This window comes from Muscardinus avellanarius (genome assembly GCF_963383645.1).
Source record: "Muscardinus avellanarius genome assembly, chromosome: 1".
Lineage (NCBI taxonomy): Eukaryota > Metazoa > Chordata > Mammalia > Rodentia > Gliridae > Muscardinus > Muscardinus avellanarius.
In genome coordinates this window covers 76,561,531-77,714,963 of record NC_137786.1, presented here as the reverse complement: position 1 = coordinate 77,714,963, position 1,153,433 = coordinate 76,561,531, and the positions used below count along the sequence as shown (strand labels likewise).

The following is a 1,153,433-nucleotide window of genomic DNA, read 5'->3' as shown; positions in this document are numbered from 1 at the left end:
TTCAGGAAACTAACTGAGATACTAACCCCTGTGAAATCCCAGTGGTCTGAAACTACATGAGAACCCATCGGGCATGTCAAAGTACATGGAAGTCTGAACTTGTCTTTCAGACCACAGTGTCATCATGGCTTTAAGCAATGATAGGATGTAATCAAATAGTAAGTAGAAAGTGAAAATACCATTTTCATATACAAATGCTGCCACAAATAATTCTGTGTATAAATATATAATTTTGCATTGCATAATTTGAATCACAAGCTGTTAGGTGTATTTCTCGCAGAGAAGTTTGGAAACAGTAACTCACCAACTGAATAGGCAAGGTAGAGACTGGGGAAATAAGCTGAATAGCATTTACAGAAATCTCCCATTACAATGAATTTAATTATTCAAGAATAAAATATGTTATTTAAATTGCAGGGTTCTGAACTGCAGAACCTTCAGTTTTACTGCTGCATACTCCATTAAAAGGTAGTGTTTAAAAAGAAAGAAAAAATATTTCAAATTGTAAAAATGGTAATTATTCAACATTTTGTTTCCCACCCCCATAATAGTTTCTCCTAAAGTGTGCAATTGCATAGGATAATTTATATACAAATATGTAGATGTATACAAACTGAAATGCCAAACATTGAAAAGAAACTCAAATGAGTGGGCATTTACATATGGAATAGAGCTTATAAGAAACTGTGTTTTTGTGATAATGAGATGTTTTCCAGGCTCTCCTTCATTCTGGAAATTTACTCAGAGACAAGTCATATTTCCATAAGACAACAGAGAAATGCAAAAAGCAGGCTAACAAATCTGAAAAGCAAGAGCTGACGTAAGAAATAGCCACAGTGCCTCTTCTAGTTCTAAAATGGGCCAAGGAGTGGGATGAAAATGCCCAGGACACTGAAAGCAGAAAATCCTTCAGCTATTTCTTTGACTGATTCAGGGTTTATCCGATACCAAGCCCAGTGAAACTTTAAATGGATTTAGGCAAGTTTCCTGTGTCTGGGAACAATCCAAGAAGAATGCTTACTATCTATTGCAATCACAGAAATAAAAAAGAGATTAAAAAGTTTTTCTCTCTGGTGTTTAGGAAATAGAAGCTTATGATCTATAGAGGCTTTGGGTTTTTTTTTTAAGACAATTAATTCATCTTCAAATTTGTCTGGGGACTACCGTGTTTAAAAAATTCAAGCTGTTACTGACTGTCATGTTAGCAAGATAATGTTTTCTCAGAAGGACTTCACATTATGCAAGGAAAATAAGAAAAATTGATTTCAAGCCTTGTTATTTCCAACAAGAAAGTAAGCATATCAAGTAATTTAAAAGCTATATTCAACTTACTGAGTTAATTAGCTAAGCTTTTTTTTTCAGTTTAATAGGAACCAGATTAAAACAAACAAGTACTCTATTACCACACATGGCAATACCATGTGCTAAATTCAGTTGTTTCTCTCAATTCTATCTCCCCACATTATATTGTCAAATATGCCTTCCCCACACAGTGGTTAGGGACTGGCACCAATAGTTTCAAGAGGACTTTCTACCGATTTAATAATCCAAATGAAAGACTATGTCTCTTTCCCAGTAATTTCTGCTATATTCTCAAACTTGGCTCATATTTGGCAAGCACAGATAGTATTTCTACTCGGAATTATTTGTTTCATCCAAAGATCTGTAATACTGATCAACCTGACTCAGATCACATGGCTCAAATTACCTGGTGACCAAGATGAGTTCAATCCCTTTGGGTTTTGATGACCAAGAATTAAGGATAGGTAGCACCCTCAAAAAGAAAATAAACAAAAAAAAAATCAAAACAGATTTTTCACTTCTAAAATAAAATGTTACCATGGATTTCTGATTTATTTTGTGTATTCACTTACAAAACAAATTTGACAGTTTAAGTAAATTGAACTTTCTGGAGGGACAGGTGTTATACCTATTTATGTTCTGGCAGATGTACTAATGTCAAAAGAAATATGGAAACAATTACATTATTGTTAATCAGGAGTGTTTCTTGGACTCCTACTCATTTCATATGCTATTTTACTTTTTTATTTTGAAATAATGAGGTTAGAAATCCATTTCAAGATAATCTGTTGCAGAGTGATAGAGAGTAGAATTACAAACAAATTCAAATAGGTATCCTGAAAATTTGTATAATAGCAGAGAAACTCATAAGACACCAGGGATAAAGTCCAAAAATAAGAATAGATAAATAACATAAATCTAAAGTTCTAGGATTTCAATAAGATTTGGGAGGTAGGACTTGAAAGATAGTCCAGTATGTGTAGGGTGGGTCAGGAGGTTTAACAAGAACCACTATAGAAAGCAGAGCACTGTAGCTCCAACGAGGACATTCTTTGCAGTATTTACCACTGCTTCTTAATACTGATTATTAAAATACAAGGTCTCATCAACTAGAAGGATATTTCCATTCAGAAGTAAGAATAGGTTGCCCATGTGCCTTTCCACAAAAGTAATTTTGTCAAAAATCATTTGAAGAAAAGGTGGAGGGCTAGGGCTTTGAAATCTTTAAATAGACAAGACAAGATGGTCTTAAACAAATCAATCCTAATCATCATTGTCTCAAATAAAAAAAAACTCTCCTTTTAACACGTTTCTATTTCTGGCACCTAGAAAGATGTGGCTAGAGGCCATGGTGATTGATTCTTCTCAGATCATAGTGAATGTAGCATGGCCAAGGCTACTAGCAAACCCTCAACTCAATCTAATGACAATCTCAGTAAAGAGTCTTCTAGAGGGTGATGGTATTTTATCATCTAAGAGGCTCATCGTTAAATTCTATTACTAAATATTACTGCTCTGCTTATATCAGGTGGGCAAAGCAATGTACTAAACATGAAATCTTGTTTATGTTTAAAGCCCTCGTTGACACAAAGGCTTGTAATAACTGTATACTACTACTCTGAGAAGTTAATGGCAGTACCAGTTTAAGGTACATGTCAGTTGTTCATTGCTGTGACCAAAATAATTGACAAGAACAACTTAGAGAAGGGAAGATTTATTTGGGCTCACAGTGTCAGAGGCTTCAGTGTGTGGCTATCTGGCTCCACTTTGGAAGGCCTGAGGTCAAACAGAACGTCATAGTGGAAATGGTATGGCTAAAGAAAAATGTTCAGCTCCCAATACTTGGAAAGCAGAGAAAGAGAGAGCAAGGAAGCAGCCAGGAAGATATCCTCATTCAAGGCATGATCTCAGTGACCTACTCTCTTCCTCTAGGTCCCACTTTCCAGTATTGTTAAATTACCAATGGGTTAATTCATTGGATTGGATTTGATCAGGTGAAAGCCCCATGGTCCAATCATCACCTAAGACCCACTTCTAAACCTTGCTACAGCCGGGCGTGGTGGCGCACACTTGTAATCCCTGCGCTTGGGAGGCGGAGACAGGAGGATCGCACAGGTTCAAAGCCAGCCGCGCTGACTTAAGAGACCCTGTTTCCTAATAAAAGTATAAAAATGGGTCTGGTAATGTAGCCCGGAGGTAGAAGGATTTCCAGGAACCCCAGTACCACCAAAAAATAAAAAATTAATTAACTAATTAATTAACCTTGCTACATTGGATACCATCATTAAACACATGAGCTTTGCTGGAAGTGGTGGCTCACACTTGTAATCCCACCACTTGGGAGGCTGAGACAGGAGGATTGCTCAGGTTCAAAGCCAGCCTCAGCTACTTAGTGAGGCTCTCAGCAACTTAGTGAGACCCTGTTTATAAATAAAAAGAAATATAAAATAGGTCTGGGAGTTGTAGCTCAGGGGTAGAAACTCCCTGAGTTCCATCCCCAGTACCACAAAAATAAATAAATAAATAAATAAATAAATAAATAAACACATGAGCTTTTGAGGAACATTCGAGACCCAAACTATAACATTGGTCATTTATTAATTTTATAAATATTAACTGGATATCTATAATGTTCTAGGTACTGCATCAAATATTAACTATAATGTCCAGATTTCCAAAAATATTGTCAGTTTTACTCTCAACACTATGAAAAATATGATAGTGGCTACAAAGGGACATAGGAGAATCCTTGCCAACATTCTAGCTAAGTATAAAGGTGAGTAGACATCTGTCAAGTAGGAAAGACAAGAGAAGGGCATTGCTGGCAAAAGAAACAGTTTTCCTAAAGAGGCACAGAGAATAATGTATTGGAATATAAATAGAGATAAGTGTTCCTGAAGAATAAATGGGAAGTAATGAATGGGAAGTACATGCTGGTACAAACCAGATTGCAAGGGTTAAGGCATGCCAAACTAAGTTTGCTTGGATTTTACAACTAGTGAGCTGTAAGAGCCTTTCTTAAAACAAGTGAAAGTTTTAAGAAAGGGCCTAGTAGCACATCCCTGTATTCCCAGTATTTATGAGGCTGAGAGAGGAGAATTGCAGGTTCCAGGGCAGACTTAGGAACTTAGCAAGACCCTGTTTCAAAATAAAAACTAAAGAGAGCTGGAGGAGATAGCTCAGAAGCAGAGCACCCCTACATTCAATCGCTAGTATAACAAAAGAAAATACCAGTGTAGGTTGTATTTTTGAGTAACAACGATATAGAAGGAAAAACCAAGGCAAACAGCATGTAGGTAGAAGGCAACCAGCTACACAAGAAATAATGAAACAGCAGTGGACTGGTGAGATACTGGATTAAAGAGATAGAATTAGTAGATTTGGCAAGTCATTTAAGATTAACTCTAAAGAGAATAGAAATAATTGATAATTTATCTAAGACTTCTAACTTTGGAAACCATGGGGAAAGTGAAACACATATATCAACTCAAGGTGGATCACTCTGACTGAGGCAGGTCCCTCTCCCCAAAATCTAAGCTCCCTCCTGCCTTAGCATGGTAGCAGATAACCTATCAAATGCCTTTGCAGCTAGCTGAATCCTAAAATAAGCAGAATGTTCAAGGACATCTTGGATCTTAAAACACTTGAATCAGCAGTTGGATTTAAAAATTTGAAGATTGGGAGGAATAGCAGGTTATGGAGATGAGATTGAGGACTCTCAAGATATGATTGGAGACAGAAGAATGAGCAGAGTATCCTGAGGAGCCATCGGTGGCTTGGTACATTGCAAATACTTACTTGATGAGGTTATTTCTACAATATTTAGATGTACGATTAAGGGACATTGAAAATATAAGTATACAAACAATACTAAAAAACAACAGCAAGGAAAATCAAACCCTATCATTTCTCTATCAACTCTCATCCAATGCAGAGAATGTAACAGGCAAGACAGGAAGTAGCAAATATTGGTTTATCCTGCCCTGCTAACACAGAGCTTAAATGGGCAGCTGGTTTTCTCAACCATGATGACCTACTAAGTAAAAACTCACATACTAGTAGTTCTTTATGCCACAATTTTGCAAAGAGAATTTGAGGCATTCCAAATACTATATTCTGAAATTTATGAAAATTTTACCCAACTGTTGAAGAACTATATTTATATCTATACATAAATATGTAAGTAAATAGTGCATACACATACTACTTCTATATTTTAAATGTTTTGGAATATGCATTAATCTACTTCCTTACCCTTCTGAGACTGCTGAACAAAATAAGAAAAATTGAAACAAAATCATATTCTACTAATACTTAGAAATGTCTCCTCTAGTTCCTAGTGAGCTCTTTATGTCAAACATTAAAGATTAAATAGTTTGTACCCAAGCAGCTGAATTTTGCATCATTACTTTGATCTAAGAAATAAAAATTTCCAACTTAAAAAACCCTCAAAATAGAACAATGCTAGCCCTGTACCAGAAATCATCCTATGAAGATTGAAAAAACATAGGAAGAAAGAAAACTATTAATACTTTAGTCATCTCTTGTTTTATTCTTTAATCAACTATTCCCCATGTAAGTACTGACCAAGTTTGCCTTCCCTAAGTTTCAGAGAGCCTACAGGTAAAAAATTATAAGGTGCCTGAATTATTTAGTTTGAAACTTAAAGGTATCTGAGGCATCTCCTATATTTTATAGACTTGAATAGATCAGTATCAACTATTAGAAATGAGGAGTCAATGATCCTAGAATCCCAAAAGGCCTTTCTGTACCCAAATGAAAAATGTCACGTGAGTCCTTTGGCCTTGGAGAATCTGACCCAGAACTGGCTTATTTATAGGGAATTCATGCTTCCATCACTAATAAATCTTACAATCATAATCTATGAAGAAACCAATTTTCTTTATGTTAAGTTATAGAAGTCAATGTTGGCTGTGAGGTGAGCTGCCTGAGTAGTCTGTAAATCCAACTCCATTAGGTAAGCCTTTTAAGAACATGTTTCTCTTAGCAACAGAAGGAATGGCACTTCAGTTTAGATTTTATTTCCTTATGGAACATATCCTAGTGGTAAAAATGACTTTGAATATTTTGTGACTCTGAGATGCAATAATTAAAACATAATCTGTTTCTTAGGAACTCTTAAATTGTTCTAAATTTGAGGTTCACAACTGGGATATCTCAAACTAAATTCAGATTACCTAGAGATTAAATCTAAATCTTTTTGCAAAACTCATACATGAACCTACTATCTCTGTATATCATTAGAGCATAACCTAAATATAATTCCTAAGAGATAGAGTCAATATTCTATATATGTCTTAAATCTTAAGGTGTGCCTGAAACCACACACACACAAAAAAAAATCTTAAAACTGGAAAGGGAGCCAGAGGAAAACTCACCAAGTGCCGTGTGCATGTATGTAATTATCTCTGTGAACTACATTATGATGTAAAACTATAATACAGAAATAAAAATATTTTTGAAAGAAGAAAAATCTTCATTTCTTTCAAAGCACAATCTGAGTTGTTGTTTTCTATCCTTTGGGTTTCTAGTTTAAGATGATAAACTATTCCATATTCACATCTCTTCTTTCCTAAAATCACAATAAAATAAAACACTAGAAACTAGAACAAAGGAGTCTAGATGTTTACTAGCATTAAAATTGGGAATGGGAGAAATGAGAATTTTACCAACTCTGAGACCAAAAATAGTGGTTGAGGTGGTGCAAAAAAGTAGATGAGAGAAGGGAGCTATTTTAATGGCAGAGTCCCATGGAGGTACCGAACTTGGAGTGAACAGTTACAGACAGCAGAATGCTGTGAGGCTGTAATTTGGGAGATAAATTTAAAGGACTTTGCCATCAGTGAGCTCTTTCCCAAAGATATCCTCTTCCTTTTAAAGAGAGTTCCAGGCCGTACCATTTGCCCAGGAAAATACAAGAGAAATTAGATTTTTTTAATTCCTAAAATTGAAATCATCTTTAAACCAAAAAGTATAAGAACCTCAACTTACATAAAGCTGAAGTTATAAAACTAGGTTGCTAACAGTTAACACTTCTGTGGAACATATCTGATTCAAAGTTCAAGAATCCATACCCCAAAAAAGGAAAAAAAGAAAAACTTCAGACATAGATCATTGAGTTAAGCTCCTTTCCCCTACAAAATTGTATTTTTTCTATATTAAGACTATTTTCATTCATATTCATTTTAGTTTTTAAGACACTTTTTCTTCCACAAAGTTTCTTTTGGCGTGTGTGTGTGTGTGTGTGTGTGTGTGTGTGTGTGTGTGTGTGTGTGTGTTTTACTGGGAAGAAATAGGGTTTTCTTTGTGAGTCAAATAGTTGTTATCTGACCTATTTTCCTATAGTTATAGGAATAGTAGACTGGTCTACTGGTATGATTAAAAATAACTGCACTTCTTATTGATGTTTTTCATAACTAAGAGAGGGTATAAAATTAGGAGTTTTGTTTTTTCAGAGGTTAAAAAAAACAACTTTGAAACCTGGGTACAGTAAATGGCGTCACATAGTCCATCAGTTGCCACTGTTTGTTCCTGCACTTAAGTGATTATTATCCGCATGCATGACTGAACACCAGTATTATGGTTTGGATTTAAAATGTCCCCAATACGTCCTGTGTTAAACAAGACAGCCACCTTCAAAGTCTGGGCTGGCTGCAGGAGAAGGGTCCCCCAGAACCGCTACAGCTCCCTTTCTCTCCACACCCACACCCCCTGATGCTGTGAGCTGAACTAGCTCTCACCCTTTCTCTGCCTTCTGCATGATGCCCTGAGGACCTGCAGCCATAGCTCCTGCTTAAGTCTAACATGGGCAGAAATCTCCAGACTGTGAGCAAATAAAATTCTTTTTCCTCTAAGTTTTGTCTGACAACTGCTTGGGTTGCAATACTGAGACTGGTAACTAAAATAACCAGCAAGCGCTCTACCTCTTAGACAGCAAACAAGTTACAGAGACTCTGAGGAAGGATTGTGAGACCTCGTGGTTAACTGAAAGCCTCCAGTGGATATCAGTTCTCCAGAACACAGAAGTGTCCACATGAGAACTTTCTGATGGGGTATCAGAGGCTCGGAAGGAAATCCCAAAGATCGTTAGTGAAGCACACTTCCACCAGGGCCGCGTCACCCATACTCTTGACAGTAAGAAGGGCCAGATTGTATGGATGAGCACAGATACCGATGACTTTGAGTGAAGTGCTTCAGAACACGTAGAAGTTTTACTTATACTTTAATCCATTTATTTGGCCTACAGTTTCTTTTTTCTGTATGAAAAAGGATTAAAGTTATATGAATAACCAAGTCTAAATATTCCAAGTGATCAGAAAAAAAAATTGTGTTAAAATATAATTGGCACTTGTGTTTTCCTCTGGGGTATGAAAAATAATGATACATCTTATACTCAAAAGCATCCCTGATTTGATGAGATAGAGTTGCTATCATTTAAAGAAAATTTAGCTGACTTAATCTTGGAGCACAATTTTAGACTCTTTTTAATTGGCTTATTATTATTAGATATCTGTGGCTAATAAATCGTACTCCTTCTACACACCCAGTTTGTGAATAATAATGGAATAAACCCCCAGGTACCACCACTCAGCTTAAGAGCTAGATTATCATTATTACCCACATTTATCAGCACCCTCCAGAATGACGCTCATAACATCCTTCTTTCTTTCCAGAAATATTCATTATTCTGACTTTATATCGGTGATTTTCTTGCTTTCCCTCTGTAACTTTATCTCATACACATGCATACATACACATCTTTACAATATTTTTCAGTTTTCCTTATTTTCTTACATCATATAGTATATGCTCTCCTAAGGCTAGCTTTAACACATTTTTCAAGATCCATTCATGTTAATAAGTGCAGACTACTGGTGTTTTACTTTTCACTGCTAAATAATATTTCATTGTATGAATACACCCTGAATTTATGGAGGCATTCTACCATAGACAGTGTCTTAGGTTGCAGCCAGATGTTTTCTTGTTGTCACTGATTTTGTTGTTGTTTTCCAAAGTAACTTATACACACTTCACACTGTATGCAGGTTCATCTTGTCCTCTTTGTAACTCAACACTTTCCAACCTTGATTTTTTGCTATTCTAGGGTGATGTGGTGACATATTATTTTTATTTCATTTTGACCTTCCTTTATATGAGATTATAAAAGAGTCTACACTTTCATGGCTCATTTCTCTTTTTGCCCTTGTAAAATACCTATTCACATGTCCTGTCCATTTTTCCATTCAGTTATCTTTTGATTCTCATATATTATGAAAACTAATTTTGTCAGTCACCTATGTTCCCTTTTCACAATTTTTAGCTCACCCTTGACCTCTGTTTATGATTTGATTTTGATGAGGAAATAGTCTCATAGAGATGATTGCTATGGTGATAATTTTCTCATTGATTGTTCTTTTATATCATTTTTAAGATATTGCTTTCTTTAATGTTTTTATTTGTATTCTGTTCTATCTAAGAATTGGTTTTTGTCTATGAAAATAAAAGGGTTTTTTTCCCCTATATGGACCATCAATTGTCAGAACACCATTTATTAAAAGCCTGGCATTTCTCATTAACAAACAATGCTTGGTCTGTTATTAAGTTTCCATTTATGCAATTTTCTTTATGCCACTGCTATTCTGTTCCTGTGGGTGTTGTTACATATCACTCTGCATTTATAGTATTTTAATTATAAGATATTTATAGGAAGTTCTAAAATTTGGCAGAAACAATTCTCCCCTCTACCACTTCACCTGGTTTCTTCTTCTGTTGTAAGTTGGATATTCTTATCCTCTTGCTTTTTCATAAACATATTAAAATGGATTCTTAAATTTCTTTCGAAAATTGGGAGTTTAACTGCAATTAGTTGGAACTAAAAACAATTTTGAAGATATCTTCACAATTTTCTTCTAATTATAACCATGAAATAGTTCTCTGTTATCTGTTCTCAGACCTATTGATAGAGTTTATAATTTTCCCCAAAGCTTGTATATCTTTTAGGATATCTTTATACAGTCTTTGTATTTCTGCTCCTAGTGCGAATGACCTTTTTAAAATTATACTTTATTAGCCGGGCGTGGTGGTGCACACTTGTAATCCCTGCGCTTGGGAGGCTGAGACAGGAGGATCACACGGTTAGAAGCCAGCCTCAGCTACTTAGTGAGGCTGTCAGCAACCTACTGAGACCCTGTTTCCAAATAAAATATAAAAAAGGTCTGGGAGTATAGTCAAGAAGTAGAAAGCCTCTGGGTTCCACCCCCAGTACCACCAAAAAAAAATTATACTTTATTTGATTATTGTCCTAAGTCAATATATCTACTTACTTATTAATTTTTCTCACCTCATATAGTGTATGCTCTCCTACAACTAACTTTCTTTAACACATATTTTGAGATCCACTCATGATGATAATCACCAGTGCAGGCTACTGGTGATTTACTTTCAACTTACTATTAATTTAAATATCAACTTACTAATTTAATTATCAACCTATTAATTTAAATGCAGTAGAGCATCTCATTGTAAATTATATCATACACAAAAATAGTTGTTTTGATTTTTCCCACAATAATTAGGACTTTTCTTCTTCCTTGTCTAATTTCCTACAATAAATTCTTCAGCACTGTTGACAAGCTAGGGAGAAAGAAGGCCATAGGAGGAACTCTAGACGAGCAAGGAGAAACCATAGGTGGGCAAATCAGACAACCTAACTGAGGGGGATGGGAGGGGCGAAGAAGGAGATCCCCTGATGTACATGATGTGCATTCATAAACATATCAAAGCTCATCAGTAAGCCAAATATGAGGAGGGAGGGGGAAAGTAATGGGGCGGAAATTGAGGAAGGGGTAAATAAGTGATACGTGCATTTATGCCTCTGCCATCTTGTACCTCATTAAGATGTATGACTACAATGCACAAATAAAAAATTTAAAAATAAAAAATAATAGCCAGCTCTCTTCATCCATGACTGGTATCAAAGGGAGTGTGTTCAACATCTCACCACTTATATTTATTGTAATATTTTTATATACTATTTGGTGTGTGTGTGTGTGTGTGTGTGTGTGTGTGTGTTGTTGTTGTTGTTGTTGTTGTTGCTGTTGTTGTTACTAGGGACTGAACTCAAGGTCATTGTACCTTTGAACTATACCTCCAGCCCTTTTTTGTTAGTTTTGAAATCAGTTCCCACTAGGCTGCTGTTTGCTACGTTGCTGAGGCTGGCCTCAAATCTGAGATCCTCTTATCTCAACTTCCCAAGAACTGGGATTACAGGCATGTGCCACCATGCTCAATTTATACTCTTGATTAGGTTAAGAATGTTTTTCTACAAACTGCTAAGGATTTTTATTATAAATGGAAGTTGAATTTTATTAAATATTTGTACTTATTTTCCATATTACTTAGATGATCAAAAATTTTTCTTCTTATTAAAATATTGATTTATATTCATGTATTAGCTAACATTAAATTAATCTGGTATATGGAAATGTTATACTATTTTTAATGCAAAAAATAAAATAGGACAATTTGATTTGCCAAATACTGTAAAAAAAATCTTCTACAAGTATGAAAGGAATAATCTCTTTTCATAAGCTAGTGCATAATATGTAAAGCAAGTTAACACAACTACATTTTCCAAGGATCTAGCTATCTGGTTCCAAAGATAAGAAGGATAAGAAGTCAATATAGACTAGTAGGATTTGCTGTACTGAATAATATCTAGAAAAAAATCTTAAACTAAATACTATATGGCTGCTTTAACTTTTAATATACGTTTAGAAGGGGAATGCTTTTAGTGTTTCTGATTTTTCTTGAGAGTTTTGAAGAAAAAAATCATGTACTGAGATACCTGGTTATAGTGTTATAGATGACTTGATCTTATATAAATACAAAAGGAAAAGCTCTAGGTCTTCTGTGGTTTTAATTTACAAAACTATCCTTTATTTCCACTTAAAAGCAGCTTCAGCCAGGTGTTGTGGCACATGCTTGTAATTCCAGGTATTTGAGAGGCTGAGACCTGAGCATCAATCCTGGCTCGCAGCCAGCCACAGCAACCTAGTGAGGCTCTGTTTCAAATAAAAAAATAATATATGGCTGGGGTTGTTGTTCAGAGGGAGAATGCCTGGGTTCCATCTCTAGTGTCACACACACAAAAAGCTTCAGCTACTAATATAATTTATTCTTTTGCTTTCATTTTTCCATAGAAATCAGTATTTTTACTGCACAAATAGTTCTTTTTTTGCTTATTTCAGAGATGACCAAAAGCAAGGTCAGCCTTCCGATCTGTAGAATTAGAACCCAGAAGCATTATGACAATTGAAACCTTCTTCCACCCTCCCTCAGGGTTTACATATTTTGATAGCACAGGGTCTTATTGTTAGAGAATAAAGGATGTCCTTCTTTGGGTTTTTATCAAATTCAGCTTCAAGAAAATAAAATAAATTCTGAACTGTTGAGGTTGAGAAAATAATGAAATACTTTAAAATATTAAGAACAAAATCATGTCATTCACAAGAAAATGGAAAGATGTGGAGAATATTATATTAAGTGAGATCAACCAAGCACATAAACAGAAGAGACATATGTTTTCTCTAATATGCCCAAACTACGGAGTATTGAAGATACCAGAGGGACCCCAGATGGAGGGGAAACCTCAGCAAAGCTAGAATAGAAGGGTAGGAGAGGAAGAAGGCTGAGGTTGATTAATGGAGGAGCTACATTCCAATATGTGTAAGAGCATGAATGTAGCATGGTCAACCTTGGGAGGGGGGAAATGAGAGGGGAGGGGGAGGGCACCAAGCACTGTCTTATTGTATGCCATTCTCAATATGATCCATATAAAAATAAAAAAGTTAATATAAAACAAATTTTTATTAGAGTAGAATTAAAAATGGGATTAGAAACAGGATTACTGCTGGGCATGGTGGCGCAGGTTTGTAATCCCCGTGCTTGGGAGGCTGAGACAGGAGGATCGTGTAGGTTTGAAGCCAGCCTTGCTGGCTTAAGAGACCCTGTTTCAAAATAAAATATAAAATAGGTCTGGGAGTGTATCCCAGAAGTAGAAGAGTTCCATCCCCAATACTACCAAAAAAAAAAAAAGAAAGAAAAAGAAAAAAAAGAAAGAAACAGGATTACTTAATGTTAAATCAATCTTGTGTATAGAAATGTTTTATATATACATATATAAAATATATATGTATATATATGTATATATACACATATATGTGTGTGTGTGTGTATATATATATATATATATATATATATATATATACACATATATTTTTTCTACAGTACTAGAGATGGAACCCAGGAGCATTCTACCTCTGAGAGACACCCTAGCCCTAAGTTTTTATTCTTTATTTTTGAAACAGGGTCTCACTGAGTTGCAAGAGGTCTCACTAAGTAGCTGAGGCTGTTATTGAACCACAATCCTCCAGTCTCCACCTCCCAACTGATGGGATTGGAAGTGTGCACCACCACGCCTGGCCAAGAAATGTTATTTTATTTTTAATAAAATATATTAAATAGGACAAGTTACAGTAATCAGTTTGATTACCAGGCACTGACAAAGCAATCTCCTGCAGAGGGTCAAAGTATTTTAAGTTATATTTACTATCACCCTAGAAATATTGTTTGAAATATTTTATCTATGTGCATAAATAACTTTTAAATTTTAAGAAAATAGAGTATACCATAAAAGTAAAAATTTTTAGCCGGGCGTGGTGGCACACATTTTTAATCGCAGCATTCCAGAGACTGCACCAGATGTTCATGGTTCACGGACAGCCTCAACTACTAAGCCAGGCCTTTTGCAACTGAGTGAGACCCTGTTTCGAAATTAGAAAGAATAAAAAAATAGGGCTGGGGTGTTCCTTGAAGGTAGAATACCCCTGATACCCATCCCTAGTACTACAAAAAAAAAAAAAAAAAAAGGCAGGGGGCTGAAGGCGCAGTTCGGTGGTATAGTGCCCCTGGTTTCCATCCCCCATACCACAAAAAATATTAAAAATTTTTATATCTTCCAAGAAATACATGCTATTTGCTAAACCTTACTCCTTTCCTTCTTATTTCCTTCTTACATATAAGATAGGATCTTCATATCTTTAACAAAGGGGTTCTCTAACTCTTGAAATACCAGAGTTTATTTCTAATTCACTAAATTTCTCCAAGAATTTGGAGATTCCTTATTATATATTCTTCTTTCTTATTGGCAAAGCAAATACTCTATACTTCTATATTTTCATATTTTCCTCTACTTTTAAACAATGCCTTCACAGATTATCTAGTCAGAAAATGCAAAAACTTTATTGTTAATTAGAAAAAAATTAAGCCCATAATATATTCCAAGCACTTTGAATTTGATACCATGAAATAAAAGACCACAATATTTACCATTAATGGTAATTGAACCCAAAAGAAAACAGACTGAGTTAATGATTATAAAAATAATTATCTCCTCATGTGAGAGATGATTTATCCTAATAAATTCCATTCTTAAACATTTTATTACATTTTTGCAAGAAATAAAATATGTATGTATGTTTATATAGATATATGTGCATTCTGGTATATATGTGTTAGTATTCAAATGAATAGAAAAAGAATAGAAAAGATGTTCATAAAATTGCTGTTCCTGCTGCTGCTCAGGAAAGAAAAGGAGGTAGGGGAATAATAAAGGGAGAATTTCACATTGCTGACTCGTTCTACATAGTTGGAATTTTTAATAATGAAATATGTTAATGTCTTTTTTAAGATATCTGTATCATAAGTTCATAAATGAGCAATAAATATTTAAAAGTAATTAAAATTTCTAAAACCATAATTAATAATAATATTAATAAAGGAAATAATCTTCGAATAGCAATAGCTTATTATTTAAACAAATTCTATGTGAAATAAAATTAAGCATTTTTAAATAAAGCATTGTTTAAAATCAATTAATAATTTTAAATTATTTTGACTTACGTCTAGATTTCTAAATTTCTAATACACTATCATTCCATTCAAGTCATGAAAGTAGCAAATTAAATATAATTTGCAAAATCTTATGATGTTACAACTCATGGCCTGTATGCACTAAAGGAACTTTGAAGACTGGGGAATAGAGCTAAGTAAGATAATAACTTTGTGCATTTGGGGCACATTTGTAATGTATTAGTCTTTCAGGAAAAAAGGGAATCTAGTTTTCTAATCATCTTCTTCTATCTTTCTAAGTGGTGTAGAACTTTAAGGGAAATGACAAAAGTGTCCAGTTGGTTCCTACCATCCAAATCCATGATCCATTTCCTGCAACCTTACTGATGGTCTCTCATGCGGAACATTTCCCATCAGTAGCTAGAAATTACCTTTCGGAACCTCCAACGTGTTTCAGAATCTGAGAATGAATAATTAATGCAAGTGCACTCACAGACCTTTGTAATGAGCACATATTTTATAAGTAAATAACTAATGTCTAATACCAAGCGAATATCAATGGAATTGAGATTTCTGGGAAACAGGCTTGGTGTTTTGTGTGAAGCCAGGACCTGACACCGGTAGGCTAATATCCACAGGCTTCCACCTTTATTCGTTGTTTTTTAGGGCCATTTACTAAGTGTGGCAGCTTAATTCTCATATTGGCAAATGAATTTTGTTTGTGGCTCACGAAAGAAAATGGAATTAGCTGTATCATGTAACCACTGGAAGCCACAAATAATGTTAACTGATCAGCTAGCCATAAATTTATTCTTTTTAACTATTGAATTATGCATTCAATACTCTGTACCTGAAAGCAGCTGTCCTCTTCATTCCTGTATTTGTGTCAGTCTTCTCTACTTCGTGAATCATCCTTACATGCATAGAGAATATTGCACAAATTGGAAGCTTGCTTATATAATTATATGTGTGTTAATAATCTTCAGCCTCAAATTTCTTCATAACTTTGAAATATTTTTCCACTTATTATTTTTAATTGGACTGTCTCTATTATATAAAACACACACCTAAAAAGTATTTATGAAATTGATCTTTTTATTTCTTTCTTTATTTTTTTCCTTTTCTTTTTTTCTGGTAAAATCCAAAGACACCATACTCCCTGCATTGGCTCTGGTCTTACTGGGCCACTTTCTTTGCCTGACCATCCACAGAGGCCATTGGACTGGGGCAAAGCAAAGCTACTAGTAATTGTGAAAAATCTACGAGAGGGGCTGAGGGAGCTCGAGTCAGTATGGTAGGGCAGAGGAGTCTGAGCTCCGCACTACACAGTGGTAGAAAGAGCAGGAAGGTGACCAGACTTCTCTGCATCTGTTTCTTCATGTAAAAGTGGCAATTAGCATTTCCCTTAGAACTAGTCCTAAAATTAGACAATGTAATTAAAGTGGATAAGATAAAGGCTCCATAAGTCCTTGTTCCCTTTAGTCTCTTTCTTTCCCTTGTCCAGTAATAAGTATCACACCCAAAGTTCCAAGATATGCTTTCAAATGTCATATCGCATCATATAACACTGTTGGTCACTTTCAAAGAGTATACTGATCCTACTACAATTATTTTACAGCTATTCATGTGTGTAGGTTTTGCTGAAAAGATCAATTGGTAACGATCTTTCTATCGTAGAACATAAACATCATTCTTTGATTTGTTGTTGGAGCTGCTATTTGCAGAGCCTAAGGCTGCTTCAGATTTTACTTTAACTCAAGGTTTACCTGAAACCTTTACTAAGAAAGAAGAAAACATATTTTTTTATGGTATTGGAGGTGGAACCCAGGGACTTTCTACCTCTGGGCTATACTCCCAGACTTTTTGTTGTTGTTGTTATTTGGAAACAGGGTCTCACTAAGTTGCTCAGAGCCTCACTAAGAAGCTGAGGCTGGCTTCAAACCTGTGCAATCCTCCTGTCTCAGCCTCCCAAGTGCAGGGATTATAAGCGTGCGCCACCACACCCAGCGAAAGAAGAAAACATTTAGAATCATTCTGTTTGGTGAGTTGTCTGCCACTGCCATTCTTTATATTAAACCAATTTTAATTCATTAAAAATAAACTTCTTAGCCCGACGTTGGTGGCGCACACTTGTAATTCCCGTGCTTGAGAGGCAGATACGGGAGGATCGCGCTGGTTCAAAGCCAGCCTTGCTGGTTTAAGAGACCCTGTTTCCAAATAAAAAAATATATAAAATAGGTCTGGGAGTGTAGTTAAGAGGTAGAAGGGTTTCCAGGAACCCCAGTACTGCCAATAAATAAATAAACAAACAAACTTCTTTCAAAAGCAATGATTGGGATTTTCTTAAAAAGTAAACAATAAACAAAGAAAATGCTGATTATCACAGAGTCTACAGCATCTTTCAGTTTGTGTTTATTACCTTTTTTTTTTTTTTTTTTGCAGTACTGGGGATGGAACCCAAGGGAATTCTACCTCCGAGGTACACCCTCCGCCCTATTTTTATTCTTTATTTTGAAACAGGGTCTCACTGAGTTGCAAAGGGCCTCAACAAGTAGCTGAGGCTGTTGGCAAACCGTGATCCTCCTGTCTCAGCCTCCTAAATGTTGGGATTATAAGTGTGTGCTACCATACCCCCCATTTATATTTAACACATTTGGAATAAAAAATTTTAACTAGTAATTATACAGATTTTGAAAATACTAAACTGCTTAGTAACGTGGAGAGCTGTTTGTTAGACTAGCGAGGGGGGAAACCACTTAGTAATCGTAAACCACAGTAATAAGACTTGCCAAAACCAAAAAATTAATTTCAGGATATGCAATCTTACTTACAGATTAATCTTAAACATTCTTGTGTTGGGTATTACAATGTGTCAAACTTTCTTCTAAACACATTACACAATTTTTTATTTAATTCCTAATCTTAAAAATGATTTTACAAACAGGTGTGTGGTAGCACATGCTTATAATCCCCGCACTTGGGAGGCTGAGACAGGAGGATCACACAGGTTCGAAGCCAGCCTCAGCTGCTTAGTTAGTGAGGCTCTCAGCAACTTAGTGAGACCCTGTTTCCAAATAAAATATAGAATAGGTCTGGGAGTGTAGCCTGGAGGTAGAAAGCCCCTGGGTTCCACCCCCAGTACCACACACACAAAAAGTTATTCTACAATGGAAGAATAAATATGGTCATTCTACAGAGAAAGAAATTTAGGCCCTGTTTTTAAGTAAAATGATCAGGCTCTTAAATTTACCTCTTTTCAAAATTCTGGAATCACTACAGAATGTTGGCTCTAGAGCTTTCTGGGTTAGACGACCCCAAACTAAAAAGCATTTCATTAGGAGAGCAATTTGAATAGCACAAGCTCAGAAACTTCTGCTTGTAAGCCAAGCAAATTTATAATTCAAAACCTTCACACAGAGCATGTAAGCCACGGCATCACGCTCTGTTGGCATATTCTCCTTCCACAGTCCCTCGGCAGTGATTCAGCCACTGAAGGTGAGTCAGCAAAGACTATCATGTCTCCAAGATTGCAAGATCCTGCCTGGTTCTCCAAGGCGCCCATGACCAGAACTACTCCTCCTAAAGACAAATGAGAGCCTGCAGGAAAAAATCACAAAGACAAACTTCTCCTTCAAGTCTCGAGGCAGAAACCTCCATTTCGTTTTTCCAACTGGGCCCAGCTGGCAAAAGTCAACAAACTCTTCGATCCAAGGAATAACTGGAGAAAGTCTCTCCTGGACACTTGCTGTGTGGAATCCTCCATCCAAGAACCCTATTGCCTGGACCCCAGTTGTTTTGGGAAACAGCTAATCCCATGAGAAAATCAAATTGCTACCAGTCTCTGTGATGAGATTATCTCTGAAACCTAAATTGCTGAGAGCTGAGAGCAGAGAATCTTCTAACCAGTATGTGAGACAGGAGTAAGAGTTGGCAGGCCAATAATTACTAGCCCAAGAGAAGGAAAAGTGGTCCTACAAACTGCTAATAGACTGAGTCCCTGCCAAAGTTGACCAACTTAGCTTCCTAGTGAACAAATACAAGGTGTATGATCTCACAACAGTAGTAGTAGGCATCCGAATCTTAAAAAACACTGGATGCCATTTTCCTTAACTTATCACAAGATGGCAAAGTTAAAATTTTTCACAAGTAGCCTGACGTGGTGGCGCACACTTGTAATCCCAGTGCTTGGGAGGCTGAGACAGGAGGATCGCACAGGTTCGAAGCCAGCCTCAGCTACTTAGTGAGGCTCTCAGCAACTTAGTGAGACCTTTATTTGGAAACAGGTTTCCAAATAAAATATGAAATAGGTCTGGGAGTATAGCCTTGAGGTAGAAAGTCCCTGGGTTCCATCCCAAGTCCCACACAAAAAAATATAAAAACAAATTTTCATAAGTATTGCCAGAAATGTGGAAAAACTGGTGTTTTCAGCGCAATGAAGAGAATATAGAGTGTCGACTTTTTTCGGAATGTAATATGTCAATGTCTATTAAAAGTGAAATCTAAATATTCTTAAAAGCAAAAAATATAACATATATAGTAGACAGTGGTGAAAGCATCAGGACAAATAAGAGTAAAAATATTAACACATCATTTAAATTGTTACTATTTCTATAGTTTTGGTTTATTAAAATTAAATGAGGTAGGAATATCTGTACTCTTACATTAAGAAAGTCTTATACTAAATGGAATATTTAGACCATAAGAGAAGTCCAATTATCCAATAGTAATTTTGAGAAAAATCTAGTGATGATCATGAGAGTCTTTTGAAAAGAAATTGAAAGTCGTCAACATTTAAATATACTACCATTGCTGTGTATAAACATCTAAATATCTGATAAAATTCTTCTCATATACTGAGAACTTTTTATTCCATTATTATACTTGTGTGCACTTATCCAACTAGCATTTACTGTCTAATCTATATTAATCATTATATTAACTATGAATAATGTGTGTATGAAATAAAAAATTAAATCAAATTAAACGTTCAATAATGTAGTTGCCAGAGTGTCTGGCACTCAGAAAGTGCCCAATAAATTTTAGTCATTTGATTATTACTTAATCATCCCTCTCATCATTCATTACTTCTATCCTGAGGATTTTTAATTCCATAAAATGATGAGAAAACAATGGGAAAAGATAAAAAATAAAACTGGACATTAGAAAATTGGTTATTTTGGAATTAAGAAAGAAGGTAGTAATATTTAGTTTAAGAGAATAAAGGCATATTTTATTTAATATTTCCAAATTGCACCCTTCTCCAAGTAGTTTACTACAATAAAATAAAAGTTGTAGCCTTAGAGCTGGGAACAGTGGCACATAACTGTAATCCCAGCACTTAGGAGGCTGAGACAGGAGCATCATAGATTCAGGGCCAGCTTTAGCAATTTAGCAAGACCCTGTTTCAAAAATTAAAATGGCTAGGGATGTAGCTTGGAAGTAGAATACCCCTGAGTTTACTCTTCAGTACCAAAAACTTTAAAATATATAAGTTACATCCTTAGAAGAGAAAAACACTATTGTCTTACTTCCCTGAAATACTAACAAAGAAAGATAAGGGAGTCGTGTCAATTAATGAAGAGAAAGTGCCTCATCAATATGTTCCTGGGCATAGAACAGTTCTTGGCACATAGTTAGTTGATGTCTAAAATTACTAATGTATGGACCAACAGATGAGTGAATACATGTATGAACCTTGAATTTTAAAGGTGTTGATAGATCATGTAGACAGAGTCAGACTTGTATTTAAAGAAAAACTTGGTTGGAAGGATAAAAAGAACACTGAAAAGGAGAAACTGAGATAAAGATTATACTGAAATCGTAATTAACTCAGGTATGAGACATGATGACTTTAACTCAGTCCGTACTAGTAGACACACACAAAAAAGTGAAATGATGCCTAGAACATAATAATCTCTTCCTGTGGAAATGAGAAAGGAAGAAGGACAGAAATGACCCTAAAGTTTCCATCTTAAGAAAAATATGGAGGCTCTAGTAATTAAAATAGCACAGAATGGAAAGCATACTTGGAAGGAATAGAGATGAAAATAAGAAATTTAACTTGGACCTAATGAGATGCTGTGACATAGACACTAACATCTTAAGTGAATAAGTAATGTTGAGAGTTGTGGAAGTGAGATTACCTAGGAAAAACATGAAGAATAATGAAGAAAGGAAAGATCAAAATTTAACCAGGGTGTTGACTACATATTATAGTCTTAGATAAGAAAAGGCCATTCCAAAAAAAAATTCTCATATGTGTTAATATTTCCAAAGAATATCAGACTAAGGAGTTTATTGAGAAAGTTCTGAAATGCAAATCTAAGAAAAAATAGAGTTGAAAAGCCATCAGAGAAGCAACTACTAATAAAAAAAAATTAAAGGGCAAGGGAACAAGAACTAATATTGTTAACTGTAAAGAGATGTGCAAAGATGTCATATAGAGAAATGGTACACCCAGTCAAATGGTAGATGCCTGGTAGTACATATAGGATTACAATGTCTCATTCCTTCCAGCGCTGTATACCACACCCTTTTCCCACAGTCTGAGGAAAAGTCACATTCAAGCTTGGTAATTGTTGCCTATCATCATAACCATGCAGGTGGTACCCACCTGCAATCCTAGTAGTTGGGAGGCTGAGGTAGGAGGATCACAGTTTTGAAATCAGCCTCAGCAACTTTGCAAGACACTGTTTCAAACTAAAAACTAAAATAGGTTGGGGTGTAGCTCAGAGGTAGAATGTCCCTAGGTTTAATCACCAGGATATCTCTCTCTCTCTCTCTCTCTCTCTCTCTCTCTCTCTCTCTCTCTCTCTCTCTCTCTCACACACACACACACACACACACACACACACACACATATGGCATGTGAGAAAATGGAAAATGGCATCTCTGTTTTAACAGAGTTACTCTTAGTATGAAAAAGTTTATTATTTTTATATATTTAAAGCTGAAGTTCTATACCTTTTTATGAATTCCTTGTTAATGTGTTCTAACCACACTTCTATAGAAATTTTAATACTTTTTCTTTCAAATTTCCAAAGTTCTTTATATTATAGATTATAAATGTGTATGCTAGACTTCTGGCTTTGCTTATGATGCAATTTTTGACAATTATTTTAAATTTATGTAGTCAAATTCATCCTTTTTTTCTTAACTCATCTAGATTTAAAATCATACTTTAAAAATCATCTCCTAAATCTAGGTTTTAGCAAGATTCGCTCATTTTCTTCTAATTATTTTATGGATTTTTTTACATTTAGGATTTTAATCCATTTTAAGTTTATTTTTGCTAATTATATAGGGAAACTATATAAATTTGTGTGTGTGTGTGTGTGTGTGTGTGTGTGTTTACTGGGGACTGGAATCGAGGCATTCTACTTCTGAGCTACACCCCCAGCCCTATTTTATTTATTTATTTTGAAACAGGTCTCACTAGGTTAATAAGAGTCTCACTGCTTTCTGAGGCTGTTTTCAAACCTGCAATCCTCCTATCTCAGCCTCTCAAGTACTGGGATTAAAATCGTGTGCCTCAACCCCTGGCTTAAATTTATCTTTTTTTAAAAAGATAAATTTTAAAGATAAAATTACTCAGGTATCTTGATATCATTTAGTAAATAGTCCATCTCTTCTTCAGTGATTAAAACCTTTACATATACTAAGATTCCATTTGCTTGGGACTATTTCTAAACTTCTTATTTTGTTCTTCTGGTCTGTCTTCTTACTACTTTTCTTCAACAACATTATGCCAACTACTCTTACATGTTCCTTTCAATAGAAACTTTACAATCAATTGTCTAACTTCACAAGAGGATGTTGGTTAGTATATTTATTAGAAACATATTAAATCTATAAATCAACTTAGGAAGAACTGACATTTTGATAAGATTGAGATGTCCTATTCAAGAGGGAAGGCTGTCTTTCAATTCATTTGTCAGAATTGTTATATGACTTTCTTCAAGTAGATTTCATACATTTATTGTGATGTTTATTCCTAAATATTTTTCTTTTCTGCTGTCATTGCTATCATAAGTGGAATGTTCTCATTACCTCTCTGACAGGTAATTTTATTTGAACCTTGGCGCTGCACTGATGTTTGGGGCCACACAGTTCACTGTGTAGCTGGCCTGAGCATGTAGGGTGTTTAGCATCCCCTGATCTCTACTCATAGATGCCAACAGCAACACCACCACCAACCATGACAACCCAAAATGTCATCAAACATTTCCAAGGGGTGGTCATGGGGACGGATTTTCCTCATTTAAGAAATGATGGTATATATGAAGACTATTGACTAAGTTGCTCATGAAATATAATTACGTATCTCACAACCTTGCTGGATTATTACATTCTCTCCGTGAGTTTTGAAGCATTTGAGAGTGATACAATATTCAAAAATATCATCTTTATTGCCAGTAAAATCATCATGGGAGAATGTAACTTTTTTATTGAATTTATTGGTATATTGTAATCATTCATCTTTATGAGGTACAGAATGATAGAGGCATAGATGCACATATCACTCCTTTAGCCCTTCCTTAATTCCTATCCCTTTCCTTCTCCCCTCCCTCCTAATCATATTCGGCTTAGTGATTGACTTTAATATGTTTGTGAATGTACATTATGTGCATTGGGGTATTTCCCTCTTCTCCCTTGCCATTTCCCTCAGTTAGGTTGCCTTCTTTACTCATCTAAAGTTTCTCCTCTTTATCTGGAGTCCTTTCTATGTCCCATTTTCTCCCTAGCTTCTGAATATTAAGGAATGCATTCAACTTTCCACTTTTTGTGACTGACTAAACTCACTTAGCATAATTTTCTCCAATTTCATCAATTTCACTAATGATGTCATAATTTTGTCCTTCTTTATGGTTGAGTAAAATTCCATTGTGTACATATCCCATAGTTTTGTCGTCCATATGTTGATGGACATCCTAGCTGGTTCCATAGTTTGGCAGTGGTGAATTGTGCAGCTATAAACATAGATATGCATGCATTAGTCTGGTAGTTTGGTTTTTATTCTTTGGGGTAGATACTCAGTAGTAGTATTGCTGGGTCATATGGTAGGTTTGTTCTCATTCTTCTAAGGATTCTCCACACTGTTTTCCAAAGTGGTTGCACAAATTTGCAATCCCACCAACGATTTATTAGAGCTCCCACTTCCCATCCTCACCAGCATTAGTTGTTGTTTGTGTTATTAATGATTGCCATTCTAACTGGGACTTTCTAATGTTTAATCTTAGGCAAACACACCCATCCATATTAGCAGTAGCAGAGGGTAAAAGAAAACCACAGGTTTGTCAGGTAGGACAGGTCCTTCCCAGTGCCAGGCATAAAGACGAGCAGAATTTGTGCGGCCTATAGCCAGGTTCTATTTCCAGAGAAAAAAGAACATAAAGACTTCGCTCAAAATCTCACCAGCAATTTCTGAGCAAAATTTATACTATGACCCTGATCCACAGACAATTTAAAACATCCAAATATGTGGCTAATAGTGAAATTAAACATAATTTCATACAATAGCAAATATGTGGCTAATAGTAAAAATCAAACATGATTTCATACAATAGAGAAGTTGTTCTGCAACTGAGCACAAAATTAGGCTCTGAGTTTCCTGGCAGTCATAGAAAGGTGATAATTCATTTATCTCTAGTAACCTTGAGAAAATTTTTTGGGGAACATTTATGTGAAAAATGTTCTATAGAGATGCAAAAGAGTTCTTTATAATACCACTTCTTTTTTTTTTTTTTTTTGTATTGGGGTTCCTGGAAACCCTTCTACCTCCGGGCTGCACTCCCAGACCTATTTTATATTTTTATTTGGAAACAGGGTCTCTTAAGCCAGCGAGTCTGGCTTCGAACCTGCGTGATCCTTCTGTCTCCTTCTCCCAAGCACGGGGATTACAAGCATGCGCCACCACGCCCGGCCATAATACCACTTCTTATATGATAACAGTTCAGAGCTTTGTCATGTGTGTTTTATGTTTGCTTCTTAACTTTTAAATATGTAGCAATAAGTTAACCCGAGAAAATAACAATTAAAAAGTCATATTTTTTAAATCAATTTTTGTAACCAGGCTTTTGGCAGGAGCTTGATGGTGGTCATTTAAAGATAGGGCTTTCAAACTAATGCCTAAGGGGCAGATATTCTGTTCTTAATCTAAACAACCTAAAATCTAAACAATCTAATATTATTTCTAGAGAATGAGAGTATATTCCATTTTGGATAAGATACAGAAACAGGGTGGATATGGTTCAGAAGCCAATGAGACTGACTCAGTCTCAGCTGGGAAAAAGGGCACTAAGGTTTTTATTAAAACAGTCTAAAGGATAGCCATAAGAAAAGTCAAATAATCACCAGAGAAAAATTTTTAACTTTTTTTAAATGTGTTTGTCTAATATTTAATATTAGAAAGTCACAATCAACAGCATAGAAGAAACTTTGACCTAGCAAAAATGGTCTCAGGAAGTAACCTTCTAGCTCAGTGTGTTGCATTGACTAGCCGGATTGACTTGTTGGGTGTGTAACCTTCACAAAACATCTAGTGCTATAATACACATTGTCTTGGCTTAGTGAGTAGAGTAGAATCTCTTGAGTAAGACACATCCACTCACATCCTAGCCCCATTGCTGCCCACGAGTGAGACGTTGGACAGATGGCCACCCCTCTTTTGGCCTCAGCAATCATCTGTGAAGCAAGGATATGACCAACCTACTGCATTGAGTTGCACTGGAATGTGTAGTAGGCAGAAAAATGACGCCCACAAAATGTCCACATCCTAATCTCTGGCAAAGGAACTTTGAAAATGTGATTGAGTTAAAGACCTTGCAATGGAGAGATTATTTTGAGCTATTCAGATAGATACAGTGTAATCAGAACCCTTTAAAGAATCGGGGGAAGAGATGTGATAACAGGTTCAGAGAAGAGAATGAGGCATTTCTGGTTGTAAAGATGGAGAGAGACACCATGAGTTGAGAAACACAAGACAGCTGCCAATAGCTAAAGAAGTCAAGGGAAGAGATTCTTCTTCTCCAGGGCTTGCAGAAGGAACGTGATCATGCCAACAAATCAGTTTTATGTTAGTGAAACCTATTTGTAATACATTTGCATTGGTTTAAGTCACAAACTTTTAATAATTTGTGTGTTGGATGTATAGAGAACAAACCTAGAATCCAACAAGAAAATATATGAAAAATGTGTAGAACAAGGCCTGAGGTACTCAATAAATGTTAACACGATGATGAGAGAAATGATGATAGCACATGCACATTTTTGTTCTGAAAATAATTTTCAAAAGTCTTGATTAGAGCCGGGCGTGGTGGCGCACACTTGTAATCCCAGCGCTTGGGAGGCTGAGACAGGAGCATCGCACAGGTTCAAAGCCAGCCTCAGCTACTGAATGAGGCTCTCAAGAGCAACTTAGTGAGATCCTGTTTCTAAATAAAGTATAAAATAAGTCTGGGAGTATAGCCCAGAGGTAGAAAAGCCCCTGTGTTCCACCTTCAGTACCACAAAAAAAAAAAAAAAGTCTCAATTAAAACCAGTTGTGGTGGCATAAGCTTGTAATCCTAGTACTTGGGAGGCTTAGACAGGAGGATTGTAGGTTTGAGGACAGACTCAGCAAGTAGTGAGAATCTCATCAACTAAATGAGATCTTGTTCTGAAACAAATATAAAGTAGGGCTGGAGTAGAATGCTCCTGGACTCAATCTCCAGTAACACACACACACACACACACACACACACACACACACACAAACACACGCGCACGCACACACACACACAATCATTGTTATTGAAATTGAACTGTATGAAAATCCCAAAATTCAATCCTTTTTAACCTATGAAAAGAATCATACTGTTCAACCTACTACCTCTAAGCCTACTACTGGTGCATGGAAACAAAAAGCATTGGAAATGGATGCCTATTTCCTCAAAATTCATCTTAGTATTTGTTCTTCAATCACAAGCACCTCATGAGATTGTTGTAAGGACTAAAAAATGATGCAAGTAAAAGAATAGCAAGATGTTATAGTTCAACATACAATGTCCCCTAAAGAGGTCATTTATTAGTATCCAGTGTTGATATAGCTAAGTCATGAGAGTTGTCATCTCACCAGTAGAAAAACCCATTGTAATGAATTTAACTGGGTGGTGGCCTGGGCTGGTAGGGTGTGGCTACAGAAGGTGGGTCCCTGGGTCTGCAGCCTTAGGGATTATATATGGCGGCGGCTGCTGCTGCTGCTTCTTCTTCTTCTTCTTCTTCTTCTTCTTCTTCTTCTTCTTCTTCTCTTCTTCTCTTCTTCTCCTCTTCTCCTCCTCTCCTCTCCTCTCCTCTCCCCTCTTCTCTTCTCTTCTCTTCTCTTCTCTCTCTCTCTCTCTCTCTCTCGTTTCCAGTCTCCATGATGTGAGAGCAAAGCCTTGCGCTTTCACCCTTTCCACTTCCAGTCACCATGACCTGAGATCAGAGGTCCCCAAAAGAACCCGAAATCCTGAGCAAATTAATCTTCCTTCCTCTAAATTACATGATCAGGTCTCTAGATTATAGCAGTTAACATTCTGCTAAATACACCAGAGTACTGATAGTAAGCCTGAAGACATCTTATACATTATTTGTACTTTTTGTAATGCTTAACTTGGGGAGCTTAAGAGAAAAAAATTGTTTCTACCTGCCTGACTGATACAAGCAACAAGGTCTTTTAGCAGCAATGTCTTATTGTTGCCTCCCTCCTGGTTAAATGAAATCCATGAACCTGCATCTGCCTTGTTCATGGCAAGAAATGTGCCACTGAAATAGAAATGCAGTTAGCCAAACCATGCGGCACATTGCTGCCCACCACATATACATGCACTTTTCCATATTTTCCTGTCCCCTTTTTACTAGGTAAAAACAACAACAAGAAAAAAAAAAAACCATATAGAGCCCAGGGTCTATGACAGGAAGTAGTCTGTGCTCCTTCCTGAACATGGGATCCTTCAAGTTCTACCCTTGTCCATAAACCATGTACTTCAGACAGTGCAGCTATGAGAGCAGAGTCCCCTGGAACCCGTGTTCCCTTGTGCCTGTAAGGAGCAAAGTCTCACACACTCATCTTGGGCTTGGAGCATGAGCAAAAAATAGACTGGGGGTAAAGTAATGGCCACTGAGGTTTGGAAACTGTTAGGGAAACACAGCCTCTCTTACCCTAAGCATGAACAAAAATACATATATTTAAAATGTAATGATCTATCCTGATCATCAAATGGTTAGTGATTAGCTGTCCTTACACTTCTAAAATCAAAATTTTCAAAATAACTTTTTAAAAATGGGCTGAGAAAGGAGATCATGGACATCATAAAATAGCAGGAAACAAAGAAACTAAAGCCTTGGCTATGATAAATGAAAGAACAGCCATCGGAGATAAAGTTAGACAAAAATTGAGATTTATGCTACTAGTTCATAATACACATAGAAGGAAAAGCAATATTCTAGGTTTCATAATGCCAGAGAACAGACACCCTTGTTCAACATTAATGGATATTGTATGTTATTACACACTATTATTGCTTGTATTAGAATTCTAGACAGATGTTCACCAGCTGACAACATAACTCTTTGAGAATTTCAAATAGAGAGAGACCATCTGAGATATTAGACTGTGAAAATAGCATTCTACATCAGTAGTTCTCAAACTTCAGTGTGATTAAGAATCACCTAGGGGTTTGGTTTTTAAAAAATGCAGATTCCTGAGCCCTGCCTCCAGCTATTCTGGTGCGTGGTGTCTAGAGAGATGCCTACAGAACGGCAGCTTTAGAATCACCCCAGTGATTCTGATGCAAGTGGATCATGTACCATACTTTTAGAAAAAATGTCTTTAGGGGCCAGTTAATAACTGACTTTAAGTGTTAAACACTTGCTAAGCATACACCAATGCTTGCTTTCTCCTACAAACTTATTAGTTAATTTTAATATTGCACTGGATGTATTTATCCCTTTTATTTAAAATACGCAAACATATATAATGTATGCTTATAATAAAGAAAATAGGATTATTACATTTTTGAATTTTTATTGGTGCACTAGAGTCTCACATCATGATGTGGATAATGTAGACAGTGGCAGATATTCACACAGTACTTGGTGCCCCCCACCTTTTACTTGCCTTTTTTTCTCCCTCCCAATATTGAGTGTCCAGGTTAACAATGTTATATTCCCATTTATACACATATTTGAATGTAGCTTTTCTATGAATAAACCTCAGCCTTCTTTACCCCTCCTTTCTGGCTTTGCTGAGGTTTCCCCTCCATTATCTGGAGTCCCTCTACTATCCCTAATACTCCCTAGTTTAGTCATACTAGAGAAAACATATGTCCCTTCTCTTTCTGTGCTTGGCTGATCTCACTTAACATAATGTTCTCCAGGTCTTTCCATCTTCTTGCGAATGACTTGATTTTGTTCTTTATTGCTGAGCAGAAATATATTGTGTATATTTTCCATAATTTGCAATCCATTCATCTGTATGGAGACCTAGGTTGGTTCCACATTTTGGCTATTGTGAATTTTGCTGCTATGATCATGGGTATGCATATGTTACTGTAGTTCTCTGATTTCAATCCTTTTGGAAAGATACTCAGGTGTGATACAGGGAAACAATGGTTAGATGGCAAGAAGTAGGTGGCAATGCCTTAACCATATGTGTTGTTAGGCCCAAGGGCTTCCTCCATCCTTGTCAAAGGGAGTGCTGACCTTCTCTCCTTGCATACAACATGGCTTATTACATTTAAAGTGATATCTAAATAATTCTTCCAAATAGCTATAATGTTTATTTCATGGAAAAAATTAAACTTTTATACAAGTATGTATTTCTAAAATGATGTATTCTTTTCTTTCTTTATTTTACTTCATTTATTTATTTATTTGCAGTACTGGGGATGGAACCCAGGGTCATTCTACCTCCAAGTGACACCCCCCACCCTATTTTTTATTCTTTTTATTTTTTTGAAACAGGGTCTCACTGAGTTGCAAATGACCTCACTGAGTAACTGAGGCTGTCCATGAACCATAATCCTCCTGTCTCAGCCTCCCAAATGCTGGAATTACAAGCGTACGCCACTCCACCCAGCTTATTTTTATTTTTTGTATTGGTGATATTTCCCCACAGCATTCTTTATTACCTTTCAATTAGAATAATATATAAGAAGCTATAATGATTAAATGAAATATTGATTGTCAAGTAATTAGAAGAGTGCTTAGAATTCAGAAAGCCTCGATAACAGTAGATATTATGCACTAAAACATAAGTCTAATGAGGGCAGAGACTTACCTGTATTTATTCATTGCTGTAACTTCCACTATGACATACAGAGGACACTTGACAAATGCTTGCTGCAGGATGAATAGACAAGAAGAATTATAAAATTTGTTGTTATTATCACCTTCTTAGGTGTATAGCATTCAGCAGCTCAAGGGTTAAAATCCTCACACCTGGAGATATTTGAGGGTTAAGTTTCACCATCCCACCTGTCTTCCCTTCCTCATGCTCATTCTCACATCCTGACACCCAGCCCAGTCATGGGTGCTCAGCTATAATTCCAAGAGAGCAATGTTTCAGAGTTGCCTCTATCTTGAGTTCCTGAACTTGGAAGGACCCTGTTGTGTGTTGCTTGACCCCTTCAGTGATACAAGATCCCCGCACAAAGGCAGAGACCAGGGTGTGGGGTTCACTGGCCTCGGGCATACTGGGGATGCAGGAGGCCATCCTATCATTACAGCCCAGCCACTGTGTGGCATTCCGCAGTCCACAGGGGTAAATTTACAAATATACCAGATGCTCTTCAAGCTATGATGAACTACAGTCTGGCAGACCGACAGGCTCCACCAAATAAATAAACCTGACATCAGAGTGTGCTTACAAGGAAATAATAAAATTGTGAGGTAGAAAAAAAATATTCACGAAATCTAGCCCAATCTCCTAAGCACACCAGGCAGCTGGAGATATATATCTTTGGGCGAAAAAATATGAAGCCTTCAAAAATCATCTCAAATGCATACTATCCAACATTGTATTTCCCCACATTGGTCTGACAAATTTTTTTTACTTGCAAGTTACAACACATCTGCTAGTAATTATTATGATGATTTTATTCCCTAATTTTGAATAATGGTTGTGTTCCTACCTTTTAAGCCACACAGACATACATTGTACATGACATTAATGTTACATTTGTTTCTCATTATATGTGTTTCTCATTAACAACTAATTAGTCTTGATTTTCCCCCTTAAATTATGTAGCATTAAAAGAAATAGACCTTAAAAATGTCAACAGCATTCTGAATTAACTTAATATTAAAGAAACAAACAGTTCTGCCCTATAGTTAACCTTACAAGCAAGAGTAAAAATTGACCACTCAAATTTCATGCTTAAATTAACCAAAAAAGAGTGTGAAAAAAGTATTTTTACGCTATGTTTTTCTTTGTGGAAAAAAAAATCAGATTTTTCTGAAATAGAAATAAAACTAGATTATAGATTTGTACCACCAGTATGCTTTTATCTGTCTCCTTACAGTTAGCGATCCTAACAATGCATGATTCTTGAACAGAAAGACAAAAATTTGCTTTCCACAAACTATGCTACATTGAAAAGAAAATAAAAAGTAATGTTCAAGATGTTATTTTGAGCATTTGAAACATCAACTCCCAAATCAAAACATCCTAATGAAGTCAGACAACTCCAAACAATATGTTGGTATGAGAAAATTGAAAGAAAACGTTTCATTTTCTTTTTCTCTTCATTCTAGATTCTAAAGTGTTTTATGTCACCTGTTAGAAATGAAGGTTATAATATCTTACCCCGTCTTTAACAGTTCTACTCGACCATGTTGAATTTAGAAGTGTAAAAGAATCCTAACAACGCTGTGTCTACTTCACTTGTAATTTAAAATGTCTTAGAATCTCCCTCATTATTTGACTAGAAGAAGATCCTCCTAATTTCTTACACAGCCAGAATGCCGCTTCACGAAGGAATATGCTCTCAGATGGAAGGCTTCCCACGGCATGGCAAGGTAGAAGTTCGGCGTGTCCCCAGCTTTACCCACCCATCAAGAGTTCAAAGTAAAACGGTCATGACATTGACCTCTCAAAGACCTAACAGCCAAAACAGCCTTAACAAGGTATTAACAGGACAACACGCTTCGTAAACTGTTACCAGCTGGGACAGGCACTGGACAAGCGAGGTGGGCATAAGGGAAGGCTGGAGGAAAGAAGTCATTTCAAGTATAAAAGACAGGATGATGGAAAATAAAAGAACACAAATTGAGTGGTGTGCTTCTCTCTCACTGTTTCACTGGGGACAAAGTCTAATCCAGAAGAAAGGTCAACTCATATATTGCTACTCAATCCACCAGAGCTACTTTATATTTTCTCTTTCTTTACATTTAAATTTGAATTTGAATAAGCTTATAATCTTCTTTTTCGGTTGTCTCAAAAAAGTAAAATTTTTTCTATAATTTTCCCCAAGTGTTTTAGGAGAAGAGGGAAGAGGGAAGAGGAAAGGGAGAAACCACCATTGGAAACCGTAAGCAGACAAAGTAGTCTTAATTCCAATCATAACCTAAGTCAGTGTTGCTCAGACAATAATGGGCACAAAGAATAACCTGGAAGCCAAATGCCACAGAGTCTCACTCCACAACTCAGTGAGACCCTGTTTCAAAATAAAAAAGTAAATAAAATGGGACTGGGGGATGTAGCTCAAAGTAGAATGCTCCTGGGTTCCTAGTACCACACACACACACACACACACACACACACACACACACACACCTTTATTTAATATTTTTAAAAGAGCTGGGGATATTGGTAGAATGCCCCTGAGCTCAACCCCCCAGTACAAAATAAAAAATCTAAAATGGAACTTCCATTCAGTAGGCCTAAGATGGGGTCTGAGAGTCTATACTTCCACAACTACCATGGTGGTGCTGATGCTGCTGAGTATGGACCACGTTTTGAGTTGTAATGACCTAGACTTCAGCAGAAGCTTCTAAGTGAATGGATTCATTCAAAGAGAAATTGAAGTTAATCTGTTTTGCGTTTCAATGTTTACAATAGACTTAACACTTAGCTTAATTTTGTGCTTCTCAACACTTTCTTTTTTGTGTACTTTGGGTCATATTTTGTTCCATAGCCATATCCCACAGAATCACAACACATTTCATAATTAGGATCTGATGAGTCACTCCCTTATGCCCTATTCACCATGAATATTGATTACTTGATTATTGGTGAAACATTAAAACTTGGCTCCTTCTCAGAAGAAGCCAGTTTAGCTTGACTGCTCAGATCATCAGCCGGCAGCCCCTGCTGATGTAGCCAGAGCCGCCCACGCCTGAGCACAGCTGGCTGCAGGATGAGTCGAGGTCCCTGGATTTGCGAACAAGAGCAGTCTATCCTTACATGGCAGAAAGGAGGTTTTCTAGGTACTGAATCTTGTTCCTGCTAAATATCCCTATAGTAACAGTACTGACAGCAGCTAAATGCCAACATGCATGTACTGTGTCCTTAGGAAAGATAAGTTGCATAGGTCAGTGATATCCCCTGTCTCTATAGAGCTTTTCTCTATAGACTGTGTGGAGGAAAGGATTTTAATGTTGCTGTTCTGAACAAAGTGAAATTTTTTAAAGGGAGTGGGGAGCTACCTGTACCAAGGTCTCAGACATAGCAGCTTCTTCCATGCTTTCTTGCACAATGGGAGAAAAAAGACTGTGTAATAATGGATACTAAAAAACATGACCTCCATGAGAAGCCCTTTTCTCAAGATCTGGAACTGTAAGAAAGAAACCCCCTCAAGGCAGTCAGAAATAATTGGATGAAATTGGTGAGTAACGCTGAAAAATTGAGGAACTATAGGAAAGGAGATGAGACAAAGTCTAAGTCCATATAAATTCAAGCATCTAGTCTTTTCACTGGGAAGAAATATTCATCCAAATGCGTATTTGATAGAAAGTAGCAACAACTGGTAACTCCTTAGTAGGTTTCTTAGACAGCTACTCTGGAGTCAGGGAGTCACAAAACTAATAGGAAAGGTAAGTAGGGGGGAATAAACTGTGATTATTTTCATCTTCCCTATTGTTACCAAAAATAAAAAGCTAATTGAGGATGCTCCAAAAGAAAGCTGGTGAGAAAAGTAAAAGAAATTAAATTTAGAACACTGAAAAGGTAAGGAAAAGAAGTGCTCATGTTCACGAGCACGGGAGTGGAGATAGAACAGCAACCGGCATGCTTGATCAGGGAGTCAGGGTGGTGAGGAGCTGGAAAGCTTGCAGGCGAATGAAGGAAAGGATCTGAATGTCAGAGCCGGAAAGAAAAACTATATAAAGCCACCCGAATGAAAGAAATTATTTTAAGACAATATTATCATTCTGAAATATTGAAAACTGAAATCAGAAGTCCAAAATCTAAAATATTTTATCCAAGTTAAAATCTACATAATAATGCATAGGCTATAACAAAGAAGAAGAAAATACTTATTTTTCTTTTGATTTCTTCCCAAATTTAGGCAGTAAAATTCTGTGGATTTTAACATTGCAATTAAATGCAACACTTGTAAAGGTAACAGTGCTACTTCTATTACACTCACTGAGACCACAGAATCAAAAAATATCTCACCAACACCACATCACCATGAAGATAGACTGTTTTCATAAAGGTAGAGAGCAGTAGTCACAGAACACTGTCTTATGTCTACTTCCCTTTTATTAAAACCACAATTTAAACTATCATCAGCAAATGTAAAATTTGAATCCTAGATCTGAAACCATGCCTACTTTTGAGTGAACCAGTATGTTGTCAGACCAAAACTAATTTAAAATATTAACTATAAATGGAAGCTTATTGGGAATAATTTTTTCTACAATTGATATTATGTTCTGGAAAAGGTAACAGCAGAATACAAGATATATTTAGGATAAAAACACTTATTTTTAAAGCCTCTCTCAAAATGTAAAAAAAAAAAATGTATTTTTAATCCACTTTTTTACCAGAGAAAAATATATATAAAAACACTAGCAATTTAACTTTAGTCTTATATTGCCATCTGGTGGTAAAATGTGGTAAAAGCAGCTAATCTATTTCTATTAAGTATAAAAATAGAAGTTGCATCAAAAATAAGTTATTTCAATGAGGAGCTTCCATCTTTGTTTATGTTCACAAAGACATTTTACTCTAATTCTACCAGCCTATATGTTTTTTCGGATATTTAATTTTATATTGTTTATCACTCGACTACTGGCTTGTCTCTTTTGCCTGCAAAAATACAAAGGATCAAGGCTTATATTTGCCTTTGTTCCGGTTCTTTACCAACTGATTATTACAAACGTATAACATGGGCTATTAAAACAATTATCCAATGTTTCATCAAATGTTTAAACATACATGTCCAAAACCTCCCTAATACCTATCTCGTTTGGCTTCTTCCCTCCTACAGAGCAACTTAGTAAAGTTGATGGCAGATTCTTAAGCAAGTCCCTACACAGCCTTTCTGACCCTGGCTTCCCCACATTCTACATTTTAACATCATTAAATCTAGGTTGACTTGGTGGCACATGCTTGTAATCCTAGTACTTGAGAGGCTGAGAGAGAAGTATTGCAGGTTTGTGACCACCTTTGGCTACTTAGTGAGACCCTGTTTCAAAATAAAAACAGGGCTGAGGTGTAGCTCAGAGGTAGAATGTTCCTGAGTTCCATTCCTAGTATCACACAAAAAAAAATTTAAAAAATCATGAAATCTGAAGTCAAAAAGACTTGAATCTTATTCTTACCTCCTGAGTGCTGTGTCCAGAAAATGTTGTTTGAACTCAAACTTTCATCAAGTTTGTTGATGAAAATGGTGCTGGACACTGAGATCTTTTGACCTGATGGCAACAGAAATAGAATTGAATCAGGTAAGTGAACCTGCAGGTGCAGCTTTGATTGGGACTTACAATTGGGAAGAGACACAGCTCTGACAACAAGACATTGGGCTGGCTCCCTTTGCAGGAGCCAGAACATCAATAGGCTTCCAGTGTACTCTACTCGAGCAATTTCACCTGTACCAAGGATTAAGTGACTTCAGCTGCTCAAGAAAACACACACAGGGTACCCTGACCTCAAAAACACAAAGCAACACTGATGGAGGGTGGTGTGTCGGCCACGAGCCAAGGTCGAGAGGTGCATCCATCCTTTTCCCTCTGCTGGCCCTGCCTCAAAATGAAGGTAGGCCCTCCCTTATAGGTTTGTGGACAGATTAATAATATGATAAATGCAAAGGCCAATAGCTTTGGGTCCATAGAAAGTGTTTAATATGTTTCATGGCTTATTTTGTTAGCTTTCTTCCATGAGATTTACAACCAAATATCCTACCAGTTCCCAAATATTTTGTGTGTATCCCAAAATCTTGACTCCTGCTGTGTCTCTTTACTTAGATATCCTTTCTTCAGGGCCTGAGTCAAGAGCGCCCTGTTTATAAAGAGAGACTACCTTAATAATGCCTCTTCTCCAATTACTCCTTTCTCTGGTTCCCAGAGCAGTTATTTGGTTCTTGACACGTCGTGCCCTGTTTCACTAACACCCCCTTCCCTCCAAAGCTCTGAGTTCAACAAAGAAATGTCAACTTTGGTCACCAGTTGTGTATAACCTTGAAAATGGGAAATTGAGGAATAGAGGTGTTTCCTTAGCCAGGAGTATAAATGGCAACCTTCAGACCACCCTCAACCCACAGTCCTATTTTCCTTGAGAAAGACAGGGATTTTAATATTTGAAAGTAAATGAAGAATAGATGCTTCCAAGTCATTGTGAATGGAAACTTCCTTCCCCACCCCTTTTCCTAGTTGAAAACTAGAGAGACTGTCTGAGAGCACCTCAGCCTCTAGCTTCTTTTTCTCTTCATAAATTAGGAGTCATTGATTTGGTTGGCAGGTGGTATCAATTTATTAAAATCCACAGAGAATAGAGACCAAAAGTTGTTCTTTCCTGTCTTCCCTGGTCTAGTGCAAACCAGAGGCCCAGGTAAATGGCACTCCTCTGCACACCAGAGCTTCCCTTCAGGTTCACTCTCCCGGTGCTATACATTCATGGCCAGGGAGAGGAGCAGAGGAGTGGGGTGCCTGCATCATTCCTAAGTCACTTCCTCCTACAGCTTTCCCCCCAAAATACTACTGATTATTTTAAATTTGTACCTGCCTAACCCCTGTGTGTGTCTCTCAGCTGAACTCAAGCAGAGGACAGCTGTTAGTCTTCATAAATGCTAAACCACATCAGTATCACTCCTACACCTTACATTTCCTGCCTGCCCTACAGACTTAAGAACAAAATATCAAATTGTAAATAAAGACAGCTCTCTTTATTTACAATTTCATCAGTCCTCAGTATAGTTGATCAGTTTACATTTTGCAAAAAACTACATTAAAAAAATGTACCATCCGAGCGTGAAGGCACACGTTTGTAATGTCAGCATTTGGGAGGCTGAGACAAGAGAATCGTGGTTCAAGGACAGCCTCAGCTACTACTTAGTGAGGCCCTTTGCAACTCAATAAGACCCTGTTTAGAAATAAAGAATAAAAATAGGGCTGAGGTTGTAGCTCCTAGGTAGAATGCCCCTGGGGTCCATCCCCAGTACCTCAAAAAAAAAAAAAAAATTACTGATGAGCACCTAGGTTGGTTTCATAATTTGGCTATTGTGAGTTGTGTTGTCTAAACATGAGTATGCATGTATTACTATAGTATTCAACTTTAATTCTTCTGGAAAGATACCAAGGAGGGGTATAGCTAGGTAATATTGTGGTTACATTCTCTTTTGAGGAACCTCTGTGCTGATCTTCATAGATGAATGGAAAAACAATGGGGTAGACCTATGGGACTGTATGTCCAAAGGAAAATGACATCTTTTCTATTTTTAAAGTAGAAAGAATAGCAAATAGCCTATAAAAAATGAAATGCTTTTAAGGTGGGCATGGTGGCACACACTTATAATCCTAGGACTTGGGAGGCTAACACAAGAGGATCACTGGTTTGAGGACAGCCTTGGCAAGTAGTGAGACTCTCATCAATTTAAGACCCTGTTTGAAAATAAAAACTAAAAAATAGAACTGGGGGTGGATCCCAGAGTCACAGTGCCCCAGAGTTCAATCCCTTTTAACCAAAAGATAATAATAAAAGTCATTTGTGGTACGTAGAATAATGCCCTTTCACCAAACCCTAATTCCCAGAACATGGATTAGATGGCAAAGGGGAAATCAGGTTGCAGACTACAGTATGATGGACAGCTGACCCTAAAAAGGGGCATTAGTCGGGTTTATCTAGGTGAGTCCAATCTAATCACAAGGGTCCCTAAAAGTGGAGGAGGTGCGCAAAAGAAGAGGTTGGAGAGGCACTGTGAGGACTTCTACTGCTGCGGCTGGCTTTAAGAATGAGGAGGAGGAGGAGGAGACCAGAGCACCCTCTAGACAGTCAGACACACAATTCCCCCTGAAGAGGGAAGGAGGCGCTTAGGTATCCTGTGGAAGCTGGAAAAGGGAAAGCAATGGCCTCTGCAGAGGAGAAGGCAGCCCTCTCAGCCCCTTGCTGTGGGCCTGGTGAGTCCCGTGTCAGATTTATGACCTATAGAACTGTAAGATAATATTCTCTATGCTGTTTTAAGTGACTAAATTAATGATTGTTGCAACAGCAACACAAAACTAACATGTGGCTACTAATATGTCTGTGCTGCTAATTCAACAGTACCTAAGTATAGTTAAATTGCACATACTTTACTTATTGTCCTAGGAGTAATAATCCCAGGCCTGGAAAAGCCACAGGAGAGGGGATTCCTTAAAAAATCTCCATGTATAGGGTTTCGTAGTCTACCTCACAGGAGATGCTGGCCCCACTGAGACAGCTCACAGACTGATGAGTCGAGAAAACTGCTGCATTGTGTACCATCAGGACTGGCTAAAGGCCCTGAAGAAGATACTCTCTTTCTGAAAACACACTATAATACCAGTGAGGTTCACTCACTTTTTTTTTTTTAAATAGGGCTGTAAAAGTGTTTTTCAAATGAATTAAGCAAATAGAAAAGATTTTAAAAAGCTGATGCTGTTAAGGCTGGGGCCTCCCAGCTCCTGCCCTCACATTGACCCTTGAGGACATTAAATGAACCCCACTGCTGCTCCGGACAGTGGTCCCAACCAGCCAGGTGTAATAATTTACAACCTAAATTCAGTACCCAAGTCATATGGCTCATAAAATAAATACTCAGAGTTCCTTTACAAAAACCTTGGTGAAAAGAATCCTTTATTAAAAATTCAAGGAAACACACACACACACACACACACACACACACACACACACACACAAAAGCTTGGGAGGCTGAGACGGGAGGATCACCAGTTCAAGCCCAACCTCAGTAACATAACCAGACCCTCAGTAACTTAGCAAGACCCTCTTTCAAAATGAAATAGGGAGGCTGGGCGTGGTGGCGCATGCTTGTAATCCCAGCATTTGGGAGGCTGAGACTGGAGGATCACGGTTCGCAGACAACCTCAGCTACTTAGTGAGGCCCTCTGCAACTCACTCACCCCTGTTTCAAAAATAAAGAATAAAAATAGGATAGGGGTGTAGCTCGGAGGTCAAATGCCTCTGGGTTCCATCTCCAGACCCGAAAAAAAAAAAAAAATAGGGCTTGGGGTATAGATCAGAGGTAGAACACCTCTGGGTTCAATCCATAGTACCTAAAAAAAAGAGAGAGAGACTAGGTAGACACTAAAACCAACTATGCCACACAAAAACCCAACTGTCGTGATACTGAAATTTCTCATAAAGAGAAAATAGAAAAGGATGAAAAGAAAATAGATAAAATCTGTGAAAACTACATAGGCATGCCACCAGTTTTAAAAAGGGCTTTTTCTTCTTGTGTGGAAAAAAATATTTGCCATGGTTAACATCTTGCCATATTTTAGCTAATTTCTATAAGAAAAAATGCCAAACATATCAGTTTTTCTTGTGCCATTTATAGAGAAAGATAGGTATGCATTCAATTAAAAAAATGCATGCTACACCTAAACTATAAAAATCTAAGATATATGAACTTAAAAAACATTATACGTTTTTTCTTATAGCCGCTAATGTGTTCACTGAGGATTATAGATTAGCCAAAATATGGGCTTCATTAAACTATATTATAGCTTTCTATAACCCACTTTGTCTGTGAGGAGATTTTAGTCTATATATGTTGAAGTCACATTGTTTACCTGTCTTGAAGTCATTTGTACCTCTAACTCAGACCAAATTTCTGATCTATTAAAAAAAAGAATATTCCTATATGTAAACTCTTTTAGAGATATACATTGTGCACATAAATAACTAAAAGATTAAAATTATTAAAGATGGGAGTATTAAATAACCCAACAACTTTGAAAATAAATTTTAAAACTATACATTCCCCAATTTTTATGTATCAAAGAAAAAAACAAAACAGATTTGTGATGACTTTCTCACAATGGTCAAAAACCAGAAACAAGTGTCCATCAACTGAGACCCTGTTTGAAAAATAAAAAAGACTAAATATTAGGGCTGGGGGTGTAACTCAGAGGTACAATACCCCTGGGTTTCATTCCAAGTACCACACACAAAAAAAAAAGATGAATGCAAGCCAGGTATGATGGTGCATACTTTTAATCCCAGTACTTGAGAGGCTGAGGAAGAAAGGAGGATCACAAATTCAAGGCCAGAGACTTATCAAGATCCTATTTCAAAATTTAAAAATTGCTGGGGTTATAGCTTAGAGGTAGAGTACTCCTAAGTTCAGTCTCCAGTGATGCAAAAAAATAAATAAATAAAACCAAAGGAGGTGAATTCCATAAACAAATTTTAATCATTACCTTTGAAGTACTAATACTCAGCAATAAAAAATTAGTTTTTAATATTGATCACAATATGAATGAAACTCAAAAACATGCTGACTGAATATTTTACAAAAAGTATATACATGAATAGTTCTGTTTATTTGAAGTTTTAGGATACCAAATTTAATCTGTCATGAAAAAAAGAAGCAAAGATTGACCAGAGAGAGTGGCACAAGAGAAATTTCTGGGCAATGGGAAGCAGTCTGCATTACAAAGGCACATGCATTTACCACAACCATCAAATTGTATGTCTATAACTTGAGGATTTCACTATATATATATTTTAACTAAAAAAAATACTGACTTCCATTTTTCATTATGTTGAAATGCTTGGCAGTGAAGATACCGATTGGTGTCTGTAACTTATTCTAAAATGCATCAAAAAATACTGGGCGGGTGGACAGATAGAATAGATAAGTGATAACCTAAAGTAGCAAAAAGCTTCAAAGTAATCTCAATTTTAAAAAGAAATGATTAATGTATATCAAACATAGAGAATTAAGGACCCAATTAAAGAACCAACTTCCGGCTAAAATCTGAATATTCACCAGTCCTGTGTGTCCCTGCTGCTTGGTGGACCTCCAGCCAGTCTATAACTGAGCACACACTCATGCATGCCAGTACCCTCTCAACAAGCTCAGTGGCATTTTATTTGTTCTAGACAGGACTGTAAAAGTTCTTCTCCCAAGCCTCCAGAGCAACTGTAGTTCAAGCAGAATGGATATGTACAAACTAACTAGAAAGAGCCTGTGTGTGTATGTGTGTGTGTGTGCCTGCTCGTGTGTGTGTGTGCCTGCTCGTGTGTGTGACTGACTGATGATTGAACTCATGAGCATTCTACCTCTACCCCAGCCCTATTTTATTTTTATTTTATTCTGAGACAAGTTCTCGCTAATTGCTGCACATTGGCCTCAAACCTGCAATTCTCCCATCTCTGATTCCAAGTACTGGGATACAAGAGTGTGCCACCATGCCTGGCTGAAAGAACCATTTTTTTTTTTTTTTTTTTTTGGTGGTGGTGGTGGTACTGGGGTTCCTGGAAGCCCTTCTACCTCTGGGCTATACTCCCAGACCCATTTTTATATTTTTATTTGGAAACAGGGTCTCTTAAGCCAGTGAGGCTGGCTTCGAACCTGCAATCCTCCTGTCTCCGCCTTCTAAGCGTGGGGAATACAAGCGTGCACCACCACGCCAGGCTGAAAGAACCATTTTTAAAATTTGAATTTCTTTGAAGTTAAAGTAGTCGGAGTCCTTTAGAACTAATTTTTACTTTTTTGCAGGTCTGGGGATGGAACCCAGGGGCATTCGACCTCCGAGCTACACCCCCTGCCTATTTTTTATTCTTTATTTTGAAACAGGGTCTCACTCAATTGCGGAGGGCCTCACTAAGTAGCTGAAGCTGTCCATGAACCGCGATCCTCCGGTCTCAGCTCCTGGGATTACAAGCGTGCGCCACCACACCCGGCTAATTTTTACTTTTTAATGTGCTTTTATTGCTGCATTGTAGTCTCATAATGTAAATCCTGTTGATAATGACATACATGCACACATTGCCCCCCTTCCCAATACAGAGTACTGAGATTGCCGTTGGTATATTCACATATGTACACATAGTCAATGGTAGCTTTTCCATTAATGAACCTCATTCTTCCCTCTCTTCCCTGAGATCACCTCCCTGGTCCACTGAGGTTTCTTCTCCATTCTCTGGAGTCCCTCTTGTACCCCAATTACTCCCTAGCATATTAGAGAAAACATATGACTCTTCACTTTCTGTGATTGGCTAATCTTGCATAATGTAGAACTAATTTTTTAAACCAAGGTCTGGCTCAGAAACAACAATGAGGCTGTCAAGATGACCGGATCCCTCTCCTGGAGCGCATAGGGTTTCTCTCACAGATGTGGGCAGTCTGGAGCCACCCAGAAGACATTTTTAAGATCTTCAGAAGACATTGAAAATATTTGTTTTCGTAATCAGTATGTGATATAAAGTTTGCCTATTTGTAGATTCTTCACTGGACCTTTAAATTTTTTCTTTCTTTTATTTCATGTGAATAAGGACTTCAATTTTTTTTTTTTACTTTGCTTTCTTTAGCACTTCGTTTCAATATTTATATATATATATATATATATTTAAAAAAAACCCTGCCCTGCCATACAGAATACAAACAACTCCCCTCTGGCCTGGTGAGTCATTTTATGAATGGCCAGAATTTGCCCTTACAGATGTCCCTGACCTTACTCAGTCTTTCCACTCCTCCCACACTCAGAGACACATGGGAATTATTGGACTTCTCTCTTTCCTAAACCCAATCTTTTAAGGTCTCATAAATCACCACAATCCTCTAACGTCCTTTTATAGAAAATTTAAACTAGGAAACATTCTTAGCAAAAAAAAAAAACTAACCCTTCAATATAATACATAATTCACAATGAGTTCAAAACTAAAGATGTATCTCCTTAACGTCTAAGACAAAACCCAAGTGAACATTGGAACTGATATTCATTCTCTCTGTGCTTTGTGTCATCTTGGAGAATTGTTTATCCTGGATTGGAAGGAAATCTCTCAAGGTAAAATAAGCAAAAAGTTAAAACAAAATTGAGTGGCAAATGGATGGGATTTTGATAGCTCTTTCTTTTTTTTTTTTTTTTCCTTAAACAGAAGTGGCTAAAATTAAAGAAATATTCCTGAATTCAACCAACTTTTTCCTTCTATAAAACAGCCTGCTCAACAGATATGTAATCTTTCCCAGAGGATCCTTTTAAGTTCTAATTCATTCAAAATAATCTTTAGCCTTTGATATTTAAGAAAATTAGACCGATGATGAAACTCCCCATAATTTATTAGAGGGTCAAAAAACTCAGCTTCACACTAACCTTCCTTATCCTTGAATCGGAAAATGTTCCAGAACACAAAACCTTTTGCATTGGAATCTATGAATCTAAGCGAGTGTGGAGACCTAGCTGTGAATTAGTGGGATGCCGTCTGTGCCCCATTGCAAGGAAATGTGTGAACCCAAATGCCAGTCTTGTGCAATGAATTTCCTGGGACCAATTTGGATGGATATAAAACCTCCTTAATCCACTTATATTCTCAATGAAATTATATTAATAACTCCTTTTGTTATCATTTGGATGAAGGTATGCACGTTTGGTGGGCAGAAGAGAAAGTGTTAACAAAATAGGTTGGGTAGAATTAAAAAAGAGTTAGCGTTGTTTTAACCTTATTCTCACTTTTAACTATTTAGAAATAACCAGCTCTCAAGCAAAACTACAAAATGTCATAAGGTTTTACTACAACCCACTGTTTAAAAGCATTTATTAGGCTCCTGCTTTGTCCCAGAGTCAGAAGAAACAGATACGTAAGACCTGTGTGTGTTCTTAAGAAGTTTATGATCACAGTGTCTGCTCGGCCAATAGAGGAAGGAAAGGGGCTTCACTACATTGTTTATTTTCTCCTGCATTAAAATTCTCTATAAGAAAAGTAAGTAGGAAATATTTTGGCAAGATATCTCTAAGTTCTCTGGTAGAGTTGAAATTCTGTGACATTATGAATTCTTTATATTTTATTAAATGTGTTTAACTCTTTGAAGTTTTAAGAAGAGTTAAAATAAATGCCTCACCCAGTCTAGAATAAAGTGTTTTTTCTGTAAAGATACCCAGAGAATTGAGGAGTAAATAATAATATTAGTAATAATAATGACAATAATGACGTCAACAACTTTATTTCACCTATCTATTCAGTGTTTACCGTCAGGTTTCAGTTACCTGTTGGATCAGTTTTTATTTCAATTTCTATTTTTTTCTCTTACATCTACTTCTCTTGTAACTATTTTGTAACTCAACCCTCTTCCTCCAACTTGGGATTTTGCATGTGGTCCTTTGGTGACCTTATGGTGTCTACTAATTGTCTTCCTTCCCTGATTCTCTGTGCTTCTGAGTTGCTTTAAAACATATGTGTCTCCTACCGGAATGCCTTAATGAGAAGCTCTAACCAGGTCTTGTCTCCTATAATAAACATCCCATGGGAGATTGAGATAGGAAGATCTCAGGTCAGAGGCCAGCCTCAGCAACTTAGTGAGAACCTGTTTGAAAATAAAACAAACAAATTAAAAAAAAAAAAAAACTAGCCAGGCGTGGTAACACACAGTTGTAATCCTAGCATTTGGGAGGCTGAGACAGGAGGATCCTGCTTCGCGAACAGCCTCAGCTACTACTTAGTGAGGCCCTTTGCAACTCATTGAGACCCTGTTTCCAAAATAAAGAATAAAAAATAGGGCTGGGGAGTGTAGCTGGGAGGTAGAATACCCCTGGGTTCAATCCCTAGTGCTGCAGAAAAAAAATTTTTCTTTTAAAGAAAACAAACAAACAAAAAAAAACTAAAAAGGGCTGGGGATGTAGATCAAAGGTAGAATGCCCCTGGGTTCAATCCCTAGTACCAAAAAAAAAAAAAAAAAGAATAAAAAATAAGCAAGCAAATATTTCTCTTCCCCAGAGATCTCAGGCCACCCCTTCAGAGTGTTGCTCAGTTATAGCGGCTTTCCTTTGACTCAGGTGCTAATCTTTGGTCCAGTTAGTTATGCTATCCAGCATGGGCTCCCATATCCTCCCACAGGGAAGGAACAACATGTTCCTGTGCCTTTCAGAAACAGGATAGGAAGGTAGAGGACATTAAAACCATCCCCTAACATACTTGAGGATACCATAAACTTAGACTGCACCCAGAAACTATCACAAACTCAAATCTTATCTAGCATAGACAGATGATTGATAGATAGATAGATAGATAGATAGATGATAGATAGATGGCATTCAGGAAATTGGTCTTCTCTAAACCAATAGTGAAATGATGACATCTTCATTTCTATTCTATGAATACTACTCAAAAATCTCACACAGAAAACCACGAGTTAAAAGGAATAAAATTTTAAAAATCACATATTGCATTTTCAAATTATGAGCTCACCATTATTAATATAGTAAAAATGTAGAAGTGGTTTCTGATAAAAAAAAAAACTAAATGTAAAAAAATGCCTAGCCATGAAGATCAGTAACATTTATCAGAGGGGCTTATGTTTCTGATAAATATTTAAGTGTGCAAGGCAGAACCACTGAGAACAATAAATACTTTATAGCTGGCACTTTGTCAAACCTATAAGTGGCTCTGCCTTAGAATTTTACATCATCACTGAATTTACAGTCATTTGATAAGTGGAACAGGACAAGAATTACTTCTTTCTAGATCTAAACCAGGTAATAAATCTCACATCAGGATTCTTCTTATTGTCTGTTATCATCTGATGACAATGCCTTTTACCTTCATTGTCTTGGCAGAAATATGGTATGTAAAATTATAATGTCATATCATTCACAGTGATTTAACACTATCCGGCCCATACCATTTTAATCAATCAAAATTGTCGCTTTTTAGTGTAATGATTTTGTGGTGAATCCCCTGTGTTTAATATGATGTATGGTCTTATCTACCCATTGATTTACTAGTCTCTTCCGAAGTCTAATAGCTCAGGAGGCTGTTCTTGCTTTTGGACATCTTTAGAATTAGCAAGCAAGAATAATTTGTGGTAATAAAAATGATAATTTCTATGGCAAAATGAAAGCTGAAAAATAACAAGTATTAGTAGCTGAAGCTACTTTTAAGTGAAAATAAAAAAAAGTTTTGTTAGTTAAAGCCATGAAAGACCTGAAGCTTTTTTCTGTTTGCCCATGAATAATCAAGGCATCTATAACCAGATACCTTTCTACATATTTTGTTTTCAAAATTATTGAAAAAAATAAGAATCATGCAAAGTTTTTTTTCTTCATGCAGACACACATTGCACAAATTTCTTCCTTAAAGAAAAAATTTGCAATATAATTTAAGGTGATTCCTTAAATATTTTAAAAATCTCTTATACTAGTGATAAGCTAATAAAAATCAATTGCAGTTTACATTTCTCAACTACATTGCACATTTTGGATTGACTTCACAGTAACAACCAACCAGAATATATCAATGGCAAAACAACGTAATTTCCCATTATGCTATGTACCCAGAAGTTAACAAATGGTCATTCAGGGATGCAGCAGCTCAGGAAACTACGCATATTCCATGTAGGCCATGAGAGAGTCGCTTAGGTATCCAGTCCACAGAAGCTCTGCCAAGTATGGCTCTACCATCTATGATATGTGTCCTCCTGAGACACCAAAGAAGGGTAGAGACATGCAGGGTTCCATGCCAGACATTACATACCAAAATTATGTTTCTCTTCTATTCAGAGCTCATTGGCCAGAACTAGCTATATGGCTACTCCCAACAAGAAAATAGGGAGAAAATGATCCTCTGTATGCCTGTAAGGAAAGAGCAGGGTGTGGGTGACCCCCAAAAGTCTTCATGTTTTAATGGATGAAAATCCTACACATTTATTATAGGCAACTATCTTTATAGACTCTTGAAAAGCATGCACTTGTTCTTTAGTCTGGAATCTTACACAGTCATAGAGAAAATTACCTATATGGCATCAGATAAGAATAACAACTAATTCCATGATTTAAGCCTCTACATATATTTAAGTGGGAGGAAAGCAAATATCTTTCTCTAAGTTAATGGGAGGGCTTATCTTTAAAATTTTTAAGCCTTGTTTCAACTGGCAAAGGGAATAATTTAAGATTAAAAATTTTATTTTGATACAGTTATCCCAACTCTGGCTTAATAAAACATAAAGCCAGAAGTACAAAAACTTTAAGTACAAAAACATTAATAAGAAATCTTAAGATTCCAATATTTTTTATTTAATCTTCTGCTGTGAGTTGAGATTCATTCACCCTTGTTAAGAAGGGTTCCTTCCTCATGTTCCTGCAGCCACCAGCCTGGCTCATCCTGGAGCTCTGTCACTATAGTTCCTAGTGTACAGAATTAAGAGTTCCAGGGTGAGCTGGTTCCCCAAAGCCCACCCCATGATGATGGGAGAATACAAAAGTCCAATCATTCATGTGAATACCTACTCTGTTCCTACAGTTTGTTATGCTGCCATGTACATAATGTGACAATAACTGAAACAAACAATTTCATTTAGATTTTTTTCTTGGACATCACAGACCAGTGAAAAAAGAGAAGATTAAAAAGAAACATGGAAAAGACAAACAAATGAGGATAATAATTCCACACAACTGTGAATGTTGTAAAGAAAATAAATTCAGATAATAGGATAGTGACAAGAGTGAAATTTGGAGATACTTTGGATGGCCAGAGAAGTCTTAGAGGTCATATTTGAGCTGAGAACAGAAAGGGATGAAGGTACCCTGGTTTAACATGTGGCTCAGAGAAACCCAAATACAAAGGTCATAAGCCAGGGAAATTTTGGGCATAGTGAAAAAAAAAACTACCAGGGCCACAGTTTTGGGATTGAGGTAAAATTATAAATATAAAATTATAAATAGGCAGCTCAGGACAGGAGAAAAATAGGGTAATAGCAACTCAGGATAAGGCAACAGTCTCCAGTTTTTCAAACCATTGATATGGTACAGAGCAAAAGGTTTCATGTGGTAATGAGTAGTTCATTTAAACAAGTTTGGTAGAGCTTATAAGACAATGAGAAGTGTAAAATCTCTTCTACAATTTCAGAAAGCATTCCAGAAGTGGGATAGGTAGTTTAAATTATTAAGTAATCATTATAAACTTGGGGGTGTGATTGGGGTGGGGGAAAAATAAGAGACTGAGTCTGCCTTGAAAATTTGACAACTGAATGAAAACAGAAGAAACTACCTTGGAGAATGAATCAAGGATTTCTTAAGTAAAAATAAACTAAAAGCAAATGAATATGAAAAAAATACTTCTCACATGAAGAAAGGAGGGTCAGAAATCAGTGAAGTTAACCGGGGCACACAATGTATGTTCTGCAGGATATTTCTATGGCGGACAGCTTTTACTTTTTGTTTTTCTGTTCTTATGTTTGTTTTTCTAACTTTCTATAAATCATTACATCCACATCAAGGTTGTCAGTTTTAGAAATCTGGATACAGTTTTCTGTAGCTTTCTGTGTGTGTGTGTGTGTGTGTGTGTGTGTGTGTGTGTGTGTGTGAAGTAGCATGGCTTACCATCGTGTATCTTCACATTTTGAAAAATTTCTCCAACTCAACCAGCAAAGTTAGTAACTTATTTCAATGGATTCATAATACATGAGCCATTACTCCTGTGGGAATTTATATCTTATATGCAATAAAATCCAATAAAAGGAAGGTCTCCTTTTTACTTTCTTCCAAATGAATGACCACTTGTGCTAATACAATTTATTAAATAAACCATTTTTTCAGATAATTACAGTATATTAAATCTCTTGTATATTGGCTTGAGTACTCTATTTTATTCTTCATATATATATATGAATTCTTCACATTTTTACATATGTATGTATACTATGCTAATACCATATTATTTGTTAATAATTGATATTTATTGCTTTAATATCTATTAAGGCAAATTTATTTCCATTGTTCATCTTTTCCTAACTTTCTGGCTACCCTTTGAGGTTCATTTCTTTCATATTCATATAATTAGTAATTATTTTTAAAATATAATCCCATTGAGATTCTAATTGAAATTATATTAGATATACACATTAATAAGGCATAATTAATTTTTTATTATTGAGTCTTCCCACTCAAGACCAAGATGTGCTTCAGATTGGTTAAGACTCCAATAGATTTTATAGTTTTCTTCTTATTGGTGCCATTTCCTTCTTTGTAAGTTTATATCTAATACATCAGTTTTCTTACTAACTTTTAATGCAGTAGTGAAGATTAAATAAGCCCAAGTCACAAGCCTGAATTTTAGCTCCTGAATGAATAGTATGGGCCATGACCAAGTTTTCAATCAGAATTGTACTGAGAAGCTGCACTAGTTAGATCGCCGCATTGATGAGGGCAAGATCACGAAGCAATCCCAGCTGTGGGTCTGTTATAACGTCAGGACTGCAAACCATAGACATGAGACGCAACAAGGCCGTGGTCATATATGGTTTAACCTATGAATTCTATTGGAACATTTTCAAAGGAGTAGCTGTGCGGGGAAATGTTGTCTTCATAGTTAAATGGCTTAAAATAAAATACTGGTTAGAAACAAGGGCAAGAAAATCTAATGTGCAAATTTAGAGACTACCCTCAGTTCACAATTCACACCGTTTCTTTGGTGGTCTGCCTTTTTTTTTTTTTTTCCAGTACTAGGGATGGAACTCAGAGGCATTTACCTCCAAGCTAAACCACCACCACCACCACCCCAGCCCTATTTTTTTATTCTTTTTTTTTTTTTTTCCGCAGTACCAGGGATGGAATTCAGGGGCCTTCTACCTCCGAGCTGCAGGCCCAGCCCTATTTTTTATTCTTTATCTTGAAACAGGATTTCACTGAGTTGCACAGGGCCTCACTAAGTAGTAGCTGAGGCTGTCTGCGAACTGCAATCCTCCCATCTCAGCCTCCCAAATGCTGGGATTACAAGAGTGTGCCACCACACCTGGCTTCTGCCTCTCTCTCTCTCTCTCTTTTTTATTTTTTTTTTATTGGTGCACTGTATTCATACATCATAGTGGATACAAACTTTTGTAGACATATATGCACACATCACCCAGTCAGCCTCCACCCGATCCCCACCCCATTCTCTCCCCATCCCTCCCTCCCATGCTTGGCTTAGTGGTTGACATCTAGTATTATAGCAATTTATCCAGAATTAAAAATGATAATCTCACATAACAGTTTCATTTGTCTGATACCAAGCTTTTGATGACTTAAACATAACATTTCAATATTTCTTTTTACTTTCTTTCTTACCACAGAATATTTTTTCTATTTTTTTAGGTGAAATTATCATATATTTATGTATTTATTTTTCAGAAAAAAACTCTATCCTAATATGGAATATGGACTCTAGATACCCAAAACGATCTTGAAAAAGAACAAAGCTAGAAGATATATATTTTCTGATTTCAAACCATATAAAGCTACAATAATTGAAACAGTGTAGTATTATTCTAAAGGCAGATATATAGACCATTGGAGTTAAATAAAAGCCTAGAGCTAAATTCTTCCCTATATTGTCAAGTTATTTTTGACAAGGTTTCCACGAACATTTGGTGGTAGAAATAATAATATTTTAACTAAATATTGTTGAAACATAATAATTACATGGAAAAGAATAAAGTTGGACCCTTACCTAATCCCATATACAAATATTAACTCAAAATAGATAAAAGACCTAAATATAAATCTTAAGACTATAAACTTTTAGAAGAAAATCTGGGTCATAAAACTTCACAACACTGAAATTGGCAGTGATTTCTTGGATATGATTTCAATGGCACAGGCAACAGAAGAGTATACAAACTCCCTAAAAAATAAAAAAAATATTGTATATCCAAAGACAATGTAAACAGAGTTAACAGTTACTAATAGAATGGGATAAAATATTTCCAAATGCTATATCTGAAGGTATATTAATATTCCAACTAGAAATCCTAAAAATTAACAACAATAAAGGCAAACAATACCATTTAGAGATAGGTAAAAGACTAACATAAATAATGAATCTCCACAGATAACCAATCTTAGTTGTCTGTTGGATGGAAACTCTTGTTTCTCTGGTTCTGGTGAGTGTTACCTATTTCTTCTTTGTAGTTAATCTCTTTGAGTATTTTCTCTAGTGCTGGTTTTGAAGACAAAAATTCCTTCAGTTTCTGTTTGTCATGGAAGCTTCTTATTTCTCCATCTAATTTGATAGAAAGTTTTGCTGGGTAGGAAATTTTTGGCTGGAAGTTGTTTTCTTTCAGAGTTTGGAATATGTTACTCCAAGCCCTTCTGGCTCTCATGACTTGGTTTGTGAAGTCTGGAGTGATTCTAATTGGTTTGCCTCTGAATGTCAGTTGGCCCTTTGTTTTTGTTGCCTTTAAGATTCTCTGCTTGGCTTCCACATTGGTCATTTTGACAATTATGTGGCGTGGGGATCCTCTTCTCCGATCCTGTCTAAAGGGAGTTCTATAAGTTTCCTGGACCTGTGTATCAACCTCTTGCTCAATGTTTGGAAAATTTTCTGCTATTACTTCCTTGAAGAGATTGTTGATCCCTTTGGTTTCACTTTCTTTTCCCTCCTCTATTCCAATTATTCTTAGGTTAGCTCTCTTAAAATGGGCCCATATTTCTTCAATGTCAGATTCCTGCTGTCGGATATTTTTTCCTAGATTAGAAACTATGCATTCATTTTTGGAATGATCATCTTCTAAGAGCGAGATTCTGTTCTCCATGTGGTCTAATCGGTTGTTCATGCTTTGAATTGAGGCCTTTACTTCATTAATTGCATCCTTTATCTCTTTTTTGCTCTCTCTGAGTTCTTTTCGAAGCACCTCTATTATTTCTACAGTTATTTTCCTGATTTGATCTTCTAGAAATCTCTGATTTTCTGTTTTATCGGGTTCTGATATTGTGGGGTTGTGGGCATTCATTGCCCCAGTATTATTCTTCTTTCCCATGATTTTGGAAGTTTGTGCCTTCTCTGGGTTCTTCCCTTGGGTCACTATCACTTCACTTAAGGAGTTCTGGATCTTGAGTCAGTAGTATCTCAGACCCCACTACTCCTTTACTGGGTTGTATCACAGAGTCTCCGACCCAGAGAGTCGATAGAGGCTGCTTTAGACTGTGGGGGGTGCCAGGTTGCACGTTCTCCTATGGTGTGATATCTCTGCCACCGCCCCTCCCCCACTGGGTCAAGTCCCAGGGAGTACAGTACTGAGATTTCTCCTCTGTGGCCTGCAATTTGACTCACTATTCTTGAGTATGCAGATGTAGCTGTACTGGATTCGGTGAATTCTCTGCTGCTGCCGCCGGTGGCAATATGGCGCCGCTGCCACGCCCTCAGCCATGAGACTGGCGTATTTCTTCTTGGTTTTGATTTCCACTCTGAATCCCTGTGGCGTGTGCTGAGCTCAGCCACTGGGAGCTTTAGATTTTACCTGTGGCGAGAAATCCCGCCTGGCTGTTCCGCAGCGGCTCATCTCGGCTTGCTGTAGCCGTCTGGTGAATTTGCCGCTGCTGCCTGCAGTATGGCGCTGCTGCCGCGTCCTCGGGCTTGAGGCCGGTTATCTCCTCTGTGGCTCTGAGCTCTGTTCTCAGTCCGCTTTCTCTCTGGAGCCTGGTGATTTTTTTGTTTCTCTGGTGATGGTGTTTTCTGGCTATGAAAGGCGCTGATTTTGTGGTAATGGAGATTGGTTGTTAGCGGGGCTCTTAAGCCCCACTTTTCTCGGTCGCCATCTTCCCAGAAGTCTTGCCTCTCTTTTAATTGGAATTATAAGTTACTTTATTCATGAAAGAAACTATTAATTCCTTACTTTGAATTTTTTAGATTCTATTTTACTTCTTATTTTGATGCAGGGTCTCACTGTGGGGTTCAGGCTGGCCTCCAACTCACAATCCTTCTTTCAGCCTTCTGAATAGCTAGGATTACAGGTGTGTACCACCGTACCCATTTTAAAAGGACAAAAATACAGCCATTTTTCTTTGGAAAATTAAGAAGTAGTATTTATCTGAGCTAGAGTTGTAGCTCAGTGGTAGAATGTGTGCTTAGCATGCATGGTCTTGGGTTCAATCCCCAGCACCACGAAAAAAGGAAATAAAAACTTTTAAAGAAAAGAGTTAACACTCATCTTTTAATAAACAATATAAATATGAAGAATAACAGCATATGAATGTTACTGTTTATTTTCCTGATTTTTTTTGTTTATTCTTAAGTACTATTTTGAGGGCGGGGTTGGATACTGGGGATATGAATGTTACTATTTATTTTCCTGATATTTTTTTGTTTATTCTTAAGTACTATTTTGAGGGCGGGGTTGGATACTGGGGACTGATCCCAGGAGCATTCTACCTCCAAGCTTTATCTTTATTTTATCTCCATATCTTTATCTTTTATTTTAAAACAGGGTCTTGTTACAATGCTGAGAGCCTCACTCAGTAAGTTGCAAACTTATTGAAACTGTGATCCTCCTGTCTCAGCCTTCCAAGTATTGGAATTATAGGCATGCAATACCCAGATCTTAATACAAAATTATTTTTTTACTGTCTAGAATACTACTTTAAGGTTGGGACCAACTTAAAAGTTCAGGATCTCAGACATCTAAACTCTACTGAATTTTATCATGTATCTTTCCAATAAACTGACCATTCAACTAAAGTTTAGTTAAAAGGCAGATAAAGAAAACAGCTTCCTAGGTTATTAGCCCATAATACAAACAAATCTCTTAAATCAATTGAAAATATAGCACTAGTCAATTGAGGTTTTATACATTACTCCTTAATGACTCTCAAATTATGAGTCTTTTATTTATAAGAGTAAACCAGTTCCTGGCTTTAAAATGTAAATGTATCCATAATATATAATTATGTATGTGTATATATAGTGCTGGAAATTGAATACAAGGGCATTTTACCTATGAGCTACACCCCCACCCCTATTTTATTTTTGAAACAGGGTCTTACTAAAGTAGCATGCATTGGCCTCGAACCTGCATTCCTTCTATCTCAGCCTCCCAAATACTGGGATTACAAGCATGTGCCATCGCGCCTGACAAAAATATCTTATATAATCATATATGCATAGATTCACAATCTTTACTGCCTTTGATAGAGAATGGATCTTTTAAAATGGAAAAATCTTTTGTTCTGTTTTTTAACTCACTAATTATGATGGTCTTTGACACACTTGAAAATAATAGTTAAAATAATAAATAATAGTTAAATAATAATTAAAATAATATAAAATAATAGTTAAAATAATAGTTAGAAGCGTGGTGGCACATGCTTGTAATCCCAGCATTTGGGAGGATGAGACTGAAGGATCCGGATTCTCAAATAGCCTCAGCTATTTGAGGCTATTTGAGGCTATATGAGAACCTGGATCCTTCTGTCTCAGCCTCCCAAATGCTGGGATTACATGTATTTGTCCCCACACCCAGCTTAACAATTATTTTCAAGTGTGTCAAAGACCATCATAATTAGTTAAAAAAAAAACACAACTCAGTGAAACTCTGTTTCAAAAATAAAAAGACATATATGTGTGTGTATCTTAGTGTATTTATATCTGCACATAGATATGACAATGACATCAACAACCCAATTCTTTAGGAGGACAGGGAAGCCAGATCTTAAAGGAATCCATCTAGGACATTGATCTATGTTTTGTCTCTTTAGACTAAACAACCATGATTTTTAGAACTAACTTCATTGTCTGGTTTATGTCTTCTTGCAAGCTGCTTATCTCCCTCTGACCAGGCTACATCCTTGTGTGATAAAAGACAATACCCTACATAGCCCTCACCAACAGGAAGCATATCTCTTTCTACATACCATATATATAATTTTTTTTTGTACTAGGGAACGAATCCAGGCACATTCTATCTCTAAGCTATACTCCCCTAATTTCATTTTTTTATTTTATTTTAATTTTTTTATTGGTGCATTGTAGTCATACATCTTAAAGAAGTATAAGATGGTAGAACCGGGTGTGGTAGCGCATGCTTATAATCTCAGCATTTGAGAGGCTGAGCCCAGGGGATTGCAGTTAGTGGACAGCCTCAGCTACTTAGTGAGGCCCTTTGCAACTTAGTGAGACCCTGTTTCAAAAATAAAAAGACAATCCAGGTTTGGTGACGCAGGCTTGTAATCCCAGCATTTGGGAGGCTGAGACCAGAGGATAGTGATTCACAGACAGCCTCAGCTACTTAGTGAGGCCCTCCGCAACTCAGTGAGACCCTGTTTCAAAATAAAGAATAAAAAATTGGGCAGGGGGTGTAGCTCAGAGGTCAAATGCCTCTGGGTTCCATCCCCAGACCCGCAATAAATAAATAAATAAATAAATAAATAAATAAATAAATATCTGGGCATGGTGGCGCACGCTTGTAATCCCCATGCTTGGGAAGCAGAGACAGGAGGATCGCACAGGTTCGAAGCCAGCCACGCGCGCTGGCTTAGGAGACCCTGTTTCCAAATAAAAATGTAAAAATAGGTCTGGGAGTGTAGCCCGGAGGCAGAAGGGCTTCCAGGAACCCCAGTACCACCAAAATAATAATAATAATAATAATAATAATAATAATAATAATAAATAGATAAATACATAAATAAAAATAAAAATACTAAAAAATAGGGCTGGTGGTGTAGCTTGGAGGTACAATGCCCCTGAGTTCCATCCCCAGTACCAAAATATTATATATATATATGGTAGAAGCATACATGCACACATCACTCATTTAGCCCCTCCCCCTCCCGCCTTCTCATGTTTGGCTTAGTGACTGACTTTAATATGTTTGTGATTGCACATCATGTACATGAGGGAATTTCCTTCTCCCCCCTCTCATCCCCCCTTAGTTAGGTCACCTTATTTGCTCATATATAGTTTCTCCTTCTTTGTCTAGCTTTCCTGAAACAGGGCCTCACTAAATTGCTGAGCCTGACTTTGAACCTGCATCCTCCTGTCTCAACCTCCCAAGTACTGGGATTACAAGCATGTGCCACCACATCTGGTTTTTCCCATATCTCTAAGGCATTTAAAAATTATACTGCCAGCTGGGCATGGTGGCACATGCTTGTAATCCCAGCATTAGGAGGCTGAGATAGGAGGATCTGGGTTCGCAGACAGCCTCAGCTACTTAGTGAGGCTCTTTGCAACTCAGTGAGATTCTGTTTCAAAATAAAGAATACAAAAAAAGAGAGCTGGGGGCATAGCTTGGAGGTAGAATGCCCTTGGATTCCATCCCCAGTACCACAAAAATAAAATAAAATAAAATAAAGTAAAATAAAAATTATGCTGCCATTTTTGGTAGTGTCATCATCCTATTGACTCAATATATTGAGTTACATTTCTGTAAAAAAAAACTTTTTATATATTACTCATTCCATTCAAAGTTAATTCCAGGATTATCTAAACTTTTCAGCATGAGCACCATTAATTAGAATTCAATATTTACCATACTTTTAAAAAAATTTTACGTAACATTTATATCCTATAAAATGTACAAGATCTCAAGGGGTCCATTCCATCCATTTGACAAAAGCCCACAGGATGGAAGCCAAATCTTATCAACGTGTAAAAAGTTCAGCCAATATGGTGACCCAGGTTTTTTTTTATTATTATTATTATTATTTTTGTGTGTGTGTGGTACTGGGAGTGGAACCCAGGGGCTCTCTACCTCTGGGCTATACTCCTAGACCTATTTTCTATTTTATTTGGAAACAGGGTTGAGACCTAAGTTGCTGAGAACCTCACTAAGTAGCTGAGGCTGGCTTTGAACCTGCACGATCCTCCTGTCTCAGCCTCCCAAGCGCAGGGATTACAAGCTTGCTCCACCATGCCCGGCATTGGTGGCCCAGGTTTATAATCCCACCTACTCTGGAGGCTAAGGAAGAAAGATATCAAATTCCAGGCCATCTTGGGCAATTTAGCAGACCCTGTCTCAAAAAAGAAAATTATAAGAGCTAGGGATGTAGCTCAGTGGTAGAGTGCTCACCTACTATGTGCAAGATCTTAGGTTCAATCTCCAATTCTGGGGGAAGGGGAGACTCTCATCCTGGTTGGATGAAAGCAGATACCTATTTGATGACGCTAAAGGGGAACTTGTCAGAATTATTTTTTCTCTACCACAAAACACCGGAATCAGAACATCCTGGTTTGTTTACTTTTTCTAACCACTTAAATTAAAAATTGTTCAAAAGAAGTGTTTTTATACTTACTATTTAATATTTACATGACTATGAGAAGCATCTTTTATAGCAATGTTTAATTCATACATCAGTAAGCACTAATGATAAGTATATTTCCATATCATCTCCTAGGCATATCAGTGACATGTATCACAAAATTAAATAGATAACTAATATTCAAAGGTACGGCAATAAAAAATTACTACAGTAATTACCAATGTTGGAATTAAAGAGTTTTAATCAAATCACTTTATAGGGTTCTTATATTTTTATTAAAAACTGACTAAGAAATCACAGAGAGAAGGTTGCTGCTTTCAACACTAAATGCAAACCTAATCAGTGTTTTTAGTACAATTAATAACTATTATTACACTCAGCATTTTTAAATCAGCATAAATAAATTCTCCCTTGCTTTTTTTCTCTTTGCCTCACACTGCCTGCTATGTTTCTTTCTAATGTTTGACAACAGAGAAAAGTGTTTGCTATACTTGGATAAAATAATTTCAGTTCCTGGTGTCTAGGAGATATCCTTGTGATAAGACAGAGTAGATAGTTAAGAGACTTCCAATTCCCTCTACCACTTATGTTGTGGCTTTAACAGATTCTAAAAGATGCCATCAGTTTTGTAAGATGGTATCTCATAGTGTAAGCCCATCCAAATTTTACTTTCCTTCAGTTCTCTATTTATTTGATAATAGATTTCCTTTTGGCCTTCCACTGAAATTGAATTTTCAGAAACAAATAATTTGCTTTGAATGGTAGTTCATAATTTTCTGGCTGCATATTTATCTTCTGGTATTTGCTACAGGTGGTAATTTAATTATTTCATAACTGTTAAATCAACATGCACTTCATTAACCAAGATGGTAGAGAAGAAGCCTTATACAAATCCCGATACTTCAAATTTTTGAATAAAAGTATAATAGTAAAATAGTAGATGTCTGGAGATAAAGCAGAATACTTGAGCTTGAATGTTGATATTCCCACTTATTTTACCATGTAGGATCTTATACACATTACCTAATTACTCTAAGCCTCGGTTTCTTTATTTACAAAATGGTAAAGAAATTGTCTTGACCTCCAAGTAATTTGAGGATTTGAAGAAATAATATATTAAAATGCACCTTTAAATGGTTCAAAGATCCTAATGACATTATTTTAATAGCAGAAGGTATGGTTACTATGAAATAAAAAATAATACAGATGATTTTATTTATATTTAGCTTTCAAGGTGTATTTTACTGTGCTTAATACTTTATTTATATACTTAGGTCTTTAAAATATAATTAGGCCGGGCGTGGTGGCACATGCTTCTAATCCCTGCTCTTGGGAGGCTGAGACAGAAGGATCAAAGCCAGCCTCAGCTACTTAGCGAGGCTCTCAGCAATGTAGTGAGACCCTGTTTCCAAATAAAATATAAAAAAGGTCTGGGAGTATAGCCTGAAGGTAGAAAGCCTCTAGCTTCCACCCCCAGTACCACAAAAAAAAAAAAAAAAAAAAAAATATATATATATATATATATATATATATATATATATAATTAGTTTAAAAGGTAAGGAAATTTCTAAGGTTTTTTTCTTTTCATTTAACTCTTAGGAAAGTAGATTTGCTTTTGATAAATCTCCAAAAAAAGTATCTTATACTTACAATCTTTCTTAAACAAATTTTCAGAATAAAAGAAAAGGTAGGAAGAGCATTATGACCTTAGCATTATAAGGAGAGAAAAAAATAAGCTTCTGAACCAGGTGTGATGGCACACAGCTATAATTCCTGCACTTGGGAGGCTGAGACAGGAGGATCGTGGGTTCAAGAAGAGCCTCAGCAAGTAGTGAGACTCTTATCAACCTAGCAAAACCTTGTTTCAAAATAAAAATAAAATAGGGCTGAAGGTATAGTTCGAAAATAGAATGCCTATGGGTTCAATCCCTAGTAGCACGAAAAGAAAAATAGAAAAGAAAAACAAGCTTCCTGTTCCCGGTATCCAAAAACCTGATCCAAAAACCTGATCTGACCTATATACTGATAAAATCTTTTTTTTTTTTTTTTTTTTGGTGGTACTGGGGTTCCTGGAAGCCCTTCTGCCTCCGGTATACACTCCCACGGGCTACACTCCCACGGGCTACACTCCCAGACCTATTTTTTAACATTTTTATGTGGAAACAGAGTCTCTTAAGCCAGCGAGGCTGGCTCCGAACCAGCGCGATCCTCCTGTCCCCGCCTCCACCACGCCCGGCATGATAAAATCTTAACGGTGTTGAATTTTTCGCCATCTTCACTGAAGGTTGTAAAAACTTACAGTATCTAACCCACCAAAAAAAAGTTGGAGGAGAGAAAGCTTTTCACAACATACGGAAGATATCTATTAAGACAACTCAAGAAAAGCAACAGACTGTAGGATTGATATACTATCCCTGATTCGCTGTGTCTGTCAAGTGAGATCCTCAATATAGAAGGAGTTCAAGGATGAAATGGAGTGTTACCAGTGGAAACTTTCTCTCAACGTAGACTATGAACAAAATCTAGGGCTAAGGTATTTAGAGGCCTCACTTGTTAAATAGAAATCCCATTTGTTTATGTACCTCCTGCGTTTTAAAGAGGCTCCATCCTCCCCCATTCCATACCCTCTGATTGGTCACCTTAGTTGCTTCATTATAGGGCCCTTTCTATAGCTCGACCTCTTCCTGTTGCCCCTTTCCTCCTAGTTATTGCTGATTAGGGGAAGTATCTGTTTGTTTGTTTTTTTTCCTGCAATATTTCTCTGTGCATGCCGCGTTGCAAGTACAGATCCCACTCTTGATGGCCCCAGTAGTGAGGGAGGGGGAGGGAATGGGATGGGGGCTGGATGAGGGCTAATTGGATGATGTGTGCTTGTATATCCTCTCAAGTCTTGTATTCCAATGTGATATATGATTACAATGCACCAATAAAAATAAATTTTAAAAAAAGAAATCCCATAAAGACCCTGGCCTGCAACCATCCTGCCAGCATGGCACAATGGTCCCTTTTCTCGAACTTTCTTCAAAATGTGAATAAAGAAATCCCCTCGGTAGTCCTCCCACTTTGGGCTGCAAAGGAAGGAATGGATAAAGCTGCTACAGTTACCTCCCGGATGTTAAGACATCATATCACATATTCAACAAACATATGCTGTGTGCCTGGCACATCCTAGACCTTGTAGCTGAGTCAGTTTCTACAACAAAGTCTGTTGCATAAGAAAGTGACAGCTTTAAAAGTAGGAATAGATAATAATCAAGCAAGAATATCAATGTCGTGTATATTATTCTCAGGTAGAATTGCCATAGTGGACGGTTAAGAAAGGTAACAGGGGAAGGCAAAAGAGAGGAACTTCCTTAAGCTAAGATTTGCATATAAGAAATGAAATGAAAAGATAAAGGAAAATCTGGTGGAAAAGTTTCCAAGGAAAAAGGGAGAAGTGGGGAAACTCTGAGCCCAGATAGATTTTTTGTTTGTTTGTTTTTGCAGTGTCAGGGATGGAGCCCAGAGGCATTCTACATCCGAGTGACGCCCCAGCCCTATTTTTTATTCTCAATTTTGAAAGTGGGTCTTTCCAGGCATGGTGGCGCACAATTGTAATCCCCACACTTGGGAGGCTGAGACAGGAGGATCGCACAGGTTCGAAGCCAGCCTCAGCTACTTAGTGAAGCTCTAAGCAATTTAGTGAGAACCTGTTTTCAAATAAAATATAAAGTAGGTCTGGGAGTATAGCCCAGAGGTAGAAGACCTCTGGGCTCCACCCCCAGTACCACCAAGAAGAAAGAAAGAAAGAAAGAAAGAAAGAAAGAAAGAAAGAAAGAAAGAAAGAAAGAGAAAGAGGAAGGAAGGAAAAGAGAAAGAAAGAAAGAAAGAAAGAAAGAAAGAAAGAAAGAAAGAAAGAAAGAAAGAAAGGAAAGAAAGAGGGTCTCACTAGTTGCAAAGGGCCTCACTGAGTAGCTGAGGCTGTCCTTGAACCGTGATCCTCCAGTCTCAGCCTCCCGAATGCTGGGATTACAAGCATGTACCACCATGCCCGGCTAGGTTTTTTGTTTTGATTTTTTAATTGTTTTATTGTAGTCCTACATGTTAATGAAGTACAAGGTGGTAAAGTTATACATGCATATTCTAAAACTCAATAAAGTCAGGGCATCTGGAGCAGCACAGACACAGGAGAGTTGGAAAAGGCAGGTACTCAGAGGATGGTCCTCCTGGGCCACAAGGAGGGTCCTGGCTTTCACTGTGAGGGAGAGAGGAGTCATTGGCTAGTGCTAAGAAAAGGAGGAAATGACTGATTTCACTGGCCATGCAGAAAAGGGACAATGGAAGTGGCCATTAACTTTTTAATCCCAGGATTACTTTTCTCCTAAAAAATATTGAGGAGCTTTTGTTTAAGAGGAATGTGTGTGTGTGTGTGTGTGTGTGTGTGTGTGTGTGTGTGTCACTAGGGAGTAAACCCAGGGGGATTCTACTTCCAAGCAACATCCCCAGTACTATTTAATTTTGAAACACGGTCGCGCTAGGTTGATGGAAGTCTCACTATTTGTTGAGGCTGTCCTTGAACCTATGATCCTCCTGTCTCAGCCTCCCAAGTACAGGGATTACAAGAGTGATCCACCATGCCCAACTTTAAAATAATTATGTCTATTAATATTTACTATATCTCCATCTATTACACACTAATTTAAACTGTCAATTATTTTAAAAATAATAACCCATTATAAAAATACAAATAGCAAGCCGGGTGTGGTGGCGCACTCTTGTAATCCCAGCACTTGGGAGGCTGAGACAGGAGATGGATCGCAGCCAGCCTCAGCTACTGAGTGAGGCTCTCAGCAACATAGTGAGACCCTGTTTCCAATTTTTAAAAAAATAGGTCTGGGAATATAGCCCAAAGGTAAAAAAGCCCCTGCCCCAGTACCACACATACACAAAAAGATAAAAATAATAGTTTTTGGAAAATAAGTATATTTTCAAGCCAAAATATTTGCTCTTTTTATATTTTTTATAAATTTCATTATGCATGGCCTAATACAAGACAGTTTGACTTCATATCGTCCACATTCATCTTGTTCCTATATGATTTTTTGTTTAGTTTTTGTTTTTTGTTTTTTAATTTGGAGCATTGAATTTTACATCATATTGGGTACAAACTGTCAGGAAAATACATGCACTCAGCTCTTGGGGCCCTCAACAGGTCCTTCCCCTTTCTTACCCTCCCCACTCATGTCTTTGAGATTGGAATTAATAAGGATGAACTTTCTTAATATAATTTAATCAGAATGTATAAGAAATGTAAAAGAAATACTTTTCTTTTGCGGTACTGGGACTGAACTCAGGGGCATTCTATCCCTGAGCTACACCATCATCCCTTTTTTTTATTCTTTATTTTGAAACAGGGTCTCAGTTGCAAAGGGCCTCACTAAGTAGCTGAGGCTGTCCACAAAACACAATCCTCCTGTCTCAACCTCCCAAATGCTGAGATTTTAAGCGTGCACCATCACGCCTGGCTTATTTTTTATTCTTTATTTTGAAATAGGGTCTCACTAAGTTGCAGAGTGCCTTACTAAGTAGCTGAGGCTGGTGCAAACCAGGATCCTCGTTGTCTCAGCCTCCCAAGTACTGGGATTGCAAGCATGCGGCACCACATTCAGATGTATACAATATTTTGCTGTAAGTATATTCAGAAAATCTAGCCTTACACAAGCAAGTGACTAAAAGCCGGGCGAGGTGACGCATGCTTGTAATCCCAGCATTTGAGACCGGAGGATCATGGTTCTCGGACAGCCTCAGCTACTTAATGAGGCCCTCCACACCTTAGTGCAACCCTGTTTCAAAATAAAGAATAAAAAATGGGGCAGGAGGTGTAGCTCAGAGGTTGAATGCCCCTAGATTTCATCCCCAGACCCACAAAAAAAAGAAAAAATAAATAACTAAAAAAGTAGGATTTTTAATAAGGTTTTTGTTTTGTTTTGTTTTGTTTTTCGGGTCTGGGGATAGAAACCAGGGGCATTCGGCCTCCGAGCTACACCCCCTGCCCCATTTTCATTCTTTATTTTGAAACCGGGTCTCACTGAGTTGCAGAGGCCTCACTAAGTAGCTGAGGCTGTCCGTGAACCGTGATCCTCCGGTCTCAGCCTCCCAAATGCTGGGATTACAAGCGTGTGCCACCACACCCGGCTTCACACCCAGCTTTTTAATAAGTTTTTCAATGCCTTATTGCTACATAAATTTTTTCATTAGTGGGTACTGGAAATTACCCACCACTGCTTTTACTTTAACAGTGCAAATATTAATGTTGGGGGAAATGTCTATATCCCAATTAATAAATTAGTTTTGAGCTCATGGACCACGTGAAGGAGTATGGAGGACAACCAGGGATGCATGGGCCCGTTATGAGGGCCTCTGAACCAGAGGGAGCACTGGTGGGCTGTAAGAGACAAGCTAGGGGGCCAGTGGCTTAATCCAGGCAAATAATGGATGGACTTGGCCCAGGTGATAGCAGCAAAGTAGGAAATGATCAGATTCCAGAGCCACAAAAATGTCAGCTACATTGGATATAGACATGTGAGAGAAAACAGGGTCAAGAATGATCAAGAAAATAGATTAAAAATACACATATTTTAAAAATAATGATTAAGTGCTCTAAAATTGGAATAATACAGAGATGATTAGCATGGTCCTTATGCAAGGATGACACACAAATTTGTGAAGCATTTCATAGTTTTCCATTATATGCTTATGTAAGAATATAAATGTCAATGTCAATAGCAGGTGTAGGGAAGGGGTAGTGGGGAGGGAGCCAGGGGAGAGCTCACAAAGTGCTATGTGCCTGTGTGTTACTGTCACTACAAACTGTAATAAGATGTGAGTCTATAAGGCACTAATAAATGTATGAAATAAAAAGAATGGCTAAGGGATTTGAGGCCTAAGCAATTAAAAGATGGTTTTACTATTCACTGATTTAAATTAAATGGCAGAAAAATATTTAGAATCGAATGTTTGACTTTAAGACATGTTAAATTTGAAACGTCTAATATATCCAAGCAGCAACAATGATTAAGCAGTTAGATATACGTGTGTCGGGTTCAAAGAAAATATCTGAACTGAAGATATATAGACATTGGTTGCAAAAGCCAACCATGTAAAATATCCTAACCTAAAGATAGCTGCATACACTGACCACAGAAATTCTTATACTACTGGCTTTTATGAAGATTGTTCTGTAGCTTTAGTAGACACCATAGTCATCAGGCAGACTTTTATGAGCATTTTATCATATGGCAAGGTACAGAATTAAGACAGATGTTTCTATATTCTTGCTTTTTTCCCAGACCAGAGAACAAGAGAGAGAGAGATAGAGAAAGATATAGAGATAGAGATAGAGAAAGAGCTAGAGATAGATAGACATAGAGATAGAGATAGAGATAGAGATAGAGATAGAGAGAGACAGAGACCTCTCTCCTCCATAAGAAAACAACAAACCTTGGGCCTAGGACTCTCTTGCCAAAGTTAACAGGCTCAGTTGGGAAAGCCTTTGCTCACAGAGACAGAGTCTGGAAAGGGTCCTACAGTTGATGGATAGGATGTGGAGAAAGATTACTTTCCCGAGGCTGATTGAAAGGGACAGTTTCGGATTTGACCCTTCATTTTGTTTCGAACGCTCTTCCCCAAAAATATTTATATAGCTGATTCCATACTTTATGCAGGCATCTGTTCTTGTCCAGGGCTTTCAGAGGCCTCCCCTGACCACTGTCTAACCACCTGCCCCCTTTGTTTTTACTACTTTCTAATGCTCATCTCAACCTGAATTTTTTTTTCTTTTTTTTTTTGGTGGTACTAGTGTTCATGGAAACCCTTCTACCTCCAGGCTACACTCCCAGACCTATTTTTATACTTTTTTATTTGGAAACAGGGTATCTTAAATCAGCACTGCTGGCTTCGAACCTGTGTGATCCTCTTGTCTCCACCTCCCAAGCGCAGGGATTACCACACCTGACAATCTGAATTTATTTATAGATAGATAGGTAGATATATAATAACCTATGTGTTTGTGTTCTTATTTATGTCGTCACTGTTACTCTCCTCCTCTAGAATGTATGCTCTTTAAAGGTAGGGATTAGCCAGGTGTGGTGGCGCACGCTTGTAATCCCAGCATTCAGGAGGCTGAGACCGGAGGATTGCAGTTCGCAAACAGCCTCAGCTACTTAGTGAGGCCCTCTGCAACTCAGTGAGACCTAGTTTCAAAATAAAGAATAAAAATTAGGGCAGGGAGTGTAGCGCAGAGACCGAATGCCCCTGGGTTACATTCCCAGACCCGCCAAAAAAAACCAAAAAAGGTAGAGATTTTGTTTGCTTTTTCATCTTTATATAACTCACAGTAGAGAATTAATAGATATTTATTATATGATTAATTTCTCATATCTATTTGAAGGATATGAGAGATGATGAAAGAGGCAAACAATTTTTAGGGCCCCAAAATATATTTAACTTTGAAGGATTTAAATTTTTATTAAATATTAATGCATGTTAAATAATTTATGAAACAAATATTGGGTAAAAAGAATAAAAATAGCCACCATATGTCATCAATTAGTTTAAGGAATGGAATATTACAAAAACTTTAAAGCCTCCTGTAAGCCCCTTTGTTTATGTCACAAATCACTACAAAAATTTTTGTATTTATCCTCTACTGGCTTTTCCTCATAATTTCTGATATTGTGTCAACTTGTTTCTTTTCTTTTCTTTTCTTTTCTTTTCTTTTCTTTTCTTTTCTTTACAAAGCATATATTTATGTTTTAATTTTTATGTGGATTATATTGGAAAAGGCGTACATTCACACAGTGCTTGGTGCCCCCCCACCATCCCCATCCCCCCTTCCAACAATGAGTGTCCAGATCAACCATGCACATATTCGAATGTAGCTCCTCCATTAATCAACCTCAGCCTTCTTCTTCTCCTACCCTTCCTTTCTAGCCTTTCAAACTGGACATATCAAAAGACATTGTTCAAGCCAGGTGTGGCATTACATGCCTGTAATTCCAGCTACTATGGAGGCTGAGACATAAGGATCACAAGTTTGAGTCCAGTCTGTGCAACTGAGCAAGAGCCTACCTCAAAATAAAATGAGCTGAGGACGTAGCCTAGTGGTATAGCACTCCTCAGAACTTCACACACACACACACACACACACACACACACACACACACACACAGTGTTTGGTCTATATCCATCAGTATGACTTGATCAATGTTTTTAAACATTGAAATACGTTCATACTTAATAAATACCCAGTGCCCTGAGCCTCTGAGGACTCCCTGTGGTTGCTATGGCCACAGGGTGACCCTAAGCTATCCTGGCTTTCCCAGGACTAGGGGAATTTCTGGAAAATGGGACATTCAGCTTTAAAACAGAGATGTTTCTGGCAAATCAGGATAATCGGTCACTCTCCCTGGCCAGCCTTCCAACTATCAGAGACTTTCCCACAATTCGGTAACTAAAGAGTTAGTGCCTGACACATCATTTAAGTCCTGTGAATACTGCCTGTGGTTGCACCTGCTGATCTCCCTCTAATCACTTATGAATTTCTTTTCTCTCTCTCATCCCCACCACTTGTCCTAATTTTAATGTTTGCTATGGAGTGAGAATAAACTATCTCATTATGATATTAATTTTTATTTTCCTGATGGGGTTGATCTTGTTTTTATAAGATAATTGACCATTCATGTGGCTTCATGAAATTTTTTTCACCACACCAGAGACAGGTTGATATGACCAGGCTAGGTAAAATGAGTCCAGACTGTTGAAACACTCCATTTTCTAATAATCTTTTAAAGACCACAGCTTTGGTAAGGTTTCCTGTTCTTGCTTCATTTAGAGTGAGTGGAGCCCTGTCCCCCCCAATAGACTATCAAGATTTGTGCCACAAATATCTATCACAATCGCAAAAAAAAAACACTGAATGAGTGACTAAAGCCCTTTTCTAATATTTCAGTCTATGTATGCCAGCTGAGCTTCCTGAATCATAACATAGAAAGATAAACATGACAAATTATGGCTAGTGTTTAATATCTAGGTAAACAAATGTGGGTCATAAACATATCCATTTTTATTTAAATAACAATACATACTGCTTGCACCTTTATTGTGGACTATATGTACAATAGATGTATGGACTACACTAGACTCCTCTCATCACCAAGGTGAAAGAGTATAATCTGCTCTAAATGTATATAATTTATGCAAATTATCACGTGTTCAAAATCTCAATGAAATTTGTCCAGTCTTTAAAGATAAAGAAGCACTAAGGGCAGTTAGAGACTTAAGATAAAGTGCCACACTTGGCCTCTTGTCTTTTGAAGATGTTTTGATAATGTCCTAGAAAAAAAGTTGGACCTGAATGAAGGTAATTGAGAAGGACTCCATGTCATTGAGGCATAGATGTGTGCTCTCTTAAAATAACATGTCCCAGGTGTCAAAAGCTTTTATCCATGTCTCATGGCTGATAAGAACAAGGCAGTATTTTTACCTCAATCAACCATGTTTCTATGGCCTTCACATTGTATTAAGTCACCTATTCATGATTTCTGTGAATTTGGGGATATAATAGCAATGTTTTGATTGCTTTCATGATTCCCTGTGTATAAGAAAAAGAATTTCTCAGAGCCAAGCATGGTAGAACATGCCTATCATCCAAGTACATGGGAGGCTGAGACAGGAGAATTGCAAGTTCAAAACCAGCCCTAGAAATTTAACAAGACCAGACACTAGCAAGAATCTGTTTCAATAGAAAGAAAGAAAGAAAGAAAGAAAGAAAGAAAGAAAGAAAGAAAGAAAGAAACTGGGAGTGCAGCTCAGAATTAGAATACCCCTGGGTTTAATCACCAGTTCCACAAAAAAGAAAAGAAAAAAGGAAGGAAAGAAAGAAGTACAGAAGGAAGGAAAAAGAAAGGGAAAAGGAAGGAAGGAAGGAGGAATTTCTCTAGCAGTGTTCATAGAGCTTATTCATAAATATTTTGGTGTATCCGTGATGAGAGCAAAGGCCATAGAAAAGCTGGAATGAGTAAATAAGAGAAACTTGACAATTAAATTTGTTATTTTTAAATCACGGAATCTGTCTATCTGTCCAATGACAGTGTTAATACTGATGATATGTAAGTTGCCAGAAACAAAAACAGTTTTGTAGCTGTCTTTAGATTTGTTGAACAACCAAATATAGTAACTATAAATATGATAAATGTGCTGAGGCTATTTAACTTTATAATTAAAAACATAGGATCTGAAACTATGAACTGAAATGCAAGCCTATCATAGGCCCATGCTGTGGAGTCGGAGGCTCTGAGGAGATCAAATCAAAGTTGCTTTAAAGAAGCTCATGGCATGGGCTCCCAGAGCAAGGCTTGCACAAAAACATGTAAGATAAGCTTATGTTGTGTGTGTGTGTGTGTGTGTGTGTGTGTGTGTGTGTGTGTATGGGTCTGGGAATTGAACCTGTAACGGTGCCACAATGGAACCCCATGTTGGAGCACGAAAACTGTAACGTTTAAGAGATGTCAATGTGGGTTCTTATTCCTAGCTAAATTAGAAAAAAATAGCCAAAACTATACTGCTATAAGCTTAAGCAATTTTTATTATTATAAAGGTAGAAAGAAGGGATAGAATTGCAAAGCACTACATTAGACAGATAAATGCAGTGAAGTGCCTTGAAGGTAAAACACTGGAGTTTCAAACACAGAGCAATTTTTATATAAGGATTCATTATCTCCTTTCTCCCATCCTGCTTGGCCGATAGTCTTTTTACCTCCCCGACCTAATGCAGGCGCAGGCCCACCAATGATCTCCATGGTGTTGGCCTTTCTTGTTAGATTTATTAACAAGATAAGTTACTTGGTTAATAAGGTCAGAGGTTACATGGCATTGCCCACTTTGGAAAAGGCCTGTACCATTCTCCAGCATTCTTGGGGAATTTTTAGCCATTTTTATCTCTATCTGCTAGAAGTTATTTTATTATGTAAACTTGTCTTTAACATATGGAAACTTTGGGCTATAACTCTTTTGTGTACTTGGTAATTAATATAGGGTTCTCTTAACCTTAAACTATTGTGAGAATTTAGTGTTTGTTTTAACATTCCATGATTAGCTGGGCTAACAGCTAACTTTTAGCAGACCGAGGTCAATATTGGCTGCAGCTCTTGGCTGACAGCTTAGAGGCAGAGAAAAGGATTTTATTGTTTTGCCTAAGTATGAAAGCTTATTCTTATTAGTAATTAATACAGCTCTTATTAACAATCAATACAAGTTCAATCCCCATCAGAACCCTGGGGCCTTTTGCCACTGAGCCACACTCCCCAGCCCTATTATGTTTCTTTTCATTTTGAAATAAGGTCTCACTAAGTTGCTCAGGGTCTCACACAGTTGCTAAGGCTGCCCTCAGACCTGTGATACTTTTTTCTCAGCCTCTCTAGTACTGGGGATTATGGGCATATGCCACCAAAACCCAACTCAATCTTACTTTTTAAAAATAGAATTCAAAAGATTTAGGGAAGAACCATCTAATCCCCAAATATCTCCTAATTTTATGTTTCAATGTTCAGAATTCCATCAGTAGACACAATATATAAAATCTTGGAATTTTTCAAAAAAGATCACCTTATATATTCCCCTTTAAAATGCAACTGTTTGAGGCCATCTGCAACTCAGTGAGACTCAGTTTCAAAATAAAAAAAATAAAAAAGTAGGGCAGGGGGTGTAGCTCGAAGGTAGAATGCCCCTGGGTTCCACCCCCAGACCCGCAAAAGAAAAAATAAATAAAATAAAATAAAATGCAACTGTTTTCAGAATATGTGACTCAAAAATCACATAATAAATGAGAAAGGAGGGAAAAAGGAAGCTGTATTGTGTAACTTAGGAATAAGTTCTTTCATGTGTCCTTACACCCCTATTCAATTAACTAAAAAAGTATGAAGGAATCAAAGGAAAAATGTGTCCTCTTTGGAGCTGCCTGCTCATTACTAATATGTCATCATGGCCAACTGGTGGATGGCTCTCTACTGCTCTATCTTAAGACTACTGGTAAAGCTCAGGCAGTCTCTGACCACTCAATTCCCAAAACTTGGAGATGGAAGGCCTGGACTGTGTCATAGCTTGTGGAAAATCTTAATGCTGCTTCACTTAATATATATAACAAAATTTTTATCAAGTGTCATTGCTGTTTTTAGATGTAAATAATAAATCAAGAGAAAAATGAAAATTCAGGTGTGGTAGCATAGACTTGTAATCCCACTACTTGGGAGACTGAGACTGGAGGATCGCAGGTTCAAAGCCAGCCTCAACAACTTAGTGAGGTCCTAAACAACTGAATGAGACCCTGTTTCAAAATAAAAAATAATAAAATAGGGATAAGAGTGTAGCTCAGTAGTAGAATGCTCCTGGGTTCAATCTCCATTACCTTTTTGCATGCTGGGTGTGGTGACACATGCTTGTAATATCAGCATTCAGGAGGCTGAGACAGGAGGATCATGGTTTGAAGACAGCCTCAGCTACTTAGGGAGGCCCTTTGTAATTCAGTGAGACCCTTATTCAAAAAATAAAGAATAAGCTGGGCGTGGTGGCGCAGACTTGTAATACCAGTATTTGGGAGGCTGAGACAGGAGGATCACGTAAGTTCAAAGCCAGCCTCAGCTACTTAGTGAGGCTCACAGCAACTTAGTGAGACCCTGTTTCCAAATAAAATATAAAATAGGTCTGGAAGTATAGCCAGGAGGTAGAAAGCTCCTGGGCTTTATGCCCAGTACCACCAAAAAAATAAACAAATTAAATAAAGAATAAAAAATCGGGTTGGTGGTGTCCATTGGAGGTAGAATGCCCGAGTTCCATCCCCAGTACGACAAAAAAACAAACACCACTTTTGCATTAATATCTGAATTACTCTTAATGCTGAAAATCTTGATAATTTTAATGAATACTATGCATATTATGTTTAATTCTGTAATAGTCACATGCAGTGTCTTTTAAAGAACCAAGTTTATAAGCTGGGCGTAGTGGCACATCACAAGTAATCCTAATATTTGGGAGGCTAAGACAAGAGGATCACAGGTTCGAGGACAGCTCCAGCAAGTAGTGAGACTCTCATCAACCTAGTGAGACCCTGTTTCCAAATAAAAATAAAATAGGGCTGGGGGTGTAACTCAGAGGTAGAATGCCTCTGGGTTCAATTCCCCGTGCCATAAGTAAATAAGTAAATATTCAAATTCAAAGTCATGTAGAACAGTCATTATAAGGAAAAATAAGAACCAGTGGCAAATCTTTATAAACAAAGAACCATAGAAACCTATGCCTAGTCAGGCCACTCCTGTTCTCTGAAGATGGGCTTCATACACATCAGCCCTCAATGATACTGTGGGTAAAATGTTCATGTTCTACAAGGCAAGGATTATCAAGCCATTGCTATCTGTGCACACAGAGATATATACACATAGATGCAGCCGAAAATAAATGTCCCTCTATAAAGGGAAGATATAAGCTGTGCAATTTCTATTTTTAAAAATTGAATCGACAAAATGGCATACAGAAGGTGAACACAGAGGAACTAAAAAATAGAATTTGGTGTGAGTCTAATTAGCATAACAAGCAGAGAGAGATTCAGGCTGGCTTAGGTAAACACAGGGTGGCTTTCTAGTGGAAAGTAAATAAGCGCACCGAGGTACTGTACTAATCACATTTGTTCTAACATTGACCTTATAATAATTAAAAATTGATGCTTGCAACATAATACAGCTGTGCAATCATATTTAAACCTAATCATTTCATAGAGAGAGGAAAGTTGTACAAAAAGGTCAAAAACACTTTAATTTCATGACAGTAAATTTACTCTTTATTCCCAAAGTGAAAATGTCTAATTTCTAAAAGAGCAAACCAATAATTACTTATTATAAAGCTATTTTAGTCAATACTTAATTTTGCTATATTGATTAGTGTTTAGACATTTAAAATGTACCCTACAGCAAGAATATGTGTTTACAATACTATTCTCCCTACTGATGTTTGTAAGCATTACAGGTATCGATTTGACATGTCTCAAAAATGCCAAACTTAATAGCAATCATATAAAAAAGGAGCTTTACTCTCTTAAAACGGGAGTTTAATTTTAAAATATTTGAATACTGGCATCCTTAAAGATCTCTTTGCATCCTGAGCGCTATTTCTGCCATTATTGCACTTTAACAATGAGCATTCAATTAAACTGCTTTATAAATCCTATCTCCTCCCAAAGTAACAGAAAGAGAACACATAAAATAATCAACTCTAACCACTCAAAACTGGAACAAAATGTTTTCTCTTTATTTCATGTACTTGTGACTGTAAAATAAAGACTGGGACATGATTTCCCCCTTAACTTGCATTCTGTGTAACTTAGAGCTCTTTGCAATAAAACGAAATGATGTTTCATCAGGATGTGACTGGGACTACCAAGGCAATTTACAAACTTTCTATCATTAAGTCTGAGAACATCACTGTGAGGCAGGTATTAATATAACACTTCTCTCTTGAGGAGTCCAATGCGCTTTACATAATGATATGTTATTAACCCCTCCTTGAGCTGGGCACCAAGGCTAAGATGCCTAACCATGCACCTCATCCACACACACCTAAAAAATAAATAGAAGATTCCACCCATCTACATATTTTAAATTTACTTTTACTACTAATCTGAAATAATTACCAAAAATAAGGCCAATTGAGTCACTCACTATATTTGGTTTTTATTAATATTGATTTAACAGATTTCAAATTCATAAACATGAACTCAGAATTAAACATTGAAAAGATAATTAGCTTTACTCATTCTTAAGTAATCAGTGTCTTTGAAGATGAAAGAAACTTGAAAGTAAGAATCAACTCTTCCCTTTATTTTAATGTACTAAAATAACTGCTATGGAGGTTCCTCAGAAGACTAGAGATGGAACCACCAGGTAACTCAGGTACTCCTTCCTTGGCATCTTCCCAAAGTAAGTGAAATTAGAATACCATAGTGATATGTGAATATCCACGTTTATAGTACCACAATTCGCAAGAGCCAATTTATGGAACAAACAAACCTGTGTCTGTCAACAGATAATTGGATAAAGAAAATGGTGCATATACATACAATAGCCATGAAGAAAAACAAAATTACATTATTTATAACGGAATGGATGAAACTAGAAAATAGTATACTAAGTGAGATCAGCCAGTCTCAGAAAGTCAAGGGTCACATGCTTTCTCTCCTCTGTGGAAGCTAGAGAGAAAAACAGAAAACCAAAATAGACTTCAGATAAACGAGGAGTAAGGCTAGTAAAATAGTGAACGGGAATGGGGGGGGTAGAGGTGGGGAAAGAAAAAGGAGGAGTTAGGCAGGAAACAGTTCAAATGATGTTATGCCCATATCTGAAGGCGTCACTACCGATCTCATTGACGTGGCCGAGAAGTGAGAAGGAGAAGCAGGGTGGGATGAGGAGGGAAACACCTCAAATGCTGTGTGTGTGGATGAATGCATCACTTAGAACCTCACTACGATATAGTTACCATGCACCAATAAAAGTATAAAAAATAAATCTCTTCCCATACAAATAAAAATAATGATGATGTGCTTAAAGCTCCAAAACTAGACAAAGACTCTCTGGACAAGCATCACAACATCTCTAGGTAAATCTATGCATTGCTAAAGCAAGCCTACAACTATGCACACACAGAGATGACCTGCAAAGGCATATAGAGTGAAGGACATAGAAATACCTTTTTTTCTTTTTTTAGGCATGGAGATGGAACCCAGAGATAGTCTACCTCCAAGCTATACCCCCAGCTGTATTTTATTTATTATTTAGAAACAGGGTCTCACTAGGTTGCTGAGAGCCTCACTAAGTTGTGAAGGCTGGCTTTGAACCTGTGATCCTTTCTCAGCCTCCCAAGTACTGGGATTATAAACGTGTGCCACCACGCTTGGCTTAGAACATAGAAGGACTAATAATAGCCAGCAGTGCTTACCAAGTGGCAGCCACTGTTTGAAGGAGTCTGCATGGATTACCTCAATCCTCATAACAGCTCTACAAGGTGGGTAATACTATTATCATCATTTTATAGCCAAGGAGACCAAGGCTCAGGAAGTCAAGCTTGCCCTACATCCCAGTGATTCTAAGTGACAGAACTGGGATATGAACACAGGAAATGGGACTTTGGGGTCCGTGATCATCCAGTGTTCTAGGGAAGAGAAGATGCCCCCAGATATCCCTGGTCGATGATGTACCTCATTGTAGAAAACCAAGTCTCTGCCTCAATTTTTTCCACCCCAATTTCAACATTTCCCGCCTTACTGGCAACTTTGCAGTTTTATCATAGAATAACTACTCAAGTTCACGTATTGTATTTCAAAAATATGACACCTGTGTTTAGATTATGGTCACAGGGAGGCAGTATAACAGTTAAGAATACAGACCTTGATGTCAGACAGATTGAACATGCTACTTCTTAGGCAAATTACTTCTCTGCTCAAGCTGTATGAAATGGAGATAGTAAAGCCTATCTCCTAAAAAAATTTTTAAAATAAAAAATTCCCTAAGGCTGCAGTAAGAATTGATTTAATGTGCTTAACATTGTGCCTTATACATAATAATCATTCAACAATCCAAAGGCATTGAGCTATACCCCCAGCCTATTTTTTTTTTTCTTTTTTGGAAACAAGGCCTCACTAGGTTGCTGAAGCAGCTACTATTAGAAGTTAGTGATCCATTGTCAAAACTTTCAAAATTGGAGTTACTATGAAGTTAGCACATCTTAATTACTAGTGGTAAATTGAATTGATTTTTTTCATCAAATATGTGCTCTGGGTACTGTACATAATCTTCAGAACAAATCTATAATTTGAGTGTTGTTAGGCCCACTTTTAGATAAGAAAATAAGCTCTGATATTACAAGTCACTTGTGTACAATCATGCCAAAACAACTAGATGGTTAATCGATTAACTAGATCCCACAAAGTAGAAGATAAAGAAATGGAAAAGTGAGGACATGACTTGAAAAATGCTTTTCTGAGTCATAAAATTTGGGAGCTGAAATGTTTCTAAAGTTCACCGTGTTTAGCTTTTGCTATAATTAGAGCAAACTTTGGCCCAAGACAGTAGTTAGAATGGCAATGATAAAGAGAAAAATACTGCTGAGAAGATATATACTTCATGTCCCTAGCAGCTTTTGCTGTTTCTACCACCAGAGCCACAAAAGGAGACCACAGGGCCTGGGGTCAGAGTAGAAGCTTCCAGGGGAGGATGGTGATAGGGGAGGCAGGCAAGAAGACTGCACACAGGGACAGAGTGAGGTAGGGGACTGAGGTTCTAGTAAAGAGATTTGCCCCGAATCAGTTTCACCTGCACCTAAACAGCCTGTAGAGGTCAGCTCTGGCCTATTCATAGAAACCTATGGAAAAAAGAGAAAATACATTACATTAGTCATTTGCTGACCTCTTCCCTGAGGTCCTACCTACCTGAATTGGAAATGTCTTAGTTATGCAAAACAAAAATGCCTCTTGCTGAACTAGGACACGAGTTCCTCTTTCCTTGTGTTTAATACAAAAGAAACATCTTTGTCATTTGCAGAATAGCCTGCTGTAGTACAAGGTGACTATCATTCTCACTTAAAGGAGATACTTCAAAACTGAATATTATACATCCTTTATTTCCACATTATTAAAAATAAGATTTAAGTGAAAGAATAAAATTTTATCTTGCACTAGGAAACATATAAAGGAGGTGACAGACAAGCAGTCATATATAAAGAGCGGTACAAATTCAGTGATAAGAATTCTGTTTACACAGATGTAGAACATAATGGGAAGTGAAATGATCCTTGACCCCTACATCATAAGAAATACTATTGAAAATATATTTATATTATCTCAACAGTATATAAGAACTCGTGTTCCAGCTGGGTGTGGTGAGACGCACTTGCAATCTTAACACTTGGGATGCTGAGACAGAAAGATCACAGGTTCGAGGACAACCTTAGCAACTTAGTGACTCTCAGCAACCTAGTGAGATCCTGTTTCAAAAATAAATGTAAAATCAGGCTGGCAGTGTAGCTCAGAGGTAGAATATCCCTAGGTTCAATCCCCAGCACCCTCACCTCCTCAAAAAAATAACAAAACTTATCTTCTAATACAAGTTAACAGGCAACGCCTAACCTAATAATATCTCCCATATTTATAATCTATGTCTCTCATAATCCATTCCAACTTTTAAGAATTAGGCCTTCTTTTATGTAATTTATTCAGTCATAGGATATTATTGAAACACCTAGAACGATTCCCTGGACACGCAATGTACTCCATTAAAGCCTATCGAGGTGGGGTGATCTCTGTCTATTTCTCTTTTCTCCAGCCTCAGTGGAGACAGGAAGAATGCTTAGACAGAAACATTATTGGAATGGTTAGAGATAAGAGGAAGTTGATTAGGGACAAATACAGAGGAGAGCTGCGGAAGAAAACAACACGGAATGACTCACCATGCCCTAGCACAGTGTGATCTATTTTAGAAAACACAGCCAGCCACCAGCAAAATGAGAACTGCAAAGCAGAACTCGCTTAAGCATCCACTCAGAAAAGCCACTACTTGTCTGGTTCCCATTATTCATTTTCAGGCACCTAACTCCCAGATCAATCCATCCTTCTCCATCCCTGTCTTCTGTCCAGTGCCTTACTTTTACTTACATGACTATAAAGTTATATGGGGTGCTAAGTTGGGATTTTCTTTCCCTGTGACTCCTCTGACCTCCCTCCACAGCTTCATTGCTGGGATGCAAGCCATCTTTGCTAAGACAGAGGGAAGAAAGCCATAGAGACCCGGGAAGCTTTTAATGTAAGAAATAACTGATATTAATGAGAAAAATATGTTGCCTTGTCTTGCACATTAAAATGCACCAAAAGGCTCAGTGCTGCCAGTTTTAGAAGGAAACAGAACCCTGGAATGAGGGGAAGAGCACTGTGGGTGATCAGTGAACAGCAGAACACTCACACATGGAACATACTTGCCTCTTGTCCCTTACAGTAAAAGACTCAACAAAGGGGCTAAATTTGAATCCTCTGGAAGAACCTCAAACTTAAAGTTTCTAAACTTAAACTTCCCTAAGAGCCAGTTTCTGCTGACTTCTTTGTTTGTTAAGGGTATATTTGCTCTCCACAGCTCCAACCGTGAGTCATCTTGCTTATTCTTCACCCACCCCCACCGTATCTAATTAAACCCCAAGTGGAATCTATTTTTCTCCCAAGCACTTGTTTGCACCTCTCTGCTGCTTGCTTTTTCTCTTGCTTCATCTCTAATTTGGCTTTGACCTCACGCTGGACTCCCTGACTATTGCCCCATATGTCTTCCAAACAATGCATCAGGCAGGTGGTTTCTGTTTTGTTTGCACCTTGATTGAAGCAATCCTTATCAAAAAATATGCTCTGATTTCCCCCTTGTCTGCGGAGCAAAGATAGTCCATGCTGCTTCAAATGGGCCCCAAGCCATCTTTCGGTCTTACTTTCTTTCATCTCCCTGGATACTAGCCAGTCTAGCAATCATCCTACTTTGACCACATTGTGCTGCCTTAATTCCTGCTATTTCCTTTTCCTGTAATACAATCTCCACTTCTCCAGGAAATTCCAACCATCCCTCCTACACACACACACACACACACACACACACACACACACACACACACATTTTAGCATCGGCTTATGTATCCACTACTCTTTTAAGCCGCACTACACCTTCACACAGATTCCCCCACCAGAAATGTTCTCTAACTCTCACAGTCTACATTTTATAATAAGCACATTGCTTTGCATTGTAGTCATTGATTTTATTCACGAATTTTGCCTTCCCTACTAGGCCTGATGCTTTGAAAGGAAGGACCTGTTCTGTTTGGCCTCTGATGACCCTCCATGCCAGGTGCAGTACCTTTCACAGAATAGTTCTCAGGAGCTATTTTATGTGAGTAAATGCAGGAAGCAAAATGACTATTCCAGATGAACCATTTTCTAGACAGCCATTTTCAAACATTCGGATGCTGCAGAGTTGTCTATCATGCTGCAGATAGTCAGATACTAGAGTTTTGGTCTGTATTTTAAATGCTTTTTCAACTTAGCATCCATGAGTTTTCATAGAAAAAGATAGTACCAATGTAATTCACAGTCTAAGATGTTGAGATTGATTCCGCACTAAGCTTTCTTTCTTAAAGAGAAAAATACTTTAGAAAACTATACACTTTAACCTGGCAAAACAATTGCTGTTTAAAGCCGGGCGTGGTGGCGCACGCTTGTAATCTCAGCATTTGGAGGCTGAGACAGGAGGATCGCAGTTCGCAGACAGCCTCAGCTACTTAGTGAGGCCCTCTGCAACTCAGTGAGACCCTATTTCAAAATAAAGAATAAAAAAGAGGGCAGGGGATGTAGCTTGGAGGTCAAATGCCCCTGGGTTCCATCCCCATACCCACAAAAAATATTGCTGTTTAATAATAATAGTAATAGTACTAAATCCATTCAATTATAATACTAAATACATGTTCCATAATATCACTAAACAGAAACCATTCAGTTAGATATTATATTTTAAAGATATTATTAGGCTAAATAAATCAAGCAGGATAATATTTTAGTTAATAGTTTATACTAAAATTTATTTGCAATCTAAGCAAAAAATAATTTTTAAGTATTTACTATAAAGCATATCACAACAAACAAATGTAATGATGCATTTCTTTGAGAAGTGGCTTTGGTTTTCTGTGAAACTTTTACTCTTCTCAAAAGTTCAAATCAAGCCAGGTGTGGTGGCGCACGCTTGTAATCTCAGCATTCAGGAAGCTGAGACCAGAGGATAGTGGTTCGCGGACAGCTTCAGCTACTTAGTGAGGCCCTCCGCAACTCAGTTCAAAATAAAGAGTAAAAACAAAAAAAACAAAAAAAAATAGGGCTGGGGGGTGTAGCTCAAAGGTCGAATGCCCCTGGGTTCCATTCCCAAACCCACAAAAAAAAAAAAAAATTCAAATCAACCTGGGCGTGGTGGCTCAGGCTTGTAATTCCAGTGCTTGTGAGAGAGGCTGAGACAGGAGGATCGCACAGGCTCAAAGCAAGCCTCAGCTACTTACTTAGTGAGGCTCTCAGCAACTTAGTGAGACCCTATTTCCAAATAAAATATAAAACAGGTCTGGGAGCATAGCCCAGAGGTAGAAAAGCCCCTGGGTTCCACCCCCAGTACCACACACACACAGGTGTGTGTGTGGTATAAAACCCATTCTTAATCATTTTAACCATCAATATTTAGCTACTAGAGTAGCTATCTTCGAGTTCAAACTCCACTCACCGGTTTCATTCTCTGCCTTGTGGAGGTTGGTGGAGTGGAAGAACATCACTATGGCTGTAGCCCAACTTGCTCTTTTCTAGCAACCGCATTGCACACTGGTAGTTTCAATAAATGGCTGTGAGTATAGCCCAGGTCTGGGAGTATAGCCCAGAGGTAGAAAAGCCCCTGGGTTCCACCCCCAGTACCATACACACACACAAAAAAAAGTTCAAATCAGTGGCACTTTAAGGTTACACAATAGCAGATAGAAAAATATAAAAAGATTTTTCCCTGACATATTAGATGGCGGGGGGGAAGCCTATTGTATTGTATTGTATTGTATTGTATTGTATTGTATTGTATTGTATTGCATTATAGTACTAGGAATTGAACCCAGAAGCATTCTACCTCTGACCTATACCCCAGCCCTATTTTTTATTCTTTATTTTGAAACAGGGTCTCGCTGAGTTGCAAAGGGCCTCACTAAGTAGCTGAGGCTGGCCGCAAATCTGTGATCCTCCTGTCTCAGCCTCCCAAGTACTGGGATTACAAGTGTGCGCCACCACACTGCTGATGGGAGCTTTTCTTTGTCTACATGTGCTCTGGCCATGGCTTGCCTTCCTGGGCCTGTTTCCTGTCTGTGTAAAGTTCACCCTGCCTTGGAAGCCCTGTGAGTGAGTGAGTGAGTGAGTGAGTGAGTGAGTGAGTGAGTGAGTGAGTGAATCTTCCTTAGCTTCTTATTCGTTTTTTTGTTTTATTTTGTTTGTGTACTAAACATGTAGTGTTTTAGTATTCAGGACAAAGGGAAGAAAAAGTTTAGATTGTAGTGATAGCCAGTCGCCTTGGGCACATTGCTTAAACTCTTTTAAGCGTAAGTACTTCATTTGAAAATGTGGGGTGACAACTATGCCAATCTTATAGGGTTGGGTATTAATTAATCTTAACAACATAATTAACATGAAATTCTTAGTACTGACACCTGAATAAATGGAAACTTGAAAAGACTAGCTAAAGAAACTATACAAGAATTTCAGGTTTTCCTCTCTTATTCTTAATCATTTTTTTGAAGATTTAAAGAAGTTTATTAAAGATAGAAATACAGAGGATAGGTACAGCTTCGTACCAGACTGGCATGGAGGGGTGACTCGAATGAAAACACCCATTCTTAATCATTTTAACCATCAACAGTCTAGCTATTGTATCTTCGAGTTCAAACTCCACTCACTGGTTTCATTCTCTGCCTTGTGGAGGTTGGTAGAGTGGAAGAACATCACTATGGCTGTAGCCCAACTTGCTCTTTTCTAGCAACCGCATTGCACACTGGTAGTTTCAATAAATGGCTGTAATGATCAACAGGGGAAAGAAAAGAATTATCTTTCTAATCTACACTCCTTGGGAATTCTAAGAAGGAGACACATAATTACGAGAATTTGGCTGGCCTGTTGAACACGGTGCATGAAGCTAAGTCATGGGACTTGCTTTTAATGATGGAAAACAGTCCACACCTCAGGCTTGTATGTCATCAAGTAAAAATAAATCTTTTCAGCAAAGTACTCTAATGACGAAATGTTTTGCTTCTGGGTGTACTTCAGTCATTTTATCTGAAAAAGTAAATTGTTTTCTTCTGTATAATTATGGCCTTTTTTCCTAGATGTATGTCGGTGTTAATTGAATTATAATATGGTTGAAGATATTAACAAGTTGAGAGATTCATTTATTTCTTCCTTCTTTCTTCCTTCACCCAAAAAATATTTATGGCTCATCTGGTACCTGCCATTCACTATGTAAGTACTGAGGACACAGAGAAGTCTCTTCTTGTGAAGCATTTGGCACAGAGGAGGGGAAATCATTCAAGTACTTACAAATACAAATACATATATAATTATTATAACACAATTGGTGCTACAAAGGAAAGGTAGCACAGCCCTATATGAAGAATAGGTTTGCTATTAGAAGCACCAACCTTTTTTTTTTTTTTTTTTTGGTACTGGGGATTGAATTTGGAGTCTGTTTACTTCTGAACTACACCAGCCAGATTTATTTACTTATTTATTTATGTGGTCCTGGGGATTGAACCCAAGGACAGTGTGCCTCTGAGCTATACCCCCACCCCTCTTCTATTTTTTGTTTGTTTGTTTGTTTTTGCAGTACTGGGGATGAAACCCAGGGGCATCCTACCTCCACGCTACACCCCCGGTCCTATTTTTTAGTCTTTTTTATTTTTTGAAACAGAGTCTCACTGAGTTGTGAAGGGCCTGGCTAAGTAGCTGAGGCTGTCTGTGAACCCGCGATCCTCCGGCTTCCGCCTCCCAAATGCTGGGATTACAAGCATGTGCCACCACACCCGGCTATCTTATTTTATTTTTATTTGGGGAAAAGGGTCTTTTTGCATTGCTGAAAGCCTCACCAAGTTGCTATGACTGGCTTCGAACCTTCAGTCCCCCTCTCTCAGTGTCTTAAGTGCTGGGAATCATACGCCACCATGCCGGCTTTTATTTTTATTTTTATCTTTGAAACAGGGTCTCATTTAAATTACTGAGGCTGGCCTCAAACCTGTGATCCTCCTGTTTCAGTCTTCCAAGTCCTGGGATTACATGCGTACACCATCAGGCCTGGCAACACCAAACTTTCAAATACTGAGAACTGAGAATTCTCCATAATGAGAAATTTACCTCTTCTCTTCTCTTCTCTTCTCTTCTCTTCTCTTCTCTTCTCTTCTCTTCTCTTCTTTCTCTTCTCTTCTCCTCTCCCTCCCCCTGCCCTTCTTCCCTCTGTATGTGTGTACTGTGAATGTATTTGTGTGTGTGTGTGTGTGCGTGTGTGTGTGTGTGTGTGTGTGTGTGTGTGTGCATATGTTTTCTACCTGGTGAAGTCCCATCACTGTGTATCCACACCCATACTTTAACCTAGTGAATTGAAAATATTAGACCTGTGTATTAGTTTGGACGGACTGCCATAAAAAAAAAACATGAACTAGGTATCTTAAAAAATAGACATTTATTTTCTCACAGTTCTGGAAGCTGAAGTCCAAGACCCAGATGCCAGCAGGTAGGTTTTCTGAGTCCTCTCCTTGGCAGGTGGGTGGTCCCCCTGCTGCCTCTGTACAGGAACTGGTCAACCTCTGGACATGTGCGCCCCTGGTGCCGTCCTCTTCTAAACAACCAAGTCATGTTGGAATAGGGTCTCACTCTAATTAATTCATTTCTGACTTAATAACTCAAGACCTAATTTTAAAATATGACTATATACTAGCCAGGCGTGGTACCACGTGCTTGTAATCCCCACGCTTGGGAGGCTGAGACAGGAGGATCACAACCAGGAGGTTCGAAGCCAGCCTCAGCTACTTAGTTAGTGAGGCTCTCAGCAACTTAGTGAGACCCTATTTCCAAATAAAATATAAAATACATCTGGGAGTATAGCCCAGAGGTAGAAAGCCCCTGGGTTCTACCCCCAATACATATATATATATATATATATATATATATATATATAATATATATATACACATATATATACATATAATATATATACATATATATTATTATATATATACATTATATATATACATATATATATATTATATATATAATATATTATTATATATATATTATATATATACATATATATATTATATATAAGGTCTGGGAGTATATCCCGGAGGTAGAAAGCCTCAGGGTTCCACCCCCAGTACCACCCAAAAAAAAAAAATGCTTGTATTTTATTTAAAGTGGTGTGTGTGTGTGTGTGTGTGTGTGCGCGCGCTACCGTGGATGGAACCCAGGGGCTTTCTACATCTGTAATACAACCCTAGACCTATTTAATTTTTATTGGGAAACAGGGTCTCACTAAGTTGCAGGGAGCTTCACTAAGTTGCTAAGGCTAGCTTTGAACCTGTGATCCTCCATTCTCAGCTTCCCAAATGCTAGGATTACAAACATGAACTACCATTGTCCTGCCAAATGCTTGTATTTTATTTTATTTTATTTATTTATTTATAGTTTTTTGTGGTACTGGGGGTGGAACCCAGAGGCTTTCTACCTCTGGGATATACTCCCAGACCTATTTTATATTTATTTGGAAACAGGGTCTCACTAAGTTGCCGAGAGCCTCACTAAGTAGCTGAGGCTGGCTTCGAACCTGTGCGATCCTCCTGTCTCGGCCTCCCAAGCGCAGGGATTACAAGAGTGCGCCACAACACCTGGCTCAAATGCTTGTATTTTAAACTTAAAAATTTTCTAGGAAAAGCATCTGAAGAAAGGGTTGTGATTTTCACAAGGCCCAGTTGGGCTAGCAGTGTAGGTATAGAGAAGAGAGTGCTTTCCCAGACCTGTATTCCTTTCCACATGGATGGAACTCCCCTGAAGGAGCACTACTGGCCCCTCTCCACCTCTCCCTCTACTCAGTCGTTTTTGGGGAGTGATTTATTTTGAATGAGTACTCCAGAAGGAGTTTTGTGAAGCTCCTATGTCCACGCTTAACACAGGAGGACAAGAGAGGCAGCGTGGGGTAGGGTTAATCAGGGAACTCCTGGAAACAGCTGGCTTAAATTCAGTTTTCCCACCATGTAACCATAGGGATTTTTTGACACCCAGCCTATCTAAGAGTCCTTACCCAAAAAGTGGAAATGATAAATATATCTTTCTTTGGGGGTTGTTATAAGAATTCTGTACGATTCTACCTATTTACAACATGCAATGTATAAACAAACTTCTGGAAAAAAAAATTGTGCTTCCTGCTTCTATGTGGCTCTCAGGATCACCCTTGTAGCTCTCACCCCTAGAGCTGGCGAGGAGAGGACAAAGGCTACTCTGGTAATTGCTTGAGTGCAGCTGCAGGTGGGCTGTGACTGCGCTCTCCTGCATATGTGCCAAATACCTGCACAGCTCTTGGCATGGAGAAGATATTCTGGACTTTTTGAATTAATGAATGTATTAAAGGAATCAAAGTCAGACTGCAGGACTCCATGCTGCACTGGGGAACAGGGATTTCATCTCCCAAGTCCTATGTTTTCTAAACGGCCTTGTATAATATCTTGTTTCTAGTAAGTACCAAAATATGTATTGGGTTGCTATCAAATTAAACATAAATGTACTTGTATGACTTTTGTCATTTTCCTCCCTGGAGGACTTTTGCTTGGAAGATGAAAGGATCTTTCATGGATGAGAAGCATTGCTTGGCTGCACACACCCCTGTGTGGTTCTAGAGATGGGTGGTGGTGAGGGTTACATAACAGTGTGGGAGTATTTAAGGCCACTTAAATATGTATTTCAAAATGGTTAGGTAGGCGTGGCGGTGCGTGCCTGTAATACCAGTACCTGGGCAGCTGAGACAGTAGGATTGCAGGTTAAAGGCCAGCAATCTAGCAAGACTATTTCAAAACAAAAATAAAAAATAAAAAGAGCTGAGGATGTTGTTCAGAGATAGAATATTTCTGGGATCACAGTACAGAAGGAAGAAAAGGAAAGGAAGGAAGGAAGGAAGGAAGGAAGGAAGGAAGGAAGGAAGGACAAAATGGTAAATTTTGTGTTTATATTCTGCCACTATTTAAAAACAAATGTGTGCTGAAAAGAAAGGGAAGTAGTATTACTAAAAAGCACGAGAGATTTTTTGTTGTTTTTTTTTTAAACAAATGAGATATCCAAGTGCCTTTCACAAGGCAGAAACTCCTCAAGAGTTAGTTCCTTTTTCCACTAGTTATGGAACACAGCTCCCTCTGAGTTGTGTCAGAGGTGACAGGCACAAAAAGTGACCCCTGTGATTCACATTGCCAAAGTCAGTTTCTTCTCAGGGGAAAGAAAGCTCTCACCCTGGTAATGTTTTACATCCTGCAGATGGCGGCAATAACCCCACCAAAGACAGCTTAAAGCTTGGTTTCTATTATAAATTCTGATATCATGAATTATATCGCATCAAAGGAGATGCTTGAGACTATTAAAAGAAGACATGCTATCTGCTCTCCGTTTTGGTAAGGATATGTAACATTTGTTTCAAAATAACATAGTTGGTATTTTTTTTCTAATTACAGCTCTAGTGAATTTATGTGCCTCATTATAAAGTCATTCTGTAGGAGTTGAGGGACTAGAAAGTGGAACCATTAACTCTTTCTACAGAGGAAAGCCACAATAACCCACGAAGACAGAATGAGAGATGTAAATCATAATCTCATATTTAACACACGGCCAGTATTTTATCTTAAAAGATATATTCCTGCTCGCCTGCTCATCAGTCTCCTCGAATCTGGCTTCTTTAAAAAAAAAAAATCAACCTATTCTTGACTGAGTTTAAATAAATCATGACATGATCCTTAGAAGTTGGCGAGAACATCGATAGTTTTACATCTGGCATAGCACGCCAGCTGCAACTGAAGGAATGTGAGGTTTCTGTTCCCTTACCTTCATTAGTGAGGATGTGGGTGCATGCATCACTGCGTGTGTGCAGCCTCAGCTCCCCAGATGGAGGAGCACCCAGCGATGTCACAAAGCCCAGCAGCATTTACTGTGAGCCTAAGCTTTCAGGAAATAACATGGTGCTTTTTTGCTGAACATCTTTACCTATACATGGATATGTGGGGGATTCTGTCAATGGCATTATATCCCTAATGTCTATAGGTAGAACCTGTTGCAAAATTCGCTGGTGAAGAAACAACTCTAGCTATCACAGTTGAACATATGTACAGTATGGTACCCATCTTCAAGTCATCATACAGTAAAAAAACAACAATTCCTTTGCCAAATCTATGTCCAACACATTTTCTACTTAGTTCTTGACAACTATGATACTTACTGGGAAAATATCTGTGCTGTGAGCTTCATAGTTATCTAGTTAAAGAAAGCCTTATGGTGTCCTCGCTCTCATCATGGTTATTTACCTGGTATTTGAATATTGGGTATTTAGTAAACATTTCTTTGCATGAGTTATCTATTGCTGTGTAACAAATTACCCTGAAGATGTAAATGCTTAAAACAGCACTAATAATTTATTATCTCATGGTTCCTGGAATCAGGATGTCAGGGGTGACTTGGCTGGGCAGCTGTGGCTCAGGATCCCTTGTGAGGCCACACATTAGATACCAGGGCTGCAGTCATCAAGTTCAGCTTCCAAGGTGGTTCTCTCAAGTGATTGGCAAGTTGTTTCTGGGTATTTTGTAAAGAAGTCTCAGTCCTTTTTATGTGGAACTCTCTAGAAAATTTCTTGAACATTGTTTCAGAAAAATGTGTAGGTCAGATATGGCAGTGCGCACCTATAATCCCAGGACTTGAGAGACTGAGAAGACCACAGTATTGAGCTCAGCCTCAATAATTTAGCAAGGCTTTTTTTTTTCTTTTTTTTTGGTGGTGCTGGGGGCAGAACCCAGGGGCTTTCTACCTCCAGGCTACACTCCCAGGCCTATTTTATATTTTTATTTAGAAACAGGGTCTCACTACATTGCTGAGAGCCTCACTAAGTAGCTGAGGCTGGCTTTTAACAACTTAGGGAGATCCTGTTTCAAAAATAAAAAAAGGATGGGGATATAGCTCAGAGGTGGCATGCTCCTGGGTTTTATCATCCCCATACCACACACACATATACACACACAAAGGAAGATGGAAGAAAGAAGGGAGGGATGAAAGAAAGAAAAACTCAGTGTGCAAGCATAAAACAGAAAACGCAGAGAGGCCAAGAGACAAAAAAAGAAAAAAAGAGGTAGGCAAAGAGAGGATTGCAAGAGTGCCAAGTTTTAGGGACTTACACACGGAACAGCAGAATCTACAGCTGGAGACAGAAGGAAGAGGATTATATGCTGAGCTAGACAAAAGTGGCCTGCAGCCAACTAGAGCAGACCTGGGCCTCCCTCAAAAAAAAAAAAAAAAAATCTGTCAAATGTCAAGAAAAAGTCTGGGCACCAGTGGTTGACATGAAATGCTTGGCTGACTATTGAAATGACTTTGTTGTTTCTATAAATTTAGAAACATTTGCCAAGGTCATCCAGTGGGGGAGGTGGTGGTTACAACCAAGATGGCTGTGGTCATGTCAAGCTGTCAGCCTACAAAAGTCTGTACACATTGTGGCTGGACTTCCCCACCGTGGTTGAAGGCAGCATGGCCCTGCCTTTTTTGACCTTCCCTCAAGAGTCATGTTCCAGCTCTTCAGCACACAGACCAGCCTTGGTCCAGTGTGGAAGACTGTACCCCAGCTTGAACATCAAGTGAGGCATAGTGAGGACTGTCTTAAAAGCAACTGCTCCATTTTTTTAAGACAGAATCTCACTAGTATTTTTAGGCTGGCCCCCAGCCTCCTAGGCTGAAATGATCCTCCTGCTTCAGCAACCCAAGTAGCTGGGACCACAGGCACATACCACTGCGCCCAGCCTGCCACATCCCTAAACAAGTTTTATTTTCAAATGTATAGGCTTCCATTTAACACAGAGAAATCTGATTTGGCATATGTTTACTTTTCATTTGGGGCTGAGCATTAAAATAGCAGCATAAAAGTAAAAAGGAATTTCTCAATTATATTAATGTAATCTAAAAATTACTAGCACATTTATACTCAGTTTTTAAAACATATAGCTGATCTGACAGCAAAAGCTATTTGAAATCTGTCGGAAGCACTTGTGTGGAAATGGAAACAGAATCACTTTAAGTTGGTTAAAAGTACAGATCAGGAAACTAATTATTTGGAGAGATTTTTCTGTTTCATCTCAAAATCTCAAAAGTGTTTTGGTTTTGGTTTGGCTTTAGTTTTGGTTGGTGTTGGTGTGTGTGTGTGTGTGTGTGTGTGTGTGTGTGTGTGTGTTATTGGGGATTAACTTGCCAGGGGCATTCTACCTATAAGCTACACCTCCCAGCCCTTTTTTTTAAAAAACAAAGTCTCAAGTTGCTATGGGGTTCACTAAATTGCTGAGGCTGGCCTCGAACCTTTGATTCTCTTGGCTCAGCCTCCCAAGTATTTGTATTACAAACATGTGTCACTGCACCTAGCAGTGTTTTTTGATAAGAGATAAAATCTTATTGTGGTGGCTCACACCTGTATTCTCAATACTTAGAGAGGCTGATACAGGAAAAGCTCAGCAACATAACAAGACCCTGTTTCAAAATTAAATTATATATAATATATAACATATATTATATAATTCTATTATATATTATATTTTATTATATGTTATTATATATTATATATTACATAGTTTATTATATATTATAATATATTATAACATGTTATGTAACATATTATATATTAATATATTATATATAGGCTGGCAATGTAGCATAGAGGTAGAATGCCCTTGGGTTCAATCCCCAGTCATACAAAACAAAACAAAACAAAAACAGAAAGAAAGATTCAAGTCTGGTCATATGAAATGAAATTTTTTTTTTTTTTTTTTTTGGTGGTACTGGTGATGGAACCCTTCTACCTCCGGGCTATACTCCCAGACCTATTATATATACATATATATATTTTTTTTGGGGGGACAGGGTCTCTTAAGCCAACAAGGCTGGCTTCGAACCTGCGCAATCCTCCTGTCTCTGCCTCCCAAGCATGCACCACCACACCCAGCTGAAATCTTTTTATTAATGACATATAAAGTGAGGAGAATGATCTCTATGATGTTTTTTGATTTGGGGGGTTTTTTTGTTTTTTTGTTTTTTTATTTTTTTTGTAGTACTGGGGATGGAACCCAGAGGCCTTCTACCTCCAGGCTACACTCCCAGACCTACTTTATATTTTATTTGGAAACAGGGTCTCGCTAAGTTGCTAAGAGCCTCACTAAGTAGCTGAGGCTGACTTTGAACCTGCGAGATCCTCCTGTTTCAGCCTCCCAAGTGCTGGGATTACAAGAGTGCACCACCAGGCCCAGCCTGATCTCTATGATGTTTTAAAATAATGGAAAAGAAATATTCATATAGAACGCATCACTAAACCATTTGTAGAATCTTTGCCCCGGTACCCACCCTCACTCATTCAAAAACAAACAAAAATGTTTCTGAGCACCTGTTGCTGTGAAATACTCTAATAAAGCAAACTAAGCTTAGACCCGGTTAATTGGATTAATAAGGCAGGCTAACATATATTCTAATGCTAACCATTGCTCAACAGTTTTATAAGAGAAGGAAAACGTGCGTTACGAGAGGAGAGAGAAACCAATTCCACCTGGAAGGCCAGCCCAGCGTTATGGGATACTGGCATTGGAGCTGATTTTTTAGGGATGAGTAGATTTTAATAGTGGGAGATAATAGAGTGGTTATTGAAATAAATGGAGCAGCAAATCCGAAGTGTAAATGCAGGATGTCATTAGATGACCACACACATCAGGCCCTCCTCATTCTTCTGCCACCCCCATTTCTTAGAGAAAAGCCCAGATAGATTCTGCGTGCTGAGGATTAGCTCCTTCTTTCCTTCCATCCTCCATCCAGTCAAGCATTATCATCACCTGATAATAGCTTTGGCTCTGCATTTTCCAAGGCTGGTGTCCCTGCCATTCTTCAGTTCTATAATTTACACAATATGCTGCCAGTACATTCTCTTTTTTGTTGTTCCTGCTTCAGTGAACCAGGGAGCTTTCTGTATAGGATTTAAAATGAAAGCAATTCTGATACAGCTATTGTGACAGGTTGTACTTTCCAACATGGCCACGCAAATATCTCCCATCCTACACTTTCTTCTGACAATGTGTCTCTTCTCCCATTCAGAGATGGGATTTATATTCCCTTTTCTTGAATCTGGGTGGATCTGTGACTAAGTCAAAAGTGGCATTATGCCACTTCAGAGGCCGCATTACAGAAGGCAAAAGAGCTTCCTTCTAGGACCACTGAGTTGCTGGCCTTTGGAACCCTGCCATGACAAGAGGAAGCCAAAGAACCACACAGAGAAAAAGAGATCATGGCCAACATCTTCCAGCCCGTGGCTAGAGCTAAGGTCCCAGCTCCAGCCACTGTCTAACCGGTGCCACAACACCAATCTCAAGAGAGAACTGCCAGGCCGGGCATTGTAATCCCCACGCTTGGGAGGCTGAGACAGGAGGATTGCATGGGTTCGAAGCCAGCCTCAGCTACTTAGTGAGGCTCTCAGCAACTCAGTGAGACCCTGTTTCCAAATAAAATATAAAAAAGGTCTGGGAGTATAGCCCAGAAGTAGAAAGCCTCTGGTTTCCACCCCCAGTACCACCAAAAAAAAAAAAAAAAAAAAGAGAGAGAGAAAACTGCCCAGCTGAGCCCAGTCAACCTCAGAGTCATAATAGGTAAGAATGAGCTACTGCTATTGTTTGAAGCCATAATGCCTGGAAGTGATTTGTTCCCTATCAGTAGATAATAAGAAAGATTCTGGCACCTGACATGCTACAAAACTCTAAGGCACAAATCATTGTCTCCGGCACCAGGTGGTAACCAGAAGGTGGGAAAATATCCAGGGATTGCTCGCAGAGACCTAAAGAGCCTGCAGCAAAGTATTAGTGGAAGCTGAGAGTGCAGGAAGAAGGCTGTCAGCCGGCTCCAGAAGGGAAGGGAGGGGACTGGGAAGGGAGGCAGGAGGAGAAGGTGCTCATCCAGCTGGGCAACACTGTCGCCAGCAGGAAAGTGGAGGATGGGAAGAGTGCCTTATGGCCCGGGCCGGCCAGCTAGAGAGAAGTTACGAAGATGATTGAAACCCTCACCTAGAGTCTCACTGTCTATGATAAAAGATAAAAGAGATAAGCTAAGGAATGGATCCCTCGCTATGAGGCACCAAGGCTTGCTGGATTTGAAAATAAAATGATTTCTTGAGAATTCCCAGCCTCTTGAAACAAAGGACTCCGAAATCAAAAATATCTTCTGGGAAGAATTGAAAGCTGGCGCTGTCCCAGAAAAACATGGTCCAAATGTGGGACAGAGGGCATGACTGCAAAGCAGCTCTGGAAGGTTCAGAAGGATCTAGAGTGGCTCTTGGATCCCTTCAGTCACCGCTAGTGCTCTTCAGGATCTTAAGTGTGCTTTGCAGAGCCTCTCGGTTAAACAGTGGGCTATTCGAATCTCAAGGATGGGGTGTCCCAGTCGTCTCACACTTAGACCAATGTTAAGTGCTTAAGCAGAAGAAACAGCACGACGTGCGCATCTCTAGGATTAAAAAGTGACACAGTTAAGGAGGAAAGTAGGTGCCAGAGCTGGGTGTGATCACACACACACACACACACACACACACACACACACACACACGCACCTCTAATCCCAGTTCTTGCAAAGCTGGGACAGGAGGATCCCAGGTTCCCAGACAGCCCCGGGAACTTAGCAAGACCTCCAGCAACTTAACGAGTCCCAGTTTCAAAATAAAAATTCCTGGGGGTAGAGCTTAGAGGTAGAATGCCCTAGCTTCAATCCCCAATACCAAAAAATAAAATAAAGTAGCCAAGCGTGGTGGCACATACTTGTACTCCCAGCATTCGGGAGTCTAAGACAGGAGGATCGGGGTTCGCGGACAGCCTCAGCTATTTAGTGAGACGCTCTGCAACTTAGTGAGATCCTGTTTCAAAATAAAGAACAAAAAATAGGGCAGGAGGTATAGTTTGGATGTCGAATGCCCCGGTTCCATCTCCAAACATAATAGTAATAATTAATAATAATAATAATAATAATAATAATGTGACACATTTAAACACACACACAATGTTTTTAACAAAATAGCAGTTGTGTCTCCTCCAAGCACTTCCCACGAGAAGTCATTAGGTGATTTTATCCTAGTGCAAATATCGTAGAGTAGAATACACAAACCTAGATGGGATAGCCTATGACACACAGAGCCTACACAGTACAGAAAGATGGTCTAGCCTATGGCTCCTAGGGTTGTGATGAACAAAACACTGTGAGATTAAAGCAAGACAAAGAGAAAGTAATATGGTCAAGAGATGAGGTAAACATGCAATGTCTGAGGCTGCTGGTCTCATAAGGTAGCACACTGGTATACAGAAAACCTTTTATTATGAATAAAAGGAGTACACTCTACAGTGACGACAAAAGCATAGAATAGCAAATACACGAAGCAATAGTATCAACATATATTATTAACAATTAGTCCACTCTTTCAATAGCTGTGCTATACTTTGATGTAACTGGCAGCACAGGAGGTCTGTCTTCACTAGCATCTCTACAGACGGTGGAGACTGTGATCTTCCAGTAATCTGTAATGTTCCAGTGGCTGCAACTTCACAAACAGTAGGAATTTTTCAACTTCGTCATAATATTATGGGATTGTGCAATAGAACATGCAGTCCATTGTTGAATGAAATATTAGCATTCGGAGCATGCCTATAATCCAGTGGGACCACTGCCAGCTTAAACTCAAAGGAACACATAAATACTAAATGCAAGTATGACTTTAACCTCTTGCCTTACAGGCAGGAAAAAAACTGAGAAGACCACCAAATTGCAAATTCAGGTGTGTGTGTGTGTGTGTGTGTGTGTGCGTGTGTGCATGTGTGTGTGTGTTTGCGTGTAATAGTACTAAGAATTGATCTCCCAGGAAGGCTTTAACACCCCTCCAGCCCTACTTTATATTTTATGGGGTCTCACTAAGTTACTTAGCATTGGCCTCTCTCGTCTCAGAACTACAATCCTCCTGTCTCAGTCTCACAAGTACTGGGATCACGGGCATGTGTCATTGTGGGCAAATCCAGATTTTCTTATTGGAAGAAAAAAAAAAAAAAAACTCCAGGCACGTCAAGAGTGTGGAAAGTAGATCCAGGAACCATGCTCAGCAGCGGGTAAGCAGAGGGACTGAACCCTGAGCAAGAATCTGGAAACACGTTGACCATTAGTGGCTGTTTCTGCCCCTGAGTTTAACCACCACTGTAAGTTGGTAGTGTGGGAGGAAGACAGCATCTTCTTTTAGTTTACAGGTCTTCAAATTGGGGACAGTGAGCCTCAACAACTGTGCCCAAGGGACACATTCATGGAGCCTCACCTGTCCTGACCCCAGGTTTGAGGACAAGATCCTGCACTTTGAGGCAAATGCCGTATGGGCCAAGATCTGGCAGCAGGGGAAGGGATGTATATATTTTGCCCATAGGAAGAATGGACATTGTTATGGACATAGGATGGACTGTGACAGGCCTAGCTTTCCAACATGACCATCCAAGAGCTCCCATCTCAGGTCTGTTTTTGTAATTGATCCTACATGTCTCTCTTAAAAAGACATATGTCCTCTTCTTGAGTCTAGGTAGGCCAATAATTGTGGTCAGAATTAAGAGATATAATTGCAGCTGGGAATGGTGGTGCATACCTACAATTCTAGTACTTGGGAGGCTGAGCCAGGAGGATCACAGGTTCAAGGACAGCCTCAGCAAGTAGTGAGGTTCTCATCAGTCTAGTGAAATTGATGACACAAAACAAAACAGTGAGACCCTGTTTCAAAAGTAAAAATAAAATAGGGCTATGGGTGTAGCTTAGAGGTAGAATGCCCCTGGGTTCAATCCCCAGTGAAGTAAGCACTGCTCACTAAATCACATTCAAATTGTCACTTAGAGGGAGAAAGGAAGTAACCTGAATGGATAGCATATATAAATCCCAGTACTTGTGAGGCTGAGACAGGAGGGTTGTAGTTCTGAGACGAGAGAGGCCAATGCTAAGTAACTTAGTGAGACCCCATAAAATATAAAGGAGGGCTGGAGGGGTGGTAGAGCCTTCCTGGGATCAATTCTTAGTACTATGCGCGCGCGCGCACACACACACACACACACACACACACACACACACACACACTCACACATATATATTTAAAATAAATTCCAAGGAGCCGGGCATGGTGGCTCATACTTGTAATCCCAATACTTGGGAGGCTGAGACAGGAGGATCAGGGTTCGCGGCCAACCTCAGCTACGTAGTGAGGCCCTCCACAACTTAGTGAGACCCTGTTTCAAAATAAAGAATAAAAAGTCAGGCTGGGGGTGTGTGGCTAGAAGGTAGAATGCCCCTGAGTTCAATCCCTAACACCACACCAAAAAAATAAATAAATAAATAAATTCCAAGGCACATGCCTATAATCCCAGTGCTTGGGGGTGGGTGGGGAGCTGAGGATTGCAGGTTGGAGGACAGCAGTATGTAGTGACTTATCAAGACCCTTTTTCAAAAGGAAAAATTAAAAAGGGCTAAGGGTATAGCTCAGAGGTAGGATGCCCTGGATTCAATCCCCAGTTCCATAAAAAAAGAAAAAATTAACAAGATTCCAAAGCTTCCACACAGTATTCTTGCTGTTGTTTCATCACCCAAAATGTAGAACCACTGCCATCTATAAAGTTAGGAAATGTCAACTCTAGTTGAGCAAATGTGTACCCAGTTTTGATACACAGATTCTAAGATGGCCCCAGGTTCTCTGTGCCCTAATGTTCACACCCTTCTATGCCTCAAGTTTTAGTCTGAGTTTAATCGATCACTTTTCTCTCCTCCATTTACTGCCTTCCCAAAAAAAGAAAGGAGTAGACTTTGATCCCATGAACACAAGGAAGAATGTTAAAGCCAGGTGTGGTGGCACAGGCCTATAATCCCAGTACTGGGGAGCCTGAGACAGGAGGATCACAGGTTCGTGGCCAGCCTCAGCTGCTTAGTGAGGCCCTTCACAACTTAGTGAGACCCTGTTTCAAAATTTAGAGTAAAAAATACGGCTGAGAGTGTAGCTTGGAGGTAGAATGCCCCTAGGTTCAAAGCCTAGTTCTACAAAAAAAAAAAAAAAAAAAAAAAAAAAAGGCTGAGGGTATAACTTGAAAGTAGGCTGTCCCTAGGTTCAAGCTATAAGGAAGGAAGGAAGGAAGAAAGGAAGGAAGGAAGGAAGGAAGGAAGGAAGGAAGGAAGGAAGGTTCGTTCCATACAAATCTACCAATACTAGTAGCAACACATTTCCTCCTAACCCATCACCACCTAACACCAAGTGTTTTCATTTTCTGGTCTTTCCATGACAAATCACCACAAATTGGATGGTTTAAAACAACAAATTCAGCTGGGCATGGTGGCGCACACTTGTAATCCCAGCATTCGGGAGGCTGAGACTGGAGGATTGTGGTTCGCGGACAGCCTCAGCTACTTAGTGAGGCCTTCCGCAGCTCAGTGAAACCCAGTTTCAAAATAAAGAATAAAAATAGGGCAGGGGGTGTCGCTTGGAGGTAGAATGGCCTTGGGTACTATACCCAGTACTGCAAAATAAAGAATAAAATGTAGGGAAGGGGGTGTAGCTTGAAGGTCAAATGCCCCTGGGTTCCATCTCCAGACCCACACAAAAAATAATAATAATAATTAAAAATAATAAAACAACAGATTCATCTCACAGTTCTGGAAGCTAATGGTCTGGAATGAAGGTGCCAGAGGGGCCATGCTATCTCTGAAAGCTTTGGGGAGGACCCTTCTTTGCATCTTCGTGGGTTCTGCTTGTTGCCATTCTTGGCTTTTCTTGGTTCGTAGGTGATCGCTGCCTCATGGTGGCATACATGGCTTAGCATCCTCCTTGGGCTGTCTATACCCTAACTTCCTTCTGCACATTAGGACACCAGTAATTGGATTAGATCCTACTCTAATCCAGTAGGACTTCATCTTAACTTGATACATCTGCCAAGACACTACTTCCAAATAAATTCACAGTCATGGGCACCAGGAATAGGATTTAAATGTTTCTTTTTGGTGGGCACACTTCAATCCATAATTAATTTTAAATTAAAGTAGATTAATTTTCTACTGCAGACAATATAATCTAGTTTAATCTAGTTTACCTGATGAGAACATATCCCTGCTGTCAATATGACTTATACCTAACACTAGACAAAATAATAACCCTGATTAATGGTACAAAAACATTATCCTTTTACAAGTGTAGCTCTTTGGAGCATGAGTTTGCAGGCCCTTCCCTCAGAACCACTTAGATTTTAGGATGAGTATGCGAATATCTGCAATATCCTCTGTTGAACTTTTGTTCTGTTTTGGTTTTTTGTTGTTGTACTGTTCTTAAATTTTAACTCTCAAAGAATAAATTTATTTCCAGGTTCTTAGAGGAAGTTACTCATAATAAATGCCACGCATTGACAAATGAGCTTAGTGTTGCTTTCTAGATGAACATACAATGATTCAGTGAGCAGAGGTTAATGTACATTTGTGTATGGGGAGGTGGATAACAAGTTGTTTCTTTTTTTCTTCTTCTTTTTTGGCAGTACTGGGGATGGAACCCAGGGGAATACTACCTCAGAGCTATGCCTCCAGCCCTATTTTTTATTCTTTATTTTGAAACAGGGTCTTACTGAGTTGCAAAGGGCCTCTCTAAGTAGCTTAGGCTGTCCTTGAACCGGTGATCCTCCTGTTTCAGCTTCTCAAATGCTGGGATTACAAGCATGCACCATCACACCCAGCTAACAAGTTGTTTCCTTAGCTCAGGAACGCAGGTTCAGCAGGAACCTCGGCTTCCATGGCAGAAAAGAATTTCAGCACATACCAGTCAGAGACAAAGACAGACTTATTTAGGAAAGTAGGCGATAAACATTCAAAGGAGAATATGGGCCATCTCAAGAGGGAGAGAGCCCCGATGGGGTCTCACAGTTCTTCTTTTAAAGAAGACCCCCATGAAGGGGTGGGTAGGGACACACAGCATGGGTGAAGGTCTGGACTTCCTCAGTTTCTTGACATCTACCAGGGGTGGTGGCTGGGTGGCACCTGAGCTTGACCTTCCTTATGGAGCCTTTGTTTACTAACCACCTCAGAGATCTCAGATGGGGAAGTGGGCCATTATGATTAAGGGTGTGGGCCTACTGAAGATTTTGCCTAAAAAACAACAGATCCTACATGGTGAAGATAAGGATTACGAAGTTTCTAGATTTTAACTATATATTCCTTTTCTTTCCAGTTTGTCTCCATTTTACCTATTTTTATTTGTCCTATTCTGTCACAGATACAGTTTTTTTTAATTATAAAACAAATTTCTAACCTTCAAAGTAATCTGAAAATTTACCACTGCAATGGAGATTTGTTTAAAGTGCTGAGTAGTCGGCTACAATAAGTCTTTATTCGGAGAATCATTTTTATTTTTTTATTTTTTATTTTTTTTGTGTGTGTGTGGTACTGGGGTTCCTGGAAGCCCTTCTACCTCTGGGCTACACTCCCAGACCTATTTTTACATTTTCATTTTGGAAACAGGGTCTCCTAAGCCAGCGCACGCGGCTGGCTTCGAACCTGAGCGATCCTCTTGTCTCTGCCTCCCAAGCGCGGGGATTGCAAGCATGCGCCACCACGCCCGGCTCATTTTTATTTTTTAATCAAAGACCACAGACTAGAGAATAGACAGGAACAAGTGCTCAATACATAAAATCTGAAATAATGCAAGAAGGTGGGAGAAGGGACTCTTCCAAATCTGAGATTCTCTAATTTTTCAAGAGAAATTGTTTATTATCTCCAACATTTCAAATATTTAATATTTTCATTAATAATGTTACCACGGCTAACAATAACTACCACTCATTGAAAACACCTTTTTCTAAGGTTTTAAGCTAAGTACCTTAATGTTATCCCCTAAAGATAGCTATATTAGCTAGATTACATTATCACTCCCACTGTTCAGGTAAGGAAACTAAGGCTCATTCTGTTTAATTGGCATATACAAAGGCACACAGCTAATAATGCATAAAATCTGTATTCGAAACAAATTTCAAGGAACAAAATGTCTGCTTAGCTTTTGGAGATAAAATATCTAATGAATAATAATTTTTATGTAAGGCATAAACCTAAATGTACTCAAAGATATGTACCATTCATTTCAGCCAAGGAGAGTCCATTGTTCTTCTTTGGTATGGTCCTCATGAAGGAATGGCTAGGTCAAAAGGTAAGCTCGAGCTTCATCCTTAAAATGGGGATTGAACCCAGCAACTTTCTACCTTGGAGCTACAACCGCAGCCCTATTTTATTTTGAAACAGGCTCTCACTAAGTTGCAGAGGACCTCACAAATTGTTGAGGCTGCCTGCAAACCTGCAATCCTCCTGTTTTCATCTCCAAGTACTGGGATTAATAAGCGTGTGCCACCATGCCCAGCCTCAGCTACTATTCTAAAAGCAGTTTGGTACCATGAATAGAGATGACTCTGAGAAGAACTGTACATCTTGGAACTTTTTTAAGCATATTTATCTTATCGTTTTCTTTTTTGCAAACTGATTAGTTGAAATCCTGAAAACAGAAAAGGATCTAGACACAGTGAAGAAAACAGGAGTTACTCTTTTTAAACACTCAGGCTTAGTAGGAATAATAAAGAGGAACTTTAATTGCCGTGTGTGTAAAAGAGAAACCTAAGTGGCTAAGCCCTATAGAAGGGGGAGAAAAGAAAAGAAAGAAAGGCGAGCTTGGGCAAGTGAGAGCTGGTTGGGCCTTTCTCAATCCGCAATAGAGTGTTTCTCAGTGCCTCCCTGGGATGCAGAGATAACTGACCCTTCAGGACAGGCAGTCACAGTTGACTATTAAACCTGGTTCTCCAAATGTGGTTCCCAGGCCAGTAACAGGGTCCTCACCAGGGATCTCATTTGTCATGCAAATGACCCACCCTCTTCCTGGACTACTGGAATCAAGACTCTGGGGATGAAGCCCAGACTCTGTTTCAACAAGGTTTTCAGTGAATCTGATGTGCACTAAAGTCTGCACATCATTGCACTAGGGGATAAGATTTGGCTCATTATAATATTTTTGCCTCAGGAATTTCTATTCCCTTGATAAAAGGTGAAAACAAAAACAAGTTGATTCAAAGGTAACTGGTGGGAAAGCTAAAGAAAGAGATTCATTTCTTCAGTCTTCACCAACAGAAAAAATCACAGAAGAAGCAAGGCCGATACTCCACCGGAGGATCATGAGTAATCATCGTCAACTGCAGCTATCTTCTGTATGTATCGCTATACAATCCAGGTCTGTTTGCTGACAGTTATACTTGTTAACTGAAACCACGAACATCTTCTTTAAATAATATAAAAATAGGACTAGAAATTAGTGAAATTCACCCTATCAGTTAGTAATGAATTTGGCTGAAAACAACATATGCCCAAGATAACAAGATAAACACACATTATTCATTCCAGTCAAGTGCTTTAAAGAAAAATACATATACAAAGAAAAAAACTCCAACTCTGATTGTCAGTGAAATACAAATGATGTCCTACAACAGAGTTTATTCCAATATACTCGGAAATTTTAAACAGGCCAAGTTCCACTCTCTTAAACACTGAGAGAGAGAGAGAGAGAGAGAGAGAGAGAGAGAGAGAGAGAGAGAGAGAACTCAGTATGTATTAGTGCAGCCAAATCCCTCAGAACCCATAATGTTTTGTTTACCACACTTCAAAACAAAACATTCTTTTTTTTTTTTTTTTTTTTTTTGCGGTACTGGGGATTGAACCCAGGGGCCTTCTATCTCTGAGCTACAAGCTACACCCCCAGCCCTACTTTTTGTTCTTTTGGAAACAAGGTCTCACTGAGTTGCAAAGGGCCTCACTAAGTAGCTGAGGCTGGCTCTGAATCATGATCCTCCTGTCTCAGCCTCCCAAATGCTGGGATTACAAGTGTGCCCCAACACACCCGGCTCAAAACATTCATTTTTAAATTTAGATTTCTCAGAACAAATAGCCCACATCCTTATCATCTATCCAATAAAATTTATTTAGATTTTTTTTCTTCTCTTCAAAGACTGAGTACATCAAAACAAGAGACATGTTAAAACAAAGCCTTTGTTGAGAAAAGACACTCAAGGCCTTTGGCCATTAGCGGAAGGTAATCCCAGGGGGCCGTGGGAAGCAGGGTGCCTAAGCTTCAGATAAAAGCAGACTCCCTGCTATAGAACATTACCAACGTCACCCAGGCTGGAGCGATGCCAGGGTCCCTCTGTGTGGGAGGCTGGGAGCATGAGTCACCCAGGTTTACACAGAGAAAGGGAAGGAAAAGCAAGCCAGGAATCCTCCCACCACGGCTAAGGCAGGTGACAGCGGATGCTCCTCAGCTTCAAGTGCTAGGATTTTTCTTTATTAAAACAATAATTGTCCAGAGAACATACCGGTGCACGGACACCGGGGCAGCAAATAGCTTCGATTTAGTTCATACAGCTTTCTGTTCACCCTTTGCTGTATTCAGAGACACCTAATTATATCACCATATGCTTTGAAACTAACATTTTTTCACTGCATTTAAACAAGCATATGGTGAAATATTTCTCAGTGTTATCCTTTAAATGAAGTGAAGAAGAATTGATGTAGTATATAATACTTCTAATATAGAAAGAGCTTTGGAGATTTTCAAGAAGGAACATCAGAATAGGTGGATTAATAATTTTCTTGACATCTTTCTGCATGTTTGATTAATTAATCTGTGTCTTGAGACTATGTCATTTTATATCAAGATTTGAGTGTACATGGGTTAATTTAGTACTAGATATCATTTTAATTGGATTTGAAATTGGGGTATATGTCTCTAAGGATCTTTAACTGGTCAGGGTAGTCAAAAGTATTAATTAATGTACTTCAGAATGTTAACTTATTTTCCGAATGCCTGGTGTTCCTCCCGAGTTCACAGATCCATAAAAGCGCCCCTCTCATCATCGACTTGTGCCTGTACAGTTGGGTGTTATAAAAGATTAGTCAAATGTAAAATTATGAAAACAAATCTTAAAATTTTTTATCACAGGCTGTCTGTTACTAACTTTTAAGTTAATTTATTGAAAATACACTTGTATCTAAGAAACATTCAATTTTGTGTTTCTTGAATGCCTGGGTCTACTTTCTATCAAATAGGAATGCATTAGTCATTGTGATCAAGTTAAGTCAATTAAATGAAGCTTTGTGTAGATATGTTTGAGAAATATGTGTGTCAAAATACTGTCATACCTAGTACTTTCTGCTCTCCCAAGATTGTCTCCTATACTTCCAATGGAATCAGCCACCTCCAAAAATCTCTCAAAGCTAAAGACTGGTATGGTGACTTCTACCCTTGCCCCTGGGCATTCCTTCTTATTTTTTAATTTTTTTATTGGTGCTTTGCATTTATACATCATAATGGGGTAAAAAACTTGTGTAGATATACATTCACACATCACCCAATTAACCCCTACCCAACCCCCACCCCATTCCCTCCCGATTCCTCGTTCCCATGCATGGTTGGGCATTCCTTCTAAGAAGTTCCTGTCCCTCTCAGTCCTCTTCACTCAGTTTCTGAGGATAGTACCTCCCCACTCATCCACAGTTTCACTTTCTGTGATTTCAGTTGCTTGCAGTCAACTGTGGTCCAAAAAATATTCTATGGAAGATTCTAGAAATAAAAACAATGTATGAGTTTTAAGCAACTCTTATCATAACTTTTGTTATACTTGTTCTTTTTTTTATTACTTGTCAATCTCTTACTGTGCCCAAATTATAAGTTAAACTTTGTCACAGGTATGTATGTCTAGGAAAAAATATAGCATATACAGGGTTTGGTGCTATCTGTGGTTTTAGGAGTCTCCAGGATATCTTGAAATGTATTCCCTGTGGATAAGGGGGACTACTGTATCCCCATCACAGAGGCCTCACTCTGCATCCATGCCCTGCATCCCCATCCCACGGACTCCCAGGTTTCCCAAGCATCTGTCCTTAGAACTCTCTGAACACTCTCTCTATGTTATACTTGATGAAATTATTATCTGATTCAACCTCATCTTTTAGGCCAAAGTCCTTGAGGGTGAGGCTGTCATATTTTTTTTTCTAGGTCTCCAGCCCCACACAGAATCTAACACAAAGTAGGCATTAAGTTAGTATTGGTTGATTATTAGGTTGGGGCTCAAGGTGGTTCTTATACTGCACTCCAACCCACGTCTCATTAAAAAAACACCAGTTAGGTTTCCACAGATGTTTAAATTTTATGTTTAACAGATTGCTAAATTATTTAGTATATTGTAGTATAGAGAATTCAGATATGTAATTTGTGTTAAGAGTGTAGCAAAAATAGGTCACTTTTGATCCAGGTGTGGTGGCACATGCTTGTAATCCCAGTATTTGGTTGGTTTGTTTGTTTTGTGGTACTGAAGATGGAACCCAGGGGCTTTCTACCTCCAGGCTACATTCCCAGATCTGTTTTATATTTTATTTGGAAACAGGGTCTCACTAAGTTGCTGAGAGCCTCACTAAGTAGCTGAGGCTGGCTTTGAACCTATATGATCCTCCTGTCTCAGTCTCCCAAGTACTGGGATTACAAGCGTGCGCCACCATGCCCGGCTGTAGTCCCAGTATTTGGGAGGCCGAGACAGGAGGCTCGCAGGTTCGCAGCCAGCATCAGCTACTTAGTTAAGCCTCCGTAACTTAGTGAGACTCCATTTTAAAATAAAAAATAAACTGGGCGTGGTGGCGCTCTCTTGTAATCCAAGCATTCAGAGGCTGAGACAGGAAAGACTGTGGTTCGAGGACAGCCTCAGCTACTACTTAGTGAGGCCCTTTACAACTCAGTGAGACTCTGTTTCAAAAAATAAAGAATAAAAAATAGGGCTGAGAGTGCCGCTTGGAGGTAAAATGCCCCTGGGTTTCATCCCTAGTACCACAAAATAAATAAATAAATAAATAAATAAATAAATAAATAAATAGGACTGAGGACATAGCTCAGAGGCAGAATGCCCCTTGATTCAACCCCCTAGTACTGCAAAAAAAAAAGATCACTTTTGTAGAGACTTCTGAATAAATCTTCTCCTATAATTTGCTGTTTACTTAAAGAAAAAAAAATACTCATCAAATAGATTGAAAGTCAAAAAAACATGGCAATTAATTATTTGATTAACTATTTATTCCCTGGCCTGGTTTATGTCCTTTTGTGTTTTGGATTATTTATAAAATTATTCTGCACTATAACATTACCATGATCCACTGAAGCCTGGGTCTGTGAAACCCTGGCTCCATGAAGCCTGCGTATCTATTTGCTGATGTTGCTGTGTTTACTGAGACACCTACCAATCACTCCAGGACACTAAATACAAGGTATTGACCATGCTGCCATTGAAACAATGCAGTTCTGCCGGGCGTGGTGGCGCACGCTTGTAACCCCAGCATTTGGGAGGCTGAGACCGGAGGATCGCGGTTCGCAGACAACCTCAGCTACTTAGTGAGGCCCTTTGCAAGTCAGTGAGACTCAGTTTCAAAATAAAGAATAAAAAATAGGGCAGGGGTTGTAACTCGGAGGTCAAATGCCCCTGGGTTCCACGCCCAGACCCGCAAAAATAAATAAATAAATAAATAAATAAATAAATAAATAAATAATGTAGTTCTGAAAATTTCGTTAGCAATGTCAGGCCTAACACAGAGTAGAACCCGACCCCAGAGTGTTCAGTGCACATCCCGTGGATTCCAGCACATTCCCAGAGACCTCTTTAGGTAACACATGTGATCCAGAAATATCCCCCATGAAACATCTACACAAGGGGCCTTAGGCTCTTGACTTCCCATCATAAGTACTGGACCATTGGCAAACAAAGCCCAGGACTATGCACATTGGCCTTGCTTTAAAGGGGTAAAAAAAGACTCTTAAGTGTATCTAGAAGCAGAGGGGCAAAGCCTCACGAGAGCTTGATGTGACCTCCAAGGGCTTGCATGGTTTGGTCACCGTCCTGCCTCTCTAGCTGCACCTACCTGGTCTCCTTCTACAGTCTGCTTAAAGAGGGCATCTTCCAGGCCTTGGTACCTGAGGTTTCTTTTATTTTGTATTCTATCATTCATTATTTTATTTATGACATTTTTCTTGCTTTCTCATATTTCTCATAGAATTTATTTTTTTTTGTAAAGGGGAGATTTTGCTTAACATAAGGCCACATATTTGCTGAAGTAAAGCTCTTGTGTAAATTGACTGCTCCTTAGATTTCCAACATTCAGCAAGTTATTTTTCTATATACTTAAAACTTGTAAAGTCTGTCTTTATAAGCATTCACACACAATACATGAAAATATGCTCATTTTAAACATTCAAACTATATAGAATTACACCGAGGAAAAAATCAACATGTTCTCTTCACTTTTTCCCTCCCTGACTACCTCTGACTCTTCTCCTGTCGAAAAACAGCAGAGTTAGAGTCCATTTTACATCCTTTCTGACTTTTTAAAACTGCATTTCTTGCAGGGCGTGGTGGCTCATGCTTGTAATCCCTGCGCTTGGGAGGCAGAGACAGGAGGATCACACAGGTTCGAAGCCAGCCGCTCTGGCTTAAGAGACCCTGTTTCCAAAAATAAAAAAGTATAAAATAGGTCTGGGAGTGTAGCCCAGAGGTAGAAGGGCTTCCAGGAACCCCAGTGCCACAAATAAATAAATAAATAAATAAATAAATAAATAAATAAATAAATATGCATTTCCAAAATTACATGTGCATATCCACAGAATTTGGAGACATTTTTACTTTGATAGACGCAGAATTATTTTATAAATTCTAAAGATTGCCTTCCTTCCACTAAAAATTATTTGCTGTTAAGATGTGGATTTTGTTGCTAAATGGTGCCACCAACACACCTTCTCTCCGGAACTCTTGCTTAAGTACAGGCAGTCCATGGGGGGCAAGCCCAAGTAATGACTTCTAAAATAGAGTAGCCGGGCAAGCGCTCCATTTCCTTAAGTGGAAGGTTTCCTGATGAAGGGGCAGTGGTCCATGAGGAAGCTTTTGAACTTCATGAAGGGCTCTATGCTCCTGCTTCCTGTGTAACTCCTGCACCTGGCCCAGTTATGTGTGAGCACGGCAGCCTCTCTCAGAGGCCAGACGTGGCCCTGTGAACTGACTGCATGGGAATAGGGAGCCTTGGGGAAATCAGTGGGACTTATTCATTACGGGTAAAATTTGATCACACACACACACACACACACACGTGCGCACACGAAGCAGAAAAGAAGCCAGGGAATGTATGGAAAGACAACCTGCAGCACAGATGCTGTTTGCTCTGTCCCACGGGCTGATGTGGAAACATAGGCAGAAGAGAGATATCTTCTCTAGAAGACATATCTTTTTGTGGGGGTAGGGAGTTACTGGAGATGTATCCTTTTGTGGGGGGCTACTTGGGATGAAACCCATGAGCACTCTACTTCCAAGCTACACCCCCAGCCCTATTTTTTATTCTTTATTTTGAAACATGGTCTCACTAAGTTGCAGAGGGCCTCACTAAGTAGCTGAGGCTGTCCGCGAACTGCAATCCTCCTCTATTGGCCTCCCGGATGCTGGGATTACAAGCGTGCGCCACCACGCCTGGCATACCAATAAACATATCTTGGAGATGTTACCACTTTATTTTCTAATCCATTTAAAAGTGTCATATAAAGCCCAGCGTGGTGGCACACGCTTGTAATCCCAGCATTCAGGAGGCTGAGACAGGAGGATTGCACAGGTTCGATGCCAGCCTCAGATACTTAGTGAGGCCCTTTACAACTCAGTGAGACCTTTTTTCAAAATAAAGACTTAAAAAAATTAAGACTGGGGGTGTTGCTAGGAGGTAGAATGCCTCCGGGTTCCATTCCTAGTACCAAAAAGAGTACTAAAAGTGTTATATGACTCCATATCTTATTTTGTAGTATTTTAGAGTTTCAAAAATGCCGGGTATGGTAGCACATGCTTGTAATACCAGTGCTTGGGAGACTGAGACAGCAGGATTAAAGGTTCATGGCCACCCTCAGCTACTTAGGCTCTCCACAACGTAGTGAGACCCTGTTTTAAAGTAAAGAATAAAAAGTAGAGATGGAGGTATAGCTTGGAAGTAGAATGCCATTGGGTTCAATCCCCGGTACCAGAAAAAAAATAATGCTTTTATGGTTTTCCCCTCATTTCACTCTTACAACTCTGTAATAAGCCTTGTGCTATAAATAAGAGAGAAAAACCATAAAGAGGGCAAGGGATTTGTCTAGCAGTTCAATATTTATGGATGCCTGGCTTAGTTCTCTCTCTGTGGTAACATACTACTTCTTATTGAAGGAAATTTCTATTTCAATTCAACAGGAATAGTTAGAGTTATTTGTTAATAAGAACTTCCATGGTAGCTATAAACATTGTTATATAGTTCAAAACACTTGTGTTGAGAACTAGATGTCACTGGGTACTCTGATATGAAGATAGCCCGATCATGGAGATCGCTTTGGGAATTTTAGTAATGTGTATTTGTGTGTGATGACCTACTATGTTCTCCACTTAAATGCACTCATATGAAGACACCAAAAGAAGATGGACATCTACAAGGAAAGACAAGAGGCCTGAGAAGGAAACAACTCTCGATCTTGGACTTCCATTTATTTCTTTATTTTTTTTTAGTGGTACTGGGGTACCTGGAAACCCTTCTGCCTCCGGGCTACACTCCTAGACCCATTTTTACATTTTTATTTGGAAACAGGGTCTCTTAAGCCAGCGCAGCTGACTTCGAACCTGTGTGATCCTCCTGTCTCCGCCTCCCAAGCGCGGGGATTAAAAGGGTGCGCCACCACTCCCGGCTAGATTTTGGACTTCTAGCCCCACAATGGTGAGGAGAGAAGGTCTGTAGTGCTTGTTATGACAGCCCTAGTGAACTAAATAAAGTACTTAAATTGTCTTACACTACAGCCAGACTGTTTTGTTTTGGGGTTTCTTAAGTCCTGGTACTGTGCCCCAATGGACCTGTAATGGCGATCTGTTACATTTCTTTCATTATCCCCTTCTACTTTATTCTAACAGCAGTAGTCTGCTTCACCTATGGGCTTCTATTCCATGGAGTGCTGGAAGGTCTGCTGAACACAGGGCAAGCACATCAAATCCATGAAGATTGTTTCCCACTGCCATAGATCCTTGAGAGACTCGTGGCTCAAGTCTGCAATCAACCTCTTCCTCTTTGAATCTGAAGTTTAAAGTCACAGAGGGTAGAAGGGATTTGAGGCTGAGGCATTTCAAAGTCCTGTAGTGATTCTCTGTGAGTTCTCACAGTAAGAGCTCCCTGAAGCTACCCAAAGAAACAGTTGAATTTCTGACAGCTTCGAATTTTCTACTTCTGAACTTGTAGAGTATACTTCTACTCCATTCCTTTGTCTGGCCAAAGCTCACTGGAGACAGACTTAGTTTCTTGGATCCGAGAGCACCTCAGTGATGTACCTATTATTTTGTGTAGCCGAGCTGGGCCTGGTGGTGCTTGCCTATAATCCCAGGACTTGGGAGGCTGAGACACGAGGACCACAGGTTCAAGATTAGCCTCGACAATTTAGCAAGACACAGTAACCTAGCAAAGCCCTGTTTCAAAACAAAAACTAGAACAGGTTAGGGAGGTAGAATGCCCCTGGGTTCAATCTCCAGAACTACCAAAAAATAGTGGGCTTTTTTTTGCGGGGGGTTTTATGTTCAGCCAAGACTTTCCCATGATACCTTTTAACAAAAGGATTAATTGTTTATTTTGAAACCCTGTCAGGAAAAGGAAAGTGATTGCAAAATAAAATTCTCTATCACACTTATCCAGTACGGGTAGGTGACAGTACTATTTCAGAGATGAAAAAGGTCAAAGAACAGATGTCCATGTATAAACCAATTTCAACATGTCAAATAGAACTTACCCAGGAAACTGGGGGCAAGAGAAAACAAGACATGGAAAATCTGAATTGTACACGTATAAAATTTGCTCTCAAGCCAGGATGGAGTTTGTACCTGCCATGTGCTGTGACACACAGCTAACATGGACTTGGAGAGTGACTGAGCGGAGGAGTTCTGCAAGATACCATTGCCCTTCTGAACTGACACACACGCACATGACAGGCTTCTACAGAGATAACCCACCTCATTACCACTGTGACCTATCAGGACTTGTGGTAGACAATCTTTTAGATCACTTTCAATAGCAGTGTTTCTTTACATCCCTGCACAAATAATGGGCAGAGACGTTCAGTTGGCCCAAAACAGTGATTTCTCATGGAAATTTCTTATTCTGCACTTATTATTTATATTGCCAGCATATTATTGACATGGAATTTAGATAACATAGATTCTTCCATTTCTCTGTCACAATTTTATTTTTTTTTTATTTTGGGATGGTACTGGAGGTGGAATACAGGGGATTTTTACCTCCGGGCTATACTCCCAGACCTATTTTTATATTTTATTTGGAAGCAGGGTCTTACTAAGTAGCTGAGGCTAGCTTCGAACCTGTGCGATCCTCCTGTCTCAGCTTCCCAAGCACAGGGATTACAAGCGTGCCCCACCATGCCCGGCTCTGTCACAATTTTAAAATCATCTAGCACCAAATAATATAATTAACTCTCAAAATTAAAACAATCTTTTTCCTGCTTAATTTTTACAACATCAATGCAGCTTTTCTTTATTTTTCCAAAACACACAATCTTCTTTTTTTTTTTTTTTTTTTTTTTTGTGGTACCAAGGATTTAACTCAGGGACATTCTACCTCTGAGCTACACCCCTAGTTCTCTTTTTTTATTTTCTTTTTTGAAACAGGGTCTCGCTAAGTTGTGGAGGACCTCACTCTTCCAAGTGCTGGGATTACATGTGTGCATCCCCATACCTGGCTTCCTCCTAAATATGAGAAATTAAATTTAATCAATTTTTTTCTAGTGTCTTGGAGATTTTTTACATGTGGTTTCTGTGTGTGTGTGTGTGTGTGTGTGTGTGTGTGTGTGTGTGTGTGTATACACACAGTGTGCCTGTTTATTAATTACTAGGGAATTGAACCCAGAGGCATTAAAATTCCAAACTATATCACAGTCCTATTTTATTTTTTATTTTGAAATAGGCTCTCTCTAGGTTGATCAGAGTCTTGCTGAATTGCTGAGGTCAGTCTTGAACCTAAGATCTTCCTGTCTGAGCCTTCCAAGCACTGAAATTACAAGCATGTGCCACCACACCTGGCCTGGTTTCTGCTTTCTTTACACTTCAAGAACTTGATAAAACTGTTTTCAAAAGCTTTGTAAGGGCTGGGCGTGGTGGCACACGCTTGCAATCCAAGAACTTAGGAGGCTGAGACTGGAGGATCCCACAGGTTCGAAGCCAGCCTCAGCTACTTGATGGGCTCTCAGCAACTCAGTGAGACCCTGTTTCCACATAAAATATAAAATAGGTTTGGAGGTGTAGCCCAGAGATAGAAAGCCCTTGGGTTCCATTCCTGGTACCACAAAAAAAAAAAAAAAAAGCTGATTTGATCATTCATGAAACCGGCAACATTCACATGCCTAACTCCCTACTTTAATTGGTATTAGGAATAAACTTTTATGCTCCCTCGCAGTAAATCACGTCCCAACGCAGGTTAACTAATACAGATTCACAGAGAAGCTTTATTATCATATCCTGTAACTAAGGAAGTTTGCAGGTGTTTATTTTACCAGCCACAGAGCTCATACTTATTGTGTACAACTACATATCTACAAGTCAAAACTCTCTGCCACACCTCTCCCCCTTCCCTGTCCCTCCACCTCCTTCTCCATCTCTGTTTCTGAACATTTCAATTTCAGTGCTCTGGATCAATCAAGTTGAGCCCAGCAAATCAATTTCCAAGTAGAAACAAACTTAGGAAAAGAAAATAGTTATTAGAGAAGATTCTAGCAACCTCCGGAGTACTTTTTTTTCCTTCAATATAACAGTTAACACTGCCCCAAAATTACCATCATTGATAACCACAAGAAAAATGTAAGGAAGGCCTGATCTATGCAGAACAACTGTGGAAATACATGGTCGCTTGTGAAGAGCCATGGACAAGTTAGAGGAGCCTATGCTAGGGATGAAACACTCAGGCAGTAAGAAACACAGAGATAGGCCTTGAGATATGGTCCAGTAAAATCATAGGTTTAAAGTCAAAAATGAAGGAATACAATGGTACCAGTCATATTCTGGAAGGAGAAAGGGAAAAGTCCGTGCAGTAAGCTGAATTTTCTTCATGAGAATAGCAAGAACAGCTGGGCGTGGTGGCGCATGCTTGTAATCTCAGTACTTGGGAGGCTGAGACAGGAGGATCACATAGGTTCGAAGCCAGCCTCAGCTACTTAGTGAGACCCTGTCCCTGTTTCCAAATAAAATAGAAAATAGGTCTGGGAGTGTAGCCCGGAGGTAGAAAGCCTCTGGTTTCCATCCCCAGCATCACAAAAAAACAAATAAATAAAAAAAAATCACAGGAACAGATCTATATTTATGTGTGATGCAAATTATAAATTTAAAAATGGGGAAATAAAATTTTATCTAGAATAAGAAAATTTTTAAATTGTTAACATAAAGGTTGACAGATATGACACAGCATTTTATACTCTTTTTCTACATTTTGTCTATATTTTATTTGATCACCTTTTTTTGTGGTACTGGGGATGGATACTCCAAGCTACATCCCCAGCCCTATATTTTATTCTTTATTTTGAAACAGAGTCTCACTGAGTTGCAAAGGGCCTCACTAAGTAGCTGAGGCTGTCCTCGAACTTCAATCCTCCTTTCTCAGCCTCCCAAATGCTGGGATTACAAGCGTGCACCACCATGCCCAGCTCTGATCACCTTTTCAAATAAAAATTTGGTCACATTTTCTATAGACACAATAGAAAAATAATTAAATCTTTCAGCATAGTCGTCAGTTTTAGAAATCTGGATACAGTTTTCTGTATCTCTCTCTCTCTCTCTCTCTCTCTCTCTCTCTCTCTCTCTCTCTCTTTCTCTCCCTGACTTTCTTTCACATGTAAGTAGTTTCGTGTTCTAAATGAAAGGTTTGAGCCGCTGCCCCGCAGGGAACTGGGCCAGAAGCTAGGAGGCAGAGCTTCGTGGTTCCCAGAGGAGACCACGCCCCTCGATTTAAAGGAGCCTGTCTGCTACCTCAGGAAGAGAAGCCCGATAGAGACAGAGAGGCACGCTTTCCCCACTAGCCCCCACAGGCCCGCGGGGGCTGGTGGCCGACTCCCCACAAATGAAGGCATCCATACTACCTATAATGGATTTCCGCGTGTATCTGTGCGCCAATGGGACCCGCCGCATTTTATTTCTTACATCTTGGTACCAACCCGTGTCGAATTGGGCCTTAATCCACTGAGCCCCAAAGACCCACAACCCCACAGAGCCCGGCCAGCGCTTCTTGGACTGTCCATCCACTCTGCCTGCAGCTGATTCTCCATCTGTGCGCCGTCGGTTGCTACGCACAAGCTTGGACTTTGCACAAAAGCGCAGGCCCGCGCGACCCGCCCCGGTGTAAACCGGTTCCTCCATCTGCCAGCTGCTGCCGCCCGCGGCCGCCGCGGCCAGCACCCCATAATCCTGGACACTGCAGCCACCGAAAGCGCGCCCGCCGGCACAGTGCCACCAAGCACAGCCCGCGCTACCTGCCAGGTGGCCTGGGCCCCTGCGCTGGCTGCCTCCTCCATCTGGGCGGCTGCCACACTGCTGAACAGCCACTGCGGCCACGGCCACCACTGCCAGGGCATGCAGGTTCCGCCGGCCGCCAGGCTGCCAGTTCCACCCGCCCCGAGCCAGGCTCCTTGGGTGATGCTGGCACCTGCTCTGCCTGCCGACTGCCTGTGTGGGCCAGGACCTCTGCCTGCCGTTTGGACCTCTAAAACCACCATTCCAGCTCGGCGCTCCAGTCACTGCTGGGACCTCTGGCCGGTTTGCCCCACCTGCCCCGAGCCAGGCTCATTGGGTGGTGCACAGCCGGCTTCAGTATCCGCCACAGTCACCCGTGCCAGGCGTAGCTCTACTCACTGCTGCTGCTCCGTTCCGCCCGCCCAAGGTAGGCTCACTGGCGGTGCTCCTCGGGGCCCAGCCTCAGCGTCTGCCGCGTGCCTGGCAGCCATTTTGTCTCCACGCCGTGGGCCTGGCAAGCCACACCGCCTGCATGCCCCCACTGATCCCGCCTGCACCAGCCACCATTGCCGTCCACACCAGCCACCAGCATCTACGCGCCCCAGCTCCACCGTGCCCCCAGCAGCTTCTCAGCGCTTCTGTCGGGGCCAGCGCTGGCAACACTTCACTCCAGTAAACTGACTCCTTCCTTTGGTTAGCAGGTTCTGGACTTGGGTCTTCCGGTCCACTGGGACCCCAAAATCCAAGCACTTGGTGACCCATTATCCCCTGGTCCACTGGGACCACCCTCTGGATGACCAGGTCATCCTCCGGTTTTGATAAGGGATGAAGACGTTCTTCCCTATCTCTTAACCTCCATCCCGAACGATTGAGCAGGAAAATTGGGGACGCCCATTTCCTGTTCTTCATTTCTGCTCACGAACCAATTATGGGAAGTCGAACCTTTAAACTAGCAGATGCCCTGAGTGCCTGTCTGGCCTTGATACAAGTTGGGAAATGGGTTGCGGTGGCCTAGGAATACTTAGGAACTTTTCAGCTGCTATTTATTTTCCCACCAGCCACAGCCGCCATCTTGGACACCATGTGGAAACTCACAGGCACCACCTGGTGGTCCTTCTGGGTCACAGGCTTATAATTCTGCGGGCTCATGGCCACCATTTTGCGATGAAACATGGGTGCCGGGATCACAGTCCCCATCTCCCTCTCTCCTGGGCCCACTTCGTGAGGTGGCTGGTGCAGAAGGTGTGGTCCGAGTCCATGTTCCTTTTTCCCTTCCTCCTCCTTCCTCCATCTTCCTTGCTGGCCCAGGGTAACTCTACTGGTACAGTGTAAGCCAGTTTCCACTTTGGCCTGCTCAATCTTTCAGGCCTTAGTCTTCCTCCCCAATCTCGGTCCAGGGTGATGACGGCAAGCCCTCCAGCCTCTGCCCACGGCTTAGGCCGTATCTAAAAGGGCTCCATTACAACAGCTCCAGGACAAATTCTCTTGCACAATGTTGGGACCCACTAAACTTTGTTTCTCTCGACATAACTCTCTTTGATGTTTTTATTTCAGCAGGTCCACTTGTTTACATACTATGGTGCTCTCCCTCTTTGGATGCCAAATTGCCATAAGTATTAAACCTCTGAAATTGGTAACTGATGCTCCTGACGCAGTAACAGGTGTTTGTTTGATCAGACAAATCCACTCAATGCTGAAAAGAGTGGTGTGGGGTCCTCTCCGGGAGTTGCTGCTATTAATGACTCTGGTCTAATGAAAAACTGCTAAAGGGGCGGCACACGTCTTCCTCAGGGAAATTCTGCTATTTGTATTAATAGATCTAGTGACAATCTGCCTCATATCTAAAAGGGCTCCTGCCCAGCCTGGGTTCCACTCTCACGATTTTCTTTTTTCTTTAATAGCACCTTGCCTGTTAAAATCTTCTCAAAGCAAACCACATCACCGAGCTCTCCAGGGTAACCTCCAACTCTCGCTGTGACCACACCCACCTTCCCCCTTTCGATGGCTCAGACTCCCGATTTCTCCCGGCCTGGGGCCCCTGATGACGCCCCTTCAGAGCAGGAAGTAACTAGAGGGGGTAATCATCGTCCTGTATCCCCCCTTTAGTCAAAGAGGTTGGGATGAAAGGTTTGAGCCACTGCCCCGAAGGGGGCAGGGCCGGAAGCTAGGAGGCAGAGCTTCGTGGTTCCCAGAGGAGACCCCGCCCCCTCAATTTAAGGGAGTCTGTCTGCTACCTCAGGAAGAGAAGTCTGATAGAGACAGAGAGGCGTGCTCTCCCCCACTAGCCCCCACAGGCCCACGGGGGCTGGCGGCCGACTCCCCACAAATGAAGGCATCCATACTACCTATAATGGATTTCCACGTGTATCTGTGCGCCAGTGGGACCCGCCGCATTTTATTTCTTACATCTTGGTGCTTACCCGTGTCGAATTGGGCCTTAATCCACTGAGCCCCAAGGACCCACAACCCCACAAAGCCCGGCCAGCGCTTCTTGGACTGTCCATCCGCTCTGCCTGCAGCTGATTCTCCATCTGTGCGCCGTTGGTTGCTACGCACAAGCTCGGACTTTGCACAAAAGCGCCGGCCCGCGCGACCCGCCCCGGCATGAGCCGGTTCCTCCATCTGCCAGCTGCCGCCACCCGCGGCCACCACGGCCAGCGCCCCATAATCCTGGACACTGCAGCCACCGAAAGCGCGCCCGCCGGCACAGTGCCACCAAGCGCGGCCCATGCGACCTGCCAGGCGGCCAGGGCCCCTGCGCCAGCTGCCTCCTCCATCAGGGTGGCCGCCACACTGCTGAACAGCCACCGCGGCCACGGCCACCACTGCCAGGGCGTGAAGGCTCCGCCGGCCGCCAGGCTGCCAGTTCCACCCGCCTCCCAAGTACTAGAATTACAAGTTTGGGCTACCATACCCAACTCCCCATTTTCTTTTTCTTTTTTTTCCTTTTCCTTTTTTTTTTTTTTAAACTGAACCCAAGGGCATTCTACCTCTGAGCTACACCTCAGTCCTATGTTTTATTCTTTATTTAAAACAGGGACTCACTAAGTTGCAGAGGCTCTCACTTAAATAGCTGGGGCTAGCCATGAACCTGTGATCCTTCTGACTCAGCCTTCCAACTACTGGAATTACAAAAGTGTGCCACAACGCCCGGTTCCCTTTTTCTTTTTTACAACATTTCTCTGTCAGCATGTTGCAAGATACGGAAGCATTTAGAATAACAAACAAATCTACTTCCACCTTTAGTTGTATGTTAAATGGGGTCAATCACGTGAACTGGCCAACAATTTCCATCTCACCAAAGCAATTGCTTCTTGTGATTAGGCTTTCTTCCAGGCCTGACTAGATAGCAGTACTGACTAAATTATTCAATTACTCAGAAAGCTCAATGAAACATTAGATCATATTCTTAATAATCAAAATCATACTCAGATGCTGAACCGGAAAATCATTTCTTCCTACACAGACCCAAATCAGTTTTTAAAAGAGAGCATTACTCAGAAATAGCGTATGTATCAAACCAGAATATCCTACAATTAAAGCTACACATAGAAATGTAGGCGACTGTGAACACATTTGCAGGAGGTAGGGGGATGTTTTACCATTCATGTTCTTTTATTGTTGCAAAATATCATGTCCTTGAGACTGGCTTGGTGGCACAAGCTTGTAATCCCAGCATTCTGGAGGCTGAGACCAGAGTATCGCGGTTCGCGGACAGCCTCAGCTACTTAGTGAGGCCCTCCGCAACTTAGTGAGACCCTGTTTCAAAAATAAAGATTAAAAAATAGGGCAGGGGGTGTAGCTCCAAGGTCAAATGCCCCTGGGTTCCATCCCCAGACCAGCAAAAAAAAAAAAAAAAAAAAATGTCATGTCCTCCGCAGAGGGCCAGAATGGTTCATTATGAATAGAACATTAACCTGCTGCCAAAAAGAATTTCACATATTCTTCTTCTTCTTTTTTTTTTTTTTTTTTTTTTTTTTTGGTGGTACCTGGGTTACTGGAAGCCCTTCTACCTCCAGGCTACACTTCCAGATGTATTTTTACATTTTTATTTGGAAACAGGGTCTCCTAAGCCAGCGCGCATGGCTGGCTTCGAACCTACGCGATCCTCCTGTCTCTGCCTCCCAAGCGCGGGGATTACAAGCGTGCGCCACCGCACCCGGCTTCACATATTCTTGAAGAGAACACATTACTGCCACTCTTTCCAAGAAAATTTAGGCTGGGCGTGGCAGTGCACACTTGTAATCCCAGGATTCGGGAGGCAGAAACCAAGGATCAAGATTTTGCTGACAGCTTAGTGAGGCCTTTCGCAATTCAGTGAGACCTTGTTTCAGAAATAAAAAGACTAAAACATAGAGCTGGGGGTGTAGCTCGGAGGTACAATGCCCCTGGGTTCTATCCCCGGTACTGCAAAAAATTAAAAAAAAGAAACCTTTTGTGAAGTGAGGAAAATATCACAAGCACAGGTGCCCACACATACATACACACACAAAGGAACGTCCACACATGCAAGGAGGCAGATACATGCACACGATCCTACCAAGTAGATTAAACCCAAATCCCAGCTCTTACTGATCCTATTGGTCAGTAATACCCTCAAAATTCCTCACTGTCCAATACCTTAACATTCCCCTGTCCTGCTGTACAGAGGCTCCATAATGTCACTAGAGACATCCTCAGGCAGATCAGGACATTTATGCAAACAACATTCAAGGCTTTCTTAGCGCCCTGTCCTGCTAAGGTGGAGATGTGGTATCACTGCAGTCCAGAGAAAAATGCCAGGTTTAGCAATAAGTCCTAATGGACTTTCTTGGGAAATCACTATTCCCAAACCCACAGAATAGCATGGCTTTTCTGCTCACACAGGAAATGGGGGTGAGAGATAGCAAAGTTTCTTATTCTCACACAAAAACAGCACAAATATACTCTTTCAACAAGATGTTCTCTGTTGTCTATTCAGCATCATGCAACCTAAACAATGTGGTTAAAGGAGTTGTCCACTCACGAGGACAGAAGTAAATAGCTTGTAGAACCATCCAACATCTAGTTGTAGCTCCTAGGTTCTTAATTTGGGTCCAGTAAGAACAACTGGAAAGGGCTGGGCATGGTGATGCACGTTTGTAATCCCAGTCCTAGGGAGGATGAGACAAGGGGATGCGCTTCACAGACAGCCTGAGCTACTTAGTGAGGCCCTCCGCAACTCAGTGAGACCCTGCTTCAAAATAAAGAATAAAGAGCCAGGTGTGGTGGCTCATGCTTGTGATCCCAGTGCTTGGGAGGCTGAGGCAGGAGGATCTCGCAGGTTCAAAGCCAGCCTCGGCTACTTAGTGAGGCTCTCAGCAACTTAGTGAGACCCTGTTTCCAAATAAAATATAAAATAGGTCTGGGAGTATAGCCTGGAGATAGAAGGTCCCTGGGTTCCATTCCCAGTACCAACAAATTACTTAATTAATTAAAGAATAAAAAAGTCGGGCGTGGTGGTGCAGGCTTGTAATTCCAGTGCTTGGGAGGCTAAAACAGGAGGATCGCACAGGTTCAAAGCCAGCCTCAACTACTTAGTGAGGCTCTCAGCAAGTTAGTGAGATCATGTTTTTAAATAAAGTATAAAATAGATCTGGGAGTATACCCCGGAGGTAGAAAAACCCTTGGAAACCCCCAGTACCACAAAAAAAAGAATAAAAAATAGGGCTGGGGCTATAGCTTGGAGGTAGAATGTCCCTGGATTCCATCCCCAATACTAAAAAACAAAAACAAAAAACAAAAAACAAAAAAACTGGAACTTTTATAGAAAAAAAGAACACATGCTTAGTCTTGGACTTAATTTCAGGGAGTTTGCAGACCCTTTTGCAGCCTATCTATGATCCACAACTCAACCTCCCCTGCCTTAGAGCCTAAGAAAAGGCATCTCATAGATGTGTGTGCTGACAGGGACAGGGATAAGCCTAGATGATCTGCAGTCCTAGAAAGCAGAGGCGTCACATCCTGAAGTTCAGTGTGTAGCCCTGAGCTCCTTCCTTGTTTTTTTCTCTTCTTCTCTGAAGAATGGAAAAACAAAAAGTTGTATAGTTTTATTGATGAGTCTAGAGAAAAATTCTCAAACAAAGAGTTGAACATTGTGCAGGACCTTGGCTGAGTCCTCCGTGGCACTGCTTAGAGTCCTGGCCTCTTTTTCCCCTTACAGAAGAGCACAGCTGAGGAGTCTATGCTGACTACGCCATGTATAAGCTCAAAGAAGGAAAGAAACTGTTCAATGACTGGACAAAACTGGCACATTTCTTCTAAGTAACTGGACACCATTTACAGAATGTGATTTTTCCTTTTTTTTTTTTTTTTTTTTTTGGTGGTACTAGGGATGGAACCCAGGGTCATTCTATCTCCAGGCTATACCCCCAGCCCTATTTTTTATTCTTTATTTTGAAACAGGGTCTCACTGAGTTGCAAAGGGCCTCACTAAGTAGCTGGGGCTGTCCTCGAACTGCGATCCTCCTGTCTCAGCCTCCTGAATGCTGGGATTACAAGAGACAGGTGTGCATTACCATGCCTGGCTTATATTGTGATTTTTAATTGTGCCTAGTCTAACCCCTCAAGGCCAAGAAAAACCACAGAATAAAGCCTTTTGTGTGTATGCTACTCTTTTAATGGCAGTTTGTTCTGATAAAAATCAGCCTCAGTTTTACGTAAAAGTTTTTAATTTTCAAAATGTACTTTAGCATACTCTTTCAATTATAAGAAACACAATGTAAAGAAAGGGAGCAAAGAATGACCTTGACCTGATGTTACTGAATGTGACAGAAAGTCACTACTTACTACCACAATCCTTCTTTTGTGAGGGAAAATTTTTTCTCCTTCTGAAGAGTTAACAGTAGAGTGTGTAGTTCATGGCCTATAGTTTACAGACAATGCTGTTGCTGTGTAAGCGATTATTTACCCAACAAAGGTTTGGGTTTGTAGTTTTTTTCTGGTGGATTATACAGGAGGAAACATTAGTGATGAGGCATGCGGCTGATTTGGTGGGAGTGGGTACACTTAAGAGAAATGGCATGATGGATTTTAGGAAAGAGAATTCATTAGAGAGGAGGTAGAAATATGTTGTGAAGTGAGACTGAAGAGCATATATGTTATGATTTGCTTAAATAATTACAATTTATATATGCCTATAACTATTGTTCCCATTACTAAAGGAGAGCTGCTGGCATTATTGCCAAGGCTATGCCAGCCACACGTATAAGAGGGTGGTTTCATCCCTGCCCTAACTCATTAGGACCCTCGGGGTTTAAGAACACTCGCCTAATGAATAGGAAAGAAGCTGTGGTCAAGGTGATTTGGGCTCTGCTGAGCGCCATGCATAAGTGGATGTGAAACCCTCAGGTACACCAGAGCAACTACGTATCAGACAGTAAGTAACATCTAACCTCATCTCCAGCCCCACATATGTGGCCCTGATGGATCAGATGGTGACTAAGCCGGGCGTGGTGGCTCACTCTTGTAATCCCTACGCTTGGGAGGCTGAGACAGGAGGATCACATGGGTTCGAAGCCAGCCTCAGCTACTTAGTGAGGCTTTCAGAAACTTAGTGAGACCCTGTTTCCAAATAAAATATAAAAATGGTCTGGGAGTATAGCCCAGAGGTAGAAAGCCTCTGGGTTCCACCCCCAGTACCACCAAAAGAAAAAAAAAAAAATTCAAAGTAGTAGCCCAAATGAGTATAGAGGTTTAAAGATAAAAAAAAAGGTCTTTGTCCTCTTAAAGAGAAATACATGCCCTTAGCTTCTCCAGCATCCTTGGTTTTAGAATATTTCTTTTGTTGAACAGGGATTAAAAGGATGAAATAAGGCTGGGTGTGGTGGCGCACACTTGTAATCCCAGCATTCGGAAGGCTAAGACAGGAGGATCAAGGCTCATGGACAGCGTCAGGTACTTAGTAATACCCTCTGCATCTTAGTGAGAACCTGTTTAAAAATAAAAATGCAAAAAGAGGGCAAAGCGTGTAGCTTGGAGGTCAAATGTCCCTGGGTTCCATCCTGAGACACACACACACACACACACACACACACACACACACAAAGAATGAAATCAGATGACACTTGGCTGCAAAAATGTTTACAAGCAAATAGCCTAGCATTCTTATATTTTCCTGTAAGGCTATGAACTTCATAACTTTGTAAAACAAGATATAAAGCAAATATAATAGAAAAATAAAGTACTTTTACTAATTGTTAAAAAAATAAAATGTTATGTCCTACCATAGACTGCCAGTTTACTGAAGAATTGATAAATCCCAAAGTACCTTAATATAAAACCAGATTTTAATACCACACATTAAAAGAATACTTCCATAGAGTTCATTGAAAGCATCTATTCACACTGTTTTTAGCCTGGCTATGATATTTCTGCTACAGAGTTTTCCTTTTTATTCTAAATTTAATAGTTTATAGGGACCTAAAATATATTTCTGTATTATTTATGTGGTCCTTTAGGAAATTTCCATGAAAAATATAAATATTCAGGAGTTCAAGACAAAATAAGTCTGTTTTAAAACTTTTTGAAACCAGGCGTGGTGGCGCACACTTGTAATCCCAGCATTCAGGAGGCTGAGACCCAGAGGATCACGGTTCGTGGACAGCCTCAGCTACCTAGTGAGGCCCTCTGCAACTCAGTGAGACCCAGTTTCAAAATAAAGAATAAAAATAGGTCAGGGGTATAGCTCAGAGGTTGAATGCCCCTGGGTTCCATCCCCAGACCCACAAAAAAAAAAAAAAAAAAAAAAAACTTTCTTTGAGTACAAACAACAGTAAAATGTCACTTAGAGGCAACTATTCTCAGTGTATATTAGAAACACTTGGAACACTCTTAAAACTCTCTTACTGTCTGGACCACACCCCAGACAAATTAATAAAAATTTCTGTGTTTAAGCCGGGCATGGTAATGCATGCTTGTAATCCCAGAATTTAGCAGGCTGGGACAAGAAGATCTGGGTTTGTGGACAGCCTCAGCTACTTAGTGAGGCCCTTTGCAACTCAGTGAGACCCTGCTTCAAAATAAAGAATAAGAAATTGGGCTGGGGGTGTAGCTCGGAGATAGAATGCCCCTGGGTTCCATCCCCAGTACTGAGGGGAAAAAAAATTCTGTGTTTAAAGCCCAGACAAAGCCGGGTGTGGTGACACACACTTGTAATCCCGGCACTTGGGAGGCTGAGACAGGAGGATCGCACAGGTTCAAAGCCAGCCTCAGCTACTTAGTGAGGCTCTCGGCAACGTAGTGAGACCCTGTTTCCAAATAAAGTATAAAATAGGTCTGGGAGTATAGCCCGGAGGTAGAAAGCCCCTGGGTTCCACCCCCAGTACCACCAAACATAAAAAATAAATAAGTAATAATAAAGCCCATACATAAGTACCTTTTTAAAGATCCCAAGAGGTTCCAAGGTGTTCTCAAAGTGGAAGACAATTGCTTTGCAATGTACTTGTTATCAGCTGGCAGCCAAGAGCAGACAAGAATACACAGAAGAAAGGACGGAAGAAAACACTGATTTGCTCGGATTTAATGCAAAGAGAAAAGCTGTAGAGTGCCAAAGCTGGGGTGAGGGGCCATCCCAGAAATAACGAATGGTCTAATCTGACTACAGTAACAACTGCAAAACTGTGTAAAAGCCAATAGCAAGAGCGTGCAAAGCAGAAGAGATCCACGTGCTACAAAAAATGCCCCTGAGGTGGAAACTCACTCCGCGGTGCAGGTTGGGCTACTGAGGAAGAGACGCCTCTCCAACTCCCCTCGCTTTTCCCAGTCAAAACAAGATGACAAGTCCAGTGCCCCTTTAGAGGGTCTCTGCAGCTCCCTCCCCCCCTTCGGTATTAGGGATGGAACCCAGGGACATTCTACCTTCGAGCTACACCCCCAGCCTTATTTATTTATTTATTTATTTATTTATTTATTTATTTATTTATTTATTTATTTTGGTGGTACTGGGGTTTCTGGAAACCCTTCTACCTCCGGGCTACACTCCCAGACCTATTTTATACTTTTCATTTGGAAACAGGGTCTCTTAAACCAGCGCAGCTGGCTTCGAACCAGCGTGATCTTCCTGTCTCCGCCTCCCAAGCGTGGGGATTACAAGCGTGCGCCACCACGCCCGGCCTCCAGCCCTATTTTTTATTCTTTTTTTATTTTGAAACAGGGTCTCCCTGAGTTGCAAAGGGCCTCACTAAGTAGCTGAGGCTGTCTGTGAACCTGTGATCCTCATGTGTGAGCCTCCCAAATGCTGGGATTACAAGCATGCGGCACCATGCTCAGTTTTACAGCATTTGTGGGGGGGCGGGGGTCAGGGGATGAAACCCAGGGGCATTCGACCTCTGAGCTACACCCCCTGTCCTATTTATTCTTTATTTTGAAACCGGGTCCCACTGAGTTGCAGAGGACCTCACTAAAGCCTGCGGCACCACGCCCAGCTTTCTTTACAACTTTTATTTATTTATTTATTTATTTTTTTTTGGTGGTACTGGGGGTGGAACCCATAGGCTTTCTACCTCCAGGTTGTACTCCCAGACCTTTTTTATATTTTATTTGGAAACAGGGTCTCACTAAATTGCTGAAAGCCTCACTAGGTAGCTGAGGCTGGCTTCGAACCTGTGTGATCCTCCTCTCAGCCTCCCAAGCGTGGGGATTACAAGCGTGAGCCACGACGCCCGGCGCTTTATAACTTTTTTAAAAAGTGAAAATTTAATCCCAGCATGATAGCACATGCTTCTAATCCCAGTTCTTGGAGACTATAACAGGAGTTTCACAGGTTTAAAGCCAGCCTTGGCAATTTATCAGAACCCTATTTCTAGCTGGGCGTGGTGGTCCACGCTTGTAATCCCCCCGCTTGGAAGGCTGAGACAGGAGGATCGCACAGGTTCGAAGCCAGCCTCAGCTACTTAGTGAGGCTCTCAGCAACTTAGTGAGACCCTGTTTCCAAATAAAATATAAAATAGTTCTGGGAGTATAGCCCGGAGGTAGAAAGCCTCTGGGTTCCACCCCCAGTACCACCAAATAAAAAAAAAAAAAATCCATTTCTAAAGAAAAACTAAAATCAGGCTGGGAATTTATCTCAGAGGTAGAATGCCTCTGACTTAAATCTATAGTACCACACACAAAAAAAATTAATAATTTTAAAATAATTTTATTGGTTTGAGCAGGTACTTTATATTTAAGGTAAGTGCTGGTTTTCCGTTTGTGAAGGAAAGATACATTTTTTCTCCTAAAATAAAAATTTTAAAAATGAATCTTAAGATATACATCGAGTAAATGCACAAGTTGAATACAGAATTTTTTTTTTTTTTTTTGCATCTGAACCCAGGGGAATTCAACCTCCAAGCTATACTTCCTGCCCAATTTTTTCTTTATTTTGAATCAGGGTCTCACTAAATTGCGGAGGGCCTCACTAAGTAGCTGAGGCTGTCCGCAAACTACAATCCTCCAGACTCAGCTTCCCAAATGCTGGAATTACAAGTGTGTGCCACCATGCTAGGCTTTAGAATACAGAATTTTAAGTCACAAAAAATAAGAAATATTTGTTTAAAATTAAGCTGGTTAGTTGGGGAGACTAAGACAGGAGGATAGTAGGTTTGAAGACAGCCTCAGCAACATAGCTAGACTATCAGTAGCCTAACAAGACCCTGTCCCAAAACAACCAAAAAACTTAAAAAGAACTGAGAATGTCGATTGGATTGAAGGCCCTGGGTTCAATCCCAGTAACACAAGGAAAAAAAAAAAAAATAGAAAGTCTGCAAGCTGTCTAAAAGCTGAGTCAGTAGATCAGTAGATGTCACATTTATTAACCTTCAGACTCAGCCCAACCTTTCCCTATCTACAAACGCCCTTAGGTAAAGATGTGATACAGATCCACAGGGTTAGCCTTGAATTGCACGTTCACATCAGTTTTCAGCAAACTGCTCATTCGGGTTGTTGGCAGAATTCTGCAATTTGAAAATTGCAGGGTGGAGTTCCCCGTTTTCTTGCTGCTGCTACTGCTAACTGAAGGCTGATTCCAGCTTTTTGAGGTCATTGGCTCCTGGCATGCTTTTCCCAACTTCAAAGACCAGAAGCAGTTTCCATCTGACTCACTCTCTTGCCTTCCTCTTCCACTTTTATGGGATCAGTTGATATATGTGGTCCCACCTGGACAATCCAGAACACGCACTCCTTCCTTATAAAATCCTTAACCTTACTCACACATGGAGCCCCTCGCATCATCATCTAAGGGAACATCTAAAGTCACAGGTGCTGAGGATTTGGAAATCCTTGGGGGGATGGTCTGGGATTCGACTTCTGGATGTGTCTATGAGGTTGAGAGACATTTGGCGGGTGGGACAGCAAACGGAGGGAGACCTGCCCTGAATGTGGGTAGCAGTGTCCAATAGGCTGGGGAAAGCCATGATACAAAAGAGGGAGGAAGGGCGGCTGGGCATGGTGGATCATGCCTGTAATCCCAGTACTTAGAAGATTGATATAGGAGGATCACAGGTTTGTGGCCAGCCTTAGAAATTTAGTGAGACCCTCAGCAACGTAGCAAGACCCTGATTCTAAATAAAAATAAGGTAGAGCGGGAATGTAGCGAGGAGGTAGAATGCCCATGGATTCAATTCCCATTACCAAAAAAAAAAAAAAAAAAAAAAAAAAAAAGATGGAGGCAGGAGGAAGCCTCATTCTTGAGCTGGCGTGTTCCTTGCTGCCACCATCACCTGTGTACATCGCACTCTAGCTCATTCACTCTTCCAACAAGGATGCTCACCAGCAATTCTCCAGGAAGTCTCAGGTCTTCAGTCTCAGGCTCATTGGTCTCTTGAGTCCTGAGGGCCCACCCTCTGCGACCAAGCAGCTACTGGCTCCTCTGCATCCCCAGCCTGAAGGCGGCCACTGTGGGACTCTGTGGCCGCTGATGTAGGGAGCAAATCTAATAAACCCCCCTTTATGATCATCCAGGTCCTGCTGGCTCTGATCTTCTACTGAAACCTGACTCACACACCTTCTCTTCCTTTTTATTGGGAATGTCTATTGTAGCTTATTTATTTATTTGTTTATTTTGGCGGCTGGAGATTAAATCAAGAGGTACTCTACCTCTGAGCTCACATCTCAGCCCTATTTTATTTTATTTTTTGGAAAGAGTCCTTCTACTTCTGGTCCTGGCCTTCCAATACCCCTCCTAAAGACAAATACCAGTGCCAGCCTCCTGCATGTCAGTCGCTGTAAACACATCCTGTGCATATACTTGTATGCGTACTTTTCTTTTTTGCACAAAGGGTAGTATTTCAAATAGTGATCCAAGCCGGGCTTGGTGGTACATGCTTGTAATCCCAGTATTTGGAAGGCTGAGACAGGAGGATCCAGGCTCTCAAATAGCCTCAGCTACTTGGTGAGGCCTTCTGCAACTTAGTGAGACCGTGTTTCAAAAATAGAGAATAAAAAATAGGGTTGGGGATATAGCTCAGAGGTAGAATGTCCCTGGGTTCCATCCCTAGTACCACAAAAATAAAAGAAAATATTGATCCAAGCCGGACATGATGTGGCATGTTTGTAATCCCAGAATTTAGAAGGCTGAAACAGGAGATCTTGGTTTGAGGACAGCCCCAGCTACTACTTAGTGAAGCCCTTTGCAACTCAGTGAAACCCTGTTTCAAAATAAAGAATTTTTAAAAAGGGCTGGGAGTGTAGCTCAGAGGTAGAATGCCCCTGGGTTCCAGCCCCAGTACTGCAAAAAAAAAAAGTATGGACAGATACAGAATCTTGAAAATAGGCTAATTGAGGTGAGGCGGGGTGGTGGCGCACGCTTGCAATCCCTGCATTCGGGAGGCAGAGAACAGAGAATCGTGGTTCACAGACAACCTCAGCTACTTGTGATTCCCTTCGCAACTCAGTGAGACCCTGTTTCAAAAATAAAAAGACTATAAAAAAAGCCGGGCGTGGTGGTACATGCTTGTAATCCCCACGCTTGGGAGACTGAGACAGGAGAATCACACAGGTTCAAAGCCAGCCTCAGCTACTTAGTGAGTTGCTCTCAGCAACTTAGTGAGACCCTGTTTCCAAATAAAAATATATAAAATAGGTCTGGGAGTATAGCCCGGAGGTAGAAAGCTTCTGGGTTCCACCTCTAGTACCACACACACACAAAAAAAGACTAAAAAATAGGGCTAGGGGTGTAGCTTGGCGGTACAATGCCCTTGGGTTCCGGGGGGTGGGGGTGGGGGTAAATGACAGGTGTAAGTATGACACAAATGACACAATTTAACTCTGATTTTAGCTCATCATTAGGGAAAAAACATGAAAGATATAAAAAGAAAAAATATGAACATTTCCCAAAGTTTTGAAACACTGCCTTTTAAATATTCTGAATCTATAACCAATGGTCATAAAGAAAAAAAATCATCTTGGCTACATCCTATATAGTTTTAATCCATGTATTATTGATGCAAAATAAAATTTGAACAGAAGCTTTTTTAAATCACTAGTAGAAAAGTTTCATTACTATAAAACAAGAAAGTATATATTTTACAAAAGATGGAAGGATGGTTTTGCAATATGAAAGATTAATTCAATACTTCAAGAATCATTCATCTGAAATAGGCATTTATGTTCAAAATAGGAGAAAATTATCAAACTGCATCTTTTGGGATAAATTTGGCCAATAAATGTCATACAGAATAAAACTATCAATTAATAAAACCTGTTTTTCTTTTAGTAGTAAGAAAATAAAAATAGTCCAAATGTCTGGTTATAAATTTTTCACCACACCTAAATAGCTTATACATCAACGTGACAGAATAAATAATCTATATGTGACTAATTCGCATTTGTCTTAATTTGGGTTTTCCCCAGCAGCAGACTCTACCACCAGGATTCTAGTGCAAGTAGCTATGTGAAGGGAGGTCCCAGCAGAGAGGGGAAGTCAGTGAGGTCTGTTTTGTCAAGCCGTTACCACTGTAAAAACCACACAATACCAGAGAAAAGGGTGCTAACAATTGACATAGAACATGCCCAACCTAGGCACCAGGGAGCTGGGGTAAACAGCAGCTGGTTTACCCACCAGCTCTCATTAGTTGAGGGCTGCTTCCAAAAGTGTTGATTCATGAACCATCTGGCCAGGCGTGGTGGCGCACGCTTGTAATCCCCACACTTGGGAGGCTGAGACATGAGAATCGCACAGGTTCAAAGCCAGCCTCGGCTACTTAGTGAGGCTCTCAGCAACTTAGTGAGACCCTGTTTCCAAATAAAATACAAAATGGGTCTGGGAGTATAGCCTCTGGGTTGCCAGGTGTGGTGGCGCAATCCCCACCCCCCACCCCCCGCCCTTGGGAGGCAGAGACAGGAGGATCGCGCAGGTTCGAAGCCAGCCGCGTGTGCTGGCTTAGGAGACCCTGTTTCCACATAAAAATGTAAAAATAGGTCTGGAGTGTAGCCCAGAGGTAGAAGGGCTTCCAGGAACCCCAGTACCACCAAAAAAAAAAAAGAAAGAAAGAAAGAAAGAAAGAGAAAGAGAAAGAAAAAAAAAAAAAAGAAAGCCTCTGGGTTCCACCCCCAGTACCACCAAAAACAAAACAAAACAAAAAAAAAAACCATCTGACCTGCCGGGAGCCCTGGCAAAGTGCTCAGGCCTCAGGGACAGGGCCTGCGGGGATACCAGCAGTCTCTGCTGTCTCTTAGACACGGTATAGGCAAATGTTTTCTATAAATGGTCTGGAGTACGTATGTTAGGTTTTACCATTCATTATAATCTCCATCACAGCTGCTCCACTACGCAGTTGTGTGATAGAAGCTGCTGTGGAAACCGAGCATTGATGGTACCCACCTGTGATTCCAGTACATGGGAGGCTAAGACAAGAAGACTTAGCATGACCCTGTTTCAAAATAAAATAGGTATGGGGGTATAGATTGGAGGTAGAAAACCCCTAGGTTCAATTCCTAGTAACTACAAAAAACCCAGCCATATGTAATATATAAACAAATGAGCAAAGTCATGTCTCAGTAATACTTTATTGTGGCTCATGCCTGTAATCCCAGTACTTAGGAGGCTGAGTCAAAAGAATCACAGGTCCAAAGCCAGCCTCGGCAACTTAGTGAGGCTGTGAGTGACATAGTGAGACCCTGTATGAAAAGAAAAAAGAAAAAAATAGGGCTGGGGGTGTAGCTCAAAGGTAGATTGCCCCTGGGTTTAATTCTCAGCACCTTTTTTTTTTTTTTTTTTTTTTGGTGGTACTGGGGGTGGAACCCAGGGGCTTTCTACCTCCAGGCTATACTCCCAGACCTATTTTATATTTTATTTGGAAACAGGGTCTCACTAAGTTGCTGAGAGCCTCACTAAGTAGCTGAGGCTGGCTTTGAACCTGTGTGCTCTTCCTGTCTCAGCCTCCCATTACAAGGATTACAATTACGGGGAAGCATGCGCCACCATGCCCGGCTTCGCAGCACCTTTAATAATAATAATAATAATAATAATAATAATAATAGTAACAATAACAATAATAGTAATGGTTTATTTATGGACACCAAAATTTGAATTTTATGTGATTCCATATGCTACAAAATGTTATTCTCCTTTTGCCTGTTGTTCAACCACTTGAAATGCAAATACTATTCCATTTGTCCCAATACAAAAACAAGTGGTAGGCTGAATTCACCTCTTAGGCCACCATTTGCCGACCCTTGTATTAGACAATGAAGTTATTTTACCAAACAAGTAAAGTCCTAAAGGAGATCATGTTCCATTTTTGAGAATATTACATGAGAATATTACATTAGTAACCAATCTAACACCAAAACAGCTGTAGTGTTTTGAAAAGTTAGTTTATGTCCATGTTAGTGCACTGCTGCGTGCTGGACTTGCTAATGGGCTATCAAATGAAGTGAACGTGCATACGAAAATCCAAGTGAAAGCAAATGATCTCATACTTGTTTAAAACCTAACGGGAGCCGGGCATGGTGGCGCATGCTTGTAATCCCAGCATTCGGGAGGCTGAGACCGGAGGATATGGTTCGCGGACAGCCTCATCTACTTAGTGAGGCCCTCTGCAATTCAGTGAGACCCGGTTTCAAAATAAAAGAATACAATATAAGGTAGGGAGTGTAGCTCGGAGGTCGAATGACCCTGGGTTCCATCCCCAGAACAAAAGAAAAAAAAAAGCTAATAGGGTTCATCTCATTCACCTGTTCTTCTAAATCAGCGTAACCTTACATGCAATGACTACTAAAGAGAACCGGTGAATTATCGTCTCATCAAGTTCACTGTGCTGACTTGCCTATTTAAATGAACTGACGGAATTGGACATAATGCAATCACTTTTTTAAAGGAAGTTTATTAAAAAGATAGAAAAACAGAGGATAGGTACAGCTCCATACCAGACTGGCATGGAGGGGTGACTCGAATGAATACACCCATAATGCAATCTAAATAATCAACTACAAAATGCCATTTCATAGAATAGACAAGACTGAATGCATTGAAAGGTGGGGCTGGTCTTAGACTGTGTTTGCATAATTAGCACATTACTTATTTTTTACAAATTAATTTGGAATCAATCTGTAGGACCCAAGGGAAAGAATGTAGTTTATAGGAGGGCATAAACTATCTTCCTCAAAGAACCCACTTATTTGCCAATACAACATCAGGCAGAAGAGACAGAACATGAGACCCCAAGCTCCAACCTTCCACAGAGAAGGGCATCGCCTCGTGAGACCTCATCTGACCTCTGTGATCGTTTATTTTAAGAACAGTCATTGTATATCGACTTTGCCAAAAACAACTTGCAAGATGCTACAGACAATTAGACACACAAATTTTCCTGTTTGCAAAATGGATATAATTGTATGACTTAAGAGCAAGCATTCTGAATACACCATAGGCTTCAAAAGATTTGACTGAAGTTTATTTGTTGATTTAACCAGTATTTATCAAATGCCTTCTATGTACCAAGGCCAGTGTTAGACCATGGATTTGCCTCAAAGAACCCAATAGACAAATTTGATAGACTTATAGGATACAGTCTATGGTAAAAACAGATATCTAACAAGGAAACAAAGTAAAACAATTATTAACTTTCCTATGTACCCAGAAAAGGAGGGAGGAGGACGTGTTAAGTACTGTGATAAAGAGAACAAGAGCCTCCCTTAGAAAATCTTGATTTTTTTGTAATTATAGTTTTTAGGAACAAATTTTTCTGAAGGGGTTTTACTTAAGCTGAGACCCAAGAGAAAAGATCAAGGAACATTCGAAGAAGATGAGAGCAGTACAGATTCTTTTGTGAGAAAGAGCTTGATGTGCTCTCAAAACTGCCAGGAGGCCTGCATGTCTAGCAGATGCAAAAGAAGATGAAAATGAAGAATGACGTGGAAGCAGATCCTTATACAATATGGAGATAGGGTGCGAGATATTTTTTAAAAATGAAGGAATTGAGGCTGACTTCCAATTTTCTGATTTTATTAACCATATTGATGGTCATGTAATCTGCAAAGGAATGTGTACCAGTATTGGGAATGGCCTATGAAAATTTGAGAACGCTATGATTATCAATATATTTCAAAATTGGGTGAAGGGCAAATCTGTGCAAGGACTTGGTTTCTGCCTAAAAGCAGGCAACTATTCCAGTGTAAATTAACCTAGCCAAAAGCAATTAACCAGTCAATAGGAGAGGAGAACTAGGTCTGTCTCTATCTAAAGACAGATCTTAGTTGAGGAGAACTAGGCCTTTCTCTAAAGACAGATCTACATGATTGGATAAGCTAGCTAAGATGGTAGGAGGGGTCGACCTTCATGAAAGGAGACACCTCACCACACCTTGCTAGGGGAGGTACCTTACAGGGTTAAGGGGAGGTACCTTTCAGGGTTAAGGGGAGGTACCTTACAGGGACATTCACTAGTCAGAATTATGTAAACAAGACAGAGGTCATGGGTATAAAATTCCGGTTCACGTGTAAGCCCTTTGGTGTATTCATTTCGAGTCACCCCCCCCCATGCCATTTTGGCATGGGGCTGTATTTCTATTTTCTATATTTATATCTTTCTAATAAACTTCTTTAAATCTTCAGCAACTGCCCAAGCTATGCATATTTATTCTTAGCTTAGGACAAGAACCCGCGGTGATTTTCTGTTTTTGGTCATTTTGGGTTTTTGTTATGGGTTGGGGGAAATTGTGTCCGGATCCCAAACGGGGGTCCCCGGGACCAGTTTCACCACAACCATATTCTCCCAATCCGTAACATATTGGAGGTCAAGGAAAAGACAAAGTTGTGGCTAAAATCCAGATTATATGTGTATGTGTGAATGTATGTGTGCACGTGTTTGTGTGCCCACACGCATGCATGAAAACACACACACACACACACACACACACACACACACACACACACAGGCATTCTACCTCCAAGCTACACCCCAAGGCCAATTTTTTTTTTTTAACAGGTTATCACTAAGTTGTTGAGGCTGGCTTCAAATCTGCAATCCTCTTGTCTCAGCCTCCCAAGTATTGGATTACAGGAATGTACCACCATACCCAGCTTAAAATCTAGAATTTGATTTATACATATAAACTTAAAATGTATACTGGCTCTCAAATAGAGATTAAGTAGACATTTGGGTACATAAATCTGGAGTTGAGAGGAGAGGGTTGTTTTTTTTTTTTTTTTTTTGGTGGTACTGGCGGGGTGGAATCCAGAGGCTTTCTACCTCTGGGCTATACTCCCAGACTTATTTTATATTTTTATTTGGAAACAGGGTCTCACTAAGTTGCTGAGAGCCTCACTAAGTAGCTGAGGCTGGCTTCAAACCTGTGAGATCTTCCTGTCTCAGCCTTCCAAGCGTGGGAATTACAAGCATGCACCACCACACCCGGCGAGAGGAGAGGTTTTTAACTGAAGAAATGCCCCTGGGGGCAGTATTTAGTTATTGTAAGGTAAGAGATAAAGCAGGCTTTTCTGAGAAGGTGCTAAAACATTCACTGAATATTTGCTGAATGAGTGAGTCAACAAGCCATTAAAAGTGTATAAATCAACCGGACATGGTGGTGCATGCTTGTAATCCCAGCATTTGGGAGGCTGAAGCAGGAGGAGGATCACAGTTCAAGGACAGACTCAGCTTCTTAGTGCGGCCCTTTGCAACTCAGTGAGACTGTTTCAAAATAAAGAATAAAAAATAGGGCTAGAGATGTAGCTCAGAGGTAGAAGCACTTGGGTTCCATCCCTAGTACCTCAATAAACAAGTAAACAAACAAAAAACAAACAAATAAATAAATAAATAAATAAAACGTAAACCTGGCATGGTGGTGCATGCTTGTAATCTCAGAATTTGGGAGACAAGAGACCGAAGGATCTCAGTTCATGGACAACCTCAGCTTCTTAGCAAGGTTCTTCGCAACTCAGTGAGACCCTATTTCAAACAATACAAAATGAGCTGGGAGTGATGGCGCACGCTTGTAATTCCAGTATTTGAGAGGCTGAGACAGGAGGATCCAGGTTCGTAACCAACCTCAGCTATGTAGTGAGACCCTTTGCAACTCAGTGAGACCCTGTTTCCAAATAAAGAATAAAAAATAGGGCTGAGGGTGTCGCTCGGAGGTAGAATGCCCCCGGGTTCCATCCCCAGTACTGCAAAAATAAATAAATAAATAAATAAATAAATAAATAAATAAAGTATAATCAGAAAGATACAGATTGAAATCTTAACTGTGTCATTTGAGTTGTGTTGAAGGGTCCAAGAATCGCCCACCAACCCAAATATTGAAGGACTCACAAGAGATGTAAAATGCAAGCGAGGTTTATTGTGCTGCAGCTCTGTCCTGGCTAGCCAGGGGTCAAATTTCGACCCCTCCCCCCTCCACGCTCTGAATTTTATAACCCTACGAGGGAGTGGTTACACAGGGAGTGGTTACACATGTCAGAGCCCGCCAAAAGTTTGAGCCCGCCAACCTTAGAATACAACCAATCAGATACAAGGACAAACAAGTACAACCAATAATTTTAAAACATGCATCCACACATGTCAGAGCCTGCTAAGGACTGCTTATCTCCCTTATGGTATGTGTCCATTCCCTAGGGCTGCCTTTCCCACCCACCTTGGCTGGGCCAGGCTTATCTCTATGCTGAGGACTCTGCCTGGAGAGCAGATTAGCCTGGCCTTGTTTGCTGATCTAGCTCAGAGATATGGGAATGGGGTCCCATTTACAAAGACCTTGGCCAGCAAGCTGGAGATTAGAGGCTTTAACCTTGTGGGTCCCCTACCCTCGTCCTTGAATCCTGCAACCTGGGCAGCTGGGCTTATGGATCTTCATTCTATTTCCAATCCTACCTTACTTCTATATCTTAACTCTATATTTTAATACCTTATTTCTAATCCTAATATGGAAGAAGACTTCTCTAGTTAACTTCTCATACTGGGGGGAAAGCGCTTCTTCCAGCCTTCTTTCCAGCACCCTACAGTGTGACCTTGAAAAAAATCACTTAACCACACTGAGCACAACTTTCTTGTCCATAACAATGGAAACAATAACCAGCTCACTGGATTGGCCTTAAGGCTAATGAGATGATGGTTATAAAGTACTCGAGAGGAAGAGCATATAGCAAACTCCACTGGGGCTACCTTTCCTCCACTTCCACGGCTGAGAGATGCCAAAGGTGGAATGTCTTCCTGCATTTTTACTGAAGCCTGTTAAGCAGCAAGTGCCAGATAATCTTTTTTTCTCTTCCTCTTTCCTCCCTTCCTTTGGAACTAGGAATTGAACCCAGGGGCATTCTACCTCTGAGCCACACCTCCAGCCCCATTTTATCTTTTATTTTATTATTTTTTGGTGATACTAGGTGTACCATTATTGGGAATGGCCTAGGAAGATTTGAGAAAGCTATGATTATTAATATATTTCAAAAATATATTAATATTGGGTGAGGGGCAAATCTGTGCAAGGACTTGGTTCTGCCTAAAAGCAGGCAACTATTCCAATGTAAATTAACCTAGCTAAAAGTAATTAACAATTCAAAAGGAGAGAAGAACTAGGCCTTTCTCTATCTAAAGACGGATCTACAAGATTAGATAAGCTAGCTAAGATGGTAGGAGGGGTCGACCTTCATGAAAGGAGACACCTTGCCCATCTTGCTGGGGGAGGCACCTTACAGGGACATTCACGTAAACAAGATGGAGGTCATGGGTATAAAAAGTCCGGTCCATGTGTGATCCCTTTGGTGTACCCATTCGAGATACCCCTCCATGCCAGTCTGGCATGGGGCTGTACCTATCTTCTGTATTTCTATCTTTTTAATAAACTTCTTTAAATCTTCAGCAACTGTCCAAGCTATGCATATTTATTCGTAGCTTAGGACAAGAACCCATGGTTTTTTTTTCTCTCTTTTTGGTCATTTTGGGTTTGGTTGAGGTTTGAGGGAAAGTGCATCTGGGACCCTAACAGGGGTCCCCAGGAACAGGTTCCCTATAACCATACTCTCCCAAACTGCAACACTAGGGTTCCTGGAAGCCCTTCTACCTCCGGGCTACACTCCCAAACCTATTTTTTTTTTTTTTTTGGAAACAGGGTCTCTTAAGCCAGCGTGACTGGCTTCAAACCTGCACGATCCTCCTGTCTCCACCTCCCAAGCACGGGGATTACAAGCATGTGCCATCACACCCAGCTTATCTTTTATTTTGAAACAGGGTCTCATTAAGTTGTGGAGGGCCTCAGTAAATTGCTGAGATTGGCCTCAAACCTGCAATCCCCCTGTCTCAGCCTCCCAAGTACTGAGATTATGGGCTTTTCTTTTCTTTTCTTTTTTTTCCTCTCTTCTTCTCTCCTCTTTTCTATCTAAATCTATTTAGTGCCGACTACATAGATGATAATTTTTGGTCACTAAGGATATAGCAACAAAAAGTGTGATAGGAAAGTACAAAAACAACTCTGTGGTTTTCATTATCCTAACAATAGAGTAAGAGCCAGGCGTAATGGTGCATGCCTATAATCCCAGGATTTGGGAGGCTGAGACAGTAGGATCACAGGTTCAAGGCCGGCCTCAGACATTTAGTGAGACCCTGTTTCAAAACAAAAAATAAAATAGGGCTGAAGGAGAGCCGGGTGTGGTGACATAAGCTTGTAATCCCAGCATTTGGGAGGCTGAGACAGGAGGATCCGGGTTCATGGACAGCCTCCCCAACTTAGTGAGGCCCTTTACAACTCAGTGAGACCCTGTTTCAAAATAAAAAATAAAAAAATAGGGCTGGGGGTGTCACTAGGACATAGAATGCACCTGGGTTCCATCCCCAGTACCACAAAAAATAAAAACATAAAAATAGGGCTGGAGGTACAGCTTGGAAGTAGATTGTCCTTGGGTTCAATCCTGAGTGCCACACAAAAATCCATAATCCCAGTATGGACTTCACATTCAAGGCCAGCCTCAGAAATTTAGTGATAAACTCAGCATTTTTTTTTCTTTTTTGTGGGTCTGGGGATGGGACCCAGGGGAATTCAACATTCGAGCTACACCCCCTGCCTGTTTTTTATTCTTTATTTTGAAATAGGGTCTAACTAAATTGCAAAGAGCCTCACTAAGTAGCTGAGGCTATCCATGAACCGCGATCATCCAGTCTCAGCCTACTGAATGCTGAGATTACAAGCATGTTCCACCATGCCCGCTGACCCTCAGCAATTTAGTAAGACTCTGTTACAAATGAAAAATAAAATAAGGCTGGGCCGTAGCTCCAAGGTAGAATGACCCTAGGTTCAATACTTAGTAATGAAAAAAATAGATAATTAAATTATAGACCCAAGCCAGGCATAGTGGTTCATGTTTGTAATCCCAGTACATGGGAGGTTGAGACAGAAGGATCACAGGTTCTAAGCCAGCCTTGACAACTTATAAAGGCCCTTCGCAGTTTAGTGAGACCCTGTTTCCAAATAAGAAATAAAATTGGGCTGAAAGTTTAGCTCAGAGTTAAAAGCCTCTGGGTTCGATCTCCAGTCACACACACACACACACACACACACACACACACATACACACACACACACACACACACACACATTAAATCATAGACCCACCCAATCTAAAATAGTAAAAAAAAAAAAAAAAAATTAGTTGTCGGGAATCCAGCCCGACAGCTGACGGGGCTTGCCGAGATGATGAGTACCGACGACTCGAACACAAACCCACGAGCCGGGAGTCAAGTCAAGCGAGATCTCATTTATTTCTCTCCAAGCAGTCCTTTATATAGCACCAAGCCACAAGAGGAATTTCCATGAGAAATAGCCTAGCCTATCCGGGATAAAGATCACTAGCACGTAGTTTACAGCCAATCCCAAGCCAGTACATGAGCCATTCATGTGTGCGGAAAGCTCCTTTAAAGGTAGAAAGGGAAAAACTGCTCAGTCTCCCCGCCCATAATGAATGGGGAAACCACGCCTTCCTAGCTTCCTCCAGGCGCCATCTTTGTCCCTTTTTTTTTTTTTTTTTAAGATTGGTTATCTGTGGAGATTCATTATTTATGTTAGTCTTTTACCTATCTCCAAATTGTATTGTTTGCCTTTATTGTTGTTAATTTTTAGGATTTCTAGTTGGAATATTAATATACCTTCAGATATAGCATTTGGAAATATTGTATCCAATTCTGTTAGTAACTTTTAACTCTGTTTACATTGTCTTTGGATATACAATATTTTTTTTATCTTTGTCCCTTTTTGCTGAATCACTTTACTTAATGTTTTGTCTTAGGCCGTAGGCCGCTCAGGCTGAATCTCCTTAGGCGCTGTATAGACACACCCCATCAATTAGTCACTACAGCTGGGCATCATGGCGTGTACCTGTAATCCCAGTACTTGGGAGGCTGAGACAAGAGGATCTCAAGTTTGAGGATGCCCCAAGCAAGACTCTCAGTGACTACGGAGACCCTCTTTCAATGTTTCAAAACAAAAACACAAAAAAATGGAGTCCCAGGCAGGGGTCACGCGGGGCACGCCAGCCGGGGCCCAGGTCACAGGACTCTGGGCCCCGGGTGGAGTAATGCGGAGCACGCTGGACCCATGGGGAAACCGGGCCGGGTCACAGTGCTACTGAGCGCCTGATCCCACTACCTCCTCAAACCACACATACTGTCTTCTATTATTAAAAAAAAAAAAAAAAGGAAAAGAAAAAGAAAAAAGAAAAATATCGGAGAGGGGTTAAGAAGGCTGTGGCGGATGCCAGGATACTGGAGATGCAGACAAAACTTATCCAAATGCACTGGAACTTATGGAAAAATTCCCTGTGAAGGAGGACTGCTGTTTCTCTATACTGGTAAGAATCTTGGACATCACCTGTAAGGAGAGAGTTTAGCGGAGACCAAGGAGAAAGGTGGTGTTGAAAGCAGTCTCTGTGATGGTGGTGGAGACTTGTATTAAGGAGAAGCAGAAATTGGATCCTACCAACCTTATTTTTTTGGAGAAATTACACCAACTGTCGAATGCTACTGTCACGCATGCTTAGGAACACTGGACAACATTCAGAGTGGAAAAAGAGCTTGGGAAAGATTTGAAATGGTGGAGGCAGAGCCAATGGCAATGGCCAGTACTCAGGGGAGGCAGAGAACTGATGCATTACACCTGGAACCTTTGAAATAATATCCCCAGAGGCAGAATGCTACCACCACGTACCCTCGAGAACGTGGGACAATTGGTTGGGCGAAGAGGGTGCTCGGATTAGAGCCTGCCGAGGGGTGAGGCCGGCAACAGACACAGCAAAGCTGGGATTGGAGCCTGCCTTGAGGCAAGGCTGGTGTTGGAGCCTCCGAGGCCAGTATCAGAGCCTGCCGAGGGGTGAGGCCTGTGCCGGGGCCAGCAAGGCCGGGATCAGAGCCTGCCGTGAGGCAAGGCCACTACTGGGACCTTCGAGGCTGAGATCAAAGCCTGCCGAGGGGTTAGGCCGATGCTGGGGCCAGTGAGGCTGGGATCGGAGCCTACCATGAGGCAAGGCCAGTGCTGGGGCCTCTGAGGCCGGGATCGGAGCCTGCCGAGGGGTTAGGCCAGTGCCAGAGCCACTGGCCAGCATTGGAGCCTTCTGTGAGGCAAGGCTGCTACTGAGGCCTCCAAGGCCGGCATCGGTGCCTGCCGTGAGGCAAGGCCAGTGCTGGGGCCTCCGAGGCCAGGATAAGAGCCTTCTGAGGGGTTAGGCCGGTGCCAGGGCCAATGGATGGCATCAGAGCCTGCCGTGAGGCAAGGCCAGTGCTGGGGCCTCCGAGGCTGGGATCGGAGCCTGCCGAGGGGTTAGGCTGGTGCCGGGGCCAGTGTGGCTGGGATCAGAGCCTGCTGTGAGGCAAGGCCAGTGCTGGGGCTTCTGAGGCTGGGATCAGAGCCTGCCGAGGGTTTAGGCCTGTGCCGGGGCCAGCAGCCGGCATCGGAGCCTTCCGTGAGGCAAGGCCGGTGCTGGGGCCTCTGAGGCTGGGATCGGAGCCTGCCGAGGGGTTAGGCCAGTGCTGGGGCCAGCGAGACCAAAATCAGGGCCTCCCATGAGGCAAGGCCGCTGCTTGAACCAGCGAGGTCTGGATAAGTCCACCAGGTAGCCAGGCCACTACTGGGGTCATCAAGAGTATAATTGGTACTTGCAACGTGGCATGCACAGATAAATATCGCAGAAAATAAAAATCAGATGCTTCCTCTAATCAGCAAAAACTAGGAGGAAAGGGGCAACAGGAAGAGGTCGAGCTATAGAAAGGGCCCTATAGTGAAGCAACTAAGGTGATCAATCTGAAGGTATGGAATAGGGGAGGATGGCACCTTTTTAAAACGCAGGAGGTACATAAACAAATGTGTCAAAGTTAATCACCAAACAAGCATGGGATCGAGGGAGGGGGAGGGAATGGGATGGGGCTGGATGAGGGCTAATTGGATGATGTGTGCTTGTATATCCTCTCAAGTCTTGTACTCCAATGTGATATATGATTACAATGCACCAATAAAAAAAAAAGACTGGTTCACCCAGCAGTCAATGAAAGTAAAAAATAAATAAATAAAACACAAAAAATGCTAATGGTGTAGCTTTGAGGTAGAATGCCTGTATGTACAATCCCCAGTACCAAAAAAAAAAAAAAAATCAGTCACTATGAAATAAAAGAAACAAAAATCTGTTAATGCAGCTTTTAAAAATGTCATTTAATATAATTTATTGCAATTATTTTGTTAAAATAAACTCAGTTTTTTAACCTAGAATATTAGCATCTACATTCTTAATTTCTTTCTTTCTTTCTTTCTTTCTTTCTTTCTTTTTTTTTTTTTTTTTTTTGCGGGTCTGGGGATGGAACCCAGGGGCATTCGACCTCTGAGATACACCCCCTGCCCTATTTTTTATTCTTTATTTTGAAACAGGTCTCACCAAGTTGCAGAGGGCCTCACTAAATAGTAGCTGAGGCTGTCCGCGAACCGCAATCCTCCTGTCTCTGCCTCAAGGATTCTGGGATTACAAGTTTGTGCACCACCACGCCCGGCTCTTAATTTCTTAGACATTGCTTCAACAGAAAACCTGAGACAATAGTACACAATTTGAAGGATGGTTGTGAAAAGTGATTTAGCCCATCTACCAAAATAATCTAGCACAGCTCCTGACAAAAAACAGGCAATTAGAAATGTTATTTCTAACTTCCTTTTCTTTTTCTTCTTGCATTTTAAAAATAATTGTTTTCATACTGGAGATTGAATCCAGGGCATTCTACCTCCGACCTACACCCCCAGCCTTATTTTTTATTCTTTATTTTGAAAAAAGTTCTCACTGAGTTGCAAAGGACCTCACTAATTAGTTGAGTCTGTTCGTGAACTGAAATCCTCCTGTCTCAGCCTCCCGAATGCTGGTATTACAAGCATGTACAAGCACACCCAGCTTGCCTCTGAATTCAATCCCCACTATTTTAAAAGAAAAAAGGTAAATCAAATACTAATGAATTCACTCCCAATTGAAACTCTGATATATAACTATTGGGAGCTTATATTTTACAAAAATATATCCTCATTTTGGTACACATGTTCTCAAAGATAACATTTTAAATAGTTTTATTTATTTACTTAATGGTGTTTATTAGGTAGTATAAAGTAATTAATTTAAAATTTTTTCAAAAGAATTTGAAATTTTGATGGCTTGCCAGCAGATGGCGCCAGAATCCAAAAAATCTGTGCTAGTCACCCAATGCATGCAAAAGTTGAAAGTTAATAGTTTTTTGGAGTTTTTTTTAGATGTTGGGTTTTTGTTCATTTTGTTTTCCTGGGGTCTTTCTTTTCTTTTCTTTTGTTTGTTTTGTTTTACTATTGTGCTTACTACATGCACAACTATCTCAAAATATTTTAGGAAACAATTTTCTATGGGTTAAGACTTCTTTTTTTCTTTTTCCTTTTTTTCTGTGGTACTGGAGATGGAACCCAGGAGTTTTTCTACCTCCAGGCTATACTCCCAGATCGATTTTATACATTATTTGGAAACAGGGACTCACTAAGTTGCTGAGAACATCACTAAGTAGCTGAGGCAGGCTTCAAACCTGTGTGATCCTCCTGTCTCAGTCTCCCAAGCGCGGGAATTACAACCGTGCACCACCACGCCTGGCTAAGGGTCAAGAGTTCTTTATGTGACCCTACCAGATTCTTTCTTTGCTTTTCTAATTTTTTAATTTTTCTTTTGTCTTTTTTTTTTCTTCTTCTTCTGTTGTACTGGGGATGAATTCCAGGGGCATTCTACCTCCAAGCTATAGCTCTAGTCCTATCTTATTCTTTATTTTGAAACAGACTTTCACTGAATTTTGGAGGGCTTTACTAAATTGCCAGAGACTGACCACAAACTTGGAATCCTTCTGTCTCATCCTCCCAAGTAATGGGATTGCAAGCATGTGCCACCACATCTGGCCTTTTGCTTTTTATATTTTAGTTTATACTGCTAGGAAAATACTTTTTAGCACCAGACCCTTACCACTATTTAGCATTAATATTTACTAAACAAACTTTTCTCTGGCATCCTCCTGCCTCAGCCTCCCAAGTACTGGGACCAAATGCATGCCACCAGGCCCGGCTGGTGAATGAAATTATAAATGATCAAAGAGAAAATTAGATATTTTATTATTTTTAATAATAAAGTGCATAATGGTATTATAAGTTATATTGCTATAATCTACAACCTCTGAAATCTTAGTGAATTGTAAAACAAAGGTTTATGTTTTGCCCATGTTCCCAAGTTTTCTGCAGATTATTTGAGGGCTTTCCCCAATATCATACTTCAGGAACCAAGCTAAATGGTCCTGGTCAGCCGGGCATGGTGGAGCACACTTGTAATCCCAGCATTTGGGAGGCTGAAACAGGAGGATCGCGTCTCGCGGCCAGCCTCAGCTACTTAGTGAGGCCCTTTGCAACTCGGTGAGACTCTGTTTCAAAATAAAGAATAAAAAATAGGGCTGGGGGTGTAGCTCGGAGGTAGAAAACCCCTGGGTTACATCCCCAGTATCCTCCCCACCCCGCAAAAGAAGATTGGTTGAAGAGAAAGAAAAAAACATACTTGAAAAACAAAATCTTTATCAAAACCAATATCGGAGTTTTTGATAAACATTCTCATAAGTGTTAAGGAGAATGAGTGAAGAAGCACAGACTGAAATAAAGAAGACTTAGTGGAGGAGAGGAAATCTGGTCTGTATATTACAGGACATGGAGAACTTATATTGAAGTAGAGGGATATCTGTGAGAAAAGACAGAGGTGGGAATAAGCAAGACTGTTGAGTATAAATCATGCAAAATATGTGACTGAGATCATTAAGTATCTCTTACCAGTAAAAATTCTGAGAGAGAGAGCGCACACGTGCGCATGTGTGTGGTGGAGAGAATAAGAGGGGTAGAGAAGTAGAAAGAAAACAACCCTCAGTTGTCAACTTATACTTTTTCCAAAAAAGTTTTTTTTTTTTTTTTAATTCTGCCATGAAAGCTGAATGTGGTGGCACACACTTGTAATCCCAGTACTTGGGAAGCTGAGACAGAGGGATGCAGGTTCAAGGCCAGTCTCAGCTACTTAATGAGGCCCTTTATAAATTAGTCAGACCCTGTTTCAAAATAAAGAATAAAAAATAGGGCTGGGGGTTGTAGCTAGGAGGGAGAATGCCTCTGGGCTCAATCTCCAGTACTGCAAAAAAATAAAAATAAAAATCTGCCTTTGTTCATGAACTGTTATGATTATATATAGAATTTTCCCTGAAAAGCTCATGTTTTAGTGCTAGTCGATATAATTAAGTCATGTGGGTTGCTGGATTTACTGGATGAATACCGAGGCAAGTAGAATGTGGCCGGAGAATGTGGGTCCCGGGTATTTGGCCTTGGGGACCTTGCTTGTGTCTTTGAATTTCCTTGTTTGCTCTCTTGCTTCCAGCCTCCTTGATGTGAGAGCAGAGCCTTGATCTCTTTCCCAACACTATGCCCTCAGCTCCGCAGACCCAGCCTATTATGAACTGATACCTGAAGTAAAAAAAAAAAAAAAAAAAAATTTGTGAGCAAATAAGCCTTCCTTCCTCTGTGTGGCGAATTGTTTTGGGTTATAGCAATGAGAATGTTGACCACGACAAACTATCACCATTATGTTATGAAAAAAAGAACACTGTCACAAAAGGCAGGAAAACAATCTCAGATTTTTAAATTTGGTTAATTTCAGCTATACACAACTTCGACTGTATCTGTATTTATATTGTTTTACTGTGGGCCACTGAACTATCTTTTATTATAAGCCAGCTTTTGTAAATACCTGACCAGAAAATGGGGAGTTCAGATTTTGATTAATGAGAAAGTCAGAAAGTCTTCAAAACAAAGCTGAGTACTTACATCCAGTTGGCAGCTAATAACTACTATACATCGTTCGGGAGAGCTGATGACAACTGGTGGGTAGAGGTGGAAGGAGAAAGCTAGGAAAAAAAAAAAAACTTTCAGCTGGGCGTGGTGGTGCACACTTGTAATCCCGCACTTGGGAGGCTGAGACAGGAGGATTGCGCAGGTTCGAAGCCAGCCTCAGCTACTTAGTGAGGCTCTTAGCAACTGAGTGAGACCCTGTTTCCAAATAAAATATAAAATGGGTCTGGGAGTATAACCCGGAGGTAGAAAGCCTCTGGGTTCCACCCCCAGTACCACAAAAAAAAAAAAAGAAAGAAAGAAAGAAAAAAAAAAAACTTTCTAAGTGACCCTGCAGTAACCCAGAAAGTTATGGATTAAGATACAGAGAAGAAAGGAGAGAAGCATTTTAGAAGGGAAACCAAAAAGAGACCTTAAAAATAAGCCTATCCTTCCACTAGAGAAGGATTTTATTCTCCTTAATGGTTTGGATGACAAACAAGTTCTTAAATGTCTGACACATCAAAATGTTTCGTAGATCTCCAAAATATGCAATATAAACAAAGCTATAATTCTGCAGTGAGAAAGTATTTCGACATTCCTGCCTGGTTGGGGGCTATCACTGAAACCTTCATCTGGGAGATTTTGCCCCTGGGGAATTCAGCCAACCGATTTTATTTATGTAACTCTAATCTCACTTGTGTTTTCACTGTTGTTGAGGCTCATTCAGCCCCAGGTCAGATGAAAAGGATTCTACTTCAGCACTAAATAAATGATTTGTACTTGAGCAACACTGGAGAAGGAAAGCATTAGTTAGATTAGACTGCGAGTATTTATCAAAAGTTATTGAAACTAAAAGCAAATTTGATCTTTAGGTAGTTTTCACTAAACCACAGTGCTTTTCTTTAAAGTAATATAAAACTTTATTTTTCTGGGGGAAAAAATAATAAGTTGCAGGGCATGACGGCACAGGCCTATAATCCCAGTACTTGGGAGACAGAGAGAGGAGGATCACAGGTTCATGGTCAGCCTCAGCAACTTACCAAGACCCTGCTTCAAAATAAAAATAAAATAGAACAGGGGGTAGAGGCAGAATGCCCCTGGGTTCAATCCCTTGGTATCAGAATAAAAATTTTTTTAAATCAAATAAAAGCTTATTTGCATCAATTAACTTCAAAACGTATTTTTTATACAAGGCACTCTTCTCTACTGCAAATAAATCAACAGATGGCATAATTTTTTGAAATCACTAAAAACCCAATACACAGTCAAGTTCATTATAATGTTAGGCTTCATTTTGGAAAATGCCTATTATCTGCCAAATGTTTTTAAAGAACAACAATAATAGCCAGACATGGTGGTACATGCTTGTAAAGCTGAAACAGGAGGATTTCAGGTCCGAGGACAGCCTTAGCAAATAGTGAGACTCTCATCAACCTAGCGAGACTCTATTTATTTATTTTTGTTTTCGAACAAAAAAAAAAAATAGGGCTGGGGGTGTATTTCGGAAGTAGAGTGTCCCTGGATTCAATCCCCAGTCACACACACACACACACACACACACACACACACACGCACACGCACACGCACACGTACACGCACACGGAATGACAATAGTAAATGAATATTCCCATGTATTTTTTGTTATGTTTTTTATTTGTTTTGGTGCAAGAGATTGAACCCAGGGGCATTCTACCTCTGAGCTACACCCCCAACCCCATACCATTTTTTTATTTGGAAAATAGGTTTCACTAAGTTTCTGAGGTTGGCTTCAAACCTGCAATCTTCCTGTCTCAGCCTCCCAAGTACTATGATTTCAGGTACACACAACTATCCCCATGTCTTAAATATTCCAGGCCTACCGAACCATAGAGAGAATAGTATAAATAGCTAATTATATACCATGAGCCTGAACAAATTGTACAATGAAATCTTCTGCATCTACACACATTGATCCCATTCTTCTTTCTTCCATCCCAGAGATAAAACAATATCTCCATTTGGTATCTGTCATTCTCCTGCATATTGTTGTATCTTTGCTACATTCGTAAATATCCATAAACAATATCCAGTACTGTTAGCCACACTTTAAAAATGTATATGCATGGTACTCTATTATCTATATTCTTTCCATTCTTCTAAGGTTGGGAATTTAGCCATAGGTATATAATGATGATCCAGTCCTATTTTCCATCACAGACTTTTTTTTGTGTGTGTAGTACTGAGGATGGAACTCAGGGGCATTCTTTTTTTTTTTTTTTTTTTTTTTTGGTGGTACTGGGGTGGAACCCAGAGGCTTTCTACCTCCAGGCTATACTCCCAGACCTTTTTTATATTTTTTATATTTTATTTGGAAACAGGATCTCACTAAGTTGCTGAGGCTGGCTTCAAACCCGTGCGATCCTCCTGTCTCAGCTTCCCAAGCGCGGGGATTACAAGCGTGTGCCACCATGCCCGGCGGAACTCAGCGGCATTCTACCTCCTAGCTACACCCCAGCCCTATTTTTCATTCTTTATTTTAAAACATTATTTTGAAACAGGGTCTCACTGAGTCGCAAAGGGTCTCACTAAGTAGCTGAGGCTATCTTTGAACCTCGATCCTTCTGTCTTAGCCTCCCAAATGCTGAGATTACAACCGTGCACCACCACGCCCGGCTTCCATCACAGACTTTTACTTGCTGTTTCTCCTAGTGTCAGATAATCAAATTTGTTTCCATATTTGCTTTATGAACAGTGCTGCTGTCACCTTGTCCCCATCTCTTGTCCACACATGCGAAACCCTCTCCAAAGTCCACATCATCACCCCCAGCACAGCCCGTTACCAACAGTGTGATTTTGTTGCTGTTATTGTTGGTAGTTTATATTTTCTTCTCTTTTCCTTTTTTTTACTTCTTTTTTATTTTTCTTCCTCATTGACATTTTTTAAAATCTTCTTTTTGGCTGAGCAGCATGGCACACGTTTCTAATCCCAGTGCTTGTGAGGCTGAGACAGGAGGATCACAAGTTTGTGGCCAGCCTCAACTACTTAGTGAGGCCCTCTGCAACTTACTAAGACCCTGTTTCAAAATAAAGAATAAAAAAAAGGGCTGGGTGTAGATCAGAGGTAGAATGCCCCTGGGTTCAACCCCAAGTACTGCAAAATAATTAATAATAGTAATAGTCTTTTTTTTGTGGTACTGGGGGGTGGAACCCAGGGGCTTTCAGCCTCCGGGCTAAACCCCCAGGCCTATTTTTTTAATAATTTATTTGGAAACAGGGTCTCACTGAGTTGCTGAGATCCTCACTAAATAGCTGAGGCCGGCTTTGAATCTGTGTAATCCTCCTGTCTCAGCCTCCCAAGCACTGGGATTACAAGAGTGTGCCACCATGCCCGGCCTTAATAATAATCTTCTATTTGGCTGGGTATCCAAGGTTTACAGCCAGACTGTTTTAAATAAAGAATAAAAAATAGGGTTGGGGTGTAGCTCAGAGGTAGAATGTCCTTGAGTTCAATCCCTAGTACCACACACACAAAAAAATCTATTTGATCCCAGTGTGATTTGTGTGCAGAGGTGAGGTTGAGCATATTTTCTTGTGGGTTTGGTTGTTTGTTTGTTTGGTTGGTTTCACTGGGGAATGAATGATCCTAGGGGCATTCTATTTCTGAATTACATCCCTAGCCCTATTTTATTTTTTATTTTGAAATAATGTTTCACTTAGGTCACTAGGTTAATAAGAATCTCACTACTTTCTGAGACTCTCTTTGTGCCTGCAATTTTCCTGTCTCAGCCTCCCAAGTACTGGAATTACAGGTGTGCACCATCCCCAGTTAAAGTTTTTAGTGTTACTGGACATTCAATTTTTCTCTTTTGTGAAATGACTCATCAAAATTTTGCCTATTTCTCAGTTGGTTGCTAATTTCTTTGTGACTGATTTTGTAGATATCTATATATTCTTGGAATATCATTTTCTTCCCTTTCTTTCTTTCTTTCTTTCTTTCTTTCTTTCTTTCTTTCTTTCTTTCTTTTGAGATACTGGGATGGAACCGAGGGGCATTCTACCTCTGAGCTACACCCCTAACCCTATTTTTTATTCTGTATTTTGAAACAAGGTCTTAGGAAGTTGCAGAGGGCCTCACTAAGTAACTGAGGCTGGCCGTGAAGCTGCGCTCTTCCTGTGTCCGCTTCCCAAGTACTGGGATTACAAACGTGGGCCACCATACCCTGCTTTGGAATATCATTTATTTCAAAGTTAATAACAATCATTGTAAATACGTAAATACGTCTTCTCAAATCCTGGTTCATATTTTCACTCTTCAATATTTACTTTTCAGCTGGTGAAAAGCACGTGGTGGCGTACACTTGTAACTAGAGGTAGAATGCTTCTGGGCTCAATCCTCAGTAACAAAAACTATATATATTTACTTTTCGTACAAATGAAGTAATATAGCCTGTTTTGCCTTATGGCTTGTGCTTTTTATATCTTACATCTTTTTTAGAAACACAAGATATAATTTAAATGTGTGCCCCAAAATGTATGTGTTAGAAATTTACTCAGTAAATATGCAACCGTAGTAAGACACAGTGCTGCACGCCTGTAATCCCAGCACTCGGGAGGCTGAGACAGGAGGGCTGCAGGTTCAAGGCCAGTCTCAGAAGCTTAGTGAGACCCTCAGAAACTTAGCAAGATCTTATTTCAAATAAAATAAAATTAAAATTAAATGGCTGGGGATTTAACTCAGAGGTAGAATGTCTCTGGGTTCAAATTTTAGTGCCACCAAAAAAAAAAAAAAAAACAGCAGAGATGAGACCCTTAAGAGGTGAATGTGCCCCCCCCCCAAATTCATGTGATAGAAACTTAATCATCAAGGCAGCAGTATTGAGAGATGAGACCTTTAAGAGGTGAGTAGGTTGAGAAAGCTCTGCCCTCATGAACGGATTGAATCCACTTTTGCCAAAATAAATTGATTATGTACTGTGGGAGTGAGTTCCTGATTAAAAAAATAAAATTTCTTTCTCCCTCTCAAGAGGGCAGATATCACCAATCTATCCCTGCACTGTTGCTGAGGCCTGATTCACAATCTTTCTGGAAACAGTGTTCTAGCCAGCCACTCCCAAGCGACTTCAGAGGCCAGTAAAATTACGTTCCCTCTGCTTTATGTAAAGTCACAGGAAGGCGAGGAGCTGCACTCTCCTCATGACAGGCCCATTTCTTACACATAAGCGATTCAAAGATTTGCTTTTATTATCTCTCCTATTTTTAACTTTTTTTTTTTTTTTTTTTTTTTGGTGGTATTGGAGTTGGAACCCAGGGGCTTTCTACCTCTGGGCTATGCTCCCAGACCTAATTTATATTTTATTTGGAAAAAGGGTCTCACTAAATTGCTGAGAGCCTCACTAAGTAGCTGAGGCTGGCTTCAAAACTGTGCAATCCTCCTGTCTCAGCCTCCCAAGCACAGGGATTACAAGGGTGTGCCACCACGCCTGGTGGTTTTTAACTCTTTTTTAATAGGCATAATATATCATTTTATTACCTGATCATAGACAATTTGTTTTTTTAATTATATGATATTTTTGAGCCAGGCATGATGGCACACATTTGTAATCCCAGCATTTGGGAGGCTGAGATAGGGGGGTTCCGGTTACAGGACAGCCTCAGCTACTTAGGTCCTTTGCAACTCAGTGAGACCTTTTTTCAAAATAAAGAATAAAGACTGGCATGGTGGCGCACGCTTGTAATCCCCGAGCTTGAAAGGTGGAGACAGGAGGATCATGCAGGTTTGAAGCCAGCCTCACTGGCTTAAGAGACCCTGTTTCCAAATTAAAAAAAAAAAAAAAAAAATAGGTTCCTGTCTTCTGTGCGTGATGGCGCATGCTTGTAATCCCAGTGCTTGGGAGGTGGAGACAGGAGGATCCTGCAGGTTTGAAGCCAGCCTTGCTGGCTTAAGAGACCCTGTTTACAAATAAAAAATATAAAAACAGGTCTGGGAGTGTAGCCCGGAGGTAGAAGGGTTTCCAGGAACCCCAGTACCACCAAATATAAATAAAATAAAATAAAATAGAATAAAAAATAGAACTGGAAGTGTAGCTGGGAGGTAAAATGTCCCTGCGTGCCATCCCCACTACCGCAAAATAATAGTAATAATAATAACAACAACAACAACAACATGATATTTTTAAGTACAACATTAACCATCACTGAAGTTTAGTCATCTAAATTCTCACATCTAATCTAAATCAATCTATGTAAGTGATTGGTCTGTGATCAAGGCTCTGCTGAGCTGATTGACTAAACCTATCTGGGATGTCACCAGTGAACTGGGTTCAGAAATGCACATTTATAAAAGTATAAAATGAGCCAGGCGTGGTGGCGAATGCTTGTAATCCCAGCATTTGGGAGGCTGAGACAGGAGGGTCACAGGTTAGCAGCCAGCCTCAGCAACTTAATGAGGCTCTCTACAACTTAGTGAGACCCTGTTTCAAAATAAAGAATAAAAAATAGAGCTGGGGGTGTAACTCAGAGGTAGAATACACCTGGGCTCCAGTCTGGTTACCACTGAGTAAATAAATAAAGTATCAAATGGCAGTGGCATTTGCTGAGAAATAATACTGCAAGCTTTTCAATTTACAAGATTATAATTATTTTTACTTATTGCAAGAATAGAACTAGCCAGGCATGGTGGCACACACTTGTAATTCCAGCATTTGGGAGGCTGAGACAGAAGAATAGCAGTTCATGGACAGCCTCAGCGACTTAGTGAGGCCCTCCGCAACTTAGTGAGGCCCTGTTTCAAAATAAAGAATAAAAAATAGGGCAGGGAGTATAGCTTGGAGGTCAAATGCCCCTGAGTTCCATCCCCAGACCCGAAAAAAAAAAAAAAAAAAAAAAGAATAGAACTAACCATCTAATAGATTTTAGATTCTGGCCTCTAGGAGGTAATGTTTTACCTTAAAAGGTGACTAAAACTTAGTCTCTATTTTATTGGGGTCAAACTGACAAGAACATATTTCTTTAAGTTTTAGCAGAAAGCTCATGGCTAGGGAACCCTGTCTCACAGGAGGCTTAGCTTGCCTTAGAGTGGAGCTTCCTTTGCCAGGCACCTTCCCAAATGACAGGCTAAAGACTGAGGATGGGTGAAGGTGGAAAGAGGCAGGCTTTGGAATCAATCTCTGCTCAGTGTCTTATCAGCTACATGACCCTGAGCAAAGTGTTAACCTTTAAGAACCTTCTTCATCTTAGAGATGGAACTAACTATGCCTCAACTTCCAGGAAAAATGTAATGAAGATTAGAAATAAAAAATTATATTTTTTTAAAAGAGAACTTTATTAGTTTCTTATAACATTGTTGTTTCTGCTGGACTAGCATCAAGAAGTGATCCTCAGGGGGAATTAGCAAGAGGTCCATAAGGCTATGTTGAGTGGTTGCCCTCCTACCCAGGCTCTGAGACCCAGACATTAGCTCATTCCTTCCAAGGAGACAAGACTCCCAGGGTGCTGGCCCTTGGGACATGTGTGCAAAACAGCTCTTTCCATTCTGTCACCCAGATGTCCACTGGGGCTCCCCCGATGCTATGGCTTCTATAACTGCTCATATTCTCTGTGCTTCTTTCTGTTTGTAGCTTTTTCATGGCCTGGAATTGTATTAAAACCTTATAGGTTATATCGATCATTATTTGACTCCACCATTAAAAATACATATTATACCAGGGAAGGCAATTAGTCTTTCCTTTTCACCAGTGGATCTGTAGCACCTAGAATGCTGGCTGAAATGTGAAGTGAATTCAATAAATATTTATCAAATAGTTTAAATGATGTAATTGCTCTGTGTAGCTGAACATAAAATTCAACTCTGACTTAAAAAGTTTTAATAATTCATACAAAAATACTACTGGGTAATGTTGATTTTACTGAAGATTTTGAATGGAAAGTAGATAAAAGATTTCAAGCCAGGTGTGGTAACATACACTTTTAATCCCAGTACTCCCAAATACTTGGTGGGTTGACCAGAAGGACCACAGGTTCAAAGCCAGCATTGGCACCTTAGTGAGACCCTTTTTCCAAATAAGAAATAAAATTGGGCTGGGGGTGTAACTTGGAGATAGAATGCCTCTGGGTTCAATTCCCAGTACCACAAAAAAAAAGAAAGAAAAAAGATTCATATTGGCACTTTTCATTAAAAAATTGCTCAATTTCACAGATAACCAAAAAAAATTTCAAATCAAAACTACACTAAGCAACCTGAGGTATTATAATCTGTAAGAAGTTTAAATTATGTCTTCCAGAAAGCCAGGTGGCACATACCTGTAATTTCAGACTCGGGAGGCTGAAACAGGAGGATCACGGGTTGGAGATCAGTGTCAGCAGCTTTCCAAGGCCCTCCACAACTTAGTGAAATCCTATTTCAAAATAAAAAATAAAAAGGGCTGGGGATGTGGCTTGGAGGTCAAGAAAAAAAGAGAGAGAGAGAGAGAGAGAGAGAGAGAGAGAGAGAGAGAGAGAGAGAGAGAGAGAGGAGCTGGGCATGGTGGCACATGCTTGTAATCCCAGTACTTGGAAGGCTGACGCAGGAGGATCTCAGGTTCAATGCCAGCCTCAGCTACTTAGTAAGGTTCTCCGCAACTTAGCAAGCACTTGTTTCAAAATAAAGAATAAAAAAATAGAAGCCAGGCATGGTGGCACACACTTGTAATCCCAGCATTTGGGGTGGCTGAGACAGAAGGATCATGGTTCGTGGACAGCCTCAGCTACTTAGTGAGGTCCTTTGCAACTCGGTGAGACCCTGTTTCAAAACAAAAATAAAAATAAAAAATTGGGCTGGGGGTGTAGTTCGGAGGTAGAATGCCCCTGAGTTCCATCCCCAGTGTGGCGAAAAGAAAGAAAGAAAGAAAGAAAGAAAGGAAGGAAGGAAGGAAGGAAGGAAGGAAGGAAGGAAAGAAAGAAAGAAAGAAAAGGCGAGGTAGCTTGGAATTAGATTGTCCCTGGGTTCTATCCCTGATACCAAAAAAAAGGGGGGTGGAGAGGAAGGAAGGAAGAAAAAATGAAAGGAAGGGACTTATTTCTGCAAAAACCTGTAGGGATAGGAGGGAGTTACCTGACCAAAAAACCCAAGTTCCTGTCATGAAGTAGCAAGGTGAGGAAGGTATTTATGTGAGAGAGGACAGTAACATGAGATTCGTTATAAACAAAGAATGGATGTTGTGGTTTAAATATGGTTGGTTTCCCAAAGGTTTATGTTTTGGAAACTTGATCTTCAGTTTAGTGTTGTTGAGGTTGTGTCCTTTAAAAGGTGGGTCTTAAAGCCGGGCTTGGTGGCGCACGCTTGTAATCCCCGCACTTGGGAGGCTGCGACAGGAGGATTGCACAGGTTTGAAGCCAGCCTCAGATACTTAGTGAGGCTCTGAGCAACTTAGTGAGACCCTGTTTCCAAATAAAGTATGAAGTAGGTGTGGGAGAATAGCCTGGAGGTAGAAAAGCCTCTGGGTTCCACCCTCAGTATCACAAAAAAAAAAAAAAGAAGAAGAAAGCACATAAAAATAATAAGGTGGGATTTTTTTTTTTTGGTGGTACTTCAAGTATTTTGTTATAGTAACACAAAACAGACTAAGAGAGGGTGGTTGATCAAATAAGATATTAAAAACAATGGGGAACCAGGTTTCTCACTTTTAAAGAGTTGCAAATATGAAAAGGAAGAACACTAGATTGGATCCTGTTGTAATAAGAATTGAAAGCACAGGTATTAATTCATAAATTTTTCCTATAGAAATAAGTAACAATGTAAATTTTTTTCTGTTGACTAAGAAGGCCAGAAACATACACACGCGCGTGCACACACACACGCACACACACACACACACACACACACACACACACACAAAGCATAAACACACCTAGCATTCAAATCCTGGTTTCTAAATATTATTTTCCATTCAAAGATTCCTTAAAGAAATAGCTGGCCAGGCGTGATGGCCCACACTTGTTATCCCAGCATTTGGGAGGCTGAGACAGGAGGATCGCGGGTCGCAGACAGCCTCAGCTACTTAGTGATGCCCTTTGCAACTCAGTTATATAAAAATAAAAATAGGGCTGGGGGTGTAGCTCAGAGGTAGAATGCCCCTGGGTTCTATCCCCAGTACTGCAAAAAGAAAAAAAGAAAAGAAAAGAGAAATAGTTGATCTTAGGTCCAAGAGAGGGAAGGTACACAATGTGCGGAACATTTCTTTGAATAAAAATGCAAAAAAGTTCAGCCAGGCATGGTGGCACATGTTGTAATCCCAGCATTCGGGAGGCTGAGAGGGGACGATTGTGGTTCACGGACAGCCTCAGTTACTTAGTGAGGCACTCCACAACTAAGTGAGACCCTGTTTCAAAATAAAGAATAAAAAATAGGGCTGAGGGTGTAGCTTGGAGGTAGAATGCCTCTGCGTTCCATCCCCAGGCACACACACAAAAAAGAAAAGAAAAGAAAAGAAAAGAAAAGAAAAGAAAAGAAAAGAAAAGAAAAGAAAAGATGCAAGGAAATTCTCGCTGAGTGCTAGAGATAAGGCATAAAACACAAGAGAAAGCTTGAAGGAGCTTCCACTGACCACATCTGGGATGATCTGAACATAAAAATTTTAAATGATGGTAACAAGCCAGGCATGTTGGTACACGCCTGTAATTCTAGTACTTGAGGCAGAGATAAAAGGATCGCAGGCCAGCCTCAGCAACTTAGCAAGGCCCTCTGCAACTGAGGAAGATCCTTTTTCAAAATAAAAAGTAAAATAGACTTGGGGTATAGCTCAGAGGTAAAATGCCCCTGGGCTCTGCATGCACACACACACACACACACACACACACACATACACACACACACACACACGATGGTAATAGATTATGGCCTACTGAATCTAAGAGAGTAGCATGAATGTATAGTAATGTTACTAAAAGAAACAAATTGAAAGCCAGACATGGTGGAGCACACTTGTACTTGGGAGGCTGAGACAGGAGGATCACAGGTTCGCAGCCAGCCTCAGCTACTTAGTGAGGCCCTCCACAACTTAGTGAGGCCCTGTTTCAAAATAAAGAATAAAAAATAGGGCTGGGAATGTAGCTCAGAAGTAACATGCCCCTGGGTTCAATCCCCAGTACCACAAAAAAGAAAAGAAAAGAAAAGAAAAGAAAAGAAAGGAAAAGAAAAGAAAAGAAAAGAAGAGAAGAAAGGAATTGATAAACTTCTATACCAAACTTCTATACCAAAAGAGAGATTTACATGATTTTTTAGTAATTTACCACAAAATATTTATTAATACAAAGGGAGAGATTAAATTACCATGCAGCATTCTGATTGGTTAGTACTTTAACTAAATGAGCAGAGTGAAAACAGTCAGAAATGAGATAAATTAAAATCATGAGCCAGCTGATACATTGCAATACAACCTTCTACCATAATCCTGCCAAAGATGTATAATCCGAATTGAGTTCAAGGATATGTCAGCCAAACCCAAGCTATGAGACATTTTACAAAATATTTGGCCTATAATCTTTATAAGAGTCTTGAGTTCATAAACATGAAGGAAAGCAGAAGAAACCACTTCAGACTGGAAGAGGCTAACGAGGCAGCCAGCAACTGAGCACAACACATGATTCTAGCCTAAATACTTTTTCTACAACAAAGGATATATGAGGGATAATGGGCAAAATGTGCATGGAATCTGAGAATTAGATGTCATGGTATATCAGAAATAATGGATTGATATTGATTGTTTTATTTTGGTTATGCAGAAGTGGGACCTTATTTATAAGAAATATAACCTAAAGTATTTAGGAGTATAGGGAGTCTCATGTTAGCAGCTTACGCGTAAATAGTTTGAGCAGAGGGTATTTTTTTTTTTTTTTTTTTTTTAGTACTGGGGATGGAACCCAGGGGCATTCTACCTCCAAGCTACACCCCAGCCCTATTTTTTATTCTTTATTTTGAAACAGGGTCTCACTAAATTTCAGAGGACCTCACTAAGTAGCTGAGGCTGTCCTCGAACCACGATCCTCCTGTCTCAGCCTCCCAAATGCTGGGATTACAGAGGGGCTTTTTACTTGCAACTATTTTATATATATTTGAGATCGTCTTCAAATATTTAGAAACTGAACTTCTAAAAAACAGAAGCCAAGCTGGGAATGGTGGCACACGCTTGTAATCCCAATACTTGGGAGGCTATGACAGGAGAATTACAGGTTCGAGACCAGTCTCAGCTATTTAGTGAGGCCCTCTGCAACTTAATGAGACCCTGTTTCAAAATAAAGAATAAAAAAATAAAACTGGCTGGCTACGTAGCTCAGAAGTAGAACGCCCCTGGGTTTCATTCCCAGTGCCACAAAAATAAATAAATAAATAAATAAATAAATAAATAAACAAACAAAAAATGGATACCTGCCTGGTGTGGTGGCGCACGCTTGTAATCCCCACGCTTGGGAGGCTGAGACAGGAGGATTGCTCAGGTTCGAAGCCAGCCTCAGCTGGTTTAAGAGACCCTGTTTCCAAATAAAATATATAAAAAAAAATAGGCCTGGGAGTGTAGCCTGGAGGTAGAAGGCCTCTGGGTTCCATCCCCAGTACCACCAAAAATAAGTAAATAAATAAAAGGATACCTTTTCATTTATCTAATTTATAGAAATGCAAAAGTTTGACAATACATTCATTGGTATGGCTGTGATAGAACAGGTACTTTTGTTTAATTCCATTGGGAATTTAAATTGGAATAACTCCTTAGGAAGGAACTGTGGCAATGTCTATCAAAATTACAATTGCATACTTTATACTTTTTTGTGTATATGTGTGGTACTAGGGATTGAACCCAGGGGAATTCTACCTCTGAGTTATACTCCCAGCCCTATTTTATTTTTTATTTTGAAAGAAGATCTCAGCCGGGCATGGTGGTACACACTTGTAATCCCAGCATTTGAGAGGCCGAGACAGAAAGATCATGGATTGCAGCCAGCCTCAGCTACTTAGTGAGGCACTCTAAAACTTAGTGAGACCCTGTTTCCAAATAAAGAATAAAAAATGGGGGTAGGGGTGTAGCTTAGAGATAGACTGGCCATGGATTCAAGCCCAGTACCGCAAAAAAAAAAAAAAAAAAAAAAAAAAAAAAAAAAAAAGATGAAACAGGGTTTCTCTAAGTTGTTCCAGCCTCACTGAGTTGCTGAGGCTGTCCTCAAACCTGTGATCCTCCTGTTTCAACCGCTCAAGTACTGGTATTACAGGCATGTGCCACCACACCTGGCTTTGTATACATCTTTGACCAACATTACTACTATGGGAATTTGTCCTATGGGTATGATCATATGAGAATGCAAAATAATGCCTATATAAATTTATTCACAGATGAGCATGGTGGAGCACACTTATAATCCCAGTATTTGGGAGGCTGAGACAGGACCATCACATGTTTACAGCCAGCCTCGGCTACTTCGTTAGGCCTTCTGCAACTTAATGAGACCCTGTTTCAGAAATAAAGAATTAAAAAAAATAGGGTTGAGTATGTAGCTCGAAGGTAGAACGTCCCTGGATTCAATCCGCCTACCGCAAAAAAAAAGAAGAATACTTTTATTAACTTGAATATTGTAAATGCCAACATCAGAAAAAACACAATGTATTTAAGTAGATTAAATTAATTACTGTAACTCAATAAAATATCATAGAGTGGGACAATGAAATATTTTTTTTTTATTTTGCAGGTCTGGGGATGGAACCCAGGGTCATTTGACCTCCGAGCTACACCCCCTGCCCTATTTTTTATTCTTTATTTTGAAACTGGGTCTCACTGATTTGCAGAGGGCCTCACGAAGTAGTTGAGGCTGTCCACGAGTTGCGATCCTCTGGTCTCAGCCTCTCGAATGCTGAGATAACAAGCGTGTGCCAACATACCCAGCAATGAAATAAATTCAAAAGCTCCCAAAGTAGTAAAATATATCTAAAAACATAGCTTGAAGGCTCCAAACATAAAGAAACAATAAGAAATGCTAATCACCTTGACTCCCACTGCATACATGTGCTGAAATATCACAGTGCACACCATAAATATGCCCAATTATTATGTCAATTAAAAACAAAGTTCTAAATGTACATATATTTAGCATAGTGAAAAAGTTACAGCATAGGAGAATATATACAATATACTAAATTCAGTGAAAAAATAAGCAGAGAAGGAAAATGAAAAGCCAATATTCATATTAGCTTATATCTGCATGAAGAAACTCTGAAAGGGACAACAAAAACAGTAAGAGGTTATCAGAGGTTACATGGTAAAGAAAAGAAACAGATGAGCACCAAGGGACCAGAATGTTCAGGAAACTTGCTGGCCTAGAATTTTATACTTTTTTTTTTTTTTTTTTTTTTTTGGTGGTACTGGGGTTCCTGGAAATCCTTCTACCTTCAGGCTACACTCCCAGACCTCCTGTCTCTGCCTCCCAAGCGCGGGGAATACAAGTGTGCGCCACCACGCCCAGCAAATTTTATCCTTTTTTGAAACATGTGTCACTAGTAAGTATCCCAAACTTTTTTTTCTTTTTTTCTTTTTTTTTTTTTTTTTTTTTTTTTGGTGGTACTGGGATTCCTGGAAAATCTTCTACCTCTGGGCTACACTCCCAGACCTAATTTTTTTTTAATATTTTTATTTGGAAACAGGGTCTCTTAAGCCAGCAATGCTGGCTTCGAACCAGCGCGATCCTCCTGTCTCCACCTCCCAAGTGCGGGGATTACAAGCGTGCGCCACCACGCCCTTCTCCAAACTTGTGTGTGTGTGTGTGTGTGTGTGTGTGTGTGTTACTGGGGATGGAACCCAGGGGCCTTCTACCTCCAGGCTACCCTCCCAGACCTATTTCATATTTTATTTGGAAACAGGGCCTCACTAAGTTGTTGAGAGCCTCACTAAGTAGCTGAGTCTGGCTTCAAATTGGTGCGGTCCTCCCAGGTTTTATAAGTGTGCACCACCACGCCCGGCTATCCAAAACATTCGTTTGGAAACTCCCTCATTAGACATTCTCAGTGCTTAAAGTTTTACTTAGCCAAGGAGATACTTCCTTCTCCTCATCAAGTAAAGATGACTCCTTACTCTTCTACCCAGTACATTCCAGAAGCTCTTGTTCCATTCTGATCATAAATACTCAGCAACTTAGCCTGTCCTCAAGTCTACCTTCAGAGCTCCTCACCAACTTTTAAGGAACTGAATGTAACAAAGGCCCCACTTGGAAAGCCGTTTATCATTGGTTCCTGGGGGAGGGTAGAGGAACTGCCCCCGAGCAGTTTACCCAAGTATTTTTTTTTTTCTACATCTATACATTCTTTGCCCAAGTGAAATTCTAATCAGTAGGATTCCATCCACCTTGAGGAAGCATCCATTCACTCTCAGTGGTGCCCAGCTCCACACACAGCCTGGTCCACCCTGGGATCCTCTTCTGCTCTGCATTTTGGTGAGAACTGATATCCAAGTACCACCCTTGCGCTTGTGAATGCTAAACTAAATTGCATCTATCTCTAAGTAGGCCAAAGGCTCTGCCCAAATTTGGAAAAACATTGAAGAACTAGTCAAAACCGAAGATTTCTTGGCTCAAAGTCAAGATGAGATGGATAAACAAAAAACCCTGCCCAAATGGAATCTAGTCCTGATATATTTTCCTGCCTTTCTAATTAAAGCCAAATGTTTGAATATTTCCTAAATTACCTCTGATGAAATCTGCTGAATTATTTGGCCTTACAAAGCAAATGAACTAATCTTTATACTTTTTAATATTTATACTGTTAATAAATCTATTTCAAGGCATGCTAGATTTTTTTCGGCTTACTTGCCATTGGGTGTTGTGAATCTCCACCACGGCTGGCCCAATGCGCTCTGTTCTTTGGTGGTTGGACTGACACATCTATTCCCTGGGCCACATAAAGAACTGTGGAAGCCAGAAACGGTCAGAATATCATCTCGTACAGCTTTTGTCTTTATTTTTCTCCCTGTAAAGAATATAGGGGAGCTAGGGAAAAGGACTTCAGGTATTAGGGATAGGTTAACATCAGGGGTGGAAAAGTGAAAGCTTCCGATCGATCATATTTCATAATGTCAATATTAAAGATCCCAAACATTCCAGCACTGCAGTTCAGAATCCACTTAGGTTTTATCCCATTTTATTTCTACAATTTAAGCTGGATATAATTATCCCCATTCTATCATCAAGAAATGAAGACTCGGAGATAATAATGGAATTTCTCCAGATCATACAGTAAAGAAGAAGCAGGCCTTTGAGGAGCCTGAATTAGCTTCTCTTCAATGATCTGAGTAAATCTCTGTGATTATTACGTTTAATAATTCTATTAATAATGGGAATTTCCCAGTTCAAATGAGTTTTTAAATTTTATGAGGCTATTGAATGCCTCGAGAACAGTGTCTGCAGAGGCTGGGAATTCCAGAAAATAGAAGCTAAAAAGGTTAATTTATTCTGGCAGAAGGATGATTAATACAAGGTAAAATTACTTATCTCTAATTAACCTAGTCCATTATTGAGTTCTTAACAAGAAGAATATGGATATCAAAAATGTCACTCAGAAAGAATTCAGCTGAGAAACCTGGAAGACAGTACTACTCTGGGAATGACAACCCTTATACTTGTTAACCATTGGGAATGCTTAAAGTCATTTTCATATTTAAGCCAGAACCTAAACTTCTTTATTCAAATCTCTGTTAAGGGGATTATGGGGCTTAAGATTAACAAGTTTATCTTAACATCAACTTTAGTAAAAAGTGTCTTTCAAAAGTCTTTTAAAAAATCTGGAGTTTTTTGGGGTTTTTTTTTGTTTTTTGTTTTTTGTGTTTTTTTTTGCGGTACTGGGGATGGAACCCAGGGGCCTTCTACCTCCATGCCACACTCCCAGACCTATTTTATATTTTATTTGGAAACAGGGTCTCTTAAGCCAGCTGAGGGTGGCTTTGAACCTGCACGACCCTCCTGTCTCAGCCTCCCAAGCACGGGGATTACAAGCGTGCGCCACCACGCCTGGCAAAAAAATCAGTTTTTTTTTTTTTTTTTAATCATCCCAATCCTGCCTTCTCACAGAAATAGCTAAACACTGTTACTGAGCTCTTTTTTTTTTTTATTTTTAGTACTGAGAATTGAACCCAGGGGCATTCTACCTCCGAAGTACACCCGCAGCCCTATTTTAATCTTTTTTTTTTTTTTTTGGCAGGTCTGGGGATTGAACCCAGGGGTATTCGACTTCCGAGCTATACCCCGGGCCCTGTTTGTTTTCTTATTCTTTATTTTGAACCAGGTCTCACTAAATTGCAAAGGGCCTCACTAAGTAGCTGAGGCTGTCCGATAACCACATTCCTCAAGTCTCAGCCTCCTGAATTCTGGGATTACAAGCGTGCACTACCACGCCTGGCTTAATCTTTATTTTGAAACAGGATCTCACTAAATTGCAGCGGACCTCACTAAGTAGCTGAGGCTATCCTTGAACCTATGATTCTCCTGTCTCAGCCTCCCAAATACTGGGATTACAAACCTGCACCATCATACCAAGCTTCTGAGCTCATTTCTGACCAGTGATTTCAAAATAAATCTAACTCCTCTCCCTCAGTCTGTCACCTCCTCTTCATTACTCTGAGCTGCCATGTTCCAATGGGAAGTAAAAAAAAAATTACAATATTATTCATTAATAGTACATATTTGTGTGTGTATGGTACTGGGATTGAACCCAAAGGGATTAAACCCAAGAAAATTTTGTTTTAAAACAGGTTCTCACTAGGTTGATAAGAGTCTCAGTTACTTGCTGAGGCTGTCTTCAAACCTTCAAACCTCCTAAATGAGCTGTCCAAGTACTGAGATTACAGATGTGTACCTCCATGCCCAGCCTTAATAGCACTTTTGATGACCATGAAAAATCAATGCTGCTTTACAAAGATTTTGGAGAAAGCTGGGAACACAGGATAAAAGACAATATCATGAGAGCTTAAGAAGAAAGTAGAGATGCCAAGTGGGGTGGTGCATGCTTGTGATCCCAGTACTTGGGAGGCTGAGACAGGAGGATCACGCATGTTCAAAGCCAGCCTCAGCTACTTAGTGAGACTCTCAGCAACTTAGTGAGACCCTGTTTCCAAATAAAATACAAAATATGTCTGGGAGTATAGCCCAGAGGTAGAAAGTCCCTGGGTTTCATCCCCGTACCACGAAGAAAGAAGAAGAAGAAAAGAAGGAGAAGGAGAAGGAGGAGGAGGGGAAGGAAAAGAAGAAGAAGAAGAAGAAGAAGAAGAAGAAGAAGAAGAAGAAGAAGAAGAAGAAGAGGAGGAGGAGGAGGAGGAGGAGGAGGAGGAGGAGGAGGAGGAGGAGGAGGAGGAGGAGAAGAAAGTAGAGGAAACTTCCAACTCTTATTCTTATAAAAAATAGGCTGAAGGTGTAGCTTGTAGGTAGAATGCCCTGGGTTCAATCCCTACATAATAAATAAATTAATACATACATACATACATACATACATACATACATACATACATCATTTTAAAGCCAGGTGTGGTGGCCCACACTTGTAATCTCAGAACCCAGGAGTCTGAGAAAGAAGGATTGCAGATTTGAAGCTAGCCTTCTGCGACTTAATGAGACTTCCAGCAACCTAGGGAGATGTTTCCAAATAAGAAACAAAATTTGTCTGGGGGTATAACTTGGAGATAGAATGCCTCTGGATTCAATTCCTAGTACCAAAAATATAAAAAATGAATAAAATAAAATAAAATTAACTTTGGTTTAATATTTGTGGTTTTTTTTCTTTGCATTGTCTGCCATTATCAAGGCAATTTCTAATTCCCGTCTCCAAAAAAAAAAAAAAAACCGCCCCTACCAGCTCACTTTACAAAGTCAACATTTTAGTGTGACCAGTTTTATTGAGTAGACTCTACTTGGTGGACATTAATACAATAATGTTTATTTTTTTTCCAATTGCAATTCCCAGTAGTCCTTTAGAGAATCTCCCAGGACGATTTCTTGATCACATTCCACAAGTTTCTCATTGCTTTCAGTTATTAGAAAAAACAAAAGCAAACTAAACTAATTCCACTCCAGTGTAAAAATCCATTCTCAAATCTGATTCAAATGTAATCCATTCAGTTCCCTCTACTAGAGTCTAACTCCTTCTTCAGAGCCGAGGAATATTAGAGATGGTGGGTTGCTGATTAGAGGTGAGGTCTTGCCCTTCCCCAGAAAACTCTACATGGCTTTATTGCTGGTAGTGGTCTCCTCATAACTTTATGCAGTTTTGGTTGTTCAACCTCTGTTTGGTCTACTTTATCACTGTGAACGCCTGCAGAGATGGCACTAATTTCTCTGTTAGTTCCTACACCGAGCCCCCGAAGAAGCAGCTTATGGGTAGATCCAGGGCATTGGCTTTTCTCCTCTTCTCTCTGTATTCCTTCACATTGAGTGAAACAGGAAAGTCCTCCTCTGTAACCCATCATAAGTGAGTCTTAGTTCAGGCTGATTAGAGTAAGAAAACTATAGATTGTGGGGTTTAATTAATAAATAATAAATAAATAATACAGGTTTATTTTTCATAGTATAAGAATTCCAAGATCAAGCCGGGTGTGGTGGCACACGTTTGTAATCCCTGCGCTTGGGAGGCTGAGACAGGAGGATCTCATGGGTTCGAAGCCAGCCTCAGCTACTTAGTGAGGCTCTCAGCAACTTAGTGAGACTCTGTTTCCAAATAAAGGTCTGGGAGTATAGCCCGGAGGTAGAAAGCCTCTGGGTTCCACCCCCAGTACCACCAAAAATAAATAAATAAATAAAGTCTTAAAAAAAAAAGAATTCCAAGATCAAGGTGTTGGTGGGTCTGGTGTCTACTGAGAGCACCTTTCTGGTTTGCAGATGGTCTTCTCAGTATCTTCATGCATTGGAAAGCAGAGAGAGAGAGGGAAAGCTCATGTTTCTCCTATTAAGGCCTGTTTATGAAGGCTCTACGTTCATAAACTAATTATCTCTCCAAAACTCCACCTCTTAATATCATCACATTGGAGATTAGAATTTCAAAATGTCAATTTGGGGGTGGGGGAGCACACAATTCAGGTCAATGGCAATGAGAAAATCATTTTGAATCATGACAATATGCCAATAACTATATAAAAATTTTATATAGTTATAAAAATGGTTTTCAATCAACCTATCACCTTCTACCTACTTCTCCTCTTTGAACTCATTTTTTTTTTTTAGGTGGTATTGGGGATGGAACCCAGGGGCAATATACCTCTGAGCTCCACCCCAACCCTATATTTTTATTCTTTACTTTGAAACAGAGTCTCACTGAGTTGCAAAGGGCCTCACTAAGTAGCTGAGGCCTTCTGCGAACCATGATCCTCCTGTCTCGGCCTCCTGAAAACTGGGATACAAGCGTGCACCACCACGCCCAGCTCTTTGCTCTCAGTTATAGCAACATCTTGTTCATTACTCCACATTCACTGAAAATATAGATGAAGGAAATAATTTGATTTTACTACATTATTTCATAATTAAGAAAAATTAAGTTACAAAATATTACCATTTTATTCACTGTTTTCCTTTTCATATCAAATCATGCTTTAATCTGCATAAATCTGATTCTCACACATAAAATCTAGCAATGCTGAACATATGTTGGGTTGGTCCATGTAGATTCCATTCTCTTTCTTCCATAAATAGCATCTCAGTTTTCCTTTAAGGACTAACCCAATCACCACATCACAGAGTCCTGGTGGAACTCTCCGTCTCCTGGCCGGAGGGGCAGGCTGAAGACTCAACACAGCCATTGCTTCTCAGTATTCCGATCCTGACTAGTAACACAAGACAAAAGCAGAGCTGATGAGCTGATTTTTCCCAATGGTATAGCTCAGAGGGAGAATGCCCCTGAGTTCCAGCCCCATTAGCGCGCGCGTGCGCGCGTACACACACACACACACATACACACACACACACACACACTCACAAATTCTAAACAATCTGTTCATTAAATTCTAAACATGCCGGGTGTGGCACCACACACTGGTAATCCCAGCACTTGGGAGACTTGAGACAGGAGGATCATGGTTCACCGACAGCCTCAGCTAATACTTAGGCCTTCTGCAACTCAGTAAGATCCTATTTAAAAAAAACAGAAGAAAAAATAGGGTTGAGCCGGGTGTGGTGGTGCATGCTTGTAATCTCAGTACTTGGGAGGCTGTGACAGGAGGATTGCAGGTTTGAAGCCAGCCTTGGCAATTTAGTGAAACCCTGTTTTCAAATAAGAAATAAAATTAAGATGCTGGGATGTAGCTGAGTGGCAAAGCGCCTGGCTTCGCAGGTGTGACACTCTGGGTTTGATCTCCAGTTCCAAAAAGACAAAAAAAAAAAAAAAAAAGGACCTCTTAAAAAATAAGCTAAAAACAAAGAAACAAACAAACAACAACAACAAGACCTAGCCGGGTGTTGTGGAGCACCTTTGTAATCCCAGCATTTGGGAGGCGGAGACCAGAGGATCGAGGTTCACAGCCTCAGCTACTTAGTGAGGCCCTCCATAACTTAGTGAGACTCTGTTTCAATAAATAAAAAATAAAAATAGGGCAGGGGCTGTAGCTTGAAGGTCGAATGCCCCTGGGTTCCATCCCCACACCCGCAATAAATTAATTAATTAATTAATTAATTAAAATGGGCCTGGGGATGTAATTCCCAGTACCACCAAAAAAAAAAAAAAAAAAAAGGAAAGAAAAGAAAAAGAGAACTGCCTTCTCCATTGATGGTCTTCAAAGCTGCTGGAGAAAACACTCTGTTGGTGCCTCCAATCCTTTCTATTTTTTTTTATTCCCAGTTAGGTTTTCCATACTTATCAGAACAAATTTTCTTTCTTTCTTTTTTTTTTCTTTTTTTTTTTTGGTGGGTCTAGAGATGGAACCCAGGGGCATTCAACCTCCGAGCTATACCCCCTACCCTATTTTGTATTCTTTATTTTAAAACAGGATCTCACTGAGTTGCAAAGGGCCTCACTATGTAGCTGAAGCTGTCCATGAACCGCGATCCTCCAGTCTCAACCTCCTGAATGCTGTGATTACAAGCGTGTGCCATCAAGCTGGCTTTCTTTTCTTTTCTTTCTTTCTTCTTTTGGTGTGTGTGTGTTCTTTTCATTTTCTCATTCTTCAAGTAATTGCAGAACTTTCTGCCCCCCTCTAATTCCCAACTAAATCATTCCTTACCAAGATCTGCACAGAGAAAGTTAAACCCATAAGATCAAAATTCGCTTTACTTCTGGCCAGAAAACTAACCAACTTGTCTTCAACCTATTATTTCTGTTAAGTAAAAATTTTTGGAAGCCATTGTTTGGGCCTAATTACCTGTGAAATTAAAAAAAAAATGTATATATATATATATATATAGAGAGAGAGAGAGAGAGAGAGAGAGAGAGAGAGCGCAATAATGAAAGAGCTTTTAAAAATGGAGTTGGGGTATCACTAGTTTGCTGAGACAGACCTCAAATCCATGATCCTCCTGTCTCAGTCTCCCAAGTTCAATCCTTGGTGGAAAAAAAAAAAAAATTGGAGTCGGAGGTCACTGAGGAAGCAGGACTTCTGCGCTGCCGAAGTTATGGCCTGGAATGTGACCTAAGGCTGCTTTTTCTTTTGACCACAGGCACAAGAGACAACTGGAACAACGAGAAAATTACATTTTTCAGATTCAAATCAAGAGCTTATCGTATCAACATTTTCGACTGAATTTTGTTTTGTCTTCAGCCACGTAGTTCCGTAGTTCCGTTGTGCTCACAGGCCTTTCTCTTTAGCTAGTTTTAACGACCTTGTACTGATTTAGAAACGTTTGCCTGTGTAAGGTCCCAATTCCCCTGCCTCCTTCAGAACCCTGACCCAGAGCTGTCTGAATCTTTGTCTCCTCAGTTGCAGTACGGAGACTGTAAACGGTGTCAGAGTTTAAATTGATCGACACTCCTAGCCAGCAAGCTGAAAGTCAAACGGGAGGCGCTGCTTTAGTTCCACATCATCAAGCTGAAAGCGAGTGTGCATATGACCTTCAGTGAAAATCAGGACTAGAAATAACAGCCAAATTTCCTCAACGGGCCCATTTCAGCTGTCATGATAAACAGCGTTCTTTCTGCTTTAGTCCTTACTCAGAGCCCTGAGCTGTGCAGCACATACTGCCAGCTCCTGCAAGACAGGAAGCTGAAAGGGGAGAATCAGAAGTTTGAAGCAGCCTGGGCAATTTTTTTTTTTTTTTTTTTTTTTTTTTTGGTGGTACTCGGGGTGGAACTCAGGGGCTTTCTACATTCGGGCTATACTCCCAGACTCTTTTTTTTTTTTTGTGTGTGTGTGGGGGGGGTGGTACTGGGGTTCCTGGAAGCCCTTCTACCTCTGGGCTACGCTCCCAGCTGGCTTCGAACCTGCGCGATCCTCCTGTCTCTGCCTCCCAAGTGCGGGGATTACAAATGAGGCACCACGCCCGGCCTACTCCCAGACTCATTTTATATTTTAATTGGAAACAGGGTCTCACTAAGTTGCTGAGAGCCTCACTAAGTGGCTGAGGCTGGCTTTGAACCTGCTGATCCTCCTGTGTCAGCCTCCCAAGAGGGGATTACAAGCATGCGCCACCATGCCCGGCTTTAGCCCGAGCAATTTAGTAAGACTTTGTCTCAAAATGAAATAAAAGGGCCGGAGGTAGTGGTCCACGCCTATAATCCCAATACTTGGGAGGTTAAGACTCCAGTATCAAAGGTTCAAGTTAAGGCTAGGCAATTTAGCAAGACCATTTCAAAAGAAAAAAATAAATAAATAAAGGCGAGGCTGTGGTCTGGGGGCTTAGCTTATAGGTAGAATGCCCCTGGGTTCGATCTTTAGTACCAAAAATAAAAAATAAAAGAACTGACTGTTGGCATACACTTGTAATCCCAATACTTTGGGAAAGGCTGAGACAGGAGGATCACAGATTTGAGGACAGCAAGTAGTTACACTCTCACCAACCTAGTGAGACTCTGTTTCAAAATAAAAATAAATTAGGGCTGAGGTTGTAGCTCAGAGGTAGAATGTCCCTGGGTTCAATCCCCAGTGCCACACACAAAAATATAAAATAAAATAAAAAGACTGAATGTCGCTCAGTGATAGAGCATCCCTAGGTTCATTCCTGAGTACCACAAAAATAAAACAGAATCCAGCCGGCATGGTGCCGCATGCTTGTAATCCCCACGCTTGGGAGGCTGAGACAGGAGGATCGCACAGGTTCAAAGCCAGCCTCAGCTACTTAGCGAAGCTCTCAGCAATTTAGCGAGACCCTGTTTCCAAATAGAATATAAAATAGGTCTGGAAGTATAGCCTGGAGGTAGAGGGCCCCTGGGTTCCACCCCCAGTACCACAAAAATAAATAAATAAAATAGAATAGAACAGAATCCTTACCAAACAGATGGAACCTGAAATCATCTGATGTTATTTATTGTTATTTTCCTTTTGTTCTCGTATGTGTATGTGTGTGTCCCAATTTTTTTCTTGTGTGTGTGTGTGTGTGTGTGTGTGTGTGTGTGTGTGTGTGGTGTACTAGGGATGGAACCCAGGGGCATTCTACCTCTGAGCTACACCCCCAGCCTTTTTTAAAATTATTATTATTCTTTATTTTGAAACTGGGTCTCACTGAGTTGTCGAGGCAGTACTTAAACTGTGATCCTCAAATCTCAGCCTCTCAAATGCTGGGATTACAAGCATGTGCCACCACGCCCAGCTTCTGTCTCTGTTTTTAAAGGAAAGTAACTTTGAAATGACCAACCCTGAGGTGCTAGATCAGAATTGATGGTACTAAACCAGGCATGGTGGCACACATTTGTAATCCCTGTACTTGAGTGGCTGAGACAGGATTGTAGGAATGAGATCAGACTCAGCAAATAGTGAAACTCTCAGCAACCTAGCAAGACCCTATTTCAAAATAAAAATAATAGCCGGATGTGGTGGCCCATATTTGTAATCTCAGTACTTGGGAGGGTGAGACAGGAGGATCTGGATTCATAACCAACTTCGGCTACCCTGTTTTAAAATAAAGAATAAAAATAGGACTAGGGGTGTTGCTTGGAGGTAGAATGACGCTGGGTTCAATCCCTAGTACCACAGAAAGAAAACACACACACACACACACACACACACACACACACACACACACACACACAGCAAAAGTAAGCCACATACATACTAAAAAGACTCAGGGTTAACTCAGAGAAATAACTAATTCTGGGGCAGAGAAAAAGTATATGATGAGCTTCTTAATATCAAGTGTCAGCGCCAGGTGTGGTGACTCACCCTTGTATTCACAATACTTGGAAGGCTGATAAGGAGGAACACAGGTTTGCGGCCAGCCTCAGCTAAGTAGTGAGGCCCTATTTCAAAATAAAGAATAAAGCCGGGTGTGGTGGCACACAGTGGTAATCCCAGCATTTGAGAGGCTGAGACAGGACGATTGCAGTTCTCAGACAGCCTCTGTAACTTAGGCCCTTTACAACTCAGTGAGACCCTGTTTCAAAAAATAAATAATAAGCCAAGCATGGTGGCACATGATTGTAATCTCAGCATTTGGGAGGCTGAGACCTGAGGATCCCAGTTAGCGGACAGCCTCAGCTACTTAGTGAGGCCCTTTGCAACTCAGTGAAACCCTGTTTCAAAATAAAGAATAAAAAATAGGGCTGGGGGTGTAGCTTGGAGGTCAAATGCTCCTGGGTTCCATCCCCAGATCTGGAAAAAAATAATAATAATAGTAATAATAAATAAAACTGGGGGAATCGCTTAGAAGTAGAATGCTTCTGGGCTCAATCCCCAGTGCTGGAAAACAAACAAAAATCGAAAATCAAAACACTGTCGGGCGTGGTGGCACACGCTTGTAATCCCTGCACTTGGGAGGCTGAGACAGGAGGATCACACAGGTTCAAAGCCAGCCTCTGCTGGCTTAAGAGACCCTGTTTCCAAATAAAATATAAAATAAGTCTGGGAGTGTAGCCTGGAGGTAGAAGGCCCCTGGGTTCCATCCCCAGTACCATCCCCCCCAAAAAACAAAAAAAACAAAAATCAAAACGCTGGGGAAGTAACTCAGAAGTAGAACACCAGAGTTCAATTCTCAGCACCAAAACAAAAGAAAACAAAACACTATTTCAAATTTCAATGAAGCCGGGCATGGTGGCGCATGCCCATCCCAGCATTCGGGAGGCTAAGACCAGAGGATTGCAGTTCACAGACAGCCTAAGCTACTTAGTGAGGCCCTCTGCAACTTAGTGAGACCCTGTTTCAAAATAAAGAATAAAAAATAGGGCAGGGGGTATAGCTCGGAGGTCAAATGCCCCTGGGTTCCATCTCCAAACCCGCAAAAAAAAAAAAAAAAAAAAAAATTCAATGAGCCTCTCCTTGGGTATTTTGTTCTCTGCCATGGCACACAGTTGCATTTTTCCTAAAATCTAGTTAAAAGTAGGCTGAAAGACTCCTTGTTCATCGGTTAAGTAATGTACCAGTATAAGCAGGAAAATGCTAAAAGAAAATATAAAAAATGTTAATATCGTTGCCTTTTTTCTTTTTCTTTTTTGCAGTATTATGGATTGAGCCCAGAGGCATTCCACCTCTGAGCTACATACACCTCTATCCATTTTTTTAATTTTTATTTTTTATTTTATTTTATTTTATTTATTTTTTGAGGTACTAGGAATTGAATCTAGGGGCATTCTGCCACCAAGCGACACCTCCAGCCCTATATTTTATTCTTTATTTTGAAACAGGGTCTCACTGAGTTGTAAAGAGCCTTGCTAAGTAGATGAGGCTGGCCACGAACTGCGATCCTTCTGTCTCAGTCTCCTGAATGCTGGGATTACAAGCACACCACCACGCCTGGCTCATTTTTTAAATTTTTTAAATTTGGGACAAGGTTCCTTCCTGCCTAAGTTGTCTGGGCTGGCCTCAAACTTAACGATCCTTCTTTCTTGGCCTTCTGAGTCACTTCCCAGGGGATTACAGGTATGTGCAACCTCACCCGGCATTTAGGATTGCCTGTTAGCCTGTTAACCATAAGGACTTAAGCAAAGACCAGGAATTCTTATTTACTTTAACTGAAATTACTATCACAATAATAAACCTGTGACAATGTGTGTGTGTGTGTGTGTGTGTGTGTGTGTGTGTGGTGTGCTGAGGTTTGAACCCCCAGGGGCATTCTACCTCCAAGCTAACCCCAGCCCTATTTATTTTTTATTTGGAAACAGGGTCTTACAAAGTTGCTGAGACTGTCCTTGAACCTGGGATCCTTTTGTGTCAACCTCCCAAGTACTGAAATTACAGCATGCATTACCATATCCAGCATCACCCATTTTCTTTAAAATGATGATGATTTGATATGCCTGTAATTCCAGTAGTTGGGAGGCTGAAACAGGAGAAGAGCAGGTTCAAAACCAGCCTCAACAATTTAGTGAGGCTCTCAGTAATTTAGTGAGACCCTGTTTCAAAATAAAAAATAAAATAGTTCTGGGGGGTGTAACCCAGAGGTAGAAGGCCCCTGGGTTCCATCCCAAGGAACATGAGCTTGTGCACGTGAGCGCGCGCACACACACACACACACACACACACACACACACACACACACAGATAGTTTGAACTTGGTGTGGTGGCATACATACTCTTGTGATTCCAATAGTTTTGAGATGAGACAGGAGGATCACAGTTTTGAGGCCAGCCTCAGCAACTTAGTGAAGTCCTGTTTCCAAATTTAAAGAAAATAAAAAAGGCCAGAGGGGCAGCTTAGAGATAGAATGTCCCTGGGTTCGATCCCCAGTACCAAAAACCTAAAAATAAATAAAATGATTTGGTTTGGTGGTACTGGGAATTGAACCAGCGGCATTTTACCTCCAAGCTACATCCTCATCCCTATTTCTCATTCATTATTTTGAAACAGAGTCTCACTAAGTTGCAGAGGGCCTCACTAAGTAGCTGAGGCTGGCCGCAAACCTGTGATCCTCCTGTCTCAGCCTCCCAAGTACTGGGATTATGAGCGTGCACTAACACACCTGGATGGATTTCTTTTTAATTCACCAGTCTCCTGTGGTTCCATGTCATTTCATCCAGAAAAACTTCCCATAAGATTCTACAATTTTACAATGGAGAGTCACTTAAAGATAACATCTCATTATCATTCTATCACCTAACCCCTTATTGAGTATGATTGTGTGCCAGGCACTATGAAATACACTACATAAATAAAAATGATGAACATTTGTGCACCAGGTAAAACATAAAAAGTTCCCTTAAGAGGCTTGCAGGATTACTGAAGAGACAATAAACATGCAGGGTACATTTTTTAAAAACTACTAAAACCAACCAGAATCTTTAATGTGCTCTGAACACAGAAGAAACGCATAATCCAAACTAAGGGAGAGGTGGATGGGCCAGAAGTCTTCTTGTAGGAGGTAGCATCTTACTGATAAAGCAGCCTGGTTGACAAGGTAGTTTAGTGATCACGAGCACAGTTCAAATACTAGCATCACCATTTATAAGCTGTTTGAATTCAAGCAAGTCCTGTAACCTCCATAAGCCTGTTTCCTTGCCTATAAGATATATATAATAGTATTTATTACACACAACTGTGAAGAGAACCAAAAAGGCTAATGAGTAAGAAGGGCAATGCCAATCACAAAATATGCTAGTATTCTGATTGTTGTGATGATTATAAACATAGGCACTCACACACGTGCATACACACACATCTCTTAACTTCATGGTTTTAGACTTCTTGGCCAACATATTCATGTCCTATACACTTATAAATAGAAAAAAAAATCACCTGTTTATTCCTTCACCACCACCCCTGCCCCTCCCCTTCCTCCCATCTTCTGTAATCAATCAAGTTTCCCAATGCCCTGAAAAGTGTTTGTGACTTCCCGTCATTAGCAGACATCCTGCCCCGAGTCCACACTTTGATGCGAACCTGACCACTTGAGGTATCTCTGGATGGTCCTTCTACCGCAACTCTATTCTCCCCTTCTCTGTCCTCACATCTACTAGGGGATGGTTTTCTCACCCTTTGCCTTCATTTTACTACCCTGAAAGTACTTTCTTTCTGTTTTGGTGAATTTTATGTAGTTCATTACTAGCTAGTGGCTAACATTTTATCTTATTTCAATAACTCCAATTATGTGAAAACAACCATGGGACAATAAACACACAAATTAAAACCAAGAATTACCAGAGATTTTTTTTTAAAAAGTGATGTACACCGGCATGGGTACACCCTGTAATCTCAGAAACTGAGGCAAGAGGATTGCCAATTGAGACCAGCCTGGGCAATTAAGTGAGACTGTCTCAAAATAAAAATAAATTAAAAGGGCTGGGAATGTAGCTCTGTGGGATAATAATTGCCTAACATGGGCAAAGTCCTGGGTTCAATCCCCATTATAGGGGGGAAGTAATGCAATTAAAACACAAAATCACTGAGGTTTGTGAAAGGCTAGTGCCAGAAACAGCATATGTAGCCTTTTTTTCTTTTCCTTACTATTTTCTGACTCTCTTCCTATTGCTATAACAAAATACCTGGAAGGAGAAGATTTATAAAGAAAATAGGTCTGTTTTGGCTCAGGATTCGGGAGGGTGGACATCCAAGAGCAGGTAGCCTCATCTTGTGATGGCCCCATGTTATCTCAAGTCATGATAAGAAAGGGAAGGTTAAGTGGTTATGTACAAAAGAAACAACACATGAGAGTCGGCCTCGGTTCATAACAACTTGTTCTCATTACAGCTAATTCAGACCTACACTGAGAACTCACTCCCTTGAGAAAAACATTAAATCTACTCACGCAGGTTCCCACCCCAAAACTCAAACACTTTCCATAAGGCCACGTCTCCCAACACTGCTACGCTGCAGAGTTAAGGCTCCAGCCTGTGAACTTTTGGGGGGATACACTCACACCCTCATGTCCTCCCAAGGATCATGGCTGTCTTACAACAATCTCCCACTGGCTATATTTCTATGAAGTGACTCGTTTTTTTTGTTTTGTTTTTTTTTTTGTTTTTTTCCAGTACTGAGAATGGAACCCAGGAGCATTCTACATCCGAGCTACACCCCCAGCCCTATTTTTTATTCTTTATTTTGAAACAGGGTCTCACTGAAATTGCAAAGGACCTCACTAAGTAGCTGAGACTGGTCACGAACCTGGATCCTCCTGTCTCAGCATCCCAAATGTTGGGATTACCAGCATGTGCCACCACGCCCAATTTATGAAGTGAGTCTTAAAGTTTCATCTCTCCTTCCTCACTCATTTGCAGAAAGGCCCAAGGAGGGAGCAGGCTCAGCTCAGTTTTTTCTAAGGCATTCACTTTTGTGAGGGCTTCTGCCAAGTTTCATCAAAACAGATCACCTTAATACTTTTGTATTATTTATTTATGTTGTGGTACTGGGGGTAGAACCCCAGAGAGCCTACCTCCCAGCTAAATTCCCAGCCCAATTTTATTTTTTAATTAATTAATTAATTAATTTTTTTGGTGGTACTGGGGGTGGAACCCAGAGGCTTTCTACCTCCGGGCTATACTCCCGGACCTATTTTGTATTTTATTTGGAAACAGGGTCTCACTAAGTTGCTGAAAGCCTCACTAAGTAGCTGAGGCTGGCTTTGAACCCATGCGATCCTCCTGTCTCAGCCTCAAAATTATTTTTGACTACGATTATTTTACTACTCTCATCTTTCTTTCTTCTTATTTATTTATTTATTTATTATTTTTGTAGTACTGGGGATTGAACTCAGGGGCATTTCTGCCTCTGAGTTATGTCCCCAGTCCTATTGTTTTATTTTCAAGCAGGTTCTCACTAGGTTGATGAGACTCGACTACTTGCTGAGGCTGTCCTCAAACCTGTGATCCTTCTGTCTTAGCCTCCCAAGTACTGAGATTACAGGGGTACTCCATACCATGTATGGTTTACCTTTGCTTTCTAAAGACCAGGACTGAATATGTATTATTTTCATCTATAAACTATTAATGACTTAATTCTGTTCCTCACTTTGTACACTGTACAGTGTTCATCTTTACAATAGCATGTGTACTCTTATGTCCATATGTTTCAAAATCTAAAATAAAAAATATTAAATTCCTTTCTATCATTTTCTACTTTTTTCTTCTTCTTTTTTGGTACTGGGGATTGAAGCAAGTACATTCTACTTCCAAGCTACATCCCCAGACCTTTCTAATTTTGAAACAGGGCCTTACTAAATTATAGAAGCTGGCCTTGAAACTGTGATCCTACTGTCTCAATCCCCCAAGAACTGGGATTATAAGCATATACCACAGCCGGGTGTGGTGGCACACGCTTGTAATGCCAGCATTTGGGAAGCTGAGACTGGAGGATGCCGGTTCAAGGACAGCTTCAGGTACTTAGTGAGGCCCTTTGCAACTCAGTGAGACCTGGTTTCAAAATAAAGGATAAAAAATAGGGCTGGAGTGTACCTTGGAGGTAGAATGCTCCTGGGTTCCATCTCCAGAACCGACAAAAAAAAAAAAAAATTTGGTTGGGTGGCCCATGCCTATATCCCAGTAATTGAGAGGCTGAAACTTAAGGATCAAAGGTTCAAGGCCAGCCTCAGCAATTTAGCAAAACCATGTTTCAAAATTTTAAAAATGTAAGTAAAAAGGCTGTATATGTAGCTCAGAGGTAGAGTATCTCTGAGTTAAATGTCCAGTACAGTAATAATAGTAATTATTATTATTATTATTAGTAGTAGTAGTAGTAGTAAGTAGTTAGTAGTAAAAGAAAAGATTAAATGATGTTTATGTAACACAAATTCAAATCTGTGTGTGTGTCATACCGGGGATTGAACCCAGGGGCATTCTACCTCCAAGTTACACCCCAGCCCTATTTTATTTTAATTTCAAAATGGGATCTCACTAGGTTGTTAAGAGTCTCACTACATACTGAGGCTGTCCTTGAACCTGTGATCCTCGGTCTCAGCCTTCCAAGTACTAGGATTACAAGGGTGCACCACCATGCTTCCACTATTTCTTAATAAGATAAAGCAGAACACAAATATTGTGCTGAATATTATCACAAAATCCATAACATACATGTCTATTAAGTATGAATAATATAACAAAAACATGTATTTAACTCCAAAATATGAGAAACAGATCTTACTCATTTTGCTACTATTAGTGCAAATCTTCCCTGTAGCCTCCATATCAAAATCAAATTTATTATATTCTCAGGAGGCTAAGGAGTTAAGTCAGACTTATAAAATCTTGAAGTCCAGAACTAAGACTTAAAAACAACAAACACCTCTCCGTTAGTTCAACAGCACTCATGCCTATCGGCCCCTAGTTAAAGATTAAGCCTAGATTTCATATTTTCCTTTAAGAAACAAACTCTGACTACTGATATGTTTTTTCTTAAAACCAAACACCAAAACTTTTAGTGAAGTTGGCTCAATGTATATCTATCTATAGACAGATAAGCCATTGAGAATTTTCATATAATATGTGGAGAACTCTAGACTTGGCAGAAACTTTGACATATTGCCTCAATATTATATATCTTGATAGCAATTATCATTTGTCAGTTTTGACAGAGTTCTTAAGATTGACTCCAAATGTTTTACACATCAAGGTAGGATTATGAAGCAAAATCCAAGAAACTACCATAAAAAGAGATTCCTAGCTAAACTCGCAAGAAGCCATGAAAGAGAGCATAGTTATTCTGCCTAGTGGAAATTTTATTCAATTGTGCCAACTGAATCTGCTGGGAGGGTTAGAGGAAGGGAGAGGAGATGGCACAGTAGTGGGATGCTGTTCTGGGCATAGAAAGCAGCGTGTAACTGTACATTGGCAACACAGAGACAAGCTAACAAAGGGGACAGAAGATGTACTTGACAGGAGTATAGAGAGTCAGCGGATGAGTAGGAGGAGATGGCAGATGAGATGTAGGCTGGATGCAGGAGGAAAGAGCCCTGGTGGTAAAGAGAAGAGCTGAAATGTAATGCAAAATACAATAAGGCCCAGTGTAGCCAGCAGAGAAGCCCAACATCGTGGCTACGGTACAGCGTTGCAAGCTGTGTGAAGAGCAGACATTCAGACAGAGTCTGGAAAAGGGGAAGTTATTAAAATCATGAGAGAAAAACAGTCATTATCTGGTCCAAGTGTATTTTTTTCTTTAAGAAATGAGAAGATACATACGCTCTTAAAGGTGCCAGGATTGTGCGTTTCTGGTGTTTTCACTGAATGCATAAGAGGCAGAAAGCAAAGTGAATCAAATAAACTCAGGCTTAGACACTTGAGAAAGTTATGTGACCAAATCTAAAGTGAGGAAATCTGATAATGAGGGTTAATAAATGGAACCGTAAATAGAAATGATGGCAGATAGAAATTTCCCGGCAACTTTTCTATTTACTAAAGTATTTAAGAAGATACAGGCGGCTGGGTGTGGTAGTGCACACCTATAATTCCAGTACTTGAGAAGCTGGGACTGGAAGATTGCAGATTCAAGGTCAGCTTCAGCAACTCAGTAAGGCCCTGCTTCAAAATAAAGGCCTGTGGGTATGGCTCAACGGTATAAGGACACTAAATTCAGTTCTCTCTCTCTCTCTCTCTCTCTTCTCCTCTTCTCTCCTCTCCTCTCCTCTCCTCTCCTCTCCTCTCCTCTCCTCTCCTCTCCTCTCTCTCTCTCTCTCTCTCTCTCTCTCTCTCTCTCTCTTCTCTCCTCTCTCTCTCTCTCTCTCTCTGGAACTGGGGATGGAACCCGGGGGGCATTCTACATCTGAACTATACCCCCAGCCCTATTTTTTATTCTTTATTTTGAAAATGGGTCTCAGTAAGTTGCAAAGGACCTCACTAAGTAGCTGAGGCTGTGCATGAACCCGGATCCTTCTGTCTCAGCCTCCCCAATGCTGGTATTACAAGCATGCACCACCATGCCCGGCATAAAAAAGAAATCTTAATAAGTTTATTTGTAGTTTGGGAAATTGTTTAAAAAATTAATTAGTCCTACCCAGAATAGTTCACTGTTTTTTTCTTGTGTAAAACTTCTAGAATTTTTAAAATCATTTTCATTATCTATTTTGCTGCTTTTTTATTTTCTTGTTTCTGTCTTTTTATGTATGAGAATTGAGCTGGGCATGCTGGCACACGCTTGTAATCCCAGCATTGGGGAGGCTGAGATGGGAGGATGTCGGTTCCTAATAACACACACACACACACACACACACACACACACACACACACTATTCTTTTTTACTAAATGTATTCATAGTGTACTTAAATATTAATCCTTATTTTTTCAAAAATAAGTTATATTCTAGCTGGGTGCGGTGGCACCTGTAATCCTAGTACTTGGAAGGCTGAGAGAGGAGGGTTGCCAGTTCAAGGACTGCCTCAGCAAGTAGTGAGATCCTGTTTTTTAAAAAAAATAGGAGCCAGGTGTGGTGGCGCATTCTTGTAATCCTATTGAGAAGCTGAGACTGGCCTCAACTACTTAGTGAGGCCCTCTGCAACTTCGTGAGACCCTGTTACAAAATAAAGAATAAAAAAGGGGGCAGGGGTTGTAGCTCAGAGGTAGAATGCTTCTGGGTTTCATCCCCAAACCCTCAAAAAAAAAAAAAAAAAAAAAAAACAGGGCTGGAGATGTAGCTCAGAATACCCAAGAGTTCAAACACCAGTACCACACACAAAAAAAGGTTATTTGGAATTTTTTTTTACTAAAAATTCAGCCTTTGTCCACTAGCCCTCAATAATTTTAGGCACAAATTTATGTTTTTACTTTGTATTTCTATTTTAACTCTATTCCTTTCTCAATATTATTTGACTGCCTTAACTATTTGACCTTAATGCTAAAAAAAAAGTGACAATTTAGCAAATTCACTGTTTTACCACTAGGGGGAGAAACAACACAAGTAGTGTCTGTTATCAGAGCCAGCACAAGGTCCCAGGTACTTTACCTAGATTTTCCACCAGGTGTCAACCAAGAGGGAAAAAAGACTATTTCTGCAAACCTAACAAATATACAAATTCCTAATTTTAAGCATACCAATCTGAGTTAAATGGCTTGCTCACTAATTGTTGTTTGCATATTTATATATATTGGTAAGTCCAAGATAATGCCTTGTCAACTAAAATCCAACTAAATAAAATTCAGTTTATTTTGAAATAAAGAAAACAGCAAGACCAATGAAATTAGTTTACGTGACTCATCGGCTCAGTCTTTCCAAATATACTACACAAAAGAAAAACCATCTAAAATGTTTAAATATAGACATCCAAAACTCTTCCAAAGTATGTTTGTATGTTAGTATATAATGTACTCCAAAATATATTCTTTTTTTCTAAATTTTTCTTATAAGCAGTTCTGATGGTTGCCAGTAATCTAATGTCCTTAAGCTCTGAGGCCTAGCGTGATGTGAAGAAGGTACTTGTTATTTGCCACAAAAAGAGAAATGTACACTATCTTTAAGATGTAGCATGGGAATTGCTATGTTGGAAAGTCCAAGGCTCTCAGCTAAAAATGAAAGATAAATCTTTACAGAATAAAGGCTCATTTACATATTAAACCAAGCTTGTTTTAAAATGAGTGCTTCACTAATTTCTAACGAGGACTTTCTCATCCCGTTGTAAACAATATGTCAGCTAAACCACGATGTCATCCTGCCCCTTCTAAGGCGGTACTCTTTGGGGCCCAAGTCTATTTTTTCTCCTCTGGACACAGGAGTTGTAATCATGTCGTACGTTCCAGATCTAGCTGTAGGTGGTGTCTTTAAAAAAGACTTTCTCTTCCTTCGAGGAAGTGGTCGAGCCTTTCTCCCGGTGTCATCATGGAAACAACTTGGTGTGTTGTTGGGTGCTGTCGGAGAGATGGAGAAGACAGTGGAGAGGGGAAGCCAAGCCTACTTGACTACATTAGAGTTGCTTCTCTTCCTCGCTCCTTGGAGGGTTCTGGCTTTTTAAGCTTCCTTTGGCTTCAGCTGACTGAGTTCATTTCCACCCTGCCTACAAAGTACCAGTTTTTAAAAAATCCAAACTAAGAATGCTCTTGTCTATGAATAATATTTCTTGCCTGATTTTTATTACGTTTTTCTTTTTGAAATTCGTTAGCTTAAGCTCAGCAACCAGCCGCTTGTCCAACCGGTTTCTCCCCTTCCCCCATCTCTCTTCGCACATCACTTTTTCCTCCTCCCATCCAGGCGGCTAGGAGAACCCAGCCGCGCCGCGCCGGCAGCGCGCACGCAGCCCGAGCTAGCGCTCAGCAGAGGCTCCTCACTGGGCTTTGCGAAGAGCTCCCCACCCCGCCCGGTCGCCTGGCGCCCCCTCACCCATTATCTTTCTATTAGAGTGTGCTCGGTAAGAGGCTCCCGAGTGCACGTCGAGGGTTTACGGTAGCCTGCCTGCCAATAGGAGCCCAGGATGCAGAGAAGTCAGGCTCGGCCTCCCGGCAGCGCCCGTGCCTACTCCCCTCGTCCTGCACCTACTGTACCCGCGAGCAGCCGGGAGGGGCGCGCAGGAGGCGGCGGCGTGCGCCTGCGCACTGGGGTTGTTTTTCACAAAGCTGCTCTTAAAGTGAGCTGGCAGCCTCCAGCCGCCCGTCTTTGTAAGGAGACCACTGAGACGAGCGGGAGCGCGGAGCTGCAGCCTCTCCGCTGCCCTGACTTTTTAAGAAATCTCAATGAACTATTTGTAAGGAATCACTGATCCTGCCTGCAAGCTTTTTGCACGGCAAAGTCATCGATCAGTGTTCAGTGAAGATCACATTTTAGATGCGATCTTGACTTTTTTTTTGTCTTACATTATATTTTTATAGATTTTGTTATAATCATGGTGCTGGGAAAGGTGAAGAGTTTGACAATAAGCTTTGACTGTCTTAATGACAGCAATGTCCCTGTGTATTCTAGTGGGGATACCGTCTCAGGAAGGGTGAATTTAGAAGTTACTGGGGAAATCAGAGTAAAATCTCTTAAAATTCATGCAAGAGGACATGCGAAAGTACGCTGGACTGAATCTAGAAACGCCGGCTCCAATACTGCCTATACACAGAATTACACTGAAGAAGTAGAATATTTCAACCATAAAGACATCTTAATTGGGCACGAAAGAGGTAAGTTTCATTAATATAAGTCATTATGCTGATTTTCTTTGCAGAAATACCTTTTCCGTTTTTGATGTGGTTCTACTCCTGGCACGATAACAGCGATTTCCTAAAGGTTAGCAAAGTTGGAAGATTCGGATTCTCCTTGACGTTCACCGTGTGCTCAGCCGTGGTGCATGCAGGCATCTGCAAAGTGACGGCAAACTGCACTTAGCCCGCTACCTCTGTACCGGCTTGGTCTGTGCCATACGCACTTGGACTCCATTTGCACCTTACTTAGAAATTCAGCTGGAATTCGTCTCCATAATTTTATTAATACATTTTCAAGTGAATTGCAAAAATCTGCAGCCCAATATCGCCCTCCCCCTTTTACTTTCCAACCTCATATCTAAAAACTGAGCTCCAGTGGAGAAATGGAGTAACATTTTAAAGGTTAATGGATGTATTTCATTTTAATAATTAACATGCAAAGGACTTTTAAACACTTGATCATTATTCTTTGATAAACGGTTACTGTGGCTTATTTTGACATATGGTATCAACACCCCACGTGTTTTTCCTCTATTCTTTCCAATTCCTTTAGAAATTTACACCAAGCATTCTTTATTTTAAAGCATACTGTCTATCATTGTGGTAGGTATTAAGTCGGTTTTAGAAGCCATCCAGGGTCAGTAATTTTCTTTTCTGAGAATCATGTCTAACTTTGGAACGTGTATTCAATGAAACCTATGCCAGTCAGATGGAAATGCAAAGTATAGGGCACACTGAATTTAATTTTTGGTTATAAGAGGGAGATAAAGGGTTGTCAAAGGGAGAAGGGGTCCTGAGATTTCCAATCTATTGTTTAAATGGTTACATTGTGGAAATATAGGAGACTCTAAGCTTGTTTTTCTAAGTTTCCACCCTTTGTTAGAAGCGGTTCAATCCTGTTTCGGACCAGTTCTGGGGGGTGGTGAGGAGGGGCGCTCGTTCTACTCTCAGCAGATTGGTTACACGCGTCAGGTGGTGGCGATGACTTAATTCCTAGCCCAAGAAGAATATAATGTTAAAACTGGTTATGTAATTTTTGTGCTTCTTTTTAATGCAGTATTTAGTTCAAATGATAACGATTTTCCAGAAAGAATTAAGAGGCATGTTTTTACCTTTTTAAATATTAAAAGTGTACAGCCTGGGGAAAGCGCTAATTGAACTAAGGCACTTGAGAAATGAAGGATGCTTTGAGTTAACAGCTTGAAATGTATCATTTTCAAAATATTAAGATGAAAATCAGTTTGGGGGATTTTCATATTTAACAGAGATACTTTGCATCCTTGAAAGGATTTCTCAATTTTCCCAGGCATTATTACAGACAGGAAATGCAAATGCCTAATGACAGTCCTGGTATTTGTTAAAAAGCTGATACATGAGTTTGGATTTGATCCTGTCTGGATATTGCTGCTTTCTCAAAAATGGATGAGAAGAAACAAAGGTTTTTCTTTAAGGAGTTGAGACTTGCAGTGAGGGGGTGGGTAGAACAATGAGTTGTGGGGACAGTTTCATTAGTTGCATAATGACTTCATGGTATAAAGACCACGGGTCCCACCACCCCCCGAGATACCCCTCAACCCCTGCAATGCTTGGACGAGCTCTCAGCCTGGAATAGTTTCAATGACTTAAAACTGGGAGCTCTCAAACTAGCCTGGTAACTAAGGCCCCGCCCCGGCAACCGGCGATAGGCGGAGCCGGGTTTGTTAGCCTGTTGCTAGGGCGATGCCAGGCGCTGATTGGATTGGGCGCGGGCGGGGGGGGGGGGGCGAGTGTGCTCGCGCCGCTGGGCGAGGCTTGGAACCGGCGTGCGCCGGTAAAGGTCCCTCCAGAGCCGCGCCCCCGCCCGCCCGCGCGGGTGTCCTCCCGTCGCCCCCGCCCGGCCCGCACCCCCAAACGAAACGTCCTGCGGTGTCAAAAGCGTGGAGGGCAGCAGCCCCTGCCGGCCTCACGGGTGCCCAAGGGCCCTGGGCGCAACTTTGGTTAAAAACCCTACGAAGAGGGAACTTGGGTGCGGACGGTCAGCGCGACCCCTCCCCAAGGTGCAGGAGTCCGGTGGCGTCTGCGGGATGCGCGGCTCCTCCGGGGCTCAGACAAAGCGTGTCTGCCAGCCTGCCCCGTCGCCAGGCCGGCTGCCTCGACTTGACCTGCGGGGGCCTGGGCGCGACGAGGGTCTCCCCGCGGTCCCCATTGTTCCCCGCGCCCCCGCCCCGGCGCGCCTCGCCCGGGCTGCGAGGTGTCAGGGTGGCCCGAGCCAGATCGAACCGGTCGCCGGCTGGGGCGTGGGGAGCGGAAGCGCGCGCGAGGCCCCGCCCCCGCCAGCAGGATAGGCTGCGCGCGCCGACGTATGCCGGATGTATAGCGGGCGGGCGGGCCGGCTGGGATCTGCTCGCGCCGGTTTAGGCCGGTCCTCTCCTGCTCCGGTCTAGTTCTTGATTGACAGCCAGGCACTTGTTTACCACGGCGGCGGCGGCGGCTCAATGAGCCTGCTGAGCTGGCACAAAAAGGAGCCGCGGGGAGGCGGGGAGCCCGCGGGGCCCCCTGCTCGCCGGATAGTTTTTTGGGTGCTGAAATTCGTGCAGGGACGAGGGAGATGGTGTTTAGACATAGGCTTCAGTAGGATTGGGGATGAAAGTGTCGACGTGTAGATGATTTTCCCCCTCCTTTGATGAGGGGAAAGCATCTTGGTGTGTGTGTCTATTCAGGACTTTGATGGGGAAAGTTAAATCATGAGTTTTTCTCATTCTGGGGGCTAATTATAAGGGCCTCTCCACCCAGAAAGCCAAATCGGACATCTGTGTAATTATATTACCTAGTCAGAAAGCTAAGTGAGTAACCCAGTTCCTCTCCTAGATTTTTGGTAACACATTTCTTTCCAAAAAATAAAGCATTTGACACCCCCTCCACCCTAGAAAAGTTTATAAAATGAAAGGTCTTGCCTTTTTCCTACCAATTCGGGACTACCTAATTATATTTCATTTTCAAGGCTGTTGAACAATACTGTTTCCTTGTAAGCAAGCACCTTCCAAATTCTGTCCTTTGTAATTAAGTAAAATAATACTTTGTATAAATACAGATGTGGGCTATTGCTTAGATTGGATGTTGTGATCATACTAGGGCAGTAAATTATATTTAGCTATGAAACTGACATTAAAGTCACTTCATTTTTATTATTAGATTTTTTTCCCCCAGCCCTGGAGAAGGAACCCAGGGGCATTCTACCTCTAAGCTACACCTTCAGCCCTGTTTTTTATTCTTTATTTTGAAACAGGGTCTCACTGAGTTGCAGAGGGCCTCACTAAGTAGCTGAGGTTGTCCTCGAACCCATATCCTCCTTTCTCAGCCTCTGAATGCTGGGATTACACATGTGTGTGAACACACCCTACTATTCGTCCAACATTTTCGACAAAGTTTTCTAGTAGTTTTGGAATTGCAACATGTTTATTCCACTCAATAATGTCAATTTTATTCCCACCACACTGATTTGTACATGGACAGTTTTCATTTTATATATTACGGGGTTTGAGGGAGGTGCAGGAGAGTAGGTTGCTGAGAGTCTTGGTAAGCTGCCTTGTATCTCAGCCTTTCAAGTACTGCGATTATAGGCGCACACCACCATACCCAGCACATTATGGTCTTGATAATGATTTTTTTAAATAAACAGGAACAAAGATAGAGTATGATTGAGACTTGAATCTTTCGTTGAGTACATATAATATTAGACAAGGATGTTTTAACGTGTAGGTCAATTTTCATTTTTAAAATGCCTTTAAGGTATAATTATTACCTCCTCTTTATAAGGCAGATGAATACTTAGAGTTTTTATTTTATCCAGAGGAAGTGAGGTTAGAATTTGGATCTCATAAGCCTCTGAAGCTGTGGCCTCAAGTATTGTATTAGCGGCTTTAAAGTCATGCCACCCTGAGTTATGTAAACATTTAATGACAATTTTTTTGTTTCTTTTTCTCTTTGTTTTAGATGATGATAATTCCGAAGAGGGCTTCAACACTATTCATTCAGGAAGGCATGAATATGCATTTAGCTTCGAGCTTCCACAGACGTAAGTATTTCTAAGTAATTGGCATTCTTCATAAATATCCATTGTCAAAACCAGTCTTAAAATGAAAGGTTCTTAATTTAAATATTCTAGTTTAAAAAAACCCTTTTCATTATAGAAACTTGCTAGAGGAAAACAATATATTAAACAAGAAGCTATTTTTTAATCTAATGTGGCAAAATTATAGAAAGTAAACTCAATTATTAGGATTCTGTCCCCAATTTTTCTTGCAGTACTAAGGTTCGAACCCAGGGGCGTTCTACCAATCCCCAACCATATTTTTTATTCTTTGTTTTGAAACAGGGTCTCATTAAGTTGCAGAGGCCTTCACTAAGTAGCTGAGGCTGGCCAGGAAACTGCAATCCTCCTGCTTTTGCTTCCTGAATACTGGGATTAAAAGTGTGAGCCGCCATGCCCAGCTGAAGTGATATTGTTTAGATATGAATTCATAGCTTCTATGCAAAGAGCTAGTAGGAAGGTCACATAAGATGCTTTTACCTGGACTTAAAAGGAAGCATCCATTAGGGAACCTTACTGTAAAGCTTGGAATCTACTATTTTTTAACTCATACCATATTGTTGAGAGAGATTATACAAACTCTATTTTCTTAACACCTTTTAACAGATAATAAAACTTGCAAACTGGCACTTATACTGATTGTTCTGGAGAATAAGTTTAGATTATATAAGCATTTACTCTGTGCCAAATATATGTAATTCTTTGTTAATTCTAGTATTTAGGTATACAGAGTTCATAAAGTGTATTTTGTCAGAGTATTGAATTTTAATTATAAGCCAGAGTCATTTAATGTGAACTCTTGAAGGCAAGCATTAAGTGTAAAATATAGAAGTACTGCATTTTACTTTTCTCCTATATAAGTTAATGTGGAAGTCTAACATGTAAAAAATTACTTGTAAAGCAACAGTGCTTCTACCAATCTAAGCTAGTACTCTATCTTATAACTGAACATTGGGTATTTTTCTAATTATCAAAAAGATAGTTACTTAAAGCCTTTTATAAGTAATGAAAATCTGACAGTTCAAAAACAGTTCCAATTCTAATTATATAAGTATTTTCAAAAATTTTTTTAGAAAGTAAAGTTAGAAAACAGAGAATTAGAATATGCAGTGTAAAAGCAGTTTTTCAGAATCTTAGTGGACTAAATGAAATGTGAAATTTTTGAAACTATAAGTACTATTCTAGGCCTTCTCTAGACCTCAATTAATTGCTATAAAAAGAGGTAATAATTCCTAGTTAATGAGAAATGAAGCACAATAGGGAATTTGGTCTGAATATTTAACTGGTGTCTAGAATTTCTCAATAGAAATAGTTAAGCCATTCTTAAATTTGTTTTTAAATTCTTGAACTTTTCAAGAATTGTTCTTTATACTTGATAATTTTGCCACTAGCATTAAAAGTAGCTCCTTCTTAGTTTAAAGGAATTGTATTCTTCTGGCTTTTTAAAGCAAAAAAAAATTATAACATTTATTATTTATTGTTATTTGGAAATTCAAGTTTTTTTCCCCAGCGACTTATCCCTTTGGAAAAATTTTTAAATGATACTATTTTATACCTTGTCGGTACATAAACAGTACAATATTGTTAACACTTCTATCCTGACCTACTATCTAATTCTTTGAAAGAGGTGTATAAGATTAATATATTCACCTTTATATTCTGCACAGACCGCTTGCTACCTCATTCGAAGGCCGACATGGCAGTGTGCGCTATTGGGTGAAAGCCGAATTGCACAGGCCTTGGCTTCTACCAGTAAAATTAAAGAAGGAATTTACAGTCTTTGAGCATATAGATATCAACACTCCTTCATTACTGGTAAGAATGGACTGGATTCTTCATTCTTCATATTTGGCATATAAAAACTAAATAATTACCTCAATGATGCAATCTTCATAATTTTAAAATAATTTATTTTAAAATTTAATAAACATTTTTTACTACAATCAAGAGCTCACAAGTTAATAAAGAATATGCTCCTTTTTACATCATCATAACTTTAAATAAATTTAAAAGTAAGAGCAATATGTGGTATGACAACCCTATTCAGAAGACAATAATAATAATAACCAAAAGAATTAGATCTGTTCCCTGGATGATTTTAGTGGCAGAGGAACAGTAATGTTATTTATTGTAAGACAGTATCACTTACTTGGAAATAATCACAATCTGAAATTTGTACTGCATTACATTATTCCAATTAGGGATAGTTGTTAAAATGATGGGGAAATTATTACTTTCTTGAAAAAAACATAATTACTTTTTTTAATGAGTTATTTTATTGCATTTATAAAATTCAAATTTGATTTCAAAAAACGATTTGGTTTTAACAAATGGTAACATCTTTAAATTACGAATTAACCTAAAAAATGAGCAATTTTACTTTATAACATGATTTTTACATTCTCAAACAAAGATGTTAACATTTGGGATTATAACCAGGTTACTTTCTATGCTGCCTTTCCTTAAGGTAGTTTAAATGGAATTTGGAAAGGGTTTTTTTGTTTGGTTGGTTAGTTTTTAATTACTGTGTATATAAGCAGGTAGGCCAAAACTATGATAATGAGGTAGGGTCTTAAGCCTTGGCCCTTTTTTCTTTGAATTAGATAGAAATTTATTGAAAGACAAAGGAAATGGTATAAATCAGAAACCAGTAGTTAGAGAAAACAGTATATTTGGGTACGTGTGTAAAAGTGACATCATTAACATTTTTCTTTTTCTCAAATTGATTTCTTACAGTCACCCCAAGCAGGCACAAAAGAAAAGACTCTCTGTTGCTGGTTCTGTACCTCAGGCCCAATATCCTTAAGTGCCAAAATTGAAAGGAAGGGCTATACCCCAGGTATGTGTGAGGTTGATTCCACAAAAAGCAAGCGTTCTTTACTTACCGTGTTCTTTACTTAGCTTTGGTTTATAAATTTAAAATAACATACTAAATTCTCATCTAGTATATAGTTTCTTTTCACAAATTTGATTGTTTCCTTTTTCTTATAGCTACTGTAAATGAGTAGTTGATTTTTTTTTTTTTTTTTTTTTTTTTTTTTTTTGCGGGTCTGGGATGGAACCCAGAGGCATTTGACCTCCGAGCAACAACCTCTGCCCAATTTTTTATTCTTTATTTTGAAACCGGGTCACACTGAGTTGCGAAGGGCCTCACTAAGTAGATGAGGTTGTCCGCGAACCGCGATCCTTCGGTGTCAGCCTCCCAAATGCTGGGATTACAAGCGTGCGCCACCACGCCCAGCTTGAGTAGTTCATTTTATGACTCTAAAGAAGTTATTTAATTCCAGGCCAGTTTTTCATTCTTGTTAGTTAAACTTTTTAACTTTAAGAATCTGCATTAATCTGGATGCTATAGTGCATGCCTGTAATCTCAGTGCTTAGAAGGTTGAGACGGGAGAATTTTAAGTTCAAGGCTAGCCTCTACAACTTAGGGAGACCCTGTCTCAATAAAAAAAAATGGAAAGGGCTTGGGTATAGCTTCTCTGGGTTCAGTCTCCAGTAGTGACAAAAAATTTTTTTAACTCTACATTTTTTTTTTTTTTAACAATAAATACAATTTTCTCCTCTTTAGGTGAATCAATTCAGATTTTTGCTGAGATTGAGAACTGCTCTTCCCGAATGGTGGTGCCAAAGGCAGCCATTTACCAAACACAGGCCTTCTATGCCAAAGGGAAAATGAAGGAAGTTAAACAGCTTGTGGCTAACTTGCGTGGGGAATCCTTATCCTCTGGAAAGACAGAGACGTGGAACGGCAAGTTGCTGAAAATTCCACCAGTCTCGCCCTCCATCCTCGACTGTAGTATAATCCGTGTGGAGTATTCACTAATGGTGAGTATAGATTTTAAAAGGGCTTTTTCAGTCTTAAAGTTATAGGGATATAATTTTGTCTTAAATCCAGGATTTGACGTGCATATTCGCTATGTAGCGAAATGTACAAATGCATTTGAATTTTTACATAGTTTGAATTGTAACTGCTAATTTTACCTCATATATAAGTATAGTATACAATTTTATACATGAAAGAGAAACTTTTAATTTATATAAGTTAAAAAAATGAAATAAGCCGGGCTTGTAATCCCCGCGCTTGGGAGGCTGAGACAGGAGGATCACGCAGGTTCAAAGGCAGCCTCAGCTGGCTTAAGAGACCTTGTTTCCAAATGAAAATATATAGGTCTGGGAGTGTAGCCTGGAGGTAGAAGGCCCCTAGGTTCCATCCCCAGTACCACAAAAAAAAAGAAAAAAAGAAATAAATGGGGACCTCAACTATTACTGAAATCAGGTTTGTTTTTGTTTTTTTTTTTTTTAAGAAAATCATATATGGCATTCTAAACCTAGAATCTCATTTCATTGTTTAGGTATATGTGGATATTCCTGGAGCTATGGATTTATTTCTTAATCTGCCACTTGTCATCGGTACCATTCCTTTGCATCCATTTGGTAGCAGAACCTCCAGTGTAAGCAGTCAGTGTAGCATGAATATGAATTGGCTTGGCTTATCCCTTCCTGAAAGACCTGAAGGTAATTTTATAATATGTATTTAAAGTTAAGTCAGTAGTAGTAGTAAAAGTATTAAGAATCTTATTTTGCTTTTGATATTTTATGACCCTAGATAAATATTTATCTTTCTCTAAAGAGAGTAGATGTACCCCCAATGTTAAATTTAGATTGTATGTCTCCCTAGCTTTAATTACCAAATAATTACTATTTTACCTTGACTTCCTTTTTAATACCTACTATTCTGTGTATCTTGACATGCATAAGAACATGTTGTTCGAATTGCGTGTATCTTTTTCCTTCAGCACCACCCAGTTATGCAGAAGTGGTAACAGAGGAACAACGGCGGAACAATCTTGCCCCAGTAAGTGCTTGTGACGACTTTGAGAGGGCACTTCAAGGACCACTATTCGCATATATCCAAGAGTTTCGGTTCCTGCCTCCACCTCTTTATTCAGAGGTAAGCACCAGCTCAAATATGAAGTAGTCTAGATCTCTGGAAAACAGCAGTGCAGACTTTTTTTTTAAAGCAGCTAGGTCTTGATTACTGTAATAAAAGAACAAATAACTTAGAACAGCAGTTAACCAAGTTTGACACAGAAGTAAGACCGTTCACATTTTACTGGAGAAATAGATAACCTAATCTCATGTTGAATCATTTGTGTTTTTTAAGGAATAATTTTTTTATATTCAAGCATTAGTAGACAAAGTAGCATTTTTTAGGAATTGATTAAATAGCTAGAATTTATCTTAACTCATGATCTTTTTATAATTTAATTCTTGCTGGGTTTTTTTTTTTTTGTGTGTGTGTGTGTGTGTGTGTGTGTGGTACTAGAGATTGAACGTAGTGGCATTTTACCTCCGAGCTACACCCCAGCCCTATTTTTTATTCTTTATTTTGGAATAGGGTCTCACTAAGTTGTGGAGGGCCTCACAAGTTGCTAAGCCTGGCTGTGAACCTCCTATCTTAGCCTCCCAAGTACTGGGATTATAAGTGTGTGCCACCGTACCCAGATAATTTTTGCATATTTTAGCATTTTTAATTATAGGAGAAATAGTATATTCCATAATAACTTTTTAAATAGCATTCTATACTGATACACTATTTGTCTCATGATGATGGCCACGATGCACTTGTGTGTTAAATAAGCCTTATACTTGGGAGAAGCTCATAGACTGGTGAGATAAACTTACTAGCAATGTTAAGAGTACACAACTCATTTGAGGACTAACTTATTGTTAAGGATCAGAGAGGCATCTCCGCAAAGGCGACTGTTAAGGTGAATCTTAACAAATAAGTAATCCCCCAAAAGTAGAACAACTCAGGCAGGAAGAACCCTAAGTAAAGGCAAGGAGGTGGAAGAAAACAACCACAATTTAGGATTTTTCAAAGTGACCAGAAACTGCAGTTCACATTTTGAGGACCTTTGAAGTTGACCAAAATAATAATATGAATAGTGAGAATTCACTTCTTTTGGTTATTGTAGTTCACAAGAACGTTTTACAATTAAATATTATAATACTTCATAATCTTAAAGTACACATGATGATAAGATTGCTTTTACTCTTAATCATATTGTCCCCTTTGTCCTTAACACCGTAATTGGGAAAGTCAGTTTTTCTTTAATTGTGATAACATGTGATCCTCTTCAGTGATTATAGGATATTCAGGATTGGTTCTTCCAACTCTGTGACTAGGCCTACTTTGTCCTGTTATTCCAGTTCATAAAAATTTCTTTAGATGCTAAAAACTATTCTGCCACTTGTTCAAATTGTATTCAAAGCCAGATGTGATGGGGCATTACTAGATGTAATCCCAGTACTTGGGAGGCTGAGATAGGAGAATCGCCAGTTTCATGACAGCCTCAGCAAGTAGTGACACTCATCAACCAAAATAAAAATAAGTTAAAATAAAAATAGGGCTGGAGGTATAGCTCAGAGGTAGAATGTCCTTGGGTTCAATCCCCAGTGCTGCAAAAAAAAAAAAAAAAAAAAAAATGTGTTCTACTACATTTTTATTCTGACATTTCTGTCTTGTTTATTAAGTCTGACATTCTGGCTTGATTTGAGGATTCCTGGCTGTCGGGAAGCATTTTTAAAGATTGGAAATCTAGTTAGAATTCATTTTTTACTAATTTGTCATAAAATTCTGCCTCCTTTCAAAATAAACTTAAAACTTTGAAGATTCTAACATTGGCTCAGGGTGTGATTTAACTAAGAGTTATTTGGCATTTTTTTCCTTCAGAAGTGAATTTCACCTAAAGCTTCTGAGGTGCTTTGAGTTGTCTCATTTAAATGCAAGTGCATGGCCAGGCGTGTTGACACACATGTGTAATCCCAGCATTTGGTTGGGAGGCTGAGACAGAAAGATCATGGTTGGCAGACAGCCTTGGCTACTACTTATGTGAGGCCCTTTGCAACTCAGTGAGACCTTGTTTTAAAATAAGGAATAAAAAATAGGGCTGGGGGTGTAGCTCGGGTTCCATCCCCTGGCTTCCATCCCCAGTACCACACACACACACAACAACAACAACAACAACAACAACAACAACAAAAAGCAAGTTGGATGGGTCTTGATCTTTTAGTGAAAGAAATAAATCCAACAATTTGCCTTTTTGTATCCTTTTGCTTTGTACCTGAAAAGCAACAGAAATACCCTTAAGTGTATAGAGAATACCAGCACCCTTCCATCCCAATGTTGTATTTCAGATATGAAAAGGGAATGAGGCAGAATTTGCTAGTGAACTGTATGTGGCCTTTCTTGATTACAGTCCTTGACAGTACTCAAAAATCTGTTATTTGATGCATTCTTCGTAGACCTCATTAAGACTAAAATTTTTCTTATTTTTTTCTAGATTGATCCAAATCCTGATCAGTCGTCAGATGATAGACCATCCTGCCCCTCTCGTTGAAGGAACACTTGGATGAATCAAGTTGATATGGGTTCCGAACTGTGTCTCTTCCGGCTGAGGACAGAGAAGTATCTTGGAGACACGTTTTCAGAGGAAGTGGAATTGCTTTTGCCCAGAAAAATGGCAAATACATGAGACAAGCAGTGATCATGCTTTAGAAGCCTACAACAACATTCTGGGACTGCTCCAATATGCTTGAAGATCTAAGCTTTCTCTTTTAAAACTGGCACATACTAAGAGCAGTCTTCTTAGCCTATGGTCATACGTGTCAAGACACCATGTTGTAAAGAGGGATGATTTCCTTCTTTTGATTTTGAAAATTTGCACATGCTCAATGCTTACATTGTGCGGTTCGATATCACTACAGCTTTTTTTTTTTCCATTTAAGCCAGACTCTTGATACTCTTTTAAAACTTGCTTGTGATCAGCACAACAAGGAACAAAAGAAAGCTTTGAAAAAACTTTAACATGAAAAAAACGCACTGACATTTTTTTTTTATTTAATATAGCCTGGACTTTACCTGCGTATGCACACGCTCAGAATTGTCCTACTAGGCTGACCATTTATCACCTCTTCAGCTTGGATCCTATTGTGGATTTATTTACAAACATCAAATGCCTTCAAGCCAATCCTTTTTGCTGTATGTTTTGCAGCCTACTGTAGTAGATAACGCAACAGATATGTGAGGGGGGGAGAGATGGGAGGAGGAAGCTAATAGAGACCTTGTCAAGATTGTATACCTTCTTGGTTTCTTTTGAGAATTTGTTGCCTTTCTACTATTACAGCAAAGCAACATTTTGTTACTGACTGCCTAAAATCACTTAATCTCAGGTGAACGCATCACTTGCCAAACTGTTGGAATGCTATTTGTGTTTTGTTGCACTGTTATTTTTTGTTGTTGTTTTTGTTTATTTGGTTGGCTTTTTGGAGAGGGAAATTTGGAAACGGGACATACACAAAAGTGATAACCCACCCACATCCCCTTTTTATCATTGAATACGAGAAGAAACGAGCAGAGCTAAGAATGGGATAAAGGCAGTATGGCAGGCACCTGCGAAGAGTTAAGGGCTGTTGCTCTTAAAAATTATTTTTATTATTATTTTAAAAGTAATAGAAGTTTTCCAGTCACTGAGGAAAGGAGGGGAAAGTGCATTTATTTTTATACAGAGTTACTTAATTACCTCCAAAACACATATGTTGGAAATCATTTTTGCTGATAAAGATTAAGCAGGACTGTGTACATTAAGGTTGTGAAACCTGCCCAAGTTTGACAGAGTATGAAAACCCCAGTTTATTCCAAAAGCAAATAACTTCCACAGTGTTAATCACTTGAATGTTTGCTGGGATTATAACTGTTTTATAGGGGTGGGTTGTTTTTTTAATGAAAATTATTTTTCCATTTATCTAAAGAACAATTTACTATGAGAAGTCACTCATTTTAAGTATATAAAGATAAAAGCAATCACATCAGTAAATTTTTTTTAAGATGATTTTCAGATGGGTCACAACAAATATACCAGCATTCATGGTAACATTTAAAACTGTATTTTCCGATGTACTGATAGGTATACTGATTTTTTTTTTTTTAAGAAGGAATCAGCTCTTAATATTTTTAATAAAAATCAGCATCTCTGATGTTGCAACATATGTGTGATATGGGTGTTATATCTATCTTGCCATTTAACCCCACAGTTTAATAAAGTGGCTGAAAATAGTAACTCTGGCTTGGTGCTTGACCTGGTTAAATACTGTCTTAAAGCTTCATATAAAATAAATAGGCTTTTCCATAAGTGGCCTTTAAGAAAACATGGAAGACAATTCATGTTTGAAATAATGCTGACAGGGTGAAGAAAGCCCAGTGTAAAAATGAATCGCGTTTTAAGTGATTCTGTTAAAGGGTTTGGGCTCCCGTAGCAAACTAATACTAGATAATAAGGAAATGGGGGTGAAATATTTTTTTATTGTTGTTAAAAATCATTTTGTGAATGTCCCCCTCAGAAGAAAAGCTGATGGAATATTTGGCATAAAGGGCATTTGGTGGTTTTATTTTCATTTGGGGGGTTGTCAGAAAATCCCTTTTTTTTTTCCTCTCTTCTTACGTCTAACTGACTAGGGAACAATTGTTGGTATGCATAGCATTGGAATACTTACTACCATATACTCTTACAGATAACACATGAAGTGAGAATGACCAATATTCTGATAATTGGCACTGGGTCATAATATGTGATGAAATTTAAGTTTATAAAACTTTATCAAATAAAGTTTTATATTTTCCATTAAAGTATTTCTTTACTCTTATTTAGAGGCATTACTTTTTTCCAAATATTGGTCAATTTCTAACACAAGATGTGAGGTTCGCAGTTGTATTCCAGCATTTGAGATAGATTCCTGATTTTTCAATTAGGAAAAGTAAAATCCAAAATGTTAGCAAAACAAAGTGCAATATTAAATGTTTGCTTTATAGATTATATTCTATGGCTGTTTGTAATTTCTTTTTTTTATTTGGTGCTGAATATGTCCTTGTAGGCTCTGTTTTAAGAAAACTATGTGGGAAACGATTTAATTTTCCTATTGCTCTTCCTTGTGGAAAATAAAAGTGTTTTTTTTTTCTTTTTTTGTATATAATTGTTTGGAGATTTATTTTAATCTTGATCATACTAGTAACAACATACATGCAAACATTATTAACACTACAGTTAAGCTCCAAGACGTTATTTGTAAATCTGTACTAAAGATTACTGAGGACTTAAGGAATTTTTAGTACTAAACATTGTCTAATTAATGACATTAGGGACATTTTATGAAGCTTTTAAATTAGATGTATATAAATTTCAGTCTTAAACACAAGCCAGACTTAACCACGTAATGACACTTTCAAATATTTTCCTCCCAATATGATGTGCCCATCTTCCAATATTTCAAAAGGATACCAGCTTATTTTACGTTGAAAAAGTCATTTTTCCAAATTTTAAGAATAGAGAAGCCAGGCATGGTGGCACATACTTGTAATCCCAATTATTTGGGAGGCTGAGACAGGAGGATCGCTCAGGTTCGAAGCCAACCTCAGCTACTTCGTGAGGCTCTCAGCAAGTTAGTGAGACCCTTCCTGTTTCCAAATAAAACAAAATACATCTGGGAATGTAGCTCAGAGGTAGAATGCCCCTGGGTTCAATTCTGATACCATATCAAAATATAATAAAAATATATACATATATCTTTAAGCGTTATATATGTATACATGAGTTATCATGTGTGCATTACTCTGGGATTTTCCAGTACTTTCTCCCAATGTATATTCACATACAAAATATATTACAAAGACATTTTGCACATTTTATATACATTAATAATCACAATTTATGGAGTTGCTATCAGCCTTGTTCACTTGACTAAGCCAGGGGTATACACAGGTATCAAAATGAACAAAACTGAATGAATTACAGGATGAGAAAAGGGAAAATGTAGGTTCTGAATTTAATAACTAGATGGCATTGAACAAAATGTACTAGTTGATTCTTTTCATCTGAGAAGTGGAAAAGTAGCCATCCAATGTCTTTTTCTCCACTGATGGTGTTAGTTTGTACATCTTGTAAGGAAATAATGCCCTACATTAACTGGGACCTTGGAAATTCACAATTCCTATATTATATATATAATTTTTTTTTTTGTGGTACTGGGGTTCCTGGAAGCCCTTCTACCTCCGGGCTACACTCCCAGACATATTTTTATATTTTTATTTGGAAACAGGGTCTCTTAAGCCAGTGCGCGCTCCTGGCTTTGAACCTGCGCGATCCTCCTGTCTCAGCCTCCCAAATGATAGGATTACGAACGTGGGCCAACACGCCTGGCTTCTGTTGAGATTTTTTTAAATATGGACCTCATTTTATCTCATTGACTTTTCTGTTTTCATGCTAGATGAACCAGAAAAGAAGACTCCAGCTTTTAGAACCCATAGACAATACCATCTGAAGTCCCCACGCAGCTTCTTGTGCAGATTCTGATTAGCTGATATCTGGGTCATGTTTCATACCACATAAAATGAGATTCCCAATAAAAATACTTATGTTTCCAAAAAGTATAGAGTTAAATACACTATTACTGTTACCAGTGATGTTTAAACAAGCAGCAAGAGCATCCTCTGGTAGCTTCTTAGAAAAACTATCAAGGTCTATCCCAGCTGGGCTTGGTGGTGCACACCAGTAATCCCAGTTACTTTGGAGTCTGAGGCTAGAGGATCACAAGTTTGAGGTCAATCTAGGTGCCTATCCAAGACCTTTTCTCAACATAAGTAGCAAGAGTAGAACACCTCTACTCTGGGTTCAATTCCAAGTATTTTATTAAAAAAAAATTATTCCAGAATACTCAATGATTCCCAGATGGCTTTTTTTTCTATTTATTTATTTATTTATTTATTTATTTATTTATTGTGTGTTGGGGGGGGGGGAGTACCGGGGATGGAACCCAGGGACCTTCTACCTCTGGGCTACACTTCCAGACCTATTTTATATTTTATTTGGAAACAGGGTCTCACTATGTTGCTGAGAGCCTCACTAAGTAGCTGAGGCTGGTTTTGAACTTACACAATCCTCCTGTCTCAGACTCCCAAGTACTGGGATTACAAGTGCGCACCACCATGCCCTGTTCCCAGCCCTATTTTTTAATCTTTATTTTGAAACAAGGTCTCACAGAATTGCAAAGGGCCTCATTGAAGTAGCTGAGGCTGTCTGTGAACACGGATCCTCCTGTCTCAGCCTCCCAAACGTTGGAATTATAAGCGTGCTCCAATACACCTGACTTCCTAGATGGTATTTTTGAGATAGAATTTTGTAACCACTGAGATAGTAGGCAATTATAACTTTAGAATTCCTCTGTCGAGCAGGGTATGATGGCACATGCTTGCAACCCCAATATTTGGAAGGCTGAGACAGGAGGATCGCAGGTTCATGGCCAGCGTCAGGTACTTAGTGAGGCCCTCTGCAATTTAGTGAGACCCTGCCTCAAAATAAAAAATAAAAAAATAGGGCTGGTGGTGTAGCTTGGAGGTAGAATGCCTCTGAGTTCAATCCCCAGATCCGAAAAAAAAAAAAAAAGAAATTCTATGTCAAAAGTCAACATTTCTCAAAACTTCCACAACTGAAAGATGAAATATTTTGTCTCTTCATTTTTTGATTGCAAAATCAATGCAGAGAAGAGACAAATATTTCAATTCATGTGAAAAATCTTATTGATATAAGAAAATATATTTTAGCCGGGTGAGGTGGCACATGCTTGTAATCCCAGTACTTGGGAGGCTGAGACAGGAAGGATCGCAGGTTTGCAACCAGCCTCAGCTACTTAGTGAGGCCCTCCACAACTTAGTGAGATCACAGGTTTGCAGCCAGCCTCAGCTACTTAGTGAGGTCCTCTGCAACTGAGTGAGACCCTGTTTAAAAACTAAAGAATAAAGCCAGGCGTGGTGGTGATCGCTTGTAATCCCAGTACTTGGGAGGCTGAGACAGGAGGATCTTGCAGGTTCAAGCCAGCCTCAGCTACTTAGTAAGGCTCTCAGCAAATTAGTGAGACCCTGTTTCAAATAAAATATAAAATAGAAATGGGAGTGTAGCATGAAGGTAGAAAGCCCCTGGGTTCCATCCCCAGCACCACAAAACTAAACAAAACAGAAAATAAAAATAAAAAATAGGGTTTGGAGTGTAGTTCAGAAGTAGAATGTCCTTGTCCTTGGGTTCCTTCCCCAGTATATGTATGTGTGTGTGTGTGTGTGTGTGTGTGTGTGTGTGTGTGCGCGCGTGTGCGCGTGTGTGTGTCACTGGGAATTGAGCCCATGGTCATTCTACCTCTGAGCTACACCCCAGTCCTATTTTATATTTACTTGGAAACAGAGTCTTACTAGGTTGATACAAATTTTACTACTTGCTAGACTGTCCTCCAACCTGCAATCCTCCTGCCTCAGCCTCCCAAGTACTGGGATTAGCCAGGCATGGTGGTGTATGCTTGTAATCACAGTACTTGGGAGGCTGAGACAGGAGGATCATAGATTCAAAGCCAGCCTCAGCAACTTAGTGAGACCCAGTTTCCAAATAAAATATAAAATAGGTCTGGGAGTATAGCCTGGAGGTAGAAAGCCTCTGGGTTCCACCCCCAGTAGTACCAAAATAAAAAAATAAAATGTTAAAACCAGCTTCATAGGTACCAACTTAGACAAATGATGTCAAGATAGGATACAAAGCAAGAAGGTTGTTTGGAATACTAGCACTCATATGTTGAAAGTACACATATATGTGTGTTTTGTGTGTGTGTGTGTGTGTGTGTGTGTGTGTGTGTGGTACTGGGGGTGACACCCAGGCGCTTTTCTACCTCCGAGCTATATTCCCAGACCTATTTTTTATATTTTATTTGGAAACAGGGTCTCACTAAGTTGCTGAGAGCCTAAGTAGCTGAGGCTGGCTTTGAACCTGTGCAATCCCCCTGTCTCAGCCTCCCAAGTGCTGGGATTACAAGCATGTGCCACCTTGCCTGCCCTGTTTTTTTTTTTTTTTTTTTTTTTTGTGTGTGTGTGTGTGTTACTAGGGATCTAACCTCCAAGCTACACTCCAGCCCTTTTTACTTTTGTTGTTTTGTTTTTTTTGAACAGGATTTTTGTAGGTTTCTAAGAGTCTCACTAAGTTGCCAAGGCTGTCTCTGAACCTGCGACCTTCCTGTCTCAGCCTGCTAAGTGTTGAGATCATAGGTGTGTGCCACCACTTCTGCTTTAAAATAGCTTTATATATAAGGATATATATAATATATGTATATATAGCTTATATATATATTTAAATATCTATATATACATATATCTACTAATGTGGTTTAAGAAATCAAGAATGTACACTATTTACATTAAGAATTCTGATATAACTTACTTAATTCTAACTGAAAATGGATTTATTTATTTATTTATTTGTGGTACTGGGGATGGAACCCAGGGGCCTTCTACATCCGGGCTACACTTCCAGACCTATTTATATTTTTATTTGGAAACAGGGTCTCTTAAGCCAGTGATCCTCCTGTCTCCGCCTCCCAAGCGCGGGGATTACAAGCATGCGCCAGCACGCCGGCTGAAAATGGATTTATGCCATTTCTAAATTTAAGATTTTCTAAAGTTCTGTTTTCTACTCAAACAGAATGATTATTACTCTGACACTGGTAGGACTCTGGGAACATTAATAATGCTAAAATAATGAGTCAGACAGCATTTTTTTTTTTTTTTTTTTTTGGTGGTACCGAGGGTAGAACCCAGAAGCGTTCTACTTCCGGGCTATACTCCCAGAACTGTTTTTTTAAATATTTTATTTGGAAACAGGGTCTCACTAAGTTGCTGAGAGCCTCACTAAGTAGCTGAGGCTGGCTTCGAACCTGTGCTATCCTCCTGTCTCAGCCCCCCAAACGCTGGGATTACAAGCATGCACCACTACGCCCGGCTTCAGAAGAGCATTTTTATATTTAGTTGAGAGGCCTATTTACAATTTACACAAAACAGTAGTCATAGCAGTGAGCCAAAGGATGTGAGAGGTTATCAGGTAATTTTTGTCACAGGAAATAGCTTAAATAATGATAGAAATACAAACTGTTAGAAGAAGCAGCCAGTTTCAAGGCTATGTGTTGTTGTTGTTGTTGTTGTTGTTGTTGTTGTTGTTGTTGTTGTTGTTAAGGAAATCCACATTATTTCTACCTTCTAATGCCAGGCACACGTTTGCAATCCAGACAGCTAGACAATTCCCAATCCCCAAAATTAGTATTCAAGATAGTTGGAATAATATGAAAATCACAGGTAACTGAGATTGCGTGCATTGGGCTCTGTCACAGCTTGCTGGGAGCCCACAGCAGCAAACCCAGAACTGAAAAGAACAAATGCACACGCCATACAGCTTCTCCAGTTTGTTAATTCTGAAATGATGCAGTCAGAGGAGGAAGCGCTCCCTCTTGCTGATCTTTCTCCTTGGAAGAGCCAAGAGTAGACAGTCTGTGAAGAACCGGCCCGGGAGCACCTGCTGTGCCGGGAAGTAGTGGTCAGATGCCTCAGGCTGGCGGGCTTCTAAGTCGTGAGCAGACGCTCCTGTTCCAGCAGACTGATCAGAAAAATCCCGATAAATTATTACCTTGCCCCTGCCACGTTGGCTTCCTAGGGCCGCTGAAGCAGTGCCACAAACCAGCTGGCCTACAACAACAGAAGTGTATTCTCTCGTATTTCTGGAGACTAGAAGTCCAAAAACCAAGGGGTTGGCACAATCCCTCTGAAGCCTGTAGGAAAATTCTGCCCTCGCCTCTTCCAGCTCCTGGTAGTGGCTGGCGCTGCTTGACATGCCTTGGCTAGCAGGTGCATCGCCCCATCCCAGCCTCCACTGCCTCAGGGCCATCTCCTCCCTAGGTATCTCTGTCTCTCCATATGGCACACTGCTCTCTGTGCCCCTCGCCCTCCTCCCTTCTCCTTTTCCTCCCTCCTCCCCTCCCCTTCCCCCTCTCTCCTCCTCCTTCTCTCCCTCCTTGTCCTCTTCCTCCTCCTTCGCCCTTCCTCTTCCTCATCTCCCTCTCCTCCTCCCCCTTCCTCCTTCTCCTCTTCTCCCTCTCCTCCTCCTCCCCTCTTCCTCCTCCTCCCCCTTCCTCCTCCTCTTCTCCCTCTCCTCCTCCTCCTCCCCCTTCCTCTTCCTCCCCCCTTCCTCCTCCTCCTCATTTCCCTCTCCTCCTCCCCTTTCCTCCTCCTCCCCTTCCTCCTCCTCCTCTTCTCCCTTTCCTCCTCCTCCTCCCCCCTTCCTCCTCCCCTTCCTCCTCCTCTTCTCCCTCTTCCTCCTCCTCCCCTTCCTTCTCCTCCTCTTCTCCCTCTCCTCCTCCTCCCCTTCCTCCTCCTCCTCTTCTCCTCCTTCCTCCTCCTCCCCTTCCTCCTCCTCCTCTTCTCCCTCTCCTCCTTCTCCTCTTACTCCTCCTCCTTCCCTTCCTCCCCCTTCTCCTCTCGCCCCCTCCTCCCTTTTCTTCTTTGTGGTACTAGCGGGGATTGAACCCAGAGGAATTCTACTTCTAAGCTATATCCCAGCCCTATTTTATTTTTTGTTTTGAAACAGGATCTTGGTAGGTTGCTAAGAGTCTCTTTGTTACAGAGGCTGTCTTTGAAAGTACGATCTTCATGTCTCAGTTGCCCAAATACTGAGATTGCAGTCATGTGTCACCACGCCCGGCTTCTCTCTCTGTGTCTTTCTCTTTCTGTTTTGTGATACTGGGGTACTGGGGATTTACCTTATGGGCATTCTACCTCCGAGCTATACCCCTAGCCCTATTTTTTTATTCTTTATTTTGAAACAGGGTCTCACTAAGTTGCGGAGGGCCTCACTAAGAAGTTGAGGCTGGCCTCGAGCCTGTGATCCTCCTATCTCAGCCTCCCAAGTACTGGGATTACAACCGTGCACCACCACACACAGCTCTCTATATCTCTTCTTATAAGGATACCAAAAGACACCAGTCATGTTGGGTTAGGGGCCCACTCTACTCCAGTAAGACCTCATATGAACTAGTTATATCTGTAATGATCTTATTTCCAAATGAGATCAAATTTCCAAATAAGATCTTATTCTGAGATACTGAAAGTTAGAGCTTCAGCATATCTTTTTGAGGACATAATTTAGCCCAAACAAACCCCTTTCCTCAAAAGAAAACCAAACCAAACAAAAATAACCAGCCTGGTAATAGTGTTGTACTCATAAGGAAAAGCTATCTTATGAATAAACACAGTTAGATATCCCTCACTCTACTAAGCAGTTGTGGTGAACTATAAAAATCAGCATAGATCAAAGGGAACCCAGTCCTAAACCCAGCACTATATATATATTTTTTTCATATTGGCTCAGCGCAGGTACTGTGGTGGGTGCACACTCAAAATGAAAACTAAGGGCCGGGCGTGGTGGCGCACACTTGTAATCCCCGCGCTTGGGAGGTAGAGACAGGAGGATCGCGCAGGTTCGAAGCCAGCCTCGCTGGCTTAAGAGACCCTCTTTCAAAAAGATGGATGGAACTGGAGGACATTATGCTAAGTGAGATCAGTCACAAAAAATAAGAAAACAGATGCTTTCCCTAATATGTGAAAGCTAAGGAGAAATGGGTCATAGGAGGAACTCTAGATGAAAAAGGAAATCCTATAGAGGAGCAAACAAGACAACCTAAAGGAGGAGAAAGGAAGGAGGAATAAGGGAAATCTCTAAAACACACAATTTACTTAAACATATCCAAGTCAACTACTAAGCCAAGCAAGGGAGGGAGGGAGGGACGGGGAGGGAATGGGGTGGGAATTGGGTAGGGGTTAAATCGGTGATGTGTACATGTATGTCCACACAAGCATTTTACCCCAATATGATGTATGAATATAATGCACCAATAAAAAATAAAAAATATATGAAAAACATATATATAAAATACATCTGGGAGTGTAGCCCAGAGGTAGAAGGGTTTCCAGGAACCCCAGTACCACCAAAAAAGAAAAGAAAAGAAAGATAACTAAGAACCCTTAAGTGGATGAATGAACTTGAACAAGTCACTTAAATTCTCTGGGGCAAGCCGGGTATTGTGGTGGACACTTGTATTCCCAGCACTTGGGAGGCTGAGACAGGTAGATTGCAGGTTTGAGGACAGCCTCAGCAAGTAATGAGACTCTCATCAACCTAGTGAGACTAGTGGCTTTGAAGCTGTGCGGTCCTCCTGTCTCAGCCTCCCAAGCGCAGGGATTACAAGGGTGCACCACCACACCCGGCTTTTATTGTTTATTTTGAAACAGGGTTTCACTAAGTTCAGGAGGACCTCACTAAGGTGCTAAGGCTGACCATGAATCTGAAATCTTCCGGACTCAACCTCCCAAGTGCTGGGATTTACAAGAGTGGGCCACCATGCCCAGCAAATTTCCTCTATTTTAACCAATGCTGTAGCTTAAATGGATAGAATTTAATTTCACTCTGGAAAATAGTTTGTGCATCAGGTGTGATGATTGTAATTCCAGTATTTGGGAGGCTGAGACAGGAGAATCATAGGTTTATGGTCAGTATCAGATACTTATTTACTTAGTGAGGTCTTCCACAACTTAGAGAGATCTTGTTTCAAAATAAAGAATAAAAAATAGGGTAGATATATGTATATATAGATATTTAAATATATATAAGCTATATATACATATAGCTATATATACATATATTATATATATCCTTATATATAAAGCTATTTTAAAGCAGAAGTGGTGGCACACACCTATGATCTCAACACTTAGCAGGCTGAGACAGGAAGGTCGCAGGTTCAGAGACAGCCTTGGCAACTTAGTGAGACTCTTAGAAACCTACAAAAATCCTGTTCAAAAAAAACAAAACAACAAAAGTAAAAAGGGCTGGAGTGTAGCTTGGAGGTTAGATCCCTAGTAACACACACACACACACACACACACACACACACAAAACAAACAGGGCAGGCAAGGTGGCACTAGGGATTGAACTCAGGGGCATTCTACCTCCAAGCTACACCTTAGACCTATTTTTTATTCTTTATAAAGAGTAACATTTTTTTTTTGTAACAGGGTCTCACTAAATTGAAGGAGGACCTCACTAAGTAACTGAGGCTGGCGGTGAACTTGGCAATCCTCCTGTGTCAGCCTTCCAAGTACTGAGATTACAAGCATGTGCCACCATGCCTGGCAACATATATATTCTTAAAGTTGTGATGTAGATAAAAAATGTTTCCAGTAACTTCTAAAGTTCTACAGCAAAGTGGAATAACTATGGTTGACAAATATTACTTATACACCTGAAAATAGCTAGTAGAGAAGATTTTGAATGTTCCTAAAAATAATACATTGGAGGTGATGAGTATACCTCTTAACCTGATCTGATTAGTTCAAAATGTATATCTGAATAAAAAATGTCATATTGTACCTCATAAATATGTGCAATTATGACACGTTAGTTAAAATTTAAATATATATTTTTAAATCTTTCAGGAAATTACTAGTAAATAAAGAATGCACTTGGTTGTATGAAACTTATAACAGGGCCGAGCGCGATATTACATGCCTGTAACCCCAGTACTCGGGAGGCAGAGACAGGAGGATCACAGGTTCTAGGACAGCCTCAGCAACACAGCAAAACTTTCAGCAACCTAGGGAGATCCCATTTCAAAACAAACAAACAAAATAAATGAAAAAGACTGGAAGTGTAGCTCAGAAGTAGAATTCCCCTGGGTTTGATCCTGGTAACACACACACACACACACACACACACACACACACACACACACACAGAAAAAAGAGCACATTTAAACCTCGAGGTAAGAGAATAATTTTTTTTTTCCCCTGAGGAGTTGTCTAGTCCTCAGGAGCAGCTGCAAAGTTGCCTGCCTACTCACTGATGGAAAAGTTACTTGTGACTGTACATTAAAATAGGGGAGAAATTCAAAGATATTTTGAAAACCAATTATATTTAACCAACCTCAAATTGTGCAACCATGATACAAAAACTTAAAACAAACAAATAGAATGGAAAATAATAAGATAAATTGAAAAGTTCCTTGGAAGAGAGAGTGAAATTTATCTGTTCGTCTTACTTCCATGAGAATCTCTAACCTAGTGTTAACATTAGAATCTCTCAAGAGGAAATAGGGAGCCTGGAGTAGTTCCAGTTGGGACAATTCTACTAAGGCACAAATACAAAAATGTGGCGTAAAGTCTCTGCTATCAAATCCCCCTTATTTCACAGTGAGATTTTCTTCCAAAACACCCTTGGCTCAGCTCTTATGGAATATAACATAATAGAGTTTTGTTACCTGAGGGTATTATCTGCACCATTCTATGCCTCTTTGTCAGTTAGCTTTCTTGATTCAATAATGGAGAAGAAAATTGCTCCAATTTAAGGAAAATCTATTAACTCGTTTAGTTCTCTGAGGTGCTGCTCTGCAGTAGACTGAAGCACTAGCTTATAAAATAACATCATAGAACTAAAAAATCATCTCTCATCAGTTGGCACCAGGAGTATAGATTCCTAAATTAGGGAAAAGATTGTCTATCATCCTTGTTCTCTTTCTTTTTCCCAGACCCCTGTAGAGGAATTTGGGACATAGAGAAATGGTACACATATAGTTTTCTTTGGCCTGTCTTATAGATACCATTCTATCAAAGTCCCATAATATGTGAGATCTCTTTATGTACATTACTTTCCCCCCCGCAGGTCTGGGGATGGAACCCAGAGGCATCTGACCTCCGAGCTACACCCCTGCCCATTTTTTTTTTTTTTATTATTCTTTATTTTGAAACAAGGTCTCATTGAGTTGCAAAGGGCCTCACTAAGTAGCTGAGGCTATCGGCAAACTGCGATCCTCTGGTCTCAGCCTCCCAAACGCTGAGATTATAAGTGCGCCACCAAGCCCTGCTTCTTTATGTACATTACTTTTTTAACCCTTACAATAATTTTTCTTCTCCCCCACCCCTTTTTTTTTTTTTTTGGTTTAGTACTGGAGATTGGACCCAGGGGCATTTTACCTCTGAACTATACCTCTCGTCCTATTTTATTTTGAAACAGGGTCTTTCTAGGTTGATGAGAATCTCCCTACTCACTGAGGCTTTCCTCGAACCTGTAATCATCTTGTCTCAACCTCCCATGTACTGGGATTATAGGAGTGTGTGCCCACACCAGATTTATAACAACTTTTAAAAATAATGGCACAGGTTTGTAATCCCAGCATTCTGGAGGCAGAGACCAGAGGATTGAGGTTCTCAGACAGCCTCAGCTACTTAGTGAGGCCCGTTGCAACTCAGTGAAGACCCTGTTTCAAAAATAAAAGACTGAGCTGGGCATGGTGGCGCACGCTTGTAATCCATGCTTGGGAGGCAGAGACAGGAGGATCACGCAGGTTCGAAGCCAGCCTTGCTGGCTTAAGAGACCCTGTTTCCAAATAAAAATATAAAACAGGTCTGGGAGTGTAACCCAGAGCTAGAAGGGTTCCATCCCCAGTACCACCAATCAATCAATCAATCAATCAATCAATCAATAAATGACAGACTGAAAAATAGGGCTGGGAGTGTAGCTTGGAGGTAGAATGCCTCGGTTTCCATCTCTGGTGCAGCAAAAAAAAATAAAAAATAAACGGGCATTGTATCTGTTTTTTAGATGGGGGAATTCTGTCAAACTAAAAGTGATTTACACCCAGGCATAGTGGCTTATGCCTGTAATCCCATACTTGGGAAGTTGAAAAAGAGAATCACAGGTTTGAGAACAGCTCAGCAGGTAATAAGACTCTTGTCAACTGATATCTTGTTTCAAAAAAACAACAACATAGAGTTGGGGGTGTAGCTCAGAGGAAGAATGTCCCTGGGTTCAATGTTCAATCTCCAGTAAACACACGTACAAAGTGGTTTACATCAGAACTCAATGAATTTGAAGGCTTTGTATTTTACTATAATTCTACATATGTTATTAGGATGTCTCAACCTGGATCACAGTTTGTGGCCAACCTCAGCTACTTAGTGAGGCCCTTTAAAACTCAATGAGACCCTGTTTCAAAATATAAAGAAAAAAAAATAGGCCGGGCGTGGTGGCACACACTTGTAATCCCAGTACTTGGGAGGCTGGTCTCAACCTGGGGCAGACTGATGGAGGACACCTCTGAAGGTTGCACAAATTAACCCCTTCATCAGAAAACTGGATCAGCCTCTACCTTAATCCAGGACTTCCCAGATTCTAGAATTATAAGAAAATAAATTTCTGTTTTTCAAGTTATCTAGTCTATTACATTTTAATAGGGCAGCCCTAGCTGATTAAAAAAGATATAGGGAGAAATTAATGTTTCCAAGACTGTTTTTCCTATCTTTTTTACTATTAAGGTTTAAGCCTTATGAAAAAGGAGAAGGGCTACCATATAATTTTTTTTTCTTTCTGAATATGTGAAATAGCAACTGAGATGATCATAACTAATGAAGATTATTTCTTCTTTAAAAGTTCTGAGGATGAGCTGAGCTTGATGATGCATGCTTGTAATCCCAGAATTCGAGAGGCTGAGATAGGAAGATTTCAGGTTCGAGGCCAGCCTCAGTTATTTAGTGAGGCCCTCTACAATTTAGCGAGACCTGTTTTCAAAATAAAGAATAAAAAATAGGGCTGGGGTTGTAGCTCGGAGGTGGAATGCCCCTGGGCTCCATCCCCAATACTGAAAAAAAAAAAAAGTTCTGAGATGCTCTTTGTCTGGTTTTGTAGCATCCTTTACGGTAATCATTTTCCCTACAACTCTTAGCCTTGAGGTGTGCATGAGCTAATAAGGAGTGAGACTGGCTCAGCTTAATCTTTTACCTGGGCCAGTGAAATCATTCAAGGTCAGGCAACTGACCCAATACTGGCCAGAGGGACATAAGGAGAATTTCATGAGGGTTGCTAGGAAATTTCCTCTTGCCAATAAATTATCAGGACAGATGTTCTTTTTTTCTCTGAACTACTACTTCAGCTATTGTTTCTTTCTTCTCTCTCTCTCTCTCTCTTCTTTTCTTTTCTTTTTTTGCAATACTAGGGATGGAACACTGGGGAAATTCTACCTCTGAGGTACACTCCCAGCCTTATTGTGTGTGTGTGTGTGTGGTCCTGGGGATGGAACCCAGTGGCCTCTACCTCCAGGCTACATCCCCTACCTATTTTATATTTTATTTGGAAACAAGGTCTCACTAAGTTGCTGAGAGCCTCACTAGGTAGCTGAGGCTGGCTTTGAACCTGTGTGATCCTCCTGTCTCAGCCTCCCAGCCTCCCAAGTACTGGGATTACAAGCGTGCACCACCACGCTCGGCCTATTTTTTTTCTTTATATTTTGAAACAGGGTCTCATTGAGTTGTAGAGGGCCTCACTAAGTAGCTGAGGTTGGCCATAAACTGTGATCCTCCTGTCTCAGCCTTCTGAATGCTGGGATTACAAGAGTGCAATACAGTCTCTGGCTCAGCTATTGTTTCTTAGAAAGAAAAGTCAGACTAAAAATGAAGTAGACTGTTTGGGTTTGAATGTATTACCCAAATTTTATATGTTAGAAATTTAACTCCTAAATTCATATGTTAATAGTATTTGGAGGTGGGACTTTTGGGAGTTGATAGGGTCTTGAGGGCTGTGCCCTTGTGAATGGAGTTCTTCATTCATAGGTGAATGGGTTCCTGAGGGAGTGGCTTTGTTATAAGAGCAAGCTCTCCCTGGCATGAATGCTACATGGAGACTCTCTGCTATGTTAGGATGCACCAAGAAGGCTCTTGCCAGATGCTGGGCACATACTGGTATCATGTTCCTGGATTTTCTCAGCCCTATTGAACCACTAGCTGAATCTCGAACCACTAGTCTATTCTTTATAAATTATCCAGACTCAGGCCTGCAGTTATTAGCAACAGAAAACAGACTAAGACATAAACCAACACAGAGCTGAGAAACTCAAAAGATCAGTGGAGTTGGAGCCCTGACCTGTAACCTGAACTCTCCTTGTACTTTCCAGCCCTGTGATGTGAGCTAGTGGATTTGCTTTATTGCCTAAACTAGTATGAGTCTGGCCTTCCATTACTTGCAGCCAGAAAAACTTTTCCTTCTCTTCTTCTTCCTCCTTTTATTAACTAGAATTTTTTTTTTTTTTTTTTTTTTTTTTTGTGTGTGTGTGTGTGTGGTACTGGGGGTAGAACCCAGAGGCTTTCCACCTCCGGGCTATACTCCCAGACCCATTTTATATTTTATTTGGAAACAGGGTCTCACTAAGTTGCTGAGAGCCTCACTAAGTAGCTGAGGCTGGCTTCGAACCTGCGCGATCCTCCTGTCTCAGCCTCCCAAGTGCGGGGATTACAAGCGTGCGCCACCATGCCTGGCTAATTTAACTAGGATTTTTAATGGTGCATTATAATTTTACATAACAGTGGGATTCATTGTTACACATTTATCCATGCACATACATAATTTGGCCAGTTTCATTCCCAAGTACCTCCACTTTCCCTCTGTACCTCCTTCCTCCTGGTCCCTTTCTTTTACTCTACTGGTCACATTTCTATTTTCATGAGATCTCTTCCTCCTTCTTTTTTTTTTTTTTTTTTTTGTTTTCTTTTTCCTCAAGCTTCCACATGTAAGAGAAAACATGATTCTTGACTTTCTGAGTCTAAGCTTATTTCACATAACATAATGTTCTCCAGTTTCATCCTTTTTTTTTTTTTTTGCTGTACTGAGGATGGAACCCAGGAGCATTCTACCTCCAAGCTACACCCCCAGCCCTGTTTTTGAAACAGGGTCTCACTGAGTTGCGAAGGGCCTAGTTAAGTAGCTGAGGCTGTCCTTGAACCGCAATCCTTCTCCAGTCTCCACCTCCCAAATGCTGGGATTACAAGCGTGTGCCACCATGCCCGGCACTAGCCCGATTTTTAATTCTTTATTTTGAAACAGAGTCTCACTAAGTTGCAGAGTGCCTCACTAAGTAGCTGAGGCTGGCTTTGAACCTGGCTCCTCCTGTGCCAGCCTCCCAAGTAGGGACTATAAACATGAGCCACCACTCCCGGCTTGTTCTATTACATTTTTTCAAACTCTTTTTCTTTTAAAAATGTGAATGCCTTTCCATCATGTTGGAGACAGAACAAGAGGAAATAACCTGTACATTTTGCTGGAGGAATATAGACCAGCGAGATAGTAACAACCAACAGGGGTTGAGTATTTAACTATTTGCCTGGTGTCTTAGTCTGTTTGAGCTGCTATAACAAAATGCTGCAGACTTCCTAGTTTATAAAGAACTGGGATTTATTTCTTCACAAGCAGGTTGGGCTCCAGGTGAGGGCTTCTCTTCACTTTAAGATGATGCTTGGCTGCAGCATCCTTTTGAGGGAAGAACACCGTGTCCTCCAATGGCAGATGGTAGAAGGGCAGGTGAGCCAAATGCTTTTCAAAGCCTCTTTTATTAGGGAGTCCCCATAATCCATTCCCACCCTAAGTGCCATCACACTGGCCATTAAGTTTTAGCAATTGAAGTTTTGAAGCGTGCAAATTATCGTTCCAGGAGTATGATTAAGAACACGTGCTACAAGCTGGGCATGATGGTGCACACCTGTAACCCCAGCAACTCAGAAGGCTGAGGCAGCAGGGTCTATAACATTGATAACAATAATGCACACACCCACGGGGCTTTTGTGAAAACTGTGTGTATGGATTCAGCATGTGGTTAGGATAATGTCTTGTACACAGCCAGCACATTAGCATTATCACTAAGTTCGTCACAAGAGTGCTAGCATTTATTTTTCTATCATCCTATGAGGTCCTACAGCAGAAAGATGGTGTGGCTTGGCTTACAGGCATCTCCACCTGCTTTGTTGTTGACAGAATGCTGTTTTATTCAGGGCATCTGTCCCTTGCAGATGGCAGGGTGAATCCTAGTTGAGAAGGGGATCACGGTAAGCCTCGCCAGTGGCTGCTTGACAAAGCGCATCTGAAATGGTCTGGCCAATGAGCCAGGAGGCCTCTGGGAAATGCTTTCTCCCCCTTAAAGTAAGACAAAGAAGGAAGTAACCTATGTTCTTCCTACACCTGGGGAGATGGGTAGAGAACAATATGCGAGACATGTTCCTGGACACAGGTAGATCGGCTGGTCTCCACCAGAACAGATGACTTTTAAAAGTCGCACTCAGCAACTTGCCTATTTTTAATCCACCATGCTAAGATTGCCTCATCTTTACTTATTTTTAATTTTTTTTTTTTTTGGTGGTACTGGGGATGGAACCCAGGGGAATTCTATCTCCAAGCGACAACCCCAGCCCTATGTTTTATTATTTATTTTGAAACAGGGTCTAACTGAGTTGCAAAGGGCCTCACCAAGTAGCTGAGGCTGTCCTCAATTTGTGATCCTCTTGTTTCAGCCTCCCAACTGCTGGGATTACAAGCGTGTGCCACCACACCTGGCTTTAAACATTTATTTATTTTTGTGGTGCTGATAATGAACCCAAAGCCCGAAGCATGGCAGGCAAGAACTCTAAGTCCCAGGCCCAAATACCACCACTTTTCTTTTCTTTTTGGGGGGATGTACTGGCATTGAACCCAGAGGCATTCTACGTCCAAGTTACACCTCTAGCCCTAATTATTTTTTTTATATGGAAACAGGGTCTTGCTAGGATGCTGTGAGTCTCACTAACTTGTTGAGGCTGGCCATGAACCCGTGATCCTCCTGCCTCAGCCTCCCAAGTGTGTGCTCACATGCCTGGCTAACAGCTCCATTAAAAAAAAAAATAACATGTAATTATTTTTAAAATGATCTCAGGACATGAATCAGTGGATATGGAAACCATTCCAGATTTAGTTATCATGGTCACTAGCTGGAGTTAGATAGGATGTGGCCCTGTTTGTATGTATAGTATAATGCCATTACTGTCAACAACAGATTGCATATACAACTGTGGTCCCACTAGATAGTAATGGAGCTAAAATAGTTTCTATCATCTAGTGATGATACACAGCACATCACTCCTATGTCTGTGTTGGTGCTGGTGTAAACAATTTATTGCACACCATTCTTATAAAGGTATACCAGGTGCAGTTAGGTATAGTACAGTATGCTAGATAATGACAATAAATAGCTCTATGCCACTGGTACACACACACACACACACACACACACACACACACACACATATATATATATATATATATATATATATATATATATATATATATTACTATACCATATATTAATGCTGCCTTAAAATACTTATTTTTATCTAGTTTTTGAACCCAGTAGCATTCATTCTTCTTCCATGCTACACCACAACCCTTTTAATTTTTTATTTTGAAACAGGGTCTCTCTAAGTTTTTGAGAGTAGTCTTGAACCTGCAATCCTTCTGTCTCAGCCTCCCAAGAAGTGGAATTACAGGCGTTTGCCACCACACCTAGCCTAGAATACTTATTTTAAAAATTTGCTGTGAAACTGAGTGCCATGGAACACCCAGAGCAGCCTCATGTATCCCGTGTTTTCTTTGTATCTGGATTGCTTTCTCTTGTGCTTGTTTTAATATCATGTTCCATTCGCCGTGGTCCTTGGACCCCTCGTGGCTATACCATGTTCATAGAGCATACAGGATAGGTGTGGATTGTACCATGCCATCCAGGTTAGCGTAGGTGCACTCTATCATGTTCACACAGCAATAAATTTGCCTACCATCATGTTTTCCGGAATGTAACCTCACTGTTAAATGACACTGGACTATATTTAATTTGTGCCATACTCTGTGACTTGTACATACTTATTACTGTGTAATTATTATCTTCTTATTTCATGTGGGTAGATTAATTTATTTCTGATTAAGCTGTCAATTTCATAGTTATTCTAATAATCTTAACCAAAGGTGTTACTGACTAGTCATAGATAAATACATTCCTACTTCCTGGCTGTGCTTTTGACATCTATCTTACCTAAAGTAATTTAAATTCTATGCAACTTCAAAGACTCTGGTGGAGAGTAAGGGATATATGGGGGCAAGGTGACCTCTTTGACACCTCTAAAAATAATGCTCCTTAAGGAGCTACCTCAGACTCTCAAGCCTGACATTTTTCTTCTAAAACATAGCTGTACAGTGTTCTCTATGGCAACCTCTCATTATTCCAGTGAACACAGACATACCAAATAAAAAAATCAAACAGGAACAATATTTGAAATTGACCAAGTTATTTTAAAAAAAAAACTCATAGCAACTCCATTCGTTTTTTTAAATCAACATTCTAATTCTAAGAAACTTTTTTTTTGGTGTGTGGTACTAGGCATGGAACCTAGGGGCATTTTCCCTCTGAGCTACACCCCTAGCCCTATATTTTATTCTTTATTTTTAAACAAGTTCTCACTAAGTTGCGGAGGGCCTCACTAAGTAGCTGAGGCTGGCAGCAAACCATTGATTCTCCCTGCCTCAATCTCCCAAGCACAGAGATTACAGATATGCGCAACTACACCTGGCATTTTCTTTCATTTTTATTTTATTTTATTTTATTTTATTTTATTTTATTTTATTTTATTTTTGGTGTTACTGGGGATGGAACACAGAGGCTTTCTACCTCGGGGCTATACTCCCAGACCTATTTTATACTTTATTTGGAAACAGGGTCTCACTAAGTTGCTGAGAGCCTCACTAAGTTACTGAGGCTGGCTTCGAACCTGTGTGATCCTCCTGTCTCAGGCTCCCAAGAGCAGGGATTACAAGCGTGCGCCACCACGCCCGGCTCTCTTTCACATTTTAATATCTCTGAAATTGGATATATCTTGAAATTTTTATGGGTAGCAATCATGATGCAGGTACCTGGACTGTAAAGACATACATCTTTAGTTATTTCTAGTGACAAGACAGGAAAACTATATCCTGGTCATTTTAGGATGACCTAAGTTGTATTTATTGTCCAAAAACCTTTCATTGATACTTTTTGATATGATGAAGAAAGCCACAGCATCAGCACTTGTGAACGTGTGATGACAAATATAAAACAGTGTTTTTGAAAATGTTATAGTAGTGTACAAGGCCACTAATAACTCTTATTCAAAAGTGAATCTAAAAAGCCAGACTTCAAAGAAAAACCTTAAAATTATTTTTGCTTCCTCTTTTTTTCCCAAGTATTGGGGATTGAACTCAGAGGCATTCTACCTTCGTGCTATACCCCCCAGCCCAATTTTAAAATTTTTTTCAAAATTTTTTATTTTATTTTATATTTTGTGGTACCGGGGTTCCTGGAAACCCTTCTACCTCTGGGCTACACTCCCAGACCTATTTTATACTTTTTTCTTAATTTGGCTTTGAACCTGCACAATCCTCCTGTCTCTGCCTTCCAAGAGCAGGATTATAAATGTGAGCCACCATGCCTGGCTTAAATTTTTTTTTTTTGAAACAGAATCTCACTAAGTTGTAGAGGGCCTCACTAAGTATCTGAGGCTGGCTGTGTACTTGTGATCCTTCTCTTTCAGTCTCCCAAACACTTACTGGAATTACAAGCAACATGTCACCATGCCCAGCTTTCTTTCTTTCTTTCTTTCTTTCTTTCTTTCTTTCTTTCTTTCTTTCTTTCTTCTTTCTTGGGTCTGGGGATGGAACCTAGGGGTTCGACCTCCAAGCTACACCCCTGCCCTATTTTTATTTTTCATTTAGAAACAGGGTCTCACTAAGTCATGGAGGTCCTCACTAAGTAGCTGAGCCTGTCTGTGAATTGCAATCCTCCAGTCTCAGCCTCCTGAATGCTGGGATTACAAGCGTGCGCTACCACACCTGGACTTGCTTCTTATTTTTCTATATACAAAATTGCAGTATGAAAAAAAAATGTGTAGCTGAAAAAAAACTCTTTGAGAGAGAAGAAGAAAGAGGAGGAGGGGGGAAGAAGAAGAAGAAGGAGGAGGAGGAGGAGGAGGAGGAGGAAGAGGAGGAGGAGAAGGAGGAGGAGGAGAGGAGGAGGAGGAGAGGAGGAGGAGGAGAAGGAGGAGGAGGAGAGGAGGAGGAGGAGGAGGAGAGGAGGAGGAGGAGGAGGAGGAGGAGAAAAAGAAGAAGGAGGAGGAGGAGGAGGAGGAGGAGGAAGAAGAAGAAGAAGAAGAAGAAGAAGAAGAAGAAGAAGAAGAAGAAGAAGAAGAAGAAGAAGAAGAAGAAGAAGAAGAAGACAGGAAAAATCTAAGTGAGTAAAGCATTATGTCACAATATAATTTTTTTTTCTCAGTGGTATGGGGATGGATCCCAGAGGCCTTCTACCTCCAGGCTACACACCAGACCTATTTTATTTTTTTATTTGGAAACAGAGTCTCTCTAAGTTGCTGAGAGCCTCACTAAGTTGCTAAGGCTGGCTTCGAACCTGCAATCCTCCCTTCTCAGCCTCCCAGTTTTCTCCCCTTATACCAGATGTGGTGGTGCATCTCTATAATCTCAGTTACATGGGAGGCTGAGGCAGGATAACAAGCTTGGGGCCAATCTGGGCCATATATATAATTTATTTATTTGCAGTACTGGGGAAGTAACCCAGGGTGAACCCCTGATGTAGAAATAACCTTGTTTCTCTTTATTTTAAATATATAAATGTGCTGGTCATGGAGGCCTAGGCTTAAAATCACAGTACTTAGGAGTCTGAGACAGTAGGATTGCAGGTTCATGGCCAGCCTCAGCTATTTAGTGAGGCCCTCCACAACTTAGTGAGACCTTGTTTCAAAATAAAGGACAAAAAATAAGGCTGGGGTTTAGCTTGGAGGTAGAATGCTCCTGGAGATTCTGTCCCCAGTAACACACACACACACACACACACACACACACACACACACACACACACACAAATATACATACACACATAACTGAGTGGGTAGAGAGAAAGCAATTTAGCACACACCCTTTCGGCACACACCCTTTCGGCAACGTGCACGATTGGCAACTGAGACAAGGCCACCAGGAACTGTGTGTGTGTGTGTGTGTGTGTGTGTGTGTGTGTGTGTGTGTGTGTGTTGCTGGGGATGGAAGCCTCAAGCATGCTCAGCAAGTGCTACACTCCAGCCCAGCCATAAGTTCTTGTTCAGCCTTTCCCAGTAGCCTCTCTCTGTCTCTCTGTTTCCACTTCTGCTTCCTCTACACCATTCTCTTTTGGAACATCCAGAGTGATGGTCTCTCATTGTTCTAGATCATGCTAAGGGTACTATCTTGGTCCAGTTTTTGCTGCTATCACAAAATTCCTAAGATCTAGTATTTTATTTTAAAAAAAATGTTTATTTGGTTAGATAGGCATGGTGGTGCAGGCCTGTAATTCCAGTATTTGGGAGGCTGAGAAAGGAGGATTGCCAGTTCAAGGACAACCTCAGCAACTTAGTGACACTCTCAGCAACTTAGTGACACTCTTTTTCTTTTCTTTTCTTTTCTTTTCTTTTCTTTTCTTTTCTTTTCTTTTTTTTTTTTTTTTTTTTTTTTGCGGTACTAGGGATGGAACCCAGCGGCATTTTACCTCTGAGCTACATCCCCAGCCCTATTTTTTTATTCTTTATTTTGAAACAGGGTCTCACTGAATTGCAAAGGGCCTTAATAACTAGCTGATGCTGGCTGTGAAACATGATCTTCCTGTCTCAGCCTCCCAAATGCTGGTATTACAAGTGTGCACCACCATGCCCGGTTATGACACTCACTCTATTTCAAAATAAAAAAGAAAAAAAGGGCTCATGGTTTACCTCAGAAGTAGAATGCCCCTGGATACAATCACCAGTAGAAAAGAAAATAAAGAAAAGAAAAGAAAGAAATGTTTATTTGGCCTGGTATGGTGATGCAAACCTATAATTCAAGCTACTATTCAAGAGGTTTAGGGAGGATGATCACAAGTTTTAAACCAGCCTGGACAAGTTAGGAAGACTCTTTCTTTCTTTCTTTCTTTCTTTCTTTCTTTCTTTCTTTCTTTCTTTCTTTCTTTTTCTTCCTTCCTTTCTTTCTTTTTTTTTCTTTTTTTTCTTTTCCTTTTTCTTTCTTTTTTTCTTTTTCTTTTTTTGGTAGTAGTGGGGGTGGAACCCACCTCCAGACTATACTCCTAGATCTATTTTATACTTTATTTGGAAACAGGGTCTCACTAAGTTGCTGAGAGCCTCACTAAGTAGCTGAGGCTGGCTTCGAACCTGTGCTATCCTCCTGTCTCAGCCTCCCAAGTGCTGGGATTACAAGCGTGCGCCACCACACTTGGCAGGAAGAGCCTACTTCAAAATTTAAAAAAGGGTTTGGGGGGTTACACAGAGGTAGAACATCCCTGTGCTCAATCCCCACTACCACCAAAATAATAGTGTTGACCTAACTCAGCCCCCAGAGGCTGAGCTGTCTGGGTGCAGCAGCTGCCTGCCCTCTGCCTTCAGGGGGCCTTCTCCTGCATCAGCACGTGGTGGGGGGCTCAGCATGGCAACACAGGGCAAGCTTGCTAGTGCAGGTCTCTTCTGCTTTCTATAAAACCACCAGTGCCCTAATGGGGGCCTCACCCTTATGGCCTCATATAACCCTAGTTACCTTCTCTACCTCTAACATGTGAATCTCAGAATTAAGTTTCCCACACATGAATTTGCGGTGACCACATTCAAGATATCAGCTACTATCCTATGAGACCTGAAGGATTTACCTCCAGCCTCCGGCCGCCTCACTGAAGGATCTCTGCTCTCTCCTCTCAACCACAGAAGCATCCTCTTCTCTCTCCTCTCAACCACACTGGCTTTCTTGTAGTTGCTCCTATTGTCTGATTCTTGCTACTGGAAGGCCTGTCAGCTTCACCCCATCCCTCCTCCTTTCTTATCTTTCACATCTCAGTTCCAGGAGGCTTTCTTCACCTATCCTCCCTAGAAGAGAAGATTCTATAATCCCCGGAGCTACACTTCCCGTCCTGTTTTTCTTTTTCTTTTGGATTGGATGAGGGCTGATTGGATGATGTGTGCTTGTATATCCTCTCAAGTCTTGTATTCCAATGTGATGTATGATTACAATGCACCAATAAAAATAAATAAAAAATTGAAACAGTGTCTCGCTAAGTTGCTGAGGCTGGCTTGAACCTGCAAACCTGCAATCCTTCTATCTGAGCTTCCTAAGTCCCCCCACCCCTTTTTTGGTACTGGTGATGGAACCAGGGACATTCTACCTCCGAGATACACCCCAGCCCTATTTTTTTATTCTTTATTTTGAAACAGGGTCCCACCGAGTTACATAGGGCCTAAGTAGTAGGTAAGGTTGTCCGCAAACCACAATCCTCCTGTCTCAGCCTCCCAAATGCTGGGATTACAAGCATGCTTTCTCTTCTTAATAACATCTCTCTCTCTCTCTGCCAGTTCACCATTCTGCCAGGGAAGGTTCACTACCTTATTGGCTCACTATTGCTTCTCTAAGACCTAGAACAGTACCTGGCAGAGTAGCTCAATTAGTATAATTGAATAAATGAGGCCATAGTTTGCCTTCTAGGACCATTAACACAATCAATGGAAGTTGAACATTCCTTACATTTATTCGACATATCTTAACACACCTGTTTGCCATAGAAGAGAAAGTACTGGAAAGCATAACTTAGATACCAGGAGTTTTAAAGAGCTAAACTGCTTTGTCTAAAAAGGAAAAATTTTAGAAGGCTTGGGATGAGAGGGGATTGGGAGAGGAGAGACCTGGGGCTTCAAAAATGCAATGAAACCAGATGTAGTGATGCTTGCTCTTAATCGAATTACTTGAGAGGTTAAGACAGGAGGATCTCAGGTTCCTGCTCAGCCTCAGCTACTTAGTGAGGTCCTCTGCAGCTTAGTGAGACTCTGTTACAAAATAAAGAATAAAAAATAGGACTGGGGGTATAGAACAGAGGTAGAATGCCCCTGGGCTCATTCCCCAGTTCCGAAAAAAAAAAAAAAAAAAAAGTAACTGGAACCTGGCATAGTGGCGCACACACCTATAATCCCAGTATTTGGGGAGCTGAGACAGGAGGTTGACAGGTTCGAGACCAGCCTCAGAACTTGGCGAGCCTCTTGGCAACCTTCTGAGACCCTGTTTCAAAACAAAACAAAAATAAATAAATAAAAAAGGTTGGGGGTGTAGTTAGTGGTAGAAAAAGTAACTGGAAGTGATGATATACTAACGAGATACAGAAATGCTGTCTGACAGAGACTAACTCCTGGATTTTAGGGGAGCCGTGGAAATGTTTTAAAGCTGTTTTCTGTACTGCATGGTTACGTAACTATTGTTAATCCAAACTCTGGGAAAACTTTTGTCCACTCAACTTCACATTAGCAGTGTTATCAGAGATGGCGATGACTCAGGTCAGGCCCAATCTTGGGACCAAGGTAAAAAAAAAAAAAAGACCCCAGAGGGCTGGACCTGAGTTCTCAGTTGTTAACAACAAAGTTAGAATAGAAGGACTTTGAGAATCACTGGAACAGCAGCTGAGCTTCCAATGTATCTACTATAAGGGCTTTTTTTTTTTTTCTTTTTAATGGTAGCGGGGATTGGACTTTGGTGCATCTACCTCCAAACTATGGCCCTTTTAATTTTTATTTATTTATTTATTTATTTAATATTAGAGACTGAACCCAAGGACATTATAACCCCTTAACCCTTGGTACAAAAAGATCTCCAGCCCTGTTTTATTTTTTATTTTGAAACAGGGTCTCACAAAGTTGCTGAGTGCCTTGATAAATTGCTGAAGCTGGCATCAAATCCATGATATTCCCATCTCAGCCTCCCAAGTACCGGGATTACAGGCTTATGCTACTATAGTTGGCTCCCTTTTTATTTTATTTATTTATTTATTTATTTATTTATTTATTTATTTATTTATTTATTTTGTGGGTCTGAGGATGGAACCCAGGGGCATTCGACCTCCAAGCTATACCCCCTGCCCTGTTTTTTTTATTCTTTATTTTGAAACAGGGTCTCACTGAGTTGCAGAGGGCCTCAGTAAGTAGCTGAGGCTGTCCACAAACCATGATCCTCTGGTCTCAGCCTCCCGAATGCTGGGATTACCAGCGTGTGCCACCACGCCTGACTTTATTTTTGTTTTGAAGCAGGGTCTCACTAAGTTGCTGAGAGTCTCACTTAACTGCTCAGGTTAGTCTCGAACCTGAACTCTTGTCTCAGCCTCCCAAGTACTGTGGTTACAGGTGTATACATCACACTCAGTTTGAGTCAATCTTACTTAAAGATACCGAGTCTCCTTGCTCCTAAGCAAGTGAAAGGCTTTGGCAGCTAGAGTACACAACAATGAAACGAACACAGGAAAGATTAAGATTCATAATATCTTGGGTCTCTTTTGCAAAACTTCCCCTCTCACTGTAGCCTAATTAAAGGCTAAAGGATGAATCTGTGGATAACTGCTTTTAACTTTTAAATATCTGAATGTGTGTTTATTTGCTGTGCTATGTTCAAGTGTTTTTTTTCCCCTTTTCTTCTTTGAATACTCATCTGACAAACAAATGGAAATCATACTTGCCCGTTATTCTGAAGTTCCCAGAAAAGTCTGCAACTTCCTAACTAAAAGTTATGCTGTGACTCATTATGGAAAGAAAAGGGAAAAACCAACTCTGACGGGAAATGAGAAAAAGAGCTGCAACCTCTTCACATCTGCTACTGACATTGCACTGTGAGCTGATGGGGAGAGGCAAAGCTCTGCTTTCAAGCGCGTTCACAGATCAATTCCCTGACTCTTACCGACTCCACGAGGTGGGCACTGTCACTATCCACATTTCACAGAAAAGGAACTCGAGGCACAGAGAGTTTAGTTAACTTCCTCAATGCAGCCAGCAGGTTCCTAGGCAGAATGATAACCCAGACAATCTGCCTTCAGGGATCGCACGCTTACTAGAAGTGTAGCCAGGCATCATTTTGATGAAGTTCTTGCTGATTGGTTGGCTTCCCACTGCCATGCAGTGCTAGAAAAACCACAGAAGACATCTAGTTAAGGCCACTTCTTGTCTTCAGTTGCTCCATCCAGAGACAGCCTTGTCTTTCTCTTACATGCCGCCCCACTGTGTCAAGATGTAGTGCCTTCAGAAATCACCGGGACTCCAGCCGCTTTTCTGCCTCTTCATCACCCTGGTCCAGTGCACGCTGCCTCGTTGAGGGGCATGGCATGCGCGCTCCAAGCATCTCTCCACAGTCTCTTCTCAAGCAAGCATCCACCAAGAGCCTTTAGAATCTGAAGCCACGGCCAGGTTTGGTGGCACACTCCTGTAATCTGGGTACTTAGGAGGCTGAGACAGGCTCAAAGCCAGCCTCAACAACTTAGTGAGACCATTTCCAAATAAAAAAATAAAATAGGGCTGGAGGTGTAGATTGGAGATAGAATGGCCCTAGGTTCAATCCCCAGCACCCCGCCTCAAAAAAAAAAAAAAGGAAAAGAAAAGAACTGGAGCCAAAGCCAGATGTGCTGACACATACCTGTAATCCCAGTACTTTGGAAGTTGAGACAGGAGCAGCACAGATTCAAGGACAGCTTCGGCAAGTAATGAGACTCTCATCAATTTAGTGAGGCCCTGTTTCAAAATAAAAATAAGCCGGGCACGATGGCGCACACTTGTAATTCCAGCGCCTGGGAGGCTGAAACAGGAGGATCGCACAGGTTCGAAGCCAGCCTCAGCTACTTAGTGAGGCTCTCCGCAACTTAGTGAGACCCTGTTTCCAAATAACGTATAAAAAAATAGGTCTGGGAGTATAGCCCGGAGGTAGAAAGCCCCTGGGTTCCACCCCCAGTACCACCAAAAAAATAAAAAATAAAATAAAAATAAAATAGAGCTAGGGATGTAGCTTAAAGGTAGAATGCTCCTGAGTTCAATCCCCAGTAACACCACCACCACCACAATAATAATTAATAATAATAATAATAATAATAATAATAATAATAAAATCTGAAGCCAGATTAAGTCTCTTGTCTTCTGAAAACCACTGGGAAGCTCCCTATTTCAATCACAGTGGGAGCCGAATTTATTCTGATGGCCACAGAGGCCCTCTGCCCTCTGGACCTCTGTCTGTCATTGTGGTTGTGGCAATCTTGTCTCCCCACTCTGCCACACAGAGCATTGTAGCTATACCTTCTTCTGGCTCTTCCAGGAATAATACACACAGCCTTTCTGTCTTAGAGCTTTCACACAGGCAGCGTCCTCTGCCTGGAATTCTACATGTGCAGGCTCCTCAACTCTTGCAAGTCTTCATTCAAATGACTAAATGACAAGCTTGTCCTAAAAATTCTGTTTTATTTTATTATTTTATTTATTTATTTATTGGTGGTACTGGGGTTCCTGGAAGCCCTTCTACCTCCGGGCTATCAGCAGGTGGCCTGGTGTCAAGACCTATTTTATATTTTTTTATTTGGAAACAGGGTCTCTTAAGCCAGCGAGGCTGGCTCCAAACCAGCGTGATCCTCCTGTCTCCACCTCCCAAGTGCGGGTATTACAAGCGTGTGCCACCACACCCAGCAAAATTCTGTTTTAAATTATAAACTGCTGGCTGGGTGCAGTGGTGCATAACTGTAATCCCAGTACTTGGGAGGCTGAGATAAGGAGGACCACAGGTTTGAGGTCAGCCTCAGCAATTTAGTGAGACTGTTACAACTTAGGAAAACCCTGTTTCAAAAAAAAACCAAGTTGGGTGTGGTGGTGCACGCTTGTAATCCCAGCATTTGGGAGGCTGAGATAGAAGGATCTCACAGGTTCGAAGCCAGCCTCAGCTACTTTGTGAGGCTCTCAGCAACTTAATGAGACCCTGTTTCCAAATAAAGTATAAAATAGGTCTGGGAGTATAGCCTGCAGGTAGAAAAGTCCCTGGGTTCCACCCCCCCCCCAGTACCAGAAAAATAAATAAATTAATTAACAAACAAATAAAAAAATAAATAAAATAGGGCTGGGGTTGTAGCTCAGAGGTAGAACACCCCTGGGTTCAATGTCTGGTACCAAACACACAAAAAATTATAAACTGCTACTGCCCGAGTTGTACTGAACCACATTTTCTGTATGTATTTTCCCACAGCACATATTACTCACTAATATAATACGCAGTTGCAGCTCCTCATTATGTTTATTGTCTGTTTTCTCTATTAGAATTAGAGATGGTGAACACTACTGTATCTTGAGTACCATGAATATTTGTTGAATAAGTGAATGAAGGAGTCGGCGGTCACAGTGACCCTAAGGGATGCATACAGCCGGTTTCTATTTGTGTGTTTACTTACTTGTTTGTTTATTTATTGGTGTTGCCAGGGCAGCTGGTTTTCAAAGTTGAGAAGTTTTCCACCGGGAGTGTGTGAAATGTATCGCCAGTGGGCACATCAGTATCTTTGGCGTGCAGATGTGTGTTTGGAATTTCCCCCTGGGAACCAGCAATATGAAAATCTAAGTTTAGGAGCAATGGTTATTATCACTTTAATTGTGGAATGCCTCATTCCTACAATACCTACAAGTTCTTTTTCTATATACTTTCTAAGCCCCCAAAAGGAACAGAAACTGTTGTGGAAAAAATCTACACAGAAACAAAAGCTTTTAGGACCTGTCATCCTCCCAGGCTGTTCAGCTTACCCCTAAAAGTTTTTTTCTCTAGGGAAGCACTCCATGTATGCATTTATATCCTTGGAATAATGCAGAGAAATGCAACAGATCAAATAGGGGGAAGGATGCTATCAGCAGGTGGCCTGGTGCCTGGAAGATGCTTGCCTGCCCCATCAGCCCCTCCAAGTGTGGTCCAGGACACGATACATCCGTGTGCAGATTTCGGGGACTCCTGCTATTCCTAATATATGAGAATCCGAGAGGTGGGCTGGGCATCTGCATTTAGCTGGATTTTGGTGTGCTTTTAAAATCCTGTTGACATTCCAAGACTACTGCTCTAATCTGGATTCTTTCCAACCTGTCTCCCAGGTCCAAGTTTACTCAGATTCTTGCACCCAATTCTCTACCAAAGCTAATATTCCCAGAGATGTTCAGGCAATGATTATTGGTAACATTTTCACGTACTCACTCCCCAAATCCCCCTCCATGATTACATTTTATATCTTTACACAAACTAGAAGCCAACAGCAGGGACTGCCTGCATGCTCAGGTTTGTGTGGAAAGAATTTTTCACAACCTCTCTCCCTGTCGAGGTACCCCTGGGTGTGAGAAAGACAACTCTCCTCTCCTCCTCCTCCTCCTCCTCCTCCTCCTCCTCCTCCTCCTCCTCCTCCTCCTCCTCCTCCTCCTCCTCCTCTTCTTCTTCTTCTTCTTCTTCTTCTTCTTCTTCTTCTCACTCTACCACTGACCTATACCCCCATTCCTTTCTATTCTTAATTTTTTTTTTTTTTGGTGGTACTGGGGTTCCTGGAAGCCCTTCTACCTCCGGGCTACACTCCCAGACCTATTTTATATATTTTTTTAAATTTGGAAACAGGGTCTCTTAAGCCAGCGCGGCTGGCTCCGAACCAGCGCGATCCTCCTGTCTCCGCCTCCCAAGCGCGGAGATTACAAGCGTGCACCATCACGCCTGGCGCTATTCTTAATTTTGAAACAGGATATCACTAAGTTGCTCAGGCTGGACTCAAACTCATGATCCTCCTGCCTTAGCCTCCAAAGTAGTTGGAATTGAAGGCCTATGTCACCTTACCTGGCTAATGCTTCTCTAAGAAATCAAATTTCTTCTTGAGCTGGGCATGGGGTCACACACTTGTAATCCCAGCATTTGGGAGGCTGAGACAGGAGGATCACTGCTTGCAACCAGCCTCAGCTACTTAGGCCCTTTGCAACTCAGTGAGACCCTGTTTCAAAATAAAGGATAAAAATAGGGCTGGGGTGTAGCTTGAAGGTAGAATGCCCCTGGGTTCCATCCCCAACACCACACACAAAATTTTTTTTCTTCTCAGAGCATCTTCTTTTTCAAGCCCTGTTTAGAAAGCAAAACCGTGTTCTTGTACGGCATGCTTTTGTTTCATTTTACCTCCTGCCAAGCGTCTCCCCTTGATCTCGTGCTCACACACGTGCTCCTGGTGTACCTAGCTGGGTCCCTTTCTACTTTTCTGCCTTGTTGTGATGCAGCCCGGGGTCCTTGCCAGGATGCCAGTGCTGTGCTGCTTGGATCAGTGGACACATCATTCCTTTGGCTGCAGGTATGTGTTTGAAATTTTAAGAATCCCTCCAGCCATTGATATCATGAGCCAAATAAAGTTATTTTCCTTATAAAATTCCCAGTTTCTAATATTTTGTTATAGCAATATAGAACAGACACAAAGCTGCTATCGTGGCACACACCTATAATCTCAGTGATTTGGGACACTGAGGCAGGAAGACTTGCAAGTTCAAAGCCAGCCTAGGCAACTTAGTAAGACTGTCTCAAAATAAAAGTGTAAGCAAGGCTAGAGATGTAGCTCAGTGATAGAGCCCCTGGATTCATCCCAAACAAAGAAGCAAGAAAACAAATAACATAAAAAAGCACAGGGCATTGTCCCCCCACAATATGGGCCCTCCAGGGCTGGGAGCCTACTTCACTGCTTTGCCATCACTTTGTATGTGCCTAACTCATAGTATGTTCTCATTAAAAGTTGAATTAATTTGTAAATGAGTGGATGGATTTTGTGGATGGGCCAATGAGTGTCTAACAGAGGCTTGTTGTTATATTTATTTCAGAAGGCTTCAAGAGTGAGACTGGATCAGGGCATGGTGGTGCACGCCTGTAATCCCAGTACTTTAGAGGCTGAGACCTTTAGAGGTTCACAACCAGCCTCATCAACTTAGCAAGGCCCCAGTAACTTAATAAGACTCTATTTCAAAATAAAATATTTAAAAAAGGTCAGGGGGGTAGCTCTGAGGCAGAATGGCCCTGGGTTCAATTCCTAGCACCAAAATAAATAATCAAAAATGAATAAATAAAATAAGAGTAAAACTGTTTCTAATTCCCACTTTATTCCTGTATTTAGCACACAGTTCTAGACACTTGCTATATTCTAGGCACTGTACCAGGTGTAGCAGATATAGCAGAGCCAAAGAACAAAATGGTCCTTGTTTATGAAACTTAATATTTCTAGTGGAGTCTGGCATGGTGGCGCACACTTGTAACACCAGCATTCGGGAGGCAGAGACCGGAGGATCATGGTTCGAGGACAGCCTCAGCTACTTAGCGAGGTCCTTCGCAACTCAGTGAGACCCTGTTTCAAAAATAAAAAGACTAAAAAATAGGGCTGAGGATGTAGCTCAGAGGTACAATACCCCTGGGTTCCATCCCCAGTACCACACACACACACACACACACACACACACACACACAAAACTCTAGTTATGCACAGAACCACACAGAAATAAACACAGAAATAAATCCCAATAGGAAAAAGTGTAATGGAGGGGGAAAAATTGGGGGTCATTTGAGTAGAGTCACTGGGCTGGAGGTGAGGGACTTCCTGAGTGGGTGACTTTTGAACTAAGTCCTGAATGATGATGAGAAATGAGTCTTAGGAAGATCAGAGGGGCCACTATCTCAGCCCGGAAGTGACACATCTTACTGATGCTTGCATTCATTGGCCAGCACTGGTCACGTGGCCTTGACTGATGACAGGTGAGGTAGGAAGTAGACTCCTATGTGCCCAAGGAGGCGAAAACAGATCATGAAAATGGGTAAAAGAAAAGAGAATGATAAAAAAAAAAACAGCATTGCTGTTTAAAACTACTATTTTTTTTTTTTTTTTTTTTTTTTTTTTTGCGGGTCTGGGGGTAGAACCCAGGGGCATTCGGCCTCCGAGCCACACCCCTGCCCTATTTTTTATTCTTTATTTTGAAACTGGGTCTCACTGAGTTGCAGTGGGCCTCACTAAGTAGCTGAGGCTGTCCGCGAACCGCGATCCTCCAGGTCTCAGCCTCCGGAATGCTGGGATTACAAGCGTGCGCCACCATGCCCGGCCTATTTTTGAATAATAGTAAATTTAGTGTGTATCAAACCAGGGGTGATTGGCTCATGCCTGTAATCTTAGTTCTTGGGAGGCTGAGACAGGAGAATTCCAGGTTTGAGACCAGCCTCAGCAAATTAAAAAGACCTTGTTTCAAAAGAAAATAAAGGGTTGGGGGTATATACTTCTGTATTCAATCCCTAGTACTAAAAAAAAAAAAAAAGAAAAAAAGAAGGAAGAAAGGAAGAGAGAGAAAGAAAGAAGGAAGGAAGGAAGGGAAAGAAAGAAAGAAAGAAGAAAAGAAAGAAAGAAAGAAGGAAAGAGGGATAAAAGAAAATTTAATGTGGCTTAAAATAAAAACGAGAGGAGCAATGGTTTGGGGCAGGCGTTTGCTACGTCAAAGAAGCAGGAAAAATATCAATGTGTGAACAGAAGCCAGTATAATAGGACAGGAGGAGACACAGGTACCGTGTCTCGTGCATACACCCAAAGGCACACATTTACTCTCAGTGCAGTGACATGCCTTCTTGGGATTTTAAGAAGGGAAGTCACCTCATTTGGTCTAGATTTTAAACACCTCTTTGGCTGTTGTGTGCAGAATAGATCACAGGGAGAAGGAGTGCAGGCAAGAAGGCAGACAGGAAGCTCTGCACCAAGGCAGGTGAGAGAGACTGGCAAGGACAGGGGACAAGAGGCAGAGCCTTAACATCCAGTTGACATCCAGGACTGAATGTAGACTGGGTGTGAGGGGAGCGAATGGAAAGTCCTTCACCTATAAATCATGAAGCCATGAGTTTTTTCTTTCTTTTTCTTTTTGTGGTACTGAGCATTGAACCTAGAGGTGTTCTACTTCCAAACTAAACTGCCAGACCGATTTTTTTTTTTTTATTTCTTATTTGGAAACAGGGTCTCGCTAGGTTGATGAGAGTCTCACCACTTGCTGAGGCTGTCCTTGAATCTGTGATCCTCTGGTCTCAGCCTCCCAAATACTAGGATTACAAGCGTGCACCACAATGCCTGGCTTATTTTATTTATTTATTTATCTATTTATTTATTTATTTATTTATTTATTTATTGGTACTGGTTTCAATCTGTAGCTCTACCTCCAAGGATACCCCCAGTCCTACCTATTTTTTTATTCTTTATTTTGAAACAGGATCTCACTAAGTTGCAGAGGGCCTCACTAAGTTTCTAAGGTTGGCTGAGAACCTGCGATCCTCCTGTCTCAGCCTCCCAGGTACTGGGATTACAAGTGTGTGCCACCCCACCCAGCCTTTTTTTTTTTTTCCTTGCCAGGACTTACTTTCATCTGTAACCTCAAGATGCAAGAATAAATGCTATACTATGCTCGTGTGTGTGTGTGTGTGTGTGTGTGTGTGTGTGTGTGTGTTACTAGAGATTGAACCCAGGAGCCCGTTCTATCCCTGAACTCCACTCCAAGCCTTTTTTATTTTTAGTGTTTTTGAAGCAGGTTCTTGCCGAGTTAATTCTGTCTCAATCTCCCAAGTACCAGGATTACATGCCCAGGCCACTGCGCCCTGTTAGACTATGTTCTTCTTTTCTTTTCTTTTTTTTTTTTTTTTAATAGCTCTGGGATTGAACCCAGAGGCATTCTATCTCCAAGCTACACCCACAGCTCAATTTTATTTCTTTTTTGAAAACAGGGTCTCTTTAGGTTGATGAGAGCCTCACTCCTTGCTGAGGCTGTCTTCAAACCTGTAATCCTCCTGTCTCAGCCTCCCAAGTACTGGGATTACAGGCCTGCACCACCATGCCTGGCTATACAATGTTCTTAACTTCATCTTTTTTTTTTTTTTTTGGTGCTGGGGATTGATTCCAGCATTCTAATTCTGAGCCATACTTCCAGTCCTGTTTTATTTTTATTTGGAAAAGGGTTTTGCTAAGTTGCTGAGGCTATTTTAGAAACTGCGATCCTCCTGTTTCAGCCTACCAAGTACTGGAATTACAGGTGTGAGCCACCACATTCAGCTTTAACTGCAAAATAGACTTAGTGATCCTGGATAAGTTAACTGCTATCTTTAAAAAGTCAAAACTATTGTTGAAACCAGGTTTAAAATTATCTGGGTAGCTGGGCGTGGTGACGCATGCTTGTAATCCCAACATTTGGGAGGCTGAGACAGGAGGATAGAGGTTCAAAGACAGCCTCAGCTACTACTTAGTAAGAGGCCCTTTGCAACTCAGTGAGACCCTGTTCCAAAATAAAGAATAAAAATGGGGCTGAGGGTATAGCTCAGAGGTAGAATGACCCTGGGTTCCATTCTGGTACGTGCCCCCCCAAAAAATTATCTGAGTATAGTGGTACATACCTGCAACCTTAAGACTTGGCAGCCTGAAATAGGAAGATCACTGGTTTGAGTCCAGCCTCACCAATTTTGCGAGAATCGCAGCAACTTAGTGAGATCATGTTTCAGACAAAAAAATAAAAAGTGAGCCGGGAATGTAGTTAAGAGGTCGAATACTGCTAGGTTCAATCCCTAGTACCAAAATAAATAAATAAATAAATAAATAAATAAACCTTATTATTGTGATTCAGGTGCATTTTTTTTTACAAGTTAGTTTATGAGTGTCCAGTATCATCTAAACATCTATAGTTTATTGCTTATGCCAATTACATGCTACGGATGTCATTTCCTAACTTGCTACAATCATTTCAACCTTCCTTTCCTTCTTTCTTTCTTTCCTTCTTTCTTTGTGGTACAGGGAATTGAACCCAGGGGAGTTCTACCACCAAGCTATACCCTCAGTCCTATTTTATTTTTATTTGGAAGCAGGGTCTCACTAGGTTAATGGAAGTCTAGCTATTTGCTGAGGCTGTCCTCAAATCTTCAGTTCTCTTGTCTCAGTCTTCCAAGTACTAGGATTGCAGGCATGTGCCACCACACCTGAGTCTTTTTTTTTTTTTTTTCCTTTAGTTTGGAAACAGGATCTCGCTAAGTTGCCGAAAGCTCCTGTATGTAGTTGAGGCTGGCTTTGAACCTGTAATCTTGCTGTCTCAGCCTCCCAAGTACTGGGATTACAGGTGTGTGCCACCGTGCCCCACTTAATTTCTGTGTGTGTGTGTGTGTGTGTGTGTGTGTGTGTGTGTGTGTGTTACTGAGGATTTAACCCAAGGGTGCTTTAACTCCTAGGTAGACCCATTTTATTTTTTTTATTCTGAAACAGAATTTCACTAAGTTATCAGGGCCTGTCCTCCAACCTATAATCTTGTGTCAGTATTTTAAGTGATAGGTTTAGAGTTATGTGCCACCACGCCCACCTCTCATTTCTACCTTTTAATTATGTTGCAAGCTAGGTGTTACCAAACTTATCTTCAAATATATTAAATGCAGTATTTTATTCTTAAGCATTCTCTCTAGAAACAGATTGTTTACACACACACACACACACACACGTATAGATAGTGTTTGTGTGTGGGGGGGTACTGGAGATTGAACTACACCCCCGGCACTTTTTCTTTTTTCACAGTACTGGGGATGGAACCCAGGGGCATTCTACCTCAGAGCTACACCCCCGGCTCTATTTTTTATTCTTTCTTTCTTTCTTTCTTTCTTTCTTTCTTTATTTATTTATTTATTGATTGATTTTTGGTGGTACTGGGGTTCCTGGAAGCCCTTCCATCTCCGGGCTACACTCCCAGACCTATTGTATATTTTATTTAGAAACAGGGTCTCCTAAACCAGCGCACGCGGCTGACTTCGAACCTGCCCGATCCTGATCCTCCTGTCTCCGCCTCCCCAGCGCAGGGATTACAAGCGTGCGCCACCACACCCGGCTTTTTATTCTTTATTTTGAAACAGGGTCTCATTGAGTTGTAAAGGGCCTAAGTAGTTGAGACTGTCTGTGAACCGAAATCCGCCTGTTTCAGCCTCCCAAATACTGGGATTACAAATGTGCACCACTTCGCCTGGCTTATTTTTTCCTTAAAACAGGGTCTCCCTAAGTTGCTGACAGTTTCCCTACATTGCTGTAATTCTCTTGTCTCAGCCTTCCAAGTACTAGGATTACAGGTGTGCACTACCACACCTGGCTTATTTTCATATAATTTTAAAACATTCATAGATTTTAATAAGTGGAGAAATAGGCAGAAGTGAAATTCAAGAATTTGATCTCAGATATATTGAGGTTTATATTAGTGCTATGGTCTAGGCTGGCATAATTTGGATCTGGACTCTCCTTCAAGGGTCCATATGTTAAGTGTTTGATCTCTGTTAAGTTGGGTCCTGCACTCATGTGACTTTGTGTCACATGACCTCTGCAGGGCAAGGGAGGGGCTGAAACCCCCGCGAGAATTGGGCGTTCTCGCGAGTAAACCCTCATCTCGCGAGATGCATCAGGCGCGCGGGCCCCACGGTGCCTTGCCCTGATCCCCGGGAGAGCCGTGCCATTAAAACTTTACATGCCATGTGTACCGGACCTCTCTCGTGTTTTTCACACTCCGCCGTACTCACTTATTTTTATTTTACTCGCATTTAATTTTTTATTTTACTTATCATTTGGTGCCGAACCGGGAGAACTCTTGGGTCCCTCCCCATTTTTTTCCCTTTTTTTTTTTTGTTTTCTCTTTTTATTTTCACTCTCTTTTTGAGCCCCGGACTCTCTGACCCGCCAGCAGCTCGACTGTGAGGTCCCACACCAGCGCTCCGCTTGCAGGCGTTGCTCCCACCACTGCCGCCGCTGCCGCCCCGTGCCTGCCCGGACCGTAAGCTTCTTCCCCAGCCCCGCGCTCTTCGGGAGAGCCGGCGGCCTTCTTCCCGCCCCGGGCTCTGCTGAGAGTCCGCGGCCATCTTTCCAGCCCCGAGCTCTGCTGAGAGCTCACGGCCATCTTTTCAGCCCCGCGCTCTGCTGAGAGCCCGCAGCCATCTTTTCAGCCCCGCGCTCCGCTGAGAGCCGGTGGCCATCTTTTCCCGCCCATGTGCTCTCTTCTGGAGCACCGGAGGCCATCTTCCACTGCCACCGCGGCCGCAGCCACCACCGCCGGGGCGTGCAGGCTCCGCCGGCCGCCGGGCTGCCAGTTCCACCCGCCCGGAGCCAGGCTCCTTGGGTAATGCTGGCACCTGTTCTGCTTGCCGACCTCCTGCACGGGCCAGGACCTCTGCCTGCCGCTTGGACCTCCTAAAACCGCCGTTCCAGCTCGGCGCTCCAGTCACCGCCAGGACCTCTGGCCGATTTGCCCCGCCCGCCCCGAACCAGGCTCATTGGGCGGCGCACAGCCGGCTTCGGTGTCCGCCACAGTCACCTGCGCCAGGCGTAGCTCTACTTGCTGCTGCTGCTCCGTTTCACCCGCCCAAGCCAGGCTCACTGGCGGTGCTCCTCGGGGCCCAGCCTCAGCGACTGCCACGTGCCTGGAAGCCATTTTGTCTCCATGCCGCGGGCCCGGCAAGCCATGCCGCCTGCGCACCCCCACTGATCCTGCCTGCGCCAGCCACCAGTGCCGTCCACACCAGCCACCGGCATCCACGCGCCCCAGCTCCACCACGCTCCCAGCAGCTTCTCAGCGCTTCTGTCGCAGCCAGCGCTGGCTGGCAACACTTCACTCCGGTAAATTGCCTCCTTCCCTTGGTTAGCGGGTTCCGGACTTGGGTCTTCCGGTCCACTGGGACCCCAAAATCCAAGCGCTTGGTGACCCATTGTCCCCCGGTCCACTGGGACCACCCTGCGGATGACCAGGTCATCCTCCGGTTTTGAGAAGGAATGAAGACGTTCTTCCCTATCTCTTAACCTCTGTTTCCGAACGATTGAGCAGGGAAATCGGGGACGCCCATTTCCTGTTCTTCGTTTCCGCCCGCGAACCAATTATGGGGAGTCGAACCTTTATACTAGCAGATGTCCTGAGAGCCTGTCTGCCTTGATACGAGTTGGGAAATAGGTTGCAGTGGCCCAGGAATAATTAGGAACTTTTCTAAGTGGTCTGGTATCCCTCCAAATGCTCTCCCCTATCAGCTGCCATTTAATTTGGAACTTTTCTAAGTGGTCTGGTATCCCTCCAAATGCTCTCCCCTATCAGCTGCCATTTAATTTCTCCCAGCCGCCATTTTGTGATGGCGTGCAGTCGCTGCCTGGTGACGTCACAGTCGCTATCTTGGCCCCCACCAGACTACAATTTTGTTGGGCGGCTGCCCGGCCGCTCCGCATGGTCCTAAATGCGCTCGGCTTCTGGCTCCCTTTCCGGCCCGCTTGGGCACGCCCTAGGTGCTGCGGGAAACGCCAGGGCCAGGCCGGGGCTGGGGCGACACCCTCTGCCCATGGGGAGTCTGCGTTGCCATTCTTGCCGGACACCAGCCCCGGGATGCACTCTTTGTGAGTGTAGGTCCGTCGCAGCTGACAGAACCTTAACATGGCATCTAAAGTTTTCATTCCAGAGAGAAACAGGAGGAAATGGAGCGTACACTCCAGCTTTGCCAAAAAGCAGATCCCTGGTAGCTGCCCTTCAGCTGGCGGTGGCGGCTCAGCCCTCTGGAGCGCCACCTAGGTGTGGAGGACTGCAACAACAACTACCTCCAGGAGCCTGCCTCAAGTGGGGCAAAGCCACGCCTACCAATCAGACTGCTCGGCATGTGGCCAGGAGGGCCACTGGAACAGTGCCCTTGGAAAAGGGTGAGCCCCAGGTGCCTCAACACAGGGGGAGCACCTTTCCAGACCAGGCCCCGCCACTGGCCCTACTCAGCCTGGCTGAAGACTGATGGCTCCTGGATCCCTCAACCTCCATCCTCTTTGCCAGCTCAGGGTAGCTCTCCAGGTACTGAGTAAGCCAGTCTCCTTTTTGGTCGCCTGCTCAATCTCATGATTTGTTTTTTTCTTTAATAGCCCTTGCCTGTTCAAGCCTCCTCAAGCGCACATCACTAAGCTGTCCAGGGTAACCTCCAATTCGCACTGCAGCTATGCACCCACCTGCACCCCCTTCTGGGGGACTGGACTCCCGACTCCTCCCGGCCTGGGGCCCCTGACGACGCCCCTTGACAGCAGGAAGAAGCTAGAGGGTCCAACGTCATCCATTATCCCTACCATCAAAAGGCCGGGATGTTAAGTTGGGTCCTGCACTCATGTGACTGTGTCACATGACCTCTGCAGGGCAAGGGAGGGGCTGAAACCCTCGCGAGAATTGGGCGTTCTCGCGAGTAAACCCTCATCTCGCGAGATGCATACCTTGAAAAGGAGAGCCCGCGTCCTCAAGCTTCGGACAGGCGCGCGGGCCCCACAGTGCCTCGCCCTGATCCCCGGGAGAGCCGTGCCATTAAAACTTTACATGCCACGTGTACCGGACCTCTCTCGTGTTTTTCACACTCCGCCGTACGCACATTATTTTTATTTTACTCGCATTTAATTTTTTATTTTACTTATCAATCTCCAGCCTGTGGTACACTGGAGGTGGTGGAGACTGTGGGAGATGGGGCTTAGTGGAGTTAGGAGGCTGGGCATGTGTCCTGGAAGGGGATACTGGGGCCCTAGCCCATACCTGTTTCTCTCTTTACTTCCTGTCTGCCATGAGGTGCACAGATCGCCTCCTCTGCTACACGCTCCCTCCAGGGAGGACTGGGTGCTGCCACATGATTGAGGGACCAGGCACAGAGGCCTCTGAAACCATTAGTTAAATTCCACCTTTTTGCAGTACTTGGTGCTCCTCCTGGTCCCCATTTCCCTTCCTTCCAATACTAGGTTTCCAAGTTAACAATGTTATATTCACATCCTGTAGTTGCATGTGGCTTTTCAATGAATAAACCTCACCCTTCTTCCTCCTCTACTCACATTTTGATGTAAGATTATAGTACACCAATAAAAAAAATAAAGTATTTCCAATCTGTTAATTTCACTGACCCTCAAGTAGATAAATAACTACATTTTAGGCTAAGATAGTGATTTTTCTTAAAAAAACAACAGATCCAGTGATGGGTAACCTTAAAGAAAAATCAACCTTTATTGTATGAAATTGATGATCTCAGGTATTATGTGATAGCAAAGAAAAACTAACATGCAGACCAATTTGAGGCAAACAAAAAAAAGAAGAAAAAAACAGGCTAGTTGGCGTATGAGCCACAAACATAATACTCCACTAAAATATAGACGTGGAAATATCTGTTTACTTTGTGTAATGTGACCAGATGTGTTTAAAATGCAACAGAAGCTGAGTCATGTCTGACATGAGGCTGGGCACCCTGTAGAAACAGCTCTATCTTGTGATGACAATATGAGGTCGTTTGTGATGTTTTATCTTTTTTTTTAAACACTTTTATTGGTGCAATGTAATTACACATCATAGTGAGTTCAAAGTGATACAAACAAGCCGGGCGTGGTGGCTCAAGCTGTAATACTAGTGCCTGAGAAGCTAAGACAGGAAAATCACAAGTTCTTGGCCAATCTCAGCAGTTTAGGCCCTCTGCAACTTGGTGAGACCTTGTTTCCAAATAAAAAGCCTGGAGGTCTAGCTCAGAGGTAGAATGCCCCCGGGTTCAATCCCCATTAACAACACACACACACACACACACACACACACACACACACACGCAGAGCATTTGGTGGCAATTTTATTTTTTAATCTATATGTTAAACAGGAGGTGCTTTAGCTCTGTATATATTTTTTCTTTCTCTCTCTCTCTCTCTCTTTTTTTTTTTTTACTTCAAGAGCCTCACACATGCTAGGCAAGTGCTCTACCACTGAGCTACATTACCAGCTCTACCTATATACATTTTTTTCTGAAGCAAATTTTACTTAACTCTTATCTATTGTAAAACCTGGAGAGACAGAACAGGCCCCAGACTGATGCATAGACCTGATAACCCCTCTTTTACTGCCTGCTTGTGAGCGCCAGGCTGACTCTCGGAGCGAAGAGCAATCATTTTGTTAGAGGACAAATGACTCCGGCGCCTGCCTCGCTCCTAAGGGCAGGTGAGACTGGTTTTCATAACACAGCCCAATAGAGACAATTTTTTAAAATCTAAGATTTATCATCTGGGCGTGGTGGCGCACGCTTGTAATCCCCACGCTTGGGAGGCTGAGACAGGAGGATCGCGTAGGTTTGAAGCCAGCCTCAGCTACTTAGTGAGGCTCTCAGCAATTTAGTGAGACCCTGTTTCCAAATAAAATATAAAATAGGTCTGGGAGTATAGCCTGGAGGTAGAAAGCTTCTGGATTCCATCTCTAGTACCACCAAAAAAAATAAATAAAAGTAAATCTAAGATTTATCAAGAGGAAAGATACGACAGCAAAAGATATAGAATGTCAACCCTGAAGAGGAAAGGGAAACCAGGCAAAAGGGACATTCCAAGTTTGGGGTTTTGTTTTATTTAATTTTTTTTTTTTTGAGAAACAATTTTGTAACTTGCGTGGGGGGGATTTATATCTTCCTCTTTTTGAGATTTGGGATACGTCTCTCCCTGAAGTTAAGAGGGAGTTACTGTAAATGCATACGTCTATTTCTCTTCTTTCTGTTCAAGGAATGGCCGCTGAACATGCCGCTGCGGCTCCTTATTTTGTTCCAAGTGAATGTTTAAACATTTTGAATAAACATGTTCCAGCTGACTGCTGTGTGAGATTCATTGCAGCCAGGAGGAACTCAGCGGAGCTGTTCACGGAGATCTGGTTAATATCCTCAGGAGTTATGCTTGCGGTAGAAATCGCACTGATATTTACACGGAGTGTGGGGCTGGGGGGCAAAGGCTAGGCCTGAAGTGGGCATGTGCAGTCGATGCCCACTAAATAAAATAGCTACTGCTCACTGCCCTTTTCAAAAGTATAATTAGGTCCTTCAAATGGCATGTTATTTTTACATTTTTACTCTTAAGCTACACATCTTTCTTGCCATCTAGTACCTGAGACTGTAACTTTGATTAAGCAGCAAGATAATACTAAGCTCCTGGATAACTTCATTCATATATATATATATATATATATATATATATATATATATATATATTACTGAGGATTAAACCCAGAGGCATTCTACTTCCTCAGCCCTATTTTTTTTTTTTTTTAATTTGGAAACAGGGTCTCGTTAGGTGAATGAGAGAGAGTCTCACTACTTGCTGAGGCTGTTCATAAACCTGCAATTCTCCTGTCTCAATCTCCCAAAGAGTGGGATTACAGGTGTGTGCTACCACATTCGACTAACTTTTGGATAACTAACTCCTGAATATATTCTAAAGGAAAAAATGGCTTTTATCTTCTAGGCTTTTATCAGTTAAAAACAAAGTGATTTCTCAATAGTTTGTTAAAACATAGGAGTTATCTTTCTGGTATAAGCACAGTTCTCGGTATTCTTGACACTTGGATGAGTCCCACTGGGGTGAAGAAGAAACTTCAGACCATGAGTTAAACTGCAAACACAGTTCAGCTAAAGTCTTTGTGGGTTTCCTCATTTAGGTGATGAAGGACTAGCCGGGAAATCTCCAACAGGAAGTTTTTATTTTTTGTTTTTGCCCTCCTAGTTCAACGGTTTTCTAACTTGTTCAGGAAACAGAACATCCTAGAATTCAAGGTACTCTCTCTCGCTCTCTCAATAAAATGTAAATATTATTTACTTCAAACCCCAAATCCCAGATTTAGCCCCTTTTTTCTACCCACAATTTAAAATAAAATAAAGCAAGAACTTTTCCCCCCTCATCTCTAATGTATCCCAAGCAGCAAAACAGTATCTGGGCACATGATAGGCTCTTAGGAGGGATTAGAAAGGGGCATGATGGTACACACCTGTAAGTTTAGTACTTGGGAGGCTGAGACAAGAGGATCACAGGCTCAAAGCCAGCCTCAGCAAGTTAGTAAGACTGTCAAGCCATATCTAGGTCTGTATCTTGAAGCAGATCTCCAGATAGATAAACCAATATTATGCATTTATATTTTCAAGAACATTCAGCGTTGGTGTCGTAAATTCCACCTCCTTGATCTTATATTTATAAATAAAACATGTCTGCTTCCTGGTTTCCAGCTGAGGTTGTTTCCTTCTTTTCCTTGTTCACTCACTTTTGTCCCCCAGAGATAAGATGCAATAATTGATGCTTTCAGAGAAAATCAGGGAAAAAGTCCTCCAAAGACTAAAGAAATACTATCTCCTTCTTTGATATTTTTTTTCCCCCGAGAATAGGAAAAGTTTGTTGTTTGATTTTAGCCCTGAAGACAGTAGTATAACTCAGAATCCAGCATTAATAGACTTGTTAGATTTGAGCATTGCCTGAGAACCAGTGTAAGTTGGAAGCCCATTGCAATATCTACTTGCTGCTTAGAAAAGAGAGAGAGAGAAAGTACTGATACAGTCCAAGGTTAACTGGAAGGCAGGACGTGCAGCTCCTCACTCATTTTTTAAGCTATGTTGACCTTTGACTATGTGCCAGACATTGAGTTAAGTCTTTTATGTTTACTAATATTTTGATCTAAAAAACAACCCTAAGAAGCACATGATATTCTTTCATTTATTAATTCACCCATGCATATTGACTGCCAGAAACCATTCCATTGCCCTGGGAATAAAACACGAACAAAAAACAGTTGTTGCCCTGCTGTGGTTTTTAAATTCTGATCAGGGCTAGGATTCTGTCTGTGTTCAAATCTCTGCTCTGTCATTTGCCAGCTCTGTGACCTTGGACAGATTACATAATCCCTCTGTGCCTTAACGTCTTTATGAGTACAGTTGGTAACAGTTCCTACCTTGGAAGATGGATATGGAATGATAAGATATAATGTTGGCCAGTTAACTGTTGCAGAACACTTAGAACGAGCCTGGAAGACAGGAAGCATGATACAAGCGTGTGTTCATTGCCTGATCACTGTTTGCACAGCAAGCACAGACGCAAAGTGCCTGCTCCTGGGCCTCGTAGACAAAGAGTGATCCTAGCAGAGGGAACTGCAGGTGCAAGGACCCAGGAGGGAGTGTGCTTGGTATGTTCAGAAAACAGCAAGGAGGCCGCCATGATTGAGAGGGTGCATGAGTGGGGTGAGGACAAGAGGAGCGGGATCCCTCAGGAAGATCCTCATGGGCTACAATGAGGACTTTCTGCTTTAATAAGAATGGTACTCCAAATAAAGATGAAGGCCTCGGGAAAGAAACAAACAACAACAAAAAAATTGTGCCCCTTTTTTCTACCCACAATTTAAAATAAAATAAAGCAAGAACTTTTTCCCCCTCATCTCTAATGTATCCCAAGCAGCAAAACAGTATCTAGGCACATGATAGGCTCTTAGGAGGGATTAGAAAGGGGCATGATGGTACACACCTGTAAGTTTAGTACTTGGGAGGCTGAGACAAGAGGATCACAGGCTCAAAGCCAGCCTCAGCAAGTTAGTAAGACTGTCATCAATGTAGCGAGATCCTGTTAAAAAAAAAAAAAAAAAACAAAAAAACAAATAGAGCTGGGGGGCATAATTCAGAGGCGGAAGCCTCTGTGTTCAATCCTCAGCACCACAAAAATAAGTAAGTAAATAAATAAAAATGAAAGGGACTTGGCCGAGTGCCTGAAAGAAGTTCTGTTCAAGAGTAAGATGCTGTAGGTTCATGAGGTAAGCGGGCTTACCATTACTGAACTCCCACTCTGAGGCCAGAAGCTGTGTGTGTCACTCGTAGGCGGCCGGGATAGTACAGAGGGGCCTGGGCCTGCCTTCTCAAGAGCGTGAGACATCCATGCCCAGCAGCAAAGAGTGGCTGGGAGTATGTTTAGGTTACTTCTTAGGAAAACAATGAATGGGGAAAGATAGATCCCTTCAAGCACTGAGGGGGGCACAAGTAGGGTCTAGAGACAGGAGGGACGCCTCTGATTTACACTCCAAGACTTTCTCCGATGTGTCCCTTCAGATACACTCTGCCGTGCTCCTTGCTCTGTGCTCCTGGGTAAGCAGAGGAGGGCTGCTCTGTGAGGAGGGTCTGAGATGGATCTGAGGCCTGGCGTTTCCAATTCCTGCCCTCTGAGACACTCCACTATTCCTTCCTGGTATCCATTGAACCTCTTCTTACCTTTGCAAACTTTGCCTTCCTTGAGCCCTGCTCAGCTCACCCAGCTCATGGGTGCCATCCCATTTCCACCCAGATACTGATTGAGAGGCACATGGAGCTACTCTTGGTGTTTTTTTTTTTTGTTTTTTTTTTTTTTTTTTTTGCAGTACGGGGGTTCCTGGAAACCCTTCTACCTCCAGACTACACTCCCAGACATATTTTTATACTTTTTTTTAATTTGGAAACAGGGTCTCTTAAGCCAGCGGGACGTGATCCTCCTGTCTCCGCCTCCCAAGCACGGGGATTACAAGCGTGCGCCACCACGCCTGGCACTCTTGGTGTTTTGGGAGACAAACTTTGCAGGAAGGAAGGTGGGAAGAGAAAGTGCGATGTGTGGTGGACAAATGTCTCTAAAGGCCCATGTGTCATGGGCCCCACCCCATGCTCTCAGGAGATGGTGGGAGGCCTGGTGGGAGGAAGGTAGGTCCTTGGGGGACTCAGCCCCTTCCTCTTTCTGTTTCCGGGGTAGCTTGTTCCACTGCACTACCCGCCGCAGGCCCAAGGCAACAGGCCGAGGCTGGGCGTGAGGGCGCATGCCAGTGTCCTAGGTGTGTGACATGTCTAACCTTTTCTCTTTTATAAGTTGATTATCTCAGGCATCTTATCACAATAATGGAAAGCAGAAAAACACAGGAGGGAGATGTAAAAGCAGGCCAGTTAGAATCTGCTGGGAGAATCACAGGTCACCAGCCTCAGCAATTTAGTGAGACCCTAGACTTCAGATAATGGAGAAGAAACTCTAGTGGAGCCAGAGAGGTGGTTCTAGGGGAAGGGGAAGGGAAAGGGAGGATCAAAAGGAATCACTTCCATTGCCATTATGTGTATACATGAGACTACCAGTGTCAATCTCAGTACCTGGTATGGAGAAGGGGCAGGGGAAAAGCCCGCCAAGTGCTGCACGCATGTATGTCACTGTATCACTATGCAATACATCACGATGTGAAACCATAATGGATAAGTAAAAATATTTAAAAATAAAATAGATACATTTAAAAATAGGGTTGTGGCGTAGCTCATAGGTAGAATGCCCCTGGGTTCAATCCTTAGTATCACGGGGTAGGAGGTGCGGGGGGAAGGAAGAAAGGAAGGAAGGAAGGAAGGAAGGAAGGAAGGAAGGAAGGAAGGAAAGAGGGCCAAGTCATTGTGGATTGAAACCTCTGAGACCATGAGCCAAAACAATCTCTCTCTCTTTCTCTCTCTCTCTCGCTCTCCCTCCCTCCCTCCCTCTTTTCTCTCTTTCCTCTCTTTCTTTCTCCCTCTCTCTTCCTCTCTCCCTCTCTCCCTCTCTCTCCTCTCTCTTCTCTCTCCTCTCTCCTCTCTCCTCTCTCCTCTCTCCTCTCTCCTCTCTCCTCTCTCTCTCTCTCTCTCTCTCTCTCTCTCTCTCTCTCTCCCTCTCCCTCTCCCTCTCCCTCTCTCCCCCTCCATAATGGGGATGGAACTCAGGGACATTTACTTCTGAGCTCAACTCCAGCCCTTTTAAAATTTGTTTTGTTTTGTTTTGAAGCAGGGTCTCTTGCTAAGTTCCTGAGGTTGGTCTTGAACCTGCAATCCTCCTATCTCAGCTTCCCAAGTCCTGGAATTACAGGTAGGCATGCACCACCACCCTCGTCTAGCCTTTTATAAGTTTATTATCTCAGGCCTTTTATCACAATAATGGAAAGGAGACAAACACAGGAGGCAGATAGAAAATCAGGCCAGGTAGAATCTGCTGCAGTAATCCAGATGAGGGATAATGGTGCTATACATCTGGGTGGTAATCATGAAGGTATTGAGATGATGATTGGATTTAATTTCAGGTAGATCCAACAGGACTTGCTGATGCATTTTGCAAATCTGTTAAACAGAAAGATGCTATTTAGAGGTCTGACAGAGATGGAATTTGCCATGGTTTGGGTTTCTTCCTCTTTTTTTTTTTTTTTTTTCCAGAGGCAGTAGGATATCCTCCAAGAATTTGCAAGATTGCTCTAGCAAGTTTTTTCCTATTGGTCATGTTCACCTCAACACTTTAATTCCTACCGCCTGCCCTGTGGTCTTCTGTGGTTTCTCCAATGATCTCCAACATTTTGCAAATATTTCCACCCAAGGGAATGAATTGTAACCCATTTTAATTAAAAAAGCAAACCTGTGTACATGCCACGCAGCCTTTTCAGGAGGAGGGAAAGGGGATGTTTTTGACCAAATTGCTGAGGGATGTTGTAATTGCACAACTGTTGGTAAGCACTAGCCCACAGAATGAAGCCCCAACTTTGTGAACAGGGAGTCTCCTCACTGGATCCACAGGCCTGGCAAATGGATGGCTACTCCACCTGCAGCTGCTAGACAAGTAAGCATACTGTGTTTGGTAACATCCTGATGATATATAGGTATGTGTGGATGATGAAACAAAAACTGAAAAGATAAAAAGACAAGAGATTAAAAGAAATTGCTAAGCCGGGCATGGTGACACACGCTTGTAATCCCTGCGCTTGGGAGGCAGAGACAGGAGGATCGCGCAGGTTCGAAGCCAGCCGCACGCGCTGGCTTAGGAGACCCTGTTTCCAAATAAAAATGTAAAAATAGGTCTGAGAGTGTAGCCCGGAGGTAGAAGGGCTTCCAGGAACCCCAGTACCACCAAAAAAAAAAAAAAAAAAAAGAAATTGTGTGTGTGTGTGTGGTACTGGCAGTTGAACTGGGGGCATTCTAAGTCTGAGGTATTTTTTATTCTTTTTTATAAAACAGGGTCTCACTAAGTATCTGAGGCTGGCTATGAACCTACCATCCTCCTGTCTTTGCCTCCCAGGCACTGAGATTGCAAAGCATGTGTCACGACACAGGGCTTGCTCCAGAATATTAAACATAGGTATTCTAGGTTATGAGACTATAGCTGTTCCAGTTTCTTCTGTGTGTTTATCTACATATTTTTAAGTGTGTACAGTAAACTAATCAAACAAGATGCTATTTTATCTTGTTTCTTTTTAAATAGTGTTAAAATTATTATAAGTAATGAAAGTGAACTTCCTAAGGACTCACAATTACAGTATATATCAAAGGAGAGAAATTAAAATTTGTAAGTGAATTTGCAGGCTGAAGTATCTCCTGTCCTTATTTCTGTTACTCAAACATTTATCTGAAGTGGAAACATTTTCCTCTGGGCTCCAAAAGGGACTTGTAAAATGACTATTTTCTGCCAAAAGAAATTAATATTGCCAGAAATAATTAGAGTAACAATGAACTCCCTGAGGGGTAAATAAAAAAGCCACAATTCACCATTATCCTTGGGTGAGATCTACAGGAATTGGAGGCAGGCTGAGAACTCATCTTTGAAAGACAAATCAAATAAATGATATATTAAGCAAACTGCACAAGCAGGACCCACTGGATTAAACTCCGAGGGCACACAGACATGTGGACCAAAGTCTTGGCTTGCCAGAGATCATCCTGATGTCCTAGAAGTTCCCAGCAGAAAAACTGTGAGGAGTAGGAAGAATGGTATTAGAGGTAAAGATTGTGGTTGTGGGCTGACAGTATCTGAGCCAGGAGTGGTAAAAATGTAATCTGGAAGTTAGCCCTCCCCCATCCCGCAGACATGTTAAGACATTTATAGTGCTAAAAAATATGATTGAAACTTTATTCATTTCAGACATAGCATTGAGTAGCTAGTCAAACTCACAAACTTGAGTCATTTGTTCCCACAGGTAGAGTTTTTGATCATCTTAGGTCCCTGCTTGAAAGCTGATCAGCAGCCATCGTGGCGGCATGTAACTATAATCCCAGTACTTGGGAGACTGAGACAGAAGGATCGCAGGTCTGAGACCAGCCTCAGCAATTTAGTGACACCCGTTTCAAAATAAAAAGGGCTGGAGTATAGCTCAGAGGTAGAATGCCCCTGAGTTCAATTTAGTATGAGAGACAGAGAACATTACCACTTGTCAAAAATGTCTAGAGAATACCATTTTTTAATATGAAAGTGTTGTGTTACTAAATTTTACTATTAGTTGCTGGGCGTGGTGGCACACGCTTGTAATCCCAGCTTTCGGGAGGCTGAGACCACAGGATCACAGTTTGTGGACGGCCTCAGCTGCTTAGTGAGGTCCTCTGCAACTCAGTGAGATCAGGTTTCAAAATAAAAAAATAAAAATTAGGGCAGGGGGTGTAGCTTGGAGGTTGAATGCCTCTGGGTTCCATCCCCAGACCCGAAAATAAATAAATAAAATAAAATAAAATAAAATAAAATAAAATAAATTTTACTATTAGTAACTTCTACAATTTTCAGAAAATAGTCACTGGATAAGATTTCCTCCCAGGCCTCTTTTATAAAAGGTTTGTCCTGCTACTATATATCCGCCAGGAGCAAAAACAAAGAAATAAACTGTAGAAGCCAGTACTAAAAAGAAAACCAAACAAAAGAACCTAAAGCCTATGGTGTTAGGAAGGCAGGTGTAGATCTCTTTCTGTAAGACCCCGGATTGTAAGGATATCAAATTCTGATTTTAACCTGAAGCTTATGAGGAGTCCTCCATATGAAGAGTCTGCATTTAAAATAAGGCCTTATCACATGATCCAGCAATACCACCTCTGGGTTTCTACCAAAAATACCAAACTAATGCATGAGCAACCATGTTCATAGCTGCACAGTTCACCATTGACACACTATGGAACCAGCCAAGATGTCCATCAACAGATGAGTGGCTTATAAAACTATGGGATGTGTACACAATAGAATTTTGCCCAGCCATAAAGGAGAATGAAATTCTGGCATTTACAGTGAAATGTCACAAAAAATAAGAAATCAGATTCTTTCCCTAATGTGCAGAAACTAGGGAGAAATGGGTATCAGAAGGAACTCTAGATGAAGAAGGGACTCTATAGAGGAGCAATTAAGGTGACCTATCTGGGGGTATAGGAGGGGGAGAGAGGGGAACTCTTTAAAGCACATGATGTACTTAAACAAACATAACAAAGTCAATTAGGAAACCAAGCCTGGGAAGGAGGGAGGAGGAGGGAGGGGTTAGGGATTGGGTAGGGGCTGATTGGGTGATGTGTGCATGTATATCTCCACAATTTTTTTAAAAATCCCATTAAGATGTATTACTACAAGGCATCAATAAAAATTTTATTTAAAAATAAATAAAATAAGGCCCAAGCTAAGCATGGTGACACACGCTTGTAATCCCAGTTTTTGGGAGGTAGAGACAGGAGGATTGTAGGTTCATGGCCAGCCTCAGCTACTTAGTGAGGGTATCTGCAACTTATTGAGACCCTGTTTCAAAATAACGAATAAGAAAATAGGGCTGGAGGGTGTAGCTTGGGGGTAGATGCCCCTGGGTTCAATCCCCGAAACAAACAAACAAAAAATAAATAAATAAATAAATAAATGAAAAATAAGGGCCGAAGTTTCTGAAACAGCGCCTATTGATAAAAGCCCATTTAAAGATGAAGCTCCACTCTGGAACGGGAGGTCATGCCTTTCAAGCAAATTCTGTCAGTCACCAGATTAGTGAGGAGTGACTTGGCCCCTGGCTGATGGGCTGGCAGCAAAGGAGCCTGTGTCATATCAGAGCCAGCCACAGACTCCCAGGGCAATGTGATTTGTCACTTAAAGAGGAGGCAGCCCAGAGCGCCCTGCCTCTAACTGCTGAGTCATCGGCCCTGGTAGCTATTTAAACAGAAGCTTCCAGGAGACACACAATCAACACTCCACTCAGACGGGCCCCAGACTTCCAGAAACCCTGCGTCCAGCTTGCGTTTCCCAAGCCAGGTGTAATTTTAAAACCATTTTCACCCTCTTTTCCCATACTGCCCCACTATAGGCTCTGACTTCTGTCTTCCTCCTCCTCCTCCTTTTATACTAGGGATTGAACCCAGGGATATTCTACCTCCCAGCTACACCCTCTAGCTTTTTATTTATTTGTTTATTTTGAAACAGGGCCTTGCTAAGTTGCTAGGATCTCACTAAGTTGCTAAGGCTGCCCTTGAACCCTCGAACCCGTGATCCTCCTGTCTCAGCCTCCCACAAACTGGAATTATAGGCATGCACCACCATGCCCAAGACTGTCTCCTTTCTCTTAAAAAAAGAGCCTATTCGGCTGGCACTTGTGAGACCTTGGCACCAGCAGTCACCAATTCCTCTTTCAAGTTTTCTCGTGGCAACAGCATTCTTTCTGACCCCTTTCATGTATTTCTTCCACATCAGCAAACCTCATCTGAGCAGCTACCGTGGCCTATACACAGAGCTCCAGGTGAGGGCTGGTTAAAAGATGAGTAACAAGGCCGGGTGTGGTGGCGCACACTTGTAATCTCAGCATTCGGGAGGCTGAGACCAGAGGTTCGCAGTTCGCAGACAGCCTCAGCTACTTAGTGAGACCCTCCGCAACTCAGTGAGACCCTGTTTCAAAAATAAAGAATAAAAACTGGGCAGGGGGTATAGCTCGGAGGTCAAATGCCTCTGGGTTCCATCCCCAGATCCGAAAAAAAAAAAAAAAAAAATGATGAGTAACACACACTGCTGACCTTTAGGAGGCCACAGCCTGGTGGAAGCGACTGTAATCAGGCGGACCATGTGATGGTTCTAAGTACCAGAGGATGGTTAGACCTTAATTTGGGTGATGGTGGGCAGGGAGTGGGGGAGGGTTACTACCCTTTGCTAAAAGCCCTGGCCCCTTGGCGCTCTCCTAGAGGATGTGAAGGGTGGGGAGAACTGTTTCTAGCTCTCGGGTCCTGTCCCACTTGCACCGGTTTGCTGCCCTCGCCCCGTGTGCCCGGTCCCTCAGTGCTGGCTGTGGGCTGCCAGTGTGAAGCGCGGGTCTCTCCCCGCCCCCACCTCCAGATGCTCCCGTCAGTGTGTCAGATGAGGACTCCTCTCACATGTGGCTGCCATTCATCAGCCTCCACTGTCCTGCCCCGAGAGCTGGCTTGGGCTCCGCAGCCCTTCCTGGCTGGCCTTCCCACCGCTCTGTTAAGGAACTTGCTTGCCATTCGCTATCACATGTGCTGCTGGTGCTCTGGATGAAGTTGCAGAGGGAGCTGGATGTGACTGACGTCTTTGGGAAGACGAGACTCAGCATGTCCATGCAGTGTCCAGACGCCGTGCTTATCTGCCTGTGGAAAGGTATTGTAAATAAAGAGAAAGGACACTGGCTTATTTCAAACACACCAAATAGAAGAAAAGCACGTGTGTGTGTGTGTGTGTGTGTGTGTGTGTGTGGTGTTCTAGGGATGGAACCCAGAGGGTTTCTATCTCTGGGCTAACCCCCATCCCTATTTTATTTTTTATTTGGAAACAGGGTCTCACTAAGTTGCTGAGAGCCTCACTAAATTGCTGAGGCTGGCTTCGAACCTGCAATCCTCCTGTCTCAGGCTCCCAAGTACTAGGCTTATAGGTGTGCATCACCATGCCCAGCCAGAAAAGCTTTAGTTCTCATAGTAATATTGTCCTTATGATAGAAATCCACTTTTATAGAATGAAAGAAATTATGATTCAGGAAGGTTAAGAAGCTTACCCAAGGTCACACAGCTCTATAATTTTTGTTTAGCTTGAATCTGAATACAGGTTTATGTGACTCTGCATCCAATGCTCTTTAAATTGTTGAACTATTTCACAGAAAGAGCCATGAAATATTAAGATGGCAATAAGATTTCTGATTGCAGTCTGAGTGTCAGTCTCCTAAGATTCAATATAGGACATATAGCTCAGCTACTGAAGCATTGTTCTGAAACATGTCACCAATCTAAACAGACTGGTATGGGAGGAACTAACCAACATATATTAAAGTATAGCTCATCAGATGAAATACAGTTAGATATATTTGCATTCCCCGAAGTTTTAATGTTAAAGAATGCAACATACACTGGGAAAAAGATGAGGGGGAGGATACGCTTGCTTTTATGACTTGTTGATATCTATGGGATTTTTCCTTAAGCCTCGGAACAGCGTGCGGCAGTGCCAGCAGCATTCAGTACATTCAGAACAGGATCGCTTCACCCACAGCTGAACCAGGGCCATGCTTGGGACAGCTCCGAGGATGGCGGCCAGCAGACATGCCCCGGAGTGAGCCAGGGTCAGGGAGTGAGCAGGGCCGGCCATTTAAAGTAACAGGTTTATGTAAGCGTGATCTAATTGCTTCCACTGGAAATGGGTCAGATTCGCGTCGAGAGAACCAGGGGCCCTTGGTGACCAGTGAAATCAGACAGTGGCTTTTCTTTCGCTCTCTGCGGTACAGTGATGTGATGATGGTGCTTGGGCCCCCTTTCAATCTGTGTTTCCCTCTCCCTTCTTGTTTGCTAATAGTCGATTTGCTCCCTTTTTTATTTCTTTTTGGCTAAACATGCTAAACTAAACAGGATATATCCTATGACAGCCTCTGATGCATGTACTCTTGGGAATGGGGAAAATACGGTCTCGAGAAGTAGGGCTCTTTCGCCTTTCACAGCTGTGATTCAGTTCTGACTCAAAAGGAAGCGTGCCACCTCCTGAATCACAGAAACCACTTCCTGTCGCTGTTTGGTTTATTCTGGGGGCATTGGGCCAAGTCCTGCCCGGCCCTGACCCTGCCTGGCTCCGCAGAGCCCGGGCCTTCACAGCTTGAGGTGGTTTGGCCTCGCATCCTTGAGAACATTACATATTAAATTGCAAGTGTTTCGTTTCCTAGCAAGGAGTCTTTAGCAACATGAAAACTAACATGTGTTATTTGCAAACCAAGTCTATCATTACCCAACCTGAATATCCTTGCCTTTTCCCAAGGTATGGACTTGGGATGGCCACTCTGGAGATCTGAATGTACACTGGTTGTTGTTTTTTCTGAGGGGAACTTAGGCAGTTCGTAGGGTGGTATTGGCCAGATGAGGCTTCAAAAGCAAGCACCCTTTAATCAAAGAAGCAACGCTAGCCTTGCACTCATCTGTCGCGTCCCCATACGGGCCACCACTTGTCCCGTCCCTAAGGCTCCAACCTGCAGAGCCTAAGGAAAGAAGACACAAACGCCGAGTCTGCTGATGATACTTCTTCTTTAATGCTTCCTCTTCAATGCGCACAGCAGGCAAATATATATCAGCATCATAACCCCTCCCTCATCACCACAGCAACCCCAAGCTTCCCACAGCTAGGGCATGCAAATTTCTAATCCTCTCATAGGCGGGCTGGTGGTAGCACGCGAGGCGCCACATCACTGATCATCCGTAGGGCGCCTGATAGGGCTCACTGCGCAGGCTCAGGGCACCGCCAGCCTCGTGAGCCTTGTGACTTGGCAACATGCCTAGGCGCCATCTTGAGCCACTGCCCCATCCCGGTCTAGCCGAGCGGGCCCGACACTCATCCCTTCAGTTCTTTGGAGCGGGCGCTCAGTGCCCTGTGTTGGGCACTGAGCTCTCACGGTGCTCACGCTCTGCACAAGGTGGGAATCAGGAGCCCTCCCTCCCCACTCAGAGCAAGGTCCTGCATCATCCACCCTGCAGACCCAGCACTCAGCCATGCACACAGGACCCCCAAATACTTGCTTGTCAAATACATACATGAAAAAGGAGGACGAGGGAAGGGGCGTGGGGAGGAAGAGCTCACCTCACCATGAGTTGTTTTGTTGTGTTTGCAGTTAAAGATGAAAACTGCAAGTCAATTGCTTTCTTTTGTAATGAGACTTCCAAATAAACTACAGGTTTTTGCTCCCAGGTGGGTCCAGAGATTCTATAATGCCTCAGGACACCTGTGGATTCTCTCTCTTTCACTCTCTTTCTCCCTCTGTACTGGGGATTGAACTCAGAGACATTCTACCTCTGAGCTATACCCCCAAACATTTTCATGTTATTTTTGGTTTGTTTATTATTTTTGTTGGTTTGTGGTATTGGTGATTAAACCCAGAGGTGTTCTACCTCTGAGCTAAGCTCCTAGCCCCATTTATTTAATTTAATTTAATTTTATTTTTGTGTTACTGAGAACGAAACCCAGGGACTTTCTACTTCTGGGATACATTCCCAGACCTATTTTATATTTTATTTGGAAACAGGGTATCACTAAGTTGCTGAGAGCCTCAATAAATAACTGAGCCTGGCTTCGAACCTGCGTGATCCTCCTGTCTCAGCCTCCCAAGCACTGGGATTACAAGCGTGCGCCACCACGCCCAGCTTCTAGCCCCATTTTTAAATTTTTATTTTGAAACAGGATCTCAATATGTTGATGAAAGTCTCACTACTTGCTGAGGCTGTCCTCAAACCTGGGATCTTCCTGTCTCCGCCTCCCAAATTCTGAGATTATAAGTATGTGCCACCACGCCCAGCCACATGTGATCTCTTAACCAACAAAATTCCAGAACCAAGGGGCTTGTAGTAGATGCTTAGTAAATAGTTATTGAACACCTAAAAAGCTTGAGAATTGACATTTCAAGTAACACAAAATACCATTCCTTTTTTTTCCCACTTTAAAAAAAATATTCTATGCCAGACAAATAAGTACATATACATTGGCCAGAGAGAATACAATTTTTTTTTCTCGCTGGTTTTTATTATGTTACTTTAGGTCAAATGTCACAGAAAATTATATTGAACTCTTGACCAATCTGTCTATTTTTTCCACTGGAATATTGGCCCAAATAAGAAATAACATCAAGGAGACATTATTTTTTTGGCAGAAAATATGTCCTCTCTAAATGCTCCTGTGTTTTGTTTTGATTTTTTCCTTAGTGACTGGAGGCCTGTTTCAATCCACTGAAGCACAGATTCCAAATTTTCAATCTGGTTTTTCTGAGCACTGACTGAGTGCCAAGAATGAGGCAATGACACAACATTGCCACCAAGACACACACACACACACACACACACACACACACACACACACACACACCAGAGTCCAGGGCATATAAACTTCTCCCTAATATTTACTCTCAAAATCATGTTGTTTTACATTTCACATGGAGCATCTCCCTATATCCCTAGCCCATTCTCATGAAATATATCTAGTATACCGGTCAGTGTACTCCAGACCCTAAAAGATACTGTGTCGTGGAGCTATCTATCAGATGAAAATAAAATAGCATCTCCTACTTATCCTTTCTTTTTTCCTTTAAATATCAATATGTTTGGGGCAAAGCTATGACTATGAATGCAATTATTGAAAAAAACAATAATTTTGTATTACTCTAGTGAATGGGGAAAAAAAAGGAACTAAATGTTTTTTTGGCAGCCCCAAAGGAATCACATGTCTGGTGTAGGGGAAGAGCAGGAAAGGGTGTCCTGAGGCCCAGCCAAAAGAACAGACGTCTGCTGCAAGTAACATGAGCTCTGGGTCTGGAGGAGCCCCAGCACGGCGGGGAGACTTGGGGCGACTCACTTAATCTGAGCTTCCTTTCTTCGTCAATGGACTCACAGTATCCATACCTGCTACTCATTTTGTGAATCTCCTTTCTGAAAGTTAACTCAATCTGTGGTTCCAGTATTCCATAAGTCCCAGAATGACTTTTGTCTGTAATAGCCAAACTCTTCCCCCATTGACAGAGATAGTCACCTGGCCCTTTTGGCTCCTCTAATCCTGCTGGTGAGAACAGTTTTGTCAGAGCTGCCAATCGGGAGGTAACAATGGCATTTAAGGTCACTTGTGCTCTTGGTGGAGAGGGTAATCTACAAGGAGACCAGGATCTAATCACTAAAAATATTTTTTTACTTGGGTCCAGGAACTTTCCTGATAGTGATATTAGATCACATTTGGAAAGTCCTAATGACATGCCCTGAGTCCTTTAATGTATCACCTCACTTAATTCTTACACTAATCCTTTGTGATAGGGTATCAGTCAGGGTGCTTGACTATAAGCAAAGAGGGAAAGAACTCAACCCCCAAGCTGACTAAAGCAGCGGGGCACCGTTGGCTCAGTAACTAGGAATTCCGAAGGATGGCTGAATGGGGGCCTCCACTGTGCTACAGGCCCCCAGGTGCTGCCTGAATTAACTCCCAGTGTGGCATCCATCCTGTCTCCACCTGGGTAGTTTTAATTAATGCCCCAGTGTAGGATGGCTGTGAGCAGAAAACCTGCTTTATCCTTGATGCCTAGCAAAGAAGAAAGAGGGCCTTTACCGACAATAAAAAAAAAAAAAGTGAAAAGCAAGTCCTTTTATTCTTTAACTTTAATCTGACTGGCTTTGACTAGTAGATTATGCTTGACACAGTAGCTGTGGAGGAGAGGGGGAAGGAATATTATTATATAATTAACTAAGTCTCATCTGTAGTCCAGAGGATTTGAATTATCTTGAACTAATGATTTGGGTGAATTAGAACTTATTTCTGGAATTGAGCAACTAACTCCCTGAACCACACTGCCTGCTATATATTGGAAGAAGAATAGATTGAATTGTGGGGTGCCAACTACAATGTATTCTGCAGGTAAATACGGTTAGCTTCTTGTGTAAGTAACTTTCAGAAGAGAAAACTGAGGAACAGGGTGGACAGAGGGCAATTTACCCAAGGTCACAATTTAGTCTAGCCATATCTCCAGTCTAAAATAAAAATATAGCAGATACATATAGCTCCCGTCTGCATTTCTTGAGAGCTTACATGGTATATAAAGGGAGCTCCAAGATAAGACAAATATGCTAACAGGAGGACTGCATCGTTAGGCATCAAGAGATGGGGATTTCTATTTTGTCTCTTTCATTTACTACCAGTATGACTTGTTGAAAATGGAATAACAAAACTGGATTAAAGGTAAATGTCAAAATAGAAACCAAGCAAAAGAATGTTTCTCAACATGGACTCACCTAGGAACTCGTTAAAAATGCAAATTCTTGCTTTCACTCCAGATCTGCTGAGTCGGATACTTCTGGAGTGGGCCCAGCAATATGTATTTTAACAAGCCTTCTGGATGGGAGCCATGTGAGAACCATGCAACACATCACCTGGTTACACATTTCATTTGTTGTTATTGATCCAAATACTAAGAGCACATGGACTTCTAGCTCCAGGAATTTACAACTAGGAAAAATAGGGAAAGGAAGATAGGAAGTCTTTAATACCAGACCATACTGATTGATAACTGCTTTAATACAGGTTGACTACACTTTGAAAGCTTATTAAGGGTTGAATATATTTCCAACAAGATGACTCTCAGATGGCTTTAAGAATAAGAAATGGAAAAGAATTCTGAACTGTACAGATAAACTTCTAGTGGCTACTGAAATAATAAAGATAGAAAGTTACCTTCAAATAGATCAATAGCCGGGCGTGGTGGCGCACGCTTGTAATCCCCGCGCTTGGGAGGCAGAGACAGGAGGATCGTGCAGGTTCGAAGCCAGCCGTGCTGGCTTAAGAGACCCTGTTTCCAAATTTAAAAAATATATAAAATAAGTCTGGGAGTATAGCCCGGAGGTAGAAGGGCTTCCAAGAACCCCAGTGCCACCAAAAAAAAAAAAAAAAAAAAAAAATACATTCACAGAAATTAATAAATTAGAGATCTTCTATCATATGGGAACATATGATAAAAATCAGAAGATAAAGACTTTAGTAATGATGTTATGCTTATCAGCTGACTCTCAATGTTTTTATTTCTTATTTATTTATTTTCTTATTTATTGGTACTTGGGATAGAACCTAGGGGCATTCTACCTCTGAGCTACATGCCCAAACCATTTTATTTTGAAACAGGGTCTCACTAAGTTACCTCATACTGTCCTTGAACCTTTGATCTTTCTATCTCAGCCTCCCAAGTACTGAGATTACAGGCATGTGCTACCTCACCAGGCTCCAATATCTAGTTCTTAACCAGGGGACTATCAGGTGAGGCCAGGGCTGATGCAGATCTCAAGATTCACAGGAAAGTGTGGCCTGATTAAGAAACATAGGGTTGCCGGGCATGGTGGCACATGCCTATAATCCCAGTACTTGGAAATCTGAGGCAGGAAGATAGCAGGTTTGAGGACAGGAGACAGTCAGAAACCTAGGAAGATGCTGTTTCAAAATAAAAGTAATAGCCGGGCGTGGTGGTGCTTGGGAGGCAGAGACAGGAGGATCGCACCGGTTCGAAGCCAGCTGAGTGTCCTGGCTTAGGAGACCCTGTTTCCAAAATAAAATAAAAAAAAAATGTAAAAATAGGTCTGGGAGTGTAGCCCGAAGGTAGAAGGGCTTCCAGGAACCCCAGTACCACCACCAAAAAAATAAATAAATAAATAAATAAATAAATAAATAAAATAAAAAAAATTAAAAATAAAAAGTAATATATTTCAGAGGCAGAATGTCCCTGGTTTCAGTATTCAGAACCACCACCACCAAAAAAAAAAAGGACTAAATGGTCTCTCATCTGTGACTATATGTTAAAGAATGATTAAATGTAAACAGTTGCAGAGACATGCACATTTTATTAAAATCTATAAGCCTGTCTGCGCTTTTTTTTTTCTTGTTCAACATCTCCGAAAGTACTTCAAGTACCTGAACACTTAGTAGTCAAAGAGAAACATCTGTAAGATGTAACAACTAAAACGTCACCTTCCCCTGTGGATCACCAAGTCCTTGGCAGTCACTTCCAACAGACTACTGAGCACTGTTCTCCTGTCCCGATGAATAAACAGAGGCAAAGGAAGACAAACGTTTCACTCAGCATCACATGTTTCAGGGCCTAAATGAGGCACAGTAGATGCCAGTCTTTTCGTCCCTTCAAAAATAAAGCCCTTTCTAGTTCTTGCTGTCAACAAGAGCTTTTGGAAGGATCGCAGTGGCTGCAAAGGCGTAGTCTTCTCTCTTTGTCTTTGGGCTCTCCATCCACAGATACAACCGAGACTGAAAATATGTGAAAAAAATTGTGTCTGTACTGAATACATGCGGACTTTTTCTCATATCATTATTCCCTAAACAAATAAAATAATAGCTACTTGCTTAGTTAGCATTTACATCGCTTTGGTTTTATAAGTAAACTAGCTTGTAGAGGAAGAGATGTGTAGATTATACAGATACTGTACCATCTTACATAAGGGACTGGAGCATCTGTAGATCAGAGGATACACTGGTTCCGGAATCAGTCTCTCAAGGATCCTGAGGGAAAACTGTACATAATTTATATCCACAAATAGGAGCAAAATCAGCCTGAACCTGGGTATTTTACCTCACTGGCTCTCAGCGGAACAGATAGGAAGAAAAGTAAAAGTTTTAGCAAAGAAGGGTCCCAAAATGATAAATATAGGTATCAGAGGCTTTTATTGTATACAGTGAAACAAAGGCAAAATCTGTCTTCTTAGAGTAGCAATTCTTATCTCTTGGTCATCTGAGTCGTTCACTGATGCATTCGGTAAAGCCTGATTGATTGATTACCTCTGCAGTGCCAGCCCTCAGCTCTGCACTGAAAATATAATGACCAAAGCAGATGATAAGGATAGTAGTAGCCGCTAATGTAACAGGTACTGGTAACTGTGTGTTGAGAAAGACTCAGTGTGAACTACTTTTCTTTTGGGGTCTGTGTCCACTGACCGAAACACACAGCCAATCCACCTTGAAGTGGCCAGCTGTGGGGCTCCCCAACACCAGCTTCTGTTGGGGCGCCACCTCTGGCTGGCAATGTCTTCACCAGTGAGAACAGACATATGCTCACTCTTCCCGCAAAAGCAAGCAGGACTCACACTGTTGGCAGTTTCGTTTTACCGTAGAAATTCTGTTTTTCTTTTTTGCTTATTTATTTATTTATTTATCTATTTATTTATTATTTTTTGGTGGTACTGGGGTTCCTGAAAGCCCTTCTGCCTCCGGGTTACACTCCCAGACCTATTTTTACATTTTTATTTGAAAACAGGGTCGCCTAAGCCCACGCGCGCGGCTGGCTTCGAACCTGCGCGATCCTCCTGTCTCCGCCGGGGATTCCAAGCGTTCGCCACCATGCCCGGCTTTTTATTTATTTATCTATTTATTTTTGTGGCACTGAAGGTTGAACTCAGGAGCACTCTACCTCTGAACTTTACCTGAAGCACGTTTTTTTTTTTTTTTCACATCCAGCCTTTATTTAATTTTTATTTATTTATTTATTTATTTTGAGCTACTGCTGGGGATGGAACTCAGGGGCATTCTACCTTCGAGCTACCTTCGAGTTACATAGTCCCTTATGTAAGATGGTACAGTATCTGTATAATCTACACATCTCTTCCTCTACAAGCTAGTTTACTTATAAAACCAAAGCGATGTAAATGCTAACTAAGCAAGTAGCTATTATTTTATTTGTTTAGGGAATAATGATATGAGAATATCATTTTTTTTTTTTTTAAACAGGGTCTCCCTGAGTTGCGAAGGGCCTTACTAAGTAGCAGAGGCTGTCCGTGAATTGCGATCCCCCGGTCTCCATCTTCCGAATGCTGGGATTACAAGCGTGCGCCACCATGCCCAGCTCCACACCCAGCCTTTAAAAAACATTTTTTTTTTTTTAATTTTAAACAGTATCTCTCTAAATGGCTGAGGCTGGCCTTGAAACTGCAGTCGTCCTGCCTCAGCCTCCCAAGACCTGGGATTACAGGCATGTGCCAGTGCGCCTGGCTCTTTAATATTGTCTTAATGACAGAACAACCATGTTCCTTTCAACTGAGGTTGAGGTAGAATACGAAACAAACATACTTGTGACTTTCAGTGGACTCATTCCATATACAGACTTGAAGGGACCTCTCCTCAGGACCTTTAGAAAGCACGTCAGTCGTGTTCAACGTCGGCCTGCGCGGCTGATGCTCTTCAAGGTTAGGAAATCTTTGGAGACAGAAGCAGGAGGGGAGTGCTGAGGCAGGGAGCACAGTGATGCAATCTTGCTCAGTGCCGCGTGATTTCACAATTTGTTTTTCAATCTGGACTTCCAAAAGGAAGACTCTCATATATCAACCAGCACATGAAGTGAAGCTTAAAATACTAGAAACAAAACTGTAGGGTTTAAAATACACCTACGCTGGGCGTGGTGGCACACGCCTATAACTTGGGAGGCTGAGTCAGGAAGATCACAGGTTTGAGGCTAGCCTCAGCAATTTGGAGACCCTTAGCCCGTTAATGAGACCCTATTTCAAAATAAAAAATGGAGCTAAGGGTATAAGCTTGTAGGTAGAATGCTCCTGAGTTCAATCCCCAGTACCACCAAAAAATAAATAAATAATAAATAAATTATTTTATTTTTAAAAAAGATCTGGGGTTGTTGTTTGGAGGCAGAATGTCCCAGGGTTCAATTCCTAGTACTATATTTAAAAAACAGGAGCTGGGCGTGGTGGCGCACGCTTGTAATCCCAGCCTTCGGGAGGGTGAGACGGGAGGATCGTGGTTCCCGGCCAGCCTCAGCTACTTAGCGAGGCCCTCTGCAACTCAGTGAGACACGGTTTCAAAATAAAGAATAAAAAATAGGGCAGGGGGGTGTAGCTCAGAGGTCGAATGCCCCTGGGTTCCACCCCCAGACCCGCAAAAAAAAAAAAACCATAGATATACATACATATATATGTAAATGTGTAACAGATACATATATGTTAGATACATATATAAAATACATGTTTGTGTGTGCATGTGCACATAGATATTTATCTTTTTTGCTGGGATACTGGCTGGAATTAATGCTCAATCTCATGAGAAATATGAATTTCTCTCTGACAGATTTTCTAGCTTGCTTCATCTGATCACTTACGCATAAACAGTGCCTAGTAGGAAAACGTCTGTCTTCCTGAGAGTCAAAGATAGAACAAGCAGCCGGGCGTGGTGGCGCACGCTTGTAATCCCCGCGCTCCGGAGGCGGAGACAGGAGGATCGCGCAGGTTCAAAGCCAGCCGCACTGGCTTAAGAGACCGTGTCTCCAAATAAAATGTAAAATAGGTCTGGGAGTGTAGCCCAGAGGGTTCCATCCCCAGTACCACCAAAAAAAAAAAAAAAAAAAAAAAAAAAGCCAGCAGCGCTGGCTTAAGAGACCCTGTTTCCAAAAATAAAAAAGTATAAAATAGGTCTGGGAGTGTAGCCCAGAGGTAGAAGGGCTTCCAGGAACCCTAGTACCACGTGGGGGGTGGGTGGGGGGGTGTGAAACAAGCAGAGGAAAATTCAGTTTCCTTTACTAGACGGCGCTCATCATTCTTAGTATGTATATGAAGATTGCTAGGCATCTTGGTACATACTTGTAATCCCAGTACTTGGAAAGCTGACATGGGGATCACAGGTCTGAGGATAGCCTTGGCAAGCAGTGAAACCCCATTTCAATAGTAGAGAGAACCCATTTCTTTTCTCTTTTTTTCCTTTTGTCCTTTCCTTCCTTCCTTCCTTCCTCTTGTGCAGAACTGGAGATCGAACCCAGGGGCATTCTATCTCTGAGCTATATCCCCAGCCCTATTTTTTATTCTTTATTTCGAAACAAGGTCACACTAAGTTGCGGAGGGCCTCACTAAGTAGCTGAGGCTGGCTGCAAACCTGCGATCCTCCTGTCTCAGCCTCCCAAGTGCAGGGATTACAAGTGTGTGCCATCACACCCAGCTCCAGTTTCTTAAAAACAAAAGGAATAATTAACCAGCTGACATTTACCAAATAAATGCCCAAGAAAGACAGATTCTAATCATCTCCTGACCCTGAAAGAACCCACTTCCAAGGTTGTCCTGTCCAGACAATATTTTATTGCTACTCTTTTAATTTCAGAACTTTCCCCCCTTCATTTACCTAGTATCCATGAGATATTGACACTATTCAAAAAATGCTGAAAAGTGAGTGGAAAACAGAGTTTTTGAAGTAGTGAGTGATTAACTGGTGGGTGCCAGAAGAGATTCTCATAGGTGCTTAGATTGGTGGAACATGATTTTTCTTGTTCGTAATTATATTGGCCTTTTCATAACATGAGCGCATAGAGTTTAAATTTTATACCTAAGACTTTTTTTTTTCAGTACTGGGGATTGAACCCAGGAGTATCCTACCTCTGAGCTATGCTTCCACCCCTATTTTATTTTTTATTTGGAAATAGGGGTCTAACTAGGTTGTTGAGAGCCTCGCTAAATTGCAGAGGCAGGAGGCTGGCTTTGAACTTGCAATCTTCCTATCTCAGCCTCTCACATACTGGGATTACAAGTGTGCACCACCATGCCCAAGAATTAATGTATTTTTTTTTCTTGCAGTGCTGGGGATTGGCATTCTACCTCTGAGCTAAACCCCCAGCCCTATTTTTCATTATGTTGAAATAGGGCCTCATTAAGATGAGATTGGCTGGGAATCTGCGATCATTCCGTCTCAGCCTCCCAAGTACTGGAATTATAAGAATGTACCACCATGCCCAGCCATGAATATATTTTTAAAAGTAAAAAATTTCCAATTAAAAATAAAATGATTTGAACAGATTATGTGGAAATAAAATGCAAATTAGGGGTTTCATTGCCAGTAGTAGAAGAAAGACTTTAAGATAATCTCCTTTATTGTGGGATCCTTCACTGTGCATTCTCCCAGTGTTCTTAGATTTACTGCGCTATGTTTTACTGCACTATATTGCATTAATGGGTACCAGCAACATGTTTACTTACTTTAGATCAGAGTCAGCTCTTCACTATGGCTTAACACTAAGAATTATTCACAGCATTTTGAATTCAATGCACTGACACGGTACAGAGAAAGAACATCATCACTAAAACTGCAACAGTGATATGAATCACCCATCACTGGAGACTGTGTGTGTGTGTGCGTGCGTGCGTGCGTGCGTGCGTGTGTGTGTGCGTGTGTGTGTGTGTTTTACCGGAGAAGGCCAGGGGCCTTCTATCTCTGAGCTATACCCCCAGACCTATTTTATTTTTTATTTGGAAACAGGGTCTTGCTATGTTACTGAGAGCCTCACTAAATTACTGAGGCTGCCTCAAATCTGCAATCCTCCTGCCTCAGCTTCCCAAGTACTGGGATGACAGGCATGTGCCCCGAAGCCTGGCTCATAGACATCTTCTTATGTGAAGATTTAAGCTTGTTAGAGTAGATACGGTACTAGAAATAAAATTCCTCTTTCTCTAAAGCTCTTTTAAGCCCTCAAGGTCATTATTTAAAACATAAATACTTCATCTATTTCTTCTGTATCGCATCGGTCTAAAATTATTACTATGTTTTGCAAAGAGCCCAAGTTAATACCAGCTGATCACGTATGCAAAGGAAGAAGCCTGGCCAGAAGAGCACTTTGTCAGCAAGGTCTGCATTGCAGGAGGCTGGTCTCTGCTGTGTCCTCTTGGTTCAGCAGCAGGAGACGGTGGTCCAGCGAGCCAGGAACTGCTTGGCAGCATTGGCATCCTGGCTGTTGCCCTGGATAGGTTGCATTTTTTGGCTTTTGCTCTTGAACCAAAAGTTCAAGTGTAAAAACCAGGACCAAAAAGTCTCTCCTCTGCTGGAGCCAGGATACCCCCCAGTTCAGCCAGAAGTTAGTTTGAGGGTGGAGTGGCCCAGCATTCCAGGAGTGGCACAAGTCAGCAGGAGGTGTGCCAGGGCTGTGTCCCAACCGCAGAACCGGCTGGCTGCACATCCGTCACTCCATTAATATACTGGATTTCTGGGCGGCTGGGCCGAGACGCTGTGGAGACGGAATTAAGATGTGACTTACACGCTGCTGAGTCTGTTAGACCAGCCTTGGGAGGAACATGCTGTTTAAGAGTCAGGCTGAGGCCTGTAGATTTCTGATCTCTTTCACACAGTACCTGCAAGCATCTCTTATTACCCTTTGTTTCACCTTTCGTTTGCTTAAGCAGCAGAACGAAATCGTATTTCCACCTGTGCTTCTTTTGCATGACCAGAGGTGTCTATGATGGCAGTTCCCTCACAAAACTGCATCAGATGGAAGTAAACACGTCCAAACCACCCTCCCGCACCACATACCACCTGTCCCCTTACTCCTTACAATGCTGACATTCAATGTTCCCTTTAATAATTTTTTTTTTTTTTTTTTTTGGTGGTACTGGAGGTGGAACCCAGAGGCTTTCTACCTCCGGGCTATACTCCCAGACCCATTTTATATTTTATTTGGAAACAGGGTCTCACTTAAGTTGCTGAGAGCCTCACTAAGTAGCTGAGGCTGGCTTCGAACCTGCGTGATCCTCCTGTCTCCGCCTCCCAAGCGCAGGGATTACAAGCGTGTGCCACCACGCCCGGCTTTAATGATTTTTTTTTTTGTGTGTGTGTGTGTGTGTGTATATGTGGCATTGGGGATTGAACCCAGAGGCATTCTATCTCTGAGCTAAACCCCCAGCCTAATCTTATTTCTTATTTGGAAACAGGGTCTCACTAGGTTACAGAGGGCTTCGCTAAGTTGTTGAGGCTGGCTTTGAACCTGCAATCCTCCTGGTCCAGCCTCCCAAGTACTGAGATTATAAGCGTGTGCCACCACGTCCCACTCAATAAAAATATATTTTTAAAAAAGGACACGACAAGTCAAGCATGTGGCACATGCTTTAATTCCAGTGCTTGGGAGGCTGAGACAGGAGGATCAAAAGTTTGAGGTCAGCTGTTAGTTACCCTAGCCCTAACCCTAACTTTGAGGTCGAGTTCAAGTTAGCTGCTTAGTGAGACCCTGTTTCAAAATAAAGAAAAAAAAAGAGAGCTGAGTGTGTAGCTCAGAGGTAGAATGCCCCTGAGTTCAATCTCCAGTACAACAACAACAAAACACTACAGTTGGGTGATAAGGCACATGCTTGTAATCCTAGTTCTTGGGAGGCTGAGACAAGACGATTGCAGGTTTGAGGACAGCTTCAACAATATAGTGAGACTCTTGGCAACCTAAGAAGACTCTGGCTTTTTTTTTTTTTTTTTTTTTTGTACTAGGGGTTGAACTCACAGACATTCTACCTGTGAGCTACACTCTCAGCCCTTTATTTTTATTTTGAAAAGGGGTCTCACTAAGTTGTTGAGGCTGCCCTTGAACCTGTGATCCTCCTGTCTCAGCCTCTCAAGTACTGGGATTACAGATAGGGGCTACCATGTCTTGCTAAAACCCTGTTTCAAAACAAAAAATAAAATAAGGCTGGGTGTATAGCTTGGAGGTAGAATGCCTTTGGGTTCAATTCCCAGTACTATGAAGAAGAGGAAGGAGGAGGAGGAGGCGGAGGCGGAGGCGGAGGAGGAGGAGGAGGAGGAGGAGGTGGAGGAGGGGGAGGATGATTACAATGGTAGGTGTGTTAAATAAAATTTACAGGAGACTTTGTTTTGGCTTAAGTTCCTATACTGTGCTCCAAATAATAGTATAAATCAAAATGGCATCACTGATGCTAAAGTTCTTTGTCACTAAGCTGAAAGAAATCCTTTCATTAGGCCTGAGAAATCAGTCGTAGAGAAATAACAGCCAAATTTCCCAAACAGGTCAGTTTCAGTTGACAGGACAATGAAGCTAATCTTTACACAAATGAAGTAATCTGATGTCAACAATCTGTTGCTTCTTATTATTCTATCCCCACCTTACAAAGAAAGTGCGTTTAAAATGAACAATTTGCTTTCTGGTTTTTTTGTTGTTGTTTTGGCCATTCTATTAGATCAATCTTTTCTCAGACCATGTGAATATTTATTCTGTTTAATAGAATGAAGTGTTGTCTGATTCTAAAATGGAAAACAGAGCCAGATGTGGTGGCACATGCCTGTAATCCCACTACGTGGGAGGGTGAGACAAGAGGATCTCAGGTTCGAGTACAGCCTCGGCGAATAGTGAGACGCATCAACCTAGCAAGAGCCTGTTTCAAAATAAAAATAAAATAGAACTGAAAGTGTAGTTCCGGGGTAGAATATCCCTGGCTTCAATCTCCAGCACCATAATGAATAAAAAAATAAATTTATTTATTTATGGGAAAATAAAACCAATTAAGATTACTAAATAGTTGAAAATTTGTCCATTGACAGATGCAAAAGGGAAAAGAAAACCCAAACTGTATTTCTCTCTAGTCCCACACTCAACACAGAGCACGCCGTGACAACATGTGAAATTCCATCCCCCCACACCAAGCATTTCTCCAGTGTCCACTGGCAGCCGCCCTCTAATTCAATTTGATGATGACATCAGCTACTTGGCTATCGAGTCAGATCCCACAGGTGAAGGTCTCAGTCCCACAAGACTGCCTCCCACTTCAAATGCCAGTTGATGTCTCTGCTTGTGACCTGTGTTTCTGACCAACAGGGTATCAGTTGAGGTTCCTGATGCCCCTTCTTTGGGCTCAATGCTTCTCTGGGATTGTTCACAGGACTCAGGGAAACACTTCACTTACATTGGCCGGTTTAGTACAAAGGATACAGATGAGCAGCCCAATGAAGGGGTGAATAGGGTGAGGCATGGGAGGAACAAGGTCTGGGGGAATGTGAAGTTTCCATGCTCTCTCCAGGCACAAGCATCCCGGCATCCATGTGTCCCCAAACCCAAAACTCATCTAATCATGTACAAGAGTTTTTATAGAAGCAGGCCTGGCAGCACATGCCTGTAATCCCATGCCTATTATCCCAGAATTTGGGAGGCTGAGAAAGAAAAATTGTAGGATGGAGGCAAGAGTGCAGTAATTTAACAAAACTCGGTTTCAAAACAAAACAAAAAGCCAGTCATGGTGGTACCTGCCTGCAATCCCATTACTTGGGAAGATAAGATAGGAGGACAGTAGGTTCCAGTATAGTTTCAGCAATGTAGTGAGGCTTTCAGCAACCTAGCAAAACCTATTTCCAAACCAAAACTAACTAATTAACTAGTTAAAAAGGACCAGGGGCCAGGGTATAGCTCAGAAGTAGAATGTCCCTGAGTTCAATTCTCAGTAACACACACACACACACACACACACACACACACACACACATACACACTCACATACACACATACACAGTTTTTTGTTTTTTGGGTTTTTGTTTTTGTTTTTTTCCCTGTTGTTGCTGATTCTTTTTTTTTTTTTTTCAATACTGAGGATTAAATCTCGGGGCGGTCTATCTCTGGGTTACACTTCAGCCTTGTATTTTTTGTTTGTTTGTTTGTTTTTGTTTTGGTGGTACTGAGGTTCCTGGAAGCCCTTCTGCTTCTGGGCTATACTCCCAGACCTATTTTATATTTTTTATTTAGAAACAGGATCTCTTAAGCCAGCACGGCTGGCTTTGAACCAGTGCGATCCTCCTGTCTCTGCCTCCCAAGCATGGGAATTACAAGCGTGCGCCACCACACCCGGCCTAGTATGTTTTGTTTTGAAACAGGGTCTTTCTATGTTGCTGAGACTGTCTTCAAACCTGCAATCCTCCGCTCTCAGCCTCCCAAGTACTGGGATCACAGGTGTGCTCCACCATGCCTGACTACAAGAATTTTTATGGAGTTTTATTCCAGCCTTGGCCCTTCTTTCCAGGAGGTTGGTGGGGAGGGCTGACAGTTCCAAACCTCTAATCCACTAATCACTGGGTCCTGGTAGTAAACGGCCCCATCTAGAAACTACCTAGGACTCCACCTAAATCATCTCATTAGCATAAACTGAGGTTTTGTTAAAAGGCTTGTTTTGGATAAGAAAGGTACTCCAAGCGCTCAGAAAGTTCTAAAGGATTTAGAAGCTTTCTAACTGGAACTGGGGACAAAGACCAAATGTATCTCTCATTATCCCATAGTAGACTATACCTATGGGAAAAAATTAAAACAATATAGAGTTGGATATATTGAAGGCAAAGTCCACCTCACCAACTGTCTTCAGCCTCATTCTCAGAGGTAATTACTATAAACTTTTTTTCCCCCATCCTTGGGATCAAAGCCAGGGCCTCCTAGGTGCTAGGCAAGCACTCTCCACTGAGCCTCACCCTAGCCTCTGCTCTGAACATTCTCATATGTGTTCTTATAGACTTTTCTAAACACATGCGTATATTATGTACGTAGGGATGTCTCTATGTTTTGTGTTTTTAATTTTGTTTTTACAAAAAGGAGATCTCAATGTTCTCTTTATCAAAATGTGCATGTGCATAGTTGGAGGAGATGCCAGATGGGACTTGCCTTCCTCCCCTCCCTGGGAGGCTTGCCCCTTGTTTGGGTCCTGTGCGATCTCCAGACAGAAAAGTGCTTTCTGGTGTGACGTGCAGAACCCAGGCAGAGCCACAGGGGTGCGGCCACGGACACAAAGGACGCCTGTTTTTTTAAAAGCGAGTCATCTAGGCTAGACTCAGGTGTTTTTGTTTCAGGGACTAAGCACAGTCCTTGTGTTGAGGTGTGCACCACCACGCCCGGTTTATTTTTATTTTGAAACAGTCAGACTGATTTTTACCAGCTGCTGGGAGAACATGTGAATGAATTTGTGACACATGATTCAGCTGCAGAATTCAATAATGAAAGTGCAAGAAAATAGGAAACTTACCAGTGGCTGAAGTGTTATAGTCCACATCTGCGCTGCTGTTAGCACACAGGGCAATTAGGAAGTATGTGAAAAATGGTAACGGATGAGGCATTCACACCACACACACACACACACACACACATGCACACACACACACACACACACACACACACACAAGTGCTTTTCACACATCTTAATTGCTTTCTCTGCTAAAGAAAGTGTAACTGGGCCTGGTATGGTGGTGCGTGCTTGTAATCCCAGTACTTGGGAGGATGAGACAAGAGGATCAAGGGTTCCCAGGCAGCCTCAGCAACTTGGTGAGATCCGCTGCCACTTAGTGAAACCCTGTTTCAAAATAAAGAATAAAAAATAGGGCTGAGAGCTGGGCATGGTTGTGCACGCTTGTAATACCAGTACTTGAGATGCTGAGACAGGAGGATCGCAGTTTTGCACCCAGCCTTAGCTACTTAGTGAGGCCCTCTGCAACTGAGTGAGACCCTGTTTCAAAATAAAGAATAAAAAATAGGGCTGGAGGTGTAGCTCAGAGGTAGAATGTCCTTAGGTTCAATCCCCAGAACCACATACACACACACACACACACACACACACACACACACACACACAATTTAGGACTAGAGATGTAGCTCCCCTGGATTCAATCTTCAGTACCAGAAAAAAAACAAAAAACAAAAAAAGATGAGCATAAGTTGGACTTATAAGAGTGTCCATTCCATTCATGTTAATTCCTGAATATTTGTGAAAAATGGCCAGAAGCCAGGCGTGGTGGCGCATGCATTTGGGAGGTTGAGACAGGAGGATCAGAGGTTTGTGGCCAGCCTCAGCTACTTAGTGAGGCCTTTTGCAACTCAGTGAGACCCTGTTTTAAAACAAAAAAATAAAAAATAGGGCTGGGGGTGTAGCTTGGAGGTAGAATGCCCCTGAGTTCTATCCCCAGTACATAAACAAACAAACAAACAAAAAAAAAAAAGACTAGAAGACCCATATTTCTGAGGAAAGTTAAAGTGAGGACACTGCCCTCCTACAGACGATTACAGTAATAAATTAGAATTCACACGATGACATACATCTCTATACAGAAATATGTGTCACTATTTTGAGATAATGTCTGTAATTTTTTTCTTCCCTACATTTCTCTTGTACCAGTAGAGCAGTAGAAAATACTAGCTTAAAAAGAGGGTGGATATACAGACCAAAGAAGCAGACGAAAGTACTGGACAGCTTTTCTGAAGGCTAATTGCAAGAGGATTATCTTGGGAGTTGTTTCTTGTTTATTTTGGTGCTGAACACCAGTGGTGTTCTACCTCTGAGCTATATCTCCAGCACTTTTTATTTTGACATGGGGTCTTGCTCAGTTGCTGAGCTTGGCCTCAACCCTGTGATTTTTCTGTCTCAGCCTCCCATGGACTGGGATTCCAGGCGTGCACCACCACGTCCAGCAGAAGAAAGGTTCTTATGCTACTGAAGACAGTCTAAAGGAGAGATAAGTCACCAGGGCTTCTATCCCCAAACCACAGAGGGCAAAAAGGCTAGTCTCCACCACTGAGAAAGGAGATGGAGGTTCCTCCAGGCTGCAGGTGGAGAGATTCCAAGGGAGACCTCACTTGTGCCTATGTGGCCCTTGGTCCCTTGAGAAGGATGATGGAAGTCCCAACAGTTTCGAGAAGACTAGAGATGGAGGATGTGGAGGGTTCTGCCTCTGCTCTGAGAATATAGGGAGAAGGGGACTCCAGTCTCATCGAACAAGGCCACAGAGTACAACAAATGAGGGCGGATCCAAGTGGGCGGGACAGGGGAGCATCACCCTTCAACCAGGGGAACTCCAGAGTTCTTTTATTTATTTATTTATTTATTTATTTATTTATTTATTTATTTATTTATTGGAGGTACCAGAGATGGAACTCGGGGGCAATCTACCTCTGAGTTTTACCCCCAGCTCTATTTTTTAAGCTTTATTTTGAAACAGCGTCTCACTGAGTTGCAAAGGGCCTCACTAAGTAGCTGAGGGTGGCTGAGAACTGCAATCCTTCTGTCTCAGGCTCCCAAATGCTGGGATTACAAGCGTGCACCACCACACTCAGCTCATCCAAGAGTTCTTAAGAGGGGCAACGAGGGTGACTGAGAGTAGCTAAAGGACCAAAAGAAGGCTGAGGGAGGGGGAGGAGGGTACAAAACCAGGCCCCAGCAGCAGAGCCAGCAGGGCCAAGTGGGTCTGCCTTTGCTTCAGAGACGGGGAGGGATGTAAGAGAGGGGCGGAGCAAGGGCCCCCTGCTGCCCACCCAGGATCATATCAATGGTAAAGAAAAAAACAAAAAAACAAACAACAAAAGAAGAAAACAAACAAAAAAACAAAAATAAAACAAGCAAAATCCCCCCCAAACAAAGCTAACTGTTAACCTACCAGAGAGTCTGTGTCTGGAATTTTCATGCCCACTCTGTTATATACAGAGCACTCATATGACTAAAGAAGTGTTTCTATCTGTATCTTTTTGGATAATATCACAGGCCCTGGAGTCATACAGAGCTGGGCTGGAATCTTGGTTCATCCATTTGTGGCTGGATGACTTTCCACCTAAGTGAGGTGGTATGGACTTTTGTTTCTTCTCTCTCTCTCCTCCTCTCCTTTTTTTTTTCCGGTGGGGGGGAGTACTGGGGATTGAACTCAGCAGCATTCTACTTCTGAGCTACACGCCCAGCCCTATTTTACTTTATTTGAAACAGGGTCTCAGTAGGTTGATGAGTCTCATTACTTGCTAAGGCTGTCCTCGAATCTGTCTCAACCTCCCAAGTACTGAGACTACAGGTGTGCGACACCTGTAATGCCGGCTTCTTTTCTCTTTCTGTACTGGAGATTGAACCAAAGGGCCTTCTACCTTTGAGTTATATCCCAGGCCTATTTTATTTTTATTTTGAAACAGGAGCTTGCTAAGTTATTGGGAACTGGCCTTGAATATGCAATCTTTTTGTTTCAACCTCCCAAGTACTGGGATTACAGGCATGTACCACCATGCCCAGCTATTTGGCAAATTTCTTGATCAGTGTATTTCTGTACACTGGGAATAAGAATAGAGCCTCTCAGATAGTTCTAAAGATTAAGTGATATATGGAGCTTACTCTAAGACCTGTTCCATATTAAGTTCTTAATAAGTGTTGTTTATCATGATCATGAACACTCTCATGACCACCATAATTATTATAATTATGAAATAATAATAGATGTTATTACTATCATTGTATGTTTGCTCATTTTGACTGTGAGTCTGCACTTTAGACTGGCAGGAAATAATTACCTGTCATGTGCATAACATATTAACTTCTGCTCCCAATAGGAGACATATTTGGGGGCTAAGAGGACATTCATGCACAGATTATTAATTTTTATTTTTATTTATATGTTTATTTGTTTAGTTTTGAGAATTTGCTCTTAGAAAGGGTTACATACCTCTAGATTTGGGGATATTTGAAGTAATGTTCCTTTTTGTGCCAGGATAGAAATCTACTTTTTTTTTTTTTTTTCCTAGAGACTTTTATTTTAGAATTTTGTCTAAGGAAGCAATAGGGAGTCTTCTATGGTGAAACAAGGCCAGGCTAGTGCAACCATGACTTGTAATGAACTTGGGGGAGAGATTTAAGAAAAGCCCTACATTTTTAAGTGAGGAAATATGTTCCCCAGCCCCATATTCCTTTTGCTTAGGTGGAAATATGGTGCACAGTCCAAAGGTTTACAGAGGTTTCCTCTTGCAAAAGAACCTTGGAGACACCACACACTTGAACCTTACCCTAGCACTCACCGAGGGGCACGACCTTGAGGATGGCATCCATCCATGGCTCCTGTAGGAGAATCAGTCATGAGAAGCAACCCTTATACAGTGGCCAAATCTTTATTGTATTTCAATATTTCTGATGTGATAGCAATATCTACAGAAATGTTGTGAGATTCTCTTCCGCACTAAAAGATCCATCAGACAAAACACTGAAGATAATCCTATTTTTTTTTTTTTTTTTGCTTTTGATTTGGTTTGGTTTGGTGCTGAGAATTGAACCCACAGGTATTCTATCTCTGACCTACACTCTCAAACCTATTTAATTAATTAAATTAATTTATTTATTTTGCAGTACTAGGAATTGAACCCGGGGGCATTTTTCTTCCGAGCTATACCCCCAACCCTATTTTTAATTTTTATTTTTTTTAAATGGTCTCACTGAGTTGCAAAGGGCCTCACTAAATAGCTGAGGCTGGCCAAGAACTGTGATCCTCCTATCTCCTCCTCCCAAGTACTGGGATTACAAGCATGTACCACCATGCCCAGCTCCTATTTTATTTTTTGTTTGGAAACAATCTCACTAAATTGATGGGAGCCTCACTGCATTTCTAAGGCTGGTTTCAAACCTGAGATCCTCCTGTCTCAGCCTCCCAAGTATTGGGATTACAGGCATGTGCCATCACACCCAACTTCCAAGATATTACTGGCCTAAACATCCCACACCTATTTTTTTTAGGAGTGGCTGGGAAATCCTAACCCCATCCACTATTCCCTGTGGCATTCCTGTCCCCAGGTAATAAGATTAAATCATAGTACTACAGTGTCTGTTGCAGAAAAGGCCTACAGTCCATGCCTGATTTCTGGGTAACTTCAAATAAAGCATTCAACTTTTGATTGATCTAATCTCCTGACTCAGTTCTTTGTCCGTACAAAGAGAATAATGCATGATATTGTGCTGGTTTGCCTCAAAAAGATTTATGTAATGTAAAGGTATCTACTGCACCATAGAAAGACAAAGACTATGTAAATATGGTGACTGATTTTATTCATATGGTGAATCCGTTTATTATTAAACTACAGCCATTTCCAGCTTTTGAGAGGGTAAAACAGTAGGATCAAGGATCCAGGTTTGGGAGGCCCTTTGCAACTCAATGAAACCCTGTTTCAAAATAAAGAATTAAAAATGGGGCTGGGGTGTAGCTTGGAGGTAGAATTCCCCTAGGTTCCATCCCCAGTACTGGGAAAAAAAAAAAAAAACAACCAACCAAACAAACAAAAATCTACAGCCGTTTCATTTTCTATATAACATGAAGTGTGGGGGAAAGCATTTTAATAATAGGCTTCCAGGTTTTCTTCAAGATATATCTTTTTCAATTTTTTTTTTGTGTGTGTGTGTACGTGTGTGTTTGTACTGAGGATGGAACCCAGGAGCATTCTACCTTGGAGCTACACGCCCAGCCCTATTTTTTATTCTTTATTTTGAAACAGGGTCTCACTGAGTTGCAGAGGGCCTCACTAAGTAGCTGAGGCTGTCCACGAACCTTGATCATCCTTGGGTCACTCCTCGATCCTGTAAAGAAGACCCTCTTTTTCCATAAGAAAGAAAGTTCTCTCTGAGGAAGTATATAGATTACAGGCAGGTACAGTAGTAGCCTTGGACAGATGAAAGAGGGCACATGTACCTGCCAGATGTCACCTGAATTAGGCCTGACCTACTTCACACAGGTCTTTTATTGTATCTGATTTTCTTGTTGAGAAGTTGCGTGAAGATTAACATTTGGCAAGTTCTGTAATAAGCAGAACTGCATTTTCTTAAAATTATTAGTAAGGAGAACTATTCTTTGTTGAGACTTAAGTTATTGGAGTACTCAAAAGTTCCTTTATTAAAGTTCCTGTAGTCATCAGCACTCATCTAGAAAGGGTACTGAATCACTCTGAAGCACCACTTACATCTATTAAATATGCTTGTGGAATAAACATGTACAAAGTTATACCATGATCACTTTAAAGGCAACTCTCTGACATTCAAACCCTTGGGAAAAATTTTGTTTCTTTTCTTTTTTGTCATTGCTCAAGTTTCCTCAGAGTGCATGGAAATGTAAGTAAGTCCTCATCTACTGGGATGAATGCCAGCTTTCTACTTTGGTCTGGCTGCGGAAAATCCCAGATTAGATCTAGGAATATCTCAGTCGGACAAGTGATTAGGTCATCCCACCATTGTTTTCTACTGTAGATCCCTCTCTCTGATGTTTCGATCCCACATGGGGGTCTGGGGAAGCCTTCAGTACCTCAGTGGTCAAGGCCTGTCTGGTCTGTTGACCTCAGTGAATCAACAAGGTTCCCAGCAAGGACAGTCCCTGGGGCCTACACACAAATGGAGCAAAGTCACAGATTGCCCAGCTGGGCCCTAGAATGCCTCTCTCGGCTGATTCTTTTCTTCCGTCCTTTTCTTTCTTTCTTTCTTTCTTTCTTTCTTTCTTTCTTTCTTTCTTTCTTTTTTTGTGGTGCTGGAGATGGAACCCAGGGACATTCTACCTCCAAGGTACAGCCCAACCTTATTTTTTTAGTCTTTAATTTGAAACAGGGCCTCACTGAGTTGGAAAGGGCCTCATTAAGTAGCTGAGGCTGTCTGCGAACCGTGAACCTCTTGTCTCAGCCTCCCAAATGCTGGGATTACAAGTGAGCGCCACCACGCCCAACTTCTTGATTGTTTCGTAAATAGAAAACAATGGCTATCCCTTTATGTATTTCATGAGATCGTTCTTCAGACATTCTCTCTCCCTGAGAAAAAGTGGATGCTGAGAAGATTCAAGTCAAAAATGTGAACGCAGCGGGAAGCCATGTTTATTTTTTCGTGGAGACAGTGATGCTGAAAACTGTCATTGTTCCTTGTTGATTGGATTAGGAGGGAATGTATCTTATATTCTTCTCTTTTTCTCAGCAATCTTTTTACAAAGGTTGATTTATGTATTATAGCAATTACTACCCTTCCACCCCAGTGAGTTCTCATGTTTATGTTATTGGAATCTTTATCAAGACTTGCCTTTTCAATGACTTTTGCTTAAAACTGGTGAAACATCAAGAGACTTCAGAAAACTTTTCCAAACTAGAAAATAAACTCGCTTACTATTCTACTGGTGCAAATGACTCTATTCACTGTTGAATTATAGTCAATACTCATAAGCTCATTGAAATGGGCTAAGACAAACCCATTCTAAGTATGTTAATAAAACAGATCGCTCAAGGTATCTGTTATTATAAGGAAAAACAGCTAATCTTAGAATCTAGTTCTACTTTTACCAATGCCTAGATGTGAAATTCTACCTAACGTATTTAACTTTTCTGAGCCATAGTATAAAAATGAGGAGTGTGGAAATGAGGCACCACTGCAATATGATTAAGATGATGGGCTTTGCAGTTGGATAGGGCTGGATTCCAATTAAATTCTATTCCTCTGCTTATTAGCTTACTACTCTTGAGCAAGCTACTCAAACCTCCTATTTCTTAGTTTCCTTATCTGTGAAAATAGGAATAATTCCATCTAACTTCAAAGTTGTTTTTTAAGGATTGAATAAAAGAATATAAAGTCCAGTGTCTGGCTCATAACAATATTTAGCATACTACTGTTTCTTTAACTAAGAGATTCTGAAACTTCAGGATTTTTGAAAATTCAGTGTGTAGCCGGGCGTGGTGGCGCGCGCTTGTAATCCCCACACTTGGGAGGCTGAGACAGGAGAATCGCGCAGGTTCGAAGCCAGCCGCGCGCGCTAGCTTAGGAGACCCTGTTTCCAAAATAAAAATAGGTCTGGGAGTGTAGCCCGGAGGTAGAAGGGCTTCCAGGAACCCCAGTACCACCAAAAAAAAAAAAGAGAAAATTCTGTGTGTGTGTGTGTGTGTGTGTGTGTGTGTGTGTGTGTGTGTGTATAGTGCTGGGGATTGAACCCAAAGGCACTCTACCTCCAAGTTATTCTTTATTTTGAGACCGGGTCTCACTGAATTGCAGAGGGCCTCACTAAGTAGCTGAGACTGTCCATAAACCATGATCCACTGGTCTCAGCCTCCCAAATGCCGGGATTACAAGCATGCGCCACCATGCCCGGCTTATTTATTTATTTATTTGTTTATTTATTTTTGCAGTACTGGCGTTTGAACCCAGGGGCATTCTGCCTCTGAGCTACACTCCCACCCTACTTTTTATTCTTTATTTTGGGAGAGGTACTCACTAAGTTTCAGAGGGCCTTACTAAGTAGCTGAGGCTGGCCACGAACCTATGTTCCCAAGTACTGGGATTACAAGCTTGTGCCACCACGCACATCTTTTTTTTATAGACATTTATAAGACATACAAAACATTGTTATAGCTGGGCTTGGTGGCGCACCCTTATAATCCCTGCGCTTGGGACGCAGAGACAGGAGGATCGCACAGGTTCCAAGCCAGCCTCAGCTACTTAGTGTGGCTCTCAGCAACTTAGTGAGACCCTGTTTCCAAATAAAATATAAAATAGGTTTGGGAGTGTAGCCCGGAGGTAGAAGGGCTTCCAGGAACCCCAGTACCACCAAAAATACAAAAACAAAAACAAAAATAAAAACAAAACAAAACATTGTTATGGTCATATAACATGGCCAAGCTTCAAGCACTGAAAAGATTAGACGGGATTTGGAGTACCTAGCTCAGCAATAGAGCACTTGTCTAGAATGCACAAGTCCCTGGATTCCATCCCCAACACTACCCCTGAGAAAACACACTGATAATGAGTGCGTTTTGTGAGGCCTTGCAGAAAGATGAGATCCATTTGTCTCCAAGTGTTCGTGATCAAGCTTCTTAGAGCAAATAGGACTTGGTGCCTTAAGATTGAGTTTGATTTGAATATACAGAGAAGAAAGGGAAGGGTGTACGTGCCACAGAGATGAGCACCATGAAGTTCCCATGATCTTATACAAAAATATTACAGAGATTGCTGAATGAATTCGGGAAAGAAGATAAATGCAAACCCATTGCAGCAAATCATTTTCCACATACAATGCAGTTCCTTTAGTGAGCATGTTCACCCTCTAAGCAGGACTACAATCATTTTCAAAGCAGTTGCTTTGAGGGTAATTTTGAAAGATATCTTTACGGTTGAATTCTGTCTTCCCTATTTGTGGGAGGGAAGCTACTATTTTGGCCTGAGCTTCCATACAAGGCCTCAACAGACCAAACCGAAATGGAGTCCGATCATGCCTCATAATCAAACTGAAACTTTAAGGAAGCAGGAAAACCCCAAACAGACCTGTTTTTCCTGTAAACAGCAGATTTTACGCCACCAACTAGAAAGGGTGTGAATCAGTGTAATAAGGAAGTTTGCTCTCCAATAACCCTTATGAGAAAAATAACCTGAAGTAAACTAACATTAATCAATATGCTTTTTCTCTCTTATCCTGTTTCATTGTTCTCACCTTACAAAAACCTTGTATTCTGCCGGGCGTGGTGGCGCACCCTTGTAATCTCCCTGCTTGGGAGGCGGAGACAGGAGGATCGCGCAGGTTCGAAGCCAGCCTGGCGTAAGAGACCCTGTCTCAAAAATATAAAATAGGTCTGGGAGTGTAGCCCGGAGGAAGGAGGGCTTCCAGGAACCCCAGTACCACCAAAAACAAACAAACAAACAAACAAACAAACACAACTCTACTATTCTGCCATGCTCAGTGGACCACTCATTGTATTTTATAGAATAAAATGCTGCCTGCTTCTCAAATCCCAAATAAAAAACAAGTAGATCTTTTAACTAAATTGGTCACAATTTTTCCTTTTAACATGCCCAAAATTCATATGCTGAAGTCTTACCCCATCCTTCTCTCATCCTTCTCACTACTCCCAGACACAAATAAGAAGCCACAGGAGCACATGGTGTAGGGGTGCTGGAAAGCGGGCTAGAAGAAGCGCTTTCCCCCCAGTATTAGAAGTTAACTAGAGAAGTCTTCTTCCATATTAGGATTAGAAATAAGGTATTAAAATAGAGTTAAGATATAGAAGTAAGGTAGGATTGGAAATATAATGGAGATCTATAAGCCCAGCTGCCCAGGTTGCAGGATTCAAGGACGAGGGTAGGGGACCCACAAGGTCAAAGCCTCTAATCTCCAGCTTGCCGGCCAAGGTCTTTGTAAATGGGACCCCATCCCCATATCTCTGAGCTAGATCAGCAAACAAGGCCAGGCTAATCTGCTCTCCAGGCAGATTATTCAGTGCAGAGATAAGCCTGGCCCAGCCAAGGTGGGTGGGAAAGGCAGAGCAGGCTCTGACATGTGTGGATGCATGTTTTAAAATTATTGGTTGTACTTGTTTGTCCTTGTATCTGATTGGTTGTATTCTAAGGTTGGCGGGCTCTGATTTGTGTAACCACTCCCTCATGTGTAACCACTCCCTCCTAGGGTTATAAAATTCAGAGCGTGGAGTGTGGAGGGGTCTAACCTCGGCCATAGTGTCTTGGTCTTGAACCCTGGCTAGCCGGGACAATAAACCTCGCTTGCATTTTTACATCTCTTGTGAGTCCTTCGATATTTGGCTTGGTGAGCAATTCTTGGACCCTTCAATGGCAAGAGGGTAGCCACCTCATCAGGCATGGCGGCGCACACTTGTAATCCTAGTACTTTGGAGGCTGAGATTGAGAATCAAGGTTCATGACCAGCCTCAGCTACTTAGTGAGGCCCTCTGCAACTCAGTAAGACCCTATTTCAAAATAAAGAATAAAAAATAGGGCTGGGAGTGTAGCTCAGAGGTAGAATGCCCCTGGGTTCCATTCCCAATACTGCAAGGAAAAAAAAAAAATAGGGCTGTGGGTGTAGATCGAAGGTAGAATGCCCCTGGGTTCCGTGCCTAGTACCACAAAAAATAATAAATAAATAAATAAATAAAATAAAGAATATAAGCCGGGCGTTGTGGCACACGCTTGTAATCCCTGCACTTGGGAGGCAGAGACAGGAGGATTGTGCAGGTTCGAAGCCAGAAGTGGTGGCTTAAAGAGACCCTGTTTCCAAAAATAAAAAAGTATAAAATAGGTCTGGGAGTGTAGCCTGGAGGTAGAAGGGCTTCCAGGAACCCCAGTACCACAAATAAATAAATAAATAAATAAATAAATAAATAAATAAATAAATAATAAATATATGGCTGGGGGTATAGCTCGGAAGTAGAGTGCCCTTGGGTTCAATCTCCATTCTCTCTCTCTCTCTCTCTCTCTCTCTCTCTCTCTCTCCTTTCACACATACACACACACACACAAAAGGGCAGCCACCTAGCCACCTAAGAGTTGAGAGAAGAGGCCCTCAGAGGGAAGCTCTCACGTTATCTGCACCTTGATCTTGGACTGGTAGCCTCCAGCACTGTGAGAACTGTCTGCTGTTTAGGCCACCCAGTCTGGTATTTGTTTTGGTAGCCCAAGCTAAGACAAACACTGACGCCCCAACCCCTGGGCCCAGGAAGGCTGCACGCCTGTCTAGGAGGCTTTCTTAGGACAAGTGGAAATAGCTACTCCTTGGCTGATTTGCATGTCTTTGCACCTTTCTGGCTTAGGTATGATTGTAGACATCCTCTTGATTTGGATTTTCCTTATTTCTTTTAGCTCTCTTCTCAAAATCAAAGAATATTAAATATTTCCTCAGGTGTTTTAGAATGTCTAATGATCTTGCTTAAAGCCATGTGATCACCCAGTTGTGACGTACATTCCCAAAGCTTTTATTAGTTCTAAATACTACCTCTTTGTCATCAAATCAATAGTTTAGTCAAGCTTAATAATAGTAGCAAGAAGCCGGGCGTGGTGGCGCACGCTTGTAATCTCCGCGCTTGGGAGGCTGAGACAGGAGGATCGCAAAGGTTCAAAGCCAGCCTCAGCTACTTAGTGAGGCTCTCAGCAACTTAGTGAGACCCTGTTTCCAAATAAAGTATAAAATAGGTTTGGGAGTATAGCCCGGAGGTAGAAAAGCCCCTGGGTTCCACTCCTAGTATGACCAAAAATAAAAAATAAAAAATAAAAAATAGTAATAAGAAATAGGTTTTGTTTGCTGATTTTTAAAATGTGCCTGACATTGTGCTAAGCATTATTGTTATTGTTGTTGTTATTGCTAATACATATATTGCATATATTAATTATATTTATATAATATTTTGTAGTACTGAGTGTTGAATCCAGGGATGTTCTACCACTAAGCTACATCCCCAGCCCTTTTTATTTTTTATCTTGAGATAGGGTCTCACCAAGTTGCCAAAAGTGGACTCAAATTTACAATCCTCCAGCCTCAGTCACCTGAGTAACTGAAATTATCTAGGTGTGTGCCCCCAGGCCAGGCTTGTGCTAAACATTCTTTAGTACTCATCTTATGCAATACTGCTGACAAATTGGAGGAATGAAGCTAATGATCTCCATTTCACAAAACAGGAAACTGGCTTAGATAAGCTGTAACTAGATCAAGTTCACACTTACAAAATGAACTTGGGTCTCAGACTGAAGTATGACTTTGCTTTCAGTCTGGATAAGCTAAAACTAATTGTACCAGTATTGGGAATGGCCAAGGAAGATTTGAGAAAGCTCTGATTATTAATAGATATATTTCAAAAATAATTGTGTCAAAACGGCAGACCTGGGGAAAGGAAGACTTGGTCTTGGTTTCTGTCAGAAAGCAAACAGCTATTGAAACTTAGATTGACTTAGCTAAAAGTAATTAGCAAGTCCATAGGAGAGGGGAGCTAGGACTTCCTCTTTCTAAAGACAGATCTACATAATAATCTAGCTAGGATGGGAGGAGGGGATTGACCTTTGTGAAAGACACCTTGGGGTGGGGAGATACCTTACAGGGTAAGGGGAGGAACCTTACAGGGTTTTTACTATGTTAGAATTACGTGAACAAGATGGAGGGTGTCGTGTATAAAAAGTCCGGTCCACATGTTGTATCTTGGGTGGTGGGGCATTCACTCGAACCACCACGGGGCTGTAACTGTCTTCTGTATTTCTATCTTTTTTATAAACTTCTTTAAATCTTCAGCAAGTGTCTGGGCTAATGTGTATTTATCCTTAGCTCAGGACAAGAACCTGTGCTTTTTCTGTTTTTCTGTTTTGGGGTATTTTTGTGTTTTGAGGGGAATTGTGTCTGGAACCCTAACAGGTGTCCTCGGGGACAGTTTCCCCAAAACCATATCATCTCAAACCGTAACATCTTCACAGAATCGTAACACTAATGAACCGGAATCAAGCAGTTTTTTTTAAATATACTCCTATTGGTGCATTATAGTCTCACATCATAATGTAAACCATAGTGATAGTAACATACATGCACACAGCACTTGGTGTGCTTTCCCCCTCTGTCTCTTTTTTTTCTTTAACACACCAGGTGATGAACATGCTTAGGTAGACTGTTTCTAAACTCCATCCCCAGTACCACATGCACAAAAAATTTTACACAATAAACTGGGCGTGGTGGTGCACGCTTGTAATCCCAGCATTTGAGAGGCTGAGACAGGAAGGTCTCGGTGCAAGAACAGCCTCAGCTGCTTACTTATTGAGGCCCTTTGCAACTCAGTGCGAATCTGTTTCAAAACAAAGAATAAAAAATAGGGCTGGGGGTGTAGCTCAGAGGTAGAAAGCCCCTGGGTTCCATCCCCAGTACCGCAAAAAAAAAGAAAAATAATTTGAAATTTTTTTTTAAGGCTAGCATATTGCATCTACTGTTTTGAACAGTTCAAGTATAGGAGATTCCATTTTTGCTCTGTACTATTTGTTAGCTTTTCAGGGCTTTCACTGTCTCCCACACAGTTTCATATTTCCTTATTGTACCTCAGTTTGGTGGCTTTTCCCTCCTTTAAAAAATGTGGATAGTCATACTTCTATGTAACCTTGGTGACTCAGTTCAACCTCTAGTTGCTTCAGTCTCCTTCTTTGCAAGCAAAGCATGCAGAATACAAGAAGGCCCTGCAGTTCTGCATCACCTAGCAAAAACAAAAACAAATAAAAAACAACCAGGGTGACTCTGTCTTGAAAATTAGCCAAAAAAATGTCCCTAACTAATAATTATCCCACCTGTATCAGGACTATCTTGCTGACCAGCGATATTTAATAATGTAATGCTTGCTATTGACTTTCAGCTTAGATGTCAACATCGCCATACTTGCTAAGACCAACTATGATGTATGATCAGGCCACCAGGATGTTGAAGGTCAGAGTCCACAAAGCATGACTATCTTGTTCTTTGGTAAACGCACATGGAGTTATTGTCATATATGACCCCAGTCTTTAGGGAAAAAAAAATTTTTTTTTGTTTTTTTTTTTATGGGTCTGGGAATGGAACCCAGGGGCATTCGACCTCCAAGCTACACCCCCCTGCCCTATATTTTTTAATCTTTATTTTGAAACAGAGTCTCACTGAATTGTAGACAGCCTCACTAAGTAGCTGAGGCTGTCCAAGAAAAGTGATTTTCCCGTCTCAGCCTCCTGAATGCTGGGATTACAAGCGTGCTCCACCATCCCTGGCTAGAACAATTAGTTATTTTAAAGGCGATTGGACAAATGACAAGGATTTGCTTTTCACCAATCAACAGCAAATCAGAACAGTTAATACCTCACCTACCCCCACGTCCAAGTTACTCAACCTTCAAAGCCTCAACTTGCTGCCACATTATAGTAATGTTTGACCCAAAGCCCTGTGACGATGTGATGCCTAATTTGCAACCCATGTTTTATGAACTCAGTCTCCCTGTGCTTTATTTACTTATTTATTTGGTGGTACTGGGGTTAGAACCCAGGGGCTTTTCTACCTCCGGGCTATATTCCCATACCTATTTTATACTTTATTTGGAAACAGGGTCTCACTAAGTTGCTGAGAGCCTCACTAAGTAGCTGAGGCTGGCTTCGAATCTGTGTGATCCTCCTGTCTTAGCCTCCAAAGCGCGGGTATTACAAGCGTGTGCCACCACGCCCAGCCCTGTGCTTCATTTAAAAGACTGGAAACCAGCACGGGCTTGTAATCCCAGCATTTGGGAGGCTGAGAAAGGAGGTTCGCTGTTGGAAGACAGCCTCAGCTACTTAGTGAAGTCCTTTGCAACTCAGTGAGGCCCTGTTTCAAAAAAAAAAAAAAAAAATAGGGCTAGGGGTGTAACTGGGCGGTAGAATGCAAAAATAAATAAATGACTGGAAACCATAAAAAAAAAAAAAAATCAGCCTATTACTCTCCTGCCAGGAAAAAGGAAAGGAACAAAAAACATTAAACACCCAAGAGCACGCTAAAAGGCAGGTGCTCAGGAATCTCAGGGCTGTGGGGCGGGGGCTGGTGCTGCGCCCCCTGCCCAGGAGGCTTTCCTGGAAGCCTGGGCCTCTGGAGCGCACGTAGCGCCCGGCCTGACTCAGCGCTGACTCACCCGCGCCCCGTTCGCTCGCCGCCGCTTCCCTTCCTGCAAGCCCGCGGGGCTCCGCGCATGGCCGTGCAGGGCAGATTTTACTGCTTTTGCATCTCCAGCAGTCAGAGCTTTTGCCTCGCTTTGTTTTCCTTGCTCCGGAGAGCACCAGCGTCCCCGAGTGGAAGGCTTTCCATCAGAAGCTTGCTGGGCTCCATCCCCCGCCGTGACTTAGGGATGACCTCCGCGCAGAGTCCCTTGCTGCTGGGCCGGCCGAGCTCTTGTCTTATTTCGGTCCTACGTCTTGTAAGGTTATCTTTGAATAGTTTGATAACCAATCTAGTCACATACCCACAATTGTAGTGACGCAAAGCAGACTGGAATTTGGCAACGGGTGCGGGCATTGAGTGACTTACAGTAAAAACCCGGATCTTCATAACGTTATCTGCCATCTCAGCTGCTGATTAGATGCCTTGCTGGTGTTCAGGCCCTCTCACTCTTTGAAAGGTCGTGCGGTGGATCTAGACAGACTTAAAAAAAAAAAAATCTCTCCAGAGTCCAGCGTAGGGGGTGCACGCTCATAATCCCAGTACTTGGAAGGCAGAGACAGGAGGATTCACAGGTTGGAGGTCTACCTCAGTAATTTAGTGAGGCCCTCAGCAACTTGGTGTGACCCTGTTTCAAATCAAAATATAAAATACGGCTCAGAGGTAGAACGCTTCTGGATTCAAACCCTAGGGGGAAAAAAAGTCCTTGCAAATTGGCAGTGGATGTCTGATTTTGACTACTCAGCCTTCTTCCTCTTTCTCTGGAGAACCTTCTATCGTCCTTGGCAACATTTCTGGACAAGATTGCGGGTCACCCTGCTTCTCTATCCATTTGCCCAGCCCCTCCAGGGTAAAACATATGAAGTATTTTATGTCCTGGGCATCTAAATATGGAGTGCAGTCTCGAAAATGCAGAAGGCAATGGAAGCTGAGTCATTTTAGTGGTAGTTCTCAAAGACCACTTGTCTCCTCCTTTGTTTTAACACCAATAAAATCAAAACAACTCTAGCTGCTGTCTTTCCAAGTCCCAAACTGTTTAACTTTTCCTTTTGTTGTAGAATCTGCTTAATATATTTTCAAATATTATTTGACTTAATTAAAATTCCACTGCTTACTTTTAACTTATTTCTATATTATTATTATTATTAGTAGTAGTAGTAGTAGTAGTAGTAGTAGTAATAGTAGTAGTAGTAATAGTAGTAGTGCTGGGGATTGAACCCACGGGCATTCTACTGCCAGGCTGCATTCCCAGCCCTATTTTATTCTTTCTTTCTTTCTTTCTTTCTTTCTTTCTTTCTTTCTTTCTTTCTTTCTTTCTTTCTTTCTTTCTTTCTTTTTCTTTCTTCTTTTGAGGGTGGAACCCAGGGACTTTCTACCTTCAGGCTATACTCCCAGACCTATTTTTATATTTTATTTGGAAACAGGGTCTCACTAAGTTGCAGAAGGCTTCACTAAGTAACAGAGACTGGCCGAGAACCTACAATCCTTCTGTCTCCACCTCCCAAGTACTGGGATTAAAGTGTGCGCCACCATTTCCTGGTTCAACAACCCTATTTTAATTTTTATTTTGAAACAGGGCCTTACTAGACTCTCACTACTTGCTGAAGCTGTCCTTGAACCTGCAACCCTCCTGTCTCAGCTTCCCCAGTACTGGGATTACAGACATGTGCTACCACTCCCTACTGTATTGTTATTTTTAGTTAATTATAATCTGGATTTGCCCACAATGACACATGTTTGTAATCCCAGTACTTGGGAGGCTGAGACAGGAGAATGACAGGTTTCAGGTTATCCTCAACAATTTAGTGAGACTCTCAGCAATTTAGCAGGACCCTACATCAAAATTAAAAAGTAAAAAGAGGGGCTAGGGGTGTAACTCAGAGGTAGAATGCCCTTGGGTTCGATCTCTAGTACCAATAAAATAAAATAAGAGCTGGGCGAGGTGCATGCTTGTAATCCCAGTTTTTGGGAGGCTGAGACAGGAGGATTTCAGGTTCTCTACCAGCTTCAGCTACTTATGCCCTCACCACAACTTAGTGAGACCATGCTTCAAAAATAAAGAATAAAAAATAGAACTGGGGTTGTAGCTCGGAGGTAAAATGCCCCATGGCTTCAATCCCCAGCACTACAATAAATGAATGAATGAATGAATGAATGAATGAATAAATAAAATAAATAAATAAATAATGTTTGGACTATAACAGTGCTTTTCAGTTGTTTTTCAATTTATTTTTACCATATATCAATATTGTCCTATATTTCCAACTCAGTCATTCCTCCCTTTTAAACTACACTGTTTCTGAGAGGGTACAATAAAGGGAATAGCTCTTATGCTACTCGTAGACAACAACAATCTTTACATTGCCTCCAATGTTTTGTTGTGATTTTAATGATCTATGCAATATTGAGGAAATTGAAGTGTTCAAAAAGTTTCACATTAGAGCTGTTTTACCAAGGGGCTCTAGGAACAATCACGGTTTGGCCAAGCTGAGTGTGATCTTTTTTCTGCAAGCAAAGAAATAATATTAACCTAAAGCTTTCGTCTTGGCCTACATGTAAAGTTCTCCTGATAGCATTTAATTTCACCAAGATATATCATCTTCTAAAGTCTTTAACAAATCTTTCTCCCTTCATATGCACATATTCGCCAATGGCTGCAGACTGAATATGGTTTCATTTGAGTACAGTGCAGGGAGTGTGGAGGGAAAGTCAACCCAATACAGTAACTGTTTTGAAATTAGAGAAAATCATGGATATCATTCCAAGAACTTTGTACTTACACATAATTTCCTTTTTTTTTTTTTTTAATTTGGTTTTACTGAGCCGGGCGTGGTGGCGCACGCTTGTAATCTCAGCACTTGGGAGGCTGAGACAAGAGGATCGCGCAGGTTCGAAGCCAGCCTTGCTGGCTTAAGAGAGCCTGTTTCCAAATAAAAAAAAATATATAAATTAGGTCTGGGAGTGTAGCCCGGAGGTAGAAGGGTTCCATCCCTGGTACCACAAAAATAAATAAATAAATAAATAAAATAAAAAATTGGTTTTACTGAGGATTGAACCAAGGAGCATCCACCTCTGAACTACACTTCTAGTTCTACTTATTGTTTTACTTTGAAACAAGGTCTCACTAAATTGCTGAGGGCCTTGCCAAGCCACTGAACATGCTATCCTCCTATCTCACTTTTCCAAATACTGGAATTCCAGGCGTGCACCGTTATGGCCCATAATTTCTTAAGTAGATTCTGTTCAGGGTAAAGACAATGTCATTTATTGAGTGCATATTATGTGTCTGGAACTATGTTTTTCATTGGTTTTCTGCTTTATGATAGTTGAGAATTTGGCTCTTTTATACCACCCATGACTTAAGCAAAATAATTAAGCATGAGCAGATTTTTTTTTTTTTTTTGGTACCAATAAAGAACATTATGAAGAGCTATTTTGTTAGAAGGGAGGGGTTCGGGATTTAGTTCGGTGGCAGAGCACTTGTCCGACGTGAGCTAAGCCCTGGGATCCATCCTCAGCCCTGGAGAAAAAGTAAAGGTTATATGCAAGCCATTTTTTTCTTTACCTCTATTTTCTCTTTGTATCTGTTTAATTCTATCATCTATACGGCCTCTGACTTTATTGAGGTTGACAGTATTTACATAATTAACTGCTCTGGGGTATATCTACAGGATGACACTAAAAATAAAATAATTTGATCAACATTTACATTATTATACCTATATTAATATTCTTCATAACTGCGGTTTGCACCCCCAGTGGCTTTTCTACCACTAAACCACACCCTCCAGCTCTTTTTATTACTTTATTTTGAGACAGGGTCTTACTAAGTTGCCCAGGCTGGCCTTAAAAATGCAATCCTCCTGTCTGCCTCAGCTCCCAAAATATATATATATATAATTGTTTTTTTTGCAAAATTCTCACCTGGTCTATGACAACTGCATAGAGAGCCCTCTAGCCTCTGGTGTCCTTCCAGCCTCTGTGAACTGACGTTTTCCAGAGGCCTGTTGTGCAACTGTTTCTCTGAGATGTCAGCGGCTTGCGACAGCCCTAGGCTGCAGCCCCTGTTTTCTAGATTCTGTTTCTTTGGCCCTTGACTTGCCTCCATTCTTAACATCTGGAAGGAGGGAATGCCTGGGAAATAAACATACTCATTCTTGCATACCTACAATTTAAGCTGTACAGATTTTGTGGTTGGGAAACCACTTTCCTTCAAAAACTCTGACATTGTCTTTGAGCAGTATTGCCAATTGAGAAATCAGGCGAAAGCCTGAATTTCGAGCTTGTATTTTTTCCTCTCCAAGCTTTGAAATCTCTTCTTTTTCTTCTTTAGTTTAACTATTATGGGGTCATCTCTACTTGTAAACATTTCTCATTTATTTTACTCATCACTTAGCAGAAACTTTCAACTTGAAGTCTCATGGCTTTCTTCGGCTCTTTATTTTATCTTATTTTTATTTTTTGGTGGTACTGGGGATGAAACCCAGGGGACTTCTGCCTCCAGGCTACACCCCCAAACCTATTTTATTTTGTATTTGGAAATAAAGTCTTGCTAAGTTGCTAAGAGCCTCACTAAGTTGCTGAGGCAGCTTTCAAACCTGCGATCCTCTTGCCTCAGCCTCCCAAGTTGTGGGATTATGATCGTGGGCTATCATGTTCAGCCATCTCTCTAAATATTTCCTGTCTTGTCTTTTTGGAAATTCTATTAATTATATCTTGAGTCTCTATTCAGTTCTTTCTTTGTGTGTGTGTGGTACTGAGGATTGAACTTAGGCGTGTTCTACCTCTGTGCTATATGGCCAGTCCTATTTTTTATTTTGTAACAGGGTCCTGCTAAATTTGGCCCCAAGCCTGCAATCCTCCTGTCTCAGCTTCCCAAGTACTGGGATTACAGGCATGTACCAACATGTCTGGCTTCGTTATTTTTCTTATGTCATAGGGTTTTTTTGGATTCTTTGTTGTATATTTGGAGAATTTCCTTGATTTTTACATTCTAATTTTTCTATTGATATTTTCATTTTGACAATTACATACTTTGTTTACTTACTTATTTAGGTACTGGAGATTAAATCCAGAAGCATTCTACCATTATACTATACTCCCAGCCCTATTTTTTAATTTTTATTTTGAAACAGGGTTTAGCTGGGTTGATGAGTCTCACTACTTGCTAAGCCAGTCCTTGAACATGCAAAACTCTGGCTCAGCTTCCCAAGTACTGGGATTACAGGCATGTACTACTGCACCTGGCTATATTTATGACTTACTAGGGGTTTTACCTATTGTCTGATTGTTCTTGTATTATAACATCCTATGTGTTGGTATTTCTCTGATAGGTTATTAGAATTTACTTTCTAAGTTCTCCTCTGAGTTATCTGTTTCCAAGTACCAGGCTTTCTATTGATGCATCTCGTTTATTTGTCAGGTTTTCTTCAAATGTCTAGGGGTAGTTAGTTGTGATTTTACATGTATAAAGAGGAACCAAGCCGAAAGTGGTGTGTACACTTATAATCTCAGTACTCTGGAGGCTGAGACAGAAGGATCACAGGTTCGCGGCCAGCCGCAGCTATTAGTGAGGCCCTCCACAACTTAATGAGATCCTGTTTCAAAGTAAAAAATAAAATAGGATCTGGGTATGGTGGTGCACGCTTGTAATCCCAGTAATTGGGAGGCTAAAACAGGAGGATCCCAGGTTGTGGTCAGCCTCAGCTACTTAGTGAGGCTCTCTGCAACTTAGTGAGATCCTGTTTCAAAATAAAGAATAAAAAATGGGGTTGGGGGTATAGCTCAGAGGTAGAATGCCCCTAGATTCAATCCCTACTACTGAAAAAAAAAAAAACCCACAAAAAATCTCTTTTGTAGAAAATCTACTAATAAGAATGGGATTATAATATAATGATGGATGGATATGTAAATATATTTTCAGGCTAGAAAACTAGAATTTATAGGCCCGAACAGGCGGTGGGGGGTGAGGAAAAAGCTCTATTAAGATAATTTAGTAACATGCATACAAGTATTCCCAAACTAAATGTAGCAATCTACATGTTAGTGAAAAACTACTGTTTATTTTAAATGAAGTATTATTCTAATATCTTAATTATAAAAGAGCAAAGTTTTAGTTGCATGGTACCTCCCATTCTTACCCACTACATCTGAAAGCAGAAGAAAGAAAGGACAGTGGTGTCAAGGACTTCTGGTAAGGCTTATATCCCGACTGAAATAGTGTGCTTCACACGGCTCACTTTCTATTCATAGAGAAGCCTGATGACTCATTTGGTACATTTAGAGTCTAATGAGGATTTTCACATCTGCAATACCTATTCTGGCCACTAATACTTCCTTCACATTAAAACATCGTTTGGGGAAAATACTTCTGTGAAAATACTGCTTTAAAAAAAAAAAATTAAGATATGATTTCTATATGACAATTTCTTACTTTTTAGTGGACAGTTCTATGAATTTTGACAAATGCATGTTGTCATATAGTCACTACTATAATCAAAATACAGAACAATCCCTTTGCTCTGCAAAGCCCCAGGCCCACCCCTACACTCTGTTGAAGTTAAACCCTCCTTTCCCTCTAGTTCCTGGACATCACTCATTTGTTTTTTTCTCTCTCTAGTTTTTGCCTCTTCCAGAGTACCATGTAGAGGTTACCAGGCACTATGGAGCCTTTTGAATTTGGTCTCTTTCATTGAGTATAATACATCTGAGACTCATCTAGGCTCCTGCATATGTCATTGATTTTTTGCTTCTTATTGTGTATAACTTTCTATTTATGATACGCCACAGTTAGTCCAAAAATTGATAATCATTTCACAATGACTTTATTTCATAGATAAGGCTAGTTTCATGACTATAAATTTATGTATTCACTAAAACGGCAAAAAGAAGCTGGGCATGGCAATGCACACGTGTAATCCTGGTACTTGGGAGGCCAAGACAGGACAATCACAGGTTCAAGGACAGCCTCAGTAATGTAACGAGACCCTCAGTGATATAGTGAGACCCTGTCTCAAAATAAAAAATAAAAAAGGCTGGTGGTATAGCCCAGAGGTGGAATGCCCTTGAGTTTAATCCCCAGTAACACACACACACACACACACACACACACACACACACAAGACAAGGTAAATTCTTTTTACATTTTGAATTATATAATTACTTTAGATTTATTTTTAGCAATCTCTTATGTATAACAATTTCAGTAATATATTTGTCACATAGAAAACAATAGATGTTTATTCAATAACATTTGCTTACAATTTGTTCCCACTTGTAGTGTATACTTGAAACAAGTGTTGTGACTCAAAAGATTTTCTTTTTTCCAGAAGGAGAATAAAACACGCGGGACTCCGGGCGTGGGGGCACACGCTTGTAATCCCTGTGCTTGGGAGGCAGAGACAGGAGGATCGCGCAGGTTTGAAGCCAGCCTCGCTGACTCGAGACCCTGTTTCCAAATAAAAAAATATAAAATAGGCCTGGGAGTGTAGCCCGGAGGTAGAAGGGTTCCATCCCCAGTACCACACACACACACACACACACACACACACACACACACACACACACAGAAGTGGGGTGAATATTGCTAATAACAATAGAAAATATTTTGCTTAAACTTTTCAGGTCAAGTGTTCTAGGAAGACCCCATTCAACCTAGACCTTTGAATTGGCTCATTTCCCATATAAACCCTATTAATCTTTTACCCAGTGGAGGCAACAGGTGGCTTAGGGAAGAGCCAATAGAAAGATAATTCTTGTCCTTCAGGATGAGTGCCAATGGAAAAAAGTGACCTGAAATACAGATCTCAGGCCTGACATGATGAAAATCTAATGCCACAGCTGTTGTCTCTCAGAACTGTCACTCATCATGTTTTAATTTCACAGTTTTGATTTAATCTCTTCTAAATACAGCACTGGATAAATACAGAACAAGATAACAAGCGTTCCCAGCAAAGGAGCCAGGTTGCTATTAGCACCACCTCCTCTCCCCTCCTCCCCAGCCTCCTGGATTTTATTTTCTGTGATGATTGCATCTCTGGGACAACACTTTTCATGCTCATGGCATACTACTCTTTTTATATGATGCAGAATTGATTTTCTAATATTTTAAGTTTTTTTTTCTTTTGGTCTATGTTCAGAAGATATTAATCTATAGTTTTCTTTCTCATGATGTCTTTGTTTAGTTTTGGTACTGGCATAATACTGATCTTGTAAAATGAGTTAAATTGTTCACATTTTCTTTTCTTTTCTTATGAGGTTTATGTAGAATTGGGATTATTTACTGAATGCTTGAAGCAATTTACTAGTAAAGCCATCTGGGCCTACATTTAGATGTGTGTTGGTGGGGAGTTTTTAAACTATGAATTTAAATTTTGTAATATATATTTTGTCATATTTTGGCTTTTCTTTTATCCAAATTGGTAGCTTGTATCTTTTAAGGAATTTCTTAATTTAATCTCATCATTGAATGTATTGGCATATAGACATTAAATATTGCCTTATCGTCATTTTAATGTTTATAGGATCTGTAGTGCTCATTTCTTTCCTATGTTGAAAACAAAGTGTTATAATAATTGCTTTAATTGGTTATATATATTTTAAGTAGATTAAGTGAAGAAAATATAGGTGTCTAGTATATCTATTTACCCACACTTTTACCGTTCAAACACTTTTCCTTTTTTTTTTTTTTTGTGGTACTGGGAATGGAACTCAGGGTCATTCTACCTTCTGAGATACATCCCCAGCTGTATTTTATTCTTTTATTTTGAAATGAGGTCTTTTAAGTTGTGGACGGCCTAAGTTGCTAACCATGAGCCTGTGATCCTCCTGCCTCAGCCTCCCTAATATTGGGATTATAGGTATGGGCCAAACTCGGCTTCCTTTCTTTTTCTAAATTATAGTTGTGATCTGCCTAGTTTAGTGGTTATCCAAGAACTTGGGCAAATTTTTAAATCAAATTTGAGGTTTGTACTCTATAATTTCTCTGATTTCAGAGTTATGCCCTCCATACCAACACATACATACACCAGCCTGCCCAACTTCTTCTCTGACATGTCCATCTAAAAGGCTTCAGCTTTCTACCTCCTGAGCCGGGCTCAGCTTGGAAATATACTCAGTCAAAGATGAGCAAAGTCACAACTCTCACCTGATATAGTTCTTTTTTCTTTTTGGGGGGATCTTGGGGATGGTACCCAGGGGTTTCTCTACCCCTGGGCTATACTTCCAGACCTATTTTATGTTTTATTTGGAAACAGGGTCTCACTAAGTTGCTGAGAGCGTCACTAAGTAGCTGGGGCTGGCTTCAAACTTGTACAATCTTCCTGTCTCAGCCTCCCAAGTACTGGGATTACAAGTATACACCACCACACTTGGCCTGATATAGTTATTTCTAGAAAGGTAAGTTATTCGCTCTTTTCTGCCTACTTTTCTGCTGTCCCTGTGTAGGCCTTTCCTGCTTATCTATAGTATAACAGTTGACTATACTAAGGGTTGGGGTGGAATTTATTTTCAGAATTTGAGTCTTATCCCTTTTGTAATTCTCTTGTTTCCAGGATTTCCTCCTAAAATTCCAGCTACTTTGACATCTTTGTTGTCTGTCTTCTGCCTTTGGTAGGAATACAGTTTTCTGTCCTACGATCTTTGAGCATTACAAACTCTTTTCAGGCAAACCAAACGACCAATTACAAATGTCAATTCTTACCTGCTCTCGTTACACTTTCTTAAGAATAAACTAGGCCAGGCATGGTGGTGTATGCTTGTAACCCCAGTACTTGAGAGACTGATACAGAAGGATCACAGATTCAAGACCATCCTCAGCAACTTAGCAAGGCCCTATTTCTAAATAAAAACAAAATAGGGCTGGTGGCTTGGAGTGTAACTCAGAGGGAGAATGTCCCTGAGTTCCACACTCAGCACCATACCCCCCCCCACACACACACACACTATGCCTTCAGAAGGATCAGAGATAGTCTATCCAAGAATCAGTCACCTTGGACTAAGTATTGGAAAATGATTAAATGTTAGCTCACATACATTTATGAGCTTTAAATAAAATTTTATTTATTTATTTTTATTTTTTCTGTGGTAGTTGGGTTTGATCTTAGAGGCATTCTACCTCTGAGCCGCACACCCAGATTGATTTTATTCTATTTTTTTTTAAATAAAAGGTCTTAGTAAGTTGTGGAGGACCTCACAAGTTGCCAAGGTTGGCCACAAACCTGCGATCCCCCTGTCTCAGCCTCCCAAATACTGGCCTTACAAGTGTGCACCACCAAGCCTGACTCTAAATATCTCCGTAAATATAGTCCCTGAATCAAGTGGCTACTCTCCAAATAAGTCATGGGAATTTGAAAGGGAATAATTTGTTGAAAACTACACCTTGCCAGGCATTGTGTAGACTTTACATGTAACTTCACTTCTCTCAATAACTCTGAGTTACAAGTTATTAGCGCCATTGTAGAAATTTCAAAAAGCAAACTTTTGATTTTCCCACTGTCAAGCAGCTAGTGAGTTATTGATGCTGTTTTTTTTTACCAAATATTTATGAGTACTTGTTACACTCCCAGCAGGTGCTAACTGTTTAGATATTAAATATACAGAAGGAAACAAATCAAAGTCCTTGGGCTTTTGGAGTTCAAATTCTAATGAGGGAATTCAGACTCTAAACTACTAAGAAAGTAAGTATAAACTGGGCATGGGAGTGCATACCTGTAATCCCAGGACTTGGGAGGCTGAGACAAAAAGATAACAGATTCGAGGCCAGCCTCAGCAATTTAGTGAGCTCCCTCGGCAATTTAGCTAGACTCTGTTTCAAAAAATAAAAGCTGGGTGTGGTGACACACGCTTGTAATCCCAGCATTCCGGAGGCTGAGACCGGAGGATCGCGGTTTGCGGACAGCCTCAGCTACTAAGTGAGGCCCTCTGCAACTCAGTGAAACCCAGTTTCAAAATAAAGAATGAAAAATAGGGCAGGGGGTGTAGCTCGGGGGTCGAATGCCCCTGTGTTCCATCCCCAGACCTGAAAAAAAATTTTTTTTAAGTAAAATAAAAAATAGACCTGGGAGTATATGTCAGAGGTAGAATGTATCTGGGTTCAACCTCCAGTACCAAAACCAAAAAATCAAAAACCCAAAACAGCCGGGCGTGGTGGCGCACGCTTGTAATCCCCGCGCTTGGGAGGCAGAGACAGGAGGATCACGCAGGTTGGAAGTCAGTCGCCCGCACTGGCTTAGGAGACCCTGTTTCCAAATAAAAACGTAAAAATAGGTCTGGGAGTGTAGCCCGGAGGTAGAAGGGCTTCCAGGAACCCCAGTACCACCAAAAAAAAAAAAAAAAAAAAAAAACCCCAAAACAAATTTAAAAAGTAAGTATGTAATTAACACATTGGGAATAAGTATTACAGACAGAACTAGAAAAGGGTGAGGAGGTGAAACATTGCTATTTGTTGAAGAAGGTCAGAAAAGTCTTCCTAGAAAAAGAGACATTTGAGCCAAGTCCTGGAGTGGGCAAAGGAAATGAAAACACTTGGGGATCATATTCAGAAGGCAACGAGTACAGCATACGCAGAAGTTTTATCACTTGGTTCATTTGAGGAATAGCAGAGGTCAGGGAGCGGCGGTGGAGGGAGCGAGATGGGGTAGCACAGAAAACGAGGTCCCAAAGGCAGATGAGACTGGACCAGGGTGTCATGAAACTAGAGGATTCTGGGCATGATTTGAGGGCAAAGCTAACAATCTTCCTGATAGATTGGGAGTGTCCTGTGAAAGAGCCGTCCACCTCACATCTGTTTGACCCAAACCCAAACCCATATTTCCTGTGTATATATTTGTCTGTGGTACTGGGGATTGGAACCAGGGCCATTCTATCACACTCAGCCCTATATTATTTTTTATTTTGAAACAGGAGCTCATTAAGTTGCGGAGGGCCCTCACCAAATTGCTGAATCAAGGAATAGGATTAGGGTCTAATTCTACCATAGATAAAATCTTTGATTCATTACTGACTGATGCTCAAGAGTGTCCATTTTTTATGGCCTATTTTAATTAAAGATGCCAAATATTGATGTTCTTCTTTTTCAGTGATGGGAATTGAATCCAGGGCTGTACCCGCCCAGCAAGTGCTCTAGCATCGAGCCTATGTCCCAGCCCTAAATATGAACATTTCTTTTTAAGTTTTTTTTTTTTTGGTGGTACCAGGGTTCCTGGAAGCCCCACTACCTCTGGGCTACACTCCCAGATCTATTTTATACTTTTTGATTTTTGGAAACAGGGTCTCTTAAGCCAGGGCGGCTGGCTTCGAACCTGCGCGATCCTCCTGTCTCCGCCTCCCAAATGCAGCCATCCAGAAACAACAGATGACTAGAAGATCCTCCATAACATTAGTAGATTTGGTGACATCCACCAAAGGACAGATAAGTTATGTAGGTACAGGAACCTGGAAGCATCTATTTCTAAGGAGTCAATTATGATCTGTATTAGTTACCTAAGTATTTTGGCCTGTGTGATGCTGCTACACTTGTGTAGATTTACTTCCTACTTATTTATTTTGGTACTGGGAATTAAAGTGGGGACATTCTACTTCTGAGCTATACCACCAGGCCTATTTTATTTTTATTTTGAAGCAGGGTGTTTTTAGGTTGATAAGAGTCTTACTATTTGCTAAGGCTCTCCTCAAACCTGAGATCCTCCCATCTCAGCCTCCCAAATACTAGGGTTACAAGTGTGCACCACCACACTCAGCAAGTGTGCACCATCACGCTCAGCAAGTGTGCACCACCACACTCAGCTACCTTCCTACTTATTTTGCAATAGCAAAATCTGCTCCAGTAGTTGTGTATTTTGCTTGAAGTTAGGGTGTGGTTTAGAAATACACACAGAAAGAACATTTGCAAGCATATTTAAGTAAAGCTGTTTTGGGAACTGTGATTTTTACTTTTATGATGTAGAATGCATAATAATAAAATTTTCCCTAAAACAAAAACATAAAGAAGGGAGTAGGGTGGCCATCAAGTTTATATGAACTAAGGAAATTAGGAGGTGTGGATTCTTTTATTCCACTGTATGTGGTGTGCAAATGTCTAAAGTAAGCATCAGTAATTAGGCCATAATTGTAACTTGTTACTCTTAAATACAACAGCTTTGTAGATTTGTAAAGATCAATGATACCTACATTATTCAGCAATTATGGTAAGACTTTTATTGTTTACTTGAAATTATCTAAAGACATTTTATGGAATACTAAATATTTAAGAATATCTGGATAGCCAGGCATGATGATGCACGCCTATAATTCCAGCTCTTGGGAGACTGAGACAGGAGGATCACAGAGTCAAGATCAGTCTCAGAAACTTAGCAAGACCCTGTTTAAAAGAAAATCAAAGGAGGGGGATATGATATAGCTTGGAAGTAGAATGCCCCTTAGTTCAATCTCTAATACGATAAAAAGGTCATGTGGGTTAAAATTTTGTAAAGAATATTTTATAGCTGAGTATGGTAGCACACACTTGTAATCCTAGTATTTGGGAGACTGAGACTGGAGGATTGCAGGTTCAAGGACCTTAGCAATTTAGTGAGAATTTCAGTGAGACCTTGGTTCCAAATAAGAAATAAAATTGGTCTGGTAGTGGTAGGATGCCTCTGGATTCAATTCCCAGTAACCCCCCCCCCACACACACACACACAAGAAAAAAGAAAATTTGAGGAAAATTAAAGGGTTTTAATTATAATTAAATAATTATTTTTCTAAAGCTATGATTTTAACCTTTATAGTGCCACATACAATTTTATGTTTAATGATTATTTTGTACTCAGTCATGACTTTATAAATCTATGCACACACATGCATGTAATTTAGCACTAAAATATCTTTTATTCTTTTATTGCTTATTTCTAGAAACTACTCAGAAGGTGATACGCAATTGTGCTTTTATTTGATAGATAAAAGTATAAATAATTTAGCCGGACATGGTGGCGCATGCTTGTAATCCCAGCATTTGGGAGTTTGAGACCTGAGGATCGCAGTTTGTGGACAGCCTCAGCTACTTAGTGAGGCCCTCCGCAACTCAGTGAGACCCTGTTTCAAAATAGAGAATAAAAAATTGTGCAGGGGATATAGCTTGGAGGTCAAATGCCTCTGGGATCTATCCCCAGACCCACACAAAAAAGTATAAATATTTAAATATGAGGTAACAGGCTAAGTTACACGAGAAGAATAAGTTCTAGAACATGACTAATTAATTTCTTTTTTGTGTATGGTATTGAACCCAGAGGGATTCTACCTCCAAGTCACAACCCAGGCCCTTTTATTTCTTTCTTTTGAAACAGGGTCTCCCTAGCTTGTTGAGAGTCTTACTAAGTGATGAGGCTGTCCTCTGACCTGTGATCCTCCAGTTTTAGTTTCCCAAGTACAGGGATTACAGACATGTGACACCACACCTGGCTTTTTACTTTTATTTTGAAACAAAGTCTCACTAGGTTGATGACAGGCTCACTACTTGTTGAGGCTGTCCTTGAACCTGTGATTCTTCTGTCTCAGCCTCCCAAGTACTAGGATTACAGGTGCAGGAATGCGCCATCACATCTGGCTTAATTTTGTATTAAAATTAAATTTTGTATTAAAGATCAGTAAGTTTCCTGGACTATTCTTTTGGTGGATGGGTTAAACTACAAATGTATTTATGGTTGGAAAAGACAATGCACATTTTATACTGATATAATAGATCAGAATAAAATGTTAGTTGGAAAGATGACGTCTTTCCAAATGAAATCCAGACTTGTAAAAGCAAGAGAAACCTAGATTCGCTGGCGTGGTGGCACACGCTTGTAATTCCTGCACTTGTGAGGTGGAGACAGGAGGTTCTCTCAGGTTCAAAGCCACCGCGCTGGTTTAAGAGACCCTGTTTCCAAATAAAAAATATACAATAGGTCTCGGAGTATAGCCCGGAAGTAGGAGGGTTTCCAGGAACCCCAGTACCACACACAAAAAAGAAAAACCTAGATTCATATAATTATGAAACATCAGAATAAACATAACATCAGTTTAACATAAATTAGCATTGCATATTTAGCAATTTTAAATAAAACCCATTGAAAATTAAAGAAAAAGCTGGGCATGGTTGTGCATGCTTATAGTTCCAGCACTTGGAAGGCTAAGACAGAAGAATCACAGGTTCAAGGCCAGCCTCAGCAAAATAAAAAATAAACAGGTCTGGGCATATAGGTCAGAAATAGAATGCCCGTGTGTTTAATCCCCAGTACTAAACAAACAAACAAACAAACAAACAAACAAAATAGAAGAATATAGCCGGGCATGGTGGCACACACTTGTAATCCCAGCATTTAGGAGGCTGAGACGGGAGGATCGCAGTTTGCGGACAGCCTCATCTATTTTCTGAGGCCCTCTGCAACTTAGTGAGACCCTATTTCAAAATAAAGAATTAAAAATAGGGCAAAGGGTGTAGCTTGGAGGTCAAACGCCCCTGGGTTCCATCCCCAGACCCGCAAAAAAAAAAAAAAAAAAAAAAAAAAATTGAGGAATATAAGCCATGAACTCTGGTCAATTATTCAACCAACAAGGGCATTAGATATCTGTTTTGTGGCCATCAGTGGCCTAGGTGGATGAACTACGAGAGATCAAATGGTCTTTGCTCTCAAAGAACTTACGGTTTTGCTCTTCCTGTTGTTTAAGGGTGGCCAATGCAGGCTGTGGGTGCTTCCTGATGCCCTCCTCTAGGGGACCAGCTTGCCCCAGACTCACCCAATCATAGAGGACAGTATGGAGCAAATACACAAGACTGAAAATCTCAGTTGTCAACAGTCTATTTTGTCAGCGATGACTTGATGTCCCTGTTTGACAGAGCCCAGTGTGGAAGCAGCCCCACCTGTGGAAGGCTCAGGGAGGATTTCAGCACCACTTAAAATATATTCCAGATAGCAAAAAGCCAAGTACTTAAATGAGGCAGTTAAATTTTAGGAAAAGAGCTTAAACTAAAAATATGACTAATTATCTAACCTTATTGGGCAATCATTTCTCATATTTTCTACACATTCTAAACTACTTCATTGTGGTATTTTTTATTTTTATTTTTTGTGGAACTGAGGACTGAACCCCGGGACATTCTACCTCTGGGCTACACCCCCAGCCTTATTTTATTTTGAAACAGGGTCTAGCTAAGTTGATGAGGCTGGTCTCCCATGATCCTCCAGTGTCAGCCTTCCAAGTACTGGGATTACAAGTATGTGCCACCATGCTCAGATCACGTCATCATATTTTTTAGAAGAAAACAAGCAGCCGGGCGTGGTGGCGCATGCTTGTAATCCCAGCATTCGGGAGGCTGAGACTGGAGGATCGTGGTTCGCGGACAGCCTCAGCTACTTAGTGAGGCCCTCCGTAACTTAGTGAGACCCTGTTTCAAAGTAAAGAATAAACAATAGGGCAAAGGGTGTAGCTTGGAGGTTGAATGCCCCTGGGTTCCATCCTCAGACCCCCCCACAAAAAAAAAGCTAATTATTTTTCTAGTCGCAAACGTTTGATAAAATTTACTTAAAGGCTTTTATCAGTCTGTTTGATTTCTGAGCTGTAGTTATGCCTCGTGGTCGTCATCCTGAAAACTCACCTGCATTTCAGCATCATTTATTTCACAGAGTCGGCGTACACGTGTAGTAGTCATAGAGAGAAACACATCAACCTATTTTTTTATATCCAGATGCTTACAATCTAGCAGAAATTATCTCACAAGTTCTATAACATTGAATGGATCCTAAAATGTATCTAAAAGAAGAACTTTTGAATAAGTAATTGATCATGTAAATAAACTGATATGATTTTTATTTTTATCATTAAAATAGAATGGGGAAGCTGGATGTGGTGGCACATGCCTCTAATTCCAGTATGTATGTATGTATGTATGTATGTATTTGGACTGGGGATGAAAACCAAGGGCATTCTACCTCCGAGATACACCTCCAGCCCCATTTTATTCTCTTATTTTGAAGCAGGGTCTCACTAAGTTGCAGACGGTCTCACTCCCAAGTACTGGGATTACAAGCATGCACCACCATGCCCAACAATAATTCCAGTATTTAGAAGGCTGAGATAGGAGGATTGCAGATTTGAGGCCAGTCCTAGATAACTTTTTTTTTTTTTAATATACTGGAGATGGAACCCAGGAGCATATTACCTCAAGTCACACCCCCAGCCCTATTTTATTTTTATTTGGAAACAGAGTCTCACAAGGTTGATGGGAGTTTCACTACATGCTGAGGCTATCCTCCAACCTGTGAGCCTCCTGTTTCAGCCTCCCAAGTACTGGGATTACAATACATTTTCTTGTTTTGTGGTACTGAAGATTGAACCCAGGGGCATTCACCCTCCAAGCTGCACCCTCAACCCTATTTTATTACTATTCTTTATTTTGAAACTGGGTCCCATTAGGTGGATTAGAGTCTCACCACTTGCTGAGGCTGTCCTTGAACCTGCAATCCTGCTGTCTCAGCTTCCCTGGTACTGGGATTACAAAGTGTCCACCACCATGCCCAGCTAGGGAAGCTTTTTCTGAATCAGTTTAAAGCAGCTCATAGCTACTATAAAAGTCCTTAATAGCTCAGTAAGATATTGAGAATCAAATTTATGGTTTGCCTAAACCTGCTCAATCTGAATTTAAAAAAAAAAAATACCTATCTTTGGCTAATTCACTTAATTGTAATATTTAGAGTGTCTAGAGTACTTGTTGGGATAGCTAAAATTATGGAAAAAGGAGGGCTAGACCCCTAGGGAAAGATTGAGGATTGAATACCTGTATATGTGTTCGCATTCTCTCTATAATCACATCAAAATGCCAGAAAAGAGATTTAAAGAGAATCAACTCACAAAAGCGGAGAGGACAGAGGGGACCCAACGCCACGCAGTTTCGGAAACTGAAAGCAAACAGACGTGGTCGCTGCCCGTAAAGCTTCACAAAGGAACTCGGGGGAAATTCAGAAGCAAATTTACTTTCATTTCAGATTGGCCAAAGGCTCAAAGTTGCATTTGGAGGTGTTGAAGGCAGCGAAGGCGAGGCTGTAAACAGGAGTGTTTAGAAGATGCGGTCGGGCGCCTCCACCTGACGGACGATGACGGTTTTGTGAGACAGAGGATGGCTGGAATGGAAGAGACTGGGCCAAACGGAGGCAAAGGGGCCATGTTAAAAACAGGGGAGTTAATTAATTTTATTAACATGTGGGATTTTTTTTTTTCCTTTGGTGGTTTTGGGAATTGAACCCAGGGGCTTCTACTCAGGAGCTACATCTCTAGCCCCTCTTATTTTTTGTTTTTGAAACAGAGTCTCACTAAGTTTCTGAGAGTCTCCCTGTGTTGCTGAGGCTGCCCCTGAACTTGCTATTCTCCTGTTACAGCCTCCTGAGTACTGGTATTACAGGCATGCACCACCATGCCCGGCGCTAACATGTTGAATTGTAAGCTTCTATTTTGTCTTCCTGCTTTTTCTTTTTTTTTTTCTTTTTTTGGTACTGGAGATTGAACACAGGGACATACATCATTCATGCTACCTCTGAGATGTGCCCTCAGCCCCTTTTTTCGCTTCTGTCCTTCCTTCCTTCCTGTACTGGGGATTGAACCCAGAGGCATTCTAAATTGCAGAAGGCCTCACAAGTAGGACTGGGATTACAAACATGTGCTACCCCTCCTGATTTTATCTCTTATTTTAAAACAGAATCTCATGCCCAGTGTGGTACACACACCTATAATCCTACTAGGGAGGGTGAGACAGGAGGATTGAAACTTTGAGGGGAGCCTCAGCACTTACCAAGACTCTCAGCAAAATGGAAAAAAAAATCAAAAGGGCTGGCGGTTTCACTTAGAGGTAAATGTGCCTAAATTCAATTACCAGTATCAAAATGTAGAAAACATTTGTATATATAATAAATAAAATAAGGCTGGGGGTGTAGCTCAGAAGTAGAACACTCTGGGTTTAATCCTCAGTACCATACCTCCCAAAATAAGAAAGAAGAAAAGAAGGATGGAAGGAAGGAGAAAGAAAGAAAGAAAGAAAGAAAGAAAGAAAGAAAGAAAGAAAGAAAGAAAGAAGGAAAGAAAGAAAGAAAGAACAGACAGACAGAAAGAAAGAACAGGGTCTCAGTTGGGCATGGTGGCACATGGCTGTAATCCTAGTACTTGGAGGTTGAGACAGGAGGAATTGCAGGTTCAAAGCCAGCCTCAGCAATTTAGGTCCTCCACAACTTAGTGAGACTATGCCAAATAAAAAATAAAACAGGAGCCAGGGGTAGTGGCATATGCTTGTATTCCCAGTACTTGGGAGGCTGAACCAGGAGGATCGAAGGTTTGAAGACAGCCTCAGCAAGTAAATGAGGCTCATCAACCCAGCGAGATTCTGTTTCAAAATAAAAATAAAATAGGGCTGTGGTGTAGGGCAGAAGACTCTTGGGTTCAATCACCAGTACCATACACAAAAGATAAAATAAAAATTAAAGCAGGAGGCTGAGACCGGAGGATCACGGTTTGTGGCCAGCCTCAGCTACTTAGGAGGCCCTCCACAACTTAGTGAGACCCTGTTTCAAAATAAAGAATTAAAAAAAAAAATAGGACCGGAGGTGTAGCTCGGAGGTAGAATGCCCCTTGGTTCTATCCCCAGTACCGCAGTAAATAAATAAATAAATAAATAAATAAATAAATAAATAAATAAAACAGCATTGAAGATACAAACAGAGGTGGGGGAAGAAAATGGAGATTGTAATATTGTGGATATAGAACTGTATCCGCAATAGAGGACAGACTGATCATCTATCTACCATCTATGCAAGAGAATAACAAGAAGAATACTTCAAGTTATGGGAGTAAATTTTTTTTTTAAATATAGTATTTATTTATTTATTTATTTATTTATTTATTTATTTATTTATTTTTGTACTGGGGATGGAACCCAGGGACCTTCTACCTCCAGGCTACACTCCCAGACCTATTCCCACTAAGCAGCTTAGGCCGGCTTCGAACCTGTGGAATCCTCCTGTCTCAGCCTCCCAAGCACTGGGATTACAAGCGTGCGCCACCACGCCCGGCAAAAATACTAGGAATATTAAGTAGATAAGTTGAGGGAATCGCTCAGGAAATAGGACAAAAAGACAGTAAGAAGGAGAATCACAGAAAGAAAAAGAGTTAAAAAGCAAAAATTCAAGCTGGGCGTGGTGGTATATGCCTGTAATCCCAGTACTTGCCAGGCCGAGACAGGAGGAACACAGGTTCAAAACCAGCCTCAGCAATTTAGTGAGGTCCTCAGCAACCTAGCCTATTGCTAGAAGCAACCTAACCTCAGCAACTTAAGGAGATCCCATTTTGAAACAAAACGAAACAAGAAGGGCTGAGGGTATAGCTCAGAGGAAGAATGCCTCTGGATTCCGTCCTTAGTAACTTCCTCCTCTAGCCTTCCCCTGCCCCTCCCAAAAAAAAGGAAGGAAGGGGAAAGAAAGAGAAGGGAAGAAAGAAACCAGAAGAAACAACATCTAATGTGTGAACTAAGAGAATTTCAGAGAGCTGAAGAGAAAAAGCCAGGTGTTGGTGGTACATGCCTGTTACCCTAGTACTCGGGAGGCTGAGACAAGAGGATCGTAGGTTTGAGACTAGCCTCAGCAAGTGGTTGAGACTCTTAGCAACCTAGTGAGATCCTGTTTCTAAGTAAAAATAATAGGGCTGGAGATATTGCTCGGAAGTAGAATGCCACTGGGTTCAATTCTCAGTTTGACAAAAAAAAAAAAAAAAAGGAAGAGAAAAATGGATAGAAGGAAATAATGAAATTTGTAAATCAAGAACATTTTTCAGGCCGGGCATGATGGTGCACGCTTGGAATGTTCACAGACAGTCTCAGCTACTTAGCGAGGCCCTTAGCAACTCAGTGTGAGACCCTGTTTCAAAAATAAAGAGACTAGCCGGGTGTGGTGGCCTACGCTTGTAATCCCAGCATTCGGAAGGCTGAGACCAGAGGATCATGGTTTGCGGACACCCTCCGCTAATTAGTGAGGCCCTCTGCAACTCAGTGAGACCCGGTTTCAAAATAAAGAATAAAAAATAGGGCAGGGGGTATAGCTCAGAGGTCAAATGCCCCTGGGTTCCATCCCCAGACCTGCAAAATAAATAAATAAATAAATAAATAAATAAATAGATAGATAGATAGATAGATAGATAGATAGACTAAAAATTAGGGCTGGGGGTATAGCTCGGAGATACAATGCTCTTGGTACTGCAAAAAAAAAAAAAAGAACATTTTTCAGAACTGAAGGATATAGGATATGCATTTCGACTTTAAACAGGACTGCCAGATATCTGATTTTTCAATTCTTTTAATGATTTGGGGGTCATTTTTGACCATATTTCTAAATAATAGGCTTAGTTTTACTTCTTGAATTTTTAGCTTGAGCCATAGTCTGTTGACTTTCTGCTTTGAAGACGACATGGGCTTTGCAGGATTTCACCTGTTGCCGTCTTCCATGTATCCACCCTTCTTATCTTCCCATCCATCTCATAAGCATACTGCAACTTTAGTTAAATCAATATTCAAAATTTACATTAGTAGGACTAAATAAAAGCTGCTGCTTACAGCTAAACCATGTAACATTTGTGATTGTCTCTCTTTTCCTAACACCTTGGGGCTTTCCTTGGAGATAATCTTAGTCTTGTTTCTTCCTTTGTGAATTTTTTAAATTTATTTTTATTGGTACATTGTAATCATATATCACATTGGAATACAAGACTTGAGAGGATATATAAGCACACATCATCCAATTAGCCCTCATCCAGCCCCCATCCCATCCCCTCCCCCTCCCTCATCCCATGCTTGTTTGGTGATTAACTTTGATACATTTGTTTACATACCTCCTTCTTTTTAAAGAGGCTCCATCCTCCCCTATTCCATACCATATTGGTCACCTTGGTTGCTTCACTATAGGGCCCTTTCTGTAGCTCGACCTCTTCCTGTTGCCCCTTTCCTCCTAGTTATTGCTGATTAGGGGAAGCATCTGGTTTTTATTTTCTGCGATATTTCTCTGTGCATGCCAAGGGTTGACCTCTTTCAGGCAGGACCAGATGCAGATTCAAACATTGTCATAGAGAAACGCTCTGAGTCACCTTCAGGCTCCGGGCAGACATTCTCAGCAAGCTGAAGATAAGCAGCCCCAGCTAACAGCTAACGTGCTAGCTTAGAAACCTCAGCTGTAAATACAGGGAACTTTTTTTTTTTCCCCCTCAACAGCAAGAAAAGCTATCCCTAACCAACAGGACACACCATTTTCTTGTTTTTTTAGTTAGCACTTTTACCAAAGGGTGGTGTCAATTTTATCTCAGTCTCTAGGATTAAAAGCGAGGGAGAGTCTGGGCTGACCAAAATAGATAATAGGTTTAGGAAAATTTTAAGGCTTTTTTTTTTTTTTTTCCAGTACTGAAAATGGAACCCAGGGGCATTCTACCTTTGAGCTATACCCCAAGCCCTATTTTTTTTATCTTTATTTTGAAACAGGGTGTCACTGAGTTGCAAAGGGCCTCACTAAGTAACTGAGGCTGTCAGAGAACTATAACAGTGATACTCCTGTCTCAGCCTCCCAAATGTTGGGAATACAAGTGTGCACCACTACGCCCGGCTTCTGAGGCATTTTAAATTTGTATCTGTAACTATAGGATAATTCAGACTCAGGTCTTAGAATTGTACAGGGTAGAAGGGACAAGAGTTTATTCCTCCGATTTAATCAGGGTCATAACCAAATTATTTTAGATTTAGCATCCGAAACTCACTGATGTTGAACTCCATAAATAATTCCTTTTGCCTGGAGAAATACTGTATAATTCAAGTTTAAAATATTCCCGGTGATGACAGTATTATGATGTTACAGTTAATTCAGGAATTTTATATCGATAATGAAAGGGCAGAAATTTATATATAAATCAAAGTTAAATGAGGTTAATTTATGGTATCTTTCAATATTATAAAACATGTTTTTCTACAGTTATTTGATCTATCAAATGTTGAATTTAATATTCCTCGTATTGAGTTTTGTGACTTATGTAATCCAGTCAGTGTGGCTGTCATTAACTATATGAAATTTAGAGCTGGGCGAGGTGGCGCCTGTCTGTAATCCTAGTACATGGGAGGTTGAGACAGGAGGGTCACAGGTTCAAGGCCAGCCAGCACTTAGCAAGACAGTTTTAAAACAAAAAATAAAAGAGGGGGCAGAGGTTTACCTCAGAGGTAGGATGTCCCTGTGTTTAATCCACAGAGTTTAAAAAGGAAAAAAAAAATATTTCAGCTACATTACTGCTTTGTGAGTCTTTAGTCAAACAATATCTGTTTGATATTGATTTGACTATGATTTGTTTTCCAAGAAGGCAAAGAAATCTTCATCCTCCCTCTTTTTCAGCAAAGCTAAAGTCCTTAGTTGTATTTCTGTAAGAAGGATCATAAGGGTTGATTAAAAATAAAAAAATTACTAACAGAATTTTAAACAAAAATGAATAGTTCCATAATTCAGACATCTTAGTACTGTCTGTACCAGTATTGGGAATAGCCTAGGAAGATTTGAGAAAGCTATGATTATTAATATATTCCAAAAATTGGGTGAAGGCCAAATCTGTGAAAGGACTTGGTTTCTGCCTAGAAGCAGGCAATTATTCCAATGTAAATTAACCTAGCTAAAGGTAATTAGCAAGTCCATGGGAGAGGGGAAGTAGGACTTCCTCCTCCTCATTCTTAAGACAGGTTTACATAATAATTGGATATCTAGCTAGGATGGGAGGAGGGGTCAGGAGACACCTTGCCACACCTTGCTGGGGGAGGAAACTTACAGGGACATTTACTACTTCAGAATTATGTAAACAAGATGGAGGTCATGGGTATAAAAGGTCCGGTCCACATGCTGTATCTTTGGTGGGGTATTCATTTGAACCACCCCCACCTCATGCCATTCTGGCATGGGGCTGTAACTATCTTCTGTATTTTTATCTTTTTAATAAACTTCTTTAAATCTTCAGCAAGAGTCCGGGCTAATGTGTATTTACCCTTAGCTCAGGACAAGAACCCACACACACTCACACTCTCTCTCTCTCTCTCTCTCTCTCTCTCTTTCTTTTTCTTTTTTTCTGTTTTTCGGGTTTGTTGTGGTTTGAGGGAAATTGTGTCCGGGACCCTAACAGGAGTTCCCGGGAACAGTTTCCCCTAAACCATAACATTTCCAAACCGTAACACTGTTGTGTAACAATCTTTGGCGTTAATCACATTTATGTTTACTCTGGTATTCTTTATCATCTCTCTTCAATATGACTATGTTTATATTTAAGCTTACAAGTAAAAAATGCTCATTGTGCATTTATTTATTAGTGTTAAAAGACTAGAACGACCACTTTTGTTTCCTTTGGTACTGGGGATTAAACTCAGGGGCATTCTACCTCCAAGCTATACCCCTGATCCTAATTTATTTTTTATTCTGAAACAGGGTCTTGCTAGGTTGATAAGAGTTTCATTACTTGCTGAGGCTGTCCTCGAACCTGCAATCTTCTTCTCAACCTCCCAAGTACTGGAATTACAAGCATGTGTGCCACCACATTCCTGGCTTTTATTTCTATTTAATTTTTTTTTTTTTTTGTACTGGGAATCAAACCCAGGGTTTTGAGCTTGCAAAGCAAGTGCACTGCCACTAAGCTACATCTCAGCCCATTTTCTTTCTTTCAACAAGGCTTTGCTAAGTTACCCAGGCTGGCCTGGAACTTGTTATCTTCTTGCCTGAGTCTTCAGAGTAGCTGGGATTATAAGCAGGTGCCACAGTGCCTGGTTAAAATAAATATGTGGGAGACTGAGACAGAAGGATGGCAGCTCTGCAGCCAGCCTCAGCAACTTAGTGAGATTCTGTATTAAAATAAAAGAATAAAATAGGGCTGGGAGTATAGCTCAGAGGTAGAATACCCCTGAGTTCCATCCCCAGTATTACAATACATACATACATACATACATACATACATACATAATAAATGAATAAATAAATTTTAAAAGGGGAGAGAGATATAACTTGGAGGTAGAATTCCCTAGATTCAATTCCAAATACCAAAAATCTCTTTTTTAATTGTTTCTGTTTCCTCAAAGATACTGTTTTAAAGTTAATTTTGAAATGAAGTCTTGCTAAATTACCAAACCCTGGCCTCAAACCTACAATCCTCCCATTTTAGCCTCCCAAGTACTGATTCCTTGATTCCTTAGTACTTGACTGTCTGCTATCATTTCAGAATGCAGGTATTAAAAAGATGCTTGGAAGCCAGGCATGCACACCTGTAATCCCAGTGCTTGGAAGGCTGAGATCGGAGGATAGCAGGTTTCAGGACAGCCTTATCAATGAAGCAAGACTCAGCAACTCAGTGAAACCCTGTGAAACAAACAAACAAACAAAAAAACTTTTTTTTTAAAGGGCTGTAAAAAAGTTCAGAGGTAGAATGTGCCTGGGTTTAATCCCCAGTATCTAACACACATGCGTGCACGTGCACACGCACGCACGCACGTGTGCACACTTAGATTTCCATGTCCGTATATGGGCTACTGACTAGAATACTTTGCTATGAGGTATTTGGCTAAATCATTTCATTGGGGTAACCCCTGACATTTTTACCTACTCCAGGTATTTTGTGATTCCTGGAAGAGTTCCTAGAAGACAGTCTTCCCTTCTCTTGCCTTGCAGGGAAAGTCTGCCACTAGTATTTCAGTCAGAGGGCTGCTGAGGGGATGGTGGTATCTCAACACTTACAGAAAACTTCACTGGATTCTGTTCAGAGCGGTATCCCGGCTCTCAACTGTGCCCTGAGCCTGGAGTCAAGAAACATTCTAAGCCAGGCGTGGTGGTGCACACTTGTAATCCTAGCATTTGGGGAAGGGTAGTGCTGAGACAGGAGTGTCTCAGTTCGGGGACAGCCTCAGCTACTTAGTGAGGCTCTTTGCAACTCAGTGAGACCCTGTTTCAAAATAAAGAATAAAAATAGGACTGGGGCTGTAGCTCGAGGGTAGAATGCCCCTGGGTTCCATCCCTAGTATGGCAGAGAGAGAGAGAGAGAGGGAGGGAGGGAGGGAGGGAGAGAGGGGGAGGGAGGGAGGGAGGGAGGGAGGGAGGGAGAGAGAGAGAGAGAGAGAGAGAGAGAGAGAGAGAGAGAGAGAGAGAGAGAGAGAGAGAGAGAGAGAGAGAGAAAGAGAAAGAAACATTCTAGGGATAAATGTTGAGCATTCTGTTGATGGGCACTCCCCAGGCTACAGGGAGGCTCAGGGCTGGGTACAAGCTGCCCTTAAACATCCACTCAGTCCTTTTTAGGCCCTCCTTTACTCCCCATTGTAGATCTTTGGCTACTAGCTACTAGCACTGCCAAGCTGCTTGTGGGTTTTGAGGCATATATGGGGTTGCTTTTTTTTATTTTCCCTACTGTCATTATAGAGCAGAAAGCTTCTTGGATTCTGCATTTGGTTTTCAGATTCCTATCCAGAGTTCCCTTTTTTGTCCTTGTGGGTAAATCTTTTTGTTTGTCTTGCTTTTCTGCAGTTTAACTAGGACGAATTTAGGTCTGGATTTCTTTTCCAGTACTTGAGATTCCTTGTATTCCCGAATGAGAAAGTTTATAACTTTTATCAACTCCAGAATAGTCTCAGATATTTCTCACCTGCCCCCACTGGGAATCGAGCCCAGGGGTACTCTACATCCAAGCTAGAGCCCTAGCCCTCTTTTATTTATTTATTTTTGAAACAGGTTCTCACTAGGTTGCTGAGAGTTGTGCTGTGCTGCTAAGCTGTCTTCGAACTGTGATCCTCCTGTCTCAGCCTTCCAAGTATTGGGATTCCAGGCATATGTTACCATGCCTAGCTCAACTACTTTTTCTGTTTTTTTTTTTTTTTTTTTTTTTTTTGCAATGCTAGAGATTGAACCCAGGGGTATTTCACCTGCAAGCTACATCCCCAGCCTGATTTTTTTTTTTTTTTCAGTACTGGGGATGGAACCCAGGGGCATTCTACCTCTAAGCTATACCCACAGCCCTATTTTTTTATTCTTTATTTTGAATCAGGGTCTCACTGAGTTGCAAAGGGCCTCACTTAATTAGCTAGCTGAAGCTGTCCTTGAACGCAATCCTCCTGTCTCAGCCTTCCAAATGCTGAGATTACAAGCATGCACCACCAATCTCGGCTCCGATTTATTATTTTTTATTTTGAAACACAGTCTCACTAAATTGCAGAGGGCCTCACTAGGTAGCTGAGGCTGGCCGCAAATCGGTAATACTCCTATCTTAGCCTCCCAAGTACTGAGATTATAGGCATGGACTACCATGCTTGAATTAGAAGCAGTTTATTAAGATCTGAAGAGTAAATAAGTGAGCAAAAATGATTAAGCAGGAGAAATTATACATAAATTACCCATAATTCTGCACAGTGGTACGAACATTAAATCTAGTAGAAGGAATTACCCTCTAATTAAAAAAAAAATAAAGTCGGCTAGGGTGGTGGTGCACGCTTGTAATCCCAGTACTTGAGAGGCTGAGGCAGAAGGATCACAGGTTTGCAGCCAGCCTCAGCTACTTAGTTAGACCCTGTTGCAAAATAAAAAAATAAAATAGGTCTGGGAGAGGTAGCTTAAAGGTAAAATGTCCCTGGGTTGCATCTGCAGTATCATAAAAAAAAAAAAGCTGCTGTTTCTAGGTTGTATGTAGAATTTCTAATTTAAATGACTGCATATTTAATTTCCAGAATTTCTAGGTAGTAATTTAAAAAGAATGTGTTCTTTGTACATTAAAATATGCTTATTTTTATATCTTCTGTAGTTTGTAATTTCCGTATCTACAGATTTGATTGTGTTGTGGAGATGTGATTATATTTTTGTTGTTGTTTCTCTGGTTCTTTGTGGCTGTTTCCATGTTGGGGGTTTCCATCCTGAACTCTTCCTTGGAAATTAAGCTTGAGAATTCTTGGACTCCTAGAATTCAAACACCTACACTTGTTCCGTCAGTCTGTCAGTCCTTGCTCCTCAGTGGAAAGAACTCCAGCAAAAAAATAAAGCATGAATCGAAGAGGGATAGGAGAGGTTTAGAGAGGCGATGGAATCATGTAGAAAAGGCCAAGATAAAAAAGAAAAGGAGAGAGACCTGCATTCCGGAGAAAAGTTTTCTGGGGGTTGCACATGGCGTCTTCCACATGGTGAATTTTATTTGTCTGGGAACCTTCCCTCCTAAAGTATTTGCATTTGGGAAGGTCATCATCTCTTTTTCCACCACACCTTACTGCTCTGCTGTTTTGCCTTGTTGGGGACTTTTTGAGAGTCTAAGTGAAACCCTTAGGTGGGGGGAAAGGTGGTCTCTGATATAGCAGCTGTAATTGTAACTCCTTATCTCTTCTCCCGAGGTCTGGTGAAATCCTCTGTTCCAGTTATTTTCCTCTCCTCATCTCTAATTAGCTACCCTACCTGTCAGGACCTAGGACACTGTCATGCAGATTTTAGCTTGGGCAGTTCGAACCATAAGGATAGCATAAATTTTGGCTCTAAGCTCAGGATAAGAGCTAAGTCAAAGTTTATTTATTGTGGTACCAGAGGTTGACCCCCTCCCCCATTCTACCTCTAATCTCTACCCCAAGCTCTATTTTTAATCACTTGATTAATTTGTTTGGCACTGGAGGCTGGACCCAGAGGCACTCTAATCCCAAGGCACACACCCAGCCCTTTTTATTTTGAAACAACGTTTTGCTAGGTTGCTCAGAGTCTCACCAAATTGCTGAGTCAGTCAAAGCTGTGATCCTCCTGTCTGAGCCTCCCAATCACAGAAATTAGAGGTGTGAGCCACTTCACCTAACTTCAAGGTTATATATTATCAAGAAAGATTTGCCACTCTTATCCTTGATCAAGTTTCTGTACTTTTTCCCTTTTTCTTGTTTCATTAAAGGACATAAACATGCTTTGTTGTTGTTAAATGAACACAGCGGCATTCTACCTTCGAGCTAAACCCTCAGTTCTTTTTATTTTTTATTTATTTATTAGTTTTTGTGGTACTGGGGATTGAACCTGGGGGCATTTTATCGCTGAGCTACATCCCCAGCCCCCTTTTTTTTTTATATTATTATTCTTTGTTTGGAAACAGGGTTTCACTAAGTTGTGAAGGGCCTCACTGTAGCTGAGGCTGGCTGTGAATCTGTGATCCTCCTGTCTCAGCCTCCCATGTACTGGGATTACACGCATGTACCTCCATGCCTGTCTCTATATTTTATTTTGAAATAGGGGCTTACTAACTTGTTGAGGCTGGCCTAGATCCTGTGATCTCTGTTCTTAGCCTCCTAAGTACTGGGATTACAGGCATGTGTCAATGTGCTTGGCTTAAAGATGCTTTTTGTTGGGGTTGCCCTCAAATTAGAATTGCTATAGCTGTTCAAGGACAGCCTCAGCAAGCAGTAAGATGTTCATCAACCTAGTTAGACAGTTTCAAAATAAAAATAGGGTTGACAGTGTAGTTCGGAGGTAGGATGCCTGAGTTCAATCCCCAGTGTCACAAAAATAAATAAAATAAAATAAGAAGAAATGAAAAGAAATATAAAAAGAATTAAAATTGCTATGCTTAATGGGACATCAAGTTCTAGAAACTGAGTGTGTTGAGCTGGGTGTAGTGGGACCTGCCTATAAACTCAATACTTGGGAGGCTGAGACAGGAGGATTGCAGGTTCAAAGCCAACTTCAGCAACTCTGTGAGGCTGTCGGCAGCTTAGCAAGACCCTGTTTCAAATAAAAAATGAAATAAAATAGGGCTTAGGGTGTAGCCCAGAAGTAGAATCCCTAGCACCACAGAAAAGAACAAACAAGAAAGGAGACTGGATGTGGTGGCACACACCTATAAGCCTAGTACTTGGGAGGTTGAGACAGGATCACAGGTTTGAGGCCAGCCTTTGTGAGGCTCTCAGCAAAACCCTGCTTTGAAACTAAAATTAATTAATTAATTAATTAATTGAGTGTGTAGCTCAAAGGTAAAATGTTCTTGGGTTCAATCCCTAGTAAAACCCAACAAAACAAAACAAAAAAAAAAACCAAGCAAGCAAACAAAGCTTTAGATTCCTTAGAGTTGGCGGATCACTTTCACTCAACTTCTATTCTGTGCAGTGAGGACATGCTGAGCTATCTGGGTGGCTTTCACAACCAAATGGCGGACATCACAACCCTTTACGGAATAGGCAGGTCTCCAGTGACTTTTTCTACCCGGTTGAAATCCTGGCCTTCTGTATCGCACAGCTCCACCACCTGGGACAGTTGGCTTCTGAGGGAATTCCAAAAGTTCTTACCGAGAGGACGGTAGGATCAAGAGGGCTGCTTTCAAGGGCCGTGATTCTAAGCCCACAGTTCAGGTTCAATCTAAATCTAAATAGAATTTTCCTGTGTCCTGAGGAAAAGGGATTGGTGAACACAAAGAATTTTTTTTTTTTTTTTTTGGCACTAGGAATTAAACCCAGCGGCATTTTACCTCTGAGCTATACCCTCAGTGCTTTTTTTTTTGTGTGTGTGGGTGTGGGGATGGAACCCAGGGGCATTTGACCTCCAAGCTATACCCCCTGCCCTATTTTTTATTCTTTATTTTGAGACCGGGTCTCATTAAGTTGCAGAGGGCCTCACTAAGTAGTAGCTGAGGCTGTCCGCGAACCACGATCCTCCGGTCTCAGCCTCCCGAATGCTGGGATTACAAGCGTGGGCCACCATGCCCGGCTACCCTCAGTACTTTTTATTATTTGTCTTTGAAACAAGGTCTCTCTAGGTTGCTGGTGCTACTCACTGAGTCTGTCCTGGAACCTGTGAACCTGCTGGAACCTGACCTGGAACCTGTGACCTGACCTGGAACCTCCCAAGTACTGGGATTACAAGTGTGTGCCACCACATCTGGTGAACACAAAGAATTATGCCAACTCTTGTTGGATCAATAAAACATAAATTTGCATAGTGAAATAAAAAATTAGTAAAATGATTCACAACCCATATCACCTGTATAAGTTTGCAACACATCAAATATGATTCAAGCCAGGAAATTCAGTGTCCAAATTCTCTGAACATCCTTCTCCAAGGCTGTGTCATGTTGATGACATGCTGTGAGTCACTCTGGGAACCAGAATGGTAGTTGTTAGGTTGAAAATAGAGTTAGGGAGTTTAGGAGGGAGGTAAAAACACCAACCTGGTTATCAGATTCGGACCGGCCCCTCCGGAGAGTCAGCTGGCTGTGGGGGAAGAGACCGAAAGGCCAGCGTCTGGAGAGTTGTGCATAGTCCTCATCGGCCGGCTGAGCACCGCTGTTTTATAGGCATGCCGATTCTCTCATGACATCTGTAGCATCATGATGTTTGGAGTCTCGAGGCACCTGGAGTCTCGCGATATCTCTGCTTCTGGCTTCCAGGGTTCCGCTTCCTGTTCCTGCTGACCTCACTTGGGGGAGAGACCCAACTTATCAGTAATGCCTTGAGAATTACCAGGACAGAAATAGGATTAATATTCTGGATCCACATTTCTCAGAAATGTCAGTAAATGTGGTTAATCATTAAAACTCTGACCAGTACTAGTTCTTCTCTGCTTTTATTATTTATTTGTTTATTTGTTTACTGTGTGTTTTAATGGGGGTTGAACTCAGAGACATATTACCTCCAAGCTACACCACCAGCCCTAATTTTTATTTTGAAACAGGGTCTTGCTAAGTTGCTGAGAGTCTATTTGCTGAGGCTGTCCTTGAGCCTATGATCCTCCTGTCTCAGCCTCCCGAGTACTAGTATTATATGTGTGAGCTACAACACCCAACTCTTCTCTGCGTTTTCTTTGTGTGTGTGTGTGTGTGTGTGTGTGTGTGTGTGTGTGTGTGTGTTTGGTACTAGGGATTGAACCCAGGGACATTCTACCTCTGAGCTACACACTCAATCCTATCTTACTTATTTATTTTTTAAATTTGGAAAGTGTCTCACTAGACTGCTGAGAGCCTTTTTATGTTGCCGAGGCTGGATGTGAACCTGCGATCCTCCTGTCTCACTCAGTCTCCCAAGTATTGGAATTACAAACATGTACCACCATGCTCGATCTTCTCTGCTTTTTCATGGAACCTATTAGCCTAACCTCCAAACACAGGGTGCTGTCGTTTGCTTTTAAATCTGTACAGTTGCTGTTCTCTATGTCTGGAATTCCTTATTACTGCTTGCCCTCCTGATAAGCCTGTCATCACCAAAAGTTCATGTTATCTTTTCTCAAAAGTCTTCTTGGAATTCTCTAAAAAGAATTGCTGTGTTTTCTTTGTATGTTCAAATGCCTTTGGTATTGAATTTCAGTTTTAATATTGAATTCTATATTTCAACTGCTTTTGGTATTACTTGTTTATACGATGGTGGTCCTGACCACAATCTCTTATTTACTAAAATGCAAATATATTCATAATTAGGGCATGATTATGTTATAAGTAAAGATTGTATCTTTTGGTCATTTTTCATAATTTAGGGCAATCTGAGACAAATAGGAGGCACTCGATAAGTGTCTTTGGCTCAGTCACAATTCTTGCTTTAAGGAGTTCTGCTTGTGCAAGGTTAAATTAATTCAGTTTAGCCTAGCTGAGGAGATTGCTCATCCCCTTGTTTTACATTCTAGCTCTGTTCCATGGTCCACATTTTATTGTGACTCAGCTCACTTGAGTTATAAGGAAAGAAAAACACATGATCTTAATAAGTTTTCTTTCTAAAAAGAGATACAAAGCACATCTCAGTGCATGCAAAATTTACAAAGAAGTTACAATTGAATTTAAATAGATGAGCTCTTGTAAAGCAGAAGAGGGTAGAGATGAAGCTAACTGGAGCCGAAGAAAATCCATTGCATAGTGGAGTAGACACCGGCGCCCGTGGTGGTGTACCCTGCCTGGCCGTCCTCAGCCACCCCACAGCCGCATGCTGACAAAACCCTCACTCCCTCTGCTTGGCAGCTGGAACATTCTCAGCAGGCCGAGTCCAGACATGCGCAAATTTAGCTCATCGGTGCTGCTCCTGGTTGACAGTCCTTAAAATGGCAATTTCTAGGAATTTGGTCTCATAAAAATCTAACATCTCGCCAGAAAGAATTAAAAGGCAAGCCGGGCGTGATAGCCCAAGCTCGTAAGCCCAGCATTCGGGAGGCTGAGACAGGAGGATCGTAATTCCAGGACAGCCTCAGCTACTTAGTGAGGCCCTTTGCAACCCAGTGAGACCCTGTTTCAAAATAAACAATAAAAATATAGGACTAGGGGTGTAGCTTGGAGGTAGAATGCCCCTGGGTTCCATCCCCAGTACCGCAAAATAAATAATAAATAAATAAATAAATAAAAGACTATTTTGTTCTTTTTCCAGTCAACATCATCCAGGCACATTCCTACCACTTTGAAGTTAGAGAGCGTTAAGTGTGGATTTTTCCATTAAGCAAAGAATCCTAACTCCAATATGGATCTGCTTTTCAATGCCTAAGTGGCACGGAACAGCCTTGCTGTGTTTGGAGGCAGTGGTGGAGTTAATTAGCACAGGAAAATAACTTTGCCTATACGTAAATCGAACTTGGAAAGAAAATATGCAACTGTTTCTTGGCTTCTCTTCTTTTCTCCTGATAGAATTCAGCAAAGTAGCACACGTGTATAGGGGTAGAATTACCACTGTACCTCATCCGTGTACTACAGACTCCCCCAATTTCACTTCTCAGTTTTCTTCCCTGGGCGCCCTTTTCCTTTTCTGTCCGTCTGAACCCACTCTTCTGCTGCTGCTCCCTGGGCTCTGCTGCTGAATGCTTCAACTAGAATCCTGAAGAATGCTGATACCAGTTATTCCTGTAGTGGTGATGGTGATGGAGCCATGTGTTTGGGCAGCGGTAAGCAATGCTACATGACAGCTTATCTCCACTCTGTGCTCTTTTTTTAAACATATATACATACTTTTCGTGCTTTTATTGGTGCATTGTAACCATACATTATATCAATGTTTATATATTTTGTGTGTGTGTGTTGGGGGGGGTTACTGGGGATGGAACCCAGGGGCATTCTACCTCCTAGTTACACCCCCAGACCTATTTTTTATTTTTTATTTTGAAACAGGGTCTCACTGAGTTACTGAGTAGCTGAGGCTGTCTGTGAATGGTGATCCTTCTGTCTCAGCCTCCTAAATGCAGGGATTAGAAGAGTGCGCCACCATGCCCGGCTATATAGAGATTTATTGTGATAAAATATACACCCACATAGTACCTAGTGTGTTTTCTTCCAGATCCTCTCCCCCCGCTCCTTCCTCCTTCCCACTCATGATATTGAAATTGGTATTGAGAGTTTGAACTGTTTCTTCCACCAGGTTGCCCATTACTCCTCCCCTCCTCTATCCCCAAATCCCTTTTCACTATTTTATCTCTCCTCATTTACTTTTTTTTTTTCCTTGTGGTACTGGGGATGGAATTTAGGAGCATTCTACCTTTGAGCTACACTCCCCAGCCCTGTTTTTTTATTCTTTATTTTGAAACAGGGGCTCACTGAGTTGCAAAGAGCCTCACTAAGTAGCTGAGGCTGTCTGTGAACCACGATCCTCCTGTCTCAGCCTCCCTAATGCTGGGGTTACAAGTGTGCGCCACCACGTCTGGCCTCTCCTCATTTATCTGAACCCCCCCCCCCTTTTTCTCTCTAGTTTCTACATATGAGAGAAAACATATGGCCCTTCATTTTCTGGGACAGCCCTGTTCGTATTTTTATTTTGAAATAGGATCTTGCTAGATTGATGAGGTCTCTCTAGTTGCTCATATTACCCTTGAACTTGAGATCCTCTTGTCTCAGCCTCTCAAGTACTAGGATTACAAGCACACACCACAGCATCATCTCTTGTTTTTGAAACAGGGTCTTGCTAGGTTCCTGAGAGTATGTCTAAGTTGCCGAGGCTGGTCTGCAACCAGAGATCCTCCTGTTTCAGCCTCCTAAGTACTAAGACTACAGGTATGCGCATGCCTTAATCCCAGTACTTGGGAGGCTGAGACAGGAGGATCACAGGTTTGAGGACAGCCTTAGCAAGTAGTGAGACTCTCATCAACCTAGCTAGATCCTGTTTCAAAATACAAATTGATAGGTTGACTCCCCCCTTCCCTCCCACCACGTGACCCCTCAGTGGGGACAGAAGATGGAACCTGGGAAGCCAGAAGCGGAGATATCGTGAGACTCCAGAGGTCGTGAGACTATAGATGTCGCGATAGGTGTTCCACCCCCCAAAACACTGGCTTAAAAGCAGGACCACTTCCGCCTGTCACAAGGGTGACTCAGCCAGCTGACCCAGACTACAGGTGTCCATGTGGCTCATCGGTCCCTCCCCCACGACCTGCTGATCCATCCTTGAAGGTGCAAGGTGTAAGGTGCCGCGGTGCCAAGTTCTTTCTGATTCTTTCTGATTAAAAGCAGACTCTGGTACCTCGCTGGTTTCTTGCCTCCTTTGTGGTCTCCCCAAGCCCCAACACCCCCAGTTCAACCTTTCACAAATAAAATAGGGCTGAGGTATAGCTTGGAGGTAGAATGCCTCTGGGTTCAATCTTTAGTAACACACACACACACACACACACACGCACACACACACACACACATACATGCACACATACACATACAGAGAAGTGGTTAGAATAGCTGTGCCATGGTGGTTTCATTCTTTGATGTGTGAATTCACATGTCTGAATGTGTGTACTACCTAGGACAGAACCCAGAGGCCTTCTACATCCAGGCCACATCCCCCGGCTCTATTTTTATTTTTTATTTGGAAGTAGGGTCTCACTAAGTTCCTGAGAGCCTCACTAAATTGCTGAAGCTGGCTTTGAGCTTACAATCTTCCTGTCTCAGCCTCTCAAGTTCTGGGATTCTAGGCATGTACCACCATGCCCAGTTCTATGTTCCTTACTGATGACTAAATATCATCAGATATTTATGTCTGCAAATTAAAAAAACAGACAAAGGAATAAAGGAATAAACTAACATACAACTGAGTAATAGGGATGTCTATTTCCAGTAGGGGTGAACTAAGAGATCAGAATTTCTACTGAGTTTAAGTAGAAAAGCTGGTGGTGGTGGTGGTGGTGGTATGTGTGTGTGTGTGTGTGTGTGTGTGTGTGTGTTTGTGTGATCTACTTGTAGCTATCTGAAAGCTAAAGACATTGGGAAGAATTTCTCCAAAATTTGGAAGAAAATAGAAATTCAGAGCCAGGCTTGGTGGTGCACACTTGTAATCTCCGCGCTTGGGAGGCGGAGACAGGAGGATCATGCAGGTTCGAACCCAGCCTTACTGGTTTAACAGACCCTGTTTCCAAATAAAAATATAAAATAAAATAGGTCAGAGAGTGTAGCCTGGAGAAGTGTTCCATCCCCAGTACCACCCAAAAAAAAAAAAAAAAAAAAAAGAAATTCAGAGACTTGTGCTGTATGTTTGAGGCGGTTTTTCTTCTAGAGTCATTTAAAAAGTCAAGAATAGACATTCAGAAAAATAAGATGCTATGTACTTCTGCTGATCTCTTGAAGCTAGGGGTATAAAAGTGGGGCTTAGTAAAGTCTTTGCACATGAGGTTGTAATTCCAAATATACATGACCAGGAATAAGGGTAAAGTGGAAGCCAACTGGCTCCATGACTTTAGCTGAGTTCCAAATTACTTTTATCACTGAAATTGCATTAAGTGTTTACAGATTGCTAGAAACCCCAAAAGACCTAAATGCATTTTTTTTTTTTTCTGGAGAAAGTTAACATTATCTTCAGCCTCAAATTATGTGCACAAATAAATTTTAAAACCCGAGGCCTAACTGGGTGTGGTGACACAAGCCTGTCTGTAATCCAGTACTTGGGAGACTGAGATGGGAGAATGGCAGGCTTCAGGCCTCAACAGCTTAGTGAGGCTCTTTGCAATTTAGCAAGACCCTGTTTCAAAAGAAAAATAAAATAGGGCGGCGGTGTAGTGTGGAGGCAAAATGCCTCTGGATTCGATTTCAATCCTTAGCAACACCTCCCCCCTCCCCACAGAAAACCTCAAAATACAAAAAAAAAAAAAAAAAAAAAAAACAAGCCATGCATGGTGACACATACTTGTAATACCAGTTCCTAGGAGGCTAACACAGGAGGATCCCAAGGTCATGGGCAGCCTCAGGCACTTAGTGAGACCCTCTGCAACTAATAAGAACCTGTTTCAAAATAAAAGAATAAAATAGGGCTGGGGTGTAGCTTAAAGGTTCTGGTTCAATCCCCAGCAACTAAGAAGAAACAACAACAAAAACAACTATGCCTTCTATATTCAAATAAAAGACAAGATTTAGAATCGTATCTGAGACCTGAAAACTATTAAATAACCATGGCAGATTTAAAGAGGACTGAATCCTGGGTGTGGTGGCGCAGGCTTGTAATCTCAGCATTTGGGAGCTGCCTTTTCTCCAACATATATATTTGTCACTTTGTTGAAAACCAATTGGCTGTAAGTGTGTGGGTTTGTTTCTGTATCTTCTATTCTGTTCCATTGGTCTATGTGTATGTTTTTGTGCTAATATTATGCTGTCTTTATTACTATAGCTCCATAGTATAATTATAAGTCAGGAATTATTATCTCCTGCATGGCTCTTATTTCTGTGAATTGCTGTGGCTATTCTGGGTCTTTTGTTTCTCCATATGCAATTTATGACTGATTTTTCTAGGTCTATAAAGAATCACATTATTTGGTAGCAATTGCATTGACTCTGTAGATCACTTTTGGTAGAATGGCTATTTGTGTGTGTGTGTGTGTGTGTGTGTGTATGTGTGTGTGTGTGTGTGTGTGAGACACTGGGGTTCCTGGAAGCCCTTCTACCTCTGGGCTACACTCCCAGACCTATATTTTTAAAACAGGGTCTCTTATACCAGCACGGCTGGCTTCGAACCTGAGCGATCCTCCTGTCTCCGCCTCCCAAACGTTACAAGGGTACACCACCATGCCCGGCTAGAATGGCTATTTTGATATTTATTCTGCCTAACCCAAAGCAAGGGAGATCTTTCCATCTTCTAAGATCTTCATTTTCTTTCTTTAGTGTTTTAAAATTTTCATTGTAGAGGTCATTTACATTTTTGGTTAGTTTATTCCTAGGTATTTTGGTTTTGAGGTTATTGTTAATGGAATCTTTTTCTGAATTTCTTTCTTAGTGGATGCATGATTCACATATAGAAAAACTACTGAGCTTTTTTTAGATTGATTTTGTATCCCAATATTTTGTTGAATTTTTTAATCAGTTCTAGTAGTCTTTTGGTTGAGTGTTTTTTTTGGGGGGGGAGGTCTTCTAAATATAGGATCATGTCATTTGCAAATAGAGACAATTTTAGTTCTTTTTTATATTTAAATTCCTTTGATATCTTTTTTTTTTGTCTTATTGCTCTGGCAAGAGTATTGAAGACTACATTGAAAAGGAATAGTGATAGTGGGCATCCCTGTCTTGTTTGAAAATATATTTAAAAAGTGAAGATGAAATAACATTTGTTTTTCAAACAAAACAGAAATCTTTTGCAGACATAAAATTTAAAAATATACCTCTTTATGCAGAAGAAAAACCATGCCTTATGAAAAATGAAATATTCAAAAGGAAAAAGAATAACAAGAAAGGTAAATATATAGATATATCTAAATGAATGTCCACATCATTCACTCATAATGATGATCCTTCATCATAATGATCACAGCTTGTGAATTTGTCATATTGTGGAGACACATTTTTTCCCGGGCCTCTCATATTTCTACAGGTTTGTGAGCAGAAGCACTGACCATTTTGCTTCAGATTATCTTTAATGAATATTTGTATAAGAAGGAGACTTGGGCAACAGACACTCCCTCCAAAGCAGAGGCAGGTTTGTTTACTATTCAGTAAAATAAAGATAATGTCTCTCTCGGGGGACAAAGGCCAAGGAGATTTGTTTGCTCAGGATTTTTTCAGTAATGATGCAAACCCACTATGTGCCTACTATCTGTAGTGGCCACTCCATGATACCCCAGAGGATTCTGTGGGCACAAGATGAATTGACATGAAGTTTGTACATTTTCCCATGCTGTGATTAATTACATCCTTTGACTCAGCAATGTTGTGTCTTCTGCCAGCATCCCTGAAATTGGCAGGCTAACTTGTTAGCTTGCAAGTTGAGTAAAATCTCAGATCTTTCACAGTTCTTGACAAATATATGTGTAGAATGAAAATGCACAACAATGGCATGTAAGCATAGCATATTACATTCAAGTGGGAATGTGAGTGTAATTAAAGACAAGTTGACTTAACTCTTAAAAATCAACCAATGTAATTCACTTCATTTGCAGAATAAAAGAGAAATATGATCATATCAAAAGATGCAGAAATATCATTTAGTAATCTCAACACCCATTCACAATCTAAATGCAACTTTTAGCAACTCAGAAATAGATAGGTGCTTCCTGTGTATGTCAGGAAAAAAAAGTCTTGATTTTCCTCTACCACCACAATCAACACAGACATCTGACACCAGATGTGTGGCAGTTTTCCACCATTCTGCAGCAGCAGACACCAGCTGGGTGTCTTCTAATTCAATTCAGTCTTGATGCTGTCTACCTGGAGATAGTGTCACATCACACAGGTAGAGCACTCAGTCCTCAGACCACCCCAATCTCTACTGTACATATCAGTCACAAGCCCTGGATTGTTTAAGCTGCACTTCTGGGTGTAAAGCAGGGTTCTCACAACTCCTCCTTTGGGTTCGTCTCATTTATTAGAGCAGCTAAAAGAACTCAGGGAAGCATTTACTTACATTTACTGTTTTATGATGAAGTCTATTACACAAACCAGAGCTAAGTAGTATATCGGGTTAGGTATGGGAGAAGGGGTGCAGTGACTCCATGACCTTGCTGGGCATGTCATTTTTCTGGAATCTCCACATGTGTAACTCTCCAGAAGCTCTCAGAAATTGGTCCCTCTGGGTTTTTACAGAGACACACAGCATACCCATGACTGAAGCATGGTCGACTGTGTTGAAATGGGATTGGACCTAAAGGGTATGATCTAATGCTAACAGAATGGGTGGGGAAATCTAGCTCTCTCTGCTGTACTTGGGAGGCTGAAACAGGATCATCATAGGTTTGAGGCTACCCGCAGCAACATGGCAGGTCTCTGTTTCAGAGTAAAAATAAGATAGGGCTGTGAGTATAGCTTAGATATAGAATACCCCTAGGTTCAATCTCCCGGTACCACACACACAAAAAAAGGAAAAACTTACTGTTATCATAGCTGATCTTTAATATGTAATTTGATCACTAAATACAAAATTCAAAACCATCTATTTGAACATAATATAAACCCCTAAGGCATCCTATCTATTATAAATATTTACAAGTAATAAACGTGTATAACAGACATGTGAAGTCACTATGGTATCCAGATGATAAATGGGACTATTTTTGTAATTACTATTTTATTAGTAGTAAATATTTCATATGTTTCTTATATTATCTTTTTTTCTGTGCACATATCACCACATGTCACAGTATAGATGTTTTCTGACCTTTCAGTATGTTTCTATCCACTAGAACGTGCAGGCCTATATACTCAGATACCCTTTCTGTTAACTACTTTATCCCATCTTCTATGTCATCACCAAATGTCATGTGATACGTACTCAGTATTTTCTGAATAAATGAATGAATGAATTGATATTGATAGGTAAATTCCAATGATTGAAACATCAGGGTTAGCCAGGCGTGGTGGCGCACGCTTGTAATCCCCGTGCTTGGGAGGTGGAGACAGGAGGATCGGGCTGGTTCGGAGCCAGCCTCGCTGGTTTAAGAGACCCTGTTTCCACATAAAAAAAAGTTAAAAAATAGGTCTGGGAGTGTAGCCCGTGGGAGTGTATCCCAGAGGTAGAAGGGCTTCCAGGAACCCCAGTACCACCAAATTAAAAAAACAAACAAACAAAAAAACGTTAGGGTTTTACTCTGCTTGAAATTTCACTGTAGCTTCAAAATCAGAAAAGAAACATGAACAGGACACACACACACACACACACACACACACACACACACACACATAGAATATTACTAATGGTATTCATTATTCATTAGCATCATGCTTACTAAACATTGTAGTTAGCATATGAAAAGTATGTTTTGATATCATATCTCAACTTTATATAAAGAATTGAAATATCTTGCTAGTTTTTTTTTAACAAATAAAAGTAACTTTATGCCCAGTCAGGTAAAGCTTTAATATGAATTTGATTTCAAAAGCAAACTTCATCATCCCTGAAAACCCCAGAGATAGGCTACTTCTCAACAAGGAAATGCCATACAATAGTTTTCCTTCCCTGTTTTGGAGATCCACATTCTTATTGATTTTTTTGTTTTGTTTTTGTTTTTGCTTATTTGTTCTTTGTTTTTGATACTGGGAATTGAACCCAGGGGCACTCTACTTCTGAGCTACATTAACAGTCACTTTTTTTTTTCTTCATCAAACAGAGTTTTGATGAAATACTGAGGATAGTCTCAAACCTGTGATATTCCTGTCTCAGACTCCCAATTTCTGGGATTACAGGTGTATGACACCATGCCCAGCTCTTACTAAGAGTCTTAAAAAAAAAAAAAAAAACTTAAAGGTTTCTTAATGAAACTTACATTTCCATATAGATATGCTCTTATCTTGAACAACATCTCATATTTAGGTACTGTTACAGTTATTTAAAAACCCTTAGGAATCACTTTAGATTCCTAAGGCTCTAGATGGCCTCCTGACTACGGTGCCTGTGTGTGGAGAAGCCCCAGGCAGTTTGCACACACCTCCGCATCTGAGTCCACACTGGCCTGGCCGATATCAGGGTCCAGGGACTTGGTATTGTTCCTTTTAGTGATCTGCTTTCACTGGAGACACTTTGATGTTAAATAATTCTTGGAACTTCTGCTCCCCTTTCACTGAAGGTACTTGGTTGGATCCAGGGTGAATTTTTCACGTGGCAGCCAAAGGTTCATAAAATACGGGTCACAGTGGGCAAGTGCCCTCCGCACACGTGCTCCACCGACAGGCTGACATAATCAGTGGTGTGGTGTTTACAGTCTGAAACAGCTGGACTACCTTTGGGTGCCCCACATCCATCATTCTATCCATTTCAGATAGAACAAGGGAAAGCTTATACCTGTTCAAGGGAAAGCTTATACCTGTTCGGTGAGGATATGGCAGGCCAGTTTGACCTGGATAAAGGATCTTACAAAATTTAATGTTTAACAAAGTAAACATCAGGCTCCATAACCCATGAAAGCTAAAAGCTTCTGGAGTCATTATTCTTAGTAAAGTGGAAAGGGTCCCTCTGGATCTCATAAGGGCCCTTGAGGGCATCCTCACAGGGAGAGCTGGCTCTGCCACCTCACTACTCTCTCTCCTAGAACAGTCCGAAAACAACAAACAAAAGCACAACAAAATAACAAACCCAAACCAATAACACACACACACACACACACACACACACGCACGCGCACACACACACACACACACATATATAACTTTTAATATTCTTATTTCTGTTCATAGGCAGACTGATGGCATGAAAGTTTCCTGTGTATGGTTACTGTTATATCTGGGATATGCATATTTTCTCTGTGCCAGTAGTTTTAGCAATGTAATATTTTTCCTACGCTGTTGGCCTTCTGTATCCATGGCTCCGCACTTGTAAGTTTAACCAATCGTGGATAAAATATATATAGATACAGATCTATAGATAGGTGTGTGTGTGTGTGTGTGTGTGTGTGTGTGTGTGTGTGTGTGTGTTACTAGAGATGGAATGAAATGCAGGGGCCTTCTACCTCCAAACTACACCCCTAGACATAAATTTTTGTGGTACTAGAGATGGAACCCAGAGGCAGTCTACCTCTGAGCTATACTTCCAGCCTACTTTTTATTCTTTATTTTGAAATAAGGTCTCACTAAGTTTCGGAGGGCCTCACTAACTAGCTGAGGCTGATGGCGAACCTGCGATCTTCCTGTCTCACCTGGCCCTAGCCCCATTTCATTTCTTATTTCGAAACAGGGTCTTGCTAATTTGCTGAGAGCTTCACTAAGTTGCTGACGCTGCCTTCAAATTGCATCCCTCCTGTCTTAGCCTGTCAAGTACTGAGATTATAGGTGTGTACCATCATGCCTGTGATAGATTTTTAAAACGTTTTTTCTATATTAGGGATTGGACCCCAGGGCATTCTACCTTTGAATTATAACCTCAGCCCCATTTTTTTTTTTGAAACAAGATTTCACTAAATTACTATGTTCTGGCCTTGAACCTTCAATCCTCTTGTCTCATCCTCCCAAAACTGAAATTACAGGCATGTACCACTGCTCCCAGCTTCATGAACATATTTTTATTTTTTTATTTTATTTTTATATTTATTTATTTATTTATTTATTTATTTATTTATTTTGTGGTACTGGGGATGAAACCCTTATATCTCAGTGCTGCACTCCCAGACCTATTTTATATTTTTATTTGGAAACAGGGTCTCCTAAGCCAGAGCGGCAGGCTTCGAACCTGTGCGATCCTCTTGTCTCCGCCTCCCAAGCGCGGGGATTACAAGCGTGTGCCACCACGCCTGGCTATTTTTTATTTTTTTATTTTGCGGTACTGGGGATGGACCCCAGGGGAATTTGACCTCTGAGCTACACCCCCAGCCCTATTTTTTTATTCTTTATTTTTAAACAGGGTCTCACTGAATGCAAAGTGCCTCACTAAGTAGCTGAAGCTGTCTACAAACCTTGATCCTCCTGCCTCAGCCTCCCAAATACTGGGATTACAAGGGTGCACCACCACGCCCAGCTCCATAAATATATTTTTAAATTTTGTCTGTATTGAGACTTTTTGTTTTGCCATTATTCCCTGAATAATACAGTATGATGACTACTTACATAGCATTCTATTGTAATAGGTAATCTAGAGAGGACTTAGGGTATTTATTAATTTATTAATTTATTTATACTATTAGAGATTGAGCCAAGAGATGTTCTATCTCTGAGTTATACTCCAGCCCTTTCTTTTTGTTTTTTTTTGAAAGAGGTTCTTGCTAAGTTGCAGAAGGTGGTCTTGAACCTGAGATCCTTCTATCTCAGCCTCCCAAGTACTAGAATTACAGGCATGTGCCACCACACTCGGCTTAGAGAATGTTTTTTAAAGATGTATTCATGTTATATACACATACTACATCATTTTCCATTAGGGAGCACGGAGGAGTAAGGAGAAAACTTCCTGGAACCAATTCTCTGATGGTTTCTTCAGAAAGTTCTTTTCCAGTATAGGCTCCATCTCACTTCTTAATTGATCTCCATGACTCTTTGCTCTATGAGAAAAATGTTGAATCTGGAGCCATCAAATAGATAGACAGATACAAATAGTTTTTCTAATACAAGAGACCATGTGACCTTTAAGAAGAGTTCAAGCTCAAGTAGCTTCAGAGTTTTCTATGGGCAAAGTATTTTCCCAGGGTCAGGAGAGTTCAGAGAACACAGCAAACTTTGTGGAGCATGCCAATGAATTTTGTACAAGTTGTTTGTGTGTGAATGCGTGAAGACACAGGGATTGGCTGGTCATTCTGGTCTCCAGATGGTCACAGGATGCAGCCAGTAATGACTGTGGAACATCCTGAAACGGAGTATTAGTTTAACCAACAAAACAATCTCATTTGTTTGCTTGCAAAAGAGAATTTGTCAAAAACTTTGACTCTGTTCTTTGTCATACCTTCCACTACCCAGGTTAAGTAATCATAATTTTATTACTATGACTTTCTAACTAGTTGCCTCTTTAACAATCTTGCTTCCTTGAAATCTACTCACACTGCAGCTGGAGAGGTCATTTTATTTATTTATTTATTTATTTATTTATTTATTTATTTATTTATTTATTTCGGGTCTGGGGATGGAACCCGGGGGCATTCTACCTCTGAGCTATACCCCTGGCCCTACTTTTTATTCTTTATTTTGAAACGGTCTCACTGAGTTTCAAAGGGCCTCACTGAGTAGTAGCTGAGGCTGTCCTTGAACCACGACCTTCCTGTCTTTGCCTCCCAAATGCTGGGATTACAGTTGTGCGCCACCACGCAGGGCTGGAGAGGCCATTTTAAAACCTAATTTGCAGTTGTCACTCTGGGCTTTACAAATATTCTTGGCTTCCCATTATAGTTAGAATGAAAGGCAAAAGTGTTCCCCGTGGCCTGTATGGCCAAGCTTCACTGGACTCCATATCCCTCCTTCAGATGGTTTTGTTTGTCTCTGTCCCTTTGATCCAGCATTATATGGAGCTACCTGTGGTCCCTTAAAAGTCCTAAGCCCATCCTTATCTATAAAGCTCTTCCATATGCTCTTCTTTCTCAAACTCACTCTTTCATAATTCAGTGATACAATACACTTCTTGATATCTCTTTAAGAGTGCTAGAAGCAGGGGCTAGGAATGTAGCCCAGCTAAGGAGTGATTGTCTAGCATGCTTTTGAGGTCCTGGGTTCAATTCCCATTACTTTGAGAAAAAAGCAAAAGGTACTATGTTGTAGTGTCTATTGACCAAATATGGTAATTTAGCAAGACTTCGTTTCAAAATTAAAAAAAAAAAAAAAGGTTGGAGAACCTGTTTCAAAGTGAAAAAATTTAGCCGGGTTTGGTGGCACACAGTTGTAATCCAAGTTGTTGGGAGGCTGAGACAGGAGGATCACAGGTTTACGACCAGCCTCAGCTACTTAGTGAGGCTCTCTGCAACTTAGTGAGACGCTGTTTCAAAATAAAAAAATAAAAAATGGGCCTGGGGGTATAGCTCAGAGTTAGAATTCCATGGGTTCAATCACCAGTCCAAAAAATAAAAAAAAAAAAAAGAAAAATTTTAAGAAAACTGGAGGTATAGCTTGGAGGTAGAATGTCCCTGAGTTCAATCCCCACTACCAAATAAATAAATAAATAAATAAAAGTGTTAGAGTGCTGTTGGTTGCCAGCAATGGTGACTTTTACTTGGCCAAACTGGTAATGCCTATGAAAGAGATAATTCTCGTGCTTGGAAGTAGGTAAACAGTCATAGGCAGACAGGTAATCTCAGCAGAGGAAAGAGGACAGACAAAAATAATATGGAAGGAAAGAAACCATTTAGTCTAAAAATAGCAGTGACATTTGTTAGAAATAAAGAAAATAGACTGAGGAGGAAGTTTGAGAGAAAGATGAAGGCTGCTTATATCTTGTTGAGTTTGATTTATCTGGAGCGCATGAGCGAGCTAGAGAAACACCAACTGGATACGTGAGGAAGGATACGATCTGGTTATATAAAGGGCAAGGAAGGATTTAGAGTTCTAGGCATTATCACAGCAATTTCCTAGGGAAACATTATAGGGTAATAAAAAGAAACACCAACTTTTACATAGCGTGCACTAGTAAAGCAGGCAAAGGAGTGGTCTGGGAAGTTGTTGTCTCTGGAGACAAGAGATGAGAGTTTCAAGGAGGAAGTGGTCCACGCTGGAAACCTGGCAGGTGATTTAACCAAGCTGGGAATGAAAAGAACTGCGTTTGGCCGTTGGGATTTGGCAATAGGAAAATCACTGATGAATTTTGACAGGGAAAATATGAGAAACTGAGATATAAGTAAACAGCTAGTAACAGAGGAGAATCTGGTAGCCAGAGACTGAAGACCATTGTTCTGTGGCACTTGGCTCTTAAAGAGAAGTGAGGGCCAGGGATAGGGCGGTCAGCTGTGAAGCAGAAATTAAGTTCAGAAATAATGCAACATAGCTCTCTTTCTTTCTTTCTTTCTTTCTTTCTTTCTTTCTTTCTTTCTTTCTTTCTTTCTTTCCTTTCTTTCTTTCTCTGTTGTCTTCCTCCTCTTCCTCCTCCTCTTCCTCCTCCTCCTCCTCCTCCTCCTCCTCCTCCTCCTCCGCCTCCTCCTCCTCCTCTTCCTCCTCCTCCTCCTCCTCCTCCTCCGCCTCCTCCTCCTCCTCTTCCTCCTCCTCCTCCTCCTCCTCCTCCGCCTCCTCCTCCTCCTCCTCCTCCTCCTCCTCCTCCGCCTCCTCCTCCTCCTCCTCCTCCTCCTCCTCCTCCTCCTCCTCCTCCTCCTCCTCCTTCTTCTTTTGAGGCTAGGGATTGAACCCAGTGGTATTCTGTCTCTGAGCTACACCTCCAGCCCTAGCTTATTTTTAACTTCGAAGCAGGGTCTCACTAGTTTGATGAGAGTCTCACTACTTTCTGTTCCTGTTCTGGAACCTGTGATTCTCCTGTCTCAGGCACTCAAGTACTAGGATCACAAGCGTATGCCGTCATGCCTGGCTGTAACATTTCAATTTTAGTTTTTGTTATTTGCCTTTTTTCTTGCCTCTAACTTTTTGCTTTTGCTCGTGTTACACTGTTGAGTTAACAGCATTCTGGGCACAAAGGAAGCACTGGATAAATACCTGCTGATCTACTGACCCAAATCCCCAAACAGGATCCTCTGGTCACAGGATCAAATCAGGAAAATGGCATTGCCGCGTTGAACCTGGCTTCCTGAGTGTTTCAAGCCACCCACTCTTTGCCAAACAGCACGTGTGTTCACAGTGATCACACTACTGCTGTTAGGAGCGTAGCAGAGAAAATTTTCCTAACAATGAAGTCTCGAGCCGAGCATGGTGGCACACACTTTTAATCCCAGCATTTGGGAGGCCCTTTGCAACTCAGTGAGACCCTGTTTCAAAATAAACAATAAATAATAGGGCTGAGGGTGTAGCTCACAGGTAGAATGCCCTTTGGTTCCGTCCCCAGTACCGCAAAAACAAAAAGAAAATAATTTTAAAAAAAGGTGAATCTTCAGTATGGGCCTTTTATTGTCTCCAGTATATCCTTTTATATATATATTTTAACTATAGCTTCAAAATTCTTGGAGTAAGGCCAGTGGGTCAAATCTATAGTAAAAGAAACTGCCCACGGCAACTATATTTGAACATCTATTTTATATAACCTATTAAAAGAACTTTGCAGGTGTTTCTATTATGTGTAGTAAGCTGAGATCTTTTTCTTCCTATGTAGTTTTTGTAAAGACACACTCTTAATCTGCCAGGGTGTTTTTTTTAAGCATACTGCTTGACTTAGTGTTACTGATTTTTTTCCTAGAAAGTTTATTACTTTTTAAATATGCAATTGAAAACCCTTGCCTGTCGTTTCATGTGCAAGGTGTTTTTGCTTTTGTTTTCATAATTTGTGTGTGTGTGTGTGTGTGTGTGTGTGTGTGTGTGTGGTACTGGGGGTGGAACCCAGAGGCTTTCTACCTCCGGGCTATACTCCCAGACCTTTTTTGTATTTTATTTAGAAACAGGGTCTCACTAAGTTGCTGAGAGCCTCACTAAGTAGCTGAGGCTGGCTTCGAACCCATGTGATCCTCCTGTCTTAGCCTCCCAAGCGTGGGGATTACAAGCATGCGCCACCACGCCTGGCTTGCTTTTGTTTTTTAGCCATGTGAGCCTTTTTAAAAAATAGTGTCTGGAGACCAATAGTTTTCCATAAGAGTATGTGAATAATACAGCGGTACACAAGACAGATCAGGAAGTTGTTTTTGTAGAGTTATCTTCTAGTGGGGAGGATCTTAGAAAACAAGAAAAATAATAAATATACAATGTAATTTTTGACCAGGTTTGGTGGAGCACACCTATAATCCCAGTACTTGAGATGCCGAGACAAGAGGATCTCAGGTTGGAGAACAGTCTAAGTAGCATAACAAGACTCTCAGTAACTTAGTGGGACCCTGGTTCAAACCAAAATAAAACAAACAAAAAAATAAAACAATAAAAAAAAATTAAAAATGGGCTGAGAGGTATAATGCTCCTGGGTTCAATCCCCAGTAGTGTGTGTGTGTGTGTGTGTGTGTGTGTGTATGAAAAGGAACAGGAAAAAACATAGTGAGAGAATGGCATGATGGGGCTTGGATCAGCTGGATATTGCTGGTTTACATGAGACTATCAGAGAAGACCTTTAGATTTTGGGTAGAGATCAGTACAAAAGGAGGGACATGGGTACAAGAAGGCCCAGGGAACCAGACCCAGCAGAAAGTGAAAGCCAGGCACGACGCTTGAGATGGGAAGGAGCCGGGCGTCGTGTGTTTAAGGGCATTAGGAGGACCAGGGAGGGAAGCCAGCAAGGGAAGGATACTTACTTACAGGCAAAGCAGAACCATGCTGGACCCTGCAGACCATAGTGGGAGTTCTGGAGTTTATTCTGAATTAAGTGAAAGTGAGGAGTTGTGTTGTCAGCTTGGGCTGCCCTAACCAGATACCACTGACTAAGTGGCTTAACCAACAGGTGTTATGTATGTATGTATGTATGTATGTATGTATGTATTTAATTTTACAGTTCTAGAGACCGCTCAGGAGCATGGCCAGTTTCTGGTGAGGGGTCTCGTCCTATCTTGCAGACAGTTACCTTCTCATCCTCTCATCTGGCCTTTTCTCTGTGGGTGTGTAAGGAGAGAGAGAGCAAGCTCGCTGGTATCTCTGGTAGGATCTTCCTCTAAGGACATTAGTCTTGTTGGATCAGGGTCTAACCCCAATAACCTCATTTAGCTTTAAATATTTCCATAGAGGCCCCAGCCCCAAATATAGCCACACTGAGATTAGAAATTTAACATATGAGTTTTGGGGGAAACAAACTTTCAGTCTGTAACATTAGTACTATTATGATCTAATCTGCTTGGTGAAATACTATTTTTGTTGCTGTGTGCTGAATAGGCTGTGTGGGAGGAGTGAAAACAGGCAGATTAATAAAAAGTCTAGCCTAGCCTGGTGGTGCACACCTACTACACCACCAGGTGTACTTGTACTAGTACTCTTAGTACTAGTAATCCTAGTACTTGAGAGGATGAGACAGGAAGATCATAAGTTTGAGGACAGCCTCAACAAATAGTGAGACTCTCTTCAACTTATTGAAACACTGTTTTTAAAATAAAAACAAACCAAAAAAAAGGGCTAGGGGTGAAACTCAGAAGTAGAATGCTCCTGGATTCAAACCCTGGTACCACAAGAAACAACGGCAAGCAAGCAAATAAACAAACAAAAAATAAATTACAATGGAGGACTGTGGGAGGAACAGGGTCTGATGGGAAAATCAAGCGTTGTAGTTTGGACATGCTAAGACTGAGATGCCTGTTAGATAATCATGTAGCGATTTGGAATAGAAAGTTAGATGAATATTTAATTAGTGGAATGCTGATTAGTGACCAACCAATTTTTGTAAAAATATTTCTGAAAGATTTCTTCAGCACCTGAAATCAAATCTAGTTGAATTTGGCATCAAACAGCATCCTGGGAGAGACCCGAACCAGAATTCAAAATCATCAAGAGATTCTTCCCCAAATGTCCCCAAACAGGATTGACTCTAAAATGGAAACTACTAAATAGATTTTGGGATGGTATCATCCCCAGCTGGGCTTGAACTACTCACATTTCAGTTTCCATACTGTCCTCATTGTCTGTTATTTATATTGGACTCCTTCCATGATGAAGAGTACAATTATTTGGGAATAGATGACTGTTTTAGTCAGGGTTGTTCAGAGAGATAGAACTAACAGGATATCATTGTAGGAGATATATATATATACACACACACACACACATACATATATACATATATATGTGTATATATATGTATGTATATATGTATGTATATATATACACACACATATATATAGAGAGAAAGAGAAATGCATATATAGTACATAAATTTATTGCTACATACATATATGCTGCTATGTACATAAACATACATGTGCATATATACACATATATGAAAAGAGAGAGAGAATAGAGAAAGATTTATTACGTAGAACTGGATCACTTGTTTATGAGGCAGAGGAGCCTACAGTAGGGCCTCTGTAAGCTGGAGAACCATCGAGGCCACTAGCAAGGCTCACTCCAAATCCAAGGGTCTTAAAATCAAAGAAGCTGATGGTGTTTCTCTTAGTCCCAGGCAGAAGGCCTAGAGACTGGGGTGGAGGTGGGGCTTCTAGTGCAAGACCCAGAGTCCAAACAGTCTGGAGTTCTGAAGTCCAAGGACTTGAGAAGGGCAACTGGCTTGAGCAGAAAGAGCCTAATTCATCCCTTGTTCTGTTTGTTCTACCCGAGTCACCAGCTGATTGAGGATTCTTGCTCAACCCGAAAGCAGGCCTTCCCTACTCAGCCCACTTAATCAAATGCCAATCTCCTCTGGATTTACCATCACAAACACCCCTGGGGCAGCCCAATCCAACCAAATGCCAAGCCAGCCAGGTTTCCATTTCAGCAGAGGGATGGGTTCAGTGCCTCCTGACACACTGAGAACAGGCTGTGCTTTAGCAGCTATTTGGGCATTCCTTAACACAGTCAGACTGACAGATCAAACCAGCCATCGCAAGGGTGAGATGATTGTTCTGTATTGGTATTTGCTTTTCCTGCCCACCGCATTATACAATATGGTACTCCATGATAGAGAAGCTTATGGTAGAAGAAGTGATAAAATGGACAAATACTGTTGATGGGATGCCTTGCGTTGCCAGCTGTCCAGTTGCACTGTGCCTTATAGAATTCTGAAATGGCACGCCAAATCTTTCATAATGCTGCCAGCTAGGAGACTATGCTTTGTGAAGCTGGGGTGCTAGTTTATAAGAGGTGGTATGTACTCTACAGCAATGACCAATTCATAGTACTGATCCTTCTGCAGGAAGAATACATGGCTCTGCTTGTTATGAGGCAGAACTAGAAGGAGCCCTCTCACAAATCCACCTAGGGGGTCATGCAAACATTTTGAGTTCTGCTCCAGTTCCTTCAAGCTCCACCTAGGAGCTCTAGTGGCCCAGGGAGTGCCGCTGCCGCAGGGTACTGAGTGAAAACTGGCTTAATTGAATTGTAGGCTGAGGCTGCCACTTCTTTATTTCTGATCTTGAAACCACAGGATGAACTGTTGAAGAAAAAAAGGATTGTGATATATCAGGAACGATTGATCCTAGCTATAATGGAGAAAGATTGTTGTTATACAGTGGGATGGAGAAGGGTGTTGATGGAAACCCAGTAATCCCCTGGAAGGCTCCCTTACTACTGCCGTGTCCAGCTACAAAAGTTAAAGGGAGCAAGCCACAGCAGTCTAATGCTGGAAGAGGGAAGCCTTCTCAGGATAAACATATGGGTAAACTCTTGGCTGACGGCAACAGAAACTTGATAGTAGAAGGTGGCAAATCATTGATGCAAATACACCACCAAGAGGAGCCACAAAAGTAAGACCGTAGCATCTGCTCATATTTTCCTTCATGCATGTGTTTTCATAATTTAACAGTTTTTTTTCTACATTTTCTATTTCTCCTGTTCTTTACACAGCGTACTTTAGCAGTGGCTTATCTTATGTATTAGCCCATAGTTTATAGATTATTGAGACAAGGCCATGGCGTAATTCCAGGAGAATTGGACATTTTCCAGAAATCCTGAATTTCAATCTGAGTAAGACTTTATTTGGGGAAGGACACTTACTTTAGGTTAAGTGGGAACATTTTTTTTTTTTCGGGGACTTTAAGTACGAGGAGAAGCTTGTAAGTTGATGTTAGGCTGCCAAAGGGTTGGTTTATACAGGACATTTGTGATTCATTTTGGCTACATAGCAGCCAAGCCCCTTTCTATATTTGGGGAATTCTCTACTTGTGAATCTCAGTGTGGGGCGAAGAAAGTCTATCACTCTTGAGGCTGGGACTGTTAGACATTTAGCAGCTTCCCTCAAAGATGTGAGACTCTCACGAGACAGGTTTAGAGCTGGAATTTGGCCAATGAGTTAGTGATGCCAGAAACCAGGGATCGGGGTCTTTCTCCTGAGGACTGGAGAAATGACAGCAATTATTTTCTCATGAAAAATAAGACTGGGACTTAATTTGAAACTTTTCCTTTGGATTCTTAGCCTGGAATTGGGTTCTCCAGCTCTCCTATATATATATTTAATATCCCCTTTTTTTTTTTGGCACTGGGGATGAAATCCAGGGGCATTCTACCTCTGAGCTACAACCCTAGTCCTATTTTTTATTCTTTATTTTGAAACAGAATCACTGAGTTTCAAAGGGCCTCACTAAGTAGTAGCTGAGGCTGTCCTCGAGCAATGATCCTCCGGTCTCAGCCTCCTGAGTGCTGGGATTATAAGCATGTGTCACCATGCCTGGCTAATATTCTTTTAATTAACTTATTTTCTGCTTTCCTTTAGTTAGAGTTCCTAGAAACTATAAACACCAACTAAAAGAGCATTTGTTGAGGTGTTCCCAACATTTTGCCATTGCTACAAGGTTGTGGTTTTTGGTTTTGTTTTGATATTAGGATTGAACCTGGGAGCATTTGCCTTTCGAGCTATACCCTTCAGCCTTTTAATTTTTTTTTTTTTGAAACAGGGTTTCACTAAGTTGCTGAAGGTCTCACTAAGTTGATGAAGTTGGCCTCGAACCTGCTATCCTTCTGTCTCAGCCTCCCAAGTCCAGAATTACTGGAATGTTCAGCTAAACTCAGCTAAAATATCATTTCTAAATTTAAAAAAGTTGTAAACATCAACCATAGATCTTATTTTTAAAATATTTTAATATTAATAAAAATGCACATATGCATTTACTAACATCAACTCCAGGTTGGGGAATCACCAGGGTAAAATAAAGTATATACTATGAAATATAATCTCATTAATTCAAGTGAATCAGAAAGGACTGTGGATGCCAATGTAAAATACCAACATTGAAAGTAATGAAGTTTTACTATTTCTAAATATGTATAGCAAGTAACTGCATCTAAATACTATAAAATTATTACTAGAAATGCCAGAAATCTACCCGAAACAACTAGATATTTGCCAACCTATATTTATAGATCACATGACTAGGATTGAGGGGGTGCTGGGGATTAAAGCCAGGGACATTCTACTTTTGAGCAACACCTCCACTCCTTTTTTTTTTTCTTTTTTCTTTTTTTTTCTTGTGGTACTGTGAATTGAACCCAGGGACATTCTTCCTCCAAGCTACATCCCCAGCTTTTTTTCTGTTGTTTTCTTTTGTTTTGTTGCCATCATCATTGTTGTTGTTTGTTTTGTTTTATGTTTTGAAACAGGGTCTCACCAGGCTGGTGAGAGTCTTGCTAAATCACTGAGGCTGTCCTCAAACCTGTGATTCTCTGGTCTCAGCCTTCCAAGTACTAAGATTACAGGCAAGTGCCACCATGCCCCGTTCCCCAGTCCTTTTTATTATTTTTTACTTTTTAATTTTGGAACAAGATCTTGCTAAATTGGTGAGGCTGGTCTCAAATCTGCTATCCTCCTGTCCTGGTCTCCAAAGTTCTGGGATTATAGGCATTTCTCACTGTGCCTGGATCAAGATTTTTGTTGTTTCAAGGCTTTATATAATTTAGGAGTCTTCCTGTTTCAAATAATAGAAACACAATCAAACTCTTTTTTTTTTTTTTTTTTTTTTGGTACTGGGGATGGAACCCAGGGGTCTTCTACCTCCGAGCTACACCCCCAGCACTATGTTTTATTCTTTATTTTGAAACAGGGTCTCACTGAGTTGCAAAGGGCCTCACTAAGTAGCTGAGACTGTCTGCAAACTGTGATCCTCTTGACTCAGCCTCCGGAATGCTGGGATTACAAGCCTGTGCCACCACTCCCAGCCAAACTTTTTAAAACATAAAGCGAGATTGTATTGGCACATAGAATTGAAAACTCCAGGGCTAACCTGGCTTTGGGCATTGCTAGATGGACAGGCTTTAAACAGGGCCAGAGCTCAATCTACCTCTCTGCATTGCTGGCAATGTTATCTTCTGTCGGTTTTGTTCTCAGGCAAGTCTGCCCATGCTTCCAGTAAAAAGTCCGCCCGAAGTTCTGGGCCTCCTTCTCACCTTTCACCAGTCCAGTGAAGAAAAGAATTGTTTTCCCATCAGTTTGTTAAAAAGTCTTAAGATTGATTCCAGTGTTCCCAGCGTGAAGCACATGTTCATTCTTGGCCAAAGAAATAGGAGCAATTGAAGATCCATTATCAGAACCCAACAATGACTTCAGCGATCACAAACCCCATAGAAGTTTGGTGGTTCAACAAAGAACATCAGGATGCTATTATTCCCAGGAAAAGAAAGAGAATGGATGCTGGCCAGGTGGCAACAACAGCCATTTCACAAGAGGACTTTCAATTCCTAGCACCACCTGGTGCATCAGATGTGGAGGGTGACCAAGCTCCTCTCCCCAGGAAACTGATTCTGTTGCCAAGGAGTGTTACAGTTCTTCATTATACTGAATTATGATTTGCTTCCTTGGATTTTAAAAACACCAGCCCGTGCTCTGCTCCTCTGAGTGCAGCCTCTGCCCCTGTCCACGTCATGGTGACACTCCTAGGAACGTTTGGAGTCAGATATGGTGTAAAGGATGTCTCCCATCTGATACTCTTGATTCTCCACCTTGTCTTAATGACACATTTTCCAGGACCTTTACTATCTTGGACCCTTTTCTCCAGGTATTTTCATGTTTATCCATATTGCTTTTACTAGTGTGACATAAAAATAATGTAGTACTCTAAAAGAGTATCTTGGAAAGATAAGTAACAACAAGGAAACACATTTATACCACAAATTGAGACTGTCTATTGAAATGAGCCATCTCTCTATGAACAGTTTAATTTGGTTTGAATGCTAACCCTTGGATTTGGAGGTAAATAAGGTGCAATAGGCTGCTTTTATCACGAATAGAGTGACCAGTCTGGTTTGCCTAGGGCAGTCTCCAATTATGCCTTCTGGGCCAGTGTAATAATTAATAGTGCAGAGCACACCCTTTCACTTTCAACCCTTATTTTGGTCAGGCTCGTCTTAAACTGCTATCTGCATAAAGGTATCTATGATTTAGAATTTATAGGCAAAATATAAATATATCTATCCATAGATAAATTGTAACACAAGTTCTGGCAATGAACTAGATGTAGCAATACCTACAACCTGTCCAGTTTCTGGATCTCAAAATGTGCCGATGGAGCCAAGGAGTCTGTCTGTGGGATTTACTTCAAGTCTTTTTAGTTGACCAATAGTAGTTAATAATGTTTCAATAGTATGGTGTGACATTGGTGACACTGCCAAGCGGAGCAAGTTCAAAGGGAAGGAAAACTATGAGGCCACACTACACACTCACTGCTCTGGCTGATGGGGTTTTGTTTTATAATCATGTTATTCATCTGTTGACCAAACAATTGTTCCTAATTTGTTTACACTTAATATAATTACTGACAGAGGTATATATATAAATGCATGTTTATGTCTATTTGTTTACTATTTGCATTCTATTTATCTGAGCTGTTTTTTTTCTTTTTGGTGGTACTGGGATTCCTGGAAACCCTTCTACCTCTGGGCTACACTCCCAGACACCTATTTTATACTTTTTTATTTGGAAACAGGGTCTCTTAAGCCAGAGCGGCTGGCTTTGAACCTGTGCTATCCTCCTATCTCCACCTCCCAAGCGCGGGGATTACAAGTGTGCGCCACCACACCCCGCTGAGCTGTTTTCTTTTTTTAACCTATCTTCTCCTGCTTTAGATTGATTTTTTTTTTTTTCCTGTACTGGGGATGGAACCCAGGGCATTCTACCTCTGAGCTACATGCCCAGCCTTATTTTTTATTCTTTATTTTGAAACAGGGTCTGGCTGAGTTGCAAAGGGCCTCACTGAGTAGTAGCTGAGGCTGTCTGGGAACCGAGATCCTCCTGTCTCAGCCTCCTGAATGCTGGGATTACAAGTGTGCGCCACCACGCCTAGTTTAGATCAATTCTTTAACAACAACAACAAAAAGCTTTCACTCTTCTATTACACTGATAACAAACATTCCTTTATTTATTTGGTCATTTCCCTAGAGGTTGCATCATATGTATCCTTATCAAACGTTAACATAAATTAGCAGTGCTATCACTTCCCAGCTGATTTCCTGAGATGATACAGGGAACTTAAAACATCATGATTTAATTTACTAGTGTCCAACTATATTTATGTAATATACATAATCTCCAACTCTAAGAGAAGTCATTATTTAATATGTCATCATTCAATGTCAGTGTTAATTTGGATTTATCCTCATATTTACCATTTTCTTTCTGTATCATGTTAACTGTGCTTTCATTCCTGGGAGTAAAAGTCTCTCCACATAATGGCTTAATTTAATTTAATTAAAAAATTTTTTATTGGTGCATTGTGGTTATACATCTTAATGGAGTACAAGGTGGTGGAGGCATACATGCACACATGACCCAATTAGCCCTTACCCAATTCCTGCCTCATTCCCTTCAGTTTCTGCCTTTGACTCAAGAAACTTCTTTCCCTCAAATGTAGAAATGTGCAAAATACACCTTTAACTTCCTTCCTTCTTTTCTTCCTTCCTTCTTTCCTTCTTTCTTTTTCTTTCTTTCTTTCTTCCTCCTTGGGATTGAACCCAGGGACATTCTACTTCTGAGCTACACCCCTAGCCTCCTCTTTTTTTTGTAATAGAGTCTCATTAAGTTATCTCAAACCTGCAATCCTTCCATCTCAGCCTCCCCAATCCTGGGATTATAGACATGTGCCACCTCACTTGACTTCTTTTGTCTTTTCTGAATAGTCTAAGGGAAACAAGGAATATAGTGTAAACTATGAGTCTTGTCAGGCATCTTGACTATGCCTAAGTGATTCCTAAACATACTGGTATGAAATTTATCTTTCTCATAGAAAACTTAGGCTGGTGCCTAGGACTGAGCATAATATATTTTTCTGTGTGTGGAGGTCCTCCCAGAGTTTAGTGAGATATTCAGACTCTTATTCTCATTTTAGAATACTGTTTTTATTGATTATTACATAATATTTTAACAGTTTCAGTTACTATATTCATGCTTGGCTACTCTAAACCTCATAGTTACCTAAAATCCACAAGCCTTTTTACTTAGCAACTAATGTGCCATGTAACTCACAGGTATGGGATGTGCTAGGTTATAACCTACTTGAGAGACTATATTTCATTTCACTTTCTATTCCTAGAGTTTATTACAGTTCCAAGTAGGTACTGGGTATTTAATAGACGTTTATTGAATAAAAAGATGAATAAACACAATCATTTTGTTTTATGCCTAAATGCAAAAGTGGGATTTATTCTTAAGATATATATGTATGTATGTATGTATGTGTGTGTGTGTGTGTGTGTGTGTGTGTGTGTGTGTATTTCTTGGGGGTGTATGCTTTAAAACAAGCGATATGTTCCCATGCTTAAAAATAGTCATACTATTTAATAGACAATGCTATCTACAGTGGGAAATGGTTAAATAAATAAGATTTAACTATAAGTCACCTAGCAGAGTACCCATGTAAATAGTAAATATTGTTAAAAATTAGTAGAATAAGACTCTTCAATGATACTTCAGTACACATATAAAGATCATGACAGAGAAGTAGATACTTAGTAAAATGAACTTAACATATTTCTTCTTAAATATCTATGATCCCAGTTTAATATGAACTGTGCTAAGGAAAGAGTAAGCGAAACACTGCTTAGACAAAATTCTCAGAGAAGTAGCAATCCAGACTCACAGAACTACAGCTCAAAAAGAACTACAGCTCAAAAATAGACCAGGTAGTTCAATCTTCTCTTTTTTGCATAGAAGAAAAGTTGGATCAGAAAGAATAAATCTTAGCCAGGCATGGTAGTGCACACTTGTAATCCCAGTACTTGGGAGGCTGAGACAGGAGGATGAATCACTGTTCACTGACAGCCTCAGCTACTTAGTGAGGCCCTCTGCAATTTAGTGAGACATTTGTTTCAGAATAAATAAAAAATAGGGCTGGGGTATAGCTCGGAGGTAGAATGCCTCTGGGTTCTATCCCCAGTTCTGCAAAATAAATAAATAAATAAATAATCTTTTGTCTAAGGTCACATGATTAGGTAATGCACAAACAGATAAAAAACAGATCTTTACAAGGGAAATATGGGACTTCTTACTTTTGATTAATGGGAGTCTCTGTCCTAAAAGAGATAATCAGAAAAAAGTTTAAAAATCATTGTCATTTTGTTTTTTTTTGAGAGAAAAGCTTGGTCATCTGATTAATATTTCAATGGCTTTATTTTTGGGAATATTTGCAGGAGTGTTCTAAATATAAAGGGACCACATTCCAATCATGAAGTTTCCCTATAGTAGTAACAGAGGAAAGGCAGACTTAGTGAGCTATATGTAGCCTGGACAGATAGTTCATCACCTAGACCAAGACATTTCTGAGAGTAAAAGAGGGAGCTTTTAATAATTTTGCTGGAAGAACAGAGGTACACCAGAGGATGTATAGTCACCCTAAACAAATGCATACTTGTTTTGTAATAAGTTGTTTTCTACTAGGGAGCTACGGACAAGGATTCTGATAACAGGAGTTGAGGGTGGAAGGCTCTAATGTTTTCACTGCATTAAGGATGTACTTTAAATAATAAACAAGTCCTATGATTTGGATATAGTCCAGGAATTATGCATCTACTATTTCATTTGGGTGCATCAGGATTAGTAACTACAACATGAATCAGATCTCAGATAAGCTGGGGAAAGTACACGTTGTCTTGAGACACCTCAGCTCCTCTCCAGTTCTATGGTCACTTACGAAAGCAATGTAAATGTTTTTGTTTTCTTCTTGACTTGGGTCACATTCCATTACAGGGTGATGTAAGAGTTCTAACCAAGCATTGAATAACAATGAGCAATTTGGGAGATCCAGTTCTAAAACCTTGCATTTGGTCACACACAACTGGAACATAGAATCCAAGACCTTGGAACCATTGGATTTGCAAGGTTATGTGTACACCTGTTTACTTTTGGCATATTTTCTAGGAGGTTAGACTGGAAAAGCAAAGGGTAGGTTATGGTCCACTTCTCTGAGAAAAAAAAAAGTAAGCCTACGAGAATTCCAGTATTTTTCCTATCACACTGGAATATACAGGCTTGACCATCATAGCTCTTTTCTGCAAACAGCTCTTGATTTCTGCTTATAATATAGCCAGTAGTTTCTAGGTTGGGTCTATATTAGAATCATCTGGAGAGATGTTCAACAATCCTGATGCATGGGCCACATCTCAGATCAATTAAATGATCATCTCTGGTGGTGGAACTCAGTCTTAAGTTATTATTAAACGCTGTAGATAATTCCAATGTGCAGCAAAGCAGAGAAGCACTAGTATAGCACTAGCTTTGTTCCCAGCTCTGGAATCATTTAAGAGCTGACTGGAGGATTTCTAGCCCAGTGCTCTGAGATGTTGGAAGAATTCAAAATCAATTCACAGTGCTAGTCTGATTCATGAGTTGTTGTAAGTGAGCTTTCAGAGTTGCAGGCTGAAGTAAGAAAAAGTGAAAGAATTGGCTTCGGAGTTAGGTAAGCCTTATGTTTAAACCAGGATCAGAAACAAACATTAGTACAGGGCCCTGGACAAGTTATTTCTTACTGAGTCTCAGCTCCCTGATCTGTAAAATAGATCAATAATACCTGTTGCTAGACTGCTACCATTACTTGCCTTGTTAATGAAACTAAACCATCTCTCTCTCTCTTAATCTAGTTTTAGAAAACACCTCTTCTAGAGGCATGTAGAATTCTATCTTGAACTGTACATTCTGGGACTCAGCCTCAGCCTTGCTCCCGGGGATGCTGTTTCAATGACCATTATCTTTCCCTGACAGCAGTCCACTGGCCTGGATTCTGCTTCCTGCTGACAGATTTCCCTGAACTTATCTTTCCATGCACACTTATATTTTTGTTATCCCTTCTGCACTTCCTGTTTCTGGGCACCTGCCTGCAGACAGATGGCGTTTTCCACGCCTTCTCTGGATGTCACTGACGTTGGTTGTCCGTAAACATATGCTGTACACCAGGTTTCATTGGTCTGACTGGAAGTCTTCCTCACTTCTCTTACTAAGGTGCCACTCACATTATACCTCCATTGTAGGGAACATGTTGGGTTTATTCATCCATCAATGTTTATTGGGCAGTTTATTGGGCATTTACCAAACCCTTGGGGTCTGCACACAGAATACTTACGGTACAGAGGAGGAGGATATGCAAGAACAGTGTAGTAAGTGAAGTGACAGGGACCTTTCTAGGCGCTGGCCATCCCTAAAGCTTCTTTTCTTATCACAGTGCCATCACATATGATCATTGCTAATGAAACATATTCTAAACTTTTTTTCCCCAGGCATCAAACTGGCAAGGGAAATTGCTACTGGCTGTATGAAGTCATGTTGGATATTCCTGTTTGCTCTACATGATTGCTGGTTATTAGTTCTGTTTTGATAATTTTTCAAAGCTCATTTCCTTCTCCTCAGCACACAGCAAGCACACCCTAAAATCTTCTGGAGGATCATTTTTATGCACCTAGAGTGAACTCTGAGCTTTTTTTTCTTCGGGGACATCTTAGTCGGCTGTGCAATGAGGTGTCCTCTGGCTTACCGAGAGCTGACTGGTCTGGTTCCATGTATCCATTTCTATAAAAACTTTACAGGTACATGAGCAAACTGTTCTCAGAGAGGAAAGGAATTTGGTAGAGGTGCCAGCATGTGCGTTATGGAGCAATCGTGGAGGATTCTACCCTTGCTGCCTTTTTACTACCTGTGACTGCGCTGACCAGCTCTGCTCCTATATCCTCTGTGTCTCACTAATGACCTTTCTGTGTGTGCTTTCTGTGGCTGCCAGCTCCTTTATATTACCTTCCTGAGGGATGAAAGTGACTGATTCTACTAGAGCCACTGAGGTCTATATGGCCTGTAGGGGTGATGATGATGATGATGATGACGACGATGATAATTGTTTTGACACTTTGGGGAATTCAGAAGTAATATATTACTTCCTAGGCATCCTACTCATGGCCCATTAAACTTGAAGTTGTCCACTTTGCTTTTGTTGTCCACAAAGGAGAAAGAAAGGCTAGGGTTAGTACATCTATTTCCATTATTACATGTCTAGTGTCCTTGTGCTGGTTTCTTAGGGTGCCCTCTGCTGGGCCCCAACTATGTCTTCTGATTCTGGGCAGTAGCCCATGAGACTCATGCCTTAATGCTGATAAAAAGTATGTAAGGACCATTTGTGTGGCATGCCACGAGAACCCTAGTATTTTTTTTTTTTTTTGGTTTTTTTTTTTTTTAGGCTGAAAATGCAGGTAAATAGCCAGTGTTCATATGCTTTACTGTATAAGTAGGGAAAACCCAACATCCCAGTCAGATCATTTGCATACATTTCCACAGTGACTTTTTGGAGATAGTACTTCTATTTAGTGTCTAGCTCACTTGGTGACTAATGGTGGGAACGGAGGCCAGGAGGATGGGGAAGGCTATGTTCTGAGAAATCAGAGGAAAATATTTTCAAACAGGCAGGACCTTGTGGCTCCCCTCAAATTACACTGTGTAGGCAGCTGTCTTCTCTAGCTATCTCTCTATATGGCCAACCCCCTTGGATGTAATTTTCACCCTGCCAGCCAGAAAAGAATGAGCATCATTGTTTTCTTTCAAGTTTTTATGAAGAATGCCTTGAGCTCTTTGGATGGTATTATCTGAGTCCTAATAACAAGTATGTATGTGGCATTGTTGTGTGGATTAGTTTATTCATAAAGATGTGTATGGAGTACACAATCGTTGGCATGACCTCTGCTGCCTTGTGTACTTTCTTGTCTACTGAAGTCAGTTGGGCAATCCTTGTCTGCAAGCACATTTCCCAAGAACTGGTTAGAGCCAGTCTTCATAAGAGGAACCTGTTATGAAACCAGCTCCAGAGGATATTTACTTTGTTATGAAGATCTTCTGAAAGATACATTTAATTTGAAAATAAAATTGTTTTCTTTTTGCTCCTACCTACCCCTTTGGAAATTAGAGACTTTTGGGATTCAGTTGGAATGAGATACAGGGAGGATGACAAGCTGAGCCCTACATTTCTTGGTATAAACTTTTCTCATTGTTTAAATGGGTATTTGCATAGTTGTTGAATATGTTTTGTTTCACATTCAGGATCAGCTAACTGATAACATGTTATCAAGCTAACAATGTGCCCAAGATTAGGAACTTGGACATACCACATTTGTGTGTGTGTGTGTGTGTGTGTGTGTGTGTGTGTTGCTGTGGATAGAACCAGGGCATTCTACCTCTGAGCTACAACCTCCCCATCCCTATTTTACTTTTATTTGGAAACAAGGTCTCACTAAGTTGATGCAAGCCTCGCAGTTGCCGAGGCTGGCTTTGAACCTGTGATCCTCCTGTCTCAGTCTCCTAAGTACTGAAATTACAGGCAAGTGTGCTCATCATGCCTGGCACCACATTTTTTTTTTTTTTTTTGAAGGCTCACTTTTTGTGTGAGGTGAAGAAAATTGAACTCAGGAGCATTTTACCTCCAAGCTGTATTCCCAGCCCTATTTTATTTTTTATTTTAAAATAGGCTCTGGCTAAATTGCTGACACTGGCTTCAAACCTGTGTTCTTCCAGTCTCATCCTCCTAAATATTAGAATTACAGGTGTGTGCCAACACACCTGGCTCACACTTTTTATCTTAAAATTTATTTTGAATTTTCCATCTTTACCTTTAACATATCTACATTTTATTTAAGACAAAAAAACACTTTTACATTACTGTCCAGTTACTGAATCTTTTATATCTTCCAGATCTTCAGCTAAACAAATACTCCAGTGAGAAACATTATCTTTGTCTCATAGTTCCTGATCTAAAATTTTATATTCCCAAGGATACATGCATCCAAATTTGGGAAGCAGAAGCTCGAAGGAAGAGCAAGGGAGAGGATATTGAGAGGGGAGGGTGTACGAAGGTCCCATAGGTAAGGACTCCAAATGCGTACTGTCACTTAGACATAAACTTTAGTAAATCTGTTTCTACTATAGGATAGCAGTAGCACGATGATAAAATCTAGTGTATATTTTATGGGAGAGAGATGTTAAGAGTATCTAGATAGAGCTGGAAAGGAAGAGGAAATACACTCAAAGTACAGGATCATCGAGAGGGACTTGGAAAAGGCAGAAACATGATAAAATTAATGCAGATTACTTAGGTTCCTTAGAAACGTCTAGTAATCGTCGATGTGCAAAATAAGCCACCCGGCATGTAAAGAGGAGAATTATGTATATTAATGTTTATATAGCACCTTCTAGAATTTAAAAAAAATTAGAGATTAAATTTTAATCTTGAGAGTGTTAAATGGTATATGCTTTTTATCATTAATGTTTATGTACATATCATTTCAAATATACTTACTTTAGAAGTTAAATTTTTGAAAGGTTACATAAAACTCAGAGTGAGTTTTCCAATAGAGTTTTTGTAATGAGTTTTTCCAGCCAATCTCCAAATTGAATTTAATACATATCTGGTATAGGTCTGGGGTAAGGGTCTAGGTAACTGCACTTTTTTTTTTTCATAAACACATTTCAATGCAAGTGATTTGACATTCATGCTGTATTATAAGAAAGTGAAGCTGGGAATTTCTGTAATCTCAGTACTTGGGAGGTTGGGACAGAAGGATCATAGTTACCAGACCAGTGCTTGGTAACTTAGAGAGACTCTGTCTCAAAAAAAAAAAAAAAAAAAAAAAAAGATAGGGCTGAGGGTATAGATCAGAGGTAGAACCCCAGACAGACACACACACACACACACACACACACACACACACACACACACACGGAAGATTCAGACAATAGGAAGAGCTGAGAAGCAGAGACAGGATTGAGGAGGGTATAGGAACACACTAAGCTGCCTAAGAGCTACCTGGGACCTCTCTCCACTCCCCAACCACAGTAGTGACCTTGCAACTAGATGGAAATAATTGACTAGAACCAATGGAACCGCAGGTGGATGGACGCCTGACCTAAGTTAGATCAACCAAATATTTATACCTAAGAATTTGGAACTGGAGACAAGGACACCACTCAAGTGCTGTTGGCTTTTGGAAACAGAGAGATTCCCAGGAGCTGCAGGAAGCCAGGCCTGCCAAGAGAATGGACAAGCAGAGGGCAGCACAGGCAATGACAAAAAGGATAAAAACTGTAAGGAAAGAAGAGGACTCATGGGTGGAGGAGGAGGGGGAGAAAGAGAAGGAGAGAGAGAGAGAGAGAGAGAGAGAGAGAGAGAGAGAGAGAGAGAGAGAGAGAGAGAGAGAGCGCAAGGAAACTAGAGGGAAAATTTCCTTGAAGCCCATCAATTTGCTGCCACAGATGACAAGTCCTCCTGCGGTCGAGTTGTGCTTTCTCTAAGATATTTTTTCTCCTTCCAACACCTTCCTCTTTTTGCCCAACCTGATGGTGTCTCTGGGTGAGAGGACAACCAAGAGTTAAAGAGAAGCAAAGATGTAAGAGCTATGGTGTTCTCTTTCCTCCTCCTCTCCCCAATCATTCTCTGTTCTCTCTTCTCCTCTCTCCATTCTCTTTTCTTCCACCTGGGTTGCCTTGATCCAGGATTATGGAAAAATGAGGCTACTTTCTCTCCACATCCCTTACTCTCTCCATCCTCTCATCTTTCTGTTTTTAACTCCTTCTTCTTCTCCCTATCAAACAAAGAGAACTTCCTTTCCTTTCCCCATCGCTGCACCTCTCTAAATCTTCACCATCTAAATCCTCACCATCTTTTTCTTTAATAAAGATAAGCGTCCAGGATGGAGGAGGGGAGACTTTCCTAGGACTACTTGGGTGTATAAGAAAGTGACTGCATGTGTTAAAATATGAAACACGGAGCATATTTAATTAAAACAGTCCATTTGCTAAGTACTCTGAATTTTAAGGAGGAGCAGCTTCAGGCTAAATTGACAACATTTAGACATAACAAATAAAAGTCTTTATTATTCCCGTAGATACATAACCTAATGTAATGTTTTACTTGAAGAAACATTTTTCTGGTTTGATCACCTCCAGCACCCTAAGAAGACCTTTAAAATGTTGATGCTGAGCCAGTCGTGGAGGTCGATTCCTGTAATCCTAGTACTTGCGAGGCTGAGACATAAGGGTCACAGGTTCAAGGCCAACCTCAACAGCATAGCCAGACTCTCAGCAACTTAGGGGGAACCTGTTTCAAAAAGATTTTTTATGCTTTTCACTGAACTGAGAGAGAGAAAATTGCAAATGAGGAATAAAGTCAGGATTCGTTAATTCACTTAAAATACAACATAGGTTGTGCATAAGAGTCACATCTTTATGTCATCAGAATTTTTGCTTTGTTGAGAGTGTTGCATTAAAGAACACTGCAGCTTAGGTTTGGACTATTGCAAACTCAGATAAAATCTGTCTCAAAAAGGACCTTTGGAAGCCAGGCGTGGTGGCGCACTCTTGTAATCCCAGCATTTGGGAGGCTGAGGCAGGAGGATCAGGGTTTGCGGACAGCCTCAGCCACTTAGTGAGGCCCTCTGCCACTCAGTGAGACTCTGTTTCAAAATAAAGAATAAAAAATAGGGCAGGGGGTATAACTGGGAGGTAGAATGCTCCCCAGGTTCAATCCCCAGTACTGCCAAGAAAAAAAACACATTTGGTGGGATTTCCTTCTTCTGTTTGAATGAGAATAGAAGAAACATAGCTTAATATGAACTGACAGAAAAGACGTGACTCTCACTGGCTGGGCTAGCTGGAGCAATTTCAATAAGGCACAATTTCTCTGGATCTAAAATCTCTCTCTTTTAGAAACGGTGAAATTCCTTCTTTAACCAAACTGCAATATGTACATGAGATGAAAATAGATGCCCAGACTGGACTGAGCTAGGAGGGCAGATGAGCCCAGAATCCCCTTCTTCTTGTTCCCCATTCCCAGGACATCCACACGCTCTCTGGGCTTTGCTGAGCACTCCTAGAAACCCCCGGAGCGAATGGTCTCCACACTTGTTTCAAGCTCATGAATTCTACAGTTCGGTGAGGTTTTAAATAAAAAAAAAAAAAAAAATTACAGAAAGAGAGAAAAAAAAATCTCATTTGCTCCTGTTAGTGTTTACAAAGGCTCTCTGATGACTATGCTATTTATAATTAAAGGGGCAGGTGATATGGGAAATATGATTTTTATTGAAGCTGCCATTTTAATTGCTAGAAATCACTTGGCGTATGTGTGTGTTACAAAAAGAAGCTCCCCTGTGTTCTCCATATCTACATTTGCATTTTGATGGAACTTCAGGGAAAAAACAAATGTGCTCATAAAAACTGTTGAAAGTGACTTTGCTGTCAAAGCAACCTATTCTAATCGAATTTGAGAATATGTCTCTTACTGTAAAAGCTCTGTATCAAGTACTAGTGCTGTGTGTATGTATGTAAGTATGTATGTAAGTATGTATTCTCTCTGAGTACTGAAGATGGAAACTCTCATCCCTTTTTATTTTTTTATTTTTAAACAAGGTCTTTGGTGGTACTGGGGTTCCTTGAAGCCCTTCTACCTCCGGGCTATACTCTCAGACCTATTTTTTAAATATAGGTTTTTATTTGGAAACAGGGTCTCTTAATCCAGCACGGCTGGCTTTGAACCTGTGCGATCCTCCTGTCTCCTCCTCCCAAGAATGGGGATTACAAGCGTGCGCCACCACGCCCGGCCGAAACAAGGTCTTTGTAAATTGCTGAAACCCTCAAACCTGCGATCCTCCTGTTTCAGCTTCCCAAGTACTGGGATTACAGGCACATGCCACCAAACCTGGCTACTGCTGCTGGTTTTTTTTTGTTTGTTTGTTTGTTTGTTTGTTTTCGTGGTACTGGGGATTGAATCCAGAGGCATCTTACCTCCGAGATACACCCACCCCCAGCCCTATTTTATTTTAAAACATGGTCTCACTAGGTTGATGAAAATCTCACTAATTGCTGAGGTTGTCCTCGAACCTGTGACCCTCTTGTTTCAGACTCCCAAGCACAGGGATCGCAGGTGTACACCACCACGCCTGGCTACTGCTGCTGCTTTAAGGGAGCTGGTGCACTTGGCCCATGTTGCCTTCCTCCTTCCCATCATTTCCCTTCAGGTGGAAATGCCCTTGGGAGTCCGAGTGTTGCTGTTTAATAGAAAAGAGTCTAATCTGGACGGGTAGGTTCTTTTTAAATCTCACCTCAAGGTAAAGACAAATGGGTAGACACACATCTGTATTTTCTAAGTCTTGCTGTTGTAGGTAGGCTGTGTTCCTAAAAAATGCATATGTTGAAGTCCTAGTCCTCGGGACCTAGGATCCTGACTTTATTTGGGAACGGGACTGTTGCAGATTTAAGTAGATAAAATGAAGTCATTCTGGCTCTGATCCAATATGGTGACTTTAAAAGGGGGAGATTTGGACACAGACACGCACACAGGTGCTGCATGAAGGCCGGGCGTGGTGGCGCACGCTTGTAATCCCCACGCTTGGGAGGCGGAGACAGGAGGAACGCGCAGGTTCGAAGCCAGCAGTGCTGGCTTAAGAGACCCTGTTTCAAAAAAAAAAAAAAAAAGTATAAAATAGGCCTGGGAGTGTAGCCCGGAAGTAGAAGGGCTTCCAGGAACCCCAGTACCACCAAAAAAAAAAAAAAAAAAAAAAAAAAAAGAAAGAAAGCTGAAGGCAGAGACGAGGGCAATGCACACAACCGAGGAAGGCCAAGGAGCCCCAGCACACCACCAGACGCCCGCAGAGGCAAGGGGCAGTCCTTCTCTGACTACACATGGAGCCAGCCCTGCTGACACATTGGGAATCCAGTTCTGCAACTGTGACTGTGAGACAGTGCATTTCTGTTGTTCACAGAGTCACCCAGTAGGTGGTACTTTTTATGGTATTCCCAGCAGACAAATAGCATTATTGTTATTAATTTTTAGAGGAAGATTCCTAGGTGTAACTATTTTATTTTTTGCAGCACTGGGGATGAAACTCAGGTGTATTCTACCTCCCAGATACACCCCCAGCCCTATTTTTTATTCTTTATTTTGAAACAAGGTCTTACTAAGTTGCAGAGGGTCTCTGCAACTAAGCCCCAAGAGGGTTTAGATGTAACCATTTGAGTAACATTTTCCTGACTTTTGCTTATATTAGAACATGCCACCAGTATCATTGAGTGTGTGTGTGTGTGTGTGTGTGTGTGTGTGTGTGTGTGTGTAATCAGGAACAAAACCCAGAAGTGTCCAAACTCAGAACCACACACTCACCCTATTTTATCTTTTAATTTTGAAACAGAGTATTGCTTAGTTACCGCACACTGGACTAAAATTTGTAATCCTCCTGGCTCAGCCTCACAAGTACTGGAAATACAGGTATGCTCCATCATGCCCGGCTATTAATGTTTTCTTTTATTTTTCTTTATAGACATTTTTTTTAGTTAACTAGAAAAAGAAAAAAAAACTTTTCTTTAAGTAAATCTTCAATCTAAGTGCCCCAAAACAAAACAACAATAAAATCACCTGGCGTTCTGGATTAAAATATAATAATAAATATTCTTTATAGCCTGGCACAGTGGTACATGGCCATAATCCCATTACTTGGGAATCTAAGAAAGAAAGATCAGAGGTTTCGGGCCAGCACACAGTCTCTTTGCAAGATAAAGCTTTATTTAGCTTTATCTTAAAATAAAGAATATAAAGGTCTGCGGGGGGTGAAGCACAGAAATAGAGTGTTTCTGGGTTCAATCTCCAGTAAAACACGCACCCATATATACACACAAAGTTCTTTATAATGTGTAGCTGATTTCATAGGAAAAAGAAAGAAGAAAGAGGGAGAGAGAAGAGAGAGAGAGAGAGAGAGAGAGAGAGAGAGAGAGAGAGAGAGAGAGAGAGAGAGAGAGAGAGAGAGAGCGCGCTCCAGGGTTCCAAAAGCACTAGTGAATCTGTCCACTATTTTCTATCTCTCCTGCCTCTTCCAGTCAAGTCCCCTGGTCTTACACCCTGACCTGACAATTTGGGGCCTTTCCTGTAAGGCACATATAAAGGGATTTAATGCCACTTTCACCTGACAAATTTGTATCATTCTACTGCAATGTAAAAGAAGTAGCCAGAGCCGGCCGTGGTGGCGCACACTTGTAATCTCAGCATTTGGGAAGCTAAGACAGGAAGGTCACATTTCGCAGATAGCCTCAGCTACTTAGCGAGGCCCTTTGCAACTCAGTGAGACCCTGTTTCCAAATAAAAGTAATAGGACTTTGAGTTTTGCTAAGAGGTGGAATGCCCCTGGGTTCCATCCCCAGTACCACAAAAAAAGAAAAAAAATAAATAGAAGTAGCCAGAAGCAAAATTAAAAAAGACATTATTATATAATAAATTTCTTTGATTTTTCTGAGTAGCAATTTCTTGGCAATATACTTTTCTTTCTTTTTTCTTGTGGTACTGAGGATGAAACTCAGGGGCTTTTCTACCTCCAAGCTATACTATTTTTTTATACTTTATTTGGAAACAGGGTCTCACTAAGTTGCTGAGAGCCTCACTAAGTAGCTGAGGCTGGCTTTGAACCTGTGCGATCCTCCTGTCTCAGCCTCCCAAGCTCTGGGATTACAAGCGTGCGCCACCACGCCCAGCTTGGCAAGATGCTTTTCTAATTGTTGCAGGGCATCTGTTATTTTTAAGTTCTTATATAAAATTATTATAAGTGAGTATCCGTAGAAACATGTAAGTAAAAACTACTTAGGTTTTTCTCCGGCTTGTGGTTGATAAAACTAATTTTACATTATAACAAAAGCAAGTGTGTGGCTGACTTGAAATTATCTGATTTTGCATTATACAGAAGTTGTGTGTGTTTATTTATTTTTTATTTTTTGTGGTACTGGGTCTGAAATCCAAGAGCCTTCTACCTCCGGGCTACATTCCCAGACCTATTTTATATTTTATTTGGAAACAGGGTCACACTAAGTTGCTGAGAGCCTCAATAAGTAGCTGAGGCTGGCTTCGAACCTGTGCGATCCTCCTGTCGCAGCCTCCCAAGTATGCGCCACCACGCCTGGCATGTGCGTTTATTTCTTAATCTGTAAAGTAAATTTTCTTTACTACAATTAAAAAAAAAAAAGAAATCTCTTCTTGCCTGGCATTTTCAAAGACACATAGGTCAGGTGTCACTTGAGATGCACTTATCATGACTTTATTTAGCAAATCTCATTTTTAAAAATTTAATTTTACAAAAATGTTAAATGGTTGCAGATCTGTTTCTTGTTAAAAATCCTAGTTAAACAGCAGTAAAACTCTAACAACGAACAAGCAAAACTTGTCAGAGTAAATACGATATTTGAAGTAGTTTTATTAGATTTTTATAACATTTAAGTATACTTTTATTGGTACAGTGTAGTCTCACATCATAACGAGGTTCAGGATGAAAGAGACATATATACACAAAGAGATTCTGATAACTTTTAAGAGTTTAATGTTTCCTCTTTGTTTTGTTCTATGAGGAACAATTTAGAACTTTTAACTATTCCTCCAAGCCCTAACTTCCATTTACTCAATAATCTTTTACGATTCTCCTCTGTTTTCTCTATGTTCTACATAGACTTTTAACTTATGGATTATCCTAGTAGGCTATTAAATACTGAGAATTACAAAATTTAGTGTGTGTGTGTGTGTGTGTGTGTGTGTGTGTGTGTGTGTGTGTGCGTTTTCTAGAGATTGAACCCAGGGGCATTCAACCTCCAAGTTACATCCCCAGTTCATTTAATTTTTTATTTGGAAACAGTGTCTCACTAAGTTGCTGAGAGCCTCACTAAGATACTGGGGCTGGCTTTGAACCTGCAATCTTCCTGTCTCATTCTCCCAAGTACTGGGGTTACAGGTGTGCATGCCACATCTGGCCAATCTGTTGGTTTTCATTCACTCATTCATCCAACAGCTATGGGTCAGCTCTGTAATAGGATTTGGTGATAGAGAACCCAAATGCATAGTCTAGTTGTAGACTTCTTTCTGGGTAACAATTTGAAGACGTCTCCCAGTCCCTCTTATAATGGGTGTGGCCATGTGTCTGTAGCCAGTGGTTTGTGGACAGAGACCATAAGTGGCGCCAGCACTGACAGCGTATAAAGTTTCCTTTCCTTTTTTTTTTTTTTTTTTTTTTGTGGTACTGGGTATTGAACCCAGGGCATTCTGCTTCTGAGCCACACCCCCAGGCTTATATTTTTATTCTTTATTTTGAAACAGGGTCTCACTAAGTTTCAAAGGGTCTCATTAAGTAGCTGAAGCTGGCCGCAAAGGTGAGATCTTCCTGTCTAAGCCTCCCAAATACTGGAATTACAAGCGTGTACCACCACACTTGATTTTCTTTCCTTTTTAGAAAATGAACATTTTGAGCCGGGTGTGCTGGTGCATGCTTGTAATCTCAGTACTTGGGAGGCTAAAAGAGGAGGTTTGCAGGTTTGCAGCAGGGCCTTAGAAACTTAGTGAGACCCTGTTTCAAAATAAAGAATAAAAAATAGGTTTGGGGGGTGTGCCTCAGAAGTAGAATGCCCTGGGTTCAAACCCTAGTGCTGGAAAAAATGAACATATGTTATTGTTGTTGTTGTTATTGTTATTATTATTATTATTATTATTATTATTATTGTTAGCAGTAGTAGTACTAGAGAGTGTACCCAGAGGCATTCTACTTCTGACTTACACTCTCAGATTTATTATTTATTTATTTATTTATTTATTTACTTGTTGATGGATTGAAATAGGGTCTTACCAATTTGCTGAGACTGGCCTAGAACCTGCGATTCTCTTGTCTTAGCCTACCAAGTACTGGGATGAAAGTCAGGGCTACTGGGCTCATCTGAACGTGTTTTAGAACTGGGTGAGCTACAAGATGGAACTTGGGGCCCTGACTCATGCTTGGAGTAAAGCCAGCTGATAATTAGGAACATCTGTTTTGGATTTCTTGTAGGAAAGAAATGAACTTCTATTGTTTTAGGGCACTCATATGTAGGAGTATTTTTTTTTCTATAATAGGTGGCATCACTAATCAATCCTCTGCACATAAAATCAGTTAGGAAGATATATTTAAAAAGCCGGCATCCAGTAGGCCGCTTTGATAGTAGCGAATCATTTTCTGATCAAGTACAGAGAATGGCTGGGCAAGTCAGGGACAGAGCAGGGGCATCCGAGCTGAAGTTTTGTTAGGTAAGTGTCAGGCAGCTGAGAGAGAAGTGTCCAAGACAGAGAAAACAGTGTGCACAAAGGCCCCAAGGTATGAAAAAGCAATTTCAAAGGAATAAAAGAAGTTTGGGAAGGGATAAAGGCTGATTTCCTTGGAGACTGGTGAGACCTGAGTCTTCAGGAGTGCAAAGGAGTGAGGTAACGCAGGAGGACTGGAAAAGCCGGGGGTGAAGCAGAGGTGGGAAGAGGGCTTTCTGGGCAGAGAAAACTGAATGAGCAAGGCCCAGAGGTAGCAAAGAGCGTAATGACCTCTGGAAATCAAATGCAACTTAACAGAGTAAGAGTAGCATGAAAGAGCCAGGTGTGTGTGTGTGTGTGTGTGTGTGTGTGTGTGTGTGTGTGTGTGTCCCACACTCATAATGCCAGCATTTGGGCGGCTGAGACAGGAGAATCATGTTAGTGGCCAGACTCAGCTACTCAGTGAGGCTCTTTGCAACTCAGTGAGACCCTGTTTTAAAATAATAAAAAATTGGGCAGGGGATGTAGCTCAGAGGTCAAATGCCTTTGGGTTCCATCCCCAGACCCGCAAAAAAAAAAAAAAAAAGAAGTAGGAAGAGAAGGCAGACAAGACAGGGGACAAGAGCCCCCTGTCTTCCCCTATCTCAATTCCGAAGGTAACAAAGTGCTGGTGAGGAGCTTTAAGCTAGAAAGCAATGGACATATTTTCACTTTAGAAGTACGCCTAGGCCAGGAAGTGATACAAAAGATAGATTAGGGTTTAGAGTTTATGTAGTCTCTCTCTCTCTCGCTCTCATGAGCTTTCTTGGTTTGTGTTTGAGGTACTAGGGATATTGAACTTGGACATTCTGCCTCCAAAGAACACCCTCAGCTCCTTTAATTTTGAAACAGGGTCTTGTAAGGTTGCTGAGCATCTCACTAAATTGCTGAGGCTGGTTTCAAACCTGTGACCCTCACTTTCAGCCTCCCAAATACTGCGATTGCAGTCCTAGAGTACCACACCCAGTTGCATAGACAAAAAACAATAAAGGTTTTTTTCTACCAAACATGAGTTGAGTTCTTTTTTTTTTTTTTTAACTGAATTCTACAGTATCATTTGATAAGATAACGTTCCAGTGCTTGGGGGCACTGTCAGGATGTTTTAGGCTAGGAAAGACTGGAAATGGGAGGTTATCACTTTTGAGCAAGGACCATTAACACACAGGACAGTAAAGTGTGAGCCATGATGGAGTCAGAGGACAGAGAAGAGGGACAAACTCTAGAAACAAATGAAACAACTAGGGCTTTGGTGGAAGCAAACATCCGGCAAGGTCTTAAGTTCTTTATCTTGGATGACTCGTGAGCATGCAGAACGACTCACCCAAGAAGAGGAAGGAGAACAATTTGCAGGGGAGAGGAGTTTGGAACATCGAACTTTCATTTGTGAACAAATAAATATGGGCTCAGGATCTCAAAGATCAGAAAGGGGAGGATGAATGCTGGGGTGTCAGTGTATACAGGTCCCAGTAAAAGCCTGAAGGGAAGCAAGAGAGATTGTGTGGGCTGAGGAAAAGAAGGGAGGGCTATTTACGGAAGCCAGCGGGCCACCTATGTTCCAAATAAAGCAAGATAGGCTCAGCACCGACAGCGCAGGCACAGCAGGCACTTCGAACAGGAGGACAGAAGTGGCTTCCAAGCTTGTTCACACAGAAACCCTTGGAGACCTCTTTGGGAAAATCTTAGCAGAGCAGGGGAGTGAAGGTCAGATCAGAGATGCAGAAAGCCCCAATGTCACTGTTCTTTCCAGACATTGGACAAAATAGCTGGATATTGAAAATAATGCAGGAAAGATTATCTTAGAAAGAATACTGAAAATAATAAAGAAGAACATTTGAGAATGTCTATCAGGATTGGGATGAGCATAAATAGGAGGAAGGAGTTGAAGAAGAAACTGACTGGATATAACAGGGGAGGGGCAAACTCCTAAGTGAGCCTGGAGGCACAGATGAGGCTGCATTTTCTGTTGCTCATTGGGCAGCCTCCAGCGCTTTGGCTCCAGAATATAACCATTTCCAACCAATTGTCCCACAGGGAAAGTCCTCTGTGCTCAGCCTTCTGTGAGCTTTGGAGCCAGTAGGACCTACGGCATAAAACACGGAGAGAAGGACCGACCACCAGCGCGAGCGCTGTAGACTCCACATTCACATTTAAAATTGATTTATATCAAATGCATCTCCTTCATCTTGTGGATCACAATTCCAAAACATTGAAGTTAAATGAGCTTACTGCGGGAAATTCATGCTGAAAGAAATGTTTTAGAGGTCAAATAGCACAATGATTTTTTTTCATTTTCTTTAATTCTACACAAATCTCAAAAGATATATGTTTGAGGTATAAATCAAGGGGCTTTCATTTGACTTTTTATGAATTAAAAGTGAAGAAAATATGCCACTTTACATTAAATAAACCCCTCTTTTCATACTATTTGTAGATATGTGTTCTTTCATTTCTATCTTTCAATGAGTTTTATAATAACTTTTTGTGTGTAAAATTCAATTTTTTTGTGGTACTGAGGATTGAACCCAGGAGCATTCTACTTCTGAGATACATCCCCAGCCCTATTTTTTATTCTTTATTTTGAAACAAGGTCTCACTGAGTTGCGGAAGGTCTAAGTGGCTGAGGCTGTCCCAGAACCTCAATCGTCCTGTCTCAGCCTCGTGAATGCTGGGATTACGAGTGTGCGCCACCACGCCCAGCTTGTAAAATTCATTTTTAAAAGTGAAATATTTTGTTATTTAATGCCATTAACTTTGTATCATTTCAGTCAAATAAAAAAATCTAACCTTTTCTTATTCTGTCTTGACTTTCTATATATGTCACCACACTCGGCATACTTTTCTGTATTTAAAATAATTTATCTGCAGCCAGGTGTGGTGCATGCTTGTAATCCCAGTACTTTGGAGGCTGAGACAGGAGGATCGCAGGTTCTCAGTCAGCCTCAGCTACTTAGGCCTTCCGCAACTTAGTGAGACCCTGTTTCAAAATAAACAATAAAACAATAGGGCCGGAGGTATAACTCAGAGGTAGAATGTACCTAGGTTCTATTCTCAGTATCACACACACACATACAAAATAAATTATCTGCTACCTCCCCGCTTTCCTTGGGTGCACACACAGTGAGTTTTTTTCTAGTTTCGAATCATAGAACAAGAGACAAGTGATCTAATGTTAGCGAATCTAAGTCGCAGGCTGATCTTTCACTAAATTCTAGGCTCTCTATTTGTGTCATAGGAATAATAACTAATAACTATACATCCTTATTGAACTATTATAATATCTGTGAAAGGGACATATATGAATATTTATTTAGAGTTCTACAATTCTAAAAATAATGACATAATAGCTTTAACTAACCTAAAATAATCTCGATTTTAAAGATAACATATATTTTACTAGGTAAACAACCAAAATAAACTAGCACAGTTAAGAAGTGAGTTTCAAGAAATTTTCTTTGGACGCTCTCTAAGGGGATGGTTGGTACTTGAGCCTCATAAGAAAAGAATAGCCAGTTGTGGTGGCGCAGGCTTGTGATCACAGTACTTGGCAACATATGACAGGAGGATCGTGGGTTTATGGACAGCCTCAGCAATGTAGCTGAGACTCTCACGAACCTAATGAGAACCTGCTTCAAAAAAATAAAAATGAAATAAATAAATACAATAAGGTATAGACTGAAGGTATAGCTTGGTGGTAGATTGCCCCTGGGTTCAATCCCCAGTACCACAAAAAAAGAGAACAATTTGGACAACTTTCTCTCATTCAAGGTGAAATATGGACTCCAGTAAGGATTTAAGACATAAGGATAAAAGATAAACGCACTGACCCAAAGAAATTAAGCATCATTGTGGGTTGGTTAGTACATATACTCTGTGTGTGTGTGTGTGTGTGTGTGTGTGTGTGTGTGTGTGTGTGTGTTTGGGGGTTACTGAGTACTGGGGATTGAACTCAGCAGCTTTTTACCTCTGTGCTACATTCCCCAGCCTTTTTTATTTTTATTTAAAAATTTTTAAAACAACGTCTTGCTAAGTTGCTAAGGGTCTTACTAAATCGCCGGGGCTGGCCTTGAATCTGCTATCCTCCTATCTCAGCCTCCCAAGTCCTGGGATTATAGGCAAGTGCCACCATGCTTGGCTGTATGTGAATATACTTCACATAAACGATAATTTGACATTGACTGCGTTTATTACTTATCGTATCTCCATATAAACTCAGCAATTGACTGTTAGACCTGCTGCCCTAGAATTCACTTAAACTTTGATCTGTAAACAACAAGTATGCCTGCCCAACTGTTTATTACCTACTTACTGTTTATTCTTTTACTACCCCCTCGACTTGTAGTCTGTCTTTATTTTCTCAGAAGGTAACAACTGTGTCTGAAGAAGTTTGACATGCTTTATCTAAAAACCTTTTCATCAATTTTATTTGCTGTGTTAGAAAAGTTTATGATTACCACACAATTAAATAATGATCCTGGTTATAATATAAAATTATGACAGTACATAGGGTATCTCTTCTGGTTTACGTGTTTAGAGACAATCTACTTTTGCATAAAATGAGCTCATACTGACATATACTTCTGGTATAGCAGCTTTACAATACTTTTGATGTACTTGCTTTATTTTTTTTAAGTTGACATTTACATAGTCCAAAAGCTTGCTCAACTTTCCCAGGAAAATGTTACAGGTTTTCTTAAAAATTATTTACTTATTTGTTTAATTTTTGTAGTGCTGAGGATGGAACCCAGAGGCTTTCTAACTACACTCCCAGGCCTATTTTCTACTTTATTTGAAATCAGGGTCTCACTAAGTTGCAGAGAGCCTCACTAAGTAGCTGAGGCTGGCTTCGAACCTGTGCGATCCTCCTGTCTCAGCCTCCCAAGCGCGGGGATTACAAGTGTGCGTCACCATGCCTGGCTTGGTTTTTTTTTTAATGTGTGGGTCTGGGGATAGAACCCAGGGGCATTCGACCTCTGAGCTACACCCCCTGCCCTATTTTTTTATTCTTTATTTTGAAACAGGGTCTCACTGAGTTGCGGAGGACCTCACTAAGTAACTGAGGCTGTCCGCAAACCGCGATTCTCCTGTTTCAACTTCTGAAATGCTGGGATTACAAGTGTTTTTTTGTTTTTGTTTTTGTTTTTTGATACTAGGGTTTGAACCCAGAATAATTCAACATCTGAGCTAAAATTCCAGCCATTTTTTAAAATTTTGAAACAGTGTCTCACTAAATTGCTGAGGCTGGCCTTGAAACTTCAATCCTTCTCCTTCAGTTCTTTCCAAGTACTGGGATTACAGACTTGTGCCACCACACCTGCCAAATGTTGGTCTTTTATTGGAGCAATAGCTAGTAGATTTTACCTTTCCCCATCTCTATTGCACGTTATCATCATAGTCATCTTCCTTAATTGTCTAGTTGTTATCTAGTGGGACTTAGGCAGTGTTTGTGCTTCATGTGACCTGCTGTTAGTGTTTTGCTGTTTTGAATTTAAAGTTATATTATAAAGTAAGGATCTTGGCTGAAGGGTGGGATCTTAATTTTTAAAAGAACTGTACGGCACTCTAACGCACAAGAGTCATATGGGGTGTGAGCTTGTCATCAGCTGTGAAAGTGAGTCCAGCGTGAGTTGGTTCACACTGAAGTACCTTCTGTAGAACCACTTCGCTCTTCACTGTTTTCATATCATTTTGTTTTGTTTTGTTTGGGGCTATGCCTTTGACTATTAACTTGCATCCAAATTTGAAATAGGTCATAATTTTTTTTGAGTCCTCCTTTAGTATTTTTACTGTGGTAAAATATATCTAACGTGAACCTGACTATTTTAACCATATGCGTTTATGATTCTGTGGCATTGAGTACATACATGTAGATTAATATTGCTGCCCAACCATCACTTCCTCTCCTCTCTGAAATATCTTAGTTTCCCTGACTAAAACTCTGTGCCAATTAAACACTGATTCCTCATTTCCCTCTTCCCTCAATCCCTGATGATCATACAATGACTGACTTATTTCACTTAGCATGACTGTGTGTGTGTGTGTGTGTGTGTGTGTGTGTGGTGCTAGGGATTGAACCCAGAGGCATTCTGGGTTCTGAGCTACACCTCCAGGCCCATTTTATTTTTATAATTTTGAAACAGGTTTTGATAAATTGATGCGAGTCTCACTACTTGCTGATGCTATCCTTGAACCTGCAATCCTCCTGTCTCAAGCTTCCAAGTACTGGATTTCAGGTGTGTGCCACCATGCCTGGCTCATATTTTATTTTTCAACAATATTCCTTTATGAGCAAAGATTTCTAATTTTTGATAGATTCCAATCACCATTTTTTTTTTTTTTTGCAGGTCTGGGGATGGAACCCAGGGGCATTCTACCTCTGAGGTATACCCCTTGCCCTATTTTTTTATTCTTTATTTTGAAACATGGTCTCACTAAGTTGTGGAGGGCCTCACTAAGTAGCTGAGGCTGTTTGAGAACCAAGATCCTCCTGTCTCAGCCTCCCGAATGTTGGGATTACAAGAGTGCGCCACCACACCCAGCATCCAATCAACAGTTTTGTTTTCATTTTCCCTTATGCTTTATATCTTTCTCTATTTTCTGAAAGAGTTTTTTAGGGTTGTCATTATTTCTTCCCCAAATATTTGATAGAATTCGCCAGTAAAGCCATGTGGCCATAGTGTTTTGTCTTGAAGATTTTGTTTTAAGTTCAATTCCTTTAACAGAAGTAGTTATTTAGATTTTCTACTTTTCCTTGAGTCACTTTTTATAACTTGTCTTTTTGAAGAGAATTTGTTAATTTCATATGGATTCATTAATTTAGTGGCATAAATATACTCATAATAGCCTCCCTATGTGTGTGTGTGTGTGTGTGTGTGTGTGTGTGTGTGTGTTACCTGGGACTGGACCCAGGAGCATTCTACCTCCTAGCCCTTTTTATTATTTTATTTTGAAACAGTCTTGCTAAATTGCAGAGGATGTCTTTAAACCTGCAATCCTAGTTCTGCCCTCGCAGAACTAGTCACCTTGTCCAAATCCAACCATAGGGGGCCTGAGGATTCTAGAAATCACATGGAAATTTGTTGAGCACTAGTAGTCTCCTGTCATTTAAGTCTCATCTTTTTGTTTTTTAAAACTAGTATTTGGAAAATTCTTAGCAATTTTCTACTGTAGCTTTAAGATTGAACAGAGTTAGGAAATACCATGTTCCATCTCAGTGGGTTCCTTGAGCCAAAGGTACCGGAGACCATCGGCACAGCGTGACACAGGGGTACCATCATGGGGTCAGGACTGGGCTCTGCAGGCTAGGCCTCCTTCAGGTTTTGTGGGAATCATGCTAGGAGACAAAAGCACGAATAGAATCCTTAAAACTGGGGGTCTACTTGTCACCTTCTCAGTAACCCCAGAGCCAGGATCAGCTGGCTGATGAGTCTGGGTGGAAAACTTGGTTGTCTCACTTTTGCAGCCACAGAGGACACTAACTCAGATGATGAGGAAGGTTATTAGAAATCATTCACTTAGCCGGGCGTGGTGGCGCACGCTTGTAATCCCCGCGCTTGGGAGGCAGAGACAGGAGGATCGCGCTAGTTCGGAGCCAGCCTCGCTGGTTTAAGAGACCCTGTTTCCAAATTTTTTAAAAAAATATATAAAATAGATCTGGGAGTGTAGCCCGGAGGTAGAAGGGCTTCCAGGAACCCCAATACCGCCCAAAAAAAAAAAAAAAATCATTCACTTAATATGTCAGAAGAAGGTCACTTTTTTCTCAGGATCTGGATTGAGAAATACAATTAAACACACAACAGAAGAATAAAAATATATATATTTTTTTAATTTTCAGGTCTCTTCTCTCTTCAGAAGGAAAAATAGTTACTGAAGGCCCTGCTGTGAAACAGGTATCCTAAGAATCGTCTAGAATATTAATGTATCCGCACCTCACCGCATCCTCAGAGCAGCCCGTCTCCCCAAGTATGGTCACCAGAATTAAATAGAGTAAGATAGCCTCCGTGCAATGTTGCTTGGTTGGGAGCTCTAAATGATTTAAAGTTAATTGATTTCATTTGCAGTCTGATTGAGCCCCACTCTGTTACATCGTCCGGTGCAGAGACAGGAGCTGGCAAGCCTCTGAAATCGCTCTCCAGGCGGTAATGATCAACACAATATTACCTTTCACTCACAGCAGGTGTCTCTGAGGAGCTCCAGCGCCAGGATTCCGTCTGGTGGGTGGAATCAGCCCTTTAATGCGCTCGGCTCAGCGAGGAACAATTGCAACAGAACTGGGACGAGGGGTAACCATTTTATGACACCAGCGATTGCGTTATCTCTATTGTTGTAGTGGCATATCGCTGGCTCCCGCTCATCAGTAGATTTTTATGGCTCAGAGTGATCAAATAAACAGCAGCAGATGGAGACTGAGTCTCCTTGGAGAACTGACTAATCCCGCAACCCGGGAGCTGCTCCCTTTACATTTTTGCCTTGGCCTTTTTCAGAGACAGTAAATGAATACGGCAGGGGAAGTGACAGGAAGAGAGCGAGGCACCGGAGCGCAGAGACTGTTCTTTTGTTTGTGCTGCTCAGGATAGGAAGCGGATTCGAAACCATAGTGATTTCTTCCCTGTGCCAAGCAAACTCGTTACTTTTCTTCACCTTGGAAATCAGAACTCTGCACGGAGTTCTGACTGGCTGACAGAGGAAGGGTGTATTTCTGCTCTCTACCCGCCTCCATAAATCAGCTTTTTTTTTTTTCTAATTATATTAGTCTGTTCACACTGTTAGAACAAAATGCCATAGGTGGGGGGGTTTAAACAACAGAAACGTGTTTTCTCAGTGTTTTGGAGGCTGGGAGTCCAAGATCAGGATGCGGCGTGGTCAGGATCTGAGGAAGACTTTTTCCTGGCGTGTGCATGGCCCCCTCCTGCCCCGTTCTCACATGGCAGGAAGAAGAGAGAGAGAGCAAGCAGCACCTTACACTCTGCGACATCTGTTCTTTCAAGGGCACTAACCCATCCTGAGGCCCTACACCACACCTCACCTAACCCTAATACTTCTCAAGGGGCCTGTCTCCCAGTACCATGAGATGGGGTTAGGATCTTGATAGGAATTTCGGGGGCCATTATTCAATCCACGGGACTCACATAATCTATAAATAGAGTACCCTCAGAGTTTCTTCATGGCTCTCCCTGCTCCTCCCTGGACCCCTTGTGATTTTTATTTTTAGGTATCAGTTTGAACTAAGGCATACCTAGAGAACTGGTAGAACATTACATCTAGATGTGTCTGTGAGATATTTCCTGAAGAGATTGGAGCATGAGTCAGTAGCCTGAAAGGGGAAGATCCAGTCTCTATGTAAGCAGACACCATCCAATTACCTGGAGTCCCAGATGGAGCAAAATAGGAGAGAAAAGGATTTCTACTCTTATAGCTGAGACACTGCCCATGGACACCAGAACCCCTTATTTCTTTTTCTTTCTTTTTTCTGTCCTTTTCTTTTTTCCTTTCTCTTTCTTTCTTTCTTTCTTTCTTTCTTTCTTTCTTTCTTTCTTTTGTTACTGGGAATAGAAATCAGGGACATTCTTCTGAGTTACAACCCAGACCTTTTTCCCTTTTTTGGGGGGGTATATTTTTGTTTCTTTGTCTTTTTGGCACCTGGGGATTGAACCCAGGGCAGGGCATTGTGCTGGCAAAACAAGCGCTTTGCCACTGAGCTACATTCAAGCCCTTTACTTATTATTTTGAAACAGGGTCTCACTAATTTACTGAGTCTGACTTTGAATCTTCAATTCTTCGTGTCACCCTCCCAAGTACTAGGATTATAGGAGTGTGCCACCATGCCTGGTTTCCTGCTTTGGGACTCTAGGACTCAGTCCAGTGGACCCTGGGGTTTTTGGACCTTTGCCTTTGACTGACAATTACACCATTGCTTCCCTGGTTCTGAGGCTTTCAGACTTGCTCTGAACCAAGTGACTGGTATCCCAGGGTCTCCAGCTTGCAGACTGCCTGTCATGGGATTCTGGGCCTCCATAATCATGTAAGCCAATTCCCTTAATAAACCCCCTCCTATCTATCATCTAGCTAGCTAGCTAGCTAGTCTGTCCATTCTCTCTCTATATCCTATTGGTTCCATCTCTCTAAAGAACCCTAATACACCTCTAAAACTCTACTCTCAGCAGAGATAGATTTTGGAAAATATATAAATCAGATTACATCACCTCCCTGTTCAAAGTCCTTCAGCAACACAACACCTAGAGAAACATTACTGGAGGACACACATCCGCGTGACTCAGACCATCTCTCTTCTGGCTGCTCCTGTGCTCGCTGCTGCCCTTCAAGTCTCACGCTGGACGTCAAGCCACTTCTCCTTCAGGGCCCGTGTCTGGGCTGTCCTCTGTCTTGAGCACGGTCTCCCTCCGGCTCCAGTCTTTATCTTCACCATCATTCCTGTCGACTTCTTGAAAGACTCCCCTTTCTGTAGTATTCTCTGTGTACTCTGGTCAACATAACTCTGTATCTTCAAAAGACTTCATAAACAAAAGTTGGTTGTTATTTTTCTCTATATATCCCAGTAAAAAGACAGGCGCTGATACATAGTACGTCCTCACCCAGCATTTATTGTATGAAGTAATAAAATTATACACATAGATGCATATTTCCATTTATATCCTAATGCGTATTTCCTAGCGTTTTCTTGTCATTTCTAGGCCTATATACCCAACTGCCTGCTTGTTGTTCTTAGTTGACTATTTCATACATATGTCAAACTAAATAGTTTTCAAAATTGAGTCATCTACCCCATGAATCTTGTGTCTTCTCCCATATTTACCTTCACATAACAGTTTGAATGAAATCTGGGAATTGCCTGTAATTTTCCTCTCTTCCTCACCTTCTGAAATCCAGCCGACATCGTGACTCTGTTCTTTGCTCCATTTCTACCACTGCTATCCTTGTTCAAAATGCCGTAGTTCCTAGTCGGAAGCACAGGGACATCTCCCAGTGGCCTTCCCGCGTCCATCCTTTGCCCAACTGCCCTGTCTGCTCTCTAAGCAGTAGCTGCAGTGATGGTGGGTAACTTATTTTAGTAGCAATAATAAATGTTTATTGGTTATGTGCCAACACTGTGTTGCTACTTGAAGATGAAGAAATAAAATATCAGTTTTGGTTTTTTTTGTGTGTGTGTGTGTGTGTGTGTGTGTGTGTGTGTGTGTGTGTGGTACTAGGGCATGGAACCCAAGGGCATTCTACCTCTGAGCTATACAACCAGCCCTATTTTATTCTTTTGTTTTGAAACAGGTGTCAGTAAGTTGCGGATTGCCTCACTGAATTGAGGCAGGCCACCAACCTGCAATCCTCCTATCTCAGCCTCCCAAGCACTGGGATTACAAGCATGTACCACCCCGTCCACCTCAAATATCAGTTTGACAGCCATGAAGATTAGAAATGCAAATCTGTTCATGAAATAGCTCTATGTAAAACCCATAAATATTAGTTCTTGCTGCTCTCTGAACAAAACGCAACACCTTTCACCTTTCACCTGTCCGGTGTTACGTGCCCCGCCCGCTCCTCTAATCTTAGCTGGTGCTGGTCTCCTTCTGCCTCTCTGGACTCTGCTTGTAATGGCACTCTGGAACTTCTCTGTGCCAGAAGGTATTTCTTCCACTCTGGTCTAATCCCCGATTCTTTTAGGTCTCAACTAGCAAGTCCCTTCTTAAAGATGTCACCTATGAAACATCATCTTTAAAAAAACAAGTTTCTCCAGTGTACTCTTCATAGCACTTGAATTTGGTTTTATCACAGTTAGTAATTAGATTTATCTCTAACTACGTAACAGCTGCCTCTGCCATCATCTGCTTAACCATCTGAGAGCTGCATAAACTGCATGAATTCAGAAGTCATGGTTTATATTTTCAACTGCCATTTCTCTAGGGGCTGAGCTGAGTGCCAGATACGCAGTGGATATTTAATAAATATGTAATATTATAGCCCAAATAAGTGGACCAATTCTCCAACCTCCAAACTATCACTCAATGGTCTTTTAAATTATGGTCCCATGAGCAGCTTAAAATAAAACTTTCCGATAGGTTACTATAAAATGCACAATGTGGCAAGTAACTAAAGAAAATGGAGGAAGAGTGTTTGAACCATAGAACAATTAAATCTTTAACCAATGACATTGTTTAGTCTTTTGTTCAAGAGAAAAAGGTTGTCGGCAAATAGTAAGAACGAGTCATGTTTTCATGTAAGTTTGCTTTTGATAATTACTTGTCACCCCTCGTTCATTTGCAAATAACACCTTTAAGGAATCCATTTCTTTATGACAAACTGCCAGTTTATTAAGGGAAGTGTTGGGATTTTATGCTCAAAGTGAAGTGCTGTTCCCCAGAGAGGTGCGAAGACACACATGCTGTAGCCAGTTACTCAATGATTTGCCAGAACTCCTTTGGCAAATATTTAATACAAGATTTTGACACAATTTTTTTTTTACTTTTTTACTGTTATTAGTGCATTATAGTATCACTTCATTATGTAATTCATACTGGTAACGACACACACACACACACACACACACACACACACACGCCACTTTTTTTAAAGCTCCCAAATACTATTTGTTTTTGTAACAACAATTTTTATTACCACTAACAACCATAAAAGACCTCACCTCTAAATCCAGATGTTTCTAATGACAATACAAAAGATGAAGCAGCCAATAATAATAGGAGAACAAAGTTGAGGGTCAAAACAAAGAAAGTATATGAGACTAAGTCAGGAGCCAACAACCTCTATAGTTTACACAGGCCCAACTGGCCAGGCTGTTGTTTTGCTATAAAGTTCATGAGCTAAGCCTGGTTTTACATTTATAAATGGTTGAAAAATAATCAATAGAAAATATTTTGTTGTAGCTGCCCATGGTGGCACACACCTGTAATCCCAGTCCTTGGGAGGCTGAGACAGGAGGATCATAGGTTCAAGGCCAGCCTCCGCAACGTATAGTGAGTCCTTCTGCAACTTAGACCTTGTTTAAGAATAAAAAGATAAAATAGGGCTGGGGCTGTAGCTCAGAGGTAGGATATTCCTGGGTTCAGTCCCCAGTACTATTAATAAAAAGGGAGAGAGAGAGAAATAAAATAAATTGTGACATAAAATTGTATGAAATTCAAATTGCTCACCCCCAGGCTTATTCACTTACACACTGACCATGTCTTCTTTTACATGACAGTGACAGTTTAGTTGTAACAATCTTCCAAAGCTTTTTGACTATAATCTCATTATATATTTCATTATATCCACACAAATATATATATGTGTGTGTATATATATATATATATATGCACGATTTCATAAAACACACTATCATAATATGTTCTGCTCTATTCTATTTTATTTAACAATATTTTAAATGTTATTCCTGATTCCAGCCCACTAATGACTATTACAGCTTAAAAAAAACACATTACTTTAGATTTGTTTTCTCTGTCCTGGTTGCATGATAAATCACCTAGGAAACTCTGAAAAATACAAAGCCTCACTCCAAATCAGGAAAACTGAACTCTCCATGCCTCTGGGTACTGGTCTTAAAAAAGACCAACCAAACAAACAGCTTTTCCAGGTGATCTTATAGAACGGCCACAGTTGAAAGAGAATTCCCTCGCTACTCAACGCCTGGTCCTCAGAGCAGCACTTTCAACTTTACCTGGGAGTTTATTGGAACGCAGAATTGCAGGCCCAGCTCAAGACCTGGAGAATCAAAGTGTGCTCTTTAGCAAGATCCTCAGCTTATTTATACTAGACGTACGTTCAAGTGTGGGGAAACACTGATCTAAACCAAGTATACGTTTGATTCAGCACTGCAGCAGAGGCTGTTCCTTGCTTCATGGGGAAGGGGCTTATTTTGGGTCTGGCTAGTGTTAGATTTAGACCTCCAGGAGCAAAATCTGAAATGGCAAGGGATAGGATGCACCCAGAGTGAAAGCCGTTGCTTTTGTGTGGCGGCTTCTACATACAGCTGTTAAAAATGGGGAGTCAGAATGCGATTCCAGGAACCTGGCAGGGGTGACAGGCATCTCAGCCGGGACTAAGGGTGTTCTGGTCCTCCGTCTCCCTCCCGCTCTCGTGGGACCTGTTACACAGCTTTCTCTAACCCCACCCTTCCCACCTGGGTCAGAACCAGCCTGACTTCTAGGAATGGAGCGTAAGCTCTGCTACTATGGGTTTGAACAGAAACGTTGGTGTTTTAGAAATCAGAGCCCTCTGGAGCATTTCACGCCAGTGAGATCAAAGGCAGTTTCTGAGCTGCCTCTAGTTGCTGGGTCGGAGGCTTCCTAGGGACACAGTGAGTCACAGAGGAGCCACGGAGGGGTGAGGTCTCCAGCAACCTACACAAACTCCTTGGCAACTGGAACCGTGGGCAGAAAGTTTTCCCTCTGTAATTTCCTCTGGCCTCTTCCGCAGTTCACGCTGCTCGCGTCCTCGCAGTGTCTCCAACGGCCGGCTTTCCCCTCCACTGGCCCAGGTGGCTCCATCGGCGCCCTCATTAACTTTATAAGTGCCGTTAAGAAGCCACAGCATCTAGTTTGAATTTTTGCTTTGTTTATTTTTGTTTTCAGTAGAAGGAGGGGATGGAAAAATAGAGGTACTGGATTTAGAAGCAGGTGTTGATAGAAACTTGACCAAATAACACTAGATCCAGATGAGCGTATTAGTAGCCATTTCTTCTTTCTTTATTTTTGGGAAGAAATAGTGCCCTTTCTAGTCGGGAGAATTTGGTGTCCTTTCAAACAAATAAACAATAAGAAAGCAACCCCAAAGGCCAGATCTAATTTTAAAGGCTCACATCTTGACTGGCCTTGAGAAGTTTCCACAGCTTTCCTTGCATGCTACTGCTCTCCCAGTCCCCCAGGTAAGAAAGAGCTCCTCTTAGGGGATTGGTTCTCAGAGCCTGGGACGCTGGCAAGGAGAACCCCCTTCATCTGGAAACATGTTAGAAATGCACATTCTCTCTGGGTGTGGGTGCACACATCTGTAATTCCAGTACTTGGGAGGCTGACATGGGAGGATTGCAAGTTCGAGGCCAACTATGGCAGCACAGGAAGACCTTGTTTTAAAATAAAATAGGCTAGGGGCATAGCTCAGAGGTAGAATTCTGTGCGTTCTATTCCCAATATTACACACACACACACACACACACACACACACACACACACACACCATTCTCAGGCCCCAGACCTACTGAGTTAGAATCTCTTGGGATAGAGTCCAGCTTTCCTGATGACTCTAAGTCATGTTGAAATTTGAGGACCTCTGTTCTAATCAAACCTGGTATAATTTAAACTGGTCTGAAAGACCTGTCTGCTTTGAAAAACGGCTAGTTATACCATGTACTTTCTTTTAAAAAAGCAAAAAGGTGGAATTTTGAAGGCAGATTCTTAGGCTAAACATAGACATTGCCTTCTTGTGTGTATATGGCACTAGGGATTGGACCCAGAGGCATTTTATCTTCTAGCTACATCCAGTCCTATATAATTTTTTATTTTGAAAGAGGGCCTAAATTGCAGAGAGTCTCACTAAGTGAGAGGCCGGCTACAAACCTGCAATCCTCCTGTTTGAGCCTCTCGAGTACTGGGATTACAGGCACATGCCACCACACAAGGCAACGGTCGACTTTGAACGGCCGCCACTGTACTTTTCCAATAAGAGCTTAAAAAATTGGTAAGGCATCACCAAGCCTCATTAATCCTCACAGTTTCCTAGTGTATTGGCCACCTTCTGTTGAAGATGATTTATTCCAGTGGGCATGAATTTGTCAGGAGGAAAATACACATTGTTCTTATCTTGTATCATTACACACAAAAAGGCAATGTCTATGTTCAGCCTAAGAATCTGCCTTTAAAGTCCCACCCACCTTTTGTCTTTTTGAAAAGAGAGTACATGGTATAACTAGCTGAGTTATAATTTCTAATCAATAAGGCCCAATAAGATGCATATATAATTTATTTATTTATGAAAGTAGGAACAAGAAGTTGTAGTATGCCAAAGAAGAATTGTCAAGTTTTCCCATTAAGTATCATCTCATCACCAGAAGAAGAGGGATGTGTACAGTATTAGAAGGTATTTTTAGAGTGAAAGGTCATGTTCATGCAACTTTTTACTACTTTATGTTTTTATAACTGTTCGATTTTGTTATTAATCTCTTACTATACCTTATTTATAAATTAAAAATTATCAGAAATATATATGTATAAGAAACAGCAGTAAATGTAAGGTTTAGTACTGTGTAAAGTTTGAGGCATCCTCTAGGCCTCTGACTGCTATGTAAGAATCCTGGAAAATCCTCCAATAACAAAAGATGGATTAGCAAGAAAAAGGAGAATAACTTTCCTTACTCAAAATGAAACAGGCATGTTCAGGAATGAGGAACCAACGACCCAGGACAAAACTGAGGCTTTATGTCGAGGTTTGATGGAGAATGGACAGCCATGTAAGAATGCAGTTGGACCAAAGAATCTGATGATTCTTGTGCTAGTCAGCTGGGAGAGCTGGGCAGGGTCACTTTGTGCAGTCTGGTCTTCCTTTCTCCAGGTAGCAGTTTTTCCTGTGGGCTTAAGCCTTCCTGACTTAAGAGAGAAGGCCAGAAAGTGATATTTCTAGGTTTTATGGATCGCTTTGAGGGCAATGAGGTCTAGTTTCTATGACCTACTTGCGAGAAACATGGAGGCTCAAAGAATGTGAGAGAGAATTTCTTCTTCTGAGGCCTGTTCAAATCTCCTTCAGCTCAAAGTTTTCATCATGCCAAAGCACTGTACTTTGGAGTCCTGTGTCTGAGTTCCAATATTGTCTATATATATATATATCTACATTTCCATATCTATATCTACTTGTATATAAATGAGACAGGCAAGTGACTCCTAGGGTTGGCACAGGAGATTAAGTACATGACATTTGATAATAAACAGTAAATTGCTGATATATTTTGCTACTCAAAGTTCTTCTAAAAGATGAATCCACTGTTCTACTAAAACTTGGAGAATTGGAGGGAACATTTGACACTTTAAACTTACAAAATACACTTTGAAGGAATATAAAATAAAGCTAAATATCTTTGAAAAATGTTGAAATTATGGGAAAGACTGCAACATTATAAACTAATCTTCTGGGGGAATCACAGAAATTTAGATATGTGGAAAATATATAGCTTGGTTTCACAAAAAATAAATATAGGATGAGCCTGGTACAGAGGTGTACACCAACAATCCTACCTACTTAGGCAGCTGAGACAGTATAATTGTTGAACCCAGGAGTTCAAGGCAAGCCTGGGAAAAATAACAAGATCCTATCTCTTAAAAAAATATATATATACATACATATATGTATATAATAAAATATATGATAAAGTTAAAACAGATTGGCTGAGACTTGAAATAAATAAATAAATATGTATATTATATATATTTTTTTTAATTTTTATTTTTTAACTGAGATAGAACCTAGGGGATTTCTGCCTCCAAGCTACACCCCAGCCCAGTCATTTATTTTATTTTGTTTTATTTTTAGAACAGTGTTTCACTAAATTGTTGAGGCTAGCCTTGAGCCTACAGTTCTCCTGTCTCAGCCTCCTAAATACTGGGATTACAAGCATGCAGTACCATATTCAGTTTACAATTGTTATTTTTAAGAAAGTGAAACAAACTTATTTTTCAGTATAAAAAAGATGAATATTATTTCCATACTCTGATGTAATAAAAAAACACATGAGGACAGAGAAAAACTGTTTCAGATATTCACTTATGAGTGAGTTGACCATCTATGTGTTTCTGTGCCCTATTCCACCCTAGTTAGTTCATATTTACATGTGTCATTTGGTGTGATTGTTCATAGAATTCTATTTTCCTCTTAAAATTGTCTTGTTTTGCCAGGCATGGTGGCGCACACTTGTAATCCCCGCGCTTGGGAGGCGGAGGCAGGAGGATCGCGCAGGTTCGAAGCCAGCCCTGCTGGCTTAAGAGACCCTGTTTCCAAATAAAAATATAAAATAGGTCTGGGAGTATAGTAGCCCAGAGGTAGAAGGGTTTCCAGGAACCCCAGTACCACACACGCACACACACAAAAAAAAAATCATCTTGTTTTAAGTGATAAGCTATATGTTTACCTTAAAAACTTAAATTAAAAACATTTTATATATTGTACTGAAGAAAACTGCCTGATTTGCAAAAACCAAGCTCTAACTAAGACTACCCACTTCATTTGGAAACAAACCAATTAATCTTTCTAAATGGATGTTGTTACTAGGAGCTATGTGGGCTTCTCAATGTAGTGTTACATATAATGATAAAAATTCTGATTGGACAGATGCTTTCCCTAACATGCAAAAGCTAGGAAGAAATGGGTAACAGGAGGAATTATAGATGGAGAAGGACATTCTATAGAGAAGCAGATAAGGCGACCTAAGTGGGGATGGGAGGGGGGAAGAGAGAAACTCTCTAAAGCACCTGATGTACTTAAACAAACATATCAAAGTCAGTCACCAAGCCAAGCATGGGAAGGAGGGATGGGGAGGGAATGGGGTGGGGATCAGATAAGGGCTATTTGGGTGATGTGTGCATGTATGTCTACACAAATCTTTTATCCCCTTAAGATGTATGACTACAATGCACCAATTTAAAAAAATCTGATTGGAGTTTGAAACTTAAATGTCCTATATATAAATTAACATTTTGGTTTTTTTTGTATTTAAAAAATCACCTAATTGAAGGGCTAGGACTCTGGCAGGAATACAGGCAGCTAAGAACAAGAGGTTAAACAAAACTCCACTAGAAGTGGAAATTCTGGGGAGTGTATTAATCTCATGAAGTTCTCTTGACAAATCCTAGAGGCCCAATATAGTCATCATTCACAAACCAGCTGTGAAGATTAATTAATCCCTTAGGTCAACGATCTCTATTCACTTCCCAGTTCTCCATAAACAGAAAAGTCTTTCCAAGTCCTGTGACTTTATGCTTTTTCTTTTCTTTTTTTCTTCTTTGTGTGTGTGTGTGTGTGTGTGTGTGTGTGTGTGTGTGTGTGTGTTGGTGGGGATAGAACCCAGAGGCTTTCTACCTTTGGGCTATACTCCCAGATCGATTTTTTGTATTTTATTTGGAAACAGGGTCTCACTACGTTGCTGAGAGCCTCACTTAGTAGCTGAGGCTGGCTTCGAACCTGCGCAATCCTCCTGTCTCAGCCTCCCAAGCGCAGGGATTACAAGGGTGAGCCACCACGCCCGGCTAAGCTCTTTTCTATACATGAATTGTCTAGAAAGGAAGTAGAGGCTTCAGGGAGGTTTTAGGAAGAGACTTCACAGACAGCCCGGAGAGTCCGAGCTTTGGTAGACTATCAATGATTTATATATATGGGGGGAACTGCCCATGATTCTAGACTTGTTGTCTAAGATAGCTTTAGCATGTGCCATCATGTCCTCTAAAATTTTCCATGAAAATGAATTAGAAAATTATTAAAATAGGTAGTGATTTTTAAGATCAAGTTCTCAGGCTAATTTAGGGGAACACTGTCCTCATGTTTGTCTTATATCTCTGGTAAATGAAATGCTGGTAAGGGATTATATGAAAGGATCTGGGAGAACAGTCTGTAGAAAGAGGTTATATAAGTCGGAAGCATTATAATGGTTAAAATTTCACAGATCTGAATCCTCCAGGTTCTTGGAGGTCCTTGGGCCCCCGGCACAGTGTGGTTGGGAGCTAACTGCAACAAGGCATCTGGGGCCAGGGGTGTGACTTTTGCCTCCTCTCCAAGCCAGGGTGTGGGAGGCAGGGCAGGTGTTGTCGCAGCTGATGTGTTCATCAAACTTGTTTTAGCCACGAGATGAGCCAGCCAATTCCTTCTGGAGACAGTGATGGGGGAAGAGAGGCTGGGCAGGAAGGATCCCTTGTTGTTCTGGCTCCCTCCTGCCCTTCCCCTTTGAACAGCAACTTGAAGCCAACTCAGGCAGTGCTCTTGAATTCTTGTTGAGTTCGAGCTTTATGCTCTGAAGATTAGACTTCTTGTTCTTGAAAAGAGTTAAATAAGAGGAAAATAAAGATTGATAAAATAAAAATTGAAAAGAAAGAAAGCTAGAAGAGAAGCAGGAGAAAAGAGAAGAATATTGAGGGGGAAATTACTATTATGCAAAGATTGTAATTTTTCTGGACTTCAGTTTTCTCTTTTGTAACAGATAATTGTAGTAAATAGCTTTTAGGAAAGTTAGTGAAATTGTATAAAGTATGTAAAGGAAAGGAAATAATTCTTGGCATATTACTGATGATAAAAAATAGTATTGTTGTGTTATGTTATAATGAGAGACTAAAAAGTGACAGTCAAAGTTATAAGGAATAATTTTTTTGAAGATTTAAAGAAGTTTATTAGAAAGACAGAAATACAGAAAATAGAAATACAGCTCCATACCAGACTAGCATGAAGGGGTGACATGAAATGAATACTACCTAAGGAATAATTTTTTAAAGTCACAATCACATCAGTCTACCTTTGGTCCATGATAGCTCCAATTTAAAAAAAATTCAAAGAGAAAAAAACCAATCCTATCCCTCATTGGAACATATTATACAGATAATCTGGTCTTTGCTGTTTGATAACCATCCTTGCTGCCTATGACCCAGGAAAGCAGTGACTATGTACAGTTTTGCTTCCTCCAGACCCCAGTTAGGAAGCTGTGATTGTTGTGTGCGTGGCAACAGATCTGTTATCAACTTTGGTTTGTTTTTCCATAAAAATGACATGATTCATCAAATAACTCAGGACCTTTTGCAACGGGAATAATTAGAAAGTAGGCAGAGATGCCTCATGGGCTGCTGATTTTACCGGAGAGCCACGCCTCGAGTCTCTAGGGTTGTTTGGTGCCAAGCCTGAACAGCTGCTGCTTGGGTTCCGGATTCAGCTGGTTTGATTTTGGATGGTGTAAAAGGCAATGACTAGAAAAAGATCATAAAAGCCTTAGGAAATCTTTTCAATTATAGGTGCGGTGTTTTCAAAATTATAATGTTTCCACTGAGCTCAGCTCCACCCAGAGGCAAGAGGAGTCTGTATCCAGTCGGAGAGGAAAGACTTCAGTAAAGTGCCCTAGACAGAAAGAGGGGAGGAGGGAGAGGCTGTCTCCATCTCTGCTTTGGGCTGCAGTGTTTATGTCAGCAGGCAACTGTCTGGTCTTAAGCTTTGGCCCCAGACTCCCAGAAAGCTTGTGTCGGCAAACTAGGTCTTCCTTTTTGGAGAATCTTTGGGGCCCTCTTGCTGGTTTCTTGAATTCCTGTTCTTTTCCCAGTGGAGAGAAATTCTATGCTCTACTTAGGTATAAGCTTAGTCACAACTAGCAGTAGAAGCAGATGTGACATCTGGGGCATTCTCTCTATCAATCAGAGCAAATGAGAATATAACTTTCATGTACCAAACATCTAAAGTCAGACCATGTGCCAAGGGGTTGAGAAAAACTTGTGATTTTTTTTCCCCCTGAACTCTGTCCTGAACCTCTATGAACACAAAATACACCCATTATTATGTAATTTTTACATAAGCAAACTCTGTATCATGGGCCATTATGGAAGCAAAAAGACCATAGATGAGACAAAATGACTGAGTTCAGTTGTTTATGTCATTTATTGCAAACAAATCTGAAGAATTATACTAAACACCAATACCAAGCCCTATGCTCCAGGAGATTTTGATTTGATTGCACTGGGTAGGAGTTGGGCAGAAGTATTTTTAAACTTTCCCAAGTGATCCCAATGTGCAGTTAGGAAAGAGACTCTATCAATGCCTTTGTATCCCTTTACCATTTAACAGTATCTAACATAAAATAAGGGCCAGGCAATGGTTATTAGAGGAAAGGATAAATGTATTAGCTAATCAGTTAACATATAAAATTAAACTTTTTTGGAAAGTTGGAAAAAGAAAAATTTCAAGTTATGAGATTTATTTGCTCTTTCTTATACTTTTACTAGGCATTATAATTATACATCATATGACTTTCCATTTTGGTGATTTTTATTGTCAGTACTGTACAGTGCTATCAGTCAAAAATAATTGACTACTCTGTTGGCTTAAAGGTAGACTCTGAAGATGTCACTAAAAAGATAATTGTGGTGGTTTTAAAAATACATTCACAAAGTACTTGATATTCCTGCCTTCAAAATGTTGAGTTTAGCCAGGTATAGTGGTACACACATGTAATCCTAGTACTTGGGAGGTTGAGACAGGAGGATCATAGGTTCAAGACCAGCCTCAGCAATATATCAGGACCCTGCAACTTAGTGAGATTTTTATTTCAAAATAAAGAATAAATTGTAATCCCCACGCTTGGGAGGTGGAGACAGGAGGATCGCGCAGGTTCGAAGCCAGCCATGCTGGCTTAAGAGACCCTGTTTCCAAATAAAAATATAAAAAAACATAGGTCTGGGAGTGTAGCCCAGAGGTAGAAGGGCTTCCAGGAACCCCAGTACCACCAAAAAAAAAAAAAAAAAAAAAAGAATAAAATAGGGCTGGGATGTAGCTGGAGGTGGAATGCCTTTAGGCTCAATCCCAGTACCACACACATAAAAGCTTCAGTCTATTTCCTTTCCTTCAGTTGTGGGCTCAATTTACCAACTTGCTTCTAACCAATGAAATAAAGAAAAACTTATGGTGTGTGACTTTAGAGAGTAAGTCATAAAAAGAGACTGTGGCAGATCACTTTCTCTGGGGAAAACAGCTGACATACTGAGACCCTCGGTGGGCTGGCGGATAATCTCATGTTGTGATGAATGAAGCTCCTCCACCAGCAGCCTGAGGGAGCCATCTCGGAACTAGATCTTACAGACTTGGTCAAGCCATCAGGTGGGTGACTTCTCATGCAGGTGCAGCCCTGGCTTGCAGTGCTTTTAAGCTGCTAAATTTTCGTATAGTTTGTTATGCAAGAGCACATACCCACTACCTTAATCCAGGATCTCTGGCATCACACAAACTAGCAGTAAACAAACTATGTATGGAAGTTTTAAAATATTGTAGCAGGCCGGGCGTGGTGGCGCACGCTTATAATCCTCGTGCTTGGGAGGCAGAGACAGGAGGATCGCGCAGGTTCGAAGCCAGCCACGCACGCTGGCTTAGGAGACCCTGTTTCCAAATAAAAATGTAAAAATAGGTCTGGGAGTGTAGCCCGGAGGTAGAAGGGCTTCCAGGAACCTCAGTACCACCAAAAAAAAAAAAAAAAAGCATTGTAGCAGATAAAAAGGACTAACTTCAGGAAATGGTGTCCACATCTTGGTCTTTGTAAGCTGAGTGCTGAGGTCCTTTGTGAATTAAGTCCTAAAGCTGAGCTTTGTGGCAATATAATATAGTGATTATAGAAATAGATATTTTTTCCTTTGTCACCACTAAGATCACTGTGGACTTGTCAGTGCGCGCGCGCGCGCACACACACACACACACACACTAAAGATCTGGGGGCATAGTTTGGAGGTAGAATGTCCCTGGGTTTAATCCTCAGAAATGTGTGTGTGTGTGTGTGTGTGTGTGTGTGTGTGTGTGTGTGTGTATTTTTTTAAACTTTATTTTGAAACAAGGTCTCACTAAATTGCTGGAATTGGCCTTAAATCTGTGATTCTCCTGTGTCAGTTTCTCAAGTACGAGGGTTATAGGTGTGAGCCACTATACCTAGATGAATGGAATGAGTAAAAATTTAAAGGAAGAAGTCAAAGTTATAAGAGATTGATAGCTGGGCGTGGTGGCGCACGCTTGTAATCCCAGCATTTGGGAGGCTGAGACCAGAGGATCAAGGTTCGCGGACAGCCTCAGCTACTTAGTGAAGCTCTTTGCAAGTCAGTGAGACCCTATTTCAAAATAAAGAATAAAAAAAAAATAGGGCATGGGATGTAGCTCAGAGGTCGAATGCCCCTAGTTCCATCCCCAAACCTGCAATAAATAAATAAATAAATAAATAAATAAATAAATAAATAAAGTTATAAGAGACTGAGGAACTAGTGGGATCTGGATAGCTAGAAATAGTGAGAAGACTATATAAATCCCAAACTATGTCTTCTGGGAATCTTCCTCATGGCTGTGAGATGGCTATAGGAACCAGTGATGGAGTTAGTCCCTTAACCTGGGCCTGCAAATAGTTTCTTAGAATCACAGATAACAAGGTACCCAAGCAAGCAGTTAATCAGATCAATAAAGAATTGTACTGGATGTAGCAAATTAATCCTTGTGCAAACTTTCTTTTCCTGGCTTTAAAGTTAATATTGTTCGTGTCATTTTTATTGGTGTATATTATGTTTTCTTTTAATTATACCAGAGATGGGCTTCTGATTATCATTTGTATGAAATGAACTGGTGCTGTAAAAGTTGATTAGAAGTTGGGAGCCTAATTCAAGCTAGAACATTCAGAGATTTATTTCCAGGAATTTAGAGATTGGACGTAGTTGGCGCTATAGCTTGGATCTTGAATGTGCCTGAAAGGTCTGTGTGTTAAAGGCTTGGTTCCAAGCATAGTGCTATTGGAAGGTAGTGGAACCTTTAAGAGGTGGGGCCAGTGGGATGTCCTTAATCAGTAGGGTGTGCCAACAAAAGGGATTATGGGAGCCTGGCCTTTTCTTGCCCTTTTGCTTTTTAGCCACAAGGTGAGCATTTTTTTCTCTGCTTTGTGTTCCCCACCATTGCTATCTGGCACTCCCACCAAGGCCTGAAAGCAACAAATTCACCTAGTCTTGGCCTGGAACCTCTAAAACTATAAACGCAAATAAGCCTTTTCTCTTTATAATTATCACAGGTATTTTATTATACTGACAGAACACTTACTAATAAAATTTGGGTCCTCTCTTACATGGAGGATATATTGGTATATGTTGTAGTTTTTTTTTTCTTCTTTTTTTCTATCTCAATGGGAAGCCCAGAGACTTAGTCTGGAAAGGGAGAGGAATAAGGAGTAGAAGAGAGAGGAAAGGGAAAGAGAGAAAAACACACACATAGACAGAGAAACAGGAAAGATAAGCAAAAGAAATAGTTTTAAATTTTTCATGAAATGTCCCTAAGATTGTGTAATAAATTGTCATTTACCCCTCATCACTGAAGCTGGTTACAGGTGGGTCTTTTTTGAAACCAAAAGTATATAATTATGAGGTCATTTAGAATTTTGCAGCTTAGACTGTTAACATTAAAAATGACTTGAACTTTATCTTTTGCATATTATAATAAGGCCCCAATGGCAAAACATCTATTCTTTTGCACTGAAAATGATTCTCTTTTTCCTAAATGGAATAACTTTCCAGAGAAATGGCACAAGTAAAAGAATTTATAAACAACATCTGTGTAGCTCATGTTACTGGTTATTTGTGTGAAAATTTATCTTATTACTCACACAAATTTTTTTTTTCAGCTTTTGGAAAAGAATAATCTATGATTTTATGTAAGTAAAAAACCTAGGAAGCCAGGCGTGGTGGTGCACACTTGTAATCCCCGCGCTTGGGAGACGGAGACAGGAGGATCGTGCAGGTTCAAAGCCAGCTGTGCTGGCTTAGGAGACCTTGTTTCCAAATAAAATATATGTATAAAAAATAGGTCGGGGAGTGTAGCCTGGAGGTAGAGGGTTTCCAGAAACCCCAGTACCACCAAAAACAAAACAAAACCAAACAAAACAAAAACCCAGGAAGAAAACTTTTACTATGTTCTAAGTTATCTTCACTCTTAACTATGATACCTTATATTTTCCCACTAAATCAGAAAAATATGACCTGGTGTAAAACTATAGAATAATTTTGATTAAAAGGTCCTGCAGTGGCAAAGAGTCATTTAAATGACAGAAATTATGTTTCCATGAAAGATAGAAACATTTTATTTTCTTCTATATGATTAATTGGATGGATACAACAAGCAAAAACTAAGAAAGAGACACTTCTCTCTGTTGTCTTTCCCAGAAGTGTTTCTGATGATTCTGAATTCCAGAAGAAGCAATGAGGTATTTTCACAGTGGTTGTATTATTTTTTTCTAGGAAAAGAAAATATCTGGTCCAGTGACATATAGTATAAAAGATGGTTTTTCAGGACATTTTCACTCCTGTGTGAGGCCCCGACCTCAGATCAGAAAGTTCAATCATGTTAACGTGGGCAGCTTGTTCTCTGGAGCACTGCCCTGTCAGGACACGAGGCTCCGTTTACAGGCTCCCTGTCCTGTGGAATGCTGCCTTCTAGTCTCAGGGAAGGTGTCAGAATCTCAAAAATTTTAGCCAGGCGTGGTGGCACATGGCTGTAACCCCAGTAATTGGGAGGTTGTGACAGGAGGATCGCAGGTTCTGGGACAGCCTCAGTGATGTAGTGAGACTCTCAGAAACCTAGTGAGACCATATTTTAAAACAAAAAAATAAAAAGGGCTGGGGGTGAACCTCAGAGATAGAATGCTTCTGGGTTCAGTTTTCAGTAAAACACACACAGACACACAAAATTTCAAGAATTTTGTATTGGTCTTATATAAAAATATGCTTTTCTTTCTGCTTCTTTCTCTAGCAGTTTCTTTGTCATAGGTCTCTAGCAGTTTCTTTGTCATAGGCCTTTGTTTCTAAAAGTTGATACGAATGCAACCTTTTAGTAGTCTTGACTTATTTTGTACTTAGTTTTTGTTTGTTTGTTTTTTGCAGTACTGGGGATGGCACCCAAGGCATTTTATCTCTGAGCAACACTTCCAGCCCTATTTTTTTTTTTTTTTGTGATGGTACTGGGGTTCCTGGAAGCCCTTCTACCTCTGGGCTACACTCCCAGACCTATTTTATACTTTCTTATTTGGAAACAGGGTCTCTTAAGCCAGCGCAGCTGGCTTCGAACCAACATGGTCCTCGTGGTCCTCCTCTCTCTGCCTCCCAAGCACAGGGATAATAAACCTGTGCCACCACACCCGGCCTCTATTTTTTATTCTTTATTTTTTGAAACAGGGTCTCACTGAGTTGCAAAGGGCCTCACTAAGTAGCCGAGGCTGGCTTTGAACCTGCACAATCCTCTTGTTTCAGCCTCCCAAATGCTGGGATTACAAGTGTGTGCCACCACACCCGGCTTCAGTTTTTATTCTTTACAATGTTCATAGGGATTAATGTGCTCCACCAGAGGCAAGAAATTTAAGTTTGAAAACATTTGATTCCTACCTGGAACTGCAAGTAGAATAGTGGGAGTTAGCAGGGAACGATATCCTGGGATTGTGGGAAGAATAGCTCAGGGTAGGTTAAGATGAAATGCCAGAGAGGTGGGGCAGAGGCAGCAGGGTGTTGGGATGGTCAAATAATTGTGTGCATGGAAGCATGCATTGAGTTAGCATTGGCCACCTGAGATGGGGAATTGTGAACAAAATGAGAGAGGGTCTCTGTCCATACGGTAGGGATTGCTGGTGTTGACCTACATCCGCTGCTTCTTGACTCATGACTCAAGGCATCTCCTGGCTCCTCTGGTATCTGGAGAGGACCATATGACCGGGGGTCGTCCTGTCCAATGGGCTATTAATTCTGATCACAAAGAATTTCATGAAAGCTTCCACTCTCTCAATCTCACCCTGCTAGAAATGAAGGACTCCAAGAGCCTTGAGGATGGAGATCTCACAGGATGGAGGGAGTCAGCAGTCCTGGGTCATTGTCTGGAGGATAAGGCTACTGGACTTTGCATAAACAAGAAATGACCGGGTATTGTGTTAAACCACTGAGAGTTGGGTTTTGTTTATTGCAGTTGCTAGTATTAATTATCCTGACTGATATAATGTCTTTGGTTTTGTTATTGTTCCTGACATTATTACAGTAGGAGAATAAAGAAAGGAATACAGAAGCAGGAAAATATTGCTCACCAGAGAATATTGGTGGGAGGACAAGATAAAACAGATGGTATTGGGCATAGAGGGCCTCGTGAGAAAGAAAACATTTTGTAGATGTACTGACCTAATTTTAGACCTGAGCAGGATGCCTCTAAATGTACTTTGATTTGTATAGAAGAGATTGACATTTTTTGACAACTATAATTAAAAGAATATGCCAGTATTTTTTTTTTTTTTTTTTTGTGTGTGTGTGTGTGTATGTGGTGCTGGGGATTGAACCCAGAGGCATTCTTCCTCCAAGCTACACACCCAGTCCTTTTTATTTTTCATTTTGTACTTTTATACTTTTTCCATTTTTTAGGCCCAAGGATTTTATTTGTCATTTTGAAAGAGGGTCTCCGTAGTTTACTGAGGATCTTACTAAGTTGTTGAGGCTGACCTCCAACCTGCAATCTTCCTGTCTCAGCCATCCTAGTACTGGGATTACAGGCATGCACCACCACGCCTGACTGCCAGCATTTATTTTATATGAATATATATGAGGTACAATAAGTTTGGAAAATGTTTAAAATTTTAAGAGGAAAAAATAAGATATCAAATTCTTAAATAAATATATTAATATACATATGGATGCTTTTTAAGAATGCTAAAGTATTCTACATGCATTTCAAGATACCAGTGGGAAGCCAGGCCTGGTGGCGCAGGTTTGTGATCCCAGCAATTGGGAGGCTGAGACTGGAGGATCACAGTTCGCAGACAGCCTCAGCTACTTAGTGAGGCCCTCCACAACCTAGTGAGACCCTATCTCAAAATAAAGAATAAAAAATAGGGCAGGGGTGTAGCTCAGAGGTCGAATGCCCTCGGGTTCCATCCCCAGCCCCCCCCCCAAAAAAAAAAAAACCAAAAAACAAAAACAAAAACCACCAGGAGGAGATATTGGGGAGGCATGAAGCCTGAGCTGGAGGGTGGCGGAATGCTGTGGCAAAAAGCACTGCATGTGGAGAATGTCTGGACTGTGTGCAATTAAAGATGGAACACACTGGGCCCAGAGCCCAGAGAAAGTGGCAGGAGAGGGGTAGCTCTCCCCTTGGTCTTCTAGTACTTAAAAAGAGTGACTGAGAAGTCAGTTTCTATTCAACAAAGGAAAATTTGATCAGATTTGGAAGTGATTTGAAATTGCAGGATGTTTGAAGAGCAAAAACTGAAAGCTTTGAAATATAGCATGGTTTTTCTTTCCGAAACATGGGATAAATCCCAAAGTCTGAAAAAAAATACCCTAAATGTGCACTCTTCCAGGAATGATTCTTTTGTGACGATCACATATATGTCATTACCTATTTACTATGACATGGCGGCACCATGGCCTGGGATAAAAGCATAGCTTTGTTCCTTCTTCCAACTGTCATGGACAATCATTTCCTTTGGCCTGGGGATTCCCCACTCCTTCCCCCTTTTTTCCACACCCAAATTAGGGATTTCCTGGAGAATGAAATCTGAGTTTAGAGCTAGAGGTCCCAGGGACTGGAATGCCCACAGGGCCGTGGTTCTGAGGCTCGGGGTGGACTAACCGTGGTCCCCTCGCATCGTCTATGTAGCGGATTCCACAAGTGTGTCATCTCTGCCAGGAATAGGAGCCCGCAGGCCTTGGACAGGAAATCTCATCAGCTGCAATTGTTTCACTAGGTTGCCTGAGCAAAAAGAACCCATGCCTTGAATACCACTTCTACTAAATCCAGGGTTCGTAAAATTTCCAAAGAACTATACATGCATTTTTCTGATTTCAAAGATATCACACATTATTTGTAGAAAACTTGAAAATTATAGAAAAACCAGAATTTTAAAACCTCTATAATTACACTATTAATGATATATATATATATACATATAAGGATATATATATATGTGAATATATATATATATATTCATATATATATTCGTGTATATATATATTCGTATAAGGATGTTTGTGTATATATATTTGCATTCTAAGTATAATTTGTGTGTATGTTATATGTTTATGTATACATACATTTATATCCATATTAATGTATTTATATATGAGTATATACACTTGTATATATTTAAATTTTATTTTTGTTCACTATAAACTTAGGGTTGTATTATGAAATTATCTCATCTTAATTGCTGATATATGTAACATATTTTATTTTGGTACTAGGGATTGAACCCAGGGGCATTCTATATCCAAGCTGTACCCTAGTCCTTTTTATTTTTTATTTTGAAGCCAGGCGTGGTGGTACACACTTATAATTCCAGAATTTGGTAGGCTGAGACAGGAGTATTTAGAAACATGGTCTCATTAAGTTGCTGAGGTTGGCTTCACACCTGCAATCTTCCCATCTCAGACTCCCAAGTACTAGGATTACAGGGTACTAGGATTACCATTGTGCCCAGATTCTAATTGTTAATATTTTTTATTTACTTATTTTTTCCACTTCTGGGGATTGGACCTACCGGCATTCTACCTCTGAGCTATATCCCCAATCCTATTTTATATTCCTTATTTTGAAATAGGGCCTCACTAAGTTGCAGAGGGTCTTACTAAGTAGCTGAGACTGGCCATGAACCTGTGATCCTCCCGTCTCAGTTTCTCAAGCACTGAAACTACAAACATGTGCCACTATGCCCAGCTTAATTGCTAATATTTTAAAGATTTTCTAAAAGTGTTCTCTTTCAAGTGACTTCACAAGAACTCTTATTCTACATTGAATTCATTTTCCAAAAAATTGTACAACGAATGGAAGAGCATACACACCGTACACTCATTTCTCGCCACTATTACATTAAAAAAACAACAACACATGATATCTGCTTCTTTGGTATGAAGCTGTGGGATAACTATGAACTACAACTAATCAACACCATCAAACTGCTTTTAAATCTCTGTCCCGTGTGCTGCTTTGCATGCCATCTGCATGTGTACTCCCATCAGGGGTGATGGTAGAAGCCATGTTTTTAAAAGTCTATCTGATTTAGTAATGAGCTTAATAGCTCTCACCATCATCTATGCTTCTTTTATAATCATTGAAGAGTCACTTACTGCCTAAAGTGAATCAGCATTTTCTCTGTTTCCCCTTAAATTCAAATGATAAATGACAAACCATTTTAATGGTTTCCTATTTCGTTGGAAGCCTTGGCACTCTCAACGTCTATTTATAAGGAGCGATCACATAAGTTACTTGTAAGTATGTGATGACACGCTGAGCTTAATTTTGACTTTGCCTTGAAGAAGGCAAAGTGAGCGATTCCTGTCTCTGCTTCATGCTGCTCGCTGCAGACCTACACCAGAAAGAAACTATTGCGTCTCCCAATTGCCCCACAGGACCTTGGGTTCCACACATTTTCTACACATTTTCTCACAAAAAACACCTGGAACCAACTTGCTGGAATGGATCATATTTCCAGCTGGCATCTGTCCACTCCAAAGGCTCAAGTTCTCAACAGCCATGCTGAGGAGAGAGATGGATGCTAAGAGAAGCACAGATCATGGATGCTAAAAGGCTTGTCATCTTTAGAGTTTCTAAATTGTGGTCACAGTCTTATACATTAAATCCTGTGAAGAACAGTTGTTCTCCAAGGAGAAGAAAACCAGTCAACCAGTTTCCCTGCTGCATAATACAGGGATCAGGATTCCAAGTGGACAACCTTGTATTCTGGAGATGGAACTTGGGAAAAATACAAAATATAGAGTTTTGACTATAGAATTTTATAGGCAGATGTGATCATCGTTAGTACCTAGAAACCAAGAAAAGTAAGTGATATAGTAGTGTGCATTTTTAATAGGAAATGTAAGGTACTCGTCTTATAGCACTGAAGCAGAGTGTGAGCTTGCTTACAAGTAAGCATGGCATGCTAAATTTAGTGGAGTTGTAGAAAACGATTAAGTGCTGGCAAAGGAAGCTTTACCAAGTAAACATTTAGTGAATAATTCTGTCGCTTGATACAAATCACCTTTCAGTAAAATGGGCAGACATTAATCGAAAATTATATACAATTTTTCTGTCTCTTGGCAATACTTTTGTGTTCCAGATTTGTCAAGTATTTTAGTTTGTGCGTCCTTGACTACTTGACTGAAACATTTGTTGTGCTAAAGAACCCAAGCTAGCCAGGTGTGATGGAGCACACCAGCAATCTCAGTACCAGGAAGGCCAAGACAGGAGGATAGCAAGTTCAAAGCCAGCCTCAGCAAATTAGTGAGAACCTGTCTCAAAAAAAAGGCTTAGGGTACAGCTCAGCAGCTCAGAGGTAGAACCCCCTGGCTTCGATCTCTAGTACCTCCTCCCCCAAAGAAGTCCAATTTATTCTCTAATCTTAAGGCTTGTTTATATCGTATTTTATTCCAGGTACCTGTATGTACCTGTAATTTCTCAACCTGAATGAAATTTATTCTTTTTATTGTTTGCTCTTGATATTAGACTTATAAAAATTCATTCTGTTTTTTATATAACAGTTCTCCTAAGTTGAGTGGAGTCTAAAGGTTCTCTCCACTCTACCCGTGACTCTGTCTTCCATCAAAATAATTCATTTGCTGCAGAAAAACCTTTTTTTTTTTTTTTTGCTTTGGCTCCTAACACAAAATGCATTAGGAACACTCAGGTTTGAGTGTCTTCCTACCCCCGCTCTGTGATGAAATATATTAACTTTGTTATAGAAAATCCTGGAAGGCAGGACATACCAACTGCTGCCCAACTCTTTTAGGCAGGAACAGAGTTGGTGTTCACTAAATGATTTTCTAAAAACACAGCATTTAATATGTAATTTATATTTCAACACTGGGTAGGAGAGATCAGAGAGAAAATTGTGTGAGGAAAAATAATTTGGTGTTTCCAACTTGGAAATAGAAGGGACATGCACAAAAGCTGGCTCCATATGGTGAGGACATGCCAGTCATTTGGGCTCCTGACTAATGCTCTGACCAAGACCAGTGCTCAGGAACAGCACCTGCTCACCTCTCCCTCGCATCCCCCAGCACCTGCCACGCAGACACAGACACAGGTGGGCACAGGATGGGGCTAGAGCATAAACAAAGGAGAAGGACCGTCATTCTTGCAGTGGATCTCAGCATTCTTGTTCTCTGGAGACAGAGGACCACACTCTCTAGAATGGTCTAGTGTCAACAATACCCAGCTGTTCCTTGGCTTTCATGGGTTTTCTAACCTCAGCATTTCATCTCCAGGTTAAGGAGTAACTTTTAAAAAATTTTAACTGTTACCGATCTTAAACCCTGAGTAATAAGATAAAAACAGAAAGAAAAACTATTTTTTTTTTTATTCCTCAGCTTTCCCCTTTGTCTTAGTTTAGAGATTAATTCAGGCCTTGGCACCTGAATTTATGTGAAATTTCCATCAGTTAAATAATTACCCATTGGTGACTTGGGCTCTGGGAAGAACTGGCTGAATATCACCTATTTCAGATTTTGGAGATTATATATATATATATATATATATTTTCTTTCTGCCGAGTGGATAGCTGTACTTCATCTTAACATAAGTTAATCTTTTATTGGAATCCTTATTTACAATGGTAAATAAGATCCATGAAAGACCTTTAGTTTTGACTGAGCTTCTGCTAGATGCCCCAAGAGACCAAACCACTTACGTAAGTGGCACATAATCAAAGTGCAGCCATATAAAATGGGAAAGTCCTGAAACAGGCTAGTTTTCCCAGAAAACAGGAGATGAACAACAACCAATCCAAAAGGCTCCAATGGTTGGGCGAGGAGGCACGCACTTGTGATCCCAAATTCCAGCAACTCTGGAAACTGAGGTAGGAACATTGCAAGTTCAAGGATGGACAGGGCAACTTAGCAAGACCCTGGCTCGAAATAAAAAATAAAAGGGCTAGAGATGTTCAGTGGTAGAGAAGTATCTCCTGAGTGGTGGTGGTGGTGTGGTGTGTGTGTGTGTGTGTGTGTGTGTGTGTGTGTGTGTGTGTGTATTGCTCTGAATTACATGCTGGCCCAATTTTATTTATTTATTTGTATTTTGAAACAGGGTCTTGCTAAGTAGCTAAGGCTGGCCTTTAACCTGTGATCCTCTTGGCCTCTCAAGTACTGGGAGAGCAGGCATGCGCCACCGTGCCCAGCTTAGCACCTCCTGCTTTAACCCTTACTGGAGAATAACCTGTTATCACATCCACTATTCTGTGTTATGTTTTTCCTTATTCCTGCTCCAGTTGCCTCACAAAAACCAATTGTTCCACTATGCACAACAGAGTTTCCTCATTTTGTAGGCGGGCTGCTGCCTGATACATAATCGCTAATAAAAGACAACTCGATCTTTACATTTGTGGAAATTTTGTTTTTACAGCAATAATTGGGCTGTTCCACATGATGTGAAAGACGTTAACATTCTTTACTTAAAATGTAATCTATTATTTTTGAAAAATTATTTCTTATATAAAATAAGTATGTCTGTATGAGGAGTAGTGGAAAGGGAGAACAAGAAGACAAGAAGCAAAGATCCAAAACTTGCTTTACTGTGCGCGCACTCATTCAGGGGAAATGTCGCATTTAAAAAGTGCTTTTTCAAGCTGGATGTGGTGGCGCACGCTTGTAATCCCAGTACTTGGGAGGCCGAGACAGGAGGATCTCGGTTCGCAGATAGCCTAGCTACTTAGTAAGGCCCTCTGCAACTTAGTGAGACCCTGTCTCAAAATAAAGAATAAAAATATGGGGGTGGGGTGTAGCTTGGAGGTAGAATGCTCTTGGGTTCCATCCTCAGTTCCTAAAAAAAGTGATTTTTCTAACTTAAAAAATTGCCTCTACTGTTCTGTTTTATAGCATTTTATTTTCAGGATTTTATTTAAACTTTTTGTGGTTAACTTAAAATATTTATTTTTAAAAAAATTAAGTTGAGCCAGTGTGGTGTCACACATACGTGTAATCCCAGTACTTGAGAAACTGAGACAGGAGACAGGAGAAGGGCAGGTTAGAGAACAGCCTCAGCAATGTAGCAAGACTATTAGCAAAAATTAAAAAAAGTACTGGAGGTGTATGGAGGTGTAGCTTGGAGTTCAGTCCCCAGTACACACACACACACACACACACACACACACACACACACACACACATTAGTTTTTCAAGCTTTTTTTCTCCTTTGCCAGAAAGATCTACTTCTCAGTTTGGCCTTAACTTTGGTGATTGACAAGAAGCAATGACTTTCAATGCATAATTTTTTGGGTCTCCTTGAGCTAAGAAATATGGCTGGATATGGAAAGGTCTTCATTGTTATCAATAATAAATTTCTAACAGTTTGGAATAGAAGCACTGTTCATTTATGAAGACATCAGCATGTATTTCTGAACCGTGGACACTGACAATCTGGTAGAGATCGCCTCCTTAACCTTCAGAGTATAATTAATTTTTCCTTGGTTAATGTGACTAGGAATTGCCAGTTATCCAGGGTTAAGTGTTACAGTGTGGACTGTTAATCTAAATGTATTTAGTGCAGGGATAATGAATCAGCCATGAAATGACAAATACACACTTCTCTAACTTTCTGTCGTGGAGCCAAGTAAATGGAAGAGACTTTGTAGATTATAATAATTTGGTAGCAAAACACACACACACACACACACACACACACACACACACAATGTATATATACATATATATATATTCACACAAAGCCCTGGTGACTGACAGGTCATGGAGTAGTAATAAAATGTAGAGTGAATATCACCTTCTGTCTTTTGCTCTCAGCCCTTCTACCTCTAATAATCTTATAAAACGATTCTAGTAGCCAGGCATGGTAGCATACACCTGTAATCCCAGTGCTTGGGAGGCTGAGACAGAAAGTTTGCAGGTTTGAGGACAGCCTCAGGAATGTAGCAAGACTCTTAGCAACCTATTGAAAGCCTGTTTCAAAGCATAAAATAAAAAAAGGGCTAGGGGTATAGCTCAGAGATAGAATGTCTATGGGTTCAATCTTTAGTATCACAGAAACATACAAACAAAACCCTCCCAAACTATTCTAATTTGAAACCTGATACACAGGTGCTGGGGTTCAGATATGGTGTTTCCCTAAGAGACAGGTGTTGGAGGCCCGGCCCTCAGTGTAGCTATGGCAGGGTGGTGGGCTCTAGGGGGATGTGGGGTCATTGTGATCACTGCCCTTGGAGGAATCAATGCTGGTCTCGTGGAAGGAGTTCTCTCTCTCTTTTTTTTTTTTTTTTGCGGGTCTGGGGATGGAACCCAGGGGCATTCAACCTCCGAGCTACAGCCCTGCCCTATTTTTTATTCTTTATTTTGAAACAGAGTCCTACTGAGTTGCAAAGGGCCTCACTAAGTAGCTGAGGCTGTCCGCGAACCGCGATCCTCCGGTCTCAGCCTCCCAAATGATGGGATTACAAGTGTGGGCCACCACTCCTGGCTTGGAAGGAGTTCTCTTAAAGCAAGCTATTATCGAAGAGCCAGCCTGGCCCCTGAATCACTCTCTGGCTTTCTGTCTTGCTGTGCTATCTTTCCCTTTCTATGAGCTTCTATCATGATTACATCTGTCATGTGATACAGTCATAGGGACCCACATCAGAGGGGGCTGCCTTATCTTGAACTTTTAGCTGCCAAAATTGTGAGCTAAATAAACCTCTTTACTTCATATTTCTCAGTCTTGAATATTTTATTATAGCTAAAGAAAATGAACTAATACAATAGGCTATATCCAAAATGAAAATAATACATTTGTTACAGGTCTTGAACAGCTTTCAAGACTCTTCAGATTACCAAGAAATAGAATGACTACAAGTATAATTTAACAAATTATATCTTTGAAAATAGTTAGATAACATGAAAATGATATGGCATCTGATTTGTTCAATAATTACTATCCATTTGTATGCTTTTTTTGTTTTTGTTTTGTTTTTTTTTCAGTGGTACTGGGATTCCTGGAAGCCCTTCTACTTCCGGGCTACACTCCCAGACCTATTTTATATCTTTTATTTGGAGACAGGGTCTCTTAAGCAAGCACAGCTGACTTTGAACCTGCATGATCCTCCTGTCTCTGCCTCCCAAGCACGGGGATTACAAGAGTGGGCCACCACGCCAGGCCTCCATTTGTATGTTTTTAAGAGAAACATCTGTAACAATTTATAAACATTAAACATCTGTAACAATCTATAAAAAATAAAAAGTGAGGCTCTCAATTTAGCTACTAGAATAAAGATGATTTTTTTTAGTTCTACAAATATTTATTTGGCATCAATTTTGTTCCTGGAAGAGTGTTAGGTTTTTAAGATACTAAAATAATGTAAAAAGTTTCTCACTTTTAATATATTTATAGTCTAGTGCAGGTTTCTCAATGTTGGTTCTATAGATGTTTCCAGAGGTTCTGTAAAATATTAGTGGGCATTCCAGAAAAGATTGGATGTTTGTTGTTCTCATGTGGGGACTGAACGCAGGTCTTGGTGCTTGCCAAGCAAGTGCGTTACCATTGAGCTACAACCTCTAGCCTAAGATGAGAAATTAAAGCAATTTTTTAAACTTTCTTCTCTATGCAATGCCAACACCTGCAGTCATAAATAGTGGTTAAGTAGACCTGTTATCACTTTTTAAAATAACTTAATTGTGTTAAGGATATTTAACATGAGATCTCCCTTATTAACACATTTTAAGCATATAATACATTATCGTTGATTATAGGTATAATGTTATATAACAAATCTCAAAAGCTTATTCATCTTACTTAATTGAATCTTTGTGTCTGTTGGTAATAACTCCCCTCTTTTTCCTTATCCCTTGCAATAACCATTCCAAACTTGGCGCCTATTAATTTAACTACTTTAGATGCCTCACATAAGTGGAATCATGTAGTATTTATCTTTCTATTTTCCATGTCACTAGTCACCAGAGAAATACAAATAAAAATCACATAAGACTTCACATCTGTCAGAATGATTCTTACAAAAAAAAAAAAAAGATAACAGTTGAAACAGTTGTTTCAATTTAATTGCAAATTATGCAACAATCTTAAATAAAAGTTTACTATACTGGAGATAAAGGATTGAGCAAGGAACATATTCAAAACGACCCAGATCATTACTAATACTTCAATATCATTGATTTATAGTTAACAATATCATTTCCTAAAGTAAATTGCATAGTTTAGGAGGAAAAAATTAAATGAAGAATATCCTGTCATCTATACCAGTGGAATGCTGTTATCAAACACTGTTGCCATGGTGCTCGGGAATGCGATAGGATTCCTCTGTTCAGTCCTAGTCTACACACTGCAGTGGTCCTCCAACTGAGTAGCTATGACCATGGAGGTACGAGTGGAAATTCCTAAAAATGACACAGCTCAAGAGAAATAGCGCTTCTACTACATGCAATAGTGTTTTCAGTCCTGGGAATTTCTTATGTGAGTAAACATAAGTAATCACTGTTTCCTAGTAAACCCAATAATTCAAACTTTTTAGCAGTCGGGGTGAAACTATACTTTTTACTTTTAGTTGTTGTTGGGCATGTGATGAAGGAACCCTTGCATACTATTGAGGAGAATACAGAATGGTGTGGCCTTTATGGAGGTTTCTCCAAAAATGACGTAAAACTATTATATGGCTCAGCAGCCTCACCTCTGGGTATTTATCTTAAAGGATTGAAATCAGGATCTTAAAAAGATGTTAGCATTGTCACATTAATACAGCTCTATTCACAATAGCCAAGATTTGGAAACAACAGATATCTACTGACAGATGATTGGAAAAATAAAATGTGATACATGCATAAGATAAAATACATACAGCCTTAAAAATGAAGGGCATCCTGCAAGGATTGTAATTGTAATAATTCAAACTTGAGGATAAAGATGATCATTTCAAAAGGAAAACTACCCACTTATTGGTAACACTCATGTGTTGACAGACATTGAGGAAAGGAACCAAAATGCCATGATGGTTCTTGAGTACCTTCCTAGTTTATATTCTTATTCGTACTGCTTTTTTCAAATTAAATGCCTATAATACACAAAAGTCTTCAAAATGATTTTTGATGGCTATAGACAGCAAGGATGAGGCAGGATGATAGATGGTTTTTTATACTTTGCGAATCAGCTTTTTAAAATGTCTTATAACCATGCATTGTAAAAACTATAGTGAAAATTATGATAAATTTCCAGCACTTTTTCCTATATCCTCATCCTATACACAAACACATATCCTTTTCTCTGAAATAAATGTACTTATACTACATCGCTAAAATAAGTCATGCTAAAATTACTTGCATCATTTCTTTCAGTTTGGGTCAGCATTCTCACTACTTTAATGTAAAAGATTGACCATGTAATTTAGAAGAGAGAAGATTTATTTTCTTATGGTTTGGGGTTCAGTCCATGTGAAGCTGGGACCACAGGTCTCAAGAGTATGGCAGTGGAAGGCAGCGAGAGGGAGGGCACACGTGCTGTGCTCCTCACCTCATGGAGGTCAGAAGCAAGAGAGAGAACAGGGGCAGGAGAAACTATATATAATCCCCAAGGTTGCACCCTTATGGATCCACCACTTCCAGCCACACCCTAGCAGCCTAGGCCACCACCCAGATAAATCCATTAAATCTACTGTAACTCTGGTATTACAACCCTCAAGACTAAATTGAATCAACTCTAAATATTAATAAATGGGCTCTTTAGGGGACATTTTATATTTAACTATAATATTTTGTCGCTGGCCCCTAAAGAGTTCACGCCCACCTCAAAATGCAAAATAGATTTTGTTCTATCCAAGAGTTCCCACAATCTTAACAGTTCCAGCATTGCTGAAAAGTTCCAAAGTCCAAAGCCGCCTCTGAGACTCATGGTGAGCTCTTGTGAGCCCCTGTAAAAGACAATGAAGACTGAAAACGAAGCAGTTACATGCATCCAATATATAAGTCAAAAAGTATACATTTGCCGCCCCAAAGTGAGCCATAGGGCCATAGAAAGAAGGGATGAAATCAAAACAGCAATGGAATCCAACATGGCAAGCATTTGATCTTGCAGCTCCACTTCTGGCAAACACAGCACAGGAGAGTGAGAAGCAATCTCTAAGGGGCCTGGGCAGCCCACCGCTGCAGACTGGCTGATCGCAAAGGGTGGTTTACTGCTTCTTCCAGCCTGGCTCTCTGGTACGCAGCCTGCAACCTTTCCTCATGGTTGTTCCATGTTTCTGGAATTTCTAAATTTTGGGGATTTTTCTTGCAACCTTGGCTTCACCCTTACAACTTGACAAAGTGCCCTATTTAGGCCTGATTGCAGGGATTCTGATGCTGCCAAATGCTGCCTGGTTTCCCAGACCTTTTGAAATCTGGGAAGAAACCTTCATGGTCCCCTTTGTCTAGCAAAGCCAGCATTATGTAGGCTCCGAGATGGGCCACCAACAGGAAAGGTAGTCATGCTCTCTTTAATCATTACCACTGGAGACTTTTTAATCACAGGCCCTGGGCCCACTCCATCTAGGTGGCCACTGGCCCCAAGTCCATCTGGCTCACCTCTGGCTCCAACTTCATCTGGGCTGCCCCTGACCCCAACTCCATCTGCAGTCTCCATCATGGTCATTACTGGTCCCGCCTCCATCATGGCCACTGCTTCCTCCTTCCTTTCAGCCACCTTGCTTCTTTCAATGACATCATCTCTCTGGACTCCAGCTATACATATGCCTTTCCATTTGAACTGCAAATCTATAAAGTCTTTCTGCTTTTCTTTCTGCTCCTGAAATTTGGTATACAGTTTGCTAAATGTGGATCTCAATATCCAAAAGGCAGTTTGGATATTTTGCTGTTTTGAGATTTCCTCCACTAGTTTATCAATAAGTCAATCATTAATTTGGTCTCATACAAAGTCTTAGGACATGGGCTAAAATGTGGGTAAGTTCTTTGCCAAAGTGTAACACATGGCCTCTACTCCATTTCTCTGTGGAGTCATCTTTGCCTTTGCAAATCTCTTGAACACAGTCTCTACTTTCTGCCTTTCTAGCCACATTCTGGCCCTTCTAATTTTCTCTCACAAAGCAGTTCCAAAGAGTCACAATCTACATGGTCAGATTTAGATATAGCCATGACCCTACTTTCTTGGTACCAAGTTCTGTCCTAGTCAATATTCTTACAGCTATAATATAAAAGATTGATCATATAACTTAAAAAAAGAAGATTTTTTTATGGTTTCCGGTTAAGTCCATATGAGGCTGGGGATCATGGATCTCAGGGTATGGCGGCAGGAGGTAAAGAGAGAGTGAGAATATGGGCTATATTCTTCACATCATGGAGGCCAGAAGCAAGAGAAAGAGAGTAGGGGGAGGAGGAAGCATAAATAACCTCTAAGGCCACACCCCCAGGGATTCACCCCTCCAGCCACACTCCACCAGCCCAGGCCACCACCCAGACAAATAGATTTATCCACTGCTGGGATTACAACCCTCAAGACTCAATTATATCAACTCCAAACATCAGTAAATTAGCTCTTTAGAGGACACTTTTTATCTAACCATAACACTTTCTTTCATCAGTGTTATAAAACAGATGCTAGCTGTATGTTTCAACATTTTAAAACAATTCCACATTTCTGACTTTGCTCAAGGTTGGTACAGGTAAAAGTATAGTTTCACCCTGACTGCTGAAAAGTTTGAATTATTGGGTTTACTAGGAAACAGTGATTACTTATGTTTACTCACATAAGAAATTCCCAGGACTGAAAACACTATTGTATGTAGTAGAAGCGCTATTTCTCTTGAGCTGTGCCATTTTTAGGAATTTCCACTCGTATCTTCATGGTCATAGCTACTCAGTTGGAGGACCACTGCAGTGTGTAGACTAGGACTGAACAGAGGAATCCTATCGCATTCCCGAGCACCATGGCAACAGTGTTTGATAACAGCATTCCACTGGCATAGATGACAGGATATTCTTCATTTAATTTTTTCCTCCTAAACTATGCAATTTACTTTAGGAAATGATATTGTTAACTATAAATCAATGATACTGAAGTATTAGTAATGATCTAGGTCGTTTTGAATATGTTCCTTGCTCAATCCTTTATCTCCAGTATAGTAAACTTTTATTTGAGATTGTCACATAATTTGTAGTATGATTTGATTAGTTACCCACTGCAATGAAAATAAAGTTTTCTCACTACTAATACTATAGTCTTCACTGTATAAGCTAACTTGTATGTGCAATGGTTTAATAATGCCAGTAGGATATCTTTTGTAAAGATATATTAGTTTTATTACTATAGTATTGGATAACTTTTTTATTTTGGCATTGGAGATTGAACCCAAAGACATTCAATATCTGAGCTATACTCTCAGCTCTGTTTACTTATATTTTTTATTTTGAAACTGTCTCTCACAGGTTATTAAAGTTTTCACTAAATCACAGGTTGTTAAAGTTCTCATTAAGTCACTGAGGCTGGCCTGGAACCTGCAATCCTCCTGTCTCATCCTCCCAACTACTGGGATTACAGAGGTGTATCCTCAGGCCTGAATTTGAATTTCCTTATTGAATAAAATTTGGGTGGATGAGAAATTTTGAGTATAAAAGCAATCAGCATATCAACTAAATTTTATCAGTAAGGTTTCCACTCGTCTCAATTGTACTTCATTCCCCTATCTAGTATGAAAGACTAAAATAGATTCAAGGTAACAGGGGACTTTGTAGCCTCAATAATTAAGTCCATTTACTAAAACTTCTACTCTTATGCAATGTGGTCCTTTGACTTGCTAGAGAAGTGTGGAGGGAGCAAGTCAATCGCATTAACAATTAAAGGGCCCTACAGAACCTATGAAATCTCTTTGAGTGTTTTATGTTCTTACCAAGGTCAAGTTGTCTAGGAGAGGCTGGTTCTGGCAGCAAGACACTTTGAGAAGGTCAACACCACTTATTAATCTGATTGAGAACTACCATCAGCCAGATATACCAGACATTTTAAAGCTAAAATCAAAGAGAATCTCAAGTACTGGTAAATATAGGTGAAACTGTTTGGGAGCTACCCTGCTGAATAGTGTTTCGGTTTTCCACTCATACCTTCATTGCCCACATTTAAACTTTTCTGGTCAGAACTGGTAGACGTGGAAAGTATAATTTAAGCCTTAAAACATCTTAGAAACCAACTCAAAGCTAAAATTCCAGAATAAAATGTTTTCTGTGTTCTATTTGTTAAGATATTCTTTCATCTGGGGTCACCTGACTTGGCATAGGAATTCCACCTGTTTTATCGTCATCCCATATCACAGCTGCACACCCCTCTGAATTTATGTTCAAATTAGGAAAAATCCTTTTTTACTTTTAATATTCTAAAATGCAAAAGTAAAAAAAAAAATCCTGAAGACATAAGACAAAAAAATAATAGACATCACAAAAACACAAAGTAAAGACACTGCCAAAGAAATGTTAGCTGTCTCTGTACAGAAGAAAGAAACTGTAATAGAGATGGGGAATACAGAATTTCTGTTGGAAATGATGAAAATATTTTAGAAATAGAAGCCAGGCATGGTGGCACACACTTGTAATCCCAGCATTAAGGAGGCAGAGACCGGAGGATCGCAGTTTGCTGACAGGCTCAGCTACTTAGCGGGGCCCTTTTTGCAACTCAGTGAGACCCTATTTCAAAATAAAGAATAAAAAAATAGGGCTGGGGGTGTAGCTTGGAGGTACAATGTGCCTGGGTTCCATCCCTGGTATCGCAAAAAAAAAAAAAAAAAAAAAAAAAAAAAACCAGAAAAAAAAGAAATAGAGGATGGTTTGTGACTTTAATTGCGTTGTTACTTTAATTAATGCCACTAAATTGTACACTTAAAATGGGCAAAATGCTAATGTTAGGTCACAGTTATATACTCATACTGTTTTGAAACCACAATCATATAACACACTAGTATCTTTGACTTGTACTCTTTGACTTGTACACTTTAAATGGGAAGAGTTAAGAGTAAGATTTCTATCGCAATAAAGCTGAGATATCGTGGATAAAAAGAAGATCAGACTTACTGAAAGAGTCCCAGCCCTTCGGTGTCCATTCCTGAGGACTTGACGTGATTTGCTTCTTCTCCACACAGCTGTACTTTCCTGGCAGGTGTCCCCTATTAGCCTACACTGGGAGGAAACAGGATGGCAAACTATTGCTGCTATAGGCATATGTAGTTTATTTGCTTTAGCACCGTGGTTTCTAAAAACCATGGTTTTTTCCTTCCAGTATTTAAAAGAACAGTGGCAGGTGGTCCTTTTGATTCCTTATCAAGTTGGCAATTCAGACAGCAATAGAATTCCAGAAGCCTGGAGTAAGAGAAGTATCTTGGATCGGTCATGGTTATTTATTTATTTATTATTTATTTATTTATTTATTTATTTATGTTTTGGCCAGGATTCCCTAAATTCTGAAAACATATAGAAATGAAAATAGTTATCCACAATTGCTTATGTTGGACAGTTGACTGTCTTGATATCTGCTAAAAATGTTACCAGTTGCCGGGTGTGGTGGCGCACGCTTGTAATACTGGGAGGCTAAAAGATGAGGATCGCAGGTTCATGGTCATCCTCAGCTACTGAGGCCTCTGCAACATAGTAAGACCCTATTTCAAAATTAAAAAATAGGGCTAGAGGTATAGCTTGAAAGTAGAAGTCAATCTCCAGTTAAAAAAAATATACCAGTGATTATGACGCCAGGATTTCACACAGCGATCACTCATATTTCCTTAATCATCACCTAAGCCCCAAATTTAGTAAAATCTGCTCATGATTTTTTTTTGGGGGGGGACCTATTTTATACTTTTTTTTCATTGGAAATAGGGTCTCTTAAGCCAGCGTGGCTGGCTTCGAACCAGCGGGATCCTCCTGTCTCCGCCTCCCAAGCCCGGGGATTATAAGCGTGCGCCACCACGCCCGGCTTGCTCATGAATTTTGAATGTTTAACAATTTCAAAATTTCCCCCTTCCATTTATATATGGTAACCAATTCTGCAAAAATTGTTTTCATTCCAACTTGAAATGGGAATATTTCGAGTGCAATATCATACACTGAAAGCCATTTTACAATTTGTCAAGATAAATGATTCACGTTCCATAGAATAGAAAGCCACACTTACTAGCAAGAATCAAGTACTTGGATGTTTAAGTTATGGCTTTAAAGAACATTACTAACAGAACAAAATATTCTCTTAGATTTTTTAATTTTAATTTATTTTCTCAAGATAAAATTAGTTTTCTGAAAAAGACTTAGGAATTCCAAAACAAAAAGTCAAAAAGCCTTCCTCAATTCAATCCTGTTCTGTTCCTCATGGTTTTTCTGCAATCACTGTCAATGAACTCATCTCCAATACTGCAGTGCTCGCTCTAGGATAGACTGTGTTCTCATCCCAAGACAAAGAAAGACTGAAAAAGCCAAACCAAGAAATTTTTCTCCAAAACAAACTCTGCACTGTTTGAATGATCCTCTTCTTAGCTGTGCGAAAGGACATGGTGGAGTTATTTTTAACAGAGGACAGAACATTCATTCTGGAAAGAATTCAGATCCCTGATTTCAGAATGAGCAGAAATACATACTGTTAATGAAAGGCAATGCCAACCGCAGCATCCCCTGTCAGCACTTAGGTGCAGGACCATCAGCGCACCAGAAATGTACAGATCTCAGGAATTGAAGTCTTCTAGATGCACTGAAGGCTTGAATCTGGATCAAATAATCCTGTTAGAGGACACAGGTGCTTGACATAGTCCAGACAGACTTTGATTTTTTTTTGCCCATGTGCAACATTTCAACCTAAATAGTGAGCCTGCAGGTGTGGTGGTGCATGCCTGTAATCCTAGCACTTGGGAGGGTGAAACAGGAGGACAGCAGATTGGAGGCTAGCTTCAGCAACTTAGCAAGACTCTTTCAAAGTAAAAAAAAAAAAAAAAAAGTAACAGGGTTAGAAGTATAGATCACAGGTAGAATGCCCCTGGGTTTGATCCCAGTACCCCATACACACTAATAAATAATGAGTCTGGATGATACCAAGTGAATTCTATTATTTTTATTATTACTTTCATTAAACAATGTTAGCCACGTAGGAGGGTTAAAAATCAACTAAGATTCTTGGAATATTTATAGCCTATTAATTGACCTAAATAGATCCGGTATTTCATGATACCAGTGAATTTTCAGGTTGCACAAATAAAAGTAATTTATATTCCAAATATGACAGTAACTTGTACGTTAATCAATACAACTCACAATACAATCCCCATTACGCAATTGAATAGAGTTGTAGTACAAGTCAAGACAGTAGGAAAGCAGCCTCGTCCTAACGGTTGGTGAGGCCCTAGAGGTGGGTGTCAGCAATGGGTATCCTCCTGAGCTCTACGATCTGTGAGTCAGTCAAGGTGCCTCCCTCCTGGCTGTCGTGGCCAGACTCATTGTCACTGACGCTGAGGCCAGCACCTGCAAGGAAAAAGAAGAACAGACTCTAAAGGCCACGACATCCAGAACCGAAGTCAAGGCTGTGGACTATGGAGGATCATAGCACATTAAGCTGAAACATGTTTGCTTCTATGTCAGTAAGAAAATTCACTACACATTTAGAATAGATATTAATGCCTAACAATTATGCAACTATACTTGAAATTGACCTTGGTAGTTTTTAGAATAGAAATTATTGTCTAAAGATGCAAATTTGTGGGGTCTTTTCCCTTTTTTGCTTCCACGTACTGAACGTGTTTAACTTACCACCAAGAACAGCACTCCTGTTAATGGCTTGTTGAAATAGGAAAATCTGGCAGGTTATCAGATTTCTTTTCAGCAGAGGGGTAGGATTTGTTGCTAGAAAACATAACACCAGTCGGGTGCCGTGGCACACACCTGGGATTCCAGCAGTCTGGAGACTGAGACAGGAGGGTCACAGGTTTGAGGCCAGCTTGGGCAACTTAGTGACATCCAATTTCAAAATAAAGAGTTGAGAGTGTAGCTCAGTGGTAGAGTACCCCTGCATTCAATCAGAAGTAATGCGTGTGCATGCACGTACACACACACACACACACACACACACACACACACAGAAAGAAAACATAGAACATCCCACCCCACAACTTCCTCTGAATCCAGCAGCTCAGTCAGCAGATATTCAGTGTTGGTCAATGATCTCTGAAGAAAGGCAGGCCCTGGAGAACATCTTGATTCCCTTCAGGGCCCAGCAGACACAGGTTTTGAATGATCAGATGTGATCCCAAGGTAATGATAATTATGTACCACGGTGCCCAGACAAGAATCTCATGAAGGTAAGCTGCTGTTACCTACAGACAGCACCCAGAATCTTTCTTTTGAGGAAGTGTCACTATTCGTTGCTTTTAAAAAATATTGTTTTTCAAAATTCGGAAAACTATGCTAGACAAACACCCAATTTTCTGTAATGTCAAGGATGGTATAAACTCTCTTGTGTGTCCTATCCCCCCTCTGTGTGTGTGTGTGTGTGTGTGTGTGTGTGTGTGTGTGTGTGTGTGTGTAAGAGAGAGAAAATGAGGATGTGGTCAAAGGATGCACTTGGGTGAATCACCAGAGGTCACAGATCCCAGCTCCTCTCCGTCTGTCTGGCACCAGACTCTGCAAACCAAAAGCAAAGTGAAAAACTAGTTGCCCTCAGCTGAGACGTCCCTCTGTGACTGTGATGGAGGAACTCGATTCTGCAGAGTTGGTAGCTCTGAGAAGATGGTGAATTTAGCTTAACCTATTTGGAGAAGGAAGTAGGAACCCACTAATGCTTCTTCTAGCCAAGCACTCCCACTCCTGGGCCTCTGTCCTTCCCACCCTCTCTGCTAAAGGCTGCTGTTAAAACTCCACTTCCTTCCTGCTCTCTGATCTGAGGGCCCTTTCCTGAGCTCTTCTGCTTTCTTTCACATCTCTTCCTGCTGGCTTATACCAGAAGCCTTGTCTCAAGCCCTGCTTCAAAGCCACCAGGATCTGGCTGACCATTGCTTGCTCTCTAGCCCCCCTTTTTGGGCGGTTCTGGGGATTGAATATGGGGCATCCTACATCTGAGTTATACCCTCAGCCCTATTTTGAAACAGGTTCTTGCTAAGTTGCTGAAGGGCTTGCTAAGTCGTTGAAGCTGGCCTTGAACCTGTGATTCTCCTGTCTCTGCCTCCCAAGTACTGGGATTACAAATGTGTACCACCAAGCCTGGCTGTCCCGCGAGCATTTCTGAGCCACTCTTTTATTCATGCCACATTGTTTTCCTGACACTTTTGCTTAGGAAGAGCTTCTCACTTCCCATCCTCTTAATCTGTTTCAAGGAAGTTCCATGATTCCTTCAAATCTCAACTCAGGTATTGTTGCCTTGGGGAAACATGATGGTTCCTTTTTAAAATCCCTGCCTCCCCCACGGGCTTAGGTCCTTTCTATTTCTGTCTCATATCTCATAGTTGAGTGCCTAGAACACCGCATGATTTCAGTAAATGTTCGTTGAGAATATTAGGCTGAGATCAGCCAGTCTCAGAAAGTCAAAGGTCAAATGTTTTCTCTCATATGTAGAAGCTACAGAGAAAAATAGGAAACAAAAAAGACTTCAGTTAATTGAGGAAAGACTAATAGTACAGTGAAAGGGGATGAGAGAAGGAGGCGGGGAGGGGGAAAAGAACTGATGAAAGAATCAGTTCAAATCATGCTCTGTCCATGCAATGAAGGTATCATTACCAGTCTCATTAACATGCATAGGGAGGGCGGGTAGCAAGGTGGTATTGGAAGGGAAACACACCGAGTCCTGTGAGCATGCAAGTCTATAGCACTTCAAACCTCACCATGATGTCTAGTCAGGATGCACTGGTACAAATCTTTTAAAGATGTCTGTTGAATGTGTTAATAAGCTAAGCTCTGCTTTCTACTTCTTGGAAATGCCTCTTCCATCTTAGCACCTGCTGTTCCTCTAGAGCAGACTGTGTTTTCCTGCCTTCTTCTTCTCCAAACAAATAGTAGTCCCTGCTGCCTTCTGCATCAAGTTTGGTACCTTCTGCTTTGGCTTTTCAGATGCTAGAATCTGGCTCTACTATACCAAACAGGTGTATTCTAATGCTTGCCCATTGGAGAACCTTCTCTGGAACTGATCGGTCTGCTAACTAGTCCTAAGTAAACTTAGTTACAGCCTAAGTGTCCTTCCATGGATCCTTCAAGGCGCCCTCTCTGCATCATGTTACAAGCACTTCTTTTACCATTCATCCAAACTTGGAAGCTTGAGCACGCGATATTTGAAAAGTCTGTACACCTGACAAAATTATTAATCATATTCCCTTGACTCTTCCAAATTTCCCTGATTTGGATAAGTTTTATGGCTCCCCTATAGATAAGGTCATGAAATAAAATGTTTCATAAGCACCCGTGATCTCTTTCCTCAAGTTAAGAACTAGAATATTTCCAGTGACAGTGCATTTGTAAAATTTAGGAAGCATCTAAAATTGAAGAAGTAGTACACTTAACATTTAAAAAATAAGATTATCTATTTCTCATCAAAAAATAAATATTGGCAACATTGAGTCTACAGTTCAGCAATGCAAATCATCATCATCATCAAACCTATGACACCCGCCTCCCTTTTGTCCCTGTTCTCTACAAGCCCTCCTCAACCTGCATGACATCCATCTGGCTCTTAGAGGTAACATCTGGGTTTGCCTTCAGGCCTTTAAGGGACAAAGGGCCTACGCTTCTCTACCAGGAGACAGGGGACTGTCCAATTTGGGTGAACCTCACCAAACTAATAAGAGAGTGGCCATTCTAGAGAAGGTAACTGAGATCCTGAGGCCCACAGCCTCTTGACCTGCGCAAGCAGGAGCTGAAGGGCTAAGTAACAGAGCTGCCCAATATATAATCAACTAGGGGGAAACAGGGATAACTCCACATTATAATGGAGAAATTTGAGCACATACTAAAATACTTAGATGTTGAAGTACTGATGAAAAGATAATGAGTTCTATGAGTTATTAAAGGGCACAGAAAATGGTATTGATAGCTATTGAGAGGCCTCCTTAATCCCCCTTCCTGAAAATCATCCATCCATCAACTCACACATCCATCCAACCAGCCATCCCATTTGGAGCATCGACTGAGGTATCTTATAATAAGTTCCTGAGATGAATCCTAGTTTTTTTTTTTTTTTTCAGAACATAGCTTTGTCCTAGAGCTAGGCCCAACCAATTCTTATTTCAACTTATCACCTGGCCACTCTTTCTGTTTCTATGTGAAATGTGTGCTTAGAAGGATCATGCTGCCTACCTTACTTACTTCTGAATTATTCAGCTCTGTCTTGGCTATTATATGTTCCCTGTCACTTATTTTAGTGCAGGAATTGGGGGAAGGGATGTACACATAGGACACTCGATGAACAGCTGATGCAAGCAAAGAAGGACAAACAAACTTCTTCCTACCTGAAGCTAACACAGTGCTGAGGTCCCAAAAATAGGGATGGATGCTTTTTACTTCAAAGGTTTGAGTCCTTAAGATTATTCTACTCAAATATGAAAACTGTGGTAAAACATTTTACAGCCTGCTCATGTTCATGGTATACATTACTATGAATGATCCTAAAACTAAAAAGAAGATTAAAAAGAATGGCTATTGAATACCAAACACCCATTTTTGTCTCAATTTCCATTATTCTCTAAGGTCAGCTGCAAATCTGATGAACACTGGGAGGCCTGCCACAGAGTCTGGGGCGCAGGAAGGATTCTGTAGGAGACTGCTGTGGTCTTAAGTAAAAAAAGTAGGGATCCTGTAGACACTGTTATATGAAAATAAGAAAATCTTTGCAATGTAGGATTTTTGAGGTGGAAGGGAAAAGAGAAGTCCAGCCCAGTTAGGGGAGATGAGAAGATGCGGTAAGTGATTTGCATGAAGCCAGTGGTGAGTCTGGGAGCTGGCTGCTCCCACATCCCCACAAGCTAGTGCCACGTGTTGCTCTAGGTTGGTGGCTTTGGAGTACAGAAGGCCCCTGACTTGAAACAAAGGCTTCAAGTTGAGATTCCTTTAACTGAAGGCACATGAGGCCTTTTCATAAAGGTAGGATGGGAAGATAGGTTAAGGGAATACATTCCTCTATCTTTAACTTCCATCTGTATTCTTCTTATGTATAAAATTCCGTGGAGAGAGCACAATGGAAATACAAGTTTTCAGAGAAATGAGGATGATGTAAAATTTCCATTTCTTTCTATAAAAGAAATGCTTAGCCAAGCATGGTGGTGAATGCCTGTAATCCCAGTACTTGGGAGGCTGAAACAATAAGATCACAGGTTTGAGCCTAGCCCCAGCAATTTAGTGAGATGCTGAGCAAACTAGATAGGTCCTGTTTCAAAACAGAAAGTAAAACGGGCTGAGGGTGTACTTCAGAGAAGAATGCCCCTGAGTTCAAACCCTAGTACCAAAAAATAAAATATTTTTTTTTTGTTTTAAATACACCACAATTTATTATATAGTGAACTATATATTATTTGATTCTATTTATATTTATAATGTAAAACATTAGATGCTAATTTACATATGTGCAAAGGGCAGAGAACTTTTAAAGTTGTTTAGGGGTTTAAAGAAGACCAACTCACAAGGCCTACTGTCTGCTGTACTTGACTTAGAATGGGCCATAGTGAATATAACCCTGAGATGGCCCAGGGTTTAAAACTCAAATAAACCAGTGACATGAGTATAGCGGGCACTGAACAAACCAAGCTCTGTCCAAGGGGGCAGCCTTACTCAGCTCTCATTAAGCAATGTTATGCTAGATTTCAAGTACCCGGTTGCTTAAAATTCTGGACTTTATGGGTATCTCTGAAATCTTAACCTTAGTTAAAAATAACACTAAAATGTCATATGAGTCAGAGGAAACACCTTGTTTGGCCGAATCTGGCCTAGAGATCACGGGATGGCATGAGGACTGCTCCTGTGTTTGACCCTATCCCATGATGAAGCACCTCTGGGCAGAGGTAGCACTTGATTATTATAGTGTCTTTTCTAAAAATACAAGGGAACAATGTGAGAGATTGTTATTTTGATCTCTCAAAGTATTTACTTCCTAATGAGTTCAGGGAACTCTAAGGAATGCTAACCTAAATCTATAAGTAAGCAAGTCATTCCACACATTCCTGAACCAAATGCATTTAATACTCATTACATATATATATATATATATATATATATATAGCACGCGGATCTAATTTAATTATGCTCCAAGAATTTTGTTTTGTTTCCATTGTTAGACCTCGACAACCGACAACACTGTGTAGAGTCTGGGGAGAGTGTGCCCTGAGCACGATTTGTAATCTGACTCTAATGGGTGTTTAATGCAGATGATCATTCCATGTCTCCCAAAACTCTCTATCCTCTTTAGTTTTCTTTCTACTTTGCTAGAGTATCTCTATGGTCTCTCTCCTATTCTCTCTCTCTCCTCTCCTCCCTTCCCTTCCTTTCCCTACCCCCTCCCCCTCCCCTCCCTCCTCTTCCTTCTCCTCCTCCTCCTCCTCCTCCTCCTCCTCCTCCTTCCTTCTCCTCCTCCTCCTCCTCCACCTCCTCCTCCTCCTCTTCTTCTTCCTTCTTTCTTTCTACTCTCTCTCTTTCTCTCTCTCTCTCTCTCTCTCTCTCACTGAGGACTGAACCCAGGGACATTCTAGCTCCAAGCTACATCCCCTACCCTTTATATTTTTTTGTTTTGAAACAGGGTGTCACTAGGTTGCTGAGAATCTTGCTATGTTGCTGAGGCTGATCTCAAACTTGCAATCCTTCTGGCTCAGCCTCCAAAGTCCTGGGATTACAGGTATGTGTGCTACCATGCCAGGCGGCATTCTACCTCTAAGCTACACTCCAGCACTTTTAAAATTTTGTCTTGTTTTGAAACAGGGTGTTGCTGGTTGCTCAGAGTCTTGGTAACTGCGGAGGTTAATCTTGAACTTCTCATGCTCCTGTCTCAGCCTCCCAAATACTGGGATTACAGGCATTGGTCCCCCGCCTGACTTTGTATTCATTCTTTAATACAGTTATTATCTGGGATGTTGTTTTTGTTTCTCTTCCTTCCCTTCTTGTCTGTTTCTTCCCCTCCTCATCTCTTTTCTTTCTACCCTCTCCTAGATATATTATTCATTTCCATGGCTGTAACTATAATTTCCCAGTTGATGCTTTTCAAATGCTGTCTTCCACCCTGGTCCCCCCCTCACCTAGGATTGCAACCTGAAAACTCAGGAGACATAGGTCCAGTGTGTCTATGCCTGAATTCATTTATTTCCCCCTGTAAGAAAATCAACAAACTAGTGCTCCATACATGAAGGTATCACTACCAATTTCACTAAGATGTGTGGGAGGGAGAAATAGAGAGTAAGGTAGGACACCGAGGGAACGCACCAAGGGATGTGTGTGCATATTTATGTATCACTTTGAATCTCACTATGATGTATAATTACAATGCATGCACCAATAACAGTATAAATGAAAATCAAAATCATAAAAAGTACATTTAATTATTTCATTTTAAGACAGAATTTTTCCTTTTCTTTTTTTGCAGTACTGGGGATGGAACCCAGCGTCATTCTACCTCCGAGCTATACCCCCAGCCCAACTTTTTTTTATTCTTTATTTTGAAACAGGGTCTCACTAAGTTGCAACGAGCCTCACTAAGTAGCTGAGGCTGCCTGCGAACCCAGATCCTCCTGTCTCAGCCTCCCAAATGCTGGGATTACAAGTGTGCGCCACTACTCCCAGCTAAGAAAGAATTTTTCTGTGCAATTTTTTCTTTCTTTATGTGTGTGAGTGTGTGTGTGTGTGTGTGTGTGTGTGTGTGTGTCACAGGGGATTGAACCCAGGGGCATTCCTTCTCTGAGTGACATTCTCTAGTCCTACTTTTTTATTTTGAAATAGTTTCACTAAACTAAAGAGGGCCTTGCTAACTTCCTAACTAACTTCAAGCCTGTGATTCTCTTGTGTCAGCCTCCCAAGTACTGAAATTACAAGTGTGTGCAACCATGCCCAACCACTTTTAACTTATTAGGAAAGTTCTGATCTAATCATTTTCCTGAGAATTGGTGGGACGTTTTTATCCAATGCTGTTTCTGCTTCTACTGAATCTAGCATTCTTTCTCTTTTGTTTAGTACTGTGTAACATCGTTTATAGAATCAGCATGCAATAAATGTATGTTGAATAAAAATAAATTCGTTCAAATAAGAAAATCAAGTCAAAACAAAGCAAATGTGCACCTACTCCTCCTGAGTGGTCCGGAGCCACCGCAGGAGCTCTCCCATTTGCCCTCTTCATCCTTCCTCAGCATCCTCTTCTGTTCTTCTCACTTGTTTTCACTCCCTCAGCCTTATTCCCTCATACCATGGTAATAGCCTCCCAGCTTCTCTGATGCTGCTTCTAGATGTACCATCCTATTATCATGAAAGTTATTCTGCCGCAGAAGCCGGGGGAACGTGCCACACCTCTCCTCCGTGACCTCCCTGGCTTGACTCATTGTGTGTGGAGTCTCACCCCTGGCCATGACAACCCAAGAGCATTTCAATATCATGCAGAAGTCTCAGCAAGTGGTCAGCTGCTCTCAGATGAACCCACCACTCGGTGTGCTCCAGAAACACCAGGTTGAATGAAGTGAAGCAGGTCTCTTTGGATTGGTAGAGCTGATAAAATGGTAATCTGAATTATGAATCTCTGCCATTACACACGTATACTTGGTCAAGGTACTCTAGGAGTGACTGTAAGTAGCTTTTTTTTTTTTTTTTTGGTGGTTCTGGGGTTCCTGGAAGCCCTTCTACCTCCGGGCTACACTCCCAGACCTATTTTATATTTTTGAGACAGGGTCTCTTACGCCAGCGTGGCTGGCTTCGAACCCGCGCGATCCTCCTGTCTCCGCCTCCCAAGTGCGGGGATTACAAGCGTGCGCCACCACGCCCGGCTGTAAGTAGCTTAAGAAGGCATCTGCTGAAACCCAACTGCAGAGCTCTCGTGGGTTCCTGACTGCAGGGGAACCACCTGGCTAGCCTCCCGCCACCCAGCTCCTGTCTCCCTCTTCTCCATAGTGTTACTTCTCCCCAAACAGGCGGCACATTGTTAAACCTCTGTACTTTGACTCATTCTGTTCTCTCAGTTTATAATGCCCTCCCTCCATTCCATACCTTTTTAGAACCTACATATTCCCGAAGAATCCAACGAGAAAGTTCCCACCTTGATCTCCTCAATAACATACAACTCTCTGCATCACTAATTTTATTCTTCCTTACCTCATGTTTGTAGTCCTCCTACCAAGCTCCAAGTTTCATTCATTCATTCATTCATTCATTCATTCATTCATTATTTCTCCACAGTTTCTACCATGGTTTTATTTACATAAAGCACTATTGTAAATGAAGGGTCAGTTCTGATTTGTTTCTGTGGGATTTGCTATTCTTAACAGGACTGGTGAAATACCGTGACATTCTGGTTGAGAGGACGGAACAAAAGCCAGGGGGCCTTGATGTGCTCTGTGGAGTCATCATTGTTAATCACCTGAAGATGGGCAAATTGAAAGATGTGAGATATAAAAATATGATGTTATTCCTAGGAAGTTTTTATAAGTCTTAATATATAATGTAACTTTTTTTTACAACGATAAAAAGTTCCAGCAAAACAATATACTTTATGGGCTAATAATCAAACTGTAATATAATGAAATTGATTTTTTTTGTTGTTGGTACCGGGATTGAACCCAGGGACATTCTATCTATGAACTCTACCCCCAGCCCTTTTTATTTTTATATTGAGAGACAGTTGGACTAAGTTACTGAGGCAGTCCTCGAACCTGTGATCCTTCTGTTTTAGCCTCCCAAGTACTGAGATGACAATCATGTACCATCACACTCGGCCTGAAATACACTTTTGAATAAATATTTAAATAAGTTCATTTGAGCATGGACTTATCTTCTTGCTTGCTTGAATATCTAGGAATTAAATGTTCCCTGGTGGGTTTGGGTGTAGCCTGGAGTAGAACATTTGCATAGTATGTGCAAGGCCCTGGGTTCAATCCCTAGCACCAATGAAAAGAAACTCTACAATAAAATTTCACTGGAATTTTTTATAACAGTTGACGGTTTGACATTTTTCTCAGGGAAAAATGTTTAAACTGCATATAGGCCAGGAATGGTGGTATACTCTTGGAATCCCAGTACTTGAGAGGCTAAAACAGGAGGATTGTAGGTTTGAGGACAGCCTCATCAAGTAATGAGACTCTAAGCAACCAAACAAGATGCTATTTCAAAACAAAAAAAAAATAAATAAAAAGGGTTGGGGTGTAGTTCAGAGGTACAATGCCTTCATATAGGACTTGAAGATACCTGAAATTATTTTATGATCATCTTTTAACATTAAAATAAATTTTTGACAAATAAAGCATCTATCATATCTATCCTATTAATGTAGATTTCAAGACACTAGAAAAATAATATTAACTATTTTCTCTGGGAGCATCTGGGTTTCCGATGATCCTTTGTGTGACTTAGAATATTTCCAGCATCACCTGCAGATGAATTGGGGTCTAGAGAACTATATTCCTCTTCTCTGTAAGAGCTACTCATTGGGGTCACAGGTTGAGTGGGATTGACCATATACACATAAAGTCAATGAAATACAGTATTCACATGACACTTTGAAACTAAGGAATTGCACATTGCTCATTATGTTGCCTTTGGACATTTCTGCTTGTAAAATACTCTATAAGAAAAGCAGGGCATGGTTGTACAGGCCTGCAATCCCAGTACTTGGGAGACTGAGATAGGAGGATCACAGGTTTGAGGACAACCTCAGCAACTGGCAAGGCTCATCAACCTAGCGAGATCCTGTTTCCAAATAAGAAATAAAATCAGGCTAGCAGGTGTAGCTTGAAGGTAGAATGCCTCTGGGTTCAATCCACAGTAACACACACACACACACACACACACACACACACACACACACAGGAGTCTCTTTGGCAGTTCAGAGGCAAAGCTCTCTCAGTGAGATCTCTACCAACTGTCTCACACTGAATTTTACTTAATAGGATCTTGTTCTAGTAAGATTCCAGGACAGAGATGTGTGCATTTCAAGTCTGTCTTTTTCTTTCTTCAAAGAAAACTGTAAATTATTTTCAGTTTGTGTTATGTTTGGTGCCAAGAACAAAATATCCTGGCATTTTTCTAGGATTAGAGATGGGTCATGAGAATCAGGATATGCTAAGGGTGACTGGTGATACTTTTGAAAAATCATGAGAAGAGGATACAAATCATATCTTAGCAAAATTGCTGACTTCTCTTGCAGTTTGTGGGTTCATACATACCAGTTTTTAATGCAAATATCAAGTCATCAAACTCCTGGGACTCCTCATCAGCTATCAGTGACCCCTGGCCATATCCTGCAGGAGAAGGGAACGTGGTGCCATTTTGTGGACTTGTCTTTAAATCAGGGCTGGCTTGACTGGCTTGTTGGATGGATCCTCTCTCCCAGTCAGGTGGTACCTTTTAGGGTTAGGGTAGGGGGAAAAGAAACCATAATATGAATGCATACACATTTACTTTGAGTAGCATGTAAAATTTATATCTATATCTTTTTACAGAGCTGATAAAAGGGCTATTTGTTTTAAAATTAAGACATTTAACCAGGTATGGTGGCATATGCTTATAATCCCAGCATTTGGGAGGCTAAGACAGGAGTATTGTGGTTCTCGAACAGCCTCAGCTACTTAGTGAGGCTCTTTGCAACTCGGTAAGACCCTATTTCAAAATAAAGAATAAAAATTAGGGCTGGGGGGTGTAGCTTGGAAATAGAATGCCCCTGGGTTCCATCCTCAGTAGCACACACACAAAAAAAATTAAGATATTTAATTTCATCATTATTTGTTGGAAATAAAAGAATCTAATCTGGTGATTTTAAACAATTTCTGTATTAAAATTACATATAGATTTCTATTGTTTCATGTGTGGAAACAATTTTTAAAAATTCACTAGGTACACTTTATTTTTTGTAAAATGGGTATAAAACTGTTCAATATAAGAAATGGAGAAAACTTCTAACCCTTACCCTAAAATACCACATTTTCAGCTGGGCATAGTGACGCATGTTTGAAATCCCAGTAATTGGGAGGCTGAGACAGGAGGGTCACAGGTTTGCAGTCAGTCTCAGCTACTTAGTGAGACCCTCCACAACTTAGTGAAACCCTGTTTCAAAATAAAGAGTAAAAATAGCGCCGGGCATGGTGACGCATGCTTGTAATCCCTGCGCTTGGGAGGCAGAGACAGGAGGATCTCACAGGTTTGAAGCCAGCCTCTCTGGCTTAAGAGACCCTGTTTCCAAAAAAAAAAAAAAAAAAAAATAGATCTGGGAGTATAGCCCTGAGGTGGAAGGGTTTCCAGGAACCCCAGTACCACACACACAAAAAAAATAGGACTGGGGTATAGCTTAGAGTTAGGGAGGGGGAGGGAATGGGATGGGGACTGGATGAGGGCTAATTGGATGATGTGTGCTTGTATATCCTCTCAAGTCTTGTATTCCAATATGATATATGATTACAATGCACCAATAAAAATAAATTAAAAAAAAGAATGCCTCTGATTTAATTCCTAGTACTGCAAAAACAAACAAACAACATCAACAACAAATACATTTTAGCCAGGCAGTGGCGCATGAATGTAATCCCAGTGTTTGGGAGGCTGAGGTAGGAGGATCTCAGGTTCAACACCAGTGCATAGTAATTTATTGAGACCCTGTTTCAAATTAAACAATGTAAAAATGTACTAATTTCAACCTCAATAATATGTATAAGTGGGGAGGGAAATGCTGTGTATGTATATATTTCTATCACTTTGAACCTCAATATTATGTATAATTACAATCCAGCAATAAAAGCATTAAGACAAGTATTAAAATCAAAGTATAAATTGGGCTTCATAAAAATGTAAAGCTCTGGCCAGGCGTGGCAGCGCATGCTTGTAATCCCCGGGCTTGGGAGGCTGAGACAGGAGGATCGCACAGTTTCGAAGCCAGCCTCAGCTACTTAGTGACGCTCTCAGCAACTTAGTGAGACCCTGTTTCCAAATAAAATAAAATAAAATAAAAAAGATCTGGGAGTATAGCCCGGAGGTAGAAAGCCTCTGGGTTCCACCCCCAGCACCACCAAATAAATGTAAAGCTCTGTTCCATGAAATGCACGTCTAAGAAAATGAAAAGCGGGATGCTGACTAGAAGACCGTGTCCTTCATCAAGATCCTTTATTCTGTTTAAGATTCTTTGCTTAGCCCCTGGTTGTTAATGTGTTTTGTTCTTGCATTCTATAATTGTATTTGTTTTCCTCTAATGTTCCAGTCTCTTATCCATTTTCAGTTGATTTTGCTCAACTTTTGATTATGGAACCCTTCAAACAATGAAAAGAAAATGGAAGAGTATAGTAAACCCATATAAGCTCCCCCCGAAATAAATAAATAAAATAATAAATAAATAAATAAATAAATAAATAAATCAAAGCTAGGGGCATAGCTCAGTGATAGAAAGCTCTCGGGTTTAATTCTCAGCATCTAAATAAATAAATAAGCAAGCAAACAAATAAATAAAAATAAAACACCATATTTTAAACATATTCAATTGGAAAAAAAAAGATCTTTCCAAGCCTCTTCTTGTTTTTGATTATGTAATTAAAAGTTAAATTCTACTGAAATGTTCCTACGCATTCGTGTTCCTCTAGGTTACTGGCAAAGGACTCCTTAATCCTTTCTTTCCGGGGCTTTTCCTCCTCTGTGAGGCTTTTTAGAATGTAGACAGTCTCTCCTTGACAGCTGGATCCAGGCCAATTCCAAGCCTCCGAGGAATGCAGAGCACACTTTCAACTATGCGGTTGCGCAATGCCCCAACTGAACACTAGAGCTCCGGCTCCAGCCCAGGAATTGGATGGTCACAGCTGCTGCTGACCATGACAAGATTTTCGGAGAGATGGCAGGGACATTTTATACTGCAAAAAGTGACCAGAGGATTTCAGAAATAAACTTGAGAGGAGAAGATAAAACCTTAAAAAAAATAGTCAATATAAAGTTGAATATCTAGCCCAGTACTACTCAATAGAATTTTTTTTCCATCATGACTCAAATAATTTGTATTTCCACTCTTCAGTACCTGCTGGTATTAGACACATATCATTGTTGAGCACATAAAATGTGATCGGGGGGGGGGTGAAACTATAATGCACCAATAAAAGTATAAAAACAAAATATGGCCGGGTGTGGTGACACACGCTTGTAATCCCAGCATTCAGGAGGCGGAGACTGGAGGATCACAGTTCATGGCAGCCTCAGCTACTTAGGGAGGCCCTTCACAACTCAGTGAGACCCTGTTTCAAAAACTAAAAAGACTAAAACATAGGACTGGGGATATAGCTCAGAGGTAGAATGCTCCTGGGTTCCACTCCCCGGTACTGCAAAATAATAAATAAATAAATAAATAAATAAATAAATAAATAAATAAATAAGATAAGATAAAAATAATTGGGCTGGAAATGTAGCTCAGAGGTAGAATGTCCCTGGGTTCCATTACCAGTAGCAAAAAAAAAAAAAAAAAAAAAAAAAAAAATGTGGTCAGGGTGATGGAGGAACTGAATCTTTTATGCTTTAAACTTTAGTTAAAGCTGGGCACTGTGGTTTATACCTAAAAACCCAGCACTTGGGAGGTTACAACAGGACCACAGGTGTGAGGCCAGTCTCAGAAATCTAGTTAGAGCAACACTGTGAGACCCTGTTTCCAAACAAAAAATAATATAAGACTTAGGTTATAGCTCAGAGGTAGAATTCCCCGGGTTCTATCCCCAGCATCATCCCCCAATATATTTTTAGTTAAAATTTCGTTTCATGTAACTAATGTTTATTGTATTGGACAGTTCATATTTAGACCAAAAGAAGGGGAGCACAGAAGCATCTTCAGACCTGTCATTCTATCATTTAAGTGGAAAGCAGTTTCAGCTTATTTTCTTTTCACTGAGTGTTTCTTGGAATTACAGTAGTGAGTTGAGATGCTTAGAGAAAAAGGACCGTGAAAGCGATTTTAGGATTTAAATGTCACCTAGCATCATTTATCCTGCACTCTTTAGGAGATAGAATAAATAGTATTTTATAAAGTGTGTGTGTGTGTGTGTGTGTGTGTGTGTGTGTGTGTGTGTGTGTGTTTTACCAGGGATTGAAACCGGAGGCATTCTACCTCCAAGCTACATGCCACCCAGCACCCCCCTTTTTTTTTTGCGTGTTTGGGGATGGAACCCAGGGGCATTCAACCTACGAGCTATACCCCTTTCCCTATTTTTATTCTTTATTTTGAAACAGGGTCTCACTAAGTTGCAGAGGGCCTCACTAAGTAGCTGAAGCTGTCCGTGAACCGCAATCCTCCAGTCTCAGCCTCCCGAATGCTGGGATGACAAGCGTGCGCCACCATACCCAGCTTTTTTTTTTTTTTTACTTTTTGAAACAGGGTATTTCTAGGGTGCTGAGAATCTCACTAAGTTGCTGAGACTAGCTTTGAACATGGTCTTCCTGTCTCAGCCTCCCAAGCACTGGAATTACAGGCATGCGCCACCACATCTGACTTAATACAAACCATTTCTTAAGGCAGATTCAGTCACTTCCAAGTGAAATTAGAAAGATTTTGAAGAAGGAAATGTCAAATTTTGCTCTGTCTGATTTTCTAATATTTCCTGCTGGTCAAGATAGCTCCCTGGGTAGGGAATACAAAGCACTGGACAGCAAGTATAATACAACATTATGGAAAGCAGGGACCACCGCAGAGGATGTCAATAGGTAAAGGATTTAAAAGCCACCCAGCATTATTTATCCTGAGCTCTTTAGGAGATAGAGAGGCTGTAGGGGGGCGGGCGCACCTCTTCCATGGCACTGATGAGATTCTGGGTGGACTTGCTGATTTCGCCTCCAGCAGGGGGCATCCCGCTGCCCGGTGTGAAGAAGGCGGTGCTGGGTCCTGGGTGGCCATTCATTTCCACTGTGTAACTGGCCTTCATAGGGCAACACGTTTGGTTGTGTAAAATGAAATAGACCACGAAAACATAAAGGCCCTGCAAAATAAACAAACAATCGTTAGCATGTCAGAGGAAATTCTGCTATCACACTGGTGTACATAGAATTGATTTGCTACAAGTATTCTCCAAATTCCACCCAAAGCTGAGCATCCCAGAACAGTCTTACAAGAGGCCACTCTAGAGTCAAATGTCATAAAACAGTTCATCGATGCCACTGAGGAAAAATGACCTTTCACTAACAAATCATTTTTTGGTTAAAACTCTGAATTTAGCCCTACTAATACATAAAAGCAGACTTGCATAAGTATATCTGATTATCTGTGTACATTTCGTTTTAGAAAGCAAACCTGTTGTTTTCTAAAAATAAAAAAAAAACAAGCTAAAATCCTACCACCTTTTTCATCTATTTCATTTATTCTTATTTTTTCCTTATGGGGGTTGAAATATGATACTAAATGTTCTATTTGTGTCGTAGATATTTGGAAACGTGGCACTGACCAAAGGTCCCTGGTTTCTTTAGTGTATCTCACCTACTTATCTTATTTGGAAAGAGAATCACTGGGTAGGGACTCAGAGAATTTCCTTGGATTGCTTAATATTTAGCATGCCATACTTCCCAGTACATGTTACTGAAGAATAATAAAGCTATCTTGTGTATGCTTCAAGAGCTGCTGGCCCTTTAAATTCTTTTGCAACCCAGTCAGACCCTCCACAATGACTCTGCTCCATCACAGAGAGCAACTCACATTTCCATACACTAACGCCTTCGTAATTCCTACAAGGAGTCTACTGTACATTTGCCATGGTGCTTCTAGAAAGTTTGTTAATTTTGACCTTTATGCTCAGCCAATACATATGTCAAACTGTGCCTTTTGTATCTGTTCATTCTGGTGTATTTAAGTTTCAAATACAAGATTCTTAAATTAATCACAAAAATAAAATCAAGATACCCAGTTAATTAAAGAATTAAACAAGTTAACATCAAGATTTTTCAGAAAACATGAGTATCTTTATCTTGTGAAATCTCTACACTCCCGTGGTTCCTAACATTTCTAGGAGTACAGAATCAATATATCTGTAAACTTGAAACGTGTGTGTGTATGTGTATGTGTGTGTATGTGTGTATGTGTGCATGTGTATGCATGTGTGTATGTGTGCATGTGTGTATGTATGTGTGTATGTGTGTATATGTGTGTATGTGTATGTGTGTATATGTGTATGTGTGCATGTGTATGTGTGTATATGTGTATATGTGTATGTGTGTATGTGTATGTGTGCATGTGTATGTGTGTATATGTGTGTATGTGTGTATGTGTGCATGTGTATGCATGTGTGTATGTGTGCATGTGTGTATGTATGTGTGTATTTGTGTATATGTGTGTATATGTGTGCATGTGTGTGTGTATGTGTATATGTGTATGTGTGTATATGTGTGTATGTGTGTATATATGTGTATATTGTGTATGTGTGTATGTGTGTATGTATGTGTATATTGTGTGTGTGTGTGTGTGTGTGTGTGTGTGTGTGTGTGTATGTGTGTTAGTGGTACTGGAGTCTGAAACCAGAAACCTCCATACAATATGCATGTGCTGTCTCATGGGGATCTACATCCCTGCTCCATGAGCTAGAAACTTTCATCTACAGGTATAAATGGCAAAAATCTCTTAGAAAGTACACAGGACCCAAGAATTACAAACAACTTTTATGTAAAATAAAATTAGAGGATAGCCCACATAATATGCATGATGGTATTTTATTTCTGCTGCCATTTCTAAAAGACTGAGAGAGTTTAAGCCTTTCTCTTCTTTCTATTGGAATGATTCCTTCTTGGGTTGGGTTGGCATCTAATTTGTATAATTTAAAAATATGTTTCAAAATCAGTGGTGAATCTGTTAATACATATATATTTTTTTTTCTCATACTGGGGATGGAAACCAGGGGCATTCTACCTCCGAGATACACCCCCATCCCTATATTTTATTCTTTATTTTTTGAAACAGGGTCTCACTGAATTGCAAAGGGCCTCACTAAGTAGCTGAGGCTGGCTGCGAACCGTGATCCTCCGGTCTCAGCCTCCCGAATGCTGGGATTACAAGCGTGTGCTATCTCGCCTGGCTCTCTATTAAACTATTTTCAAAAGCAATTTCTCTAATCACCATCTAAAAGTAAATGGAAACACTTATTTCCTTTTGTATTAGGTCTGTTAGCTTTTTTTTTGAATCAACATACTATTCTAAATTATGTTGGGCGAGCGAGTTAGTTTCATGTTCAAATGACCTTGTGAACATTAGCAGAGACAAATCTTCCTGAAAACACTCATATGATTCCAAAATTTTTCTTGTCCAACTAACTTTTCACATGGCTGTGACCTAATTACATTGGCCGCAGCAACAGACAAAACAGGGAAAAAAATTAAACTGTCAGCCTTAGAAACTGTTCAAATGTTCCTCATTTACTTCAGGATTTCTCTAAGTGTTGTGAAGCAATAGAATAACCGCTAGATCAGGAAACAAAAGCTGTGCTTTAAAACTCATCCCTAAGGACCCATTTGTTAAAACTGCACATTCTCCCTTGTTTGTTTTTATATCTGGCCTTTTGTGCTCCGGGACAGGAACTGCTTGCTGAAAATAACTTGCATGTGAAAACTATGGTTTTTTTTTTTCTTAAAAGCATAGAAATATACAGTAAATATTTTGAAACTTTTAGATGTACCCCAGGAAACACAAACACCATTAAAATGGAAAGGAAAGAATGTTTAAATGCAGATTATATGACATTTGCCTGTGTCCAGCCCAGGCTGGGCAAATATAGAAAAAGGACCTTCATTATCCAAAGTACTCAGCTGTGGAGGTTTCTGACCTCAGACTAAAAACAAATTCCCATTTCAAATACTGCATGCTAAATCTCAGGCTTTCTTCTGTGTGTAGATCTGTAAAGGAATTTTGTGTGTATGCGTGGGGGTGGGAGTACTGAGGATTGAACTCAGGGGTAGTCTACCTCTTAGGTACACCCCTAGGTCTGATGTATGTATGTATATATGTATGCATGCATGTATGTATGTATGTATGTATGTATTTTTCAGTACTGGGGATGGAACCCAGGGGCATTCTACCTCCCAGCTACACCCCCAGCTCTATTTTTTATTCTTTATTTTGAAACAGGGTCTCACTGAGTTGCAAAGGACCTCACTAAGTAGCTGAGGCTGTCCTTGAATGCGATCCTCCTGTCTCAGCCTCCCAAATGCTGGGATTGCAAGCATTCACCAATACAGCCCAGATATTTATTTTATTTTTGAAACAGGATTTTGGTAAGCTACCATATGCTGTCCTCCTGTCTCAGACCCTCAAGAACTGGCATTATAGGCCTGCACAACCATGCCTGGCTTGAAAAGGAATTTTATGAGAGAATCTAGAATCTCACTTATTCAGTCTAATAATGTTGATACCCAATTTGTGCATTGCCAGGCACTGAGAAGCAGGGATAAAACCTTTGGCTTCTGCTCTCAAGTTATTCATAAATACAACAATATCCTGCTAAATAATAGGTTAATTGTTTTTAGAAGCAAGAATATATATATGTATATATATATACATATATATATTCTTGCTTCTAATATATAAATATATATATAAATAAAATATAAATAAAAAATATATATTCTTGTACATATATACATATATATACACACATATATATAAAGCCCACACACATATAGAAATATATCCCTCTGCATCCTATCTTTTACTGAGTGAAAACTGACAAGGAAGAGAATTCTTTCTCAGCTTTGCTGCTTTATTTTGCTAATCTTCCTATGACAGTCATGAAAAACACTTTCAAAAGTCTGTAGTTAGCTAGGCATGGTGGCACATGCTTATAATCCCAGTAATTGGGAAGCTGAGACACGAGAATCACAGGTTCAGAGCCAGCCTCAGCAACTTAGTGAGGCCCTCTGCAACTTAGTGAGACCCTTTTTCTAAATAATAAAATAAAATGGTTGGAGATGTAGCTCAGAGATAGATTACCCTTGAGTTCAATCCCCAGTACCATAAAAATAAAACAAAACAAAAATCTTTAGTTAGGCTATATTGGATTGACCATATCCACCATGACTGACTGACTGGCTTCCTTTCCTTCCTTCCTTCCTTCCTTCCTTCCTTCCTTCCTTCCTTCCTTCCTTCCTTCCTTTCCCCTCTTTCTCTTTCTGTCTGTACTGGGGATTGAACCCATGACCTTGCGTATGCTACAGAAGTGCTCTGCCACTGAGCTACATCCCAAATCCTTTTTCACTTTGTATTTTGAGAAAAGAGTCTCACGAAGTTGCTCAGGCTGGTCTCAAACTTGCAATTCTTCTGCCTTAGCCTCTTGAGTAGCTGGGATTACAGGCCTGTGCCACCGCACCCAGAAAGTCTGTATTTATTTATTTATTATCTATTTGTTTATTTGCTTTGACTTGGGAATTTAAATTTATTAGCAAACATTCAGTGAGACACAAGCGAAATTATAATAGTCCAAAAAATTGCAAATGCTCTTAACATCATTAAGGAGTAAAATAAACTCAGGAGATTTGGGATGCTATATAAATAATTTCTATAAACTTCTTGTTAAGTTAACAAGAAGTGGTAGCAGGGGAGACATGGATAAAACGGAAAGGTCAAGCTGGGTGTGGTAGCGCACACCTGTAATCCCAGTACTTGGGGGGCTGACTCAGGAGGATTGCAGGTTTGAGGCCAGCCTCAGCTACTTAGTGAGGCCCTCCACAACTTAATGAGACCCTGTTTCAAAATAAAGAATAAAAAGTAGAACTCGGGGTGTATCTGGGAGGTAGAATGCTCCTGGGTTCAATCCCCACTACTGAAAAAAAAATAAAAATAAAAAATAGGAAGACGATTCAGTTGTGATTCTTCTGCAATCTTTCTGGAAGTTCTCTAACACTTAACAGCTTCTGGTTGAGAAACACCTAAGGTTTCAGTTGACTTTTCCAAATCAATATCAAGCCCGGAGATGTCATTTTCTTTGGAGACAACGCTAAATAAGGTACTCAGAAAAATGGCATCTCTACTAGAATGAGGCTCTCTGCAGCTCAAAAATTTTAAGTATTGGATGAAAAGAGAGAAAGAATGACTTCCATAACACAGCAAACACGTAGAAAGTGAGAAGTCATGAAAAAGATTAAATTCCTGCTTCTCTCATACCTACCTACCTACCAAAAAAAGTAGTGCAGAAATCCATATTTGTCTTTAAAAACTCTGCAATTTGGATGAAACCCACTGAAAGTGTTGGCTCACTGTTTCATTTTTCCATTGGTAGTATGGTCTCTGGCAAGAAGTAGGAGCTTATAAAGTATGTGCTAAATACGAGACTCTGGCTTTAAGGTTTCATCGGTGGCAGAGAGTAGAAAGGGGTGGAGCCAGAATGGTCCGATCTGAGGCAGGCGCTGGTCTAGTCCTCTAATTCTTTCCTAAGCACGGCTAGGTGACTCAGGAGTTGTTCAGTGCAACTCTTGTTCTGGCTCAGTTTTTTCTACTGCAGGGAGGGAAAGGCAACCCTCCTGGCTGGGTGTCTGTTCCCCTGGCTTAGCGTCTCTGTGGAGGTGTGGCTGCTTTGGGCTGAGCTCTCAGGTGATTTCCTGGCTGTCTGGCTCTCCTCCTGGGGCTGGGGTTGCAAACAGCTGCTGCTCTTTAGTGTGGCTCCTTCTTCTTCTTTTTTTTTTTTTTGTTTCTTTTTCTTTTTCTTTTTCTAACATTTTTTTTATTGAACATAAATAGTATACATTTAAACTATATTTGGTGCCCTCTCCCCCTCCCCCGCCCCCGTTTTCCCTTCCCCCCCTCCCACCAATGGTTGTCCAGGTTAACCATGTCTTATTCATAATTTTACATATGATCAGGTATAAACCCTCATTATTTAAGATCAGCCTTCTCATCAAAGGAAACTATCAATAACCTAAAGAGGAAGCCTACAGAATGGGAAAGGATCTTTACCAGCCACCATTCTGATAGGGGGCTAATATCCAGAATATACAAAGAGCTCAAAAGACTCTACACTAGTGTGGCTCCTTCTTAAAGGGCTTTCTGCCCTGGCCATCCCCTTGGCAGACAGCCCTGGGAAGTCTCTGCGCTTCCTTGTTTCTGACTTCGAGCTGCTCTAAGGCTGCTGACCTGCGGCCCTTTTGCAACTCCAGTGACTTATCAGCAAAGACAATGGATTTCACCCCAATGACAGAGTTACATTTTTTTTTTTTTTTGGTATGTGAGAAGTAGGAATTTCATCTTTGCTTCATCTTTTAAACTGTTCTCATGATTTATATTTAAAGTTGCTTTTGTTAATGGTCCTGTTTATAATAAGAATGTATACTCTTACCTATACACTAAATATACAGAGAAATAATATTCAAGAAAGCAATCGAGTTCATCTTGATAGCTGCTGGCTAGTAAGCACAGTTGAAATACTCAGAAACCGTGCAAGAAAATATTACTCGAATGCTTTAAAACATTTAGATGGATTAAATAATTATTAATATCCACCCCAAATTATGTCAGCTTCTTCCATCATCCTAACTTAAAGGAGATGATCTACTCAGAACTAGCAGAATTCAAAAAGAAAGAAGTCTGCTGGTCTCAGTCATATTGATGGATAAGTCTCTGGGTAGCAGCAGGGTTTCACTTTTTAGATTTAGATAGATATCTATTTTAAATTTCATGATTCTTAGTTTTTCTTTCAAAAATACCCTGTGTAGAGATAACATTTTCTTCCTTTTATACAACCAAGATTTCTCCATGCAATTTAAGAGCATTTTCTCTGTGTGTCACTTATGAGCATGAGAAACATGTGGTCAGAGTTCTCGTTGTTATAAATATTCATGAATCAGAAGATAATTATTCAGTCATGCTTCAGTAATCTCATTGCCAGATGACACAGTTCCCGGGTGTAGCTTCGCCTTTCCAGACTTATTTTACAGTGCTTTGTCTCCAGATTTGAGACACTATGTTCTTCATGTTTCTGGAGGTTTCAAAACGTGGAGCACGGATCAGACATGACGTTACTTATCAGTTGCCAGACTCGCTCCCCCCTCCCACGATAGAAAGAAGTGAAATTAAGTTTTCTTAAAGTCACAAGAAATCACAACTTTTGACCCCATGCTTTGAGGATTTCTATATTAGAAAAATTTCTGAAGTACAAATCAAGGTGGGTGGTAGGACTAAGGGGTAGAGAGGATTGCAGGTGGTCTAAGAGTACTATAACAGGACTAAAATATAGAAGCCGGGCATGGTGGCACATGCCATAATTCTAGTACTTAGGAGGCTGAGATAGGAGTGACCCAGGATCAAGGCCAGCCTCAGCAATTTAATGAGACCCTCGGCAACTTAGGAGATCCTGTTTTAAAATAAAAAATCAAGTTCTGGGGATTTGGCTCATAAGTAGAATATCCCTGGGTTCAGACCAGTACAAAGGAAAAAAATTTACAAAAGGAAAAGAACATAGAATGGATTTGAAATCTGAGAATAATTTTTAAAAAGATTTCAGCTTGAAAAACGAGAAGATAACTGAGTTAGAATGAGCTTTGAATAAGAAGAGTAATTCTATAAAAATACCAAATTGTACCGTCATTATTTAAATCGTCTCCTAAGTACTTTAAAACATGGTTTTCATCAGGCCCCTTTATGTTGCATTTGAAGACAAGGCTTTAAAGATGAGCGCTCAGCTTTGCTACTGAGTCATTCTATGGAGAAAGCTCACTCATCTGGACAGTGATGGGTGTCACCCACGCAGAAGCATGATGATGATGATGATGAAAGCCGAGAACTGAACGGCCCAGTGCCGGCAGAAAGAAGAGACGGCTTTGTTGTAGAAGCTAAATTAAATTCGACACGTGTTTGAAGTGAGCCTATGTAAGAGACTTAGTACCACCCTGGCGGTGAGCAGAGACGGCAAGGTTAGAGATGTCTGTGGGAGGCACAGCTGAAGCCAGAGGGACACAGGAATTTCTTAAGGAAGACACTCTATGGAGAAAAGCCAAGTGTGCAGGATTAAGTACAGCTGGAGGACAAACACAGGAAGAATGACCAGTGAGGTAAACATGGAACACCGAACTGGTCCAGCAAGTCGGATAAAAGGACAGCCACGGCTATGTCAGGAAGGCCTTGTTCCCGAAGGGTGAGGCAGCCTATGTGTCACAGAGACATTGAGGAGACAGAGAAAGAGTTGAGTGTTTCAGATACAACTGAGGCCTTTAGAGAAAAAAAACAAAACAACAACAACAAAAAATCAATTACAGTGTAGACACTGGTGAGAATGGACTAAAATGTGCAGTACATAGTAGTGTCGAAGAAAAGGTATCCTGGGGTTAACAGCATAACCCTGACTCGTGATATTAGATCCGCCAGTTTGTTTACTCTAGTTGACAATTAGCAAGAGTGTTTTACTTCTATACCCACTTCATTAATTCTATACCCACTTTATTATTTTGGTACTAGAGATTGAAAGCAAGGGCATTCTACTTCTGAGTTAAAGCCCAGCTCTTTTCTTTTCTTTTCTTTTCTTTTCTTTTCTTTTCTTTTCTTTTCTTTTCTTTTCTTTTCTTTTCTTTTAGTTTGTTTGATCTGAAACAGAGTTTCACTAGGTTGCTGAGTGTCCTGTTACATTGATGAGGCTGGTCTTGAATTGGCGATCCTTGTGTTTCATCCTCCTAAGTACAGGGATCATAGGTGTGTACTACCATGCCTGGATCATTATTTTACTTACTCAAAGCAAAATAAACAAAAAAAAACCTGTAGTACAGAGTTTAATTTCTTTATATTACAAAAATGAATCAAGTGTTCCATCTTTGAAAAGAGTTACTGAACATACAATGCACATCTCACATTATCTGCAATACATGACAAATGAGGCTGTGACTTCCTGTACATTTTACATCTTATTTGACATTAACATCCTTTCTGAAGATGCCCAATTTTGGTATTCCGATTTTTTTCCTGTCCCCCATGTTGCTGATGGCAGTCAGCGAAAGAGAGATACTGGGCATCTAAATCTTTGACATTACTTTTTTTGTGTGTGTGTGGTACTGGGGGTGGAATCCAGGGGCTTTTCTACCCCCAGGCTATACTCCCAGATCTATTTTTTATACTTTATTTGGAAACAGGGTCTCACTAAGTTGCTGAGAGCCTCACTAAGTAGCTGAGGCTGGCTTCAAACCTGTGCAATCCTCCTGTCTTTGCATCTCAGGTGATGGGATTACACCACCCCCGGATTACATTGCTTTTAAAAGAAAAAAAAATCTAGTAAACTTTACAAGATACTATGGTTTTCATAAAAATGTACTTAATTCAATATAAAAGATGACCTAAATGGCTTTGTTTTAGAAATATTCTCATATGAGTCAATTCCAAACAATGATATAATCCATGCAGATGTGAGTGTGTGTGTGTGTGTGTGTGTGTGTGTTACTGAAGATAGAACCTAGGGTCATTCTACTTCTGAGATACACTCCCAGTCCTATTTTATTTTAATTTTGAAACAGGGTCTCAGTAGATTGATGAGAATCTCACTCACTACTTGCTAAAACTTTTCTCAAATCTGTGATCCTCCTGTCTCAGCTTTTAAAGTACTAGTTTTACAGGCATGTGCCACCAAGCCCGGCTACATGTAGACCTTTACAGGAATATGTAATACCATACACTATGCTTTGCTGTGTACAAATTATGTCCTGAGAAGATAAAATGTTTATCAGTACAACTGGTGAAATTGGCAAATTCTGGGAAGTCTCACCAGCAGATAAATATTTCTCACACTTCTTGTAATCTTTGAATGTATAGATTTTAGAAAATACAGCATTTAATTAGAAATAAATAATAATTTCTGATATTAAGAATATATATATTGTGAAAATATTATTTCTTATTTTCGTTACATTCTCTTCTGATGATAAACAGTTTGTTTTGTAGGGACAAGTCATTTAATATCGTTTTGTTGTGATATTCTTAAGAAATCAAGAGTAGCTGGGTGTGGTGGCATACACTTGTAATCCCAGCATTTGGGAGGCTGAGACCGGAGGATTGCAGTTCACGGACAGCCTCAGCTACTTAGTGAGGCCCTCTGCAACTCAGTGAGACCCTGTTTCCAGACAAAGAATAAAAAATAGGGCAGGGGGTATTGCTTGGAGGTCAAATGCCCCTGGGTTCTATCCCCAGATCCTCAAAAAAAAAAAAAAAATCAAGAGCAGCAGGATTTCTCTGGCAATGTTTAATACAATAGTTGATTTACTAGCAAAACTCTAAAATATATGAATATTTTAATTAAAAATAAATATTTAAAAACAATCTAAGTTCCTATTTACTGTGGAAATGGAAAAGAATACAGAGAAGCCAAAAATATTTTATACCAAATCTTAACACTCAGAAATAACTACTCAATTTTGGATATATATTTTCTGAAAACTACAATTTCTGGACAAGTCCCCACCCCCAAGCCCATTAATTATATAAGAACATGTTTTCATATGTAAGTGGGTTTTTTTGGACTAAGAACCTGGAGCTTGGATCATAGTTGGGCAATTGCTGGGGAAACCTCAGATTCTATTTTGCCTGTGAACAGTTTTGTTTGCTTGGGATTCCTGGCTGAGCCTGTTGACTCAGTATTTTTATTAACATCATCCCCTTGCATGTAACTGGCAAAGACAGTGTGTTATATGACAAACTAGCGATTGCTCACCAAGGGCCCAGCATTGTAAAGGTCATCTTATTTGACACAGCATGTCTATCAACTTTATTTTTGTAATAATCAAGTGTTTTTTTTTCTTTTGCAGTGCTGGGGTTTGTCATATAACATACTCTTTGCCAGTTGCATGACAAGAGGATCACAGCCTTATGGCCAGCCTCAGCAACTTAGCAAGGCCCTCAAAACTTAGCAAGACTCTCTTTTAAAATAAAAAATAAAATAGGGCCAGTGGTATAGTTTAGAGGCAGAATGCTCTGGGTTCAATCCCCAGTACAAAAAAAAAAAAAAAAAAAAGGGATCTTACTAAATGTAATGATGTCCTACCAAATATTCTTTCTTCAATACTATTCTTTAAAAGTTTGTATTTAGTAAATGTATGCTGCGATGATAAAATGATAGGAGATTTTGTATCCACTTCAAAGACCTTATACTAGGGTTAAAAAGAAGAGGCACAAAAATACAAAGTTAAGTTCTATAGCCCCAAATGCCTGCTGTGAACTGGTTCTACCTTCTCAAATTTCTTTCACAACAGAAAATTTCAACTTTGTAAACAGTGGGTAAGTTTCATAGTGGGCCTATATTAACCAGTATTACTGATTAAATAGCTGGTGGTGCCTTTTTTAATTACTATGACTTCATATAAATCATTTTCCTTTTTAAAATTTACATTTTAAATAAAGTATTTCTTTTGATCAACATAAACATAGAAGGTAGCAAAATGGGTATTAGAATGCCTTATATTTAGAATCCAAGGACATTAGCCGGGCATGGTGGTGCACGCTTGTAATTCCCGCTCTTGGGAGGCAGAGACAGGAGCTGCACTGCCTTAAGAGACGCTGTTTCCAAATAAAAAAGTATAAAATAGGTCTGGGAGTGTAGCCTTGAGGTAGAAGGGTTTCCAGGAACCCCAGTACCACCAAAAAAAAAAAAAAAAAAAGAAAAGAAAAAAGAATCCAAGGACATTATTCATTATCTTCTACTCTTTAGGAAACTAGAGTGATCAACTCTTATTGATAATTTATTTAAGAGATACAAATAAGGATCTTGGTCTTTTTTTAATTGCCAGTCTCTTGTAAAAAATAGGAATTAAAGTCAGTTATCTTGGGAATGAATCTCAGTCCTGATACCTGCTATATTTTACAATGACCTATACTTTATATGAATTTCAGTGTTTCATCTATAAAATGAGAATATCAGTAATTCTTACCTCAGTGAATTTTTATGAGGCTCAAATAAAATAAAGGTAAGATACATATTTGTAAGCTGTAAATCTCCTTTATGTAGATAAGGTGATATCATTGTTTAACCACTAAAAGAATTTTCACAGCTGGGTACAGTGGCACACACTGGTAATCCTGGGAGTTAAAGGCTGAGACAGGAGGATTCCAAGTTTGAGGTCAGTCTGGGCAATTTAGTGAGGCTTTATCTAATTTTTTTTTTTAAAGAAGTGGAAATTAAAGCCGGGCGTGGTGGCACACGCTTGTAATCCCCGCGCTTGGTAGGCTGAGACAGGAGGATCGCACAGGTTCGAAGCCAGCCTCAGCTACTTAGTGAGGCTCTAAGCTACTTAGTGAGACCCTGTTTCCAAATAAAATATAAAATAGGTCTGGGAGTATAGCCCGGAGGTAGAAAGCCTCTGGGTTCCACCCCCAGTACCACCAAAAAAAAAAAAAAAAAAAAAAAAAAGTGGAAATTAGCTTAGTAGCAGAACCTCACCCCCATTTAATCCCTGGTAACACACACACACACACACACACACACACACACACACACACACACACACACCTTGCACAAAGTTAATCTCTCCTTTATGTGGTTTATCTATGTCTTTATACATTGCATTCCTTCCAGTTGAGGTGAACTGCTGCTTCTCAGAAATAAGGAAACACCTAAAAGCCAAGCAGGATCTTGATGGTTGAACTCTTCACATGACTAAAAACTACTTCTTTCACAGAAGTCGTAGGGAATGCAAAGCAAGGTACTGCGCTGCCTGAAGTGCAATTCTCAAACGTGACTCCTGACCATCTTCCTTACGGCTTCACCTGAAATCGCACTCTTTATTGAGTCATTCTGCAAAACCCAGGGGCGGAGAGGGACGTGTCCATGGTCCCGTGGTTCCTTGATACCTTCAGAGTGGAGAAGGCAGTTCTGTGATATGGTCTGTGAACCTCTGTGGTTTGGTTCTCATTTGTCACCACCACTCCCTGCTCTAGGCGCCACGCTGCAGGACACGGAACCACCTGTCACTTTCGGTTCTGCAGAACACACTGTGCTTGTTCTCAGTTTGCCCTGTGGACTTGTTGTTCCCTCTGCAACTTTCCTTCCCCTAAGCTAGCAGAACCGCTTCAATTAGTACAGAGTGAGCTTCCTCCAGATACTTCTTTGGCCACCCCACCACCCCATGCTGGGTCAGGAAAACCAATCCTATGTCCTGTATGCCTCCTCTGCGGTACTGATTTTGCTTCTAGTCGGTCTCCCACATCACACCGTAGTCCAGGAACTTATTGAAATGAGACAACTGGATGTCTTTACTGTCAAGTTCAGCACAATGCCCTGGAAATAGCAAAATTTCAGTAGATGAGTGAATAGATCAAGTCCAAAACAGTCTGTATCTTCTGGGGCTTAGGAAAAAGAGGGAAGGCAAGCTGGGGTCCCTGTCTGAAGAGCTCGCAGGCCTCACGGGCTCACGCTTACCTAAGAAATAGAAGCTAGTTGTCCGGCCTATGCCATTTATTTCTTATGTCTTCTCAGAAAATGTGGAAGTCTTAAACTGGGGGCTTTCTTTGGCAGCTATTCCCATAACAGATCCCAAGTTAACAGGCATGAAGCTTTGTAATCAGAAGTTTTTACAGGCTGCTACAATGGAATTAAGAAACCTATAGTTGAATGGGATGAAAGCTATGTTAGAGAAGGGGCAAGAAAAGCTGGATTCTGTGTCTGTGCATCTGTGTGTGAGTTTAAAGCCCTCAGGAGTGTATGTAAAATTATTGCATATTTTACTCATTTAAAATAATTTAAATTTCAGTATATGGGGCAACATTTATGTCTAAAACAATTCTCAAGCCGGGCATGGTGGCGCACGCTTGTAATCCCAGCATTCGGGAGGCTGAGACCAGAGGATCGCGGTTCATGGAGAGCCTCAGCTACTTAGTGAGGCCCTCTGCAACTCAGTGAGATCCGGTTTCAAAATAAAGAATAAAAAACAGGGCAAGAGCTGTAGCTAGGAGGTAGATTGCCCCTGGGTTCCATCCCCAGACATCCCCCCCACCAAAAAAATCTCTAAAAATTGAGAAAAAAATTTCTCATAGGCCATCACTGTCACCCTTCATTTAGTATTTGAATTAATCATTAGTCCTAACACAAGTCCTCACCTCCATGCTTTTCCATATTCATTTATTCAATCATGCTATGAATATTCATTACACAGGTACAGTGCCCAGGCATGGGTCTACATGCTTCCTTCTTTGCCTGAAATATTCTTCTGCAATGGATAATCCTTCTTGGGTGCAGTAGCACTTAGCCCTTTGATCTCACTTCCACAGGAATCCTCCACCATAGATAGCCTCCCCCTCCTTATGCTGTTGTAGCACCCTGTGCTGTCTCTCTCTCAGAACTCATCACAGCTTGTAGCCACATGCTTGTGATTACTTTCTTCAAATCTGCCTCCCACAGTAGAACACAGCCTCTGTGGTTTCATGCATTTTGTTGGGGATCCCACTAGGTCCCCCTCAGAACCTAACATGGTCATCTACTTAATAAATGCCTTTGAATGAATAAATAACGATAAGCTATTTAAATATTTTCAGAAATAACCTATGTACTGCTGATGAAGGTGACTATAAAACTCGAATTTATCAAAAATTCTGAAAAGCCTTCGAAGTAAAACCAATATAATTTCAATGTAAACTATTATATTCAATGATTTGTTCTAAAGCACAAAAATGCAGTAAAGCAATGACAGATGATCATTTGGGTAGCTAGCAAACACGAAGAACCTGTCAGAGAGTCTTCTCCATTAACCAGTGATCCTCTTTGCCAAGTGGAGATACATTTAGAAATAGCACCAGTCCCTCTTTGCCAAATGGAGATACAGAGACTTCATCAGATTCATTCTTTTTTTTTTTCTTTTTTTTTTTTTTTGTGGTACTGGGGATGGAACCCAGGAAAAATGTACCTCTGAGCCACACCCCTAGTCCTATTTTTTAATCATTTTATTTTTGAAACAGGGTCTTACTGAGTTGCAAAGGGCCTCACTAAGTATCTAAGGCTGTCTGCGAACCCCTCAGCCTCCCAAATGCTGGGACTGCAAGCTTGTGCCACCACACCCAGTGGTTTTATTCTTAAAAGTGGTTTTGTTCTTAAAAGTATTTCCTTCAGTAGTTTTTACTTTTTAATAATACAGTTGGCTAAAGAATTTGCACCATCTCTAGTTATAGCATCATCTCATCATCTACTTCTAGCCACAGATTCCATTTCAATGTCCATGGAGGCAGTGTCACTTGGGAAGAGTACATAAGTCTCTATCCAGGAGACCTGGATTCTGATCTTAGCCTGCCGCTAAATAGTGCTGAAAACTCACACTGTCAATTTTCTCATCTGCAAAATCAAGGTGTGCTATCAAAGAGCATATTAAATAAAAACTCTCTAGAGTTAAACTTTGATTTTTAAGAAATAGTTAAAACCCATAATAGCTACAGAAATTATCTTTTTGTCTCTTTTGGGGGTTTATCATGAAGAAGGTTAGACTTATAAATTTACTTCCTATAGACAATTGGTCCATTTCCTTAGCTACACACAAATCCAACTGTAAATTAATAATCACAGCTGGACGTGGTGGTGCATGCTTGTAATATCTACTTGGAAGGCTGAAGCAGGAGGATTGCAGGTTCAGGGACAGCTTCAGCTACTTAGTGAGGCCCTCTGAAACTTAGTGAGACCTTGTTTCAAAATAAAGAATAAAAAAAGAGCTGGAGATGTAGTTCAGAGGTAGAACACCCCTGGGTTCCACCCCTAGTACCACATACACAAGAAAACTAATATATCAAAAGTATTTGAATAGTGCATCAGCTTTCTGGAGGCTTGTCAAAATCTAGTTGTGTTCGAGCCAGCAAAGCTAAAGATCAAGCTTTGATCTATGATGTTCCCAAAGATAAAGGCAGCCTCTGAAATATACTGACGAGAAAACAAACAGTACCATATCCTACCCATCATTAAAATAGTGGGGAATAGAATAAGGGCAAGTGACTCAAGAGCCCAGAGGTAGGGAAGAACTCAATCTTCTTTCCAAAGTACTTCCTTGTTTATGACTTGCATAACAGAAACCTGTAGTGGGGGGAAACTTTTGATATGGATATTCAATCATGATTTTTGTTCTTCTTGTTACATAGACCAAAATCATCTGTGAGAGAAGATGGGAGACCCTCTAGTAAATAAATATCCACTATGTCTGTTTATAGAAAAGAAAATGAATGTCAGAGACAGTTCTAACCCATAAATACAATAGCAAAACACTCTAAATCATTTGGATCTTAAAACATCTAGAACAACTATATCTATCTTTTAGTCCAGAGAAAATTCAGTACAGCCAAGAACCACATATGAACATTTGGGTCAATGGTAAAGCACATATATGATCATGGTTCCATAAGTGTATAACATTCAGTGACATCTTAGTGTCTTCATTTTAGTTCATGCTATAATGCTTTTTTTTCACAATGACAAAACTTTAATGACACATTTCTCAGATCGTATCTCCACTGTTAGGTGCCATGACTATATTTTAAGTCCAGGCTTTTCCTCTTTTAGGCTGATTACAGTTTCCCCTTATCTATGCCCTGGCTTCTGGTTTTAATTACATAAGTTTTGATTTTTTTTACAACATTAAAGAATTCTTACTTTACTGCTTTTATACTATTCTTCCAGGAACTTTGTTTATAGAAACTTTGTTTGTAGAAACTTTGTTTACAGAAAACACTATTTCCCAGTAAATCCTGTTATATCAAATTTGCCTAAAACTAACCAATGATGGTGATTCAAATGATAAGTCCTGAGAACACAGGAAAGACCACTGTGGAAGTAGTGCGGCTATTACCTACCTGCTACAAGAATAGCTGAAGGAGCCTCTAGGTCTTTATTACTTTTTTCCAGGGTGTGAGTGGGGGTAGGGAGTTAAGGGTGGTGGAGAAGGGTCATTTGAGTTGAGTCTATGGCGACTTGTTGGAAAAAATCAATAAGCCATTCATTATTCTTAGCATTCATTCTACTATGTATTCATTATTCGATCCATTCAACATTTACCAAGAACAGTGATGGTTAGGTTTGAAATGTAGAGATAAAATACACAGCACCTGTCTTCAAGTGGCTCACAGTTCAGTAAGAGAAAGTAAGAGAAAGAAAAATTAACTACATTATAGTACCTAAGTGCTATGATAAAAAATTGTATTTCAGGAACACAGAATAATAAAGCAAATGTGGTTGGGGAAAGACCACTTTAGAAGATTTGACTTTTGAATGAGTTTTAGAAAGTCAACTAGAAAGTCAGGCAATAGACAAGGGGCAGCAGGAGGTGGTTTTCAACCTTACTTGGCAACATTTACAGAAATTTGTTAGCTTTCATTTTTATTTGAGGGCAAAGAAAATGGTTCAATATGGCTGGAATAAGGGAGAAACAAGGGGCAAGAAATACAGAATGGGAAAGAGTAAGGTGAGACTATAGGCAGAGAAATAGAGTAAAAGTAGGAATGGGGTAGGGGGAAAGGTGAGATTCCAGCACTTGTAAGCAGATGAGGCCTGAATGGATTAGTGATTGCATAGTATAGGAAATAGGGTAGAAGGAATTCAGAAAGATACCAGACTTTCTAGATTAAGAAAGGATTAGTAGGCTGAGCATGATGGCACATACCTGTGACCCATCCCAGTACTTGTGAGGCTGAGATAGGAGTATTTAAGGTTCAAAGTCAGCCTTAGTAATGTAGGGAGGCTCTCAGCAACTTAGTGAGATTCTGTTTAGAAATAAAATTAAATATTGAGCTGGGAGAGCAGCACAGATTCAGAACACCCCTGAGTTCATTCCCAGCACCACACACACACACACACACACACACACACACACACATGCATGCGCATGCACAATGAAAGAGAAGATTGACAAATACCAAGACAAAGGTCTGAGATAGGAAAATTAAAAAACCAAGAAATGGAGATTTAAGGGATATAAAAGAATTTCATTTTGTACTTGAGTTTACATTGTGTACAGTGTAATATCCAAGAAGCATTTAAACATATGGATTTGGAGTTATGCAGAAAAGTCTGGACTGTGAGAGGGGAGGATTAAAGATGACAGAATAGAGGAAGGAAGCATATTTCAATTGTTCTGAGACTCAGAACTCAACCAGCAAAAAGACTACCTCTTGGCAAGAGAAGAAAAACAGTCAGAACTAAATGTGTTGGAGTTGGAAGCAGCACAGAGAAAAGAAGATGGAAAAGAGCCCCACACATTTCATGTGGTGAGTGGAAAGCAGAGGCAGTGCCATCTTGGTGAGCTGCACCAGGGCTGGCAGCTCTCAGTGCCCAGGCCAGCAAAGAAGCAGAATTTCACAGATCCAATGATTGTAGAGGACAAACACCAGAAAACAATAGCATTTTTCTCTCTAAGCTCCGATACCTCCAGATTGCCCAATCAAATTGCTCAGTGAACTCCTTTGGCTGCAATGAACTCAGTGGGACCAAGAAACTACAAAGCTTTCCTGCAGGGATCCCAGTGACTATAATCCACATCATTAAGACCACCAAGACTCCTCAAACCACCCAACTAAACTTCCCAGCAAACTGTATCTGCAGATGAACTCATTGGAACCAGGAAATCACAGACCCTTCCTGTAGGGACCTGAGCAGCATAGAGCTTGTCAAAATTATGAGTTTACAAAACATGCCAGCAAGAGCCTGCATGGCTGCAGGGACTTGAGTGGCAAGAACCAAATCTGAGGGGTCTCATAAGCCTTATTTATAAGGAGATAAAAAATATACATAGAACTCCCACACACAAAAAAGATGCCAAGACAATGGAGATACAAACCTGAGAATTCTGAAAACATGAAAATGAAGACCATCAAGGAAGCAATAAACTCCCACAATTCAGTAACAACAGAGATCACTGATACTGAGCTGCAGAAAATGCCAAAAAAGAATTCAAATATTGACTTTTAATTATGATCAAAGGCCTTAAAATAATATCAGAGAAAGTATAGAAGATATAAAAGAACATAACAGTAGAGAGATTGAGGTCTTAAATAAGAATAAAAAAGAGGCCTTGAGTGAAATGAAGAAGATAATAAATGAAATAAAAACCTCAATGGAAACCACATCTGAAAGACTAGACCACATAGAAAATAGAATCTCATTCTTGGAAGAAAGTTCACTCAAAATTGGCCACACAGAGTAAAAACAATATGACCCTTGTAAACCATTGGTGTGAATACAAATTAGGACAGATATCATGCAAAGCAATATGGAGGTTCCATCCACCAAAAAATTAAAAATAGAACTTCTATGTGACCACACAGTGAGAATACAACGGGCAACACAACAAGAACACCCAAGAAATATGAGATAATATTAAATGACCCAACTTACGAATAACAGGCATTGAAGAAGGTCTATATACACAAACCAAGAGCATTAGAAACCTCTTCAGAGAATTATCAGAGTATTTTCCAACTATGAAAAATAAGAGAAGATCAAAGAACTTTTCCATGCCATATAATAATCAAAATGACTAACATAGACATCAAAGAAAGAATGCATTGACAGTAAAAGTATGGATGACACTTAGGGACAAAACAATAATAATCACTCTAGATTTTGCAACTCAAATCATGAAAACCAGAAGGGACTGGTATGATGTGCTTCATTCGCTAAAAGAAAATAACTTCCAACTAAGACTGCTATATCCAGTAAAGATATCATTCAAAATTGACAGAGGGGAAAAAAAATCCAAGACAAGCAGAAAGTAAAAGAATTCATGACTAGTTCATTAGCCCGTTTCTTGATTGGGTTGTTTGTTTTGCTAGTGTAGAGTCTTTTGAGCTCTTTGTATATTCTGGATATTAGCCCCCTATCAGAATGGCGAATGGTAAAGATTCTTTCCCATTCTGTAAGCTTCCTCTTTAGGTTATTGATAGTTTCCTTTGATGAGAAGAAACTTTTTAGTTTGATGCTATCCCACTTGTTTATTCTTGCTTTAATTTCCTGAGCTTTGGAGGTTTTGTTGAGAAAGTTACTGCCTGTGCCAATATGTTGTAGTGTTGAACCTATGCTCTCCTCTACTAACTTCACAGTCTCAGGTCTAATTTCTAAGTCTTTGATCCATCTTGAGTTGATTCCTGTGTTTGGTGAGATATAGGGGTTTAGATTCATCTTTTTACAAATGGATAGCCAGTTCTCCCAGCACCACTTGTTGAAAAGGCTGTCTTTTTTCCAGCGTATGTGTTTTGCCCCTTTGTCAAAGATTAATTGACTAAAGGTGTGTGGATTTGTTTCTGTATCTTCTATTCTAATCCACTGGTCAGTATATCTGTTTTTGTGCCAGTACCATGCTGTTTTTACTACTATTGCTCTATAGTATAGTTTGAAGTCTGGGATTGTAATGCCTCCTGCATGTTTCTTATTATTGAGGATTGCTTTGGCTATTCTAGGTCTTTTCTTTCTCCATATGAAGTTCATGATTGATTTTTCTAGGTCTCTGAAGAATGTCACTGGTATTTTAATGGGAATTGCATTAAACCTATAGATCAGTTTTGGCAGAATGGCCATTTTGATGATATTTATTCTGCCTATCCATGAGCACGGGAGATCTTTCCATCTTCCAAGGTCTTCTTCAATTTCTTTCTTTAATGTTTTATAGTTTTTGTTGTAGAGATCTTTTACATCTTGGGTTAGGTTTATTCCTAGGTATTTTATTGGTTTTGAGGTTATAGTGAATGGAATTGTTTTGTTTCTTTCATTGTGGACACTTCACAAAAGAAGAGATACAAAGGGCTAATAGATACATGAAAAGATGTTCTTCATCACTGGCCATCAGGGAGATGCAAATCAAAACTACACTGAGATTCCATCTAACCCCAGTCAGAGTGGCAAGCATAAAGAAATCAAACAACAAATGCTGGCGAGGATGTGGGGAAAGAGGAACTCTTTTACACTGTTGGTGGGAGTGCAAACTAGTTCAGCCACTATGGAGATCTGTGTGGAGATTCCTAAGAAAGGTGGGAATAGATCCACCATATGATCCAGCTATACCACTCCTAGGTATCTTTCCAAAGGGGTTGAATTCAGAGAAATACAAGCAACATATGCATACCTATGTTCATAGCAGCACAATCTGTAATAGCAAAAATATGGAACCAGCCCAGATCACCATCAACAGATGAATGGATAGCAAAACTGTGGGAAATACACACAATGGAATTCTATTCAGCCATAAAAAAGAACAAAATTATATCATTTGCCAGCAGATGGAAAGCTCTGGAGAACATTATGTTAAGTGAGATCAGCCAAGCACAGAAGGAGAAGATGCATATGTTTCCTCTAATATGCCCAAACTAGGAAACACAAAGGATACCAGTGGGATTCCAGATATTAGAGGGGAAATACTAGCTAAGTTTGAATGGAAAGATAGGAGAGGAGGAAGGCCAATCTTGATTAATGAGGGTCTACATCTGAACATGTGTAAAATTATGAATAAGACATGGTTAACCTGGACAACCATTGGTGGGAGGGGGGAAGGGAAAACGGGGACGGGGGGGAGAGGGCACCAAATATAGTTTAAATGTATACTATTTATGTTCAATAAAAAAAAAATTGTTAAAAAAAAAGAATTCATGACTACCAAACAGGCACTATAGAAAATACTTTAAAAAAAAGCAAAGAAGAAAAGTCTGCCTGGAAATTCACATTTTAGAAAAAGCAAACTTGCAGGTAATAGATGATATATGACTCAGATGGAATATTGTTAGAAGGGAAGGGAACTAGATTCAAAACAAAAACAACATTCATCAAATTCTGATGGAGAAATGTGTCTTGTGCCACAATATAAGTACTGTAAAGATCTTAGATATGGTCAAAAGAGGAGCCAAAAACTTGAAAAATATAAAATGATATAGTTAGAAATTAGCATTATATTGCTCAGTGTAAAGAACATTTATTGCTAAGATGTAAAATAGATCTCTTGAAATTTATTCCTCCTAACTGTAATTATTTATCCTCTGACAAACCTCTCCCCATCTCTCTCTTCCTCCTAACCATTCCAAACCTTATAACTACCATTATACTCTCTACTTCTGTGAGATCAACTTCTTTAGTTTCTACATGAGTGGATCATATAGCACTTGTGTTCTGTGCTTGGCTTACTTCATTTAACATAATGGCTTCCAGAGTCATCCAAATTGTTACAATGGCAGGGCTTCATTATTTGTTATGTCTGAATATTCCATTGTGCATATTTACAACATTTTCTTTACCTATTCATCAGTTGATGGACACTTAGGTTATTTTCATTTTTTCACTACAATGAATGAACACAGAAGTGTAGATATCTATTCTACATACCAGTTTCATCTTCTTTGGTTGTATATGCAATAGTAAAATTGTTGAATCACTAGAAGTTCTATTTTTAATATTTTGAGGGGGAACTTCCATATTGCTTTGCATGATATCTGTAGTAATTTGTGTTCACACGAATGGTGGGCAGGTGTCTTTATCAGTGATTGTTATCTTCTGTCTTTTTGATAATAGCTGTTCTTACTGTGGTGAGGTGACCAATGTTTGATTTGCATTTCTCTCATAGTTAGTGATGATGAGCATTTTTTCATACAGCTATTCTTCATTTGTAGATCTTCTTTTGAGAAATATCTGTCCAAGTGTTCTGCCCATTTCTAAAATTGGATTATTTAGATTATTTTTTGCATTGAGTTGTTTGAGTTATTATATATCTTGGATATTAATCCTTTGTAAGACACATAGTCTACAAATATTTTATTCCATTTGGTTGTTTCTTCTATTATTATTATTATTATTTTTTATTGGTGCACTGTATTCATACATTATAGTAGGATACATACTTTTATAGACATACATGCACACTTTTCCCAGTCAGCCCCCACCCAATCCCCACCCCATTCTCTCCCTGTCCCTCCCTCCCATGCTTGGCTTAGTAGTTGACATCTAGCATTATGGCAATTTATCTAAAATTAAAAATGATAATCTCACATAACAGTTTCATTTGTCTGATACCAAGCTTTTGGTGACTTAAAGATAACATTTCAATATTTCTTTTTGCTTTCTTTCTTACCAGAGAATATTTTTTTTCTATTTTTTAGGTGAAACTATCATATATTTATATATTTATTTTTCAGAAAAAAATCTATCCTAATATGCAATATGGACTCTAGGTACCCAAAACGATCTTGAAAAAGAACAAAGCTAGAAGATATATATTTTCTGATTTCAAACCATATAAAGCTACAATAATTGAAACAGTGTAGTACTATTCTAAAGGCAGATATATAAACCATTGGAGTTAAATAAAAGCCTAGAGCTAAATTCTTCCCTATATTGTCAAGTTATTTTTGACAAGGCTTCCACGAACATTTGGTGGTGGAAATATTAATCTTTTAACTAAATATTGTTAAAAAATAATAATTACATGGAAAAGAATAAAATTGGACCCTTACCTAATCCCATATACAAATATTAACTCAAAATAGATAATAGACCTAAATATAAATCTTAAGACTATAAACTTTTAGGAGAAAATCTGGGTCATTAAACCTCACAACATTGAAATTGGCAGTGATTTCTTGGTTATGATTTCAATGGCACAGGCAACAGAGGAGTATACAAACTCCCTAAAAAATAAAAAAAATATTGTATATCCAAAGACAATGTAAACAGAGTTAACAGTTACTAATAGAATGGGATAAAATATTTCCAAATGCTATATCTGAAGGTATATTAATATTCCAACTAGAAATCCTAAAAATTAACAACAATAAAGGCAAACAATACCCTTTAGAGATAGGTAAAAGACTAACATAAATAATGAATCTCCACAGATAACCAATCTTAGTTGTCTGTTGGATGGAAAATCTTGTTTCTCTAGTTCTGGAGTGTGTTACCTATTTCTTCTTTGTAGTTAATCTCTTTGAGTATTTTCGCTAGTGCTGGTTTTGAAGACATAAATTCCTTCAGTTTCTGTTTGTCATGGAAGCTTCTTATTTCCCCATCTAATTTGATAGAAAGTTTTGCTGGGTAGGAAATTTTTGGCTGGAAGTTGTTTTCTTTCAAAATTGGGAATATGTTACTCCAAGCCCTTCTGGCTCTCATAACTTGGTTTGGGAAGTCTGGAGTGATTCTAATTGGTTTGCCTCTGAATGTCACTTGGCCCTTTGCTTTTGTTGCCTTTAAGATTCTCTGCTTGGCTTCCACATTGGTCATTTTGACAATTATGTCGCGTGGGGATCCTCTTCTCCGATCCTGTCTAAAGGGAGTTCTGTAAGTTTCCTGGACCTGTGTATCAACCTCTTGCTCTATGTCTGGAAAATTTTCTGCTATTACTTCCTTGAAGAGATTGTTGATCCCTTTGGTTTCACTTTCTTTTCCCTCCTCTATTCCAATTATTCTTAGGTTAGCTCTCTTAAAATGGGCCCATATTTCTTCAATATCAGATTCCTGCTGTCGGATATTTTTTTCTAGATTAGAAACTATGCGTTTATTTTTGGTTTGCTCATCTTCTAAGAGCGAGATTCTGTTCTCCATGTGTTCTAATCGGTTGTTTGTGCTTTGAATTGAGGCCTTTACTTCATTAATTGCATCCTTTATCTCTTTTTGGCTCTCTCTGAGTTCTTTTCGAAGCACCTCTATTATTTCTACAGTTATTTTCCTGATTTGATCTTCCAGAAATCTCTGATTTTCAGTTTTATCGGGTTCTGATGTTGTGGGGTTGTGGGCATTTATTGCTCCAGTATTATTCCTCTTTCCCATGATTTTGGATGTTTGTGCCTTCTCTGGGTTCTTCCCTTGCATCACTATGACTTCACTTAAGGTGTTCTGGATCTCGAGTCAGTAGTATCTCAGACCCCACTACTCCTTTACTGTGTTTTATTACAGAGTCTCCGACCCAGAGAGTCGATAGAGGCTGCTTTAGACTGTGGGGGGGTGCCAGGTTGCATGTTCTCCTATGGTGTGATATCTCTGCTGCCGCCCCTCCCCCACTGGGTCAAGTCCCAGGGAGTACAGTACTGGGATTTCTCCTCTGTGGCCCGCAATTTGACTCACTGTTCTTGAGTACGCAGATGTAGCTGTACTGGCCTCGCTGAATTCGGTGCTGCTGCCGCCAGTGGCAATATGGCGCCGCTGCTACGCCCTCGGCTGTGGGGCTGGTGTTTTCTTCTTGGTTTTGATTTCCACTCTGAATCCCTGCAGCATGTGCTGACCTCAGCCACTGGGAGCTTTAGATGCTCTCTGCACGGAGAAATCCCGCCTGGCTGTTCCGCAGTGGCTCACCTCGGCTTGCTGTAGCTGTCCTGTGAATTCGCCGGTGCCGTCGGCAGTATGGCGCTGCTGCCGCGTCTGCCGCGTCCTCGGGCGTGAGGCCGGTTATCTCCTCTGTGGCTCTGTTCTCAGTCCGCTTTCTATCTGGAGCCTGGTGATTTTTTGTTTCACTGGTGATGGTGTTTTCTGGCTATGAAAGGCGCTGATTTTGTGGTAATGGAGATTTGTTGTTAGCGGGGCTCTTAAGCCCCGCTTTTCTCGGTCGCCATCTTCCCGGAAGTCCCCGGTTGTTTCTTTATTATATATTTCCTTTGCTCTATGAAAGCTTTTTACTAGGAAATGATTTAAGTAGTGAATGTGTATTATTTTTAGAATTCTTGGATAAAAGGACTATATTTTCCTAATTTCATAGCTTTCTGAATGTTGAAATGGTTCTGAATGTTGAATGTTTTAAGAAATATATACAGAGACTTTTAAAAACAGGAAAACTGTACCATTTTAGAACTATGATAAGTACTTTAGAGAACATATAGCCCATGGTTCCTACATTTTATTTTCATTTAACACCTTTGTGACTGTAATATTCACATATCTGCCTGCACTATAACTTTCATAACATTTTCCCAAATGCTTTCTCTTTTCTTCCTCTTAGTTAAAAATGGATTGCATGTCACTACCATAAATGTGAAAGTATCACTAAGAAATTTCCATTCATCACCATAATTCTGAACTCCTGTTACATCTTAGGTATTATATTGTGTAAATAAATAATTATTTATGAATAAGCAGTTTTTCACATTTATGATAATTTTGTAAAGCTATTATTGCAGCTATTTCATAGGCATTAAAACAGAGGCTCAAAATAGTTTGCTGACTTGTACAAGTTAACAGAGCCAAGCTGGACTGGCTAGGACTGGCTGACTCTCACACCTGTGTTTTTTTCACTTACTCTAAAAGAAAAGGGCATATTGTAGGCTAATATTCATATTTTAATACATTACTGCACTATTAGTAGAAAATGTGTCAAAGAATACCAATATGAGCAACCCAAACACACACACACACACACACACACACACACACACACACACAACTTAAAGGCACTGGGTGACTCAATTCAAGTTAAAATGTAGTGTAAAATTTCCTGAATTTTTAAACCCATAGAATCTTCCATTTCCTGAGAGAAGAAATGGAAGAGGCAAGGACGGTGTCTTCCCCTAGCATCTTGTGCTAAAGTAACTAATAGAGAAGGTGATGACACTTCTGATATCAAATTTAATAAAATCTTTGTGTAGCATTTTATTTTCAGTATTTAGCTAACAGGAATCACAGATGTTTACTTAAATGAGCCATATGGTTCCCAATGACTACATTATAAACCCCAAATGAATCCTGTTGATTGTACAAAATTATAACACTAAGCAGTGTGATTAGATTTTAAACCACGTTGCGGAGTTGTTCTTCCAGTGGCCACGAAAAACCCCAAAGACAATATAGCTAGCATACTTTTAGCCAGAACCAGAGGGATTTTATTTAGGAAAGGGTTGACAAGGTTGTTTAGGCTGTGAATCAACAGCATGACAGTCTGTTGATTTTGAAAGCATCCCAAATTTGTATTATGAAAACAGAAAGAAATTAAAATGGTTCAGGGCAAGTCCTGGTGTCTTCTATGAAGTCAGCTTTCTAATTTTTTAACCTGGATACAAGCTGCCAATAAAATCCTACTTTGGATTTGTCTACAAATGACCATGTAAAATATTTATTGAACCAAAATGATATTTTTAAGATATAAATTCTTTTGAGTGGTAATCCCTTTTGTAATAACCTAAAACTCCAGTAAGATAATTATTATAATTAGGTATTGGGAATAGAATTCAGGGTCATTCTACCTCTAAGTTACACTCCCAGCCCTTTTTATTTTGAAACAGGGTTTCACTAAGTTGCTTATGCTGGTCTTGAACCTGTGAGACTTCTGCCTCATGCACCCACATACTTAGATTACAGATGTGCACCATCCCATACCCAACAAGATTATTTTAAAATATTTATTTACTTTTGGTATTAGGGGTTGAACCTAGGAAAATCTGATCTCTGAGATATACTCCCAGCCCTATTTTATTTTATTTTATTTTATTTTATTTATTTATTTATTTTTATTTTTGTCATACTGGGGGTGGAACCCAGGGGCTTTCTACCTCCAGGCTATTCTCTCAGACCTATTTTATGTTTTATCTGGAAACAGGGTCTCACTAAGTTGCTGAGAGCCTCACTAAGTAGTTGAAGCTGGCTTCGAACCTGTGTGATCCTCCTGTCTCAGCCTCCCAAGCACTGGGATTACAAGCGTGCGCCACCATGCCCAGCTTTATTTATTTTATTTTTGAAATAGTTTCTTGTTAAGTTGCTGGGGTCTTGCTAAGTTGGTGAGGCTGGCCTGTGATCGTCCTGTCTCAGCCTCCCTTTTATGTGTCAGTTGTTTTATAGGAAGCCTGCAGAAGAAATTCAAGGTAAAATAACAAATAGCCCTGACTGGGTCTGTACTTTCATACTGGTAATGTCTAATTCATCTCTGAACTGAGGAAATTGTTATTTGGTTACTGTAATTCTGGAAATAAGGAACTGTAATCTACTGAACAGACACCTGGCTGTTCTGAGAAGCTGGATGCCTGCCTTCAGATGTTAGGAAATCGAAAACTTTACATTGTGGGTCTGCACTCAGTGCATCTATTACAGGCTCGTCTATTCAAACTCAGGCCTTTCTCCTGGTGCTTCCAGCCTTCCTCTACTCTTCAGCAGTGGTCCAGGAATGACCCAGCCAAGTCCCAGAACAAATCCTGTCTCCAGTTCAATGCAGCAAGCAGAGATTAAGTCATATCTTGGAATTCCTCCACCAAGAAAACATACAAGAAGCAAAGCAACTTTTCAAAGCCTAGCAAAATAAACATTTGCTCCATGAATTACTGAATCTGGCACATGGAGAAGTATGCACTTCCAGGAAACGGGAATTTACTGAGACATCGACTTCACCTTCCTGGTTGCTTGAGGCCAATAGACTGCTCTGGGGGGCTGACCTCATTTCTCCTCCTAACCCCACCTCCGAAGTCTATTATTCGAGGCGAGACATGTAACCTTTAGCTATTTCTGCTTCTCTAAGTGGGATGGTGCTGCTGGCTGTCGTCACAGTTCTTGGGGGCAAATGTGAGATAATTGAATATGTTTTTCATGTAAACATTGTTTTGGTAGTATGTGCTGGAAAATTGTAAAGCATGTAAATAATTTGAAAATGTCAGTTTGGGATGAAGTGCTAAAACTTGTTAGCAATTGAAAGACAAGAGATTTCCCTAATTTTGAGGGGACTGGCGGGAGGGGAGGGAAGGCATTGGAAATTTCACGTAAGAGATTTAAATCAACAAGAATATACTGAGGACCCTGTGCCAGCCCTATAATTAAGACTTACAGGCAATACAAAGGAAGAGGGTAAGTGGGTCTTCAGGGAACTGGTTAGGGAACAGCCCCAGGCATTTTGAGACAAGGTGCCAAGTGCATGAAAACACAGGATACAATGATGCGGGGGTTGGCATCCAAAGGGATTACTGTAAGCCAGTAAGGGCGCAGCTGACTTCAAGGAAGTGGTACATATAAAGATGGACCTTGACAGAAGGGAAGACTTAGAAACATTTACAAAAGTGAACAGAATTACATATAGACATAGGAGCATGGCTGAAGGTAGATGGGAATGAATTAAATCCTTCTGCACCCTTCAGGAGCATAATCACAATTTGTTCATTCCAGCCACTATACCTTGAGATATATGTTTCCATGTTTTGTTGATCTAGTTACCACTAAAAGCTACAGCACAAAGTACAATTACAATCAATGTGAGTTACTTAAGACCATACAACTCCTCTCTCCTGCTTTTACTCCTTCTTCTAAATTATAAAACCACCCTTTACTGCTGTGTGTTTACTGAGTGCTAAACTCTGGCCTAAGCACTGGGATTTATGGATGGCCCTGTACCTAGATTTCAAGCTTAGGCCTAAGTCCTCAGCATCTAAGTCCTTAAAGATATTCTGTGATTTTCCTGGATTCTTTCTGGGCCTTAGGGATTTTTTAGTGCATTCTCAAGGATCAGCCAATTCATCTAGTAGTTCTGTGATATGATTTTCCAGATGGCAGCTTTTCTGCTGCCTGCTAACTGTAACTTCTGGTCCTTTCAAAGAAGTACAGGTGAATCTTTGTTTCATCAGATTTTATTTATTATTTTTTTGTGGTACTGGGGATTGAGCCAGGGGTATTCTACCATGGTGAGCTACACCCCTAGTCCTATTTTATTTTCATTTTAAAACAGGGTCTTATTAGGTTGATGAGTCCCACTACCTGCTGAGGATGTCCTTGAACCTGTGATATTCCTGTCTCAGCCTCCTAAGCACTGAGATTATCAGCCCCGGCTTCTGCATATTTTATAATTGAGAATTCAACCAATGCAGTTTGAAAATGTCGCCAAAGACATTTTCTGAACACACACAGACTTTTCCTCCATTCATTATTCCCTAAGAAATACACAATAGTGACTATTTACATAGAATTTACATTGTACTAAGCATTATAAGTAATCTAGAGATGATTTAAAGTACATGGGTGAATATGAGTAGGTACATGCAAATTCTCTGTTAAAAGAGATTTGAGCAGCTGCAGATTTTGGTCTCCTGGAAGCAATCCTCCACAGATACAAAGGGATGATTGTGAAATAATGTCTGTTTTGGTACATATGGTATTATAATACATGATGCACCTGTTATGGTTTAGATCTTAAATGTTAACCAAAAGCTCATGTGTTGAATGGAGGCTTGGTCCCCACTGATGGTGCTACTGCAGGTGGTAAAAACTTTGGGAGGTGAGGCCTTAGTTGGAAGGATGTTAGGTTACTGAGGTGGGTCTTAAAGGAGATATTGGGGCCCTGGGTCATCCTCTCTCTCTCTCTGCTTCCTGGCTACCTCAAAGTGAGCAGATTTCCTCTATCACAGGCTCTGCCATGATATACTAACTTGCCAGAAACTCTAAAACAACTGGGCCAAATGGCCATGGATTAAGACTTATGAAACCATGAGCCAAAATAAATCTTCCCTTCCTCCATTAAGATGTATGACTATGACACACCAGTTAAAAAAAATTTAAAAATCTCCCCTTCCTATAGGGTTTCTCAGGTATTTTGTCACAGTGATGGAGACCTAATACACCACCCAAAGGAAATAAGTGCTGTTTTTTTCCTTTGGTGCTAGGGACTGAACTCAGGAGCATTCTACCTTTGAGATACACCCCCAGCCCCCTTTTTTAAAAATTTTAAAACAGAGTATCTGTCTCAGTCAACATTCTCACTGCTGTAATCCAAAATGACTGATCACACAACTTAGAAGAAGAAAATTTGTTTTTTCAGTTTCCTTGTGGATTTAGGGTCTGGGAACCTCAGGGTATGAAAGCAGGAGAGAGAGAGAGAGAGAGAGAGAGAGAGAGAGAGAGAGAACTAACTCAACTCTCACATCATGGAGGCAAGGAAGGAGATTCAAAGCCATAATCACAGTCCCTAAGACCACACCCCCAGAGACCCAACTTCTCCAGCCATAACTCAACTGCCTAAGCTACCACCCAGTAAATCCATTACAATGGATTCACACTGATGAGACTGCAACTCTTATGGCTTAATTGCATCAACTCTGAGTATTATTACATGAGCTCTTCAGGGGGCATCCTATATCTAACCAAAACAGTCTTGTTAAGTTGCTAAGGGTCTCACTAAGCAGCTGATGCTAGCCTTGAACCTGTGATCCTCCTGTCTCCGCCTCTCAAGTACTGGGATTACAGGCATGTTCCACCATACCTGGTGATATATATTTTTTTACAACTTTAACTTCCTTTTGATGCATCCATACTAAACTGGCCAAAAGTTAAGTTAAAATGAACCAGGCACTATGGCACACATCTGTAACCCCAGTACTTGGGAGGCGGAGACAGGAGGATCAGAGGTTTGACACCAGCTTCCACAATGTAGCAAGACTCTCAGCAAGGTAGTAAGATTTTTTTTTAAGTTGAAATGAAACTTTACATAATTAACCTACTATTAATCCCCCCATAATTATGATAGGAAAATGAGACAAACATTTTTTATCACTGTATATTCATTATACAGCATAGTGGGCTTTATTATGGCTTATACATATATGCATATAATATAGTTTGATCAATTTACTCCCAATTCACTCTTTCTTTTACTCTTCCCTCCTTCCTCCCCTCCTTCCTTCCTCTACCTGAATGATCTCCCTTCTACTTTCATGATGTCCTTTTTTATTCTTTTTCCTTTTCTCCAGCTTCTATATATAAAAGATAACATGATATTAAGGCAAATATTCTTGTAAAGTTAATTTTGTGGTGCGTTTGGAGTAGTAAACTCAAAATTTACTAGAAAATAAAGGGCATAAAAAAACTTAGGATAAAGCCAGGCATGGTGGCACACACTTGTAATCTTAGTACTTGGGAGGCTAAGACAGGAGGACATAGGTTCACAACCTTCCTCAGCAGTATGTGCGGCCCTCTGCAAATTAGTGATAACTTGTTTCAAAATAAAGAGTGAAATAGGTGCAGGGGTCTAGCTTGGAGGTAGATTTCCCCTGGTTCCATCCTTAGTACCACAAAAGAAAGAAAGAAAGAAAGAAAGAAAGAAAGAAAGAAAGAAAGAAAGAAAGAAAGAAAGAAGAAAGAAAGAAGGAAGGAAGGAAAGAGAAAGAGAAAGGAAGGAAGAAAGGAAGAAAGAAAGAAAGGCAAGGAAAAGAAAGAAAGAAAGAAAAAGGAACAGCTTATAATAAAGTCAGAAATAGAGCAAAAGACCTCTGAGGGGCATTTACTTTGTGATGCTAATGATGCAATGGGACTCAATGGTGGATTCAGAAATAAGACATATACAAATTCTATCCAGGAAAAATTTTTAAAAAGAAATATCTGAATGGGGACTTCCGGGAAGATGGCGACGGAAGAAAGTGGCACCTACAAGTCCTGCTAACAATCGAACTCTATTACCACAAAACCAGCGCCTTTCAGAGCCAGAAACCACCACCAGCAAAGAAATAAAAACGGTAAATACAAGGGACAGAGAAAAAGGGCTGTAAAAACAAGACACCAGAAAAAAACCAGCCTGAAGTGCCGCGCCCGCTGCGGTGTGGAGCGGCCAGAGCAGACGGAGCGGCCAGAGCCGCAGTGCAGAGCAGTCCGAGCCACGGCGCGAAGCGGCCGGAACGGCCGGAGCAGCCAGAGGCACAGCGCGGATTGGCTGGAGCGGCGGCGCGGAGCGGCCGGGGCCGCGGAGCAGAGCGGCCGGAGCAGTCGAGCGGAGTGGCCGGAGCAGCCGAGCGGAGCGGCCAGAGCAGCCGAGCGGAGCAGCCAGAACAGCCGGAGCAGCCAGAGCAGCCAGAGCCGTGTTGTGGAATGGCCGGAGCGGCCAGACCCGCAGTGCAGAGCAGCCAGAGCCGCAGTGCAGAGCGGCCAGAGCGGCACGGCCCACATCTCCCCTAGCAGCACCAGGCTCCAGGGAGGAGGGAGACTCAAAACAGAGCTCAAATCCAGAGAGGAGGTACTCTGGCGTCGCGGCCTAGGATGCAGAAGCAGCGTCTTACTGCTGGTGGCAGCGGCGAGTTCACTGGACGGCCCTAGACCAATCCACTCAACCAGCCACCAGGCGCCTGAGAGGAGGTGTGGACAGCGAGCCGAGGTGAGCAGGTGCTGAACAGCTGGGCGGCAGTCAGCAGTTTTGTTGGCACAGGGAACATCTAAAGCTCCCAAGGGCCGGGCACAGCACAACTGGCAAGGACTCAGAGCAGAGCTCAAAACCAGAGAAGAAATACGCCGCATCACGGCTGAGGGCGTGGCAGCGGTGCCATATTGCCAGTGGCAGCAGCAGCGAATCCACCGAGTTCACTACAGCTCCATCAGCGCACTCAACAACCGTGAGTCAAATTGCGGCCCCTAGGGGAGAAATCCCAGTACTGCACTCCCAGGGACTTGCGCAGATAGTCTCCCTGGGTCGGAGATTTTAGCAGTGCAGCCCAGTGGGGGAGTGGCAGTGGCAGAGATATCATACCATAGTCACAACTCCCCGCTGGAGAACGCCCAACTTGGCACCCCCCACGGTCTAAGCAGCCTTGATTGACTCCCTGGGTCTGAGACTTTGTGATAAAACCCAGTAAAGGAGTAGTGGTGACAGAGATACCACAGACTCGAGATCCAGAGCATCTTAAGTGAACTCGTAGTGACTCAGGGAAGAACCCAGAGAAGGCACAAAAATCATGGGAAAGAGAAATAACAACAGAGCAGTGAATGCCCACAACCCCACAACATCAGAATCTGATAACACAGAAATCCAAAGATCTCTAGAAGATCAAATTAGGAAAATAACTTTAGAAATAACAGAGGACTTTCGAAAAGAATTTAGAGAGAGTCAAAAAGAGATAAAGGATGCAATTAATGAAGTAAAGGCCTCAATTCAAAGTATAAACAACATATTAGACCACATGGAGAATAGAATCTCGCTTCTTGAAGATGATCATTCCAAAAATGAACGCATAGTTTCTAATTTAGAAAAAAAAACCCGACAGCAGGAATCTGACATTGAAGAAATATGGGCCCATTTCAAGAGAGCTAACCTAAAATAATTGGAATAGAGGAGGGAAAAGAAGGTGAAACCAAAGGGATCAACAATCTCTTCAAGGAAGTAATAGCAGAAAATTTTCCAAACTTAGAGCAAGAGGTCGATACACAGGTCCAGGAAACTTATAGAACTCCCTTTATACAGGATCAGATAAGAGGATCCCCATGCCACGTAATTGTCAAAATGACTAATGTGGAAGCCAAGGAGAGAATCTTAAAGGCAACAAAAACAAAAGGCCACGTGACATACAGAGGCAAACCAATTAGAATCACTCCAGACTTCCCAAACCAAGTTATGAAAGCCAGAAGGGCATGGAGTAACATATTCCAAACTCTGAAAGAAAACAATTTCCAGCCAAAAATTTCCTACCCAGCAAAACTATCCATCAAATTAGATGGGGAAATAAGAAGCTTCCATGACAAACAGCAACTGAAGGAATTTATGTCTTCAAAACCAGTGCTAGAGAAAATACTCAAGGAGATTAACTGCAAAGAGGAAATGGGTAATACACGCCAGAACCAAAGAAACAAGAATTCCCATCCAGCAGATCACTAAGCAAAGAAGAATAAATACTATCTCAAACAGAAATAAGATCTTAACATGTTGGGAATTAAAAATTATCTCTCTATAATCACACTGAATGTAAACAGCCTCAACTCTTCAATAAAAAGACATAAAGTGGCAAAATGGATTAAAAGCCAGAATCCATCCATCTGCTGCTTACAAGAAACACACCTTACAAGTAAAGATAGGAACAAACTCAAGGTAAAGGGCTGGAGCAAGGTAATCCATGCTAATGGTACTCGAAGACAAGCAGAAGTAGCAACTATGATATCAGACAAGTTAGACTTCAAACCCAAACTTATTAGAAGAGACAAAGAAGGTCACATTTTACTGGTAAAAGGAATAGTCCAGCAAGAGGAAATAACAATAATCAACATCTATGCCCCAAACATAGGGGCAGCTACTTTCATAAATCAAACTCTTTGTGACATGAAGTCACACATAAATCCCAACACAATAATACTGGGAGATTTCAACACACCTCTCACAATACTAGACCAATCTTCCAGACAAAGGGTCAGTAAAGATATCTCAGAACTAAAGAACACCATTAACCAAATGGACCTGTTGGATACATATAGAATATTTCACCCAACTACAGCAGAGTTTACATTTTTCTCAGCTGCTCACGGAACCTTCTCCAAAATAGATCACATCCTGGGACACAAAATGAGCACTAGCAAATTTAAAAAATGTTACATACTTCCCTGTGTCATTTCAGACCATAATGGAATGAAACTAGAAATCAACTATAGGAAGACCCAGAGAAACAACATAAACATGTGGAGAATGAACACCACACTTCTGAATGAAGAATGGGTCATAGAAGATGTAAGAGGTGAAATCAAGAAATTTCTAGAAACAAATGAAAATAAAGAAACAACATATCAAAACCTCTGGGACACTTTGAAGGCAGTTTAAGAGGAAAATTTATAGCACTGAGTGCTCACATAAGAAAAACAGAAAATCTTCAAATAAATAGCCTTATGACACACCTCAAAGCCCTTGAAAAGCAGGAACAATTAAACCCCAAAGCCAGCAGAAGACGGGAAATTATTAAAATTAGAGCAGAAATTAACGAAATAGAGAATAAAAAAACAATACAGAAAATCAACAAAACCAAAAGCTGGTTTCTTGAAAAAATTAACAAGATTGATAAACCACTAGCCAACCTAACTAAAAAAAAAGAGAGAATCAACCCAAATTATGAAGATAAGGGATGAAAAAGGAGACATTACTACTGACAGCGTAGAAATCCAGAGGATTATCAGAAACTACTTTGAAAAACTATACTCCAACAAAATGGAAAATCTGGAGGAAATCGACAACTTCCTAGATAAATACAACCTTCCTAAACTGAGTCAAGAAGATATAGAACACTTAAACCAACCAATAACAATCAAAGAGATTGAAACAGCAATAAAGAGCTTACCATCAAAGAAAAGCCCAGGACCAGATGGTTTCCCAAGTGAATTCTATAAAACCTTTATAGGAGAACTAATCCCAATACTACTCAAACTATTTCAGGAAATAGAAAAAACCGGGACTCTCCCAAATACATTCTATGAAGCCAACATCACACTAATACCCAAACCGAATAAAGACAGTTCAAGGAAGGAAAACTACAGGCCTATATCTCTGATAAACTTGGATGCAAAACTATTAAACAAAATACTAGCAACACGCATTCAAAACCACATCAAGAAAATCATTCACCATGACCAGGTAGGGTTCATCCCAGGGATGCAAGGCTGGTTCAATATACGAAAATCAATCCATGTAATTCATCATATAAACAGAATCAAAGACAAAAACCACATGATCATCTCAATAGATGCTGAAAAAGAATTTGATAAAATTCAACATCCATTTATGATAAAAACACTGCAGAGAATTGGAATAGAAGGAACATATCTCAACATTATTAAGGCAATCTACAATAAGCCCACTGCCAATATCATATTAAATGGGGAAAAACTTCAAGAATTCCCCCTAAAAACTGGAATGAGACAAGGATGTCCACTATTACCACTTCTCTTCAATATAGTACTAGAGACTCTAGCCAGAGCAATAAGGCAAGAAAAGGAAATCAAAGGAGTACAAATAGGAAAAGAACTTAAGCTTTCACTATTTGCAGATGACATGATACTATATTTAGAAAACCCAACAAACTCAACCAAAAGGCTTATAGAACTGATCAACAAATTCAGCAAGGTATCTGGATACAAAATCAATCTTAAAAAATCAGAAGCTTTCCTGTACACCAACCATAAATCCACTGAAAAAGAAATTCAGAAAACACTTCCACTCAGGATCTCCCACAAAAAAATAAAATACCTAGGAATAAACTTGACCAAGGAGGTAAAAGATCTCTACAAAGAAAATTATAAAACACTGAAAAAAGAAATCGAAGATCTTAGAAGATGGAAAGATCTTCCATGTTCATGGATTGGCAGAATAAATATCATTAAAATGGCCATCCTCCCAAAAGTGATCTACAGATTTAATGCAATTCCCATTAAACTACCAAGATCATTCCTCACAGACATAGAAAAATCAGTCCTTAAATTTATCTGGAATAACAAAAAGCCCAGAATAGCCAAGGTAGTTCTCAGCAACAAAAACCACACAGGAGGAATCACAATACCTGACTTTAAACTATACTACAAAGCCATTGTAATAAAAACAGCATAGTACTGGCAAAAGAACAGATATATAGACCAATGGAGCAGAATAGAAGACCCAGAAACAAGTCTACACACTTTCAGCCAATTGATTTTTGACAAAGAGGCCAAAAACATACACTGGAAAAAAGATAGCCTCTTCAACAAATGGTGTTGGCAAAACTGGTTAACCATATGCAGAAAATTGGATGTTAATCCCACTTTTTCATCCTGTACAAAAGTCAACTCACGATGGATCAAAGACTTGGAAATTAAACCAGAGACTTTGAAGCTCCTTGAAGAGGGCATAGGTCCAACACTATGACACATAGGCACAGACAAACATTTCCTCAACAAGACCCCAAAGGCACAACAAATTAAAAGGAGAATCAATACATGGGATTGCATGAAACTGAAGAGCTTCTGTTCAGCAAAGGAAACTATTAAGAATCTCAATCGAGAGCCAACAGAATGGGAGAAGATTTTTGCCACCTACACCACTGATAGAGGACTAATATCTAGAATATACAGAGAACTCAAGAAACTCAACACTAAGAAAACAAAGCATCCAATAACAAAATGGGCAAATGAACTAAATAGACACTTCACAAAAGAAGAAATTCAAATGGCCAATAAAAGCATGAAAAAATGCTCAACATCACTGGCAATCAGAGAGATGCAAATCAAAACTACCCTGAGATTTCACCTAACTCCAACTAGAATGGCCATCATTCAAAACACAAACAACAACAGATGCTGGCGAGGATGTGAAGAAGTGGGAACTCTAAGACATTGTTGGTGGGATTGCAAATTAGTGCAACCACTTTGGCAAACAGTATGGAGAATCCTCAGAAGAATGGGAACAAATCTACCATTTGATCCAGCAATACCACTGTTGGGTATCTACCCAAAAGAAAAGAAACCAAACTACCAAACTAATGCATGTGTATCTATGTTCATAGCTGCACAATTCACCATAGCCAAACTATGGAACCAGCCAAGATGTCCATCAACAGATGAATGGATTACAAAACTGTGGGATATGTACACAATGGAATTTTACTCAGCCATCAAAAAAAACTCAATTACACCATTTTCAGGGAAATGGATGGAACTGGAGGACATTATGCTAAGTGAGATTAGTCAGGCACAAAAAATAAGAAATCAGATGCTTTCCCTAATATGTGAGAGTTAGGGAGAAAAGAGGAGCAAACAAGACAACCTAAAGGAGGAGAAATGAGGGGGGAAGAGGAAAATCTCTAAAGCTCACAATGTACTTAAACATATCGAGTCAATCACTAAGCCAAGCAAGGGAGGGAGGGACAGGGAGGGAATGGGGTGGAATTTGGGTAGGGGTTAAATCAGCGATGAGTACATGTTTGTACACACAAGTTTTTTACCCCAATAAGTTGTATGAATATAATGCACCAATAAAAAAAATAAAGAAATATCTGAATTATAAAAGAAAGCAAAAGCAACTAAAGGTGGACATTGAAGCCCTCTGTGCTTCCTTCTAGATGAGGCTGTCAATCGTCTTCCTGATGCCTCCTGACCACCTATTTGACACACAGCCCAGCTGCCTGCCTGGTACTTCCCTAAACTTGGCACTGGTCACCTGCCAGCAAGCCACAGAATTGCTTCTGTTTATTTGTATTTTCTATGTACTTCTGCCTTACCTCCCTAACCTCTGCTAGAAACATTGTTTCTTGAGGGCAGGCTGTGCCTGCTTGTGGGTGCGTGTGCGTGTATGTGTGCGTGTGCGTGTGCGTGTGCGTGTGTGTGTGTGTGTGTGTGTGTGTGATTGAAGATTGAACCTAGGGACATTCTACCCCAGAGTTACACCCTCAGCCCAATTTTACTATTATATTTATTTTTTATTTTGAAACAGGGTCTTGCTAGGTTGATGAGTTTCACTATTTGCTGAGACCGTCCTGACCTTGTGATCCTCCTGACTCAGCCTCCCTAGTACTGGGATTACAAGCACATGCTACCATGCTCGGTAAGGGTGGGCCTTTTGATCAAAACTGTGAACAATAACCTTGTATTAAGTATAAGTTACCAGCAGAAGACATTTGTGTTACAGAAGCCTGAGTGGACCATGATAAGAATAACAGGAATATAATAATGAATATTACTGAATGCCCACCATGTGTGGCCACCCTTTTAAATGTCTTACTAGCTTGTCTGCTTCAATGCTCACAGTGGTCCTGAGAGAGAGGCATGGTTCCATTTCTTACTTTACAGAGAAGAGACTGAAGCGCAGGGCTATTAGCTAGCCCGGGATCACAGGCTGAACAGACAGCATATTTGAGACTGTAACCCAGGACACACGGAGGAGAGTTTGCTTGCTATTCCCACACCCTGCAAGGTGTGAACAAGGCCCACTGGTGGGTCTGCCATCTTTACTCCATCTCTGGGAGTAGGAGAGCTGGGTGGGAGGTCTGCGAGCCCCTCCTTAGAACACCAACATCCCAACATCTCAACCACAGGTATATTCTGAAACCAGAACCATGAAATCATTAGAGCAGATTCAGTGACAAGGAGCCAAACTCAGCAAAAGAATACAAATTAAAGAATCATGGGGAGGGGGCAAGAGAAGTGAAAAAAACATGGTGGCTGGGTGGGGAGCTACTAAAGATAAACTTTTATGTTTTATTTTTCTGTCCCCCCCCCCAGTCAGTACTGGGAATTGAAGCCAGGGGCATTCTACCTCCAAGATACACCCCTGGATCTATGGTTTTTATTCTTTAATTTGAAACAGGGTCTTACCAGGTTGCTGATGGCCTCAATAAGTAGTTGAGCCTGTCTTTGAACCTGTGATCCTCCTGTTTCAGCCTCCCAAGTACTGGGATTACAAGTGTGTGCCAACATGCCCAGCTCTTCTATGTTCTATTTTTAAAGTGTCTCTTACTATGTGTTTTCTAGTGGCAGTAACTATTTCCTGGCCTACATTTTGCCATAGTACTCAGCTTCACTATAGAATCAGAAGATGCAATTCAACAGAAATTTATGGCTTCACATAGCAAATATGTTACTTTATTATTTTCACTTAATTTTTTCCCAGAAAAGGTATGAACTTGCTATACCTGATGACTAGAGCAAAGGCTAATTACAACGGTTATTAGAAAATAACCTTGAACCCACTGTACTTTCTCCTCTGCCTGTGTGTGCGTGCGCGAGCGTGCGTGCCTGCTTGGTCATTCATCAGCAGTTAAAAAAAGGAGCTGACTTCTCCGCTGGAAGAGCAAGTCCCTAGTTACCATTTGGTAAATGCCACGGTGAACTGTAATCACTAAAGGAATCTTATTTCCACAGCTATCATTTCTTCAAGAAGCTCTCAGGGCATAAAGCATAAGGGAAAAATTATGACACCCTACACACCCACTCGTCAAGGCAGTTTATCCTCCACATATATGTACACAGAGAGTAACATAAATAACAGACTGTGAACGGCCTTTTTTCCTTGTTGTTAGTTATTTTTTTCCTCACAAGGCCCAGAAAGAAAGAGGAAAGTCCTTAATTGTATTACAATCTAGTTTTTCTTGTTTCAGAGCCACTAAAACATTTTTAGGTTTAATTTTACTGGTAAATAAAACACATCTGAAGTTCAATAACAAGTTAATGGGCCAAGCTTGGTTCTTCTCATTTTTTTTTCTCTTTAAACCATACTGACCTTTATAGAAGCAACAGAAGAACATTTGACATTTGGTGGAAAATAAAGAAACACAATTCAGCAATGTTAACCAATTGCAGCATGCTACGGCTTTAGAGTTGCTCAACTCTTTCCAGACACAAATGTCTCTCAAGTATGCTTCATATTCCCCTTAAAATCACAAGTAAATAAACAAAAATTTTAATTAGATGAGTCTGTATCTCATATTTGACTGAGGTCATCCTTTCCTTTCTGGAGGGGGAAAAAGTGAATTCACTAAAAAAAAACGAAGAAGAAGAAAGAAAGAAAGAAAAGAAGGAAAGCAGGAAGGCAGGAAGGAAGGGAGACAGAGCTGATGCTGGATGTCAGGCCTGTTTTTGTCTCAAATGCTGTGTGCATTTCCGCACTGCAGTTTGGATGAAGCCAAATGCAGGTCCTAACTCAGTTCTTCAGACTTCTGGCCTGACTCTCACACCATCAATAAGACACACTTCCCTGAGTTGGGGGTCGACAAGTTCTTTTGACTTCCCCATGTTTTTAATCTCTCGCTCAGCCTTTTTCTTCACTTGGAACAAAAACAGTCTGTTGTGTCCATCCCCATCGCTGGACCCCAGGCACTTCTTCTATTTTTGGTGAAGATTTCTACTGCCTGGTGTGGTGATCAGCACATTCACTGAACAAGTTGGGAACGTTTCCCTTGGTTTGTTTAGTTGGTGCCTATATATATATTTTTATTCCCAAGGCTTTTTCTTACAGTTGAGGAATAGAAATAGTGTTGCAGCTGGGCATGGTGGCACACACTTATAATCTCAGTACTTCAAAGGCTGAGACAGGAGAATCACAGGTTCAAAGCCAGTCTCATCAACATAGTGAGACCTTCAGAAATTTAGTGGAACCCTGTTTAAAACAATAAAGAGAAGAGCCGGGTGTGGTGGCTCATGCTAGTGATCTCAGCATTTGGGAGGCTGAGATGGAAGAATCTTGTTTCATAGACAGCCTTGGCTTAGTGAGGCCTTTTGCAACTGAGACACTATTTCAAAATAAAGAATACAAAATAAGGCTGGGGTTGTAGCTGGGAGGTAGAATGCCCCTGGGTTCTGTTCCCAGTACCACAGAAAGAAAGAAAAAGAAAGAAAGAAAGAAAGAAAGAAAGAAAGAAAGAAAGAAAGAAAGAGAGAAAGAAAGAAAGAAAGAAAAAAGAAATGCCTAAGGAGGGTGGTATCAGGCTCAAATCTTAGTTCCAATAAAACAAAAAAGCTGTGTGCATGTATGCCTCTACCAGCTTGTACTCCATTAAGATGTACGACTACAATGCACTGATTAAAAAAAAAGAAAAAATAAATAAGTATTGCCCCGTAGGTCCCATTCTGTATTTCCTTTATCTCTTCTGTCTCCCACAGCATCGCGTTTCCCTCTGCATGGATCTTATCCCGTGTGACCAAGCAAAGCTGAGGAGGTTCTGGCCCGACTTTCTTCCAGCATCTTTCTTTTTCTCATATATCAAGGAGAAGCGCATTTGTGTCAGCCAGGGGGCTGTCGTTCTGAGCGAGGTGGACCCCCGTGTTTGGTCCTAGTCCGGAACAAGTACAGAATGTGTAGCCTCCCCGTTCGCCCTCCCGGGCGGATGGAACTTGAGGTCACTTGAGGGAATGGACGGTGCTGAGGCCACCCTGGAGCTGGGGCTGGTTCCAGACTATGTTCAGAAAGGGGGTCCAAGAATTCTGAAAACAACTCTGATTTTTAAAAAAGAAAATGTTCAGTGCAGACATTTGTAGGAGAGAGACAAAGCTGGAGAGTTTCTTTTCCCTGGCCCAAGAGGAGCCCGAGGGAGTGACCGCTAGGAAGGCTGGAGGTCACCGACTGGCGGCTCCCATGCCGCCTGCCAACAGGTTTTAATTGGCTCACACAAAGTTTAAAGGTTGCCTTTAAATACATGCCAACATTAACAAATTAGGAGCCGTTTGCATAAAAATTTGGTTTCTGACTTCTTTAGGAAAAAAACAAGATCTGGCTGACACTGGACTGACTTTCTGTCTACAGCCAAGAGCTGCTTCGCCTTGAGACCAGGCGTACTGCTCAGGACAACGAGCTGCTGCAGATCTGCTTGACCCCCTGCAGGCCCTGGTGTTCGTAACTTCTGGTATAAGTACTTAAGCACCCTAAGTATTTGAGTGAGCACCGAGGGTAAGTACTGCATCTGTCTGGGAAAAGATGGCCTGTTTCCAACTCATTTTTCCTGCCTCTGTACTGCCCTGAGGCTGGACAGGCACCTGCCAGTAAGAACTATTCTCCTTTGTCAAAAGAGTCAGAAAGCCAGGTGGGAAGGCGAATGCTTGTAATCCCAGTACTTGGGAGGCTGACACAGGAGGATCGCAGGTCCACGGCCAGCCTCAGCTACTTAGTGAGGCCCTCTGCAACTTAGTGAGACCCTGTTTAAAAATAAAGAATAAAAAGTAGAACTGGAGGTAGCTGGGAGGTAGAATGCCCCTGGGTTCTAGTCCAGTTCCACACACACGCAAAAAGAGTCAGCCGGGCGTGGTGGCGCACGCTTGTAATCCCCGTGCTTGGGAGGCGGAGACAGGAGGATGGCGCAGGTTCAAAGCCAGCCTTGCTGGCTTATGAGACCCTGTTTCCAAATAAAAATATAAAAAATAGGTGTCTGAGAGTGTAACCTGGAGGTAGAAGGTTTTTGAGGAACACCAGTACTACCAAAAAAAAAAAAAAAAGAGAGAGAAAGATCAAGCAAAGCCAAAATGTCCCCTCTCTCCACTGTCCTGGTGTCTGTGAGTCCAAGTACTGCTTGGGCTGGAGAAAGCTTGTATTATTGAGGAAGATCTATAACTCGTAAAACTGAGCCAACTATTTGACAGTAAAAAGAAAGTCATGCCTAAAGAGAATTCTGAGGCCAGAGGAGAAATGGGTGTGTGGCTTTTTTTTTTTTTTTTTTTTTTTTTTTGCGGATCTGGCAATGGAACTCAGGGGCATTCGACCTCCAAGCTACACACCCCCTGACCTGTTTTTTATTCTTTATTTTGAAACAGGGTCTTTAACTAAGTTACGGAGGGCCTCACTAGGTAGCTGAAGCTGTCCGCACACCATGATTCTGTCTCAGCCTCCTGAATGCTGGGATTAGGAGCATGTACCACCACACCTGGATGCGTGTGGTTTTATTATTATTATTTTTTAATGCTAGCCCAAAACCAGGCTGCAAAATTGATCAATATGAGCCGTAATGCCTAAAGTCAAAATAACTCAAAACTATCCCTTTATTTCCACCTGAAGCTGTGGAGACAGCAGTGAGACTGCACCTTGGGGACAGCAGCCAGCTCTGGGTTAACGAGCCAGGTTAGCTTTTGGTGCCACTGCTCAGCAGGAAACTCACTGCAGGCTAGGTGACAAGTTGGTAACCCAAAGGCTGACAACAAGAAGGGTCAGTTTTCAACGTGCCCCAGAGCTCGAGGCTGGGGACTCCTGAGGGCTGCGCAGCAGTGCTGTGCCCTGGTTTCTCTACTTCCCACCGATCTAAAAACATAGCCGTCCACTCTTGGCTGACTTCAGGAAGCCAGCGGTCTGTCTCAGATGCCACACCTCCCATTATTAACAGCTACTAGGAAAGTGCCTTGGCATTTAGAAACGGCCCAGATCTAGAGCTTCTCCTATTTCTTTTCACTCTTACAGATTGGGAAATCCATCATGTCTTCTAAAACAAAGCAAGACCCCAACAAATTCCCTACCAAACATTGTTAGGTGGATATTTTGGGTTTGTTTGCTATTATTATTATTATTATTATTATTATTATTATTATTATTATTTTTAATGCAGGAGTGATCCCCTCTGTGCCGAGGGCTTGCTCACTAGGAGAATGAGTTACACATAAAGTTATCTTTGGGATTACTAACAAAGCTGCCAATGTGTGAGAATAGTCAAGATTGATTAAAAACCCAAGGATTGTGGGATACAATAGAAAACAGATGTTGAGAGGAAAAGAAAAATGATAAATTCCAGCTGATGAAATAGAGATAGAAACAGCAAAAAGAATCGCCTGTGATTTTAGATAGACACAAATAGGGTCAAGATCAGAGAGGTTCCCCTTGATGGTACCTTTTTTTTTTTTTTGTGTGTGTGTGTGTGTGTGTGTGTGTGTGTGTGTGTGCCTTAAGGAAGGAAACTTGATTCTTTCACCCAATGCCTATTATACAGTGCGTGAAACTAGAGGCCCTGGGAATACAGTTCAGTCAGTTTTCAGCCTTGTACTAGGTGCTGAGGCCATGAGATGCAGGGAGGATTCAGAAGTCGTGACCCTGATCTCTGGATTTCAATGTTATCTTAGGTGCTTGCATTTTTTAAACTAATTAACTAATTAATTAATAGGAAGTTTCTTTCATGCTGCCCTGTGCTCACTCTCCCAGAGTCATCAAGAGGAGGGAGGGGCAAGAATATCTATTGAAATTTTAATTTTGATCTTTTCCCAGGGTAGTAATGTTCTATAAGATACTCTCTCATAAGGCTGGGGAGCAATGGGAGAGCCAGGGCTCCTGATCCACTACGTAGTCAAAAGGTAAATAACTGATACTCTACAATGTACCATATTTAACAAATTACAGAGACACTCAACACTTTGTAATAAAGTAGGCCCTGTGTTAGATGATTTTTCCCAAGTGTGGCTAAAGTAAGTGTTCTAAGCACACTAAAAGTAGTCTCTAAGCTATGATAGTCACTAGGCTAGGTGTATTCAATGCATTTTTAATTTATTTTCCACTTAAGATGAGCTGATCAGAGATTTAAGCCCAGTCTTAAGTCAATGAGGGTCTGTATTATACTGTATTATAATGTTTACATTACTCAATCTTCTCAATGACCCCAAAGGTAGTTACTACTATCCATATTTTTCAGAGAGGAAAACTGAAGCGCACAGACATTCAGTGAATTTCCAGTGATATCTATTAAGTGATGTAGAATTATTAAGTGATGTAGAATTATCAGTATCATCAATTTAGATTGCTAGTGTCTCTTGAGTTGCTATTTGTTGAGAAGTTATTCAAGTATTTTTTTCAAATATTTTAAATGTAGCATTTGGGCAAATGTTTTGAATAAAAATAAAAATTGAAGGGTTGTGTGTGTGTGTGTGTGTGTGTGTGTGTGGTTGAACCAAGAGGCACTCTACTTCTAAGCTATACCCACAGCTCTTTTTACTATTTTATTTTGAAACAGGGTCTTGATAAGTTGTTGAGAATCTCTTTAAATTGCCAAGGCTGGCCACAGAGCTGCTATTCTCCTGTATTAGCCTCCAAGTCTCGGGACTTGGCGCATACCACGGTGCCGGGTAAAAATGTTTTGAGTATAAAATATATATTTATGTTAATCTTGAGATGCAGAGAAAAAAAAAGAACACCTACAAATAAAGAAAGACCATAGTTATCTTATCCCAGAAGGCTACTGGGAGCAATAGGTGTTTGCTAGAAACCCAGGTTTAGTTCCCAAACCAAACCCTTAATGGCCTGACACTCTAGAGGTTTGTTTCACTCTCAAAAGGCTAATTCTTCCAATTTGAAAGAAAAGAACAGCAGAGCACATGTGTACTTTCAAAAGCTATAAAAAGAACAGATGACAAAAGCAATGTTTACTAAATATTTTTTTGGTTCCACGGTCTTCGTGTTTATAGTTTTAAAATAGAATCACAAAGTTTCAGAAGTAGGTAGGATATTGTCCAATTCCACTCATTCAGTAGATGTAGAAATCTCAGCCCCATAATTGGATCAAGTCACACAACTAGATAGGTCTGTGCTTCCTAACTGATCACAGGTCATCATGATCCTAAATACAACTCACTTCACATCTGCTTATATTTGGGCTCTATGGGAGTAAACTTTTCATTTATTTCTTTTTATAGTAGTGCTCCTCAATAACTATTTTGGCCCCAAATGAAAAGAAATAAAGAAAAAAAATTTTAAGTGAGCTGGGTGTGGTGGTATATGCCTGCAATCCCAGTACATGGGCTCAGCAACTTAGTGAGACTCAGTTTCAAAACAACAAAACAAAATTAAAAAGGGCTGCAGATAGAGTTCAGAGGTAGAATCTCCCTGAGTTAAATCCCCAGTACCAACCAACAAACAAGTACAAAGGAAAAGTGACATAACAAGTCAATCTCTCCAGGCTTGGAAAATGAAGTCACTTATCCGAGATCACTAAATCAGAGATAATCTGGTAGAATGATAGAAATGTTTTTGGTGTTCTCATATGAAGCAAGAATGAGCCACAATGTGGCAGGGAAAGGGGCCAAAAGTCAATATGAGTGATGGGGGATGATAATGCAGACAAACACGGTGTATAGGCAGGGGGAGTGGCTGCCAAAGATAAGGAAGGGAATTATGAAAAATGCAGTAGCTCTGGATGTAGAGAGTGGGAAGGGAGAGGTCTCTAGAAGATGGGCTGCATCGGGGGGAAATTGGGGGTAGAACCAGAGCTCTATAGCTGTGAGAGATAGCGGTGGCAGGAAACCAGGAAACTCAGCCAGGAAACTCAGAGGCGGGCATAGAGAGAAGAACCAGGGTAAGAGCATCAGGCAGAAGGAGCCTCTAAGCTCCCAGTTAGTGGAGGGAGGTGAGGGGCGGGAGCAGCATACTGAGCACTGGAATGGGGTGTGGCCGGGCCCAGAGGTCCCTGCCCATAGTTCCAGTCCCTGGGAAGCTGTGGCAGGAAGATGGCAAGTTTGAACCGAGCACATAGTAACTTAGTGAGACCTTGTTTCAAAATAAAGTAAAAAGGGCTGAGGAAGTAGCTCAGTGGCAGGGTGCCCCTGGGTTCAATCCCTCACACTGCAAGAAAAGTTTTAATCAGGGATGCATGTGATTTTACCAATTTATAGTGCTTTATGAAAACTTTTGGTGACTCAGAGCTAGATTTTAATCAGATTTTATATTAGGTCTCTATGCACTTCTGCATTAAAAATGTGCATTCTAGCTTGAGAAAGAAGCACATGATAAAATTAAATATCAAGGACTAATGAAATGTGGTTCTGTTTTGGTAGAGATGACCTTTCCATTTGTCTGGCTCTACTTTTCCTAATAAAATGCTTGATTTATATGAGTTAGAGATACTTTAAAAAAAAAACCCACTGTGGACTCTGTCCAAACAATAAAGTACTAAATTACAGTGTACTCGGGGAAACCTACAGTTGCAAAACACTGTGGCTTTTATAATTTATACATAAATAACAACATCCTGCAGCACAGAAAAGAATATAACAAGGCTTTTAGAAGCGCAGTTTATGAAAACCCAGGAAGACTTGGGTGAGATGTATACCAAGTCCAGAAAATTTGTAGCAATGATGCAGAGACACACAATCTTCAAGATGTGTGCATTTGTTTGCATTTTCCAATCATGTATGCAACCTGCTATTCTAACATTTTTCTGTTTGTTTATTTGGGTACTGGGGATTGAACCCAGGAGCATTCTACCTCTGAGCTATACCCCCAGCCCTATTTTATTTTTTATTTGAGAACAGAATCTCACTAAGTTGTGTAGGGCCTTGCTAAGTTGCTGAGGCTGGATTCAAACCTCTGATCCTCTTTCTCAGCCTTTTGAGTACTGGGATCACAGGTGTGGGCCACCACTCCTAGGTCTGATCATTTAATTTTGCAGTGTAGCTCACAGGTGAAGAGAAGAACTGAGCAGCCATTCTGGTTCTATTACCAACAGAAGCTCTTTAATCATCACTGAATTGGAACACACTATTCCATTGTTTTGAAGACTGTACACACCTGATATCACATTGGCACTGATGAAAGAAATTCAAACATGCTATCTCAAGTTCGTACACATTTGGAAATAAAAGTATTTTCTTGGTTGTTTCCTCAGAACATTAAAACTGTTTTGGAAGTAAACAAATTTAGAAATGGACAAAATTCAAGTAGATGTGAAGACCTTTTGCAGACGTTTTTTTTTCAGTAATGATTACTTGTTTTAGGAAGAAGAAAGATAACCTCTAAGCTGTGATGAATGAGATTCCATGAATCAAAGAATGGCAGAAAGCTATTATAGAAAGTTAACTTTCTCAATAGTATCTCATAAGTCTTCAATATGATAATAGAAAACTTCCATAGGCATGACTATTTTTCTTTTACTTTTTTGTAAGAGTCAAAATTTTAGTAAACAAACCTGAGATCAATAGTATTATTACATAAATTAGACAGCAGTAAAGCTTTCCTAGGGTATCTGTGTACAAATCATAGTGATTTCTATTGTGTATATATGTATGTATGAATCGTAGTGATTCCTATGAAATAAATGTATAAATATAGAGAGCATATATATACAAATCACCGTGATTTCCATTGTGCAACGGATTGCTATTTTTCATGAACTTGCCTCAAGTATAAAACATTTCGAATATACTCTGGGAAATGTAAATGCATTATTAACACGAAAATACTTAGGAATAAATGTTTTACAAACACAATTACAGTCCTCAACAATGATGTGACTTATGATTTTTATACTTTACAATGGTACTGTTGTTCCCTCTTGAGTATTCAACAAATTATATGAGATATTCAGTACTTCATTTAGGCTTTGTGTTAAATGATTCTGCCCAACTGTGTGCTAATGTGTTCTGAGCCTCCTAAGAAAAGCTTGGCTAAGCTTTGATGTCTGCTAGGTTAGGAGTATGAAATACATTTCGAAATTATGGTATGTTCAGCTTATGATGGGTTCATCTGAGATATGATTCCATCCTCAGTTGAGAAGCATCCGTACTACTCTAATAAAATAACAAAGAAGCAGACTCTTCACAGAACCTAAAACACCTGATCAAGTTTCATACTTGGGTCCCAAATAGAGGCATCCATACATAGCATCCATTTTATTTATAGTAATTCTATATGGTGGATAACTTAAAAACATATAATGTGTAATTAGATACTATTTAGGACCATTGAAAAGCTTACATAGTAAGACCGTCCAAATCACTGCAACAAGTAAGGTTATCCCCATGAACAATTATTCTACCAAGATTTGAAGGGGCAGGGGCAGATTTGATGGCTTTGCAAGGAAAAAAAATCACAGGCAAACTTATCTTTTTTTTTTTTTTTGGTGGTACTGGGGTTCCTGGAAACCCTTCTACCTCCGGGGCTACCCTCCCAGACCTATTTTGTATTTTTATTTGGAAACATGGCCTCTTAAGCCAGCGAGGCTGGCTTCGAACCTGCGCAATCCTCCTGTCTCCGTCTCCCAAGCGCGGGGATTACAAGCGTGCGTCACCATGCCCAGCAAACTTATTCATTTTACTGTGCCTATCAATCTTCTTCAAACATTTCAGAACTAAGGAAAAATCTCTTTTAAAAACTTCCTTTCAGCAGATGATGGAATCACTAGGGCAGGTGCAGTAATCAACTTATACAGTTATAACAAACTCTTCTTTCTGCACTATTCCACTTGAGACTAGGCGTGGAGATGGAGGTGACACTCCTGATAAAGTCACGTGTCTTCAGTACAGAGAGCTGCAGACACATAACCAACAGAGGCTGCAGGGGCACAGGGAAAAGGAAGCAGGAAAGCAAAGGGGTGCAGAGCACAGCGAGGCCCCTGCCCCAGGTCCTCACTTCCTTTAAGGAGACCGGCACATGTGGGACTACTGCGTCTCAGACTGAGCAGAGCCAGTGGGTCCAAACTTGCATTCTCTCCTTCTCTTTTTGTAATTCTGTCCTTTCCTGTGTCCGATCTAGCCCTAGTTGGAGCGACTGTACAATGTCTTTCTTTTTTTTTTTTTTTTTTTTTTTGCAGGTCTGGGGATGGAACCCAGGAGCGTTTGACCTCTGAGCTACACCCTCTGCCCTATTATTTTTATTCTTTATCTTGCAACCAGGTCTCACTGAGTTGCAGAGGGCCTCACTAAGTAGCTGAGGCTGTCTGCAAGCCGCGATCTTTGGGTCTCAGCCTCCCGAATGCTGGGATTACAAGCATGCGCCACCACGCCCGCTGTACAACGTCTCTCTTTTTGCTGTAATGACCAAGTAAAATAAAATAAAGAGAAAAATGAAGCTAGAGAATTCCACTGTTTTCCTAGAAACTTTAAGTACCGCACGTGCATGCGTGCGTGCGTGTGTGTGTGTGTGTGTGTGTGTGTGTGTGACTATCTCTGAGCTGTACCCCTAGCTTTATTTTATTAGGTCTCACTAAGTTGCTGAGGCCAAACCTCCAATCCTTCTGTCTCAGCCTTCCAGTCTCCCTACTAGGATTACAAGTGTTTGCCACCCGCCCAGCTTCTGCCATGTTAATGTTAATTGACATCCTTTGAGGATTGTCAAGGACATCAGGGACAGTGGAGTTCATGAATGAGTGTTTTTAGTGTGGGGAACCCCCTCATCCTTGCCTGTTTTGCTCAGAGAATGTGGTTTTTGAGTTTTCTAAAGGGCATCCTCCTAGGTTATGAGATCCAATGCTTGGTTTCCTATAGCCCTGCTTCTAATGATCTCATCATATACTAGGCCATTCGAAGGTTCCCAAATTGGGAGAGATAGTCACACCACTGGCCCTGGGGGAGGGCCTCTGGAATGAAATACAGATGTCTATAAAAACATAAACTAAAGCTTAATATATAAATATATAATAAGCAATGTAGTACGCATATAATAAAACATAATACATAGATATAAAACATAATACAGGTATATTTAAAAGAACATAAAATAATGGAAATTTGTCACCACACCTTTCTGTTCATTCACTTAAAAAAAGGTAGATTTCCAGCGGCGTGCTGAATAATTTATTTTCTGAAAGGAGCGCTACACCAGGTAAGGTTAGGACCTCTGGATGCAGCAGAGGCGAAAGCTTGGGCTTTAGAGAGGGGAAGACAGTGAAAGGTGGGAAGAGAAAATCTCGGGAACGTGAGGGACCAGAGACACCCGGCAGGGGAGTGGGTTCTTGTATTTGGGGAAGGATTGTATTTATTTCTGCTTTTTTCTCAGTGCTTGTGAATGTCTTGAGTAAGCAGTAGGAACGTCATTTGCTAATTTGACCTGATGCTCCGGCTAAATTTAGAAATGAGGTATATAAAACAGCTCTGGGGGAGAATATTCATTGTGGAATCCCCCGAGACCTGCTCTGTAATACTGCTATCGACCAGCCCCCTCTGTAAAAATCTTCAATTAAGTCAAAATGAGACTGTTCTTTGGAGAAACATGAGTTTATAGTGGATATCAATGTCATATGATCAGTTGTTGACATGTATTAAGTTTGACAAGTAAATACCAGATTTTTCTTATATGATCACGTGTTGACATGTATTACGTTTGACTACTAAATATCAGATTTTTCTTATAAGCCTTTTCAAATGGCCAACTTAGCATTCTACTTTATCCATTTTGCCTATTTTTTTTAGAATATTCTCAGTTAATTTTATTCCTGAGATATATGAACCTATTTACTAGCTTCCCTCGGTGTGAATGAACTATTTTAGCAATTAACATGGAAATAAAGAAATCTAAACAATCTTTAAGGAGATAATGAGCTGCTGATGATTTTTATCAATTTTCTTCCTAAGCATAACATGTCAAATAAAATATTATTTACCTCTTTTGCAACGCTTGATTGTACAAATGCTTCTGACTTACAATAAGGTTATGTCCTGATAAAGCCATCAAAGCTTGAAAACACTGTTAAGTCAACAATTCATCTAATACACCTCGCCTACTGACCATAGTTGTAGCTCAGCCACACAGCAGCCTGGTGAGGTCAGTGGTCACCCCTCCAGCTGGTACAGCTGACTGGGAACCCAGCTCTTACCATCACCTAACATTGCAAGACAGCACCGCAGAGCACATTGCTAGCCGGGACAAGATGAAAATTAAAGAATCTGAAGCACAATTTCTAATTTCTACTACTTTCACACCATCGTAAAGTAAAAAAGTCACAAAGTTATACCACCCTAAGCCAGGGACCATCTACATTACAACATGGAGGTCTGTAAAACTGAGAGTCTGGTATTGCCTCAAAATATTCTAAAACATTAGCTATGGAACAAAGAAGAAAACATAAGTGGTAGGCTTCATGTCTGCATCACATTTAGACAGCATTATGCTGGGGATTCTTGTTCCCCAATAAGATCACTGAATTGGTAGCTTAGTTAATGTGGCCTGTGACATCATCGCACTTCTGAAAAGACGGAATAATTGGTAATAAGAGAAATACTGCTGATGTCAGTGATCTGCTTGTGAAGAACTGAAGCTCAGAGTACTTGTTTGGGTGAAGTAATCGTAAAATGCATCGTGCCACCTTTGGAACAGAAGAAAGGCAGTTCATGTTACTATACACAGAGTAAGTCTTCAAAATAGTAATATATATATTTTTTTCAGTTGATTTTCACAGTTGCCTTGGAAAGTAGGTAGCACTATCTCTATTTCAGAGAAATTAAGTAACTTTTCCAAGATTACATAGCTAAAAACTAGTAGGGTAGGATTTGTATTCCAAGGTATTTTACATGATATTTCTCTACTAAAGGGAACTTATTTATAAAAGAAGACAGTGATCTGGACTTGATTTAGTCTGAAGGATTGAAGATAGAACCTTCTACATTCAACCTGTCTGAAGAAGTTAAAAATCAGTTCAATATATATGTAGAGTGTGTGTGTGTGTGTGTGTGTGTGTGTGTGTGTGTGTGTGTGTGTTAGCCAGCCATGTTCTACCTCTGAGTTATACCCGCAGCCCTATTTTATTTTTAAATAGTCTCACTAAATTGCTGAGGCTGGCCTCGAACCTGTGATCCTTCTTCCTGTCTCAGCTTCCCAAGTACTGAGATTACAGGCATGTGCCACTGTACTCAGTTTCAGTTTATATTTGAATTCACAGTATCTAATTTTTTATGATAGGATCGTAATTGACGTTCTTCTGTCCATATACTGAGGGACAGACATGTTTCTAGAAATAGTAATTTTTTGGAGCATACACCTTGGGTAGCCATCCAGTGTTGGTAGTCTGTTTTTCCCATTGGTTATTTCAGTTTTGTAAAATAGCTACGTAGTCAGTTTGCAGCCAGAATGCCATTTCTGAATCTCAGTCTTTGACTGATTGATTATTGATTGTCTAATATTATTCAAAAAAATTTTTGTGGTGCTGAGGATGAAATCCAGGGGCCTTCTACCTCTGGGCTACACTCCCAGACCTATTTTATATTTTATTTGAACACAGGGTCTAATTTGCTGAGAGCCTCACTAAGTAGCTGAGGCTGGCTTCTAACTGGCGTGATCCTCCTGTCTCAGCCTCCTAAGTGCTGTGATTATAAGCATGCGCCACCACGCCCGGCTCAGATTAATTTTTAAATTTAGCAATATACAAGATATGAAGTGGACCTCACCAGTTGACCATATGCACTGGTTTCTTCACCATGATGTTCTCTGGAAGACAGTTTTATGTGTCTTAGAAAGCATCTACTAGCTAGGCATGGTGGCACATGCCTATAATCCTGGTACTTGGGAGGCTAAGATAGGAGTGTTTCAAGTTTGATGCCAATCTTAGCAACTTAGTTAGATCATTTTTAAAAATAAAAATAAATAGATAGAAATAAAAATTATTCACAAAATATCTGATGAGTTGCAGTGGTCCTTATCATCTTAATTTATTAATAGGGATTCAGTTTAATTAAAAATTTATTAGATGTTTGTTCAACTGGATTCACTGAGACTTTTGTGGCTGGTGCTGATGGAATATTTTATCAAATTAACCTTCTCATTGAATACAAGTATGCAACTAATGAAAATATTTTCAGACACATCTATGCAATTTAAAAAAAAAACAGCAAAATAGTGGTTGAAAAGCATCAGAGAGTAATCAAAACAGACAGTGCTTAAGGGACCAAGATCTTAGAAACAAACCCATTGAAGAGGGTATCTCTTATTTACTGCTGGTTTTGTTGTTCTTGTTTATTTTCCTTTAGGAAAATCTTCAATTCTCATTGAGATATTTAGAGGCTGAAAAGAAATTTAGCCCAGGACTTGCATCAATCTGCCTGGGCTAGGGAGACAATAAAAATGAGGTTCAAGTCTACCAGGGAAGCTAGGACTTAAGGGGACAAGATTTAAAAAATAAATAAAAGAAATAAACTATTTGCCATTTTGGAATTTGAAAATGTCATTTGCCATTTCTGAAACTGCCAGGATGTGGGATAAAAGGCTAGGAAACTACATAAAAAGCAGTTTTCCCCAAACTACAAAGCTAAGCAAGGAATGAAGAGTCACAACATACAGAGAAATGAAGAAATAGTCCTAAGACTTCATAAGAAGAAGGGCTTCCAGAAAACACAACAGGTGTACAGGTGAGTCAATTGGGCTCCCTGCACACACTTGCAGTCTGTCGCAAGAGAGGGGACAAACTGTTAACTAGATTAACCCTCACAAAGCTCATTTCTACCAGGTTAGGTAATCTGCTCATGTCTGATTTGCCTTCCAAAAGAAACCTAATTTCTCTAAAGAGGAAGAAATTTAAATGTGTGTGTGTGTGTGTGTGTGTGTGTGTGTGTGTGTGTGTGTGTGTGTGTTTACTGGGGAGCCCAGAGGCATTCTACCTTTGAGCTACTCCCTCAGTTCAATTTTATTTCTTATTTGGAAACAGTTTCACTAGGTTAATGGGAGTCTCACTGCTTGCTGTGGCTGTCCTCAAACCTGTGATCCTCTTGTCTCAGCCTCCTATGTACAGAGATTACATGCATGCGTTATTATGCCCAGCTCTGAAGTTATTTTTATCCAAAGGTTGCACACTTACTTACTGCTAGCTTTTACCCTGCAAACCCAGGGTTTGGCTCAAACCATGTTTGCTTTTTCCATTTGCACTGAAATGCTTTTAGGAGAAGTACGTACTCTCCTGGTTCTTCTCTAATCCCCCACCAAGTCCGACAGTCCGACCACAAGCTCATTTCAGCCAAATAAATTACTTGCCTGCCTCTGAAGGCCTTGGCTTTACATTTAAAAGCTGAGGCGTGCCAAACAACATGTAAACCAGGGACTGAGGGTAGTGAAGGGGATGCCTCTGCGTGGATAAGATCATTCAGGGGCAAAACTTGTGAGAGCAAAGAAGACTCATGTGCCTGTATGTTTTTATCACACTGAATTTCACTATGATGTGTAATTGCATTGCCCCAATAAAAGCATTTTTAAAAAAGAAGACATACACTAAGTTTATGGTTGCATCTCTTTGTCTTCTCGTTTTTCCTTATAGTTTGAGAGGCAAACATTTTTTGTTCATTTATCCATTTATAATGTCTTGATTTTGTACAACGTTGGTAGTTTTCAAATTTTATTTATATGCATACATTTTTATGCAATCATTAGAACAAAGTTTAGGGCCAGAACCAATGTCTCTGTTTAGAAAATAGATAACTAAAGTTAGAAATATCAGGTAGCTCAGTAAAACCAAGGTCTCCTAGCATTAACTGCATGATTGTTCTGCTAACCTGACAGCCCTACATTAAAGAAAGTTACTGTGAAGCACATGTATGTATATATGTATGTATATATGTATGTATGTATGTGTATATATATATATGTATGTATATATGTATGTATGTATATGTATGTATATATGTATGTATATATATATATATATATTCTTGGCATGGTGTGGTGATGCATGCCTGTAATCTCAAGCTCCTAGGGAGGCTGAGACAGGAGGATCACCAAGCTGAATGCCAGCCTGAGCATTTTAGTTATACTGTGTTTAGTATAAAAATAAAAGGGAATGGGGATAATAGCTCAGGGGTAGAGTACCCCTGGTTTCAATTCCCAGTACTGAAAAAAAAGCACTACCTCCTACACCAATATTTGAGTAATAAAAGACATTAAGAATATAACTGTAGATCCTGGAAAAATTACAAACTGACACTAATGCAAGAAATATGAATGACCAGGAAAAAAATAGTCCTACATATTGCTTTCCTCTTTTGAAACCGTTTTATCATAGAGGTGAAGGTATATATCTTGCTAACTCTATTTTTCTTTTCTTTTCTCTTTTCTCTTTGCTTTTTTTCTTCCTTTTCTTTTTCTGTGGTACTGGGGATTGAACCCAGGGACATTCTACCTCTGAGCTACACCTCCGGACCTATTTTAGTTTTTATTTTAAAACATCCTCACTAAATTACCGAGGACCTTGCCAAGTTGCTGAGGCTGGCCTCAAATCTGTCATCCTCCTCTTTCAACTTTTCAAATACCGGAATCACAGGCGTGGGCCACCATGCCTTTCTGCATCTTGCTTCCTCTAAATCTTATAAGTGTAACATTTGAAGAATAGAGTGTTCATGAAAATACAGAGGAGACCAGTAGAGGAGAGGAGAGGGGCTCCTGAGGAGGGTAGAGAGGAGAGAAAAAGGAAGCACTGGGGAATAAAACTGACCAAGTTACCTATGTGTATGTGTAAATATGTAACAACAAATCCCACTAGTATGTATAATTATAATGCATCAATTAAAAAAAAAAACTTGGGAGGCTGAAACAGGAGGATCTGGATTCGTGGCCAGCCTCAGCTACTTAGTGAGTTCCTCCACAGCTTGGTTAGACCCTGCTTCAAAAATAAAGAATCAGCCAAGCGTGGTTTATAATATAATCCCAGCATTCAGGAGGCAGCGACCTGAGGATCATGGTTCGCAGATGGCCTCAGCTACTTAGCGAGGCCCTTTGCAACTCAGTGAGACCCTGTTTCAAAAATCAAGAATAAAAACGAGGATCTGGGGGTGCAGCTTGGAGGTAGAATGCCCCTGGGTTCCATCCCTAAGACAGGAGACATGAAAGACACTGGGTTTGGAAACATAAAGCCAGGCATCAGGGCTGTAGTCTGTTCCACCTCTGCATCACTGAAGGCCTTTCAGTAGAAGCTGATTCCTGACAGATCAGATTTTGACACTTTTAACTTGAGAACCCAGCTCAAACAAAAGTGAGAATCCTGCAGTCTGTCTGAAGAACTCTGCCTGGCCAATCCACAGATTAATGTGGAGGGGACATGACCTACTGCCACTCATTGTCAAAGGGGGCAAGAAGTGCACTGCACACAGCATGAAGGTGTCTTCCAGCCCAGATGCTACTGCACAGCCGACAGTGTGGCATGGCCTGATCAAGAAATTTAAATGCATCTCCCCTCCTCAGCTTCTGTGCATTTATTTGTTACTATGGAACTGTTCCTGGGTGTTCAGGAGAGCACATGAAGTTTTCACTAGACTCTCTGAATCACACACTACAAAACAAATGTAGTGATCACCCCCCCCCCACACACACACACACACTGAACTTGACATAGCTCTGGGACAAATCAGTGATAGAATCCCAACCTCCCCTGCCGTCTACATGTTTATTCCAGGGTTTTCTGGGAAGACTGCCTTTCCATTCCTCATGAATAGCTCACATGCTGGTCTCCAATGGAAACAAAGTGACATTTCTTATGACTGTTGGCTGTTGGAAAGCACTTGCAAAGGGAATGCCTTGAAACAATTAGTCTTCTGTAACTGATTATTTAACAAGGAGTATTTCCCAAAAGCTATTTATCCTCAAAAGGACGCAACCCAAAACTAAATATGTACCATAGATAAGCGAACACCTGTGCTTGACTCCTCTGGATACTAACGGAATTCTCACAGAAGAAAATCAAATAGGGATTATTAATTTGCTTTCTGCTATATTTGAGATAGAATCAATACTTTTTCATGAGCAGAGATGTTTTGTTTCTTATGATGAGGAGATATTTGCACCTGAGCAAATCTCTTCATAAGAGATGGCTTTAATTTTAAGACTGAAACTCAACATACAATAATTAAGAGATACACAGGAAGCAAGGAAGGAAGGGAGAGAAGAAAAAAGAAAGGGAAAACAGGAAGGGGGAAGAGAGTAAAAAAAAAAATAGAAAGGAGAAAGGGGTGTTGGTGAGAAACAGTAAACAAAATTTTTCTATATAAGAAGAACATTTTATGCCCTCAAAGGACTGGAGTGGCCACCAAAGAACAATTTTAAAAAATTAGAAAAATCTGTTCCCACCTTTGAACCACTTATTTCCCGTCCACTTCGCAGTTTAAGACATGGGGCAAAGAAGTGAAAAAGCTTTTAACCAACTGATCTTTAAACCTGATTATGGGCTATGATTTTTATCTACACATTCCATGTTGTAACTCCATTCTCCACTCTCTGAAATGGGGAACACTCCTAAAACTATGAGGGAGCATCAAGACCAGATGCTCATATGATGAACATGTGTAAGTCAGTTACAGAGATGGTCAAAGAGGACTCCGGCGATGCTGAGGAGGTCTCATCCCCCACAGACTGAGAAGTGTCATATCCGAATCGTCTGTAAAGGTCTGTTCCCTTGCCAGCTCAGGCATTCCAAGAAGAACACATTTCAGCGTTTGGAAAGCTTCTTCTGTGTATGTGAACTTTCTCCAAAAATGTATTTTCTAGCATTTCCAAGTGGCTCATGTCTGTTTCTGCTGGCTACCCTCATTGCCTTATATGGGATTCCTCACAGTCGATGAGGACGTCAGTCAGGGAGACACCCCTATAAGAAAACCTTGAAATAGATGCTCTATGTCAGTCTCAATATGACTTGCTCAGGTTAAACATAGAGCAATGCTTTGGGACAAAAGTATAGCTAAGAATGAGATGCAAAGTATTTAATAATGAACAGGTATTGCCCAATAAGAATGGCTATAGGTCTGGTGCAGAAAAAGTGTCCCAGAGGCTTCCGGGCTGGCCAAGTGTTAGCCTTTCAGGTGCTGGTGGTTCGGGGATACTTCTAACTTAAGTGGCTGGAAACCTAGAAGACACGCAGGGTGTTTGGATAGTAGCTATTTCAGTCTTTTTACAAGTAATTGATAGGTTACCAGTGCTGACTAGCCAAGGATCAGCCTGGTGATTGTTCCCATTCATTGTTGTATAAATTTAGATATAGTTTGGCTTTAACAATTTATGAAACTTAGGGTCTATAAATATTAGCATGAAGTTACTTAGAAATGACAGACTTTTTTAAGAAAATAGAGGTGACTGGACTAGTGAAACAAAAAATTGAAAAAACACACAGTCTGAATTTCTTGTGGAAAATATGGAGACACTAGTTCAATGGTAGAGCACAAGAATAGTCAAACTGTTGTCACACTGATAAAGTTTCCTTGTAGTTAACAGTAGCTGTTCTTGGCCTTGTCAAAATGTGAATCTGTTTATAAGACAATTGAGAAAGTTTACACAGTGGACATCTATTATTTTGGCCACCTGCGTTAGTAAAAGAATCCTTTCATTTGGTGGAAAATATGTTGTTTTTATGAGATCAACTTGATTCTTTCCACTATTGGAATCTGTTGATGACTCAAGCTTGCCCAAAGTACTCACTACCTTGTGAGTGTTTCCTGGGTGAGATGGGACCCAAGGTGGGGGGTATTTGCTCCTTCACAGGATTTTCTTGTTGAGGAATAAGTTTTTTTGTCAGCTGGAGCTAGAGAGAAAGTAGGAGTTAGGTCTAGTGGTGTTCATCGTGCCCCGTGTGCAGAATGTGCACTTGACAAAATGAAAAATCTTTTGGAATTTGGGCTGTCCGCGAACCACGATCCTTCTGTCCCAGCCTCCCAAGTGCTGGGATTACAAGCATGTGCCACCACACCTGGCTTTATTTTTTTTCTTGAGGCTTCAGAATTTCTATTTGGCATGAAACAAAGTACAATTAACTTCAGGATTTGGTCACCTCACATAAAGGGTATCATGGGGAAGGTAGCAAAACCACAATTATCATGATTGTGCAGACATGGTATCTAGTAGCTACTGAGATTAGGAGAAAATTCCCAGGGAACTAACTTAAAGAGTGATTTCTACCTTCTTTCTCTCTGTGTTCTGTGTACCTCTGATATCCAATAACTTAAAAATTTCTTCTTAAAATAGTCAATAAGTTTTAAATAATGAGAATAAGCCAGTAAGATTTTGAGTGAGAGATCAGTTCTTTGGATATTTTTTAAGTTCAAGGAAGATTGTTAAGCAATAAAAATAATGTAGACATATTTATAATTTTGTGCTTGCATTCATAATGCTTTATAAAATACTTCATGTACATTTTCTTAATTATTCAAATTTATAAGAAATATGGCAGCTCAGCCTTGGTCCTTCAGGAAATGATTAATACATGTCAAATAATATTTCATTCATAAGGATTCAAGATATCTTTATCTAAAATTCATCAAATAGTAAACATAAAACAATCATAAATTATAGAAATATGCCTTTCATCCACCAATCTTAGAAGATCTATATCATAATAGTCTGAATAAAATGAGACAGTAATCTCCTTTTTAGTAGGCGAACATTGGAACCATCATATACTTTTGTGGTCATAGGCACTGATAAGAGCTAAAAAAGAAATACAAAAGCCAGTACAAATAAACAAAAAGAAACCAAACCATAAAGTCTTCATGGAACAAACTTGGAAGGTCTTACTACTCTATATAGCCACATTCCATAAAAATCCCTAAATTAAAGACTGGAAGCAATTTGTAAATTAAATGAATTCCAATTAGCCCTAGAGAAATGGTTTTTTTCTAAGTGTTTCTTGATAGGCCTTATTTACTACTGATTGGGACTAGGAATGTGTCAGTGTGCCAGATACCAAGCAATAGTGATATAAATAGTCATTCTTTAGCAATGTCACATAGATTGAATTAAGCTCATTAAACATGAGTTCAAAATATTTTTAGATTTCACTTCGTTCATAATAAGTTCCTCAAAGAAAAAGTTCATAATTTTTATATCTTTCAATTGAATATAGTATAATGTTCAACAGTCCTTGTATATACAATGCTCTGTAACAGCTTCACAACTTTTTCCTGTGTATACAGGTTGATAAGTTACACAGGCTACCATTATGACCTTAAGGTTTGAATTTGTTTAATTTTCATGACTGACTCAACTTCAAACTCCTTTGAATCAAACTGATTTCTCTCTAAGCAATATATATATATACATATATATACATACATATATATATATATATATATATATATATATATATATATATATATATATATATATATATATCATATATTGGTGGTACTGGGATTCCTGGAAGTCCTTCTACCTCTGGGCTCCACTTCCAGACCTATTTTTACATTTTTTAAAATTTGAAAACAGGGTCTCCTAAGCCAGCATGCGCAGCTGGCTTCAAACCTGCGTGATTCTCCTGTCTCTGCCTCCCAAGCACGGGGATTACAAGCATGTGCCACCACGCCAGGCTCTAAGCAATATTTTTATTGGCCATATTACAACATAGTTTGAGTTCTGCCTAGAAATTGCCCTACTCACTCTATCTATCTATATCATCATCATCATCATCATCATCATCATCATCATTATCTATATATCATCATTATTATCTATTTAGTTAGTTGTATGTGGTACTGTAGACTGAACCTAGAGGTATTCTACCCCTGACCTATACCCCCAGCCCTATTTTATTTTTTATTTTATTTTATTTTTATTTAGAAATGGATTGTGTGAGTCTAATCTCAGTATTTGGGAGGCTGAGATGGGAGGATCAAAATGCTTGCAGCCAGCCTCAGCAATTTAGCAAGGCTTCCCTCAACTTAGTGATACTCTGTTTCCAAATAAAATAGTAAAATAGGGCTGAGAATATAGATAGGAGGCCCTTGGATTCATCCCCAGTACCCACTACACACACAAATAAAAATAAAAATTAAAGAGAAAAGAAATAATATTTCTTATTTATTTATTTATTTAGCAGTATTGGGAATTGAACCTATGGGGGTTTCTACCATGGAGTCACAGCTCCATCCCTTTTTATATTTTCATTTTGAAATAGGTTCTTGCTAAGATACCCCGTGCTGCTGACCTGGAACCTGGGATCCTCCTGTCTCAACCTCCTAAGCACTGGGATGATAGGTGTGGGCCACTGCACCCAGAATCTTTTATTATTTTCACCTCAACCTTTCAACTCATACCTTTCCACAAATCACCTTGCTGCTGGTCTTAAGAGGAAAGAGGGCATTAGATTCAACTCCCAAATCTCAGCTCCAGAGCAGCTTTTGTGGGCACTGGCCACTCCTTTCCCACCTCAGAGAAGGAAACATCTCTACTCCCCAACCTAGAAGCACTCTACCTGGCCTGTTCTACCTGCATCAGCCACCATCTTCTCAGGACAGCAGGTATGTCCTGCATTATCCAGCTCCTCCTTTGTTCTTTCAAGGGAAAAAAAGTAAAATTCCTTTGAAGCAACCAGTCTCCCTTCCTGAGCTATTATTTTCCCTCTCTGCATCCTCTGCAAACTCCTTCTGGTGCTAACTGTGGCTCCCAAGGGAGTTGAATTATCATCGCCAGGAAACTTGTATGCAATGCAAAATTGCAGTCCACCCAGACCTGATGTATCAGAAACCCTGGTGTAGGGTCTAATGATACATGCTCTAACAAGCCCCAGCACTGAATTCTCATGCACACTATAGTTTGGAAATGGCTAGTTTCAAATACATTGCTCTATAGTTCCCATCCTATTTAACTTCTCTGTTTCACTTGAAAGAGTTGTTATTGCTTGTTTTTGAAGTTCTCTTTTCTACCAGCAACTCCATTTCCTTATTCTGGCACTCATGATGTTTTCTGATCACTCATTAACAGCCTCTTTTACTGGCTCTCTCCCTATACCTCCTTAAGAAAACATGGGTGTGTTTACCGATGTCTCCAAAACCTTACCACTTGTGCGGCCCTTTCCCGGGAACCTTGTTCTCTGTGATCTATATTTGGACTAAAGGGGTCAGTGTCCAGACATTCCCCCTTACTAGGGATTTCCAAGCGATGTTTTTTTCATACACTCTACACTCTTCCATCAATTGGCTAACCAAATTTCATTAATATTTGTCTCTACAGCAACTCTGAAACCTGTTACCTACTCTTTATTCCAGGTACATTGCCAAAACACCCATACTCCAGATAATAATAGCTTACCTGCCTCTACCCACTTTTCTTTTCACTACCCTCCTAAATTTCCAGTTATCTAGGGTAGGGATGAGTATGTCACTCCCATTCAAAATGAGGAAAAAATGTAAAAGTGACAAAATAAAAAATCATGATAAAACCAACAAAACCATCACTTGGAGGGCTTGCTACTAGTTCGAGGCTGCAGTTCAACATCCTTGAGCATGGTGAGTTGGCGTTTAAGGCAAGTTCCCCTCTACCTCTTCGCCCAACACCTCTTCTCTAATTGCAAAACTTTTCTTCCTCCCTCCAAACCTGCTTAATTCAGACATGACTGATCATTTTCCCGTCTTGCAGCCTCAGCCAACACAGTTTTCTCTGTCTGAAATACTCATCTCTAACCACGTAGGCCTCATTTATTTTACAAACATTAGAAGCGTTACAAACTCAGGGGCTGAAGAGGTGAATCAAGTATATGGGATATAACTTAAGGTCGCAGAATCCATCTAAGAGGGAGACATCTGCTCAGGACTTGAAAATGGCTGCAACTCACATATTGTCTTTAAGAAAAGATAGCAATTCAGGTTTTTAATGTGACATTTCTCCATTTTCAACATTTGCAGCAAAGATGTAAAAATCAGAAATACTCTTGTGGACCATTGTGTGCCTGCCAAAGAAAATACATGCGCAGGCTGTTAAGTTGGACCTTGATTTTAGTTCCACTAGGCCCTGGGGATCCAAAGGTGATGGAGGCAGGGCCTCCGGCCTGATGGCTCAGCTCTGGACCCCACTCACTCGCTGGCACAGGCAGGAGAAAGCAGGCCCTAACTCAACTTTCTGGATGCTACCAGCACATCACAGGCCACAGTGTATTCTTATAACAAATTGCTTTCTTCCTTGGATGGTCAGACCCTAGAAGGGCAGGGGTATCTTCCTCACCCCAGTACAGGCAGCACAGGCATACTGTACCTGGCAAATGACAGTTGATCCAATATCCATTTTTATCAACCTATTCCAAACTTCTAAGTTAGTTTTTGTATTTTTCCTTCCTAAATTGATAATATTTTTTGATTAGGCAATGTTATGTAAGCTATGTTCAATTAAAGAATTTGTATCCTAATGGACAAAACTAAAACAGTTATATTTTAGTTTATGATAGAATTCTAAATACATGTATGTAGATAATACATACATAATATGTATATATTTTATGTATGTGTATAATATGTATGTATATAATATGTATTATCCATACAAATAATATGTATGTATTATGTATATACATGTACTTCTAAGAAGGTGGTCCAGATAAGGACTATACAGAGGTACTTTTAGTAAATTTAAGAAATTATTTTAGTGTAAGACCTTTTCACTTTAAAAAAATATGGAGAATGTGTTCATTTACTCTATTTGTTATTTTTGTGATGTAGCATTTTTCCACTTAACAAAAGTGCTAAAACAGCCAGTTTTAATTTTTTGCTTAGGGCTACATAATTTATAATTATGCTATCCAAGTATGCTCACAAAACTAATAGATATTGCTGGACTTGGAGGATATCAATTAATTGTGTGTGTGTGTGTGTGTGTGTGTGTGTGTGTGTGTGTGTGTGTGTTTTACTAAGGATTAAACCCTGGGTAAGAGAGTTCTGCCTGTGAGCATGCCACTAGTCCATTTTACTTTGTATTTTGAAACAGGGTCTCACTAAGTTGCGGAGGCTAGCCCTGAACATGTAATCCTCTTGTCTCAGCCTCGTAGTAGGATTACAGCCATGCACCACCACGCCTGGCTAATTCTTTTTTTTTTTTTTTTTTTTTTTTTACAAACCAAAACACACTCATTTATTAAGCAATAAGGGAAGATTGTTTGAACATGGCTGTTTTTACTCCTCATCTGATCTAATTTCTGGACACAGTCATAGTCCAAATAGGCAAATAGGTCCTACAAGGTTGCCATCTGCAAAGCTTCTAAACATCAATCTAAATGAAAAACAGCATGCTTTTGTAGTTACTTGGATATTGTCAAATGAAGGAGAGGAAATATCTTATATCTTCTCAATCTGTAGAGTGAGCAAGTTAGAACCCAGCCATATATCAAACCTTAAAGGCTTAACCCCCTTCCATTTTGTTCCGTAACTCCAGATGATGTTAGTGTGGGCACACATTCACCTAGACACGGATGCTTGACTCTTTAAGGTTGACAACCTGTGTCTTGTATTCATTAAGTGAGTGTTGTCATCGGTAACCATCCTGCAAGGCTTACCTGTAGACTGTTGAAAATGACAAAGAGAATCAACATCCAGAAGTGTCTGTAAGCCATGTGGAGTCCTCCCCAGAGCCACGTCATAGAAATCAGGGCGAAGAGATATAAAATCAGTGGAATTTCTAGAAATCATAAAAAAAAGAAAAATAATAAGCTTCACAATACTGTATAGTCAACCATATATACAAAATTCTTTTTGGCTCCTTTCTTGTGAGGAACATACTATGCCTAGGTACCCATTCTGAGAGAACAGCCCTGAAATCCTATTCTTATGACAGAGAAGGGAAAGCACATTGCTGAGTCTATATTCTTTCTGTTTTTCAAAGGATTTGCAGATAGGCCTAGGGATGGGAAGGAAGGAAACAGTCCTTCTCCTAGACTGCCACCTGCTGGACTGCTTAGGAAGTACCACGGATGACTCCAGAGTGTAAACCAAGTGTTCTTCCAGAAAAGATGGACACCAGTGTGCTCCCAAATTAGCATATCCCAAGCAGGCGTGTGTGTGTGTGTGTGTGTGTGTGTGTGTGTGTGTGTGTGTGTGCGCGTGCACGCGCGCGCACGCACAGTACTGGGGATGGAACCCAAGGACATTCTACCTCTGAGATCCACCCCCCAGCCGGATTTTTTTATTCTTTACTTTGAAACAGGGTCTCAGTGAGTTGCAAAGGGCCTCACAAAGTAGCTAAGGCTATAGGCAAAGCTGCAATCCTCCTGTCTCAACCTCCCAAATGCTGGGATTACAAATGTGTGCCACTACACTCAGCTCAAGCAGGCATTTTTAAATTGGAAATTGCATACTTTTTTGTGTGTCTGTGTGATGGGAAAAGTGTACTTACCTCTTTTTTTAATGAGAAGACATGGACATTTATTGTGAAGGTTAAGCAGTGGGTAAATGACCAATGCACCACCTCCAACTACTGAGTTTATTCTAACCATCATGATCCCATGCAAGTTATTGCCGTGTTTTTTTTTTTTTTTTTTTTTTTTTTTTTTTTTTTTTACCAAAGATGAAACTCAGGGGCCTTCTACATCTGGGCTATACCCCCGGACCTATTTTTTTATATTTTATTTAGAAATAAGGTCTCACTAAGTTGCCAAGAGCCTCACTAAACTGCTGAGGCTGGCTTTGAACCTGTGAGCCTCCTGTCTCAGCCTGCCAAGTACTAGGATTATAATTGTGTGCCACCATGTCTGGTTTTGTTTCAGTGGTTTTCAAAATGATTTTTTTTTTCTAGGGACAAAGGACTTTACCAACTTGTCTACTTATCTGATTTTGAATTTCATTTGATGCTTGGTTTTTAGAATAACTTTATAGAAAGACAATTTAATATCTGAATGACACGTTTTATAAGATTTAGAAAGCAAATGAGATCTTAATGGCCACAAATGAACACATTTGCAAGCAGTGGGAAGATAATCAGGATGGAACATACCACTGGACAATTCTCATGACTGACGCCACAGTCCTCTTTCCCCACCATCATAAATGGACACCTCAAAACCTCCTGCACTATGAAAATCTGAACAGTTAAACACAATTTTGTCAATTTTAAATCTTTTATTGTTTTGAAACGATCTCAAGCTTACAGAAGTGTGAGCGCAGCACAACAGCCTGACCCTCCATTACCTTCTGCATACTTTGATGTGTATTTTCTCAAGGACATTTTCCTGTATAGACACCATGTCATAAAAGCAGGAAATTAACATTGAATCATCACTACCACCCTCAAGTCCCACCCTCAAGTTACTCTGACAACTTCCTTTGTGTAGAAAGGTCCAGTCTTGCATAGCTGACATGTCTCTGTAAGTCTCCTTTAATCCCAAATGATTCTGTGTGTCCTTAACTTTTTATGAACACCAGCCAGTTTCCTTGTGGAGTGCCATTTGAGTTTTCTTTAATGCTTTTTTTTTTTTTGCAAGATTAGATTTAGACTATAGGCTGGCAGAAATCATATAGGCGATGCCAGTTTCTTCTTGATGGTATTCTATTGAAAAGTACAGAATTCAATTTGTCCCACTAGTGAAGATGCACCTTTTCATCACTTAAGTCAGTGCTAGATTTTCTAATGTAAAGGGTTCCCTTTAACATTCATAAGTATCTTATATGGCACCACTTGGAAATTGTGTAGCTATCTTTTTCTTCAGCAAATATTTTACTTCTTTATTTATTCTTATTTTTATTTTATTTATTTATTTTTGCAGTACTGGGGACTGAACCCAGGGGCATTCTACCTCCAAACTATACCCCCAGCTTTATTTTATTCTTTATTTTAAAACAGGGTTGCCGGGCATGGTGGCGCACACTTGTAATCCCGTGTTTGGGAGGCAGAGAAGGAGGATCGCGTAGGTTTGAAGCCAGCTCACTGGCTTAAGAGACCCTGTTTCCAAATAAAAAATATAAATAGAGGTCTGGTAGTATAGCCCGGAGGTAGAAGGGTTCCATCCCTAGTACCACCAAAAAACAAACAAACAAACAAACAAACCCACAAACAAACAAAAAAACCCCAGGGTCTCACTAAGTTGCAGAGGGTCTCACTAAGTAGCTGAGGCTGGCTGGGAACCTGCAATCTTCCTGCGTGCACCATAATGCTCAGCTTTTATTTATTTTTATAATAGTGTTCATAGACTCTTATTTTACTGTGTGGTTATCTTTTTATTTAGCAAATATTTGATTTACTTATTTTTATAATATGGGCTCATAGACTCATATTTAGTGAGTTATCATCCATTAGTATTAATTTATTATTTTTTGGTTGCTGCTATATTTTGTATTATTTATTTTGTGGCCCACATTGTCCCTAGTGGGAGCTTCTTCAAGATGGTTTCTGTGCCTTTTGTTATGTTGTTGTTCAATTAGCATTTGCTTGCCTAGTTAGTCCAAGTTCTTTCCTGCTCCAGTACTGGTTTCTTTTAGAGAAAAAGGACTTTTTTTTCAGGTCTGAGGATGGAACCCAGGGCATTTCGACCTCCTAGCTACCTCCTGCCCTAGATTTTATTCTTTATTTTGAAACAGGGTCTCACTAAGTTGCTCAGGGCCTCAGTAAGTAGCTGAGGCTGTCTGCAAACCCAGATACTCCAGTTTCAACCTCTCAAATGAATGCTGAGATTACAAGCGTGTGCCGGACATTGAGAAACTGTGATTTGGAGCCAGGTATGGTGGCACACGCTTGTAATCCCAACATTTGGGAGGCTGAGACAGGAGGATCACAGTTCACAGACAGCCTCAGCTACTTAGTGAGGCCCTTTGCAACTCGGTGAGACCCTGTTTCAAAATAAAATAATAAAAAAGTAGGACTGGGGGTGTAGCTCAGAGGTAGAATGCTCCTGGTTTCCATCTCCAGTATTGAAAAAAAGAAAAGAAAAGAAAAGAAAAGAAAAGAAAAGAAAAGAAGAGAAAAGAAAAGAAAAGAAGAGAAGAGAAGAGAAGAGAAGAGAAGAGAAGAGAAAAGAAAAGAAAGGAAAGGAAAGGAAAAGAAAAGAAAAGAAAAGAAAAGAAAAGAAAAGAAAAAGAAAAAGAAAGAGAAACTGATTTGGGGCTAGGTATAGTCACTGCTTTTGTTTCTCCTAAGCTCTCTCAGTAACCAGAGTTAGAAAATATATGTATGTACGCACACACACACACACACACACACACACACACACATTTACATTAAGTTTTATAGCAGTTCCTCCTTATCTTAGACCTTCAGTGGATGCCTGGAACTATGAAGAGTGCTGATTCTTATATATACTACATTTCCCCCTATATCTACATACCTAAAATAAAGTTGAGAACTTTCGCCTTTTTACTTAAAGAAAGCACTTTGTAGTTGCTTTTTGACATATCCAAATTGCCATCATCACTCTTGTATTTTCAAGCCAGTACTAAGTGTTGCTCAAATATGAGTCATGCAATTCTGCATTACTTGACAGGTAACCAAGATGGCTACTAAGTGACTACTAGGCAGGTAGTGTATACAGTGTGGACACACTGAACAAACAGATAATTCCTGCCTGGTCTGGACAGAACAGGATGGCATCAGATTAATGACCGCGCATAATGGTATGCAATTTAAAACTTATAAATCTTATATTTCTAGAGTTTTCTATGTATTATTTTTCAACCAAGGTTGACTGTGAGTATACTGTCTATTTCTCTATCTCCCAATAATGAAAATCATTAGTTTACACCAATATAATCCAATTCCAGCCTAACACCACCAGGTTAATTCTCCTTTTTTCTCATTCCCATATCATCTATTTGGCTTCTCTGTTAGCAAGCCATCTTTTTCTCATTATTCTTAATGTATTTACCTATTTGACCGGCTCTCCGATATGTACCTTGTCTCCCATTGCTGTCATTTCCCTCCCTTGTACCAATGGCCTCCCAGATGCTGGGATTCTGTAGCTTCCTGCAGGCCTGCGCCCCACCCCTGGGATGGAAGCCCTCCTCACAGTGACAGGGTGCTGATGACCCATATTTAGAAACCTTGTGATACATACCTTGGTTGTATCAACAAATGGATTTAGGATGGAATTTTGGGGGAAGGGAAAGGAAGCAAAAGAGCATGAAAAGAAGGGAGAGAAAGAGGAGGAGAAGAAGGAAGAATACGAACTTCTTACTGAGAAGAAAGGGTTTAGCAGGGGATTATGCTAATATCTTGCTCAGATATATAGTATATAAATTGTCTTGAGTTATTTTAATAACTACACAGAGAAAGTAAAACAAGAACAGGTTTATGTATGTGAATATTTCCTTTGTCATTAATATCTTGCAGCAGGACAAGAGATAAAATGTTAAGGTTTAAATTTGATCAAAATTTGCCAGCATGGTGGTGTATAGCTGTAATCTCTATACGTGGGAGGCTGAGACAAGAGGATTGCAGGTTAGAGTACAACCTCAGCATGTAGTGAGACTTTCATCAATCTAATGAGACCTTGTTTCCAAATAAAAAATAAAATCAGGCTGGGGGTATAGCTCAAAGATAGAATGCCTTTGGGTTCAATTCTCAGTACCACACACATACACACAATTATCAAAATTCATTTTTAATGAATAATGAACTTTGATAAAGGGCTAGAAGGCTCATATTTACTGCTGATAAAGTAGGAAACTGTATAAGCTATGCTCACAATTTTTGTGTGTGTAATAGGTATCAACTTTGGCTATTTCTCTCTTTCCTTCCAAAATTCTATTTATGGCTCTGTGCAAAGTACAAAAGGACATGCCCATTCTGCATGGACAGCTGAGGTCCAAATTTCCCAAATTTGGCTTGCATGTTCTTCTAGGTGACTAGAGAAAAGCAAGTGCTATGTACTGGCAGAACAGCAGAGAAGCTTTGGCCCATGTTTTTCTGGAACTCTGCAGAAAAGGGTGGTCACTTGGCACTCCAGAAACTCTGCTAGGAAGAAAGCCTATAAATACGTCAGTGCCCTTGAAGAAGCATATCCAGAGGTGTATCTGGATTTTGTGGATTGAAGCTTATACAATTTGGGGAGCATCTTTGAATGCAAACCCACCATTAGGTACAGGATCTTGGAAGGTGTCCATGCAGGTGAGAGGTCCTGAAATAAGTTTCATCAGCTTTACTATTAATCTACCTACTCTTCTTTGGGGCCTAAAAGAAAAAGGGGTGTGAGAAGTGGTATGCTGGAGATGAAAGTTGGGGGGTATGTTGTTAAATAGCTACTATAAATTCCATTTGGCAAACTGAAAATGAATGCTTCATTTAATGGAGATCACTTGAGTTTCCTACTTCCCAAGCTGCATCACATTCAGTGAACTACTAACAACTTCTCTGCTGCCTATAACTCAATGTTTACTGAGGAAGGCATCTATAATTAGTAATCTTAGATACAACTTATATTTGGGGATGGGTTAGTTTAACATAAAACAGAATTATTTCAATGTTCTTAATTAAAAAGAGGTCCTAAAACCACAGTATGGAGCTTAAGGAATAAGGATATCTATATAAAAGATGATGTTTTCCAGAATAGATAAAGAATGTCTACATTTACAAACAACAACAAAACTCCCAAAAAACCTAATTCAAAAGGATCTGGACAGGCATTTCTCTAAAGAAACTATACAAATGGCCAATAAACACCCAAAAAGATGCTCAACACCACTGGTTATTAGGAAATTAAAGTTTAAAACACAATGAGATACTACTTTGTAGCCATTAGGATGGCTATTATCAAGACACTAAAACATAATGAGTGTTGTTGAGGATGGAGAGGAATTGGAGCCTTTGTGCATTAGCGATGGGGATGTAAAAATGGTGTATCTGCTGTGGAGAACAGTTTGCTGGTGCCTTGAAAATGAAACAAAATTACCATATGATCCAACAATGCCACATCTGCGCTTATCTGCACATATACATAAAATAACTAAAGACAGGGACCAAATCTGATATGTGTATACCTATACTCATGGCAGTAATGCTCATCATAGTCACAATGGAACAATCCAATTGTCTATAAACAGGTGAGTGGATAAAGAAACTATGGCATTTACATACAATATAATTTTTTTTGTGGTACTGGGGATAAAAAAACAGGAGCATTCTATCTCTGAGCCACACTCCAAGCCCTATTTTTTATTCTTTAGTTTTTTTGAAACAGGGTCTCACTGAGTTGCAAAGGTCCTCACTAAGTAGTGAAGGCTCTCTGCAAACTGCAGTTCTCCTGTCTCAGCCTCCCAAATGCTGGGATTATAAGCATGTGCCACCATGCCTGGTTTTACATACAATATAATTTTACTCAGTACAATGTAGAGCCACCATAGAGGTATCCAATACTGTCCCGCCTCTTCTACCATGGAGGGACACAGTGAGAAGATCCTATTTGTGAACCAGATGGTGGGGCCCTTACCAAACACTAAACTGTTGGCATCTTGGTCTTGGATTTCTCTGTCTCCAGAACCATAAAAAATAAACTTTTTTGTTGTGTGGTAGGTAGCTAATCTGTGGTATTTTATTACAGTAATCCAAGCAGACAAAGACACTCAGGCTTAAAAAGGAATGGAATTCTGACACATGATATGACATATGTGAATTTTTTGATATGCCAGACACAAAAAGAAAAATAATTTCGTTCATACAAGGGTCCTAGAATAAGCAAATTCATAGAGAAAGAAAGTAGAACTGAGGTTACGAGGAGCTGGGAGGAAGGGAGAACAGCAAGTTATTACTCAATGGATATAGAGTTTCTGTTGGGGCTGATGAAATGGACTGGAAATTTTGATAGTAGTAATGGCAGTAGCACATTGGGAATATACTTAATGATACTGAACTGTACACTTAAATGGTTAAATGTTAGCCAGGCATGGGGGTGCACACTTGCAAGCCAAGCATTTGGGAGGCTGGTACAGGAGGATTGAGGTTCCTGGACAGTCTCAGCTCCTACTTAGTGAAACCCATTGCAACTCAGTGAGACCTTGTTTCAAAATAAAGAATAAAAAGCAAGGCAGAGGATATAGCTCAGAGGTAGAATGTCCCTAGGTTCCAACTCCAGTGCAAAAAAAGAAAGTTAAATGTTAAATTGTATGTTATATATAGTTTACTACAATTAAGAAAAAGGCAGAAGAACTATGCTAAGAAGTCAGGCTTGTGTCAAGATGTTTTACTATACAGAGAAAAAAGGCCAAATTATCGATGTACTTAAGTGCTTACAATAAAAAGAAGTCACTAATGTGAAAAACAAAGTAGTTTGAAAAGGTTTAAGTGGAAGAAATTACTCATAGAAAGAAGAGAGCAGAAAGCGAATATTCCAATTTGTACCATCATCACTAAGAAAGTCTAGAGACAGGTATGGTGGTGTACGCTTTTGATCCCAGTACTTGGGAGGCTGAGACAGGAGGATTGCAGGTTCACAGCAAGCCTCAGCTACTTAGTGAGGCCTTATGCAACTTAGGAAACCCTGTTTTAAAATAAAGAATAAAATAGGGTTGGGGGTATACAGCTCGGAGGTAGAATGTCCCTGTGTTCAATCCTTAGTACCACACACACAAAGAAGAAGAAGAAGAAGAAGGAGGAAAAGAAGAAGAAGAAAAGGAAGAAGGAGGAGGAGAAGGAGGAGAAGGGGGGGAGGAGGAGGAGGAGGAGGAGGAGGAGGAGGAGGAGGAGGAGGAGGAGAGAGAAGAAGAAGGAGGAGGAGGAGGAGGAGGAGGAGGAGAAGAAGAAGAAGAAGAAGAAGAAGAAGAAGAAGAAGAAGAAGAAGAAGAAGAAGAAGAAGAAGAAGAAGAAGAAGAAGAAGAAAGTCTACTCATGATGTTGGTAGATTCCATTGGGAACACATCACATCTCTCTATTTTTTTTGTTGTTGAAAATATGATTTCCATAAATTTAAGTGCCATTTTTAAAGAAAGTGTCCTGGTATATTATCTGTTTTCTTGTTAACTGCAGCCTTTAAACTCTGCACCAGTGGCAACAATAATGGCTTTATTATGGAAATCACACCTCATTTACATGAGGCTGAAATTTGTTCTGTGTTTACAATCTTCAAAAATACTTGCTTTAACTTTATCTCACTGACCTTCTAATTCTAACAATTTGGGATATGCTACTAAAACAAACTCATCAAAATAAAACAAGGAACATAACTGCGAAATGAAGAGGATTTAAGATATTTATGGGTCTATTTCCAATGAGGGGCAGGCAGGCATGCATTACCTTAAAATTAGAAAGACAAAAAGCAAATTGCAAAAAAGTTATCCAAGGCCTTATTTCTGAAACATGAGGTTTTATTCTGGAATTAATGGACGCTTTGAGGCAAGAAAGGTTCGGTGATCTGACTCACTTCTTGGTGAGAAAACTTGATTGCATTCCGGAGCCTTTTTAACAAGGGCTATAACTAATTCTACAATGCACAGTCTCCCAGCAGGGCTTTCCACAAATAAACCCAGAGGGATCCACAAAGATGACAAAGCACACATGTGTGTCATGCAACTATCAAAAGAGCATTAGAACACTCTGGGTGGAACACGAATCCACAAAGCTTATGAATCAGGTGTACAGACTGCTCTAAGAAACACCCTGCACCTCGTCCCAGTAGCTTGTCTTTTTAACCTTTGTGCACTAGTCCCATACTTGGTTCCAATTTTAGAATTCCATTTTCACTTCAGTACTTCTCCAAAACATTCCCAAACATGTTGGCAAAGTTCCATCACATTCAAGTTGTCACTTCAGTGACAACCTATTTAAAATGGACCTTTCACCAGGCATGGAGGCGCACGCCCAGTACTTGGGAGGCTGAGACATGAGAATCACAGGTTCAAGGCCAGCCTCAGCAACTTGAAAAGGCCCTCAGCAGGTTAGTGAGACTTTATTTTAAAATGAGATGAAATAAAGTAAAAGTAAAATAGGGCTGGGGGTATAGTTCAGAAGTAGAATGCTCTTGGGTTCAATCCACAGTACTATCAAAAGAAAAAAATGTTTTTAAATGAACACTTTAAGCAGAACATGGTGGAACACACTTGTAATCCCAGCATTTAGGAGGTTGAGACAGGAGGATCATGGTTCACCACCAGCCTTAGCTACTTAGTGAGGGTCTATGAAACTCAGTGAGACCCAGTTTCAAAATAAAGAATAAAAAAAAATATGGTTGGGGATGTAGCTCAGAGGTAGAATGCCCCTGGGTTCCATCCCTAGTACCGAAAAGAAAAAAAAAAAAAAAAATGAACCTTTCGGAATATCTTCCTTTCCCTTTTCCTCTATCTTGATTCATTTTCTTCACAGTACTTATAAACAGTTAACATTAAATAATATATGTGATGCTTAATTTTATATGTCAATTTAACTGGTGTAAGGGATGCCAAGATATCTGATTAAATTATTTCTGGGTGTGTTTAGGAGGAGATTTCTAGAAAAGATTAGCTCTGGAGTTTGAAGACTGAGGACAACAGATGCTCTCCTCAATGTGAGCGGGCATCACCAGACCCGTGAGGTTCTAAAGAGAACAGGAAGGCAAAGAAAGGCTAAACTTTCACCTTCCCTCTGCCTGATTAGGAGCTGGGCATGGGTTTTCTGCCCTCAGAGATCCTGGTTCTCGGGCCTTTGGCCTTGGACTGGAAGGATCACTTAACTTCTTTCTCCCAGTGAGTGGCAGATGGTGGAACTTCTCAGTCTCCATAATCACATGAGCCAATACTTCATAGTGAACCTCTTAACATATTTATCTTCTATTTGCTCTGTTTCTCTGGAGATCCCTAATACAATTTACACAAACGCACACTGATCTGCTAGTGGAATGTGAGCCCATGAAAGCATTATCTCAAGCATACAGATCTGAGCTTTGCTGATCAAGGTAGGGGCTCAAAAAGTAGCTGAATGAATGAATAAAAGCCAAATTCTAGTTCAAGTTTTTGCAGAACTGGCTAAGAGGATATGCTACAGTTAAAAGCAAAACTGAGAGCTAAACTCATATACTCTTTCACTCTCTATTTAAAGAGTAATAAAGGTGTAGAGAAGAAAGGTGATCTTTGCAGCAGCAGAGAGTAGCTGCTGGGCTACAGAGGCTTGATAAAAAATTCAAAGTTGTGGCTTATAGGCAAGTTGCTTATGAATTTCCACAGAAAATAAAACTTCCCTAAGGTTTTTTATGTATTATTATTATCATTGTTATTTTTACTAGGGATTGAACCTAGGGGCATTCTAATTCTGGGCAGAACCCATAGCTCTTCTGTGTTTTTTATTTTGAAACAGGGTCTTGCTAAGTTGCTGAGGCTGGCCTTGAACCTGTGATCCTCCTGTCTTAGCATTCCAGGTACTGGGATTAGAGGTGCCTGGCTGACTTTTTTTTTTTTTCCCCCAGGTACTGGGAATTGAACCCAGAGGCATTCTACCTCTGAGCTATACCCCCAGCTCTACTTTATTATTCTTTATTTTGAAACAGGGTCTCAATGCGTTGCAAAGGGCCTAAGTAGCTGAGGCTATCTTTGAACCACGATCCTCCTGTCTCAGCCTCCGGAATGTTGGGATTACAAGTGTGCGCCACCATGCCTGGATGACTGTTTTTATAATGAAAGGGAAAAAAAGAAAGGAAGGGGGAGTGAAGATGTGACAAGAGTGCAGAATCAATTTGGTTTATTTAAATTTCCACACATATACATCCATTCAAGGGCAACTGAGGAGTCAGAGTCGCTCTTGAGTCCTGCCATCAAAATTTGTTGACCACAAACCACAGAAAGAAATGCATTGGGAATGTGAACTACTTAGTCTTGAAAGAAAGGTGCTATGAAACCTCATAGAATGTATGATGCATCTTGATCTCGTCTCTTCTACTCTGCTCTATCTCCGCTATGCTGTCCCATGACATCCCTTTCAATCTCATTTTAGTCCACTTAAAATATGTTGGTAATGGGACTCACCAATCTATTGTGAACCATGGTTTGAAAACCCCTGTTCCAGAAGGATATCGAGATGAAGGAAGGCACAGTAAATAAACAGTCTGGAAGCTAGCACCTACTACCTTCCAAGATGGGTTTATCCTGACCCTTACTGATAAGTAAAACACGGAAGCCTGATTTGTAATGGACTAGGCAGACAAGCTACTGGAACTGCAGGTAGAAAAGATAGCTTATACTTGCCTAGAGCCTATTTCACGGGTGTAACGAGGAAGAATGTGAACAGCTTCTCCATGGAGTCTCCACGTCTGCAGAGAACCTAACTTAGGGCTCTCCTGGACGGAGAAGGACAGTTTAGTGTCAGGACTACTTTCAGTGTGATTTATTGCAATTGAAAAAAACTGGTGAAAGCCTAGAATTATGGTCTCGCCTTGCAAAAGCTATATATAATTTTCAATTTGCAGGCTATAATTTTGAATCTAAGAAGAATAACCAAGTTAGATGAGACATACCCACACAGATCTTGCAAGAGCTATTATTAGAGTAATTCTATTTGAACCATGTACTTCAAGGTTGCCAGATAATATTATATTCTAGTGGCAGGTGTGTGTGTGTGTGTGTGTGTGTGTGTGTGTGTGTGTGTGTGAATTAAGTCTGTGATTCTGTGGCTCTTAAGAAAAAAGTAAAATGGTTTTTGACTGTGTAGGAAAAATGTCTCCCAACTATGGGAAGGGGAAATTATCATTTGGATTCACAGCCGACATAGTAATTTTCTACACACTTCATAAACATTTTGTAAAATGAAACCATGACACAAGTTTTAGAAGATCAGAGTTCTGCCGGGCGTGGTGGCACACACTTGTAATCCCCATGCTTGGGAGGCGGAGACAGGAGGATCGCGCAGGTTCTAAGCCAGCTGTGCTGGCTTAAGACACCCTGTTTCCAAAAATTAAAAAAAAAAAAAAGGTCTGGGAGTGTAGCCTGGAAATAGAAGGGCTTCCAAGAACCACAGTACCACCAAAAATAAAATAAAATAAAAAAATAAATAAATAAAATAAAATAAAATAAATAAATAAAAAATAAAAAAAAGAAAAAGAAGATCAGAGTTCTGAAACAAACATGAAACCAGCCAAGTAACAACTGAAGACTGGCTTAGCCTAGTTTTTTAACTACATTACCAGTTACTCAGCCTTTAAAGAGCTCAAAACACTCATCTAAAGGCATGCTCGGGCATCTAACAGCAACTTCCAACACACTTTGCTTTTCTAATACAGTGAAAACGTACAATGCATCTATATTTTGAATCTTACTATATGGCCTCACTATTTTGACAAATTAGGATACTCAGTATGTGGCCAGGAAAAGCCAGTGAAGTTTCACAGAGAATCTGATAGGACATCACAGACAGTCATTAAATCTCAACAGACTCAAATTTGACACTTGTTTCCAGTTAGCTGTGACACACTGTCTCAAAAAAATTAATACTAAAGATAACTGTGACTGCAAGTAAGTATTTTTATGGGGTGTTAAATATGCCAGTTCCGCCAGGCGAGGTGGCGCACGCTTGTAATCCCCGCACTTGGGAGAGTGAGATAAGAGGATCGCACAGTTTCAAAGCCAGCCTCAGCAACTTAGTGAGACCCTGTTTCCAAATAAATTTAAAACAGGTCTGGGAGTATAGCCCGGAGGTAGAAAGCCCCTGGGTTCCACCCCCAGTACCACCAAAAATAAATAAATAAATAAACAAATTAATTAATTAATATGCCAGTTCCTAGAACTATCTTCTGGTAGATTCTCAAGCTGGATAAAAGCCAGCTTACCTCAAAGCTAAAACATTAGCTTTCTTTAGTTTGGTACTCTAGCCATCAAGACATAAAACTGTAATACAAATTGAAAATTTCATTTGATTTTCGTTTTACTTTCTTTACCATGTTACTATTCTAAAATTCTCCTTGTGTTAAATTTGCCGATTCCCTATCAGTATAATTGACTGTATCTGTTCTTTCAACAACTATTAGATTGTTAGGGCATTGCCTCTCTTTAAAAATAATGTTATACTTGCCAAAAGCTTTGGTTATATTATTTACTCTCTGTTGTTAAATGACTATATTTGTAAATGGAGAAAATGAATACCAAACCCATATCCAGAGCTGTTAGGATTCACAATAACAGACCACTAAGCAGTCTGATATCTAAGCAGTATTATATAAAGGCTTATCATTATCCATCTAAATAATGGCCTGGTACTCAAAGGTGGGGCAGGGATTTCTATGAACATGGGAATGAACTAATATCCTATTGCTCATTCTTACTAACAAACTTGCTCCAAGCCCTAACAGGGAAAAGAAAAGAAAACAATAGCATTAGGAAAGAAAGGTAATCTCCAGATTAAACACCAAGTATATGATCTAGTGAGAAGGCTGTCCAAAAAGAAAAAAAAAAAACACCCCCCCAAAACCCCCAAAACTGCCTATTTTGACAATATTTATATATAACTGATCAAAGTAATTTTATCAAAGTTGTTTGCAGCCAATGGTAGATATTGATATTTTTCTTTCTCTATTTGTCAGTGTGTTATGGAGCTTTTCATTTTGTGAAATTTTAATCCTATTTTTCTCTTTAATGTGGAATTCAAATTGTTAATGGCCACACTGACTCACGGGAGTCTGATATCATTAGAAAGATAAGAAAGATGCTATAGCTTATTTGTGCCCTAGACTCAAAACATTAAAAAGTATGTTTTTTAGAACAGTTTTTAAGGGCCGGGCGTGGTGGCGCACACTTGTAATCCCCGCGCTTGGGAGGCTGAGACAGGAGGATCACGCAGGTTCGAAGCCAGCCTCGTTGGCTTAAGAGACCCTGTTTCCAAATAAAAATATAAAAATAGGTCTGGGAGTGTAGCCCAGAGGTAGAAGGGTTTCCAGTAACACTAATAATAATAATAATAATAATAATAATAATAATAATAATAATAATAAATAAAAGGTTTTAAGAGTGAGAGCATTAGAATTTTATTTAAGCCTAGATACCATTGGTTTATATCAGTAGGTAACATTAATAAATGAGCAGTTATACAGCTTTTTGTCACTATGTTTTCCAATCCTCCCCACTGGGGTTATTTTTGCTATTCAATTTCATTTTTAATAGGTAGAAAAAAACTGCTGCATTTTTTTTGTTGTATATTTGTTTCCATCTACTTTTTTTTTAACCTGCTGAAGTTTACTCATTTATAAACTTTGTAGAACATATTTGTAAAACGTAATTCTTTTTTTTTCTTGATGGCAAAGAAGCTTTAATATATCATATAACCACAAATTAAATATATACTTGAAAGTACTCTGGCACAAAGTGGGAGCATGATATGGTAAGGGAACCCCTATTCTTCTTTGAGATTGTATAATTAAATTAGTGTAAAGAGTAAATATTGTTCATTTTAATTATTTATTAATTTACAATAATAATCATTTGAATTATATTTATAAAACTGCACAACATGATTTTAAATAACTGTACAACAATTTTTTAGTATTTTCTACAAACTAATTGTGACTTCCTTTTCTCAAGTTGATGCATAATTATAAATTACATTATTTACTTTCTTAAAGGTTATTTTTTATATTAACTTTTGTGTGTGTGTGTGGGGGGGGCTCTGGAGATGGAGCCCAGGGGCATTCTACCTCCGAGCTACACCCCAGTCCTATTTTTGATTCTTTATTTTGAAACAGAGCCTCACTGAGTTGCAAAGGGCCTCACTGAGTAGTAGCTGAGGCTGGCTTCGAACCACGATCTTCCTATCTCAGGCTCCCAAATGCTGGGATTACAACCGTGCGCCACCACGCCCAGCTCTTATATTAACTTTTAATTTATTTTTATTTTTACTTTTTTGCAGGTCAGGGGATGGAACCCAGGAGCATTTTATCTACGACCTACACCCCCTTGCCAATTTTTTATTCTTTATTTTGAAACAAGGTCTCACTATGTTGCAGAGGACCTCACTATGTAGCTGAGTCTGGCTGCGGACCGCGATCCTCCAATGTCAGCCTCCTGAATGCTGGGATTACAAGCGTGCGCCACCATGCCTGGCTTATATCAACTACTTTAAAAAAGCTGTCTTTTAATATAATTCTCAGCCACTTAAATTAAAAAAGAAAAGATATGCATTAAAGTTGAGACACTACGACTATGTGAAATCTATACACAAAAATGCAGAATAGCAGTGTAGTTATGGATATGGACTCTGAAGCCAGACTATTTGAGATACATTTACTGGCCTTGAATCTGAAATGTGGTTCTCTTACCACATTCAGCTGCTCTGGACATTGAATTTCCCTGTCTGTAAATCGAATATAATATTAGTACTTTCCAAATAAAGTTTAGTGGATTTAGTAAGGATATAGGGTTGAAATGCAGAACATTTAGCACTTCAATATAAATTTTTAGCTATTGCTTGTTATTCAGGAAATACATTTTTTGTTTGTTTGTTTGTTTTTGGTGGTACTGGGGTTCCTGGAAGCCCTTCTATCTCCAGGCAACACTCCCAGACCTATTTTATACTTATTTATATTTGGAAACAGGGTCTCTTATGCCACCATGGCTGGCTTCGAACCTGTGTGATCCTCCTGTCTCTGCCTCCCAAGCGCGGGGATTACAAGGGTGTGCCACCACGCTCGGCTATGTTTTTTATTTTATTTTATTTTCCATGAAGATGCATTAAAGTGTAATAGATGAAGCCGGATATGGTGGCACATGCTTGTCATCTCAGCATTTGGGAGGCTGAGACAGGAGGAGGATCACTGAAGACAGCCTCAGCTACTTAGTGATGCCCTTTACAACTCAGTGAGACCAAGTTTCAAAAATAAAGAATAAAAAATAGGGCTGGGGTGCAGCTCAGAGGTAGAATGCCCCTGGGTTCCATCCCTAGTATCATACACACAAAAAAAAGTATAATAGATGAGAAGAGGGACTACATATAAATCTTCTTTCAAAGACTATATGTAAAAAGATAGAGTGTATATATAAATACACACATGCACACATACATATATATGCCCTATTAAAACAGGCAGTGTTACCCTGCCCGGGTCTTGTACTGCCTGGGTGGCTTACCTGAATTTCTAACCCAGCCTTTGAGGACAGTATGCCTTAAGGCCAGAGTTCTTCGGGTGGGCTGGCCCAAACTGGTTGCATCTAGGAAAGCTGTTAAAGTGCCCCTCAAACAGCCTGTAACTTTATTACTAAAAAAAGACATAAATGTTGCTCCCTTTTATTAGCCTATCCCTCCCCCCATTTCTTTTGCCCAGTATCTATAGATTCTAAGCCCAACGTGTAGGAAGATTTATTTTTTTGTCATCAGTAAATCTCTCACTTCTTTTTTTTTTTCCTTTGTGGTACTACACATTGAATTGTAGGGGTACCCTACCACTGAACTACATTCCCAGCACTTTATTTATTTTTTTATTTTGAAGTGGTCTCCCTAAGTTGCTGAGGCTAGTTCTCAAACTTGAGATCCTCCATTCTGAGCCTCTCTTATTTTTTGGCCAAGAATGAAAGCTGTTCCATCCGTGCTCAGTCTTGTTATTAGTTCCATAATTCTGAGAAGAAAAAGGAACCCCATTTTTTGGGTCAAAATTTGGTATAGAAAAAAAGGCACAGTGGTGCTCCTTCTAATACCAGCAATTCAGGAGGCTGAGGCATGAGGATTTTAAATGCCAGGCCAACCCTGGCAACTTAGTAAGACCAGGCTTGTCTCAAAATAAAATAAAAAGGGCTGGTAATATAGGCCAGTTGTAGAGTACTCGCCTAACACGTGCAAAGCCCTGGACTCAATTCTCAGTACAGAAAAAACAAAAATTGGCAAATGTCGAAAGTAGTATTATAAGAGAGAGTTCTAATTATACAAAGTTCCCAGGAAGCAGCAGGTATTTTTCAGTCAACACTATCAGGAAAGCCTTTATAAAGAAGGAATTTCATCTTTAAGCTTCACCATCAAGATGAGCAGTATTTGAATATGCAAATATTCAGGTGAAGACAGTGGTAATTGAATAAAGGGAGGCAAAGAGGCACATATATAAATCAATGTAATTTTATCTTTTTGGCTGGAGATAAAGATTGAAGACAGAGAAAATGAGAAGTCTGCAGATTTAGGTCATGAAGGGCCTTGCAGGGCAGGTTGAGCTATGCAGATTCTTTGGTGGCAGATGCAGAGCCATTCAAAATGAGAAGTGTGGCATGATTGAAACGGAGCTTAACCACATAGGAAAAAGTAACCAGGTTGGTGGAGAGAAGGCCCCAGGAGGTTATACTAGTTAGGTAACTAGGCAGTGGTCTAAGAGGTGATATCAAAAGCCTGAGGTGAGGGATGGCAGGTAACTCTGGAGGAAGAAGAAGAGGTAGAAGAAGTATAAGATACAGCCACAGTCCTGCCCCAAATCAGAAAGCAGCAAGGAACTCAAGCACCAGAGGCTCATCAAACCATAGTTTCTAAAAGCATAGTGGTTTCTGATGGTCATTCAAATTTGGCAACCACTGAACTGGAAGTCTATGACTATGGAGTGAAAGAAAGTACACTGGTGTCTAGGTTTAAAAAATAAGCAAAAAGATTAGGAGGAGGAAAAGGAAGAGAGAAAGAATAACACTGAGATCAGAGCAACTGGTACCAGGCAGAGGAGCAATGTTGACAATGATTGTACTTCTTGAGGACAAGATCAGAGGAACCGAGGTAAAGAAGCTCTAAAGCCTATGAAAAGGCAAGCCTCCAACAGGAGGGAGAGGTTGGACTCCGGTGGATGGATTTGGAAATGACCACCATGATGTGAAAAGGGCAAAGGCAGTCCCTGGAAAACAGATGCCTCAGTTATGTCACAAGAAGAAAGTGCTGTGACCTGGGAGTGAGCAGGACAATAAAAAGAATATCACAAACCCAAGGGAGAGGAACAGTTGGAGGAGGGGGCAGTTATCTGTTCTAATTTGTACAGAGAAGTTTAAGGATAAGCACATGAGGAGAGAGGCCAGTGGATCTGGTGTCCAGGAGGTGGGTGATGAATTAAAAAGGATAAGTGAAGTGTGCCGAGTGCTAGAATGCTAAGCAGTGACGAGGGCAGCGAGGGTGTGAACCACGCGAAAGGGACAGGGTGGTGGCTTGATAAAACAGCAACATCATGAGTAAGCTCCTCCAGGCAGTGTAAAATGAGGCATGTGTTTTAGATGGAGGGGAAGGACCCCAGAGAGGCAGAGTGAAGAAGAGGTAAGACATTTCTGGACGATGCAACGAAACAAGGTCCAAGAGAAGGAAAAAGAGTTGAAAGTTAGACTTGGGAGGATTGGCTCTCGTGAGAACAAACTACTTACTGTTTTGTGTAAGATGGGAGACAACAAAGGGACATGATCAGATGAAAATAAACAGAGTTGAGTGAGATAACATCTTGTTTTTATCACTTGTCTAAAGTGAGGACAGAAGGTATTAAAAGTAAGACTTGAGGGCAGTGGGCGTTGCTTCAAAGATTACTTAAGAATCAATTAAAAGATAATCCAGAGGACTTTGGGGAAGCAGAGATGGCTCAGTTAAGGTTACTCAGAATAAATTAGTATCCATTACAAAGTTTCACTTACTGGCCAATAGGAAAGGAGAACCTTGTGGCATGGCCTGGGCTGGTGGTTGGCAATAGTACTAGAGGGAGAAGCCAAGTGGGTGAGGAAATCAAAGGAGCTGGCGCAAAAATCCTTAAAATGTCCAGTCACAGGAAGTAGCCTGGGTTCCAAGAGGACAGTGGCACGTCGAAATGAGGATGGAGGGTCACCATGAGGAGAGAGCTTAAGTAGGGCTGAGCAACTGGGAGCAGAACACAGAGGGAGGCTGTGTGCAGAGAGAGACATGTAGAAGAAAATAGAAACCTGGGAGGGAGTATATCATGGAAGTGGTAACCACAGGAACAGGAATAGGAAGATGTTGGTGACCACACAGAGCACAGATTTTAAAATAGGAAAAATTGTTGCCGGGAATGGTGGTGCACGCTTGTAATCTCCGCGCTTGGGAGGCGGAGACAGGAGGATCGTGCAGGTTTGAAGCCAGCCTTGCTGGCTTAAGAGACCCTGTTTCCAAATAAAAATATAAAAATGGGTCTGGGAGTGTAGCACGGAGGTAGAAGGGCTTTCAGGAAACTCAGTACCAACAACAACAACAACAACAACAACAAAAATAAATAAATAAATAAATAGGAAAAATGTTAAAGGGGACATGGTGGTCTTGAAGTACAGGAAGGAACAGACGGAGAAGTTGTCCTTCGTAACTGGCTTCAAGGTAAGTGTTATTTCACCAGGCCACCTCTTTCAGTTATCATAGTAGCTCAGAGAGAGTACTTTGGAATGATCAAAGTTTGTTACTGCCTTTTGGCCCAGTGAAATTCAGACTTCACCTTTGATACAGTGTGCTTTTTGTCTGAAAGAAAACATGTTATAAAAATGTCATTTTCCTTTAGTCAACTTTCTGAGTTTTATAATGTGTAAGCTAATCCGTTTGCTATTAGAACAAAAGGCATGATGCCAACCACATATTTTTTAAAAATGATGATCCAATTGCTATTTTCCCTGTTTATCTGTGCCCACTTTCTATTTCTCTACTACTAGCAGCCTTTATCTCCCTATATTTCTGGATCTTTTCTTTAATGCATTACCAGGGGATTAATTTAATTAAAGTATAATCATACAAACTATAGACTTCTTTAAAGAACAGTGTAGCCACTGAATCATAAGTTGGAAATAACTGTAAAGTGCAAAAGTGGCAATAAATTCAGAACTTGGTATCTGGTCAACTAGATACTATAGGTATGGTGTAGTAAAGGATCACCATGTTGATAACAATCAAAGTGGCTCATAGATCAAGTCAAGGGCAGAATACATGGTTTAAATGTCACTAATATTCCATGAGAAAACAACTTTGAAAAACTGATATTATCTATAGTCTAGCTGACTTTTACATGCATTCTTTTTTTTTTTTTTTTTTTTTTTTTTTTTTTGCGGGTTTGGGGATGGAACCCAGGGGCATTCGACCTCTAAGCTACACCCCCTGCCCTATTTTTTTTTTTATTCTTTATTTTGAAACCGGGTCTCAGTGAGTTGCAGAAAGTCTCACTAAGTAGCTGAGGCTGTCCGCGAACCGCGATCCTCCAGGTCTCAGCCTCCCGAATGCTGGGATTACAAGCGTGCGGCACCACGCCCGGCTTACATGCATTCTTTGTATGTAATGTTCTAAATAAATGTTCAATGTTCTAAATAAAAATTCTAGAGGGATACACTAAAAAACCCGAGAAATTACATTTTCATTAGTCAAGATTTGAATGGAATATATTAGTCATCTATTAAAATTTTTTGCTCCCAATCAAAGCAATAAGCATGTGTAACTATTTTATGTAGTTTTCAAAGGATTAGAAAGTAATGACTCATTGGTAATATTTTTTTTTCAGGATAAATTAAGAAAGGAAATAAGTCCTTTAAAAGAGTGGGGACACTGGACATGGTGGTGCATGCCTGTAATTCCAGTGACTGGGGAGGTTAAGGCAGAAGAATTGCAAGTTCAAGGCCAACCTGGGTAATTTAATGAGGCTCTGTCTCAAAAGGGGTGGGCTCAATGTAGCTCAGTGTAGAGCTGAGGTGTAGCTCAGGGTAGAACTCCCCCAGGTTTACTCTCAGTACCTCCAACAATAAAGTTACATAAGTACATAAACACATAGTGGGAAAGCACACTTATGATGGGCATCAAGATATAAAGTGATTTCAATTCTATTCCTTCTCTTCTCTCACCCCCACAAATGATAAACACAGCAAGTGAGATGAGCTCAGCTGCGTTATGACCAGACTTATCAGATGTCAAGGCACTTTTAGGTAACAGCAGCAGTTAATAAGTATGCTAGGACATATGGAGAGTGTCTTTGGTGAAGTCCTGGACTTTCCCTTTTCTTCTCTAGCCTAAACATTGCCATTGGATGATTTTAATGGCATGATCAACTCTGCCTTTTAGAATGCTTCCATGGGGAATGGAGGTAGACAAGCATCAAGGAGCAGCCATCTCCAGACAGCTGCACTCATCTAATCATGAGAAAATGGGAAGCATACTCCAACCCTAGGTGCTACACAATGAACGGCATCTCTACCCCTCAAATTCATACTGAGGCCTCGGCTCCCACAGTGATGGTGTTTGGAGATGAGGCCTTCAGGTCCATTATGAGGAGGAGCCCTCACGATGTGATTGGTGACCTGAGAAGAGATGTGAGAGGAAACCCCTCCCCCGTCATATGAGGGCACACTAGGAAGGGGGTCCTCGCTGCGACCCCAATCATTTGGTACCTTGGTCCTGGACTTCCAACCATGAAGTGCTAGAAATAAATCTCTGTTGTTTAAGACTCCTATGCTAAGTATTTTGTATGGCAGCCAGAGCTGACTAATATAACAGACATAAACATGAAGAAAGGGAGAGGGATACCTGAGAGATATTTAGAAAATTTATTAAAAATAAGTTATCTGACTTTATCCTGTACCAATATTGAAATGGATGTTGTGCTAATAAAAATACCAATATATATAGGGTATTTAGAATGTTTCGGGGATTATACTAAATAGTTTACATGAATTAGTGTTTCATCCTTCAAACAATTCTATAAAATTAAATAGTATTATAAGACCTGTATTACCTATGGGGATAGTGAGGAAAACCAGGGATGTTCTAGTACCAGAAAGAGAGTGGGCTGTCATCCCCGGGAATCGAGATGAAGTATAAGATGAAGGGATCATTTTCCGGCACAGATTCCCTCAAGTTCTCTCTGGGAGATAGAATGTAACAATCGTTTTATGGGATTAGAGTTCTCTAAGAGTAACATTGACACGTTCTGATTATTGATGGAAATTTCGATGATAAAGTGGTCAGGGGAAAAATGCCTAGTTCTGGCAGCAGCGGTGGCTCTAGAGAGCTTGTGAGTCTCTGGTTCTCATCTCAACTCCATGGTATCATAGCACAGTACCTGTGGAACTTTGCTAAGCCCTCCATTTCCTAGACAATAATAATGGCTTCATAGGATACATGCACAAACTAATAAGCATATATATAAACATATATATACACATAAGTTTATGTATATATGTATATGTATGTATATGTGTATGTATAAATGTGAATGTATATATATATATATATATATAGAGAGAGAGAGAGAGAGAGAGAGAGAGAAAGAGAGAGAGAGAGAGAGAGAGAGAGAGAGAGAGAGAGCGAGCTGTAATAGGTAGCGATGTTGGTAATGATTACCATGTGGACCACCAACCTCTTCTTTCCATTTTCAGCCAAATGACCTTTCTTTCAGACCTACTATATCTATGCTTGATGCCCTCCACTCAACTAGACAACAAATGCAAATTAAATCTAACAATTTAGTACTGAAATAGCCTGAACAGGGAACTACCTTTGTTGTCAGTCATCAGTATTTAACTGAGATTAGTTTAAAGGTAGTTCACAGCTGGTGGTGCACACCTGTAAGCCCAGTACTTGAGGGGCTGAGACAGGAGGATAGCAAGTTCAAGGCCAGCCTCAGCAACTTAATGAGACCCTGTTTCTAAATACATAAAAGAAAGAGCTTAGGGCATGCTAAGTGGTAGAAACACCCTTGGATTCCCCAGTACCACAATAAGTTAATTAATTAATTAAAATGCAGTCTACTGAGGTAAAAATATTCAGGTTACTTGAGCTCTAAATAGACCCAGTTTTTCAGCCCTTTGTCTTCTTTGCTTACATGTAGAAATAAGGGCTTTCAATAAAAATTTAATCTTTCAATTTTGGGAATTTATTTTTTTACTTTTCATATGGTTGTACAAACCTTAGGAAACTCTTGATATTATTGTTCTAGGAGTTTTTGTTTACTTGGTTTTATTTTTATTTTGTAGTGTTGGGTATCAAACCCAGGCCCTTACAAATACAAGGTAAATACTGGACTACTAAGCCATATCCCCAGGCCTGTTCTAGGAGTTTTACTGAGTAATATCAAATCTCAAATGTTTTATTATTTATTTTATTTTTTTTTGTGGTACTGGGGTTTTTGGAAGCCCTTCTACCTCTGGGCTATACTCCCAGACCTATTTTATACTTTTTATGTCTCTTAAGCCAGCGCAGCTAGCTTCGAACCTGCGCGATTCTCCTGTCTCCGCCTCCCAAGCGTGGGGATTACAAGCGTGTGCAACCATGCCCGGCTCAAATCCCAAATGTTTTAAAAAACAATAATAAAGGAACCAAACATTGAATACATACAATCTTTAAGGCCCAGAGACTTCTGATTTGAATCTTTGAAGATTGAGGTCACAGATATGAGTAAAAGCAGAGGATGAGTATTCACAGTGATTCTTGAAGCATTTGGGATTTTTCCCACCACTACTGGCCAACTCTGGAAAGAGCTCACAAGGAGTTTCCAAGCTGGAGTGGAAGAGACTGTTCATTGTACAATGAGAAGCTCTGCCTCTGCGGTTTTCCTTAGGCATTGTTTTCTTATTTTCTTTTAAGCAATAAGATTGGGAGGAGACGGCAAACAAGGAGTTCGCTGCCAAGGACATGCGAAACCTGTTATGCTGCTCCTCTGGACCCTATTCAAGCACGTACTATTACTGGGTAAGCTCACTTTTACTCTGTTCTAGCAGAAGCCCCAGTTTTGCTTTAAGAAGCAAACACCATATCATACTTTTTCTTTATAAACCATGAGTGTTTCTGTAAGCAACAGTATTTAAAATGACAATGACATAGCTATAATTTTGATGGGAGAAAAACAAAAATTCTGGAACCAGAGTATTTTAGCTATTGGTTACATATAATAAAAAGAAGCACAAAAAGTAAAGTAAGAGGCTTCAAATAAGTGGGTTGCCACAAGCTTGCCACCAGACGGGGCAGTTCTTCTGCAGCATGTGGTGTGGACGGGGCTGGGGCCTACAAGAAGGCTTTTTCACTCACATGTCTGAAATCAGAGCTGGATGCCATAGACAACTGCATGCTGTCTGAGTCCATATCTCTACACCACAAGCTTGGGATGTCTACCACTGTGTTCATCTCAGGGTCTCCGGACAGAAATGGTAGCTGGCTTCCAAGAGAAAGGAACTTGAAACTGCTCATCCTCTGAATGGCTCCACCAGTTATGAGCAGCATCACTCCCACCACTTTCTATTGTTCTAAGCAAGACCAGAGCCAATTCAGATGTCAAAGGAGAGGAAGCAGACCCCACCCCTTGAGGTGAGGAGTAGCACCCAGGTTTTAAAAGGAGGGAAATATTCAAGGGCTGCCATCTTTGGAGATGAGACACAGTATACTTCATTTCTCAGGAGCCCTTATTTTCTCTTTTGCTTTGGAATGCCATTGAGTTCCTTGGCACTCTACCTGAAAGATTTTTGAATGTTAGGAGTAAAAAACATCACTCAACTTTAGGATGTAAGGGATCAAAGCTTATAGTAACATAATAAGCTTTCAATGATAGTCACAATAGCAATGGAATCTTAACTTACTGTGGCTGTTCATGCTCAGGAAGAAGAATGGAGCCTCACAAGAAATTAAAGAATTCATCCTCACATGGTGCTCCCAGGTCAGAGAAGTAGCCATCACAATACCAAGAGATCCCAAATACCTCAGATTCATGTTATCCACAGTAAACTGGATCAAATCCCCTTTGCATTTTCGTAAATCATATTGAAACCTATGTGTAGGATTTTTATAATAAAGGAATTTGTAATAATATACTTCCTCTTTTTATTCAAATTAATTTTCTTCTCCTGGTCCATGAATCATTCCTCTCACATAAGAACTGGCTGATGAATCAGAAAGAAGTCAGTGAATTCTAATGAGTCTAAAAGGAGAGACTAGCTTATCACTGCCAGAGATCAAAACCAAACCAGAAAATTACAGGCTTTGTTTAAAATACTGTTTGAGACATTGGAATTTAGTTTGGTACACCTTTAGCATGACTCAGTCTTCTGATACATCCACCCCCCTGAAGTGAGTAGGATGCTAGTGAATCTCACCCAGAGCCACTGACCTTTACACATTGGGTTCAGAACAGTGAGAATCAAAGTGCCCCAAAGTCAGGCCCAGGGAGGGAAGGGCTGGCCGGTGCCATCCACAGCCCTGAGTGCCTTTCATCTCCCAGAGCTCTTCTTTGTTCTCTTTATTCCTTTGGGTTTCACTGAGTTCATTTGAACTCCAAAATTAAAGGATGTCAGAAGCAAAAAAAAAAAAAAAAATTCAAGTGTAAGGAAAAGATATGTATATTCATTAGGACCAACAACTAAATGTGGGGGAAGGACCTATTGCTCTAGTCTACCTGTCACAGGTTAGGACCTTTTAGTTCCTATTTCAGCACCGCAGCAGTTGAGATACTTTCTCATTCACTTGTTTCTGGGCTCAGAAAACATCAGGGCTGTAGCCCCAGTCCAGCTCACAGTTTTATATTTCTGTTCTCTATTTGATGCACAGAGATGTTCAGTTTCTTTTAAAAATTATTTTGCTATATGTTATCTTTAACTGCTGTGTATATGGAGTAGGATGGAAGGCAAAAGATGAATTTATGGTGTCATTTTGACTAGGTATTTTCAGGTCAGTCAGCATAACTAAATTTTAGCAGAAAAAGTCAGAGGATCAAATGTTCTTTTTCAGAGTAGACAAAGATTTTTTCCCCTAAAAAATGCAGGTTTTTGATACATAGGGAATCTTTAAGTGCAGGTGAATGAGAGGAGTTTTCAAATATAAAAAGATCAGGTCAAGGTCAAAGCTGAACACAGTTTCTGGCATCACAGAAGTTAGAAGTCAGGGAAAAAAATAGTCCTAATTGTAAAAATTCAAAAGGACATCTAAAAATATCAAGACAAAGACCAGATATCAAGACCAGATAAATCACTTATTTTCTGCTTTTGATAATATAATAGCTCCACTACAATCACCGCCACCACCACCACCACCACCACCACTACTACTACTACTACTACTACTACTACTACTACTCTTCTCTTTTCTTTTATGTACTGGGGACTGAACCCAGAGGCATTCTATCTCCAAGCTACACTCCCATTCCTACTTTATTTTTAATTTTAAAACAGGGTCTCACTAATTTGCTGAAGGACCCACTATGTTCTTTAGGCTGGCCTCGAAGCTGTGATCCTCTTGTTTCAGTCTCCCATGTACTGGTGTGCACCACCATGCCAGGCTACAGTTCCATTTCTTTTTTCTTTTTGGTAGTACTGGGGTTTCTGGAAGCCCTTCTACCTCCGGGCTTCACTCCCAGACCTATTTTTTATATTTTTATTTGGAAACAGGCTCTCTTAAGCCAGCACGGTTGGCTTCGAACCTGCGCGATCCTCATGTCTCTGCCTCCCAAGCGCGGGGATTACAAGCGTGCACCACCATGCCCAGCACCCATTTCTTAATGATATATTTGGCTAGGGTATCCAATTTACCACAAAAGGGTTTTATGGTATAGTGATGATTATTAATTTATTCATTTTTTCTACAAATTTTAACTATGCCCCTGTAATCCACTGAGAACCCTGTAAGGCCCCAGGGATACAAAGAGAAATACTAAATTTTTTTTTGCCATCAGAAATTAATAATTTAATAAAGAAATCAACCACACACACCTGAACCACTTTGTTCTATAACAAGTGCTTTAATGAGAGTAGGGACAGGCCCTTCAAAGGCTTAGGGAAGGAGTGAGTCTGAGCTTCAATCATTCTGTAGAGAGGCAGCTCCGAAGGCTTCCCAGATGACATGAGCTATTGCGAGCTCCTGGCATCTCTATAAAGGAGTGCAATGAAGTCTCGGGGAGTGAACTTGTGCTTATCAGGCACATCATTTTTACTTAGATTATAAATTATTTGGATAGTTTGGGGTAGCTAATGAAGTTTATGAAGGGAATGTGATAGGCCTCTTCTGCCTCTCTCTCATTCAGGCACATGTTCCCTTATCGAGCATATAGGTTTTCGCAACTCATGATGAGGAGTTCAAAGAAGAGGGCTCCTTACATGAGAAAGTGGCAGTATCAGCTGATTTTAAGAAACAGTAAGTAAATAGGCATGGTAAGAATGCAGGAAAAATGGTAACTAACTTGGAGATGGAGAACTAACTTGTAGGAGCTCCTGTAGGCTATGGGGATTAGACTTCTCTTTAGGGGCAATGAGGACCTTGAGTAACTAGAGTACTGGAAAGTGGAAACTTGCACTTTGTACTTTTGAAATGAACATCAGAGATAATGAAATAAAAAAGCAAAAGACTAGAGCAGGAAAGGCTAACTAGAAAGAAGCGTCAAGTGTCCAAGCATGAGATAATAATTAATGAACTGAATTGTCATAGGAATAGGGGAATTAGGAATATCATAAATATGTTTTGTTTGAAAAGCTACACACATACAATACTTCTGTTAATATTTTATCACAAGATACAACTGTGCTGGAACTTTTAGCATCATATTATATGCAGGCTTAAGGGCTATGTTATTAGATAGAGAACTAGAGTATTATTTTATTTATTATCTCAATAATGGATCATATCCAAGAGGTGTGTGGGGGTGATTTAACCCTTCAAAGGATTAACTCACTATGTTAAGCCTTTATAGTATCACCTCTAATAGTATGCAAACATTGGCTCTTTAGCATTATAATGCAAAAAACTTTATCATTTAAGGAAAAAAACCCTTTCATTCCAAAAAAGAATATGTATTTTAATAAAATGAATCCCATGTTGGATAGAAAAACATAGCTTTTGGATAAATTCTACGCCCCATGAAAAGTAGGATACATTGAATATTATTTTTATTGATGAATTTAAGATTTCTTATAACTTTAAGTAGTATTTCTGCCTACACAACAATCACATGCTAAATGAGAGAGAACAGAGGAGAGCTGGCCAGATGTTGTTCTCCTACAACTAGGCCACAAATTAAGATCCTCTTCCCTTTAGCCTATAGTAATTTTTTTTCTTTCTTCCTTGATCCAATTTCAGATCCCAGAGTGTTATATTAGTCTGACATCTTGTAAGTGATGATACGGATCCCTTAATAAAGCATCAAACACCATTCTAGGGATTTTATCCATGATTCTAGGGATTTTATCCATGGCATCTTGCTTAAACTCTGACACACACTTAAAATGTGAGCCATTCCTCTAAGACTGCCATTCACTTGACTTTAACTTTGTAAAAGCTTAGAAAAGAGATGATCATGGGCCCAAAAGGGTTCCTCCATCTGGCATCTCAGTTGCTCTCACAAAAGTGTGCGCTTCTGTCTGTAGCAATGTGGCTATTGTTCCCCATTAAGAAAATTCCTCAGAGACTGTAATCTAACAGTGACAAAAAAAGAACCAGATCATAAAAACCTGTGCTAAGTATGATTCAAAGGGAAAAAATGAAAGCCAATTTGAGCTGGAAAAACTCACACTCCCAAGTAACCAACACATGTGCAGTCACTTACGAAGCTGTCTGATTACACATGTTTTTAACCATCTGTCAGCACAATCCGGGGCCCGCATGTGCAATCCAAAGCTCACAACTGAGGAGGGCAGCCCAACTACAAAGAAGATTCAGAATCTGCAAGAAATGTATGGACTGCAGAGGTTAAACTCAGGCTGTCATTGCTTGACTTAAGAAAAGCCTGGGAAGAGGCTCCCACAGTCTGTGACTCATTGACTTGGACATTAATACCTTAAGGACAAAACTGGCACCAGCAGTCAAACCTACAGGGCCAGGAAGGGAGAAGGAAGTTAGGCCCTACCAAGAAGCAGGAGGTACTCGAGAGCTAGCTAGCTATTGCTTAGCTTAAGGCTGAAGAGCTGAATGCAAAGCCTAACTACATGCCATTTTTACTTAAAAAAAAAAAAAAAACACCAAAATTCAGTGATATTTTCCCCATCCAAGAGAGTTCCCATCTCCAAAGTGCAAATGTCCCTTGCAAACCTGCAGCATTGGTTCTCCCCCGGAAGACGTCATCGTAGGCTTTCCACTGAGACTTCACCTGGTAGGCATGGATGAACACCACAAATACCACCACCAGGCACATCAAAGGCACCAGTGCTGCGGTGAACAGGGCCGCGTAGACATTTGGAATGAAACATCTGAAAGAGAGTAGGGAAGAGATCACTCAGGCACCTGAGCGCAGTCTCCAGTCCATCCCAAATTCAGAACGTGTCTTCTGTCACTTCTAATAAGCGCTCTGGATCTAGATGTTGGCAAAAGCTAGCTTTGGGTTTGCCAAATTAAAGTTTTGTTAGTGAAGAGGTCCCTAATTAAATCTACCCGCTGCTTCACAAAGTAGGTTCTGTGGATACTTTGTCTCTTGGGAAGTCCAGGAAACTCCAAAAGAGGTTATGGTCAAATAAACATGAGAAATGCCACTACATACACCTTAGAGATTCAGGGCACATAGCTATCTAAAAAAGGTATGGGAAGTCAGAGTCCATATGTCTGGACTCAGGAATCAGACTGGCACTGAATCACAGCACCACATCTCAAACAGTGAGCAACTTCAGATATATTTCTTAACCTCTTTCCAACTTCATTCATCTAGTAAGGAGTATAATAGTCTTCACAACAGAAGTCAGTTGTGAAGGTTAACTGAATTGATTCATTAAAGTACCTACTAAGTGTTAACCCACCATTTCTAGATGATTTCTAGACATTTCTAGAAATGACAAATGAACCCTGCTCCTTTCTCTCACATACATGCATACACACATACCATGCGCACATTCCCCCCCCCCACAAGATCACACTGGAGGACTAACGTTCCCTGGAGTACACTTCGAGAATCATTGATTCAGTCATGTCTAGCTTATTTCAGATTAGTTGCTGTCTCCCAGGGAGAGTTCAAAGCTCTTTGCTCCTTTCTGTCTGTCTAACCTCACATGAAGAGTATCAGTGTATGATGACGGGGCTCATAGAGTCCCTGTCCCGTCATTGGCTGGTCAGGCTTGCAGCCACACCCCCAGACCTCTCTGGCGCCTCCGGGTGAAGCAAGAGGGCTGATTCTGTTTCTATACAACAGGAGCCAAACCATTTTTCCTCTGTCCTCCCTCTTCCCTCTCTCATCTCTCCTATCCCTACTTTCTGTCTTTCTTTCTTTCCTTTTTCTCCACCTCCTTCTCTCTCTCCCTCTTTGAATTTTTCTTCCCAGGATGAGCCAAATGCAGAAAATAAAGGATGAAGGACCCTGCGGCTGCTAGGGAGCCAATAATAAAGCATGCCTTGCTTTTCCGGCTCCATCTTCTGAGCCCAAAGGGCCTTGGGAGCAGATGACAGTATATTCTCAAAAGGCAAAGCTGAGCTTTCTGAGGCTCCCACTCTGTTCACCTTCACACTAATCGTTTTTGAGTAGACAGCAGTGTGGTCATTCCTCAGCTGTACCTTTCCCTAACATCCTCTTACTTATCTGAAGTCAAGATTATTTCCCATGTAATCCCAGCATTTGGGAGGCTGGGAAAGTAGGATCAGTGTACGAGGACAACCTCAGGTACTTAGTGAGGTCCTTTGCAGCTCAGTGAGACCCTGTTTCAAAACAAAGAATAAAAAATAGGACTGGGGATGTTGCTCAGAGGTAGAATGCCCCTGGGTTCCATCCCCAGTATCAAAAAAAAAAAAAAAAAAAAGCTATACTGGGCAGTTGGGTCTATTATTCTTTGATTTTATATAGAACAATGGGGCCCAACGTAAACCTGCATTGTATATGTACCTTTTTTAAAAAAAATTAAATTCTTTTTCTTTTTCTTTTTTTAAAATCTATATATGTATCTTAATTACACATAATTACCAAGAAAATAGGTTGTCATGAGCCAGGCATGGTGGTGCACACTTGTAATCCCAGTACTTGGGAGGCTGAGACAGGAGGATCACAGGTTCTCAGACAGCCTCAACTACTTAGTGAGGCCTCTGCAACTTAGTGAGACCTTGTTTCAAAATAAAGAATTAAAAAAAATAGGGTTGAGTATATATCTTAGAGGTAAAAGATGCCTGGTTTCATCCCCAGTACTGAAAAAAAAAGGTTGTCATAATCTCAAACTGTACTTTTGAGGTATGTTCTTATAAAGAAAATACTTTTTACATGTTATAAGACTATAGTTTTAATTACAATACAATAACTTCTCCTTTTTCTTTTTTCCTTTTTTGTATGTGGTACTGGAGATTGAATTCAGAGGTCTTTTACTCCTGAGCTACACTCCCAGGTTCTTGCTAAATTGCCGAGGCTGGCCTCAAATCTGCCACCTTCCTGTCTCAGCCTCCCAAGTAGTGAAATTACAGATGCATGCCGGATATAAAACTTCTTAATAACAAAGAGTGTCTGTCCCTTTTCTACTTTTCCAGCTTCCTATTCATTTTTAATACATAGTATCTGTACATCAAGATTAAAATATAGCTATAAATACTCGAATTTGAAGATAACTCGAAGGAAAAAAAATCCAAATAACCCACTTAGAAGAGATCTTAAGCCGGGCATGGTGACTCACGTTTATAATATCTGCGCTTGGGAGGTGAAGACAGGAGGATCGCTTAAGAGACCCTGTTTCCACATAAAAAAAAAAAAAAAATGTTAAAAATAGGTCTGGGAGTGTAGCCCATGGGAGTGTATCCCGGAGCTAGAAGGGCTTCCAGGAACCCCAGTACCACAAAAAAAAAAAAAAAAAAAAAAAAAAAGAAGAAGAAGAAGAAGAGATCTTAAAAACATAAAATAAAGGTAATTGGAGAAATATCCATTCTTAGAATCTGGAAAACAGTGCCTCAGTTGTATATTTACACAAAGATTCATTATTGAAAGTCTTACTCAGATATCATTTCTAATTAACATGACCTGTTAAATGTAGTCTTTGTGTAAACAGACTCATTTTAAGATACTTGAAAACGCATTTCACATCTGCAAAGGGATGTCAGAATGATGAATTTCCTAGTTTTCAAATCTAATTTGGATGGCACAAAGCCTGGATCCTTCCCTGAACACTCATCTATATGCAGTAAGACCTGTTTCTTCTAGGTAAATGCCCATGAATAAATAAAACTGGCAAACATTAATGGTCTTGATGTTGAATACACTTCTGTACTAAAAATAGTAGTCATACCGGCTACATATTACTTTGCACATTGGTTTTAAATCCTTGCTTATTTTTTCATTGAAATGACGAATCCACTGACAGACACTAAAGGTGCTTAGACAAATTCAGATCCTAATAAAAGAGCACACTTAGGTTTCACTACCTTGTTTATTTATTTATTTTTTGCCTTGAAAAATGTTACCACCATCCAGTTTGGGGAATATTGCTGAATGTGCTGCTACTTGCTGAAGTGTATGAAGATCCCATACAGAGCTATGGCATAGGTCTAACTTCCCAACACCCACACTCTGCTGTGACAGCTCACAGGGAACAGTGCACATCTCTATTTAGAACTTTCCTAAAATTTTCCTTTGCCTTTCAGAATGATCTTTGGAAGGTGACACAAGCTAATGGTGAACAAATCAGGCAAAGTGGACTTGTAGGGAGTCAGAAATAACCATCTAGGTTCATAGCATCTCCTAGGAAGATAAAGCAATTCCCTAAGTATTACTTCTCTTAAGAGTCTCCTTTGCAGTTCTCTTTGCTGGTACGATGATTTGACCCAGATGGCTCATCATTGCAGAAAAGAGGGCAGGAGAATGATCCACTCTTGAAGATGTCTTCTTTTCTCTGTTTCTTCAGAGCTTTGTAGGTCATGATCTATCAGGAGCAGTGGGTTCCTGAGATATCCTAAATTTATCAGCCACATAGTCGACGTGGGGCCGGATCATTAAGGAGCAGGGCTTTGGCCGCACAGCATGCTCCTATCGTTGGCACCACCGCCTGTCATCCTCTCTACCTAAAGCAGTATTATAGGTCCCCCATTCTCACCTGCACCTGTCCAGCTGGGGCCCTATCAACTCTATTTAACAAAAACTACTTGCCTTGTGTAGTACCTCTTAAGGATTAGGGAGTCCCAGAACACTTCTGAAACACCAACCTTTGCGAAGGTTGGCAGGGCTACAGGAGCAGAAAATAGAGCACCTCAAGCATGCAATTCAGTCCATGGAAAGTAGGTGGAACAGGCTGTGTCCCTGCACATCCCAAATGCAGCTCAGAGACTTAACACTGTCTTGTTTTAAATTCTCATTTAGCTTTTCCTTTAAAGTGAATAGGCACTATTTAAATGTTCTGAATGGGATTTCTACTAGCGTATAAAACTTGTCTGAATGTGGTTTCTGCTGGCTTATAAAAAAGTTTACCATCTCTATTTAAAAAAACACCTAAGATTAATGAACTATATCCTACCCTTGCGGGGAGAAAGCATCTCACCAATCAGAATTTCCTCCAGTCCAACCAAATGAGAGGTACATCTATATAGTGGGAGGATTTGATCGCATGAAAGCGAGGTGGGGTGTTAGGAAACTGTGAATATCATGTTAGAATAGTTTCTGAACCAAGGCTGGGAACAAATTCTTGGAAAAACTGAATTTAAGACATGAGCAGCCTGAATGCTATGCACACACCCGGGCTGAACGAGGAGTTGATTAACGTGCTGGCAGCTACTGCTTCAGGAATAGATCTGGCAGATCCAGAAGATGAGACAGAGGCCATGTGGATTTGCTTTCTTAAAAAGGGTGAGGAAAGTGTGTTCCTTGGAATTACGAGCTCACCCGGCTTCAAAGGACTCTGTGACTCTTCAGTCCCTGGGTACTGGATGCTCTTTTGTTTTTTTGCAATCACACGACTAACTCTTGGTGTTTTCCTTTAAACTTTCATGGTTATTTTCCCCCTTAATAACTATCCACAGACAATGCTAACGTTTAAAATGACGTCAGGACTCCATTTCTCTATTTTTAGCCAGATGAAAAGAGGAGATATTATTTCATTACCTTGGGCTCTCTCTCTTTCAAGTCTTCCCTTCTAATTTAGCAAGATTATGACCTCCCCTCAGCATTGCTTTGTACTTATGGAAATGTTTTCATTTGCATTACCTAACTTGAGTTTTACAAAAATTTATGTGGGTGGCATGAGGGTATTTCAGTTTCTTTATTCCTGTAGGAAATCAGCCTAAGAAGGCACTGAGAAGCAGAGGCGTCTAGGAGAGATAGAAACTCTACTTACAACCACTGAAAATAGTGGGATGGATGCCGGGAACTCACTGCACATTAGGTTGTAATTTAACTTCCTTTTAATTCTATTTTAAAGTACAAGTTGATCCTGGCAAGCCAGACGACTTGAAGAAATCCAGATGCTGACATCTGGGTTACATCTGGGTTACATAGGTAATGAAAAAGGACATAGGTAAGGAAAGAGTAATCGTGTTTGTTTCCAAGGTCTTCTTTGTGAGTACTTTTCAATAAGTCAGCGGTGATGGTTATGATTCAATGGGTTCCTGTGCCAGCCTTTCCTGGGGTAGGTCCCCTCAGTACCTCGTCCATGATGGTGTCTATATCATGATACATTTGTTACTTCAATCAACTTCCTTAAACTCAGGTTAATGCCTTTGGTGAGTAATGGAGATGGTTTGTCAGTTTTATTCTATAAATTCCCTTAAGGTAAGAACAATTGAGAACTGCCATACATGGTGGTCCATTCCTGTAATCCCAGTAGTTGAGAGGCTGAGACAGAATGGTCACAGGTTTAAGGCCAACTTCAGCAACTTTGGGAGACTCTGTTTAAAAATTAAAAACATTAAGGGCTGGGAGTATAGCTCAGCGGTAGAGTAACACTGGTTCAATCCCCAGTTACCCTCTGCTTCCCCCAAAAAGAATAATTCATCATTATTTACTAAAAACCAGTTTCTATTGTGTAGAGAATATAGTATTACCTGTCTCCTTTTTTTAAGCTGAAGAATACAGATGTTATTTATTATATGGATGCTTATTATGTATAAGCAAAATCTAAGTCAATACTTAGGATTTTAGTATTCCTTTGCTTATATGTCCAACTTAGTTGCTTTCCAAAGATGATGCTCTTATTTTAACACACATTTTTTACTTACCTATTAATTTATGTACGTGTGTATGCATGTGTTTTTGGGTGTATATATATTTTCTGACTCACCAAAAATGGTTTAGAGAAACACTTTAAATACATTAACTTTTTAAAAAGAAAAAAAATTGTGAAGATTTGGAGTGAAGGAGAAAGAACAATTTGGGTTTAACCAGCTGTAAGGTAGGAAAAAATATTTCTCTTTGTTGTCTTTCTTTTGTAGAGCAGACAACAATTTTCATACTAAAGAGAATCAACTGAATTCTACAATATATTTTCCTTTAAGTTTTAAAGAAAACTAATATTAAGATGAAACTGCAAATAAGCCCTACAAAGTAAAATGGAACATGAAGATAATATATGGATTTAGGGAAGGTGGAGGAGAAATAGTACAGTATTTTGCTAAGCTACACAAGCTGGGTAAAGTTACTTTAATATTACTACTATCCTACCATGGTTGGCAATCATTTACTATGTGCAACATTTGAAACTCCATCTTAACATGCCTTATTATATATAGACATAACGATAAAATTAGTAGCTTTATTGTTTATATGGAGAAAATATCACCTAAGTTATAAAAACGTCAAATGGCTCGTAGCATAAGTGGGCTCATTTGCCGTCACTGGGCTCTGCCACTAATTCTAAAACGCATCTCACAATTCCAGCAAAGATACATTACAGTTAGTGGTTAGCATGCCAGCACTCCCCTTGAGCAGAGGGATGGACATGTGTTCTTTAAATTTCTCTGAGAACTTTGCACAATCAGACTCTAAAGGAATGTTTACTGATACAATTGATTTTTAGTAGTTTTCAAAAACTACTCACTCAAAAAGAAAGTTTAGAAAATCCTGTACCATGGATGTGAGTAGCAGTGTCCTCTTCCTGCTGCCAGGACCCTGGGCCCAACTGTGTTTGAATATCCATAGGAATGCTCCCTCAACCTTTAACTTGAAGTCGCCTTGGTGGGTTTTGCCTGCAATGTCATGGCTGGGGTTAATACGCTTGAGTGAGGGACAGAGTAAGAGGGAGCAAGAGAATGGCTGCTTTTTATTATTTAATAATTTTATTGGTGCATTATAGTTGCACATCATAATGCAGTTCACAGTGATAACGACACATGTGAACACAGCACTGTTTTCTTTTTTTTGATGGTATTGGGGGTGGAACCCAGGGGCTTTTCTATCCCTGGACTATACTCCCAGACCTATTTTATACTTTATTTAGAAACAGGGTCTCACTAAGTTGCTGAAAGCCTCACTCAGTATCTGAGGCTGGCTTCAAACCTGTGTGATCCTCCTGTCTCAGCCTCCCAAACGCTGGGAAGCACTGTTCTTTTAAAGACTGTCCTCCCATGTCTTCCTGTTCTCCAGCTCACTTTAATGTTGGTAACTCTGCCAAATGTCATGTGCCTCATAAAGAAGCCAAGAATCAGGCTCAATTTAAATACTCCAAATGTCTGGTGTGGCGGCCAATGTCTGTAAGCCAAGTACTTGGGATGCTGAGATAGGATTGCAGGTTTGAGGTCAGCCTCAGCAACTTAGCAAGATTCTGTTTCAAAAAAAAAAAAAAAAGGCTAGGAGTATAGCTCAGAGGCTGAATGCTCCTATATTTAATTCCCAGTATCAAAAATAAGTAAATAAATACTCCAAATGTACTTACATGTTTGCATTATTTGGAAAGATTAAAGAAAAAGTTGGATAAAGCAGAGTAATATTGTTTCATCAAGCTAAAAAGAACACGTGTTTAGTTCATAGTATTAAATTGCCTAAAATTCTGAAGTAGTTAGATAAGCCATATGCATTAATATACCACTTATATATAACCAGTTCTTGGTGAATAACAGTCGCCATGTCCCTGGCTTCTCTAGATGTCTACCAACTGATAAAGGAAACGGAGCAGATAAACACAATGGAAGTTTACTCGGCCATAAAGAAGAACACTTTGTCATTTTCAGGAAAATAGATGGAACGAGAGAACACTGTGCTAAGTGAGATCAGCCAGTCTCCAAAAGTCATAGGCCATATGTTTTCTCTCACATGTGGAAGCTAGAAAGAAAACAGGAATAAAAGGGACTTCAGATAAATGAGGAGAGACCGGTAAAACAATGGAAAGAGATTGGAGGAGCGAGGTGGGGAGGAAAAAGGGGGGTTGAAGGAGAAAACATTTCAATAACGCTATGTCCATCCATGAAGCCATCACCGCCAATCTCACTAACATGTATGGGGAAGGGAGAGGTGGAAGCGGGGCAGGATGTAGAGGGAAGCACACCAAGGTCTATGTGCGTGTGTGTTTGTATCACGTCGAACCTCACTATGACGTATAATGTACCAATAAAATTATAGAAAATTATACGTACAGATGATTCCAAAGATAGAGCCACAGTACTAATAGGTGAGAGAGAGAGAGAGTGGCAAAAAAGTTTGCAAATCATGATACATCAAATGACATTTCCCCCCGCAAGAACTCTGAGTCTGAGCAGTCTGTTTCTGAAAACTCTGATGATACTGTTGAGATCAGTACACTAGATGCTGCTTACCAACTTCACTCTAGGTGGATTTTAGCGAAGCAGGCCCTTTCAGGATGTTATCAGAATGAGGTCAAGCTGACTTGTTATTTTTTTTGGAAGTCAAGTATTAATGGTCTCTGTTCTCTCATAAAACCAAACTGTTTTGTACAGAAAAATGTCATTATCTTAGGGCATTCAAAAGTGTCCCGCCCTCACCTCTTGCCTACTATGCCTCTAAGTGGATGGGTAAGACGCTTCCCTAATCGTACTTCTTGTTTCTGAGGATAGTAAAATTGTAGGTCTTTATAATTTATGAAAAATAGATTTACAGAAGTAATCATGAGAATACAAGCTTAATGATCAAAAGTCTAAATGCTGGGCATGCTGGTTCTCACCTGTAATCCCAGTACTTGGGAGGGTAAGACAGGAAAATTGCAAATTCTAGACCAACCTCAGCAACTTAGCAAGACCCTATTTCCAAATAAACAATAAAATTGGACTGAGGGTGCAGAGTAGAATGCCCCTGGGTGGGTTCAATCCTCAGCAACACACACACACACACACACACACACACACACACACACACACCACCTATTGATTTCATATGTAATCTTTTGTATTTTATCTTTTCATAACTACCCTCTTCTCTCCACTCCATATGACTTCATTGATAGCACCTGTGGACAATGAATCTCCAAGTATGACTTTCAGAAAAGCAGGTTCAGGTGAAACTAAGCACTATTGCACAGGCAGGATGCAGTGTTTTCCAATTCTAGGTCAATGTTAGGGATGCAATTATTTATTATTAAAAGTTTTATAAGGGAAATATTTATTCTTTGCTTTTTTTTTTTTTTTTTTGGTGGTACTGGAGGTGCAACCCAGAGGCTTTCTAACTCCGGGTTATAATCCCAGACCTATTTTATATTTTATTTGGAAACAGGGTCTCACTACGTTGCTGAGAGCCTCACTAAGTAGCTGAGGCTGCCTCGAACATGTGTCATCCTCCTGTCTCAGCCTCCCAAGCGCGGGGATTACAAGCATGTGTCACCACGCCTGGCTTATTCTTCACATTTTAAATCTGGGATTTCCGTATGCCATTTTCAATATGATCCACATAAAAAGAAAAAATAAATCTGGGATTTCAATGAACCCAAAATATTTAGTAATAGCTTAAAAGAAACGGGGCCCCAAGTGACATGTTAGCACAGATGTGATTTCCTTTTCCCAATGAAAATTTGGCTTTGAAATGATTCTTCCCAGATACTCTTGTGATATTTTTTGCACTGTTCATTCATAGCCTATCAGAAATGTGAGAAAGAAAGTACAGGTCTGTGCTCATGGGAGTCACTGTGGCCTCTCTAAAACGATGCAGATGTGTGAGTGGCAAAGAATCCTCCTCATGGCAATGGTAATGATTTCTCAAAGGGGCAAAAATCACTGTGTAGAAGTGTAGTTCAACCTTTAATTATTTACCAGATTTTATGGGACAGTTAGCCACATTACGTTGCCCTGGAAATTAGGCCAATGGATTCCTTACGCTTCTACACCATTCCATGCAGGCGTGAACATTCAGCCCACCCTTACTCTTACCTTCCACGTTCAACTTAAATTTACATCATGCTGTAATAATGGACATTCCTAAATGATGACTTTAAAATCATTAAGGAAATTGCTCACTGAATTTAGTTATCCTCTTTAAAATACACTACACACTTTCTCATACTATATGAGTAAAATTTAAATTGTGATATCTGAAGATTGTACGATAACATTTAAGCCACTGAGAAAACAAGGATAGTGTGAGCAGACAAGGCTATAAGTCAATCATTTTAAGGTCATTATCTTAAGTCATAATTATATAGTGAGATCTCCCCTCTATTACTTAGACCCCATCTCAAGCCTGTTATCCTGAGTTTTAAAAATATTTTTATTGTCCTAATAATTGTACATCTTAATGAGGTATAGCGTGATGTTTCCTTACATGTATACATTGAATAATGACCAAAATCAGGGTGATTACCACATCCATTACCCACACATTTCTACTGATTGGAGATGCTCTGGATATCTTCTAAGGGTCTATCATGATGGGAGACTCGGTCCACAAAATAGCCCTGTTGGGAGGTAGTGAGACCTTTGGGAGTAGAGCCACGTGGGAATTCCACAGGTCACAGGGAGAAGGAGGTAGTTTGCATGTGACCATTTGAATTCTTGGGATAGCAGTGATGTAAAAGGAGCAGGCCTGTCTTTCCCAGCTTGCTCTGTGTCTTGGTTCTGGATGTGATCTTGCTCTGACATGACCTTCGGCTACTGTTATCTATCATGACAGCTCAGGGTGATGTAGCCAGGGGGTGGCCCTCAACACAGAGCCTGAACTATTCTGTTCAGACTCTGAACTTTCAGAAGTGATAGCTAAATACACATCTTTTCTTCATAAATAGCCTGTTTCAGGCTATTTCATAAGAAATGATGAAATGCTGACTCAGACATAATTTACCATTGTTTTGTGGTTGAAGTATTCAGAAGCCTATCCTCTATCTATTTAGAAATATACAGCACATTATCATTATTATTATTTAGTGGCACTGGGACTTGAATCCAGGGGCATTCTACCTCCGAGCTATATTTCTAGTCTTATTTTTATTTTATTTTACATTTTTGGTGGTACTGGGGTTAGAACACAGGGACTTTTCTACCTCCAGGCTATATATCCAGACTTATTTTATACTTTATTTGGAAACAGGGTGTCAGTAAGTTGCTGAGAGCCTCACTCAGTAGTGTTCTCTGCTTTTGGACTCCATGGTGTGAGAACAGGGTCTTTCTGCTCAGGCTTCCTCTCTACTGAAACAATCCCAACTATGACAAAGTATCGTTTTAAAAGCTCCAAATTCCAAACCAGACACCAGATAGACAGATATCATATGATCTCCTTTATGATTTATGTAAAGAAGTTGATCAGAAAAAGACAATCCTGCTGTTGGGTACATAGTGTGGAAGTGGGGACAGAGTGGGTAAAAGCTTTTACTGACATATTAAGATGAGGGGGAAACCATACATTTCATTTTCCTTGAAGCTTTCAGATCTTGAGATTTAGATCACTGTTATGGTTTGGAATCAGAATGTCTCCCTGACTATTGTGACAAAACAATATTGTTTAGATTGAAGGCTCTGGAACACACCTCTATTGACTATGATTTAGGCCTGTAATTAGTTTTTCTATACTTCATTTTCCCAAAAATGATAATGATAATAATAATAATAAAAGAATTTGGAGGACAGTAGCAGGTAGTGAAAAATCAAATGAGTCAATTCAGGTAAAGCTCTTAGATAAAAATTATAAGTACTCAATAAAAGATCAATGATTATTATGATCATCTCTAAGTCCAGGTACTCTTATAAACATACTAGATATAATCTATATTCAGAAGAAAAGGAGATGGCAAATAGTAGAATGTGAATAATCATATTTTTTTGTATGTCAGGAAAGTGCTGAACACTATGTGTTCAATAAAAAGTCTTTCAACTCAGGTAGTCGGGAAAGACTTCATGGAAGAGGTGTGTGAAACCAGCTTTCCACTCCCGGAATTCCTTGCCAATCAGCAGATGTTTAATGTGAATCAGTCATGCAAATAAGATTATTGGCCTGTGTCTACAACACAGCTGCATGAGGGAAAGGAGGGAAACTTTCCCTTCACTGCTTTCCCCCATGACTCATGTGTGTTTCTGCAACACCAGTGTTGAAACTTGGTTCCAATTCAAAATGTCGAGATAGTTATGGATCATTCAAAAAGAGGCAGATAATACTCAAGGAAGTCCAATATACCAGGATCACACCACCATGGGCTGATGAGTCACCCTGGCCCAGACCTGCCAGCAGCAGGAGACTGAGCCCAGTCCAGGTGTCTCTGGGTCTAAAAAGATGGTTTCTCTTTTGCCACACTCCTGTCCCCCTCCCTTCCTCCAGCCCACCTCACCCAAAGGCTCCACAGAAAACAGTGTACAAGGGGAAGATGATGGCTGAACAGCAGGTGTTTCCAGCCTCTGGGAGCTGCATTCTTAATGAGGTGACTGCTGGAGGATTCTCAGTGTTGATTATCAGAAAACCAGGCATCCTGAATTTCCCCATCTCCCTGAGTTACTCATTGGAAAGATAATAGCCCTTCCTCTTTACAGTGAAGGCAATTCTTCCTAGAGGCTTAGAACTTTAATGGATAAGAGGGATAGTAGAGGTCATCCTGGCCTCCTACTTGTTTTATGCCAGAAGACACAAAGACTCTAGATGCCTGCCCAGTACCTGGCATTTAAATTCCTAGGCCAGTGCTCTAAAGGGGCTGAAACCATAAGTCAGATGCAATAGAAAAATGATCTACAAGGCTTTCAGGGACCAAATTTTGCTAATACTTTAAAAACTCTTTTAAAGAAAAGAGTCCTAAGTATTTTATTTTACTTTGTACATGACTTCCAAAGGATTAGAGGCCTACAGAATAAATCATAGCAGAAAACACTAAACATGTACATTTCTGAGTATAATACTTATAGTAAGACCTGGAAGCTTAGACTATATGTGTTCTTCCTATGAAATGGTTTTTAATGACATTAATATTTTTGCATAATACAAAAATTCATATAAGACAACGCATCTCATTCAGTTAGAGATGTGTCAAAAATATAAGGAAAGATCAATGAATCCAAGCTGGCATTCTGTCCCCGACAGCCCTTCCCCATGATGCTTTTTCCCTCTCCAAAAAATAAAAAAAAAATTGGCTTCAGTTGAGCAATATTTTATCATAAGGAATTTATTTCTGTCAACAGGATGTTCCTGTTATTTTCAAGTCCTGTAGTTTCAACAACCGGATTTCAGGGCAGTGAAATGAAATGGGAACAGCAGAGTAGCACTAATTTCTGAGCACACTTGTGACTTTATAAGAAAGATCCAAACAGTCTAAAACTTGCTCTAAAGAACTGAACTTGGGAACTTTCTGAGTTTTGTCTTGGCTGAAGTTCTTCTCAATTCCTAGCCAAATTTCTTCATTGTAGAATTGGGCTAACCCATGCCTTCAAAAACTTCCCTTTAGGATGTTATACACTAGTTTCTTTCTTCCTTTCTTTCTTTCTTTCTTTCTTTCTTTCTTTCTTTCTTTCTTTTGTCTCTCTCTTTCTACAAAACTGAAATAATATTGAAAACACAGAAAATTTAAGAGTATGATATTCATACCTTTGGAGAGGGTCACTTAACATGTATTTATTTATTTATTTATTTATTTATTTATTTATTTATTTGAGAGGTACTGGGGATTAAACCCAGGGACATTCAACCTCTGAGACACACACACACACACACACACACACACACACACACACACACATATTTGCTGTACTGGGGACTGAACCCAGGGGCTTTCTACCTCTGAGCTACAACCTAGCCCTATTTTTTTTATTTTTTATTTTTTGTGGTATTAGGGGTGGAACCCAGGGGCTTTTCTACCTCCAGGCTATACTTTAAGACCTATTTTATATTTTATTTGGAAACAGGGTCTCACTAAGTTGCTGAGAGCCTCTCTAAGTAGCTGAGGCTGGCTTTGAACCTGTGCCATTCTTCTGTCTCAGCCTCCCAAGCACTGGGATTACAAGCGTGTACCACCATGCCCAGCTTATTTTTTTATTTTTTGAAACAGGATCTCACTAATTTGTTGAGGGGCTTACTAAGTAGTTTTGCTGGCCTTGAACCTGAGATTCTTCTGTCTCAGCCTCCCAAGTACTGGTATCACAGGGGTGGGCCACTATGCTCAGGTTATTTATTTAATTTTTTAAACAGGTTCCTGTTAAATTGCTGAGGGGCTCACTAAGCTGCCGAGACTGGCCTTGAACCTGCAATCTTCCTGTCTTAGCCTCTCAAATATTGGGATTACAGGCATGCATCATCATACCTGTGCTTATATTTTTAAATTATAGAACCGCCTCCGATGTCAGGATGGCTCTTCATAACTCTCATAGAGTCCTACAGCCTAGGAGTCTGGAGAGAAACTAGGAGAAACCATTGGCACTAGATCTAATGCTTCCTTGAAGCCCGCTATTTTCAAGAGCAGAGACTAACCTAACCAGGTATGGCTATGGGTGGAAATATACCCAAACCAATACTGCCTGGAATGTTCTGAATTGAAGGCAGGAAGACATGATGATTTCACAAAATGATAGCGAGAAAGCTTATGGATGTGGACCCTGAGTTAGACAGGCCTGACTTTGAACCCTGGGACTGCTATTTAATATTTGTGTGACTTTTTGAGTAAAGCTTCTTCTCTAAACCTCAGTAGGTTTGTTTGTAAAATTTGAATAAAATGCTTTCTTATAAGTTGTATGTATATGTGTGTGTGTGTGTGTGTGTGTGTGTGTGTGTGTGAGAGAGAGAGAGAGAGAGAGAGAGAGAGAGAGAGAGAGAGAGAGAACAGAGTATGAAGAGAGAGCCTATCAAATGGAAGAAAATCTTTCAGCTACTCTGACAGAGGACTAATATGTAGACTACATAAAAAACTTAACATTAAAAAAATCTGATAGAAGCCAGGCATGGTGGTGCACGTTTGTAATCCCAGCATTTGAGAGGCTGAGACTAGAGGATCACAGTTCGCGGACAGCCTCAGCTATACTTAGTGAGGCCCTATGCAAATCAGTGAGACCCGGTTTCAAAATAAAGAAAGAAAAATATGGCTGGGAGTGTAGCTCAGAGGTAAAATGCCCCTGGGTTCTACCCCCAGTACCACAAAAAAATTCAATAAATAACCTTATCGATAAATGAGCAATTGAATTAAACAGATTTATCAAAAGAAAAATATAAATGGCCAATAAAGATATGAAAAAGTGTTCAATGTCACTAGCCATAAAGGAAATGCAAACTGAAATGACACTGAGATTCCATCTCACTCCAGCTAGGATGGCAGCCATCGAGGATATAGACAATAGAAGCTCTTGTGGATGTGCAGGGAAAGGTATTCATACATTATTGAGGCTATCAATTAGTAAAAACACTATGGCGATCAATACAGAAGTTTCTCAAAAGACTAGGAATGGTATCACAATATAACCCAGCTATCTCACTTCTTGGAATATTTCCAAAAGAAAGAAATGACCATTAGTGGGCAAATTAAAGGAAAACAAAACAAAACAATAGGTTTTTAGAGAAACATATCCCAAATTCTGTGCATGAAACAATGGGCTTTCAGAAGACTAGAAATGGAACCACATGTGAAGCATATACCACTGCTTGGAATATTTCCCAAAGAATTAAGGTCAGAATATTATAGTGACAAATATATAATAATTTTTTTGGCACTGGAGATGAAAGCTAGGGTCATTGTACCTTCAAGCTACACTCCCAGCCCTATTTTTTAGCATTTTTGATTATTTTTGAAACAGGGTCTCACTGAGTTGCAAAGGACCTTGCTAATAGCTGAGGCTGTTCCCAAACTGTGATCCTCCAGTCTCTGCCTCCCCAATGCTGGGATTATAAGTGTGCACCACCACGCCTGGCTTATACTAAGGTTTATAGCAGCACAATTTACAACAGCAATGTTATGGAGCCAACCTGAGTGTCTGTCAGCAGATGAATGGATAAGGAAAATATGGTATATATACACAGTGTAATTTTACTCAGCCAGGAAAAAGAACAAAATTATGCCATTTTCAAGAAAATAGAGCTAGAGAAGATCACGCTAAGTGGTATCAGCGAGGCTCAAAATTTAAAGGTTACACATTTTCTCTTATATATGGAAGCTAGAGAGAAAATAAGAAAGAAAAAAGACATAAAAATGGAGAGTTTAGCAGATTAATGGAAGAGGATTAGAAGAAAGCAGGGGTTAGAGGAGGCTTGGGGAAGGAAACAGAACAAAAATACTACAAACCTCATGATCATGTACTAGGGGTAGGGGTGTGGGGTGGGTGAAAAGAAAACACACCGAGTGATGTTGCATGCATATATGAGAGTATCACTTTGAATCTCACTATGATGTATAATTACATAGCATCAATAAAAAAAAATAAGCTTATTAGCCAGGTGTGGTAGCACAAGCCTGTAATCTCAGTACTTGGGAGGCTGAGACAGAAGGATTGCAAGTTCGAGACCAGCCTCAGCAACTTAGCAAGGCCCTCAGCAACTTAGCAAGAAACTGTTTCAAAATAAAAAAATAAAATAAAATAAAATAAAATTGGAGGTGTGGTTTGGAGGTAGAAAGTTTTTTTGTTGTTGTTGTTGGTGGTGGTTTTTTGGTTTTTTTTGTTTTTTTTTTTTTTGGTGTTACTGGGGTTCCTGGAAACCCTTCTACCTCTGGGCTACACTCCCAGATCTATTTTTATACTTTTTATTTGGAAACAGGGTCTCTTAAGCCAGCGCAGATGACTTCGAGCCTGTGCGATCCTCCTGTCTCCGCCTCCCAAGTGCGGGGATTACAAGCGTGTGCCACCACACCCGGCCGAGGTCGAAAGTTTTGAAGTTCAGTCCCCCAGTACCATGTACACACAATAAATAAGTTTATTATGAAGGGTGTATGAAATGGTTGAATTAAAGTGCTTACCACAGTGCCTACTGTGTGATCAGGACTCAATAAAAGATGCACATTATTAACACTAACCTGAGCATATAAATTGGCTTAATTCCTTTGCTAAAACACTATGATGTCCACTCATGTATAAAAATCACACATGGCACTTAACTCTATTTACATTACATTTCAGATATGACTCCCAAATCAGGTTAATATCATGATTTTGTTATTTTCAACAGAAAGCTTGTCAGAGGTCCTAAGAAATAAGCATTTTCTACAGAAGCCTCACAACAGTGGCTTAAATGTGCAGGGCCTGGGTCAGTGTTCAGTCACTTGAAAGCAAGAGAGACACACAGATTCTTAAAAGATGTGACTAAATCTCTATTTTGGTTTTACCAAGGGAATCCAAAATGACCTACAGTAATTTCCAGGTTTAAAGCTATAAAAAGACGGTGATGGTGAATTCTTTATGTTGGGATATAGATTACGTACTTCTCAGGGGTGTTCCCTGTGATTCTGTTTGAAGGGTAGAGGAGCACATACAGTCAGATACCTCATCTACTTCTACACACTAGTTAATTTTTTTTTTTTTTTTTTGTGGTACTGGGGTTCCTGGAAGCCCGTCTATCTCCGGGCTACACTCCCAGACCTATTTTTATTTTTGGAAACAGGGTCTCCTAAGCCAGTGTGGCTGGCTTCGAACCTGCGCGATCCTCCTGTCTCTGCCTCCCAAGCGCGGGGATTACAAGCGTGTGCCACCATGCCCGGCTACACTAGTTAAATAGAAGCACAACTTTTTTCAATACAATGGAATCATGGTTATTGTGTCATGTCATGGACCATGTTCTTGTTCTTACATTAATAGAAAACTAAGTAGTGATTTTCATGTGACTCTTGCTCATTCACTTAATGTACATTTATTTAGCAACGATTCTGTGCATCCTATGTTTTCTGCTCTGGATGTACAGTGACAACTAAGTCCTGGGCTCTGATCTTGAAAAGACTGGAGTCCAGTGTGCAGGAGGGGCTCACTGTATGTAGTACTTGGTGCAGTGTGTTGAGTGTGACACAAAGCCACCTGGAGCGAGGTGGGAGTGCAAGGAAACACGTCAGTTACTGGAGAAGGTGGATGGTGAAGTCATATTTTCCAGGAACAAAATGAAATAGAATTGAGAGGGACATCTGTTCCTTTAACAACCTGATAGGAAAATGAGTTGGACGTTCCTGGGAGAGCTGTATTCCCTTTTCCAGACAATGGCAAAAGAAAGGGCCACGCTCAAAAATTTCTCAACTTTGTTTCCTGTTCGTTCAGGAATCATCTGTGCTCTTAAAAAGGGAAGCAGGGCTCAAGATTTTCAGGAAGATAATATAATTATGATTAATCTTTGTTCTTCTGGGGCCATAAAACCTTCAAGGCCAAGGATTTGTGGCTGTGTCCTGATATTGGGGCGGGGGCAGGGACCAGGACTAATAAACACACAGGATTAAAATGCAAGAAGCTAGATTAGTTCAAAGATACCATCACTGCACTGGCATTTTGCTTTGTTTTGTTTTTAAACTAATTTTAGAAAGAAAACCTACAGAAAAAAAAAGACACATCACTTTGTAACCCCTGCCGTATAGTCTGTGTGAAGAAGGATAATTGTGGAGGAAAGCCCAAGAGAGCTGTCATGTAGGAATTTCAAAAGAACCCTGGAAAATATGGAGATCACAGCTCCATCAGGAAGGAAGACTCACTAAACCTGTGCTCCCTTCCCAGGACCCTTTAACCCAATGAAAGTGACAAGATATGAGCCAGAGATCAAAGCTGAGTGGAGGAACTTTGAGGAGTGCCACAGAGGTAAAAGAACCTCCAATCCTCACACAGATTCACCTTCCCTTTTTAGCCTGTAATGAATCAAAACTTAAGAAAGCACGAATCTGGGATAAAAGTAGAAAACTGAAGAGTACTAATGAAGCAATATTTCCGGGGTGCTATTTTTGGTACCATTTTTCCCCTTCTTTTTTATTCATATTTTTTCCTTTATTGACAAATAGATTTTTCCAAACCTATAATTGGGTTTTAACATAAATATCTTTAACAAGATGTAAGATATTTAAAATGCTAGGTCTAAAAGTGAGACTCTCTCAGTATCCCTAGAGCAATATGACCTTAAGCATATAGCTGTCTTGTAAAGAAACAGGGCATTTCTCCTTTTTCAGTGACTAAAGCAAACAACAACAACAACAACAAAAAAAACACTATAGCACATTCAACAAATATTATTATAATGAAACTTTGGAAAGTTACATTCTAAACTACACTTTTAAGGAGAAAGGTTCAAAAACACATAGAAGCTATTGGGCTATCATGCATGCTAAAGTGAGGTGTCTTACTCATTTTAACTGCCTGTTTTCAATCCTTATAAAAATTCAGTGCAGAGACTCTGATATAAATACTTGTATTTGCTTAGAGTTCCAACTGGTACACTGCCTCTGGCCTTCCTGAGATTAATTTAGAAAAAGTAAAGCGAGTAAGTTGATTTTACAGTTTGGGTATAATCATTGCCAAATGAACAGTACCAACATACTGGCAAAATGTAGTTACTGTAGTCCTCAACCTATAGTTAGACCAATGTTTAGGATTAAGGTGGACACCATGGTATGCCTCTGTAGTTCTAGCTACTCAGGAAGCTGAAACAGGAGGATTGCTTGAGCCTAAGAGTTTAGAGCACGCCTAGGCAACACAGCAAGACCCTGCCCCCACCTCTCTCTTTCTTTCTCTCTCTCTCTCTCTCTCTCTCTCTCTCTCTCTCTCTCTCACACACACACACACACACACACACACACACACACACCCCAACAAAATGCTTGATAGTTTGCATAAACATGTATGTAAGAAGTCTTTATGAACCAAATATAAGGCCAATTGTTAATTGATTAAAATGAGATGACTACCATTTTAAGAAAGTTCACCTATTACAAAAAACGGTGTCAAATATAATTTCGAATGTTTAATAAATTTAAAACATGCATACAATCATTATCTCCCAGTGCATAGGGTGAAGTTAATCTATTTAAAAATCAAGTTTGGGATTTCTGAGACCATATACGGCCTTTAAAATGTTTTTAATTGTACATCAATTTGAGGTGTTGTGTTAAATACTTTCATATGTAATTCTTTAGTTTATTCCTCATAATAAATCTATAATGCAAGCATTATTATTTCTATGCTTCCCTTTAATGACTATCTATTGAGCACCTATTACAGGTTACTTAAGGCTCCAGGGTTAGAGCAGTGGACATCAAAGCCACAAAAAGGCTTGGAGCCTGCCTTTGAGTGGATATTGCTTTTAATTTTTTTTTTTTTTTTTTTTTTTTGGTGGTACTGGGGTTCCTGGAAGCCCTTCTACCTCCGGGCTACACTTCCAGACCTATTTTTATATTTTTTAATTTGGAAACAGGGTCTCTTAAGTCAGCGAGGCTGGCTCCAAACCAGCGCGATCCTCCTGTCTCCACCTCCCAAGAGCGAGGATTACAAGCGTGCGCCACCACACCCGGCTCCTTAATTTTTTTTAACCTAACTTTTTTTTCGATCTAAGTTATTAGATGGACTTTAAAAATAAAACTTCCTCTTAGACCACAACTGGGATTCGACATAGATATCTGAGAGACAAAAAACATGAAAAAAATGTAATGTACAAATAAATCTGTACTACAACTGACAGCAATAATATCAAGACAGAGAATAAAATAGAAATAGGTCAGTATAAAGTGCTGAGGATTGCTAACTTTATATGACAGAAAGGTATAAAGTCCTTTGTTTAGAAGCCAAACTGAGATTTGAGATTTTCTATGACTAAGTCAATGAACTTGACCTCAGATACCTCTGTCAAAACAAGAAAATATACAGCAGCTTAGTTTATCAGTGTTCTTAACAACATGCCATTGTTCCAAACAAATTAATACTAGTCTTAAAATGTTAGGATAAGACACACAGGAATGCCTCCCTCACTTGGGGAAAGACGTTTCCCTACTTTATTTTTCAATTAAAACCCTCATCTCATCACACGTGGAATCCAGAATGATAGAGGTCATTGCTTTTCAGATTCTTTATCAGCAGGACCTAGAGGAGGACATGGGATCTGGAGTTCTCCCTTGTAGACATAAAACTCATGTCAGAGAAGCAGCTCATCAGACCATGGGCTTTCATGAGGCACTTTTAAACCTCATACGCTGTATTGTTATTCTCTCACGCATTTTGTTCTTTTCACCTATAGCATTCTCCTTCCAAAATTATTCAAGAAACACCAAAGACTTGAACTTAAGATTTGTCGGAGGTTGAGATTTTTTTTCCTGTTTGAATTCCTCTTATTTGACTTATTAACTCTTAAATCCTGGTATTTGATTAAGAACAAGCTCTCTAGTAATTACCCTGAATGATAATATTTGCTCCAATTCTAAATTAATATACAACCTAGGAAGTATACCTGTATAAAGGTTCAGTGTAATAAGCATGTATTTATGTAAATGTTTAATATTTATTTCAAAGGGGCTACCTCTTTCCAAGTAGACAGTGGGAAGTTTAAAATAGACTTTTTTATTTGTTTTATTAAATATACTTTTTTTTATTAGTGCACCACAAGTACACATCATAGTGAAGTTCAAAGTGATTTAAACGCATATGTGCGTGTCACTTGCTGAATTTCTCTTCTGTCCCATCCTGCTCCCCTGTCCTTCCTCCCTGCACATGAAATCAGCAGTGATAACTTCATATGAGAATATAACATTATTTCAACAGTTCCTTTCCTCACTTTTGCTTTTCCCTTCCTAACCCACCAGTCCTCTATTCTACTGGTTTCTCTCATGTATCTGAAGTTCCTTTTGTTTCCTATTTTCTCTGTAGCTTAAAATGGTAAACTAATTTGCTGGGATACTTAGTATAAAAAAATCCACTCAGCCTAGTCTTCGCAATTTCTTCAAAAGGACAAGGGAAACATCCTGGACCATCGGCCACTGCATTTAAATAGAGAGCTGGCCTGCCAAACCCATAAACAACACATGAGCTTTGAGTCACACTCAGGAAACACTGAGCATGTGGAAATACATGAGTTGGAAGAAAATTGAAAGTTCTAAGTATTGCACTTCCTGGAAGAATCCCACATCCCCCTCCACTGCCATTATAAGTGATAGATCATTGTCATCTCAAAAATATTATCTTGGGATAAATAACAGGTGGAAATTAATTATACTCTATCCATTGTTACTACTATCAAGTGACATTAATGTTTTCTGAATTTAGTATGCCATCTCAATTATTTTATAAATATTTAAGAACCGTAGCTGGAAGCCAGGCATGGTGGTGCATGGTTGTAATCCCAGTACTTTGGAGGCTGAGATAGGAAGATGCAGGATTGTGGCCAGGTTCAGCTACTTAGTGAGGCCCTCTATGACTTAGTGAGACCCTGTTTCAAAATAAAGAATAAAAAATAGGGCTGGAGGTGTAGCTTGGAAGTAGAATGCCCCTAGGTTCAATCCCCAGTACCGAGAAAAAAAAAAAAAAAAAGCCCTAGCTGGGCGTGGAGGTGCACTCCTCCAATCCTAGTACTCTGAGGCTGAGAAAGGAAGACTGCAAGTTTAGGATACCCTCAGCAAAGGAGTGGGATCCTTAGTCTCAGCAACCTAGCAAGACTCCATTTCAAAAGGAAAACAAAAAGTTCTATGTAGGAGGGGTTGGGGGGTATAGCTTGGAGGTAGAATACCCTTGGGTTCAATCCTTAGTGCCCAAACAAAGAAAAAACAATGACTTCTACAGTTTTTTTTTTTTTTTTTTTTAAGGTCAGCTCATAAGTCCTTCTAATCCAATTTGTCTTCTACCTTATTTCACTACTAAATATTATCATAGTTTGGTAAAGGGGGCTGCAGTATGATCATGTGTTTCCACCTGGATGGCAAGTTAAGAGTTGTTTGATATTACTTACTAGTAATGTTTATGAGGATAAACCAGTATTGTATCATATAAGCTATATGGTAATGAAGAAAGAGTTAATAGTTTAGAATTTATTTTTAAACTTTAAAGCATATTACTCTTTAAAATATATTTTGCTAATATAGGTAATTATGAACTGATTCAGTTCAATAATCTTTTTGTTGTTGTTGTTGATGGTGGTACTGGGGTTCCTGGAAGCCCTTCTACCACCGGGCTACACTCCCAGACCGATTTTATATTTTTTAATTTGGAAACAGGGTCTCTTAAGCCAGCGAGGCTGGCTCCAAACCAGCGCGATCCTCCTGTCTCCACCTCCCAAGTACGGGGATTACAAGCGTGCGCCACCATGCCTGGCCCCAGCTCAATAACCTTGATCTAATATTATTTATTATGGAAATGAAGAATTTGTATATGTTTCATGTGAAAGCCACACCAAAAAGCCTGTATTTTAAAATAAATCCATTTACCATCATTCTTATTTGGGTGGCTTAATGGAATTATAGGCAAAGTAACTAGAGTAAATTAATCTTCTGTTAGTGTTGGCTAACTACTAAAAAGGTTAAAAAAAGGCTGCAATTATTTTGTGATTTTCATTTATTTGAATCATTTTACAGAAGTAGATCTTGTTAAAATGAGAGTTTTGCCAAGACCCTAAGGAATCAAATCTCACAGTAAGTTAGAAGACAGAAAACACTAGATATTTGAGAAACTATGAAAAGAGGCTAGGTATAAAACCTTCATGTGTCAAGGGTATTAGTAGTCAGGAAAGGAGCAAATGGAAAGGTTTGCCTCAATGTGCAGGTGTGTGTGTGTGTGTGTGTGTGTGCGTGCGTGCGTGTGTGTGTGTATGTGTGTGTGTGGGGGGGAGGACAGGGTGAGAGACATCTGTTCTCTACAGATGGGGGGAAGGGTTAAAAAGTTCTGGGGCTCCCATATGGAAAATCTAAAAGGTGAGAGACAGGCTGACTAGCTAGGCTAGGAGCACTCTAGAAAAAGAGGTGGTTGGGTTAAGTAAACCTGCACATCAAAAGTTCACTGGGTCAAAGTGTTACACAGATGTTTCTGGTGCATTGTGCAAGAGAGAGCCAGAGTGACCGGATTGTAGTTCTTGTCTAATAGAAAGTACTAGAAGGGCCAAAAGACCTTAGCAAAGAGAGGGGCTATAGGTCCTGCTGAGTTGACAGATACGTGTGCAAATAAGAAACTCTCCAGAGGGTAGAAGCCAATATATGACAGTACCAACTAAATAAATGTGCCAAGATTTTTCTCCCTTTCTTACTCTCCCTCTGTGTTAGTGCTCTGGAAAGCCAGGAATAAAGGTTAGTGGAGGTGAAGAGGAACAGAGAAAAAGAAGTTCACACAGTCTCTTCCCTATCTGTAAACTTTATATAAGTCCTTGCTGCTGGAAGGACAGTGGTAGAACTGAATAAAATTAGCAACTTGGATCATCCCATGGAACTGGACTTTGATATGATTAAATTAAGGCTCTGTGATTTAGGACTTTCTATTTCCTAAGGGTGATCAGAAGCTTCAAGAGATTTGTCAAGGTTTTTATCTAGTTGCAGGACTTATTCTGTTGAGTGAATATAGTATTTCTTTGATTAGGTTTCGTGAATCCTAACATATTACTTAAACGTAAAAAGAAAAAAGGATCTTGATCACCATGGCTACTGGTTAAAACAAACTGCCTCATGTGTCAGATCAGTGTACATCAGAGACTTTATCATTTGGTTATTAATAAGGAACTAAATGTTTTAGGTGATGTTGTATTGTATTCTTGTAAAGTATTTCATAGTTTATACGTGCCTTATTTACCCTTATAGACAGGGCAAATGTTATACTGTTAAGGACGAGGAATTATCTGCCAAGGAAGCTGCGCATAATTCTGACCTATGGAAACTAGAGCTCAATCCAGACCTTTGAAGTCTCCAAAGAGTACAATTTTACTCTAGTATGATCATCGAATTTTCAATGATGAGGGCTTAGATGAATCTTCTACTGACTTTTATTAAAAGCAATTTGGCGCCGGGTGTGGTGGCGCACGCTTGTAATCCCCGCACCTGGGAGGTGGAGACAGGAGGATTATGCAGGTTCGAAGCCAGTCTTGCTAGCTTAAGAGACCCTATTTCCAAATAAAAATATAAAAATAGGTCTGGGAGTGTATCCCGGAGGTAGAAGGGCTCGCAGGAACCCCAGTGCCACCAAATAACAAAAAAAAAAAAAAAAAAAAAAACAAAGCAATTCAGCCACAGATCCATCTGTACTTTGGTTGCTTGCCTGTGGTTTCCATGAGATTTTTGTTATAGCTACAAGACTATCACTTTTTACAGTTTTTACTTGGGTTAATTTCTTTTATTTCTGAACCAAAGTTCCCTAACTAAATGTGAGCAGAAATGTACTGTATTTTTTAAAGTTAAATATTTCTCAGTGTAGTAAAGTGTATGTCTAGTATTCACTGGAAAACCTAAATAATCAAGAAGAGGAGAGGCAGGTAGATATTTACCTTTGTAAGACTTCAAGAAGCTGACAAAATATTTTCTGGCCATCAGGATCAAACTACCTACCCTGGCCTTTAACTCGTACTAATCTACCCAGCTTTATCTTTGCTCAGATTGTATTTCCTGCATGGGATGTCATGCCCTCCTTTCCAGCTAAGTGTTTTTCTTCCACTTAAGGCCTGGTTACAGCATCACCCTCTGGTTAAGTCCTTGACTGTAGCCACCCATCATGATGTTTCCTTCAGCTGAATTTATGTAGAAACTACTGACTTACTGCCATGTGCTGATCTCTTAACAATTTTGTTCGTTGTTGCTCTAAACAGATCATAAGCTTTTCAAAACCAAGACTTTGGCTTGTGTGTTTTTGTATTCTGAATGCTAAGCATGTTGGTACATGATAAAGAATCAAGAAACATTTGTTCTTTTATCTTTAAGGTACTTCCAGTCTATACTTAAAAATAAATTTCAAAAAGTATAGTCAATTTATTTTTTAATGGAAAATATTGAAATAACAATATCAAAGCAAGGGTAATTCTGGTATGGGTTAAGAAGGTTTCCATTTTTCTGACATCATCATTTTTACTTAACTTTAGATGAAAGAGCCTTTGGTAACTTTAGTCTATGGTATGTTCGAGAGCAAACCAAGAGCTTTGACAATAGCTCACTGTGGAATGATTCAAAACTGAAAATGAGGATATACTTTTAATAGTAATACTGAAAAATTACATACTAAGTGATTATTGCTTTAAAACATGGACTTTTAAAATCATTGATAGAAAGGCTTGCTATCCTTATATATGAAGAAATGTCTTAAGTTTTATTTGTTGTTGTTTTGTTTGTTTTTTGTTTTGGTCTGGAGATGGAACTCAGGAGCATTTGACCTCCATGCTACACCTTCTGCCCTACTTTTTATTCTTTATTTTGAAACAGGGTCTCACTAAGTTGCAGAGGGCCTCATTAAGTAGCTGAGGCTGTCCTCGAACCGTGATCCTCCTGTTTCAGCCTCCCGAATGCTGGGATTACAAGCATGAGCCACCACACCTGGCTTGTCTTAAGTTTTTTAAATGGGTAATTTTTCTCTTCCAGTTTCAAGTGTATGTTTGATTTCCTTCATATTAAAAACAAAATTGCTGTTAGAAAGTCAAATTAAAAAATCAGAATTTTGTTGTGAATCACTCTTCCATGTTGGGTATGAGCTTAGTGTTCTTTAATTCATTGCAAACATAGCCTAAAATTAGGATCTAATTCATTTTGGAGCAACTGATTATTTTGTGCTCTAAGGAGTTTTGATAAAAAATACCCATGTATCTAAAAATACATTCTAATATAAATATCTTTTCATAAAAATTTCTTTATTATTTTGCCAAATACCTACTACTCTGTATATACCAGACTCTAGAGATACAAACCTACATAAAAGATATCACTGAGATTGTGCTCTTTTTTGTAGGAACAGAGTTAAAACATGAAGCAGATAGAAGATATAATAATGAGTGGTGGTCAGAGCTACACAAGATAAAAGCATCAGTAGAGATAAAGAGTGAAAATATGGCTAGAGAAGGTCTCTCTGAGGGAGGAAAAACATTTGCAGAAAGAATGCCAGATCAATGTATGAAAAAAGATTCGAGATAAAAGGCAAAGCAAGTGTAAGAGCTTTGAAAGAAGAACACCTAAAGAGTATCTAACATGTACATCTTGAGGTACTAAGGTCTAAGTACTCTTCTCAGTAGTCATTTGGAATGACTCACTTAATCCTTACAACTACCCTCAGAGTAAATGACTAACATTAGCACCTCTATTTTACAAACAGGGGAACCAAAGCACAAAAAGTTTAAATAATTGTTCAAGGTTAAATCCTGGGAGGAGGTAGAACCAGAGTTTGTCCTCAAGCAGTGGGCTTGAGTCCTTTCCCCGACTACTGCACAATATGGCCTTTCTAATCATGTAGGATGCTGGAGTCACTGAGCAATGACTCCCTACAAAAATTGTAACAAATATTTCTAGAAGTCTCAAAGAACATCACCATCAAGATATAGTTATATCTATTTTTTAAAAAATAAGGCTTATCAGCTTGAACCAATATAATGGTTGTTAGAACTTTACCTGGAATAGAGATTTTTCAAGAATCAAATAAACACAGATGGATTTGTGTCCCAACTATGGACAGCTTCCCTTTATTATAGCCAAGAACACACTACAGATTTACTTCTTTGATTACATCTAACACAATGAAGTAGAGATGGAACTTTGGTGCCTCTTCTCATAAGAGTTACATCTGGCTTTCCCAGATGGGGGACAGGAAATTGCAAATCTACACTGAACTGTGAATAAAGCAACCATACAAGGCTTGGACTGTTGCTGGCAAATATTAATAAAAATGCTCGGGGTTTCTATTGCCTCAGACTATAGCTTGTTTGTTTTCTTGGGAAGGGGAGGAGGGAAGAATCCAGAAATCAAGTTTTAAAGACCTCAATAAAGAATTAGAGCTAGACAGTGGACCCTTTCAACACTCTGAATCACATGCATGACCATGATGGTAGCTTTTTAGGGTACCTCCCATTTATGAGTCTACAAGAGTAAGTTTCTTAAAGCTGTGATACACTTAATTTTACAACTGCATAAATAGAACAGCACATAGATTGTTTCCTCATGTGTAGAGTATTATTTTTTAAAGACTGCTATATTTATGATATTGAAATTTTACTCAGATTAAATTATCTTGAATTAATATTTAAAGACAGCTCTCTGCAATAGATTGGCTAAAACCCAAAATGCATCCTTCTTAAGCAATGTCACATCAATGAACATCAAGTGCTATACATGCCTCCTCACGTCAAAATGAGTAGCTCTGGCACAACTGAAAATGTTGTAAGACAGTGAACATGGAGGCTTTAAGAAAGGTTATTTTTATATGTCAACTGTGCTGTGATACATACTATAATTATTATTTATGATATCCTCCCACAACATGACCTATTTTTAATTTATTGTTTAAAAGAAAAAAAAGATTTTTCTGTAGCAAAAGATATTTTTTTTATAATGCCTTAACTACTTAACTGATTTTAGAGAAGTCTTGGCAGGGCTTGGAAGGATTTTTTTAACCTAATAGTTATATCTTCTTAGTCTAGTGGTGCTTAGAGAAGAAATTAGGATACAGGAAAAATAAAGCCAAATAAGAGTCTCAAGCTTAAAACATTTGTGAAACAGTCAAATAATGTCCAAATTTCTTTATCCTTAAAACTACTTCCCAATGGAGATTTGGTTTTAGTAACATTGCACAAGTTACTTTGAAATCAATACTTTCCTCATCTCTATGAAGAGAAAATAAACACTTTAAGCATCTGTTTAATGTCCTATGTTGAATTTGTTTTCAGAGTTTCATGAAAAAGAAAATGGCTTATAAATTAGGGCTTTTCATGGTATAAAGATGGTCATGGTAGTGACCAATTGAAATTCATATTTAAGATATGGCCTCTAAAAACTTTCCTCTAGCTTCAGGAAAATTTCTTCTAGTTCATTTCCTGCCATAAAGAGGTTATTTCACGTTGGGTGAGTTAATTAACATAGCTCAGCCTAAATCTCATTAACACTTAAATAATGAGATGCCTGAGAAGAGAAAAGATTAGGTAGAAGATGGTTCTTGTTTCTTTGCTGAACCGAATGTCTCATGCTCAGTTCCATTTTTTACGCAGATTCGATATGGAGTTTATTCATGAAGATACTATGATCATGTTTTTTATACACTGTAACTTATGATACTAATAAACTCCATCTTTAATAATTAATGCAAAAATCAATTCTTGATGATAATCGTAGTTGACGACAATGAATTAGATGACCCAAAATTATGGGTAACTGGAAATTATAGCAATAACACAGTGTCATCATTTCTTACTTGGATTAATTGCACATCTAGTTTCTATTCATTGAAAACAGAAGTTAGGAGCAGCGCCATACTGCCGGCGGCAGCGGCAAATTCACCGGACGGATACAGCAAGCCGAGGTGAGCCGCTGCGGAACAGCCAGGCGGGATTTCTCGCCGCAGGTAAAATCTAAAGCTCCCAGTGGCTGGGAGCACACACCGCAGGGATTCAGGGTGGAAATCAAAACCAAGAAGAAATACGCCAGCCTCACGGCCGAGGGCATAGCAGAGGCGCCATATTGCCACCGGCGGCAGCAGCACCAAATTCAGCGAGGCCAGTACAGCTACATCTGCCTACTCAAGAACAGTGAGTCAAACTGCGGGCCACAGAGGAGAAATCCCAGTACTGTACTCCCTGGGACTTGACCCAGTGGGGGAGGGGCGGTGGCAGAGATATCACACCATAGGAGAACGTGCAACCTGGCACCCCCCACAGTCTAAAGCAGCCTCTATCGACTCTCTGGGTCGGAGACTCTGTGATACAACCCAGTAAAGGAGTAGTGGGGTCTGAGATACTACTGACTCGAGATCCAGAACACCTTAAGTGAAGTCATAGTGACCCAAGAGAAGAACCCAGAGAAGGCACAAACTTCCGAAATCATGGGAAAGAGGAATAATACTGGAGTAATAAATGCCCACAACCCCACAACATCAGAACCCAATAAAACAGAAAATCAGAGATTTCTGGAAGATCAAATCAGGAAAATAACTGTAGAAATAATAGAGGTGCTTCGAAAAGAATTCAGAGAGAGCCAAAAAGAGATAAAGGATGCAATTAATGAAGTAAAGGCCTCAATTCAAAGCACAAACAACCGATTAGACCACATGGAGAACAGAATCTCACTCTTAGAAGATGATCATTCCAAAAATGAGCGCATAGTTTCTAATCTAGGAAAAAATATCCAACAGCAGGAATCTGATATTGAAGAAATATGAGCCCATTTTAAGAGAGCTAACCTAAGAATAATTGGAATAGAGGAGGGAAAAGAAAGTGAAACCAAAGGGATCAACAATCTCTTCAAGGAAGTAATAGCAAAAAATTTTCCAAACACAGAGCAAGAGGTTGATACACAGGTCCAGGAAACTTACAGAACTCCCTTTAGACAGGATTGGAGAAGAGGATCCCCACGCCACATAATTGTCAAAATGACCAATGTGGAAGCCAAGCAGAGAATCTTAAAGGCAACAAAAGCAAAGGGCCAAGTGACATTCAGAGGCAATCCAATTAGAATCACGCCAGACTTCCCAAACCAAGTCATGAGAGCCAGAAGGGCTTGGAGTAACATATTCCAAACTCTGAAAGAAAACAACTTCCAGCCAAAAATTTCCTACCCAGCAAAACTTTCTATCAAATTAGATGGAGAAATAAGAAGCTTCCACGACAAACAGAAACTGAAGGAATTTATGTCTTCAAAACCAGCACTAGAGAAAATACTCAAAGAGATTAACTACAAAGAAGAAATAGGTAACACACACCAGAACCAGAGAAACAAGAGTTTCCATCCAATAGACAACTAAGATTGGTTATCTGTGGAGATTCATTACTTATGTTAGTCTTTTACCTATCTCTAAATGGTATTGTTTGCCTTTATTGTTGTTAATTTTTAGGATTTCTAGTTGGAATATTAATATACCTTCAGATATAGCATTTGAAAATATTTTATCTCATTCTATTAGTAACTGTTAACTCTGTTTACATTGTCTTTGGATATACAATATTTTTTTTATTTTTTAGGGAGTTTGTATACTCTTCTGTTGCCTGTGCCATTGAAATCATATCCAAGAAATCACTGCTAATTTCAGTGTTGTGAGGTTTTATGACCCAGATTTTCTCCTAAAAGTTTATAGTCTTAAGATTTATATTTAGGTCTTTTATCTATTTTGAGTTAATATTTGTATATGGGATTAGGTAAGGGTCCAACTTTATTCTTTTCCATGTAATTATTATGTTTCAACAATATTTAGTTAAAAGATTATTATTTCCACCACCAAATGTTCGTGGAAACCTTGTCAAAAATAACTTGACAATATAGGGAAGAATTTAGCTCTAGGCTTTTATTTAACTCCAATGGTTTATATATCTGCCTTTAGAATAGTACTACACTGTTTCAATTATTGTAGCTTTATATGGTTTGAAATCAGAAAATATATATCTTCTAGCTTTGATCTTTTTCAAGATTGTTTTGGGTATCTAGAGTCCATATTCCATATTAGGATAGATTTTTTTTCTGAAAAATAAATATATAAATATATAATAGTTTCACCTAAAAAATATTCTCTTGTAAGAAAGAAAGTAAAAAGAAATATTGAAATGTTATCTTTAAGTCATCAAAAGCTTGGTATCAGACAAATGAAACTGTTATGTGAGATTATCATTTTTAATTCTGGATAAATTGCTATAATACTAGATGTCAACCACTAAGCCAAGCATGGGAGGGAGGGATGGGGAGAGAATGGGGTGGGGGTCGGGTGGGGGCTGACTGGGCAATGTGTGCATGTATGTCTACCAAAGTTTGTATCCCACTATGATGTATGAATACAGTGCACCAATAAAAAAAATTTTGGAGAAAAAAAATAGGTCTGGGAGTGTAGCCCAGAGATAGAAGGGTTCCATCCCCAGTACCACCAAAACAAAAACAAAAACAAACAAACAAACAAAAAAAGAAAACAGAAGTTAGCAAGTTGGCAGAATAGAAATCTACTATGTATGATGACAGCACCAACATAAATGTAATATTTTGTAGATCCCCCAAACAGATTCAATACAGAGATAACTAACAATTAAATTTATATACAAATGACATCAACATATTCACAGAGCAAACCCTTTGGCATCTATTATGCTCTACCTCCTAAGATATAAATGCATACAACAGAAGACTCATTTTCCATGAACCTTATGGCCATCTGACTGGTTCCTCAACCTTCAAGCACTACAGTGACCCTGCCAGCCAAACATGACAAAAATAACTATTTTAAGAGATCCAAAAGAAGGCTCAGAATTCATCTGTCATGTATTAATGTTAAGAAAGAATTGTTTTGTCTCTACTACAAATATCTCATATATCTGCCTAAGCTTATTTTTTTCTATTTTATCTGGAGTTTAGATGCATGAAAAATAGCAGCTTTCTTCTGTATTAGAATAATATATCTAGAAGCTTTGCATTTCTTTTTACTATTGTAATAATTTTACAACTCTTAACTTCCTCAAAAGGTTTTATTTTGTAGAGACAAAGAATTGCATACATACTTACTTGTTTTTAAATTTTATTTTTTTATCCATTACTCATCTTGGTAGAACTCCTCTGAATTCTTTCCAATTGTTTTTTAGTCTTTTTTTATTAGCTGAGGAGTCCCAGTTTAGACATAAGGATTTAATTGAAGGATAGAAAAATAGAAAAATTAAATCATCATTCCAGATTCTCTGTATATATTTTATTCATCCTGAAATTTCCTTATTTTTAAAACTTTGGTAACTACTGATTCGTGAGCATCACACTATAGTCTTTCTAACTTTTATTTGAATTATTGCATAGTTACCATTCCTTCATCTTACATTTAAGTATTGTGTTCAATCTTCCAAGCTTGCAATTCTGTGTTTTCTCTTATTAAAATCATTCCATGGTATTTCAGCACTTTCTAATTTACTTATCTGAAATGGGTATATATTCTTTGTTAGTTTTCATGTCCACTGCTTTTTTCTTCTCTATATTCTGGGATCATAACTTTCTTATTGTAGAGAACAAATTAAACCAGCACTAGCGATAACTCACCTTAGACTGGCCAATGCAAACAGGTGACTTAAGTTGAACGATCAGAACTTCAAGCTCTGGCCACAGTGACAGAGATGAGTACATGATTCAAGAGTCATTCCTGCTTTCATAGGGGGAAGCAACACATTTAACCACTGGCAAGTCAGATGGACCATATATAGTCCTCGAACAGCCAGTGACTTCCTTTCCTGCTTCATCAAGGAAGCCTGCCCAATAATGAAAGTAATGCAGGCCTTCAGAAGGGGTTATGGAGCAAGACTGAACCCTGATGACTTCTTTTGTATCTGAAGCCACCTGAATCCTACCTTGCTTTGGAGGTTTTTACTATAGGAACTATATCTTTTTTCTTATTATTTTTATCAACTACATTTTAAATACTCCCAGAAGATGCTTCTAATAGTTCCTTAATTCTAAGGCATAACTTACATCAAGATCAAAACCTATTTGATATGGTTGAATATCAACAGTATATATAGAATATTTGTGAGTTGTAAGATAACATGAGAACAGGACATGAGACTTATTATAATGACCCATTGGAGTATTAGTAATGGCATTATACCCAGATTTAAATGATGCAGTTTTCAGGTGATCATATTGGTCAGAAATTCTGAAATTCAATTTGTTTTACCAGCTAATAGCATAAAAGTATTCTTCTAAGAATTCAAGCAAAAATAGCTATATATTGAGGCTATTGAGAGGTACATGTGACATCTCAACTCCCTACAACTCATCCCTCATCTGCACCAAAGTTAGTTCTGAGCGCTCTGGAGAGAATCAGGTTCCTTACATGTATATATCTAACATGCTTGCTGTCACTGAAATAGAAGTGAATTTATGAGATAAATCCCAAAGGGCTAGTTAATTCTTTCTAGGCACTCTGCCTGCGCAGTTGCCCATGCCAGAAATCTGAGAAACGTCTATGACTTTTTTTTTCTGCCTCTAAATCAAATCAATCACCCAGGCCTGACAACCCTATTTTACAAATGTTGTTTGAGTCCATTCATTTCTCTTCATCTACACTTCTACTGTTTATAGCCAAATCATTATTACTGTTTGCAGGGCTGATGAGCTGATAGCAATAAGCTCTCAACTCCATTGTCTGCATCCATCCATTCCCTTGTGATAGTCAGGATTTTGAATTTCTCCCAAAGTTGTTGAAGGCTTGCTCCTCAGCCTTTGCCTGCTGGAAGCTGGTGGAGCCTTGAGGAGGTAGAGAAGAAAGGAGTCTTGAAGAAGGAAGTCTGGTCATTGGAGCCCTGAGCCCTCCTCTTCCTCTCTTTTTGCCTCTGGCCCCCATGAGTCATAAGCTCCTACCACAATGCACTGGCTCACCACAGACCTAAAAGCAACGAAGCCAATTGACCATGAACTGAAACCTCCAAAACTGAGAAAAAAATGAAAATTTCCTGTTTTGAAGTTGATCATCTCTGGTATTTTGTTATAGTAGTGGGAATACTACTATATTCGTGGCGTGGTGGAGCACACTTGTAATCCCAGCATTCTGGAGGCTGAGACCAGAGGATTGTGGTTTGTGGACAGCCTCAGCTACTCAGTGAAGCCCTCTGCAACTTAGTGAGACCCTGTTTCAAAATAAAAAAAAATAAAAAATAAGGCAGGGGATATAGCTCAGAAGTTGAATGCCCCTGGGTCCCATATCCAGAACCGCATAAAAATATAAGAAGGGTACAAGAAGGGAAAATACTAGAAGGAAGGAAAGTGTAACGAGTTGAGGGGAAAAGGAAGGAGAAAGGCAAGAGGGGAGAGGCTAGCAGTTGGTCATTTTCTTCCTTAACCTTTGACACCTTTGCTCTGGTATCAGGATCAAGGCCAAAATTCACTCTGGTCCCTGCTTATCCTCTCTCACTCTAGTAATTCTGAATTTCTTATAGTTCCTCCAATAATATAGAATTCTGTCATTCAATAGGGTTAGCCTTTTACAGACTGCATTCCATGCTGTCAACCTAAAAATTTCTGCAACTCTGTTAGGCCCTGTTTTAAATGTTACTTCCTCTGGGGACATTTTCTTTGGCCTCATAAACTAGAATAAGTTCCCCAATATATAATTTATAAATTCATTTTATTTCCCTGGCTGGAATTTATCCAATCGATTTATTTAAAGGCTTACCTGTTTTAAAACCTGTAACTCTCATTAGACTCTAAGCTTCCTGAAGGCAAGCAGTATGCATACCTATTTCTTTCTTATTTGGCTGATTCTGATTCTCATAAAGAGGTCAGCAATGATCTATCTACATCATTAACTTTATTTTCCTTTTCCACAACTAACATTTGATAATATATTTCCCTCCTGAGTTGATGGGACAAATATTGGGAGACACTTCTCCATGGCTCCCTGTTATACATGGCTTGAAAGGAGAGGCACCAACAGCTTTTGTTCTGTCTATCATGGGCCACCTTGGCAGGAAGAAACAATGCTCATTTCTTAAGCAGATGGCAGATTTGTTTACTGCATGATATAATAAGAACATGCAAATATCAAGCAGGTTTGCTTATCCTCTTTATGAAAGTTTCCTAAACTTGGAGATTCTCAAATGGGTGTAAAGCATCTACCTAGGTGCATTGCCCTGCATTGTCTTAAGGTCAAGGAGAACTATTATCAGCATTGGTTGTATGGCTTGCTGTGCCATGAGTAATAAAATTACTTTGTCTCTGACCCCCAATTCTCATATCCACCAGTATTCATCACACTGGCAGGCTAGCTTTTTAACTAGCAAATAGGTTTAAAGGTCAGATCCATTAGAATATCTGACAGCAAGGAGGTTGCCTATGGTTTGTAATCATTAACATTTTAAAATATTTCCTTTTTGTAACTGATTTCCTACCAGACTTTTTTTTTTCAGTACTGGGGATGGAACCCAGGGGCATTCTACTTCCAAGCAACATCCCCGACCACCTTTCTTTCTTTTCTTTTTCTTTTTCTTTTTCTTTTTCTTTTTTTCTCTTTCTTTCTTTCTTTCTTTCTATCTTTCTTTCTTTCTTTTCTTTCTTCTTTTTGTGGTATTGGGGATGGAACCCAGGGACATTCTACCTCCAAGTGACATCCCCAGCCTTATTCCTTCCTTCCTTCCTTCCTTCCTTCCTTCCTTCCTTCCTTCCTTCTTCTTTTTGCAGTACTGGGGATGAAACCCAGGGGCTTTCTACCTCCAAGCTACACTCCCAGCCCTATTTTTTTAGTCTTTTATTATTTTTTTGAAAAAGGGTCTCACTGAGTTATGAAGGGCTTTGCTAAGTAGCTGAGGCCATTCATGAACTGCAATCCTCTGGTCTCCGCCTCCAGAATGCTGGTATTACAAGCATGTGCCACCACGCCTTGCTAGTGAGGGTATAAATTGCTGAAACCACTTTTAAGAGTAAAATGAAAAGAATGTATACCAATCTTTATAACATAAAGGAGTAAATTGGCGAGCTTAAAGTCTTGTGTTTTCCCTTGTTAGCCTTTAGCTCACGTTGTGTTTGAGAGACTGAACATTGTGGATAGAAACATCTTAAGTTGGAGCTGGGTAACACATTATCAGCTGAAGAGGCTAGATCTACTGTATAGGGTAAGTCTGACCATGTATTAATGAGTGTCATTACTGGGAGAGTAGAGATTAGATTAGGGGCAGTGTGTGGACTGGGTCAGAGAGACAAAGGGCAAAATCAAAGGATACCAAAACTAACTTTAAGGAGATTAAGGATCCCTTGATATATTTAGAAATAGAATCAGAAGTGAATAGCAATCAGTCACAAACTATGACTGTAACCTAGGCCAGCTGTAGTGTTTTGGAGTCAAGCTCTCCATCTGGATTTATAGGGATAGCTGAATATGAGGGAAAGGAAGGAATTAGGAAATCAGTTCAGGGATTGGGGTAGACATCTCTTCTCTCAACCATCACCAAGAGGGCTTCAAAGAAATCCTCAGGCAGGCATGTTTAGCTCTATATTTAGCCTAGAAATCTATCTCTTCTACTTGTTTTACTAGAGACAAAGAGCCATTCATTGGATTAAAGAATTAAAATCAAAACAAAACTGGACTTGAGTAGCAAATGGGTCACTTGTGTCCTCCAGCATATAAAGTCTGCTCTTTAACAAATTCTGATTTAGAAGACAAATTTCATTAGCAACAGAAGAAAGTCCATCACCTCGGTGAGGCTTAGAAACCAGCAGGCTATTTAAAAAGTTCATTGTAAGATTCAGTATTTACACCAGCAACAGTATTGTCAATAAATTATACTTACTATTGTACAACACAGGAAAAAGCAATGTTCCTTGTTTATCTTTGGCCGCTGTTTACTTTTAGCTCTGCTGTGGGAAAGAAACCTCAAACAATGCTAAGCTTTTCCTTAATGAGATCCTGATTAGACAGTCTGGACCAATGTACAAAGCACAATATACTAACGCAGGGGAGCAAAATTAAACTCATCATTACCCCCCGCTCCACTGCAAGCAAGCTGTCAGGTCTTCAGCACAGAGCAGAGTCATCTCTTCAGTGACCTCCTTCTTTCCACTGAGTGCCCGAATGACCTATCCTGATGGCTTTCTTGACTCCTTTCATGTTCCTGAATCTTGTCCATGTTCTGGACTGGCCTTACCATGCTTGCAAACAAGGAAATGAACCCACTGTGTCTCTGCTTCTTGGTGCTGCAAGTCAACAAGTCAACAGGGCCATCAAAGCAGCATTGTAAAGTGTTTTTTTCTTTTTCTTTTTTTTTTTTTTTTTTGAGGAACTGGGGATGGAGCCTAGGGGCATTCTATCTCCAAGCTACACCCCCTGCCCTATTTTTTATTCTTTATTTTGAAACAGGGTCTCATTGAGTTGCAAAGGGCCTCACTAAGTAGCAGCTGAGGTTAACCTCAAACCAAAAACCTCCTGTCTCAGCCTCCCAAATGCTGGGATTACAGGCGTGTGCCACCGTGCCTGGCTGTAAAGTGCGTGTGGGACTTAATCTATAAGTATTTATTTATTTATTTATTTATTTACCTATTTATTGTGGTACTGGGGATGGAACCCAGGGGCATTCTACCTCCAAGCTATACACCCAGCCCTATTTTTTATTCTTTATTTTGAAATAGGGTCTCACTGAGTTTCAAAGGGCCTCACTATGTAGTAGCTGAGGCTGTCCATGAACTACGATCCTCCTGTCTCAGCCTCCCAAATGCAGAAATTACAAGAGCACACCACCACATCTGGCAATCTACAAGTTTTTAGCCCAAGTTCTAGGATGAAGTTTAGGGGACCAAGAACATCACTGAATTTATTTTTGCTCATTTCTTAGAAGAAAGAGTTCCAAGCTCTTATTAGGTTATTAAAGAAGTCAGCAGTCATTGTTGAGTTCACTAATTGTTTTATAGATTGGAAAAGGAAGAACTGAGAGATGTGCTTTTTGCTGGCAGGGTAAGGTCTAGTTTCTGGTCTGTAAATTTCTGGTACTTATCATATGATCAGAGCAGAGGTAAACCTGTCTTTATGAAAATGCTAATTTTATTTGTAGCTCATGAATTTTAAGTAGGATCTTGAGAGTGCCCATCTCTGTTACCTATCATGTCTTTTTGGTATACCTCTAAAATCCATTCAATACACCCACGGTCATCACTTCTAAGTTCAGGAATGCACATGACAGAGTGCTGCTAACCTCCCTAAGAACTTTAGCAACAAATGTTTTTTCTTCCCTAATTGAAATCTAAGGAGTTACCAATCCAAAGTCATGCCTAGTTAATACAAGGTAGTGTTGACTTATTTCCCTCTACTCCTCAATATCAAAGATGGAAGTTTAAACTTGATTTTTTTTTAATTGTTAAAACTGTATTGTAATGTAGGAAAAGAGAATTACACCAAGATAGAAAAAATTCATTTTAGAACTAAGTGGCATGATCTTAAAATAATTCTTTAATTAATAGTTACAAAGCAACAAAGCTGCCAAATAATCCTTGCTTTATGCTTTAAAGACATTATTTTATGCCCTACTTTAAAATATTTGCAAATACCTATTATTCTGCTTTGGAGCATTTGTAAATATTAAATCCTGTTTTAAGGTATAGAAATCTCATAAAGGTTAACTGAACCCTAAGCTAATGTTTTAAAGCATGGACACATTAGCTGGTCCACATCCTAGCTAAATTACTTGCTCTCTTTGAGACTTTGTATGAATTTTGCATAATTAGTTGGTGGCTCCATTTTCTCATTTCTAAAATCAGAATGGTGATAATAGCATCTGCTTAACAGAAGCAATTGATAGAAAGCACTTAGTATTTTTATTACTAGATAGCATTTGCTTGGCTTTTATCTCATCAATATACTGTGCCAAACTCTCCACATTTGTCAACTCTGTCTTGCTGAAAACTAAGGTGCTTCTGTGTGCTGTGGCTAAGCTGCCAAGCTCCTCTATATACCCTACCTTATTCTTAACAGCATATTCATTGTTTCTAGATTGAACACAGTGGGGTAAAAATAGTCAAACAGTTTTGATTCAACTCCCTGTTTGGGTTCAGTGGATGTAATGACAGCACGCACAGTAGATATGAAAATCTGTGGGTTTTGTGGTCTCTCTGCAGCGTTGCTGACTGGGGATGCCCCTGGCCCCAGGCTGCCATTCTGAACTTGTAGCAGGAGGGTGGGAGTGGGGGGGAAGGAGGATGCTGCTGCCTCTTATTCTTTTGCCCGTGGGAGATTACCGGAAATAAACTATCTTCCCTGACAGCTTGCCCTTTGACAATGTTTCTCACAGCATGTATCTTTCCAAAGGAATTAAAGTCAGAACACTATAGTGATACATGGATATCCATGTTTATAGCAACACAGTTCACAATGGCCAAATTATAGAACCAAACTACATGTCTGTCAACAGATGAATGGATAAAGAAAATGTAGCATATACACACAGTGGAAGTTTACTCAGCCATAAAAGAACAAAACCATGTCTTTTGAAGAAAAATGGATGGAACTAGAGAATATTAATCTAAATAAGATCAGTGAGTCTCAGAAAATCAAGGGTCATTTTTTTTTTTTTTTTGGTATATGAAAGCTAGAGAGAAAGAAAACTAAAGAGACTTCAAATAAATTAGGAAAGATAGTGATAGAATAGTGGAAGGGTTTTAGAAAAGGAAATAGGGAAGGGGAAAAAAGGATGATTAAGAAAGAAAACAGCTCAAGTAATGCTCTGACCATAGATAAAGGTCTCACCAATTTCACTAATATATATGGGGAGGAAGGAACAGGGAGTGGGGTGGGTTGTGGAAGGAAATTCAGAAAGAAATTTGCATATGTATGCTTGTATCACTTTGAACCTCACTATGATGTGTAATTTAAATGTACCAATAATAGTATAGAAAAGATCCCATATATTTAAAAGTAATTATGTTTATTGTTTCAAGAAAATATCTACAAAGGGCAATGATTTTTATGCTAACTCCCATATTTTTGGGGGTTTTGATCATCTGTATTAAGATCCTTAACTACCTGGTTTAGGTAAGTCACCACCTTCCAAATTGTCCTTCTGCCCTCAGGCAACATTATTGCTTCTGGAAAACAACAGCTTCTGACTTTACCCTGCTTGTGCAATTTTTTTTTGTGTGTGTGTGTGTAAATTATTTTCTGCATGGGGGAAGAAGTAGGCAACTGTAGATGGGAGAAAGGGTAACAGAAAAACACGACAGAAAAGTAAGGGACTGTTAAAGAGGAGAATTGTGTAGAATGATAGTTGTATAGAACAATAGGTCTTCTATTTTGATGGACTGGGACTTGGTCTCAAGGTTGTCAGCCCTGGTCAGAGAGGTTTTCTATAGGGTAACTACTTCCCTAACCTAGTGAGAGCTCAAAAAGCTGCAGTTTTTAACCAACAAGTGGTAATGGAAACTCACAAGTCTTTTATATCTTGGCACAATTCCCAGGGAAGTCGATGGGGAGACCCACTGGCTATGAGCACCATTCTGAGCAATTTGAATCTTTTCATTTGGTAGAACTTTGTGGCCAAGGTTATTGCATCAAGTTACTGAAATCTTAGTGGATGTAAATTGTCTCAACTGTCACTTAGCCAGGAAAGGGCATGCCTTCTATTGAAAGGAAAGATTTACCCTCTTAAGTCCATTATGCCATAAGCAGAATTCTAAACCCTGTGGGAAACCCTCATGCTGCAGTTCGTTTGGGAGAACAAACCAATTTCTTTTTAAGCCAACAAGAAAAAGTTTTAGGGGAACCTAGGACCCCTCATTATGAAACATGCATATATTCAGAGGCTGTAGGAATTTACCTTCTATCTTTTACTCACTTTGTCTGGTTCATTTTTTTAATGTGTATGCAACTGAGCAGTGCTTTTAGCTATATCCCAGGAGAGAAACAAATCAATGTAATTTGTAAAGGCTGTAAAGCACAGTTTAATACTTTCAAATCTTAAATGTTGGCAGAGTAGACAGTGGTTAATAAAGAAATGGCTAGGGTTAATCTACTTTTAAAAAACCCATAATACAAAAGTTGTTTCCCTTTCTTAAAAATTATATTATCAGCATGCACTTTCATCCCCCATCAAGTTAAAAATGTCCTAAGCTTCTATTTCATTCCTATTCTTTTCTGGGTGAGAATCATCAAACACTAGACAAGGCTGGCAATACAAAGGAGGCAGCAGCTAAGATCACAGAGAGAATGAGCAGCTAAGACAAAGGGATGCTGAAGGCCTGGGACTTGAGATGGAACTCAGTTCTGGCTGCATATTAAGATCAGCTGAGTTTTAAAACATGCAATGCCTGGGTCCTGGATCTAGGGTGCAGAAATCGGTTTAGGAAATTTCATCTATACCTCAGGACTAATTTTTTTTATTTTTTATTTATTTTTTATTTTTTGGTGGTACTGGGGTTCCTGGAAGCCCTTCTACCTCCGGGCTACACTCCCAGACCTATTTTTACATTTTTTTAAAATTATTTATTTGGAAACAGGGTCTCCTTAGCCACCGTGCACAGCTGGCTTCGAACCTGTGCGATCCTCCCGTCTCTGCCTCCCAAGCACGGGGATTACAAGCGTGCGCCACCACGCCCGGCTCAGGACTAATTTTTATTTGTTTTGTCGTACTGGGGATTGAATCCAGGTGCGATCTACTTCTAAGATACACCCCAGTCCTTTTAATTTTTTATTTTGAAACATGTTCTTGCTAAGTTAATCAAGGTCTAGTTATGTTGATGGGGCTGGCCTTGAGCTACATGATCCTCCTGATTCAGCCTCCCAAGTACTTGGGGTGACAGGCCTGCGACACCACAGTCGGCTCAGCATTAGTTTTCAAAAGCTTTCCAGGTGATCTGGTGTGTAATTGAGGTTGAGAACTACTTTCAATATAAGATTAAAAACAAATAAAGCCGGGCGTGGTGGCACATGCTTTTAATCCCAGCATTCGGGGAGCTGAGACGGGAAGATTGTGGTTCGCAGACAGCCTCATGTACTTAGTGAGGCCCTCCGTAACTTAGTGATACCCTGTTTCAAAATAAAGAATGAAAAATAGGGCAGGGAGTGTAGCTCAGAGGTTGAACATCCCTGGGTTCCATCCCCAGACACCCCCCACATAAACACATAAATAAATAAATAAATAAATAAATAAATAAATAAATTTTAATTTGCAATGCTCTGGTATGGGTAATTACTAGTTACTATATATTAACTATTATACTTAACTCCTAAAAGAATATTTTGTAGATAATTTTAGTGACACTCCCTGATTCTTATCTTACTTCTGTCTATTGCTCACATTTCTATCTTTTTATTTTTTATTTTTAAGGAAAACTCATCTCCAGTATAGGATTTGCATTCCCTAGCTGTTGACAACTTCTTAAAGCCTCTGGTGATCTCTCCAATTAATGTTAGGACAAGAACTTGGAAATACGAATCACTTTGCCTTCATAGTACACCAGTTATACAGAGAAAACTTCTGGAAAGGCTCCCTGAAGCAACTTGCTTTAGTCCTTTATCAACAGAACCCAAAACCCAGAAGTTGAGTAATAAGAAAGGAAGTAATACTGACACACTTAGAAGAGATCTCTTAACACAAGTGAAGAATCAATTTGCAGTAGTAAATACCCCAAAGAAAGAGACTTCTCAGATTGATGGACCATCTTTAAGGAGTAGTTATGGTTTCAGAGTCAGCATACAAAATTTACAGGAGGCAAAATTGTAACAGTAAGGACACAAACATTGTGGTTAACTATTAAAGAAAGGAAAACGTAACCCTAACAGCCTTGCTTGAGCTTCAGGAGAAGGCATTGCTAGACCCAGGGTCCACAAGGCTACCCCTGGAGCAGAAGTGGCCCCAGAGCCTTTGAGCATTAATGCACAATGGAAGCATGGATGGGTATATATGACTTACATGTCCAAACTGGATTATAAACAGCATCTCCAAATGTCATTTACTCAGTATTCTGGCAACTAAACCTGAAACAGTCTATGGAAGTTAGCTGATTCAAAAACTAAATGAAAGCTAGAGGGAAAACACATATATCAGTTAACCTGGATGTATAGCAGTAACTGTCATGTTTGGTATCAAGTCTTTGCTTTTATTGCATTCCTCCTGCACTATATACTCCCACCGTTGTCTCTTCTATATAGTATTCACAAGGACTTCCCTCCTCAGTTTTTACCTGGGCTCTGGTATCTCACCCCTAATTAAGATCATGGACATCTATGACTTGATCTTAATATTTGCTGTATGGAACTCTGTATTAAACTCACCACTTAGGCATTCCTCGCAACATTTTTCATCACAAGAGAACTTTCAGTGTTTGTTTGCTTATTGTTGTTGTTATTTACAGTACTGGGGACTGGGCTCGGGTGCTCTACATCTGGCTCCACCCCAGCCCCATTTTTATTTTGAAATGGGGGTCTAAGTTATCATGTGCTGATCTGGAACCTTCGGTCCTCCTGTCTCAGCCTCCCAAGTATTACAGGGATACAGGTGTGTGCCACAGAGCCCCACTGTTAATATTTAAATACAAGCTTCATTAACTTTAAAATTTGACATATACATTTGTTTATAAAGAAAAGTTTCTGTTTAAGCACCAATTCTCCTTTAAATAACTTGTTCTCAAGTTTTCTATAGGATCTTAATAAGTTAAAAGCAATCATTTCTCTTCTAACCCACCCCAAAAGGAAGTGAGACCTGAGATGACTGAAAGCTTAAATGTTATATAAATATCCATGGGACCCCCACATTTCCTTTCAAAAGCCCCAAGACTTCACAGCAGAGTTTAATTATCTCTAGCTCTTTTGTCTCCTTTAAGTGTGACAATGTAAAATATCAACACAGAAAGCTTCGGGCTGAAACTGTAACTTATAAACCTGTTGAAACAAATTCATGCCTCACATTAAGGGAAACTAAATTGCTGCGTTCATCTCCCCAAAACTGTTTCCCCACAGGTCATCAAGCTTATCTGTGACCCAATTTTCGTTTCTCCTAAGTGGGGGTGGGGTTCTACAAATCCACACAGTGGAGACACTTGACGGATTTATGAGCCTGTAAATGAGTGCTAGCCATTTCAAGTAAATACAGGCCAGGCAAATGCTTAGCTGTCTATGTTCAGCCTTGATTACAGGGGCTGCACAAATAAGGATAGAAATATGTTCAGGACTTTGGCCATGGCCTAGAGGCATTTCTTTTCATATATCTTAAAGCACAGGGGTATCCTCTTTGTTAAGCCTCTGATTAAATTGGAAGCAGATCTGAACTCCAAAGTATATGGCTGATGGAGAAACCACTGTGCATTCTATCTAGATGCTACTGTTCTTTTTTTTTTTTTTTTCAGGTCTGAGGATGGAACCCAGGGGCTTTCTACCTCCGGGCTATACTCCCAGACCTATTTTATACTTTATTTGGAAACAGGGTCTCACGAAGTTGCTGAGAGCCTCACTAAGTAGCTGAGGCTTGGCTTCGAACCTGTGCGATCCTTCTGTCTTAGCCTCCCAAGCACGGAGATTACAAGCGTGTGCCACCACACCCAGCTGCTACTGTTTTTTTGAAATAAAATTCATATCTGCCTAAGTATTTTCTGAGACGCTAGGACAGGGATTAAGTGGCACCGTGCCACATCCAGATGTGATGACTTGGATAAAGAAGCCATATTACATCTTCCTGTGGCCATCCATTCAGAAGAACAGGTGTGACCTACCTGTATCTTGTGCTTCTTTGCTAATGATTCATATATGAAGGGTGATGAAATGGGCCAGGACTGTTTCATACAGGAAGTGTGGGAAATAACCAGTCTATAACCGTGTTCTCTGTGTGGGTTTAATTAGGTCTCTCATTCTTTTATAGGCACAGAAAGTATTCATCTCAGCTTTATAAAATACCTAATATAAAGCTGAGTTCATTAAATCATTTGATCTGCTTCCAGCCATTCAAATTGGATTTTCTGCACTTAACTTTGTAAATACAACATCATGAGGAAATTAAGAGAAAAAGAACGCCACCAAGGAAAGGCAGTAGGCCTCAGCTCAATTAAAGGCATGTCTTACTCAGTGGTAAGTAGAACTGACAGTCTTATATCACTTTACATTATATTCAAAAACATCAGATAGGATCACTGACATTCTTAAAATGAAACAAAAATGAAGTTAGATAAAACATGTCCCTTTCAGTTCAAAGTCCCAACAATAAGTTAGCTGCGTTAAAATAACTGCTCTTACGGATCCGAATCATTGATTTCTAATTGTTTCTAGAAAAAAAATTTGCTTCGCATTTACCTTGAAATTTGAAAATATATTACATGGGCTTAAAAAAAAAAGGCAGATTCTCCTTCGCACATTAGTAAACCAGGGATGATTGGGCTGGGAAATATTCAAAGTTCCACATATTTCAAATATAGTGAAAATATTTTCTATTTGAATTGTGAGACAAGTAGATCGAGAACTTGTGCTCAAAGTCAGTGCCTCTTAAATAATATCTGGGAGGTTTAGATGTCAGGGCAATGGTGCTCCACAGGCTTCAAATCCCTTTAAATGTCATCCACCGCTTCACTCCTCTCCCCAGTATTTTCCTCGCGTCTCACTTTCTGTCAAGCTCCTGTGTCCTCCAGCACGTTCCTTAGCCCTCTTGACAGGCGCACGCAATGTCAGTGGGACTTCCACACATGCTTAGCTCTGCCTCACAGTCTGCAAATGCCAGAATGGATTCCAGGCAATGGCGCGATGGAAAGAATGCAGACTCAGTCCAATAAAAATGCCTGACTCTGGCGTTTCTTAGTTACATAACCTAGTCAGAGTCACTAAAGGTTCCCCAAGCTCTATTTTTTACCTGAAACTGAAGCATAATAAGACCTCATCTATTGTGAACATCAAGTGGAATAATGTGCACAAAAAGAACTTCTCACAAAGAAGGCCAACCACAAGTAGAAGCTGCCTGGCAAGTTTTCTCTGTGATTGGCTGACTCAGTGATGCAGGCCGTGGGTATGTCAGCACTGAGGGAGTCAAATAGTTTAGATGGCTGAGAAACTGGACGCATCTTGGATTCCTACTTCTGCTTCTTGGGATCAAGGCCAGCTTAGTAGCAGTCTGATAGGAATGATTGCTGAGAATTACCCAGAGATAATGTAAACCAGATAACCTGATAGTTGCAATCTATGGGGAAGAAACCAGTTATCCTATCCTAGCTACCCGAACAAAAAGTACGTTTAAGAACATTATTATATTTCCTCTTAAACTTTATCAAACACACTATACTTTGATCATTATGGCCTTGACAGACCCAATTACTTGGTGAGAATTTTAATGTTCCAGCTGCTCAAATAATAATTATACATAGGAGAAAACAAACAAACAAACAAACAAACAAAAAAAACCCACCAAAGACCTGATGACAGAAAAGAGCCAAAGAATAGAAAGTCTGTAGACGAACAAAATAAAGCTTTGTGACAGAAGGGTTTGATTTCTCTCTATATATATTTAAATAGTTATAGTGAATTTAGAGCATTAATAAATGCAAAGAACTAAAAAATATTCATTTTTAAGGGCCATGTGCTCAGGCAACAGTATTTTCATGAACAAGTTTGATTGGAATGACATCTAACACTGGGAGTCCTAGAAACTTTAAAATTAAAAAATAATAGTAAAGTAGATTCCAGATCATTAGACTTCTATGAATAAAGGAGGTACCAAATGGCATCACATCCAATTCTCTCCCACAGAAGAGAAATAACCTAGGTGCTACTGTTTGGATGAGGTTTGTTCCCTCAAGGTTTGTGAGTTGGAAGCTTGGTACCAGTAAAATGGTATTGAGGTGGTGAAATATTTGAGAGGGGGGTCTGAGTAGAAAGTAATTAGCTCTGGGCGCTCCAACCGTATGGATGGATCAATGTTCTCAGAAGTGGGTAAGGTGTCCTGTGACTAGATTAGCTCTGGATTGTTATCAAGCATGGCCACCCCCTGACCTGGGTCCCTTTTAAATGTGGCTGCTTCCTTTGCTGCTCCTCTACCATGCGATGATTCAGCCAGACCCCTGCTGAGTACCTACCATGCCATTTAGACCTTCCTCCGGCCACCAGAATCATTAGCCAAACAAAGCTCTTCACACTGTAAGGTACCCAGCCTCAGGAATTTTATATTATATGTAATATAGCATATTATCAAAACACAAAACAAACTGAGACAGTAGGTAAATTAGTAGCATAGTGATGCACAAGCTCCATCGGTTACTGTTTAGCCAGTGGTGTAGAAGAGCTGCCTTGACATAGGTGTCATTTTGCACCAAAGAGTAATATACTTAATCAAATAGTGCAAGGCAGCAAAAGGTGGTTAAAACTGTTCTAGCTAAGCATGGTCACTCACACCACACCAAAGCAGACATGGATCAAAAGAACAGATGCCAAAAGGCCCACTGCTACTTTTCTTCCTATTGGCTTACCATGGTATTCCTGTGTAGTAGATACAGATGCTGACTGCCTGCCTGGGGATTCCCTCTTCTGGTAAGAGTACTTTGCAGTTTCCCTTGAGCTTCATGTAGTTAAAGTACAAATACCTGCACTCCTCCCCACTCTTGCTCTTGCTTTGGGAATGGGCCAATGACCTGGAAAGTCAAGGTTAATTTATCCACAGAGATAAAGCCAGGGACAAATGTGGATTTAGTGATGCCATAAACTTCTACTGAGGACTTTTGTTAGATCTCTTGAAATGAGAAAATCTGTTTCATCTAGATTGGCAGTTGAAAAGATGAGAGTCTGAAACCACCAGTCACCATGCTGTTTCCCTGAGAGAAGCACCCTCCAGTAATGAAATGACTGATTTCCATGACATCAGCTCAACTCTCAACTGGACAAAGTCAAAATGTTGTGACATCATAACCTCAGAGTTCAGCAGCGATTGAAGCCAGTCATCCACTGACAATTAAGTCTTAGGCCTTAGCTAGGCCAGTCTTGGTTGGGTTTCTGACATTTCCATTAGTATAAATTCTAAATAATACTATTTTAGTTCATAAAATATAAAGGTATATTGATTCATAAAATTGAATCAGTATAAATGTGATTTAATAGATCCCTTTTTAGGTCGGGCATGGTGGCCCATGCTTGTAATTCCTACACTTGGGAGGCGGAGACAGGAGAATCTCACAGGTTTGAAGCCAGCCTTGCTGGCTTAAGAGACCCTGTTTCCAAGTAAAAATATAAAAAATAGGTCTTGGAGTGTAGCCCGAGGTATAAGGGTTTCCAGGAACCCCAGTATCACCAAAAAAAAAAAAAAAAAAAGAAAGAAAAAAGAAAAAAAATGAGATCCCTTTTTAAAAAATCTCAATGTGATTATTTCATAAGAGGACTTAAAAATCAACTTTTTAATTTATTTACATACATGTATATTTACATTTTTCTCTTTTGTTTGATTCAAGGAAAATACAGTCCACAAGACTTAACATGTTTCTTTTTTTTGAAGGGACAAAAATTGCCTTTCACAACTATGAACCCTAAGCAGACCGTTTGAGGTTAAGATATTGAGTAACATAGATCTCAGCTTTTCTTTCAACACCTCTCTTGAAGAGGCACTGCCCAAAATCCTACCCTACTAGGCTGCTATGTAAATACCCCATATCCAGTTTACTGATGGCATCTCCAGTGGAACTGCAAGCCAGGTCCTGGGACAGTAAGGAGAACTGTTTGAGAGACTTAGCAGACTACAGGAACTTTCTAGAGCCTCAATTGACTGCAAAATACTTAAAGGCAGGGAGAACAACCTTCCAGAAAGTCCACCTGGAACTTTCTGCAGGATACTGCCTCAGCTCAAAGGACATAGGAGAAGGAGACACTAAGAAACTTCTAGAAAAGACTTTTCTTTCCTTTTAGAGCCATAGTCTTTATCAGATTTCCATACATTGTTTTCTTTTTCTAACTGAACATAGAAGACTCAGCTAAAAATAGATAAAAACTAGATAAGGGACAGTGTGAATGCTCTCAAGGCATTTATATTATACCATCTCTCAGTATGTCATACAGAGTTTGTACTTTTCTCTTTTTATTTATTTATTTATTTATTTATTTATTTATTTATTTATTTATTTATTTATTTATTGTGTGTGCACGGGGGTGCGGAGGTTTACATCCCCAGTCCTAATTTTTTTTTATTTAAAAAAATACAAGTTTTTATTTAAAAAAATAAAAGTTCCTAAGTTGCTCAGGGGCTAGATAATTTGCTCAGGCTGACCTCGAACATGCAATCCTTCTGTCTCAGTCTCCCAAGTACTGGGATTACAGGTATGTGCCATCACACTGGCTAGTCTGTACTTTTGTAAAAGCAACAATGATAGCTTATTCCTATTAACAATTTAGTTCTATTGTGTGACAAGAAGAGAGTGCTTTCTTTCTAGATTCAAAGTTATCAAACTTCAGTCTGCATTAGAGTTCTCTGAGGACTCTTTCAGACCTGAATCTCTGTAGGAGAATCCTAGAAATCAGAATTTTGTGCCTTGTAAATCTAAGAACAACTTACATTGCTGGTGCCGTGTTTACAACTTGATGCCTTTATCATAAAATTCTGTTTATCAGAGCCAAAGAAAAAGAATGGGTAATAATTGCCCTGACTGGTTGTTTTGTAGGCAGTCAAGCCCTGCACTCACACCCTGGAGGATAAAGTGTTTCTGATTCACTATAGACGTAACAGCACAGTATAAACAGGTGCCGTCAGTTCTTTTTCAGAAAGCAGAGCAAAGAGCATCTCAAAAACCCCCATCAATCCACTGATAACTTCAATTTGAAAACCTATCATTTTTGAGGGGTGCTTATTTTCATTTTAATTTTTAACATGGGACCATAGAAAAGTACATGCTGCATTATCTTTTATTCTAGAACACAAATTGTGCCCTTAATGCAGTCCACATGGTTTGATAGCTGGTCACTTCACATTGCAAGAGAGAAAAATACTTCTTAGTGAAAACAAATATATATGTCCAAATTGGAAGTTTAGCAATAACAGAATATGGCTCTTCATGAGTTACCATACCCATCTTAAAAGTTATACTTTTTTTTTTTTTTGGTGGTACTGGGGGTGGAATCCAGAGGCTTTCTACCTGTGGGCTATACTCCCAGACCTTTTTTATATTTTATTTGGAAACAGGGTCTCGCTAAGTTGCTGAGAGCCTCACTAAGTAGCTGAGGCTGGCTTTGAACCCGTGCGATCCTCCTGTCTCAGCCTCCCAAGCGCGGGGATTACAAGCGTGCGCCACCACACCCGGCAAAGGTTATACTTTTAAGAGTAGGTTTTGGAACTATAAATGTACTGTTTGAAACTGTGCTATCAGTGATGGGCAGTGTTGAGAGCAATGGCACAACCATTTCGTAAGTGGTTTTCCCAGTGGAACTCTTCAACCTATAATCTGAATATATCTAGGTTTTACAATCATGTTACCGTCTACAATAACGTCAAAATTCTCTTCTCTGTGCCTTTGCTGTATCATTAGCTTCCTCTGTTCACTCATGTATTTTCTCTACTTGCTCTCACTGCATTAATGTCAGGGACCACTTTTATATATGGTATCTCCAGTGTCTGCTAGAGTGCCCGTAAAGGGTTCCTTAGGAAATATTTATTGAGTAAATGAAAAAATGTATTGAATAAATGAAAACTGATTCTATCTTCTCAAGTCAGAATGGATGAGAGCAATAGTTCATTTTCACCTTTAGCCACATGATACTTAAAATTCACCAGCCTGGCCCTTGGCAGGCTTATGGGATTAAGTGTCTGCTTCTCTAGTGATTCAGAGAACAAAGTGGTTTTTATGGAATATTTGGCCAGCATGTCTACTCCCTCCAGAGTTTATGAGTATTCTTTTCCATAATCAGTGATCAGTTTAAGGAAATTCATTTAGAAAAAGAGGAGAGAAAAAAAAAAGAGGCCTAGGTCACAGGTATGGGAATTTACCACGGTGTTTGCATGTGTACCTGTGTGTAAAGCTTGAGGAAGCGAGAGCCTTGGTGGGGACTAGTGTGGAGAAGAGCAAAAGCCCTCCAGGGATGGGCAAATTCTGAAGAACTTCTCACCTTACAATGCCTGGAGCCAAATAGATGATCAGTAAATTTTTGTTCAATAAATAAGATATATTATGCTGTTCCTAAGGTTAGGAATGACCTAAATTAGTCAATTAAGGGCCAACTAGAATTAAAAGCATCTATCCCTCTATATAATTATATATTTTATTTCTTTTTTCTTTTGCGGTATTAGGGATAGAACCCAGAAACATTCTACCTCCGAGCTACACCCCAGCCCTATTTTTTTTAGTCTTTATTTTGAAGCAAGTTCTCACTGAGTTGCCAAGGGCCTCACTAAGTAGTAGCTGAGGTTGCCTGCAAACCCGGATCCTCCTGTCTTAGCCTCCCAAATGCTGCGATTACAAGCGTGCGCCACCAAGCCCAGCTATAATTATGTATTTTAAACATCTGTGGATTTCCTTTAACACAGACCCTATCTCAGGCTGGAGCCAGTCATTTCTTGTGTTTCATTATCAAGTCAGCATACTACCAGATGTATAAAGAAGTGAATGACGTAACAAGGAGAGAAAAGCTACATGACTGTTGGTACAAAAAATATGTGAAGCTGGGTATGGTTAGAAGGCTGAAACAGGAGGATCATAGGTTCAAGGCCAGCCTCAGTGACTTAGCAAGACTCTGTTTTAAAATAAAGTAGGGCTGGGGTGTTGCTTGGAGGTAGAATGCCCTTGAGTTCAATCCTCAGTATCCTCCCCCATAAAAATAAAAGAAAATATGTGGTAAGTGCCATAAGAGAGTTAAAATAAATAAAAAGCTATTCACAGAAGAGAGAGTCCATCCACATATGATAAAAATGAAGCAAGGCTTCTAGAAGGTCATGATATTTAACCCCAAAGTATATTTAACATTTTGACAGAGAGGTAGAAAGAGACTAGAGGTGGTTTACTGAAACAGATGGTTTAAGCAAGTGGGAAGAGAAAGAAAAGTATACATTATTCAAAGGGTAATAATAAGTATTCCAACTAGACTAGAACAAATGGAATGTCTAACAGTTATGGAAGGAAGTTTAGTCTAGCGGAAATTAAGTTTTACTCAGGAATAACTGGGAAACCACTTGTCAGGTGAATGACTACCAGGGAAGCCAAGCTGCTGTCCCCAGGGGAAGACACACTGAAGGGTGTCAGCAAGTCAATCTCGTTTCTCGTGTTCCAACAGTTCAAGGCATACATTTATGTGGTAGTAGTGGGAATGGAAAGAAAATGTCAGATGTGAGGTACGCTATGAAAGAAGAATCCAAGGGAAGGGAGATTTATTAGACGTGAAGAGTAGAGAGCCAGGAGCAGAGTCAAGGTAAGTTCAGACACCTGGGAGAATTCTCAGTGTTGAAGGAGGTGGTGGCTCATTTCCCCGGAAGAAAAGTGTTTTAGTGTAAATGGGCAAGTTAATTGCTACTCCTACCAACAGAATGCAATTCCAAGCTAATTTAGCAGGTTTATTAAGTGTGAAGCCATTTCTGTTAGCACCGCTCCCCTACCCCCTTTCCGGCTTTGCTAAATCTAAACAGGAAAAACCTTTGTAAGTGGAAAGCATAAGTCATATCATAAACAGATAAACTGACAATGATGCGGCTAGTGAGAAGATAGAGAAGCTTAAAGCCATTATTTTCCAGTTCCAGAGATGAAGACCTTTGGCTCTGTACACAACATACTAATATGAGAATACACAGGAAGGGTCTACAGAATTAAGTGTTCTAAACATAATAGCCCTCTAGGTGAATGAGGTAAATGTGGAGTGAAACCTCCGAGGATTTAGGCAGTAGCATTTTTTGCCATGTATTTAGATGATGATAACTAAATGAAGAAACTGATGACCTGTGGAAGATAAGAAAATGGACACAGAATTGTGAAGAGGAGCTGAATCTAAAACAGAATCATCAGAGAACAAGAAAGGTCACGTTCTTAATTGTGAAATTTTTAAAATACAATTTCTCTTCTTCAGGAAACAGAATGAGGGACAACATAATTCACCACCGATTTTATGATAAATATAAGGAAAATTATATATTAGCCTGGTATGCTGGCACACACCTATAATCCCAGTACTTGGGAGGATAGGACCAAAGGGTAACAAATTTGAGGTCAGTCTCAGCAACTTAGTGAGACCCTGTTTCAAAATAAATTAGAGCTAGGGGAGTAGATCAGAGGTAGCATGTCCCTGCATTTAATCCTTAGTACCACACACACACACACACACACACACGTGCGCGCACGTGCGCACGCATGTGCTAAGTCTTTCCATCTACAAATTTTAAGTTACCATGATTTGAGGCCATAAGCCTTTTTATTAAGAAAGTAGTAGAAAGTTTGTAAAGAGAGCAATCAGAAGACTTTGAAGCAGAAAGTAAGGGGTTTCTGATAACCTTTCCCCATCTCATTCCCTCGAGAAAAATACTGCTGCTGATTTTTTGTGCATATTTACATTTGAAACACAAATTGAATTCAATAAAATATACTGTCATCTCTTTCTAAGATATCTTTCATTCATCAAATAGTGGGTCTAAGTGCATTATTGTGAAAATCCAAGGTCAAATACTATCTGGGTCTTGTTTAGAGAAAATTTGTAATCTAGAAAAAAGGGAGAAAAGAGAATCAATTATAAAAATACAGTTCATTGCACTATGAGTGTCATGGCTTTATTTAATGATTATTAAATACATTTATTTAAATAAATTTTAAAAATTCAGAGCACTATTAGAGATTAATGTTATCATATTCTAATTAAGTGAAAAATGGATCCTAGTGGAAATCTTGGTTGAATTTTAGAAGCTTTATAGGTTTCCAATATACTTGTGTTGGCCAGGGACTTTCAGATAAGTCAAAGTTTCTTTGTATTATGAGGTAACCACCATTTCAAGTATTCATTTTCCAATGGTTTTAATATCTGAAAATATCTTTGGCCTAACATTTTTCATTTTTTTTTTGTTCACTGGAAATCTATTTGCACAAATATAAACTGGAATTCCCTATTTCCAAATATTTTAGGACTCAGAGAAAATCTCTAAGCTTCTCTTATGATTCATAGATATGTTTGCACAGGCTAAATAAGAGTCAATGAAAAGTGCCTAAAAGATCATCTGACCTCTGAGAACAGAGTAATGTTTTAACACAGACTTTGTGCACCAACAAGCATTTCCCCTTCTTTTAAAAGATGGATAGATGTGTGCTCACATTTAGGCTCTTTTTGATCTGCCTAGGAACTGCGTAGGAAGCCACTGCTTCTCAGAAATGGTGAATGAGATCATTATTCATTTCTTAGGAAGCTGCGTGGCATGCTGCACTTAGCTTTCATGTGCTCCTATTCATTTTGTTCTCCTACTGACATCTACTTCCTAACAAGGACAGTTTTTAGTAACTCACATTTAAGTGTGACCCACGACAGGCCAATGTTTTTCAATGAGATGCTACGATGAAAAGAGTATTACTAGTATGTCCCTGATCTAATCAGCATCTTTTGTTTCTATGGTGATGCCTCAATGGAACTCAGAAATCAAAGCAACTTGTAAAGTTTGAAAAACACATGAAAAATGTATTTATAATTTTATAACTATTTTTAGTTTATTGAAACACATTTAAATGTGCTTAATTTTCTGATTTTTCACTTCCTTTCTCCTTAATCTAAATATCTGAAGGGAAAAATTGTTTTATTAATTCACCCAGTTAAGTGTGGTAAACATTGTAGCACAAACTTATAAACATATATAACTTTGGTTCATGGTATGACATAAATTCACCCTTTCTTTCTCTATCTTTCTTTCTCTCTTTTTCTTTCTTTTGTTTTCTCTTTCTTTCTTTATTTCCTTTTCTCTTTCTTTTTTCTCTTTCTTTCCTTTTGTCTTTCTTTCTTTCTTTCTTTCTTTCTTTCTTTCTTTCTTTCTTACTTTTTTCTTTCTTTCTCTCTTTTTTCTCTTGTTTCTCTCTTTTTATTTGGGCAGTACTGGGATTGAACCCAGGGGGCATTCTAACCCTGAGCTATATCCTCAGCTCTTATTATTTTTTTATTTTCGAAACAGGGTCTTACTAAGTTGCTGAGGCTGGCTTTGCACCTATGACCATCCTATTTCAGCCCACCAAATACTGGGATTACAGGCATGTCCAACAATGCCTGGCTAATGGCTAACCTTCCATTTGCTATTGCAGAATAAAATAAATAAATAAATGGGATTCTTTTATTAAAATCATACTCAATAGTTATAACTTTAACATAATATTTCTGGTTACTTTTCACCATGTGAAATTGATTGGTATTTATTTATTTATTTTGTGGTACTGGAAATTTAACCCAGAAACATTTTACTATTGAGCTATACCCCAGAACTTTTTATTTTTTATATTGAAACTAGATCTCCCTAAGTTGCCAAGGCTGGCCTGGAACTCATGATCTTCCTGTCTCAGCCTTCCAAATGAATAAAACATTAATTTTTAAATCTCTCAGGAAGAATCTATGACATGCGAAGGGAAGAGTGATATGACCTTCTCGGAACCTACTGGAGCTGTGTGACCAGCCTTATCAGTGAGTACAAGTTGAGAATCCACAGCCACAGTGCAACCCTGGGCTAGTAAAAACCTTGCAGAGGAAACACCCACAGTTCTTAGTCCTGCCTCTGTTCTCTTCATCACCTCCTGAGGAAGAGTCATCTTTTCCAGAGATTCTGAGAGTGGAAGGCCACAGTTGCCCCTTTTACCTCACGTCTGTATCAGGGAAACAGTTGTGCTTAGTGGGACTGCAGGAAATGAACCGGAGCCTTTGTGTTCTTTGTGATTTCCTTCTATGGGCTATATATTTTGAGGATTTTACAAAATAAAAAGATAGTAACTTGCATATGGATACAATAAATTACCTGATAACATCAACATCAGTATAAGAATCAATGTTAGTATCCTTAAAAATACAAATATATTTTTTCTAGAATCTTCTGAAAATTATGGTATGATTTATCAATATTTACTTACAAGGAGCTACAAAAATGCTGTGGTTGGGCTTCTTGTACAGTCTCACAAAGCTAGACTGTTAAACTTTCAAGAACTTGTTGAACATGAATTGTTACATACAGCCACAATTAAAAATAAAACTATACAAACTTAAATGTAAGTTAATTATATTAAAAGCAAAGGTAATACTCAAATCTCACCACTTCCTAATGATTTTTGTTTTTTTGCTGTGTCTTCTCATAAATCTACTGTATTTGTCTGACAGATATACACTAGAATGGCTGGGTATGGTGGCGCACACTTGTAATCCCGGCACTTGGGAGGCTGAAACAGGAGGATTGCACAGGTTTGAAGCCAGCCTCAGCTACTGAGTGAGGCTTTCAACAACTTAGTGAGACCCTGTTTCCAAATAAAGTATAAAATAGGTCTGGGAGTACAGCTCAGAGGTAGAAAAGCCCCTGGCTTCCACACCCAGTACCACCAAAAAAAAAAAAAAAAAAAAAAAAAAAAAAAACCACTAGACTGGCATTCTATTATATACTTCAGTTTCTGACTTTGTGCTCAGTGATATGGAATTGGTGGTTTGCAATTGTCTATAGTATGGCTATTAATCATTGCTACTAATCAGTTATCCCCTCCACATCAGACATTTGCTAAACAGTTAGTAGCACAACACTAGTAGGGTAAGTTCTGGAATTACTAGAAAGAATAAATTCTTGCCTTTACAGAAATGATGGCTTATTTGGGAAATAAATAAATATATAACTATAATATATCTTCAAAATGATAAAATAAGGGGGGAAGGTGTTAGAGAAGAAAGGTAATTTTACTTGAGTTGTTCTGAGGAGGACTAATAGAATAAACTATCTTTGAACTAGACATTAAAAATGGTATAAAACTGACTTCCGGGAAGATGGCAACTAATTAAAGCAGCATTTATGAGTCCTGCTAACACTTGATCTCTATTGCCACAAAATCAGCAATTTTCATAGCCAGAAAACACTATCAGCAGAGAAATAAAAAAATGTAAGCACAAGGGACAGAGAAAAAGAAGTCTAGAGAACAACCAGAGACCAGAAAACAAACCAGCCCGCAATGCGGTGGCAGAGCCACGCCGGCACCATCTTCCCTCAGAGCACCAGTCTCCAGAGAAGAAAGGTAAACAAGGAGCTGAAGTGAGTAGCTGCGGATCCTTCGGGTGTAATTCAGCAGTTCTTCCAGTGCAAAGAATGTCTAAAACTCCACTGGACAAGATCATCACTCTTTCCAGGGACTCAGAAGCAGAAAAGAAGTATGCCAGCCTCACGGCTGAGGGTGTAGCAACAGCACCATATTGCCAGCAGTGGCAGGGAGAGAGTTCACCAGGCCCACAACAACATCAGATAGGTGCACACAATAACCGTAAGTGAAATTGTGGCCCCTACAGGAAAATTCCCAGCACTGCATGCCCAGGGACTTGCACAGTTTTGATAATCTCCCTGGGTCTGAAATTTTACAGACCAACCTGGTGAGGGAGTAGCCGTGGCAGAGATACCACACCCTAGTTGCAGCTCTCTGGGGGAAAACGTCCAGCCCGGCACCCCCACAGTCTCATGCAGCCTCAATTAACTCCTTGGGTCTGAGACTTTACGATACAACCCAGTAAAGGAGTAGTGTAGGCTGAGATTACCACAAACTCCAAATTCAGAGCACCCTAAGTGAAGTTGTGGTGACCCGGGGAAGAACCCAGAGAAGGCACAAACTTGCGAAATCATGGGAAAGAGGAACAAAAGTAGAGCAATGAATGCCCACAACCCCATAATATCAGAACCTGATAACACAGAAATTCAGAGATCTCCAGAAGATCAAATCAGGAATATAAATGTAGAAATAATACAGGACTTTTGAAAAGAATTTAGAGAGAGTCTAAAAGAAATAAAGGATGCAATCATTGAAGTAAAGGCATCAATTCAAACTAAAAACAATTGATTAGACCACATGGAGAATAGAATTTCACTCCTAGAAGATGATCACTCCAAAAACGAATGCATAATTTATAACTTAGAAAAAAATCAGACAGCAGGAATCTGACATTGAAGAAATATGGGCCCATTTTAAGAGAGCTAACCTAAGAATAATTGGAATAGAGCAGGAAAAAGAAGGTGAAACCAAAGGGATCAACAATCTCTTTAAGGAAGTAATAGAAAGTTTTCCAAACATAGAGCAAGAGGTCGATACATAGGTCCAGGAAAATTATAGAACGCCCTTTATACAGGATCAGAGAAAAGGTTCCCCACACCACATAATTGTCAAAATGACCAATGTAGAAGCCAAGCAGAGAATCTTGAAGGCAACTAAAACAAAAGGCCAAGTGACATTCAGAAGCAAACCAATTAGAATCACTCCAGACTTCCCAAACCAAGTCATGAAAGCCAGAAAGGCTTGAAGTAACATATTCCAAACTCTAAAGGAAAACAACTTCCAGCCAAAAATTTCCTACCCAGCAAAACTATCTATCAAATTAGATGGGGAAATAAGAAGCTTCCATGACAAATAGAAACTGAAGGAATTTATGTCTTCAAAACCAGCACTAGAGAAAATACTCAAAAAGATTAACTACAAAGAAGAAATAAGTAATACACACCAGAACCAGAGAAACAAGATTTTCCATCCAGCAGACAACTAAGCAAAGAAGAATAAACAGTATTTCAAACAGAAATAAAATCTTAACATGTTAGGAATTAAACACTGAATATAAATGACCTCAATTCCCCAATAAGAAGACATAAAGTGGAAAATTGGATTAAAAACCAGAATCCATCCATCTGATGCTTACAAGAAACACACTTTACAAATAAAGATAGGAACAAACTCAAGGTAAAGGACTGGAGCAAGGTAATTCATGTTAAGTAGGCATCCTAACAAATGTGAAGTAGTATTTCACTATTGTTTTTATTTGTATTTCCTTAATGATTAGTTATATTATGATAATGATGAGTGATATTAATGTGTTTATTGGTTATATAAAAATCTTTGGAGATAATTATGAGTATAATTGACTATGTCTGTAGCAATTGTTCTCAGTCTTTTCTACTCAAAATCACTTACAGAAAAGAATAAATGGGTAAGTCCATTGATCTAAATTTGCACCTTATAAAGACCCATGGTTATAATTAAATTTCTTTTATTTCTTTTATTTCTTTTCTAAAAATTAATTGAGATTTACCTTTATCCTTCTTAGGTATTTTTGCTTGAGATGATGTTCTGCCTTATCTTTGTCTACCTCAAACTCTCCACTAAGGTTATTAATTTACTATGAGGAAAAAATCAGTATTGTCAAGAAAGACATTCTCTGCTCTGAGGGTATAAGTATCTACCTGCAGTAATCTCGCATAATGGAAAGAAAAATGGCCACCTTTGTCTATGACCAATAGTGGCAATATGAATTAGGGCCGAAGAGTATAGAAAAAGTACTGGTTGAGGATTGCAAATGTAAAAATCTGAAATACAAACTTTTGTGAGTGCTGACATGATGCTTAAAAATCTTCAGGATATATATATATATATATATATATATATATATATATATATATAAGTTAAAAACTGTTTTGTACTCATGATCAGGTAACAGCAGAGTGTGGGCAGATGGATATACCACGGAGCTTCAGAAGCTTAAGTTCCAGGGCCATCCACCTGCAGAACCCTTTCTATGGCCTTGAAGTGGCCCTAGAATGCCTTCAGTTGGTAAGTTTACAAGACAAAGGTACTTCAATTGCAATTGATTAAAGCCACTATCGCTTCAGTCTCTTATTTCCCTTCTGTCACACTTCTTGCACTGGATGGTGATAGAATGCCGGTTAGTTGGAATGTGGCCAAGGGGGAGTTCAGATGGGGATACATTTGCTGGAGTGTGTGGGATATATTTATGTGGCTTGAAGATACTTCTACTTATAGAAGTTACTGCTAGCCATCACCCACTGTACCACCCTCCCAAGGCATCCGTGACAAGAACTTTCAAGGTCAGAGGTTATAGAGCAATATAAAAACGTCCAGCGGAGTCCATCCACAGAAGAACATGGAGGATAAACAAGTTTACCATGTACATAGAAGCTAATCTGTGGAAATTGCTTCCAATTAGATCCTAATTTCTCTTATTTCAAGAGGATATCTAATATATAAAATTATAAATGCTTAGTATGCATACTTCTAATAAAAATTACATTAAATTGAATTTTTATATTCAATTCTCTTTCTATCAAATGCAATACAATGAGAATTCTATTTTTGCTTTGCTATGATAGAGGAAAAATGCCTCTATCATTCATATTTTTCTGTAGGACATAGTATTAATTGATACTATATGAAGAGGTGATCAGAGGAATAGAGATAAAAATGATGTAAAAACTGTATATGTATGTCTGACTAACAATAAAGTTATTTTGTCACTCTTGTGTATTTCAGATATTTGTGGTATTTGTTGTTGTTGTGTTTTTTCTTTTTTTTGGCGAATCTGGGGATGGAAACCAGAGGCATTCAACCTCAGAGCTACACACCCTGCCCTATTTTTTATTATATTTTATTTTTATTTTTAAACAGGGTCTCATTAAGTTGTGGAGGGCCTCACTAAGTAGCTGAGGCTGGCAGCAAACCGTGATCCTCAGTTCTCAGCTCCTGAATGCTGAGTATTTGTTGTATTTTAGTATGCAAGGTTTATTGTAGCACTCTTTCTTTACAAAATTCACTTTTATACCTAATTTTGGCTTTACCACTTTATATACTTTTTATTAAGGTTTGTCCTCTAAATCATAGAATCTTCAGTCCTCTTTAAACTTGGATTTGTTCCTAAAAGTACCTGTGCGCTTATTTCCATTCAAATGTCATAGGATAGAATACCATGAGTTTAGTATAATTTTTAAAATAATTTAGTAGCTATACTAATTTTTAAATATCCTAAATATTTACATAAGTTTATTTTATTTATTTATTTATTTATTTATTTATTTATTTATTTATTTATTTTGGTGGTACTGGGGTTCCTGGAAACACTTCTACCTCCGGGCTACACTCCCAGACCTATTTTGTATATTTTTATTTGGAAACAGGATCTCTTAAGCCTGTATGGCTGGCTTTGAACCTGCCGGATCCTCCTGTCTCCGCCTCCCAAGTGCAGGGATTACAAGCGTGCCCCACCACGCCCAGCAATATTTACATAAATTTAAACTTCTAGAAAAATGAGACATGTCCATCCCATGGCTCTGTGATTCTGAGCTCTCCACAAGTACACTAGAGTGAAATGTTAGAATTAGGGCTTACAGTCACAGAAAGTGAAGGCTCTTATGTTTCTCTCAAATGCGTAAGCTAGGGAGTAATCATGATGCCAGAGAGACTTCAGATAATGGGAGAAAAACTGCAGTAGAGCCAAAGAGGTAGTCTAGGAGAAGGGACTGAGGAGAGGGAGGATCAATGAAGGAATCGACTTGGTGTACACATGTGAGAATTCCAATGTCAGTCCCTAACCCTGTATAATAAGGAAGGGGGAGTGGGGCGTGAACCAGGGAAAGCCCACCAAGTGCTGTGTGCATTTATGTCCCTATAGGTGTGAACTATATTATGAAGGGAGACTCTAATGCACCAATAAAATTGGTGCAAAAAAATGCAGGGCTTAGCGTGCACACAGTCAGAGCAATGAATTTAGGGTATTACCTTGATGTTTAAAAGTTTGGAATTTTTTCAGAGATGTTGAATTGTTTGCGGAGTTTTAAGCAGAGCTGTGTTTTGCAAAGAACTTTAGTGATAAACAGGGAAAGGATTAGAGAAGGGTGTAAAAGATATGGCAATTGACTTTGAGTCTATTGCAATAGAATTGTATATTTGCTTCAGTACTAATGAAGACATGAAGTAGGCCTATGAGATGGGAATAGACAGGAGAAAACAGGTTTTCAGTGTTATCAAAAGGATCAGTAGCCCAGTGACTAAGAGGATGTAGAAAGTGGGTGAGAAGGAGTTGCCAGTGATGACTCCAAACATATCTAGCTTGAGCACCTAGAGAGAGGAATGAGATGGCTGATAATAGAGTGGAAGAATGTATCCCAAGCAGATTTTCCACAACCATAAATAGTAATGACAAACAAGTTGAAATGGCTGCCTGAAAATTTTTGAGGCAATTTTAAGATATATTTGAAAATTTGAATTAAATTTCTTTTTTTTTTTTTTTTTGGTGGTATTGGGAGTGGAACCCAGGGGTTTTCTACTTCTGGGCTATACTATTGGGCCCATATTTATTTTTTATTTGGAAACAGTGTCTCACTGAGTTGCTGAGAGCCTCACTAAGTAGCTGAAGCTGGCTTAGAACCTGTGCGATCCTACTGTCTCAGCCTCCCAAGCGTAGGGATTACAAACGTGCGCCACCACGCCCGGCTAAATTTCTTTTTTATATAAGTATTTTGGGTTGTCTTTCCCAGTTAGGAGAAGGTAGCTAAATCCTATCATATTTGAATAGTATTGATGCAGGAAGTGAACACGTAAAGTTACTTAGAACACCTACATACTTTCCTAGCTTATGTGTCAGAGATTCCAAGTGTTTTGTAGATGGCCTTCTCCTTCTCTCATTCCAGAGATTCTTTTTTTTGTAATGAAGAAGATTAAAGCAAACTAGGACTTCAGTATCTTTTCTTTTTCTAATATTATAAAACCTCTTGTAGTACAAGTTTTCTCTACTGTTGATGTAGTTTTCATCTGAACATAAACTTTATTTTTATTATTATTTTTAAAATATATGAGGTTATTACAACCAATTTTACTAACATGTTCAGGGAGGGAGGAGGGGAAGAGTTGGGTGCAATGTGAAGGCAGATGCTCCAACAGCTGTGTGCATGCATGTTTTATCACATTAAACCTCCATATGTTGTATAATTGCAATGCACAAATAAATTAATTAATAAAATTATAAAAATAAAATGAGCATTAACCTTAAATTGTTTTTCCTGTTCTCCAGTTATCATTTTGTCATTTTTAGGTTTAAGCTTTGCTCCTTTTTGTTACATTATTCACTCATTTTCTATTAATGATACCTTATTATATTATGCCTATTCTTCCGAAATCTGAGCCCACCAGGAAGAGCACATATACCCATACTAGCTTTGATAATTGTATCTCCTTTCTTTCCTCTTAAAAATGATTTCCAACCATTTGTTTGAATTTAAATTTTGAAACATCCATTCCTCTGGCACTATCTTTTCTTTCAGTCTCTGTTCATGAAATTTTATGTTATTTTTGTCTGTCTCAAAAGTGATCTTAAATTTTAGCATGCACATAAATCTATTTAGTCCTACTTATTATAAGTCCTACTTATCAGTGGCTCCATAAGGCAAGAGCAGTTTTCTCTTGGATCTTTTCATTTCTATTTCTAGAATTGAATAGAAACCTGTCAAGTAGTTTTGCCTTTCTACTTCCTTTATTTTCTGAGGAACTATTAAATATTCAAATAAAATACTATAATGTACTCTATTTTGAGCAGAATAGAATTTCTAGTGTGTATTTGAGAGGAGCTATGGATCTGTGGATAAGTCAGACACACTGGCTTTAATTACACATGTGCTATACCTATAATTATTTTGACCTAGTATCTCTCTCTCTTTTTTTGTTGTTGCAGTACTGAGAATGAGACCCAGAGTATTCTAACTATGAGCTACACTCCAGCCTATTTTTTTTTTTTTTTTAGGTCTAGGTTCTTCTCTTTTATTGACCCTCTCATAGTACTCATGCAAGCAGTATTAAAATGGCCACTCTAAAACAAAGGCAGACAAACATAGCCATTGCTTATGAAACCAGTTATCTTTAGGCAGATAAGTAATCATCTATATGGTCTAGTTGGAGAGACACAAAAATAACTTCCCCTGTGTACCATATGTTCCTCCAAGAAAATCATTCTTTGCTCTAGAACAAAGGAAATAGTTATGAAAGGAAGAGGCACCATTAGCACAGCTATTCAGGACTGGAAAAAAGTCAGGGCTAAGAATCTGAGGCCCAGGAGGGTCAGATGATGGAACGTGGGGTATAGAGCCATGGAGAACATAAGTGGTCACATGGACAGCATTAGGTGTTGTTTATCATGAACGTAACTGTGCGCTGTTGCTCACCCATGAGATGCATGATCCCTTGACCTGCAGAAATTAGTATTCACTGAAGGGAAGAAATTAGTAGAGAACATTCAGAGTGCAGAGAGTAGACAGGAGACGAACTGCCCCACAGTTCCTTGTAAAGAAAAACAAATACTCCTCTCTTTCAGATTCATGTCTGTTCAATTAAGAATTTGTGGTTTCATGGCTCAGAAACACAGAATTACAAATTGTCAGAAAAGAAAGACATCCCAAGTCAGTAACAAATAAGTGAGCAGAGGCCCACGTATGATGAAATGACTGCTGCAGGAGAGGAAGGCAGGTACACTCCAGCCTATTTTTTATTCTTTATTTTGAAACAGGGTCTCATTGAGTTGCAAAGGGCCTCACTAAATAGCTGAGGCTGTCCTCGAACCACAATCCTCCCAAATGCTGGGATTACAAGTGTGCACCCGACCTCATATCTCTTTACACCTTAATTTCCCATGAGGAAACAAGCTACCTAATGACTTACATGGTATTTATTTGGTTTTCAATGGTATTCAATTAAAAGGTACAGGCTTTCTATTAAACCTGGGTAGCTCACATGAATTTCTTAGTGAGATAGCCAGAGTCCTCTCCCTTCTGCCAACAATCTATCCTTTCGATCTGCTCAAATGATGTTTATACCTTGTTTTAGGGGCTGTAGCTCACCAAATCCATAGGAGTGCCAGGTATAAAGGAGACTATATTAGGATGTGGTAAATCAAAAACTTTGGTTCTAAGGAAAGATGTATCATCCTGAAACAGAGAGAGGAAAAACTTTGGTGGTAATGTCTGCTGTGGGTTGACATTTTTCATGTATTCCATTGGTTTAAAGTGTCAGACCACTAGGTCATAGAGGTAATGACAGGTAAATGCCACTTGCATTCTATAGACCAATAACACCTGGATACTTGTTAATTGGGCCATGGTGATGTATAGATATCTTAGGTCAAGCTTTGTACTTTTTGTGTGTATGTGTGGTGTTGGAGATTGAACTAAAAGGTGATCTATCTCTGAGCTATACCTCCAGCCCTATTTTATTCTTTATTTTGAAACAAGGTCTCACTAAGTTGTGGGGGGTGGCCACAAACCTGTGATCCTACTGTTTCAATTTCCCAAGTACTAGGATTATAAGTTTGTACCACTATGCCTGGGTCAAGCTGTATACCTGAAAAAAACAGATTCTACTTAGAAACAAAGTGAACAGATTACCCAGATCATAACTTTATATAAAGTCACACAGAGATATTTTGTAGAATGAGTAAATAAAAAATAATAGCATACATGAGAAGGAAAAGTAAAGCCTCTAACTCCAGGAAAAAAGATGATTTTGAAAATTGTTACAGGGGTCAGAAAAATATAAAAAATTGCTTGAAATTTTAAACAAAATACAAATAAAGTCTAAAAATAAGAAGCAAAATAAAGTCTAGACAAAGTTTGTCTGAGGGATCAAAAGAGTCAAAGGCAGAGGAAGATGCAATAACAAGAGATCTGCATGGGAGGAGGTTATGAGGACGGCCGTGCAGAGCCCAGGGACTGCTGTGCAGACAGAGGGAGGAGCTGTGATGGAATGCATGGCAGAAGGAAACAGCTGAAAACTATAAGGACCAAACCTGATTATTATGAACATGGAAGACGCCTATGGCAATGTTTGCTTAAAAAAGTTTGGTACCTCTGATTCCAGAAAAAAAGAGGAAACAATGTGTAAATTTAGAAAACTCCATTGGGCGTAACATAGGATATCAGTGGATTTGGGTGTCTACCAAGAATCAGGCAAGCTTAAAAAAATATCTAGAACTATATACATCCAAACCAAACCTTTGCATTATAGAATTTTAAAGACCTACAAGGATCCAAGATGATAAAGGAAAATTTTACCTTAATGGATAAATAACACCAGGCTAATCTTTGCAACACAAAATGCCAGTTGGTTTTAGTGTAAAAACACTATGAAGCACAAGAAATAAATTATTTTATGCCATAAAAATAAAATAAATATAATATGAAATTAAATTAACAATAAGTAGGCAATATTTGCTAGAAAAGAGAAAATAAATTAGGGTAAATATAATGCAAGTGTGGAAGATAGTTAATTGTTATTAAGAAAATAAAAAGAACCCTCCAAAATATAAAGGAATGAAAGGAAATTTAAGGAAAAAACTTCCCAAACATGTAAATAATAGATAAAAATATAGGAAAATGTAGTTTTTGTTATACTTTAAAAATGTAAATCACTTTTTGTGGCTAATATTTTTATTAAGAATGGCAAAGTGATATTTTAATAGGAATAAGGACCTTACTCATAAATTACAAAAACAGAAAAATAAACAAAGAATATGAACAATTTATAAGAACCGTACAAATGGCCTAAAACATGTAAAAGTACATTCAATTTCTGGTCTCGTCAAAGAAATAGGTACAAAACCAATAATATATCTTCACATGTGATATTAGTTTTATATGTCAACTCAAAATATGATCTGCAATGAATATGGTTGCACATATTCATTGCTGATATTTTTTAATATTTTTAAATATTAAAAATAGGGGCAAGGAAACAAGTATTTGGTCAAACATTATTCTGGGTGTTTTTATGGGGAGATGATTTTGGATGAGACTAACATATAAGTTTGTAGACTGAGTGAAACAGATTTCCTTCCTTCCTATGAGTGGGCTTCATCCAGTTGAAAGCCTGAACAGACCAAAGATATGGATCCTTCCCTGAGTGATGGAGAATTCTTCCTGCCTGGTGGTCTTCAAATTTCCAACTATTTTTTTCTTGCCTTAGGACTCAAACTGAAAATCAGCTCTCTGACTTATCTTGTAGATCTTGGAAATTGCTAATCTTCATAATTGCACAGGCCAATTTCTTTTACAATAAATCTTTGTATACACACACAAACATCCTGTTGATTCTGTTTCTTTGGAGATCCTGACAAACACTACATTTACCTATCAAAATCATAAAGCTAATAAAATTCATACTCAAGATGGACTAGTTCTAAGTGACTTAATTTTGCTACTACTGAAAATGTTTAATTTTTCTGGAAGACAATTTGGCAATTTCAATGTCTCAAAAAATGTCATAATTTAGTCAACTAACTAACTAACTGACTAATTTCTTTTCTTTCTCATTGGAAATTGAAACCAGGGATGGATGTTCTACCACTGAACTACAGCCCTGGCCCAATTTTATTTTTCATTTCAAAACAGGGTCTAAGTTATCATGCTCTCGCCTTTAACCTGCAATCCTCCTGCCTCAGTCTTCAAAATACTGAGATTACAGACACATGTCACTGCATCTGGCTTAATTTAGTACTTCAGTCAGCACTTGGCTTAATTCAATAATTTTATTTCAAGGAATCTGTGTCATAAAAATAGAACAACAAATTCACTGTACTGGAGACTTTGTAAATAATAAAAATGGGGAGGAAGAAGAACGGAAACTTTCAATGGTAGGGAACGAGAAACATGTTTGATAAAATTTATTATGAACTACATATTGTGAATCCATTAAAATGATGAAGTATTCTTAGTAGTACAGGAAATTCTAGTGATATTTAGAGTGATTGAGAACAAAATTATGTCACTTGCAGGAAAATGGATGGAACTAGAGAATATTAGGCTAACGGAGATTAGCTGGTCTCAGAATGTGAAGGGCCATTATGTTTTCTCTCATAGAAGAAGCAAGACATTGGGAAAAAATGGGGACTTCAGATAAGCAAGGAGAGATATCCAGATTATAGAGGAAGGAAACTGGGGCTGGGGGAATAGGGAGGGGAAAAGGGAGACTTGATGAAGGAAGCAGTTGAAATAAGGCTGTGTATATATATAATTATCAGCTCCGATCTCAATAATATGTATGGGGAGGAGAAGAACGGAAGAGAGTGGGAGCCAGAGGGAAACACTACAAGGAGTACTTGCATGTTTCTATCACTCTGAACTTCACTATAATGACCAATTATAACATGCCAATAAAAGTATATTAAAGTTATAAAAAAGAAATAAGGAGGAGATAAAACTATATGGCCTCAATTTTCTATTTTCAATTTTCTATTATAAAGCAAAAATATATAAATCTAGACAAATACTTTAATAGTTGGAAGTGCTTATGTTTGAATAATGGGAATTCATCTTTTATTTTTTAAGATTATATGCTCATTACTTTCAATAATTTCTCAAACAAATATTGATTACTTTTGTTTAAAAAACATTATATTAAGAAAAAAAATAGCAAGCAGATCCTTACTCCTGAGAAGATATAAAGTAGGCAATCCAATCTGAAAATCAACTACCAAAAAAATCCTTTTGAGCTGGGAATAGTTTTATTAAATTATGCTAAATATCTTTTTTGATCAACTGTTTATATATTTGGACATTTCATTTTTATTAGAGATGTCTACCACAGAGCATCCTCTATAATAAATAACTTACTTGTTTCTTGAATAATATACACTTGAACTTTTGTGGTGTCATAAGCTTTTTAAACAGTTTTCCAAATGAGAGTCTGAGAAATTACAAAACACTTTGTAGCAGAGAGCTTCTGAAAATGAAGGTAACTCAATTTCTCAGTATGTACCTAAATTTTTAAAGAAAACGAGACAAAATGCAACCTTGCAAACATCTCTGTTATTACAACTCTACCTCCTGTAGTTTTACAATTATCTATTTCCTAATGCTTGTTCCAGCCTGATATTTGAAATGCCCAACTCATTAGTACTTTGCATTTAGAAGCAATCATTGGTCTTCCATCCTGACTCACTCTCCAGTCAACAAATCAGGATGAGCAAGCACCAGTGTTCACGAGTCATCACATATTCCTACCATTTTGACCCTTAGTAAATAAATGTTCTCAACATGTTAACTGCAGTATTATTACAGGTGAACATTTTAACTAGCATACAAAATATTTAAAATAATTCTCTGAAATAGTCTGATACCACACAAAACTTCATCTTATATGCTAAAATATAAATTTTCTTAAATTGGATAGGAGAAAGGTACAGAAAAATAAAAGTTGAAGAGATAAAAATTAATAACCCTAATATTGTCCGCCACCATTTTACAAAAATGGGAAAAGTCAAAATAATGAAAAGCACTCTGTACATCATTAAAAGCATGAGCAATAAGAAAAATTAATATAGAGAAATGAACAATTTAAAAAGGAAAAATGCTAAATAAATCTATGGGAACATATTCAAACTGATAAGATTGTGTAATAATTAATGAGCCTTTGAACTTAGTATAGTGTGTACTAAATTATTAAAGAAGCTAAAAAAGGTTGGGTGTGGTGATGCACCCTTGTAATCCCAGTACTTGGAAGGATGAGACAAGAGCATTGCAGGTTCGTGGCTAGTCTCACCTACTTAGTGAGGTCCCCTACAACTTAGTGAGACCCTGTTTCAAAATAAAGTTTAAGAAATAGGCTGGGCACGGTGGTGAGTGCTTGTAATCCCAGCATTCGGGAGGTGGAGACTGGAGGATCACGGTTTGCAGACAGCCTGAGCTACTTAGTGAGGCACTTCACAACCCATTGAGACCCTGTTTAAAAAATAAAAGACTAAAAAAATAGGGCTGGGAGTGTAGCTCAGAGATAGAATGCCCCTGGGTTCAGTTGCTAGTACTACACACACACACACACACACACACACACACACACACACACACACACACGAAGCTAAAACATAACTATTGAAGACATGCAAATAAAAAAAACCTTCACATTAAATACAATAAAAATACATCACACTGGCAAATATTTACAAAAACCTGAAAATGTCCAGAGTTGGTAAGAATGTAAGGAAACAGGCTCAGTCATAATCCATGGTTTGAGTACCAACAGATACTTTCTTTTGGGAAATACTCTGACAGTATATCTTTAAAAAGTAAAAATGTTATATATCTATCTATAGATAAATATATGTTTATATATATGATATATCTTATATATTTTAATTGATATATCTTTGTGTCATTCCATACTCCATCTTTTTTTTGAAATATTAACATAAATATACAAAGATATATGTGTTGGAGGCTTGGTTCCTACGGTATCAACTTTGGTAGCAATTTCTGCATTTCAGAAATAATAAAGAGTACATTGTTTGTAATTCTAGTGACAGAGATGAATGAAAAATAAAAGGCTTCAGAATAACTGGAGGTAGTAAACTGGTAAGTAACTCTTCAGGAATTTACTGGGTCAGTTTCCCAGACCTGTACATGTGGCTGTCACTTTCTGTCCTCTCCTTAGTGCCACGTACCATACATATATTTCCCCTACATGAATCATCTCAATTAATTCACATCACAGTCCTATGACACAGGTTTTATTATGTCTCATTCACAGATGGGGAACTTCAAGTTCTCAAAAAATAACTTTCTCAGAGTCACAGCTGGACACGGCCATGCCAGCATTTGATTCCTTGTCTATCTACCTCCAAAGCCTCTGCTAAGTAGTGGGAAGCCACTGTACTCCAAGGAAAATCTGACAGCTACATCTCAGGATGTATTTAGTACGATGAGCTTGCTGAAGAACAATTAGTTCTCTGCATTTCAGGACCTAGGTGTTCTGAATTTTGAGTACATTAACATGAGTTTGATGCTTTATGTACTAGACAGAAATCAGAGAGAGTTATAGGCTTACATTGGGCCATGAAGTTTATTTACAAAGGTCAATGAGCCAGAGTGATTGAAAAAATATATATAAATAAATGATGCTAGTTAATGATGCTATTTTCCTCACAGAGAAGGATACTAGAGTTGGAGTTTGAGTAAGTGTAAGGTAATATACAATTTTTACAGGACATTATGGAATTGGCTTTTCTGACACTCTATATACAAAATAGTCAGTGAAAATTTTATGGATAAAATGAATGAAGGAAGTAAAATACCTGTGAATTTATCCAGTAATTATGATGGGTAAAATGAACGTAGTTTCATAAGCCTAGAATGTTAAACTGATAATAAGAAATTCTAAAAATCTTTCTCTTTTCACGGCAACTTTTATTAATTTGAATGTTTTGCTACTGCATTTTTAGGTATTACATGACCATGGGAACACAGCTATGGAATATAAAGGCCACTGTAATTATTCAAACTGAATAATTTCTGAAAAACACGTCCTGGACAAATGAGGAGGCTCTCTGATGCCTTCCCTTCATTACCCATATCTACAGAGACAAGCAGCTAACAAGGAACTTTGTCATGCTGTTTTAACATTAGCCAAATCAGGTCACTCTAGTAGAGTCACTTGTGGAAAATTTCATGTTAGTGGGCATATCACAAAGAACTTATGGACATTTAGAGTCTTCAGTGCAAATTAATTTGAAAAGCTATATGAAATGGATAAGTTATGAGGGTAAAGCTCATAAAACTGTTCCTATTTGTTTTAGAGAGAGCTTAAACTACACATGTACACACACACACACACACATACAACTCAACCCTAAAATTTCAAAGAATTTTATCCAACTACTCTCCATAAAAGGGAAGAAAAACTTCTTATAAAGCAAGTAAACACAGTTACTTAAACCAAAAAAGGAAAAAATAAAGAAAATTATAGATCAACATTCTTCATAAATAGATGCAATAATAATAATAATAATAATAATAATAAATGAAATATAAATAAAGATAATATAACTTCATATGAGGATAATGATATAATGACCAATAAGGATTTCTTCCTGGAATCTAGGTTTATACGAATCAAAAATATCATATTTTCAATTAATATGCCTGATAAAAATCATATGATAATCTTCAAAGATGTTGAAAAAGTTTTACAAAATTTAACACCCACGTATAATAAACACACTCAAGCATATAGAAATTAAGGAACATTTCCTAATTAAATAAAAAATGTATGTTTCACTAACAAAGGTAGTGTCTTATTTAAAGGGAAAATATTAGAGGCATATGCACTGAATCAGGAATAAGGGATGCCTGCTGTATACAATACTGTTTAATAGTGTATCAGTATTAGCCAATCAAATAAAAAAGAGAAATCAATAAGTGATGTAGGAATACGTTTCATAAAGAATACAGGAAAGCTGTGTCTATTTGATGGTTATATAAGAGTATCATTGGAAATTCTCAAAAAAGCAATGATAAAATGAAATAAAATAAATTCATTAAAAAGGAAATACAATTCACATACAGAAATCAATAGCTTTCATTTTATACACAATAAACAAGATATAATGGTCAGAAAAGCCCTACTTAGTATAACAACAAAGACTAACATGGAAGAATGTATTTAACAAATAATGTTCAAAATCTATAAAAGTATAAAACAGTCTTGAAAGACTCAACACCATAAATGAATAAATGAAAATATATTCTTTATTCTTGTCCAGAAAATGGTACTGGGCAACATTTGACATTTATTAAAACATAAAGTATCCATGTACCATGCCAGAAACAAGAATAAAGTTCAAATATAATGGATATTTCAATTAAAAAAACACAAGTACAAAAAAGAAAGCATGTGATAATTCCTTTTCAACTTTTATGTCATAAAAAGTTCTCTAACTGTGGCTAAAAATCCAGTAAATAAGGAGACATTAGCTGGGTGTGTTGGTACATGCTTGCAGTCCCAGTACTTGGGAGACTGAAACAGGTTCACAGACAGCCTCAGCTACTTAGTGAGACCCTGTTTCAAAATAAAGAATAAAAAAATAGGACTGGGGATGTAGCTCAGAGGTAGAATATCCCTGGGTTCAATCCCTAGTTCCACACACACAAAAAAAACAATAAATAAGTAAACACTGATAAGCCTAATAACTTTTTTAAGTTATATAGCCTAAAATAGCATGTATAAAATGTGATAAAAATTTATTTTAAATCACAGATATGTATATATCATGTTTTATATATATCATACTTTATATATGTATATGTCATGCTTTATATATCAATTCATTTATACATATAGATGTATATGTATATAACATAAATTTATACATATCTAATATAACATATATAAATTTATTTATATATAAATCTATCTTGAAAACTGGGGACAGGTTAACATTTGAAAATATAAGAATTAGGGCCTATAAAATTTTCTGATCTATTATTATGCAATGGACAAGCTGGACAGAATTTTCAGAATAAAATTTTTCAAAATCCTTTAAATCAACCAATAGCTCACAGCAGGATGGAAACATACTTTAGAAAGAACAAAGGAAAGAAAAGAACTGAATCTTGGTAAGAACAAGTTTTGTGGTAGCTTAACTTGCTCTAGACTCATATCTTTCTCTTCATATTTACTATCCTTGGGGGGAAAAACCAGTTCCTATTTCTGGGGCAAACTGGTATCCATGAAAGAGAAGGTTTGTGGGGGAGCAAATGAAGCTTCATTACCAAAGAAAGCTTGAACATACAAGGCTGTCTGTATTTGACCCATCTCAGAGCTTAGCTGGTATAAAGCATCTGTTCCTTGGGTAGGTAGTAAAGAGAGATGGGATTGTGTGTTAAAATCAAGTTATATAGCAACCTGGGGGCCCAAGCCAGAAGATAACAAGATTTGGGAAAACCACCAAAATTATTACAAGAAAAGCTAAGGCACCAGATAGCCACAGGCTTTGAAAAACTCTAATATATGCCTCATAATGTATAGAAGAAAATGTGCATACCCAGGACTGTGCTCGTGCTCAGGAAAGAGCATAGACTCTTTTCTCACTGACTTTGAGGGTCTACTTAAGTAGGAAGTGAAGGCTAACTTCCTGGTGCTGTGTTGAAGTCTTGTTCTAACATGCACACTAGTGTCCTTTAGCAGAGACTGGGATATTTCTTGGTCCTAGGGATTTAAGAAAATCTCTGTCCAGTCATCACTGTCACTAAGCTAACAGTGGCCATACCAAGCAGGCCATGTCTAGAGAATGAAATGAATGTATAAGAATGACGTTCCATCAAACCAGCAAAGATAAAAATTATCAAAAAGAACCAAATGAAAATTCTAGAATTGAAAAGTATAATTAAATTAAAGATCACACTAAGTCTCAACAGCAGATTTGAGCAGGAAAAAGAAAGACTCAGCAAATATAAAGATATACCAATTGAAATTTTCAAGCCTAAAGGACAGAAAGAAAAAATGAAGTCTTATAGTCCTGTGGAACATTGTTAAGGTTGCCAATGTATGCAACAATAAAATTATAAAAAGAAGAAGATAGAACTGAGTAGAAGGAATACTACATGAGATAATGGGCCCAAACACCTCAAATTTGATGAAAAACATTAATCTACAAATTCAAGAAGCTCAACAAACTCAAAGATAAACTTAGAGATCCATAGCTATACACAAAATTAGTGCTGAAAAATAAAGATAATTTGAAAGTGAAAAACTTAAACAATAGGAACCAACAATTTCACTCCTAAACATTACTCAAGGATTAAAAATAATTATGTGAAAAAGCTTGTAGTTTAACATTGTCATTATTGCTCAAAATGCATAAATTCCACTTATTCACAAGAAAACATTAAAGAAACCCAAATTTGCATTCATAGAAAAAAAAAGACAAAAAATAGAGGAATTATCAGATTAGAAGAAACCAAGAACACACAACTACCAAAGGCAATGTGAAACCCTGCTTTAGATTTTAGGAGAGAAAAGGGTTATAAGGGGGAAAAATGGTGAAAATCAAACAAGGTCTGACAAGTTGACAGTATTTTATCATGGTGAATTTCCTGGATTCAATCATTGTATTGTGGTTAAATAAATATGTATTCACCCTGGGTGAAGGGTGTATGTAAACTTTGAACAATTTTTGCATCTCTTCTTTAAGCTTAACATTCTCTCAAAATAAAATGTTAAAAAGCCGGGTGTGGTGGCACACGCTTGTAATCCTCAAGCTTGGGAGGCTGAGACAGGAGGATCACGCAGGTTCGAAGGCAGCCTTAGCTGGTTTATGAGACCCTGTTTCCAAATAAAATATAAAATAGGTCTGGGAGTGTAGTCCGGAGGTAGAAGGCCCCTGGGTTCCATCCCCAGTACCACCAAATAATAAATAAATAAATAAATAAATAAATAAATAAATAAATAAATAAATAAAATGTAAAAAATAATTGCTAAACAGAATAAATTTAAAGGAGAGCAACCAAAATAGAGAAGAGATGTCATATGAGGAGCTATTTGAATAAATCAGAAATATTAAGCTTAGAAAAAATAAATGGGAGAAACATTCAAAATATTTTTATGTGACACTATGACTTTATTTTATTTGTTTGGAGTGAACCCAGATCGTATATTAAGTCAGAATCCAAAAGCAATAGCTAAGCCGGGTATGGTGGCACATGCTTGTAATCCCAGTACTTGGGAGGCTGAGACAGGGGGATCTGGGTTTGAGTCCAGCCTCAGCTACTTAGTGAGGCCCTCTGCAACTCAGTAAGACCCTGTTTCAAAATAAAGAATAAAAAATAGGGCTAGGGCTGTAGCTCAGAGGTAGAATGCTTCTGGGTTCAATCCTCAGTACCACATACCAAAAAGAAAAACATAAACCACTATATATACACGCAATAGCTTTCAAGTCCCCAAAGAAATATAAATATTTCTCTGTGTGTGTATGTGTGTGTGTGTGTGTGTGTGTGTGTGTGTGTGTGTGTGTGCACGTGCGTGCGATAGCTTTTGATCCCTAAAGAAATCCTGGGAGGAAACATGTCCTTTGTCAGAGAGGAGTTCCAACATGAATAATAACTTGTCAGCAATTCTGTGAGGGTACTCAAAGACTGATGGAGACCGGATTCGATGCTTATAGCATTCTCTTTTTGTCTGGCTTTCACCTTGAGTGTCAAGAGGACCTGGGATCCATGAGAAGCCAAGGGAGATGTAACTCAAGATACTTGTTTGAATTTTTCTCAGAGAGATAAAGGAGTGGCCAAAAGAGCTGAGGATGTTGCTGTGAGAGATAAGACTGTAAACTGGGATAAGGGAACAAGGTGAGCATTAGCAGAATGAACTGCGTGATCTGTAGCCATAAAAAGTCAAATAAACTGAACACATGTAAAACAAGAAGTTCAAGAAGCTAACAAATCTTTGAACAGGAACTTGAAAGATAATATGCTCTGGAGGAAGTGCCTAGAATTTTACTAACACAGCTGGGCGTGGTGGTGCACGCTTGTAATCCCAGCACTGGGGGGAGGCTGAGATGGGAGAATCCTGGTTCAAGGATAGCCTTCGCTACTTAGTGAGGCCCTTTGCAAATCAGTGAGACCCTGCTTCAAAATAAAGGATAAAAAATAACAGGGCTGGAAGTGTAGCTCGGAGGTAGAATGCCCCTGGATTCCATCCCCAGTACCGCAAAAAAAAAAAAAAAAAGACATTTTCTGACCCTTAGATTCTGTGATTCTAAGATATTGGAGGAAAACATGCTTTCAAGATCTCTTTATTTTGGGGTCTGAATAGGTGGAAAATGTTAGTTTAAAGTTGCTACTGATATGTGCAGATGAATTGTGTACATGGGTGTGCAAATGTCCAGCCACAATCAATTATACCCCACACCTATCAAGGAAGAGCAAATCCAGGAGGTGATCTGGACAGCCTTCCTCTTCCACAGATGTATGGATACTTTTGTCAATGCTCAGACAATAGGTAAACAGGCTACCTGTATTTATAAGTTTCTTTCATGATTTTCTTCTTAAGTAATTTAATGACAATAAAGATTCTCATGTGATATCACATTTACCATGCAGAACAATTACCTCTACATAGTTCAAATTAAGAATACAGAGATTTGTCCTCTCTATTAATAACATTTCTTCTAATGTAGCCAGCAAAATTACATTGTCTTCAGAGGATAGAGCAATTTTTAAAATGTGTACTTTAGTTCAGGGGCAGAATAATCAGAGTAGGTTATAATTAAGATTTGTTAAAAGCATCTAAAATAAAACATAAAGCTAGACTACTAGATTAAACTTCTAAAAAACTAACAATCAATTTTAAATATAAGTTATGAACTTAGGCATTTTTCTTATAGTCAGATTGTAAGCTTATAGAAGAGAATTCATTTAGATTTTTTCACTTAATCATTATCAATAGGTATTTGTTGATTTTTCTTAAGTGTTAATGAACATGAATTAGCAACAAAGAAAAACAAAGAATTCTGACAAAGAATGTTGGAAGAACAAAACAGCCTATCATAACTATTATGTCATTTTTACTGTGACTGACATTAATTCACATGTTGGGTTCTTGCTGCTTAGAGGTAGGAATACTGAGATCATGGTAAATCATGTCCTCACAGCCCTCGCCTCTTATGGCATGGCTCTGACACTCTTTTCCAATCACGTTCTCTTTCAGTATTCATATAAAAGGGGTCTCATTAATGGCATATTCTCTATTTCAAGCAATCCTCAGGACCGTATTCCTTTTGCTTCCACCCTGACTGTGACTCACTCCTGTATTCTCTTTCCTTTGTTTGACAAGGTCTCTTTCAGGTTTTCTTTACTTTCAGTAGCCATGAAGACACCCTCCTCTGCCAAATAGGTAACTACTTCCAAAGATACTCAATATAAACCACTCAGAGGAAACTACCTCCAGTCACCACTAGCAACCAATGGCAATCTCTCCGGGGAAGATTTCATTGATTTTTACCTTTTTTTTTTTTTTTCAGTGGAGCAAAAGTGTAGGAGACTTATTAACTTTTAGTACAGTATATGATTCCTCATAACTGCACAGGATTATCTAGCTCAATGATGAAGAATCAATAATGAGCCTATATCGGGTTTCCCATGCTACAGAAAAAAAGTACATTTTAAACTTTAGGACTCTCTGGACCTTTTTCCAAATCAGGTTGAGCAATTTAAATCAAGGTTTAAAAATCCAGGCGAATTTGATCTTATATGTACAAATAAGAAAATTTCTTTATTAGAAGATTTGACACATCTCATATGGCATTTAAAATGTTGAGAGGTTTAGCATTATTTAGCAACCTCCAGGTATATTAGATAATTTTTGCTAAATATATTATGGTGTGATCAGGCATGGTGGCACATGCTTGTAATCCCAATACTTGGGAGGCTGAGACAGGAGGATCTTGGTTCTCGGATAGCCTCAACTACTTAGTGAGGCCTTCTGCAATTTAGTTAAACCTTTGTTTCAAAATAAAGAATAAAAACTAGGGCTGGAGTATCTCTCAGAGGTAGAATGCCCATGGGTTTCATCCCCAGTACCAAATACACACACACACACACACACACACACACACACACAAACACACACACATATGCAGATATAACATATATATATATATATATATATGTGTGTGTGTGTGTATATGTATATACATACACATGCAGCAGAGTGGTGTGATCATTACCACATTTCAGAACTTAATGACTAGATTATAAATTAGAGAAGGGAACATTTGTTAGAAGGTAGTCCAACAAACCAAAAATAATAGAGTTTAAACCAAAGAGGTGGTGATGAAATAAGAGATGAAAATTAAAATAAGAATACTTACTAGAAAGACATTAGGAGTTATACTAGAAAATAATTTTCCACTGTAGGATGTAGAATAGAACTATGAGAAGTAGAAAATAACTTTCAAGTTCATAGCCTCCATACATAGGTAGGTAGTGAACTTTTTGGAAGACAATGTGGATCAAGGCATTTTAGGGGACCAGTTTTAACCCATGGTAAATATGAGACATCAGTGTATCACTGTGTCACTCTGATAAAGATATTTATTAGACACCTAAATATATAATATAAATATGAAGTTCAGAAAAGGGCTTTAGACTAGAGAGATAGCTTTAGGATGTTATCATGCATAAAATGGTAGTAACCCGTGATACTAGATAAGAATGATATGAAAGCGTAGATAAAATCCATTTGTAGAGAACAATAATAAAGTATTTTTAGCACTATTATTTTCTATTGAAACATTAACTAAAAAGCATCTGTGCAGTAAAAGGAAAATCTGAAGAGAAAGCCTATAAAAAATTTTCACCAGCTGGGCGTGGTGATGCACATTTTTAATCCCAGCATTTGGGAGGTTGAGACGGGAGGATTGCGGTTCGCAGACAGCCTCAGCTACTTAGTGAGGCCCTTTGCAATTCAGAGACCCTGTTTCAAAATAAAGAATAAAAAAAAAATAGGGCAGGGGGTGTGGCTTGGAGGTCAAAAGCCCCTAGGTTCCATCCCCAGACCCGCAAAAAAAAAAATCTTCACCAGATATTCCTCTGATAGAAGATTAATATCTAGAATATATAAAGAACTCAAAAAATTAACACCAAGATAAGAAACACAAAAACTGAATTGAATCAACACTTCTTGAAAAAATAAATACAAATGATCAACAAATATATTAAAAACTGTTCAACATCACTAGTAAATAGTAAAATGTAAATAAAAACTACATTGAGATTCTATCTAACTCTAGTTAGAATGACATTCATCAAAAATACAAATAATAATGATAAAAGCTAGTGAAGATATACGGAAATAGAAACTCGTATTTACTCTTGGTCGGACTGTACATTGGTACAACCGCTATGAAACTCACTATGGAGGTTCCTCAAAAGACTAGAAAAGGAACCATCTGAGCTAACTATATCACTCTTCAGAATATTTCTTTAAGAATTAAAGTCAGAATACCATAGCGATACATGCATACACATGTTTATAGCAGTACAATTCACAATAGTTGAATTATGGAACCAACCTAAGAGTTCATCAATAGATGAAGGATAAAGAAAAGTGGTGAATCCACACAACAGAGAACATATGTAATGTTAAAACTGTCTTCAAATAAGCCCTGTCTTTTTAAGGATTCATGAAAGGAATGAGCTGCTGGATACCAGGCAAAGGCCTGGTTACTTCATATTTAATGAATGATGATGAATTACCTATAATTAATCCTGGCACTGCAAGATCTAAATTAATGACAGAGATAAAAAAAGTGTGAAAAATTATGATTTCAAGAAGACACTATCATTCCTTTCTAGAGGAGTATATATAGGTTTTCAGAATGCCAAGAGGACAAAATATAACACTACAAAGTAATCAATATAAAAATCTCTTCAAATATCAATTTAAAAACAAAATTATTACAAAGAGCATTTTAGTGTGTGTGTGTGTGTGTGTGTGTGTGTGTATGTGTGTGTATTTCAGGGTGCTTTACATAGCTAGTCTTCTTTTGCTGAATGTGGTACATGGTATGTGTCTGATTGTCCATGTGTGAAACACATTTGCAAATGTTATCAGCAAGTATTTATCAAGTATATAACTGATTAGAAGAAATAGTATTACAGAAATAACTTTTGCTTATACAATACTTTACCCTTTTTCACCTATATTCACAACCACCTGTGAGATAATTAGGTAATATTGTCCTCATATGTTTGTGAATAGGCGCTTCTTTCTTATTTAAGATTTTACTTTTCATCTTATTTTCATTTTAGACCAAAGTGGCAGGTTAAGCTTTAATATTACAAAGGTTCTGTTTGGTTTGCTTTTTTTCCCTGCATGTGGAATCGATAAAGGGGCCGAGCAGTCTTCATTACTACAAGATATGTGTATGTGTGTATATGTGTGTTAAAAAGTATAAACTTTTGTAATATAAGTGTTTGGGAGGCTGAGACTGGAGGATTGAGATTCTCAGACAGCCTCAACTACTTAGTGAGGCCCTTTGCAACTCAGTGAGACCCTGTTTCAAAATAAAGACTAAAAAATGGGTCTGGGGGTGTAGCTTGGAGGTAGAATGCTCCTGGGTTCTAACCTTAATAATGCAAAAAAAAGTGTAAATTTCAAGATTACTAGGGCACTTAAATAAGACTGTTAGCCGGGCATGGTGGCGCACGCTTGTAATCCCAGCATTCGGGAGGCTGAGACCAGAGGATCGCGGTTCGCGGACAGCCTCAGCTACTTAGTGAGGCCCTCTGCAACTCAGTGAGACCCGGTTTCAAAATAAAGAATAAAAAAACAGGGATGGGGGTATCACTCGGAGGTCAAATGCCCATGGGTTCCATCCCCAGACCCGCAAAAAAATAAAAATAAATAAATAAATAAATAAATAAGACTGTGTAGGAAGGACACTATCTAGTTCACATGTGCTTTGCAGACTGTATTCACTTGGATACTGCCTTTGATATATAAGGATCTTACGAGATGGTAGCACCTATCACCCTATACTCCCCTTGAACACACACTCCTTGGATAATGTGTTCACCCCAAAGTTTTCCACTGATTATCAAAATTTTCCTAATGCCTTGATTTTGCTAGATACTAGTATTTGCCTTACCTAACAAACTAAATTACGCTGAGGTACAAATTACGGTAAGCTCTTTAATACACCAGTTCACCAGGGAAAATTGCACCTATCACAAGACCTTGAGAGGCAGTATGTTCTTATTTAAAGAAATAATAAAGTTCAGACAGTGTGCCAAGAATGTCAAGGTCCTCTTGGTGGGCCTTCAGTCATACGTCTTAGGCAACTGCGTCCACCATCTACTAGGAAAGCTGCCGAGGTACAAAAAGAGCTGAGAAGGCAAAGGTCTTGCCCGGGTGTACTTACAGGTCGCTGTGAACGAGTCCGTAGATCTGCGGCATGCTCTGACTGTAGATTCCTCTCAAAATAACTATGAGGAGAATCACCACAAAAGATGGAAGTCCCCAACTCAGGAGGAAAAACAGCAGATAGCGCCTCTCTGTGTGTTCATCATTCATCACCAGCACATACCAGAAGTTCACAGACTAAGGGAGGAAACAAAAATGAACAGACTCTGGTTTAACGGCATGGGACACAAACTTACCTGGCTTAGACACTAAGAGTCGCCAACTAATAGAGGCCTAGGGTCTACCTAATAATTATAGTCTCCAGTTGATGTATTTTCTTAGTTTATGCATTCATTCTTTAATACCTTCAAGAAACTTAAAACACTGGAAAAGTCTGGAAATTTAGTAAAATATTAAGTTTATTTATTTTTCCTTCCTTAGCTCTGATTTCATCTCAGCCATAACCTTCAGTGATTGTTGTATAAATCTGTTTTTGAAGAAACATGCTGTACTCTTTAAGTTTACTTCTCAGGTGAACAACTTCTGATGATGCTAATGAAGTGAATGGTCCTAAGTTTTCAAACCTTTTTTTTTTGACAATTTTTATTTATTGAGGATCTAACCTATGGCAGGACCAGACACTGTTCCTCTGAATGAAAATATTATTATGAAGACAACCCTAGGCTTGGTTTTCAGTGAGAGAAACAGAATAGGAAACAAAATGACCACGCACAGAGGAAAAACTGTGATGGGGAAGGTTTTGTGATCTGATATTCTCTCTTAGCTTGTACTCATTCATTCATTCTCTCTCTATCTCTCTCTCTCTCTCTTTCTCTCTCTTTCTCTCTCTCTCCCTCCCTCCCTCCCTCCCTCTCTCTCTTTCTTCCTCCCTCTCTCCATCCTTCCTTCCCTCCCTCCCTCCCTCCTTCCCTCAGCAAATATTGGAGTGCTTTTCCAAAGACCAGTCTAGCCAGTTGGGAATATAGCTGTAAAAGACACAAAGAAGGTATTTATTATCCTGAATCTCAGATTCCAAAAAAGTGGGTAATAAATAATTAAAGGTGATATTTATTTTATATTAATAATCATGTGTTTTTTGTGGCACTGTAGATGGAACCCAGGAGCATTCTATCTTCAAGTTACACCCCAGCCTTATTTTTTATTTTTAAATAGGGTCTCACTGTGTGGCAAAGGGCTCACTAAGTAGCTGAGGCTGTCTGCAAACTGTGATCCTCCTGTCTTAGTCTCTCAAATGCTGGGATTACAAGTGTGCACCACCACGCCCAGCTCTGTATCATTTCCTATAACTCCTATTACTAACATACTAAAGGAGTAAGTACATAGAGACTAAAGGAATGTGAAGACAGCTCAGGTAAATGGAAGGGAGAAACAGGCCCATAAATGTTATTTTGGCTCCCAAACTTGCACCTACCTTGTATCAAGGCCAAACCTGGCAATTGTATATTTTGTCTCTTAGTACTTTCTCTCCATGAGTTGTTCTTATATTTAACTGTCATTTAGTGCAGTAGCTATATTGAATTCCAAGCTATGCATACCCATGGTTCCACACCTATTCATTAGTACCTATTCATTTATACCTATTCACATCTAGTACAGGAACAATACTGAATGTTATGATATGCAGATTTCATACCTGTTTTCCATTTCATACCTATTCATCCTTTTCAATTTAATGTGATAGAAAGAATGTGAGTATAGATGAATTACACACACACACACATACATACACACACGGAGCTATACATATGTTACATTAGTGGATATAGTCTTGGGCAAGTAATAACATTTCCAGAGCCTCAGTTTCCTTATGTGTACAAGATTATTATAAAGATTACATGAGATATTGCATGCAAAGCACTCAAGGATGTGCTCACCATTGGAAAAAATGAACTCCCTTAAGTCTCCTATGAGCATATGGCAAAAGAGAAATCGCTCAAGACCAGAAGTGAACGGTGATAAAGCATAGCCCTTCCATGTGGGAAGTAAGAATGCCGAGCACTTATGGGAAGGCACTGCGATGCTGTTTACTGAGGCTGCCAAGTAGATTTTATCTGGACCAAATCAGCCGTCAGGGATTAGTATTAGGCTAAAGTAGGAAAGGCTAAAGATGATTGGTTATTCGGAGATTTTTGTCTTTGAATTTTATTTTCTGTCAGCACTCCTTATCTTTATGTACCGCTCCTTATATTTATAATTACAAAGCATGTTTTGAATTGCAGCATATGTAAATTTGTTCTAACTCCTTTTTAAAAATGATTAGGTCCTATATTTTGGCTATTACATATTGTGCTGCTATGAACATAGGTATGCATATGTTGCTGTATTTCTCTGAATTCAACCCCTTTGGAAAGATACCCAGGAGTGCTATAGCTGGATCATATGGTGGATCTATTCCCACCTTTCTTAGGAATCTCCACACAGATCTCCATAGTGGCTGAACTAGTTTGCATTCCTACCAACAGTGTAAAAGAGTTCCTCTTTCCCCACATCCTCGCCAGCATTTGTTGTTGTTTGATTTCTTTATGCTTGCCACTCTGACTGGGGTTAGATGGAATCTCAGTGTAGTTTTGATTTGCATCTCCCTGATGGCCAGTGATGAAGAACATCTTTTCATGTATCTATTGGCCCTTTGTATCTCTTCTTTTGTGAAGTGTCTATTTAGTTCATTTGCCCATTTCTTGATTGGGTTGTTTGTATAACCCAGATCTCCATCAACAGATGAATGGATAGCAAAACTCTGGGAAATACACACAATGGAATTCTATTCAGCCATAAAGAAGAACAAAATTATATAATTTGCAAGAAGATGGAAAGCCCTGGAAAACATTATGTTAAGTGAGATCAGCCAAGCACAGAAGGAGAAGGTACATATGTTTCCTCTAATATGCCCAAACTAGGAAACACAGAGGATACCAGTGGGACTCCAGATAATGGAGGGGAAATATCAGCAAAGCTTGAATGGAAAGATAGGAGAGGAGGAAGGCTGATCTTGATTAATGAGGGTCTACATCTGAACATGCGTAAAATTATGAACATGACATGGTTAACCTGGTCAACCATTGGTGGGAGGGGGGAAGGGAAAACGGGGGTGGGGGGGAGAGGGCACCAAATATAGTTCAAATATATACTATTTATGTTCAATAAAAAATTTGTTAAAAAAATTAAAAATATAAAAAAATGATTAGGTCCCAAAGTTTATTTCCCCTCCTTTTAGATTAAGCAAAGGGATGTGGACCCAAGTAAGTGGGGTGTGTCAAGTATTGGACTCTGAGATAATCAATACTGCCTCTGACAGGATGAAAAGTCCTGCAATATGTAAAGATCCCTGACCAATCTACCTTCAGAATATTACATGCTGACCAATAAGTGGGTATCTGTGTGTGTCCAAGTAACATGGTAACTTGGTGCAGTAGGAGGAAGAATGCGGAAGGAAAGTACAGATTGGTGGGAATGCCTTTTTTATTTTTTGTAATATTGAACCCAGAGGTATTCTACCTCTGAGCTTATATTACTTATATCACTTATTTTTTATTTGGAAATAGGGTCTCCCTAGGTTGCTGAAAGCCTCACTAAGTTGTTGAGACTGGCTTCAAACTTGCAATCCTCCAGTCTCAGCCTCCCAAGTACTGGGATTAAAGGCATTTGCCACCAGACTTAGTGACTTCTAAATGGATTCATCATGACACAGATTGGAACATTTAAAATGTCTGCTTTTAAAGTGATAAACATTGGTTCCAGCAGTTAGGATCACTGGGGCTTTCAGCAACTGTCTGACCTTTACCATTGGCTCAGATAAGACTGAGATAAGTCTAATAGCTCATTAGATTTATGCATGCAATGCTTCTAGGGCTTTCCTGAATTCTCGAATACTTAAGAAAAAACAAGCTCCAAACTGTCACAAGTACTTGTCAATTTGAAAAAAAAAAAACAACCACATAAATTATTTCTTAACAGAATCTAACCACTAAAATATACTCTATGGGCAACATTTTTCATTATGCATTGTTTTCTAAGTTATGGAATCTAAATACTACGTAACAAAACATTTAATTTTTCTAGAAACATTGTGTGGTCTACACATAAGGTTTGCTTTGACTAATTTCAAATCTTAGTTGAATTTTATTTTAATATATTAAGTGAATACATCTTGGGATAGACACCTAGCTCATAAACTCCCCTTTTCTAAACCCAGCGCCCTCATTTCCCACTACACTGGGGAGTGGGCTTGGCAGCTCTTGTGCTTCACGACCCTGCTCCCTGGCCATAACTGATTTGGTCAGGGGGCCAGACCTGACCCAGCCTTGGCCAATCATCCATCACTGGGCACCTTCTACCTCCAAGCTGGATAACTGAAATAAGTAAATGAGTGGACTGGAGTGGTGAGTAGCCATGGGCACAGCAAAGAAAGCAAGTGTGGTGATACAGAACACTGGACAGAGAAAGCCTTCTGCTATGCTTATGGTCCCCTGTGGGCTCTGACTGCACTAAAAGCTCTTGAGCCCAAAGAGGTATCTAGGTTCTTATTTTTCTTATTGCAATTTCAATGTTTCTTTAAATGAACTTAGTTTTTCTTCCTTCTTCCAAAATAACTTGATTGAAAGATATATTGTTATCCTCAAGCAGTGGGATTAAAACTTCTAGTTATCTTTAAGTAAAAAAAAAAAGGTGATAGCCATTTGACTATTTTCCTGTTCCTGAAATTATGGCTCCTCCCTTGTAATCTAATTTAAGAGTATTAGAGATCAACATCTAGCCATTTGTGGTGGTTCATGCCTGTAATACCAGTACTTGTGCGGCTGAGACAGGAGGATTGAAGAACAGACAGCAAAATTTAGCAAGACTTAGCAACCTAGTCAACCTAGTGCAACCCTGTTTTAAAATAAAAAATAAAGTAGGGCTTGGGGTGTAGCTAAAATATAGAATGCCTCTGGGTTTAGTCCCTAGTACCGCACACACAAAAAAGAAGAGGAAGAAAGAAAGAAAGAAAGAAAGAAAGAAAGAAAGAAAGAAAGAAAGAAAGAAAGAAAGAAAGAAAGGAGGGAGGGAGGGAGGGAGGGAGGGAGGGAGGGAGGGAGGGAGGGAGGGAAAAGACCAACATGCTTGTGCAGCAAGCTTATGTTGACGGACACAGCCTAGGTGATTGACGTGACTTAGGACCGATGAGTTTACACAATGCTGTAACTACAGAACACAAGTTAATTGGTGTCACTCTCATCCAAACATGCCTCATGCTGAGCACAACTTGTCTATCTTACACTTCTGCTAATGACTAAATGTGAACTGAACATTGCAATATCCAAGTCTCTACATTTCTATCTCTAAGCTCCAAACTGTTGTTAGAGACACAGTATAAGTCATCTCAGGACCAGCTGATCATCTGGGTGTGTGGGGAAGGACAAGCAGTTGCTGAAAGGTCCAGCGATCCTGATTGATGGGACCAATGTCCATCTGTGTAAAAGTAGACATTCTGAAAATGTTCCAGTCCTCATCATGATGAATCAGTTGAGAATTCTCAAGCCAAAATTTTATCTCAAAATTTACCAGCTATTTTAATCTGACTTGACTGTTTCAATACTTCATACATACTCAGAATGCCAAGTTTTCTAGTGTTAAGGTCATTCATATTGGGTATGATATAGTCTTTGAATGTAAGTTCAGAGAGATTAAAAATGTTGTCAACAATATAGACCACCAAATTGGTCATATTGAGACAAGGGAAAATATATTTTGCAAGTTTAAAAAATTGGTAATGTTACCAACATCATTGGACCACCACCTTCTTATTTTTGTTATTGCTCATCAATAAAGGATGATGTATTCGATTTTACATATTTATCACAATTGCCAGTATAGTAGAATTATCTGGATAAATGTATTTGAGAGAATTTAAAGACAACTTGAATAAATGTAAGGGACTCTATGTAATTATATTTTTGAAATTTTCTATGGTAAATAGAATCTGTAAAAATTAGAAAAGGAGAATTTTTAAAGCTCCCTCCCAAGATAAACTCCAAGATGAATACTGTGAATAATTAATGGCATAAATAATGATTTTTTCAACTTATAAAAACGTATATGATGGGGTGATTAATGGCTTGCTTTGGGTTCTGGACATGGTTCTGAATAGATAAGCTGTCTGTTTTTGGCCAGTATCATTTGACACTTTGGTGTTTCGATTTCTTCCTCTGATAAAAGAAGAAGTTAAACTATAATTATTAACTATTTCCTAATATATGTGATTGAACTGTTTTAGAGATGATAATTTCTCAACTAAAAGTTTAATGGCATTACTGTACTGGCTACAGATTCTGGCAGCAATACAGACCTTTTAGATCATCTGACCTAATCTGATCATCTGATCATCTGACCTTATCGACGAGGGGACTGAGGCAGGCAGAGCAAAGCATAGCTTTTCTCATCATGACCTAGGAAGTAGAACACAGCTCAAAGTGCACACCAAAGACTGATTGAATTTAAGATTTACTTTCATAGAAATTAATAAAAATATTGACAATATCATCACATGCACGGAGCTAATTTTCTTGTCCTTATCCTTCCCCCAATTTCTATGTGAGTGGGGGCATTTTCCTGGTATGACATTATATAGAGATGATCAATGCTTTTTTCCTGCTTATTCTGGGCTAACATTTTAAGAAAACTGATAAAGGATTATTAAAATATAAATGGCTAAATCATAACTGGGCTCTCTGGCAGATTAATTTTTATATACTTAAGCACAGACATTAAATTTTATAATCTCTAGTAATATTCTTCGCATATAATCTTTACTGAGAAATATTAAATAAAGATATACACAACTGTTTTTGCATATTTAACATTCTATATAGGTACAGTTCTGAATTTGTTTGTACATATGTAATCTTGTTCGAGAAAAAAATGTGTGTACATTAAGCTACATCTCAATTAATCAAAATAACTTCTCTCATGCTTTATTATGCTTTCTCTACGCAGGCAGAAAGGGGATGGGAGAAGTACATTTCCCAGAATTAGCAATTGAGGCTGTTATAATTTAAACTAATTCTGTTAAAAATGCAAACAAGTAACCAAAATACCCAGATGTAATTTAGGTCAAATATAGATAGGAATAAATGAAAATGATTATATGGCTGTAAGCATATCTACTAACATTCCCAGATAGAAATCTATTTATTTTTAAAGTAATATTTTTTAGGGACCACTATTTTCCAAATATCTGTATAGAAAAATAAAAAAAAAACTTTTCTTATTAAATGTTTTATTATCTAGGTCATAATTATGCTTTCATATGCTCATAAATACAAATTCACTAGTTATTCATCCATCTTCATATAATGCACATTAATAGTAAAATACACAAGAGAAATGCCTCTTTCTTTTAGTTTACAAGTAGGCTATTTAAACTCCACAATTTTTTAAGGGATATGGAATAAAGATTGGTATCCAGGCTCTTGTTTGATATTTGGTAATTAATTGGTTTGTCAGAATCCTTGAACTGATGGACAGCAGAGATCACAGATGCTATTAATCCTACCCATTATCATATGCTTCTAATCATTCATTTCAGATGATAATCAAAGAAATGTTACCTCATGTCCTTGTTCCAGTTCTCCTCCTTCTTTCTTAATATTTATTGCAAGAAATGAATTGCAGGGCGCTTTGAGGATTGGAGAATTCAGTGTTTCCTGGGTATGTCATTTTTATCTCTGTAATTACCAGCCTGTTGTCCTTAATACTTTTGATGTCTCCTCAAATTAAATCAATGACAAAGGAAAACAGGGCTAATTTTAGCATTTCCCATTCTGTTGCTATGCTCTGGCACTAAGTAACCTTTCTACCAAGGGATAAATAGCCTAATAAATATTTGCTTCTTCATAGCCTAGATATATGGAGATCTTAAAGCATGAGATATAAGTAAATACTCAAGAAAAATTGTAAAATGATTTCTAACCTTATTTTACCATTTAAAATGTTCTTCAAATAAATTTTAGTTTCAGAATACAACATTCTATTTTGGATTAAACTGTGTTTTTAGGGATGAAATGAGCAAAGCTTAAAGACAATCCAAGACGTGGGCATTTTTCAAAATTGAGGCAGATTGCCGTACAGAGATTTAACAGGATGACAGGAAGCGATAAAAAGAGCTGGGCCAAATGAAAATACAAACAAAGCTACGTTTCTGCTTATCTCCACTGTATATAAATATCTCAAATAATTTACTTGCAACTTATTTTTCTTCCTGGGTTAACTCATGATCTGGCAAACCAACTTGGAGTATGTTTCATGTAAACATGAACAGTCCAGAAATAATTTCTAGGAATTTAATCTATGGATGCTCCCTAAGTAAACAAATAGAGGGCAAGGACATTCAAGGAGACATTGTCACAATGTAAAAAATAACTGGCAAAACCCAGAATCTCAAGAATCAGAGACCAGAAAAATAAATTATGAAATAAGCACATTAGAGTATAGAAAAAGTATAGCTATATGTGGTAAACTTAAAGATGACCAACTTTATATACACAAACATATACATATATACATTGATCAAAGTATATACATGCACATGGATGCACAAGTGTGCTTGTTTATGCATTTGTAAATATTTGTCTGTATTTGTCTATTCGTGGAATACTTAAGGAGGGACGCACAGGAACTCATTAGTAGTGTTTAGCTTTGGGTGTGGCATTGAGGGTAGAGCAAAAAATGAATAGGCAAAACGGCAAGAAAGAAAAGTACTTTTATATTTTTTCTCAATTGTTTGTGTCCTGTACCATTAGTATTTGCCATCTCTAAAATCAAAGCAAATCAAACCAGAAAAAAAAATTTAAACCATCAAAATAAAGACATTGCAGGATTTTGAATTCTCATGGTCAATCTTTCTTAAAGTAAACATGACCCTGCTGTGTTAGGGAAGCGGGAAATGATTTCAATAATTCCACTGAGTGCTCGTTTATGAAGAGCAAACAGAAAGATAACTCGATACCCATGGCAAAAAAAGGGAATTTGTGAGTTGTTGGCTTTGATACTATATTCCCACCATTCATGGTATACTTCTCTGTCAAAGACAGAGGAATCCTGAGAAACAGCCAAGGCCATTAGTGATGGAGCCTTCTATAAGCCATGCATGTACTTTAATAGAAGGCGTAGGGCTCATTTAGTTTGCTAAGGCTTTGCAGCTAGTTAGTGACTGCTTCTTTCCACTGTATCAAACTGGTTCTCTCTTTTGTATAACAGGTGTAAATTATATTGAAGAAGCAGAATATTGAACATATTTCAAAGTCTCTGATATTTTAGCTGCACATAATAGGTTAACCAATACTATGAGGAAATATATGTAGATTTTACAGTTTGTGCCAGGTACCATTCCAAGCATTAATTTCTTTTATCTTCCCACAATCCTCAAAGAGAGGTACAATTATTACCACTTAATGTACCTGACAAGAAACACAGGCTCAGACAGCAATTTGTTTACCAATAAAATTTTTCTTTAGCTACTTTAAAATATGGTACTAAAAGTATATGTTGTAAAAGTAAAATAACTTTTCAAAATAAAGTCATTTAAATGCATTTATCCTGAGTTTGAAATATAGTGCAGATAAAAATAAACATTAGTAATTTTGACATTCTTAGTCCAATGTTAAAAATTAATGATTAGCTTATTGTCATTATAAACTGTGTACACACATAGTATCAGAATAGAATCAGATTACCTTCTATAGTGCTAAAATATAAAGTAGTATTACTAGTCTTAATATTCTTTCAATTTTTAACCCAATTTGACTAATAGTATTGAATTAATATAGTGCAATCTTCTACATAATGTTTTAAAAATTAATACCAGTAAAAAAAAAACAAAGTTTTTAACACATAGCATTTTATAAATGGGAAAATATAGGCTGGTAAAGTGACAACCTCTGACCACAAAATAACTTATTAAAAGCAACTTACCTAGAATTCAGAACTTATTGAATTTTTTCCCTTGCGGCTACACCACAAACCATGAAAAATGTGTGGTGTACCATCTGAAATACATTAAACTTCACTGGCAGTTTAAATATAGTTTTCCTAAACCATAAGCCAGACAGAAATCTAATTAATTTACTAAAATGTGCATCAGCCACAATCAAATTTACTTAAGACAAGAAGGGATAAAAAAAAATACCAATTTCCATAAAATTGGGTGAAATCTTGTGTGTGTGTGTGTGTGTGTGTGTGTGTGTGTGTGTGTGTATGTGTGTGTGTGTGTGTGTGTGTGTTACTGGGGGTGGAATCCAGAGGCTTTTCTACCTCTGGGCTATAGTCCTAGACCTATTTTTTTATACTTTATTTGGAAACAGGGTCTCACTAAGTTGCTGAGAGCCTCACTAAGTAGCTGAGGCTGGCTTTGCACCTGTGCGATCCTCCTGTCTCATCCCCTCAAGTGCTGGGATTACAAGTGTGCACCACCACGCCTGGCTCGGGTGAAATCTTATTTATCATCCTGTTTAACACCCCCCCAAAGCAAGAAATGTATGTATAACATCTTTAAATTGCCCCCACCTGTTTGAATATATTTGAATGATTTTTGAACTTCTAACAGTTCTGTTGCCACTGAAAGCTCTTAACCCCCCCAAAAAATTTGCTTCTCTAATCTTTGGCCCATTTGTTCTGCCAGATGGAGCTATCTAGTCCATCGCCAACCCTATCCTAGTAGCAACCCTTCCGGTATTTGTAAGCAGCATCACATCTGCCTAACTTCTTTCCAGGTTAGTTATGTCCAGCTGCCTCAATGTTTCTTAAAGGTTAATTTTCCAACTTCCATTGGATGGTTACTGTTCCCACTGAAAAATGACCCATGCAAGTGCTTACTACATTCCTAGGTAGACTGAACACTGTAGATAACAATGTAGCCATACTTCCATAACTGTTATCAATGTAACCTAGGTCTGTGTGGTGTTCTGGTCACACATTTGATTGTTATGAGCTCATGTGAAATTAAAATTTTGAGTCATCTACATTCAATTGATCGGATGATGTCTCTTTCATCCTGGTGTTCAACTATCAGTACAGTTTCTCTGTATTGGTTCTACCACCAATCTTTTTTTTTTTTTTTCCGTGGGTCTGGGGATGGAACCCAGGGGCATTCTACCTCCAAGTTATACCCCCTCCCCTAGTTTTTATTCTTTATTTTGAAACAGGGTCTCACTAAGTTGCAGAGGGTCTCACTAAGCAGCTGAGGCTGTCTGCGAACTGCGATCCTCCGGTCTCAGTCTCCCGAATGCTGGGATTACAAGTATGCACCGTCATGCCTGGCTCTCTACCAGCAATCTTAACACAGGCAGCTTGCTGTTTTAACTATCCTTGTGGCTCTGTATCATCTGCAAATCTGATAAGTGGTTTCTTGTATTTTTATCCGACTCATTCATTAAAAAAAAAAAAACACTCTGAATAGGTCAATGACATTCACAAAGACCTTCAGCACACAACTAGAGACCTCACTTCAGCCAGATACTTATTAAACCTACATAGGCACATATTAAAAAGTAGCTTAGATAAACTTCTAAAAAGTTCTGCAACCTGGAAATCCTAGGAATTTATTTCAGTTTCGTTAGATTTTTAAGTTTTATGTGACATCGTTTAGATTTATTTTTTAAGTTTGGAGGCAAGGGTTTGCATATGTTCCATGATTGGATCTGTTCAAACAGCTATAAAAACCTTGTTCTATGAGCTGGGCATTACTATCTCCATGTGCAGATTTAGAGACAAACCCGGGAGTGAGGTGATAATTTGATTAAGTTTACCCAGATAGTAGTATGGAATTCGAGCATAGATCTAAGGCTCCACATGTTCTAATTAGTTTTGTTAACTAATAGTTCACTCTCCTCCATTATCACCATTATTTTATCAAGCCTGAAAATATCTCTTCCCTGTGCCTGGTTGATATTCTTTCCTAGCAATACCACCTTTACCACTTCCTGTTTTTATCATCACTTCAATATTACTATACAGTCTGTCTTATTGAACAACGAAAAGAATATGCACGAGCCTAGACCCATCTGTGTACATATAGCAGCTCCACGCACACTGAGAAACAATATGAGGATGTTCCTATCACAGGATTCACAACTCCACTATGTGAAAAGCATTGTCAAAGGTAGCATATTCACTGAGCCAATTAGTTAGTAATACTGTCGATGGTCCAGCTCTCAGTTCGTCAAGCAAATCAGTACAGGAAAACGGCGAGAACTCGGATCTTAGAAAAAGAGTGTTGCAGTCGGGCATGGTGGTGCACGCTTGTAATCCCAGCATTCAGGAGGCTGAGACTGGAGGACTGGGATTCTCAGACAGCCTCAGCTACTTAGTGAGGCCCTCCGCAACTTAGTGTTACCCTTTTTCAAAATAAAGAATGAAAAATAATGCAGGGGTGTAGCTCGAGGTTAAATGCCCCTGGGTTCCATCCCCAGACCCACAAAAAAAAAAAAAAAAAGAGTGCTAAAAACTGGAGAAGGGTTAAATGAGTGATATGTTCCTGTATGTCTCTCCACCCTGTACCTTATTAAGATACACGATTATAATGCACTAATAAAGATGAAAAAGAAGTGTTAAGATCTCTCGCCCTACATCGACAGGTTCCTCAGCAGAGTTCACAGGGACTCTTTTGGTTTTATCTTATATATTCTCCCCTACATGAGCATCTTTCCCTACATCTTTCCCCTACATCTTTCCTAGAGCAATGGCTCCATTTTCCAGCTGTAAGTCAAACATTTTCTAATGCATTTCTACAATACTGATCGCCCTTTTTAAGTTTTGGTATGCTTCAAGACCCTCTTCTCAGCTGGGCCTGGTGGAGCATACTTGTAATCCCAGAATTTGGGAGGCTGAGACAGGAGGATTGCATGTTCTTGGGCAGGCTTAGCTACTTAGTGAAGCCCTCTGCAACTTAGTGAGACCTTATTTCACAATAAAGAATAAAACGTAGGTCTGGGGGTGTAACCCAAAGGTAGAATGCCTCTGGGTTCAATCCCCAGTACCACAACGGCAACAAAAAAAGATCTTCTCTCCTTCAAAGAGCCCATTGGCTTGGGAGGTCTATAAAACTTTACATTTAGTAAGTCCCAAACTATGCTCACCATTTTTCTCTAGTCTCTAATAATCAAAATTTCAGGCCATAGTGAGACTATAACAGATACTTGTTCCAGAAACTTGAAAAACATCTAGGTTCCACTTTCTGCCTTCCTCACAACCTCTAGACCTATATATACATATAGCTCTAAATAACACATACACATATATTACAAATTTTATCAGGTTACTCCTTTGCTTATGCTAACTCTATTACTTCCCCCAGAACAAAAAATTAAATTTCTTAAGGTGCTTTATATAGCCTAGATTGCAAGCCTTAACTCCTACACCCCTTTGTTTCCAATCCCACTCGATTTTTCTCGTATTTACAAAGGCCCCATGCTCTCTGATGTTGCATAGTTTTTAGGGCTTTCCTGCAGTGGTGACTATGTAGAATTAACATAAAGAATACCGGCTACTAAGACTACTGCTCCCAGATCCGCTGAAAAGGTGGGGGATGGCGGAGGGAGCGAGGTACCAACCTGAATGAGCATCCAGCTAAACTGGCAGAGATACAGGTAATGGGTGACAGCAGCCACAGCTGAACAGCCCTCCTCGGTGAGCTGGGGACTCACATACGCAGATGCCAGGAACATAATCTGGAAGAGACAGACACTTCTATTTTTAAGTCACACTAAAATCGATGGAGACTATTAAGAAAATATACTGCTTTCTCATCTGAATTTATGATTCACGGGGAAAAGACATTGATTTGTTGCCCAAACTCATATGACTAAGAGTTATTCTAAAAATGGCAATATATAGATCTTTGTATTTCTAAGAAACAGGGAGTGATAGGAAACTGTGCTACCTATGGCTTGAGCCTCTCAAAAGGAAATTCCCGAAATCAACCTCGCTCTTCTCATCATCAGACAAAAATCCCATGAAATACGTTTATGGTAGCTAAGTAGAGAAGAGGAAATAGAGTGGAAATGTGTGAAAGCCAAAGCCAATGGGAGAAAAAAAGAACAAGAAGCAGGATCTTGGGCTGTACCCTAACCCTAACCTTGCAGCAGCTTCTTGACAGCTGGTAACAGTATAACAAAACAGGCTTAAAATGAGTTCAAAATGCCAAATCCTATGATTGCCTTCATCCTTGGATTTTTATTTCAATCACCTTCAAGGCGTTCCTCAGAAATCACCTTCCCAATGCGGCATCTCTTGACCACACTGTTTAAAATGGTACCCTCCATTTATCTCTGCTTCCCACACACAAGCATCCTCCGACTCTGCTTTCTTTTTTTAAAACAGTACTCATCACTTCCATAGCACTCTGTAATTTGCTTATTTAGTAGTGGTTTTTAATTTTTTTTCATCTTACCCACTAGGATGTAATCCCTACAGAGGCAGGATCTTTGCTTTATCACTGATGTATCCTAAGTACCTCTCTTGGGGTCTAGCACCAGGTAGGGGCTCAGTAATTACTTGTTGAGTAAATGGGCAAATGAAGTGAAACACTGTTGATGATTTCTAGCTATAAGTTTTAAATGTTCTACAATATACAATTACTATACAAATTTTGTAATGTAACGTGTAGCTGGCAAAGTTTGGAACAATACTATAAAACTACAACATCTCGCTGAATAAACTTTTACCTCCTTGAGGACAGAGATCAAGGCTTTTTTAATTTCAGTTTTACTTATTTATTCCTTTATTATACTGGGATTAAACCCAAGGTTGATTTACCTTTGAGCTACATTCCCAGCCCTATTTTAGTTTTTTATTTTGAAACAGTGCCTTGCTAAATTTCCCAGGTTAGCCTTGTCTATGACCTTCCTGTCTCAACCACCCAATTACAAAATCACAAGCCTGTTCCACCACACCCAGCTGACTTTATATTTTTAGAGGCTTCCCTTGTGCTTGGAATATAGAGTTGGTCAATAATTGTTAGCAAAGTCAATGACTGATTCCTAAAAGATGGAAAGAGGTTTTTTTTTGTTTGTTTGTTTTTGATCACAAGGAGAAAACTAGCTGACTTATGTCTTAAAACCCTTCTGATTTTTCAAAGAAAACATAAATGCATTAATGCTGTTAGAATTTCCTTTAAAAATGAATAATGTGTTCAAAAATAAGTCAGAGCAGCGAGGCATGGTGGCACACCTCTTGTTATCCTAGTACTTGGGAGGCTGAGACAGAAGGATCGCAGGTTTGAGATGAGCCTCAGCAACTTAGTGATACCCTGTTTCTAAAGGTGGGGCATCCTGAGGGTGTCATTTGGAGGTAGAATGGCCTCTGGATTTGATCCCTAGTATCCCCCCAACACACACACACACACACACACACACACACACACACACCCCAAGGGGAAAAGTGTTATTTTAGTTTTCAAGTGAAACATGCACTTTCTTGATCTTCTTATTCAAAGAGTAAGTCAATCAATTCCTCTTGAATTTTTTTTTTCCTACCCAAAACTGTTCTAGGCAGCATCACTCTGGTCAATGTGCCAGGCTAACAGGGAGGCCTTGTGTGTCCCCAGTATCTTTATTTTACAGTAGAGGATTACCCTTAACCACCTTCCTTAGCCAACTTACGTAAGCCCCAATGTACTACTTACCAATAATGTATCTCATGCCATGCTAAATTAATATTCCTTCTTGAGAATTATTTATTTGAGGACCTGAATGGGTCAACTTGTCCCTTGTAAGTAGTAGCAGAAAATGGAAAAGATAAATCTAATGTCTTTTTTTTAACTAAAATCCCACACTATTTTTAAATAAAAAGCATTCCTGATTCAACTTCCTGTTTATTTTGCCCTGATTTGGATCATCTGTAATATACACCATTAAAAAGAATGAGTTCTGATGTGGAAAGTAGAAACTAGAAATTTATGTGTCATTCTTTCCTAGTGATCTAGTACAATTGAGTCTCCTCCTCCAAATAAAGTGAACAAATTCACCTTTCCAGAACATACCACAAAATAGGGTTCTAAAATTATTGGAGCTTATTTTTAAGCCTGCTAAGATTTTCCTATACCTTAGCCTTTGTTTCTTTGGTGGAGGAAGATATTGGAGTTGAACATCCGGCCTCATAAGCGCTTGGCCACTAAGCTGCATCACCAGCTCTTTTAACTTTGTTTATTTGTTTGTTTTTTGTTTTAAATTTTAAGACAGAGTCTCACTAATTTGACCAGCTGGCCTTGAACCTCTGGTGGCCCTGCTTCTGCCTCCTTAGTAGCCAGAATTACAGGGGTGCACTACTTTGCCCTGTTGTTTCTGCCTACCTTCGGAACTATGTTATTATAGGTCATAAATTTAATCTTACCAAATTTCACAAATATTCATCGAACATCTTGTATCTGCTAAGCACCCAAACTACATCTTAAATGACCTATTAAGCTTAGAACTGTGTGATTCTGCAAAAAAATTAGCAATCACTTTAAAATTTTATGTTCTCTTTTTCTACAAATTGGCATATGGTTCCATAAAGTTTTTATGAATGTGCCTACAATAATTTTAGCCAATGTCAGATTCCAAACTGTAAATTGTGTTGAACTTCACTTGGTAGTTGGTTTCTAAACTGACCCATACAGTTTGCTATGTAAAGTAATAGTGTAATTCAAGTTGTAATTTAATATATTCAGTATTAAATATTATATGAAGCTATTTATAAATGGAATATTTATTTAAATAATTTAGCCAGGCATGGTGGTGCATGTCTATAATTCCAGTACTTGAAAGGCTTAAACATGTGGATTGCAGGTTCAAGACCAGCCTCAGATACTTAGCAGGATTTCTCCCTGGCAACTTAATGAGAACCTATTTCAAACTAAAAAATAAAATAGCGTTGAGGGTATAGCTCAGAGTTAAAAATCAAACAACAAAAACAAAACACAACAAAAACCCCTGGGTTCAATCCCTAGTATCACAATAACAACAAAAATTTTATTTTATTTATTTATTTATTATTTATTATTTATTTATTTATTTATTTTGCAGAACTGAGGATTGAGTCCAGGGGCATTCTACTTCTGAGCTATACCCCTAGTCTTATATTTTACTCTTTATTTTGAAACAAGGTCTCACTAAGTTATGGAGGACCTCACCAAGTAGCTGAGGCTGACCACAAACCTGTGATCCTCCTGTCTCAGCCTCCCAAAGGCCTGGATTACAAGCATGTACCACCATGCCCGGCTTAGCCTGTTTGTTTTTGAAAGAGGGTCTCACTGAGTTGCGAAGGGCCTCGCTAAGTAGCTGAGGCTGTCTGTGAACCATGATCCTCCTGTCTTAGCCTCTCAAATGGTGGGATTACAAAGCTGTGCCACCACACCCAGCTTCTATTCTTATTTTGTGTGTGGTACTAGAGATTGAACCTAGGGGTATTCTACCTCTGTGATACACCCTTAGTCTTATTTTGCTTTTATTTTGAAACAGGGTCTTACTTGATTGATGAGAGTCTCACTACTTGCTAAGGCTGTCCTTGAACTTGCAATCCTCTTGTCTCAGCTTCCCAAGTACTAGAAGCATGCACCACCATGCCCAGTTTCAAAATTACATTCTTAAGGTATGATTTCTTTCTACTTTATCATATTCTACTTTCCCTTTCTCAATTATAAAAATATTAGTGAATCATTAGTAAACTTGATTATGTATAATATCTAAAAATAAGAAGATTGGTTATAAAATAAAATAAAAGGAAGATCAGTTACAATTCTACTTCTGTAAACCACTGTTTACAGAAATTTGTTTCAAGACTTTCCTCTGAATTAGGTTTCCTCTGTATGGGAGAATATTAGCCAGAGAGGACTGCGCCGTCAGAGTGCTGCAGCAGAAATGAGCTAAGAATACTTGGAGAACCACGTATCCCATGTGGCCGTGCCTGCCCCAAATTAAATTAATTTAAAATTACAACAAAATAATAAAAGACACTAGAATAAAACAAAAATCTCCCAACATATTTAGCTCACCCATCTTTATGACTTCATAACCTAAATTAGATGCTAGGGTAGAGCCGAATGCTGTTCCTCCTAATAGGAGTTGCCTACGGTTGGAGACAGACACAAGCATGATGCCATAAACGGTGGCAGGCATCCTCTAGAGTACAAACTAGAGTATCAGGGGAACCTAGAGCTGAGAATGATCAGCTTTGCTCACAGGAGTTAAAGGTGTATTCAGAGAGGAACCCCAAGTTCTGACTGTTCCTCGGCCCTTCTCCAGCTAGGCACAGCTTCCCTTGTACTGGACCAAGCATTCCAACTCAACTGCATTAATTACTATTTCCCCAAAATGGTTCGTTTTCTCTGAAATCTTGGCCTTGTTTTCTCTCCTCATTTTATCTAGAATTTCTATTTCTTATCTTCCTAGTTTGAAATGATATCCATCCTTCAAGGTACAGTTGAGTTGTCAACTTTGGAATGGCATTGCTTTCAACCATAAATGAGATATTCTTCCTCTGATATTTTTTCTTTTTTCCCCTTTGGTACTGGGACTGAACTCAGGAGTGTTAAACTTCTGAGTTATACTGCAATCACCTTTAAAATATTATATTTTGAGCCAGGTGTGGTGGCACACACTTGTAATCCCGGTACTAGGGAGGCTGAGCCAGGAGGATTGCAGCTTCGTGACTTGCCTCAGCTACTTAGTGAGACCCTCTACAATTTAGTGAGACCTTGTTTCAAAAAATAAAGAGTAAAGAATAGTGCCGGGAGTGTAGGTCTGACATAGAATGACCCTGGGTTCCATTCCTAGTAACCACAAAATTTTTTTCTTTTAATTTTGAAACAGGATCTTTCTAAGTCACAAACAATCTCACTAAGTTGCTAAGGCTGGCCTTGAACCTGTCATTCTCCTGTCTGAGCCTCCAGAGTACTGTGATTATAGTTGTGAGCCACCATGTCTGTCCCCTCTGAATTTTTAAAATAGAATTTTAATAATAAAAGTGATTATTTTGTCATAAGCCTTGATTTCCCCAATGATTGGATAAAATCAACCTTACTGTCTCAAAAACGTGTCCTTATAAAAAAGATGACATTTTGAATACACACAGACATGCAAAGGCTCAGAAGGAACAGGAAGGCACAGGGAGATGCTGACCACTCCAATGCCAAGGAGAGAAGTCTCAAACTGCATTTGAGCTGCAGACAGCTGGAACTCAAACTCAAGCCTCCAGGACTGGGAGAAAAAAAGTTCCTGCTATTTAAGCCACTCAGTCTTTAATAAATTTATTGTGGTAGCCCTAGTAAACTACTAGAAATCTGATGATGATGTTAGTGAAAATCTTTTTTGGAGATGCTTTGAATCAGGCTGATAAAATTCTCGTTTATTCCTATTTGGCTGGATTTTTTTTCCCCCCAAAATGGGGATTGAGGTGTTCTATATCTGCGCTATACCACCCTCAGCCATTTTTAGGTTTTGTTTTGAAACAGTGTATCACCAGGTTGCTGAGAGTTTTTGCTAAATTGCTGAGCATGACCTTTAACCTTTGTTTCTCCTGTCTCAGCCTCACAAGTACTTGGATTACAGGCATATGCTATCAGGTCCGGCTTGCAGGGAATTTTTACGTGGAATAAAATTTGCTAATGCTCTTTCTCCGTTGAAATTATTAGAAATACTTGTCTATGTTGGTAATATGGTTACATTGATCCTTCTATACTTTTATTGGTTACTTGTAATTATACATCATAGTGAGGTTCAAAGTGATACACACGTACACGCACACCGCACTTGGTGTGTTTTCCTCTGGCTCTCACCCTGTATCCACCCTTCCCTGTACATATGAGGGGGGTGGGTAGTTTTACCTTCATATATAGACTTAGCATTATTTGAACTGTTTCCTTCAACAGTTCTACTTCCTCCTCTCCCTCGCTCCTTTTCCCTATCCTTTCCCACTATTTTACTGGTCTCTCTCCTTATTTAGCCAAAGCCCCTTTTGTTTCCTATCTTCTCTCCAGATTCCACATGTGAGAGAAAATATACAACCCTTGACTTTATGAGATGGGCTGATTTCACTTAACATAATATTCTCTGGTTTCATCTATTTTTGTTCTTTATGGCTGAAAGAAACTCCAATTTTCTTTATCCATTTATTTGTCTATAGACATTAAGGTTTGTTTTACAATTTAGCTATTGTACATTTTGCTCCTATAAACATGGATATATAGGTTATCACTGTAGTATTTTGATTTAATTTTTTGAGAAAGATTCTAAGAAGTGGTATAGCTGGGTCACGTGGTTTCATTCCTAGTCTTTCGAGGAATCTCCATACGGATCTCCATAGTAGTTGTACTAATCTGTAATCTCACCAAGAGTGTGTAAGAGTTCCTATTTCCCCACATCTTCACCTGTATTTCTTTTTGTTTGTATTCTTGATGATTGCCATTCTAACTAGAGTTAGAAGAAATCTCAGTGTAGTTTTGATTTACAATTCCCTGATTGCTAAAGATGTCAAAATTTTTCCATATATTTATTGGTGATTGGTATTTCTTCTTTGAGAAATGTCTATTCAATTCAACTGCTCATTTTTAACTGCTTTTTTTTTTAGTGTTAAGCTTTTTAAGTTTTTTGGATATTCTAGATACTGGTCCTCTATCAGAGAAGAAGCTGGTGAAGATTTTCTCCAATTCTGTAGTAGGCTGTCTCTTTGGACTCTTGATTTCCTTTGCTGTACAGATGCTTTTTAATTTGATGCTATCCATTTATTGATTCTTGGTTTTATTTCCTGAGTTTGGTGAAGGGATTGGTGTCTACTGAGGAATTCCTTACTGGTGAATCTGCATTGGAGAGTTGGTCTTGTGTTTTCCTCTAGTAACCACAAAGTTTCTGGAGACCAGACACTTCTGTGCACTCTACCCAATTGCTGCCTTGAGCAGCATGTGGGAGGGAATATGCAATGCTCTTGGCCTGTGCAAGTGTCTGGCACTGTTCCTTATCCTTCTGGGTGACTCCTTCTCTAGTCTTGGGTAGTTCCCAGACACATAGGCTAGTGAGCTCTTGCTGAATAATGGGGACCCTCTACTGATCTTGGGCCCTGTCACTGGGTAATTCTTTCTTTTCTAGTGCTTTGTCCTGAAAACTTCAACCACCAGGGTTTCATCAGACTTTTACCTTAACCCCTCAATTTTATGAATCTGCTAAGCTCAACCTGGATTCCTCTTCCTTGTGTCCCAGGCTGGAAAATCTCATAAGACAGTATTCCAGGAAAATTATTAAATTTGCCTCATTTATTTCCCATACCTCAGAGAACACTATCCTTCATTGGCTTTCTCTTTTTTGTGTGTCAATTTGGAAGATAAATCTAATCCCTTATATTCCATTTATGCTTAAAACAGAAATCTACTGGGTACTTAATATCTTTGGGATTCTGTTATTGTCATTCTATACTTTTCTTTAATTAAAATATTTATCATTATCATGGTGTTCTGTTTTAAGCAAAAAGCACTCAAATAAAAAAATCTAAATTATCTACATTTTCTTTAATGACTGTAAGTTTTTATCTTTCATATTTTCAAAACCACTTGGCTTCTCTTAACCAGAAGTTATTTTGTACTTTCTTCTTTTTGAACTTAACTGACAAGTAATTTTAAATATTAGTTCCAATAACAAAAGCAAGATATTTTAAGTTTAAAAAACACACAAAAATTTGACCTCTGAATTGTCTTTGCTATGTGTAAATCACTTATGCCTGCAATATCCCTTTTAGTAGAAAACTGTGAGCAACTGTAATCTGATGCAAAATGCAAAGGGACTTTCACAAGCTGCTGTTTCATTGGCCACACTGACAGTGATCAAGGCATTTTTCAGCCTTAAATTAATAATTTAAATAATTAAATAATTATTTAATATTTAATTATTAAAATTATTAAATTTGCCTCATTTATTTCCCATACCTCAGAGAACACTATCCTTCATTGGCTTTCTCTTTTTTGTGTGTCAATTTGGAAGATAAATCTAATCCCTTATATTCCATTTATGCTTAAAACAGAAATCTACTGGGTACTTAATATCTTTGGGATTAATGTTATTTGAGGATCAATTGTTAAATAATGAGTTATATAATAATGCCTCTGCCTAGCAACATAAAAGAATACAATATGTCCTCTTGTCTTTAATTATTTAGAATTTTTATTTTCCTTCTTGGTATGCTCATATTTTAAACTACAAAACAGAATTTCCAACTACTGTATCCAATGTAGAGTTGACAGAGAAGGTAATGTCAAAGACTAATTTTATTGAACAATTGATTTTGCTGTTATGCTTTGCCAAGTACAAAAGTGTTTCAGAGTTCTATAAAAAGAATTTTTAAAAGATAAGAAAGTATGTATATTCAAGAGCATTTTTTCTTCAGAATTAACTTTTCATTCCCTCATTCACTTAACAAATATTTGTTACAGTTATTAATATTATTTGAGGATAACAGCACATTTTAAATAATTAAATAATTAAATAATTAATAACAGTGATATCTCCACTACTCTTGCACATTCTGTAGTGACAGATACCCTTTTGTTTAACTTTTTTATCAATATTTTCTCTGTGCATCTTTCAAAACTATTTGAAGAAACATGAAGCCATCTGAAGACCTTTAACAAAATATTAAACATAAAACATAAATAAAACTTAGTGATAATTTTTAATTCCCTGTGTAATAGTGCAGAAGCCAGAAATTGAGAAGCTGCTATTTATTTTTTCTAGGCAGAAATTAAGTAAATGCTACCACTTCTTCCTTTTTTTTTGCTCTCTTCTTTCCTTCCTTCCTTCCTTCCTTCCTTCCTTCCTTCCTTCCTTCTTTCTTTTCTTTTCTCCTGCTTAACTATGCTCAGTATATATTGCCTGTAGCATGTTGCCATAAACAAATAATTTGGAATAATGCCATACTTAACCTCTGGTATCTTTTCATCACTACCTGTGATCACAGAGCAGGTTTACTACTCCCTGCCAGGGTTAACTTTTTTTTTTTTTTTTTTTTTTTTTTTTTTTTTTTTTTTTTTTTTTTTAGCATTTTACCTTGATTCCTTAATGGAATTAGTATAAGGAATATTCTGTTCAGACTAAATGTTAATTTTCACTATAATCACTAATATCTTATTAAATTGTATAGCCACTTGCACTAATTTCACATACTATTCATTTTGTTTTCCATAGCGGCAAGAGGACTTTAAACATTCTTGGATACTACATCTCCTATGGTCTTTTTATAAGGGAGTATAAAATCTGTTACATTCACTTTCATAGCTTGCTTCCTTCCTTTCTTTCTTACCTTCTCCAACAAAGCCCACTTTTACAATTTTACTCATGGGCAGTTATATAAAATAGATGAAATAGAAGGGAAAGACCTTTGAAGGCTAAACTAAATATGCTTCTGAATGTCTTAGGTGTGCCAGGGAGGCGTTTTATGTAATGCACTCGTTTTTGGCAACTACTAAATGGCAGAAACTTGCCTGAACAGGTTTTTATAATTACTTTATAGTTACCATAGTGAAAATACAGTACAAAAACCCATCAACATATTTAATCTTCAGTGGAACATTCTGAACATGTTCTGTCCTTCGTATATCCCTGTCCCTGGTGCTGTATATAAAACAGGCATGGATCTTCTACTTGTGCTATACATTACTGTGAGATCATTAAGCATGCTATTTGTTTTTCTCACCACATACAGTAATCAGAATATGCAAAAACACACCCTTGAGTAATTCTGTAACTAGAACTCAGAGCCAGATATAGGTGGACATTGGGAGTGTTCCATTAGTATATGCACAGATGCATTAAGCTGTTTGTTTTAGCATATGGCTTAAAATAAGCCAATTAATCAAATGTTGTCATTTGTTATTAAAAGTTTGTCTGTACATGCTTAGATATTCTTCACAGCACATTTTTGGTCATCTGTCTGGGACATCTGTAACTCACAGATGAAGACATTTCTAAAGGCCATTTTGTAAAATACAATTGCTGGGTTTACCCCAAACAAAAACCTCTTTTTCCTCATTTCAGAATTTTTCTAAAGGTATTTTTATGGTTTTGTTTCTTCTTTAAAAAAAAAAAACAGCCATTTTTTTCTCTCTGAGAAACAGGTCTTTATGAGTCATTCATTAACACCAAGACTAGTCTTTTTCATCTGGTACATAGCCTAAGAATTACTAGCTTACATTTATTATCATTAACAATAATAATAACAATTTAGTGAATAGTTATTATATGGTAGGTGCTGGGCTAAATGCCCTATAGACATTACTTCATCTTTTCCTCCAATAACCTTCTCAATTTTAGAGATCATTTCCTCCACTTCATAGAGGAGGAAACTGAGACTTACCAAAAGTAAATAAATTTGCCAATGTCACAGAAGCAAAATAAGACAGAGCTAGGATATAAGCCAAATGTGTTGTCTCCAAAGCCTGTGCTCCTAACCACTTACGATACTTAAAATAACCATGTACAATGATGTCGCATGTACTCTAGAAATCCCAAAGGCCACACACTTCCTGTTTGTATAGGAGGTTCTCAAGAAGAACATTAAATCCTTTCATTTGAGGGGAGAATATATAAAGGTCAGCGGAAATATCAAGCTGAAATAGCAAAATTATTTGAATATCACAAAGGTTGGATTCAATGTTTACATGTAGGCTTGGATTTTCAAATTCATAGTTCTTTGTTTTTTTTGTGACTGAGTTTAGGAATTCTATAAAACAAACAATTTTCTATATCGGAAATGGATAGAGTGCACTGAGGTTTTCATTCTACTATTTTCTTTCTGGAACTGGGTCATTACTCAGAAAACTCAGATTATAGACAATTTTGTTGTTGTTAAATAACTGACTTAAAATAAAACCATGCTCATTTTTCCATCTCGTTTTGGCAGTGGATATATGACCCTACTCTGGCATACAAATAACACAATCCAGACTGCTACAACCACCACAAAGTTGCAAGACACCTTATTTGAACTGTACATTGAGGAATTACCACTTATGCTTCAGAATTTATGGATTGAAAATGTTTTGATTCAATTTCTGATGGAATTCCTTGGACTTAAGTATGAATAAAAGATGGAAAGGAAGTCTAACTGGATGGAATTTAAGAAATTGAGGGATTCTTACAAAATTCTATGCAAATCTAACTAGAGTGTTCATTAAATCAAAGGCCAAAGCTAATTTTACTGTGCAAGTTCCAAAGCGTATATTCCTCTGCCTAGCAACATAAAAGAAGACAATATGTCCTCTTGTCTTTAATTATTTAGAATTTTTATTTTCCTTCTTGGTATGCTCATATTTTAAACTACAAAACAGAATTTCCAACTACTGTATCCAATGTAGAGTTGACAGAGAAGGTAATGTCAAAGACTAATTTTATTGAACAATTGATTTTGCTGTTATGCTTTGCCAAGTACAAAAGTGTTTCAGAGTTCTATAAAAAGAATTTTTAAAAGATAAGAAAGTATGTATATTCAAGAGCATTTTTTCTTCAGAATTAACTTTTCATTCCCTCATTCACTTAACAAATATTGTCTGTATGCGCACCACATGCCTGATTTTAGAGCCAGGCTTCTGTTAGTTTAAATCACACCTTTATTGATATATATACCTAACAGCACATTGGGTGAGATCTAGTGAGAATTTAATAGTTGTTGAATAAACATTTGCTATATGCAGGATACCAACTCATTTGAAAATGTTTACCAATATATGACTTAGAATTTTAGCTTGAATTAGAAACCTGTTCATTGTTTTATAGTGCCATTAACAGGTATTTGCTAGTCAGGCATGGTGGCACATGCTTGTAATCCCAGAAATCAGGAGGCTGAGACAGGAGGATCGTGGTTCGAGGACAGCCTCAGCTACTTCGTGAGGTCCTTTGCAACTTCAGTGAGACCCTCTTTCAAAATAAAGAATGAAAAATAGGGCTGGGGGTGTAGCTTGGAGGTAGAATCCTTATGGGTTCCATCTCCAGTACCAAAAAAAAAAAAGTAAATTGCTAACTGAGCAAATGGCACATCCCTATATTCCCATGTCATGAGCTCTGCAGATCCTTACTTCACGTGAACTGAATATCCAATTCTCCAATAACTGTGAGCAGAGAAATCTTCCCTCCTCTAAGTTTTGTGGTCAGTTGCTTTGGATTACAGCAGTGAGAACACTAACAGAGGTGGAGCCTACTAAGAAGTCTTCTGCTCACTGGGGGCACAACCTTGGAGGGGAAAGTATGACCTTGGCTCCGTCCTCTTTCTCTCCTCAGCCATAAGGTGAGTAGACTTGCTCCCCCACTTCCTCATGTGTCCCATGATGTGCTACCATAGGCCCAAAACAGTGGAAACAAGTACTCACAGGCTGAAACTTCCAAAACTGTTATCCCAAAATAAATCTCTTCTTTATAAGTTGATTGTCTCAGGTATTTGTTACAGTAATGGAAAGCTAACATAGGTTGCAAGAAAAGAATTCAAACCACAGTTTCTATTTCCAAAGATCCACAATTAATATAGAAATTGTGATCACTTTCTTCAATAAGACAACAGGCACAGGTATCTTTGAAACTTTGTATCCTTTTAAAAGTAATCCATAATTCTAACTTTTTCCCAGGTCAATATTGAAAAACTAGTGTTTTCATTACTTCTCTACAAACAAATTGAACTAATTCTTATTTTGTGGCCGAGAGTGTCTGTCATTGAGGAGGACTCCATAGAAGACATCAAGGAGCAGAAGAATTGTCTTTCACTTGAAAGTGGACAATCTACATAAAAGATGAGCAGAAGCCATATCAAGGCATACATACTATACTATACTAAAATTTTGTCCTTCCCTATCTAACATATTCTCTCAGTTCCCAAGATTTTGTGGATCACTCAGTAGCTCAAGTTACTCAAGCCCTTGACCCAGGAATCTTGTTTTCTTTGTCCTGTGCAATCATTTCTCAAATCCCACTTGCTATGCTTTTTATATACTTCCTGACAATGTCTATTCCTTTCTATTTCCCATTCATTCCTCACTAGACTACTTCTACACAGTGAACAGTTGATATAATTACCTTAATATAGAAACACACACATACACACACACAACACACACACACACACACACACACACACACACACAGAACTAGTTTAATTGGATTGCGTATATGTACACAAAGACACACAGAAATTTATCTTAAGGGCAGACTCAATCAGATGTTCATTTCTCTTAAATTTGAATTTTTTAATGTTCTGCTGTCTTCTTTTTAAAAAATTTTTATTGGTGTATTGTATTCATACATCATAATGTGGTAAAAAATAAAACTTGTGTAGACATACATGCACACATCACCCAGTTAGCCCCTACCCAATCCTCACCCCACCCCTCCTTCCCATGCTTGGCTTAGTGGTTGACTTTGATATGTTTAAGTACATCGTGTGCTTTAGAGAGTTTCCTTCTTCCCCCTCCTTTCCCCTCAGTCAGGTTGTCTTATTTGATCCTCTATGGGATTTCCTTTTTCATCTAGAGTTCCTCCTATGACCCATTTCTCCTTAGCTTTTGCATATTCAGGAAAGCATCCAATTTCTTATTTTTTGTGATTGACTAATCTCAGCATAATGTCCTCAGATGTTCATTTTGATCCAGGACATAAACACAGCTTGAAGTGCTGCTTTTTACATGCATTCATTGTACATTTTCAATGTAAAGCCTATGACATGTCCATTAATAGATATACCACCAGTGTTCCTACATTCAGAAATAATTCATTTGTTAAGATGCTGATGGAAATTGTGGGCCAGCCATTGTGCAAAGTTCATGTGTATCAATGCATTATTCTAGAAATGATTAATGAAACATCCACAAAGGCCTCCCTCCCTTGTCAAAGAGACTCCACGTCAGAACATGGTGTGCTCCACTGACTCACATTCACACAGTCAGCAGAACACAATCCTCTTTAACATGGGAGGGTACAACTTCCCTTACATTCTAAAGTTCTATAATTATCTATTTACTTTTTGCTTCCTTCTGACTTATTATGTAAAAGCATCTCGGAATATCTGAGTGAGACTCTAACCCAAACCAGCCATTGTTTGTACTTTGTGATATAGAAAGGGCCTAGAGAGTTTCCCTAAACAGGGACATCAATATCCACCCTACTTATCACCCCCTGTGCTCATGACTGCATCCTTTGTCTTTCTTTCTTTTGTTTTGGTGGAACTGGGGATCTCCTTAAGGTGCTGAGGATCTTATGAAGTTGCTGAGGCTAGCTTTGAACCTGCAATCTTCCTTTCTCAGTCTCCCAACCAAGGACTGACATTACAGTCTTGTACCACACACCTGTAATGCTCCTGTCTAGGCCTCCCAAGTACTGAGATAACAAGGGTGTGCCACCATGCCTGGCCTGATTCACTTTTAAGGTCTCCTTTCTCTTTTGTTTACTGTCTCCTTGTTCTTTATGTACCACCCTAGGATATCTATGAAAAGAATTTAGTTTTAAGTTTTTAAAATTGAAGCATAAGATATGTACAGTGGCGTGGAGTACACTATTCTTAAATTATGGGTAAAGCTTTAAAACTGTATGGACCTATGTTGCCAGGGTCAAAATATAGAATATTTCCACCACTTTATAAAGTCCACTCTTGACCCTTCCCAGTCAGTATCTACAACCTAAAATATATACATCAACATCAATTAACTTTACCTCTTCTTGAACTTGAGCCATATAGTACATACTCTTTCATGTAGGCTTTATTTTTCTTAACAAATATCTGTGAATTCATCCATATTTTGGCATGCAGCAATATGTCACTCTTTAATTGCCATGCCTATTTCATTTAATGAATACACAAACACATAACCATTTTATGTCTGAAGGACACTGGGTTGTTTACAATTTGAAACTACTGTGAAAAAAGTGTCTAAAGGACATTGGGGTTGTTTACGATTAAAAACTACTGTTAACAAAGCTGCAACAAATATTTCATATACTTGTCTTCTATGGGCTCCTTCTCTTGAATCTACATCCAGAAATGAAATTGGTGGGTCATAAGGCAGCCTATGTCTATATGTTTAGCAGATATTCCCACAAGCAATACTCAGTACTCTCTGTTCTTTGTTTTATTTTTAATTTTGGTCATTCTGTTTGGGATTAGTGACAAATCATTGTGGTTCACATCTACTTTTCAGTGTTTTCTTAATCCCTGTTCTATGGTCACCAAATGCCAAAGCCAATTTCCTTTTCTGTCCTACAATTATCTTGGCTGATATTTTCTATTATTTAGCACATCTTCTTTGTTCACACTTGCTCACACGTTGCTCACTTCCTTCTATTGCATATGGGTTTCAGGCTTTGGAACCAATGAGTGCTAGATTCAAATTCTATTATCATCGTAACTAATGATGTCAATGAAATTACTGAACTTACTAAACTGCAGTATCTCTAGCTTTAAAATCAAGCTATTTACATCCACTTTATAGGGTACTTGTGAAAAATAAATGATAACACATTTAATATATGTCAAACCTTTTCATGCAAGCAGCTCTTTGGGAGAAGAATATGGGCGTCTCACTCCTCGTGGGAAGGCTGGGGCTGTAGTCTTGCCAAAGGTTGTTGTGTGTGCGTCATACTGAGCCTTTAAAAATTATGTGGATTTTATGTGTTGCTCAAGATCTTCATGTTTATTTGAATTAAACTACATATTAATTTTATTATGCTGTAAAATAGCATCAAAGATTGATGACACAGGAAGATAGGACATGTGGAATCTCATTAACCCTAGAACACTGTCCTTTGGGTCTAGAGGATAATTATACCTTTGTTTGACAAGACTATAAACTTGTAGGCAGAGTACCTGTACATGTGACCTTCTTCACCCTCTTTTGGACCTGTCTTTTCTTCCTCCTCCCTCTTATAAATACTAGTGTTCTAGGATTCCTTCCATGTGTCTTTTTATATCTCTATTTTCATCCACCGATAATACTCTTATGACTCATAAATCTGTATTTTAGTATCGATTTTTCTCCTGAAAGTCAACCTGACACTTTTAATAATTCACTCAATAAATATAAGCACACAGATACTGCAAAATGATTATATCCAAATCTCAATTCATTATTTTCTCTCCTATCAAAGCTCTTCTACTTCCTATCTGCCAATGGGGTGATCTATAAGATGTCATCCGAAATCCTCACCCTGGTCCTGCTATGCCCTCATGACCTTTGCCCTGTCCACTGTGACCTCATCATCACAACTCTGCCAGTTCCGCTCTCTACTACAGCACCTCAGTCTCTTTTCAGCTCTTTGAGAAAGTCAAGTCATTTCGTGTTTTAAGTCCTTTGTACAGGTTACCCTCTTTTTCTGGAAAACCTTTCTTCTGGCTGTCTCTCTCATGTTTAACTGACATGTCACAGTCCAAATGTCATCTCCTCTATGAGACCATCCTGGCCATTCTCTTAAAATCACTTTTTATTGTATCAGGCTACTAATTTCCCATGTGGCTTTCGTCACAGTCTGAAACCATTATTATTATTTGTGCTAGCTATCTGCACAGAGCACAATGTCTGTAGATGCTCAGGTAATATCAGACATGAAAGAATAAAGTATCACTTACCACCCCTCTCTCCTGGCACCCTCTCAAGGTGGGGTATAATTTTTATCTTTCAGCTCCAAAGTTAGTATCTGCTATGCTAATAACATGCCACAGGTTGGCCAAGGCTCTCCCCTCAAAGGCCCTCGTTAGAGCATAAATGTTTCTCCTGTCCCTGCACTCAGGCATCCTTAGACACAGGGCCCTGCTGGTTCTGAAGCCCTGCTGTGAGCCGCAGCCCTCTTGAATGGGAAAGTGGGGAAATCAATGAGCAAGGCTGATTCCTGAGCTCAAGTCAGCCTCCTCGTAGGGACTGGTGCCTTGATCTTCCTCCTTCTCTACTGAAGTGATCAGTTTGTAATATGACAGGAGGGAAGAAAAGAAAAATCTGTCTTTGGCACAGGAAGACATCCAGTTCATTAGCCAGGAAGTACTCTGTATGTTTTGATTTTTATCCTCAGCATTTAAATAGGGCCTGAATCTAAAAATATGTGTTGGGTTGAACTAGAAGCATCTGATTTTTAATCAACGTCATAACCATGACTGTACTGGTGGTATTTCTAGCTAGATAAAAATGTTTATGAAAAAGATTTTATGTTCACTAACAGCAGTAGCCTAAAATATCAATATAGTCATTTATTTTCCATTTTGACCACAGAGTCATCTTTTCTTTTTAATTAAACATGCTTGGACATTTTGGGATTTTTGTTTAAAATATAAACAGTCTTCATTTTAACACACACAAAATCCTGTTTTCATTAAGAGGCCTGCTCATCTTCTCAGTATTAGAAATACATGGACTCTTCTCCCCCGCCCCCTTGGCAGCTTTTAACAGCCCCAAAGAGGATGCTTTAGCAATACTGTGCTGTTGAAAGTGTCAAAACTGGGCCAGGTATAGTGGCACACACTTGTTACCAGTACTTAGGAGGCTGAAACAGGAGGTTTGCAGGTCCATTGCCAGGCTCATCAACGTGGTGAGGCCCTCTGTAACTTAGTGAGACCCTGTTTCAAAATAAGAGGAATAAAATAGGGCTGGAGGTATAGCTCAGAGATAGAATGTCCCTTGCTTCCATACACAGTAACACACACACACACACACACACACACACACACACACACGCACACGCACACGCACACGTGCACACACACATGCATACTCAGTCACAATTGATGACAAAATTTTAATAAGTTTGTCAATTAAATGATTTAAACTGATAAATTAACTTCCATGACAAATAATTGCCTTGGTCTTCTTAAAAGATTAAAAAAATGAGTTTTAATTCCATAAAAACAATTGTTTATGTGAAGTAAAAAGTCATATTGGACATTAATTGCTCTAAACATAAAAAGTAAAAACTTTATGGAAGTACATTGAGACTTGAGGTCCATTTTTAAAATATCTAGTCTGTTTATTTACTATGTAATCCAGAATGAGAATTTATTACACTTAATCAAAATATCTGAATTTGGTTGTCTTTTTTATCATCCTCTCTTCAACATCAGGCAACAATTGACATTTGAAAAGTCATGTGTTTATTTTTTTCAAGTAGAATGTAAGTGAAAGAAGCAGTATAATACTACTTTAAAAATACTGAAATGTTATCTCTAAGTGATCGAAAGTTTGATATCAGACAAATGAATCTGTTATATGAGATTATCATTGTTAATTTTGGATAAATTGCTATAATATTAGATGTCAATCACTAAGCTAAGCATGGGAAGGGATGGGGAGGGAATGGAGTGGGGATTGGGTAGGGGCTAACTGGGCGATGTGTGCATGTATGTCTACACAAGTTTTTATTCCATTATGATGATGTATGAATACAGTGCACCAATAAAAAAATTTAAAAAATTTTTATATACAAATGCTTGCTGACTGAGTATAGAGGAATCTGTGGTTACTGAGAATCTATAGAAAAGATAGAATAACATAACACTAGAACTGGAAAATACCTTAGAAATCAGGAATTCAACCCATCATTTGACCAGCAAAACAAGTTAGCCCAGGAGAAAAATCAAGATTATTTAATTCAGGAACAAATCATTTTTATTAACTTCTAGATAGCAAAAGTGATTCAGACACACAAAAAAAGAGCAAAATAGACTCTAAGCTTTCTCTCACAGAATTTCTATGTTAAGAAGGTAAACCAAAAATTAATATATAGCTACAAGTGTCATAAATATGGTGAAAAAGACTTAAACAGTGGGCATGTTCTTTCCCTCCAAAATTCATGTTTGCTTGAAACCTTAGAAATTGGATTTATTTGGAAATAGTCTTTGCAGATGTTATTAGTTAAGATGACATATGGGATTGGGGAGGGCTCCAAATCCAATGGCCAGTGGCCTTACCAGAGGGCCATGTGCAGACACAGGGACACACAGAGGAGAGGGCTCACGTGATAACAGACTTAGAGACTGGAGTGTTTAGCTGCAAGCCAAGGCATGCTAAGGATAGCTGGCAACCATCAGAAGCTGGGAACCAACAAAGAGGGCCTCTTCCCCAGAGCCTTTGGAGGGAGGATCACTAAAAGCACCAGGAATTGGGACATGAAGCCACTGAGACCCAGGTAATTTGTTACAATGGCACAGGAAACTGACAAAGGCTTTACTTTGACAGGAAGGTCATGGAAGTCTTTTCTGAGGAAGTGAGATCTTAGCAGTGATCTTAATGAGAAGAAAGTGGCAAGGAATGTGCCCCAGCACCAAGGTGAAGAAGATGAGCTTGTCAAGTTCAAGGCGGTGTGAGATTTGGCCAAGGTCATAATGCCAGGAAGTAGCAGAATTGGGACTTGTTTCCAAGCCTTCTGATTGTAAGGTCAGAGGTTAGAGCTTTTCCCATTGCAGCCCAGATCTGAGGAGATCCTTTGAACCAACCAAGTCACCAACTCTCCTATCCTTCCCTGTTCAATTTTCTGGGCATTTAAAAGTGAAGTTCAGAAAACGTTATGCTAAGCGAGATTAGTTAGTCACAAAAAGTAAAAAATCGAATGCTCTCCCTAATATGCAGAAGCTAAGGAGAAAATGGGTCATAGGAGGAACACTAGATAAAGAAGGAGGAACTATAGATGAGAAATTGAGGTGAACTGAGAGGGATGAGAAGGGGGAAGAGGGAAGTTTCCTAATGTACATGGTGTATATTCACCAAGATGTCAAAGTCAATCACTAAGCCAAACCTGAGAATGAGGGAGAGGGGAAGGAATTGGGGAAAGGCTCAATGAGTGAGGTGTGCATATATGCCTTTGCCTTCTTGTACCCCATTAAGATATATTACTATAATGCACCAATAAAAAATTAAAAAGTAAAGTCCAGCTAGAGGTTACTGATGCAAACGATATTTTGTGAGGAGCAGGGGAGGGTGGGCATTGACGACCTACAACCTGCCCCAGCCCCAGCCAGAGCACCCTAAAGAAACACTCAGAAGGACCAGCTTAATCAGTCACCAAGTCCTGCTCAGTACTTATCTGGATACCTCTCTAGCCCCTAAGTGAAGAAAAAAGGGAAGAGGCTTCCTGGAATCTGTAGCTCTGCTCTTTCCTGTTCAAAATCACTTATAGAAATCCATTGTGACAACATTCCTGAAATATTCTTTATATCTCTGGCCTGACAAGAAAGCATCAACACTCCCATTTCTACCTTATTTGGGTTGTTGTGTCATAGGATGAAATCAGCCTCCAGACAAGTTTTGCTTGCTCTGATGAGTTTTTTTTTCTTTTGTTGTGGGGATTAAATCCAGGATAATTCTACTTCTGAGCTCTCCCCTAGTCCCATTTTATTTTTTTTATTTTGGAACTTGATCTCACTAAGTTACTGCAGGCTGTCCTCAAACCTGCAATCCTCTTGCCTCAGCTTCCCAGCTACTGGGATTACAAGCATGTGCCACTACGCCCAGCTTGTTCAATCTTTGAAAAGCCCAGATATTTGCTTGGCATGGTAGTACACACCTAAAAAACCCAATACTTGGGAGACTGAAACAGGAGGATCACAGTTTTAAAGCCAGCCTCAGAAACTTACTGAGGCTCTCAATTTAGCAAGACCCAATTTCCAAATAAAAAATAAAATAGGGCTGAGGTGTAGCTTGAGGTAGACTGCCCGGAGTTCAATTCCTAGCACCACAATAAATAAATGCATAAATAAATAAATAAATAAATAAATAAATAAATATACAGATGTTTTCACACATCAGTTCAGATACTCAAACTCTCTTGAAATTGATTCTAGAGTATCTGTCGTAGAGAATTTGGAGATGAATAATGACTTCTCTCAGAAGAGGAATATATTCACCAGTTTCTGCTATGCTTTCCAGTCCCTGGAACCCTACCTGAACAACTTGCCTGGTCTCTTGTAGGAAATCTGTACTTTCGAGCCCTGATGCATAAAGAATTGCTTTGCAATCCTCACCCTGACCCCATTCTCTGCACACTCAAACTTCTCACCACCCTCACACTCGAAAACCTACCATTAACCTTGGACGACTTCTCAATTTTCTGTACACATTTCTTATTATTCTTTCATCTCCCCCTTTAGCCAGTTTTATCCTTCTTCCAAGGAATGACTCAAGTGATAGGCCTTTATTCAAACATACCTGGCCTACTTTTTTCTTCCCAATCTAACTTTTTATTAGTTCTACTACTTAAAGTGTTTTGAACTGAATACTGCCTGGCATTTTTAGTTTACTGCCCAACACACAAGTCTAATACACATAAATTTCTTTGTTACCATCTTTGAACTTAGGGCCTACAATAGATATGGTTAGCTGTGATAAAATGTTTGCCAATAGATGGTGTCTATGAGCTATTATTACCCAAGAAAAGCTGGAAGATTAATAATGGTAATTATTCACTTTGGGGTTAGATTAATTTTTTTGCTTCAACCCCTTTTTCTCTAAATGAATTCCTTACACAATAGTTATCAACCAAAAAATTGGGAGAATACCAAAATGCACAGCCTTCTTGTGAATTGATCTAATACAAGGCTTCATGAAAAAATAATAAAATCCATGGCTAAAATAACATTAGATCATCTAGGCTATCTTTGAGCACAATTAGCAGGAAAAATGAGAAATTATCACATTTTGGCTCCTAAAGTCATCATAATAGTACAAGTTTATCCTGGATGATTCTAAGATATAATTCTAATTTAGATACCAGTTTTGTATCATATGCACTTGAATTTACACTAAAAGTCTGTCCTGAAGTTGCTGAATCTTTTTGTTCTTAAAGCTATTGGCATGACTGAGTGTTGGATTACACATTTCTCCCAGTTTTGTCTCCAATCCCTATATTTTCAGCTGGGGAAATAAGTTGGCAATGACTCAAATGGAAACCATCTAGCAGGTTTTAAGTGGTTTTGGATTGCTTCCTAGTAGTAGTAAAAACCCAAAATTAATGACACAGAACTGATTGGAGAATGATGAGTTTGAAACATACCAGAAGCCTTCATGCCCACTCAATTTAACTCATTTCTGAAGGTCATTCCATGTTGTAGAATGGTTATTTGTATTGCAAATTTCCAAAAGACTGATCATATAACACCAACCCATTTCCTTCACGTAAGAAAAATATTTTCAGACTTTAATCCTCACAGGCGATATAAGTAAAGTCCCATCTCTTTGTTGATTTAGATCAAATGGAGTTTTGTCATGTACATTCTACAATAATATAGTTAGGCATTACCCAGAAGTAAAGTTCTGTTATTATCATTTGATAATAATATCCACTTAGAATATTTCAAAGTGGTCTACTTATTTAGCACAATCTTATTAATAATTTTATTAGGATAGGTCTTATTCTTTTTTAGGAATTACCTAAAGTGTTACCAGTATCCAAATTCTATTCCAAAGGGAAGGGGGAAAAACAGGAAAATCCTGAGAGGGGGTACAGAAAACTGTCCTGTGGAACAGATAGTCATTCCTGTTTCTCTTTCATAAAAGCATAAGAAATATATGATAACATTAAGCCTTCCGCACACATTCAAATAAAAGTCTGCAAACAGTTTTTTGTTGTTGTTGCTTGTTTTTTGTTTTTTTTGTTTTTTTTTACTTTTTTTGTGTGTGTGGTACTGAGGTTCCTGGAAGCCCTTCTACCTCCGGGCTACACTCCCAGACCTATTTTATATTTTTATTTGGAAACAAGGTCTCTTAAGCCAGCGCGGCTGGCTTCGAACCTGCGAGATCCTCCTGTCTCTTCCACCTCCCAAGTGTGGGGATTACAAGAGTGCGCCACCACGCCCTGCTGCAAACAGTTTTTAGAGTGAAAATTGCAAGTGAGTTTCTGGATGAAAGTAATTTCCCATTCAAATGTGAGTCCCTTCTACTGGCCCCACCTCTTTTCTTCCTATCATTACTAATGACCAATGGCTCAAACTGGCTGGCTTCAGTTTTTATAGCATTCTTCCTCATGTCTGTCTGTCTGTCTATCTGTCTGCTTCTTCTCTCTCTCTCTCTCTCTCTCTCTCTCTCTCTCTCTCTCTCTCTCTTTCTCTCTCTCTCTCTCTCTCTGTTTTCTTAGAGTTAGAACACAGCATGACTTTTTGCTTCTTGTGACTTTTGCAAAAAATTTACAAAGTAAAAAACATCATAGTATATCATTCCAAACCCTATTAGTGACCTGGCTATCTGAAAAGATAAAATTAATCAAAAGTAAATAGAGCTCCATATTTACTATTTTTTATTATACACATGTATATTTTGCTGTTCTCCTAGTTCTGGTAGTTCAATATTTCTTCTGACTTTGTCTTATTTTACTTCTTCTTATTTAATCTAATGGTAAATCATTCTGTACAATTTTTCTGTTTGCTGTTTTTGAAGTCCCACAGAAATATTTATGTAAAGAAATCGAAAAGAATCCAAGGAAAGTTCATTCAAATATCTTAACTTTTCTGCATTTTCACTGGACAGGAAGGAAGAGTAAACAGAACATCTTCAGTTATCCACAAAAGGGAAAACTGGAAAATGTCACTGAGCAGAGACATTATTTTAGGCATAAACTGGTTTTACAAGTATTTTAAGTACTGAAATATGTCCCAGTACCTGTGAAAAAGCAAATTATTCCAAATTAGCTTTTGCTTTCAGAATAAGCATATGCCATTATCAAAATTAAAAAAAAATAAAAGTTCTACATAGTATAGAAATATTATATTCTCTTGAAATTAAAATTAGCATTACTTAGTCAACTAACAGCTGCCATCTCCTATTAATGGCAGTGCGCCTTTAGTGTTAAAAGACAAAAATGACAGCCTGTTGTAAGTAGAGCTCTGGCCTCTAAGGCCTATATTTCTAGTCCTGCACTGTGATTGGTGAGGAAGGAAGAGGAGAAATAGAGGGAGAGTGAGGGCAATGTGCTCTGGTAGATAACTCCTTTTCAGCCAAAGCTTTAACGCCTGGTTCATGCATACCACATGCTGAACAAATCTAACATGCTCTCCCAATTAAACCAGCGGAGAGAACTGCACTGGGCTTAACAGCAAGTGCCACACACTGCACAGAGAACTTCCTCCTGGGCATGTGCTCTGTTTGACCAGCACAACGTTTCAATACTTTGCATGGAAAGGGAGGGCATGTGCGCTCCATGTCCCCACTGCCAACACTCTCAGTGGCCCTCCAGTGGTTTCATTTGCACGTTTATAGTGTGACTGGCTGGCTCCTGAAGGCCTTTGAGTTTGTAACTCTCCACTTTAGAGCCTAAGCTAACTAAGTCCTGTGATTAGATAGCTCTGCTATACCTCCTAAAGCCTGCTTCCAAGCTCCGGACATGTTTCTATCATTACTGTAGAAATTCTGTGATAGGAGCCAATTTACTATAGCTGCAGACATGGCATTGTGTACAAAATACCAGCCTATCTGTACTCACTGTGTATGTTTATAATAAAACAGAATATTGAGCTGAAACCCAGCCAATCACCTGTGCGTTTTCTTTTTTGTTTTGTTTTCAGTACTGGGGAGGAAACCCAGAGACATTCTACTTCCAAGATAAACCCCCGGCCCTATGTTTTATTCTTTATTTTGAAACAGGGTCTCACTAAGTTGCAAAGGGCCTCACTAAGTAGCTGAGGCTGCCTTCAAACTTGCGCGATCTTTCTGTCTCAGCCTCCCAAATACTGAGATTACCAGCATGCACCACCGTGCCTGGCACTTGTGTATTTCCTTTTTTTAAGTAATGGACAAATTTGGTAAAAGTATCATCATCATCATCATCATCATCATCATCGTCATCAAAATGGTGGATGACCCGTAAATTCAGAGTAAATACCAACTACATTCTACCTTTTGACTTATCTTGGATTCTGGAAGAAAAATAGAAAACTTCCTAGATAATGCATTTTTTTTTCTTTGTGGGATCATTTGAACCCTGACTGTGTTATTATATGTCACAAAATCAAAGCCTTTCATATTTGGGATAAAACAAAATCAGATTTGCATTTAAATCCTTAAAAGACAGTCACTGGGGAATGGTGGAGTCTTAATCTATTACATTTCTTCCCTGAAATAATTGCAGTTCCTTTGCTGTTCTGCTAGTCTGTAATAAATGCTATGAGTTATTTACAGGAACAGGTCTTAAGGAAAATTTAAGTTGACAATGGTATTCTGGAGGCCTAAGAAAATAAGAGCACCAAGTTGTATGCTTGGCAAACATGTTGTTTCTGGACCATGCACAGGGGTGAGGTGAGATTGGCAGAATTCCCCACTTGTATGGAAACTAAAATGGCATCAGGTCTGTGGGATAAGGAAAATGCACCCAATTGCTTTTAAGCTTGTTTTCCATGAGGCTGCACACAAATGATCTTATCTATGGGGCTTTTGTAAGAATTGCATGAGATTAGAATAAAAAAGCGAGGTTGGGCGTGGTGGTACACACTTGTAATCCCAGCATTCAGGAGGTGAAGACCAGAGGATTGGTTCGCACACAGCCTCAGCTACATAGCTACTTAGTGAGGTCCTTTGCAACTCAGTGAGACCCAATTTCAAAAATAAAAAGACTAAAAAATAGGGCTGGGGCTGTAGCTCCAAGGTAGAATGCCCCTGGTTTCCATCTTTGGTACCACAAAAATATAAATAAATAAATAAATAAATAAATAAATAAATAAATAAATAAATATGAAAAAATAAAGAAAACAAAAAAGTTGGAAATCACTATTTAGTGTCAGGTATTAGTCTTATCATGTTTAAAATGATGGATCAAAGACTTAGATATTAGACTAGAAACCTTAAATTTATTAGAGGAGGGCATAGGCTCAACACTCCAACATATAGCCACAGGCAGTATCTTTTCCAACAAGACCTCCAAAGCTCAGGAAATTAAAGCAAGAATTAACAAGTGGGATGGCATCAAACTAAAAAGTTTATGCCCATTAAAGGAAACCACCAAGAACCTAAAGAGAAAGCCTACAGAATGGGAGAAAATCTTTACCAGCCACCACTCTGATAGGGGACTAATATCCAGAATATACAAAGAGCTCAAAAGACTCTATACTAACAAAACAAACAACCCAATCACAAAATAGGCAACTGAACTAAATAGACACTTCACAAAAGAAGAGATACAAATGGCCAATAGATACATGAAAAGATGTTCTTCATCACTGGCCATCAGAAAGATGCAAATCAAAACTACACTGAGATTCCATCTAACCCCAGTCACAGTGGCAAGCATAAAGAAATCAAATAACACATGCAGGAGAGGATGTAGGGAAAGAGGAACTCTTTTACACTGTTGGTGGGAGTGCAAACTAGTTCAGCCGCTATGGAGATCAGTGTGGAGATTCCTTAGAAAACTGGGAATAGATCCATCATATGATCCAGCTCTACCACTCCTGGGTATTTTTCCAAAGAGGTTGAAATCAGAGAACTACAGTAACATAGGCATACCTATGTTCATAGCAGCACAATTCATAATAGTCAAAATATGGAACCAACCTAGGTCTCCATCAACAGATGAATGGATTGCAAAATTATGGGAAATACACAGAATGGAATTCTATTCACCTATAAAGAAGAACAAAATCATGCTATTCACAAGCATATGGAAATATCTGGAGAGCATTATGTTAAGTGAGATCAGCCAAACACAGAAAGAGAAAGGACATATGTTTTCTTTATATGCCCAAACTAGGGAGCATTGGGGATACCAGAGGGACTCCAGATAATGGAGGGGAAATCTCAGCAAAGCTACAATGGAAGAAAAGGAGAGGAAGAAAACTGAGGTTGATTAATGGAGAAGTTACATCCGAATATGTAAAAGTATGAATATAACATGGTTAACCTGGACACTCATTGTTGGGAGGGAGAAAAGGAAAAATGGGGTGAGGGAAAGGGCACCAAGCACAGTTTAAATGTACATCATTTTCAATTTAAAAATATTACTTAAAAAAGAAATAAGAAAAAAATCTTATTCTTAAAAATTGGAAGCAATGATATTGTCAAGAATAATGTTCGATTGATAAATAATATGGTTCCTCAGAGTTTTGAGAATGGCAGTTCTGATTGAGAGAAGAATCAAAGAACTGGAGACTACTGGCACTCTCCAAGCAATAGAATAAAAGGACAGAATAAATTTAAAAAATAAAAATAAAATGATGGAAAAATAATTGCAATTCTTTCATCCATAGAGGACGATATCTACATGTCCACTGAAAAGTTGTTTATGAATTCTAAATATTATTTATAGGTGAATAAGAGTTTTTTCTCTAAATTATTATTATTTTCCACATTTGATCTCATAATACTTTTTAACTTTGTCACTTAGAGCATTTTGTTCATCATAACATCCATCCGCCATATTTCCACAAAGAAGGAAAAATTCGGATCACATGGAAAGCAAGCCATGAACCCAGAGTGGAATTTTCTGACCTTCAGCTGAGTGTTCCATCTATTAGTGCTTGGTTTTTGAATAATGTACTGGGATTAGAATAATCATCATTGCTCAGAAATTCATTAATCACAGCAGCAAAACAGAACAAAATGAGTAAGTCAATGAAAGCTAGTGCCTTATAACTGCTTCTAACCATTAGTCCCCATACACCTACCCAATTAGTGAAAGGAACTCTAAGAAACATCTTCTGCCTAATTAAAAATGGGCCCCATCTTTGACTGCTATCATTCAAAATGTGATTCTGAGATTTCAAATAATCCTGTGCCTTTCTAGCATGGCTTAATTTACCTTTGCTTTCTGACCTGGAAGACTTGAACTTATTTTCTAAAACTGACACCTTTAGCTGGGCGTGGTGGCTCATGTTTGTAATCCCAGCATTTGGGCGGCTGAGACCAGAGGATTGTAGTTCGAGGACAGCCTCAGCTACTTAGTGAGGCCCTTTGCAACTCAGTGAGACTCAGTTTCAAAATAAAGAATAAAAAATAGGGCAGTGGGTGTAGCTTGGAGGTCGAATGCCCCTGGGTTCCATCCCCCCAAAAAAATAAATAAATAAATAAAATAAAAATAAATAAATAAAATTGGCACCTCTGCTCATAGACAGATAAAATATATTATCAGTCTTTTTCTGCATTTAAACCCATAACTATAGTATTAGAATAACTGATAATTTCCTACCAGTGTCTACTATAGAAAACAGAACAAGGAAAACAGAAGCATAGCCACACGTAGTGAGTATTTTTTGTTGTACATGAAGTGACAAGAAGAATAAAAGTGAGTTTCTTTGAATACAGTTCCTGCACTAAGAGATAATAAAATCCCAGAATCACCACTCTAATTCTCCTACCTTCACTATGCACAAAAAACAAACCCAGAATTTTAAGTTTATGCAGTGTTTCATTGATTCATAAAAACCTTATTGGATTAAAACTATTAACAATGAGCTGGAGTGGAGGCCCCAAGATGGTACAAGCTTTTCATGTATTCAGTGCAGAGAGCAGTGCCAGGCATGTCATACGTGCTCCGTAATGTATTTGTGGAGTGAAAGCAGGTGAGGAAGTAAGTAGAAGCTCTGACTGAGGGGCAGAGTCCTACCCCTAGTAGAACACAGAAGGCTTTTAAAGATGCATCCAATGAGGAAGTCTTCAATACTCTAACATATCTTTTGACACTGAAACATAACCAGTCTCACTGTTACCTTTTCCCTCCAAAATGTATACTCTTCAATGCACATGATACATGATAATATACACAATATACATGATAGTATATTGCATTAGGAAATAATTTCAAATCAAATCAAACAGTTCTACAAAAGAAGCAATCAAAGTTAAGAATAGCTTCAAGTCAATCAAAGTGTATTTTTCAGTAAGTATCATGGCTATAAAAAAGATTTTAAGAAGAAATTCTTGCTTTTGGGCTAACTGACATCACAAGTATAGTGTGACAACACTAATAGTTATTTTTTATTGCTTTCTCTTGCTACACCAGGCTGTTTGGGACTTCCAGCTCAAGATGCCCAATGGGTTCACATAGAAAAGTCCACTGTAAATATATGTCAATGAAGTATTAAAGTAAAGTGCGACTGGTCAACAAAAATCAAGACAATGGGCAGGTACAACTAAAGAACAATTAATAAAAGTAACCATTTATATATAAGTGCACGCTAGATGAAATTAATGTCATGAAACAATCTGACAAAGATCCTAAAAGAGTATGCCAAAGATTAAGACAATTTAATCAATAAGAGAACCAGAGTCTATAAAATACAAAGAAGTGAAATATGAATTGGTAAATATATTTTATTATTAATTAATTAATTAATTAATTTTGCGGGTCTGGGATTGGAACCCAGGGGCATTTGACCTCCGAGCTACACCCCCTGCTCTATTTTTGTACTCTTTATTTTGAAACAGGGTCTCACTGAGTTGCAAAGGGCCTCACTAAGTAGCTGAGGCTGTCCGGGAACTGCGATCCTCCGGCCTCAGCCTCCCAAATGCTGCAATTACAAGCGTACACCACCACACCAGCTTGAATTGGTAAATATAAAAATACTCAAATCCTGAAGCTTAAAATCATACATACTGAAGTTAAAAGATGCAATAAGCAGGAAAACTTTAGGCTGAGTTCAAGGAGTGAACCGATGAGAAAGTAGAGAATACTGAGGACAGTACCCAGAATGCAGAATAGAAAGACAAGGCTGGAAGCTAGTACAGAGGACTTAGACACAAGAAACCACCTCAACAAATTATCCAAACAAAAGACAAAGGAGGATGGAGGAAATGGTGAAACTCTGTGAAGAGTAAATGCTGAGAATTTGCCATAATTAAAGAAAAGCATAACCATTAAGTTATATTCAAAGTACTAAGTAGAGGTGGGCATGGTGACACAGGCTGTAATCCCAATACCTGGGAGGCTGAGACAGGAGGATCACAGGTTCGTGGGCAGCCTGATACTAAGTGAGGCTCTCGGCAACTTAGCAAGACTCTGTTTCTAAATAAAAATTAAAATACGGATGGGGGGGTGTGGTTTGGAGGTAGAATGCTGTGAGTTCAATTTTTAGGACCATAAGGAAAAAAAAAGGAAGAAGAAGAATAAACCATATAAACAATAAAAAGAGCAAAAAGGGGCTATATTAGCAATAAGAATACCAGAAAAATAAAATTTAAAAGAAAAAGTCCCAAAAGCATATAAAAGAATACTCTACTAAAAACATCAAACATATGAAATAAATCAATGTAATCTTAAACTATATTTGGCAAAACTATAGAATTAGAAGTAGAAGCAACAAATAATCAAAATAAAAGATTTAAAACCTGTGTAAGACACATGACAGTCAGAAGGATAAAACACAAAGTAAGGACGTAAATGCTCTGAACAAATTGTAAGTTTGTGAAAATAATAGTAAGTACTTACAGAAAATGACTATGTACTATGATCTCCCCCAAATGTCAACAAACAGTATTTTTTGGTGGCACTGGATATTGAAAACAGGGGTGTTTTACCTCTGAGTGACATCCTGAGCCCCTTTTTATTTTGAAATAGTGTCTCACTAAGTTACCACCAAACCTGTAATCCTCCTGTCTCAACCTTCCAAGTACTGAGATTATAGGCATGCGCCACCACATCTGGCTTCAACAAATATAATTTTAAACTATCAGACACACTACATTTTGACCCAATACTATCAAATTGGAAATAAATAATAAGAAAGTAGTAAAAAATGAACAAAATATGTTAAAAATTTAAATGTGCTTCTAAATTAAGAAAATTAAAAATGAAAATTAGTAGAAATTTGGAACTAAATGACAAAGTATTAAACAACTTTTCTTAAAAAGCAGGTACAGTGAGACTTAGAAGTAAACTTTCACTTAATTGTATTTACAAAGCAAAAAAATTAAAAGAGAATAATCAAAAACTAAATATAGATCAAGAAACTATTAGATCAAAAGTAAATAATCAAGAAAAGATAGAATATTTATGAGAAAAACATAGAGTCAATGAAAACACACTTACTCTTGGGGGATATCAAATGAAATAGATAACCTTACGAAAACTTGCCAAGAAAAAAGGCATGAATAAAACAAGAGGGAAGACTTTTATAGATACATTATTTTGAAAATCACAGAGATAAAGTTTGTATATCAATAAAATTAAAGGTTTTAGATATCTCTGTAGATATATTTCTAGAGAGATTGAATGTGTATGTATGAGATAATGAGCTAGAGAAAGAAAGAGGAAAGAAATACCAAAATCGATGAAAGAAGTACAGAAAACTAAAAGTAGAATATTCCAGAAGTAATGAACTAAAATGGATTTGTAATGCAAAACTTCTTGTCCTAAAATAAATAAAAACGATTCCTCACATCTGGGCATGGTGTTACACACCTGTACTCCTGGGTACACAGGAAACGGAGTGAGGCAGGAGGATTGCAAGTTCATGCCCTGCCTCTGCAACTTAGTGAGGTCCTGTCTCAAAACAAAAATGTATAAAAAGGGCGAGGGAACGCCAGGCGTGGTGGTGCACGCTTGTAATCCCCGCGCTTGGGAGGCAGTGACAAGAGGATCGCGCAAGTTCAAAGCCAGCTGTGCGCTCTGGCTTAAGAGACCCTGTTTACAAAAATTAAAAAAAAATAGGTCTGGGAGTATAGCCCGGATATAGAAGGGCTTCCAGGAACCCCAGTACCACAAAAAAAAAAAAAAAAAAAAAAGAGCAAGGGATGTAGCTCAGTTGTAGAGCTCTTGCATAGCAATGTGCAAAGACCTGGATTCAATCCCTAGTAGTGCAACCAATAAAAGACAAATAAGAGCTCCTTTGGAGACCACTGCAGAATTTAACTGTTCTCTATCCCCACTACTTGGAGCAATAAATCACAAATTCTTTGGGACATAAAAATCACCTAGAAATTCCATTATAAATTCAGATAGCTAGTCTTCATTATGGAAGATTCTAATTCAAAGATTTCCCCAAACTTCATATTCAATAAGCATCTGAGGCAACCCTGATTGAGTTGGTTCTCAAACTTCATATTCTGAGAAAAAATGGCTACAAGTCACAATATATTTGGACATGCATCCTTAAAAGTTTAGGACATTTTTCTACTTGTGGTGCAGAAACAGGGCAACATACAAATTTTGTGGTTGCCATAGACTTAACCAAATAACAACAAAAGCATCATTAGAAAATCACATGTTTATTTTTTCCAGATATTTTTCTCCCTGTGTAATATATATATAGAGAGAATGAATATATATAAATTTATATAAGTTTCCATAAGTTTTGAAAACATAATCATTTATCTCTATTAGAGAGCAAAACTTGCCCAAGTAGCTTAGTTATTCTCTTTAGCCTATTACTGCTAGTCAGGATGGCGCGGTGAAGGATGACACCAAGCCCCAGAATTGCACATCCCTGGATATGAGCTCCCTCATTGCTCACAAATGTTATCACTTTCTGTATTTTTCATAGCATAAGAAGACTAAAAAGCAAAATTGTGGACTGGGAAAAATCATTAAATTTTGATCTTATAAGAATCATAGCTAAAAAAATTCTAATCTTCTGGCTAGAGAGCCTTAAGCCTTATTGATAGGAATGAGGAAGTTTCCTTGTCTAGAAGATCATACTTAATGTTTTCACTTAGCCAGTATTTATTTGTCTCCAGGAGAACTGTACCATCAGTAAGACTAAAGGTTAATACTAGAGGTTAAAACAAAGAAAAACAAAGCAAAAATTTTATGGACTAAATGTTTGTGGCCCGTGAATGTGGCCTTTGAATGTTTGTAGAGTTGAGGCTCTATTCCCCAATGTGATAGTATTTGAAGATGGGGCTTTGGGGAGATAATTAGGGTTAGATGAGGTCACTGGAGAGGGGTCCTCAAGATGGGATTAGTGCCCTTACAAGGAGACTTACCAGAGAGCTTGCTTCCCTCTTTCCCAGTGTGTATGCAGGAAGAGGTCTTGAGAGCAAGCTAGTGACTACTAGGAACCAAGAGGATAGGTCTCAGAATAACATCCACCTGGCTGCTATCTTGAGCTTAGACTTTTGAACCTCGAGGAAAACTGTGAGGAGGAATTTTCTGTTGTGAAAACTCCAGTGTTTTATTATGATAGCCATATCTAACTAAGACAAAAATAAAACCAATAAAACCAAACACACTAAAGAGACAGGAGTGGCAGTCCCTGTCATATCAAAGACCCAACCAACAAAAGTCAGGAGTAACAATTCAGGAAGCATCTGGATCTGATACTAAGTGATAAGAATCTGAGTAGGGGCACACATGAAATGCCCCGAGGGAAAACGTGCCATGCTTATCTCCTGTGATGTGAGGGATTGGGAGCTGATAAGCAAGATGGGCCTGAAAAGACAAGTAGGAGTTACCAGACATAAAAGGGTAGGTGCTAGTATAATGTTCTGAAATAACCCCCAATTTTCCCCTCTGAATTTCCTTTTCATCTATAACCACCCCCACACATTCAAGCAACAGTAAGACTGATTAACAGTAATTGCCCAGGGAAGGCACTGGTGCTAAGGTAGAAGAAAATAATAAAGAGATCAAAGGTCTGGAAGAAAATTGAGCAAGGGCGAAACTTCCCACCCTGGACCAGAACAGATCTGCAGATCTGTAGGGTGGGAAGAGAAGAGATACAGAGGGGGACCTGAATGGAGTCACACCAAGACCCATGTACATGTTAGTGTGTATGACTTTGAAACTCACTGAGATGTACAGTTACAGTGCACCAATTAAACACACACATGCGTGCACGCACACACACACTCACATACACACACTCACATACACGAATAAAGAAGCAAAGAGTGAAGAAATGAGGAACAACCACGTCAAACAGATTTGAGGATTAGACTAATGCCAGACAGGTCTGGGGAGTTGAGATTAGCGAGAAACTATGGCTACTTTTCTGGGAATAGTTTCTGGACTTGAAAAGGCTACACACACACACACACACACACACACACACACACACACACATATAGGTCATCTGCCTCGTTCCTCCAGGTGGCTTAATATTAGAAGAGTCCCTGGCGACCTTAGTACACCAACAGGAAGAGATTCCTCCGGAAGAGTAGAATTGGGATTTTTCTGCCACTCGGCAGAATAGGGCTACTTCAATTCTGCCATGATCAATTAGTTATATGACTGTATGTGTGTGTGTGTGTGTGTGTGTGTGTGTGTGTGTGTGTGTGTAGACTGCGATTCACAACCTCCACAAGTAAAGAACATTCCAAGAAGAAAGAGCCTAAATAAAACTCAAGAGGATTGGAAGGTGGGGCATTTTCAGGAAATAGCAAGCAGAAGCCAAATAGTAAAGTTTTTGAATACCAAATTTCCAAATTCTGGCCTAAGTTTCAAGGAAGTATCACAGGTGTGCAAATTGAGGTCAGGTGTGCTGGCAAAGAAACTCATACTTGGAACTGTGTTGAGAAAGACAGTTAATGTGGAAAGTATATTTGGCCCTGAATACAGGAGACTGGGAGAATAGTAGGTATTATCCCCACTCTTCCTAGACTCAGAGCCATGACTTTGACTGGGTGAAACACACTTTTTAACGTTTGTGTAAGAATGAATCAGCTTCACAAACCTTTGGCCCACTGGACCCAGCATGTTATCATTTAATCCTCAAAACAAGTCAATACACAGGTCTTATTATTCCCACTTCAAGGTGAGGAAACAGCTTCAACAATGTTAAGAAATTTCCTCAAATTCATGCAGAATCACCATTTCTTGCCTAGACAATTGCATAACCACTGAAGCTAGGCTTCCTCCTTTCCTCCCAGCCTCATACAATTGAGACTGAGCTCAGAAGTTAGCTCTCCTCCAAAAAGCCAGGTGGGATCAGCTTCCTGTTGTGCATGATGTCCACCAATGGCTTCTCCTCTTATTGGAGGAAAGTTCTGCAGGTCTTCTCACTTATCACTGACACCAGCTTCTGCCTCTCTCCCTCACATTCTAGACCCACAAGCTCTCACTGTTCCTAGAATAAAGCTCCGGACTACCTTTTCCTTTATCTAGAAGTGTCTGCCCCAATTATATGCACCGCTTTCTTTCTCATTCCCTTCAGATCTCTGCTCTAATAATACCTCCTCAGAGGGGCTCCCCTTGGCTTCCCTACATAGAATAGCTTTGTTCCCATCTCCTTAATCCTTTTACAGCAGCACTACCCTTTTTCATAACAATCTTCATGTGCTGTGCACACCTGCCCTGCCGCCACCACCACCAAATGCAAACACCACTAGAAAAGGGGCTTTCTCAGTATTGTTATTGCTATAAACTAAACATAGAATTGGGTTTCACGTACAACAGCCACTCAATAAATAAAGGAATCAAAGGTGCTGTTAGGTAGCTACCTAGACATTAGCAAATGAAGTCTGCTGGACAGATCAGAAGTTTACCTTCAGAGCCTTACTCATGTTGACCCCTCCCCTGAGGAAAGGGGGCAGAGAAAAAACACAAGGTCACTAAAGTGCAAAAAAAGACCACAAAGGGCAGTCACCCTGTAATATGTACAAAGAAGGTCCAGGGGGACTATAAAAACCAACATGTAGAAGGCTCCAGGCTGCTTTCCATACCTGAAAACAAACCACTCCATATCCTGTCTCTGGAGCATAATCCCAATGCCCCAGGCCTTCTTTCCATTCCCAGGAATGGCCAGAGCTTTCCCTGGAGGATGACCCTTTCCCTTCTCTTCATGACCTTTCTCATATGGTACCTTCGCTTCTCTAAATAAACCTCCTGTATCCCTCCTTTGTGCTTTCTGCCTGAATACTTTTCAAGCAGCTAAAGCAAGGGCTGAGGTTGTGTGAAATAATTTTAAAATCCCCCATCAGGTAATAGAATTTGATCTCAAACTCTGACATAATGTATTTGAGACATCATGCGTTTTAAGTAAATAAGCCTATTTCAATGTGAAATGTTCAGAATGTGATTACTTCTGGCATCTCTAATAACTCTAATTTTACATGTACAAATCCATGGGGCCTGCATATCAGTATGTAGCTATCAATGAGACTGCCTTTCCTGAGCCACTAAGGAACTGCCCTTTCTATAGTTTTGCCATTGCATTATGTGTCTACTTATGAAGGTGTGCATGCACATACATAAACACATAGCACACAGCAATCCCATGGACTCAGATTGTATTTATTTATTTATTTATTTGTTTGTTTGTTTGTTTATTTATTGAAACCCAGGGGCATTCTACCTCTGAGCTACATCCCCAGCTCTATTTTTTGGTATTTATTTATTTATTTATTTATTTATTTATTTGGTGGTACTGGGGATGGAACCTAGGGGCCTTTTACCTCTGGGCTATACTCCCAGACCTATTTTATATTTTTTATTTGGAAACAGGGTCTCTTAAGCCAGCAGAGGCTGGCTTCGAACCTGCACGATCCTCCTGTCTCAGCCTCCCAAGCGCAGGGATTACAAGCGTGCGCCACCACACCTGGCTGGTCTTTTTATTTTTGAAACAGGGTCTCACTGAGTTGTGAAGAGCCTTGCTAAGTAGCTGAGGCTGTCTGTGAGCCACGATCTTCTTCTGTTCTCCACCTCCCCAATGCTGGGATTAAAAGTGTGCACCACCACGCCCGGCTTTGGATTGTTTTTAATCTGAAAGCCTTTCCTGACAAAACCATTGCCTTCCATGTCTAATAGTGCACTACACCTATTAGGCCCCATATAAGTGATTGTAAAATAAAAAAATTAAAATTTCTTTTCATTCTTAAAAAACTAAAACAAATCAGCCAGGTACATGTCTGTACTCCCAGTACTTGAGAGGCTGAGACATGAAACAAGTTTGAGGCCAGCCTCCGCAATTTAGTAAATCCCTCTGCAACTTAGTGAGAACCTGTTTCAAAATAAAAACTAAAATAAAATAAAATAGGGCTAGGTGCAGCTTAGAGGTAGACTGCCTCTGAGTTGACTCCCCAGCACCCCCCCACACACACACACCAACTATTCACAACTGAAATATGCTTAGGGTTCTATGTTTATACATAGGAAAAAACATATTGGGGACACAATTTCTGTTTTAAAGGGTGTGATAGGGCTTTTCTTACATTTGATATTCAATAAATTGTGGGGTTTTTAAACAAATTAATTAATTGTCTCTGGACCAAATAGTAGCTAGAAAAATAGGTATTTGAAATATTTGGATGCTGTTTGTTTTTAGACAACATAAAATATCCACTAACAAAGAGGCTGTTTGCAAAAACCTTTAGCTTAGAAACAAAAACAAGATGAGTAAATAAGAAAGGTCTTTTGGCTGCTCTGGGAAGAATGCTTGGGCAGAGTGCCCCCTAGTGGTCACACTTATGTAGCCATGAAGTGATGGAAAAATACTTTTCACACAAAGATGAAATGGGATATTTGGGAAATCATACCACTAATGAAAAATAAAAAAAGTCACAGCCTTGCAAACTCATTTCCTAACAAGTCACCACTTCCTTGAATTCTCTCACCTGCTAAAATGATTACACATGGATTTTCACATGAAGAAAATAAGCTGAACTCTACTGCAAAGCTTGAGAAATCTCTTCTAGCAAGTGGAAAATTTATAATTTAAGGAAGGAAGGAAAATAAAGCAACATGAGCAAAGTTAAAACCTATATCTAGAGTTATTAATGGTTCTCTTCTGCTCCTATGGAACACTTATTTCATGACCACTGAGTATCCAATTAAGTCTTAAGACTTCAGGTCCCCAAATTAATATAAGCCACAAAGGTGAAGACTAGACTTTGAGTCTTTCTTGTGCACTGTTGATGCCCAGCTCCCAGCACAGTGTGTGGCCTACAGGGGATCCTCTGCTGGCTTATCCAGTTGAATAGTTGAGCACACAGGTTTTCACATTTTAAAAAACATTTCATTAAAACCCAGGTATAATTATTCTTACTGGATTGACCCACAATAGTTCCTTGACTCTATTAAGTAGAGTCTTTTATAGCAGTGTGAGACCACATTGGTTAGGGCAATAAAATAATTATGTAAGGAAAGGTGACATTTGGTTTCTTCTTATTTGATTTATAAAAAAATTCAGACATAAAATAATACCAATTCATCGACCAGAATTCATCCATTGAATGCTAAATTTTGAAAATTCATTTATAAAGCACCAGCACAAAAAAAGAAAGCATTCCCATTTTGTCAGGATGAATTTTAGAAAATTGGGTAGGAATGTTCCCAGTCAATTGAGTCAATAATAATTTTTTTAAGTTGGCATTCTCATTCACTATATGTTTGGTTTTATTCAGGGTTTGCCAAAAGGGCTCATCACATGCCTCTGGCAGCAGATCCGTTTTGTTAGACAAGCACCAAAAGTAAACATTGGCATCAGTGTTTCTAATGAGAAAACTGAACACCTGACCCTAATGATCAGGAAGCTGTTGCAGCAAGACTCTCTCCATATCTGTCCTTAAAATAGGACAGTTAAGAAATATGCTTCTTTACCAAACATTTTACAGACAAGTCATATTAGAGTAGAAGGAAAAAAAAACCCAAACAATAAAATATCTCGTTGAGTAGAAAGCCAACTACTAAGGCTAAAATTAATATGTATTTTTTGTGGTATTGGAAGTGGAACTCAGGGCCTTTTCTACCTCCAGACTATACTCCCAGACTTCTTTTTATATTTCATTTGGAAACAGGGTCTCACTAAATTGCTGAAAGCCTCACTAAGTAGCTAAGGCTGGCTTCGAAACTGTGCGATCTTCCTGTCTCAGCCTCCGGAAGCGCTGGGATTACAAGGATGAGCCACCACGCCCGGCTTAGAGTTAATATGTATTTTAAATATAGATTGGCTTCTTCAAACTCACCCCTTATGAAGCAGAATAGGGATGAAAGAATAAACTAAAATATAAACAGAAGCAAATGATCTCTTAAAGTTTTTGTAGTTCATAGTCATCAACTTGCTTTCCTGAACAATATGCAGAAAAAATACAAATGTATGTATTAGTCAATAACTTAAATATACTCAATGCAATATGACTAAAATTAGACTAACTAATGACTAAAAGCTATCTGGAGTTGGGTGTGGTGACACACACCTGTAATCCCAGTACGTGGGAAGCTGAGATAGGATTGCAGGTTTGAAGCCAGCCTTAGCAACATAGCAAGACCCTCAGCCACTTAGCCAGGCAGACCTTCTTTAAAAATAAAAGAATAACTTTTTTTTTAAAAAAAGGGCTAAGGATGTGGCATGAAGGCAGAATGCCCCTGGGTTCAATCCCTAATACCAAAAAGAAGTTATTTACAAAATATTTGCCTAATCATAAGTAGAAAAATAAAACGAATAATATAAATATTAGATTTATAATCTACTAACATTTAAATTTTAGCACGCATTTGAATCTTTTTGTACTTTTTAAAAAAGAATTCCTTTTTAAATTGATTTCATGGGAAATTCTGAACTTGTGATGACATTTCATAGTATATATTAAAATTCACAGGCAGCATGTGCCATTAAAATATACATTATCCCTTATAAGCTTTAAAACAAATCTTACTATAACATGTGTTTATGAAAACGTCCTTTTAGCTAATGGATCCTTTATAGGCATAACAAATAACTGTGATCATAAACTATAAATAAATCCATCCAATTTATTTGACACATATGTATCATGCTCACAAGATTAAAAGGACATGTTCTTGTAGGGGAAAAAAATGGTTCTATTTCTCATGGGGAGGAATAATTTGGTTGGTTTAGGGCTGAAAATACCCAAATGCTAAGCATGATTTCTTGGAAGACCATGTATACCCAGAGAAGACAAGATAAAATGCAAATGAGGTCTCTCTCTATATATGTACAGAGCCTCCATCTGGTAGATGTTCTGTGGAAGGCTTTGAGGACTTTAAACTGAATCAGATGCCATTCCTGCACGAGGAACTAGAGGTCTACCAGAGACGGTGTACCAAGGACCAAGTGTCGTCCTTGTGCTAAATGATGCTTCTGAAGCCTGAGCTCCCGCAGCGTCGGATCCCATGGGAGCAGGTCACAGACACAGACACTGACTCAGTAGGTCAGGCTAGGCCCAGCACTCAGCAGTTCTTTTTCTTTTCTTTTCTCTCCTGTGTGTATGTGTGTGGGTGGAGGAGAGAGGAGGGGTACCAGGGAATTGAACCCAGAAGTCACACCCCCAGCCCTCTTTATTTTTTTAAATTTCTCAATGTTTTTATTTCAAATCTTGTTTCACTTCTCCCTAAAGGGTTGATACAGCAATCATAAAAAGGAGATATAAACACAATAATCAAATGTCTCTTGCACTGACACTTACCAAAAAAAAAAAAAAATAGAAATTGTACATGGGGTTTCCAAACAGGAACTGCAGTAGCTACTAATGTCCCTTTATAAGAGCCAATCATGCCTATCAACACAGTATATACAGACCCTAGCCCTCTTTATTAATGAATTTATTTATTATTTGAAACACAATCTTGCTAAGTTGCCCAGGCCGGACTCGAATGTGTGACCCTCCTGTCTCAGCCTCCCTGACTGATTACTGACAGGCCACCACACCCACCCCAGTTCTAACAAGTTTCCAAGAGATGCCAGTCCTGCTGATCTTCAGACTGTATTCGGAGGTTTAAATGCATTCATGCATGGTGACAGACAGACATCAACTAGCTTTACCCCAGGGGTTTTCTACTTCTGAGCTATACCCCCAGGCCTATTTTATTTTCTAAATTCTGAAACAGGGTCTCACTAAGTTGTGGAGAGCATCACTGAGTTGTTGAGGTTGACCTCAAACCTGCGATCCTCCTGTCTCAGCCTTCTAGGCACTAGGATTACAGAGGCGCACCATGGCACCGGGCTTAAAATACCTTTTAACTCTGCTTCAGTGGAAGGTTTTTTAAGAAATATACTGACAGTAGGTAACAAATGCACAGGATCAGGGGACAGCGAACTTCAGTGAGGTTGCAAATGTGTTCAAAGTACATGGGTGATAGGAGAGAGGGCCGGAGAAATAATCAGAGACCAAGTTGTGATTGTTTTACATTCTGTTCTGTATCACAGTTTATGACATAAGCATTTTAGAGACCACAAAGAGTTACAGGGCATTTTCTTTTGTCCCCAAAGGAAATAACAGTACACTGATATTTTAGAAACATAATTCTGACATTAGCATGGGGAACGAATTAGAAAAAATAAACATAACATGGCAAAAGGTGTTTTGAAATAGTTTGAGCAAGAGATATTGGAGCCTTGGACTGTAGCAGCAGCAGTTAAATGGGGTGGAGGAAAGGCCCGAAAGTCATTAGGAAGCTACACGTGGCACAGACTCAGGACAGTGCACCGAGGTCCATTCTCCTGTGTTGCTGTGGAACGGAGCTGCGGCTAAGGGGTCACTGCCCACTTGGAGCTCCCGCTTCCTGGACCCTTTCCGTCCAGTGGAAGGTGACCTGAAGTAATCTGAACAGTGCAGGCCTTGACTTCGACCCTGGACTTGCTCTGCCTGTCTCTCCCTAGCTGGAAGTGTGACCTTAGATGTCAAATACTGAAGGTAGAAGAAATACAGTGGTCCAGCTTATCAAAGGGCTTCATGAGCGGAACTGTTCTTCAGCTAGACGCACTCACCTCAGAACACTCTAGAGAAAAATCCAAACCAAAGCAAAGCAAAGCAAGAGGAACCCCCTAGGGTTTGTTTCACTTATCATGTATCATACATACATACATACATACATACATACATATATATGTGTGTGTGTGTGTGTGTGTGTATATATATATATATATATATATATATATATATATATATGTTGTGTATATGTTTTTGTGTATACTGGGGATTGGATCCAAGGGCATTCTAGCTAAACCCCAGCCCTATTTTATTACTTATTTTGAAACAGGGTCTCGTGAGTTGTGAAGGGCTTCACTAAGTAGCTGAGGCTGGCCGCGAACCCATTATATTCCTGTCTCAGCCTCCCAAGTACTGGGATTATAAGCACGAGCCACCGTGCCTGGCTGTATAGGTATTATTTTATGTCTTCTTCCAGTTATTTCATTTTTAGTTTTGGTCTCTGGAGGGTTCAGTGATTTAAGTCATTGGGAAGGGTTAAGCACACTGGAGATTTCTGAATGACTAAATTTAACAGCACAGACCACAGTGTTGACAGTGGGTCATTATGTGAGTTAAAGGGAAAGCAGAAGAAATTGCAGGTCTGGGGAGAAGATAATAAAGTCATATTTTGAAGGATGAAGTTTATAGTACTTGAGGATGTCCTGCTGGGGATATTCAGTAGATTTTTAAATGATCCCAGATCTCAGGAGAGCAAGAAAGCTTGGTTGAGGCAAAGAACACAAAGGGAGGGCTTGTGCAGCAGGCAGGGGGAGGCTGCCACTTGCAGGATGCCATGCCGTAGGAACCACATCAAATGAAAAAACAAAGATAGGTACCATAGTGATATTACTATATTAATAAAGATTAAAAACACACAGTGACAAATGGCCTATTACCAAGGGAATATACATTAACAGTAAAAGGACATTCAAATCCATGGGAATTGTAAATGTGCAGTTTTGGATTATGGCTCCTTCTGGTAAAGCACGAAGGAGCATAGGATCAGGCAGAAATGCACAGAGACCTGAACTCTGGGGGTGGCGTTTTATTTAAGAAACTGGGAGGAGCAGACATGTGCTCACTTTGTGCCTAGTTTATATGGTTTTATAATAAAATTGTAAAACTAATTAAAATGCTAAAAAGAGAGTTCCACAAAGTAGGATAAGGTAAATAATATTGAAGATAAGAAATGGAAATTGAAATTTTGATTTAGCAAATGATAGTTTATTAATGACTTATGAAATGAATTTTTAAGAATTAGGGTTATATTTTTTAATTATAGGTATAAAAGCATACATTTACATTCCAAACATTACACTATTTCTATTTCTATTAAGCTAGGAAATTATATAATTTCTTTATAATGATAAAATAAATAAATTCTGTATTCTCTAGTAATTGAAGGAAAAGGTACCAGTGAAACTATAATTACTACAATTCCTCCAATAAAATATATATACCTTGATCATATATTTTGATGTAGTTCATTATAAAAATAAACTATAAAATATTAAGCTATCCTCACTAGATATTAAACATAACTTTAAAACTGATAAATTTATGTCAACTCTAATTGGCACCGAACTTTAGAAAAATGAAAAGTAGAAATTGATTCCAAAATAAAAAATATATTTTTTATTTAAAAAGTAAAAAAATAAATCCAAAAGATTATTTGCTATGGTCTGTCTGAATGTTTTTGCTCCCCAGCCCCATTCTAATTCATATGTTGAAAATCTACCTCCAAAGATAACAAAAGTATTAAGACTTGGCCAGGCATGGTGGCACATACCTGTGATCCTGGTACTTGGGAGAGTAAGACAGGAAGATCACAAGTTCAAGAACAACCTCAGCAGTGTAGCGAGGCTCAGCAATCTAGCAAGATCCTGTTTCAAACCAAAAAAGCAAAAGGAGCTGGGGGTGTAGCTAAGAGGTAGCATGCCCCTGGGTTCAATTCTCAGCAACACACACACACACACACACACACACACACACACACACACACCACACACACACACACACACACACACACACACACACACACACACACACTGAACCAAGGGGCATGGAGGTTCATGCCTGAAATCCCAGTATTTGAAACATTAAGACAAGAGGATCATAGGTTCAAAGCCAATCTCAGTAAGACCCTCAGTAAATTAGGGAGACCCTCTCTCAAAATAAACATGTGTCTGGAGGTATAGCTCAAAGGTAGAACCTCTCTGAGTTTCATTCCCAGTACCATAAAAAATATGTACCACATACATACTTACATACATACATACATACACTAAATAAATAAATACAGTGGAGCCTTAATGAACTATTAGGTCATGAGGGCTTCTCCCTTAGAAACGGGATTAGTGCCCTTGTAAAAGAAGCCAGAGAGCTCGCTTGCTCCTTAAACCATGTGAAGACACGGTGAAATGCCATTTGTAAGCCAAGAAGAAATCCCTCACTTGACGCTGAGTATGCTAACATATGATTTACAATTTTCTCACCTCCAGAACTGTGAGAAATCAATTTAAAAGACACGCAATCAGCCAGGTGTGATGACGCATGTTTGTAACCTCAATACATGGGAAGCTGAAACAGGAGGATTGCAAGTTCTCGGCAAGCCTGTTACTTAGTGAGTCCCTCCACAACTTAGTGAGACCCTGTTTCAAAATAAATAATAATAAAAAATAGGGTTGAAGGCGTAGCTCGGAGGTAGAATGCCCCTGAGTTCAATTCCAAGTGCTGCAAAAAACCAAAAAGGCACACAAAAAGGTACACAATACATAGGTATTTCGTTAATGCAGCCTACACAGATTAAAATAGTATTGCAAAATATTTCTTTTCAAGATAGTTTTTTTATTTATTCTAGCAGCAAAAACATTTGATGAGATATCAAGCTATTCTCTGTATTTCAATTAATGAAACCAAGCTCAAAGCTTAAGCTAAACCTCATCTGAACCTCAAATAATCCATTAGATCACTGACGTACATTTTAGCAAGAAACAAGATTATTTTGTGGAAGAACTTTTATGTTTTCAAATTCCAGTTGCTTTTCCTCTCATTTAAAAGAATAACTACAAAACTCCAGTAAAAGCAAAGTGAACTAATTTGAATTTGTAGAAACAGAATTTTATACATACCACTTACACTTCAAGACATCGTTTTTATTTTACTGACTTCATTTCGAAATCTCCAGTCCTATATAAACACTATCTGGTTAGTCATTAGAATAAACTGCTACAATAATGGAATGAGACCCTCTTTTGTCTACTGCTTGAGAAGGTAGAAACACTGCTGAGAACTATATAGTGATGAGCTAGGAAAAAGGTATGGATTTGGGCACAATGAAAACCACTGCATAGAGCCTATGGCCTTTGTGATTCTCTTGTTGTCAATGTAGTTATAGGAAGGACACTATTAGTAGCTGAAAAATATTAAAAACTAGAAAAAGTGATTTGAGGTTAATAATCTGAGGGATGAAGTTAATAGTATCAGGAGTAGTAGATGGTTTGTGACCCTTTATGTGTAGTCATAAAACCAAAGGATGATCCTTAAGGGGAAAATTAAAACACATAAACAAAGCTTTTAAGAGAAACATAGCCCACATTCTATGTATCAAACACTGGGCTTTCAGCTAGCTTTCAAAAGACTAGGAATGGAACCACCATATAACTCAGAAATAGCACTTTTTAGAATTTTTCCAAAAGAATTGAAGTCAGAATATTATAGTCACACATGTATACCCATTACGCAGCTCAGAACAGCCAAGTTACAGAACCGACCTAGGTGTCGTTCAACAGAAGAATAGATACAGAGAAAATGTGGTATATATGTAGAGTGGAGTTTTACTCAGCTATAAAAAAGAACAAAGTTATGTCATTTGCAAGAAAATGGATGGAACTAGACGGCATTGCCAAGTAATAGCAGACTCAGAAAGAACATCAAAGGCTATGTGCATATGTGGAGGCTAGAGAGAAAATAAGAAAGGAAAAGGACGTCGTGAAAATTAGGAGAGAGGCCAGTAGAATAGTAGAATGGAACTGGGGAGGGGAGACTGAGGACAAAGAGACCAAACAATACTATGTTCATTACTAATTGGACTAGAATGCACGGAAAGGAAGATGCTAGCATGTGTGTCTGTAGGGGGAGACACACCAAGAGATGTTGGGAGCCTATATGAGTGTGGCACCTCGAATCCCACTACAATGCATAATTACAATGCACAAATAAAACTTTTAAACATTTTTAAAATGGGAAATATAAAATTCTGTAGCCCTGGAAGGCTGTTCTTCAAAGCCCTGTGCTGCTATAGTCAAAAAGCCTAAGCAAAGCCTGTGTACTGGAACCCACCAACCACCCAAAAAGAAAACATCATGATTATGCAAAGTCAACATGCAATAATGCCTAGAAACAATAAAAAAAGATCTAGAGGTTGAAGAGGTGCTGATGCAGCTGTCTAACAAAGCTTAGCCTTAAGATTCAAGAGGGAAAGAGTGGAGAAGGCTAGAGAAGCACTGAGTATGGACAAGACAAAGAGAAACTAGAAACTGGAGGGCATCTGTAATGCCTACCAGGAACTTATTTCAAAATAATTTTTTTTTAAAGATAAATTTGGGAGAGGCTAACATATAGCATAGAAAAACATTTATACAGTAAAAAACTGTATGTAACCCATCAATAAGCAATGATTAGGTTGGGAAGTGTGTCTTGTTTCCTAAAATTGAGAAAATGGCTTGGGGGTTAATAGGATTAAACCTATGTGTGTGTGTGTGTATGTATATATATATATACATACATATATATACATATTTTATTTGCAGGAAAATTATATATATTACAAATATCAATATTCATATCTATCTATCCATGCATCCACATTAATAACCCTATCAGAGAAGAACAGAAGGCAAAAATAATACAGGGGTGTGACCTAGAGCCAGATTGATTATGCTCCCCGGGTTATGAACACTGTGATTTCCTTAAATGAGGATGTAAAATTAAAGGAGCATTTAAGAAAGAACCCTGTGGCTGGTATATATATGTTGCATTGCCAAGAAGGAATGGGATCCTTGGCTGTAGAAGGATTCAAAGTAGAAATATGAAACAATGGTTTAATCATTGTGGAGTGAAATGTACCAGGGATGCAAGGTTGCCAAATGCCAGACGTGGAAGAAAGTATTTTTATGTTGCTTCTTATTCCATAACAGTACTATAAACTCATTATTATTAAGTATATGTCTAAAGACAAGAAAACCAAGACACAGAGACATTAAGTACCTTGATGTCCAAAGTTACTAACACAATAACTAGTGGAATTGCATTTCAAAATCAGATACGTCTACTTTTTTTTTTTTTTTTTTTTTTTTTGTGGGTCTGGGGATAGAACCCAGGGGCATTCTTCCTCCAAACTATAACCCCAGGCCTATTTTTTATTTTTTATTTTGAAACAGGGTCTCACTACGTTGCAGAAGGCCTCACTAAGTAGCTGATGCTGTCCACGAACCGTGATCTTCTGGTCACTGTCTCCCGAATGCTGGGATTACAAGTGTGCGCCACCACGCCTGGCTTCTACTTTCTTAATCTATAACCTTTTCATGAATCTTTGCTACCTACCTCTTACACCTAACTTGGTGACTCATGGATGTAGAAGACACAAGCGGTAAAATAATTGAAAATGGCAAGAAGGTAACAACCTGGTGATGTGATTGTTAATTAAACAAAACAAGCCTCTGGAAAATAGATGTTTACAACATTTTTCTCCGGATCTAGGCTTTAATTTTATCTAATAGATGCAGACTTGTCATGAAAACCACCACAAGCTTCCTGAAAGTCAAGGAAGGATTCCTGTGGGATCCTAAGAGCCCGGTGCTATCCTCCGAGAGCTAGCACCTTACACCAGAATGAACTAATCTCGTCAGACTGCAGCCAAACATTCTTAACCAGCCCAACTCAGATGTTAGATGGAGCAGCCCCTGGGATCAAAGACACCCCCATCAAAGTCCACCTTCTGCTGCTCCTAATTGGGTAGCCTTGAATTAAGTTATCTGCCTCTCCAACCATGCTTTCCACATCAGAAAAAAGGAAGTGAAATATATCTCTGGAAGAGGTATAATAAAGATTTAAATAAAGTTATAGTGTAATGAGCACTTTACAAATGTTCTTTTTACAATGATGATCCAAATAATCTCAATCTAAATTATCTAAATGCTCTCAGAAGAGCAGAGGGAATAAGTACAATTCAAACACTAACAGAAAGACCCTCTGAACAGCTGGTGTTTTCCTCCACTAAAGTTTTGCTTGCTTATTTTGAGTATGACAACTGTTAGGAGATGATTGGCATAAGTTAGAGCCATTAATTTTTATCCATTCTTGGTTTCTGAAGGTAATATATATTTTTAATTTTTTATTGGTTATGGTTTAAAAAGTAATTAATTTTTATCCATTTCTGGTTGCTGAAGTTAACATACATTTAAAAATTTTTTTTATTAACAACAATTTAGAAAGTGGCTTTTTAACTAGGGCAATCTATTTGTATCTAATTATAGATCACAGTACTACAAACATCTTTCTACTTCCAGGGAATTGCCCATGGCTCTGTGGATAAATGTAAGAATTTGTACCATTTTCTCTATTGTCTCATTTTCAGAGTCCTGAAGACGACGAGAATTTAAAATATGTCCAGCAAATGATAATTTCCAATTCCAGGAAAGTTGTGATGACACAAAAATGGGCTGCTGATAATACTGTGATTGCCACACCACTTGTGAAAGCAGTGTGGCAACTAGGGACAGCAAGGTTTGTTCGCGCTCTGTGATTTGATTGGAAATGATTCAACAGAAATCAAATCGTTCAGCACCACTGATTTTTACTGACTTACTAATGAAATATTCAACATTGTATATGAAATATTTAAAAACTATGATATCCAAATATGCATTCTTATAAAAAATTGTAAACTCTGAAGAAGCAAGAAAAAATTAAATTAGGATATATATATATATATATATATATATATATATATATATATATACTATACACATTTTGGTTAAAACTATAAAACATTGGTTCTTCACCCAGGATACATGTATGATCATAAAGAAAGCTTCTGAAAGAAAAAAAAATACCTAGGCCTCACCACAAAAGGCTCCTCATCAGTAATCTAGAATTGCCCTCTAATATTGGTGGAGGTGTTGTGAAAAATTTAAGTTCCTTTAGATTTTAGTTAGTGTAATGATGTGAACAATATCATCATTATAGTTAAATGATATTAAGTTACATAGCTATTAAAGTGTCACTTCAAGTTAAATATGAAATCCATTGTGTGTGTGTGTGTGTGTGTGTGTGTGTGTGTGTGTGTGTATTATGTGTGTGTATTATGTGTGTGTATTACTGGGGATTGAACCCAAGGTCATTCTACCTCTGAGCTACTCCCCTGCTCTATTTTTTATTCATTATTGTTGAAACAGGGTCTCACTAAGTTGCAAAGGGCCTCACTAAGTAGCTCAGGCTGGCTGTGAATTTGTGATTCTCCTGTCTAAGCCTTCTTAGTACTGGGATTATAAGTGTGCACCACTACACCTGGCAAAGTCCATGTTTTTAAAAACTGCTATTATTAAATATATTATTAAATATAATTCTCATTTGAAATTAGCTCACTGGAATAGGATTTTGGAAGGAATCTCATAAAAATATAATAGAAGGTAGATTGTAGCTACACGAGAAACTCTGCAGGAGGCTGATGGCATCCCATTTCCAAATATTACTCCTTCTCTTTTCAGCTCCTCAAGTCCCTGTGTTAGATCATGCCTAAGGAAAATCTTTTGAAAATTCTATGGGAAGGCTAAGATTCTATGCCCATACCCATTTCAACCAAACTCTGCCACCTAGATATAAAAGGATCAAAAACTTTCAAGGACCTGAAAGTACAAATAAATAATTACTAGGTGTGGCCAGAAGCCTGATTACTAGAATCATATGAACTATGAAATTTTGAGCTAAAATCAACCAATCTGCTCTTTTAAAGCTATTACCCCTGGTTCTTTGGCCAATGGTGAAGCCTGCCCTCATGGCACACCACACAAGGGCAAAGCCTGTCACCTGGAGGCTGGACTCCTCCCAGAGCTTCACTCAAGTTGGAGTGGAGCGGCCTTCCGGACATCAGCCAGCTCCCAACAGCCCCCACTTGGCAGCACATTGCTCAGCGGCACTCCACGGTATTTTTTACTTTGTTCCCATCCCCTCCTCTACCAATCTTACAACCATCGTTAATTTTTGCAGAGTGCTTTTGAGTTTCTAAAAGAGTTTAGCCTCTGACACAATGGAAAAACAAACAGGGGCATGAACCTTGTCATGTTCGGTTCATGTGGCTCTTCCTCAAACTTCTGACCAAAGGGCACAGAGATTAATAAGTAATACTAAAATCAGGGAGATTAAATAGCTACTGAATTTCTAAGCCAAAATCCACAGTCACTTCACATGACAAACCTTAAAATAGTTCTTTTGGCGTTGAGATGTTTTAAAACCAGATTATTGATTATTCTAAATCATCAACAGAAGATACCTCGCCATTTTAAAATGGCACCCTATAGCAAAAGATAAATAAATAAATTACCCTTAATTACATCTGGATATACTACCTTTTCTAAGATCACTTAAAATGCTGTTTTTACCAAGTGCTATGTGCATTTATGTCCCTATTACTCTGAAGTTCATTATGATGTGAGAATACAATATTCTTAATATTGAATGCATATTTCTTAAAAAAGAATGCTGCCTTGATAAATTAACATTCTCTAGATAATCACTGCCAAAAATTAATAATGAATGTTAAGTTTACATTTGCAATGTTTTCTTAGCAAAACAATTGAAAGAAAACATAATTTGTAACTCATCCAGTTCTGTGGCAAACACTGGGCAGAAACTACAAATCTCTTTGTTCATAAATGTTCCAAGTTACTTAGGGAATTAGTCTCTTAAGAGATCTTGAAGGTAATTAGAATATATTCCGCTGTGATCATACGACAATTGTTAATTTAAAAAAGATTCTAGAAAAACAGGTGGTTTTTGTTTTTGTTGCTGTTAATAAATAAACTTAGTTGTCAGGTTTAAAGATCTGTTTAAAGATTATTAACCACTTGATGTGTAAAGTTAATGAAATGCATCTAGCAGCTTTGGGCATGTGAAAATCAATGAGAAAGGGGGAAACTATGTCTTTGGTTCAAGATTATTACACAAAATAAGAATATGCACAAAATTTTGTCTTAAATGTTAGTAGACTATTTGTTGTATAATTATGTTTTACTCAGCATAATATTCAAACTCATCTCCATTCACTAGTTATGTGATGTAAAGCAAGTTAAATAAACTTCCAGTTTTATCTAAACTCAGTATTATCATTTTTAAAATAGGAACACAAAGAGTACCTCATTCAAAGACTTGTGAGGTTTAAAGGGGACAGTCTCCACAAAAGGGTTCCATGAAGGTTAGCTTTATTATTAAGCTAAGCCGAGTTCTATTAGGATGCTCCCACCCATGGCTACACACATCAAACCAAGGATTAGATTTGCATTGGCAAAGAAACCATAGTGCTTGTAATCCCAGTATTTGGGAGACTAAGTTAGGAAGAGCCCAGGTTCACAGTCAGCTTCAGCAACTTAGTGAGATCCTGTTTCAAAATTAAAAAAAAAAAAAATTAGGGCTGTGAGTGTAAATCAGAGGAAGAATTCTCCTGGGTTAAATCCCCAGTATCCTGCTCCCCCACCCCCCGACATAAAAAGAGATTACAAGTTTAAAGCTTAAATCTTATTAGTTTTTATTTTAAAGTTTAATAATATTAAAATCATTAATATAAAGAAATGAGAAGCTTCAGGGTGAACTTTTGTATGTCTCCTATATTTTAATATTGATAAAAAAATAACCATAACCTAAATAAACTTTATTTTCTTTCCAGGTAAACCCATCCAATAATTTTTTTATTTCAAGGGAAATATTAAGAGAACAAATTCAAATCATACCTTTTAATGAACTTTGAGTAAACAAAACAAGCATCATGAATTTTGCATGCAGGGTCTGAATGAGGGTGTTTGGATTGAGAGGCACACTGGTGTTTCCTGATGTGTACAGAATATGAAAGAGTTCAAAAGTTACATGCCCAGTTGTCCGTTTGAAAGGGTCACAGTGTTGTCAATACATGAAAGCATGAAACTCAGTTAAAAATAGAATTCTCATTCTGCTGCCTAACCCCTTTTCCTGAAGAACTCCACTTAAATATAGAGCTACCCTGATTTTACAGATTACTTTTCTTGGTACACCCATTCTATGTGTTTAAGATGTTACAGTTCTCCATTAACACTCCTTTAATAGGTTTATTTGTATAATGGACAGAAAATATACTAATTGGAACTGTATTTAATACAAGTAATTTATGGCCATCTCAGATTAGATTAATATTATTCTTTTTCTTTTTGAAGTTTTGAAGTTCAAATATAACACCAAAATGGTAATAGGATAAACAGAAATACTGATAAAAGAATTTGCCAATATTTAGTTCTTCTTTATTGCTGAGTAGAATTCCTTTTTGTGTATTTCCCAATATTTTGTAATCCATTCATCTGTTGATGGACACCTATGTTGGTTCCATAGTTTGACTATTGTGAATTGTGCTACTATAAACATGAGTATCCATATGTTACTATATTTCTCTGATTTTAACCCCTTTGGAAAGGTACCCAGTTGTGGTATAGCCAGTTTGTATAGTGTGTCCATTCACAGTTTTCTAAAAAATCTCCACACTAATCTCATAGCAGCTTGACCTAGTTTGCACTCCCACCAAGACTAAAAAAAATTATGCCATTTATAAGAAGATGGAAAACCCTGGAGAACACTATGTTAAATGAGATTAGCCAAGCACAGAAAGAGAAGGGACACATATGTTTTCTGTAATATGTTCAAGCTAGGGAGTATTGGGGATATCAAAGGGACTCCAGATAATGGAGGAGATCCTGAGCGGAGCCATGGAGGAAGGATAGGGGAAGAAGGCTGAGGTTCATTATGGAAATGCTACCTGCGACTGTGTGTATACATGTGGATATAACATTGTTAACCTGGACACTCGGTATTGGGAAGGAGGGAAATGGGGAGGTGGAGGGGCACCAAGTACTGTGTGAATGTATGCCATTGTCAACATGATTATAATGTGAGACTATAATGCACCAATACACAAATGTAATAGAGAAATGTATAACGGAAGTTGAAGTTCTTTATTCAAATATCCCAGAGATAATACTCTTACCTTTACTAACTACATATTTACATATTTACTTATGAGTTACTATATATATATATACATATATATATGCACATATATATACATATTATCATCTGTATTTTTTACTCCTATTAGTATATCTGGATATTTTCCCATGACTATTTAAAACTCTGCTTCGTGGTTTTGAATAGACATATTATATGAAAATAAACATGTACCAGTGTTTTATCTGAAACAAATTTAGTTGCCTGTACTATATTGGTAAAAAGTAATACTACTGAAAATATCCAAGAATAAATTCTCCATAAAATTAGATTTTTCAGTCAATAGTCAGTTTTTTATTATTAAAGATAAAAACAAAATCACAAAAGTGAATGTGTATCTTCCCTTCTCAACTCAAAGTATAATCAGCTCACATACATTTATACTTAGTAGGTTCAGAAAAATGATATATAATTTAATTTTCCAATAAAACTGAGTGCTTTACTAAAACAAATGGGGGGATTATGATTTGAAGTGAGAACTAAGTTTGATTAACTTATTCAGAATAAACTGTAGAAAATTCTAATTTTATTTTGTCACTCTCATCTTGAAACTGCCTTTCACAGAGAGTATTTGTAGTCTTGAAATATTTTCAGTTAGATAACTACAGAATAACCCCAATCACTAAAAACTTTCTGACCATGTATCTCAAATATTAACATTATCTATATATAAAATATATGCTATTATTTTCATATGTGTGTATAACTAAACATAGCAAAAGTGGACATTTTAAAGGCTGAGCATAAAAATGAAATAAACACTACATTTAAGTGGCTGACTAATCGTAGTATCATATAATCTCATTATCTCAATATAGAATATAAATTTAGGGTCTGGTTCTTTGTCAAAGAAATTACCAACCTCTACTTGTATAATGGTTTTCTTGGAAATTATTTCTTCTTGGTGGGATTTCTACTGTGCCTATTATAGGATACCAGTGATGTTTGCTCTCAGTGTGGTTAAGGAAGAGTTCATTTGAGGAGTAAAATATCAGCTCCACCATGTGATGACTCAAGAAAAGACCAAATGCTTCAATCTTCAACTTCTTGGCAGGACTGCTTTTTTTTTTAAGTACTTGACCATTTTGTGGTTGTTATTTTAGTTAAGGGTACCAATATACCTATAAATCTAAGCATGTATAAACTCAATACCTCAAATACATTGAGAAAAATTAAACAAGTACATTTTCCACTGTCAATTTTACAGCTTGAGGAGTTTATACCCTTCCCTCCAAAAACCTGTTACCAGTTGATATATGACCCTTTGGCAAAAGGAGTGACTTAAGTCAATGTATCATTTAAATATCTTTCCATACCCCTATGGATCATCCTGATTACTTTTGGGTACAAATACCCCACTTGAAGATCACTAGCCTGAGGAATAAAATAGAAACTTCAACCTGTCTTGAAATTCCTTCCATAGCCCAGATTTATCCCATTTTTTATTTTAGTATTCTCACAAATATTTTTTATTATTTTCACAAATGGATTCTTTGGAGATCGGGACTGTGATAGTCTCTGGTTGGAAATGCCCTCTATGCAGCAGGTCAGCAAGTAGATAGATAGTCAGGCCAGCATACTAACAAACCAAGCCATATGTATAAGAGCAGCAAGTCAGAAATCTTGGTCATGCAGAAATTAGAACACACAGATCATAGGATCTCAGGGGCCAAAGGTAGAAGGGAAATCAAGCGAGCAGAAAACTCCAAAGCACTTTGGCGAGGATTGGGCAACGGTCAAGAGGTCAAGGAGTCAGGAATCATGAGACCCACTCTAAGCAGCACAGGATTGGTGAAAGGACAAGGAAACAGATGTGAGGCCTGGGCAACAAAGCAATTTGACACTGCAGCAATTTTCTGTTATGGCCAGGAAGTGTCTTACATGTTTCCTACTGGATCCTTTCCCAGAACTTGGCTGGTGTGACCCTGTACAAAGCAGCAGCAAATGGAAGTTTTGCAGAAAAGGTGGAGCGAGAAAGAGGAACCAAGAACACATTCCTTATTCTGAGAACAAAGCTCTTGGTTGCTTGTGCCTCTGCTATGATGCTCCCATCCTGCTGGGACATCCTACTCTCCTCCTCTTCCTCAAAACCTCGATCACATCCTACCTCCTCCCTTAGTCCTTCTTTAACTATCTCGGTATATCATTCTCTGAATTACTACAATAATTATTTTATCCCTTGAGCTTCTAATCATAACTGTTCTCACTCACATATTTATTCTTTGCTTTGTGTTTCCCCAAAGACACCCAACACTAGAGAGCTGTGATTTCATACTATACTTTAGTTTTTAGCAGTTGATGCCTCTTAAATATTTTGGAGGATCTATTTTTCTTTTTTCTCCCCTTCCTTCCTTCCTTCCTTCCTTCCTTCCTTCCTTCCTTCCTTCCTTTTCTTTCTTTGCAGTACTGGGGATGGAACCCAGGGGCATTCCACCTTCAAGTTACTCTCCCAGTCCCAATTTTATTCTTTATTTTGAAACAGGGTTTCACTAAGTTGCAAAGGGTCTCATTCACTAAATAGTAGCTGAGGCTGTCCTTGAACAGTGATACTCCTGTCTCAGCTTCCCAAATGCTGGGATTACAAGTGTGTGCCACCACAAGAGTTTCTTGAATACTATATTATATTATCTTTTACTCATAAAAATGCACAAAATTTCATGTCCACAATATTTAATGTATGATTATATGATATCAGGTAAATTATCTTGGATTATTATACTAAATTTCTACCATTAAATTCAAAGTAAAAATGAACAAAAATATGAGGTATAGATTTCTTCACCTGTGTGAGATATACAGAGTCAAAATAGGAACTATTGAATACTCGTCATTAAAACATTGATTACTATCAATCTATGCTATGATTATCATAACATTCATGATTAGTTTATTGGAAAATTCCATAAGCAGCTATAATATTCCTATTATCAAACACCTAGAAGATACCATGGTAGGTTCTAGATAAAGAGGGAAATACAGAGATTGTTATGGTTTAGCTATAGAATACTCCCCAGAAGAACTCATGTCTCAACAGTGCAAAAATGTTGAGGTAAAATGACTGAATCCCAAGGGTTCAATTCCATCACTGGATAAATCCATTAATGGATTCACTGGGTGGTAAGGTAGCAGGTAGGGCATAGCTGGAGGAGGAGGGTCACTGAGCATGTAGCCTTGGGGATTAAATATGCCCTCTTCTCATCCTCTGCTCTCTCTGTTTCTCACCACCATGCCCTGAGTGCCACAGATGTGACCTGACCTAACATAGACTGAGACCTCTGAAATCTCCACAACTATGAGCAAGTAAGTCTTCCTTTGTCTAAGTTGTGGTCATGGGCATTTTGGATTACAGTAGTGAGAATGCTGACTAAAACAGAGATGAATGAAGCATCAGCTCCATCTTCAAAAGGCCCAAAAAACAGAAAATATTTCAGGACTACATAATCAAGTCCAGAAAGGCTGCCAAGCTATTAGAGGCTGGGCACTGTCTAACAGTTTTATATTGCTATATCAAAATACCTGAGGCTGGATAACTTGTAAAGAGGCTTATTTAGCTGACAGTACTGGAGGCCCATTAAAATAACACCAATATCTGCTAACCTGTTGTTAAGGCCTGGTGGACAGCATCACAATGATGGATATGCACACACAAGTGGTAAAAAGTGCGTGTAGAAAAGGGATTCATTATAACAACCCCTTCTTACAGGAAGTTATTCCCATAAGACCTGACCCACTCCCACAAGAAATCATACAGTCATCTATGAGGGTGAACCCTCATGACCTGATTACCTTCCACTATTCTCCATGTCTTAAAGCTCTCACCACCTCAATACTGCCACACAGGAGACCAAGCTTCCAGCACATGGACCTCTGGGGGACAAATAGTAGGGGAGAAGTTTCAGCCACAGCAGATTTCACAGGGGCAACAATAAGAGGCAAGTGGAGCGTGAGGCAGGGGCAAGAGTCAGTTATAGGAAAGGAGAGAGTGAAAGGTTGGGCTGAAGTGGAGCTTGATCCCAAAGCAAATATTGGTCAAGGAAGTTAGCTTTCATCTTGGAGGCACTGATGAGCCAAGACTAATTTTAAAGTAGCAGATTGGTAGATTTTATTTGGGTTACTGGACAGAGATTAATATGAACTAACTTAAGTAAATATTTGTTGACTCCTAATAAGACAATATGTGAATTCAACTAAAATGATTTGTAACATTAGGGTTTGTTTTTTTTCTCCCAAGTTAGCTATTTTATTTTAAGAGTCATCTGACTTGCAAACTCTCCTTAAGAATACAAAATACACAAACCATTAGATTTAAAAGAGACATGTTGACTGTGACATCATTTAATGTGTTAATGATATGCATAATAATAGTATAAGTAATATGCTGATTGATTCGATTCACATTATCCCCTGGTTACAGGTTACAGATGAATCTTAACTTTTCAAAAGCTAGCATTTAGAGCCCAGGCGTGGTGGTGAACGCTTGTAATTCCAGACTTTGGGAGGCTGAGACAGGAGGATCATGCAGATTCGAAGCCAGCCTCAGCTACTTAGCGAGGCTCTCAGCAACTGAGACCCTGGTTCCAAATAAAATATAAAATAGGTCTGGGAGTGTAGCCTGGAGGTAGAAAGCCCCTGGGTTCCATCTCCAGTACCACACACACACACACACACACACACACACACACTAGCAATTAACTCCGAGCTGCACTATCCTCTAGGAATAACAGGCCATAAACAGAAGTCACCTGTCGAGAGGCTAGACAGGCACAGATGGTACAGATGTGGATCTCCAAATACTTGAGAATATAAATGACTAACATTGGTATCTGTGTTACTCATGTTCCCATGGATCATGTGGGTTTCAGTTCTGCCTTTTCTTACTTTAAACAGTGGAAAACCAAAAAAAGAAAAACCCAGATCTGTTTGCCTGTTGGTTTAAGATACATCGTAATTTCTCTATGAAGTATATCAGATAAATGGCCCATAGTCCATTGTATGTTCCAATCAAAATATCACTATTCCAAAAATAATAGCAAAAGTTACTCAAGTTAAAGAAAACATTGCTATGATTTAAACTTGTAGACGACTAGTATAATTGTACCATTTTAAAGAAACAAACATTGCATAATATTAAAAAAATAAACTTTTGGTGGGTATTATAAAACAAATATAAGAGATTTATCTCCATCTGAAATCATGTAGTATTATTATAAATTCATGAAAATATTTTGAAGTGATGACTTTCAAATGAGTACAGGAAGAATGTGATTAAAAAGAACAAGGATTAGGAAATATACTGTAGCGCAGAATCCTGTAGCGGGAAAGGGAACAGTCTCTTATGATCTAATAGGATTTTTCCATTCTTAACTGGTTAATCTTAGACACAAAGCAAATAAATCATTCTTGAGTTCTAAAAGTGTATGGTGATAGTCAAAGGAAATTAATTCCCTTTGCTAAACATGGTTCACAAAAACATATTATTAAATTCAACTCAATGAAAATTCTAGTTTTATTACTTCAAAAGGATGTCAATTTTTCCTAAAAGAAAGGACTTCCTACCTTTTCTCACATTGTTTCTATCACAGAATTGACTTTCTGGTTTGTGCAGTTGGATGGCAATGGTAGATGTTGGCATAATGGAGAGCTTGGTAAACTCAGTGTGGTCAGGAAGCCAACACCACAGGAAGCCAACACAAAGGCAGAGTGCTTCCTTATGGAAAGCCCAGGCGCTCTAAAAGATACCGTATCATCACCTTAAATGTGAAAGGAAAAGAGCCTGATTATGTGAAGATATGATTAAATAGAGTTAAATTGGAATAAAAATGTTAGCATCAATGGGCATTTATTTATTAAGGAACTTATTTAGAATCCAACTGTACAAGTTCTTACAGAGGTAAGGCAGCAATTGCCCTCCAGGAGCTATAAAACAGTGGTAGGCACTTACTCAGATACAGATACTGGAACATGGAATTAACAGAACAAATATACGAGTGAAAATTGATGCATTAGTAATTTTCCGATGAAAGTTAAGTGCACAGTAGCAAGGAGCAACACGTGTCAGAGGGGTGAGGGCAGAAACCTTTCCTTCCAACTGAGTAAACTATGTGGAAACAGTCTGGTCTTTGGTCAATCAGAGGAGTTTGATGAAAGTACAAGGATTTCAAAATCTGGTAGAAAGTTCACAAAACAGGTAGAATCTGTAATCTTCCAGTGGTGGATGGTGACCAAAAAGAGAAGAATGAGAAGCAGCTGGATAATGAGGAATGGTTCGTAGTTGATCTCTCAAGGTAGAAATAACTTAGATAATTGGTGTACTGAGGGAAAGAATCGCTAAGATCAGAGCAATGAAACTCTGATTTGGAGGAGAGTCTAAAGCCCTCATCACAAAATGACTGGATTTTACAAACCCACTATTATTATACCTTTGGAAGAAAAATATAGTAGAAAAATCTCTAGGTATGAGGGAGACTCACTGAGGGAGACATTAATTCCTGCATAAAGAAATAAAATTCTAGCCAGGCATGGTGGTGCATGCCTGGAATCCCAGGATTTTGTAGGCTAGGACAGGAGAATTACAGTTTCAAGGCTAGTCTCAGCAATTTAGTGAGGTCCTCGGCAACTTATTGAGACCATGGTTTAAAATAAAAAAAAAAATAGGACTAGGAGTGTAGTTCAGAGGTAGAAGGACCCTCGGTTTAATCCACAGAACAGGACGCACACATACATGCAAATAATAATTTTTTTTCAAAAAATGAAATTCATGGGATAAGATCTTTAACAGCTACCACTCTGATAGAAGGCTAATATCCATATCCAGAATATACAAAGAGCTCAAAAGATTCTACACTAGCTAAACAAAAGACCCAATCAAGAAATGGGCTACTGAATTGAATAGACACTTCACAAAAGAAGAGATACAAATGGCCAATAGATACATGAAAAAGATGTTCAACATCACTAGCCATCAGGGAGATGCAAATCAAAACTATGCTGATTCCATCTAACCCCAATCAGATTGGCAACCATAAAGAAAGCATATAACAACAAATGCTGGAGAGGATGTGGGGAAAGAGGAACTCTTTTACACTGTTGTGGGGAGTGCAAAGTAGTTCAGCCACTATGGAGATCCTTGGAAAACTGGGAATGGATCCACCATATGATCCAGCTATATCACTCCTGGGTATCTATCCAAAGAGGTTTAAATCAGAGAACTACAGTAACATATGCATACCTATGTTTCTAGCAGCACAATTCGTAATAGCCAAAATATGGAACCAATCTAACGCTCCATCAACAGATAAATGGATTGAAAATTTATGGGAAATACACACAATGGAATTCTACTCAGATATAAAGGAGAACAAAATCACGTCATTCACAAGAAGATGGAAAGTCCTGGAAAACATTATGTTAAGTGAGATCAGCCATGCACAAAAAGAGAAGGGACATATGTTTTCTCTAATATGCCCAAACTAGGAACTATTTGGAATACCAGAGAGATTCCAGATAATGAAGGGGAAACCTCAGCAAAGCTGAAATGGAAGGGTAGGAGAGGAAGAAGGCTGAGGTTGATTAATAGAGGAGCTACATCAAATACGTGTAAAAGTATGACTATAGCATGGCCAACCTGGACACTCATCGTTGGGAAGGTGAAGGGGAAGGGGAAGTAGCAGGTGAGAGGGCACCAAGCACAGTCTGAATGTATGCCATTTTCATTATGTTCCACATAAAAATAAAAAAGATGTGTAAATAAAACTGTCTTGAGGAAAAAAAACCCTAAAAAATGAAATTCTACAGAATAAAAAATATTGTTAGCCACAGGAGAGGAAAAAACCCTTATAAATATATAAAAAGATTAACAATAATTTATTCTGGGTGGGTAATATGAATGATTTGTATAGGGAGCATGTTTTAATTACTTTTAGGAAAATTAAAAGTGCTGCTGGGTAGAAATTTATGTCTTTATCTTTTAAGTTTCAAATATTATTCTTCTGCTAAGACAAAGATCACAAAAAAATACTTATAAAGCCCAGGCAGCTGACATGAGAGCAGGATTATCAAAACAGCCATCCTGTTCCCATTATTCAAAAGGCAGCTGCTCCTTAGCGCAAGCATCGAGCTGCGCTAAACACTAACGGGCAGCCGTGTTGCTAGGCTTTAAAGCTCTTCCGTATCAAAAATCTAGATTTTTTTTAAAAAATTCTGATTTTAAAATCATGGCAGCAGGGCATGATGGTGCATGCTTGTAATCTCAGTACTTGGGAGGCTGAGACAAGAAGAATCCGGGTTTGTGGCCAGACTCAGCTACTTAATGAGGCCCTCTGCAACTTAGTGAGACTCTGTTTCAAAACAAAGAATAAAAAATAGGACTGGGAGTGTAGTTTGGAGGTAGAATGCCCCTGGGTTCAATCCTTATCACACACCCCCCAACACACACATTCAAAAGATCATGGCAAATAATTTAAGTTAATTAACATGTCAGGGATTTTCAAGGTGATTTTGCCTATAAAGTATAAGACATATATTTGTTTATTTGTTTTGATATACAAACCCATCTGCACTTTAATGTTTTAAAAGCACAGGTATATATTAAAAATCAAGAATTGTCTATATGTAGAAGTCTGGGCATCCAAATAATGCCTTCTACACATCTATTCAATTCCTAGCAAAATGGAGGATGAGCAGAAAATTCTAAAGAATTACTTTCTGCCAGTAAATTCCATTTTATTCTATTTGTTGTTATGTTATAATACATTCACAAATTAAATAAGATAGTAGAGTGATATCTGGAAAAAGGTCTGTGTGGTATAACTACTGAAAACAATAAGTGAAATAAATGGTTTTTATCATTGTACATCTAGCAAGAAATACAAAGACTCGATGAATCAGAAAAAGAAACCAGAAGGACCAGTTAGTACAAATCTGCAATAAGAATGCTATCTTCCAATTAACTAGAGACAAGAGGAGTCAATCCAGGGGACAAGTTAGCTAGGTGGCAAAGGTTGGTAGGTAGCTGGCTAAAACCCCATCAAGATTAGACACACACAAAAAAAGCTCATTATTGCTATCAGAGAGTTCAGGCATGGTCACATAGATTGAGATGGAGGAGTGGAAGTAATGGAGAGGGAGAGTCTGGAGGTTGGCAAATAAGACCTAGAGGAATACTAGAAATCTGTTCAAACAAAGGAAGAAGAGAAAAAGTATCCAGAGGATAAAGACTAATGATAAGATACCAAAAAAAAAAAAAAAAAGAGTGGAGGGATGAGGCAGAAATAGTAGAGTCTACACTCATTCACAGGACAGGTGCTGAGGTCAATTCTAGCAAAGAATGGTGGCCTGAAGTCAGATGTTGGGAAACGAGATGGAATGCAGGCCCAGGACTAGAAGAGCAGACTAACAACAGGTTTCTAGCGCAGCCAAGTGTCCCAACTCCTTGCTTTTGGCTAGGGAGTAGATATTTACCTGTTAAGGATAAGATAGGGTACAGAACACAACCACAGAGAGGTATGTAGTATGATCTGTTCCCTGAGCAGATGGGAAACAAGAAATGCTTGTCCTGGAGGTCTAGGGCTGACCTGGGGCTGGGCTGGGCTTCTTTACTACAGATTTACAAAGGTGTTATTCACCTGCCAGGTAGTCTGCTATCTAATATAGTTCTGCAAAGACCAAGCATTCAGGAAATGCTCTCGTCTCACTTACTTTGCAAACAATGTATGATCATGAAATCATTTAAAAATAATTTTAAAAATGTTTTATAGAAGATAAGTAATTTTTCCATAACATGGGTGGCCCTTAGACCTCATGTTTTTATAAGAAAGAGATAGCAGCAGTCTGTTTTAATTTTAAACCATCACTGATTTCCTAGAATCAATGATGTCATCCTTATTTCTTCTTCTTTGGTTACTTGTAACCAGTTTCCAGCATTATTCAAGCATGCTTGAATATAAAATTGTTGAAAATACTAAAATTGTTGAAGCTGTGAAACCTTCTATTCAGAAGCAAAGTATTTCAGCACAATAAATCCCAGGGATCACATTTGCTGTAAAACTCAGGGCAATGACTCAAGACTGATGAAGTAAGCTTGAACTTGTCCAATAATCAGTGTTTAAAAACTTACTTCTGCTAGCAATTTGAAATAGAGGAGTTCAATTAAAACATGTTAACCATTTAAAGACAATGGTGGATAACTGAAGACTAAAACCAGGTGAATGGATTGTTGGAATTTTACTCTCCTTGGTTCAAATACAGTAAGGTCACTGGAGACACATTCTGGATCTGGATAGAAAGTATTATTCATTATTTTCTCTGCGAGCAAAAGCTCATTAGCATCAAATAGTAAAAAATGACAGAAGGAAATAAAGTTGAAATTCACATGAATATAATGTTTTCATGGATTAACATATATGAATATACTTATAAATAAAACTTTAATACTTTTAAAAGATACCACATGCACACATACACAAAAAGAAAATATTTCTCAGGATTCACATTAAGACATTTTGTTCACTGAAAAATCTCTATTTTAGCTGGGAGTAGTGACACATGCCTATAATCCTAGTACTTGGGAAGTTAAGAAAGAGAAATTACAGGTTTGAGGACTGCCTTAGCAACATAGTGAGACTCTCAGTATGTTTCAAAACAAAACCAAAAAAAAATGAGGCTGGGGTTTCACTTAGAGGCAGAATGTCCCATGGGTGGTTCTATCTCCAGTATCTCACACAAACACACTAAACAAACAACAACAAACAAATAAATAAATACATAAATAATTTTTCTATCTTACTTTTAAAGTCTTGCTAGGCCTGGAGAGAACTGGATAGAGGCACAAGTAATCACACCTGGACAGTCAAGTTAAGGACGGCAGGGTCTGGGTAGACAAGTATAATACTCCCCAACTTTATCCATCTACTACTGTTACAGGGTTTGGAAAGTTATAGGAAGTCACTGAATTTACATTTCCCTCTTCTAACATCATAGACTACATGAGCACATTGTTCCCATCTAGGGGAACATAGGCAAAACAGCCCCCCCCCCAAAAGGAAGACCTGGACATACAAATGTGAATACTAAATTTCAAATTGATTTAGTCTTGACATGATATCGAGTGCCTACGTTTTGCTAGACACCATGCTAAAACTTGCAGTGCTTCATGGACTCTCATGTCACAGATCTAATTCAACGTGTGCATCATATTATCATAAAGCTATATCCATACTTTCTATTCCAAAAACTTAACACTATGTATTTGAAATTTATAGCTGGTAAACCCATAACAAAATTACTAAGTATCAGGAAAGAGTATAAAATCTAGATATCCTGAGTTCCTTGTCCATCTTGACTATATTTATATCCTGTCTTCACCTCAGCACATTAATTTTCATTTGTCCAGACTAAATTAACTCATAAATTTAAAATTTGATATTTGTTTTAAGTGTTTATATATAAATATATGTGCAATGTGCTAAACTTTAATTAGCTCAGTGATTGTACTCAATTCTGTTTTTTAAGATAAGGAATTTTCCTCTTTAAAACAGATAACAAAGTAATATGGAGTTTTAATAAGTAGTTATTTCAGAAAAAATACATATGAACTGTATCATTCATTTAAGGACTCAGGATTCATAGCCTGTCCATCTGCTAGGTCAGTGTTCCTGGGACTTCACTGTCTAGTCTTTGTTGGTTGGCTTACCAGCAAGATCTCACCATGGGATCACTCCATCTAGCCACTGCCTCTCCATGCCCATTGAATGTTGCTTCTAGCTGGTGCTATAACAAGGGGTTCATGAGAAGGCTATTCTCCAATTTATTTTTCATGAAAAATCTTAGTGTTTGCTTTTAATGTACATGGGATATTTGTTTTCTCTGGTCAGTTTCATTTTTACTATATTTACCCTTAAGCCATAAGATTTAAAAACATTAGCCAGAGACTAAGCCCATTAAATGGGTATCTACTTGCCTTATATATTATGTACAACAATGCATTTTACTTTTTATTCAATTCATGTTGTTGAATTAGTCCATCATAATTATATATCATAGTGAGGTTCAATGTGATACATACATATATGGCACAGTGCTTGGTGTGATTCCCTCTAGATCTCACCCAAATCCACCCCCTCCTCATACACATTAGTGAGGCTGCAGTGATGCCTGTGTATATTGACATAGTATAACTGAACTATTTCCTTCCTCAATCTTCCTTTTCCCCCCTCAACCTCCCTTCTTCAAGCCCCTTCCAGTACTTTACTACTTGCTCTTCATTTATATGAAGTCTCTTTTGTTTTCTATTTTTTTCTCTAGCTTTCATATATGACAAAAATCATACAACCCTTCACTTTTTACACTTGATCTTAGCCAAAAGGCCGAGAAGTGATTCAACCTTTCACTTTTTAAGATTGACTTAACTCACTTAACATAATAGTCTCTGGTTCCATCCTTTTTCTTGCAAATGAGATAATTGTGTTCTTTATGGCTGATTAAAGTCTCATTTTGTGTATAAACCACGTTTTCACTACCCATTCATCTGTTGATGGACACCTACACTGGTTTGGTAGTTTGGCTATTCTATATTGTGCTACTATAAGCATGGATGTGCATGTATCACTCTAGTATTCCAAATTTAATTCTTTTGGAAAGATACCAAGAAGTGGTATAGCTGAGTCATATGGTGGTTCCATTCCTAGTGTTTACCTTGCATAATAGTCAACTCAAGATGGATCAAAGGCCCAGAAATGAAACTAGAAACTTTTTACTCAATTCTTTAAAAAGAATCCCAGTGTTTACATAATGCATAAAAACAATTCACTACAATAACAACTTTATTTTTAAATTGGATAATTTCAGGGTATACTTATAAGATCAATCAATTATAGCAATAAATTTCCTTCCTTAGACTTTGAAGTTTCTAAGAAAGACATTTTGGATCTACCGTATTTAAACCAATTTATCATAGATAATAAAAATAACCATTAAATAGTACAATAATTTGCATTTTCTGTTTTTTTTTCTATTTTCAGTACTAGAAACTGAACCCAGGGTTATTCTGCCTCTGAGCTATACCCCTAGCCTTATTTTGTAGTTTTATATTGACACAAGGTCTCATTAAATTGGTGAGGCTGGTCTTGAACCTGTGATCCTTCTGTCTTGAACCTATGCTCCAAGTACGGGGATTATAGGTGTTTGTCACCACATCCAGAAATTTACATTTTTATTTGCAATAAAATCAAGTTAGCCTGACCATTTTAATAACCAGCCAAGACTAGAGTGCAAGTATTGTATTTGCATTTTCATTACACTCCTGTCCTGAAATAGAACAGAGCACATCTCATTAGACTGAATGACACACATATATACACAAGCCCGTCTTCAGTGCAATTAATCTTATGAAATAATAAATAATTGCAATTTTCAGTTAAATAAAATCGTGAATACTACCTTTTTGACAGCCTACTTACAAATGCCTCCTAAAATCTAAGCTGTAAGTTCCCTGTTACAGTACATCTAATAAACTGAAGGCATCAGCAAATTAAAAGTTACTTAAAATCTTAGAACCATTTTTCCATTCCCACCAGCTAGTCCTCTATCCTGAAACGTGCTAAAAAAGAGGCAAATATTTTATGTATTTGCTAAACAGTGGGGAAAACAAAAAGGAAATATTAGTCTTTAAGATATGCTGGGCCAAGGTCCCTTGCCCACTTCCTGTCCATCTTCTCAGCTCCCCACTGTGATCACTAAGCTCCAGGAGGCTGTCCATTCAGTTGCTCCGGCTGTCCCATGGTCTCTGGGCCTTTGCTCTTCCTAGAATGTCATTGCCTCAGGTCTTTGCATTTCCTTTTAGACCACAGATCACCTCTATCGAGATGTCTTCTCTGGCCTCTCATTACTCTCCAGTTGATTTCCACTGTGATACTTGCCACTCTAAATTCGGTTCAGTGATCCCCTTGATGTCTGTTTCAAATGCTAAAGTATCTATTCCCAAGGACACTCTTCTCTCTTATATTTATCACTATGAACCTGGTTGCCTAACCAACATTAGAAACAGTCTATCCAGCTTAATTTAGAGAATGATTAAAACTCATCTATTAAGACCCTTTTGTTTTAAGGACCAGATTTGGGAAACAAGACATTGCTTCTTAATATCGATTTTCCCATTCAATGATAATTTACTTTGTAGAGGCTTGAGGTAAAGAATGAGTCAGATTCCACGTTCATTCTTAAAAATAGACATCCAGTGCTCAACTCTGCTATTTACTCTGCCCAGGTCTATGTGAGTCAAATGTGAAACACGTCATGCTAGTTGATGGCTGTGTTTCTAACGAGGTCATGAAAGATAATCTACGGAGATTTATCTTGGAAACAAAATAATCAAAACTTATTGTGTTCTCAGTACTGTCAGCTACCCCCCACCGCATCCACAACTAAGCAAAGGCCCATGCTATATGGTGCAGGTAAAATCACATGAAGTTGGCCGGGCGTGGTGGCGCACGCTTGTAATCCCTGCGCTTGGGAGGTGGAGACAGGAAGATCACGCAAGTTTGAAGCCAGCCACGCTGGCTCAAGAGACCCTGTTTCCAAAAATAAAAAAAGTATAAAATAGGTCTGGGAGTGTAGCCCGGATGTAGAAGGGCTTCCAGGAACCCCAGTACCACCAAAAATAAAAATAAAAAAAAAAATCACATGAAGTTGTGCGGTGTTCCTAATGGTTTACAAAGTGATCAGTAAGGGCAACAGAAGAGAGACAGGATGTGGATATAAAAAACAATAATGAAGCTCAATACAGAGTATGGAGTTTGCAGAGAGTTTGAGAAGGATGGAAACCCTTGCCAAAACTTAAGCTTTGGAACTTGCTGCTCCACCTTGAGAACAGCATGTGCTAAGGGTGGGGCGCAGTGAGTTTACTGCCAGGAATTTTTTTTTTTTTTGATGCTGTGCTCAATTTAGTTTTCATTGTTTGCATTTGGGGGCTTATTTTCAGTCACATACTCTATTACTGTTCGGCTGTGAGAACATCTATTAATATTATGTGTCTTTATTAAAATTTAGCTATAAGCTATAATTTAGCTTTTTAAAGGCCTTTTTTGAACTATGCTGAATGTATAAGTTAAATCTATTTTTACACCAACTTTCCTCTTTATGTCTTCCCATTCCCATCTTTAAAGCAACATTAATTTTTAAAATATATTTGTACCTAGAATATTGGAAATACATTGAATAGTGTGAACGACATAATAGCACTATTCAAAGTGAATAATATTTTGCTTAAAAAAGTTGAGTTAATATTTCTTAATTTAACATTTATTATGAATCCTTATGAGTAATTCTTATGAATAAACAATAGATTCAGCTTCTTTTATAATATGCTCAAAAGTTTAACCAGTACTGTTGGTTCTCTTTTGTTTTGAAAGCCTCATAAGTATTTAAATATATACTAAAAAGAAAGTGAAGGCACTTAACCTATTTTCCTGTCTCCACTTCCTGTCTCCACACATCTACCAGATTTAACAAAAATTCTTGAAATATGGAGTCCATTCAAAAGTGAAGCAACATGGTTATTTTCAACTGCAGGTAAAAAAGTGTTAAATAAATAGGCACTTGTAAACATTATTATTTGATCTGGGCCTGGTGGTGCACACCTGTAACCCCAGCTGCTCAGGAAGCTGGAGCAGGAGGATTCAGGTTCAAGGACAACTTCAGCAACTAGTGAAGCCCTGTCTCAAAATTTTAAAAATATTTATATATAATTCAATAAGATGCAAAAGTTTTATGTAATCACCTCATAAATTATAGACAAATAAATACTGCTAGGATGCAATTTTATGGGCTAATTACTCAAGAGAATTAAAACTTGTTGAATAGTTTGACTATAGCCAAATGTATGGTAGGTGGTCTTCAAAATGACCCTATTGATCCTGAGCCCACTCTTTAATGCATTCCTTTGTTTGCCCCTCCTGCTGTGGACCTGGCTTCTTCTGTTTGACTAGTAAAATTTGGAAGATGGTAATCAAGACTAAATTATTCATAAAATATGGCTTTCATCTTGGCCATGCTCATTCTTTCTCCTGTTGCATTTATTCTGGGGAATTCCTGATACTATATTGAACACTCTTATAAAAAGGGCACGGGGTGAGAATGTGAGGCCTTCTGATAGTAGAGCTGGCAGGAAATTGGCCAGAGATCACATGAGTGAGCCATCTTGGAGGTATAATTTTTAGCCCTGTCAAGCACTCAGTTATTTGCAGTTCTCTCTTGTAGACAAACAACCGCCTTATGAGATAGACTAGGCCCAAACCACCCAGTCTTAGACTGCCGACACTCAGAAATTCTGAAAGGCAATGAATACTTGGTGAGGCTGCCATATTTTGGTATACTTTGCCATGTAGTAATAGATAAAGAAAATGCACATTCTCTTACAACCCATTTGCTCAGAGCTAGACAACTGAGTATGTTTTGATTAAAAGTGATGGTTAGAAATGACTGTGTTTTGGATATTTCCCAAGGACACAAGTATAGAATAATCATCTGGAATTAGTAGATTACTTTTAAAACTTTTAAATCATCTGGAATTAGTAGATCACTTTTAAAAACTGGGTTGGAATTTGCCATTACAAAATTAATAAATATACTTCATGATATATAGGTACATTGTATATAAAATTATGTATGTCTTATAAAAATATATATATGTAACTCTAGAAAATGCAAACTCATCTTTTGTAACAGAAGACAGAATAACCTGTTTGACTAGAGAAGGAGGTGAAGGATTAAAAGGGGTCAGAGTAGACTTTTGAGGGTCATGGGTATGTTCATTACCTTGATTGTGCTGATGATTATTATAGGTAAAAACATATGTAAAAATTATCAAATTTTACATTTTAAATGTGTACAATGTGTGCTTTTCCATTATAGCTCAATAAAACTTTTTAAAAATGTTATCTTATTATTATATCCATAATTTACCTTATCTTCAAATTGCCAAATATCTGATTGATATTAGACTTTGTTTTTTTGGTATATAGGAAATTAAGAGACCAATAGTTTTATCAGATATTATTCTATCTTTATGCCATTAAAACAGTTTCAAAAGCTACCATGATTCTTTTGGAAACTTTGAATCTATGATATTATTCTGTCCTTACATCACTGAAACAATTTCATAAGCTACCATGATTGTTTTGGAAATTTTGAACCAAGGGTTACTAGAATAATTAAATATGTTTTTTCTCAAAACAATAAAAGTTTATTTTAAGAAACATGTTAAAATATGAAGAAAAGGTGGTTTCATTTTTTAAAAAGTCTTATAATATTGAGAAGTGAATACTTCACAGTAAAGGGACTAAGAAAATTTGTAACTAATGATTTTAAGTCCATAAAAGATTTTTTGACACTTCATCCCCCAAACGACAAACTAGAGTTCTACTCAAAAGTTTTAGAAAAATGTACCCTTTAACTTTTAAGTCTAAATGTATAGAATTTAAGTTTGTGTTTTCTACTCTAATCTCACAATTTAAAAGGACACTAAAGAAAATTACCTAGATGAGGTGATCACATATGCAATTTGCCCATAATAGAATCAAATTTCCATTTTAATTACATTAATTATTTATTACAAATATATTACTGCTTGCCCAAATTAAATATTACACATATACATAGATAAGCAGGTGGGTTTTGGGGGTTTTTTTGTGTGTGTGGTACTGGGGATGGAACCTAAGGGCATTCTACTTCAGAGCTACCCCCACAGCCCTATTTTTTAGTCTTTTCATTTTTAAAACAGGGTCTCACTGAGTTGCAAAGGGCCTCCTAAGTAGCTGAGGCTGTCCCCAAACTGTGATCCTCCTGTCTCAGCCTCCCAAATGCTGGAATTACAAGTGTGGGCTACCACACCCAACTAGCAGGTGGGTTTATGATAGATATCAAGTGGGTTTATGATGTTTGCTTCTCTACAGTGCCAATAACACTTAACCTATTTTAATGATATTATCTGAAACAAAAATTGTTCTAAAAGTGAGAAGCAATATATTTTATATTACATCAAAATATAATTTTATTGATATTCAGATGCTCCTCTACTTAAAACACTATGTCCTGTTAAACTCACCGCAATTTGAAAATACAGTTAGCTGAAAATGTGATTTAAATACCTGACCTACTGCCGGGCGTGGTGGTGCACGCTTGTAATCCCAGTACTTGGGAGGCTGAGACAGGAGGATCATGAAGGTTTGAAGCCATGCTCAGCTACTTAGTGAGACCCTGTTTCCAAATAAAATATAAAAGAGGTCTGGGAGTGTAGCCTGGAGGTAGAAGGCCCATGGATTTCATCCGCAGCACCACAAAAAACCCAAACAAAACAAAACAAAAAAACTTGAACTACTAACATCATCTCTCAGCCTAGACTACCTTAAACAAGCTCAACACACCTTATTTTAGCCTCTGGTTGGGCAAAAATCATCTAACAAAGAGTTTGCTTTTATTATCATAAAATATTGACTATCTCATGAAATTTATTGGATCCCTATAGGTAAAAAAGAAAACAGTGGTAATAGAGAACACTCTAGACTATTGATGATTTAGCTTCATAACTAAGTGGTTGACTGGGAGGTGTAGTTGGAGGCCACTGCTTAGAGTCACAAAAGAGTATCTTGCCACATATGGCTATCCAGGAAAAGATCAAAGTTCAGAATTCAAAGTACATTTCTCCTAAAAGAGTATTGCATTTACTTAGTGATTTAAAAAATATCATCCAGCGCCGGGCATGGTGGCGCACGCTGTAATCCCCGCGCTTGGGAGGCGGAGACAGGAGGATCGCGCAGGTTCGAAGCCAGCCGCGCTGGCGTAAGAGACCCTGTTTCAAAAATATAAAATAGGTCTGGGAGCGTAGCCCGGAGGTAGAAGAGCTTCCAGAAACCCCAGTACCACCAAAAAAAAAAAAAAATATATCATCCACGCTTGGGAGGCGGAGACAGGAGGATCGCGCAGGTTCAAAGCCAACCTCGCTGGCTTAAAAGACCCTGTTTCCAAATAAAAATATAAAAATAGATCTGGGAGTATAGCCCTGAGGTAGAAGAGTTTCCAGAAACCCCAGTACCACCAAAAAAAAAATCATTAAGTCAAACTATTGAAAGCTGGGGACTGTCTATAATTAATTCTGGTACCATGTTTAGTAAAACATTTAAAGTACAATATTATATAGAATATTTGATTATTTTATTATCACACCATAACATCCTTTATTGTCAAGAAATGGTAATTCCTCCTTTCTCCTTCTTTTTTTCTCCAAATAAATTTTCCACATTTTTCTGATAAATTTAATGTTATTGTTTTAATTTTCCTATTTGTACTTTAATAAATAAGATTTTAAGATATGTTGTTTCCTTACAGTAACATGCAGATACTAATTTCCTTAATCATATTTAGAATATTGCTATCACAATCAGTTATCTATAGAAAAGGAATTTAATATATAAGGCTATCTTAAAATATTATTCTTCAGGGCTGGGTGAGGTGATACTCAGCTGCAATCCTAGTACTTAGGAGGCTGAGACAGGAGGATCATAGGTTCAAAGTCACCACCAGTAACTTAGGAAAACCTTCTTTCAAATTTTAAAAAAAGATGGTGTAGCTCAGATGTAGAACAGTTCTTTAATCTCCAGTACCAAACACACACACACACACACACACACACACACACACACGCACACATACACACACACACTAAAACATTACAGGTGCCACTCCTATTTTCTCAATTCCATTCTTCTTTTTCTACTAGAGGCAAAAACTGAGTTTCCTTAAATTTGAATTTCACATCTAATAATCATTGTGTCTGGAGCAAAATATATTAGTTGGAAATTTCTAGAAATTCACCCTAAACAGCAATTTTCAGTTTTATTCTTTTCCAAGGAATGCAAATTAAAATAAGAGATATTGTATTATCCACCACAATGAAATAAATTAAGTCTAATAACGCAAAAATATTAGTGCAAATGAGGATACAAGAAGAATTGATAAAACACTGCCTGAAGTATAAGTTGATGCGCTGTTTCTGGAGAACAGTTTAGCACTTTCTGAGTAAAACTAACAAAAACTAAAGAATCCAGGAATTACTCTTTTAGGTCTTTATTTATGAAAACGTATCCCATCTATATGTGAGGAAGTATGTTAATAAATATATTAATAATAGGAATTGCTCGGTGCCATTTATGTGACAAGTACTACGGTAAGTCATACACACATTTTCTCTACTATCTCTATAGTATACCCTACTTCATAGGAACCATATCCCATTTTACAGGTGGGCAAAGTAAGGCACAAAGGTTTATGACTTGGCAAAGCCACATAACTAGTGGTAGGACTCAAACCCAAGCAACTCAGTTCTGGAGTCTATGTTGTTAACCACATGCTGTACAGATCCCTAGAGTACTGTGTGCAAGAGGAGAAAGGTGGGAGTTATCCAAGACTCCATCCGAGAGGAAGGCAACCATAGCGCCACCTCAGCACGTCCCTACAGAGCAGATACCACGGCTTGTCAAATGCAAGAAACAGACCTGCGCACACCAGCTTGTACCCATTTGAGAAACTTGACACGGCGTGAAAAGACAAGTTGCCTAACAATTTGAATTATATGATACCTAAGGTCACCTTTATGATTTATTCCCAATAGCTAAAACAGCTAAAGCATCTTAGGCTTTATTAATAAAATATGGAATCAAGAGCAAAGAAAGAGACAACCCTCCACCCTGAGGTTAAGGACCAATAACACCTCAAACTATGTGTCAGTGCTTGTGAACTCAAGACTGAGGAGAAAAATGGGATTTAGGAAAGAGCAGCTGGAAGGTCAAGGGCTTTGAAGCTGTATGAAGCTGGTGTGCAACGTTTCTCAAATAGGAGAACAAGTATGCTCAGGTGCAAGAAAGGAAGATGTCTTGCACCATCCCTCTCTCCAGAAGCCACCTATAAAAGGTGTCAACCTGCACTTCTGATAGGGCTTATTTTTTGATGTGGGGCAACTATTGTCATATTGAACATTAATAAGTAGTATTTCACCTTCACTATATATACACTAGATATTTCTTTCTTAAGAACATGAAAAGATATTAATACCAAATTATGAACAAAAAGAAAACTGTTCACAGAAAATTATATAATCAATTGAAAATCCGGCTACTTTTTACATAACCCCCAAAGATGAACAAATGATAAAAATTAAAATTGAATGGTTTTATACTGTATGGTCATAGATGAGAAATCTATTGGAATATTTCCCTATTACTGTAATAGACTATCAACAAAAATATACTGTTTATGAATATATAAATATGGGGGATAGTTTAGCACTAAAAACAATAATCTAGCCCTGCATGGTGGCACACCTCTATAATCACAGTACTTAAGAAACTGAAATAGAAGGATCACCAGTTTGAGGACAACCTCAGCAAGTAGTGAGACTCTCAGTGACTTAGCAAGACCCTATTTCAAAAACAGAAAGTAAAAAGGGCTGGGGGTGTATTTTGGAAGTAAAAAGTCCCTGAGTTCAGGCTCAAGTACCACCCAAAACAAAACAAAACAAAACAAAACAAAACAAAACAATAATCTGTACAAAGTAAAGACACTGAGTATCTTCTTTGGCAATGGATTGTCTGCATAATAAACAATGGGATGCCTGTCAAGAGACCACTATGCTGATTATCAGTTCATGGAGACCAGCAAGCTAGGTAGAGAAGAATTACTCTATTGAAAAGCAGTTATAATAAAGCGAATCAAAAAAACTTCTGTTGATAAAGAAAAATCTTTGAAAGACCAAAAGGTTAATCTAAGAACTGACTGACACACATGACAAATTTGCTACTTTTCATGGAAATACAATGAATAAATAGGTAGGGGTATATTAAATGTTAATTACTCTTAATCTTAGCTGCCGAAAAAATTTGGGGGTTTGGGTGCGGCAACTCCATTTGAAAAACTTGTTGGCACACCAGTGTAGACCTAGCTATGATTTCTTTCCAACATTGGACACACCTTGTTCAAAAGGCAAGTGACTCATAGGAGGCCACAATCCAAGATGCGATATTCAGCACTTCACTTGCTGATGAGATCCCAGATGTAGACACAGCTCTACTAAGAAAAAAAAATAAAAAGCAGAGTCCAAAGATTAACACTGTGGCTTCCATATTTCACTAGAATCAGTATTGCAAGCACAGTTAAAAAAAATCCAATCTACTAAAAACAGTGTCGGATAAGGTAATGAAGAGAAAGGCCACAGAGGGGTTGGGAAAAGTTTGCCAACATCAATAAATGTTACTCAATGTTTGTACCACTTAACAAAAATAAGCCAAGCGTAGAAGGTGAAAATGGCTAGATAAGAAAGAAGGAAACAAAGGGAATTACTGTAAAAGTTGACTAAGCAAATCTGTACCACGATGATAAAAACACCAATGATATGTGATCTCCACCACACGTAACTTATTTATGTGCAATGAACAAAAGCCAATCAGTTCTTTCTTCCTCTAAGGCCCAAAAGTGTATTTATCCAGGTTTTAATGTATCATTCCAATTTTTGCCAAGAACATATTTTCTTTTCAAATAATTTTATCAGCTACAGGAGACTGTTATTTTATATTTGATTTAGTTAGTCATTTCTGATACAATTTCATGAATACCCACCATGTTATGTTCTAATGATGCAAATATAAAACAAATTGCTTTTTTGCCCTATAAGCCCTCACACTATAGTAATGAGACAGAAATATACAGTCTTTTTCTTTTTTTTTTGCAGGTCTGGGGATGGAAATCAGGGGCATTTGACCTCCAAGCCACACCCCTTGCCTTATTTTTTATTCTTTATCTTGAAACAGGGCTTCACTAAGTTGCAGAGGGCCTCACTGAGTAGCTGAGGCTGTCCGTGAACCGTGATCCTCTGGTCTCAGCCTCCCGAAAGCTGGGATTACAAGCGTGTGCCACCACCTCCAGCTACACAGGCATTTTGAAATGATAGTGTCATAGAGTGGTATGAGAATCAGTTTTCATTTGAACTTCATTAGAACTTCATTAGAAGCTTCCTTCTAGAAGGATAAAAAATTTAGTGCCAAATAATTCCATTATTCAACACAAAACTGACACAACAAATCTCATGCACATTGACATTTGATAATGTAATGACTCTGCCATGATTAAAATGATAAACTTTGAGGCACAAAAATCCAGAGTTAAAGAAACTGCTCAGTTTTATTTGATTCTATATCCTGCCTCAAATGACAATATACAGAGAAATTTCTATTTTATCCCTGAATTTACAACACATGGCAAAACATGTGTTGTTGTTTTACTTTTCTTTTATTAGCTACTGTATCTGGAATACTGAAACATTAAAAAAAATGGCATAAAAATTTTTCTGTGAATTATACAACTAAAGGAGATAGGCATTGGCTAGTTAATGTTAAAGATCTGCATATATCCCCGTGTACATATATCCCCTGTATGTTTTCTTATACAGTGGAATCGAATATCACAAGTCCTTGTTTGACTTTAGTTTTCAATATATATTAGTTACTTTTAAAAATCTTGCTTAAAGCCAGGGGTGGTGGCACACACTTATAATCCCAGCATTTGGGAGGCTGAGGCAGGAGGACTAAGGTTCCTGGATAGCCTCAGCTACATAGCAAGGCCATTCGCAACTCAGTGAGACCCTGTTTCAAAATTTAAAAAGAACAAAAAAAATAGGGTTGGGGGTGTAGTTCAGAGGTATAATGCCCCTGGATTCCCTCCCTAGTATGGAAAAAAAAAATCCTGCTCAAATTTTTTATCTAATACTTCTTGGCCCTATATTAAAGACAAACAAGCCAAACCTAAACCTTAATAGATGTTTTTAATAAATATGCATTCAGTGCTTATCACAGCCATGGTCATTATTAGGGTGATGAAAACAGCGATGTGCTGCCCTCATGGCGTGCATCATCTCATGATGAAAGTGAATAAATAAATAACCACAGCATGCTAAGTACTATAAGAGATAGGAAAAATAAACTAAGGAGCATATTATGTTCTGGGAAAGTGGGAAGATCGGAGTGAAACAGGGATGAGGAATCCCTACTATAAGGAGCCATTTAACCTGATCCTTGAAGTGAGAGAAGGAATCTAGAATATGAAGAGCCAAGCATTAGGCAGAAGTACACTCCAGGCAAAGGCCACTGTAGCCACAAAGGTCCAAGGCAGGGGCACCAAGGTGAGGCTGGTGAGTGAGTGGAGTGCTGATATGGAGGAGGGCATAGACCGGCAGGGCTGGCTCCAGCTCGATCTTACCAGACATATTAAGATGCTGAATTGAATTTGAAGAGCACTTGAAAGTTATTAAGGGGTTTCAATTGAGGATATGCATGACATTTTTTGAAGATGATAGCGGTTCATAAATACAGACTAAATTGGTAGAGAGAAGTGAAGCAGGCAGACCAACTGGAAGTAGTAGTTAGACAAAAATAAGCGATGAATTGGGGTAAAAGACAAATGAAATCATTGCATAATTCAGAAAGAGAATTTATATAATGCTAGGTAGACTAGATGAAGTCTAGTTGGTATACTGGCTCCCTATAGAGGCAAGAATGAATAATGCTTCAGAAACTGAATGGCCCCAATTATTGAGATACGAGAGAGAAGGGGATAAATGGCTTTCAAGAGGATCTTAACATTTTGTTTGGACATGTTAAGTTTGAGATATCTGTGACACATCCAAGAAGAACTTTCAAGGGTCAAGAAAGTGTAGGAGACTAGAGCTTCAAAGAGTGATTTTCAGTAGAGCTATAAATTTGCAAGTCATGAAGGGTCCAAAAATAGTTAAAAGCTTAAAACTCTGGCTGATGATGAGGTCACTTATAGAGAGAGTGTGAAGTAATATTTCTATAATTTCAGCATGTAGAAAAATTTCCTGAGGAGATTCTAATTCAATAGGTTTGGGGTGGAGACTTTGCATCTGCGATTTTACTAAACTCTCCAGGCGAGTCTCATCCCAGTACCATTTTATGAAATACTGCTATGGAGACAGAAAATACATGATCTCAGTAGTGAGCCAACAAGCCCTAGAAGTTGGTGACTGGCCCAGAAGAGCTTAAGAAGCTGAAGCCAGAGACAAACCAGGAGAGAATATGATCTATGCAATTTGAATCAGTTTCAAAGGGAAAACTCTACCTGAATCTTCGGTATTACCAGTAAGAATCTGATCTGAATCTCTTTGAGCAAGTTCCTGTAAAACAGTGCCAAGATCAGGCCTCCAGAACAATAAATTTTAACAAGTTCTCAGTGTTGTTCAATGAATTTATACATTGTCACCAGGAGAAAACAAAATTATGAGGAATATCAACAGCAGAGATACTTGTACCTTCTAAGTACAATTTCTAACACTACTGTGCTAAAATCAGGAGAGGACATCATGGGAGGAGCACTGGAGGGTATTGGGGTTAATTAAAGTTTCATCAACCTGCTTCAATGTTACTGAGGGTGGGAGTAACACCATCCCTTTTTTCTTTCATGCTATATGCAGCTGGCCTCAGAACCTCAGTACTTAGTAACTCCTTAAAACAACAGGCTATGAAAACAAAACCAAACTCTTCCTCTTTCCGGAACTTTTATGCTGTTACCAATCCCTTCCCAGCCCTCCAAATCATCTCCTCCTCCTCCTCCTCCTCTTCCTCCATCTTCCTCAAGCTGGATGTAACCCAGGGATATACCATCTGAGTTAAAACCACAGCATTTTTTTTTAAAACAATGTCTCACTAACTTATGGAGATTCTTGCTAACTTGCTAAGACTGGCCTTGATCCTCCTATCTCAGCCTACCAAGTACTGGGATTCGAGGTATGTGCCACTATGCCCAGCTCCAAGTCTCCATAACCATCACCAATCAACTACCATCTTAAATTAGACAAATCAGGTTTCTGATTTCCCACAAAGCTAGCCACATTTCACCTAGGTTTATGGAATAACTATTTGATCATTATATATTTTTGGGTTTATTATCTTTTATAGATTTAGATTTCAATAGGAGCTTCTGGGGAGAAAAACTTTAATCTGAAGGAGTTAAGGCTAGACTACTATTATATAATCATAGAGAATGTATACTAAGTATAAAGAAAATAATTTTAATAATCTCCAATCAACACCCTGCAGATCGCTATCTATTTCACCTGTCAAGTCCCAGTAGACAGCCTAAGAAGCCTTTAAATGAATCATCTGGGAACAAACAAACTTTAAAATATACCAATAAGAGATTATAAACTTATACAGAAATTTGTTTTCATATTATATGATAGTGGGAAGAAATCTTTTTTTTTTTTTTTTTTTTTGCGGTACTGGGGATGGAACACAGGGGCATTCTACCTCCAAGCTACACTCCAGGTTATAATTTTTAGCCTTTATATTTTTTTAAACAGGGTCTCACTGAGTTGTGAAGGGCCTTGCGTAGTAGTTGAGGCTATCTGCAAACTGCGATCCTCCAGTCTACACCTCCCGAATGCTGGGATTACAAGCATGTGCCACCAAGCATGTGCCTGGGGAAAAAAACCTTGAACAAGAAGAGCAGGCCTTGTGAAAACTACACAGCCCCAAAGATTTTCTTCACCTAATAAAACTAGAAGCAGTCCTTAAATGAGGGGTTGCCAATCAAAGACAATCAAGAACAAGGTACTTAACATAAATATGTGGAAAAGCCAGCTATAAAACAACATTGGGCCCCAGAGGTCCATGGCAAGCATTAAAATTCAATTTGGGGAAAATACAGTAAAACCACATATCCCACGGATGTGGGCCCAACGCACACTGCAGTGCCTCTGCAGTAAACTTCATACAATACTCTAAAGCAGAATTTGCATGGGTCTAACTTGCTCTGATTGCTAAGGAAATATCAATTAGATGGTTTAACAGCTCTTCATAGCCCAAGAGTGAACTATTTACCAGGATCCAGGGCTTTCAATCCTAAAACCAGGAGAGGCAAACAAGGAAAAGTGATCATTTTAGATCAGGACAATTACTTGTCTTGTGCTTTGGGCTGGAGAACACAATACGATGGCAATGTAGGGTCCAGTACAGTATACTAAAAGTGTATTATCAGTGCTGGAAGAGACGATGATATGAAACAAGGTGTCAGAAGCAATTACTGATCTGGCTGTGTTGAAACCCACACTCAAAAGCCAAAGAGTATTCATGTTAAAAATCATACATTAGTTACACATTTTTGTATTTCTACGTGTTGTTTCTCATCCCCCATGACCTTAATCCATATACAAAAGTTCCTTTAGAAAAAGAAAAGCATTCATTTTCTAGATGTGAAACACAAACACAGTGAACACTTCATGTTTAAACAGGTAAGTAGTAAGGACACCAAAGGCCCGTCCAGGCACAGGTAGGGTTTCATCATTCAAAACAACATCTTTCTGAAATGTTCAAATGGGAAATATCATAGAGAAGAGTATTTAAGTCTATAATGAAAAAATACATAACACATAGGTAGTGCAGAAAAACAGGCTTTGAAATGATCTGTGGGCAGGTTATACTTAGAACACCATTAGATACTAAGCAGAGGTCATAGGGAAAGTTTATCGCCATGTTTGTAAATGAAGATTAAAGAGGTAAAATCCCTGGTTCTCTGTTGAAAGTACAACAGAGTACTCAATAAAAGCTTTTATCCTATCTGAAGCGAATGAGGATAAACACAAAGAAGCCGGGCATGGTGGCGCACACTTATAATCCCAGCATTTGGGAGGCTGAGACAGGAGGATCACGGTTCTCGGACAGCCTCCGCTACTTAGTGAGGTCCTTTGCAACTCAGAGAGACCCTGTTTCAAAATAAGGAATAAAAAATAGGGCTGGGGTGTAGCTCAAAGGTAGAATGTCCCTGGTTTCCATCCCTAGTACTGGAAAAATAAAGAATATACACAAAGACACACTGAAAAGCTTTGGAAAAACAACTTTCAGAAAGAAGTCATTCTTTTACAATAATTATATTAAGCCAAACATAACAAATTTCACCTTAAAATATATAAATAGCTTTCAGTTTAAAGTTGTATATATTATTGTAAAAGATAATCTATTTAAACTTGTGAGGGAATTTTCAATTTTCCACTATACATAAAATTTTAGGTTTTTTATTGGCTTAGTACTTAGTATAAAAATGGGAGTACTTTCAAAAGTTAAAAAATGCCTCCTATTTTATATTTGATGCCTCTTCTTTCCAGTTTCTAATAAATTTCTTATACTTATTTTCAGAAAGTTAATATCTTAAGGGTAGCTGTGAACTATTATAAATTCTGAGTATTCCTCCCACACAGAATCTAATCTTCATCCTTGGCTGGGATCAGTTGTCCAAAGTCTATCTCTCTGGAGGTACACAATGGAAAAATACAAAATTTAAAAATACAACTTTCCTAAGATTTTAATGAAGAGAAGCCTATTAAATGGTAACACATTTAATGAGAAGTTAAATAAGATTATGAACAGTCTAATAATTAGACCCTTTTACCACACACACACACACAAAAAAAAAAAAAAATGTCAAACTGACAGGGTCATAATTTCCGGCAACCCTGGTTACAGGTGCTCTGTGCTTTACTGTGTGTGTGTGTGTGTGTGTGTGTGTGTGTGTGTGTGTGTGTTTAATTCTTCCCCCTTTAACTTTATTAAGCCAAAAATAATAAGGAAATGTGAACCCTTCCTGGGATTCATCATTTAATTTCTCCTCAAAAATTATACAGGTAGAATCCAGCAGTTTCTGATAATATACTGAGGTAGGATCCAAGGAATACAAAATATTCCATCAATTATCAACTGAAGATGAGATCCACAACGAAGTTCTTCACATTGGTATTTACTTTTCATGGTCTGGTTTTGTTAAAATACAGCCGAAAATATCATCAAACTCTAAAGACAAAGATGCATCACTGAGCAGAGAGAGCTTAAGTTTCCCCAAAGACTGAGAGCGGAGGATGGCGCAATACCACGTTCACCTCCCAGGCAGAGCCAAGTCCACCACAGCATAGCCTCTGATTTGAGACGGACAGGAGAAATGCTAACTGCCAACATCTGTCCGCTTTTCAGTGCAAACTTCCTTATAAGGATAATAGACTGCTAAGGAATGAACAATTGAGGATTACCAATATATCCGAACATATTAATATTTGCCATAAAAACGTATATATTGAGATGGTGGCTGCAGATAGCAAGCTGTGTTAGTAGTTCCATAGTGCTCAGAGAAGCTGAGACGAGGGGCCAGGACAGACTTTCTGATCATAGTACTTCCCTGTTAGAAACCCCTAATGCCTTGAAAGTAGAGCCTTAACTTCTACATTGAGTTTTCACAGTCTCCCACCAGCTAATCTGAAACTGCCCTTTTTCCAGTACTTCACCCAGCATTCTCATTCAAATGAGGTACATGTCATCACAGTGTTCTACTCAGCATAGTGTTAAACATGTTCTGTACTTTCTACATTCAAGGTGTATCACTGATGATTGACTGTTTTGCTCAAAGTGCTTAAATCAGGTCTTAAAAGAACTTACTTGGGTGTGATGACACCTGTCTGTAATCTCAGTACTCTGGAGGCTGAGACAGGAGGACATCAAGTGTGAGGCCAGCGTCAGCAACTTAGCAAGACAAAAAATAAAAAATGATAAAAGTGGTAGAGCACCCCTGGATTCATTCTCCAGCACCCCCACACATGTACAGATAAACTTTAATTAACTTAAAATAAAATATATATCACTTACTATTTGGGAAAGGAAGGATAATATCAAACAAATAAAGAGCAGCACAATGAAAAATAAACCTGAAATTCTGAGAAACTGAGAAGGAAATGAAAAAAATAATAATTCTGTTTTGTTGAGAGGAATCAGTGCCTCCCATAATCAAGGCAAACTTACATCACATATTTTAAAAGTAAAAACAAAACAAAACAAATAAAACAAATAAGCTGGAAGTAGTAGCATAGGCATGTTACTTGGGAAGCTGAAAAAGGAAGACTGCAGTTTCAACGCAAGACTCAGAAATTTCGTGAGGTCCTCAGGAAACAATTTGAAAATAAAAAAACAAGGCTGGGGATGTAGCCGAGAGAAAATTCTAGAGAATTTGTTCAGTGGTAGAATGTGTTCCTCCCCCAAAAAATAAACCTAAACTAACAAAATACACTAAGAGTTTTATGCCTATGATGGCATAATGTGGTTTTTGTGAATGACTACTGCTTGTTCTTTTCAAGATCATACTTCACCTTGTTTACTAAGAATATTCTTGTTTTCAAAATATATACATAAATTTTTATGGTACTGACCCCAGGGAAATTCTACTTCTCAGCTACACCCCCAGTCTAATTTTATATTTTATTTTCAAATAGGGTCTCACAAAGTTATCATGCACTGACTTCAAACCTGCAATTCTCTATATATGTGTGTGAGTATGTGTGTGTGTGTGCATATATATATATATATATATATATATATATATATATATATATATATATTTCAAGTGGATTTACTTGTGATTATAAGGGCCTTTGCCTTATATATCTCAAAACAATTTATGGAGAGATGGTGGTAGATGGGAGTTGGGTTCCTTTCCTCTGTAGAGAACTGTGGAAGTGGGTGGAGTCATTACATAGTTCTTGCTAGTAGATTCACCTCTCCCTCTTTTCTGCACACAGACTGGGAGAAGTAAACAGGAGGCTTCTTCCAAACATGGCTGAAAGCCTGTGGCTTTTTGTCACAATACCTTCCACACACCAATCTCCAGCTAAAAGCTCCAATAGGGCAAGACTTGCTTATATGGACTGGTCCATGGTCAGAAGAAGACTAAGCAAACAAAGACAGCTAGTCTTTACCCTCAAGTAAATTATAATCTGTAGGTGGGGAAATATGTAAATGTGCAAGAACAAAGATGCTCAACAACTCTACCACACAGTGGTGCCCATTTCCTAGTCCCCTCCCTTGCTCCCATTTTATGTGTGTAGAAATCTCCCTCTAGTGTCCTTAGATTAGTCTTTGTGAGGACATCAGCAGGAGTACTTTGGGGTTGATTAGTCAGATTGTTTAATCTCAAATGGAATTTGTAAATGACCACGAACAGGGACATATTTTAAAAGTATGTCTTTGCCATTTCCTAATTATTCCCAAAGAAGTGACAAAAAGATGTCCATGTAGAAAGAGAGCCTAATTAACCTTAGGGCTACATGCTAAGTAACTCTCTGGGGAACAGTGAAATTTATAAGAAACAGCTTTCCAATGGTGCTGAGCCTTCTAAACCCACATTACGCTTACGTGTGAACAGTCTTCTTCAGGTTGCTTCCTCTCTATGGTCACACTGACGCAGATATGGCGGGAGCGTCCCTCCCGGGACCAGTAGCCTGCGTTATCCGCAGCAACTTGGCAGCCACTTGTGAACTCCAGTGAGTAAATCAAGTATCAGCAACTGATTGTGAGGCTGAATTGCTTCCTCTTTCCCAGTTTCTCACAAAACTGTTTGAATTCAGCTTCCCCTCTCCCTAACAGCAGCCAGTTCTGACGGAAGTCTATTCTCCTGAACTTGCTTCTGTTTAGGAGAAATCGCTTGTATTGTTTTTCTCAAGTTTATTAATAGCTTAGAAAAGAGTTATGTATGTTGAATGTTAAACGACGAATATTTTCCTGTGGTATTTTCGCTGTATTTTCCTATGATCCGAATTCTGTCTTTAAGAAGATGAATCCAATAGTAAATTCAAAAAGGGCAGTATCATGAGAAATATACACAGGATATATTTCCTGCAGTTATATAGTGGGAGTTTGTATATATATATATATATATATATATATATATATATATATATATTATAATATATATAATATATTAATATATTATTAATATATTAATAATATATTAATAATATATTAATAATATATAATATGTATATATAATATGTATATATATACATATTATAAATATATATATATTTATTTTTGCAGTACTGAGGATGGAACCCAGGTGCATTCTACCATTGAGCTATACACACAGCTCTATATTTTATTCTTTATCTTGAAACAGGGTCTCACTGAGTTGCAAAGGGCCTCACTAAGTAGTTGAGACTGCCTGCGAACCATGATTCTCCTGTCTCAGCCTCCCAAATGTTGGGATTACAAGCATGAGCCACCACACCCGGCGACAGTTGAAGTTTTTATGATTTCTTTGTGAGTGTTTTTTTTTCTAATTTCACTCCTAAGGCCTACACAATAAAAGGTATAAAATTAGTATCAAATTAATATTTTACATAAATATAAATATCATGGCATCAACATATGATTAATATGTTAATGACTATTTTAAACATTATATTAATTCATTGTGTATCATTAACATATGTAACATATTATGGCCATAATTATATTATCAATACATGTAATATTTATCATTAATATGCAATTGCAGTAGACTATATTTGAAGTAACATTTAAAAATACAGTTTATAAGCCAGGTGTGGTTTATAAGCCGTGTGTGGTGGCGCACACTTGTAATCTCAGCATTCGGGAGGCTGAGACCTGAGGATCGCAGTTCATGGACAGCCTCAGCTACTTAGTGAGGCCCTCTGCAACTCAGTGAGATCCGGTTTCAAAACAAAAGAATAAAAATAGGGCAGAGGGTGTAGCTTGGAGGTCGAATGCCCCTGGGTTTTATCCTTAGACCCACAATAAATAAATAAATAAATAAATAAATAAATAAATAAAATAAACTGTATACTTTTTCCTAATTTTTACTTTGAAACAAAGGTTTTCTAAGAGGCATTATTTCAGTTTATCAATAAAAGCTAAAAAAAAAAGCCCTACTGACACCTTAGGAAATAGAAACTTGTAATTTTTTTTTCATGAGCAATAGTATAGAACTGGATACTTTGGCCTTTTCAGATTAGACCAGCTAACAGATTTCTTAAAAAATGCTTGTGAGATGAAAAAATGTAGATGTAGAATAAATGCCTACAAGAAATTCTTATTTCCTGTTACTTCCCCAAATCAGTTCTGCTCAGGTCCACATCAGCAGCAACTTTCTTTTCTCTTTATCAGCCCATACCTAGCTGAACTATCCCTGAATCCTTGCAAACCAAACAAAGCCAAATCCAAACTAGAACAATCCTTTTGCCTCACTAATCCTGCCAGACACAGCCCATTCTTCTGGCTTTACTAATGTCTGTATTTTAATTATACGTAGGTTCTACTTGATGAAGACCTCATCTTTCAAGACAGCTTAAGCATTCTCATCTTTATGAAGACTCTCCTTACCCTACCCCTCATCTTGCATAGAAGTAATAACTCCCACTTACTATTTGCACTGTCTGCTGTACAGACTATCAGATGTTTATACTACTCTATTGTGCTCGTCTCTGTTTAACTTGCTATGGTCTTCCTCAGAGACCATAAATTGCTTGAGGGTTTCAACTATGTCTTATGATTTTCTGTCTGCTATTCCTGGCACAGAGCCTGATATATTACATCTGATGCTAAATAAGTGGAGAACAGAAAGAATACATGTCTATTGTTTATAGGAGATAAATTCCAATTGTGTGTCCACAAAAATTTCACAAAAGTTCCTCTTCTTTTTGTTACCTCAGCAATAAATAAGCTTTTCTGCTCTGATTAAGACTCACATAGTAGGCAGTAAACGGCCTTAGTAGCCTCTTCTGACTTTTTCATATTCACATGAGAGTCTTCAATAATTAAACCTGACAAAGGTTTTCAAAAGAGCAACTCCTAATCCTTGGATTGGAAGATTGCTCAAGTGTGGACTGTTTACATGATAAAAGGGCATGTGTGTGTGTGTATGTGTGTGTGTGTTACTGGGGTTTCTGGAAGCCCTTCTACCTCTGGGTTATACTCCCAGGCCTATTTTATGTTTTTATTTGGAAACAGGGTCTCTTAAGCCAGCGCGGCTGGCTTCCAACCTGTGCGATCCTCCTGTCTCCGCCTCCCAAGCGCAGGGATTACAAGAGTGCACCACCACGCCCGGCAGAAGGGCATTTTTAAATGAAACCTCAGGAGTTTCTAGTGAGTCCACAGTACTGGTGACAACAGCCTGAGTTAAAACATTGGCAATCCAGCTTCTCCGGGTTCCCTGGGTTGATCTCTTAGATCCCCTTAGCCCTTGTACCTCTGTGGAGTGAAGAAATGGCCGTGCCTACACACTTGGATTCATGCAGCTCCAAATGCTTACTCCACCCTTCTGAATACATATTTAACACTTCTCTAGACAGATTCCAAATAGTAAAAATAAAATAAAATAAAAATTAACCAACACTTCTATGGAAGATGCCCAGGGTACAAAACGATACTCTTTAAATGCAAAGATTTAAAGTCTTATGAATATATTTGGGAGGGTAATGGAGATTTGTGATTGTTAGATCTCATTTTCCCAGTTTTCAAAATCCCAAGCATTATAACAAATGCTTTCAGACACCCATAGCTTAAAAAGGCTTTTGGAGTGTAGTATAATAAACTCAGAAAGTCACAATTATAAACATGACCTAAGTGTGACAGGATTGCTCATTATGTCTAGACATATTGCAGTATGCTGGGGCATCTCATCACAACCTCAATTCCAACATGCGACCAGTAGAGAGTTGCCTCATTCCTTACATCATTATTTTGTTTAGTATTTATTTATTTATTTATTTATTTATTTTTATTTTGGTACTGGAGATTGAACTCAGGAACATTCTACCTCCAAGCTACATCCCCAGCTCTATTTATTTATTTATTTATTTATTTATTTATTTATTTATTAACAGGTCTTGCTAAGTGGCTGAGAGCCTAAAATGCTGAGGTAGGCCTCAAACCTGCATCTTCTTGTCTCAATATCCCAAGTACTGGGATTATAGACGTGCCACCATGCTTGGCTACCTCCTAACTTTCATGGCATATATTCATTACATGGGCATGATAGACATTTCCTACTTAACTACTTATTACAATTTTTCAATTAGTATCTACCATGAACGTCTATACTTTATTCCCATGGAATATAGAAAGATATTGGGAAAATATTTTCTGTATGTTCCAAAGGTCGCTCTTTCATCTCTTACCTTGTTTTTTCATGAGAAATCATTAAGGCTGCTTTAAGAGTCAATGCTCTATCCACATTGTATGTTCTCAAGCATCAGACATTCTAACATTTACTATCCAGCTCACCTGCAGGGACAGCTACCCAACCTGGGATGCTGGCTTCTAATCTCTCTTGCCCTCAATCTTACCACCCCCCACCACCACCCTGTGCCATCCCACCTGCTTCCACAGGCTTCCATGGAAGAGGGGGGCAGAGAAGAGAGGCTATGAGGCTATGGGACAAACCAGGGTGTTTTGGAAGTTCCCACTCAGAATGTGTTTAACATGAAGAAAAGTTACAGAATACAATGAATACAATTAGCGTCTATGATAGTGAGACAGAGTAAAAGATGAATGAGTTTTGACTTGGGATCTTCACTTCTTTGTATAACTGTTATTTTTAGGGCAATCAAATTTTGCACTGAAAATATTTAAGTTACAGACTTATAAATTTTTCATAAGGTATAGATCACAATCATAGTATATCTAAGAAAATGAATAATCTTTTAAATTTCGGTTTTGTTTTGCCTTTTTAATGAATCGTGAATGTAGAAAGTGCTTATTTTAAAGAGAACATGGGATGGGCTAGTTTTAGAATGCTGAAGAATGTTCTTCAGGGACAAGCCTGCAACTTTCTTTAGCTTCATTGATTTTCTCATTTCTTTAACCAGTTTGATTGGACATGGAGCATGTGCCCAAAAGCATTGTATGGGTGCTCGAAACAACCAAAAAAGACAGGCAATGCTTGATCCAATGGAGTTGATTATTCCTGAAGATGGGAGGGAGAAAGGGGGTAGAACACAATGCAGAAGAAAATTCAGATGATGGTAGATAATACGAATATGTGTAAGAATGACATGACATTGTGGGGCGGGGGCCACTCAGGAATGTGAACGAGCAAAATCCTGGGACGGAGCTCTCCAGGCTTAGGTGTTAAGTCCTAGGCCAGCATCTAGGACTAGAAGGAGCTGGCCTGTCTCTGTGGCAGGCGCTGGGGAGTGAGGAGGTGGTGCAAGAGGAGATCAGAGAACAGGCAGGGATGACCTTGAGCGGGACAGAGATCAGAGGCTCATCTGTTCACTGGAACAGGAAATCACTGAAGGGTTCTGGGTGGGAAAATTATTTGAGTAAATTCCATTGGTAAAAAGACCACAGCAGCTGCTAAGGGGAGACTGGAGTATAAAGAAAGGAGTCAGAAAGCCAGGTATGGCGGCTTATGTCTGTAATCTCAGTACTTGAGAGAATGAGACAGGAGGATCGCAGGTTCAAGCCAAACTTTGGCATCCTAGTGAGGTTCCTCAGCAACCTGGCAAGTCTCTGTTTCAAATAAAGGATAAAATAGGGCTGGGAGTGTAGCTCAGAGGTAGGATGCCTCTGGATTCAACCTCCAATAAAAGGTGGGGAGAAGTCAGAATACCACTATAGGAATCATGGGCTTGGTAACACTAAAGATTGAGAAAAAGGGGCCATAGTTGGGATACACTGTGGTACAAGGAGAAAAGCATGCATTTAATTTTCAAATATGGTAAACTCTGAGTATTCTTTCTTAATAAAGAAAATCTATCCCCCAAAAAAGGCTTAATGTATGCAAAAATTGATAGATCCATACTCATCAGGGGTTAACTTTATGACTTTTGTCTTCTAGAAGGGATGAGGGTGCTGCTTGAAGGTGGGGTGCTGCTTAGAGGGGGGTCCTGGGGTTGCTGAGAAATGTTACTTTCCCTGCTAAACCCCATAAAATCACTTGCACAGGCCACATTCTGCAGATGAAATTTGGCCACGAAAACCTCTTGGTTGTTGATATGACACATGCAGACGCCTCAGTTTGGCAACCACATTCACCCTTACCATCCAAGCACAGTGCCTGAAACCAAGTTCCTCCCCAGCCCTGGCAGAACACGGAGTCTGTGTTCCTGGGTGATGATAGGGATGATACGCCTGCCCGGGGCTCAGCCAGAGCTGTGGACTAATAGGGAAAGGGGTTTCATTTTTATGACTGTTGTTTGGAGCCTCTACTTTTTGGCATAGTATATGATATACAAAGGAAGAGACTCTTCCCTCAGGAACCGTAAGCCCAGCTAGGCAGTCGACTAAGTACAAGACCGTCCTTTGGTAGAGCAAACACACACAACTCAGGAGACTTAAACTTTCTGGGGCTGATGTGAGTGTAAATCTAAAAAACAATTTTGTAAGGCCACTTACTGAAATGTTTCACTGAAGGAAGCAAAATCTCAGAGCGTTAAAAAGGAGATTGAAGAGAGGCCTGCTGGCGGTGTTAGTGTAGTTGGAGAGCAAACATTAAAACTGCCTGCAAGAAAATCCTGCTATTAAGCTCTATTGAGGTGGGGGAAGCACCCTCTGAGGACTCTGAGGTCTCCTTTGAGAAGGCAGTAGGAGCCGAGGCCTGGGCTTTGGAGTGGACAGGCTTCCTTGATGATGGGCCTGGGACAAGTAACATAATCTCATTTGGCCTCAGGGTACGCACAGGCAATACAGAAGCCATAAGAATAACACCGACTACCTCGCAGTGTTGTAGAGATTACATGGAATTGTGCATATCAAGTGTTTATCACAGTCCTCGGCAATACTGAGTGCTTCCTTGAATATGAGTCTCTATGTTTTAAAAATATATGCCTGCCTCAAAATTCCAATGTGTTCACATAGAAACTCTCTACATTAACATAAGCATGCAGAGTATGTGTGTGTAGGTCCAGTTTTTAAGGTTTTAACAATAAGGACACAAACACCTGGGAAAATACTACAATTAGGGAAAATACACTTCATTGGAAAAATAGAAACAGAGCAAAATGACTGGAAATGCAATACTACATTAATATGATGGGGACCAACAGAAAAGTCTCAGTGACACTGCGCAGTGAGTGGTGTGGGACCCAGCCTGATAGACCCAACTGTTAAAAAAAAAAAGGGGGGGCCTGGGCTGAAAAAAAAATGTCACCTACCCTGCAGTGGATTTAAGAAAACTTCTCCAGGGGGCATTCAGGGAGTGGGGATCAGGGTGGACCCCAGGTGTGTGTCCTGTGGAAACAGTGATCACTCTTGACCTCCTTCTTCCAGCCCTCCTTCCTGGACTTTGGATTCCATGCATTTTGAACATGGCCTATTATCTATCTTCATAACAACTCAGCCAGACAGGCATTCTCATTATTCTGCCAGTGATTTTTTTCCAATGTAGCTGAGGGATGTTATCTATTTGTCCTTCTAATTCCAAAAACCAGGGCTCTTCCACATTTATTTAAAGGTTCTTTAGAGCTGTCATTAAGTATTCATAAAATAATTTTTTTCTCATACATTGTTTTTCCCCAGCTAGAGACATCAAAAGAAATCTTTTAAAAGTCAAGGACAGTTTATGTTTCTGAGGCTGTAATAGAGATTCCAAACTGGTATTTTCTGGTAAAGTCTGGATTTGCCTCACAAATTTTCCTAGTAACAAAAGCCATGTTGCAAACATGATAATGTCACTGTAGCCTCTTTCAGGGCATTACTCACTCTTTCTGTTGCTTTGCTACTTCAGCACTTGGGAAAGTTTGAATTTCCCAGTAGTGTGACCAGGATACTATTTTTGTATCTTTGGCATCCTTATTTTCAATTTAGTTAGAACAGTCTACTTGAATTGAAGTTTCAGAGCTTGCTGAGAAAAAAGGAGCTAGATTTATTACTAAAAAAAAAAAAAAAAACTTTTAAGAAAGACAAATTTGGTATATAAAGTAAAATATATACTCAAATTAGAAAAAAAACAGAGATAAAACACGTTATCTTTTCTTAGAATTCAATACTTTGATGACTATTCAAATTTTACTCCATTTTGAATACCCAAATAATCTGAATATACTAAATAACTTCGAGTAGCATATTAACATTTTGGGTTGTAGAAAGGATTATAGATTTATTGGACAATTGCCAATTACAGATTGTTTTTTTCACAGTTAAATTCCTAGTTCACATGAAGTTCAATAATAGTACCCACAATGTAAGGGCCCTTTAGAAATTTTAATTCCACAAAGAAAAAAAGAAAAGCTCAAACTAGAGCTCTTTTTTCTTCTCGATACAATGTGATAAGGTCAGGTGCACTTGCAGAGAGTCATTTGCTTTGCAGAGAAAATTTCACATGATCATATAAATAAAAACATGGGCCAAGAAAATTAATTATTTCTATAATTTTTTCATGGGACTTCTATAGAAACTTCTCATTCAAAAAAAGAAATTACTAAGGGTAGGGAAGACCTGTCCTTTGGAGGCAGAGGCAGGAAACAGCTTCCCCCAGCAAGCCTTCTATGACCAGAACCATTGGGTCTGTTCCCTCTTCCAGTCTCTTGGTTACAGCCTTCCTTCAAAGCTCCCTGGTGTGGTCAGAGAATCTCTTCCATTCCCTTCCCCCTCCCCAAGTACTCTCTAAGCCTTCCTAGTGTCCTTCATGTCTTCACAAGGCATCCAGGGGCCGTGTTCTTGTTAAATTTGAGACTAATCTCCCACAGAAGATCAGTTCCTTCATCTGTAACCATTTTCCTTCCTTAATTAAAGGAAGTTTCCACTGTCTTTCAATGCTTTTCAAATGATCCACCTAACATGGTATTTAAGCATATGAGTTCTGGAGCTCCAAAAGCTTGAATTAAAATCCTTCTTCTCTTAATGTCTAACTCCGAGGGTTGAGACAGGTAACTGAATCTCTCTCAGTCTCTTTTTTTCCACATCTAAAACAGGGATGAAAATAGTACCTGCCTCATCCCAAATAAATAAGGCAACACATGGCGATCGCTTAGTTTAGTGTCATATGGACAAACCCTCAAGATATTAGCCGCATGCACTCTGTAATCACAGGTTCTCTACACAACCTGTGTCAGAACTGATTTTACAGTGTAAAGACTCCTGCATTTATGTAAACAGAATCTAAGTCAGTGGCTTAAATGTGCTATGGATACTTTAATCCCTTGATGCCCCCAAATTGTGCTTGTCCTTCCCCAAGTATTGAACCTTACGGCCTTTCTTGTCGAAGTCAAATGAAACCACTAGTTCACAATACCCTTAAAATCCTGCATCTCCTTTGGTGATAGAGTCAATTCCATTAATTTCTCAGTTTTGAAGCAGCATAGCTCAGTGGTTAAAAGCAAGGACCCGCGGCTGGCAGCTATGTTCAAATACCAGTTCTGCTGCTTACCACGGTGTAGCCCAGGGCAAGTAATTAAGCTCTTTATGGCACAACTTCCTCATCTGCAAAACTAGAATATTATTAGTGCCTACCTCATAATCCCTACCTTATATAATATTTGGTAAGCATTATATTATGGTAATTAAATAAGTGGCCTTTTTATTGATTTAAAGAGAGGAGACCAGAAACTGCCCAAACTTCCATTAGGAACAACACGGTGTTTTTTCAAGTATTCTTCTTTCCTCTGAACTCCCATTGCCATAGCCATCTTCCACACTCATCCCCCATCATAGCCAGATGTTGGTAAAGGTTGTCAACCCTGCCTCTAAGCTGATCTACCTAATCCTGGCCTCTCATCTGATTTAAACAACTTTTTATTAAATACCTCATTGCCAAATTAATCCTTTAAGACATGTCTTCATGTTGTGGTTTTATGGACCAATTCCACTGGAACTCCGGAACTCCAGTGCTCAGTCAGTATGGAACCCCCTCCTCACGTATAGCCAAGACGCATCTTACTCAAGTGAGGCTCGCCAGGTTCACTGTAACTTCCATGCATTTATTCTTGTTCTTTTCCCTGGGTAGAATGTGTCATATTCTAGCTTCAAATCTTCTACATCCTTCAATACACATATCAGATTCCATTTTCTCTGCAAAGCCTATTCAAGCTGAGATCCTTTATCCTCTGCCTACGTAGCATGTATACAGTACACTGTAGAAGCAAATAATGTTCTCTTTTGCTACACACAAACTTGGTTCTTTTTTATGCATATGCTTTTATTGATGCATTATAATTACACATCATAGTGAGATTCCGAAAGATAAAAACATACATACATGAATCACTTCGTGTGTTTCCCTCTGCATCCCATTTGGTTACCCCTTTCTCCCTCCTGTACATGTTAGTGAGATTGGTAATGATAATTTCATATACGAACATAACTTTATTTGAACTATTTCCCTCCTCAGGCCTCATTTTCCCCTCCCTACATATCTTGCTTGGTATTTCCCCCTGCACAGCCTCAATGGTAGAGGAGAAGGAAGTGGTCAAGCTGCCGATGAACTCTAGTCTTCAATGGTAGAGGAGAAGGAAGTGGTCAAGCTGGGATGAGGGTTTCTCAATTTCTTCTTATTTTAATTTCACTACCAGATCACTGAATGGGCATGTGATAATGTTTTTGTTATATAGAGGAGTATACCTAAATGAAGAGTCAAATATCTTAATAAATCCAACTTAAATCTTCAATGTATATTTCTATCTGTGTGCAAAATCCTCTTTAGTCCTATTCAACAAACCAGTCTCTATGCAAAAAATTACAGTTCAGTATCTCAGAAGTGTTTTGTATGAAAAGTAAAAGGCTTACAGACTTAGTGAAGACTGCTAACCTCTATATAGGAAATGAAGACCTTAGTTAGAAGAAGGTATTGAGTTATATAGCTTTTTTTTTTTTTTGGTGGTACTAGGGGTGGAACCCAGAGGCTTTTCTACCTCCAAGCTGTACTCCCAGACCTATTTTTATAATTTATTTGAAAATGGGGTCTAAGTTGCTGAGAGCCTCACTAAGTAGCTGAGGCTGGCTTTGAACCTGTGCTATCCTCCTGTCTCAGCCTCCCAAGTGCTGGAATTACAAGCATGCACTACCATGCCTGTTGCTGGGTTATAGCTTTTTTAGTAGTTTATTTTATGTCCAAAACAATACTGCAAAGTGCTACATGTACAGTGTGAAATGCTATGAGATAGATAAAAAATAAAAGCCTCCTTTCTACTCTGAATTGTATAATACTTTTCTTGTCTAAGGACCTTTCCCTCTCTTAGACCCAGGGGAGAAAAAAAAAAGAAAAAGAAAAAGAAAAAGAAAGAATACCAGAAGAAACCAACAACAAAGTCTAAAAAAGATGATAAGCAGAGATCGTGGAATAGTGATAGTAGAATAGGTTGAGGAGGGTAGGGAGAGAGTTTAAAAATAGTTTGGGTAACGGGTACCAAGATACAAATAGATGGGAGAAATAGCCCCTGTGTACTGTGGTATTATAGGTCAACTCTAGTCTTCAATATTTTAATATATATTTCAAAATAACTAGAAAAGTCTGAAGTATTCCAACACATAGAAATTATAGATGTTTGAGAACATGGAAATGCTAATTATCCTGATCATTATACACTATAGATGTATTGAATAATCACTACTATGTATCAATTAGGAATTTTTAAAAAGGAAGATATAAAATGGGAGATAGAATAAAAAAAAGGAAAAATAAATTTAAGTAATTTTAGATGAAAGGACATTTTGAACATCTTAAATTATAAAATTAATTAATGGCTTTCTTAAACAAAACAAATTATAGTAAGAAAATAGGTTGATAGTTTGCATTTAGTAATAACAACAGCAGCAGCAACAACAACCACCAGATGTATTTGTAAGTCATAATAGTGCTAATCTAATCTCTTAACAAGCAGGATCTGGCAGCCCACACAGATTTACTAATTCCATATCTGAATTTTAACAGAGTGCCTGCACTGATCCACTCATATCTGCACTAACATAAAAATGGTAAATATTCTAAGGACCTTATGCTTCTCAAGTTTCCAATCTTCAAAGCAGGATGCAGTGTTGATCTTAGTATTTAAACACTTTTTTTTTTCAGTAGCAAAAATAAAATTAACAAGAGATAGTCTGGTCAATAAGCCAGTAACCAAAACTCCTAATGAACATTTTATCATGGCTCATCTTGCTCTGCTTTCATGGATAACAATATGCTACTTAGATTCATGTTTGGGGGCCTTAATCACAGGATGACTTTCTTGAGTTACCAGTCTCAACAAAACAGTGTGAGCTCCCGAGGAAGACACTGGGACCTGTGGTATCCAGAAGAAACTTCTGGCTTCAGCCAGTCCCAGTCAGTGATTCTCAAAGTTGCAAGGTACCCAAAACTAGAATGACATAAGCCTCAGATTAAAGGAGAGGGAGTTCTTTTTAGCAGGGTGTCTGAGCAAGATTCTCTCTGCAAAATGGACATTCTGAAATGTTGCAGAATAAGAAATGAGGTAGAAGGTATTGACAGTCTAAGTTTTGCTAATTTCCAGAGGACAGCCTTCTAAGATGACAGCAATTCTCCTTTCCCTTTTGGAGGAGCAGGCCTATGTAACCAAAACCCTTGCACACTCCATGGCTCCCAAAAACTTAAGAGTATTTAAAATTTTTAAATAGTCACATTGACATCTGAGTTCAGACAATGTACAGGCTTGCCGGTAAATGTGATCATATTTCCTTACGTAAGTTTTTTTTTTAGACAAATTTGATATTCAGCTTCAGAAAACGTGTTTAAGCCAAACAAACAAACAAACAAAACACACAGAGAAGCCAGGCGTGGTGGCACACACTTGTAATCCCAGCATTTGGGAGGTTGAGATAGGAGGATCCGGCTTCGTGGTCAGCCTCATCTACTTAGTGAGGCCCTTTGCAACTCAGTGAGACCCTGTTTCAAGATAAAGAATAAAAAATAAGGCTGGGGGTGTAGCTTGAAGGTAGAATGTCTGTGGGTTCCATCTCCAGTACTGGGGGGGGGCACAGAGAAAAGCAAATATTTCCCCCTTGTTAAGTATTATTAATCAGAGTAAATATAGTTCTATCTTATCATCATGAGGAAATTTGTTTTCTTTTTTTAGATGTGAAGAATTGCTTTTCCTGACAGAACCCCGAGATTTGAGAACCCTGGACTGCAAACTTGTCCTTTGTCCCAGCTGTTGACCAGTCTTATCAGGGCACACATGGGTTGGCAATGTGATTTCAAGATAAAAATCCCAAAGATATAATTAGATGTATTTTTCCCAGAACTATCACCCAGTGCCATGAAAATGTGTTTGCTGTTTTTCACATCATACTTGAAGTTGAATGGTCCCACGATTTTTGCCTATTTGCTAATTTTCTTTTAAATAAATGAGGAAAACATGACTTGACATTTAAGAAAAATACATGCTTTTTGATAAACTACTAAAAACACAGACCTTATTTCAAAAGATCTGTGACATTCCATTAAACACATTTTCTATATATTAGACTTATTAATTCTAATCATATCAAAAATATAATGATGAAAATAATTTCATGACCCTGAATTTAAATAAAGATGGTAAGCTTTAGTAAAATAAATTCAAAGCTAGTTAGGTACAAGAATTCTTATGATACAAATGCATTTAGTTCAATTCATATCAAAGGGGCTATAAAGACCCAGGTAGGAAACAAAAAATGTATATTTTATATGCTGGAGACAAACACCCTCTAGCTCAGTCAACAAAATACTAAGTAAATATCTCGTGGTTTTTTTTTTTTTTTTTTTTTTTTAATAACCCCATCACTGCCAGGAACTGACCAGTTTAGAAAAAAAAAAAAAAAAGAAAGAAAGAAAAAAAGAAAAAGAAAAAGAAAAAGTTTCTACTGCCACCTGCTGGTATTTTACAGTCCATGATACCCTAAAACAAACTAGATTAAAGACAATTAAAGCATTATTATTAATTTTTGCCTATTACAGCAAGTGGGATCGCTGGATTCTTATCTATCTTCTTGAAGTTTTGTATAGATATACAATAAATTATGCAATTAATAATGGATATAAAATTTTATGTATTTCTAGAAATGGAGAAGTAGAGCTAGACTTAAGCACACTTTCCTGACTGCCTGATTCACAGACATATAACATATTGTTCCAAAAGGAAGTCAAGGATCATAACATTTCCATTCTTTCCTTTCGCACAAAAGCCATCCTACTTCATCCTGGGTCCACAATAAGATTCGAAGCCAAATGATTTTGGCTGAGTTGTCTGCAGAGTATTTAAAACTCAAACACTCGTGATCAGCTTCAGAAGCTTGGCTCCCTTACCAAGAACCACAGGTCAAGCCTGTATTTTTGAAGACTTCTCTAAAGTAAATTTTAACTCCAAGTATGTCAATATAACATTGATAGAAGAATCAAATGAGAGACCCAAGGCTGGAACTGTAATAATCCTTATTGGCAAAATGCTGTAGCTGGTCCTATAAGCACAACTTCTACCTGTTAGAAAGGGTGAGGTCCGAGTTCCTACAGTCAGCTTCATTTATTATTTTAAAAAATCTAGGGATTTTTAAAGGCCTAGATAAAAGATCTTAAAGGAGATAATGATTCTTTCTAACTCAAAGGGTATTTTAAAAAATTAAAGTGGATAGGTAAACTATTTTGAGAAAACAGTACTTGTTATCGATAATATACCAAGTCTCCAAACAAAATTAAGCTACAGAAATAGCTTTTAAGTTATGTCATATGACAAGTCATGCATTATACAATTTTCATGCTACATTGCTTTGTCTATTCTAAAAATATACTAAAAAGCATACATTTGGTGTATTCTCTCCCAAACCAGTGTTAAGTACAATGTGAATCAGAAGGCAATGCCCCAACATATAAATTCTGGGTCTTTCTTTCACATCCCTAGACATGATCAAATTTGTCTGCTCGGATGCTGAAGAGTTGTCTATAATTCTAAAGTGCTATAATTAAGCTCTTGTACAAATTCTGCTGCCAAAAAAAAAGCATCACCAAAATGGGTGGTGAATGCAGCCAAGTAAACTCTAATTATGGAAGGCGGGTTTTCCATGATCTTACATACAAGAAGGAAAGACAAGATCAGACAGCTAAGGCAGGATACTGAGGTGATGTAACTGGCCAATTCAAGCCCACTTTGGGGGCTACCTTCCTTAGTTCATAGGTCCTTTAAAAACAATCTGAGACCCTTTACTTGGAATCCAGCACTTTTTTGCAGAAATATAAAGCTATGAAATTTACAAGTCATTTTTATTCCTGGGACCAAAAAAAAAAAAAAAAAAGAGAAAAAAAAAGACAACACAATGCTAATACATCGGGAAAATTTTCCATTTTATATTTTGGCTCCCTCACTAAAGTTATTTTTAAAAGTTCAGTTCAGAGTTCAATAAAGTATACTTTAGCATTCTAACAAACAGCGTGGAAATCATGTCGAAAGAACAGTAAATGTGCACAAACTGGATGCAAGCATATAATCTGCGCCAGATCAAGATACAGAGCTTTGTGTGCCTTCCAGAAGTCTGCCTCCACCCAGAAAAGGATTCTTTAAAAAATTTCATAAATAACATTATAAAGTCCTCTTAATAAAAAAATTATATAGCATTTTCCTACTGTCTGGTATAATTTCAGCCTTAGGGTAGGAATGATTATGCTTCATCCCCTTTGCCTATATGAATGCCTATGTTCTCACCCCCTTATTAATACACTATGTGAATAGTTACTTTTTGGGTCCCAGCTCAAATATCACCTCCTCTTGAAGATTTTCTTGACATTCAAAGGAGAATGACTTACCATCTTCATCAGTTATATTGACATAGTAGTTTATAGCCTGTGTGCCTATCTTTCTAAAGAATACTTATTTATACGTGTATCTACTTTCTTAGACCGTGAGCACTTATAGAGAGAAATGGCATTTGATTTCATTTTATCTTTTTTTTTTTTCATGTAGAGCTGAAGATTGAAGCCAGGTTCTTGGACATGCTAAGCAAGCACTCTACCACTGACATATACCCCATAGGTCTTTCTACCTTTTTTTTTTTTTTTTGAATCAGGGTCTTGAGAAGTTATTGAAGTTGGCCTCAAATTTATAATCTTTCTACTGCAGCCTCCCAAGTAGCTGGGATTATAGGCGCACATCAGGCCCAGCTTAACTTCATCTTTTGATCTGCCTTCTGTGCCTTCAACTGTGCTTGCTGTTTCTTTAAGTTATATGCCAAAGATTAAGTTGGTGTTTTTCACACTATTTTTATACCATAGACAACTGAACAATATTTCAAAAGTGAATGTTCATCCAAACTGTTTATTATATTAAATGAAACAATGCTTATTATCCAGATGTTTTAAATTACACACACACACACACACACACACACACACACACACACATATATATTACATATGAATAAAAGTTGGAGGGATTGCTGGGATTTAACCCGGAATCTTGCACATGGTATGAAATATCCACAACCCTAGCCCAAGTACCATAACCTCCTAATATCCTCTGTGTGAAGAATTTATAACAGCACATTTTATTCAAACAGGATGCTTTTATGGTAAGAAGCTGTTTTCTCATAACTGATGACATTAAGATACTTCTCCAAAGAAAGACATTTTGAAAATGCACATTTTGGACCCAATACATTTCTTTATACCATTCTCTTTCCCCCACCCTCCCCTACTGAATTGAACATGCTTATTTCAACACAGTTGAGATTAACTTTACTTAGACATTCAGCCCAAATCTTCAGAAGGAGAAACACAAGCATCCCATGATAAATCAGAAATGCCCAAGCTCTCCTACCTGGGTAGCCAAGCTGGCGGCCATCATGTGAGTCAGAAGCTTAGCAGCAAACATGGAGTACCTGGCACAAAAGATGTGGGAAAGGATGGCCAAGCAGAGACCTGCAGAAACAGAGGAGTCCACGTGAGATTTTAAACTCATGAAGAGGCAAACAATATCACAGTGAAAAACGGGGGGGACAGTTAAACACATAAGGCCTGTCACCTGTCTGTGCCCCACAGTACACTACCTCAGGAAAGACTACCTAGCAATTTAATCTGTTCTGTTTTACGTGATATATGAAATCTGCACACTTAGCAATGAGGTCCAAAGGAGAACTTCAGCTTTCATCTACCCACATGTTTGCTTCCCCACTAAAGAGAAATCATGAATTAAGCATATTAATAACCTTAATAAGAATTTGGTTCTCTATGTTTATATTAGTCAAGTTTTACTGTTTAAGGAAAAAATCAAATTCCAATCTAGTTTTCTAAGAATGTATGGCTTAGGTAAATAGAGATATTTAGAGAGCTGACTAGGATTTTGGGGCATAAAATTGTGAAAAGTACTACCAAAACTAACTTTTGATAATTACCTTTACTTCTTTACTAGAATAGTTAGGTAATTGTAGCAGCTATCATTATTAACTTTAAAGTTAACCTTATACTACTGCATGCAAAAGTCAGGAACAAAAAGTATTCTTTCCCCCAATGATATATTTTAACTAAAAGATCTTAATTTCTAAGTGGTGGGAAGAAAAGTATTCTCATGAAGCTTAACTCTATTTGAATTCACTTATTCTTGAATCTACTTCAAGAAAATGATTAAAACTTCAGTACTAATCTATACTCTTTTATCTTACAATTATCATAATTTATCTTAATACTTTAATTTAAAGGCAGAATTCATACATATTTTGAGAATATTTTCTGCCTTTAAAATTAAAAAATAATTTTTATTGGTGCACTGTAGTCATACATCTTAATAGAGTACAAGATGGTAGAGGCAAAATGCACCATACTCGTTTAGCCCTTACCCAATTCCTACTCCATTCCCTTCCCCCTCCCTCCTTCTCATATTTTGCTTAGTGACTATGATGTGTTTGTGAATGTACATCATAAACATTAGGGATGTTCCACCTTCCCCCTCATTTAGGTTGCCTTATTTGCTCATCTTTGGTTTCTCCCTTTTTTTTGGGGGGGAGCTTAATGATTGACTTTGATATGCTTGTGAATGTACATCATATACATTAGGGAGGCTCCTTCTTCCCCCTTAATGTACATTAGGGAGGGTCTCTCTTCTCCCTTCCCCCTCATTTAGGTCACCTTATTTGCTCATCTATGATTTCTCATTTTAAAAAAATTTTTGTATTGGTGCATTGTAGTCATACATCTTAATTGAGTACCTACCTACAAGATGGTAGGGCATATGTGCACACATCACTCATTTAGCCCTACTGCATATGGTAACCTATATACCCTTATTCTTAAGCCTTTTACCCCAGTCTTGTCCTCAATGGAATTATTTTATCTAAGAATTGATGAAACATTGCAACAGTTGGTACACATATATTGTTATGTATATTGCATGAATTGCTTCATTTAATTACACCAAGGTCTCCTGGACAAACTGGAGATGCTTCACTCTTAACATTTTTTTTATATTTTTTATTTCTTCCATTATTTTCTCTGAAGCTGTGGGACAAGCTTTCAGAGTATACTACATGTTAGTACAAATGGACTGGGCATCTGCAAAATGCCCAAATGGGCTCTTGGAACTCATTTTCTGTTCAGAAATGCCTCTCAGAACTCCTTTTGAGAAAATATTTCAGTTACATTTTTCTATTTTAACAAAGTAGACTGCCGGGCGTGGTGGTGCATGCTTGTAATCCCAGCACTTGGGAGGCTGAGACGGGAGGATCGCACAGGTTTAAAGCCAGGCTCAGCTACTTAGTGAGGCCCTTTACAACTCAGTGAGACCCTGTTTCAAAATATAAAGAATAAAAATTAGGGCTGGGGTGTAGCTCGAAGGTAGAATGCCCCTGGGTTCCATCCCCAGTATAAAAAAAAAAAAAATTTACTTAACAAGGTAGACAAAGATCCCCAAAGGAAGAAAAGGAAGCTTTGCATTAGTCAAGGCTTTCAGTCAAGAAATTTGGCTAAGAAATCTGGAGCGATTCATTTTTAGGAAGGCTGCCATGTCATGTTCTTACATAGGTGTTCAGGTCCTAGGGCTGCCTCTGAAAGGTACATTTATCTTCAGAAGAAACTGTAGTCATACTCGATATTATTCAGTTGGTCTCTATGCTATTGGACGTAATAATCACAACTCATTAATACATACTTTAAATTCCCTCAGATGATTACAGCCAGTTCAAGTTTACAATTTAAGTGTGCAAATATGTATAGTGACTTCAAAGTGAGGCCTTATAAGTTTTTGATGATAAGCTACATGGTCACAAACATGAGCTTTCCTGTATCACTTATTGTGGTGGATGAAGACAATGTAAAGCAAATGGGTTAGTACTGGGCAAAGGAAAAATGCTCGAGTTCATTGCTGTTTTTTCTAGATTACAAGAAGAACTGATTCACAGAATTTTCCCATAATTTGGTAATCACCATCAGACTCCTGTTTCATGACTTTAATTTAGTACAATTAGACATGACCAGCTCAGAAATTTAATTAAGTATTTTGAACTTTAATTAATAAGCTAGCATGACACCTGGTGGTAGAAAATGATTCAAAGTCAGGGGTAGGAAAATGAACAAGATTCTATTAGCCTTTAACTATAATGCACCATGGTTTTCTAGCTCATTTATTATTTCAAAGAAAAGAAATGTTGCTATAAAACTTATGCAGGTTGTGCTCTAGAATAATGAAACATCTGGCTTTAGACAAAATATTGAATACATAAAGCTTAAAAAATAAATACTTCAGTTTCCAAGTTTCTAAAATATTGTGTACTAATTTGTTTCTAAAACAGTACATACTAATACACTAACTTAAAAAAAAAACCTAATTTTTATGTCAAATTAAATACTTCCATTTAGTATATAGGCTTTAAATTTTTGTCAGTTTTTAATATAAAAATTTTTGGTTTGAATTTATTAATATAAATCTGTAAATGATAATGCATAAAATGTTATAACCACAGGTATATATTTTTTAAAGTATAACAAGTCTAGGTATTACCTACATGTGTACTGTATTGTTTTTATACAATGATTTCTTGGAAATTAGACAGAAACACATGTAGTTAATCAAATATTTTTCCTTTACTTTTCTAACACCGTGTAGGTTATAGATTCAGTTGGAAAAAAACACATTTAATCGGTTCACTGGCACAAAATGACTTCGCTCCATGATTCAAAAGTGAGAAGAAAGATAAATGACGCTTAATAAAATGATAACATTGACAGTGTTTGATTTAGATAAGAGCAACTCAATGGACAGCTTCATTCTTTTGTTATTATCACACTTGACCAAAGATCTTATCTTTCTCTACAATGTTTGAGTGTTTGTGTATATAAACATACTAATGTTTATGTATGAATAGGCACATTGTTACTGTCAAATGGACTATACTTTTCATGTAACTGAAGATTATACCTTCACAAGACAAATATTAGTACATTTTCCCACAATATTTTCTTTGAAATATTTATAAATTGTGTATCCACCATCTATTTATCTAGTTATCTATTTATTTATTTATCTTCTGTATAGATAAATCTAAATAAAATCAAATTCTAATTATCTCTTTATTAAATAAGCTACACCTTTTTAGGTTGGTTTTTTCTTTTTCTTTTTCCCCACCTAATGTTGGCTGTTACTTTTTCTACTTTGAGTTGCTCATCTCTACTGACTTTCATTATTTCTGCAACTCTCCCATCACTACAATGCTTATTGGTAACTGCTACTAATAAGCTGGCATCAGGCAAGGAAAAACAGTCAACCCTGAAAAGATTCTTAACTGGAATAAACGTCAGAAGGAAGCATTTCAGAGTACACAAATCTGTGAATTACAGAAAAGGATTTGTTTTAGAGGTATGAGGTAGTCAAGGAGACCAGCCTCCAGATAATCAGGATGTTAAAACCTACTTTCACTGTTCAACACAATAGCCACTAGTCACCTGTAGCTATTTAAATTTAAATTTCTATGAATTAAAATGAAAGAGAATTTTAAAGTCAGTTTCTCAATTGTATCAGCCATACTTCAAGAGCTCATGGATGGCCCCTGGATAGTGGATACCATATTGAACAGTGTAAAACATTTCAATCATCAGAGAAAGCTCTATTGGAGATTGGTATGTCATATTTCAGAAAAATTTTTAAATTCGGAAAGCCCACCAAGTGCTATGTGCATTTATGTCATTATCACAATGATTATGATGTGAGATTATAATACACCAATGAAAGTATTAAAAAAAGGATGAATAATATAATATGGCTTGGCACAGGAAAGTATGAACTTGATACATAGCCAAAAATGTTTCATCTGATCAACACTGTATATTCATTTTTTATTTAATAAATAGCTATTAAATTACTATACATCAGGAACTGTGTCAGGTAGTATACAAAAGATAAAACCTCACTGTTCTGACAGGGCTGACTGCTCTATAATTCTTTTTTATATATTTTATTGGTGCATTGTAGTCATACATCTTAATGGGATATAAGATGGTGGAGAAATACATGCACACATCACCCAATTAGCCCTTACCCAGTTCTTGCCCCATTCCCTCCTTCGTGACTGACTAATCTCACTTAGCATAGTGTCCTCCAGTTCATCCATTTCCCTGAAAATGACATTTTTGTGTTTTTCTTTATGGTTGAGTAAAAGTCCATTGTGTACATATCCCACAGTTTTGTAATCCATTCATCTGTTGATGGACATCTTGGCTGGTTTCATAGTTTGGCAATGGTGAATTGTGCAGCTATGAACATAGATAAGCATCTATTAGTTTGGTTTCCTTTCTTTTTGAGTAGATACCCAGAAGTGATATTGCTGGATCATATGGTAGGTTCATTCCCATTCTTCTGAAGATCCTCCATACTGTTTTCCAAAGTGGTTGCACTAAGTTGCAATTCCACCAATAATGTTTTAGAGTTCTCACTTCTCCACATCCTCGCCAGCATTTGTTGTTGCTTGTTGTTTGAATGATTGTCATTATAGTTGGAGATAGGTGAAATCTCAGGGTGGTTTTGATTTGCATCTCTCTGATTGCTGATGATGTTGAGCATTTTTTCATGCATTTATTGGCCATTTGAATTTCTTCCTTTGTGAATTGTTTGTTTGTTTATTTGGTAGTACTGGGGTTCCTGGAAGCCCTTCTACCTCCAGGCTACACTCCCAGACCTATTTTATGCTTTTTTATTTTTGGAAACAGGGTCTCTTAAGCCAGCGCGCTGGCTTCGAACTTGCGTGATCCTCCTGTCTCTGCCTCCCAAGCGCGGGGATTACAAGTGTGTGCCACCACACCTAGCACAAAGTGTCTATTTAATTCACTTGCACATTTTTTGATTGGGTTATTTGTTTTCTTAGTGCTGAGTTTCTTGAGTTCTCTGTATATTCTAGATATTAGTCCTCTATCAGAGGATTAGTTGGCAAAAAATCTTCTCCCATTCTATTGTCTCTCGATTGAGGTTCTTGAAAGTTTCCTTTGCTGTACAGAAGCTTTTCAGTTTCATGCAATCCCATGTATTGATTCGCCTTCTAGTTTCTTGTGCCTTTGGGGTCTTGTTGAGAAAGTGTTTATCTGTGCCTATGTGTTGCAGTGTTGGACCTATGCCCTCTTCAAGGAGCCTCAAGGTCTCTGATCTAATTTCCAAGTCTTTGATCCATCTTGAATTGACTCTTGTGCAAAGTGAGAAAGTGGATGCTCCATAATTCTATCTGTATCTTTATCCAGAAAAAGACTGGCTTATGAAAGGTCACAGAACACAAACACAGGTCAAAGGGCTGTAGGGGAGCCGGGCATGGTGGCGCACACTTGTAATCCCTGCGCTTGGGAGGCAGAGACAGGAGGATCGCGCAGGTTCAAAGCCAGCCACGCTGGCTTAAGAGACCCTGTTTCCAAAAATAAAAAAATAGGTCTGGGAGTGTAGCCCAGAGGTAGAAGGGCTTCCAGGAACCCCGGTACGAAACCCAGTACCACACACACACACACACACACACACACACACACACACACACACAAGAGCTGTAGGAGAAACACAGTAGTTCTGGGTGGCTTTCAGAAAAGATCTCATTGCTCTTAAAACAGGACCTAAATAAGTGTTTCTCAATTCAAGACTATCTAGGAACAAGGCTGCCTGGGATTGTGTTTGAGGAAAGCAAAACACACAGTAAGAACAGACTGGGCTCCTGATGACATCATCAAGTTGACAAACTAATTAGCCTGAGAACACTGTTTAAGATATCTTTCAGTTGTATTCTATTATTTGAAACCAAGTTCATGCTAAGTAATATACCTACATGTACATGTCTAGAAAAATCAAACATCTTTATCCCATGTTGATATTAAAATTAATCACTCTGACTTCTTTATCATCTGTAGTTATCCATTCAAAGTGCTCTGTTTTAAATTCTAAGCATATATTTTTCTGTTCTTCTTGGGAGTAAGTCATCATTTGATAGTCATAATGAGCAAAACTGAGATATGGTTTTCCACAATCACAATGGGTATCTTAAGAAAATGATTTCAGAAAATAAAAACTTAATGTTTCTGGTGGAATTTGACAGAAAATTTTAGGAAACATGTTTACAAATAATTTTGAAATAAATATGTGACATTTGGCAATGTTATACTTGTAGAAAAACTATCAGAATCTCAGCTTATAAGATATAAAGAATAATATGCCGTATACAGAGGAGAAAAAGAATAATTTCAAATCATTTGAAATTAGTTCCAAGTCAAAAGTAATGAATGCAAGTATTGACTGTTGATTTTCAAACACCTGAGCAAATCTATATTGCCTTTTCTAGGGTAATATACAGAATAGATAGGTTTATTAGGCTTATTAACAATTTCCCTCAGGAAATGCCTTATAGTCCCACTAGTTTTCTATAAAATCAGGATAATATCCTCTCTTCAGTTTTTAAAACTCTTTGCTTTGATGGTCAACATTTGGAACAGCAGGGAACTTTCATGAGTCACAGCAGCATTTAAATTTTATATCTATGGAAGCATGTAAAATGATATCTGGATTTTTATTTCAACATTGTAACTTTTTATTTAATCTCATCATTGTATGAAATTCTTTGCTTTTTAAATATATCAGCATTAATTTAGGTATAATGGTGCATGTCTGAAAACCCAGCACTTGGGAAACTGACATGGAAAGAATGTAGGTTGAAGGACAGCCTCAGCTATATAGTAAGATTCTCAGCAACCTAAGAGAGACCCTGTTTAAAAAAATAAAAAGGGCTGGATTTTTATCTCAGAGGTAAAATGTCCTGAGTTCCATTTCCTGTAGCACAAAAATATCAACTTTTTGTAAGATGTTATTAAGAAATTGCTAACTTTTGCTATTGAATCCAAGTTAGGTTCAGAATTAAGGTAGATTAGGGAAAAATTATAACCAGATAAAATCACATTTGCAGATATTGAAGCAGAATATCAGAAATATCGTGAGTTAATATATCTACAAGGTGAGCATGGTGCCGCACATTTCTAATCCTTGAAAGACTGAGACAGGGGTACCACAGGTTCAAGATCAGCCTCAACAACTTAGCAAGACTCTTAGCAACCTAGCAAGATCCTGTTTTCAAATAAAAAAAATAACACAGGGCTGGGTGTAGCTTGGAGGTAGAATGGCTTTGGTTTCAATCCCCAGTAATTTATATACATATGTGCGTGTGTGTGTGTGTGTGTGTGTGTGTGTGTGTCACTCTATTACATAGATATGATTTATAATCATATACATGGGAATACTGAGATACTGAGGCATACAAAAGCTAAGCAATTTACTCCAGGTCCCACAACTAGCTAATGGCAGAACAATAATTAGATCCCAGGCAGTCTGGCTCCAGGGTTTGTATTTTTAGCCATTTACCCTACACCCAGTTATCTGTATAGCAAGCACATTGTTCACATTGGGGCTCTAAAAGGTGAATCAGGAAACAGAACAGGAGGAGGTGGGAGATATATAGTGCAAGGAATTCTCAGACTTCCAACCACATAATTAATATAGAAAATGAGAATAATTCTGTAGTTCAGTTATAGATAAATAGTTTGATAGATATCAATATATACATACATATATAATTTTTTGTTTTGTGGTGGTGGTGGTGGTATTGGGAGTGGAACCCAGAGGCTTTCTACCTCCAGGCTATACTCCCTGACCTATTTTATATTTTATTTGGAAACAGGGTCTCACTACGTTGCTGAGAGCCTCACTAAGTAGCTGAGGATGGCTTTGAATCTGTGCAATCCTCCAGTATCAGCCTCCCAAGTGTGGGGATTACAAGTGTGCACCACCACGCCTGGCCTATAAATGATATTATTAAATACAGTGCTTGGTAAGATTAGAGCACCTTGGCTGTAGACTACAAATAAACAAATGGGGTAGGGTATTTTATTATTGAAAATATAAAATTCTTTGTATATGCAATCCTGTCATTCCACCTGTAGAATCTGCCCTCTAAAGCACAGCACAGTGAACCCCACCTTTCCCTATTATCTAGCTTCTACCTCACATTACATATATGTTCCTTATGAGGTGGAACTATGCCATGCTCTTTACTGTGTCCTCAGTACAGAGCTGCCTTTTCATAAATATCTGTTGTATGAATTAATAAGTAAGACAGTAGGAAAAGGATGAATTATAGTATGCTTACATCATGCATATATAAAATAACAATAAGAAAACAGACTTTCATTCTCTAAAGTAGTTAAAATTATTGACTTGAAAATACTGTCACTGACCTGAGATACATATAAATCCAGAAGAGAAAAAGGCTTCATTGTATGGAGATGCGCTGTCAGTCTGGGCATAGACGGCGTACACAGACATGTGTGAACAGGCACACTCCACATGGTCTGAAGTGTCTTCAACCACTTTGCAGAACTGACTGTCAGGCAACCAGCTAGGGCAAGACACAGTCGTCAGTGTTACTCTTTCATCAATGCTTAAGATGTTGAAATGAGTTTTAAAGAAAGAAATAATTTGCTGAACTTAAGTATTCTTTACTCGAGACTTAAGCAGACCACATTATCAAGAAGAAATATTGAAGGGAACATCTTGTCTGGGACACAAACTGACAGATTCCATAAGACACCTTGAGAAACAGTCTAAATACCAACTGCACCTGCCACAGCAATCCTTGTACCAAATAGGCTGGCCCTCTCAACAGAGCAGTACCCACCCTCCCTAACCCAGGGCCCATCTACCCTTCCCTATCAGTCAGAAAGCCCAAGAGATCATCAGAGCCACCATATGTGTATGGCTCACTCTTCTGCGTGTTTTCACAAGCCCTTGTGTTCTGATTCACATAAATTACTTGAATCCTTTTCTAAGATTCCTTCCTCATCTTTTTTTGCATTTTGGAGCCACTTCTGTGTTTTCCAAGGTAATTTAAATGCTTCCTTCTATGAAGTTTGGCTCACTTTGCATTCCTCAGTGATTACTGGTTGGTACACTCTTCCTTTTTGGTGCATCTTGATTCTGTTTATTTTTCTAAGAACATATAACTTCCTAACCCAAACTGCAAATCTGAGCTTGGAACATTCATTCCTAATTATACACTGAGGATTATAGAATATATATATATAGCGATGCTCCTTGACTTATGATGGACTTACATCCTGATAAACTCATTGTAAACTGAAAATATTGTAATTTGAAAATGCAATTAATATATCTAACCTACTGAACACCATAGCTTAGCAACACAGCAGTGTAGAGACTCATGATCATGTGGCTAACCTAACTAGGAGCTGTGGCTCACTGTCCTTGCTTAGCCTCATGAGATAATATTATGTCATATATGACTAATATGGGAAAAGACCAAAATTTAAAAGAAAAAAATTTGTGTGGCACTGGGAATTGAACCCAGGGGAATTTTACTTCCAAGCTACAACTCCAACCTTATTTTTATTTATATTTATTTTTATTTTATTTATTTTTATTTATTTTTATTTTATTTATTTTATTTATTTTTATTTTATTTTATTTATTTATTTTTATTTTGAAATAAGGTCTTGCTACTTTGATAAGAGTCTCACTACTTGCCAAGGCTGTCCTCAAATCTGTGATTCTCCTGTCACAGCTTCCCAAGTACTGGGATTATAAAACCATGTGCTACCACACCCGGCTAAAAATTAAAAAAAAAATGAGTATGATTTCTACTGGGCATGTTATCATTTTTGTACCATCCTAAAGTAGAAAAATAATAAATTGGCCCATCATAAGTCTGATGATGGATCTTAGGTTTAAGATCCATCATCAGAATTAAGAATTTCAATTAAAAATGTTCTTTTTTTTTTTTTTAAAGAAAGAGGCTAATCAGAATTTTGGTATTTCAGAAGACAGCTTATTGTCCAACTAAGTTATTAGAGCTAGTTAGAATTTTAATTTGGTCAAAATTCAATAATAGACAACTCAGTGACTGGTAGGGACCCTGGACCTCCTGGGCCAGCACTGCTGACACTGCAGTGTTGATTGGGTGGTAGTAAATACGCAGAAGTACCAAGGACATTCAAAGAAAAACTCGCTTTCTTCTTCCTATTCCTATACCCTGTTTATTCTCAAAATGTACTCATATACACTTGTAGACTAGAATAATAGAACCTGCCTATCCCTCTAGAGCATCGATTCCTGAAACCCAGACAGACCAGACACCAAGAAGGAATTTTCTTTTCTGACCTCCAATTAACAGATAACAGAAAAGCTACCCAAATTGAGCAGAACTCCACCCATAACCCATCAAAACAGTAATAATAAAGATGTAAGTAATGTGCCTACCACATATTTAAAACACTTGGCTGCAATAAACATCTGAGCAATTTCCTAAGCAGCCATTCCATCTTATTAATTGTGGAAATCATGCTGCAATATAAGGTCTCACCTGAGGCCACCATACACCTCCCATCCAAAAAAAAAAAAAAAAACTAGATTTATTAATGATGCTGGAATGGAGAAAGGGTCAAACTTTAATTTGAAAAAGTTAATATGTACCTTGCAGCAGCCTGATTCCAAAGAAGGCAGAGAGACGTCTGAGGAACAATTCTAGGTTCCGCAGCATAAATCCTGTAGAGGACCTCGTTGTTGTTAGTCAGGGGCTGTGAACTCTGACCTTTCATGCTCAAAGATAATACCTACAATGTTAAAAGGAACAGAAACCTCAATGGTATTGTTCACTTAGTTTTACGAATGCGTCTACCGCTCTGAACTGGATTCTACTTCTCTAATAACTAGAGTCACTTGTTTTCCTCCAGTGTAAACAGTAAACTCCCTCCTGAATATGCAGGCTATCTGGCCTTCCATGTGCACATTTCACCTCCTCTTCACTCATTCAGAGGTCTTCAGCCAGCAACACCCATTTAACTATAATTGGCTGAATTTGTCAAGAGTGGGCTATATTAGGGAAAGCTATATTTTGTCACTTTCCATATATATATATATATATATATATATATATATATATGTATATATGAGTGTATATATATATGTGTGTGTGTATATATATGTGTGTGTATATATATATGTGTGTATATATACATGTGTGTATGCATACACATATGTGGATACTACTCAATAAATCATAAAAAACATGTACAACTATTTTTTAAATTAAACATTCTAGAAATGGTTCATAAAGATGAAGCACTTTTCATATTAGTTCACCATGCACAGCACTTGTCAAGAATCGGATCAAGCAAATGCATGCTAAGCGAGTCTGCTAAAGGAAAAAATCAGACTCTAACCACATCATTTTCAAAATGATAGAGTACCTTATTTTTCAGGGCAGGAAGATTGTTTTCAGTTACAAACCACTGCTGGCTGCTATACTCTGTAAACTGGATTAGTTTACATGTACTTTTCCCAGGCATTATTTCCGCATCAGAGACATCCAATAACGTCTCTGGAATTCGAATATAATCGCCTTCTTTGCCTTCAAACTTGTGCCCATTGATTTGCTGAGGATACCAGTGAAGAGCCAGTATTGACAAATACGGACAACTGTCAAGGATTGTCTTGCTTCTACAACAAAACAACAACAGTCTGATAAAACGGCATGTCTTTGCATCCACATACCCACTTACGTTTATTACAGCGCATTACACTGAGACTCTGTTGCTATGTTTAACAATGATGCTGCCAACCTAGGAGCACTAGAGAAAATCTGCTTTCAGATTCGCTATGGTTAACTGTTACGTTTTTGTGCAGAGCTTTCTGCATCCTCTTGTCTGATCTTCCTTGAAACCTAAAACATGGACTTTTAAAAGCTGTTTCACAGATATTAAGACACAATCTGTGGCTACAAAATATATCTTTTTTGTGTTAGTCACATCAGCATTGGTGGAATCGGCTGAAAAGGGTGACCCCACTAAACTGAAGCCCTCTGTTTTATTTAAGAGCATCATAAATCTTATATATCTGGAGCCATGTTTTCATCTAAAATTTACCTCCTCCCTTTTTAACTCACCAGAGCATTGTAATATGTCCATTTGACTGGTAGGAAAAACTGCCCTGAATAGTGCTCTTTATTTATTTAACAGTTCTGTTTTGAAGATCTCCTAGGCAGAATAAGATCCTGTGCTCAGCAAAATTGCTTCCAAGCCTCAATGTGTGTTGAAATCACTTGGAACTTAAAGTACAGATTTCTAGTTTATATCCAGACTTACCAATGCAGAATCCTCACTCATGGAAGGAGTTGGCAGTTCTGGGAATTTGTATTTGTAGCTAGCCCCACCCCACCACCACAGATCTGTTGCAACCTACTTGTGAACCCATAATATTTGTAAACAATGAAGAGATAAAAATAAATCATACCTGAAACCTGTCTTAAAAAGTGTAGAGAAGCCAGGTATGGTGGTGCACGCTTGTAATCCCAGTGCCTGGGAGGCTGAGACAGGAGGATCACACAGGTTTAAAGCCAGCCTCAGCTACTTAGTGAGGCTCACAGCAACTTAGTGAGACCCTGTTTCCAAATAAAGTATAAAATAAGTCTGGGAGTATAGCTCAGAGGCAGAAAAGCCACTGGGTTCCACCCTAAGTACCACCAAAAAAAAAAGTGTAGAGAATATTTGAATAAAATTTATACATTAAACATAAAAAATTATATGGGCCACAATAGATGTAGAGTCTGTACAATTAGATCATGGATCTAAATGACACCTTGTCAAGATGTCCTTACCTTGGAAGTGGAGCAGAGAATTTTATTTTATTTATTTATTTATTATTATTAATTTTTTTTTGTGGTACTGGGGTTCCTGGAAGCCCTTCTATCTCCGGGCTACACTCCCAGACCTATTTTTACATTTTTATTTGGAAACAGGGTCTCCTAAGCCAGCGTGCGCAGCTGGCTTCGAACCTGCGCTATCCTCCTGTCTCTGCCTCCCAAGCGTGGGGATTACAAGCGTGCGCCACCACACCTGGCTGAGCAGAGAATTTTAAATGAGAGATTTGAAAAAGGAAATAAAAGAGTAAAATATGGCATTTCTCTCTGGCTACACACCTTCTGTAAAAAAAAACAAACAAAAAAACTCCCATCCATAGTTTAATGACCAAAATTGAATCTGTGCCTTCAAATATCTATACATAATCCTCCCATTCAATCAGAGCTCCAGGTCACTGTGTCAAGCCTCAGACCAAGACACCTCAGTCCTGTGGGCCACACACACCTACACAAAAGCTTGTCAAAAATTCAGCTCTCAGTCTTCCCCCAGATTGTCACTGGTGACTCCCTGCCTAAGAGCTGCCCCTGCAGAACTCCTGACCAGGCATGAAGAGCTGAGACCACTGGGGCTCACCCTCTCCCCCTAGCTGCAGCACACCATTCAGTCCCCCGGCCTGCAACTATGGAGATTCAGACCAGTCCATACCACCCTGGATCCTGCTGCCTTGCCAAACCAACACCACATGTACAATGACTCCACCAACCATGATGACCAATTCCTTCCTGAAACCCTATTCTCCTACACCTATGTCCTTCAGATACACTCCTTCACCAGCCTCACGATCAGCTTTTTATCTATGCTGAAGCGAGGTGGGGGAATCCACAGTAATATGTGGACTATCTGGCATCACTGCAAATCCACAGTGATCATTCTGAACAGGACACTGTGCCACCTGCATTGCTTTTAACTTGGCTTCCAAATACTTGCTCTAGATTCCATCCTTCTCTTCAATATCCTCTCTTCATTCCAAAACCCTTCACTCTCAGCAGAGCCCTTAGATGCTGCTCAAGACAACAGATAGAGAATGCATATAAGAATGGTCAGCATCTTTAGAGTTCCCTACCTATGCAAAACAAACCCGTTGTGATCGCTCTTTTATTTTTCATGTTTGATTTGTCAGTGTCATGTTTATTCTACTACCTACTTTTCAGGTGCTGCCTTCCCGTGTCCCTGCCCTAATTTCACACTTCATCTTCTTTCCTGAACATTTATCCCCTATGGAGTTTTTTCATTTCTAGCTTTGCTCTATTCTTTGAATTTTAATTCTCTTCTCAGCACAATGTCTCTGAAATCCTAAATCTGATTCTTACACACACACACACACACACACACACACCCCATACCTAGTTAATCTCTTTTAAAAACTGATGATCTTCCCAAATATGCCACACTATTTTTTAACTAACTGCAACTTGTACATTCTATTTCCCCTTCCTGGATAATTCAAAATGACAGTTATATCTATTTAGAGGAAGTACATGGAAGAAACATATTGATTTACTTATCCCTTCTATTCACTCATTATACCATAACCACTGAGAATCTATAATGTACCACACAGCGTCCGTAGCCCTGGGAACACACTAGGTAACCAGGCAGAAAGGACCACTCTTGTTACGCATCTTACACCCATGCGTTTTCACTGGACCTTTGAGGGCACAACATGGGACTCAACATTTACAGGAAGGTAGATGGCTCACATTTAAAACAAGATTCTTGTGATCTTACAGAAGTTTGGAAAAATAAATGGAAAAGAATGAGATTGAGGCAATTGGATACTATGAGTTGTTTAATCTCATTGAACAATATAGTTGAGCATAGTTCAAGAGAGGAAAATAGGATGCAATTTTCTTAACTACACACACACACACACACACACACACACACACACACACGAGTGCGCATACATGCACACAAACACATATTCTGTAGCGTAAGTGCAAACTTACTTGAAGCAAATGGTCCATGTTAGAGGTTTCTAAAGATAGTGCTAAAGACACTAATAAGAATCACTAAAGAAGAACTGATCATCATTGATCTCAGGTGGACATTTAGGAGTGGTAGTGAGGAAAGAGAGCTTCTGAAAAGGATTTTCCCTATTAAAAAAAAAAACTTAATCTTTAGGATTTAATAAATACTGAACACAGGCTTTAATGAGAATAACTAATTAAATTGATAAAGTTTTATAGAACTCCACTCTTTCTTTTCATCCCTTTTTTATTTTGAGGAATTGGGAATTAAATCCAGGAGAATTTTACCTACCAACTACATCTTCAACCCTTTTTATTATTTTATTTTTAAACAAGATTTTGCTAAATTGTTTGAGCGGCCTCACTAAGTTGCCGAGGCTGGCCTCAAACCCATGATCCTCCAAGTACTGAGTCTTGTACAAGTATTAGTCTAGTACAAGTATTAGTCTTCCAAGTACTGAGATTACTGGCATGCACCACCATGCCTTGCTAATAAACCAATTCTTTTTTTTTTTTTTTTTTTTTTTGGCGGTACTGGGGTTCCTGGAAGCCCTTCTACCTCTGGGCTACACTCTCAGACCTATTTAATACTTTGTATTTGGGAACAGGGTCTCTCAAGCCAGCACGGCTGGCTTAGAACCTGCGTGATCCTCCTATTTCTGCCTCCCAAGCACGGGGATTATAAGCATGCCCCACCCTGCCCAGCTATAAACCAAATCTTAAATAGCCACTTTTACTTTTATGTTGTCAAATAAAAAGAAAACATTTTTAGCTGGGCGTGGTGGCGCACGCTTGTAATCCGCGCCTGGGAGGCGGAGACAGGAGAATCACGCAGGTTGGAAGCTAGCCGCGCTGGCTTAAGAGACCCTGTTTCCAAATACAAAGTATAAAATAGGTCTGGCAGTGTAGCCCAGAGGTAGAAGGGCTTCCAGGAACCCCAGTACCACCACAAAAAAATATTTAATTTCTTAGACTATCATGATCCAACTTATGAATATAATTATATACCATGGTGTGTGAGGCATATTACATATGCCTACACGTTAGTGATACAGCTAATAATGAACATGAGCCACATTTAATTTTTTCTGTCTCCTCTTGCTTGCTCCCTGCTACGCAGCTCCAGCCATGAAACAGACTGAAGTTCAACAGGTGTCTGAGAGACGTTACCCAGGGATGAACAACCAGAATTCAGGGGGAGCACAGGCTGAAGCATATACAGCACTTCAAAGCTGGAGTTAGCTTCCTTTATTCTATTCAGAATTTAACTAAGTAAAAGTAGGTGATATGGATGTGTGTGTGTGTGTGTGCGTGTGTGTGCACGCGCACACATTACCAGGGATTAAATCCAGGGGCATTTTGCCTCTGAAGTATAACCCAAGCTGTTTATTTTATTTACTTATTTATTTATTTTAAACAGGTCTCATTAAGTTGCATGAGGTCCTCCCTAAGTTACTAGGCTGAACTCGAATTTACAATCCTCCCATCTCAGCCTCCCAGTGCTGGGATGACAGGTGTTCACCATCACATCTGGCACAATGTGATGTTTAACTTCTAGTATGAAGCTATTTTTCTCCAGGCCACTGCTGTTTTTTCTTTGAACAGTCATCTTCATTTGTCCAACAGGTTCAATGTATCGACCACGTGACTCTTTGTTATATCATCTTAGCATCAATTTGCCTGACACTGCTTGGAATACATGAGGAATCACACACAAAGTACTGCTCATATATTAGAAGGTACTTACTTTTCACCAGGAGAACCACAGGTAATATCGGTCAGCAGAGAAAAGGCAAAATTCTCAGCCACTTCAGTAAAGTGGCTGAATCCCCTTGTGTCTTGGCGCTTTGGGTTAATAAGAGCACAAAGAATCTCATAGAAAAGAGTCCGGCTCTTAATACTGAAAGCCTTATTTCTTCCTTCAGCACTTATCTAGGAAAAAGACAAGTGTGAAAATATGTATTAAAAATAAATTTCCTAAGTTATATGGAATGTGCATATTACATGTGTTATTAATAGTTGTTAGCATTAACAAAATAAAATTAAATCTATATTTAAGAGAAATTGATATCAAAATTGTATTTTGAATATATAAATTTGCATTTTAAAAAGGAAAAATAACCATTTACCAAGAAGCATAAACTCCAAAATATTTTCTATTTAATCATTAGCTAAAACCCAAAATGATTGCATGAATTACTTAATTGTAACTACAGAGATTAACATTATGAATTAAAATTAATTGCATTATGACTTCTATCATAAGAATTCTTATTCTTGAGCAATGAATATGGAAATTAAATATCTCAAGAATGTTTGTTTATATTTTATTTGGAAACAGGGTCTCTTAAACCAGCTGAGGCTGGCTTCGAACCTGCACGATCCTCCTGTCTCAGCCTCCCAAGCACGGGGATTACAAGCGTACACCACCACATCCGGCTAAGAATGCTTGTTTATAACAAAGCAAAATTATTATTATTATTATTTTGGCATTAAGGATTGAAATCAGGGGCACTACCCCCAAGCTAAACCCCAGTCCTTTTTATTTTGTATTTTGAAACAAGGTCTCACAAAGTTGCCAAGGATATAACTAAATTTCTAAGGGTGGGATCAAACCTGCAACCCTTAAGTACTGAGATCACAGACATGCTCCACTACTCTGGGCACAGGATTATTTTTGTTGTTTATAATGAACAGAAGCCACCATATGTGACTAAATTCTTAAAACACCAAATGAGAAAATTATTTTCAACCAAGAGTATTCAGAACCTCCTGGCATACTCATCTTTTTTAGTATGTATGACTCTTTCTTCTTTAAAAGATTGGATTATTTGTTGTTTCTAGAACAAGAAAAGTAGGAGGAAATTTTTCTTCATGATTTTTCCTTGCCAGGACAATGGAGGCCACATCTCAGCTGAATGGCTAAGCATGGCTGTGAAGCCACTGACTTATTAGTTCATTATATTCTAATTTTTCTGATGAGTCTCTGTTAATTCTTCAAACTCTGAACACATAACTTTCTCTATGATTCCTACATTACTCCCCACTGTCAACACGTGCTTTCACTCTCATTGTAACTTGCATATTAATAAATGTGGAGAGCCATTAAGGTCTTCCCCTAAAAGAATATTTCTGACTCAGCTGACTGTCCTTCGCCCAGAGTCACCAAGGTTTGGGGTTATGGAAAGTTCAAAGTAAAAGGTTTGAGAAAAGATCAGGTGGTGATGGCATGAAGGTACTAATTAACCTACCTGTAATGTATGTGCTTTGGATTGGTCTTTATTGTATTCTGGTGGTGATAGCACGGGGATGTTGATTGACCTGTAACTCTATAAATACCCCAGGAGCAGAGAGGCCAAAAAGAGAGATGATACTGACTCGGAAGTAGCCGTCAGCCAGTAGGTCAGCCAGTAGGTTGACCAGTAGAAATATTGCCCCAGAAGCAGGGGTCAGCCAGTAGAGATAGTAGGCTGGCAGCCTCCCCATGTTAGAATTAAAAACAATTCTTGAAATCAAATTCTTAAGAGTTTAATTCTTCATCCTCACGCCTCTCTTTGAAATCTGTACTTTTGCCGGCTGGCTCCGGCAAATAAATATATTTTAATCTCAAAATTCTTCACCTGTTTCTCCTACTAAATGAGCTCCAGGAGGAAGTGGCTCATAGTCTTTTTTTTTTAATAAAAAGAAACTTTGTAATCTAGTAGAGTTTCAAGTTCATGGAAGAACTCAATGTCTGAATTTACAAGGGTAATAATCTCAAAGATAGGGAGCATCAAGAACAATCCACAGGGAAGATAAGATAAAAGGAACCAAGTAAAAATTCAACAATGAAAAAACTACAAATGAAGTCAGAGAACATCTCACTGGATATTGAAACAAGCAAACTGGATATGACAGGTGAAAAATGACATAACAGTCAAGCAGAACCAATCTTAGGGCAAATCCCTAAGATCTTCACATAAAAAAAAGATCAAGTAGAAGAAAAAATAACATGGTACCGTAGTAAGATAACAGGATTCATGTATAATAGTTCAGAAATGCCTTTCTACAAGAAAAATTAGGAAAAGAGAGAACAGCAGATATATCTATGTGACTTTTTAAAATTTAATTTAATTAATTAATTTATTTATTTTTGGTGGTACTGGGTTTCCTGGAAGCCCTTCTACTTCCGGGCTACACTCCCAGATGCCTACTTTTTTAAAATTTTTATTTGGAAACAGGGTCTCTTAAGCCAGCGAGGCTGGCTTTGAACGTGCGCAATCCTCCTGTCTCTGCCTCCCAAGCACGGGGATTATAAGCGTGTGCCACCACGCCTGGTTCGATTTTTTTTTTTTAATATTTAAAAAATCACACTAGAAATCAGGAAAAAATCGTAATAGGGAAACAAAGATTCAGTTTGACATCAGACATTTCCAAAAATTAAAATGCCAGAAAAGTAACATGTGCAGAATTTTAAGAATTAAAGGCCATGATTCAAAAATTTTACAGCTACCCAAACTTGTATTCATATTTAAGGAAAATGCAAAGTTGATTTTAGTAAAGCTCATAAGAATAAAACAAAAAGGTCATTTCTGTAACACTTGGCTAGTATGGGTATTTTATGCTTCTCAATATTTTATGTAAACCCTTCCAGTCTTCACAAGAATCCTGTGAGAAAGGTCTTATTGCTATCTTTGTTTTCAAAGAAGGAAACTGAGGCAGAAAGAGAAATAATAACTTGTCCCAGAGCAAAGCTGGTGCCTGCTCAAGCCCTGGCATGCTCCTGACAGCCATCTGGCCTGACTCACAACACACACACCCCCACCCCTTGCCCCCGCCCCTGGGTTGGTGAAAAACAGCAACATGAGTTGACTCAGTTTTACAGACAAATAGTTAAATTATGGCACATGTGAAATATAAAAGCAGCCCGTAAAACATAGTGTGGAATATCAGTCATTCTTAGTGTGAGCATAAAATAAATTATATGTAAACAAATAATTATGGTATAAAATATGCAATATTAAAAAGTATGATAAACAGTCTGGTTTTATAAGGTCATTTTATATATAAACAGAAAGATCTCCTAAAATTATCAAAATTGGCTTCAAAACAAGTGGAAAGCCTGAATCAACAATGGGAAGGAGGAGGAGAAGGAGGAGGAGGAAGATGAGGAGGAGGAAGATGAGGAGGAGGAAGATGAGGAGGAGAAGGAATATAAGGAAGAGGAGGAGGAGGAAGAGGAGGAGGAGGAAGAAGAAGAAGAAGAACTCTGTGAGAATAGAATATAAATGGCAGCCTAGTGTGGATTATGGCTGTAATCTCAGTACTTGGGAGTACAGGAGGATCTCAGGTTCTAAGCCATCCTTAATTAGGCAACTTAATGAGGTCCTCAGCAACTTAGCAAGACCCCTATTTCCAAAAAGAAAATAAAAAGCACTGAGATATAGCTTAGAGATACAAGGCCTCTGGGTTCAATTGGCAACATTTGGAAGTAGTAGATGGGTTATCAAACTTCCATAGAACAAATCATTCCTGTGCTTTTTCAAGTGTTCCAGAACACTAATTACATCCCCGAGTCATGTTTTACTAAGCTTCGATAACCAGGAAATCCCAACTTGGTGAAATTAACAATTACAATATTGATATCAGCAGGATTTTAAAAGGCTGATATTGTTAAGGCAACTGACAGCTTTTAAAATAGTTTTTACTGAACCATGCCTGAGGAAATCAGGGGGCAGAATATTATGTCATAGTAAAAACTGCCTAAACCCATAGCTAGATTTTCTAAAGAAAATCTTTACAGTGAATCATTTAAAACTATTGCTATTTTTAGTACAATAGTTGAGCAATATGAGTATAGTCACTTATAATGTGTGTAATCCTATCTAAGACTTACTGAGATCTTAGCAAAAAAAAAGAGAGAGCAAGATTCTGTTTCAAAGAATTTAGAAACTGGTAAAATAAAATTTACAAATATGAAACAGTTTTACTTAAAAGATAAGACCTTATACAACAAAGATCTATCCTATACTTGGAAGTTGTAGTCTATACTTCTGAAGTTGAGGCTATAGTATATATTAACTTTATATAATATGTATGAATTATTGCTACATAGACTATAACTGACTCTATTTGAATTTCAGATGAGCAAATAATAACATTTTTGCTGTGTATCCCAAGTAAGTATTTGTCATAGATTTGTGCTCAAAATTTATTTTTTTTTCCATCTGGTACTCAGACTTAATGGAGCATTCTTTATTTTTATTTGCTAAATTTGACAATCTTTTCTGTATATGATTACCTACAATTGTGGTGCTTTTTCATTGTTCTTTTAGTCTTATTATATAACAGTCTAAAACATGAAATATATACATATTTTTAGACAGACAGTTATGGCTCAGGGTAAGTTCTGAGAAGTGCATTGTGATCAATATCATCACCTCTTGAGCATCAAGGGCACATGTGCACAAGCCCCCGGGGCACAACCATGCACACCTAGGCTATTAGGATAGCCCGTGGCTCCCAGGCTACAAAGCTACACAGCATGGTACTGTACTTAGTACTACAAGCAACTGTAATGCAGTGGCAAGTATTTGTGTATCTAAACATAGCAAAACATAGCAAAAAAAATAGCAAAAAGTATGTGTGTATCTAAACATAGCAAAACATAGCAAAAAAAAAGAGGAACTTTTCAGCTCCATTATAATCTTATAGGACCACCACAGAACATGGTCCATTAGTATGTGGCATGTGACCATATATCATGAATACATAAACAAGGGCCCTCTTAATGGCTATAATTTTGTTATTAAAGTAAGTAATGCTGAAATAAGCAATTCTGTCTTATATGTATTGGCACAAGTGTCCCCTATCCATGAGTTGTGCTAGAACACCACACCTGTTAAGAGTTCACTATGAGCAATTATTAAAAGCTGTGACACAAGAACTCCAGGGCTACCCAGACTTTTATCCATATTTAAAAAAAAACTAGAAAGTTACCTTCAGTAAAGTATACAAATAATCAAAATAAACAAAATAAGTTAGATGTAGTATTTGACAAATCCACTGATAGGTGCTGATTCCTTGACCAGTAATATATGACTCTCTTGCACAACTTACAGAAAAAAAGTAGCAGAATATCTATATCTTCTGTAAAACATCTGACATGAGGTTCCTTTTGCTACCCAGTTACCGTGCAACCTTTCTGTCTTTCTGGCCCAAATCAACTTGCCATTGTCTCATGCCATTTTATCATTAGATAATTTAAATAACAATATGTGAGTCCTTATCTCTAGACCAGTCTCTGTATGTAATTGTAATTATTTCTCTTTGCTTCACAAGATTTTCTGCATGGCCTCTGCTTCTCACCTATGTAGCTTATAATGCTCGTACCTACATGCTTCTCACCTATGTAGCTTATAATGCTCATACCTACACTTCAGGTATTATATTTTAAGAAATATCATAGGGCTCATATCTTGAAAATGTAAAGAATGTAAAAACCTTAAGACTAAAATATCAGATTAAAAATGGGTAACTGGATTGAATATATAATATATTTTTCAAAAGAAGAAATACAAATGGCCAATAAATATATGAAAAATGTTCAACTTCATTAGCCATCAAGAAAATGCAAATCACAGCCATGGTGAGATTCCATCTAACTCCAGTTACAAGAGCAATCATCAAAAATACAAACATTAGCTGGGCGTGGTGGCACGCGCTTGTAATCCCCGTGCTTGGGAGGCTGAGACAGGAGGATCGCACAGGTTCGAAGCCAGCCTCAGCTACTTAGTGAGGATCTCAGCAACTTCGTGAGACCCTGTCTCCAAATTAAATATAAAATAGGTCTAGGAGTATAGCCCAGAAGTAGAAAGCTCCTGGGTTCCACTGCAGTACCACCAAAAAAATAAAATAAAATAAAATAAAAGTTAAATGCTGGAGAGGATATGGAGAAATAGGAACTCTTAATACACAGTTGGTGTGACTATAAATTAGTACAATCACTGTGGAGATTAGTGTGAAGGTTCCTCAAAAGATAAAGAATGTAACCACCATATGATCTGGCTATACCATTTCTTAAAATCTTTCCAAAAGAATTAAAGTCAAAATACTATGATGACACATGCATATCCATGTTTACAGCAATATAATTCACAGGGGCCAAATTATGGAACAAACCTAGGTACTCATTAACGAGTGAAACACTTTTCATTCATTAATGAAAATATGGTATATATACAAACAATGAAGTTTTACTCAGCCATAAAGAAGAATAAAATTATATCATTTGCAGGAGAATTTGGAAGGAACTAGAGAATATTATGCCAAGTAAGATTAGCTAGTCTCAGAAAGACAAGGGTCATATGTTTTTTATTATATGTGGAAGGTAGAGAGAAAATAGGAAACCAAAAGGACTTTAGATAAATGAAAGAGGTAAATATAATGTTGGAAGGGGATTGTAGGAGTGTGGTAGAGAGAGGAAAAAAGGAGAATTGATGGATTAGATAGCTCATTTAATGCTGTGTCCATATCTGAAGGTATCTCTACTGATCTCACTAACATGTGCACGAGGTGGGTGGGAAAGCCAGGTAGATCCAGAGGGAAACACATCAAGTGATTTATGCATAAGTGTTTGTATCTCTTTGAACCCCAGTATGATGTATATTACAATATGCCAATAAAAGTGTATACAATATGCCAATAAAAGGTATACATACATACATACATACATACTGAGGATCAAATGCCAAAGACAATTGGCTGGCCAGGTTTTGGAGAGTCAGAAGAGACCTGTAGCTTCAAGAGTCTGCTGCCTCTTAGAGACTTTTTGCCATTCTTTCTGCTGCACTTGATCAGGTTTCAAGTTTGAGACTGCGGCACCATCTCATCCAAGCAAAGTACAGTGTCAGGTGCAACGAATCCCACTCTTATATTTACAAATGCAACTATATTCTAATTTCACAGTAACTGGTATAATAACCAAATGTGACTTTCGTTTTGTTCCGGCCGGATTTTTTTTTTTTTTAATTTGTAAAGTCTAACTGCACCGAGTGCTCACATGAGCAAGGCTTTCTTACCTTTTCTATCAAATGCATGACAGCACTGAGTTGCTCGTCCGTGTTCTCTGTGGCCACTCTCAAGTTGATGCTGTGGAGGACTCGGTTGAGAATGTCCTCATCCAGGGGCTGCTGCAGCTGATCTGCAAGCCCCCAGATGGCCTGCGCATCTGCATCAGAGACCAGAGTGATGTTGGCAGTCCCATATGCTTTATCAACACGAGCACCACCTTTTGGGTCAAAAAGCACAATCTGAAAGCGTTTAGGAAATGGACTTGAAGACCCCGTCTCTGGCGTTAGTATGACATCCACCATGGTGCTTCTCTGTCCAGGTTCAAAGACCAGTGTACCTTCAGTTTTCACAAAATCTTTTCCAGAAATAGCTGGAGATATGAGAGTACGGCCAATTGTTTCGGTACTCCTCAATTCCTGGAAAGGAAATAGTAACATTGAAGTAAAAATGTAGTATTTTTATTTTGCCCCGAATGAGTTCTTATTTCTTACACAAATTCTATTTCTGATAAGTATACTCATGGGCAATTAAGAATAGTGCTGGTAACACATGGTGTTACTCTAATGTCCTTTGGCAAGTTAGAGAGATTAACATATATCATACCGTGATGAGGTTGGGAAAGATGAAAGAATCAAGGAGGAAAAATACAAAAGAAACGTCACTACTTCCTCAAAATCCCTGTGATTGTGAACAGGCTGAAAAGTGTGCTTTAGGTTAAACATGCTGCAAAACATATGTTTGGAGGAATCAAAGGAATATTTACATTTAATTTTTACCTAGAATTTTTTCAGACTGAGGTAGAAAAAGAAGAGATCAGGCAGATGGAAGGAAGGAGGCACAAGAAGTAACTGTTCTCTTGTTGACACTTAGATATGGAAAAATGCTATAGAATAAGATCCTGAATGCATATATCTTTTACTTTTGCAAAGTATGTTTGTTTAAAAAATATTCTGAAAAGTGAAGTATGAATACTTAGTGAAGGATGAACAAAAGAAATGTGCATTTATTTCTTACTGAGCCAACATTTATTAAACTCCTAGTGCTCCCCAGGTGGCATACCACAGAAGCAGACTGAACAGCAGGAGGCTGCACTCAAAGGACCTGCTGCTCCAACGGAGGCTGTGGAGAGCACAAGCACTGTGGAGCTGGCCATACATTTTGCACAGTGGTCTATGAAGAAAAATGACAACTAAGGGTATTCAGAGTGATGGAAGGGCAGGTTTTAGATGATGCTGGTCATGGATGCTCTCGATGTGATATTCTAAAAAATCTCAATGAAGTATAGGAGCAAGCTCCATGAGGATCTCAGGAAAAAAATAGCCTTAGCAGGCAGGGCGGTGATTGCAAAGGCCCTGAGGTGAGAATCATCCTACTGTGTAAGAGAAAGATACAATGGGCCAATGTGTCTGATGGAGGAGGAGAATTCTGGAAGAAGGTGGCATGAGAGAGTGGAAGACGTCAGATCCTGTGGGTCCATTATTCAAAAAGTAGAAGGAAGACACAAGAGACCCCATTCTAGACCACATTTTCATGAGGGCTCTGGCTACTGTGTAGATTGGGCTATTAGCAGGGGGTAAGCAAAGAGGCAGATGTTTTTGCAATAGTTCATAAAAAAAAAACAGTGCTACTTTCATTTAGAGCTACATTAATGGGAAGAGTAAAAGTCATCAGCCTGGAAATGCATTTTGAATGTAGAGTCAGTAGGACTATCTGATAAATTTGATTTTTAGTGAGAAGAAAAGAACTGAGGATAACATCTATCTGTTGGCCTCTATGAATGAGTAACTGGATGAGTGGTGGGAAGCCAGAGGGAATATTGTAGAGGGACCAAGAAAGAGTTATTTATCATGCATATTAAGTTTATGCCACTTAGATATTCAAGTGAAGATGGCAAGGAAGGGCAATCAGATGCATGATTCCAGGTCAGGGAGGGTAGTGATGCCTCTAAGATAAATCCCCAGTTCCAAGAAAAAAAGGAAAGAATTAAAAAAATAAATCTAGGAGTCCTTAGTTTACAGATGATGTTTCAGGAAACAGGCTTCAAGGTCTAGCCTAAAGAGTGAATCCTAGCCGGGCGTGGTGGCGCACGCTTGTAATCCCCGCACTTGGAAGGCGGAGACAGGAGGATCGCCCTGGTTCGAAGCCAGCCTCGCTGGCTTAAGAGACTCTGCTTCCAAATAAAAAAGTTAAAAATTAGGTCTGGGAGTATAGCCCGTGGGAGTGTATCCCGGAGGTAGAAGGGCTTCCAGGAACCCCAGTACTACCAAAAAAAAAAAAAAAAAGAGTGAATCCTTGTCCGCCCTAACAGGCATTAGTTAGGAAGACCTACACAGGCATCGGGAAGGAGCTCCCAGTGAGGTAAGGGTTAAGAGCAAGAAGGTACTATGTTCCAGAAGCTTAAAAGGGAAGATTACTTTCTTTAATCAACTGTATCAAAGAGTGAAAAATAAATGATAATAAAGGTGTTTAAAAACATCTATAAACCAGGTGTGGTGGTACATCCCTGTAATCCAATATTGGAAGGATAAAACTGGAGGACTGAGAGCTTGAGGCCAGCCTCAGCAAGTTAGCAAGAACTTGTTTCAAAAATGAAAAGGAGTGGGAACGTAGCTCAGAAATAGAATGCCCCTAGATTCAATCCCCAGCACTAAAAAAAAAAAAAAAGAAAGAAAAAGAAGAAAAAAATTTAAAAAAAGAAAAGAAGTGTCTATAGAGCAATGGTGAAACAAAAAGTCTTATTGAAATTCTTTTGACTTTTGAATGGAAACACTAATGTATCTATTGGAATACTGTATGACAATGAAAATGAAATGAAATGAATATGTTGGGTGGGCACTGTACAAACACTGTTGAGTAAAATAAGCACAACTCAGGACATCACAACTGATATCATTTCATTTTCATAATTTCTCAAAACAGGTATACCCAAACAACATGTGATGGATGGTAAAACCTTATAAGAGAATGATTAAACATGGAATAAGAATAGAGGTTATGTACAAGATGGGGAGAGTCAACGAAAAATAAGATGGCATCAGAGAGGGGGTCAAGGCTGCTGGATTTAAGCTCCTGGTAAGTTTCTCACACGAGGTGGGGATGATTAGATTAGTATAAACTGCATGTATACATGTGTTCAATTGTTTCCACCCACTGAAGAACATGTGAGTTATTTCTATTGCTGTGGTGTTATGAATGAGGTGCTATATACATTCGTACATAGGTTTTTTTGTTTTTGTTTTTGTTTTTGTTTTTGTTTTGTGATACTGGGGATGGAATCCAGGGGCCTTCTACCTCCAGGCTACACTCCCAGACCTATTTTATATTTTATTTGGAAACGGGGTCTGTTAAGCTTTGAACCTGCATGATCCTCCTGTCTCTGCCTCCCAAGCATGGGGATTACAAGCGTGCACCACCATGCCCGGCTCATGTATAGGTTTTGTATAGATATGAGTTTTCATTTATCTCCAATAAATGCTCTAACCTTCACTGATACCCCTCTGGCTGAGAAGGGTCTGAGTACCTTCCACTCCCTCCCCAGTGGCCTTCACCAAGGTGGATGCCTTTTTACCACTAGGCTCTCACTCTATAGGTCCCTCAAACACTATGCCAACAGAGACACTGAGGCCTCTGGGAGGGTAGAAATCTAAACTCCCATTCATTCTTTGCTGGTGTGGGTAGACACGGGGCCAGTTGTTTCTGGGCTATTTGGCCAGTTTACAAGAAATTTGTAAGATTTGTAAGATTTCCATCTTTCTAGGCTGCTCCTTTGCTGTTCCTTTGGCTAAAGAGAGTGGTTTTGTGAGGGCTTTTTATAAATCTTCTTTCATTAGAGTTTCTGTATGCCAATTTCTCAAAGACTGGGATGCAGGCAAAAAGGAAACTCTGGGATCACAACACTGTATTAACCCTGAGTTCCCAGATCCCTAGCTGATCTGCTTTTTTCTCTTCAGCCTTCAGAGACTTCTGATGTTGTTTTATATAGAACGCCCTGGTCCTTGAATTGTACTCAGCAGGTAAAGAGAGAAAAAGAGACATTGTTATAAGAAATTAACTCATGTACTTAAGGAGGCTGAGGAGTTCTAGGATCATCAGGGTGTTTTGGCAAGCTGGGACCAATGAAAGCCAATGGTTTATTATACTCAAGTCTGGACGCCTGAGAGCCAAGAAAGCAGATGATATAGTTCTAGTCTAAAGAGAGTAGGCATGAGACCCAGGAAAGGTCAATGTTTCAATATGAGTGTGAAGGCAAGAAAAAGCCTGACTTCCAATTCAAAGACTATCAAATTGGAAGAATTCTTTCTTACTTGAAGGATGGCCAACCTTTTTGTTCTATTTGAGCCTCAGTAGATTGAGTGAGACTCACTTTCATTAGGAGATTAATCTATTTTACATAGTCTACTGATTTAAATGCTAGTCTCAACCAAAAATGCCCTTATAGAAACATAAGAATAAAGTTTGACCAAATATATGAGCACACAGTAGTCCAGCCAAATCAACAAATAAGACTAATCATCAGATTAGGAAAGTCTAGAAATTCATGAAATATATTGTCCCATAACTGTCCTTTATGAGTTACATGTTAGTGATAATGTGTTTTTGCCAAGAATCACATAATAAACCTGAACAATATAAAGGAATATGATAGAGACATTGGCATTTAGATCATTCACTTGACAACTTCAATTCTCCTTTCATCTAAGTTTATGAACTGGTTTGAAATGTGCCTCAAATCTCTTTATCATCTGTTCATTCCAACCTGCTTTTTTCTACTCTACCAAGTAGCAAGCATACAGTGATATATATTTCACAGGAGAAGAATGAAGCACATATTTTTTCTCATTTCTCTTCCTGTTTTTAACACTGAACAAAAATACTAAAATACTCCAACTATAAATCAAAATACTTCTGCCTGTGTTCATACCACTTCAAGGCTATGTAGAGTGGAGTTTATTTCTAGGACCTCATATAATTGAGCTTTTTTCTTTTTGTTAGCTGAGCTGTGGACTGTCACGAAGATAAGATTCTCTTCCTGGTAAGCTTTCAGAACAGCTAACCAGCCACAGCCTCCCATTCTTGACTACAACTCACTGGTCATATCTATGCAGAGAATGGTCGACTTGTTTGAGCTACCCAATAACAACATAACCAAGTACATTATCCACAGAACTTTTAACAAAACTTCATAACCCGAGGCCCACAGGATTGGAATCCTGAAACAGAGAAGTGACAGCACTGTACCAAGTGGTAGCTTATTATTATTATTAATTATTATTATTTTTATTTATTTTGGTGGTACTGGGGTTCCTGGAAGCCCTTCTATCTCTGGGCTACACTCCCAGACCTACTTCATACTTTTTTATTTTTGTAAACAGGGTCTCTTAAGCCAGTGCGGCTGGCTTCGAACCCATGCGATCCTCCTGTCTCCGCCTCCCAAGAGCAGGGATTACAAGCGTGCTCCACCATACCCAGCCAAGTGGTAGTTTTCATTATGGGTTTTTTGGAGGTATCAGAGTCAAGGAGATAGAAAGGGCTAAGGTAAGACAAGCTATAATCTCCACAATCATATTTCAAGCAGAACACATACACGTTTTTGTTTTACTGAATTAGGGTTTAGCTACTAAAACAAAGTAAAAAATTAATGCTGAAAAGGTGTATGGCATTGTTTGGGCCAAGGGACCTGGTCACTTAGAGTTCTGTAACGTTGCTCTTGTGAGTTACCAGAAATCTCCCTGTGGCCTGTCTCTCACCTGACATCACCTGATGGCATGGCTGTGGACACAAGGCAGTGAGGCCTCATGAACTCACAGATTTCAAGAAACCTTAAGGTTAATCAGTGTGTGAGGTTCTGAAGAAGAACATTTTCAACTACTTCAGATATGAGCCATAATAAGACCCTTGCTTTTTGCTTTTGGTCTTATTGAATTACACTGTGCAGATATTTTAACTCTACAGAGATTTAATAGGACAAATCTATTCAAGACACTATATATTCCATAATCAAGTCTGTCAAAACAAAGAAAGAAAAATGATCTGCTACTGATGAGAGACAACCTGGTCAGAAAAAGCTAACATAATACATAAAGTGTGAATTATGATGGTATCTTTAGAAAAAATATAACAAGTATTATTTCATTTTATACTTATTACAGCTAAAGCAGACAACTTTAACATGTATTACCATATGTTCCATGCTTACCTGGGTACTAAAGTTAACCGACATCATTGAATTTGTCCCAGAATCCCTGGCCACCTGCAAAGTGACCAAAGTGGACTTCTTATGAGCTACTGCCAGCCGAGAGCCCACAGAAAAATACAGGAGACTCCGAGGTTCATCGCTCCGTAAGACTTTAATTTGTGCAAATCTGGCACTGTTGTTTATTGCTGCTCCAGTGGTTACTTCATATAGCTCCACGAAAAACTGCATTTCAACGGGAGGCACCTGATGATGTGAAAAAGAAACAATATATAACTGTACTAATTTCTTTATATCTTATATTATTTATTATTTATAAAATATTTATTATTAGAAAATGTAAACTTTATATTTTATATTATTTATAAAATATTTATTATGAGAAAATGTAAACTTTATATTTTATATTTTTATAAACTATTTATTATTAGAAAATATAAACTTTATATTTGATATTATTTATAAAATATTTATTATTAGAAAATATAAACTTTATATTTTATATTATTTATTATTTATAAAATATTTATTATTATAAAATATGAACTAGTTCTAATACTGAGAACTATTATAATACATAGTATTTCAAATCACTACAAAAGTGGATATACACTTACAGATTCATTTTGTATAAGCACATAACCAAATACTTATGTTAGCCTTATGTTAGGCTACTATAAGTTTTAGTTTTTTGGTCTCTCTTTGAGGAGGGTAAGAGAGGGTAATAGGGAAGGCAGATAGATGAAAGGCTTTTTTTTTTTTTTTTCTTTGCGGGTCTGGGGATGGAACCCAGAGGCATTAGACCTCCAAGCTACACACGATGCCCAATTTTTTATTCTTTTATTTTTAAACAGGACCTCACTGAGTTGCGAGGCGCCTCACTAAGTAGCTGAGGCTGTCCGCGAACCGCAATCCTCCCGTCTCAGCCTCCCAAATGTTGGGATTACAAGTGTGCACCACCACGCCCGGCTCTGAAAGGACTGTTATATGCATGAAATGTATGAAAATGTCACAATGAAACTCATCATTTTATACAATCAATATGTGCTAATAAATATAAGAAAAACAAAATAAAGCCACGTAGAGCTGAAAAAAAGACATTTAGTTCATTTGAGCTTCTGAAAGATCAATATCAAGAAACAAACTCTCTCTCTCTCTCTCTCTCTACATACACACACACATATATATATACATATATTCAATAAGCAAAGGGTAAATAAAATATACGCATACAACAGAATTCTGTAAAATAGTTAAAAATAGTCTAGCTCATGATTTTTCAATACACATGGATTTCAAAACATGATGGTATCAAGTTTCAAAATCTTAAGTGTGTGTGTAGAGAGAGAGCATGATACTGTAAGTATAAAGCTGAATGTTATATAAAGCTTACTACATATAATTAGTGAATATTTATGCAAAGATTTAAAACAAAAAAAGCACAAGACAGCACCTGCCTTGGGTGGAGGGGGTAGGTGGACATCAGGGCAGTGTGTGGAGCTGAATAACACTTGAGGATACAGAATCATAGGGTTTCAACTTGGTAACATTTTATTTTTATATCTTTTACTTTTAAATAAATATGACAAAATATTGATATAGTCAATTCCGTAATTTCAAATACCTTTCAAAATCTCACAAAATTTACACTGCTGGTTAGTGTGCTCATGTTCCACCCTTGTTCTTTCTCCACAATCTCAAATAATTTATTTTCCAAAGTCTAAACTCAATTTATAGCACATTGTCAATCACTTCTTTTCACTTAACTGTTCACTCTTAAACAATAATCTAAAAACGTTAGGAGCATCAGCTAAACTGGCGTGTTTTCAGCTGCACATGCCATTTTCTTGTTTAATACAATGCTTCATTTTTAGCTATCATTAAGGCTTTATTCATTATTTGTTTTGTGATCATTTTAATGATAATTATTATGTGATGAAATAATATAATAATCCCTGCAGTATTATCCAAGAATAAGCCATATCTTAGTCACATAACAAATATCCTTAATCTCATTTTTCTCTGTGAAGAAATGTGTTAACTTTCCTATGGCACATATCAGTCTTCACTCTTTCTGATCAGCTGTCAGTAAATATTGAAATATGGAAATAACCGTACTCTTCCCCCTTTTGAGAAACCAAATTTGGCAAGTACAATACAGTGAAGCACTAGGAAAGTATGCATAACTACATTCAAGAGCCATTATTCCCCATGGCCCAAGTGATCTTGAATTCACAATAGTTTCTTTTAACTGAAGATTTCAGCATATTATAGTCAAATAGAGACTCTCCTCTTTGTTTTCAAGTAAAATATTCCTTTTCATTGTGATGATGATTAGAACATCACTTACAACCACTTACAGTCAAAAGAATATGTTATAATCTAAGTAAAGAGCCATCTAAATTGAGCAGCATACAGATGGGTGCCTACATATAATGGGACTATGCAAAAAGTATTTTCCAGTCATACAAAGACATATTCTGTTCAAACAATAGTCCTGAAGTTTACTGGGAAAATAAGACTCACGGATCATATCTTAATGTCTTTAGAGTCCCAAACATGATTGGATACCTCGTAAGAACTCATTCCTAGCAGATTCCTCTCGTAGTTTGATGCATTCCAGGGCATTTTTCCCCCCAATTCAGTATAAAATGGTTTTTACCTGGGCTCAGAATTGTTCAAAGGCAAAAAACCAAAGTGATAATAAAATAATATTTTACTTAAATATTCTTAAAATATGTCCAACAAATATTTAAGAATTTTGCCTAATTTAAAAAGATTTCATGGGATGATATCATGCTTCCTAAGTTAGTTATTACCTTACACATTTCTAAAATAGATACATAAGGTAAATCATCAGGGAAAGTACATGTGGACTGAAATTCAAGAGATGGGTCCAAATGTGGCCTAGTAATTGACTGAAGACGTCACTTAAATTCAAGTATTGAATAGCTATAGAGATAATAATTAGAGATAGAATAAAATTTAAATTGGCAGGTCAAAGACTGTACTGAGAAGATGAAATATCAGCATTAATCAGGGGTGTGCATACTGTGGATGAGTTTGCTGGCTTTGCAGTATCTGTAATCCTCAACCACACGCGGATGTAGATGATACTCACGTCGCTGTATTCTCTCAGGCTCCACTTAACATCCATTCCAAATAGAAGAAATAGCACTTATCTCTTATACAGGGCAATTCTTGCCAGGAATTGCGCTAGTGGCCTCTCATTCCTTTATATCATTTAATCTGCCTAATAAACCCCTTATTTCTGGAGGCTCAGAAAGGCTAAACAACTTGCCCAAGGTCACCCACCTATTTAGCTGAAAAGCTTAGATTTGAACCAAAATGTTCTATGATCAGAGCCAAACCCTTAACCACCATGTGGACCACCAGAACAAATTCAGTAATGGAATCCTTCCTTTGACAAAAAATAAAGAAGAACTTCTGGTTCTTAGGCCAAAAGTTCGGGAATAATTTTATTGCTCTGCTGGGACATCCAAATCATCTTAGAGTCCACTCTTGAATAATATGGCTGCAGAACCCGCCTTGTATATATTATCACATATTTGCTCGTTAGACAGAATAGTAATTTGAATTGGATGAGTAATATTTAATCATCTCAGAAGATCTATTTCTTGTATTATTAGTGCCAAGAAACCATTTGCGTTGCCTAGAGCATTAACCCTCATGCATTTGTGAAAAGTTGGTTTTGATGTAAACCTCAGAATTTAAATTTTTAATATTTAAATTAGGTAGGTTACCATTAACACCAACTAAATACAATCTGTTGATCTGATAGAGAAAGTTGAGAAGTGAAGATTCAGTTTACCTTCCCAAACTTATTGATGGTTCACATTTATGCCTTTAGCCCTGATTTGAATGTTTCACAGATGAATTAAAATCTAAACACAGTACTACTATAGCATAATATTTGGTAGTTTTCTCAAGCCTGAGAACATCCTGCTAATTTAGTTAGGATGTTTTGAGGCTTCTTAGCTTAAACCCACTATAATAGTATAGAATCCATAGCTCAGGGTTGTATAGAAAGGCATCAGAGAAGAGGGTTTCTTTACTGAAACAAATATAAGAAACAATAAAACCCCAACTTATAATAAGTCTGCTTAAATATTACTAGCTGTTAAAAGTGAACTGTTCATACCTCAAATTCATGATCATATGTAGGTACATTAAACATTAACATTTACTTTTATTTTAGTTTTTTGGTGGTACTGGGGATGGAACCCAGGGGTCTTCTACCTCCAGGCTACACTCCCAGACCTATTTTATATTTTATTTGGAAACAGGGTCTCTTAAGCCAGCAGAGGTTAACTTCAAACCTGCGTGATCCTCCTGTCTCAGCCTCCCAAGCACAGGGATTACAAGCGTGTGCCACCATGCCTGGCCCTAACATTTATTTTTTAAGAGGTATATTTCCTGTGAGTTAAATTTAGATGGCAAGAAGGTATAGCATATTTTCAGTGACCAAGTTTACATTTTTATACTATACTGTTGACGCCCCCTGGTAATTTTTAGAAACTGGGTCTGGAGATCATCCACCACCACCACCCCCCCCAACCCCTCAGGTCTGGGAATGGAACCCAGGGGCATTTGACTTCCGAGCTGCATCCTGTGCCCTATATTTTATTCTTTATTTTGAAACAGGGTCTCACAAAATTGTGGAGGGTCTCACCAAATAGCTGAGGCTACCACAACTCTCCAGTCTCAGCCTCCTGAATGCTAAGATTACATGCATGCGCCACCACACCTGGCTGATCATCTACCTTTTGTTACTTTTTAAAGCACACTACCTGGTGATTTTTCTTATAAGCTAACAATCTCAAATTTGTTCATACATGGGTCAAACTTTTAGTCCTCTTGTCCTACTCAGCCCTGTATAACTTTAAATGATGATGTGCAATGATAAAAAAAAGAAGAAAATATTGTGTCATGCTACATTACAAATTCAGGCTATTGAGGAGGATGCAATTTTCTGAGCTGATAATCTAATGAAGGGGTAGCAAATGTATAGAGGTTGGCTAATCCCTTTCTTTTAGGGTGCTGTGCCCTTTATGTAGTAAATGCCTTCCCACATTCACTGATTACACCAGTGACCTTTTTACCTTTGCTACTACAAACCCATTTTATTTTGAAGATAATACTGTAATTATTCAATTATAAAAAAATTATAGCATTGGAAACTTTTCCTTGTATGAAGAATAACAACCAAATTTATGAATTAAGGAACTGTTTTGGGAATTGTTGGAAGGTGAGTTATTCTGTAGTACCTATGCTGCAGTTGCCATGCTGTACGCCCAGAAACAATCCATTTCAACTTTTGCACATTCGGTTTGGAACACTTGTTTGATGAATATTCAGTTAAACATTTGGACACGAGCTCCTGCCAGAAGGTCAAATCTCTGCTGTGTATCTTGAAATGTTTCTGGAGACGTTCTACAGCTTCTGTTAATTCTATGCACTTCGGTGCTTGGATCTCCAAAGCAATGATAGACAACGCCAACACAGAAGGCTTTTTTTTTAGAAAATATGATCCTGCAGTGACATGCCTTAAGTTGAGCTTCTAGTCTTTCAAAATTAAGGCCATTTCTCTTTTCAAATGGCAAATTATCTTGAATGAGTGAAAAATAGAGTTGCAGAAATTGAAAGGCAATCGTAGCTCTCACTTTCCAACACACCTTCTCCAATACAATCTTCTCCATCCATATCAAGTCTGAAACTGTGAACCTATATTGACTAATTCTGATCAGGTCAGTTGCCAATGGGACATTCCTTTCCTTTTCTGTTGATTTTACAGCCAAATAGAAACAGCTCAAGCCAACACACCCAAGGTGCTTGGGCTGGACCTTCATTTTAGACAGGAATCTGTCCAGTAAATTCACAGCTAGAGAAAATGTCTCTGTGTCGAAGCCAAAGAATTGAGTCAGACTAAGAAGATCTTTTACTTCAAAGTCCCTTAGTCTCGCAGTCATTCTGAGGCCATTGTCATGTGCAGACTCAATTAGTCTCAAGCCACAGACCTTTGGCTGACATCTAGATTCCTGTTCCAACAGAGTGTTCAGCTGGTGTAGCAGTTTCTGAGAGTCAGTTGTAAGTACCTCTATCATCTTGACAGCGATGTGGCTCCGCCGTGATAACCACCCTCCCCGGGCCTACTCTCACCTCGCCTCACGCTAAATGCTTCAAGAAGCCAAGCAGGCGAGGGCTCACGGGAGGGAGGGGCGAGGCCCGGCGAGGAGAGCTGTCCTGGGTGGAGGTCTCGGCAGTGCCTACAAGGTGACACCATCCACCCCAGCGTCAGCTCTGAACCCCAATTTCTAGGATTCTAATTCACCAAATATCTTACTTGAGACAAAATAAATTATATAATTTTAATATTGAATTTTATCAGTGTTTGGCATATATTAGATATTAAACAAATATTCACTAAATGAATGACCCAAATTTTTTATGCTCTGAATAATAGAAATAAATCCTTGGCTAAGTGTTAACAATGAATTTATAAAAATACATAGGTTAAAAATTTTACTTAATATTAACCAGGTAAAAATTTTAATTGCCTAAGAAACAAACTAAAGAAAAATACAACTATCTTATAAAGCATTTACACTTTAACAAGTAATTGAATGGCAAAATCACTGTAACATACTTATCAAACAATAAAAATCCCACAGGTGATAATTCCATTGTTCCAACAGCCAGTGTTAATATCAGGTTAAACATTTTGTCTTGTTACATCATTACAAAGTCATATTACATATATTACATTTTACCATACAGGCGCAAAGAAACTAGCCACTGAGAAAATTCAATATTAAAATGGTAACAACTCTTAGTTGTATACTCTAGAAAATGTATGACCTTTTAAATTTACTTCTGTATGCAATATCTCTATTTTTCTTCAGTATACAAGCCAAGTCCCAGTGATCAATGGAATTGCATTCTGCTTTGAGAACTCTTTCCTGTTACTTTTTTCCTGTTTTTCTTTTTACTGTCTTTCATATTCTTGTAACAATACTAAATATTGATATAAATTTGATACATTTTATAAATAAAAAATAAATAAATTATACAGTTTTTGGTAATCAATGTCTGCAACACATTATTTGTGGGGGATGAAAAGTAAGGAACATATAATGAGATGTTACAGAGGGCTGAAAAGATGAATACAACTATGTTCTAATTTTTAAGCAAGTAAGAGTAAATAATTAATATAAAATAAGTTGTGATAATAATACGCTGCATATAACTTTTAACTTCCATTAAAAAGGTATTGATGATATTTTGTAAATTTAGAGAAAAATTCTAACTGGAGATTTCATGGGAGACATCTAGAAGGAAGTAGTATTTTGATCACAATCATAGAGAGAGTGAGGGGGGGAATACAAGGCCATGGGGGTTAAGGAAGGCATGAAAATATTTAGAAGAAACACAGAGGAGGATTTAAGTGTTTTCAAGTGGAATAACATGATAAAGTATTTTAAAAATTGAAGTTTTAGTTCCTCAAAGTCACTGTAAAAGTGTTAAGTAGTGGATGAAACCTCGACTAAAGAAAAGTGAAAAAATTGAGAATTCAAGACTTTAAAAACACACATTTTCTAGCTCTACCATTACAAAAGTGGCTCCAATAAGCAGCAAAATTGCCTCTCACAGATCTCAATCTCTAAAACACTCTCTGATCAAAGAAATCAAGTCCTTGAACAGTAGGTGACTGAATGTCTTATACCAGAAAAAAAATCAGGTGGGTTCTGGATCATATGATATTGTTATAAAGCAAATATAGCTTGAGAAATTTTTAAAGTAATACTGAAAAGACAAAACATCTGCTCAATGAGAGTTGTAGTGGCCATGAGATGATCATTTGAGAGCAAGAATCATTTTGTAAGCAATTAAAATTAATTAAATATGGATCTAAAGTGATGCTTAAAGGACAAAAATTATTATTGTATGTAAAAGTTTTACTGCAATATAAATGAGAACAGAATGATTTGTACTTAATATTTTATTAGTTTTAATATATAAGAAAGTTTTAATATATCAAGACATTTGTTCCCTTTATTAAGCATGTGTTTGTTCATTAAGCAATAATAAATATGTTTTCTGTCTGCACCCAAGTAGAAAGGATTAATTAAAAGAATTGTGAATAAGGCAATTATTTCTAGAAAAAGGCAAAAGTTATACCAAAAATAGGAATAAGTGATTACTACTATGAATACACGCAAATAAAGCAGAAAGCAAGGCCAGCAGTAAAAAGGTGCTAGTCACACATTAGGTGAGATGATTCTGTGTGTCTTTTCCAACAGGACGGAACAAATGGGCTAAAGAGAAGTACAAATGTCACAGACTTATTATCTCATTTCTTAGGAGATGAAGTTCCTAGGTTGCTCTCCTCAATATAATGAGATCTTAGCAAGCACCAATTTCCAATAGCCCTAACAGAGCAGCTCTGTGTTCAGTGGTGAGAGGAAAACGGGTCATGTAAATCTGGAACTGCAAAACATAAACAGATCTCTCTGGTGGAAAACATATGGTCTTGAAAAATTAATCCAAAGGGCATGAATTTTTTTAAAAAATTTAAATCACATTGGTTTAATGAGTGAAATCATAAAATAGATCCCAATAAGATGATCAACATTACCCATTTAAAATATCTCAGGACAAGAACTAGGTCTCAGAGCACCAACAAAGGACAAAGTGACGATGAGCAAAAGCAGGGACCCTTACAGGTAAGTGTTCATTTTCTTTTAGAATGAGTAAAATTATTAAAACTCCGGAAAGAGCCAGGCGTGATGGTGCACACTGGTAATCCTAATATTTGGGAGGCTGAAACAGAAGAACTGCAGATTCACAGCTAGCCTCAGCTACTTGGCGAGGCCCTCTGCAACTTAGTGAGATTCTGTTTCAAAATAAAGAATAAAATTAGGGCTAGGGGTGTAATTCAAGGTAGAATGTCCCTGGTTTCAATCCTCAGTACTGAAGAAAAAGAAACAGATAAAACCTAGAAAGATATGAAAATGTGTATTAAGGTAGACTTAGGAAAGATTAATATAATTCTTAGAGATATTCTCAAAAAGTGAAAACATGTGGAGAAAAATGAAAAACTATAGGGCTACTACTTTAAAATAGCTTAGTTTTTTTTTAATTAAATGTATATATGCATGCTTTCTATGTTATTTAAAGTGTGTTAAAAGTACAAAGAAGTTGTTATATAATCTTGAACATATTCATAATCTGGTGGATAGTTTTGTTAAATATTTGAAATTATTGAATAAGCAGCGAAGTATTAAAGTGTTACAGAATAGTCATTAGAAAATGTAATTATTAAGGCATACACATAATTTCAAATGCTCTGTAAAGTTCTGGTAAGTCATCAGTGACTAATATCATTTGAATAATGCAGAATATATTGGAAAGAGGAGAGGAATGCCTGTCTCCTGGTGCCATGTGCAGAATAAACCAATAGAAATATATTCAAAGACTTTCTGGTCTGACCTCTGTGCCTTTGGTAGACTAAAACTATATATAAAAAGAGAGGAAAGTAACTTTAAAATATATGTATATGATAACAGCAATACACAAAACAAGGAGAATAATCATAAATACTAATCTGGCTAAAATTATTCAAAGAATCATTTATATAATGAATAACTGGGCCAAAGGGAATCCTGAAATGGCAAGAAACAAAAAAGGAAACAAAGACAAGCTTATTTACAAAAATTCATAGTGTAGTAACAACATGGTGCATCATCATCATCTCTTACCTTCTCTGGTTTGAGTTCAAGGCTGATAAAGCACCGTGTTTGACCACTTCGACAGGCAGTGCTCCCTGACACAGACACAAGCCCATCTATCAGGTCCACCCCTTCTTTCTGGAGAATGATGCCTGTCTTATTAAATGTGACTCGCCAAAACACCTGGACATCTTCAAAGGCCCTGTGAACAAAGCAAACCCAGGGGAACTCAGTGACAAAGAGGATAGCTAGTGGCCAGCAGAGGGTTACCACCATCATACCTCCGACTCACAGGCATTCCTACTTCATCACTAATGATGCTGAAAATGACCGATTCTCCTCACAACAGATAAGAAGATTAAGGCTCAGGGTCTACACATTTTTCATTGACTATATGCTATTCAGTAATGGATAAGCATTTCTGGAACTACTCTGTATTAAGAATGTGAAAATAAATGTGTTTCTACCAAAACTATGAAAATAAAAATATAGAGAACCCTGACTTCATGTGAATGCTTCTCATTTGTCTTTTAACATGAATTTTTCTAAAGAAGAAACATTACTTACTGCTAAAATTAGTTGTTATTGTAAAAATAAAGGGCAAAGGGTGATTTACAGTGTTCCAGAATAGAAAATACAGCACATAGTCGTGTGCATGTGTGCATACCAAGTACATTTCTATGATGGCCATTCAAAGATGTTACTATATGTTATTAAGGTTCAAGTGCGATTTTGATACTCCAAGTCTCCTTTAGTGTATAATGTATGCAGAGCCATGAGGGAATAGCAAATATGATGAAGTAATGACCTACATACTCTGACATCCACATGGAATTTCATGAAGTACAAAACTTTCAAGGCATCTCTACGTTATGATCATAAACCAAATGTGCTAAGCCACAGATCAAGGTCTACAGCATCTGAAAACTGACACATCAAATTCCATGCTGCCTGCTATCGATATTTCATCCTGCCTCCCCATGTAGGAAACCCAATTAAACACTGTATTGAATTCAGATGCTACATTATACACACAATCGCACACACATACACACACACCTGTTTGGCTGCCTTGTGACAACGAGACGCAGTCTTCTCATATCAGCTCCTTCCCCCAATTGCAGTCCGCGCTGGGACTCCTCGCTGAATCCTATGATGCCATTGTGAAGATCACTCCCTGTAGGGGAAATGGGCGGCTATAATACATGTGACAATTTACAAGATCCCATTTACAAGATACCAAGCAACTTGGTCATCTGCCAGCTCAGAAAGTAGAAAAGTAAGAAGCCGACAAATGAGGATGAGAGCTACAATTTTTAAAGACCTTTATTTAAAATAGGCCAAGTAAATTATGACACCAAGGTAGGGCATAGTCTGAAAATAGGAAATCAGAAGAAAAAACAAAACCATCAAAAATCCTGCTCTTCATCTAACACACACACACACACACACACACACACACACACACACACATTTATTTCTCTGATGAGACCCTACTTTGCGCTTGATAGCACTTGGCATTTCATATGTGGTCTCTTGCTTATATTTGTGTGACCCCATAGAATGGAAGTTTTAATACAATGGCCATTTTATTCACTGCAGTATCCCCAGCAACAAGAAGAGTGTTCAGCATATGGTAAGTAGTTAATACATATTTGTTAAATAAATGAACTCCGGTTAATTGATTTTCCTTCCTATAAGTAGGTACACATTCAGTTATTTGCCCTAGAACAAAACACAAATATTAAGAAATGCTCAGCATTGCTGAGTGTTAGAAACTCCTCTGAGTAGCACTTGAGATTATAGAAATATCACACTAAAATATTTTATATATAATGTGTATATATAATGCATGTAAATAATTATATATATATATATATATATATATATATATATATATATATACACAAACACTCACCTGGGTTTCTACTACAAAACTAGGTTAGTGTACATACAACTAACCAAGTCACTTCAAATCCTGACCAGCACTTCAAATCCTGAGTGAGGTTAGACAAGAAATATACTACTGTGCATTTTCAGCTACTTTCTATTTCCCAGTGGTCCTGTTTGGCAAAGTGATTCTGGAAGAAATGACTCTAAAGAAATAAGCTTTTATCACTCAAAAAATTTTTTTCACTTATTTTGCCTGCAAATTTTCCCCACCTGACTTTAGTTTTCTACTGGGGATTGAACCTAGGGCATTCTACCTCTGAGCTAGACACACAGCCCTATTTTATTTTTTATTTGTATTCGAAACAGGGTCTCTCTAGGTTACTGAGAGTCTTGCTATATTATTGGGACTGTCCTCGAACTTGTGATCCTCCTGTTATAGCCTCCCAAATACTGGGATGACAGGCATGTACCACCATACCGTATTTATCACTCAAAAGTCTGATAATATGGTTCCTGAGGTTTCAAGGAGAAAGAACTTCTGAGGTGAGAGACTAGGTCAGGTTAAGGAAAAAGAAAACCACTTGCCGGGCGTGGTGGTGCACGCTTGTAATCCCAGCATTCGGGAGGCAGAGACTGTAGGATCCCAGTTCATGGACAGCCTCAGCTACTTAGTGAGGCCCTCTGCAACTCAGTGAGATCCTGACTTAAAATAAAGAATAAAAAAATAGGTCAGGGAGTGTAGCTCGGAGGTCGATTGCCCCTGGGTTCAACCCAGACCCGCAAAACAAAACAAAACAAAAACGTTAAATGTCTTGATGGGGAAAGCTAATAGTCATCATCCCCTGTCTCTTTTCCAGGTCTGAAATGGAAGTAAATATGGATTCCATGTGTTAGGGACGTGCACACAATGGGCTACATTTTCCTGGTGCCTTCCATGTGTTTTGCCTCCATCAGACTGCCAAATTTCACTCTCAACAGTTAATCACTACGGTCACTTCTAATCTTGGCATCAGAACCTAAGGTTGGCTTTTTATTGTTTAGAAACAATTGTTTCCTTGACCTCTTGGACAGGGATTTCATCTGTCCAAGTGGATCATAAGTTCTTACAAGCAGAACCTGCCTTTTTTTCCCTAGAGAAACAGCAACTAGCATGGACTTGATGAAAATAATCTTCCCATGCCACATCCAGAACAATTCTGAGTCTAATTTCTGGTTAGGTGATTCTAGATTTCTACTGTGCAAATGATCAAAACCAAGGCTAAATAAATGATTTCCTCCTTGATTAATTTAAAAAATGTATTCCAAATTCAATATGTGAAAACAAAAGAAATCAGCAAAATAATGATCTAGTTAAAACAAAAATATTATTAAGAAAAGGAATCAGGCAGTCAGGCACAGTGATGCACACCTATAAATCCCAATATTGGGGAGGCAGAGATAGAAGGATTGCAGATCAGATTTGGGCCAGCCTCAGCAAAGTAGCAAACAGTAGCAACTTAGTGAGTCCCTATTTCAAAATAAAAAATAAAAAGGGTTAGGATGTAACTTGGAGGTAGAGAACCCCTAAGTTCACAAGTCAGATGGGGAAAGATGAGAGTAACATTTGTAGGCAGAGTGAAGGAACTCAGGATAATAAGACAATGTCATTGGTGGTAAAGTCAAGTGGGCTACATCTAAGATATTAAGAGGTAGGTTTGGTGAGGAGTGAACAATTTCCCAAATATGTGTAGAATCAGTGTATCTTATATAAGAAAAAATGTTGTAGAATCTCACACTGCTCAACTATTTGCCTGGTGAGTTAGAGCTGATAGTTGGATAGGCGTTGGTATGCCATAGTTCCTGATAAATATGGAAGAATTTCCATTCCTGTTGGCACACAGCTGCCATCCTGAACTGCCAAAGAGCCCTGTGCTACCTCCTAACTAGGAGATGAGATAAGATCTCACCATTATTCAATAACTATAGGGGTTTTGCTTAGAACAGCAAGGCATCTCCAGAAACTACCTGATTATCTGGCCTGTGCCAAACTGATAATGAAATAGTTTGCCTGTCATCCCTGGTCATGTTTAGTAACCATAATAAAAATATCTAGGTCATAAAATGAAGATGACCAACTAATTTGAGTAAATTATGTAGATGATATTAGGCCAATGTAAAAAATTTCTACAATTTAATTCAAATTTGCAACATTCTCTTCTTTTGGTTTTGGGAATTGAACTCAGAGGCATTCTAGCTGTGAGCTGCATCCCCCACCTTTAATTGTTTTTCTTTTTTTTACTTTTTTTATTTTGAAATAGGCCTTGCTACGGTGCTGAGGCTAGCCTCAAATCTGTGATCCTTCTGACTCCGCCTTCCAAATACTGGAATTACAGGTGTATGCCAACATCTCAGCTTATAATACTCTTAATAAACTACAGGAAGAGGACTAAATTACATTAGTTCTAATTGATAAAAAAAAATGCTTAGGGTAACATAAAAGACAGACACTGGGAATGAAAGGAAGTTAACTGTAAAACTAAGACCTAATTTATTATTTTGCGGGGGGGTGGGGTGTCTTGGGATGGAACCTAGGATCATTCAACCTCCAAGCTACACCCCTGCCCTGTTTTTATTCCTTATTTTGAAACAGGATCTTACTAAGTTGCGGAGGGCCTCACCAAGTATCTGAGGTTGTCTGTGAACCGAGATCCTCCAGTGTCAGCCTCCCAAATGCTGGGATTACAAGCATGCACCACCACACCCAGCCCTATGACCTAATTATAACTGAATGTTAAAATAAAAGAATCTAGGAAGCATGAGATCCTAAAAGTAGATTTGAGATCTCTTATATAGTATGGTCAGTAGTTATTAAGAGAAGTGCTGTCTATTTCAGTATTTTTGATATAAGTTTCAAATATTCTCACTGCTAATAAAAGTATTTGAGACAATGGATATGTCAACTTGCTTAATTCAATTATTGTGCATTATATTCATGAACCATAACATTATTTTGCACCTTAAATATATAGTCAATTTGCAATAAAAGTTAAAAAGAATCATGAGATGGCCTTGTTACCATTCTAATTAAGATATTAAGAAACTAATCTATTCCATTTAATGACTTCAGAGTTAAATTGCAAATTCTCAGCAAAAGGTGATATAAGATGTATTAGGAATTAAAATAATTTTAGGCTATTACAACATATATACATATAAATACACATATATATGTATACCCAAATAGTACAATTACTATAGGAATTAGATAGATGATAAAATAAAAGGAAATAGTTTAAATCTATTTCACACTATATAAAAGAATTTCTCAACAATAAGATCTTTGAATTTAGGATGGATTACTGAAAGTAGTTGGTAAAGTAAGAATGAGGTTTCAAAACAAGATAAAGAATCATGTGTTTGGATGTTTAAGTATTTTCTAGAAGAAGAATATGAAATTAAATATTTTCATATTGTAAAAAAATAGACGTACAGATTGTGTAACTGGCTCTGATTTAAATGACATTTGCAATCTACTAAATGATAGCCTGGCACCTGAGAAAAGCACAGGCTCATGTCTTAGGTCCATGTGTTGAAAAACCAATGTGTCAATGAATTACTATGAGTGACTCAGGTAATTTACCATCTTAAGTCAAATTTAAGATGTACGAATCTTTTTGCAAATTCTACACTGCAAAGATACCTGCAATGATCACCATGGTGAAAGCTGAGAATCCAGCCTCATCCTGTCCTTTCAGAGTCTGAGCTCCCCCTTGAGGGTCTGTGAGAAACACATAGAAGAACTCCTGTCCCTCTGGCTCATCATCATCCAAAATTGGAACGGACATGTTACGTTCTCTTTCCCCTTCTAGAAATGTAAGGATAAGATTCTGTTCTTCAAAGTCTTCATCCTCAACTGCCCATGTTAGGTTGGAGGCTCCATAAATATCCTGAAAGGGTAAAGCATTTGGTTCCTTCTGTGCACATCTTTCACCAAAGGTTCTAACTGTTACGCTGACATTGCCAGTCACCCCACCAGTTCTTCGGATAAGAATGTCTGCAGTGTTGAAGGTGCCGTTCTTCATTTCTTCTTCAACATACACAATTCGAGGCCAGAGACCAAATGTTCCATGAATGGAAACATTGGCAGTTACTGTGGTGGCACTGGGCTTCTCAGGCAAGGCAGATGTACCATGAAGGGTGACAAGTTTCCCAGGAGTGGCAGGTATACTAGCTGCCTCAGTAACAATAGAAACCATGTCAGTCGCCTGAAGAATGGCAGTTATCTTGCTTGTGCTGGGATGTGTGGTAGAGTCTGTTTCTACAGGAATTAGAGTGGTGTCAACTGTCAAAGCCACAGCTGTTGTGGGGAGAGAAACATCGGGACCTGCCAGGTCATCGTCCAGTATGGTGATCACTGCCACACTGAACTCTAGATTCAGGCGTGGTCTCCAACTCTCGTCAAGCTTTCGTAATCCCCTCATTTCTACCGAAGTAAGATTAACATAAAAAAATTCTTGCATTTCAGGAAGCTGATCATTAATAAGAGTTATTTCAAAATCAACTTCAGTTTGGAATTTATGAAAAAACATCTCCCCATTCTGAATAGGTTCAAAGTCTTCCAGTGGCTTGGCACTTCCTGCAGTCGTCTCATAGGAAACTCTGGTAAGATCGCTGCGGAACCCAAACAACCTTTGTATATGCAATCTGATCCTGTGAGTGTCTTCTGACACTGTGATATTTCTTGAACTAGGGGAAAATTGGAAGACTCCCATTGGTTCAATTTCAGCAACGGTGAAACCTGATCTGGAAAAGAAAAAAACAATTCATGAGAACTGATCAAAATTAGGAATGTCACGCTAGAGATTCTTCTTTCTTATGCTTAAGTTGCTACTTGTGGGGGAAGCATCTTGGAAGTGGGATGGCCTTTCAGACTCTAGAAAGCCCTACTTACTTTTTTTTGTAGTATTTTTTGTTTATTTACGAGAGAAACTATTCTTTATAACACATGTTCATGTTTCATAGTTCAGGAACACAAGTCAGTGACAACTTCTATGGAACCCAATCCAAGGAAATTCTTTATATTCCAACATCACTTTGCACTCTGAAAGATACCAGCCTTCTTCATCTCCTCAAAATCTTTCATGGAATCATAATTTCTGTAGAAATCTGTATATGCCTTCTTTCTTAGTGCAGCCACACCAAACTTATAGAGAGCTGCAACCCCCAGAGAGGCAATGAATGCTCCCATGATACGAATCTGTAGACGCCTGGCCAAAAGACCCCACATCTGGGGTTTTGCCAAGGCACTGGAAGCCATGGTAGGTACTGTCCTCCGCACCAACACCCTTCCAGGCTGAAGAATACACGGACGGCGGGCCAACAGTCCTACTTACTTACTGATAAGTCAGAGCACAAAAAATGTCTGAGCAAGAGTTGTCAGGTTCCCTCAGTGGCAAGAACAGGACCTAACAAGGCTTAGCTAAACAAATAGCTCTCATGTCTCTGCTCTCACTGTTATGCTGGATTCACTGTCTGAAAGATTCGAAGCACCAGCTTTGAAATATCATGAGGACAAGAGAACCACAACTTCCAGGATGGTTTGTATGACAGTCACTTTCTTATGTAACAAAAAATATTGCCGAGAGCTAGGAACAAAATCATTACTTCCTCCAGCTGTCAGTAAAGAGACTATTCTCTTATGTAAATATAACTAAAATTTTACAGATACATTGGAAGAAACATTTGTGGGTGAAAGATTTGTCCTTATCTTTTCCCCATGGGTTGTTGCTGTGAATTAATAACTATATTTAAAGTTACAATTGATGACCTCTCAGCCAAATTCTGACAATAGAGATATTTTCTTTGGCTAACAGAGTTTATATACAAATTATATGTAAATCTGAATGACTTTAAAGAAGACATCTCAGGTCTGATCACTCGGTACTGTGTAAGCATCTGTCATTTAGCACATGAAATAGTGGTTAAGAGCTCACTTGGAGACTAGACAACCTGGGTCCAATTCTGGCCACACACTTAGCTATGCGATGCTGGGTTCATTATATTATCTATAAATTATTTCTTCACCTACAAAAATGGGAAAATTAATGGTATTTACCTTATAGTTGCTGTTTGAGAGATTAAAGACTGTGTAAGTTTGAATACGTGTGTAAAGAAGGTATATGTGTATATATAGAAACTGCTTAAAACAATTCTTGGTTTGTGTAGTCTATAAAGCTGTTGGCTATTACTATTATTGTTAAAGAAATTTGAATTTATGACCTTTAAATATGCTGTCTGAACAAATACTTTTAATGGCATATGTATAATGCAACAAGTCTAAAGCCATATTTGATTTTGCTAATAGCTATACCCCCCACATAAACATGTTTGAAAACACAAACATGCACTAGTTTTGCATGCATATTTTTATCACTTTACAAATAAGTAAACTCAAGAACAGAACAACTAAGTAATTTTCCCAAAGTTACATAGCAAATAAGTGGTCAAACCAGAACCAAATTCCTGAGTGTGATTCTCAGCTTCTGATTAGGACATATTTATCTACAAATACTCTAGGTTTCAAAGACAGAGTCATTATAAATAGATAAAGAACAAAATTAAATAAAACTCAAAAGAGCTGCTGGTTTACACAAGTAGCATTATTACCCTACTGTGATGCCTTATTCTTAATCACTTTGGGAAATCTGGTATTTTTAGCTTCTTCTCAGAAAACAGCTCCCTTTAAAAACAACAACAGGCTAATTTGCCACCATGGTGCCTGCTGAAGATGTGACCCGGGGCCACCGCAGCTCTGAGTCGGGTCAGGATGAACTCTGCAAGGCAAGCAGGGGGGCGATGGCTCCTGAGAGGCAGCCCCTGCCTCCCTCCCTTCCTCCCTCCCTTGGTGGGTCTTGTGCATGCAGCCCACACTGCTCTCCACCAAATCTGTTTTTGCATCAACTTCAAGGATAGTGATCCTTGTGCTTTCTTCTGTTGGAACTGGCACATTCCAGAATGTTCCTCAGAGAATTTGCTATCTGAGAACAAGGTTGGTCTTACCGGAGCTGAGCTCCTCCAGGGGCACTGCTCCGCACCCCTGACAGGTGAATGACGAAAGCCTCTGGTCGGCCGGGGGTGGGGAAGGTCCACAGCAAAGCTCCTTTCCTTCGCTCCCCGTGGGAAAACGAAAGGCTCCCTGAAAAGAACACAAAAAGGAAAATGGGGCATCATCTCTTGGTTCTTAAAATAGAGTTTTATTCTTAAACACATAGTAAAATATTTTCTTTTCCAAAACTTAATTATAGTCCACAAAAGATAAAACATTTAAAAGGAGGAAGGGAGAGGGAAATACAAGGAAGATCCCAAGTTCGTATGAATTTTTTACTTTCAGTACGATCTACTCTCTTCATTTATCTTCCTTTCCTGGCTCAATTACCAAATGCAGAAGCAAAGAAAGAATGGCGTTAGGCAATTATTGATGTGTAGTTGGTGTCAGACTTTGGTTTGAATTCCGCCCTCAAAATATTTTAAAGATGTGCGCTGATGTACTTTGTCGTGAAATATTACAATGTATGTCTTTAACCTTTAGATTATTTCAGAAAAAAAAGGTCACAAAGATGGTAGAACATAACTTAAATCTAGTCAGTTATTTTATGGGTGTTCATTATATTTTCATTTTCATTATGTTACAAATGTATTATTAAAAACTCAAAAAGCTAATCAAACCTATTTGAAGATATAGACCTATTATCTGAGAGTTCTTGTTTTAGTTTAATCAAGTTATCAACTCACTAAAGTTTCTATATATAAACCTAATGTCACATACACATGTATAAATAGCAGTATTTCTATACATAAATATTTTCATAGTAAATGATTAACAATACAAAAACAACAAAAACTTAATTATATGGAGCTAAGTATATCACCCCAAAATGACAGAAAAGGTAAGAGGAGAAAAAAAAAAGTGTTCATACAGAAAAAGAGACTGAAAAATAGAAATTAAAGGTACAAAAATATTTTTATTTCCTTTGGGAAGATGCTCAGGAGCACTATTGCTAGATCATATGGCAGTTCCATTTCCAATCTACTGAGAAACCTCCACACTGACCTCCATAGTGGCTGCACTAGTTTGCAATCCCACCAGCAGTGTCATAGGGTTCCTATTTCCCTACAACCTTACCAGCATTTGTTATTATTTGTGTTTTTGATGACTGCTGTTCTTAACTGAAGTTAGGTGAAATCTCAGTGTAATTTTAATTTGCATTTCTCTGATTGACAAAGATATCAAGAGTGACTGAAAGCCGGGCGTGGTGGTGCACACTTGTAATCCCAGCATTCAGGAAGCTGAGACCAGAAGATCACGGTTTGCAGACAGCTTCAGCTACTTAGTGAGGCCCTCTGCAACTCAGTGAGACCCAGTTTCAAAATAAAGAATAAAAAATAGGGCAGGGTGTGTAGCTCGGAGGTCAAATGCCCCTGGGTTCCATCCCCAGACCCGCAAAAATAAATAAATAAATAAATAAATAAATAAATAAATAAATAAAGTGACTGAGGGGGGTTCAGGGATGGGAGATGAAGTCATAAAGAGTGTAAAACTAGAAACAATGCTATGAATGTATGCAAAACTACCAACTCCAATATCAATGGCATGTGTGGGGGAGGGGAGGGCCCCATAGGGAGAGAACCAATAATTATGTACATGCATGTCTGGTCCTTTATACCCTAATATAATATGATGTAAAGTTTACAACACACCAAATAAAATTCAAACAAAAGAAAAAATATCTTTAACTTAAGGGATGTACTAAAAGGAAAATGAAGAGGAGGCAATGTCCAATACCCTGGGCCAGGGCTACCCATTCAGTGACTACAGATATCCCAGTGTCTAACCCAGTTCTAGTGCTATAGTGTCTCTCAATCAAATACCTTAATTCACTCTACTGAGCTTCCCACCGAGAGGGCAGCTGGCATGACAGTTGGCATTTCACTGTCCTTAGTGGGGTGGGAGTCTTCATTTTCTAAAGTACTTGAGCTTTTTATTCCACTTCTTGGCTAAAGACCTTGGGAAAATGAAAATAACTGCATCTTCACTGAGTGCCTATGAATCCCAGTCCTTATGCAGAATTCATCACATTTATGACTGGTGGTAAATAGCATCTGCCTGGTGACCAGCAGGAAATTGTGAAGACAGGCCGGGAGGAGGGGACCATGAAGATCCCGACCCCACTGGGGAGCCTTGCCAAACTGCCATCACATGAATTTGCAGTGACCTCTGGGTAAGGTGGTGAAGGTCAAACCCTCTAAAGTTTGCATCCTACTAACTCTCAGGAAGATAATGGTATAATTTAAAAGTACAGTGTGTGAAGAAGTATCAGCTGCCCTGCTGTCAGAAGTATTCAGTTGAACATGTAAATGTGTGCAAAGCTGTGTCTTTTACTCTTGTATGGACCAAATAAGAAAGGTCTACTTTTAACAAACTCCTAATATACTGGCAAAGTAGTCTGCTTAGTGATCACTATTTTAGGTTAGGATTGAAGTTTCTGATTTGACTAAAAAAACCAAAAAGTTTCTCTAGTCTTCACCAAGCTGCCCATGCAACCCTGGTCACCTAAATATGATGGGAACACTAGACTACAAAACAGTCCAGAGGAAGAATGATCCAAGAGAATGTCTAATTAGAAACCTCCCTATTCTATGCAGGCTGATATTGGAAAAACAACAACTCACCCAGCGTGGGGGTCATGTTACCAACAACGATGAATTCAGGGATTTCGAATCCAGGAGCATAGCCAGAGGTCCAGGCCACTGAGAGCGAACCATATGTGCCTCTTCTGGAAATCACAACTTGGCTTGTGCCGGCAGTGATGTTCGTGAGTTGAAAAGCAGTGGATTCAAATCCAACCTGAGGGGGGAAATGGGCATAGAGTATTTTCCTGCTCTTCCTAATATTTCTTGGAGATTTTTGTTGTTATTGTTAATTTTGTTTTGTTTTTGCAGTGATGGGGATATAACCCAGGGGTGTTCTACCCCTGAGCTGATCCCTAGATTTTTTTTTTTAGATATATTATTTTAGTTTGAGACAGAGTCTTAGTAAATTGCCCAGGCTGGTCTTGAACTTGTGATCCTTTGGCCTCAACCCCCTAAATTACTGGGTTTATAGGCATGCATCACCTCACTTGGCTAAAGTTTCCTGGTTTTTGAAGAGCAGGTAAAATTTCAGTATTCTTTTTTTTATACAGTATTTTTCCTTATCTTATAATATATTCAGTTAAAAAAGAAAAGCTTAAGAAATGATATCTCATATTTAGAAATTTATTCTACTTTGTAATTTGGATTATAGTATAATGTTCTTCCCCCCACCCTCCACCCCTTTTTTTTTTTTTTTTTTTTTTTAGTACAGGGGATGCATTCTACTTCTGAGGTATACCTTCAGCTCTATTTTTTTTTTTTTTTTGAAACAGGGTCTCACTAAGTTGTGGAGGGCCTCACTAAGTAGCTGAGGCTGGCCATGAATCTGCAATCCTCCTGTCTCAGCCAAGTACTGGGATTACAAACCAGCATCTGGCATGTTCTTTTTTTTATTACAATGTAATTATTTCAATGAAAACTCCAAAATAGATAAATGAAACTATAGTTGAATGAAAGCAAAAGATTTAAAATGGCATGTTAGTATGACTTACTCATGGTTCTTTTAAGAACCTGATTTTTCAAAACTGAAATTTTACTTCTTTCTGAGATATAATGATATATTTCTTCATTTATAAAATGAGCACCATAAATTTGTCCTTATATTTAGGTTTTCATCTTTTATTCAATTTTTCTTTTTTTTCCTTATATTTGAGAATCAGAAAGTCTCAAAGATTTTTTAAATAACTGTCTTTTTCACCAGCATCAAATATACTTTATTTAAGGACAATCTTCCCAGGAATGTGATTTACAGATAAAATAAGTTCTGGTCAATGAGTTAGAATAAAATCAGATTCCTGGCTTCATGCTGTGGCTTAGACAGCTCAATTTACTTCTTTTGGTCTCAAAAGCTATAAATTTGGAATACCATTTTATCAGTGGCTACATATTAATATTTATTCCCACCTTTTTAAAAAAAATAGAATAAAAATAGCAAAAAATCCTGAGAGATCTCCACAGAATAGCTTCTGGAGGCACCGAGGAGAAGACAGCACTGCAACTTTATTTTGACTTTAGTGTAGAGTCTCTATCAAAGGGAGGTTTCTACTTAAAACCTGCTAAAGTCAGACACAGTGATGCATGCCTATAATCCCAGAAAAAGGGATGACGAGATTCTAGAGAAGCTGAGGCAGGAGGACCAAAGGTTCAAGGCCAACCTCAGCAACCTAGTGAGACCCTGTTTTGAAGTAAAAAAATAAAAGGGCTAGGAGTGTAGCTCAGTGGTAAAGCACCCCTGGATTCCATCTCCAGTACTGCAAAAAAAAAAAGAAAGAAAGAAAGAAAGAAAGAAAGAAAGAAAGAAAGAAAGAAACAAAGAAAGAAACAAAGAAAGAAACAAAGAAAGAAACAAAGAAAAAGGAAGAAAATAAAAGAAACAAAATAAACAAAAATCCTGCTAGGAGCTTCAGATTATATTCTGCTTACTACCTGGCTAGAGGGCTGCATGAAAATATACTGGCCACATCTCTGTCTCTGTCTCTCTCTCTCTCTCTTGCTCTCTGTCTCTCTCTGTCTCTGTGTCTCTCTCCACACACACGCGCGCACACACACACACACACACACACCGCTGTGTAAATGCTGGCAGGGTACAGAGGTTGCATCATACACATGACTGGCTCCAACCTTGCTCCCTGGGGTGACACAGTGCTATAACTATATGCATCAAACAGAGCAGGAAATACTTTCCTATTCCAACTGAATGGTTTGGGATGAACAAAGGTTTTTTTCTTAACATTTTTTTTTTTTAAATAGCAACCCATGAGCAAAAAGATGACAACACTTCAAAGAGAATTTTAATGAATTCTATTCACTCATTTATTCTTGAATAAGAGGAAATAAGAAAATAAACTGTTCCCCTCAGTAGTTTTTAATGCCGGTGAATTCCCCATTACAGACAGAGCAAATTCATTCCCTGCGGAGTAGATGCTCAGCCAAGAGTTGCTGGAAAGCACCCGTTAATGACCTCAGACCACGTCTGCACACATTCCTCCCCTTCATCTGCAGACTCCAGGTCGGCATCTGGGGCCAGGCCTGCCTTAGTCACCTGAGCTTTTCTCTGAAGGACCAATATGAAATTATGCCTCATAATGGCTCTAGAAATGCATGCACGTTGTCATAGCCGTACACAACAGAACTCTGTTTCTCTTAAAAAGATAGAATCATCCTAAAAGGAACATGAAGCCCTTAAGTTGTTCATTGTTCTGGGAATTTATGAAATGATTGGGAAACAATCTTCTATAATAGACTCAGAGGAATCAAATATTCAGGTACAACTCTGTCACAGAATTGTCACCAGCACTTACCATGTCAGCACAAACTGACCAGAGTACACCAAGTGTTAAAGACAAACACACACACTGTTCACGGATGAAAAGACCTGGAATCTTCACTGAAGTTGCATTATAATTTTAATCATTAGCATAAATACCTCAATGGTAAATATGTGCTATCAAGAAAAGACCTAGAAATTTTGACTGTAGGTGATTCTTAACTTTAAAAATCTCTATTTTATATTCAAGCTCTATAAAACTTCTTAAAACTCTAAAAGAAGAAAACATATTTTCTAATATTGAAAACTGACAAATTAGTTTCATATAATATGCATTATGTCTACTTAGGTATTCTCAGGACTATTTAGGTTGAAGGAACTAGTGATCTTAAATTCTCTAAGAACTTAGTTCTTCCTATAAAAGCTGCCCTCTGGTGGTTTGCTGAGAGAACCACCACAGGCCTGATTACCTGAGAATTAGCAGCCTCCTCGGGGATAGGAAGCACAGCTGACTTTGCCTCCTGTAGAATTGTTGGCATTCCAGAGAAACTCCCACTAACAAGCATCACAGTCACCAGTCGCAAGGTGAAATTGGAGCCGAGTGACAGGAAGACCTATAAACACAAATGTCAAAATATATATTTTTTAACAAGAAGAAATCATTTTCAGAGTAAATAGTAATATTTGCCCCAAGCCTTCAGCATGTCCCCTGAGGTCCCTTAAGGGCAGTTTCATCAACATGTGTCCTCCCCTTGTCTTCAAACAAATCACTAGTATTTGAGTGTGGGGTGAAGAGTGGCAGCTGTAGAGAATAAAAAAACACAAATCTGCAAACTTTCCTTGTCTGCTCCAGTGCCCTCAAAGATGTCAGGAATGAAGTAGTATCCGAGGAAGAGCCTGTGTCCCAACAGTGGGAAGAGCATAAGGTAGAGCAACGTCACATCCTAACACCCAGCAAAAGCCATTTTCTTTCTCTTTGTTAAGCAACAATGAATGATTCTAATGCTATTTACTCTAAATGGATAATGAGTTAGGTGTCTTGATTACTTGAAAATTTTAGGTACATAAAAAGGACTAACACTGTGAGTTAGTTTAGCAATGATCAAAATTTAAGAATCTAACAAAATAGGGAAAATTCTGAACCTTAGAAACATTATTAGTAGTAACGGTCAACCCCCAAATCATTCTATAACCAAACTATTTAAAAAATTTTATGCCTTTGTTGAATGTAAAAGCAACCATTTCTGTGTTGTCTCTTCTTTCTTTTAAGTATAATGAACTTAAGCATAAATCACACTTTTTTTTTTTTTTTTTTTTTTTTTTTTGCTGTACTGGGGATTGAACCCAAAGGCATTCTACCTCTGAGCTACACCCCTAGCCCTATTTTTTATTTTTTATTTGAAATGGACTCATTAAGTTGCAGAAGGCCTCACTAATTAGCAGAGGCTGGCCATTAACCTGCAATCCTCCTGTCTCAGACTCCCAACTACTGGAATTACAAGCATGTGCCACCATGTCGAGCTTACATCACACTTTCAAATGTACAAGGTATATACCATAGCAGTTTCAAATGTTGTACAGCATGAGAGTAACAGATGTTTAATTCTTTCCAAATGAATTCACTAGGATGGGGACCTAATTAAATTGTAGAGCCCTTGCCTAGTGTGTCGAAGGCCCAGGGTTCGAATCCTAGCACTGAAAAACATATGAGATTCATTGAATATAAATTTTAGTTCAAATGTTAAGGAAACAAATTAGAATAGCTTAACTACAATCATGAGCCTACACCTTTCCTGTAAGAGTGTATCTTCTCCTCATACAGGTGACTGGCTGGGAAGCTAGGAATTTTTCATTCCCATTATCTAAAGAGTAAAAAGTTAGGTGTCATAATAAGACAGTCAGCCCCTTAAGCCTTCTCATTTAGCTCTCTGCTCATGAGACCACCCAGGATGCATGGAACTGTGCAGTGCGGCAGGTGCCCAAGGTGCAGCAATTAAACACCAAAGTTGAACATTACCCATTTCAGGGAAAGCTGGCTTCCCTACAGAAGAGCAGTGAGATTAAATTGCAAAGGAACTCTAAAGTTTTTAGGAATTGATCATATTCTCCAAACTGTCCTTCTATTTCCTTGATCTTGGGCTACCTCACCAATGCTATTTTATATATTTCTTGTCACACTTGGTGGCATTTGAGCACAAAGAGAAATAATTTATAGCCACATAATATCCAGTGAACATCTCCAACAATGATTACCCACATGTATTTTAAATCTGTTATTTATTGGCCTTCGTCTACCCTAGACAGAAAGCACAGTGTGACGGGCATCGTGTCTCGGTCACCTCATATCTCCTGAGCTACTTCCAAGGACTGGCACAGAGGAAGTACTCAACAGATCGCCAACCACAGATGTAAAATTCCTCCCACATTCTGACTTAAACTCTTTTAAACCTAGACTTGTCCCTTTAGTGTGCCCCCAATTTCTGTTCTTGGTGTGTGCCTTATGAAGGAAGCCAACTGTTCACCAGGTGTGGTAGCAGGTTATGCTCCAAGGTCCTGGTGTTAATCCTACATTAAATGTCTTTTGGTTTTCAAAGCTTCATGGAAACTCTCTCTGCTAAGAGACCCATTTGTAAGTTAGAACTCACAGCACAGGTGGTTAGATAGGCCATGGCCTTTGGTGGTCTCTGTGGTTGCTCGGTCCAAAGTTTGAACTTGAATACAGGAGGGTAACACAAAAAGAACTGAATATAAACTCTTGTGTAAATAATGTCCCAAACTTCAAAGAGCAGGATGTTATATTTGGGTGGAAAGGAGAAAAAGGAACACTGAAAAGAAATCCTGTGTTAGGTTTCCCCCAAACAACTACCTTGAAAAACTAGCTCAGCAACACTTGGCTTATACCACACATCCTGAACTGTGAGAGAGAGAGAAAGAACTCATGCAATTTGAAACGGGTTAATGAATGATGTGACAGTAAGCAAAAAGGGCAAGCTTTTCGTATGCATAAGCTAGTAAACTTTTGATGCCCTTTATTAAAAATAGAAATCAAGCCAGGCGTGATGGCGCACACTTGTAATCCCCGTGCTTGGGAGGCAGAGACAGGAGGATCGTGCAGGTTCAAGGCCAGCCTCGCTGGCTTAAGAGACCCTGTTTCCAAATAAAATATATAAAAATAGGTCTAGGAGTGTAGCCCTGAGGTAAAAGGGTTTCCAGGAACCCCAGTACCACAAAAAAAAATAAAAATCACAAAAACAATTTTAAAAGGTTCAAATAATACCTACTACCTTAAGATATATAGAGAGACATATATATATGTAGAAATATAGATCAGGACATAGATATTGAATATATCTATTCAATATCTATATATCAAGGCATATGTATTTGAATATATATATATATATGTGTGTATATATATAGTCAAATGTGGCATGATAAAGCTAAGTATCTTCATAAACTATATCACTACATATTCCAAGTAAAACAAAGAGAATCGCTATTCTTCAAAATGTTTCCACAAGAAACAACCTAAATGCTGGGCTTTAGGTGACTTTTTTCATGTAATTTATGTCATGTGTTTTGGTTTTCCAACACATAGACTGAGAGCAATTTTACTAAATACAATGCTTAGTAAAATAATAAAATAATCTAATATTCTCTGTGGCAAGGATTATTGGCAGTGAAACCAATGTATGAAATGATATAAATCTATTTCTTGAGAAGTTAAAAGAATGACCCCTAGCGTTCAACCTAAAAATGTGCCAAATGTGATGCTCTGAATGCATGGGGAAATGTTTTAATCTACATACTTTAAACACAATGTGTTTTTCAGATTATAATTTATGAGATTTAATACAATGATGCTGTAGTTAACTTTAATGCTCCTCTCATTCCCACAGCTTTGCTTTCTGTTCCAGTCTTGAGAATTTTTAGAAATAGGATATGGAGCCGAGCGTGGTCGTGATCACTTGTAATCCCAGTACATCAGGAGGCTGAGACAGTGGGATCAAGGATTTGAAGGCAGCCTCAGCTACTTAGTGAGGCTCTCTGCAACTTAGTGAGACCCCCATTTCAAATAAAGAATAAAAGACAGGGCGAGGGTATAGCTTGATGCCCTGGGTTCAATCTCCAGTACCACTATGTGTATGTGTGTGTATGTATGGGTGTGTGTGCATATGTGTATGTACACATAATATATATAGTACACACATATGTATATGTACATATTTAATAAATAAATATATAATATATATGACATGGAGTTTAGAATTAATGTCAGGTCCATACCCTGAGTCCCAAAGAACTATAGAAATTAAAGAATAATAATGAAATCCATATCACAAATAAAACTTTATGTTCCTCTTGTATCAAACACCAACAGAAGTAAATATCTCAGTGCACAAAGGACCAAAATCTTGCATAGTACATATGAATTAGTATAACAGGCATGTTGCTTATTTTGAATGGTAGCCCATTTCCTACTGATCATAAGTTTATATATAACTTAGATGAAGCATGTGGGAAACTACTTCATTGTTTTCCCATTGTTTCTTGAGTTCTCTTTCCACTGCCCTTTGGCAATACCATCAAGTAGATCTCAAAGCTTTCTGTCATTTTCAGGAATATAAAAGACCAAACCCAAATAAATGAAAATTTCAGTCCCACATTCAATTCAAGTTTTCTCATTTACACCAGTTCCTGCTGGATCTGTGGCATATTTCAATCCCCCTCCAGTCCCCACTGGGACCTTTCCATCAGTCTTTCAGAACGTTCAGGCTTGGGGCAAGAAGGCTTCTTTGAGACGGAGTGATAAAAGTCTTGTCTCTCTGATTTAGTCCTTTCTTGACTAACACTGGATGACTAGCATACGTCGATGAACTCAGCACCCCAATGCTCATCTTTTCATGGAATTAGTCATTCCTCAAAGGCTTCAGAATTCTATTCCTCACCATTCCTTAGCAGAGACAGTACACTCTCTTGATGACCGTGAGCTTCACAAAGTCCCCTGAGGATTTTCTCACTGTGACTCCAACTTGGCTACTTTCTAGACAGTCTTTCCAAACCATAACATCATGAATCCCCCATTCTGCAAAGGACCCAGTATACGCAATAAATTACCTTCTGTTCTATCCTGGAGCAGGATATGATTTGCACCATCCATTGGAGGATTAAGAACACCAGTCACTCAAATCGCTTTCTGTGGGTTCAGACTGAGAAAGTCTACTGAGGCATCGACTTAACCCAAAGGAAACCCATGCATTTATATCACTCTCACCACAAATGTTGGCAAAACAGTGTGCTACTCTCCCTCCATATTACCATCTCAGGAAATAGTCAATTTCCTATGTCACAAATTTTTGAAAAGAGAAGCAGCAGAAACCAGTCTCTGTATTTATGTAGCCCCTTCATACCCAGGGAGCACAAATCAGCGTGTCTTACTAGACTACTCTCAAACTGTGCATGCTGAATAAGTGTCTGCTATACTCTAGAAAAAATATATTATCTCCAAAGGCACCTATTTTTTATAATCTAGAAATGTACTATCCAATAAAGACATAAAGACCGTGCATTCTTTTTTTTTTTTTTTTTTTTTTTTTTAGGTACTGGGGATTGAACCATTCTCCAAGCTACAACCCCAGGTCTATTTTTTATTCTATATTCTCAAACAGGCTCTCATTAAGCTGTGGAGGCCTCACTAAGTAGCTGAGGTTGGCTGAGATTCCCCTGTCTCAGCCTCCCAAGTACTGGGATTACAAGCGTGCACCGCCACGCCTGGCTCTGACCATGCATTTTCTAAGGCCTCTTTCACAGTTACATTTAAATATCTGAATAAGACTTTGATCACAAGATAAGCAAGGTTTCTCCTAAAGGAGTTTTACTTGAATGATGAGAAAATTGAAGAAATGTCACAAACCTGATTCTTTATCGGCACCATGTCCACTTTATATCTGGCACCATCTTTGACCAACAGCTCTCTCTCTGCATATTCAGTAGCAATCGGCTGTTCTTTATGATCAGATGATATTCGAAATCTAACAGTCACATCTCCAAAGGTTCCAGCAAGCCGGGTTACATTAATTTGGATAGATCGAATAAGGTTCTGTCCAATAAGGATGGACTGGTGGTCTGAATATAGGGCGAATACTCCATGTGGGTCATCATTGGCAGACACAGAGAACCAGGTGATACATTTTTCCAGGTCCAGTTCTGCTCCTCCCTCTACAGAAACAAGTTGGATTGCATAATCCTCCTCTGTCTCAGGCACCTCGTCTGGCAGCAAATAAACATCAAAACTCGCTTCACTTTCTCCGTCAGCAATGGTGAACCATCCTTGTGTGGCAAGAAAGTCACCAGTGACATCGAATTCACTGCTTAATTCCCAGGAAACCTAAAATAAAAGGAAAAAATTCCCACACAGTTACATAATTCAGTACATTGAACTCCAAACCCTTATGCTATATTTCCCTCTATAATATACAAAAAAAATTTCATTTTGCATCATTATATTCAAAGTCAAATTCTCCAGGTATATATTAGTTTGGAAAAGATATTAACTCCTCAGGCTGTCATATGCAACTTGGCAGGACCTGTCTTAAAAATCTCATTATTTCACATATTCTAAAATAATCGTACAGCTGAGCACAGTAATATAATCCCAATACTGGGAAGGCTGAGACAGGTGGATCATAGGTTATACAACAGTCTCAGCAATCTAGTGAGACTCTCAGCATCCACCTGGTGAGATTCTGTTTCAAGACAAAACAAAATAAAATAAAAAGAGCTGCAGGTATAGATCAAAGGTAGAAAGTCCCTGGGTTAATCCCTAGTACCACAAACACAACAAACAGACAGAGACCACACACATACACACACACACACACACACACACACACACACACACACCTCAATTTGAAGAAAGAGAAACTAATTTTAACATGTCAGTTCCAAAAAATGCATTCATTAGTGAACAATACACAATATTTTAAGATAAAAAGTAGGTAATTTGATGATTCACATCAGAATTTGGTTTTAATTTTAATAAAAAGGAAATAGATATAAAATATCAAGTATGAATCATTACTTCTCAAGCATTGTGGGCTTCTGAAATATAAAGTTTCAACTGAAGAAGTACCAGTTAATCCCTAGTACAGAGAGGTTAATATAACAGATAAATTTCACAAAATGTGTTTTTCTAGCAAACAAATGATCTTAACCTGTTAGCCAAGTACCATGAGAACTTCTAAAAGCATTCCCAGTCTACATCAACATACACACAAACACAGCCTTTAAAGACCCGCTACTAAGTGAAAAAATCTGTTGAGAACGAATGCACTGTAGATTTAAGAAGCAATGTTGGAAAATTATTGAGAGGCATATGTAGGAAACAATAAAATATAAAATAGTTCAGTCCTACATGAAATGTGAGAGAAACCTTCCCCATATTTAATTTAGGGAGAGAACCAGGAGTGAGTTGATGCTGGCTGGAGAGCCCGAGGTACTTAAATGAAGTTTAAGAATCTTTAATGAAGATTTCTGAGTTTCTCAGAAATCTCAGGTGACTTTAGTTTCTCAAAAGCTTTATTTAACCAGAACACACATGCTCATGAGAGGGGCAGAGGTTCCTCTTAACCATACGTGATGTTGGTAAGTTAATACTCAGAAAAATCAAATGAAAAATGATACCGTAATCTCTCCAAAGGTGCCCTTGACTCTCCTGACAAAGAAAGTGATGACCAGGGGACCTTCCAAAGCTTCTGGCTCAGAATAGGTCTTCTTAGATAAAGAATCAGGAGCAAAGTGAACAACTCCATTTGGATCACCAAACTTCTGTATCTGAAAACATTAACAGAGGGCAGACTCAACAGTGTGCAGAAAAACTTTGATGAAATTACAGTACACAACATTTTAATACACAGATAAGGAAATGAAAGAAAAATAGAAATGGCATTTGAGTATAATTTACCTAACTACTTGATAAAGAAAACTTCTTTGCCATACTTATTTAGACAGTAGACTTTTTTTTTTTTTAATAGTGGGAACAAGAATCCAGAACACTACAATTTGAAGAACCTGAGAGGGATAGTAGAGGACTGATTTTTGGTTTATTCGCTTTATATTTTCTACATTTAATTGGTGAACTTTTAGCTAACTTCTTTCCACCATATACTATTATATAAAGTGGATAGAGACAAAAAGGTCCTGCAAATGGTGAACTTTAAGCATCAAACAGGCAAGGCTACAGCGCTCAGTTGTTTGATCAAACACTTGTCTAGATGCTGTAGAGGTATTTTCACAAATATGTCAAAACATTTCCATTCCAATCAGCAGACTCTAAATAAAGTCTGTTACCCTCTCTCAGGTGGATGAGCCTCATCCAGCAAATTGAAGAACTGAAGACCAAAATGCTGGTGTTCACAAAAGCAGAAGGAATTGTGCCTCAAGACTATAACTTTGGAACCCTACTGGAGTTTCCAGCCTACTGATCTGCCCCACAAAATTCCATCTCCAGACCACAACTACAACTCTTTCCTGAATTATTTCCTCTTTGCCAGTCCCACAATCTGTGTGTGTGTATGTGTGTGTGTGTGTGTGTGTGTTTTGTCCTATTGTTTCTCTTTCTCTAGAAAACTCTGACAGATACAGATCCCAAACAAGAATATTTTCCAAACTTAAAAATGAATGTCATCTCTCTGCACTGTTTTCAGTAGCCTAATTCCCAGTCCCTTCTACTTCTCAGGGCTAGGTGATTCATATAAAAAATACTGAATTCGGGTCTGATCTAACACTGCATCATTGTGCTAACTGAACAACTACAGTTCCTCTTTCAAACAGTTTTGCAACTAATTAATAATTTTATATAATTAGATGATGAAGACATCTAGTTGTTTGGATGATGTAACAAATAGCTCCCCTCTAAAAGTGACAAATATTCCCCAGGCACCAACACCAAATATTATCAAAGAATATAAAATAAGTATTTACCATTATATTAAACTTCTTTTTAAAAATGCTAATATATCATGTAATGAACACACATAAAAATGAGAAAGTTTAGCCCAAAGGAATGATTATGACTTCATGTAGTATTATTTTATTGATTGATTGATTGATTGTGGTACTGGTGCTAAACCCAGGGGCATTCTACCTCTGCGCTATAACCCCAGCCCTATTTTATTTTTATGTTGAAACAGGGTCTTGCTAGGTTAGTGAGAGTTTCACTACTTGAGAAGGCTGTTTGTGAACCTGTGATCCTTCTGCCTCAGCCTCCCATGTACTGGAATTACAGGCATGCACCACCATATCTGGATTCATGTGGTTTTATAATTTTTAATTCAACATAGCATGTAGAGAGACAACAATGTAAATGTATTTTCTATTAAACACAAAATTTTGTGGGAAAAGTAAAGTCAGACTTACTGTTAACATCACATCTTTAGCTCTGGAATCTAATTTAGCTTCTCCTTTCCCAATTTTAAGTTTAACAATGAAAGTCTCTTCAACTTCAATTTCTTCGTGTGGATAGATGGTAAGAATTAGGGTTCTCATTCCACCTTCTCCCTCTCCAAAATAGAAGGACCCGCTCACTGGGTCTGCAATGTCTTTGTTCTGTGGCGGCAAGGTTTCCTGAGAATTGGGTCCTACAATCTTCCAGTTGACCTGCAGAGTGTTTGGGTTTTTAATAGAGAGGATCAGTTTTAAGCAAAACATTATTCTAGTATATGTAGTATTAAAAAATATATATACATACATATACAACTAGTCAGCCTAAGAAACTTAGTGAGATATTGTCTCAGAGTAAAAAAAAAAAAGTAAATAAATAAAGAGTTGGGTGGGGATGCAGCTAAGTGGTGGAACTCCTCTGAGCTTGACCCCCAGCAACACACACAAACACATACACACCACATGCAGCCAGCAAGTCACTCACAACTGTGTCTCTGAATTCTACGAGCAGGGCCCCTGTTACTTAGTAATTTTCTTTTACTAATTTCATAACTCTTTGACTCTGCTTTTAAAAAATGAATGCTCTATGAAAACAGAGGTGAGGTGTGCCTAGTTCACAAATATGTTTTTAGTTCCCGAATCAGGGTCAGGCACATGAAAACCACTAATCATTTGTGGAACTGAAAAATTTTATCAGAATTATTCACTTAACTTTTCATTTGTTCTCAAGAGTTACCTGAGAATAGATATATGCCCCCATGCACTTTATCAAGCAAAGAAGCCATTTTGCTCTTACAGGGTAATTAATAAATATTACTCATTGATTGTGAATAAATAAATAAATACATACATTTGGAGAATAAGAAAACCCAACATCATAAACAGTCTGTTGAAAACTATTTTTAAACCATAGGAAGAAATAAATCTACCTGAACTTCCCCCAAGAGTCTTCCAGTCCTCTCCAGCACCAAAGATAAAGTCAGTGTAGAATTGGGGTTAGGAACAGAAATTTTGCTGTCATTGAGAAATCTTACAACGCCCAAGGGAGACTCGCTCTCGGCAATCGTGATTCTGCTCACTAGGTGGCGCCCAAGGCTCGCTCCACCAGTAGCTCCCGTGAGTAGAATTTCAATAGGCTCTTCAAATTCACTGCATCACAAGGAGCAATTCTGTGAGTCTAAACATATTAAAATGCTTGTACAGTCCAAATAACCAGTCATTTTCCAAATTGTTCATACATATTCAAGGCACAGTAGTCACACACCAAGCGGGAAGAAAAGAGTGCTTAGCTAAAAAGCAGAAAGCCTTTTCAACATCAATATTACATAGCCTAGGCCAGTGACTAGACTATCTTTCCCTCTTTTAGTTGCTTAATGCTTAAGGAAGCAAATTGGAGGATGTTTCCACATTCTGATTAGACTTTTAAGTCTGGCGGGGAAGAAATTATTTCCTTTCTTTAAAAGAAAACGGCACATTCAACCACAGTGGTCTCCCAGCTCCGGTTTCCCTATCCCTGACAAGCCTGACAGTCAGTCTCTCCTGGGCTGTTTCTCAATGGGAATGTGTATCTTCGGTGTGAATATCACAGTCCATGGTTCCTGAGTGCCAGAACTATTCTACGTATTACCAACCTTTCACTGTCATCAGTGATGGAGACATTTATAAAACTCAAGTTCTGCCCGTGCTGAAAGACGACTGTGCTGCCAAGGAGCACATAACCGACACCCCCGGGGGCCGCAGAGGAGCTCTGAGAGGTCACCTCAGCTGTCACCAGGCCGTAAGTCCCGTGCAGCCTCACCACTGGAATGGAGATCGTCCTCACGTCCTTCTCCACTGTAACAGGAACGCGGAATTAACTGGGCCTCTAGACAAAGCAGCTAACTTTTATAAGATTCACACAGATTAAACTAGGCAACTAAATAGAGCGGTAAAAATTCAAGCAGTTTATTTTCCAATAACCGATTTATCGCCTTGAGAAACAATTAGTAAAAATTTCATAGTTCTTATTTTTTTAGCTTAGAAGATGTTGTAATATAGCTTATAAGATGTTGAAAGTTACAAGGAACTGTAAAAGAATTCAAACAACCTATTCAGCCATAAGCATAGACTGTCTTCCTCTGTTTGTTACATACATGTTTATATATAAATAAATATGTATATTTATATGCATATATAAATGATTCTTGGTTTATAAAACTATGTTTGATGAACATAAGAAACATTTTAAATATGTGTACTCAAAGGAAACAATTCTGGATTGCTTCTACACATTTAAAAACAAATAATATAAATAATTTATTTTACTTATATGAACATTTTAAGTCTACATGTAAAAATTATATTCTGTTTCCCAGTCCTATATACCCTTATGACAATAAAAATGCATTCTCCTTAATGTTTGATTTCAATTTAAAAGTTGATTTAAAAATCTTTATTTCTTCTTGAGCCATGCGAACCTCTGTATATTAAAATATTACTCAGTAGAGTTCACATATCTGTGGCTAAATTATACTGAATTTTCATTGTAACTGTTAAGGAAATATTATTCCAAATCCCCTCAAAGACAGTGACTCAATTAGAAATCAGTTAAAAGGACAAAAGTCACACTCTTAATCATTTCTTGGTGCAAAAATGCAACATGACTTAAAGTCATGAAGTAGACTGAAATTTGCAAAGTAGTAAATTCTTCTGTGACTTGCCATAAAGTCATCATTAACCAACTATAAAGGTGATTTGTGATGAATTTTAACAATGTCTAAATACCCAGAGAATTTTGGTAGAGGCAATGAAGCCAATAGATTAATTGCATGAACAAGATAACACGTTTATTTTGAAAGTTCTATTCATAGTCTTTCTTTAAATTAAATCACTTTCTAGAAATGTAGCCACCTCTTTCTACCTAGAAAGAAATATATCTGCATTCTGAAGGAAATAGCATTATTAGGCAAGCTGCTATCAGGAACATTTTCAAGAAATCAAGATCAAAGTCCAGATAGTGCCTGCATTTGCAGCCCAATGACATATTCATTTCAAATTATTCATTAAAAAATGAACATTCACTACTTTATAATCACACAGGAAATTAAACATTACATAAGTCAGAGAGGTTTTCATAAAATGCTTAAAACAAAAATGTTTTAATAATTTTAAGGTTAAACATAGTTTTTCTAGATTGACATGTCTAACCATTTGGCTTTGCCATATATATACGGTGGTTCAAGACTACCTAATAGTAGCTGAGAGTATATTTTCAAAAGACTTACTTATATCCACATGTAATTAAATATAAAATAAAGATAAATGTCTGGTACAGATACAGCAAACCAAGAAAATTTACATGTGGGAATTCAAACTGAATGGCATGCTTAAGTACATTATAATTCAGAAGTTGGTGGTAAACTTATAAGTCAGCAAACTAAACCTACCTTTGAAAGCAGTATACATTGGATCAAATTCAATGACGCCCTCTGCATTATCATTTTTCACTATTATGATTCGAACAACAGAGATGTTTCCTATTTCAGGAGGTTGATCTATCTGAAGTCCATTTTCTTGGATGGTAAAATCATATCCTCTTGCAAAGTCACAGAAATAAAAATTTAAAACACAACAAAATAAAATAACTATGTGTAATTACTTGGCATGAATTGAAAGGTCCTTTAAAATCCCATATCTTAGTTCTATGAAATATTGTAATGCTTTTGAAGATTCTCAACACTAAAATGATACTCTTTTTTTGAAATGATGTTTTTAAAAAGATTTTTATGTTGCGTCCAATTGTTGGTTCCTACATAAAATCAAAGATAATATAAAGTCACTGGACATGGGCAATATGAAGATAATAAAACTATTAGGAATCTGGAAGTAGTTGCTATAAAACAGAGCTGTGGGGATCACTGCTGAACATACTCAACAATACTGGAACTGTGAACCAGCTGGGCTTGAGATTTATGATGTTAGGGTAAGCAGGTTATTTTAAAGAAGTGTCATGCCACTAAATAAAATTAAAGCTAAAACATCAAGATCAAGAAAATATTTTAATGCAGTTTTAACTAAGGCTTCCTCTACTTAATATAGAGAGTAGTTTACTTGTAAAACAACATATTTCTACAAAAGCCTTTTCGTGGTTGATAGAAATTTCAACAAGTAACTTTTAGCTTCCAGGGCTTTATATCACTTTAAGTCCTGCAGCTGAAAAGCCCATAGAAAATTATTTTAGTTCTCGATGCAATTCCTAAATTCGATTCACCGGGTATTTATACCCTATCATGTGTCGAAAGGTTGAAACGTGGTAAATGAGGTTTCATATAGGGCAAAATTAGAAAACTAAAGACTAAAGTAGCAAATGAGAGTAACTGTTATCAGTATTCTGAGATGGGCTGTATATCACCTGATTGCCACCAATGAATATCAAAGCAGTGAGTATTTTATGGTAACACAGGGTGACAGAGTATTGGGGCTGACCCTGGACGCTAACCCTGGAGTATTGGGGCTGCATCTGACCCTGGAAGCAAACAGGCAGCCTGTTTCAAAGCTGGCATTTTCCCTCCTTTGGCCTCCCCCTTTTTCCTTTACCTTCTGTTAACAAACAACCTGTTCTTATCTTTTTGCTGATGGAAGGGGACCTGGCATCTGTGGATCTGAATTAGAATGGACTCAAGGAAGAGTTAAACATGAATTGTACCCCTTCTGATAGAATACACCAGCATGATTAAGAATCTGCATACAAACACTCAAACATGAATTGATAAATTGGGTTGCTTCTGGTAACATGCCAGTGTGACTCTGGAGAGATAACTCTCAAAAAGGACTAGATCTCCTTTGTTTGGGGAGAATTTGGGGCTTGTTCTTGAATGCTTTAGCTCATAGATTTCTCCAATTTGCTAGCAAATTAGTACATTTATTTTTCCTTCTTTACAAAGGATTGTCCCAATAATTTTATTCAGCAAAGTGGAGCAGGTAATGTGGTAACATCAGCAAGCAGGCAAAAAGAAAACACTGAGTTTTACTACTTTCTCTTTCAGATTGGAGGAAATCTAGAAATTTATCTGGAGAAAAAAAAATTCATTTTGCAGAATTAAAATTAAATAAAAACTGCTTTTATCAAATGGTAGCCAAGGAAGCAAAAATCGTCAAGTCCTAGTTAGTAAAAATCCCAAATATCTCATATTTAATCATCTGCTTTTCCCAAATTGAATTTATTTAATTAAAATAAGAAACATCTTTAATTTTAACATATATAACATGAGTAGAAACTCACTTCCATTGCCAGATCCAGAATCATTTCTAAGAAATTAAAGATTTGAAATATATATGAACTCAAAATTCCCCCACACACACGCTGGGATGACAAAGTCATTGAGTTAAATATTTTAGTTTAAAACCTTTCTAAAGCATGACACGTATTAGCAAATGTAAAAATATTTTTGTGTACAAGAAAAGTTGTTTCAAGCCTCTCTATATGTGAATGTTATTCCAGTGAACCCCCCCTCACCCCTTCCTGGGTGGGTTCTACAGAAGCTGACTGTGCAGAGAAACTTGAAGAGCTGCTTAACCTGTAAGCAGCTCAGCCACAGGTATTTAAGCCTGTGGCACATGGTGGTGCACGCCTTTACTTGGGAGGCTAAGACAGGAAGATCTCGGGTTCAAGGCCAACTTTTGCCACTTAGTGAGTCCCTCTGAAAATTAATGAGACTTCTATTCAAAACAAAAAATAAAATAGGGCTGGGAGTGTAACCCCTGGGTTCCATCCTTAGTATTGCAGAAAGAAAAAGAAAGAAAGAGAGAAAGAGAGAAAGAGAGAGAGAGAGAAAAAGAAAGAAAGAAAGAAAGAAAGAAAGAAAGAAAGAAAGAAAGAAAGAAGACAGAAAAGGAAAAATAAGTGTGCTAAGGGCATTTTTTATGCTATTAATCAAATCTTCCCCCTGAATCAGGAGGTGATTTTTATCGTCACTGAAAACAATGGTGACAACTGTCTTTGACTCTAATTTTTGCCCACATTAAAACTGCTGTTGGGCAAGCATCTACCTCATATACCTATGAGAAAACACTGTGGCCTTCAGATGTACTCCAGCACTTGGGAGAGCACAGAAATAGGGACCTGTGACCTGCAGAACCATTAGAGTGTTTCCTCACCAAATTACTAGACCCATGTCATGCTCAGCTCCCTGGCCCTCCTGAATACATTCACAGACCAGAACTGCAAATTTTCCACTTTTAGGGTTTGGGGGGCTATTCTAATTTTGACCACCTCAAAAACTAATACTTAATCTTTGTAATGATTTCCCTTCTATGTATGACCTGTTTCAATGTCAATGGCATGAAAATTTGAAAAAGACCTGGGCAAGAACTGTTTTACAGCTCTGTATTAATCTCTAGACACATAGCTTTCTCTCTGTCTTTCTGTCTTTCTGTCTCTCTGTCTCTGTCTCTGTCTCTGTGTCTGTTTCTCTCTCTCTCTCTCTCTCTCTCTCTCTCTCTCTCTCTCTCTCTCTGCTCTCTGTCCTTCTCTTCTAACTTCCTCTTTCTTACCTTCCTTGGAGTTCCACCTTTCTAATTACTAGAGAAAATTCCTCAGGGCCTTCAGGATAGTCATCATCCAAGATCTCAACATGCAGGCTTTTCACCATCTCTGTCTCTTGGAAGAGGAGCTCCCCAGCTGCGAAGATGAAATCCAAGTCTGCGACTGCCGTCCCACTCACAGTCTCATACCAGAGTCTTACCAGGCCAAAATGTCCACCGGAGCGGATGACTGTGACGTTAACCTATTGTGAAAAGCACTTAATTATTTGATTTTAATAATTTTAATAATTTGATTTAATAATATGTGGGAGATTAATGGTTAATCTCCCACATAACACTATGTCTAATCAAAGATTCTAATCACCAGGATTATGTTGAAAATTTAAAAAGTTATGAAATTATGTAAATTATATATAAAATTAATGTTAGCCAGGAGTAGTGGCATATGCCTATAATCCCAGTACTTGGGCGGTTGAGATGGGAGAATCAACTATTCAAGGCCAGTTTCAACAACTTAGCTGAGACTCCAAGCAACCTAGGGAGACTCTGTTTCAAAACAAAAATTAAAAAAGTCTTTTGGTATAGCTCAGAAGTAGAATGCCTTTGGTTTAATCCCCAGTACCACACATATAAAAAACAAAAAGAAAAAAAAGAAAAGAAAAGGAAGCCAGTAAGCTGTTAGGAGTAAATAAATCTGTAAAAAAAAAAAAAAAAAAAAAAAAAAACTTGACTACTCTTTAAAAAATACCTTTTAAAAGTCATTCCCAATATCAAAAACAAAAATGGTATTAAGATCATAAGTATTTCACACCGTACCCTCTGTGCGGCTTCCAACACTTGGAGTTGCTTGTGTGCAAAGGCAAAGCGACCGTAAGGAGAGTCGCTGGCCGCCATGGTGAGGTTGGAGGTGCGCCTGGAGTCACTCAGCACGCCTCCCTCGCTAACTCCAGTGAGCTGAAATTCATAGAACTGCTTCTCCTCAGGAACGTCATCATTCAAAGCCTTGAGAAGGACAGAAAGAGTCATTGAGAGTAGAATCCAGAAAAGCCAAAGAGAAATGCCTGTCACCTACCCAACTGCAACAGACTCTGCAATATGCAATATGAACAACCCAGACACAGCAACAGGTGCATAGAAGCCCTCAACACTGGTACCTGTATCATGACAATGGCCGTAGACTGCCCATCCCGCATCATCAGTTCTCCTGACGTCTCAGCAAATTCCCCCACAGAAGGAGGAAGAATCTTCCAGAACACTGTGACCTCCCCTGAGATCACTGGGCCACGAAGAAGGCTGCAACAATGGACATGCATATATTCAATCTCTGTCTAGTCGTGGTACTTTTCATAAATATTTTCTGTGTCTTTCAGCAGTAATCAATTTTTATTATTTCTAAAAATTTATGAGTCAGGAGTGGTGGCACATGCCTGTAATTCCAGTAGCTGGGAAGCTGAGACAGGAGGATTACAGGTTGAAGGCCAGCCTCAGTTATTTAGTGAGACCCTGTTTCCAAATAAGAAATAAAATTGATCTAGGGGTGTAACTCAGAGGTAGAATGTTTCTGGGTCTATTCTGCAGTACCACAAAAAAAAGAAAGAAAATTATGTTTATCTTAATTAATCTATCAACTCTAAATCAAAAGAAAGTCTTAAAATTCTAAGATAGTCACATCTAAAGTACTGAGCTGGTACAAATCTATCTTGATAAGAATGCTGGCAAAAAAAAAAAAAATGAACACCAAAAGTGTAAGGTTTAATGACACAAAAAGAAGCACTTGCAGATTTTTAATCAATATTCAGGGTTTAAAATAGAAATAATTAACAAACTTTTCTAAAGAACAGTAAACCTCAGATTGTGTACAATCTAATGGCAAAGATAAAGTATTGCCTTTGGATGACTATCAAAATATAAAATATGAGGTCAAATCCAGCTGCTTCGATACCTGCCATCTCCATGCCTCATGAGAAAATTGGGAAGAAACAAATTTGCCTCTGATCACGCTACCTTCATTATATGATAGGCTCTGACATTGGAACACTTAGAATCAAAATGTTTGATCATAATTATTTTCTAAGGGATGATTCTTTAGCTAGGACATACATGCTTACAGAGAGCGGTGACCCCTGTGTCACATGTTTAGTTGCAGAATGGGGCTGAAAGCACAGACCTTCTGTCTCAACTTCCTGTGTTTTCCTTGGCGTAGGCTGTGCAAATCACCCATGAATCTAGAACCTCCTGATGCTCTAACTTTAAGATAGGTCAGAAAATATTTTCAATTTCTGCCCAAAGTATGTTGCACTCTCCAAAGGATGCTACCAATATGTAAAATGACAGTACGTGAGCACTAGGCATGATATAGTGTTCGAGAATGATGTACTGAGGGTAATTATTTAAATAAGACATCATAATCCCCACATAAGAAAAGGAAAATCACGAGGTTCTTACCTGATGACCGCAGTGCCATTGTACTTTGCCGAGGGCTCCCCAATGAGGACGTGCCTAGATGATGGTGCGATCCCGACTTCTCCCAACGCTCCCCTTTCTCCACGAATGATTATTGACGCACTACCTAAGTTGAAGATGGTCTATAACACTTTGTCCCAAACACAACTGCACATATACTAACCTAGATGATTCTCAAGACAATCATGTAAATCAGGCACTAATATCCTCGTTTCACCTGTGAGGACACTGAAACATACTGAGTCATGGAAATCTTGGAAGACGTGCTTAAGATCACACTACATGACAGGGGCAGTCGAAAAAGTGGGCAACAACCCTGCTCTAACTCCTATGATAAGCTAACAATGCCCCTTCCTGCCTCCCTCTCTCCTTCCTTTCTCTTTCTTTTTCTCTTTTTCTATTTTTCCTTCTCTTTCTTTTTCTTTTTCTTTTTCTCATTCTTTCCTGCTTTCTTGCTTCTTTCTTTCTTTCTTTCTTTCTTCCCTTCTTTCTCTTTTTTTCTATACTGGGGATTGTACTCAGAAGTATTCTACCTCTGAGCTATATCTCAGCTCTTTTAAAATTTGTTCTTATATTTTGAAACAGTGTCTCCCTAGGTGTTTGAGGCTAGCCTTGAACCTGCGATCCTCAGCCTCCCAAGTACTGGGATTACAGGCATTACCACTGCACTCGGCCTCATGAATTAACTTCTACAATAATTGGTTTACAGCTCACTGCAATCATCTGTGTGTATATGTTAGGTGCCTCTGTGGCAACAGAACAGATTCTTGGAGGTACATTATATTCTTAATTTTCTGACTATCATTTGGCTATAAGAATTTCTAAAACTGTCAAATATTTCTACTAAAATGGAAATTAAAACTGTATCAAGTAAAATGAATATCCACATTATAATTCAGCAATACAAAGTTTTCATAAACAAAGCAATAAAACAATATGAACAATCCCAAATAATGAGATTACAGGCTTGTGCCACCATGCCTGGAATATTAAGTTTTAAAGTAATGCTTTAGCCGGGCGTGGTGGCGCACACTTGTAATCCCAGCATTTGGGAGGCTGAAACCGGAGGATCACGGTTCGCGGACAGCTCAGCTACTTAGTGAGGCTCTCCGCAACTCAGTGAGACCCTGTTTCAAAATAAAAATATAAAAATAGGTCTGGGAGTGTAGCCCGGACATAGAAAGGTTTCCAGGAACCCCGGTACCACAAAAAAAAAAAAAAAATGGGCAGGGGGTGTAGCTCTGCGGTCAAATGCCTCTGGGTTCTATCCCCAGACCCACAAAAAAATAAAAATAAAAAAAATAAAGTAATGCTTTATTTCAAGAGTAATATGTAATTATTTTAAATATGTTCAGAAAATATAGTCAAAACTACTATTAGTTTTTCAAATAAATAATTCCATTTTATGTAACTTTGTATAAGAAAAACATGTTGTATGTTAAGCTTATTTTATTAACATAATTACCTATATAATTAAGTGTTCTTAATTTTTTTGTGTGTGGTACTGGGGTTCCTGGAAACCCTTCTACATCCAGGCTACACTCCCAGACCTATTTATATTTTTATTTGGAAACAGGGTCTCCTAAATCAGTGAGGCTGGCTTAGACCCTGCGAGATCCTCCTGTCTCCGCCTCCCAAGCACGGGGATTACAAGTGTGTGCCACCACGCCCAGCAAGAGTTCTTAATTTTTAACATAATTAAGGGCTTTTCTGCCACTTTGTTTGAATGGTGACATAATATTCTGCTACATTTAAACAGTCTTCTACTGTTGGATCATTTAGGAAAATTCCCTGTCTTATTTTATAAATGTTGTTACAAAACTTTACTTATAAAATAAATCACAGCCAGGAGTGGTGGCTCCTGCCTCTAATCCTAGTACTTGGGAAGCTGAGATAGGAGAATTGCACATTCAAGGCCAGTCTCAACATTTAGTGAGACACTCAGCAATTTAGCAAGACTCTGTTTCAAAATTAAAAAAAAAATTCATAATAATAACTAATTTTCAATCTTGCCATCAATGTATTAGAGCTCCCACTTTTCCACATGCTCACTAGCATTTGTTGTTAACTGTGTTTTGAATGATTATACAAAGTTGCTGGAAAGCATACAATTTTCAAAAATGTCCGGGGTTATTGTTACATTCGGTAACATTACATTACATTCGGTTCTAAGGAAACACTAAAATCAATGGCAGAATATAGACTTTATGTAATATTTCATTATCTTTGGTAAAACTATTCTCATTATCTGTCTTCCCACAGTATTAACTCTGATATCCACTTTGGACAGGGTCTGCTCTAACTAGGATGTCAGAAAAACATTAAGGCTGGATCTACGAAAGTTGAGTATTTCCAAACAGCATAACAGCCCCTGGACCCCCACCTTATCTGCACAGCTCAAGGACCTCTGACTGGGAATCCCAAGACCCCCTCCCAAGCAAGAAGCAACCTTTTGAGGGCAAAGGTGGAAACTGAGGCCATCTCTACAGGAACCCAAGTGGCCATGCCATGGTGTGGTCAGGCCAGCGACTCTTACCATTTACATGCCCAGACCAGTCACCACTAAGTAGATCCCATTGGTTGGTAGATGATTGCTGCTGAAACGCCTCACCCACCCCCAGGAAACGAAGGTTGGGGCCAACATTGAATGGGAAGGGGCACTACTGCTAACGCCACTAGACACCACTTTATTCTGTCAAATGTTTGTTATCATGCAGGCACAGCCATGTGAACTGAAGCAAGATCTGAACACTTACTACATTCGTGACTATCTTCATCCATTCTTTAACAACTTCCCAACAGAGAAAACCATGACCACTACCACCTACTGTGACATATTAATAGGGCTGAAGTACAGCTTGGAGGTAGAATTCTCCTGGGTTCAACCCTCAATAACAAAAACAAAATAATAAAAATAAAAATCACAGCTAGCAGTATGAAACTTGACCTATGACCTTACCAATATTGAGTACTATTATTTTAATTTAAAAAACTCTATCTGCAATACAAGTAGAAAATTATATCTTTATGGCTTAGCAAAAATTTTAGAAATTATAAAACCTAACACTGCCTTCCTTTGTAACTCTTGATTATCTATTCACATTTTTTTCTGAGAATCTACTTTTTAATTTCCAAAAATGTTTATTTCTCTTACCTTTTATCGGAGATATTTCTACCTCATCAATTGATAACAGCTGAATTGTAAAATGCCTATCAGCTTCCAGGACTGTGTCTTGAAGTGTATGCAATACGATGGTCTTCCGGGACTCAGTCTACATCAAATGAAAAAAATGATAAATTTTCCAGATCTACCAAAGTCAAGTTTTGAGTGTTCTTTTTAGCAGTACAATTTTTATGTTCATAACCATTTTCTTAGCATTTTTTAGGGATTATTTTGTCACCTAGAATTTGGGTTGTACCTAGGGAGGAGAATTTCTACACATACACACACACACACACACACACACACACACACACACACACACACAAGCTCAGACTATAAGTTCTATTAAGTTCTTAATGGTAAAAATGAAAGAAATGAACACTTCTCTTTAATTTTCTGAAAATTGTCAATGCTAAACACCCAATTATTTAGAGGGTTAAATCATTACATTCATACTGAAAACAGATAAATGTCACAGATTCAATCATTGTAGGGCTCTATTCAAAGGGGAAAAATATGAGACACCCAGGATCACAACCACAGTGATGATCCTGAGACTCCTGCTGTTGTTTATCATGGACATGGACTCGTGGCATGTTTTGTCAATGTTAAGATGGTACCAACAGCCTTCTGGCTAATACGAGTACTGAAGGCAGAAAGGCAGGAGTGCCATTCATAAGAAAATCTTAAATTTCCATCCCGAACCCTGGTGTTTCATACATATATTTTGGTTTTCTGTTATCTTCATCTTTAAGATTTTGTTTTTCTTTGTTTTCATATGTGCCCCATTTAATAGGAGTGTTACTTATTTTTGACAGGAGGTCTCAGTATGTTGCCCAGGCTGACTTTGAACTCTGGTGCTCATTTGACATCTCATTTCAGTTTCTCAAGTAGCTGGGACTACAAGTGCATACCTCCATGCCTGGTTCAGTGTGTTGTTATGTTTAATTTTTTTAATTTTTATTGGATCCTAGGAGCACAATTTATATTGACCCTAGCCCTGTCTGTATCATCATCTCCCTTGGACAATGACCTTTTATTTTTATTTATTCTTACTGTTCCTTTAAATTGTTCTTTTTTTTTGTTTTATTCCATTTTTGAGATGGGTCTCACTATATTGTTCAAGCTAATCTTGAACTCCTGAGCTCAAGATATCCTCTTGCCTCAGCCTCCACAGTATCTGGGACTACAAGTGCATATCACTAAACTGGGCTCCATTTCAGTTCTATATATCAAAACTCTCCCTATCCTGACATTCACTTTTTTTTTTTTTTTGGAGTACTGGGGGTGGAACCCAGGGGCTTCTGATCTCCGAGCTACAACCCCTGCCCTATTCTTTATTCTTTATCTTGAAACTGGGCCTCACTGAGTTGCAGAGGGCCTAAGTAACTGAGACTGTCTGCGAACCATGATCCTCCAGTATCAGCCTCTCAAATGCCGGGATTACAAAGTGTGCGCCACCACGCCCGGCTCATTCACTCTTAAATGCATTGTGTCTGCTTCTTTTTTCCAATAATGATGTTAAAGTCATCCATGTTTATGCATATAGAATGAACTTATCCTTTTGGTTGCTATAGACAGTCCTTTGTTTGCATTTATACTATTTGCAATATTTATATAGCACTGGAGATGTACTATTATAAAATATTGCCACGAACATTCTTGTATGCATTTATTTTTTATGTAATTCCAATGAGGTGCTGCCAATTTATTTATTTATTTATGTATTTATTTATTTACGGGTCTGGGGATGGAACCCAGGGGCATTTGATCTCCGAGCTACACCCCCTCCCCCTATATTTTTTATTTTTATTTTGAAACGGGGTCTCACTGAGTTGCAGAGGGCCTCACTAAGTAGCTGAGGCTGTCCGCGAACCACGATCCTCTGGTCTCAGCCTCCTGAATGCTGGGATTACAAGCATGCGCCACCGCGCCTGGCTGGTGCCTACCAAGTTTATGTATAGTTGATTCTCATTGTTCTTAGATTCCCTAGTTGAGAATTTGCTCCCTAACATTATTTGTAACCTCAAGATCCACTGAACACTTTTGTGGTCATTTGCAGATATTTACATATTGGCGAAAACTTTGAATAATTCTAACACATATTTCATGCTAAATAAGCACTGTAACTCATACTTGAATGAAGCTTCTTTAACACAAAAGAGTAGTTTCTCCTTGGAACACATCGCAGCCTTCTTGTGTCTACGAAGCAGTGAAAGCACCAGCCAAAACAGCACAAAAGTGAACAAAACATGACAGCACTTTGACTATGACGAGGCCCTTTGTTTACATCCTCAGTTGGGAATGTGCATATTGGGCAAATCGAATTTCCAGTGCTCTTTGTATGCCCACGAATGACCATGAAAGCACTAGAAGTATTGATCGGGGAGTTAAACCGCCCATGGTGCCGCACACTTGTAATCCCAGCATTCAGGAGGCTGAGACAGGAGGATCGCGGTTCGAGGACAGCCTCAGCTACTTAGCAAGGCCCCTTGCAACTCAGGGAGACCCCCCTGTTTCCAAATAAAGGATAAAAAATAGGGCTGGGGTATAACTCAGAGGTCGAATGCCCCTGGGTTCCATCCCCAGTACTGCAAAATAAATAAATAAATAAAAATAAAAAATAGTAAATAGGGCTAGGAGTACAGCTCAGAGGTTGAATGCCCCTGGGTTCCATCCCCAGTACCGCAAAGGGGTGGAGGGAGAGGAGAGAGAGAGAGAGAGAGAGAGAGAGAGAGAGAGAGAGAGAGAGAGAGAGAGAATGAATGAGAAAAAGAAGCCAAGTAAGAGGGAAATTAAATAAACTTCCCTAAGGTCACATGATATTAAGTGGGAGAGTGAAGATTTGGATTACATTCTAGCTAGCTATAGAATTTGTATCTATTTTGCTTTTCCAGGATCTACTCTAAGCATCACAAGAGAACCAAGACTAGAAAGAGAAGTACCTGGAAATGATAACATATAAGTGACAGAAGAAGCCTGAAAAGCATACAAAGCCTCCAAAAACGGGAAGTAGAGAAAATGGAACACTGAACAAGAAATGTCAATTGCAGGAAGACAGATAAGAAATATAAGAACTATAAAAAAAAAGTCATGGAGAAATAAAGTGCTCGTGAAGAAAGGTGTTATGAAAAATATGTCACCAATTATTTAGCGCAGTCGATTTGGGTTGGTATAAAAATAAATGTTTAAAATAAGTTGTGAAATAAAAAGAGCAATTCACAGAACAGATTGCAGACATTTGTGTAAGAATACGTTGCATATGCTCAGACATGCATAGGAAAAATTTGGAAGGCACTCTAAAAAACTGTCAGTAGTGGTTACCTCTGGGACGTAGAAAACAAGATCCAGGAGGATTTCAGGGAATTTAATTATTGGACATCCATCTGTATTGATTGAGGTTTACACCAAGAAATATATATTTTTATTGAAGATTAAAACATAAAGACAGAGGAAAGAGATTTCTGTGTTAAACTGGCACTAGACTTGTTGGGGAGATGTGTCTTTTTCAAATGCACATGGAGACACCATAAGGGACCCAAACCAACAACAAAAGGAAAAGTGACTGAAGATGCAAAAATCTAAAAATCTATGCATATTTCTCACTCATTAAGTGTCAATTTGGAATGGGCTAGATGACAGATAGGCATTCCACAGCCTAAACCTAAATAATAGAGATAAAAACCATTTGCTGACACCTCAGAACTACAGGCCACAGAGCCTGTGCTGACCGCAGTAACCGGCTGTGGCTGAACACAGAGCTGTTATACTTTTTACTCTCATTAGCTGTTTTCTTCTAACATCAATTCTGAGACTCCAATTCACAGTTTACATTGAGTAAACAAGATCTGAGGAATTACAGACTTTCTATGAGTGGGTTTAATAAAGTCTCAGGAAATATAGGTTCTTCTAGAATTCCATATAAATTTTTTAAAAATGTATGTATTATAAAATAAGAATAAAGCTGGGTGTGGTGGCACATGCTTATAATCCCAGCATTTGGGAGGCTGAGACCGGAGGATCATGGTTCGTGGACAGCCTCAGCTACTTAGTGAGGCCTTTAGCAACTCAGTGTGATCATGTTTCAAAAAAAAAAATTAAAAAGACTAAAAAACTAGGGCTGGATGTGTAGCTTGGAGGTAGAATGCCCCTGGGTTCCATCCTCAATACTGCAAAAAAAAAAAAAAAAGGAAATAAAATTAGAATAAATAATTATGCAGAGAGGACCGCTTGAGTAGAGGAATAAAAATAATACTATTTTAAGAATAACAATGTTGCTGGGCATGGTGGCACACGCTTGTAATTCCAGCATTCGGGAGGCTGAGACTGGAGGATCGCGATTCGCAGACAGCCTCAGCTATTCAGTGAGGCTCTCTGCAACTTATTGAGACCCTGTTTCAAAATAAAGAATAAAAAATAAGTCAGGGGCTGTAGCTTGGAGGTCAAATGTGCCTGGGTTCCATTCCCAGACCCACAAAAAAAGAAAAAGAGTAACAATATCAAAGAAAGATGTGTGTGTGTGTGTGTGTGTGTGTGTGTGTGTGTGTGTGTGTGTATGGATTTTTAAAAATTCCAGCTGTATTAATTCTATTATACAAGTTCATAAGTACTACTACACTACTAGAGAAAAGTTACAGGAACCCTGCTGCTGACTCTACCTCATCAAAATGAAGTGTGCCATTCAAAGGACTAAGATCATCCTTAGCCTTCTCCTCTACAGTCCACTGAAGTTGGACAGCTCCCTTTCCTCCTGCAGACCGGACGACCGTCAATGTCACATGGGATTCAGGGTCATCAGACAACAGGGATTCATCAACCATTACCTGAAAGACAGAAAATCCAGTGAGACAATAATAATATTATTAACAGGAGAAAGAAACAGAATCTTTCATTTGTTCACAATCGCTGTAGTTTTTGAGTTCAGAACTCTGTCATGTTACAATTGTATGGCTGAAAAAAATATTTCAATAAACTCCATTCCCATTGTTTTCTAGACATTCAACTACTTGGCATTTTCCATCTTCTCTGGCAATTAGATGGAGCATATGACTGAATTTGGTCAACAGATCATAGGCAGGGGATATACAGGCTCCTGACACTGGCTGTGAGTTCACAGCCCTGAGCATTTTCTCTACTTCTCAGGTGGATAGAGAGATACCTGGGAATTAGAGAAGGTTGGAACCACCAAATGAAGGAGTCTGAATTGTCAGTTGGGGAAGAGATATGCACAAGGGTTGGCCAGCTAAGAACACTGGTATAGAACTCTTGTCTCCGCCTGCCGAGTACTGGATTACAGGCATGTGCCATGCCCAGCTTGCAAACACTTTTGCTTCATTCTTTCTCAAGGAGTAAGAGAGCCTCAGTGGGCTACAGCAAAACTGCTCTTTCACTCTTACAGTTTCCATTTTCTTAAGGAACTGAAATTCCATTGAACAAATCATTGGGCAATTATTAGGCTATATTTATTTTTTAATTCATGATAATTCAGGTTTTATTTATTTCAATTTTTTTTATTTTTATGTGGATCATATTGAAAATAGCATACATTAAGACTGTGCTTAGTGCCCTCTCCTCCCCACCTCCCCTTCTCCCCTGCCAACAATGAGTGTTCAGGTTGACCATGCTACATTCATACTTTTACACATATTTGAATGTAGCTCCTCCATTAATCAACCTCAGCCTTCTCCCTCTCCTACTCTTCGATTCTAGCTTTGCTGAGGTTTCCCCTCCATTATCTGGAGTCCTGCTGCTATTTCTAATACTCCCTAGTTTGGGCATATTAGAGAAAACATTTAAATTTTAGGTCATCTAGCGAGGTGGGCTCTGATAGGCATATTGTAGACATTGCTTTTCATCCATAGGACACAGGACAGGAAAGACAAGGAGCAATAATGAATAATTGGTTTATTATTGAAAATTACCCACAGTGCCAGGCATGGTGGCGCACACTTGTAATCCCTGCACTTGGGAGGCGGAGATAGGAGGATTGTGCAGGTTTGAAGCCAACCTCACTGCGTTAAGAGACCCTGTTTCCAAATTTAAAAAAATATACATATATATGTATATATATGTATATATGTGTGTGTATGTATGTGTGTGTATGTGTGTATGTATGTGTTATGTATGTATGTCGGGAGTATAACCTGGTGGTAGAAGGGTTCCATCCCCAGTACCACAAAAAAAAGAAAAAAAAAATGACCCACAGTGATTACTAAGTGGTGACATATACAGCCAGAAAAGATGGTGAATATATGAGAAATATGAGAATTATCTAAGGATCTTAATGAATATTTACCTGGGAATTTCCTTTATTTATTTATTTATTTATTTATTTATTTATTTATTTATTTATTTTGGTGGCACTGGGGTTCCTGGAAGCCCTTCTACCTCGGGGCTACACTCCCAGACGTATTTTTTACTTTTTTTTATTTGGAAACAGGGTCTCTTAAACCAGGGAGGCTGGCTTCGAACCAGCGCGATCCTCCTGTCTCCGCCTCCCAAGCACAGGGATTACAAGCGTGCGCCACCACGCCCGGCGGGAATTTCCTTTAAAAGCTAGAATCATAATAATGATAACATAATCACCATGTAATAATGATTAAGATAGTTTGTGGTGCTTAATATTTAAGATACAGTGACAATTTAGTAGTGGTCAGAAACCCTAGCTACACAAATATTTAATTCTTATTATTGGTTAAGTTCTTTCCCTCTTTCAGTGGTTGAACCAACAGCAATTGTCTCTTCATTCAGATCTTAGATGGAAACAGCCAATGAGAGGGAAGAGAAATATATATGAAATGGGGTGACTGTAGTGTTTTATTCAATACAAGTCATGAGAGAGTACCTGAATAGTAGGTAATTTCCTTCAGTGCTAAGCCCATCCTGGTATGTAACACCCAGGCTCACCAAAGAACTCTGCTTGCAACTAGGTTGCTAGTCTGGCAGTAGGGTAAGCAGAAAATAAAAGGTATGGATAAAATATACATCTTAGCAAGCTATACCTGCTAAATAGGAGTCTGTGCCTTTTGTAACTTCCTGGTTTGAAGAGCTTCCATTTCTATCAGACTGTGCACAGGACTGGCCCTGCCTCACCAGTCAACTCAGTACACATCAAAGACTCACAAGAGAGGAGTAAAGAAGAGTTTCAACACAAAAATGAAAAGACGCTTCTTCTAAAGCTACATGAACATTTGGCCTGGGACAAGACACTCCATCAATACATTTAACTTACAGTCTGTTCTTCAAATCCAAATATTCCAAATGGAGAATCATTTTGTGGAATAATCACAGTTACCACAACATCATCACCAAGTCGGCCACCTCCAGCCACGCTGACTAAGGAGACATTGAACTTCTCAGTAAGTTCAAATTGTGCATCGTCAATGATGGTGATTTCTATCATTGCAGTGACCTATGAAAGAAGAGAAGGAAGGGAGCGACAGATGGGAGAAGGGAGAGGGAGAAGGAGGGAACAAGAAGGAAATATTGTCATAACAATTTTCCCTCAATATATTTTAATATATTAGTTGAAACTTCAAAACTAAAAAAGCAGGGCCCTTGTTATATTCCTAATACTTTTGGAGTCATGGATATTTACAGTATCTCAAAGTCAGAAATTAACAGTCTATTATTTTTAAGATAAAAGAGATTATCACGTAATACAATGTATTATATTTCCAGATAGATAAAACAATAAATGTGTATTCTCAAAAGAAGTTTTAAATGCCATCCTGATTCTAACGGGCATTGTACAAACAGGAAACTTGGTATGCTTGGTATTAATATCATATAACATAAAATAGAACCATAAAATTATCATTGACTTCTGTAATAAAACTCATTGGCTTCAACTTTTTGCGTGTGTGTGTGTGTGTGGTGGGTAGTAGGGATTGAATTTAGGAGTGTTCTAACACAGGGCTACTTTTCCAGTTTTTATAATTTGTTTTAATGAAATAATTAATTTTGTGATACTGAGGAGTGAACTCAGTAGCATTCTCCCTATGAGCTGTGCCCCAGCCCTTTTTATTTATTTATTTATATTTTGAAACAGGGTCTTAAACCTGTGATCTTCCTGTCTCGGCCTTCTTAAGTACTGAAATTACAGGCACAGGTCACTGCAGCAGGCTCTAGTTCTTTTTATTTTGAAACAAGGTCTCACTAAGTTGTCCATGCTGGCCTTGACCTTGCTCTACTCATTCTTCAGCCTCCTAAATAGCTGGGATTTAGGCATATGACAGCATCATAAAACTATTTATCTGGCTATAAATAATTTTTACAACATGGGGAAAGACAACCTGGAAGAAATCTCAAATTTGCTATTCTTACATGTTTATGGTCAGTATTTAGTCTACTTCTCTGTACTAAAAAAAGTCTTTATACAATTATAACTAAAATTTGGTCTATACTAATAGTCATAGAAATATCCTAGCTATATTTCCATGTTTCAAAACTTTTTTCTATATCTCACAGCCAAATTCCTGTACTTCAACACATTTATCAGAAAATGAAGTTTTTCTACCTAGATCCACTTAAAACTTTATTTTCACATTAGGAAAGCAAGAAATTTGGATGCCACACTCAGATAAGTGGAAGTCTAAATGAAATCAAATGCCAAAAAGGAAGCCTGTTAAAATATCCACATCTCAAATGTAGATTGTATAATACAGAATACCTTCCCTGTGGGATGTGAACTTTACGAACTATGATGATTCTAAGGATGCTGGTAAGTGATTGGACTCCAACTTAATGCTCAGAATTAAGTGCTGGGGATATAACTAGCTTCAATGAAAAATCAATTTATTTTTTCTGCTTTTAATGCAAAAATTTCACATATCTGCATGCCCTTTTTAATAGGACATGTTTCAAAGTTCTAAATCTGATAAGAAAAAACTCACGATTTCAAAAACATTAACAATAACAGGCCTTGATGAGAAGGAAAGTCTAGATTTGCATCTTATCTTTCAGCAGCATTTACTGAACCCCTAGGAGCAACTAGTAAGGTGATGTACACTATGCAAATCTGTCTAGGCAAATAGGCTACCTATAAATAGATTCTGGTGTTTGAAGTTGCTAACATTTTCATGGTCGTTCATATGACCTTTCCATGTTTTGATTAAAAGTTTTACAAAAATAGTTTATTCTTATATACTACAAAATGCCCAATATTAAGAATACTTACAATCATTTGGGAAAGAGTATTTTATAATTGTTAAAACCAATAGGCCTTCACAGGTTCCTAAAGTCAGTGATAGAACCCCAAGGAAGACACTGAATGATCCAGGGGATGATAGTAGCCCCAGATGCCATTAGAAAGTAAAAGCTCCTCAATTTTTTCAAGTTTTACACTACTTTTTTTTTCTTTTCTATCGTTCTAGTCTCTCTCTTTTTTTTTTTGTACTAAGGGTGTATTGCTGCACCCTTAGCCCCATTTTATTTTTATTTTGAAACAGGGTCTAAATTGCTAAGAGTCATACTAAATTGCTGAGGCTACCCTCTAAACCTATTGTTCTAGTTTTTTGTTTTTTTTTTTTTTTTTTTTTTTACTGAGGGTGTACTGCTGCACCCTTATCCCTATCTTATTTTTATTTTGAAACAGAGTCTAAGTTTCTCAGAGTCCTGCCAAATTGCTAAGGCTGCCCTCAAACATGTCTCAACCTCCCAAATACTTGAATTACAGACATGCGTCACCATGCCTGGCTTAGTCTTTTTTAAATTATAAATAAAGCCGGGCGTGGTGGCGCACGCTTGTAATCCCCGCGCTTGGGAGGCAGAGACAGGAGGATCGCGCAGGTTCAAAGCTAGCCGCGCGCGCTGGCTTAGGAGACCCTGTTTCCAAATAAAAATGTAAAAATAGGTCTGGGAGTGTAGCCCGGAGATAGAAGGGCTTCCAGGAACCCCAGTACCACCAAAATAAATAAATAAATAAATAAATAAATAAATAAATAATAAATAAATGCTTGGATATAAATTAATATCAAAAAACTATATTGAAAATTCTAAGTTAAAATTCCTGAACATTAAGGGGTAAATAGGAAAAAGAAACTAAAGATACAAAGCCTAGTCAAGTTCCTTTGGCAATTTTATACATTGTTAGGCACCTCTAGGCCAATTATCCTTTTTATAACTTCTATTTTAAGTAGAATCAGGAAATTCAGAAAAAAGTGAGATTCTTATTTCTTAAAATTCTCTTCCTAGAACCACAGTAGTTAATATTACTTCTGTTTGACTTCACACAGAAACATTTAAACTGGTTGTGGTGGCACACGCTTGTTATCCCAGGATTTGGAAGGCTGAGACAAGAGGATCGCTGTTCAAGGACAGCCTCTACTACTTTGTGAGGCCTTTGCAACTGAGTGAGACCCTCTTTCAAAATAAATAATAAAAAATAGGGCTGGGGGTATAGTCCAGAGGTAGAATGCACCCGAGTTCCATCCCCAGTACCACAAAAAAGAGAAATATTTAGAGTTGAGTGTATTTGGCAATCAATTATATAAATTCATTATTGATGGTGGATGCCTATAAAATGTTTGAAACACAAGCAAAAACTGTGAGTATGTTCATGACAAGCATACTTGTCCATCTGCAAATTTGAGAGTCCCGTGGGATGGCTTAAAGTCTTCCAGGCTGGCACTGTCTGGTGTTGCTTTCCAATAAACATTTACTGCCCCAAAGCTCCCGGCCAGCCGCACTACTGGAACATGAAGAACACCCAAGGGCGAAGGCAGCTCCTGAGCAGTAATAACTCCCCCAACATCCTTTAATAAAGAACAGAAGTTGAAAATTAAGACAGAAGGGGTAACTCTCCTAAGCCTTTGCTTTCTAAATTTATTGTTCCCGCTGACATCTCTTATACTTCAACCTTCAAAGCACAAGTTAATAGTCAGAAGTATGCAAAATAGTTCTTAACTTTGACAGCAAAATTTAATGAAAACAAACTTGATAAATACTTTGGCCTTTCTCAAAGAGAATTAAGGATTAGTTTAAAAGACAAATATGGTTACTTATCTACTTATAAATATCAATAAGCAAAGTCAATTTTTGTAGAAAATATATTTTAAAACACTGATCAAATTAGCAGGGAAGAGCTTCTGTATTACTATCTATATATATGAAAATTCATCTCACTCTGGTAACAAAAAACATAAAAATTCCCCTGGGGTCGTCATTTTCTTCGATTGTTATCTCAGCTATTTCCATCCCCGGCCTTCGCACACGTGGCTGCTCTGTGGAGAAGTCGGAGTTCACCAGGTTCACCTCTGTGATGGCAACAACAAATCCTTCTTCCAACTCAGGAGTATCATCCTGGAAAGTGGGAAAGGAAAGACGTCTGTTTTTGTTTGGGAAAAAAGGTCTCACTATTTTTTGTAGGCTTGTTTCAAATCCTTCAGCTTGAGCAATCCTCAACCTCAGCATCCCAAGAGGCTACACCTGCAACTGCAGGCACATGCCACTACGTCTGATTTGTGTGTGTGTGTGTGTGGTACAGGGGGTGGAACCCAGGGGCATCTACCTCTGAACTATACCCTATTTTTTATTCTTTGTTTTGAAACAGGGTCTCACTAAGTTGCAAAGGGCCTCACTAAGTAGCTGAGGCTGTCTGCGAACCTGCGATCCTCCTGTCTCAGCCTCTCGAATGCTGGGATTACAAGTGTGCGCCACCACGCCCGGCTCTGATTGCTTTTTATAAGAGATTTAATTCTTTTTAGTTACTTCCTCTACAGAAACGAACTGCTATATTACATGTAAGAAAGATTTCTATTCATATTTTAGTACATTTCCACTAACTTCAGAATCCTTGGGATATTCAAGATTAATCGTAATTGTTTTGATGGAACTCTCATTCTTATTAGCACATAAAATAATTTTTAGAAATCTACCCCACAGTTTTATCCATACCCTATTGAACATGCCTTATATTTATAATATTCCAAAAGAAACTTAGGAGAAACTGGTAATTTTTACATATATTTTAAACTGGAAAGTTCTTGACTTGTAAATCTAGATGTAATACTATATTTTAGATACTTATTTTTTTTTAATCTTTAAAGAGGGAATAAAAAATTTCAAAGTATAAAAATAAAACATATAATAAAGGAAAGAAAACCTAATTTCTACCCCATCCTTTTATCTTTCCCAGACTGTACTCTCCAATAGACATTATTATGTAATATCACCAATACCATTTATATTAGCAGTAATATTACTATATCGCATTTACTTAATAACATATAATATACATATAATAATGTTATATTATGATATATTATTTATAAATACAATATTTAATTGTGTACATATGTGGTGCTAAGAATCAAACTCAGGACCTTGCTGTATGCTACGAAGCTACATCCTGAGCTCCAGTAATTGTTATATAATACTATAATAGATACAGATATATAAAGTGCAAAAACTAGACCCAAACCATCTGAATATTAATCTTGATTCAAGTAATTATATTATGAAAGGAAAATAGTATCCTATCAAACAACAATAAAAATAACTACACTGATTTGAGCCTTTCTTTCATTCCATTCTTAGTTTAAAGCAACTAGCAATCAACATAATATGAGATATAAAACTAATCCAAATTCAGTGTTGCAAAGTTCATTCAAAATTATTTCCATCCCAAAATAAATATAATCGATCCACTTATTTTGCCAGCTACATATAAAATATTTATTAATTTATCATTAAATATTTATTTGGGTGAGAAAAGATATCTTTATGTTAAAAAGCATTTGTTTTAGAAAAGATTTTTAACTGTAAAAGCATCACAATTTTACATGTAAGAACATTTTCCTTTATTTTACATATTTATTGCACTTCACACTTACTGGCAAAATGGCAACTTTGGCATAAGTTTCTCTTATGTTTTCTTTCATTATTAATATTGTTTCTTGCAGCACAAAATCTTCATTCTCAATAGCTTGATTATTGGTGTGTAGTAAGAAGTTTGGTTTAGCGATTAAGTGAATGGCCAGGTCCCCAAATAGTCCCTTCTCTCGGACAATTCGCAATTGCAGAATGGTGACGTTCTCTGCGGATAGACACACCTCCAGTAAGCAAGCTTTCCTGTTTCCTCTCAGTGCTATTTCAGGCAACCATGGTGGGATACTGTACATTATCCTTTTATTCATTTATTTATTTACTTATTTATTTTGTGGCACAGGGGATGAAACCCAGGGGCATTCTACCTCTGAGCTATAATCCTGGCCTCTTTTTCATTCTTTTATTTTTGAAACAGGGTCTCAATGAGTTGCAAAGGGCCTCATTAAGCAGTAGCTGAGATTGTTCGCGAACCCTTTTAGACAGCTCAAGAAAAAAAGTAAAACAAAGATAACATATACTCCCCAGGGGTATCCTGTGCTTTGTCTCTACTGTCCCCAAAGCTATGCTGAAAATCACCATGCACCCCTGGTCTTATATCTCATTTTAGTCCCTCGACTCTGATTCTATAGTGCTGTCTCCTGGGTTCTATATACCATATACTGTCTCTGAAATCGCTCAAAGTCATAGGGAAGTACATCTATAAAGGCTGGACACAGGTACTAATTACTCATGCTTAGAAGATCCTTTGAAAATGAATAAATACACAGTTATCATTTAATGACTAATCATCAGAAGAAGGGTGATTTTGTTCATACAGCAAAGTGCCCATAACAAGCTTCAATGTATTTCAAAGCAGCTATTTTTATTTTGTTGTATTTTTTAAAAAATTTAATGTTATATAAAATAATTTTTTTAAAAAAACCTACTAATCTTGCCCACTAGACTCTGAGTTTGGCTAAATTGGCTGAATATTGTATTTTTGTTTCCAAAACACACAGTGCAATTTCTGGTTGTTACTAGATGTTTCAACAATGTTTATTGAGTGAAACATAAGCAGGTTGTTTATTTTGAGACTACTGCTTCTGTTTCTTTACATATGAGTATATAATGGCCCAGGACATAATACATGTCATTTCCCCCCATCAACTCTTCATGTGAAAAGTACTTCAAAGCTGAATGTCCATGATGTAATCTGAAAATTTTAGAACTGTCACACAGTATAGTCTAAATGCATATTACATTACACTACACTTAGCATTTGCTTAAATAAATCAAGTGGCCTTTATCTACAAAAATATATGTATCCAACAATTGATATGAATAGTTATTAAGGTGAAGATTTCAGTACTCAAAAATAGGGACACTTCAATTATGAATCCTGTTTGGGGTTAAGTGATGTATGTCTTGGTACCATGCACATTTCATTGTGTTGTTTACTGTGCTTTTTAACTATGAAAATGTATAGGAAGCCTGAATGAGGAAAGAAAACAGATAAACAATGAAAAATAAAAACATTTACCTCTACTGCGATGACTTGATAAGAATGTTAACATTTCTATTATGATAGTAAACTTTAAAAATGAAAAGTATTTTAATAGCCTTATATGACCACAACTTAAATATCAAAAGCTGGCTTAAAAACATTATGTGATTGCATAAATAAATCACAAGCTTTGATTACATGATTGGACAATTTAATAGAGATTAATGAGAAGGACTATGGCCTGTCAAATTGACAAAGTCTTAAGAAAAGAGAAATTTAAATTCCTTTGAAATATCAGAATTAAATTATCCAGTGAAGCTTCTTCTTAAAACCTGAAAAATATTCAAGAGGACTTACCTTTGGGCTCTGCTACTCTGATGGAGAGAGACTCAGAATGCCAGCCCACGGAGCCATAGGGAGAGTCACTGGGCAGAGTAGTTATCACAGACCTGTTTCTTTTCTCATCAATAGTAGCACCTTTTGCTGGGTCTGCAACCCCTTCCGTGGTAATTTGGGTGAGTGTTACAGTTACAACCTCTGATAACTCTGGTATATCATCAGTAAGAACTGTCAGTGTGATTGTAGACAGTGCCTGGCCTTCAGTAAATGAAATCTAAAATTTTAAAGAAAGAAGACTTTATTTGTTTTGTCATCATCCCTGCATAGTAACACCACCATACCAAAAAGTTTAACTTTCTTTTAATATGGCCACAACTTAAATAGCAAAAGATGGCTTAACAACATTATATGATTGCATAAATAAATCACAAGCTCTTCATGTTAGAAGTAGGAGACTGTTAGCAAAAAAGAAAAAACCAAAGCAATTCCTAAACTCTAAATTATAAAACATGTAGCCAAATTATCATATCCTGGACACATATATTTCATTTATAGTATAGAGTACAAAGTCTCTCTAGGAATCCAAGAGTTACCTTATGTAAAACTCTATTTAAAAAAAAAAGTAGTACAGTTATTTAAACATTTTTCTCTACACAACTTTTCCCAGGATTGCTACTCCAAAGAGATGTGCCATTTAACAATGCATCGATCCAGATAAAGAAACAGAGACACAAATCACAACATCTCTCTCTCCTTCCATCTCTATTGTCTAAAGAGACATTTCCACATTTGCTAAAAAAAAACATGTGAAGCCCTTGCTGACAGGGCTTCTCTCTGCTTCTTGGGTGTCATCTCCTATCATTTCCTTCCTCATACCCATTTTCTAGCAATGCTGCTACAAATAGCAGTGATCTAAACTAGCCTTGCAAGCCTGTGTCTCTACCCCGGCTGACACTTCCTCTCCTCCCAGAGAAGGCACGGATGATAGAAGCCCAAGGGCTTTATTAATAAACCAGGGGTCAGAAAACTGCTGCCTGCTGGCCAAATCATCTTTCCTAAATGAAGTTTGACTGGAACAGAGTCAAGCTTATTCAACAGCAGGTTGTCTATTTCTGCCTATACTGTCTGCTTTATACATTATAGCACAACTGTGCTACCAAGGCAAAATAGTGTGGAAGAGAATGGATGGCTAATAAAGCCTGGAATATCTACTATCTGCCCTTTATAGAAAAAAAAAACAACTCCTGAGCAAGATAATCAATTCTTTTAAAATATATTCTACATTTAAGGTAATCCTACGTATTTAAATAGTATTAAATGTATTAGGCATATTAGATTTAAATACTTTTGATCATATTTCTATAAGAAATTTTAACCAGAGAAAAATTATTCGGAACTACAGAAACCGAGAGATACAATTTACAGTTTGGTATCACGTAGAGCAAATATTAAATGCAACAGAACTTGTTTCAGCAGTCTTTACATACTAAAACTCCAGTCTCCTTTCAAGTGACTCAAGAACCTAGAAACGCCAGACTATCATATACAATTTTCCTTTTGTGAGATAAGTCCATGACAGTTCTTTTTTCGGATTTTTAGAACTTTATTTTATTTATTTCTTATCAGTGCATTGTCATCATACATCTTCATGGAATAAAAGACTTGTGGAGACATACGTAAAATAATTCTTCAGAGAAGCATTTGAGCAAAATACACTGGGTAATCTATGTATCCCAAGTCCTATCTTCCAACTAGCACTCTCTCTTTGAGAGTTGTCTTCTTTAGATTCCATTCTTGCACCTGAGTCCCACTTTTTTTTTTTCTCCTGGTACTCGGGACTGAATCCCAGGGGGCGGGGGGTCTATCACTGAGCTAAAACCACCAATCCTTTTTATTTTTTATTCTGAAACAGGGTCTTGCTAAGTTGCTGAAGCTAGCCTCAAACCTGTGGTCCTCCTTTCTCAGTCTCCTAAGTACTAGGATTACAGGCATGGGCAAACACCAACTGGCTCTGAGCCCCAATTTTATACTTTCCTCTAGTAGTGCATAATATGAGACTCTGCCAATATCCCTTCTCAGGAACTATGCACCCATCCCTCAGCTCTTGTTCTCTTCAGAGGGCCAGAAGATGGTCCTGAGCTACAGCAAATGGTCTCACCCAAGGTAATACTCACCTTAACAGGTGGCTAGAAGTAAAGAACTACCTAAATGGGAATGCCAGCAGCGGCTCAGCCCTACAGCTGGACTCACTCCAAAAGACCACACTGGCTGCAGAACTCTCTTACAGGAACAGCCTGAATTGCAGTTGTCTGAGGATCCGCTTCTCCCTCCGCACATTCTTGCTTTCCCCACTTCCTTATGGATGCAACTCACCCAGTGTGTTTACAAGAAACCCAGCCCATATCAATGTCCAGCACCGGCCCATCTTCCCGGGAGACTGGCTAGTAAACAGACGTGTCCCCTGCTCACCACTTCCATTTTACCTAAATTTTGACAAAATGTTTCCATCCCCAGTTAGGTTAGTTTTATCTTTTTGGCAATTTAATACACTCACAGTTTGCCTGATATATTGAACTTCAAAAGGGATAACCTTTTTTTTTTTTTACAGATAATTTTGGTTGTTATTGAAAAAATGAAACAATAAGCATGACAATAAAACTAACCTTAAATTCACCCTTCTCTACAGTGATTGGTAGGAATCCATTGTTGACATGGTGAAACCAAACACGTTACCCAGAGGGCAGCGTTTGGGCCCACGCATCCATAGAAACCACAATCTAAACGCGTCTCCCTGTAATTCTGTAAGTTACATACCACTCCAGAGGTAGGAAATATATCACTAATGCTTCCGTCAGCTTCCCATGCCACCGTGACACGGCGGTATGTCCCTTTGAAGCGCTCCACATTCAAAGTTACTAGGCTATCTCGCTCCATTTCTTCCACTTGTCTATATAATGAATTCTGAAAAATACACAGAAAGCCAGAAAGGGTTTCTTAAAATGACAAACAGATTTTTTTAATTTCATGTTATTATCCATTTATAACCTCCTCAGTAGGAAGCAACATGCAACAGTAAGGGAAAAACAACAGTTAGAAAGTGGTGACCATGAGCTCATTTGAAAACATGCATATTTAAAGGATTAATATACAAATGTCAACAAAAATGAAATGTTAACTTTTATATATGGTTGTGCTTAATTTTATCTCCCATTTCTATATTTTTCAAATTTTGTTGAGTGAACATATAATGCACTTGTACTTAGCATATACTTTTAAAAAAAAAAAAAAAAGTGATACTGGCGCTTGTAATCCCAGCATTTGGGAGGCTGAGACAGGAGGATTGCGAAGGTTTGAGGCCAGCCTCAGCTACTTAGGCCCTTTGCAACTCAGTGAGACCCTGTTTTAAAAGTAAAGAATCAAAAAAAGGACTGGGGGTGTAGCTCAGAGGTAGAATGCCCCCGGGTCCCATGCCCAGTACCGAAAAAAAAAAAAAAAAAGAAAAGAAAAGAAAAGAAAAAAAGGTGATACTTGTAGCATGTGTGGCAAAATAGCAGGGAAATATTTCCCCCCTTTTCCTCCTGTGTAAGGACTGGAAATTTGACTTGGTATCTCCCCTTTTTCTATTAATAAAATAATGGCTGAACCTACATCCTCTCTGGTCTTTCACATCCCATCCCAGTATAATAATGCCATAAAACAATTAGGATGCTCTTTCTGACCAATTGTGGATGTCTTCTTCAATTCATATCCCCTGAAATGTTACTATAAATTTACCTGTTACCACAGATGGTGTTTTGCTTTTAGATCCTGGGCCTTTTCTAGCCAGGATTAGCCCTTCACCTTATGTTAAAATTCTTTTCTTCTCACCTATGTTTCATAGCCTTTTATCTTTGCTGCAAATTAATTCGCGTATCTGTGTGACCTTAACATTCTTCTCTGAACCCATGCATAACAATATAATTTGCCAGCCATTTAATAAACTTTTCCTTCAAATGAATATTTTAGATAATCCCTTCCTATGACATCCTTGGTTTCTCAGTAGGTAATAAGGCAAAACTATGGAGTATAATTTTTTTTATCTTTCCAGCAAGACTTTTCATGTATTTTTGCTATGGTAATCTGAAAAGCAAATCTCCTATTAATTTCTTAAAGCTTATGAAAGCTCCTATTTAGAATGCTAATTTGAGTAAAGATCCTATCTTTTAGGGGTATTTTACATAGCATTTTAATATATTGTTACAGATGTTATATGGTAATAAAATCTTGCTCAAGGCAATCAAACATTCCTAGGAAAAGGCCTTGATTTTAAAAATGCATATAATTTATTCAGGAAAACACTGTCTTTAGCAAAAATGCCTCTCTCTGGAGCCATGCCCTTCATTAATGAGGGTAAGTAAAACATGAGTTTCCCACAACCACAAAATATTTTTAAAAATCTCATCCTCTGGAGGAGGGTACCAAATACTGTGTGAATGTATGCCATTGTCAGTATGATCCATATTATAATGTGAAACTATAGTGTACCAATAAAATAAAAATTAAAAATTAAAAAAATCTCATCCTCTATTAAATTTTATCTTGGAAAAAGGCTGTCCAGACACAAAGATCTGTATGGAGGAATTCCACTGAATGGACTAACAGAACCCAGGACACTATCCATTGACCAAGCAGAAGCCAAAGGGATTTGATGTGTCTAGAACAATTTTGGAAGCAGCTTCCTAAAGCAAAATCTCCTGCCTGCACAGCTGAGGAATGGGATATGCTCTCCATCCACAGCGAGGCTTCTAAATGAGGTGGGACAGAATCTCAGAGCAAGTCACTTCTCACCCCAGGAACCCAGCCCTGCCCTACATACTTGTCAAACGTCCTACACTTCCCTCGCCTGCAAAACAGGCTCACACTAAGCCCCAAGTGTGTACCAGTCACTTTTAAGAGACAGCAATACAGCTATGAAACAGATTATTGTATGTTGAAATGAGAATTTTCTAGACATATTAAGTTAAATGAAACATAATATTAAATTAATTTTGCCTGCTTTCTTCTTCATTTTGTTTTAAATATGTCAACTAGAAAATCTAAGATTATATAAACAGCTCACATTGTATTTCTATGCAGTCTCGTTAGAAGCAGACTAGAACTTAGCTCCAGACTAGGTAACATCATGATCTGTCCCTCACAAGCAATTGGCTGTGGACTTGTGAGCACCAGTGTATCCCACACACCTTGTCTTAAACCCCTAAACCTGTTCTTCCCACACTTAGGTGTCCATATGCCACGGAAAGGTCAATTCATGCTGCCTATAACTCTTGAGCGCATTGCTAAATTACTATAGTAGTCTCCTAACTGTCTAACACTGTTCTTTCCCACTTACGATATGTTCTCAGTGTTATAACCAGCGTGTTCTTTTTTAGAGTTGAATCAGGTAACACCCCATCTTCTACTCCAACCCCTCCAAAGCGTCCACATTTCCCCAGAGGCCAAATTCATTGCAATGCTAAGGGCCTATGCAGGAAAGTACCGACATGGCAGGCCTCATGACTTTCCTTTAAAATGCCTGCTCACAAGACCAGCTCTCAGCTAGCCTCTGGGAACTTGAATTTCAAGAGGGTTCCTGCCATTCCTAGAACTGATAAGTAGCTCCCTATGCCTAAACTCTTTATCCAAATTGTGTGGTTCATCCTAACATTTGCTTCCCTTCTGGGAGTCCAAAATTTTGATAACAGGCAAAGGGTGCTTATCAATCACCAATTAAAACCCTGGGCACTGAGCCTTTAGTGGCTGGCTAGTTGGCAAAATTTCACATGTGTTGTAACAACTCACAGGAACTAAGTATGTCCCACATGACTGCTCTGGGGAAAGACTCTTAGAAGTTGGTATCTGGTTTCTACGGGACTTTACCCACAGGAGTTTCCCTTTAGATGCTTTTGTTTGTATCTTTTGCTACGACAATATCATAGCCATGAGTATGACCACACTCTGAGTCCATAGCACTCCTAGTGAGAGGCTGACCTGCAGGACTCATAGGGATCCCTAACACAAGGCCTGGGCTTTAACTTCTTGGACTTTGTCTCCCGTTGAGCCTTGACTTCAGCCCCAGGGGCCTGTGTGTTGCTCCAGGTGGGCAAGGCCTCACAGCTGGCCTCTGCCCTTGCCTATGGGCCCTGTCTTAATTACCTAACCCAGATGTGCTACAACTTTCTCATCCCCTACAGGCCCTTGCCCTTCTGCCATTTACTTCATGCACCCCTTCTTTGATCTCATTTTTAAATTTTCCCACCTCTCCTTGCATTTTCTACCTGCCTTCCCTGCCAGGTGTTGTTCTATAAAGAACTTATCACCATCAGATATGGTACCTCTTATGTTTTTACTTATTTTCTATCTCCTCCTTTCCCTTTAGGATTTAAGGATTATGAGGAAAGAGGTTTTTATTCTTTCATTCTCTGATATATCTTTTGCATCTGATACAGCATCTGGAACATAGTAGATGCTTATTAAATGTCTGTTGCATGAATGAATAAATGATCAAATGTTTCAGCTTCTTACTTAGTTCTGGCCAATGAGAGCTAAAAAGCTTTCTAATAAAAGCTAAAATCTTTATTTTTAAGCATCTTCTCTGTTAATTGCAAAGTCACATAAAGCATACCTTTGCCCCTAACAGGACATGAGTAGAAATTGGTAACCATAACAATAGCATCACTTTTCAAACAACCCAATGAAGTATCAGCTTTGTACCGACAAAGAAGAGCAATGGAAAAGCCCTGAGCCACAGCGACACTGCACAGTGTCCAAAAGTCCACCTTCTCTGTGACATGCTCTTAACATCTTTAAAGTCTATTTGATTTAGCTTCTCCTTACGTGCAGAAGACTTCAGAGAAAGATACATGATAGCTGCAGATATGACAGTAGCTATTAAGTCAGAATACACTTTGCAAATAAAAATAAATGATGTAATTTGAATGGCTGTTCTTTTGCTCAGTGGTGAAGAATATGAAGTCAGAACTTTCTTCAAGGAAAGGCCTCTGCTTGTGTGCAGTTCACATAGTAACCCCTCTTCTTCCTCCCCTCACAGTAACATATTTGAAGATGACATGTGTGACCCAACACCCAGTGTAGCTGTATTCAGAATCTATCTCATTTTTGTCTTCTGGTTAAAAGGCTAACAGCAGAGTCAGAATCTGGCCCAAGGCCAACTAATAACATTTCAGATTCAATTCTATAAAAAGAATAAGTGCAAAAGGAAACAAAAGAGTTTAGAACAAGTTGACTCAGAGAGCCAGGTGTCAGTACAATTCACTTTAGGATGCAGAGCAGGGGTAAAGTGGTGGAAGGGGAGGAAGAAAGGCTGAAGATACACCCAGTAAGACTCAAAGTGCAGCTAAGAGTCAACGTATAAACAGAATGAATAGGTCATGCTGACCCTTCAATGTGGAAACTTTGGTATCATTACCTGAGCAAATGCTATGACTCCATAGGCATCATCATTAGACAGAATAGTTATTTTCACATAACCGTTAATACCAATCTCTGCTCCACCTGTGGGATGTTTAAGCTGGACTTTGAAGGATTCCTCTTCTTCTGGAACTACGTCATCAAGGATATTAACTGCTATTGTAGCTTCTCGGTCACCAGGTTCAAATATCAGTTCACCTGAACTAGCAAAAGATGCATACATAAAATAAGTCAATGACAACTTAAATTACATACATAGATGAGTCACAAAACTCTCATAACACTGAGTAATATTAAAGTTTTAGAATAATAATATTTTACAAGTAAGATTTTAATTCAAAGTATTCATATAATATTAATGAACTTGGTAAAATAGTTATTAGAAATAATGATAATATCCATATTTATGCTTAATAAATAGCTCTTATATATATATATTTTTTTTAGTCACTAAGACTTGGAAATTTTATGGCATACAAAATTGTGGTGAGTATAAAATATTGAGCCTACCTGGGAATAAAGTCGGACTGGCTGGAGATGTAGGCCAGCTCATACATATGTGAATGGGTAGCTCCTGCTACAGCAATTAAATTCTTGCTTGCATTGAGGGACTTTACTGTAACAGAAGTTGCATCTGAAGCAGAAGGTGCTTCCAGAACAAAAGAGAATTGATTCAGTTCTGAATCCCAGCAGTAAAGAGCAGACACTTCTTGGCCAATTAGAAGGACATGAACTGCAAGAAGGAATGAAAGGGCAAAAGGAATGAAGCTAAAATGAGGACACACACACTTGCCCCACCAGTTCCAAAGCAAAACCTTCCCAACTCTGAAAATTCCATTTTGAGTTTCAAAGTAAGCAAATAAAATTTATTCCTAAAATAATTGAATATGAATAATTTTTGAGTGCTGTGAAATGGTCAGGGCAGCTTGACAATGTACCCACAAGTATTTAAGAAAAAAAATGCTGGCTGATAAAACCCAAATAAATTGTGGACACTTGAATTCATCTCAATATCTTTTTGATAATGTTAATGGTGCATTGAAGTTACACATCAGAGTGAGAGTCAAAGGGATCCATTCTTACACACACACATATCTTGGTGTGTTTCCCTCCACGTCTCTCCCTGGGCCCCACTCTGTCACCTGATGCATGGATAAAGAACATGTAGTGTATACACACCTTAGAGTTTTATTCAGCAATGAAGAACAAAATTATGTCATTTGCAATAAAATGAATGTAGCTAGAGAATATAATCCTAGTTGACATCAGCCAGTCTCAGAAAGTCAAAGGTCATATATTTTCTCTCATATGGCATTAACTTTTCTGAGTTCTTTATTTATTCTAGATATTAACTATCAAAGGAGAAGCTGGCAAAATTTTTTCTCATGCTGTAGGCTTTCTCTTCAGACTATTCATTGTTTTCCTTTTCTTTTTGCTTATTGGAGAGTTGGTTCTAGGTTTTATTCTAGCAACTGTTAAGTTTCTGTTTTTAAAATAAATTCTTTTAAAGTGAAAAACATACATTATCCCATCACTAAATATTTCATTTTTGTATTTTCTTCCTTAGTCATCATCCATATGAATATATAATTAGCAGTTATAAACAGTATAAACATTTTAAAAATGCAAATTAATGATCTTATTCTATATATAGTATAATTTTTATGTTGCTACCTATCATTCAAGCTATTATCTTAATGCATATATAATAATAATCTATAGGGTTGATCCTTAAGATATATTTAATAATTCTATATATGTAGTTATTTTATATTTAATTATTCAATATTAAGAAGAAACAGAATTCTCCTTATTTTTACTTGATAAAATATTCAAGGCAATTAATTAAGTCAAAGGACATGAATAAATGTATCACTTGAAAAATATTCTGCTAATTCTTTTTGAAATGTTATCAGGAAATCATGCTTTTATTAAGTTCAAAGCAATGGCATATATTTGCATCTACACAAGGGAAAAAGGGAGGGCTTAATATGTTGTTAAACAATCTTCAGACTTTTAAAACATGGGAGGGGATGAGAAACCCTAGCAAAATATGCAAAATTCTAGCTCTTAGAGAAATGCACTGAAATACCAAATAAGACCAACTATGTTATTAAAATAGCACACAAAGCTGGGAAGCATAAATGTCTTCTATAATATTAGATCATAGGTTATGGGGGAACAATGGGAAAACCCATGTTCTTATGCTTCCATATCAAGAAGCATGTTTTCTTATAGCAATTAATTTAAATACTGTTGAAGCATAGTAAATGTTGCATAAATATTAAAGATCACCCAGAAAAGCATTAACACACTTAAATGGTTTAATGATCATATATTTGCATAAAGTTTTGTGAAACTGGAGACACTGAGACGAGAACAAACTCAGATGCATTAGCTGTCCCTCAAAATTAGCCGATTTATAGTCTCAACCAAGATCAAACTAGAGTGATCTGAGCCTCACTGCTTACATCTTAGAGATAACCCTATTCGTTATAATAGGACATATAAAATAATAGAGCATAAACCCTATTTGTTTATGCTTAATCTGATTTGTCTAAACTGAAAACAGATTGCTAATCAGACATGCCAGGTAAAAGAAAAATATGAGGGAGCTCAAATCTGCATGTTGGCTCACAATGGGGTTAAGTCCTGATAAACCCATAACAAGTTGAAAACAACACATCAGAATGCATTCTTATTCAACCTATCGAACATCACAGCTTAGCCTAGCCTACTCTAAATGTACTCAGTACAGTTATATTAGTCTACAGATAGGCAAAAATCATCTAGAACAGAGCCAACTCTATCATCAAGTGTTGAATGTCTCATGTAATTTGTTGCTTACAATAAGTCAGAGTTGTTTACCCTAGTGACCATGTGGCTGCCTAAGAGGTGCATTCACTACTACCACCCAGCACTGTAAGGGAGCATCATACTGCATATCACTAGCCTAGGGAAAGGTCAAAATTAAAAATCTAAAGTATGGTTTTCACTGCATGTACATCACTTTTTTGTACCATCGTAAAGTCAAAAGTTGAAAAATCCTCAGTTGAAGCATTGTAAATCAAGAACCAACTATATACATATGCAGAAAGTATTTTCTCACAAAGTTAACATTTATACCATTCAAGAGCATGAAAGTGGACCAGAGAATTTATGAAGAAAAAAATCCTAAATCTCTTCCTCATAAAGTACATTCCAATACTCTTATGATGAATATCATAATCCATAAATCCCAATTGACGCACCTGATTAATCTTGGTTACTCCTGAACCACAGTTCCCTCACTCCTGTATTTAGACTACACTTGCCTTCCTGGGCCTTCCCTAGAAGCACATACTCACTGCTACCCCTGACCTCTTTGCCCTCGCTGTTTCTTTTGTCGAGAGCCCAGCTCAGGTTCAACTTTCCCTCATTAACTCCCACTCAACCTAGAGTTCTTTTTTTTTTTTTTTTTTTTTTGTGGTACTGGGGTTTCTGGAAGCCCTTCTACCTCCGGGCTACACTCCCAGACCTATTTTTACATTTTTATTTGGAAACAGGGTCTCCTAAGCCAGCGCACGCGGCTGGCTTCGAACCTGCATGATCCTCCTGTCTCTGCCTCCCAAGCGCGGGAATTACAAGCGTGCGCCACCACGCCTGGTCCCTAAAGTTCTTAAATAAATGATTCTTCCTTAAGAAAGCTTCCTGGGCATCTCCTTAGACCATGTCAAGTGCCCTCCACTTAGTATTGAAGCAGTATTTTTTTCCCTTCCTTTATCTGTTTATAGCTAAAAATACTTGTGTGCTATATATAATGACTCTTTTTCCTACTACATGTTAAACTTCAAGACAGGGACAGATTATATATGATTTTGCTTGTCCTTGTTTCTCCAGGGTCAATCACTATGCTTGGCACATAATTGGCATGTAAAAATACCTATTAACTAATAAAGAAGAGAAGGGCAAAGGGAAGATAAGTTTATGTGTCCTTGCAAGTCTTTGTTATATTCATTCTTCCTCTTCCATTTAAAAAATGCAGTCACCACCCAGTAATCTCTATCAAGTCATTAATCAGAATAAAATATGTGATCTTCATAGTCATGGAGCCAATCTAATATTTTTAATAAAATATTTGACACATTCAAAATAAAAGAGTCCTTGAACATTCCTTAATGCATAATTTCAGCTTTCAGGGGATCTATAATAAGCCATTCTAAATAATTACCTATAATCTTTTCATACTTCTACAACCTTAAGTCACAGAAACAAAGAAAATAAAGAGACCTCACAATAGGTTCCCTTAATAAACCTCTGGCAGATTTTTCTCCCACAAATTCTTTTAGAAAGTATGCATATTATATTTTTTAAATATCTTTAAAAGGAATTTTATAACTTTAATTAATGGCCAATCCAGGCAGCATACTTCATCCTTAGAAACATTTCTTAGAAAACTAGTTTGAATAATAATAAGTGGCTCAAGTAGACACAGTTAATCACTTTGAAATCCATTTGATAACTTGAAATATGTAAGACGCAAAAATTAAAAAGAAACAACTTAAAAGACAAGTAGAAAAACTAAACAAATACATGATCAAAGACACATAATATATTCAGGAAACCAACAGTTGAATGAATAGGAAAGTAGGTTGCATATCATGGGATAGCGTCACAGTGCATGGCCTTGCTCAGCGTGTGGACAGTGAGAAGAGGTTGCGTAAGGGGGGCTAATGATGAACAGACACAGCACAGAGCTCTGAGGCAGAAGGAAGGCGGTGCAGAGGCGGAAAAGCCACATGATGGTCTGATATGGAACGGCGAGGTCTAGGATAATGTGGATGAATACCAGACTGCAGAGGAAGATGTAGGAAACACAGAAACAAGTGAAATGAGACTTAAAATCCATGAAAATTGAGAAGTAAATAATTGCCACTCCTGGTCAGTGGGTGAGGTGACCTACAGTGACAGTGCCTAAGGCCACAATGCCTAAGAGCAAAAGCAGCAGTTGGGTACCTAAGAGAAAAATTGTATTTGTATTAAATCCTCTAGTCTTCTGAATATCATGAACTTTGTACATTTTAACTTTTGTGAGCTAAAGGATTTCCACACATCAGTGTCTCTGAAATCTAAGCCTCTGATTTGCTCCCAATTCATTTCTGTTATCTTTCCCCTCGGATTCTTCTAAATCACCTCAAGCTAAGGGCACCCAGAGCCAAGCAGCTCCCACGAAAGGCATCCCCCCTTTATCTTTTCTTAATTTCAACACTACTCTCCTCCCAATCACCATGGCGTGGTAATTTTAATCCCACGTTTGAAGTCATAAAGTACTCATGAATCTTCATTTCTAAATGCTCTTGCCCGCAAACGTCTTCATGTCTAATTTCTCACTCCGGCTCAGGACCTTCACCAATGTTAGGTAGAGTTGTAAAGCACGGCTTGATTACCACTTGCCTTTGAAATGTCCTGAAGGATTTCTCTACCTCAACAGTGATGAGCATGGTCCAGGTACCCCAAAGAATCCTTGAGACTCTTTTAGACAATCTGTGAGGGTCAAAACTATTCTCATAATAATCCTAAAATTTGGTTTGTCTACTTCATTCCCATTCTTTCACAAGTGAATAGTCAAATTTTCCGGAGGCTATATAACTGTTAATAGTGTAATAAACTAAATGCAGATGCAGATGTGAAAATCCAGATGTAGAAAGACAAAAATCGCCTGATCTCTCAAACAGGTTGGATTTCTGTCGAGGTCAGAGAATGAAAGAACAATATTGGGAGGCTGAGACAAGAGTATCGTGGTTCGAGGACAGCCTCAGCTACTTAGTGAGGCCTGTTGCAACTCCGTGAGACCCTGTTTCAAAAAATAAAGAATAATAAATAGGGCTTGGAATATAGTTCAAAGGTAGAATGCCCCTGGGTTCCATCCCCAGTACCGAAAAAAAAAAAAGAAGAGAAAGAAAAAGAACAACAGACTTCTCAGTTATTTTGTGACCTTTCAAAAAATTTCTAATTATTTGCTATACTCTTATGCATATTTCAATATTATAAAAATACATATTTAATGTCAGTATTCATTTTACTCTAGACAAGAGACCAAACACAGAAGTATCTTATCTTTATTCTTCATTAATATTTCTCCCCATATCTTAGTCATTGTTACTTTTCTTAAGTACAATGTCCATTTTATTTTTATATTTATTTATTTAGTTAGTTAGTTAGTGGGTCTGGGGGTGGAACTCAGGGGCATTCGACCTCCAGGCTACACCCCCTGCTCTATTTTTTATTCTTTATTTTGAAACCAGGTCTCACTGAGTTGCAGAGGGCCTCACTAAGTAGTTGAGGCTGTCCGCGAACCGCGATCCTCAGGTCTCAGCCTCCCAAATGTTGGGATTACAAGCATGTGCCACCACGCCCGGCACAATGTCCATTTTAAAAACATCAATCTTTTTGAAGTTCTAGAACTTATAGAAGGATTATTGTAAAGATCTCAATTTTATATTCTATTAAAATATTCAGTATCAAGCAATGTGAAAATACTCTAGTTGATACAATAAGACTGAAGTCATTCTGGCTTCCCACACTTCCTTGGAATGGGTTAGCACTTGAAAAGTCCTTACCTATTCCTGAGGCTGGTGTGAAGGAATGAATTCTGTTAACAGTGGTAGCAAAATCCAAGGACTGAAAATATCTGAATGAAGACTGTCCTGTCTCCCAGATGAAAATTTCAATTGAATTCTGATTTCCTACATTAGTGGAATAAAAGTTAAATCTTAAGGGAAAAATATGAGAAAGAAAAATGACAAAAATTTACAGTAATACTATAACAAAATATTAGATTGAATTTAAGAAACAAATTTTACTAGATTCTATGTGTTTTAAAAACATACAGCTTAGTGTGAATCACTTCAAAGATCTTTTAGCATTTGCTGAATAATGAATACATAGCAGTAAATAACCATGATCTAATATTAAAAAAGAACAGGGATAAATGTTTCATTTTTTAGGATTATTGAAATTTATTTATGAAAATTTCAATAAACAGAGGAAAGCATATTCCTATTCAGGAAAGCTTATTCCTATTCAGAGAAAATTTTGAAACAGTCTTATCAAATATTAATGCTGTGAATTATCCATAGCACCCCAAGTATATTCATATAAAGTTTATGTTTTCCCTTTGAACATAAAATCTTCATAGATCTTTTCTCTTTACCTCTCCACCTCCAATTTTATTTTATTATAACTTTAATGTGGTCATTTAGAATACCACAATATTATAGACATAATTCTTAATTTTTTCCAAATCCATTTATGACTGAAGGCTAAAACTTAACCATCAAGAAATAGCCTAGAGATTAGCTAAAAACTCACTGCAAGAGCATCTCCTAATAAAAACTACAATATGAATGCTATATGACTTTGGTAATAACTATATATGTATTATAAACACTCTATCTTCTTACCTAGAAAGATATTTTTGGAAAAAATTAAGTAAGTATCATCGCCTGAAGACAAAGCCTCAACTTGTGTTGTCCCGCTGACCAGCACTTCTTGAAAGTTAATAAACCAACTGCCAGACCATCTGAGTACAAGGGCATTTAGCCTGGCATTGGCCTGGGAAATGACTAAGAACATGGAGCCTCCTCTGTTGAACAAGGCCATGGCCAGCACTCCTCGGACAGGGAGTTTCTGATGTAACACAAAGCTCTGTCCATCCCATCTGTAGACCTGTAGGAGGTGTTCAAACACAAGACCCTTCGTGACTAGTGAGAATTTAACTGAAGTCATGTTTTACTCTCCTTAATCCTTTTACTTATTTAGGAGGATACTTTTACAAATTGGAAAGGGTCAAAACTAACATTTCCTACCTCTTTTTATTTGTGTTTGTGATTGTACATGTGTACACACATTTCTATATGCATGTAGAATGAATGAAGGATAAGTTATTTGAAAAGAAACTAACATCAAATATACATCTTGGAAGAGGTAGGAGAGAGCCAAAATCATGAGAAATAAATATGAAAAACGATACAAAACATCCTGATGTCATAAGGTCATTAGATACCCAACCACAGAGGGGGGAAAATAAACATCAAGAAACTAGAAGGGAGCTAGGCATGGTGGCACACACTTGTAATCCCAGTACTTCAGAGACTGAGACAGGAGGATCACAGGTTCTGAGCCAGCCTCAGCTAATTAGTGAGGCCTACAACTTAGTGAGACCTTGCTTCAAAATAAATAATAAAAAATAGGGTTGGTGATATAGCTGAGGTTCCATCCCCAGTACAAAAAAAGAAAAAAGAAAAAGAAAAATTCTCAAGGGAATGAGATCAGGGAAGAAATTTATTTTTAAACTGGGAAGTTCTTAACCATTAATGCCATAGAGAAGGACCGGCAATGGAAGGAAGAGGAGCACCCATGTGAGAGGACTGGCTTACACAGGACACATCCTCTGCTGAAGCAGGTGGGAGGAAAAAGACCCAGATTTAAAATGGGGTTTTGGCCGGGCGTGGTGGCGCACGCTTGTAATCCCCGCGCTTGGGAGGCAGAGACAGGAGGATCGCGCAGGTTCGAAGCCAGCCGCGCGTGCTGGCTTAGGAGACCCTGTTTCCAAATAAAAATGTAAAAATAGGTCTGGGAGTGTAGCCCGGAGGTAGAAGGGCTTCCAGGAACCCCAGTACCACCAAAAAAATAAATAAATAAAAAATAAATAAAATAAAATAAAATGGGGTTTTGAATTCGGTGCTGAGAAAATGAGTAATCTCCCTTCTAGTACCTTCCCTATGAACAAGGTCACTATCTAAAATGAGGAGATATGAAATATATGCAGAAGTGTAAGTGACAAAAATTATCAAATAAATATTATTATGGTAATAAGATATCTTTTACTAGAGACATGTAAGATTTCTGGGGTGATGCTAAGTGCCCATTTGGCATTGTTAATCCTGAAGTTTTAGTGATCCTATCTCTCTAGTTATGTGATTTATCTCTATAATGTTTCCCAGCCCAATTAAATTCTAATTAAATGTTCATATTTATTATTATATTTTCTCTGGCTCTGGAAGAAAATGTAATACTCATAACTTTGCTGTTTAAAAATTAAATGTGACTAATCAATATTTACATTCTATTTTATCACAACCAAATTATGGTTTTCTTTTATATAAAACTTAGACTATATCTGACAGATTTTAATTATATTATTTTTAAAAAGTGGGACTGGGCGTGGTGGCTCATGCTTGTAATCCCAGCATTTGGGAGGCTGAGACTGGAGGATCACGATTTGTGAACAGCCTCAAGTACTTAGTGAGGTCCTTTGCACCTCAGTGACACCTTGTTTCAAAATTTAAAAAAAAGAATAAAAAATAGGGCTGGGGATATAGCTCGGAGGTAGAATGCCCCTGGATTCCATCCTAAGTACCACAAAAAAAAAAAAGTGAGAAAATTTTCATTTAAAACATCAAACCTGAGTTAAATTGGCATCATCTCTTTGACTTGCAATAATTAAATAATCTTGACTGTCTGAAGTAAAATATTTTACTTGAGAACTTTCTGAAATAATGATTCTTTGTACCTGAAAGAAAGACAGAAGAGTTGAAATAAAAATCTAAAGATTTCAACTAAGAAATGAGCTAAATACAAAAGTATGTTAGTATTTAAAATTTGAGGCTTAAAAATTATTCTGATTCATATGTATGCATACCTAGGTGTCATTTCAAGAAAAATAAAAATATCCCTAGGTAAAGATACCTAGCTACAGTATGTATCGACTGTAACAAAAAGTCCTTTTTCATATTAACATATTTTATCTTCATTTTTGATCATTTCTACAAATTTGAACTTCTTTAACATAAAACAACAATCTATGAAGGGAAACAAAATTTTTTTTTACCAGGAATAATGTGAATCCAGATGTGAATGTATACACACTGTTAACAGAAGACTTTTTTTCATTTTTTTCTTCATGAGTAATTACAAAGTAGGGGGAAAGACCAATATTAAAGGCCTCACAAATTTTAGGATTTTTTATATTTGAATTCTAGGAAAGGAAAAAGAATAGTAGTAGTTCAGGATATGTCCACATTTTACTTGTATATATTATTGGGTATGCTATAAAAAACCCAAAATGATATTTACCTCAACTGGAATAAAAACCCCTTGCCATCGGTAAACAGTGAATGATGACTTTTGTAACATTATACCATATGTGGAATCTTTTAAAGTAAAGAAACACCAGGCAGAAGCTGGCTCATCCGAAAAATGTTGAAATGTGGAAAAGACAACATCCATTCCTCCTAAAAAACAAGAATAATCATTTATCAGCATATAATCCCTTCTAATTTATTACAGCAAAACTAATAGTCTGTTACTAGAAATGAAGAGCCTCCCATGAGGTGTGTGTGTGTGTGTGTGTGTGTGTGTGTGTGTGTGTGTGTGTAGAGACAAGCTAGAGAACTTTTAAAAAGTAACTAAAAATAACAAATATAAAATGCAAGAAAAGTACTCTATATCTATACAGACTCTATATCCATACAGACTTCCCAAGCTTTATTTAAAAATAAATACTAAACATACATTTTTTTTTTTTTTTTTTTTTTTTTGGTGGTACTGGGGTTCCTGGAAGCCCTTCTTCCTCCGGGCTACACTCCCAGACCTATTTTATATTTTTGAAACAGGGTCTCTTACGCCAGCACGGCTGGCTTCGAACCTGCGTGATCCTCCTGTCTCCGCCTCCCAAGCGCGGGGATTACAAGCGTGCGCCACCACGCCCGGCGCTAAACATACATTTTAAAGAGAAATATGCTAACCATGATTTTTATTAACTTTTATAGAAAAATATAACTGAGAATTTTTAAGTAATAAGTATCCCTTATAGAAACATGCTAAATATTTTTTAAAACCTTTACTATCATGTTTAAAGTATGCCCCTCCAATGATTTCTCACTGTACATTTTATGTTTTTAAACTGCCAGTATAAACTCACATACTTCAAAAGGCTTTCAAGATTTTCAAAAGGCTGCTATATGACATTTTCATGTTCTAAAATTCTTTATTACAAAAAGGGACCGAGACAGAAAAGTCCCATCTAATAAGGAACAACTCTTTTAAAAGCTTCTATGATCTTTTATTATGATTATTTCTCAAAGAAAGCAAGCTCTTTTTAAACTCTGACTAATATTTTGAACATGATACCAAAAAAATAAATGTCAAGGTTGAAACTACAGCTCCTTATAAATGCTTATTATTATTATTATTATTATTATTATTATTATTTATTGTACTGGGGATGGAACCCAGGGGTGTTGTACCTTCGAGCTACACCCCCCAGTCCTATTTTTTAGTCTTTTTATTTTTGAAACAGGGTCTTACTGAGTTGCAAAGGGCCTTGCTAAGTAGCTGAGGCTGTCCGCGAACCACGATCATCCAGTCTCAGCCTCCCCAATGCTGGGATTACAAGGATGTATCATATACCCGGCTCAATCTTATTTATTTATTATCTTAATGTGTGGTATTAAATATTGAACCCAAAAGTATTCTATCTCCAAGCTATGCTCCAAGCCCTTTTTATTTTTTATTTGGAAACGGGGTCTCACTAAGTTGTTGAGGATCTTCCTACATTGTGGAGATTGCAAACCTCTCTCAGTCTCTCAAGTACTGGGATTACAGGCATGCACCACAATGCCTGGATGATTGATCATCTTTGATTACCAGGTTGATAAGGTATAATGCCAGTGTTTACATATAATATCTTTTAGTGGTTTCCTTTCCTAGAAATACAACTATTTTGCTATCTGTTAAAAGGGTTCCTTCCACCTCTTCTTTATGAAAAGACTGGAATGGTCCTGTCAGATGGAAAAATTCTTCTCTACCATCATTTAAGAAGATAGTGAATGAAGACTGAACCAGGAGTGCTGACACTTAAGGATCTCCACTCACATGTAATTGAAAAGAGCACAAGCAGCTCCCAAACAATGAAAGAATGCCGAAGTAGAAACCATTATCTTTCCTTTTTTATATCATCCTCTTCTCCCTTCTAGGTAACCATTCTGCTATTTTTTATCCCCTTTTTCTTACAAATATCCAGTCTTTCTCTACCCACTAGGCCTTGTCCACCATCATTGAAATGTAGTACAGTCTGTCCACACTAAGCAAATAAAGAACAACCTCTGAGTCCTTCACCACATCACTGGGTCCCACCTTTCCAGCCACTCTTTGAGATGGTGCCTCTGAGGCATCCAGTACTTCATCTCTAGTCAGAGTGTTATTCTGTGTCCATCCTTCTGTACAAATAGCTCAGCTATGGTCGTTAATGCAGCCTTTATTGCTAACGACGATGGTTATTGTTTTTGATTCTCATCCTATTGGATTTCTCACCAGCAGGTGGCCCTTTTGATCTCTCCCTTGATGTTAAGTCTTCCGATGTCTGCAATCCTGAACCCTCCTGGGTTTCTTACCAGTCCTTCCAGCTCCCTTCTGAGGTATATACGCTGCCCCTAGCCTTTTAAAAGTTCATTCTGAGTCCTCTTCCCTTATCTATATATGATCTCCTTTTTCAGGTTATTAAATTAATTTCTATAACTTTAAATATAAAATACATGTTAGCTGGGCGTGGTGGCGCATGCTTATAATCCCAGCACTTGGGAGGCTGAGACAGGAGGATCGCACAGGATCAAAGCCAGCCTCAGCTACTTAGTGAGGCTCTCAGGAACTTAGTGAGATCCTGTTTCCAAATAAAGTATAAAAATAGGTCTAAGAGTATAGCCCGGAGGTAGAAAAGACCCTGGGTTCCACCTTCAGTACCACAAAATAAGTAAGTAAGTAAGTAAGTAAATAAATAAATAAATAAATAAATAAATAAAACACGTTAAAGATTCCCAAATATGTCTTCTAGAAAAGACTTTTCTTTGAATCTAAAGAAATATCTTCCCAAACTTACCTCATTTTTAGACATATTGACTTTAGTTCCCTCACCAAAATAACTGATTCTTATTTTAGAATTTCCTTCATTAGTGACTCTTCACCCAACTGCATGAACTAGAAACTAGGAGTCACCCCGGTATCTCCCTCTCCCACAGCTCACACCTGACGCATCACCTGTCTAATCTATCATCATGTTGTTTTTCTAACTGTCTCCCTGCAGCCCCTCTTCTCTTCTGTACCAACCAATTCTTATATGGAACCATGAATACTATCTGAAAATATGATCATACCACAGCACCCTCCTCCACACCTAAAACACTCAAAAGTTTTCCACTAACTCTAGCATAAAAATGACATCCATGACATAGTTTTCAAGTTCTTCAGTGATGTGGTCTTGTCCAGCTATCCAAGCTCAATACTCTCCAAAATGTTTATGTCCACTGTCCACTCAAGTTCTTCACTTGAGATACATCTTTTTATGTTTCATTCAAGTCTCTTGCCATGAGGTTTCCCATTCTCAATTCTGCCAACCCAATTCTTTGCATAATTAATTCCCACTTAACATTCAGTCTTAGTTCAAACACTGTAACCTCAGGGAAGCATTCTTTTATGTTCTCAATACTTAAAATGTCCCCTTTAAAACATTAGCATTGCTGGGGGGGTGGCGCAAACTTGTAATCCCTGCGCTTGGGAGGTGGAGACAGGAGGATCGCGCAGGTTTGAAGCCAGCCGCTCTGGCTTAAGAGACCCTGTTTCAAAAAAAAAAAAAAAAAAGTATAAAATAGGTCTGGGAGTGTAGCCCAGAGGTAGAAGGGTTTCCAGGAACCCCAGTACCACAAAAAAAACCCCACAAAACCCAAAAAACAAACAAAAATACAAAAGAAAACCCATTACCATTTACACATTGACTTTCTCTCATTTATTTCTGGCACTCCCTAAATTCTAAGCTCCATGAGCTCAGCAGCCTGCCTAGCACATGTTAGATACTCGATAGAAGTTTGCAGATACAATAATAGAATTAGATATCTGTTCTCCATTTTCAGTAGATCTGTAAGGTAAAACTCATTGATATAATATAAATCTTTCACATATCTGGATATGGTGGTGCATGCTTTTAATCCCAGCATTTGGGAGGATCACGGTTCTTGGAAAACCTCAGCTACTTAGTGAAGCCCTTTGCAACTCAGTGAGACCTTGTTTCAAAAAAAAAAAAAAAATAGCCAGGCGTGGTGGCATAGGCTTGTAATCCCTGTGCTTGGGAGGCTGAGACAGGAGGATCGCGCAGGTTTAAAGCCAGGCTCAGCTGGCTTAAGAAACCCTGTTTACAAATAAAAAATATAAAATAGGTCTGGGAGTGTAGCCCAGAGGTAGAAGGCCCCTAGGTTCCATCCCCAGTACCACCAATAAATAAATAAATACATCATAAAAAATAAAGAACAAAAAATTGGGCTGGGCATGTAGCTCAGAGGTAGAATGCCTCCTTGGTTCCATCCCCAGTACTGCAATAATAATAATAATAATAATAATAATAATAATAATAATAATATCAATTAAATAAATATCTTTCACATGAAATATCTTTTAGCAATAGAATTTTGTTCTTATAAGAAACTAAACATACTCATGCCAAAGGCTGTCTCTGATATCGTCTCCCACTGCACACTCACAGCTAAATCAAGGCCATTAGTACGAGACACATTTAAGTATACAGTCCTGTTGGCTTCTTCAATGTCTAGAGAGGTGGCTCTAAAAGAAAAAAAATGAAATAAAAATGTGTAAATCAGAAAAAGAGCATAGTTTCTATATAGTTAAGATATACATCACTTTGTCAGCATATACTTAATGCACTTCCACATTTTCACAACCTGAATGCCATCCTAAAGAACAAATTTCTGGTGCTCAAAAATAGTCATTTGTGGATTCATTTTATGCTTTTTATTAGTAGTACATTTCAATTATAAATAATAGAGAGGTTCAATGTGATGCAAACATGCATGCACACAGCTCTTGGTTCCTGGGGTTCTTCCCTCCACACCCCACCCTGTGTCCCCTTCCCCCTCCCTGTACATGCCAGTGAAATTGGTAATAATATAACTATTTATTGCCAAAGCATTATTTGAGCTGTTTCCTTCATCGGTCCTCATTTTTTTTAAAATAAATGCAACACCCTGATCAATTATGATTAAAAGAAAATACTAAGGATCAGTAACTTTATACTATGCATTCTAAAAATGCATCTTTAGGCTTTTTTATTTTCAGGTCTGTGGATGGAACCCAGGGGCATTCAACCTCCGAGCTATACCCCCTGCCCAATTTTTTATTCTTTATTTTGAAACCAGGTCTCCCTGAGTTGCAGAGGGCCTCACTAAGTAACTGAGGCTGTCCGCAAACCGCGATCCTCCAGTCTCAGCCTCCTGAGTGCTGGGATTACAAGCGTGCGCCACCACGCCCAGCTTATCTTTAGGCTTTTGATATTCTCTGTTATGAGAGAGCTTACCGTTTCTCTAGATCTACCTTCTAGAGTTCATTTTAAAGTCTCTTTTAAATAATCAGACATCATTTTCCTTTTGTATTTTCTGTCAAAAAATACTCCCTCCTTAGTTTCAGAAGTGATATTTTCTTATAAATATACGATACCTATTTTCAACAGCAAAAATGCTGAAGAGCCCCAAAGGGGCCTGATTTTGCAAGATGGTTATCAGGGTTTGAGTGCGCACTCCTAGTCTAGCACCTCCAGTTGGATTAAACAGGGTGCAAACAAAATGTTCATCCATTTCTGGTTCTGTGTCTAATATGGCAGATATGTGTAGCGCCTGAAAATGAATGAAAAGATACAAGTTACTAGAATGTAATATTTTTGCAATAAACATACAGAGAATATTACTAAAAATTTTTACAACAAAATTGTTTTGATACCTTTTACTCCATAATATAATAGCTACAACTATGCCCAGTTACTGCTTTGGGGATTTTCAGCACTGTGATAGATTGCACTGAAGTGTCTTAAAAAAATGTATGGCATTAATAACACTGAACTGGGCATGGTGGTACATGTCTGTAATCCCAGTACTTGGGAGACTGAAACAGGAAGATCGCAAGTTGGAGGGCAGCCTCAGCAAGTAGTGATACTCATCTAACTTACTGAGATCCTATTTCCAAATAAAAAATAAAGGTTGGGGGTATAGTTGAGAGTTAGAATGCTCCTGGGCTTAATTTAACCCCCAGTACCAATAAATAAACTAAAAAATGATCTGATTAAATAATTAATTTCTTCATTTAACTAATTTTTTATCCTGCCCTGGCTATATGACCTTTATTAATTTTATTTGAGACCTATATTTACTATTAAAAATCAGTGATAGCCACAGCAGGCATGAATTTAAAACATTCCAAACATTCATTAGTAGGAGCAGATAAAAACACTGTGGTCTGTTCAGTGAAATGCTCCTCAGCCAATAAAAGGAAGGATCAACTCAGCACTGATGTGTGCAGCCATGCCAATTTAAAATAATTATGTTGGGTAAAAAACTAGCCGGGTATGGTAGCCCACACTTGTAATCCCAGTACTTGGGAGGCTGAGACAGGAGGATCTCAGTTTCACGGCCAGCCTCAGTTACTTAGTGAGGCCCTCCGCAACTTAGTGAGACCCTGTTTCAAAATAAAGAATTAAAAAAAAAAAATAGGACTGAGGGTGTCGGTCAAAGGTAGAATGGCCCTGGATTCAATGCTCAGTATTGCAAAAAATAAAATAATGTTGAGTGAAGGAAGCCAAAGTTCAGAGTGTAGTTACTGTATAATTCTACTTATCCAAAGCTCAAGAACCAGAGAAGGGAGTCCTCAATTATATAAACCACATAATAGTTTCCTCTATAAAGGGCAACGGGTAAAAAAGAATCTTGTGGATGATAATGTTAAGTATCTCAATCTGGAAAGTGGTTAAGAGTGTGTATGTAGCATGAAAGTCGATAATCCATACACTTAAGTAAGCGTAATGTGTGGTTTATACTTTAAATTAAAAACATGTAGAATGAGAGCAGATGCGTGAGGTATAATTTTTGTTTAGTTCACTTTTCTCTAACATTTAATTTGCCTAATGAACAGAAAGGTCTTCAAATACATTCTGAAAAAGAGACAAGAAAAACCATGATGAAAACAATATAAAATATATGTAGCAATTTCTTTAAAAATGTGAGTAAAGCAATGGCAAATTCATAATATACTTCAAATTTAAATTTATATCACTTAAGTATATATTTGAACAAATCAAAGGTTTGAAATTTATAAGAACAGAAAAGTACAACATGAAAATTTTCTGAAGTTGGCAGACGCTTATTAAAATTAATTAATTATTAGATGTTTAGATGAAATAACTGTAAATAGGTTGCTTTTTGTGGTACTGGCGATTGAACTCGAGTGCATTGTACCTTTGAGCTATATCCGTAGCCCTATTTTTTTTGTTTCTATTTTTTTCTGTGTGTGTGGTACTGGGGATCAAACACAGAGGCATTCCAGCCCTATCCCTTACTCTTTATTTTGAAACAGGGTCTAAGTTGCAGAGGGCCTCACTTATTAGTTGAAGCTGACTGTGAACCTGCGATCCTCCTGTCTCAGCCTCCCAAGCCCAGCAAAACATTACTTTTGACTTATGTTTTATCTAGCTGGCTTGAAGAAGCATCTAAAGCTAATCTAATTAACTATTTTAAGTTTATACTATGTTTTAAAAAATACAACTTAGTAGCAGGAACAGAAAATTTATAAATATAAAAAAAGAAGTTTGCAAAGTAAATTTTTCTCCTGTAATCCCGATACCCGAGGAGCTATGACAGGAGGATCACAGGTTCAAGGCAAGCCTCGGCAACTTAGTGAAATCTTGTTTCAAAATTAAAAATTAAAAATAGGGGTGGAAGTGTAGCTCAGAGGTAGAATGTCCCTGGGTTCGATATCCCAGTATCCCCAAATAATAAAAATAATGATGATGATGATGATGATGATGATAATAATAACAAAGAAAAAACATAAACTGTAATTATATATCACATTCACAATTCATCTTAAATCCAGTATTTTGTCCAATTAAAATGTGGCAAAAAGGAAGCCAGGCGTGGTGACGCATGCTTATAATCCCAGCATTTGAGAAGCTGAGACAGGAGATCGCCATTCGCAGCCAGTCTCGGCTACTTAGTAAGGCCTTCTGCAACTCAATGAGACCCTGTTTAAAAAATAAAGAAAAAAAATAGGGCTAGGGGTATAGCTCGGAGGTAGAATGCCCCTATGTTCCACTCCCAGTACTACAATAAAATAAAATTTAATTTAATTTAATTTAAAAAATGTGGCAAAAAGGAAGAAATGGCTGGAACTATGAGGTTCTTTTAGCCTATGCTTTATAGACAATATAAAGTGAACTATACCATTTAAATAGGTATAAATTTTAAACAACAGTACAGGTATTCTCATTACTTGCACATTTATTTATTAACAGCAACTTTCTCTGGTTATGCTCCACATAGACAGTGTCTCACTATAGTACTATCACATGGAAATATAATCATGTGTTTATCTCTCACCAAAGCTGGAAATATGGATCTAGGGTATGCCTCCAGGAGAAAATTGTTTTGTAAATATTAAAGATAACCTTACATCGTCATTAAAGGTTCATATTGTACCTTGAATCGAACACCTTCTTCAAATACAATATAGCCTTTGGAAGGAGTCAAATCCTTGGACTCTGTTGAAGAATTCACTTCTGTCACAATGAATTGAACTGTCACAGTTCCAAACAGTCCTTGCGTAGGTTCTCGAACAATGTACAATACTGCAACGCTCTCCTGCACATAGAGAGCTGTTGGTTCTCGTAGAAAAAATTGCTCACTGTTATTAAACGACAGAACTCCAGGGCCATCATCATTAGCGAGGACAGTAATTAAAGCTGTCAAGTAAAAATATTCAAGTGATAAGTGAAGATAGAACAGATTACAAATGTTGAACACAGAGTGATAATTTATTTAAAAAGTAGGCCAACCTAAAGAAATCATTTTAAGAACACCTTTCCCATTAAAAAAAGTTTTATTGAGCATAAATGGTATACATTTAAACTATACTTGGTGCCCTTCCCCCATCCCTGTTTTCCCTTCCCCCTTCCCACCATTCAATAAAAAATTTAAAAAAATAAATATATATAGTCAAAAGTGAAACAATTATAACTAAATTCTGAGATGCTCAGGGGAGCAAAAAGATCTAAGTCTGTATGATATAAACCTATTTTTTGTAGATCTAATTTAAGTTGGAGATCATTTTATATCAAATAGTAAATAAAATATTATCCTTTGGGATTTGAAAAAAAATAAAAAAATAAAACTATACCAAACTAGGGGAAAAAAAGTTTTAGAGCTCTTAATCAAATTCCATATTCCCTCATGATCTAAAAATAAAAATACTCTACAGTCTTGATATCAAAGGCAAGTTTGCCAATCTGAGGAATTGATGTCTTCAAGAAGCCAATAGCAAACACCAAACTTAATGTTGAAACAGTAGACTCAGTCCCACTAGAAACAGAACCAAGCCGATGAAGCCTGTCGTCAGTGCGGCTACTCAACCACGTTCTGGTGCTCTCGGCCAAGCAACAGGCAGAGAGTCAATGGCAAGGAAGAGTCAGAACTTTCACGATTTTCTAAACAAAATATTTCTCTACTAGGAAATGAAAGCTAAAAGAGGATTCAAACTATTATGAGTTCAAAAGATAAGCTTAGAAGTCTTCAAAAGTCAAGAACTTTCCAAATTTTACAACTTCTATTAGCAATATCAGTAATTACAACCAATACCATTAAAAACTAATTGTTTAATTTGTATTAACTCATTTAATGCTCACAATAACCCCATGAGATCGATTCTATTATTGTTTCCACTTTACAGAACCTATGAGTAAAGCACATTCAGGTAATCTGAAGACATTTAAAACCTAGGAGAGCCAGGTATGGTGGCGCACACTTGTAATCCCCGTGCTTGGGAGGTGGAAACAGGAGGATCATGCTGGTTCGAAGTCAGCTGCTCTGGCTTAAGAGACCCTGTTTCCAAATAAAAATAGGTCTGGGAGTGTAGCCCGCAGGTAGAAGGGTTTCCAGGAACCCCAGTACCACCACCAAAAAAAAAAAAAAAAAAAAAACCTAGGAGATGGCAGAACTGGTATACAAACCCAAAAGCCTGCTTCCGAGCATCATGCACACTTAAAGACTGTTATAATATCTCTGTACATCAGCTATCACTAGTTAAAAAATATAACAAGCCCAGTGTGGTGGCACACGCTTGTAATCCCAGCATTTGGAAGGCTGAGACTGGAGGATCGCGGTTCACAGACAGCCTCAGCTACTTAGTGAGGCCCTCTGCAACTCAGTGAGACCCAATTTCAAAACAAAAAATAGGGCAGGTGGTGTAGCTTGGAGGTCAAATGTCCCTGGGTTCCATTCCCAGACCCTCAAAAAAAAAAAAAAATAACAGAAGCTAGGTGCAGTGGTGCAGTCTTGGTAGGCTGAGGCAGGAGGACTGCAAGTTCGAGGCTAGTCTGGGCAGTTTAGCAAGACTTTATCTCAAAATAAATTTTTTTAAAGGCTCCGGGATGTAGCACAGTGGTGGAGTATTTACCTAGCATGCACAAGGGCTTAGGTTCAACCCCTAGTATGGCACACAAAATTATAGGGTGAGGCAGCAAAAGAATTTTGTTCACAGTAGACATTTCACTTTGTCATATGAAGAAAATCACAAAATTTTAATGGATGACTGTCACATGATATTAGTGCCCCACCCATCTCTCTTTCCCAGTCTCAGCTTACTCACAGTAGATACTGCATGACCAGTGGTCTCTCTCTACCTGATGCCAGCATCAAGTCATCTGAGAATCAGCCTAGGAGTGCAGAAGATGCTGGAGACTAACAGCCAAGAAAGAGCTCCAAGCAACTAGTGATAGAGCTAGTGAGTGAATCCTCCAGCCTCCTTCCTTCTCAGAGGGCAGCTTGAGCTTCGTTGAACTCAGTGTCGAAGGACTCCAGGAGGGCTGAGTCTTAACTGCCCGTAATTATACCACTTATTAGTACCTCTTCTATGAGCTTTAGACAGGTAAAAATAAATTTCATATTGATGATGGATGTATTGTTTTCTATATTAGGTTATTCGTTTATACATTTTAGGAGAAAAAAAGTTGTATCCTTGACACATATACTATCAATGAATGCAAACGAAAACCACAAAAATGTTAGAAAATGATAGTAAAATATTTTATGGTGTTTGAGTGTCAGATTTAAGGGGTCAGGCATGGTGGCACATGTCTTATAATTTCAGCATTTGGGAGAACGAGACAGAAGAATCACAGGTTTGAAGTCAGCTTTCACAACTTTGTGAGATCCTCAGCAATTCAGCAAGATTCTCTTTCAAAATAAAAATAAAGAAAGGGCTGGGAATATATCTCAGAAGTGAAATGCTCCTTAGTTTGATCCCCAGTACTTTAAAAAACAAAACAAATAAAAGTACATATAATAAAAGCACCATTAAAAAACCTTTAAAGAAATGACAATCCAGGAGAAATATCTGCAATATATTTAAGAGGCAAAGGATTAAATTAGGAGAATATTTCAACAAGCCAATAAAAATAAGCAACAAGAAATTGAACAAGGGACATCTAAAAAAAAATTAATACCAGGCATGGTGGCAAACACCTATGTTATCCCAGTACCTGGGAGGCTAAGACAGGAGGATCACAGATTTGGGGCCAGCCTTAGCAACTTAATTACACCCTTAGCAACAAAGCAATACCTTGTTTTAAAGTAAAAAATAATAATAATAATGATAATGATTAAGAAGGGATAGGGGGAGCCAGGCATGGTGGTGCACACTTGTAATCCCAGCATTCAGGAGGCTAATACAGGAGGATCACAGTTTGTATACAGCCTCAGCTACTTAGTGGGGCCCTTCCCAACTCAGTGAAGACCCTCTTTCAAAAAATAAAAAGACTAAAATACAGGGATTCAGTGTTGCTCAGAAGTAGAATGCCCATGGGTTCTGTCCCCAGTACTGAATAAAAAGGGGGGGGCTGGGTATATAGCTCAGAGTTACAATGCCCCTGAGATCAGTCTCTAGTAATATAAAATGAATCATACATAGAAACAGTGTCAAACTCACTAGTAAAAAAGAATTAAAAAAAATGTGCAATAGAACCACATGTTTTATTCATTAAAACTAGTATAAAAAATTGAAGACTAAAGAAATTACTGGTGAAGATATGAAGAAACTATGACATTATATATACATTTCAGAGAACAAGCAACACTGAAGGCAGCTGATGGGATGACCTTTCCACTCAACATCTACTATATCAACATAAAATGTTGAGTGTCCTTATACACAAAAACTTACATAAAGGATATGTATTGAAACTTTCTGAGAGTTTGGAAACAACATAAAAGTTAGTTAATAGGATTCAGTTTAAGAAGTTATTGACTATCAGATCATTTATTGTTTTAAGGGTTTCTCTAATATTTAAGAAGAGAAACTTTCAAGCTTAGAGTAAATTTGGCAGAGTCCAAAAATATATTCCTTCCTCTTACTCAAGGTGGTGGGCATATAACCTATTTAAGTGCAACCAGAATTAAATCAAGAGACTTCTTAGGAGTGTTTGAATTTAACTACCATGTCTTTCCTGTTGTATGGAATGTAGAAGGAAGATGTTGAGCATTATCTTGTAGAAATGAGTAACCTGAGGCTTCAGATGAAGACGGTATTCCAAAAGCCAAGAGGAGACAATTACTAAGGAGAACAATTTAATAATATCTGCAGTAGCAACCTATTTTTTGTTGCTTTTTACATAAATACACACAGATACATGTACATACAAGTTAGAAGTATTATTATCCTGGCATGAGAATTTCCAAATGCCTAACCTAAATATTTTTTATTTTAAGCACAGAAATAGTCAAGTCTCTCTATGTCCCTTGGTCTTCATATTAGAGAATCCAGCCTGAGGGAGAGGGAGCAGTGTATAATTATTAGTTACCTATTGTATTTTGCCCCAGCTCTAGTCCAGGAGAAGGATTTGTTAATATCAGCTGAAATTTTTCATCTCCCTCTGGAATGTCATCATCAAGAATCATGATGTCTATACTTTTAGACCTTTCTCCGTCAGCAAAATGAAGAATCTGGCCCCAAAGAAGAAATGGTATTATATTTAAATACACTTCGTTTTTATAAAATGTTTGAAAAGTAACATAATATAATTGTGAATGTAAATAATAAGGTATTGGGAATTCTTTTCCTTATTTTTTGTATTATCTTTTTACTTAAGTTGATAATATTTTGTTTAGAAATAAAATTTATGGAGAAAAAGAAAGCAAATATATAATTAAAAAATAAAGTCATGAAGAGACAAAGTAATAAATATTTCAGGAAGTTAAAGCTAAGCAAAGAGTTAAAATTTTCAAGAAGCATAAGAAACACTTTCAGAAGGTTATCTAATTATATAAATTCTTTAACACAAGAACGTGTGCTCTCTAGTACCAAATATAACAATAAAACAGTTAATGAATAGAGAATAATCTTTAGAATAGTACTAAAAGTTCAATTTATATTACTTTAATAGTGAAAGGAATTATTCTACATATGGAAATCTGCCCTTATTTACTATAGAATAGCTTATATAATGATTTATGAAGAATAATTTTATAGGACATAGATCACTGTAATTCTCAAAGAATTTTATAGGACATAGATCACTGTAATTCTCAAAGAATAATGATTATAAAATAATTTGCAAGAATCATCTATGGCAGATGTTAAAGACTTACCATTGGGGTGAAGATGTAATCCAGCCCCAGTTGTGCTTCTAAATTCTGGGCATATACAAATAAAGAAACCTGGCCAAGAGCCTGTCCTCTCCTCTCGGCTTCCAACGTTACACTTCCATGGGCTTCATTTACTTCAAATCTGTAATAAAGTAAAGAGAATACATTCATTCTTCTCTTATAAATGTCTCCTTGGTAGATAAAATCTAACTCAGCAAAGGGCTTTTAGCCTTGGGGTCACCTGCTTTTCTGCCATTCAATTATCCCTCGGGCACCATCATTGGCATCAATAATAATTTGTGCAGTCAAGCCTTCAGCATCTGAAACAGCAGAGAGACATGTTTTAAAATAAATATACGTCTTTTAAAATGTTTATTAAAAAGCACCATTTTACAAGGTTTAAAGACAATCCCTTTGAGAATAACCTAATGTAAAGGTATTGTTGATATTACTCAAAATATGTTTAAAAGTAAAGGCACAAATGCTTATAACACTTGGAAAAAGGAGATTTTTTGCTAATAAAAGCCACCGATTTATACAAATTTAATCAACTAGGAACTGCATGAAATAGAAACAGGTTGTGGGGCTTTTTTGTATTTCCTTAAAATATTAAAATATCTTTGTCATTTCTATTTTATATCATCATTTCAGGAAGGGAGGGAAACAGGGAGAGTTGGAAGGTGTAAAGAGTGAAAAGAAAAGGAAAAAGAAAAGGCAAATAAAAGGGACAAAGGGATAAAGACACAAACCAAACAGGAAAGATGAGGTAAGGTTTTGTAGAATAAAAAGAGAATAATACTGAAGTAAATATCTCTTCTCTTTTCTACTGTGTATCCCGTCCACCAAACTCAGTATGTTACCAATACCTAATATTCAGTCTTAAAATCTTAACTAACCATCTCATTAGTATTTGCTTTTACTTATGACAGCTGCCCGGGTGGGAAAAGGGGTAGGGAGAATACAATTCTCTCTAGATTGAAGAGCGCAAGAGAGAATGTGTGATCAGGATTTGTGCCCATCAACCTAGAGACTAAAAAGCAAAGATTATAAAATTGACCATGCCTAGAAGTCACAACTCTACCACTTCCTAGCTGTGTGATCTCGGGGCGATTACTTCATTTCTCTTAGCCTTGGCTTTCTCAACTGTAAAATCGGGAGGCTATAAGAAATGACGAGGGCTAACATAAAAAGCATCTGAATCAGGAGCGGTAGAGAAAGGTCTCAACAGAAGGCAGCTATTCAAATCATCCCCAAGGTGAGGGACAGGAAAAGTAAGTATTTGTTAGTTTTCCTATTGTGATTATCCTGTAATAATGCTTGACATAAACAGCTTGCTTATTGGAATCACCTATTTCTTTTGCAAACGAATTGAAACTTGTCCAACGATAATATGTAAAAAATGGAATATTTTGATATTTCCAAGTCATCACACTGATCCTCAGAAGTGATTGGGGAATGCTGCTTCTTGGGCCCCTCTGCTTGTCTGTGCTTCTCCTTTTGCTCAGGTTAATCCCACTCCACACTGTTTGGTGCACAGGATGAGGCAGTGGGGCAGGAAATCCTCAGAGTTGTTCACCACCCCCTGCCCCAGGGCCCTCGCACCTGCCGGCAGCCCACAAAATTCAGTAAATGCCCAAACAAATTTGCAAAGGGGAGTTTGTGTTCAAACATAAGAAGACATCTTTTTAAAGGAATCTACATGAATCAGTACCAAGGTTCAAGGTTTACCTTTCAGTCTGTAATGAATTAACTGAGTCTTTTCTAAAAGCATGAAAAGAAAAAGATCAAAGGTCAAAAGAGAAGCAGAGAACACAACAGGCAAACAAAAGATTTGCTTCACCTAAAAGAAAAGAAAACAATCTGGTAGTTTGAAGCACTAATGAACAGAGCTCATTAAATTTTAAAAGAAAATGCCATCCAAAATTCTATTGAAGATTTGAAGACTGGTTACAGAAGAGTTGTCAAATTGAAAGTGCATCGCATGATAATGCTTAACTTCTTTACACTACCCAGGGTTCAAAACTGCAATAATGCTAAGCTAAATTAAAATAAATCTAAAGCCCATCATATTTGCACACACAGCTGAGATTAACAAACATTACAAAGATCACTTCTGATTAAAAAATAGTCCCTTCACTTCATTTGCAGGGAGTAAAAAAATCAGACAAACAAAATACCAATCATACCTAATCTGGGAGGAAAGGAAGTTAAAGGAGCCATGATAAGTTCCACGTGGGTTAAATTCACCAGAAAATATTCTTCGAGCTCAGGTATATCATCCTATGAAAAGTACATCCATTAGATTCCTTCATTGTACTTTCAAAGGCTATCTTTAAATCTCTTACAAATATATATGCATAAACAGTATCCAGAAATATAAAAATCAAACATACAGTAGAAAATATTTAACTTAAAAAATAAACACGAAGTATTAAACTTATATCTGGTTGTATGGAACGTTACTAGGCTGAACAATATGAAACCACTTTAGTATTATGTTTTTAACCTAGACTTACACATAATATGTAAACCAACTATGTAAACACAAATCTAATTTTTAAATAAAATATGAACAAAATATTTTAAATTTCCATAACATCCAAATATTGAGAATGAGAAATAGAGTGATACCACGAAAAAAATACCCAGCACCAAATTCTGTAATTTTAGGTGTTACTTAAATTTTATGGCTTCAATTTTACCATCTTTATAGAAAAATAATAGGCACTTTGGGGTAGAGTTGTAAAAATACTTAAAAATAATGTATGTGAAGCACCTGCTTTAGAGAGAATACTTTAAAAAGATAGCTCTTAATCACCACTCTATGTAACAGGAATCAAAAAGAACCCAAAACAAAGATTAGCAGAACCCATGTCAGGGAAACTCTGTGTGTGTGTGTGTCTAACATTAATACATACACACCAACGTACACTTCTCATTTTATTTAGTGAGGATGTTTTCAAAATAAGAAAGTGAAAAGTCTCTAGAGTATCTTATGGAATATATAGGAAAATGTGTGATAGAATCAGTGATATAAAAGGACTGGCTTCCAGCTGGGTGTGGTGGTGCACACTGGGAATTTCGTACTTGGGAGGCTGAGACAGGAGGATCGTAGGTTTTCGGCCAGCCTCAGCTACTTAATGAGACTCTGCAACTTAGTGAGATCCTGTTTCAACATAAAGAATAAAAAATAGGGCTGGTGTGTAGCTGAGAAGTAGAATGCCCCTGGGTTTGATCCTTAGTGCAAACACACACGCACACATACACAGTAATTGAAAAATATTTTTTGGAAAGAAGTACCATTCTCTCTCTTCTTCCTACATACCATCCTCCTCTATAACACTGATTTTATAAACCTCCTGGAAATGTATTTAAGTAGCTGAAGCACCAAGTCTCCAAATAGCATGAGAGTTCACAATATGAAAAATCATTTAAACGTAACTTCAGTCAGCAAGTGTTACTATCATCGCATTTCAAGCCATCAGCCCCCAGTGGCCTTCCCACCATCTCTAATTTAGTGGGTCCTACCCACAAAGAGTCCGACCTACATAGACTTGCTGGCCCCGTGAATTGTTTGGAGTCATCAAATGCTCCCTTGGGAACCTCTTAGGCCAGGTCCATCTTATATTGAACCTCTCTGGGGAAATATTCTTTATCACAAGATGTTTCTATAATCAACTATACAACAGCAGGCTAGCCCATCTAAACAAGAATAGAAACTCCTGTGTGGTTAAAAAAAAAAAAATTATGAAAAGAAATAAGCTGATTTAAAGCAACCAGTAGGGGGAACCAATCAGAAATAAATTCACAAAGTTTCTGGAGATTATAAAGTATATGAGCATTATACTAAAGATAGAGTAATCTTTATTTAATATGGAGAGAACTAAAATTCATCACACAATCTTAATCTTCATGAAATCTGTTACCTTAAGATGCTTTGCACATTTGTCTTACATTCTTCTGCTTTCGCTTGTTATTAGAAGTTACTGGAAGTTACTATTTATGTGCTTTAGGTAGACTGTGCCATGAATTTCTACTTCCCTATGGTAACTTGAGGTTTACCATAAGAGTAAGGAAATACCGTAAGACCTTTACCTCAAGTATAGTAATGTGGATGGCTGCTGTTGTTTCCCCTTCTTCTAAAATCAGAAAGCCTGCTATGGGGACAAAATCAACTTCAGGTTCCGCTTGATTTCCTTCTGTTTGATTCCTCAGACTCAGCACTCCAGGGACTGTGGTGTATGTGACATTGACAGCTCCTAATTTAATTGGTGCAGAGAGATGTAATTATTTAAGCTTTTCAATAATGTCTCATTATAAGCTTTCTGCCTTTCCTTTTGCACCCGCAGTAGTTTCTATTACTGGTCCGAGTTCCTGGCGACTCTGCACCTGGCTGTGTGATGAGGTAAAAGCGATGGTGTGCGGCTCTAACCCTAGATCCCAGGGAGCCTTCGTGGTTTGGTTTGCTTTCCTGTGCTTCTACTCATCCCAGAAGAAGAATGGGAAACATGGAGAAGAGCCAGAGCGGCCGAGCCTCACCTGAGCAGAAGCCTCACAGCCACCTCCTAACATTAGCAGCTGAGATTTCACAATAGTTTGTTACACAGGGTTTCTGTGCAAATAGATAATTCTCACAATCTTGCCAAAATTAACAAAGTTGGATAATAGCACCTTGATTTAATAAATGTTTTTTCTTCCCCGATTTACTTTAGAAATGACTTCATCCATTCAAGTAGAATATTTAAAAAAAAAAACTCTTGTCTAGAAACCACGTTCATTCTAGAGGAACACAAACCTAGAGATCCGAATTCTCTGTTGATGAAAAGCCGAATCGTCGCATTAGCCTCCTGCACTAAGACAAACCTAGATGACAGTGCAAAGTTTATAACTCCATGCGGCTCGTCGCTGGCTTCTATGGTCAGCACAGCTGCATATCCTTGGGTATCAAGCAGAGCGATTCCAGCTGGTGGAACTCCTACAAATATCAGAGATCTAACAGTGATTTGGCATTAACATCTAAATAGTTCAATTACATCCCACTCTGAACTATGTTAACGTAACCAGAAAGGCTTCTACTTTTTCACTTCTGTGATAGAAACTTTCAAGATGACAAACAGAACCTACATTCCATTTTTCTTCCAAGAAGCAAATCATGAATTGTTTTCCCTTTTTATGGTGCATTGTAATTAGACATCATACTGAGGCATAGAGTGAGAGGGATATGTATGCACACAGCTCCCAGAGCATTTTCTTCTGGGAATGCCCCCTTTCCTGTCCATGTCTTTGAGATTGGCTTTGGTAGTTTAATATACCTGTATAGCATTATTCCAACTGTTCTCTTCTTTATGTCTCTATCCCCCTCCTCCCTCCATCACTCCACTCTGCTTCTCTATCTGAGGTTATATAACCCTTGTTTTCCAATTTCTATCTAGCTTCCGTATGTGAGAGAAAACATACAATTATTCGCTTTTTGAAAAACCATGATTTTTTTCACTTATAGCATCGTCATTCTTGGCTATATTGGTTATCTGAATAACAGAAATTGAATAGAAACTGAGGAAAATACCCAGATAATCTGCTCAAAATGATTCAATTCGAATCGTCCATATATGTAATTAGACCAAAATCCAAACTGGCCTGTTAGCATAAAATTAACTTTTTAGAAATTTCTGCCATTGGAAATGTATTTTATTCCATAAATAACTGTTTGGCAAATCTTTTTGACAGCTCTGTCCTCAGTCCATAAAGACTCCTGTGCTATGCTAGTGGGTTTTTAATCTAACATTTCTGTAGAAGAGATATATTTAAAGTAGTATTGTTTAAATTAGCATGTATCTAATTGTTAAATACAGAAATAGAAACTACTATTTCTTTCTTTTCTGAAAATAAAAAAAGAAAAAGTTCAAGTTAGAATTATGATTTACCTTGTGTCCTGACATCATACAGAATGACTTGGTACACTTCTTTTTCTTCAGGAATATTGTCATCCAACAGATGCACAAATATTGTTTGATTCAATGTCCCCTATGTCAAACAGAAAGAAATACAACACTTGTATTGTTATGGAACACAAACTACCTCCTACTTTTATTGGTCTTATAAATTGTGCATCAAACATATTTTCATTTAAACAGGGAGTCCTGACGCTTTAAAAACTTGATTACTTAAAAAGCATTTGCTCGTGAGAAACCAGGCTGAAAGCAGAAAGGAGCTAATTATGGAAGATTCTGAATGTTTAGCTAATCACTGTAAATCGTATCGAATAAGCAGGATAGCACTATTAAAAAATTCATAGAAAGCAATTGATTGGGGAGATTCTACAGCAGTGTAGCAGGAAATGCCTATTAGTAGAAGTCCAATGTCATATGCAAAGAAGAAGGCAGTAAGGCCTGGCTTAATATGGCAATAACAGAAGTAAATAGAAAAAGAATAAATATATTGTTAAAGAAGAATTCATGCCGATGGATGTGAAGAAATGAGAAAGATGATAACCATAATATAGTGGTGTTGATTTATGGAGAAGTTATTCTTTGTCAAAGTATTACCTCAGGGAAGAACAGTTGTCCAGTAAAGTTAGCAAAACTGAGTTCTAGGTTTTGCCCTATAATTTTCCAGTCAACAGTAACATTTCCCCGACCAGGAGGTGTTCTTATAACATGAAATTGCAAAATTTCTCCTGCAAAAGTGAAGTGTACAAATTGATGTGTTTAAAGGTGATGAACTTATTAGCATTTGAATTCAACAAAACCCAAATCCCAAGCATGCAACTGATATGCCATCTTCGATAAGAACAGTACAAAGCTGTACTGTTTTGAATTTTCTAGAAGCTTTATACATACCACTTTTGAGTATTTCCATTAATAGCACTTCAGGAAATTCAGTACGTAAAATTATAAAAGTACATGCTAAAATGGGAAACACAAACTTATATACACTCCAAAACATGCACCAGAACATAAATGTTCTGTAAGCTAAAAAAAATAATAAAGTACTCTTGGTCAAGACTTGTAATAACACAAGTAAATTCTTCCTTCACTTCTCAAAAAGACACAAATTCCTTACACCAGTATATAATGTGATTTTACACCATGCATGCATAAAAATGCTTGCAAATACCTGAAAATCACATTTCTTTACATTGTCACTTACATATACCATCAATGATTTTGTTTTATAAAAGGAAATATAAAGGAAAGATATCAAGTCTCTTCATCAATGCTTTTAACTTCATCAAAGTCACAGTCATCCTTACCAGATAATGGAGTATTTGAGATACTTCCCATTTCTGGCTTTTATTTCCATGCAAATAGTTTATAACACTAAAGAAAATACCAAGAGTCCTATCTTTCAAATCATTAAAGTGGGATGAAAACTGCTGGGAATGAGCTGATGGCCATGTGGTTTGCTGAAAAAAGGCTCAATTCACTAGTTTCATAAAATGACAAATACAAGCTAAGGGATACTAAGGAACAATATCACTAAAAATCATTGTGTCTTTGAAGATAAACAGAACAATGCTTAAAAGGTTTTAAAAGAACATATTCTTATTTAAATTTTGTAGCACAGACATATAGTGGAAATCCAAATATTTATTTAAAATATTCACTTTACTTAGTTATCCAACTAACTTTGGTGTATACAAATCAGGTCTTCCAGCACTTTTTAAACAAGAGAAAGAGAGATAATACAATAAAATATAAACACTTTTTCTATTTTTTTCAAACTACTACAAATTTTTTGGAGATAATAAACCTAAAATCACTTTTTTGGGGTACTGGGGATTGAACTCAGGGGCTTTCTACCACTGAACTATACCTCACCCTTTTTATTTTGTATCTTAAAACAGGGTCTCACTAAGTTATTGCCTAACTCTAACCTGTGATAGCTCTGTCTCAGCTTCTTAAGTACTAGATTACATGCATGTGCCACTGAGTCTGACTTAAATACATATTTCTAGAAGAAATTTCTTAAAGATGTCAATGAATTAATTAATTTTAGAGACTATTTTAATATTCATTACTAAAGGCAAAATAAATTTCATACCAAATTTAAACTCATAAATTTAGTACTATGAATTATTTTGGAAGAGTGGAGAATATACCTAGAAAAGTAAACATATCACAAAGATATATGAATAAGCTTTTAAGTATTTGGATACAAAAAATATTTAGTCATCATTACATTTTACTATGCCTTGGATTTTTTTGCACACAAAAACTGAAAGTTAAGAATCAAATTCTCCATATACAAATATATGTCAGAAAATGGATATCTTTTCTAAGTACTAAACTGCCTTCTAATTCTTACTGAGAATAAAATTCTAAGGAGTACCCTTGGCTACTAACATCTGACTAGACTACTGGAAAATCATTTTTATAGAATCCACACTGTCCACCAAAAGTGGGTGACACATCCTAGACATAAGGAAAGAAATCTATCAAATATTGTCTAGTCTTTGCTTAATGCAGATAAAGATTGAGAATAAAAATGTCATTTTGCCATCCCCGAGTATTTTGTCCACTTATTCCCCAAGCCACAAGTCTTTTTATAAAGATAAATACCAAAGACAATGTGGCTAAAAGTAATAGAAAAACCAAAATACAGAAAACATGTCTTAATCAATAAATGTATACATGATTGATGGCCTCTACAACAAAAGGAAAACTGGTTAAAAACTATAGCAAAATACATAGGAGATTATAGGAAACTCAGACTGTAAAGATGAATACATTAAAAAATGACTAATACAGGAGTCCTATGTATGTATTTTTTAAAAAGAATTAAATTTCTTATTCAAATCTTTGTATAAGAATGATTCGTACTGACCCTAAGAAAAGAAAAAATTAAACCCACTGAACATGGCATGATGATTATGATGCTGCTGAGCTGGCTGACTGAGTGGAATATCTAACACAGATTTATAAGGAAGACATTTATACACAGTTGGCAACCATGGTGAAATCCATTGTCCCATCTTTCTAAATTCCCTCCATTACATTTGAAAGAAAGTAATATTTACCACTGGGCATCTCTCCAATTGCTTTAGGACAAAACATAGAAATCAGATTCCACAAAATTCAACCCATTGTTAATCATGAAAACGATTCCTCCCATGAATAAAAAAAAAATGGATTTTAGAGCCAGAAGCCCAACGTAGTCTGCATTCTAAATCTAATCACACAAATAAAACTTCACACTAGGCAAAAGCAATGTGAATATTGCCGAAATTCCTCATAGCACATTTTCTTTATTTTTAGCCTATTCGTTTAGCAGTTGTCTCTGAAGGATCACTACAAAGTTTTCATTAGTTCACTTTGGTAAGCTCATCTTAAGACACTCTCCTCTCTGCACTGCTGTGTTAATATTATACAGAATACATATATACATACATACATACATACATACATATAAAATACTATATTTTAAGGTTCAAAATGGATTTGAAAAAATAAAATTAATTTAGGCTGTAAGAAATGGCTTCAGAATAAAGGGCAAGAAAAGTGAAAAAATAGAAATTATCCCCCATTTTTGTTTGAAAAATGTAGCCTAGGGAATACTTATGCAAACAATAAAAGCAAGCCAATGTTTCATGTACTAACTCATGCTCATAAACTGGTAAGCTAAAGGAAATTTTTAGCCAATAATACATTTAAACCTTGGTTTTAGTTGCCAATCCTTTCTCCTCTTTGTATCTCCTACAGATATTTAGCAGTCGGAAACTGTATGGTTTACAGGTGAAGATCATTCAGTCCAAAAAGAACACAGGCGCTGGCATCCACAGTTTCTCCATGTTGCTTTGGCACCCAGCAGGAATGCTTGGTTTCTTCAGAAGCCTTCAATCCACCACTACCATCACCACCCAGACACTCATAGGATGCACTTTCATACCAACACTGTCCTACAGTTAAAAATCTAAGTTTAGCGGGGCATGGTTGCGCACGCTTGTAATCCCCGCGCTTGGGAGGCGGAGACAGGAGGATCGCGCAGGTTCGAAGTCAGCCACACTTGCTTAAGAGACCCTGTTTCCAAATTTAAAAGTATAAAATAGGTCTGGAGCCAGGCGTGGTGGCGCACACTTGTAATCCCAGCATTCGGGAGGCTGAGACCTGTAGAATCGCGGTTCGTGGACAGCCTCAGCTACTTAGTGAGACCCTCTGCAACTCAGTGAGACCCGGTTTCAAAATAAAGAATAAAAAATAGGGCAGGGGGTGTAGCTCGGAGGTCAAATGCCCCTGGGTTCCATCGCCAGGCCTGCACACACACACACACACACACAAATAAATAAATAAAATAATAAAATAGGTCTGGGAGTGTAGCCCGAAGGTAGAAGGACTTCCAGGAACCCAAGTACCACCAAAAAAAAAAAAAAAAAAAAAATCTAAGTTTAAGCCAGACATTCATATTATTTTGAATTTCTTAAAAATAAAATTCCATCATTCTTACCACTGCAAAGCTCATGCCTACTCTAGCTCTAAGTCCCCTCTTAAATTTAGTCTAACTCTTCCTGGTCCCTGATGATACTTATAGCTTCATATCGCCAACTCCTGGATCTCTTCCTATACAGGATTTTCTTTCCCTGTACCTCTTCAACAAAATAAAAGTAAATCCAAGACACTCCTATCTAATCTTATTTTCTCTTATATTTTCCCTTTCCTTGTTCTCATGGCCAACGGACAGTGCTTCTCATTATGCCATGAAGGACAAGGGCTTGTTTGCTTTTGTTTGCTTTGTTTAATCCATCATAGAATGACACTTTTGTATAACACAATAAATTGAATGAATGTATAAGTTACAGAGCAAAAGAGCACGCGTGCAGCACAGGTACTGGTTTTAGATAGCATAGCATAATGAAATTGGTATAGAAGTTTCTGATCTCATCTTGGCATAGACCAGAAGTTTGTGAACAGTGCCAAGCACCCCACTCCCTAGTGGCCACTCTGTCCCTTAGTCATTCTTATATATCTGTTTTCTATCCCCAAGTCTCATTAAATCCCACTGCAGCTGCTACTGGGTTTGCATTTTTGTTTTTCCCAGCCCTTTTGGAAACGTAGTCCGCTTGATGGCCATGTTCCTATGAGATCCACTGGTTACCTCTTTCTGGTAACTGATGAAAGTACAATTTCTCCCTGGTTTCTTCTGACTCTCTTTTCTCGAAGCTCGAAGGTCTCTTTCCTTTCCTGGCCACTTAGCCTGATATTCTGCATGGTTCCATCCTTGATAACTTTCTTTTCTTCTCTTCCACAAGGATTTTGTTTCCCTGATTTTAACTATCATCTCTAAAAATCCAACTTTTGTCTCTATCCTGAGATATAGTTAGATTCTCTGACCAAATTCCTTCTCTTCCATACAGATAATACTACTCAAATTCATTACTCTTCCAACTCAAATTGCTTTACATATTTAAACAAAGTTCCTGCACTGTCATGTTCTGTGCCCAATACAAATACAAACAAAACCAAGTCTCTCCTCACAATGTGTCCTATACATGGGCTGTGGAGTTCAACACAGCTGGGCCTTAAACGCCACCACTGATCTCAAATTTAGTTTCTTTATGTGAAAATCTAGCAAATCCCATTATACTTTCATAGCACTGCTGCTAAAATTAAGTGAAATAATTGATGGAGAGTGACTGGTACACAGAAAGTATTCCATAAATATTCTTCTCAGTATTATTCACTATTTTGGCTATGGATTTTCACTTCTATTTTGTTACCGATAATTTTAAATAGTTAATTATTTGTCTTTAGGTTTATAGCAATTTGTTAGTCATTCTTACCATTATGGCTTAGACAACATACAGTTCTAAACAAGTAATAAAGAATGTCAGAAAATGGCTCAAACATTCATATACATAAGTTCAATAAACTTGTAAGTTGGGAATATCCAGTAAGGAGACATAATGCACACTAAACTGCATTCAGTTTCCAGTACAGCTACTAACCAGCTATTTGAACTTGTCAGATCATTTAATCTCTCCGACTAAGTTTTTGTTGTTGTTTGCTTCTCTGTAAAGTAGGGATCCAAATACATAATCTACATCCTTTTTATTTCTTAACTATTTAAGGAAATAATTTTTTATTCCTTAAAACAATGTGGGTAAAACAGCCTATAAATGAGTTTTTCAAAATCTCAAAACAAGCTATTCGAAGACAAAACAACATTGTTATAATGTCTGATACAAAAATTAGTCTATAGATGACACAAAATACTAAAAAGTTTTAAGACAATTATTGCTTTTTAAGAAAAAGGGACATTGTATGTTTTTCTAGTTTGGCACTCTGCTCATAAAGCATACAAAGATAATATAAATTCTAGGCTAAAGCATTTACTAATTATATTACTTGTTTCTAACAGAAAACCAATATTTTATTGTTTCATAAGTATAGCTATTAAGAAGCATACAATATTCTTGCAAAGAACTACACTAAGGACTCTATTAGCTCATTTAATCCTTACAATGAAACCTAAGAAGTAAATGATGTTTTGTCATTTAACAATTGAGAAAGCTGAGCATCCCAGGCTTGTCTATTAAAATCACACCAATGGGGAGTAGCAGGCTGGAGCACAAAGTCACTCTGCAAGACTAACACATTCAGTTAAGCATTCACTAGGCAGCCCTCTGCCAAATAAGTTCTATACAGAGTAAAACACACCGCTCCACAAATAATGAAAGGAAGAGACCAGAAGCTTTAAAAAATGGCATCCATGGAAAAGAGAATGAATGTGCTCCAAAAAAGGAACCCACCTTCATGACCTATGACAGATCTGGAAGCGGTCTGAAAGCTAACAATTCCCGCCACGTTGTCATTGGCTAGAATGTTCACTCGCACAGTGTCGGAGCTGGGCAGAATTCTACTTCCACCTTCAGTGTACACCAAACTAACTACGATGCTTTCATCATCCTCAGGATCGGAATCATCCAAAATGGTTAAAATGGCTGTCTTTTTTGTTTCACCTATAAAAAATTAATGGAATTACAAAAAAAAGTAAAAAGACAAAAAAAAAACAAAAAAAAAAACACCAACATTGTGAACTAAGAAATGCTCCCAAATAACTTCCGTTTTAAAAATTAAGTTAAAAAATATGAGTTCATTATAATTAGTTCAGTATTGTGAGCAGGATTAGCAGCTTTATAAGCAAATTTTATATTCTAATCTAGGTAATAGTCAAGTTTTCATTGCTGTGACCAAAATACCTGACGAGAAGAATAACTTAGAGGAGAAAAGTTTATTTTGTCTCATGGATTCATAGGTGTACTCTCTGGTCAGCTGGCTGACAGAAGAGGGAAGCATCATGGCAGAAGGTTTTGGCAGAGGAAACTGTTCCGCTCATGGCAGAAGGGACCAGGAAGAAATACAGTCCAAAGCCACATCCCCCATGACCTACTTCCTCCAGCTACATCCTACCTGTCCACCCAGAAGTTCAAATTATCACCCATAAAATGGATTAATCCACTCAAAAGGGTATAGCCCTCACAATCCAACAAGTTCATCTGTGAACATTGCTGCCCTGCCTAACATATGGGCTTATTGAGAGGAGCATGCTGTATCCAAACCTTAACTCTTACTCTGTCTCTCTATCTCTCTCTAAATATATATCTAATATATATATCTAATATATATATATTTAAATATATATCTAAATATATAATACATATATATTTAGAGAGAGAAAATGTATTTTGTTGTATATAGAGATTTCATAGAGATAAAATATATATTATATAATATTAAAGATATATATAATATTAGATATAAATTATATATATTAGAGATATAAGAAAGATAAATATATATTAAACAATATATAATTATTTATCATATATGAATATATTATAATTTTATATTATAATTTTATAATATAGATTATATATTGTATATTATATATTATATTATATATTATATATTCTACTATATATAATTACATAATTATATATAATATATTATATAATATATAACTATATATATTACTGTAATATATACATTACTATAAAAACTGTAACAAGTGATGTGTATCACTGTAAAATTTCATTAAGTGGGCAGATTATGGTGAGGAACATTTTGAATTGTTAAAAAGTTAAAGGGTAGAATTATTTCAAGGAATCATGGCTTTATATCCTAGTCTTTACTCAAGAACAATAATCTAGCTAGGGAGAGAAGTTCAAAAGCATCCTCTGTTTAAAAATAGTTACCTTAAGAAGAGTGGAGTCTTTCTCTCTCTCACTCTGGCATTTCTGGGAGTCATTTTAAAAAGGTATTCAGGACTTCCAGGAAGATGGCGACCGAGAAAAGCGGGGCTTAAGAGCCCTGCTAACAACCAATCTCCATTACCACAAAATCAGCGCCTTTCATAGCCAGAAAACACCATCACCAGAGAAACAAAAAAATCACCAGGCTCCAGAGAGAAAGTGGACTGAGAACAGAGCTCAGAGCCACAGAGGAGATAACTGGCCTCACGCCCAAGGACGCAGCAGCAGCACCATACTGCCGGCGACAGCGGCAACTTCACCGGATGGCTACAGCAAGCCGAGGTGAGCCGCTGCGGAACAGCCAGGTGGGATTTCTCGCCGCAGGTAAAATCTAAAGCTCCCAGTGGCTGAGCTCAGCACACGCCGCAGGGATTCAGAGTGGAAATCAACACCAAGAAGAAATACGCCAGCCTCACGGCCGAGGGCGTGACTGCGGCGCCATATTGCCACCGACGGCAGCAGCAGAGAATTCACAGAATCCAGTATAGCTACATCTGCGTACTCAAGAACAGTGAGTCAAATTGCGGGCCACAAAGGAGAAATCCCAGTACTGTACTCCCTGGGACTTGACCCAGTGGGGGAGGGGCGGTGGCAGAGATATCACACCAAAGGAGAACGTGCAACCTGGCACCCCCCACAGTCTAAAAGCAGCCTCTATTGACTCTCTGAGTCGGAGACTCTGTGATACAACCCAGCAAAGGAGTAGTGGGGTCTGAGATACTACTGACTCGAGATCCAGAACACCTTAAGTGAAGTCATAGTGACCCAAGGGAAGAACCCAGAGAAGGCACAAACTTCCGAAATCATGGGAAAGAGGAATAATACTGGAGCAATGAATGCTCACAACCCCACAACATCAGAACCCGATAAAACAGAAAATCAGAGATTTCTAGAAGATCAAATCAGGAAAATAACTGTAGAAATAATAGAGGTGCTTCGAAAAGAACTCAGAGAGAGCCAAAAAGAGATAAAGGATGCAATTAATGAAGTAAAGGCCTCAAATCAAAGCACAAACAACCGATTAGACCACATGGAGAACAGAATCTCGCTCTTAGAAGATGATCATTCCAAAAATGAACGCATAGTTTCTAATCTAGGAAAAAATATCCGACAGTGGGAATCTGATATTGAAGAAATATGGGCCCATTTTAAGAGAGCTAACCTAAGAATAATTGGAATAGAGGAGGGAAAAGAAAGTGAAATCAAAGGGATCAACAATCTCTTCAAGGAAGTAATAGCAGAAAAATTTCCAAACATAGAGCAAGAGGTTGATACACAGGTCCAGGAAACTTATAGAACTCCCTTTAGACAGGATCGGAGAAGAGGATCCCCACGCCACATAATTGTCAAAATGACCAATGTGGAAGCCAAGCAGAGAATCTTAAAGGCAACAAAAACAAAGTGACATTCAGAGGCAAACCAATTAGAATCACTCCAGACTTCCCAAACCAAGTCATGAGAGCCAGAAGGGCTTGGAATAACATATTCCAAACTCTGAAAGAAAACAACTTCCAGCCAAAAATTTCCTACCCAGCAAAACTTTCTATCAAATTAGATGGAGAAATAAGAACCTTCCACGACAAACAGAAACTGAAGGAATTTATGTCTTCAAAACCAGCACTAGAGAAAATACTCAAAGAGATTAACTACAAAGAAGAAATAGGTAACACACACCAGAACCAGAGAAACAAGAGTTTCCATCCAACAGTCAACTAAGATTGGTTATCTGTGGAGATTCATTACTTATGTTAGTCTTTTACCTATCTCTAAATGGTATTGTTTGCCTTTATTGTTGTTAATTTTTAGGATTTCTAGTTGGAATATTAATATACCTTCAGATATAGCATTTGGAAATATTATATCCCATTCTATTAGTAACTGTTAACTCTGTTTACATTGTCTTTGGATATACAATATTTTTTTTTATTTTTTAGGGAGTTTGTATACTCTTCTATTGCCTGTGCCATTGAAATCATATCCAAGAAATCACTGCCAATGTCAATGTTGTGAGGTTTTATGACCCAGATTTTCTCCTAAAAGTTTATAGTCTTAAGATTTATATTTAGGTCTTTTATCTATTTTGAGTTAATATTTGTATATGGGGTTAGGTAAGGGTCCAACCTTATTCTTTTCCATGTAATTATTATGTTTCAACAATATTTAGTTAAAATATTATTATTTCTACCACCAAATGTTCATGGAAACCTTGTCAAAAATAACTTGACAATATAGGGAAGAATTTAGCTCTAGGCTTTTATTTAACTCCAATCGTTTATATATCTGCCTTTAGAATAGTACTACACTGTTTCAATTATTGTAGCTTTATATGGTTTGAAATCAGAAAATATATATCTTCTAGCTTTGTTCTTTTTCAAGATCGTTGTGGGTATCTAGAGTCCATTTTCCATATTAGGATAGATTTTTTTTTCCTGAAAAATAGATATATAAATATATGATAGTTTCACCTAAAAAAATAGAAAAAAAATATTCTCTAGTAAGAAAGAAAGTAAAAAGAAATATTGAAATGTTATCTTTAAGTCATCAAAAGCTTGGTATCAGACAAATGAAACTGTTATGTGAGATTATCATTTTTAATTTTTGATAAATTGCTATAATACTAGATGTCAACCACTAAGCCAAGCATGGGAGGGAGGGATGGGGAGAGAATGGGGTGGGGATCGGGTGGGGGCTGACTGGGCGATGTGTGCATGTATGTCTACAAAAGTTTGTATCCCACTATGATGTATGAATACAGTGCACCAATAAAAAATAAAATAAAATAAAAAATTAAAAAGGTATTCAACCCAAAATCTTTCTGAAAGGCCAGAAGTACTTAAAGAATCATGGTCAAAATGGAGAACAAAAAGAAGATGCTGAGCAAAAGAACCAGCTTGGGTGATAAGGGTCTTTGGATAACTGTTTGAGATGACAGCATCAAACCCCAGCTTCCAGGGCAATGCAGGATGATGCAGGAAGCAGGCAGAAGTCAAAGGAAGGCAAGAGTCATCAGGACTCAGGGGTCTACTTTGTACTTTGATCTAGGACCCCAATAGTAGACAGGAGACCCATAAACATCCTTAAAGTAAATGCTGCTCCTGCATCTACAGAACCTTATTTAGTTCCTCCCACTTTCTGGAAAGAAGAGGAAAGGATGAGAAAATGGAAAGGCAAGAAAAAGGAGATTAAACATTTGTTCTTTTTCTTTTATTCTGATGCATTCTAATCAATAGAGCAGTGCAAGACTGTCTCATGAGAGTACACAGTATCTAGTAATCCAGGTTAGTTATAAAATATAGTCCATTTAGTGTGAGGCCAAAGTGATAATTCAAGCTAACACTAATTTATGTAATGCTGTTTCTCTATGTGATAACTTTCTTTGTATTTACCAAAGGCACCAGAAAATCATAACTTTAAACTTTCATTTCTACTACTTTCTCATTACATTTTCATTCTTCCCTCTTTTGTATATGTATAGTATTGGGGATTGAACCCAGAGGTATTCTACCTCCAAGATGCACCCATATTCCTTTTTTATTTTTTGTTTTGAATGAGGTCTCACTAGGTTGCTGAGAGTCTTGCTAAGTTGCTGAGGCTAGTCTTGATCATTGATCCCTTTAAAACAGGAAGAAAAAGCCGGGTGTGGTGGTGCATGCTTGTAATCCCCGCTGGAGACAGGAGGATCACGCAGGTTCAAAGCCAGCTGCTGGCTTAAGAGACCCTGTTTCCAAATAAAACGTATAAAATAGGTCTGGGAGTGTAGCCCGGAGGTAGAAGGGTTTCCAGGAACCCCAGTACCACCAAAAAAAAAAAAAACATGAAGAAATATTATAAATTGCCAATTACCAAGTATATTATATTCCACTATTCCTCAAATCACTTACTAGGAAATAACCATTATAATTTACTATTTTAAAAATATACTTTAAAACATAACAACTATTAGATATTTCAAAAAGTCTATTTTTCAAAAAGTATATGTACTATGAAACCCAGACAGTTTCTGAATAAAGGACATACATTAAAAAGTTAAACAACAGATACAATATTTTGTTCCAAGATATAGAATTATGAATAACATTTATTTCATTTTGTTGTATATTACAAGATTTTTATGAATATGCATTACCTTTTCAATCAGAAAAATACAATGTTAAAGAAACTTTATGGTATCTAAAATTGTTCAAATCAGAATTTAAACAAGAACTCAGTACAATTTTGCCATACTTAATTACTATTTTAAACATATAAACTTTTTAAATTTTAATTACCAGCTGATTCAACTAGTTTTGAAAAAGTATCAGTGAATCTGATCCCAATTCTAACTTTTTTTACCATCTATTATGTAAGTATATTATTTATGAAAAATTTCAATAGTAATCCCACTCAAGTCTAAAAGCAATATTACAAATTAATCTACCACTAGGATTAACTTCATATGAATATGGTCACCAAAGTTTAATCTATTTTTTATTTGTAAATTATTTTGACTGAAAATTTGTCCTGACATCTAGAGAATATGAAACTGTTTATATATACTTGTTCTTCTAGGTAGTACTGCTTCTTATCCTCAGGTTGGTTGTAGTCACATGGCTCATTCTTGTAACTTCGCTTCAAAATTAGAACCAGCTTTATAGTTGCCTCTGTTTCTCTAAAGGCAATACTATTACACATAAAGAGATAAAATTTAAATGTTCTTTGAAAATCTCCTTTTTTCAATATACCAAAAAATTATGTACATAATAATGTCAACTTATATATGTCATGTCAATTTGTGTGTGTGTGTGTGTGTGTGTGTGTGTGTGTGTGTGTGTGTGTGTAAGATACTGGGAATTGAACCCAGGGGCACTCTACCTCTGAGTTTCACCCTATCCCTATTTTATTTATTTTGAAAAATAATCTCACTAAATTGCTGAGGCTGGCCCCAAACCTGAAATCCTCTTGTCTCAGCCTTTTAAGTACTGTGATGACAGGTATCTCCCACAATGCCTTATTATCAATTATTAATAAAACAACTAAGTTCTGTTTTTTCAAAGTCATACTATACTTTTTACCTATTAGCAAGAATATATACAATAAGTGAGAAATGTTGTGATTATTAACATTGAAATTAACTATCATGACTTTACTACGGAAAAGTGAAATATATTTAGAACCAAACTCACCTTCAGCAAAGGTCAGAATGTCTCCAGCACCTATAAAATCTAAACCTTCAGTAGCTGTTCCACCAACAACACGCCATTCGACTGTCACCTGCCCTAAGCTGCCTCCCGTCCTGTGGATCACCAGCTCCACGGAGGTCAGAGGCTGCTCCTGAACTTCCACGAACGAGCCATCTTCTGAGGTGTTGGGACTGATGCTGTAGATCACAAACACTCCAAAGGCATCCCCATTTAGTGCTATGACAACTGTAGAAGTATTTGGCTGTCCTATGGTTGGCTGATTTTTTAAAGTGGCTGTGATGTTCATGAGATGAACTTCAAGAAGAGAAATTAAAAAACTTTCATCCATCTCTGGAAAATCATCAGGAAGAATAGAAACTGTGAGATTTGCAAACTCATCACCTTCCAGCATCGTGGCCCACTGTCTTGTCACTGGCTCATAGTCACTACCAGCCACAGCCTGACCACTGAAAAGAGATGCTACCCTGGTCATGTTTTTCCTGTAGGTCCAGAAGTCTGAAATGTTGTTGGCTGTGGGGCTGATCCATGATGTCATCCAAAAACACTGGGGCCCCTCCAAAGCACTGGAAAATGAAAATGCTAAGCAAGCATATTCTTTGAGACACAGAGTGGCACAGGTATACTGGGGCTCCCCCACTGCAGAGACATTCACCCAAGTTCTCCAAAGCGGGTCAGGCACCCCTTGAATTGGCGATTCATAGTAGGACAGCAAATCTTCACCTTCCGCAGCTGCGAGAGCCACTACATCAATATCAGAAGTACTGTAGAACAACAGCAGCCGACCAAAGTGCCCTCCGCTACAAGGTGGAGGGACAATTAAAAGATGAGTTAAGCACCCAAGGAAAGCTGTGGATTTCACCTAGAGAAGAGTACTGCTGATGTGATTTCCACTTTTTTGAGTGTTTAAAAGACTAGTGCAAACACATTCAGGCTTCTTAATTACAGCTGCCTGTCAACATTTTGTTTTTTCATGAAAGAAACCCTTTCTAGTTTTCAATCAAAATGCTTATTCTTAAACAAGCTATGAGTATAGTGTTCATTTCAGAATTTCCAAACAGAATTACAAATACATTTTTATTGATCGTTGTCTATCAAGCAAGATAACAATGAGACCAGTACATTTAGAGGAAATGTAACGACTTGTCAAAAGGACCCTTGATCTTATGTTTTTTACTTCTGAAGAAGCTTACTGAACAGAATCTGGAAATCAGCCTCTTAAAATAGCATTTGAATGTTCTTTAATTTAAAGTGTATCTAATTTCTAATTTGAACAGACCACATATAAAAACAATACAATTCTGGGGTTAGAGAACACATAGGTGTATAGTCTAATATCTATTTCACCAACAGGCAAATATGGTGGGGTCTTTCTGTTAATGGGCATGATCCAATTAACACATTATAATAACCTATAAAATAAATTACAATATAGAAAAAACACAAAATCCAAATTATTTAATTATAAAAGCAACTTCTCCACCCCCTATAACACCCATCACTCCCAGAGATGTAAACAGCCATCTCATATACCTTCGCCTGACAGTGATGTTAGCACAGGAACTTCTTTCCAGAGGCTCTTGAACACGGTAAACCGACTGAACAAATGCTACTGTACCATAAGGGTTATCATTGGCAGGAATAATAATGTTTGCCACTCGATCTAACCCAATAGTACCTCCACCAGAGGCATCAGTTAGTTGTACTTGGATAACCTAAAAATACAGTGAAAACTTCCTTAACAGCATCCCAGTTCTGAAATTAGAATAAGAATGTTGCAGGGGGAAAAATATCAAACATATCCATATAAGTACAAAAATAGAATGCAATATAAGTAGACTCAAAGGCACTCCCCCAATTACATTTGTAAACCCAACATGAAACAAAATCTTCAACTTAATAATAGGAAATAATTATACATGAGAAATATGGACTGTTTAAATTCCTTAATGTTCAGTTATATAATCATGTGAATCAAATTTAAGATTCCTATTCATGTTTATTATAACTTTTATAACCTTATACCTTTTTACTTAGAGAAAATAGTACATATACATTTTAGTGGAAATTTAATCTATTAGATTTTATTTCCTACATTAAGTGAAAATTCTCTGATAAAACTTAAAAGGAAAAACATACTATAATGCCACCTCAGTTTAGAAGAAGAAAACAGATATGTTTTGTAGGTATTAATAAATAGTATTTTAGAATTGAATAATGATGCAATTAGCATCTGAAAGAAGTTTTATGGACTTATAAAAATTTGAACTATTAAAGAATAAATGCTAATAAAAGTAATTTTATGAGTTCTGGACTTTAGTAATACTTGAATTTTATAAGATAAAATTATATTCAGACAATAAATTTGTAATGAATCAACTTTCTCACATTAACTACTTTTCTTCTACATCATGAAAATAAATAACAGAAAATGTTTCTCGATTATATATTATATATTAAATTTTCAAAAATGAGGAATAAATGAATGGAAAATTAAATCTACACTTAAATAAGATTGGCTCACACTCAAGCCAAATGAGACCATAAATATAAATTAAGAGTTTATATAAAACAAGTATAACAAAATTATAACCGATGTATATATTTAACCAGTAACCGAAATGTTGAAAAACACAATGTAATTGCACACACACACACAAATCTTATACTAGTAAACTAACATACATATACACAATCTATTTCTAGACTATTCCTGATTTTGTTATTTTTAAGAATCACTTTCACACTACTATATTTTGAACACTCTTGCAGAAATAGTTTATCTGACATCCTCTCTGTCACAGTAACAGTAATCTGCTCTAGTCACTCTAAGACAAGGCACAATTTACAGGCACAATTCTATACTAGCCATTCCTCTCACCTCTTCGATCTCCGGAACGTCGTCAGCCAGGACCTCTAACAACAAGGTTTGAATGGTTTCCCCAGGGGCAAAGGTCACATTACCTGAGACAACTCGCAGGTCGCCAGTAGCAAGCTGTCCATTAATGGTGGCAACCCACTGAACAGTAACATTGCCAAGTGTCCCAGAATTGCGAATTATTGGCAGGTTTACCTTCACTGAGTTAAACTCAGGTTCCTCTACAGTAAGTTTAGTAATCTGAAAACCTGGAGGGCAGACATTGAAGAGTTGGTTTCAAATACAAAATAAACCTGAGTTAACATGGAATTAATCATGCGCCCTTCTATACTGGATTCTTTCTCTCTGAAGCAATCTGAGTAGCTATACCCCACAAAATCAGAGTAGCATGCTATGATACAACTTGGTCTGGTTTGTCAAAATTTCAAAATTATCTTTACTGTGATAAACACAGAAATCATAAACTCAGAATTCTGTAGGGGTCAGGGATGTACCAGAGATGAGAAAATAAATCTAGCAGGTTGTGTAGCAATCTGCACAGGGCCAGCCTGGTCCTCACGGGTGGTTGCTATTTTGCTCTCATAGCTGATCCTATGCGGGAAAGCGGGCTTTGCTGTTCTCAGATTTTCCTACTTATCAAGAGAGCCCAGAAGTCTACATCTGAGTAGTAATTTCTTAAAGTTCAAATAATTATTTTAAAGAACTACAGAAGATTCTCAAAACACACCTAGAAACCAAATCCAAACCAAAGAATTTTTTATTTTTCATCTCTGTATTAAAAGGTGATTTACTTTCTTTATCTCCATCAACAGATGAATGGATTGCAAAATTATGGGAAAAACACACAATGGAATTCTATTCAGCTATAAAGAATAAAATAGTAGCATTTGCAAAAAGATGGGAGGAAAGGGAGAACATTATATTAAGTGAGACTAGTCAAGCACAGAAAGAGAAGGGACATATGTTTTCTCTAATATGCCCAAGCTAGGAAGTAGTGGTAATACCAGAGGGATTCCAGATGAAGGAGGGGAAATCTCAGCAAAGCTTGAACGGAAGGATAGGAGAGGAAGAAAGCTGAGGTTGTTCAATGGAGGAGCTACATACAAATATGTGTAATAGTATAAATATAACATGGTTAACCTGGGCATTCTTTATTGGAAGGGGGAAGGGAAATGGGAGGGGAAAGGGCACAAAGCACTATCTAAATGTACACCATTTTCAATATGTTCCACTTATAAATAAAAATAAAAAATAAATAAAATAATTTATTCCTTCTTAAAATAAAATAAAATAACCACTATTCACTGCCAGTTATTCTGCATAGATTCCTATGTTTCAGTAATAGTTACTTAAAAAGAATACTTGATCAAATCAATTCTGAGTCTCTACAAATAAAGAAAATGTCAGTATCTATGACCTCTACAGAGAAGCAAAGACAGACACAAATGAGTCTGATTACCAAATAATCCATAGGGGTCATCTGAAGCCTCGATGATAATGACCGCCTCTGTCAGCGTCCCTAATTTGGCTCCTCCTGTTGTTTCATTCAGAAGCTGCACAAGAAAAGATTCATCCAGCTCAGGGTAGATGTCGTTAATGATGTATATTGGCACAGCTTTACTGGTTTCCCCTTCTAGCAAGACCACATCTGATGAAGCTATACTATAATCTTCACCTGCAAAGACCAAGAGCAAACTGTTAGCACCAATTCCAAAATATGACAAGACCACATATACTAGGGAAAGACTATTGAGAATCAAATTTTATGGATATGCTCAGAGAGACATGTTTGAGGCTATGAATTACATTTATTCCACACAAGTAAACTTTTAATTCTAAAACTATAAAAATATGGATTTGATAAAATCACAAGATAATGGAAAAGACTTCCTCAGTGTATTTGAAATTTATTCCTTCACTTTCAGAAAGATAGATGAGAGAGATTATTCCTTATCTATAGAAAAGTTATGTACAATATTCTCAGAACAAGAATAGAAATAGAATTCTAATTTTACTTGGAAGATGGATTATACAGTTGTACAGATGAATCATGTTAGCATCCTCAATGGCACAGCTGGAAATGATAGAGTTTCCCACAAAGTTGGATTACAAGTAGCTTCTGAGTACTGCTCAGGGAGGTAAGAGCTTTGTTTCTTGATGGGGTGTGTCCATACAGCGCCTAAGGAGATGCAGCCTTCCTCGGCCTGAGCGGCCTACAGCCTAAAGCAAAACTTTAAGTAAAGTGATTCAGCAAAAAATGGGCTAAAGATGGCGCCTGGAGGATGCTACAAAGGCGTGGTTTCCCCATTCATTATGGGTGGGGAGACTGAGCGGTTTTTCCCTTTCTACCTTTAAAGGAGCTTTCTGCACACATGAATGGCTCATGTACTGGCCTGGGATTGGCCGTGAACTATGTGCTAGTGATCTTTATCCCGGATAGGCTAGGCTATTTCTCATGGGAATTCCCCTCGTGGTTTGGTGCTATATATATGATTGCTTGGAGAGAAATAAATGAGATCTTGCTTGACTTGACTCCCGGCTCATGGGTTTGTGTTCGAGTCGTCGGTACTTATCATCTCGTCAAACCCCGCCAGCTGTTCGGCTGGATCCCGACAGTTTCTCATCAAACCATAAATAGGAAAAAGAAGGATGCTACTTAAGGAGCCTAAGGAATAATTGCTTAACACTAACTGACCCCCAACACTTGTGAATGTACCAGCCATCTAGACACAGACGGGCATTCCTAAGAGCACTCACCCTCAAATGTGCACAAATTAGGTGAGCCTGATTTCTTGTCTTTTTAAGCAAGGATCATGTCCAGATTATTATTTTTTACGAGTCATGATAGCCCATTCATTCACACTCTTATTCATTCAAGTGAAAAACATAATTCTAGACTCCGAGTTGCTGTTAAGCAAACTTCCCCCCAAATGCTGCAACTCCATTACTAATGAAGGCAGTCTTCTACTGTTTGCATTTGGCAGTGAAACCATTTCTATGCATAAAATAACCTATGCTAGCCATTCATTGCCTTTTTAATGTTCATTAATAAATAAGCAAGATAAAGGGATCTGTAGACAAGGCTGCTAAGCACCAAAATCAATGGCTGCTCATTTTTCCCCTGCATTCCTCAATAGTCATTTACACAAGAATCCCTTTCAAAAACAAATAAGTACACCCAAAGGCAACCAATTCTGCCCTTAGTTTACTTTGCATTGTTTTGTGTATATTTTGGTCACTACAGCAATTGAATGTATATACACTTTTACCATCAGTTTTCATGAATTCTACAACTTCAGTGTCAAAGATATATAAAAACTTTAGATATGTCTCTAAACAAATAGAAAAGTATCATTGCTTTCTAGTTGATTTTCCTAACTGCATCTATGAATAGCTTTGTTCTCAAGGACATATGTCCCCCTAAAATACTTCCCTGCTCCTAAGTGTCTCCCCTTACCAGCTACGGCAGTTATTGGCACAGCTTTAAACTTCACGGAAACATCTGCAAATGCTCCCCCTGTTCTGGTCACATTGATAATGGGTCCAACGTGATTCTCTGCCACTCGAACAATTGGCGCTGAGAGCTGAAGAATTCCAAATGCATCGTCGTTGGCAAGGATAATGAGATGGGCAATGGTATCTACTTTAGGCCCCAGGCGTGGAGAATTTAGAACTGAAAGACAAAAGAGTAGCTAAAATATTGTGATTCTACCAACTAAAAGTCATTAAAAATTTTTTGAAACTCAGCCACATTTTTTTATTTTGAAACAGGATTTCATAAAGTTGTAGATGATCTAAGTTGCTGAGGTTGGCTGCAAACCTGCAGTCGTCTTGTCTCAGCCCTCTCAAGTACTTGGATTACAAGCGAGCACCTCTACACCCGGCGGGCGGGGCTTTTCATTTGTGACAACTTCTCTCTGCTATTTATACGTTAAAAGATTTAAATATGTATATGAACCACCATTAGTCTAAACATTCGGTATGTAAAAATAAATAGAAAGTCCTTACTCTCCTGTAGAATGTAAATTCTAGGAAGATTATTTTTTATTATAAAATCTTGGCAAAGAAATAGTTACTCTGCAGGAATATTTTTGATAAGTATTGGAAAGTTATCAAAATGGAAAAAATTGATTGAAACATAATTAATCACAATTTATATAATAACAGGTAATAATGAACCTGCAGAATTATGCCCTTCTAATTAGCTCAGCATCATGCCATTCATTACAGTATTTATGGTATCAGGCTAGTATTTCAGTTACAAAACTGAGTAGAAAAGTAATTTAGTTCCTTGAGCTCAAAAAATAGCTACAAACTATAATCATCCTACTGTGCTAGAACTTATTCCTCCTATCTAATTGTATTTGGGTACCTATTATCCAACACCCCTCTCCCTTCTCTCTCCACTACCCTGCCTAGCCGCTAGTAATAACCATTCTACTTTCTTCTTTCAGATCAATCTTCTTAGCTTCTACATATGAGTGAGAATATGCAGTAATTATCTTTCTGTATCTGACTTATTTCGTTTATGTTAATATCCTCCGGTTCCATTCATTTTGCCACAAATAACTGGATTTCTTTTTTTTTTTTTTTTTTTTTTTTTTTTTTTTTTTTTGGTGGTACTGGGGTTCCTGGAAGCCCTTCTACCTCTGGGCTACACTCCCAGACCTATTTTGTACTTTTTTTAAATTTTAGAAACAGGGTCTTTTAAGCCAGTGTGGCTGGCTTCAAACCTGCATGATTCTCCTGTCTCCGCCTCCCAAGCGAGGGGATTACAAGCATGAGCCAACACGCCCAGTGCATATCATTTCCTATAGCTGAATAATATTCCACTGTGTCTGCATACTGCATTTTTATCCATTTATCTGTTTATAGATAGATAGATGATAGATTATAGATAGATAGCTTGGCAGATGAGGAATCAGAGGCACAAAGAAGTTGATGGAATTATCTAAGGGCTTATATGAGCACCTGTTAGACATACTCAAGAGGCATACTATAAGGGTTTGCCTCATACTTATTCCTCACCAAAGCAAGTGTAACTCCTGAGGCTATCCATGCTGGGGCCCCCTTATGCAGGTGCTGAAAACCAGTCTCACACTGCTCTTCTCATGCATGCAATGTAATGATTTCATTCATAGTAGAGGAAAGATCTAAACAGGCCCTATGTTAGCTTTGCCTATTAAAATTTGAGCCACTATCACATAAATTTGAACCTAATTTTTATTTTACATCTTGGATATTCTGAATGGTCCCAAGAATATTGCTTGGTTTGGGGGACATATACAATATAAAATACACATCTATTGTTTCTCTCATCTCAAAGCACATTGATGTTCTGTGTATGCTATTTTATTAATAATAGTTGCTTATAGCTATTGAATATCCACCATGTGCCAAATACTTAATTTTTACATGTATTATCACATTTAATCTCTATCATTTTATCTATATTACAGATAAGTAAAGTGAGGCTTTAAAAGATATGTCCAACAGCTTATTACTATACAGTGAATATGTTATCTGACACCAACACGCACAGCTCCTAACCACTGTTATGTGCACCACTTTTTTTTGGTTTTATTCCTCTTTCAATAAATTAAGTTACTTGAAAAACAGGTGGCTTTTTCTAATTCTTACTGAATAAGACTACTTATTGGGGTTATTTTAACTTGTTTTCTCTTTTAACTGATTCTAAACCTAGCTTTAAAAAAGTAAGTAAGGGATATTGTGTGAAAATTTTAAGCCTTGACTATGGTCTGAAACTTTAATGTTAGCAACTGCAAATTTCCTTTTCTAACCATGCACTAAAATCACTTTCATTGTGAGTAAGAATGTCGCACACTCAATATAACATCTTCACCCAACGTTACAGTGAGGTGAAGAAAATGACTTGTGAGTAATCTTGACCCATATAGCAGAACATAGTCAATTTTAGGTCTTGGAATTTTATATTTTAAGCTATGTAATTCTACATAAGTTCTTACTGTTACAGCCCTTTTCCCTCCCCTTACACATGTTTCTTGCCACAAAGACCTTTGGTTGGTTAGAGAATCTTCCAGAGGAGGTTCAGATGAAAGAGAATAAGGCTCTTGGTACTAGGACTATTCCTTAATTCCCCAGATTGATTCCAGAATGTTTTGAAGCTCCAATCTAATAATAGTACTATAGGTCAGTTACACACAGATTATACTGATGCTTCTAAAATATACTCTGCAGATATAGCTAACTGTTAAAACATATTTGTAAGAAATAATGAATCCCACTTTCAGTTGTTGTACAGATAGACATTTTATGATGATTCATTCAAAGTTAGTTTACTATTTTTATAGAATTTTCGATTATACCCCAATTCCATTTGATTATTTTTAAGTGGCGCATTGCAATCTCACATCATAACGTAGTTCACAGTGACAGTAACATACCATTTTAAAATTCTGATCTCTGATAATGACAACACACTAATGCATACTTACTTGGGCGACGCTGTACTTTCTCTATTAAAGTAGAATGGAGAAGTTCAATAAACACAGACTCTGACCTTTCTGGTTCATCATCATCCAAAATTGAAATAGTCACTGTGGCTTCACTCTGATTAGCTCCAAAGAAAGCAAATCCAGAAGCTGATATATAGTCTCTTCCCTGAGTCGCTCTGGCTAAACTGGGGGGGAAATAAGGTGGTTTCTCCATATCATCTACTGTAGCATATGAGACCATGACTTTTCCCATTAGGCCTTTCAACCTCACTATTGATAATGTGACATTCTGGGTTGCTTCCTCAACTTCAATAGGTCTATTTTTCTCAGAAAAAATAAATACCCCATAAGGATCATCACTAGCCAAAACTGTTAATGTGGCATTAGTGTGTACACCCAGAGAACCACTGGAGACGCTGAGGATAGACACAGAGAATTCCTTATCCAGTTCTGGATCTTCATCTGGCAATATTTCCACTGTGATGTGGGCACTTGTCTGCCCAATCTCAAAAGTGATGTTCCCAGAGGTAAAGGCAAGATCCCCATCAGGATCCGAGTCAATGCTCCAACACAGGGTCACTCGAGATAATGTCCCATGACTCCTCACAACCTGCAAGAGGTTTAATGTTGAGATGTTTCAAAAAAGAGATTGACTCAGACATTTCTAAGTACATAAAGAGAGTAGCACAACAAAATTTTATTTTACTTATATAAGTTGTCAAGGTTATAAGATTATTGAAGGCAGGGACTATGTATGGCACCTCCTTGACAACCCCCAAGAGTCTTACAAATGGAGGGTTTAATTTAAGAAGTGATTATCAGCCAGGCGTGGTGGCGCACACTTGTAATCCCAGCATTCGGGAGGCTGAGACCAAAGGACTGAGGTTCTCAGACAGCCTCAGCTACTTAGTGAGGCCCTCTGCAACTCACTGAGACCTGGTTTCAAAATAAAGAATAAAAAATAGGGCAGGGGGTGTAGCTCGGAGGTCAAATACCGCTGGGTTCCATTCCCAGACCCGCAAAAAAAAAAAAAAAAAAAAAAGTGATTATCACAAGAAATCACAATTGGATAAAAAAATTATATCAGTAATTAGTTAATTAGGCATACTCATAAAATGCTTATATTTGCTACAAAAAATTATGCATATCTCATTATAAGGTTTAGGTGATTTTTTTCTGAAACAATAGCATAAAATTCACTTTAAAAGAAATCATATCTCCTTTATTTTTCATATATACAACAAATCACCAAAAATATATTTGGCCCAAGGTTTAATAAAATACAATTAATAAGGAAAAATGCTTTTTGGATATAGTAAGAAAAATGAAAAGCTTAATAATTATTCCAAATAAGGCCCAGATTATTATTTCCAAGATTTTTTTTTCTTGGTGCTAAAAATGAAACCTACTCTCTTTGGCACTCTACTGCTGAGCTATATACCCGAAACCCACTTTGTCTTATTTTTGAGTCACGGCCTCCCTAAATTGTCCAGGCTGGCCTTCAACTTGCAATCCCCCTTGCCTCAGCCTCCTGAGTAGCTGGGATTATAGAAGTGGGCCACCATGTCCAACTTCAGGAATAAATTTTATTTGAACTTAAAATATGATCTCCAAAACTAGAAGTTGGGTGGGCATGGTGGTGCATGTTTATAATGTCAGCATTTGGGAGGCTGAGATAGGAGAATCACGGTTCACAGATGACCTCAGCTACTATTTAGTGAGGCCTTTTCAACTCAGTGATACCCTGTTTCAAAATAAAGAAAAAAATAGGGCTGGTGATATAGCTCAGAGATAGAATGCCCCTGGGATCCATCCCCAGTACTACAAAAAAAAAAAAAAGTTTGGGACAATAATTTTATAATAATGTGATTATCTAATCTCTTAATTTCTTTTTTCTTTCCTGTGTAGTTACTCTTTCTAAACATGTTCAATTAATTTCAAGTGATTCATTGCCAACCTGCCATAAGAGTATCAAAAGGTATGTTTCAGTTATCTTACTTCATTATTTGTTTAAAAGCTGAGGAAGCTGAGCAAGCTTCTAGCTTCTCTGAGTCACTGAACAATACAATCCTTAGTTTCTGTTGGAACAAAGCAGAAGAAACACCCACGCACACCAACTAGAGCTATTATTATCATTGCTGTTCACAAATGTTTTGGATTTTTCCAGCCTTCTGGGGGAGAGACTGAATAAAACCACACTTCACCCCCTGACATTAGGTATGGCCATGCTATTTGCTCTGATCATAGAAATTAGGTAGAAATTATATAAAATGATTCCAGAAAGAATCTGTAAGGCTACTATGTAGTTCTAAACACCTATATTTTTCTGTTTTCTTTTATGAAGATAAAAAATATCTGTTGAGATGTTGTATGTGTAATGCTTCGTTACTAGCGTGACTGATGATCAGAGTCCCTTTCCAGTTTAGGTTAGATATATTATGACAAGTGAAAAACTCACGGGACCAAGCCATTGTGATTCTGAAGATGTTTGTTACCACAGCCTTATCTCTACTAACAAAAATCTGTACAAGATAAATACTTATGGTATGGCTCCATTATATTCTTTAAAGGGTCAAGAATCCTCAGAATAATAAAAGAAATACATAGGCAAAATTAAAAAACAAAAACACTAACACCAGATCACTATCTAATTGACAAATTGTACTGTTTGCACCAATATACTCATTTATTTCCACCTACACAGGAAAAAAAAAAAAAACATAAAACACACCTTCAAAAACAACAAAGCAATTTTCTAAAAAAAAAAAAAGTGTCTAGAAATGGAGGAGAAAAAGTACTCACTTTTAATATAACAATGTTGAAACCATCTTCTGGTTCAGTTCCATTGACAAAGAGGGACTCGGGGCTGAATTCAAACACTCCATGAGCATGGTCAGAGGCTGCAATTGTCACTAGAATCTGAGAAGCCACTCCTAGACTGGCTGCATGAACAGATTCCAACAAACAGCAAAAAAAAAATGTTAATCAGTAATTAACAAACCACAGGAAAAGCCAAGAAACATCTTTATGAAAAGAGCCATTCCATTCATTGAGTACATTCTAATTTGTTTTAGAAAGAAAGGCAGACACAAATGGTTGCCACACATATTCATGTTTTTATGACCTTTGGCACCGAAGTAGACACACAAGCGCTGCATAAGCAGTTGGAGATGAATAAGGAAAACTTGTTTTTTTCTTTTTCTACTCTATGAAAGAAAACATTCTTCCACACAGAGTAAGTGAGGAAGGTCTCTCACGACCTTTATTGACCTCAAAAGAACATGAGCCAAATGATCTAAACTTTATGAAACAGTAGTTTCCCTATGATTTTTGTCAATGGGATGGAACAGATTCTTGTTTGCCGATGTGCATTAATTCGAATTGGTCTACTTTTCACATCATATTAAGATATTATTTATATATTCCTTCTGATCCCAAATAGCCCATACTAAGGTCTAGAAAAGCATTTAGTGTGTTTTCCTAATAAATATGTTCAGTTTTTATGTTTTATTAGCATCTGTAAATAAAAATAAACAATCTTAAAAATAAGAGTAATTAAATGCAGCAGGTACATGAGACATTGATGGAAGTTAGAAATAAGGATAGAAACACGAGTTCAGACACTGATATATAAAACCTGACAGAAAAAGAAATATTTGAGGATTAGAAAGTGCTATCTTTCAAGATGCAAGCATTCTAAATAGTCTCTTGACACATTAAAAAAAAAGTTGAGATAAAAAGCTGAATCATGTTTGCATATGAATCTACTTCAAAAAGCATCTTCTTTTCAATATTCCCCAAATAAATGGCAACATATTTTCCCTTTTTATTTTCCATCTAATTTCTTTTTGTCATTAATTTTAACTAAATGAAGGGCATGGTTCTTTTGTTACATAAAGCAAATATAATACATTTAATATGAAAATACAAATGTTCTGTTTATCTCTTTATGGTATTCAAAACTATGTAAAATGTTTTTCAACAATCATTTTTAAATGACATTCAAGCAACATTCCTACCCCATCAGAAGCAGGCATTGGGTTACGTTCATACAGAGAGGGGGAGCCTAGACATGGGAGGCAGACAGGTTGCCATTCTGAATCCATCACTTTCTATCTGGGGAACTATAACCTAGAGCAAATAGTACTTCGTGAAGTTGTTATGATGGTTAATGAGATAAAATATGTAAAGGACCTACACATAGTAGCTACCAACAAGTAGTACTGTCAGGCATGGTGGCACATGCCTATAATCCCAGCTAGTCAAAAGGCTAAGGCAGGAGACTCACAAGTTCAAAGCCAGTCTGGACAACTTAGCAAGACCCTGTCTCAAAAAATCTCTAAGTAAAAATTTAAAAGGGCTGGAGATGCAGCTTAGTGATAAAGTATTTGCCTACTATGCCCGAGAACCTGGGTTTCATTCCCAGAACAGAAAAAAAGAAAAGTGGTTAGCATCATTGTTTTTAAAATGAGGAGTTAAAATACAAATATATAAAAGGCCTGAGAAACAGCTGCTTACCATGTTTGTGAATAGTTGGAAAGAAGAATTCCAGGTCCCCATCACCACTACCACTGCCATCAACCCTAAAGAGCTCAGTCACTTCACAAAGAGACACACAGAGACACAACCCACACAACACATATGGACACAATGAGAAAATGAAGAGCTCTTAGAACATATTAAGCAAAGAGAAAAAAATAAAGTAATATTCATTTGAGGACATAAATTCTTCCACAGTAAGAAGATTGTTCAAATGATAATACTGTAACACCAGGCAAGCTATTAAATTTCCAGATATCATTCATCATTTCAGGAAATACTCCATGTAAACTGATATTGGTATTTCCCATTTCCAACTATTTTAATTATTTTTAAATTTTTTATTGGTACATTGTTTTTATACATTTTTGTGAGGTACAAGATGGTGGAGGCATAATGCACACATCATCCTTTAGTTTTATCCTTTTACAGCAATATAAATTGTTTCCTAACATTTTAAACATTTCAAAAATATATAAGTATATATTCAATCATATACTTGGGCATCTGTGCCTGTGACAGTCACCTTCCCCCTCACAACCATCAGCTCAAAATTAGGGAAACACATCTATTTCCTCTATTTACAAATTCAAACACCACCCGCATTTACCATTTTCACACTTGATCACCCTCTTGCCACTGACACTGTGGAAGGAGCCCTAGATAGCAGTCAAAAGTTCTACTTCAGCCCTACTGTGAGAGACACCAGCTGTAAAAATGTCAGCAGGACACTAAACTTGCTGTCTCTAATTTCTCGCCTACAAAAAGTGCTGCCTTTACAGAAATGTTGTAACTATAAAATAACATAATGAAAAACAACTGATATTATAACGCTTGTAAAATACCCTGACACTATAAAAAGACTATAACAAAGACAAAGTAGTTAGACTTTTGCATCCAATACATCTTATACTTCAACCATTATTTTTGTCCCATGTTTACAAACAAAAGAGAAGGGAAGGGCAGTGATGATACGAAAAAACAGTCAGAAAAGCAAAGCCACATCCACACACACATGCTTCTATCCATATACACATGCGGCCTTGATTGACAAGCTGGTTTAAGAACAGCTCTGATCTTTGCTTTTTCTCTCAATAGGATGTGAATATAACAGACATGAGGATTTATGGCACTCAAAATCTAAAATCATTTTAGAGACTTGAGGCAAAATGGATTTCTAGCAACTATCTGGTAAACAGCCTTGCTCCCATCTTATCTGGAAGTCATGAGAAAGATGTGTGAAGTCCAACACCTCTTTATAAATAGCATAAAATGTCTATTCTGGATGTAGCTACCTTACATAGAATCAGTTTCAGAGACAAAACTAGAGTAAGGGGTCCTCTCTTGATAGTCAAACAAATTCAGCTCTCCAAGCTATTTCATATCTTAGGCAGTGGCTAGGTATGAGTCCTGGGGTGGAAATCTTTGCTTAATTCCTCTTCTTCCAATCTCAATTCACTGAGAAAAAACTTAGATCCTCTGACACTACTGCTTACTAAGAAACTTTAAGATTGGCTGTCAAGTGAGAACCCATATATAATTTTTTTAGGCTGCAGTAGTGCATATTCTAGAGATCTGGAAAAAGGTTTCCACATAAAATCACAAGTATGAATATGATCACAAATATCTCAAGAATGATTGATGTTTGGTGCCAGGCTCAGTGTTAGAGTTCTTGCCTAGCATGTGCAAGTTCCTGGGTTCAATCCCCAACACTTAAAAAATACATATTTGATGCTCCATTATTAATCAGCATTGAGTAATGGTCAACTAACATTTTTTCTTTCTGTTACATGAGGGTTTTTTTTTTACCTCTGAGTAATAGAAAGAGCAACTTTTCAAATATTTTATGATAGACTTCTTAATAATTAAGGTACTGCCATGAAAAATAATGATTTGAAGATTAGCGAAGCCGATATTTTTACATGCCACTTTTCAGAGAGGTCATCTAGCACATTTTTATGGTACTGTCTGTCCACCAAGCTGTAGTAGTGTTTATTTAATCACTGCCCTGCTCCTAAGCACTGGCTCCATCTCTCCTACTTTTACATGGGCTTTGGGAACAAAGGAAATGGAGATTTTGCAAACATCTTAAAATCCCCATTTATACAAAACACAATTTTAATATATTTGTTCTATGCAGTCTCTCCTTTTGAATGGCATATATATTATGACTTTCTTCATCAAAATAATACAAAAGAGAATGATATCAGATTTTATAATGAAGAGACAATCCTGATGAATACTATGCCAACTTTCATTCTCTTATACTTACAAAGTAATACAAAATGCCACATGTATTCTATAACACCCCCCAGTAACTAATGATAATCAAACAGTTTAAGACTTTTGCAAAAAAGCAAATATAATTAGTTCATCTAACTAGAATAGATATTATAAAAAACCTCATTTTGATGAGGATAAGTTGTGACTTGTAATTAGTTTTAACTCCAAACAGCTTTCTGAATATAAGAACTGAGAATAAGGTATACTTGACCTGTTCTATTATTAATTGTCTCATATAGATTACCTAACAGAATTGGTTTTTACCTGCATTTTATCTAGAAATAGCCCTCATGGAGGTGTTGTGAAAAATTTAAAAGGAAGGAAAGATAAGAGGGAGTTTTAGGGGTACTTAGTATGAATTACAGCTATACCTTGCTGATTCAGTACAATTGTACTATTTCATCTAAAAGCAAAGCCACTTTATTTATTTATTTATTTATTTATTTATTTATTTATTTATTTATTTTGGTGGTACTGGGGTTCCTGGAAACCCTTCTCCAGTCTACACTCCCAGACCTATTTCATATTTTTATTTGGAAACAGGGTCTCTTAAGCCAGCGAGGCTGGCATCGAACCAGTGCGATCCTCCTGTCTTTGCCTCCCAAGCGCAGGGATTACAAGTGTGTGCCACCACTCCCGGCGCAAAGCCACTTTAAAAAAGACCAATAGGTAGCCAGGCGTGGTGGCACACGCTTGTAATCCCCGTGCTTGGGAGGCTGAGGCAGGAGGATTGCGCAGGTTCGAAGCCAGCCTCAGCTGGCTTAAGAGACACTGTTTGCAAATAAAATATAAGACAGGTCTGAGAGTATAGCCCAGAGAGAGAAGGCCCCTGGGTTCCATCCCCAGTACCACCAAAAAAAAAAAAAAAAAATCAATAGGTAAATTTAAAATAGGTAATAATCATACAATAGAGAATCCATATAATAATCCATATAATAAACAGATATTATTGAAAACAAAACCTCACAGAAAATTGTGAGTTGAATATTAATATATAAAACATACTCAAAATTTTGTAGAGAAGAACTACCTTTTATCGACTTTCTTTTTTATCCATAAAACAATCAGAACTGTTTATTATAAATTTTAAGTAATTGTTAATCTTCAGGGTGTTCTCTTCAAAAACTAGTTATTCGTTCGTGTGTGTGTGTGTGTGTGTGTGTGTGTGTGTGTGTGTGTGTGTGTGGTACTGGGGGTGGAACCCAGGGGCTTTTCTACCACTAGCTACACTCCCAGACTTATTTTTATACTTTATTTGGAAACAGGGTCTCACTAAGTTGCTGAGAGCCTCACTCAGTAGCTGAGGCTGGCTCTGAACCTGTGTAATCCTCCTGTCTCAGTCTCCCAAGTGCTGGGATTACAAGCGTGCGCCACCATGCCCACTTTATTCATTCTTTTTTAAGTACAAATTCTGTTAGAAACTTTTCCTAACAGAATTTGCTGTCATCTAGGTGTGTAGAAAAGCAAATATTTGACATTTTTGAACCACTATTCTTACCTCCTCCCTCCAAGTTTAACAACTCAACTTTAAAAGATTTTTCTAGCTCAGGAATAGAATTATCAGTGATGTTGACAAAAATGTACTTATATCTTTCTCCAGGTTGAAATTCTAGTGTTCCAGTAACATTCTGAAATACAAATGAAAGATTTATCTATTAGATCAACATTATTTTGTATATGAGATTGAAAAATGGGAATTTTTGCTATATATCAAATTATTATAAATGCTGAAACAAAGATATAAATAAAATGCAAAACTAATAAATACTTGAGTTGATATGAATAGCATTAAATGAAAATACTGAATACATTTTATTCAACTAAATAAGGTTAGATGGATTTTTATTTTTCTTATTTACTTACACCTTACTAAAGTAGTCAAGGCATGCTAGGAACTTGGGAGTCATTCTTGATACCCTTTTCTGCCTTATCCCTCCCACTAAGTAACCTTCAGTTCTTGCTTTTTAATTCTGATATCTCTTGAGCTCACCTATTCTTTTCATCCACATTGTCACTAGCCCAGTTCAATATACCATCACCTCTTGCTTGGTCAAACAGACACCTTACTTTCTAATATGAAATCTGTATTCTCTAATCCATTTTCCACAGTTTAGCCTAGTGATATTTATAAGTGCATGCCATCTTTTGATTGCTTCATGTTCTTCAAAGAGAAGCCAAAAGTGTAGCTTAATTTCTTAGTCCTTAGATGACCAGCCCTTGCATATCTTGTTGTTTTTTTTATCACTACACCTGGTTTTCCATATTATAGAACCACTGGCCTTCTCGCAGTTCCTGCAAGAGCTTGTTTCCTTCCCTACACGAATGTCCTTGCTCAAGCCATTTTACCAATCTCAAACAGTTCTTTCCTTCTTTGTCTCCCTCTCTTCTCCAGAAACTTCAGGGTTCAGTATAAAGCCCAGCAAGCCTTCCTTCACTACCCAGCCTACATCACCACCCACCCTTCAAGATCACAAACTTTGAACACTTCTCACAACTGTAATTCAGTAATTACCTACTTGTTTAACCTCACTACCAACATCTGAAATGTAAGCACCCAGATAGTGAAGACCACTTGTAGCTTAGTATATAAGAAAAAGGTTAAGAACAGTAATATCTGAAAATTCAGTTGCTTCCTCTTCTGTGGGTGATCCCTCCTGGAACTTGCCCTCTTTCCCATAACATATGGAACACTCACATAGCTAACTTAAGAAATCTACTTTTGTGATAACACAGACCAAAGGTAGCTGAAGCTTCACAAAAGTGGTGAAAGCAAAAAGTATCAGGTTAACAGTGATGAGCGAAGGTAACAGGTCAAAGTGGTAACAGGTAACAAACAGGACACCTAGGCACCCTGAAAATCCACAGAAATGTCTTTAAGGGTGTGAGCTTTCTCAAAGTCATGAATGACAGGGTCACAAGTTCTTTATTTTGTGTTAGTTATTATATAAAATGATAATCAGCTGGAGGCTGAGGATATTCAGACTACTTAGAAATTAAAGACCATCAACATGGGACTAAACCATTGCTATAGGAGAATGAAAAAGATGCAACATTAAGCCAGGATGAGAGGCCTCGTGGAACATGCTGCATATCAGCCTAAAGACACAATAATCATCAAAAACAAAGAAATATAATCTGTATAAGAAAGAGTTTGGACTGGTGTTAAATTCATTAGCAAAGTTCTGGGAAGGAACGTGTATATGAATTACTGTATACTGAACCCTTGTGTGAGTCATTTTTTTAAAAGATGAGAAATAAGAAAACTAATATTTATTTTAAAGAAAATAATTCTTTGAAAAAACATAAATGTTGAAGAATATAAAATCTTTTTTTCATTTTTTTATTTTTTTAATTTTTATTGGTGCATTATATTCATACATCATATTGGGGTTAAAAAAAACTTGTGTGTACAGACATGTACACATCACTGATTTAACCCCTACCTAATTCCCAACCCATTTCCTCCCCGTCCCTCCTTTCCTTGCTTGGCTTAGTGGTTGACTTCGATATGTTTAAGTACATTGTGTGTTTTAGAGATTTTCCTCTTCCCCCCTCCTTTCTCCTCCTTTAGGTTGTCTTGTTTGCTCCTCTATAGGATTTCCTTTTTCATCTAGAGTTCCTCCTATGACCCATTTCTCCTTAACTCTCACATATTAGGGAAAGCATCCAATTTCTTATTTTTTGTGACTGACTAATCTCACTTAGCATAATGTCCTCCAGTTCCATCCATTTCCCTGAAAATGATGTAATTGAGGGTTTTTTTTTTTTTTTTGATGCCTGAGTAAAGTTCCATTGCGTACATATCCCACAGTTTTGTAATCCATTCATCTGTTGATGGACATTTTGGCTGGATATTGACAATAAGAACAAATAATGGTCACTGAATGTTGCTCTATATGTGCCATGTACAGCACAGTACGGGACACTTAAAACATTGCCATTCATCTTCAGTGTGATCCTACCCACCTGCTCTATCTTGCTTTTATAGACATAAAAACTAAAATTAAGAAAAATTTAAGTAAATCTCCACACATTTAGAGATCGGCCAAACATTTAAATCCCAGTTCGATCCAGTGCTAAATCCCCTAATTTTCTTGCCACACTAAATTACCACCTTACTTTTCACTTGAAGAAAAAAAATAATTAAAATTGAAAATATGTGGACACATAATTTTTTCACAATTTTGATTTTGTGTGGTGCACATAACCGAATTTGACATAATATTTAAGAACATAATTTTACATATATCTGACCTAATCCTATAACATTAAAACCAATAATATAAAAGAAGTCTATGACAACTATAAAATATAAAAAAAATACCAAACGGTAGCTATTTAAGTGTCAGGTTTTAATACAATAAAACCTCTTAATTTACATCAATTTAAAGGCAATAAAAATTGTTAGTGCTTACTTTCCTGGTTTAGTATATTTCAGGTACAGTGTAAGTTCCTTCTAATCTTTCAAGAGAAGGACTGAGTCCATTTTACAAGTGCTAAATGCAGGGATACATGCATGCCAATGTTTGTTCATAGTAGCATAATTCACAATAGCCAAACCATGGACCAAGCTTGTGTCCATCAATAGATGAATGGATAAAGAAAATGTGGTGTATATACACACAATAAAATTCTACTCAGCTATAAAGACCTAAATTATGTTATTTGCAGGAAAACGGATGGAATTAGAGAGAATATTATGCCAAGTGAGATTAGTCAGTTTGAGACAGTCAAGGATGGTATGTTTTCTCTGATATATGGAAACCAAAGAGAAAATAGGAAACAAAATGGACTTTAAATAATGCTTAGGGAGACCTATAGTGAAGTTGAAAGGGGTTAGTAGAGAGAGTTAGGGAGGGGAAGAGGGAGAACTGAAGAAAGAAACAGTTCAAATAATAAATACTATGGCAATATGTGAAGGTATTACTACCGATGTCAGTAACTCCTGTGGGGAGGAAGAAGGGGGCCGGGGAGAGGATATGGAAGGAAATACAAGAGCTGTGTGCATGTATGCTCATATCACACTGAACTTCACTATCATATATAACCGCAATTTACTAAGAAAATAATTTTTAAAATAAATGTAAAAAATAGCACCCTTTTATTTTAAAATAAATGTAAAAAATAGCACCCTTCCCAATTCTACATGGAATACAGTAAGTATTTTATAAATATTTAAGGGATTCATTTAAAAAATGGCTTAGAGGTGTACCTGGTAGTCCTGGGGGCTGAATGCTGTCAAGGACACTGTTCTAAATTCCGCAGACACCCTCCCCAGCAGCCCCTGTGCACGGACCACCAGTAACCTGACTTCCCCATCCTCCTCCTGCACGGTGATGTGAGGCATGCTGCTCTCCGGCAGGCTCATGGCATCCTCGGGCTGAGGAGGCAGCCCTGTGGAGAACTGCAGCAGGCCTGGAGGAGACAAAGAAAAACAGGTTTTCCCAATCATCCGGGCCCAATTTCTCAGTCACTCCAAGCAATCTTGCACAATCATTTCAATCACCAGGCTAAAATTCTGAGGGTCTTCATGGAGAAGAGACTGTACTAAAGATTTGATTAATGTGCACTGATATGGAATATGCTTATTAGCTTTCAAAATGTTAAAAGTGTAAATGCTAGTTTTCTTTGCTTCTTATTTTTCCCTATAGAAGCATCAATAAAAGGAACACTGATGGAGTTTTAAAATGTATATTTTCAGACATTTATTCATAATTGACTAGAATCCCTGGAATCAATCTTAAATTTAATGTAGAACAGAATGATGGCACCTTAAAGGATCTGCAACACTTAAAAAAAAATTGACTCTGAGAAACAGAGTTGAAGAGTCTCGGTTTCTCACCCAGATGTGTGTGTGTGTGTGTGTGTGTGTGTGTGTGTGTGTGTGTGTTACTACGGATCAAACCCAAGGTGTTCTATCTCTGAGCTTCACCCTCAGCTTTATTTCCTTTTTTTAATTTTTAAACAAGGTCTCAGTTGCTGAAGATGGCTTCAAACCTGCAATCCTCTTCTCTCAGCTTCTCAAGTATTTACTTACAAAGTATTTCAATTACTTAGATGTCAACATATGAACATAGGATAATTTTTAAGATAAGAAATGTTTGGTAGCCATGAATGGAAGTACTCTTTTTTATTTAAAAAAAAAAAATCCTGCACAAAATCTCCAAAATGCATTATTTAAGTTCAGAAATTTCTTTTTATATTTTCTTTCATAAGTAGTATTCCTGAAATGGCAGCTTACAGAAGTTATTAGGGTCTTAGAAAGTTCTACTTCAATCACTTTTGTAGAGTCCCTGAAGAAGTGCTTAATAAAATCAAGTACACACAGGGGAGAAAATTGCTTCTGCCTTCGACTAGGTTACCATAGGGATGATCGCTGGCTTTGATGGCGATGTCTGTCGTTTCCTTCTCAAGATCTATGCTTGCACCACTGGTGGGAGTTGAACCCAGTTTCCCATCTCCAGGAATGGCCGAAACTAATGTCACCCGAAAATACTCATCAAGCTCCGGAATATCATCATCCAGGACATATATATTCAGGACCTAGAAATGTAGAAATCCAGAGGCATTCAGCAATGGCATGCAGAAATTACTTACCAGAGGAAAGTAAGATATCCAATTAAATTGTATTTAATTCAAATTACTACTTAATGTAACTTATTTTTACACAAACTTTCATATTTACACATGTGTAAGTATATAAAGAAATAAAAAAGAAGGTATTGCAGCTATGAAGCAGGGAATAAGCCTTCGCCAAACACAAAATGTACAGGCACCCTTGATCCTAGACTTCCCAGGCTCCAGAGCTATGAACAAGTTTCTGTCGTTAATAAACTTCCCCGTCTAAGATATTTTATTATAGCAGTCTAAACTAACTAGGGCAGGTGTTATTCATTGATATTTATGTCTAAAAGTATCCTGGTTATACATTAATATTATATGAGGTATGAATATACAATATCATATCACATCATATATTCTTCATACCAGAGACACTGATATTCCCAACACTGTCCACTGGGCCTCAACACTTCTATAGAACTTGTTTATAAACAATGTTTTTCTCTAGAGATTTTGATCCTGAAAGTCTGTGGTAGGATCTAAACTTGGTTTATAATGCTCATGTTAATGATGGTTTTATGAGTACTATGTGGCATGACCACTCTGCTCAAAGAAGTATAAAAATGGCACCTACTGAATACACTATGCCATTATTCTTGAATTGTGTCATAATTCCTTCTACGGAAAAAGAAATAACAACTATAGAAGACAAACCAGGTGCAGTGACACATACCTACAATTCTAGTCCTGGGGAGACTGAGATAGGAGAATTGCAGGTTTGAGGCCAGCAAACAATAACTTAATGAGACCATGTTTTAAAATAAAAAAATTAAAATAAAATAGGAGTGAGGGTGTAGCCCAGAGGTAGAATGTCCCTGAGTTCAATTTCCAGTACCACACACACAAATGTTATAAAAATAATATTTTAAATAATTTTTGACTGAAATATTCATAACTATTTTGTTTACTAAACTTGATTAACTATAACTTCTAAGGTATATATGAATTGAATGTGTTATAAAATATAATTTCAAATTATATTTTTGTTTCATAGTTGGTAAATTTTCCCTAAGAAAATTTGGGTTATCAAGTCTGTTTTGCCAAGTAGGAGCATTAAAATGTCACCACATACTACCAGCTTTATTTCATAATGAAAGAATACTTTAAATCCAAGATAGAAGTGAAAAATACAAAGCACAATAGTAAATATAGTCCTATAAACTGAAAAAATAGTTTTGTGAAAACATACCAGGTGTCATCATTTTACTAAAAATTAGTAAAATTTTATTAGTAACCTTTTAACACACTACTACTAGAGAACTTTGTGGTAAACTATTTAGTTTATTTCATCTATCCTTCCAATTTAAAGATTTAATCACTTTTCCTTAGCTTTAATTCTTTAAATATTGACATTTTAAATCTTGCCTCAATTTTATCTTTTTCCATTCAATTCACTCCTAAGTCCCTCAAAAATATCCTCAAAGGTTATTTATTATTTGAAAGATTTAAGTTTAATTTGTTCTCTGTCCTTGGTGATCTATAAGCTATTTATCTTTTAATATAAAAATTATACTAATATGAGTAGTCTGACATTATAAACTAAAGTAATATTTAAAATTCTGATATAGGAGAAAATTTTATCACAGTTTCACTTAGAGAAAATGACATATTTTGAGTCATCTGTGGCTCATGGAAACATATTATGAAACTGGAGTATAATTGTACTTTGAAACACAGAACAAGACCTTGTTTCTCAAATTTAAAACAAATAAAATGAGATTAGAATTATAAGAATTTCTCATTGGTAGATTGGAAGAGTACCATTAAAACTCTATGGTCTCCCAGTATATCAGTAATAACAAAAACTCACAATACTATACCCTCAAGCTATACCACTGTTATTATATTGGAGCTAAAGAACAGATGAAACAGTAACACATTGTTCAGAATTCTCACTTTTCTTTTGCATGAATACTAAAATATTTTGTAGTATGATCACATCTCCTGAGCATTTTAAGTTGCTTAAATAGCAAAAGCTGCAAAGAAATTACAGAACAAACATACTAGGAAATGCTTTCCAGGAAGCTTTCAAAGAAACAAAGAGGATAGGGTTTACCTCAGACCTCTGCCAAGGAAGGAATGTGAGAGTTCCACTGGCATTAGCAAAATCATCGACAAGGTAATTAATCCCATCAGATTCGATCTGTGAGATAGTGTAAAATACATGCACGTAGTCCAGAGCTCCCCGGGTTCGCTCCACTACACAGGAAATGGTGGCTCCCTCCTCTGCAATCTGAAATTAGACATAAATTATTTACAAGCACATATCTTATTGAAGTCAGTGACGAAATTACAATGCTTTTGTGAAATCCTCATGTTCTTTTTCACATAACTTTTTGCCTCTCCAAAAGGACTCGAAGGCTTCTATATCCATATATATATATATATATATATATATATGAATATATATAATATATATATGAATATATATGAATATATATGAATATATATATGTGTGTGTATATATATATATGGTACTGGGTTTTCTGGAAGCTCTTTTACCGCCGGGCTACACTCCCAGACCTATTTTTATATTTTTATTTGGAAACAGGGTCTCTTAAACCAGCAAGACTGGCTTCGAACCTGAGCTTCGAACCTGAGCAATGCTCCTGTCTCCACCTCCCAAGCACGGGGATTACAAGTGTGTGCCACCACGCCCGGCTCCCATATATATTTTTGACTAAGAAGTATTTGCAATCATTTTTGTCCCACTCCTCCTTCATTGAGATAAATAAAACAAAAAAATCATAGTCTCTTAACTGTATATGCAATGCATTTACTGATACCTCCTGTGCACTAGCCACACATGCAATGGTTACAAAATGTAGTTTTGAAAAAAATGCATAACCCTTTCTCTAGATAAGCATAAGCCTAAAGAGGAAGGCAAACTTACAAGTTAAGGATGGTTCCAGCACAGACAGACCTAAAAGGGACAGAGGTGGGTTGCAGTGGGTGAAACAGGACATCAGAAAAAGCTTTCTAGGCATAGACATAAGAAACTATAGTGCATTTGGTGGAGTCACCGGGAGATAAAATAAAGGACCAGGTGGAGAGACTTGTAAAGACCTAATGTGGGGACAGTGGCCAGATCAAAGAGGATGTTTTCTGTCGTAGTATATTTTAAATATTCTTTCATAGTATCTTTTAAATATTCTGTCATAGTATATTTTAAATATTCTGTCTTAGTATCTTTTAAATATTTTTCCATATATACACACAGGCATATAAACATGTGTGTATATTTTTCAAAAAAATTTTCTGATTTAAACAAATTATAATAAAGACTAAAAATTATATGAAATAAGCAGTTAAAACACATATTCATACTGTCAAGTTCTTAGGCTCTCAGTTCAATTTTCTTTTGTTAGAAAATATGCGATTCGACGCCGGGCGTGGTGGCGCAAGCTTGTAATCCCCGCGCTTGGGAGGCAGAGACAGGAGGATCGCTCAGGTTCAAAGCCAGCCGTGCTGGCTTAAGATACCCTGTTTACAAAAATAAAAAAGTATAAGATAGTTCTGGGAGTGTAACCCGGAGGTAGAAGGGCTTCTAGGAACCCCAGTACCGCCAAGAAAAAGAAAAGAAAAGAAAGTAAAAGGAAAGAAGAAAAGAAAAGATGTGATTCAAAGCCAGACATGGTGGCACACACTTGTAATCCCAGCATTTGGGAGGCTGAGACAGGAGGATTGTAGTTTTCAGACAGCTTCAGCTACTTAGTAAGGCCCTTTGCAACTCAGCAATAACATGTTTCAAAATAAAGAATAAAATCAGGGCTGGGGAATACAGCTTGAAGGTAGAATGTCCCTGGGTTCCATCCCCAGTACCACAAAAAAAGAAAATATATAATTCAGAAAAACAGAAATAAAACTCAATAGAGATTTAAAAAAATATATAAGCTGGATCTTAGGTAGGTATGATGAGACATGCCTGTAATCTCAGTGACACAGGCAGCTAAAGCAGGAGGATCACAAGTTTGAGGCCATCTTGGGCCTCAAATTAGTGAGACCTTGTCTCAAAAAAAAAAAAAAATTAGAAGTGTTTGGGGTGTAACTCAGTGGTGGAGCATCCCTTGGTTCAATCCCCAGTACCACAAAAAATACTAATATATAAAATGTCATTCTCTACTTTTTGAATAAATCACAAACACTTCCAGTTGGTATAACACGAAGCCACTTTAGTGTTGACATCAGGACTGGCGAAAACAGATTTGGAATTTGTCTAGCAAAGGCAACAGTCAAAGTTATCAATGAGATGGAATCATGAGGAGCCATCTCACCAAACCCTTTGAGTGTCACTGAGAAGCCAGTAACCTTAGTGCCTCCCTGGGAAAAAGGATCAAGCATGCCTGGGTCAATATTGTAATTTCTTTATTTGCCCATCAGGCTCTAGCATAAGAAGCCTAAAACAGCCAAGAGAACTCAATGTACCTTCTTCAGGCATGTTTCAGCTCCAACCCAAAAGCCAGAAAAAACACATTCAACAGTGGTGTTGAAAACATAGAAACAGGACCAAATGTGGGCAGTGGGTGATGAGGAGTGATGGAGCCAGGAGTCAGACTCACATCTCTACCTCTCGCTTCCTAGGATGCTCAGTAAACGGCTACCTTAGTACTTATGAATTAACAGCAACAACAAAGGGCCTAACACTTAAGATTTATTTTTGGATGATTTCATTCGAAACACCCCCTCATGTTACCCTTGGGTAACATAACCCTTGGGTAACATGAGGCTGTAACTGTCTTCTGTATTTCTATCTTTTTAATAAACTCCTTTAAATCTTAAAAAAAGATTTGTTTTTAATAATATGTCAGCTAACAAGATTGGCAGAAGACTGATAATTATGGAAGTTATATGATGGACACACTGGACTCATAATTCTAACTCATCCACTTTTGTGTATTTATGAAGTTTCACTTAAAAATATTTTTAATTCAGCTTTTTGCTTCTTCCCTCCCCTGCCATATATTCTGACCCAGAAATGGGATCCTGAATCAGGGATGGTTCCAGTAATATGTACTAGATACTTCTGACTAAGGCCAACCATAGATAACACTGAGAAATACTAGACTACACAATATAATTATTAATACAAAGTATGAATAAGACAGAAATGTTTTTTCTAATACTAAAATATTTATGTAATTGGCTTTAGAATCATGACATAAATAAAAATTAGGTAAACATATGAAAAAGCATAACACCAATAATAATGTTTATAATCAGTCTTATACCAGAGACCATAGTACTCACTACTGTTTTCCTCTTTTGAATCAGAAATTTGCCACACATTCACATCAGTAGAATTAATAAATGTAATCAATAAGAGGCTTTTTTAAAAGTCGATTTACCCAAAAGAAATTATGCAAGGTTCTTAGCCATGAATTGGCCTTCTTTGTTGAAATAGAAGATCAAAGCTAAACAATTACAAATCCAGTTAATTTTTAATTTTGTTTCATGCTTGGGTGATGATCTGTGATATCAGATTATACTGATTATCCTTTGTTTCTAAGGGAATATATTCACATAACATATGGCAGGCACTTAAACATGATCTAAGTAAGTGGAAGTAATATTCTAATTCTCACAAAGATCTTCCCAAACTATCTTAAAATTGCTTAAGCCATGATTTTATATAGATATAAGACATAATCAAAGTATTAGAAGAACTAAAGTACTGAGACTAGCATTTTCTGTGAATCACTATGGAAAGCAACTCCATTATCTTATGTGGTACATGACTTTACAAAACATATGAAGAAACAGTGCTAAAGTGAGATGTGGTGAAAATACACAGAAAGCACAAAGAATAACACAATGTGGGAGGCATCATGAGAATATGGTTACTACACAATAGATCTAAGAAAATCAGTCCTCAATTCATCGGGGCTCTAAACTACACATAGGTTTATTCATTCTCTCAATTATAATTTATCAAACACTTGCTATTTGCCAAGATGTACTGTTCCTGGTAAGGATGAAACATCACAAAATAATTATCACTTTCTTCAAGATGCCATTCAGCAGACTGTGACATATTCTATATATTTTCATTATTTATTTTGTGGTAATGAGGATAGAAACCAGGGACATTGTACCTCTGAACTACACCCTAAGCCCTATCTTTTTAGTCTTTTTATTATTTTTTTAATTTTTATTTTTTATTTTTTTATTTTTTATAAGTGGAACATATTGAAAGTGGTGTACATTTAGATTGTGCTTCATGCCTGGGTCTCACTGAGTTGTGAAGGACCTCGCTAAGTACCCAAGGCTGTCCACAAACCACAATCCTCCAGCCTCAGCCTCCCAAATGCTGGGATTATAAGCATGTTCCACCACACCCTGCGTATTTTCATTATTTATTTAAGATGTAACTATGCTATCATTTTAACCTATTACTTTGTCATATGAATCTATGTATGATGTAAAAATAACCTAATAGAAGTCTTTAAAGATCTCTCTTGCCTTCAGAAATTTTTTAGGGAACTGGGGAAAACATTAAATTTTCAGTGACTCTACAACAATATATTAGAAGAGAATTTATGAAAGTTACAGTGATTTTAATTCTGAAAATGAAGCAAATGTCTAAAAATTTAAACTGAAAACAATTTTAGGCATTGAGTTAACTGGCAGTTCTCAAATATTTTCATTTCAGGACCCATTGGCTCTCATAAAATCACTGAGAACCCTAGAGAATTTTTGTCTATGTTGTTAAAGTCTGTTGATATATACCATATTGCAGGTGACTGATTAATAACAGTATTGATTAATAACTCACTTAAAAATACCAATAATGATCCATTACATGCTAGCATAAGCAACATATGTTCATGAGAAATAACTATATATTTCAAAACAAAAAAATAGTGATAAAGAGTCCCTATTTTCTAGTTTTACAAGTTTCTATGATGCCTGCCATAACAGAAAATATCTGGATTCACAAGTCTCCTTTTGCCATCAGTTTGTTGCTCTCAGTTATTTTTGTTGAGGTATATAAAGAAAATCCCATCTTATATAAATATATAACTGAAAAAGGATGTGTATTTTAGCAAGCTTTTCAGATAATTGTGGGTTTTCTTCTACAATATTATATCAAAGTTTGACAAGTGGCAGTTGTTGCTCAGATAGTTACAACGTGCAAGCTTATTTTATTACATTAAAATCCATTACTCTGCGGGGCGTGGTGGCACACGCTTGTAATCCCGGCGCTTGGGAGGCAGAGACAGGAGGATCGCGCAGGTTCGAAGCCAGCCGCGCTGGCTTAGGAGACCCTGTTTCCAAAAATAAAATAGGTCTGGGAGTGTAGCCCGGAGATAGATGGGCTTCCAGGAACCCCAGTACCACCAAATAATAATAATAATAATAATAATAATAATAATAATAATAATATAATAATAATAATAATAATAATAATAATATGCATTACCCTGCCGGGCTTGGTGGCACACGCTTGTAATCCCTGCGCTTGGGAGGCGGAGACAGGAGGATCGCGCTGGTTCAGAACCAGCCTCGCTGGCTTAAGAGACCCTGTTTCCAAATTTAAAAAAAATATATATATATATAAAATAGGTCTGGGAGTGTATCCCGGAAGTAGAAGGGCTTCCAGGAACCCCAGTACCACCAAAAAAAAAAAAAAAATCCATTAGCCCACCTAGCACACTGAACCAGTCTTTTACCCATGCATGATTTTCAATAATATACAATGATTATCTGGAAAATACTGGTTTGCTGAATTATACAGATCTTCCAAATGTTGACATATTTCATTATATAAAATAATCACAACTAGTTAATATCACTGTTAATCTTATCTGAAAAGTCTTTAATATAGGGAAATAGTCAAGCTCACTTTGGCAGATAAAAGCCTTCCAAAATTTAAATTTTCATTTGAAAGATTGAATTTTTTTATCAGCATCAAGAACCGCCAGTTGTTTTTCTCGTAATCAACAGCTCACTCTACTTATTTTCATGAAAATGTGTGCCAAATATCTAGGTCTGAATAACCAAAATCTGTCAGTCATTTTTTAAGTAAAAATGGCATTCTATGAAAACAGTAACTAGTTCAATTTATGACTCAAAATTTGCATAAGCACCTTCAAAACAACACTTAAGTTTTGAGAGTAAGCAGAAGTACTTTATTTGTGCTTCTCATTTCATGACATGGAATACTAAAAGACAGGTAGGTTCTCATGGGTCGAGGATTTTAAAAATTATTTTTTTTATTGCTTTACCAAAGACATTTTTAAGTGGAACTGTACTTTTTAGAATATAGGTGCAAAGGCTAGGCTAGAAGCTGGCAGTCTAGGCCATCATTAATTCTAAAGAACAAAAGGTCAATAAAAATTGGGAAAAAAATATTAATTTTTTTTTTTTTTACAAAATTGAGCTTAGCTTTATGGACCCTCCAGAAGGATCTCAGGAAACCTAACATTTTCAGAATGACTTCAGTAAACAATCAATAAATATTATTATTGTTGATGAAGCTGATAAAAATATTTGAAGATTCAGCAGGGTGTGGTGGCACGTGCCTGTCATTTCAGGGTTTGGTAGGCTAAGACAGGAGAATAGGAGAATTGCAGGTTCAAGGTGAACTCAGCAACTTAGTGAAATCTTGTTTCAAAATAAATTTTAGAAGAAATATTTGAAGTGCCAGACCTGGTGAAACACATTGGTAATCCAGTACTTGGGAGGCTAAGATAGAAGGATCACAGGTTAGAGGACAACCTCAGCAACACAGCAAGACTTCCAGTGACCTACCAAGACCCTGTTTCCAAACAAAAAATAAATAATGGCTGGGGTGTAGCTCAGAGATAGAATGCCCTTGGATTCATGTAATCCCAGTACTTGGGAGGCCAAGACAAGAGAATTTTCAGGTTTGGGGCCAGTCTTAGCAACTTAGAGAGATCCTCGGCAACTTAGTGAATCCAGCTTCAAAATTAAAAAAAAAAAAAAAAAAATAGAGCTGGAGATTGTAGCTCAGAGGTACCCCTGGGTTCAATCCCCAGTACCAAAAACAAAACAAACAAAAAACCCTGAAGACTCCTGTTTCAAATCACACCAAGTTTAAAGCAAGTGTTTCTGTTATTGTTTCAAAGAATGAAAATTGTGTAATCTTCCTGGAAATTAAATCTCATTGTTTAATATTTCAGATTCAACAACAATTTTCCTATTTAACCATTTAATCATTTTTCTTTCTCATACCAACATATTCTATTTTTATCCCTTATGGGCTTAAAAGAATAGCCAATCATGTCTTCTCTTTCTTTCCAGCACTTCAGACCATGTTCTGTGGCCCATGTAGGGAAGTTCTCTCTTAGGCAATGAAAGGCTTGACCAATCTTTTCAAGTTCAACAGGAATAGACACAGTTGTATAACCAACATCAACCATAATTTCAGAATGGAATTTAGGAGATAAGTATGAAATATGCTGACCAGCATAGAAAATTTACCTATAATGGCCCAGTAAATAAAATAAATAAATAAAACACTATTTCCCATTTTAGGCAGGTTTTTAAAATGTGATCTATGTTGCTTTTGAACTTTCTCATGAGTTCAGTTGATTATGTGGTTTAGCTGAATCTAAACATGTTTCACATCTGAACTACTACATGTCCTTTCCTGTTTTTTTATTAACATATATTCACAGAAAGTTCCAATGAAGGTTTATTTTGTTCTTGGTTTATTTTATACTATGTTCCACTTTGAGCACTATATATACAATAATGACCGATAAGTCCTATTACATTCAGAGTCCTTTCATTTTTGTGGTGGAGGGGGATAGCCAGTAAATATTAGACTTATAATTATCAGGAAATTTTAAGAGTGTGACCAATGCTACAAAAAATTAAAACTGAATGAACAAAGAGTGACAGGTTGGTAAAATGGGGTGAGCTACTTTAAGGTTTTCACAGAGATGACACCTTTGGAGCTGAGACTTGAAAGACCAAAAATCTGGAATAAGAGGGTTGCAAACAGAAAGGCTAATGAGAGCTGATGCCCTGAGACTGGAACCCACACCCAGCAAACCAGACTGAAGCCCACTGATCAAAGAAGAGAGCAGCACAGTGTGAGGTCGGAGTCAGAGGCAGGGCCGGACCTTGAAGAGAATCTGACTTTACAGGGCACCACAGTGGTTCTCACAACCTGAGAAAAGCCATCTCTTTTTAAAGTTAGAGATAAGTATATTAACTATCAACAGAGAAAGACAACAGGATGGAATCACGAGACATGAGTTCCAATTCCAGTTCTTCGTGTATCTTAGAAGTGAAAGGGGAAATGAATATTCATTTAGCACTGGTAATCAATGAGCTTTGGCCCAGGCATTTGAGATCATCCTGTCTCATTTTATCCAACTTGGGTTAGTTATTTCTTAGGCCTCTAAGCCTCAGTTTCTAGCCGTATAGAGTGGAGAGAGTAATAATAATAATATATATATTATATATATTATATATATATAAAATATATAATATATATATAATATATAATATATAATAATATATATTGCACCTCTGTTACAGATTTTAAGGTACCTAAGATTTAATATGTAAGAATTCTTTGGTGGTTCAATATAAAGGCATTATCAGTGCAGGTAAACATATTTCTTAAAGTTGATAAATTTGTATGATTTTTTCCCTTTTAATTTAGAATATTCTACTTAATGATGGAGGATAGAACACCATTTGAAAATGTATTAATGACTGTCACTAAACCAAAGAACTGAAGCATTTATAATGCAGCCTTCAGGAGAGCCAGGAGATTCCAGTTAAGCCACATGAGGCCTATGACCCAGAGATATTTTTTCAAGTTCTACTCATTCCTGTTTTTCTTAATCATTTCAATTTAAGTATGCTCTCTTCTAAATGTATTAGAATCAACTTGCAAAAGGAAATGTTCTCTTGTTTCTTGGCACCTTTTCATGGACATTGAGCTGTTGCTGTCATACACAGCACCTGTGAAGTAGTTTCATGGGATCTCATGTTACTGAACAAGAAACCAAGATGATTACAAATCTTTGAAAACTTGGAATGATCTGATAAGCACAGTAGAACTGTCTACTGAATTAAGCTGGCCAAAAAGGTTGATAGGAAAGACATGTTACATTCAGAATGAAAGAATATTTTTAACTATTCAAGTATGCTCCACATATGAAAAAAAGTAAAAAAAAAAAAATACCTGAATAAATTTTCATTTACAATCATTTATACAAGGTTTCAATGTATATTTTTATTACTTACACGGTATTTAAAATAGTAGCCAAAAGCAAATTATATGTAGAATATGACTATATCTTCTTTGAATTGCACTAAATTTTTTGTTGTTGGTGGTGGTGGTGGTATTGGGGTTTCTGGAAACCCTTCTACCTCTGGGCTACACTCTCAGATACCTATTTTTTTATATTTTTATTTGGAAACAGGGTCTCTTAAGCCGGTGAGGCTGGCTTCAAAACTGTGTGATCCTCCTATCTCTGCCTCCCAAGTGCGGAGGTTACAAGCATGCACCACTACGCTTGGCAGAATTGCATTAATTTTAAAGCTAATTGCTAAGATTTATTGCTTGCCATTACTTACATCAACTCATTACGTTAATTCGAACTGTGAACTCTTAAGAGCAGGGGCTATGATTTATATTTGCAAGCACTGACTCTACTATTCCTCTGGGCCAGAGGAAATGCTTAAAAGCTCAGTCCCAAACAAATTGACCTACATTTATTTTTTCCTGCAAACTTCACCAAAACCACCACTTACCTCTGGTATACAAGCTCCTGTGAACCCAAACAAGCCGTTGGCATTGTCGCTTTTCTGTATTATTAGCCTTGCTGTAGTATTCTCTTCAGAAATTTGAGCTCCTCCATATACAGAGACCAGCTTAAGAATGAATAGCTCCTCTCCTTCCTCCTCATTGTCATCTCTTGCAGAAACAATGAATGATTTGTTAGTCTCTCCTTGTCGGAATTCCAGATATCCAGAGATGGGGTGTAAATCACTCTTTGCAGGCTGAGCATGAAGTTCATAAATTTCTTCCAGGGTCAGTTTCCGTTCATAAGCCCTCACATCCTGCATCAAACCTGTCAATCTCTCATTGCCTCTAGGTCCTGCCCCGATCCTCAGAACTCCAGGACCTGAAGTGAGACATGGGTTTAAATGCTACAAAATCAGCAACTATCATAACTTAAATTACATCATATTCTAATTTCTGAATTACAAATTCAGAAAGTAAGACAATTTTATTTTAAAAACTTTTTTTTTTTTTCAGTACTGGGGATGGAACCCAGGGGTATTCTACCTCTGGGCCAAACTACCAGCACTTTTTTTTAGCCTTTTTATTTTTTTTGCAGGTCTGAAGATGGATCCCAAAGGCATTCAACCTCCGAGCTACAACCTGCCCTACTTTTTATTCTTTATTTTGACAGGGTCTCACTGAGTTGCAAAGTGCCTCGCTAAGTAGCTGATGCATCCAGGAACCACGATCCTCCTGAATGCTGGGATTATAAGTGTGTGCCATACTCCATGTACCACCACTCCCAGCTTTAAAAACATTTTTTAAATGTAAAACTTTTGTGTAACTATAATCAATCAAATTAAGATTATAATCTTAATTTGAAATTAAAGTTATCTCTTATTATGATAAATAGTAAATCTATAAAGCAATTACTATAGTTTATATTAAAGGAATTGGTAAATCTCTTCAGATTAAACGGTGTCCTTAAAATTAATTATTTTCAATCTCTGTTAAAACATCACATAAACCAGGTGTGGTGGTGCACACCTGTAATCCCAGCATTTGGGAGGCTGAGACAGGAAGATCGCTGTTCAAGGACAGCCTCAGCTACTTAGCACGGCCCTTTGCAATTCAGAAAGACCCTGTTTCAAAAAATAAAGAATAAAAAATAGGCCTGGGGGTATATAGCTCAGAGGTGGAATGCCCCTGGGTTCCATCCCCAGTACTGCAAAAAAAAAAAATCACATAAAAGTAATAATATATACATATACATATACACATACATATACATGCACATACATCGAGGCATTAAGTTTGGATAGATATTTCAATGACATTTTAAAATTTACCTGCCCATATAAAAATAGAATAATTTAGTTCATCCCTATTTTAAAACTTTAGTATCAATATTCTTTGAAAACTCCAAGGTTTGATATTTTAGAAACTCATCTTGAGTTAAATCAAGAGAGAATTTTGCAAAAGTAACAAAAAGTTTCTGTGGGTCAAATATACCTCTATCTCTAAACAGTTAATGGAATAGATATAGAAATAAAAGTATTCCTTCCCAGAGACAGCACAGCATATAAATCTTAGGGACTTTTTTTAAATAAAAATTACATGCAGCCCACCAATGTCACTGTATCTCAAACACAACCTTTTTCAGGATTTCACCATTCTTATTACTTTCCTCATTTCTTCTCTAACAACTCAGCTATTTATGTAAGGTTAGAATTTGGCAGTGATCCTAGGGAAAAAAAGTACAAGATTTTTTTTTTTTATCACTAGCTTCAATGAAGGAAATTATACAAGTCTCTACCCAGGGGACTCCTTCATAGAAGTCACAGGTATCCTGCATGTTACTAGTTACTATTCTTTTTTTTTTTTTTTTTTTTTTTTTTTTGGTGGTGGTACTGGGAGTGGAACCCAGAGGCTTTCTACCTCCGGGCTATACTCCCAGACCCATTTATATTTTATTTTGGAAACAGGGTCTCACTAAGTTGCTGAGAGCCTCACTAAGTAGCTGAGGCTGGCTTCGAACCTGTGTGATCCTCCTGTCTCAGCCTCCCAAGCGCAGGGATTACAAGTGTGCGCCCCCATGCCCGGCCCTAGTTACTATTCTGATTGCTCCCATGCCTCCTGAGGAAACTCCCTTCTTACCCAGAAAACTAGAAACCAGTCCTGTTCTGGAATTCCAGACCACATAGGAAATCCTATGAAGTTGCTTCTCCTGTTCAACTGTAATGATAAAAGTTCCCCGGTGACATAAAATTACATGTCACAACTAAGCCACTATTACATAGTTTATCAGAATAAAGAAATGATCATATCTCCTTTAGGTTTTTTTTTTTTTTTTCTGTGATAGACTAAAGAGAATACTGACCTAGGAGTTAAAAGCTTAAATTCTCGACTCCTTTAGGACTTAGTTATGTGACGCTGGATAATTTTTTTTTTTTTTTTTTTTTTGGTGGTACTGGTGTTTCTGAAAGCCCTTCTACCTCGGGGCTACACTTCCAGACCCTTTTTAAAAAATATATTTTATTTGGAAACAGGGTCTCTTAAACCAGCGTGGCTGGCTTCAAACCTGTGCGATCCTCCTGTCTCCGCCTCCCAAGCACAGGGATTACAAGCGTTTGCCACCACGCCCGGTGACACTGGATAATTTATTTACTGCTTTTGACCTCCATTTCCTTACCTATAAAATATTTAACATTGTTGAATTACAGTGAAGTCCAAATTTGTCACAATATGGGAAAATGCCTTATAAATGTAAAACAGCATACAGATGTTCCATATGCTTTGCTTCTGTGACTAATTCTCTGAGACAAGCAGCATGATTATTTCTCTAATTTTAGTGTCAACTCTGTAAGTTACAATGCTAAATCATGAAAAATAAAAAAAGTTAAAAAGATGCTAATATTTTATAGTGGTTCCTTCAGAATAGAGGGAATATTGGTTTTGTTTGTTTGTTTGTTTGTTTGTTTGTGTTGGTGGAACTGGGGTTCCTGGAAGTCCTTCTATCTCTGGACTACACTCCCATACCTATTTTATACTTTTTATTTGGAAACAGGGTCTCTTAAGCCAGGGCAGCTGACTTTGAACCTGCACGATCCTCCTGTCTCTGCCTCCAAAGCGTGGGGATTACAAGCGTGCACCACCACGCCTGGCGCAGAATATTGTACTTTTTATCATGAGTCTTAATACTATTCTATGTTTTTCATGTTTTATGAAATATATATATATTACTTAGTAAAGAAGAAAATGGTGAAATATATATTTCATGAATATAAAGTTTCAAAATATACTTAATATTCACAGTGATATCTCTGAATTATAATACTGAGATTGATATTTTTATTTTATTTTATTTTATTTTTTATTGGTGCACTGTATTCATACATAATAGTGGGATACAAACTTTTGTAGACATACATGCACACATCGCCCAGTCAGCCCCCACCCGATCCCCACCCCATTCTCTCCCCATCCCTCCCTCCCATGCTTGGCTTAGTGGTTGACATCTAGTATTATAGCAATTTATCCAAAATTAAAAATGATAATCTCACATAACAGTTTCATTTGTCTGATACCAAGCTCTTGATACCATAAAGATAACATTTCAATATTTCTTTTTACTTTCTTTCTTACCAGAGAATGTTTTTTTTCTATTTTTTTAGGTGAAACTATCATATATTTATATATTTATTTTTCAGAAAAAAAAAATCTATCCTAATATGGAAAATGGACTCTAGATACCCAAAACGATCTTGAAAAAGAACAAAGCTAGAAGATATATATTTTCTGATTTCAAACCATATAAAGCTACAATAATTGAAACAGTGTAGTACTGTTCTAAAGGCAGATATATAAACCATTGGAGTTAAATAAAAGCCTAGAGCTAAATTCTTCCCTATATTGTCAAGTTATTTTTGACAAGGTTTCCACGAACATTTGGTGGTGGGAATAATAATCTTTTAACTAAATATTGTTGAAACATAATAATTACATGGAAAAGAATAAAATTGGACCCTTACCTAATCCCATATACAAATATTAACTCAAAATAGATAAAAGACCTAAATATAAATCTTAAGACTATAAACTTTTAGGAGAAAATCTGGGTCATAAAACCTCACAACATTGAAATTGGCAGTGATTTCTTGGTTATGATTTCAATGGCACAGGCAACAGAAGAGTATACAAACTCCCAAAAAAAAAAAAAATATTGTACATCCAAAGACAATGTGAACAGAGTTAACAGTTATTAATAGAATGGGATAAAATATTTCCAAATGCTATATCTGAAGGTATATTAATATTCCAACTAGAAATCCTAAAAATTAACAACAATAAAGGCAAACAATACCCTTTACAGATAGGTAAAAGACTAACATAAATAATGAATCTCCACAGATAACCAATCTTAGTTGTCTGTTGGATGGAAACTCTTGTTTCTCTGGTTCTGGTATGTGTTACCTATTTCTTCTTTGTAGTTAATCTCTTTGAGTATTTTCTCTAGTGCTGGTTTTGAAGACATAAATTCCTTCAGTTTCTGTTTGTCGTGGAAGGTTCTTATTTCTCCATCTAATTTGATAGAAAGTTTTGCTGGGTAGGAAATTTTTGGCTGGAAGTTGTTTTCTTTCAGAGTTTGGAATATGTTACTCCAAGCCCTTCTGGCTCTCATGACTTGGTTTGGGAAGTCTGGAGTGATTCTAATTGGTTTGCCTCTGAATGTCACTTGGCCCTTTGTTTTTGTTGCCTTTAAGATTCTCTGCTTGGCTTCCACATTGGTCATTTTGACAATTATGTGGTGTGGGGATCCTCTTCTCTGATCCTGTCTAAAGGGAGTTCTATACGTTTCCTGGACCTGTGTATCAACTTGTTGCTCTATGTTTGGAAAATTTTCTGCTATTACTTCCTTGAAGAGATTGTTGATCCCTTTGGTTTCATTTTCTTTTCCCTCCTCTATTCCAATTATTCTTACATTAGCTCTCTTAAAATGGGCCCATATTTCTTCAATATCAGATTCCTGCTGTCGGATATTTTTTCCTAGATTAGAAACTATGCGTTCATTTTTGGAATTATCATCTTCTAAGAGTGAGATTCTGTTCTCCATGTGGTCTAATCGGTTGTTTGTGCTTTGAATTGAGGCCTTTACGTCATTAATTGCATCCTTTATCTCTTTTTGGCTCTCTCTGAGTTCTTTTCAAAGCACCTCTATTATTTCTACAGTTATTTTCCTGATTTGATCTTCTAGAAATCTCTGATTTTCTGTTTTATCGGGTTCTGATGTTGTGGGGTTGTGGGCATTCATTGCTCCAGTATTATTCCTCTTTCCCATGATTTCGGAAGTTTGTGCCTTCTCTGGGGTCTTCCCTTGGGTCACTATGACTTCCCTTAAGGTGTTCTGGATCTTGAGTCCGTAGTATCTCAGACCCACTACTCCTTTACTGGGTTGTATCACAGAGTCTCCGACCCAGAGAGTCGATAGAGGCTGCTTTAGACTGTGGGGGGTGCCAGGTTGGGCGTTCTCCTATGGTGTGATATCTCTGCCACCGCCCCTCCCCCACTGGGTCAAGTCCCAGGGAGTACAGTACTGGGATTTCTTCTCTGTGGCCCGCAATTTGACTCACTGTTCTTGAGTACGCAGATGTAGCTGTACTGGATTCGCTGAATTCTCTGCTGCTGCCGCCGGTGGCAATATGGCGCCGCTGCTACGCCCTCGGCCGTGAGTCTGGCGTATTTCTTCTTGGTTTTGATTTCCACTCTGAATCCCTGCAGCGTGTGCTGAGCTCAGCCACTGGGAGCTTTAGATTTTACCTGCGCTGAGAAATTCCGCCTGGCTGTACCGCAGCGGCTCACCTCGGCTTGCTGTAGCCGTCCGGTGAAGTCGCTGCTGCCGCTGGCAGTATGGCGCTGCTGCCGCGTCCTCGGGCGTGAGGCCGGTGTATCTCCTCTGTGGCTCTGAGCTCTGTTCTCAGTCCGCTTTCTCTCTGGAGACTGGTGATTTTTTTGTTTCTCTGGTGATGGTGTTTTCTGGCTATGAAAGGCGCTGATTTTGTGGTAATGGAGATTAGTTGTTAGCAGGGCTCTTAAGCCCCGCTTTGCTCGGTCGCCATCTTCCCGGAAGCTCTCTGAGATTGATATTTTTTGTTTTGTTTTATATATATACTTTAAAATTTTTCTATATGTGACACCACTTCAAACCTACCAAAATAGTCTTCTAAGGACAGAATAAACCAGGCATTAGTGATGTGGAATTCTGATATACCAGAAGTGACAGTATATAGAGGCTCAACTACTTTGGAAAATTATTAGGCTTTTTTCTATTAAAACTAACACACACACACACATACACACACACACACACACACACACACACACACACACACACACACTGATTCAGCAACTCCATACCCGGGAATACAGATAGTAGATCTAAGTTAATTAACCAAACTGAGGAGGATGGGTGTGGGGGAAGAGGGAAATTCCCTAACGTACACAATGTACTTTAACAAACATATCAAAGTCAATCACGAAGCCAAACATGAGAAGGAGGGAGGGAGAGGAAATGGAATGGGAACTCGGTAAGGGCTAACTGGGTGATGTGTGCATGTATGTCTCTACCATCTTGTACTCCATTCAGATGTATGGCTACAATGCACCAATAAAAAATTATAAATGTATTGAAGTACTGGATGTAATAGCTAAAAATTAGAAATGACTCAAACAAAAATTAAAAGTAATATGAATAAATGTTTTAGTTACACAATATAATACAATATAATTATGAACATAAAAGAGACAAACTGTAAAAGAGACAAAAATATGAACCAACCACATAAACAATATTGAGCAAAAGAAGCCAGATGCTCAAACATACATATGCTCAATTATATTTACCTAAATTTTATTTTTAATACTTTACTGGTGAGTTATAGTCTTACATTATTATGTAGTTCATAGTATGTGTGGATTTAGATAATAGAGGAGAAACTCCAGTGGAGCAAGGGAGATGGTTTGTCGGGGAAAGAATGTATGAAGGAAACACTTTCACTGACCTTATGTATCTAAAGTTTAAAATGGAAAAAAATATTATGCTCTTAAAAATGTCAGTGAGCAGGGTGGTTAAGTTAGTGATTAGGGGGAAAAAAAGTTTGCTAGAAGGCTATGTTCTTGATTTGGAGGCTGTTTAGTTCTGGGCATGGTGGCACACACTTGTAATCCCAACTGGAGACTGAAACAGGAAGATAGCAAGATTTGATTTGCATTTCCCTGGTGATTAACAATGCTGGAGAATTTTCCATATGCTTGGTGGTAATTTGTATAATCTCTTTGGAGAAATGCCTATTTAGTTAATTTGTCTATTTAATTGGGTTATTTGTGGGGGGGTTGCTATAGAATTTAAGTTTCTTATATATTACAAAATTGATTCCTTAATGGGTGAATAGTTTCCAGATATTTCTCCCATCTTCAGGGTGTCTCTTCTCAGTGCTCACTGTTTACAAGAGTGCACTGCTTCATGTTTTCACATTTGCTAATTTTTGCCTTTGTTGTCTGTTCTTTGGGGATCATATCCAAAAAAACCTTTCCCCAGAATACCCTCTGTTTTGTATTTCTTTCCTTCTACTAATTTGGAGTTTGGTCCACTTTTGCTTTTTTTATTCCGTAAATTGTATTGTTAGGTAGTTTATTTAAAGTATTTCTATTTTTAAGTAAGTATTTATTACTATAAACTTCCTTCTTAGTACTGCTTTTGCTGTATTCCATAGTTTTTGTACATAGTATTTTCATTTTTGTTTGTTTCAGTAATTTTTAATTCCACTTTAATTTTGTCATGAACCAACTGGTTATTCAAGAGAATACTCTTTAGTTCTAATATATCTGAATGATAGCTTTGCTGGTAAAGCTTTCTTGGTTGGCAATGTTTTACTTTCAGGACTTTAAAAACATTATTCAGTTCTTTCTTGTCCTACAACATTTTTATGGAGAAAACTGTTGTTAGCCTAGATGGTATTCACTAATAAGTAACTTAATATTTCTCTCTTGCTGTTTTTAAAATACTTTGTTTTACAGACTTCCCGGAAGATGGCGACCGAGAAAAGCGGGGCTTAAGAGCCCCGCTAACAACAAATCTCCATTACCACAAAATCAGCGCCTTTCAAAGCCAGAAAACAACATCACCAGAGAAACAAAAAAGGTCACCAGGCTCCAGAGAGAAAGCGGACTGAGAACAGAGCCACAGAGGAGATCCTCACGCTCGAGGACGCGGCTTCACGCCCGAGGACGCGGCAGCAGTGCCATACTGCCGGCGGGACCGGCGAATTCACGGGACGGCCACAGCAAGCCGAGGGGAGCCGCTGCGGAACAGCCAGGCGGGATTTCTCGGCGCACAGGGTATCTAAAGCTCCCAGTGGCTGAGCTCAGCACACGCTGCAGGGATTCAGAGTGGAAATCAAAACCAAGAAAAAAAAACGCCAGCCCCATAGCCGAGGGCGTAGCAGCGGCGCCATATTGCCACTGGTGGCAACAGCACCGAATTCACCGAATTCAGTACAGCTACATCTGCGTACTCAAGAACAGTGAGTCAAATTGTGGGCCACAGCGGAGAAATCCCAGTACTGTGCTCACTGGGACTTGACCCAGTGGGAGAGGGGCGGTGGCAGTGATATCACACCATAGGAGAACGCCCAACCTGGCACCCCCCATAGTCTAAAGCAGCCTCTATCAACTCTCTGGGTCGGAGACTCTGTGATACAACCCAGTAAAGGAGTAGTGGGGTCTGAGATACTACTGACTTGAGATCCAGAGCACCTTAAGTGAAGTCATAGTGACCCAAGGGAAGACCCCAGAGAAGGCACAAACTTCCGAAATCATGGGAAAGAGGAATAATACTGGAGCAATGAATGCCCACAACCCCACAACATCAGAACCCGATAAAACAGAAAATCAGAGATTTCTAGAAGATCAAATCAGGAAAATAACTGTAGAAATAATAGAGGTGCTTTGAAAAGAACTCAGAGAGAGCCAAAAAGAGATAAAGGATGCAATTAATGACGTAAAGGCCTCAATTCAAAGCACAAACAACCGATTAGAACACATGGAGAACAGAATCTCGCTCTTAGAAGATGATCATTCCAAAAATGAACGCATAGTTTCTACTCTAGGAAAAAATATCCGACAGCAGAAATCTGATATTGAAGAAATATAGGCCCATTTTAAGAGAGCTAACCTAAGAATAATTGGAATAGAGGAGGGAAAAGAAAGTGAAACCAAAGGGATCAACAATCTCTTCAAGGAAGTAATAGCAGAAAATTTTCCAGACATAGAGCAAGAGGTTGATACGCAGGACCAGGAAACGTATAGAACTCCCTTTAGACAGGAACAGAGAAGAGGATCCCCACGCCACATAATTGTCAAAATGACCAATGTGGAAGCCAAGCAGAGAATCTTAAAGGCAACAAAAACAAAGGGCCAAGTGACATTCAGAGGCAAACCAATTAGAATCACTCCAGACTTCCAAAACCAAGTTATGAGAGCCAGAAGGGCTTGGAGTAACATATTCCCAATTTTGAAAGAAAACAACTTCCAGCCAAAAATTTCCTACCCAGCAAAACTTTCTATCAAATTAGATGGAGAAATAAGAACCTTCCACGACAAACAGAAACTGAAGGAATTTATGTCTTCAAAACCAGCACTAGAGAAAATACTCAGAGATTAACTACAAAGAAGAAATAGGTAACACACATCAGAACTAGAGAAACAAGAGTTTCCATCCAACAGACAACTAAGATTGGTTATCTGTGGAGATTCATTATTTATGTTAGTCTTTTACCTATCTGTAAAGGGTATTGTTTGCCTTTATTGTTGTTAATTTTTAGGATTTCTAGTTGGAATATTAATATACCTTCAGATATAGCATTTGGAAATATTTTATCCCATTCTATTAGTAACTGTTAACTCTGTTCACATTGTCTTTGGATATACAATTTTTTTTGGGGGGGGAGTTTGTATACTCTTCTGTTGCCTGTGCCATTGAAATCATAACCAAGAAATCACTGCCAATTTCAATGTTGTGAGGTTTTATGACCCAGATTTTCTCCTAAAAGTTTATAGTCTTAAGATTTATATTTAGGTCTTTTATCTATTTTGAGTTAATATTTGTATATGGGATTAGGTAAGGGTCCAATTTTATTCTTTTCCATGTAATTATTATTTTTCAACAATATTTAGTTAAAAGATTATTATTCCCACCACCAAATGTTCGTGGAAACCTTGTCAAAAATAACTTGACAATATAGGGAAGAATTTAGCTCTAGGCTTTTATTTAACTCCAATGGTTTATATATCTGCCTTTAGTATAGTACTACACTGTTTCAATTATTGTAGCTTTATATGGTTTGAAATCAGAAAATATACATCTTCTAGCTTTGTTCTTTTTCAAGATCGTTGTGGGTACCTAGAGTCCATATTCCATATTAGGATAGATTTTTTTTTCTAAAAAATAAATATATAAATATATGATAGTTTCACCTAAAAAATAGAAAAAATAGATTCTCTGGTAAGAAAGAAAGTAAAAAGAAATATTGAAATGTTATCTTTAAGTCATCAAAAGCTTGGTATCAGACAAATGAAACTGTTATGTGAGATTATCATTTTTAATTTTTGATAAATTGCTATAATACTAGATGTCAACCACTAAGCCAAGCATGGGAGGGAGGGATGGGGAGAGAATGGGGTGGGGATCGGGTGGGGGCTGACTGGGCGATGTGTGCATGTATGTCTACAAAAGTATGTATCCCACTATGATGTATGAATACAGTGCACCAATTAAAAATAAAAAAATAAAAATAAATAAAAAATAAAAAATAAAAATAAAAAAATAAAATACTTTGTTTTGAGCCGGGTATGGTGGCACAGGCTTGTAATTCCCGTGCTTGGGAGGCAGAGACAGGAGGATTGCCTAGGTTCAAAGCCAGCCTCGCTGGCTTAAGTTACCCTGTTTCCAAATAAAAATATAAAATAGGTCTGGGAGTGCAGCCAGAGATAGAAAGGTTTCCAGGAACCCCAGTACCACCAAAAATAAAAATAAAAAATAAAATACTTTGTTTTGTAGTTGAGGTAGTATGACTTTAATACCCATCAGAGAAGATATTTTATGGTCAAATCTACCAGGGGTCCTTTGAGATGCCTGGCTTTGGATGTCAATCTTTCTAAGATTTGGAAAGTTCTCAATAATTATTTTATTGAATAGGTATTCTGTCTTTTCTCATGTCTTCTCTTTCTGGAATACCCATAATGTAAAAATTGAACCACTTAGTGGTGTTCCATATATCTTAAAACTTTATTTTTTATTATTTTAATGTTTTATCTATGACGTATTGAAAGCATTTTCTCCAAGCTCAGAAGTTCTTTCTCCTGTCTGATTAGTTTTTCTGTTGAAGGTCTCAATTGTACTTTGTATTCCATGTATTGAGCTCTTTGGTGCCAAGATTTTGGTTGCTTCATTTTATCATTCCTATCTCTTTCCTGGTTTCTTATTCATAGGATGAGTATTTTCCTAATGTCATTGAGTTTCTGCCCATATTCTGTTGTTCTGTCTTAAGTTTCCTTAAAACCATTCTTTCAGAGTCCTTGTGAGGCAGTTTTCTGGTTTCCTTTCCTTTGGCGTCTGTTGCTACTTTTTTAGGAGAGTTACTGTGCTCCTTTTCAGGTGTGGTGGGGGTGTCACTTTGGTTTTTTATGCTTCTTGTGTCCCCACAGTGTTGTTTGTGCAGCTAGAGTGTTAGTTTCTTCCATGAATTTTATAGGGTGGATTTCATAATGAACAGAACAAAACAAAAGTAACCTTCCGTGGGAGATGTGTCTTAGGGTGGTCAATGGATATTCTGCAATGGCTGTGGTTTCTTTTCAGGTTTGTGTTTTAGTGTAGTATCCATGTAGCTTAGTTACTTCAGCTACCGGCAATGCCTACAGGTATCTCAGTGACCTAGGTTACAGAGGTTGTGGGACTGGGATGAAGCTCCCTTCAGTGGGTCATAATCACTGGCAGTTCTGAGCCTGGCTGTAGATCTAGGTGCCCATCAGTTTCCACAGATCATGTAAAGACAGGGCCACAGTGGTGAGCCATAATGGGTACAGTAAAGCATACCCCTAGCAAGCTAGAATACCTGTTAGGCCTCCTAGAGCTACATGGGTGGCTCTCCATGGCCTCTGGGGGCCAACCCGCTAAAAGGAGGTCTGCCCAGCTTCTTCCCGAGGCCAAGGTTGGGTGAGTGTGGCTGAGTAATAGCTTCTCAAGGCCTAATTGTGCTGAACTTCCAAGAGCAGGCTGCTCAACTCCTCAACTGTCTCTTGAGGTATCTAGGAGATGGGCAGCATTGACCATTTGCTTCTGGGTGCCTCAGTGGGCCAACCTCCTCAGGGAAGACCACCCAATTGCTTCCTGGGGTTGTGGGTGGGTGCGGCCACTCATATCCTTCCCTAAACTTCTGTGTATCCAGTCACTCACTCATCTTAGGACATTTTATAATATGTGCTAAGTTTCACTGATAGCTTAAAAATAAATTCTAAGTACTTATTAAATTTTCTTCTCAAATTGTAGTTTATGAAAATAACATAATTTCTATATAGAAAGCTAAACAAATAAAAGAAACACCAGCTTTCACATCTTCTAGTATTTTCCATTTTCATTCCACTATCATTCCTGTCACCACAGGAATAAAGGTTAACAGATACATGTATATATTCACAAGATCAAAGGTGAAAATTTTAATGTTATAGAATACTCTAAAAAACAGTCCTAGTGTCTGAAACTGGTAGACATGTGCATGCTACTTATTTTGCCCATCTTTTGATGCCTGAAAAATATGTAAGCAAATAGCTAATTTAGGAGATTTGAAAGGAAAATAGTCTAACACACTATAGCCATATAAGCTCTATCCTACCTTCTTATTGAATATAAAACAATCAAATCATAAAATGCAGGGAAATGGCAACTATAATGGATATAACCAATATTTGTGTGCACACATGCACAAATTATCTTTTCAAGGAAATAACATATGATTTGGTTTAAAGCCAACAAAGATGATCTCTTCAAAACACTACATGAGATTCACCACTTCAGCTCCTGATACTATAAACCCTGTAATCATTTTTAATGTGATTTTTCTCCTCTTAATTCCTTTTAACATTATACCCACCACCTTCCACATTCAGCAATTCTGAACTAGTAGCAGTTCCCCCAGAAACAGCGCACTTCTTCACATCTCTATACTTGTGCTCATTTCTCTGCCTGGAATATTATTCTCCATCCTTTTTACTACCCAGAAGAGAGATAAATGTTCATCCTTCATATTTTATTATTTTCTTGTTTTAGTGATCTGTTTGCACATGTCTCCTGGAGTCTTTCTGATTACTCAAGAACAAAGACTTTACCTGATTCATGTCTAAAATATTCAACACAGAATTTACCATGGTCTTGACAACAGGTAGTTTTGCTAAAATAAATTAAACTAATACAAATGCAGAATATTCATATAGCTAATGGCTTTTAAAAATAATAAAGAATGTAATAGTAGAAATAATGTTATGCATGTATATTAAATTACCAATTCTATCTTAAAGACATGCAGGGGGGAGGGGGAAGAAAGAGGGACCTAGTGAGAGAGAGAACCAAGAGTTGTGTGCCTGTATTTTTCTGACACCCTGTACCCCAAAATGATGTAAAATTCAATGTGCCAAATAAATAAATAAATAAATAAATAAATATTTTAAGTGAAGATCTCAGTACCTTCAAATTTTAATGTACTAGTTGTAAAGATGACACTCACCATCAACAATGGCTTCTCCTTTCAGACTCTTGATTCCTCTGGGCATTGCATTTCCATCCAAGTAGAATTCAATTATACCATCATCCAGGATAATTAGAAGATGAAGCCAAACACCTTCTTCTAAATATTTCATGACTGTAGCCTTGGCAATGTACGTAGCATTGGATCCCAAAGTTTTATAATGAAGGGAAAGTGTCACATGGGATTCATTTGTTTGAATTTTTACCCCATAGTAGATGCTTCCATTACCATCATCCTTTGCTATAACAAATCCATTAGTATTGGCATTAGGCATTACCCAAGCTGAAAATGTAAAGTTGGCAATTGTGTTATTCCTGAAGGGATGGTATTTGGGATTAACTGTCCCAAATGCACCCTCTAGTCCACTGAAGTACAAAGCATCAGTTCCACTATGGTGACGCCGCATGTGTGGTTGTAAATGCACTGTGCTGGGGAAAACTCCAACCAGTAAAAAATCTATCATTGGTGGCAAACCAGCAGTGAACTCACTAGACAGTATTTCCCAGCCTACTCGTACATCACCAAAAACACCCTGCTGCCTCAAAATGGTAAAGTTGGTAATATAAGACATGTCATCTTCTGAAAGGACATCTTCTGCCACTTCTCTCTCCAAACACTCTGGGTCCAGGATAAAAATTCCAAAAGGATCATCATTGAATGGAATCATGACTGTCACCTGAAGATTGGTGTCTGCTAGTTGGCCCCCAGGACCTGGGGACCCACCTGTAGTAGAAGAGTTATAATGAGTAAAATATCAGAAATTAAGAGTACTTTCTAGTGTAAGGTTAAAAAATGAAATTTGCTTAGCAGACAAACTTCTAGTTAAATTATACTTTATCAATGAATAATAGATAAGCAAGTGGCTTTCACCACAATTTTAGGAAATAGGTGACATCAAATAACATTGGTTTACCATAATTTTATTAATAACCAGTCAAGCCCAAAAGAAAACAAGAACTTCATAGATTAAATTTTCTGCTTAAAACTAAAAGTGATAAAAAGTAGATTGATTAAATTATGACACAAAGACCAAGCTTTAAGCTACCATGCATCTTTACTTCTTAACTTCTATTAATATTTTTGTTGAAAACATTCTCTTTGGTGTGGAGAAAAAAAATCTATTTACAAGTTTCAGAATGGATATAACTCTCCATTCTAAAATTAAACCGAGATAATACCACAAATTTAATGTTAAAGATTCATGTGAGTGTGGCATAGTGGTGTGTGCTGGTAATCCCAATACTTGAAAGGCTGAGACAGAAGGAGCACAGGTTCACCATCAGCCTGAGGTACTTAGTGAGGCTTTCGGCAATGTCGTGAGACCCTGTTTCAAGATAGAAAAATAAAATAGGGCTGGGAGTGTAGCTCCAAGGTTCAACCTCCAGTACCAACCCCAACACACACACACACACACACACACACACACACACACACACACACACACACACAAAAACACTTTGAGGTTAGGCATAGTGGCACATACCCAAAATTTCCTCCTTAGGAGGCTGAGACAGGAAGATAGCAGGTTCCAGGCCAGCATGTGGTAATTTAACAAGACACTGTTTCAAAATAAAAAATAAAATAGGGGTGGGGGGGTTACTCAGAGGTAGAATACCTCTGGGTTCAATCCTCAGTACCTCAACAACAAAAAAGGCTGGGTGTGGTGGTGTATGCCAATACTTTCATATTTCAAGAGTCTGAAACAAAAGGATCATCACAGGTTCAAACCCAGCTTTGGCAACATGGCAAGACTCTCAACTACCTAACAGCCTGTTTCAAAAACAAAACAAAGCAAATAAAAGGGCTGGGGTTGTAGCTCAGTGGCTGAATGTCCCTGAGTTCAATCCCCAGTACAATAAACAAACAAACAAAAACAAACACTCTGGGACTGAGCTCAGCAGTAGGGTATATGTTTGGAATGAACAAGGCCTTTGTGTTGTACTTATCCTTAGCACCAAAATAAATAAATAACACTTCTATCAAGAAGAGTACTTTGACCTATAAAAATCAGATAATCAAAATAGATTTATTTCTCCACCAACTGGACATTTAATACAATTCTAAGTACAAAACATAAAATATTGCTCTTTAGATTAAAAAATGAACAAACAACAGCACCTGAAATATTTATAAGCCTTAAAATATAAAATTCATTGAATTCAGGAATGTTATCTGGAAAAGCATGGAGAATTATTGGTTTTGCTTCTTCTCCATCCATGAAGTGAACAGTTCCTGAGGTTTCATAGAACTCTTGTCCATGTTGCAGAATAGAATGATTCTGAAACAGCTGCCAAGCCACAGAAACATTCCCAAAATGTCCTTGCTGCCTCCAAATCCTACAGAATAAATTGAATAATATTGATTTTTATGAAAAGATTGGACATTAGAGTGAAGAAGGTGAGAATAATGGTTTCTGCTTACCAGCTAAAGTTTTCATCACTGTTGGTTTTTGTTTACATAAGTGGCAACAGTTTAAAACAAGTTTACCATTCATTTAGACCACCCACATTAAAATTTTAATTTTTTTTATTTGGGAAGATTATCACTATTACAAATCTCCACATACTGAATGACTTTATTTTACTTTATCCAGTTTTGAATTTCCTTATCAAGATATCCTTACCAAAAAGCATTAGTTCTTCCTTCTTCTACTGCTTTGTCTATGGGCTCCAGAGAAAAAATACCATTCGGGTCATCATTAGCTTCAATTATGACTGTAGCTATTCCATATTGATATACTACTGTGTCCCCTAAATTAAAAATGGAAAAATCAAAGTAATAAGAAATCTAACTTACTATTAATTTCCTAAGAAACAGTTTATAATTATGTGCAAATTTTCAGCAAGAATTCCTTCCCTGGAGGTCATAATAAATGTAAAATACTGTCCTATTTCTCCAAAAGATGTTTATGCATGTATGTGTGCACATACATGTGCATATGTATACACAGGTAAGTATTCATTATGTGCAGAGGATAAATAAATTAGTTTAATCTGAAATAGTTCCTATTTTGCCTTTTGAGAAAATGTTTAGTTACAGAAGTTATTGAGAAACAAACATAATTATGAAAACATTGCTATACTAGCTTAATTAGAAATAAAAAAAAATTAAGCAGGGAATGGTGATGCAGGCTTGTAATCCTAGCACTGGGAAGCTGAAACAGGAGGATCACTGATCAAGGCCAGCCTCAGGTACAAAGTGAGGTCCCCAACTCAGTGAGACTTTGTTTCAAAATAAAGAATAAAGGCCAGCCCAATCTGTGACTGCTGGATCCACAGCCCCAAGAAATTCTAGCAAGTAAACCAAGGACTTTAAATACAAAAAGCAGCGGTAGAGCTCCAACATCTTAAGCAACCAGCACCACACTGCAGGAATGGAGAAGATCCAAAAACCTTTGTGCTCACCAGAAGCTGGGACCCGCAGCAGCACACTGTGTCCTCCAGAGACCCGGGTCAGTAGGACAGTAACTTAGCCATTCCTCAGAATAGGACTCCCCAGAGTAGCCACAGGGACCTCAGGGAACTAAGATCTGGCGGCCCACCCCTGAAGTAGTCGGGTTATAACCTAAAACACAGAAAAGGCACATAGTGCCCAGGGAGCAGTACCCACACAGGGCCACAGGGGGTCGCTCCAAGATTACACTGGACACCCTCCACTGGTGCAAGTAGGGAGGTGCATGCCCAGGGTCAGAAGGCACAGATCCCAGGCCCACCCAGAAAGCACACAACGCATGCCCTTAAAGCTCAGAGCCAAAGGTCTGAAAGCGCAGAGATGAGGGCCTGAAAGCACAGAGCACAGGGCCAGAGATCACAGAGTCCAGGGCAGAGAGTTCAAAGCGAGGCCAGAAAGTGTGGAGCCCAGGGCAGGAGAGCATGAAGGCCAGGGCTCTGAAAAGCCCAGAGCCCAGGGCCGGAAAATGCAGAAGCCTGCACCTACACGGAACTCATTTACAGTGATGCTGCTTCCCTAACACCTGAACACAAAGCGGTCAGAGATAAAAGAGGGATGCAAACACTCATAAAGCAGGTCCAAAAGCTGACAATAGGTTACGGAGCAAATGAGAATATACTCCAGAATCTACTACAGTGAACAGACATTACATGGCTGTGTATATGCAAATTAACAGCACTAATTTTTTTTGCTTTTTTATTAGTTTTTATCTAACCATTCTTATAATGATTAGTTTTTGTTGTGTATTTTGTTATTATATGCATGTTTGTTGCTCCCTTCTCCATTCCTTTTACAAGCATTTTCCCTCTATCCTATCTATTCTCTTCTCAAAACCTTTTTTCCATTACTGTATCTCCTTGTTTTATACACAAGCTATTTCATATCTCCATACCTAAATAAAAGACTAACTAAAAGATTCCTACTATATCACCGTCTCTCATTCTCAACCAGAAACTACCATATCATACTTAAATTCTTACTCAATTTAATAATGTCCTCTACTTTACTATATTCATGTAGCAATTATTCCAGTTACTTCCCCTTCATCTAACCTTCATCATTAAAAAAAAATTACTTATCCGTGCATAAACCTGCTGACACCTCTAAATCCCTACTGCTAAGGTTGGATCAGACAGGTTATCCACAGACTCACACATAAAAAGAGAGAAGGTGACAAGACAACAGAATCACAAACGCAAGAATTCGAAAACATGAGAACAAGAAACTGTGAGGAAATAAGGGAAATCATGAATACTGACATACAAGAAATGCAAGAAGAATTCCAAATCCTGATCTTCAATATGACGAAAGGCTTCACAGTACATATTCAAGAAGTAAAAGAGAAAATTGAGATGTTAAGAAAGAATTAGAAAGAGGTCTGGAATGAAATGAAAGAGTCAATAAATAAATGAAGACAGCATTAGAAATTCTGGAAGATTAGATGAAATGAAAAACAGAATATCACTGTTAGAAGACAGTTCATCCAAAACTGAAATCACAGCCAATAGTATACAGAAGACATTAACAAAAAAGAAACTAAACATCCAACAACTATGGGACAGTATGAAACTTCCTATCTTATGGATAAAAGGCATTGAAGAAGGATCAGAGGCACAGACCAAGGGTAACCATAATCTCTTCAGGGAAATAATTTTGGAGAATTTTCCAAACATGAAAAGAGACTTGAACATCCACATACAAAAGACATACAGAACACCATTAAGACAAGAAAAAAGAAGGACCTCCCCTTGCCATGTAATAATCAAATTGACCAACATAGACACTAAGGAAAGAATCTTAAGAGAAATGAGAACAAATAACAGGTGACATTCAGGGTCAAAACAATAAAAATCACTCCTGACTTTACAACCCAAGTCATGAATGTATGGTGTAATCTAGACCCTGGAAGAAAATAAGTTCCAACAAAAACTGATATATCCAGCAAGGTTACTATTCAAAATTGATGGAGAAATAAAAGTGTTTCAAGATAAGAAGAATCTCAAAGAATTGATGAATACTAAACCAGCAGTAGAGAAAACACTTAAGGAAATAAATCATAAAGAAAAATGAAGCAAATTTCACAATCAAAGAAGAGATAAGGAATTCAATCAGCAGAGCAACTAGGCAAAGAAGATATAACATCATATCAAACAGAATATACAATACAAAATGACAGGAAACAAAACTCATATCAATAATAACAGTGAATGTTAAAGGACTTAACTCACCAATTAAAAGATGTAGACTGGCAATGTGGATTAAAAAACATAACCCAAATATATGCTGCTTGCAAGAAACTCATCTTATAGCCAAAGGTACTCATATAATAAAAGCAAAAGAATGGAAAAGATATATCATGTTAATAGAGATTAAAAAAAATGAGCAGGGGTAGCAAAGTTGATATCTAATAAAACAGACTTTAAGCTAAAACACATCAGAAGAGACAAAGCAGGGCAGTTTCTTTGATTAAAAGGAACAATTCAGCAAGAAAATATAATGACAGTAAATGTTTATGCCCCAAATGTGGGTGCAGTCACATTTGTAAAACAAACCCTTCAGGAAATCAGTTCTCAAATAGAACCAAATACATTAATGTTTTGAAGACTTCAACATACAATTCATGCCACTAGATCTATCTTCAAGGCAAAATATGAGTTTTCCGAACTAAAGAAAACAATAAACCAAAAGGACCTAATAGACATATAAAGAATAGTTCATCCAGGAACAGCAGAATACACATTCTTCTCAAGAGCCCATTGATCCTTCTCCAAAATAGATCATATTCTGGGCCACAAAGCAAGCACCAGCAAATTCAAAAGATGCAATATAATTCCTTGCATCTTTTCAGATCACAAGGGAATGAAGTAGAAATCAACAACAGGAAAACAAAAGAAACTATTTAAATACCTGAAGAGTGAATTATAAACTATTGAATGAGGACTGGGTAAGATCAGAAATAAGGGGATAAACAAATTCTATGGTACACTTTGAAGGTGGTGTTAAGAGGAAAGTTTATAGCATTGAGTGCTCACATAAGAACAGAGAGTCACCAAGTAAACACCTAATGACACATCTCAAGGACCTAAAAAGCCAGCAACATTCTGATACTAAATCCAGCAGAAGGCAGAAAATAATTAAAATCAGAGAAGAAATTTAAAAATGGAGAAAAAATTCAAAGGATCAACAAACCAAAACCCTGGTTCTTTGAAAAGGTTAATATGATTGACAAACCCCTGGGCAATCTAACCAAAAGAAAGAGAGAATCAACTCAAATCATTAAAACTAAAAATGAAAAAGGAGACATCACCACGGACAGTGCAGAAATTCAAAGAATTATTAGAAACTATTTTGAAAATTTATACTCCAATAGACTGGAAACATGAAAGAAATTAATAGATTTCTAACATATAACCTACCTAAATTGAACCAAGAGGACATGGAAAGCCTAAACCAACCAATAGCAAGCAAAGAAATAGGAAAAGTAATAAAAAAAATTCTACCATTAAAGAAAAGCCCAGGCCCAGATGGGTTTCCAAATGATTTCGACAAAACTTTCAGAGAGAAACTAATCCCAATACTTCACAACTTGTTCTAGGAAACTGAAAGTGATGGAATTCTCCAAAGTCCTTCTACAAGGATAGTATCCCATTAATGCCAAAACCAAATAAAAATACCTCAAGAAAAGAAAAATACAGACCAATATCTTTGATGAACGTAGATATAAAAATACTAAACAAAACACTAGCTATATGCATTCAAAACCATATCAATAGAAATGTACACCATGAACAAATTGGTTTCATCCCTGAAAAGTAAGGCTGGTTCAACATACACAAATCAATACATGTTATTCACCACATAAATAGAACTGAGAACAAAATTCACATGATCTTCCGGGCATGGTGGCACACGCTTGTAATCCCCACGCTTGGGAGGTGGAGACAGAAGGATTGCGCAGGTTTGAAGCCAGCCACGCTGGCTTAAGAGACCCTGTTTCCAAATAAAAATATAAAATAGGTCTGGGAGTGTAGCCTGGAGGTAGAAGGGCTTCCAGGAACCCCAGTACCACCAAAAAAAAAAAAAAATTCACATGATCTTATCAATAGATGCTGAAAAAGTATTTGACAAAATCCAACACCTATCTATGTTAAAAAAAAAAAAATACAGCCAGGCATGGTGGTGCATGCTTGTAATCCCCATGCTTGGGAGGCGGAGACAGGAGGATCACACAAGTTCGAAGCCAGCTCTGCTGGCTTAAGAGACCCTGTTTCCAAATAAAAATATAAAATAGGTCTGGGAGTGTAGCCCGGAGGTAGAAGAGCTTCCAGGAACCCCAGTTCCAAAAAAAAAAAAGAAAGAAAAAAGCCTGCAGAAAATTGGAATAGAAGGAATGTATCTCAATATCACTGAGGCAATATACAATAAACCCAAAGCCAACATCATACTGAATGGGGGAAAACTTTAAGAATTTCCTCTAAAATAAGGAACAAGACAAGGATGCCCACTATCAACACTCCTTTTCAATATAGTTCTCAATACTCTTGCCACAGCAATAAGAAAAGAGAAGGATATCAAAGGAATTCAAATAGGAAAAGAGGAACTAAAATTATCCTTGTTTGCAGATGACATGATCCTATATCTAGATGACCCAAAAAAATCAACCAAAAGACAATTTAAGTTCATTAATTAATTCAGCAGTGTCAGATACAAAATCAATTGCTTTTCTATATGCTAACAATGAATCCATGAAGAAACAGAGAAAACAATTTCATTCACAATAACCTCAAAACCAATAAAATACCTAAGAATAAACCTAACCAAAGACATAAAAAAACCTCCACAATGAAAACTATAGAATATTCAAGAAAGAAATTGAAGAAAACCTTGGAAGATGGACAGATCTCCCTTGCTCATGGATAGGCAGAATAAATATAATAAAAATGGCCATTATGCCAAAAGTGACCTACAGATTCAATGCAATTCCTATCAAAATACCAATGACATTCTTCATAGACCTAGAAAAATCAGTTATGAAGTTTATATGGAGAAAGAAAAGACCCTGAATACCCACAGCAATTCGCAGCTATAAGAACTCTAAACTATATTACATAGCAATAATAGTTAAAACAGCATGGTATTGGCACAATTACAGGCACACAGATCAAAGGACAGAATAGAAGATACAGAAACAAACCCACACACTTATAGTCAATTGATCTTTGACAAAGGGGCCAAACTCATACAATAGAGAAAAGATGGCCTTTTTAACAAATGGTGCTGGGAGAACTGGCTATCCTTTGTAGAAAGATGAAACTAAATCTTTACTTTTCACCATGCACAGGAATCAATTCAAGATGGATCAAAGACCTGGAAATCAGACCAGAGACTGTGAAGCTATTAAAGGAAGGCATAGGTTCAACACTCCAACATATAGGCACAAGTCATAACTTCCTCAAAAAAACCTCCAAAGCTCAGGAAATTAAAGCAATAATTAACAAGTGGATGGCATCAAACTAAAAAGTTTCTGCTCATCAAAGGAAATCATCAAGAATCTAAAGAGAAAGCCTACAGAATGTAAGAAGATCTTTACCAGCTACCCCTCTGATAGAGGGCTAATATCCAAAATTTACAAAGAGCTCAAAAGACTCTACACTAGCAAAACAAATAACCCAATTAAGAAATGGACAACTGAATTAAATAGACACTGCACAAAAGAAGAGATACAAATGGCCAATAGATACATGAAAAAAATATTCTACATCATTAGCCATCAGAGAAATGCAAATCAAAACTATGCTAAGATTCCATCTAACCCCAATCAGAGTGTCAAGCATAAAGAAATCAAATAACAACAAATGCTGGTGAAATTATGAGAAAGGAGGAACTCTTTTACACTGTTGGTGGGAGTGTAAACTAGTTCAGCTGCTATGAAGATCAGTGTGAAGATTCCTTAGAAAACTGGGAATGGATCCACCATATGATGGGTATCTTTCCAAAGAGATTGAAATCAGAGAACTACTATAACATATGCATACCCATGTTCATAGCAGCACAATTCACAATAGCCAAAATATGGAACTAGCCTAGTTCTCTATCAACAGATGAATGGATTGCAAAATTATGGAAAATACACACAATGGAATTTTACTCAGCAATTAAGAAGAACAAAATCATGTCATTTGCAAGAAGTTGGAAAGACCAGGAGGACATTATGTTAAGTGAGATTAGCCAAGCACAGAAAGAGAAAAGGCATATGTTTTCTGTAATATGCTCAAGCTAGGGAGTATTAGGAATACCAGAGGGACTCCAAATAATGGAAGGGAACCCTCAGCAAAACCAGAAAGGAGGGGTAGGGGAGTAGGAAGGCCGAGGTTAATCAATGAAAAAGCTATATTCAAATATATGTATACATGTGAATATAACATTGTTAACCTGGACACTCAGTATTGGGAGGGAGAGAAAAGGGTAAGCCGGGGGGTGGGGGCACCAAGTACTGTGTTAATATATGCCATTGTCAACCTGATCCATATTATGATGTGAGACTATAGTGTACCAATAAAATAAAATTTAAAAAATTAGGAATAAAAAAGAATAAAAAACAGGGCTGGGAGTGTAGGTTGGAGGTAGAATACTCCTGGGTTCAATCCCCAGTACCACAATAAAAAAGAAAGAAAAAATGTAAATTCTTCTAATTTCACATTTTTAGGCAAATTCTTTTATTGCACAAAAATAATGAAGGAAGTGAGCTGGATGATGTAGATCTGTAGTCCCTGTACTTGTAAGGCTGAAACTAGAGGATCACAGGTCTAAGGCCAGACTCAGCAACTTATAAGGCCTTCGGCAACTTAGTGAGACCATTTTAAAAAAGGGGAAGGGGCTTGGATGTGTAGCTCAAAGGTAGAATTTATTCCCAGTGTCACAGAGAAAAATAAAAAAAGAACTTTGATAATCTAAAGACTCCCATCCATGTTAATTGGAGTCACTGGCTTGAGCATTTTCTTCTGATCTGTGCCTTCAGACAGCAGTGTGTGATGTGCCCACATGAAGAACTCAGCATTCTCCACAGTGTTGAGCTTGATTTCTCCAGTTCTTTCCACGTGTGAACACCATTGCTGTCCATCCATTAAGTCCTTCTCCTTACTTCTCTGAGGTCCGTAACACTTTACCTTTGCTCCAGCTGTTTCCTCTGTGAACAAAAGTCCTGCCCAGCTTCGCTCTCCTGACACTCTTATCACTCTTGAAGATCAAGTTCATGTGGCTATGATTCCAGGAATTTTTCCTGAACTCTCCATATTAAGCTAAGTTCCTCTCCACTGTGTTCCCATCACAGTTTGCACTTTGCCACTCTACCATAACCATCGTACTATATTAGTGCACACCTGCACAGATATGCACGCAAATCCACTATAAGCTCCTTGGGAAAATCATTCCTATTCAATTCCATACCTTAGAACAGATGCTTAGTCACTCCAAAATTGATGCAGATAAAACCTTCAGAATTACATGAGAGCAAGACCTGCAACTAAAACTGTGGAAACAAATTTCCAACCTTGCTAAATTACATATAGGAAGTTAGCCACACCAGGAAATAATTCTTATATATAATTGTACTCAACCTCACTTGACAACTAGCCCAAAGAAAGAAAAATACATTTAAAATTACTGCATATAGAATACTAATGATAAAGAATAATGAAGTTATCATAAAATCTAACAATGTAAAAATACTGAAACTTGATTTCAGCAGGGTTATGCTATCATGTAATGCAACATGTCAACAAATGCAATCTGTTTTTATTTGCAAGATGAACTGCAATATGTAACAAAAGTTCTAAGGATGGCCATATCCTTTGGTCCAGTATCAAGTCATACCCTGTGACCATTAGTTCTCAGGTATAAATACCCAGAGCAAGCACCAGGCCATGCCAATATGATGCTCTTCCAACCTACACATCACAGGTCCCACAGGTTTCTTATGTTTTGATTCCATAATAGAGGAGAAAACTATGAGAGAATGTATGAAAGCACAAATTCTAAAGATTTTGTCATTCAAGCCTTCATAGCTAAAGTAATTAGATTCCCACAGTATCTGGAAAAATATTAACAACATGTACAGGGGACACAATAAGGTCACATACACTCCTGAGGTCAGTAACCATCCACATGCTGTGTGCACTTGTGCTCTCCCACCCCCATTCCTCTCAGTGTCTCTCTGTGTCCTCCATTCATCTATCGCTTTCTTTCAAAATCAAGTTATTTCCCAGTGGTGTACTTTACAAAATTAACTAAAGCTCTCTTTAAGTAGTCAGTCTTCATTCTCTTCATGAGAGGTCCAGGATGTTTTAATCCACTATTTAACCAATAGTAACATATGTTCGTAATGGTAATTTAGTTAATTTTGGCCTAAAATATATTTGAGATACAAAAATTGTCACTGGAATTATATCAAATTAATAAATTAATAAATGTAATTAAGAACATACTTCTAGGCTAAATTGTATTAAGTTAACATCATTCCTTCATTTAACTGTTGTATACTTCACAGTAAAGCTTTCAGTTTTCTACAAAATTATTTTAATCTATAATAACTTCTTTCCTCCTTCCTTTATTTCTCCTTTTTTTTTTTGGTACTAGAAAGGTCATTTCGACTCTGAGCTACATTTTGAAAATGTCTCACAAAGTTGCTGAGGGTCTGGCTAAGTTTGAAGATTTGTCTTGAACCTGCAAACCTCCAGTCTCAGCCTCCCAAGTATTGGGTTTACAGGCATGCACCACTGCTCTAGGCTTACAGCAATTTCTTTCATTTAAATTTTTGGACAATGATTGATTTTACCTAAAAATTTTTATTTGGTCTACATAAGATTTAGTTATGTTTTTGCAGTTGTGAAATTTCTTTTGTAGCCATTATTTTACAAAGTCAATATTTTCCTCACATAACAGTACTTTTGTAGTGTTAACTTTGGGGTGTATACTTTGCTTAAGCCATGGGAAAAATTAGAAACAGAAAGACAAAAGGAAAAAGGGAAGGAGGGTCTAGGAAAAGAGAGACTGCAATGAAGAAAGTCTGAGAAATAGGAAGAATGATGGGGAGAAATAACAAAAGAGAATACTAAGGGATCTTTCTTTTTCTCTGCCTCTTTTGAAAAATCAAAAGGCACAGGTAAAACACAACAAGATCAACATTCCCACTGGGTCTGTGGGGCACTCTAGTGGCTCAGTACACGCAGTCAGAGCTCACACAAGGTAAGGAGGGCATCTCCATGGAAAGGAACCAAGTGCAGATGCCTGAGTCGGGTGGCCGGGCATCCTTGAGGGGCAGGGACTGGCCCAGACCAGGGAGTTAGAATCCTACTGCAGTAATTACTAGAAAACCTCATTGTGGAAAGAGGCAATAGAGCAATGGGGAAAAGGTTACATCTAGGGGAAGTTGGTCAAGTTTGTAAATACATTAATGATAATGAGAGCTGGATTTCTCCTACAGGAGAAGGAACTGACACATACAGGAAGGAAGAAAACTAGACAGAATCATGTGATGCTAGACAGAAGGCAATACATTGGTGTGAAATAATGGTATTCAATACACATAGTTAGAATTAAAGCTATGAAAGTGTGCATGCATGTGTGTGCACATGCACATATACTTATATATCCCATATCTAGATACTAAGAGGACCTGAAAAGAACAAAACTGCACTAAAACTAAGCATGCCTAGTGCCTGTATCCAGGTTACTAAATAACATTCTTCACTATAAGCAACCAAGACTTCTTGGACCACTGACTGATTTCAAGATCATGACAGGAAAGGTACAAAATGAGCTTTGAGCCGTTTTCTGATCCCAAAATAAGAAAATGTTCAAAAGAATAATCGGGACATGTCAAAAAATAAAAATAAAAAAGAAGTTATCTTGACTAAGTTACCATTGGCCAATAGGACAATGTGACCAGGAAAATAAATGTCAGTGGTAAATAAACTAGTATACCAAATAGAAATTATGAGTCCCGACTCATAAATGCATCAGTGAAAAGATGAAAATATTATGTGCAACAGAATATTCTGATAGTGTCAAAAAACTTCCCACAAAATAGAAATAATTACAATGAGAGGAAAATTACAGTAGAAAAGCCTGGATGTTAATCAAAGTCAAAGTGAATATAATAAAAGGACAAATCAAAATAATGTGATAATTTTATAAAGAGCTATGATAAGAACATGGAATTATTTCTATGAAATTTCTACCAAGGATGCAAAATTTAATTCAGTACTAAGGAAATATCAAATAAAATGAGGGCCACTCTACCTTGTAGTTTTCTGTATTTGCAAGGTCTTAAAAGTCAAGCCAAACCTGAGAAACTTCTCCAGATTGAAGAGATCAGAGGAATATTACTATTATAGACAATGCCTAAGTCAGGAAAAAATAAATTTTCTAGAAAGAGCATTATTGGGACAAGTGAACAAATGTGAATGGGGTCTAAGGCAATGACCACATCAATGTTAACTTCCTGACTTTGCAGTTGTATTGCAAGAGGATATTCTTGATGTCAAGAGAGGCACACCAATGCACCCCACAGTGATGGACATCATATCTTTAAATTACTCTCAGAAATAGAAGGGAAAATATTTTTGTACTCTTAAAAGAATAAACTAAATAACAAAAAGTAAAGCTACAGCCCTTCTAATTTTTAAAGGTGAGGTTCGAACATTCTCAGGGTATAAAAGTGGAATCACAATATCTTGTTTCATTGATAGTATAGAGAAAAAAAATAAAAACACATCTTTCCCCCTCACAGACTACCATTTATCTTGGATTTGCTCTTCCAAATTACTAAATAGCCAACTGGAGTAAGCCCCCTACAAATCTGGCTCCCTCCTAAGTGTGATGTCCTCCTACTTGGAAGAAAAAGATACTAGAGGACACTGATCCCTTTAGCCACTGGATGACTAGGCAAAGAGAACAGCCATAGTCTCAAAGCCTACTGCTTTAGCTATAAGATTCCTATAATATCAGAAATCTCTATTTTTCTTATATTGCGGGAAAAGTTAAAAACATCACCATCGCATGTTTGGTATGTGAAGTTTCAATGCCTATATTCTTCATTCCATTCTTCAACAATTTGGCACATGAACAGTCATAAAAACAGGAAAGTACTTGGCATAACAACTGGACCATAGTATTTCATATTAACTTAGGAAAACACCCAAGCAACAGATCTGCCATAACAATAAAAGGTATTTACCTGTTGAATTAAAGAGGATTACATAAAAGGACTCATCTGTTTCTGGGATACCATCTTCATTGACATATACAGATATGCTCTGCTCTCTACTTCCGACCTCAAAAATAAGGGTTTCCCCTTCAACGGGGACAAAGTCTCCCTCTTTTGCCATGGCCTTCCCATCCCTGGTAGCATACTGGACGGTGCAGGGAGCATCAACAGATCCATTTCTGAGAACAGTGAAGTTAGCAGTCTCACCTTCTTGAACCCTCACTACACGAGGTTCTGAAATATACATAGAGAAGGAATTTGTGACCTTTTCTGATTTCATATACATATGTCCAGATTATTCTTTTTTCTCCCTGCTATCCACAAGAAATGCCTCGTCCTCTCTCTTTGCTTAAATAATCAGCTCTGCTCACACCAAGCACCTCTGATTACTTCAACAGTCAATGGCCTTATTCTTGCCCTAATTCCTAGAGAATCTCTTGACTTCAGGACCCAATTTATCAGTAAGTTACATATTCTTTGAAATCTCTGCCTACTGTTTCATAGACCTCATTTTGCTTTATTTAATAATTTATATACATATACTTTTATTGATGCATTCTAGACTTACTTCATAATATAGTTCAGAGTGACCATGACATACATGCTCATAGTAAGTGGTGAACTTCCCCCCTGCTCCCTCCCCACTCCCGCCCCTTCCCCAAACATGATATTCAGATTGGCACTGGCATTCTCACATATGTACATAACTTCATGGAAGTGCCTCCTTTGGGGCTCTAAGTTCCTTGAGAACAGGCCCAGATATAATCATCTTTATTTTTGCCATTACAGTTGGCAGATGGCTAACTATAAGACTAATTCGTTAAGCAACTGAAGGCTGAAAATAGGAATGAAAAAATTTCAAGAGGTTTAAAAGGTTCCCATATCAGTAAATTGACCTATATACAGCATACCCAAAAAAATTAAAGAAAGGATTATATATTGACTAAATCTCATATATAAAACTGAAAGTTGCCTCCAGCTGGATGCAGTGACATATACCTGTAATCCCAATATCTGAGAAGCTGAGATAGAAGGATCACAGGTTCAAGGCCATCTTCAGCAACTTAGTGATGCCCTTATCAACTTAGCAAGATTCTGTTTTGAAACAAATATTTTTAAAAAAGAATTTGGAGTGTAGCTCCAAGGTAAAATGCCCCATGTTAAAGCAGAATGCCCTCGGTTCAATTTCCGGTTCAATTTCCAGTACAATCATCATCATCATTATCAGCATCAGCATCTTCATCATCATCAGAAAAGAATGCCTCGGGTGGCAAAAAAAAAAAAAAACAGTTCTAAGTAAAGCAGCAAAGTATGAAAAATGAAGAATCAACGTGTCCATTAAATATTAGCTACTATGGTAAGTGGCCATCTATTAGGTACAACAACAGACCCGAAATCAACTAAATTCTATATTGAAAGTGGTTCTTGAAAGAGCATTATTTTCTTTACAAAGGAAAAAAATACTTTGGCATTTGAAAGAAGAAAGTGATAGCTCATGTTACATTTTCTTTTTCCTTCAGAAGATCTTTTAAAATTATGTTTAAATGTCAAAGATTAAATAACAAACACTGAATGGTACTTTATTGAAAATGTTCAGTTAAAACTATTTAAATATGTATTTCATATATATATGTAAATATACTCAGATAAAATGGCAGACAGGTGTGGTGGCCCATGCCTGTAATCCCAGTACTTGAGAGGCTGAGACGAGAGGATGGCAGGTTTGAGATCAGGGTCAGTGACTTAGCCAGACTCTCAGCAACTTAGTGATTCTCTGTTTAAAAATAAAAGAATAAAAAGGACAGGGGGTTGGCTTTGAGGACACCCCTGGGTTGATACAAACTCAACATCTCCCAAATACATACAAATAAATAAATAAATAAATAAATAAATAAATAAATAAATAAATACACCACCTGCAAACTCAACATCTCCCAAATACATACACATAAATAAATAATAAATAAATAAATAAATAAATAAATAAATAAATAAATACACCACCTGCAAAATAAATGGGATCATCATTTCGTCTAATCATTAGAATTGCAGTTGTTTTATTCCCCAACCTGGCTCCTCCAGTGGCATTGAATAGAAAAATGGTAAATTCTTCCATTTCCTCTGGAATCTTTTGAAAAATGGTGTAAATTTTAAGTCAAGTAACTTATATACTTAATTACATTACATATTCTTAAGTTGTTACTTCTTTTTTTAAAAAAAGATTTATTAGTAGTGTTAATGTTCTCTTCCATTTTTAAGGCTTTCAAAAGTATTCCTATAAGACTCAACATCTCCCAAATTATTTTATTATACATTCATCCAACAAGCCACTTTAACTAATATAAAATATGATAGAAATATATTTTGTCCTATACAAATAAAAATAGACATGACCTCTAGGTCATAATTTTTCTGTAAGAAAATTAGAAAGGTGTTATAGATAAGAAAAAAAGGAGGAAAAGAAATATAAGCTTTTGACACATTTAGAATAGAATTCAAAATAAGCACTAAACTCACAAGCCCTCTACGGCCTCTTACAAGTTACTGAGCTTTCACATTAGCGAGTCACAAAGACTTTTCTTTTATGTTCTAACAAGATGAGACATCCACATCTCTCAGCTCAGCTGAATCCCCAGGTGGACATTATCTCTCTTTCACATCATTCATATGGACTTGTTCTCTCCTGTCCTTGAAACGGAAAACACTGGAATTTTCTCTCTTGGGGACAGACCTGAGGGGAAAGGAACAGCCCTCCAAAGCTATTCTAAGTGCTGCTCTCTGAGAGAGATTCATTCTCCATTACTACTAAGTTCTTTCTCAATAAGATGAAACACCATGTTGGATCTGTGATCCCCGTGGCCCAGTGTCCTAATTCTCAAAGACTAGCATAGAATCCTGGGAGGATGGCCTCACCTCGAAGAGCCCAGGTACAAACCAAAGCCTAACCTCTCCCCCAACTGTGCATGCATGATATTTGACACAGAAGTGTCACTGACCACTGTGAGTTCTAAGAGGGAAACATTCCTTTGGAGGAACCTGAAAAATAACAGTCCTCTTCCCTTATATTCAGACACCGTCATTCTCGAGCTCTTTATGACATACTTTCATCACAAAACTTTATCAACAGATGTTTAATAATTTAGTAAAAATGGTGATTAAGCAACTATAATAAGTAAAGTCGGGAATTATACATGCCATATTTACCTCATCTGGAAGGGAGTAAATAGTGATATTTTTTGAAAATTGCTGGTCTCCAAAGAAAATAATCCCTTGCACGGGAAACACATCTTGTGTAAAGTCTGGACTAACCACCCATGATACACTAACATTGCCAAAGTTGCCTCGATTTCTTATTACACCATAAACAGCTGTAAAATACAAACATGTATGATACATAGGAATATATACTGAACTTCAAAACAAGTTAAGGAGTCACGCAAATACAAACATAAAAATGCCTCTTTTTTAATAAAAGCCAATTATACTTGCTTAGCACATCCTCCAAGGTTTATGTAAACATGTATTAGCCTATTCCTCCTTCTCTAGGTATACAATTAATAAAATAGTCTCAATCTTTTTCATATATTTTGGAACATTTTAAATTTATATTGATTGATTGATTGATTGATTGATTGATTAAACCCAGGGGCATTCTACTTCCAAGCTACATTCTCAGATCTTCTTTTTTCATTTTGAAATAGGTCTTGCTAAGTTGCTGAGACTGGCCAAGTACCACCAAGCCTGGCTCATAGTTTGGGATGTAGCCTAGGAACAGCTGGTGATTAGTCAGGTACAATTCTCATAAAGTCCTGTAAGGATATCTGCTGAAGACATTAAAGGAAGCTTGACTTACACACTCAAAGTGATTTCTCTATACCCTGACAGATACTGCTTTAAAAATAAAAAATTCTCATCAGGTATGATGGTGCACATCTGAATCCCAGCCTCTGGGAAGGCTGAGGCAGGGGGGATCATAAATTGGAGGCCAGCCAGGACAACTTAGTGAGATGCTGTCTTAAAATATAATTTTAAAAGGTTTGGGAAAGTAGATCAGTGGTGGAGGGCTAGCCTATCATGCATGAAGCCCTAGGCTCGACCCCCATACAGCTAAATAAATAAACAAACAAACAAACAAACGTTTTCCTCATTTCTTGCCATTGTAGTAGTTCCCCAACAGTAACTCCTAGCTTTCATGTTTTCCCTGTTCCACTTGACTCATTCCTGAATGTTTGATTTTTACTACATATGGTTAACTAAAGCAAAACGGTAACAAAAGTCAGCAGGGTCATTCCAATACTAAACAAGAAATAAAAATAACAATCCTAAAGTTTAAAAGTATGATTTTTAAAAAAAATCAACTTCCACAGTATATGTAATGTCTCAGGCATAATGAGTGACTGAGAATTATGGGTTACTAATGAAAATAACTAGAAAAAAATGATTCATTCTCTCTTGAGTAAATAGGAATAAAATATAAGAAACAATAAATTACCGTGGTGGATATTGTCTCCTTTGCTTTCATTTATTGTCACAGTCAGACCATCAGAAACAAATTCTATAATCCCATGTGGATCATCATTTTTTAGAATGGTTATGTTGACAACTGTAGCACTCCCCAGCTTGCTTTCCCTTTCGCCATGGCTGCTGAGGATCACCCAGTAGTGCTCATCCAACTACATTGAACATCCCAAGTCAGAAAAGTATAAAGTTCACAGGGGAACAGTAGATAAAATATGTACATATTCAAGAATATTAACATATTCAACTTTTCAGAAACAACTCACAGAAAAGACAAAAGGGCTAATATTATTCTTAAAACATTTTTGGCATTCTCCTATCAATTAAGAGAAAATGAATATATGGGTGTACTATCCATAAAGGGAAAAGATAATGATATCTATTCTAAACTGGGAAGAAGTCAAGGCCTTGTCATTTAAACCAATAAGAAATTATGGAACCAAACTAGTTGTCCATCAACAAATGAATGGATCACAAAACTGTGGTATATACACACAATGGAATTTTACTCAACCATAAAGAACAAAATTATGTCTTCCATTGTAGAAAAACGAGTGGAACTTGGGAATATTATGCTAAAGAGGATAAGCCAGTTTCAGAAAGTGAGTCGTTGTATGTTTTCTCTCATATGTGGAAGCTAGAGAGAAATTGAGAAACAAGAGACATCGGGTAAAGGAGTTGAGACTCTGATGGAGCAATGGGAGGGTCTAGGGGAGGGAAGAGTGGGGCTGGAGATGTAATGAAGGTAATTGTTCAAATAATGCTATGTATGCATATGAAATGACCAGTAACAATCTCAAGGATATGTACGAAGAAGGGGAGGAGGAGGGTGGGATCTGGAGGGGCGCACACCAAGTGTTATGTGTATGTATATTCCTATCAGTCTATAACTGAATACCAATAAATGTATTTAAAATATAAAGAAAACAAAATAATCTAAAAGCTACCTATGCATCGCAATAAAAACATGAAGCAACAGTATCTGAGTCCACTAATAGAAAACAAATTAATTTCCTCCAAAAAGTAATTTTATATCAAAATTTCAGTTCAAAACCACTCTACTGAAAGTTCAGTTAATACAGATCACGTAATGTAAGGCTTAACATAAAGCTAAAAGGAGATGAAAACTGATCACACACTGAAAAGACTCAAATTGTTTGGTTTGTTTGGTATTTCTTTTTTGTGGGGAAAAATTATACCATTCTAATTTGAGTCGATCTTACTTTGCTTTTTAAGTTTCTTTGTAAATTTTCCAAATACAAGTATTTCTTATCCCTTCTTATGTCTTTTATTTTTATGTGCATAATATACCAGATACTATTAACATTCCACAAAACCAGAAAGGAAAAATAAATTCCCATACCTCTGGTATGCCATCCAGTCTTGTTAGCAAGGTGATCACTATTTCCCTTTCTCCAGGTTTAAATTCCAGCACCCCTGTGTTTCCATAGAATTCATTGCTATCTCTGGGCTCTACTTGGTAGTGTAGAAACTGTTTCACGAGGGCACCCCTGGATCGAATAATGTGCAGCTCTACAGATTCTCCTTCCTTTAAAATAAAAAATTAATAAGAGAACAACAAATCCCTCTAGATCATTCTTCTGAGGTTTTGAGCACAGAGTAAATTTCCATACTTACCTTTACAACATAGGGTCCTCTGGAAGTAGGAGAAAATTCAAAAACTCCCCCAGGATCATCATTTTCCAAAATAACTAGGTCACGGCTCATATATCCAGACTTCAGCACTTGATTTTCCATATCCACCCTGGAGGAGTCAGAAGGAAAATGAAACCTACTGCCTATAGTCTTGCTTCTGAATTTTATAAGCTTCCAAGGCAATATTTACAACTCTTCCAGATAATGAAAAGAAAGATAATTAGGAACTAAATATCAAAGCAAATCAATACATATATTTTGGTATCTATTTTTTTATTGGTGCATTGTAGTCATACATCTTAATGGGATACAAGATGGTAGAGGCATACGTGTGCTCATCACTTATCTAGCCCTTCCCCGATTCCCTTCTCATTCTCCTGTCTCTCCTTTTCATGTTTGGCTTAGTGATTGACTTTGATATGTTTGTTAATGTGCATCATGTACATTTAAAGTCATTTAATACCAAAACAGTTTTACTCATAACACTGATAAAAGATCTACTTTTGAATTCATTGGATATTTATTTATTTATTTATTTATTTATTTAGTGTGTGTGTGGAACTGGGAATGGGACCCAGGAGCGTTCTATCTCCAAGCCACACCCCCAGCCCTATTTTTTATTCTTTATTTGAAACAGGGTCTCACTGAGTTGCAAAGAGCCTCACTAAGTATCTAAGGCTATCCATGAACCGCCATCCTCCCATTTCAGCCTCCTGAATGTTGGGGTCACAAGCATGCACCACTACGCCCAGCTTTTTATTATTTTTTATTTTGACCAAAACAAACACTGCCTGGTTATACCAAGCATGCAGTAACCAAAAGTTATATTTTATTATGTAAATTATCAAAATTTATAGATTTTGTTCCAGTTTTAGAAAAATTCAATTTGTGACATGTAGTTAGAAAATATATTTAAACAAAAATGTGTTCTAAGTTAACAGACACTTGAATTTCTTTTGAAATAATATTATGTAAGCTTATAATAATTATAGGTACACATGAGTTAGGTAACTACAAAGACAATAACAAGCCACACTGTTTAAAAAAAACTCAAGATTAGTGTTTAGGAAGAGCTTCTGTTTTTTCTTTTCTTCTCAATTTAAATCGACTACATTTTCTTTCTCTTAATAAAGGACAATGCAAGACATATAAGAAAAAAGGAATAAAATGAATCTGAAATGCATGACACATTATAACAATTCTTAAATGTTTCTCAAAAATATATTTTTTTTCTAAATTTCTGGTTTTTATGCTGTGTATAATTAGAATGATCAGAGACTGCAAGGTTCTTTGGGCTGAAAAGCCAGCAAGCTCTTAAGAATTCTCAGTCATGCAAGCTGCTCTAAACCTTTCCAAATGTCACTTTCTATTGAACCAGAAAGTATTCATGATCCATCATCAAAATCATAATGAAACTGCAATTAATATGTAGAAATATATAAAAGGACAACTTACTTCCTATGTAATGGGCAATATGAATAGCATCCATCCCTAGCTTTAGAAATCTGAAAAACAATACCTAGCATCATAGCAATAGCAGAAGTAGTGCCCAAATTATAGAGTATGCATTATATTTCTTATGCAGTCATATGATTTTCAAAGCAAATTTTTCCATATTTCATTTATATCAATATCTTTGTAAATTAAAATTTCTTGCATCCCCGTAAGCTAGGAGACAAGAAAACTGGATCAAAATACAAAGCTGAAAAATCCACTCTGAACATAATACACATGAATTTAACACGTTCTTAAAATATACTACCCTTATATAAAATGCAAATTCTAAGAAGAAAAAAAATGCTTAGATACACTCAGAAATGCAACGGAAGAGCTAAGATTATTGATTGTTAATTCTGCTAAATAAATGACAAGATTCATAAAAGATATTGGGGAAGAGCTTTCACAAGTAAAAGCACAATAATTGTTCCCTAGGTTATGTGTAAACTAAATGAAAAGTTAAATTTAAATTCTTCAAAATACGTGATAATACCAATTCTCAAATGTTTTATCAAAAAATTGAAATGCATTTATAATTTAAAATTTTTAGAACCCTTTCCAAAAAAAAAAAAAAACCCAAAGCTTCATATAAGCCTCTGCTGTCATTTGAAAATGAAACTACACACACAACATGCACAGCCAGGTGGACAACTCAGGACCTATGATCATGCAGAATCGGCAGCTTTGTGCAAAAACAATCCAAACAAAACAAAATGTGGAATCACCAAAACCAAGGCATTTATTTTGTATACTCACCCAAAGTACACGACAAATCTTTCCGTTTCTACCCTGTCAATACAGAAAGAACTGTAGGAGAGGGAAAGGAGGCAGAGGCATCATCTGTCAAAATCTCTCTAATAGAAACATAGAATCGCAGGGGAAAGTAAAACTGAAAAAAGCCTGCCTTTCTTTCTTTCTTTCTTTCTTTCTTTCTTTCTTTCTTTCTTTCTTTCTTTCTTTCTTTCTTTCTTCCTTTCTTCCTTTCTTTCTTCTTTCTTTCCTTTTTGCCAGGAGCTAGTAAATTTCACTTTCTGGGAACTGTGCACATGGGGTTCTTTGCTATTGACAAATGCTAGTGAGAGGTTTAGCGGTTCCCACTTATGGAAGATGACCCTATGGCCAGCTAGCATGCCAAGGCCCATTCAAGACATTCCTTTCCCGGCCTCCAAGGTGCTGTGCCTGCCAAGTCCAGGCTCACAGCCACAGCAGCTGAGCAAATTTGATTCAGACCTACATATAATTACTTAGTAACTTTAATTAGTTTAAAAAAAAAACAAAACCCTCCATCCTCAAAGCTAAAGCCAGTTCTTTGAGCTCAAAAAATTAAAACTATGCAAGCAGAGAAACCTATATTTTTTTACTTGCACAAAAATATATTCAAGAAGCAATAAAACACCATGATAACTTTTAATTACAACTTTATATTAGAAAATCTAAACACTTCCAAATTCTCAGTGTATTTCATTTTTCAAATAGCTTTGAAAAGCACATATCAAAATGGACATATTAGGTTTAATTTTTGAAGTCAAATACACCATTTATAAATACACAGTTGTGTAGTACATAATTTAAATTATTCTGAGGCAAAATGGCATCATGAACTTGTTTCTGAGTTAGAGAATATTAAACAGAATACTTTTAAATAGTATGATATTGAAAAAATTGTTTACTATCAGGGCAACTTTTCTGTACATTTAGTTGACATATAAAAACTTTGGATTTGAATTTGACATTAAAAAATTTTATACTGAATGAACTTATTATTTTTGTCATAGCATTGTAACCATGACTCACTGTAATCACACTTACTAGTATCCATGCCTTATTTCACTTAAGTTTTGTTAAAAATTTGTGAAACTAGAAGATTTTAATAAAATAGATCATGGATTTTACTCTCACATTTACTTAAATGTGAGAACATTTAAATGTATTTTTTATTCATATTCACATACTAGTTAATAATTAAATTGAAACATTTTAATGTATATTTCAATTCATTTCTCTATTTGAAAAGAATCGATAATTTCTGAAATTTTCTACCCTTTCATTTGTACTTTCTGGTGTATTGTTTTTACCCATGGAAGAGAGAAAAAAGTAAAAGAAAAAACTTTAAAATTATATTGAATTAATTTCAAATATTTACATACAATCAAAAATGACTTTTAAAATATAAAGAATAGTTGATATGAATTTGCAGAGGTATAATTTAAATGATTCTTAAAACATTTATTGTAAACAAAACTTCTTGACTGAGCTAACAACGTTTCTATGGATTTAGTTTATAATCATTGTTCTTTTATTTTTTTGCTTTTCTTCAAGACTGACCACTAATTTGATATGTGTTTAAATCAATTTTTTAAAAAGGACTTAGATGAAAAAAACTATTTTCACGGGGTTTTTTTATGATTGTTTTCATCACATGAAATGTCTTTCCTTAAACACTTAATTTAAAAAATACATTAAGCCTTTGCCATTTAAAGTGTGTGGGGAGGGGCATGTGTGCATATTGTGTTTGTTTTATGCATTTGGGGTGTTTTGTTGTTTTGTTTTACTTTTTATAGAAGGAAGGAAATAAACCTCATGTGGTTCTGAAAGCAAACAAAATGAACATTCAATAGATTTGCTCTCTACATTCTATATTTTTCTTCACATACAACTAAAAAACAACTACTCAGCCAGGTATGGTGGTGCACACCTGTAATTTCAGTACTGTAAACGCTAAGATAGGAGGAACACAGGTTTGAGGCCAGCCTCAGCAACTTAGCAAGACTCCATTTCGAAAAAAAATTAAGAGAAGGACTGGAAATGTAGCTTGAAGGTGGAATGCTCCTGGACTCAATCCCCAGCACCAAAACAACAACAACAACAACAACAAAAACTACTCATCAGATGAGTAAAATGTTGTTTAGACGGGACACCTTTAAAAAAAAAACCTACAAAGGACTAATAATAAAACATATAAATGTCAAAGGAAAAGGATTATATAACTTGTACTACTTGATTCTTAAAGAATATAGTACAAAATATTTTCTGTAAAAATATGGTATAGAATATAGTACAAATTTACCTGTGAATTTTCTTTCTAAATATGAATATAGCAATGTCTTCAAGTCACAGTAACCTTCCCTAATTTACAACAATGTTAATATAGACTTATAAAAGATAAACTTGTAGATAATAAGTATTAGTATCATTTAAACACAATATTTTTTGTAATTTTTAGAAAGGATATTTTGAATAACCAAAAGATAAAGACTCTCTTTGAGATTGAATATTTTCTTAATAAAAGGTGCTCTCTGAGCTGGGCATGGTGGCACAGCCTGTAATTCTAGTACTTGGGAAGGTGAGAGAGACAAAAGGATTGAAGGTTCAAGGCCAGCCTCAGTAACTAAGCATGACCCTGTTTCAAAATAAAAACAAAATAGGGCTGGAAGTATAGGTTCATTCCCCAGTATCAAAAGGGGGGGGGGAGGAGAAGGTGACCTCAAAAATGCTAAGTAACTTATTATGACTAAAAATTACCACTCAAATTTATATAATTTGTGATTCTCTAGCATGGAAGTAATATTTACTGTTTAAATTCCATGAAAAGTACTTGGGAGGCAGAGACAGGAGGATCACAAGTTCAAGGCCAATCTAAGCTACTTGTTTCAAAATAAAAATAGGACTGGGAAGGTAGCTCTGGGGTAAAATGCCCCTAGGTTCAATCCCTGGTACCACAAAAGAAAAGGAAAACACACGCACACATGCAAGCACGCGTACACACATGTAAAAAGGCATAAAGATAAGATTAATGCTTTATTTTAATCACTACTCAGCAAAGCCCTAATCATCTTCTTCATTGGAAGTGAAGGCAACAGAGCAGTTTCCTTAACCCAACAATTTTAGTGTTGCTGCCTATACTCATTTTTTTTTTCTTTCTTTTCTTTCCTTCCTTCCTTGTTTTGTTTTGGTTTTGTGTGGTACTGGGGATTAAACCCAGGGACATTCAACCTCTGAGCTACACCCCTATCCCCACTTATTTTTTTTGGAGGTCTAAGGATGGAACCCAGAGGCACTGTACCTCCACACTACATCCCCAGCACTATTTTTTAGTCTTCATTTTGAAACAGGGTCTCATTGGATTGCAAAGGGCCTTGCTAAGTACTTGAGGCTGTTGGTGAATCGCGATCCTCCATTCTCAACCTCCCAAATGCTGGGATTACAAGCATGCACAACCACACCCAACCCCATCCCCACTTCTACTTTTTATTCTGAAACAAGGCCTCACTACTGCTGAGGCTGACTGCGAACCTATGATCCTCCTGTCCCACCTCCCAAGTTCAGTATAGCTGTGTGCCACCACACCCGGCTCCTATACTCCTTTAATATATGACATACTGGCTATGCTTCAAATTTATTTGCTACTTTCCCAAAGTTCTCTATGAAACACTTCCTTACAATGAATAGTGGGTTAAATGCTCATTCTGACATATATAGTAATATTCATAGTCAAACCAGAAGCCATCAATAAGAAACAAAAAGACTGAAGTCCTGCCTAATACTATGTGATTGATTTTTTAACCTCATATGGAGAAAGAATTAAAACAGAACCCAAGATTACTCAAGAGAACCTAAACATATAAATATTACCTAGCATTACCTAAGTGGGTTCTTACCTGTCCAGAGAAAGTGTCACGGTCTCATTCATTTCTGGTATGTCATCGCCTTTGACAGTAATGTTGATTGTTGTGTCACTTTGCCCAGATAAAAACACTACAGAGCCATTAAAGGGGCCTAAATCGTCCACGGTCACCGCTTTTGAATTAAAGCCAGAGGGCTTCAAACTCCAATAGACTGTAGCCTGGCCATCTGTTCCATCCCGGTGTAAGGGAATATATACCTTATTTTTAAAAAGAAAATTCTGCTAAAATATCTGCTTACAACAATATAAACTTTGTAGTCAGTGCATGCGCATGTTATTGATGAATATGTGTGCTTCAACTAGAGCAGCAAACTGACATTAAAAACACAATTTTTTGTTTTTCCAATTCTAATTTATCTATAAAATCACCCCACCCCAAAATGTGCCTGACTTGGCATTTGTCTTAATAAAAAGACATGCATTTAAATGCCAAAGAATTATGAAAACATAGAGTGATCTTTCTAAAAATTATGTTTCCATCAGAAGTTTTGTGAAAAGAAGTCAATTAAATATCAAAATATAAACTAAAAATAACCTTTTCTGATTAAAACGGACATGTAAAATTCATCCTGAAGTGTTAGAGGCATAATAAAATGTTTCTAAACAATAAATAAATATAATACTTTGGGCAAGTTACTTAACCCCACTGATCTTGATTTCCTTGTGTGAAATGAAGCTAATGATTTCCTATTTCACAAGCTTGTGGTGAGGATAAGAGGTTGGTTAAGAATCTAGAACATTAGCAAAAGCTAAATAAACTATAATAAGTAACTAAATAAATTATAATAATTCTGAAAAATGTATTTGGTAGTTTTGTTCAAATGTAGACCACTTTAAATATATATAATAAAAAAGGTTCACCACAGATTATGATGAATTCTTTTCAAGGAACATAAATGAATACTTAATGATAGATAGATATGGTATTTTTTTCTACACTTCAGAGAGAGCAATCATCTTTGTATTTGCCTTTTAATATACCTCATCTTGGGGGGGGGGATATTTTCACCACTAACTATTCAGCGACTTTGAGTAGCGCAGCGGTCAAAAGCTGAAGCCAGTATGCAAATTGAGCAGTCTGGGAAGAGATACAGCTGGTAGCCCCAAGATCACTGAGGGAGGGGGGGTTCGGGGTTGTCCCTGGTATACAGACAAAAAAGGAAAACTTCTAGTGCTGTTTCCTAAGAGGGAAGAATCCAGGTACAAGAGCCCAAAACTTTTCCTAAAATCTAACTTCTTCAAGGGGTTAAAAAAAAAAAAAAGGAAAGGTGAAATGGTAAATTGATATCTCCATGAGATGAATAAAAGCAATCCATTTTTTAAGAAGAAACTCAATGCTTTCTAGTTTTTAAAAGCAAACTATAGGGTTTTTTTGTTTGTTTTTGTTTTTGTTTTTGCACAACTAACCCAGAGGCATTCTTCCACCAAGCTACACCCCCAGCCCTAATTTTTTATTCTTTATCTTGAAACAGGGTTTCACTATGTTTCTGAGAGCCTCACTAAGTAGCTGATGCTGGCCACAAACCTGTGGTTCTTCTTCCTGTGTCACCAGGCCCAATTCAAACTATAGTTTTATTTTATTTTATTTATTTATTTATTCATTCATTTATTTTTGGTGGGTCTGGGGATGTAACCCAGGGTCATTCAACCTTTGAGCTACAGCCCCTGCCCTATTTTTTATCCTTTATTTTGAAACCGGGTCTCACTGAGTTGCAGAGGGCCTCACTGAGTAGCTGAGGCTGTCCACAAATCAATACCATCTTGGAAACCAAAGCCTCTCTGCCCACTTATGGAACCTAACGTACAAAGAAAACTGCAGTCACCCTACGTAGACATGAGGCTTTATTTGTGTGTGTGTGTGTGTGTGTGTGTGTGTGTGTGTGTGTGTGTGTTACTGAGGGTGGAACCCAGCGGCTTTTCTATCTCTGGGTTACACTCCCAGAGCTATTTTTATACTTTATTTGGAAACAGGGTCTCACTAATTTGCTGAGAGCCCCACTAAGTAGCTGAGGCTGGCTTCGAATCTGCGCAATCCTCCTGTCTCAGCCTCCCAAGCGCTGGGATTACAAGGATGCGCCACCACGCCCAGCTTGACAGGAGGCTTTGATAACAACTTTTCTCATTTCTGATCTAAACCTCAACTCACTTTAAATAGAATCTAAGTGTGAGGCATTTGGAGAGGGACCCCAGCAGACTGGGGTTCAGGAATGGTTAGCAGAGACAGAGGCTTGGGGAAAATACAACTGAAGGTGATGGGAGGTGCTCTGTATCTGAATATGTGTGTGTACAAAAAAGTATGTATACATATAACATTAAAAATTCCTACAGTTCAGATATGACAATTTCACCATCATCACCTCCAGTGTGAAGCACAGGACCCAAGGCTACCACTTCAGTCCTACCCAAGGCAAACATGTCGAGTGCTCAGAGATAGAGCAGTCAAACACTCCTGTGGGCCACAACTTGGCCACTAAAAAATAGATTTATTGCCAGGTACAGTGATGTCTGTAATCCCACTGCTTTGGAGGCTGAGACAAGAGAATTGCAAGTTCAAGGCCAGTGCACAGTAACTTAGCAAGACTGTGTTTCAAAGGAAAAAAAAAAGGCTACCCGGGCAAGGTGGCACACAATTGTAATACCAGCGCTTGGGAGGCTGAGACAGAAGGATCACATGGGTTCAAAGCCAGCCTTGGCTACTTAGTGAGGCTTTCAGCAACTTGAGACCCTGTTTCCAAATAAAGTATAAAATAGGTCTGGGAGTAGAGCCCAGAGGTTCTACCCTCAGCACCACACACACACACACACACACAGAGAGAGAGAGAGAGAGAGAGAGAAACAGATTTATGTTTCACTAGAACTGTGTCAAATGTCATGGCTTTATCTGAATGTACTCACATATAGATATTCTACTCTCACCAGGAACAATTAATTCTAATTTTATTCTACTACATATAGTAAAAAAAAAGATAGAGAAATCACACATTCTTAAGTTACTTATATCAAATTACATACATAAATAGTGAAGCTTTTCAAGATCTGTTAAGTCTAAATGCTATATAATAAAAAAAAATGGTGTCTGTACATTAATGCAAACTCATTAGGCCCATCAATGAGAAAGAGCCAACTTACCACTTCCTCAGCGGAGTCTTCTGGCTCATGCAAAATGATCGGAAGACTGCTAATAAAGCCAATTTCTCCATTTGCAATGGCTGGTGTAACCAACAAAGAAATATTTCGGATTTCCCCAAATCTAGGACTTACAGGTGGGATTGGAGGAAGTATGTTCACCAGTGCCACACTTTCCAACTGTAATAAAATCAGTAATTATTGAGCAGATAAGATTATAAATTAAAGAAAATCCTTAAGTAGCATGGGATAACAAAGAAAATAAGGATAAAGGTCACCAATAGCTTGACAATTCCATTCTCCTCCAATCCCATTCCCCATCCTTTTTTAATCTCCTTCACATGTGCCATGAGCCTTTTCTGCTCCCCAGTTATTACTGTTCCACAGGGTTCTTCCTGAATTAATTATCTTATAATTTCATACAATCTCCTTAATAATCTTTGAACCTCTGCTTCATAGTCCAAATAACTATAACCAAGTGCCATTGGATATCACAGGCAGGTCACACACATACACCTTACAGATAGAATGACCAAAGAGAAATCACTTGTCCCTTCTCCTCACTACTACCATCAACAACCAGTACCCCCCACTTGCTCTTCCTTCTTTTCACCAACATCTAACTACTTTTTAAAGCCAAATCCCAGAGAACCATCCTCAGCCCATGCCTCTCTTCTGCAGCCCCATCCTTCCAAGCACCCACTCCCCTTCCCTGCAGTACAATATCCAGTATCAGAGACTCCACTTGTAACTCAATGCATCTTCATGTGTAAAGAGATGCATATGTGACCTATAATGTCCCTGTGATTAGTGAAGATGACACTGGAGTAACTTTGCTCTATGAGTAACTCTTCATCTAAAGAGCCCTCCCTTCCCATTCCCACTAACACAAAAATGTCCACTCTTACAAATCAGCTGAACACCCTTGGGTTCCCTGGGCCCTTCATTTTGTATCTTTCTGAAGCTCTACTGCTTCCCTAATTAAACTAGAATTTAATTATAAACGTTATAATTTCTTATTCATCATCATCTTATGTGTTTCAGACTTTTACTTCCTAACACACCTATAGTATTTAAGGATCTGTATCTTCTCAGGAGTTTTCCCATATGTGACATAGACCTGAAACCACAGCAGGGTGAATAATTGCCAATTCACCCCTCCAACACAAACTGAGCTCTACAGGAATCCTAATAAATCACAAATCTCATGTATCTTACGGACTCAATCTTTTTTTCTTTTCTCTAGTGGTTTCTTTTGTGTCTTTTTTATATTTTTTATTGATGTATTGTAGTTGGATACCTTAATGGAATACAAGATTGTAGAGGCATACATGCACATATCACAATTAGCCCTTACCCAATTCTTACTCCCTTCCCCTTCCCTTCTTCCCATGTTTGGCTTCGTGATTGACTTTGATATGTTTGTTAATGTACATCATGTACGTTAGGGAATTTCCCTATTCCCTGTTTCATCCCCCACAGTTGGGTCATCTTATTTTCTCATCTATGGATTTAATCTTTTCACAATATAAGTTACCAATCCCTCCAGGGTTTGCTTGCGAGGTATAGGAATATAGAATCATTACAGGACTGCAAAGTCATAAGAATTGTAATTTAAAATGCAATTTTAAACTTAATGAAACATCATGTATCTTCCACTCTGCAAAGCCCTCTGTTATGTTTTGCATTGTTTAAATGATGGCACTAAATAAGTGCTAGGAGAGATTTGTGATTTGGGTTGATTTTCCCCCAAAGAACAGAACTGGTACTTATCTCCCATATACTTTTTATGATCAATAGCATACATTTAAAAGGGCAAAGATAAATGCCTTATTAAAATATCACGTATTATTTTGCTTTGAAAAGTAAGTATAGGTGAAAAACATAAAAAAGGCCATATTTAGTTGGGTACTCATTTGAGTAAAAAAAAAATTTAGACTGACTAATTTTGTCAAGTATTGATATACAGATTAAGCCAAGTAAAATAAAACATGATTCCTTAATATGCTGCATTTAAATTATAAAATAAATCAAATGTAAAGATAAATATATAGTTAAAACCATATTATTGACCATCTTTCTCAAGAAAAGGAATATACATACACACACATACACACACTATCCATGTTTCTATATTTATCCTACAAAATAGAATAAAGAATAAATAGATAAAATACAGATGTTTCAATGAAATATAAAAATAAGAATGTACATTGCTTGGAGGCAAGGATTTTCCTAAAATACACTGGCCATGTGTATGTAAACATCTGTCTTCCCGTATGGGCACAAAAGGCTAAACTCTTAGTGCTGTCTAAAATATCAAAGCAAGATACTCAATATATTCCTACTAAAAGCTTTCTAAAAAGAATGGCAGAAAATAAGTGGGGTTTTAGTTTCATTTATTTAAAAAGTTAAAGAGTTAATTCTAGAGATCTTTTTAGAAATACAAATAATACAGAAAATTATTAAATGAACTGATGCAAAGAGAAATGTTGGCTTTGCATCAGCATCGCCTATTTCATAGTCTGTAAGCCTTTTCTGTCTAGATTCCTTCAGCATCTGTTAAATCAGACTACTCCATTCATTCATTAAGAAATGTTCTTTGCTTTCCGATAATTTATTACTGGGACAGCACATTGGTATCCCCATGCTTGCCAAAAGTTGTATCTCAGACTAATGTATTTAGCTCACAGGCTAACTAGAGAATGAGAAGCACATGTGTCAGATTCTCCTTTCTTCAGTTCCATTCAGCTTTCCATGCAGTCTGATGCTTCCTATTCTGGAGTAGCACATTCATTGTGTACTATGGGAAGGACACAACCTTCTCCCCAGCAGTCCTCCAGAGTCCACAGCTGCTTAACCTTAAGGAATTGTGGCAGAGACTAATCACGCCTTTTCTCTCCTAAACAAATGTTGCATTAACTTCACTGTAAGTAAGGCTTTTGTCCTTTAACTGAATAGAGAAGTAAAGAACTAAGTCTGGAATTAGTGCTGCAAGCAACTTTCTAACCCAAGGTCACCAAAAACCAGATATCTCGTCCGTCTTCATTTTTTTTGTTTGTTTCAAGTGTCATCAAAAATGAATTTTGTCATGTTTATAGAGAATACTGAAGTGAAATAGCTATGGCAATATTTGACCTTCTGAAGGTTCTTAATGAAGATTAGTTTACATTGAATTATTAACAGTTACTTTGAAAGAACTATTGGCTAGTTACTTTGAAAGAACTATTGGCTATTTTTAAAAGATTAAAAGTGTCATAAAAATGAGTTCTATTATCTAAGTGCCATGGCACATATCTGTAATCCCAGTACTTGAGAGGCTGAGACTGGAGGATCACAGGTTCAAGACCAGCCTTCACAATGTATCAAGACTCTTAATAACCTAGCAAGACCCTGTTTCAAAATAAAAAGAGCTGTAAGTATAGTGCGGAGGTATAATTCTCCTGGGTTCATTCAACTTCAAAACACTTCTGCATCATTGATTCTCATTCATTTCACAATAGTGCACCTGCCCCCGAATTGCCAGGATGCCCAAGACTCCCTGAAAACAAAAGCAACAGTGTAAAATATTTGTTTCATTTCATTTGTTTTAAACTTATTTTCATATGACTTGTAAACTTTGTGACATGAGAATCACACAGAAGGGAGAAATGAATACGGAGAATACCAGGGGCAAATACACTGAACAGATATTAATGAGAATGTTCTGGAGCCACAGGACACCAAGAGGAGAGAAGACAGACAAAAGCCTTCAAAAATAAAATAAAACACTGTCCATTCAGTCTGAAACTCCTTTGAGCAAGTTATATCCCTAAATGTCAACAGCTGGAATTAGCAGAATTAGCTTTGAAAAAAATAAGTTATGACCCATTTTTTATAAAGGCAAACTTAAGGTCATTTTTCTTAAATTTCTAAACATATGTCTAAGTGTGTTCTGGTGGCAGGGTCTAGTTGTTTCAACTTCTTGTTGAACGAGGCCTTGGTCCCGGCCTGGCCCCTTGCTCGATCCCTCTTCACAGATCCAGACACCCTGCCACCTGGCCAGTCGTCTCACATGACCATTCCACAGCCCAAGGGAGAAAGCAAGCCAACTGTGAATGAAGCTGTGTTCCATGTACCTATCAACCCCAAGAAACCCAGGTGTTCAGCAGAGAGTGGATTATCCTCATAGGAAGTATACAATATAGCAAAGTTATTCCATGTAGAGGAGATCCAGAAAAATAATAAAGGTCAAGATTGTCTATCACTGGAAACAACATGAGGGTAGATGGAAAGGTTTCCCTCTGGGTAGGCACAACTACCTGTCCACCAAGTATCGGCAAATTATTCACCTCCATACCAGGCCTTCAACTAGGCCTCTTGGCCAAGAGTTCGCATAAATGTACAGAGCACAGACATGAGCAAAAGTTTAGCTCAAGACCAGAGTGCTCAGAAAGAAAGCACTGTTCCCCTGAGTGCTGAGTGAGGTGGGATGTAGGACCACTAGGAGAAGTGATGGTATGCTTTCAGAGATAATCGGCGAGTTATCAAAGGGTACATTATTTTCTTACCTTTGAATTTCTCTTCAACAACTCTGGAAGCTAAGCAATACCTTCCAAGTGCAGATGAAGAAATTATTCTAATCTAGAAATGTCTATCAAGCCAAATAATCAATTGTAAAAAGTTTACATTATCAGCTGCTCATAAACACAGGAAGTTTACCTTGCACGTACCCTTTCTCTACGTGTATTTGAAGAAAGATGGATTGCACCAAAACTAAAACATGGTCCAAAAAAGGAAAAGCAGAAAACCAAGAAAATTCAGGGGTTCAGTAAGCATCATCTGAGACAGCAGATAACAGAAGCATAAAGAACAGTTAGTATAGCAAACCTCAACATTCTATGCAGATGGAAGGAGTGCTGGCTGGAAGGCTCAAAGACACAGAGGATGGTGTCCAGAAAGGTGACAGGTAAACCAGATGTGGTGACCCACACCAGTAGTGTCAGTATATGAGAGACTGAGACAGGAGGATCATAAATTCGAGGACAACCTCAACAGCTTAGCAAGACCCTCAGAACTTAGCAAAACCCTATTTCCAAGTAAAATAATAAAAAGGGCTGAGTGTAGCTCATGGGTATATTGGCCCTGGGTGTAATCCCCAGTAACACACACACACACATACACACACACACACACACACACACACACACACACATACACGTAAAGAAAGAAAACAGAAACAGAAACTCCAGAAAAAGCAATAATAAATCACAAAAGTCTAGGTAAAACTATGAAACAAATTTAAATATGACATTATTCAAAGAAATTAATGAAATATGATATTTCATTTGATACATACTTCAAGTGGAAAATGTATGGTGATATAAGATTTTATCTTTATTGGTCCATTTTACCTAGTTTTGTATTAAATTTATTTGAATAATCAAAAAATGAAAATCAAACTCTATTGCTAATTTCTAGTACCAACCATTTTCAAATGCATGGAAAACATAACATCATAAATGAGTGTAGCTATATTAATATCAACATTAAAAATAATATTTAGGTGAACGGATATTGAGGGATAAGAGAGAAAAGATAAAAGGTTATATTTTAGGATACTATTCCTTCTTATTTAATAACTGAAAGTGCAGAGATTTCATCTCCAGATAATTGGTAAATAAGTAGATTATGGGGTATATTAGTTAAAAGAAAAATATTTCATATTTCTTTTTTATTTCTGAAACTCCTTTCCTGTAATACCTTTTGTGAAAACATATTTATTCCACAAACCTCATTTTTGTCACACTGTCCCAAATCAACTAAAAAAAAATCGAGAATCTTTATCTCCTGTCCTCCCCTTACAGATCTGTTAAATAACTCCACCATGTCATCCACTACAATCTAATTTGCATTTTACATCTGATATGCTTTAAATAACACCTGATTAGAATACCAATTTTCATTAATAAATTAATTGAAAAGAACCCTTGTCTTATTCAAATTTATATAACTTGGGAGCAGGCATAGACTTTCTTTGGGCTCCCTAAATAATTTTAAATATCAAAAATAATCTAAAACATAAATGAGAGAAAGATAACTGTTATCTAGCTCCCTTACATAGATAAGTATACTTGCAGTTTAACCAAACTGATTATTTCAATAATTAAAGTACCTGTATTAGAAAGTGGGCCCCATTTTGAAGGAATGCATCATTTCTTATTGGTAATTTCGTGGTAACTTGGGTCTTATGTTCTGGAAACATAAGACTGTTTCTCCTGGATGTGTTCAAGATGCCATCTTTTGCTCGCATAGGGTCCACAACTCCAGCTGGAATGTATAATGCAGAATAAAGCATCCTCAAGTCTCCTTTAGTTCCTCCTAGTCTTGTAAAACTCAAGGATAAATAGCGTTCCCCTGGACTGCTTTCGATCTTCTGGTTTTCCATAGGAAAAAATGTTATTAGGCCATAAACATCATCACTATCCTGAATGTAGAACAAAAGCTGCAGATAAAAAGACAAAACATTAAAGTGTACAATGCTGACATCTGAGGCTATCGACTTGTATATACTCTAGACTCTTTTGAATTGTAATATTTATATATCATATCTAAAATGTAAGAAAGCAAAAACATATCTGAAAACTTTTCTAAATTATAACTTATAAAAATTTTTAAAGAAAATATCAGGGCTAGGAATATAGCTTTGTGGTAGAGCATTTTCTAAAATGCATAAGCCCCTGTGTTTGAACACTAGCAATGAATAAATAAATAAATAAATAAATAAATAAATAAATAAATGTAGAATGTTTATTTACAGAATAGTCAGTGTTGAGCAAGAAAAGCAACTGTCATTTCCAAAGTTGGTATTCTTCCTATCACTCTGTTTTATTGTTGTTGTTGTTGTTGTTTTGTGGTACCATGGGTGGAACCCAGGGGCCTTTCTACCTCCAGGCTACACTCCCAGACCTGTTTTATACTTTATTTGGAAACAGGGTCTCACTAAGTTGCTGAGAGCCTCACTAAGTAGCTGAGGCTGGCTTTGAACATGTGCGATCCTCCTGTCTCAGCCTCCCAAGCGCTGGGATTACAAGCGTGTGCCACCATGCCTGGCTCTGTCACTCTGAACTAAACACAAATTTGATCTCTTTGGTCAAATTCATTGGCTCTTCTGCAATGTAGAAATCTGCACAGGAGTAAGGCACATTAGGGGCTCTACCTCCGCCGGCTCGCTCACTTCAGCACCTCCTTGTATGGTATGAGGCAGAATTGTAAGTAGATAAGCTTCAGCCTCTTCTGGGACATCATCATTAACAATAGTAAGAGGAATTGAGGCCACCATCTGCCCTTGTGTGAAATGGAGAACTCCAGAACTTGGTCTGATATCTGCTGTCACTGGTAAGGAATCGCTGCTGTTGCGCGTCAAAACCCAGTTCACAGAAACATTCCCGTGGGTGCCGCCATTTCTAACCACTGTAATGTCTTCAAATCTAGAATTGTTCAAAAGGAATAGATATTGTCATGTCATCATACATTCTATTTCTCTTAGATAGGGTTTGCCAATGTCAAGTTGGCCATCAGATACTGATAAAAACAGAATTCTTCACAAAAATATCAGTTTTTTCTCATGATGGAGTAGATATGTGCATGTGCCCTAGGAAACTACCATAATATGATTTCATTTACAGTGAAGTCCTAGTAGAGAAAATGATTCACACTCCTAACTGTTTATCATTGTGTCCAACACCACAAAAATTAAATGTAATAATATATTAAAATAATTATAGCAATAACTTTAAAACAAATCATACCTTAATGTTGTATCTTCGTCAATTATAACTGGCCTTTCAAACAAGATACTGTTGAAGGAAAGGACGCCATGAGGTTTGTCATTTGGCTTAATGGTGACTTGTACTATAGAAGGACCTATTAATACGGCATCTCCCTGTAAGGTATCCTTTAGTAACATAATGTGAAATGATTCAGCAATCTCTGGTATTTCATCATCAACTATTTGAAATTTCAGGTGTGCTTCATGAATAAAAGGTGGAAAAACAATTGTTGTGTTTGGCTGAAGATCAATGAAGTCTAAATTTTGCTGGGCATGTGCTGTTGAATTCCCAGTTATAACTGTATATTTGATTGAAACTTCATATTCATCAGATCCAATCAGATTTCCACTGTTATCCTTTCCACGAACCACTGGAATTATGAGTATGTGGTCTTCCTCAGGTACCAAATAAACACTCTGAACAAATCTCACAGGACCATCATTTTTCTTAATAATGATCTCAACTGAATTTCTAGAGGTGTTTATCTCCGCTCCTCCTTCTAAATTTTTCAGGAGAATCAAAAATACTTCATCATTTTCTGGTATCTGGAAAAGGAACACATCAATAAAGCAAAACATCAACAGCTAACAAATATGCAAAAATACAATGTCTAAAAAATGCTGGCAAGGATGTGAAGAAATGGGAACTCTAATACATTGTTGGTGGGATTGCAAAATAGTGCAACCACTTTGGAAAACAGTATGGAGGATCCTCAGAAGAATGGAAACCAACTTACCATATGATCCAGCAATACCACTTCTGGGTGTCTACCCAAAAGAATAGAAACCAAACTATTAAACTAATGTATGCATATCTTTACTCATAGCTGCACAATTCACCATTGGCAAACTATGGAACCAGCCAAGATGTCCATCAACAGATGAATGGATTAAAAAACTGTGGGATATGTACACAATGGAATTTTACTCAGCCATAAAGAAAAACATAATTATGTCATTTACAGGGAAATGGATGAAACTGGAGAATATTATGCTAAGTGAGATTAGTCACAAAAAATAAGAAATCAAATGCCCTTCCCCAATATGGGGAACTAGAAAAAAAATGGATGATAGGAGGAACTCTAGAAAAAGGAGAAACTATAGATGAGCAAATAAGGCAACCCAATTGAGGGGGATGAGAGGGGGAAAGAGGGAAATTCCTTAATGTACATGATGTACCTTAACAAACATATCAAAGTCATATCACTATGTCAAACATGAGAAGGAGGGAGAGGAAGGAAATGGACAGGAACTGGGAAAGGGCTAAATGGGTGATATGTTCACGTATGCCTCTACCATCTTGTACTCCATTAAGATTTACAACTACAGTGCACCAATAATTTTTTTAATTTATAAAAATAACAAAATAAGAAGTCATTATGTTTCAAAGTAATTACATAGAAATGAAAAATCCTTAATTGAAAGGAGCAAACTGAATTTCTTGTCTAAATCTCCATTTACTAAAATATTTTCCCATAGTAAATAATCTAGTTTAGAAAAGAACAAAAAAGTTAATGAAGCAATGGTGTTAAGAGTTAATGAAGTATAGATAAGTCCTTAATTTTGATCAGACTGTAGATAACTATCAAGATTACATAGCAAATATGGATATAAATTCTTATCAATCTGATCAAGTCGGTATCTAAGAATCTGGTAAAGTATATTAAATATGAAAATTATTCATTTTCCACATGTGGATTATTCTGGATTCTCTACATAATTCATAATTGAACAGTAAATATGTAATGCAAATCATATGACTTCCAAAATATACATCATGCTTCTCTAGAAAAGGAGCTATAGGTTACTTTACTACTATGGCAAAATGCTGACATTGTTAAAATGAAAACTTTTTTTATATAACTGCATAAAAATCCTGGGGTCATTTCCCACTGCTATTTGAGCTTATTCACTACAAATTCTGTTTCATAAATTAGAGTTAAAAAATGCAATATTTTACTCCCATCAATAACAATATAACTTAAGTACAGGGACTTATCTCAAAAGAAGTTGATTTGATTAAGATCTTTTAAACTTACAACTAAAATATATAATCAATTATTCCCCCTCCCAGAAATTATAACCTTTTCTATACCCTGAGATCTCAGTATAGGAAGCTTTTGTTGTCGGGTGTGGTGGCAAATACTTGTAATCCCACCATCCAGGAGGCTGAGAGAGGAGGATCATGATTCCCAGACAGCTTCAGTTACTTAGTGGGTCCCTTTGCAACTCAGTAAGACCTTGTTTCAAAATAAAGAATAAAAAATAGTGCTGGGGGAGTAGCTCGGAGGTAGAATGCCCCTGGGTTCCAGCCCCAGTACTGAAAAAAAAAAAAAGTTTTCTTGGCTTCCAGATTTACATATACTAGAATTGTCAATACTAAGCAAATACTGCATTTTACTGCGAAAATGCTTCTTTTCTAATAAAGCTTTCAAATGCATTTCTTTTTTCTGAGATTTTTGTGATTTGGTACATGATTTTGGAAGAGGAATTATTGATTCCCTGTTTTTACTTCTCTGACATTACTTGGATTCTAAGAGTTTTCTCTTGCCTTGCTTATGGGGAACAGTCTTGTACATCATCATTCAAATTCAGTTTTTGTTTGGCAATTAAACTAGTTGAATCATGTATCTAAATTTTTGGTAGCTTCAACCTGAAATGGGAAAAGAAAACTCTTCCTATGACTATGAACATTTAAAAATCTCTAAACAAAAACATCCACTGCAATAGAATTATTTTGTTTTTGCTTTTCTAGTAAAATTGTTATCCTAGGTAAATAACACTATTTCCATTCAAACCTACATTGACCAATAAAAATCAATCATCAGAGCTTGCAAAATACTTCAAATTTTACATTTTGTGTGGTTGTTGGTTAGAGTTAGGTTTGTCAATTTTTAGATGCCCATTTTATTATTGCAGTGCTGGGGATTAAACCCAGGACCTAGTACATGATAAGCAAACACGTTAGAGCTCTACTCTCAGCCTTACATGTACAATTTATTTTGAACTAAATAAGGTAAATATTAACAAACTATATCCTCAAACAGCTCCTTAAAGCCTACTTGGCCAGTGTTATGGCGGCTGCACAAGCCCCTAGCAATAGAATCAGTTGACCATGGACTGAAACCATGAGCCAAAATAAATCTTTTCTCCTTGAAGTTGTTTTTCTCAGGCTTTTTGCCACAGTGGCAAAAAGAAAACACAGCCACAATACAAAAGCTCTCTAAAAGATTATTCTTAAATAATTTCAAATACTGAATTTAAGCTAACACTTTATAGAGATTTCTAACATGTCAATAAACACAGAGTTCTTGTCTCCTCTCTAAGTATTTACCACTGTCCCACCTCATCATCAAGGACTGTCAAGTTATAAGTCACTGTTGCTCTGCCAGGTAGAAAGGAGATATTTCCTCTAACAGGACTCAAATCTTCTTCAGGGGGGTTTGGGCCACCTTCTACCTGCAAAGAAGTACACAGTGCCACCAATCAATATGAAATATTTCACAAGACCAGGAAATCATTTTTGTGATGTCAGCTGACAAAAACCTAAAATTTACTTAAAGATAATTAGCAAAAATTATATGAACCTCTCTGTAAGCCTGCCCTTCTAATTAAGTCAGGGTCTATAATGTAATTATACATCTTCACTATAATTATATTAAGCTATGTGGTTTCTAAAATATTTTTAACTTTTCTCAACACTTATATTAAACCTGAGGGGAAAACTATAAATATTTCTTCTTGCAAGGGAGGGTATTCAAAATAGTGAGTTCCTTCAAGAAATGGAAGCAAGTATCAGTTCCACTACTGGCTGTGTGACCTTAGGCAAGGTATGTTACAACTCCGTGTGGCATTTTCCTCATCTTTAAATGAGCATAATAATACAATTAAGAAAGTGAAGAGAAAGCCTATAAAAAAAGGAGAAAACCTTTGCTAGTTACCCTTATAATTTTAGACTAACATCTAAAATACCTAAAGAACCCAAAATTTAACACCAAAACATGAGCAATTGAACTTAATAGAGAAGAAATACAACTTGCCAACAAATATATAAAAAAACTCCAGCTAGAAAAGCAATCATCAAAAATATAAACAAAAGCCAGGCGTGGGGGGCACATGCTTGTAATCCCAGCATTAGGGAGGCTGAGACTGGAGGATCACAGTTCGCGGACAGCCTCAGCCAGTTAGTGAGCCCTCTGCAACTTAGTGAGACCCTGTTTAAAACATAAAGAATAAAAAATAGGGCAGAGGCTGTAGCTCGGAGGTCAAATGCCCCTGGGTCCCATCCCCAAAAGCACAAAAAAATTATATATATATATGGAGAGAGAGAGAGAGATAGGTAGATAGATATAGATATATATCTATATATAGAGATAGATAGATAGATAGATAGATAAAAACAATAAGCCAGGCATGGTGGCACATGCTTGTAATCCCAGCATTTGGGAGGCTGAAACAGGAGGATCACGGTTTGCAAAGAGCCTTAGCTACTCAGTGAGGCCTTTGCAACTCAGTGAGACTCTGTTTCAAAATAAAGAATATAAAAAATAGAGCTGGGGTGTCACTCGAATGTAGAATGCCCCTGGATTCCATCCCCAGTACCGCAATATACACACACACACACACACACACACACACACACACACACACACACACACACTAAGCAATGCTGTCATGGATGTGGGGAAAAAAAGGAACATTTAAACACTGTTTAGAGGTTATAGTAAATGGAATAGTTTTCTTTATTTCTTTCGTTGTGGATTCATTGCTGGCATAGAGAAAAGCAACTGATTTCTTTAGGTTGAAAAATAAAATAATAGCATTTGCAAGAAGATGGAAGAACTAGAGAACATTATGTTAAGTGAGATTAGTCAAGCACAGAAAGAGAAGGGACATATGTTTTCTCTAATATGTTCAAGCTAGGGAGTAGTGGTAATACCAGAGGGACTCCAGATGATGGAGGGGAAATCTCAGCAAAGCTTAAACGGAAGGATAGGAGAGGAAGAAAGCTGAGGTTGTTCAATGGAGGAGCTACATACGAATATGTGTAAGCATAAATACAACACGATTAACCTGGACGCTCTCTATTGGGGGAGAGGGAAAGGGAGGGGGAAGGGCATGAAGCACAATGTAAATGTACACCACTCTCAATATGTTCCACTTATAAAAAATAAAAATAAATAAATAAATAAACAAATAAATAAAATAAACACTGTTGGTGGCATTGTATATTGTACAGCTTCTACAGAGATCAGTATGGGTCTCCTTAAAAGACTAGGAATGGAACCGCCATATGACCCAGCTATATCACTACTTGGTATCTTTCCAAAAGAATGAAAGTCAAAATACTCTAGTACATGCATATGTGCATACCCATGTTTATAGCAGCACAAGGAAGGCTATGAAACCAATCTAGGTGCCAGTCAACAGATGAATGGATAAAGAATATGTGATATATACACATGATGGAGTTTTACTAAGTCATAAAAAAGAACAAAATTATGTTATTTGCAGTAATAATGGATGGAAGTGGAGAGCAGCATGCCAAACTCAGAAAATGTTCTATTTCAGATGTGGAAGTTGGAGAGAAAATAGAAAGGAAAGGGGACCTTATGGAAATGAGGGGAGAGACTAGTAGAATAGTGGGAGGGGAATAGACAACAGAGGAGCAGAGGGAAAAAGGAGATTTAAGAAAGGAAATAGACTAAATGACGTTACCTGCAAACATAAATTTATCACTATGATCTCACTAGAAGGCATGGGGAGGGAGGGAGTTGGAGGTTGTGCAGGAAAGAAAAGACTATATATGTATATAATAATACATACATGTATAGATGTATCACTTTGAATCTCACTATGGTATACAATTACAACACACTAATAAAAAGTTTTTTTAAAAATTATGTTATATAACACCAAGTAACCTCTCTATTGATGTTATAATTAATAACGAAGATAGAAACTGGCATCAAAAGTTTCTAATACTCTGAGTGTTGAAAATATTTGATCAGTTTCAGACCTTATAAAAACACAAACATTAGTTGTGCTAAAAATGCAAAGGTGAATCTCATAGAACAGCCGGGCAGTTACACAATGGTCAGTAAGCAATAAAATAAATGATTCTAGCAGGACCTGAGAGATGCCCCTCACCCACAGCCTGTCTCATTTATGCCACATCCTGTAACACCCATACATCTTCATGGTGTAGGAAACTTATGAACAGCACCCACCAAGTATCTCTTGAAAAATGGAGTAGACTACATATTAAGTAATTTTCTAGAAACCCAAGTAGTCCATGAATGCTTTTAAAATAGATATCCTTGAAAATGCTCATCATAAAATTTTTATGAATTATACAGAGTTAACATTATTATTATATTTCATGATATATTATTACCCCATATTTGAAATGATGCATTGATTTTTTTTTTTTTTTTTTGATGCTGGGGATTGAATCCAAAACCATTTTCTTCCAAGCTACATCCCCAGCTCTTTTTATTTTTTATTTTAAAACAGGATCTCGCTAAGTTGCCAAGAGTCTTACTAAATTGCTGAGGCTGGCCTCAAATCTGAGATCCTCCTGTCTCAGCTTTCCAAGTAGTAGGATTACAGGCATGTGTCCCTGCAACCAATGAGCACTGTATATTATGTAAACATGATACATGCAAGCAACAAGAAAAAATTATATGAACCATGATATTTATAAATAGAAAAAGTATTTATCTTTTATTAAGTATTTATTAGGTTTATTATACAAAGGGCTCTGAATTTTAAAACTGTAGTCATCTAATGTGGATTCATTTTAAATAATTTCAAAGTAAACTTACCTCGAAAGTCACAGTGACCATTCCATAGGTTCCCTTTTCCCTGATGAGAGTAAGAGGCACGGACTCGTTTCTGCCCCTGGGCTCGCTCACTGTGATTGATGACGGCTTTGGGGAAAAGCAAAGACAATACAGCACTGATTAATCAGAGTTAGGGTGGCGAAAACTTACTTTAGAAATACTAAATTTCATGTGCATGTATGTTACTATTACAATGAAGTACATTATGATGTGAGACTATCATGCACCAATAAAAGTGTAAAAATAAATTAAAATTCAAAAATAAATACTATATTTCTACAGGCAAATCTATATGCATTGCATATCCTTAAGAATATGGTATTCTTAGTATCATAAATTATAGCTAATAAAATGCTGGAAATTTTTTAAATAATACGGAGGTTCTTGTCCTGGTTCCCCCACCAACCATCTGTTCCAAGGAATCTAATAGGTTCTAAGGATTCTAATAGATTCTAAGGAATCTAATAGCTGAAAGATGAAAAATTATAATGTTCTCAGGAGCCCAAGAGGTCTCAGAAGTGAGTTACACCTCCAGATTAATACAGTAACTCAGCGTGACGACCACTCAGCCTTACTGCCCGGCACTCGGTCAGTTAGTGATCAAAAGCTAGACAACTGCTGAAGCTCTTCAGGGCATGATCACTGACACAGAGAATGAGTGACAACGCCAGATGTTGAAACATGCCATAAGGGTAGATGAGGAGGGAGAGGTATAATGCTATAATAAGAGCTAGAATGCTGGCTGTTTCGTTGTAAATTTCACTGTAGGTTTTTCCAGTATTCTTTCAGGAGCCAATGCTTTCTTTAAGTGGAATTTGGGGGAATCCAGCAAAAGGCATTGCATAAACATCGGAGCTAGAGATCAGCAATTGCAGTTACACCTGAGTCAGATAGAATGATCAGCAAAAAGAAATTATGACAAGTGAGGACCATAATCAGAGAAGCCTCCAAAATTTGCAAAAATCTTCAGTAAAACAAATGGGATGTGTACAGAACATGGGACAGAGGTGGCGTTAATGTCAAATTTTGCTTAAGCAAAAAAAAATGATAGGATGCTGCTGCTACCATTATAAAATAATCAAATATTTAATATACCATTGTATGCAAGTTTAGCGAAAAATAAGAGATGCGAAGGTCCGAGGGAATGTGCCAATTGAAGCCTTTATTAGCTGGCCAGCGACAGTACCCTCAGTCTAGAAATCTGTCTAGAGGGACATGCTGAGGCCAGGCAGCAAGAACCTTTTATACTAACAAGGGACCAATCAGATTAACCCAATCACCACGCAAGTTACTGCAAACAAGCCAAGTACAGAAACCAATAAGCTTTATAGCAGGGGGCTAGGGAGGAAACACACAGCTGCTAGCCATCTATGGTTATTACTGAGGCCAACCAGAATGTTGTGGTTAGCTAAATAACAAAAACCACATGTTTTAAACCTTGCACAATCAACTCTATAGTTACAAAATAGTGGAGAAAACAAAATGAAGTTATTCCAATACTGCTATCTAGCTACCATTAGAATCATGAAATTATAACATACCATATCAAATGAAATAATTCCAAATGCATTGTCATTTGATAATATTGTCACAGTAACGGTCCTTGGCCACCCAAGCTTCACACTTGCTGAAGGTTTCTAAAATAAGTCCAAAATTAAATAATAAATTAAATGTTAGAAGAAAACTGGTTAACTTTAGTAGAATTTCTGTTTTCTAGTAATTATTTAGAACATGAATTAAAATAAAAATGTGGCTTTAATAGGCATATTAAGAAAAATATTCAAATTTAAGTCATCATGGTAAACAGGTTTCAAATGAGAGTTTTTTTAAAGCCTATTTTTAGCTGGGTGTGGGTGCACCCACCTATAATCCAAATACTTGGGAACCTGAGACAGGAGAGTCACAGGTTAAAAAAAAAAAAAAACAGCCTTAGCAATTTTTCCAGACCCTTTGCAACTTAGCAAGACCTTACTTCAAAATTTAAAAAATGAAAAGGTCTAGATGTGTATGCCATAAGTAAATAAATAAACAAAATATTAATTATAAATATATAAAATGACTTACAAAAGAGAAACAGTTTCTCTCTCTGTGTGTGTGTGTGTGTGTGTGTGTGTGTGTGTGTGTGTGTGTGTAAGGGGGGGTACTAGGGACTGAATTCAGGGCATTCTACCTCTAATCTACACTCCCAGTCCTTTTTATTTTTTATTTTGAAACAAGGTGTTGCTAAGTTGCTGAGGGTCTAGCTAAATCACCAAGGCTGGCCTCAAACCCACAATCCTCCTGTCTCTGCTTCCCAAGTATTACAGACATAAGCTTCCCAAGGATTACAGACATAAGCCACCATACCTGGCTCTATATAATTATTTCAAGTATCATTTTCACAACAGTGTTAAGCACACTGACAATTATTATTAAAAAACCTCAACACGCTTCAGAAAAATTAACACGAATGGTATTAGCAGTCATTGCCTCATTAATTCTTAAGCTATTCCAGTCCCCCCAGCACATACACTGCTCAGAAGTATTCTGAGTATATTCTAAGACCCAGGTCCCCCTCACACTTCCATGTTTGCTTTTTGTATCCTCCTTTGAACACAAAAGTCATGGTCATTCTTTGTGCATCTACTTATAGAGGAGGAATAAAGAAGAAATAGGTCAAGAGAAAGAGGAGGTTTTCTGGAGCATCTGTCATGGCAATTTCTGAGTCAGATGAATTTCTGAGTCAAACACTGGTGGTAGAGTCTTCTAAAGAGAATTGTCTGAGGGATACCTAGACCATGGGATTCCCCAGGAGATTGTCAGGTCTGACTCATATGAAAATCACTATCAGTTACATCAGCTGGTTTATGCTTAGATAAACTGATTTTAAGTGTTGCAGTATTGCTCTGAGTTTGAGGTTAATTGAGAAAGAAGGACTTGCCTGCAATGTTAAGTGAAAAATGAAAGTTTCATCCGGCTCTGGAAGGTCATCGTCACACACTGCTATGTACGCGGTCCTGTTTGTTTCTTCAGCAGGTATAAAAACTGCAGCATAGGTGTCGAAGAAGTCGCCCGTGTCTTCTCCATACAACTGTTGAACACAAAATATTGGACATTCTTACTTGACACAGAATTAGGACAAGAAAAATAGATGCTAATTGGAGCGACCAAGAGGAAAAGCATTAATCAAGTGGCACTGACATTTACAGCAGTACAAAAACATATGTAGCCGCGAGCGGTGGCGCACGCTTGTAATCCCCGCGCTTGGGAGGCAGAGGCAGGAGGAGCGCACTGGTTGGGAGGCTGACCTGCTGGCTTAAGAGACCCTGTTTCCAAATAAAAAATTATAAAAATAGGTCTGGGAGTGTAGCCCAGAGGTAGAAGGGCTTCTAGGAACCCCATTACCACCACCAAAAAAAAAAAAAATATGTACAAAAAGATATAATATGTACAAAATGCATATATTTTACAAAAACATAAAATATGCACGAGTACTAACAACTGGCGGTACTGGGGTTCCTGGAAGCCCTTCTACCTCCGGGCTACACTTCCAGACCTATTTTTACATTTTTATTTGGAAACAGGGTCTCCTAAGCCAGCACGCGCGGCTGGCTTCAAACCTGCGGGATCCTATCTCTGCCTCCCAAGCGCGGGGATTACAAGCGTGCGCCACCATGCCAGGCTTGATAAGTTTTCTTTCATATGTGGAAATTAGAGAGAACATAGAAAACCAAAGGACTTTAGATAAATGAGAGAGACCAGTAGGATAGCACATGGTTACAGTGGATTACTCTACACACTCATAAGACATATAAATGAAATTGTGTTATCTACAACCCATTTATCATAATGAAACTCGTACTCAAAACCCCAGGCAGTAAAAAAAAAAAAAAAAGCAAACAAACAACTCTTGCCATTGAAACTAAGACATTTCATATCCATTTTGTAAAGATAGAACTATGATACTCTCTTACCGACACAATTGCAGTGACATTTGCCGGCTCTCCTATCCTTTCGATGATAAGACGAATAACTGTAGTACTTGTTTCATTAACAACAAATTCTGTTTGCCCAGCAAACCTTATTTCTGTTTCTCCAAATACAAAAGTGAGGAGTAAAACTGAAAGAAGTTGTATGAGTAAAGATGCAGAGGGCATCCCTACGGAGAAAAAGGAAAAAAAATCTTCATTAACCTCAGTTAATATATTTTCATTACATTTTGTTGTCTACAGATGTAAGTATAAAGTGAAGAGTCAGTTAACAGTTCAAACATAAATACATCAAGTATGAAGCCACCCAACTGGAATGTGTGATGGCAGACGTGAGTGAAAAGTCTTGATCTCTCTTTATGGTTCTCCTTTTGCTTTTGTGATTACTTTTTAAAATTAGCTTCTATATCAATATGGCGCTTTAGGTAAACCTTATTAAATTTAGTTTATTGCAAGACATTAATACTCATACTTAATTTAAGAAAAATTTAAGCAGATAAATGGAAAAACAATTTAAAAGCAGATAAGTAAGGCAATTGCCAAAAGCAAATAAATAGAAAATTAAACTCCATCTTTCCACAGATGAAACTGTAAAATAGCAGCCAAAATTAAAACAGGTGAAGCTAAAGCTTTAACAATGAAGAGATTTCTTCGTTGGTGTCTACTCCTTTTTTAATTTGTCTTGAGTTTTTCTTTTTCTGGGGGGGGGGTAATTGTTGTTTTGTCTTGTTTTTTTATACTGCAAGGAACTGCTAATCCTTTCAAAGAAAAGATAAACTTCCAAGACTCAATTTTCTTCCATTTTATTAGCTAACATACTAATACCATTTCTTAGCAAATGTCCATGATTGTTTTAGAATAAGCAAATTTGGCAAAGTGTGAATTTTCTTCCTTTCCATAACTTCTGTTGCTTTCTTTTCACAATGTGTGTTTATGAGTCATCAATATTGTCCCTGTGTTTAGCTCTGTGTGGTTCAAGTGCTTTCAAAAACACAACTTCGTAGTGGCCCCTTGAAAGCCGCGCTGTTTTGTAATGTAGATGTACCTCTAAAAATGTGAACAATTTATCTCACGGATCATTAAGATTCCAATGGATCTATGTGATCAGTCACACGAACATAACGAGATCATGAATTTTAAAGGAGAGTTGCTCTCCGTACTCTATGAGCCAAAATGCTTGCTATTCATCTTTACCTTGGCCAAGAAGTAATAAAATTACATGTGGTATTTCCACATGGCTACTCATGGCTTTATAGTTAGGAATCACCAAATGCAAGAATTCTTGATATATTTTAGAGTATGAATGCAATTTTCTCAGCCCCGTACATACAAACAATGTGGTCTGAGATTGCTCAGCGATGTATCACATGCTTCCAACTGCAAAATCCATCAATAGGGTTCAGATGGAGTCCAAGAACGTGACATCAGCCAATAGGGACAGAGATTCTGGAAGACTAGGACATTTTTTTTTGCACCAGTCCTTTTCCTTTAAACAATCTTGTCATGAGGCTAAAGAGACTGAGAGGAGAAGTAAAGCAGTTTTCCTTCCCTGTCAGCTCCTCCCTGACTTTTAATCAATGAAACTTCATGGAAAGAAAGGAATGGAAAAGATAAGAGAATATGAAGGCACAGCCTAGATAAGATGTGCTGCCCCATGCTTGCCATGGTGAGAGCGTTTCCAAGCTAAACCAGAGACAAGTGGAGAAGACCACTGATTCTAAACCAGAATGATTCCACACCCCACTTATGACAAAGTGGGAAAGAAATGACTTTGGGATGATGAAAAGAATACAGAAAGGAGGGGTCTGAGGGGAGCAACTTAGGCCTGATGTGTAAAAGAGGAAGTTCTACCTCAGTCTACTGTGATGTATTTATTTATTTATTTATTTATTTATTTATTTTTGCAGGTCTGGGGATGGAACCCAGGGGCATTTGACCTCTGAGCTACACCCCCTGCCCAATTTTTTATTCTTTATTTTGAAACAGGGTCTCACTGAGTTGTGGAGGGACTCACTAAGTAGCTGAGGCTGTCCGCGAACCGCGATCCTCGGGTCTCAGCCTCCCAAATGCTGGGATTACAAGTGTGCGCCATCACACCCGGCTTATCTACTGTGATTTTAAAAACAAATCACCTTCCTTCATTCCGAAGCAACTAATCCTTGGAATACACTTAGGGGAAAAAAAAAAAAAAACACTGTTCTAGAATTTGAGAAAGTTTAGGTACTGTTCTAGAATGGACATAATGAAAGCCTCATTTGTAACTTTAATTTAATGATTGAACTTTTCAATTTTATTTACTTAATTAACTAATTTATTTATTTATTTTTGCTGTACGAGGGATGGAACCCAGGGGCATTCTACCTCTGAGCTACACCCCCAGACCTATTTTTAAACTTTTTTTTTTTTTTTTTGCAGGTCTGGGGATAGGACCCAGGGGCATTTGACCTCCAAGCTACACCCCCTGCCCTATTTTTTATTCTTTATTTTTGAAACAGGATCTCACTGAGTTGCAAAGGGCCTCACTAAGTAGTAGCAGAGGCTATCTGCGAACCGTGATCTTCCTGTCTCAGCCTCCTGAATGCTGGGATTACCTGTGTGCTACCACGCCTGGCTATTCTTTATACCTCTGAGCTACACCACCAGATCTATTTTTTAAACTTTTTGTTTTTTGATAGAACCCAGGGACATTTCAAGCTACACCCCTTGTCCTATTTTTTATTCTTTATTTTTGAACCAGTGTCTCATTGAGTTGCAAAGAGCCTCGTTAAGTAGCTGAGGCTGCCCGGAAAGCATGATCTTCCAGTATCCACCTCCAGAATGCTGGAATTAAAAGTGTGTTCCACCATGCCCGGTTGAATTTTTCAATTGTATGGGCATGAACTTACTATGGACTGCCTCATCTGTTTTACTACCTATTCTGAACTTGCATTTTAAGATTTCATGCATCCTAGAAAATGTAATCATTACAGAGAATAATCATAACAGCAAATGCTTAGTGTTGTTTTAGGTACTTAACACATTAATGCATTTAATCCCTTCACATCTCTGTGAGGGTTAGAGCACCATAATCCCATTTATGGCTATAGAAACCAGGGCATGGAGAGGTTAGTTAATATGCACTGTCATTTAGCTAAGTGGTTAGGCAGGATTTGAATCCTGGAGTCCATTGCCAGCCTCTACCCAGAAACCCACTAACACAGCTTCTTACATTTTATTTCTACAAATCACACATTTCTATCATGAATAATATGGTGGGTTGCTTATCCTACTTTTTTCCAAGCATTCAAATACTTCAATGCAAAATAACCAAGACTGCCATAAAACTCATAATTATAAGTCTCTTAAAAGTTTGCACCTTATTAATCCAATAAACATTATGTGTTTTTAAGTGACACTAAGGTTCTCTTGAGTACTTGAAATATTTAACAGCATCTTTTAATGCTAGGACAAATGAACTCAAATCCTGCATTCTTACAATTTCCCAGGCAATTAGAGCTCCAAGATCCTTTGCTGAAGTCAGTAAATTCATTTTAAATTGGCCCACATGAATGAGTTTTGAGATTATGCAAAATGAACAAACAAGCATGATTGGAAGCCCCTCCAATTGTGTGATATCACTGATAATTGCATCTCCTTTGCTTTCATCTTTTCACATTGTAAGAAAAGTTATTTGGGCAAAGTTGGCATTCAATAGAAATTAAAGGATGAGAAAAAGCTTTGAAAATGACATTTCCATTAGAAGACAGGCATAATTACACAGAAGCTGAATCGTCTCTTTCTTAGAGTAACTAGGTGCATTTTTCTTCTTCACACTAAAAATGTAGTGTTTGGAACTGTCCTAATTTTTTATTAAGTTCTGTAAACAAGGTACAACTAATAGACAAATATTTCAGGTCACTTATTTTACTACAGTTAATAAATATTTTACACGCCCCATCAGATCACTCATTTTAAATTCCTCTATAAAGTGAATTTTAAACATATGTTTAAAAATCATAACATGCATAATTCTGACCCAATCGCAATTGTGAGAGAATAAATTCAGCATCGCTGACACCCTTCCTCCTCTCAGTAATGGCATGATCCTTCAATATTCAAATTCTGTTATCTATGTTCTTCTCACAACTCCCTATTCCTGCCAATGAATCTCTCAGCTATTAATAGAGCTCTTATTTTCTTAAGTTGACACAAGTTTGAGATTACTCTCTTCTTATTTCCTGAATTATACTATGGGGTTTGATTTTCTTGATAACATATAGATGCAAAGTCTCAGGTTCTTGAATGTTAGTAATCATATTCAATTCATTCAATATGTCACCTAATTCTTCAAGAAAAGAAAGATTCGTATAATGTTTGTATATGAATTTATCACTACCAATCACACTGCCATATACGGGGAGAGAGGAGTATGCTGGGGAAAACATATCAAGAAATGCTATGTGCATATACGAATGTACTACTTTGAATTTCACTGTGATATGTGCACCAATAAATGCACCAAAAAATTAAAATTAGTAGACTATATGACATTTAAAAAGGAAAATTAAGAATAATAAGACATATATTTGAATATCTCTTCAATTATAAATTAATTTCTTTAAAGCAGCTTGGCCTCTTGGTGTAAGGACTGTATATTGAGTGCCCCTTCTACATGGTCAGCACCCTGTGGAAATCAGAGGCCACAAAGGTATTTGAGATATGGTCTTTGGCTCCCAAGATACCCCCCCAAAAAGATAAATGATCCAGATGTCGCAAATGAAAGCAGGAAGAGAGAATTCTGAGACTTTAGCTTATCTATCGGGATTTAGATTGTCTCTAGCACTGGTTTGGGATTGTAATGATTGGAAACAATTACCTCCCTCCCTCCTCTAGAACTAAAGCCAACCCAGCTGAAGACAGAGGCAGAAGAAGAAAAGAAGCCATGTCTTGATCATCTAGCTTCAGTTTCTTTTTTTTTTCTTTCTTTCTTTCTTTCTTTCTTTCTTTCTTTTTGGTGGTACTGGGGTTCCTGGAAGCCCTTCTACCTCCGGGCTACACTCCCAGACCTATTTTATATTTTTTTATTTGGAAACAGGGTCTCTTAAGCCAGCGAGGCTGGCTCCGAACCAGCGCGATGCTCCTGTCTCCGCCTCCCAAGCGCGGGGATTACAAACATGCGCCACCACGCCCGGCTAGCTTCAGTTTCTGAACCTAACTTGACCCTGGCATTTTCAGTTACTGAAAGAATCAATTACATTTTTGTACTTTTGTGTGTTTTTTGCTCTAGCTAATTTGGATTGGACTGTCACTTTCTAAATCAATATTTATCCACAAATCTCCAAAACTGCGACACTGTGGACCCATGTCGAAGTTCTAACATTGTAGTGTTGGTCTTCTCGAAGCATTTGTGAAAGGACACCGTGCAGCTATCATACAGTTATCACCGCCATCTGTGTTCAGTCTAACAATCCCTCCCACCTCAAAATTGGTAATGATTAGTAAAGAAATGTGCGACATTTAGATAAACCAAGGATTTCTCCAAATAGAATGTGGCAGCACAGGAGCACACCACATCGACTCAGTTCCTAAAAAGCTGACGTCCTTCTGATTGCCAAAAAAGAACATCAGCACCATGCTTCTCTGAATCACGCTGGCATTGAATGCCTTCTACTTCTCTTTCCCAGGATGCCTCTCTCTTTGAAAGCCTCCTAGAATTTGCCCGACTTTATTCCTTACTTGGATTACTTCACATAGAAACACATTGTCACAAAACAACCCTCATCGATGTTCTACCATCACTGAATTCTAAATCTTGTTTATCGAGGCTAATGTCTTTCTCCATCTGACTTCATATTAATGAATACCTCAGGAAAGGTAATAAGGAGAGTATATTCTGAGGAAATGGAAATAGTCTTCTGTTTCAGGCCTCAATAATTTAGTAGAAGCACAGTAAAATACGGAACAGAGTAAAACAAGTAAATGAGAGTCAAGACCCAAAAGATGACAATATAAAGAAAAACATAAGAATTGAATTTTATAGTAATCAACTTCCATAGAAACCTTCCCTCACCTTGAAAGTTAACTCTTGTCTTTTTTCAAATTTCAGAATAAGCAATTGTACAATATCTATAAGTGATGGGAAAAGGTTCCAAATAGAGAAACACTGGTGCAGAATGGAAGAGCAGCTTTGACCTTTCAGCTTCAACTTTTAACATCAGTGTTGCATCAAGCATCTTCCCACGGTGTGACCACCAGGTAATTAATACTGAAAATATGATCCTAATGGAGCAAGGTTTTCAAGTTTAGAATTACTTGAATTCTATTACATTTACTAAGGGGCATTCTAAAACTATAGAATTACTCCTGTGAAACAAGAGACGTTTCATCATTCGTATCATTAATTATTTATCATCAATTCTTCATTTGTGTTGTCTGTATTTGGCAAGCAATAAAAAAAAATTACCTTTTCTGTTTTTATTCCAAAACAGAATTGAAATATGCAACTTTCAAAAAAGGAAAAGGTAAAATAGTAATTTAATGTTACAAATTTAAGAAATGTTCTTAATATGATTTTTGTTTATAATTGACACATAGTAATTCAATTCAATACAGGTATACTATTATGATTATCATATTAGGGTACTTGGAAAGTCTTATCACTTCAGATATTCATGTGTGTGTGTGTGTGTGTGTGTGTGTGTGTGTGTGTGTGTGTGTGACATTCAAAATCTTCCTTACTAAAATACTCAATTGTTGTCAACAATAGTTATCATAATGTGCTATAGAATATTGGAAGTTACTTTTCCTATTCAACTATTCCTCTATTCCACTTACCATCTCTCTCCATACTCTCTCTCCACACCAGTTCCAGTCTCTAGTAACCACTATTCCATTCTCTACTTCTTTTTAGCTTGCACATACAAGTGAGAAAAGACAGCATTTGTTTTTCTGTACCTGACTTATTTCACTTAATATAGCCTTCTAGTTCTATCCATATTGCTGAAATTGGCAAAGTTCTATTTTTTATGTCCAAATAGTATATGCCACTTTTTGAGGGACTTTATGGAATTGATCCCAGTGACATTTTACCTCCATGCTACATCCTCAGCCCTTTTTATTTTTTACTTTGAGACATGGTCTTGCTGTGTTGCTGAGGCTTGCCCTGAACCTAGGATCGCCCTGTACCAGGATTCTAGGTATGCACCACTATTCCCAGATTGCCACATTTTCTTCATTCACTCATTCATGGCTGGCACCTGGGTAGATTCCACATCTTGACCACTGTTAATAGTGCTGCAATGAATATGTGAATAGAAGCATTTGTAAAATGATGAAAGAAACTCTCTTATGTGAACTATAGGTAATGTAATTTCCTTTATTTTATTCATTTATTTATATTCGATCTTTAAATAATGCATTTTAATACATTTTGATTTATTTACTTTTATGTAACTCACATTTTAAAAATCTGCGCATGGCTGGTATGGTGGCACACACTTGTAATCCCAGCATTTGGGAGGCTGAGACGGGAGGATTGTGGTTCGAAGCCAGCCTCAGCTACTACTTAGTGAGGCCCTTTGCAACCCAGTGAGACCCTGTTTCAAAATAAAGAATACAAGTCAGGCATGGTAACACAGGCTTGTAATCCCAGCGCTTTGGGAGGGCTGAGACAGGAGGATCACAGAGGTTCGAAGCCAACCTCAGCTACTTAATGAGGCTCTCAGCAACTTAGTGAGATCCTGTCTCCAAATAAAATATAAAATAGGTCTGGAAGTATACCCCGGAGGTAGAAAATCTCCTGGGTTCCACCCCAGTACCACAAAAACAAAACAAAACAAAACAAAACAAAAGGATAAAAAAAAAAAATAGGGCTAGGGTGTAGTTTGGAGGTAGAATGCCCTTGGTTTCCATCCCTACTACAGAAAAACAAAAAGTGCCTGGCACAAAATTTATTTGTTTTATACAATATTTATTTTGAAAAAGGATAAGTGGTGGCAAGTAAGTCTCCCTCACAGCACCCCCAACAGCCCTGTGCTTCACCTACCCACAGCCAACTACTGCTGTCCACTTCATGCGTATCCCTCAAGAGCTAGTAGATGCTGCCGGGCCTAATGGCACATGCCTGGACTCCATGTAATCCCAGTATTTAGGAGGCTAATGCAGGAGGATCACAGGTACACAGCCAGCCTCAGCAACTTAGCAAGACCCTCAGCAATTTAGTGAGGCCTTGTTTCAAATAAAACGTGAAGGTCGAAGACAAAATAAAGAATGAAGGTCAGAGATAAAAATGTCCCTGAGTTTAATCCCCAGTACCAGCCTCCCCTAAAAAGAAATACAGAAAGATGCTGATGTGTATACATAAATAAACAAGGGTGTGTGTGTGTGTGTGTGTGTGTGTGTGTGTGTGTATGAAAATACTGGGACAGGCTTTGTTTCCTTCTTTATACAAACTGCAGATGTTCCAAGTAGTTGATTAACAGAGCGACACAAGGCTTCCATGAAGACGGTCATGCTGGGAACGTGCTTATTATCTCAGCTATATACCATCATCATTGTAGATTCATCAATAAAATAATGGTTTCCACTATTACTTTACCCATCAGTTCACTCTCCAAGGAATGGGAGATGCAAAATGTGGCAACGTGCACTTCTCTAGACCATGTTCTGTTACCTACATCAATCGGAAGTGGTTGCTCGCTATGCCAGGAGTGCAACGTGCCTCCTGGGACCCCCCCTTTATTCTTTCCTATTTGCTGTTTGCTGATTGATGTTTTCTTCTTCCTTGGTTTATTTGATTCATTTCCTTGTTTTGATGGAGAATATTCTCCCAGTAGCCTTCTGAGAAAGGAATGTAGAGATAAATGTTTTAAGTCTTGTTAGGAATTGTTATGGTATTATCCTTCTACTTTTAGCTTTTTATCCAGCATAGAATTTTAAGTGAAAATAATTTTCCTTCACATTTTTTTTATGATGTGCTTCCCTCCGCAATTTTGAAAGCCTTCTCCATTGCTTTCAAACCTCCAATGTTTCTATTGAGAAATCTAAAACCGTTTTGCTTCAGAAGAGTGGGATGTAACGTATTTTGTTTGCTTATTTCTGTTGCCTTCCTACCCTCTGGAAGCTTCTTCTATTTGTCCCCATGTATTCTAAAATTTTATGAGAATATATCTTGAAATTCATTTATTTTTATTTAGCTGAAAACTCATTCAGTTTTTTTTAAAACTGATGTTCATATCCTTCAGACCAGATAAATTTTCTTATATTATTTTACGGTGATTCCTGCCCCCAACTCCATTTTCACTGTTATCTCACAACTATTATTTAATACTGATAGTATGATTTTGGTTCTCTCGTTTTCAATTCATTGATGTTGTTCTACCTCCCGAGAATTTAATTGCTCACTAAATTTCAACTCTCCCACTAGTTTTTTTTTATACTACCATGTTTTTAATTTCTAAAAAATTAACAATAAGCAGGGCATAGTGACACACGCTTATAATCCCAGTACTTAGGAGGCTGAGACAAGGAGGATCTTAGATTTGCAGCTAGCCTCAGCTACTTAGTAAGATCCTTTTTAACCTAGTGAGACACTTTCAAAAACAAAGAATAAAAAATAGGGTTAGAGTGTAGTTGAGGGGTAGAATGTCCTTGGGTTGAATCCCCAGTAGTTCAAAAACTAACTAAATAAATAACAGAACATTTTGTTATTTTTTCATTATTTTAATAATTTCTTAAAAATCTCTCAAAAAACAATGATTTTTCTTTTTTAAGTTTTCTTTCCTCTTTTCTGTTACCTCTCCCTTGCTTTGTTGTATATTCTAGAATCTATCTTTTATATTAAATTTCTACAGGTATCTGGTAACTGCTGGTCATCTGATATGCTTAAAGTAGGAGACTAAAATGGTGATAGGATGTTCTGAATATCTGAATCTGCACAACTACATACACTTAACTGGAAGTTCTGAACCTGTGTGCAAGAGCATGGCTTATACCATTGGATGAAATGGGAGTAGCCTTTATCAGAAACTCCTGAATTTATAATCTTCAGAAAGGACTGTATTCCTTGGGTCACTCAGGTTCCCCAAAGAATCTTCTGTGTTCTCATTTGAACAACAGATATAATTACCAAGACTTTGCGGACTCAATTGGAAAAAGGAACGGAGTCTCAGCATTCATAGTCTTTTAACTTCATTTTCTTAAAGGAGCCTTATTCCTCAAACATGTACCTACATCATTAGTCAAGAGATGATGTTTTACCTTTTCCAGAGAATATTTGAAGGGTCTAAGGGATAAGGAAGCAAGTCAGCAGCCATAGGGCATCCAGTGATGAGTCTCAGGATCTCTTTGAGCAACTTTCAGCCAGCTAGTTGCCTCCCACCACCAAAGTAATAGAGGGGGCGCCTGGCTACTGCTGCCTGCACCTGTCATGGATTCTTCTGTGCAAGTCTGGCTGTGTTTTGACTTGCTAGCTTAGAGTTAAGCTGCCTTGGATAAGCTAAGCCAATTACTACATATCCATCCACCTTCTGGCTCTGAAACGTCATAGCTATTATTTTCTCTCTTCTTCCCTTTATCTTTGCAGACTTACAAATTTATTTATTTGTTTGTTTATTTATTGTTTGTTTGTTTATTTATTTTTTGGTGATCCTGGGAATGGAACCCAGTAGCCTTCTGCCTCCGGGCTACACTCCCAGACCTATTTTATATTTTATTTGGAAACAGGGTCTCTTTAACCAGCTGAGGCTGGCTTCGAACCTGCGCGATCCTCTAGTCTCAGCCTCCCAAGCGCGGGGATTACAAGCGTGCGCCACCATGCCTGGCGACTTACATGATTTTTAAAGCCTTTTTCTACAAAGTTGTAGGTGGTTTAGGTATATGCAGTATTAAAGGTGTACATCTAAAGTTAGTATTTTTCTCAGCTTCCTTATATATTCAAGATCACTTAAATCCTATTTGCCATGATTCTGTAAAACATTTTGGAGTGTCCCATTAAGTGATTCTTACAGTTTAGTTTTACCAGCTCTATATTTTTATCTGTCTTTTTACTCTTCATGCTTTAATATCATGAGAGTAATAGTAATAATGGAGCACTAAATTGGGAGTCAAAAGTCCTGAGATCTAGTCCTAAATTTGGCCATTTCATTTATGTTTTCTGTGTGATTCCTTCTACCCTTGTGTCCATTCAAAACTTCCCATAAGGAACAGACTTTATAAAGAATCTTTAAAAGCTTCTAATTGCCCTCAGAATAAATGGAAACTCCTTCTCGTGGACTAAGACCCAACATAAACAGATCCTTCTGGTTCAAGTAAAGCACTGGAAGACTGCTTATGCCCCAGATAAGGAGTCCTTTACTACTTGTATTTACATGCCTATCATCATTGCCAGGAACCTATTTCTAACTTACTTACTTATTTATTTATTTATTTATTTATTTATTTATTTATTATTTTTGCAGTACTAGGGATGGAACCCAGGAGCATTGTACCTCCGAGCTACACCCCCAACCCTATTTTTTTGGTAGTCTTTTTATTTTCGAAATAGGGTCTTACTGAATTGCGAAGGGCCTTGTGAAGTAGCTGAGGCTGTCCATGAACTGTGATCCTACAGTCTCTGCCTCCCAAATGCTGGGATTACAAGCTTGCACCATCACGACCGGGCTCTAACCTTTTTTAAAGAAGACACGTTTGTCTGTGTGTGTCATACTGGGGGTGGAACCCAGGGGCTTTTCTACCTCCAGGCTATACTCTCAGACCTATTTTATACTTTATTTGGAAACAGGGTCTCACTAAATTGCTGAGAGCCCCACTACGTAGCTGAGGCTATCTTCGAACCTGTGTGATCCTCCTGTCTCAGCCTCCCAAGCATGGGCATTACAAGCATGCACCACCACGCCTGGCAAGAAGACACTATTTAAATATGTAATCCCTTCAATTAATAACTTTTCAATTTTCCACAGGAACTTGAGGACAGTACAAAATTTCTAAATTTTGAAAGTCTACTAAGAGACTCAATTTGAAATAAAACTGCTTGAAAACACTATTGTTCCAACAAGATTCTATAATCCTCAACTGACTTTGAAACTTGTAAAACTTACATCTGGGTTACAAACATTTCCATTTTTGGAAATTTGAGGCCAATGACATTAAGGTATTAATTTATTTCTCCATCTGTCTCACACACATTGAACTTGTGAGCAATGGATTTCTTGTCATCCCAGTGTGTTACAAGGTTTTGTCAATACGCTTGTGCTCTGAAGAAAAATTATTGGGATCGGGCTTCTCTGGCCTTCCAACTTCTGAGTGGTTTATAAGTAAAAAGTATAATAAAGAGGTCTAAGATCCATTTTGATAAATGTCTACAATGTTTAATAAGATTACAAAGGCATTTATGAAACAGGTAAAAATCTTCCAGATGTTAACTGAATCTATTAAAGATTAGCTGAGTGCAGTGGAATCCCAGTGCTTGGGAGGCTGAAACATGAAAATCCTAAATTCAAAGCCAGACTCAGAAATCTAGTGAGACCCTCAGCAAATTAGTGTGACCCTTTTCCAAATAAAAATTTAAAAATAAACAAGAGCTAGAGGTGTAGCTCTTAAAAGATATAGCATTTGTTTCTCATTGAGCGTGTTTAAAATGTAGCCCAAACCCTGTTTTACTGTTATGCTCGGATTGGGGTTATTGAAAAAGTCAACTAATCAGGAAAATTTAAAGTGAATTTCTGTTTTATTTGCTAAAAGTATTTCAACTTGTAGTCCCACATCTGGCAAAATCCTCCTAGAAATTATGGTTTTCCTCATGTAAATTGGGTGAATTAATAACAATAATGTATACTCATTGGTGGTTTCTACAAGTTAGGCACTGTGTTAAAAGTGTGACATATGTTTTATCTCATCCTCATGACTGCCTCTTGAAGCAGATGATTTAATTCCACATTTTCAGGTTAAAAACACAGGTTCAGAAGCAACATTTAGAGTTGCTAGGCCACTGGCCAAGCTAAACATAGATTGCAACGACAGAGCCTGGATTTAACCCAATCAGTGGGAATTTGGTTGGATTTTATGAAAATTTTCTTATAGCTGTGTTATGACAAAAATATTAATTAAGTGTGGGGGCGAGCTAACATGGAGCTACATTCCTAGGATTTTTTGCTTTTTATTTTGAGACAAGGTCTCCCTAAGTTATCCAGGCTGGCTTTAAACTTTCAATCAACCTCCTGAGTAGCTGGGATTACAGGCATATACCACCCAGCCCAGCTTAATTAATTATTTTTTAATTCCTAGGAATCCTTAGTATGTTACAAGTATGAACTAGCCCCAAACACCAATGGTGCAAGGCTATCAGCACTACAATTTCTCCAATTTAAATTACATCCTCTAAATGTCATACACCATGCTGGCAGAAAATCCAAGTAGGAGCTCCCCTGCTTAGAAGCTCCAGCATTCCAGGGGCTTAGGCATTTCTAAAGGAAGTCTGGTGTCTCCCAGACTACAGTGTCGTCTCTGCTACTGTACCTTAACGCCCAGTATGGGTCTGAAGCTGGTCTTCCTCCATCTTTCAGGGCCTGCTGCTTTAGACCATGGTCCTCCTACCCCATTGGTCCCAGCTCCTGGTACACATCTGTAGGATCCTTCACAGAAGAGTCACTTCACTGTCCATGTTACTTATTTTGTGTTATATTCAGGCTACAGGGTCCCTAAATGGCTCTCTCCAGCTGCAGAGCTTAATATGAAATTCTTTCAAGCGCTTAATTCTTACATTCATTTACACAAGTTTGAAAACCCCTCTGAGACATGTGATACTCTGACGTGCTGTGGCAGTGTCTAACATTCATTCATCATTGAATGAGCAAACCAACTACCTCTACTATCTGCCAGGCATTATTTAAAGCCTGTGTAACATCCGTAAAGATGATTAAAATGAAAACATTTATACAGAATCCAATCCTTCCTAAGTTTATTTAAAGAAAGAAAAAATAAATCCTCTCTAGATCAGTTTTTACTTCCCAATTTGTTTGGGGTTCACAGTGCCTGGGTTAAATCCTGGCTCAGTCCTTACCAGGATTTGGTTAAGTGTTAGGTTGGTGCAAGGACATTGGCAGCCCCCACCCCTGAAAGTTCCAGTTGGCTTATGCATGTAACTGCAGTTAAACAATGACCTAAGTGCCCTGGCCGATGCGTACAACCGCAAATACATATGTCACCCAATTCCTGCCACAGGTGTCACCTAGTTCCAAGAACTCTGATAGAGACCACTGCTTAAGAAACAACAATTTACCTGCCCGGAAAGCTCCCAACTCCCAGCTCTCCCCACCTACAAGAAACAGCCCCATAAAAAGTTTCAACCTGGGCCGGGCATGGTGGCGCACGCTTGTAATCCCCGCGCTTGGGAGGCAGAGACAGGAGGATCGTGCAGGTTCGAAGCCAGCCACGCTGGCTTAGGAGACCCTGTTTCCAAAAATAAAATAGGTCTGGGAGTGTAGCCCGGAGATAGACGGGCTTCCAGGAACCCCAGTACCACCAAATTGAAAAAAAAAAAAAAAAAAAAAGTTTCAACCTGCAGCCCCTAGGTGTGCACTTCACTGGCCCTGCATTTGGACCAGTGAACCTCACCCGGGAGTGCAGAATAAAGCACCCCTTGCTTTTTATTTGGCCTGCTTGTCTCATTCCATGCGTCACAACTTTACATAAGGACTTGTGTTTGGCTGGGCAAGGGGCTTAGCACCTCTAAATCTCAGCTGTGTCTCTAAACCTGTTTTCTTGCCTGAAAATGTGAAATCATGCGGATTCAATAAATAATATGCATGCAATGCTTTTAAAATAGTGCCTAACGTATAGCAATGACTCAGTAAGTATGCATTATTATTAGTGCCCCCAATTCACATTGATAAAACCATAACTTCCACAAGAATATTTTCAGAATTAAGACTTCCAATTGAAAGTATTTTAGCAACAAAAACAAAATTCATTTTAAATGTCCCTGGTTAGTTGACTGTTCAATCATTTACAATTCCCCAATGGCTAAGTTAAGTATTGAGCCACCAAGCCATTATGTCTTTCTTTTAGCAGATCTCTAGCTTAACTCTTTGTATTTAGTTTGCTTATTTTGCATTAATATATCAGTAATCTGTTTATAGATATATATTTTCAAAATAGAACAATAGTCATTAAAATATTTTATAAAAAATATTTATAAACATGGGGAGTTGCTCAAGGGTACCAAGAAGGATAGTACACATTATGATAGAATTTTTTTTTTTTTTTTTTTGGTGGTACTGGAGTTCCTGGAAGCCCTTCTACCTCCAGGCTACACTCCCAGACCTATTTTATACTTTTTATTTGGAAACAGGGTCTCTTAAGCCAGCATGACTGGCTTAGAACCTGCGCGATCCTCCTGTCTCCGCCTCCCAAGCATGGGGATTACAAGCGTGTGCCACTACGCCTGGCTATAATTTTTATTTTTATTTTATTTTATTATTATTTTTTTTTTGCAGGTCTGGGATGGAACCCAGAGGCATCCTACCTCCGAGCTACACCCCCTGCCCTATTTTTTATTCTTTATTTTGAAACCGGGTCTCACTGAGTTGCAGAGGGCCTCACTAAGTAGCTGAGGCTGTCCGCGAACCGCGATCCTCCAGGTCTCAGCCTCCCGAATGCTGGGATTACAAGCGTGCGCCACCACGCCCGGCTAAATTTTTATTTTTAAAAATTAAAAAATAAATACACCAGTGCCAGTTTTTCATCAATAGTATTTAAATGACTGTGTAATATAATGGTTGTGAGTTTATTATTATAGAAAGTTAGAATGAAAATGCATTTTCCTCCTTTAAGATTAGATGACCACTTGCAATAGATTACAGATAGCTACAAATTCTTTGCTATTCCTCTCTTTGAGGATGGAGTTTAATTATTTTCCCTTTGAATCTGAGCTTTGGTGACTTCCTTAACCAATAAAACACGGCAGAAACAAAATTCTGGGTCTCTGAGGCTAAGACATAAAAAGTTTTGAAGCTTCTACCCAGTCTTTGGCATGCCTCGTCCTGTGGAAGCCAGCCGCAATGGAAGAAATCTGCCTACCTGAGGCTGTCACGCTTTGAGGAAACAGGCTAACCATATGGAGAGGCTACATGGTAAGAGATACCTAGACATCCTCCAGCTGTCCACACATGTCAATGTCCACACTAAGCCTTGAGGGGGTTTACTGTGCAACAAAAGATAACTGAAGCATGTTTATGCTTCTGCTATGCTCATATACATTAATTTCCCAAGTCAAATACAATATGTTACTTTAATTTTTATGGAAGTTTATTGTTGTTGTTATTGTTTTGTTTTTTGTTTGTTTTTTGTTTTTTGTTTTTTGTTTTTTGCAGTACTGGGGATGGAACAGAGGGTCATTCTACCTCCAGGCTACATCCCCAGCCCTATTTTTTATTCTTTATTTTGAAACAAGGTCTCACCGATTTGCAGAGGGCCTCACTAAGTAGCTGAAGCTGGCTGTGAACTGCGATCCTCCTGTCTCAGCTTCCCAAATGCTGGGATTACAAGCATGTAATGAGGGAAGCCCTATTATGAAATATCAGGGGATATTTTATTTAAAATTTAATTTTATGACTCCATGATAATCTACAATAAAATATTTTACATTAAAATAAATAAACCCACATATACACCTCTATATACAAGATACTATATATACATAGAGAAGTACTGGAAGAATTAGAGGTCAATCTTAGGTAAAAGGGTTTAAGTAACTTTGCTGTTCCTTTGTGCTTTTCTAACATTTTCATAATTTCTATAGTTTCTTCATTGAATATATTTTATTTTTGTCATTTATGATGCTGTTTTTGAAAAGAAAACTACCAAGAATTAGAACTCTGAATCCAAATCTTAAAACTAAGATCATTTACAAGCAGGCATGCTATTTTCTATACCGTGTGTTGTTATCAATTATTACTCTATCATACCATTAATAAAATCCTCTCAGAACTGCTACACACACACACACACAAACACACACACACAAACACACACACACACATACACACAGACACGCACATAAACACACACACCAAAAAAATCACAAAAATAGAATTACGTAAGAATAAAATTTTCTTATTCTAACATTTATATTGTGGGCATATATCTTCAAGACAATTACAACCTAAGAATTACAGTCTTATAATTGAAATTAAATTAATATATTCTAAATTTTTAAGCAAAACAGAAAATGTCTTAAAATGTTTCATACCCAAGAGTTTTTCTATAAAATAAAAAGGAAGAAATACCATTTATTCCAAATAAAAATAGAGCTGGGCGTGGTGGCGCACGCTTGTAATCCCAGCATTCGGGAGGCTGAGACCAGAGGACCGCGGTTCGCAGACAGCCTCAGCTACTTAGTGAGGCCCTCTGCAACTCAGTGAGACCCGGTTTCAAAATAAAGATTTAAAAATAGGGCAGGGGCTGTAGCTCAAAGGTAAAATGCCCTTGGGTTCCATCCCCAGGCCCGCAAAAAAAAAATAAAAAATAAAAAATAAAAAATAAAAATATAGACGGTAGAATAAACCTTCACTTTTCCCAAACTGTTTGCTTGGTTATCTTCCTTGTTCCATTTTCTTCTCAGCTGTAGTACATCACTTGAGAAGAGAATCCTCAGTTTCCCTTCACACACACACGTGTATTTCACATGCTTCTGTGGAATCCTTTGTACCTAAAACTTACTTACCTTTGAAGAAAATTCACAAGTGCAAAGGAAGCCTTTACTAGAAATCCTTATGTGTGTCCACTGTGATCTTTCCTCTCTTGACTTTGCCTTAGGAGCTCTGACATCATAAATGGAGATAATGGAGAACATTTTTCTATTAATGTAATGATTTCCTCAGACTGGTTTATTTTATGACTTTGCCTTTGATCAATGAGTCCAGCTTACAGAACATACTGGCACTCTGCCCTCACTTTCTATTGTCAGAATTGCCCCTTCTTTCAATCTTAAAATTTAGGCTTAGAGTATAGATTTAATTATATCCATAATATATAATATAAATATATGTATTTTGCATATATCATTTTCTCTTTGTATTTCCTACAATTCACAAAATATGATACTTTTCAATTTCCAATCTTCTAATGTTAAATTTTCATTTGATCCTGTTTTAAATTCAGAGTCCCCATTTACATTAAACAGGATCAAGTGGGAGTGAGTTTTGAGGTTATGAGAAGGCAGGCTAAGAAAATTTTACATGTCTTACTTGAGTTTCTCTCCTGACTGGGACTCACTTCCCCATCATCTGAGTCATCCTCTCACAACGCTAAATACCTCCTGCTTTCCTAACCTCAGCTAGCTTCTGTGAATCTGTAAATAGTGACTTGTGCTCTAGGATCTAGTGAAAGATCAGGTAGTGACTTCCTCCTCTGCATCCCATTTTCTTTTTCTTTAATTTCTTATTGGTGCATTATATTCATACATCATATTGGGGTAAAAATCTTGTGTGTACATACATGTACACATCACTGATTTAACCCCTACCCAATTCCCACCCCATTTCCTCCCCGTCCCTCCTTCTCTGCGTCCCATTTTCATGTGACTTCCAGATGTCACCATCCTCTGGTTTCCTTCTCACTCACCCTGTAACAATAAGCATCTCTTGTGCTCAGATTTTTGTCTCTAAATTCCACTCTCTAATGGAAGCAACAGGGCTAATTAGAGAAATAACTGGTGTTCAGGGAGGAAATATGCAGTGTGCTGACAAGGAACAATAACAGGGTCACATCAAGAGAACACAAGAAGAACGTGACATGGTTCCCACGGCCCCATAATTGAAATGTTTGAGTATGTAAAAGGCAAGTGACTACCATATTTTGAAACACATCGAATATATAAATCCACAAGTTCATAAGAATAATATATAAATAAATATCGGTGCCACCACTGAAGGTAACTAGGGCACTAGTTCCTTACTTTGAAATTAATATTTAAAGGGAAAGAATTAAACATTTATCCTGTTTATCCTAGGTAAACTTTTCAGGGTAACCAAATAACCTAGCTGTTAAGGAAAAGTTTTTCCTTAGGGGAAAGTTTCAGTTAATATGGCAAGCATGGCAGAGAGGTACCTGTATATAACCCCTAATCGAATAGTAGAGGGAATAAGCATTCTTAGATGAAACATTATTAGAAACTTGACAACAGAGGGATTAAGCTGTTACTACCTGAACCCAAAGTGGCCGAATCATACTTCACTAAATTGACAAAGTCATACAGGACAGGCTTCCTGATGTGAAGCAATATGAAGTCCATAGCATCACTTAGGTAGTATCCCTGCCCTCAAAGCAGACCTGGAATCCCATCAAGGCTAACTTCTATCATTAGAGAAACAGCTATGAAAAGGCATTTTTGAAACAAGAAGAATCTGAATATAGACTCGTTACTGAATGATATCACGGAATTACTGTAAACTTTTTAGATTCTCTACTTGCATTGTGATTATATAGAAAATATCTACTCATTTTTATAGTTATCCTATAATATAAAGATGCATTAAAGAAAAGTATGACAAAGTCTTGAAATTGCCAATTCTGGGTCATGAGTATAAAGAGGTTCATTTTACTAATCTTTGTACTTTTAAGCATCTTTGAAATCTTTCATAATAAAAAAAAGTTTAAAACTCCACATCATAATCAAATATCTAACCTGAATTTAACATTAACTGCTTTTGCCCCCACCAGGCACTTCTATAGTCGGGTAGCTTACAGCCTGAGAGAGGGTTGTTATCCTTCGCTCTTGGCTTATCTATGGTTCTTTCTTCCCTCAGCTGACCAATGGATGGCCATGCTCACTAAGGGCAGAGCAAGGTGGAGGATGGCTGAGGTCAGGATTGAGGAGAGGTAAGGATATGTGCTGGAAAGGTTCTCGTGTGACTGAACCGCCATCACATGGCTGGTTCTCTGTGGCCTAGGCTGAATCTTTCTCAGGGAAACTTCCAAAGTCTCCACAGAGGTTTCACTGTTAGGCTCCATTGACTTCAATCCCCAACAAGTAGGCTAGCTAGCTCTTGGGTGGCTGATCCAGACCCCCCTCAGCTTCTGCCCTAGCAATATATTCTCAGAAAATCATTCCTGGGCTATATACCCTGGCTCTGATAGGCTACCATCTTGGACGAGAGCCCTTTAAAACCTCAGGCTAACATGCCTATGGTGAGTTTCATGGCTGGCCCTTGGACTCACACTTCTCTTTGCCCTGCTGCGGAAGGTACAGCAGTTCATCCTGGACCCATCTCTTCATCCTGCTACAAGAAACAACCGTAGTATTCTCCAAACTTAGCCAGGACTACCTTGCGGTCACCTCTAAACACTGGCTCCCTGAGGAGGTTAGTTAACGCCCTTCTCACCACACTTAAAGTGATGCCGGTACACAGGGGATCAGAGGGACAGGGAGTACAAACAGCACCTCCACAGTTCTCCCGATATAAATTCTCCTCAGGAAAAAAAATCTCTCTGGTACTTTACTCCCTTGAATTTTTCATATACCTGACATAGATGAGTAAATTTGTATATATTCAATATCAATAAGGGAATTCAAAAGTCACAGGTTTTTCTGTTTTCTCTGAAATTTTGTCTTGATAACTTCTCACAACTCACTTAGATATCTGATTATTTACGTTATATTATGTCATGTTATATTGCCTCAACTGAATGTTTCTTTTTTAGGCCAAAATTTTTTATTTACACAAAGTCAAATGATGGTGTGTTTTTGATCTAGCTGAAAATATTATAAAATATTTTCAAAGTTCAAACATTTTACTCTTGGTTTTTAACAAACTTTTATTTGCGCATTGTAATCATATGTCATAATAAAGTTTAGAGTGATAAACACATACATGTACATAGCACTTAATTTGATAAATGCATGAATATATTGTCTTCAGAAGATCCAAGTAGGTTTTTCCCTTTTCTGTGTAACCAAGAGCCCATGCCTACTTTCAGAACAAAGTAGTGTACAAGCTACTTTGCTACTATTTTTATTAATAACCGCAGTGTGGTAGTTTTAAAATACAATCCACAATATAATTTACACATATAGTCCCAGCTACTCAGGAGGCTGAGGCAGGAGGACCAATTAAGTCAGGAGTTAGAGGCCAACCTAGGCAACACAGCAAGATCACATCTAAAAAGAAATTTAAAATTCAAAAATCAAAAAACTGCTGGGCCATGGTGGTGCATGCTTGTAAACCCTGCGCTTGGGAGACAGAGACAGGAGGATCGCGCAGGTTCGAAGCCCCTCACTGGCTTAAGAGACCCTGTTTCCAAATAAAATAAGGTCTGGGAGTGTAGCCCGGAGGTAGAAGGGTTCCATCCCAGTACCACCAAAACAAAAGAACAAAACAAAAATAAAACAAAACAAAACTTTGGATACTTCTCCATTAAGAAGTTTAAAAAAAAAAAATAGGGGCAGGGTATGTAGCTAGGAGGTCGAATGCCCTTGGTTCCATCCCCAGACCCGCCCAAAAAAATAAAGAAGAGGCTCCAAGCTGGGTGTGGTGGGTGGCACGTGGCATGTTGCTTGTAATCCCAGCATTGGAGACTGAAGGGTCCGCAGTTTGCTTGCAGCCTCAGCTACTTGGCGACTTAACGAGGCCCTTCACAACTCCGTGAGACACTGTTTTCAAAAATAAAACCACTAAAAAATAGGGCTGGGGGTATATCTCAGAGGTAAAATGCCCCTGGGCTCCACCCCAGTACTGCAAAAAAGAAGAAGGAGAAGAAGAAGAGGAGGAGGGGGGGAGGAGAAGAGGAAGTAAGCTACATGAAGAAGAAGAAGAAGAAGAAGAAGAAGAAGAAGAAGAAGAAGAAGAAGAGGAGGAGGAGGAGGAGGAGGAGGAGGAGGAGGAGGAGGAGGAGGAGGAGGAGGAGGAGGAGGAGAGAGAAAGAGGAAGTGAGCTACATTTCCTCTCTTCTTAAACTTGGCCACTTGAATGATAGAACTAGCTAAGCAACTGACAGCCAGCATCAACCTGCCAACCACTGTGAAACACTTGGGAAGGGGATCCTGCTGCCCTGGTGGCACTCTGAGGAGCAGAGATGAGCTGTGCTCACCAAATCCTGCCCAAACTGCAGATCCACACACACAATCGATGGTTATCTTAAGCCATTATATTTTTAAGAGTTGCTGGTTATGACTGAAGCCCATGTAACTTGAGGCTTCTATCAAAGCAAAGGAACATAAAATTAAACGCAAAATTGTTAGAGGCTGAAGCTTGAGCGCCAGCAGTGTTAAGCTCAATTTAAATCCTCTTCAGAAATCTAGGGAGGAAAAAGAGGCTAATAAGAACATAATCTTTGGCCGGTGTGGTGGTGCACACTTCAACCCCAGCATTTGGGAGGCTGAGACAGGAGGATTGCAGTTCAAGGACAGCCTCAGCTACTACTACTTAGGCCCTTTGCAACTCAGTGAGACCCTGTTTTCAAATAAAGAATAAAAAATAGGATGAGGGGTATAATTCAGAGGTAGAATGCCCCTAGGTTCCATCCCCAGTACCACAAAAAAAGAAAGAAAGAAAGAAAAAAGAAAGAAAGAAAGAAAGAAAGAAAGAAAGAAAGAAAAAAGAAAGAAAGAAGGAAAGAAAGAAAGAAGGAAAGAAAGAAAGAAAGAAAGAAAGAAAGAAAGAAAGAAAGAAAGAAAGAAAGAAATCTTTGGGCACCTTGATCCTCAATAATTTGGACTTTATGTGTGACGATATGAACAGACCACAACTAATAGAGTGCTCGGTGCTATTCAAATTGCCTTACCAGGTGAACTCATTCATTATTTAAAATAACCAACTGAAGTATAAGATAGGTACTATTAAACCCATTTTTCAAAGATACAGAGAAATTGAATGCATGTGCCAAAAGCAGACCTTGAAAATGCAAAGCCAAGATATAAACCCATTCTGCCAATGTCAGATCCATGCCCCTCCCTCCCCACTAAATTCTAAATTGACATCCTTTATCAATAAAAGCATCTTGCTAATGATCGTATATGGACGGTAACGCTGGAAGTCACTATATCCATACCACTATCATGTTAAAATATCATTAAACTGCCAGCCTCTACAACTTAAAGAGACCTTGTTTCAAAATTTTAAAAGGCTGAGAATTGGCCGGGTGTGGTGGCACACACTTGTAACCTAGCATTCCAGAGGCGGAGACCAGAGGATCATGGTTTATGGATAGCCTCAGCTACTTAGTGAGGCCCTTCACAACTCAGTAAGACCCTGTTTCAAACATAAAGAATAAAAAATTAAATAGAGCTGGGTGTGTCACTCGGAGGTAGTATGCCCCTGGGTTTCATCCCAGTACTGCAAAAAGAATAAATAAATAGAGGACTTCCGGGAAGATGGCGACCAAGAAAAGCGGGGCTTAAGAGTCCCGCTAACAACCAATCTCCATTACCACAAAAAGAGCGCCTTTCATAGCCAGAAAACACCATCACCAGAAAAACAAAAAAACCACCAGGCTCCAGAGAGAAAGCGGACTGAGAACAGAGCTCAGGGCCACAGAGGAGACACACGCGCCGGAGGACGCGGCAGCAGCGCCATACTGCCGGCGGCAGCGGCGAACTCAGCGGATGGCTACAGCAAGCCGAGGTGAGCTGATGCGGAACAGCCAGGCGGGATCTTTCGGCATAGACAGCATTTAAAGCTCCCAGTGGCTGAGCTCAGCACACGCTGCAGGGATTCAGAGTAGAAATCAAAACCAGAGAAGAAAAAATACGCCAGCCTCATGGCCGAGGGCGTGGCAGAGGCGCCATATTGCCACCGGCGGCAGCAGCAGCAGTGAATTCACCGAGTCCAGTACAGCTATATCTACGTACTCAAGAACAGTGAGTCAAATTGCGGGGCACAGAGGAGAAATCCCAGTATTGTGCCTCCTGGGACTTGACCCAGTGAGGGAGTGGTGGTGGCAGAGATATCACACCATAGGAGAGCGTGCAACCTGGCACCCCCCATAGTTTAAAGCAGCCTCTATCGACTCCCTGGGTCGGAGACTCTGTGATACAACCCAGTAAAGGAGTAGTAGGGTCTGAGATAATACAGACTCGAGATCCAGAGCACCTTAAGTGAAGCCATAGTGACCCAAGGGAAGAACCCAGAGAAGGCACAAACCTCCGAAATCATGGGAAAGAGGAATAACACTGAAGTAATGAATGTGCACAACCCCACAACATCAGAACCTGATAAAACAGAAAATCAGAGATTTCTAGAAGATCAAATCAGGAAAATAACTGTAGAAATAATAGAGGTGCTTCGAAAAGAACTCAGAGAGAGCCAAAAAGAGATAAAGGATGCAATTAATGAAGTAAAGGCCTCAATTCAAAGCACAAACAACCGATTAGACCACATGGAGAACAGAATCTCGCTCTTAGAAGATGAGCAATCCAAAAATGAATGCATAGTTTCTAATCTAGAAAAAGATATCCAACAGCAGGAATCTGACATTGAAGAAATATGGGTCCATCTTAAGAGAGCTAACCTAAGAATAATTGGAATAGAGGAGGGAAAAGAAAGTGATACCAAAGGGATCAACAATCTCTTCAAGGAAGTAATAGCAGAAAATTTTCCAAATATAGAGCAAGAGGTTGATACACAGATCCAGGAAACGTACAGAACTCCCTTTAGACAGGATCCGAGAAGAGGATCCCCACGCCATATAATTGTCAAAATGACCAATGTGGAAGCCAAGCAGAGAATCTTAAAGGCAACAAAAACAAAGGGCCAAGTGACATTCAGAGGCAAACCAATTAGAATCACTCCAGACTTCCCAAACCAAGTCATGAGAGCCAGAAGGGCTTGGAGTAACCTATTCCAAACTCTGAAAGAAAACAACTTCCAGCCAAAAATTTCCTATCCAGCAAAACTTTCTATCAAATTAGATGGAGAAATAAGAAGCTTCCATGACAAACAGAAACTGAAGGAATTTATGTCTTCAAAACCAGCGCTAGAGAAAATACTCAAAGAGATTAACTACAAAGAAGAAATAGGTAACACACACCAGAACCAGAGAAACAAGAGTTTCCATCCAACAGACAACTAAGATTGGTTATCTATGGAGATTCATTATTTATGTTAGTCTTTTACCTATCTCTAAATTGTATTGTTTGCCTTTATTGTTGTTAATTTTTAGGATTTCTAGTTGGAATATTAATATACCTTCAGATATAGCATTTGGAAATATTTTATCCAATTCTATTAGTAACTTTTAACTCTGTTTACATTGTCTTTGGATATACAATATTTTCTTTTATTTTTTAGGGAGTTTGTATATTCTTCTGTTGCCTGTGCCATTGAAATCATATCCAAGAAATCACTGCCAATTTCAATGTTGTGAGGTTTTATGACCCAGATTTTCTCCTAAAAGTTTATAGTCTTAAGATTTATATTTAGGTCTTTTATCTAGTTTGAGTTAATACTTGTATGTGGGATTAGGTAAGGGTCCAATTTTATTCTTTTCCATGTAATTATTATGTTTCAACAATATTTAGTTAAAAGATTATTACTTCCACCACCAAATGTTCGTGGAAACCTTGTCAAAAATAACTTGACAATATAGGGAAGAAGTTAGCTCTAGGCTTGTATTTAACTCCAATGGTCTATATATCTGCCTTTAGAACAGTACTACACTGTTTCAATTATTGTAGCTTTATATGGTTTGAAATCAGAAAATATACATCTTCTAGCTTTGTTTTTGCTTCGAAATTGTTTTGGGTATCTAGAGTCCATATTCCATATCAGGATAGATTTTTTTCTGAAAAATAAATATATGATAGTTTCACCTAAAAAAAAAGAAAAAAATATTCTCTGGTAAGAAAGAAAGCAAAAAGAAATATTGAAATGTTATCTTTAAGTCATCAAAAGCTTGGTATCAGACAAATGAAACTGTTATGTGAGATTATCATTTTTAATTTTGGATAAATTGCTATAATACTAGATGTCAACCACTAAGCCAAGCATGGGAGGGAGGGATGGGGAGAGAATGGGGTGGGGATCGGGTGGGGGCTGACTGGGCGATGTGTGCATGTATGTCTACAAAAGTTTGTATCCCACTATGATGTATGAATACAGTGCACCAATAAAAAATAAAAAAAATTAAAAAAAAAAGAATAAATAAATAAATAAATAAATAATAAATTAAAAGGCTGGGAGTATAGCTCAATGATAAAGGGCCCCTGGCTTGGGTTCGACCCCCAGTACCACAAAACAATATACATATATAAAATTAAATGAAGAGCACATGTTCTCTTTTCTCCATGATCAAGCTCGGCCTCTTATTGGTAGCACAATCTGTTATTTCCAAAACGAATAAATACAAGAGCCCCTATATCTAACGATTAACTCTGTAATAAGAACGGTCATATTACACACAATTTCAAACCCAAGTGATTTGCCATTTCCAAATTAATTAGCTGTAGTTATCAATGTTATTTGTGGCTGACATTTTAACAGAGAAGAAGCAATGAAAAAAGACATGCATAGGGCCTAATTCTCTGCATGGTTGAATAAATGTTACGTTCATCTCCTGTGCTGAAAAAATATGCCTGGGGAAGGAGGGAAGAAGTAAATATGTAAAAAAAAAAGGATGTCTAAATAAATGCTTTCAGGAATTGTAAATATCACTAAAAATCATTTATAAAATCGGGATAAGTTTTGAGGTCAAGAACTGTAATAAAATGTGAAATTTGAAATCACCAGTTCAATGTGTTTTCAAGCCCATGTTAAAAATGCTTCAATAAACAACAAATGGACCAATCAATTCAATGGCTAACCCCAATATATCATTCATAAATATTAGTGAGAAATAAAAGAGGGATGAATTAAAATCCATTGGAAGCAAAAACAGTTTCCAGGAAGACTATTAATCATGTATTATTCTAAGGTCTCAACTAGTATGTAGACATATTACCGAGTGACAAACACGAGTGCGCTCTAGTCACATAATAACCTGAATAATTTCCAAGGTGTTTCTATGAGGCAGGTACTTAAATACTATGCTAAATTACACAAATATCAAATTGCTTTGTAATCAAAGATTGTTTTCTATTATTTATAATTTAGAAAACAAATTGTTCAAGGAAAGTGAATTTCTGGCTAAAAGTTTAAAATACTTTTCATTATGGGTAGGTTTCCAACATTGCCCAATGGAAAAGGCTAATATAGATTTATGTTATTGATTATTTTTGTTCAGATATTTAAGATAAGAGAATTCATCTTATTTTAAAGTTCATAAAAATAGTTTTTCTGAGACTGGTAAAATTTGGGCACTGAATTAAACTAGATTTGTTGTTGTTTTAAGGAAGTTTGTTGACTTTCATAAATTCTAGTTTCCTCATTTATAAAATGAAAATAGCTAACAATTTATAATCATGTAGTTATTAACATTGCATGAATTAATTTATGTATGTATCCTGCAATTTGTAAACCACTAACCAAATTCATTGTTTAGGCCTTCTCCCACCCCCCTCTCTTTCTCTCTCTCTCTCTCTCTCTCTCTCTCGCTCTTTTATCCTTGTAGAACTAGACATTGAATCCAGGCGCATTCTACTTCCAAGCTACACCTCCAGCCTTTCTTTATTTTGAAATAGGGCCTCACTAAATTGCTGAGGCTAGCTGTGAACCTGCAATCCTCCTGTCTCAGCCTCCAAAGCCCTAGGATTACAAGCGTGTGCCACCAGGCCTAGCTTGTTCAGGCTTTTTCCAAATAGATTAAAATATTTTGCTTCCATCAAAATTAAACAAATTGGTAAAAGGCCAATTTACTTTACAAAATAGGTCAAATCCACTCAGAAAATTAATTACGGTTTTAAATAACTGAACATACAAAACAAACACGCACACACACATATACTCTCTTAAAATAGTATTAACAAAAAAGCCAGGCATGGTGGTGCACGCTTGTAATTCCAGCATTTGGGAGGCTGAGATAGGAGGATCGCGGTTCGTGAACAGCCTCAGCTACTTAGTGAGGCACTTTACAACTCAGTAAGACCCTGTTTAAAAATAAAGACTAAAAATTAGGGCTGGGGGTGTAACTGGAGGTAGAATGTCCCTGGGTTCCATTCCCAGTACTGCAAAAAAAAAAAAAATACTAATAATAATAATAGTATTAGCAACTACATATTAGTGAATTGGACTTAATATTTTACTTAAATCTCAGTTCCCAATCCAGTGTTTACTGAATTGCCTTTATTAACAAAGTAACATTTGAAATTTCAGTAATCTGTCATAGAAGAAAAATAAAATAAAATTTAGATAAATGCCTAATGAAAAGACAGAAGCCCTCAAGGAACTGGATTCAGTGAGCATCTAGTATTATTCAGTCACATTTCTGCTTTTAGCATATCCTAGATAGTTCAAGCAACATGCAGGCAGCTACCATACTTCCTTTCTTTAAAAAACAAACAAACAAACAAAAACCTACATCCCAGTGTTTAGGGAGAAGCAGTGAGCTGAAAATTAGTACTGGCCTTTATTATAATTCATGGCTTTACATGTCTTGGTGAATTGCAAAGATCTATGCAAGGAGCGTTCTAAGTGATAAACCTTAAAGCCATATGTGATGTCTATGACCCATAACTTGACTCTGAATTTAACAGAACATATAGAAGAGAGGGACTAAACTCCTTCTTCATGCCTCCTGTCCAATTTACCCAGCTTCCCTGGCAGGTAGTAAAGAATGGATAGATTCTCTGGTACATCATCCCTCCCTCCAATCCAGTCCCTTTTCCTTCTACCTTCTCCCTATTATTTTCTTTCTTTCTCTCCGATAGTACACTAGATTCTTCTCTTTGCCAAAGCTAATCCCAATTTGCACCATAAGTTTTTGGTTTTGGTTTTTTACATTGAGCAACACATGGTGTTAGATACCTGTAATCCCAGCCGCCACTTGGGAAAACTAAAGCAGGAGGACTGTAAATTTGAGGCTAGCCTCCGCAATTTAGCAAGACCTTGTCTCAAAATAATAAATAATAAAGACTGGCTATGTAGTTCAGTTGTAGAGCACTTCTGGGTTCAGTCCCCTGTACTACAGAAAAAAAAATTATTTTGAAAATTATTCATTTTTGTTCCCCACATCTAGCACAGCAACCCACATAGATCCGGTGACTGAAAGGGAAACTAGATGGATGACACATTTTTCAGAAGAACTCGCCTTCATCCCATTTTATAGACATCAAGCCTGCTTAGCACAGATATCAGGGGAAAGTAGGAAGATGTCTTCTTTAAGTGCCTCGCTTGCCCCTCATTTTATATTGTCTATACTCAAATAAGACCAATCACTGTATGTAACTGTTTTTGTCCCTGTGAGTCCTCTCTGTACATTCCAGTCACCTACCTGTACACTAACAAAGATTTTTATATCAATGTTATTCAAAAACAGACACAGATTCCCTAATGTCTAACAAGGGAGGAGAAATGAATGAATGAAGGAATGAATAAAAGATAAGTCCTGATTTTTGCTCTTAAAACCAAAAGGAAGAGAACAGCATGAAATAGAATGTAGGGGCCTCCTAAAATCCTCTTCTCTATAAAAACAGTGAACAGATTGACAATTCATCATAATTAAATTTGGAATTAACCTATGTAGGATTCCAAGGTACCTTTAATAAAGAAAAACAGCTGACTCTTCAGAAGAAGCTTGAACTTTGTTGCATTTCAACTTGGCCTATTGCAACAGATCTCTCATGGGCTCCATGGTTGCCTTAAAAATCAACAGCTAGCAATCACAGTGAAAAGCAGCGGCCTGGCATCTACAGAAGGGATAAGAATGGGGATGGAAATTTACAAATCTCCATTCATAGAGAAGTGTCATTGTTTGACCTATCTGATGTTTCCCATGGAAGAACTCACTCACTGGGGCATCTTTATTTGACCTGGTTCAAAGTTCACCCCAAGGAAAAAGGTTTTTCCCCAGGGGTGTTTGCCAAAAATATTTAAAGGCGATTATTTGAACACAGCAGCTGATAAAGATGGTAGTAACACCTGTCGCAAATGGTAAATTAAAAACTATAGAGAAATGTTGGGGGATGAGAAGTCTGTATGGCTTAAGAGCCCCTGTTTCCAAATAAAATATAAGTCTGGGAGTGTACCCCGGAGGTAGAAGGGTTCCAACCCCAGTACTACCACAAATTTAAAAAAGAAATAATAAATAATAAATAAAATCTATTTCCTATCATTAGCTGACCATTGAACTAACCCAACAGAGACTATAGTGGCCACACATAAGAATAAATACTTTAAGAATTACCTTAGAAAACTCACTAAACAGCTAGGCAGAGTAATCCCAGTTCTTAGTAGGCTGAGACAGTAGTACTGCTGGTTTGAAGCCAGCCTCACCAACTTAGTGAAACCCTATTTCAAAAGAGAAAGTTAAATAAAATAGGGTAGGGGTGTAGCTTAAAGTTAGAGTGCCCCTGGGCTCAATTCTCAGGACTAAAAGGAAAAAAAAAGAAACAAAAGAAAATCCACTAAACTAAAAACAACAAAATCAACAGCAACAACAGTCTGATTTTTAAAGCAACAGATTATTTTACTAAAAATGACAAATTTTCAATAATTACCAGACATGCAAAGAAACAAGAAGTATAGCCAGTACACAGGAATAAAAGTAATAAATAGAAACTGTCCCTGGGGACATGGCAGAGGTTGGACTTAGACAAAGATTATATCCATTGTTTTAAATATCTTCAAAGAACTAAGAGAAACCATTTCTATATAGCTTGTTTATAAAGCATGGAAATGATTTCTCATCAAATGGAGAATATCAGTAAAAGGATAAAACTTTTTTTAAAAAGTAGAAATTCTAGAATTGAGAAGTACAGTAACTACACTGGATTTTCATTAGGAAGGATCAAGAGCTGACTTGAGCAGGCAGAAAGAAGAACAAATCAGCAAACTCAAAATAAGTAAAATTATTGTGCCTAAAGTACAAAAGATAAAAGGAAGAAGAGTGAACGGATCCTCAGAGTCGTAGCACACTGTACCAGTTATACCAACATATGCATAATAAAAGCTCCAGAATGACATACAGAGGAGGGATCGAAGACTATGTAAAGAAATCATGACTGGAGGCTTCCAAAATTTTATGAAAAAATTAATCTACATATCAGAAAAACTCAACAAACCCCAAGCAAAATAAAGTTTAAGAGATCCACATTTAGCCACATAATAACAAAATTATCAAAAACAAGAGACAAGAGAATTATTTTTAATGCAACAAGAAGGAAGCAAAATATCACAAAATAATGGTCATGATTAATATCCGATTTCTCATGAGGAACCAATGAAGCTGGAAGACAATGGGTGATGTATGCGAAGTGCTGGAAGACAGAAAGACTATCAATCAAGAACCTCAAAAAACTATCATTCAACAATAAAGGAGAAATTAAGGCATTTCCAAAGAAATAAAAACAGAAAATTAAGTTTCTCACAATCTTCCCTTCAAGAAAGATGAAAGGAAAATCTTCAAAGCAAAATAAAAGGACACCAAAGAGTAACTTGAGTACACATGGAAAAATAAACAAAAAACAGCAATGCTCACATGATAATATAAAATACAGCATAAGTATATTTTTTATAATTTTCTTATCCTGTTTTAAAAGACAACTACATAGCCAGGTGTGGGGGTGCACGCTTGTAATCCCCGCGCTTGGGAGGCTGAGACAGGAGAATTGCACAGGTTCAAAGCCAGCCTCAGCTACTTAGTGAGGCTCTCAGCAACTTAGTGAGACCCTGTTTCCAAATGAAATACAAAAAATAGGTCTGGGAGTATAGCCAGGAGGTAGGAAGCCTCTGGGTTCCACCCCCAGTACCACCACCAAAAAAAAAAAAAAAGACAACTACATAAAGCAATAGGTATAAATCTTTGTTTAAGAGTATACAATAAATAAAGATGTAGTTTGTATGTAATAAGAGTACAAAAGAAGGGTAAGGGTAGAACTCTATAGGCACAAAGTTTCTTCATAGTATTGAAATTAAGTTGGTATTAATCTGAATTAGATTATTAAAGGTTATGCTATTAATTGTAATCTCCAGAGCAACCAACAAGAAAATAAATGAAAACATATAAAATATGTTCTAGTCGGGTGTGGTGGTGCAAGCTTGTAATCCCCGCGCTTGGGAGGCGGAGACAGGAGGATCGCCCTGGTTCAAAGCCAGCCGTGCTGGCTTAGGAGACCCTGTTTCCAAAAATTAAAAAAAAAAAAAGAGTATAAAATAGGTCTGGGAGTGTAGCCCGGAGCCAGAAGGACTTCCAGGAACCCCAGTACCACCAAAAAATTTTAAAAAGTTCCATATTTATAAAAACATATAAAATATAAAATAAACTAAATATTATAAAGGAAGTAATATGAAATTGAAATCACTAGAAAATATATATTTAAAAGTGGGCAGCAAAAGGAGCACAAATGAGGAAAATAAGACAAAAAAAACAAATTAAAAAATAGTAAATATCAATCCCACTTGATCAGTAATTACATCAAGTATGAATTATTAAGCATCAAATTAAAAAGCAGAGGTTGACAGAATGATTTTAAATGACCCAACTACACATTCTTTAAATTTAAAGCCAAGAATAAATTGAAAGTAAAAAAATGAAAAAACATATCATGCAAACAGGAATCAAAAGAAAGTTGAAGTGACTATACTAATATTAAACAAAATTTACTTTAGGAAGAAACTCTTACTAGAGACAAAGAAGAACATTTTAAAAAGATAAAAAGATCAATCTGTCACAAGGATATAACAATTATAAATATACTGCCACCTAACAAGAGAATCAAAAAAGTATATGAGTCAAAAACTGACCAAACAGAAAGGAAAAACAAACATTTCAATAATAATAGAGGTTTCAATAACAAAAAATTCAATAATGAATAAAACAATTAAAAATGCACAAGAAAAAAAGATAATGCTATAAATTGGAAACGGATTAACAGATATCTATAACATATCATCCCACAATAATAGAATATATATCATGTCAAACACAAAGAAAGCTCTCTCCATAGAAGACCTTATATAGCCATAAAAGAAGTCTGAATAATTTCATTTAAGAGATAATGTCTCATTATGTTGCTCAGGCTATCCTCAAATGCCTAGACGCATGTAATCCTCCCGATTCAGCCTCCTGAGTAGGAGCATGCCACCACATCCCGCTCACACCTCAATAAACTTAATAGACTTCAATCACACAAAGTATATTTTCCAACCACTAGAGAATTAAATTAGAAACCGATAATAGAAACATGGAGAATTTGCAAATAAGTGGAAATTAAACAACATTCTCCTATGAGATCAATGATTCAAAGAAATAAACTAGAAAATAATTTGAGCCAGGCGTGGTGGCGCACACTTGTAATCCCCGCGCTTGGGAGGTGGAGACAGGAGGATCGCACTGGTCAGAGCCAGCCTTGCTGGCTTAAAAGACCCTGTTTCCAAATAAAAATATAAAAAATAGGTCTGGGAGTGTAGCCCGGAGGTAGAAGGGTTTCCAGGAACCCCAGTACCACAAAAAAAAAAGAAGAAATACAGACGGAAGGAAGGAGGAAGGAAGGAAGGAAGGAAGGAAGGAAGGAAGGAAGGAAGGAAGGAAGGAAGGAAGGAAGGAAGGAAGGAAGGAAGGAAGGGAATTTGACATAAAAATAAAAATGCGGCCGGGCGTGGTAGCGCACGCTTGTAATCCCGGCGCTTGGGAGGCGGAGACAGGAGGATCGCGCAGGTTTGAAGCCAGCAGCACGCTGGCTTAGGAGACCCTGTTTCTAAATAAAAAATATATAAAATAGGTCTGGGAGTGTAGTCCTGAGGTAGAAGGGCTTCCAGGAACCCCAGTACCACCAAACAACAACAACAACAACAACAACAATAATAATAATAATAATAATAATAATAATAATAATAATATAAAAATAAAATAAAAATAAAAATGCAATACACCAAAACCTACAAGATACAGCTAAATAGTGCTTGGAGAAAACAAATAATTGTAAACATTAAAAAAGAAGATTTCAAATAAATATCCTAGCCTTCCTCCTTAATAAAGTAGAAAAAAAGAACAAAGTAAACTCAAACCAAGCAGAAAAAAATACATGCTGTAGAAAAGATTAGGGTGTAAACAAAATACAGAATAGGAAAAAAAAAGTTGGTATTTTTAAAAAGATCAACAAAACTGAGAAACATTTATCTAGACTTACTAAAAACAAAAAGATTTAAATTACTAAAATAAGAAATTCAAGAAGCATCATTACTACCAACACTAGGAAAGTAAAACTGAGTATAAAAGAATAAATGTAGAAGTGGACAAATCACTAGGAAGATGCAATCATACAAACTGACTCAGGAAGAAATCGAAAATCTGAGTAGAGCCATAACAATTAAATACATTGAATTAGTAACCACAACAAAAAAAAATCCCCAGAATGAAAAATCCATGACCAGATGAATCGTTTGATTGTTGAATTCTTCCAAATATTTAATAAAGAATTAGCATCAATCTTTCACAAACTCAAAAATGAAGAAATGCTCCCCAAACCATTTTATGAAGTCAGTATCACCTTAATAACCAAAGATGTCACAAAGGGAAAAAAATGTAACTACTGGCACAAAAATTCTCAATAAAATGCTAGCAAACCAAATCCTACAACACATAAAATAAATTATACACTATTACCAAATTAGATCTATCCCAAGAATGTAACATATATTCAATATACAAAAAAAACTAATGTATCACATTAACAGGAAAATACAATTATTTCAAATAGATGCAGAAAAAGCAACTGAAAAAAACAAACACCTTTTTATAAAAAGATACTCAGAAACTGGGATTAAAAGGACAATTCCTCAACCTGATTAAAAGTATCCATAAAGTGTTTCCATTAATAATATAAGGTTTAATGTTAAAAAAAAAACAAGATTTCTCCCTGAGATGAAGAACAATACAAGAATACCCACTCTTAACACTCTATTCAACGTTTTACTGTAAGTTCTAGATTGGATGAGAAAAAAAAAGTTATCCAGATTGAAAAAGACATTAACATTAACTGTACCTATTTGTAGATGACATAATCTTAAGTACAGAAAATTCCAAGGACTCCATAAACTTAAAAATATTTGGAAACTAAATTAATTCAGAAAGTTTACAAGATAAGAAAGCACTATACAAAAGTCAATTGTTTTTCTATACAGTAGTAATGAACAATCCAAGAAAAGTAAGAAAATATTTTCATTTATAATAACATTCAGAAAAGAATATATATATATATACTTACCAGAAATTTAACTAAAGATGTGTAAGAATAGTACACTTAACTATAAAATATCATTCAAATAAATGAAACCAAATGAAATTAATATTGTTCATTAGTGGAAAGACTTAATACTTCTAAGATAACAATATCTGTAAATTGATCTATAAAGTCAGTGGAATCCCTATGAAAATTCCAACTGGCTTTTTTCTAAAAATTGGCTGAATTTTCCTGTATGCTTATAGAAATACAAGAAAACCAATATAACTGAAGTAACCTTTCAATAAAGTCAGAGGATTCATACTTCCTAATTTTGAGAATTACAAAAACTACAATAATCAAAACTATGAACCACTGGCAGAAAGACAGACAGATTATGAGACAGAATAAGTCTCTTCAATAACTGGTGTGGAGAGAAGTGGATATTCACATGCAAATAAAGGAAGTTGGACTTCTAATTCAAACCATTTTAAAAATTAACACAAAATATTAATTTTAAATGTGTTAAATGTAAGAGTTAAAACTACTATAAATCTTAAAAGAAAACTATGGATATAAATCTCCGAGAGCCTGGATAAGGCAATGGTTTCTTTAATATGGCATTAAAAGCACAAAGAAAAAATAGATAATTCGTTTATCAAAATTTCAAACTTTTTGTTTCCAAATTCATTATGAAAGTAAAAAGATAACCTGCACAGTGAAAGAAAATATATTTGTAAAGTATACCTAATGAGGGCTTTATATTCAGAATATAAAGTACTCTTATAACTCAATAAAACAGTTTTTAATGGTCAAAGGACTTGAATATCCATTTCTCCGAAGAAGGTATACAAATAGCAAATGAAAAAAATGCTCAAGTCACTATTAAGAAAAAAGGAGATCAGAACTACAAAGAGATTCCACTTTCCACCTCCTAGAATGGCTGGAATCAAAAAGACAGCAAGGATGGCTAACAAGGATGCAAGAAACTGGAACACACATTCATTGCCAGTGGGAACTTACAGTGGTACACTTTGGAAAACAGCTGGCAAGTCTTTAAAAAGTGTAAACACTGAACCCGGCGTGGTGGCACACACTTGTAATGCCATTATTTGGGAGGCTGAGATGGAAGGATCGCAGGTTCAAGGCCAGCCTCAGCTATGCAGGCCCTCTGCAACTTAGTGAGACTCTGTTTCAAAATAAAGAATTTTTAAAAAATAGGACTTAGCCAGGCGTGGTGACGCACGCTTGTAATCCCAGAGCTTGGGAGGCAGAGACAGGAGGATCGAGCAGGTTCAAAGCCAGCCACGTTGGCGTGTAAGAGACCCTGTTTCAATATGTGTGTGTGTGTGTGTGTGTGTGTGTGTGTATGTATGTATGTGTGTGTGTGTATATATATATATATATATATATATATATATATATATATATATATATCTGGGAGTGTAGCCCGGAGGTACTAGGGCTTCTAGGAACCCCAGTACCACCAAAAAAAATAAAATATATAGGACTTGGGGTGGGGCTGAGAGGTAAAATGCCCCTGGGTTCAATCCCCAGTACAACAAAATATCCATAAAAACTGAAAGCATATGTTCACACAAAAACTGTACACAGGTGTTTGTACCAATATTATTGATAAGTGTCAAAAAGTAGAAATAACCCATGCCTTCATTGGCTATGAAAAGCAAAGTACTGAAACATAATACAACATGAGTGAATTTTAAAAACATTTTACTAAATAAATGAAGCAAGACACGTAAATTATAACTCAAATTTTAAAGGACAAGTTGTGATTCCAGGCCTCTCTTCCTCTTCCCCCAACAGTTTGTCAGGTGAATCGAAAATGTTTCAGGAACAAGACAACTGGGTCATTCTTATCTGTATCCTTCCATCTAAGCCCGGGGCCAGGCCCTTCTCTGGACTTAGCCCTGCTGTGTCTCTCTACCGCTTTTTCCAGAACACTTTCCAACCTTTGCAGACTAATCTCTGAAGGACCACAGAGTCATCTTCATTCCATTCCTGCTTATCAGCACTGTTGAATTTAGTTGAACATACTAAGGACTGTAACTGTAGCTGCAGCTAGGGCCTTCTCTTTATAACCCAAGTTGAAAATATAGAAGACAATGAAATTCTTTCACATATATGCTTCCAAAATTGTATCAGTCACCTGGAAAACTTGTAAGTAAAACACTTCTCTTATGCTTTCATTCCGTTAGACATTGTTTGAAGAATGAGAAATGTATTGTTTTACTTCCCAATAGTTATACAACTATGCAAACCATGTTAAATTGAAATGATGCCTCATGACATGAATTAAAGGCTAATAGCACTTCAGTTCTTGTAACAAAAGGATTAGCATCACAGACAGGGGCTCCTGCAGAGGAGTATGAGTATAAAAAAATATAATAATATTACCTTATTATCAAAATTCATGACTAACAGAGCTAACAAAAAGCCAAGCACGGTGGCACATGCTTGAAATCCCGGCATTTGGGAGGCTAAGACAGGAGGACTGCAGTTCGCGGACAGCCTCAGCTACTACTTAGTGAGGCCTTCGCAACTCAAAGAGACCCTGTTTCAAAATGATGAATAAAAAGTAGGACTGAGGGTGTAGCTCGGAGGTAGAATACCCCTGGGTTCCATCCCCAGTACCACACATACAAACAAAAACAGTTAACAAAGTCTTATTTTCGATAAACAAATACAAAACCTTCAATCGCTTCTACAATATTTTTCATTTGTTACATTTAAGAATCTTCTCTTTTACTCATATTCCCTCACATGATTCTTTTTTCCATAAAGTCAATATATGCCACTAAATTGCTTCTTTGTTGTTAATTTTGAGTCATGTTAGCTCAATTAATACCCGTATATACAGCCTGTTTAGTGTGGATATTGCGTACAGAAATAAATTACTAATGGAGCCACAGAGTGCTTTTCAGGAGTTGCATTTTATTTGAAGCTATTTTATATCTTTCAACCTGTGCCACATTTCAATAATGACTACTTATAATTATAATCATCCCCTTATTAGCTTGGCATTTCATTTTCCTTGCCCTTATAACACCCTACAGTTGAAGGCAAGAAAAATTCTCTGTCGATTAGTTATTTAAGACCAGCAACAATAACTATGCTGGAGAGAAGGCTACTTGGAGAGGATTATGTAAGAGCGAGCACTCAACAGCCTCAGACGGAGAGCAGCAAATTATAAACCCAAGTACTTACTTGCATGTAACCAAATTGGCTAGTTGAAATGCTAATAGCCTTTCATCACAACTAAAGACGGACAGGGAACCTTGTGCTTCAGAGAATGAAATGCATTTTTACTCCACTACTGCACCATTGTCTTGTTGAGAATTATGTGAAATCTATTCATAAAGGTAGCTCTTTCCCTAACCTTTAAAATGTGGGAAATTTATTTAGCCCCTACCAGCACCTCAGATATGCTGATGTGCCAGGATGAGAACAGATGGTTGGACTAAAGCCATGTTAAGCCCCTAATAAAGCATGAAAGGACTCTATGCTCAAATGTATAGCATAACCCAGGAAAACGTGCCTAGGGAAAAAGAGTTTTGAATAACAAATGAACTTATGAAATTAAAATAATTAGGTAACGTAATCTTTAAAACACATACACTTTCAATGTAATAACATTCGCAAGCATATGGGAAGATCTGTCACTGCCTCTCACAGAGACTCCCAGCCTCCTTTTGTAGGTAATAAATTGGCATTATTCTAAAACTCATTTATGGACAATTGCTCCCACAGCCAGTGTTTCCCCTTTATGTGAAGGAAGGTCCATTCTAGGCTTTCAGAGTCCCGAATAAATGAGTGAGAAATGCCTATCAGCATCCTGCCCTCCATTTGAGGTAGCCAGGCTTATGCCTGACTGCACCAGAAAAGGGCCCCATGACCACCTGCCCAGCAGCTGGGGGAGGGACTTGGTCTGGTACATTTAAAAGTGTATAGTGTGTCACAGTGCAATCGGAAAACACAGCCTTTGTACTACCACAGCCTTGTGTGCCCAGCTCCACCCTTCTCTTCTGCCATTCCTCTATGGGCAACAGAACTGTACTGCTATGGCTTCCTGTGTGGCCTTACATCCCGGCACGCTGGGGAACCCTTTGTACATACCAATGTCTCCTGTGCTCCTGGTCCTGCCTTGGGAAGGGAGGAAAGTGTGTATGAAGTGTGGGGACATCACCTTCTGTACTACTTTGTTCTACATGGAGTAGAATGTCTGGTTTATTAGAAATATGCTTATATTCATTTCTCAACAGGTATATTTATTTACATAAAGTCTAAACTACCTGGGAGTGGCAGAATATTATGACTTTAAATTGTAAATAGTTTCACCAAATAATCAACTCTTACCCTGATTTAGCAGGAGTTCAGGGAAGAAGAGAGTCATGCTTATAATCCCAGCATTTGGGAGGCTGAGAAAGGAGGACCTGGGTTTGCGGCCAGCTTCAACTACCTACTGAGACCCTTTGCAACTCAGTGAGACCCTGTTTTAAAATAAAGAATAAAAATAGGGCTGGAGGTGTAGCATGGAGGTAGAACCCACCCTGGGTTCAAACCCCAGTACAGAGAGATAGATGAGAGAGAAAGAGAGAGAGAGAGAGAGAGAGAGAGAGAGAGAGAGAGAGAGAGAGAAAGAGAGAACATCTCTCTAGCTGAATGTTCTCCCAAAAGACAGAGAATTAGGACAGGGGAGTTTCTGATGATTTCTCCTTATTTCCATATTGTTTGAATTCCCTATATAAATTTGTATTATCTTTGCAACCAGAAAAAAAAGTGTACTTTTAAATTAAAAAAAAAAAACAGGAGAGAGAGGAGAAGAGGAGAGGGAGGGAGGGAAGGAGGGAGAGAGACAGAGACAGAGACAAAGACCAAAATATAAGTCAAACTTAGTTGTGTGGTTTTCTCCACGAAATTAGGAAAATACTCATCCAAATCTCTCCATGGCGGCACACTACAATCATAAATGAAGCTCAATACACTTTAGTGTCTGTAAATTGTCTAGTTGCCCTCTGTATGAAGTAAAAATGATGTTTTCACAGCATTCCCACTGTGCAGATGTTAGACGTGGTGCATAAAATAATGAGTTGTCACAGGAAATAGATAAAAAGGCCACTTCTTCGACAGATTGACCACTTTGATAGACCCTGCAGACACCAGAAAACATACAACACAGTCACTGTCCTCAAGGACTTTGCTTTCCAATTGGTGCAACCTTGAAATAGTCAACACAAGAAAGACATCAATAAAGGACAAAAGGTGGCATTTGACTGAGGGGCAATAAATCAATCAATTAATAACCAAGTTTACCAGTTAAAAGACTTCTTCCTTACTAGTTTACAAAAATGTATAGGTGACTAAAGCCCTAACCGGGAAGATGGTATATATGCTCAACTATTCTAGGTCTCAGTTTCCTCAAATGCAAAACAAAGGGGCTGCTCTGGTTTGGCTAGAAGAATTCTCCCAGGGTGTTGGGAGTTCATGTTGTGCTCTTGGCCTATGAATTTCTGAACAATGAAGGCCACACCCCTAATTTAAGACAAAACATTTATTTCTTTGTGAGTCTTCCCAGGGCATAGATCTTTTTGCCTTACTTTCTTCATTTGCAAATAAAGATAATACTATTTAATTTCTAGCTAAATATAAAGTTACTCTATTCAAAGGGCTTAGCAGAATTCCTGGAGTATGCTCTACACTCAGTAAACACAGCATACCATTACCATTCGTCATGAGAACATGAATAAAGACTTTAGTCACAGCTAACTCTGCTCTGAATACTCTTCTCCCTGCGTGTACCATCATTCATTGTCTTGAGTATGGGTACCTCCAAGTAGAGAGACAGCTGGCAAGTTCTGGCTTAATATAAGATTGTACCCTCCCATGTTACTTCTAACAGTTGTTTTTATCTCTATAAAAATCATTTGAGTTCTAAATATAGCTCATACTATTATTGGCTGACAATAAATAAAACTGACAATCAGTTTAATAAACATATGCACAGCATTAGGCTATAATTGTGATTCAAATATAAGTTATGACTAACACATCGCTTCTTGAGGGTACCAAGACTCAGTATCATTACATTAAAAACCTTCATCTCATTCTGGACTCATGTTGTAGTCTAAGATTACTTCATTTTAGAGGCAGTTTTAACTTTTATTCTTCATATTCAATATATTGCAGGTGCTAAGAGCATTCAGGAAAGATTCAGCTCTTACTAACTGGGGATGTGGGACGGGGGAGCTCAAATGTTCCACATCTCAGTGTCATTATCTGTAAATTAGGATAATGCTATTCAATTTTTGGTGATGATGTGTTAAATAAAATAATCTAGATTGAAGAACTTTTCAGAATTCATTGCTTAGCAGGTATGCAATTAGGGGTCGTGTGTGTGTGTGTGTGTGTGTGTGTGTGTGTGTGTGTGTGTGTATGCTAGGGATGGAACCCAGGGGCATTCTACCTCTGAGTTACAGCCCTAGCCCTGTTTTTTATTGTTTATTTTGAAACAGAGTATCACTGAGTTGCAAAGGGCCTAAGTAGCTGAGGTTGTCGGAGAACCACTATCCTCCTGTCTCAGCCTCCCAAGTGATGGGATTACAAACTTGCGTCACCACACCAGGCTCAGGGGTCACCTATTTTTATCCATCATGGAAATAAGAACATTCGGTTATACTTTGTTTTTAGTGTATATATTTTGATTACTTCTTTCAACTGTTATAATCTTAAGTTATGTAATTTTTAAGCTAAAATAAGTCTTTGCAATCACCTAGTTCAATCTCTCTATTTTGTAAGTGAACATACTAAAGGCCCACATGAATGGTTAAAAATATGAAGCCATTGAAAGTTAATGGTAGAGGCAAGATTTTATACCTAATCATATATATTTCTTTTACTACAACACAACTCAGAGTGCTTTTGCAACTTCCCTGTAGGCTACATCTTTCTCAAATAATAATATAGGTTTAAGAGTTTGCAACTTAACCTAGGAAACTACCCCAAAATAAACTGCTAGTGTTCATTTGTGGCTGTCTAAAACATCTTTTTTCCTTTTTTTAATGTCTTCTTTGTTTGATTGATTTAATCCTTTTAATAAATGACACACAAATAAGGAGAAAAAGCACCTTGATAATTTAAGGTAGTCATGACTTTAGCAAGAACTCTTAAATAATGCTTAGGTATATTTTAAAATAAGATAAATTTTTAAATAATGTTAAGATATATTTTTGAGCTTTATCATCTTAGTAGTTATCCATCTTTAAAATTTGATATCAATTTCTAAAAAGAATGTGCAAGTTTACATATAAACACATTACATACTTTTTTTAAAGCTCTGGATCTCATGAAATGTGAAAACTTGGCATAAAACAAAAGCTACATGAAAGTTACATTGTACCTTAAAATCAATCTTTTCTGATTAATACTGCCATAATTTCTCAATTTTCCTTTTTAAAAAACTTGATTTCAAGATAGGTTACATCACTTTAAACATACAAGCTTTAAGTGTGTGTGTGTGTGTGTGTGTGTGTGTGTGTGTGTGTGTGTAAAATTCTACAACTCCAGGCTAATTCCAAACTCCCTAAAATCAATATATGTCACTGATATTCCCCAACGCATGGTTATCTCGGAACACTCAAAGGGCTCCTTAAGTTTATGTTCACCCTCTGCGTTGTGTGTTGTAACCTCTGGCGCGCCTTTCTAGCCCGTTATTTTCCATGCAGACTTCAAAGCTATAGTTCCAGTTTCAAACAGCCAGAAAGAAAAGAAAAACTCTGCATTCTGCACATTTACTTCTCACCTTCTTTGTGATTAGGCAGCTTTGGAAGGGGCGGTGGGGAGTGTGAGGCTCACCGCCACGCCTCAGCGTCCACCCAGGACAGACGCTGGAAGGATGGAAATCGCAGCTCCAGGTCCAGCCACCGCAGCCTGAGCCCCGAGCACGCCAGCCTCCCCGCCCTCCGCACCGCTTCCCACCACAGCAACAGGTGCCGCAGCAGCGACCCCAGCCCCAGCCGGTGCTGCGGCGCTCCCCGGGGACACTGGGATGCTTGCAGGACCACCCCCCAATCATAGCCTACCTGGCCCTGGGGACTCCGACATCCGCGTGCCCTGCGGTCCCCGCCAGTCCTCCCGCGCACACCCCTGCTCTGCCTCTCGCTCCCGTCCCCAAACCGCCTCTGGCTGCTGATTCTTTCCCCCACAGTCGGGTCAGGAGGGTGGCTCCATCCCAACCCCCCTCATCCCCCTCATCCTCTCTCTGCTCCAATAGGACTGACGGCTCCCGGGGCTGCGCTCACCTGACCCGCGGAGTAGGGGTGGCTGCCCAAGGCAGCGCGCCCTCCCTCGCGCAGCGGGCAGCCAGGCGTTGGGAAAACCCTGCCTTGGCCATCCCTAATGGACTCTTCCAGCAGCCAGGCGCCTAAGCTGACCTGCCTGAGCGCTGGATGCTGCCTCCGCCCGCGCATCCCAGCTGCAGGAGGCAGGCGCTCTTCTAAGTCTTCCCCCTTAAACTTTCAAGTGGCTCCCTTGGGCCCAAGGGACTCTCCTCCAAGACGCGGGGCATCCCACCCTGGATACTCCCTGTAAGCAATTCCTAATCGTCTTTCTGGAGATAAAATCTGTTTACCGAGTCTCTTTTAACATTAACTAAAGCACTCCTAGAGGTGTTTGCCCCGTGAGAAACTGAACATAAATAGATGAAATATTAGAAGTGAATCCTGCACCCCAACATACACTTATAAAGCCGGAACAAAAATCAACATATGGGATGTTATCTGTCCCCCCACTTATAAAATAGCATCAATTCCTACCTCATACTGTTGTTAAAGGGATTAAATGCATTTGATCCTATGTAAAGAGCAGCTCTTTAGGGTGCATCTAGTACTTGGCAAACCCTCAACGAAGGCTGAGTATTTTCCCAAGGCTTATAAGTAGAAGCCCCAAAGTCAGAACTAATGTCAGAAATAAGTAAATCCCCATCTGCACCCCTAGACTTAAAACAAATGTAGAATTACTAGAACCATGAAAATCTCAACTGGGAGGAAGGTTAAAGATTAACAGTCCATCCAAGTGATGTGTACATGAATATTTGAATCACTTTGAATCTCATTATGATGTATAACGATAGTGCACCAACCACTTTTTATGGGGGTTTATACTAAAATAAGAGCTTATAGCCGGGAGCGGCGGAGTACATTTGTAATATCAGCATTTGGGAGGCTGAAAAAGGAGGATCATGGTTCACAGACAGCCTCAGCTACCCCACTTAGTGAGGCCCTTTGAAACTCAGTGAGACACTGTTTCAAAATAAAGAATAAAAAATTGGGCTGGAGGTGTAGCTCAGAGGAAGAATGTCCCTGGGCTTCATCCCCAGCACTGAAAAATAAATAAATAAATAAATAAATAAATAAATAAATAAATAAATAAAGCTTATGGAGCAACTTAAAGGAAGCCACAGGTCTAGAGTGCTAGGTCTCCTAACTCTAAATGCAGTTCACAAATGTTCCCTTCCTAATGAACTGGAATAAAAATAACTAGATACTCATGTTGAGTTACAAGCTGCTATCCATCCTTACTAATTTTGTAGTATTAAGAGCTGTTACTGAATTCCTCACCTCAAAGCTGCAACACTCAACCAACAGTTGGTACCAAAAGCAAAGGTTACTAGGCAAAACAGTTTCTTTAGAAACTGCCTGGGAATGGAAAAGCTGCACTTCAGGGTGCCGTAAGAGCAACGAGAAGAACAACCTAGATGAGCACAACCATAGAACCACTTTCCTGCCCTGAAACTGAGTCTAGAAGCTGCAAATCTATGAGTATGTAGCCAGAACAGTGCAGTGTAGGAACTGAAACTTCACAACAACCCAAGGTCTGAGCAATGAGCCAGTTATCTATGGAGTCATAAGGTAAAACAGAAGACAATAACATTAAAAATGTCTTCTTAGGAGCTGTAGATATAGCTCAGTGGTAGAGTCACTAATAAAATAGGGAGAAAAAGAAAAAAGAATGACTGGGTTCCTGGAGGTGAAATATGGCAGGTGCCACTAACAGAGAAAGATGTAGAAATGAAAGTTGTCAATCAGAAGTAAAAGTTAACTTACATCCAATTCTACCAAACCACATCGTTCAAAGAGTATAATAATCTTTTTCCTCTAATAGCCTTCATCAAATCAATTTAATAAGGCTAACTTTTACATAAAGTAATTAGCTTTTAAAAATTTTTTGGTGTGTGTGTGTGTGTGTGTGTGTGTGTGTGTGTGTGTGTTTATTAGTAGGGATTGAATCCCCAGGAGCACTCTATCACTGAGCTACACCCCCAGTTCTTTTTATGTTTTATTTTGAAATGAGGTCTCACTAAATGATTATGTACTGGCCTCAAACCTGTGATTCTCTGATTTCAGTTTCTCTAATTAATTTGTATTGCAGATGTGTGGCATCATGCCAGGTTTCTTTCTCCCTTTCTTTCTTTTTTCCTCCCTCCCTTCTTTCCTTCCTTCCTTCCTTCCTTCCTTCCTTTTGGATTGAACCCAGAGGCATTCTACTGATGAGCTACTCCCCTAAACTTTTTATTTTTTAATAGGGTCTCACTTAATTGCCGGAGGTATCACTTAATTGAAGAGGCTAGCCTCAAACCTGTAATACTCCTATCTTAGCTTGCCAACTACAGGTGTGTACCACTGTGTCCAGTTCTAGATTTGTTTTCTTAAATCTAAGAAAATACATGTCATATAATCCTTCCTTCCTATTCCAGCTGGAAAATCTTACACATTAAACAAGTCTTTTTAAAGTTTTTATTTTTATGTGAATCATATTGAAAATGGCATACAGACTGTGCTTGGTGCCCTCTCCCCTGCCACTTCCCAACAATGAGTGTCCAGGTTGACCATGCTACATTCATAGTTTTACGCATATTTGAATGTAGCTCCTCCATTAATCAACCTAAACCTTCTTCCTCTCCTATCCTTCCATTCTAGCTTTTCTGAGGTTTCCCCTCCATTATCTGGAGTCCCTCTGGTATTTCTAATAGCCCCTAGTTTGGGCATATTAGAGAAAACATATGTTCCTTCTTTTTCTGTGCTTGGCTGAAAAAAGTTATTTCTCATGCTGAGAGTTTCAGCCATCTAAATTCAGGCATACATAAAGAAATTTCACGAAAGCAGCAAAACCTAGCTTAGTCCGTATTTAGCCTTTTCTCTCACCCCAAAAGCAGAATTAGGATGTTATTTCAAGAAAGCCCAAATGTGTCCACCAAAGTCTTCTTCTGTTTGGTCCTTAGTCCCTAGACAAGAACAGAAAACTGGGTTTGTCAAGATCTTGCCACATATCTGGACTCCTTTCCTAACTCCCAGTTAAAACCTACTAAGTATCAATAAACTGGTTGCAGCCGGGCGTGGTGGTGCACTTTATAATCCCAGCATTTGGGAGGCTGAGACCAGAGGATGGCGGTTGGCAGACAGCCTCGGCTACTTAGTGAGTCCCTGTTTCAAAATAAAGAATAAAAGTTTGGGCAGGGGCTATAACTCGGAGGTCAAATGCCTCTGGGTTCCATCCCCAAACCCGCAAAAAATAAAAAAACAAAAAAACTGGTTGCCCAAAATTTCAGTTTCATGCCAACATTTAGAAAAGTTATCAGTTAATTTTAATGTTTAACATCATAGAAGTCCATAACAGAAAAACAACAAAGCTTAAATGCAAGTTCTCAAAGGGCCAGGGACACAGCGACAGTTCATCAAACACTTGTCCAATGAGTGATATGATGAGACAAAGTGGGAAGGAGGCCCTTTTATCAAACACAGAGGCAGATCCTATGAGCCATGGATTTTTTCCAGATCCAAAGGGATCAGAGAGTCCATTTAACAACTTAAGAATGTCTTGTGGGGTCAGAAAAACACAAGTATTCTTCAGCCTTGTGAAAATACAAAAGCCTTGGAAAATCTGAGGGAGTCCCGAACAATTTCACAGACAGCCATCTTTGTGTGTGTGTGTGTGTGTGGCACTGGGGATTGAACCCAGGGACATTCTACCTCTGAGCTACACCTGCAGCCCTATTTTTATTCATTATTTAATTTTATTTTATTGTGGGTCTGGGGATGGAACCTAGAGGTTTGACCTCCAAGCTACACCTCCTGCCCAATTTTTTATTCTTTATTTTGGAACAGGGTCTCACTGAGTTGCAGAGGGCCTCACTAAGTAACTGAGGCTGTCCGCGAACCACGATCCTCTGGTCTCAGCCTCCCCAATGCTGGGATTACAAGCGTGCGCCACCACGCCCGGCTCAGAACCATCTCTTGGTAATACCACTTACTCAAACGTTCTGCTCCAAGCAGGTTTTCAGTTAACTGATCTCTTACTTAATAATACTTAAAAGGCCACTGCCTCTGAGCAGCTGCAGCTTGTCTGTCTTCTTTCTATACCACCATAATCCTGCTAGTTGCAATGCATATTTTAAATGAGTGCCTATCTAGTTAGAGGCATCACTTGACACTTAGATATAAGCATAGGAAAATATGGTCTCTGCCTTCGTGTTATCCACATTGAGTGGGAGAAAGAAGACAAACCCAAAGAACAAAGTGACCAGTGATGTCAGAGAAATACAAAGATGGCTCAAAAAAGAGAGGGAAGAGACTCCTCAGTTGACTCAAGATGTCCTTCCCCTGGGATCCCTACAAACTGTGGCATCCATTCTACTTTCCCTTGCAGTGCTTGCTGTTTTCTTTCAGATCAATTGCCGGGTCCTCCCAATCACCTCCACCTGCAGGACCTGGGTTAGTCGTGCTGTGGCTGAGTCACTGGGAAACACAAGTAAAAACAGCTTTAAACCTGTCTGTCAAGCATCAGAAAACTTTTTCTGTAAGGCTTTCCTTTTTCAGACAATAAAGATTTCAGGTTCACCAGCCACAAAGTCTCTGTGATACTATTCAAAGCTACAATTCATACTGAAATGTGAATGCACTCAAAGACAGACGATATATAAACAGATGAGCATGATGGTGTGCCGATAAAACTTACCCAGAAAAACAGGCAGCCACCAGAAATGGCCCAAGGGCTATGGATTGCTAATCTCTGCTCTTTACACAAGCAAAAATTACTTGTTGAATTCTTTTTTGATATTGTTGTCTTAAATTGGGTTTCTCAACAAGCATTTACTCAGTTCTTATGATGCATTATGTCTTGCAAATGTAAAGATGAATAGAGATGTGGTCCCAGCCCTCAAGAAACTTTTTGTAACAGAACTTGCTGTCCTGTTGAACAAAGTCCCTGTATGTATTACCGATTATGCATACTCTATCCCTGATTCCTTACAAGACATCTAGACTGTTCCCTCTTCTACTCCCTTGTTTCTATTAAATGCTGTTGCTCTTTTTCATTGCCTGGTTTCTGATCAATATCTTCATCTGACCTTTTCTGATCAATATCTTTATCTGACCTTCACAACTATACTGCCAGATTCTGGCCAACTTCTTCCTTGTGCTAATCTACACTTCTGACCTTCAGCGAATTTTTCTAAGTTCTTATTCTTAACCTCTAAAAAAGAAATAACAGTTACTAACATCTGCATGAATTGTTGCTTGCTGTCCACCTACTGTGGATAGTTTATGGAATTAGAAACCGATGTACTAAAGGGACCATGTGCTGCTCCCCTAACATGAGACCAAAGAAACAAGTGCACAACTTCAAAATAAAGGTGCACTGGGAACCTCTGGGCACCATTGCTAACCATTGAGATAGACTGTAGCCACAGATTTTTAGGAGGTAGAAGGGCTGAAAATAAGATAATCACCTAACTCCATCCTTACCCTCAGAGGAGGAAGCACAGGAAAGAATCAGCCATGAAGGTGTGTGTGTGTGTGTGTGTGTGTGTGTGTGTGTTGGGGGGGGGTCTAGCTTTTCATTTTCCTTCAGAAGAATTGGGGTAGAGACTGGAAGTCATGATAGAGAAGGAGGAATGGCATTTAACTCCCCTGTCAGATGTCTTCTCAGGCCAAAAAGTTATCAATCTGCCATGACCCTACTACCAAGAAGAGAGAAAATTGAGGAAGATGGTAGGGCAGAGAGGAGAGCGAGGGAGCAGGCTGACTCCACCGTGTGCAGGTTGGACAGATCTTCCGTGGATTTAGTATCATGGAAGCTGCTCATGAGCAAAATCCTGCCAATACCTGACCAAGTGAACACCCTAAGCTGTGGTGAAATCCCAGGAACAAGAAGCTGTGTACTTCCTGATACACCTATGAAGATTAAGGACGATATCACTTCGGGAAACTATGCTATGTGGTGAACTGACAGAACTTACTGGAACTCACACATGTGCCTTTGAGAAGTCAAAATGCCAGTCACACGGATGGTATTTAGATTATATTATCCAGAGAAACAACCACAACCAATAAAGAGGGGAACTATAGCTGTAAGCAATTAAGCAAGGAAATGCTTGACCTCCTGTTGTCCCTCCCAGATCTCAGCATCCAAAAGAGTTTGGCTTTGAAAAGGTCAGGTACAAAAGAGGAGTATCCTAAAACCATAATCACACACACGCGCACACACACACGCACGCACGCACATATACACACATATTACACACTTCAAATTGGTTTGCCCAGTTTTTCAATATGATTCGAGATTGGTATTTCAAACTATAGGCTAATTATTAAATCTGTCCAAGATATTTGCTGTCCTGTGGGGGGAAAAATGATTTGATATAGGGATGAGACCACATACAATAATACTGATTCATCTTTGAACCCACTGAATTAAAACCCCTCAGCAAACCAGTTATTTTAGCATATTGGAAAATATTACTTTGGATTTCAGATCCCAGACTTTCAAAGGGAAAAAGGCTTGGTAATCCAACCACAAATGTGGGAAACATTCTTAGAAAATCACTAAGTACAATAAAGATCTGAGTTCAGTTGATAGTAAAACCAGTTTAAATTTGTTTCTCTTACTATTTTATAAATGTGTTTGATCACAGAAACTTTTCTATCTAATTCTTATTTATATTCAAAATATACTTTTGGAAATGTTGTTTTAAAGAATTATTAAAGTATGACTCTGGGTGTCAAAATCAAAGTCATATGAAGTAAATGGGAAGAAACTTAGCCTCCTGGAGTTTGGGTGTCCTACGGTTTGGGTCTGCCTGTCTGTATCAATCCCTTCAGAGCTACATACATTGTGCAACTGCTGGCAATGTTACAGGAAAACCTATGCGGCTGAGGCCTTTTGGAGTTGTTCTCCAAGGAGGACTACATAAAGCACGTACTTTATAAAAGTGTTGGAAAGTTGGGGAAGGTCTTGGAAAATTGAAAAGTTCCTACTAGGGGCTATAAGGTTTATATAAAAAATAACTTAAAGTTGGAAATTTGGTAGGACTGAAAAGTTACCAAGATGGCCCCAGGGAGGCAATTTTCACATCATTTTAAGCCTACACCTAGTCTTCATGACCAAACTTCTGCAAATCAAGAAACAAAACAAAACTGATGGTAAAGCCCAGGACAGCATCCCCATATATAATTGCATGACTAGCCAAGAAACTAGAGAATGGCAGAATGGTTCTAGCACAGCTAGAGTTAGAGACTGCTGCATACCCTCACAGGAAGGAACGAGATAGCCCTGGCTGGTCTCGAATGAGCAACTGGGATGTCTGAAATGTCTGAAAGTTGCTTCCTCAAACTATGGAGTTAGCCAAGGAGAAAATGCTGAAGAGCTCCCAGGAGTGGTTTCCCCATATTTTCCTGTCTTGCCAAAGCCTTTGGATCTTATCTAGACTACTTTCTGGTTATCTAGAGGTTACCAACTTATCCTATTTTATCATTTATCATAACTATTTTGAAATCTCAACTGTGTCCTGTTAGAACTTTCTCTGTAAGCCAGGCATGGCGGTGCATGCTTGTAATGACAGCATTTGGGAGGCTGAGACAGGAGGGTTGCGTTCGCAGACAACCTCAGCTACTTAGTGAGGTCCTTTGCAACTCAGTGAGACCCTGTTTCAAAATAAAGAATAAAAATAGGGCTAGAGGTGTAGCTTGGAGGCAGAATGTCCCTGGGTTCTCCTTCCTAATACCACAAGAAAAATAACTTTCTCTGTAAATTAGTTGGTTCCTACAGAGTATAAAGAATAGTTCTCTTTAAGACTGATTGACCCACTAGCAGTTTACTGAGACCATCACATACAATAGAAGTTGAGTTAGAATGTTAGAATTGTAAAGGAGAAATATGACAAAAATAAACCAAATAAGCCTTTTGTTTCTTACTTTATCATGAGAAATTATACATCAGGTGTTATACTTAATTATGTCCCCCTTTTCTAACTTTGTATTAACTTTTTATTCAGTCTTTAATTTTCCCGAAATAATCAAGTAAAAAGCAAATGATGACTTAAGCATGCTCGTCATTCTCTACTACAACTATTTTATTTTTATTTTATTTTTTTATTTTGGTGGTACTGGGGATGGAACCCAGGGGCATTCTGCCTCCAATCTACACCCCCAGCCCTATTTTTATTCTTTATTTTGAAACAGGGTCTCACTAAGCTGCAAAGAGCCTCACTAAGTAGCTGAGGCTGTTCATGAACCTCCAATCCTCCTGTCTCAGCCTCTCAAATGCTGGGATTACAAGTGTGTGCCACCACACTCTGCTTCTACTACAACTACTTTAAATATTTATCTTCCTGAGTTAAAAATGTTTTTCCTCAGGTCTATTTACAGAACATGATGTCTGAGATGGTAAGATGAGTCAGTAGTACTGTTTCTACTTTTTTTCTTCCTTCCTTCCTTTCTTTCTTACTTTATTTGTGTGTGTGTGTGTGTGTGTGTGTGTGTGTGTGTGTGTGTGTGTGTGGAAAGGGGGATGGAACCCAGGGGCATTCTAACACCAAGCTATACTCCCCAGCCCTATTTTTCTTTTTATTCTTTATTTTGATACAGGGTCTCACTGAGTTGCAAAGAACCTCACTAAGGAGCTGAGGCTGAGCCAGGCGTGGTGGCGCAAATTTGTAATCCCCGCGCTTGGGAGGCGGAGACAGGAGGATCGCGCAGGTTCGTAGCCAGCCTAGCTGGCTTAAAAGACCCTGTTTCCAAAATATATATATAAATAGGTCTGGGAGTGTAGCCCGGAGGTAGAAGGGCTTCCAGGAACCCTCCAGTACCACCACACACACACAAAAAAAGCTGAGGCTGTCCGCAAACCGCGTGTAATCCGCGATCCTCCTGTCTCCGCTTCCCAAATGCTGGGATTACAAGCGTGCACCACCACATACAGGCTGTTTCTACTTCTAAAAACATAAAAGAGCCGGGCATGGTGGCGCACGCTTGTAATCCCCATGCTTGGGAGGCTGAGACAGGAGGATCGCACAGGTCCGAAGCCAGCCTCAGCTACTTAGTGAGGCTCTCAACAGATTAGTGAGACCCTGTTTCTAAATAAAATATAAAATAGGTCTGGGAGTATAGCCTGGATGTAGAAAGCCTCTGGGTTCTACCCCCAATACCACCAAAATAAATAAATAAAACATAAAAGAGCAAAAAAGACATAACACAAGGTAGAGAGTGGCTGAGTTTAAATAATTGTATTACATTTTTACACTTTAGTTATTTGAGAGGCTGAGACAGCAAGATTGCAAGTTCAAGGCCAGTCTCGGCAATTTAGCAAGATCCTGTTTCAAAATAAAAAATAAAAAGGCTGGGATGTAGCTCAGAGGTAGGTAAAATGCCTCTGAGTTCAATCCTCAATACAAAAAAATACATAAAGAGTATACAAGATAGTAAGGATTTAATAACTGACAAGCCAAAAAAAAAGAAACAAAATAAAACAATGATTTTCTCTTATAAATGTAGTTTAGATTCAGTTGAGAATATATTTCTATGTTAATGCAATATTGACAACATCATAGTATTAATAACACATAAATAAATTTGGCAAGTTCATACTTGAAAATATCTTCTCATTAACACATGTAGTTTAGATGCAGTTTAAAACTTTACCTTCCCTAACCAAAAACGTTCTGTCCTCGAGATGTCTTTTTACAAAATACTGACAAAGAGTGCTGTTTGAGACTTTTGAAAATCAACAATAGTCCCCACTTCTTAGCAAGAAGTATGTTTCTGAACACTCTCATATTTGAATAGGAATTTTTCTATAAACCAAGCACAACTACATATGGAATTTTTAATCCTTTAAGAACAGCTAATTAAGTCTCTCCCTCCCCCCACCCAGTTGCCTCTGGTTTAGGCACGCTGTGTGTGGCACTTCCCGCGGTGTGCCATTTTGCTGTAATGGGGGGGGGGGGGAGGAAGCCAGCGAGACTGCTAACCACACTGCATATCAAAATGTCACCATGGCACCATTTGTCCACTGGTCAGACTCCTCTGACATGACTCAGCCATTCATTTTGTTGAATCAATATTGAAGCTTTTGAGATTTATTACTTGAGGTTTGGGAAGAGATGAGGCAAACAAATCTTTAGTTCCTAATACTGAGTTTCTAGTTGGGTCAAGGGTATGATTTCTGTCTATAGTTTATGCATGAGGCGAGACAATAAGGTTTCCATTCCCCGCATAACTATATTGAAATAAGCTTGCATTCACGTTCTTGAAAATAAAATGCGCAAAAGAATTTAAAATTTCCAAAAGTATTCTGTGGGCTGTAATAAACCTATCAAATGCTGAATTCAAGTAGTTAATTTCCTGGGAAGTGTCAGGAAGAAGGGCGTTGAGAGAGACAATGTAAATCTTTGATTCAATATCTAAATATTTCTGCTGTAAAATTATTTGAATTCTATTTTTATATATTTTATCTTGATTCATAACTAAGGAGAAACAGAATAGCATGTTATATACTACATATTTCTGTAAATCACTGCCATTATTCCTTTTTCTTTCAACAAATATAAAATTTTAAAATTAACCTTTCCAGTGTAAAGTACTAAGTTTTCCTCAAAGAGATTTTACGTAATCACATAAGTTTCTGGTGCACTAAGCCACAAAATAAGTCTGATTTCTCTTTCCAAGCACTCACTGAGTACATTTTCAGTCATAACTGGGCTCTTTTTCCGAAGATGACATTATGAGAAATCCTCACAACTGTCGATCTGCTTGATAAGACGCTGGAGTGCCCGGAGCCTTCACTGACTTACAGCACCAGGCTAAGGTAAAAGAGGACACGTTTCTCTTCAAGCATCCTCTTTTGGATCTCTGCAGGGATGAGGAGTCTCCCATCTAATGTCTGCACATGATGCTACAATCCAGTTATCTGAATGCCTCCAGTGGACACCAGCTAACCTGATGAAGTCATCTGCGCTGAGTTCTAAGAAAAGCTCTCCCAGGACCCCCAAGGTCTATCAAGGATTTCTTCATTCTGATGCAATGTTTATTTTACCAGTGTCTGCAAGCAAACAAAGCCATGACAAACAAAGCTCCCACTGTCTATTTCCACATGGGCGGGAAAACCAAGCCCAGTAAGAAAGGCTTGATGGATGGTAGGTTTGGGCATCATGCAGGGACTTGCAAAGTTTATATTTTACACGTGAGCGTCTTACCCACTTAACAAAGGCATCACTGCTAGCGGTGTTAGACTTGTTTGTAGTGCTCTAGCTTTCAAATCATATTGAAATGCATATATATAGGTTCGCTGCAGAAAACTGTAAGGCTTTGTGTTCAGCTTTCATATAAGTCAGTTTGTATTCAAAAACTTACACTGGAATTGTCTCACTTTATGGAAACGAAAAATTCTTTTAAATTTTCTTATTTGCAGAGTTCTGAGAAAGTAAAAAGTTTGCTATGGTTGTGCATGAAGGAGTACAGGGCAGACAAATCCAGCTTTAGCACTGCATCAGCGGAGTCCCACAGGAAATTCTAAACAAAACAGAGCTCTTTAATTCTCCTTAATCCTTTTCTTTTTTTTTCTTCCTTTTTTTCCCTTCTTTTTCCTTTCTCCAGAAAGCACAGAAGTGAATTGTGAATATTTCCTACAAGAAATGCTGAGCTAGTTAATTTTGATAATTATAAATTCACGGGTGGCCACTAGTTCAAAAGAAAATCTTTCCCAAATAAAGCCAATTATGAGCAGAGACTTTAGCCCTGTTCCTTTATCTACTGCCAACATGCAGTATCAGTAGAATGGAATGTGAAAGCCGCAGCTCTGATATGAAAGGTACTGAAAGTATTCATCTTCTGGTGGTTGTTCTGCCACCATGAGAGATGGAAGGAAAGGAAAAAGAATTATACAGCATCAAGTTGAATTATGCAAGTGGAGAGCAGGAACGGCAAATCATAACCAGATGCATGTATGCGCCTACATATTATTCTTAACATTTTCACTGGTATCACCAGGCAGCCAATGCACTCTAACTGGCAGTGTGAAGTAGTTGAAAATAATACAAAAGAAAATCCTTGATGAGCACATAATGTCATTGAAATAGAATAGTATTTACAGCAAAGAAATACCATCAGAGAGATGTCTTCCAAACATCAACATTAGACTGAACCACATAAATTTGATATTTCCTTATGTTAAAATGGTCAGATATTGGCAAAAAGGTTGATGAATAACAATTTTATATGGTTTAAACTAATATATAACTTTCTTTATCTTTTAAAATGGTATTCTGTTCTGTTCTTTGTCATCATCACTCAATAAATGACATTTACTTAATTTACTTTGTCTACCTTATTTTACTTAATTTTTAAGTGTTTAAGGTATCTCATATGGAATGATTCCATAAATTCACAAAGTAATTAATGTTCTCCCCCCCCCCCGCCCCTGCTACACACACACAAAGATTTTTTTTTTTGGTGGTGGTGGTACTGGGGTTCCTGGAAGCCCTTCTACCTCCGGGCTACACTCCCAGACCTATTTTATTTTTGGAAACAGGGTCTCTTATGTCAGCGCGGCTGGCTTCGAACCTGCGGCTGGCTTCGAACCTGTGAGATCCTCCTGTCTCCGCCTCCCAAGCTCGGGGATTACAAGTGTGCGCCACCACGCCCGGCCACCTTAAAGATTTTTAAAGTTGCATTTACCAAAGTACTGCTTTCCTATCTGGGTCTACTCTCGGCTTTCAGGAGGCACTTATGGGAAACCCTTCTTTATTTGAAAGGATGATAGGAGAATACTCTTGCACATAGAACAGATCAACTCTCCTTGTATATCCCTTCTGTCAAATGGTAATGAAAGCAAAGTACCAGGCTTCCTCCCTTTGATAACCTGAGGAGCCAAGAGGCAGTATTGTAGGCATGCGGAGAGACTGGAAGACTTGAGAGGGAGGCCTAGGGGCTGCCAGAGCAGACCGAGTGAAGCTTTATACTCACAGCTAGAGGATAATGAAAATCCTGATGATCACTCTATCTCTAATCAGAAACACCATGTCTCTTCTAGGATCAGAAGTAGTCAAGTTAAAAGACTTGAAGATGGCTTATTTTAAGAACAGTGCTGAGGTCAGGTATGGTGGCGCACACCTGTAATCCCAGTACTTGAGAGGCTGAGACAGGAGGATCACAGGTTCAAGACCAGTCTCAGAAACTTAGAGAGACCTCCATTTCAAGCTAAAAATGAAAAGTTTTAAAGGGTTGGAAGTATAGCTTGGAAGTAGAATGCCCCTTGGTTCAATTCTTAAAATGGAAGGAAGGGAGATAGAAAGGAAGGATGGAAGCAAAGATGGAAGGAAGGAAGGAAGGAAGGAAAGAAGGAAGGAAGGGAGGGGAGGAGAGGGAGGGGAGGGAGGAGGGGCTGAACAGGTCTGTTGAAAGAGATAAATAACTCAGCACTGAGTGCTGTCATACAGCTGAGTTTAAAGATCAAACACTAGGGTGGGTTTAGGGCTGGACTGGCATTCCCCACATTCCAAAGCTCAGAATCAAGAGCCACATGATTGTTTAGCAGAGGCTGAGACAGCTGTAGTTGTCTCCCATTGTAGGAGCAGAATTTGGGTGGCAATACTAAAACTTTCATGTTGTCAGTGGTAATCTACTACCAACGATTGGAAGAGAGTACGAGAGAGAGTTATGCTTGTTGTTCACACAGAAGCAACACAGCACATGGTTCTGGACAATCTCCCAGGTGAAGAGTAATCCTTAAACAATCCCTCCTAGGTTGGAGGCAGTTGGCAGTGACTGAAAAAAGTAGTTATTTCCCAGAGTTTAGTATAAGACTAACCTGAGGAGGAAAGACTGGAGAGGAGTTTGGTACCTTAGTAGGTAGTTGATCACACTAACTCAGTTCCTTCTTTCTCACCACCATTAAACCTGCACTGCTCAGCATTCTCTTCTGTCCTAGCATGAAATCTTGAGGCAATCCCATGTTTCACATTTATTTTTTAATTATTAATAAACTGTTTCATTTATAAGCTAGTACTAGACAAAGCTTAACCTCCCATTTAGGCTTTAAGGGTTAACTCCTTGCCTGCTTGAGCCTGGCCCACATTGTAAGCCTCCAACAGGGAGGAAGACACGGTTATTCTTTTCCTCTATTCCTATTATCTCATATGCTTATGCCCTTTCACTCTGTTCTTTGATGTATTCTTTTTTTTTTTTTTTTTTTTTTGGTGGTACTGGGGGTGGAACCCAGAGGCTTTCTACCTCCAGGCTATACTCTCAGACCTTTTTTTAAAAATATTTTATTTGGAAACAGGGTCTCACTGATTTCCTGAAAGTCTCACTAAGTAGCTGAGGCTGGCTTTGAACCTGTGCGATCCTCCTGTCTCAGCCTCCCAAGCGCGGGGATTACAAACATGCGCCACCATGCCTGGCCTTTGATGTATTCTTAAGGGTTAGAAAGCAGGGAAAGAGATAAGAGAGGTAAAGAAAGGTTCTTTCCTAAATCAATTCTGTGGGGATACCTGACATGGGCTAGATCTCTTGGAGCAGGCTACAAATAATTAACTTCCTTCTGGAAATCTATCAATGATGATGTTTTTTGGAGATAAATTTATTCCTCGTGATAGATGTTGTAGGTGGAATAACTTCAGAAATTTAGAGCCTTTTGTCATATCTAAAACTGGTCCTCAGAATATCACAATTTTCCCCTGCATTATTATGCCAGCAAGATGGGGGCAAACACACCATTTGACTTTTCAGGATAAGTTAGTATCTCAATTATTCAAATTCCACATCACATTTTTCGAGTAATTCTCTGAATTTCCACTCTCTTTGACCAAGGATGATGGAGACAGAATGGTGTGCATTCTGCCTGTGGTTAGCTCTCTCTAAAGAAACTCTCACCACGGGATTCAAGGTCCATCTTCTGGTCTTCACTTATATACTCTGGAGGAAGATGGTGAGCTAAGAATCACAAAATCAGTTTGTGATTTCTTCAAAATGTAGTTATGGGCTAATCTTGCAGATCTGGAACAACTTATCTGAGTTCAGAACTCTGTTTTACTATTTACCAGCTATGTGGCCTTAGACAAGATACTTAATCTCTCAGTATCCTTTTGTCCATAGAGTATAAAAGCAATAACTGTGCTCTAAGCTTAAAAAAAATAAAACAAAAGTGCACGAGGTAGTTAGAGTACCCAGCCATCAATGAAGAGGCAAATGGACATCACGTGTCCCCCAACACAACGCACTGAATAGTACCCAACACCACCAATGTAGGATTATTTTCAGAAAATAGCAACCTGAATCTCATCATGAGGAGACAATCAATAATCCAAACTGGGCACAATCTACAGAAAAATTACAGCCTAGATTTTTAAAAAAATATAAAAAGTTAGGTCAGACCAAAACTTCAAGATGGGGAAAGGAAGCTAGGGGAATATTTTTGGATTATAGAAAATGTGACAATTATTTTTACTTTTATTTATTTATTTGCAGTGTTGTGCCTTGCTTTAAGTGTTTTGTTTTAAGTTAGGTATTAAGGCTTAGTTTAAGTTTTGCTAATACAAAATTTGTTATAATCATTAGTAAGATCAATAATATTGTGTGTAATAATTATAAGTCACAGGCAGGCATCATCCGCCCTACCTGAGAGCATCTGCCCGACTGGTCGCATACCTTAGATAAGAAACCCTCTCTCAAGTGACCCTCTCTCTTGTGACCCTGTTATCTTCCAGAACATCTGTGTTCTTTGTGTAACTGCTTTAAGGTATAGAGTGGTAAATGTTAGAAGTCAAGGCTGATGTAATAAGAATGACTTTGCAAAAAATAGTAGATACCCCCCTAACCCTACCCTATTATCCCAAAAAGGTCTGTCCAAGTTACCTTATTGGATGGAAGCTGTAAATTCAAAAAGCGTCATCAATGATGTAACAGACTTGCAAGATGTTGTATAAAAATCCCACCCGAAGGGCCATCCGAGCTTTTGCTGCTTGTGTGGAGACACATGCGCTTGGGTCCAGGTTCGAACCTGTAATAAAGCGTGGCCTGATGGACTAATAATTGGCTATGGACAGTTATTTTCGCTCGTTAGGTTACAACAGCAATACTGGGGATTGAACCCAGAGGCATTCTACCTCCAAGTTTTACCCCCAGCCCTACTTTTTATTTTTTATTTTGAAACAGGGTCGCACTAAATTACGAAGGGCCTAACTAAATAACTGAGGCTGGCTGCAAACCTGTGATCCTCCTGTCTCAGGCTTCCAAGTACTGGGATTACAAGCGGGTGCCACTACACCTTTCAAAATGTGATAATTAAATGCAATGCATGATTCTTAGGTAAATCCTGAACCTCATTTTAAAATAAATAAACACAAAAGAAGCTCAGATATATGACCAAATCAGGGCAGTCTTGGGTGTGTGTGTGTGTGTGTGTGTGTGTGTGTGTGTGTGTGTGTTTTCCTGGGGATTGAATCTAGGGCAAAACTACCTCTGAGCTACACCCCCCAATCCTAGCCTTTTGTTTTGTTTCGTGTGTGTGTGTGTGTGTGTGTGTGTGTGTGTGTGTGTTTTCCTGGGGATTGAATCCAGGGCAAAACTACCTCTGAGCTATACCCCCAATCCTAGCCTTTTGTTTTGTTTTGTTTCGTGTGTGTGTGTGTGTGTGTGTGTGTGTGTGTGTGTGTTTGCTATACTGGGAGATGGAACCCAGGGGTATTCTACCTCCAAGCTATACCCCCAGCCCTATTTTTTATTCCTTATTTTAAAACAGGGTCTCACTAAATTGCAGAGAGCCTCCCTAAATAGCTGAGGCTGGCCGTGAACCACAATCCTTCTGTCTCAGTATTTGAATGCTGAGACAGATACTGGGATTTTAAGTGTGCCCCATCATGCCCAGCTGCAGCCATTTTAAATTATTTATTTATTTATTTATTTATTTATTTATTTATTTATTTATTTTTGGTGGTACTGGGGTTCCTGGAAGCTCTTCTACCTCCAGGCTACACTCCCACGGGCTACACTCCCAGACCTATTTTATACTTTTTTATGTGGAAACAGGGTCTCTTAAGCCGGTGTGGCTGGCTTCGAACCTGCTTGATCCTCCTGTCTCCGCCTCCCAAGCACAGGGATTACAAGCGTGCGCCACCACGCCCAGCTAAATTTTTATTTTGAAACAGGGTTTTTCTAAGATACTGGGTACTGTCCTCAAACTTGTGATCTTTGTCTCAGGCTCCTAGGTACCGTGGCTGCAGTCTGGCTGGTCAATCTTGGATACTTAAATATGAACTAAACACTAGAGAATAATATTATATTTCTTGAGTGATAATTATGTAATGAATATGGAGAAGAATATTGTTTTTAGAAAATATATGATTAAGTATTTAGGGGTGAGATGTCACGATAACTTTTTTTTTTTTTTTTTTTATGTACTGGGGATGGAACTCAGGGCATTCTACCTCTGAGAGACACCTCCAGCCCTATTTTTTCTTTTTTTGGTGGTACTGGGGTGGAACACAGAGGCTTTCTACCTCCAGGCTATACTCACAGACCTTTTTTATATTTTATTTGGAAACAGGGTCTCACTAAGTTGCTGAAAGCCTCACTAAGTAGCTGAGGCTGGCTTCGAACCCATGTGATCCTCCTGTCTCAGCCTCCCAAGCGCAGGGATTACAAGCCTGCGCCACCACGCCTGGCTATTTTTTCTTTATTTTTGAAACAGGGTCTCAGTGAGTTGCAAAGGACCTCACTAAGTAGCTGAGGCTGTCCTCAAATAGCAATTCTCCTGTATCAGCCTCCCAAATGCTGGGATTACAAGTGTGTGCCACCATGCCCAGCACAATAATTTATATAATTTAATTCCTCAAAATATTGTATTAAAGCCAAGTTTGGTGGCACATGCCTATAATCCCAGGATTTGAGAGATTAAGACAGGAAGATTGCAGATTCAAGGCCAGTGTACTGTAACGTAGTGAAATCCTGTTTCAAAATTAAAAATAAATAAATAAATTAAAGGGCTGGGGGTAGATGGATGTGGTAGTGCATGCCTGTAATCCCAGTACTTTGGACGCTGAGACAAGAGGATTAAAGGTTTGAGGACAGCCCCAGCAATTTATTGAGACCCTATTTCAAAATAAAAAATAAAATGGGGTGTAGCTCAGAATTAGAGTGTCCCTGGGTTCAATCCCCAGTACCACAAAAGGGGGGGCTGGTTGTGCAACTGAGATAGAACCCCCCCTGAGTTCAATCCCTGGTATCACTACATATATTAAATGTATTTGGCACTATTTTTATTTTAAAATAAAAACAAATTTTTAAAATAAAAATTAAAAATAAAAATAGCAGCATACACATCATAAATCTCTTAGGATAATACCTGACACCTAATAAGTAATCACTACTTGTAAAACTATTACTAGCATGGATATCTAAAGAAGAAAAATCACATTTGAAATTATTACATGTACATCAAATTAAAATGACACACCAAATGTGAATCCTGGCCAGCACGTGCTTCCCTACAAGTCACTGTTCCTACCCCCACCGCCATGACTTCATTGGCTGATTCAGCTGAGGCTCCAAAGCCTCCCCTCCTTCATCTCAATGGGTCCCTGGGACTGTTCTCTCCACAGCCACCCGTGTTGCAGCTATAGAGACCAGTGCCCTCTGCCTCTTTCCCTGCTCTGCCTTCCTTTTCTGCAACTTCTCCACTCCTTTCTCAGACCATGCTTCCTACCAACATGATCATTTCTAACCTTCTAGTTTTTTTGGTAGCTAATATCATAAGAAAAGGTTTTTCGAGTTATGCTTTAATTTTCCTGTTTAGATTCATAACTTGCTCACATTAGAAAATTTTTCCAACTTTGAAACCCAAACAACAATGTAGTCTGGATAATTTTGAGGCTACACTTTATAGTAGAATTCAATGGTTCCAATACTTTTTAAAGTCAAGATGCCTCTTTGTTCTTAAAAATTGAAGACCTGGATTTTACTTTTGTTTACTTTTGTATTACTGTGCATTGAACCCAGTACTACAAAACTTAGAGGTAAAATGTATACCTCTAAGCTACACCCTCAGCCCCATTTTACTTTTTTACTTAGACAACAGAGTCTAAGTTGCTAAGGGTTTCATTGAGTTGCTGAGACTGACTTCAAACCAGACATCATCCTGTCTCAGCCTCCTAAATACTAGGATTATAAGTGTGTATCGCCATACCCAGCTAAAACGTAAGACTTGATTATGTGAATAATAATTGTCACTATTTAAAATAATTAATAATTAAATTTTTTAATTCTAATAAGTTAAGAGCAATTTAAAGTATGTATTTATTAACAAAAACCAAACCATTTCATGTTAACATAAATAGCATATTTTTATAAAATTATATTTTCCAAAACAAAAATATTTAGTAAAATCAGTAGTAATGTTTATCTTTTTGAAAATTCCTTTATTGTCTGATTTAACAGAAGATAGGTAGATTCATTTTTTTTTGGTGGTGGTGGTACTGGGGTTCCTGGAAACCCTTCTACTTCCGGGCTATACTCCCAGACCTATTATATATAACATATATATAACATATATAATATATATATATATATATATTTTTTTTTTTTTTTTTGAAACAGTGTCTCTTAAGCCAGAAAGGCTGGCTTCGAACCTGTGCGATCCTCCTGTCTCCGCCTCCCAAGTGCGGGGATTACAAGCGTGCACCACCATGCCCGGCTAGATTAATTTATTAATAGTGGAAAAACATATAACACAAAATTTTCCATTTTAAACATTTTAAAATATAACAATATGGTAGCATTTAGTAGATTTCCAGCATTTCAATAGGAAAATTTATAATCATTAATCAGTCACTTTCTATTTTTCCCACCCCTAGCCCATGGCGAAACTAATCAGCTTTCTGTCTCTATCAATTTGTCTTTTCTGGATATTACATATAAATAGAAGCATATGATAGGTGAACTTTGTGTCCAGCTTCTTTCGCTCAGCATAATCTTTCGAAGTTTCATCCATGTTGTATCGTATAGCAGTAGCTTCCTTTCTTCAACTTATGTATGCATTCCACATTTCACATAGCCATTCATCTGTCAATGAGCATTTGAGTCATTTCTACCTTTTGTCTATTATGAATATTGCTGTAAGGAACTTGTACAGTTCTTAGTGTGAACACCTGTTTTCATTTCTCCTGGGCATATTATCTAGGAGTAGAATTTCTGGGTCATATGGTAATTTTATTGGTCAGGTTTTGAAGAATTGTCAAACCATTTCCCCTAGCAGCTGCACTATTTGACAACTCTACAAGCAATGTCATAGGGTTCCAGTTTCTTTGCACCCCTATAGACTAAAGTCAACCTAGTAGGTATAAAGTGATACCTTATTGGGGTTTTGATTTGCATCTCCCTAAAGATGAATGATATTGAGCATCTTTTCATACACTTCTTGGCCATTTGTGTATCTTTTTTTGAGAAATGTCTATTCAAGGCCATGGCCCATTGTTTGATTGAGTCATTTTCTTTTTGTTGTTGAGTTGTAAAATTTTTTTATAGTTCCGGATACTACAATAGATAAATATATGATTTACAAATGTTATTTCCGTTGTATGAGATGTCTTTTCACTCCCTCCATAGTGCCCTTGATGCCAGGAAGTTTTTAGGATTGATAAAAGCTTGTTCATCTTCCTCTCTTCCATAAAGTGTGCTTTGCTGCAAACACAAGATCATAAAGAGAAACCTATACCTATATTTCCTTTATGAGTTTTCATTACCTGTTTTTTGTTTTTTTGGGTTTTTTTGTTTTTGTTTTTGTTTTGTTTTGGTGCTGAGGATTGGGCCCCGGGCATTCTACCTCCAAGCTACACTTCCAGCCCTCCAAACGTGTCTGTGTGTGTGTGTGTGTGTGTGTGTGTGTGTGTGTGTGTGTGTCTTTAATTTAGAAAGTGGGTCTGGCTAGGCTGCTGTGAGCCTTCTTAAGATCCTGAAGCTGGCCAAGAACTTGCTTTCCTCCTGTCTCAGTCTCCCAAGTACTGGGTTTATAGACTTGTACCACCTCACAAGGCAATGTCTTATATTTAAATCTTTCAGTTAATTTTTGTATATTCTGAGATAGGAGTCCACTTTCTTTCTTTTGTCCTTGGAGATCCAGCTGTCCTGTCACACTTGCTAAAAAAATACTTCTTTCCCATAGAAGGGTTTTGGCACCTTTGTCAAAAATAAGTTGACCATAGTTGTATAACATCTAATTCTGAACTCTGACTTCTATAATACTGATATAAATATCTGTCCTTATGCCAGCACCATATCGTTTTACTATAGATTTGTATTTAAGTTTTAAAATTGGAAAGTATGAGTACCCCAAATTTGCGTATTTTTTAGATTGTTTTGCTTATTTAGGAAACTTAACGTTTGATAGGAATTTTAGAAACAGATTTTCAATTCTCAGAAAAGGCCATTGGAATTTTTACAGAGATTGCATTGAATCTGTAAACATCTTTAGAAAGTATTGTCACTTTAAATGATATTATCTTCTAATACATCAACATAGGATGTATTTCAATTTATTTAGATATTCTTTAATTTTATTTAGCATTATTTTATAAGTGTTCAGTGTACAATTCTTCTATCTCCTTGATTGAATGTCCTCTTCCTAAGTATAATATTACTACTATTATTATTTTGTGCGTGATACTGGGGATTTAACCCAGGGGCATTCTACCTTTGTGCTACAACCCCCAGCACTTATTTTTTATTTTGCTTTGAAACAGGGTCTTCCTAGGTTACTGAGAGTCTTGCTATGATGCCAAGGTTGTTCTTGAACCTGCGATCCTCCTTCTTAGCCTCCCAAGTACTTTGATTACAGCGTGTTCCACCACGCTCAGTTTATTTTATTCACTTTGATGCTATTGAAAATGTGATTGTTTTCTTAATTTGTTTTAGGGGTTTTTTTTTTTTTTGGTGGTATTGGGGTTCCTGGAAAGCCTTTTACCTCCGGGCTACACTCCCAGACCTATTTTATACTTCTTTTTATTTGGAAACAGGGTCTCATAAGCCAGCATGGCTGGCTTAAAACCTGTGTGATCCTCCTGTCTCTGCCTCCCAAGTGCAGGGATTACAAGCATGCGTCACCACGCCCAGCTTAGATTCTTAATTGTTAGGGTATAGACATACCAGTGATTTTTGTGTGTTGATTTTGTATCTTGCTAGCTTTGCTGTAAAGTCGTTTATTGACTCTTATGGGGGGGTGAATTCTTACATTTTCTCTGTATGTATCTCTTCCTCTGTTATTTTGGCTCAAGTATACAAGAAAATTAAACCTCACAAATATGTAGTTGGATAAGGAAAGGGATTTTAATAGTTTTTTTCACATAATTGTGGACATTCTTCTTGAACTATACCAAAACTAAACAAATGATAGTTTCTTAAAGGTTTGTTGCAATGTAGTATCGAAAAGTATATTAATAAGAACTTTCCTCAGGCATATTAAAATGCATTGACCTTATACAGTGTGTGTGTGTGTGTGTGTGTGTGTGTGTGTGTGTGTGTGTGTGAGAACTGGGGATTGTACTGGGGATTGAACCCAGGGGCAATCTACCTCCAAGCTACACTCCAGCCCTTTTTATTTTTTATTTGAAACAGCTTCTCACTAGCTTGCTGAGAATCTCACTAGGTTGCTGAGTTGCGAAGGCAGTCCTTGAAGCTGTGATCCACTTTTCAAAGCCTCCTACATACTGAGATCAAGGTGTGCGCCACCTGTAACTGGTTTTCTTTGTTCATTTTTAACCAGCTATCTATCAAATATACAGGTCTCATTGACCATAGCTTTTCTCACAGTCATTCGTCCTATTCAAAATAGTGCTTGCTGATGAAAATGACATATTCATAATCAAGCAGCGGCACTCAAGCTTTTCCTTCTGATGAGCACTCTATTTTGAGGTGCAGCAGAAGGGCTGTATGTATACTTTACATTTAATCAGAAAGAAAAATAAAAATCTGTATACTCAAGTTGAAATTTAATAAAATGAATGCCTTTTACTACTTAATCAAGGAAAGTGAATATTCTTTTCTATTTTTTTCTTTTCTTTTCTTTTCTTTTTATTTTAGGTACTGAGGATGGAACCCAGGGGCATTCTACCTCTGAGCTATAGTACCAGCCCTATTTTTTTATTCTTTATTTTGAAACAGGGTCACACTGAGTTGCAAAGGGCCTCACTAAGTATTTGAGGCTGTCCCCGAACTGCGATCCTCCTGCCTCGGCCTCCCAAATGCTGGAATTACAAGCATGCACCACCAAACCCGGCTTTCTTTTCTATTATTTACTTATTTAGTAGGATGTGGGAATAGAGACTGAGGTGGTGACTACTATAGTTTGGGAATCCTGCCTTGATTCATGTGAAGGATATATTTTGAAGGCAAGTTGTAGCACAGTGTGCAAGGCACCCAACTTCTCAGAATTATAGTGAAAATTTTGGAGCACTCTATCGAGCTAGTCTTGGAGATTAGTAGGGGGCTACAGACCACACTTTGACAACAGCTGATGTAGCTATTAAAATGTTAGTTTTGCACAGACTGCCTCAGCTTCATAAATGTTGGAAGTGGTTGATGTTGCCCTTCTTATTTTTATTTTTATTTTTGGTGGTACTGGGGTTCCTGGAAGCCCTTCTACCTCCGGGCTACACTCCCAGACCTATTTTATTTTTGGAAACAGGGTATCTTTAGCCAGAGCAGCTGACTTTGAACCTACGATCCTCTTGTCTCCGCCTCCCAAGCGCGGGGATTACAAGCGTGCACCACCATGACAGGTGCTTGCCCTTCTCATTATAATCTCTTTGTTGACATTTTCCAGTCCCTCAGGGATGCATGTGGGCACTCTCGTTATAAGTATACAGCGTGCAACAGCAGTTTCTACTTCTAGTTTTTCTGTAATCATAATTTAAATGAGTAAAGGGCAGATATTGAGAAATGTGAACACAGATAATAAAAGTAGCACAGAGCAGGAAGAGAAGAGCACTTACTGTAAGCTGACCTTATTTACCATGGTGTGCAGTTGTCACCATACCCACTTCCAAACTCTATTCCATCCAATTGCTAAAACCAAATAAAGGAAAGGGCTAGAAAATCTATTTTACTACCATGCATTATGTATTGGCTTGCCTTGCAAGTAACCACAATATTTTAGACAAAAAAATCATGTTCTCAAGTTAATGGTTTTTTAAAAAACACTAATTATAACACCTATATAAATTATCTTTCACAAAGCCAAGGACAACACCTCTAGGACTGGTGTCGTAAAATATTTATCTTTCAAAGAAGAGACTAAAACAGTAGGAGTTGAAATTTTTATATGCCAAATATTCATTACTTTATGTTATGCTATCTAACCAAATCTATAGGCTGATTTCCTTTTCTTTACTGGTACATATCAATTATACAAATTGGTGGATCCCATTGTACTATGTTGGTAACTATATATTACATTATTTGATCCATTTCACTCCCCAAAACAGGGGACACAGGGAAGTTAATCAAGTTCCAATTAATTCCACAAAATAACAGGTTAGGTTTAGAACTGAAAAACACTCCAAAGAAAAATAAGTACTTTTCAAAACTACAAATCAAACAAATAAGTCTCTGTATGTTTCTCCTTTTTAACACACTGCTCATTGATCAGCATGTATCGCTGCCAAACATGCTATTCTGCACAGAAAAGGTGGAAGGCTTTACAACCCTTGCTATCCATGCCACTGTATAATCCAAGACGTCTTTGAAGTCAGCATGCATTCTTTGCTTTAAATAATTCTAAAAGGATTTAGAAGCCAGATAGGATTAATGCTTGGGAAAAAGGAGGAAAATTCAGCTCAACTTTAACTGTAAATTAAAGGAAACATGGTGAAAAGGGAGAAAGGAAACTTACTTAGTGGTAAGTCTGGCTAATTTTGAGTTAATCAGAGAAAAGACCAAAAGTAAAGATTTATTACCAATGTATGCAAGAAAGAACCAGTGAAAATTATTTTTAAAACAAAATTGAGCATCTTTGTGGAATTGGGGGCTTCAGAATATGTTTTCAAATCAAGTGTTTTTAATCCAGATCAATGTGATCTTTGGTGTTCCTCTCAGTTTCCAGTTAACCTCCCCCTTGCCTGCATTACTGCAGTAGTCTCCCAGGTGATCTTTCCGCTCCCATCATAAACCTCATATGGGACTGTAAATGCCAGTCTCCTCTGCTCAGAACCTTCTGGTGATTTTCCATCTTGCTCGGTGAAAGCCCATCTTTGCAACAGCTACAAAGTCCTGTTCAGTCTGGCTCCCTGAGACCTCTTCTATCACCTTAAACAGGTCTTCCCTTGCCCCTCCCATAACAAATGCAAAGTCCCCTGACCCCAGACACTGCAGCCTTCTTTCCCACTTAAATTTTTCCATCTGCCTATCAACACCAACACATCAATGTTTCATTTATTTACTTTTTATCTATCTTCTACCCTAAGGATATAAGCTCCATGAGAGCAAGGCTTTGAGCCTGCTTCTTCATCAATATCCCCAAGCTTAAGACAAAATCTAGCCAGCCATGATGGTTCATACTTGTAATCTCAGTACTTGGGAGGTAGAGAGAGGAGGATCCAGGTTCAGTGCAAGCCTAAGCTACTCAATGAAGCTCTCCACATCTTAGTGAAACACTGTTTCAAAAAAAATAAATATAGGAATAGGGCTGAGGGTGTAGCTCAGAGGTAGAATAGGTAGAATGCCCTTGAGTAACACACACACACACACACACACACGGTCTGAAACATTGAATATTCAAGGCTGAATATTTGTTGATTAAATGGATGTCATTTCTGTCTATATTTTGTAAGATAAATACTACCTTTAGCCAGGCGTGGTAGTACTTGGGAGGCTGAGACCAGAGGATCACAGGTTCACAGCCAGCCTCAGCTACTTAGTGAAGCCCTTTACAACTTATGAGAACCTGCTTCAAAATAAAGAAAAAAAAAAAAAAAACAGGGCTGGGGCTGTAGCTTGGATGTAGAATGTCCCTGTGTTCCATCCCCAGTACAACACACATTAAAAAAAATACTACAAGCTGGGCCTGGTGGCGCACGCTTGTAATCCCAGCTTTCAGGAGGCTGAGACCGGAGGATCGCGGTTCGCGTACAGCCTCAGCTACTTAGTGAGGCCCTCTAAAACTCAGTAAGACCCAGTTTCAAAAGAAAGAATAAAAAATAGGGCAGGGGGGTGTAGCTTGGAGGTCAAATGCCCCTGGGTTCTATCCCTAGACCCCCCACAAAAAATACTACCTTTAAGTATGTACATCTCTCTATTTTATGATTTTTATTTTATTTTTTTATTTTTTGGCAGTACTAGAGATTCAACCCAGGGGCATTCTAGCTCCGAGCTACACCGCCAGCCCTAGTTTTTATTCTTTATTTTTGTTTATTATTTATTATTTATTTATTTATTATTTATTTATTTATTTAGCGGGTCTAGGGATGAAACCCAGGGGCATTTGACCTCTGAGCTACATCCCCTGCCCTATTTTTTTATTCTTTATCTTGAAACAGGGTCTCTCTAAGTTGCAAAGGAGCTAAGGCTGGCTCCATGTGTGTGTGTGTGTGTGTGTGTGTGTGTGTGTGTGTGTTACTGGGTGTGAAATCTAGAGGCTTTTCTACCTCCAGGCTATACTCCCAGACCTATTTTATATTTTATTTGGAAACAGGGTCTCATTGCTGAGAGCCTCACTCAGTAGCTGAGGCTGGCTTTGAACCTGTGCAATCTTCCTGTCTCAGCTTCCCAAGCACTGGGATCACAAGCGTGCACCACCACGCCCAGCTGGAAAGTAGATTTAAAAGTAAAAGTCTGATAAGAGGATCCAGAAAGAAAAAGAGCATGGCTGAAAGAAACCTAGCACAGGGAAATGGGAAGGAATGTAAAAAAAATTCAAGTTTTGTTACCTTCCTATTTTTTTTTTTTTTACTTCTAAGGAAAATGAAATGGTTCTTTTCTCCAGGCATTCATCATAGAATATAAAGTGGAAATTAAGCTGGCCGTGGTGTCGCATGCTTGTAATCCCACCATTCCAGCATTAGCATTTGGGAGGCTGAGATTGGAAGATCGCCATTAATGGACAGCCTCAGTTACTTAGTGACGCCCTCTGCAATTCAGTGAGAATTCCTGTTTCAAAATAAAGAGTAAAAACAATCAGGCTGGGGGTGTAGCTCTGAGGTAGAATGCCCCTGGGTTCCATCCTCAGTACTGCAAAATAATAAATAAATAAATAAATAAATAAATAAATAAATAAAATGCAAATTAGATTCATGAATGATCAAGAGATGCATAGTTAACTATAGGTTAACTCTGGGGGCTGGGGAGACAAGTCCAGCTATTAAAAACTGAAATGTACTCACTTTTAATATTTTTTCTTTTTTTGCTCTTTTTTTTTTTTTTTTTTTTTGGTGGTACAGGGGATTGAGCCCTTCTACCTCCGGGCTACCTATTTTATATTTTATTTGGAAACAGGGTCTCTTAAACCAGCAAGGCTGGCTTTGAACCTGCGGGATCCTCCTGTCTCCGCCTCCCAGGCTCAGGGATTACAAGCGTGCGCCACCATGCCCAGCTTAATATTTTTAATAATAATAAAAGCATCTAGTAATAATAATTCAACCTAGTTACAGAGATATAAAAAGAAAAAGAAGTTTCCTGTCTACTTTCCTGCAACATCTAATCCTTTTCAGTCCCTGCTAAAATTCTTTCAGTAACTTTCCAGAAAGAAAAATTAAATGCAACTCCCTGAATAGAATGTGTGGGGTGGAGTACGGTGGGAGAGATATACATTAAAATTGCACTCCAAAGGAAAAACATCACATCTTCTATAAGACAAATTCTCATTAAAATATACTTTGGAGATCATTCTATATGCTTACAATCTTGCAAGCTCCACAAGCAAGGGACTATTCCTTTCTAAGCAGTGTATCTGCAATGATGAGTCTAAAAGTTTTGCATGTACATATCCTTTGACAAAAATTTCTTAGGTAAACTAATAAGTAAATTTTCAAATATGGATGATCTCATTCTTGTGATGCAAAGTATAATATACATTGTTTTAAATATGCCAGAAGTATCCAAGTTAGCTACTGATGAACATTTAGAATGTTTACTTTTTGCCATTACTATAGTAAACATTCCTGAATATATCTACTACATATTGTTCAAATGTATCTGTAAATGAGTCTAAGGTAAGTACTTTCCCTTGTAAAAGTTCAGTCAATTGCATTTCTAAGTTTGTTAAATATTGCCAAATGACACTCTAACAGGTTGTATCAGTTTATATTCTCTATAATACAAATTATTCTTTGGAGCAACTCACAAAACCTAGCTATTAGTGACAACAAAACCACATATTCCTAGAAACTACATATTCTTTCATATACAGCTTTTTATGGAAACTCTGTCAGATGAGATCTCAAGAAACTAAAAATTCTTTTGGCTTTATTGGGTATGGGGACATCATTTTTCTCAAAGACAAAGTATTTGTTCCTACTGGCCAGCTTTTTGGAACTTAGCCAAAATTCATGGCTAACTGCCTCCTTTGTATATTTTAATGATAAAAAATATATATTGTAGCTATTTTGGGAAAAGTTCAATCACTGGATTTTTGTTTAATACAAATAACAAATTAAGAGCATGTAGCAATCACTGAGTGTTTATATGAAAGGTATAGGTAGCAGTCCTGCAGAAGTGCCTGAAATTCTATCACTCTGTCTCTCACAAGGATTCCACTGCCTATTGACATTAAAATAAGAAAAGTAACCTATATCCAGAAAGAAGGTTGTATTCCCATTAACATTCATGAGGGCTGAGCAGCTGAAGCCCTATACATCAAGTAGGGAGTATGTCCTTTGTCTACTGATGAGAAAATGTCTCAGTGATAAATGGTTACAGACAGGGGTGTCAGAAGGGCAAAGGCACACAGAACAGCTTCAACAAACTTTCTTTTTAAAGTCTCCTCCTGAAACTTTCTGTAGCTTTGTTGAGCATAGTGCATTTCCCCTAAAATAAAAGAATAATAATGCAATGAAGAATTCCTAACTTCTGCTGAGGCACTTCTCAGAAAACCAAAATATATCCTTTGAAGATAATTTGGAACAAAATTTCAAAGCCTTCAGGAGGAATAAATATTCAGACGTTCTGAAAAGAAATGTTCTGGCCCAGCCTCCAAGCTATTTGTGCCTAAAACTGAGATTGTTTGAGAGCTAGTGTGGTTGTCAAAATATTACATCTGTGACGTCAACACTGGGAAGCATCATTAAAATGTTTTTATATTCATTTACAAAAGTTAAAGCTGGATGTTACACATTTAGCAAATTTGTGGAGAAAAATATATGAAGACATGAGTTTAACTAATATCGCGTAGAATACAACGCTGACTACCAATGAGTTTCAGTTAATTTTCAAACCACAATAAGTAAGATAATAAATTGTTTGACACCCTTGTCTAAGGAGTCTGTGAATGAGGATCCCAGGCAAACACTTCCCAGAGTCTGGCTCTAGGTGGCTCGCTTTCCTCACCTATAAACACAAAGGCCGCCCCCAATTCCAGTCCGCCAGTATTTTGCCTCTTTTGCCGCAGCGCAACAGGCTTCAGCGGAAAAAGGAAATACACACAGTGCTGTTTGCTAAAACTGGGTGTCAGCGCTATGCTTCTGCAGTGTTCCTCCTCACCCTAAAGAAAACTCTACACAGCAAGAAAAAAAATGCGCGATAGCTTTGACAAATTGTCAACACCGCCCTCTCCTTAGTGTGTTGGGGACAGTCTTTGCCAACCCAGGAAAGACGCTGGGCATGGGCACAGCCAGCAGGTGGCCCAACGCCCAAAGGCTGGCGAGCCTACTGGGAGCTCAGAACAGGTCCCTGGAAAGTGAAGGGGCGTGGTCGTGGGCGTGAGCGTGCGCCAGGCCCCGCCCCTACCCGGAGGCGTCCCGCGCCTGCGCGCTGCGCGTGGGCCGGCGGTTGGACGCAGGACTCGCCCTCGCGCCCCCGCCCCGCCCACCTCCGCCCACTCGACGCGATGACGCAGCGCAGGTTTGCGGACGTGGCGGCGCGCGGCCCGGAAGGCGGAGACGTTGGCGGCGGAGGCGGCCGGGAGGGTCCCTGACGGCCGAACGCGGGGGCTCGGTCATGAACTTACCTGGCTCGGCGGCGAACCTGGCATCCGGCTCCTCGCGGCGGCGCCCGTGCTAAGGGGACAGGTAAAGATGGCGGCGGGAGGTGGGAGCCGGGCGGAGGGCGCGCTGGAGCCGGGCGTCCTCGGCCGCGCTCCGGGGCCCGGGCTCCCCGGGAGGCTCCCGGGCGGGAGACCCTCGGCGCCCGCCCGCCCGCCGGCACCCTGCAGCTGCCGGGGAAACTGAGGCTCGGGGAAGACGCCTGCCTGCCTCGGCGCTCTGTATTTGCCACCCAGACACCGCGTCGCCCCGAGTGGGATGCCGTGACAGAAGAGCCAGGACTTAGCCCCTGCTACGGAGAACAGGGAATGGAGAGGGAGGGAAGTTAACTTTTTAAAAACAAAACTGGACCTGGTGGTCTGTGGACCTGTGGATATGCCCCGTGATTCTGTCCCAGTGCTGAACGAGCCTGGGTGCTGCTCTCTCCCTGGCCAAGGAAGGTCAGCACGCAACGCCCAGCAGCGGTCATGTAGTACGACTGTGTTCAGACAGAGCTGAGGAAAGCTTTAGCACAGTACTCATTGGTAATTAATTTTTCTGTCGCCTATAGTCTATGTTGCATGGAGGCTTGTTCCAGTTTTCTGAATAGGGGATTTTTTTTCCTGTTCTAGAAGAATTAAGAGAAGTAAATTCAGGAGAATTGAGCCAGAGGCGTTCTCTACTTTGTACTGTCTAATCTCTAAATAGTTTGTACAGGCAATTATCTGCCTGGGCCAAAGTTTAACTTTTCACTTCAATTAAAGACACAAGCAATTCTTGATTATTCGGACACGAATACCCAGTTTGCTGTATTCTGCTTCCTGCATTTCATTACAATGGAGAGTGCGGTGAAACAGGTGAAGTTCCAGTCTTTTAAATATTATTTAGCAATACATCACAGAGCACTTGATATATAATATCTTAAAAGCCTATTGAGTTGCTCAGTGAATTTCAGTTAGCTCTACACAAGCTAGGTTTGAGGTTCTGAGAATAAATTGTTAGAAAGTAAAAGTCTAAAGGGACAGCATAACTAGGTCATTATAGCCACTTATAAATTGCTGTATATTAAGTGATTCTCAGCCTTCAAAATCATGTGAATATGAAACAATAAGTATCCGCCCATAAAAGTGATACAGTATTAAAAAAAAAAAAAAGATTAGGCTAAAGAAGTTGAAACAAAACTGTTGTCCTTGGAGGAATAGGTATAATCATGACTTCAGAACTGCTTTTGAGATGTAACATGTGGATAGTTTTCTTTAGTTTGGTGGCTGTCAAATTAAGAATCCTAGTTTTTTTTTTTTAATAATAACGTAGACCCTCTAGGAGTATTTGAAAAAAATATAGCTCTTATTTGCTATATTATCTGAACAGAAATCCATATCCTAAAGAATGACATCAGCTTAGTCAGTTATGGAAATCAGTACTCTTGGCATGATCTTTCTCTTTTCATATATGAACCACATTGAAGTTTGATGTATTTTATCTCCAAAATACCTCTTACTGCTTCTGTCCATCTTTCACAGAAGCAGTGCATCTTTTCTTATGGGAATAATTAATATGAAGCCAAAGCTGAATGTGGAATGAGTATTGTGGGTTCTTGGGGTTTTTTTGTTTGTTTGTTTGTTTGTTTTGTTTTGTTTTTTGTTTTTTTTGGTGGTACTGGGGTTCCTGGAAGCCCTTCTACCTCCGGGCTACGCTCCCAGACCTATTTTATATATATTTTTTGAAACAGGGTCTCTTACGCCAGCGCGGCTGGCTTCGAACCTGCGCGATCCTCCTGTCTCCGCCTCCCAAGCGCGGGGATTACAAGCGTGTGCCACCACGCCCGGCGATTTTGTTTGTTTTAATAGATAAACTGATGAGAGTGTTGAGTGAATATGCAAGTAAACAAGAAGTATTTTATATTTGTTTAACTTAAACCAGTTCTCAGTCTTAATGTTTTTCCAAATATAAGATAAAAGAATCCCATCCAAAATCTGTTCAGTCTTTATGTACCATAAATGCAATATTATGAGGACTCTAACTTAAGCTGGGTGAAAAGTTTTCAAGGCCGAGCGTGGTGGCGCACATTTGTAATCCCCGCGTTTGGGAGGCGGAGACAGGAGGATCGCGCCGGTTCGAAGCCAGCTGTGCTGGCTTCAGAGACCCTGTTTCCAAAAATAAAAAAAATAGATCTGGAAGTGTAGCCCAGATAAAGAAGGGCTTCTAGGAACCCCAGTACCACCAAAAAAAAAAAAAAAAAAAAAAAAAAGAAGAAGAAGAAGAAGAAAGGAAAGTTTTCAAGGGAAAAAAATCTGGTCAAGAGCAAAATCATGACCTATATAGATGTACAGTACTACATATAAATTCTTGGTATTTGTGTAATGGGGAGATACTGGGAATTGAACCCAGGGATATTGTACCTCTGGCTCGTAGCCCCAGCCCTTTTTCTTTTCAAACAGGATCTTGTTAAGTTACCACACACTGGCCTAGAACCTAAAGTCCTCCTGTCTCATCCTTCCAAGTATTAGGACCACAGGCCTGTGCCACTGCACCTGGCTGTGCTAAATAAAAATTATGATGTTAACATGATCCATGGAGTAAGGAGTGCAAATATATTTCAATCTCATGTGAACTTAAAGTGCAGAACAAACCAGAGTGTTTTAAATTCATAAAAACATTTTGTATGTATGCGTAAAACATACTTTTATTTCATTAGAAGTCCAACTTTATAAGACATAATGCAAAAAATTTTCCATAATTTCTCCATGTTGTTAGAGTAAGAAGAGATTCATTTTTGACCACAAAAAATAGTAGCCTTGTTAAAACGTTGTTACCCCACGTTTTATTGATATGTAGTCCAGAAGATTACCTCTTCCTTTCATGCCATTGTTTTTGCTACCAAATATGTTTGTTCTACTGCAGCAGTTATAAAACTTGAACCTGTGTTTTTATTTAATTTATTTATTTATTTACTTATTTTGTGGTACTGGGGATGGAACCCAGGAGCTTTCTACCTCTGGGCTACACCTCTGACCTGTTTTGTATTTTATTTGGAAATACGGTCTCACTAAGTTGCTGAGAGCCTCATTAAGTAGCTGAGGCTGGCTTCGAACTTGTGCAATCCTCCTGCTCAGCCTCCCAAGTACTGGAATTATAAGTGCCCACCTGGAACCTGTATTTTTAATAACTAAAACCATTATTAAAAAAAGATACAGTATCCATAATGTAAGACACATGATATATGTAAGTCTGTCAATAGACCAGCTACTTTCCAAAGTTATGGTTTTTTTTGTTTTGTTTTTTCTTCCTCCAGATTTTGACATTATGGCAGGGAGGCATCAGAATCGTAGTTTTCCTCTCTCAGGAGTTCAGTTGAGTGGTCAAGTACATGCTTTTGGAAATTGTACAGACAGTGATGTGTTGGAGGAGGATGCCGAAGTATATGAGCTTCGATCCAGAGGGAAAGAAAAAGTCCGAAGAAGTACATCCAGAGATAGACTTGATGACATTATTGTACTAACAAAAGATATACAAGAGGGTGATACTTTAAATGCGGTAGCCCTTCAGTACTGTTGTACGGTAAGTTTTAACTTAATTTTACATAATGCAATACAGAATAAATTATTTGTTCACTCATCCCACTCAAATTGAAATGAATTGTATCTTTTTTTATTTTTTTCCTTTTTTTTTTCTTTGCATAGAAATCTGTGACATGTCTATGGATTTTTTAAAATTTAAGTAAATGTATTTTTTTTAATTTTTTTTTTTTTTTTGGTGGTACTGGGGTTCCTGGAAGCCCTTCTATCTCTGGGTTACTCTTATATTTTTGAAACAGGATCTCTTACGCCAGCGCGGCTGGCTTCGAACCTGTGCGATCCTCCTGTCTCCGCCTCCCAAGCGCGGGGATTACAAGCATGCGCCACCATGCCTGGCTTGAATGTATTTCTAAATCCATTATTTTTTTTTCTTCAGTCTTGAAAAATATCCGACTACATTATCATATTCATATGATAAGAGAATGTAGAAGTATCTATTCCAATTCCTGAGATTACAAGTGTTGAGTTTCTTTCTGTCCTTTTGTACTTATAAATATTTATGTGTGTGAGACAGTTGATGACTTGTCTTTTTAAAAGTGGTATATACTATGTATATTACTCTGTATCTTGCATTTTTCCTTTCTTAGTATATTCTGGACATTCTTCATGATCTTATAGATCTAATAGTCTTATTAAGCTATTAATTAAGCTTATTAATAGTCTTATTAAGCTATTCTTCCACTCATGAATAGTCAGCATTTTTTTATGTTTTATGTAATGCAGATAATAGCATCATAACTTTATCTTTTTTTTTTTTTCTTTGTTGTACTGAGGATAGAACCCAGAGGCATTCTACCTCTGAGCTATACCCCTAATCCCATTTTTTTGTTTTTTTGTTTTTCTTTATTTTGAAACAAGGTCTCACTGAGTTGCAAAGAGCCTAAGTAGCTGAGGGTGGCCATAAACCTGGATCCTACTGTCTCAGCCTCCCAAATACTGGAATTACAAGTGTGCACCACCATGCCGGGTTATAACTTTATATTTAAATGGTAATTCTTTATTTCTGTAGTATAGATTTCCAAAAGTGGGATTGCTATATAAAGGAAAGATACTAAACTCTTTCTGAGCCAATTTTTTATCTGTGTCTTGTCCATTGTGGGTCTTTAGCAAGGCATGTTTTTATGATACTGGTATGAAACTGGCTAGAACACTGGTTCTCAACTTTTTATTCTCATACTCCCAGTCCAAAAGAATCTGTATTGTATCTACTATTTATCTCCTTGCACATTTTTAAGTAAACTTCTTAATTCTTCCTAATGACTTAAATGTTATAAAGGTTACCAGGCATGGTGGCACACACTTGTAACCCCCGCGCTTGGGAGGCGGAGACAGGAGGATCATGCTGGTTTGAAGTCAGCCTCGCTGGCTTGAGACCCTGTTTCCAAGTTAAAAAAATATAAAAAATAGGTCTGGGAGTGTAGCCCTGAGGTAGAAGGGTTTCCAGGAACCCCAGTACCACCAAAGGGAAAAAAAAAAAACCACAAAATTATAAAGGTTATAATTTCCAGAATGTTGTCAGTATTAACATTTAAAAATTAGATTGTTAGCCAGGTGTGGTGGCGCATGCTTGTAATCCCCACTCATGGGAGGCAGAGACAGGAGGATCGTGCTGGTTCGAAGTCAGCCTCGCTGGCTTAAGAGACCCTGTTTCCAAATTTAAAAAAAATATAAAAAATAGGTCTGGGAGTGTAGCCCTGAGGTAAATAGGTCTGGAGTATAATGAGTAGAATGCCCTTGGGTTCAATACCCAGTATACAACACACACACACACACACACACACACACACACACACACACACTTGTAAGTAGATTGTACTGTATTCCACCTATAGTCATTAGAATTATTAAGGGTAAGCCTGTTGTAAAACAATGATAAAAGGAATAAAACATTCAGGTTTGGAATCCTAAATGCAACAGAAGATGTTAGCAAAACAACACTGGCAAAACAAAGAACACATTATAGATGTATATAGAGAGGTAACCTAGGTAGATACTACACCTCGGAAGCCTGGTTCAGAATAAGTTTTGAGCAGTTGTTAAGAAAATACAATATCAAGCAAAAAAGCAATTAAAGAGAATGGGGTTAAGCTTGGGGTTTGTCAGAATCTTGAAAATAAAATAGTTCCAAGATAGTAAGATAACAAAACACCCTTTATCTTTGCTATCTCATCTTCTAGTTATTCTTCAACCTTTTACCCCTACCGTTCCACACACAAACTCCAAAAGGATTTTTCCAATATGCTGACCTCTTTGTCTTCATAGTACTTGATCATTAATCTATTGGTTTTTGTTCTTCACTTCCTTCTAAAAGATCTCTTGCTTGGACTTCCTGACCTCAAGATTCAGATTTTTCTATTAATACTGAATAGCTGCTAAATACTGTATATCACTGTTCTAAGTGTTCTGTATACATTTAAATTCATTCATATTCTCACCAATCCTATAAGGTAGGTAGTATTATTACTGACATTTTACAGTTGTGGAAACTTAAATGGTAAAGAGGTAAAACAACTCGCTACAAAACAGTGGAAAAGTGTCCATCATGTTTCAACCCAGCCATATTTTTAACCACCACTAACTGTTTACTGTCTTGGCTACTTTTTTTTTTATCATCTTTGTGGGTTTACTCAACATATTCCCCAAATGTTGGCATTCCTCAGGCATCTTTTCTGTCTCCTTTTCCTCTTAGTCCTTTTCCAATGAATCTAATTCTCAGATAATTTTTTTCTGAGTTTTAGACATATCTCTTCGACTTCTTACTGAATAGCTTCCACTTGTAAGATATACAGACAGAGCCGGGCATGGTAGTGTACACTTATAATCCCAGTATTTGGGAGGGTGAGACAGGAGGATTGTAGTTTGTGGTCAGCCTCAGCAACTTAGGCCCTTTGCAACTCAGTGAAACCATGTTTCCAAATAAAGAATAAAAAAATAGGGCTGTGGGTATAGCTCAGAGGTAGAATGCCCCTGGGTTCCATCCCCAGTACTGATTTAAAAAAAATAAAGATAGACAAGTGAAAGTTATATAATATATATGAGGAAAGTATACCTATGACATCTTGGAGGTAGTGGTTATTTACACTAAGAGGTTCAGGGAAAAAAATGGCTTCAGAAGACAAGAAAGGGAGATAAATTCCTATATTATAAGATGTATTTTTTAGTGAGGTGTGGTGGCACATGCTTGTAATCCCTGAACTTAAGAGACCAAGATAGGATTGTAGGTTCAAGCCTCAGCAAGTAGTTAAGACTCTCATCAACCTAGGGAGACCTTGTTTCAAAATAAAACTAAAGTAGGGGTAGGGGGTGTAGCTGGGAGGTAGAATGCCCCTGGGTTAAATCCCCATACCCCAAAAAATATATGTACTTTCACACATTTTAACATCTTTCAAATTAGAACAATGACATCTTCATTGTATTTCCCCCTCTAAGATACATAAAATAATGGTGCATCTTAGAGTTAATGGCATCTTAGTTCTGATAGTAATGGCAATTTTTTATTTTATTTTTTGGGTCTGGGGATGGAACCCAGGAGCATTCTACCTCCGAGCTACATCCCAGCCCTATTTTTTTATTCTTTATTTGGAAACACGGCCTCACTGAGTTGCGGAGGGCTTCACTAAGTAGCTGAGGCTGCCCACAAACTGTGATCCTCCAGTCTTAGCCTCTGGAATGCTGGGATTACAAGTGTGCGCCACCACGCCCAGCTAATAATGGCAATTTTAATTGGGCAAGTTAACATTTTCCTACACTCCAGTTACCAAACCGGAATAAAGAATATAAGGATGAATATCCTTCACAAATTGCTTGCAAACACAGCAGAACTGTGGTATTTATGTATGAGGTACAAAGGGAAACAGCAAAGGATACTAGACTCTATGAATGATTATAAAATGTAGTCGATTTCTTAAGACAGGTAGATCAAAAGTAGTTTAGAATTCTCATCAACAAAATTAAAATCTTTCTGGGTGTGATAATACTAATTAAGCTCAATTTTTTTTTCTTCAAAAATAAATGGGATAAATGATCCTTGTTAACTTCTACTTTAAGATTTGGTTGAATGTTGCATTTTTGTTTTTTTACAGGTAGCAGACATCAAGAGAGTTAACAACCTCATCAGCGATCAAGACTTTTTTGCCCTTAGGTCTATCAAAATTCCAGTTAAAAAGTTTAGTTCACTGACAGAAACCCTTTATCCTCCAAAAGGAAGACAGACTTCACGTCCTTCATCTGTTCAGTATGCTCCAGAACAACAGGACATTTTGCCAGCTAATGATTCTCTTTCTTCCAGTGAGTCAGCTGGAAGCTATTTAAAAGAAGTGGACCGAGATATAGAGCAAATAGTAAAATGTACAGACACCAAGAAAGACAACCTTAATGAGGTAGTATCTGCCTTAACAGCACAACAGATTCATTTTGAACCTGATAACAAAAATTCTCAGCGTAAGGATCCCTATTACGGAGCAGACTGGGGAATAGGGTGGTGGACAGCAGTAGTGATAATGTTGATAGTAGGTATAATAACACCAGTATTTTATTTGCTGTATTATGAAATTTTAGCTAAAGTAGACGTTAGTCATCATTCAACAGTGGACTCCTCACATTTGCATTTGGGACTCACACCCCCATCGCAGCACAGAGAAATGGAAAACGCAATTGCTCCAACTAAAGGAATACATGTTGATCAACAAGATGATCATAAAATATATAGTGAAGATTCTCGGCCACGTGCTGCTCAACACAAAACATAGCAATTAGCTTATCACATCCTTAGTGACTACCTTTTGCATCTGGAACGTGATACATCACTTACATCCAGGAACCACTTCAGAGGCAAAATTTAGGGAGATTTGAAGATACTTGTTTTTGATTTTTACCTTCCTAAATTTTTGAGCCATTTCCAAGTGGATTATGTATAAAATCCCTATGGTTGCTACTTGTTGAAGTTAAGAGCAATCAGTCCATAATTCTATTATATCAGTGCTTAAAGCAGAAATGAAATGGGTTAAAAAGTTTTTAACTTGGAAGATGTATCATATTTCTTAGTCAAGCCTAGGTATGTTTAAATTTTATCTTTTAAGTAATCTTGATTTAAGGTTATTGATGGTAATTAAAGCAGGATAATAATTTTAGATGTTGGCAACTGAAAAAAAATTTACTGTTGTGAATCACCAGAATGCTCATTTGCAAGAAGTTTGGTTCTAAAATTGTTCATGATGGTGACTACTTAACACTTCATCTTGAAACTTAGAAAACAGATTTAGCACTAGGGCTCTGAAAGCAAAAGTAGGAAAAAAAAAATGTAATTGTAATTTCCATAATAGAAGCCAAGAAATTAATGAAATATATTTAAGTTCTCAATGTGTTAGGGATGTGAAGTTGCCATTTGATCACTAGAACACTGGAATAGGTCAAGACCTAAAAGTTAATTTTTATCTCTTAAGGAATGCTTTCTTAAGACAGACCCTTAACCTCACCTCTGCTTCTGTTTTTAAAATATTTGCCTCTGATATTTGAAAGCACTTTTGTAGTTCTTTGATGAAAAGTGTTAAACATGGAGATTAGCATTATTTAGGAAGTCACTTATATACTGTGATAAATCATTGCTGTTACATATAGTAACAGGCCTTAATTACTTTTAATGCCTTATAATTCTACTTTATATAAGTTAAGTTTTAGATTAAAACTAAGCACTATTTCAGAAAGTCCATTCAGATTCATTACATTTGTCTCTACCTTTACTTTCAAGCACAAGTTAGTGGGGTCAAAACACAAATCTTTATTGTCTGCCTTTGAGGTCTGTTGTAGAAAATGGTTCATTAAGGAAAAACAAGAATAAAGGCCTTTTGCATTAGCAGTAGGAGACAAATTGCTGTATTTGTTGATCCCTTAACCTCTTTTTCAAAGAGAAAATGTCTGACAGACTTTTTTTCCCCCCTGAACGATAGCATTAGATTAGGGAACGGAGGCCACAGGCATGTAGACTGGTTGAAAGAGCTTGATAGTGTAGTGCCACTTTCTCAGATCTGTGGACCAGCCACAGTCTGGCTAAATATGAAGCATTTGAATACTGATTCCATCCTTTTAAGGTGTTTGTTTTTAAAATGCAACTAAAATGATTCACTAGAAGTGAGATTTGGTGGAGTCTGAATTGCCTGTTTTGTAATAAAACATATACCTTAAGACATGTAATACCACCTCATTTTCTGGGCATTATTTATTAATTTTCAATGAGTTTTTTTGTGAGTCATTTCATACCTCAAACTCCAATCTTGATAGAAAGTAGTATGAGCAAATATTTACATTATTGGGAATATATATACTTTCAGAAGAAAAACATTAAAAGACAGGACAAGAAAGTCAAACATTTTAAAGCCCTTGCATATATTAGAGAATTTTAGAAAATTCCAAAAAGTGTTTAATAGGAAAATTGTAGTGATTGATTCTTTTAGAGTAAATCTTTTTGTTAAAATAATTTATAATTGTTGTAGTGTGTCTTGGGCATCTCAGAGGAATGTGGTCTTTTAATTTATGTTCAGTGTTAACTTTTGGCCAGTTTACATTGTTTGTTAAGCCTGCTGAAAAATCAAGTTTTAGAGTAGATGTTGCAGATAATTTTAAGGTAAAATAGGCTAAATGTCCTTTAAAGAACTGTTCACATCAAATTGATGAGATCATAGTCATTACTTCCTTTTTGCTAGTTTTACTTTAAAATTATGATGGAGGAATCTGATTACTTTTTAAGGTAGGGAGTGTACTATACTTGATGAAAAGTTATTTTCTGTTTTAGAGCGTACTTTTTGAAGGAAATACAATATATCCTTAATGAAACACAATCACGCAAGTTTCCTTTTTCTGTATATTTGGATTACATACTTTAAAATTATAATGAGTTATATAATTCTATGTATGTAGGTTATATATAGAATTTAATGTTTTTAAAAGAAAGTTAAGCATTTAATATAATTATAATTTGTTTTTAAAGAATACTAACTTATACATTAAATTTGTAGCAAATGCAAATTAATTGTATAACTAGGTAACATAAGCAGTGTTTTGATATTGATATTGTGGTTTTTGTGTGGAAACTTATTTGAATTTGAGGATTTATATTTGTATGTATGCAAATACAAAAGTAACTGAATTATATTTGGTTCACAGTTTGGAATTGCAGTTAAAGAAAAATGGCATTTTTAGGGCAGTTTTTTGTTTGTTTTTAAGTCTGGGTAGACAGACTTAAAAGTTGTTTTGGATGAATGGATGGCCATTAAAGTATTTTTGCCATCCACTCCTAAAAAAAGGTAGGTAGCCAGGCGTGGTGGCACATGCTTGTAATCCCAGCATTTGGGAGGCTAAGACAGGAGGATCGACATTTTAGGACAGTCTTAACTACTTAGTGAGGCCCTTTGCAACTCAATGAGACCCTGTTTCAAAATAAAGAATAAAAAATAGGGTTGGGGGTGTAGCTCAGAGGTAGAATGCCCTGGAGTTCCGTTCCTAGTACTGGAAAAAAAAAAAAAAAAAAAAAAGTTTAGGTCTTTGGCTACATTAAAAATTAAAAACCTGTAATGTCAAGTTATTTTTCCCAGAAGAATTACTTTTAAAACTTGTTTTTCTGTGAACCTCTACCTGCTTATTCAGTGGCCTGGAAAGTTCCTTAAATGAACCACTACTTAGTAAGATCTTATAACATTACCTAATTGGAAATATGAAGGATATAGTTAGAAATATGAAGATCCAGTCAGTGTTGTAGGGTAGAGTTTCTAAAAGTCTGTATTTACGTGGTGCATTATGATGGTAATCATTCTTATTTTGAATTACAACATTGCTCAGGAAATCAGTATTTTTTTTCTAAGTATGTGCATATTGCACTGTTAGAATATAGGAATATCTAAATGCTTTATTTAATTCATTTTATGTATACAGAATCTATAGATCTTTTGTATATAATTATTTTATACAATTGAAAAATGTAAAGAATATTATGTTAGCATGTACATCTGTAAAACTGGTTTTTAAAACTTTTTGCCGCTTTTCATATTTTAAGAGATATGAAAATGTAATAAAATTTCTATTTTATTATGCAATCTAAAATACAAGCTGGTGAATTTAATTGAGTAAAGCAAACCTTTTCTACTTTCAAACTACTTGATACAGGGATACTAGATTGCCAAAGCTTTTTTGAATTCACATTGCCCACTTGTTACACTGAAACAAATCCTCTGGATTGCTTATATACAACATAAGTTAAACAAAATAAAACAAATTTTAGATCAATGGTGTTTGGAAGGTTTTCCTCAGAGATGACCTTATGATGTCATAGACCAGACATACTAACTAAATGATCTGCATGTAAATTATATTTTAAAATAAAAATATTTCCCCTTTAAGAATATTAATTTTAAAAAGGAAGAAAAAAAATTGAAGTTCTTGGGAACTTTTATTAATCAAGGAAACTTTTTTCCCACATATTTTTCCTTGGGATTTCCTCTATTTTTACAAGCATCTTGATCTTAAAGTTGTATTTAGAATTTTTATTCTAAAAAGGAAATTTTTACTAAACCAGAGACTTTAATCATATTAAAGCAATGCCAGTGACACTGTACAACTGCACACTTGACAGTGCTGAAGGAAAGATTAATGAGAATGCCTTGAATTTTTTCTCATTCTCTGGTAATCCGGAAACCAAAGATCACGATAGTATCATTGTTCTACTTGCTGAATATCTAAGTCTATTATAACTTTCTTCCTAAATCACATACCTAGTTTTCTTTTGTTGTTTGTGGGGTGGTTGGTTCAGTAATACTTGATTCAGGCATCCCTGCTCAGTAAGTACATAGTTACTAGTTCAAATGTGTATTAACAAATTGGTTTTCTCTATCAAGTCAAATCTCAAAACATTTTAATATCAAAAGGACACAATTTTTATTTTATAAGAATTTAATATTAAATACAGAAAAATAAGCATTATAGCAACCAAACAGTTTATTTTTAAAACACTTAACTAGTAAGTACATATCTCTGTAAAATGTTTGCCTTCTTATGGAATAACTTCACAGTCTCAGATTTTAAGCCAGAAAAACAAGATTTTTGCTGGTAAAGCAATCTGCAAATTCTGTCTGTTCTCACAATTTGTATACTTTAAAATTGTACAAAGATCTTCCAAAGGGGGTAAAGAATGTGCTTAAAGAAGATGGTAAGGGGCTTTCAGAGTGAATTATTGCCCAAAAGGGCTTGCCTTACTATATGCAGGACTATGTCAGTGAAGACAAGGTGAAAGGTAGGAAATGTCTTTATCTTCCATGTATTTGCCTGATTCAAGCTGTTATCTGCAGATTTTAAATCAAGCAAATAAAACTCTGGATTTCTATACACAAAATGGTATTTGGCTCTGATACCAGAGGAAGTGAGAAAATGTGTTAAGTTACCATTCCCAAATAACTTTATTTGCCATTGTTACTGAAAACTTCATGTGAGGTTTTTATATATAATAGATTGCAATTTTAAAGAAGACTTAATTCATGTTTCCACATAGAATCTATTTTGTGTGTGTACTAGGGACTGAATCAAGGGGTGCTTTACCAGTAAGTTACATTCCCAGTCCTTTTTTTTTTAAATTTATTTAGAGATAGGCTCCGGCTAAGTTGTGCAGGCTGGCTTTGAACGTGCAATCCTCCTGCCATAGCCTCCTAAGTAGCTGGGATAACAGGCATGCATCACTGTGCCCAGTGTCCATTTAGGATCTTAAAGCTTCTTTAAACAAGAAGATACATATGATCAGTACAACATTACATTAATAAGATAGGCACTCAGGCCGGGTGTGGTGGCGCACGCTTGTAATCCCTGCTCTTGGGAGGCTGAGACAGGAGGATCGCACAGGTTCGAAGCCAGCCTCAGCTACTTAGGCTCTCAGCAACTTGGTGAGACCCTCTTTCCAAATAAAATATAAAATGGGTCTGGGAGTATGGCCCGGAAGTAGAAAGCCTCTGAGTTCCACCCCCAGTACCACCAAAAAAATAAAAAATAAAAAAAAAAATAAGATAGGCACTCACAAGCGATCTTGATTTACAGGTGTATTGCCATTGAAAGTTATATTTTCCTGAGAGTGATGTAGAATTGCCCAAGATGATAAAAATTTTCTCCAGTTTTTCCACAATTACAAGATAAGAAAACCAGAATACATTTTGTGAAGAAATCATGTTTCTCAAAATTGTGTTTTTAGTTACCCAAGCAACAAATGTCTAAAGGGTAAGAATCAAATTTAAGATATAATCATTTCAATATGGTAAGAAAATGTATATATATGGTAAATTCTAGTTAATATTTAAACAATTTTTATAGGAAATAGTTTATAAGTAGAGAAACTAAGGCACAGAAACTTTAAGTTCAGTGTCAAGGTTTAACTTAATATTACAGGTAGAAATAAATCTAGGGCTCTAATTCTGAGATTAGAGAGTAATTCGTGATATCTTCTCAAGGGAGAAAAATGCATGTCCTTATTGGTTTTTTTTTTTTTTTTTTTTTTTAATGGGTGGGTAGATAATGTCTTTTGGGAAGTACATGAATTTCCTTGAAAACCTTTGGCATTTTTAAATCTTTGGAGGCTTAGGTTTCTGGGTATTTCTCCCCAGAATATAAAATAGCAGGAGAGCTAGCTTTTAAGTTAAACAAAAATTAATCTTAAAATTAATGACCTGAGTTCATTTTATATTATTATACAGCTATGAGTCCTGTGAAACAACAAAGGCCACTACACTTCACTGAGTTCACACGTGCATTCTGCTGTGAAATTCATATAACCAGAACTTATTCCACACTTATGTAAAGTACAAAATTAAGATGCCTCAGTCTAATTTTCATAAGCTGAACTATTTGAAGATTCACACTTATTACAGAGGGATCTGTAGTTTCATATTTTATACAGTCTGAAGTTAGCCCCAAATTCAAGCATTTATAATACTCATCCCATATGAAAGCCTGTCTATATTGGCTGAGATGTATATAAACTCTGAAAGTTATATAGCTTGGAATGACATTTTTCTGTTTTGCTCACAAAACTGCTAATAAGTTTGTACTTCTAAGAGCTTAGGAAGTTTACTCATAATGTAGTATTATAGAATATACATGTAAAAGTAAAAAATAATTTTCAAGTTTCTCTGTATTAAAGTGCTCCAGGTGCTGTATTAAATCAACTTTTAGATTACAGAAATCCATTATGACTAGTAATATTTTTACAAAAGACCAGCAGTTAAACAAGAATGATTTGTTCAAATATGTGTAAATACACAGATAAAGAGATGCAAAACCCCTTTAGGCACACTTAAGTCTAAATCAAAACAAAGATCTAATATACATAGGGGATGACAGGTGTTTAAAGGAACATCAGTGTCAAGAGACTATAAGGTAACTAGTGAATAAACTCAGAGTGGTTCTGAATATTTTGGTAACAAAAAATATTTGTTCAACAAAACATAAAAATAAAATATGTACTCATTCCTTGTCAGAAATAAAAATCAAGTTTGTCCAGATGATCAAAGCCTTATCACAATAAATTTTTGAGGAATTTCATAGCTAATAGGTTGCTTCATCCATGTTGTCGTCACTGTCTGCACCAAAATCATCTCCATCTTCAAAGTATGAATTAATGTAGTCATTTTCCTAAGTGAAATGATATATTCCTTAGTAAGTATTAAAATGGATTAGTAACATTATTATTAAAGAATACAATACAGACTATCCCTTCAAATTTAGAAAAGAATATGCCAGGCTACAAAATCTTTGCCTTATTCCTTTATTTTCTTTATAAAAAACACATTAGTCTTTATATATGTCTACCTGTGCCAGTTCCTCAACACAACCTCCTACTAGTCTCAGGCACCAACTAGCTAAGAGACTATGAAAGGTTGCCCATTCCATAACAGAATGCTATATAAAATGCAGGGCTCCCTAGTGGGAAGATAACATGGTTTAGTTGGCTAACCTACCAAATATTTATTTCATCAAATGCACAGATATTGAGAAAACAAAGCCAATTTACATTAGTGTTCATTATACCAGAACAGGCTTACACAGTCATAAAATATAACTAAGCATAATCAGTAAAATCAAAAAGGCCTCATACCAAATCATAAGGTGCCGTATTATATTTTATTCAGGGCCTCTCCTTTCACATTACAATAACCCCTGGGGAAATGTCCCAATTCTCATAGCTGAGCAAGACTATCATCCATGTAAACTCACTTCTGTGTCTGTGCTTTTTATGAAAAATTCAAAAATCAATTCTGGCGATGGATTAAGTTTAAAAGTTATTTGTGTGTTACAGTGTGTAGACTATATGGATTATGATTAAACAAGTTTTCTGAATCAAAATTTAATACTGGTTGATATTTGATATTAAGGAATTATATTTACTGTATAAAGTATAATAATGATATTATAAAGGAGCTCTTGAGTCCATACTGAAACATTTATGGATGAAATGATACAGGGATTAGATCAATGGATAAATGATTGGTTAAAAGATCTGCTATGAATTGATAAGTCTTGAAGAAGTGTAATAAGTTCATGGTTGTTTAATTTACCAATCACTACATTTTTGTGTATGATCAAAATCGGCTATAATAAAAATTACAAATAATAACATTTATTTATAAATAATAAAATCTCCATCTTTACTACCTACAGTAAAAAACTGGTACTATTCTCAAAAGAAAAGTTTCTGATTATAAGCTTTATTATTTTCCTGAATGTTTTCTTTTTTAATATCTAGATGGTAGGATATTATATAGAAATATATAATGTAGGAAAAGTAACTTTTCATTATTCAGGTATTTCATTACTTTGTCTTCCCTAAACAAGTTTCTGCAACCAGCTTAAAATGTTCCCTGCTCCAGGAAGTTGGCCTGGCTTCTCTGATGTTAAGAAACCCAGAAATGTGTAGAAACCTAGCTGAAACCCAGGCTGTTGCACTGGGAGTGGCAGGGTTGAGAGTTCAAACGAGGCCATCTTGTAGCTAAAGACCTCTTGGCAACAGGTGTTTGTGGAAATATAAGCAAGCTGATTTATAGGTAAAAAGTAGAAATGAAAAAGGAAGGGAAGTATTCTCAATTAAACATATACTACTCATTTCATATTCTATGATTTAAGTAATTCTGAGATGTTAGTAATCCTGATAAAGGTATAAAGTAGCAGAATCTGTTTAAATCACTGGCTTAAATGGCATTTGATTCTCATTTAAGCCCTTACTTTACCTTGAATTATAATATTCAAAATACTGAAGAAAAAAATGTTTATTTCCTTGACTCAGCATATAAGTGTTACAAATATCACTTGCTCCATTTTACTCAATACAAATGCTTATGAAATCCAAAGTCACTTGGTAAATTATCACTTATCATTAACTAATTAGTTGCTAAAAAGAACAAAAACAGCCTTAAAACTAGAAAGGATTTAATGGAGTACCCCTTTCCACCTCTCACTCACAATCAAAATATACCTAATTTCTCTAGTAGATCGGAAAGGCTTTATATTTTAAATCTATATAGTTATGTAAACCCACTGTATTGTGCAGTATTTTGCTAGGGCCCAATGGAGTTCTAAAACTACTAGTATCCCAGTATTTGTTGTTTTTGTGACACAAAATCTTAATGTGAACACAGATGCAGTCCAGTGGATATTGTCAACAGAGCATTCTCAAAGCCAATCTTGTTTAGAACACTGGCCACTCTTCACTGGAACCTAGTGGGACCATCACCCACATGGTTGTGACAACCAAAATATATCTCTAGACATCACCAAATATCTCTAGAAGGGTAGAGTCAGCACTGGTTGACAGCAACAACTTTTCAAAAATGATCCTACCGTGGCTCCTTTCAAACCAAACAACTGAGCTTTCTAAAATACAAATATGATCGTATTCTGAAACTCTTCAAGGGATGGCATCCCACAGCATTCAGGATAAACCCAAATTTCTCAGCCTGGCATTCAAAGTCCTAATGAGCCAAGTCCTGCTCATCTCCAGCCTTAAGCCCTCTACATAAACTGGCTCACACTTTCTACTGTAGCCATGTTGATTTACCTGGTCTGTTACAGTAGGGTTGCCACACTCATCACCTGCAAGCCTCTCTCTGTGTTTTTTACTCTACCTGCAGTCTATTATCTCATCTTGATCTAATCTGATTAATGTCTCAGATCTTATAAATTGTGTTATTTGTGATGTCTTTCCTGACATTCCTAAAATGGAATTTGTGGCTCTTGTGTGCCCCAGAGTGTCCTGTACTACCACATAACATAAATCACTGGATAACTGTCTCCATTCTTATTTGTCTTCCCAGTGAAATAATTTCCTTGAGAGAAAAAAAAAAAATGGTATCTTGTCTTCTTATTCCTATTGCCTGGCTTAGTGTCAAACATATACTTAATGTACAATTACTATAGACTGAATGAAAAAGAAGTGAGGCATCCTAAGTCAATACAGGGTTACTACGGATATGGATGAAATCAGATGATAAAAAGGAAAAGCAGCCCACAGGTAGAACACAGACAGATACTGCTTTAGAGACTGGACAGAACTCAAGACGCCATAAAAAGATACAAACGGGGGAAAAACAAGTTGCACTGAAGCAACCACATGTGCCTGTGTTTTGGTACCTCACACAATGCCTGGCATATACTAGACACCTATGATTGCCCTAAATTTTTTAATTTAAAGGACTTAATATTTTAACAAAAGAGTTATCAAAATTTTTCAGAAGTGTTGCATACTGCTGAAAAGCCAAGAGAAATAAGGGCTAAAATTTGTCTCTGGTGAACTCAGTAGCAGTGATTTGAAGAGCATGGAGGTGGAAGTCACACTGAAAAGAGCCAAATGGGGAAGGGGTGAGGAGACGGTGACAGCCAAAGAAACTTTCCCAGAGATAGTGCGAGAACTTGAGGAAGAATGTGGAAAACACTGTATAAATTTGTACAATGCAATATGTACACATTTTAAATTTTGAATTAAAAGGACACACAGGAAAAGATGTTGAAAATATGGAAATGACCTGATGATTATGGTAGCAAAAAGGACAAAATGATTAGGATGAAATGGGATGAAGGGGATTTCTTCCACTGTTAAGAGGAGGAGGGGCATGACACTGAGCTTGAAGGGGAAGAATATGAAGTTATTCCTCTCAACAGGTTCACTTTCTGTATGAAGGTGCTATCACCTGACACGAATGAAAAACATAAGAGGGATTAAGAAGAATAAATATGATCTGACGTAATTGCTGTAGAGAGCTGACTGAAGAGAAAGAAAGCGTTCACTGGCAAAATGGGACTAGTGGGATTTAGCAGCATCAATGGCTGTGATTCCTCAGAAATGCTCACTAGGCAAGTCTGAACGGAAGACAGAGTAGAAAAGGTCAAGGATTGCTTTGGTGTAGAGTGTGTGTCAGAAGAACAGGACAGGACCTATTGGAAGATGGCGACCGAGAAAAGCGGGGCTTAAGAGCCCCACTGACAACCAATCTCCATTACCACAAAATCAGCGCCTTTCATAGCCAGAAAACACCATCACCAGAGAAACAAAAAAATCACCAGGCTCCAGAGAGAAAGCGGACTGAGAACAGAGCTCAGAGCCACAGAGGAGATACACCGGCCTTGCCCGAGGACGTGGCAGCAGCACCATACTGCCGGCAGCAGTGGCGAATTCACCGGATGGCTACAGCATGCTGAGGTGAGCCGCTGCGGAACAGCCAGGCGGGATTTTTCAGCTCAGGGAACATCTAAAGCTCCCAGTGGTTGAGCTCAGCACACGCTGCAGGGACTCAGAGTGGAACTCAAAACCAAGAAGAAATAAGCCAGCCTCACGGCCGAGGGCACAACAGCAGCGCCATATTGCCACCGGCGGCAGCAGCAGAGAATTCAGCAAATCCAGTACAGCTACATCTGCGTACTCAAGAACAGTGAGTCAAATTGCGGGCCACAGAGGAGAAATCCCAGTACTGTACTCCCTGGGACTTGACCCAGTGGGGGAGGGGCAGTGGCAGAGATATCACACCATAGGAGAACGCCCAACCTGGCACCCCCCCATAGTTTAAAGTAGCCTCTATCGACTCCCTGGGTCGGAGACTCTGTGATAACACCCAGTAAAGGAGTAGTGGGGTCTGAGATACTACAGACTCGAGATCCAGAGCACCTTAAGTGAAGTCATAGTGACCCAAGGGAAGAACCCAGAGAAGGCACAAACTTCCGAAATCATGGGAAAGAGGAATAACACTGGAGCAATGAATGCCCACAACCCCACAACATCAGAACCCGATAAAACATAAAATCAGAGATTTCTAGAAGATCAAATCAGGAAAATAACTGTAGAAATAATAGAGGTGCTTCAAAAAGAATTCAGAGAGAGCCAAAAAGAGATAAAGGATGCAATTAATGAAGTAAAGACCTCAATTCAAAGCACAAACAACCGATTAGAACACATGGAGAACAGAATCTCGCTCTTAGAAGATGATCATTCCAAAAATGAACGCATAGTTTCTAATCTAGAAAAAAATATCCGACAGCAGGAATCTGATATTGAAGAAATATGGGCCCATTTTAAGAGAGCTAACCTAAGAATAATTGGAATAGAGGAGGGAAAAGAAAGTGAAACCAAAGGGATCAACAATCTCTTCAAGGAAGTAATAGCAGAAAATTTTCCAAACATAGAGCAAGAGGTTGATACACAGGTCCAGGAAACTTATAGAACTCCCTTTAGACAGGATCAGAGAAGAGGATCCCCACGCCACATAATTGTCAAAATGACCAATGTGGAAGCCAAGCAGAGAATCTTAAAGGCAACAAAAACAAAGGGCCAAGTGACATTCAGAGGCAAGCCAATTAGAATCACTCCAGACTTTCCAAACCAAGTCATGAGAGTCAGAAGGGCTTGGAGTAACATATTCCAAACTCTGAAAGAAAACAACTTCCAACCAAAAATTTTCTACCCAGCAAAACTTTCAATCAAATTAGATGGAGAAATAAGAAGCTTCCATGACAAACAGAAACTGAAGGAATTTATGTCTTCAAAACCAGCACTAGAGAAAATACTCAAAGAGATTAACTACAAAGAAGAAATAGGTAACACACACCAGAACCAGGGAAACAAAAGTTTCCATCCAATAGACAACTAAGATTGGTTATCTGTGGAGACTCATTATTTATGTTAGTCTTTTACCTATCTCTAAATGGTATTGTTTGCCTTTATTGTTTTAATTTTTAGGATTTCTAGTTGGAATATTAATATACCTTCAGATATAGCATTTGGAAATATTTTATCCCATTCTATTAGTAACTGTTAACTCTGTTTACATTGTCTTTGGATATACAATTTTTTTTTTATTTTTTAGGGAGTTTGTATACTCTTCTGTTGCCTGTGCCATTGAAATCATATCCAAGAAATCACTGCCAATTTCAATGTTGTGAGGTTTTATGACCCAGATTTTCTTCTAAAAGTTTATAGTCTTAAGATTTATATTTAGGTCTTTTATCTATTTTGAGTTAATACTTGTATATGGGATTAGGTAAGGGCCCAATTTTATTCTTTTCCATGTAATTATTATTTTTCAACAATATTTAGTTAAAAGATTATTATTTCTACCACCAAATGTTCGTCGAAACCTTGTCAAAAATAACTTGACAATATAGGGAAGAATTTAGCTCTAGGCTTGTATTTAACTCCAATGGTTTATGTATCTGCCTTTAGAACAGTACTACACTGTTTCAATTATTGTAGCTTTATATGGTTTGAAATCAGAAAATATATATCTTCTAGCTTTGTTCTTTTTCAAGATCATTTTGGGTATCTAGAATCCATATTCCATATTAGGATAGATTTTTTTCTGAAAAATAAATATATAAATATATGATAGTTTCACCTAAAAAAATAGAAAAAAAATATTCTCTGGTAAGAAAGAAAGCAAAAAGAAATATTGAAATGTTATCTTTAAGTCATCAAAAGCTTGGTATCAGACAAATGAAACTGTTATGTGAGATTATCATTTTTAATTTTGGATAAATTGCTACAATACTAGATGTCAACCACTAAGCCAAGCATGGGAAAGGAGGGATGGAGAAAGAATGGGGTGGGGATCGGGTGGGGGCTGACTGGGCGATGTGGGCACGTATGTCTACAAAAGTTTGTATCCCACTATGATGTATGAATACAGTGCACCAATAAAAAATAAATAAATTAAAAAAAAAAGAACAGGACAGAGTAACGGCAAGAGAGAGGATGAAGAGAGAGCAAGGATCTAAGTGCCTCAGAGAAAGAAATACTTAGTAAGACAGGAAACCAAAACCACAGAACCAAGGATGGGAAGAATCAAGTGTCGATCGTGTCAGAATGCAAGGGGCATACAAAAGTAATCTGGAAAGAAAGATGGGGACAAATAAGCTATACTTAATTTTAAACTATTTAAATTTGATGCTTATCTGGAAGAATAAACAGAATAATCAGAAGAATTTTGACAAAGCAGGGTAGCAGGAAGATATGCCCCACAAATATTAACAAATAAACATACATTTCTGTGAACTCTAACAGCTTAATATTGTTCCAGAAATAGATCAATGGAGAGAAGAGTCCAGAAACACATCTAAGTGGATATAGAAATCTAACAGCTGACAAAAGAAGAATTTCACATCAACAAGGAAATCAAAATAGTTCACAAATGAGAATAACAGCTGGCTAGCCAATGGGAAACCGAAAAGTAGCCACAACTAATCCTTTTATATTGACATAATTTTAAAAGAAAACAAGATGTAATGGAAAACAAAGAATTAAAATAAAGATTTCAGTTGAAGCAGTTTCAGGTGAAGAGATTAAGAGTATGATATAAAAAGCTGAACCAAAGAGGAAGGTCAGCAGAATGGAGAAGAAACTCTGAGCTTAGGCTTACTGTGTGAAGTGTCAGCAGAATACCAAAGAGGGTGACCAGCAAAATTACCCTGCTCTGAATATCTTAAATCATTCCAGTGTTTGAAATGCACTATGTTTATAAAAATTGAAAATCCCAGATTCAAAACACTGAACCCTAACTCAGCCAGATTCCGAGGGTGGCGTATCAATGTTCTCTGAGCAACTCCAGATGCACTTTGGAATTGGAAATGTGATGGCTTTGCAGGGATTCCCCTCCAAGCCTGTATGACTAAACCATTCTTTACCTAAACTGCTGACAAATATTCATGTTGATAAATCTTAATTGCACTAATCAGATCAATTTCCTTACTATGTGGACTTTGTCTTACAAAGCTGTATAGGAAGTTACTTTTATCTCCTGAATCATTTTGGCATCACGGACATTTCAATACTAATATGAATTCTCTTGATACCAACTGATGCCAGGAACAAAAAATATACTTCTGGCCCCGTCAACTTACCTGATTCCTTATTGGACAGTCGTTAAGGCTGGTAACTGTTACCCTCCCAAATAGACCTTTACCTCTTCTTGCTCTTCTTCATCGTACTCATCCTGCTCTGCCGCGTCGTCGTCGTCATCATCATCGTCATCATTGCCTTCTTTACTTTTCTCTTTGCTTCCTTCTTTCTCTTCATTTTCCTCGTCTGATTTTTCACCATCACCTCTCTTTTCCAATTCCTGTTATATGTAAGTTCCATTAATTTATATATAAGGAAAACACTAGACTTTGGCCCCCCCTTCCCAGACTAAAGTGAACATAGTTATGGATCATCTTCCTCTGGTCCCATTTTACCACTATCTTGGAAAACTCTATGAGTTAACTCAGAAAGGAAGCACTTATTGTTATTATTACACTGTATTTCTTTGATTTTGTTCCTTTTGGATCTCAGGTAATGCTGGAATCATCAGCTCTAACCCACAGTACTTTCATTTTTATGATTCCTATCCTTCTAAAATATTTGACATGATTTAGTTTACAGAGAACCTTCAGAATATTTTGTTTTCCTTATAAAATAACAAAAAGAATGTAATGGCAATAGTTCAACTGTCTGTGTTTTAATTTATAAGTGAAGTTGCTGAAAACTCTTAATATCGAGTCATCCTGGGATAAAGTATCCCAGGTGCAGATCACCCCTATCTCTTTTGTTCTCATTGTTTATTTCCCACTCCCAAAACTTTTTCCTTGGTAATATATCTGGAAGGTTGGGAAGAAAGAGACTAAAACTCAAATCACAGTTAACAATAGAAATTATTTGCAATTCTAGAAAAGGAAGCAAAGAAGAGAAACAGAAAGGAAAAGCTTTGATTGAAAAGGAAAAGCTTTTGATTTTCTACTTATCTACTCTGTAATATTCCAAGTGCTACCACCTCACAACCCAAACTTTAAAACTGCATCTTACATTTCACTACGACTACCGATGACTTTTTTCATTGGTAAACAGTGGCCTGCTTTCATTACTGTTACTCACTGTTCACTATGTTGTACTATGCTCACTTTGAACAAATGACAGAATATTACATTTTCTCAGAAGTAAGAACAACAATAATTTTAGATATTAATACACATACTAAGGTTTGACTTTAACTAACTTGTGATTATTCTTAAATAGTAATGAGACCATTCATGCCTCTCCAAATGTCCCATACTTATCATAAGTGCTTTGTAGATTACATATGAAAAGAAAACAGTGTATATCTAGAGATAGTCTACAATTTAGCCATTGCTTTATAGGTTCTCAAATATTTATTTTCAAAATCCTTTTAATTACATCCAAATTTGAATTTAAGGAAATCAAAGGCAATGAAAGGACTACATCATATAGACTCAATTTCTACTCAGAATCCAAACTCCCATCTCTGTGTACTTGCCTCACTCAGGCAGAACAAGTAAGACCCAGGCAATAGACATGAGATGATTTATCTTAATACCCATCTTTATGTTGCCTTATGAGATAGTACTACAACATAATGTGTGTAATTTTTCCAACTGTTAATGTTCTCTGAAAATTCAAAATAAGTTTATAAATCTTTTGAAATATCTATAAGACATGCACATATATATGATGCTTTGTTAATGCTAATTAACATATTGCATTTCATTTTTCTATTTGAATCAGATCATAAGGAAAAAGGCCTGCAACCCATAAGTTTGTGTAGTTAAAATGGTTGTAGTGCTATATTCATTTAACTCTGCAAAATAAACACTGCATATGAAAAGGTTGTACTATTATTTTATAATTAGAAACAATTATTTAAAGTAGTTATGATTTTTAAAAATTTTTAAAATACAGAATTCATTCAGTGTGTTATAGGGACTATTCCAGGTTTCTACTATTACTACCTCAAACATCTTAAATATATATATTTTTTTCTTTTTTTTTTCCAGTACTGGAGATGGAACCCGGGGGCATTCTACCTCCAAGCTACATCTCCAGCCCTATTTCTTTTTTTTTTAAACAGAGTCTCACTGAGTTGCAAAGGACCCCACAAAGTAACTGAGGCTGGCTGAGAACGGTGATCCTCCTGTCTCAGCCTCCTGAATGCTGGGATTAAAAGCGTGTGCCTCTACACCCGGCTTCAAACATCTCAAATATTTAAATAAGTAACTTCATCCTTGTTTTTATCACATAGACTCAAGCCAAATGCAAAATACTTAAGTAGATTAGCAAACAGAAGATTTTTGCAACTTTCTATAAAACTGAGCCAAACATTTTATCTCATTACTTCATTTCTTGTATGCCAAGCTACCAGTTTTGGCCTTTCTACTTAGTAGTCTCCATTTACTCTTTTATGAGATTTAACTACCCAAGGTTACTGCTTTATAAAGAATGAAAGGAATAATATAATGTCAAAACTCTTTAAAAACAATGCACTTATTGAAAGAGAACAGTTCTTCTACCTCAAACACCATCCAAGAGCCTCTCCTGTGTCTTGCAGAAATAAGAAGCTCATGTTAGTCTACTCTGTCATGATTATTCATAAGATCCGACTGTGTTGCTACCTCTCCATCCACACACATTCTATTCTAAAAAATCTTGAAACTTCTTTTGCTGAAGAAATGAACAATCAATTTTTTGTGCTATTAAACTTGCTAACTCCTTAGGATTTCTAGACTTAAAATTCCAGCTTCAACACTGTTCTGAAAAAGCTATTAAACATAAGAAATAAGAAAATACAATTTATTCTGAGGGAAAACCACAATCAGAGGTGCAGATTAATCTTTCTTACAGCATCTTACAATCATGGCATAACTTTCTCCACAAAGCTTTAAGTGCAGCCAGAACTTGTGTTCAATCAATACATACTGGCTAGTTCTGCAATCCCATCTATCATTCCACCACCATTAAACCTGACAGTTATTGCTATTCCTTCAACAGTCCTCTGGCTTTATTGTTCAGACATGCTATCTCCAGCTCAAGTACTGGCCAAAAACTTAAATAGCAAAAATATGAGTTTCTGCCACGAGGTAGCTGTGTCAGCTTGATCTTGCAAGTAAATGTTTTAAACTTTTGACTTCCTCACCTGTAAATAAGGGATAATGATCCCTTCCCTCTGCTTGTTGTTACAATTCTTAAGAGCATAATATATAAGAAGAGCTCAGCAGAGAGCCGACACACTGTAAGTCCCCAAATGTGTGTTAGCTGCTATCAAGATCATCGTCCTCACGAATGCAAGGTAACACATGCCTTGACAGCAGAGTCCAGCTCCATGGACAGCCAAGTGGCGACAGTTGTCCACCTCATAATGCACAAAACAAGTGACCCAACAAATCCGCTTCTAGAAATCTACCTACAGTCATGTGAAATGACGTACAGAACACGAATTCATTGCAGCATTAACTGTAATGGTGAAAACAATAGAAGAAACGCAATGCCCATCAGTAGAGCATTAATTAAATTACTGTTCATTCTTACAGTATAATAAAAAAAAGAATGAGACGACGCTACACAAACTGTTCTAGAACCACCTCCAAGACATTCTGCTCAGTGACAAAACAAAAATGAAACACAATGCGATTATACTGCCTTTTGCATTAAAAGGGTCAATTCTGTGTGTGTTCTGTATAAAATGTTTCTGAGAGTATAGGAAACTGGTAACACTGCTCATCTACATATAGCAAAGGAAGTACATATGGGAGGGTAAATTTTCATTCTATTATTCTTCTGAATTTTATGTTTGTATATTTTTAAATACTTGAAGGAAGATATAAAAATAAGTTCTCTATGATAATATTTTTCCTTGAAAAAGTCTTGCATACGTACTGTACAGCACAGAAAAAAAGAATTTGTTTTTTAAGTACATATATTCCAACAGGGGAAAAAAGTGAGAGATTTTGGGGAAAAGAACGATATTTTAGGTCTATTACTTTTTTTCTGCCTCCCCTCGCCCCTCAATAATTCAAGTGCAGGGGATATAGGGATACAGTGGAGAAGAAAGCCTGTGACCCAGGTGAGGCAAGTAGCAGTCAAGTGGTGAAGAACAGAAGGAGCCCCCACACCTCCCAGCTACCAAAAGTCAAACACCTCGTTGCCTTAGGTGCTGGGCTACCTTCTGGCAAATCCACATTGTTAACAGTAAGAGATGGTTGAAAGGTTAGAGTGAGAAGCCCCAAGGAGGCATGACATTTAAAATTTTTTTTTCAGTTCATTTTTTATAGTAAGAAGAAAACCCACCTCAATTTTTTTCAACACATCTGCAGTATTAGCAAGTGAAGTACCTTTGTCTGTATCTTTTGCCTTTTTGGATTTGGGGTCTGCTGAAATAAAACCACCAGTTAACATATTTCTCTGTAACGGCAACTGTGAATATATTTCTATGCCTTTTCATATGCTGTCTAGAACAGTGGTATGTCACACCAGGAAGTCATGTAATTTTCAAAGTGAATTGGTTTTTCTCAAAGAAAAAGAATACTATCACAACTAATCAATTTCTAATAAAAATGATAATCACTTCATAAGGTACATCTTAAGGCTACTATCATACTTTTTTATTCATTTATGGGAACTAAGGATTAAACTCAGGGGGGTTCTAGCTCTGTTACACCTGTAGCCCATTTTATTTTTTATTGTGGAACAGGGTCTCACTAGGCTGCTGAAGCTAACATTGAGCCTGCAATCGCCCTGTCTCAGCCTCCTAAGTACTGGGATTATAAGCATGTGCCATCATAGCTGGCCAGATATATTTTTAATAAGTAGTAAAAAAATTGTACTGAAATTTCATACCATTATATAAAGACTCCCACAAATCTGCATTAGCTCCCTATTCACTAGCAGTGTTCCTCTTTTTTTTCTTTTTTTAGTGCTGGGGATAAAACTCAGGGGCTTTCTACCTCCAGGCTATACTGCCTGACCTATTTTACATTTTATTTGGAAACAGGGTCTCACTAAGTTGCTGAGAGCCTCACTAAGTAGCTGAGGCTGGCTTTGAACCTGTGCGATCCTCCTGTCTCAACCTCCCAAGCGCTGGGATTACAAGCGCACGCCACCACGGCAGTATGCTTCACTTTGACCAAAGCAATGTTTACCATGTTTGGAAATAAAAGACAAGTGCAGGATAAATATGCACTTGCTAACATAAAAGAGATGAGAAAGATGTTGCATTCAATATTAGCAAAAACCTATCTTTGGAGTGAAGATTCAGTTTAGAAGATTAAAATGTCTAAACTGAATACACCTACCATATGAATCCAAAAACTCAGTACATTTAACTGAGATAAAATGCTTTTACCTGTTTGGGGATTTGTAATTTGTTTTACCCATATAAAAATACTGCCTTTTCAGGCTATTATGAAACTGCAGGGAATAGTGAATTATTTCACATATAGATTCTGCTAGTTACCAAAGCATTATGATATGCTAAAAGTTTTTCTGCTATAATCATTAAGTATCATAGTTCTTTTCTAAAAATCAAACTAAATACCTAGAAATTACTTCGTAGCAGAGGAAAATGTGGCTCAGAAAGATGTAATTTTATTAAAGATTAACACTTTAGAGTAAGAAATTTTTAGACTGTGGAGGATGACCCGTAACTGATGGAATTACAATTTACTATTGTACCAAATTCCCTTTTGAGTAGTCACTGAGCTCAGATAGAGAGGTCTGTTCAAACAAAATTAACTGACTTAATATAATGGGTATTTTTCTCTGTCCTCCTTGAGGGCAAAGGCTGTTTACCATAAAGTGGAGCACATAAAATATAGCATCATATATGAATGTGATCCCAACAAATACGGGAATATTGATGCCAAAAACGATTAGCTAAGGATGCAGTTTACCCATCATGAAATCCTTTGCCTTAGGACTTTTCATCAAATTATTTAATTTCATAATAGCAAGCTTGTTACATGAATATCACACAAATGATCAAGTAAATATCCTTATGAAAATTACTAATTTCTTAACTTTTAAAAAAGCCAGTTGCAGATTCAAGTCCACTTAGTGTTCTTTGTTACTTATTATTTAGGTTTTGCATAATGCTCAATCCTTATATGTACAATTGGGGGAGAAGTGTCAAATTACCAAAATGAAAGACTATTTTAGCCCCAAAACATTAATATGAATTATCTGTCCATCTTTAGTCAGATATATGCATGTATTTGAATTTTTTGTGTCTATCAACACCTGGTTGCTGGTTCACTCGTCAAGAAAAACATTTTGACCTTTGATTTTTTTGGCCCTGTTTATGTTCATGTAAATTCACAGAGGCCATTTTAACAAAAGGGAAAACACAAGCTTATTGAGAACAAAATGCAAAAATGATATCATATGCAATAAAAATCTTATAGCCTAATGGAAAAAGAAAGTTTTGTTGTTGCTTTCTTAACAAAGGAAAGTCCTATTACACTGCCATGTTTTACTAGATTAACATGGACATGAAGCAGGATGAGCAGTAGTCCATAGGACACATTTGAAATCATTAACTCTTCTAAAAGAGGTACCTTTATTTTAAAGCTCTTTAAAGTCTGCTACAGATTTGTGATCCATTAGAACATGACCAGCACCATTCACTTTTGTACATGTATTTTATGATGAAATAATACATTTGTCTGATAAAAACCAAGGGTATAAATGACAGGGGATATATTTCATCTCAAAACATTCCAAATTCAAGCTAAATAGTCTTACATAATATACCTTTAAAATAAAATAGAAACACTTCCACCATATATATTGTATATTTCAAGCATGTGCTTTTAACTGTACGTCAATTAATCCTTCAATAAAGCTGCTAAAAATGGCAGTGAGAATTTCTGCTTTTAGTTGCTAAGCCCACTGTTCTACAGCTCTCTGGCTACCCCTCCCTTCCTCTCTTCACAGAAAAATTCTCTGAAGACTCATGTATGCTACCTGCCTCCATTTCCTAAGATCCCAGCTACTGTTTAACTCCTTCCAGGCTGGATTCCACCTCTTTGAGTCTTTCACAAAACTTTCCCTGAGGATTCCAACAATGGACATTGAAAACTCAGTGGCTATTTTCCAGGCTTACCTTACTTGACCTCTGAGCAGCACCATCCCAGCTCCCCTGACACCACTGATCACGTTCTAAAACACTCTTCCTCCTGAATTCTGCTCTCCTAGTTCTCCTCCTTCCTCTCTTTCTACTTTCTTCCTTTGCTGACCAATCTCCTCTATCAGCCCATTAAATTTTGGCATTCCTCCCAGCTCAGGCTCCCCTTCCAATTATCTAATATGTTCGTAGACAATTCCACCCTTTCTCACAGCTTCAACAATCACATCTCTGCTGAATACTTCCATCTCCATTCTCAGATCCAAGCCTCTGTCTCCAAAGACACAGTTAATATTTTTATTTGTATACCTCAAAGGAACCACAAATAACACTGCTGAACCAAACACAAAACTGGTTTTTCCCCACTTTTCCAATGTCCCTTCCATCATCTCATCTTTGTAAACAACTACTCATCATCATCCCATCTAAACTCCAGACTTGTTTTCCTGGAAGAAAACCTTCCCACACCTCTCAACGAGGACTGCATGTTTTCACTTAATACGTGGACTCCACTTGACAGCAAGGTCCAGAGGACAAGGAACCTCAGCATGCTCTCTGCCATACTCTTCTCAGAAGTGTCTGCCAAGAGTAGCTACTCAATCATTTACCAAAAGGAATTACTAAAGAAAACTAAAATTTGATATTTTTACATATAACGTAAAGTTCTACTTTACCAAGTTCCCCAACCTTAAAATGTTTCACTGAATAATATAGAATGCAGACAGTATAATCATAAAAATTCTTGTAGATATTCAAGTGAAAAGTTACATAACTGAAAATTATTTCCTAGCATATCAAATGTTCACAGTTAGAGACAAGACATCAAATAAAAGACAGTAACTCCAAAAAAAATTTTTTTTAAATACACAGCAATAAAAACTAAGCTTTAGACAAACAATCAAATAAATGTCAGGCATAGTTTATTAAAAGTATCAGACTCAAGTGGGCGATTCTATGTTAACAGAATTTAAGTAACAACCTTCTCCTAGCTGTATTACTATTATGTTAGTACCTTATTATGTATGTACCTTTTTTGCATTTTTTCCTTGGCATCATCTCTCTCGGAAGTCTTCTCCAATCTATGTATACAAAGAAGAAATATAAAATTTTCTCTTTCCTCAAGGAATCAGTAATGAACATATGACTAGTTAAAGAACATAATAAGTTGCCCATGCAATGAAAATAAAATTTCTTAATATCTGATTGTACCAATCTGACCTGAAATAAAACAAATATAACAGACAGTGATATATTTTCTTCTATGAAATAAAGGTTTCTTATAATAGCTTTGAGGTCATGCAATAAAATTTACTGGAAACAAAATCTTATGGTAATTCTTTGTGGATGTTAGGAGTGCAAATGTTATTGTTAAATATTATATAGTAAGTGACTTTTTTGGAGTTTGTTAGCTTTCTGTAGTTAATATATATTTCTCATGTAACTTTTTTTGAAAGTCAAGGCATGTGAACACAATCCCAACATGTATGAAATAATTCTAATAATTATCTAAAAACTTTGAAACTGAAAATATAAGTAGCTATGGCAAAATAAATTCCCTCCAATAAATGATTTTTGCTCATACTAGCTAAATATAATTCCTCCTTTAAGAAAGGGGTCCTCTAATTTTTCACTTTCTTTCCTTTTTTTTTGGGGGGGAGGAGCTCTTGAAAATTGAGGGCCTTTCACAAGCTAGGCAACCATTCTACCACTGAGCTCCGTATCCAGTCCCCACTTTCTTTCAATTTTTAAACACAGAGGTAAAGCAGACAATTGAAGAAGTATAAAAAGAGATCTGAAAATACTTTTACTAAAAAAAATTTCAGTGCATTTGTACAAAACAGTCAAAAAATCTCAAGTCATTTTACTTTTACTAATAACGTTTGCTTTAAGTATATTTTCATTTTTAAAGACTATTCTTTGATCACAAGTATGCAAAGAGAATTTGGGAGACAACTATTAATGAATTAGTAGAAGTGAGGAGACCTACAAGAGTGTTCAGGAGGCCCCAACCTTATCAACAATCTACACTAGAAAGACATACACTGCAACCAGTGAAAGTGATAATGTTGCTAAGGCCACTTAGGAATTAACATAAGGGCACTTTCTATAAAACCCTATAGACAAAGACATAAAAAGAAAAGGAATTAAAATGAAGAGACCTGAGTTCTAGTAGCATTTGCAAGTGACCCTCATAGGTCCCTTAATTTCTATGGCAACCATTTCTTATTTGCAAAGTGAATGGGCTAGATAAGATCTCCTCTATAGCCCTTTCCACTCTATCCACAGGCAAGATAAACAGATGAATGTTTTATCTTCAAAACAAAAACTCTCATAGGTATGGTTCTATTGAAAGGGCAGGATGGCAACTAAAACTCCTCTGTGTCTGCTTGGAGGAAAAGAAACCCATGAGCAGGGCTTAAAATATCCTCAAAACGAGATTTTTGCTTTCTCCACAAAAGCACTAACATCATTCAGGAATAAAGAAGTGTTCTTTACAGTTGTGATTGTGACTAATGAAACTGGAAACCCCAAGAGTTTGGCAAGTCCTATTTTTATAAAAAATATGCTTTATATAAAGAACTTTCACAAAAATACTTCAGCTCTTCCTTGTACAATATAAAAATCTTTTCTTCTTAGTTTCCAAAAGATTTATATTACGATTTAATATCGTAATATAAAAATAATCAGTCTATTTTCCTATGATGAAAATAAAGAAAAAATTCTAAAAAATAAAGAGGGGTGGCAAAATAGTCTTTAAAAAGTATTTTAAAATTGTAATACCTGGTATCCATTCTTCTTTGTATACCTTCATGTATCTTTTACTATACCTCTCAATATCTAGGGGGGGAAAGAATAAAGAATCCATTAGAAATATCAAGAGTAAACTAGCACTTAAGCCATTCTATTAAAATACTAAAATACCAGGCAACATCTCTTATTTCACATAGAGTGAGTCTCCTACATTTGCACACAAATGTTCCTGCACACTTTGGAATGACATGCTGGAGAAGGTGGCAGGAGCCAGGCGTGGTGGTGCACGCCTGTGATCCTAGTACTTGGGAGGCTGAGACAGGAGGGTCACAGGTTTGAGGTCAACTTCATCACTTCATCAACTTAGCAAAACTCTGATTCAAAACAAAACAAGCAAAAAAAAAAAAAAAAAAAAAAAAAAAAAAAAAAAAACCCAAAAAAACCAGAAAGGGCTATGGGTATTGTTTGAAGGGGTATAGTTTGAAGGTAGAAACCCCCTGGGTTCAATCTTTAATCCATAAATAAGGAAAGAAGAGAAGGAGGGCAGGAAAGAGGAGGGTGGCAGGAAGCAGCTGGTATAACAAGCTGGGGATGAGCAGAGATGTCAATCTGGATTCAAGGTTATTAGAATCTGACAGTATGACTCATCTTAAAGAATATTCCTAATGCATAGGGTTGGGCCAGGAAGTCTCATGCATACAAGGGCAGAGAGATGCACTTAGCATTTTCTATCTTTTTCTTATAACAATGACCTCTACCTCGTAAGCTTTGAGCCTGGTTTAAGGTGATACACTAAGTGCCTAAATGGGAGCCATGGGCTATCTGCTCAAATTTAGCACTTTATACACATAAATTCAGTCTGTTAGGCTTTTAAATGAGCAACTTTTCACAACTCATGGTGGAAAAATGGGGAAAGAGTGGGAGTTCAAAAGGCCGGACTCAGAAGGTACATGTGCATGCAAATATATCAAATTTAATCATCCTATAACATCTTTTAAAAACTGGCATTTCACATCAACTATGTGTACTTAAGTGAATATACCAACATCAATCTCAGTATTCTGTATGGGAAGGGGGGTGTGGAAAGGTGGGGGACACTAAGTGCTGTGTGCATGTATGTCACTGTCAACATGATTTACATTATGATGTGAGACTATAATTCACATTATAAAAAAAAAACAAAAAAGGCTGGACTCAGTGAGGGGTTACCTGTCTATAAGAAAAATGAGCAAGCTGCAAACTTTCCAGGCCAGCAACTGACACTCTCTGGTGAGTTTTTTTGTTTTGTTTTTTTGGTGGTACTGGGGTTCCTGGAAGCCCTTCTACCTCCGGGCTACACTCCCAGACCTATTTTTTATACTTTTTAATTTGGAAACAGGGTCTCCTAAGCCAGCACGCACAGCTGACTTCGAACCTGCGAGATCCTCCTGTCTCTGCCTCCCAAGCGCTGGGATTACAAGCCTGCGCCACCGCGCCCAGCCTCTGGTGAGTTTTTGAGCTTCCCAATACCAGTAGAGCCATGATGGTGGTTCTTGCTTCCCATTTGCACCCCTTGCCGCAGAACTCCCTGGATGAGGGCCCTGACCTCTCCCGGCAACACAAGTTGCAAACAACACATCACACTACAGCTTGAAACCATGTTCATCACAAAAAGTGGTTCAGACGTTTAGCCATGAAAAAGTAGTGTAAAAGATGAATACATTAAAAAAAAAAACAAGGACCAAATCAAGGACTGATTTTGTTTCTATGTTAAGAAAATGCTTCCAAATAATATAACCATATGATAAAAAAGATAACAAAGGCAAATAGTAGATCAGAGAAGAAGGGCTCAAGGTATTTAAATGACTTCAGGTGGCGCACGCTTGTATTCCCAGCATTTGGGAGGCTGAGACAGGAGGATCACAGTTCATGGCCAGCCTCAGCTACTTAGTGAGGCCCTCTGCAACTCAGTGAGACCCGGTTTCAAAAAAAAATAGGGCAGGGGGTGTAGCTCGGAGGTCGAATGCCCCTGGGTTCCATCTCCAGACCGGCAAGAAAAAAAAAAATTTTTTTGAATAGAAAAATTTTGAATAGACATTTCTCTAAAGATATATAAATGGACAAAGAGCATATAGTAAGATGTTCAATATCAATGTAACTAGGGAAACTCAAGTGAAAACCATAGTGAAATGCTACTTTACATTCGTTAGGATGGCAAGAATAAAAATGAGAATAACAAATGGCAGTGTTGTGGAAAAATTAAAAGCCTTCATACATTGTTGATGGAATGTAAAATGGTACAGTCACTTTAAAAAAGTTTGGCATTTGCTCAAAATGCTTAGTTATTATTTGGTCCTAAACATACACCCAACAAAATGAAAACGTATGTCCACGCAAAATATGTACATGAATGTTCACAGCGGTATCATTCACATGGCTTTCAAGAATCACTGGTCCAAGTGTCTATCAAGTGGTGGCTAAGCAAAATGTGATAAAAGCCACACAATGGAATAGTATTTGGCCACGAAAAGGAATGTAGTACCAACTCATACTTTACTATGATGAGCCTTGAAAATATGTTACATGAAAGAAGACAGTCACAAAAAACACCTATTATATTATTCTACTTATATGACCTGTCTCAAATAGACAAATCCCTGGAGACAAAAGATTAGAGGTTGAAATGGTCTAAAGGAGGGGTGAATAAAGTGTGCTTACAAATCGGTATAAGGTTTCTTTTCAGGATGATGAAAACATCAGACAGTGGTGTTGGTTGCATATAATTCTGTGGCTACACTAAAACTGACTGAAGCACACACTTTTTAAAAAAGTGAATTTTAAGAAGTGAACAATATTTCTTTCCTTTCTATCTTTTTTTTTTTTTTCTTTCAGGTCTGGGGATGGAACCCAGGGGCATTCTACCTCCGAGCTACACCCCCAGCCCTATCTTGTATTCTTTATTTTGAAACAGGGTCTCACTGAGTTGCAAAAGACTTTAATAAGTAGCTGAGGTTGTTCGAAAACCACGATCCTCCCGTCTCAGCCTCCCGAATGCTAGGATTACGAGCCGTGCGCCACCACGCCCCGCTGAATTACCTCTCAATAAAGCTCTCATTGAAAAATCAAAGACAACTATTACAAAGTTTACTAAGAAATGAATTATAACAAATTCAAATTTATATTTAGCACTTTCCTGGCTTTGAAGGTAAATTTACTCCAAATGGGCACTGTCCTTTGAATGCGGCTGACTACATCAGCTGTCAGCATTCTGCACATGCTGGGACCCAATTTCAAATGCGTCTTTAATGGGTGCTGTCTTAACATTACTTGTTCTTTTACATCACACTTGGATCATGTATGTGATTCCAGATTACGAATGTGCTTAGAATCCGCCTTATCTGTACTTCCAGTTTGTATACTTTCATAATCAAAATATAATTGAAAAACTTTGATGACTCATACCTCTGTTGAAGACAGGGTAGCCTAACCATCTTCTTTGCACTATACTTTCAAAACATTTCATTATTAAATTTTTAATCAATTAACCTAAAACGTCTTCATTTCTACATAATCTATTTCCTTCAAACATTTTTATATTTGTTGTTAGCATTTATCCAGTTACAAACCACATCGAACAAATGTTGGTACACAGGTATCTTAAATTTTAAAAAATGGTCATAACTCATATTTTAGAAAACGGGATTATTTCAAGTTCATTACGAAAGATTATATGCTGAGGTTCTTTGCAAAATAATGTATTTTCTTTTTTACTCTTAAGCATATATTATTACTATTATTATTATTGTGTGTGGTACTGAGAAATGAAACCCAGGGGCATTCTACCTGCAAGCTACACCCTCAACCCTATTTTTACTTCTTTAGTTTAAAACAGGGTCTCTCAATAAGTAGCTGAGGCTGGCCGTGAACCTACAATCCTCCTGTATCAGCCTCCTAAGTACTGGGATTACAAACGTGTGCCACCATGCCTGGATCCAGAATATATTATTTATTGAATCTTGATTGGAAAAAATTCATCTACAATAGTCATCAGAAGATTCGTGGTCTGAGATATTGTTCATATAATCAATTTCTACATTATCATTAAGTGCTCAGAGAACTGCTATCCATCTCTTTGCATTTATCTTCTGATTTGTCTATGAATGGTGAACTGTATCAATTTTCTTCTCCTCATTATGGAGAGAAGTGAAATATTTTGATTTCTCAATTGTAACAATGAAAACTAAGACAAACAACTACAAAGATGAGGGTCTCTGCAGTCATCATTTATATCTCTGTAAAACCAGATATAATAGATTCTGGTGTGGTGGCATATACCTAAAACCCCAGCTACTGCTGGGCGTGGTGGCGCACACTTGTAATCCTTACACTTGGAAGGATGAGACAGGACGACCACACAGGTTCGAAGCCAGTTTCAGCTACTTAGTGAGGCTGTCAGCAACTTAGTGAGACCCTGTTTCCAAATAAAGTATAAAATAAGCCCAGAGGTAGAAAAGCCCCTGGGTTCCACCCAGTACCACAAATAAATAAATAAATAAATAAATAAATAAATAAATAAATAAATAAACAAACAAATAAATAAAGTAAAAGCCCAGCTACTCAGGAGGTTGAAGTAGGAGGGTCCCAAGTTCGAGGCTAGCCTGGGCAACTTAGTGAGACCTTCTCTCAAATGGACACATGGGGGAGAAACTAATGTACTAATTCGGACAGGACAATAGGAAGATTAAAGAGTAATGTAGCAATAATGATTTATTTCAATATTGCACCATCCTTATATGCAATTCCATCATTCTTCCATTTTCTTTGTTTATCCTAAGTCTTTTTCTTCTGTGTAATGGAGAATATGTGATCAATAATGATCAAATTATGACAACGATGATGAAATAGCAAAGTATTTCAAGATATAGGAAAAATAAGATCAGGCAGAGTCCATAAATATATAAAAGGGTCCAATTAGCTGACATGGTAATGCGAAGATGAAATGAATTTCTTTTTTCAAGTAAATTTTATCTTTGTTCTTTGGAAGACCTCTATCAAAGAATAATTGAATAGCAGTCATAAATACAATGATATTTATAACTGCTCAAAAAAGAAACTCAAAGTTAAAACTGGTTCTTAGGGACTCTGATGGTACAGTGGGAATTAGTAGGCCAAACCCCACCTATGCAATGACAGACCTTGTGGCCATCCTGCAGGTAAATGTATAATTCCTATTAAGATTTTGGAGTTCTAAAAATGGCTAACAGAACCATCACTCCGATCATGATTCTGTCTCTACTGCTGAGGATCCTTTGGTTTGGAAACCTGAGCTGGGAACCAGTGGACGAGGTAATAACCTTTGTTCTCTTGTGACTAAAATTCACTAAAATAATATTCAGTGGTGTTTTCCCACTATAAAAATAATAAATTTTATCACAAATAAAATACTAGTTATTTCTGTAATTCCGACTGAAAACATTATCAATAAACTTTGAAGACATCACAACGGCAATGAATTCTGCTTTGTCTGTGCCCTTAGTTCTCAGCATGTGCTCAAGGCCCTGAGCCACCAGACTCGTGACTATCAGGAAATCTTGAGATCTCTTACCCTAACAGTCTGACCTAGTCTCTAGTGACTTCTTTCTTGACATTAGTCTGTAAGTGTCTCTTCCCTAAAGCACACAGTTGGTGAGGAGTGAGGGGGGAGGATGGTGGAGGTACCGTCATGCAACACTCTATCTAAATATGGTTCCATTGGGCTGTTGAATATTTGTGTTCAATCTGGTCAACTGTTTTTTTTTATTCCTAGTGTGCATACTATTTAAGTGTTATAAGCATTTCTATATATACACATATATATATACATATATACATATATATACTATATATAGTAGTTTCCTCTTATCCGGTTTCGCATCCAAAGCTTTAGTTGCCGGCAGTCATCTGTTATGAAATTATTAAATGGAAAATTTCAGAAATAACTCATGTGCTTTAAATTACATGCTGCTCTGAAGCGCATGATGAAATTCCACATAGTCTAGCTCTAGTCCACTCAGGACATGAATCGTCCCTCTGTCCAGTGTATCCATGGTGTATATACTACCTGCCCATTAATTATTTAGTAGCTACCTCAGTTATCAATTATGTCTATCACTGTGCTTGTATGTAGGGTTAGGTACTATCCATGGTTTCAGGAATCCAATGCAGCTCCTGGAAGATATCACGCATGGATATGGGAAATTACTGTGTATGTTGTCTACATGTGTATATACATACATATGTATATATACCTAGCTACATATATACATATAAATGCATGTATTTTAATTTTTTAAAAAGCCCTTTAAACCACAGTGTTTTTAAAACATAGTACATTAGGAAAGAAGGATAAACATGAGGACTTCTAGGAGAATTATATCAATTTGGAGAATTCAATATCATGAGTTACTTCCTGAAAAAATGAAAAACAAATGATTCCATACACTTTTCTATTTTATTGCATAGTTATCAATAATAAAGTGCCTCCTTGATCCAAGTATAAGCCAACTTTTCCCACAGACCAATAACATTATGTTTTTAATGATGCTAAAAAATTGAAATAAATGTTTGATTTATTCACTTTTAAATTAGACACACACTTTAATAATGGTACTCAGTCAAGTAAATCTGTCTCATAATCTAGAGAAATAACTAATTTTAGAAAGATTAAAGTATACTCTGCACTACTGCTTTTCCTAATAAGAGTTAGTATCAGTTCATTTGGTCTTCTCTTTTTTTGTGTGTGTGGTACTGGAGATGGAACCCAGGGGCACTGTACCTCTAAGCCATACTCCCAGCCCTATTTTTTTTTTAGTTTTTTTTAATTTTTGAAACAGGGTCTCACAGAGTTGAGAAGGGCCTTGCTAAGTAGCTGAGGCTATCCGGGAACCATGATCCTCTGGTCTCCACCTCCTGAAAGCTGGGATTACAAGCGTGTGCCACCAAGCCTGGTCTTACTTTTTTAAATCTATAAAATGAGAGCTTTAACTTCATATTTAAACCTAGACAAAAGCATACAAGAGTCATGGAATTTTTAAAAATTCAGTATTTTTTAAGGTAAAATTTCTTATCAAACCAATATATAACTAGAAGTAGATTTGCTTTAAAAATTAAATGAACTTGTCTAACATATTTCTTATAAACGCATGTGACATCACTATATAAGACTTTCTTTTTGACTCTTAGCCAATTCTAAGACTTTTAGAGAGAGAAAAATGGAATGCATTTTTAATACTAATGGAATGAAATGATACATATGAATTTCTCATGTTTTAATAATGTCTGAGAACTCAAAGATGATATTGATTTTTCTAACTTCACTAATCAAGATTAGAAACTAAAAATCAATATTACCCTATTGTTCTAAGTAACTACTCAGGGAGTTCACTTCCACTAGAACCACTTCCCATTTCCAGTCTGAACTGTTGAGCCTTCTCTAACTGTAATTTCTCCTCTTTGCTCTTAGTACTAGTAATAAGCACATATTTTATGTTTTCTATTATACTGGAGACATAAATAATGAACCAAAAATCAAGGCTTTTAAATTTTTTAACCTAAATATTAAATAGAGATATTCATAAAACATATCTATAATGACTATAATCACAGTATCATATATATGAGCAAAATAACTGAAAACCTTGATAATTTCATATCTACACAATGGAATAACAGTCATTAAAATTTGTATTTTCCAAGAATAATAAAGATAAGTAAAAACACCAATCTATTGCAAATAAGACACAAATTATTAATCCAAATTTATGAAGAAAAACAGAAGAAAAATCTAGTATACACAATAGCATATTAATAGTTGTTCTCTAGACATAGGCATGAATAATTTTTATCTATTAAAATTTTTTTTGGTTTTCATAGAACATATCCAACTTCAGTTGTGAAAGGTATTTTTAAAAACAAAGTATTAGCCGGGCCTGGTGGTGTACTCTTGTAATCCCCGCGCTTGGGAGGCGAAGACAGGAGGATTGTGCAGGTTTGAAGCCAGCCGCGCTGGCTTAAGAGATCCTGTTTCCAAATAAAAAAGTATAAAAAATAGGTCTGGGAGTGTAGCCCGGAGGTAGAAGGGTTTTCAGGAACCCCAGTACCACCAAAAAAAGAAAAAAAAGAAAAAAAAGAAAAATGAAAAAAAAAATCAAAGGGAGGCATGGTGGTGTATGCTTGTAGTCCCAGCATTTAGGAGGCTGAGACAAGTTTGCAGACAGCCTCAGCTACTTAATAAAGCCCTTTGCAACTCAGTGAGACCCTGTTTCAAAATAAAGAATAAAAAAATAGGGCTGAGGGTGTAGCTCGGTGGTAGAATGCTCCTAGGTTCCATCCCCAGTACCGCAAAAAATAAATAAATAAATAAATAAATAAATAAATAAATAAATAAAATATACATATATATGCATATAAAAATTTAGAATTACTATTATTATTACAATTATTAAAATATATTTATGTTAAATTAACCATAAATCTTAAGTGGTTGGTAATCTCTGACCAAATTAAACTATAACATACATGGTTTCTTTTTATTTTTTTTTACTTAGTACTGAACCCAGGGGCATTCTACCTCTGATCAATACTCCCAGACCTTTATATTTTTATTTTTTATTTTGAAAAAGGGTCTAAGTGGCTAGGTATTTTGTGGAGTTGCCAAAGCTGGCCTTGAACCAACAGACCGCTTGAATCAGCCTCCCAAGTATTAGGATTATAGGCAGGCACCACTGCTTATGGCTAAAATATCACATATTTTCTGATTAAGCACTGTTTAACTACATATATTAAACCACATCATCAAACAGTCTAATACAAACCTTGCTTTTCTTCAGGTGTTTCAATAAAATAAGGCATTCTTTTCATTGTTTCTCTCAATTCCTGTTTCAAGGCCAACATATATTCTTCACCTTCTCCTGTTTTTAATGGCACTGGCTTATAATCTATATCCTGATTAAATTAAGAGACAAAAGATTTTATTTCAAAATTTACTATCTCATTCATATATTCTACAAAAATGTCGGTTTTATTGAAAAACTGTTATAGAGGCACAAAGTTTTATACTCAATACAAAAGATGTTGAGAATCTGTAATCTACTTAACCTTTTACCTAATTTCCTACTTCGCCCTTATTTTAGAGGTAGGAAAGATATAATTTCCCTACTGAATGAAGTACTACACTGAAAACTATTCTGCCATATTGTCTGATGACTAATAGGATTCCATAATGTAAAAATCCAAACACCCACTGGGACCAACTGCTTTAGTTTCTGTTAACCTCAACCAGTGGTGGTGCAACTGGGGGGAACGGTAGCATAAGAAGAAGTCACAGTGGCTATCAGTCAGCAAGTGGTTACTGTGACCAGGATCAATATTCAACAGCCACTATGTCATTTAGTGTATTAACATTATTTCTTCTTTAACACTGAAAAATGGAGAAATGAGTAACTTATAAACCCACATAATGAGTAAATGGAAAGACAAGGGTTCAAAGATACATTTCAATTTTTTAAATTCCACCTATTCACCTATGTATATGCATAAACCTGTGTACAGATATTTATTCATTAGAAAGTGGATTCCCAGCATAAATGGCAAAGACATTTCAGAGGATACAGTAGCTTTTCAAAACTGATTAATCTTTTATTAATCATCGAAAATACTGATGAATGTATTTTTTCAGCCTACAACTATTTAATGAGTACCAAATAATAAGCCAGACATGTTTAAACAACAGGAGATACCATGATGAACCAGTCACAGTCCCTGACCACATGGAATTCATATTCTAGGGGGAAAACACATAACAAATAAGTAAACAGATGAGAAAAGTTACAGTTTTAGAAAGTTATATGACATTAAGAAAAAAATCTGACAGAAGGATGACTGGCAAGAGTGCGTGGAAAGCCGGGCGTGGTGGCTCACGCTTGTAATCCCAGCTTTTGTGAGGCCAAGACAGGAGGATCACGGTTCTCAGACAGCCTCAGCTACTTAGTGAGCCTCTCTGCAACTTAGTGAGACCCTGTTTCAAAAATAAAGAATAAAAAAATAAGGCTGGCGATATACCTCAAAGGTAGAATGCCCCTGGGTTCCATCCCCAGTACTGGGGGGGGGGGGGGCATGGAGTTTGGAGGCAGTTTGTCTCCACAGGGTAAGCGCACACGGCCTCTTGGAGAAGTCACACTTGAGCAGAGATCTGAGCAAAATCAGGAAGCTGTCCATTTAAAGACTGGAGAACAGATGATCCCAGGCAGGGAACTTGCAGGGAACACAGCCTAAGAGCAGAGACGGCCAGCACAGCTGGTGGGCGAGAAAGGCAGTTGTAGGGAAGGCTCAGAAACACAAGGAAAGCTGACCAGGCAGAGCCTTCTAGCCAGCAACAAGGAATTTCAACTTTATTCCAAGTATAAAACAACACCACATAGTAACACGCCCTGAGTTCAGAAGCGATCTCCTCCTGCGTGGAGAAGACCAGTGTTAAAAAGAAACCACCAGAGCCGGGTGTGGTGGCGCACACTTGTAATCCCAGCATTCGGGAGGCTGAGACAGGAGGATCGGGGTTTGCGGACAGCAACTCTGCAACTTAGTGAGGCCCTGTTTCAAAATAGAGAATAAAAAATAGGGCTGGGGGTATATAGCTCAGAGGTAGAATGCCCCTGGGTTCCATCCCCAGTGCCCCCCCCAAAAGAAAGAAATCACAGCAGAGGGACAGGATGCCTGACTTGAGAGTTGTCTCTGTTTTTCAGCTGCACTGAGAAGCCAAAAGGCAAAATAACAAAAGCAAAAAGCAGAGACTCCTTATGTAGCATCTAGATATAAACCCTTCAACAGAGGACTTTGCTATCAGAAACAGAGAAAAGATCCATAAAGGGAAGGGCACCTGGCTAATTGTGACTTTTACCTTCTATACCACAGCATGTCTAGAAATGTAAGCTTACAGATCAAACCAAGTAGAAGGCCAAAACATTATGCCAGTCAGGTATGTACCGCAATAACTACATTTAAAGTCAACACCAAATATAATAGAAATGTCTGCATTTTGAGAAACTCACAAAATTCAAAATGACTGACCAAATAGGAAAATAACAAAGAAGAACAAAGGTCAAGTGGCATACTAAAGAGCATAGTTACATTCCAGATAAAGATGCGAAGAAAATCTTTAGGTGTAAGTATGTTAGAATGAGAACCACTGTAAAACCTAATTTGATATTCAAGAGTATTATTTTGATAGATGGAATGTATCAATAACATCAATAGTCTTTCTTGGTTCACATAGTACTGAGTATTATTCATGAAAAGGCATACAGGGTTATTTCTTTATATTCTAAGAGAGCGATCTGAAAATTAGAAAAGGTTTAAGGAAGGATAATGGGAAAACTAAAGTTAGGTAAAACAGTCATACTTTCTGACACTTGAAGACATCATGATATTAAAGACCTATATAGAATTTTACTCTTCTCTGGAAGTTGAAAAGCATACTATGAGAATTCAGCAGTCAATGTACTTACGGGAAATAGTGGGGGTGGTTTCAACACTACATCAGGTAATTTTTCACCTCTGCTAAATCCAATAGCTTCAATATTAAAGGTATAGGCGGCACGTCCTCTTCCTCTATTCCCAGCCATCAGAACTAGTTACACCACAAGAGTGGGAAAATGCTGAAAGACACAATTAATGGTCAAGATTTACCTGATCAGATAAAAAAAAGAAAAACAGTATTTTAAAGCAAATTTTAAAATTCCATCACATTCATAGTATGGCTGGTTTAAAAAAACTTTTGGAAAGCAAAATGTGTAAAGAAATAAGTGTGTGACAACTGATGGATGAACCACTTATGTCCAGCCACGTGTGGCAGGTGACATGACGACAACAGCTTCAACTCCCTCACCCTGGTCCTGAGCAAAGGCTGATTTTGTGTCTCTTGGAGGGGCGGCCCCAATGACCACACAGCCAAAGGATGCCATTTTCTCCATCTCTCTGTGGCTTGGTGATGAGATCCCAGGCACACATAAGAAACATGGATGAAGGTTGGACTGATGAGGGATGATAACTTGCTTTCATCCCATCAACCTCAAAACTGTTGTTATGGCTTGGATCTGGAATGTCACCAAGGCTCATGTGTTGGGGGCTTGGTCTCCAATGCGGCAATGTCCAGAGTCCCGAGGGAAGGGCTTTGAGGAAGTGACTGGATCATGAGGGCTCTGGCTGCGTTGGTGGCTTAGACCATCGCGGGCTGAATGAACCACTAGGAAGTGCTGGAAACTGGAGGCAGATGGGACATGGCTGGAGGAGGTGAGTTCTTAAGGGGCATGCCCTTTGAGACTGTACTTTCTTCCCGCCACCCCCTTCCACTTCTGAAGTGCCAAGAGATGAGTAGCTTTGCTCTACCACACTCACCCTCATGATGTTCTGTCTCCCTTCAGGCCCAGAGTCAAAGCAGCCAAGTGACCAGGGGCTGAAACCTCTGAATCCAGGAGCCAAAATAAATCTTTCCTCCTTTAGGTTGGTTTTTTCCAGGTATTTTTGTCACGCTGACAAAAAGCTGACTAACACACTTACTCACCTCAACAATTATCAATAAATAACTAAGCTTTGTGCTCTCCCACGACTCAAATTGTTTTAAACTCATCATTCTGTATCTCCACTGAGAGGTAAAGGATTTAAAAATCACAGTAGTATCACAAGTCAAATGAGTACAATCAATCTTTACTATTCTCTTATATGCAATGAATGTGTTCGTCAGATTTTCATCCCTGTGACTAAAATACCGGACAAGAACAACTTAGAGGAGGAAAGATTCAAGTTGGCTCATGGTGCCAGAGGTTTGAGTCCATGTTCAACTAACTGGCTGCTTTTCTTTGGGACTGAGGTTAGGCAGGACATTAAGTCCGAAAGGCATGTAACAGGAGAGCAGCTCAGCTCATGGTGGATGGACAGTGGGGATGCTGGAGAAAAGCTAAGCCCCTGCAGGGCACTCCCCCACCAGCTTACTTCCTCCATCTAGGTCCCACCTCCTAAGAGGACATTCAGCAACCAGTGCGGCCAGAGCCAATTGTGAGCCAATCACTGCCTAAAAGCCCCACCTCTGCCAGGCGTGGTGGCGCACGCTTGTAATCCCAGCCCTTGGGAGGCTGAGACAGGAGACCACACAGGTTCGAAGCCAGCCTCAGCTACTTAGTGAGGCTCTCAGCAACTTAATGAGACCCTGTTTCCAAAAAGTATTAAAAATAGGTCTGGGAGTATAGCCCAGGGGAGTATAGCCCAGGGGTAGAAAAGCCCCTGGGTTCCACCCCCAGAACCACAGGGAAAAAAAAAGTAAAAAAGCCCCACTTCTGAACCTGGCTGCTCTAAACACAGGAGCTTGGGGACAGTCAGGTCCAAACGATAATGATTAGTAGTCAGATTTCTACAGTTATCATACAAATGTTCATACAGTTATTTTGTTCAAGGTATATAACATCCTGAGGGGGATGGGAGAGGGAAAGAGGGAAATTCCCTAATGCACATGATATACAATTACAAACATAACAAAGTCAATCAGTAAGCCAAACATGAGGAGGGAAGGGGGAAGGAATGGGGTAGGAAGTAGGGAAGGGCTAAATGAGTGAAGTGTACATGTAAGACTCTACCATCTTGTACCCCATTGAGATGTATGACTATAGTGGATCAATAAAAAGTAAATACAATTTTAAAAAAAGGTATACAACATCCACCAAGACAATTGATTGACACATTCTTTTCTCTTTTTTTTTATTTTTGGGGTACTGGGGATTGAACTGAGGGACATTCTACCTCTGAGCTACCTCCAGCCCTTCTAAGTTTTAGAGGGCCTAAGTAGTTGAGGCTGGCCACAAACCTGCAATCCTACTTTGTTAGCCTCTCAAGTACTGTGATTACACCCATGTGCACCACCATGCCTGGCTTTTTCTCTTCTTTCTTCTCTTTCTTTCTTTCTTTCCTTCTTTTTTTTTTTTGTAGTATTAGAGATTGGAATCAGAGGTATTCTACCTGAGCCCCCAGTCTTTTACTTATATATTTATTTATTTTTATTTTTATTTTTACACAGGGTCTCATTAAGTTGCAGAGCCTTGCTAAGTTACTGGGGCTGGCTGAGACTCTGCAATCCTCCTGTCTCAGCCTCCCAAGTGCTAGGAATACAGGTATATACCACCATACCTGGCTTGATTGACACACCTTTTGAATATCCTATAAACTAATGGTTTCTATCCTATTTTTCTTTTTTTTCTTATTATTTATTTATGGGGGGAAAAAACAGGTCACTGTCCTGTACACTGCTTCTTAAACTTCAAGGCACAAGCAAATTATTTAGGAGTCCTATTAAAATACAGATTCTGGTTCAGTTGGTCTTTCCTAGGACCTGAGGATTTGCATTTCCATCAAAGTCTCCAAGACAGATCAATGGTGCTGGTTTCCAGACCACAACTGGAGTGTAACAAGTGCTAAATTCTGGATTTGAAAGATTTTGAAAGATTGGTTTAACACACTCCTTCTATTCACAGTATTGCCAATAAATATATGAGACTAGAGAAGAGACCTACTCAGATTTAGGTTTGAGTTTTTTTCTTTTCTTTCTTTCTTTGTTTTTTGGTAAGAATATTTAAAAGCAACATCTGTTTCTCCTACTGCGTTACATCAATATGCACATGGTCTCTCTCTTGGTGATGACTAGGCAAGTGCTATTGTTCTATTGTTCTGTGTCACTTAGAATGAGGTACCCATCAGTTTTCACCTAATGATTTTAGCAGCCGCTGAGGGTCACTTTCAAGATCCATTTCAAGATTCCATTATGGATTCCAAAATAGTGATATTTGAATTTTATCATCCTTTCTGGTTTGCTAATTGGAATTCTACAGTGATTACTTTCCCTTATCACTATTTGTTACTTTAAAATAAAAGTTCACTCAGGAAACTCCTACTAATAACCAAACTCATTCCATCTGTCCACATTAAAAGTGAGGAAAAATATCCAAATGGACCTGTTTCAATTGCTGAGTCACAAAGCATAAACTAAGCCTACAAAAAGTAGGTCTTTCAAGTATGAAAATTGCTGAGCAAAAGGGCCCACACCTTCACTCTAAGAAACAGCTCTCATTGTCTCATAGGTGTGGTCAAAACCTCTGAGCTCCATTCCAGTCTGGAATTTGACAGTAAAGATTAATAACAATTTAAGCCGGGCGTGGTTGTGCACGCCTAAAATCCCTATACTTGGGAGGCTGAGACAGGTTCCAGGACAGCCTCAGCAAGTAGCAAGACTCTCTGCAACCTAGAGAGACCCTGTTTCAAAACAAAAAATAAAAAGGGCTGAAGGTATAGTTTGGAGGTAAAATGCCTCAGTGTTCAATCCCTGGCATCAAAAAAAAAAAGTGAGGTGTGGTGGTCCATGCTTGTAATCCCAGGAGTTGGGAGGATCAAAGGTTTGAGTACAGCCTCAGCAAGTAGTGAGATTCTCATCAACCTAGCAAGACCCTGTTTCCAAATAAAAATAATAAAATAGGGCTGGGGGGTACAGCTCAGAGGTAGAATGCCCCTGGGTTTTCAATTCCCAGTAACACACACACACACACACACACACACACACATTCTAGGTAAAGTTTACCCAAACTTGCCTGGTAATGAAAATTAACCAGAAGACTTGTTAAGCAAGGATCCTTGTTTCAAAGGATCCTTGAGTCTCAACCCAATGCCAGAGCCTTTAGAGGTAAGCCCTGGGAAATGGTTTGGAAAAATCACCCTAAAAGGAGACTATGCCAGCTAACAGTGCTTGATGGAATAACCCTGGAGACATATCAAACTCTGCTGACTCCAACTTTCCATTTGTTTTCAAGCAATCTTTGAGTGTAATTAATGTCCTTAATGAATGTACTGCCATTGGTATAAAAAAAAAATCACAGCTCTTGAGATACCCTTAATAACTGCACAGCATTCTGGTCTACACACTTTTCTTTTAAGACTGGTCACCTAAGCCAGTGCTCCTCAACTTAGTAGGGGGTTACTGAGAGGCCATCCCTGCATGCAGGTGACAGATCAGAAGGGAGCATCACTCTTCACAAGTCCTTACATTGATGCATCGCTGTCTTGTTCCTCTTTTTCACTCTGCCAGATTTCCTGAATAAAGGGGTTTTAACAACTTACTGTACTTCCTCACCATCCAAACCTTCTGCAAATCACCCTGTTTCAGGCATTCACTCGTCCAATTTTGAGGATTCCAGGCATCGTGCTAGAAGCCAGAGAGCACTGAAAAACTCAGTCACCTCACTGTTCCTTCAGAATATCCTTTCCTTTGTAATTTCTTTACCGTAATTTGGCTCTGCCCTTTCCCCAACATATTCCTGATCGCAAACCTTGTCAGATCCCAATATATTTTAATTGATTCATCCACATTACTCATCCTAAAGTGCAGCTCTGACTATCCTGCTTTATCTCATCTTCCCTACTGGCTGGTGAGTAAGCCCAAAGTCCCTAGCTAAGAATGGGGGCCCTTTTAAGATGGTTGCAACCTCTCCTCCTCACTGTCTAATTCATAATCATGTCTTCACTAACAGTCTCTTGGTTGCTACTTGCTCCCTCTGCCTGGCTTCATTCCTTTTCACCTTGAAATCCAGCTTAAGCCCCTCAACATCCACAAAGTCATTTCATCCTTTCTTGCTCTGAGAAAGACCCTCTCTTAAAATAAAAGGATCTTTAAGGGGTGAGGTGGCACCCACCTGTAATCCCAGTGATTCAGGAGGCCAAGGCAGGAAGATCCAAAGTTTGAGGCCAGCATGGGCAACTTAGTGAGACCCTGTCTCAAAATAAAAGCAATGAAAAGGGTTCAATTCAAACCCTAGTACTGAAGAAAGAAAGAAAGAAAGAAAGATTAAAAAATATATATTACTATACTCCAATTCTAAAAAAAATACAAATAATGTCCCTGGGGAATTAATATTTTCCAAAGGGGAAGAATTTCACTTATGTTTTTTTTTTTTTTTTTCCCAACTATATTAACAGTGGAGTTTTGTTTCGGGATTTTTTTTTTTTTTTTTAATAGTGGGAATTGAAACCAAAGCCATCCTACCCCTGAGCTACACCCACCCAAGCACCCTAAAATGTGATCACTACATTGATGAGACTATCCTCAAACCTGTATCTCAGCCTCCCAAGTACTGGCATCAGAGTCCTGGGCCACCACCCTCAGCTAACAAAGACTTTACAGCCCTCACTGTCAAGCATAGTGCCGCATATACAACAGCTGCTCCACAATTAATGTTAAATTTTCTGGTTTTACTTATGAAATATACTCTTACGAGAAAATCTACCCGTAAGTACAATGCAGTTAGCTCACTATCAAGTTTTTATTTTAACTGCCTGAACTATAAGATTTAAAAACAACAATAAAAACCCCATGGGCTTCACACTCTATCAATAAAATGGGACTCTCCAAGGGCAGGATTTAAGACTTCAGTACTTTTTAAGCATCCCAGGGTATTACAATGTATAAGCTAAACTAAGAACAGGGCTGATTAAATCCCCCATTTTACAGAAGAGGAAAACAAGGCTCTAAGAGGTTAACCGATAACCTAAGGACACAAATGAATTCTGACAAAGGTAGGAATGGGTTAAGGCCTCACTCAGGAAACCTTTCCATTCCATTTAATCTACATAATGCTGCCTGAAGCACATGTCTAGGCTAGTTAAAAACCTTTTTAATCCCAGAGATGTCTTTAATCAATGATGTGAATGAGTAACTGCAAAAGAGACTGAATTTAAAAATGTAAAGTCAGCAGCACTGTCCTATTTCAGGATGCCTCCTGAAATTCCTATTCAGAATCTGTTCTGAGAGGTTTAAGAATGGGTGCAGTTCAAGCATCATAGAGCCGAAGTACAAAATCTATTCCAATTAACTATAAAAACAAGCTCTTGGTAAAAGATGAGTTAATCTCCAAAATTCTCCCTAACACTAAAATTTCATGGGCTATAATTGTGATATACATATAAAGTCTCCCATAACTTAGAGTTCTCTGCACTTGCTAGCTGGCTAAATATACATGCAAAACGATGGAAGTTCCAGCAGGTGTGAAGGTCAGGTCACAGTATCTCTCCTCTCTAGTGAAGGAACCCTCAATCGCCCCAATCAGGACCAACCAGTCACTCCGGCTCTGGTTGTCTTTTGATCTCATCTAATCATAGAGCATCGGCTCTGGGTTCTTTCTCCCTTGCTCTCCTTCCTTCACCTTTGCTTTAGTGCAGGCCCGCCAGCATCCCTCATCTAGACCTCTAAAATAGAACAAATAAACTTCCATGGCCAGACTGCCCCCTTCCAATCCACTCTCTCATTACCTTTCTAGAAAACAAATCTTGACGTTAGCAGAGCTTTGGAATCGAATTTTCTGCCTCTCGCCACCTGATCCCACACTAGCTATGCTGGCTCTCGCATGCAGTGTTTCTTCTGCCTAGAGTGTCCTTCCCCTCACAACCACCAGAATGAGCCCTAGCGTCTTTTCCTCCAACCTGCCTCTCCCTTCTCTGTGTTTCCCAAGTCCTACACTGCATTTTATCGTCTGCTTTACAAAGGGTCTTCAGTCATCCATTCATTAAGTCTTTATTACCCACTCATTCTATCACACCATCTCTGTACTGGGAATGTACAAAATAAAATCTCCACTCTCAGGGAGTTCATAATCCAGTATAAAAAACCGACAAATTATATTTTATGGGAAGTGAGGGGTGATATGAAGAAAAGCAAAACAGGAAACGGTGCCATCTTGAAAGGGGGTTAAAGAAGTCCTGTCTTCCTCATGAACATCTGAGCATAAACTTGATAGAAGTGAGGGAGGGAGCCGTGTAGAGCAGTAGAGAAGGCTAACCAAGGGAGTGAGATGCAGGCAAAGGGATCTAGAAATGTGAAAAGGTGAAAGTCTCCTTGGAGACTTATTTACCCTTTTATGCCTCATCATTAAGCAAAGCCTGGCAAAAATCCAACAATTTGGGGGTGAATTATTGCTGAGCTCATAATCTGGTATAGATATCACTCCATTTCTCCTCTAGGGCTCCCTTTTGCCTATGGAAAAATATTCACACTCCAGATAGCTCTGTATTTCTATGCAGAGAGGGGCCTAACAGCATGAACTTCTCAACAATTCCTACATCTGGATCCTTATAGTACTTCTTCTGTGGTACATTCCACATACAGCAAGAATTTGTGTACAGATATGATTCTCCCTCAAATCCTTAAGAATCCACATCATGATTGCTTTTTAGACAAGTATGTTTTTCATGCATCATCCAGCTCTGAGACTTGTGCTCAAAGACAGACACCAATGGGATAAATGGATAACTTCTAGCTAGAATAGGAAAATACTCAGGGGCTGCATACCTAACTAAGATTTTATAGAAGCAGTGGGGAGGAGAGCGTACCTCTCCTTCTAACAAAGGTTCATTAGTAGTTGCCACAATAAGGGTTTTCATAATTATCTTTTATAATGCTGTCTCACCAGTCTCTATAATTTCTCCTGGGTAAGTAGGGAGGTTAGTCAAGTTCTCAAGAGAATTTCTGAAGCCTAAATATATGCATCAATAGCTGGGAGGTAGGGAGCAGCAAGGACGGGGGCCTAATGTTAAACTAGGGATGATTTGTGTGGCTGGAGAGGCCACACCCAGTCATCATCCACTTTTCCTGCCCCTACAAGGTGCCCCACCTCTTCTTAATTGAGCTTTTCTTTTCTTTCTTTTCTTTTTTTTTATTTTTTGGTGCTGCTGGGGATTGAACCCAGGGGAATTCTATGTATAAGCTACACCCCCATCCCAATTTTATTTCTATTTGGAAACAGTCTCACTGGATTGCTGAGAGCCTGGCTAAAATGCCGATGCTGACTTAGAACCAGGGATCCTCCAGTCTCAGCCTCCCAAGTACTGGGATTACAAGCATGCGCCACCACACCCGGCTTGGTCGAGCTTTTCTAATAACTTTCCTTACTTTCTTCCAAGAGAGGATAAAGAATCTCTCCAAAATGGACGGGAATACTGAATTTCCTTCTCTTGAAAATACAAAGCATATTAACAACTCACCTCTCCACATGCCAAGAGTTAAGAAAACTGATACCGAACAGTCTGCCCTTAGCTGCCATCTGCGGCAATGACCACAGCCTGAACAAATGGGCACGCTTGCTAAGTCTCCTACTCTCAGCATCAGCATAAATCCCTCCCAACTCACCGCGAACAATCCCAAGAAGTGGAGAGTATGTTAAGATCTGGAGACGACGACTTCAAAAGACAGTTGAAAGGAGCGGGAGAGAGGGAGGTGAAGCTCTCCACCAACGCCTCCCTCCAGAGGAGGCGCTTTAATGAATTTGTCCCTGGTCTCCCAACCCCCTTCTGGGGCGTCTCTTTAGCTCCCCTCTACCCTCTCCAGCCCCTCCCAGGTGCCCGATGGCTTCCTCGGCTACCTGCTCACTGGGTCTGGAGGCTTGAGCGGGACCGTGCACCCAGTGCCCGCCGGCAAGGAAGGGGTGCGAGCGGCCGGCGCAGGTTCCCGCAGGAGCAGCGCGCGCCTGGCTCCACGCGGCCGGGCGGCCTCCTGGACGCAGCCCCGCCCACCCAAGGCCCCGCCCACTCAGAAGCTCCGTCCGTCCGCCAGGCCCCGCCCATCCACAGGCCCCGCCCCCTACGCCGGCTTTTTAGCCCTTGGCAGGCGCCGTAGTCATCGACCAATCGGCTCGGTCGGACTCTTCGTGCGCCGGCTGGGAGTGCGCCAAAGCGCGGGCGCTGGGCGGGGGCGGCCTCTGCAGTCAGCCCCCTGCGGTGGGGAGCCGGGCCTGCTGCGCCGACCCTGCGGTGACGCATCCCGGGGCTGCGGCTGCAGAGACTGCGAGCGCTCCGCCTCGGCGCTCTGCGGACTCGGCGGGAGGCGCGGGCGGACGCCGTCTGTCGGCCCGTCTGCGTGTCCTTCCTCCTCCCACCCGCCCCGCCCCGCGCCGCCCCCGGGGCTGCGGGCCCGGCGCGCCCCGCCGCAGCGCAGCCCGCCGCACCGCCGGTAGGAGGCACGCGCGCCCGGCCGCACCCCTGCCCAGCATGTCGGCGCTCGAGTGGTACGCCCACAAGTCTCTGGGCGATGGCATCTTCTGGATTCAAGAACGCTTCTACGAGTCGGGCAACCGCGCCAACATCTGGCTGGTGCGCGGCTCCGAGCAAGACGTGGTGATCGATACCGGCTTGGGGCTGCGCAGCCTCCCGGAGTATTTGTACTCCTCCGGCCTCTTGCAGGACTGCGGGGCCAAAGAGGACGAGACGCGCCGGCCGCTGCTGGCCGTGGCCACCCACGTGCACTTCGACCACTCCGGCGGTCTCTACCAGTTCGACCAGGTGGCCGTGCACCACGCCGAGGCCGAGGCCCTGGCTCGCGGGGATAACTTTGAGACCGTGACCTGGCTCTCCGACAGCGAGGTGGTGCGGGCGCCCAGCCCGGGCTGGAGGGCCAGGCAGTTCCGAGTGCAAGCGGTGCAGCCCACCCTCATCCTGCAGGATGGTAATGGGCCCCGCGGGCGCGCACGCGTTCAGGGAGGGGGATTGCATGTTGCAGACCACGGTGGGATTGTCTAGGTACAGCGCAGAAACACTACTTCTGGCCCATTCTTCCCTCAGTGAAAGCCCACTCGACCAGAGCCGAGGCCATCGCAGCCTCCCCTGCCTAGAGACCAGTGTAGTGATGCAGAGGAATCCATTGAAAGACGGCGCCACCCCCTAGCCAGTTTCTTCTGATGCCGTAGTAACACAACGGTAACACTACGGAGACTTGCGACCAGGGATTTCCCAGTCCATTCCGCAGCACCTGTCTGACATTTCCAGGCGCTTCTGTAGGGAGTAGACTTTTAAGGAATGCGGCCTCATGAACACTGCATGCCTTGCTCTGTGCTTTCGAGAACTGCTGACTTCATCGCTCAGGCACCACCACCACCACCGGGTAGGAACAATTCCCACCTGTAGGCTTAGGAAGCCATCTGAGCACTGGCTCCCATCCGCTCATTCACCGTTATTTTTCAGATCTGTTTCTTGGTATCGCCTCACAAGAGAAATATCTTAATAGTGAACATAAAGACAGAATACGTCTCTTTTATGTTAGATATTTAGTGTCTTTGAAAGCGAAGCTTGAGCAAGATTGATGCAGTATGTGGACTGATACACAGACATCCTTGGTCTTCTTTGACTCTGAAAGACAGGATGGGGTTTAGAGAGAAATTCATGGAATAAAACAAGGTAGAGTAGGGCCCCAGCACTGTGTTTTCCTTATAGAAGGATAAGTGCCCTAATTACCCAAAGCAGCAGTGTTTGGCATTTTAACTTCTATCTTCTTTTTAGAATACTTTTGATTTTATTCTCACAATGTATTTGAAGAGAGGCTACTGACCCACAGTTAAAAGCCTTTGCCTACAGTGCTCTGAGCAAGATGGTGACAAAAGCTAAGATTTGAACTACTTGGCACAATAGATCAAAGCACGCAAAACATACATAAATCCTGCCTGAGACACATCTTATGATCATTCTGAGTAGAGTGTGAAAGCCCCGTTTTCCATTCTGTCTAAATCATTTTAATTGCCTTGTTGGCTCTTATTAAAACAATATAAGGGAGAGACATCACGTTGCTGCAGTACAATGAAGCTCGCGGAGACTAAATAATATGGTTTGAAATAATGTACAAAAATCAGTTTATCTCACAGAGGAGATCTTGATCATTTATGATATTAAAAAATGTAAGTTTCTGTGCCTCACTCCCACCAAGTCTTCTCATTAAAGTTTTAAATCTAAAGATTTAAAAAACTGTTTAGAAGATCCTTACATCATCTGACACTTTGAGATTAAAAAAAACACTTTAATTAAATTTTTTTTGTTGTTTATATTTTTAACAGGGTCTCATAAGCCAGCGCGGCTGGCTTCTAACCTGTGCCATCCTCCTGTCTGTCTCCGCCTCCCAAGCGCGGAGATTACAAGCGTGTGCCACCATGCCCGGCGCTAATTAAACATATTTAATTAACATTTTTAAATAAAATTAATACTTTTAGAGGTTGATGGGTATGCAGACTAAATTAACTGACATCCAGGCCACAAAAATGTTTACATTAGTATTTGAATTGTTTAAAGGAAAAAATTTATTTTGATTTATATACTTTTGATTCTGTGCCAGGAATGGAAAATCAAAAGTAAAAGAATGGTAGGAATTACTGCTTTATTGATGAAGAGAGGATCCATGTGGGCCTGAATATCATGCCTGAGGTCACATAGACCTTTTGAGAGGGAAGTGGGACTAGAATCCAGTTTTCCAGAATTGCAGTTGATGGTAGAATCCTGGCATTTGGGGAGCTGCAAAGGGCATACAAGCTACTGGGGTGGTGCTTTAAAGGTGTGGGGAAAAAAGCTTAATATTTACCAAACACTTTGAAGGTGACATACTGTGTTAACAAAAGTTGTTTTTCATTAGAAGCTGGATGCCTCACCCTTTCAAGTAGCATCTCATTTCCTCATTTCTCAGGAATATTAATTTCCTGTCTATTCTGAATGATATGTTCTTTTTACTTATTAACATCCAGATGCCTTGAAGGAGATATTAAAATGCTTATATTAAAAATTCATATGCAGTTGCACACACCACACATGCGCAGCACGTACCCAATCACCACATGGTCTTCGTTACTTTGCGTAGAACACAAGGCACCTGAAATAATTTATAACATTTCATTTACTGAATTGATGGTCACCTTTCATGGAGAAGCATAAATCTGTGTACTGTGTTCCTAACCCCAAAGCTGACTTTTAAATGAGGGACAAGGAGAGAATAGCCATATCATCCAGTGTGTTCTATTTGATGGAAAAAACTCATTAATGGTATTTTTCTACAAGAGGATAGCAATGGACCTTATCTATACATAGCACATTCTTCCTAAATAGGCACATGTCATTTTGCCTATTCACAAAAACCAAGGGATTCCAGTTCTGGCATTTCCATTATCATTATACATGTTTAAATAATTTGCCCACAGTCACCAAGACATTATCTCAGGGGAATAGTTTCAGGTGGGCTTAAGTCGTTTAAGGAACTTAGCAGTCAAAAATACAGATTTCCAGAAAGGTTGCAGATTGAACAGACACATCTAATTTGGCTCCCTTCCAACTCTTCTGTAATATTACTGTTAAGAGTCCATGATTTATGGCCATATGCAGTGGCACCTGTCCAGAATCCCAGTACTTGGAAGGCTGAGACAGGAGGATTGCAGGTTTGAGGCCAGCCTTAAAAACTTAGACCCTGTTCCAAAGTAAAAAAAATAAATAGGGCTGAGGATGTAGCTTAACGATAGAATGCCCCTAGGTTCAGTCCCAAGTGCCAAAATAAAGAGTTGGCAGTTGTTTCAAGTATAAACCCACATTGTTTGAGGGAACCATTTTGGATGCTAGAAAGTAAATGTAGTGGCTGAGCAGATTTATACTATGCCAGCAATGGAAAATCGAGCCATTTCAGTCTGCGCCAAAGAAGCCTGGAAAGGCTGAGAACCGGCAGTAGCCAGTACGTCCGTGGAACAAAAGGAATGTTAAAGTAATGGTGGTAAGCATTTCCAGAAGCAGACCTGTAAACCTTCTCAAGGAGTGTATGCACCTCCACCACAGGGAGGCTTCTTGACTGAGGGATGCTGAGCCCTACAGCACTCAGTATGGAGAACAGGAGGAGTAGGAGAAAGTGTGTGGCTCCTTACAAGATTCCAGTATATGAGAACTTTATCCCCCTCCCCCATGGAAATTAGATATATCTTATCAGGGAAATTGGGCCCCTAGCAGAAAGACTTTAAGATACCCATGTAGAGGAATTCCTAAGCCATCTCTGGTCCACTCTCTGTAGTCAAGCTCGGTTGATCAATTAAGCAACGTTTTCATCACCCACTCTTAACCAGGCAGTAAGTGTTCTGAAAAAAATGTGAGAAAATCCTCTAACGTGATCAAATATAAAAGCATAAAGAGCCGGGCATGGTGCTGCACACTTGTCAGCATTGGGAGGCTGAGACAGGAGGATCGCGATTGACAGACAACCTCAGCTACTCAGTGAGGCCTTTTGCAATTCAGGGAGACCCCGTTTCAAAATAAAGAATAAAAAATAGGGCTGGGGTATAGCTCAGAGGTATAACACCTGGGTTCCATTCTCAGTACTGCAAAATATGTATTTTTTTCCTCATATACTATTACTTAGGAAGCCATTAGAATAAGCCCTGTCAAAATGAGAAAATGAGAAAGAGAAAGGCATAGAATATAGTAAGCAAGAAATCTAAAGCAGAGGAAAGTCAAAAGGAAACTTGAGGATGAGGTGGTAGGTGACACTGTGACAAGGACAGCACCCAGGCTTGGCGGGCAGGCTCCGGATTAGAGCAGCTGAATCCCCATTCTTTTGGGTGGGTGGTGAACGAATGAGAAATGTATACATGTATAATGATGGTATGTGGAGACCGAAGAGTAGAGAGAGTTAAAAATCCCTCTTGTTTCTTGATGGAAATTAACAGGTAACGTAACATTTTAAAACCAAGAAATAATACATGCATGAAGTCAGTGGAGTACATCTAACTGGTAAATCAAGAAATGAAGTATAATTATTATTTGAAGATAGGTATTTCTGGTAGAAGTAACAAAAGAAATAGCTTAAAGTCCTTTAAATACGGTCACCTTTTGAGAGCAAGTTAGCAATAGAGGATGGGGCAAAGAAAATTTTCTTACATCGTAAGTCTTGAATATTTTATTACAAATATGTACACATTTCTTTGAGTAAAAACTGAATTCTAAAAAAAAAATTGAGTATTCCAAGATGGGAAAGACTTTTGAGAAACCAATAGATGTGTGGTATGATTGGGATCTGAATATATCAGGGTGAGTCTTGGAAGAAGCATGTGTGTTTCTGCAACAGGATACATTTCATAGGCAACTCTGGTTCTTGTAAGAGAGGACATCATGAAGTTCTGTATTTCAGCCTTATCAGCATATAGGAACCAATCATCAAGCCACAACATAATGGCACAGCTTATGATATTTAGACACAATAGCATTATCAGTTGCTTATGGTTGGTAACTGTTTTGATGGGTGGGAATCTTATCAGTTATTAAATATTTTGAATATCAACTGTATGTAACTGAAGACCAATAAGACTATCCCTGTATTAGTAAGTTTGTATAGCTTTCTCTTTCTTTCTTTCTTTCTTCCTTTCTTTTGTCTTTCTTTTGTCTTTCTTCTGTGGTCCTGGCATTATACCTCTGAGCTCCACCCCTAGCCCCATTTTATTTTCTATTTTGAAACAGGTTCTCACTAAGTTGTGAAGGGCCTCACTAAGTTGCTAAGGCTGGCCTCGAACCTATAATCCCTTTGTTTCAGACTTCCAAGTACTGGAATTTCAGGTGTACGCCATCATGTTCAGTTTCTATAGCTTCTTTTAAGTATAAAATTTTCCTGACACCTCTCCTTTCAGTGTATTTATTAAATAATTGATCTCCAAAACAGTTTCATTATTGGTATTAGTGCTAGTATCAGTATTTTGCCAAATTGGTGGATTGAACCCAGGGTCATTTTACCTCTGAGCTACACCCCTAGCCCTTTAAAAAAAAAAAAAAGTTTATTTCGATACTCTCAATAAGTTCCTGTGCACTGGCTTTAAAACTGATCCTCTTGTCTCAGCCTTTCAGATAGTGGGATTACAGACCTGTACCACCATGCCTGGCCAAAGCTACATTATTAAATCAGCTTAGCAATAGTTTCTTTTTTTGCCTTGCCTGCCAGTCATACAGTAAATGGTAGCATTTTCTCCATATCTTTGTTAACAATTTTGATAGTCCTTTAGCCATTCTAGAAAGTATATAGTAGTATTTCCTTGGAATTTAATTTACATTTCCCTAATGACTGATGATGTTGAACATCTTCTCGGGTACTTATTTGCTAATCATAGATCCTCTTTGCTAAAACATCTATTAAAGTGTTTTCTCTTTTTTAAAAATAGAGCTTTTAGCTGGGCATGGTGGCACATGCTTATAATCCCAGTGCTTGGGAGGCTAAGACAGGAGGATCGCACAGGTTTGAAGCCAGCCTCAGCAACTTAGTGAGACCCTATTTCCAAATAAAATATAAAATAGGTCTCGGAGTATAGCCTGGAGGCAGAAAGCCCCTGGGTTCCACCCTCAGTACCTACCAAAAAAATTGAGCTTTCATTTTCTGATTATTAGCTTACAAGAGAATTCTTTATATATTGTTGATTCAGTTTATTAAATATATGTTTTGTTCTGGGGGTATAAAGTGATAGAGCACTTGTCTAGCATGGGTCTTTTTAAGCAGGATGTTTTTAATTTAGATGATGTTCAATTAGTCATTTTTTCTTGTAATTTATGTTTGTTGTGCAATATCTGATAGCTCTGTTTATCACCTAAGATCAAACTATTTTTCTGCATTTCTTTGGAGCTCTCACATTTAGATATATGATGACCTATATTGAGATACTTTTGTGAATATTATGAAATTAAGATCAAGAAATTGTCTCATTTGTTTGCAAATGGATATCCAAAGTATCCCAGTCCACTTCAGAGGAAATACTGTTCCCTTCTCCATTGAATTATATGGGATTAAATTAGCTTCAACCTTGTCAAGAATCCATTGACCACATTTTCAGTGTCTACTTTTGGATTTTCCATACTCACATTGTTTATGCCTATCATTTTACCCAGTAATATATTGTCTCGATAGTTTACTATAGCTAATTTGTACATGTGGAAATTAAGTAGTGTGCTAGGCATGGTGGCACATGTTTGTAATCCTAATACTTAGGAGACTAAAAGAGGAAGATCACAGGTTCAAAGCCAAATTCTTTCTTCCTTCCTTCCTTCCTTCCTTCCTTCCTTCCTTCCTTTCTTTCTTTCTTTCTTTCTTTCTTTCTTTCTTTCTTTCTTTCTTTCTTTCTTTCTTTCTGGTGGTACTGGGGTTCCTGGAAACCCTTCTACCTCCGGGTTACGCTCCTGGAGACCTGACTCTTTTTTTTTTAATATCTATTTTTATTTGGAAACAGGGTCTCTTAAGCCAGCGAGTCTGGCCTCAAACCAGCATGATCCTCCTGTCTCCACCTCCCAAGCGCTGGGATTATAAGCGTGCGCCACCACGCCCAGAGTTCTTCCATTTTTTTTTTTTTTTAATATGAGAAAGCAGAGCATGTCTTTTGCAAAAGCTGGAACCCTAAATACCTAGTGGCAATAAATTTTGTCTTCCCTCCAAAGGCTGAGGTCCACAGCTTCACCTCGAAAAGCAGGCTTTGCTGTTCCACGTGCACCCTGGCCTCTCTCGCTCTGTGCCAAAGAGCGCGGTGGCCATGAGGTCTGATGACTCCCAGAGCACACAGCATGTAGGCCAATCCCGGCTATGCCGGGGCCCCCTCTAATACCTCCCAAACCCTTTTGCCACTTAGCATGTTGTCCAGACTTCTCGAGCATGTGTGGCAGAAGCAGCCAGTCTACTTTTGGGGAGATTTCCTCAAAAGCTCAAGGTGGACTGGGTTGGATCTGCCTGCCCGTCCAAATTCTACCTTTGGGGCAATTTCTTCAGGAGATCAAGTTGGGTTGAATCAGATGTCTGCCTCTCCAAAATAATAGCCTCCACCTCTGCTGCAGGCACCAGTGCCGGCATTGCCGTGTTGCCGCTCTGCCTTTCTGTAGGTGCCTCTGCTCCACTGGCACCGCCATGCCATCGGCGCCACGGCATGGCTGCCTTCTGCCTGGTTCTCCACTGAGCTCCCTCCCCACATGACATGATGTCCAGAATTCCTAAGCCTGTGCGGCAGGGGCCGTCTCCCTTCACGGGGATTTCTCCTTCCAAAAGTTCCAGGTGAATTGGATAGAGTCCGTCTGAATCTCCCGAGTCCCGGCTGCCGCTGCCGCCATCTTGGCCCCTCTCCAATATTTTATTTATTTATTTATTTTGAAGGGGTTGTGAGATCGAGCACTCAGCAGCAATGAATTTTATCTTCCTTCCAAGAGCGGAGGCCCACAGCCCCACTGCGAAGAGCAGGATCTGCTGTTCCTGGCACACCGCGACCCTTGGTGCAGCATAGGAGTGCGGCGGCTGGGCACACTGAGTTCCCATGATGTGGCTGGGCTCCCCGCCCAGCACTTCTCGACTCCCTCCACCATGCCTGGGTCATTTTTCTTACAAGATATGCCATTAAGAGTCCCTAGCATGCACGTCTGAAGTGGTTTTTTCTCCAATCCCTTCTGGTGCCTCCTCATCATCTTGCTTCCAAGTCTGCTGTTATCGACTCTCTCTCCTGTATTTTAGATAGGAAGTTGCAGCTGGAAGTGTCTCTTTAGGTTATCCCAATCCAATATTAAACCAAAATCTGGTGTCCAGGGTTTCCCCGAGGAAAGCTTATCCTTATCGGTGGCCACAGTCACCAGTGCAGCCACAGCCACAGCCATCTTCACCCCGCGAGGCTGGCTTTCTATAACTCTTTTTTTGTTAACTGCATATATCTTTTTGATCCAGTCTGATGATTTCTGACCATGAGTAGAGTTTTTATCCCATTCATATTTAATGTGGTTATCGATACAGTTACAACTAGGTCTTCTATTTTATTTTTTATGTCTCACTTCTTTGTAAAAATTGTTACTTGTTTTCCTTTTATCTTTAACAAAATCTGATTATTGTACCATTTAATTCTTCTATTGACTTCTTAACTGTATTCCTTTGGTTTTTCTACCATTATATTTGCATTAGAGATTAAAATGTGGTATATTTGCATTAAAGATTAAAATGTGACTTTTACTTTATGATTTTACTTCAAGGTAGTACTAACAACTTCAATGAAACAGCAGTTTTTCACCCATTATAGCTGCGTTTTCCCTCACTGTCAATAACTGTGATGAGTCTGAAATTTTACCCTACTTACAAGTTAGCAAATTAACCCATCTCTGTTTAATGGATTCTGACAGAAGACATGAGTTTCTTGGGTTAGAAAAAAAGGATTGCTTATCACTTTAATTGCTTTAGCCAAAGCTTGATCACTTTTACCAATTCCTTGAGTCCTAATCCCCATAGAGTATATACAAAAAGGAAAAAAATTAATACAATTGTCTACAATGGCATTTATGAATGATGCCTGAAAGTTCAGAAAAGTAAAGTTTCATGATCAAATCAGTTTGAGGAATTTTACCCTGTATAACCTTATCTATATTATTCATTGGTTTATTACAAACTCTAAGAAGTTTTACAGAAAACAAAGGTTCTTAATTTTAAGTAAGACCTCCCCAAATTATTTGATCACAGAAGCATCTTCCTTTTAAAAAATGTATGCATCACCATGATATGCAGACATACTGTTCTGCATTACTCACTTTGGCAAACACTGGTCTAGCAAATGACAGGAGTAGAATGTTTTTAAATCATGAAATACAGCACTTCTGGGATAAAAGTAGAATGGGTGTCATCCTTTTCTATTTCTCTTAAACCACCTATTTTTTAAGCAACTGAAGTCAAGTATGTGTCATATTTACCTATAAACCCTGTTTTCCTTTGTAGGGGATGTGATCAACCTTGGAGACAGACAGCTCACTGTTATGCACATGCCAGGTCACTCCAGAGGCAGCATTTGCTTACACGACAAAGACCGAAAGATTCTCTTCAGTGGAGACGTGGTGTACGATGGATCACTGATTGACTGGCTTCCCTACAGCAGGATAAGTGACTATGTTGGGACTTGTGAACGTCTGATAGAATTGGTAGACAGAGGTCTGGTTGAGAAAGTGCTTCCTGGGCACTTCAATACCTTTGGTGCTGAAAGGCTTTTTCGATTGGCTTCAAACTATATTTCAAAAGCTGGGATATGTCACAAAGTATCTACTTTTGCCATGAGATCCCTTGCAAGTTTAGCCCTACGTGTAACAAATTCTAGGACTTCACCCTAGTACCTCTACTGATAATCTATTTTGATTAGCTACATAAGTTAATCCAATTTATGTTGTGCTGTCTAAAATGGTTAATAGCATTTCAAGAAGTGCTTTGATACCAGTATTGTATGTTAGAAAAAACTGAGAATGAACAAGCCAAAAAAGGAAAGTCTTAGTTTAATTTTTTTTCTTTCAAGTTGTAATCACTGAAATAAACTCATAATTTGCCAAAGCTGTCATCTTGTAATACTTGCTCTAAAAACGCCATAGGAGTATATAGGGAAGCAAGAAGGCATTTTTGCATCAAAAGAATTGTTCTTGCCCTATTTCTTATTTTCTTTCCTACATGACTTAGGAAGAAAAGTATTTTATTTAAAGATAAAGTTTCTTGGGTTCAAAATACATTAGAACTCAATACAAAAATAAAAACTAACCATTTGAATGACAGCTAATATCCCATGGTTATGATCCTGAATTTATGCTTTTTAAATTTTATTTATTCTTTATGTAACTATAGCATATATTATACACTGTATAATTTAACTTGTGATGTTTTCATTTATTGCAAAGCTTTAAATATAAATTGCGGAGTACTTCAGTAAAAGCTACTATATATTGTTGTTTGTTATTATGTAAGTAAGTTTTTCAATCATAAAAGTGAAATTCAAATGTATATTATCTAACTACAAATTGTCAGATTTCTCAAAAGGACACTGTCAGGCAAATTTGAAAATATACACATTGAGAATAATTTTATTATATCCTATTTTAATATTAACAGCTCTTATATACAAAGTTTTTCTTAAGTAGCAACTTCAGTATTGTGTCATGTTTTATAGTATTAAAACAACTACAGAGATGTATAACATCTTGATATAAACCATTCTTTTACTTAACATGTATATGCACCACAGAAGGATTTTCAAATTAATTGCAAGATATGTTTTGGATATTGACCTAGAATGAATTGCCTTTTTTATCCTGATTCACAACACCTATTCCTGTTCAGTATTCTTTGTCTTGAATGAAAACAAATCTACATTCATAAAGTCAGAGGAAAGATTGAACCATTATTTAGTAAAATGTTTTGGTTTGGTGCTCTTAATAATGATTTATTTAAAAGCCTTTTCGAATATTTCATATAGGTTTTTTAAACAGTTTTTCCACTGCTTTTTTAAATTATTGACATGTCTGAAACAAAACTGATGCAGTGTTGGAAGGTCCAGCAATTTTGATTTCTGTCAAATTATATAACTTTGTCTACCCTGCAGATACCCAGGTTCTTTCATTTTTATTCATTCAGCATTAACCCACATTCATACACACACACACACACACACACACACACACACACACACACGTAGCACCACTGTGAAAGCTTCAAAGTCAGAGACATTTTAACTAGAAATTGAAGGCACATGAAACATGAATAATATATGCAAGTTTAAGCTAATATGAATTACAAAGATGTGTAAGGGACATAAAGGGAGGGCTATAAAGTTTGTTTAGGGGAAATTTGCTGGGGTGGGGTTTTTGAGTCAGATCTGGGAGGATGACTTGTTAGGTGGTTAAGGTAGGAAACAAGAGGACCCAAAATTAGGTATGTACAATTGCTATGTAGAGTAGTCTACTCCTGAGATAACATAAGTGTCATATTTCAGGAATCCCATTTCTTCCAAACACCATGTATTTAGCATGAGAAAGATGAGTTTGTGATTGTGTATATGAGTCATTCTTAATGACAGATGATCTGAACTGCCACATGCCACCAAATGAACCTTTATTTAGAATCAGAAACAGGCAAGACTGGTTCAAATATAGAAAGAATATGATGAGAGTTTCTGTGATGATCATTCAAGTCAGTAGGTCTGTTTCAATTGTTAGAGAAACATCAGAATATAGATTTGGTTCAGGGCAACTACAATCACTTTATAAGCCTTAAATATAGCCATTATTTTTATATCAGTAGCACAAAAGAAAACCAAAAGTCCTTAACCATTGACCATTTTCTCATATTTTAGGAACTTTTTTTAAAAATCAGGGTACAGTAGGCATTAAGTTTTATTAGGAAATATTTACTCTTGCTGAAGGATTTTTCTCATTTATTAAAAGTGTAATTTTTCAGAACACATTGATAATATTTTTTAATTTCCTATTTTTTCCAGTTTTTCAAATTGTAATACAACATAAGACTGTGATATTTTGCTATGGCTACAATGGGAATAAATTGGGGAAAGGATAGCATTCATTTAGTACCCATGCTATACATTTTAAACATGCATCATTTAGTTTAATCCTGGTCCCAGAACCAAGAGGTGACTGGCCAGCCTCATCCAACACGAGTAAGGACAGAGCTGGTAATTGAGCACAGGTCTCTCTGCCCCTGCACTGTGTTCTTTCTCTTATACCTGCACAACATGTATAATTGGCAGTGTATTTTACTCTCTCATATGCCACATGTGCCGAGAATAAATCAAATGATGTTAAAGCATAATAACATAGTTTAAAAAAAAGGTTTTAAAATAGATCTTTTCACCCTGACAGTGACCCTTGTAATTTATGATTTTTGGAAATATTAGTATGCAAGTATTCAAAGTTGTTAAAATGTAAGACATTAGAAATAATTTTTACTACTTATATTGTTCATAATTGATCATAATTGACTCACTTTCTTTGTTTGATGTCTCCTTTTGACTGAGAAGTTTAAAAAAATAAAAACGTGTGTTATCCTGCTGTAGTTGAATAAATAATTATGTGTATCTGTTCCTACATGTATAGTAAAATGAATGTGATGCACAAATTGTTCTCTTATGATTTTCAGATAAGTGTAAGTAAATGTTTATGTGATAAATATTAATGTGTACATTTATTTCAGTCTGTGATTGGTACTTTTTATATCATTAGCAAATTTTATTCACTTTCTTACAAGGAAAATTCCTTTATAAAATGCAGTTTTTAAAATGTCATAATAAATAAGGTATCAAATATCTGGGAAGGAATAGAGAACTCAGGAACACTAGCCCTTAATACTTAATAAATAATGCATTACAAGTCAATTGATAAAAGATGGACTATTTAAAAAGTATTATAATTGTCAATTGAGAAAAAAGGTTCATGCCATCATATAAATACATTTCAAAAGGATTTGAGACCTAAAATGTGAAGACCAAAGTTTCATATATATTAAAAGAAAACTCAAATCATGTATCTCTTAGAATGGGGAAGATCTGCCTTATGTAAAAACAAAACCACAATTACATCACAGTTTACAATGCCTCAGGATTTAGGTGCCATAAAGAAAGTTGAGAGAAAGATTGCAGAAATATATTCACTACTTGTATAACTTGAAATAAAAAAGCAAACATAAATAAAGCCTACAAACAAGTAAGAAAATGATCAACTGCCATGAGACTGTTAGGTCCTGTGGCTGATCCTGAGAATTAAACTGACATGAGTCAGATTAGCAAGAAGAAAACAGAAAGATTTTTATTTAATGTTAATACTTTTACTTGTACACAAAGACATTCATATAAAGGGAATGAAGACCTGAATGGGGGTTCATTTCATGCTTTTGAGTATGAACCTTGCTTACTTTAAAACTGACAATTTTTAGCTCCTTCCTTTCCTTCTCCTTCCTAACCTTGGGAAACCAAGATTAACATAAGTCCTTATTGTGTCCCTTAATTCACTGACTGCAGGAATGACAAATTGATGCTAGTGGTTCTGAGGAACATTCTCTCCAGGATACCATTTGGATTTGAATTATGTCTCCTGATAAGCACACTTGGAACTTAGTCCTTGGATGTCTCCTTTTAAAAGCCTGGGCTTTATCTCTGGTTTATTTTGCTTTTGTTTGTTTCTTGTGAGCAGTAATTTTTGGACACTAGTTTGCTGTATTCTCCATTTGCCTGCGAATCAATAAAACTTCTTTTTTCTTTTTTCTCAAAACCTTGACCATGATTATTTAAATTGATGTTGAAGACAAGGACTGAGCTTTTGGTATCAGACCCACAGAAGTAGATAGGCTTGAGAGTTCATACACCATTTTAACAAAGAATGATACATTAGAAGCCGAGACAAGAGTGGAAAAGGGAATGTCAGCTAGGGGTGGTATATTGAGCAGTAGCTGCTCTGTCAAAGAAGCTGGAGCCTCAGAACAATTTGGACCAATAACACAGCCCAAGTCTGAGGCTGCAGGCCTGGAAACTTTGTAAAGAGTCACTGTGCAAGTTCACATTGAAAGCCTGAAAAATCTAAAGTCTGCTGTTTGGGGGCAGGCAACCGCAGCAGGAACAATGGCATCAGCTCAGGAATAATTGAGTGTGTATGCACATGTGAGCTTCCCCCTTCTACCTTTGTACTATCCACCCCCACCCCAGGCTCTTGGACTGAGCTGCCCACATTTAGGGTGGGTCTCCTCCCCCTCAGTTCACTGACACATACACCAACATCTCTGGAAACACCCTCACAGACACATCCAGAACCATGCTTTGCCAATTTTCTAGGTATCTCTCAATTTAGTCAAGTTGATGACCAAGATTAGCCATCACTGTAGGTTGGTTTGTAAAGTTGCGACTTAGCATTGGCTCCCCATATTAATGATAGCAATATTTTTTTCCAAGTATGTGGAGGAAGACACCACTCCCTGAGAAATTATATGCTCTGTTTAAGGGGAATATCAGAGAGGCCTTCCTGCATGTCTTGATCAACATTCTCACTGATATAATCCAAAAGGCCTGACCACATAACTTAGAGGAAGGAAGATTTATTTGCTCACAAGGTCTTGGAGATTCTAGATTCAGTTCATGGGAGGTGGCATGTATGGATCCTGGGGCATCGCAGGAAGCAGAGGGAGAGTGAGCACACAGGCTCTGCTTCTCCCCTCATGGAGGCCAGATGCAGAAAGAGGGAGAGAGGAGGCTCTGCTCTCACATAAGGGAGGCTAGAAGCAAGAGAGTGAGAGGGGGAGGAGGAAGGATATATAATCCCCATGGCCACATCCTCCCCTAGCAAACAAGCCCTGCCCCCTCCAACATTGCTAACTCGTTAGCAATTTTGTTGTGATTATTTGTTTAAAATATTGATGTTGCCTCAATGTTCTATTTTCCAGATATATAAATAATTCCTTTTTTTCTCCTTCTAAAGCTAGTTGTAAACCACGGCAATTGAATAAACTCTGCTTGTTGCAACAGAAACAAAACTTTGTTTCATTTTCTTACTCTTTATTATATTCATCTATTTTTAAAGATAACATTTTAATTCTCTTATACCCTTTTAATTCTAATTCTGCCTTTTAACTTCTGATTTTTTTAGTTAGCATTTCCCAGTTGGGCATAGTAATGCACACCTAAAATCCAAATAGGAGGCTGAGACAGGAGGAGTGCAGGTTTGAAACAAACTTCAGCAGTTTAGTAAGACCGTTAGCAACCTAACATTTTAAAATGATATCTGATTCTCATTGACCACTCCTGAGCCCAACATTCAGAAACTCCAATAGAGTTGGTTAGAGGGCAACCACCAGAGACGACCACTCAGACTTAGTTTAAGCCAAATAGGAAGTCGTTATTAGCCGGCCAGCGACTAACACTGCAGTGTTTAGTTCTAAGTGCATCCCCAAGCTGTTTCTTGGGACTCTTTCTATACGTCAAAATCACAAGCTCAGAAGTGAAAAGTTTAGGTTCCCAAAGAATGAACAATCAACAGTTTCTTTTAGTGGTATGTAAGTCAAGCAGTAAGTACAGACACCAGGAACAGCATCATGCAGGAGCTCAGCAACCCATGTTGGCCCCTTCTGTTGTCCACCTTTCAATTGCTTTAAGGATAGAAAGTTCCTAATGGCCTTTGTTTCCCTGCAGGAGCAAGCTGAGCAGGAGTTACAGAAAGCCAAACAGGCAGTTATGTGTAACTAGCAAGGTACCTGGTGACGAACATTAGTGCCTTTGGGTCACCTAGGGTAACATCATGGCATTACTGAAGCTAAGGCCCAGTCTGATTTTATCACATTCCCCATTGGTTCTATGGGCATGAATCAAATCGTGGACTCATTTTGGGAGAGGAGATTGTATTGACCTATTAGTACCACAAGTTGACAGAATTAAATTTTAGAGTACATATTTCGTGAGGCACTTAGTTAGTCAGGGTCCTGTTGTTATAGCTAGAAGCAGAAGAGTAAGTGGGCCTGCCAGAGCTATGATTAAAATAGTTGACCATGTGGGTCAGGAGAACGGAGACTGATACCAATTGGCAGAAGCAAGCCTGGATTTTTTTTTTAATTGTTTTTAACTAAGGCTAAACTTTCCCAAATTACTCAGATTGGTTGGCATAGAAACAAGTTTTTTCTAGGTCCATACATAAACCTCCCTGTTTTATGAATAGGAGATCTTGGCCTCTCTGGTTTTGGAGTACTACTTCTGTCAAGGAATCTAGTTGCATTTGTAGTCTAGATAAGGAGTTCTCTAAGCATTTAGGTCAGTGTCAATTTGAGCACTGAGTTTTTATCTCCTATTATTATTAGGTTGAGATTCCAATAGCCACAGACTCAGCTATTCCAGCACTAACTAGGTTTGGGACTAGAATGACTGCAACTCCTCTTTTTTTTTTTAGCATGTTCTGGATCCAGGTTGAGATGTATCTATCTGTCCTTTACCCATTATGTACATATACCTGGGGAGTGATAGAGACTAGGATGCAAAGAGTGCCATCCGGTCCTTGTTCCATCATGTCAGAAGTTACATGAGTAAACTCTGTTTGTTACATGCCAAGGTTACAGTTACTAGAAATTAGTTTTTTTTTATCCCCCACCTTTTTTAATTTTCAATTTTAGGTTGGAAGGTGGTAGGAGAACCCTGTTCTCCCCCAGAAGAGGAGAGCCCAGAGAGGGTGAGGAAGAAGACAGAGATATCTGGTGCAATCTTTAGTGGGTTTGGATTACGGGACACAGTCCATTGTTCACTGTCTTTTTTGAGTTGTGAGTGATGTATCCCCACTGCTTTTGGGGTGGTGAGGATTACAATGTATGGGCCTTTCCAAGTAGGCCCCAATGTTTGGGCAGGAATCCTCATAATTCACACTAGGTCACTGGGCTGATAATGATGGGCTGGTTCAGAGGAGTGTGGGGAGGTGTCCACCTTAACCAACCAGTGGATAGCCTTCTGAGTCTGTTGTAGAGCCTGTAGGGACTTGAAGAGAAAGTAATTAGTATTCTCAGCCTGCTGAGTGTCTCTAAGCTTAGAAAGGAGCAGTGGAGATCTCCCAAACATTATTTTATAAGGAGTGAACGCTTTTTAATATGGGGTGCATCATGCCTGGAGGTTTTGAGGTTATTGTGAAATGGAACTGTTTTCTCAGTTTTAATGACTAATTTAGTCAGGGTTTCTTTAAGAGTCCTATTCATTTACTCTACCTGTTCTGAACTTTGGGGCCTGTAAACACAGTGTAATTTTTAATCAATATTTAATGCCTTTGCCAAATTTTAAGAGATCATAGCCATGAAGGTGGGGCCATTGATGGAACCTAAAGTAACCATGGTGGCGGTCTTAATTCACATGGGAAATGCCTCTACCCACACTATGAAAGTGTCTACAAGCATGTGGTTGGTCGGATCTCAGTAAAGTTCAGTTTCCAATGTTCATCAGGCACATTTCCCCAAGCATGGGACTATATTTTCTCAGGCCTGATTTTTCCCTTTTTGGGTCACCTGTGCACAAGTGGGGCATCTGGAGACCAGGTCTTTTATCAGTCCAGTTTAGGGATGTAGTACCTGGGTCTGAGAAGTTCACTGGTGATTGTTGCCCCTTGGTAATCTGTCTGGTGGAGGCAGGCTATTAGCTCTCTTCTCAAGGCAGCAGGGAGGACAGGCCTTCTGTCAGGGAGGATCCATCACTTCTTTCTGTTTCTGTTTGCTCCTTCCTGCTGTGCCCATGCTCCTTCCTTAGGGGCACATAAAGGGTTTAAGGGCAGACATGGCTCCAGAATTTCTATCAGGACCTGGAGGGGCCCCACTGGTTCTCAGGCCACCTTCCAAGATGCTTGATCAGCTGCCTGGTTGCCTCTTGCCTCTGGGGTGATGGCTTTTGAAATGCACAATGACTACCTTCCTAGGGAACAAAACTGCCTCTAACAGAGCCAGAATTACACCTTTGTTTTTAATTTCTTTTTCTGCAGACATTAGGAGTCAGTTCTCCTTGGTATAGAGCCCATATGTACACGGGCCATTGCAAAGGCATATTGGCTGTTGGTGTAAGCAGTGATAGCCTTTCCCTTTCCCCAGCAGAATGCCTGGGTCAGGGCTATGAATTCAGCTTTTTGTGTGGATGTTCTCTGCCTGAGGAACTGGGCCCAGATGATTTTCTTTTCAGTAACCACAGCTGCCTCCACATACCTGGTTCCATCCTGGACAAAGTTGCTTCTGTCCTTGTACAGTACCTCATCTGCATCAGCCAAGGGTACATCAGTCAGGACAGATCTGATGGACTGAATCGAGTCATTACCTCTGTGCAGTCTTTCTTATGGCCCCATGGATCTGCACCTGCTGCTGGGCAATGGGTCTGAGAGGTTTCTTGAGCACCAAGACAGGTATTCTTGTATCTATCAAAAAATGAATAGGAGTACCCGCAACATTTACTTTTACCATGGGCTTCTGGGGCTTAAGGGGATGGAGCCCTGACCCTGTCAGTCTATTTTGAAGATGTGGACAGCACATTTGTCCTCCCTTTTGCCCCTCTGAGGGCATTTCAGTGGCTGAAATTTACTTTTCTGGTCTTTCTGATAGTGGCTGCCACTGCTCTAACCCTCTTTTTCTGTTAAATTTCTATTATTTAATACCTTTTGGGCTATCTCTAACAACTTGGACCTGTTTATAGCCTCAAACCCTTCTAACTTTTGTAATTTATTTCTCATGTTACAAACGCAATATTAATAGCTCACTGTTTTTCTGGGCCAATTGAAGTGAAAACAAAATAAGCCTCCCAGAAGTGTTCCGGGAACCCAGTGGGGGACCCTGAGGGTCTTATATGACCTCATTGACCTTAAAGAGGTTTGTAGGTCTTCTGGCTGCCACCCTTATGCTTCCCAATAATAACTGGAGATAGTTGTCCAAATTCTCCTTACCTTTGTCTGAGTTGGGGTCCCAGTCAGGCCTCTGGGAAGGGAACACATGTTTAACCCACACCTCATTGTCTGGCAGAGAGGCAGTTCCCAATCCTGGGGCAAGTTTTTGTTTAATTTCCAGTTTAATTTTATCCCACTCCTCTGCCATGAAGAGGGTGGCCAGAAGCTGTTGGCAATAATCCTAGGTGGGCTTATGGGTTTAGAAAATAGTCTCAAGGAAGCTAATGAGTCCCTGCGGTATTTCAGAGAAAGGAAGATTTGGGGCTTTACAGATCACTGGTGGAGAATGGAACATAGACTGGGAAAGGGTGATGCCCCTCCCTGCTGGTCCCTGGTTTGGCTTTCACAGGGGATCTTCACAAAGGGGAATGACAGGCCCAGCACTGCTGTGCTTCCCCATACATGGAGCCTCCACAGGTATGAGATGGGGATGGGAACTCATGGTCAGGGACATGGAGTCCTCACCTAGGGATCCCCTAACTGACCTAATGGTCTGTCCCATTAGGGGGATGACCTGAAACATAAGGTAGGGGAATATCAAGGTCTTCTGGGAGAAGTGGAAAAACCGGTAATTTTTTTTTTTTTTTTTGGTTTCCAGTTGATACTGACTTCATTAGAAGGACTTGGTTCTTGAAGGAAGGCACAAGCCTTAAGCCATGGGGATGGGTACTGGAGGAGAAACAGCCAACCATCAATGTAGAGGAACTGATCTGGGTACCCAGGGTTTCCCATGACCACATTCCTAATGGCTCACACTGTTTTCAGGTCCAGAGTTCCCCCACCCAGCCAGACCACATCAAATGAAGGCCAATCAATTTTACAGAATGTCCAGAGATTCCTGGCTAAGAAATTAATTCCATAATCACCTTCAGTCTGGAAACCATATTCCAAATATCTTATGCATTTTTGAGTTGTCTTGGGATAACTGTTTCTCAACCCCACATCTTGGCCAATTAGAATTTTACTTATCTTAGAAGAGTTAATGTTACTAACAAGACAGACAACAAAAACAAAAACACTGGCCCCACACAGTTTATCACTCATACCCAGACCAAACCTCTTAATTGAGGTTACAGAGGGCTGGTGACATCCTGGACACTGGGTCAGTGGCTGAGTCCAGCCTTCCCTAACGTGTCCATCCTGATGGGCTCCTGTTTTCAGGTTTACTTACCTCTGGAGGATTTCAGACACAGATGATTTTCTTTTAGATGTTAATTTTAGGTGGGTCCTCTGCCATCCCACCAGAGGCTTGGAATGTCTCAGGTGGCACCAGCCCTAGGAGTTGGGTATTTAGCCCCCTTGACCCTAGCTTCTGGGACTGGGATGCCCCAGAACTCTGGGTCAAAGTCTCTGGAGATCTCGCTGGGGGCTCCAAATGTTATAGGGCGGCAACCAGAGAAGATCACTCAGACCTAGTTTAAGCCAAATAGAAAGCCAGCGACTATACTCCAGGGTGTTTAGTCCTGAGTGCAGTCCTGAGCTGTTTCTCAGGGCTCTTTTTTTTTTTTTTTTTTTTTTTTTTTTTTTTTTTTGGTGGTACTGGGGTTCCTGGAAACCCTTCTACCTCCGGCCTACACTCCCAGACCTATTTTATATTTTTATTTGGAAACAGTTCTCTTAAGCCAGCATGGCTGGCTTTGAACCTGTGCGATCCTCCTGTCTCCGCCTCTGCAGTTGTTATGCAAATAGCCGCCAGTCCTTCTCAGGCAATCCCAGTATCACGTCCCAAAAAGTAAATTACAGAATTTGATCAACTTTAAAATTTATATCACACCTGCCCTCCAATTTAAAAAAAATCAGAAGTATTGAGTAATAGGATCATAAGTAAAAAGGCCTCTAAATTTCTTATGTAGATATGAGAGAAATAGGGATTCCAAGCCTTGTCTATATATTTAAATCATGCAGGTGTTTGTTAAAAGTACAAATGTCTGGGATACACACAAACAAATTAAAATAGTATCTATGGGTGTCTACAATTTAAAGAAAACCAGATAAGGACTCTTTTTCCCTCTCTTTCCTTCCTCCTTCCCTTCCTTCCTTTGTTTCTTTCTTCCCTTACATGTAGATATTCAGTTTTATCAATATCATTCATTAAATAAACTATTCTGCCATTCTTTCCTTATTGTCATTTTAGGCATCTTTGTTGAAGATAAAGGTGACCATATATGAGTCCCAATCTCCCTATTCCCTGGGGCTTCCTAATCTGTTTCATTGGTCAGTAGATATCTTTTCATTTATTTGTGTCTTCTTCAATTTCTTGCACTAATGCTTTATATTTTTCAATGCAAAAGTTTTTCAATCCTTTGGTGAAATTTATTTCTAAGTATTTTATTTTTTGATGCTATTAAAAATGAGATTATGCCTGGCGTGGTGGCGCATGCTTATAATTCCAGCATTCGGGAGGCTGAGATGGGAGGATGGCGGTTCATGGACAGCCTCAGCTACTTAGTGAGGCCTTTTGCAACTCAGTGAGACCCTTTTTCAAAATAAAGAAGAAATAGGGCTGGGGGGTGTAGTTTGGAGGTAGAAGGCCCCTGGGTTATATTCCCAGTACCGCAAAAAAAGTGAGATTATTTCTTAATTTTTTGATAGTTCACTGTTAACATGCATAAATGCAATTGATATTTGTAGGTTGGTTTTGAATTCTGAAAATATACTGTATTCTTTTATTGCTCCTCACAATTTTTAGGTGGATTTTTTTGAGTTTTCTATGTATAAGATATGTTATCTGAAAAAAGATAGCTTTATGTCTTCCTTTTTATATAGATGCCTTTTACTTCATTTATTGCATAATTATTCTGGATAGGACTACTCTTCAGTTTTATGGAAAAGTTTGAGTTGTGGTATTAATTATTTCTTAAATTGTTGTTAGAGATCACTAGTGAAACTTACCTGGCTGGAAAGTACATGATCAAGTGGCAGCAGATTTGGTGAAGGCTAAAGTCCTAGTCCACAGCCCGTTATCTTCTCATAGTGATTCCCAAAAGCAGAAGGGGTGGCAGAGCTCTCTGGGATCCCTCTTAAAAAGGAACAAATCCCTTTTGTAAGTGCCCAACCTATACAACCTAATCAACTGCCAAAAGCTCTACCTCCAAATATTATCCCTTTGGGAGATGTTTCAACAGAAGGATTGGCGGGGGGAGAACATGAACATTCAGCCTATAGCACAATATTCTGGATTTTAAAATTTTCTTTTACAGATATCCAGAATCATAATCTCAGTTGTTCTGATCGTTTTCTGTTAAAAATGCCATTATCTTCATGATATGTCTCCAACTTGTACCTTATTTTGATCACACTACCTTTAGTCTATTTCAGGGTTCTATCAGTCCACATATAAATTACTGCAGGGGTGTCCTATTATTTTCCCCCCTCTCTCTTCCCTTTCTTCCTCTCTTCTTCCCTTTCCCCATATTTCCTTCTTTACTCTTTCTCTCTCATCCTTAGCATTATCATTACTTTCCTTAAACACTAGTTTTAACTGATATTTTCCAGCTCAGTATCCTATACTATTTCTGTATCAGTCCATTTTTACATCACTGTTACCAAAATACCAGAGAAGAACAACACAGAAGAGGAAAGGTTTACTTGGGCTCATGTTGCAGAGATTCAGTTCATGGTTGTCTGCCTCCTAGGCAAATACCTCATGGTGTCAGGTGTGAGGCCTGAGTAAAGCTGCTCATCTCTTGGCAGCTAGCAGCAGGGAGGGAGGGGAGAGAAAGAAAACAGCTGGGACACAGATAGTCCTAAAGGCCATGTCCACAGAGACTCACCTCCTCCAGCCACGCCTCACCTCTGAACCTTCCTGCATTGCCAACGCGTAAGATTTTCTGGGGGACATTCCATAGCCAAGCCACAAGAATTTATTTATTTACTTACATATTTATTTATAGATAGCAATAACTATTGTGCAATGAAAGCTGTTACTGAAGACAGTGAAGGCACAGAAACGGAGGAGTCTCTTTGTTATAGCTGTACTCTAAGTTCATAGAAAAATTATAATGATGAAATTTAATTATCCATATTGTAGTCGTTCATATAGTTGCTATAATTGGGCATCATTATAAAGCTGTTTACCAGTAAAAGGCTTGGAAAAATGTTTTTTAAAAAGCTAGGTTTTGTGCTTATGTATGCACCTCCTGTAATTAACTTTAATTCTTATTTATTTAACTCTTACAGATCACTGAACTAAATATGGTGAGATAAGCTAGGTGTGGTGGCGCACGCTTGTAATACCAGCATTCAGGAAGCCGAGACAGGAGGATTGCTGTTCACGAACGACCTCAGCTACTTAGTGAGGCCCTCTGCAACTTAGTGAGACCCTGTTTCAAAACAAAGAACAAAAAATAGGGCAGGGGGTATAGCTCAGAGATAGAATGCCCCTGGGTTCCATCCCCAGACCTGCAAATAAATAAATAAATATGGTGAGATAAACAGGTGAATATAGAAAGTCACTGGGCATGTGTTCCATATTAAGAAAGCTAAATGAAGATTCTAGTAAGCTATCAAAAAAAAGTAGAGATGGAAAAAAATTAACTGAATCACTTATCAAAGAATCAAGGAGAAATACATTAATACTGAGATGTTTTATTTTCATTTAGCTATTAAGCTTATTTTAAGCTTTTAAATACCTGACTATTAAATAGACAATAAAATGGAATAACTCTTAAGTATTAAAACTGTATTACTGCTGGTGTGGTGGCGCATGCTTGTAACTTCAGCATTCAGGAGGCAGAGACTGGAGGATAGCAGTTCGAGGACAGCCTCAGCTACTTAGCGAGGCCATTTGCAACTCAGTGAGACCCTGTTTCAAATATAAAAAGAATAAAAAAAATAGGACTAGGGGTATAGCTTGGAGATAGAATGCCCCTGTGTTCCATCCCCAGTACTACACACACAAAAATTGTATTACAGCTTATATCTAAAACTGCAAAAACTATAACCTTTAATAAAGGCCTAAAGGAAACCAAGTATTGGTATTTCTAATGGAAATATGTGATGTGAAGAGAATAGTAGGAAAAATGTCAAAAAAAGACTCAATCTGACTCTGAGGTTCTATTTCATTTCATTTTAGCAGTACTTAAATTTAACCTTGGAGTCATAATAATAAAATCACTTGAAGCCGGGCGTGGTGGTGCACACTTGTAATCCCAGCACTTGGAAGGTTGAGATAGGAAGATCACACAGGTTCGAAGCCAGCCTCAGCTACTTAGTGAGGCTCTCAGCAACTCAGTGAGACCCTGTTTCCAAATAAAGTATAAAATAGGTCTGGGAGTATAGCCCGGAGGTAGAAAAGCCCCAGGATTTCACCCCCAGTACCACCAAAAAAGAAAAAAAATCACTTGAGAAACAGCTGTTAAGAATCACCATGGAGGTGGGCGTGGTGGCGCACGCTTGTAATCCCAGCATTAAGAGGCTGAGACCGGAAGATGGCGGTTCGTGAATAGCCTCAGCTACTTAGTGAGGCCCTCTGCAACTCCGTGAGACCCTGTTTCAAAATAAAGAATGAAAAATAGGACAGGGGGTGTAACTCGGGGGTCATATGCCCCTGGATTCCATCCCCAGACATGCAAAAAAAAAAAAAAAAAAAAAAAAGAATCACTATGGAGAATACAGCATGGTCTCAGGTCCACTCTGCCAAGGAAGTTTCCTGCATCTGGCAGTGCTGCAGCTAATAGACAGGGATTATCAATTGTGTATTGCAAGTAACAAATGCACACACAGATCAATGTCAATAGTGAGTGTTAGGGCTAGATGTCCTCTGAAGAGCTCATGTCTTAATGTTCAGACCTGATATAGTTAAATCACGAGGTTTCCAATGGATTCCCTGGGTGGCACCTTGACAGGTGGGGTGTAGCTACAGGAGGTGGGTCCCTAGGGGTGTGGCCTCAGGGACTGTAATTTTGTCTTTGAACCCCCCTGACTTGCTCTCTCACTCCCAACCTCCATGTTATGAAAGCAGAGCCTTGCTCTTTCTCTCTCTTTGTTTCTTGCCGCTGTGCCTTGAGCTCCGCAGACTCAGCGACTGAACCTCTGAAATCTCCAAAACTACAAGCAAATAAAACCTTCCTTCCTCTTAGTGGTATGGTTAGTTGTTTTGGAATACAGCCATGAAAATGCTGCCTGAGACAGTGAGGTTTATCAAAAGGACTAAGCTGGCCATTTCAAGAACCCATGAAGACATAGAATATAATTACGCTAACCCCAACACTTCCTCTGATCTCACTAAGTATTATGACTCTGCTTTTATTTGACTTGCTGTCCTTTGTCAGATCTTTCTCTGACTTTGACATTCAAGTACTTAGCTGTTAGTATCTGTTTTGTTGGCTCAAATTTTAAGCCTCTGCCATTACCACTGCTTATCGAACCACTTACAACACTTGACTTAAACTGAACCAGTAAAATCCTTTATCTCAAGACTTCCCTAGAATACGTTTTTATAGGCCTATACCCAAATAAAATGTGCTGAATATGCAATTTATAAAATCTTTAGGGAGTAAATCAGGCTGTAGTTTTACTATATTCCAAGTTCTGTTGTGAAATTTTATTGTCACTAGTTGAATCACACATTTATCTCTATACTAATTTCAAGAAATTAAAACAACACATACATACGAGTGTCTGAACTATAAAACAGATGAAAAACAAAGACTGTTATATTATCTTTTCATTTGACCTGCTATCTGAATGACAGATAAATCAACATTTATTTATTTATTTATTTATTTCTATTGGAATTAGGGGTAAGGAGAATAAGTGACAATACTGATTTTTTGATGCTCAAGTTTTTTTTCTGAGTTATAAAAACTACAAATTCAGCTGGGTGTGGTGGCTCATGCTTGTAATCCCAGCATTTGGAAGGCTGAGACAGGAGGATCGCGATTCGTGGACAGCCTCAACTACTTAGTGAGGCCCTTTGCAACTCTGTGAGACCCTGTTTCAAAATAAGAAATAAAAAATAGGGCTGGGGGTAGCTCAGAGGTAGAATGCCCCTGGGTTCCATCCCCAGTACCTCAAAAAACAAACAAACAAACAAACAAACAAACAAACACAAAACCCTGCAAACTCAAAGGCCCCTTCATTTCTAGTGGTTCCCAGTGCTCTCAAAGTAAATCATTCATACATTTTTAGTGTTTGCTCATTACTGCTGCTCAATTTTTGCTACTACTTTCCCAACACTTCTCAAAACTTGTCCCTTTAAAAGACTGTAAATGTAAAAGAAGTTCTAGAAAATTCTCTTAGGCAAATTTGTTTAGGGAGAAAGAACAACACATAGGTTTGGGTCTGTTTGGTTATTTGTGTAGATTTGTTTGTTTTGCTTTAATTAAATGGTCAGTATCTAAAAGAATCTCAAGAATACATTTGGTTTTCATATTTTTCTTGAAAAAAAATCTGAAAATTCAGGACTGGGAATGTAGCTTAGTAGCAGAATTCATGCCTAGCTTATGTAAGGTCCTGGGTTTGATCTCCAGCACTGCAAAAACAAACAAAACAAAACCCCTGAAAGTCTAGCAAGTTTGGGTCTGTATTTATACAAATCACCAATTGTCTAGACCTGTATCATGATATCTCTTTAGATGGGTCACAAACTTCCCAAGTTGTCAGGGTTCCCTCCCTGTGTCTCATTTTACTTATCTCCTTTTTCCTATAGGCTTTTGAATTTCCTTATCTTGACCTTTCTTGGGTTGTGAGATGTATTGTCTTCTATAATTATTGTCAAATCTAGTATCTGGAGAAATTAAGACACATCTCTAGATTTGAGTTTTTTTTTTTTGTTTGTTTGTTTTTTTAACAGTGCTGGGGATCACCCTAGGGCCTCACACATGCTAGGCAAGTGATTCAACACTAAGCTACCCTCTCCATCCCCACATTCAAGAATACTGGGTGGTACCATGTCACACTTACAATAGTGAACCAAGTCAGAGACAAGTAATTTCTATTTTTCTTTTAATTCAGGAACAAGTCTTTGTTCATCTCTTACACTACCTATTTATAGAGGTAAGAAAATTCACTGTTACCTTCATTTGTTTCAAAATCTAATGACAAAGTCCATGTTTTAACCATTATTCTTAGTCACTGTTTGTCCAGGATATGTAGTGCAAAATGCGCCTCTGTGTGGTCTGTCCTAATATTGCAGCAATGTAATAAAGCTCTTTTCTGTGATAGGTTCATCACACCAATATTATTATTATTTTAATGGCAATGTTAAGGAAATTGCCAACAACTTGGACATGGAAAAATTATTGAGTTTGGCAGAGCTCCTGGAGATTACCTGATTATATAAAAACAGCTGTGAAGTATAATACATCCTAGGACTATATTTAGGAGGTCATTTGACATTTCGATATGGGTAGAAATTAAGCTTTGCAAAACTAATAATAAAGATAACAACATATATATATACACACATACACACACACACACATATATATATGCAAATTAGTCTGTTTTAAATACCACTTATTTCTGTTTTGGAGAGAGCTTACCACAAATATTACATTGTATTGCCTTATGAGAGATTAACCAGTTTTGCATCTGTTGCAAAGTCCTTTTCAGCATTTTTTATTCTCTGTATTTGTATGTGTTTTTAAAACATTCCTTCAAACTGACTTCATTATTAATTTGAATTAAATAAAATCACATATTTTATTAAAGTAAAAATAATACACACATTTTTATCTATTAAGTATTATAATTTATCAAAACAATGTTAATATTGATGATATGTCAACAGTTTAAATTAAAAAATAAACTCAGACAGATTACCAAATATGTAAATCTAAATTAAAAGAATCAGTGGTAGAGATCCTGAGATAGAAGAGCTCTGAGTATAGTGATGATGGTTTTTGCATCAGTGTATAAAATTTTCTGAGAAAGGAAATCTACATCACAAGTGTTATCTGCTCTCGAAATCTTCCTTTAACCTTTAGCTTTTTTTTGTTATGGTGCTGGGGATTGAACCCAGGGGCACATCACCTCTAAGCTCCAGCCCCAGCCCAATATTTTGTTCCTTGTTTTGAAATAGGGTCTCACTAAGTTGCAGAGAGCCTCACTAAGGAGCTAAGACTGACCTTGAATCTGTCTCAGCCTCCCAAGTACTGGGATTACAAGTATATACCATCACACCTGGCTAGCTTTTTTTTTTTTTCTTTTTTTAATACATAGAGAAGAAAAAAAGTTTTCAAGATGGTGAAATTGGGTCAGAAAGAAAAAAAAATCAATGGAAAGAAATGCGGACCAATTCAAGAGCACTGTTCATCTGTGTCTTTCTGTATGAAGTTACTTTACCAGCTTGAGATCTTTGGTCTCTCCAGAAGGAAGCCATTCCTGTCCCATCCCAGTGACTCAGTGGCTTTGTGGGTTAGTAAAGCAGGACTTTAGGGTATAGAACAAACACAATAAAATTATATTTAAATGTACTAGAATGTTCTCCTCTGTAGTTATATTTCTTATAAAAAATTAAGGCATAGCAGTTTGGTTTCTTTTAAGAATGTAATTGAATGTTTTCTTCAAGAGCCAGTTCTATAGCTGGTTCACAAAGAAACAAAGTTATTGCCATCTAGTGGCTTAATGAAGGAATTCAGTAAAACATTTTTTTCCTCATGAAGTTTTACATCAAGTCTTTGTGTGGTCCTGAACGTGGGAACATTTGTTTTGAGGAAGCAACGATCAATATGCTTTTGAAATTGACATTTCAGATTGGCCAGTCTATCTACTACACTGAGTAGGCTATTAATCAGAATGTGCAAAAGCCTTTTCATAACTGAAGAAAATATTAGCAAAAGTTGAAATTTCACTGAAGAACTTGTCCTGTTAAATGGCTTAAACAAAATAATATAAACGAGTGATCATACTACTAGCATATAACAATTTTGTGTGTGTGTGTGTGTGTGTGTGTGTGTGTGTGTGTGTGTGGTACTGGGGTTCATTGAACCCAGGGGCATTCTACCTCTGAGCTACACCCCCAGCCCTACTTTGTTCTTTATTTTGAGGCAGGGTCTGTCTCACTAAGTTGCAGAGGGCCTCACTACATAGCTGAGGCTGACCTCAAACCTGCGATCCTTCTTTTTCAGCCTCCTAAGTACTGGGATTACAAGCATGCGTCACCACCACACCTGGTTTTATAATAACATTTTAAAAGAATTTTATAAAATAAATGGATATATATATATATATATATATATATATATATATATATATATAATTTTTTTTTTTTGCAGTGGTACTGGTGAAGGAACCCCGGGTCATTCTACCTCTGAACTATAACCCAGCCTGATTTTTTATTCTTTATTTTGAATCAAGTCCTCACTAAGTTGCAGAGAGCCTCACTAAGTAGCTGAGGCTGGCCACGAATTTGGAATCTTACCTGTCTCAACCTCCCAAGTACTGGAATTACAAGTGTGAGCCACCATGCCTGGCTTATATATATTTATATACCAATCTTTTCTAAAGTATGGTCTAAAGCTACGTTTCTTTGCTTTTATTAAGTAGCTCAGTTATAACAAAACTAGCTAAAAATGAATGTCCATGAAATACTACATTATCATTGACTTTTATTGTTCATTAATAACTATATTTCTATAAAACTCTGCAATTCAAAACTCTGGCATTTAAAATTCTAAAAAGTAGAGCAACAATATTTTACTTATAGGTCAACTCAGAAAAGTCACAGAGAGTGTCATTTACTTTCCTCATTGGTACAAATTGTTGTAGTCCTTTGTGAAGCCAAATCATTCTACTCTACTATAGAGTTATTTATTGCTAATAATGTATGTGAGACTAGAATTCCTACAGATATTCTGACTCCACTGGGCCACAATAGGGACTTTCACAGATTCCCCCAAGATGTTTCAGATTATCATTAACATAGGCAGCTTCAAGTAGAAACTTTTTTCCCCAATTCCTGAATATTTTAATTCTACTTTTAAAGTAATTTTTATACTTTTGAGAGAATAGCTTACAATAATTAAGCATAATAGCACTCCCTTTTCATGACTAGTCTAGGAATGATGACATCCATCCTTACTGGGACAGACAAGGCACTGGCTCTTTTCATGACATTTTCCAGGGAGGATGTAAAAGTCTAGAGGGAAGATAAAAAACTAAACAGAGGAACAGGTGGGCTAAGTTTCTGATCCCTGTGTAAAATGATGAAATTGTCTGCTCTTCAAGTAGTTCGGAGGCAGAGACTACCATGATACCCCTGGATAGCTAAGCTGACTTTGGTAAGTAGGATTTCTACTTAATAGCTGCCAAGAGAGAAGAGAAAAGTTGGACAATGTATTTTTCTTAGGGATACAGGGTTACTAGGCAAGTCAATCAAGGCAAAATACTGGAACAAAATCCTATCCTTTTATCTAAACTATTTATATGGTATGTAGACTTGTTTATTTTGGGGGACATTTTTTTCCTTCAAGGTTCTATTAAAAATACTGATTTTGATTGCTGGATGAAGCTCAGAGATAGAGTGTTTCCCTCCTATGTTCAGTGCCCTGGGTTCAATCTTTAGCCCACAAGACATAAACAAACCACAAACAAAATACCTGGAGACTTGTCCCTCCACTCACAAGTCATTCAAATCTTTGGAATAGGCTGAGATATTGTGTGTGTGTGTGTGTGTGTGTGTGTGTGTGTGTGTGTGTGTGTGAGAGAGAGAGAGAGAGAGAGAGAGATATTGAGAGAAGATTGAACCTAGGAGTTTCTACTCTCAGCTCTTTTTAAAATTTTGAGACAAGGTCTTATTAAGTTAACAAGCACTGATTTTCAACCTGAGATTCTTCTGTCTCAGCCTCCCAAGTCCTGGGATTACAGGTATGGGTCACTACATCCAGCTCAAATATCTCTATTTTATTTTTAACAAGCTCTCTGGGTTATATGATATATATGGTACATTTAAAATCACTCTATGGACTTCACTAACTAAAGCAATAAGACTTCTTTTTGTTGAAAATGTTTTAAAGCAATCAAGGGTGAAAAAGTGGAACAACTGGTCAAATTTAATAGCCATTTAGCTTGAGACCTGGCAGGTGATCAATGAGATTCCCAATTTACTATACTACCACAGGGTATAATCTTTTAATGAGTCATAATACCACAGGTGGCAATCTGAAAAATCTCTGTGAAAGAGTAGAAATATTCAACACTTTAAATATTTACTCATCAAAGTGTTACTTATTGAATACCAAGTATATGTGCTAGGAGCTATGTCAGTCACTAGAATTTCAAAGAAAAAGTTTTTTTCTTTAGGAAGCTTATTGCATAATAAAATAATTCTTCGACTTTAGTGTGTATAAAAATTATCTTGTGAACTTTCTAAGAATGCAAATGTTCAGTATCGGATTTTGAAGGATAATAATGTGTTATTAACACAGCAAGTAAACAGATACTTATAGTGAAAGTCATAAGTGGTGTGTGTGTGTGTGTGTGTGTGTGTGTGTGTGTGTGTGTGTGTTACAGGAGCATTCCACCACTGAGCTACTCTAGTGCTGGAATTACAAGTGTGCACCACCATGCCTGGCTTGAAATGGGGTTTTGCTAACTTATCACACATGAGCCTGGCCTTGAACCTGCAGTCTTTCTGTCTCAACCCCTGAAGTGCAGGGATTACAGGCATGTGCCATCATGGCTGGCTGCAAGTCACGAATTTTAAAAGATATACAGATTTACTATTTGATCACTGATCCAGACCAAGAAGAAAGGGAAAATATTAGGTAACTTTTATTTATTTATTTATTTTTTTTGTAGAAGCTGAATACCACTTGAATGCCCAAATAAAAATTAGAAGTTCCCTGGATGGGGAAAAGAGTTAGATAATGGAATTGGATGATGAGAAAGGGTAACATATATTAGGCTCTAACTCTTGGGTTTGGGATTTAGGAGTTGAAGGTAAGGTACTGAGAACGAGGTCATGAACAGTCCTGTATCCCTAAAGAGTTTAACTTTGACCTGGGAAAAAGTAGTGAATCAATGAAGTATATGGAGCAGAGAGTGATCTCATCAGTATGAGATTTTAGAAAAAAAAAAAAAAAACATGGCACTGGATAAGTGGGTGGATAAAAGTCAGGATGAGCAGGAAAGGACAACAAGAAAGTCAGATAGAGGCTGATCTAATACGGAGTGCCTGCTCTAAGGTAGCATTGCTGGGCTGGAGAAGAGGGAAGAGAGGGATGTTAAGGTAATTCACTTGGTGGAATATGGATATAGAAAAGGGAGGTGACTTCTAGGTTTCTGGTTTGGCTCCATTTATCTCTTCTCCTAGGTACTAGTATTTTCTCATTTTCCTTGGGAAGACTTTTCATTTGCCATCTGACTGCTCAACACCTCATACTTTAAGTAGCTGTCTCATTTGTTGAGTGCTTACTGTGTTCTAGGCACTACTGTGAAAAACACATTATCTCACTATTGAAAATGCTCTCGGTGCCCTGCCCAGATCTTTTCTTTTGTGTATGCATATTTGTGGTCCTGGGGATTGAACCCAGGGGCATTCTACCTGATAGCTTCACCCTTAGCTCCTTTTATTTTTTTGTTTTGAAACAGTATCTCACTAAGTTGTTTAGAGTCTCACGAAGTTGCTGAGGCTGGCCTCAAACATACCATTCTCCTGCCTCAGCCTTCTAAGTAATGGGATTATAGGCATGTACCACCACGCCCATCTCCCTTGGCCCTTTTAAGGGTCACCTGCAACTTTTGTGGATGGTTCCTATAAAAAAACAAGTTTTCTCTCTTAGGCCCTGGGCACTTCTGTGGGAGGACTTTCTTTGCATTTTGGAGTATGTCTGACCTGTGTGATCAGGGTATGCAGGAGAGGAACAAAGATAATGGCACTACCAACTGGCCTCAACCAATGAGGAAACAGGAGGAGCCAGCTACTCTTCTGAGCTTCTTAAGCCTTTGGTGAAGGATCCCGAGTAAGGTTTCTCCTCAGCTGCCAACAGTGGTGCGGCACTCTTGATCACAGATAATATTGCCCCACATCTCACATCATCTCACTCTTACTATGTTTGGGGGGATCACTCTCCAAATAACTTACTTTCCCCAAATCATTGTTTCAGGATCTGCTTTTGGAGCAATCTAAATTAAGGTACTCATTCCTCATAATAACTCCATGAGGACAATATAAGTGATTCTGGCCACCATTATTTATATGTGCAAATGGATGCTTGGAGAAATTTAATCAACTCTTCGCATCACTTAGCTGGTAAATACTAAAAACTGTACTCAAATTCAAAGACTGAAATTTTTTGGTTCTGGAGGAGGTTGAACTCAGGGGTATTCTACCTCTAAGCTAAATCCCCAGCCCTATTTTACAACAACATCTTGCTAAGTTTCCAAGGCTGGCTTCACACCTATGATCTTTCTGATCCAGCCTCCCAGGTACTGGGGCTGCAGGTACGTGCCATCATGCCTGGCTCTGTGATCTTAACACTAAGTTATATTGACAGTTCTGAACTCCATGATGTAAACTAGACATCACCAACTGTGGAGGGAAAGTGAGAGGTGCTCTGGATATTTCTTAGGCAATGATGAAATTACCATTTTCCGGTTCTGATCCAGTTATCATAAATGCCAAAACTGAGACCTGCCTGCCAGCATATCAAGTCTTTCCTCATGCCACTGTGGAGGCTGAACGCTCATCTCATAGCGTCCTTCCTCTATTGAGTATGGCTGTACTACAGACTTTAGAGGCTGAGAAGATCAGCTTTGAAGGAGGACCAACATAGCAATAGGATGGCAGAAAGTGGTGGTACACAACATCAACTCTTCATAATCTTTTGCTCTATGCGTCAAATTTCCCCCAGCACTTTCTTGATTCGGTTCTTGGCTAAGAACAGGAAGTTAAAGTAAGTGATGAGAGGAAACGGTCAACTGTTGCTTGATGTCAAGGAACTACTTTAATATCTCAGAAGCAGCTCAGAATTTTCTCTATCCCTATGACAGAGGCCCCACGTTGGAGTGACATATGGAGGAGGACTCTGGTGAGGTCTGGGTTAGCTTCTGTAGAAAGAAGAGCTTCAAATGTAGATCTACAAATTCCCTTCTAGGTTTGCGTGTGTGCATTGGTGCTGGGAATGTCCCAGGGCATTTGACCTCCGAGCTACACTCCCAGCCCTATGTTTTATTCTTTATTTTGAAATAGGGTCTCACTAAGTTGTGGAGGGCCTCATTAAGTAGCTGAGGCTGTCTGCAAACCCAGATCCTCCTGTTTCAGCCTCCTGAATACTGGGATTACGAACATGCGCCACCACGCCTGGCTCTCTCTTAGTTTTAACATTTCTGTGGATCTATGTGAAGTCCTATGGTAGTTACTCGGATGAAGAAACCTCAGCTTTAAATATACCAGCCCACTTTTCACTCCCTGAACTGGTCACATACTTTTCTAAATTCTTGCTTTTTCTTTTGACTTTTCTTCCCTCTGGAATGCTTTCTCTTTTCTTATGAAATTCCAGCCAACTTTTAAGATTCTTTGTCTTGATGATTGCAGAAATAATAGTGCCCTCCTCTGAATCCCTAAGCCTTTATTATCACACCACTCATTCATAGGGCATTTAGCATTTATAGCACACGGAGACTCTGCGAGGGATATAACAATAGGCATGGAGTATGGAATTAATTGCTAGAGAAGTGGTTTGGGGGCACAGTTCTCAATGTGTGGTGGACAAATCACATTGAGAATCACAAGTCTAAGACTTCTCCTTTCTCTCTCACTGATCAGACCCATGCTAGCATGTCAAACACTCCAAGATGAATATAATTAGTATATAAATGAATTCAAATACTTATACAGGCCATAATGCACAAATTGAAGCGGCACATTTGCAGTAAAATAATGAGCATAGGGACTGCAGCAAAGAGGAGGCCATCACTCCCACCCAAAGGGGGCAGCAGCGCCTCGACTGTGAAACGTACGGCACTTGTGTGGCTGGGTTTTTGGTTCATCAAGAAAAGTCAGAAATTGAAAGTCTTTGTTCTTTGTTCTTAATTTTTCAACATTAGTGACAAAAGTAAGGATTTTAAACATAACTTTTCCAGGTTGTATTTAGTGGTAGGTATCTCAGTCTGTGGTCTTTTCTTTCATGGTCCTATTCAATCTGGCTTTTCCGGTGACATTACTCTCTCGGAAGATCCTTTTATCAACTTTTTGACTCAAGAAAACTTAATTTGTTCAATATCAGGGGGTTTTCACATGATATCAACTTTACAGGATACTTATAAGCAATAAATGAGAAAAGGCCTGTAACACAGAGTGCACAGAAATTCTCAATATTCTGTGAGTGTTTGTCTTTACCCTTCTCCAGCCATGCTGCCCTCTGCATCGGTGTGGCATCCCCTGAACAACTCGGTGCCATTTCTGTTTCTGAAGCCAGTGCACACTCTTTAGCTCCTTGGGTAGTGTACCTTTTCACATTGAGTGTAAGTTTCTGGATGGTAAAATCTATCCTGTTTTCCTTCCTACCTTAAAAACAAACACATACACACACACACACACACACACACACACACACACACACACACACACACCCTTTTCATTCTGAAAACTTTCAATCATATACAAATGAAGAAAGAACAGTATAATCCACCCCTATATATATTCAACCATTCACAACAATTTTAGGCAAGATAGGACAGAGTACTCATATATATATGTCCCTAAAAATTAAGGTTATTTCCCCCCAAGCTTTAAAATTGTACATATTCTTTATGAGCCAGCACTGTACAGCCTGAACAAAATATGTGGACAAAATATGGTCTAAAGATCATTGTTTGCAGTATTTTCTCTGTGTGTGTGTGTGTGTGTGTGTGAGAGAGAGAGAGAGAGAGAGAGAGAGAGAGAGAGAGAGAGAGAGAGAGAGAGAGAGAGAGAGAGAGAGAGAGAGAGAGAGAGAGAGGATAAGAGAAGAGGAGAGGAGAGGAGAGGAGAGGGCACCTCATATGTACTAAGCATGCAATCTACCACTGAGCTATGCTCCCAACCCCACAATCTTTACTATAAATAGTAAATGGCAAGGAGTGAGCAGGAAAGAATAGACTCATAGCAGATCTGAGTCGGGAGAAGAAATTATTTTTTCAATTATCAGGTAAACCTGTAAGTTTTAAAATGGTTTCTACATGCTAGTAGTTCTCAGACAAAATTTTCAAAATGCATTTTTTCATAAATCTTAGTTAATAATAGAAACGCTGCATCTATTTCTAATTAATATAATCTGGCTTCCAACACTAACATTCTGCTAAAAGTGCTTTTTGTTGAGTTGCCAATTTTGCCAAGTTTACCTGAGTTGACCCCTACACACACACACACACACACACACACACACACACACACACACACACCTTTTTCTTTTATTTTTCTTTCTGCTTCGCTGGCCACACCATTACCACGCTCTGGCTTTATATCTTATTATTACTTTTAACATACACTTCCATTTTCTAGTTGATTTTATCTAGCCACCTGACTTTAAATATCATTTTAACACTGAATACTGACAACTCAAATTTATTCCCACTTTTCACTTTTCTCTGAAGTGCCAGACTTTTATACACAGTTTCCTACTTTACCTTTACCCATAGACATCTACAAGGCATCAGAAACTTGCTGTTCCTAAATATAAGTGCACATCCCTAAATTCAAGTCTTCCATGCCACAGTCATCCTTTATTTCTTCTTTCTAGTCTTTCTGTCTTTACAAGTGGCACCACCATTCCTAATTGCGCAAACCCCAAATTGAACAGTCATCGTTACTTCTTCCTTTCCTAGCCTCATCTAACCCTGGTAGTTTTATTCATTCTATCTCTGAATAATATCTCAAATATGTCCATGTCTTTCCCTTCCCTTGGCCACTGTCTTGTTTAAACCACCATCTTTGTATCCCAGAGCACCAGAATATCCACCTGTTTTCTGTGCTTTTGTTCTTGCCCGGCCCTCTTGTTTAATTTTCTAGCCTCAATCCATCTCCTCTTCTTCCTTATTAGCAGAACCAGTATTTAGTTGGAGACAGCAATGCTTTGAATGCATGCTTCTCAGACTCCCTTACAGTTACAGGTGGCCATTTGACACAGTGATAATAAATAATCAAAGTGATGATAGTCTTTGAGAGATTTTGCTTTATTTTTTAACAAGGGATATTCTCTCTTGCTTCCTTCTATCTTCTTTCTCTACAAATAAGGTGAAAGGAAAACAATGAAGAATATGTTGGAATTCAATACTTTCATTATTAATGTGTGACTTCATTGCTAAATCAAATAATAGGTGTGTGTGTGTGTGTGTGTGTGTGTGTGTGTGTGTGTGTGTGTTAGTGAAAACTGAACTACCACTTACTTTCACCTTATTTATACACTCTTCCTCTGAGCTATACTCCCTGTTCTGAGCAGATTTAGATCACGTATAACAACCAAACCATGGTCTCAGTCGTTTTGAGAATGTTTATTAAGATCTTTGCCAAAATAGGTTATTTCTTTGTTAATATTCCATGCCAAATTAATATAATTTATGATATTTTATGGTAGAGAGAGGAGAGAGAGAGGGAGAGGCAGAGGCAGAGGGAGAGGGAGAGGGAGAGGGAGAGAGAGAGAGAGAGAGAGAGAGAGAGAGAGAGAGAGAGAGAGAGAGAGAGAGAGAGAGAGAGGACAATTATTTAGGGAGACCCTGAGCAACCTAGTAAGATCCTATTTTAAAATAAAAAATAAAATAGGGTTGAGGGTTTAGCTTAAAAATAGAATGTGCCTGGGTTCAATCCCTAGTACAAAACCCAACCAACCAAACCAAACAAGAAAACATCAGAGAAATACAAACAAACTTTTCCTTGGGGGATGTCTACTTCCAGAAAGATAAAGCAGATACTATTTTCCCATTACAATGAAAAATATCGATAGATAAAGAGAAGCCAGAGGAGCTGAAGACTTCTGGATCTGAGAAATGCTGAGTCTTACATTCTAGAGTGAGTGCTGGAAAAGCCAGAAGCCTGGAAATACTAATGAGAACAGTTTCCTCAAAAAAAAGAAAGAAAGAAAGAAAGAAAGAAAGAAAGAAAGAAAGAAAGAAAGAAAGAAAGAAAGAAAGAAAGAAAGAAAGAAAAAAAGAAAGCAAAGCAAAGCAGGTTGTAGTGGTGCACACCTGTAATCTCAGTACTGGGAAAGCTGAGACAGGAGGATGATAGGTTCAAGGCTAGCCTCAGCAATTTAGTAAGCCTCTCAACATTTTAGCAAGACCCTATTTAAACAAAACAAAATAAAAACAACAATAATAAAAAAAAAAACCCAAATCTTGTTTGTTTGAGCCAAAGAACCAGGAGAAAACAATTTAGCAAAACAGAAATGTTTTGAAAGTAACCAGTTTACTGCTACCAAAACATCACCTACTTGTGCCAGCAAGGACGGTGTGGAGAGCTTTGAACTTTACCTGTTACTGCTTTATCTGGCCATAGTCTTACTTCACAGAAGATAAAATGTGTTTATATACTCACTCGTATTATGGTTCCTACTTTTTAAAACCCTCCTCAAAAACTACTCAGCCAAGGCCAATTAAGGATTTGGCCTTGGCTGAGGCCAACACTCAGAGTATGAATATTTTTTTTTTTTTTGCATACTCTGAGTGTTCATGCCGCAAAATCTCCCTTTATGCTTTCTCCTATGCCGAAAAAAACAATAATAAACTCAACCCATTCAACTATAAGTATTTCTGGAGGTCTTTGGTTAAGGAGCACTGACAATATGAACTAGACCCAGCCCTTCACTATTATATTGTTTTAACTCAAATGATTCCTATTTTATATCCATGGGCCTTACTTTCTCTTACTTCATTTAATAATAATTTAAAACATTGCATTGCATATTAGTGCACAGAGATCTGGCTATTCATATTATTTTAATAGGCAAACAATAATTCTATGAGTGTATATATATATATATATATCCTGCTTTCTGTTCATAAATATTTACTACTTTTTACAATTATTTTCTCTTTTAAGCTGCATGAATAGCTTTGTATATACTTTATGCACACGTGCAGATATTTCTAAAGAATAGCTTCTAGGATGTCTAAATGCCAGTTTGAAGGGGTTGTACATTTATATTTTTGATGCATATCATTTCCAAGGCTCTCCTCCTCCAAATTTCCCCAAATTACCCAACCATCAACACTGTTTGAGGAAGCTTTATCCTGCTACACTCGCCACTATAAATTTGTATTATCAAACCTAGACATGTGAAAATCCAATAAAAGGAAAATTTTTTATCTCATTGTGATTTGAGAATTTATCTTAGTTTTAGAATTCAGCAAGTCATATGTTTAGAGCTATTTAAAAGTCTTTTTAAGTGAATTGCCTTCTCAAAGTGTTTTATTATAATGGGTAAATATATAACAATATATAACAAGCGTATACCATATCCTTCTCTTCTTATTTCACATGATACCTTATAGTATATTGATTTTTTTTACATGTAGGGCTTATTACACAATTTAGAAAAAATATATATATATATATATATATATATATATATATATATATATATATATATATGGTATTTCTTTCTTTTTGTTTGCGGTACTGGGGATGGAATCCAGGGGCATTCTACCCTGACCTACACCCCCAGTCCTATTTTTTTTTCTTCATTTTGAAACAGGGTCTCACTGAGTTGTAAAGAGTCTCACTGAGTATTAGCTGAGGCTGTCCTTCAATCACGATCCTCCCGTCTCAGCCTTTCAAATGCTGGGATTACAAGCATGCGCCACCACGCCTGGTTTATATATTTATTTCTTTACTCCATCCTATGAAAGTTCCATTTGTGCTTCTTAGCTTCTTTTATCTACAGTCACAAAACTTATCTTTACTTTAACATTCAGATATTGACTGATTTAAGTCCTAAACATTATATATATATATATATATATATATATATATATATATATATATATATATATATGTTGGTGGTACTGGGGATGGAACCCAGGAGCTTTTCTACCACCTGCTGGGCTATACTCCCAGACCTATTTTATACTTTATTTGGAAACAGGGTCTCACTAAGTTGCTGAGAGCCTCACTAAGTACCTGAGGCTGGCTTCGAAGCTGAGCGATCCTCCTTTCTCAGCCTCCCAAGCATGGGGATTACAAGCATGTGCCACCATGCCCAGCTAAACATATTTTTTTCAGAGTTTCTTTTCTTTCCTAGTAACCAGTTCCCACATTCTACTGCTCATCAGAAAAACATTTTTCTTCTTTTAAATGTACAATTTCTCTTCCTTCTTTGTATCCTCTTCTCCCCATTTTCCTCCTCTCTCCCTTTTCCCTCTCTCCCTTTCTACTCATATCTAAGCTGTTGCCACAGCAGTCACTTTATATAATTAGATGCCCCAATTTGGGGAGGAAAGAGGAGAATTTTTCAGGAACATTATGGTTTATTAAACTAAAAGAACTATTATTTCATCCTGCTCTTGATGTTGTCTTGATGTTGTATGTAGGTGGTAGCTAAAAATAACCCTATTAATATTCTTCTCTATATTGTATTCACTAGCATGTTTAGTGCCTCATTACTAATGAGAGTTCATCAAAAAATAATGTAAAATTCTTTGTTTCTGATGGTTTTAATAAGAACATCATTTGAGTTCAAAGAAAATCCTATGAATTTACAAATATGAATATCTAAATACAACTTTCTTGACTGTAAGCAATATAAAGCCAGACAAAGAAGAGAGGCAGTGAAATTTCTTTTTCTTTAGCCAAGGCTCACAAAAAGCAAGTTTCAGACCCGCTGTGAGCTACTAAATCTTCTGATTTGAAGAGAGGAACTGACATTAATAGATCATTTTCAGTTTTATGTAGTGCTTTATAGGAAAGCACAAAGTAGGGTGGCTATAGATAAAAATAATATCTATATTTCAAAAAAGCTAGAAGAAAGGACTTTGAATGTTTTCCATATAAAGAAATGACAAATGTTTTAGGAGATATGTTTGATCTGATTTAAACATTATACAAGGTACACTTGTACTAAAATATCACATGGTACATACAATTTGTTTCTATGTATCAGTTAATAAATTAAATTTACTTCAAAAGCTCAGATAACTTACTTTTCAAGTGGAAAACAGTTTCTTTAATAAGCATGTATATGTTCTGTGTGTGTGGTTGTGTGTGTGTGTGTGTGTGTGTGTGTGTGTGTGTGTGTTGAGGGTGAATACCAGGGAATGAACCCATGACATTTTACTCCTGAGCTATAATCCCAGCCTTATTTTTTTTTTAAATTTGAAACACAGTCTCACCAAGTTGTTGAAGGTATTGTTAAATTGCTGAGGCTGAACTCAAATCCACAATCCTCCTGTCTCAGTCTCCCAGGTACTGAGGTTACAGGTGTGCATTGCCATGTCTGACTTCTACTTCATTTTTAATATATTTTCAGAATGTTCTGGTCCTGAATTTTGTTGATCTTTTTAGTCAATAGCACTTAAGTCTATATGTATGTACAGGTAGAATTTCTGGTTGGAATCCAGAAGTATGGATACTACTAGATCTCAGTGTGACTAATTATATTACCTTAACTCCAGGCAGAAGAGACCCCTGCTCAGAGTCCTGTGCTCTGGCTCTTCTTCAGCTGTAGCATTCCACACGAGGTGAGGAGTTTTACGAGTGTATGGTGATGTATCCACCCAAAGCTCACATTCATTCCTGCTTCCAAATTCTTAGAGCCTAGAATTCCCTGACCAAGATGCTGTGTACTACCTCTAGGGCTTTTTTATGGCCAGGACCATGCCATAGGAGCATACAGCCTTAAGTTCAACAGTGACTAAGGGTAAGAATGGAGCAGAGTGGAGCTTCCACACAAATAAACTGGAGGCCTGTCACCATGTGGATCCGAGGAGGAACAAGGAAGAAGAGGATGGGCTAGTGTAGCACTTCCCATATTCCAGGATCCAGTGTGAAACTCTAAGGAAATGAAGGGTGTTGTCTTTGAAGCTGGACTTTATGTCATTATAAACTATATTTATCAAAGAAGGAGAACAAAGCACGTTTTGTTCAGCAACTTGCAACCCTAGAAAATATTAGGGAAATCTTTGGCCTAGGTTCCTCTCTTCTGCGGGATCTTTTTTCCTTATTTGAGCTGATGCATTGTTTTCCACCAACTATTTTAAGGGGTAGTTTTCAGGAACTCTGGTCCATTTTCAAAGGGACTACCATTTACTCATAGTCCTATGATGTTAGCTCAGTGAACCATGATTGCAACTCTGTGAGGAATAGCAATTCCCATGATATGGATAAGGAAACTCAAAAAGTAACTTTCACAGCTAATGACATAACGAATTGGCTTCTCTATCACCACTACTTCCAACCCTGCCTACCCATAGGTAGCCACAATTCTGATTTCTATAAACACTGATTAGTTCTGCTTGTTATTTTTATATAAATATAATCATATCCTATATTTTCATTTGCATGTGGTCTTTTGTATTTGACTTATGCAAGTTAATAGTGTTCAATGAACACTCATGCAAGTTAATAGCCATGAGTCAGAGTTGTTATCAACTATATCAATAGTTTTATTTCTCCCCCCTTTATCACCGGTAGTATTCTATTGCATTAAGGTACCAACATTTATTTTTTCTTTTACCTGGATTGTTTTCATTTGGGGTTTATTGTAAATAAAGCTGTGATGAACAATTCTGTCAAAGATTTTTGGTGGGACATAACACTTCTCTTGGGTATATGCCTAAGAGAGAAATTGCTGAGTCATAAGGTAAGTGAAAGTTTAGCATTAGACAGGTTTTACAAAATGGTTGTATCTTTTTACACTCATACCAGGATGCTGGTTTGAGAATCGAGCTATATTTTTCTACCATTTGATATTGCTAGTCTTTTAAAATTTTTACTTAATTTTAGCCATTTTCATGCTTTATAATGATACAAATTATGGCTTTAACTTTTATTTTCCTGATAAAAAGTAACATTGAACACTTTTTCTCAAATGTCCATTGGTCATTTCTATATCCACTTTTGCAAAGCACCTATTTAAATCTTGTATCTATCATCCTTGTCAGGTTATAATTGTTTCATAATTGATTTGTAATGCTTTGTCAGATATATGTACTTTAAATTTTTCTTAGTCTGTGATTTACTTTTTCAACCCCCCCCCCTTTTTTTTTGCAGGTCTGGGATGGAACCCAGGGGCATTCTACCTCTGAATTACATCGTTTGCCATATTTTTTATTCTTTATTTTGAAACAGGGCCTCACTAAGTTGTGGAGGGCCTCACTAAGTAGCTGAGGCTGTCCGTGAACCCCAATCCTCCGGTATCAGCCTCCTGAATGTTGGGATTACAAGTGTGCACCACCATGCCTGGCTTGCCTTTTCAATTTTCTAAGGGTGTCTGTGTGTGTGTGTGTGTGTGTGTGTGTGTGTGTGTGTGTGTGTGTGTTACAGGCAACTGAACCTAGGAACATCCCATCTCTGGCTTCAAACATGCCATCCTCCTGTTTCAGCCTCCCAGGTACTGGGATTATAGGTGTGAGTCACCATGCCCAGCTCTCACTGTGTCTTTAATTAGCATATATTTTAAATTTTGTTTTCTATTTTTTAGTTTTACAATTAGGGCTTTTTAAGTGTTAAGAAGTATTACCTTCCCATGCTGGGTATGGTGGCCCACACTTGTAATACCAGAATTTGGAAGGCTGAGACAGGAGGATTGCAGTTTGAGGACAGCCTCAGCTACGTAGTGAGGTCCTTTGCAACTCAGTGAGACCCTGTTTCAAATATAAAAAGAATAAAAAATAGGGCTGGAGGTATATCTCAGCGGTAGAATGCCCCTGGGTTCAATCCCCAGTACCACACACACACACACACACACGCACGCACACCTGCACGCACACACGCATGCATACACAAAGAAGTATTACTTGTTCCCAAGTCCTGAAAATATTCTCCTTCTTTTCTTTTCCTTCCCCTTGCCTTTTCTTTGTCTTTCCTTTCCCTTCCTCCCTCCTTTCCTTTTTTCCCCTTTCCTTTCCTTTCCTTTCCTTTCCTTTCCTTTCCTTTCCTTTCCTTTCCCTTCCTTCCTTCCTTTTCTTCCTTCCCACTCTCCCTCCCTTTTGTCTCTTTCTTCCTCTCTTTTTGTACTGGGAATGGAACCCAGGGGCATTCTATTTCTGAGCTGTACCCCTAACCCTATTTAATTTTATCTTGAAACAGTCTCCCTAAATTGCTGAGGCTGGCCTTGAACCTATAATCTTCTGTCTCACTCTCCCAAGCATCACAACAGGCTCAAGGTTTGTCTTTTGTGTGATATCTACTTGCTGCTGCACTATTTATTGCTTAGATTTTCCTTCTTCCATTGATTTATGCTGGTGACTTTGCAGCAAAGCAGGCAAAACAGCTTACTGGCTAAGTAAGTGACATCATTTTCTCTTCTTTCTCTAATGCCGTGTTCTCTTATTTATCGTGAACTACTACTAATTGTGAAAAGCAACCTCTTTTCCTGGTCCTTATTTCTGTTCATCATCTATGTACCACTTGAATTTGTCAACCATTCACATTCTTTTTTTTTTGGTGGTACTGGGTGTGTGGAACCCAGGGGCTTCTCTACCTCTCTACCTCCAGGCTACACTCCCAGACCTATTTTATACTTTATTTGGAAACAGGGTCTCATTAAGTTGCTGAGAGCCTCACTAGATAGCTGAGGCTGGCTTTGAACGTGTGCGATCCTCCTGTCTCAGCCTCCCAAGTTCTGGGATTACAAGTGTGCGCCACCACGCCTAGCTTAACCATTCACATTCTATGTGGAGAACAACATAGGGATTGGAGTCAGATTCTTTTAAATACAGCTCATCACTACATATGTGAACATGGAATCAAGGACAAGTGTGAGACAAATACTTCTAAGACTTGGAAATAAGGCCAGAGGATGCCTGACATACTGGGACATTATTTAATATATCCATGCAGAAGTAATTTTTTTTATTTTTAAAGTTTTGGAAGCGGGGCATGGTGGCACAAGCTTGTAATCCCGGCATTTGGGAGGCTGAGACAGGAGGATCGCACAGGAGGATCATGGTTCATGAACAGCCTCAAATACTTGGTGAGGCCCTTTGAAACTCAGTGAGACCCTGTTTCAAAATAAAAAATAAAAAATAGGGCTGGGGGTGTAGCTCAGAAGTAGAATGCCTCTAGTACTGCCAAAAAAAAAAAAAAAAAAAAAAAAAGTTTTGGTACTGGGGATTGAACCCAGGGACATTTTACCTCTGAACTACAATCCCAGCCTTTTTTATTTTTTTATTGTGAAAGAGGGCTTTTATAAATTTCTGAAGATTTTGCTAAGTTGCTGAGGCTGGCCTCAAACCTGTGGTTCTCTTGTCTCATCCTTCTAAGTACCTGAAACCTAATGATTATTTAGTTTTCTAGGAAATATATCTTTCTTTGATTTGTAATTTTGCTGCTGATTAGGGTTAAGACTGCTGAAAATGCTAATTTGTTTCTTGAGCTTTGGAGTCTTATTGAGGAGCTTTTTACCTGTGCTTACATGTTGGAGTGTTAGTTCTATGACCTCCTCTAGTAATTTCAAAGTCTAACTTCCAGGTCTTTGATCCATCTTGAGTTGACTCAAGAAGGGAGACTCAAGTAGGGTGAGAAGCTGAGATTTAGTTCAACTTTCTACAAATGGATTACCAGTTTTCCCAACACCATTTGTTGAAAAAGCTGTATTTTCCCCAATAAATGAGTTTCACACCTTTATCAAAAATTAAATTGGCTGTGTGTAAATATGTTTCTGAATATTCTATCCAGTTACATTGGTCTATGTGTCTGTTTTTGTGCCAATTTCATGCTGTTTTTATTACTTTAGCTTTGTAGTATATTTTCATTGTGTTGCCTCCTGCATGGTTCTTTTTTTTTTTTTTTTTTTTTTTTTTGGTACCTGGGATGGAACCCAGGGGCATTCTACCTCCAAGCTACACCCCCAGCCCTATTTTTTAGCCTTTTTGTTTTTGTTTTTGAAACAGGGTCTCACTGAGTTGCAAAGGGCCTCATTAAGTAGCTGAGGCTGTCTGCAAACTGTGATCCTCCTGTCTCAGTCTCTCAAATGCTGGGATTACAGCGTGAACCACCACGTCCAGCTTCTTGCCTGGTTCTTATTGCTGAGAATTACCTTAGGTATTCTGGGTCTTTTGTCTTAACATATGAAATTTAGGACTGATATTTCTCGATCTGTGAAAAATGACATTACTATTTTAATAAAGATTGCTTTTACTCTGTAAATCACTTTTATTAGAATAGCCATTTTTATAATATTCATTCTGCTCATCCAAGATCATGGGAGATCTTTCTAAGATCATCTTCAGTTTTTTTCTTTAGAAAATTTTCATTGTAGAGGACTTTTACCTCCTTGTTTAGATTTATTCCTTAATATTTTATTATTTTTGAGGTTATTGTGGATACAATTATTTTTCAGATTTCTTTTCAAGTGGATTCATGTTTGGTGTATAAAATTACTGATTCTTGTAGATTAATTTTGTATCTTGCTACTTTGATGAATTTGTTAATCATATCTAGAATGAATTTGTTAATCGTATCTTTTAGTTGAGTGTTTTGGGACTTCTAAGTACAGGATCATGTCATCTGCAAATTGAGATATTTTCAGTTCTTATCTGTGTTCCTTTGATTTCCTTTTCTTAACTTATTGCTCTGGCTAGGGTTTCAAGTACTATTTTGAGAAGAGTAACTGGGATACAAGAGGGACTTTAAATAATGGAAGAGAAACTCTAGTGGAGTAATGAAGGAGCTTAGGGGAGGGTAGTGGTGGGTGGTGGGAGGGAGAATTAATGAAGGAAACACTTCCATTGATGTTACTGTACATGTGAAATTTCCAATGCCAATATCAATACCATGTATGAGGAAGGAGGAATAGAATGGGAGCCAGGCAGAAGTTCATCAAGTGAGCTTCTGTGCATGTATGTTTCTACTCTATCACTCTCAATTACACTATGATGTGTGACTACCATGCACCAATAAAAGTATGTGTGTGTGTGTGTATATATATATGCGCCATATATTATATATTTTATATCCTTTTCTAATAACTTACTAAACTTTGTTACAGATTTGTGTATTAAAATATTAAATATATAAGAAAGAAAATGTTAACTTGTACATATTTGCCCTATAGACACAAAAATAAATTTTCCAGTGGAAATACAACTCTTAATATGTTTATTTTTAATATTACAGCTTAACTGACAATGCCATTATTCAAGATAGAGAATAAGTAAGAAGAATGTTAGAAGATAGTGATATTGTTTTGGTATATTGTTCTTCATTGAGATAGGAATGCATGATCCACAGATGAAAAATAGAGGTTCAAAATGTGAGAGTAGAAGGCTTGAGGTAAAAAATTTGAGACATTTTGGAGTCATTAGCTTGTTAAGTAATATTTAGAAGGTGAGAACAACATATAGGGGTAACAAAGTATTAAGAACATAACTCTGGAAAATAAAAGAAATAAACATTTAGGAAATGGATGTAAAATATCCATCAAAGGAAACTAGAAAAAGCAGTGAGAAGCTGCCAGTAGAGCAATTTCAAAGAGTGGTTAATGTGTCATTGCGACCCAGGAGACAGCTGGATGAGGACTGAACAGAAGCAATTGAGCTTAGCAATTAACAAGTCTTTGGTAACTTAGTAAAACTATTTCCAGTAGAGAGGAAAAAATGTAAGTCAGATTTTCTGTGGGTTGGGAGAAAATGAGATATGAGGAAATGGATACTATAAATATAAATTAGTTTCAGAAGGTTTAAATCTAAATTCTCAATCCTATCATAATAATAGTTTTAAAACTGCTAATATCTTTTCATTACCTTTGTAATAAAACTCTTCCCCTCAGACAGGTGTGGTGGCGCACGCTTGTAATCCCAGTACTTGGGAGGCTGAGACAGGAGGATGTCAGGTTCGTGGCCAGCCTCAGCTACTTAGTAAGGCGTTCTGCAATTTAGGGAGACCTTGTTTCAAAAGATAGAATAAAAATTGGGCTGGTGGTATAGCTTGCAGATAGAATGTTTCTGGGTTCAATCTCCAGTACTGCAAAAAAAAAAAAAATCAAAATCATACCCTCATCATGGTCTGTTAGGGTCTATATGATTAGGATCTGACTGATCAATCTGCCTTCTTGTACCATTTTACCATTCATTTAATTCTTGCTTTTCCTCTCATATGCCAACCTTTTCTCTTATCTTTGGGCCTTTGCCACTTCTTTTTTCTTTTTTTGGAACTGGTGATGGAATTCAGGGACATTCTACCTCCAAATGATACTCCCAGCCCTTTTTATTTATTTATTTTTATTTTGAAACAAGTTCTCACTAAATTGCTGAGGCTGTCCTTGAACCTGTGATTTTCCAGTCTCAGCCTCACATGTACTGGAATTATAGGACTGCAATGACACACCCAGCTCTGTCCCTCCTCTTCATATACTCTCTGTCCAGATCTCTGCCAGGCTTCTGGGCCAGGGGTGAAGGAAAGATCTCTGTTCAAGAGAACCTGCCGTGAAGAGCAGAGGTCACACCTAGCACCGCTGCTTTCATATTCACCTAAACATGCTCTCGGAGGCTACACTTAATCATAAACTGTGTCCAGGCATGTGGGAGGGTCAATGAGGATATCATAGCTCAGCCAGTCTTGTGCAGGACTCCTCTAATGGGGAATTTTTGCTCTGAGGCTCCTCTCTGACATGACATTTCTCATACATAAGCTGCATTTTAAAGCGTTTCCTATCCAACCCTCCTTCCTTTCTGCTCTCCTTTCATGCATTACAGAATTTATGATAAATTAAAAGTTTAACTGTAAAGAATATACTATGCCAGGTGTGGTGGTGCACACCTCTAATCCCAGATATAATCTCAGTACTTTGAAAGCTGAGGCAGGAGGAGCACAGTTTTGAGGCCAGCACATAGTAACTTAGTAAGACCTTGTTTCAAAATAAAAAAAAAAAAATAAAATAGGGCTGGGTAAGCTCAGAGGTAAAATCCCCTGGGTTCAGCCCCCAGCCGCCCCCCACCCCACAAAGCACTCCACACAGTCTGAAGACTGTACTGCCTTCTCCTGACTGCCATACCTTTGTCCCTCTCAGGTGCTTCTTGATCTCTCTTTTGAAAATTCCCATCTTGTCATCCAGACTTTTCTCACCAATATTTGCTATTTTTTTTGCTTGCTTTTATATTCTTTGTATGTTTTAAATGAATGCATAACAACTGTAAAGGTTTATGGGGTACAATATAATGTTTCAATGAATATAGACATTATATAGTGATCAATCAGGGTAATTAGCATATCTATAATCTCAAATGTTTATCATTTCTTTGTGGTATAATATTAAAAAACATCTTTTGTAGCTATTTTGAAATATACAACACAATTTTGTTAACTATAGTCACTCTACTGTGCAGCAGATCACTAGAATTTATTCTTTTCACCTAATTGTAACTTCATACATATTGACCAATCACCCCTTATCTTTCACATCCTCTTACTTTCTCAGTGATTAGTAACCACTACTCTACACTACTCTATTACTTCCATAATAATGACATTTTAAGATTCTACTGTTTGAATACAGCCATTCTTTGAAATTTCACCTCTATGTGGTTTCTCACTGTTTTTGACCTACATTTTCCTCAGTCTCCTAAGTACTGGGTTTGTAAGTGTGTGCCACCACACCCGGCAACACTTTTTCCTCTCTCTCTCCTTTTAAGAGTGTTTTTATGCTTACAGCACAATTGGACAGAGTAAACATGTACCTTTTTTCCTTGCACATGAACAATTTCTTCCACTATCAATATCTTACACCAGAGAGGTACCTCTATTACAAGTGACAAATCTATATTGATACACTATTATCACCCAAAGTCTCTACTTACATTAGGATTCACTCTTGATGTTATACATTCCATGGAGTTTGTCAAAAGTATACTGACCTCTATCCACCATTATTTTTACTGCCCTTAATATCCTCTGTGCTCCTCCTAATCATTCTCCCCCACACCCCAACCACCCCTGGCTACTACTGGTCTTTTCACTGTTCCCATAGTTTTTCCCTTTTCCAGAATGTTATATAGTTGGAATCATACAGCCTTTTACTTAGTAACATGTATTTACATTTCTTCCATGCCTTTTTATGGCTTGATAGCTCTTTTATTTTAGAGTGAATAATATTACCCTGTTTGGATCTACCAGTTTATTGACCTATTCACCTACTGAAGGACATCTTGTTTGCTTCCAAGTTTTGTCAATTATGAATAAACCTACTTATAAGCGTCTGTGGTCTTTTTATCCTTACTTTTAAGTTCACTCACTTTCTTAAAGATTTTAAGTTCTCAGCCTGGCGTGGAGGCTCAGGCTTGTAATCCCCATGCTTGCAAAGCAGAGAGAGGAGGATCATGCAGGTTTGAAGCCAGACTTGCTGGGTTAAGAGACCCTGTTCCCAAATAAAATATAAAAAAATAGATCTGGGAGTGTAGCCCAGAGGTAGAAGGGTTCCATCCCCAGTACCACCAAAAAAAAAAAAAAAAAAAAAAAAAAAATTAAGAATTAAGTTCTCTATTTCACTTTTAAAATCGGAATCCCAAGACTCAGCTCCCTAACTGTATTTATGCTGATCTAAATGAATTTCATTCTTATATTCTGTCAATTGCCTGTTTTAGTTTCTAGGAAAGAGACTATGAAATAGATTTGCATAAATGAGGTCGATTGAGAGGATTCTCAGAAATAAGATGTGATGGACCAAAAGAAGAATAAGCAGAGGGAGAATTTGAACTGTGGTGTGATTAAAACAGAAGCCTCAGCCAACTGTATGGGGAGCTATGCAGTTGAAGAGGCCTTTCAGAGTTTCCCTGAACTGAGGAAAAAAACCTAGCCTTTGCTCCTCTATATTGACCAGTCCTTAGAGGAGTTCTACCCCCAGGCAGGATATGTAATTTTGCCCAAGGAACCTACCTTTGGTGGAGGGCAGTTTCCCCAGGAACTGAACTGTGAATTCTCAGCAGCCAAGACTCTTGGAAGCCAAGACTCTTGGAAGTTCCCTTGTCGGGAATCTAGCCCGACAGCTGGCGGGGCTTGGCGAGATGATGAGTACCGGACGACTCAAACACAAACCTGTTGCAGGGGGATAGGTTGGGGGGGGAAAGGTGTGTGGTGTGAAATAATCCCCCCACCACCCCCAGACACACAGAGACAAACAGAAAAACCGTGGATTCTTGTCCTAAGCTAAGAATAAGTATTCATCGCTTGGACAGCTGTTGCAGATTTAAAGAAGTTTATTAAAAAGATAGAAATATAGAGGTAGTTACAGCCCTGTGCTGGAGCCGACACAGGGGGGCACTTCGAACGAAAATGCCAACAAACTCCAGTTTCCTGAATTTTTATATTGTCTAAGTCCAGCAGGTCCCTTTGATTTTTGGAGATCATGTTACACCTTATCGCCCGCCCCGGCTCTGCTTCTGTTATCTCTCCAGCTGGGTTTATGGCCTGAAAGGGGGAGACATCTCTGTCTCCAACACAGGCCCAGATTTATGGCCTGAGAGGGGGAGACATCTCTATCTCCAGACACAGGCTTTTACCTTTCGTCTTCTCCCCCAAAATGTGTTAAATTGTTCTTAGGAATGCAAGGACATGTTAGCTTAACCCTGGCTTTCTTAGTAAAGAAGACATATTTCAAGATTGGACATCTTTCCCAGTATTGACACATTAATACTTTTTAAACTCTCTTCCCAATACCAGTACAAAACCCACGAGCCGGGAGTCAAGTCAAGCAGGATCTCATTTATTTCTCTCCAAGCAGTTCTTTATATAGCACCAAGCCACGAGGGGAATTTCCATGAGAAATAGCCTAGCCTATCCGGGATAAAGATCACTAGCACGTAGTTTACAGCCAATCCCAGGCCAGTACATGAGCCATTCATGTGTGCGGAAAGCTCCTTTAAAGGTAGAAAGGGAAAAACTGCTCAGTCTCCCCACCCATAGTGAATGGGGAAACCACGCCTTCCTAGCTTCCTCCAGGCGCCATCTTGACCGTTTTTTGCTGAATCACTTTACTTAAAGTTTTGCCTTAGGCCGTAGGCCGCTCAGGCCGAATCTTCTTAGGCGCTGTATAGACACACCCCATCATTTTCTGGTTCTGGAGAGAGAAAGGTAGGTGTGCTTTCTAGAATTCACAGCCTGCTATTGCATATTTTGGTTTATGTCATTTTCAAGCCATGGTATTTCTTATCAAATTATTTTTTAAGGACTTTATAATTACCCGTTTTCTCTTACAGTGAAGAAATAAGTACTTTCTTCACCATGCACCTGAATGAATTCACCTTCTCTATTTCTATCCATTTCTTGGAATCCATCCAATTTTTCTTTTTTTCTTCTTGAAAACATCCTTCCAGGTGTCTACCAATTTATTTTAGCCCAATTGTTTATGTTTTATGTATATTCCCGTTCTCATTTCCGTATGAGGTGTATCCATTTTGTACTGTTGCCATAACAAATTACCACCAGTTCAGTTGTTTAAAACATCACCCATTTATTATGACAACTTTCTATGTCAGGTGCCTGAGTATAGTGAGGCTCTGGGGACAAATGTGCTTCCCAGCCTGTTTACCCAATTCAGTTCCATGTTTCTGTAGGATTGAGGTCTCCGTTTTCTTGATGTTGGCTGGGAGGTCATCTCAACTTTTAAAAGCAACTCACATTCTTTGATTCACGACCTTCACTTCTCCATTTTTCAAAGCCAGTAACAGTGAATTCTCACACTTCAAATCTCTGACCTTTCCTCCTTTAGTACTGCTTCTACGTGGTGAAGTCTCTGGTTTTTAAGGCTCATATGAATAGGTCTGGTCCAATGCATAATCCATGGTAATCACAATTTCATGATTAGTAAACTTAATTACATCTGCAAAATTCCTTTTGATATGTAACAAAGCATACTCACAAATTTCAGGGATAAAGGCATGGCCATCTTTGGTGGATCATTCTGTCTGTCACATTCTTGTATTTTATATCTATCATATTTTTGCATTTGATTTTTCTGGAACACTTCTCTCAGAAAAAGTACATGAAAACTAAACACTGAATTTATGTTGTCACACATGATTTTTGTCTTGACAGGAAATATAATTCTAAGTTCAAAATAATTTTAGCTTACAATTTTGAACACATTGTCCTTTGGTATTTACTGTTTCTGATGACACATCTGGTAGTTCAATTCTTATTCTTTCAGAGGTCACCTTGTCTCTTAGATGTTTTTAGCTCCTTTTATTTTTGATGCTTTGAAATGTCTTATTGAAGTGGGTAGGTGTGTTTCATTCACAATTTATTCTACACAGCTCTACTTGCATTTTGTCAATTTAGAGACTTTGTGTTAATCTTCAGTTCCTCAATATTTTCTCTTCAACTATTTAATTTAGAATATGATCGTTTTTATAATACTGAATTTTCTCATTGAGCATAGCTTTCCTCACAAATTATTCAAATCTGATGTTCCTTTAGAATTTTGTAATTTTCTACCTACTAATTCTACAATTTTGTTTTCAATGTTCATGTTGCTAATATTATTTTTATATTTTGTAAATATATTGATTTTGTATGTCTGATAACTACCTACCTTACTGATTTTTATTATCAATTTCAATAGATATTTTTGATTCTCTTGGATTTTTTCAGTAATCTATATCATCCATACATGTTAATTTTGTATGCCATTTCTTTTTCATTTTATTGCATGACTGATGAAACTCTTCAGGATAAGATTCTAAGATTAACTGTTTTAATGATATCGCTATAGCACTGCTAGTCCTATCTTTATTTAGTAATAGATGATTTAACCCTACATTATAGCAGGGGACAGTATTCTAGCTAGATTTCTTTCCCTTTTTTGGAGGGGGGCACTGGGGTTTGAACTCAGGGAGAGGCCTTCTACCGCTGAGGTATACTCCCAGCCCTTTTTATTTTTCATTTTGAAATAGGGGTTAACTAAATTGCCAAAAGTGTCCCTACACTGCCAAGGCTAGCCTGGAACCTGCAATCCTCCTGTCTCAGCCTTCCAAGCACTGGAATTATAGGCATGTACCGTGGCAACCAGCTTCCAGCTAGATTTCTTTCCTCAGCCTCCCTAGCAACATGGGGTGGTCATGTCACTAGATCTAATTACATATGAACAGAAGTGATGCATGTAGACATCCCATCATTCCTTTAAAAGAATATTCTGTCGAAACCATTTTAAATCTATTTTTGCCGAATTACTTGCCCACAATATAACCATAAACATCTCACAAAATTCTAGTATCAGATACTAGGTTGAGGTATATTAGTGTTTCTTTTAAGTTTATTGAACATGACTTAAACTACTTTCTATATTTGCTTTTTAAATGTATCTTATTAGGAATGAGTGTTTGAATTTTATTCAGTACCTTTTTGAAAATGAGATGATCTCAACCTAGAATTGATTAGCTAATAGATACATATTTTAAATTATTCTTGTATTTTAAAAATAAAACTTTGTTTATAGTGAAATACTCCTTTAAGACAATATTTGATTTTGCTAAAATCTGTAATTTTTGCACCAAATGCTCAGAAATGAACATAAAATATAAGCCAGTTACTGGGGATACAATGGTGAGCAACATGCTGATTCTCATCAATGAAGGTTGTGCTAGTTTTAAACATAAGCTCAAAAGGTTTCCATTTTCCATTTTCTCCATTTTCTATGTTTTGAATTTAAAGTTCAGAAATTAGCTCTTTAAAAAAAATTTAAAGCTGGGCGTGGAGGCACATGCTTGTAATTCCTGTCCTTGGGAGGTGAAGACAGGATCCTGCTGGTTTGAAGCCAGCCTCACTGGCTTCAGAGACCCTGTTCCCAAATAAAAATATAAAATAGGTCTGGGAGTGTAGCCCGGAGGTAGAAGGGTTCCGTTCCCAGTACCACCAAAATAAAAATAAATAAACAAAAATAAAATAAAAGGCCTAAAAATTTTAAAATGTACCCATAAATCAGAAGGGGCTGAATGCTTTTTTTTTTATTTGAGGCCACATAAATTTGGCATATTCTTTTCAGAGCAGTTTATGGTTATTAGCAAAATTCAATGTTCCATCTCTTTTTAATCTTTGTTTTTATTGAAATATTTAATATTTAATATTTATATTTAATATATAATATATAATATAATATATAATATATAATATTATAATATATTATATTATTATAGTAATTATACATTATTAATTATAATATAATTATATATTATTAATTATATATTAATTATATATTATTAATTATACTATAATTATTATATTATATTATATATTATATTATATATAATATATAATATAATATTTAATATTTAATATTTCACCTTGATACTATATATCTGCAGCATGAAGTTGTATATTTTTAAAAATTTAAACTTCTCTTTAAACCATTTTTCGTGGATGTATTTCTCTTATTGTGTGTCCCAGAAATGTATGAACTTTATTGGTATGGTATTGCTACTAGCTTAATACTATATGATGAGCATACTAATTTGTGAATTTTATTAATTTCCCTTAAAGTTGCTAATCATTTTGTTGCTTTTTATCTTTAGTAATTCCTTCTCCCTAACTTATTTTATTCTTCATTTCTAACATCTCTTTATACCTGGTTTAGTCTTATCCTTTTCTATTTACCAAGATAATTTTCTTCTAAAGCTTTGTTTGTAGCTTATAATATGCAGGTTTTTTTAAAAGTATCATTATGTTTTAGTGTATAATTGTATTTAACTTCCTTTTTAGCCTCAAAGGTGACCAATAGAGGTATTTTAAAGTTCCAAGTTCTTTATTTTTTTGGGAGAGGTGTGCTACCCTTTAGTTAATAATTTTTAGCTTTGTTCTGTTTTATGATTGTGTCCAAATTCACCTCATTCTTCCAGGACTAACATATATACCACGTTCTTCAAGAGCTCTTCTACCTGATTGTTTTTCCTTTATATATATACATTATATAGCCCTCTATATACATTCTTTACACAGAAAGTGTTTATTCACCTTCTCCCTTTCTAACTTTCACCTTCAGGCTATTTTATTCACGTATATGAGATCTACAGTTTAGTTCTGTACTTGTAGGTTTTTTTTTCCAGCAAAATTATATTTGATGCAGCAAATGTCTGAGTGCCTACATCAGACATTTTATTAGGCACAAGAAATAGTATTGCATGGAGGTATAATATAATTCTGGCCTTCAAAAAATTCAGCCTGGTAGGAGAGAGGAACAACACAAGTGAAAGTATTAACCATTCAAGTGAGCTTCAAGAACTCGGTTTGCAGTGAAGATAACCTCATATATGTAGTCGCCTTACAGCCTGGAAAATAAGGGACAGAAGCGATCAAACACATTTCCAACTTTACAGAAGAGGAAAAGGGAAGCATAGGTATAGATTCACCGTAAAGAGCTTGAAAATCCAATCCAGATGTAATCCAAGCACAGTCCCTAGCACAGGCCTCAGTATCACTTGGGAGGTTTATCAGGGGAAGAAATAACCGGTGAGATTAGAACGGAGAAAGGCGCATTTAAACTCGCATTTTAAACATTCCCCAGTTTATAGAGGCCATTCAAAGGTTTTGACTGGAATGAAGTCATATTTCGCAGGCTTCCCTACGCAGCGATAACTCCCTTTCTAGAGGGACTGCAACCTCCTTGAAGTTATTCTCTCCGAGGTGTGTCCTCCTCTCTCTAGACTCGCCCACGGTCAGCAGGTCGCATGCTCAGCTGCCGCCGCCCGAACCCGTCGCGGCGTCTCACAGGCCAAACCTGCAAAGGATTCGGGGAAAAGCATCCGACCAATCTCAGGGGCCCGAGGGACCACCGGGGAGGCGGGCAGAAAGATTTCTTCGATTGATGCAAAGCACGACCAATGAAAATAGAGAACTATGGAGGCTTCCGCCCCCAATAGGCGGAACTGTAACAGAGCTCAGCCAATCCTGTTCAGCGGTTTCTATCTCGTGGGTGGTCCTCGAGGCCGCGGAGGTGGGCCGTGGCTGTTGAACAGCTTTTGGAAGTCATACTCCCTTGAGTAGGGGGTTAAGGTCGTTCTTGAGCGGGACGTCTGTGTCCGAAGAGAAAATGAGTTTAGCTCTGAGGTCGGTAATGAGGCGGCAGTGCTCTCCCACCCCGGAGCGGGACCAGGGCGGGCGTGTGGAAGGGAGGCCGCTCGGGGCGCAGCACGGAGTGGGATGCGTTCTGGGATGAGGGAGAGGAACCTGGGCCTCCTGCCCGGCCCTGCACCCCGGGCCCGCCGTCCTGCGGGCGGGGAGGCGGCCGAGCCGGACACCGCTTTCTGCTGCAAGGCTTGGGTCGGCCGAGCAGGTGTTTCGTCAGCAGGAGCAGGAGTGAGATATCGCGAGGCTTCTACGCGGTGTTTCTGTGCAAGACGAGGCCGAGGATGGAGGCTCCATCATTGCCTTCCTCCTGCTTGGCCTGCATCCTCATCTCAGTTGCTCCGCTGTTAACTTCTCACCCATTGATTTTGGAAATGACACAAAACTCCTTGGTCTTCTCCCAGGGCCCTCTCATGGCATAACCACAGACTCATGCTATTACTTTAACTGGCAATCACTTTCCTTTCTTTAATTTACCTTTTCTTGGGTACGGCGTCTGGCCATCTGCTGTCACTTCCCGTAATCTGGACTTTGTACTTTAAAAATATCCACGTAGTAATGCCACTGTTAAAAAAAAAAAAAAAAAGGCCGTGATGTTCTTAAGGATAATTGTGGTACCCTTGGCTGTTCAGGCATGAGTGTGTTCCAGACTTGGCTCCTCCAAGTCTTCGGAAGGGAATGCCCAAATCTGTGCAAGGTCAGGTCTCTAGTGAAAAATCTTTCTCAGCTGTATCCCACTGCACCTGCTGGTCTCTTTCTGGCCATCTCCTGCATTTTGGGGGTTACCTGTAAAAATACTAAATGACTCTCCCATGTAAATGGATAACCCGTTCTAATACCGTCAACTTTTTTTTTTATAGTGCCAAAGTTTTATAAACGTCTTCCATGTTTCAAAATTTGTGATTATACACACGTTGCACCTTCTTTTAAGTGTTTGGACTACTTTAAATTGGCAGTTCTTAAGGAAGAGATCTCTGACTTTAAAGTAAATTTTGCATTTTATTTTCTTTAAGCTTCTCAAAAGTCTGTTATGAGAAGTTTAGCATATCATTTACATGTTAAGTGAAAATTACAAGCCTTTTCACATCCTGTGGACTTAAGCACAGATACTGTGTACTTTTCTTTTGGCCTCTGATATTTGTGATGTTTAGTTCCATTAAAATGTTGATTTGTTAATCTCAATGGAAGAAAGTACAAAGAAAATACCAAGTTGTTAGAAATGTATAATCTAAAAACATTTTGAATACAATGCCAAAATAATTTATAAGTTGACAAACTACATGGTTCTTTTTTAGGAGGTAATTTTGAGAACTTAATTTTTTCGATTTATCAGAATAAAGTATATACTGATATTTAATTATGAATTTTACTTTTATTTGGAAGATTTTTTATGCTCTTGTAGAATGGTGTGGATAATATGTATGGGTATTTGGAGTTTTTTGGGGGGTGTTTCTGATATAAAAGTAGCTAAAAATTTTTCCCCCACAGTTGTATTTTTTCTATAGTTATATATTAGTAGGGATACATATAAAGGTGGGAAGAAGGAAAGTTTTATCCTCATTTAAGAATAACATGTAATACTCTAGTTTGAGGAATATGCAAATATCAGTTTAGATTTTGAAATAAGTGGGGCATTGATTCATACAGGGAAAATTTCTTCATTTTCTTTAGAATAATTTTGTTTTTGAAATTTAGAAAATCATTCCTTGGCTCATTTGCATAAGAGGATTGGATTAAAATTAACTAAAGACTTTTTCTTTTTTTTTTTTTTAATAGAAGTGAGCTTGTAGTAGACAAAACAAAGAGAAAAAAAAGAAGAGAACTCTCTGAGGAACAAAAACAAGAAATCAAAGATGCTTTTGAGCTATTTGATACAGACAAAGATGAAGCAATAGATTATCATGAATTAAAGGTAATACTGTACTTTAAGATATGTATTTTTCAGCTCAGCATGGTGGCACACCCCATAATACCAGTTTTTTTGGAGGTTGAGACAGTAGGATCACAGGTTTAAGACCAGTGCATAGTAACTTAGCAAGGTTCTGTTTTAGAAATAAAAAGGTCTGGGGGTGTAGCTAGGAATATCCGGGGTTCATTCATCAGTACAAAAAAAGATAAATTTCTCTGTTAAAATACTTTGCATTTTAACAGTTGTTTCAAAATATATTTCTAAATTATTTTATCTAAACTTGTTTTGGGACTCTGAAGCCATTTTAAACATTCACAGCTTTGTGCTATAATAAAACTGAATTGAACCCCTAGCATAATTTTTATTTTATTTTATATTTTGTGGTACTTGGGATAGAACCCAAGGGTGGTCTGCAACTGAGCTAGATCCCAGTCCTTTTATTTTTTTTTTATTTTGAAATAGGGTCTCACTAAGTTGTTGAGGCTGGCCTAGAACTTGCAACCACTCCCAACCTTAATAGAGCTTTTAGCAAATCTTTTTCACTTAGTGAAATAAAGGCTATTTTTGAATGTTAAAGTTTATTCCTATGCAAGATGCTTATTTTTCATTCACAGAATTAAGGCTCATTAAATTGGAATTTCAGTTTTTATACTATATTCTTCCCACTATCCGTTTCTTTTTTGGGGGGCCAGTCACTCATACTTTTATGATACTGAGGGAATATTAACTGCTTTTTAAGCTTTTTTCAATATATTAATTTTCAATTATTAATTTTTAGTTTATTAATAGCACAACCTCAACCTACTTTATCTGGTGCAAACAATACAAATGGTATGATACTGATGTCGACACACACTAATGGGGGAAAATGTCAGCTTTGAGGCTTGGATTTATGTACAAAGATAAAAGGGGGAATTGGTGTCAAGGGTTGTATAGCTCTTACATGCATCACAGTTAGGGACTGTATACCGTGAGATATTAAGTAGCCTTAATGGATAAGTGAATACAAATGTTTATTTGGTAGTTATAAGAATTCTAGGTATAGAGCTATGCAGTGGCAAGGTAGAATTTCTCCATCTCGTTGTAGTCCTCTTTAGCTTTCCTTTCCCAGTTTTAATTTTTTTTGTATTTATATTGATCTTTTTTTTTTTAATAAAGTCTCTTCTTTATGCTATTGACTATTTTGTTATTTTGGTTTTGGATTTTACTGTATAGTTGGAGCTTCCAAATTATTTGTCCACTTTTGTTTACCTTGTTCACTACCTATATTTAGATCTTTCTTAAATCCTTTTTGAGATTGCTTATTTCTCATAAAACTTTGCTGACTCTTCATTGCATACCACATAAAGTTCAGATTCCTTTGCTCTACTTTCTGTTGAATTCTTTCTCTACTTTTACTACCATCTATTTTTCTAACTTGTTAACTGTTTTCTTCCACCTAAACTCTTTTCTATTTAGATAATGCAAATAGTTCTCTTCACTATCCTTCAACCTTTTTCTTTGTTTCAGTGTCTATTTTAAAACCAGTTATTATTTCTAAATGACTTACTGCTACTGTTCATCTCTTCATTAAGGAGCAACTGGAACTCTCCAAACAGGACTTCTTTAGCCAGTAACATGTTTTTTTTCTTCTGTAACTAGTAACAATATCTCTGTCTGTCTGTCTGTCTGTCTCTCTCTCTCCCCCTCTCCTCCTCTCTCTTCCTCTCTCTTGCTTGCTCTTGCTTTCTTTTTGCAGTACTGGGAATAGAACCCAGGGGCATTCTACCCCCGAGCTACACCCCCAGCCCAAATTTTTATTCTTTATTTTGAAACAGGGTCTCACTGAGTTGCAAAGGGACTCACTAAGTAGCTGCTCCTCCAGTCTCAGCCTCTCAAATGCTGGGATTACAAGTGTGCTCCACTACACCCGGCTCTCAAAACTCAGGGTTCTGGACTGTTTCTTGGTAATTCTTATTTTAATGCTTTTATATCTTATGCTGTAAAACATTTTAATTTCTGCTATGCCTTTCCCCCAATTTGATTTTAATCCTTGAGAACGAATACATTGTTAAAATTAGACGTGCTTTAAGTCAGTGCATTGTATAGTATACTTTATTTTTCACTTGCTAAATAGGTTGTCAAACCAAAAAAGCAAAATACAAATTAAACTGGGCGTGGTGATGCTCATTTATAATTCCAGTACATGGGAGGCTGAGACAGGAGGATTGCGGGTTTGTGACCAGACTCAGCTACTTAGTGAGGCCCTCTGCAACTTAATGAGACCCTCTTTCAAAATAAAGAGTTAAAAATAGGGCTGGAGGTGTAGCTCAGAGGTAGAATGTCCCTGGGCTTAATCCCCAGTACTGCAAAAACAAAAACAAAAACAAAAAAACAACCTAAAAAACAAAAAAAATTAAAAAATCAATTTCAGTATTGAAAAACAACTGTGCTATCCCATTGTCCTTTAAAGAGGTAAACATGCAAAAAATATATTTTATTAGTATATTGTCATCTTACAAAATGTAAAAACTTTGGAACAGAATCATTTCTTTTGTAAAGAATGCTTTATAATTTGCTTTTCCCTTTTAATCCAAAAGGTGGCAATGAGAGCCTTGGGGTTTGATGTAAAAAAAGCTGATGTATTGAAGATTCTTAAAGATTATGACAGAGAAGCCACAGGGAAAATCACCTTTGAAGATTTTAATGAAGTTGGTGTGTATTTTAATGGACTTTGTAACCAGCAGTTGTTAGAAAATTATATGGTTAATATGAGTTTTTTTTAAATATAATTCTCTGGGTTATAGAATTTTTCTTAATTGACTCAGTATTAACTCTTATTCAGGCTTTCTTGTTACTATTTTTTCCTGATTTTCCAAGAAAAATAGTATTTACAGTTTTTTGCTGTGAGATTTATAATTTTATCTTTTGTTCTGAATATTCTAATATTTGGAAAGGTGCAGCTGAGCATGGTGAAGCGTACCTGTAATCCCAGTACTTTGGAGGCCGGGACAGAAGGATTGCAGGTTCATGGACAGCCTCAGCAGTCTAGCAAGACTCTCTTTCAAAATAAAAAGGGTGGAAGTATAGCTAGGAAGTAAAACGCCCCTGGGTCAATCTCCAGTACCAAAAAAAAGAAAGAAATATAAGTAATATTTATTTATGTTATGATTATGATTATTTTTTTTCCTTAGTAATAGTTAACATCTTTGGTGTAGATGATGCACATGCCTTTAGATTGACTGAGTTTATGAGGGGCTACATACTCTAGAAACCTTAATTTCAGTGATTAAAATTATCTGTTTAGAGTTGAGCATAAGGGAGGTAGCTGGCTGGCTGGAAGCAGGAGGAAACAGTACTACCAACTGAAGATACGTGTTATGGGCTTAATATAGTTAAATTTTGTGTTGTTGATGTTAGTGAATTATTTAAAGCCTATATAGATCAGACTTTTTCAGAATAGATGATTTTGGAAGGCCAGGATTTGGCTATTATAACTTACCTATTTTGCCTAGAATGTTATACATGGAATGTATACATATTCAGGTTTATTTCAATTAAGTTATTTTTCTAAACCAGTGATAACATTCTATTTGGGTCATGGTATAAGCATATTGCATATTTTTAGATAGTTAAAAAATTTGGAAACATGCAATTATACAAACATGCACACATACCTTATTTTAAATATTCAGCAAGAAGCAATGAGGGAAACAAAGTAGATTTTTATTAGTAGTCTCGTTTTTTCCCCCAATTTGAAAGCTCAGACCAAAACAGGGGAAGCAGAAGGCAAATGCTAATCTTAGAGAAAGAAACTATACACAGAAATCCCCTATTTATAAACTAATATATAACTGTTTAGAAAGAGGCAGCTTGTCCTTTTTAGGAGCATATTCTTTTTTCCCTGTAGTTTGTAGAATTATTAATTTTAAGAGAAAGAGAGTGCCATTTTTCTTCCAAAATAGGTGCTCTCCTGAGGTTTATGATTGTAGTATTTCAAGTTTCAATGTAGATTGTTTATAGAAATAAGGTATTAGAATATATGAAAATAATAATGTTAGGAAAGAGTGATAATTTAGGTACATTTGGTACACTGTAGTGCTTTAGGATGGATTATCTTGGACTCAGATTCCCTGGGTTCAAATCTTGGTTTTGCCACTTACTAGCTATATAACTTGATTATTTTACTTCTCTGTGTCTCATTTTCCACTATAAAATGGGGATAGTTGTAATATCTTATAGGGCTCTTAGGATTAAATAAGCTAATAATGTAGAAATGTTTAGAAGAGTGACAAGCATATAGTGTTTAATGAGTATTTGTTATTACTTTAAAATAGTCTTTGTTTCAGTAGCTAAAAATGTATGCATATTACTGGACATAAATATTGTACTCTGCATATATTTTTCTCATTGTCTTTTTTCATAGATGGTGATTATTTTAAGCACTATTAGCATCATCAATAATTTTATACAATGTATTATTTCATCTTAAGTGAATACAATTTTAATTAGGAGTTGATTTTTATGAGTGATTGAGACCAGTGACCCATGCTACCTCCACTTTTTCTTCACACCCTATCTTTCCTTATATCAACAGAGCAGAAATACTAGGTTCCTTCTAAATACCTGTGACAAAACTTTAGCTCTGACATCAAAGGTCAACCTTTTGACCTGCTCAGCACATATTTTATCTGTCTTAAGGCTACTTATTAACAGTCCCAGCTATTAAATAAAACATTATTATTGTTTGGAAATCACACAGTTAACTATTACCCGCATTTGTGCATGCTTTTAACTAACAATGAGCCAAAGATTAGTATATGTTAATATATTTTTTATCTTTTGGGACAGGTGACTCAAAATTGGAACATTTTGGGTTTTCATTTTATATATCTTCTATTACTGCCCCAAAGTACTGTCCCATAGTTTTTTGTAATGAAGTCTGACACTTAATCTGCTTTTTTTCCAGTTGTAGGAAAAAAAAATACATTAAAATATATTTAATGTAAGTTTAGAGTCAATGTAGCTTGAGGTTAATGAGAAACAGGTGTTTTAGGATTTGTTAACTTTAAGACTAAGCTGGGTGTGGTGGGGTATGCCTCTAATCCCAGTAATTTGGGAGGCTGAGACAGGAGGATTACAATTCGAGTGTAATAGTGAGGAATACAGTTCAGTAGTTTGAACAAGTGTTGAGGTTCTCATCAGACCAGCTAGACCCTGTTTCAAAGTAAAAGAAATGAATAAGGGTAGGAATATAGCTTGGAGTTAGAATGCCCCTGGGTTCAGTCCCATAGTGTTTGTGTGTGTGTGTGTGTGTGTGTGTGTGTGTGTGTGTGTGTTACATATGTTTATACTTCATCCATTTTGGGGGCACATACTTATTCAGTATCCTATTTAGAATACAATATTGAATGCTGGACATGGTGGCATGCACGTGTAATCCTAGTACCAGGAAGGCTGAGACAAGAGGTTTCGAAGTTCAAGGCCATTCTGGGTAACTTAGTGAGATCATAGCTCACAAAAAATAAAGCTGGGCATGGTGGTGCATACCTGTGATGCTAATACTTAGGTGGATGAGACAGGATTCCATGTTCAAAGTCAGCCTTAGCAACTTAGTGAGACACTGTTTCAAAAAGGAGAGAGGCCTGGTAGTGTAACTGAGAAGTTGAATGCCCTTCCAGTTTCAGTCTCCAGTACTATCCTCACACTGTCAAATAAATAAAAAGTACTGGGGGGTATAGCTCAAATGTGGAGAATCCCAGAGTTGGCACTATCCAATCCTCACTAAACCCCCTCCCCTGAATAGAATAAAACACATTTTTCTTATTTAACAGAAAACTAAAATTTTTGGTATTGGGTACTGGATTGGTGTGAGAAAGGATAATTAATGAACAGTTATCTATGAAGAGATTCTTTTAAGGAGTTTACAATTTAAGTATAAGTGATACCAAGGTATGGTACTCCGTGGTAGTGTCTAGGGCAGGAGTTGGCAAACTCACCCTTGGGATGAGTTCAGCTGCACTCTTTATATAACCATACTCATTCTTTTATTCTGTGACCATGGCAGAATGGGTAGTTTAGATAGAGACCTTTATAGCACGCTCCAAAACAAAAAAATATTTACTATCAGTCCTTTTTTAGAAAAAACGTTGTCAATTCCTTGAGAGGAATTGAAGAGAAACCAAGAGGCTTTTTAATCTGGGCTTTTGGGATCTCCAAGGAAAAGTATAGAAAAGGCATTCTAGGCATAATATATAGAGTTTGGACTTAGTCAGCAGAGGATCATTAACTTTTTTGTTGTTGTTATTGGTGCTGGGAATTGAACCCAGGAGCATTGTACCTCCACAAAACACCCCCAGAACTATTTTATTTTTTATTTTAAATAGAGCCTCACTAAGTTGCTGAGGTTAGCCTTGAACCTGTGATCTTCCTATCTCAGCCTACCAAGTACTGGAATTTCAGAAGTGCTCCACTGCAGCTGGCTCATTAACATTTTAAAGGAAGGGGCTTTGACTTGTTTTAGAAATATAACTTATGAGAAGGTAGAACATGAATTAGAAAGAGAGCCTGGAGATAGAAAATCATATTTATGCTGAGGATGGTGAGCATGAGAAGAACTGGTTACCTTTAAAAGTAAGAAAAAAAAAATGTATCTTCAGAAGTGTAGTGTCTAATCACTGATGAGGTTTATGAGGTTGTATATGATTCATATTGCTCAAATAGGGGAAACTGTTAATGGTGCTGTACTCTGTTGAGTGGGATGGTCCAGGAGGCAGCAAACCTTGGCAACTGGGGAAGGAGTTTGGAGTCCAACATGCTGAGTTTAAAGTAAGAGTGGTGTGTTTGGATAGAAAGTCCCCAAGAGCAGTGAGAAAAAGAATTGGTATTTCTTGTGTTACCTTTAGTGAAGTTTTATTTATTTCTACTGTGTTGTTTTTGAATTTGCTGTGTTCTAAAGTGATTTCTTTTTCTTCTTTTTTATGGTACTAGGGATTGAACCCAGGGGCATTCTACCTATAAGCTATACCCCCAGACCATTTTTTTTTTATTGTTGTTGTTGTTAGGAAACAGGGTCTCAGTAGGTTGTTGAGAGTCTCACTAAATTGCCTAGACTGGCATCAATCCTGCTAACCTCTTTGAGCCTCCCAAGTACTGGGATTACAGGTGTGCACCACCATGCCCAGCTCCAAAGTGATTTTTGTGTAAGGTCTAATTATTTTGATGAAGTACATTTCTGATATTATAATTGAATCATTTGAAAATAGTCACATGCACAGAAATTTGATGTTTTGTGAAATATATGAAACCCACCTTAACTGCCTGTGTATGGATTGACTAATTTTCATTGAAATTTTTTTTCTTATAATTAAATCCTACTCTGTAGAACAGAAGTAGAATGTGAAGGCATAGAGGAGAGTCATCATAAAATTATATGCTGGATTATGTTTTAGCTGTCCAGAGTTATGGACATTCTAATTCCTAAGAAAAGCTACATTCTAAGAGACAGTACATAGACACATAAATCTGAAATAACTATTGAAGAACACCAGTGGGATACAAATTTATACATCTTGGAGCCCCATCTGTTCCCCAGATCACCCTGTTGCTTCTTTAAGTACATTAATACTTTCAGCAAGCTGCTTTTTTGGTTCACCTGTCATGTTAATTATTTAATTGGGGAAGAAAATTTCTTAACACTTTTTTTCCTTGTCCTGCTTTTTTTGTTGGGACTAAATTCAAAATAAGTTGAGTATGAGCCATAGAGTTAAGTGTGGTATTTTATTTTGGTGTTATGGCTGTATATATGCCAACTCTTTTTTGACTGAATATTTATGAGCTTTGATGATTTGCATACTTATAGTAATATACTTCAATTAGTTACTTGGAAGCTTGTTTAGAAAAAAATTAATGGATAAAAGTGTCGAATATATGTGTAGATCATATAATATCAGCTTGAATAGGTGCTTGTTCAACTGAATACAAATGAAATAGCAGCAAGACAACAATAACGTATTGAGGGCTTAGATGGTATTTTTTCCATTTTGGATTCATTGTTTAATTTCATTTCTTTCTATAAGCAGTTGCAATTTTCTAGTGATTTTATACACCTCAAAAGGACTAAGTTACTTTAATGATATAATGAAAATCATAAATACCTTTTTTATAGTGGTAGAATAGCATTTTTTTTTTTTTTTTGAACCAGGGATCGAACCCAGAGTGCCATGCTTGCAAAGCAGGTGCTTTGTCACTGAGCTTCATCCAAGCCTTGTAGAATAGCATTTATAATAATTTCATAGGTGTTTGCTTAGATAGTTTTAGACTTTTCTTTAGTAATTTAGAAAACAATTCAGATTTTTACTTCAGTTTTCATTATTGTGGCTCTGATAATACTGAAACTAACTTTCTGTATATTGTTACATATGATTCATTTAGTATATTAGGATATATTACTACTCAGGTCTGAAATTAAATTTATTTTTAATTATTACATTGCAGTTATTATCTTGCTGAGCAAAATGAATATAACTTTAGAGAGATCTCATATCCAGAGGTTTTTTTTTTTCAGGGAAGTTTTTTAAGTTTTTCACTTTTTGTCATACTGAGGATTGAACTTAGGCATGTTCTACTTCTGAGCTATAACCCTAAGCCCTTTTTATTTTTTATTTTGAAATAGAGTCTCACTAAGTTACCATATGCTGGTCTTAAACCTGTGATGCTCCTGTCTCAGCCTTCCAAGTATTGGGATTACATGTGTGTAACACCCTGCAGAGCTTAGTTATATATTATTTGAGGAAGAATAAATGTATTAAGTTTCACTAACAGTGTTTATCTAGTTAGCTCTAATTATTTTTTTTTGTCTCTCTGTGACTAGGTTATAAGTACCTAGACTTTATTTCTAGATTGCTTGATGTCAGTAGAAACTAATAGAATTCTTGATAATAGACCTTACACACACACACACAGACACGCACACGGTCCTGTGTGTGTGTGTGTGTGTGTGTGTGTGTGTGTGTGTGTGTGAGATAGAAATACTTTTACTTAGTTTTGAGAAATTGTTTATAATGAGAAAAGGTTAATATTTAAAATAGAGATTTGTTTTTTATAATTTCAAGGTTATCTCTTTAGATCTAATTGATTTAATTTGATATTTTATTTATAATCATATGTTAGGGTAAATGTTGACAGATTCACAGCTTTTCTTCTCATTTACTATTTTGTTGCTTTCACAAGCGAATGTCTGTGAGTTTTGTCTTTGGAGGTTTTATTTAAATTTTTTTTTTTTTTACTGTAGTGACAGACTGGATATTGGAAAGAGATCCACATGAGGAAATACTGAAAGCATTTAAACTATTTGATGATGATGATTCAGGTAAAATAAGCTTGAGGAATTTGCGCCGTGTTGCCAGAGAATTGGGTGAAAATATGAGTGATGAAGAACTTCGGGCTATGATAGAAGAATTTGATAAAGATGGTGATGGAGAAAGTAAGTTTTGCATAAAACCTATTTTCCAGTTGTCCCTGAAGTTTCTAAAATCAGTTGACTTTCAAGATCCTATGCAAACTATCATTCTTTTTATTCTTTAGTTCTTTTTAAAAAGATTTTAATGTATTTATTTATTTTTATACTTTTATTGGTTCATTATAGCCTCACATTCTAATGTAGTTTGTAAGTGATAGTGATGTGAATGCACACAGCACCTGGCCAGCTTCCCCCTTTTTCTTCCTTTTTGAGAAGGGCGGTCATTATGTTACCCAGGTTGGTCTCCAACTCACGGTTCAAGTGATCCTCCTACCTCAGCAGTACTACAGGCTCACAGCCCTGTGCTTGGCTCTCCTCTAAACTGGTACTTTTTATTTAGTGTACTGTTCATTTTCTTATGGGGCTTTGTGTTCAGATAGTTTACAAATTCAATTTAGAATAAAGCAAATCTTTAAAATCAGCTATACAGATTTAATATGAAGTACCATACTTTAAAATACTTTACTTTTTTCTGAAAGTGAAAACATCAAAATTTCAGCCACTCAATAAAATTTTAGACGTTAGTGATTATTCCCATAAACTTGTATGTGCTTCTAAAGTATTACTAAGTTATACTGATTTTACTCTTCAAATGTTTTTAATCTATCATTTCTTTAGTCGCTGCTGCTGTCCTAATCTGGCCCTGATTTCTTCCTAGTAATGTTATAAGGCCTCTTCCTTTCCTTGCCTGCCTCTTAGATGCAGTGTTGTGGGTGCTGACTGGTGCTACACAGTGAAAGAGGCAGAAGTGGTTCCTGCCCTTCATTTGCTGCCTCTCATAGCCTAACTGCCTTCTGTGCCTATCAGTCTCTGATTTCTTTCTTTTTCAGTCTATTGATAGCATTCTTTTTCTAAAGTACAAGTTCAGTGATGTCATTGCAGTGTTCAAACACTTAGACTGATTCTTCACTGCTTGCAGAAAAGTGTAAAGGCTTAAAGTTTAAAGTGTAAAGTCTCTATGATCTTTCCTACTTTAAGTAACTAATTTTATTCCTCCCTGTATTCTGCTTTTTGCCTTTAGCCCTCAGCTCTGGTATGTACACACTTTGACAGAACACTGTATCCTGAAAACACTTTTTAAGTTGTGCCTTTCATCATGTTGTTCCTTAATCTTGGCGTGCTCTAATTGCCAATTTCTGTCTGTTAAAATGTTACTCATTTTACCAGGTGCATTTCAAATGCTATCTTTTTCTCCAAAGCTTCCCCTAGTGGTGTCTATGAATGGTGAGGCCTCACCATTGAGTTCCATATGAGTCCATTGAAGACTCATAGCATTTACAGGAACAACCTGTTTTGGTACTTTCATACACTTAATATGGTCTCCTTTGGATGCAAACTCAGTTTTGTTTACAGATATAAATGCATTCTTTGAATTTTAATGGATAAAGAGTATATTTTTGCTGCTGCTTTTGTCGACTCTAGTAATTTGAATTTTTTATGCTGCTTGGTTTTCAAGAGCAACAAAATGGTGTTTTTTTTTTTTTTTTTTTTTTTTTTCTGCGGGTCTGGGGATGGAACCCAGAGGCATTTGACCTCCGAGCCACACCCCCTGCCCATTTTTTATTCTTTATTTTGAAACAGGGTCTCACTGAGTTGCAGAGGGCCGCCTCACTAAGTAGCTGAGGCTGTCCGCGAACCACGATCCTCCAGTCTCGGTTTCCCAAATGCATATAGAATAATAAACATGATAGATGTAAAGTTAGTAAATAACTACAATATAGACATAAAAATAAAACACACTTGTAATTCCACATTATTTGGGAGGCTGAGACAGGAGGATCGTGGCTCTTGGACAGCTTCAGCTACTTAGTGAGGCCCTTTGCAACTCAGTGAGACCCTTTTCAAAATAAAGAATAAAAAATTGGGCTGGGGGTGTAGCTTGGAAGTAGAATGCCCCTGGGTTCCATCCCCAGCACCACAAAAATAAATAAATAAAAGCCTATTTTTTGGAAAAATGAAAGTAGCATTTCAAAAGTCAAAATGGACCATCTTTTTATTTAAATGTTACTGTATATTAGATTTGTGCCTAGAGTATAACAATAACATAAGTACTTTTTAGATTTTTAATTATATTACTTAATTTTCATAATAGCTTTTGTAAAGTAAATCAATATGTGCCGGGCGTGGTGGCACAAATTTGTAATCCTAGTACTTGGTAGGCTGAGATAGGAGGATCATAGGTTCGTGGCCTTATGATTAGCTATTTATTGAGGCCCTCCACAACTTAGTGAGACTCTGTTTCAAAATAAAGAATAAAAACATAGGGTTGGGAGTGTAGCTCAGAGGTAGAATGCCCCTGTGTTCAATCCCCAGTACTGCCCCCCAAAAAAGGAGATACAATATTATACCTGTATATACATAAGAGAGATGTATGCATAGTAGACAAGGAAGTTAAATCTTAAGCTGCCTGAGGTTATCACAGAGTTAATACATGGCAGAACTGGGCCTCAGGCAGAGATATTCTTAATGACAGAGAGCATGCTTTTAAATGTAATACTCTATTGCCTCTTGAGCTCTAAAGTATTGACTAGGCTTCTATGTTTATGCAGTTTTTTAAAAAAATGACATGCTATTTTTTTTTTTTTTTTTTTTTTTGGCGGGTCTCAGGATGGAACCCAGAGGCATTTGACCTCCGAGCTAAACTCCCTGCCCAATTTTTTATTCTTTACTTTCAAACAGGGTCTCACTGAGTTCTGAAGGGCCTCACTAAGTAGCTGAGTGCTGTCCATGAACTGCGATCCTCCGGTCTCAGCCTCCCAAATGCTGGGATTACAAACATACGCCACCACGCCCGGCTTAAAAATGACATGCTATTATAGAAAACTATGTAACATATCCACTGACACTTCTGATGTTTAACTGTGTTTTTCCCCTTTCGAAGACAGATGGTCTATTATGTACTTATTCTACTTTATTCTGTAAAATTCATGTTAACAATTGGTAATAAGATGTACCTTATAAAATAACTGAATAATGAAAATTTTCTGAAGACAATATAGAAAAAAATTCATATTTACTTGATTCAATAAATTTTATAAAAATGCTTTTTTTTTTTTTTTCCCCCGAGTCTGGGGATGGAACCCAGGGGCATTCTACCTCTGAGCTACAACCCCTGCCCTATTTTTTCTTCTTTATTTTGAAACAGGGTCTCATTAAGTTGTGGAGGGCCTCACTAAGTAGCTGAGGCTGTCTGCGAACAGTGATCTTCTGGTCTCAGCCTGCCAAATGTTGGGATTACAAGCCCGCACCAGCATGCCCTGCTCAAATACTTATTTTAAGGTAGGCATGGTGCCATATTTATTAGCTACTGTTGATAGAGGTTATAAAATTAGGTGTACAAAAGTACATGAATTCTTTTTTTTTTTTTTTTTTTTTTTTGGTGGTACTGGGGTTCCTGGAAACCCTTCTACCTCCGGGCTACACTCCTAGACCTATTTTTATACTTTTCTATTTGGAAACAGGGTCTCTTAAGCCAGCTGAGCTTGTGCAATCCTCCTGTCTCTGCCTCCCAAATGTGAGGATTACAAGTGTGCGCCACCACTCCTGGCTGAATTCTCTTACTTTTCTGGAAGGCTTTCTGATAATAGTTTCTATCTACTTATACATTCTTCATCACTTATTTTTTTTTTTTTTTTGCTGGTCTGGGGATGGAACTCAGAGGCATTTGACCTCCTAGCTACAACCCCTGCCCATTTTTTTCTTCTTTATTTTGAAACAGGGTTTCACTGAGTTGCAAGAGGGCCTCACTAAGTAGCTGAGGCTGTCCACTGTCCACAATCCTCAGGTCTCAGCCTCCCAAATGCTGGGATTACAAGTGTGCGCCACCACACCCGGCTTCTTAATCACTTTCTGCTTTCTACTTTTTTGGATTTAAATATTAGGGTTTTAGGTCTGAAATCATAGAATAGGATAAAATGCTTTTGAAATGCTACTATTTTTTGAAGTGTTTATTTTAAAATAATATAAAACTTAAATATAGTTTTGGAGCTTCTGCATGAAGCTTAATTTGGAATTTGAGTATTGAAATTTTACTTCTTAAGTAAAAGTACAATTTTTACGTAACAACATAAGAACTTTTTAGATTTTTTTTTTTTCGGGTCTGGGGATGGAACCCAGCAGCATTTGATCACCGAGGTACATTCCCTGCCCAATTTTTTATTCTTTATTTTGAAACAGGGTCTCACTGAGTTGCGGAGGGCCTCACTAAGTGGCTGAGGCTGCCCGCGAACCGTGATCCTCTGGGTCTCGGCCTCCTGAATGCTGGGATTACAAATGTGCGCCACCATGTCCGGCTCAGATTTTGAATTTTTTAATCATGGGTATCAACACTGTTAAAATGATTTATAGTCACATAATCTAAGACTGTGTGTACTGGTTTTGTGGTACTGGGGTTCCTGGAAGCCCTTTCCTCCGGGCTATACTCCCAGACCTATTTTATTTTTGGAAACAGGGTCTCTTAAGGCAGTGCGGCTGGCTTCGAACCTGTGCGATCCTCTTGTCTCCACCTCCTAAGTGCAGGGATTACAAGTGTGCTTCACCACGCCCGGCTATATTGTTTTTTTTTTTTTTTTTTTTTTTTAAGAACATACTCTTGATTACTGTTTTAGTCTAGTTGTCTCAATCTAGATCGCCTAAAATCTAGGGTTCTTAAATGAAGCTACACACTGGTTAAACTGTTTAAAATTTTTCTATACTTGAACTTTTTACCAGAGGTACAGAAAGTTCTTTTCTTTCATAAGATATTCAGATGAACTATTTAACTCCAGAATTTAAAGCTTAGTACTCCAGTTTCTTAGATTCTTAAAGGCAATTTGAGAGCATTATAGGATGTGTGTTTTGTTCTCATCATGTCTGTCTTTGTGCCCTGTGAATGTTTAAAACTGAACACGTGGATTCCTGGCTTTCTGTCTGCTTCAGGACAGCTCATTTTCTTAGCTTAAGGCTTACTTTTGCTAGGTAAACCTTATTCTCTTTCTCTCTGCTTATGATCATAATTTTCTCATGTTCTCTTTCTACCTTCTTTCCAGATCCTGTATTTTTATTTCAAAGACACGATGTGGTTTACTTGTGCTTTGATTTTCTCATTAATCATGATTTTTCCCATGTATAGCATTTTTTTCAACACTATTTGGTCTGTATTTTAATAATTGGTCATATTTCTTGTTAAACAGCAGTATTTGTTCTCTGTTTTAGGTAATAAAACCTGAATGATATAATTACTGAAACCTTTTCTGTATATTTCTGGAATTAGTATGTTCTAATTCCTGATGTACATGATCGACTTCTATAAGATTTTTAATTGATTAATTTTTCCGACTTTTTATTATGGATATACTCAGAAAAATTGTTAGTGCATTAAAAGCCAACGTACCTTCTGCCTGGATTCAGTAATTAATATCTTACTGTATTTGCTTTATCTATGAAGTGTACATTTTTTCTGAATCATTTGAAAATAAATTTACTGATCCATAAATTAAGAACAATATTATTCCCATAATATTATGCATTTACTAAGAATAAAGGTATTATCTTTCAAAACTATACTACAGTATTATACCCAAGGAAATTAACAATACTTTTACATTTCATTTACTGTCTTCCTCACTTTGATTTAAATATATTACAGAATAGGAACCCTGGTGTGTGTTTTAATTTATTACACAACACCTAGTATGGTGTTTGCATTCACTAGGCACTTAAAAATGTTCAATTCAGAATGTTTTCATATACTACCATCTAGGATTTAGAATTAGAAACAACCTTAAACATCTCATAGTTCAGTGTTTTCAGATGAAGAAAAAATGTATAACTGTTCTGTGCAGAGATATGGCTAGAAGTCAGGTCTTATAATTCTTAGTGTAGTTTTATTTTACCATTATCAAAATTATCACTCATTATTTTTTCCTTAAGGAATGTATTAAGTCTTGGGCCTATAAACACAACTGTGTGCAGAGAAAGCATTCTATTAAATGGTGTTTGTGTGTATTGCTTGGTGTGTGTATTGCTTTTCAAAAATTATATTTAATAAGATCTGGCTTGTTTATTTCTAGGCTTATGTCTTAAACATTATGCCCTCCAAACCGAAAGTTCTTACTAGATTTTATAGTTTTAGTAAACTCACAGTCATTATCAGTGATATTTTCCTGCATTTGCAACTATATTTTATAGTTCTAGGCTGCTGTCTTAAACATTATGATTTATAAATTGGAGGTTCTTACTGAATTTTATTTATTATTTTGGTAAGCTAGCAATCATTATTAGTGGTTTTTTCCCCTGCATTTAAATCTTCATTTTATAGTGCAGTATTACAACATTGGTAATTAAGATAAAAATCGTATTTTTTTTTCTGTTGGTATTTTTGCACCATGGTGACCTGGTTTCAATGATTGTTTTTAAAATAGGTTTCAAAATATGTAACAGTTCAAAAAATAAAATTTGCCTTTTTTCCTAACTTTAATATATTTTCATTCTTTGGATTTCTACTAGTTTACATGCATGATATGTTCAGGCTTATAAAGGAATAGTTTGCTAAATGAATTAGTAAAGTAAAGATTATAAAGGGGGTTAATTGCTTATGTGAACAAATGTTGTGACTGCGATGAACTTTTTTGAGAACTCATGCCATTTTCCCAATTATTATTACAAAATGCTAATTTATAATGTTTATCACTCTTTATGTATCTTTATAATTATAAAGTTATACTTAATAAACATATTTTATTATCTCACAGAATAAAAACAAAAAAGCCATGTCTTGACTTAGGAATTTTATATTATATAAAATTTCAAAAATAGATAAAATTGTATTTGTATTTTTTGAAAAAGTAAGATGCCTGTATTTTTTACTGTTATATTTTGTTTCTTACCACAGTAAATCAAGAGGAGTTCATTGCTATTATGACTGGTGATATTTAGAGAATTACAAGGATAAATACCAAGAATTTTGCTGTTGCCATCTTATATTCTATTTTTTGTGCCTGGAGCCATTAAGAAGAAAGAAACCAACTTAGTTCTTTTTTCCAAAAGGACCAAAATTAAGCATCTTCTGTGTTTGTATTTTACTACTGTTAATTTTCTTTGTATGAATAGTATTGTTAGTATTCAAATAGTTTAGCTTTGTATTTGTAATATAGCTTTTATATAAAGTTTTAAAAAATCAAATCATGTGGTATACATTCTTTGGAGATTTTTAAATTTAACATTAGTCATCACTTTTATTTTGTTACATACATTTTTCAAACTTTCATTAATAAAATGCTTATTTTTTTAATATTTTAAAGTTTAGTAACTTTTCTATTTTACTTTGCTTTCTAATATCTGTTAATCTATTAAGTAGAATATTTCTAAAACCTTTTCTCGTTATATTTTCACTAGTTTCTGCAACAGAAATTAAAATGCAAATGGCAATAGGATGAAAAATTTTCCATTATTTAAGATTTCATCAAGTGGGTGAGGTGTGGCTTAGTGGTAGGGTGCTTGTTTAGCATACATGAGGCCCTGGGTTCAATCTCCAGCCCTGAAGAAAAAAAACCCCAAAATTAAAAGGCAATATTTCATCAAGTCTGACATTCTATATTTCAATATAAATGACTCGCTATAGGCTGAATTCCCTTTTGAAATATTAAGTCTTTCATGTTGGAGGGAATAAGTGTGTTTTGCATATATCAGTTTTCCTTGGAATATTGTGCTCTAGAAGTTTTTTGGTATTTAACATAAGTGTATAATTTAAATCTGAATATTTTCTCAGACTAACTGAATGAATATAGTTCAAGTCCTCTAACTTCATGACAAAGTAAAAAATATAAATTTTGATGTTAGACAATGGTAAAGATAGAAAATGGTAAGCCACAGAAATAATTAAAAGCTATGTTTTTATCTATATAAAGGGATATTTCATAATTTACCAGGAAATAGTAAAAAGAGACTTTCCAGTGTTAGGGGGTTCTTTTGCCTTGCAGAAGTATGTTAGGAGAAACAAATGATAATGGGAATTGGGTCCCAGAAAAATGGTACCTACTCCCGTCCTTCAGTAATCTGGTTTTTGGTGATAAAGGCTCTCCTGGGAAAGAAAGTTGAATTGTCTATTTCAGTGGGTTTTTTTCCTCTAAATTTCTTTTAAAATTTAATAGAAGTGCTTTAAATGCCATGTACCTTCTAGGCCATGACTAAGAGTTATCCACTAGAAATTTAACATAAAATCAGTAGGGAATGATAGAATATTGGTGATATTTCAAAGAATTACCAAATGTTCACCTACAGTAAAACTTAATTTTGAATTTGAAATAATGATAGCAGCAATATTTAGAACAACAAATAGACACTGAAATTTAAACTTTTTATAATACATACTAATGGGTGCCTCTGTGTTGATCATAAAGTATACTGATTTTCAGGAAAATCAAGAGTAAAACATCAAAGTAAATCTCAGTTTGCTAATCTTTTGCTACTTTATTGGAACAGTAACCCAGGCCACTTTTTGCCATTTGAGATATCTTTCTTAATATAAATAGTTTCTCCTTGGGATGCTAGTAATTGTGTTTCTTCTATTCTTATTATGGGTTAGAGGAGAGTGATCATTTTGGCTCTTTTATGTTTGTGGAAGCTTTATATTACAATAGGATATTAATAATGATCAAGTTTCTTTCAGTGTTGGTAATCAGCTGTAGTATTGAACGGCTGATAAAATTGGCTAGTTGAGGTGGTAATATGAAAAAAGGAGTGAATTTCCTTTAAAAAGGGGATGACTATTGAGTCACATTATCATCATCACAGTTATGCAGTGGTATTTTATGATGTTAGAAAAATGTATGTTTCCAGCTAAACTTCCCAAGTACATTGCTGCTCTGGTGTTCTACTGAGTTTTATTAGCATGAGATTTTGTCAACTAAGATTTTTTTCCTTCATCATTGTCATACGCCAGTAGAGCCTGCTTTCCAAAGAAGTAATGTACTTATTAGCAGCTCTTAAGGTTAATAGTTTGATGGGCAGGCTGTTGTGACAGGGAGGACAGTTTTGTTGAGCATTTACTCTGATAGTATAAGAGATAAAGAAAAAATTTCCCTACTCTCACAGTTTTTATTTCTAACATTTTCCGGTAGATACCAATTGGTAATTTGTAACTCCATTCTGACACTATCTTCAGGAGATAGTGTTTGGTCCAGTAGGTTAAATACTTAGTCCCACAAAATTGTCTCCCAGTTCAGATGCAATTCACAAGTCTTAGGTTTGACCTGTGCTTCTTACCAACCCACAACCTATAAATTGGAGGTCCCACTACATATCCTTGGGTTTGATTAATTTGGTAGGATGTTTTTCAAAACGTGAAAACACTTATATTACTGGCTTTATAAAGATATTGCAAAAAATTACAAATGACCAGCTATGTAAAGAAATAAATAGGACATGATATGGAATAAAGGCTATGGCACTTCTAGATACACTACCCTCTAGGCACATGCATGTGTTGCAATTTAGATGATCTCTGAACCCACTTTTGGGGGTTTTTAGGAAGGATTCATTAAGCAGGCATGATTGGTATCATTGGCCTTTGGTGATGTTTCGACCCTGGGGGAGGGAACCAAATTCTAGTCTTCTAATCACTTGGTTGATTCTAATATTGCTTCAGTGGGAATGAAGAGCTGTTGTCTGGGGATGCTGACAGGAACAAGTGAACAGGCAGCAGTAAGTCTGTCCCTCTCCTCCTGCCTTCCTGTCTCCATCTTCTATACCTACTGCCAGTGGAGCCTAATAAAAATTCAGATGGCATAGGAGAAATAGTTTTCACACTCCCAACTCTAGTGTTACATATTTGATTATAGAAATTTGGTACTGCTGCAAGTGGTGGGGGTGAGTAATAGCTTAATAGCCAGCACAGCTGATCATGTATTTTATCATCTGATTCAGGTTATTTTGAAAGTGAAGGGACTTGGGAAAGGGGAGGTATTTATGCTGGGATAATGTGTAAGTCAGAACTTCCCTAGGCAAACTAGGTTATAAGAGCACCTGATCTCTGGAAATAATAACTTATTTTAGAGAAGTGATATATTTTTAATCTCAAAAACCTGCAGTAGATTCTGTTGGATTGTCTATATGCAAGAAAACCAAAGTTTGGAGGGTTTAAGTAATCTGTTCAAGGTAACAGTAATTGAGTTGAGGTTTAATCCCAAGCTTTCTTATTTTAGAGTCAACTCATAAACACAAGGTGATAGAATGCCTTTTATAGACTCAAGTTTTAATGGATCAGACCTTTAAACTACAGAACATAAAGAAGAATCAGGGATGCAGAAGCCCAGCAGCAAAAACATTTGTTAAACATTTATGCTTAGTTTAGCATGACATTGTATCATGTGTTACTCTATGAGTTAGTGTTTGGTGTCAGCCCTCTTGAAAGTTTGTGTTCTTAAATACTATATTTTTACATTTATGGAGGGAACATTGAAAAAGAAGATGAGTTTATAAAAGAAATACATTAATTAAAATATAGTGTTAAGTGAATACCGAGAAAGTGTAAATTATTGATGGTAAAGACTCAGATGATTTTTACTTTGAGGGTAACATTTAGGAAGATTTTTTCCCCCAATAAATCTTTGTGGAGAAGATTTTATTTTAGGAATTGCTTGAAATGGAAGGAACCCTGAGTTTAAGAGAATGGTTAGTAAAAAGATATGTGAGAGGTTTTTAAGGCATTGAACCAGAGAGGAAGAGGAAACAGAGTTTATGGACCTGAAAATGATGGTCTAAAACAAAGCTCCTGTAGGTCTAGGTGGAGGTGCAGTGATCAGAATGGGTGAAATATGGGAGTCATCTGGATGAAATATGGGAGTCATCTGGGTGAAAGCTCAGTTGAATATTGGTGATCTTGGTTACGTAGCTTAGCTTCATGCCATCCAAGTAGAATATTCAGATGGAATAAGTAATTTGTTTACATTTTCTTTTCTGAGTTCAATACATCCTAGAGTTAAAGCATTTACTGAAAGCATCATCTCAATAATATGAAAAATTACCAAAGAGAATCTAAAATCAGTAAAACCAAGTTTCTGCTTCATCTGAGTATGTGTATGTTAAAGTTACCTTTGTGAGCTGTACTTTAAATACTAGGTGAAACTATTAGTAATTTATCTCACTGTCTTCAAAATCCAAATTATCTTTTTCATTAGAACTTTGGAAGCTATATGTTTTGTGCTGTTCTGAGACTATGTAAAATATTTTTTATTAAATGATGATTTTAGGAAGATTACTGACATTTTACAGGATCAAAAATCAGCATGGTTACCTTAATTTCATACTTAATTAAAATATTTTAAAATAGATTTTCTTTATTCCATAATAAAAGAAATCAGGGATACTTAATAGAATCCCTGGAGTCCGACATTTCTGATTTTAATATGCTAGTAACATTTGTCCAACACACCACTGTGTGCTCTGAAAAGAGCGATCATTTTCTCTGTATGGCATTACCATAGACTGCCTGTCCCCAGGGCCTTCCGAAAGGTCCATGTAAACCTGACAGCAGAGAAACATGTACTGTTGTAGAACATAAATTCTGGTGACTTATTGATGAAAGCCTTCTTCTGATGGATAGCTCTTTAGAGTAAAAAATCACTCAATATACACCAACTAAATGTTAAGTGATAAAAATATTTCCAAATCATATTTCCTACCTTTGAGAACCTCTGCAAATTTAACAGCAGGTTAAAGGTTTGGGGTTGGCGTACTGAGAAGCAATCTTTCATCATACAATAATGCATTTTGGTTGTTTTGAAAGTTCATGCATTTATAACCCTTGCCAAAAGGTACACCTAACTACACTTCAAGCAAGATCTGCGTTCCCTTTTCATTTTCTATTAAGATTAAAACTGTTCAATTAAATCTAAGTAACTGGCCAAAGCTAAATTTTCTAGGAGACTTTTTCTATACCAGTCTTCCTGGGAGATAATTGTTGCTAATCTAAGTCCTAAGGGATGGTGGGACATTTTTCAACATTGGCAATAAAAACATAGTAACTCCCTCACAGGGAGTGGGGATAAAGAAGATTTTGGATTTTAAGTTTTCTCTGAGAAAAAAAATTTCAAGTCTAATTGGTTTTACTACTGTAATAAAGATTTTAAAAAAATAACAAAACTGGGAAAGAGTTTTTAAAAGACCTAGAAAGTAAAAATCTGTTGTAACTAACTTTCTTATTTGATTTTTGGTTATCAAGGTTAAATTTTTTTTTTTTTCTGTCAAAAAGCTAATCTGGAGAATTGCAGGTTTGAAGCCAGTGTGTGGTAACTTAGACCCTGTTTCAAAATAAAAAGGACTGGGGAGTAGCTCAGAGGTAGAACACCCCTGGATTCAGTCCCCGGTACCAGACACACACACACACACACACACACACACACACACACACACACACACACCCTTTGCTTTTTTAGCGTCTGAAGGGTTAATTCATGGGGGGAAAAGTTTATATTCTATTTTATTTATAATTTGTT

The 1,153,433-nt window shown here is 38.5% G+C and overlaps 7 protein-coding genes and 1 pseudogene across 9 annotated transcripts; 4 read left to right on the top strand and 4 right to left on the bottom strand.

Annotated features, from left to right (window-relative positions):
• Positions 1–179,938: 179,938 nt before the first annotated feature.
• ARRDC3 (arrestin domain containing 3) lies at positions 179,939–191,714 on the top strand (the record flags this gene model as incomplete). The annotated part of the gene is made up of 8 exons (XM_080716534.1): positions 179,939–180,218; positions 184,212–184,293; positions 185,976–186,123; positions 187,045–187,147; positions 187,880–188,136; positions 188,664–188,826; positions 189,108–189,262; positions 191,658–191,714. The coding sequence occupies 8 exons, from the start codon at positions 179,939–179,941 to the stop codon at positions 191,712–191,714; spliced, it is 1,245 nt and encodes a 414-aa protein (XP_080572660.1).
• A 206,787-nt stretch (positions 191,715–398,501) lies between these two features.
• On the bottom strand, positions 398,502–965,134 carry ADGRV1 (adhesion G protein-coupled receptor V1; the record flags this gene model as incomplete). Its single annotated transcript, XM_080707128.1, has 91 exons — positions 398,502–398,620; positions 409,474–409,651; positions 414,043–414,234; positions 480,201–480,322; positions 509,471–509,628; positions 591,770–591,948; positions 605,355–605,471; positions 706,188–706,288; positions 715,100–715,260; positions 717,351–717,490; positions 718,127–718,376; positions 723,293–723,477; positions 730,605–731,012; positions 736,793–737,035; positions 746,569–746,740; positions 747,598–747,715; positions 752,111–753,213; positions 755,470–755,605; positions 758,140–758,314; positions 761,338–761,481; positions 766,782–767,255; positions 768,551–768,700; positions 770,285–770,524; positions 771,238–771,457; positions 771,940–772,141; positions 773,734–773,882; positions 776,840–777,072; positions 777,647–777,832; positions 777,985–778,123; positions 779,276–779,399; positions 782,448–782,565; positions 787,115–787,279; positions 789,688–789,867; positions 793,028–793,210; positions 793,581–793,757; positions 795,290–795,492; positions 797,125–797,380; positions 799,921–800,067; positions 804,554–804,758; positions 805,066–805,288; positions 811,155–811,280; positions 811,998–812,262; positions 814,001–814,108; positions 814,427–814,573; positions 814,672–814,829; positions 819,077–819,201; positions 820,093–820,268; positions 823,119–823,381; positions 827,492–827,633; positions 828,279–828,417; positions 828,517–828,595; positions 830,462–830,555; positions 832,371–832,534; positions 833,071–833,250; positions 834,200–834,299; positions 834,821–834,951; positions 841,021–841,230; positions 847,686–848,500; positions 849,234–849,415; positions 850,582–850,826; positions 852,038–852,253; positions 854,036–854,251; positions 857,055–857,664; positions 859,857–859,996; positions 861,573–861,653; positions 865,375–865,504; positions 869,089–869,291; positions 870,239–870,419; positions 872,554–872,730; positions 882,237–882,610; positions 896,043–896,786; positions 898,182–898,399; positions 898,687–898,813; positions 910,750–911,013; positions 912,784–912,907; positions 913,984–914,147; positions 915,272–915,452; positions 916,661–916,846; positions 916,936–917,062; positions 919,207–919,239; positions 923,109–923,332; positions 926,264–926,440; positions 932,415–932,744; positions 933,459–933,729; positions 934,051–934,616; positions 937,416–937,529; positions 940,898–941,002; positions 942,457–942,552; positions 943,836–943,985; positions 944,869–945,053; positions 965,077–965,134. 91 exons carry the CDS (start codon positions 965,132–965,134, stop codon positions 398,502–398,504), a joined length of 18,996 nt encoding a protein of 6,331 aa, XP_080563254.1.
• LOC308265140 (cyclin-G1-like) lies at positions 742,029–742,914 on the bottom strand (annotated as a pseudogene). The gene is made up of 2 exons: positions 742,828–742,914; positions 742,029–742,653 (listed from the first exon to the last, which is right to left on the bottom strand). The product of its transcript is annotated as a cyclin-G1-like (transcript).
• Positions 753,500–753,727, bottom strand: LOC308261338 (cytochrome c oxidase subunit 6C-like; the record flags this gene model as incomplete). The annotated part of the gene is made up of 1 exon (XM_080693169.1): positions 753,500–753,727. One exon carries the CDS (start codon positions 753,725–753,727, stop codon positions 753,500–753,502), a length of 228 nt encoding a protein of 75 aa, XP_080549295.1.
• A 56,773-nt stretch (positions 965,135–1,021,907) lies between the features above and the next one.
• Positions 1,021,908–1,026,930, top strand: LYSMD3 (LysM domain containing 3; the record flags this gene model as incomplete). The annotated part of the gene is made up of 2 exons (XM_080708106.1): positions 1,021,908–1,022,165; positions 1,026,265–1,026,930. The coding sequence occupies exons 1-2, from the start codon at positions 1,021,911–1,021,913 to the stop codon at positions 1,026,928–1,026,930; spliced, it is 921 nt and encodes a 306-aa protein (XP_080564232.1). The 5' UTR covers positions 1,021,908–1,021,910.
• A 6,820-nt stretch (positions 1,026,931–1,033,750) lies between these two features.
• On the bottom strand, positions 1,033,751–1,063,013 carry POLR3G (RNA polymerase III subunit G; the record flags this gene model as incomplete). 2 transcript variants are annotated; one of them, XM_080698597.1, is made up of 7 exons in its annotated part: positions 1,033,751–1,033,837; positions 1,041,643–1,041,798; positions 1,045,794–1,045,876; positions 1,049,655–1,049,705; positions 1,051,408–1,051,464; positions 1,060,209–1,060,338; positions 1,062,897–1,063,013. In XM_080698597.1, 7 exons carry the CDS (start codon positions 1,063,011–1,063,013, stop codon positions 1,033,751–1,033,753), a joined length of 681 nt encoding a protein of 226 aa, XP_080554723.1. The 2 variants fall into 2 exon arrangements, with proteins under 2 accessions (XP_080554723.1, XP_080554724.1); XM_080698598.1 differs by having other exon boundaries at positions 1,045,794–1,045,873.
• Positions 1,063,014–1,072,455: 9,442 nt separating this feature from the next.
• On the top strand, positions 1,072,456–1,082,337 carry MBLAC2 (metallo-beta-lactamase domain containing 2; the record flags this gene model as incomplete). Its single annotated transcript, XM_080719775.1, has 2 exons — positions 1,072,456–1,072,909; positions 1,081,952–1,082,337. 2 exons carry the CDS (start codon positions 1,072,456–1,072,458, stop codon positions 1,082,335–1,082,337), a joined length of 840 nt encoding a protein of 279 aa, XP_080575901.1.
• A 24,880-nt stretch (positions 1,082,338–1,107,217) lies between these two features.
• CETN3 (centrin 3) lies at positions 1,107,218–1,147,875 on the top strand (the record flags this gene model as incomplete). The annotated part of the gene is made up of 7 exons (XM_080707032.1): positions 1,107,218–1,107,329; positions 1,129,132–1,129,396; positions 1,129,472–1,129,534; positions 1,131,329–1,131,464; positions 1,134,041–1,134,155; positions 1,140,733–1,140,924; positions 1,147,832–1,147,875. 7 exons carry the CDS (start codon positions 1,107,218–1,107,220, stop codon positions 1,147,873–1,147,875), a joined length of 927 nt encoding a protein of 308 aa, XP_080563158.1.
• Positions 1,147,876–1,153,433: the final 5,558 nt, after the last annotated feature.